Here is a 1,118,953-nt window from a genome sequence, read left to right as displayed (position 1 = left end):
GTAGACATACCCTAAGTATCCTGAAATAGCTATTCTGCGTCTAGTGAAGCAACCTGTTATTTCGAAATAATGGGTGGCTTATTGAAACATCCTGGTAACCCTTGTTCCATGAGGGTTAATGGGAATTTCGGAATAGCATGTTATTTCAAAATTTGGTGCTGTGTTGACAGCACCAAATTATGAAATAAGCTATTTCGAAATAGCATTGAAATAAGCTACGCAATTTTGTAGTGCAAATTGCGTAGCTAATTTTGAGCTAAGGCTGCTGTGTGGATGCACCTTAAGGTGCCACAAGACTCCTCATTTTTTTAAAAAAGGTAAAGGAGTGGCTCATGGCAGTTCTTGCTTTGAGTCGATTAGTCTAAGGACTGCTTGTTTGGTTGTGTTTTAAAGCACACGCACGCACAGCTAAAATGACTTTGTTTACTGTTATTTTTACAAACTGCTTTACCAGTTGGAAATGGCCTGATGTCTTAGTGAGCCTGCAATGTTACAGCCAGATGTGGTTTCAAATTGCCGAGCTCCCTCTGCTTCTGAAACCTGAGGTTTATTAATGAAAGTGACCGTTGAACCTTAACTGGCTGTTGTAATGATCTCTGCTGCCAAGTTCCCTGCTCTTCGCAGAAGGGCCGAGGTGGACTCTGGGCTCCTGGGGACCAGCTGTGAGTACCCAGGATAGCAGGCGCGTCATCTTTTCGAGGTGAGTAAATAGGTTAAGGTCATTCCTACCGTGACAGGTCTACGGCTTCATTGAATGGCTGGATGGAGATAACAGACCAACTGGGGTCACTGATGAGAAAGGTTCCAGTAGAGAGAACTAATGATGTGTGAAGGGCGTCATCTTCCTTCCAATGACAAACCTCCTGTCAGAGGCCTCCAGTGCTCAGGATTTTCCGGATGGGATGGTCCATGCACAGAACAGAGCAGTGTTGTGTGTCTCTGTCCAGGGCAGTTTCTCATAGACTCATAGACTTTAAGGTCAGAAGGGACCATTTTGATCATCTAGTCCAGGGGTCTCCAAACTACGGCCCGCGGGCCGGATGCGGCCCGCGAGGCCCTCTCATCCGGCCCGTGGAGACCTTTTTGTCTACAAAACTTTTGCATCAAGGTACCTTTCAGTCTTTGGAACAACATACCTGTGTGAACAAACATTTTCAAGAATGAAATACGTGAAGAAAAATTTGAGAACAAACTTGTCCGATGATAATCTCAGGTCACTGTTGATGTTAGGGACAACAAATCTAAAGCCAGAAATGTCTGCTATTTTGGCATCCAGGAAACAATTTCACCATTCACACTAATACAGGTGTTCATGTGTAGTGTATCAATGTGTTATTAAATAATAACTGAATAAAATAATATTAAATAAATAATTAAAAACAACATCCATGTTTTGATTGTTTTTTATTTGGACCTCAAGTGTGTAGTCGGCCCCCGAACTGCTGTTTGATAGTTAATACGGCCCTCGGGCTGAAAAGTTTGGAGACCCCTGATCTAGTCTGACCCCCTGCACAGTGCAGGCCACAAAATCTCACCCACCCCTCCTAGAATAATCCTCTCACCTATATCTCAGATATTGAAGCCTTCAAATACTTTGAAGACCCCAAGATGCAGAGAATCCTCTAGCTGTGATCTGTACCCCATGCTACAGAGGAAGGCAAAAAACCTCCAGGGCCTCTGCCAATCTACCCTGGAGGAAAATTCCTTCCCGACCCCAAATATGGCGATCAGCCAAACCCTGAGCATGTGGGCAAGACTCATCAGCCAGACACCCAGAAAGTTCTCTGTAGTAACTCCTATCATCCCTCCATTGACCTATTTCCCACTGATAATGAATGGTCAATTAGCTACCAAGATCATGTTATCTCAAACCATCCCATTCATAAACCCATCTAGTTTAATCTTGAAACCAGATAGATCTTTTGCCCCCACTACTTCCCTTGGAAGGCCTTTCCAGAACTTCACTCCTCTAATGGAGTGACGGTAGTGTTGTCGCCAACAGGCCAAAGGAGCATTGTTCTACTCTGCTGGAAAATCAGCGTGCAATTCTTTCTTCTCCTCTGTCCCAGTGCAGACTCGCCTCCCAAGAATCTACTTCCCATTCTGCCCACTGATCGCCCTGCTACGCCTTCTCCACCTCTTGGTTGTGGTGCAGTTCCTAAAGGCAGAACCAGGAATGAGAGAATGGTTTCCGGATCCCAGGGCTTAAATGGAGGCAACGTCTAAATGGCAGGATTCTTTCGGAAGAAGCTTTTCCGGAAGAGCTCTTCTGCAAAAACTTCTTCCAAAAGAGAGCATCCACACTGCCAAACTGCATCGAAAAAGTGATCTGCTTTTTGAAAGATAGAGTCCACACTGAATGGACACTATCTCATATTTAAGCTGTGATTACTGTGCACGGAGTGGCCACCAGGGCACCTGTGCTTTTTCCTCTTTCCTTTTCTTTCGAAAGAATTCCCTCTTCCCTGTCCACTGTGGAAGCAGGACTAAGGGAGAGGGGATTTGGGTGGCCATTTCAGGGCTTACGCTGTCTTCTCTTGCAATATTGCTCGAATAAACTGCCTCTGGCAACTTGTTGCTTAAACACAACGCAGAGTGAAGGCTTGTTATCTTCCACACCACATATGTCTTTTTCCAAAAAAGCTCTTTTGGAAAAAGGCTTCTTCCTTGTTGAAAGAAGTTTACCAATGTCGGAAAACCCCCTCTGTTCTTTCGATTTTTTTTCCGAAAGAACACGATTGCAGTGTGGACGTAAGTGAAGTTTTTTCAGAAAAATGGCTGTTTTTCTGAAAAACTCTGTAGTGTAGACATAGCCTAAGAGAGATTAATCAGCAAGCATCTAATACATCCCCCCCTCTTTCCTATCTCCTCTGCCATCAGGTGCCTGCCCTTCACACCAGCCTGTTGAAACCAGCCTCGTCTTTCCACGCCTGTGCTCTTTATTCATGCCAGTATTGACTGTTGTGTCAGGCCTTTGGGATGAGTGTGGGGTGTGATGCCCTAGGTAGGTACAACACAAGGCTGGAAAAGTCACACTCAACTGGCCAGCCTGGGGTCTTGTCACTAAAGTTTTTCCCACCTAAGTGATTCCTGGGTTTAATTTCCAGTCTCTCGCTTCCTAGACAAGCAGAAGCACATGGCAGGAGCCAGGTTCCATGGGCACTGAAGCCACTAGAAATACCACCACTGACCAAATCAAGCTCTAAATTCTTGGGGAAGGGATTGCTTCCAGGCACCCAGCAGCCAGCTGATGATTCTTCAACTAATGTTCCTGAATCTGACGAATGAGCCACAAATGGACAGAGGGTTAAAGTTCAGGGAGAGGAGAGTGATCCCAAGTCTTTTTAGGGGAAGCAGCTGACCTTCCAGCCGCCCAAGAGTAAACAAAGCTGATGTGTGATGCGTGCTTTTCCCACCCCTTCACGAAATGGGATTATGAAAAATGTAGAAGCTGCAGCAGCCGGCTGGAGAAGGAAAATACCCGCTGGGAGCTTTTCACACCTGTTTTTGTCTCTTGAAGTTTCACGCCGGAGAGTTAACTGTGACTTCAGGGATGGTGTACATCAGCTGTATTTTCCCAAGTCGCAGCACATTGCACGTGCGTGCGCACGCACGCACGTGTGTGTAAGAGAGATGCTAAGGGGGCAGACTGCTCAAACCATTATCATCCTTCTTAGTACCACTTAGCTGAACTGTTAAAAAGATCCAGGGTTCCCAAAGACAATTAAGCTCAAGGGAAGCCATAAATTTCAATAAACATCAGCCCAAGTTTCCTTCCCTGCTTGAAACAACAGATATAATTTCATTGGTTACTGAGCTCACACTCCCAAAGGGATCACAGATAAAAAGCCACTTATTCAAAACACCAAACTCAGGCTTCTCTGATCTTTCAGCCTACCAGAGAGGTCAGGTTTCCCAGCCGGGGACATGTGCCTTGTGGTTTGCAGGAGTTGAGCATGACTGAGAAAATATTGGCAGATTTGTTACATCAGTGGCACTGAGCCAGGGCGAGATGGGGGGACACCCAGTAAGATACCTGATCGATTTAGGTGGGCCTGCTACTTGTGAAGCACTAACATGCTAAGAAAGCATCAAAGCTGATCGCATCGGGTCCCGACACATTTTATGCAGGCAGGCTTTATACCTTCCCTGATCCGGGAGAAACGACCTCTGTCTTAGGTCCTTGCCATGCAGTCTAGCCATGTCTACACTAGGAAACCATTTTGAAATTACAAAATTTGACTTCACTCCTGATTTAACAAATTTGAAAGAGCATATCCTCACTACGGGGAAATTAGTCTGAGGAAAGCTCGAAATTAGTCCAAGGCAAACTCCGTTAATATGAATGCACTACCCTGGACTTAGAGCCCCAGGAAGTACTGGGGACTAATTAGTTTGAATTACTCTGGGGAGTAGTTATTTCGAAATAGAGGTAGTGGAAGGTCCACACTACCGTTATTTCGAAATAACTATTCTGGAATTAGTGTTATTCCTGATGAAAAGCAGGAGTACAGGTTTTGAATTAAGCAGCCCATTATTTCAAAATAACAGGTTTGGTCGTGTGGATGCAATGCTTGTAAATTCATCCAAAGGGGGGTTATTTTGAAATAATAGGCTGTGTAGGCTGTGTCTACACTGCACCCCTTTTCCGGAAAAGGGATGCAGATGAGATAAGTCGGAATTGCAAATGAAGCAGGGATTTAAAATTTCCCCGCTTCATTTGTATAAATATGGCTGCCGCTTTTTTCCAGCTCGGGGCTTTGCTGGAAAAAAGCACCAGTCTAGACGGAGATCTTTCGGAAAATAAAGCCTTTTCTGAAAGGTGCCTTATTCCTCTTTAAAATCAGGAAAGACGTCCAGTGCTTCAAAGACGTGCCAGACTCAAGCTATTAGGTGCTGGAGCTCAAGGTTACTTTTTTACATTCATAACTGCACTGCCAAGTCTAGAGGTGCTATGGGAGCAGCCTGCTTTGTCTCTCTCTAGTTTTGTTTCATGTAAGTTCTGAATTCCAAGAAAGAAAGTTGTGTTACATTGCAACCTTCCAGCAAGGGTATTGCATGTTCCCCTCCCCCAACTTATCTGTGTACACCATGAACAAAACGGTGCAGTTTCCCAGTTTGCAAGGCAGTTGCACGCATTATGCGCTCGCATTCTGGAATCCGTATCCCCATACAAGAGCTATACCAAGGAAGCACCTAACAATCCAGGAAATATACAGTCAGGGCTTTTTGCGGAAGGCTTTCCAATGGCAGACGTGCTAGGTCCTGGTTTTTGGCAGCCAGCCATTGCCAATTCCATGCAGCCAGCGTTGTAGGGTTGCTGCCTGCTGCCAGTGTTGTTTCCTTGCATTTTGATTTAAGTTCTTGCATGCTTCTTGTATTGATTTCTCTCAGATGTATTTTATGGGGAATAAGCACTCACACCAGAAAGGCCAAGACCTCCTGCCTTGTGCGCCGCATAATACTAGATGAGTCTCTTTCTCTCTCTCTCTCTCTCTCTCTCTCTCTCTCTCTCTCTTTCTTTTTTCCTTCTTGTTTGAATCTCCTTCAGATTGTACTGGGACAAGAGATGGAAAATAAGCAAACAAGAGGGAGGTTCTCTTCTTCAGTGTCAAAGTGGGCGTGTGTGGTGATCAGCTGGGAAGGGACTGATTATAACAGACTTGCTCCAGCGCACGAGGGGGAAGATGTTTACTTGGGATTGTTCGGAAGCGGGATGGTGTTTTTAATACGCTTTCTGCTCTTTGGAAATGTCACATGCCACCTTCTGAGTTTCAGAGAGATGGGGAAATTACCACCACAACTTCAGGATGCCAACTTGTCTGAAGTGGGCAACCATGTCAGGCCAGGGAACTTTCTGTTTCTCTTTCACCTGTCATTGGAAGGTAGGAAGATGGTCGGGTTCTTTTCCTGACTCTGTCACCAACTTCTTTCATGAACGGGAGCAATTCATTCATCCTATAGTCTAGGGGTGGGCAATAAAATGGCGGTGGCCCACCAGGGTTTGTCCCACCATTATATTTACCTGCGCCTCCACAGGTGTGGGCAATTGCAGCTCTCATTGGCAGGTGATCACCGTTCCCAGCCAATGGGAGTGTCAGGAAGCAGTGTCTACTAAGACCCAGGTCTTTTGGCCAGCAGCCATTTTGTGCTGGCAGCCTTAGGGAACCAGATAAGCATGGGGGCTGTTGGGAACCAGGAGGGAGCTCAGGGGAGGCCGGGCTCTGAGTATTTGTAGGGTTGCCAGGTGCCCAGCATTTTCGCCTCCTGGCCGGGGAAAAATTCAGAAAATACCGGACATTTTAGGTGTCCGGTATTCTCTGGATTTTTTTACCGGACAGGAGCCAAAAATACCTGACTGTCCAGGTGAATAAGAACATAAGAACGGCCGTACTAGGTCAGACCAAAGGTCCTTGTAGCCCAATATCCTGTCTGCCAACAGTGGCCAGCACCAGGTGCCCCAGAGAGGGTGGACCGAAGACAATGATCAAGTGATTTGTCCCCTGCCATCCCCCTCCAGCCTCTGACAAACAGAGGCCGAGGACACCATTTTATCCTCTGGCTAATAGCCTTTTATGGACCTAACCTCCATGAAATTATCTAACTTCTCTTTAAACTCTATTATAGTCCTAGCCTTCACAGCCTCCTCTGGCAAGGAGTTCCACAGGTTGACTACACGCTGTGTGAAGAAGAACTTTCTTTTATTAGTTTTAAACCTGCTACCCATTAATTTCATTTGGTGTCCTCTAGTTCGTCTATTTAGGGAACTAATACATAACTTTTCTTTATCGGCCCTCTCCACGCCACTCATGATTTTATAGACCTCTATCATATCCCCCCTCAGTCTCCTCTTTCCTAAACTGAAAATACCGGACACTTGGCAATCCTACCTGCTATAGTCTGTAAAATGGGCACAGCCTTATTCACCACCTTTCTAAGAACCAAATCCAAAGACCATTGAAGTTAATGGAAAGGCTTCAATTGACTTTAGTGGATTTTGAATCAGCCCCCATGTGCTCTGAGATTCTCAAGTGCTACCTAATGCTAAGATTTAATTATTCTTATTATCTAGTACTAAGGAGGTTTGATAACCACCAAGACCCAGAGAGGTCGAGATTGGAGAGCCCGTTTGAATGAAGTCAGAACTAATCCACACGTTTGCCCAAACCTCAAACTCAATCCAGATGATTTCCCGGCATGAAGCCGGCCAGAAATTCTTTTTCATGTGTTTCTGCATTTTCTGGAATCTGTCTGCCACCGGATGCATCAGAAGACCACAAGGAAGGGTGCTCAGGCTGTTGCAAAACTTCTGACCTCCAAAGAACCAGGAAGTGCCAGAAATCTCACAAAACAGCCTGTTCTACTGAGATTTCCAGCCCAGGGATTTATTGCGATGAGTAGCCAAGGAGCATCATTCTGATCCCTGCTGGATCATCCAGCAGGTCTTCAGTTTTAAAGACATAGTGAAATTCAGCTCTCTGCAGAGAGCCAGCCGTATCCCATTTGAACAGCTCCTCCCCCCTCCCCCGCCAGAGGTGGGGCAAAAGGGGCTATCACCCTAGGGCCTGGCGATTCAAAGGGGCCCAGGGCTCCGGGTGCTAGTGCAGCAGCAGGATGGCCAGGCTCTTTAAATCGCTCGTGCATGATGTGCTGTAGAGCTCCAGGCTACATGCTTTGGGCGGTGCTGGGGTAGGGGGCAGACACAATCTGGGCAGTGCGGAGGGTGGCTGCCCTCCCCTACTTCTGCCTGAGACCCTGCCCCTTCTGGGAGTGCAAAGTGCTCCCTCCCCCACCTTCTCCAGGAACCCAGAAAGTCTGTCAGCTCACCTGCATTTGAACCGTGGATTGCAGTGTACTCATGGGCTGTGGGTGATTCCATTGCTTGGGGAGGAAAGAGCCCCCTTCCCACCCCAGCCATGGCCACCAGAGCCCATGCTTCCCTCCCCCCCACTGTGGCCTGCTGGCCCATGCTCAGCCACCTCCCCCTTCTCCTGTTTCCCCCACAATGTGGCTGCTGGCCCTTGCCCCCTCCCTCTCCAGTTAATCACATACCTCCAGGAGGTGGGACTTGAAGAACATCACTGACTCATGATAAAATCCTGAGAAGAGGCAGCACTGCTTGATTTCCTTTTTGTCCTTGTTTTAGCTCAATTCAATCACTTATATCCCAGACAAGAACCATTTGCCTCTTCTAAATGCATCTTATATCCCATTTGGATTAAAGACTTTCTGTTGCATCCTCTGAGTATAATCTGTCTGATTTGCAACTCCAAGGAACTGAATTAAAACCCATGAAAACTCTCACACAAGGCACATGGCATTAATAGGGTGCATGAACTACTCAAGACAGAGTTCTTATTTGGACTAAAATGCAGGACAATGTAGCACTTTAAAGACTAACAAGATGGTTTATTAGATGATGAGCTTTCATGGGCCAAATAAACTTATTTTATTTGGACTGTGGTGCTTTGGCCTTTTATTGCGATCTCTGTTTCCTGTGGCTTTGGCTGGGCTGGAGTGAAAACACAATGTCCTGAATTCAGGATTCTTGAGTTTTGCATGAGAAAAAAATGAGAATGTTGTAGAGAAAGTCCGAGACAAACTGAAATCCAATCTAACAAATGCAATAGCTGTGATTGCAAACCATGAACAATACACCAGATTTTCAATCAGGTTTAGCATTTCTTTACTAATTAGCTTCTAATAGATATATTTCAGGTCAAGAAAAATCCAGCAGTCTTTGCTTAGCATCTGACAGAGCTAGCACCAGGACTGTGGCAAGCTAGGACTGCAATACATGATGCTAAGCGTGTACTCTCTTCTCAGGCTACTTCTAGACTGCCTTCCAGAAAAGAGATCTTCCAGAAAAACTTCTTCCGAAAGAGAGCATCCACACAGCAAAAGAGTATCAAAAAAGCGATCTGCTTTTTTGAAAGAGAGCATCCACACTGAATGGACACTGTATTGCATTTAAGTTGTGATTACTATGGACAGAGTGGCCACTAGGGCACCAGTGCTTTTACCTGGGCTATGTCTAGACTGCAAGCCTCTTTCGAAAGAGAGCGTCTAGACTGCACGCGGAACTTTCGAAAGAGCAAGCCACTTTTTCGAAAGAAAGCACCCAGTGAGTCTGGATGCTCTCTTTCGAAGAAGCCCTATTTACATTCAAGAACGTCTTCTTTCGAAAGAAGCACTTTCGAAAGAAGGCGTTCTTCCTCGTGAAATGAGGTTTACCGCCGTCGAAAGAAAAGCCGCGTTCTTTCGATTTAATTTCGAAAGAACGCGGCTGCAGTCTAGACGCAGGTGAAGTTTTTTCGGAAAAAGGCTACTTTTCCCGAAAAAACCCCTGAGTCTGGACACAGCCCTGGAGGCCTCTTCTTTCAAAAAAAAACCCCTCTCTTCCCCGTCCACACATGCCTTTTTCCGAAAGAGCTTTTTCAGCAAAAGGCTTCTTCCTTGTAGAAAGAGGTTTACCTCTGTCGGAAAACCCCCTGCATTCTTTCAACTTTCTGTCGAAAGAATGCAATTGCAGTGTGGACGTAAGTGTAGTTTTTCCCGAAAAACGGCTGTTTTTCTGGAAAAACTCTGCAGTGTAGACATACCCTAAATGCACATGCATCCTTTGGGTAGACATTAACAGGGGCACTACGGATGGCAGTTTTAAGGGCAAGTAGTGGATACCTTTAGAGCAGCCGTTTTCAAACTTTTTTTCCTATGACCCAGTTGAAGACAATTGTTGCCTGCAACCCAACATCATTTGACTAGAGTGTGGGCTCTGGGGTGGGGCTGAGGAGGAAAGCGTCAGCTTTGGCGGGCCAGGGCTAGGGCAGGAGGGGCTTACCTCATGCAGCTCCCGGTTAGTGGTACAGCAGTGGGGCTAAGACAGCTTCCTGCCTCTCGTGGCCCCCCCAGACCATGCTGCGCCCGAGAAGCAGCCAGCTGCTGGTTCTAGACAATGGGAGTGCGGAGCTAGTGCTCAGGGCAGCAGCAGTGTATGGAGCCCTGTGCGCTCTTCTGCCCCCTGCTCTCACCTAGGTGCAGGGCCTGTTGCCAGCTGCTTCTGGGGTGCAGCACAGTCTGCGGTGCCAGGACAGGTCGGAAGTTTCCTTAGCCCCCCTCCCCTCCCCACTGCTCACCTGATCCCCCTGCAGCAAGAAGACCCAGTGCCTGACCCGTCAGTTGAAAGTCACCGCTTTAGAGAAAAGGACTGAGTTTTCAAGACTCCTGGGTTTTATTCTTGGCTCAGATATGGATTTCTGCAATCCTAGGTAAGTCCCTTCACCTCTCTATGACCCAGTTTAACTGTCTATAAAATAATCCATGTGCGGGTGGATTAATTAACATGACTAACGTGTTCTGAGATGCCTAGATAAAAAAATTCTGTAACAGCCTTCGCTGTTGTTCTTTTGGCCGGAGGCCAAGGGTTCCCAAACTATAGTAAGTGAGAACTTGATGGGCCATCAAGTCGCTTTGCAACCATTTTGTCGGAAGGCGGCGCATGTCCCAGCAAAGTTAGGGCCCTGCGGCTAGTCGTTGGCGTTCGCCTCTCCCTGTCGTACGCAGCCAAATCCTTCTTTAAAGAAGAAACATATCTCCAGATAAGAGCCCCCAGAGCAAAACCGGCCTGCTCATGGAATAGCCGACCTTCCCCTAAAGTGGGCCTGTGGTATGAAAGGCAACTGATTGCCAAAGCGAAACAGAGAGGGTTCCTTGTCAGCGGGGATGGTTCAGCGCTAATCAATTATCTCCATTACGTTTATTGTTCAAAAACACGCCTCAGTAGAGTCGCCGAGGACACCAGCGCTCCCTCCCCTCCTCTCAAGTCAGACAGGAGGAGGAAGAGCACTGATCTTAATGCTCAGTCCCCATCGAACAGCAAGCGGTGGGGACTGGTCGCTATTTTAAGATGGGTGACAAGAAGACGTGAGGGAAACAAGCCCCATTGGCCACGACTGGGCTGCATGTTGCCTGCTCGTCTCCCAATATAAATCCAACCAGCCCACAGACACAGGTCAGAATTTAGACCAGTTTATCTGAGAGCAAAATTTGGCCCAGGGCATCACTTCCTGATTTCTCACTTTCCAGCTGGAGCTGTGGGAGACAGCCCTGAGGCCCCTCCGATGCAGCGGTTCCCTTTTTAGCAGTGCCGATGGTCATTCTTGTTCTCTCCCTCTGTCTCCGGTGGTAACCACAGGTGAAGGAGAAGCGCGGCAGAGTGTCGTCCTGGCGAGAGCATTTACAAAAGGTCCCCACCAGTCGGCCTGAGTCATCCAGAGGGCGCCGGCTTCACCTTTTGACTCCTCACCTCTTGAACCCCAGCTGCCCCTGGTGCGGCTGCCTGGGTAATATGATTTGTACAGATTGCTTGATTTCATCCTTGTAGAGCCAGACAATTCATAACCTCGCGGCAGAGAGAAGGCAGGGTAATGGGTGCCCGCCGCCTCCAAGGCAGAGCGGGAAGGTCTGCACGGCATTTGGTTAGCTCAGCCTGGGAACAGGGAGGGACTCAGCATGCAGAGACAAGGCTGGGAGAGTCCCTGACTGGAAGCCACGTGTCCTGTTCTACTTTAGACCGCGGCCTTCTGTCACCCAAGGAAGAGTGACTGGAGAATTCTTCCTGGCCAGGTCTGACCGGGGCCTTGAGGGACGGAACGAGGAACGCAGATTTGCCCTGAAGGCCTTCTTTGCCTTCGCCGTTGAGGAGAATTAGCAAAGATTTAGGCACTTGCTGTGGTCACACTCAGGGTCAGCCCTGCTGGAGTCAATGAAAAGTATTTCACCCTCGATGAGGAAATCAGGCCTCTAGTGAAGTCAGGCCCACCAACGGCAGGTGCCCGGAGCCCCGTGATTCAAAAGGGCCCGGGGCTGCTGCTGCTACTGTGCAAGGCGAGCAAGGTGGTTGCTTTAGGCCCCACGCATTCAGGGCCCCGTGCTGCCCAGCTCCCAACTCCACCTACCCGGCCGCTCACTTGCTGCCCTGACTGGGAGCCGCGCGGCCGTGCGGCTCAGCCAACCACAGGGTGCTGCCTTGGGCCCCGCAAACTCTTTGGCCAGGCCTGGTGGCAGCATCAGTAGCTGGAGTTCTAGGCCCTTTAAATTGCTGCTGGAGTGCCACGTTGCATGCTCTGGGCAGTGCTAAAAGCTGTAGGGGTCCGGTGCAGTGTGCCTCATGCGGAGTGAAGGGCGGGTTGCCCCCTTCTTCCACCCAGGCCCCTGCCCTTCCGGAAGCGCATAGCTAGCCCTGTCCCCCACCTTTCCCGGGGGCTTATGGAGGTTGTCAGCACCCTCAGCTGAAGCATTGTGTCCAGTTCTGGACCCCACATTTCAGGAAAGAGATGGACAAATTGTAGAAAGTCCAGAAGAGAGCAGCAAAAATGAGCAAAGGTCTAGACAACATGACCTATGAGGGAAGGCTGAAAGACCTGGGCTTGGTTAGTCTGCAGAAGACGGAGGGAGGACATGATAATGATTTTCAAAAGGTTGGTGCAGAGAGGAGGATGAAAAATTGCTTTTGTTAACCTCTGAGGACAGGACAAAGAAAGCAATGGGATTAAATTGCAGCAAGGGCGGTGTAGGCGGGACATTAGGAAAAGCTTCCTAACTGTCACAGTAGCTAAGTTCTGGAACAAATTGCCTGCTGAGGTTATGGAATTTCTGTCACTGGAGGATTTTAAGAACAGCTTAGAGAGTGAGAGGCAACTTACGGCCTCCAGGCTGCATGCAGCCCATTGTGTGGCCTAGGAGACATTTTGTTCACTTGTATTCATGTGCAGAGTTGTCAGATTCTGCTGGCTTGCATCCATGCCGTTTTTTCCTACCGGTATTGCTAAAGTGACACGCCCGTAAAGCCAGGGCACGTGAAGTGGGGTGCAGGCTGATTGCTCACAACGCTGACTGTGAGAGCTGGCTGCTCCCTCTGCATCCAATCAAAGCGCTGCTACGGGTCAGTTGGCACGCAAATTTGTGGTTTAGTCGGCACACAAATTCTAGGTACGCAAGTGCAGGTAGCAAAACCACCTTATCCTTTGATATATGAGCCTCACTTTGTTTTGTCACTAAAGGGTGTGTCTAAACTACATGGCTCCATCGATGGAGCCATATAGATTAAGCTGATCGGCAGAGAGAAATGAAGCCGCGATTTAAATAATCGCAGCGTCATTTAAATTTAAATGGTTGCCACACTGACCCGACAAACAGTTGATCAGCTGTTTGTCGGCTCAGCTTGCTAGTCTGGACGCTTCCGCGCCGACCTGAAAGCCCTTTATCGACCTCCCCGTTATGCCTCGTAGGATGAGGTTTACTGGGGAGGTCGATAAAGGGCTTTCATGTCGACAGGGGAGCATCCAGACTGCCCCGATCTGCCGACAAACAGCTAATCGCGGCTTCATTTAAATCGCGGCTTCATTTCCCTTTGCTGAACAAACAAATCTACATGGCCCTGTCGACGGAGCCATGTAGTTTAGACGTACCCTAAATGTGCCACAGGAAAGATGAGAGTGGTACAAGAACCTCTCTAGAACAGAACAGAATCCCATTCTCGGGCTTTGCCTGCTAAACTATTTTTTCTCTGTGTTGGATGATTTCAACTACCCTTTATTTAAGACCAGGTCATAGGAGCTAGCTGGATCCTGACACAAGCCACTAGAGATCAGAGGATGTCGCCTACAGGAAGCTCCCCCCTCAGCCTTTGTCTTAGCAACCAGCGCCAGATTCAACAGCTGTGGAGACATTACACGGCTATTAAAATCCAAATTCATTTCCGAGGCTGGAGCTAACTATCTGTTAGACAGAATCTTTTGCAGCTGTGACTCAGTGTGGCACCTGAGCTGAGAGGTTAATGATACAGGGATGTCAGCAGCTGTAATTATATTACCATTTTTCTAGTCCTTGATTAGTTTTAGAGCAGATTTAGTGTAAAAAATTTTGTGCCTAAGCTGTGACAAAAGTGTTTCATTATTACTTAATAAATGGGGAAAAGGGGAGGTCCAGGTTGTAAAAGCGTTTATATTTCACCTCAGCAAGCCTACCTACCTCCTCCCTTGCTCTACAGCACGAATGCTCTGACCTCGAGCCTATTTCAAAACTTCATAAGTGTGTGTTTCTTTAGACAACTCCTTAATACGATTTGCTATCCTGGCATCACCTTTAGCTGTGTGGGATCTTGGATTTGAGGTGTTTTACCTAGTCTCACAACCACAATATTTTCAGAATTCTTTTAAAAACAAGTTCCACTAAAGCAGGGTAATTCAACATGTGGCCCGTGGGCCGCGTGCAGCCTGAAACTCGTCTGCGTATGGCCTGCAGTGCAGTTTGGGTTTACGCGGGGCCCAACAAAAATGTAGTCAATAGAATGGTCTTCTGTTGATATGCGTTTTAGTAGTTAAATTCCTGGACTGTCATTGCTCATTAAAAGTGCTGTTATATAGGTAGAAATCGGATAAATATTGCATTTTATTAATATCAGCAGAACTGACTTAAATGGGGCCTGTGTGCTGTGTAGTCTTGCCTTAATCTTTGTATTCATGCCATCGGTGTGAAAGAAGCTATTTGCATCTATATTTGCATGTATATACACTCACACTTAAGTTGCAGCCCTCAGCATGTGCTGTGAGTATCATTGTGGCCCCTGGGGCTTCCAAAGTTGAGTAGCCCTTCACTAAGGTATTAGCCTGTTGTGATTTATCAGCCTGTGGCCAATTAATATAGTCATTTGTTGTCTATCACCCCAAAAATGCACTAGGGATCTTGGAGAAAAAAACCCCCCAAAACCCCTATCCCAGAGAGCTGAAAATCTAATGGCAAACACTGGATCTTGCCAAACATAAAACTTCCTCTATTCCTTAGTGACTAGAGAATTGAATTAGTTGTATTATTAGTAGTAATAGTGAGAATGAACAGAGTCTTTTGTACTTCTACAGCTCCTCTTCAGAGCGTGGCAGATGTCCTCTCTTAGACCAGGTCCACACCATTCGGAATTTCTGGAGCACTCCTGGCTGTAAAAAAGCCACACCAGCATTTTAAGTAGAGGGAGGTGGAGTGATTGGTCCAAAGTCAGTGTCAAAGCTAGGAAAAGAACCCATAAGTCCAGACTGTTAGCTTCCTGCTCTAATCACTGGGGGTGGAGAGGGGAACAGGTCCTAAGGAACTGAAGTTAGTGAAGCTATGACCAAAAAAACCCATCTCAGCTGTAAACCTGCTGCCTAGGCTAGAATGAATCTTCAAACGGCTCGGTGAGATTATCTTCTTCATGAGCCAGCACTTTGTCACCTTATCAGGAAAATAAAACAGTCACTCACGCCTGTGCCTATTCCTTTGTCTTGAGGGTGTGCAGGACCAGATGAGCAGAAGTCAGGTGGGGTTGAACTTTGACATGAGGATGCCTGCTGTCCCCTCTTCTACGCTTTCCCGTTTTTCTGGCTGGTTACCAAAGATCAAGGCTGTCCCTAATGACTTTCTCCTTGACTTGTGATCAGCCGCAGAAATATAGATATTTCCATCCCAAGACTGCTTAATGTTTAACTTCGGTGGCCAATTTTCTGGAGGCTGATATGATACAATTTTGTCTGTCTTCAGTCACGTTGACTCCAAGGAGCTCACTTCAAATCATTAGCAAGACAGTTCTCATTCCTGAGCTGGGCTTTTTAATTGCCCGGGAGACCTGCCTGGAACGTTCCCAGCAAAACCTTTGACCACATGGAACACACCGAGTTGGAGGCTTTGTTTCAGCAGAGTGGGGTTCAAGGGAAACTGGCCTGACAGCACTCCCATTGTCTTTGGTGCAATTGTTTCATGGGAGTTGTGAGCAGAACTGGGTTCCACGTATTAAAAAGTCTAAAGATGAATAAAGAAGCAAATAACAAACACTTTTAATTAAGACTCTGAACTCAACTGAAACTGTGCAAGCAAGGTGGAGATAGACAAGTCAATTTCTGTCCAGTATCAATCATCTCCCTCTATCTGTCAATCTAGCTATCTATCCCCCACACCCTTATCTATCTATCTATCTATCTATCTATCTATCTATCTATCTATCTATCTATCTATCTATCTATCTATCTATCTATCTATCTATCACCAGTCTAACGTTAGAGCTTACAAGGCTAATGGACATGGCTATAGCCCAGCCCTCCTCAGCAGGCTAACCAGTAATAAGCATTGGATGCTGTAGCCCAGGGACCTCAAAGTCCCAGCCCGGAGGCCATCCACGGCCCAGGCATGTCCCCAGTCTGGCCCATGAAATATTTTCAGAAAGTGATTTAATCAGACCTGCATGGTTGCCGGCCTGGGAGGGTGGGAGTGGGGCGTGGACACTCACCCACCCACATGGTTCCCAGCAGCATCCAGGCCCCCAGATCCCACATAATTCTGGCCACAGAGGGCACCACTCAGTCTGGGACGCTGCGCTGGCTGCCTCCGTACTGGCCAGGGGAGCCACCTGGGCTGATGCACTTCTGTAGCCAGCTGGGGGCAGCGGGGGGGGGGGGGGGGGTGGAGGAGGGAGGGGTTGTCTTTGGATAAGTGCAAGGATGTGGAGGTTAGTTGTATGAGGGCTTTGTAGGCTCCTGGTCTCTGCCAGGCTCCTGGACACAGGGGGTGACACTATCAACTTGCTGGTACTCCATTGCCGGCCCCAAGAGTGCCAAACTCGTGAATCAGCCCTCATCCCCCAAAAGAGAATGGCTTCTTGCAGATAATAATACACACGGGGATCTTTTTATTTGGCACCTGGTGTTTGACTGAACTTGGGGCACATTTTCTAGCTTTTCTCCCCAAACCATGAGACCTAAAGTCTTCCTTAAGAAGAAAGAAAGAAAGAAAGAAAGAAAGAAAGAAAGAAAGAAAGAAAGAAAGAAAGAAAGAAAGAAAGAAAGAAAGAAAGAAAGAAAGAAAGCTGGGATTCTCTTCTAATACCCTGCACCAACAAATAAGCATAATCTACTAAGTCAGTGCGCTCACAGCTGATGGCGGTGCATGAGGCAGCAGGGAGAGAAGTTCCCAGATCTGGATTAATTCTTATAATGTGACTGGGGCTTTCCAGGAAAAAAAAGCAGTTATCAAGAGGCTTGTCATGGGCGGTGAGTATGCAAGGCAGGGGAAGGCATTGCCTTTCCAAACCACCAGCCTGGCTCCGCCCACACTCCGCCCCCAGAACACCTGCTGTAGGTGTACTAGGGCGGAGTGTTGCTGCTCCCACTGCCTGCTCTCCCCATGCTCTGGGGCTGGGGAGGCTTAGGCCATATGCCACCCACCCTCTATGTGATGGGGAGTGTGGCCTGGGCCAAAAGGGCGGGCCTGGGGGCAGGGTTGGGGGCTTGCCTCCCTAGTTCTACCTTCACCAAGCCACCCATGAGGCTTGTGATCAAATCAGGAGGGGGAGGGGAGGGGATGCACAGAGATCCCCACCCCCCTCTCTCAGAGCCCTGCTGGAGGTGGGGAGCCCAAGGGCTCGCTAGGTGGATCTGAGGACTGGCTCTGGCCCTAAGGGAAATTGAGTTTGAGACCCATGGTGGAGCCTGAAGGCAGGATACGCTTGTTATTGTTAGCTGCTTTGGGGGACACTAGGGATATGCCACACAGCCCTGTCGTCATCATCTTCAAGGCAAATCCTTGCAGCTCGAGCTCCACCCAGTCTGAGATCCAGTGAGGTCCTTAAACTGGTCTGACAGGATGTTCCACATGCTGGCAGCAAATGTCAAATTGGTGCCTGGAAACCCTTTCGTGGCCATCACTGCTGCCGCGAGGAGGCTGTCGATACTAGGAGAGCTGGTGACAAATACTGGACTTACTGGCAGGGTTCTAAACATGTCTGCACTCATGAAGGCTCACAGCAGGTCGAAAGAACCCTCCTTCTCTCCCTGAGCTAACTTTTCTTTCCAATGCAGGGACAGGAGGATTAGGGTTAGAGTTACCTTACTGGCAAGAATGAAAATGACCTTCCTGTGATTCTCATGCCACCAAAAGCTGTTCACAGTGTCCTAGTGTGGAGGAGCGTAAAAACTCTATGGGTGTCCCAGAACAGGGCTGGCACTTAGGCCATGTCTTCACTTCGTGGAAGATCGACGCTGTCACAATTGATCTTCCAGAGTTTGATTTAGCAGGTCTTGTAAAGACCCACAAAATCAAACTCAGGGGACGCCTCCAGTGGCAGCCGGTACTCCTGCTTCTGCGAGGAATAAGGGAAGCCAACATGCATGTTTGCTTCCCATTGGCCTCCCAGTGTGGGGACAGCAGGGAAACTCGAATCAAGGTACATCGACTCCAGTTAGCTACAGTTGCGTATCTTGCTTCGACCTTCCCTTGTAGTGTAGACCTGGCCTTAGGCCACAAGGTTCTTTGTTGGGAGGCTGCTGTGATCTGCCCTGGTGAAGAACACTGCTGCCCCTTCAGAATCTCATTCCAGACACAGGCCCCAGAGTTTCCAGTGCAAAGGGTGATGCTGCGCACACTAAAAATAGTGTTAATTAGAGAGCACAAGTTCTCCTTCACACTGTAAATCTCCATTAGCAATTAGACTGAAAAGGCCATAAGAGAGAATTTACAATGAACCCATAAGGCAATACCAGTTCCATCCTTGGCTCTGTCGCAGTCGACAATAAAATCTCCTTTTATTAGAACACATGCCATGTCCTCAAGTTAATACACCAGGCCCCAGACTCTGGGAAGCAGACTCAACAAGAGGATTCCAGGTACTTGCTGCTCTTTGATTTGCTACAGGCTGTGTGCAGGTGGAATAGAAGGTGCTTTGGAAAACCTGAGCATTTGCAGTTTATGGTTACTCTTTTGATCCCAGGGTAACAGTGAGTCATTGCAGGCATGTAGCATCAGATCCTAATATCCCCTGTAAAATGACATCATAAATGTTACCGAGCTTGTAAAACACGCCAGTAAATATATACACTATGTCCTATGGTACCTAGGTTCATGGGCAATAGACTATCAGTCTGCTAAGCTGAGTTTTGCGGGGTTTTTTTTTTAAATAATTACTTTCATTTGCAGTAGTCACAAGCAGATGATTTTGAGCCTAGAAGATGTGGGCACAAAGCCAATACACTGCAGGAAGCCCAGACCTGAAAGACTTTCAGGGTTTTCCAAGTTCCATGTTAGGAAAAAGTGAGTAAAGCTTGACTATTGCAACTCATTCTATTGAGGGATGAAGTCACCCCAGGAAAACCCCAACTGGTACCAACAGTAACAGTCCGTCTCCCTAGCAACCAAGTTTGCCGTCACCTTGGTGCTCCTCTCTCTGCATTCGCACTGCTGAGAGCCCCTATCCAGATCATCAAAGCCTTTCACGGGACCCACCCCAACAAGCTGAGGTGACTGTAAGAATGAGACTGTAATATGGTGACATGGACAATCTCTTCTAACCAATAAACCCCAAACAACAAAAAGGAGGAAGCTGATAAAATCTAAAACTCAACCCCAAGCACTGTTTCTCCATCAAGAAGGGAAATGTGTCTGAAATTCCATGCATTTCACAAGGATTTCCTTCTATTTATTGACTTTACAGTGCCCAGATACTACGGTACTGGGTGGCAGGATAAAATCCTAAGATGATAGATAGATAGATAGATAGATAGATAGATAGATAGATAGATAGATAGATAGATAGATAGATAGATAGATGGGATGTGTGGGGATAAATGGATGGATGGATGGGGTATTTGGGGATAGATAGATAGATGCAGGTGTGGGGGATAGATAGATAGATAGATAGATAGATAGATAGATAGATAGATAGATAGATAGATAGATAGATAGATAGATAGATAGATACGCCCACCAATGTGAGGGAGCAAAGAGTTCAACTGTGCAGGGCCCAGCAATTCCAAAGGACCTGGGGTTCCAGGTGGTGCTAAGGGCTGCTGTGGGAGGGGGTCGGCATGCTCCTGAAGGTGCGGAGGGCTGGCCTTTCCACTCCTGCCTCTTCTGCCATTGGCCCGCCCCTTCCAGTGGTGCGGAGCCAGCCCCTCCCACCTTTTGTCCAGGGGCCTGGCAACTCTGTCACCTCCCGTCTAGATAGATATCTCGAGGCTCATTCAAGACCCTCTGGGAGAAAACAACATACTTGTTAATTCAAACACAGGCTGTGGTGACTCTAGGTGCCAGTGTGAAATCCTTGGTTTTTATTTAGTTCACTGGTTTGGTGAGGTTGTTCTGAACTGTGATTCAACCCTGTTCTCATCTATATCGTGTGGCGTTAAAAGAAGCCAGTCTCTCACCTCTGGAGTCTGGAACCATCCCTCTGTACTTTGTAGCCTCACAATGGCTGCAGTGTGTAGCTGAAGGGTTTCATATCTTTTAGGCAGCCACCTGTCAATTATCTCTCTCTTCTATAAATAAGATAAATCCGTTGTGACATTTTTGTATATAAAAAGTAAATGTCTCTATATATCTGTGATTAAGTCAGCAGCGCCAGGCTAGGAACAGTCAGATTGGTTTTCCGGGGAATTACTTACCAGTTTGAACGCTGTGGTTTGGAGGGGTTTTTAAAATTCAGTGTACTGGTATCCTATTACATGGCTCCCTTTATGCTGGCGGGAGCCGGGGCACGGAATATTTCCATTCTCACTGTAACCAGCTGTGTCTCCGGCTCTGATGTAGGGCCAACTTCTGCTCTCATTTACACTAGTGAAAATCCCGAGGAACTGCCAGATCAAATCAGATCAGTGGTCTATTTAGTCCGTATCCTGTTTACAACAGCAGCCGATGTCAGATGCTTCAAGGGAAGATGCAAGAAGCCCTGTAGCAGCAGGCCGTTATGGAATAATCTACCCCCAGGGGAAGTTTCTTCCTAGCTGCCATTGGTTAGAAATTCTTCTGGAGCATGTTTTTCTGTCCCTTTCTATATCTCTTGTGTTTTTTAATTCTTTACTGTTATGGCTTCTGGATGTTCTTGTTAGCCACAAAAATAGTCAACCCCTCCTCCCTTTTTTTTAATCCTTGTCCTCAACAGGTCATGGAGCAGTAAGTTCCACAGGGAAATTTGCACCTTTTTGCACCTTGTAGCATGAGATAGAGTGACTGGCAATGTCCCATCTGGCCTTACATCTCTGCTCCCTTTTGCTCATTATACTCATAGGCTACATCTACACTGGCACCCTTTTCCGGAAATGCTTAAATCGGAACAGTTTTCCATTATAAGTATTTCCGGAAAAAGCGCGTCTACATTGGCAGGATGCTTTTCTGGAAAAGCGTCCGTGGCCAATGTAGACGTGCTTTTCCGGAAAAAAGCCCCGATCGTCATTTTCGCGATCGGGGCTTTTTTTTGCAGAAAAGACTATTGTGCTGTCTACACTGGCCCTTTTCCGGAACAGTTTTTCCAGAAAAGGACTTTTGCCTGAATGGGAGCAGCATAGTTTTTCTGGAAAAACGCTGACAATTTTACACTAGATCGTCATTGCTTTTCCGGAAAAGCAAGCGGCCAGTGTAGACAGCTGGCAAGTTATTCCAGAAAAGTGGCTGCTTTTCCGGAATAAGTGGCCCAGTGTAGACACAGCCATAGATTCATAGGGTTGGAAGAGACCTCAGGCAGTCATTGAGTCCAACCCCCTGATAAAAGCAGGACCAATTCTAACTATTCCAGCCAGGGATTTGTCAAGCCGGGACTTAAAAACCTCTGGGGATGGAGATTCCCCGCCCACCCCACAGGGAACCCATCCCAGTGCTTCCCTCCTCCACTCCGAGGGAAATAGTTTTTCTTAATATCCAAGCTAGACCTCCCGCACTGCAACTTGAGAACAGCCTGTCTCCATCCTCTGTGGAACCCCGCCTCACTCTTCTCTTCTGGGGACTAAACAAGCCCAAATCCCTCAGCCTCTCCACATACGCCATGTGCTCCAGACCCTCATCATTTTGGTTGCCCTCCACTGGACTTTCTCCAATGCGCCCACATCCTTTCAATAATGGGGGCCCAGAATTGGACACACTACTCCAGATGTGGCCTCACCAGTGCCAAAGAAAGGGGAGTAATCACTTCCCTAGACCGGCTCCTCCATATCCTCTCTCCTTCAGCTTCCTTTGACATCCGCTTCCCTTCCCAGGCAATCCTCTTCTTTCCTGCCACTCTCTAGGCCTAGAACAGCCTTCTACCTCTCACACATAATCCCTCTCCTTCACGTCTTTCTGCTGTGAAGCCCTGCTTGGACTGCTTTGCTTAAACCCAGTTCTGTGGAATAGTCTTCGCTGCACTGGATGGTAAGCCCCTCTGGCCAGGGACTAGATTCTGACAGCATTATGCAAGCCACGAGGTAACTCCGCATTCTACCAGAAATCCCCCAGAAACTCGTGAAACTACAGGTGGAGTAAGGGACATCTTAATGACATTCTTATTATTTGTAGTGGAGAAGAGCACAAGCAAACCCTCGGATACAAATGCTGACATTTAGGGAGGTGCAGAACGCACAACCTGTGTTGGCATTTCAGGCTCAAAGGCCAAACCTCAGGGCATTAGGAGCCTGAAGTCGTATCCACATTGTGCTGTTTGGGCTTCTATCTGGATCGCACCCATGTCAGACACACAGCTGGGCTCAGATTTCAGCTGGGGGCGGGGGCGAAGCAGGAGCAGGCTACGGAGCTAGCCCAAACAAGCCCCTAATTTCCACAACTTGCCCTCTGGCCCTGATCGAATGTAGTGCTGAGTTTAGAGGGAGTGGACAGTGCTTGGTACCTGGTAAGGCTGCAGGAGCTCAGGCCGACTGAACAAATAAAAAATTAAGACAACAACCCAAGTGTATTTTGAAGATAACATCTCATGTTGGATGGAAACCGGATAGTATCAATTATGTATGAGTGAGCTTGGCCAATGGTCTCTCCAGCTCCCGTCTCCGGAAAGTCACAACACAACTCACAGCAGCATAAACGAGGCTGGCTGTCTTAACCCTCCCTGCTAATACAGCCGTTAAAGGATGCCCTCTGCTTTGGAAAATAGCTCCCCACCCTTCAAAGACAGGTTAAATCAGCGTCTTGGTGTAACGGGTGGGGCTGGACAAAGGGCTGGAGGGATGACAGACATGGGAAGAAACTAGAAAACTGCTGTTTTTCACTCTGTACGAAAACCAATTACTCTAATCCATAGTAAACAGCAGCTTTGTGGGTATCGCTTTGCAACCCTCTCTGCATGTCCCGGCTTGACACCATCCGCTCAGCTTTAACCAGCTCACCCCTGGATCATTCTCATCGAAATATGCTTTATTCCCTGGGAGTGTCACTCCATGGACTTCAGCGAGGTTAGTTCTGATCCCCTGGTGGAGAGTAGAATCTTCTCTGTAGCCCCAGGGCATCTTACACCATGTTGGAACTTTCCTCTTGAATCAGAACTAACTGGGGCTACAAATCTAGCTCTTTCTCAGAGTCGCAGGAGAAATGTGCCCCATATGTGCTGTAAACCGGGCTGTGAAACATCATGGCTAGGGGGTTGAAAAAGAGAAATGACTGAGTGTTTTCTGTGGCTGCGAAAGTCGGGGGGAAAACACTGATGTAATATGAGCTTTTAGGCAGGACATCTGACTAAGGCACCTCTCTCCTGATGGACAACACTGCTGCCTTTCAGTGCATCCTTCTCCCTGCTTTTCCCATCTTGCCCTTCTCAAAAATTACCAAAGCACCCATGGAATAATGGTCACCTTGATTGATTGGTCCTTCAGCCCTCATATAGGTTGCACCAATCACAGCCCATCTTCCATTCTTCTGGCCTTCTTTCTCAATGTGTGGCCATGTCTTCTCACCAAACAACGGTCCCCTCTCTTTGGAGGTTGGCTGAGTGGCCGTTTCAGTTCCCCTGGGTACCACTCAGGGTCAGCTGCAGTCCATCAATTGTGGCGAGCCTATCTCTACGCCCGGCTCATTGCATTTTACTGTACCTGCTCTCAACAATGGCGTCACACACGCCACTCTGTGGTCATTGGGGACTCGATCGCAAATTGAAATTCCCAGGGTTCTTCTTTCCATCGCCCTCTCCGTGACAGACAGTTGCTACGCCTCTGTTTTCGTCAGCGCCCATGTATTGCTGCTGTACATTGCGGGCAGCACTGTTGAATCAAAGAGGCTAGCATGTGTTGCCGTGCTGATTTTTCCTCAGAGGACACCCTGGATAGAACCGAATATGCACCAACATGTGTTCTTTCTTCGCAAGAGGTCACCTTCCTGCTTGTGGTGCATACTAATTTCTTGGCCCAAATTGGCGTAGTGCTCAACTTGTATTTATTCTCCCTGGGTTGTTCTTTGGGCTTTTGGCAAGGTATCAAACTGCATAAATAACACAGAAAAATGGGACCGATAATACATATGCTAAAAACGATGCTACAGGCCCCTTCCGTCAGAGGAGCTCAACAGTCGGGGAGAGCCCTTTTACAGGCAGTGAAACAGGCTCAGGGAAATAAAGTATCTTGCAAAAAGCTTGCAGCAGAGCCCGGTTTGCGAGATGTCCTTGCATAATTTTGCACACAAACCCATTCTTCCTCCCTAAAGCTTCAGCTACTGATCCTTGGTAGGAGTCTGCAGTGGCCATAACAAGCATTAGTCATCCATGTCCTATCAATCTTGCATGATGCATGTGTTTACTACCAGTGGGAGGGGCTCTTATATATATTTTATTGCTGTAAGTGTCCGTGCATCTGAGGCCAGAGAAATTACTACCCAGTGCTTTCATGGCATAATAAAGAGAATGCGCTGTACCTTGCATAAATTTAACTCCTGATCTCAAAACCAAGGAAATGTTTGCCCTTCTCTGTCCCTAATTGAATAGATGCATGTTTACAGTCATCTGTAATGGGAATCAGGAAGAAGAGAATGGTTATGCTTAGTGAAAAATGAATAAGCATGGGGACACACACACACACACACATGCACACACGCATGCACGCACGCACACACGCACATGCACACACAGTGAAGCTTTCTAAATCTACCCGGCAATCCCGTGCTAATCTGCTCCATCATCAAAGTCACAAATAAAACTCGGGGACAATAAATAAACCAACTGGAGTTAAATAAGTTCAGCTTCTTAACCTTTGGACTGATCAATCCACATGTTATCTCATTTCTCTCTCCCTGTGTTACCCTTCTCCCCCTCCCCTTCTGTTTGTTAATGTCAAGCCAGATTGACAGCTGGGCTAATAGAGAGCTAGGAGGAGGTAGTGGAGTCGTTGGCAAAAGAACAGATTCCATGAAAATTGCTGGCTGGCTCCCTTGTAGGAGCTCTGTTTTACTGGTCATGGTGTGTGCATGTGTGTGTGTGTGCGTGAGAGAATGAGAGAGAGACAGAGAGAGAAGGAAAAAAGACGTCACAGATATAGTGGTGAATGCGTGTGCTAAAAGACCTCTGGAAAAGAGACCTCCACTTTCTGTGTTCAATGGGGCAGCCCCCGTGGGTGGCCAGTATGCTAGGCGGGGAAAGGCATTGCCTTCCCAAACTACCAGCCTGGCCCTGCCGACACTCCATCCCAGAATGCCTACTGTAGGCATATGCAGTGCGGGGGCAGAGTGTTTGCTGTCCCCAGCACCCGCCCACCCCATGCTCCAGGCCAGGGAGGCTGTGGATGCACGCTTCCCTCCCTCCCCGTGGTGCTGGGGTTGGGGAGGCCGGGGTCATGTGCCATTCCACTGCCTTATGGGGGGGATGATTTGGCTCATGTAGGGGGCAGGACCTGGGAAGGAGAGGCAGAGCTGAGGTCTGGGGGCTTGCCTCTCCCAGCCCTACCTCCATCTACCACTCTTGGTAGCCCCTGTTCTCCAAAGTCAATGGATGATAGGTATAGTCAAGGCTATATCTTGACTTTAGCAAGGCTTTTGATACCGTCTCCCACAACATTCTTGCCAGCAAGTTAAGGGAATGTGGATTGGATACATGGATGGTAAGATGGATAGAAGCTGGCTGGAAGGTCAGGCCCAGCGGGTACTGATCAATGGCTCGATGTCAGGATGGTGGTCGGTTTCTAGCGGAGTGCCCCAAGGTTCGTTTCTGGGACAGGTTTTGTTTAATATCTTTATTAATGACTTGGATGAGGGGATGGATTGCACCCTCAGCAAGTTTGCAGATGACACTAAGCTAGGGGGAGAGGTAGACACGCTGGAGGGAAGGGATAGAGGCCAGAGTGACTTAGACAAATTGGAGGATTGGGCCACAAGCAGGGCCGGCCTGAGGTATTCCGGCGCCTCAGGCATCGGCGCGCGGCACTACCCCTGGGGCGCATGGCACATGCGCGGCCTGGCTATGCCTACTGGCGCACGGCACAAGCGTGACCCAGTCCAGCCCGGCCGTCGTGCGTGCCGGGCCGTGTAGAGACCCATGGCCGTGGGGGAAAGGGCGCTGCTGGCTGGTGTTGCAGGGATGCGGATGGGCTGGCGCTGCAGGAACCAGGCGCGGGGCTCCTGATGGCAGCTGTAAGGGACGCTGCGCGCCCCTTACAGCTGCCATCAGGTGCCCCCCAGAAGTTGTCACCCTGGGCAGCTGCCCATCTCGCCCATGCCTCCGTCCGGCCCTGGCCACAAGAAATCTGATGAGGTTCAACAAGGACAAGTGTAGAGTTCTGCACTTGGGATGGAAGAATCCCAAGTATTGTTACAAGCTGGGGACCGACTGGCTAAGTAACAGTTCTGTAGAAAAGGACCTGGGGGTTACAGTGGATGAGAAGCTGGACATGGGTCAACAGTGTGCCCTTGTTGCCAAGAAGGCTAATGGCATACTAGATTGCATTAAGAGGAGCATTGCCAGTTGATCCAGAGATGTGAATATTCCTCTTTACTTGGCTCTGGTGAGACCACATCTGGGGTATTGTGTCCAGTTCTGAGCCCCCAATTACAGGAAAGATGTGGATGCATTGGAGAGGGTCCAGCGGAGGGCAACCAAAATGATTAGGGGGCTGGAACATATAACCTACAAGGAGAGGCTGAGGGAGTTGCGTCTGTTTAGTCTGCAGAAGAGACGAGTGAGAAGGGATTTGATAGCAGCCTTCAACTTCCCGAAGGGAGGTTCCAAAGAGGATGGAGAGGCTGTTCTCAGTAGTGACAGATGGCAGAACAAGGAGCAATGGTCTCAAGTTGTGGCGGGAGAGATCCAGGTTGGATATGAGGAAAAACTATTTCACTAGGAGAGTGGCGAAGCACTGGAATGGGTTCCCTAGGGAAGTAGTGGAGTCTCCATCCCTAGAGGTGTTTAAGTCTCAGCTTGACAAAGCCCTGGCTGGGTTGATTTAATTGGGATTGGTCCTGCCTTGGGTGGGGGGCTGGACTTGATAGCCTTCTAAGGTCTCTTCCAGCTCTATGATTCTATGATAGCTGCACCTTGCAGTGGTCTCCCAGCTCTGTGGCTCCCTCTGGGACCTTTGGCAAGTCACCTTCTCTGCCGCTGTTTTCCCTCCTGTCAAATAGGGATGATAATATTTGTCTCCCTCCCAGGAGAGCTGAGAGGGGGGAGTGACTCTTTGAAAGGCATCACATTCTTTAAACGCTAGCAGCCTAGCTCCCTGCACTTCCCTTTCTCACAGCATGGCTCGTCCAAAACTAGGCTGGACAACATGCTTGTAAGGGAACAGTTCTGTGCCAGCCAAACCAGGGACGGGAGGACTTCAGTCTTTCTGCCCCCTCCTTTCTTCAATGACCAAGAAAGCAAGCGAGGACAATACGGCCAAGAGTGTCATAGCGACTTGTTGACTCTCCTGCACTTTGCTATAGGGAAGAGGCTATCCATGAATCCAGCCCTAGCCCAGCATGATCCATCCATTCACCCCAAAGATCCTCTCAATTCACTGAAGGGTGGAAGCCTTCCCAGCATTGGCCCTACCCCTGTGCTAACATAAGATCCAGGAGTCACCAAATGAAATGAACAGGAAGCAGATTTAAAACAAACTAAAGGAAGTTTTTCTTCACACAGAGCGCAGTCAACCTGTGGAACTCCTTGCCAGAGGATGTTGTGAAGACCAGAATTTTAACAGGAGTCAGAAAAAGAGCTAGATAAATTCATGGAGGACAGGTCCATTAATGGCTATTAGCCAGGACAGGTAGGAGTAATGTCCCTAGCCTCTGTTTGTCAGAGTCTGGAAAAGGATGACAGGAGAGGGATCACTTGATGATTCCCTGTTTTTTTCACTCCCTCTGGGACATCTGTCATTGGCCATTGTTGGAAGACACGACCTTTGGTCTGTCCCAGTGTGGCTGTTCTTATGATCTGTCCATATTGGTCTCTTTATGTCCCTTCCCAGAAGTTCATAATATTCGTGATCACCCTCTCTTCCCTTGTTTAAGGCAACATAGGCCTGCTTTTCCCCAGCTGTTCCCCATCCCCCTCTCATTCCCCCCCGAAGATGGGCTTAAGGAAATTAGCAACTAGGCAAGATTGGAAAAACTGATTTGTTAGAGTAAGTTGAAAACAGAGCCAATATGGCGACATCTGCACGCCACATGCCCATCTCATTAAAGCACCAATAAATCCATCGAGGCTGGTACCAACTTAAGGCGGCCTAAGTTCTGTCAGACCCAGCTGGGAAAGTGTCTGATGATTGTTGCTTTGAAGGGAAATCTATCTTTGCTGAAATTAGAGCATGTTAAAAAATGTTGAGGAGGATGGGGGGGGGGGGGCGAAGAGAGGAATTGCAAACTTTTGCAATTTTGAATGTGTTTTTACAGAAATGTGTTGTCCACTGAAAACTGCATTTTCTTACTGAATACAGATATAGATCACTGAACTGGACTAAAATTTGGGTAAAATTATCAATTAAAATGTCAACATTGACATGTTGTCAGTTTTCTACAAATAGATTTGTAGGGTGTTTAAAAAGCTATTTTCCATCCAAAAAAATAAATTTCCATGTGCAAAATTTCAGACCGTGAGCAATGTTCCCTCTAATCTTTTTCCATTTATGTGCGGATTTTTCCAATCTATGTGCAGAATAATGTTTTATATGCACTGAGGCATGTGTGAATGTGCACCACATTAGAACAAAAAAACCTAGCCGGGGGTGCTGTGTTAACCAGCTGGGGAGCATTTGAATGTCTCCTGAGTGGCCGCACAGGTGCACCACTTAGAGGGAAAACTGACCATGAGATCAAGAGTGAGATACAACTTTTGTATTCTTATGCTGACTTGTATTGTCCGATTGTTGTCTCTGCAGAGCATTTATTCTGTCTGACAATAATTAACAATAGAAATATTTGGGCAAGTAAAACCTACCCAGAAATCACAAATTGAAGTGCTCTAAACCTGAACCCACCAGCCTCTCCTAAATGGAAGAAGTAGGAGATACCAAGCATGATGGGAGAAATTTTGGCCTTCTTGAAGTCAATGAGAAATTTTCCTATTGGTTTCTCTAGAGCCAGGATTTCATCTCATGTGTTTTTACATTATTCTCAACATGCTACCCCTGGATTCTGCCAGGGACAAAATGTACATATTCTTTGTTTGGTTCTAAAGTGTGCGGTCAGTCTCCGATTCTAATGAGCATTAAAACCCCTAAGGGGAGACTGAGAACATTGGTGATAAGTCATATGAAGTGCTTCATCTCTGAGACCCTGACTAGGCTAAAACGGGTGCTGATAGAACGTGATGGCTCACATGGGTTTCCTAACACATACAAAACGTTGAATGTAAACATCTCCTGTAATGTGCTAAGTGAAAAGTTAAAACAGGGCTACTCAACTTTGGAAGCCCTGGGGGCCACAATGACACTCATAGCACATGCCGAGGGCCACAACTTAAGTGTGGTTGCATAGACATGCAAATATATTCAAATAGCTTTTATCACACTGACAGGCATGAATACTAAGATTAAGCCGTAAGCCGCAGTGCCAGATCCAAACATGGTGGCTGTGTCTAGACTGGCAAATTTTTCTGCAAAATCATCTGCTTTTGCAGAAAAACTTGCCAGCTGTCTACACTGGCCGCTTGAATTTCTGCAAGAACACTGACGATCTCATGTAAGATTGTCAATATTCTTACGGAAATACTCTGCTGCTCCCGTTTGGGCAAAAGCCCTCTTGCGCAAATCATTTGCACAAGAGGGCCAGTGTAGACAGCACAGTGCTGTTTTCCACAAAAAAGCCCCGATGGCTAAAATGGCGATCGGGGCTTTTTTTGCAGAAAAGCGCATCTAGATTGGCCATGGACGCTTTTCCGCAAAAAGTGCGTTTGCAGAAAAGCGTCCTGCCAATCTAGACGCGATTTTCCAAAAATGCTTTTAACGGAAAACTTTTCTGTTAAAAGCATTTCCGGAAAATCATGCCAGTCTAGATGTAGCCGGTCAGTGTGAGCCAGTCAGTATCTCTCAGGCTCTGCCCACAAAGCTAAGCAGCCAACACTTCCCACAATGCCCCGATGCGCCCAGAACCTCCTCTCTGGGGGCTAGAAACGCCGACACCCTGGACCCATCTGCTCCAGCCAGCCCGTCCGCTTGCATCTTTCAATTTTCACCCCATCTGGGAGACGCTTCGCCGTTGTGGAACATGTTCCCAGTGGAGGCCATGTTCAAAGGATCCCACCTGTGGGCCATGTGTTGAGCCCCATGGAAACCCAAACCACCCCGTGGGCCACAAACAAACAGGCTGTGGGCTGCATGCTGAATAGCTCTGAGTTAAAACCTAGACTTCCTGCTAAGCTTTAACTTGATCATGTCAGCAGTGCCCCTCTGTTAACACGTTCCAATATCACGCCTTTCCCCTAGTCTGAACAAAACCTAGTCCCGGATTCAAATGCAATGTCCAAAGTTGTTGCCAATGTATGGCTCTTTGGTGGCATGCATATAAATTGGGTTAGGCGTCTAGGGATGTAAGAGGTTAACTGGTTACCTGGTTACCCAGTAAGCAGGTAGCTTATCGGCCTATTTACCAAGCAACTGGTTAACTGGCCTGATTGGCTGGACACTGCTCATGGCTGTGGTGGGGCCAGGTCAGCACCCACCACATGAGGCCGTGACAGGGATGGGGCCAGGGACGGGGCAGGAGCTGACTCTGCTGTCGGAGCAGCACCCGCCACCTATGGCCAGGTCAGAGCAGCCCCTACTGACCACAGCTGGGCTGAGGGTGCAGTAGCCCCTCCACCATCCCCAGCCCCTTGCTCCATAGGTGGGGGAAGGGCTGCTCCAGAGTTGACCAGTGAAAACTAGGAGTCTTGGGTAAGATGGGAACTGCTCAAGCGCTCACAACACACATATCAGCTCCAGAATGGAAGGTAGGTGGATGCCTGGGTGACACTTTCTGGAGAGGATAATAAATAGATGGGCTTTTCGAGAAGGACTTACTCGTTCAACCGCCATGTCCTGAGCTCTGAATTACTTGTGAGCAAGGCCCACAGGGAAAAGTTGAAAGACCTATTCATTGCGTAAAACGGAACAGCCAGGAAATCCCAGGAACATGCAGTCTGTTGCCAGAATGCGAGATGTCCGTCCTTCCCCATTTTACAGACAGGGAAACAGGCAAAGAGCAGATTTTTTAGTTGCCCAAGGAGGACTGTGTCAGAACCACATCTTCTGACTCTCAGTTCTGTATGTCCCCTTTGCATTGCTATGGCTCCGTACACATTGAATTTCTCTAGTGTGGCACTTTCTGGTCCAGCAACATCTGTCGTCCGGCATGATGTTAATTAGCTAGCTGGCTGTCCACTTATCATGGGTGTGGTCAAGTTTCCCAGGGTCCCATAAAGTTTGTTTACAGCCACCAGTCCTGGCGCTCAGTGTTCTGTGCCGTTATTTAGCTCTAATTTACCCCTAAATGTCTTCTAAGAGCCCAGCAAGCAGCGGAAGTGTTGGTCATGCTGCTATTGACCTCCTCAAATTCTCTGGTTTGGCACCCATCAGGTCTTGAGGGTGCCAGGCTAGAGAGGTTCAACTTGTACTAGATTCAGGATAACAAGGCCAGCTTTCCCAGTGCTTAGTACTTGACTTGGAAGAGCACCCAACACTCAGTTTGCATTGGGATACTTCTGGACTGATCTTCCAAAGAGCCCTCTCCCTGCTAAGCATCCCAGAATGAGGGAGGGGAATAAACACCTTTAGAAATCTGGTGTCTATGTAGCTACCACTGATCAGATTTGAACCTGGGACTTCAGGAGCTTAGCATAGGAGCCTCTACAACATGAGCTATAAAGCCACCTGGTTCTCAGCTTAGGCTGTAGAGCTCCCTTGTTCTTATCTCTCACTGAAGTGGTCTAGGGTTAGGTCTACACTGCAAAGCAAAGTTGGAAAAAGATACGCAAATTGCTTTTTCCAAAAGAGGTTTTTCTGAAATTTGACCCATCTACATGGTGCCAAATTTTGGAAAAACCTACTCTTTTGGTATATCCCTTCTTCCCCATAGAACGAGGATTACAGGGATGGTGGAAGAACGCGTCCGCTTTTTCGGAAATAGTTCCGAAAAAGCAGACGCGTTCCTTGGAGACGCAGCATAGTGCTACATGGGACAGCGAACCACACTAGGGCTACATCTAGACTACAATCCTCTTCCCCAAGAGGAAATGCAAATGGAGTGCTCATTTGCATAGGTTGCACTCTCATTTGCATTTTCTCTTCGGATCCCTTATGCGCAAGAGGCTTTTGCGCAAAAAAGAGCTGTGTAGATGGCTCCTTTTTGCGCAAAACCCCCCTTTTGCGCAAGAGCCATTCCTCCTCCAATCTGGACACTTTCTTTTGAAAAAGCAGATTGCTTTTTCGATTCACTTTGGCAGTGTGGACGCTCTCTTTCAGAAGAAGTTTTTCCGGAAGATCTGTTCCAAAAAAAGCTTCATCCAAAAGAAGCCTGCAGTCTAGACATAGCCTTAGAGAGAGAGACAAAGATGTCCATTTGTATGCACACTGTCTTCCCCTGTTTATTCCTCGGCAAGTTTTGTACTGGGGGATGTCTGGGAACAGGACATTCAGACTGCAAGAGAACCAGGCAGGGTAACTGATCAAAATCAGGGTAACTGATCAAAACCCCGTTGCCAGCTTTGTCCACATATTCATTCTGCTGATACCATTATTGGACCTAACCAAGTGAGTTATAAGATCAAGAACACATATTCCTGCGCATCCAGAAATATAATCTATGCTATCATGTGCCGAAAGTGTCCGTCTGCTATGTACATTGGACAAACATCTCAGACACTTCGCCAAAGGATTAATGCCCACAAAACAGATATCAGACAAGATCACAAAGAGAAAACAGTTTCTTGCCACTTTAACCAGAAAGGACACTCTCTAAATGACTTAGCCACCTGCATTCTGCTACAAAGACCTTTTACATCTGCACTTGAAAGGGAATCCTCTGAACTGTCATTCATGTTAAAATTCGACACTTGCCAACAAGGACTTAACAAGTCTTTGAACTTTCTCACCCATTACCAAGACAGTTTCCCCAATTATCACCTGTAATACCATTAACTCACAAACATCCCACTCTCCCTACCTTTAATATCAGCAATTCACAGACACTTACCTTCCTTCCTCCCCCTTCCCACCCCCCCGCATCCCCCTTCTGTTCTGCAATGTGATTTGTCCTTTTCATATTTGTTCATTTTTTTAAATTGTATCCTTTGGTATATATGGTTGTGACTACTTTCTTCCACTATTTGATCTGAGGAAGTGGGTCTGGCCCACGAAAGCTCATCATCTAATAAACCATCTTGTTAGTCTTTAAAGTGCTACATTGTCCTGCATTTTGCTTCAACTACCCCAGACTAACACGGCTACATTTCTATCACTGATCAAAATCCCTGTCTCCTGCAGAAATCCAAACCACCGACTCCACATTCAAAGTCTTCGTTTGTTCAGCAGCAGCAGTCAAAGCTGTAGCTGCAGCCACTTCCAGAATGTATTCCATCAGCTGTAATGGGTCTTTCCTCATAAGCTGTGTTTTCATAGTAAATCTTCGGCCTTACATTGCATTACAGAGTTCAGCTGCTGCTAATCCTTAAAAACAATTCATTTCCAACTGCAAAGTGCAATAAAGAAAGGATAATCACGATTAATATTAGTTATTGTTATTGATTTCAGCTTTAAAGAATTGATTTTTCAGTCCAGCCTGCATTTATGAGTCTCTTTGCTGAAGATGCATACCCAGCACCCACTGCTATTTTTAGTTCCTTGTCCAGGCCCCAGGCCTCAGTCCAAAGTGGAACCAGGGTGAACCAGACAAGAGCGGAGGAGAAGAAAATTGGTTGAGGGAAGATCTTTCCTTTCTCCTCAAAGTAAAGGAGAGAGACTCAGGGTGCAGTCAGAGCCCCTCTGACACCTGAGGGGAGGCACCCAAGTAGCTCTGACTATCCCTCACGATAGTAGAATAGGCCCAGTGGGGTTTCAGAGTTGAGCCACCATTTTCATGCTTCTAGGTTATCAGCCGTTACATTGTGACACTCGCTTTGGGTACGTCTACACAGCAGGGCTTAACTCGAAATAAGCAACTCAAATTGAGCTATGTCACTTGCGTATCTTATTTCGAAATAGGCAGTGTCTACACAGCACTTATTTCGAAAAACAGCCCTCTTCCTCTGGCTTCCCCTATTCCTCGTACGATGAAGGTTACAGGAGTCGGAGTAAGAAGTCCTTCAGCTTGACAGTGTTTTGACACTATTTTGAAATAGCTGCCTGCTGTGTAGACGTGGATTAAATTATTTTGGAATAGCACTAGTTATTGTGAAATAGCATTGCAGTGTACCCTTAATGCCCAAGACAGTAGGTTAAATGGGTGTTCAAAGGTTGTGTCTAGACTGAGGGAAAGGTATTGACCTGCCAGACTGGAGTTAAAGATGTTTCACTGAGAGGGTGTGACGGACCAGGCCGTGTCTGGGCACAGCTGAGGACATCCGCTCAGGGCGAATTGCTCAAATCCGGGGCTTCTTACAGCCCCCTTGACTGGTGACCTCTCCAAACAGGCCACAAACCAGTCCCACAGAGCGCTTCAGCTGCCTGCCTGAAGCCTCCCGAGCAAAACCCCTCCGACACCCCAGCAATATCCGTGCCCCAGATGGCCCCGGGCCTATACACAGGTGGGGGGTACTAGCACCCAATCCCACCTACCCCGAACAAGTTCTGTCCGGTTCCAAGAAACCAGCCACAGATCCCTGGTCAATTTACCCTCTGGATCTTACCCACAAATCACGCTGGGCCAATCCTTTAGAATCTATATCTAAAGGTTTATTATTACAAGAAAGAAAAGCCTGAGAGTAAGGTTATTACTGGTCAGAGGCCAATTTCTATGTTCCCTGCCGGCTGCCCTCAGGTGACAAATCCCATTCTTTGGGTGTGTCCATAGCCTATTGAGAGTCATTGTTCCACAGGGTTTTGCTACTCAGCCTGTCCATAGCCATGCTTAACCACATTCACAGAAATATTCAGCTTCCACACAGATTACAGATTCCTACCTACACACATAGACATTATACACTCACATAAATAGCGTACATAAGATCAACAAACAATAATCTCCCATTCAATACCCCACATGGCTCTCCCCACACCAATTTCTGGGGCCAACACCCCCACCTAGGGGTGCAGCAGCGATCTGGCTGCTTCCCTCCAATTCAGCAACGTGACAGAGGGTGTCTACCCTGCCATCAGAGAGCGGTGATGGCAGCAAACATAGACCCTCTGAGCTAGTTTTGATCTAGCTAGCTCACAGAGCAATGGCGATGGAGCCATGGCACCGTGGGCAGCAACATGATCGGTATAAGCTGGCCTAGGGCCCTGGGCATGTACTCAAGCAGCTTTGCTATTGCTAGATCAGAGCTCATTTGGGTCCGTCTCCATGTGCTGCAGTCACACCACTGATGGCGGTGTAGACCAGTGTTTCTTAAACTGTGTTCCGTGGCACACCAGTGTGCCACAAGGCAGTCGGAGGTGTGTGGTGGTGAAAAACAGAGTTCAAAATGGCCACCCTTAAAGGGGCAGGCAACTTTTTTTTTCTTAATAACTTTCTCCCCCGACCCTTTTTTTTTTTCCCTTCAACAAAAAAAAATCCTTGGTGTTCCTCATAAAAAAAAATTGTTGTTTAGTGTTCCTCGGTCTCAAAAAGTTTAAGAAACAATGGTATAGACGCACCCTGCATCTACACTGGCGTTTGTGGTGTTTCCCATCGAGCTGAGCTACCTCAGAACAACCTGCTTGTTTTAAGCCCCTTTCTCCCTAGTCCTGACAGGCCGATGACTAGAATTTTTGCTCCTAAAGGGTCTGATCCCCTGCGACCTCTCACCTTAACAGGGTGTAAAATGCCACCACATCTGAACTCCCCATTCACTTATGCTGGCAGTAGTGTTTTGCACCCTGTGCAGGGGGAAAAGATGTCCCAAGCAGCAGGGAATCAGGCCCAGAGGGTGTTCGACCGGCAGCATGTTCCAGGGATAATGCCTCCTTCAAGATGTTCAGAATACTTTGTGTTGTGGAGGGATCATTCATCTGAGCAGCTCATCGTCAGAATCTTTCCCAGGTTCTGGGTGGAGAATCTGAGACCCAGAGAAAGTTTTAGTGCTTTGCTTCTGCCCACACAATGAGTGAAGGGCAGTAGGGACTAGAACCCAGGGTCTTCACTCCCGGTGCCCTTGTTCGTGCTGATGGATCTTTGGCACGGGCTCTTCATGCAACAGACAGACAGACAGACTTCCTGTGTGACGGACACAATCGCTTTCCCTTTCTTCCTCGCCAGTGGACTGGGGATAACAACACTTCTTTCTTCTCTCCTTTGTCTATTTGAGATTGTAAGTTCTCGGGGGCAGAGATTGGCCTTCAAGATGTATTCTGTCTACACTGCACGCTTACTTCGAAATAAGCTATTCTGGAAGAAATACTCTGAAATAGCTTATTTTGGAATAGCTTGTCTACACTACAGGGAAGCCTCCAAATTAGTCCGAGGCAGGCTTCCCTAATGTGGACGTGCTACCTTGATTTAGAGCCTCAGGAGGCACTGGGGAGTGTGGAACTGGAGAGATTTAGGGCTGGAGTTGCAGAAGGGTAGAGCCTCTCCATCATCAAATGAAACCAGTGATAGGGACTAAGCATTTGCTCAAAGGGAAGTAAGAACTAGCCTGACACCCATTTAGCATAGGCCACCTGGATCCTCCTTCCAGGCATGCAGCAGTAAGCAAACTCTGCATGCTCCCTTATTCCCCCTCCTCTAGGGCACGTGGACAGGAGGAGCCAGGAATGGGAGACACCTTGATTCCATTCCCCCTTCCCCAGCCAGTGCAGATGATCCTGCAGTTGGCGTGTTATAATTTGTTGAAGGTATAGGTCAGCCATAAATTACCACCCTCTGGGAGTGAGGAGGACGCAGGGGAGGAAACATGATGCAGAGGGGTGTAGCAGGGCCAATTCACCATCCGGAGCTCAGTCCAGCCCCGGAACACCCTCTGTTTCTCGGTGGCTTGCGCACAGTTACCTGTCCCATGTTCCTTCTGGCCCAGGCACCTTCCTCACAATACTGCCCTGCCACAGTGCCCCCCCACGCCACGGTCCTCCCTCCCAGGGAACCCCCAATTCTCCTACACCCACCTTGCCTCAGTGACCCATTGGCAGTCATCATCATCAGGGGGAAACTGCCATCTGAAATGGTCACTCATCATTGGTCAGGGGGTATGGACCTACTGCCTTCTCCAGCTTTGGCTGCCTCCCTGCAGCCCCTCAAGCCCATGTATCAGGCCTGGGAATTGGGTCAGGCCCCAGCTCCCCAGCTCTGCCTGCCTTTCCCCAGCCCTGTGCTCTCTCAGGTAACCGCTATAGCTTCCCAAACAGCCACATCCCTCCTGCGCCAAGGCTGGAGCAAGAGAGAGCTCCTCTCAACCCTCGCAGCCTTTTATAGGGCTCAGCCTGGCCCTGATTGGCTGACTGCTCTCCACCCTAATTGGCCAGGTTTGCACAAGCCTCCTCTAACTTGTCTGTAACCCTCTCCCTGCTACACCGTGCTACAAGGAGTGCCTGGGAATCACTGCATCTCCTGTTGTGGTTCAGCTTACAACACAGCAGGGGATAAGAGAAAATCCCAAAGGTGGAGGTTTAATTCATCACGAAAGCCCACTATGGGCATCCAAACCAGAGGCCACAGTGGAAAAATCTCTGCCTCCTAAATGTGCACGTGTATGGGTACGTGAGAGTAGCAATAAGACTTTCAGCGGGAAGCAGGCACCTCACAGCCCTTTGTGGCTTCACACATTTCCTCTTGGTTACCTTGAACGTCATGATGAACAGCATGGCCCAGGGCTGGCGGGCTAGGGGAAGCTGCAAAGGTTTAGCCAAGCCTCCAAAGTAATTAAATTAATATTTAATCACATCATTATTTTCCTCTATTTTTGTTTAAACCCTGGCTCGAATGGCTTCCAATATCGTTCCACGCTATTACGGCGCTATAAATTATTTCTGCATTGCACGGCGAGGCTTTGTAATGTGATACATATTTTTATAGTGCCATAAAGTAATTATGCACCAGACAACAAACTCCTCCAGAAGTGACATATTTTATGCCGAAATCATAATGAAATTAAAAAGTGTCTCCTCCACTCAACATTTATAGCATGCACATAATCTGTATCAGTCGTAGAGGGAGCAGAGATACTCTTCCTGGAAAGCAAAGATGGGAGAGGGGGAAATGCTGTTAAAATTATCTCTATAACTTTTAAATCAGGGTGGGGAACCTAAGGGCCGGGGGCCAGATGCGGTCCCCGGCTTGCCTAGATCTGGCCCCCGAGGCTCTGGGCTCCCCTGAGCTGTCGACCTATGGGGCTGGAGCACACAGGAATTTTCAGCCTGGGCCCCCCTAGACTCTGGTGTGTGAGGGGAATCTGGGGAGTGTCTTTCTCCTCAGTTGGGGCCACATCAGTGAGGGTTTGAGGGGGGGTTTTCTTTGCTTTTCACTAGTGTGTGGTTTGTGGCTGAGGGTCAGTGGCCCCTGACCCAAAAAAGGTTCCCCGCCCCTGTTTTACATTTTCCAGGTATTTTCTTTTCTTTTTTTTTCTTTTTGGCCTTGCAATAGCAAAAGTACAAATAGCACAAGTAAGTTTTGTTTCTAGTGGGTGATTTGCATGGCTGACTAGTTCAACTTGGAGGGCTGGAGAATGCCTGTTTTGGAAAAGAAATGTGGTTTAATGGTTACAACAATAACTTTGGAATCAGAGCTCCTGGATTCCCCTCTTTCTCACCCAGTGAGTGCATTTTCTTGTCATGTGACATGGCGCAAGTCACTTGGGGTAAAATTTTCAAAATTAAGGCCGTGTCCACACTCAGGGGTTCTTTCGAAAAAAGTACCCTTTTTTCGAAAGAACTTCCCCTGCGTCCAGACTCAAGCCGCGTTCTTTCGAAATTATTTCGAAAGAACGCGGCTTTTCTTTCGATGGCGGTAAACCTCGTTTCACGAGGAAGAACGCCTTCTTTCGAAAGTTCCTCTTTCGAAAGAAGGCGTTCTACAATGTAAAGAGGCCGTCTTCGAAAGAGAGCATCCAGACTCGCTGGGTGCTCTCTTTCGAAAAAGCGGATTTCCTCTATCGAAAGATCCGCCTGCTGTCGAGACGCGATCTTTCGAAAGAGGCTCTTTCGAAAGATGCTTTCGAAAGAGGCTCTTTCGAAAGAAGCCTGCAGTCTAGACACAGCCTAAGTGACTTGCCCAGACCTGAAGAAGGGCTTATGTTGCTCATAAACTTGCCTTGCTCACCAGTGGAAGCTGGCCCAATAGAAGTTCTCACTTCATCTTGCCTCTCTATGGGACAGGAGGCTGAGATCCTCAAATGTAGTTATGTGGCTAAATCCAAATGGGATTGGGTCCTGGGAGTGTATGTCTCATTGTCAAAAGCAACATAGAACCTAAGTCTCTTTGAAAAGCAACGGGCGTTTTGAAAAGTTTGACCTTGGCCCCTTTGTGCCTCACTTTACCCGTTGTGACAGACGCAGTCCAGCTGGCTGCCGCACACAGGGGCTGTGTCTCGACTGGCAAGTTTTTCTGCAAAATCATCTGATTTTGTGGAAAAACTTGCCAGCTGTCTACACTGGCCGTTTGAATTTCCTCAAGAACACTGACGATCTCATGTAAGATTGTCAGTGTTCTTGCGGAAATACTATGCTGCTCCTGTTTGGGCAAAAGTCTTTTTCCAAAAGACTTTTGCACAAAAGGGTCAGTGTAGACAGCACAGTAGTGTTTTCTGCAAAAAAGCCCCAATCGCGAAAATGACGATCGGGGCTTTTTTACAGAAAACTGTGTCTAGATTGGCCACGGACGCTTTTCCGCAAAAAGTGCTTTTGCGGAAAAGCATCCTGCCAATCTAGATGTGCTTTTCCAAAAATGCTTTTAACGGAAAAGTTTTCCGTTAAAAGCATTTTCAGAAAATCATGCCAGTGTAGACATAGCCAAATGGTGGGAAGACATATTAGGGCTTGGGTGAAGAGCTTTTTCTTCCCTGAGGAGCTTGGCCCTGTTTAGTGCCGCATAATCAGGCAGGCACCTGGAGTCAATTAGAGCTTGCTGGAAGACTCAGGTTAATTAGACACCTGCAGCCAATTAAGGCCTGTGGGTCTGCTTTAAAAAGCTCCCCCCCCCCCAGGTAAGGAAAAGGGAAGGAAAAACCAGAGGACTGGAAGAAGGAAGTGTGGTGTAGAAGAGCTGTGTGGGTGTGATCAGAGGACTAATAACAGGTACCTGAGGGAAGGTACTGGGAGGGATTGTTTGGGAAAGTGGCTCAGGGAAATGCTGCCAGATTGGGAGCAGCAGTAACCCTGCTGGTTGCCTCAGCATTAGAGTCCCTGGGCCAGAACCCAGAGTAGTGGGTGGGCCCAGGTTCCCCCCGAACCTCCTCCTGCCACCACTGCGTCTGCCCCTGAGCAGAGAGAACAGGACTCCAGAGGGGATTTTACCCCAAACCTATGAACTGGTTCATAGGTCTCTGAAACTAACACTATCTGCCAGTAGCGTGAGACCTACTGGGGACAGCCAGAGCTTTGCCACACCGAGTGGAGGAAACTTCCAGTTTCCCTGTCACCACAGAGGAGTGTGAGGCTTAATGAAGTACAACTGAGAGAAGAGCTGCTTTTTTTTTTTTTTTTTTTTTTTTTTTTTTTTTTTTTGCAGTGTGAGCCCTCGGTATCTGTTTATTTGGCTGGCATTCTACCTGAAAGCAGGGTAATGTGCTGGGTACACAAACTGCAGTCTTCTAGAGTAGCTGTTTGGTTCTGAGTCCTCTTCTAGCTGAATGCTAATGAGATCTAGCAACTGGAGCAGGGAGTTAGGCCTTGGGTAGTCTTTTCCTCTTTCTGCCTCTGGCTTACAGCATGATGTTGGGCATGATACTTATCGGCTATGTCTACACTGGCATGATTTTCCGGAAATGTTTTTAACTGAAAAGTTTTCTGTTAAAAGCATTTTCGGAAAAGCACGTCTAGGTTGGCAGGATGCTTTTCCCCAAAAGCACTTTTTGCGGAAAAGTGTCCGTGGCCAATCTAGACGCGGTTTTCCGCAAAAAAGCCCCGATCGCCATTTTCGCGATCAGGGCTTTTTTGTGGAAAACGGTACTATGCTGTCTACACTGGCCCTTTTGCGCAAAAGTCTTTCGGAAAAAGACTTTTGCCCGAACAGGAGCAGCATAGTATTTCCGGAAAAGCACTGATGATTTTACAGGAGATTGTCAGTGCTTTTCCGGAAATTCAAGAGGCCAGTGTAGAAGCTGGCAAGTTTTTCTGCAAAATCATTTGATTTTGCGGAAAAACTTGCCAGTCTAGACACAGCCATTGTGTTTTAGCGTGTATAACCTGCACTCATGTATAACCCATGGTTTTTCTTTGCTGTGTAAAAAAACAACAACAACAAAACAACACAACTTAGATTACCCATAGCCATGTATAACCCGTGGGTTCTATAGGCTAATTCACAGTAATTGCCCGTACCAGGATAAACTGTCAATGTCCTGCATTCCGCCCATCTTTTGTTAGGTAGCCATCCTGCTGCCAGCAGGGGAAATGGAGAGTGCAGCACAGGCAAGCTGGCTGACCTGCGGGAGGGGAGCCACACTCGCACCCAGGACCCGCACAGCCGCAGCCAGGCACAACCCACCCTCCTCTGGGCGGGGGAACAGAGAGCACAGCGCAGGAGCTGACCCAATACTAATGGGGCAGAGCTGCTTATGAGTAAAAATAAACTTGTAGACTCTGGGGGGGGGGGGGTTGTAAAAACATGTATAACCCGCTGGTTATATATGCTAATTTACGGTAACTTCATTTTGCCTCAGGCCACATCTACACGACAGATCCAGCATCCTGGGGACCTGACTGGTCCCAGATGAGGGATTTTGCCAGCCCCGGGAAGGTCATTTTTGGCCCTCCTGCTGCCAGCCTTACACCCTCCCCTCCTGCCACACTGGGCTTCCTGGTTCCACCACCCTGCTGCAGCCCAGCTGAGCCGCATGATAGGTTCCGCCCCATCCACAGCCCAGCTAGGAGGTGCGCACCGAGTTCCCAGCTCCCCCGGGCAGCCCAGCTGCAATGCGCCGGGCTCCTGCCCCCACTCACATTGCGCTGGGCTCCCAACCCTTCCCCCTACAGCATGGAACATCCTGCCGGACCACGCGTGTTGCCAGACCAGAGAGTCTCAGTTTATGAAGGTGCTACCTGTAGTAACTTACATCGGTAAGAGCTACGTCTCTCAGCGGCATAAAAAACCCACTCCCCCGAGGAGAGAGATAGCTATGCTATCCTAACTCCCCATGCAGAAAGCATTCATCTGATTGAAGAATGCTTCCATGGGCCTAGCTGCCGTCTCTCCAGGAGGTGGATTACATACGCCAACGGGGGAATCCCTCCTGCCGGCACAGGCAGTGGCTGCACTGAACCTCCACAGCTGTGCTTCTGTGGTGTTTTAAATGGAGACAGAACCTAAGTTTTCTCATCTGCGAGCACATCTAATGATGAATCCCTGCTTCCCCAGAGTGCTCTAAGGTTTAATTGATTCAAGGGATTCCATATTATTTATTCATCTATTTATTTGAGCTCCTCTTTGACTGTGTTGGCAGCAACATTCTGGCTAAATGTATTGTGTCCTCATCTAGCCATGGGAGGCTGTTTTCAAAAGCACAAAGGCCAGATGACCGGCTCCTGTTGACAGTCTGAGCATCTCCCCCTATGAGCCTGTTGCTCTTACTAGACGCTAGAGTCCCTTGTCCCTTAACTCAAGTGGGAGAGGCCTTTGCTTAGGCTACGAACTATCCTATTCCCGCGCATGAGCCATGCTGGGGTGTTAAATGGTTATTGACCAAGATCAAGACACCTCCTGCTAACTAGAGCTGGGCAAATAATGGATTTTTCAGTTCACTGGCAGCTCCAAAACATAGGGAAAAAATGTTTCTGGTCGAACCCAAAACGCTTTCTTTTCCCCCAATTTTTTGTTCAATGACTCGCAAAGTAAAAAGAAAAAACAACAAAATTTGTCTGATCAAAACAATGCTGCCAAAACATTCCATTCTTTCAGCTGGGTGACAGCGAAACCGGAAAACACAACACCAATTTGCCAATCATTTCAGGGTTATAAACATATTTTTCTGCAAATAAACTATTTGCCAAAAAGTTCTCCCAGCTTTAGTGTTAATATTCCATGTAAAAGTCATGAGTATTTTTTTCTGGTTAGGCATCAGCTTCTCTAAAGCACTCAGTACAGATACTGAAAAGGGTCAAAATAGACAAAAGGCCGTGGGGACTCCATTCTGGAAATTCTTTTTCTAAAGCCCAGAGTACTTCCTATAGGTAGCCCAAGTGAGTGATCTTCTCTGCTGGTGGTGCAACTCTGCTGTCTGCAGATCCCAAAGCAGATCTTGTTCTCATGTGCTCAACAGGGCCAATGTGCAAAATTAGAATCTCTGCCTTCTAGTCCAAAAGGAAATGGCTTTTGTGGTGTCAGCCAAGATTTTCCGGGAAAGTGTATTGCTCCCATCTCACGACTTTCCCCTCTTCTTGCCTGTCTCACGCACATTCATAACCCTGGGAGTTGGGTATTTGCTATTCAGTGAAGGAGGCAACACTGACGGCTACCTATAGTGGGAAGCAGGAAGAAGGGAAATTCTGGGGCAATGCAGTGAAAGAGAGTGATTAGAACGGGGAGGGGGGGGGGGAAGCTGGGAGTCCTAGGAACTGATGTTCTGCTTTGACTCGCTATGTCCACACTTGAGTTGGGGCATACTTGCTCTAGCTCAGATCAAGTGAGCCTGCTAAGTATAATGGTGTGGTTCTAGCAGCACAGGCAGCAATGAGCGACGGCATAGGCTAGCCACCCTGAATACATACCCCTGGGCTACACTGCAAATTTTTTTGGCAGAAAATATGCTAATGAGGGAAACATTAGCATAAGTCGCAATCTCATTTGCATATTTTCTGCCGAGCCGTTTTTTCGCTAGGGGTTTTTGAACAAAAACAAGCAGTGTGGACATTTCCTTTTTGCACAAAAACCCCTTTTTGCGCAAGATCGGTATACCTCCTTTTTTGAGGCATAAGGATCTTGCACAAAAAGGGGGTTTTGTGCAAAAAGAAAATGTCTACACTGCTTGTTTTTGCGCAAAAAACACTCCGCAAAAAACGGATGGGCAGAAAATATGCTAATGAGACTGCAACATATGCTAATGTGTCTACACTTGTAGTGTAGACATAGCCTTGGTGTCCACATAGGTTTTCTACTCCAAGCAGCCAACCCATACGACGGCAGATACATTCCTATTTTTGCATGCTGGCTTTCACCAAGCACATATCACCTGGAGCTGGGACTCTCGTCCCATGCTCCAAGGATAGTCACTGTGTCATTGCTGTCATGGCATGGCTTTGTGCCTCAGTTTCCCCACCTGAAGCCAGTGTGAATATACATGTGGAAAAGGGCCCATAGGATTAATACTGTCCAAACATTCCCACACTCAGGACCTATGGGAGGACAAATGAAGTTCTCCTCCCATCATCTCCAGAAGTGTCAAAATATACATTAGAAGCAAGAACTTTTTAGTTTAAATAATTTTTAAAGATCTATCTATCGATCTATCCTTTGGTCATTTCTGCTTGTGAAATAGCTGTGCAATTTAGAACTAAGAACTCACAGTTCTCCAGGATAAATCCATATGCTGATAGTTGGTACTTTGCTGGAAAAAGGTCATTTCAGCTGCTGCATGACAGAGCTTAAAGCTACTTCAGTACCCTCCTTGTCTTGACTGCTTTTTCAGCTTGCAATCTTTCCTGGATACACACTGAAAAAAATATAAAGAGCACTCCCTACAAGACTGTGCATTTGCAATATTATAGACTTGAATGTGTATTGTCCAGGGATAATTTCCTATGCGTGCTTGCAGGAGGAAAGAAAATGGCCTTTTAATCACTTCTAAACCTCTTAACTGTTCTTGGTTACTGAACAAATAAACATCTCTCTAGTTTGGGGGTGCTCTTTAGAATTCTGCTCAACCCAGAAGCAAAGAACACCCAATGCTGCCAGTCCGTTTCTGTCCTTATGAATCCTGTTGGGATACACACCTTTGCAGAGACTGTGTTATAGACAGTGTCGACCTGGAGTCACTCGGCTGATGTCAGCCTCCTGGTGTTCTGTCTCCAAGCAGGCCCCTCATGTTGACTTATTAAAACAGAAACATAACAATGCCCTGCACTTCTTTTTTAGGGAGGGTGGGGGACAGCCAGGGTTAAATTCTTTCCATATAGAACTGAACTATCCCAAATATAAGTAGACGTGGCACTTCCCCGCTTGCACACAAATCAGCGACACATGCGCCATCTGCTATGGCAGCACATGGGCAACTTTTGCTCTATTTGTAGGACCTAGGTTATCTAGGTTGTTTTTAACTCCTCGGTACAGAAAGGGTCAGTTTTCTCCAGCATGCTATTAAGGCTACGTCTAGACAGCAGGCTTTTTTCGGAAGAAACTTTTTTCAGAAGAGATCTTCACATGCATCTGACGAAGTGGGTCTTTGCCCACAAACGCTTATGCGCCAATACATCAGTTAGTCTATAAGGGTACGTCTAAACTACATGGCTCCGTCAATGGAGCCATGTAGATTTGTTGTTTTGGCAAAGGCAAATGAAGCCACGATTTAAATGATCGCGGCTTCATTTAAATTTACATGGCTGCCGCGCTGAGCCGACAAACAGCTGATCAGCTGTTTGTCCGCTCAGCGCGCTAGTCTGGATGCTCCACTGCCGACATCAAAGCCCTTTGTCGGCAGTCCCGGTAAACCTCAACCCACGAGGAATAAGATGCATGTAGTACATAATCATGTAGTGCATAATCTTTCACTGTGGTCTGTGCAGTATATAGATAGCAATGGATTTTTCACCTTCAGTCCATTTGGTATGATGTCCATCCATTTGCATTTGGAGAGAAAGATAATATCTGTCTGTACTTGTGCAAGTTTCTTCATGAGGTTGATGGATTTTCACTCCATACGGCTAAAAGCAGTGCCTTGCATGGTGTCAAGCATCAAAGGGGTAGCCGTGTTAGTCTGGATCTGCAAAAGCGACAAGGATTCCTGTGGCACCTTATAGACTAACAGATGTATCGGAGCATAAGCTTTTGTGGGCAAAGACCCTTGACTACATGCATCTGATGAAGTGGGTCTTTGCCCGCAAAAGCTTATGCTCTGATACATCTGTTAGTCTATAAGGTGCCACAGGACTCCTTGTCACTTTTGCAGATCCAGACTAACACGGCTACCCCTCTGATACTTGACGCACTGCCAAAGCACATCGAAAAGAGCTTCAGAAGAGAGTGTCCAGACTGAATGGATGCTATCACGCATGCAAGCTGTGATTGCTGTGGGCGGAGTGGCCACCAGGGCCACTTTTCTCTTCTTCCAGAAGAACTCCCTCTTCCCCATCCACACACGCCTTTTTGCAAAAGAGCTCTTTCACAAAAAGACTTCTTCCTCGTAGAATGAGGATTACCAATGCTGGAAAAAACCTTCTGTTCTTTCAATTTTCTTGTGGAAGAACGCGATTGCAATGTGGACGTTCCTCAGTGTTGTCAGAGAAATGGCTGTTTTTCTGACAAAACTCTGTAGTGTAGACATACCCCAAGGAGCACAGTCTCCACTGGGGATGAGCGGCTTGAAAGGGCTGTTCGGTTCCTGGCCAAAAGAACTTGAAACCAGCCCTTCTGAAACCAGCTCCAGATCCTCCCGTAGCCTTTTCTCTCTTTGAACCCTGCCATAAGCAGCTACACATCAGGAACCCATTCAAGGGAATGTTCCGCATTAGCAGAAATCCAATTATTAGCCAACATCTGACTTCTCCCCGCCCCTTCTCCCTCATTCACAGGCCTGAAAGATGCCATTTGTAACACTCAGCAGGTTAGAGGCAATCAGCCGTCCAGCCTCTCTGGAAAAAGCAATACTGGGGGCATGTTGCGACTCTGAGAGCTGAATGTTTATACAAGCCCGTGGCTGTGATTTCATTGACAGCAGAGCCTCGGGGGTAAAGTCCAGCGATACGTTGTCAGTGAACAAAGAGCAAAGTTACTTCAACGTGAGTAGACCGCCGGCAGATAGAAGGGGAGTACAGACAGTCCAGAGAGGGATCATCTTTCATCCACAGGATGAAGACACGACTTTAGAATGTGGGACAGAAACAGCTTTCTGAATGGCTGCCAGTTCTGTTGACCGTGTCTGGAGGGAGTGTGGTCTAGTGGTTAGAACGCTGGGCTGGGCTGGGCCTGGAGTTCCGGGAGCTGGATTTCCCAGCTGAGAGCACCTCCAGGTGCTGCCACAACACAGCTTCTAAGAAGCTGTAAATTGGGGATAAACATATTGCCCCGTCTCCAGGGTCCAGTTATAAGCCATCTGTAAAGTGCTTTGGGATCCTTGGATGAAGGCTCCCATCAGGATAATAATGAGCGTTGTTCCTGGGAAAAGTCCTCATCTGATCTCTTATTTTATTTTTATCGCTAAACTCTGCTTCAGTAAAGAAAGAAAACAACACTCCAGGCAGCTCATTTCTAAGGGATTATTGCTGTGCTGAGATGGTTAAAGTCACTTACCCTCCAAGCCTCCCGCATTGTAGCAACACTTCAGGCATGCAATCATCTGCCACGAACGCAACATCTGGCATGTCCTATTGGCAACATCTATCTTTGACTATCGTCTAAGGCACAACTAGTGTGCTATAGAACCAGTATAGGCTTCTTCTGGGCAGTGATCGCAAGCTGCCTTACAGATGGGGGTGAACTGAACATCACGACACCCCTTTGAGGCAGGTGGGGATTTCAGTTTCTCTTGTGCAGCTGGGGGAACCTGATGAGCTGTTTAAATAAGGCATGAATTCCAAAGAACCCAGGCGCTCTGACTCCCAAGGCAGCGGTGCTAACCACTGGGCCACATTGCCTTTGGTTTAGCTGGAGAAGGCGTGATTCATTCCCTGCTTTCTGAAGTAGGCCCTCAGGAGGGTGACCAGCTGTCCTGTTTTCAATGGGACAGTCCTTTATATAAGCCCTCTTGCTGGTCTCCTGACGTTTTTTTTAAAAGATGTTGCAGTTGTCCTATATTTTCTGTCCCTTTATTCCCATCAGTACTGGTGGATCTTACAGCTGGGAGGATCCTTGCTCACCAAGTGCCCACTTCCAGGGGGGAGGAGACTGAGATGGGTAAGGATTGGTGTGCAGCGGTCTGTCAAGCTATGGCTACACTGCCAGTTTTTGCGGCAGAAAATATGCTAATGAGGGATTCATTCGCATGAGTTGTGATCTCATTTGCATATTTTCTGCTGATCCGTTTTTGTGCAAAAACAAGTAGTGTGGATGTTTGCACAAAACCCCCTTTTTCCGCAAGATCTTTATGCTCCCAGAAAGGAGATATACTGATTTTGCAGAAAAAGGGGTTTTTGCACAAAAAGAAAATGTCCACACAGCTTGTTTTTGTGCAAAAATCCTTAGCACAAAAACGGCTCTGCAGAAAATATGCAAATGAGATTGTGACTCATGCAAATGAGTCCCTCATTAGCATATATTTTGTGGAGAAAACTCATAGTGTAGAGGTAACCTCAGTGTAGTCCTTGCTCCTCCCATCCCTGACTTCATTTCCAGCCTACACTAGTTGATTGCTGGTCAAGCCCCACCCCTTCCACCCGAAGCCCCACCCCTTCCAAAAGCACAGAGCTGCCCCTCCCCTCCCCACTTTGTCCAGGGGTCAGGTGATCCTGGCAGCTGCCCCTATGCTCATTACAGGGCTTTTTGCATAGTACTCCAAACTAACTGGCACTGTGTGAATGACAGGGTTGTTGGCTGGATGGACCCTTGGTCTGGTTAGGGACAGCAGTTCCTATGGGCAAGGGCCAGAGAGATTGGGGGATATAGGCCTGGACTGAAACAATGGGGAGGAAAAGTAGGAACCTGAAGCTAAAGCCTCCCCCCCCTGGAGCTGCCACCTCAGCACAGACCCCAACCCCCATCATTCCCGCCCTTTGAAGTGCGGTGCCCCACAGCCTCCCTCCCTCCCCCAGCTGCAGCCCTCCGCCAGAGAGAGAGAGAACTCGGCAGGGTGTCGTCCCCATCGCGCCGCAGCGCTGCCCACCCAGCTGTGTGCGATACGCCTGAGTCCACCGGAGCCTGGCGTTCTTGCTCTGCTTTTTAATCCCCGCGTGAGGCCAGGCGGGGGTCCGGAATGCTGCCTTTTCCCCCCTTTGAGTCCGCCAGGCCCGGCGCCAGGAATGTGCCCGTCATGTGAGCCCCAGCGAGGCCTGCCTCCCGCTCTTCAGCGCGAGGGCTCCGCGGCTACCTGCCCAGCTGAGCGGCGAGGCTGGATCGGATTAATTCTGACGCGGGGGGGCTCCAGCAGCGAGCGAGGCTTGTTTGCAGCAGCGCCTCTTGGCAGCGTTACCTCAGACTCAGCAGGCCCCGTGCTGTGCTGCAGGGCTGTCCGATTTCATTACCGTTAGCCACCCCGTCGATCAATAGCAGCCCTCCCTGTCACACGCTGGGAGCGTCTGCTGAGCAAGCAGCTCGAAACACAAGACAGTTTCCAGGCACTGAAACCCACCAGAGACTGGCAGGGAGTGGAGCGAGGGGGAGAATGGGGTTGGGGACAGATCCGCTGGGAAGTAGCCTGGGCCATTATCTGAGGAGCCCTGCAAACTCTGCTCTGACCCCAGCAGCAGCAACAGCAAAAGCAAACCAAGCAGGCACACTCAGCAACTCCCCAATTCCTCCCTCCCTGCCCAGCACAAATCGGCCTGTCTCTCCCGACAGTGGCAGCTCTCTTGGGAGTGTGCTAGGCACGTTGTCGGCCAGATGTTAGACAAGGGAGCCTTGGAATAGGCTTCCTTCCGTGAGACTGGAGACCAGCACCTGATAGAAGCCTTGGCTGAGAGGCACAGCTGAGGTGAAATCCTCCAGGGCAACCAATGTAAAGGACCGCAAGCAACTCCGATAAGCCCCACTGATCTGCCTGGGAGGCCAGGAAAGCCAGGCCATGCAGATAAAACATTCAGTCAGTGGGAGCTGGTTTCCAGGACAGTTAAGGGAATAAAACAACTCATGCCCAGAGGTAAATGGCCTTGGATTTTGGTGATGGACCTGGGGCTCATGGGATCAGACAAGACCCTGGGGCCTTTGTAGATTGAAATCCCCCTCCATGATACACCTTCTGTTTCCCTTAACCTGGGGAGTTTGCGAGGACTCAATCTGAGTCCTGGTGGGGAGGCTGAGGGGAGGAGTTATAGAGGTTAAATCTGTGTTTCTTAAACTTTTGAAGACTGAGGAACACCAAACAATATATATATATATTTTTAATGAGGAACACCGAGGATTTTTTGCTGAGAGAAAAAAAAAAGAGGGGTTGGGGGGAAGTTATTGAGCCCCTCCCCCAAAAAAAGGTTGCCTGCCCCTTTAAAGTGGCCATTTTGAACTCTGTTGTTCTCCACAGCACACCTCTTACACCACACAGGGTGTGCCACACAACACAATTTAAGAAACACTGGGTTATATGGTAAGGAGTCCTGGCTGTAACCCCTACCCTGGAACCAATGAAATGCCTGGATAGCCCCCATCCCCCGGGTCAAAGTTTAGTAAAAATTGTGGCCTGCCACTTCATTCCATGCATCTGCCCTCATAGTTTCAGTGGGGGATGACAGGCTGGTTGTGGTAGGCCTAGGGCCGTGGGATTCCTGCAAGTGACTCATTCGCCTTCCACTGAGGTCCCCCCTTAGGCTATGTCTAGACTGCAAGCCTCTTTCGAAAGAGAGCGTCTAGACTGCACACGGAACTTTCGAAAGAGCAAGCCGCTTTTTTGAAAGAAAGCACCCAGTGAGTCTGGATGCTCTCTTTCGAAGAAGCCCTATTTACATTCAAGAACGCCTTCTTTCGAAAGAAGCACTTTCGAAAGAAGGCGTTCTTCCTCGTGAAATGAGGTTTACCGCCGTCGAAAGAAAAGCCGCGTTCTTTCGATTTAATTTCGAAAGAACGCGGCTGCAGTCTAGACGCAGGTGAAGTTTTTTCGGAAAAAGGCTACTTTTCCCGAAAAAACCCCTGAGTCTGGACACAGCCTTAGAGAGTCATTCGGATGATCCATTCCTAGGGAGGAAGTCTCTAGGTTCAGCTATGCCCTTCCACCTCCTGCAGTCCTCAAGTCTTCCAAAGCAGAGGAGATGCTGTTTGTTTTCTGCATACCAACAGGGTGAGAGAGGACCGGTCCCCAGCTGTCTGCCTCAGACCTGGATCCTTGTCCCTTCTTGCGTTGGCAGCTGCCCTTTTGCTCCAGAGCAGACGTTGCTCCTTGGCATTTGGTGGCGGACTGCATTCAGGCCAGCAGTTTTCAAACCAGAGGTTGTGACCCAGGAATGGGTCGTGGAATGTCAGGCATGTGGTCTCCTTGCTGCAGGTGAGCAGTGCGGGGGCTAAGGCAACTCCCTGCCTGTCCTGGCACCGCAGACTGCGCTGTTCCTCAGAACCGGCTGGCAATAGGCCCGGCTCCTAGGTGTGGAGAGGAGGAAGGAAGAGTGCACAGGACTCCAGGCACTGCCCCTGCATTGAGCACTAGCTCCACATTCCCATTGGCTGGGGCATGGCATGGTCTCTGGTGCCAGGAAAGGCAGGAAGCTGCCTTAGCCCCCGCGCTGCACCACTGACTGGCAGGCACTCAAGGTAAGCCCTTCCTGCCCCCGCCTAGCCCCCCCAAAGCCAGAGTCCTCTCCTGCACCCCAAAGCTCTCCTCATCAACGCCATCCCGGAACCCACACTCCAGTCACATTATGTTGGGTCTCGGCATCAGCAATTTTCTTCAACTGGGTCATGAGAAAAAAAGATTGAAAACCAACTGCTGCTCTAGGCAACTTGCTACTGGCTGGCTGCTATTAAACTTAAGATCTCCAGTTGAGAAGGGGAAGGGATAGGGAGCAGGAGGGGCCAGATCCTCACTTTATGTAAATCAGTGCATGTCCGCTGAAGTTAGGGGAGCTGATGGAAATGTTTTCAGCAGTACTGGTTTCCCTGTCTGAAAATGCTGCTGTGACAGAAACATTTCAGGGGGTGTTTCCATTGCATCATTTTTGGCAGGAAACTGTTCGGTTTTAATAAGGCTAAAACATTTTGATCCAATTTGATCATTCCACCCCTTATGTTTGCAATATACTATAGTCATATAATCAATTAATACATAGACTAAAGGATGTGGTTCAATACAATTCAAATGAGTAAAAGTTCTAAGATTCTGGCTTTTTTTGAGACCGTCTCAGGGCCTGATGAAATCTCAGAATTTCTCCAGGGATAGAAATTCTGTTTTTAAACCAGCTCTGTTTATTTGTCTGTTAGAGATCTGACTTTTGAAATCAGTGTTAAACACAATTTGGTCTATGCCACAGCAGTAAAAATGGTTATGGCACTGAAGTGAGACACGCAGCTCATCCAAATCCACCCGGTACATATTAACTATACCACATTGGGCTCATAAGCGGAGTTGCCTCTGATAGTTGCATGGGTCCCAGGCTGTGTGCTGTAAGGCCTGGTCTACACTACAGCGGAAGGTTAAATTAAGATTCACAACTCCAGCAACGTTAATTATGTAGCTGGAGTCAACATACCTTGAACTGAGTTTCCGTGCCATCCACACAGTGGAAGGCCAACATGAGCAGCTTCCCTTATACCTCATGAGGAGAAGGAGTACCGGTGCTGAGAGGGGCACCCTCTAAGTTCAATTTAGCATGTGTAGTCTGCTTACTAAAGGGGCCTCTGACTTTTTCTGGAAGGGTCCTGTGTGCTACAATCTAGCTCTAGAGACTACAACTCCCATGAGACCTTGAGGAAAAAGGAGGAAGTGGAGCTTGTCCAGGCCTGTTGGTAGAGGGGGCTCTCCATTTTGGGAAAGAGGAGCCAGGCTTCTGTGGAGGAGCCTTATCCAGTCCAGGAACTGTTGTGTTGCCGCTACAGCCAGGGACTGAGAGTCTGCGGGGCTTGGATCTATCAGGCTGCTTCAAGGGCTGCTGATTATTCTAGAGGGGAGAGACGCTGACTGCGCCTGTGGCTGAGAAGGGCTACAGAAACTAGCACGCAGGAGGAGGCTATAAGTAAATGGGCTCTTTGGGAAAGTGCTGCCTGGGACAGACCTCAGAGATATAGACTAACTCTGGATCCAAAGGAAGGCAGAGTGACCAGCCCAGTGAATCAGAGCTGCTGGCATTTGGTGGAGCCTGCTCCAGTGGCAGAGGGATCTTACAGCTGGCTGCTGAGCTTGGACTAACACACACAAGACCTGCACAGTGCTTTTCTCCATTCCAGCTGCAGACCTCCAAGCATGCCTATGCAAGCACGTGTCTGAGACTCTGAGTCCAGAGGTGTACATACTCTGGAGTAGGATAAATGGTGACAGTGCAAATGCCAGATAAATAAGTTCCTCTTACTTCTGTGTACTTTGTTAATAGATTTTATTCACTTTTAATTTGTTAAACCCTATTTTTTTAAGTTAAGTAAAGGTGTGTTAATTTTAATGTAATCAATTAGATGTATATTATTTATAATTGTTGTCCTGGAGTTAGATCCAGATTATTGCTGGAATAACTTTATTCCTGGAGGCTCCCAAGGCACACCATTAAGTGTGTACAGGGCCAGCCTGGTGGAGGCACCGCCACTCTTTATGAGCAAGGGACTGCATCAAGGAGGTGGATAGGGAATCCCCAACTAAACAGCATCACCACTGGGGTACTCAGGATCCCCTTTTATGTTAAAACCATCAGGTTCCCAGGCACACCTGTGAGTGTGACTTGCTCCCGAGTAACCCGGGGAGGAAAAAGGGGGTTACACATGTCTTCACTCCCATCAGCTTTCCTTACACCTCATGAGGAGAAGTAATACTGGTATCGATGGGGGCACCCTCTGAGTTTGATTTAGCATGTCTTCACTAGACCCACTAAATCAAACCCCAGATGATCAACCACAGCAGCATCGATCTTCCACGTAATGAAGACGTGGCTGGAGTGCTGATGCTGCTCAGACTGCTCGCTTCTGGGTAGAGCTCCTAGAGCTTGAATCTGCACTTTCCCTTTAATGCAGCAAGGAATTGCCTGGGAGACTATAGCAACCCCAAGGCACTTATTTCTCTCAGGACAGATGGATTTATTGTTTTCCTCAAGCTGCCAGTGCTAAGGGGAAAGGTAAGGTTGGAGGAAGCTCACTCAGCTGATTAAATCTGTCAAGAGCAGACATCACCACATCACCCCACCAGAGGACAGATGTCCTTGTCGTGGTATTTTTTCCAGTGCTCTCCCACAAGTCCCCTGCAGACTTGTTTTATTACCCTCTTTCTGCTGTTTGGAATTGGACCACGGGCCTGCCCTTGGAACTGATTTAAAGTTCTGAGAGTCGACAAAGGCTCCGTGTAACCTTGGCAGGTTGCAGTGGTCGGATGTTGGCAGCCAGCATGGAGGAAAGGATACGGGAGGCCGCAGCGGTGTCAATCAGAATCTGACGCAGCCTGGATCAGGAAAGGAAAAGGACCTGGCCAGGCCATGCTGCGAACTGAGTGAGAGGTTTAACCCACAGTCGGTCAGAATTCAAGACGCGTTCCAATCTCCCCACGATCCTGAAATGTGGCAGCTTCTCTCAGTTCTCGGCCTGCCCTTGCTATGTGAAATCTCCTGAGAACGGCCTTGTCTTCTATATCCCAAGATGGCATCTGTCATTTGAGCAAGTCACATGACTCGGTTTTTTACAGGTGGACGCCATTGCTCCTCTGGTGTGGACTGGCAACCCCCGTGGCCCACTGTTGGTCCAGTTCTGCTATTTGCTTGCCTCGCTGGCCTTTGACAGTCGGCTGGCCAAGCCTCCTGTTGAGGTCTCCCAGATGCAAGTGTTTGAAGTGCAAGGGCAGAGCCGGTATTCATTACTTCAGATGCACAGCAATTGGGGGCCTGATTCTGAACTTCGCTTCGCATCCATTTTGCATCTCTTTGCTGCCACGCTCCTGGTTTACACCACTGCAATAGTAGCCCTGATCCTGGATAGAACTAGGCCCATTTGCATGGGAATGGGGACTGGCCCATTCTTTCCAAAGACAACCCCTGGTCAATTAAATTAAAAAATGGAGAGGTGACCGTGAGGTTTAGCCAGGATTTTGTTTTGAAATTTCTGACTCATCCGCTGGATTTATATCCCTCTTCCTGCCTGGCTTCTTTGGAAATGAAGCAGATCAGCACAGAGAGAGGCAGCTGGTCCTGCATTGTCCCCTTCCCAGTGGCGTAGCGACAGGGGATTCGGGGGGGTGCCACGCTAGGGAGGCACCAATTTAGTCTCCCTCCGCTCCCCCTGTCATCCCTTGGCTCACCTGCTCCACCTTCACCCACCGGCTGGAGCCTCCTCTCCGCCCCCCGCCCAACCCTCCTCTTTCTCTGTTGACGGGTTAGTGCATGTGGGGGCCTGGCCCCAAACTGGAGGGGGCAGGAAAAGACGTGGTACAAGCTCCCACCCCCCTCCTCCCAAAGTTGGGCTCAACCATGCGCCAAGTCCAGGGCCCTGCAGCATGGCGGGGCGGGGAACAAATTTTGCCTTTGCCCCCAAGCGCATAACAGCCTCGCTACGCCTCTCCCCCTTCCCTTTCCTTATAGGGGGAAAAAAGAGGTCACTCTTGTTTTTTAAAGGGATGTAAAGATTCTTTAAGCTCGCTAAAGAAACGGGGCTCAGACCCACTGTGACTGGAGTGTCAATGTTAGAACTCTCATTGTGCTACAGCTGTGCCTCATCACGCACTTACACACAAATATTTACCAGGAAATGTGTGTGTTAGAAATATCCATTGCAGGGTTAGTTATCCACAGCTACCCATGGTGCCTTAGTGGCAGCCAGACATACCAATGCCATGGTGGGGGGGTTAAGGAGGCAGTTGTCCCGGGGCCTGGAAACTCTAAATTCATTGGTGACCGGAGCCCCAGGGCTTTTAGTCACTCACTCCTCGTAGAACGAGGAGTACAGGTAGTTTGGAATAGGAAGCCTAGTCTGAACTACCTAGTTCGTGCCGCGCGTAGCCGCGAGGCACGGAGTCCGAACTAGCGGACATTTAAAAATGGAGGCGCCCGGCAACATGCAAATGAAGCCCGGGAAATTCAAATCCCGGGCTTCATTTGCAACTCTAGTTGACTACATTACCACCCTAGTTCGAACTAGGGTGGTAGTGTAGACATACCCTGAGAGGGGACAGGATAGCGGTTTTCAAGTATCTAAAAGAGTTTCACAAGGAGGAGGGAGAAAAATTGTTCTCCTTGGCCTCTGAGGATAGGACAAGAAGCAATGGGCTTAAACTCCAGCAAAGGAGGTTGAGGTTGGACATTTGGAAAAACTTCCTAACTGTCAGAGTGTTTAAACACTGGAATAAATTGCCTAGAGGGTTTGTGGAATCTCCATCAGTGGAGATATTTAAGAGCCGGTTAGATAGACAGGCATAAGGGATTTCACGAGGCATAAGGGATCGGTCGGCAAAGGGTTCCCCAGCTAACAGATCCGCGTCTAGACTGCCACGCTGTGCCAGATCAGCTGATCGTCGGCACAGCGTGGCGGCCATGTTTATTTTAATGAAGCGGGGATTATTTAAATCCCCACTTCTTGGACTATGCAGGGTAAACTAGTTTACATGGCTCCGCCGACGGAGCCAAGTACCCTAGACATACCCAGGAGCGGCCCTAGATGAGCTGCCGGCAACTGGCACCCTAGGCAAAACATGCAATCGGCGCACGATCAGTGCCCCCTCCTCCAAAGCCCTCAACGGCCGTTTATCTTGGCGCCCTAGGCGACCGCCTAGTTTGCCTGTATTGACGGGCCACCACTGTCTAAACAGTGCTTGGTTCTGCCGTGAAGGCAGGAGACTGGACTTCATGACCTCTCGAGGTCCCTTCCATAGTGTTCTATGATTCCCATCTCACTGTCTGCAAGCCCTCGTAACAAAGGATGGAAGAAGCTAGTGACCATGTGGCCTGATCCTGTTTAGTTTTACACCAGCGTAACTCCACTGGCATCAGGAGAGCTGTTCCTGATTGCCCACGTGTGATATCAGACCTCAGCTGCCCCATGGCCCAGAGAATGGGAATGTGCAGAGCAGAAAAAACACTTTGCTCTTTTATTTTGAAGCGAGCCCCATTTTTAGAGGGAAGCTACAGAGAATTCAATGCGAATCCAGGGATATTTGTTTTGTGCTTAAGCAAGATCAGCTCTGATCTGTCACCGTCACAGATATATTGCAGTGCTCAGACCAAAATGCCAACCTCCCTAGACTGAGTTGGAAAATCAAACTCACTGCTGCTTGGGTCCAAGGGAAAATCCTGAAGGCTGCCAACATTTCATTCAGTCATGTTTCCTCTGAGAGGGAATGCAGCCACGCCAAGGGGGAGGAAGGAGAGAAACGGGCTTGCATTCACTCTGGGGACAACCATTTACGAGACACCCAGTTGCAACACAATCCCGACATGGTTACGTGCTAATCTCACAGCATAGCCTGTAGAAAGCTGTGTTTTCCCTGAGCACTCCCTGCTCCAGAAAATGAGTTGAAATCTGATTCAATCCCATCTATCCTGCGAGGACAGCCCTTGGTTTAATTGTTTTGAAAGACACAACCATGTTGAAGCAGGAGGAGAGGAGATGATCATACTTGATTGCCTCTACAACACAGCCTCTCTGCCTCTCTTCCTTCCCACTCTCTCCCCGCTCTTTGAAGCTACACTTCTGCAGTCAATGTTGGCAGCTCTCACTCCTTGCCAAGGAGCAATGACTTTGGTTTTCCAGCCAGTTGTTAACGGGGGCTGTTTTTTCAGGTTCTCTGCATGACTACATCGAGTGAACAAGTCTTGTTGCGATCCTTCTGAGGTGAACTTTCCTAATTAGTCTGGAGTAGAACAACATATGTTTATATACCTTGATTTTAAATAAATTTGCCATGAGAGTTCTTTAAAAGAAAAGAGAAATCATAGTCAAATGGGTTTTGAAAATCAAAATATTCCCAACAAACTGTTTTGTTTTATTTTATTTTATTTTATTTTATTTTATTTTATTTTTGTTCTAAATTAATGGAAAACTTCCTAGCAAAGAGAGAGAGCAAGCATTAGGATTTTGAGAGCACAATATAGCCCACTCCACACTAGAAAACTTTGGAGAGCAATTTGTAGAAAGGTCACATTTATACATCCTCTAAAAAGGGTCAATAAATCATTAATTGATGTTTGAATCAATTGTTATAGGATCGAACAGGGTTAATAGGCTGCTTGGAGCCAGGGCTTATAACCATTTATATATCCTTCTATCCATGAACTTACAAGCACCTGGAACACATTGTACTCCTGTCTAGACCATGCTTAGAGATACTGAGACTATGTCTACACTGCAGACTTCTTGTGCAAGAAGCTTTTTGCAGAAGAGATATTCCGCAAAAACTTCTTGCACAGGAGTGCGTCCACACTACAAAAGCGCATCACAAAAACTATGCGCTTTTGCACAAGAGAGCGTCCAGACTGCATGGATGCTCTCTCGAAAGAAAGCTCTGATTGCACAGAATAGCCACCAGAGCACCTGTGCTTTTTTCCGTTGGCTCTTTTTGCACAAAAAAACGCTGGTTGCCCATCCACACACACCTTTTTGCACAAGAGCTCTTGCACAAAAAGAAGTTATTCCTCGCAGAAAGAGGAATGCCTACACGGCAAAACCCCCTCTGTTTTTTTTATTCACTGTAAATTTACTTGTGCAAAAACACCCTTGAGGCGTGGATGTGCCGGGGTTTTTGCGCAAAAACTGTAGTGTAGATGTAGCCACAGAGCTCTGCTGGTGCAGCACCCTCAGCCTTCAGACAGTGTCTAGAAAAAACCTCTTCCACGGGCTGCTTGCAGCCAACCTCTGCAGGAAGACCGGCTGGGGGAGGGAGGGGAATCTAGCACGTCTTCACCTCCAAGGGCTTTCCACACTCCTGTTTCACCCCACAAGCTCTGCTCTGTGAGTCCAGCTGAGACAGACTCCTGGTAGGGACTTGCCCACTCTGCCGGGGTTAACGCGCCTCACTAAGTATTTGCAGTGACCCGCAAACAGCATTGTCGGAACAGCAGGGCGTAGTAGTGAGCTGGAACTCTGGCTTAGCTTCGCACAGATAAATGAAGGTGGAAGCATAGCCCATTCTGGCCCAGCTAAAACCCCCTAGTCTCTTGCATGAGCAAAGTTTGGTCTGAGAAACGCTGTTACTTCAGCTTCCCTGGCTTTTTAACGCCTTCGGCCCAACGTGGCTCCCCCAGCAAGGCGCGTAACACGCTTGTCACAGCTATTAACTCTTTCTGGTAAGGGTTTATTTTTGAAGGGGTTTATAAAGGGGGCCCTAACATATCCCAGTGGAGCAAACCTCTCATGTGGACACTAGGCTATGATGTCAAAGAAGGCTCTGCTCCAGATACAGAGATTCAAGCTTTTAGTCCTTGATCCAGTCTATGGTGCAGTCCAGACCAGCAACCTACCTATCAGCACTTGACTTTTTAATCCATGTTCCAAGATGACTAACCTGCTTCATTCATGGCATGCAGCCAGAGCCCAAGTCTTTGGAGCCAGCTGCGTTTACGCGAAAATGTGCCATTGTGTTAGTTACCAAGCCTTAAAAGAGGACTCCCTATTCAAGCCCCACCTGCAGTGAATGAGAGGTGAGCACAGAGGCTACCTCTACTCTACGAGTTTTCTTGGCAAGAAATATGCTAATAAGCAGGGCTCGACAAATAATACAATCTACTCGTCCGTGGCGAGTAGATTGCAACCCGGAAGAGCCGGGTTCGGGTGATCTGCACATGCGCAGATTGCCGGACAGCGCAGCTGGCGAGCTGGACTCACCGCGGTTCGGCGAGCCCTGCTAATGAGGGACTCATTTGCATGAGTCGCAATCTCATTTGCATTTTTTCTGCGGATCCATTTTTGTGCTGGGGGGGAACGGGTTGCGCGAAAACAAGCTGTGTGGACGTTTTCTTTTTGCACAAAACCCCCCTTTTTCTGCAAGATCCTTATGGCCCAAAACTAGAGGGAGGTATACCGATGTTGCGGAAAAAGGGTTTTTTTGCACAAAAAGAAAACGTCCACACAGCTTGTTTTTAAGCAAAAACACCCAGCGCAAAAATGGATCGGCAGCAAGTATGCAAATGAGATAATGACTCATGCAAATGAGTCCCTCATTAGCATATTTTTTGCCGAGAAAACTCCCTGGCTGTGTCTAGACTAGCATGATTTTCCAGAAATGCTTTTAACGGAAAAATTTTCCGTTAAAAGCATTTTCGGAAAAGAGCGTCTAGATTGGCACGGACGCTTTTCCGCAAAAGCACTTTTTGTGGAAAAGCGCTCGTGCCAATCTAGACGCGCTTTTCCACAAAAAAGCCCTGATTGCCATTTTCACGATCGGGGCTTTTTTGCGGAAAACAAATCTGAGCTGTCTACACCGGCCCTTTTGCACAAAAGGACTTTTGCCTGAACGGGAGCAGAATAGTATTTCCGCAAGAAGCACTGATTTCTTACAGTAGGAAGTCAGTGCTTTTGAGGAAATTCAAGCGGCCAGTGTAGACAGCTGGCAAGTTTTTCCGGAAAAGCGGCTGATTTTCTGGAAAAACTGGCCAGTCTAGACACAGCCGTAGTGTAGACATAGCCAGACATACCAACTGCGAGAAAGAAAAGGGAAACGGGAGTGGAGGGGTGTTGCTGGCCACAGACAGGTATGTGAGGGAGTCCCAAAGTCCCTTGTGGAAGTCCAGGCCTGTTCATGAATGGCAAGGCGAGAAGGCAAAAGGGGGAGGAAGGAGGAGTCACCAATGTCACCCTAACGAGCTCAAGGCGAGCTGTGGTAATGGCCCCCTCCAGGCTGGCATTCGAAGTGGTAGACAAAGGTTGTGGACTACTGTACGACGTTGCTAATGGAGGTGCTGTGCCGAATGCCATGTAGTCCTCCTCCTGGTCCTGGTTCTGGGAACTCAGTAATGGAATTCAGAGGAGGCAGACCTGGCAGGAAACTGTTCAGCAGCAGCATCCAAGAACTCCATCAAATGGTTTCGTGTTAATGAAAAACTCCGGCGTTCCAAGGTTGATCATAAGTCAGTGGGGAAAATGTGTTCCAGGCGGTGACTTGGCAGATGGCGCATGTTTTCATTTCACCGTATGTGCTGCAATATTGCAGGAGTCACTAACGAACAGCTGATTTCACAGATCATGGGCCAGATCCTTGGCTGATGACAGCCACCATTATACCCCAGGTGACTAATGGCCCCATATGACGGGACTGGTCCGGCGTTCCCTCTAAGCTGCGCGCTTGTGCGAATGCACAAAAACAATTTCCACCCTGCCTAGCTCCTTTGCATCCGTGCGGCAGGAAGTTACTCCAGCGGCCAGGGCCAGAGCCATCACATGGTGAGCGGCAGCAGCTGAGGATGAGGCCGGAGCCACCTTGTGGGAGCCTGGGCGGGAGGCAGTGGAGCCAAGGACTAAGGGGTCCAGCGCAGAAGCCCGCTGGGTGGGGGGCAAAGGCACCGGCTGTCTGAGGTGGGGGGAGGTATCAGGCACACACAAATTCTGGCTGGGGGGAGAGGAGTTGGACACAGGTCTCTGGGCGATGAGTGGGAGGAATGAAACAGACAAGATGTGGGGCTGGGCACAGGTCTCTGGGCAGTGGTGACTAGGCTGTGGGACATAGGTCCAGGTACTGGCTGTTTGTGTTTGAGGGGCAGATAGCATGGCTCTGGCATATATACAGGTGTCATATGGGGGGGCAGATTGCGAGGCTGGGCACAACAACAGGGCATGGGGGTGGGTAGGCACTTAGCCAGGCTTATACAGGTGCCAGGTGACTGGGTGTGGTCCTGTGGGGAGCACAGGCAGTGGAGCACGCACAGTGTGTGTTGGGGGCAGGAGCAAGCAAGCTGGGTGGTTTTCAGGGTGGGTGGGTGCAGGATCATGCATCTTGTTAATTATCCATTGTTTTAAATATGGTTTTTTTACATAACAATTATATATCTATATGGCTACGTCTACATTGGCATCCCTTTCCGGAAAAGGGATGCTAATGAGACGAGTCAGAATTGCAAATCCGCGGGGGATTTAAATATCCCCCGCGGCATTTGCATTTACTTGGCTGCCGCTTTTTTCCGGCTTGGGGATAAGCCGGAGAAAAGCGCCAGTCTAGACGCGATTCTCCAGAAAATAAGCCCTTTTCCGGAGGATTTCTTATTCCTACTTGAATCCTCCCCCCACTTGAAGTAGGAATAAGAAATCCTCCGGAAAAGGGCTTATGAGATCGCGACTCATGCAAATGAGTCCTTCATTAGCATATTTTTTGCCGAGAAAACTCTTAGTGTTGACATAGCCTGAACGTAGCTCAATTTGCGTCACTTATTTCAAGTTTAGCCCTGCAGTGTCGACGCACCCCAAGTTGTACACATAGTCACTTTAAATACTGGTCTTGTTGGCAAGATAGGTAGCTCTACAGGAAAGTGTGCAAGTGTGTTCAGATTTAGTCCGGGGACAGACCGCCTAGACAAAGGCGCGGTGAATTGTGCCTTTCCGCACTGCAGGACAACCTGTTTTGTTTCTCCCTGGGTTTGGATTCTTGTGCATTCCGAATGTTAAGAAACAGGTAGTGTTATGATGCACCCATACAGAAAGAGAGACTCTCAGAAAATTCCCAAATCAACAAGTAGTGGACAGGTGTTTCAGGCTTGCCAAACTGTCAGAGATAATTCTGTCTAGTTTCTTACATGAAATTAAGATTGTTCTGCTAAAAAATTGGAGTAGGCACAGAATAAAATCCTAGCACCAGCTCTTCAGCTGGTGGAAATCAATGGAGCGCCATTTAATTCAGTAGAGCTCTGCAAATTTACACAAGCGGAGGTTCTGACCTTTGGAGTCCGCCGCTTACAACACTTACTGCTGTGCACAGAGCTCATTATTATGAGTGACCCCACTGGCTTCCATGCACCTAATCACAATATGGATCATGACCCTCGGAAATAAGCACTTATTGGATCAGGCACAGAATGGCTTCATTTCTGTGGCTTTACAACAGTCTTTGGCTGTAACATTGAGGCTGGGGGATGGGATTTGTAGCGTGATGGAAGAATGAGGGCATATTTTTGTTCTCCTACTTTGGCATTCTCAGCTTCCACTGTAAGCAACGGGAGCTACTATTCGTCTCTTAAAAATAGGATATTGATCTAAATATGGAGTTAGAGGAATAAATTTAGGCACCCAAGTTTGAAAGCTTCAGCCTCAATCTCCTAGTGCCTCCATTTTAGCATCTGTAAAATACTTGCCTGCCTTGGAGGAGAGGTGCAAATTAATTAGCAGAGCTGTGCAAAACTTAATGGAGTCTCTCTGCAGGGCTTCCTATACCTATATTGGCAGGGGTTGTTCCCGCCACCCCTTTAGCTAGGTTCCACTTTGTGTTTCAGGTTTCATAAAAACTAGGGGTCACCAAACGAAATGAATAGGTAGCAAGTTTAAAACAAACAAAAGGAAGTATGTCTTCATACAATACTCAGTCAACCTGTGGAACTCCTTGCCAGATGATGTTCTGAAGACCAAGACTTTAACAGGGTTAAAAAAAAAAGTAGGTAAATTCATGGAGGTTAGGTGCATCAATATGTATTAGCCAGGATGGGTAGGAATGGTGTCCCTAGCCTCTGTTTGTCAGAGGCTGGAAATGGGTGACTGGGGAGGGATCACTTGATGATTCCCTGTTCTGTTTATTCCCTCCGGTGCACCTGGAATTGGCTATTGTTGGAAGACAGGATATTGGGCTGACCCAATATGGCCACTCTTATGTTCTTGTGCTAAGTAAACCTCCAAAAAATCAAATTGACATGAAGCTGGGAAAAAAGAGAAGAGTCATAAAATGAATTTGGTTTTTATTACAGTACTCTCCAGCGGTCCCCGCTGGGATCAGGGCACCTCTGTACTTAGCACAGACACACAGCAAGTAACAGTCCTAGCTTCAAAGAGCTGACAATCTAACTAGTCCAGAAGGACAAAGGACGGATCATTATCCCTGTTTGACAGATGGGGAACTGAGGTGCAGAGATATGAATGCCTGGTTTACATGAGGCAATTAGGTTGGTAAATTGCATCACCCAAGGTTGCGAAAGAGCCACACTCCTGAGCAATGCAGTTCACCGCCCCCGCCCTCATGTAGACAGAGCTAGGTCAAAGGGAGAATTCTCTGGTCAGTGTAGCTATCCCTCTGGGCAGCTGAAGTAGAACCCCCCTCATTGGCATGGGGCATGACTTCACTGACACACTAGAGTGGTACAGGCGTTCCACGGCAGCATTTAAGTGTAGGCAAGCCCTGAGTGATGTGCCCAAGGCCACACACAAAGTCTGTGGCAGAGGCCCAGCTCTCTTGCATTCCGGGGTATACTTTCCCAACGACCGCTACAGCAGCACAGCTAGGGCGTGACCGCGGTGCTGTTGTTGAGCCCTAGTATCGATGCTTCCAGCATTGACAGGTGGTATTTTCCCATTGTGCTGGACTTTTTCCTGTTTGCAAGAGGCAGTAGCTAGGCTGATGGAAGAATCCTTCAGGTTAGCTAGCCACATCCACACTAGGGATTAGGCACCAATTTTTTCACAGTCCTAAGCAGCCCGGTCCATTGCCTTAACTGCTAATCCAGAGTTCAGAGTCAGGGCTGAATTTTCTCCACATCTCAAATCTAGGACAAGGAGATTAGGCTCCTTCATCTCCAAAACACCAGTGAAGAGACCCTTACCCCACCCTGGCCCTTTTATACAGCGTAAAAGAGCTGGAGCAACATAAAGGGTCCCTAACACACACACACACACACACACACACACACACACACGCAATGTATTGTGCACGACATCTGGAAGCCTGTTTTCCAAGGACTCCTCGCAAGCCCAAGCACAATTCCATTGGCTTAGTACAGTTACTTATTCATACCTGCACGCGAGGAAAAAGAGACCACAGAGTCCAGGTCTTCATTGCTCTGCTTCTTGGGTAGGCCCTTTCATGGCAGTGCAAAGCGAGCGTGAAACCTCACCATGCCTCACACCCACCTGGCACTTGGGTGGCCCTGCTGTAAATGAGCAAACAAGGTGCCGAGCCACAATGAATCGGGCCATGATTCCAGATCTGCAACTGGTGTGACTCAGTAAGTTGCCATTGATTTCAAAGTGATGCCGAATCACTTTGCTCCACTGTCTTCAATGGGCTCACTCCTGTTTCACGCCACAAGTTTGAAACAGGAGAATCATGCACTGAGGGGGAGCTGACACACATCCGCATGGAGAAAAGCATTTCTAGCTACTTGGACTGAATTTGGGGTTTATAATTACAGCTTTTCTCTGATTAAATTGCTGGTGGTTCATTGGCTGAAAAGTGACATCACTGCTGACACCAAAAGTGTGGAAGCCCAGAGTGAAGACAAACACAAAGTTGTCTTAGTCAAGTACTAGATACCCTTGTGTTAATGATTTCAGCAATATAACATCTGCTTGCAGGAGACTAGATGCAGCAGATTGAGTTAGTATGCCATAACATTCATTCAGCAAAAAACTGGAGTTATGTCTTTTAGAAAAAAAGAGAAGACTAGATGACTATGGGGGGGACATAATAAAAATATATAGGATGATGTCTAGAGATGGGAAAGCAGGAACTTTCTTTCTTCCAGTTTCATGAGAACAAGGGGGCATTCCAAAAAACTGAAAAGTGGAAAGTCAAAACGGAGGAGGCAATGCTTGTGTGCACAATGCATGATTAGCCTGTGGAACTCATTGCCACAGGATGACCTTGAAGCCAAGAAGGATTCAAAGGACTGGCTATATACATATGGGCTGTGTCTACATTGGCACCCCTTTCCGGAAAAGGGATGCTAATGAGACACTTCGGAATTGCAAATTCCGAGGGGAAAGCGCCAGTCTAGACGGGATCTTGTGGAAAATAAGCCCTTTTCCACAAGATCCCTTATTCCTACTTGAAAGGAATAAGGGATCTTCCGGAAAAGGGCTTATTTTCCGCAAGATCTCGTCTAGACTGGTGCTTTTTTCCGGCAAAACCCTGAGCTGGAAAAAAGCGGCAGCCATGTTCATGCAAATGCCGCGGGGGATATTTAAATCTCTCACGGAATCTGCAATTCCGAAGTGTCTCATTAGCATCCCTTTTCCGGAAAGGGGTGGCAATGTAGACACAGCCATAGTTAATAAGAAAATCCTCTTTTACAGCAGTAAATACTTTAGAAAAAGTATTTCGGGACAGGATCTAAAATTGCAAGATTCCATGCTTAAACCATTCTCCTATCAGGGTATGTCTACACTTGCTCCCTAGTTCGAACTAGGGATGCAAATGTAGCCGACCTAAACTGCTAACAAAGCGGGGATTTAAACATGAGGAATAATGTTAGTTCAAACCAAGGGGTTTGATTCACACTAATGCGACCTGGAGCGCACTTCCTGGTTCGAATCAGCTGGTGAGCGGAATAGCGCAGGGGCGAGATTATGCTAATGAAGTACAGGATATTTAAATCCCCACTTCATTAGCAATTTTGGTCAGCTACATTTGCATCCCTAGTTCGAACTAGGGAGCAAGTGTAGACGTAATTTAGGGATTAAGAGGAGTCTTTCCTGGTGGATCAGCCTACTCTAAGGTTTAATGTACCTTCCTCCGAAAAATCTGGTGCTGGCCCCTGGCAGAGATAAGAGATTGGCCTATATGTACCTTGAGATGAATCCAGGGTGGTGATTCTGTTCTTTTCGACATAGGTTCTTATCCATGCTCATCACCCCAACATCTTCATCCCTAAACCCTATGTTAACAGATATGTAGCAAACTAGCCTTTTTGCATCTCTTCCTGTAGACAAGCTCACCCTGTTGACAGGAACAGCCAGTCTCCCCGGCCTAACCTACTCATTATCAGCCATTCACTGTAGAAAGCATTGGCTGAGGCTCATTCTCAGCAGGTGACGGTTATTAAGTTGTTGACAGAACGCTCATCTGCTTTCAACAGTTCTCAGTAGGCAGCATCCACTGTTCAGGCTGCTCCTGACAGAGTCTCTTGTCAAGCAGAAGCCCCATGTCTGTTCGCTCTCCTCTGGAGACCTATTGCTCCCATTTTTCTTATTAATATATGTCCATGCTTTCCCCAAGATGCGCGTGGTTTGATTAGGCAGGTGCAGAAGTTTGGAAGGGGAAACGGTGACCAAGACATGTGGAAATGACTTCCCCAACATAGTGTTTATCTGCAGAACAATTAACACCTCCCCCATCAACTGCTGGGAGTGAGTCACACCCACTCTGACAGAACTAGCCTTGTTAAGACTGGCCCTTCCTTTGATATGCTAGTGCAGCTATAGCCCTACCTCTGTGACTTCCACTCCCTACATCTGATGAAGTGGTTTTTACCCACGAAAGCTTATGCCCCAATAAATCTGTTAGTCTTTCAGGTGCCACAGGACTCCTCGTTGTTTATGCAGATACAGATTAACATGCCTACTCCTCTGAGATTTATGAGCAGGGGAGTAATTCATAGCTGGCTGCTCTCTGATATGACACTTCTCTTTATGAATGGAGAGAGAGGGGGAGCTGATTTGGAGTGACGCTGACACGAATGAAATAGCCTTTCCTGGAAATGAAAGTAAACTCTATATATGCTGAATTCAGCCCTTTGTGGTCAGCTGGGCAGATAACTGGCACCCAGTTGCACAGCAGTTGTGGGACTGGGAAATGTGGCTCTCATGCTAAATGTTGTTTGATCTCTGATGTCCATAGAATCGCAGACCAACATTTTCAAGCATGGGTACCTAAAGTTAGGCACTTAGCTCTATAATAGATACCTATGTAAAAGGCCAGTTTTTCAGAGGTGCGTAAGACCAGTCATACTGCATCAGACCAATAGTCCATCTACCCCAGTGGCCAAGCCAGATGCTTCAGAGGGAATGAACAGAACAGGACAATTATTGAGTGATCCATCCCCTGTCATCCTGTCCCTACATCTCGCAATGTGTGGAGAGTCCAGATCACCAGCTGTTTTAGAGCGAGAAACCCTGGTTCCGCATGGTGTAATGGGAGATTGACAGATGAAGTCTCAGGAGCTACCCTACTGGTTAAAGCAGGGATGAACAGGGCCAAAACTGTTATCTGTCTGTGGGCTAACACGGGGGTGGGAACCTAAGGCCCAGAGGCCATATCCAGCCCCCAACTTGTCTGGATCTGGCTCCCGAGGCTTGGGGCTCTCCAGCCCCCTACCCCATAATCTTCCATGGGTCTGGAGCACACAAAATCTACTAGTTTGGCCCTCCAAGGCTCTGGAGTATGCAGGGAATATGGGGAGTGTCTTTCTCCTAATCAGTCTGGGGGGGCGGGGCACTGAGGGTTTGTTTTTTTGGGTTTTTTGGGGTTTTGTTTGTTGTTGGTTTTGGGGTGGTTTTTTGCTTCTCACTTGTGCGCAGTCCCCAACTGATTTTTCTGTGGGTCAGTGGCCCCCGACCCAAAAAAGGTTCCTTGCCCTTGGACTAACAGCTGCAGATGGATAGAATTCTGATTCCCATTTGGTGGCATTGCAGCACGTAGCTTTGGAGCTGTATCAGGAGCAACCTGAGAGCACAGTGTATATGCAGAGGGGGGAAAAGGAACTTGTCAAAACTCCCTAGCACAGGGGTGGGCAATAGGCTTGCCAGATGCTTTCAACAAAAATCCCAAACATGGCAAACTTGGTTGAGAAAAAAAAAAGGTTGCTGCGCCTTTAAATAGCCCCACGCTCCTCACTCCTCCTCCCCAGCCAGATGTGGCAGGGGAAAACTGTCCCCAGGGCCGACCCGAGCCCTTTTGGTGCTCTGGGCCTGGGTGTGCGGCGCCGCCCCCGGGTGCAGGGCGCATGCGCAGGCCCTCCCGTGGGGTGCAGACCCGCCCGCCCAGGGTGCGTGGGCCCACCCCTGGGGTGCACGGCGCATGCGCATGCTGGCCATGGCCACTGGCATGAAGCCCGGGACCCACCCCTAGGACGCTTGGCACACGCACGGGCCAATCACGGCCGCTGGTGCGCAGCCCACGGCCTGCCTCCGGGGCGCACGGCGCATGCACTGTCCAGCCCGGCCCATCCAGCACTGCTGGCGCATGCGCCAGGCCTTGCAGAGCCCCGCAGCCTTGGGGGCAAGGGCGCTGCTGTCCGGCGCCGCGGGGACGGCCCTGCAGGAGCCAGGCACACAGCTCCTGATGGCAGCTGTAAGGGACGCCGCGTGCTCCTTACAGCTGCCATCAGGCTCCCCCCATGGGTTGGCACCCTGGGCAGCTGCCCAGCTCACCCATGCCTCCGTCCGGCTCTGACTGTCCCCGCCAAGCTTCCATCCAAGGGAAACAGGAAATACTGGGCATGTGACGTTTCTGGGGTTTTTTAACAAATGGGGAAGCCAAATACCGAACAGTCCAGGCAAAACTGGACACCTGGCAACCCTAGTGGGCAAGAGGCTAGCAGTGTGCCAGATTCGGCCTGCTAAGCCACTGGATCCGGCCACGGCCACCTCACCAGAACCCATAGGCAGAGAACAGCTCACACTTAAAACAGCCAGCTGCTCTCCATTCCGCATGGCTGGGGAGGGAGATGGGAGATTTCTCATACTGTTCCTGCCCCCCCTCTGCCCCCAGCAAAATCTCTTAGCGCCCATTGGCCAATCTCTCAGTTTCTGGCCAATAGGAGCTGATAATTTTTGTGGGGAGCAGGGGCAGTGTGGGAAGCCTTCTCTGTCCCTCCTCGACCCCCTCCCCTGCCTCTCATGTCCAGAGCGGAGCCACGTGGAGCAGCAGTCTGCCTCAGGTTTTTGCTGGTAAGTGCTGCTGGTAAGTGCTGCCTCTGGCGCCCCAGCCCTACCCTTTCCCAACCCTCTGCCCCCCTCCACATACCCAAACCTCTGCCTCCTCCTGCACCCAAATCCCCTCCCAGATCTGGCACCCCAATCTCCTGTCCCAGATCACAGTCCCCTCCTAACCTAGGTCACATCCCAAACCCCTGCACTCCAGTCCCCTACCCTAGATCACAACTGCCTCCTTCACCGAAACTCCCTCCTGGACACCACTCTCCCTTCTGCACCCAACCTCCATCCCAGACCCCACACCTCCTCCATTAATATCCTGAAGGAGAATGGCCCTCGACCACTTTACAAAATCTTGGAGTGGCCCCCTGTCAAAAATAATTGCCCACCCTGGCCCTGGCAGTTTGGCCACCCATGGGCTTCCTGGCACTGGAAGGAAACATACTGGCCAGATCTTTGCGTACATCAGTATCGTACTATTGACATCAGCAAGCCTGCAACCAGGGATGTGGTCCAGAGTAACGCAACCTTATGGGAATATGAGGAGGATGCTACAAGGTCTCATTGAGGATGCTCAGCACCTTACATGGGAAGTTTTCAGGGTCAGGTCCCTTCTACCTGAGTCCACGTTCTCCTTTCCATTCCCGAAACAGGGCTAAGTACAGCTCACGTTCCAGGGCTGGTGTGAGGTCTGTGCCATCTCTATGGAGTAGAGTCAGCTGATCTCAACATGCACAGCTGTCCCTTAGCCGCGGAAGAACTCAAAGCCAAGCACCAAGAACCGCCGGGAGAACACAAGGGTTTCAGTGCGTTTTCCACATTGCTGCTTTGCAGCCTGAAGTGCTTTCTGATCGTGCGTGATGCTGTCACAATAATGTTACCATCCTGCATGGCTGCACTGCTAATTTCAGGAAAGGGCTCTGGGAAACTGAATTAGGATCCTGCACACATGATGCCCCTCTGGAAAGCTCAGGGTTTTGCATGTACCTTAAGAATAGAGGGCAGATGAAAAAGGCCTGGCTTAAAATCAAAGCTAGAAATGAACAACACTCTCCTCCGCCCCCGGAGTGCTTCTAGTAGCACGGCCCAATATCCTCTGATGCTGAAGCCTTCCAGGGAGAGCCGACCTTGAATTCAAACAAACCAGAGGGCTTGTCCATAGGAGGAAGGTGAGTCCTTTGTGTTCCCCAATGCTGCAGGCTCTTAGCAAGCATTTGATGCTTCTGTTTTCAAGCCTCTTGGAGACAAAAGAGGAACGTTTACAAGAGTTTTATAAATAGCCCCGTGTGAGTGGAAAGGGCATGGGCGTGAAGGGAGGCCTTGGGGAGGAACTCTTTTCAGAAGGAGACAGCCAGGAGATGAGTCGAAGCAGACAGAGGGGAGAAGCAGAGCCTGCTAAAAAGGCAGGATGGGAGAGGCGGAGGAGTTTGGCACGGCTGGAAAGCGGGTAGCGAGGGAGAGGACTGCAGTGATCTACGTTCCAGTGCAAGAAGGCCTCAAAGCGCTTGACATAGGAGAGGACGTGTAACCCATCCACTTTTTACAAGTGGAGAAACTGAGGTACATAGAGGGGTCATGGCAGGTTGACTCAAAGGCAGCCCCACGACTAGAACCCCTCTTTTCTGACTCTGCTTGCTGGAGGTCATGCTGCCTCTCAGAATACGTCTACACTACATGCTTCTTTCAAGAGAGAGCGTCTAGACAGGCAAAACTTTTTTTGAAAAAACGATCTGCTTTTTCGAAAGAGAGCACCCCGGCGATCTGGATGCTCTCTTTCGAAAAAGCCCTGTTTGTGTTCAAGAACACCTTTCTTCGAAAGAGCTCTTTCGAAGAAAGGAGTTCTTCCTCGTAAAATGAGGTTTACCTCTGTCGAAAAATCACACCCTTTTGTTTAGATATAGCCTCAGTGTAGGGCAGGGTTACTCAACTTTGGAAGCCCCAGGGGCCACAATGATACTAACAGCACATGCTGGGGACTGCATCTTAAGTGTGGTTGCATATCCATGCAAATATATATGCAAATATATGCAAATAACTTCTTTCACATGGACAGGCATGAATACAAAGATTAAGGCAAGACTACACAACATGCAGGCCCCATTTAAGTCAGTTCTGCTGATATTAATAAAATGCAATATTGACCCCATTTCCATCTATATGACAGCAATTTTAATAAGCAATGACACTCCAGGAATAATATAATATATGGAGATATATCATCTGATAGAACTGGAAGAGACCTTGAGAGGTCATCAAATCCATTTCCCTACCCTGACAGCAGGACCAAGTACCATCCCTGACAGATTTGCCCCAAATGGCCCCTCTAAGGATTGAACTCATAACTCTAGGGTTAGCAGGCCAATGCACAAACCACTGATCTATCGGTCAGTAGAACTTAACTACTAAAACAGTAGAATTTAACTACTAAAACTCATAGCCCCAGAAGACCATTCTATTGTCTCCTTTTTTGTTTCGGCTCCCACCCTTGGGTGCTCGTTGAGCCCCTGATAAACCCAAACCCACCACGGGCCACAAACAAAGGGTCTGCGGGCCACATGTGGCCCCTGGGCCATGTGTTGAGTAGCCGTGGTGTAGAATAAGTGTCATTCACACACAGAGACACGATTTAGGCCAATGGCGCCCCCTCCCCAACCCCAGAAATAGCCCTTTTGCTCTGATTGAAAAGTCTCATTTGTGATTAGACAGAAGGGCAAGTTATGTTAAAGCTCTTTTTATGCCCTGTTTCCCTTGGAACCCATCAGGGCGGCAGACATATTTGCCTTCGGGCCGGAGCTCAAGGAAAGTAGCCGCCTGGATCCGCAAGAGGGATGTATCTCTTTAAGGAGAGAAGAGGGGAGGGGGCTGGGAATGGACAAAGAAGAGAATCTTCTTTAAGGACGGAGAGGACAGGAGACAAAATGTTCTTGCTCAACCTTGTAAACAACCCTAAAATGTTTTGAAAGTCTCTGTCAATATAAATTACCGAGAAACAAGATGCAGGCATTGCAAAAGAGGAACCCAGCTGGAGAAAGGCTGCCTGCTGCTGTCGGCCTCCGACTCTCAAAGGGATGTGGCAATAACACAGCTCTGCCCGCACGCATTCTTTTCTATTCTTCCCCCTCCTTCGCTCTCCCGCTCTTCTGAGCTCACGGTGCAAGGCGGGCACGCAGACATACCCTCTTGTGCCCAGCCACTGCGGTCTGACCTCAATAGGGAAATTGACCGGCTTAGCTAGCATGGTACAGTTAAGAGAAAAGGCATAAGCTAAACCAAAAACAGCAACAACAAAAAAGCACTCTTGCTCCCAAAAGAGCAAAATCACATGGGGGGTTAAACCAGCATAACCACAGCACTGTAATTACACTGCTGTAGTCCTGCTGGCCAATGTGCCCCTGTAGACAAGCCCTAGCAGAGCACGGCTTGTGCCTTGTGCCTTTCCTTTCTCAGAGGTTTGTGATTTGAAATACCCTGCACCCAGGCTTCATTTGCCCTCTTTTGCCTCCACCTGTGTAGCCACCCCAAGGCAAACCTCTAACCTAGCCATGCAAAGTGTTATTTATTTACCCTGGTGGGGCTTACCTCTGCAACTCCTGGCTTATAGCTCTTTGCCCTGTCTGCACTAGGGCTTTGCAATGGTGGAACAACAGTGAGCATTGGCTGATAAGCTAGTGCAGACAAGGCTATATTCAAGTGTAAGGGGTACAGACACTGTGGGGTATATATCCCACTCAGTTTTTTAGCCACCTCGTATGCTTCAGCCATTAGCATTGTGTTGTGGTAGGAATAAGCTACATCCTCCCTCTTGCATTCTTGCATTCCCCTCCCCTTCCAACTTTTGGGCATGGGCATGTTGTTGGTATGTTGTTTCCACTATAGTCATGTGCAGGGCTCGCCGAACCACAGCAAGCCCTGCTCGCCTGCCGTGCTGTCCGGCGATCTGTGCATGCGCAGATCACCCAAACTCGGCTCTTTCTGGTTACAATCTACTCCCTACAGGGAGTTTGAGCAGAGGTCATGTGAACCCCAGTGTAACCTGATTTAATTCCCTATAACCAGATTTGAACCTGGGACCTCTGGAGCTTAGCTCTACCCTTTGAGCTAAAAACCAGCTGGTTCTTAGCCTATGCAGTAGAGGTCTCTTGTTCTTATCTGTTGCTGTGGTCTCAGTGCCACTGCATGGGACAGTGGCCCACACTAGCGGTGTGGGTTACACCCGGAAAGAGGGGAAGCTGAGCCCAGCATCTCTCTGCACAAAGCCACAAAAGACCGGAGGCACCATGTGTGAGCCCGTTGTTGGATCCAAGGCAGTGAAAAATTCAGATCGTGCCATCAATTTCCTGGACACGTTCATTTTTCGCAGCGTTGCTGTGGGACTCAGCGCTGGTTGCTTCACGTGTGGCCGTTCTAAGAACTTGAAGCGGTCAGTTACCAAACCTTGTAGGTCAAAATGCACATGAGGCCATTAACTCCCCTGGGCTTCCAAGCAAGCCATAAATGGGGAGAAAAAATGGGGATGAAATGAACAAAAGAAAAGCGAGAATTAAGTGCTGATGTGAGGCAGGGAGAGGATCTTCTTGTCTAATAGGTTCTTATGGGTAGCAGCCTTCGGTGACTCACGGTAGCACACTGGAAGTGCACCCCTTCCCCCACCTGTTTACTCACCAACATTTTAATTAACAAATGGGTTTCTCCCATCCTTCCTCCCTGCCGCTCCAGTTGGCCTTCCCTGCACCTTCTCCCCCCATAGACACCAGTTGCCTTTGATAGTAGCCAGGGCCCTAATTAATCCTTGATGGAATTCTATCCAAGAGCACAGAATTACGCTAGAGGTAAATTCAGATGTGCCTCTTTTTTACATTTATAATAGAAGCCTCTTAGAGGAGGAGCTCCATCAAGGAGATTCTGAAACAAGAAAGGACTTTCCTTCGGCGTTTCCCTCCATCAGACTCCAGTACAGTACAAGGTGGGTCCCACAGATGCCTTTGCCCTGAAGGTATCCAGAGATACTTAACAGCGAGAGAATTCACATGAAGGCATGGCTTCTCCCACGGCTGAAAGGCAAACAAGTCTGGGGTGAAAGGGAGCCAGGCTCTGGGATAATATTTCTGAGGGACGTTAGCCTGGTAGGAAAGTTGAAGAAAAATACATTGCCAGAGAAATTTGGAAGTTCGTGGAAGGGGCCCAAACCGAAACATTAGATCCTCACAAACCCCTGAATCTTGAACACTTCCAGAGCCAGCTATAAATGTTACCGTTCACGCCCATCTGGGCTGGGAGTCTTTTGTGGCTGCTGCTCCCAGAGAATGAGCTTAGGAAAGCTGAGGGAATTGCCACATTTGTACCATTCTTTGTATCACAGGAGCACCTAAAAGACCCACCGCGTATCGGGGGCCCACTGTGCTAGGTGTTATACAAATCCAGGCCATGTGAGTTAGGCACCTAAATTCCCTTGAGGATGTGAGCATTGTCTCTGCCCTGAAGATTTTACATTCAAGACCTCAGACCTGAAAAGATGAATGAATGTGCTTAACTTTACACCCATGATTTGTTCCACTGCATAAGAACATAAGTACGGCCGTACTGAGTAAGACCAAAGAAAGCTCCACCTTGCCCAATATCCTGTCTTCCAACAGTGGCCAATGACAGATGCCCCAGAGGGAGGGAACAGAACAGGTAATAATCAAGTGATCCCTCCCATCAGCCATTCCAGCCTCTGACAAAGACTAGGAACACCATTCCTAGCCGTCCTGGCTAAGAGCCATTGATAGACCTAACTTCCATGAGTATATCTAGTTCTTTTTTGAACCCTGTTAAAGTCCTGGTCTTCACAACCTCCTCTGGCAAGGAGTTCCACAGGTTGATTGTGGGCTGCATGAAGAAAAACTTCCTTTGATTTGTTTTAAACCTGCTGCCTATTCATTTCATTTGGTGACCCCTAGTTCTTATGGGAACAAATAAATAACTTTTCCTTATTCACATTCTCTATACCGTTCATGATTTTATAGACCTCTATCAACGCTTCCCCTAGTCTCCTCTTTTCTAAGCTAAAAAGTCCCAGTCTTTTTAATCTCTCTTCATATGGCAGCCGCTCCAAACCCCTCATCATTTTTGTTGCCCTTTTCTGAACCTTTTCTAATGCCAAGATATCTTTTTTGAGATGAGGCGACCCCATGTGTATGCAGTATTGAAGATGTGGATGTACCATGGATTGAGAGAGAGGTAATAAGATGTTCTCTGTCTCATTCTTTATCCCTTGTTTAATGATACCTAACATTCTGTTTGCTTTTTCTTCTTCTCTTTGATTGCACATTGCGTGGATATTTTCAGAGAATTATCCACAATGACTCCAAGAACTAACTTACCAATGTGGCTGCTCACATACTCAAAGTTAGGCAAGAGGGCCAATCTTTATTGGATCAGGGCCTAAACAGAGAAGATGGACAAAGAACTGGAGAGGAACCAACAGTGATAAAGTGACTTGCCCAAGGGCACGGGGTAATCTGAGCCTAGAACTCAGGTCTCTCGAGTCCCAGGAAAACACACTGATTTGCATTCAAGGCTGGCCAGCACCATCACCGTTCACTGATCCATCTAAGGAGGATAAACAGAAGCGATGAGGAGAGAAATGGTCTCTATTGCCTCAGTCCTCTGTGTTAAAAATCTATCCCAATATGATGGTGGGGGGTTCCAGAACATCCAAACTCCTGTGGTCTGGCCTCAATTAGGAAACACCCCTCCCCCCCCGACATTTTTACTTCAAATGAAATCGTAATAATTATCCCACAAGCAGCAGGCAGCATTCTCCCGTCCCCTCGTAAGAAGCTTTTTGGCCGGTGTCTTTCCCAGTCAGCAGTTAGAAATACGACACGATGGAGTATTTGAAAGAACAGAATGAGCAAGCCAACAAATCAGGCGGGAGCCAAGGCCTCCTCCCCTCTCTGTCTGGTACAATAACAGCCTATGGGGGGAAAGCTCCCAGAACTGCTGAACGGCTCAATAACCAGCAGCCAAAAAAAAATTCAAAACCACACGTCTAAATTAATTCAGCCCAAAGCATCCGTAGACAGCCCCCCCACCCCCCAAAAAAAGAAAACGACGCAGGAGAAATGACATGGCCTCATTTCAAGCCTTTTCTAAACCCCTGACAGTATTTGGCAATAATTATAAAAGCCCTTCAGAGCAGCTGCCCTGAATTCTCCAAACTACATGTCTGATACAGAGGTAAAAGGGATGGTTGTGGCAAGTCAAATAAATGGAGCAAAAGAGTTTAAAAGCTTCACTCGGGTCCCCAAGGATGGATTGAGGAGCACATGGCAAATTCTAGCCAGTTGCAGCACGGTCAAGTAGATAAGGATTGGCCGGTGGGTGAGAACACCTGAGTTCTATTTATGGCTCTCGCACTGACCTTGGGTAATCGCTTCATTTCTGTTTTCCCCTCTCAGCCTGGCCTGTTTAGATGATCGATTCTTCCAGGCAGACACCGTCTCTCAGTGGGCGGGGACCTCCTGGTGCTGTCATAATAATCAGACCGCTCTTTAACAGCAGCGGCTGCTCTGGATTTTCGAAAGTGACGCTACCCCCAGGTGGTTTCCTCTTCTTAATTTCTATAACCATTTTGTTGTTTTCTTCTCCCAAAAATGGTTTGTCTGTTTTTACCAGCTTGAATGGTCCCCAAGTTTGGCTGCCAGTTACAAGATTGCAGTTCAGGGCAATGCAACTGTGTGGTGGTCCCTCAAGGGACCAACCATCCCTACTCTCAGGTGAACACCTGCATTTCCCTGTTGACCAGGGTTTTTCCAGGCTATGAAGTTCCCTGCTGATCCTTTGATATCTCCAGTGAGCCGAACAGTGTCGGCATTTAGCTTCCTCTATGTAATTGCGAGCAGATATAAGATGAAAGCATTATCAAGAAACTCTTACAAGCAACACACAAATCAACATACAGGCTAACATGCTGAGCAGTGATTCCTCTAGCAGCTCTGAGAAGGGTGTGGTAGGAGGCAGTCCTTCAGATCCCTCCAAGTGGTGATAAGTTAGGTTATGTCTAGACTGCAGCCTTCTTTTGGAAGAAGCTTTTCTGGAAGAGATCTTCTGAAAAAACTTCTTCCAAAAGAGAACGTCCACTCTGCAAAAGTGCATCAAAAAAGCGATCTGCTTTTTCGAAAGATAGTGTCCACATTGAATGGACGCTCTCTCGCATGAAAGCTGTGATTACTATGGATGGAGTGGCCACCAGGGCACCTGTGCTTTTTCCTCTTTCCTCTTCTTTTGAAAGAACTCCCTCTTCCCCATCCACACATGCCTTTTTGTGAAAGAGCTCTTTCGGAAAAAGGCTTCTTCCTCATAGAAAGAGGTTTACCAATGTTGGAAAAACCCCTCTGTTCCTTGAATTTTTTTTTTTAAAGAACATGATTGCAATGTGCATATAAGTGACGTTTTTTTGGAAAAAACAGCCGTTTTCCCCAAAAAATTGTAGTGTGGACATAGCTTGAGTAACAGCCTTACCTCAAGTGTAATCATGAATAGTTCAGCCCTTGCTTTATACAGCTTGGGCTCTTGATCTTGACCTTATGTACCAGCTGATCAGCAGATCAAGCCCCACCACTCACGGCATAGCTTCAAGAGGCTGAGTTTTTGCATTACGGGACGGGTGGAGAATTTGCAGTCACTTCCCCCTAAATATTTCCTAAGAAATCCACATCATACCGGTTGTTGCAAAGGACCATTCTTGTCTGTTGTTTTGTTCAATTCAGTTCTTAGATCATCTAGCCAGTAGTTCTCAAAGTGTGGTCCGTGGACCACTAGTGGTCGGTGACCATCTTGCAGGTGGACCATGGGCTCAGGGCTCAGCCCCCTTCCTCCCTGCAGTGGGGGGCCCATGCCGGCACTCCAGCCCCACATGAGGTTGGCTTCCTGCTACAGCAGGGAGAGGGGAGTCCTGAGCTTCATAGGCTGGATCGAGCTCATAGGGGGAAGAAGAGGCTCCCCACATTGCTACTCCCCTTGGCAGTGCAGGAAACTGCGCACCTAGAGGCTTTCCCCACTGATCCCATGGGCCCGAATCCCTCCCAGATCCCCACCCCTAGCCCACTCCTGCGCCTTACCTCTTGCAGACCCCGCACCTCAGCCCCGTCCTGCACCCATTTTGTTATCGTGGGTGGTTGGCTGGTGGTCCGTGGAAAGGTTTGCATTGTGCAGAGTGGGCTGTGGGCCAAAAACTTTGAGAACTGCTGATCTAAGCTTGCTATAATACGGAACTTTTGCATTTCATCTCATGGACTCCAAAGATATTTAATCCTAATTCAATACATTTTCCAAGGATATTGCAGGAAATTGCCTTACCTCCTAGCAGTGCACCCAGTAAATTGTGCACTTGGGTGGCCAACTCGGGAGAGATTCAGATCCCACCCAGATGATTAGCAGAGCACCCACAGCTAGGTTTCTTGGTTCTGCCAGTGGTGCACATTCACACCTGCCTCAGTGCACATAAAAGTATTCCGCCCAGGGATGGAAAAATCTGCATGTGGGTGGAAAGGATTAGAGGGCACATTGCCTGCCACCCAGGGGTCATTTCCAGGCATGGTGAGCACTCATCACTCCAGTTTTAAGTCGATGCCAGGGGAGTTGACAGACGTTCTGGGCACCTGGGAAGTTGGCTCCCTGTAGGGGTAGAGCCTCAGGCAGAAGGAGCACGGCTGGGACAGCCAGCCCTCTTATTTGCACCATGCCCCAACCCTCAGTGCCATCTGGAACACACCGCTCAGGGCTTTGGAGCATGCTGTGTGCTCCGTTTGGAGCAACGGAGATTTAAAGGGCCCAGGGCTGCAGCTGGGAGCCCCAGACCCCTTTGAATCACCGGTGTCTGGGACAGTTTTCCCCTTTGCTCCCTTCCCCCATTGGCATGCCTGGTCTAGGCTTAGCACATCTGAATGTAAGGCCTCTTTAGGAATTTCAAGCCTGCTGCTCAGAAATTCAGGCATGCAGAATTAAAGGCCACTGTTCAGAGCGTGGCACCAAATGACTGGTCTGGCTCAGTGGCACAGCTGGGAACAGACCCCAAGACACCTGCTCTACAAGCCAGGGATCTAGCCAATGAATCAAGGCCCATTGGTGGATCTGTTTTCGACTGACACACAGCCAGCCATTTATTCTAGGCCTGGCTCTCTTCATATATACAGTAGCCCAATGTCTGCGAGTCTGTAACGCTGAAATGCTGGCTGTTCCCTCTGGGCGATGCTGTTGCTGAAATGCCGGCTGTTCCCTCTGGGCGATGCTGTTGCTGAAATGCCGGCTGTTCCCTCTGGGCGATGCTGTTGCTGAAATGCGGGCTGTTCCCTCTGGGTGATGCTGTTGCTGAAATGCTGGCTGTTCCCTCTGGGCGATGCTGTTGCTGAAATGCTGGCTGTTCCCTCTGGGCAGCCCGGGCTGCATGGGGAGTGTGGGGCCCAAATGGCCGTTTGCTCCCCCGCGGCGGCCCGGTTGAGCAGCACAGAAGTCAGCCGAGTGCCACGGCGGGAGGGGAAGGGGGGCGGGGGAGTGACATACATGGCCGGGGTGGGACCTGGATGAGCGTGCATCCCCGACGGAGAGAGAGGAGAGCGGAGGAGACAGGGAGGAGGCGGAGGAGAGTGGAGAGAGAGTGAGAGGCAGGAGGCAGAGGAGAGCTGAGAAAGAGGGGAGGAGGCAGTAGGAGAGCAAGAGAGAGAGACAGAAAGTCAGAGCGAGAGACCACAGGCTCAGGAGAGAAGAGCGAGATAGAAAGGGAATAGGATGTGGAGGAGAGACCAAGAAATCCTGTCTTATGATGGGCTATTGGCTAGTATTATAATAATTGTGTAACCCAGAGCCAATGAGACCACCAAGAGGGAGAGTGAAGTCTTCTCTACAGCCTGAACAGTGGCCAGGTCTATACTAGACCCAGAAGGTCGGCGTAAGGTACGCAACTCCAGATATGTTAACAATGTAGCTGGAGTCGATGTACTTTAAGCTGAGCTTCGTGCCGTCGACTTCCCTTACTCCTTGCAAATCGAGGTCTACCTGCACCAGCTGAGGGCATCCTCAACATTTGAACACCAGAAGGTCGATGTCCAGTACAGTAAGCGTAGATGTAACCAGGCAGCTGGCTTTTAGCGTACATGAGAGAATCTTAAGGCTTTAGCCCCTAAGATCCCAGGTTCAATCCTGCCCGTCAACGACCCAGGTCTACCTGCACTACACTAGCATCAGCAGTATGGTAGCAGTGAGAGCACAGGGAAATTTTACGGTTGCAACATATTAGAACTACCAGAGTCATCAATGTGTATTTAAAATGGGCTTGTGGTTCGGTACGGTTGCTAGGACTTCTGAGACCCTCGTTCAAGCTCTTGCAATACCATGCACCACCACCCCAGGCATATTGCTTAGTTTTTATGTGCCTCTGCTCCCCATTTAGAAAACAGCAATTGCAATACTTTCCCTGCTTCTCCGGGGTGCTGTGAGGATACATCAACTAGAGAGCGTAACGCGCTTTGAGATCCCCGAGGAAAAGTGCATAAAAGAGCCAAGTGTTATTATTATAACTTTGACTACGTCTTATACACATCATCTACCCATCTGTCTGTTCATAACTGTGCAGACTGAGCGTAGCGAGTGTATGCAAACACTCCCACTGCGCAGGACTCAGTGACATTCAGCAGAAAGGCCAGTTTTCACATGATGGTGCTGGCATTCTCTGTCCACAACCCATCTGTTAACAGGAAAGCGGGGGAACTAGAAACATCAGTCAGATTGTTTGGAAAGGCCACGGGCACCTGGCTTGCGTGGTCCCCGGCACTATTAACATTCCACAGCGGAGCCAGACACAGAGATGATGCTGCAAAGCTGCGGTGTTGGGTCTTTTTTCTACCTTTTTGAATGAGGGATTCTGCAGGCAACTCTCTATGCTGCTTGCTTGAGTTAGCAACACAATTAAGGCTCAGCTGCCATGTCTGTGTCCTGAGTGGGGTCAGGAGAAAGCAGCAAAGCATTGTGGGATAGCTGACGCTGCTATAGAAGGCCACCATGGAAGTAGCTAGGGAAAGACCAGGGAGGAAGGGGGTGAGGCTGCTGGTATAGAATCAGGTCTGTGGTCAGAGGAGAGTTCTAGCCTATAGACTAAGAGTGATTTTAGCTCTAGTAAGGTGTTTTGTTTGTAGTGTTTAGGCCTCAGTTGGAGTATTGTGTCCAGTTCTGGGCACCACATTTCAAGAAAGATGCGGAGAAATTGGAGAAGGTCCAGAGAAGAGCAACAAGAATGATTAAAGGTCTAGAGAACTTGACTTATGAAGGAAGACTGAAAGAACTGGGCTTGTATAGTTTGGAAAGGAGAAGACTGAGAGGGGACATGATGGTGGTTTTCAGGTATCTAAAAGGGTGTCGTAAGGAGGAGGGAGAAAAATTATTCTTCCTGACCTCTGAGATAGAATAAGAAGCAATGGGCTTAAACTGCAGCAAGGGAGGTTTAGGTTGGACCTTAGGAAAAACTTCCTAACTTCTTAACTGTCAGGGTGGTTAAACACTGGAATAAGTTGCCTAGGGAGGTTGTGGAATCTCCATCTCTGGAGATATTGAAGAATAGGTTACATAAATGTCAATCAGGGATGGTCTAGTGATTCCCAACCTTTTCCAGATGGGGACCCATTTTGACAATTCAGGAAGACTTGTTGACCATGGGCAATTCAAAAAATGTGTGAATGGCTCCTTAAGAGCCATCAGGGGAGACACCTGGTGACCCATTTGAAATGTAATGATGACCCATATTTGGGTCCCGACCCATAGGTTGGGATACCCTGGTCTAGACAGTACTGGGTCCTGCCATGAGGGCAGGGGACTGGACTCGATGACCTCTCGAGGTCCCTTCCAGTCCTACTATTCTATGATAAGCCCATCTCCCACATGGCACAAAAGGCAATGACTGATTTTTATTTATTGAGAGGCCCAGCAAGAGGCCCAACATATCTGGGGGTTCATGTATTTTAGAGATGGGCCTGAGCTGGTCTAGCTTGGAAATTCCAGGGTGCCAACGTATCCCAGTTGTCTAGAGAGTGGCCAGGCTGTATCCAGAGCTCCTCAAACTTCAAGAAGCTCCAGATCCATGGTTCCATGGTTTTGATTTAGCCCGTTGGATTGCAAGGGGTCCATTGCAACATTCAACTCTAGATACCAAGTTTACTTTGGGGGAGAAGGGACAGAGAGGAGAAGGTGGGATCCATCTCTGGTTTTTGAATCTTTCTAAAGCTGGTCTGCATACCCATGTCGATGTGGAAGGGGGGGGTCCCTTTCCTCACATGACGTGCAAGCAACCCTGGCAACAAGCAGGGCTGTTCCCCCATCACAGTAAACACACTTCACTATCACGCCAAGGAGCTCAGGCTTTGGGTGCTAGTGCAAAAGATAGTAACATAATACATTTCCAACATGTGTACATATAACCACCACCAAGCAGATTTGAACCTGGGACTTCTAGAACTTAGTGTAGGAGCCTCTACCCTCTGAGCTAAAAGCCATCTGCCCCCCAGCCCGTGTTGTAGAGACGTGGTCACCAACCAGTAGATCGCGATCTACCGGTAGAGCTCAGGGGCTCCAAGAGTAGCTCTTGAGCCCTCTCTGAACTGCGCACCTGTGCATTTACATTAGATTTCCTCATGTAATGTAGGCGGGGCTTCAAGGAAGGGGCGGGGCAGTAGATCTTCGCCTGTTCTGAGACTTAAAAAGTGATCTTGGGTGTAAAAAGGTTGGAGACCACTGCTGTAGAGGTCTCTTGATCTTAGCTGTTGCTGTGGTCTAGGTGCCACTGCATGGGTCAGCGAACCACACTAGGGCTATGTCTACACTGGCGGCGTCTTGCGCAAGAACATCTTGCGCAAGGGTTCTTGTGCAAGAAGTCTCATGTAAGAAAATGTCCACACTGCCATGTGCGAGCTGTGCTTTTGCGCAAGAGCTCCCGTGGCAGTGTGGACGCTTTCTTGTGCAAGAAAGCTCTGATGGCCATTTTAACCACAGGGCTTTCTTGCGCAAGAAATCCCTGCCGAGCGTCCACACTGCCCTCTTGCGCAAGAGCTCCTGCTCAAGAGGGCTTACCCCTGATAAAAAAGAGCGTAACTCTTGCGCAAGGAGCCCTCTCTTGCCACGCCGGACTGTACGTTTCCTTGCGCAAGAGCAGGCGGGCAGTGTGGTCGCTCTGCAGATTCTTGCGCAAGAACGGCCGTACTTGCGCAAGGAGCCGCGAGTGTAGACATAGCCCTGGTGTGTGGGTTACAAGCACACCCCATGCTAACCAGTCCACTCCGGATAATGACTGATGATCATTACTAGGGCATGTTATGTGCTCGGCACTTCTCCCATCGTCTCTGCTCATGCTCTCCAGAATCTTAGAAACCAGAAACGCATCTTCAGTCATGAAAAGGGCTCCTATGGGCGTCCCTCATAGAGTATTTCCCCTTCCCAGTTTCAAAGCCCAAAGAAAGAAATTGCATCTAGGTAATAGACTGGAGCTTAATGTTCTGGTCCAGGTTTCTATGTTGTATGTGTATCTTGTGATTCGTGATTCCCCATAGTCACAGGTGTCTCCTGTCTCTGCTTGGAGGAGTGGTAGGGGCCAGGAGCCTAGGGAACTCACTGTGACTTCCGGCCCCTTGCAGTAAGTTTCCAGTGGCTCCCAACCCCCGTGGTGAGTTCCCCATGGTGAGTTCCCCATGACTTCTGGCCCTGGCGGCCAGTTCCCCGTGATTCCTGGCCCCTGCGGTGAGTTCCCCATGACTCCCAACCCCCATGGTGAGTTCCCTCCCCTTGGCTTCTGGTCCCAGTGGTGAGTTCCCCATGGCTCCCAGCCCCATGGTGAGTTCCCTCCCCTTGGCTTCTGGTCCCAGTGGTGAGTTCCCCACGGCTCCCAGCCCCATGGTGAGTTCCCTCCCCTTGGCTTCTGGTCCCAGTGGTGAGTTCCCCATGGCTCCCAGCCCCATGGTGAGTTCCCTCCCCTTGGCTTCTGGTCCCAGTGGTGAGTTCCCCATGGCTCCCAGCCCCATGGTGAGTTCCCTCCCCTTGGCTTCTGGCCCCAGTGGTGAGTTCCCCATGGCTCCCAGCCCCCCGCAGGTCCTGGCCCCTGCAGTGAGTTCAGGAGCCACAGGGAGTTCACTGTGGGAGCCAAGAGCCGCAGTCCCCAGCATTTGCAGATTTTGCCCTTCGCGGTGGTGCTGGCAAAACACCCCCAGCGAATGGTGAGGGTTTCCTGTCCTCTGTATTTCAATAGTACAGCGCGATGTCAGGAGGCAGCGTTCATTTCTCATACAAATCCTTTGGCAGAACGTAACACTGTGTCCCCTCACCTTTCCCTACCTGAACTTCCCCCAAGATAATTCCTCAGCGTCAGGACATAAGATGCCCATTTCGGATGCATCATCATACAATCTGGAATCAGCCCACTTCTGTGCATTGCCTGTGAGGACAGGGTAGTTCTCTTTTCTACCATATCAACATGGCCTCACCCAACATGCCTCACCATCACGAGCGAGACAGAGCCTTTGGATGTTGGAAACAATCTCAACGTTGGGGTTCTTTTCACTTGTTTTTTTTTCTAAAATCAGGGGGGACAAAATCTAGTTCTGGAGCTTTTGGGGTTCACCTTCTCCAGCTTTGATCTGCAGCCATGAGAGCTAAAAACATTACTGAGAGATGATCCCATAGTCACAAGACTCCAGGAGCTGGGGGTTTCAGAAAATCCACCTACTCTTGTGACGTGGGCAATACAATCGCACTCTTTGGTCATATTGCACCTCAAACATCCAGCTGGACCACAGCTGTTGCTGGATCAGAGTCCCTGTTTAGAGAGATCAACATGTAGCACCAAGAGGCTTAAAGCAAGATCAGGGGCTCATTGTGCCTGCTGTGCCGCTCGTATGCATTGTAAGAGCTAGTCCCTGCCCCAAGGAGCTTACACAATCAGAATAGATAAGAGAGGCACAGTGTGAATCAGAGAAAATGTCCCCATTGGACAGAAGGGAAACTGAGGCAGAGACATGGTCACACAGGGAGTCTGGCAGAACCAGGAATTTAAACCTGATCTCCTGGGTGCTTCTCCAATGCCTTAAACACAAGCTCCTCCTTCCTTTCCGACCTCATAGTCCCCCTCTTTGCAGGAGAGACCCAATCCAAGCCAACGATCAGTACCTGCGGGAGGTGGGGGGGCATGACAGGTAATTACAAATCATACTCTGCAGCAAATGACACCGCTGGATCAAAGTGTTATTGACTGAACACCAGTGAACAAAGAGCTAAGGTAACCTCCTGTTTCTAATGGTTAATCTCCACCATTAGCACTGGGGTGTTAAAGGAGGTTTAGGACAATTTAATAGCTCATAAAACTTTATAGCCCCTGTTGAAATTGGAGTGATAACTCCGCAGTGCAAAGCTATGCTTCCCTAAATGTCTCCCTTCGATTTTTTTTTTTCTTATTGGAAGCGTAACATCTGCTATACAACAATAAAAAGGGTCTGTTTTCTCTGTCGAGAGGCAGAAGCATTCTGGGTTTTTTTTTCATTCTGTTTATATGTTTACAGCTTAAAACTTTGGCATCTGTACGATCCTTCATTATGGAGATTCTGATCACTTAGGAAGGAAGAGACTCAAGAAGCCAAAGCTAACCTGGCCTCAATTTAACCTTCGAGCAGAATCGAAGCCAAGGGGACTCGTCCTTCCAGCCTTCAGTTTTGTCCAGGGTTCTTTGCCATTCCAAGTAATAGTGTTGTTTCATAGTGGAGCAACAAACTAGCTATCCTAGGAAGAGGGAGTATGAACTAGAGGCAAGGTCTAGAAACTGAGTTCTCCTTGGTCATTACCTTGCTGTGACACCATCGATGAGATCATTACCATGACCTCTGTAACGGCATATTAGGCTGCAGCAGAGGAGCATTGCCAGCTGATCTAGAGAAGTGATTATTCCCCTTTATTTGGCATGGGAAAGGCCACATCTGGAATATTATGTCCAGTTCTAGACCCCCCATTATAGAAAGGATGTGGACGCATTGAAGAAGGTCCAGTGGAGGGCAACCAAAGTGATGAGGGGGCTGGAGCACATGGTTTATGAGGAGAGGCTGAGGGATTTGGGCTTATTTAGTCTGCAGAAGAGAAGAGTGAGGGGGGATTTGATAGCAGCCTTCAACTTCCTGAAGGGGGGTTCCAAAGAGGATGGAGAGAAGCTGTTCTCAGTGGTGACAGATGACAGAACAAGGACCAATGGTCTCAAATTGGGAAGGTCTGGGCTGGATATTAGGAAAATCGATTTCCCTAGGAGCGTGGTGAAGCACTGGGATGGGTTCTCCAGGGAGGGGGTGGAATCTCCATCCCTAGAGGTTTTTAAGTCCTGGCCTGACAAAGCCCTGGTTTGGATGACTGAGTTGGGATTGGTCCTGCTTTTGGCAGAGGATTGTACTTGATGACCTCCTGAGGTTTCTTCCAACCCTAGGATTCTAGGATTCTGTTATAATACATGCCATTTTATCCCTCAGGCTGTATCGGAGGAGTTCTTGGTGTTAGATTTTTTTCTCCACCAAAGAGAATGAATCATTCAAAATTATTGTCATCAAATCCCTAATTCAAGCTTTTAGGCTATTTGCGAAGATACATTTCTTGATAATAATAGTGGTGTCTTCAGTCTAGCAGAGAAAGGTCTAACACAATCCAAGTGGTGGAAGCCCTTTTCCCAAATTCAGATGGGAAATAATGTGTCAGTCAGGGTTAGCAGCTTTTTTAAAAGTTCCACTCTAGAAATTATTCTGGGAAATTATTCTAGAAATTATCCTGGCCTGTGGGGTACACGGATCCCAATGGTCCTTTTTAGCTTTGGAATTGATGAAACTACAAAAGAGCATATGAAAAATGACCCAGTGCCTGACAGAAGAACTGGCAGGGGGGAGTTGAATAGTGATTCACATGAAAAAAATTAAAACTAACGTGTTAGCAAACATAAATTAGGATTTAAAATCCCAAACCCGAAAAAGAGAAGATTCACAATTCTCTTGGAGAGCTTTTTTCTGCCAGGGGTCTCGTCCCCTGAGAGCATAGTCAATGAGTTTGGTTTTTCAGCCAAAGAGCTACAGATGAATGAGTCAGTTTGGTTAGGATCTTTGTATTTCCCTGGCAATGGGTTCAGGGTGGCCTAGTGGATAAAGCGCTGGAGTGGCGCTTGCGAGAGTTGCGTTCTCTACCTCATTCTTCTGCTTCCTGACCTTGGGTATGGCCATGGCGCAGCTCTGTGCCTCAGTTTCCCCATCTGTAAAATGCGTTGAGATGTACTAATTAAGAGTTAAGTGTTACTGCCAGAGATGGCTGAGAAATTTGGAGCTAGGTTTCTGGTTCATCACTGGTTGGCTTCCAAAGATGTATAATTAGCTATCGCGTATGAGATTGTCATAGAATACAAGCTTGATGGCCGAGGTCTGGTTTGGCAAGCTCTAGGTCCGGTGACTCAGGCCTGACATGCTGGGATCGATCATACCATGGTACGGCTATAATATATCACAAGTTATGGTATGGTTTGCTGAAGGCTGTCAAGAGCTTTACATGGCACGTTCCAGGTGGCACTCAGGGCTGGCTGCCCCTAAACCCACCCCTGAGGCCAGGGCTGGCCTTACCATGAGGCGAACTGAGGCGGCCGCCTCAGTTGCCAGACTGTGGGGGGGCCACTAGGACCCAGAGTGTAGAAAATTGTGTCTGCTGCAGGTGCATATATATTCTCTCTGCTCTAGATGCACAGAGATGGCGGAGTGCTGTGCTGGAGGAAGGAGGGCACAAGAGACATAACAGGCAGGCAGGAGAAAAGGGGGTATGAGGGTGTCATTTGAGCTCCCCGCCTCAGGTGCCAAAATGTTGTGAGCCGGCCCTGCCTGAGGCTCTGCTTCTTCTGGGAGGCCCAGAGCCAAACCTCCTACCCCCACATTGCCCAGAGCCTGGTGACGTCTGTTGCCAGCCCATGGCTTGCTGTAGCATGCTATCTAGCAAAGACGATTGACTCATAGAATCATAGAACGCTAGGACTGGAAGTATCAGAGGGGTCGCCGTGTTAGTCTGAATCTGCAAAAGCGGCGAGGGGTCCTGTGGCACCTTATAGACTAACTGAAGTGTTGGAGCATAAGCTTTCATGGGCAAAGACCCACTTCTTGCATCTGACGAAGTGGGTCTTTGCCCACGAAAGCTTATGCTCCAACACTTCAGTTAGTTTATAAGGTGCCGCAGGACTCCTCGCTGCTAGGACTGGAAGGGACCTCAAGAGGTCATCAAGTCCAGTCCCCTGCCCTCACAGCAGGACCAAGCACCATCTAGACCATCCCTGACAGGTGTCTGTCTCACCTTTCTCTTAAATATCTCCAGAGATGGAGATTCCACAACCTTCTCTGGAGATATTTAAAAGCAGGTTAGATAGACATCTCTCAGGGATGGTCTAGACTCATTTACCTGGAATAGCTTATTCCTCCAGCTGCCGCTTTTTCTGGCTCCCGAGCAGCTGACAAAAGTCTCTGATGTTTTCATTAGTTCAAATGATGAATGAATCTTCCCATGCTATTTTTTTCCTTACGATGGCTCGATCATCTCCTGAGGCACAGCCTAGAGTGAAGAACCACATCCCTGCGGGCAGAACCCCAGGACTTCACTCCCCCTACATGACAGTCTTGCCCGGCTGGAATGCCTCCCATCATTTCATAGGCAGACATGGGCATGGGTTGCCACACTGCCTTCAAAGTCCAGCCATTTTTCCATCCCAGGGATTGCCCGGAGCCAGGGCTTTGGTCAGAATATTCTAGAAGTCGGGCCGAGCGGGGACGTTTGGAGCCACATCAGTTAACCCTCCAAGATAAGGCAAGTTTATACGCGTGGCTTATGTCTGGGACCATCTCTTCATTCGTCGCATTGTCGCCTTCCTGAACAACCCATGATGTTGCAAATGCAATGGCAGCAGCTGAAGGGTTAAAAAGCCTATAATGGACACCCTGGAAGGATTCCTCCTCGGGCCTCATTCATGACTTTTCCTCTGGTGAAAGATTTCCTCCCTACAATAGACGACATTTAGGCCATCAGGGGATCCTTTGCAGGAAATACTGCTTATTCCCTTACAAGTGGTCCCCCTAATTAGCAATTAGGATAATGCAATATTGAAAATGCAAGACACAAATTTAATTAGTTGTGTTTTATTAGAGTAACTAAGGAGAAGGCTCCCGGTCTCCACTGGAGGAGAGAGATCAATACAGAACATCTATTTTCACTAGAAAACAATTGCAGCTGATGGCTGTCCGCAGAGCACAGTGTGGCATGATGGAATAGCTATCCACTGCAAACCATTCCTAAGAGAGAAGGGGAAAGGTTCTTGCACCGGGCCTGGTAAATGAATGATCAATATCTCCAGGGAGCCTCTGTGTAATCTCAGTTAATGTTACAGAGCAGCTAATAGGAGCTGACACATAGCTATAGGGAGATGGCTTCCATAGCTCAATTAACTAATTATCTTTTAAGCTGCTCTGATTCAGATGGGAAATAACGGCCAAGGAGGTTTTTAATTTTGTTTCCTTTTTTTGTTTTTTTGTTTTGGGTTGGTTGCTGGCAACGCTTTGCCTCTCTCCAGCAGATTTCCTGGCCCACACGCCCCTCCCCGTGCACAGACGAAACAAAACCACACACAGCCTCAGCCACACCGGAAGGTGCCTTCCACAGATGCACTATCCCAGCACCGGGACGGCGTTCGCATACCCCGCAGTTGCGCCGCGCACACACAACACGCGTGCGCCGACCGTTCATTTCTTCCCACCTGAAGTTACGGACCCATCGACTTGCTTTCCTCAGAGACTCGCTCCTTGCACGTGTGGGCGTGTCTTCACGACAGCCTTCCCTGGGACCAAGCTCAAGAACTCCCACCCAGCCACACAAAGCTCTAGCTTCAGCAAAGATGGCTTTAAACTGGAGCCAGCTGGCCCACAGGGTACGTCTACACTGCAGCGGGAACGCAACTCCCCAGTGGGCAGACCGGCCAGTGCTCGCCGGGCTCCGGTTAGTTCGCTCAAAGAGCTGAGAGGGGTTGCACCTCCGGCTCTCAACAAGCCTCCTAGGAATGAGCTAAAGGGATCCAGCCCCGGGCTCTGCCCTGCTATTTTTAGCATGCTAGCGTGAGCCCCGTTCATGCGTGTCCCTCTCCTCAGTCTGGAAGGCTCTTGCCCAGTGGCCCTCTGAGTGAAGCTGAGTGAGCGAGGCGTTGGGGATTCAGCGACAGGCGACGGCTGTGGATCCCATTGCGCTACCAACCCAGTCGTTCTGGGCTGCTCCGGTGTTGGTGAGCAGTGTGATAAAGCTGGGCTAGCTCGAGGGGAGTAACTCCAGGGGCAGGCCCTCGGATGGGGGCCCAGTAATTTAAAAGGATCTGGAGTTCCTGGCCACCGCAACAGCCACGACGGGGTGGACGGAACTCCAGGCCCTGTAAATTGCTGTTGGAGCCCCAAGTGGTGCACACCAGGTGGAGCTGAAGAGCGACCTGGGGAAGGCTTGGTCCTAACCCCACCCTTTCTGCCTAAGCCCCACCCCTTCCAGGGTCCCAGAGCCACCCTCTATCTTGCCCAGGGCACAGTGAAGTCTGTCAGCTGCCCTGTCCAGGGCCGTAACTCGGATAACTGTTGCAGGGTACACCGGTATACACTTAGGCTATGTCTACACTAGGAGATTATTTCGAATTTACTACGTTCCACCTCTGGGCACCCGATTTTATTAATTCGAAGTTCCATGTCCTCGCTACGGGGGAGAATCGAATGGAGTCCGAGGCAGGCTCCGTTAATGCAGATGCGCTACCTCAGACTCAGAGCCCTGGGAAGTACTCTGGAGAGCTGCAGGAGGCCTCCTGGAGGCCAATAAATTTGAATAAATGGCACCGGCACGTTCACACTAACGTTATTCTGGACCGACAAGTTTGGGACCAGAGTTAATCCTCGTGAAAAGCAGGACTACAGAGTTCGAATTCCATGGCTCCTTATTCCGGAACAGCAGTCTTGGTAGTGTGGATGCATCGCTTACAAATTTGACCTTGAGGGGTTATTTTGGACTAGTGTAGCCCAGGCCCCTAGGGAGGGAAGGACTGTGGATATGGGTTGTGAAACAAGTTAACTTCTCTTTTTACTCTGACAGTAGCTACTCAGGGATCCCTTTTGCCCCACCCTGTCATCACAGTCATTTTTATCAAGGTAGCGCACCTGGTCCCTCGCTCTCAGGACTGGTCTACACATACAGCTTTGTGCCTGTTTCACCGAAATCTTTATTATTATTATTATTATTATTATTATTATTATTATTATTATTATTATTATTATTATTATCCAGTCCTCCCTGTGTGGACACACTTAAATTGGTTGACAACTGGCTTCTATCCACTGCCATTAAACAATAGGCAGCAGGTGGCATATCTTTGCCTGGCTCATTAGAGCGATTCAAATGTGATCCTTGCTCCACAGGGTTTACAATCTATGTGCATTTACAGCTACACCTGTTCTGTCAGGATCACATTATTGTATGTATTACAGTAGCATCTAAGAGCCCCAACAGGGCTCCGACCCCATTGTGCTAGGTGCAGTACAAACACGTAGTAACATGGGCAGTGGGTGAAGGTAGGGGTGGGGGAGGCGAGCCCCCAGCCCTACCCCCAGCCCTACTCCTTCTACCCAGGCCCTGCCCCTATGGGAGCCAAGGGCCCCCCAGCACCATGGAGAGGTGCAGGAGCACGAGGCCCCAGCCTCCCCGTCCCTGGAGTATTAGGAGAGTGGGTGCTCAGGGGCAGCGTAGGCGTTCTGGGGGCAGAGTCTGGGCGGGGCCAGGTTTGGGAAGGCAGAGCCTTACCCCGCCTAGAATATCCACTGCCCCTGCGTAGTTAGATAAATTTCCTGCATGCAAGAGCTTTCAATGTAATGAAATTGACAAGACAGACAACAGCTGGCAGGAAAGAAGTGTCATGCCCTTGAACAGATGAGGAAAAAAGGAGGATTAGGTGACGTGCCCAGAGCTGGCAACCGAGCCCAGATATCTTGAATTGCAGGAGGCTGCCTTGGCCACAAAGCCTTTCTTCCTCCCTTTTCAGCAATTGCCTTCCGTCAAGACAAAGGAGAGTACCACTGGCATGCTGCTGCCGGCGGCAAAAATTAGCAATTCCACGGTGCTTGCCCTGTGCTTCTCGGAGACAAGAACTTGAATCAAAAACGTCTGAGCCTGAACTAAGATCGAACTTTAAAACAAATTAGGAAGATAAAATGCAACGTCACAGTCATTTCTCAACTCTGGCTGCTGCCCACCGACTCAGCTAATATCGTTCCAACCTTTACAGGGGAGGGGGAAAAAAATAAAAGCGCAGAGCAATTCGATAGCACAAAGGGAAATAAATACACGGGGAGCCCAAACTTGTCTCAGTCTAGTGGAAGCCAAGCCTTATACGATATTTAATGTTTTCCAGGAAGATTCTTATATAAAAATCACTCAGGCTTTGATAAGATCATAGCAAGAGGACAGGAGGAAATTGCAGTCTTGCCCAATGCTTGATCTTACTCTGCTGAACTTGCTGGATCGGAGACATTATAGCCTCGCCTTAATGGCATCATATTAAGCTGAGACAACGCAGCCCTGTGACCTTGCGGTGCTTGATGGCCGTATGGGCTATTTTAATGAAAAATTGGGACTTAAGTAAATGGCCACCTATCGGCAGAAGATTGTTAACAGGATTTCTTTCCTAGGGAAGCCGTGGCGGTGGGGGAAGGGGAAGAGAATTGGTGTGTAGCAGCCAACCTCTTTCTTCAGAGAATGACCCTTTGCTAATGCTATCCTGGCCTATTATGCCAGCAGGATCCAAATCGAATAGAGTTTTTATCAGGGGCGGTGGGTGAATGCCCAGCTGGGGAAGACGGCCTGAGGCCCTGCCCCTTATGCCATGCCCCAAGCCCTCCTGGGCAGCTGGCGGAGAACGCAGGCAGTTTTGGGAAGGCATTGCCTTCCCTTGCCTACATTACCCGCTGCCCATGGCTTTAATCTCAGTGGAAGGAATGTGTCCAATTAGAACAATGAAGTGGGGAGCAGAACTCTGTTTGCCACTTGTGAATCTGGACAAACTGCCTCCGTTTGCCCTCCTTAAAACAGGCCGGAGACAGGCCTGTGTCACAGAGCTTAATAGATGGCTGTGAAGCACTTGAAGACCTTTGCACTCATGGCACTAACAGAAATGCAACACATCGTGGGCCTGGTTTGCACACTTCCCATTGATTTCAAGTACAAGTTGAACTTCTCTAGTCCAGCACCCTTGGGGCCTGGCCAGTGTCGAACCAGAGAATCTGCCAAACCCCAGAAAGTCAAAAGCGTAGTGAGTGGGTCTCTTTATTTGTCGTTCAATGAGGTGAATAAATGGAACAGTGCATGCAGGGCTGCTCAATAATGCATGGCTGTACTGATACACCCCATATAAGCCTATGCCTAGCCAAATGTTAGTGTTCCACAATTTTATTGTGTTGGCACAAGGAAATAAGTAGATTAAAGCATGAAAAGCAGGCCTACTCCTAGCAGCATGACCAATACTTCCACTGCTTGCTGGACTCTTAGAAGACTTTTAGGGGTATTTGAAAGCTAAAGCACAGCACAGAACAGTGAGCACCAGGACTCGTGGAAACAAATGTTATGGAACTGCGGGAAACTTGGCCACACCTGTGATAAGTGGACGTCCGGCTAACTACAATCCTGCCAGACCATGGTTGTCGCTGGACCAGAGAGTGCCAGAGGAAACAGGTTCAACCTGTACTATAACTATTTTCTGTCCTCGATGGAAGCCACTGTCCTTGATGGAAGCCACGCCAGAACCAACATTTCCCTTGGACAGCTAGCGAGTGTACTTAGCACAAATAATCCAGCCTTCTGTTTGTACGATCTCACGCAGCTACCCTTTCCAGGCGCACAAACTGTTTTTCTCCACCAACAAATTGAAGCTGTAAATATTGATGTCCTTTCTTTCCAAGGCTCTTTAAATGCCCTCTGATACTTAAAAACTATTAAGTGCACCCATCATTACTAACCTGTGAAGTAAATGTACCCTAATGGGCAGGCAAGCTACACTCATTCCAACAAATCATTTCTAATGAATAGCACCTGGCAAATGCATCACGTTTAAATGCCAAAGAAAATCCATCTGCGTTAGCCAGTGAAAAGAGACAGGCATATCTCCCTGGCTTTCTTTCCAAGGTAGAGAAGGGGTCTGGCTGGTAACACTTAAGTCTGACTGTTTTCAATCTGTTCCCATTCCTGCAGACAGGAATCTTCAAGGAAGATTTCCCAACAGCCGGGCTGCTCCCAGGATACAATGGAGAAAGGTCTCTCTTCTGGCTGCATGAAAAGCTTTAAATGGAAACCAGCGTTTCTCTTTGCGCACACACAATGCTTTTCTGACCCTGGGCTGACCTCACCCTCGAATCTGGGGTTCACAGCCCCAGCCTTGAACCCAGCTCTGTTTTTTCATGTTTGGCCTCTCTATTTCCTGAGGTCAGGCAGCCCACCACTCCATTAGCATGAGGCGACTCGGCGCTCATTTGCCAAAACTGACATCCTGGGAAAGTCCTGATGAATTTATGAATTAGAGGCTACAGATGCCAGTAAAAGAATTAAAGTTTGGTGGCGGGGGAAGCAGGGGGGGAGAGTTTCATTTGCAGGAAATCGTCTGGGATGCTGCTTTTTCTGCAAAACACAATCTCCTTCAAATCTTGCAAAAGCTGTTTTGGCAGCACATTTATTTGAAGGGAGACAAAAAGTTTGAAAGAAAAAGGACAGAGTGAGAGCAGGGTAGGATATCATTAAGCAAAGTTCCCCTGAGGTGAAGTTGAGTCACCTTTTGGAATTACCAATTGCAACATGAGTGGAAGGTAAAATTTATACCCAATAAATCACGTGTCAAGTGCCCACAAGGAGAGGTCATTAAACAGATGTATGAGCGAAGAGGCAAAGCCCATCTATTTAAAAAGCCGCTTCAAGTGTCACTGTCTCTCCAGTGCGCTTAGGGTCAGGTAGCTAACAAACCTAGAAGAATATTTCCTGCCTGGTGTGCTTACGGGGGGGTGACTGGGCTTTTCTTAAAACAACTCTATCCCAGGTCAACGCCACTCAATGGACAAGATGTGAAATGAGCAAGCATCAAATAGCACATCAAACAAATTGGGAGGCCTGGCCGGAAGGAGTGATGGATGGGGATGCATCTGTGATTAATAATCAAACCCAGAGCTTTTACTGGGAGTCATGTGGAAAATGTGGCTTTAGAAACATTTGACTAGATCCTAAACAAGTGATGTTTTTCTTTCTTTGTTTTCTTTTCTCCGCCCAGCTCTCCGGCCTCACTGTGTACCCTCTCCCCTGCTTTGCTTTTCTTGACTGGCTTCTCTAATTAAAATCTTTGATTATCTTTACCTGCTCCTAGGGGCAGCTCTAAGGGCTCCTGTTCTGCTTTGATTTATGTCTTGTGTATCGCAGGCTTCAGCAGAAAAATAATTGACCAAATGATAAAAGGACACTAAGTAGCTCCTCATTCAAATGCTGGTGGTGTCCTAGCTGTGTCGTTCTGCCTAGGAACTGCTGAGACGTTCCGTTTAAATGTCCCACAGCTGGGAACTGAGATGACCTGGTGTAAAAGTAAGTTGAGGGCAAATAGAAGGAGAGAAACTGAGGGTGCTCAAAAGCCATGATCAGTCTGTGACCAAGTGTGTTAATCGGGGGGGGGGGGGGTGTTAAATGGTTCTCATGCCTCAGCTGATGAGTTCAGGGGGCTGGAGGGGTATTATTTTATCTTATTGCATAATTAACCAGGTTCATTATGAGGAGACTCTCGCTTAAATCTGAAGCATCAAGGTACTGGGAATGGGTAGGACCCAGTGTGCCCTGTAAACTGAGTACTTGGGCAATACAGGAGTGCTTGGGCGATTGAATCACACCAGGAGAGATTCAAATGCTGCCCAGCTGATTAGCAGAGTGCCCATAGCCGGCAGCATGTGTTTCTATTCATGGTGCACATCTGCACAAGTGCACTTAACAAAACTTATTCTGTACCATGTACGGGGAAAAAATAGAGGGAATATAGGGTAGGACCCTAGGCCTGAAGGACCACTGATCTGCTCTGAAATGGCAAGTCTTATATTCGAGTGTATGAGTTCTACATTGCTGCGTGTTTGCTTTCTAGTCACAGCCTTCTTGCTTCATGGGGATTTGGTTGGATGTCAGGTCCAGGTCTTTTGCTCCCTGGGACTGTCGTAGCTGAAGCCAGTATAGAATGCCACCTTGGGAAGGCAGAGGAAGGCTTGTGTTGATCCAGTGTCACTCCTCTGGCTGACGAAAAAGAGGATGATAAGTAGAGCCCTAGGCAAATACAAAAGTAGTATCATGCACAAAAGTTATGCACTTGTGCGGCCACTCAGGAAAGATTCAAATGCCACCCTGCTGATTAGCAGAGTGCTCACAGTTAGGTTTTGTGTTTCTATTGGTGGTGCACATTCACACATGCTTTGATGCACATAAAAATATTCTACACGTGGATGGAAAAGACTAGAGGGACCAATGATACCAGGGATCTAAAGCAGGTATCTGTGGATTGGCAGGGCTGTAATGATAAGACAGTCCCAAGGAAGGACTCCCAGCCAGTCCTCCTTAGATGGAAGTATTTAATTGTGCTAAGAGTGAGGAGAAAGACATAAAGCTGGGAGGAATGTAGAGGGGAAATCTTCAAAGCCCCACTAGAGAAGCATCATCTTTGCTTTTAAGTCTTTCAGAAACGCTGTGTAAGATACAAAGCTGCCTTCAGATATCTTTCAGCTCGTGGCTGATGCTTACTCAACAGATTATCCTAGTTACACTCACAACTACAGCGGTGCAAATAACCTTTTTTGTTTTGTGGCTATTCAGAATAACAATAAAACTATTTGTTGTGGATCATCCTGAAGTAAAAATGTATTGACATTTTTGTTGACGCACAAAATTGGGGGGAAAAATTGTTTTGGGTGAAACAAAATGTTGCTTTTGATCCAAACGAGTGTTTGGATTTTGTTTTTGTTTTTTTTAATTTTGTTATTGAGCCTTTTAAACTTGTAAAGAAATTGATGTAAATTTCAAAATGGAAAATTGTATCAGATCAAAATGTTTCATTTTTTCACCATTTTTTTTCTTGGGGGGGGGGGGGGGGAGCGGAAATCAATCCAAATAAGTCAGCAAAAATCAACATGAATTCACAAAACATTTTGGCCAACCCGAATCTGGATTTTTCAGAAAAAAAGCTTCAGACACAAAATTTCACCCGCTCTATCTGCAACATTGCAATGGCTGTTTTCAAGGCTGATCTATCCTGGCACAGTTCCTCCAGACAACTAATTTGCTTGTCAGCAAAACTTGCTGGAGTCTTCTCTTTCTGTCTCCTTTCCCTTTTGAATAAGACTAGTGAGAAAAGCCCTTTCTCCCACCATGACAGTGAGAGTCCCCCATTCTCTTCTATGGTGTCTCAGGGCATGTCTTCAGTACATGGATCGAAGGGCTGTGATCAGTCCAGCGGAGGTTGATTTATCGTGTCTAGAACAGACAATAAATCGACCACTGAGAGCTCTCCCGTCAACAGCGGTACACCACCAAAACAAGAAGAGTAAGGGGAGTCAATGGGAGAGCGTTAGCTCTTTACTTAGCATAGGGAAGTCACTGTGATAAGCAGACCTCTAAGTACTCAACTTTAGCTACTTTTTTCACATAGCAGAAGTTGCATAACTTTGGTCAACAGCCCACGATAGTATAGACAAGGGCTCAAAACCTGGCTATTGCTGTGTCTCACTGGCTTATTACAATGGCTACAAATAGCTTTGTGGCCTTCTCTGCTGGGAAATGGAAAAAGTGCCACCCTTTGGAAGAGGCTGTGTTTTTACTAGCACTGGGATTGTGCTTGGGCCTCCGTTGAGTAGAACTACAGAACCAAAGGACGAATTCTGAAGTCTCTATGCAAGCAAGTCTCTATTGACTCCAAGGTCTTGAATAATGACCATGGGCTCAGATCCCACAATGAGATTTGGGCTCTTTAAGTTTATCTGCATTATTCATTAGTGTTGAAGAGAATTGAAGCTACACCGCCTTTGATTTCTCACCCTAGCATTCCCCTGAGACCCGAAGGGCTAGTGAAGGGTTTGTCATTAATACTGCAGTGGGAAGAATGCATTGTTTACCATGTGATCATTGAAAAGGGGATGTTTTTGTTGCCAAGGAACTATTTTTAATTCTAATGTAGATCCAGTTTGGACAATGGTCTAGCTACTCTGTGGGTTGTTTTCAGAAGAAAGGCAAACTTCAGGATTTCCTCTATGCCCAGGTACCCAAGTGTAACCACCCGGAAATGTACAGGTGTCAGCAAGTGACATTTGGCCCTGTCTCTGAGTGCATAGTAGAACAGCAGACTTCTGTCGTTCTAGAGATTTGACAAAGATGTGGTCTAGTGGGCAGGACACAGGACTGGGGGCCAGGGACCAGTGAAGTCTCATCCTGCCAATGGTGCTGATACCTGTGAGGTAGTTGCTTCACTTCCCTAAAGAGGAGATCACATAGATTTAATAAATCCATGTCCATCTCTGCAGCACATCCCACGAGCAGGGGGTGAGGTTCTGTGGTCTGCAATGGATAGAAGGTCAGACTAGATTCTGATGGCCCTTCCTGGCCTTAAAGTCTATGAAGCTTATACAGGGCTACCACTCGCATCCTTGTGTCCCGTAAGTACGAATGGAGAATCTCTGCAGAATGAGACCTTTAACAGGCACTTGAGCAATTCTGATTCCATCCAGTAGAGGGCAGGAGCACATGAGCCAATCCATCACAGTGGTATTTCTTCCCACCCGATCCCTTTAAAAAAAAAGTAATGACAAATTTAAGATGAAGGATGTATGTTCATTTATATATTAGGGGGTCATTTACATAATTCCCTCCTCTTGAAGTATTACAAGGGGAAATCCTTTGGCCTTTGTGGCCCTGGATAATGCTGGCCCCGTCTGGCCTTTAAAGTCTAGGAATTGTCTTCCATTGACTCATTCAAATGGGTAAATCACTTGCAACAGGAATTTAAAGGATTCTTGTTTTTCCGTCTTCTCTGGCCCTTATCCAGCAGATTACACCTGTGGCAACAGAGAAAATTACTGAGTTTCATATACAGAGTATACATTCCATGGACTATATGGCCTATAAATATGTGTGCAGGACATATTTGGCACCACGTATTCCTGTAAGTGATGTCATCTTTGGGAAGTTACTTAGCAACCATGGAAAATGTTTTGGAGGTTTTAATTTTTCAGGATGGTATATTTATGTAGTTCAGCTAATCAGCTTGCTGGCAAGTCTGCAGCAATGATCTCATTTTCTTCATCATTATTTTATGTGAATTGGGCTTTTAGCACTAAAGAGACCACAAAGATTTAATTCAAAAAATGGGATTGCTTTATGTTTCCAGGGTATCGTTAACATGGCATCTACACAAATAACCATGGTAACAAACGGGTAATTAGTGTGTATATATGGTACTTATTATTAATATAGAAACAGGGTAAGTTCCAAATCAACACAGATTACAGTACATTATTACCATAGTAATTACCTACAGTAACACACACAAATTGAACTAAATGGCCAATTGAACTAGAGTGAATGGCTTTTTATTCCAGTACCTAAATAATGTGCATTCGTGGCTGAATAGTTCAAGGTAAATAAAACTGTTTTTAATTTATTGCCAACTTCTTTTTTTGGCAGGGGTGGGAGGAGGAGTGACTAATTTAACATTTAGCTAACTGCAATATAATTACTGGATGGGTTCCACCATGGAAGCAATGCTCCACTCTTCTGAAAGGACAAAAAAGATAAAAGTTATTGCTTTTCCAGTTTCTTAGCAAGTTTACTTCTAGCCATGAAGTAACATAACATCTTAAAGGGACAATGCCAAATAACTTTAGGCCCTGCATTTCGACTTTATTTTTTTTTTAAATGAGAAAGAGAGAATCTGTGTGTGGAGGGGGGTGGAAAAAATGATAAAACATGAACAAAAATGCCATTGTAATTGCATTAAAAACAATAAAAATAGGGTCTCCTTGAACTGAACATCACTCGTTTTGCACACTAGCACAGACATTTTGCACTAGAGCCCTTGAAACAGTCGGTGAAATAGACTTTAAACAAAAAGTGAAACTGACTGGTCTGGTGATGTGGTAAAGTGCAAAAAAGTAAGCAAACTGCATAAAATGAGATATCATTTTAAATGCTTTAATTTTTAAAAAGGCATTATATTATATTCCATCACAGGTCCCTCTAGAAATAAAATTTGTTGGCCTATATTTGTGGCACGAGGGTAAAACTGAAACAATAAATTAAAATTTGAACTCCCACCATAGAACCCTAGCACAGGTCAGTCTTTACATGGGTGTAGTCCAGGGTTGGAATATTAGGAGTATTGATATTCGGGACAATTGTTTGGGACAATACATTATATAGGATGCATTTATACTATTACCTTGCCTTTCCCACCAATTCCCAAGCCTTATGTCTCTTTGGCTATGTCTAGACTTCAGCACTTTTTTGGGATACCGGAAAAGCAATGCTGCGTCCAAAGAATACGTCGGCTTTTCTGAAAAAAATTTCAAATACGCAGACACACTCTTTCGCCATCCCTGTAAACCTCGTTCTACGAGGCATAAGGGATGTGTTGAAAGAGCAGGTTTTTCCAAAATTTGGCACCATATAGACATGCCAAGTTTTGGAAAAGCCTCTTTTGAAAGAAAATCAGAAAAAGACGCAAATTGCATATCTCTTTCCGATTTAACTCTTCAGTCTAGACGTAGCCTTTCTTCCATCCATTCTCTCTTGGTATAACCCTATATTATGTTTTCTCAGGCAGAAGGAATGGCCTTTTGACTTGAAGATGAGAGAGCTCTGTGCCACTCAAAAGCGTGTCTTTCAGCAAGGGTATGGCTACACAGCAACATTATTTCAAAATAACCAGCGTTATTTTGAAATAACTTAGTCCGCATCTACACAGAAGGCAGTTATTTTGAATTACTGTCAAAATACTGTCAAGCTAGATGACTTCTTACTCCAACTCCTGTAACCCTCATTGTACAAGAAGTAAGGGAAGTCAGAGGTAGAGTGCTGTATTTGAACATAAGTTCTGTGTAGACACTCCCAATTTCAAAATAAGCTATTTCGAAATAAGCTACACAATTGACGTAGCTCAATTTGCGTAGCTTATTTCGAGTTAAGCCCTGCTGTGTAGATGCACCCTGATAGAAGTTGGTCCAATAAAAGATATTACCTCATCCACCTTGTCTGTCTTTTGCTTGATTGTACGGCTCCTGCCACAATGACACCCTGAATAGTGCTTCTAGTTTTTATCATCAGATAAATAATATGAGTAGTTCTATAGATTATAAATTCTCCAGGACAAGGGCTTGACTTTTACTGTGTGGCTGTATCTAGACTGGGCAGTTTTTCCGGAAAATCAGCTGCTTTTCCGGAAAAACTTGCCAGCTGTCTCCACTGGCCGCTTGAATTTCCGCAAAAGCACTGACTTCCTACTGTAAGAAATCAGTGCTTCTTGCGGAAATACTATGCTGCTCCCGTTCAGGCAAAAGTCCCTTTTGCGCAAAACTTTTGCGCAAAAGGGCCAGTGTAGACAGCTGAGATTTGTTTTGCGCAAAAAAGCCCCGATCGCGAAAATGGCAATCGGGGCTTTTTTGCGCAAAAGCGCGTCTAGATTGGCCACGGACGCTTTTCCGCAAAAAGTGCTTTTGTGGAAAAGTGTCCGTGCCAATCTAGACGCTCTTTTCCGAAAATGCTTTTAACGAAAAACTTTTCCGTTAAAAGCATTTCCGAAAAATCATGCCAGTCTAGACGTAGCCTGCATGTACAGCACCTAACACAAAGGAGCCCTTGATCTTCATGAAAATAAATAATCAAAATACTCTTGTCAGGTTGGAAGGATCCTAACATTCCTTGGGGAACCTCTGTGATTCCAGCACGATTGCTTTCTCATTTTCATGAGTAAGAAGAGCCGAGTAGGACAGGAACAAAGCAGCAGAAGAGTGCTTGAGAAACAGCAGAGGGTCTGTTGTTGCACAAGGCTACCCGGGCCATGCAAAATAGCCTCCTATGTTGTTTGTCACGTCCTGTTATTTTTAGTTCTTATTTTATGGCTTGAAGACCTGTTGCCACTAGTGATGTGGTTAACACATCCAAGACTTAATTCCTTTAAATAAAACATTGGCAACAAATAATTCTGCTGGGGATTTTTTGCACAATGAGTAAAGTCCTACCTAGTCAGCATCAGGGAGGGTAAAACAAAAACTACACATGCACACACACTCTCAAACAGAAGAACACTTATGGACAGACTTTTCCAATCTGGTTTGCGCCTGGCCTTTTTGTAAATGTTGGTGTGCAGTATTGCAGGTATAATCATTTTTGCACCCAAATTGCACCCTTCCCAGGCAAATGCCCTGGGCCATGCTGGAACCCACTGCACCACCTTACCTTTGGGGCCTCCCTCATCCTGCCTCCCTCCAGGTTGGCGTGAGTGTTGGCTGTCCCTTTAGCTCTCAGGCATAGGACTTCAACCCACCACCTTGCCCTCCCCAGGTAAATGCCCTAGCCCCTAGGCCACACTGGAATCCACCCCATGATCTTCCCTTCAGGGCATCCCTTATCCTGCCTCCCCTATGGCTAGGTGCACTAAATGCATGAACAACGGTCTTCATACTCATAAATTCTGTGTGTCCATACACATGGGGTTCTGTGGATGAAAATGTCATGGTCTCTGTTGAAGTGTGCCTCTTAAAAATTATTATTCTGGGTTCTTTTGGTGTTGTATTATAACTTTCTGGAATCTTCCTTCTTGGAAGGAATGTCTTAAATATTTTCTTTGATTTAAGAACATAAGAATGGCCTTTCCTGAATCAAACTAGTGGTCCATTTCACCCAGTATCCTGTCTTCCAACGTGCCAGATGCTTCAGACCAGAGATGCTCTGAACAAATTTCCTTCAGTGGAGAAAGTTGCTTTGATCCCACTTAAACAAAGTTTCTCCTGTCTTATAAAGAGGGAGATGTGCAGAAGTTTTCTGTTTTCCTACCACTGGAACAGAATAAAGACTGCACACTTATTCATAGCTCTTTCACCCACTTTCCATTAGATGAACATTAGTATTTCAACTGGCTGTTGGTAATTCAGACAAGATGCTTCTTGAGCCGAGTAAGCAGTACAGCAATGAAGTGTACATTGTGTTTCGCTGATAGGGACAAATGGCACACAAGGGACAATGGTGAAGCATGACTTTAGTTGCTAGCTCCATGACTTCAGAGGGCATAATCATTCTTTTTTAGCCTCCCTGCGATGAAATAGATACACAGACAGACGTTTATGTGAGACCAGACAGACAGACCCTACTGCACAAAAATATTATTCTTTTTAGTACTTTAAAAAAATCCAACACATCTTTAAAAGGCCTCGGCTCTTTATTAGTATGTTTCCATTTGGCACGCGAGAGAAACTGTTCTTTTATCGGGGCCATCTTTTATTGTGTATTACCTTTTGATTTGCGGGGAAATTGTTATTTTAGCAGGCAAGCATTTAAATATGTCTCAGTATATTTGGTTTGGCTCGGGGAGCATGGAAAATATATTCTTTTAACAAGCGTTCATTTAACAGTGGGTTTCCATAAAGCCAAATTGTCTGCAACTCAATTTTTATGCAATCCCATCTGTATTCTCTGTAATAACTCTTTCCAAATCCCAAACCCACCTAATACTGTTCCAGTGCTTTCTGGATGGCCTGCCAGGCCAGAATTGTATGCGACTCTTTTTACTGTGCAGCAGAAATAGCAATATTTATCATTACCATGCAGTGCTGTCGGCTTTGGCCTTCCCACCCTGCCCTCCACTCCGGAGCCTGACTCACATAGTGGATGCCACTTGAAATTAACAAGCATTAGAGCTCATTTCTGCAGCCCCTCTTCTGACACAGCTGCAGCTGTTCATTACCTGCATGCAATCAAATCCCTTTTAGGACATGTTTGGTGCTCAGTTTGTTGTTTCTTTCCCATTCATGTGACTAATAACATGGCAGGGGCTGTTTTGTACTAGGGCTGCGGATGAATCGTGGTTAACTTAAGCAATTCACTCAAAAATGTAATTGCCATTGAAAACAATTAATCGTTGTTTTAATTGCGCTGTTCAACAATAGAATACCAACTGAAAGCTATTAAATAGTTTGGGTGTTTTTCTACATTTTCAAATGTATCAATTTTAGTTACAACACAGAACACAAAGTGCTCACTTTATATTATTTTTATTACAAATATTTTCACAGCAAAAATGATAAAAGAAATCATATTTTTCATCACCCACAAGTATCATAGTGCAATCTCTTAATTGTGAAAGTGCCATTTTTACAAACACAGATTAATTTTGTGACATAACTGCACTCAAAACCAAAACAATGTAAAACTGTAGAGCCTACAAATCCACTCAGTCCTACTTCTTGTTCAGCCAATGGCTCAGACAAAGAAGTTTGTTTACATTGATGGGAGGTAATGCTGCCTGCTTCTTATTTACAATTGTCTCTCCCCCACCATGCCTTCTGAGAATTGGCTTATGAATATGCATAACTCAAAGGGTATGTCTACACTAGCCACCCTAGTTCGAACTAGGGTAGCTAATGTAGTCATTCGAACTTGCAAATGAAGCCCGGGATTTAAATATCCCGGGCTTCATTTGCAAGTTCCTGGGTGCCACCATTTTTAAATGCCCAGTAGTTCAGACTCCCTGCCCATGGCTACACGCAGCACTGGCTAGGTAGTTCAAATTAAAGCCCCTAATTCGGACTACCATTAACCTCCTGGGTAACGGTATTAGGGGCTTTAGTTCGAACTACCTAGCCCGTGCTACGTATAGCCACAGGCAGGGAGTCCGAACTACGGGCATTTAAAAATGGCGACGCCCAAGAACATGCAAATGAAGCCTGGGATATTTAAATCCCGGGCTTCATTTGCAAGTTTGAATGACTACATTAGCCACCCTAGTCCGAACTAGGGTGGCTAGTGTAGACATACCCAAAGATACTTCATGCAAAACAGGTCATGTAGCATCCATTTTACAGTTACGGTCCACTGAACTGTATAGCCTATTTTTGTGCATGTGTCATTCAGTGGCCCAGCCATCATGGGACAGACAGGTGGGCCCCAACTTTGGGTGAGTGGGCAATGACTGGGGGTAGCAGCCATGGGGCCACCTCTCTCCCTCCCCCAGCCAGCTTTGGAAGGGGGCAGGATAGATGCTCTGGCCAGGATCCCTATAAAAATCTGTGTCCTACACCCCCCCAGCCACTTCACTTTCCCTCACTCCCCTGCCAGGAATGGGGGAGTGGGGGCATGGACTTGCCTACTGTTCCAGGGGAGTGGGGATTGGGGCTTGCCCTGCTCTGCCAACCAGTGCTCCCAGCAAGGGTGTCAGGTTGGGGCATGGAGGCTCACTGCTCCCTGTCAGGTGGGCCGGACAGCAGAACAGGGCAAGCCCCTGCATTCTGACCCCACTCCCTGCTGGGAGCACCAGGCGGCAGAGTGGGGCTAGCCCCTGACCCCAGTCCCCTGGCTCAACTGGAGCACTGGGCAGAGAGGGGCAGACCCCTAGCCCCGGAGGAAGCAGAGGCAGCACAGAAAGCAGGAGGGCCTGGCTTCTAAGTGAGTGGGCCCAGGCCCACTTTGAGTTACCAGGTGTCTGGTATTGGCCTGGACAGTCCGGTATTTGTGGCCTCTGTCTGGTAAAAAAAAAAAAAAAAAAAAAAAAACAGAAAATTGTCCGTTATTTTCTGTTTTTCTCAGATGGAAGGCTGCTTGGGACATTCTTCCCCTGCTGCATCTGGCAGGGGCCAGGGGAGCGGGGACCATGGGGATTCAAAGGTGCAGGCGAAGTGCCTTTTTTTTTTTTGTGCGGCTGGCTTTTGGGGGGGGGGGGGGCGTTTTCTCAACAACTTTGGTATCTGGCAACCCTACCCACTTGTGGCTATGGCTCTGGTACCATTCTTGTGTGCAAAAGTAGAACTATGAAGTGTGGGTCTGTTTATAGAGTCTAATGATTCACCACTGGTGAATACTCTTGTTTGTCCTATATGCCCAAATGGTGATTGGGCCTAGAAAGACATGTGACCCTGCCACTTGGTACTGGAATCCATCTTGAATGTGGTACTTTTCCATGAGGGGGCGCTATCAAAGGGTTCCCGCTCTGGGGGAAAGTCTATTTAAGCAATAAGAAGCAATCAGCCTTTGTCTCCAACTGGCCCTTTGAAACTGCATGGTTCACCCTAAGACGATACAAAGAACTTAAGGCTCCGTAGACCCAAGTCAGAGTAAAATATCAACTGATCTGAAGCTTTTATCTGAGATAAGAACAGCTGTTTAGGGCAAAAATTGGCATGTAACATGTTTCTTAGTGGATCAGAACTAGCTAAGCATTTTTTGTTCATTTTAATTTGGTAACTTACTTTGATCTGATGGTTTTCACTTGAAATCACTTAAATCCTACAATTTGTACTTAATAAAAAGACTTGTTTATTATCAAGCCCAGTGTAAATAATTGTTACGGGGGCGGGGAGCAACTCCTGTGCATCTCTTTCTTTCATTAATAAATGGGTCGACCTGACCTTATTCGCTTTCTCTGTGTGAAACTTTTACAGAGAATAAGACAGATTATTTGGGAGTTTGGTCCAATTTGGGGGTTGGTTTTCTGGCGCGGTCTATGCAGCACTTATTTCAAAATGACGCGCTGTTCCAAAAAGCGAAGTGACTCACCTCGGTGTAGTAACTGTCGTTCTTCGAGATGTGTGTCCCCATGGATGCTCCACTGTAGGTGCTGGGCTTGCCCTGGCACCACAGAATGGAGATTTTTCTCATAGCAGTACCTGGCTGGACCTCTCATGCACTATGGCGTCTCGCGGCATTCGTGCTCTTTTTTGTGAGTGTGCGGTCCGGCTCCCGCCAGTTCCTTGAGTCCGCCTCGGAATCTGGAAGACCTAAAGGAGAAGGACTCTGAAGCGGGGAGGAAGGCAGGTAATGGAGCACCCCCGGGGACACACATCTCAAAGAATGACAGTTACTGCACCGAGGTGAGTAACTTTGCTTTCTTCTTCGAGTGATGTCCCCGTGGGTGCTCCACTGTAGGTGTCTGAGCAGCAGTACTCCACTGAGCAGGAAGGAGGGAAAAGTGGAGTCCCTATTTATCTGCTGAAGAGAGCACTGCTGATGCCACCGCAGTATCTGAACGCCTCCCCTGATGTATAGCATAATGTTTTATAAAGGTGTCATGTGAGGACCAGGTGGCTGCTCTGCATATGTCTTTAAGGGGAACACCCTTGAGGAAGGCCATTGAAGCTGCCATTGCTCTTGTGGAACGGTCTCGAGGTTGTGTCAGAAACAGAATACGCTTGGAGGCATAGGCCTCAGTTATACAGGTGGTTATGAGTTTTGAGATGCGCTGGGATGATATTGGGTGTCCTTTCGATCTCTCGGCCAGAGACACAGTCAGTTGGGCAGTTCTTCTGAAAGATCTTGTGCATTCTATGTAAAAAGCAAGAGCTCGTCGAATATCAAGTGTATGGAGGGCCGCTTCTCATGGGGAGGCATGAGGTTTCAGGTGAAAAGATGGGAGGACAATTGGTTCATTCACATGAAAGTTTGATGATACTGTCGGGATAAATGTTGGGTGAAGTCTTCGGACTATGCTATCCTTATTGAAGATGGCATATAGGGGTGTTGCCATAAGAGCTGATAACTCACCAACTCTACATGCTGACGTAATGGCAAGAAGAAAAACTACCTTCATGGTTAATGTCTGAAGCAGTATGGTAGCGAGTGGCTCAAATGAGTTAAAGCTTCGAGTACAACATCTAAGTTCCACACTGGAGGAATGGGTTTATGGGGAGGGCTTAAGTTCGTAAGGCCCTCCATGAATTACTCCATGATTACTCCATGAATCTTTTTGTGGTTGGGTGGGCAAAGAGGGAGGTGCCCACAATATGTTGTCTGAATGCTGAAATGGCCGCTAGATGAACTCTGAGAGAGGCTAATGACAGTCCTGTGTGTTTTAGGTGAAGCAAGTAATCGAGGATAACGTGAAGTGGAGTCGATTCGGGAAGCTCTTGCTGTGTGGCACACCAGGAGATGAACCTGCGCCATTTTGAAAGGTAAGTGGTTCTGGTTGTTTGTCATCTACTGTGGATGAGAATGTGTTTGACTTGTGTGGAGCAAAGGGATTTAGAAGGATTCAGCCAGTGAGGTTCAGCATGTGAATCTGGGGGTGTCGTAATGAGCTTTGGTTCTGTGTGAGGAGGTTCGGGAGGGCTGGAAGTAGAAACAGTCTGCATGGTGAGATGTCTCGGAGGAAGGGGAACCAGTGCTGATGTGCCCATGCTAGGGCTATCAGTATGACCATGGCCTTGTTCGTTCTCATATTCTGCAGAACTATGGGGATGAGAACTGTCGATGGGAAGGCATATAGGACAGGTCCGTTCCAGTTGGTGAGGAATGTGTCCTCTAGAGAGTCCAGACTGAGTCCTGCTCTGGAGCAGTACTTCTGACATTTTTTGTTGTGACAAGTGGCAAAGAGCTCTATTAGGGGAGTGCCCCTGCGTTGGAAGAGAATATGGAGGACCCCATCGTGTAATTCCCACTCATGATCTGGGACGAGGTGTCTGCTGAAAAAATCCACTGCAACGTTTGTAGTTTCAAGTAAAGTAGGATGCCACAGGTGTTATGGCGAATGCACCAGTTCCAAAACCGGATTGCCTCTGCACAAAGGGAGCAGGATCGAGCTCCACCTTGATGGTTCACATAATACATTGCCACAACATTGTCCGTGAGGATTCTCACTGTGGTATTGCAGATGCGTTCATGGAAGTATCTGCACATGTTGAAAATCACCCAGAGCTCCAGACGGTTTATGTAGAGTCGTGTCTCTGATGGTGACCATTGGCCCTTCGTGGACATGGTGCCCATATGTGCGCCCCGTCCTAGGAGGGAGGCGTCGGTGGTGATGTGCTGCGAGGGTTGCTGTTGGTGAAAGGGTACACTGGTAAGAAGGTTTGTGTGATTCGTCTACCAGCAGAGAGACTGAAGGACAGATTGAGGAGGGGTCACTGGCCTGTAAAGGTCGCGTTTCATGTGACTGTATACAAGTGCTAGCCAACACTGGAGGGTGCAGAAATGTAGTCTAGGGTAGCGTACCACATAAGTAGTGGTGTGACCCATGAGCTTTATACAAATGATTGTCTGAACAGTTGGGCTGCCTCGAATGATTTGTATCAGTTCTTGAATGGTGTGGAATCTTTGGAAGGGTAAGTATGCCCTGGCGGTGTTTGCATGTAGCTGGGCACCAGTGAATTCCAGCTCTTGAGTAGGGTGAAAAGTGGACTTTTGGTCGTTGATAAGAAGTCCGAGGGTGTGGAAGGTTTTCATGGTGGTGAAGACCATATTGAGTACTTTGGTACGAGTGTAACCCTTGAGTAAACAATTGTCCAGATAAGGAAATATGATTACTCCTTGTTGGCAGAGGTGTGCCACTACTACCACCAGGATTTTTGAGAATACCCTGGGGGCGGACGAGAGGCCAAATGGTAGGACTTTGTACTGATAATGATCCCTACTAACTGTAAATCGTAGGAATTGTCTGTGTGCTGGATGGATTGAAACATGAAAATACGCGTCCTGGAGTTTGAGGGCAGCAAACCAGTTGTCGCAATCCAACATGAGCATTATAGCAGCAAGTGTCAGCATCTTGAATCATTGTTTTTGTAGAAATCTGTTCAAACAGAAGAGATCTAGTATTGGTCGCCATCCCCCCGACGTTTTTTTGAGTGAGGAAATAATGGGAGTAAAAGCCCTTTCCCTTGAACTCGTCCGGGACTGGTTCTACCACCCCTAAGGAGTGCAGATGGTTGACTTCGATGCATAGCAGGGCTTCATGAGATGGGTCTCTGAAGAGGGACCGGATGCAGGGTGTATTGGGAGGAATGGCGAGGAAGGGAATGGAATATTCTGACTGAACTATTTCCAACACCCACTCTTCTACGGTGATTGTGGCCCATTGGTGATGAAACGGACTTAAACGTTGGTGAAAGAGGAGGATGTGGTGACCCTGCTGCTGTAGGAGACTGTCTGCGTACCCCTGACCAAGACATCAAACCTGTTCTTAGTTGTTGCTGCCATTGTTGTCTGACATATGGGTCATACCATAGTTGGTAAGGAGTATATCAACATCTCCTCTATGGCGGGGTATGCATACCCAATGTCCGAAGGGTTGTGCGGGAGTCCTTGGAAGACTGTAATACGCTATCAGTCTTTCCAGCAAACAGTTTGTCCCTGTCAAATGGTAAGTCTTCGATTTTATTTTGTAGGTACTTTGGGACTCCCACTGCTTGAAAGTAAGATGCTCGCCTCATGACTACCACCGGGGCCGTGGAATGGGCTGCTATATCCGCCACATTCATTGCTATCTGGAGGGCCATTCTCACCGATGTATAGCCCTCCTGCACAACCGATTTTAGTATGGGCCTTTTAGACTCTGGCAGGTGATCCAACAGTGGCGTCAGCTTTGTAAATGTATCGAATATGTGATTAGAGAGATGTGAAGTGTAATTGGCAATTCTGAGCATAAGTATTGTGGATGTGTAGACTTTTCTGCCCAATAAATCAAGTCTTTGTCTGGAGGCATGTTTGTATTGCAGTATTTTTAATCTTTGATGGGCCGCGTCCACTACTAAAGAGTTGGGCTGGGGATGGGTGAAAAGGAATTCCATACCCTTGGGAGGTACAAAATACTTTCTGTCAGCTCTTTTGCTGGTTGGTGGTGCAGAGGCTGGGGTTTGCCAGTTTTCCTCAGAGACCTCCCAGATAGCTTTGTCTAGAGGGATAGCTAGCCTTGATTTATACTGTGGCTGGAGATTTTTAAGAAGACAATGCTTTTTGTCCTTTATTTCATCCAGCGGTATCTCTTAGCTAACCACCACTCATTTGAAGAGTTCTTGGAACAGCTGGAGGTCGTCTGGTGGGGAAATGTCCCCAGGAATGACGGCTTCATCTGGGGAAGGAGAGTGGTCAGTAGGAGACACCTCTGGTGGGTGTTCCTCAGTGGAAAAGTGGGTGTCATCTGGCTCTGATGAGAGTTGAGGTGGAGATGTCGGTTGCCCTGTTGGAGTAGGAGGAGCTGGAGTCGGTGAGTATCTAGAAGATGCGCAGTCACAATATGACCTTCCATGCGATCTAGACCTATATTGGTATGAGTGAGTACCTATTATGTGAATCATGGTGGTAACGGTCGTCACGGTGGTAAAGTCTATCCAGTGGTGAAGGCCTGTCAGAGTAGGTAGATCGGACGTGTTCCCAATGATGAATGTGTGGTGAGTGGGGAGAACAGGAGCGGGTGTAGGAGGCTCTAGAGGACGCCGGAGAGGCAGAAGAGTGATGGTAGTGGTGTTGCTGGTGGTCCCTGTATGATGCTAGGAAGGGGGATGGTAGCTGCTGATGAGGAAAGTATGGTGATCGGTGGCGGTGACTGTAGTAAGATCTCGGGAAGGGCGGTGCCGGCAGGGAAGGCGATGGTGCCGGTGAGAATACCAGAGATCGGGAACAACTTCAGCGTGGAGGAGTGTTTGGTGCTGAGGTGTGTGGCTCGGTGCCAATGGTGTGCAGAGTCGGTGCCACTGGTGTTGGTGCCAACTCTCTCAGTGTCGCATGCCAATCTGAAGCAGTATTGTTCGCTGGTGTCAATGATGCCCTCGGTACCGAGGTGTCTGTCAGTGCCAGAGGTCTGGTAGCGGGCAGTGCCAAGACAACCCTCGGTGCCGCAGTAGGTGCCTCTTCTGCCGGTTTCTTTGTTTTCAGTGCCACGGACATCTTTAAACGTGGCTTCGCGGTGCCTGAAGTGCCGGGTTTATCCCCCGTGCTAACTCTGCCATGAGAGGTGGCCAGTAAAGACCTGGCCGGTGATGCGCGCGGTCTTTTGGGCGAAACGGCTGTAGGAGGCGAAGTCCTACGTTTTGGGGGCTGATCTCCTAAGGCTGACTCCGAGCGTGGCGGCTGGAGGGCTTTATTGAATAGAATCATTTGGAGCCTCATTTTCCTATCCCTTTGGGTCCTTGCAGTCAACTTTGTACAGTGTGGGTACTTCTGGGGAACATGGGCTTCCCCAAGGCAGCAGATACATGAAGAATGCCCATCAGAGGCAGGCATTGCCTCGCGGCAAGTGTCGCATTTTTTAAATCCGGGCAATGACAGCATTTCCAATGTTGTTTTTTTAGATGAACAACGAAAACTATGTCTATCTTATAACATATAACTATGTACAGCAAGTGGGACTGTAGAAAGAAACAGGGGTACGAACAGGAAAGGAGAAACATTGAGGTATTACATTTCTTTCTTTTTTTTAACTAGGAGAAATACTAAGGAGAAGTAAAAACTGGTAAGAATAAGCAAAATGCAGGACAATGTAGCACTTTAAAGACTAACAAGATGGTTTATTAGATGGTAAGAATAGCAAGTTTTAACAAGTTTTAACAACTTTTAACAAGAGGGATCTCACGACAAGGAGGGAGATTGAGGAGAGTAGTTCACTCTGTCTGCAGCCTGAGGCGGTCGAGAGGAACTTGGCGAGGACCGGACCGCTCACTCACACAAAAGAGCACGAACGCCGCAAGACGCCACCCCGCATGTGCGGTCCGATTGGGTACTGCTACGAGAAAAATCTCCATTCTGTGATGCCGGGGCAAGCCCAGCACCTACAGTGGAGCACCCACAGGGACATCACTCGAAGACAAGCATCCCTTATTCCTCGTGGAATGCAGTTTACAGGGATGTCAGAATAGTGAGCCCAAAATAACGGGCTTGTAGTGAAGACACCGGATACTATTTTGGGTATAATGCAGCAGTGTAGATGTAGCCAAAGTGGAACCGTCAAGAGGCGGATTTGAACCTGGGTCCTCTGGAGCTTAACACATGAACCTCTGCAGCTTGAGCTAAAAACCAGTCGGTGCATGGTTTCAGCTGTGGAGCTCACTCATTCTTTTCTCTCGCTGTAAGTGGTCCACATGCCACTGCATGGGATTGTGGACCACACCCAGTAGGTGTCTGGGTTAGAAATGCACTTCAGGGCCGATCTCAGCAGAAGCGCTTGCCTGTTGCGTCAGCACCAAAACAGCTCCACCCCTTCCTACCTCTCATCTCTCCCTTCCTTCTGCACCCCGCCCCCTGCCGCCAGCCAGCCAATCAGCATCTCTGATGCTCCCCCCTCCCACTCTTGACTTTGTGCCTCCCTTCATGCTGCCTGCTGGGCTTGGCACGCCTTCCTCCTTCCAAGGCGCCAAACTTCCTCTCCCTCCTCTTTCAAAGACACCCCATGCATCTGGCTTCCCCTCACTGGCAGTGGCTGCAGATTTCTCTGCCATCCTTTAATTTGTGTATTGCATCCATTCGCTATTAGCTCCCACAGCCTAGATTTCTGGCTCCGTCCCCAGGCCCAGCTGAACTCGGCTTAGCACAGGGCCTCATGCAGAGCAGAGTAAAAGGGGCCAGCTTGTCACTGCACCACAGTCCTGGAGCCAGCATGCTGTACTTGCCGTTTCCTTTAATCAGGCAAAACAGCAATGGATTTCAGAAGAATGGCCTTATTGGGTCATACCAAAGGTCCACCTAGCTCAGTGTGTCTTCTGACAGTGGCCAATGCTAGGTGTCCCAGAGGGAATGAACAGAACAAGTGATCATCAATTGATCCATCCCCTGTCAACCATTCCCAGCTTCTGATAAAGGGTAGAGACACCATCCCATCCCATCCCGGCTAATAGCCATTGATGGACCTAACCTCCATGAATTTATCTAGTTCTTTTTTGAACCCTGATATAGTCTTGGCCTTCCCAACATCCTGCGGCAAGGAGTTCCACAGATTGACTGTGTATTGTGTGAAAAGATGCTTCCTTTCATTTGTTTAAAACCTGCTACCTATTAATTTCATTTAAGTTCTAGTTTCACTATTTGCTTGGTTGTTACTGTCTTCTTGCTCCCTGCAATGTTGTGGAAGAGCCTTTCTGTATCCTAGACCAGGATTTAAGATAATCAAGGCACACACCATCCCTGGAGAGTCCATTCCTGGCCTTAAGCAAGATCTGGGGCATGCTAGGACAAGAGTTTCACTCAGGGCACTCTAGCTGGCCAGTACAACGCAGATGGTTCTTTACCATATCACTGAGTCAGTGTATTAACAAACTTCTTGTAGATCCAGGGCACCGGGGTTACCTTAAAAAACCTGAAGAGACTGACCAAAACATTTTGTTTCCCCCAGAGCCTCTTAGTTACTGTTTGTTTTGCAGCCGTGGCTGCGGTTGCTATGCTAGCGCCTTTTGTTGCTAGGGTTTAATTTTTTATTTCTGATTTTTATGTATATGCTGGGAACATGACTGCCGCCTCCGTCCTGCTCATTTTGCAGGCCTGGTTCTTCCAGGGACTGTGGCTTCCAAATTTTCACCCCATCTCATCCTCAGCCACTTGACTTGCACATGCAAATAGGTGCACATCCATCCCCGGGCAGGCACAAAACCCGTATTTGCAGCAGGGAATTAGGCCTTTTATTGCCCGAGGTGTGTGTGTGTGTGTTCAGTAAGGGAGATCAGTGTGAACACGTACCTGCTGGACTTCATGTCCTCCCTGGTCCCACTCCACACCCCAATGGGACACTTCCAGGAGCAGGTTCCCACATACCGTAAAATCTCAAATATAATGCGCACCGATGTATAATACGCACCCTGACTTTTGAATTTTATCATACTAAAAAGATCCATACTCTTATATAGAATGCACAGCCTGACTTTGACCATTGTACATGTATTTTATGATACCCATCATCATAGATACAAAGGCGTCGTTAAATATAGTCTATTCGTTTGCAAGTCTATGGTATGTCGGTGCGTCGTATTTCCTGCCTTTTTGTATTGCCGGTTGATTGCATGTGAGCATACGACTATAGAATACACGGTGTTTATATTCATTAATGTCAGCAATTAATTAACTATAAACTATTTCATACAACAAGTAAGATGTAAATTTCATATTATGTATTGTTTTTAAATATTGTAAGCATTCTAGGAATCTCTGCCATTTCAACTGATGTTGATTTCATGTCTTAGCATGGCATCGGCATAGCGGAGGTTCATCGTCTTCTGACATGGAACTGCCAAAATAAAACTTTAAACAATAACTCCTATATATAATGCGCACTCTGACCTGAAAAAACGTGGAAAAAAAGTGTGCATTATATTCGAGATTTTACAGTAATCCTAAGTGTCTCCCCCTAGATCTACCATAATGCTTTTGCTGTGTATCCCCCAGCCTCGGCAGCCTGGAAACAGCAGGATGTGTTTCAAGAAGGGCCCAGGACTCTGGAATTTGCTTCCTCTTTATCCTCCAGAACCTCAGTTGGGCAGATCTGGGGGGTCATATAGAGCAGCAGTTCCCAATCGCTGGTTCACAGCCCTGTGCCGGACTGCGAACCGCTGGCTGCTGGGCTGTAGCACAACACCGGACCACACCCATAGGGGCAGGGCTAAGGCAGAATGGGATGGTGTGCGGCCCCATGGGCAGGCAGACAGGAGCGTGGAGTAGGTTGTGCAGAGCTCACACAGTCCTGTGTCCCCGGGGCTGTTGGCAGAGGTGGAGGCTGTAGCCGCGGGCTGGAGGCTGGATTTCACCCACACGTCTGGGAGGACCGTATGCCAGGCGGAGCTGGGACATGCGCTGGGTGAGAAGGGGAGGGCCATGGGAGGTGGGTTGCAGCTGCCCAGCCATTGCCTGCCCCGTGCCCTCTGTCTGGCCTGGCCATGGCCGTGGGCACGTTGGTGGCAGCGCATGTTGCCGTGGGGAACTTCCTGTCACGTGTGCTCCCAAGCTGGGTGCCTGCATGAGCCTCGCCACACACAGTCTGCCCCACTGAGGGAGACACGGCCCCTCCCCGCTCTGGTCCTGGCCCCATAGGAATCCTCCGTATGGTTGCCATTAATGGTCATGATCGTGAGATACTCAGCTAGAAGGGTGAAAATAACATACATTTCTTACATTAAGAAATATAAGTCTGAGGGGGGCTCAGGGAAGGGGGCTGGGAATATAAGATATGGGAATAGGAGGGTGGCGCAGGAGTCAGGGTTGGAATGTATTTGGGGTTGGGGCAAGGCACTGGGGGGGCAGGAGTCAGGGTAGGGGGTTATGAGGTAACATTTTATTTGCATATTCGTTAATTACCTAACGAATATGTACATATGCAAATAAAATGTTGCTAGTCCGCCAAAAGTTTGTGAATGGGTTTGCCAGTCCACGGTATAAAAAATGTTGGGAACCGCTTGTATAGAGCATGTTAGTTGACACGACTGTAATAACTGAGAGCAGATGTGACCCTTCTGTAGCATTTTGCAGATGAGGAAGGTTTTCTCCCATCCCTGGGTGAGGGGAGCAGATTCAGGAGAGGGTTTGCGTGGCACCTGCTCTAGACAGCAGGGCTACGTCTAGACCGGCATGATTTTCCGCAAATGCTTTTAATGGAAAAGTTTTCCGTTAAAAGCATTTGCGGAAAAGAGCGTCTAGATTGGCACGGACTCTTTTCCGCAAAAGCGTTTTTTGCAGAAAAGCGTCCGTGCCAATCTAGACGCGCTTTTGCGCAAAAAAGCCCTGATTGTGAAAATGGCAATCGGGGCTTTTTTGCGGAAAACAAATCTGAGCTGTCTACACTGGCCCTTTTGCACAAAGGCTTTGCGCAAAAGGGACTTTTGCCCCAACGGGAGCAGCATAGTATTTCCGAAAGAAGCACTGATTTCAGACAGTAGGAAGTCAGTGTTCTTGCGGAAATTCAAGCGGCCAGTGTAGACAGCTGGAAAGTTTTTCCGCAAAAGCAGCTGCTTTTGCGGAAAAACTTGCCAGTCTAGACACAGCCCAGTAGTTTGTTTTCATTTCTAGAACAGGTCCCATGACACCTCTAACAGAACAGGAGCGAGGTGAGTTTTTACACACGCTCACGCCAGTTTTGCACACACGCACCTCTGGGTGCTACTCTGGAGTGGACAGTGCAAATGAATAGGCGGCTGTTAATGCCCGTGTGACTTTGGGATGCAATATGAGATATTTAAGTCCTGTGGAAGTTAGATTTCTGCTCGACTGGGCACTGACGGGGCCTCAGCTGGAAGACTGCATGCCCTTTGGGGCGTTCTTCTTTAGGAAAGATGTGGATAAATTGGAGAGCACCCCGATGAGAGCAACACAAATGAAAGAAGGCTTGGAAAACATGACCTATGAGGAAAGGTTGAAAGGACTGGGCGTGCTTTAGTCCAGAGACAGCTGAGAGAAGACGTGATAGCAGTTTTCAAACAGGTAAAAGGTCATAATAAAGAGGATTGGTATCAGTTGTTCTCCGTGCCCACTAAGCACAAGAAATAACAATGGTCTCAAGTTGCAGTGGGGGGGGGAGCTGAATTGGATATTAGGAAAAACTACTTCCCTACGAGGATGGTGAAGCACTGGGATGGTTCCCTAGGGAGGGGTAGAATCTGCATCCCTCTGGGTTTTTAAGTCCTGGCTTGACGAAGCCCTGGCTGGGATGATTTAGTTGGGGTTGGCCCGGCTTTGGGCAGGGGGCTGGACTCGATGACTCCTGAGGTCTCTGCCAACCCTACAATTCTATGATTCTAATAATTGGTTTAGTGGGTAGCATGGAGATTTAGGTTAAACGTTAGGAAAAACTTTCTAAAGCTTAGGATAATTAAGGACTGGGCCAAGATGTCTGAGGAGTTTGTGCAATTCCCATCACTGGAATAGATTGGACCCAGGCCCACGGACGGGGGGAGGGGGTATAAGACCCAAGCCCTTTAAATTGCCACTGGAGCATGTCACGTCATGCTGTAGGCAGCTCTAAGGGCTACGGGGGGAGGGGGTAGCGTGGCGCGCTCTGGGCAGTACTGAGAGCTGGCTGCCTCATCTCCCCCCTCCAGAGGCACAAAGCCGCCGACCCCTTTTGCCCAGAGGCCTGGCATAGCAGTTGGCTCCCCTGCTTAACAAACACCTCTCAGGGGACTGGACTCCATCAGGGGTTCGCAGCCTTTTTTCTTTTGGGGCCGGCCTGCCCCCGCAACATGCTATAAAAATCCCACAACCAGTGCCACAATAACCGGTTTGCTGTATATAGAAGTCAGGGCAGGTGTTAGGTGGCTCCAAGAAGGGCAATTGGCAGGGGCGCCACCCCACTGGGGGCCCTGCAAAGCTACATTGCTCAGGCTTTGGCTTGAGCTCCAGGCCATGGGGCTCAGGGCCCCTGGCTTCAGCCCCATGCTGTAGGGCTTTGGCTCTCTGCCCTGGGCCCCAGCTAGTCTAATCCTGGCCCTGCTTGGCGGATCCCCTGAGATGGGCTTGTGGGCCCCTAGGGGGTCTCGGAGCCCTGGTTGGGAAGCACGGGACTAGAAGAACTCTTGAGCGCCCTATCAACCCTACAGGTCTATAAAATACACCAAGGGGCCCAATGCTTTCATACTGTGTCCAGTAAAGGGGCGGAGGACGTGTACCCGGCCCCATGTTCCCCAATCATACAACAGCCGATAACTTGCCTGCAAGGAGTACAGCGACTGCCGTTACAGTCTTTTCAGCTTCTGCAAGTCTTCCCCATTGTTCCTGTAGGGAACACCGTAGGGAACACCGTAGGTTAATTGTTTGCAAACGGCATTGCCGCTGGAGGGCATCCAAGTAGTGGTTTGTCCACTGAGAAAAGGATCACTTGTCCCTTTGCAGGTCTGTGTACCTGACTGCATGAACAGCATGAACAGCCTGACTGCATGAACAGCAGACAGCATGCTCCAGGGAGGGTGATAAATATGTCCCTACCAGTCTAGATGCAGCCCAGGGGGTTTGTGCAAAACCAGCTGTTTTTGTGCAAAAACCCACACAGCATCCACACCTCAAGCACATTTTTGCACAAGAAAATTAACAGTAAAACAGCAGAACAGAGGGCTTTTTGTGGTGTAGGTTTACCTCTTTCTACGAGGAATAACTCCTTTTTGCGCAAGAGTTCTCCACAGGGGTTTCTTGTGCAAAAAGAGCCTATCCAAAATAGCACAGGTGCTCTGATGGCCATTCTGTGAATGGCAATTAGAACTTTCTTGCTCAAGAGCATCCATGCAGTGTGGACGCTCTCTTGCGCAAAAGCACATCACTTTTGCGATGAGCCTTTGAGGAGTGGACGCGCTTTTGCGCAAGATGTTTTTGCAGAAGATCTCTTCTGAGGAGACAGCCTCTGGGTCGCTGTTGTTATGAAAGGCCTTAAAGTTTTGATTGGTCTGTGTGATCAAAGCTGCTCAGCTGTGGAGTTTTGATACAAGCCTATCTGCGTTATAATTTAACAGCTGTTTCAATTAATCTCAGAATCCCTTTTCCCTCCACTGGATGGCTCCTTGTTAGGCATTAACAGGGCTCGACAAACTGTGGTGAGAGCTACTTGCCAGCCCCACACCGCACAGGTACCAGACTGGCACTGCACACATGCGCAGTGCTGATGAATGGGGTGCACGGAGCAACCGGCTGCAATCTACTCACCATGGGCGAGTAGAAACAGCGGTTTTTTGAGCCCTGGGCATTAATACAGACAGGCAGAGTGCTTTAGGGATTAGGTCATGACACTGAGGCTCAGGAGGGAGGGGTTCACTTCCTTGCTGTACCAAGCCTTTGAGGAAGTCAAGTAATTGTTCAGTGCCTCAGTTTCCCCCACTGTGAAATGAGGCTCACAAATCCTACCTTGTTTATTTAGATTGTAAGCTCCTTGGGAAAGGACTTGTCTCTTACTCTGTGTATGTACAGCATCTAGCAGAGTGAGCCCTTGGTAATGATTGGGTGCTCAAGGAATACAAATAATAAATATTAATCCAGAAATACGCCTTTCCCTTTCTGTGATTACTTTTGGCTTCCTCCTCCTAGGTCACAGCATGAATGATGCACAGATGGCACCAGTAATTGGGCACGCCTCCATTTCTACCCAGCAGAGAGGCTTTGGTGACATGCTGGAGATCACAGAACAAGATGCAGGTGGCTTGTGAAATCGACAGGGTTCCATGACGCAGTGTGTCTAGTCCTGTGTTTGTTTTGGGTGGGTTAAATTCCCATTCACAGTGGGATTCCAGGTGACTTTGTTTGCAGCTGGCATGTTCTTTAAGGGACTAAGCTGCATTTCACACACACCATCCTGTAGTCTATCCACAACCAGAAAGCATTTTTTATTATTATGCATAGGTATTTATCCTTACTAAACAGGATCCCAAAGACCATCAGGCATGATTGATGGAAATAAACTTTACCATAATTTATCACCTCCCCAGCCCTCCACAATCTTTTTTAAAGATGCCTTCTGATTTTTTCCAAACTCAATGGCATAAACTGGCAAGATTTTCAGGCCGGTAAGACAAAACATTACAGGCTAGATCCTCCACCTATTTACACCACTGCAGCCTGTGTGTTTGGGGGGGGGGGAAGGGGCTTCCTGAAAACCCAAGCAACTGTGCTATTTTTAAGCAGATGAGCTATGGTAAAACTGATCGCAGCTTGCAGAAAAATTGCCAGGCATTATTTAAAAATCAAAGAATCAAAGATTCGTTTAAAAATCATGAGCTGTCAAGGAGAAAATGTCCAGTATTGTTAAGAGTTTTTTATGTTTATCATCCAGGGTGGGAGTTTTAAGGAGTTCAAATGTCAAGTTTTTCTCAAAACTCATGAGACTTTGAAGCTTCCTTTGTTTTGTTTTGTTTTTGAATGAAAGATGAGTCTTACGTAATCCCATGACTCCGGGAGCCAGGGATTTAAGAGCAACCCTAAATATCTCAGGACTCGCAAGCACTGGCAATATTATTCTAGTGTTCTTTGTTCTTCCAAAAAGTCACCTGTTCCCAGAAATGCCGTTGCTCTTTAAATATCTGATGGGCGGTTTAGTGCAACAACCTCACCTTTCTGCATTTCATCTTTAAACCTGCCTGATCCTCCTATCGCCCTTTCTCCACCCGCTTCCCCCACACCACTCCATGGGATCAATACAAGCACCAATATATTGATCCAAGTCTGACAGCTGGCTTCTTCTATGTCCGTACAAGTTCCTTGAAGTTTGATGAGGGGCAACTTCAGAGAACATCTGGCGGGAAAAGAAACTAAAACATTTTCTACAGTCAGTTGAGGTTTTAAAGAGTAAAGCAAGTCAGAATCATAGAAATGTCAGGCCGGAAGGGACTTTGAGAGGTCTTCGCATACAGCCGCCTGCATTGAAACAGGGTCTAGTAAACCTAGCCCAGCGGTTTTCAAACTAGGGGTCACGACCCAGGACTGGGTGGTGGAATGTTGGGCACTGGGTCTCCTTGCTGCAGGGGGATCAGGTGAGCAGTGGGGGGGGGGGAAGGTGGCATGGTATCACAGACTGTGCTGCACCCCAGAAGTGGCCGGCAACAGGCTCCGAGGTGGTGGGCGGGGAGTGCACAGGGCTCCACGCACTGCCTCTGCCCCGAGCACTAGCTCTGCACTCCCGCTGCCCGGGAACCTGCTGCTGGCTGCTTCTGGGGTGCAGCAGGGTCTGTGGTACTTAGCGCCCCTGCTGCACCGCTGACCGGGAGCTGCTCCAGGAAAGCCCCTCCTGCCCCAGCCCTGGCCCCCTCACAAAGCCAGAGCTTCCTCCTACACCCCAAAGCTCCATCCTCAGCCCCATCCGGAGCCCACACTCTAATCACATTATGTTGGGTCGCGGCATTGACAACTTTCTTCCACTAGGTCATGAGAAAAAAAGTTTGAAAATCCGGCCTCTAAAGCAGGGCTACTCAACATTGGAAGCCCGGGGAGCCACAATGTTACTCACAGCACATGCTGAGGGACGGAGGCATGGGCGAGCCGGGCAGCTGCCCAGGGTGCCAAACGATGAGGGGTGCCTGATGGCAGCTGTAAGGGGAGCGCGGAGTCCCTTACAGCTGCCATCAGGAGCCGTGCACCCGGCTCCCACAGCGCCAGCCCGCCTGCGGCGCCGTACAACAGCGCCCTTCCCCCCACGGCTGCAGGGCCCTGCACAGCCTGGTGCGTGCGCTAGCAACGCTGGCCGGGCCAGGCTGGGCAGCGCATGCGCCGTGCACCCCGGGGGTGAGCCCCGGGCTGCGCGCCAGCGGCCGTGACTGGCCCACGCATGCGCCCTAGGGGGCCGGTGCCGCGTGCCTGGGCCCAGGGTGCCAAAAGGGTTTGGGCCAGTCCTGGGTGTATCCAACCTGTTCCACAACCACTGGGACAGCAACTCTGTCAGGGTACGTCTACACTAGCCCCCTAGTTCGATCTAGGGAGGCCAATGAGGGCGACTGAAATTGCAAATGAAGCGCAGGATTTAAATATCCCGCTCTTCATTAGCATGTTCCCGGCTGGTCGCCATTTTAAAAATCGACTAGCCCGAAGTAACTGCCCGCGTCTACAAGCGGCAATGAAACGGGATTCCGAATTAAAGCCCTAAATCGAATTAGCTGGTAAACCTCATTGCAGGAGGAATAACAGCTAATTCAATTTAGGGCTTTAATTCGAAATCCCGTTTCACGGCCATGTGTAGACGCGGGCAGTTACTTTGGCCTACTCCATTTCTAAAATGGCGACCGGACGGGAACAAGCTAATGAAGTGTGGGATATTTAAATCCCGCACTTCATTTGCAATTTCGGTCGCCCTCATTAGCCTCCCTAGATCAAATTAGGGGGCTAGTGTAGACGTACCCTCAGAGAAGGAAATTAGGTTATTCCAGATTTGATTGTGTGTACATGTGATGTGTGTGTCTTAGAACTGTGTGTTCGCTTGTCCTTTAAACACAGGCTTCCTTAAGTCCTATACAAATTCCTCTCCTCTTTGCGTAAATCCGGGATGAGTGCTATATTTTGAGACCACCACCAACTTCCCTATATATGGGCCCTCCCCTTGCCGCTCTCATGGAGTGCACACATTTTCCGCGAAATAGCCAGAGGATTAGCGCAAACCTGGTGGTGTTACTGCTCCTGCTGGAGAGCCCGTCATCAATACATGGGGGGGGACAGATATCACCCCATCCCTGGTGCAACTCTGCTGACCAAAGTGGAGTGACACCAAGGACAATATTTGGCCTGGCTGTCTCGTGAGGGCTGTCCAGGGCTATCAAGCCGTTTTTAATGCGCTGAGCATTTTGCCTATGCTGCATAAAAGGTTTGTGGTCGAGGCTCCGAAGAGAGAGACAGCACATGGCTGACGCAGACGGACCACAGAAGAAAGCTATCCTCTTCATAACCCCTCTCCGTGTGGCGTACGTCCCGCTTTGTCAGTCTTGTTTGCCTCCCCCACTCCAGTCCTAGGCATGCCTCCAGGGCCTGGCACAGAAAAATAAAGATAACAATCACACCGCAGCCTGTGCGTTCACTTTTTTATTATTTTCTTTTTTGAAGCAGATGAGCCGTGCGAGACATAGTCCATGGTGCGTGCTGCTTTTCAGGGCCGTGCGGTTTAACCATCTGTTCCTGTTGATACGGCCTCTCTCGCTGCGAAGAAATGAAGCTGGCCAGGCTAGTTCCTTCAAATGTGACAGAGGGCGAAGAGCAGCTGGCTTGCAAAGGAAGAGGTGGCCTTGTGGTTGGGGAACTAGGCTTGGGCGCTAGAAAAGCCAGTTCCTGGTTTTACCAGACTTCCTGTGTGACGGGGGGCAAGGGAATGAAATGATTTGGGCCTTGGTTCGCCATCTGCACAATTCGGTCAATTAACGCTTCTTGTCTCCCACGCTTGGTCTGACTTGCCTCATTAGATTGCAGGGTTTTGGGGGGTACACGCGGCAGGAGGGCCAAAGAGGGCAGTTGCCCGCGGGCCCGGTGATTCAAAAGCGCCTGGGGCTCCCGCCTGGTCTTGCCGCACAGCAGAGGCACCAATCAAAGCCCCAGACCCTTTAAATTGCCACTGGAGCCCTGCACAGTTGTGACCCAGGTGGTGCTGAGGGCTGACTACCCCCATCCCTTCCACCTTAAGCTCCACCCCTCCCGGGAACATGGAGGGAGCTGGTCCCCCCCACCTTGCCCAGGGGCCCAACAAGTCTTCTGGCTCCACGGTGACGAGCGTTTGGGGACAGGTTATCCCTCGCTAAGTGCTTTGGACAAAGGCCTGGCACGAAGGGGCCCCAGCCTTGGTCGGGGATGCTGGCTGCTCCTGATAACAGTGGTTTTGTATTCAGTTTTGTATCCCCTGAGCGGTGGATGTGCTGTTCTCATGCAACACGGCATGGCTGGCCGTGCAGCTCTGGGCAACTCGGCCATTGCGGGTACCGGGATACGCCCCAGACTCAAAAGCATGCAGGGACAGCGTCCGATGCGAGGGTTCAAATCCAAACACTGCTCTAGCGCTTTTACAGCAGTAAGGCTACATACACACAACAGCTTACACCGGTGTGACTTATGTCGCCCAGGGGTGTGAATAAGCTACGCTCTGAGGCACGTAAGTTGCACCAACCGAAGTGTCAGGGCCACGTTGACTCCTGACGACCTAGCTACTGCTGCTTGCAAGGGCTGGAGCAATTCCTGGCAGAGCTCTCTCCCTTTGGCTTAGAGCGGAGGGCACCAACCAGGAGATCGGGATCAACTGGTAGATTTAGAATCTTTGACGGGTGATCCTGACAGGTTTGGTCGGGAGGCTGTCAAGTGCCAGCACTTCATCTTCCTCTCTCAGCACTGCCGTGCTGCTCCTGCCCTCTGTCTTGGAGGTGTCCCGACTCCCACGCCCCTAGGAGCCTCCTGCTTGCAGTGCAGAGCACGGGAACAAAAGGGAGGGGGGTGCTGATGTCAGGGTGCCCATCCCTCCACTTTATACCCCATCTCCCCAGAGCACAGTGGGGCAGGGATGGAGAGAGTTTGCTGGCTGCTTTTGGAAGGGGTGCAGGGCCAACGTAGGGGTGAGTCTGCCTTAGCCCCACTGCACCACCACACAGGGAGCCACATGTGGTTCGCTGTGCCCAGCTGGAGTCCACATTCCAAACCCCAGCCCCAGTCCTGAACCCCTCCTGCACCTCAAACCCCTGCCCCCAGCCTCATAAAAGAGAGTGAGGATGGAGTGAGCAGGAGCGGGGTCTTGGAGAAGGGGAAGGAAGGAGGCGGAGCCAGTGTGTTTGAGTTTGAGGTAGATCCTGGATTGAACTTAAATTCAAAAAGCAATCTCATGCTTAAGGTTGGAGGCCACCGGCTTAGAGCATCTGCATTAGCAGCATCATAGTGGTGTGGTGGTGTCGGTGGGGCTATAAGCTCTATAGTGTAGTCAGAGCCTCAGTTCTGACATCACACGTTTAAATCTCGCCTCTAATCCTGTGAATTGGACCTGGGTTTTCTTGTGTCGATTTCACACAATCGGTTACAATAATTCAATTAAAAGAAGCTCCAACTAATCTGTTCTCTCCCACCTTGCAGAATGTTTCCCCCTTGGCCTGGTGTGCGTCTCTGCGTGCGTTGGGTTGCCTTGCTCTTGCTGTTTTTTGTTTCCCCTTTTAAAACAGCCCTGGAGAAAGCAGGAGGCAGCAGTTCTTCCACAAGGTAACAAATCTCCCATATTGTTCCCTCTCCTTTATTTACACTGAGTGCACAGTAGCAATTCAGCCTGGAAAAGTGCCGTGTTTTCAGAGGCGTGCAGCCCTGAAAATTGATGTTTGCTTTAATCAATCTCCGAGGAGCCCGTGGGGGCTGTGAGAGGTGTGACACTGGAGATTTGTTCTATTGATTAATTGAACACCGAGACGGGAGGAGAATCAAACACTCTGAGTGGATAAAAGCTTTGTAGGTGACTAGAGCTATTGCAAGGTTTGGTTTCTGTGTTTTTGTTTTTGGTGGGTTTTTTTTCTCTTTTCTTTTCCAACCTGCAGGGTGGTGAAAAAGCAGGATAACATTTCAGGTTCTGATATTTCTTTTCCCCACTTAAATCCCCCTTAATTATGGCAATTCTTCCAATGTGTCCCCCTCCTCTACTACCACAAATAAGATTACAAGTTATTGGATCTGACAGCTCTAATTCCTTAGACATTTTCTCACTCCTTGCCTGAAGAGGGGGGTAGGGCAAATAGCACAGGTTTCAAAATCTAAGCACCTCAGAAATTGTAATATTTTAGTGGAAGGAGGAAGAAATTTTTTTAATGGGGGAATTAGAGGGAAGGTGGGATTTTAACTAGCATGGCTGTGTCTAGACTGGCAAGTTTTTCCACAAAATCATCTGCTTTTGCGGAAAAACTTGCCAGCTGTCTACATTGGCCGCTTGAATTTCCGCAAGAACACTGACGATCACATGTAAGATCGTGAGTGTTCTTGCGGAAATACTGTGCTGCTCCCGTTTGGGCAAAAGCCCTCTTGTGCAAATCATTTGCGCAAGAGGGCCAGTGTAGACAGCACAGTACTGTTTTGCGCAAAAAAGCCCCGATGGCTAAAATGGCGATTGGGGCTTTTTTGTGCAAAAGCGCATTTATATTGGCACGGACGCTTTTTCGCAAAAAGGGCTTTTGCAGAAAAGCATCCGTGCCAGTCTAGACGTGCTTTTCCGAAAATGCTTTTAACGGAAAACTTTTCCGTTAAAAGCATTTCCAGAAAATCATGCCAGTGTAGACGTAGCCCATGTGTCTGAAGAGAGCTATGTTTATTTGACCTAGCATTTGGGTTGGTCCATTGGAAAATGCTTCCAATTTTAGCCCAATCAATCAGATTTGCTTGTAAGGGCAGCTGTTGAAAAAACAATAAGAAAAACTCATCGGTTTTTTAAAAATACTTCTTTGTTATTTTTTTAACTTCACGGATATGTTTTGATTGAGTTTTTTTACCAGCTCTTTTTCAACATGCATTTTCTAAGAATACCTTTGATGTCTTTTTCCCTCTCTCCTTAAAAATCATTTTTGTTATATAAACTTGGCAGACCTGTAGATAAAATACAAATACTTTCTGTTGAATTTATCTTCTTGGCATATTGTACAATGAGGGCCCTCCTCTATCAAGATCTTATGGGCCTGATCAGCAAAGGACAATTGTAGTATTGCACAGAGCCAAAGTCATCCTGGGTTTAAGCCCATCTTGTTTGGGGTGAAGTTACACCAAAGATGTATTTGGCCCTGGGAGTATTGCATCAGGCTGCAGGTTCAAATCCAGGTTGGGTGAGTAGTGCCAATGGGAAGGTGGCTTTTGTGGAATGAGATGAGGGGTGTCAGATTCATTCTCCTAAGAGAGCACTTCACAGCACTAGACACTGTGTGAGTTGGTGATCACAGCAAAGCAGTAAAGGATTCAACGAGCCTTGGAAACTTACAGTCCGCCCTTGCAGTAGGGTGGCTAAAGCATTTCAAATGGAGTTTATCCAGCACTTTTAGGGTATGTCTAGACGACGGGCTTTTGTCGACAGAAGTTTTGTCGACAGATACTGTCGACAAAGCTTCTGTCAACAAAGAGCGTCTAGACTACATCCAGTTCTGTCAACAAAGCAAGCCGTTTTGTCGCCATGAGAGTGTAGATGCAAAGGACAGTGTAGATGCAATAACGCCTTCTGTCGACAGAATTCAGTCGACAAAAGGCGTTACTCCTCACAGAATGAGGTTTACAGCCATCTACAAACCTGCTGAGTTCTGTCGACGTTATGTCAACAGAACTCAGTGGCAGTGTAGACACAGGTATAATTTTGTCGACAAAACCCTGTAGTCTAGACACACCCTTAATGGGCACTTAGAGTCACACTAAGCATAAGACACAGGCATCTGTCTTGGCTCTTACAGCTCTTCCGTCACATAGCACCAAAGCTCCGGTTTCACTCCAAACATTTTCCATTTGTTCCCCCGCAGGGAGAGCCCCGCACAGATGCAAAATTTGTAGCCACATCCTCATCTGCATCTGCAAAGACGAGCCGCAGATATCCACATCCGTGGAAGCAGAGAGCCATGGATATAAAGTGGAGAGCCACGGATTTGCAGGGTTCTAGATAGAATATTTGCATCCGCATCCGCATCCGCATCCGCATCCGCATCCGCAAAAACAAGCTACGGCCATCCACATCCACATCTGCGCATGCGGGTACCCACAGAGAGAAAGGGGATATCTGTGGATTTGCAGGCCTCTATCCCTAGCTGCTATACGGCTTCAGTGCACAGACCTGCTTAATAGCAAATTTCAACACAATGTAGACCTCAGAATAATATAGGAAACCCCCTTTATGGGGCGATGCATGTGCTTACTACAGGCTTTTCATTGTTAGCACCATACATTTTTAATTTCCTTTCTCTGCTACTCTCCTGGACCCAGCTGTGTGAGACTTGGGAACGCTCGGCTGTCATTCATCTCCTCGGATGTCAACATCTCCTCTTGCGTCTTGCAGAGCAAAGAACCCAGCGAGGGGCAAAATTCCCTGGGGCAGTTGCGATTTTACTGGCGGCCGTGGCAGGGGATCCTTTTGTGGCAGTGTTTCATCTGGCCCTCGGCGTATGAAAGGGGTGCAGAGTCTTGCTGGGGTTTGCTTCCTTTCTCAGCTGGAACAGGAAAGGCTGGCTACAAGCGGGGGTGTCTACAAGAGCACCGAGGAGAGGAAATCCAAGCTGCCACTTACGGGCAATAACTCGTCCTGCTGACTGTTTATGTGGCCAGGGCACTGAAATAGGAAGAGGCCACTTGGGCTTCAGGGTAACATTCAGACCAGGCTTTAGGGCACGGCGAGCAAAGCGGTTGTGTTGGGCCCTGCACCTTCAGGGCCCCGCTGCCCACTGCCCGCTGCCCTCTGACCGCCCACCTGGCTGCTCACGCAGCTGCCCTGGCTGGCAGCTGCCCAGCCACATGGTGCAGCCAACCACAGCATGCCGCCTTGGGCCCCACCAACTCTTTGGCCAGGCCTGATAACAATCAACCAAGCATCTCCCGAGCTATCTCTGTACAGATGCCTACGCTCTTCTAAGCTCCATGACTCCTTCAAAAACAACAAGGAGTGGCACCTTAAAGACGAACCATTTGATGGCAGCATCCGCTTCCATGAGTTGCAGCTAGCTCGGGCATCTGAGGAAGTGAGTTGCAACTCGTAGAACCTTACGACACAATGAAATTGTTCGTCCTTAAGGTGCCACCGGACGCCTTGTTGTGTTTGCTCAACCAGGCAAACCCGGTCACCTATTACTCCTTCAGAACCTGGCCATACCTGTGACATGGAATGACAGCCCAGCAGGCGTCACCTTCTCTTTAACCAGCTCATCACTCCCCCGTAGGGCTGTGGATGGAGCCTCTCCTTTATCAGCTTGAGTGGGGGCTCGCGATCTTTTTCTTTCGGAGCCCCGCCTCCCCAGCGTGCGTTGAAAACTCCACAACCCACCTGTGCCATAATAACTGGGTTTCAGCACACGAAAGCAAGTGGGGCTGGAGCTAAGGGGGGAGCAAGCAGGGCAGTTGCCCGGGGCCACATGCCACTGGAGGTCCCTGGAAGCGACATGGCTCAGGCTTTGACCCCTGGTGGTGGGGCTCTGGGCCCACGACTTTGGCTTTCTGCCCTGGGCCTAAGCAAGTCTACTGTTGGCCCTGTTTAGCGGACGCCCCGAAACCTACTCATGGCCCCCAAGGGAGTCCCTGGGCCTCTGGTTGAGAACCACTGATCAAGATGAAGCATCTCTTCCACTCCTGTACCTAAGAACAGAGAACACTGTTCCCACCTGTCTAGGGAGCAAAAGGCCAGGCCCATAGCTAAGGAGAGAGACAGGAAAAAGCCTAATTGCTTTGGGGAACCATGGCCAGATTATTCTGTATCTGTTCACTAGAAGACTTACCTGCCATTGCCTGGGGCCAGGGCTGGCTCAGGGCAACAGGAGACATGTGACCTGCCCGTGGGCTTCTCCCTGGGGCCGGCCCAGAGCAGCGGGGGCTGCGCAGCACAGTTGGGGCTGCTCCCTGGAGGCAGTGGTGGCCGTGCTGCCAGCCAGCAGCTGCTCCCCGAGGCTGGGGTGCATGCTACCCTCTGTGGTCATTCATGAGTATAACTGTCTCTTGTGTTTGCTGCCCCCTTGTGGTCATGTGTAAGTATAACTGTCCTCACTATCACATCCCCTCCCTTTCGGTCTAATGTGAAACAATTGCATTCCACCCAAATCCCATTGTCTGGGCACAGCCAAACCCTGACCTTGCTTTATGCTATTATAAGAGGACACTGCCCTCCACATTTGGTGGTCCTAGCTCTTACCATTTAGGAGGAGTTCTTGAACAAATTGACTCCCAGAAGGATGGACAGACGTACCGATGGACAATGGTTCTAAAATATATAATAGGTTACCTGTTGGCTTGCACCTGCACTTGGAAGCACCTGAGACTGGCTAGGGTCAGAGACAAGTGTCTGGGCCTAGCCTGCAGGGCACTATGGAAATTTCTGCATTTCCATGGGAGCTCTAACCGGCACGGCTATGCTTACACTGCGATAGAAGACTCCCAGCAGCCAGCCACCGAGCCTGGATCAGCCATGCAGGGTTTGGGCTGTGGGCTAACATTAGCAATGTGGATATTCAGGCTTCGGCTGACAGGTCTCAGAGCCCAGGATCTGGCCTGAGCCCAGATATATACGCTGCTAGTTTTAGCCCTGCAGCCCAAGCCCACATCCTTTGACCTGGGCTCTGAACTCACTGATGAGGGGTCGTTACCAGGGCCGACCCGAGCCCTTTTGGCACCCTGGGCCCGGGCGTGCAGCACTGCCCCCGGGCGCGGGGCGCATGGGCAGGCCCGCCCCCCAGGGCGCTCGGCGCATGCGCGCGCTGGCCATGGCCACTGGCACGCAGCCCGGGGCCCGCCCCTGGGGCGCACAGCACAGGCGCTGCCCAGCCTGGCCTGGCCTGGCCATCACTGCTGGTACGCGTGCCGGTGGTCATGCAGGGCCCCGCAGCCATGAGGGGAAGGGCGCTGCTGGCCAGTGCCACGGGGCTGGCGCTGCGGGAGCCGGGCGCGTGGCTCCTGATGGCAGCTGTAAGGGATGCCACGCGCCCCTTACAGCTGCCATCAGACGCCCTCCATCGGTTGGCACCCTCAGCAGCTGCCCAGCTCGCCAAGCCCTGGCCATTACTCCTGCGTAAATATCCCTAAGTGACTGGGCTGGGTCTTGGCTACTTGGACAATCCACGTCCGACCCTCTGTGCCAGCTCCGTACAGTCTGCTCATTCCCAATGTTTTGCCTGGTAGAGGTGATTGGTGGCCAAGTGCTTAATTGATCTGATTAGCTCCTGTTTACTAATTAGCAGCCTTGTGAGGAGCTGCTGCCAGCCAAGCTTTCTCTTTTCACCTAAGCCATGCCTGACAGCTATGGGGTCTCCGTAGGCGCCACGAACCATGGATCGTGTTTCATGTCAGCAGCGTAACACCGGAACTTGTCAGTAATCTTCCCTAGGAACCAGCCAATGGAGAGAAATAGCCCAAAACTGCCTGAAGGAGACAATGCCAGGCTCTTTGTCCATCTGTGAATCTGTGCCCTGATCTTCTGCCACCTCAGGGTTAAACTGGCCCACTCCCCACTGTTTAAAGAATAGAGACTCTGATCGGCTTAGACCTGCTCACATTGCTAACAGTGTACCTTGAAGAACAGGCTGTTTAGATGAGCTGTCCATCAAGAGTATAACTTCCTGTTGGAAAGGAAATTCAGGGCACTTGACCTCCAGTGGTTGAAATCAGTGTGACTTCACTCATGGTGGAAAGGGAAGAAACTGAACAAAACTGAAAAAAATAATCCTCATTGTGGAAATGGAATTTTTCCACTTCTCAGGTCTTTGGCTTGTCTTTGTGGACACCAGTCAATGGTGGGTGCCTGCTTAAGGCAGCTGAGGGTCTGTTCTTGGCTATTTCTGAGGAAGAAATGCAAGGGGGGTGTATGTTCATGCTGCAGTGGGTCTGGAGTGTAGGGGGAGCCAGGAGGCAAGAGACAGTGACGCTGTTTTCAGGATGTACATTTGTAAGACCTGGTCGGGACGGTGAGGGTGTGTAAGTCACAGCAGAAAAGCAACTGAAAACAAGCAGTGTATGGCTGTGTCTAGACTGGCCAGTTTTTCCAGAAAATCAGCCGCTTTTCCGGAAGAACTTACCAGCTGTCTACACTGGCCTCTTGAATTTCCACAAAAGCACTGTAAGAAATCAGTGCTTTTTGCGGAAATACTATGCTGCTCCCGTTCGGGCAAAAGTCCTTTTGCGCAAAACTTTTGTGCAAAAGGGCCAGTGTAGACAGCTCAGATTTGTTTTCCGCAAAAAAGCCCCGATCACGAAAATGGCGATCAGGGCTTTTTTGCAGAAAAGCGCGTCTAGATTGGCCACAGACGCTTTTCCGCCAAAAGTGCTTTTGCGGAAAAGATTCCGTGCCAATCTAGACGCTCTTTTCCGCAAATGCTTTTAACGGAAAACTTTTCCCTTAAAAGCATTTCCGGAAAATCGTGCCAGTCTAGACGTAGCCAATGTGTTTTAATATGCTGGAACTGTGGGGGCATGGTCCCATACTTTTAAAAGTGGAAGGGCCATGCCCCCCGCTTTTTAACAGAAGAACCATAAGTGCAGAATTCACATCCCCCGCAGATTTGATTCCTCCTGCAGAATAATAGATTCTGCCAGGAATGTGCTGTAATTACACCGTTCACCCTCCAGAAGTTGCTGTGGTGCCAGATCATAGGGCAGCTGGGTAACCACTGACTCGCCTTGCCTCCCCTCCCCATTTTTATAAAGGGGCTGTCACCCTTGCCTTAAAATGAACACTGCCAGTGTGTCAGTGCTAGAATTCTAATGATCTGCATTTCTGCCATTCTCCAGTTAATCCCACAGCCCTGGGAGGAAAGGGCTGGATGTAATATTAATTTATCCACATTCCAGGTGGGGAAACTGAGGCACAGTTACACAGGTTTCATTCAGGGTCGTTCATGTGACTGCAATGGAGTTACTCCAGATTTACGCAGGTGCAGTTCTTCCAGAGTGTGAAGGGGCAGACTGACACATCGATACAAGCCTGGGGGACAGAGCTGCATGGCAGTAGATCATATCTGAGAAGGCAGAATCCCAGGGATTCTCAGGGCACAAACAGGGTGATCCCTAAAAATAGCCAGCCACCTGGGCTTCACCCTGCTCCTCCAGAGACCTGTGTCCCATCAGAGGGAGAGCAGTGCAGGCTGATGGGCAGTACTTGGCTGCCTTCTCACAAGCCAGCCCGAAGTCACTTGCATTGAATTTTGAGACTGATGACAATGAGGCATGTGGTGCTGGACCAGTTTATGCTAGTGATTCACTAGGGCCGTGGACCTCATGTCAGAAATAGGACCAGAACTCAGGAAATAGAATCATAGCATCACAGAACTGGAAGGTACCTCAAGAGGTCATCGAGTCCAGTCCCCTGCCCTCGTGGCAGGACCAAGCACCATTTAGATCATCCCTGACAGGTGTTGTCTAACCTGCTCTTAAATATCTCCAGTGATGGAGATTCCACAATCCCCCTAGGCAATTTATTCCAGTGTTTAACCTCCCTGACACTTAGGAAGTTTTCCTCATGTCCAACCTAACCCTTCCTTGCTGCAATTGAAGCCCATTGCTTCTTGTCCTATCCTCTGAGGCCAAGGAGAACAATTGTTATCCCTCCTCCTTGTAACTCCCTTTTAGATACTTGAAAACTGCTATCCTGTCCCTTCTCGGTCTTCTCTTTTCTAAACTAAACAAGCCCAATTCTTTCAGTCTTCCCTCCTAGCTCATGTTTTCTAGACTTTTAATCATGTTTGTTGCTCTTCTCTGGACCTTCGCCAATTTCTCCACATCTTCCTTGAAATGTGGCGCCCAGAACTGGACACAATACTCAAGCTGAGGCCTAAACAGCGCAGAGTAGAGCAGAAGACTGACTTCCCGTGCCTTGCTCAAAACACTCCTGTTAATGCAAACCAGAATCATGTTTGCTTTTCTTGCAACACTGTCACACTGTTGACTCATGTTTAACTTGTTCTCCACTCTCTCCCTTGGTGTATCCACACCACCATGAGCGGTCCGAGGCAGCTGGTGCCCCAGGTGGAACGCACGATCAGCGCCCCCACCTGCAGGACCATCAATGGACTGACATCATCGGCGGGTGCCCTGGGCGCCCCCATGACGTCATCATCGGGCGTCTCGGGCAGTGGTGCCCTAGGCGGCAGCTGAATCCACCTATAGCTACGGGCTGCCCCTGCCCACCGCCTCAACACTTAGGCCCGTGCACACCTGGAAGTTATTCCAGAGAGAGGGAGGGTATGAATTTAAAGCACAGTGGCTATTCTGGAATATCTCCATAAACACACTTTCAAAGTGGGTTAAACTAAGGCTATGTCTACACTGGGAAGGTTTGGCCACTAAAGTGTTGTCGACATGCAAAAGTGGGCATTGTGGACATGTCATGGCCACATTGCTAGCACCCTGTTGACAGATAGAGCAAAGCAATGTGGACGAGCACTCCCCCCCAGTATGGTGTTGTGGGAAGGCAGAGCTGATCCCTGTGCTTCTTGGGATTCTCTCTGAGTTCTCCCGCAGCACTCTCAGCTGTTGGGAGCAGCAGCATGAGTAGCTCTGTGTGATCTCCACGCTGAGGAATGTCAAAGCAGCACAGCTGTGTCTCCAGCCCTCCCCCTGCAGCAGCAGCCTGGCTAGCACTGTGTTCCTAGCCGGGCAGAACAGGAACATTCCAATGATTTGCTCTTTTTCATTTGTTCCCCAAACAGAGCAGCTCACTCAGGTGTCAGATACTTCCCAGAGCTTTGAAAGGGAGGCGCATGCCTGCAGGGCAGCAGAGATCACAAAACACTGAGCATTGTGGGATACTGGTGGAAGCCAGTTTTCTGGACAAAACAAACAACAGAGCCCACACTGACAATAAAGGAGGGAGATAAAAGTCTCTAGCAGGAGTGGAAGTTTTTTGTCACCAAACTGGGTGTTTTTCCCTGACAAAAGTTGCATTGCAAGGTAAACGCTCTTACTGTTTTGTCATCAGAAGGCAGATTTGGTGACAAAACATGCCAGGGTAGACAAGGCCTAATTTAGACCTCTTGCTAGCAAAGCAACTCTTTTCAACCAACACATAAGACAGCACTCCCAACATGCAAGATGCTTTAGCCTGATCTTACAAAAGAGTTGTCACCCCCTGGTGCGTAGCTACGCAAGAAAGCCACAGCCAGCTCATTAGGAACAAATACGCTCGAGGCTGGGCCCTGGGGTTGTTTTTGTATCTTTAATCTCCCTCCCCACCAAGTGTGGCAGCTTTTTTTCTATGCACTGGGCCTCTCTGATCCATATCCTCTCCACAAAGTGGCTCCTATGGAGAGATTAAGGTATTAGACACAATGGTATGGCCATTGTTAGCATGGTACTTACCTATACCAATCCTTGTTCTCTAGCCTGTATGTTCACAGATCACTGACAAGTAACCACAAGCAAACGTTTTGCTCTTTTCTTTATTCCTTTTTATGCCTCTAGTAGATTCTGTTTTCTACCTTCTCTGCCTCCCCTTGATGGCCCCTCTCAGGCTACGTCTACACTACAAGGGAGCAATATTTGGTGCAAGCTGGGGAGAGAGACACCTCTTATGTCCTCTTAATAAAGGTCTACTGCTGTGGTGTCCAACACGCTAGCCACTAGCCACATGTATCTCTTTGGCTGGTTGACTGTGGTTAGTTGGCAATAGCAGGACTCTTTCCCACAATATAAGAATTAGGGGTCACCAAATGAAATTAATAGGTAGCAGGTTTAAAAGAAAAAAAAGGAAGTTTTTCTTCACGCAGTGCACAGTCAACCTGTGGAACTCCTTGCCAGAGGATGTGGTGAAGACTATGACTTTAAAAGGGTTCAAAAAAGAGCTAGATAGATTTGTGGAGGTTAGGTCCATCAATGGCTATTAGCCAGGATGGGTAGGAATGGTGTCTCTAGCCTCTGTTTGTCTGTAAATTGATGACAGGAGAAGGATCACATGAGGATTACCTGTTGTGTTCCCTCCCTCTGGGGCATCTGGTATTGGTCACTGTCAGCAGACAGGATACTGGGCTAGATGGACTTTTGGTCTGACCCAGTATAGCCCTTCTTATGTTCTTATGTTAACAATAAACACTGTATTATTTACATTTTCAGAATAATGTGGCTAGTTTGTTATAGCGGTAGCCATTACTGGGGCCACTGCCTCAGAACTGGTTGGACATGGACCCCACGGGTCTACTGGTTCAATCTCTTTCCTCTTTTCTTCTCTGTGTGACCACAAAGGGACATTCCTCTTCTGTTACGCCACTCCAGGGCCACCAAAAACCAGAGGGTCCAGCAATGGCATCCTCCAGCCCCAAGCAAGTGAAGAGGACTCCTTACGGATCACTGTTAGCTGCCATGACTAGACGAGGACACTGAGCCTGAATCTCCCCTCCCCTCAGTGTTTCAGCGATATAACCCCATCAGCTCCAGGGGAGTTTCCTCTGGACTTATATCAGGTCCATAGCATTACCAGGTGTACTATTTACTGGTACAGCTCCAGTTCTCAACTGGGGGGAGTAAGGTGCTTAAATGTTAAAAGTATCAGCCGCTGCACTGTACACTGTCCCTTCCTGTAGTAGCAGGCCTGCAGCTTTCCATGTATTCCCTCCACCCCCGCGAGTGACCTTTCCTGAAGGACAGAAGAAAGCAAAGTGTGACATAAATATGTATCCGTCCTTCTCAGCAGAATCTGTGAAATCGGCTGCCGTGGCCCAAGGGTGTAAGATGCTAAAACAACAGTGCAGAAGGAAAAGGTTTAACTGGGTTGCGCCATGCCAGATAAATTAGATAATTGGGCAAGGAGGACATTGTAATGCACAGGTGATCCATTAGCAGGTTCCTTAAGGAAGTATGAATCTAGCTTATGAGCGGAGGAGAATAGCACCTTTTGACTTATTAGCAGCCAGCCGGCGCATGCATTATTTATAGGTCTCCCAAGAGCTGCGCACAAATGAACGCCTTTTGTTATCGCAGGCCAATCACTGGAAAGCAGAGTCTGCCATGGTGAGCTTACCAATATACAGCAGCCTCTGGAGCAGCCCTCTCCGTATGAAGAACCCACATTCTGAGTTTGCACAGTACACAGAAACCAATGATGCCTCGAAAATGGGAGTAGTAGGACGGGCCAAGCAGTATTGATCAGATGCCGCGCGGTAACTCGAAATAAGATACGCAATATGAGCTCTGCAAATTGCGTAGCTTTTTTCGATGCTATTTCGAAATAGCTTCGCTCGTCATTCGGTGCTGTCTACTCACTGCCAAATTTCAAAATAACCCACTATTCTGAAATGTCCCTTACTCCTCGTAAAATGAGGCTTACAGGGAGGTCAGAATAGCATGCCCGAAATAACAGGCTTGCTGTGAAGTCACGGAAACACTATTTGGGGATACTCCAGTATTGCAAAAAAGACGTACCCCTACACTCCTCAGTTAGTTCTTTGTCAAATAGTGTAACCAGTTAATCAAATTGCACCTGATAGCCGGACAGTCTGGTGCTTATATCTTGGGTCAAGCCAATTTATAGCTCAGTTTTTGTAGTAAAGGGGAAAAGGTCCCTCCCTCTTGGTCTTACTAACTTCGGCTTCAAATAAACTATGGGTTTGTGGCTCTTAAATGAGGTTGCTGTCTTGGTGCGTACATGCAGGAGCACAGTGCATTTGTGTCTCAATGAATGACACTGTGGCCTGAATGGTTGATCTAGTGATCTAAATCACTGTTGCTTTTTCTGCCAGAGAGTACTGCTGCTTTGGGAGGGAAATGAGTTCCGGGACCTGAGAATTGTTTTTCTGCCACTAGTTTCTATGGCTCAGCTCACCTCTTTCCTAATGTGTAAGAGAACAGGAGCCAATCAAGGGGGGAAGGTATCTTGGGCCTGTGGTAGCAGTAGGGATAGCAATGCTGGAATGCTACCCTGCCTATTCCACACCCCTGCTGGTTCCACCTACTGCTAAAAAAGAGGGGCACACGTGTTGGGTTTTCCCATTCTTGGTCCACTCTGCTTGTTTTTATATGGAAAGAGAGTACCTGCAGCACCGATTCTCTAAGTGTTGAATCCTATATGGGCAGCTGTAGCAAACGTAGAAGCAGTGGAGCTCTGCACATCCAAAAAAAAAAAAAGAAAGAAAGAGTAGGAGCTGGGGATAAGTAGCACGTGGTTATAATTGCAGGGCCTCGCCACAGGCAAAAACACAAGTTCTCTTATGCTCAATCAAACACCTTCATTCATGAGAAGATTTTTGTTCTTTGTCTATTCAGTGCCCACCACAATGGGATTGTGGACCCCTACAAATAAAAACAAAGACACAATATCTGAATTCTTATCATTCACCTATTCTGCAAACGCGTGAATCCACAATCTGAAAATGCATGAATTAGCTCCTCGTTACCCACTATTCCTCCACGCTTTCCTGATTAGAAGCAAAACATGCAACTGGCCCAATCTACTAATTTAGAAAGTTGACCACTTCTAGTCGCCACACTGTTCTGGATTCAGCTCTCTCCTGGCTGTACAGGGGTTTGGGTTGTTTTTTAAGATCTGCTCCAAGAATTATTTGGGCCTGGGCCATACAAGAGGTCAGGGAGATGATCAGTATTCTCCCTTCTGGCTTTCTAGAATCTCTGAATCACTAGAACTTGGGGGTTTGCACCCTCGTGGCTGGATTGGGGGGGGGGGAATGCTGAGAAAAATCAGTGCTGTTGCACTGCCGCGTCACGTTCCACCACCTCTAAACAATGGCCCCCATTTTCCATAGTGATAAGTGATCTTTGAGTTATGGCCAGTCAACAAACGACACCACAGTGGGGCTTGATTTTCCAACGGCTGGTTTGGTACACTTTCTGAATAACAGGACCCCTTCAGGGGGAGCGGGGGGGGGGGGGGCAAAATTGAAGTGTGTATGTGCAATTGAAGCGGGCATGCATGCATGCGTGCGTGCGTGTGTGTGTGTGTGCATGCACACACGTGCTGAAGCATGAGGGAGGAACGCAGGGCCAACAGCATTGCGTGGCCCTGGGCAAAGCGGGGGAGGGGACCTAGGCCTCTGGCCACTGCTGCTGTCTCCGTAGCAATTGTGGCATCCGAGAACTGTGGGCCCCTTTGTATTGCCGCGACCTAGGGCAATTGCCCCCTTTTTCCTTCCCATTGGCAGCAAGGCCGGATTAAAAAGGGGGCTAGTTGGGCAGCTGCCCGGGTGCCAACCTATGGGGGGCACATGATCGTAAATTGGAGGGGCGCCGCACACCCGGGCATGGGGCCGCGCATGTGCAATGCGCTCAGGGGCAGAGTTGCACATGCACCGTGCACCCACTGCCCGGAGCACAAGAATGGCTCGGGCCAGCACTGATCGGCAGGCCTGCGCAAGAAACTCCCTGTCTAGCAAATTTCTGGGATCAGGAAAAAATCCCTCACAATCCGAAACACCATGAGAAGCAAACAAGAAGAATGAGAGTCTGTTATTTGGTCTGAAATTTGGAGTGGATCAACCCTGCTCTTTACTAGCTCCTGCAATTAATGGCTCTAAATGCTGTGCTCTTCCAGAGCATGAATTAAATAGCACGTCTGCAATGTGACTGTGTTTTAAGCGATGTTTATTTATCCTCCAGTTGCCCAAGCATTTTAAATTTGAACGTACGTTGTTCCTGGGAAAATGGGAACCCTTTCTCCAACATGAGCACTACAAGCAGCAATAAGGAAACGTTAACAAGAATGCTCCAGTGCATGCAATGCCTCAGGAAATCTCCCAGAGCTACAGCTAAGGAGTGGGGACTCATTGGGAGACACCAACACAAGAATAAATAACACTGGAACTAAAAAGATGGGCTACATCTAGACTGGCATGATTTTCCGGAAATGCTTTTAACGGAAAAGTTTTCCGTTAAAAGCATTTTCGGAAAAGAGTGTCTAGATTGGCACGGACGCTTTTCCGCAAAAGCACTTTTTGCGGAAAAGCATCCGTGCCAATCTAGACGCGCTTTTCCGCAAAAAAGCCCCGATCGCCATTTTCGCGATTGGGGCTTTTTTGCAGAAAACAAATCTGAGCTGTCTACAGTGGCCCTTTTGTGCAAAAGTTTTGTGCAAAAGGACTTTTGCCCGAACGGGAGCAGCATAGTATTTCCACAAGAACACTGACAATCTTACATGAGATCGTCAGTGCTTCTGCGGAAATTCAAGTGGCCAGTGTAGACAGCTGGCAAGTTTTTCCAGAAAAGTGGCTGATTTTCCAGAAAAACTGGCCAGTCTAGACACAGCCATGGTGTGCTTCTGTGGTTAGCATCAGAGCTGTCCAACTGTGTGCCATAGGCTCCATACAGCTAACAATGATTTTCCTTTAGCCAAGGTAGGAGAAGGCTGTGTTTCTGTATCCAAGTTCTTTCCCCACTGAGGCCACCAAGGTCCTCATACTCATGATATTGCCTCGTAATGGCTCTTTCTCCCAAGAATCCTTACAAAGGCTGGGAAGGGTTTGCCAGCACTGACATATTTATACTGGCATAGTCATGCCTTGCGTAGACAAACCCTGAGTGGTGTTATCCTCACTTCACAGATGTGGCAGTGGGGGCCCTGAAGTGAAATGTGTCCATGATCTTACAGTGATGTGATGAGGGAGTTGGCGTTAGAACCCCAATTTTCAAACACTCAGTTTTGTGCTCTGACCACTTGGCAACCCTGCCTACCTTACACTCAAAGCCACTATAACCTGAACCAAGTTTATAAGTGTGTGTACCTCATTGGAAGGTAGCTCACGTATGTTAGCTCCAAATCTTCCTCTGTTTCATAAACTAACTCCAAATAAGGAGTAGTTCTGTGGCACCTTAGAGACTAACAAAAACATATATAGTATCAACCCCAAATAAGCTTTCTTTGCTCGTTTTTCCTCGCACGGCATAGCTAAATATTTCTCACACAGTAAAAAAAACAGTATTGTGAATTGCACAGTGGATTACTTCTTGGGTTTGCATAGTAAATATTAAGGCTTGGTCTACACTTAAAGATTGTCATAGCTACTGTGTTCAGAGGTGTGAAAATCCCCTTTGCTCACCTAACGCCCCGGGGAGATGCAGCTCACAGAGGTAGATTGTCTATAGAAGGGCAAAACACCTTTTGTCAATGCAAGAAGCAACTACGTTATGACAGCAGAGCTACAACACAATAGCTGCACTGCTATAGCACCTATAGTGTAGATGTGGCCTAGCCCAGTGGGTCTCAAACTTTTTGGTCCGTGGCTCACCCAGCTCAGTGCAAACTTTTCCATGGACCACCAGTCAACCACCCATGACCAAATGGGAGCAGGTGGGGATGCAGAGTCTGGGTGCAGGAGTGGGGTAGGGGGGTTGGATGGAAAGGAGGGGGCAGAAGCAGAGTACAGGTGCAAGGTCTAGGCATGAGGGTTTGGGGGGGGGTGTTTACCTGGTTCCATGCCTCCTGCTGTTGTCAGTCACCTCCCCTGCTGCTCCCATTGGCTGTAATCCCAGCCAATGGGAGCAGCAAGGAAAGCCTCTAGGAAAGCAGTGTCCTGTGCACCCAAAGCTGCTTCCTTCCCCTTCAAGCTGGATCCAGCCTGCAAGGCTCGCTCCACTCCCCTGAGAGGGAAGCCAGCACTGGTGCTCCAACCTCATGGGGGGAAGAGGGAGGAAAATGGGCTGGAGCGCCAGCACAGCCTCCCCATTGCAGTAGGAGAGGCAAGTCGCAAGCCTGTGGCCCACCTGCAAGATGACCACACTTTGAGAACCTGTAGCCTAGCCCACAAGCTAAATGTGTAGTGTTCTTCTTCCTAGTCGGTGCATCCCACAAAGACTGGGCAGCATCAGCCTTTGTTCCAGCGAAGCCCAAGCGTGGGATGTATCATCAAAGCCCTGATAAAACTGAGGGGGGCGGGAGAGTGAAGACAGACACAAAAAGGAAGCTGCGTATCCACAAGGAGATGATGTGGCAGACTTGTGGCAAGACGGAATTACATTGGCCGTGATGGGGTGTTGGGGGCTCACAGGAGAAGAACCAGAGGAGGGGAAATTGCCACACATGTATATGCGCCCGGTCCATCTGTCTTCAGGACTTTGAGCCCTTCTGTTTCAGGAATTCTCCTCTTCGTGCAAATGAAAACAAATCTGGGCAAACACAAAATGAACTTTGTTTACCAAGTCCTTCCCCCCCTCCTAGCGCTTGAAGAAACCCGGTGATATAACTCCCAATGTGTCACGCATCTCTCTAGTGCTGGCCTAAGGAACAGGATGAAAACCTACTACTGTTTTACAGCTGATAGTTGCTCAAGGGCTACGTCTAGACTGACATGATTTTCCGCAAATGCTTTTAACAGAAAAGTTTTTCCGTTAAAAGGATTTGCAGAAAAGAGCAGCTAGATTGGCATGGACGCTTTTCTGCAAAAGCACTTTTTGTGGAAAAGCATCCATGCCAATCTAAACGCGGTTCTGCACAAGAAAGCCCCGATCGCCATTTTCGCCATCGGGGCTTTTTTGCACAAAACAGTTTTCAGCTGTCTACACTGGCCCTCTTGCGCAAAAGCATTTGCGCAAGAGGGCTTTTGCCAGAATGGGAGCAGCACAGTATTTGCGCAAGAACACTGACAATCTTACATGAGATCGTCAGTGTTCTTGCGGAAATTCAAGCAGCCAGTGTAGACAGCTGGCAACTTTTTCTGCAAAAGCAGCTGCTTTTGCGGAAAAACTTGCCAGTCTAGACTCAGCCAAGTAGTAAAGGCTCCTGCTTTTGATAGTGAAGATCTGATGTGCCACCTCCACTAGAAGCCCAAGCAGGGGGATTGTTACATTTATTCTACCCTCAATTTAGAAGCTATGACTGTTAGGCCGTGTCCAGACTCAGGGGTTTCTTCGGGAAAAGTAGCCTTTTCCCAAAAAAACTTCCCCTGCGTCCAGACTCAAGCCGCGTTCTTTCGAAATTATTTCGAAAGAACGCGGCTTTTCTTTCGATGGCGGTAAACTTCATTTCACGAGGAAGAACGCCTTCTTTCGAAAGCTCCTCTTTCGAAAGAAGGCGTTCTTCAATGTAAAGAGGCCGTCTTCGAAAGAGAGCATCCAGACTCGCTGGGTGCTCTCTTTCGAAAAAGCGGATTTCTCTTTCGAAAGATCCGCCTGCAGTCTAGACGCGATCTTTCGAAAGAGGCTCTTTCGAAAGATGCTTTCGAAAGAGCCTCTTTCGAAAGAAGCCTGCAGTCTAGCCATAGCCTTATTGCCCAGATTTATTCGGGTGCTAGGAGAGACTGAAATGACCAAATGTCCCAGCATTCTAGGTTCTGACCTCATCCACAGAGGATGGAATGACCCTTTGCAAGCCTGTATCACAGCCAGAGAGAAGATCAGATATTAACCTGGTTGAGACAGCACAACAAACTTTTTGTGCATTAATGGCTCACTCCATTTGAAAGCTCTCTCATCGGTTATTACAGGGAGGTACCATTTAATCCAAAGACTTTACTGATTTTCGGAGGTACCTCGAGACCGTTTTCCCAGCACTCGGGAAGGGGGATGCAGACAAAAGATGAGAAGCTGCTGAATGAGGCTCTCCAAAGAGAAAAGGAATCTGTGTCTTGTCAAAACTGTTCCAAACTCATGTTTGTTCCCTCTTGCTGGTCTGGGAAGAATGTCAAAGCATGCTTTGAACTGGAAATATTTGAAGACCAGCACTCACTAGAGACTAAAACAATGGCAATTCTTTAGCTACTGAGGCTTTCATAAAAGGGCTTTTGACACAGAAACTGCTTAGTTTTTTTTTTCAATATAGGATTGTGCCAGCTGCTCTGTGTGTGCGTGTGTACATGTGTGCGTGCATACATACCCATGCACAATCATGCTAAAAAAGCAGAAGGTATTATACAAACATACAGCGGAACCACTGACATGCAGCCACGGCTGGAGGTAGAGCAGAGAACCCACCAATCACACAGCTGCATAATGGAGGAAGAATACATTTTAGATGAAGAAACCAGGGAAAATCCCAGCTCTTAAGTTTAAAAAAAAAGGGCCGGGGAGGAAAGGAAGGCAGAGAGGCTAAATCCCCTGCAGAATAGAGACAGCCTCATCTTCAAGGACTTATTCAAAAGATCAACACTTGGAAAAATCAGTGGAAATCAATCTCTTTGTGTGGGAAGGCTGAAACAGACACTGCTGGGATTTAAACCAAGGCTCCAGCCGAAACTCAAGGTGCCAGAGTGTCAAACCTGCTAACGGCCAATCAGCCTTCCTTTAGGAGCCACTCAGTTCATATTTTCATCTCCCACTCTCTGTTTTATAGGATATTCACATGCACATTAGGTAAGCGAGGGGAGGTAGCCTGCAGCCAAAGAAACACAAACTGTGATCTTGTCAGCTCTCATCCAAACGAAGCAGGTTGGGTGGTTGAAAGCTGAGAAAATAACAAGGCTGGAGATTAGACGGTGGAAGCTGTGGAAAGGACTCACGAAAACCCTGGATGGCTCAAAACAAACTTCTTCCTCGTCTCTTGCAAGTCAACGGGCAGCCGGGGCCAGTGCGGAAGCAGCGAGCCTAATGGGCTGGCTGCATCACTCTCATTTGCCAAAAGTTTCAGGGTGTAGCCTCATGCAAAGGGCTTTCCAGTGTGAGAAAGGTCGGGGGGGGGGGGGGGGGGGAGGGGAACCAGGCAGCTGGGTTTACATTTCTGTCAGAGACTGTAAAGACCAATCCCCCAGCCCCAGCTAGCTCAAGATTCAGTTAAAAGCATTTCTGGAAAATCATGCCAGTGTAGATGTAGCCACATGGTCTTGCGGTAATGGGAGGCCTTGGACTGGGAGTTCCAAACCTGGGGTGTTATCGGTTCAGGTAGGACGACTTACCTGTGTAAAAGGAGTCGTATAAAAAGTGGAAACTAAGTCAAATGACTCTTCTGCTGTGCACTGCGCTGGTTAGGCCTCAGTCTGGAGTATTGTGTCCAGTTCTGGGTACCACATTTCAGGAAAGATAGGAAGGAATTGGAGAAAGTCCAGAGAAGAGCAACAAAAATGATTGAAGATGTAGAAACATGAGCCCTCACCGACATGGCCACCGACTGAGAAGGAGAAAGACCCTCCCCACATTCCCCTAGCCTAGGGGGGGCCCAGGCTAGTAGATTTTGTGTGCCCCAGCCCCATGGTTGAACGGCTGAGCCCATTACTGGGGGTCAGCTCTGAGCCTCAGGGGCTGGATCCAGGCAAGCGACGGGCCGCATCCTGCCCCTGGGACCTTAGGTTCTCCACTTCTGATCTAGATGGTGCTTGGTCCTGCCATGAGGGCAGGGGACTGGACTTGATGACCTCTCGAGGTCCCTTCCAGTTCTTGTGATTCTGTGAAAGGGGTGAAATCCTCTGATATCAGAGCAAAACTCCTTTTGATTTTAATGGAGCTAGGATTTCTCCCTAGAGCAGGGCTACTCAACATGTGGCCTGCAGCTGGGAGTCAAAACAAAAAAACAGTCAATATAATGGTCTTTTGTTGATATGTGTTTTAGTAGTTAAAATCCTGGACTGTCATTGCATGTGTTTTAGTAGTTAAGATCCTGGACAGTTAAAATGCTGTCATATGGGTGGAAATCGGGTCAATGTTGCATTTTATTAATATCAGCAGAACTGACTTAAATGGGGCCTGTGTGTTGTGTAGTCTTGCCTTAATCTTTGTGTTCAAGCCCATCAGTGTGAAAGAAGCTATTTGCATATATTTGCTTATATATTTATATGTCTATGCAACCATACTTAAGTTGCAGCCCTCGGCATGTGCTGTGTATCATTGTGGCCCCCGGGACTTCCAAAGTTGAGTAGCCCTAGAGCTTTGCTCACACTTGTTTACTCAATTTAAAAGCCTCCAGGCCCAGTCTACCCTGGAGATTAGTAGGGTTGCCAGATACTTTCACAAAAATTCCCAAACATGGCAGAGAAAAAAAATTGGTTGAGCCAAAAAAAAAAAATTCGCTGTCATATGTGAGGCCTTTAAATTCCCATGTTCCCGTGCTCCCTCCACCTCTGCCAGACACGGCAGGGGGAAAATGTCCCTGCTAACCTTGTGTCTGAGAAAAACAGAAAATACCAAACATTTTACATTTCCGGTATTTTCTGGGGGGGTTTTACCGGACAGAAGACGCAATTACCGGACTATCTGAGCGAAAACCAGACACCTGGCAACCCTAGAGATTAGTCCTGATTCTTCCCGAGCTGCATGGAGGTGAGCCCCTTTCGGTGCAGGCAAAGGAAACCACTCTGGTTTAAATAATTCCTTCTCAAAACTGGGGTGGGCTGCACCTCTCCCCACACTGGCTATGCCGAGAGTTTGCACTGGTGGAATTAAGTGGTTGGCCACCAAAGGCTACAGGACAAGCAGATGACTCTTCTGACTGCAGCCCAAGTTTTCCTGGCCTCCGTGTCTTCCCACTGTGCCCCAGTTAAATCCCCTCAGGCTGTCCTAAATACTTATTGGCCCTCCTAGGTGTTCAAAGGTTTGGCCACACTTATCACAACCCCCGCCGGCCACCGTTTGTCCAGGTTGTACGGATTTCACTCCCTTTGTCTTGCCTCTTTGAGTCAGTCCCCACACGCCCTTCATTCCGAGCATGCACAGCACGATAAATTGCCACTGCGCTCCAGTATAAATCAAATCCCTTCCAACACTCCAAAGTAGCATTTTCCACCTCAGGGTGCTAATAGAATCCAGCAGGAGAAAGAAATGTCAGCGAAGGAGCTGCCGCTGGTTTTGAGAGTGCACTGGAGCTGATCCACAACCTGGGGGCACAAGGAGCAACCCTAGGGCAAAGGTTAAAGAGTTCAGGCGCACTTCAGCCTACTTAACTGCAACAGGCCTCTTACACATTGCAAGATGGATGACTCAGGCTGGGGAAGGGGGAGCAAAATTAGGTGAGCGGTGGCGCCACCTGGAGGAGGAGCACGGCGAGCAGCTGTGGAAAAAAAAACGGATGCTACCTATTCGTTATGATTTGGCCTCTACATCAAGTGAGGTCTTTCTGAGCTAGAACAATGGTCAAAAAGAATCAGGGCACGAGCCTTTTCCGGGGCTTTCCGTTGACCCCCCACATTTATACTGCAAAAGTATAGCACAGTGCTTACCTAGATCAGTGTTTCTCAACCAGTGGTACTTGAGAGAAGTCTGGAGGGTACGTCAACACAGCTGAAATTTGGAGAAAACTGAATTTTTGTTTTAAGTTTTACAGCACTTTATTATTTTTGTACTTTTTACACCCAAAAGTTTCATCGCCCGCCCAGCTACAATTAAGTTGTTTCAACAAATGTGTTGCAATGATAGAAAAAAATTGTGCGTGTCTGAAAACTGGAGGTACTGGAGGTACTTATACTTCTTTTAAAAAAAGAGGTACTTTATAAGCAAGGTTGAGAAACACTGACCTAGACAAATAAGTGATTGACGGGGTCATAATGATTACAGCTGCTTGGGGAATGGTTTTTGTGCTTATGGAATTACCAAAAAAATTGAAATGTTTGTTTTCATTGAAATTTTGAAGGGGAGCTGTCAAAAAAGAAAACCCTAAGATCTAAAAAGTTTTGTTAAACAGCCAAATGCCAACTCACCAGCATTTTGGGGATTGGGCACCATTTTTGGTGTTGGTTGCTCTTTTGATGACCTCACTCAGAGTCTCCCTGTGCCTCAGTTTCCCAGTTTGTAAAATGGGGGCAGGAATTCCCTCTTAGGTGTGCTGGGGATATAACTATATTAAAGAGGGGGTGGTGTATGTTACAAATGGGGACATTATACTGTTAGGCTGCATCTAGACTGGCAAGTTTTTCCACAAAAGCAATTGCTTTTGCCAAAAACTTGCCAGCTGTCTACACTGGCCACTTGATTTTGCGCAAAAGCACTGATGTTCTACTGTTCAAAATCAGTGCTTCTTGCGCAAATGCTTTGACGTTCTTGTTGAGCAAAAGCCCTCTTCTGGAAATGTTTTTGCGCAAGAGGATCAGTGTAGACAGCTAAAAACTGTTTTGCGCAAAAAAGCCCTGATGACGAAAATGGCGATCGGGGCTTTCTTGTGCAAAACTGCGTCTAGATTGGCACGGACGCTTTTCCGCAAAAAGTGCTTTTGCGGAAAAGCATCTGTGCCAATCTAGATGCTCTTTTCCGCAAATGCTTTTAACGGAAAAACTTTTCCGTTAAAAGCATTTGCGGAAAATCATGCCAGTCTAGACGTAGCCTTAGAGATGGAGGCCATAGAAACTGCTAGTCAGACCCCATTCCTGCACTTTTGCACAATTTGTGGCCTTCCACGGGGCTGATCGTGGTAAAATTTCCTGGGACCTACTTCAGCATCAACAGGACACTTTTGCCATGGTACAGTGTTCAATCTGAATCTCCATGGACTAAGGATCAGCTCAGCTGGGGAGTTCATCCATAAAGCAAGGAAACCTCACAAGGGATTATAGGAACGGCCACGGGAGGGGGGAGGGCTCTTTTAATGCAGTGTTTTTCAGCCAGTGGTACGAGTACCCTTAGGGATACTTGAGAGAAGTCTGGGGGGTACGTCAAGACAACTGAAATTTGGAGAAAACTGAATTTTTGTTTTAAGTTTTACAGTGCTTTATTATTTTTGTACTTTTTACACCCCAAAATTTCATCGCCCTCCTGGCTACGATTAAGTTGTTTAAAAAAAATGTCTTGCAATGGTAGAAAAAAATTCTGTGTCGGAAAACTTTAGGTACTGGGGGTACTTATAATTTTTTTTTAAACAAGAGGGTAATTATAATTTTTTCAAAGGGAGTACTTTATAATAAAAGGTTGAGAAACACTGCTTTAATGCATCTGTTTGAAAATACAGCTCTGCATGGGTCTGTGAGCCACACAGTGATGCTGGAGACACTGATGTTACAAGCCTCATGGGTCTTTACGCAACCCCTGTTTCTTATTAACTCTTTTTTGTTGTTGCTGTTGTTGGGCTGGGGGTAAGTTTTCCAGATCCCTTGGTGACTGGGGGAGGCGCTGAGAGATCCAAGAGCGCACTCTGGTGGAATGAACTGGCTGAGCTAGAAGAGATGTCCTGGTCAAATACCAGGCTGTAGCTGTGCTGTAAAACTCTGTTCTGGTATCCGCTGCATCCGAGGCAGAAATTCCAGCTGACAATTAAGTGGCCCTTAGACCTAAGAGATGGATGTGTTTGGCTGCATCTACACTGCACCATTATTTCGAGATAACTAGCGATGATTTCAAAATAACAATGTGGGGCTGTGTCTAGAATGGCCAGTTTTTCTGCAAAAGCAGCCACTTTTCCGGAAAAACTTGCCAGCTGTCTACACTGGCTGCTTGAATTTCCTCAGAAGCACTGACGATCTCATGTAAGATTGTCAGTGTTCTTGCGGAAATACTATGCTGCTCCCGTTCAGGCAAAAGTTCTTTTACGCAAAACTTTTGCGCAAAAGGGCCAGTGTAGACCTCTCAGATTTATTTTGTGGTGCTTTTGCGGAAAAGCATCCGTGCCAATCTAGATGCTCTTTTCCAAAAATGCTTTTAACGGAAAACTTTTCCATTAAAAGCATTTCTGGAAAATCATGTCAGTCTAGACGTAGCCTGGATGTCTACACAGCCATTCCGTTATTTCGAAATAATTTTGAAATAACGGACAGATTATTCCAAAATCTGTAAACTTCATTCTACGAAGAATAATGCCTATTCCGAAGTAGCTACTTCAAAATAAGGCGTGTGTAGACACTCCACTGCTGCTATTTCGAAATAGCCCTTCGCCAGGGCCATTCTAATTTATTCCTCCCCAGCGCCTCCTGGGGCTTTACATCGAGACAGCAGTCTATAGTAGAGAAGCCTGCCTCGGACTAATTTTGAGGCTTCCCAGCAGTGTAGATGTGCTATGGTTCCTGGAGCTCCAATGACCCTGTGGTAGAAATCCAGTGAGAGTGGTAGTAGGGTTCAGATGGAGCCTGTCAGAATGTAATACTTAATTACATGAATTAATTGATATTGATCTCAAAATTAGTGCTTTGCCTCAGTAGCTCTCCGAGCACTTTACTAGCACAAAGGGAAAGCCCAGGATAGGATATCTGAAGTGCCATGCATCGGCTGAGAAGCTCATTCAGATGTTTGGAACTGTACCTTCTATAAGGGATAGAAATAAATCATAAGAACTGTAAGCAGGGGCTGAACTGCTGCTAGCTATCAGCCAGCTAAAAGGAGAGAGCTGCCTTGGGGTGGGTGTGCCCACCACAAGGCTGTGTCTAGACTGGCAAGTCTTTCCACAAAATCATCTGCTTTTGCGGAGAAACTTGCCAGCTGTCTACACTGGCCGCTTGAATTTCCTCAAGAACACTGACGATCTCATGTAAGATTGTCAGTGTTCTTGTGGAAATACTGTGCTGCTCCCGTCCGGGCAAAAGCCCTCTCGCTCAAATCATTTGCACAAGAGGGCCAGTGTAGACAGCTGAGATTTGTTTTGCGCAAAAGAGCCCCTATCGCGAAAATGGCGATCGGGACTTTTTTGCACAAAAGCGCGTCTAGATTGGCACGGACGCTTTTCCGCAAAAAGTGCTTTTGCGGAAAAGCGTCCGTGCCAATCTAGATGCTCTTTTCCGAAAATGCTTTTAACGGAAAACTTTTCCGTTAAAAGCATTTCCGGAAAATCATGCCAGTGTAGACGTAGCCCAATTGTTTAGCTGTTCAAGATAATTAACTGTTAAATGTTGATATGTAAATACAGCTCATGCCAGGATGGGGAGGGAATACGAGGTGTGGCTATGTAAATCCCATTCAGCCAGGGCTGATGGAGGATCAGTGTTGGAATGGAATGTGGTGTATTGTAAATAATTTGGGGCTGTTGTGGGGGTTACAAATCATGCTACCCCTAAATGTGGGAACTGTAAAACATGCCACCAGTGCTTGCAGGAGAGACATCACCATCATTGTAAGAAGTCTCCGAGGAACAAAGCCTCCCCCATTCCAGAGTTGATTGAACTGAGTTGGGGGGAAAAGGTTAGAGTTAGCCTGCTTCATATCTGCCAGGTGTGAGCTATAAGATTGGCCCAACCTGCCCCTTTCCCTCTAGCTATGTCTACAGTGGCATGATTTTCTGGAAATGCTTTTAACAGAAAAGTTTTCTGTTAAAAGCATTTTTGGAAAAATGCGTCTAGATTGGCACGGATGCTTTTCTGCAAAAGCACTTTTTGCGGAAAAGCCTCCATGGCCAATCTAGGCGTGTTTTTCTGCAAAAAAGCCCTGATTGCCATTTTTGCTTTTGGAGCTTTTTTGCAGAAAATAGTACTGTGCTGTCTACACTGGCCCTTTTGCGCAAAAGTCTTTCGGAAAAAGACTTTTGCCTGAACGGGAGCAGCATAGTATTTCCGGAAAAGCACTGACAATCTTACATGAGTTCGTCAGTGCTTTTGCGGAAATTCAAGCGGCCAGTGTAAACAGATGGCAAGTTTTTCCGGAAAAGTGGCTGATTTTCTGGAAAAACTTGCCAGTCTAGACACAGCCCCTTTGTTTTAAGGACAGATCTAAAGCAGACTCCAATGGCTGCATCTAGACTGGCATGATTTTTCTCAAATACTTTTAACGGAAAAGTTTTTCTGTTAAAAGTATTTGTGCAAGAAAGCATTTACACTGGCATGTGCTTTTGCACAAAAGCATCCATGCCAGTGTAGACGCTCTCTTACGCAAGAAAGCTCCGATGGTCATTTTAGCCATCGGGCTTTCTTGTGCAAGAAATTAACGTTGCTGTCTACACTGGCCTCTTGCGCAAGAATACTTATCCCTGAGTGGGATCCCTGAGTGGGATCATCAGAGTATTTGTGCAAGAAGCACTGATTTTGTACATTACAACATCAGTGTTCTTGCACAAATACTAGCAGCCAGTGTAGACAGGCGGCAAGATTTTGTGCAAAAGCAGTTGCTTTTGCACAAAATCTTGCCAATGTAGTCATAGCCCATGAGGAGTCTTTTTGCTAGTCCAGTGGAAGCTGGAATCCTTCGCAAGTCCAGGTGGTGGCTAAAGAGTTGAAATCACTAAAGAACTGAAATCACTGGTTTGGCTGGGAGCCAGACCCATTGCAGCCAGTGAAGCGGCGGCAGACGAGGAGTGGTGACCAGTGGCGTGGTGCGGAGAGGTGGCAAGCGAGGAGTGGTGACCAGTGATGTGGTGCGGAGAGGTGGCAAGCGAGGAGTGGTGACCAGTGATGTGGTGCGGAGAGGTGGCAAGCGAGGAGTGGTGACCAGTGATGTGGTGCGGAGCTGCGGCAGGTGAGGAGCGGCGGCAGGCGACCAGTGGTGCGGCGCGGCTGGTAGGAGCAGCAGTAAGCGACCAGCAGAGCGTCCAGTGGCGTGGAATGAGATAGCTGGTGGAGCGTGGCGGAGTGGCCCGTAAGGTGCCCCCTATCTATCCCCCCACCCACATTTCTACCCCGGTTGGGAGGTGAAACCCTGCGGGTGAACTTTTGGACTCTGGGTGGCACTGACCAGGGACAGAGACTTTTGGGGTATCGGACTTTGGGACTTCGGGTGATTCTTGGCTGGGGGCGGGGGGCTTAGCCCATGTTTGGGTTATGAACTCCGTTTGTGATTTTTTTCCAAGTTAATGCCATGTGATTTCTCTCTCTGTTTCATTAAATGTTTCTTTCCTGCACTCAGACTCTGTGCTTGTGAGTGGGGCAGCATTGCCTCTCAGAGGCACCCAGCGGTGTGTGAATTTCCCAGGATACTGCGTGGGGGCTTGAGCCGGTTCTGTGTGAGATGGATCCCAAGATATTGAACCCGACCCTGGTTGCTGCCAGGCCTACCCAGCAGAAGGGTTACAGAACATAAGAACGGCCATACTGGATCAGATCAAAAGTCCATCTAGCCCAGTGTCCTGTCTACCGACAGTGGCCAATGCCAAATGTCCCAGAGGGAGTAAACACAACAGGTAAATATCACGTGATCCCTCTCCTGTCATCCATTTCCATCCTCTGACAGAGGCTAGGGACACCATTCCTACCCATCCTGGCTAATAGCTATCAATGGACCTAACCACCATGGCTGTGTCTACACTGGCATGAATTTCCGGAAATGCTTAAAACGGAATACTATTCCGTTTTCAGTTTTTCCGGAAAAGGAGCATCTACATTGGCAGGCTGCTTTTCCAGAAAAGCCCTTTTTCCGGAAAAGCATCTGTGGCCAATGTAGACGCGCTTTTCCGGAAAAGAGCCCCGATCGCCATTTTCGCGATCGGGGCTTTTTTCCGGAAAAGACTACTGGGCTGTCTACACTGACCCTTTTCCAGAACAGTGTTCCGGAATAAGGACTTATGCCCAAGCGGGAGCAGAATAGTTTTTCCGGAATAGCAGCTGATTTTGTACAGTAGAGCATCGTTGCTTTTCCAGAAATTCAAGGGCCAGTGTAGACAGCTCGCAGCTTATTCCGGAAAAGCGGCTGATTTTCCGGAATAAGTGGCCCAGTGTAGACACAGCCCATGAATTTATCTAGCTCTTTTTTGAAACCTCTTAAAGTCCTGGTCTTCGCAACATCCTCCAGTGAGGAGTTCCACAGGTTGACTGTGCACTGTGTGAGGAAAAACTTCCTTTTGTTTGTTTTAAACCTGCTGCCTGTTAATTTCATTTGGCGACCCCTACTCAAGATGGGACCGCATTGCTCTTGCCAGCGCTATGGTGTTATCAGGGTCCTCCCTCTGTGACCCAACCTGGCAAATGGGGTTCTGTGCTGATGTCTTGTTTATTTTGATTGGGGGAGTGAATGCAGGGGTTTCTCTTTGCAGGGCCTCAGGCTGTGATCCAGGAACTCAGCACGTTGCCTCACTGGGAACTCCAAGCCCCAGGCTCTATAGATGATCCTGGGCCCAAGTTCCAGATTGGCACAGCTTCAATTATCCCCACAAGCCAACAGGTGCCAAAACCCGACCCTTGCCCTCAGAGCTGTCAAAGGAAGAAGGTGCCCTAGTGATACCATTGCACAAGACTCAAGTCGCAGCTTCACTGCCCCTCTTGGGCATGATTTAGCGGGTTGTCAGCAACCTTAGAGGGAGTCCTGGCAGCTGGAGAGACAGGAGGGGCTGAGAGAAGACGCTGGCTCTTGCTGGGTGTGTGCAGGAGTAAAAGGACCAGCCCTCAAACAGCAGGCAGTGACTCTGGCTACATGGCAGGAGGACAATGCAACAAAGCCCTCGACAACAGGCCCAAGCTCCGTCAGTTAGTACTACACAGTGCTGCTGGACACCCTCTCATGTAAGGCATTATTACTGCTTTTACAAATGGGAGAAACTGAGGCACGGCATTAATGGGCTCACAGTCAGGCCAAATCTTTGGCTGAGCTGGCAACAGAACTCCAGTACCAGGCCACTAGCCTAACCATTAGATGTTTTCCTCTCTAAAAACACAGGAGCTGAAGAATCACAATGCCAGCCTGTTCCCCATAGCTCTCTGGAACTGTTCAGTTGTTAGTCCCAATTCAGTACTTCCTGGAGGCCAGATTCTATTGGGCTGGGTGTCATACAGTCCCATCAGGGAGAGTCCTTCGCCAAAGGACTAACAGGCAAACCAGAGGCAGGGTGGGAGGGGAAACCGAGGTGAAGAAAGTTGCACATGGTCATATAGTAGGTCAGTGGCAGGCCTGTCAGAAGGACCCAGGGCTCCTGCCTCCCACTCTGGTGCTGTCTGCCACAGACGACCTGGCCTGCCCCTAAAGAGGTGGCATCACATCTTGAAACAGCCTGCAAGTGGCCACTAAGGCTACATCTACATTGCACCGTGGTTCGAAATAAGATACGCAATTTGAGTTACGCAAATCACGTAGCTTATTTCAATCTTATTTCGAAATAGCTTATGTCATCATTTGCCGCTGTCTACACAGCACCAAGTTTCAAAATAACCCCCTCTTCCGAAACGTCCCTTACTCCTCGTGGAATGAGGTTTACAGGGACGTGGGAATAGCGAGCCCGAAGTAACCGGCTTGCTGTGAAGACACAGGAATAGCTATTTCGGGATACTCTGCTATCTCACAATAGCGTTGTAGTGTAGACATAGCCTAATTGCATGGGCTTCCCATCCCAAAGAAGCAGACATAATTGCCATTGTGCTTCACTGAGCTTTATTAGCTTTCCTGGGGATGTCAGATTTCCCATGTACAAGTGTCCACATGGGATGGATGCAGGATGGATCAGTGCTCTGATTGAGTCTAATAACTGGCGTTTGGAGAGGGCCTTTCCTCCAGAAGGAGCCCAAATTGTGTTCTCATAGGGGGTTAACATGTTAATTCAGAACCCCGGCAGGAGAACAGTGTTTGAGGGAACCCACCAGCCCCTACAGAGCTGCCCTGCTGCCACTCAAGCGTCCCATGTTCTCCAAGGCCTTTCCACGACTCCCCTCACCTCGCCAGCCCCATCCTCCCACAGTTCATGGTGCAGCTCAGCTTCAGGCAGCACCACAAGAGGGGCTCCTGGAAGCCCCAGTACCATGCCAGGAGGCGGTGCAGTGCCAGGGAGAAATGTCACAGCTTGTGTGTCACATTGCAGCATGGCTGCTCCCAATCGAGCGAGGCTAGCGCAAGAGCAGCAGGTCACGTGGCGTTAGACCCAGGCTAGCTCCTTCCCCGCCACACAAAATATGCTTTGCAGTCTCCCCTGTTGAGGACAGCCAGACCTTGGGAAAACAAGGCTATTCCCCCCAAAACCAGCAGCCCCCGAGCCTGGGAGGGTAGACCCAGTGGCATAGCAGCTGCGTGGGCCCATCAGCTCTGCAGTGACATGACCCCCAGTCTCTAAATATCCTGTGAAGCCTTCCTTTTGGTCACTGCCCCAGGGCCCTTCCTCAGTAACCTGTCCACAGAAGTCCTTCATGCTATAGAGAGCACCTCACCTCCCGTCAGCTACAGTCCCTTGGCGGGGGACTTCTGTAGAGGACAAGCATACATGCTGTGGCACTCCTCCTCTGCCATCTTCTTAGCCAACAGCTAGGGTTGCCAGGTGTCTGGTATTGAACCGGACAGTCCATTATTTTCTCCTCCTGTCTGGTAAAAAAATTCAGAAAAAACCAGACACTGGTACTTTCTGATTTTTTTCCTGGTCAGGAGGCGAAAATCCTGGGTTGTCCGGCTCAATACAGAGGCAGCCTAGCAACCCTAGTGCTTACCACGGTGCAGGGAGGCAAGATGGCAGGCGACCGCCGTCAGCCTGTTAGGGCCCAAAAGCCTCGTAACACAGTTTTTAAAAGGGGGTGGGTTGGAGGGGGGGGGTTGCTTAACAAACTTTTTCCTGGCATGTTTTGTTGTTGTTGTTAGGTATTTTTTCTGAAACCATCTGGCAACCCTACCAACAGCAGGAGTTGAACCGGGGAGAGCCACAGCTAAAGGGACAGGTTGCTACAACCTAAGTGGTGGAGGGAACCTTTTGTGGGGTAGGGGCCGCACACAAGTGAGAAACAAAAAAACAAAACAAAACAAAAACCACCCCAAGCTCTCACTGACATAACCCCCCACTGAAGAGAAAGACACTCCCACATTCCCCTTAGATCCTAGAGCCTTAGGGGATACGCCTACACTGCCATCCTTTTCCGGAAATGCTTAAAACGGAACAGTTTTCCGTTATAAGTATTTCCGGAAAAAGCGCGTCGACATTGGCAGGATGCTTTTCTGGAAAAGCACTTTTTCCGGAAAAGCGTCCATGGCCAATCTAGACGCGCTTTTCCGCAAAAAAGCCCCGATCGTCATTTTCGCCATCAGGGCTTTTTTGCGGAAAAGACTACTGTGCTGTCTACACTGGCCCTTTTCCGGAACAGTTTTCCGGAAAAAGGACTTTTGCCCGAACGGGAGCAGCATAGTATTTCCGGAAAAGCGGCTGATTTCTTACAGTAGATCGTCAGTGCTTTTCCAGAAATTCAAGGGGCCAGTGTAGACAGCTGGCAAGTTATTCCGGAAAAGCGGCTGATTTTCCGGAATAAGTGGCCAGTGTAGACACAGCCAGGGAGTCCAGGTGAGTAGATTGTGTGCTCCTGCCCCATGGAGGGACGGCAGGAGCTGGAGCATCAGTGTGGGCTCCCTGAAGTTGGGAAGAGGGCCCCAAGCCTCAGGGGTCAGATCCAGGCAAGCCAGGGGCCACATCTGGCCCCCAGGCCTTAGGTTCCCCACCCCTGCACTATAGGCAACTGCTGTAACAGACTCATCCTTTGCTGATAAGGCCCAACCACAGACATATCATACGCTGGGGGATTACACACAGCTCCAGGGTTTTCCCTCCCAACTGTCTGCAACAATGGAGGAACACCAAAGGCAAGGGTGGTGTATCAGGGGTGTGATTAAGCCGGGGGCCTTCCTAGGTCAGTTTCCTGGTGTCTTTATTGAGCGAGAAGAGAAAAAGAACGAGGGTTTGCTTTCAAATCTAACATGGGAGACCAGGAAGTGTCCGTGCCAGTCAGCGGATGCCTTCTCCGCATCGGCCCGTGCTCAGTAGCCAGCTGGCCCTAGCACCTCAGAGGAGGACGAAGGCCATGATGAGTGAGGACACCAGGAGGCAGCAGCTGGACAGGGTGGAAGGTGGGCGGGCAGATCCCGGGGAGCCATTGCACAGATCCGTGTCACAGCAATGGATCCGCACCCCCGGCAGCTCCTGCTGTTGGCAGTGACGGGACGTGGCACAGCCACTGGTGAGCAGGATCCCCAGCACCACTGTGGAGCAAGCACAGAGTGAAGAGAACACGGTAAAACACGGTGCAAATCTGACCTATGGCGGGTGACCCTCAGGGTGGGTCCTGATTCCAACCTGGCTAGCTCCGATTTTACCCCTCTCCCTCCAGTGAATTTGCCTGGCTCATGCCCTTCCCAGCCAGAGCAGAATCAGCTAGTTCTGCAAAAGCTGCTTCTCAAAAGCTGCCCAAGCCCTGCGGGATTCTCAGTCTTCTGAATGTGGACGTGCACTATTTCCAGAGTCAGGAAACTCATCCTGTATCACTGTTCACAACCACAGCCCTGAGCTGCCCCTCCAGTTACAGGCTGAGGTGATAGGCACTTTTGGAAATGTAAGCAGATCTATGAGCTCGGCAGTGGGCAAACTCGGGTCCAGGGGCCAGATCCGTCCCACCAAGCATTTCTCTCCGGTCCGCCCAGCTGATTTGCAGAGGTGCATACTTACAGCTGTCAGCGTCGGTTCAGCTGCCCCTTCACCCACCTTGCTCTGTCCTGCAGCTGAGCTGCTCCCAGAATTCTCCTGCTAGCTGTGCACCTGGGGGTAGGGGTGCAGGAGAGAGGGGAGCCCTGAAGTCAGGGTGTTCCTCTGCCCCTGTACCCCATCTCTGTAGAGTAGGGGTCAGAGAGAGGAGACACACGGCAGAGCTGCTCCAATCTGAAGCATGTGACTCAGAGGAGTGCAGAATGGGGGTGGGAGGGTTGTGAGGGAGACAACAAAGCAGGACAGATTTTCCTTAAAGAGACAGAGCATGACTTCTGTCGGAAACTTAGCCAGCACGCACATGCTCTGTGTCACTGTTACACACGCCCAGTCTGTGCCACACACACACAATCACTGTCACACACACAGTCTTTGTCCAACACACAGTGCTGCACACACTCCCAACTCTGCGCTACGCACACTCAGTCTGTGTCACAAAGTCTGACTGTCATGCACAAAGTGTCTCTCTTTCTCACTCACACACACTTTCTCTCTCTCTGTAACCCCAGCCCTACCCCTCCCTCTTGAGGCTCTGCCCCTTCTGGGTGACCTGTCACCAGTCTGGGACCACATACCAAAATTTGTTGAAGTAGCCCCCCTGCAAAAATTATTGCCCACCCCTTTATTAGATACTATGCCCAATTAAACATCATCTCTGCAAGCCAGGACCTGGTTCTTTGCAAGGGACTGGCAATTTCTTTACCCAACTGAGAATGGCTTTTGTTGCTCACACCAACTTCAAGGCCCTCATGGGTGGTGGGTGAAGGTGAGGCTGGGGGAAGCAAGCCTCCAGCCCCGCCCCAGCCCTGCCCCTTCTGCCCAAGCTTTGCTTCCATGGGATCCAAGTCTTCCCCCTCCTCCTGCATCCAGTGCATGGCCCAAGTCTCCCCATCCCTGGAGCACAAGGAGGGCAGGCGCTTGGGAGCAACAACACTCCTCCTCCCGTACACCTACAGTAAGTGCTCTGGGGGCGGAGTCTGGGTGGGCCCAGGCTGGCGGTTTGGAAAGGCAATGCCTTCCCCTGAGTCTTATACCCGCCGCCCCTGAAGGCCCCAATCCAAGTCTCACTGCAGTCAATGGAAGCGTCTCTATGGTCTTCAAATGGGTGTTGATCACAGCCCATCTCAACAGCCTTTGGTCACTATGCTCTGACTAACAGGCTGACTTACAGGGCACATGCTTCCCCCCCGATAAGGCTGTAACAAAACAGTAGGCGCCATTTGTTTTTGCTTTTGCACAACAGCATTGCTGATTAGAGGACCACCCCCCAAGCTCCCTCAGACAAGCATTGAGCTCGTGGGACTGGAGGCAGACGTACCGCTTTCTGTTTTAATGCAGAACCGGTGTTTGAAGCCCTGGTGCGAATGAGAGCAGGTCATCACTTCCGGGTTGGTGCAGCCTATGTCAACGTACTTGGCGCCCACGATAATATTGCAGCCGTAGCACTGTAGTCCGGAAGCTAAACAAGACCATTGGAAACATGACTAGATTCTTCCCGGGGCAAATACTTGCGTTCGTTTCAGAGATTCATTAGTACAATATTTGGGATGCCTTTTATTTTGTCACACTGCATTAAGCGATGAGTCACCAACTCAACCCAGTGGGCCAAAGGAATAGCCTCACGCCATTGTAACTACACCTCCTTTTGCCCACTAGAGGTCACTGGGAAACCAGAGATACAAGAGACATCCCAGACAAAGCCTGAACGAGCTAGAAGCCGTTTTGTAAGCTGTAAAAGAAATCTTAGTGCCACCGACTCTTCTGAGCCAACATTTGTGCTCAGACCCTCAAAGTTATTTAGGTGTCTAAATCTCAAGGCATGTAAGAGCTTAAGTACCTTCAAGAATACAGCATTGGTGACTGTAGGTATAATCCACGTACCTAGTGTGGTTCACTGTCTCGGGCAGTGGCACTTAGACCACAGCAACAGATAAAGAAATTTGATTTGTCCTTTTCATATGTGTTCATTTTTTTTAACTGTATTCTTTGGTATATATGGTTGTGACTATTTTCTTCCACTATTTGATCTGAGGAAGTGGGTCTGGCCCACGAAAGCTCATCATCTAATAAACCATCTTGTTAGTCTTTAAAGTGCTACCTAGTCCTGTATTTTGTTTCAGCTGCACCAGACTAACACGGCTACATTTCAATCACTACTCTACAGCACAGGTTGAGAGGGAAGCTGGTTTTTAGCTCAAAGGGTAGAGGCTCCTATACCAAGCTCAGGAGATCCCAGGTTCAAATCCATCTTGTGGTGTTTACATAGGGCAGGGGTGGGGAACCTGGCCTCAGGGCTCCTCCCTTCCTCCCTCCCTCCCCCCCAGCAGAAATGGTAAGTGTGTGCTGGTACTTCAGCTTCCATGTGGGCTGGAGAACATGGGGCCTATGTCTAGACTGCATCCCTCTGTTGACAGAGGGATTCAAATCAAGCACATCAAAATTGCTTATGAAGCAGGGATTTAAATATCCCACACTTCATAAGCATGGCTGCTGCTTTTTTTCTAAACGCAGTTTTTTCCAGAAAAAAAAGGGCAGTCTAGATGCAGCTCTGTCAAAAATAAACCCTTTTTTGACAGATCCTGTCTTCCTCAAAAAATGAGGATCTGTCGAAAAAGGGTTTCTCTTCAACAGATCCGCGTCTAGACTAGCAGGTTTTTTTCGAAAAAAAAGTCCGTTTTGAAAAAAAGCGGTGGCCATGTTTATGCTAATGAAGCACGGGATATTTAAATCCCTGCTTCATTAGCAATTTCAATGTGCTTGATTTGCATCCCTCTGTGGACAAAGAGGTATAGTTTAGACACACCCAAAATCTACATAGCCTCTGGTATGTAAGAGGAATGTAGGGAGTGAGTGCTTCTCAGTCCGGGGCCATGTCAGTGAGGATTTTGGGGTTCTTGGTTTTTTTGCTTCTCACTTGTGTGCCGTCCATGACTGATTTTTCTGAGAGTCAGCGGTCCCCCACCCAAAAAAGGTTCCCCCATCCCTGCTTTCAGGAATATTTCTGTGTGTTTCACAGAATGAGTTTGGGTTTGATTGTCATCATTGTTATATAGGCCCACAAATGCATCAGGACACTGGAAAGTGAACCACAAAGCGTTCAGTCCAAGACGAGGGCATTGTGCATCCATTCATGCTTCAACAAGAGGTTCTGCTCTGAAAAGCAGGGGTAAAAATGGCACCGTGGGATTCTTCGTTTATTCCTGGGTTTTGAGTTGTGCTTGAATTGTGTTTCCCTGATTCCAGCTCCAACGTGCTGAGCATGCAAGTCAAAGTGGGTGTGTTCCTACATCAGAGCCCTGCAAACACAGCCCGCGATCGGAAAGCCAAACTGCCGTCTTTCCCTTCCACACGTCATCACCAGTAATAAGGGTTCCGCCGGGCCTACTTCTGCCCTCGGTGACACTGGTGGAGCCGGATTGACACCTGGGCAGCCCCATTGCTAGGTAACGGATTGGTCCCTGAGCTGGAGCTCAGATAGCCACTCTGGTGATGACACTGTCCAACCTGGGTCTTTTTGCTGTGTCAGTTGTGCAAGGCTAGCAGGAGTAAAAAGTGACACCAATGCACTTTAGCCACTGAAGTCACATCTCGGTCTCTGAATGCACACAGGGTGCAGAGAAGGTACCACGGTCTCTTTTTAGAGCAGACTTTTCCTCTGTAATCTGGCATTTTTCACCAGGCTGATATCACTACTCTGGGTGGGCGTTATTCTTTACTTGGGCTCTTGTGTTGCCTTCCTCCTGCTAGGACAGCATTTTTGTTAATAAGATGCTATTTCCAAGTAGCAGAGACAATAGATACCCTCTGAAAGGTGCAGTTCAAGTCTCTCTCTCTCTCTCTAGTCCAGGGTCTCCCAACCTATATTCTTGCCAGCAAGTTAAGGGAATGTGGATTGGATAAATGGATGGTAAGATGGATAGAAAGATGGCTAGAAGGCCGGGCCCAGTAGGTAGTGATCAATGGCTTGGTGTCAGGATGGTAGTCGGTTTCTAGCAGAGTGCCCCAAAGTTCGGTTTGAGGACTAGTTTTGTTCAATATCTTTATTAATTACCTAGATGAAGGGATGGATTGCACCCTCAGCGAGTTTGCAGATGACACTAAGCTAGGGGGAGAGGTAGATATGTTTGAGGGCAGAGATAGGGTCCAGAATGACTTAGACAAATGGGAGGATTGGGCCACAAGAAATCGGATGAAGTTCAACAAGGACAAGTATAGAGTCCTGCACTTGGGACGGAAGAATCCCAACCATTTTACAGGCTGGGGATCAACCAGCTAAGTAGCAGTTCTGCAGAAAAGGACCTGGGGGTTACAGTGGAAGAGAAGCTGGATATGAGTCAACAGTGCGCCCTTGTAGCCAAGAAGGCTAATACTAGGTTGCATTAAGAGGAGCATTGCCAGTTGATCCAGAGATGTCATTATTCCCCTTTATTCGGCTCTGGTTAGGCCACATCTGGACTATTGTGTCCAGTTCTGGGCCTACGAGGAGTGGCTGAGGGATTTGGATCTGTTTAGTCTACAGAAGCAAAGACTGAGGGGGGATTTGATAGCAGCTTTAACTTCCTGAAGGGAGGTTCCAAAGAGGATGGAGAGAGGCTGTTCTCAGTAGTGACAGATGGCAGAACAAGGAGCATTGGTCTCAAGTTGTGGTGGGAGAGGTCCAGGTTGGATATTAGGAAAAACTATTTCACTAGGAGAGTAGTGAAGCACTGGAATGGGTTACCTAGGGAAGTAGTGGAGTCTCCATCCCTAGAGGTGTAAGTCTCGGCTTGACAAAGCCCTGGCTGGGTTGATTTAGTTGGGATTGGTTCTGCCTAGAGCAGGGGGCTGGACTTGATGGCCTTCTGAGGTCTCTTCCAGCTCTATGGTTCTATGATTCTATAGGTCGGGACCCAAATAGGGGTTGCCATTACATTTCAAAAGGGTCGCCAGGTGTCTCCCCAAGTGGCTCTGCCCTCTCTCTTCCCCCCATTTTTGAATTGCCTCGGGTCACCAAGTCTTCCTGAATTGTCAAAATGGGTCCCCATCTAGAAAAGGTTGGGAACTGCTGCAAGTCTAGTCAAATAACTCTACTTGGGGCATGTATTTGCCGGATCTGTTTCATGGGTAAACAGAAATCTAGACAAGAAAAATAATGTTGCTTTCATTTGCACATACATCATTGTTATTTGGATGCTTTTTTTTCTCTTAAAGTCCTCTCTTTATTATTTATTCATTTATGTATTTATTTAAATATTTTTACCCCGCCTCTCCATTTAAAATATTCGAGGTGCCCAGGTATTTACATAAGAACGGCCATAATGGGTCAGACCAAAGGTCCATCTAGTCCAGTAACCTGTCTGCTGACAGTGGCCAATGCCAGATGCCCCACAGGGAGTGAACAGAACAAGGAATCATCAAGTGATCCCTCTCCTGTCATCCATTTCCAGTCTCTGACAAACAGCAGCTAGGGACACCATTCCTACCCATCCTGGCTAATAGCCATTGATGGACCTAACCTCTATGAATGTATCTAGTGCTTTTTTGAACCCTCTTAAAGTCCTGGTCTTCACAACATCCTCTGGCAAGGAGTTCCATGGGTTGACTGTGCACTGTGTGAGGAAAAACTTCCTTTTGTTTGTTTTAATTCTGCTGCCTGTTAATTTCATTTTGTGACCCCTAGTCAAGATGGGACCGCATTGCTCTTGCTCTAAACCTGCTACCTATTAATTTCATATGGTGACCACTCGTTCTAGCAAACTTCAAACTGGCAATGAACTATCAGAGGGGGCAGGAAAAGCAATTGTCTGTCACCTCTGGGACAGGGAGTCTCCCCACAGTGTTCCATTGTATCCTGATGGTACAAGGATAGCATGGCTGTGTCTAGACTCGCATGATTTTCCGGAAATGCTTTTAACGGAAAAGTTTTCCGTTAAAAGCATTTTTGGAAAAGAGCGTCTAGATTGGCACGGACGCTTTTCCGCAAAAGCACTTTTTGTGGAAAAGCGCCCGTGCCAATCTAGACGCGCTTTTCCACAAAAAAGCCCCGATTGCCATTTTCACGATCGGGGCTTTTTTGCAGAAAACAAATCTGAGCTGTCTACACTGGCCCTTTTGCGCAAAAGTTTTGCGCAAAAGGACTTTTGCCTGAACGGGAGCAGCATAGTATTTCCACAAGAACACTGACAATCTTACATGAGATCGTCAGTGCTTTTGCGGAAATTCAAGCGGCCAGTGTAGACAGCTGGCAAGTTTTTCTGGAAAAGCGGCTGATTTTAAGAGGAATAAGGGATCTTTTGGAAAAGGCTTTATTGTCCGAAAGATCCCCGTCTAGACTGGTGCTTTTTGCCGGCAAAGCCCCGAGCCAGAAAAAAGCGGCAGCCATGTTCATGCAAATGAAGCGGAGGCGATTTAAATCCCCGCTTCATTTGCAATTGCGCTGTGTCTAATCTGCATCCCTTTTCCGCAAAAGTGGTGCAGTCTAGACACAGCTCATATGTTTTCCTGTTGTCATGTCCTTGGAGAATTGCCTGGATCAGTTCTGGCTCAAGCCAGACACAGACACACACACACACCCCACAGACAGGGACTGCTGCAACAGGCAGCCGGTCCACGAGGGGAACTGGTTTTTAAACTAGCTCCCCTGATGCACCAGCTCCCACCTGGCACCCTACACTGCTGCCTCTGCTACAGAGGCAGAGGTCCCCACAAATGAGATGGGTTCTGGAGGGGCTTAGGGGAGCACACATTTGCCTGGGCAGCATAGGGTGGTGTGTTCAAGTCCCACCCCAGCCAATTTTTTAGAGATGTGGTTTTATAATCTTCAGCAACACACTAATGAAATATTTTTAAAGCACATTTTAAACTAAGGCCCTATCGACTCACCCAGTAAGCCCAGAAACTGACAGTATAAACCTGGGGTTGGCAGATGCCTTGCTAAATGGCTTAATTGCCATCTGAATGGGACTTTCACAGGTTTGATGTTCTGCTAATAGTTCTGCCAGGCTTTTTCACTTTGAAATTAATCCTCTCCCGAGGAAGCAGAGCCACAGAACAGGGAGAGGAAGAGGCAGATGGATGGACATTAAGACCCAGCGGTGCCCCAAATTTTCCGGTGTCCTACACAGCTGTGTGTGCTTTTAAGGAGTCTAGGACAGCAACATGGCCTCCCTCTGACCTGGAAGACCCCTTGGTGGGCGGGTCCAGCCTCACCCAGCCCTGCCCACAGGAAGCAGGAAGGCTGAACCAGGGGTATAAGAGCTCAGAGCTCATTTGGAGCCCAGCAACGGAACAGGCCAGACACTCGGCTCTGGCTCAGGCCTGGGCAGACTAGTCCAGTCATCAGGGCCCAGCGGGGGTCCTGGAGGCCTCGACGAGTCTTCGGGTCATGGCAGTGGTCTCAATGGCCTGAGCCAGTCGTCAGGGGCTGGCAGGGGTCCCTGCAGTCCTCCCATCGGGTGCAGCATAGCTGGGCTATTCACTGCAGGAGCTGAGCCTGAGCATCTGGCCTGTTAGGCCACCGGGCTCCAACTGAGCGCTGAGCTCTTATACCCCTGGTTCCACCTTCCTGCTTCCTGTGGGCGGGGCTGGATGAGTCTGGTCCCGCCCACCAAGGGCTCTTAGAGGGCCCTTCTTCTTCTGGGTCAGAGGGAGGCCATATTGCTGACCTAGACTCCTTACAGTGCTGCATATGGGTAAGGATGACTCTTGAGTAATTCCTTGTCTACAGCAGCCTTGGCCATCCCAATTATTCCACTGCTCCCTCTGCAGCTCTGCAGTGCTGGAGACCTGCTAGTGCTGCCACATCCCGCCTACAGCCCTCCAAATAATAATATTTCATCCTTCTGTAAGTTCTCTCAGCTTCTGATCTCAAAGCATTTCACTAAATAGATAGGGAAATTAAGGCACAGAAGAGTTTTTCCAGAAGGGTCAGGAACAAAATCCAGAATTCCTGGATCATGCTAGAGTGACCCATGTGCTTCTTTTTACATCACATGTGATTATATTCCTTCAGTTTCTGAAACTGCCGCGACTCAGCAATGGCTAGGTAGACCCTTGGCGGAAATGCCCTTAAGTGCCCTCCAAACATAAATCACATTTTAGCAGCAAGGAGGTTAAAAAAGCAACTTCAAACAACCAGCTGGCACATTTATAACCTTACCGATTGGCAGCACTTACCCACTGGAAGAATGAAAGCCACCGTCGTCAGAGAGAGAATCCCATAGGCAACGCCAAGGCTGTATCTTAACAGCATGGGGATCAATTCCAGGGATCCGCTCTATGTTAAAAACAAAACAAATCGAATGTGTGTGCGAAGTGTAGACAGGCCAGCTAACCCTTGCAGCCATGCACGCCCGCTACAATTTCCAGGCATAGGGATCATTCCGCCTTACATGCCAATCATCTTTGTTATTAATTCAGAACCATGGAAACCTTCTTTAGAATAACATAATGAAACAGACAGACAGAAAAAGGCAGTCCATACGGATAAGATCTTCTTTCAGTCGTCCCCTAAATCTCCCAATCGCTGCCGTGTTGGGGTTTTTTGTTTTCCTCCTGAGAAATTCCCCTGATTCTTTCGCTGCTTGAACAGACGTGTGTGTGTGTATGTGTAACCCTCGGTTATTTCTGTCCTATTTCCTCTATCCACGATCGTTACCCATTAATACTACCACACAGCAGCTCTTGGAGAGAAATTCTCCCTAATCAAGATTTAGTTCTAAATCCACTTGGAAATCCTCTAATTCGGTTGGATTAGACAGAAGGTTTGAGAGGTTTTTCCCCTTTCTTTCTTTTTCCTCTTTCAGCTTTTTCATCTGGGAGAACTGACTTTCTATGCCATATTGTGCTATTTAAAGAGGCCAAGAATAATTGTATTAAAGAGAAATGGACTGACTAAATTTAAATCCCAAATGAATATTTTAGTACAAAAAACACCCCCCCGGGGTGATGATGGTGTCAGAGGAAAATCTGAGGCAGGCAGAAATGGGTTTGTGATTTTTTTTAATCATTCGCTTAAAAGAAAGCAGTTTATTTTTTAAGCTAGAGAGAGGCCTGAAGTAAAATTCCATATCTGAACAGTACCTTGCTGAACATTAGGAAAGAAAGATGGTCTAGTGATTAAGACGCTGTCATAGGAGATCAGAGTTCAGTTCCCTGCCCTGTTACTAATATCGTGGGTGCCCTTGATGAAATTATGGAGTCTCTCTGCCTCTGTTTACAATGTGGATAATAGCTCTGCCCTGCCCTGCCTCATAGGTTTGTTGTGAAGTAATAATATTACCTCGTTCTTATAAAACAGTTTTCATCCTAACATCTCAAAGCACTCTACAAAAAGGCACAGTACAATTATCCCCATTTTACAGATGGGAAAACTGAGGCAAAAACAGGCAAGTGGCTTAAAATCAAAGCATCATAGAACCATAGAAGATGAGGGTTGGAAGACACCACTGGAGGTCATCCAGTTCAACCCCCACTGCTCAAAACAGGACCAACCCCAACTATATCATCCCAGTCATGGCTTTGTCAAGCCAGGGTTTCAAAATCTCTAGGGATGGCGATTCTACCACCTCCCTAGGGAACCCATCCCAGCGCTTCCCCACCCTCCTATGAAAATAGTGTTTCCTAATAGCCAACCTAGACCTCCTCCACTGCAACTTGAGACCATTGCTCCTTGTCCTGCCATCTGTCGCTACTGAGAACAGTCTCTCTCCATCCTCTTTGGAACCCCCCTTCAGGAAGTTGAAGGCTGCTATCAAATCCCCCCTCACTCTTCTCTTCTGTGGACCAAATAAACCCACTTCTCCCACTCTCTCCTCTTACGTCATGAGCATCCCCAACAAGCCAGGTGTAAAGCCAGGAATGGAATCGAAAGTGCACTGCAATACTTGTCACCATCAGACTACATAGATACTCACTAGAAGTGCTTATTGGCCACACACCAAGGCATTTGGAAGTGCAATTCAGAGAGCTTCGGATCCTTCCTTCCCATTTGCTTTAATAGGATTTGGGCATCTAAATACATTAGGCTGCTTTGAAAATCTTAGCCAAAATCTAGATCTGAATTTTGCAACTGCTCCCTTTCTTTACAACAGCATGAACCAATCCCTGAACCCGACATCCCTTGTCCCCCAGGCTTGGAGGGCTCGGGCCCCAATCCTGAAACAAACTCCACCTCAGCCAGTTCTTTTGCCCCCTGGACTTCGAATTGGTTTTGCATGGGCACAGGTGGCTCTACCTACTATTCAGCTGCACCAGTCTCAAAAATCATGGAAGCCTTAGCCCAGGGATGGGGAACCTTTTTTGGGTCACAGGCCACTGATCCACAGAAAAATCAGTCGGGGACTGCACACAAGTGAGAAGCAAAAAAACAAAACAGAACAACAAGCCCTCACTGATGTGGCCCCTGACTGAGGAGAAAGACACTCCCCAACACTCCCCTCACACACCAGAGCCTGGGCGGGGGGGAGCTAGTAGATGTTGTGCACCCCAGCACTGTGGGGGAGTAGCAGGGGGGCTGGAGCATCAGCACGGGCTCCCCAATGCTGAGGGGGGAGCCCTGAGCCTCAGGGGCTGGATGCAGGGAAACCAGGGTTCACATCCAGCTCTCAGGCCTTAGGTTCTCCATCCCATCAGCCTGATCCAAATTAGCACTTTCATTAGTGCTCCCATTAAACAATAGGGCTGTGTCTAGACTGGCCAGTTTTTCCGGAAAATCAGCCGCTTTTCCGGAAAAACTTGCCAGCTGTCTACACTGGCTACTTGAATTTCCGCAAAAGCACTGACTTCCTGCTGTAAGAAATCAGTGCTTCTTGCAGAAATACTATTCTGCTCCCGTTCAGGCAAAAGTCCCTTTTGCTCAAAGTGTTTGCGCAAGAGGGCCAGTGTAGACAGCTCAGATTTGTTTTCCGCAAAAAAGCCCCGATCGCGAAAATGGCGATCGGGGCTTTTTTGTGGAAAAGTGCGTCTAGATTGGCACGGACACTTTTCCGCCAAAAGTGCTTTTGCAGAAAAGCATCTGTGCCAATCTAGACGCTCTGTTCCAAAAATGCTTTTAACGGAAAACTTTTCCGTTAAAAGCATTTCCGGACAATCATGCCAATCTAGCCTAGCTGGTTGGGAAACAATTTTTCAGATGTGTGAAAAATGTCGAGATTCTGGAGGGAAACGTGATCCAACAGATCCAAGTTGTAACAAGAGGTACAAGGAAGGAGAAGAAAGATGCACGAGCACAGTGGATGTATTAAAAACAAAAGGGCACACATGGGAGAAGAGCCCAGGGCTGATTTCAAACCATTGTGACATGCCATTGACCTCAGTTGAGATAGGGCTGATTTATACCTGCCTGAGATTAGAATCAGGCCAACCAGCTGGGAACGTGGAGGGAGGATCTCGGGTGGCAGGAAAGAAGCATTTGGAAGAGGCAGCAGGAATTCAGTCTGTGTCCACATGGCTGGAATGTTAGCTGCAATTGAACCCTTCCGGCAAATAGCTCTCTTAATAAAGAGTCGGTTTAGCGTCACAAACATGAAGCCCTTTCGTGTTATTACCCAGCACTTGGCATGTGAAACAAGGCCTGGGCTGCTCACGATGTGTGTCAGTAACATCCAAATCAGGCCCACGGACATGAATGGGGTTCTTGCTGATTTGCACCCATGTAAGCTCACGAGGCGGACTAGGGGCACAGGCTCAGAGCAGGACTGAGATGCAGTCTGCTAGAGCAAAGACGAGGGCACTCTTGTCTTCTACTGGATTCAGAATTTGCAATTGCTGCTGGCAATGCCCCAGCAGAAGGACCCTGTTGGCCAGATCCACACCCTACCCCTGCTGCGCTCAGCCGGCCACATCTTCTCCGTTCTTGGCCACCTCATCATTGTTGTCCCAGACACCCCACGTCCAGAGCCCAAGCTCTCGATGCAGCTAATTGGACTAAAAGAGCTAATGCTCACTGAGAAGAGAGGACAACCGCATGTATGGGATTAAAAAATTAAAATGGCAAAATAAGCTGCTTAGCAAACACGGCCGTCAATCTCTCATTAGCTGGGCCGGAGAAAGCAGTTTCTCCAGGTCACACCCTCTCACCCAGCGTCTGACTCATGCTGCGGGGGTCACAAGGAACAAACAGGAGAGGAAAGTGCTGGCAGCCTGAGGAAATCTCTCCACGTTTAAAGGGACGATGAGGGGGCAACAGAAGCAGAGAAGTAGATTCTTTGATCATTGTTCCTTTCATTCCAGACCGTGCCCAGGCCGGCACGTGAATAAAGCGTCCCACGCGGCAGGAGAAGTGGGCTGGGTTGGAGAAGATGTTTTCTCTGACCACCATAGCACTTCTGTAGCCCTTTTTTACTCCATGGTGTCAAAATGCTTTTCAAGGTGGAGTACGGCTAGCCACGTTTTCCAGATGGGGAAACTGAGGCACTGGGCAGTTAAACAACTTGCCCAAGTCCACTCAGTCAGTCAGTGGCAACATTGGGAACAGCACTCAGATTGCCCAGTTCTGATCACATGTCACCTGCTTGGTAAGTACATTACGCATCCTCCTTTAGCAGCTGGTCCATCCAGGATAATAGCCTACTATTGCTACCTAATAATGGAATTTACTCCTTTAACTCAAGCGGTAGCTTGTCAGTGCTTCGAAGCTGAAAAATCCCAGGTTCAAAGCTCAGTGGGGATTCACAAGGGAGCCAGCTCAGGTTCAGATTGTATCGTCCCGTGCCCTGCACACGGCCCCAGCAACACGGCTCCAGCCATTGGAGCAGCCACCGCTTGCCATGCGGCTTCGGCCCTTGTCCCATCTGGGCGTTCCTGACATGTGACTCTGGCCTTGGTCCCAGCCAGGGCCACCTGCCACGTGAATCTGGCTGGGGTCACCAGAGCATCGGCCGCCGCCTGCCACGCAGCCCTAGCTCTTCAGCCTGGGGAAGGGCTGAAGTTAAGGCCACATGGTGCCTGCCCTGTTGCTCCTGCAGCATGGCAGCTGCCTGGCACACAGCCCTGCCCTGGGGCAGCTGAGCTGCCACTGCAGGGCTCAGCTGAGGAGGTGGGCGGGCTTCAAATTCTCAGTGCGTACCTGCACAGGTGCACACCTTAGCGGGAACACAGGTCCACAGCCACAAAAGTAACCAGACTCCTCCTTTCCTGTGATATCAATGGAACAAGACTCTTCCCTGGCAGGAGAAGGGCTGTCTGACTACTTGCTGTCTGTTTCTCCAAAAGCAATGACCGATTATGCTATGGATTTGTCCTTGGGAAATCTCCCCCCTAATTAGGATGTATGCTGGACTAGCAGCTGGAAATTGAGCCTTATCACCTTGTGAACCCATTCAGTAGCAAGTGTGGTCATTACTATTTCACTTGGAGGCTACACCCACTTGTCTAAGTCAAGTGCGAACACTCAGGGTGGCCAATTAATGTGGAGGCAAAGGAGCAGCGCCGGGGGGAGTGGCCCCAATAATGCAGTCATGTATCCAAATCATGAAACGACCCCCTGTGCCTTGCCTCAGAACAATATGAGTATAAAAAATGTCTACCACCGTGAAGACCAGAAGCCTGGGGGGAAGAGATCAAGTGGCTATTTGGGATTCAATACACACAGACATCATTCCTAGGATTCAACAGGCAGGGAAATTAAAGACTATGGCTGCACTACCAAGTTTGGTCAATGAAACATTTGTTGACATCCAAAAGCCGCCAAACAAACATCACCGGGGGCGTTCACATTCGCTCCCTCTGTCGATAGATTACGTCCACAGTAAGGCACCATGATCAACAGTGTGAGCCAGAGGTGAGCTCCCCTATTTCTTCACCAACACCTTGATTGCTAACTGGGGTGCTCCCTCATGACCCCTCCCTGGCAGGCACCAGTCACCTTAATGCACTATGGCTGCATCTAGACTGGCATGATTTTGCGCAAGTACTTTTAACGGAAAAGTTTTTCCATTAAAAGTATTTGCACAAGAGAGCGACTATACTGACATGTGCCTTTGCGCAAAAGATTTGCTTTTGCGCAAAAGCATCCGTGCCAGTGTAGACGTTCTCTTGTGCAAAAAAGCTCCAATGGCCATTTTAGCCATAGGGCTTTCTTGCACAAGAAATTAACGTTGCTGTCTACACTGGCCTCTTGCGCAAGAATACTTGTGCAAGAGGGCTTATCCCTGAGCGGGAGCGTCAGAATATTTGCGCAAGAACCACTGATTTTGTACATTACAAAGTCAATGTTCTTGTGTAAATACTTGCGGCCAGTGCAGACGGGTGGCAAGATTTTGCGCAAAAGCACCTGCTTTTGCGCAAAATCACGCCAGTCTAGACACAGCCTATAGGTATGGGTTGTGGGTTGTGGGAAGGAGGGCTGAGCTGATCCTGCCACATCTTGGGATTCTCTCCAAGTCCTCCCATAGCCTCCTCCACAGCTGGGAGAGGCATCAGGAGTAGCTCTGTGAGCTCTCCATTCTGAGGGATGTCAAAGCAACACAGCTGTCTTTCCAGCCCTCCCCCTGCAGCCATAGCCTGCCTGCCGCTGTGTTCCTAGCTGGGAAGAACAGGAGCATTCCAATTATTTGCTCTTTTTCATTTGTTCCCTATACAGAACAGCTCACTCAGGTGTCAGATACTCCCCAGAGCTTTGAAAGGGGAGGGGCGCATGCCTGCAAGGCAGTAGAGAGCACAAAACACTGAGCAGAGCCAACAGGGCAAGTATTGTGGGATACTGATGGAAGCCAGTTCTCTGGACAAAACAAACAATAGAGCCCACACTGGCTCTTTGTTGGCAGTAAAGGGAGGGGAAAAGACAAAAGTCTCTAGCAGGGGTGGAAGTTTTTTGTCACCAAAACTGTGTTTTTCCCTGACAAAAGTTGCATTGTAGGGTAAACACCTTCACTGTTTTGTCACCAAAGGGCAGATTTTGGTGACAAAACATGCCAGGGTAGACAAGGCCTAATTTAGACCTCTTGCTAGCAAAGCGACTCCTTTCAACCGAAACATAAGACAGCACTCCCAACATGCAAGATGTTTTAGCCTGATCTAACAAAAGGGTTGTCATCCCCTGGTGCCTAGCTAGGCAAACACGCCGCATAGGCAGAACAGGAGCATTCCAATGATTTGTTCTTTCTTTGTTCCTCCAAAGCAGGGGTGGGCAATAATTTTTTAGGGGGGTGCACTCCAAGATTTTTAGTAAGTGGTCAAGGGCCCGCTCTCTTCTGTGGAGGGGGTACGGGGTCTAGGTTGGAGTCTGGGTGCAGAAGGGCACACGGGGTAAGGGACTGGAGTGCAGGAGATGGTGTGGGGTCTGAGAGGGTGTTTGGGTGGTGGAGAGGGTTGTGAGCTGGGTCAGGGAATTGGGGTGTAGGGTCCAGGAGGGGGTCTGGGTGCAGGAAAGGATTCTGGCCTGGGGGAGAGGTGAGGGAGGGGGTACAGGGTCTGGGAGGGAGTTGTCACCTGGGGCAGGGGGTGCAGAGGTTTGGATGGTGACCTGGGGGAGAGAGTTGGGGTGCCAAAGGAGCTGGGGTGCCAGAGGCAGGTGCTGGCTGGGAGGAGTTTGTCTAAGTGTCCCCTGGCCAGCAGGCTGCAGCACCTCAACACAGGCTGGGCTCCCTGCCTGTTGCAGCCCCAGCCAGCTTGAAAACACAGGCTGCTCCCTCCACCTGTCCCTCAGCTGTGAGTAGGGGAAAGAGGCTTGCCCTGCCCCCAGCTCCCCAGCCAATCTCTCAACTCCAATTGGCTGGCTGGGTCCAGCCCATCGGAGCTGAGAAATTGGCTGAGGTCAGTTCTTATTGGGGTCAGTTCTGATTATTTCTGGCCAATCAGAGCTGAGGATTAGGCTGGGGGTGGGGAGATCGCACAAAGCCTCCCCCTCCCTTCAGAGCAGAGAATCTCAGGGACTATGTTTTAAACTGCAGCAGCTGCGTGTGCCTGAGTGTCCCAGCAGGGTGGCCCGTGGGCCGGATCCAGCCCCCAGGACATATTTTGCTCAGCCCTGCCCCAAAGGGAACAGCTCACTCAACTGTCAGATACTTCCCAGAGCTTTGAAAGGGAAAGAGCGTGTGCCTGCAGGGCAGCAGAGATCACAAAACACTGAGCAGAGGGATCAGGGAAGACATTGTGGGATAGTCAGAGGTCAGTTCTGTTAACAAAACAAACAGCAGCATCTACACTGGCTCTGTGATGACAATAAGCAGGGGAAGTCTCTTATGGGGTGGATGTTTTTTGTCACTGAAACTGGGCATTTTTCCCGACAAAAGTCGCATCGCAGTGTGCACACTCTCACTGTTTTGGCAACAAAAGGCAGTTTTGGTGACAAAACTTAGTAGAGTAAACAAGGCCCAACTTTCAATCTTCAATAAACTGTAGCTGTTTGAGTTGAGAGACCACTTGCATGAAAGAAGATCTAATGTCAGCAGCTACAAATCATCATAGCCCTGTTGATGAGCTGACGCAGATACACTGATTTAGGGCCAGATTCGATATTCAGCTAGCGTAAATGTGCACCAGTCTTCAACCAAATCACCCACTTCCATGAACTTGTCCTGGCCAAGCTAGGCTAGGTATTTGGGAGACGAGAATCCCAACCTGGAAAAACCAATGTGCCAAGGAAAGCAAGGCCACTAATTCAATTAGCATCCCTCTTCTATTTGATTCAGGGTTGAACTCCCAGCAGGACACATTGGTGTCATAGAGCACTGAAAATTGGCACCTCCAGCAACACAAAATCTTGACCATTTGCAGTCTTGAAAGCGCTCACAGCATTCTTTGCAAGAGCAAGGCTTTTACCCCAGTCCTGACTTGGTAACTTTCTGCTTCCCCGAACCCCTCTGCAATTTCATTTGATATTAGAATTCTGTTTCACTTTCTATCCAAAATGAAGCTTTTTTCATTCAGGTCAAAAGAGCTCAGCTGATCCAGCCAGTGGTTAGAGCGGCGATATGGTGAGGTCATGTACTCTTTTATGCTCCACCCATAACATAAGCTCCTCCCACAATGACTGCTCCACCCATGTGAATCACCAAAAAAAGACATCGCTCAGCTGATCAGTGGTTCCAAAACGATGGGTCCTTCTCCCAAGTGGGGCTACACCCTCAGCAGATGAACATACAAATCAAATCCAAACACATCCAGCCCCACTCTCCAAGATGGCATCTTCCATGCAACGTGATCTCTCGTGCACCATACATGCCAGGTCGTAGTGCCTGGAAGATGACATTTTGTGGAGCACGTATTTCTATTCAGGGCCCATGCTGGCGCTGCATGTGCTTCAGTCTCCAGCAGTGAGTCTAGTACTGTAGTTATGGGGTCACAGGAATCAATAAGTCTCAGAAGGGGGTCATTTAGGCAAAACGTTTGGTGCAGACATTCCAAATATGGTCCTGGTGACACTTGGTTCATAGAATCATAGAACACTAGAACTGGAAGGGACCTTGAGAGGTCATCGAGTCCAGTCCCCTGCCCTCACGACAGGACCAAGCACCGTTGTCATGGATTTGAGGGATGGCCAGCAGCCTGGGAACTAAGGGGTTAACTGTACCTAGCCAGGTAGCAGTCAGCCAATAGAAAAGCAGATAGGGATTTTCCAAATGAGACAAAGGAATTTTGGGGTTTTCCCTCATTTGTCTCTGCGCCAGTTGGCACTCTGGATACTGAGGGAGACAGAAGACATGTCTGTCTCCAAGAAAAAGACTTCACAATGTGTAAGGAGGGTAAAATGTAGATAAATCCATTAGGTTTTATTGTTTTCTGTTGTGGGACTTTGAATCTGATGTCTGTGCTGTTAGAAATGGGTTTTTCTCCCTTTTGTAACTAAGTTTGGAGCCCATGGGAAAATTCCCCATGAGTTTATTAATTGGTGGCTCTTACCATCTAGCCAATCCAACTACGCTTGTAACAGGAGTATTGTTTTGATAATAAAAGTTCTTTCTTTTTTTATTAACCTGGTATTAGCACAGTTCTGTGTCCTGGAAAAAATCTGTCTTTGGGTATCTGCGTGCCTCTGACAACAGGGCAGCAACCACAGACTATAGTTTATATTTTCTCTTTCTTTTTCAAGCCCTTTGGAGAAAAAAGCTTGGGGTGCCCTGAGGTTGGTTTCAAGTGTCCATCCCTGTTTGTGGGTTCAAAAGCACTTGATGGTGGCAGCAGATTTTTTTATCCCCAAAATCTAGGTTTTTAGGGGTTTGGGGCAAGCTTTATACCAAAGTCAGGAGAAATAAGTTTGGGGGTACTTTTGTGGGTCCCCCGCTTCTGCATTTATCATGCCAGAGTGGGGAATTAGCCATGACAACCATCTAGATCAGTGTTTCTTAAACTATGTTCCGCAGAACACTGGTGTTCTGCGAACAACTCACAGGTGTGCCGTGACCTCTTCTTTGTTTTTGTCTTTTTTTATCTGACAATTTTTGTTTGAAGAAATTTTTCATAGGTGTTCTGCATAAAAAATATTATTGTTTGGTGTTCTGTGGTCTCAAAAAGCTTAATAAACACTGGTCTAGATCATTCCTGATAGTTGTCTGTCCAACCTGTTCTTAAATATCTCCAGTGATGGAGATTCCACAACCTTCCTAGGCAATTTATTCCAGTGTTTAACCACCCTGAAAGTTAGGGAGTTTTTCCTGATATCCAACTTAAACTTCTTTTGCTGCAAGTTAAGCCCATTGCTTCTTGTCCTATCATGAGAGGCCAAAGAGAACAATTCCCCCCCTCCCCTCGTGACACCCTTTTAGATACTTGAAAACCGCTAACTTGTCCCTTCTCAATCTTCTCTTTTCCGAACTAAACAAGCCCTGTTCTTTCAGTCTTCCCTCATAGCTCATGTTTTCTAGACCTTCAATATTTTTTGTTGCTCTTCTCTGGTTCTTCTCCAGTTTCTCCACCTCCTTCTTGAAATGGCATGCCCAGAACAGGATACAATACTCCAATTGAGGCCTAATCAGTGCAAAGTAGAGCGGAAGAATGACTTCTCGTGTCTTGCTCACAACACTCCTGTGACTGCACCAAGGGGACTCCTGGAATCAGGCTCCTATGTGGTTATGGACAATTCGAACATAGCTGCCTCTTATTTAGGGTTATGGTAATGGAGGCATCTGCAAATGACACCCACTGAGATCCTCAACATTAAAAGGCACTTGGGGTAAATTATGCAGCCTCCCACTTCCTGCTCAGAGAAGGAATGAAAGATGCTCAGTGATAATTTAGAGCTAACAGTCCTACTATTTGCACCTCCTGGAGCAGAAATTTGGCCGGGAACTTCGACTCGTCTCCCTGTTTCTTCCAAAAGCAATGACTAAAGCGTGATGCTGCTCAGCTCCTGAGGTTTCCGCTTGAGGTGCTTCGGATGCTGATTTGCTTTGGCTTCTTGCTTTCATTTCCTCTTAGATCCCATTCTTTTAGAGCATGTTTTTGGTGCAGTCGCCACCTTTGGGATTAGCATAAACGTCCTCCATCGCGTCATTAGCCCTGATGTAATTTACAGAGCTTTATCAGCGCTGGACAATTGGGATCAGCAAAGGGCCTTCCTTCCCTGACTGAGAAAAATTTGATTAACAAGTTCATGGTACATTCATGTTCTCACTTAAACCTTTGGGATACCCAGAAAGATGGATAAACCGAGTGCAGATTAGACGGTTTTGTGGTAAATCCTTCTTAGAGCTCATCCCCAACCAGAGGCATAATTTAGCACATGGCACTAATTTCTCCTTCTCAGGCAAATCCCCCAGTGAATGGGTCTGTGTCTAGGGCAGCTGGAACGCTAGTTTATTGTGAATGCTGCAAGCACAAGAACTAGTATGTCTGTACCTGACATGTTTGCTGATTGTAAACACTGGGTTTGCAGATGCTCTTACGCACTCATTTTTCATATAATTTTCTAAAACGCCTATTTGAGTGAAAGAACATAATAAAATAATAAAACACTCTACTGTCACCAATGGCTCTCAAACATGTTAGTTAATTAGCCTCTGGGAAGTCTGCCTTATTGTATTCATTTTACCGAGGGATGAAATGAGCCCCAAAGAGATTAGGACTTGTCTCAGATCACACAAGAGTGTCCCTGGTAGAACCAGAGATCGATACCAGGAGGCAGTTGGTGTAAACTGAACAATGGAACAATGACTATTTACACCAGCTGACGATTTGCCCCCAGCAGAGCTGATGCCAGTGTTTTGCGCTGACCTTTAGAGGACAAAGACTCCTCCCAAGAAATTCTGCTCATGGTGCTTTTGGGAGGAAGGAAACTGTTCTCGGTTTGGTCCATTCAGAATTTGCCAGCTTCAATGGAGCCAGAACTAAACTCTAGGGCTATGTCTACACTCGCAGCTTCTTGCGCAAGTACGGCCGTTCTTGCGCAAGACTCTGCAGAGCATCCACACTGCCTGGCCGCTCTTCCGCAAGGAAACGTACAGTACGGCGTGGTAAGAGAGGGTTTCTTGTGCAAGAGCTATGCTCTTTTTTAACAGGTGTAAGCCCTCTTGCGCAGGAGCTCTTGCGCAAGCGGGCAGTGTGGACGCTCGGCAGGGATTTCTTGCACGAGAAAGCCCTATGGTTAAAATGGCCATCAGAGCTTTCTTGCGCAAGAGAGCATCCACACTGCCATGGGTGCTCTTGTGCAAAAGCACAGCTCGCACATGGCAGCGTGGTTCCTCCTTCAGCCAGGATTAGGGAAACCTTGTCGTTCTTAGCTATACCCCACACTCTCTGATCATGGGGGTCCTTGAAGTCCCTATTCTCTCCCTCCTTGGGGGTCCCAATAATGCTAAATTGCCAGCTTTGCCGAAAGCCTTGAAATGACAGGATTCCCTCAGATACACACAGAAAAAGAACTGCAATGAAAAGGTGGTTTTTTTAAAAAATAAAATTGATTATAAAAAAGCAGACATTGACAATATAATTCAATAGGGAAAAGTTTTCAGCAAGGCAAAGTGGGTGATGTAATATCTTTCCTTGGACCAGTTTCTGTTGGGGAAAGAGACAAACTTTCACAGAGCCCCTGGTGTGGGGCTTCTTTTATTTTAAAAAAAAAAGTTTTATGAAACGATGACGTTTCTGTCCCAGTTGGGATTCGAACATACAATTCCCACTCTGCAACGTCCCGCTGCGGCCGCCATCATGGGTGAGGCGGAGAGACGCTGTGAGCAGCAGCTGCCACATTCAAAATGGCCAGTAAATGTATCTGCTGCTTGATGACGGCTGATTCGGCGAATATGTGAGGGGTTGTTCGCGCGTCAGACGCTTTTTCAGGCCAGACAAACGTCTCGCTCTTTGGGATACTCTCCACAGCCGAAAGCAGGAGCCTTTCGCATTTTTAGGAGTTAAAATTCAGCACGCTTTTGTAATCAGATGACTCCTGTATTCTGATTGGTTAAAATGCATGAATATATTAGAGACTCAGAGATGGGCAACTTCCTAGTCTTACTCGCTTAATTGGATTATTTTGCATGCAAATGTCATTACCAATTCCCACATCAGTCAACATACATTCGTTTATGAATCTACTAAATGGCATGAAGAATCAAATAACTAATATTGACTATATTTTGCAACATGTTTCTTTATTCACCATAACTGAAAAATTCTACGAAGTCTGGTTATTTAAATACTTCAGACCTTTGCCCAGAACTTGTGTTGTATGAAAGGAGAGAAGGTTAGCACTCCCCTTGATAAGGATGGAAGAGGTCCTAGTGGCCTTTACAACACGCATATGGTTAAGGCATTGCCACTTACTTCGTGGCATCTAACCAAGTTTTTTTTTTTCTGGTCCTGTCCATAGACTAGTACAGGACAATAGCCAATGGAGTGCACAAGATTGGTTTAGCAAACCCCCCCTGTCTCCACTCAGATCAGTTCCATGTGCCATAGTGTTAAAGCACAAAATACAGCAATAAGAAGTATATCAAACAATGCCACAAGTACAGAACAAATTAGCCAATTTCTCCTGCTTATTTTCATCTGAAGTAGTGGGTTGTGTCCGTGAAAGCTCATGATACCATCTACATTTTTTGTTAGTCTCTAAGGTTCTGCAGAACTATTTGCTGTTTTTTAAATTTTTTTCGGTTACAGACTAATATGGCTACCCCTCTGAAACGTTTGCTTATCTTCAATCCTTCTGAAATTATCAAGGTTGCGTTTTATGCATTTTCATGTCTGGGGTTAATACATAGATTGTTTTTTTTTTAAAAAAATATCCCATTTTAACAGTGAAAAAACAAATGTTACATCAAAGAAATTACTCTCTTTTTTTTAAAAATGAGTTCTGTGGCACCTTAAAGACAAAACAGTTTTATTTGGGCATATGCTTTCCCAGTCAAAACAACTTTGTCAGATAAATCTGATGAAGTGAGTTTTACCCATGAAAAATTACGCCCAAATAAAACTGTTCATCTTTAAGGAGCCATAAGACACCTTGTTGTTTTGGCCAATACAGACTAACAAAACCACCCACCCCTCTTGAGACTTGTCTCCATTTTTACAGTCCATTATAACACACACATCCTTAATTTAGGAGATGCCTGAACACCTTAAACAATGTAGTCATACCATAGTACAGTGGCTGGATGTGTGTTATGTATTTTTTTTAAATGGGAGGAGGGGAGAAATTATTGCAAAAATCATTCTACGGGCAGAAGTTCTGGTATACAAAGAAGCTATTTCATGTCTCTCATATAATTTGCAGTCAGCATTTGCTACATAGTATACTTTTGTCGCTTAGTTACGTTTTCATAGTGCCTGATGTATTGTTCATATTTTGGTAGCGCGCAAGTGGCTAAAAAATCTTAAATATTATTAAAAGAACTAACCCCATTGGAAAATTTAGTAGACTACACATAGTTTAATAATTTAATAGAGATTAAATAATTCATGGAGAAGTCTAGCTCAGTCTAACGCAGGTTGGCCTGGACAACAAAGCCCAAGAGTTTTTAATTAAAAAAAGGGGAGCAGGGAATCATTTTTGTTTTGGTCTCAGAAATCATGGATGCGATGATACACATACAGCCTATTTCCAAGACCACAAGCCTGTGCCCTACCAGACCTGTGGGATATTTGCTAATTCCCAAGTCAACTTTCAGGATCAGCGCAATGCACCATTTATTACAATGTGATGTGGCATCACGACATAATATTGATTTGGGTGTGATCAGTGTTCCCTGGACGCTTGTGTGGCTGCACAGGAGAAATTCCAATAAACAATCATCACAGTGTTCACAGCTAGGTTTTGTGTTTCAACGGGTGGTGCACATTTGCACATGCTTTGGTACACATTACAATTTTATTCCACACATGGACGTGACATGTCACTACAGCCATTCTAGTCTAACTAGGGCAGACATTGAAAATGATCACCCAGCACTTCCAAAATGCTACGTGTCCTGAAGTGGTGTGGAGGGAGAAATTTTTCAACACCACCTATTGCCCATTCATTCCCTTACAACACCCTGACTGGGCTGAACAAGCATTACCAAAGAGTTCAACGGGTGGTTATCAACTTTCCCAACCAGACAGACTGGACCCCATTTGCAGCAATGGCATCTGGTGCCCCTGGCTGGGAAAACTGGCATCCCTAGAAAGCCCAGTATATATTGCCTTACTGTTTACTTGTACTCCCCCATTTTCTGTAACATTCTATCTTACAATTAAGACTGCAAGCTCTTTGAGGCAGAGACCATCTGTTTTGTTCTGTTTGTACAGTGCCTAGCACAAAAGGGCCTCGATTCATAAGTGGGGCTATACTAGTACAGTCGCTAAACTACGTCACGCTTCCTCGCCCTTCACATCAGCCAAATGATCTCTGTACAATAATTTGGTTTTGGTGGTGCAGGAACACACGGCAGGGCACTAATTCTCCCACCTTGCATGGATTCAGAATCCCACGAACTGGATTATTTGTTCATAACTAACACCTACCTACCTACAGCCTGTAAAAGTAAACAGCTGAATTCTGTTCCAGGAAGGAGGAAATTAGCCCCTTTTTTTTAACCTAGTTTAGCCTCTCAGACAGGCTGGGTAGCACTAGGCTGGACCAGAAGCTATTTTTATTAGAAGGTTGACAATTACTCCTCTCATTTCTACATGCAGGGCTCACAAGACAGGTGTGTAGGGCACATGATCCTTATTTCACAGAGTGGGAACCCAGGACAACCTAATTTTCAGACATATTCAAGGATTTTAGGGCTCAAACTCTTCGCCATCAGATTACAAGTGACTTGCCAGGTGGCCCACAGCTAAGAAGAAGCGGAAGCTTTAATTATAAATTTAGGCTTACATCCTAAAGTTACACCCACTTAGTTATTCCCTCGCAGAATCCCTCTTTGCTAAACAAAAGCTCTCGAGAAGAAACCAAGCTGTGCACTCTCGCTGAATCAGCAGTCTTGAAATGGGATTAACATCATCGGCAGTTACTACAATGAGGTAAGACATTGACTCAATGTTGTGACATTTACTGGGGTAGGTGTAGCAGCTAGAAGGCAACAGAAAAAGGACAAGCCTTCTAGTCAGGAGTGGAGGTTACTGTCCATAGCAAAAAGACCCCAGATTGTTTATTTCAAGAACTTTTAAGAAATTTGATCTGTGTGAATAGTACCTTATAGGAACAGAATCTCACATGAGGATTCTGGTTACTTGGTGCTACTGACACATACAGCAGAGGTAGGGGGAAACCTATAGTGAGCAGCTGCAAAGGAGAAGCCAGGTTAGTACAGCCCAATTTGAGCCCTGCAGGCATGCAGGAAAAAATATTCACCCTTCAATGTCTCCTCATACTAGAAGGCACCAAGAAAAAATTTTTGGCTCCCAACTTCAATTTGAACAAGGCACAGAGGGACTAATAAGCCACTTGCCAACAACTGTTTATGATTCAGGCACACACTGCATCAAGTTGTTTCCACTGGCCCCCATTCTGGTTGGCTCTTCCCTAAAGCACCTTACTCTTGGGAACTCAATTTAAAAACGACTCCCGTGTATTGAAAACAAAAAGGGCTATTTATGCAAGTCGACCCCTCAACTAAGTCTGATTATTCAGAAACTTCTATTCGCAGCAGACCGTCTTAAACGTAATCAGCAGAGAGATGGTTCTGCGGCTGTTTTTCCAGGAGACTCACCTTCATGCATTTTTACACATCTTTACCTGAAAGCCAGCCCACGTGTAGTAGAAGTTCACAGGGACGTGCAGGTGCAGATGTTGACACTTTACATGTATTAACGTTCCAGTATCAACATCAATTTCCACAACCCTGTACCCACACTCTTCCCATTAGAGAAGTGAATGGTAGCTGGTGGGAACAGGAGCAGCCCACCACCTGCCAGACGCATGGGGTTGTTCCAGGCCCACTAGGCCCGCCCTAGGTAGGAAGGCACTGCATCCTGGCTGGAGCACCTCCCACCTGCAGCTCAATAAACAGGATTTTACTAGAGATGTGATAGTGTGCATGGTTGCACACATCTCCACTGCCTCTGCATCAGAGGGGACAGCAGCAGGCAGGGGTGGCAGGGCAGGGAGGAGCTGGGAGATGTGGAGAGATAATAAGGGGCAGACAGCTACAGGGGAGCTGCCTTAAAATCTGGCTCTCCATGGACCTGCCCTGCATATAAGAGTGCAGCTGCTCAAGGGTTCAGCAGCAGGACCGGATTAAGGGGGGGGGGGGGGGGGCTAGCCAGGCAGCTTCCCGGGGTGCCAATCTATGGGGGGGCACCCGATTGCAGCTGTAAGGTGTGCAGCGCACCGGGGCCGCGCATGCGCCCGCTGCCCAGGGTGCAGGAATGGCTCAAGCCGGCCCTGTTCAGCAGTTACACATTTATATAAACAGACATTTTAACATCCCCAGATTTAACACATTTACTGCCCACCTGATCAGCCACACACCAAGATAAAGTTGCTTCATTCAATTGAAGCATCCTGGACCCTCTTGCACTGTTACTTGTCAGAGGCAATCACCAATATAATTAAGAGGCTGCCTTTCACTGCGAACTGAACCATCCCTTCTCACAGGAACCACAAGGAGTCTGCATTGCATTAGGGATGTTAGCGTGTTGTCGTTTTACACGATCAACCAATAAAGCCGGGTCTTATCAGTTAATCCTAATGACTACATTCATCTCGCCCCCGCCTTCCCCCCCCAACACCCCTTGATGCCTCTGAGGCTGTGCCTGTTGGTAGCCATCTTCCCTCCCCCTGCCACTGCCTTCCATAGAAGGCACTGGGGGAGGGGGGCAGAGCAAAACATACAGAAAGACAGTCCCCACTCGCTCTTGTGCTGCTGCCTCTGTATCAGAGGCAGCAGGAGGGTTGGGGTGGAGGGGCAGGCAGGAGCTAGTGCTCACAGGGAGCTGATTTAAAAGCCGGCTCCCCACAACACTGGCTCCCACCTGCCCATCCTGCATGTAAACTGAAAAATTCAGCACAAAAATCAGTTTGCTAACATCCCTGTTTGGCATATCAGAAAGTTTGCAAAGACGTGGCTGCCAAAATGGAGCATTTTTGCCACCACAGGGAACAATTGGCAAAAAAAAAATTCTTCTACTTCCTGTCCAAAAGGTTTGATTTGAGAGGATTCTTGTTTAAAGCAGTTGTTTGCCTGTTTTTGGCTAATAGCCTTTTTGTTGTTGCAGCTGCAAACTGGTCAAGACTAAGCTTCTGGCGAGTTCTCAAATGCTTGCTAGAAGAGGTGGTGATCCAATGGCCAGAATTCTTTTCACTGTAGGTGAGAGAGTCTTGCCTCAAGCTTAGGATTCTTTCAATGTAACCGCTTCTGCTGGTTTCTTTCAAGTGCGTCTGGACTGGAGTTACGCTCATTCCTCCACAGAAATAACATGGCCAGTGAGCGGATAAAACTTCCACAGCCGAAGTGAGCTGCAAAAACAGTTGGTTTTGGAGACAGTCTCGTGAGCGGAAGGGACACGGACACTTCACAACAGTGCACTCTCACCACCAGCGTACACATAAAATCCCACCTTTTTATTATGGCATACGGTTCTGGTTTGGACGTGTCAATACCACACGAGTGTGACAAAAAAGGGAAAGACAGAGCGACGCTGAAATAGTTACAGAGTCATGCCATTAGCAACACAGGCAATACGATGGATTTCCAAGATACAAAATTGTTTGAAGGGGTTTCCCCCCCTCCCCTACACTGAAATATCTTTACAATATTTTGCAAACTCACTTTTTTTTTTCCAGTAGAGAAAAAAAATGTAAAATATGCTGAGAACAACTACAAGCAGGAATCATTTTAATGGTTAACAGAAAAAAAAAAGAGCTGTAACTTTGTTCTATAACAGCATCTATTAAACACACATAACGAGAGGTAAGCAACTATACAGAAGTAAGAGCAGATATTTCATCACAGGAGTCTGAAGTTCGGGCAGGGTGGGGGGACTCTGAAACTGGATGCTTTTATTTGGTCACAAAGTTTGAGCTGAGTGTTTAAAATGAGGCATCCTTAAAGATGCAGCACTCCTATTTAAAACAATAAAGAGAAACTTCTGATGGACTAGAACCTACCGGTCTGCAAAAGAATAAAAAAAATAAAAATTCGACATTTAAAAAAAATCCAAGTATTCCTAGTATTACAACTTAACTTACGGTTACAAAACAGACCGGCAGTTCCTCCTTAAGCAGCAGCAAGACAGCCAAGGAGTAATGCCACCTTCACCACAACAGTATCTCTGGGGCTTCCAATACAAGGCGGATACTCCTAAAGTGATGTTAGAATGATCCGTTTGTCTGCCAAGTGATCAGGCACGAAAAGGAGACAAATGCCTCCTTTTTTCCCCACCACACTGCCCTGTTCTAGCAACAAGCTAAGACATTCTCTTTGGGCCAAGACTAACAGAAACCACTTTCTCAAATATTCTTCAGGTTTCCTGCCAACCTGGGTTTTATCATTTTTATTCTCGCGTGGGGGGGTTTTATTAATTTTTTTTTAAAAAAACCACAATTTTCCTGACAGTCTCTAAAGTGATACCAAAAAGTATTTAACAGTCACTCTTCCACAGTTTAATGGTTTTGTCGTTTTCTAGTGCTGCCGATGCAATGATGTTTTCTGTTGGGTGACAAGCTGTTGAGATCACAACATCTAAATAAAAGGAGACAAAGAGAATTCATGCCAGTCCAAATTGCTTTGGTTCAGAGCAGGTATTTTCAGCGCACACACACACAGCTGCCTCATTTTAAGATATGGCCAGGCTCTCTCTCTACAGTGGATACCAGCATCTGAGTGTGATGATTTATGAATACTAACGTCATTTGATCTGACCTTTGTTCTTCGGGAACTATTGACTGTACTCCATAAAAGTAATGTTCTAACAGGGCTCTAGTGGACCTACCCCAATTGTGAGCTTAGCAGCTGGAAAGTGGGTGAAAGTTATAATATATAAACAAGCAGAACTTGGGGAACTATTTCACATTTCATGCCTAGGGTTTCTTGGTGTAAGTTAGGGCAGATAAAACCCCACCCAAAGCAAACAGATAGTTGATTTAAACCGCATGTGCCCCATACTCACAAGTGAAAGCCCTGATCCTCCAAAGACTTTTGCACATGCTTCACTTTACAGATCGGGAATAGCCCCATTTGCTTCGATGGGGCATGATCACAGGGCACAAAGTTATGTGCACAGACCTGCAGTACTGGACTCCAAGACACTGATCATGCAAACACTTAAGCACACACTTAATTCTATTCACATGGGTCACGCTCCTGACTACTCATACGAGTCAAGCTGCGCATTTTAAGCATTTGCAGGAGCTAAGTGTTCAAGACTCTTTGCATCTGGGGCCAGTGTCTCTAAAGATGCTTCGATCTCACCTGGAACTCATCCTTCGACAAGTGCAGCTTTGGGAGGAACCAATGACCAAGGGTTTCCAAAAGTGCCTTGTGAGGAGGAGTGCCTCCCATCAGGTACTTAAAAGTTACCACACTTGTAAATAAATCGGCCAAGATTTTCACATGTAATTCAAGGAAAAAAATGTCTGATCACCAATATTATCAAAAGTCCTCTAAATATGCCTATCTTGGAAAACACAGCATGGATCCTCATCATGCACCATTCAGACAGATGTTTATACTAATCCCATCAGTCACATTCTAAACATATTTGACTTGATACTAAAAATACAGATTTCTAATTTAATGCTGTGTGTTTGTTATTTATTCAGTGAAGCAACGTTTAATCAGTATTGGTGCAACAAAAAGCAGGTTCATACCTGTGTGTCCTTGCAATTTTTGTACAATCTCTTTTGTTTGGAGGTTCCAAATATAAACCAGGTTGTCCTCTGAACCAGACACAATCCACTGGAGGGGGAAAAAAAATGAGAGAATAGTTACAGAACTGCTATTTTAGTCTTTCCTGCCATCCCAGTTTAAATTGCTATTTACTCTCTCTATAGTATTAGAAGGGTTCATCTGTATCTGCAAAAACAAATGAGGAGTCCTGTGGCATCTTAAAGACCAATAGATTTATTTGGGCATAAGCTTCCGGGGTAAAAGCTCCCTTCATCTGGCAAAGCTGTTTTTACTCTCGAAAGCTTATGCCCAAATATATCTGTTGGTCTTTAAGGGTATGTCTAGATTACATGCCTCTGCCGACAGAGGCATGTGAAATAGGCTACCCAGCATAGTCAATGAAGCCAGGATTTAAATATCCCCAGCTTCATTAAAATAAAAATGGCTGCCGCGCTGTGCCGGCTCAGCTGATCGTCGGCATAGCACATGAGTCAAGATGCGGATCGGGTGACAAGGGAAGCCTTTGTCAACCGCTCCTTTATGCCTCATGAAACGAGGTTTACAGGAGCAGGTCGACAAAGGTTTCCCTTGTCAACCGATCCGCGTCTTGACTCGCACGCTGTGCCGACTATCAGCTGAGCTGGCACAGTGCGGCGGCCATTTTTATTTTAATGAAGCCGGGGATATTTAAATCCCGGCTTCATAGGCTACCCAGCATAGTCAATTTCACATGCCTCTGTCGGCAGAGACATGTAATCTAGACATACCCTAGGTACCACAGTCTCCTCATTGTTTTGACTCTACATAGGTTCATACTGCACCCTCATTGCCATAGTGCACTAAGTTGTGCATTAAGCAACAACAGTCATATGTGGTTCATTCTCCCTCTCCCCGCCTCAACCCAGGTGAATTGCGTGCACATCAGAGTATTTTAGTTTGGGGTTTGTTTACATATGTCCATACTGTTATGTCTGATTTATAGTATCTAGCTCTTCTACACAATGCTTCTTATACAGTGTTCTCTTCAGCACTTCAGAGGCCATTATTCCTATTTTACAACTGCGGAAACTGAGGCACGGGGCAGCAGGGGATGCAACTCGCTTAAGGTCAGCCAACAGGCCAGGCAGAGATGGAAATAGAACCTAGATCTCTTGAATCCTGGTCCAATGCTCTTACCACTAGGCCATGCTGAAGACCAGAAAGACTGGCTGAAGTGGGCATGGCCCTTGAAGCAAAAAGAGGTGAGGTTTAAGATGGATCTTAGTCCTTGGGGAACCTCATAAGATCCCCTCAAGAAAGCTCCATTTCCTGCACAGGGATGCTGGGGCCCTACAGACAGCATTTCAACCAAGACTCATACACAGCAACTCACAAGCTATAACAGGTAAGTGCTATGTTATGCACTAACATGGCTTCTCACCACTCAGGTTTTCCCCGTTAGGGTACATCTAGACTACAGAGCTTTTCCAGGATACCAGAGGTATCCTGAAAAAGCTCTGCCGCATCCAAGGAACGCGCCCGGTTTTTTTTTTTTTTTTTTTTTTTTTTAAAGTCAGAAAAGTGGACACGTTTTGTCAGCATCCCTGTAAACTTCGTTTTACAAGGAAGAATGGCTGTTCCAAAACCAGGGTTTTTTCCCTGACATTTGGCCCCGTGTAGACGGGCCAAATGTCGGAGAGGCCTCTTTCGGAAGAAAAGCGGGAAAAGATATGTAAATTGTGGTTTGCAATTTGCGTATCTTTTTCCGACTTTTCTTTGTAGTGTAGACATCACCTTATTGGGGTACACGAAACCTGGCACAGTTCTTAGCACTGGGCCTACACAATAACATGGAACACCCGCACTGCTGAACGAAGCTTCCTAAAAGTCTCCCCAAAATGGTACCTTTTGACCAAGCCTCCAAAGTAAAGATTCCAGGAGATTGAAACCTTGGGGCTGTTGCTTCTATTACAATCCCTCCTCGCTGCTTGCAAGTTTGCAACATTAACTGTAGCATGTGTTATACTGGGCTACAGTTTTGCACTAAGGGCAGGACAGCCCTTATAAGCCCAGAAATTACTAGGGATGTCACCCATTAACACCACCCGTACCAAGTGATGCTTAGCAGTTAACAGATGCAGGCAGGAGGCTGCTCCAGCCCATCCTTTGCCCGCGGGATCCTGTGTAACCAGAATTATGTTATGTTTAATCAGTTAACTGTCTCTAGGCATCACAAAAGCGTAAAGAACTGATTAAACTGGATTATACATGCCTAGAAATTACGAGAGATTTGCATTGTCTCCGTTTTGATGAAAAACTCAAATGCACGAATACCACTAAAAGCAGCTCAGTAATAATCACCCACCTTTCCACCAGTGACAGAGAAGTTTGCGAATATGCAGTATTTCTCATTCTTGTGACCTGTGTACGTCTTCAGGCACTGGAAGGGAAGAGCCAAAAGGTAAAAACCATAAACACTGCTGGGAATAAGATAACTGGCACTCAAGAACAAACTCCCTTTGCAGGGCAGACTAAATATATCTGTGCACATTTCTCACCCCATCAACTCATTCAAAGGAGGCAGAGGGCATCTTTGCCTGCAATCACTAACCAATCACTTTGCTGGGGAGTAGGAATGGCCCCAATTTGTGTCTTCCACCCACAGGGAAAAAAAAAAAAAAAAACAAGGCACGAACAGTTTACCAGGTCAGGAAACACAGAATTCAATGTCTCTAGGCATCACAAAAGCGTAAAGAAATTTTTACACTTATCTTGTTTGCTCCACTATTATAGAAGGGGCTGTCATAAATGTTATTTAGAGTAGTTCTATTGCACAGATGGCAGAGAAAAAGCTTAACCTTATGGATAGTATTTGAAAACCACCCAAAACAGGCTACAAACTAGCTAGGACATTATAGTAAGACACTGAGATTATACCTTTCCTTTGCTATAGTCCCAAAGTTTCAGTGTGCTAAAAAACAAAAGGAGAACAAGGATTTTAGGCTTTGTGTTATTTTACTTGTTATGATTTCATGGTACATACATGTTTTTTCCATATTACAGCTTCCCAGATTCTACATGAGTCATTCCAGTTTGGCTTGGGAATGCGGAGTTTCAGCTAACCCAGCAAGAACTGGATTTTATTTACAGCCCATTTGTATTCTCCTCTATGAAACAAAATGGAGTCCTTAAAAAAATGCATTTTGTTAAGTTTGCTCATGTCCACTTCTCTTGATGTGCGGCCACGATGAGGTATCTGACCGATAGTTCAAAACACGGAGGAAGGAGCCAGACAACAATTCTCAACTCTAATACACTTTGTATGAAGCAAAACCAAGCCAGAACCACCTGCCCCCTGTATCTAGGTAAAGGGACTGTGTAATAGGAGGGGAGTTTTTAAGTCAGTCAGTGGTAGATAAGAGTGATAATGTTCAAATTCTATTTGGGAGCCTAAGTGAAATTAGTCATTGGTTTCAGACAGATGTGCCTCCTTCGCACACACAGAGGAGAGCACAAAAACCTCTTCCATATTCAAGTAGGAGGCAGCAGTGTTGACTCTCCTGTTCTGGCTTGCAAAATAGCTTGAATTTTGGGTTTCTTTGTGCTCACCGGACGAAGAGAGGAGGACTAACCCTGTAATGTCTCATATAAGATATTCACAGGTAACGAGCTCGTTACCATGTGATTTGGGGACAGGAGACGCTCATTACAGCAGCAGCAGCTAATGCTCATTTCCTCAAGGGAGGAAAAAGGGTGAGTGGCTGATTCTCACTACCAGTGGCACTGGAAATAGTCCAGTCTGAGAACGCTCAATAAAGCCAACCCACCTGCAGAGCTTTTCTGCTTTGTGTACACAGCTATTTTTACATTGCTGCCTTTGTGTGCGACATTTGTAGCCTTCGATGGTGTTAAGAGAGCCATTTGACCAACGCAGGAACTACATCATGCTGCGTGGAAACGTTTCAGAGGCCCAACTTAAATGTATCCTCCAAATTAAAAAACAAAGGAAAAGAACCCAAAGGAGTGCCACTGTGGCTTAACAACCAAGTAAAAGAAGCAGTGAGAGATAAAAAGGCATTGTTTAAAAAGTGGAAGTTAAATCCTAGTGAAGAAAATAGAAAGGAGCAGAAACTGTGTCAAATTAAGTGGAAAAATATAATAAGCCAAAAAGGAGTTTGAAGAGCAGCTATTAAAAAAAATCAAAAAGTAATAGCAAAATGTTTAAGTATATCAGAAGCAGGAAGCCGACTAAACAACCAGCGGGGCCCGTGGATGATCGAGATGCCAAAGGAGCACTCAAATATAAGACCATTGCAGAGAAACTAAGTGAATTCTTTGCTTTGGTCTTCACAGCTGAGGATGTGAGGGAGATTCCCAAACCTGAGCCATTCTTTTTAGGTGACAAATCTGAAGAATTGCCCTAGACTGAGGTGTCATTAGAGGTGGTTTTGGAACAAACTGATAAACTTAACAGTAACAAGCCACCAAGACCCAGATGGCAATCACCCAAGAGTTCTGAAAGAATTCAAAAGTGAAATTGAGAAACGATTAACTGTGGTTTGTAACCTATCCTTTAAATCAGCTTCTGTACTCAATGATGGAAGATAGCTAATGTGACGCCAATATTTTAAAAGGGCTCTAGAGGTAATCCTGGCAATTGCAGGCCGGTAAGTTTAATATCAGTACTGGGCAAATTAGTTGAAACTATAGTAAAGAATAAAATTGTCAAACACCTAAATGAACATAGTTTGTTGGGGGAAAGTCAATGTAGTTTCTGTAAAGGGAAATCATATCTTACTAATCTATTAGAGTTCTTTGAGAGGGTCAACAAACATGTGGACAAGGGGGATCCAGTGGATATATAGTGTACTTAAGATTTCCTGAAAGCCTTGACAAGGTCTCTCACCAAAAGGCTCTTAAGCAAGTTGTCATGGGATAAGAGGGAAGGTCCTTTCATGGATGGATAACTTGTTAAAAGACAGGAAACAAAGGGTAGGAATAAATGGCAAGCTTTCAGAATGGAGAGAGATAACTAGTTGTGTCCCCCAAGAGTCTGTAGTGAGACCAAACTTTTTCAACCTATTGATAAGTGATCTGGAGAAAGGGGTAAACAGGGAGGTGGTAAAATCTGCAGATGATGCTAAAATGCTCAAGATAGTTAACACCAAAGTAGACCGTGAAGAGCTTCAAAAAGATCTCACAAAACTAAGAGGTTGGGCAATAAAATGGCAAATGAAATGTAATGTTGATAAATGTAAAGGAATGCACATTGGAAAAAATAATCCCAACTATACATACAATATAATGGGGACTAATTTAGCTACAACTACTCGAGAGAGAGAGAGATCTTGAGTCATTGTGGATAGTTCTCTGAAAACCCACTCAATGTGCAGCAGCAAAGAGCAAACAATGTTAGGAATTATTAAAAAAGGGATGGAGAATAAGACAGAGAACATTTTATTGCCTCTATATAAAACCATGGTAAACCCACATCTTGAATACTACATACAGATGTGGTCATTTCATCTCAAAAAAGGTATCTTGGCATTGGAAAAGGTTGAGAAAAGGGCAAAAAAATGACTAGGGGTTTGGAACAGGTCCCATCTAAAGAGAGATTAAAAAGACTTGGATTTTTCATTTTAGAAAAGAGGAGACTAAGAGGGGATATTGTATAGGTCTATACAATCATGACTGGTGTAGAGAAAATGATAGGAAAAGTTATTTACTTATTCCCACAATATATGAACTAAGGGTCAGCAAACAAAATTGTTTTAAAACTGTTATTTAATTAAACAAAAGGAAGTTCTCCTTCATGCAGCGGACAGTCAACCTGTGGAACTCCTTGCCAGAGGATGTTGTGAAGACCAGGACTTTAACAGGGTTCAAGAAAAAACTAGATTCACAGAGGTTAGGTCCATCAATGGCTACAGGATGAGTAGGAATAGTGTCCCTAGCCTCTATCAGAGGCTGGGAATGGGTGATGGGAGAGGGATTGCTTGCAGATTCCCTGTTCTATTTACTCTCTCTAGGGCATCTGGCAATTCCCACTGTTTGGAAGACAGGATACTGAGCTAGATGGGCCTTTGGCCTGACCTAGTATGGCCATTCTTATGATGAAGGCTCTAAAAAGATGCAAAGCTAAGAGAGCATGGAGGCATTTCAACACCACAGTGATAGGACTGCCAGCAGCAAAAACTTTGCTCATCTTACTAACAATATAATTCCCAGAGGACTGGATTATAGAAGTTTGACAGCAGGTCTGAGTTTACCCACCATCAGATGAATATTTAACAACACAAAAAGTCTAAATTTGACGTTGACTTTCAATGTATTTTTAATACCTACTTGTCCAAAGTCGCTGCTAGTATGTATTTGCCATTTGGCGAGAATTTCACAAAAGACACAGGAGGGTTGTCATCATCTGTATCGGAAATACAAAGGTTTTTATACAGAATATAGTGAAATTGCTCTCTCATGGACAAAGCATTTATTGTGACACAACAGACCTACAGCAGATTCCAAAAGCCAATGTCTATATTAATTGACTTAACATTTTTGTTCAGCTCCCATTTTATATTTCACACAAACCAACAGGAGATACAGAAAAGTGATCATGTGAAATAATCCAAGAGGAAGAATATTTGGATTACTAACATTTTATTATTACAGATTCACCTGCAACTCAGCCTTCCCACTCCTGTATCAACTTTACCCTTAAGGCCCTACTTCGTTTGCAATATTGGTTTTAAATTAGCTTACTCTGCAAAGTCCACAATTTTGCATGCATTTTGAATATGCAAATAGCATTAAACTAACACTCAGTACCTGTAAAATGTTCAAGGCTAAAGTGATTAGATGCCATTTCTGCAACAGGTGTGTTAAGAATTAGTTTTCTGAATTGTATATTGCATCATTAACTTTTTTTAAAAACAAATATAGTTGTAGCAAAACGTCTTGTTATAAAAAAATAGACATAACATAATACTGGAGTGTTGATCTCATTTCAGCAATTTTTCCTCTTAAATAGAGCTTTTGCCAGAAGCTGGGAATGGGCAGCAGAAGATAGATCATTTGATGAATGCCTGTTCTATTCATTCCCTCTGAAGCATTTGGCATTGGTCACTGTTGGATAACAGGATACTGGGCTAGATGGACCTTTGGTCTGACCCAGTGTGACTGTTTTGCTTTTCCAAATTACCACTATTAATAAAGTCCATTATTACATTTCTGCAATTTTCTGTCTTTTCCACAACTTACCTGCAATTACTTGAAGATCATCCCACAATTCAGGTACCAGCCTAGTCTTAAGACCACTACTCTATCCGGCACATCTTACTGCTAAAGTATGTCCATTGTGAACAGCAGGGGTACGTCTAGACTACAAGCCTCTTTCAAAAGAGGCTCTCAAAAGATACTTTCGAAAAAGCCTCTTTTGAAAAAGAGTGTCTAGACTACACGCAGAGTTTTCTAAAAAGCAAGCCGCTTTTTCTAAAGGAAGTCTAGACACCCTCTTTCAAAAAAGCACAGCTTGCCTTCAATAGCGCCTTTTTTCAAAAGAGTACTTTCGAAAAAAGGTGTTATTCCTCGTAAAATGAGGTTTACCGTAATCAAAAAAACTGCCGCGTTTTCGCTTTACTTTCGAAAGGATGTGGCTGCAGTCTAGATGCAGGTGAAGTTTTTTCAAAAAAGGCTACTTTTTTCTAAAAAACCCTGTAGTCTAGACACACCCTAGAACGTGTAGTTTTGCCTATGTCACTTCATGCGAACACTAGAGTCAGATAATCAGAGGCAAGATATGCACTATTCAACCGGTTGCCCACTATCTTAGGAAGGGCATTGATTCTTAAACACCCACATGTGAAAGTGTAACCGTGTACAGGGTTAACTGATGAGTCTAGGCTTAAAAGTCAGCACCACGTGCACACTGGCTCCCGGAGACCCAACTGCCACACCTCACGCAACCATTGAAATTTTCAGTGGCTAACCGTTATTTAATTACACACATTTTAACATCCCTAATTATAGCACCTCTCTATCATGTTGGTATGTAGAAATGTTACAGAAGCTCCAAGTCATTGAACAGCCAAGCACAACGCTACAATGACTAGAGGAGAATCTTGCAATACTGGTTCTTAAATTTATTGTCCAGTGTGTGCTGATAATATCCCTAGCCTAGGAAGCTCTCTTACACAGGAGAGAGAATATTTCACCTTAAATCATGCAAAGATGGTAGTGCATGAAGAGGACAGCATAAGAAGAAGGAAAAGAGAGAAAGCAAAGCTGATGAGGAAACTACATAACAGCAGTCCAAGTCACACTGAGTGTTTCATATTTTATATGATAATACAGCAGACAGATTCAAAGTTCACACACACATTTGCCTGCTTACCAATCAGTGTTTTTAGGCACTGGCCTGATGCTGTATCCCAGATTCGACTTGATTTAAAAAAAAAAGAGAGAGAGAGAGATGAGTCATTACTATAGCTCTGGAATGTATCATGTTACATTTTAAACTCAAAGTCATGATAGGAAAAACTATAAAACCAAAAGAATCCCATTTAAGTTTTTATAAAAAGAGCCTAACTGTTACTGAAAAAATAACCACTTACCAGAGACCATCATAGCTACTTGACACTATCAGGGACCCATCACGATTAAAATGTACCTGTTTTATATAGAGGGAAAAAACTGCTGTATTAATGTTTATGAAGAACAAGAGCTCACATCTGAAAATTATCTCCAAAGTAGTACACTGGGTCCTAATTATCACACAACTAATAGGCTGTGATTCATGTGGAGGGGGTCAAGAATTCAAGAACGGGATGATGGGTGCAGAAAGTTCAGACATATCAGGTAAAAAAAAAAGCACTCTGGGAATTTTACAATAAGTCAGTTTTGTGAAATTCTAATGCCTCATTTGCATCACCTGATTTTTTTTCCCAGCTTGAATACAGACAGCTGCATTTAAATTCAGTTATCGGGGTAACAGGTGAGCAACAAGATTGAGATTAGCTGGCAAGTTTTCGTAACAATTACTAGACTGTTTTAAGAAGTCTCTGAAAACATTAAGACCTGAACTGATTCAATGAAGTGAGGAATTTTGCCAACAGCACTGAGGCCATGCTAGGAGAGCACACTGCAGCAGAAGCAGTACAGACATCTCATTTAGTGACACGCATCTTGGTCTGGTCCATTTATTTGCCTCAGTTATCCACGAGCTTCCTGAAGCGGTTTAGAAAAAAAGTTATGGAGCAACCCAAATGTACAGCAAATTCAGATTTTCACTGGAGTAGCCTCCGCAACCCGTGTTTTTATAGCAGATGCTGCCTGTCATTATGCCCCGAGGGATAAATCCATTCTGGGGTTCAAGGGGTAAGTATTGTTCACTGGCATCTCCATGTTCATTAAATCATTATAATGTTCGTTACAAGTCACCGCATGGCGTTTGTTACGCTACGTCCTTCACCAAAGGGAAGATAGTAACAGTGAAACATTGCTCCCTTCTTTGCAAAAGGGGGAAAAGCCCTGCTAAATGCAGGCACACACGTCAGCACTGAAGGCACTTACAGCTGAAACTGGGTCAGAATGCGCAGGTAGAGTCTTGAGGCACTTCCCCGTTTTCACGTCCCATATCCTCACACTTTCGTCAAACTGAAGATCAGAGGACAAATTCACTCTGTGATTTTCAAATGCACGCACTCCCTAGCCGTACCCGCATGCCCCACATGAATGGATTAACAGGTTTCATCAAGGAAGGGAAAGAAATATGTATGACTACGTTTCTCAGGCATCCCAGCTTATTTCTGCTTGGGAGCAAACAAGATTGTAATGTATTTCCTCTTCTCTGCTAGTCACTGAGGACTGTTGGCTTAGCATGGGGATCTTCAAAAGGAGTTAAATCCGAACCTTCATTCTTTGCTCTTTATGGAAGCTTCCTGTGCCAATCCCAAGGAGCTTTATGAATGCTAAGCTCCAATATTCGTGCAAGGAAGCTAGTATTTATCCCTAGCTTACATGCAAGGTAATTCAGATTTAATGACTTGCACAAGGTGAGAACCCAAGAGCCTTATTCCCAGTCCCCTTACACGCCATGTGCATGCTTCCTAGCTACACAGCAAGCTAATGAAGTGGTCGTAAAGCTACATTTGCATGAAATGGTCAAAGACATAAAGGCATCTTCCAGAGTGATCACAGAATCTGGACACGGATACAAGGAGCTTCTATTTCCCAAACAGTTCATATCAGAGCAGCACTCCGCACCTAAGGAAGGCTTTGCAACCAAGTGAACGTAGCTCTGCCGACTGCTAGTGCAGCCCCCTCAAGTAAAAAAGAACATCTGGGTCTCAACCTATAGCCCACACGCTGAGGCTTTACCCATAGCACTCTAACTTCTAACTGAGCTGGAGGCTTTGATCTGGGCCCAAGAGCCAACATGGCAGCGATGCTACCAACCCATGATGCTACCAACTTTCCCCTTTAAGACGCCACTTCATTACACATTATGCATAGTGACAGTCAGATGGCCCGAACCTCAGCAGAGCGTATGGGACTGTACTTCACGGAGAGCATGTTCACTTACCGAGCCTGAAACAATGAGGTTGGACTGTGGGTTGAAGTTGCAGCAGAAGACATAGTTACTGTGCCCCTTTAGCGTCTTCAAACACTTGCCCTGAAATCAGATTGAAACCATTAGCGTCAAACATGCACACAGTGGAAAGTGACTGGTAAACCTACACCTTCCAAGTTCCCATGGTGACCTGAATTCAGGACAATGTGATAAAAGGACAATATCAGAGTAAGAAGCCTAGATTTTTGGGGAGAAATATTACAAAACACACACACCCATCCTCAAGATTTTATGGGATAAGAATAATAAAACAAAAAGCGTTTCCAACCCCAGCCCTACACTCATAGCACATTAAACCAGTGTTTCTCAACCTTTTTTTTTTAAATAAAGTACCCCCTTTTCCAAAACAAAACAAAATTATAAGTACCCCCAGTACCTACAGTTTTCAGACACACAACATTTTTTTTCTACCATTGCAACACATTTGTTTAAATAAATTAATTGTAGCTGGCAGGCAATGAAACTTTTGGGTGTAGAAAGTACAAAAATAATAAAGTGCTGTAAAACTTGAAAAAAAAAACAGTTTTCTCCAAATGTCAGTTGTGTTGACGTGCCCCCCAGACTTCTCTCAAGTACCCCTAAAGCAACGTCTACCACTGGTTGAGAAACACTGCATTAAACTAATTAGAAATGAACTAACTTATTTTAATCACCAATACAGAAAGAAAGAAAGCTACATCCCTGGTGAAAAGTTAATGGCAAACATTCCATTTCAGAGGGAGCTTTTTTGGAAGAATCTCTCAAGTACTGCATCATGCCTGGAAGTCATGGAGCCGTCTACGAGGATAACCACTGTAACCAAACAGGCAGCAGCAAGTTCCAGCCTCCCAAGACCAGCGGGTCTCTCTCAAACAAGGAAACTCGCCCCTTTTCAGTCCATTTCAACAAGTTGCTCAACATTACTAAGCAGACCTGCAGACAGGCATATTTAAAAGGAGCCAAGGCTTAAAATTTCTCCAACAACCTTAGCAAGTCAAGTTAGCCTTCTTCGCTGTAAGATGCACCAAGAGAGGGGACTGCAGAGAAGAGAGAGAACTCAGGCCTTGCCCTTACCGAGCTCACATCCCAAATTTTGAGAGTTTTGTCGTCGGAAGCAGAGACAAGAAGGTTGGAATCAGATGACCATGCTACATCAGAAATGCCCTGAAACAAAGGAAAGCAATTTAACACTGATCTTTGCTCACTCATTCATTCCAGGACAGGTGAAGCACACTTTAAGTTTCATATGCGAAGCTAGAAAGCAAGAAAAGAAAGGCTGCCTTAATTTTGGAAAGACTGGACAGAAATGGATCATAGCAACTTTTAACACTTCTTCCTCTAACCAGAGGACAGTCAACGACTCCACAGAACTTTTTAGCTTTGCTGAGCCTCACATGGAAAGAACACTAATAACTTGTTCAACCAGCAGTTCTAGTTATTATGGGACCTCTTTTTGAAGTTTGTAAATAAGAATTATGTGTAGCGGGGTTGGGTTAATTGCTGTCCCTCCTCCCCAAAGAGGTGCTCCACACTACTCTCTGCCTGTACTGACCAAGAGTAAGATTTTCCAAGGCACCCAAGTGACTTAGGAGCCTAAGGCATGTTTTCAAAAGTGACTTAGGCAGCTGGATCCTATTGACTTTCACTGAGATCTAGGAGTCTGAGTTTTCTCAATGAAAGTGAACAGGTCACAGGCATCATCTAAATCACTTCCGAAAACCGGACTTCAGTTCTTTGGAATGTACTCTCCATTTCCAAACACCAGATGTGATTTCCTGAATTTCAGTGCGCAAAGCCATGAGAAATGTCATTCCCCTTAAGGAAATTCAGTGGGATCCCATGGGCGGGGAGCTGCTTACTGGATACATCCATACATTGTGCTGTTTTCCTAGGTGGAAACCCAGCTGTTCAAGTGGATAGTGTTAGTGCTCATGAAGCGAATGGCTTCCGTGCTGGCTAAGCATTGAGCATGCAGGTGCTTTATCAACAGTCCACAGGTTTCTTCTGCCCATCTCTCTCAATCCTGACCCAAAAGATCCACAAAATTCCAGGCTCAGGGCCATCACCACCACAAAGGCTTGGGCAGGGGTGCCATTGGGACCACGAATCGTGCTCCCCTCCCCACCCCCAAACGAGTCCAGTTTGGTTTCTTGTGAATTAAAACAATGAAGGCTTCTGGAGGCGAAAGTTAACAAATTACCCCATTATGCAAGCCCCAGATGCAGTACTGAATTACATAAGAACATAAGAATAGCCGTGGTCAGACCAAAGGTCCATCTAGCCCAGTAGCCTGTCTGCCGACAGTGGCCAGCACCAGGTGCCCCAGAGGGGGTGGACCGAAGACAATGATCAAGCGATTTGTCTCCTGCCATCCCTCTCCAGCCTCTGACAAACAGAGGCCAGAGACACAATTCCTACGCCCTGGCTAATAGCCTTTTATGGACCTAACCTCCATGAATTTATCTAGCTTCTCTTTAAACTCTGTTATAGTTCTAGCCTTCACAGCCTCCTCTGGCAAGGAGTTCCACAGGTTGACTATGTGCTGTGTGAAAAAGAACTTTCGCTTATTAGTTTTAAACCTGCTACCCATTTTCAATTGTAATCAAAAAGGGCAACTATTTCAATTGTAATTGAAAAGGTCAACTATTTAGAAGGCAGGATATTTCATACTTACCAGCTTGTGACCAGATATTGTTTTTTCAAACTTGCCATCATATGCTCCCCAAATTTTAATTAATTTGTCAGCCGCTAAAAGAGAAGAGATTCCCAATTAGTACTAAAACCAGCTACCTCACTCCCTTAAGGGAGAAATGTATGCTGGCTACTTTTTACAAACACTTTACAGTTTTTACCCTCAAGCATAGACTTCCGTGCATAAGCATGTCAACATTAAATGACAGTTTCATAAACGCCAGACTGCATTGGTTGGGATTTCACATACTGCCTTGAAAGTCAAGGGTCTCAAATAAGTCAGTTCCAAAATTGGATCCACTATAATTTATCTGATAAAAAGTGGACTTCGGTTTCTAATTTTTAAAAATAAACTAGGGGGCTGAGACTCACACTTGCTATGCTCACCAACCCCGCGCCGTGCCACGCCCCCCCTCCCGGCCTCTGCCCAAGAACGTCATTCTGTCACACGCCGCAGGAAAAGCTTTTTTATATAAATATATATACACACACACACACACACACACACACACAGAAAAAGATGTATTGCCAGTGGAGGAAAAAAGTTACCATACCACGCAAATCACTAAAACATTTCTGCCTCAGAGAGAACAAAAACTGATCTATAGTTTGGGCCGACATTTCTGCTCGTGAGGCACACACGTGCGACCCATTATCATGTTAACTTGTGCTCTGTGGCAGAGAAAGAGGTTGATATTTGCCAGATGTTAAAAGTTAAGAGAATAGTTTAGGGAAGGGACTTCTAGAAGGTAGGAATGTAACAGTGTAGTCGATTAATTTATTAGCAAAAGCTTATACGTTAATGCTACAGACATCACGCATTCTCCCGCCAGTAAATTGTTTAGCAGGTTGGCCAGCAGCCTGGCTCAGTATTGGCTTACGACGGGTCTGGAACCTACCCCTGCTGCGGCTTTGCATTTAAAGTGTGTCAGGAGCCGGGCAGGTAGGCAGCCCGGCTCAGTTCCAGCTTGCACCGGGTTCAGGACCTCTGACCGCCCCACCAAGACAGGGGCTGCTGCCAACCCGTGCTGCTGCCTTGCAGACCAGCTCCCACATAGCACCCCACACAAGGAGTCCTCTGGGTGAGTTTCACCTCAATGCAGAGCGCACACTTGGTTGCTCATGCCAGGCCAGCCCCAACTTAAAGGTGCAAGTGAAAGTTTAACCAGTGCAAAGGGCTGCATGGGGCCCTCTTAGCACAAAGAGCAATTTCACATGTAGCCACAATCAGTGTGTAACTGCATTGTTTTATGTAAAGAGGATCAGTAGCACAAATTGAGCATCTCATGTCCTTCATTGAAGCCAGAGAGAAGGCATTTTGGACAACAGGGCCTAAAAGCCAACATTCAAGTAGGTCAAACTTTGGAACAGCCAGCTTTGAGTGTCCCTTTTAAAAAAAAAAGAAAAGGAAAAAAAAGAGCCATGTGGTTATAGTCCCCCACCTTATATTCCCTGTATGTTAACATTAGCCATCTACCTGTCTTCCAACAGAAGAATCACAATTCAGACGACGGAGGGGAATTAACACAGACTGATACTTACAGGAACTGGCCAACCATTCTCCATTGGGACTAAACTTTACTGACGAAACCGCTTTAGTGTGTCCTGCTAACGTGAACTTCAGAGCGTAGTTTGGTTTTACAGGTGCTGGCTGCAAGAAAGTGACATGAGTAAGAGTAATTCAATGTTTCAGTAGTAACTGCGGTATCAGACTGAGCCACTGTGCGGTGCTCTGCATTGTATACCAATCCAGACTCAATCCTTTGGGGTTGAAGGTGTTTAAAATTAAGTTTACAGCCTTTATATTTATGAAGGAAACCTGAGCTAGTACTAGCTTCCTGAGCCGACATAGAAACATGCTCAAACAATGGGTCAAATTCATCCTTGGGGTAAGTCCAAATTCATCCCCACCAAGTCCGTTACCAGGAATGAAGCAGGCCCAAGAAGTCTGAGAAGTGTGAATGGAATCGTCAAGCTACGTGGCATGACCTGCACAGGATTTTTAAAAACTGGGCTTTTGCCTCTTTGCTTCTTTATGACTGAAGATCTGAAAAGCTCCCCCACCAACTACAACTTGTTTTCACTTTTAGTATGAGCTATATCCCATCTGACTTCCTCTGGTCTGGCTGGAGGACGTTTGGGCAAGAGATTTCAGAAGGGCACTACAAATTTTCACACTATTATTGATGGGGAAAAGGATCTTTAACAAAGACATCCTTTCCTCAATGGATCCTCTAGGGATGTTAATGGTTAGCCAGTAGAGGGCTGGAGCAACCCATGTCCGCACGGGTAGGGGGGCCACTCCAGCCTGGCTGTGGCAGCCACCCCCATTTAATCAGTTAACCAGTTAACTAACGAAATGGGATTTTATATCCTTAATATCCATAGGCATTTGTGAAGTCACTTGCAATCTGTTCCTTTCTCTATTGAGATAATAAATTCACCAGTTGCACTACAGCTTTCCAATGGTAGACAAAATCTGAATTTCTAGCACGGGAGACAATAAAATACTGTCTTGGTAAGACTCTTAGGGCTTTTTTTAATATCACAAACCAGAAAAGGGTACAAAGGCCATTCTTTTTTTTACCTTTTGCAAGTCACCTTTACATAGCAGCATCAGCTATGTCACTGGTGCTCTATTTAGTAGAAACATTCAGCTACTCTGGGGTCATGGGAAGGCTTTGGTAGGATACCAGAACCTTCCCCCATAGTCTGACTCCCAACTATATTGATAGTGGAAATCATAATTAACAGCAGTGTTCCCTGTAAGCAGTGCGCTTGTGCAGCCATTCAGGAACAACTCAAATGCCACCCACCTGATTAGCAGAGCACCCACAGATAGGTTTTTTGTTTCTATGGGTGGTGCACCTTTACTCATGCCTTACTGCACACAAAAATTACTCCACGCATGGATGAAAAAGATTAGAGGGAACATTGATTAGCAGTAGAAATAATTAAAGAAATCAAACTCCTGACAGGCCTCGTAATTCCCTCCAGGCTAACTGGAAACACTGTTTATTATTTCAAGAAACCCTAAGAGTATTCTCCCCATTTCTCAGCAAAGTTTTAATACTAACATCACACCAATGTCTCACTACTGTGAGTAGTTACAAAATATATGTTCAATTTATAAATATTCTGACGTGTTACCATAAAACAAGATTACACATTTTGAGATGTATTCTCTTTCATGAATTTTGCAAATTTGCAAAATTCAATAAGCCACACCTGGATCTCAGTTATGCATGCTGAAAGTTACATTATCCACCTGCGTCAAAACTACGCTCTTTAGAGCAACGACAGCAATCTTGCTGTCTGTCTGGTCCACAAAGCACTTAGCATGTTCTCTTCGCTAAACAGTAATAGGAAAAATCCCAAATAATTCCTTTAATTCATTCAAAGAATTAAAATTCTTAAATGTCTCTAGTCCTATTTGTAAGTTTGCTAGTAAAAGATGCAAGCAACTTCCATGTTTATTGACAGATTGAGATATTGTTTGAGAGTTACACGCACCTTGGTTTGATTGGTTGAGGAGGAAGGAGTAGATTGTGTTTTGGTAGATTCTGCATCTGGCTTCTTCTCTTCTGTTGCCATGGTTCTCAAGCGAGCAAGTCAGACCTATGGTGCTTGTAGCGATGAATGAATGTGCTGCTTCAAAAGGGCCTTTCACACCCAAAAGAGAATTGCTCTAATAACGCCAACCTAGAAGAAAACGAAAACCCACTGTTAGCCATCGAGGGAATTATTTCAGCAGCTAAAAGACGACAATTAACGTAACAATGCACCCTAATCATAATCCAGGTCCCCATATAATCAGTGGGGGGAAAAAAATCACTTTCCAATTCTAGCTAAAATCCAAGAAACCTGAATGCTGCTGGTGGGAGTTAAATAAATATGGAATTGACAAAGTTTTATGCCTATCACTCTGTGCCATCTGCAACATTCCTCTGAACTCCCCGTTTTATAAAAATAGACTACAGAGCTTTTTGCTAGTTGTCCAGTCTCCAATGCCAAATCAGATTTAAACAGCTATAAGCACCTCTTGCTCTCCAGAGCAGTAAACAATTGCTGTAGTTGCCACACAGGATTGTTAACCAGTGGCAAGGGAGGTGGTCCATGTGATGCTCTGAGACAATGTGGTCTACAGCGTACACCAGTTCAAGAACCCCTGTTCTGGCCTAATCTCATATTACAGCTGAGAGGATCTGGTGAGAGTGTGGGCAGTTTATTTCTCACCACACTCCCTGAAATGCCATTAAACGTAAAAAGTTCAGAAGCGTAGCTATAAGAGTTTCATTTCTTGGAACTGAGGCAAGTAATAGTCCTGGATGTCTTTCAAATGGAAAGACAGATGCGATACAAAACCCACGATCATGCGAAAAATGCAACAGGTACACCCAGAACTCAAAATCCTATTCCCTTCTTCTGCCCTCCCAATTCATCTATTTCAACCAAGGGCTGTTTCCTTAACTGCATTTGAGAGCAGCAAATCATACTTGTTCCTGCCTTACACATGGAAGATATTTCACCTGATTAAGAGCCAGCCTGTAGCAGTCTCAATAGACTCACCTTCTCGAAACAAAACCCGAAACTGCTGTGCCAATATTCTTCAATCAGTGCTACACTGCAGAGTAAAAAACCTCTACCGCAGCCCTGCTAGATTTCAGCCTGACAATAGGCAATACCTCCACCACTTACAGTAAGGCCTTGTCTTAAGACAAAAATTATTAGTGTTGCTACCACCAGTTTTGTTCTGCTAGTAGTAGCTGTATTTGGAGTGACAACACAGGTGCCTGGTAGGATTTTAAGTGCCATGTCTTCTTTGGGGGACTGTGCAGCACAGTATAGCCCCTGTCTTTCCCACACTAGAGCTCTCTTCAGTGGAGATGAGCCACTGCTAGGAAATTTTGGAAGAGAGCTTTGGAAACTCTACGTCAGCTGTTCAGTGTTTAGCTCTGTTTGTGTTATGCATGATAGGAACAAGAGGCAGCTTTCTGCATCAAACAGCAGAAACAGTAATATTCAGTCCAGGTTTCCAGAATGGCAATTGGCTGATGCCAATATGGCTAAGATTGAACTCATGAAGAGGCTTTTACACCAAGCTCAAATCATTAATGCTTAAAGCTGCATCTGGCTGGAGGGAGAACAAGCTTGACTTCTGCACTTGTGCCAGTTCAATCCCCAATCTCATACAGTAGCCTGGGCCTTTAGGATGAGACACACCCTCCATGTAATAAATAGTAAGGGCTAGAATCTATGCATGCAAGTAACATTGGCCACACAAGCCACCCTGAACCAGTGCATGCCCCCAAGACAGGCTATGCAGCTTATTAACCAAATAAGGGAAAGGTCTGCGCATGCAAAGCAAGATACAGATTACGGGAGCTAGAGAGGACAATAAATCCATACACCCTGGCCACAGACTGGTGCATGCCCCCAGCCAGGCCTAGGAACAAGAGAGGGCGGAGCGAGACCATGCATCCCAGGACTAGGGCTGGTACATATCCCCCTGCGTGGGAGCTAAGAAGGGGTCAGACCCATGCAGTCTGGGGGCAGGTTCATACACGCCAGTCATGGGCACCAAGGAAGGGCATGTCCATGTACCCCATGGGTGCTAGGGAAGGAGGTCAGATCCATTCACCCTGCACCCCGAAGCTGGTGCCTGCACCACCACCCCCACTCCCGGTGCTAAGGAAGCGGCTTTTCCATACATCACCAGGGCTGCACAGCTCTCCCCCAACAGGAGCTGGGAGGAGGCCGGTCCATGCACCCTGGGGCAGGAATGGTGCACACCCCTCCCTCCACGTGGAAGCTAGGGAAGGGACAGATCCATGCACCCAAGAGCAAGGACATGCATCCTCCCTGCTCCCTCCCCCCGCCCTGGAGCTAAGAAAGGACACGGGAGCCGGGGGAGGGGCGGCCCCACGCACCCCCCCCATTACACGGGAGCCGGGGGAGGGGCGGCCCCACGCACCCCCCCCCATTACACGGGAGCCGGGGGAGGGGCGGCCCCACGCACCCCCCCCCATTACACGGGAGCCGGGGGAGGGGCGGCCCCACGCACCCCCCCCCATTACACGGGAGCCGGGGGAGGGGCGGCCCCACGCACCCCCCCCCATTACACGGGAGCCGGGGGAGGGGCGGCCCCACGCACCCCCCCCATTACACGGGAGCCGGGGGAGGGGCGGCCCCACGCACCCCCCCCATTACACGGGAGCCGGGGGAGGGGCGGCCCCACGCACCCCCCCCATTACACGGGAGCCGGGGGAGGGGCGGCCCCACGCACCCCCCCCCATTACACGGGAGCCGGGGGAGGGGCGGCCCCACGCCCCCCCCCATTACACGGGAGCCGGGGGAGGGGCGGCCCCACGCCCCCCCCCATTACACGGGAGCCGGGGGAGGGGCGGCCCCACGCCCCCCCCCATTACACGGGAGCCGGGGGAGGGGCGGCCCCACGCCCCCCCCCATTACACGGGAGCCGGGGGAGGGGCGGCCCCACGCACCCCCCCATTACACGGGAGCCGGGGGAGGGGCGGCCCCACGCGGGCCGTTCCCTGGCGGAGGCAGAGCTCGGGGCGGGGCCGCGGGGCGGCGCGTGCCCGGCGCGGGGGGGGGGGAGGGGGCCCCGCTCAGTCACTTACCTGGGAGGGGGGGGAGGGGCGCCGCCTCCTCCTCGGCGCGGAGCAGGGCCGGGGAGGAGGTGAAGCAGCGGCAGCTCCGTAGCTGCCAGGCGGGGAGGGGGGAATTGCGGGGCGGCGCATGCGCTCACGGCGGAAGGGGAGGGAGCCGCACAATGCCGCTCTCTCCCGGGGATGCTACGGCGAGGCGGAAGGGACAGAATCCGTCGGAGGCGGACTGGCACAGGCCTTAAAGGGCCAGAGGCCTGTTCCGGGTGGGGGCTCCCAGGGGATGCACGCGGCCAGGGCTGCTGCAGAGGTCACGGCCCTGCGGCCCACGTGTTGCAATTTCCCTGGAAGTCGCTGAGGCTGGAGCAAGCTGCAGCTCCCCAGGCTGGAGCCCTCAAGCCCCCCCCCCCCCCTTCCCAGCCTGACCCAGTGTCCTCATGTGCACTGGACAGCCTGGGTGAACAGTGCCCCTCTGCCAGAAGTGGGGGGGGGGGAGTGTTGGTGTGTGTGTGGGGGGGGGATTCTCTCTCACACACACACACACACACACACACAGCTACTTATGGGGCCCCGTGATACACACACCCACTACATATGGGGCCCAGTTCTGCAAGCAATCCCCACACACACGGCTCGTATTAGGAAACCCAGCCCCCCCCCACTGCAGCACTGCTTTAAACCCCCATTTCTTAAAATATAGGGCCCGTCCCAGCATCATTGTGTCTTACCCAGGTGACACTGGGCTGGTGCCAGCTGTATACCTGTAAGAAGCAGACACCGGCACCAGCCCATATGCGGCGGATGTTAAAGTGCCATCACGGCAGCAAGGGAAGGACCGTTTTTAATGTGCTGCTTCAGCAGTGCTTTAACATTGCTGCCGCTTTTGCTCCCCCCGTCAGCGGCAGCGCTCCCTGTAAGCTGTGTGCTTATGCAGCCGCTCAGGAGCAATTCAAATGCTGCACCCACTGCTAGGTTTTGTGTTTCTATCAGTGGTGCAACTCTGCAAACACCCGCGTGCACATACAAATTTTATTCCACACGTGGATAGAAAAGGTTAGAGCAGGGATTCTCAAACTCTGTGATACTGTGCCCCCCCTCTAAGTTGCTCGCGACCCCCCGGGGGGAGTCGGGACCCACAGTTTGAGAAACGCGGAGTTAGAGGGAACATTGGTCAGCAGCCCTGTTGGTCGGGTCTGGCAGAGTGACCTGCAGCAAAAGGTGCAGCTGCCTTGGAGACCAGTGTTTAGAAAGGCCTGGGGGTCCCGGATGAAGTGGTGGTCATGAAAGACTGGCTGAGGAGTGTGGTCCTCTAGGCTCTAGCCCTGCCCCTTGTGCGGTTTCAAACCCACCCATCACCTCTTGCATACCAGTAAGGACTCCGGCATACCAGTAAGTCCTAGCGCTTCCTTTCACCCCTACTCTTTAACATTGGTCCCCAACCTTTTGGGGCTGCCGGGCGCCTGGGGGCGGGGCTACTCACACACCTGGGGGCGAGGCCGTGCACGTGCTTGGGGGCGGGGCCACCCATATGGCGCACGCCCGGTGCTGGCACCACCCATTCGCTGCACTCCCGGGGGCCAGCGCTGCTCCTGTGCCAGGCGCCTAGGGGTGGGGCTGCCCATACGCCGTGCGCCAGGGCCGAAACAGCCCATGCGCTGCACGCCCAGGGGCGGGGCCACCCAAACGCCGTGTGCCCGGGGCCGGCACCGCCCATATGCCGCGCACCTGGGGCCAGTACAGCCGTTGCACCGCGCACCCAGGGGCAGGGCCACCCAAAAGCTCCTGGGGCCGCCCATGTGTTGCGTGCCTGGGGCCGACGTTGCCCATATGTTGACCGCCCAGGGAGCCGGCACCGGCCATGCGCCATGCGCCCAGGTGTGGGGCCAGCCTCATTCACTCAGCAGGCGCAGAGAAATGGCCCGGCGGGCGCCATGGTGCCCCCGGGCACCACGTTGGGGACCACTGCAAGTTTAGCACCTACTCAGCCTTCAGAAACTCACTCAGGTATCTAAGACTCAAGGTCTCTCACATCAGAGCTACTCAGAGAGGAGCTGTGTGTTGCTCTTTAATGTGTCTCCTGCAGCTCCTTGCAGCACATGATATTAAAACACTGTGTGATTTAATTATTTAACCAATCTACATAATTAGCTAATCAGGATGCTTTTACTGTGTTATTCACCAATTGTAAAATACTCGATCAGTCATTTGGCTGTGAGGATAATATATACATTTACACAACTGAGGCTCTTTTACGTAATGTGGATGGCTAATTTGCCTCCTGAACCACTGAGGTTAGCAGATCGCTGTTATACGTTATTGTGAGTGGTCTACTTAAATCATGGAGAAATCGCACATTTTTTGTGGGTGGGTCATGGCATAAATAGCAAATGTCATGGCCGTGTTCATATAGGATACAGGATAGTACTCTGCTAATGTGAGGTTTGTCAGTCACTCTGGGTAAGGGAATCTGCTAAATTAAGAGTAAAACTTTTTTTGATGGGACCTCTCCCCCCTAAATTACAGCCTTTCTTCTGGGCTGCAGGCGTGCTGCTCTCTAGCCATTCAGCACAGACAAGCAGCCCAGAAGTAAGGGAATATTGTGTCCAGTTGGAGTATTGTGTCCAGTTCTGTGCACCACATTTCAAGAAAGATGTGGAGAAATTGTAGAAGATCCAGAGAAGAGCAACAAGAGTGATTAAAGGTCTAGAGAACATGACTAATGATTAAAGGTCTAGAGAACATGGGCTTGTTTAGTTTGGAAAAGAGAAGACTGAGAGGGGACATGATAGTGGTTTTGAGGTATCTAAAAGGGTGTCACAAGGAGGAGGGAGAAAAATTGTTCTTCTTGGCCTCTGAGGATAGAACAAGAAGCAATGGGCTCAAACTGCAGCAAGGGAGGTTTAGGTTGGACATTAGAAAAAACTTCCTAACTGTCAGGGTGGTTAAACACCAGAAGATCTCTTCCAGAAAAGCTTCTTCCGAAAGAAGCCTGCAGTCTAGATGTAGCCTTTGTCTTTTGCTTCAGTGCTAGTGATTGTGTAATACAGTGGCTTAATGTATCTCGCCATAGCTCCCTCCAGTAATTACCTAAGGTATGTGATCTCTTCTTGAGCTCAAGGGATTAGAGACCTATGCTTTTGGAGCTGGAAGTATCTGATTCAATCCCCAGTGATGACTGATGTCTGTGTGTCCGCTTGATATACTTGCTTTGCTGCTGCAGTGGATCTCAGTTGTCTATAAGTGTGAATAATAACTGCAGCTATACCAATTTTTTAAGAAGAGAGCTTTGCCCTTTGATTAGGTTGTGCAAAACACCTCAAAGAAGCTCTGAAACAAGCAGCAATATGCACCCAAGGGATGCTGCTGGAAGCATAATAAAAACTTCTGTTCTGATCTTGCAGAGGAGAGCCAATGAAAAGGTTCCAACACGGAAGGGCTGGATTAATCAAATAAGATCTGTCCCGGTTCTGTGCCTTGCACGCTCCATAAAATTTGACAAGGTTTCAGAATATCCATTCAAAGGACCACATTTAGGAAAGCGCTTCAAAACATGCTTAAAGTTACGCCGCTGCTTTCTGGAAAAATCAGTGCTTTCCTGAACCGAGGCCAAAGGCTACACAGAAATTGCGACAAGCGGCTTTTGTTTAATGGAGGAAAAAAAAACCCAAGAAAAGTGTGTACATGCCGGTCCTTTAACAAAGAGCTTTGAGATCCAAAAATTCTAATGGCAGTTGGGGAATGGAAAATGTCTGGTGGAGAGGGGATTCAAGGAAAAATTTACTGCCTGCTTTGGAAATCTGGAGCAGGAATTTAAAGAATTAAACCTTATAATGCAAATATGGATAAGGGGGCAAAGTAGAAGATAATAAACGGAGCTGGAAAAGCGGCACAACCCAGCATTAAGAGACCCAGCCAGTTAAGTTCTTTTCTGTTTTGTAACCTAAGGGTGGTTGGTTTGTTTAAATAGACTGGATTCACCGTTTTAAAAGCTGATACTTAATTATTCTTTGGTCAGAACAGTGTAATTTGCTTTTCTTGTTGAAGATTAAAATGTACATGTACTGTGCCCCATTTCTCATGACTCTGTCATGCTGGAGATTTCTCCTACCACTTCCAAAGTTCTCTTATTTGTATTACTGTTTTGCTAGTGCCTAAAGATCTCAAAGTGCTTAACAAACAGTAACTAAGCATCACAACAACACTGCATGTTCCCTGCCCTTAAGGCTAGGTAAAGTGTTTTAATTTACCTTTTTAAATAAAGCAAAATGATTTTTAATCATAATAGGCTCCAGTTAAGCACATACCCAGTTTTAAGTATCAAAGGCTTTAATGGGGTTGTTTAGGTGCATGAAACTAGACCCTTACCTTTGGAGATGATGGAAGCTGGTATGAAACACACAGAGGCCGTGGGTGAAGGTAGAGTTGGTGGAGGCAAGCCCGCAGACCCACCCCCAGGTCCACCCCTTCTGCTCAGGCCCCACGTCCCAGCAAGAAAGAGGGTGTGTGCCCTCAGCCTCCCCCAGCCCTAGAGCACCGGGGCGGGGGGGTAGAGGGCCATGGCCCCAGTCTTCCCAGCCTCAGAAGTGATTGTTTTCCTTTTTTCGGCTCTGGTGAGGCCACATCTGGAATATTGTGTCCAGTTCTGGGCCCCCCACTATAGAAAGGATGTGGACGCATTGGAGAGGGTCCAGCAGAAGGTGACCAAAATGATTAGGGGCTGGAGTGCATGACCTATGAGGAGAGACTGAGGGATTTGGGTTTGTTTAGTCTGCAGAAGAGAAGAGTGAGGGGGGATTTGATAGCAGCCTTCAACTTCCTGAAGGGAGGTTCCAAGGAGGCTGGAGAGAGGCTGTTCACTGTACGAGGAGCAATGGTCTCAAGTTACAGTGGGGGAGACCTAGGTTGGATATTAAGAGAAACTATTTCCCTAGGAGGGCGGTGAAGCACTGGAATGGTTTACCTACGGGGGGAGGTGGTGGAATCTCCATCCCTAAAGTTTAGTCTCGGCTTGATAAAGCCCTGGCTGGGATGATTTGGTTGGATTGGTCCTGCCTTGGGCAGGGGGCTGGACTTGATGACCTCCTGAGGTCTCTTCCAGCTCTAGGATTCTATAACTGGGGGCAGCAACCCTCTGCCCACAATATGGCTACAGCAGCGTGTGGGCAGAGCAATGCCTTCCCCCACCTCTTATACCCGCCACCATGGGAACACAGCCTCTTGCTTACTGAGGCATTGTCTACCCTGGCAGATGTAAAGTGCTGTCCATTACAACGCTGCTCAGAGTATAGCAGTAAAACTGCTGTTGTGGGTCCACACTGCCAACCGCTTGTGCAGTAGCATGACTGCTCTTGCAGCACCTTTTGAAGCGGTGCATTGTGGGTAACTCTCCTACATAGAATCGCTGCCACTAAGGTTTGTGGGAAGACCAAGTGATTGGGGGGATCATGGGGCATCCTGGGTCCTCTCCCAATGTCCCATGGTGCATTGCTTCACATGTCAGCAATCCCCGTGCTTCCATCTGCACTTGGTGCCATCTTCCAATGGCTTTTGTGCTGCGCGCCCTGCCTCCTTGGTCTGCAGGAAGGGATCCGGCCCAGGAAATACTGACAGGTCTCACTAACACATCACGAATAGTTGTCGAGTTATTCCTGACGCAGCAAAGTAACGATGAGGAGTCAGAACTGAGCTTGCCACACATCGTACATACGACATGAGATTTCATGTGGCATTCACAGAGGTGCTGACTGCTTTTGGGGGAGAGAAACAAGCACTGAGGGGTGGGATCCCATCATTATGTGAGTCAGGGCTGACGACCAGCGTCTGCAGAACTTTCGGGTGAGGAAAGCCCCTTTCATGGGACTGCATGCTGGCGGCACAAGGAGCAGCATGTGGCAGTTACAGGATGGCTACACTGGCCAGCTACCGACTAGTCACCAATCAATTTGGAGGGCGAAAGGCGACCGTTGTGCTCGTGGGCATGGAAATGTTCAGGGCCATCAATCGCATCCTGCTCCAAAAGACCATGACTCTGAGCAACGTGCGTGAAATCATGGATGGCTTTGTACAGATTGGCAATTGCAGGGAGGTAATAGATGGTAAAGGTTGAACCTCTGTAGGCCAGAACTCTCTGGTTCGGAAACCTCCATTGTCCAGAATGATTTCAGCTAGCTGGATGTCCACTTTCCATGGGTGTGTCCAAGTTTTCTGCAGTCCCATAAAGTTTGTTTACAGCCCCCAGTCCTGGCTCTCAGGGTATGTCTACACTACCCCGCTAGTTCGTAAGTAATAAAAACTTCAGAGGAGGAGCCGAGTTAGTCTGTAACAGGAAAAACTTAAAAACTTAAAAAACAACAAATAGTCTGGTAGAACTTTAAAGACTAACAAAACATGTAGATGGTATCATGAGTTTTTGTCATCCGAAGAAGTGGGTCTTGCCCACGAAAGCGCATGATACATCTACATGTTTTGTTAGTATTTAAAGTGCTGCCCAACTATTTGTTGTTTTTTAAGGTGTTGGGTTTTTTTGTGATTGATTGAAAGTGAAGTGATTTTCTGGATCATTGGGAACAGGTGGCTCAGCACCTTGCAGAAGGACCAGCAGTAATTGTTGGCAAGATCAAGTGGTATGTAGCATCTGTAACCTCATGTGGTATGTAGTGTCTGTAACAGGAGTGGGGAACCATTTTTGGGTCGAGGACCCAAAGAAAAATCAGTCAGGGGCTGAAGCAAAAAGAAAAAAAAACCCCAAACCAAACCAAAAAACCCCACAACTTTACTGGAAAGTAGAAAGACACTCCCCACATACCCCTCACACATCAGAGCCCAGGCTAGTAGATTGTGTGTGCTCCAGCCCTACAGGGGAACAGTGCGGGCTTCCCAATGCTGCGGGGAGGAGCCCTGAACTTTGGGGGCCAGATCCAGGCAAGCTGGGGGCTGCACCCAGCCTCTATGCCTTAGGTTCCCCACTCCTGGTCTATAACAAGGTGTGTAGCGCTCGTTGGACAGAGCAGAGGTGACTAACCTGCAGTACACACGAGGGAACACTAGAGGGGGCATAGGAGATTCTGTACAGGTAAGCAGGAGACTGACAAGTGGATGAAATAAGGAAGCTTTGACATTTCTGCGAGGTTTCTTAAGCAATAAATAAATAAATAAATCCTTTTAATTGTCCTGGCTGCACCTTCCTGCCAAATTCCTGCTTTCAGTCTTTCAGGGTGAGTGATCACCTGCATGATGAAAGACAGTGGCAGGCAATAAAATGGCAGTGGTTCACCAGGTTTATACCCTAATGTGCCGTTGCTGCTGTGTTTACCTGCACTCTCGTAGGTACGGACGATCGCAGCTCCCATTGGCCGGGAACAGCAATCCGCGGCCAATGGGAGTTGTGACCCCAGGTACCTGTGGAGACTTAGGAAAATGCAGCAGTGGGGGGCCTACCAGGGGCTAAATATACAGAATGGATATTTGCCCACTCCTGCTATAAAATGTTCCATTTTACATCTACATTGTCCAATACAGCCATGTCACTAGCCACAGCCATGTGAAGCAGGCAGGTAAATTACAAACAAGGGAACATTTGGAAAAGTTCCTTTCCCATAGCCTAAGAAAAAGTAAGCCAGCAAAATTAGTTTCCTTCCCCTGCCCCTCTTCAAACACTGTCTCCTTTTCATTCTTTATGATTTCCTAGCGCATTTACCCAGTGTGGCTCGAGTCCTTAACTCAATGTCGGATGTTCTTTTTAAACAAAAGGACAATGTACGCGCTTTATTTAAATGACCGTATTATTCAAAACAAGCAGTGAGAGCAAAGTGCACGACACATCTGCCCCCTGTGCTCCCTAGCCAGAGTGAGGAACAGAGTGAACTGTGCACTTTCTCCTTGCTCCCTGACGAAGGTGAACAGCCAACAACATCCCTGTATGAATCTGGGGTGTGGGCGGGGGGGGGGGGGGGACAATCAGCACCCCCCTGTCCTCCCTAAAGGTGCTCCTGGGGGATGGGAGGCTCAGGGGTGGACCAGTCCTAGATGTGTGTCTGTGTATCTGTCTGGTTGTTCAAAAACTCCTCCTAAACGGTAAGAGCTAGGACCGTCAAATTTGATATACGGCTTCCTGTTATCATATCTTAAAGCAGGGGTTCTCAGACTTTTTGATATCACGACCCCCTAAATGCTCATGGAATTTGTGTGACCCCCACACACCAAAATTGTTGAGCAAAAACATGGCTTGCCTCACCCCTCCTGCAGTTGCTGTGCTGCAGGGAAGCTACGCTTCTCCTCCACAGCTGACACCCCCTCCCGGCACGCTACGCAGCTGTGGGAGCGCACTTCCAGAATCCCCGGAAGTGGTGCGAAGGACCCCGGCAGCTGCGACCCTCCCCCCCCCCATAAGTTTGAGAAATGCTGCCTTAAAGCAAGGTCAGGCTTTGGTTATGTCAGGAAAATGGGATGTGCCTGGAATGGGATTGTTTCTCCTAAAACAGAAAGGGAGGGCTCTTCTAGATAATGATCACAGGGGGGCAGCAAGGGATATAGGATGTAAAGCCCGGACAGTTATATTGTGCAATGACCAAGGTGGGGGGGAGGGCAGCAAGGGGTCAGAGATGGGAACTGGGACAGCTTTAACCCCGTTGGGTCAGGAGAGGACAGGAGTGGAGAAAGAAACAGCTATCTACCATATATGTGGGAGGGACTGGAGTAATTTCTCTCCTCCCGGCAGCCTGCATACTGAATTCCTCCTCCCCAACCCTACCCCAGAGCCATGATGTCAATGAAGCCTGCACATTTTCATTTTATTTTCCAAAAAGCAAAAATGGGTGGAGTTAAGGACCTGAGCAATGTCGGGTAAACCTTCTAATTTCTTATATTTAAGTGACTGCCTCACTGTGTCTTACCAGTGGGAAGCTTATGGGAGGCTGATACCCTGGCCGGATGTACCCCGTCCCTGTCCCCCGCCAGCCACAGGGAGCCCAGCAGGGTGTGTGGGGCAAAAGTCACTGCTCTGCTGATGGTAGTGATGCCAAAGAAGAGCTCAAAGGAGGAGAGCAGCCTCCCCCCCCCCCGTCCAAACTTGTTAGCAGCAGGTCAGAGGGACCCCCCCAGGAGACCCAATCCTGTTTGGTTCTGAGGCCCAATTCCTCTAAGGGACATTTAGATATCATCTGGCTCCCATTGTTCCTGGGACGTAATAGCCATGGTGTCTGAGAACTCGCCTACCCTCTGTTTTTTGCATGGATAAAATTAAATGGGATTTTCTACACATGTCGTTGAACTGGTGCAATCCAGCCCTGGGAAGGGCACGCTTTTTGTATAGACAGACACCGCTTTCCAATCTCAGTGCAGAAACAAGCCCTCCATCAGGGTGGGTGCTAAGCAGTGTGGCAATAAGGGGTTAAAAGAGTGGGGTGTGGAGGAGTAAATAAACTGCAGGTGTGTGGTTAACAAGGTACTAATTGGGTGACTGGGGGAGTGGGGGGGGGCTGTGTCCAGAAGGGACCACAGAGGCTAATCAGAGGGCTTTTGTGGAAGGCAGAATGGCTTGAAGTCCTGAGCGCCTTATGAATGAAAACAAAAAGCTGTTGAATGTTTTGTTTCTTTTCCTTCCTTCTTCTGTGGGAAACTGGAGCTATGGCTCCTAAGCGTGAGCAGAGTGTTTTGTCTATACTGGAAAATTGTACTGAATTCACTATATCAGTTTAGAAACTACTTTAATGGAAGGCTTGCACCTCCCTTCACAAATCCACTGACTTTGATACTCATGATACTGTTTATACAGTGCTTTTTTTGTTAAAAAAAAAAAAAAAAAAAAAACGGTGCCAGTACTCCAGGGAAAAAGTTGTTGAGCTCTGACTCGAGGTGCCGGTACTGCATCTGGAGGTGCTGGTACTGCGTACCGGGCAGTCCCATCACAAAAAAAGCACTGTGTATATATATTCTTGTTAGTCTCTATGTCTAGACAGTGGGGCTATTTCAGGATACCGGAAGTATCCTGACATAGCTAGCCCGTGTCTTTTAAACATGCCCGTTATTTTGAAATATTTTTTAAAATAATGGGCATGCTATTTCGGCATCCTGTAACCTTTGTTCCATGGGGGCTAAGGGATGTGGTGAAATAGCACATCATTTCAGAATTTATGTAGATGCACCAAATTTTGAAATGTTATTTCAAAATACAATCGAAATAAGAGACTCAATTTGCCTAGCACAAATTACACATCTTATTTTGAATTTAAGGTGCTGTGTAGATGCACCCTAAAGCGCTACAGGACCATTAGTTTTTTGAGTTTTTTCCCACCGACTTTGGTGTAAGCTTGCCTTAGAATGATGTAAATGTTCCCTTCTGCCTAGATCCCCACATGTATTTAGGTACCTCACTTTCATTGATTTGAGTTAGGTGCACCTATATTTTTGGAAATCCAGACTTTCAGTCTTACACTAAATTGGCCTAAGACGCTCATATACCCCAGCAGAGCGCCCACATGTATGGGTTGTACATGTTTAATAAAACTAGTTTCTGAACCAATGTTGTATGATTTTATTGTGTACACAAGATCAGATATTCCTAGCAAACGCTTGGGATTTTGGTTTTTTTCCACCTTGAGCAGCTGCAGCTAGGTTCATCAGAAACAAGCTAACAAGGGTGGAAATAGCGGAGTGATTGCCTGAGCTGATGCTTCAGGATGAAAACTGATAGTTCTTCAGGCCCCAGAGGTTGCATGGCCCCTGTATAGCATTGCATGCTTGGCTGAATGCATGCTGATGTTGTTTTCCTGGGATGAATTCTGTCCTGAATTGCACCTGGTGCCAGTGGGTGAGGAAGCATCAGGTACAGGGAAGGATTGTCATGAATATAACACTGTCACATCAGAATGCTGTTCAAGTGATCGTTAAATAATCTGCATAACATTTCTGGAAGGTTGGTAGATAAGTGCTCTGGTCCTCTCTTACAAATTAAATGAGGAGTCCTCTAGCACCTTAGAGACGAACAAAAATACATAGAATTATGAGCTTCTGTGTGTAAGACTCCTTTCATCAGATGAGATGGAGCGGAAATAACTGAATCCAAGAGATAAATAACAGCAAAAGAAATACTTTCCAATTGTAGGACCCGTGTTAATGAAGCTAAAGAAGTCACAGCTTTAGCTTCATTAACACGGGTCCTACAATTGACAGGTACTTCTGCTGTTACATATATTTGGTTTCTGTTATTTCCACTCCAACTCACCTGATAAAGTGGGTCTTACCCTGGAAAGCTCATGAGCCTATATATTTTTGTTAGTCTCTAAGACTGTGTCTACACTGGCAAGTTATTCCAGAAAATCAGCCGCTTTTCCGGAAAAAGTTGCCAGCTGTCTACACTGGCCGCTTGAATTTCTGGAAAAGCACTGACGAAAAGAACATCCATTGAAACAAATGGGTCGGGTCACATGTCTTTGAGTGATTGTGCTCATTTTGAAGGAGTGTTCCGATTCCTCTGGGAACTTCTCATTGAGATGAGCAGGGCGGAGCCTTCCTGGGCTGGGTGCAATTGAAGGCGCACCCTGTTCTACTCAACAAAGAGGATGTCGTAGCCATTTGGCAGCCGAGGTGAGTAAATATTCTCTAGGACAGGTAAAGCTGGTGACATCTGGCAACTCTGAGTCAAATATTGGCCAGCTGATGTTCACTAAGCCTGCCCTAAATGTGTGGTTTGCATTTGGGAGGACACGGTCCGAGCCTATCTCCTATAGTACCCATTAACTGTGTTAAATGGGACAGCTATGCTGAGAAAATGAAGTAGGGAGCTGAAGCCTGGCTCTCTGGAGCAGCAACAGTGCTGTGGCTGCTTACCAGAAATGACTGTGGCCCTCAGCTCTATTTCACTATCCATCTTCTTTGTTTTTAACTCACAATGTGGGACCCAGGATCCTGAATTTGATTCCCTGCCTGTTGCACTTTAGAGCACGTAGTGTTGTCCTTGGTTGCAAGGCTTAGGATATTTGGTGCTTTCCTTTAGGCCCCATCTCTGGGAACCATGTGATTACAGAAAATCTCATGTTTGTTTATTTGTTCGGGGTTTTTGTTAAGAATGTTTCGAGCCCTCATGATTGCGGAGAAAAGCTGGAAAATATGAATTCTGAAAACCATGATGCCAGAGGAAAATAAAACAATCCCAAATGTTATTTTGAAGTGAGTGACTTTTTTGGAGGGACGCACTGATGATTTTTGAATGCTCGGGAGGGGGCAATATTGATGACTGGTCTGCTTTTTGGAAGTGTTGAGAACTGCAGTTTGCATTGAATCCAGTGGGAATTACAGAGCTTAGCACCTCTGAAAATCAAACCTTTTGTATTATTGTCAGTTGCTTTACTGCCTCTTTCTGAAGCATAACATTTAAGTCCTCCTCATTGGATAATCTACCCAACTGAGAAACTTTTAATAATAGGATGGCTGGTTGTGAGTAGTATTTACAAGAAGAGGAAGGTTGAGTATATGCAGAACAACCCTGCAGACTTCAGCTCCATCACTGCAAGTACAGTTTTATCATATAGGCCAGGGGTGTCCAAACTTTTTTCAAAGAGGGCCAGATTTGATGAAGTGAACATGCGTGAGGGCCGACCATTTTGCCTGACATTCTTTGAACCATTAAAATTAAATGCAAATTAACTATTTTATGCAAAGTTTATTGCAAACGGCATACTTTTCATTTCGTCACATGGATGACAAATCTAAACAGGTGTTAAATCACTCTGCCTTTCATATCTGAAGGCCAGATGAAAAAAAAAATCCAGGAAGCTGAAATATATGTCAGGAACATTGTACAGTACATTACATATTATTGGTAATAAAGGTTGTCTGTCAACTTTTAAGTTCAAAAAATATGAACAGGAACATAACACCAAGTATACATGTTGTGTCCAAATATATTTATAACTGATTTAGACCAACTGACATTAACTGAGATTTTACAATGTATTCATCTCAATACATATGGATTCGTTGGGGGCCATAAAAGATAGATATTGCCAAATTACCTGGGGGGGCCGTATTAAACCGGAACACGGGCCGCAATTGGCCCGCGGGCCGGACTTTGGACATGCCTGATATAGGCAAATAGAAAATATTTATTGTTCATATTAATCATCACAGTACAAACATGTTAATATTTTTGCTTATGGCAGTAAATTCTACAAGACAGATACATCCAGAAGGCCACATTGTTAATTTTGACATAATTAGTCTAGCATAGCAATTGCAATTTTTCTTTGTGCTACGTGAATGTTTGATTTGCATGTATATGATAGTTTTGTGTCCTGTATCTTTCATAATTGCCATAGTGGATTAGACCAGTGGCCCATTTTTTCCAGTGTCCTGTCCCTGCAAGTAGTCAGGCCACAATAAGTCAAGGAAAGATATAAACATTCTCTTTGTCTTATGTGGACTATTCAACTAGATCCATTACCAAGCTGCCCATTCATTTCCGTGGGACTCCCATACTCTGAGCTAGTAGATTAGGTTGTAGGATTGAGACCTATGAGGGGAATGTTAATGGTAATTATATGTGGCTACGTCTAGACTGGCCCCTTCTTCGGAAGAGGCATGCTAATTTCTAACTTTGGAATAGGGAAATCCGCCGGGGATTTAAATAAACATGGCCACTGCTTTTTTTCCGGCTTTCAAGTAGGAATAAGAGATCCTCCGGAAAAGGGCTTTATTCCGGAGGATCGCGCCAGTCTGGACGCTCCTTTCCGGCTTTTCCCCAAGCCGGAAAAAAAGCGGCGGCCATGTTTATTTAAATCCCGCGGGGGATATTTAAATCCCCGGCGGATTTCCCTATTCCAAAGTTAGAAATTAGCATGCCTCTTCCGAAGAAGGGGCCAGTCTAGACGTAGCCTGTGTGTTTACCAGATTAACAGGAATAAATGTGGGTTTTGGTTGTACAGACGCAGCCTCAACTATTGTGGTGGCAGTATTTTCTATGGCCTTGTCTATACTACCATGGGCTGTAGACAACTTACACAACTTCAACTACAAGAATAATGTGGCTGAAGTAGATGTACTTACATCTTTACTGTGGCTTAAAGAGGTAGCTGAGTTAGTCTGTACAGAATAAACTTAAAAAACAACAAATAGTCCGGTAGTACTTTAAAGACTAACAAAAACACGTAAATCATGGGTTCCCAAACTGGGGAGCGTGCCCCCCTCGGGGGCCATGAAGCAATCCAGCCCTTCCCATCAAGTTTTGCTGCCCCGGTCAGTTCCTTTTTTTTCTCAACAAGTTTTGCTGTTGGGGGGGTGAGGGTTTTTCAAAAATCCAAAAGGGGGCGTGGTGCCGAAAAGTTTGGGAACCACTGATGTAGATGGTATCATGAACTTTCGTGGGCACAACCCCCTTCTTCAGATGAGTCAACAGTTGATGCTCTTCCATTGATTCCACCTACTCTTCTAGTGTTAGTGGAGTACCAGAGTTGACCAAAGAGTGCCTGGCAGTTGATTGATCGAGTATTTACTAGACACAATAAATCAACCCCTGCTGTATTGATTGCTGCCCATTGATCCACTGTGTAGTGAAGACATGCCCTAAGAAATCTGTGGTCCAATGGTTCATATTGCCAATGTGTTTCCAATTACTAAGTCCTTGTTGGCAAGGCAAACTTAGTTTGGAGCGAACTAAAAGCACATTTTTGAATGAAAAATAAAAAAGCATATACAACATTTTTTGTTTTATTTCATTCTTCGATAACTGCAAAACCAGCTAAATGGAATGTCCTTATCTATTCTGTTCCTTGCTCCCATAAGAAAACAAAATCATAACTGTGATGAGCACAGGCCTGAGAAATTTCAGTCCCATAGGTCACATTTTTCAGAAATGTATCCTCTGAAAACAAAGTCTCACAATGAAAGTGCCTCCAACTATTAATTGGCATCTATGTCTGGCTGTTTATATAACAAGGAGCATGGCAGCCTTTATTGGCATATAATTCCAGAGAGAAATCCCTTAGCTACTACTTATTTTATACTGACATTCAAATGTTTCTCCTGCATTCACTTTCCGATTGCTATATTTTGTACTGAAGCAATATAATCATGCTTTTGGTTGTAATAATATATCGATATTGTTCTTTTTATCAGTGTTTGCATTTGTCCATCCAATTCAATACAGACTGCCCTTTTTGTTACAACTTGTGCTTCTAAAAATGTTCACACCTGATGCTCTTTATAGTGTGTGTTTTTAATGTCTACACTTCTTATGATTTGCATTTATTGGATGATTGCATCTTTTTTTTTTTTTTTTTTTTTTTTGCAATAACATATGTATATGTAAATGTCATTGCAAACCAAAATAAAAAAGATGCACTCATCCGACAAATGCAAATCATAAAAAATGTATAAATATATATAAAATGAAATATTTTAACCACTGCAAAACTACAACCTGATTTACATTTGGATGCATTCCATGACATGCTGTTATATTTTACATTTGGTTGCATTCTGTTTTTATTGTGACTTGGATAGCTTGTTGCATAATAACTGAGAGTGTGCGCTAGCCAATGCAAACCATACAAAAAATATATAACAACAAAGCGCATACGACCTTGGTATACACCGGCACGCATGTCTCCAGGAGATAAAAAAGCATTATAGGGCGCTTAAAGAATCTGCACATTTCCAGTTGCACTTTTAAGGGCTCTTGTCGCTGTATGTTGAGCGCCTGAGAGGAGCAAAGCCAGGCGGAGAGGGGAAGCCTGGATTTTCACCCAGCAATATCTCCCCTTAGGGAGCCCCCCAACCAACAAACCTTTGCAGATTTTTGCCCCAAGTCCCCCCCAGACCAACCTAGACCTTGCCTCTGCTGGGGAAGGGGCAGGTTTCAATGACAAACACACCCGCTGACCTAGGAATAACCCCCTCCTGTTTCTCTCTCCTGGCCACTGGTCCAAGAGAGATGGGGGGGGGGAAGCAGAAGGAGGAGCGCAATGGATTCTGGGAGGTGTAGTCCTTGGGACTACCGAGGTTCTTTCCCTTGCTCGGTGCAAAAACTGCCTTCCCCACATGGCCTTGCGCCTAGGCGCATGAGCCCTCCATAGCTTTAGCGCATCTATTATGCTGCCTTGCTGAGGATAAAAAGAAGAGCAACTGGAGGAACTATAAGGCAAACGTTGCTGGAGCTGCCGGGGCAAAGTAAATCTATTTAATCTTACCCTTTATTCGTTCGATGCTTTGTTTTGCATTGCTAGCACCGGGCCATGTTTTCTGGAGGAGGGGGATTTGTGGGGGGGCGGGAGGGGGGTGAATGCAAAACCCACTTGGGAAAGGCTAATGCGCTTTTTGTGCATGTGTGTGTGTGTGTGCATGTGTGTGTGTGCAAGCCCTTTAACGCTCCGCTTGGTGCTGCAGCCTTTGTGCCTTGCAACAATGTAACAAAGCCAGCTGGAGATTGGATACAGTGTGGCCGCTGATTTCTCTCTCTTTTTCTTCTTCCCCCTCCTCCTTTCTCTAACCCGGCGCCCAAAGCAGCCCCATCAGGAGCTATAAGGGGGGGGGGATGTCTGCAGCCGAGACCCTGCCTCTCTCGTTGCATTCTCCTTCTCTGCCGCCCCCTCCCACCGTAGCGCCCCATCCCCTCTAAAAGGCTGGAGTTTGTGCGGCGCTGCGAGGTCGCAAGTCCATCTCTTTTACGGAAGGGATTTTTTTCCCCTCTCTCTCTCTCTCTCCTTCTGCCCGCCATCTTTTGAAGGAGAAAATTAGGGGCGAGGAAAAGCGAGAGGACTTTCAGGCTTCCTGTAAAAATACTAATCATAATACAAGAGCAAGGACCCCGCTCGCAGCTGGGGCCGAGCAGATGGGTTTACAGCTCTGCCAGTCTTCTGCAAGCCAATGGCTAGTCAGTTGCAAGCCTCGAGTCAATTTCAAAGGAGCACAAAGTATTCCCCTCCCCCCCTCCCCACACTCCGTCCCCTTTGCTCTGCTCTGAGTTGCAAGAAGCCGGAGAGAAACTGTCGGGAGCGTGGAAGTGTTTTGGGGGTGCAGAACTAAGTGGGGCTTTGCTGTCTGGTTTTTGGCACCGAGGTCGGTGGTGCCAGGGTTGCGGGTCTGGCCAAGGAAGGGCAGCAAACTACCAAATGTCTTCTCGGGAGAAAAGCTCCTGCCGTGGAATAGGTCCCTTGATTTGCTCACAGCCATTCCCCCCTCCTGGTTCACTGACCTGCAAGGAGGAGAGGGTCCTGAGCAAATTGCCTAGATCACGCTATAAAATGCAGGTGAACAATTGGTGGTGTTGAAATCAAGTCCTGCCAATAAATGACAACAAAGGGTTAGTTGCCTGAATCGGGACCCCTTTCCGTTGTAAAATCACAGAGCAAAAAGGACACCCAGGCGACACATGATATTTTGTGTGAAATACAAGTAAAATAGCTGTCACTGTGGTTCTCACACGGCCTCAGATGGGGGAGAAAGGGCGGGAGTTAAAAATTTAAAACTCGAATGTACTTTTTTTGTCATGTATGCTGTTTGTTTACTCTTTGCCCCGGCTGGGAAAATGGAGATAGACCACTGCTTCCAGTCTAGTCAGTTTCACTTTCGGACTTCCACACAATGCTGCAATGTTTGGGTTGCACACAACACAGTGGGAGCGTTTGAACCTAAAGGAGAAGTCTTAGAACATATAAATCCAGAGTAAACTAAACAAGTTCTTTAGCAAAATGAAACAAGATCCCTGTAGAAACTATCTTTAATAGTGCAGACAACGATTTCCTTTCCATAGGTTAATTAGTTAATTATTAGATAACAAATCTGCAGCATGCATATGCTTTTCCATAGGAATCAAAGCAAAAAATAAATAAGAAAGAAAGAAAAGAAACTTTTAGCTTTAAAATGAAATAACATTCTCACTAATACAGTGAAAGCTTTTTAAATTCAAACCTTAAAATTCCAGTTTAAGCTACTTGATGTTATTAAATCATAATTTGGGGAAAGCACAATTAGCCAAGTGCACCTGGTGTCCCCTGCTGGGGAAGAGCTGTTTTTGACAGGCTAGTTAATATTTTTAATACACACAGAGTTATGCAAGTCATGCTAAGGGGCTGTCTCCAAATTAAACGGGAAATTAAGATCAAAGGCTGCAGCATTGTCCTTAACTCACCCTGTAATATATCAAGGTGTTAGATAGGACTCCGGTCACCCACCATATGTGCTGCTGTATTCGGACTCATTGTGGGTGTTAAAAGAGCAGAATAAATTGTTTCCTTCAAGAAACAAAAGGTCAGACAAAAATTACGGTTTTGTGTTGCTTTTATAAAAGTCATACTTTGCTGCGTATGCAAAATGCTTGCCTAGTCTGAAGACCATAGAACTAGGAGACCAGAGGGGCTCCAAGTGACCTGGAATATGTTTTGTTAGCTTAGAATTTTAGGGAGTTTCAAATAATACACCCTTCAGGCTTCTGCAGAATAGCATGACTTCCAACCTGGGCACCTTCTTTTTGTAAAAGGGTTTAGTTCACAATCTTTTGTGTGTGTTTAGATTGTATTTCTCTTTCCTTTGCCCCTGTCAATTAAAAACATGCATTCACATACTCGGTGATTTCAGACCATGCTTAATAAATGAGGTATAACAGTTGTACACAACATCCACTGTAAGGTTACCACAATACCTCATGTTATGCTGTACGTACAGTATTCAAGGCATAGTCAGCAACTGTTCATACTGAAGGCCCTTATTAGAAATGTTTGTTCCACGTGCAGGTTAAAATTTTCAAAGATGTGCTTAAATGATTTAGGAATCTAAATCCTATTATCAAAAGTGACTTGGGGGACTAGGGTCTAAATCCCATTGTCTTTCAATAAGATGTGGGACTAGGTGATTGTGGCATTTTTACCTGTGACACTTTTTAAAACACCAGCTTAGTCATTTTGAATAGATTTTTTTTCTTTGAATGTTCTAATAATTTCTATTGCCAGCAGATCGAGGGAAGTGATTATTCCCCTTTTTCAGCACTGATAAGGCCACATCTGGAGTATTGCCCCATTTCTGGGGGCCCTGTTACAGAAAGGATGCAGATGCACTGGAGAGAGTCCAGCAGAGGGCAAAAAATAAAAAAAATGATTAGGGAACTGGAGTATATAACTTATGTGGAGAGGCAGAGGGATTTGGATGTATTTAGTCTACTGAAGAGAAGAGTGAAGGGGGATTTGATAGCAGCCTTCAACTTCCTGAAAGGGGGTTCCAAAGAGGAAGGAGAGAGGCTGTTCTCAGTAGTGACAAATGACAGAATGAGGAGCAGTGCTCTCAAGTTGCAGTGGAGGAGGTCTAGGTTGAATATTAGGAAAAACTATTTTGCTAGCAGGGTGGTGAAGCACTGGGATGGGTTCCCTAGGGAGGTGGTGGAATCTCCATCCCTAGAGGTTTTTAAATCTTGGCTTGACAAAGCCCTGGCTGGGTTGATTTAGTTTGGGTTGGTCCTGCTTTGGGCAGGGGCCTGGACTCGATGACCTCCTGAGGTCTCTTCCAGCCCTAGGATTCTATATTGCAGGCAACATCATTCTTTCACATGTTATTTTTAAGTGAAGCTGGTTTTGAGAAAGTGTCTGAAAATGAAACCCTTTTCAAACCACAGCTGTGCTTTCTTGCCTGGCTAGAATTTAGCAGGTGGACTGACGGAAACCAAATTTTTTTCTGATAATTCAAAGATCAATTTCGCCTGGGCCAGAGAGTTTGTATTGCACAACTGCATCCCAGCATTATGTCTCTAACAGAAGTCTCATCCCATAAAACTAGGGGACAATAATAGATCTTATAAACCTTGACTCCAGACTCTGTGATCCTGTTGACCTGAGCAGAGCTCCGTGGCTTTTATTGTTGACGCCAAAGTGGTTTGCACGTGTTGGGAAGTTAGGCCGCTGGATTGCGTGCGCATCTTTAATACACACCTGTGCGAAAAGATGCAGCTGTATGTTAGTGGTGTTTCAGACCTTTTAAAAATGCACCTGTGCAGTAAGGGCCTGGCCTGATACCCAGTGCCGCCTTTGGCCAGGTCTACACTGCAAAGTTTTAGTAAGAACATAAGAACAGCCATACTGAGTCAGACCAAAGGTCCTTCTAGCCCAGTATCCTGTCTGCCGACAGTGGCCAGCACCAGGTGCCCCAGAGAGGGTGGACCGAAGACAATGATCAAGTGATTTGTCTCCTGCCATCTCTCTCCAGCCTCTGACAAACAGAGGCCAAGGACACCATTATATCCCCTGGCTAATAGCCTTTTATGGACTTAACCTCCATGAAATTATCTAGCTTCTCTTTAAACTCTATTATAGTCCTAGCCTTCACAGCCTCCTCTGGCAAGGAGTTCCACAGGTTGACTACACACTGTGTGAAGAAGAACTTTCTTTTATTAGTTTTAAATCTGCTACCCATTAATTTCATTTGGTGTCCTCTAGTTCTTCTATTTAGGGAACTAATAAATAACATTTCTTTATCGGCCCTCTCCACACCACTCATGATTTTATAGACCTCTATCATATCCCCCCTCAGTCTCCTCTTTTCTAAACTGAAAAGTCCCAGTCGCTTTAACCTCTCCTCATATGGGACCCGTTCCAAACCCCTATGTCAGGAGTGTACAAAAAACCCCATAAACCTCCCGGATATAGCATGTGTGTAACCCGCCCTGTTTATATCCCCTTTGCCGCTCTCAGCTGCATCTCCCTTGGGATAGCTACACCAGCAAATCCTTTGTAATGCAGACGAGGCCTTAGAATCCCACTGGTTCTCATTGGGAACCTTTAAGCCTGGCAGTTCTCACTGACCTCACAAATGTCCCAACCGTCTAACCCAGAAATGGGCAACTTAAGCTAGCGAGTGGACCGCATCAGTGGGCTGCAAGGTTGTCGTAACCAGGACAGTCTCCTGTGACAGGGACTTCACATGCCCTGGCTTTATGTGGGTGCCACTTTAGTAATACTGGTAGGAAAAAATGACGTGGATGGAAATCAGTAGAAATTGGCTACCCTGCAAGGTCAACAGTAAACAAAACGTCTGGCTGGCCTCACGTAGAACTCAGATGGGCTGCACGGTACCCACCACTGGTCTAGCCCCTTTTCTCAGTTAGGGATTTAATCAGTTAATTGGTTAAACAGGCTGCGGGTGGGGGGCTGCCCCAGGACTGGCCTTACCATGAGGCAAACTGAAGCGGCCGCCTCAGGTTCCAGACTGTGTGTGTCTGGGGGAGAGGGGGTGCCAGTAGGATCCAGAGAATTCAGACCTTTCAAAGTTTTGGCCCAAGTGAGAGGGCATGGGGGCATCATATGAGCGCCCCGCCTCAACGGCCCCCAGGCACCAGTTAACTGTTAACCGGTAAGTGTTGCCCAGGATGGTGATGCTTACCAGGTAACCGGTTAGCCTGTTACCTGTGCATGTCCCTGTTCTTGGTAACAGCCAAGTGCTGTGAAGAGGGCTCGCGTTTCAAAGACTTAGGCCTGGCCTACACTTAAAAATTAGCTTGACCCAGCCATGTTGCTCAGGGTTCTGGAAAATGTCACGTCCTAAGCACTGTCAACCTAACACCCAGTCGAGATGCAGGTAGGGCCATGGATGGCCTCAACCTAGCTACCGCTCTAGGGGCTGTGTCTACACTGGCCCCTTCTTCGGAATAGCCATGCTAATTTAGAACTTTGGAACAGGGAAATGCGCGGGGGATTTAAATATCCTAACTTTTCCTAACTTGAAAGTAGGAATAAGAGATCCTCCGGAATAGGGCTTTATTACGGAGGATCGCGCCAGTTTGGATGCTCTTTTCCAGCTTTTCCCCAAGCCGGAAAAAAAGCGGCGGCCATGTTTATTTAAATCCCGCGGGGGATATTTAAATCCCCTGCGCATTTCCCTATTCCAAAGTTCTGAATTAGCATGGCTATTCCGAAGAAGGGGCCAGTGTAGACGTAGCCTAGGGGTGTTTCTAGACTACATCCCTCTTTTGACAAAGGGATGTAAATTAGGCACTTCGAAATTGCAAATGAGCTTTCTTGGATCTGGCTCTAGCGGCACCACTAGCAAGGTTCTTGGATCTGGACTTCTAACACTCCAGTCATCTGAAGAAGAAGCTCATGAGCCCATCGACATGTTTTGTTAGTCTTTAAGGTGCTACTATTTTATTTGTTGTTTTTTAAGTTGTTCCTGTTACATATTAACTTGGCTACCCCTCTGCCCATTTAAGTTGGTTTAGAAGCAGATTTAGTGAAATTGATGCAACTTATTTCTATGGATGCTCTTAAACAGATTTAAGAGCAAGTCGTGTTTATTGGGCTAGGCTTTGGCTGCAGAGGAAAGTTACCTGGGCATAACTGACAGGTAGAAGCCTGCGTGGATACAAAAATATGGATCCGCGTCCACCAGGCTCAACTCATCATCTGATCTGCAACCCGTCGGCTGGATTTTACTCCTGTCTGCATTTACACAGCAAACCATCTGGAGGGGAGGAGGGAGGGAGCACAGGTGAGTGAGGAGGGGGCAGCATTCTGCAGGCACCATGAGAGCAGGGACTTAGGGTAAGGAGCAGCACAGACCCAGGACCAGGACTTTGCAGATCAGTGCCCATGGGGGGACCCAGATGCAGCTCCCCACTTGCCATGATCCAGCCCCCGAGGCTCAAGGCTCCCCCCCCAGCATTGGGGAGCCCACATTGGTGCTCTAGCCCCCTTGCTGTTCCTCTGTGGGGCTGGAGCACACAATATCTACTAGGCTGGGCCCCCCTAGGCTCTGGTGTGCACAGGGAATGTGGGGAGTGTCTTCTTCTCAGCTGGGGGCCGGGTTAGGGAAGGTTGGTTTTTGCTTCTCGCTTGTATGTGGCCCCTGACGGATTTTTCTGTGGGTCAGTGGCCCTGACTCAGAAAAGGTTCCCCAGCCTTGATCTAAATCAGGGCCAGTCAACACGCGGTCCACGGGCCACATGCGGCCCGTGGCCCATTGTTTGCAGCCTGCGGTATGGTTTGGGTTTACACAGAGCTCAACACATGGCCCCCAGGTGGGAGCCCAAACAAAAAAGTAGTCAATATAATGGTCTTCTCTTGAGATGCGTTTTAGTAGTTCAATTCCTGGACGGTCATTGCTCATTAAAAGGGCTGCCATATAGGTGGAAATCCGGCAAATATTGCATTTTATTAATATCAGCAGAACCGACTTAAATGGGGCCGGCGTGTGGTGTAGGCTTGCCTTAATCGCTATTCATGCCCATCAGTGTGAAAGCAGCTATTTGCATAAATATTTGTGAAAGCAGCTACTTGCATATATATTTGCATGTACATGCAACCACACTTACGTTGCGGCCTTCGGCGTGTGCTGTGAGTATCATTGTGGCCCCCAAGGCTTCCAAAGTTGAGTAGCCCTGATCTAGATGGTTCTTGATCCTGCCGTGAGGGCAGGGGACTGGACTTGATGACCTCTGGAGGTCCCTTCCAGTTCTAGCGTTCTATGATTCTTTTTCCTGGTTTAGCTTACATCATTTGGGGACTGGCATAAGCAATACTGGCAAATCTTTTAAACCTAGCCAAGGCCTTCGCTGATTCCCTAATGATTTAAGGCACTTTTAAACCAGTGCAAGACTGTCCACATGAAGGTTTTGTGCCAATTTAAATGACCCAGTTTCTAAGTCAGTTCAGTTAAATCAGTACAACTTTTGTTGACAGATGAAGTCTAAGTCAGAACCTAAGAACGGCCGTACTGGGTCAGACCAAAGTTCTATCTAGCCCAGTAGCCTGTCTGCCAACAGTGGCCAGCACCAGGTGCCCCAGAGAGGGTGGACCAAAGTCAATGATCAAGCGATTTGTCTCCTGCCATCCCTCTCCAGCCTCTGACAAAGAGACGCCAGGGACACCATTTCTATCCCTGGCTAATAGCCTTTTATGGACCTAACCTCCATGAAGTCTTCTTCACTTTTTCAGTATATTTCGGTACACTTGCTATTTATTTACTGAGAAGTATCCATCGTGAAAACTAAAATACTGAGTTCGCTGATTCCGAGACTGTTTTGCAATGCAGCCTCCTCGCTTTTTTGTCTTGTCGATTTACTCACTGATTTTTGCAAAGACCTGCAGCCTGTGTTGGAGTTTCTTGTCATCAGTGTGAATTTAGTAAGTGCCTGTGCTTTTCGGCCTGGGTTTTTAAAGATGCTTAAGCATAGGTCCTGACTTAGTGGGTGCTCTGGGGCTGGAGCACCCATAGGAAAAATTAGTGGGTGTTAAGCTCCTCTCTTGCCTGTTGGCATCTTCACTGATCAGCTGCTCCCCCTGCCTCTCAATGTCTCCTGCTTGCTGTGAAACAGCTGCTTGGGATGGTCTGGGAGGGAGGAACGGGAGGAACAGCATCCTGAGGGATGGGGAAGAAACAGGGAAGAGGTAGAGATTTGGGGAAAAGGGTGGAACAGAAATGGAGCAGAGGCAGATCAGGGGTGAGAAGAAGCAGGGGAGGGGTTTGGTGGAAGGGGTGGAGTGGGGGCAGGGCCAAGAGGAGAGCAGGGAGGTTGAACACACACATACACACCCCGGCTACAGGGGAAGTAGACACCTGTGCACTTAAGGACATCAGAAGCCAGACTAGTTGGCCCAGTGTTAAACCTTTGCCTTAATATTCAAATCCGATTTTTTGCTTCTCTTGGGTTAAGTTAAAATGAACAACCATCATCGCTATTTTTTTACCTTAAAGCAAACCCCTTCTGGTTCATGACCTGAGACTATTTTGTTATATTTTGGAGCAAGCGAATCCACCAGTGGCACCAGTGGGAGGGGGAAATCTCGGTGACAGAAGTTACTTTCAGTTGCGTCAACACTGTCGTTATGTTGTGGGTCTTAGCCAGTGGGCAGACCCGTCTGTCTCTGCGCGTGGAACTTGGTCTTGATGGTGAGTGTTAATGTGGGGCAGAACTGTGCAGTGAAGTGGACTGCAGGACCACGCGTCTGGCTCTCCAGAAGGGAGCTAGGAATCGTGATGCGTAACCAGACAATGCAAATCAGTAAGTGCCATTATTATGTGTTTTGTGTATCAGATGTATATGGAGACAATTACCCTATAAAATAAAGGATAGATATAGATATTGCATTGCCTTTGTAAGGTGCTAACCTATCACACCTTTTGGAACTGTTTTGCCTTTTGTTTTTAAGGTAAGAAGGGCTATTTTGCTGTTGCATATGTCCTCTTAAAAAGGAATCCAGATAGAAGTGGAATTTGGTTGTGTCTGCATGCACAATTTAGAAGTATGCAAATCTTCCTTAATTGATTTCTGTTTATAGGGGCCCACACGGGTGTATCGTGCTTATTATTTAAAAGCCCGTCCACAGATTGTCTAAATATTGAGGGAAGAATGATTAAGCAAATGGCAATTTGAGCTTCTGCAGTTTCTTCAGATGACAAGTAACGGTCCTATTTCTAAAATGAGCCGAAGAGCACTTAGATTGTCATATGTGCCTAGCACTGTAGTATTTGAACACAACACAAGCATGAATGATTTTTTTCCTTGGGTGATGGGAAGTCCTGCCATGCCCATACCACAGAAGGGGAATCGAGGCACAGAGACTCGTTGATTTGCCCAAGGCCACGTGACGTGTTAAGGCCATCGGTTCCAGTCTCAGGAATTCCAGGACGGTGCCGTCACTGCTTAGCTCTCTTTTTCTGTAGCTTTTTGAGGTGGTTATGCTGCTTGGAATTGTCCTGCACAATAGGGATGGGTGTTACATTCTGATTAATCAACTAATCGAGTCGTCGATGGAACCATCTCTGCAGGCCAGTCGCAGGAGGGGGCAGAAGCACAGCAAGAAATCAGCACTAGCAGGGATTAAAGCAGTCCCCGCTCCTGCCGGTCCCGACTGCCCGCGGCCCTTGTATGTTTCAAAGGAAGAGGTGCAGCAGGAAACTCACGCAAGGGGGGATCGGAGCAACCCTTGCTCACGCAGGGTCCCGCCTGCTGCGCCTCTCCCTTTGAAATGTGCACGAGCTGTGGACAGTCGGACCGGCACAAGCGGGGACTGTTTCAATCCCTGCTCACTCCATTTCCTCACTGCACCTCTGCTGCCGCCCATGGAGAGGGTGCTGGGGGAATCGGCTTTTAAGCCAGTTCTCCCCAGCACCGGCTCCTGCTCCCCCCCTTGCTGCCTCTCTCTGACAGAGGTAGCGGGGGGGGGGGGGGGTGGCTAGTTGAGTCACTACTCGACTAGTGGCTTACATCCCTCCAGCGCAGTGTTGAATTATTCTCTCCGTGTTTTTCTTTTTCCAAAAAGCTTTTTGTTCAGTAACTTTTCTCTTTGGAAGTTGGAGAGTGGTGAAAGGAAACAATTATGACAAATGCTGTTGCTGTAGCGGAAAGCCTGTACATAATTTCCTAACGTAAAATCTGACTGAATCAAAGCGAGTGTGTGGTTGTCTTTCTAAACGTGCCCTGGGTACAATGCTCAGATTGAAAGGGGGAAGTGCTGGCTGCTTTTTCTGAGCTGTTACATTCGCGTTTAACAGTGCATAACACATCCTTTAAAAGGAAAAAGACCTGCTACAGCGGAAACATATGATAATCCCACTACGAATTCTGAACTCTGCGTGGGTGCTTCTTTGTTATCCTTTTCTGGATGTACACAAATGCTCCTGTGATGTGTGTGTTGTCTGGGGTTTGTACTAATGCATCATATCTTTTTATAAAGCTGAAATAACAGTTTTCTAGCCTGAAATTGAAAAGTCTGTTTTCAGAAGGCCACTGTTGGAGTATGCATGCTCAATAATGTTTAGAGCCCTGTGCAGATACAAAATTGGTATCCACATCTGCAAAAATGATCCGCAGGTATCGGTATCCACATCCACAAATGCGGATACCTGCAAATTTGCAGGGTTCTAGATCAACGTTCCCTGTAAGCTGTGAGCTTGTGTAGCTGTTCAGGAGAAATTCAGATGCCTTCGAGCTGATTAGTAGGGCACCCACAGTTAGGTGTTATGTTTCTGCTGGTGGTGCACGTTCACACATGCCTCAGTGCACATCAAAATTATTCCACACATGGATGGAAAAGATCGGAACATTGTTGTAGATGCAACATTTGTATCTGCATCCACATAAATAAGCTGTGGATATCTTCAGCCACCGAGGTGTTTACCCACAGATACCCACAGATTTGCGGGGCTCTAATAATGTTCATTATGGGCATTGCACAGACTTGGCCTCGGCAGTTTTGAGATGAAAAGGAAGGCAGTGTCCAGGCCTTTAGGGCTCCTTTTTAAAAATCGAGATAATTTACAAAGGAGCTACCGGGTGAAAGGTGGTGTGGCTAGAGAGGGTGGAGTGGAAATCTTGAAACCTGGATTCGGTTCCTGGTTCTGCTAGTGTCTTTGTGCAAGTTTCCCATCTCACCTTTTGTCTATCTGTTCAGACTTCATGTTCTTTGGGGCAGGGACTCTAGCGCTGTGTATGATACAGGTACTTTGAGAGTTGTTGACTCAAGTCCCATGACTTGAACTCGAATCTGACTTAAGTCGCCTAGGTGACTCGACCTGAGACTCGACTCGGGTTCATTGTTTGTGACTTGAGACTCGACTTGAGACTTGCTAATTTTGTTAAATCGACTTGGTGAAAAAATTGTCCGAAAATGCCGATATTGATGGCTTGTACAAAAGTGACTTGACATTTTTTAAATTAAGACTTGAGACTCGACTTGGGACTTGACTCAAAAGTGACTTGAAGGACTCAAGACTCGACTTGAGACTTGAACTGTAGTGACTTGAGACTCGACGTGGACTTGACAATGACGGCTTGAAGGCAACACTGGTACTTTGATCTTGGCTGGTGGCTCTGGGTTTTCCTGTAATGCTGATAATAAGCGGAGGTGTTAAGATGGGACCTGGCCACGTCTTGGCAAAGGTTAGTTTTAGATGTTTGAGCTGTTGGTACACGTAACCTGGATTTCCTGAATTCAGTGCATAGGCCTTTGGGAGGGATTTGAAACTGGGGAGGTGGGAGACCTTGCCAGTGGGTACGAAGATGGCTCTCCAGGTACATACAAGGACATTGCGCATGAAGCCATCAGACAGTGTACGAAGCTGGCACTGCTGGTGGGGCAGGAGCGGCTGATGGCGGGAGAGGGCAATGGGAGTTGGAACGTGGTGTCCTGTAGTTCCGCTGGACTCTCCTTCTGTAATGCTACAGCCAGGATTTGACTGTTTGTCAGGGAAATTATGACAGAATAGACCCAACACCCCAATATTATTATTTATTATTTGTCTTGCCATAGCACCAAGGGGCCTGGTTGTGGGGCCCCATCATGTCAGGTGCTGCACACACACCGAACAAAGAGGTGGTCTCTGCCCCAGAGAGCTTCCAGGTTGAGTTATGGTTCAAGCGCCTCTTATGCTGCTCCTTTTATGTGGCAAAAAGTCCTAGCCTATCCCTCTGCTGTTGTGGCCTATATACACTGCCCGGTGAGGTAAATGGAACTCGCAGCCGGTCTATGCTGAAGCCAGGCCTATGCCCAGGCTGTTACCGTGTCTCCCTCCCTCTGCCCCACCCATCGCTATCCACTGCTTTGTATTCCCTGCCTGTGGAGTCGTGGCACCGAGAAAGACTGCCGTCTCTTTGGACAGGGACCGTCCCTTTCCTGCACCTTTTGGGCAACATCTACCGCAGCAGGTGCTGGTCCCTGGCTGGGGTTTGTAGGCACGGCTATAATTAATCATAGGGATTTAGCCCAGGAATGGGGAGGAACCAGCTCTCCCTCTCCTACCTGTAATTTAAAGGAACACAGCAGCTGTGTTCAGGCAACTCGTGATGAATTTAGTATCCGTTGTCAATCGCGTGTTTCAAGTCCATTAAATAGGAAGTTAACTTGCTCTGTCTCCTTTGCCGTATCTCCCCCTGCCTTTCTCTGCCTGTCCTCGATCGCGGTGTGTCCTTTCCTCCCCTTTTCTCAGCGTTTTCTCCCGTTTCCGTTTTCTTTCTCCCCCTTCCCTGCAGCGTCGCTCTCCCACATAGGCCCCGTTTTCCCCAGTGTGTTCTGCTCCATCCCCCATCCCTGTTTCTGTCTTCCCAGCCCAGGCTGTTCCCTCTGGAGCCAGTGGGAAGAGTCAGTGATTTCCCAGGGAGTCGGATCAGCCACCTGCGCTGGAGTGGCCTTCAGTTCTCGCCTGCTGGGCTCCCTCTGCCCTTCCGGGAAATGAACCAGGGAGCTGCAGGTGCCTTTCTTCTCTTGTTCTCTTGGAGGGAAGGAGCCTGCAGGTCCAAGGCTCTCTCTTCCCATGTTCACCGCGGGGCCTGCAGTCACCCCGAGCAAAGGAAAAATTTCAAACAGCTTTGTGTGCGTGGTTGCGGTATTTTCTAGGGCAGCGATGGGCTCCGCTCGTGAGTGGGCTGCAAGATTGCTGGAACAAAGACAGTCTCCTGGGATAGGGGGGTTTTGCTAACTGCACCTGCGTACCAAGAACGTGCAAGGTGTGGTGACTGAACCATAGCAGTGCTTGGATGGGATACAGAGGGAGCGCTCAGCTCTCACGGTCAGTGTTGTGAGCAATTAGCCCGCACCTCACTGCACCTGGCTTTAGGTGTGTATTACTTTAGTAATACTGGTAAGAAAAAACCAACACGGAGAGAACCCAGCAGAATCTGGCAATCCTGCGTATTGGCAACAAAATGTCTCGCAGGCCACTCATAGAATTCTAGTAGGCCACAGGTTTAGTGTCTGGGCAGGGGTGGGCAAGCTGGAATCTTGTGCTTGGTTCTCCACTCTTTTGCTGAATTGCTATATGATGACAAAAAGGAGGAAGGGGGGGCCCGGATAAGTTATTTATCCTCTCTGAGCCTCCATTCCCTGCACCCCCAGAAGTAAAATGAAGGAAACCTCAGGTATCGCAGGGCTGAATTTCCCATTTGCAAAGCATTTGGAGATTCCTGGATGAAAAGCGTTCAGTAAATATGAGTCAGTCCATAGGAAATGCATTGCTGGAATTTCGAGGCTTACAGTAGAGCAGTGTTTCCCAATTTTATTTGGCCACGGAACCCTTTTAAACTCGAAAAAAAATTGCGGAATCCTTAATAACAGTCTTATATATGGAGCTGAAAAAAGTAGACCACAAATAGGTAAAGATAATAATAAACAAATGCTAAACAGGGTCATGAGATCAACACTTAGTTTAATTGCACATCTTTAAAAACAAAAATCACATTTAATGTGTACAAAAAAATTTAAATAATAAAATGTTTTTGTAGTGGAATTTTCTCGCGGAACCCAAGGTTCTGTGGAACACCATTTGGGAAAGACTGCAGTAGAGCCGTGTTTCTCAACCAGTGGTACGAGTACCCTTAGGGGTACTCGAGAAAAGTCGGAGGGGGGTACGTCAACACACTGACATTTGGAGAAAACTGAATTTTGGTTTTAAGTTTTACAGCGTTTTATTATTTTTGTACTTTTTACACCCCAAAAAATGTCATTGCCCGCCCGGCTACGATTAAGTTGTTTCAACAAATGTGTTCTAATGGTAGAAAAAAGTTTTTGTGTGTTTGAAAACTGTAGGTACTGGGGATACTTTTTTTTTTTTTTTAATGGGGTACTTTATAAAAAAAGGTTGAGAAACACTGCAGTAGAGTACATGGTTGGCTGTCATGACGAGGGATGTAAACATGCAGTTAAAAAGGTGACCATGTAACCGCTAAAAATCCCAGCGGTTACACAGTAACGTGTGCTGCGGGCTTGTATAAAGCTTAAATAAGTTTTATACAGCAGAGCATGCAGCATAGCCTCCTGCCAGCCCCCGGTGCGTAACCTGCAGTGGTGAGATGGGGGGATTGGCCAGCCTCGCCACAGACAGGGCGGGGCTGGAGCCACCCACTGGCTGGGGTGGGTGGGGATTTGCTCCAGCCTCTACCAGTTAAATGGAACCGGTAAGCCTCACCCGTTAAGGCTAACCGATTAACCTTTCACGTCCCTAGTCATGACTTGTCTAAACCAGTGTTTCTCAACCTTTTTTTTATAAAGTACCCCTTTAAAAAAAATGTACTATAAGTACCCCCAATACCTACAGTTTTCAGGCACACATTTTTTTTTTCCTACCGTTGCAATACATGTATTTAAACATTTTAATCGTAGCCAGGCAAGCGAAGAAATGTTGGGGTGTAAAAAGTACAAAAATAATAAAGCGCTGTAAAACTTAAAACAAAAATTCAGTTTTCTCCAGTTGTCAGTTGTGTCGACGTACCCCCCAGACTTCTCTCGAGTACCCCTAAGGCAGTGGTCTCCAACCTTTTTACACCCAAGATCACTTTTTAAATGACAGACCAAGCCAAGATCTACCACCCCACCCCTTCCTTAAAGCCCCGCCCACTCTATTCTCCTCCTCTCCATCACTTGCTATCCCCAATCCTTATACTGCTACTTTAAAAAAAAAAATTCCCACCATTCCTCGCAGCTACTCACCTGTGCTGTTGCTCGGTGAGTAGCTGCTCCTCAAATGAGGAAATCTAATGTAAATGTACTGCGCAGGCGCACAGTTCAGAGAGGGCTCAAGAGCTACTCTTAGACTGAGCCTCCGAGATCTACCGGTAGATCGCGATCTACTGGTTGGTGACCACAGGGTACTCGTACCACTGGTTGAGAAACACTGCTCTAAACCATGATCTTGATCGAGGTAGCCATGGTTAGCAAAAGTGGAGGAGCAAATTCTTACCTCTTTTCCCTTTAAAGGGTTACAAGCACAAGACCCAACAGCAGAAGGCAGGGGAAAAAATTAAGGAACATCCCATAGGTAGAAACTTTGCAAAATCTGGATTTGCAGAGCCCACCCGACAGGAGAGGACATAACCAGAATTGCCTCCCGTGGGTGGTGAAAATGTAACTGACCTCACCTGACCCATCCGTCGGGTCTAAACCCAGGATCTGCAAAGGGAAACACTTTGTCCAGCATTCACTGAAGTCAGTGGGAGTGTCCTGTGGGTTAGGCCATAATTTCTGTATTTGGCAGCCATAGCAGACACCTGCCACTAGAGGGAGACAAAGATCTTCACCCTCCTACTATGGGCTACCCCTGTACTTGTGATAGAAATGTAGCCGTGTTAGTCTGGGGTAGTTGAAGCAAAATGCAGGACAATGTAGCACTTTAAAGACTAACAAGATGGTTTATTAGATGATGAGCTTTCGTGGGCCAGACCCACTTCCTCAGATCAAATAGTGGAAGAAAGTAGTCACAACCATATATACCAAAGGATACAATTTAAAAAAATGAACAAATATGAAAAGGACAAATCACATTGCAGAACAGAAGGGGGATGCGGGGGGGTGGGAAGGGGGAGGAAGGAAGGTAAGTGTCTGTGAATTGCTGATATTAAAGGTAGGGAGAGTGGGATGTTTGTGAGTTAATGGTATTACAGGTGATAATTGGGGAAACTGTCTTGGTAATGGGTGAGAAAGTTCAAAGACTTGTTAAGTCCTTGTTGGCAAGTGTCGAATTTTAACATGAATGACAGTTCAGAGGATTCCCTTTCAAGTGCAGATGTAAAAGGTCTTTGTAGCAGAATGCAGGTGGCTAAGTCATTTAGAGAGTGTCCTTTCTGGTTAAAGTGGCAAGAAACTGTTTTCTCTTTGTGATCTTGTCTGATATCTGTTTTGTGGGCATTAATCCTTTGGCGAAGTGTCTGAGATGTTTGTCCAATGTACATAGCAGACGGACACTTTCGGCACATGATAGCGTAGATTATATTTCTGGATGCGCAGGAATATGTGTTCTTGATCTTATAACTCACTTGGTTAGGTCCAATAATGGTATCAGCAGAATGAATATGTGGACAAAGCTGGCAACGGGGTTTGTTGCAAGGGAAGGTACCAGGGTTGGTATTAGTGTGGTATGTCCTGTGGTGGTTGGTAAGAATCATCTTGAGGTTAGGTGGTTGTCTATAGGAGACTATGGGTCTGTCTCCCAGAGCCTCTTTGAGTATGGTATCCTGTTCCAATATAGGCTGTAGTTTATTGATAATGTGTTGGACAGGTTTAAGTTGGGGGTTGTAGGTGATGACAAGTGGTGTTCTATTGTTGGTTTTCTTGGGTCTGTCTTGAAGTAGATGGTTTCTAGGTATTCGTCTGGCTCTTTCAATTTGCTTTTTTGTTTCTCTGGGTGGGTAGTTGAGATTTATAAATGCTTGGTAGAGATCCTGAAGCTTCTGGTCTCTGTCAGTGGGGTTAGAGCAGATGCGGTTGTATCGAAGGGCTTGGCTATAGACGATGGATCGTGTGGTGTGTTCTGGATGGGAGCTGGATGCATGTAGGTAACTGTATGAGTCAGTGGGTTTTCTGTAGAGAGTGGTGTCTAATTTTCCATTGTTGATTTGTACGGTGGTGTCCAGGAAGTGGATCTCTCGTATAGAATGGTCCAGGCTGAGGTTGGTCCCTGTACTTGGACTTTTATGGCTTCTGCAGCCTACCACTGCTGTTCTGATGGTGGGATGGTTCCTGTATACGCAGCTCCAGGTGGTTGCTGGCATTTTAATCATGCTGCGTGGCTCTGGTCTAGTGGCACTGGAGCTGCAGTGGCAGGCCCGGAAGTAGCTGGAATTAACACCTTCCAGAAATACCACTGAAGTCAGACCCGGTTGCTTCTTTCTGTCCCGACATTCCAACTCCAAAATCGTTGGCAAAATTGTTTGTCTCCATAGATGTTGAGAGAGCTCAGCATAGACGGAGGGGAAAATTAATGAAAAAAATGAAATCAGATCCATGGTTGCATTGAAGTATGTGAGCTTTTTGAAGAACACGAGAATATAAGAAAGGCCGCACTAGGTCAGACCAAAGGTGCAGCTAGCCAAGTGTTCGGTATTCCGACAGTGACCAATGCCAGGTGCCCCAGAGGGAATAAACAGAACAGGGAATCATCAAGCGATCTGCCTCTGTTGTCCTATTCCCAGCTTCTGGAAAACAGAGGCTAGAGACCGCATTCCTGCTCTGGGGGAAGTGGTAAGGAATGCTGTAACATTAATACACTACTAAGATGAATACTTCAGTCCACATTTATTTGGTAGATTTTCCGTTCATTAAAGGCGGCTAAAAACCGTTCTAAACATTGCCAACGTGTATGTACGTAGCTAGAATTTTCAAACCCGACTTGTAACTTTGAGTGCCTGTTTCAGGCATCTTTAAAAGGCCTGTGTCTGGACCTTGTGCAAGTCAGACCCTTGGTAGATATCTCACATTGGGTATCCAAAAATGAAGCTCCTGGAAATTAGGGATGTTGAAATACATTTATTTTTGTAAACATGAACCTGTGGGGGGCAGGCGGGAGCTGGTGTGTATCAGAGGCAGTAGCGTGGGCAGAGCAGGCATCTCCAGAGAGGTAAGTGGCTTGTAGCAGCCAGCATGGGTGGGGAGCCGGCTCCCTGCGTGTAACGTCTCCCGCCTGCCCCCATCCCTCTGTGCGCTGCTGCCTTTGTATCAGAGGCAGCAGCACTGGGGGAGGGGCATGTATAACTGTACACAGTTACACTTTAAACATCCCTACTCAAAATTACCAGTGGCTTTTGGAAATCTGCTCGTAAAACCTCCTGCGAGAGAAAAATGGGGCAAAATCCGCTGCAATAATCAAGTCAAAAGCCAAGTCAAGCTAGGGGACTCAACCTGTGGGGTTTTATTTCCTCTGTAGCAGAGGTGAGCCCAAGGGCAGTGTTGTGACCACAACTCAATCTCAGACTTTGTGACTCCCGCTATTTAGACTATTCGGATTAACGCATCCATCGGTGGCCTTTGGAGTTGTTAATAACAGCTGAGGCCATTGGGGGCTTTCTGATCATGGGATCTGTAGTGTAACAAAGGACAGGGATACCCCAGTGCCCCGCACACTAGCCGCGCCGTCCCTGGCACTTGGGAGCGAGGTGGCACCATGAGCCCAGCCCTGGCTTTGCCACGCATGCTCGATGGCTGCCAGTGATGCTGGACAGACCTTCTGACCCCGGGGGGAAGGGGAGTGTCTGAGTGTAAAGCCGCGGCCCTCCCTACATCAGATGCGGCAGGTTCAAAAGGAGTGCCGCCGATGTGAGAAGGGGGGTAGGCCCATCCGGATGGAGCAGCCGGAGGGCGCGGGAGGAAGGTAGGAAGCGGCCCAGGGCACTGCTTACGGATTAGCCTGTGGGTTGGTGTGCGGCAGGTAATAACCCCACCAACCAGACTAGGGGACAGAATCCGCGGTCCTTAGCGCCCTGGGTCGGGGCTCGGAGAGAGGGTGGGCCCGAACCCCCGTACCTTCCCTTGTGGCCCACCCTACTAACCTTGTGCAGGACCTCGAGTGCGGGTCGTGTGGACACGGAACTGACGTTGTTAAGCCCCGGTGGGCTGATTCTGGGGACGGGGGAAGGGTAGGATGAGCCATCCCTCCCCCACTGGGTTACAGTATCCTCACGCAAAATCCATTTTCTATCTTGATACGAGCTGCAAGGAGTCTTTTCTTCCTCCCCCGGCCAGGTTGTAATGCAACACAAACTTTAAGCTGCCCCTTAGCTGGGAAATATGACTTACAATGCCATCTCCAAGCCCTGTTAGCGAATTGCCCACGGTTTGCATTTGAAGCACGGCTCCCTACTTCCATGTGTCTAGGGCTGCCAGATAGTTTCAGAAAAAATACCAAACAACAAAAAGCAATCCAGGAAAAAGTTTGTGGAGGGGGAAAAAAAAAGGATCCTGAGAGTTAAGCAAATCCTTCCCTCTCCCCAAAAACCTTAAACCACCGTGGCCCCTTTAAAAACCACATGGTGAGGCCCTAACAGGCTGCCGGCGGCCGCCCGCCATCTACCTCCCTGCGCCGGGCTGGACAGCTCCCCGGTAAGCACTAGGGCTGCCAGTCTGCCTCCGTATTGAGCCAGACAGCTCGGGATTTTCGCCTCCTGGCCGGGAAAAAATCAGAAAGTAATGGGCACTTTAGGCATTTTCTGAATTTTTTACTGGACAGGAGGCAAAAATACCGGACACCTGGCAACCCTACATGTGTCATTAGTGGCTGGAAGCTGCCCCAAGGCTGTTTAAAGGGATTTGGAAGAGCAGGAGACAGAGAAGTATTTTCCTAAGTCCCTTTTGTACTTTCTCGGGAGCCCCTAAGAGAGAGGCTTGTGGGATATATGACCTCCAGCCCCGATCGAGCTTCATGGAGCGGGAGACCCGTTGAAATCAATGGGGCTCCTTGTGGCAGGTCCTGGCTGTGCACAACTCATTGCAGGACCGAGGCTGACAGGTGGCAGGCTTGGTTTGCGTGACTCACATGCTGTCCCAGGAGCTGATGCTATGACGTCCCAGGCTTTAATTGAGAGCCTAGGGCTGCTGGAAGGGACCTTTCCTCACAGGGGGATTCCCATGGGTACGAATGGAAAAGAGAGACAGCAAACAGACGTCTGCCAGAGGAGACTTATTATAAGTGCAGCGGAAGATGCTCAGCTTGGAAGCAGGAGGTGTCTAGGTGTGAAGTCTTGTCCGGCGCCAGCAGCCCACCCTGGGGAAAAGCGTTAACTCTTGCTCAGCTGATTGGCGAATTCACGGAGTGGCATTTCCACGATCTCCCTGTGGGACACTCTGCACCTGAGTCGACCCAAGAACATGTGCTGCCTCTTAGTAGTTGGGCTTGGAAGGGCACTGAAGAACCCCCCTCTCCTCTTCATGCTCCAGGCCTTCTCTTCCTTTGGGTCTCCAACATGTTCCCCCTTGGGCTATCTCTACATTGGAGGCTTTTTGTGCAAAAGTTCTTGTGCAAGAAGTCTTGTGCAAGAACACGTCCACACTGGCCTGTGCGAGATGTGCTTTTGTGCAAGAGCATCCATGACAGTGTGGACGCTCTCTTGCGCGAGAAAGCTCTGATGGCCATTTGAGCCATAGAGCTTTCTTGCGCAAGAAACCGCTACAGGGCATCCACACTGCCCTCTTGCGCAAGAGCTTACACCTGTTAGAAAAGAAACTAATAAAAGAAATAAAAGAAAGTTCTTCACACAGCGTGTAGTCAACCTGTGGAACTCCTTGCCAGAGGAGGCTGTGAAGGCTAGGACTATAACAGAGTTTAAAGAGAAGCTAGATAATTTCATGGATGTTAGTTCCATAAAAAGCTATTAGCCAGGGGATAAAATGGTATCCTTGGCCTCTGTTTGTCAGAGGCTGGAGAGGGATGGCAGGAGACAAATCGCTTGATCATTGTCTTCGGTCCACCCTCTCTGGGGCACCTGGTGCTGGCCACTGTCGGTAGACAGGATACTGGGCTAGATGGACCTTTGGTCTGACCCAGTACGGCCGTTCTTATGTTCTCTTGCACAAGAAGCCTTCTCTTACCACGCCGTACTGTAAATCTTCTTGCGCAAGAGAGGGAGGGCAGTGTGGACGCTCTGCGGATTCTTGCACAAGAACGGCCGTTGTTGCGCAAGAACCCGACAGTGTAGACATAGCCTTGGGGGGTTAAGTTTTTAGGGTGAAATAAACAAAATCAGAGTCTAAAGGGGAGAGAAAGTCTCTTGTTTCTCAGCAAGGCATCTCCTGGCTGGTCATACAGGCAATTTTATTAATTAATTCCCCGTCTAACACAATGCCTGTAATCCGTTGTCTTTTGGCAGTGGGTTGAAAATCTGTTAATCCTCACAGGAAGGGATTTGATCTGTGCCTCTCAAAGTCCCAGTTCCTAACCTAGGCTGTGTCCAGACTCAGGGGTTTTTTCGAAAAAAGTAGCCTTTTTTCGAAAAAACTTCACCTGCGTCTAGACTGCAGCCGCATTCTTTCGAAATTAAATCGAAAGAATGCAGCTTTTCTTTCGACGGTGGTAAACCTAATTCCACGAGGAAGAACGCCTTTTTTCGAAAGTGTTCTTTCGAAAAAAGGCATTCTTGAAAGCAAACAGGGCTTTTTAGAAAGAGAGCATCCAGACTCACTTGCTGCTTTCTTTCGAAAAAGCGGCTTGCTTTTTCAAAAGTTCCGTGTACAGTCTAGACGCTCTCTTTTGAAAGAGGCTTTTTCGAAAGTATCTTTCGAAAAAGCCTCTTTCGAAAGAGGCTTGCAGTCTAGACATAGCCCTAGTAACTGCTAAAGGAAATAGTGCTGGATTTATTCTGGCCTGACCACCCCTTCTGAAGGGTTCAGCTGATGTCCTTCACTCCTGCAGAGTAGCCATTTCTAGGGTTGCCAGGTGTCCAGTTTTGAACCAGACAGTCCAGTATTTGAGCTTTCTGTTTGGGAAACAAATTGAGAAAATATAAATGAGAAAATAGAAATGTCGGGTATTTTCTAAATCAGATGTAATGTAGATTGTGATGTAATGTCGAGTGTGGCTGGTATTTTGTTGAAACCATCTGGCAACCCTAGCCATTTCTTGGCTGACAAGTTGGATTGGCTGAGTCTTTTTTATAATTTTGATGGCTAATATTGATGTTTTTTAAGCACTTTCCCCCGGTTTTACCTGTTTTAAATTATTACAGCGGGCAAAGTTATTGGTGTTTAAGTATGTTTTCATTTGTATCCATAATCATGGGAAATTATGAGGAGGGCCAGCAAATTGCTGGGGGCTCAGACAATGACTTAATGACCAGAGAAATTGAGACTCAAAACGTTAAAAGACAAACTCTTGAGGTTTTGTGTCAAAATATACAAACTCAGTCGTCATAAGTCAAACTCTAATCAGTTCTCAAGCAGCATTTTTGTTCCTTTCCTTAACTGCAAATTTCAATGGTTGATGGAAATATTTGTTCGTTGGTTTGTGGGTATGGAGCGGGGGGGGGGGGGCAATAATTTTTGCCCGGGGGCCACTTCAAAATTTTTTGAAGTAGCCGTGGGTCACTCCAGAAGGGGTGGGACCTAAACAGGAAGGGGCAGGGCTACCCAGGATGGGGAAGCCCCTTCGCCCCCCCCCTTCCCACTAGTCACCCATGCCCTGGAAGAGGCTTGGCATGCTCCCCTGCCCCCAGGCCAATCAGGGCCTGGGGGCAGGGGAGCACGGGAAGCTTCCTCCCACCCTGCGAGGAGCATGTGACACTTTGAAGTGCCGCGGGCTCCTTGCAGGGCTTGGGCAGGGTGAAGGAAGGTTCATGCAGCTCCTCCGCCCCGAGTACCTGATTGGTCTGGGGGTGGGGGGAACATGCAAAGCCTCCTCTGCTCTCCCCGCCCCCCACCCTGCAAGCTGCATGTTGTGCTTCAAAGCACCACATGCTCCTGGCAGGGCGGGAGGAGGCTTTGCATGCTCCCTCGTCCCCGGGTCCTAATTTGCCTGGGGGCAGGGGAGCAGCAGGGCCTCCGTGGGGCAGATTCACCTGCTCGGTGGGCCAAATTCAGCCCGTGGAGGCCCTTTTGCCCACCGCTGGTATAGTGTGAAGTCGACATTTAACAATATGAATTGAAAGCTTCCAAGCTTGCTTATCAAGAGTGACACCATCTAACAGATAGGGCACTTTGAGCCCAGAGACCTCAGTTCTGAGTTCTGCCACTGCCCCATTGTTTTACCTTGGGCAAGTCACTTCATTTCTTTTCTCTTTCCACCTTTTATCTGTCGTGTCAGTTTAGATTATAAGTTCGCTGGGGTGGGACAGGTGAGCAGGAGCAATTTGCATAGTGGGAGTGCTGAGAGCCATTGAATCAAAAGGCAATCCTTGTATAGAATACAAGCAGTGGGCAGTAATCAGGCCCAGGGGTTGGATGCTGTTTATCACAGTTAGCCTCTGTTGGGCCGCTGGCTCTTTATTCACCTGCACCTCCACAAGTCTGGCTGCTTGAAATTCCCATTCCCCATGGATCAAAATTCCCAGCCATTGGGAGCCATGGGAAGCAGCATGGACCAGACAGAGAATATCTTATTGCCTCATTATAAATCCATGGTATGCCCACATCTTGAATACTGCATGCAGATGTGGTCACCTCATCTCAAAAAAGATATCTCGGTACTGGAAAAAGCTCAGAAAAGGACAACAAAAATGATTAGGGGTTTGGAATGGCTGCCAAATGACGAAAGGTTAATAAAACTGGGATTTTTCAGCTTAGGAAAAGAGGATGCTAAGGGTGGGGGATATGATAGATGTTTATAAAATCATGACGTGTGTGTGGAAGGGAAATAAGGAAAAATGATCTATTCCTTCTCATAACACAAGAACTAGGGGTCACCAAATGAAATTAATAGGTAGCAGGTTTAAAGCAAACAAAAGGAAGTTTTTCTTCATGCAGCACACAGTCAACTTGTGGAACTCCTCGCCAGAGAATGTTGTGAAGACCAGGACTTTAATAGGGTTCAAAAAAGAGCTAGATAAATGTATGGAGGATAAGTCCATCAATGGCTATTAGCTAGGGTGTGTAGGAATGGTGTCCCTAGCTTCTGTTTTCAGAAGCTGGGAATAGGTGACGGGGAGCATGGGATATCATTTGATGTTTACCTGTTCTATTCCTTCCCTCTGGGGCACTTGCATTGGCCACTGTCGGAAGACAGGATGCTGGGTTAAATAGACCTTTGGTTTGACCCAGTATGGCTGTTCCTATGTTCCTGCAGCTCCCATTGGCTGGGAAAGATGATCCGCAGCCAACGGGAGCTTCAAGCGGTGATACCTGCGGAGGGTGGGTAAATAAAGCGCCGATGGCCTGCCAGGGGCTAACCCTGCTGAGCTGCATCTGGCTTATCGCCCACCCCTGGTATAATAGAAATCTTTTCAAGCTGGGGGCAGGGAGGAGGTACCTAGTTCCAGCACCTGTGGGTACTAGGGATGTAAAATCCCAGTTAATCAGTTACCGGTTAAATGTTAGGTTAACCTAACAATTAACTGGTTAACTGACTAAGTGGGATCAAGGTCGGGGACCACTCCATCCCTTCCCCAACCCTGGATGAGAGCCGTCCCCCTACCTGCAGCGGGCCCCTGCGGGGCTGGAGCAGTCTTCTGCCCATGGTAGGTGGAGAGCTGCTCCCGCCCCCACCAGTTAACCTTTCACCTCCCTAAACTGGGGACGGACTTTCCCTTGCTGGGTCTCCGTACAGTGCTAAGCACAAGGGGGCCCTGATCTCCGCTAGAACCCCTGGATGCCCCTTGATTATAAACCGCAGTGGGGCAAACCGAAGAGGTACGGGAACGACTCTCTAACACGCAGAAATAACTGCTCCCAACAACCTCCTATTTTCCCCCTGCTAGATTTATGTTCTCATCGCTGGTGGGCTGGGACTCTGCCTGTTTTGGATCTCTGCCAAAGGCACCATGCAGCCTGCTGCAGCGGGAAAGAGTTGGTGGGCTTAGCTGTTCATACAGATCCCCTTCCCTTTTTGTTTTGCAATAAGGACACGTTTTTAGTACCGCCCCCCTCCCTTGCTCTGCAGAGAGCAGCCGTGGCACGAGCAGCCTGTTCACTGTCCCGCGTTGCCAAAGGAAGTGGCAGAGCCGTTAGCCGAAGCAGCAGGCTTACTGGCACACGCTGCGTTTCACGGGGCTTTCTCGCTTTATTTGAAAACGGCCTCCACCGGGCAGGCAGTTTCCGGGCTCTGTCAATGGGGCAAAATGTTCTCCTCCGGATGGAGGGAATTATTAATGTGATTTCTCCATGCCAACTGTCGCTCCGGCGACTGACCCATGCCGGCCATGCCAAGCAAAAAGAGAAAAGGAAAATGCTCTCCGCCTGGCTGTATGTCTGATGACGAGGCTGGCTGAGTGAAGCGCCAGAACCCGCAGCCTTGACGGAGTCCTCGGTGGGGGAGGCTGCGGCGCATTTAAGCGGAACAGACTCTGACTCAGGGGAAGCAAGATTTCTCTGTGAGCCTGGGCTGGGGTTTTGTTTTGAATTGTTTGGTAAAGCTGGGAGCTGCTGCCTAGGACGGACCGAGCATTGGGTGGTGCGCGGGTGAGATTCCAACAGGAATAGCAGACCCGCAGCCCGAAACCCACAAGAGCCATTTCTATTGTTACTCAAAGTTTAGAGGGTTGGGGACTATAAAGGGGAAAATATAGGATTTAAAATGGAAAAATATGGCTCGAAGGCTAATACGCGTCTCAGGTTAAGCTCTTATCAGAAAGTTATAGGCACAAAGTTAAAACACACGCTTAAGTCTGCCTGTAGTCAGTAAACCATTTAAATACATGCAATGGGCAAGCTAGGCTAGTGAGCGGGCCCATCAGTGGCCCTTCATCTCAGTGCGCCGCAAGATTGTTGAAACCAAGACAGCCTCCTGGGATCAGGCAATGTTGTTCATTGTGCTTGTGTACCTAGAATTTGCCGGGGGTGCCAATTGAACCGTAGCAGCGCTTTGATTGGACGCAGAGAGAGCGCCCGGCTCTCGCAGTCAGTGTTGTGAGCAATCGGCCCGCACCTCACTTCCCGTGCCCTGGCTTTACGTGCGTGTCCCATGAGTAATATCGGTAGGAAAAAAACCTCCGCAGACGGCAATCGGTGGAATGCGGCAACGCTGCACGCGGGCAGCAGAAAACAAGACATCTTGTGGGCCGTACATAGAACCTTGGTGGGCCCCAGGTTCCCACCACTGGGCTAAATTCTTGTAAGCTCCCTTTGGGGCAGACTTTGTATAATATTTTCAGCCTCTGTACAGTATTTAACACACCGGTCCGTGGCTGAGCCTCGCGAGTGCTGCTGCTGTACAAATAATTGATGGTTGAGGACAATGACGCTTCAGCATGGGCTCAATTGCTTTGCTGAATTGGGGCCTTGAAGAGTGAACTTAAGTCGCACGTGGCTCAGATCGTGTGCTGCTTGAGGCAGGGCCGGTCTTTGGAGTTGCACAAGGCCTAGCACAATGGGGTCCTGCTAGGGTTGCCAGGTGTCTGGTTTTGAACCGGACAGTCCAGGATTTGAGTTTTCTGTTCGGGAAACAAATTGAGAAAATAGAACTGTCCGGTATTGTCTAAACCAGATGTAATGTAGATTGTGATGTCATGTCAGGTGTGTCCGGTATTTTTGTGGAAACCATCTGGCAACCCTAGGTCCTGCCCTGTAACTAGGGCTGTCGTCGTTACGATAAGACAAATACCGGTTGGACCTCCCTGGTCTGACACCTTCGGGTCCAGACTGGTCCCGAATGAGGGATTTTCCTGGATCAGGAAGGTCATTTCCGGCCCCCCCCCCCACTGGCTTCCTGGTTCCCTCCTCAGAGCCCAACTGAGCCACATGCAGATTCTCCAGCCCTCACTGCCCTGCAGCACACTGGGACTCTGATCCTAGAACATCCGTGGTCATGCCAGAGAATTCCGGATTTTAGAGGTGCAACCTGTAGTAAATAATTTAGGTTTTGTGGCAGACCTCTCCCTGGGTTAAAAATTCCCCCCACCCCCCCCCCCCCCCCCCCCCCGCCCGCCCCATGCATCAGTGTACACCACAGTCAAAGCGGAGGCCTAGGCTGTGTGTTTTACTTCTGCCAGTGGCCATGCGACAGTATGTGCACGCCTCTGCTTTCAGCGCACGATTCCCACCAGCGCAATATCAGGTTTGTCAGACACATTCTGCTCTCTCGGGGCTGTTGCACTGCCTCTCACAATGGCATAACTTTGTCACACAGAAGCCACCCCACTGAGCAATGCAAGGGACCCCGAGCCACTTGCTGGCGGGGACAGCACTGTGGTGGGAGGGGAGTGTCTTCCGCCGCTCATGTAGCTACCGCCTCTCCTGGAGATGGAGTTACGCCACAGGAAAGCTCTCTCCGGCCAGCACGCAGTGTTGTCACCAGACGTGCGGCGATGCCTCACTTGTAGCGCTTGCTGTGGAGACGTACCTCCCCTCAGGCATGAATCTTGGAACCTCGGTGATTGTTTAGCATGTGACTCAACACCTGGTGTGTGAGTGTTTGCGAGTGCAAAAGTGCACACCGGCAGATACTGAAGGGAGTAGGAGTGCCTTCTCGCTTTGCTTCTCCCATGATCTCCCACATTTTTGCCTGTTTCTAGGCTTTAGCACTTATCTATTCCAGTAGCACCCCCAGGCTCCAGCCAAGAGCAGGGCTGATGGGGCAGGGGGAGGTGCACACGTCCAATAAAGTATCAGACTTTGCCCCAAACTAAAGACGGCTCACAAGCGAAGCTTTCGCTGGCCTTGTCTTCATGCCAACTCCCACACTCCTCTGGAATCTCCGAATTCCTGCCTGCCGGCTGCTCGCCCTAGCCTGTTCCAACTTCTTCCCTTTCACTTGGCCCCCAAAAGGTGTTACCCTGCCACTTCCCCTTCATTTAAAGGTGGGAGCAAGAGAAGTGAAAAAAAAAGAAGAAAAGCAAAATCAAAGCAACCCGGGCGGCAAACACGCAGGAAGCTCCAGAGCAGGAAAGGGCAACCTCAGCTACTGAGTGGGCCGTGTGAGTGGCCGTCCTTTATCTCAGGCTGTGTCTCCACTACAGAGTTTTTCCAGCATCCCTGTATTCCTTATTCTATGAGGAATAAGGAGTCTTCTGAAAAGGGACCCTGGAGCCTGCCATCCTAGCAGGAGCCCTCCCCCCCTTCTGTACCCCAACTGGCTGCCCCAATCTGGAGCCCCGTCCCACAGCCCAGACCCCCAGTAAGCCTAGTCGACTACCTGGTAAGTTTAGGCATTCTCGCATTCCTCCCTCCCTTGCTGCCTCTATCATAGGCAGCAACGGGGGGTAGCAGGAGCTGGTGCTGGGGGGAGCTGGCTTAAAAGCTGGTCCCCCTCCCCCCAGCACTGTCTCTGCAGTGTGGAGGCGGGGTCAGGGAGCAGTCCGGACCCGGCGCGAGCCAGACGTGCTTCCATCCTGGACCTACCCCTGTGGCAGCTCTGCCATTTAAATGTAATAGGAACCGAGCTGCCTGCACGCCTGGCTCCTACTACACGTATGTTGCAGAGACGTGGTGGCCCCTTATCAACTAATCGTGTACTTGGTACAAATTGTATCGGGGACACGATTAGTCAGTACCCGCTACTTAACATCCTTAGTCTCGCCAGCCTTGCGGATCGCAGCCTCTGGCACTCTCCTGTCTGCTTGTTTATCTGCCCTTAGATTGTGAGCTCCTCAGAGCAGGGACTATCCTGAGGTGTTTGGAAAATGCTTAGTATGCACTAGGTGCTCCATAAAAAATATATTTCGCCTCCTTGGATGGCAGAGAACAGGGCTCCGTCCCTTGGAGCCGGCGTCGTGGGGATGGTGGATTTCCTCATCCTGCTTGTGGGCTCAGGGCCTGGGTAGAGTCAGTTTTGGAAAGCGCCGGCTTAAAGCAAAGTGAGGTGAACTGGGGAGCAGCCTGTTTTCTCTCGGTGTGTTTTTAGATCTCTCTGTGTGATCAGAAATATAGAGTGTTACAGTGTAGCCTTCTATGGAGGGCGTTTACTTTTGTATCTCATTTCTTACGGTGTGTGCTGGGAACATAACCCTTGAGGGAAAGACAGCCCTGCGGTAAAGTAAGCTGACGCTGTGGAAATGCTCTGACAGTTCTGTGACCCACTGACTGGTGAAACACGTCTACAAAGACGTGCTCTTTTGGGTGGGGAAAGAATGTTGGAAAATACTGGTGTTTCTGGGCTCCAGCCCGCGATGGGGCCGGGTTAGGTCTGGGCAAGCCCACCAGTGGGGGTGGGAAGGGCAAAGGGGGCAATTGTTCCGAGTCCTGGTGATTCAAAAGAGCCCGGCATTCCCGGCCGCCACTACTGCTGCTGTGGCAGGGGCAACTCCTGGAGCCCGGGGCCTTTTAAATCCTCGCTGGAATGCTGGGTGGTGTGCTCTTAGCGGTTCTGAGAGCTAGTGGGGGGTGGTGCACAACATGGCCTAAGGGGGCACTGAGGGCTGGCTGCTCTATCCCCTGCCCCTTCCGCCCGAGGCCCCACTGCTTCCAGAAGCATGAAGCTAGCAAGCTCCCATGCCCAGGGGCCTGGCAAGGCTGTCGACCCTCTTGGTCTGGGCTACTTGGACATAAGAGGAGATTAACAAGTCACCAGGACTGAGTAGCCAGCATCCTCTTGTGTCCCTATACATGATAGGGATAACGGCTACACACAAGCCCTCCCCACTGTATCACAGGGGCAGGGGACAGGGAAGGCAGGTGGAGCCGGCGCTCGCAGGGAGCCGGCTTAAAAGCTGGCTCCCTGCGCACACGAGCTCCCGCAGAGCCGCCTCCTTCCCCATGTATAAACATGTAGCCGCTGGAATAATTCAGCAGTTACACATTTACATAGGGTTGCCAGGTGTTTGGTTTTGAACCGGAAAGACCAGTATTTGAGCTTTCTGTTTGGGACACAAATTGAGAAAATATAAATGTCCGGTATTTTCTAAATAAAATGTAATGTAGATTGTGATGAAATGTCAAGTGTGTCCGGTATTTTTGTTGAAACCATCTGGCAATCCTACATTTACCACCTCCCCACACACACTTTTTAACATCCCTAATACATAATACATCATACAGCAAAACTCTCAGGCCCAGCTAGTGGGAGAAGTTCTCTCTTAGCTCTGATATACCCCACACATTCTCTTTCACAGTGACGAATCCACTGGCAAATACACATTCAAGCTTTTCCGATGTTAGCAATGACTCTTTACAGTGGTGTTGTTTTACCAGCAGGCAACACAGAAATACGCACATTTGAACTAGGGAAGTTAAATATCGGTTAATTGAATAGTCGGTTATCTTCATGAATTCTTATTGGTTATTCAACTATTCTATAGTCCACGCGGGAGAGGGCAGCAGCCAGTGCGCTCCAGCCCCACCCCTGAGGAACCCCCTGCCACTCTGCATTGCTGCCTCTGTATCAGAGGCAGCCGCATGGGGTGACAGGCGGGAGCTAGTCCGCAAGGGGAGCCAGTTTAAAAACCAGCTCCCCTCGCGGACTAGCTGCCTGTCGCCCTGCAGGGAGGCAGCAGCCCTTGTCCGACAACAGGTGGGGAGTGGGGTCTGAGTTCCTAGACCCTGTGCGAGCTGGAATTGAGCTGGGTTGCCTGCCCACCTGGCTCCTAATACACTTTAAATGCAGAGCTGCAGCAGGGGTAGGTCCCATACCCATAGCAAACCAGGACTGAGCCGGGCTGCTGGCCAGCCTGCTAAAAAATTTACTGGCAAGAGGGGGGAGAAATGTGTGTAGTCTATAGTAGTGTTTCTCAACCAGTAGTACGAGTACCCTTAAGGGTACTCGAGAAGTCTGGGGGGTACGTCAACAACTGAAATTGGGAGAAAACTGAAGTTTTGTTTTAAGTTTTACAGAATTTTATTATTTGTGTACTTTTTACCCCCAAAAATTTCATCACCCGCCCAGTTACAATTAAGTTGTTTTAACAAATGTGTTGCAATGGTAGAAAAAAATTTTGTGTGTCTGAAAACTGTAGGTGCTGGGGGAATTTATAATTTTTTTTAAAAGGGGTACTTTATAAAAAAAAAGGTTGAGAAACACCGGTCTTTAGCATTAACTGATAAGCTTTTGCTTATTGGTTAATTGGTTAATTGACTACACTATTACATCCCTAATTTTAAATAGATCTGGGCCCACGTTGCAGAATCAAGGATTTGAATGGTCACGTATTCAGCACTATTGGTTATGCAGAGTTTCAGTTTACAACCATCTGTAGTTGTAGCCAGTGGGATTTAGGGATGTAAAATCCTGTTCAATCAGTTAACCAGATAACACTGGGGAAAAAAATCTGTTGAAGGAAGAAAAAAAGAGCAGTGGGGGGGGGGAGGGGGAGGGCGAACCAAAGTTGTTGAGCCAAAAAAAAAGGACTCCAAGGATAGAAACTGGGGAGTGGTTGAGCACTAAGACCCAGGTCTTTTGGTCAGCAGCCATTTTGTGCCGGCAGCCTTGGGGAACCAGGTAAGCATGGTGGCTGGGGAAAAATTCAGAAAATACTGGACATTTTAGGTGTCCAGTATTCTCTGAATTTTTTTACTGGACAGGAGCCGAAAATACCGGACTGTCCGGGTGAATACCAGACACCTGGCAGCCCTACTTGGGGCCAGGTGAGAAGTGCCTGTCCATGGCCGCTGCAGCTGTAGGGGGCACAGCTGGGGAACAGATGGATTCTCCACCCTGCCAACCCAATGGTGGTATAGCTGTCCCAATCCCCCATTTTTGGCCCGTTGCTGCCAGCCTGTGGTCATTCTGCAGTGTAACTGTTCCTCCTAGTACACCCCTCCCTTTCCATTTCATGAGAAACAGTCAAATTCCAGGCACATCCCATTGTCCTGGCACAGCCGAACTCTGTCTGGCTGTGTCTACACTGGCATGAATTTCCGGAACTGCTTAAAACGGAATACTATTCAGTTTTTCCGGAAAAGGAAAAGGAGCGTCTACATTGGCAGGCTGCTTTTCCAGAAAAGCCCTTTTCCCGGAAAAGCGTCTGTGGCCAATGTAGATGCGCTTTTCCGGAAAAGAGCCCTGATCGCCATTTTCGCGATCGGGGCTTTTTTCCGGAAAAGACTACTGGGCTGTCTACACTGGCCCTTTTCCGGAACAGTGTTCCGGAATAAGGACGTATGCCCGAGCGGGAGCAGAATCGTTTTTCCGGAATAGCGGCTGATTTTGTACAGTAGAGCGTCGTTGCTTTTCCGGAAATTCAAGGGCCAGTGTAGACAGCTCGCAGCCTATTCCGGAAAAGCGGCTGAGGGCTGGAGGGCACGGGAGGGATTTAACATGGAGTACTTGCTCCCCAGCCTTGTCCCTTCCACCTGAGGCTCTGCCCCTTCCAGGAAAGCAGAACTGCCCCTCTCCCCACCTTGTGTAGCTGCCCTGACCACAAGTAGTCCCTGTTGCCACACAGTATGGCTTTCTTTGTAACACTGACCAGGGTTTCTCAACCTTTTTATATAAAGTACCCCTTTAAAAAAATTATAAGTACCCCTTGTGCTCACAGTTTTCAGACACACACATTTTTTTTCTACCATTGCAAGACATTTGTTGAAACAACTTAATCGTAGCCGGGCGGGCGATGACATTTTTGGGTGTAAAAAGTACAAAAATAATAAAGCGCTGTAAAACTTAAAACAAAAATTCTGTTTTCTCCAAATTTCAGTTGTGTTAACGTACCCCCCGGACTTCTCTTGCGTACCTCCGAAGGGTACTGGTTCCACTGGTTGAGAAACACTGATACAGACTGTGGAACTGCCCTGAATGAATTCCTAAAGTGTATCTTTTAGAAAAAGCATAGTAAGAGCTAGCACCCATTTCATTTAATTAGACAAAACTGACAGAATATGGCAGAAAGGCAGGATTATTATCCATCCATTGTACAATTGAGGAAATGAGGCACAGAGAAGTTTTAAAACACCCACAGGCCATATTGACTTCTCATCTCCTAGTTGCCCATCCAATACCTTAAAAAAATCCCTTCAAATGATCATGTTATGGAAGCAGGATAGAAAGACCCAGAGAAGTTCTAACAAAACAAAACAAAACAAAACAAAACAAAACAAAAAAAGGATCGTGTATTCCTCAAAAAAAAAGAGATTTACAGGATCTTTTAAAAAAGGGTTTTATTTTTGAAAGATCCCCATCTAAACTGCCATTTTTCTATCGAAAAGCCCCTTGTCGAAAAAAACCACGACCGCCATTATGCAAATGAAGCATGGGAAATTTAAATCCTGGCTTCATTTGCAATTTCGAAGTGTCTAATTTACATCCCTTTTTTGAAAAAACGTATGTAGTCTAGACACAGCCTGAGAGGGGTTGCAACTCCTTTGGAGGATAGGGTCATAATTCAAAATGATCTGGACAAACTGGAGAAATGGTCTGAGGTAAATAGGATGAACTTAATAAGGACAAATGCAAAGTGCTCCACTTAGGAAGGAACAATCAGTTTCACACGTACAGAAGGGGGAATGACTGTCTAGGAAAGAGTTCTGCAGAAAAGGATTTAGGGGTCATAGTGGACATCAAGTTAAATACGAATCAACAGTGTGACATTGCTGCAATAAAATCAAACATTATTCTGGGACGCATTAACAGGAGTGTTGTGAGCGAGACACGAGAAGTCATTCTTCCGCTTTACTCTGCGCTGATTAGATCTCAATGGAGTATTGTGTCCAGTTCTGGGCACCACATTTCAAGAAAGATGTGGAGAAAAAGGAGAAAGTCCAGAGAAGAGCAACAAGAATGATTAAAGGTCTAGAGAACATAAGCTATGAGGGGAGACTGAAAGAATTGGGCTTGTTTAGTTTGGAATGGAGAAAACCGAGAGGGGACCTGATAGCAGTTTTCAAGTATCTTAGGGTATGTCTACACTACCCTCCTAGTTCGAACTAGCGGGGTAATGTAGGCATACCGCACTTGCAAATGAAGCCCGGGATTTGAATTTCCTGGGCTTCATTTGCATAAGCGGGAGCCACCATTTTTAAATCCCCGCTTGTTTGAACCCCGTGTAGCGCGGCTACACGGGGCTCGAACTAGGTAGTTCGGAATAGGAACCTAGTCCGAACTACCTAGTTCGAGTCCCGTGTAGCCGTGCTACACGGGGTTCAAACAAGCGGGGATTTAAAAATGGCGGCTCCCCGCTTATGCAAATGAAGCCCGGGAAATTCAAATCCCGGGCTTCATTTGCAAGTGTGGTATGCCTACATTACCCTCCTAGTTCGAATTAGGAGGGTAGTGTAGACATACCCTAAAAGGGTGTCACAAGGAGGAGGGGGGGAAATTGTTCTCCTTGGCCTCTGAGGACAGGACAAGAAGCAATGGGCTTAAACTGCAACAAGGGAGGTTTAGGTTGGACATCAGGAAAAACTTCCTAACTGTCAGGATTGTTAATCACCAGAATAAATTGCCTAGGGAGGTTGTGGAAACTCCATCACTGGAGATATTTAAGAGCAGGTTAGACAGACCCCTGTCAGGGATGATCTATGGTGCTTGGTGCTGCCGTGAGGGCAGGGGACTGGACTTGACGATCTCTTGAGGTCCCTTCCAGTTCTAGTATTCTATGATTCTATGAATCTATGACAGTAAACAAAACCCTGTTTTCAGGCAGGTTTCACTGTGTAGAGTGCACACAGCCTAAGACACGGATATATATTGAGGGTCGGGGGGAAAGTGCTGCAGAGAATGGAGTTATGGACTTGTTTGGGATTAAACGCTTTTCCCCATAAAACCCCTTTTGAAATAGGTGCACCTCCTAAATACAGGAAAGATGGGCCCTTATTGGCTCTGCACATTCTATTTTGGAACTCAAAGTGATGTCTGATTGGCCAAGTTGCCTGTTGTGTCACTATCTCACTGCCTTCACAAAATGCTTCTAACTTCGTTCTCTTGGTGACGGTGAGGTTCATGGAAGGCTGTCTCTGAGTAAACTCAGGCCTCGGCTCCCTGTGTACAACTGAGAATATTAATATTTAATTATCTCTCTCTTTTATGTAGGTGCAGGTATGTTTCTATGCACAATCTATTTTGTAAAACTCCCCTAAATTAAATGTGGTCCATGTTTAGCGCCCTCTCATCAGCTACTCAGTGGGTAGTTTGAAGTTCTATACTTAACTTACAGATTTTCAGCTATGAGGATTTAAAAATAATTCAATGAGAATTTTGTCTGAGTTATTTCTCTGTGCTGCTTCCCTCTTCGCATTTCACTGCTGCGTCTGCATTTCCCTCCTTTTGCATGACCGTGTTTTCATCACATATCCTGGAAACATATGTCAGTGAGAGTATTTGTGTACTTGTCTGAATGAATGTAAAATATTTTGTCACTGGAAAGTATGCGTGGTCTCTTTGCCGGGAAAAAAAATGTTGCTGCGGTTCTGATGTGGGTTGAACTATCAAATGTTTATGGAGGATGACAAAGCAAAGCTGTTCACAGTGTGGTATCCAAGACATAGTAACGCTACACAATTCACCCAGGAGTGTTCTAGAAAAAACCTGAACCAAAATAATGGAATTTTGTGTGCATTCATCTTTCCAATGTGCTAAGCTCTGTCTGTTTATTCCAGGTGTTGACAATAGGGATCTTAAATTGCGAGTAATTGACTAATCGAATAGTCGATGCATCAGTTCACCTAGTCAATAGGGCGCCTCCCCTTTTGAAGTGTAGAAACAGCCTTAAGGCTGTTGCTACACTTTAAAGGTGAACGCGCCATATGGAGCCTGGGGTTAGCTCCTCCATGAGGTGCTGCCACTTTGAAATGCTGCGGCGAGCCTGGCATCAGACTCCTTGCAACATTTCACAGTGGCAGCACCACATGGAGCCTGGCATCAGCTGGGGACTCCAGGCTCCATGTGGTGCTGCCGCTTTGAAACACCTTTTTGGCCCCAGGCTGCACTGGGTGTTTCAAAGCGGCATTTGCTTATCGGACAGTTGACTGGTCCTTCACATCCCTAGCTGGCAAACTCGTTGATTGTTATTTGTAGCACCTTGATACTTACAAGGAAATTTGAGTGCCCATTGTAGTCAGCATAGTACGAGCCAGACCTTGCCCTAAAGAGCTTTGTGGTACTAGGGATGTGAATGCTTAACCAGTGCCTTGGAGCAGCACCAGCCCCAGCACTGTGAAGGGGAGCAGCGGGAGCCTGCTGGCAACAGCTCCAGCCCGGGGGCCAGTGCAGGGCTGGGAGCCCCATGGCCTCGGGGCTGCTCCGTCCTTCAAGCTCCCATCCCCAGTGCTGAAATCCCACTTAGTCGGTTAACTGGTTAAACGCTGGATTAACCTAACGTTTAACCGGTTAACAGATTAATCGGGATTTTACATCCCTACATGGTACGGAACAGATCTAAATAGCGAGAGCATCTCTGGGGCCGTCTTCCTTTCGCAGTTAATCAGACCTTCCAGTTGAGATCCCATTCTCCGTGATGTGATGAACCTAGAGCAATTACAGCAGCCGTGTGTCTACAACACTACTGGCTCCTCCTCTTTGTTTCCAGCTGCTTCTGTGCAGTCCAGGTTCTTTGCAATGAGTATCTGAAATGCTGGTAGAAACCAGTGAAACCAAGAGCAACAACCAGCATCGTGGCTGTGTCTAGACTACATGGCTCCATCGACGGAGCTATGTAGATGAGGGTTATAGGCAAAGGGAAATGAAGCGGCGATTTAAATAATCGCGGCTTCATTTAAATTTACTTGGCTGCCGCGCTGAGCCGACAAACAGCTAATCAGCTGTTTGTCAGCTCAGCGCGCTAGTCTGGACGCTCCCCTGCCGACATCAAAGCCCTTTGTTGGCAGCCCCGTTATTCCTCGTAGAATGAGGTTTACCGGGGCTGCCGACAAAGGGCTTTGATGTCGACAGGGGGAACGTCCAGACTAGCGGCGAGCCAACAAACAGCTGATCAGCTGTTTGTCGGCTCAGCGCGGCAGCCATGTAAATTTAAATGAAGCCGCGATTATTTAAATCGCCGCTTCATTTCCCTTTGCCCAATAAACAAATCTACATGCCTCCGTCGACGGAGCCATGTAGTGTAGACGTACCCCATGAGACCAGACTAGGGATGTTAAATGGCGTTTAATCAGCTAATTGACTAGTCGATGGAATTTCCATCGACTAATTGATTAGTTGATAAGGGGAGGAAACTGCAGAGCCGCAGCAGGGTTAGCTCCCAACCCCAGGAACTAACTCCACTGTAACTTTGCCTTTTAAATATATTAAGATCTGGTGGCTCTTAATAAGTTTAAAAAGCACAAGTGCGGCGGGGGAGGCGGGGGGGGCGGACTAGGTGCGAGCCGGGACAGCTGATTCCTGGCTTACACATGGTCCCCCACTACAGGAGGGACTGGCTTTTAAGCTGGCTCCCCCCCAGCACCGGCTCCTGCTCCCCCCGCTTGCTGTCTCTCTCTGATAGAGGCAACCATGGGACGGGAAGCAACTAGTTGAGTCACTAGTGGACTATCCGATAAGCAGGCCTTGATGAATGGTGGTGAAAGCCACTCACCAGCCCCGCATTGTGCATGTGCACACCGCAAATGAACAGGGCGCCCAGCTGAAATCTACTCGCCACGGGCGAGTAGATTCAATACTTTGTCGAGCCCTGCCGATAAGCTTATGCTTATCGGATAGTCCAGTAGTCAACTAGTCGCTTACATCCCTAGACCAGACCATGGGTTTGGGAACTGCTGATCCAATCCCTTTATCTAGGATTTTGTACCAGGATTTTGCAAGTGTAGTGGATCAGGTGAAGGTATTGGGTTAGTCACGTCTAGCCTGTGTGTTGTTTTTGAACTTGTTTATTTCGATTAAATGTCTTTATTTACACTCCCCCTTGTCCTCCTCTCTTTCGTGGTCTAGGTTGCATGGGTGGGCCCTGGCAATGGGATATCCATCCCATTCAGGGAGCATAAAGGAAGACCGGGAATCTCCTAGTGGCTGCTGCAACAGTAAGTGAGACCCAGCGGTAGGAAAATGTCGACGGTCACATCAGCGATACAGGCTCCCCAGGGTCCTGTCAATCCACCCCCGCCGGAGGTCACCAACCCCAACAAACCCGGGCGGAAGACCAACCAGTTGCAGTACATGCAAAACGTGGTGGTGAAGACCTTGTGGAAGCATCAGTTTGCGTGGCCCTTCTACCAACCCGTGGACGCAATTAAATTGAATCTGCCGGTAAGTATTCCACTTCCTTCGCTTTGTGTCCTCTCCCAGGAGAGCTCTGCTTTAGCCACGTGCAGTTTCTGCCCATGTGAGTCCCTGACTCCTCTCGGAGTTGCTGGGCTGAGTGAGCATTGGCCGCTGCATAGCCCAATCAATGGGGTAATCCTTTGTTTCCCAATACCCTGCATATCAGATGAGACCTGACTTCTTCATAGCTGGTAGACGTTATGTTAACTTTGATCCATTATTAAGCGGGTTGTTGGGGGTTTTTTTTCAATTTTTTCTTTGGCTCTGTTTATTAGAAGATCCTCAGGCCTCTGCCATCTGTAAGTTTGCTTGCAGATTTAGAATGTTACCTTAATCGCGTCTGACTTGTGCTCAAAGAAGGCGCGTAAGGACTGCTTTTTTGAATTATGTAATGGGATTTCCAAGAGTGGGTGGCTTCCCTGAAATCTTTGGATCAGGAACAGGAGCTGGAATGCTACAGAACTGAAATAGCAAAGTACATAAAGCCCTTTTGTCCGTGTAGCTTATTCTGTTCAGGGAGCTGGTTTACGCCAGTGTTTCTCACCCATTTTTTAATAAAGTACCCCTTTTAAAAATTATAAGTACCCCCAGTACCTACAGTTTTCAGACACACAATTTTTTTTGCTACCATTGCAACACATTTGTTTAAACAACTGAATCACAGCCAGGCGGGTGATGAAATTTTGGGGTGTAAAAAGTACAAAAATAATAAAGCACTGTAAAAATTAAAACAAAAATTCAGTTTTGTAGATGTACCCCCCCCCCCCCCGACTTCTCTCAAGTACCCCTAAAGGTACTCATACCACTGGTTGAGAAACACTGGTTTAAGCTATACCAGGAAAAGAGTTATTTTGCTGGAACAAGCTGCCTCTCCATGGGGGAAAGATTCTCATTATGACTACCACCAAGTCTTTTTTAAGTGTAGACAAGATCTTTGTCCCATAAACTGATGTTACACAAGGCTTTTTTTTTTTAAGCCTCTGAACATCTTAGTTCCTCCTGAATCCCTTAAATATCAAGGGAACAATTCTTTTTCTAGACATACATGCACAGCTCCCAGTGACTTCTCTGCTGTCGGCGCACATTCACTTGTCAGGAAAAAGCGTTTCTCTGTTAACGTTTAGCATGGGCTTGTTTCCCCAGATCTCCACTCCAGCAGTCAGCACCAAGCCAGCCACTGCTGGAAACTTTCAAGAAAATTGGTGCTCACTCCAGCTTGCACGAACTGTGTCTCAGCAGCGGCGGGACCGTGCCTCTGCAGAGCCCTGCGCGGATGCAAAAATGTGGATCCGCCTCCGCCAGGCTCAATTCATCATCCAGTCCGGATTTTACTGGCATCCGCACAGCAAATGATCCGGAGGGGAGGGGGAGCACAGATGAGCGAGGAAGGGGGCAGGGTTGTGCTGGGAAGAGCCAGGCAGCCTGAAAGCAGGGACTGGGGAGGAAGGGGGAGAAGGGGCAGCCGGGGCTCGGGCTCCACAGGTCGGTGCTCACCAGGCGGGGGTGGAGGAGGGCAGGGTCATCACTCAGCCCCCCCTGCAGGGAAATTTAGGGTGGAGCTTTTGGTACCCTTTCCCTGCCAACAGTGCAGCAGCCTGCCCTGGCGCACCCCACTCGGCCTTGCGACTGGGCGGTTGGGGGGTGCCCCCTGCCCAGGTATCTGAGGATATGCAGGGCTCTGTGCATCTGATTTCCAGTGTTTCTTAGCGTCTGGGCTCCCGCTTTGACCCACCCGCTCACCCCATCGGTTGCAGAGCAACAGGGTTTATTTCGGGTTAATTTTTAGTTAGAAGTGGGAGGCGTGTTTTAAATCCCGTGTGGTGGCAGACAGGAGGGGTTTTTTTTTTCAATCTCGTCCTAACTCTGACATTTCCGAATTGCCACAATCGTGCAAATCAGACCCCAGCAGGAAAGCAGGGTCTTTGTTTTCTGGGAAATGTATCCCCTCCCTGATGTCCCCCATTTGGGGGGGAGGGACTATTCTCATTGGGGTTTTCTAGGCCTCCTGACCTAGAGTTAGATCAGAGAAATCTTGCCAAGCATTCTGGCACTAACATCACACTGGGGCCGTTTTAACTGCGGTTCCAATTGATTTTACTGGATTTGGTTCCAAGAAAGAAAAGAGGAGAATGCCTGTCACCAAAAGGCAGCTCTTTGCTAGATGTCTTGTGTATGCCTGGCCCAAAGCAGAAGAAGCAGCGCGGACAGCGGTCTCCTCTTCGGTATTGACATTTCGTTTCTCTCGTCAGCCGAATGCACCTCTGCTTCTAGCCCACCTGGGTGTCAGTCCCTGTGGAGAACCCCTGAACACGGGGGAAAGCCAGGTTACTAACCGACGAAGGGCATTTCTCTGAGCTTCTTTCCCCTTTGTGATCCGAGTCGTGCGCCTTCCTTTGTCCTCACTGATCCTGGACAGGCAGGCGGCAGCTGTGGGCAAGACCTGAAGATGTGAGCTTCAGGCACTCATGCGTCTGGGCAGGCTGCCTCAAGATAACTCCTGCTGCTTTGAACAGTCTGCTGGCTGCAAGTGCGACTTGCAACGTGTGGCTCCGTGATGTCAATTGGGAGAGCGCCAATTCCTATTTGTTACTACCTACATTTATGGACTGGATCAAGATCTTCTTTCCAAGTCCATCAAGTTGATAGGGTCTAGTTAAAATACTGGCCTGAAGAGTAAAGCACTGCAGGGCCTGTGTAATATTTCAATATCCTTGTACGCCTTTATGGTTCTTTTTAATGGGTTTAATGTCATAGGGAGGGGTTTGGTAAGGACATGGAGAAATTTAGGGAAACAGTGGAAGAACTATGGCTTTTTTCATGTACAGTCTCACTCGAACCCCCGTGGGTCAGGAAATGGAGTTTTCCACCTTATCCTTACTAGCTGCATGATGGTCTCTCCTTGCACGCTCCAGACGCAGCTAGTCTTGCAGGTCATTCCCTGGTGTTAGGCACAGCGATGGCCCACAGTCATGGAGAGAGACCTGCAACTCGGAAGTGATGTGCTTTATATCCATGGACATCTGCAGATGGGGAGGGGTATCTGTGGATCATTCTTGCAGACGAGGACACCAATTTTGCCTCGGCACAGGGCTCTAGTCATGGAGGGCACCCCTGAACATAGAAGACTCCTTGCACAGTCCCTCAAAGTATCCAAATTGCACCCACTTAAACTCCCCTCCTGTGTCATCACAGCATCCGATGTGACTAATCCTGGACAGGCACCAGCTGACATGGAAGCCCTTGGAAAGCAGGATTTCTGGAAGCAGCATCGAATAACTAGCCAATGCTCATCAGCCGAGGCTGTGATCCTTCTTGCTAATGTCCACTTTTGCAAGCGTTTCCCTTTCCAGAGGCAGTCCTTAAAGCAAGCTGGTTAGCACAAGCAGCTTCCGAAAGTTCAGCTGATTAAGGTCTTGCCTTTACTACAAGTAATACGATTGTCCCCAACTTTGGCGACAGAAATGGCCCCAGTTTCTAGCATCCGCTGCATCACATCTGTATTCAAAAAAGAATTAGATAAGTTCAGGGAGCATCGTTCCAATTAGCCAGTGTGGGCAGGGACGCAACCCTATGCTCCGTGTGTCTCTCATCCTCTGTCGGCCAGAAACTGGGACTGGACAATGTGAGGAGGATCATTACTAATTCCCTAATTGGTTTATTCCTTCTAAAACATCTGGCTCTGGCCACTTGTCAGAAGAGGAGATACTGGGCTAGATGGACCATTGGTCTGACCCAGTACGATCATCTTATGCTCTTATGTGTTTGGCCTAGAGGCAAAAAATGTGAATGTTCCATTCTGTGCTACAAACCAAACCTACATTTACAACCAGACTAGATTTACCTGGCATTGCAGAGGGTGGGGGCGGTCAGTGGCTTCCGTCAGTGGGGATGGAAGCCATGCTGCCCGAGCCACAGTGGCTCCCTGATTTGTTTGCTGCCCCCTGTGGTCATTTGGGAGCATAACTGTCCCTGCTATCACAGCCCTCTCTTTCCGTTTGATGAGAAACAGTCACATTCCATGCACATCCCATTGTCCTGGCACAACCAAACCCTGACCTTGTTTTAAGTGCTGATAGAAGGAAGATACACACCAAATTTGGTGGTCCTAGCTTTTACCGTTTAGGAGGAGTTCTTGCACTGACAGATGGATAGATGCACAGACAGACAGACATACAAGCTCTCTCAAATATATGGTAGATTAGGGGACAGCTGGATTGAAACTCTGTTCCATAAAAACCTGGCTGAAAACTCTGTTTTCCTCCCAATATCAGGTACAGAACGTTTGGGGGCAAACTTGATTATTATTTTTTTTAAGTTGATCGAGTCCCTTTACGTATAGGTTTTTCAGCATGTCTGAGCAATTGAGGCTTACGAATGAAGTCCCTTTTTATACATTAAAACTCTATTCAAATTTCCCACTGCGGAGTAAGTGAAATTAAAGGTTAGTTGGGCAGTCTGAGCCGAGAATGGAAGTGTGTCTGTGAATGGTTCAAGGGAGGCTGGGAACAGAGGAAGATGCTTTTTAGCAGCTGGCTACTAACCCTGTAAATAAACAGATCTAAAGCAGTGTTGTGTGTAACATCTCTACTGTTTCTTACACAGGATTATCACAAAATAATCAAAAACCCGATGGATATGGGCACAATTAAGAAGCGACTGGAACACAACTATTATTGGAGCGCCAGTGAATGTATGCAGGACTTCAACACAATGTTTACAAATTGCTACATTTACAACAAGGTAAAGAACGCAGACAGAGTCACTGCTGGGACTGGGAACAGGGAGCCCTGCATGCGGCGATTCCGCTGCAGCTTTTGACTGGGGATCACTTGTGCCCAAAGTCCGTCTGGCCACTAATAGTAACCACGTTACTTTAAATGTACAGACCTGTCTTTGTGTGGCCCGCACTGGCAACTGTGTTCTTAACTCTAGGTAGAATTTATATCTTGGGGTGACACACTGAGTCAGCTGAGGCTCAGCCCTTTAATGCCACCGAGGCATTTTTTCAGATTAGCTAATGTTTGCACAACGCTTTGTAGATGTTAAGTGGAATAGAAGTGCTAAGTGTTACTGTCTTTGTCCAGTCGTAACTAATATCACATACTCCTCTCAGCAGCAGAGGGCAGGTAAATAAATCCTATCCTTACATCCGCTGTCCATGCCTCATGCGTTCTTCCATAAATCACTTTGTCGGATGCTTATATATGCTTTTTTTTTGGGTGGGGCTTTAAAATCCTTTTTTTTTCCCCTCCTTGTCTTCTTTTTCCTGAGAGACTTCATCATTGACCCATGCTGGGGAATGAGCTGAAATGAATTAATTAATTAGCGCTGCAGCGCGAAGGGTTCGTTTATTCTCTTCCCCTGACTATTTTGTCAGGCTCGCTGCCTCCAAACCAATAGGTAGGACAGCAGTGGTGTGGACGTCTAAAGAATTGTCTTCTGAATCGCCAGTACGGGCGATTTGGCAGCTGGAGTAGAGGCTGCGATTTGACAGCTGGTCCAGGACAGACATCGGAGGGTCCAAGTGTCCTGCAGTAAAAGACTCACAGCACAGCTACGGCTGGCCTGGAACAACTCACTCAGGCTCGCGGAGCTTGGGTTGGGGGGAATGAAAAATGGCAATGGAGATGTTTCAGGCTTGGGCTACAGACCGAGCTCTGGGAACTCCTCCCCTTGCAGGGTCCTAGAGTCCAGGCACCAGCCCGGGTCCAGTTTTTCAGTCCCAGAGCCTGACCCCTCTGAGTCAGCTGAGCTAGACCAATCAGGGGCTTTTGACCCCTGCGTAGACATACCTTTAGAATAGGGATGTCGAATCCTGTTTAATCGGTGAACTGGTTAAAAGTAGGATTTAGCTGATTAATCGACTAAACGGGAGGTGGCTGGGGGGGAGGGGGGGCCTATCGGCTCCCGCGTCCCGCTACAGACAGGGGTTCCTCCAGCCAGACAGAGCAGCCCACGCCGGGCCCGCCGCGAATAGGGGCTGCTCTGGCTGGCTGGAACACACCTGCCTGTTACGGGTTATAGAACACTAGAACTGGAAGGGACCTCGAGAGGTCATCAAGTCCAGTCCCCTGCCCTCACAGCAGGACCAAGCACCATCTAGATCATTCCTGATAGATGTCTGTCCAACCTGCTTTTAAATATCTCCAGTGATAGAGATTCCACAACCTCCCTAGGCAATTTATTCCAGTGTTTAATCACGCTGACAAGTAGGAAGTTTTTCCTGATGTCCAACCTAAACCTCCCTTGCTGCAATTTAAGCCCATTGCTTCTTGTCCTATGAGGCTTGTTCCATAGGGCTGAAGGAAGCCGCTCCAGCCCCCACTGATTAACCAGAACTGGTAAGCCTCACCTGCAATAGCTGAGACTTACCAGTTAACTGGTTAACCAGTTAACCATTCCCATCCCTACCTTAGAACCCAGTCTCTAGCCCAAATCTCTCCACTGCTATTTTAACCCCGCATCCAGACCCTGACTCGGATATTTGGTACTGCAGGTTTTTTATTGCCGTGTAGACGTACCGATTGAGGCTGGAGTGCACACCAGAAAAGGGGTCAAAAGTTATTTAATCCTCAGAGCTTTGGCGTGTTCATTCATTGGAAGGCCATGTACGTTTCTGGCTAGGGGATAGATAAACCAACGATACCGTAAAGGCTTTTGGCATCTCTTTGCTTCTCCCGGGTGCATGATGCTAGTGCTGCCTTGTTCTGTCCACCCAGCCCACGGATGACATCGTCCTCATGGCACAAGCTTTGGAGAAGATTTTTCTGCAGAAAGTAGCCCAGATGCCCCAGGAAGAAGTCGAGTTATTACCACCAGTCCCAAAAGGCAAAGGTCGCAAGCCAGCCACGGGCACACAGACTGCAGGTACTGATCCGACCAGACGGCAATACATGTTGCAAGCCCGTTGCTGATTCCGGACCCACTTCCGCCCTGCCTGACTATAGACACGCGTTTAGGAGGGTAAGAAAGGAGTGTAGCCTCATTCAGGACTTGTGGATTCTCCTTGCCTGATTTAGAGCTTGTCTGTCTATCTCAGGTACGTATGGGGTGCCCATCACTGTCATATGTGAGCACCTGTCTGTAATGTATTTATCCCCCGTAGCATGCCTGAAAGGTAGGACACTGCTGTTATCTCCATAGCACAGAGAAACTGAGGGCCAGATAGCTGAAGTCATTCAGGCTCCTAACTCCCATTGAAATCACAGGGGTGAAAACACAGGGGTTTACACTAATTTAACTAAATAGGAGTAAGCTGTTGTGCAGACAAAACCCAGTGTGGCTTTGGGCAAGTCAGTTGGCCTTTGTACATCATGTTCCACATATTTCAGATGAGGCACTAAGTAGGGATGTAAAAAGTTGTTTGAAAATGTAATGGTAACCCACTAAAAATCCTGCAGTTACACAGTTGCACACTCTGCAGAACCCGCAGCAAAGCCTCCTTGGGAGCCAACGTGTAATGTGGCAGGACGTGGCGTGGGACGTGGCCCCACAAGTTGACTGGAACCAGTAAGCCTCACCTGCTAAGATTAACCATTTACATCCCTAGGCCACTGAGGATATGTCTACACTTGCACCCTCTTTCAATAGAGGGATGCAAATGAAGACATTCGAAATTTCCAGTGAAACTGGGATTTAAATATCTCACGCTTCATTTGCATAATCACGTTATGGCGCTATTTCGAAATACAAAACGTGGTGTAGATGCGGTTATTTTGGGAGAACACCCTTCTTCCGAAATAACTGTTAAACCTCATTTTATGAGGAATAAGGGTTATTTTGGAAGAAGGGTGTTCTCCCAAAATAACCACATTTACACCGGGTTTTGTATTTCGAAATAGCACTAGTTCAAAATAGCTCCATAACGCGATTATGCAAATGAAGCACGGGATATTTAAATCCCGGCTTCATTTGCATCCCTCTATTGAAAGAGGGTACAAGTGTAGACCTACCCTAAGTCTGTAAAGTGCCCTTTGAAGATGTTGTAGAAGTGCAAATGTAGGAGTGTAATAGTGTAGTTGATTAACCGATTAACCGATAAGCAAAAGCTTATAGGTTAATGCTATAGACTACACGCATTTTCCTCCCACCGCTTGCCAGTGAAGTTTTTAGCAGGCTGACCAGCCGCCCAGCTCAGTCCTGGCTTGCATCGGGTCCTGGACCTACCCCCTCTGCAGCTTTGCATTTAAAGTGTATTAGGAGCCAGGCAGGCAGGCAGCCTGGCTCAATTCTGACTTGTGCCGGGTCTGGGAACACAGACTCTTCCCCCCCGGACTGGGGCTTCCTGGGGACTATAGAATAGTCAATTAACCAATAAGAATTCATGAGGTTAATAGACTATTCAATTAACTGATATTTAACATCCGTAATGCAAAGGGCTATTTGATTAATCAATAATAAAACAGTGCCATGGCTTTAAAAATCCCTCTTTTACATGTTGTATTAAAATACAGCTTCCTCTGTGAGCTCTACCACTGTTACAGGCCTGGAGTACTGCATAATGCGCTAGGCAAAGACTCCATAGATCTAGGTTCTATCTCCACTTCTGCTTTTCACTTAGGCTGTGTCTAGACTACATGCCTCTGTCGACAGAGGCATGTAGATTAGACAGATCAGCAAAGGCAAATGAAGCCGCGATTTAAATGATCGCGGCTTCATTTACATTTACATGGCTGCCACGCTAAGCCGACAAACAGCTGATAAGCTGTTTGTCGGCTCGCCGCTAGTCTGGACGTTCCCCCTGTCGACATCAAAGCCCTTTGTCGGCAGCCCCGTTATTCCTTGTGGAATGAGGTTTACCGAGGCTGCCGACAAAGGGCTTTGATGTCGACAGGGGGAACGTCCAGACTAGCGGCGAGCCAACAAACAGCTGATCAGCTGTTTGTCGGCTCAGCGCGGCAGCCATGTAAATGTAAATGAAGCCGCAATCATTTAAATCGCGGCTTCATTTACCTTTGCTGAACAAACAAATCTACATGCCTCTGCCGACAGAGGCACGTAGTGTAGACGTACCCCTTAGAGCATAACCATCTGCAAGTCACCTCACCTCCCTCTGGGAAGAGGTTGAGGTTTGTGGATTTAAAGCCCCATATAAGCAGGCCCGGGTGAGACTCTTTTGATGAAAAATGGGGATTTGGCAACATGGCAACATTGTTGTGAAGTCCTGTTAGCTTTGCCCAGTTCCTTTGGTTGGAAAACCCCCCCAAAACAAGCACATTCTGAGAAAGGCAAACATTTCATTTTGGCATTTTTGAAATGAATTGTTTCAATGTTGTAGTTCGAGGTAGCTCTTTTTGTTCAACATTTCCTTTTCTTAAAAAACAAATCCAATATTTAAAATTTAAATATAATTCGTTTAAAATTGAAACGAATCATTTTGTGTGCCTTGACGTGAATATTTTGGTCAACTTTTCAATTGACTTTTTGGTCAACTTTTCAATGAGATCTAAAATTGACATTTTTGGGGGTGGGGAAGGGCAGGATTGCCAGTGACTGGAAAAATCTGGAGATTGCCCAGCCCTATAGATTAGGGGTATTTCTTACTAACTATGCAGAGCAGTAGCAAAGCAGACTGAAGCCAACGGAGGTTTTCTTGCTGGGAATAGCTCAGAGTCCTTTCTAGAAAATCTTGCTCCCCTCCCATCTGTTTCCTCCTTTGCTGAACACAGGCTCGTTCTGAGAGAGGTTGGAAAGGGGAAATAAAAACTGTTCCACCAGGGGCAGCGGGTATCATAGGCAGGGGGAAGGCATTGCTTTCCCAAACTGCCAGCCTGGCCCCTCCCATTCTCGGCCCCCAGAACAAATCCTGGGGGCGGATTATTGCTGCCCTTGAGTGCCCATCCTTCCTGTCTCAGGGCCTGCTTGCTGCCCCACCTCCCCATGGTGCTGGGTGAGGGGGGTTGGCTCCCATGGGGGCGGGGACTGGGCAAAGGGGCAGGATCGGGGCATTGCCTCCCCCAGTCCTACCTTTGCCCTCCACCCACGTGTCCCAGTACACTGCCGCTGACACTCAGGGCTTGGAGACGTTTGCTCATGTACAGGCGTCCAGACGCCGCACGCAGAGTGGAACGGTCCAGAGGGTCACTCCTGTAAAGTCCAGAGGCAACAGCGTCTCGTGGTCTATCGAGCTGAGCGACTCCCGAATCAGCGGCTGTGTCTCATGCATTTCATTGTATTGCTTTAAAGGAGTGCAGCAAGCCACCGCCGTCTCCTCTGTCGCCCCGTCGGCCCCTTTCCAGAACGTCCCTCCGGCTGTCTCTCAGACCCCAGTGATCGCTGCCACGCCTGTGCCAACCATCACGGCAAATGTCCCGTCTGTCGCTGCCCCTCCCGCTGCCGCTGCCCCTCCTCCTGCTGCTCCGATTATGACCGTGGTTCCTCCCACCCCACCTGTCGTCAAGGTAAACAAAGCGCCCAACCTTCTTTCTCTTTGCGGGACCGCGTTTTGAAACCGGCAGCCGCTGGTTAGAAACTTGAGTTATTTCCCTGCACAGTTGACTTTCCAGCTGCCCAGATATCGCCGCCAATTAGCCAGCTTGGCAGCTGCGTGAACATAAAAGCTTTGGACGGCTTAGGGCCGTGGCCCGTGCCACCCTTAAGAACTCCCCCGCCTCTCACCAGTTGTCCCATAGGTGTTGGTAGGACTGTTCCTTTCCAGTTTGCAAGAGCAGGCCCATGGAACGTACAGCTCCCTGTTCTTTTCAAACGGGCACAGAACAAAGCTGGAAAGGCCTGATCTTGTGTTCCTGCCTCCAGGGAGGTAGGTGGGAATTTTGTGACAGTAAAGATCACAGGTGGGCACTCTGCCTGGAAGATATTGAAAGCAGCTTCCTGCTTCAGGAACCTGAGAAATATGAATGGGACCAGTAAGTTGTGTCTTTCTTACTGATTGAGTTCTGCTCCCAATTCCCCAGCTGTGTTTTACTATTTAATTGGCTCATTTCATTTCCCAGTACATTAAATTGCTGCTCCAAACAGCTGCTGGCTGAATATCATTTATTAAAGAAAAAACAATGGGGTAAAAATGCTAGTGTAGTGACACAAGGTATTTTTTCTGCTGGCGATTTAACATTAAAACGGGTGTTCAGCGCATTGTGCAGAGGAGGGTTTTTCAAACTTTGGGTGGCAACTCATCAGGGTTAGCTGCTGGCCGGCTGCGAGATGCTCTGTGCATCCGAGTGTCTGTAGGCACGGCCGCTTGCAGCAGCCAATGGCTGCCGTTTGCCGTTCTCAGCCAATGGGAGCAGCAGGAAGTGGTGGCCTGGCCACTTCCTGCAGCTGCATTGGCCGGGGAAGACGAACCGTGGCCACTGGGAGCTGCAAGCGGCCATGCCTGCGGACACTCAGATAAACAAAGCGTCTCGCAGGCCAGCCAATGGCTTACCATGATGAATCGCCACCCAAAGATTGAAAATCCCCGGTATAAAGAACAGGGATTTCTGGATTAGGACATTAAGGGATAGAAAAGTCTAATCCCGGCCTTGCCGCTGGCCTGCTGGAGGAGATCTTGGCCAAATCACAGCCTCGTTCTATGCCTCAGTTTCCCCATCTGTAGAATGGGGATAGATTCATAGAACACTAGAACTAGAAGGGACCTCAAGAGGTCATCCAGTCCAGTGGCCTGCCCTCACAACAGGACCTAGCACCACTTTAGATTATCCCTGATTGATGCCTATGCAACCTGCTCTTAAATATCTCCAGAGATGGAGATTCCACAACTTCCTTAGGCAATTGATTCTAGTGTTTAACCACCCTGACAGTTAGGAAGTTTTTCCTAATGTCGATCCTAAACCTCCCTTGCTGCAGTTTAAGCCCATTGCTTCTTGTCCTGTCCTCAGAGGCTAAGGAGAACAATTTTCCCCCCTCCTCCTTGTGACACCCTTTTAGATACTTGAAAACTGCTATCATGTCCCCTCTCGGTTTCCTCCTTTCCAAACTAAACAAGCCTAATTCTTTCAGTCTTCCCTCATAGCTTATGTTCTCTAGACCTTTAGTCATTCTTGTTGCTCTTCTCAGGACTTTCTCCTTTTTCTCCACATCTTTCTTGAAATGTGGTGCCCAGAACTGGACACAATACTCCATTGAGATCTAATCAGCGCAGAGTAGAGCGGAAGAATGACTTCTCGTGTCTCACTCACAACACTCCTGTGAATGCATCCCAGAATCATGTTTGCTTTTTTTGTAACAGGATCACACTCTTGGCTCAAATTTAGTTTGTGTCCACTATGACCCCTAGATCCTTTTCTGCAGTGCTTCTTCCTAGACAGTCACTTCTCATTGTGTAGGTGTGAAACTGATAATGATAGTCACCTCCTTTGCGTAAGAGCTCTGTGAGATCTATTGATAAAAAGCACTAGAGAAGAGCAAGATACTGCTATTGTATATCATAGTAGCACCCTAATCAAGATTGGGGGCCCTATTGTGCTAAGCAATATACAAACACAAATAAGTTGTAATACCGTAAATGGCATGGCTATAATTTAAATCCTCTTCACGTGGTTACTGCCAAAGAGGGCATTAGCACTTCAGAATAACCTCTACCATAAATTCACAGATTTCTGCCATAAGATCAGATGAGGTTGCATCTGTTAATATAGGCATGGAGCTTATTGTCTGGGGGTTTCTTTTTTATTTCCCATGGAATTAACCCTTGAATTTGGGAGTTAGTAATGCAGATCTTGTTTGAGCTAAAACCTCCCTGCACAGAAGTCTCTTTTATTTGGGATGCACTCACCTGGGTATTTTAAGTCTATTTCACTGAAGAAGCTAGTCAAAAAATGAGTTTTGAGACTGCTGTGCGGGGTGGGAAACATTGCAAAATCGCCTTGACCTGAAATCACAATTTTCCCCCAGCTTTCAATAGAAAGCCAGTTTTTCAGAGGCAAAAGACCTTCCCTGGAGAAACGGGGAGGAATTTGGTAGAGAGGATCACAATGCAGGGATTAATATGCACTGGATAGGTTTTATTTCTTTGGGGCCAGATTGTGGAACTCTTAATCCCATTCATAAGGAGTTCCCGGCCTGAGTTGTTCCGTTGGCTACGGTGGGACTTATCACATGAACAGTGGCTCAGCAGGGTGAGCAGTTGGGCCCTGGATGAGTAAGTTGTGTCAGTTCACAAAGTAGGGCTCGATCCTGCACACCTGACACTTGCTTGTGTGTCAATCCCCATGGATTTCAGGGGAGCTGCTCCCCAAAGGCCAGATTCTCCTCTCACATCAGTCGTACTCAGGGACAACTCCCATTACAGTCAGTGGAACTACAGCCATGTAAACCTGAGCTTGAAATAGGCTACGTGTACACTGCATCCCTCTTGTGCAAACGCCTATGCAAATGAAGCACAGATTAGCATATTGCCGCGCTTCATTTGAGTAATTAATTAGGGGCCGTTTTTGCGCCAGAGGCTTTTGTGCAAAAAGGAGCCATCTACACGGCTCCTTTTTGTGCCAAAACACCCTGTTGCGCAAGCGCTGTTCTTCCTCATTTTTTCAGGAAGGACGGCTCTTGTGCAAGAAGGGGGTTTTGCACAAAAGCTTCTTGAGCAAAAACAGCCCCATATTAATTATGCAAATGAAGCGTGGCAATATGCTACTCCATGCTTCATTTGCATAGGCTTTTGCACAGGAGGGATGCAATGTAGACGGAGCATAAGAGGAGAATCAGGCCACGTGGTGAGGATCGGTTATGTCAGTCAAACAAGATCCGCCCCCGGAGTGGCCCTTGTTAGCACAGTCTGATGGTGGGACCCGTCTTTACAACCCCGTTCTTTGTTTCAGAAAAAGGGAGTGAAGCGAAAAGCAGACACAACCACGCCCACCACCTCCGCCATCACTGCCAGCCGGAGCGAGTCGCCCACCCCCCTCTCTGATCCCAAGCAGGCGAAAGTGGTCGCTCGCCGGGAGAGCGGCGGCCGGCCCATCAAACCACCAAAGAAAGACCTCGAAGATGGGGAGGTCCCCCAGCATGCGGGGAAGAAGGGCAAACTCTCTGAGCACCTCAAGTACTGTGACAGCATCCTCAAGGAGATGCTTTCTAAGAAACACGCAGCCTACGCATGGCCGTTTTACAAGCCTGTTGATGCAGAGGCCTTGGAATTACATGACTATCATGATATTATCAAACACCCCATGGATCTCAGTACTGTGAAAGTACGTCCACATTTACCACCTCTTTTGCAGGGTGTCTTTACTCTCCGGTGGCGAATATAAGAGTGGCTACTGCTCTTGCAGTGGGTCTGTTCTTTGGTGGGAGGGGGGAATTGACCGGATTTGTGGACCATTCCGATATTTTTTTTTTTCTATCTTGTTTCCCTTTTTCCATGCCCTGGAATGTTTCCCTGTATTCCACGCTGCAGTGCCAGCAGTTCCCTGAGCAGATAGTCTGGCTGTCTAAACAAACGCGCCTTTGACAGTGTTGTGCTCTGAACACAGGATGTGCGGTATTTCATAGGAGTCCATCCATAGAACCCCCTGTACCGCAGGCACTGCCTTCCTGGTATGGCGTGGGCTCTGGATGCTCTTGGTGTGACTCCAGGTGGGACCTGATGATCACCAGTTCACTCCGCGGTGGTAGATGTTACATGAGACAGATGTAGCCGCGTTGCTAGCTAGCAGTGGTTCTCGGCTGCCTCGTAGAGAAGCAGGTATTTCAACTTGGTTTCCTTTGGTTTGAACTTCAGGGTGTTTTTCTTTTGGGGTGGGGAGGTTTCCCTCCATCCGCAGGGCTCCACGGTACCCCCATGTTCTCCTGGTCAGGTGGCCACAGGAATCGCTGTTGGGTGAAATGAGACTTTTTCACCCACGTGCAAGAGATGAAGGTGGTGCTGCTAGCTTTTAATTTTCACGTTAAGGGCTTAATCCTGCTCCCCTTAAAGCAGGTGAATGGGATTTCCGAAAATGCCTAAGTGCCTTAGGAGCACCCATGTATCTCAATCACCATCCTTTATCTGAGCGCTCCTAAAACACTAAGGTGCGTTGGAAAATCCCAGCCAGTACTTATAGGCCCTGTGGTAATGGTCCAAAAGATCTTCAAAAAGATGCTGTGCTTGGAACAACTACTACTACCACAGTATTTTTTTAAGGCGGAGGGGAGGGATTTTGTCAGCATGGGCTACTGCATGGAGCCTGAGGGTAGGCGCCAATATTTTGTGAGTTCTAATCCCAGCTGTAACGCTCTGGCCTGGGGCAAATCATTTCACCTCTCCGTGCCTCAGTTTTTCCATCTGTAAAATGGGGAGATTGACACTTTCCCTACCTCACAGAAGTGTTATGAGGACTGACGTTTGCAAGGCACTATTTCTCTGCTAAATATTGTTATCAGGAACATTTCCCCTGCCCAGGGCCAGAGATGCTGAAAGCAGCCTCTTGTGAGATAATGACTCTAAAACCATCCTCCTTGCATTTGCCCTCACTCTGTAAACCAAGCCATCCCAGCACTCAGGATTTCGTTTTCGATTTGCCACTGAGCCACGCGGAGCTAAAGGCCTCCAGCGACCTTCTGGGAGGAGAAAAGGAAAGACGCCCGGGTGAGTTGAGTTTGCGCGAGCGCTGGTCATGCAGCAGAGAGGGGACGCTGGCCTCGGTGAGCAATGGGGGAGCTGGCAGCAGAGCCTGGCCGTGCAGGCTGGATCCTGGTTGAAAGCGTGAAGGAACAGCTCCAATGGCTTATGGCGGGGGGAAGAGGGGTGTCATTGCTTGCGAGGCAGGCCAGAGCGGAGTAGGCAGGCAGCAGGAAGGGTTGGTTTGAATAGGAGACCAGAGCGGATCAATTCTGGGGGCTTGTGGAGGCTGCAAGACTTTTCTGCCTGTATCTTCTGCAGTAGAACAATGAGCAGTCCTGTAGCAACTTAGAGACTAACCAAGTCTCTTAAGTTTTTACATAAAAAATATATATATGTAGTATCATGAGCTTTCGTGGGTAAACTCCGCTTCCTCAAATGAGAGAGGAGGAAGTGCTTTTTGCCCATGAAAGATCACGATACGATACATATTTTAGTTAGTCTCTAAGGGCATGTCTACGCAGCAGGGGCTAACGCTGAAATAAGCTACACAACTTGAGCTTCGTCAAGCGCGTAGCTGAAGTCGACATAGCTTATTTCGGCTTTTGGGGCTGTCTACACAGCAGGAAGCTGAAGGAAGAGCCCTCTTCCTCCGACTTCCCTTACTCCTCGTACAATGAGGGTTGCAGCAGTTGGAGTAAGAAGTCCTCCAGTTCACCGTTGTTTTGACATTATGTTGAAATAGCTGCTTGTTGTGTCTGTGTCATTGAGAAATAACACTGCTGGGTAGACGTACCCTAAGGTGCTACAGGACCCTTCATTGTTTTTTTAAAGTTACAGACTAACATGGCTCTATCTCTCTGTATCTTCTGTAGGGCAGATCGACGGACGGGCGTGTTTTCTTGCCTCGATTTCCATTTTTCTCGGGGCGGGCAAGGGAGGTGTCCTCCATGTTCTCGTTGGAGGGCTGAGGTCCTCCTGGGTTTTTGGCTGTTGGATGCAGCTGCCCCCTTGCTGTCTTTGGATGACCAGTAGTGAAGACTCCCCTGGGATGCGTGGGGTGGTCAGTGTCCTGTCTGGGCTGCTTTGCGCTATCCTCTGCCCTTCAGAGTTGCTACGTGGATTCCCACTGGGTCCTAGGTGGCCACAAGGCTCCATCCACATGGAAGCGATTACAGGACCTTATCCACTGCTGGGAACTCCGGGGTCTGTTTCATGAGTCCATTTGGTCCACTCCCCGATGGCACCAGCTGCAGTGCTGACCAGGACCCCCATCCTGCTGCCGCCCAAGCCAGTGGCAGAACTCTGTTTTATTTCGGAGGCAGCAGGATCAGACCCATGGATGGGACTTCCTCTTTCAAGCTTACGAGGGTTCCTCCTTTGATCGTTTTGGAGCTTGGCAGTCTGCTTGAGTGCAAGGATGTTAACGGGTAATCGGTTACCTGGTAAGCCTCGCCCTTAATGGGTGATGCTTACCGAGTAATACTTCACCTGTACCTGAAAGCAACCACCCGCCGTGGGTAGAGGGCTGCTCCAGCCTCTCTGGGCACCCCACAGGGGGCTGCCACTTCTGGGCCCCATGCAGGCTGGGAGCCAGCAGCCCTGCCTGAGGCCAGAAGCAGTAGGGCTGGAGCAGTGGGAAGGCCACTCCATCCCGACCTCCTCCCCCCCACCTCTAATGAGTCGGTTAACTGGTTAAACTTAATGTTTAACCTGGTTAGCTAATTAAACGGGATTTTACATCCCTACTTGAGTAACAATCTCAGCCACAGATGTTCGAGGGGAAGGGAGAGCTCAGTGGTTTGAGCATTGGCCTGTTAAACCCAGCATTGTAAATTCAATCCTTGAGGGGCCATTTAGGGATCACAGGCAAATCTGTGAGGGAGGGTACTTGGTCCTGCTGTGGGGGCAGGGGACTGGAGTCAAGGTCCCTTCCAGTTCTACGAGATAGGCATACAGGCAGTCCCCGGGTTACGTACAAGATAGGGACTGTAGGTTTGTTCCTAAGTTGAATCTGTATGTAAGTCGGAACTGGCGTCAGCCGCTGCTGAAACTGATCAGTTTCAACAGCGGCTGAATCTGGACGCCAGTTCTGACTTACATACAGATTCAACTTAAGAACCCCAGGCGTCCCCAAGTCAGCTACTGCTGAAACTGATCAGCGGCTGATTCCAGGAAGCCGGGGGCAGAGCAACTCTGCCTCCGGCTTACTGTAGTCAGCCGCTGGTCAGTTTCAGCAGCGGCTGACTTGGGGACGCCTGGGGCAGAGCAGCTGGGATGCTGCTGGGTTGCTCCTGTAGCGCCGCTCCTCGGCACTACTGGAGCAACCCAGCAGCACCCCAGCTGCTCTGCCCTAGGCATCCTGATTCAGCCGCTGCTGAAACTGACCAGCAGCGGCTGAATTAGGACGCCTGGGGCAGAGCAGCTGGGGTGCTGCCGGGTTGGTCTAGTAGCGCCGAGGAGCGGCGCTGCGGGACCAACCCAGCAGCGCCCCAGCTGCTCTACCCCAGGCGTCGTGGGCAGAAAAGCCTGGTCTGCTGGGGTGGAGGGGGCACTAGCTGCGCGCCCCCCCCCCCCAGCAGACCAGGGAGACGCGGAGCAAAGCCGCGGAGGACGCCCGCAGCGGGACAGCCCAGACACACCGCGGCTGTCCCGCTGTGGGCGGCCTCCAAGGCTTTGCTCCCCGTCTCCCTGGTCTGCTGGTCAGACCAGGGAGACACGGAGCAAAGCCGCAGAAGACGCCCGCAGCGGGACAGCCCAGGCGCGCCACGGCTGTCCCGCTGTGGGCGGCCTCCGAGGCTTTGCTCCCCGTCTCCCTGGTCTGACCAGCAGACCAGGGAGATGGGGAGCAGCTTTTCTCGCCCTGGAGAACGCGGGCGGCGAGACCGCGGCTTATCTGGGCGTCCCGCCGCTCCCGTCCTCTGGGGCGAGAAAAGCCCCGTTCGTAACTGCGGATCCGACATAAGTCGGATCCGTGTAACTCGGGGACTGCCTGTATCTCCATTTAACCTAGTATAGACTGACCTTGATTCTTATTGTTTACATAGTAAGGATAGTGATCAATTGCTCACTATGGCCACCGAAGACAGGACAAGAAGTAAATTGACTCCAGGGAGATTTAGGTGTGCTGTCAGGAAAAACTTTCTAATAATAAGGCTCATTAAGTACTGGGACATGTTCTTAAGGGAGGCTGTGGAAGCCCCCTCATTGGCGATTTTGAAGAACAGGGATGGTTCAGTTTACTTAGAACTGCCCCCGTGTCAGAGGCTAAATTAATCATAGAATCATAGAATACTAGGACTGGAAGGGACCTCGAGAGGCCATCGAGTCCAGCCCCCTGCCCTCACGGCAGGACCCAGTACTGTCTAGACCATCCCTGATAGACATTTATCTAACCTACTCTTAAATATCCCCAGAGATGGAGATTCCACAACCACCCTAGGCAATTGATTCCAGTGTTTAACCAATTAGATGGCCTCTTGAAGCTACCTCTCAGCCCTGCACCTCTATTCTTTTGTTAGCTTGACACAGCTGCTTCTCTCCTTGCCCTGGAATGGAACTGTAATACAGAAAGGAAGAAGAGCCCCCAGAAATGTTCATAAATCAAGCGATCTGCTTGTCTCATCAGGGGAGAATGTACAATACTGCAAGTGCTTCTGCAGTTGAGTAACCCCATCAGCTTCACAGGTGCTAATCACGGGTAAAAGTTACGTGCTTTGCAGGATATGGACTATCAGACACACAGACAGACAGGATACCCTGGAGGGACATAGTGAGCTTAAAGCACAATCCCGTCTACTCTTTCACACATAAGTAATTTTATTGACAAGGGGGCTCCATTAAAGCCACTCCATTAAAGTTCATCACGGGTGCTAGAACCGGAGGTTCTGGGGGTGCTACTGCACCCCCTGGCTTGAAGTGGTTTCAATTAGGGATGAAAAGTCCCATTTCATTGGTTAACCAGTTAAACATAGTGTTCAACCAGTTAACCAATTCAAGAGGGGATGGGTGGAGGAGGGGCCGCTCCAGCCAGGCTATACCAACCCGGCTGGAGCATCTCCTGCCTGAGGTAGAGGGGGGTGCTCCAGTCCGGACAGGGAGCAGGAGGAGGGTCTCTACTGGCCCTGCGTAGTGCTGCTGCTTCTGGCCCCGTGCACAGGGGCCCGGCAGGGTTGGAGCAAGCCTCCGCTCACAGCTGGCTGTAGACGAGGGGCTGCTCCCGGGTACCTGTTAACCATTACCCAGTAAGCATCATCCGTTAAGGTTAACTGGTTACCTGTTTACAGCCCTAGTTTCCATCATGTACAGGGTTTACAGTACAGATGTTAAAATGCATTTATTCAAGTAAACGTGTAACCGCCGACATTTTCAACGGTTACACGGGGGGAGGAGGCAACTCCTCATGAGCCAGTGCATGTGGGAAGCCTTCCCACCTGTTCCCCTGCCCCGCACTGGAGCAAGCCTGTCAGAGGCAGCAGTGACGGGGGCGGGGGGAGGACTGCGCGTAACCATTCACCTTAACCAGTAAGTCCAGGCTCATCAGTTCACCGTCTACACGGTTACACTTTCACAGTCATTCTTCCGATCTATTCTGCGCTGATCGGGCCTCAGTTGGAGTATTGTGTCCAATTCTGGGCACCACATTTCAAGAAAGATGTCAAAAAATTGGAGAAGGTCCAGAGAAGAGCAACAAAAATGATTAAAGGTCTAGAGAACATGAGCTATGAAGGAAGACTGAAAGAATTGGGCTTGTTTAGTTTTGATAGGAGACTGAGAGGGGACAAGATAGCGGTTTTCAAGTATCTAAAAGGGTGTCACAAAAAGGAGGAAGAAAAATTGTTTTCCGTAGCCTCTGAGGATAGGACAAGAAGCAGTGTGCTTAAACTGCAGCAAGGGAGGTTTAGGTTGGACATTAGGATAAAAATCCTAACGGTCAGGGAGGTTAAACATGGGAATAAGTTGCCTAGGGAGGTTGGGGAATGTCCATCTCAGGAGATATTTAAGATCAGATTAGATAGACATTTATCAGGGACAGTCTAGACAGTACTGGGTACTGCCACGAGGGCAGGAGACTGAACTCGATGACCTCTCGAGGTCCCTTCTGGTTCTAGTGTTCTATGATTCTATTATCCCTAGTTTACAGTTTAGTTCAGTGGCTCTCAGCACCCCACTAGGCCAACTGTTTTAGCGCCCTGCTGCTCACCCAAGTAAATTTGCTGTGGTGCAAAACTGTTCGCCGTATTCTGCAATTAGATTGTAGGGTTTTGTTGTTATTGCTTTCACGTGGCTCCCTTTGGAAGTGTTGCTAAAGGTGTTGGGGTTAATCGTCTGAAATTAAGAAAAATAGACTGCAGCCCTAATTTTTTAAGAAGACCCTCAACAAAGTCGATGTCTGGCTGGCGGTTGGTATTATGTGGCGTGCCCCAAGAGTCGGTACTGGGGCTGGTTTTGTTCAACATCTTTATTAATGACTTGGAGGAGGGGATGGATTGCACCCTCAGCAAATTCATAGATGGAGAGGTAGATACTTTGGAGGGTAGGGAGAGGGTAGGAATTGGAAGTTTGGGGTAAAAGATGTGATAAGGTTCGACAAGGATAAGTGGAGAGTCCTGCACTTGAGATGAAAGAATCCCAAGCATTGTTAGAGGCTGGGGACTGACTGGCTAAGCAGCAGTTCAGCAGAAAACGACCTGGGGGTTACAGTGGATGAAAAGCTGGATATGAGCCAACAGTGTGCCCTTGTAGCCAAGAAGGCTAACGGCATATTCGGGTGCATTCAGAGCAGCATTGCCAGCAGATCAAGGAAAGTGATTATTCCCCTTTATTTGGCTCTGGTGAGGCCACATCTGAAGTATTGTGTCCAGTTCTAGGCCCCCACTACAGAAAGGATGTGGATGCACTGGAGAAAGTCCAGCGGAGGGCAACCAAACTGATTAGGGGGCTGAAGCACATGACTTACAAGGAAATGCTGAGGGATTTGGGCTTATTTAGTCTGCAGGAGAGAAGAGTGAGGGGGGATTTGATGGCAGCCCTCAAGTACCTGAAGGGGGTTTCCAAGGCGGATGGAGAGAGGCTGTTCTCAGTAGTGATGGATGGCAGAACAAGGAGCAATGGTCTCAAGTGGCAGTGGGGGAGATCTAGGTTGGATATTAGGAAAAACTATTTCCCTAGCAGGGTGGTGAAGCAATGGGATGAGTTCCCTAGGGAGGGGGTGGAATCTCCATCCCTAGAGGTTTCTAAGTCCTGGTTTGACAGAGCATTGGCTGGGATGATTTAGTTGGGATTGGTCCTGCCTTGGGTAGGGGGTTGGACTTGATGGCCTCTTGAGGTCTCTTCCAACCTTATAATTCTATAATTAGACTCCTTATAAAACAGTTGGACACCACTGGGTAGCTGGACATTCAGGGTATGTCTACACTACCCTCCTAATTCGAACTAGGAGGGTAATGTAGGCATACCGCACTTGCAAATGAAGCCCGGGATTTGAATTTCCCGGGCTTCATTTGCATAAGCCGGCCGGCGCCATTTTTAAATCCCGGCTCGTTCGAACCCCGTGCCGCGCGGCTACACGCGGCACGGACTAGGTAGTTCGGACTAGGCTTCCTAGTCCGAACTACCGTTACTCCTCGTGGAATGATGCACTTGCAGTTATTTATGTACACATGCACACAATTCTAAATCCAGCCCATAAGATCTGTAAAGATCTCTGATTTTTTTTAATGGGGTTTTGAAGAATATTTTGCTCCAGAGCTGACTGTCCCATTCGTTACTGCCTTATGCCTGTACAGAACTCCCACTCATGATTTTTTGGGGCTACAAATAAAATCTTCCCTAGCAGATGTGTGTGAAGAACAGCCAGTAAATCACAGATGGCCAGATCCTTTTTGTCTAGCTCACTAGAGCTGTGTGCTGATTCGGCCTCAACTGGAGTATTGTGTCCAGTTCTGGGCACCACATTTCAGAAAAGTTGTGGAGAAACTGCAGAAGGTCCAGAGAAGAGCAACATAAATGAGGAAGGGTCTCGAAAACTTGACTTATGAGGGAAGACTGAAAGAATTGGGCTTGTTTAGTTTGGAAAGGAGAAGACCGAGAGGGGACATGATAGCGGTTTTCAAGTATCTAAAAGTATGTTACAAGGAGAAGGGAAACAAATTGTTCTCCTTGACCTCTGATGATAGGGCAAGAAGCAATGGGCTTACATTGCAGCAAAGGAAGTTTAGGCTGAATAAATTGCCCAGGGTGGTTGTGGAATCTCCATCACTGGAGATATTTAAGATCAGGTAAGACAAACACCTGTCAGGGATGATCTAGAAGATGGTGCTTGGTCCTGATGTGAGGGCAGGGACTGTACTTGATGTCCTGAGGTCCCTTCCTGTTCTATGATTTGATGATTCTGTGATTGACTTCAGCAGACTGTCCCTGGGTGCACTCAACTTTCTTGATACCTTTGGAAGCCAAAGGTGCAGAGGGCCTGTCCAGAGGTGCATGGGACCTTGGAAATCAAGTCCGAGGCAAGCAAAGCAAGTGGGATTTTTCTCCTGAGACATAGATCTAAGGAATGAAATCCTGATCCTACAAAAGCCAATGGCAATGCTCCCATTGAGTTTGTTGAGGCCCCGGGTTTGCCCAAGGGTCCATGGAAGTAAGAGGCTTCAGATGAGTTCTGTACTACTAGGTCTGTTGTCCTTAAAAACATGAGTATTTGAGAACACTCTGGTTTCTTTGGCCAGCATTAATTCACATGCCGGTCCTCTCCGTTGGCGTTCAGTGGGTGCGTTTATGGATCTCAGAGTCTTCATTGTATCATATAAACTGTGTCTCTCTGCCTGCACCATCTATGCAACTGAGAGATGTTCTTCTCCCATTTGCAGCCTGTACTTTATTCGTACCGTCAGGAAGGTGGGAGACAAATTAATGGTGAACCCTGTAGAGTCTTTATAGGGAACGCTGCTGGAACTGCCTTTAGCAGGGTAGAATTTTTCTAATAAATTCTGTCTGAAGTGCTGTCTGGGATTGTTTTCTGCTGAGCTGTTTTACCGTTTCTGTCACCCTTGGCTTGTTGCTACTTTTTCCTAAACAACCGCAGCGTGATTTAATTGCGACAAACCCTGTGCACTGTGCAGCATTCACAAAACGTTATAATTCTGACTGCCCACATGCCAGAGGGCTTCGTTTATCAGTTTGAAGGTACCAGGTTCAATTCTGTACTGATGATCATCGGGCTGGTAGGTGGAGGGCAGCCACCATGCCTTGAACTCATGCTGAATGCGTTGTGCAGAAATTAACCTCATTAGCAACGAGAATATTTGCTGTGGGATCCTGTGAGCTGCCCAGATGTGTGAGGGTTGATTTTCGCACAGCTAGGCTGTGTCTACACTGGACCCCTTTTCCGGAAGGATGCAGATGAGACAAGTCGGAATTGCAAATGCAGCGGGGATTTAAAATTTCCCCGCTCCATTTGCATGAACATGGCTGCCGCTTTTTTCCGGCTCGGGGCTTTGCCGGAAAAAAGCGCCAGTCTGGACAGGGATCTTTTGGAAAATAAAGCCTTTTCCGAAAGGTCCCTTATTCCTCTTAAAATCAGGAATAAGGGACTTTTCGGAAAAGGCTTTATTTTCCGAAAGATCCCTGTCCAGACTGGCGCTTTTTTCCGGCAAAGCCTCGAGACGGAAAAAAGCGGCAGCCATGTTCATGCAAATGGAGCGGGGAAAATTTAAATCCCCGCTGCATTTGCAATTCCGACTTGTCTCATCTGCATCCCTTTTCCAGAAAAGGGGTCCAGTGTAGACACAGCCCTAGTGTTTCATGGCTGGGTCGATATTGTAGAGCAGAAGAGATACCTCCTGGGCTTGATGGTTTGGAGAGTACTTTCTGACTGCTTGTACCAGTGAGGTGGGCAGGGCTGGTTCTCCACAGAGGGGGAGATGATAAGGAAGTGAAATGTAACTGAGATCATTCTGACTGGCTAGCTGACTGAGAAAGGGTCTGTCATGCAGAAAGGGGACGGGTGTGTGTGAAGCGGGTGCTTCAGGGTAAAGACAGAATGGGAAGAGCTGAGGGAATTGCTGTGTTCTGGAGTGACCGAGGGAATTGTTGTATTCTGGAGTGACCTAGGGAATAGAGTGTTTGCCAGAGGAGCGGAGGGTTGGGTGTTTGAGTCCTGCCCAGTTGGACAATCAGCACAGGTTGTCCCAGGGATGGAGCTAGCTCCTGCCTTAGGAAGTCAGGATAAGGGATGGTAGGGAGGTGGGGTGGATGAGGGCCTCAAGTCTGATTCCTGATATAACAGGTTTCCACTATTAATGAGCATGAATCCATGTAAATTCCCTGTGTATCAGAGAGCAAAACAGACGTGGAAGAGTGTGATACTTCCTCAACAGTCATCAGAGAATAGAATTGTTTGGTGGCAGGCAGGAGTGATACAGGGTGATGGGGCTCTGGAATACTCGAGATCTGTGAAAGGGAGTAAATTAAAAAGCAGCAACTTAGTGGCTGCTGCAGGTTATCTGGTGATTACACTGGAATAGGTTAAAAAATAATTGCCGCAGAACCTAAACTCAGTATTAATGCTTTGTGCGTCCTGTAGCTGTATCCAAGGACAAACATTGGTCCTCATGACACTGCAGCAGCATCCCCATTTCCCAGATGAGGAGACTGAGGCGTGGGGAACGGAAGTGTCAGAGGCGACCTAGGCAGTTGCCTGTTGCCGATGGCGCCAAGATAAATAGCTGTTGAGGGCTTCGGAGGTGGGGGCGCTGATTGCGTGTTTCGCCTAGGGCGCCAGTTGCTGGCCGCTCCTGGGAAGTGTTATGCCCAGGGCTTCCGAGCTGTGCTGTCTGGCGATCTGTGCATGCGCAGATCGCCTGAACCCGGCTCTTCCGGGTTGCAATCTACTCGCCACGGGCCAATAGATTGTACTATTTGTCGAGCCCTGGTTATGCCTAACCCAGTGCGAGAGCGAGGAATGGAAGTGTGTCTCTCTCTGGGCATGTCTAGACTACCCTTGGCTTCCAAAAGAAGATATGCAAATTTGGCGTGAATTTGCATATCTTCTTCTGATCTCTTTTTTGGAAGAGGTTTTTTTAAAAAAAAAAACAAAAAAAAACCCTCAATAGTCTAGGTGGGGGGTTTTGCACAAAACCCCTCTTTTTCGAAAGAACCCTGTAAACCTCATTTTTGAGGAATAAGAGTAGTTTAGACACTCCCTCTCCGTCTCTGCGGAGACAGAAATATGGATGAGTTTTGCCCTTTATTTACCTTGGAGGACTCAAGTGACCAGACTCAGCATTTGCTGTGTAAGAGGATTTGTTTGAGTGCTGCTTTCAGAATAAAACCATTGGGAGCTGAACGTGCTAGCCTGCTACTTTGCGTGTAGCAAATAGCTGTGGTTTTGGAGCAGCTGACTTCCGGGTTTTAAAGCAGGGAGACATCTGATTTCAGGGAGTTATACAGGTTTTTTTTTAATTGCAGCCATTCCGGGGGATAATTTCCTCTAGGTTTGACATAACTAACCTACAAAGCAGTTAGTCGTGAGGAGACAGTTCACGTAACTTGCGGGTTATGAAGAATCCTGGGCTGCATCCCTTAGCATGTGTATGCTGGGCCTCTGGGAAAAGTGGGAGAGGGAAGAGCTCTGCACTCCTGCAAGGGATGGGACCTCAAGCGGAAGGGGCGGAGCTGAGGCAGCCTCCCCCTGCCAGCCCTTCAGTAGCTCCCAGAGTGTGTCACTGAGGCTCTGGCGGTGATTTAAAGGGGCCAGGACTTCAGCCACGCCCATTGCTGCACTAGTGGTGGCCGGAACCTGGACCCTTTTAAATCGCTGGGCCCTGGGGCAGTTGCTCCTTTTGCCCCCTCTGTCAGCGTGCCTGTCACAGAGCTGTTGAAGGCAACAGAGCAACCCTGACTTACACCCACTGAGCGTCTGCTCCCTTGTCCCTGAACCACGCACATGGGGCAGCAGTCTCTTGTTTTGAAATTATGAATGTAAAAGGCTCCTTAAACCCTAGGGTTGTGCTTTCTGAAGGGGCTGCTGAGAGTCTATGGGAGTTGGATGCCTGAGGGCGTGCAGTCGGAGGTGTGATTGCCGCGTGCATAGCCATGTCCGTGCTGGCTTCGATCTAGCCAGCTCACATCCCAATAGCTGCAGAAGCCCAGGTTTAAACATGCCTGGGCAATCATACGGGCAGCTATCTTATCCTGAAATCCTGCTGCCATGGCACACAAGCTAGGTGGGCTAAAGCTAGCTCAGATATATCTCTGATTGCAGCATAGCCATACCCAAAGACTTTTCTACCGACCTCTCTCCAGACTCTCTCATCCTGACACTGTAAAGACTAACAAGGCTACGTCCAGACTGCAAGCCTCTTTCGAAAAAGAGTGTCTAGACGACACCCAGTACTTTCGAAAAAGCAAACCACTTTTTCGAAAGAGAGCACCTAGGCAGTCTGGACACTCTCTTTCGAAAAAGCACAGTTTGCATGACATAATGCCTTTTTTCGAAAGAGCACCTCCAGTATCCTGAAATATCCGTGCAATGTAGATGTACCCTTAGGCTATGTCTAAACTGCAGCGCTTTTCCAGGAGGTATCCTGGAAAAGCAATGCCGTATCCAAGGAACACATCCACTTTTCCAAAAGAAATTTTGTAAAAGCGGACGTGTTCTTTTGCCATCATTATAAAGCTCATTTTACGAGGAAGAAGAGATGGCTCAAATGAGCAGGTTTTTCTGAAATTTGTCACCGTGTAGATGTGCCAAATTTCAGAAAAGCTTCTTTCAAAAGAAAAGCGGAAAAAGATACACAAAGTTCGCAATTTGTGTAACTTCTTCCAAGTTTTCTTGGTAGAGACTAACATATATATATATATATAAAATGAGCTTTGGTGGATAAAACCCCACTTCTTCAGATGAGATTCCACCTTTTCTTTCTTTCTTTCTTTCTTTCTTTCTTTCTTTCTTTCTTTCTTTCTTTCTTTCTTTCTTTCTTTCTTTCTTTCTTTCTTTCTTTCTTTCTTTCTTTCTTTTGTCATCCCACCCACCCACTTCTGAGGAAGTGAGTTGTAGCTCACGAAAGCTTATGCTTCAATACCCTAATGAATTTATTACTCTTTATTAGTGTTTATGAGTGATTTTGCTGACACAGACTAATACGGCTACCTCTCTGAGACCTGTCATTCTGACATGCAATTGCAAATGAAATTTCCCCATCTGCTAACTCTCAAGCCGCTCAGTGTCAAGAGAACCCAAAGCTATTTCATGTAGGCACAAGAAGGTCATATTCTTGGCCTTTTCTGAGTGAATTTTCTTTAAAACATTTTTTTTTAAATCCATGGATCAAAATGCCCTGAAGTTCCAAAACCATTGCTTTTGGCCAAATGGGAAGTCTCATGCACTAAAATGCATATCATAGGTGATAATCAGCCATGAGATATGCACCAAACACACACAAGATGGTGAAAAAAGCCTTTCCAGCAGAAAGACATATTTTAAAATATCAGAGTTCTTCCGTTTGAATGTCTTGTTTTGCTTTGGAACTGGCCAGAAATGTATCTCGGTCAAGGCCAAACTGTTCTTCATTGGGAGGAGCACAAGTCTGTTTCCCCCTCCCTTCTTCCCACCCCACCACCCTTGCTCTGCAGTTCAAAGGCTTTCTCTGGCTCATTAAATCCCTGAAAATGGAGCCTTCTCACAGAAAGCCTGATGGACGTCTGGCACCAGTCACAATGCGAAGTGCTAGTGTAATAAGGTGGCTGCTCTGAATGCGGGTTTCCTACCCAAATGAGTTCAGCAAGGATGAGATTCACATCTGTGTAGCTTGCCAGCACATGAGCGATCTGCCACTGAAGTCTCACTGGAGCGTTTTTGAGTTAATTACAAAGCTGTTTCCATAGCTCTGACATACATGCATCTCCCAATGAAATGAACAGGAATTCTGTATGCTCGAGGCTCAAATACTGAGGCCTTTACTACCTAAGCCGGTGGTTTTCAAACTTTTTTTCCCATGACCCCGTTGAAGAAAATCGTTGATGCCTGCGGCCCAATATAATTTGACTAGGGTGTAGGCTTCGGGTTGGGGCTGAGGAGGAGATCTTTGAGGTGTAGGAGGGGGCTCTGGCTTTGGGGGGGCCAGGGCTGGGGCAGGAGGGGCTTACTTTGTGTGGCTGCAGGTCAGTGGTGCAGAGGATGGGCTAAGGCTGCTTCCTGCCTCTCCTGGCATGGCAGATTGTGCTGTGCCCCAGACGCAGCCAGCAGCAGGTTCTAGCCAATGGGAGTGCAGAGGAAGCTGCCTTAGCCCCCCCCCCCCCCCCCACTGGTCACCTGATCCCCCTGCAGCAATGAGACCCAGCACCCGATATTCCGTGCCCCTGTCTTGGGTTGCGACTCCTAGTTTGAGCACCACTGACTAAAGTGGTACACACACTTTCCTCTTGGCCCTTTGCACAGGGGTGAATTTAACCAAACCAGGCCTTCAGTCTCTCTTCTTGCAAAACCCTCCTCATCCAAAAGAGAGAGACAGGTGCAGAGAGTGGAAGAACAGAGACTTTTAATCATTCAGCCAATGCCACATTTCTGTACAGTCAACGTAAATCAAGTGCACCGTGTTTGGTGTTACACATTCGGTAAAAGAAATGGCCAGTCTAGCCGAGTGAAGTCATGCTGTAAAATATCCCACCGCAGTACGTTAAACTGGACTTCAGGCGGAGGATGTCTCTAACCAAAGAGTAAAAAACTGCTCCCAGACTGCTGTCATTTTTCTCCAAACAAGCGTTGCACAGCTAGGGAGTTCAGCGTTAAAGTTAAACTGAAAAGGAATGGGTGGAAATTGAAGCTGCAAAAATTCTAATGAGAAATAAGGGGCCCTTTTTTTACCTTGTAACAATTCGCTAATGCAGCAAGGGTGATTAATGATTGGGACAGCTTCCCAGGAGCCGCGATAGCTCCTCCACTGCATGGAGTCATTAAATCCGCATGGGATGGCTTTCTAAAAGACAAACTCTAGCCCAACCTCAGTTGGACTCGGTTCAGGAATCACTTAAGTGGAATTTTCTGGCTTGTGGTATGCGGGCTGTCAGGTGAGATGATCTTAATGGTCTCTCTTGGCTTTATAATCTATGAACCTACAAGAGAAGGAAAAACTCCCAATGTGTTAAGGTCTGGAAATGCTCATTTAATGCATCCGAACAACCGTAAGTTTGTCCTCTGGTCAGCGTTCCCTGTAAGCGGTGCACTTGTGCAGCCACTCAGAAGAGATTCAGTGCCACCCAGCTGATTAGCAGAGCGCCCACAGTTAGGCTTTTGTGTTTGCTGGTGGTGCACATTTGTATATGCCTGGGTGCACATTGAAAAATGTATTCCACACAGGGATGGAAAAGAGTAGCGGGAACTTAGCCTCTGATGATCCTAGCTGCCCATGTTCCTTTCTCTGTTCTTTTTGTACTTGGCCTCTCATTCTACCAACCCTTGCTCATACCGTTAATGTACTGCAGCCTTGACCCTTGACACTGCCGTATGTTATCTAGGATCAAGGACACCAAATAGGGTTTTAAGGAGCAGACGTTTGCCAAAGTCTCTGCTGTTTTAAACCACCATGGCACTGTTAGCTCCAACGGCGGGGCAGTGATATGCCCCAGTAGAGGCTCTAGGCCTTTAAAGTTTGAAAACTTTGTGGAATTGGACATGGATTGGGATGGTAACTGAAGAGATACCGAGAAAGGTGGCCTCTCCGTGCGCTCCGTTTTTGGCATCCTGCTGGAATTTAACTCTCTCTTGACAGATGCAAAGATGCATCTTTGTACAGAATCCTCATTTTTCATAGAAAATCAACTCTGGCAACCTTTCGGAGACTGTCCGCTTAAACAGAACTCCCTGGATTATTAGAATCAAAATCACTGTGTTACAATAGTCAAAGGATTCAATTTATTTAAAATATTATCTGAAGCCTAGATTTAGCAGCCTGTATCAAGCAAGCTAGCCCAACCTGCTGCTATCATAGGCTAACCCTTTTTAGCTACTCTGAGCTCTCTCTGGGTGTGTCTACACTGCACCAGAGCTCAAAACAAGATACGCAAAGGGAGCTACGCAAATTACTTATTTCAATTTTATTTCGAAGTAGCTTAATTTCGAAATAAACTGCTACTCTGAAATGTCCCTTCCTCCTCATGGAGATTTACAGGGATGTCAGACTAGCGAGCCCATTATATTTCGAAACAATGGACTTGCTGTGAAGATGCAGGATAGCTATTTCAGGATACTCCGGTATCCCGAAATAGCGATGCAGTGTAGACGTAGCCCCTGTGATGAACCTTTCATCTGTGCAGTCGCTATGAATGCATTTTGCTTATGGCTCTTTTCCCCTCCCTCCCCCTTTGGCTTGTTTGTTTGCAGAAAAAAATGGACAGCCGGGAATACCAGGACGCACAAGGTTTTGCAGCAGATATTCGGTTAATGTTCTCTAATTGTTACAAGTACAATCCCCCAGACCACGAAGTGGTAGCAATGGCCAGGAAACTCCAGGTAAAGATGTTGGCAAATGCATCTTCCAGAGACTGTACCTTTCGTTCCCCATTAGGGGGAGCCTTGGTTCTGAGCATGCTCAGCTCCCTCCTGGGTCCTTGACTTTCCTCATATTTGGAAAAAGGTCTTAGATGACCTGTGTTGTACCCTGTTCTTCAGTGTGACTCAAAACTAAACACTAGGCTCAAAATATTGGCCTAATCATTGTAGGGATGTTAATGGGTAACTAGTTAACTGGAGCAGCCTTCTGCCTACGGGATCCTGGTTAACCGGTTAACCAGAACGTTTACCATACTGGTTAACTGGTGGCCAGGACGGGCTTGAGCGGCTCCTCACCTGTGGGCTCCTGATTAATCGGTTAAATGAAATGTTTTCCACGTTCCGTTTAACTGGTTAACTTGTTAACTGGAATTTTACATCCCTAACTCCTTGCTTTGCAAGGAGATAGGAGTGTGACCTGGGGTTTACATAATACACCCCTGTGAAGGCCCCAATCAAGAGGTGGGTGCAGTCTGAAACTTTGCTAAAGCCAACTTCCAAGGCTGTCGATGCAGATGTTCTTAGGCTGGCAAACAAGGGGTTACTAGTGTCACTATTGCTAAGGTGTTTTTTTTTCTGAACTGGACGGAGGAGCTAAATCCCAGAGTGGGAGTCCAACCAATCAGCAGAACCGCAAGTAAGCAGGTCCAAGCAAAACAAACATAAGAACATAAACATAAGAAGGGCCATGCTGGGTCAGACCAAAGGCGAGGGACACCATTCCTACCCATCCTGGCTAATTGCCATTGATGGACATAACCTCCATGAATGTATCTGGTTCTTTCTTGAACCCTGTTCAAGAAAGGGGCATTGCCAGATGAGAACAGACCCATGGTCCATCTAGATCAGTGTTTCTCAACCTTTTTTTATAAAGTACCCCTTTAAAAAAATAATTATAAGTACCCCCGGTACCTACAGTTTTCAGACACACATATTTTTTCTACCGTTGCAACACATTTGTTTAAACAACTTAATCGTAGCTGGGCAGGCGATGACATTTTTGGGTGTAGAAAGTACAAAAATAATAAAATGCTGTAAAACTTAAAACCAAAATTAAGTTTTCTCCAAATTTCGGTTGTGTTGACATACCCCCGACACTTCTCTTGAGTACCCCTAAGGGTACTTGTACCACTGGTTGAGAAACACTGATCTAGCTCAATGTCTGGTCTGTGTCAGGAATCTGTGCCAGATACTTCAGAGGACAGTGTAAGAACCTCCCAGTAGGGAAATATCTGATAATCTGCCTCCCAAGCAGGTCTCAGATGATTTTACAAAGAGAGATTAAGGTGTGGTCCAACTCCCATTGGGTCTCTTCCCATTGACTTCCAAGGAGCTTGGATCCACCTCTTTAAGATTTCAGACCCTAAACTCTGGGGCAAGAAATACTTCCTAATTACTCGTTTGTAGAGTCCCTACCGTAGTGGAGCCTTGACAATTGGTCAGCGCGGCCTTAAGAATGGTCTTAGACAGATGCCGAATGAGGTCTTTGCAGCTGAGGCATCTCTGTCACCTTGAATCCCACCATCTCTGCAGGACGTCTTTGAGATGAGATTTGCCAAGATGCCGGATGAGCCCGTGGAGCCCCCGCCCCCTCCCCCTCCCACAGCGCCGGTCGTCAGTAAAAGCACAGAAAGCAGCCACAGCAGCGGGGAGAGCTCCTCGGACTCGGACAGCTCCGACTCAGAAGAAGAGCGAGCGACCCGGCTGGCCGAGCTCCAGGAACAGGTAAGAGACAGGGCCAGCAACGAGCAGCCTCGCCATAGTGAGCTGTGTGTCTGTGCATGTCTGCAAGATACATCTTAGAGCAGCTCTTGGAGGTATCATTTTGCTGTTTAAAAAAAAAAATCCCCTCTGAGACCTGGCAACCAAGATCCTCTCCTGGAGCCTTTACGATGCAGGAAAAACCTACCGAAAATGTTTTACAAAGCAGTCTCGTTTTTTCTTTGTCACAACAGTAATTGGCACTTCTGTTACTTGCTTCCTCCAAGGATCCCAAAGCAGTTGGCAACAGGAATGAAACCCCACAGCACCTCAGAGACCTAGGAAAGGTTATCACACTCGTTTCCCATGAAGGGAAACTCAGGCGCACCATACTCCCTTTGTGACTGTGGGCAAATTTCACTGGGTCTCAGTTCCTTTTGGGTAAAATGGGGTTACGGATGCTTCTTTTCTCTCTCCCATTGGCTGTCTTGGCTATTCAGACTGCAAGCTCTACAGGGCAGGGGCTGTCTCTTTACTATGTGTATGTGAGTGCCAAACACACGGGGGCATGGCTGGAGTTTCCAAGGGCTACCAGAAAGCACCTAATCAAGTAACTTCCCCCACACATTTTTGGTAGAAATGAGCATAGAACCCAACCATCCCAATGTCTAGTCCTAAACACTAACCCTCCCTACATTTAGAACATAAGAACGGCCATACTGGGTCAGACCAAAGGTCCATCCACCCCAGAATCCTCTCTGCCGACAGTGGCCAATACCAAGTGCCTCAGAGGGAGCGAACTGAACAGGTAATGATCAAGCGATCTCTTCCCTGCCATCCATCTCCACCCTCGGACAAACAGAGGCCAGGGACACCATTCATTACCCATCCTGGCTAATAGCCATTAATGGACTTAACCTCCATGAATGTATCTAGTTCTCTTTTAAACCCTGTTATAGTCCTAGCCTTCACAGCCTCCTCAGGCAAGGAGTTCCACAGGTTGACTGTGCACTGTGTGAAGAAGAACTTCCTTTTATTTGTTTTAAACCCGCTGCCCATTAATTTCATTTGGTGGCCCCTCGTTCTTATATTATGGGAACAAGGGGTTTCCAGGGGAATCTCCACTCGGGAGGTGGCTACTTTTCCTTTGCTTAAAGAAAGGGAACTAAGTTTTCTCTCCCCACTGGTCAACTTCTGTGGAGCCGTACTCAACTCTTTAAAGGTTACCAAAAAGCAAAGTCTGCTGGCTGAACTCAATATACTCAGCCCAGTGCTTCCCTTTAAGAGATGCTGGTGTGAAAGGGTGGGGTGTGAGCACACGGGGATGTTGTCTATGCCTGGAAAAGTTAATTGTGTTGACTTTGGGGCTCGACTCTCCTGTCCTCCCGCAGCTGAAGGCTGTCCACGAGCAGCTTGCTGCTTTGTCACAAGCGCCCGTCAACAAGCCAAAGAAGAAAAAGGAGAAGAAGGAAAAAGAGAAGAAAAAGAAAGACAAGGAGAAAGAGAAAGAAAAAGAGAAGCACAAAGTGAAAGCCGAAGAGGAGAAGAAACCCAAGGCGGCCCAACCAGCAAAACAGACCCAGCAGAAGAAAGCACCCACTAAAAAAGCCAACAGCACGACCACAGCTAGCAGGTGGGTGTTTGGCTTTTGTCTGGCGTCTTCCTATATATTTGCCTTTCCCTACCCTTGCTGCTTTTGTAGAATGAGCTTTTTGTTATCCCTGCTAGCCTAGTGAGGGACAACCACACAAGGTTTGGAGGGTCACATCAGATGACATCTTGGGTGGGAATTTCATTGGCCCACCTCTGCCTGTACCTGTTGGAGTCAGATGCTGACTAGAAGCTCTTGAGCCATTAAAACAGAGCTGGAAATGGATCCAGCCTGGGTCTAACGATCCAGTCCTCCGAGTTATCGAGGAAGGCTTCTCTAGATCAGATTTTTTCTCATGCTTTTGAGGCCGCGAGAACGTGGTACTTTGGTACTGCCACACCAGTCCCAGCTGGAGCCTGGACTTGCAGAAGTTCCTGCGAATGTTAAAAACAAGGCGGGAGAGATGGAATTAAAAAGTCAACCTCATTTCAGAACTTGGTAGGAGCTCCAAATGAGCAGAGGGTCTGGGTTGGGGTGGGTTACTTTGGGCCAGGCCTCTGTTTGTGTTGAAGTCCATAGGAGAGTTCTGTCATGGGTTCAGGATCTGGCCCCTTCTTTCGGAGCTGGGTTATCGTCGCCTAACGCAGACACGTAAAACACCAAAAGGGCCCCAACCTGATTCCAGCAAAGTCCCAGTGAAAAATGAACTCTGAGTTTCTTCCAGTCCTCTCCAAATGAAGCCCGACCCCAAAGGGTTACATCCACCATCCAGTTGTGTGGTGCTGGGATGCGTTGTATTACTGGTGCGGTCTGGGAGGGAGGCACTACTTTTGGCTTGGACACGCGTTCCTGGACAGTGGTGTGACTGTAGTCTGGGTTCCAGACTTGAGATACTCTTCTCTGGCTGAGCCCCTGAAGGAGTTTGTCCCCTTGTGGGGCAGGAAGAAGAGAAGTGTTGAAATGGTTAAAAAAAAAAAGGGCAGAATACCTCTGCGGCCTACAAAAAGGGTCAGTTCATCCCAGTCTCAGCAAGGTAAAGGCCAGTTTTCCTGTGGGGGAAAGATCCAGGCTCCTTACCCCTTTTGTCCTGACAACCAGGGCTAAGTCCTGGTCTCTGAGAAGAAAGGTAAGGAAAAGCTGTTTCCTCAGGGAGCCTGGGGGGCTTTTGGTTTTGAGGGGTTCCCCAGCAGACAGCCCTGAAGGGCTCTGCGCACTAGCTCTGTTTGTTCCTCAATACCGCCCAGCCTGATCCAGCCGCCTCCTTTTTAAGAACCTGCCCTTCTCCAGGATTGGCAACATTAGGGGTGCAGTAGGTTGCGGTCGACTGAGCCCAGAGGAGTTTTTAACCCCTTGTTGACTGGGGTGGTGCTTTCACAGACCATTATATCTGCCCCCTATCAGAGTGAACTGTGGCCTAAATTGACGCGACACTAGACGTGGTATGTTAGGCCCCTACTCAGGAACAGTATCCCTGTTCAGGACAATCACACTGATGTTGCTGGGTCTTAAACACGGGCTCTCCTGGATCGCATCCCAAACTAAGGGCATCCTTTACCATTAGGGATGGGTGGGCCCGGATGGGTGGGGTAGGCCCGCCCGTTTATGATTGTAACAGTCAGCCTTTGTGGTAGAACGTTTAGTACGAGGGGAGGGGAAATGAACTCGATACACTAGCGAGTGTGTTTGTGCTTTTACCCCCTCCAGGCAGCCTAAAAAAGGAGGCAAGCAGGCATCTGCCCCCTACGATTCGGAGGAGGAGGAGGAGGGCTTGCCCATGACCTATGATGAGAAACGGCAGCTCAGCTTGGACATCAACCGCCTGCCAGGGGAAAAGCTGGGTCGGGTGGTGCACATCATCCAGTCACGGGAACCTTCCCTCAGGGACTCCAACCCCGACGAGATAGAAATAGATTTTGAAACCTTGAAGCCCACCACTTTACGAGAACTGGAGAGATACGTCAAGTCTTGTTTACAGAAAAAACAAAGGAAACCATTTTGTAAGTTGCCTCATGACTCAGGAAGTTCCCCCATCCACCTTGGTGTGGGAGGCGAGGGGACGCTCTTTAGGACTCTCTTCTTACCAAACACCGTTTCCAAGTATTGATGACTTGTTGGCACTCTGATGGTGATTTATTTTGAAAGGCCTCTTCCCCTCCCCCCCCAGAAACATCCGTGCTCTTCCTCTTTTCTCTTCCTGCCCTCCCCTAAATCCTATTCCACGGAAGGCTGAAGGCTCCAAGCTCCCCTCCAGAATCTGGGAGGGACATGTTGTTCGTTTTATGATACCCTCTGAAACGCATTACCAAAATCCAGGCCTCCTCATGCGGAGCTGGGCAGACACCTAGAAGGCTACATTCTCTGTTGTGAAGAGCATATCATCTAAATAGACAAGATAGACAAAGAACCAGTACAGACAGAGGAAGAAGTGTCTTGCCCAAAGTCACACCCAGAGTCTCGGGCAGAGCCGGGAATTGAGCTCTAATACCCTACATTGTGTCTGCACCGCAAGACTGGCCTTCTTTGAGGGTGGTCTTAGCTGTGGGAGCAAAGAATCAAATGTAGCAGATAATTATGTCGTGGATCCCATTTTGCTGCCACGTGATTTCCAGAGAGCCCTAAACAAATTTTTTTTTTGAGATCTTGGTAGTTCTTTTTTGCTTTCTAAGGCCATGTCTACACTACATGGAAGATCAGTGCTGCCACTGTCGATCATCCGTGGTTCGATGTAGTGGGTCTAGTGAAGACTTGCTCATTTGAACTCACAGGGTGCCCCTACAGTGCCAGTAATCCTGCTTCTTACGAGCATTATGGGAAGCCAATGGGAGAGTTTGCTCCCATCAAGTTCCCACTGTGTGGATGGCACAAAAACGCGATTTAAGATACGTCGACTCCAGCTGTGTAATTAACGTAGCTGGAGTTGCATATCTTAAGTCAACTTTACCCTTTATTGAAGACCTGGCCTCAGTGTATAGTAGAACCTCAGAGTTACGAACTTCAGAGCTACAAATTGACCAAACAACCACATACCTCATTTGGAACTAGAAGTACACAATGAGGCAGCAGCAGAGAGAAACACACGGGCATGTGCCTACGCACAAACACACACTCAAAAAAGCAAATGTAATACAGTACTAATGTAAACTACTTAAAACACAAGGGAAAGCAGCATTTTTTCTGTTCTTTTCTGCCTGGTAACATTTGAAAGTCAATGTTCAGTTGTAAATTTTTGAAAGAACAATTCTCACATCCTGTTCAGAGTTACAAACATTTCAGAGTTACAAACAACCTCCATTCCTGAGGTATTTGTAACTCTGAGGTTCTGCTGACTTTGACTGAATCCCTTTACGGCTGGAACAATTCAGAAAGACTCTCCAGAATGGTTACGTATTGGAGAGCTTTTTATTTTTGCGTCAACATGAAAAAACCGCAGTGCGTCATCAGTGCAAGCGTTTGAAGTTCGCACACCCTGCACTGATGAACAGGGTTTTGTCTGAACTTCAGTGACACCGTCAACACCATGGAATACAAACTTTTCTGCCACTTTCTGCTTAGTCTAACGTTCAGCTTTCAGAGTACTATGTGTAAGTTTCTGGTAGGAGGGTCTTGGTTTGTCATTCCTTTAAAATAGAGCACAGGAATCTAGATATTTTATCCCAGGATCAAACCAATGGGCCATCTGTCCCATTTCTGATAGTGGCAAACATTTGATGTGCAACAGTCAAAAGTATACAGTAATGTGCCGTGGAGAGATATTTCTTCCTCATCTCAGCTAGCATTAACTTAGGATCTGAAGGATGAGGATTGCTGATACCTCTTAACATTTGAATCCTAACTAATGCAAATACATTCTTGCCATCTGCTGTTCTTGCCTGTATTCATTGCAATTCAGTTTTTTTAAGCATCAAAACAGCTGAAATTTTGCTTGAAAAATCTGGATCTTGATGGCAAGTGCCTAATTCTGACCACCTTTAATGGGACACTTTGTTTTACAGGGCAGAAACTCATGTAACAATTCTTTAATTACAATGTAACTATTGACCATATAAGTGTCTGGTAAGTAACCTGTAACTACAAGGTTATTACGTGGCTATTTTTATTTTCTAAAATATTTTCCAAGAGATCTCTTAAAAAAAAAAAAGGTCATGGAAATATTGCATGTTATCGGAGAGACTATGAAACTTTGTGTGTTGTCCTCTATAGGGATATGTAATTGCCATGTCATCACAGATGTTAGCAGTGTAATTACAGAGTAGTTGCATAGTTTTTTGTGCCCTGTAAAATAGTGATGTCCGCTCTTTTTTCCCCTCCAACCATGCAGTCTCAGAAATTGTGCGTTCCTCCTCCACAGCTGCAAGTGGGAAAAAGCAAGCAGTAAAATCTAAAGAAGAACTAGCTCAGGAAAAGAAGAAAGAGTTAGAAAAACGGTTACAGGATGTCAGCGGGCAGCTAAACAACAACAAGAAACCTGCAAAAAAAGGTAACTGGCCACACTTCATTGGCTACATGTAGTGAGGTTTCACTTCTGCATAGTGCCTGGGCCAAATCAGTCACCATATAGAGACAAACGTGTAGAGAGAGAGTAAGTTAATTAATACGTGGAGCTAAGTTGCTGACAGACTCATGTACTTAAAAAAAAATACGTGTCACACAATTCCTACTACCAGCCAAACTATTAGTCTTTATAGATGCAGGCTTGGCTTCATGAGGGAGTGGCATCAGTTTTACTTGAGATAAGAGTTTAAGGTGATTTAGTTAAAGCCAAGCGAAAGGTTGTGTGGACGGTCTTATTTCAATTTAAATCAAGCTTATTCCGGCTCAGTGCATGGCATAGGAATCTGTTAATGCTTCCAAGTAACTCCACTCACTGGCCGGGTTGGGGCAGGATTCTAATTAGGGATGTAAATGGTTCGCTGATTAACTGATAGGCTTCCCCCTTAATGGGTGAGGCTTACAGCTTCTGAATAACCGGTAGAACACAGAGCAATAATTTTTCACAAATTTCTGAAGGGACGGGGCCTCAGGCAGAAGGGGTGGAGCCAGGAGACTTCTCATGTCCCCCCCCCCCCCCCCCATGACCCTGATTAGCCTGGGGGTGATGGAGCACATGAAGTATTTGTCCCCACCCCCGGTGCCTAGAGAGAATCGCCCGCTGGTTTAAAACAGCTGGCAGTTCCCTCTAGGTGCCGGGGTGGGAGAAGACTTTGCGTGGTCCCCCAACCTGCAGGCCAATCAGGGCCTGGGATGGGGGGAGTACACAAAGTCTCTTGCTCCCTGCCCTGCCAGGGGTGTGCGGCGGCTAGAGAGAACCACCAGCTGTTTTAAAACAGCCCTCGGTTCCCTCTGATGCTGTGTGCACCTCTGGTGGAGGAAGACGACTTCATGTGCTCTCCCGTCACCGGGTCTTGGTTGGACTGGGGGCAGGGCGGCTGCGGGCTGGATCCACTGGCTTGGCGGGCCGGATCCAACCTGTGGAGGTGCTTGGCCCCCACCCCCTGCGGTAGAGCTAGAGCAGCTTCCAGCCCACCCCGGTCACGCTGGCCAGGGGAGTCTTTGCTGTGAGCTTATTTAAGCTTCGTTCCACAGAGCCTGCAGTACATGTAACTGCTGTGATTTTTAGCGGTGACACGGTTCCATTTTAAAACACGTTTTTACATCCCCAATTCTAATGTGAGCTGCGAACAGGGACAGTTGCCCTGGGTGATTTGTCCTGCACCAGGACACGGTCTGGGGACAGGACCTCTTCCTCAAGATCTCCTGCGTCATTCCCTGCCAGCCAACGATTGGTCTCGTGGCGGTGATGACCAGTTCCTGCCCACCTCTCTGCTTTACGGTACAGCTCAATGGCCAGATCAAGGTCAAGAACTCCATCCTGCTCCCAAAGCTTTTTAACCCATATGCCGTGGCTCGACCAGCACCAGAGTCGAGGAAGTGCACGTGTGTGGATGACATGGCTCGAACTGTTCAGCGCACACGGCTTCTCACCATCAGCTGTAGAGATCCCACTACAATGGCTGGTTATTTCCAGGGCCTTCCCCCCAAAGCAATCCGGTGTCTGCTTTCCATCAGAAACACCAATGGTCTAATCCCATCCTCGATGGGCAGTTTTGCGGGGGACGTGTTGGCCATCAGGCCAACTCACAGTGTCTTGGTGTTACACTGGACTGGAATTTGACTTTTCGAGAACACCCGCAAGGAGGGCAGGTCTCGAGCTGCACGTCTCAGGAAATCGGCCGCGGGATTATGCGTCGGCAGCCCACGGACTTTACGCACCACCCCAGTTGCGTTGGTGCGTTCCACGGCGGAATGCGGTGTGCCGGGTGTGGTCTCTCAGCTGTCATGCTACATGCCTGGATGCTCAACTCAGTAATGCCAGGCGTGCAGCGTCAGGGAGGCTCGAATTGACAGTGGAGTCCTGGTGCTGTCATGCATCCGGCTACCACAGGTTAAAGCGGGGAGGTGGGATCTGCTTTGGGTCAGGAACCACAGTTGGGGGCTGTACACAAGTGAGAAGCAAAAAATAAACAAATAAAAAGCCCCTCTCTGACAAAGCCCCTGGCTGAGAAAAAGAAAGATAGTCCCCTTGCACACCAGAGCCTTCGGGGCACAGGCTAGCAGATTGTGTGCACCAGTCCTGCAGGGGAACAGCCTGGAGCACCAATCTGGGCTTCTCAAAGCTAGGGGGAGCCCCAAGCCTCAGGGGCCGGATCCAGGCCAGCGGGGGGCCGCATCTGGCCCCTGGTCCTTACGTTCCCCACCCCTGGGTTAAAGAGTTGCCGAAACATCTTCCTTTCTTCGCATGTCGGTGCAAGCCGCAGGATCCCATTGCATGGTGGTCTGCAGAACCCGCCACAGGCAAGAGTAAAATCCTGCAGCCCTCCATAGAACCGCATCAAGACCGTTACACTCAGTGTCCATGTGGCGACTTAGTGGAGTGTTTCGCTCCCTCAAACCAGTTTGTCATTGACCCTCCTGAGGAACCACCAGAAAGAGCGGCGCAGACTGAATCGCATCAGGACACCTCCGGGGAGACATACACAAAGACTCTTTACATGCAGAATGAGGCAAACACCTTTATGTGACCATGGTCACTAGCAGGGTTGCCTGTAAGCTGAGCATTTTGGTGGCCACCCAGGAGAAACTCAGATGCCACCCACCAGATTAACAGAGCACCCAAAGCTGGCAGCAGGTGTTTTGGCTGGTGGTGCACAGCTGCACATACTTTGGTGCACATCACAAAATTTACTCCGCACACAGGTGGAAAAGTTAGAGGGAACATCGGTCACCAGGCACAAACAATGGAGCACATCGTATCTGAGAGTCTTCTTCGTTCTTTTTCCGGGTGCCTGAATGACATTCACTGACACACTGCTGCAGCAATGTACTGGCTGTCAAACCTAGATAGGCATTTGGCTGCTACCCACGCCATGCGAAAGAAGACGTTAAGGCCAAACCAAAAGAAGTGCATCTACACGAGGGTTTGTGCTCATTTAACAAAATTGGTTTAAAAACTGATTTCCGGCCACATTGACATTATGAACGAGGGCTGTAATTCCCCTGCTTGTGCAACACCCTGGCTCGCTCTCTCCGCCAGCTAGTGTGAGTATAAATAGGATAGCCCTGGTAGACAGGCCATGGCAGTGGAAGCATGGGGGAAGGAGCGGCATGGCTGGTGCACCAGTGCAGGCTCCCCGCTGTGTGGGGAGGGCCTGAGCCCGTAGCCCTCCTGCAAGACAGTTGTGGACCACACTTTGAGAACCACTGATCTAAGGGAATTACACCCTTTGCTCATAGTCTAGATGTAGCCTAAGTTAAACTGGTGCAACTTTTCCATGTAGACAAGGCCTTAGACTGAATAACAGGTTTGGCAACCTCCACGCTTAGAACTTGCCCGGGGTGGGGTAAAACTTTTTTATTGACAATATGATAAACCTGTCTTTGTCCTCAAGGGAAATTTTACCAGCAAACATTATTCATCCTCCTGGGTTGACTCTCTAAGGAAGCGCAGAACCCAGAACTTGGGGGAGAAACCCAAATGTTTCCCAGCAAAATCCACAGGCTGAATTCTCCTCTCAGCTGAGAATCTTTTAATGGACAGTTGAAATCCAGCTGGTGGAAGTTGCCCTGGCCCTCTGTACAGGGACGTCCTTCGGATTTATGGGGCCCTATGCAATACTATTAAACTGGTGCCCTCTGCCTGACAGCAGGCCGAGGGGGAATGATGGAGCAACAGAACAGGGCTAGGAAGAGGGAAGAGGTGGGCATTAAGACCCAGTGGTGCCCCACATTTTTGGGTGCCCTACGCAATTGAGTATTCTGTGCAGGGGTAAGGACGAGTCTGCCTCTGTATGTCTGCAATTCCCACTCTGGAGTCTGTGCCAGCTCACTTCAGGTTTCCCCTGCTCAGTGTGGGGGCTGGATTGTCCAGCTTCAGCCAATCTGAGATTCATGTCATAGGTTTTATTTATAATGGAGATTGCCTGTCTCCTAGCACTGGAAGGGACCTTGAAAGGTCATCGAGTCCAGTCCCCTGCCTTCACAGCAGGACCAAGTACCATCCCTGATGAATTTTTGCCCCAAATCCTAAATGGCCTCCGCAAGGATTGAACGCACAATCCTGGGTTTAGCAGACCAATGCTCAAACCACTGAGATATCCCTCCCCCCATGTTATGATGGGTTGCTCTGTTTTGCCACTTCACATTTGCTATTAAAATAATTGGCCAGCTCAAACGCTTGCTACTTGGGCTGCTCCACTTCAAGGCCTTCTCCAGTTTTCCAAAGGTTTTGGCTATTGCCCCAGCCATCGGGCTGTCCCATGACAGCCCGTCGGCAGCGTAACCCAGGGTAAGGAGGGTGGGGGTTCTGTGTAGCTCAGATCGTTTTCAAATGTATGACCCCCAATCTATTTCCCTTTAGAAAAATCCAGCTCTGCCCCATCTGGAGGCCCTTCCCGGCTCAGCAGCAGTAGCTCCTCAGAATCTGGAAGCAGCAGCTCCAGCGGATCCAGTTCAGACAGCAGTGATTCAGAGTAAACTACAGACACTTAGAAAAAAAAAAAAAAAGGACAACATAGACACCAATACTCTGCAGTGTTCCCTTCTATGGTTAATATACTACTCTTGTTCCATGGTGGTCAGGTTTTTTCTCTCTTATTTTTTATTTTTATTTTTAAATTCAGTGTTATAAAAGGTATCTTCCAATTTTTTTCTTTGCTTTTAATAGGTCAAAGATCTTTTTATGTGTGACTAGACTTTATGATAAGTAGTTCACTTTGCGTAAAGTCTCTAATAAATTTTTTTAACTGAAGATGGTTGCTTGGAGAGGACAAGAACTTTGAACTCTTAACAAGAGATCCATAGAAAAAAATCTGCGAGGTGTAGTATACAGATTTTTTTGGGTTTTTTCCCCCCGAAGTTCCCTTTTAATACACCCTACCTGGCTCACGACGATGCAAGGAAAAAAGAATTTTAAAAAGAAATCTCTGTACAATGGTACTGTATCTGAAAGATGTTAGCTTTTGAACTAGTTGGTGTATTTGTTATTAGCACTAGTATTCTTAATCTCCAAGTCTACAGTGTGATGAAAATGTCAGATGCTATCATCTTTTTACATAAAAAAACAAAAACAAAGACTCATGTACTGTGGATTGTTAAAAAAAAATCACTTTTTTTTTTTGGTAGCGGCGTAGACTCCTATTCAGGAAGGTACTTAAGCATGTGCTTAACTTTAAGCATGTGAACAGTGGAGCTCATCAGAATCCTCCTCACATACACTGAAAATTTTGATTTTTTTGTTGGAAAAAATAAAACATATTCAGTCTTTCAACAAAAATCAACATTTTTTACAGGAAACAGACACACTGTGTCACCAAAAACCCAATTTCCCATCAAACATTTTTCGACCAACCCTAATAAGCCAGGCCCGATGATGTCAAGGAAACAACCCACATGCTCAAAATCAGACATGTGCTCCAAGTACCTTCCCAAATCAGAGGCTTTAGACTGGGTGTGAGATAATGTGGGCGCTACAGTTTTAGCCCGGGCCAAGTCACTGAGGGAAAGGGGGAGGGATGTTGAATGTGGGGTTTTTTCCTATCTTTGTATCAGCAATGAGCTCCTAGGAGGGAATGCTACTTCTGTGTCTCGCAGGGTGCAGGTTTCCAAACACTGAAACTTTTACCTCAAGAAAAAAAAAATGGTGGTGAGGCGAGGAAAAACAGAAAAAAAAAACTTTTTTGTAAGGCTCAGCAATTTTCTATGAGAGTCCAGCCTAATGTTTTAAACCTGCACTGCTGCAACACACACTCCATTGTCACTGTCCTGAATTTCATGTGTATATATAAATACTTTATTTATTAACACCATTGCTTATTTGAAACATTCAGAAAACTGCATTATGAAGACCAGCAAAAATGCAGCGGTTTTATAAATGGTTTGAACCAGTCTAAAAAAAATAAATAAATCGGAGACCTTATTTAAATATATTGGACTTTTTACCTACAGGTGCTACAGTCCATTATTCCTGTGTCGGTGCTCTCTCATGTTTTGTGTATTCAGTTTTTGTTCTGTTTCTTCCTTTCTCTCTCTCTCTCTTTTCTTGTACAGAATTTGGAGACTTACAGGTATAGATGACTTCCAGCTGCAGCACATTTTTATTTTATCTTCTTTGAAATGTTTTCACAGATCTTTCTCTATGTGTGTGTGTGTGTGCGTGTGTGTGCGTGTATGTGTGTGTGTTTTAAATCCAATTTTAGGAAAACACCCAGTTCTATAATATACACTTTGTAACTCGAGGGGCGGAAATGTATAGTAAATTGATTTCTTGATTTTTTTTTTTTTTAAACCAACCCTTTTTATTGTAAAGAAAAAAAAATATACAGAGTTTAACAGAAGTTACGTTTTTCCCTATCCCAACCCCCAATTCCCTGAGGCTACCTCATTGCCTCTAAGGCTTTGTCTACACTAAAAGAAAGTTGGCCGCTGCCCCAATTGATCTTCCGGAGTTTGACTTAGCGAGTCTAGTTAAGACACACTAAATCAAATTCAGAGGGCAGCCCTGCTGGCATCCAGTACTCCTGCTTTTGCAAAGAGAAGGGAAGTCGACAGTAGCATTTGCTCCCATTGGCCTCCTGCTGTGGAGACACCGCCACGCTCATCTTAAGGCATATGGTGACTCCAGCTACGTATTCTGTGTTGCTAGTGCTGCGCCCTGTAAGCTGAGTTGCTGGGTCTAGCGTAGACGTGGCCTAACATGGGAAGCCTTGACATTTGCCCTGCTGAGTCCCATATTAGCAGATTGCCAAGAGCCTTGGGAGCTACCCCTTGATGTCATAAAATGTTCCAAGTTGCAGCTGTTCTTTTTCTATAATACAAGAGTGTGGCCCATGAGGACTGCAAATGCCAGTATGCGATGTTCCCAGCAAGCTTAGCTTCCACATGGAAAGGAAACATTGAATGCTGGGACATGTGGTCTCAGTGGGTCACACGTCTTTTTTAAAATGAGGGAATTTTGGGCCTGTTGCTAGAACACTACAGTTTGCAATCTGGGGCATCTTTGCTCTAAAATGTTCCTTTTGGTGCAAAAGTTACCGTATCCAGGGTCCATTGTGACTCACTGAATTCCTATGTAACCACATTATATAGGAGAGGCTTTTTGAGGATAGATGATCCAGAGATTAAATAAGTGACTTACCCTTGCATCTGTCTACAAACTATTTTTTTGTAATGTCAGCCAGCAGCTCAAGAAAGAGGGTGGGGCATTCATGTGTGATTCTAATGCAACTGAAGTTGCTCTGTGTATGTGTCTTTTAGTTACAAAATAATAGTAGTGATCAGCTAGACACAGAATCTGATGAAGCTCCAGGAAGGTATTATCCTGTTGTGCTCCAGGAATGAAACCTGATTCTGTAAGAAACTGAATGCCTCTGATACGTTAGTAAAGAGCCTCTAGTCATTTGGAAATCAATAGGATAGTCAGTCAGTCTTTCTACAGCAGCTGCTCAACCCTTTGCAGAATTGGGCCCTAAACCTTTGAAAGGAATAGAAGAACTCGGATATCCTGAACTTACTGAAATTAACAATTTGCCTTTTCCTTTAAACTGAATTTAATTTTAATTTCTAGATTGTTTTAAACATGGCCCTTCGTTGTTGTTTTTTTAAAAAATCCCCCCTCCTAACAGATCTTAGTAATATATTTTTAAAAGGAAATATAATATACATCTAATTAGAGCTTACGGTGGGTTGTTTTTTTTGGTTTGAAGGGTGGATTGATTTGTTTCTTTGTTTTTTGTTTTTGTTCGAACCTTTCATCCTGCTAAATGAAACTGAGAACTATTTGGTTTTAAATAGATATGAGCAACTCCATGCCAATCTGAGGGGGACGGAAATCCTGAGAAACAAGCTATTTCTTTCACACTGAAATCCTCCCTTGCATGCATCTGGGTTACATCTATTAAATTAATATGAAACTCACTCAGGGACATAGTCATTGGTGGTGATTTATGCAAGCTGATGATCTGCCCTGGAGCAAATTAAAGACAAAAAATGTTAATACTTTGTTAGAAAATGAACGCCCACAGCAGAAAGGAGAATGTAGCTGTCCCTAATCAACCTGTATCAGTATATCATTTAAAAGCTTAATAAATGATCACAAATTAAGCCGATTTCTTGTTACCCCAAAAGGCTCCGATTCTTATGAGAGCAGAGGGACATCAGCCTTCCAAGGATCAGGCCTTAGCTCACCTAGAAAACAAATCTCAGAGGGGTAACTGTGTTTGTCTGTATCTGCAAAATCAACAAGGAGTCCTATGGCACTTTAATGACTAACAGATTTATTTAAACTTTTTTCCCTGAACAGATACAGGTGACACAAAACAAATTTAGTTTTTTTATTGCTGTGATTTTAAACTTTCCCATCAGCAGGATCTGAAATTGCAGAAATGATTTCCATTCAAAATGTAAAAATGTGTACAATCCTCTCCCTCCTTCACACACACACACACACACACACACAAAGGTAATATCTTTGTTTGTGGTCTCTTTCCATGATCTCTAGGGGTGTGTCTACACTGCAGGGCTTAACTCGAAATAAGCTATGCAATATCGAGCTACGTCAATTGCGTATCTTATTTCAAAATAACTTATTTCGAAATAGGGAGCGTTTACACAGCACTTATTTAGAAACAGAGCACTCTTCCTCCAACTTTCCTTACTCCTCGTACAATGAGGGTTACAGGAGTTGGAGTAAGAAGTCCTCCAGCTTGACAGTATTTTGACACTATTTCGAAATAACTCCTGCTGTGTAGGCGCAGACTAAGTTATTTCGGAATAGCGCTAATTATTTGGAAATAGTGTTGCAGTGAAGACGTACCCTAGTTGATGGAATCAGACGACAGTTAATTTTCTCTCTACCTTTGGGATTTTTACACCAGTTTTAAATGTATTTCCTTTGTTTTTGAAATGATGTTTTTCAAAGCTAGGGTAGGGGTTGGGACATGACAAAAAATCTTTTTAGTAACGGATTTTAAAAATTCACATTCTAAAACAAGTAATTAGCATTATGGTGCAAATGTGGGCAGGCTATGAGTTATAGGAGATTAATACAGGGCAGGATGAGATATTGACACTAGCAGCATTATCATGTTTGTTAAATGGTAAGATGCATTTTTAAAATGGTATTTACATATCTTTTAAAAAAATCATTAATAAAAATCCCAACCAGCTAAGATTTGACACGGGCTTTTTAGAGCTTTTATACCCCCCATAACTGGCTTAACAATTCCAAAACCAATTTGTTGTATGTTTCTGTTTCGTTTTTCCTTTTTTTAATATTTAAAACAAATGTTACTTTTCTGTATGATGTGCATGCAAATTTACCGTAACTCTTTTTCTTAAGACTTTTTAGTGCCATTTCTAGTATATTCCTGTAAATGTCAGTTACTAAAGAATGAGTCAATGTAACTAGTTTTAGCTTGTTTATTGCAAATGCTGGCCTCGACACAACAGAATTAAAAAAAAAAAGTTAGAAAGTAATCTTTGATGTTACTGGTAATCATGGACCCCTCTTCTGGGGCATTTGTTTTGTTTTCATAAATAAAAAGAAAAAGTGCCTGTGTGTGTGAAATTTTATATATTGCTTCCTTCCTGCCTGCCCCCTGATCTTCAGCATGGTTGAAATCATAGGAGGCCCTGATTCAGCATAGCATCTAAGTAGTATTACTGAACTTCGGAAATCATGAATTAAGATCCCCCAAATCATCAAACTAGCTTAAAAATCACAGGAGTTTTAAAAACTAGTAATTTTCCCTTTGTTTTGTTTACTCTCTTGGCTTTGAGCCTTTTCAAGTGGCATCTGCAATTAATTTCAAGTTTTTCTCAAATGAAAACTGAGATTTTTCTCAGAATCACTCCAGAGGCTGGGGCATTAAGTAAAACCTCAGATATCATGAGACTCACAATGAAGTTGTGAGATTGAAAATATTGACTCAACATGCTTCAGCATGTACTTAATTTCATTCCTATTCAGCCAAGCACTTAGGCTGCGTCTACACTGCCGGCTTCTTGCACAAGAACTGTTTTGCGTAAGAGTTCTTGTGCGAAAGGTCTTCCATAACAGCGCGTCCACACTGCCATGTGCTTTTGCGCAAGTGTGTCCATGGAAGTGTGGATACTCTCTTGCGCAAAAAAGCTCTGATGGCCATTTTAGCCATAGGGGTTTCTTGCGCAAGAAATTCATGTTGCCTGTCTACACTGCCTTCTTGTGGAAGAGCTCTTGCGCAAGAGGGCTTATTCCTCGTGGGGAGAGGAATAACTCTTCTGGAAGAAGCCCTGTTTTCCAACGCTGTACTGTACATTTACTTGTGCAAGAACGCACATGCAGTGTAGACGCTCTGCAAGTTTTTGTGCAAGAACAGTTGTTCTTGCGCAAAAAGCCTGCCGTGTAGACGTAGCCTTCCAGAAGGTCTGTGGGTAACTTTGAGCACATGCAGAAGTCCCAGTATAGTGGGTGAATAGGGACTTGCTTGAGGCTTTGTCTACACACATAAGTGATACCACTTTACATATGCCAGTTTGGTCAAAGTGGCATAATTACCTTAGTGAGGGCATAGTCTTACAGGTATCAATATTATCTAGATAAGGCTGAAGAGCTTTGCTGACTCCAAGTCAGTACTGGAGTGATCTATGTCATTGTTTCCACATTTTCCCTGACTCACTTATACAGGATTTATTTTTCAGCAACTGGATCTACCTGTCTAGACATTGCCACTGAAATCAATAGGGCCCAGCGTGGACTGTGGATCTATTTGCAGGATTGGGGTGTGCAGGCAAGCTACCGCATGGTTCTAGAAGGTAACCTGCAAGGGTTGCGGGGCGATGGAAATGGGTTTGTGCCCTTTTTAATGATGTACAATGAAGGCTTGGAATGTGATGGATTGGTTTGGTTCGGTTTCAATATTTTTGGTTTATTTTATTTTATTTTATTTTATTTTATTTTATTTTTTATTTTTTACATTCGAAATTCAGGTCTCGTCTGCCCTGTTTTTGTGGAAGATTCCATGGATGACCGGAAAGCTAGGGAGAGATGATGTCATGGTCACGAAGGAGATGAAAACCGAGTTACTGAAAAAGGAACTGATTTTTACTGAGATGGTTTAAAACGTTGCTTTTTGCTAACAGCTCTTAACTCAAATGCCTGAGTCTTGGTTAAACATTCGATACCTCCCAACCCTTCAATTTAGGACATGGAAAGCTCCCAAGACATTTCTCCAGGGCTGCTAAAGAGACCTCCAGGAAAGACGTGGTGTACCTGATACTGCCCTTTGTGCTCCAAAAGGGAAGGTCCTGGCCACACTGAAGTCAACCACAAAACTCCCATTAATTCCCATAGGGTCAGGGGTTCATCTCAGGAGTATCATTCAGGGGTAACACCCACCTGCACACATGGGCAAGTGGTAGAACAGGAGTCTTTCTTTTCCATCTGCCCACTTGCAACCACTACCTGGCTCTGCGTGACTAATTAATTCTCAGTCTTGCGCAAGAACTATGATGCTCCCACTCAGGAATAAGCCCTCTTGTGCAACTGTTCTTGCGCAAGAGGCCACTGTAGACAGGCTACATGAGTTTCTTGTGCAAGAAAGCCTGATGGTTAAAATGACCATCAGAGCTTTCTTGTGCAAGAGAGAGTCTACACTGGCACGGATGCTCTTGCGCAAAAACACATCTCTTGCGCAAAGGCACATGCCAGTGTAGACGCTCTCTTCTGAAAGAGTTTTTGCACAAGAACTCTTCCGCAAAAGAGTTCTTGCGCAAAATCATGCCAGTGTAGACGTAGCCTCAGGGCTCCAAACCTATTTCCCACTTTCACTTGCTTGTTTGCTTTCTTGTCTGTCTGGGCCTGATGCTGCTTTCTCTGCTGAATGGCCCCTTTCCACAGACTCATTCTAATATTTATCAATTGATTATGTATTATGTAAGATACCTAACGTGCCCAATGCCCTATTTGGGGTACATTCTGCTATTATGTGCTTAGATGACAGTTTTATGGCTGCATCTGTAATTTTTCCTTACCAGAAACAGAAGTACCAGTACAAGGTTGATTGTCGTATGTTCTTGACATGGTCTCGTGTACTATGCTTAATCTGCATTATTATGCAAAACATTCCTGCCTCTCAAATCTTCTCCCTTCCAAACCTTGCCTGGGTGGTTATGTGCACCAGACTTGAGACAGGCCTCGCTTTTGCTTTTTAGAGATCCGGACTGCAGTCAAGAAAGACATTATTTATTGTCAAGATAGGGCAGTCCTGGTTCCCCTACAGCTGAGAGGGGCATGACTGGGCTCGGGAGGCTGAGGTTGGCCTCGGAAGGCCAGGGAGCGTCATAGTGTTTGGGAGGCTGAGGTCAGCCTCCGGAGCATGGGTGTGTGATTGAGCTCTGGAGGCCAAGGTTGGCCGCTGGAGCTTGGGGGGACGTAATAGGGGTCGGGAGGCCGATGTCGGCCTCGGAAGCCCGAGAGGGCATAATGAGGCATAGAAAGTAGAGGCCAGCCACCGGAGCCCAGTGGGCAATTGATCTTAGAAGGTGAGGTTAGATGCTGGAGCCCAGAGGGGCGTGATAGGCCTTGGGAGTCCTGGAGGGTGTGACCAAGCGAGAGGGCATGATCGGTTTTGGGAGGCCGAGCTTGGCTGACGGAGCCTAGGGGACGTGATCGGGCTTGGGCGGCCTAGTTTGGCCACTAGAGCCCGGGGCACTGGGATTGGGATTGGGAGACCAAGGTCAGATGCCAGAGCCCAGAGGGGTGTGATCAGGCTGGGGAAGCACAGGTCAGCCTTGGGAGCCCAGGAGGTCATGATTGGGTTCTGGAGGCCTACTTTGGCTGCCAGAGCCCAAAGCATTGAGATCAGGATCAGGAGGCCGAGGTTGGATGCCGGAGCCGGAAGGGGTGTGACTGAACTTGGGAGGCCAAGGTTGGTCTTGGGAGCCCCAGGGGGCATCACCAGGCCCGGGAGGCTGATGTTGGCCTCAGGAGTCCAACCTCAGCCAATGGAGCCCACAGGGTGTGATCAGGCTTGCAAGGCCAAAGTCGGCCTCGGGAGCCCAGGGGGACATGAGCGGGGTTGGGAAGCCAAGGTCGGATGCTGAAGCCTGGAGGGACGTGATCAGGCTCGGGAGGCCAAGGTCAGATGCCAGAGCCAGGTGAGTCGTGATCGAGCTCGGAAGGCCGAGGTCGGCCTTGGGATCCTCGTGAGGTGTGACCAGGAGTCGGCCTTGGGAGTTCATGAGGGCACGATCGGGCTCAGGAGGCCGAGGTTGGCTGCGGGAGCATGGGTGGTGTGACCAGGATTTGGAGACCGAAGTTGGCCTTGGGACTCCATGTTGTGCTTAAAAGAAGCACACGGGATCTTTTTCAGGGGGATAAGGCAACACGCCACATTTATTGAGCATACATAGATCAATCAATACTTTATCATATGCATATGATACATTACACTCACACACACACACACACACACACACACACAAACAAGCACACTCCATCCTATTAAAGCGACGACGAGTCCTGTGGCACCTTATAGACCAGGGTTTCCCAACCTATAGGTCGCCATTACATTTCAAAGGGGTCACCAAGTGTCTCCCCAGGTGGATCTGCGCCCTCTCCTCCCCCCCGTTTTTGAATTGCATTGGCTCACTAAGTCTTCCTGAATTGTCAAAATGGGTCTCCATCTGGAAAAGGTTGGGAACAACTGTAATAGACTAACACAGGAACCACAGGCCGCCTCACCGCTTTTGCAGATCCAGACTAACATGGCTACCCCTCTGATATTTGACTCTGTCTTGTTACCAATAGTTGCTCCCCCTAACGCTACAGGCCAGGTGAGTTAGATGGCAGAGGGGTGAAGCCTGGCTTCTGCCGATCCAGATCGATGCTCCGATGTTGAGAAGATGAAAACCCGGGGCCCCCCTGCAAGATGCCTCATATTTATCCCTCTCATGCAGCCAGTTAGTCATCACCTCATCTTTTTTAACGCTGCTTCAAAGAGGGTCCTTCCAAGGGAAGAACTATGTAGCACTTTAAAGACTAACAAGATGGTTTATTAGGTGATGAGCTTTTGTGGGCCAGACTCAAAGTGATACACTAAAAAAAAAAAGTGAACAGGTGAAATTGACAAATCAAATTTTAGAACAGAGTGGGGGTGAGGAGGGAAGATAAGTTTCTGTGAGGTAGTGACATAGGGGTGATAATAGAGGAAGTTTCTGTGAGGTAATCTGTCACTTTGGTATATATGTTTGTGCCGATTTTCTTCCACATATTGATCTGAGGAAGTGGGTCTGGCCCACGAAAGCTCATCACCTATTAAACCATCTTGTTAGTCTTTAAAGTGCTACATAGTCCCGTCTTTTGTTTCAGCTAGACCAGACTAACAGGGCTGCATCTCTATCACTCTTCCAAGGGCAGGGACTCGCTGCTTGTCTCTCAAGGCCCTCTGGATGTCCAATCTTCTTTTCAATGAGCTCACTTCACACGTCTGATTGTCCTTGGCTCTGGCTCCCAGCCCCTCTCTAACCTTGCAACTGCTGCTGGAGGTGCTCACCTTTCACACCACCTCCATTCACACCTCATTCATTTCAACAGGGCAATTAATGAAAGGGGAGAGATCTATTCTACTCCCAGAAAAAGACATTTTCCTATTCCTAAGGCCTATAATATAAAGGGCTTAATTCAAAGTTCCAATGGTCTATAAGAAACAAAGATATATACAGGATCTATCTATATAAGGACTCAATACAAAGTTACATGAGTACGATACATCCTTATATGGAAATGTTACAGAGATTCATCCACACCCGGGGGGGGGGGGGGGCGGAGGCAAGATCAGGCACAGGAAGCAGAGGTCTGCTGCTAGAGCCCGGGGGGAGGGGGGGGGGGTTTGAAGGAGGGCATAATCAGGCTCGGGAGGCCAAGGTCGGATGTCAGAGCCCAGAGGGGTGTGATCGAGCTGCAGAGGCTGAGATCGGCCTTGGGAGCCCCAGGGGGTGGGACCAAGCTCAGGAGGCCGAGGTCAGCCTTTGGAGCCATGGGGGGCATGATTGGGCATGGGAGGTCGGCCTTGGATGCCCAAGGGGGCATGATCAGGCTCAGGAGGCCTTGTTCAGTCACAAGAGCCCAGGGTGCTGTGATCGAGCTTGGGAGGCTGAGGTTAGCAGCCAGATCCTGGGGGTGGGGAGGAGGCATGATCAGGTGTATTAAGGCAATGGCTTTGGAGGATAGGGTCATAATTCAAAATGATCTGGACAAATTGGAGAAATGGTCTGAGGCAAACAGGATGAAGTTTAATAAGGACAAATGCAAAGTGCTCCACTTAGGAAGGAACAATCCGTTTCACACGTACAGAATGGGAAATGACTGTCTAGGAAGGAGTATTGCAGTAAGGGATTTATGGGTCATAGTGGATGTCAAGCTAAATATGAGTAAACAGTGTGATGCTGTTGCAAAAAAAGCAAACATGATTCTAGGATGCATTAAGAGGTGTGTCATGAGCAAGACACAAGAAGTCATTCTTCTGCTCTGCTCTGCACTGATTAGGCCTCAGAGTATTGTGTCCAGTTCTGGGCACCACATTTCAAGAAAGATGTGGAGAAATTGGAAAAGGTCCAGAGAAGAGCAACAAACATGATTAAAGAGCTAGAGAATGTGACCTATGAAGGAAGACTGAAAGAACTGGGCTTGTTTAGTTTGGAAAAGAAGATTGACAGGGGACATGATAGCCGTTTTCAAGTATCTAAAAGGGTGTCACGGGGAGGAAAGGGGGAAATTGTGTTCCTTGGCCTCTGAGGATAGGACAAGAAGCAATGGGCTTAAACTGCAGCAAGGGAGGTTTAGGTTGGACATTAGGAAAAACTTCCTAACTGTCAGGGTGTCTAAACACTGGAATAAGTTGCCTACGGAAGTTGTGGAATCTCAATCTGTGGAGATATTTAAGACTAGGTTAGATAAATGTCTTTCAGGGGTGGTCTAGACCAGCAGTTCCCAACCTTTTTCAGATGGGGACCTATTTTGACAATTCAGGAAGACTTGGTGACCCAGGGCAATTCAAAAAATGTGTGCATGGCTCCTTAAGAGACACCTGGGGAGCTACCTGGCGACCCTTTTGAACTGTAATGGCGACCCATAGGTTGGGAAACCCTGGTCTAGACAGTACTGGGTCCTGCCATGAGGGCAGGGGACTGAACTCAATGACTTCTTGAGAGCCCTTCCAGTTCTAGTGTTCTATGATTCTATGGGAGGCCGAGGTTGGTCTTCGATGCCCAGGGGTGTGTGATCAGGATTTGGAGGCTGAGGGCTGTCGCTGGAGCCGGGGGTGTGATCAGACTTTGGAAGCCAAGGTTGGCCTCGGGGTTCTGGGGGGGGGGGGGGGGTGATCGGGCTCCAGAGTCCATGGTTGGGCTCGGGTGGCCGAGGTCAGCCATAGGAGCCTGGGGGTGTGTGATCAGGTTTGGGAGGCCAAGGTCGGCCACGGGAGCCCAGGTGGGCGTAATCGGGCTCAGGAGGTTGAGTTTGGCCAACGGAGCCCAGGGTGGCAGGATTGGCCTCAGGTTGCAGAGGTCTGCCTCCAGAGTACGGTGGGGCATGATTGAGCTCGGCAGGCCGAGGTTGGCCTTGGATGCCGTGACAAGGCTTGGGAGGCCAAAGTCGACTTGGGGGCGGGGGAGGGGAGTGATCAGGCTCTGGAGGCCAAGGTCGGCACCTGGAGCCAAGGCGGGGTGTGATTGTGCTCAGGAAGCCAAGGTCGGATGCTGGAGCCCAGTGGGGCATGATAGGGTTCGGGAGGCCGAGGTCGGCCTCGGGAGCTTTGGAGGGTGTGATCAGAGTCAGGAGGTCGAGAACGGCCACCAAAACCAGGGAGGCGTGATCATACTTTCAAGCCAAGGTCAGCTGCTGGAGTCTGGGAGTGTGGGATCGGGATTGAGAGGTTGAGGTCTGCACCCTGGAGCCCAGGGGGGCCTGAACAGGGCAGCGGGTATGAACAGGTTTGGGAGGCCGACCTCAGCCATCGAACCCCGAGGGGCGTGATCAGTGTCAGGAGGCCAATGTCGGCCACCAGAGTTCCACAGGGCATGTTCATGCTGGGGAGGCCGAGGTCAGCCACTGTAGGCTGGGAGTGGGGCTTGATTGGAGTCAGGAGGTTTAAAAGTTGGTGAAGCCTTAGTTAATTACTTTGAACTGGCCAAATCAACACCAGATGCTGGAATATTTACCAACACTCTCCCCACTTATGCAGGATCTGCTGCTGCTGTTCAAGCCATGATTGGCTGGTCCGATCCACCTTGTGACCCAGTAGACATCTGTGTGGTCCCAACAGAGCTAAATACTTAAAAACATCCTGGAACAGGCATAGTCAGTATCACTGACGTCAGGGGGTTAATTAAAAGCCTGACAAATTTATATTGGAAATTTTGGAGCTACTTTCAAGTGTCTCAGACTGATTTGCTTCTGGGAAGCAACTCAGATATTACTATATGTATGTTTTTCTGCCATGTGCTGGCTATTTTAGATCTTATTTTCAGGCACTAAATACCCCAAGGACAGGGGTAGCTGAGCCCCAAGAGAGCTTGCCCCTGCATTACCACCTTTAAAAAGAATAAGAGTGTTTGTACTGGGTTAGAGCAATGGTCCATTTAGTCCAGCATCCCATCATCTAACAGTGACAGGGACCAGACCCTTTGGAGAGAATGAACATAACGGCCATTTTTCAGTGACACATCCTCTGTTGTCCATTCCCAACTTCTGGCAGCCAGAAGCTTAGGGACACGCAGAGCCATGACACAACCCCATTAAAAATGATGTGGCATTCACTCTCTTCCTGTCATTTTATTCAGTTGAGGTTGAATCTCTTTAGTCCAGCACCTTCTGGACCTGACAGGTTCCGAACCAGAGAATTTTCCGGACCACAGGAAGTCAATATTGTCTAGCTGCATGACCAACACTTCCACACTTCCTGGGCTCTTGGAAGACATTTAGGGGTAAATTAGAGCTAAATAACAACACAGAACACTAAGAGCCAGGACTGGTGGCTGTAAACAAACTTTATTGGATCATGGGAAACGTGGCCACACCCATGACAAGTGGACATCCAGCTAATTACAATCATGGTGGACCACGGATGTTGCCATACCGGACAGTGTCAAATAGAGAGGTTCAACCTGTTGTTTTATTGTTAAGTGGTCTCTCTCTCTCTCTCTTCTAGTGCAGGAGATATTTCTACAGGATGTGCTGTCCCCAAAAAGGCAAGGTCTGTCCCAACTGGCTCATCAGGCTTTGGTTTCAGGGACATCATTTTCCATCCAGCCACTTTTGACTTCCCCAACCATATGGATCAGGTACCCACTTTGCAGCTGCATGAATGGGAGGCAGTTTTCAGTGGTTAGCTGAGCTAGACTTCAACACATAACCTGCTGGATTGTCATAAAGCACCTTCTCCACTTTGCTGCTGCACCTCAGCTGGTCAAGCAAGAATCTCAAGTAAGAACGGGGAAGTCATTTCACCTCTGCTCTGACTGTTGCTGCACTCGGGGCCCAGATTTGGTGTCCACAATTCAAGGAGGATGTTGACGAATTGGAACGGTCTTCAAATTGGAACGGTCTTACCTACCAGCTCTGTGCTCTTGGGGAGCCAGGGAGTGACATTCATGGAAAACCATCCTCCTCCCCTTCCCCTAGGCCTCTGCTAGAATCAGACAAAGCAATGAAAAGGCCGGGGAAGACACATCTTAATTCCTAGTTAAGGAAACACCCCAGCCTCATCTGCATTGAAGATAGAACAGAGGGACATCTCATTAGCGTACAGAATGGAGACCAGTTCTTCCAAGGCAGGAACTACGGGATACTGAAAGCGGAGAAGCACTGCCTGATGGGAAATCTCTGCTCCAGATGCTAATGAACCCCAGGCCTGCTCACACCTAAATTAGTCATTATCAGACTAATTCTAGTAATGATTCTATTGACATCTAAAATACTGAAACTGCCCAGTTGCATTGTGAGCTCCTTCAAGGAACATCACCCATAACGAGGTGGGATCAGTCTCTATTATCTCGCCTCTGTTTCTCTTAGAACTTTTTTCCTATCCCTATAAAAACTCGTATCTTTGCCCCAAGAAAAACTGTTCTGATACCTGCATTTAAACTGCATCAGTTTCACTGAGACTTTGTCATCTCCTGTCTGACTGTGCTGGGGGTGCTGCTCTGCTTGTCTCCTGCCCTCTGGACCCCTGGCTACCATCATCATCTGGGAACCCTGATCAGTGCAAGCTCCACGGAGTGGTGAGGTCTCTCTCTCTCTCTCTCCAACCAACTACCTATCTCTAAGCCTAGCCTCCTGACTCTGCCCTATATAAACTGTTATATGGTTAGCCAGCCCTAACATTTGTAATCAGTTCCAATTTAGATTTAATATTGTAACTGTTTTGTGTGTTTGGCTCCCTACATATATGATAAATAATGTTCATTGTTAAGCTGGTTGCTTCTCTCTCTCTCTCTTTCTTTCGCTCACTCTTCCTCAAGGGGTGTTGTTTTGGCTTCCCCATTCGCTCTGCAACAACGCTTCTTGTACCCAAGCTAAAGATCCCTGTAGTGCCCAAAATCCTGTGGGGTTTGTTTATCGTGTGGTTTACCTGTGAATGACTGTGTTGTGAAAGTGGGGATAGGGAAGTGCTGAACCTGGGGACATTTGAGGATGGCAGCTTAAAGTGCTGTTTAATCCAGCCCACTGAGTCCAAAGGCACATGAGGGTGCAGAATCCAGAGACATATAAGGGGTCAACTTGTGAGTGCTGAGTACCCAGTCCTTTCAAGCGTGCTCTGTTAGTGGGTGTGAGTGTCTGTGTGTGTTGCTAAGGTGGGAAGAACCCCATCCCGAGGAACCTAGTTCCTACAAGAGAGCTCCAGTGGGAGGGGGAATTGGCAGCAGAGAGAGAATTCAGCTCCATATGAGAGCACAAGTAAGCACAAGCAGCACACTGATAGAATTGATTACCTTCCCCAGTCCCATAAGAGTAACCCTGATAAAGGAGCATACCCCATAGTATTGGGCAAATCTGGTAACAACAGGTTCAAAGAAGAGCCATGAGCTATTTAACTTAACAGAGAGAAGATTAAAGGGAGACTTGACCACAGCCTGTAAGTACCTAGATGGGGAACAAATATTTTGGCAGTTGCTTCATTCTGGCAGGGAGAGAGAGAAAACACGATCCAGTGGCTGGAAGTGAAAGCTAGAGAAATTCAGATGAAAAGAAATTTCACGGAGAGGGTAACTAACTGTCAAAACAATTTACCAAGGTCATGATGGATTCTCCATGGCTGGTTATTTTTAAATTGTAAAAAACTGAAGTCCGGGCAGTTGTGCCCAGTTTTAGGAGCTGGAGCCCAGGGTCAGTCTTGGTGTGATAGGCCAAATGTCAAAGCCAGGGTCAAGAATCAGAGCTGGGTTGCTTATGGTGAGGTACGGCTGGGTCTAAGGCAGAAGCAGGCCTGGGAACAAGCAGGAGCCATTGTAGCAAATGCTTTGAGCAGCCAGCACCCTGCTACTACTGCTTGTCTTAAGAGCAAATATGCTAATTCCCCCCAGCCAATTGGGCAGTTTGGCCAATGAGGTGGCTCCACTGGAGCCCAGCTGCCCTTGTTAGACTGCGTGAGGTTTAGCTAGTGGGTAAGCAGGGTTGCTGTGGGTCCTTTCTGGACATAACTCAATACTGGATGTTTTTCTGGCTTTGAATGATCTGATTTAGGAATTATTCTGGGAAATTCTCTGGTTTATATTATACAGAGGATCACAGTGGTCCCTACTGGAATGAAATCTATAGGAAAGGATGGCCAGTACATGGCTCCCAGTCAGCTCAGTGGACTCACTGTGACATCTTCACTGTATCCCTGGGTGCTCATGAGAAGCAGCAACAGCAGGAGCACTCGTCAAATCCCATCTCAAGCTCTACAGGAAGAATTCACAAAACCTCTGCGACTGTGGAATCAGAAATCAAGACTGAGCAGCTGTGAACATCACTGTCCTGGAGACTCCAGCCTCAGGGAAAACTAGCTAACCTCAGGTAAACTAGGCAGCAGGTGTTTGTTCTGTGAGACTCGCTCATATATTAAGAAATAGGAGGCAATAAGACCACTGCTAGTTAGTACAATCCCAGATTGGATGTATTGAGATAAATACCTAGCTGCACCATGCTTTGCAGTATTTTGAGCATCGTACAAAGAATGATGAGATGGGCTAAGGCAGTTTGTGGAGAACAGAAAAAACAGCTGGTACAGATGACACATTCAAACCATTTTAATTTACACAGAGACAATAAATGCATTTACAATACTCGGCATAACTTATTACAGAAACATAGTTCATACTAGTACCACCAAATCTGCCAAGACTTCTGGAAATACATTAATATGAAATGATGGGGAAATAAACAATCACATTTAGAGGGCTGTGCAGAAAAGCAAACAATACATGCAAGACCCAATCCTGTAGACATGCTTAACTTTACACACCTGAATAGTCCTGACAAGATCAAGGTGGTGTGTGTAAAATAAAGCCTATGCATAATAGAGATGTTAAATCCCATTTAATTAGTTAACTGGTTAAACATTAAGTTATTGGGGAGGTGTATGTGAGGGGGACTACTCCAGCCCTACTGGGCTGGCTGACACAGCCAAGCTGGAACGCCGCTCCCCCCCCCCAAATAGATGGGGGCTGCTCCGGCCAGTCTGAAGCACCTCTGCCCATGGTGCACCCTAGGCCTGCAGCAGACAAAGGTTGCTCTGCTGGAGAGCCTTTGCCCACAGCAGGCCCAGTGGGGCTGAAGCAGCCCCCTGCTCACACCAATTAACCATTAACATTCCCAATGCATAAGTGTTTGCAGGGTCAGAGCCCAAGTTAAACTTTTGGAATGTACAATACTGTGTAGTGATTATTCATAACATGCATAAATAGTAACAGATAAATAAATCGGGCTAACTTTGATTTGTAGTGAATGCTCTTGCTAACAGTAAAACCTAGTTCATCCACAGTAGAATGGGTATGTTGTTATTACTTTGGCAGAATGGATACATCGTCATATATGTTAATTTCAACACTTTACCCAGACAGCATGGGGAAGGAGAATTTCTCGCTATTCTAAGAAACTTTAAAGTGCTTACAATGTTTTATAAAGAAAAAACGTATTGGAATAAGTATAATGGCTATTGAGGAGTGCAGTAGACTGGGCCCAATTCTGCAATATGCTTAGGCAGATGGGTAGTCAAAATGAAGTCAGTGTTTTGCTGGATCAAGGTCAGGGCCTCAGATAAGTACCTGGCTGAACTGCAGTGCAAGCGGTCTGATGCAGTGATGTGCTTAAGACATTTCACCATAGGTACGTGATCGGTACCACTGAAGTTATCGGGATGGGGCATAGGGTTAAGTTTAAGCATGTGGTGGATGAGCCACATAAATCAGCATGATATCTAAGGGTTTGATCCTGCCCAGCTAGAACAAGCCCTATTATACACACTGGGGAAGTGATGGCAGATAGAACTAGGAGCTGGACATCATGTAGAAGCTTAATTTTTTTTAAAATCCATACAGATGTTAACAGCTGTAAAAATACTTTATGGACATAAATTATAAAATATTGCTTTCAATTAAATAAGAAATGCTGTTGGTCAAAAATTAAATAAAAAATCCTTCCTAGCTTATTTATAATGGACACTATTTTTGTTTGAAACAGGGATTACATAAATTAGATGTATTAACAAGACTAAATGCATAACTGTTGCATGCATTAATGTTTAACTATACAGAAAGCTTGAATAAGAAAATCCCTTTAGCAGCTGACTTATAGCTTGTAGCTGTCCTCTCAACCCTTACCAAGAAAGGTGTGCACTCGTTAAGGGTGCATCTACACTGCAGGGCTTAAGTCGAAATAAGCTATGCAAATTGAGCTACATCGATTGTGTATCTTATTTCAAAATAGCTTATTTCGAAATAGGGAGCGTCTACACAGCACTTATTTCGAAATAGAGCCCTCTTCCTCCAACTTCCCTTATTCCTCGTACAATGAGGGTTACAGGAGTCAGAGTAAGAAGTTGGACAGTATTTTGACATTATTTTTAGATAACTGCCTGCTGTGTAGATGCAGACTAAATTATTTTGGAATAGCGCTAGTTATTTCGAAATAGTGTTACAGCATAGATGTACCCTTTCAAAAGTTTTCTTCATTACTACTCTCCTAAACCTGTCCTTACCTGATGATTAATTCAGTGATACACTTTTGAACTATTATGTGTAACCCATTCAGTTGTTGTTTAAGCAGAGTTTAATAATGAGTAGTCCTACTGATTCATAAAATGAGGCCTTCAAACTGTTACTTTCATGACACTGAACTGAAATATCAGAGAGAAGCAACTGCTGTTTTGTAGAGAATAAAGCGTTTATCCACCGATCTCCCCCAGACCTTTAAGTCCCACTTCATCCAGCATTCCCTTTCCCTCTTCTGCTTTCTACTGGATATTATTCAGTTCAACTTTCAGATAATGAATTGAGGTTGTAAGAGATCATTTATAGGGAAAATAAAGAAAGGGTACAGGAAAGGTCCAAAGTGAAGGCTCTGTATATTTTTACTGAATAATCTTCCTAGAAACATTCTGAAGAATGATTTCAGAAGAAAACAGTTTTGACTCTTAGCATTCCCTAGTTGCATTTGCAAGTCCACCATTGCAGAATTAGGCTGGGGTAAGACTGGCAAGTGAAACTGACTAGACTATTTTCATAATTTAATCTCAGTGAAATATGTGATGTTAATCACTGGCATAAATGGTGAAAATAAATTTAAACTTCAAATGTCCTTTCAGTTTTAATAATCTTCTAAGGGCTGGTCCACACACACACACATGTTTTCCTGCTTTAATGACTATGGTATAATTAAAATGGTACAACCATCCTGGTTTCTGACACTTTATATTGATATAAATGTGCTTATACCAAACAGCTGTTCCTGTAAGGGAGGGGAAGTAAGCTATATAAGACAGCTTGTGTCCACACTAGGGACTATACTGGTAAACTATTTCAATAACAAAATTGCACCTGTAACTGAAACAGTTTTATTGGCATCCAATCAGAATGTAGATGGGGCATAAAACATTTAGACACACAAAGAAGGTAAAGTGGGGTTATTTTTAGCCTTATTCTTTGACTTAATATTTTGCCTTTTTCTTCTAGTAAGGTGCCCCCAGTCTTCATCTCTTTGTACCACACCAAACCTTGGTAGGTTGATCCCAATTATCTGATAGTCAGCAGTGATGGGAAACAATGTAACCACACCTCCCATTACTATTAATGGGGGCTTTTGAACAAAAATGTTGCTTAGAACACTGCCTGAGGCATAGCTCAGATTTTTTCATGCATCTGTTGCTGTGCATTAAGACGTTAAAATTACATAATAATGCAAAATTTTGATTGGCCAGTGTCTCTGGAGACATCCAGTTGGTTTTTGTCCCGTACCAGGATGGCCTCATTTCCATACTGTGAGTACCACATACTTCGGCTTCTACTCAAGTACGTACCAGGTGGGGCAGACTCCAATTTCTGCTGCTGCTGCTGCCAGATGAGCAATGAGGTGTCCCTGTAACGAAGCCTGGCATAGCTCTCAGATAAAGCTTTTTCAGCTAGTGGCACCCGTGCATTCATTCTGTACCTGTCATTCACTCAGGCGTGAGACCGGAGGCTAAACAGGTTTTGTACCAGCTTTCAAGTGCTACAATGGATTGATCAGGGCTTTACAGGTATAAGCAAGGGTACAATGCTATTCTGCTGCTTTGAGATAAAAGGCAATCTCCTTTAGCTGTGGCACTCTTGGGTTTTTCTGACACTTAGGTCAGCAGGCATAACATTCTATGCAACAGAGGATGCTTTTGGTATATATATTACACCACCATACATGACTTTTGCTTACTCTCAGTGTAATAAACCTCTGAAGGGCGTATTGTACACTGATAATGCCCTGTCATTTTGCAAAAGCTTAATGTGCACATAGCTCCCTTTGCTACAGGGAGTCCATGGAGACACAGCTTCAACAACCTGAAGCGGAGGCCTAAGAGGTAATGAATGACTGGTTGCTTATGTCAAAACAGCTATTCCTGGAAGGGAAGGGAAGTAAGCTATATCAGTATAAGAAAGTTTTATACCAATACCAGACTCCTTAAACAACAGAGAGATTTTAACTGCACAGGGTGAAGCAACAGAGATCTAGGAGTTCAACATGGTTCAGACCTGTGTCCATTTTACTCATCATGCCTGGTTTCTTATCACTTTTAAAACAGATTTATTGATAGGTGTGTGCAGAGTCTCTTCATTAAAAAGCACCAGGCTAGAGATCCACCCTTCAGAGCAGTGGATTTGAAGCACATCAATTAAGTTCTCTCTGGTTCTCCAATTCCCAAAGATGTGTTCTCCAGTAATAATCATGATTTTCCAATGGAAAAGCAGCAGAGGTTACAGTTTGGCATGTGGTATGTGTGGGAAAGTCCCAGTGAAATAGACATGGCTGGCAGGATGGGCTGTGTCAGTACCTTGTTGCGTGTGGGTGGGTGGTAAAAGTCTTCGCAGTATGGGCCTTCTCACCACAAACTGGCCTTACTCAGGAGTTCACCCTTCTTTTTGTTGGATCTGTGTTGCAGCTTCAACCTAGAGCGACAGGAAGAACAGGAATGCTCAGTCACGCCCTGCAACCCAGAGCAAAGAACACCCTCGGCACCATTTCAGGGCTCTGAGTCCTAGCAGATACTATAACATCTGCTGGGGGGGTGCACTAGTCTTCTTCACTTTGGGCCCCTTGTTGATGTTATGTGTGTGACCTGTTCCCCGCCCCAGCCTCTCTTTGTGCTGATCTTTGCTTTCAACCCCCACCAGTTAGGGGTGATGATCTAAATCTCCAAAACCCACTCAGTCAATTAGTCACTGCTGGGAGGGGGGGGGGATCGATACCTCCACCCCCCTAGTCATTGCTGGGTTGGGGGGATCAATGTCCCCCCAACCTCCAAGTTACTGCTGGGGGTGATAACCCCCCAATCACTACTGGGGGGGGCGATACCCCCTCCTCCATCACTACTGGGGGGGCGATACCCCTCCCCCATCACTACTGGGGGGGTGATACCCCTCCCCCATCACTGCTGGGGGGGGTGATACCCCTTCCCCATCACTGCCGGGGGGGCGATACCCCTCCCCCATCACTGCCGGGGGGGCGATACCCCTCCCCCATCACTGCCCGGGGGGGCGATACCCCTCCCCCATCACTACTGGGGGGGTGATACCCCTCCCCCATCACTGCTGGGGGGGGTGATACCCCTCCCCCATCACTGCTGGGGGGGGTGATACCCCTTCCCCATCACTGCTGGGGGGGCGATGCCCCCTCCCCCATCACTACTGGGGGGGCGATACCCCTCCCCCATCACTACTGGGGGGGCGATACCCCTCCCCCATCACTGCCGGGGGGGGCGATACCCCTCCCCCATCACTGCCGGGGGGGCGATGCCCCTCCCCCATCACTACTGGGGGGGCGATACCCCTCCCCCATCACTGCCGGGGGGGCGATGCCCCTCCCCCATCACTGCCGGGGGGGCGATGCCCCTCCCCCATCACTACTGGGGGGGCGATACCCCCCCAGGTCACTGCGCGGGGGATGCCGAGGACCCGGAAGCCCGGTCCCCTCCCCCACCTGCCGCTCTCCGCCGCGCCCCGACCTCGGCTTCCCCCGTCGCCACGACACCGCGGCGCCTGGGAGTAGCGAGAGCATCGATGGGCAGGGGAGGCGCCACGAGCGCCGAGCAATCCATCCGCGCGGCGCCTGGCGCGGCCCGTCTCCCTGGGCGCTGCGCGGTCCTAGCGCTGCCCGGCTCCCTGGCGCCGCGCGCTGCGGGCCTGGTTCCCCGGGGCAAGGTGCACGTGGCACTGGCCAGCCCCGCTGCTCGGAGACTCCCTTAGGTGCCGGGCGCGCTGGGTTGCATGTTGCCGCAAGTTCCCGCTCTGGGGCGACCGAGCATTTAGTTTAGCTCATGGGGCTTCCCAACTGGGGGGCATGAAGAAATTCCAGGGGGGCCGAGGCAACCCAGCCCCTCCCCATCAAGTGTTGCTGCCCCTGCCAGTTTTTTTTTTTCTCAACAACTTTTGCTGTTGGGGGGGAGGGCGTGGGGGGGGGGTTTCAAAAATGAAAAAGGGGGTGTGATGCCGAAAAGTTTGGGAACCACTGTAGCTGTACTGCAAAGCCCGGGCAGCTTGCACAAGCAATGGAAATAAACCCAAGGTGGCAGCTGGACGGGGGGGGGGGGGGCACTGACTCCTGTTTTGAATAGTGAAAAACTGTATCGCCACCCCCAAAGGTTAGAAGAGCGGGTGGCTCCCCGAATCATGAGATTGGCATAAGATGTGGGTGTACTATAGTTTTATATAGGGGCAGTAAGATATTCTTTGTCTTATTTTCTATCACTTTTTAAATAATTCCTAGCATCCTATTTGCTTTTTTGACTGCTGCTGCACACTGCATGGACATTTTCAGAGAACTATCCACGACAATGCCAAGATCTCTTACCTGGTTAGTTGTAGCTAAATTAGCCTCCATCATATTGTATGTATAGTTGGGGTTATTTTTTCCAATGTGCATTACTTTACACCTATCCACATTAAATTTCATTTGCTATTTTGTTGCCCAATCACTCAGTTTGGTGAGATCTTTTTGAAGTTCTTCACAGTCTGCTTTGGTCTTGACTATCTTGAACAGTTTAGTATCGTCCGCAAACTTTGCCAAATCGCACACTGAGGGTGGCTCTGGTTGGTGCCAATACTTCTTGCAGTCACAAGGAGTAAGGGAAGCCTATCGGAGTGTTTGCTCCCGTCAGACTCCCTCTGCGAAGATGGCACCAAGCTCGGCTTAAGGTAAACTAACTCCAAGTATGTATTCTATGTAGCTGGAGTTGCGTATCTTAACCCGACCTTTCAGGTCTAATGTAGACCTGGCCAACCCAGTGCAACTTAGGCCAGGTCTACACTAGCCCTGGAAGGTCAGGTTAAGACACACAACTCCAGCTACATAAAATATTACAAATGTATACAAAGAACAGTAGGTGGGTGCGAGAGGCTGTCTAGTTATTTATTGAAGTTGAGTAAGGATAGCTGGTCAGAGCTGAATTTATTTTGGAATATTGAGTGTGAAGTTTACACATGAACACTTATTTAAAAACCTATATGAACTGTGAATGTAACCAAATAGTTATCTACCCTTCCTTATTTGTTCATATCCATAGTTTTAAATGCTTAGGCTTTTCTCAAATGTAACTCAAACATTGGAGGAAATTTACCTGATGGTTACCTATTTTTTCCCCTGCTGATAATGCTACGTTTAAGCATTTCTGGGGGCTAGAAGTCCATTGGACATTTTGCTAAATATCTGATGCATGAAATTATTACACAAATAGTATATTGTTATTATGTGTATTATTGTAGGATCTAGGGCCCCATTTTCCTAGTTACCATTCCCTTCATATGTGGCTTTCATTTACTAATTTCAAAATACCATGCTATTTCCACCAAACAGAATACATTACTACTCTACACTTCCTGCCTGCAGCCCAAAGTGTTGATCCAAGAAAGAAAGGAGAAGAAAAGGAATGAATGAACCAGAAATGGCAGAAATGTTGCCATTCAAATATTCTGACATTGCTTGTGAAGTCAGGTCTGGGCCTCCTACTGGCATGGAAGAGAAAGCAAACTGGCTCACACCCCAGCTTGTGGGAGTTTGAGAGCAGAAAGCAGAATCTTTAGTGGATCCAGATTTAGTTTTTGGCATGATTCTAGGTCTCTCGAGCTTCTCCAAAAGTCTGTTGGTGATATCATCATCACGCCCACAGCAAACCCCCAGTAACTGAAGTGATTAGGTTGCCACATTAACAAAAAGAAAAGAACTGAAAGCTATAGGGTTCCAAGAGCTAACTGCTGTCTCTATCTGTGTACTTGACCCTGCCCACAAAATTCTCTTTGAATCCCCACGTTGTCTCTGCCAACAAGTGAGCTATTCCGATAAATGTTTTAGAACAGCAATAAGTATTACACAGGCAAATCCCTTGCCAACAAATGTCTAACTTCCATTCTCCAAAGGACACTTTGATTTCTTTCAATTTGTTCTAGACCATCTATTTTTCTTTCCTTATAAATTACTCTTAGCCTCTCAGTCCTCCTGACTTGTTACACTATAATATTACAGAACTATGCAACCCAATCTATTCTACTCCTGAAGGCCAAGATGTGCTATCCAGCTTCAGTTTATTGTTTCTCTGGTCATAAGGAAGAGCGCTGTGGATGAAAGGTAAGTATCAGTAGGACTGGGTCCATGAAAAAAGGTGACGTGCTGAAAGGTGTCATCTCTCTACCAGAGTGATTGGTGAAGCAATAGTAACGAGCCTGGTACAATTTACTAAGAGCTGTGGTGTAGAGGGAGTTGGGTCTGTTTAGTCTGCAGAAGAGAAGAGTGAGGGGGGATTTGATAGCAGCCTTCAACTTCCTGAAGGGAGGTTCCAAAGAGAATGAAGAAAGGCTGTTCTCTGTAGTGATGGATGCAGAACAAGGAGCAATGGTCTCAAGTTGTGGCGGGAGAGGTCCAGGTTGGATATTAGGAAAAACTATTACACTAGGAGAGTGGCGAAGCACTGGAATGGGTTACCTAGGGAAGTAGTGGAGTCTCCATCCCTAGAGATGTTTAAGTCTCCGCTTGACAAAGCCCTGGCTGGGTTGATTTAGTTGGGATTGGTCCTGCCTAGGGCAGGGGGCTGGACTTGATGACCTTCTAAGGTCTCTTCCAGCTCTATGGTTCTATGATTCTAGAGTCCATCACTGAGAATTTTTAAATCAAAATGAGATGTGTTCCTCCTAAAAGATCTGCTCTAGGAACTATTTTGGGGAAAATTTAATAGCTTGGATTATACAGTGGTTTAAACAAGATGAGCCCAGTGGTTCCTTTAGGCCTAGGAATTGATGAGAGCCTAGTAATGTGTGGTATCTCCAGGGATAGGAGAAGGGAGAGGGACCAGAGGCTAACAGTAGCTGTTCTTGGAGATGGAGATTGCCTGTGGAGAAAGGTCAGATTCATTGCATCAGCAGCAAAGCAGCAACTCATTGAATACCTGCAGCTTCACAGCTGTTGGCATACTTCACATTCTGGCCACCCTGAACATCATGGTGACTGCAAGCGCAGAGCCTTTTGTTCCAAAACTGCTGGACCCTAACATTTGCTGGACCCAAAAGAATCTCCATTAGCTTTAGCCGTATAAAGGGTATGATAAATTAGTGCACTTCCAGTTGCATCCAGAAGATGGCAGTATATATATATATATATTTCTTGCTTTCTCCTATATATATATATGCCAGTTTACAATCACTTCCAACTAGTCCAGTGGTTTTCAAACTTTTTTTTCTGATGACCCAGTTGAAGAAAATCGTTGATACTTGCAACCCAACATCATTTGACTAGAGTGTGGTCTCCGGGATGTGCCAGAGGAAGAGAGCTTTGGGGTGGAGGAGGAAGCTCTGGCTTTGAGGGTGGCAGGAGGGTCTTACCTTGAGCGGCTCCCAGTGAGTGGTGCAGTGGAGGGGCTAAGGCAGCGTCCTGCCTCTTCTGGCACCACAGACCATGCTGCACCCCACAAGCAGCCAGCAGCAGGTTCTAGCCAATGGGAGTGCAGAGCCAGGGGGCATGCGCTGCTTCCTGCCCCCCACCTTTCACATCGAGGAGCCGAGCTCTTGCCAGCTGCTTCTGGGGCACGGAACAATCTGAGGTGCAAGGAGAGGCCTTAGCACCCCCACTGCTCACCTGATCCCCCTGCAGCAATGAGACCCAGTGCCTAACATTCCATGACTCAGAGTTTGAAAACCACTGCTCTCATCTATTTCATTTAGGGTTTCTTCAGAGCCACTACCCTAGCATCTAAATGTTTCCCTGTAAAGTATTGTAGTAAGTTCCTCCCGTAGTGGACTTTGTGGGGTTTCCTAGCTAGAAGAGGCTCTCACAATCATCACTAGAAAAGCCTTATTAAGTTAGTGGATGGCTTAGTGCTCTAAGACCCAAGTTTAAAACATTCCCTGAAATCATGTGTTCGAACTACTGCAGTGTCCTCTCTAGTCCTCTGTTGTTCCAAGGTAGAATGGTTCAATTCAATGCACTTTGCTCTCTTTCTGTGTCTGTGTCAGATAAGATTTTAAAAGGAACCCAGGTCGCCTCTGCACTGCTTGGTGACTGGATGCAACACAATATTAAAAAGATATATTGGCATTGGAAAAGGTTCAGAAAAGGACAAAAATGATTAGAGGTTTAGGGCTGCCATATAAAGAGAGATTAAAAAGACTGGGACTTTTCAGCGTAGAGAAGAGGAGACTCTCACTACATCTCTACTGCAGCCTTCTTCCGCAAAAGCTTATGCAAATGAAGCACGGAGTAGAATATTGCCACACCTCATTTGCATAATTAATTATCAGCCGTTATGGTGCAAGAGGCTTTTGCGCAAAAAGGAGCTGTGCAGACGGCTCCTTTTTGTGCAAAAACCCCCTCTTGCGCAAGACCCATTCTTCCTCATTTTTTCAGGAAGAATGGCTCTTGTGCAAGAGGAGGTTTTTGCGCAAAAACAGCTGCTAATTAATTATGTACATGAAGCGCGGTAATATTCTACTCCGCGCTTCATTTGCATAAGCTTTTGCGGAAGAAGGCTGCAGTATAGATGTAGCCTAAGGGGGGATATGATAGAGGTCTGTAAAATCATGGCAGGTATGGAGAAAGTGAATAAGGAAAAGTTATTTACTTGTTCCCATAACACAAGAACTAGGGGTCACCACATAAAATTAATAGGTAGCAGGTTTCAAACAAACAAAAGGGAGCTTTTCTTCAAGCAATGCACAGTCCACTGTAAAACTCCTTGCCAGAGGAGGTTGCGAAGACCAGGAATTTAAAAGTATTAAAAAAAGAAGATACATTCATGGAGGTTAGATCCATCAATACTTATTAACCAGAATGGATAGGAATGGTGTCCCTAGCTTCTGTTCACCAGAGGCTGGAAATGGATGACAGGAGAGGGATCACTTGGTGATTTTCTGTTCACCCCCTCAAAGGCACCTGGCATTGGACACTGTCAGCAGACAGGAATACCGGGCTGGATGGACCTTTGGTCTGAACCAGTATGGCCGTTCTTATGTTCTCTCTCCAGTAGAGGGCAGCAAATGAGCATCTGTCTGTGAAACGCCTCCAGCAGTTGGCTCAGTGACAAATTTAATGCTAGCTATCACTCCCAACAGTGCCAGTAGGCAGAGGGGAAGAAAGAGATCTGTCACAGCATTGAACCTACTGTTGTATTATTTGTAGAAGCTGCTTCTCAGCTTGGGTGCAGGGAAACAGAATGTGCATTTCTCCTGTGCTTTGCTTGACATATTTTGTCTATTTCAAAACATCCATATAATTCTAAAGCAATAGCAAAGTATGCCGCCAGCGCGCATTATTATTTATTTTTATTTGCCTTAAAAGAGTTTGGTCGGTATCAAAAGACCTCGGCCAGCAGCCATTTTTATCATGGCAGAGTTAGCTGAGAAACTAGCTTGGGGCTGCACCTTGTATGCAGATGCTTGCTTTGCAGATGCAGCGATTGTGCCTAAGTGTCTAGGAGCAATGCACACTTTTTACAAAGCAGTGACAAGCCAAGATGTGGGTAGAGGTGTAGTCTGCCACCGACCCAACTGATCTCATAAGGCAGTCTAGTACACACTGCGCCAAATGCATCCTTGGTGGAACAAGATTCTTGCCCAACTGGTGCAATTAAAACCCTTATCTGTGCCAGTGAAACTCACAACAGAGAACAAAAGGAACCTGAAAGCTACCATAAGAAATCATATTCCTGGGGAATCAGAAATTTCATACTGTGGTCTACACAACACATGTGTGCCTACCCCCCGTGGCAGGGTGTAACTCTGAATATAAAATGAATACACGAACTAATGTATATGTTGCTCTCTCTCGAACTTTAATATACCTATATTCTGAGAGGGTAAAGCAGCTACACAGTCAGATCAATAACATACCAGGAGCAGCCAGGTAACTGGTGTATAGGTCATTAGATACTTGCTCACAGGAAATTAAATAATAGTTCTGCATTCTGTAGCACTGTTCTTCTTCCCCTGTTGGATCATGCTAAAAGAATCATTTCTTCTTCTGTGTTTGCTCTTGGGTAAATTTAAAAGAGATCATCAGTGCATTTCTCTGACGTACAGGTGATTAGTTCTCATTCATTTCACTATCTGTGCCAATGCTTCCATTTTCCCGTAGAAACCCCTGATGGCAATTAAACGAGGGAGAGGCTCTCTGGGAGGGGGGAGAAAACAGAATAAAAAAGAGTTTGTGTGTGTTTGACTGTGGATGGGGGAGAGGGCAGAAGATTCAGGGGATGATACCAAGGGGTGTAGGCTGAGAGTTAAGTTCCATAACAAACAACTAGATCATGACTAGCAGAAGAGGTGCCATAAACTGTAGTTCAAAAGTCAATGAACACTTTTTGTTGGGGTTAAATATTGGCCTGCAGCATTTACAACCCAAAGATAAGATTAAAAGGACTTCAGTTTGACTTGGCAAATTTCCACAGTTCCCCAGTGTGATGCTTAGGGTTAGATGCTCAAAACCAGTCAGCACCCCGTGGTTCTGAGCGCTAATGAAATGCTGATCACTTATTTTTGTCTCTAAACAGGAGCTGAGAACTTCTGAAAATGTGATCTCCCGCTGCTTCAATTTTCCTTCTGTAAAATGGGGATAATACCAGCGCCTTACCCATCTTAGCCTTTTTTCTCTTCCTAAGTATCCCTACAACCATTGTCCCACCTAATTGTTTTACATGCATGTACAGAATAAATTTTGTTATGTGCAGCAAGGCATGTACAGATGTGCACCACCAACAGAAACACATGCTGCCAGCGGTGGGCACTCTGCTCATCAGCTGGGCAGCACCTGAAACTCTCCTGGGTGGCCACCCAAGCATTCAGCTTATAGCGGATACTACAGGCTGTAACTTCTCGCCCATTATGCCTTGAGCTTGGATGATTCCTCTAGGTTGGTAATTCACAACCATTGTGGGCTGCATATACACATATCCACACAATATATATACTTAACATATGGGCCTGGAGATGTCAGATGCGCTGCAGCTGTATGTGGAATGGGCCACAAGCAGCCTGGGGGATGAGAACCACTGCTCTAGGGTGCTTCTGTGATACACCTGAATAGTAAGTGAAACTGACTATAAATCAGAGCAAAATTGACTAGCCTGTGTCAATCCACCCAAGGTGAGTGAAGGGCAATATAAATAAAGACACAGCAAAACTAAAATCATTAATGGCAGAAAGTAAAGGTGATGAAATCAGTGCACCTTGCAGAGTGAATAATCTAAACCAGTGTTTCTCAGCTTAGGAGTACCCGAAAGAAGTCTGGGGTTTCGTCAACACAACTGAAATTTGGAGAAAACTGAATTTTTGTTTTAAGTTTTACTGCGCTTTATTATTTTTCTACTTTTTACACCCCAAAATGTCATTGCCTGCCTGGCTATGATTAAGTTGTTTAAACAAATGTGTTGCAATGGTAAAAAAAAATGTGTGGCTGAAAACTGTAGGTCCGGGGAGTACTATAATTTTTTTTTGAAAAAGGGGTACTTTATAAAAAACCCTGAGAAACACTGATCTAAGCTCTCCGCCCTCCAGCCACAAGGTACCTAAGCATGTATCAGACTATTGAGAGCCCCTTCAACCCGCTGACCTGCAAGGGATACATTTCAGAAGGGTCCTCAGATTAGTCTGTATCTGCAAAAACAAGGAGGGGTCCGGAAGCACCATAGAAAATCTCAGATTTATTTGGGCGTGAGCTTTGGTGGGTAAAAAAAAAACATTTTTGGGGGGAGGGGCGGTGCCTGAACTTGGCCCTGTCTCTTTAAATGTTTCCATGGAAACTTTTAACGCCCCAAAACTATAACTCACCCGTCAGGCCTGAGCCTCTGCCTGGATAAATCAGTGTCAGCTGGGGGGGGGGGGAGCCGCTTGCAAACGTGCTGGGGAGCGCACGCTGCGAGCCAAGTCCAACCCCCCCCCCCCCCCCATCCCAGCAGCCTGGCTGTGGTCCTGCCCCCTCTCCCCCGCACCCAGCCCCGCACCCCCGCGCACGGGAAGGAAGTTGGCCGAGGGGAGGGCGCCGCGGCTGCAGCTGGCGCAGGCGGCTCCTCCTCCGCGAGCAGCCGCCGGGCGGGCGATCCGAGCAGGCAGGGGACAGCTGCCGCCCCCCCCCCCCCCACATCCACCCCCGCCAGCTCCTGCGGGGGGGGGAGACCTCAAGGGAGGCAGCACCGCGGGAGCCGCCGCTGGCCGAGGGGGACGCGTTGTAGCTGCGCGGCGGCTGCTTTGTCTGCACCACCCCCCCCCCCCCAGCAAAAGGGGGAGAGTTGCTGGATTGCATCCGAGCCGGGGGGGGGCCCTCTCTTGTGGCTGGGAGTTCGCACCCCCCGCCCCGAACCGAGCCCAGGATTGGGGGGTTCCCTTGCCCCCCCAGCCGCGGAGGAGGAGCTGGTTTTTCAGTGCCTTGCCCAGCGCCGGGACGCAGGAGAGGCGAGCCGGGGGGGGGGGCTGCGCGCTGTCCCCCCACTCCCGCTGCCTTTGTTTGCCTGCCACGTCCCCCCCCTGCGGGCAGCCGCAGACAAAAGCCGGCTGGAGACGAGCAACTCCCAGGGAAGGTGGGAGCGACGGAGGGGGCAGGGCGGGGATGGTTTCTCGGCCCCCCACGCACGTGGGGCTGCTGAGCGGGGCGTAACTGGAGCGGGGTGCCGCGAGTTGCGTGTCTCCGGGGGGGGGGGGATCGATGCAGCGAGGCGCCGCCGGGCTGGGGTCTGTTCAGTAGCACTGCCCAGCTCCGACCGGGGAGGGAGGGAGGAAGGAGCCGTCGAAGTCCCCCCCTTGTGTGTTGCCCCGCGATGCTTCCTGCCTGGGCTGCAGAGCAACATGGAAAAGCGCAATAGCCCGGCGCGATCTTCCAAGGGGACGCTTCCCAACTAGCCCCGGAGCCAAGGAGGGAGGAACTGAAACCAGCGGCTGGCGGGTGTCCTCGATGAAGAGAGGAGGAGAGAGGCGACTCTGACCGCAGGCTTGGCCGCTAGCAACTCCCCCAGAGCAAGTCTCGTTTCTTTTCTCAAGAAAGGACCCGTTACTCTGCCGGCTATGGAGGAGTGGCGGCAGTGCGGCCGCTGGCTTATAGACTGCAAAGTTTTGCCCCCCAACCACAGGGTGGTCTGGCCCTCGGCCGTGGTGTTTGACCTGGCGCAGGCTTTGAGAGATGGAGTCTTACTCTGCCAGCTGCTTCATAACCTGTCCCCTGGATCTATTGATCTCAAGGACATCAACTTCAGGCCACAGATGTCACAGGTAAATGGGGGAGAGGGGACGTGCAGTATTTGAAGGAAACTGTGTCTTAGCCACCCAGGAAATAACCCAGGTGGCGCCGATTAGATGCTAATTGGGGTGCCAGCAACTTGAATCTAGTCAGCTTCAAAAAACAACTTGGATTAAAAGTAGCTTCAGGTCCTATATGTGCTTTTGAGTCCGTCCCTCCCTCTAGCCAACTGCTGTGTGTGTCTGGTTTCCTGGGGTTCTTTTTTTCAAAAGAATCTTTCCTTGTTGTGTGGCAGGCTCCCAAAAGAGGGCAACCTGATTATCCTCTGGGAAGGGTGAAAGCGGCCACATAGAAAAGTTCTGGCCAGCTATAAAACATAAACAAGCTGGCAAAATGGACTAGACTTAGGTGGTGATTGTGACAAACAGGTACACAAAACTCAGATGGAAATGGTTTTGCTGGTTAATAAGGTGACTGTGTGCCTTTTAGTTTTGATATTTGGGCTTCAAATGCTACCCTGAAAATTTACTAGCTCAGAAACAAAATCCCATTTTTTTTCTATCTTGAGTTAAAGAAAAACGGTCTAGTCATCTGACAAAAACAAAAAAATGACTTGCCCTGGATGAGACGAATTCTTCAAAGCTCTGGTAAACTCTGCCTTAACCATAATATGATAGCATTGCTTCCTCTCCTAGCTGATGGAGCAATCTTATGAGGGATTACTACTCCTTTACAGTCCCAAAAAATGAACGGGATCCCTCACTGGCTCAGGAGTTTGTGCTCACAGATTACCTGGTAGTATTGGGTCACAAGGTGTAAACCATGTATGATGATTCTTTTTAAAGCTTCTCTGGTAAAGGAACCCTGTTAGGTAGTTCTAGGTCAACTTTTGAAGTCAGATTAGCATGGTGTACTCAGCTCTCCCATTGGGTACATGTACAGATTGGCATGATTGGCTCTTGAGGTTTTCACACTTAAAAAGTTTTCTTTCAAAAATAATCACACCAGAAATGTTTCCGAATTCTTTTTAATTTTGCTGAAAAATTTGTTTCGCTTTAGGTTTTTACAACCTGAACTTTTGCTCTAGAAGTGCATGGGAACCAGAGAATGAAATTGACTAGAAACAAAAATGATGCAGGCTACTCTATCTTCCCTGGCCATTCTGAGCTCCTGATGGAAACAAGTAGCCTATCTGTTGATGAGTAGATATTAAATGTGTCCTGTTCTAATAACCTCAGGTTTTATTGCTAACAAAGGCAAGGGAATGTTGGGAGTATCCAGGTGATCTTTTCCAAACGTGCATTTTAATTTGACAACTCTCAAAGACAACTAACAAGTCCTCTTAAAGCCCAAATGTCTGCATTGCAACCTTCTTCTCTGTCCTAGGCCGGCCTTTGGTTTTGTTCCATCAATGAGTTTTGCATGTTTTCTAGTAACTTTTTCAGCTGTTGTGACTTCTTGCCTAGTAATCTGTATGTTTTTAAGAAAATACACACTGAAGAACTTGGATCGAAAGTGTACAATAGTTTTCAAGGACTCTGTGTTTTATACTTCTTCCTCTGTTTAATACTTTCCTGACTTAGTCCCAATTCTGCAAAGATTTAAACACTTACTTAACCTTTACATGTGAGTAGCCTGGTTTATACAGATGAGTAATCTCATGGAGTTAAAGCAGACCACCTATGTAAGTTTTTCCTGCTCCTCCAACTATTATTATAAGGAAGAATAAGACGGTACCTCCTTATGCTGGAAAAGGAGACTCAACAGTTAATCCAGCAAAGCCAAACATTGTGGTTTTCCCAAAATATAACAATCAACTGAGATTGCCCTTTTGGCATTTGTGTTACAAACAGATCAAACTGCCTTTCCCAGAAGCTGGTTTTGGTTTTTGATCTCTTTGCACTAGTTTATGTTGGGATGAGAGATCTGGTTGTGTGATGGAATGATCCATGCATTCTTGGAGCACCCTAAAGATGACACGTCGTGCAGCCTTTTCTTGTAAGGAAACGACAGCCCTGCAAGTATTCTTTCAGTTCCAGATTTACTGCGTATGGAAGTTGGTGGCTGACACCTGCCACTGAGGAATGATATCTGCTTTCTGAGGTTAGGGCTATAGAGGAGTTAAATATACCATTAGTGGCGGATTTATTTTAGAGCTGTTTAGAACCGATTCTGATGAAAGGACTGGAAGCAGTGTGCAGTTAGGATTTCTGGCGTATTACATAAAACTACACAAAGCTGAATTAAAAGGTCGCCTTAGTTTTTAGTCTAAAAATGCCCTTCTTTTTAGTGACACTAGCAAAGTTCTCTAAAGCCAAAACATTTAAGTTTTTAAATCTTGAAAACTGATTATGATGAGAGAACCTATAACGTTGTGAGTGAGCTTAAATATTACAAGGATGTCCATCTTGCCACAAACGACTTTGTAAATCATTTCCCCTTTTGCTCCCAAGCCCCTTTCCTCTTGCGTCAGGATTTGGGGTTAATCACTTACCTGCCAGCTTGTTCATTCAGGAGCTAGTGATTCTCCAAGGGCAGCCGGTGGCTTCCCAAAACTCCTGAAATAGCTCAAGGGTCATCTTGCACCACTTCTTGCCTTGTTCCAGGAGTCTGTGAAGCTGTCCGCTGCTGGAGCTAATAGTCCTTTGACAGGAAAGGAAGGATGGCCTAGTGGTTAGGGCATTCACCTAGGTATTGGAAGGCATGCCTAATTCCTTGCTCTACCACAGACTTCCTCTGTGACATAACCTTGGGCAAGGCATGGGGCATGATGAATGCAGAAGTGGGGGCCTGCAAGAGCACCCCAGAACCTTGTCTCTGCAGGCTTTGGTACAAAAACTTCTCCCCCAAATCCTAATACGTGGACGTTGGAGAATCCGCTGCCATCACCCAAGTAACTCCATGAAAAATCAGGGAAGAAATCACTTGGGAAATTCCCTTCCTATGGTAAAACTTTCCCCTTGCCCCAACCTCTGTTTTGCGCGAAGTTGGGAAAAACAGATGGGACCCACAGACAGACCTTCCAGGACACAAAAATCAACCAGTACCAGTTAATTAGAAAAAAGGAAACAAACTTTTATTATCAGAACAAAGCTACAGTTGCAAGCATAGTAAAGCGGCTAGATGGAAAGGGCCACGAATTGAGCTAAATACTGACAGGGACTAACAGCTTTAGTTACAAAAGAGGAAAAAAAACCCCACACTTAACAGCTCAGACATTAGTTCCAAAATCCCAAACAAGGAAAACAATAAAACCTGATGGACTAGCTAACCTTTTTCCTACGTACACATTGTAAGAAGTCTGTTTTTGGAGAGAAAAGTGTCTTCCATTTCCCTTCATGCCTGGAAAAAACTGCTCTAAATATCTCAAACCCAGAAGAGAGAGAAAAAAGCCCCTCTCTTCCAGTTTGAAATTCCTACCTGCATTGTCATTGTCTGGCTACCCGATACCTGGCTAGGTACAGGAGACATAGTTAACCCCTTAATCACCGCATGCTGATCGGCACTCCTGATTATGACTTCACTTATCCCCATTGTACAGATGAGGAACTGAGGCTAAGAGTGCTGCCCTGCTTCACAGCAGTGTTGTGGGGATAACTGCATTATAGACTGAGAGGCTTAGATATTATGGCTTTGGGGCACAGGTGACGCATGGGGGACCCAAGGAGCCATGTGTCCCCAGTGCCATGGGCAGGAGGGACCGGTTGGCTGGGAGACTGGGGGGGGGGGCAAATCTGGTGCCTGCAGCAGGGATGTATCCCTTACCTCCCGCATTCACTGGCAGTAATGGGGGAGCAGAGCAATGGCCCCAGCTTCCTCTTCTCCACGGTGGTGTGTGTGTGGGGGGTGGATCCCTGCTGCCAGCACCAGCCCCCGGCTCCACTAGGCCCCTGAGCTGCATTGCTTGGGAGAGGGGAAAGAGGTGGGGAGGGGACAGAGCAAGAGCATGGAGGAGCAGAGCCTGGGGCAGAGGGGGAGTTAGCCCAGTCCTTCCCCAGGCTTGGGGGGGGGGCGTCATGTCGGTGGTGCCCCTTCACCAGTCTGCAATGGGGGCCATATAAGATCAGTAAAGAAGGAACCCTGCATTTGAAATACAGATGTGTATACAGGGCATAGTGGCCTGATTTAGTTCAGGTCTTTCTTTGTAGAGAAGTTCTCCACTTCACCTTAAATGCTGTTGAGAGAGACACTCAGAGAAGACACAATGCAGGCTGGCGACTATTCTGCCTTCGGTTTCACCTGCTCATCTCAGTGATGTACATGGGATTACACAGGTGTGCAGCAAGAGGCAGAACTTTGCCTGTGGTGAGAGTTGGTGTCGGAGGCCGGCAGTGAAATTATGTTGTGAAAAGGAAAAGCTTTTTGATCCAGAGGATGCCGGTGTCTGTGACTTTCCCCTTTATGCCAATTAGTAGGGGAATTTATTTAACCTGCAGCCTCGAGAAGCATCTTGGAGAAGGCATCCTGCGAAGTGGATCTGTCAGGGCCTATCCCGAAACGTAGAAAAACCAGCCGCGTGAAAGGCAACGAGGACATGCTTGTGTTCCGTGTGGCTGCGAGGTGAGCTGAGGATCACCTTGGATACTGTGCTGCACATGTCAGGCAAAGGAGCCATGTGTGACAAAGTCAGTGCAGTGAGACAAGAGACGCGTTGCTCCTTGAGGCGGGGTGGAATTGGTGCAGGGGTCGATTCGTTCCGACTCTCTGTAACAAGCCAGCTCCGCCGGCGGAGAGCTCAGCGTGGCTCATTCACGTTGCATCTCGGAGACTTTGTTTTGTTCCCTGATGCTGCTGGGCAGGGTAAGATTTGCTAGCATAGAAGTCACCCCTCAGCAGGGTAAGCAGAGACCTCGATGGCCGGGGCTGAGTTCTGCACATCTGGCTTTAGCGAGACTGGAGGAAACCTGACTCATCCTATTGCTGTGGGATCCAGCTCCAAAGTGGTGCCAAGTAGGAAAACCACTTTAATCCCCTCCTGTCCTTATTGATCTGCCACTTACTGTGATTGGGTGCATTGGGAGGTATTGTCGATTTCCTGCTGTTGGATGGATACAGGAGACCAGCTGATGCAAGAGACATCCTCCCTTGCAAAGTGCAAACAGCTGCAAGGGTGGAAGTCCTCCATCATCTCCCTCCAGCCTCTGCTTGGACTGTCTTCCCAACCCCCCTGGCGCTCTCTGTATCATCATCTGTGGTCATGTTTGCTGCCACTATCACTAATTTCCAGGCTCCTGGTTCGAGTCGTAGCTGGTACACTGCAGCTGTCTGCCTTGTCTCCGTTGCTCTTTTCATAATTAAAACAAGGAGACGGGTCTTATTTTCCCCCCTTGCAAGAGAACTGCTTAGTTTTGCGTTTCACGTTTTTATTGCTGGTTAGATTTGCTTGTAATTTTGTTAAGTCTTTGACCCAAATACCAATTACATAAATGCCTCTGCCCTGTGATACAGCTTGGCAATTTTTCGCGGTTGTAATGTTGTTTGACTTCGCAGGGGCTTGATGGCAACTCAATTAATTTTCCCTGCGAGGGGAACCGTGACTGGTACTCACGCTGCTGCAAAGGCTGGTCAGAAGTGAGCTGCCGGATCAGGACCTCAATAAGCAAGGCGCTCCATGTGAGCAAACATCCGTGCCAGCACGGAGCCCCGGTTCCTTCAGTGGGGCTCTGGATCACATGAGTGGTGCCCCTTTGCCAGATAGGGACGTCGGTTTTGTATGATCCAGTGTTTCCATGGAGTATCTTGCAAACACGCTGATCTAATTAACCAGATTTGTAATAGCAATAGCAGCTCATTGTCCTTTGGGTCAAGATCTTATACAATAGCCTCCATTGAGGGCTACATTCTACTCTGCTCTAAAAGATCTTTTCTGCCTGCTCTGTGAACTTTCAGGGATGAAGGGAACCTTTGGCATACTGAGGACAAGCACAAAAAACCTAACCCACCCAATTTGCCTTCTAGAACGTGCTTTCGGAACCATCCTTACTAGGGATGTGAAATGTTGGTTAATTGAATAGTCGAGTAACCTTGTGAATTCTTATGGTTAGTCGACTATTCTATAGTCCCTGGGGGCGGGGCTGGCAGCAACGCAGGGTGCCAGGCAGGAGCTAGTCTGTGAGGGGAGCCGGTTTAAAAACCAGCTCCCCTCATGGACCAGCTGCCTGTTATTCTGTGCTGCTGCCTCTAATAAAGAGGCAGCAGTGTAGGGTGGCAGCAGCCCCTCTCTGGGGGTGGGGGAAGTTTGAGCTCCTGAACCCGGCATGAACCGGACCTGAGCCAGGCTGCCTGCCCACCTGGCTCCTAATGCACTTTAAATGCAGAGCCACAGTGGGGGTAGGTCCCGGACCCGGCATGAGCCAGAACTGAGCCTGGCTGCTGGCCACCCTGCTAAAAAAATTATTGGTTGGGGGGGGGGGGGGAATGCGTGTAGTCTATAGCATTCACCTAAAAGCTTTTGCTTCTCAGTTAATCGACTACACTATTACATCCCTAATCCATACACAGAATATGCAGCGGCATAGGGCACCACTGGGTCTTAATGACCACCCACCTGCCTCTTTCTATCCCTGCTCTCCTCCTTCCAGACAGGATCTAATTAACAGAAATGTGTGAAAGCCTGCCAGAGCAATTAGCAGACACTGGAGTTGTGAAAAAGCCATTCAGGTGGTAATGAAACCATTTAACAGGCACCTGCCAACCCCAGGTCTAGACTGCCCATTTCTGAATTTACTGTGCGAGTCCACAAGGCCTTACTTTAAAAATAGTTGACAAAATATTTCATTAGTGTGTTGCTGAAGGTTATATAATCCTGTCTCTCAAAAATTGTCCTTCTCTCCCCTGCCACCAGTCATGGAGGGACCAGTTTAATAGTACTATTAAATCCTAAGGACGGGCCCTGGTTGTTTTTCTTATTCCATAGTTGGCTCATACTTGTAGTCAGGGCTGGGCAACTGTGATCTTGTGGTGTGAGCAGAGAATCTGGAAGTTGAGGGAACCATGGGCTTGAATCCCAGCTCTTCCATGGGCTTTCTCTTCAGTCTCGGCAAGTCAGTTCATCTCTCTACCCTTCACTTACCCATCTGTAAAATGGGACCAACAATGCTTTTGTGAAACAACATGGACCTATGGCTGATCAGCGCCGAGGTCTGTGTTTGCCTGATAGGAATCTGAGCTGGGCCAGGATGCTGAACCGCTGGTGTCCTGCTGTCCCTCTTTCCCCATTTCCACCCAATCACACCACATACATAAAGAGCAAAATCACAGTAGTTAACCCAACTAAACCAAGGCTGGGGGAGGTGGGGAATGGTTGTTGGCTGCTCTAGAAGGCATGTAGGGAGAGACAGTAAGCTTCTTGGGATGCAGCAAGAAGAGCATTTAAGGGGAGCACCCAGTGAAACAGGCCAATCAATTGGTGTCCGTTCCACTCTCAAGGCAGAGGAAACATGAGTAAATACTGGGGGAAGACAACGAATCCTGCCTCTGCAGTATTTTGATACCATTCGCTGCCAGTGCACTAAACCGGCGTCTTCTTCCACCCATGTTTGTTTTGAATGTCAAGCTATGTGGAGAAAGGCAGTTGCGGAAGAAATTCTGTCTAGAAGGTCAGGCTCTCCGTTTTCTTTGGCCGATACTTGGGTTTTGATCAAGGCCTTTCACCCAAAGATAGCTGAGCTTTGATGTTCCCTGCCCTAGAAAGCCAGCACCTGCCACTTTTCCTGTCTTGGCCAACTGGTGGCTAGTGCCTGGTGGGGGACTAGAATCTGTTCTGTGGGAAATTCCAACATTTTGATCTGAAATGTTGAAATTTCCTGTGTTTTGGGTCCAGGGGGCCTAGTTCTCATTTTGATGGTGAGTGCTTGACCCTCCTCTGCTCCAGGCCTGGCCCCACCTCTTCACCCCTCCCCCACCACTTCCTCCCCTCCTCCCTGAGCACCCAACATCCACTCTCCTCCCCCTCCCAGACTGTCACAAGCAGCTGAGGAAGAGGTGGGGAGGGGGGAGTCGGTAAGTGCAAGAGAGGCATGCGGGGAGGATGCCAACGGGGGAGCTTGGTGCTCCAGCCCCAGAGCACATACGGAGTCAGTGTCTATGTTTGCGCCATTCCAAACGTTTTGTTGCAATATAATTATCAAAGTAGCTTTATCAAAATTCTCTCTCTTTTAAAAATGATTGAAATGGGTTTGTTTCCGCCGAATGTGTCAATGTGGGAAACTTTAGACCAGCTCTGCTGGTTACAGCCCCAATTGGCAGCAGGGATTCGCACCTTTTCGGAAACTGTGTAGTGTCTATAACACCTCCGCCTTGTCAAGACTACAGTGCTGGGGGGCATATAGCTATGCTGGAAGAGCCCCCTAGTGAAGATGCAGCGTAAGCCAATGGGAAGAATTCTGCCAGCATAGCCACGTCCCTTCCCTGAGCATCGTTAGCTAAACTGATAGGAGCGCTCTGCATGTGGTACAAAGGCCTGGAGATGCAGCCTTCCTCTCATTCTGCTTCCCTTTCTCAGCCTTGTATTTCCTTTACTCATGTATGCTTTGGTGTTTGTCCAGTGTTTTCGTTAAGCTGTGTGCTTGTATGGTCACCCAGGAGAAATTCAAAAGCTACCCAGCTGATTAGCCCTCATTCTCATTTTGGTTTCTCCTGGTGGTGCACATATGCACTTGCCCTGGTGCATATAGCAAAATTTATTCTGCACATGGATGGAAATGTCCTTGAGTGAATTTCCTGATGTACAGGGTGATATTAGTTGAATAACACTCAGTTCCTGTCAATAAAATCAACCCCTTCTTGTAGGACAGAAGGAATTTCAAGTCTCTGGAACTGTTGTAGATACTTATATATTAGGGGTCTTGATGTGTTTGTGAGCCTTTCAGGGAAAGCGTATTTTATCAGTGTTCTGTGCTAAACTTTTTCCTGAGTGTGATGATGAAACTTTGCTCAGTGTTCAAAGATCCTGCTCTCATGTACTTAAATAGCTCCAGCGATCACACTGATGCCTGCTAATTATAGTCAGAAGGCAATAAAGACATCTTTCTGTGGAAATAAGTGCTCTGTGTCAACTGTGATCACTCTCAAAATGCCTGTTCCATACTAATGTTCTGATTGCTTTCACTCATATGTTTCCCTGCTGAAGCATAATAGCTGCAAAGATGCTGAAGTCCATATATGTCCATAGATTGGCATATGCCCCTTTCCTTGTTTGCTTGAGGGGAGTGATAGATTTGTGTATGTTGAGGGACTGATCATCCAATATGCTGGGAATCCAAAACTCCATGGAGCAGTAGGTGCTTAACGTGGCTGAAAGTTAGAAGGGCATTTTTGACCATTTATTTTTGATGAACATATGTTAATTTTTGCCATTGCATCAAAAACATCTGGATATCAGAGACCGTTAAACCATAGGGTGTATTTTAGATGTCAATAATGGTCAGCTCATAAAAGTTTATATCTTAGAACATGTCCAGATGTACAGAGAATTCATTGTGGCCTGTGACATGTAGTGGTTTGATTTGCTTTCTAGGCTGGTGAGGTGCAGTGACTGTAATCGGCATGATAAAGCTGACCATTTTTCTATTTTGGCATTGATAGAAAGCCGAATGGATAAAGGCTTGCATATCCGTGGATATCTGCTTTCTACTTGTGGGTATCCGCATTTGTGGATGTCAGTACAGATATCTGTGGCTCATGTTTGCAGATACAGATGTGGATACAACTAAGGATGTTAAATAGCAAGTAATTTACTAGTAGACTAGTCGACAGGCACTTCCGCATTTCTCCCGCTGGGGCTCTTGTACATTTCAAAAGAGGAATGTGGAACTCCGCTTGCAGCCCAGGGCCAGCGGGAAGTCCTGCTAACTCTAGGCTGCATGGGGCGTGCCGGATTTGAAATGTACGAGTCCCCAGCGGAGGATGGAACCCAGAGTCAGCGGGGGACTCTGAGACCCTGGACTCCGTGCTGTGCTGCCGCTTTGAAATGCTGCATGGAGCTGGGATCAGCTGGGGAGTCCCCAGGCTCCTTGCACTGATCCCAGGCTCAGGTGTGCAGCGCTGCCTCTTTGAACGCCGCCTTGGTGTTTCCAAGGGGCAGCTGCACAGCTGATCCCTCAGCTCAGCTGTGCGGCGCTGTCCCTTTCAAACGCTGAGGCAGAGGTTCAAAGGGACAGCGCCACATAGCTGATCCTGGGCTCAGATGTGCAGCGCTGCTGCTTTGAAGTACCCCGTCTTCCCCTCCTCTTTGCTGCCTCTGTCTGATAGAGGCAGCAAGGGGAGGGGGAATCAACTTGTCGACTAGTCCTTAACATCCCTAGATACAACATTTGGATCTGCACAGGGCTGCACCGCTAGACACCCTGACTTTCCCCAACAGATCAGGATAATTTGTTATGTCAGGTGAATTGCGGGGAGGGAAAACACACTGCTCATCTTCTCTCCAAAAGACAGAAGTAAAATAATATAATATCAAAGGCCTAGTTATTGATGATCTAGGTGTTCATTTGTGATGACAACTCAAAGCGAGCTTTTTTTTTTTTTTTTTAATCTTAAGTATGTGGAAGATGAAGGCATGTCAGCACGCTACACATTAGTAATTATTCACAAGTGTTTGGGTCTTCAAGATGTTGCTTGAAAGCTTTATAGCTTCAGCGCTTGTAATGTGTTTCACGTGGCATGTTGTTTAACACAACTCTGCATTGGTGTAGCTCATTGGCTGAATAGTTAGGATAGGTAGGCAATTGAAAAAATATCCTTTCCTGTAAGTCATTGGCTTGCGGGAGGGCTTTAGGCATTTAATAGGAAAGGTGTTGGTTGTGTTGTATATTACCTGGGTGCCCTAGAGGAATAGGTGCTATGCAGACCTATAGTGAAAGAGCAAAGCGTTTGAAAGATGAGATGCAACGAGTGTTAGATCTCGGTAAACAGGGCGGAGGGGCCGGGGAAGAATCGCATGAGTATGTTGTACCTTGCCTAGTGCTCTTTGCATTTCGTAGGTATATAAGAGGATCAATAACAATAATCTCTGCTTAGCTACCTGCTTTGCCCTGGTTGCCTGAATATTGGCTGATTAGTCTGTTTCAGAAGCGTATCGTCTTTGACTGAAGGGCTTGTCTGTGCTCACAGTGAAGACTCTCCGTGCGCGCCTCCTATCAGATGAGGTACTCCACTTCCTCCAGAGGCAGTAGTAACTATGTTGACAGAAGAAGCCCTCCTGTCAAAATCGTGCTGCCTGCGCCAGCTGTTCAGCCAGGGTGTCTGTGTTGCTCAGGGTGTGGAAAATACCACAGGACGTATTGAACCACCGTACGCTGGCCGTGTAGACCACACCTCGGGATTTGTATAGAGTTTGGACCACTTGTAGAAAATGTTTGATTTTTATGGTCTTCTGATCCATCCAAAGACACTCCAAGTGGGGTCTGCGGACGACGCCATGCAGGTGGTCCGTGGCTCGAGATCAACCCCTCCTTCTTCCGCCCCATAGTGGGGTGCCCGCAATGGCGCTCCAGCCTTGCGGCTCCCCTCCTTGCCAGTGAGGTTGGAGCACCAGCGCTGGCTTTCTGCAGTGGTTGGGGGGGGGGGGATACAGCTCCAAGCCTTGCTACCTGATCCCTCGCTCAGGGAAGAAGTGGAGCCAGAAGTGGCTTCTGTGCACTGCTACTCCCCCGATTGGGGGAACAGCAGCACACGGATGCGCTGCCTGGAGCCTTTCCCTACCGTTCCTGTTGGCCGTAATTCTGACCAATGGGAGCAGCTGGAGGCTGTGCCTGGGACATGGTTCCTGGGAGTGGCATGGGGCGCAAGGGCTGGTAAGTGCCCTCCCTGCCCCTCATGCCCAGAACCTGCACCTCCAGCTCCCTCGTGCATGCCCCTACCAAGACCATGCACCCCCTGCCCACTCTTGCACCTTCCCTGCTGGCCAGACACCTTACCCCCCCACCCTGCTCCTGCACTCTCCCCCTACCCAAAATCTGCTCCTGCACCCTACCCCCACTCTACTCCTGCCCCCTCCCTTGCTCCTGCATCCTCCTCCTGGGCAGACACCCTACTCCCAGCCTGCTCCTGCACCCTACCTCCCACCCAAACCTTGCACCCTCACCTCCCAGTGTATCCCAGTTCCCACCCAGATCCTGCACCCCCATCCCTATCCCTGACAGCCCCATCCCGCACACTGAACCCCTCATTTTGGTCCCATCCCAGAGCCTGGGGGGAGGGGCGGTCCACAAAATCCACTCACTCCAGAAGAGTTAATCTGGACTGTGAACCTCAGTCCTCCTTATCTTCCCCCCCCCCCCCCTCCATGGGGCTGGAGCACAAAAGGAGCGTGTTGTCTCAGTTGGGGGCCATATCAGCGAGGGCTGGGTTTTTTGTTTTTGTTTGTTTCTCCTTGTGTGGTCCCCAACTGATTTTTTTTTTTTTTTTTTTTTTTTCCTGTGGATCAGTGGCTCCCAAAATGAAAAAGTTTCCCCAGCCCTGCCATAAATAAAGAAAACATGGGAACCTTTTGTGTTGGACATAAATTAATATTTTACTTTATTTAAAATGGAGTTTGGTAAACTAACATGAGAAAGTTAAAATGCTTAATCTGTTCAATAATTTTGATTAATATTTCCTTTCTTACTAGTTAAACTGTTCTTCCTAGCTGCAGCACCAGAAAAATGGCTCGGGTGTAATTATTTAATTAATGGCGAGTTTCCATTAGCAGCTGGTGGTCTGCTGAAATTTGTATTGAGTCAGATGGGCCATGGTCCAAAAAGTTTGAGAACCACCAATCTAAAGTCTCATGGGTTACCTTCTGATTTGCCTTTTCTTAGTCCATTTGGCTTTTCGCCACTCTCCGCTTCATATGGGTCAATTCTGCTCCAAAGAATGGCTGTAAAAATAGTCTTATGTACCCATGTCTATTGTGTCTTAAGCCTTGTCTATACTTATGCGGAGATTGGCGCTCTGGAGAGTGATCTTCTGGGATTTGATTTAGTGGGTCTAGTAAGGACCCGTTAAATCGAATACTGATGGCTTCCCCATCGACCCCAATACTCCACAGGGTCACAGGAAATATGGAAAATTGACCGAAGAGTTTCTCTAGTCAACCTCCCTTAGTGAGGACGCAGGAGAAATTAGATTTAAACTAAGTTGAGTCCAGCTATGCTATTCTTCTAGCTGGAGTTGTGTATCTTAAATTGAATTTATTGTGTAGTGTAGACATGACCTCAGTGACTTCTACTTCTGATGTGCTCCATTTTACGTGGAAAATAGGCTAGGTCTACAATGTAACGTTTTTGCGGAAAAAGCTATGCAAAATGTGCTCTGCATTTCACATAGCTTTTTCCGCTTACTTTTTTGGCCTATATGGCGGAAAAGCCTCCTCTTTCAGCAGCGCCCTTACGCCTCGTGAAACGACGTATACAGGGCTCCCCAAAAGAGCACGTTTGCTCTTCCGCAAAAAAAAAGCAGAAACGCAAACACGTTCCTTGGACGTGGCAGGATTTTGGTGGGATACCTCCAGTGTCCTGCAAAAACCCCACAGTTTACTCTAGACGTAGCCATAGGGATGTTACATGTACATGTGTATGTGGTTAACTGATAAACCTGGGCTTATCAATTAACCAGCAAGGTGACATGCACTCCCTCGCTCTGCTGCCTCTGTATGAGAGGCAGCATGGGAGAGCCATCGCCACTTGCCTCCACCCCCCCCCACACACACTGCCTCCTGCAGAGGCATCTGGGGGGCAGGCAGGGAGCTGGTGGAGGGGCCCCCAGAGGCAGCAGTGTGGGATGGGGAGCAGGCAGGAGCTGGTATACAAGGGAAGTCTGCTTTCAGATCGGCTATCCACACACTGACTGCTCCTGTCCTTCTCCCTCCCCACTCCCTGTGCTGCTGCTTCTGTAGTAGGGGCAGCTGCAGGGGAGGAAATGAGGCAACAGGCGGGAGCTGGTGCTTGTGGGGAACCAGCTGTTAAGCCGGCTCTCTGTGAGCATAGGCTCCCGCTTGCCCCTCCCACCAGAGTGTAAACGTAGAACCACTACAGATTTCAGCGGTTGCACATTTACATAGATACACATCCCTAGTGGGAAAAGGATTTTGTTTCTTCTCGCCACATCTCCAAACACTACTTTGCACCCATGAACTGAGCTGGATTCTTTTCCTTCTTCTAACTTTTATTATCCCCAGGAATAAATAACTTGCATGCACAGGTAGAATTCGTGCACCCTGCAACTGGGATGTAATAAACAATTATTGCCCAAGCTGGTAGCTGTGTCAGCTCGAGCGTGAAGAGGAATAAAAAGTCATAAAAGCAGACTTGCTGATGTTTAGTGACTCGAGAGATTTCAGTACCCCCCACGCAGCACATCTCTTGAGTTAGAAGGTGTCCTTTTTTTTTTTTTTTTTTTTAAAAACCCAATCACCTGTCAGGAATAGGACTGCGTTTTGAGGCCCTCTTCTAGCACTTCACACAGCTATAAAGATGTTATTTTGTCTGCCCACCCTGACCATTTTTGATGACCTCCTTTTGCTCTAGGGGGCCATCTAATCAAAAGGCGATATTGTTGCTGACTCTCTCTCCGGAGAGAAAGCAATGGTGTGTAACGGCGGCCGTCCAATAACACTTGTGATGCTTAACCTTTGCTCGCTAGTTGGAGGGGACAAGAAGTTAATCAGAATTGTATGCTTACTCCATTGCCGGCCTGGGATACGTGTGCACTGGTGTTAGTGAGTTATCTATGGAGGACAGCGATAATGCCCAGGTGTAGGCTTCGTGGTCCTGTCCTCTGCCTAGTGGCAGGTAGAAATTGCAGTGAAAGAGCTGAGTGGTGGAATTTTAATATCAGATGAAACCTGCAAGTGTCAGACTGCGCAGAATGATTGTGGAGTTTTATGGATGCTAGGATCAGTATTTCTTAAGCACCCCGTCGCCCCATCTTGGCTCCTTCAGCTGTCCTTGGGGACCTCTGAAGAGGAGCCAGAATCTGCTCTGTTGGTGTAAATCCAGTGCCTACACTGAAGTCCGAGTTACTCCAGATTGACTTGTATGTAAACAAAGGCATATTCTTGGGCCCAGCTCATAACCTTTTTTCTGGACCCTTAAAAAACCCTCTTAAAGTCTCCTACATCCGTGTTTAGGCTTCAGGCTTTCCCCTTCGGTGTTTGTCTCCTCAATTTCCCACCCAAGCTTCCAACTAAATAAGCGCTCACATATGCTAATCCCACAGGTGCCTGATTTCCTATTGCCTGCAGGCTTCTCCCTATGTGAAAACCCAGAGTGCTGCAGAAATGGATTATCGTGCTTAAAGCCGTGTAGTACTGGGCCATTTTTTGGAGCAGCAGGGCCTTGCTTGATGCAGGCAGGGTGCTCTTCAGAATAGGGTGAGATCTTTCATGGGGACTCTGGGTAGATCTTGTAAAGTTACGTGCTAATGCCTGGGGGTAGGAAATTTGTTTGTGAAAGGCACACTTAGGTTAGTGGCTGGTGGGCTGCAAGATGCTTCAATATAAATAGGGTTGCCAGGTGTCCGGTTTTGAACCGGACAGTCCAGTACTTGAGCTTTCTGTTCAGGAAACAAATTGAGAAAATAGAAATTAGAAATGTCCGGTATTTTCTAGATAGAATGTAATGTAGATTGTGATATAATGTCAAGCGTGTCCGGTATTTGTGTTGAAACCATCTGGCAACCCTAAATATAAAGTAGTGGTAGAAATGTAGCCGTGTTAGTCTGGTGCAGCTGAAACAAAAGACAGGACTGTGTAGCACTTTAAAGACTAACAAGATGGTTTAATAGGTGATGAGCTTTTGTGGGCCAGACCCACTTCCTCAGATCAGTGGGTCTGGCCCACAAAAGCTCATCACCTATTAAACCATCTAGTTAGTCTTTAAAGTGCTGCACAGTCCTGTTTTTTGTTTCAGCTAAATATAAAGGGTTAGGTTAAGTCAAACTGCACTGAAAACTGGTGGAGGCAGGTAAGTAAAGCCAGAGAGTACCAGACACGTGGCAAAGTATTCTACAGGCTGGGTAAGGCTTCTACAGTCAAGCTGGGTTCAGTTTTCACTTAGAACAGGGATTTAACCTCTTGGATTTGTATGAAAACGCCAGGCTATCTGCTCCCCAACTTTAAATAACACAATTAAACCTTTATCCATCGTTTTTTCTGGAGAACTTCAACTAAAGCTCTTACTTAATTGGAGTTAAAATGAATTAAAACAACAGTCAGACCTTTTTAGGAAATTTCCTGCCCTCTGACCTTTTCCCATAACCCTTTCGCTAACCGAGAGTTGTTTGGTCCCTCACCCTTTCCACATAGTTAAAACTCATTAAATGTTCATATAAATAATTTGGCTTATAATAAACAAAGTGTGTGTATATATGATATATAGTTTGTGCTAATTCTGGGATGCGGATTTTGACAGATCTATCTACATTCTCTGGTCCATTACTGTAGTGTCTGAGCATAGCATAATCTTTGTATTTATCCTTGCAATCCCACTGGGAAATATTATTACAGATAAGGGGATGGGATACTACCTGGTGTGTGCTGCAGCCCACCAAAACACATTAGGGAAAAGAATGACCTGCTCCTTAAACACCCTATCTATAAATGTATAGGGAAAAATACTGTGTGATCAGAGACTACAGTTTGCATGAGACGTGTTGGAGGTGTCATACTACCAGTATTAAAGCATCTTTGGATTTTTAAAATATTATAGATGATGATTTCCTAACTCAAAAAGTGTTGAATCTATCACAAGGGAATTCTAAACTGATTGTTGTCTGGACAGATAAAAATGAACTGATCACAGAACTAAAAATGGTAGTTTAGGTAAAAGTGATCATGACTTGATCACATTTCTAATGTGCAAACAAAATCCAATCCAGACCAGTAAAATATATGCTTTGTACTTTAAGAAGGCCAACTGCACAAAGCTGAAAACTAGTATGAGCCAAATTAGCTGGGAAGAAGAATTTGATCAGATGACTGGGAATTATTTAAGAATGTCCTTCTAGAAGCCCAACAAGCTACAGTCCCACAGTTGAGGAAGAAGGCTCTACTGGTTAAAAAACTGATCTTGTTTAGAGGGGGAATGAAAGCAGCCATTTTTAAAAGAAATAGGAGAAAGGGGTAGGCAATGGCCACAAATATAAATTGGAAGCTAGGAATTATAGGAAAATCGATAAGGGAAGCAAAGGGACACAGAGAAACCTGTGGCTGGCGGAGTTAAGGGCAATAAGGAGTTTTTAAAGAACATCTGAGAGACACAAAAAACAACAAATGGTCTGGTAGCACTTTATAGAATAACAAAACATGTAGACGGTATCATGAGCTTTCGTGGGCACAGCCCACTGATCTGGTCATCTGAAGAAGTGGGCTGTGCCCACAAAAGCTCATGATACCATCTACATGTTTTGTTAGTCTATAAAATGCTACCAGACCATTTGTTGTTTTTTTCTGCAACAGACTAACTTGGATACCCCCTGAAGCATTAGACACATAAACGCCCTTCACAATGGCATTGGTGCATTACTGGATAGAATCCTGAATAGTGCAGAAAATCAAAGTAGTTTTCAGTAAATCTTTATTTGGAGAAAAACCGATGATATCATCAAATCATATCACAGCACTCTTTCCATTCCACTAATATTTCAGAAGGATGAGAAACAGTTACCAAAGTCAAATCCTTTTAAATCAGCAGGTCCAGATAATTGGCATCTAAAATCGTTATCATTGTTGTTGGTTTTTTGTTTTTAAAGAGCTGGCTAAGGAACCTGCTGCACCACTAATGTTGATTTTTCAGTAAGTCTCAGAACACAGGAGAAGTTATAGAAGTCTGGAAGAAAGCTAGTGCTGTGTCAATATTTAAAAAGGGTAAAGAGGATGAGACTGGTAATTATAGATCTGTCAATCTGATATGGATTCTGGGTGAGGTAATGAAGCAGCTGATGCAGGACTAGAATAATTGAGAATTATAAACCATGATGGAAAAAAATCAGCAGATCATGAGCCAGACAGACTGTGGTCAACAGAACCAATGAAATAATTGGGTATATAAACAAGGGAAATCTCAAGTAGGAGTAGAGATTTTAACTTCTAAAGTTGGCCCCTGCAGGGCCAAAGCTGGAGAGCTCTGTCTAGTTGTGGTGTCCACGGTTCACAAAGGCTGTGTCTACACTGGGCCACTTATTCCGTAAAATCAGCCGCTTTTCCGGAATAAGCTGCGAGCTGTCTACACTGGCCCTTGAATTTCCGGAAAAGCAACGATGCGCTACTGTACAAAATCAGCCGCTATTCCGGAAAAACTATTCTGCTCCCGCTCGGGCATAAGTCCTTATTCCGGAACACTGTTCCGGAAAAGAGCCAGTGTAGACAGCCCAGTAGTCTTTTCCGGAAAAAAGCCCCGATCGCGAAAATGACGATCGGGGCTCTTTTCCAGAAAAGCGCGTCTACATTGGCCACAGACGCTTTTCCGGAAAAAGGGCTTTTCCGGAAAAGCAGCCTGCCAATGTAGACGCTCCTTTTCCAGAAAAACTGAAAACGGAATAGTATTCCGTTTTAAGCATTTCCAGAAATTCATGCCAGTGTAGACACAGCCAAAGAGTGTTGATCAATTAGAGCAGGTACAGAGAAGAGAGGCGAGAATGATTAAAGGGTTAGAAAACCTGCCTCGATCGATTCCAGGAGCTCAATTGTGTTTTCATCTCAACCAAAAGAAGGATAAGGGTAGACTCTAATGAAGTCTGATATTTGATAATGGGCTCTTCAATCTAGCAGAGAAAAATCTAACGTGATTCAATAGCTGGCAGCTGAAATGAGACCAATTCAGAGTGGAAGGAGATGTATGGTTTTAAAAGTGAGTGGAATTAACCATTGGGACAGGTGGCAGAGATTCAGTTGGCAACAGATTCTCCTCCAATGACCATTTTAAAACCAAGATGGGATGTTTTTCTGAAAGATCTGCTCAAGGGGTTATTTTTAGGGAGGCTCTAGATCAGGGATGGGCAATAATTTTTGCAGGGGGGTCACTTCACAAATTGTGGTACATGGGCGGGGCCTCAGACAGAAGGGGCGGGATCTGGGGTGGAAAGGTGCGGTCCCCCTGTTGGTGCCTTGTGCCAGTGGCAGGGAAAGGAAGCCGCCAGCTGCTTTGAACAGTAAATGGCTTTGCGTACTTCCCTGCCCCCAGGTCTCGATTGGCCAGCGGGTAGGGGAGCGGCAGGACGGGCTGCAGGCGGGATCACATGGCTTGGTGGGCTGAATCCGGCTTGCAGGTGGTATCTTGCCCACCCCTGGCCTATGGCGTGGGTAGTCCAGGAGGTCAGACGGGATGATTACAGGGATCCGTTGTGGCTTTGGAAGCAATTAATTTCTGCCTCTTTCACAGCTGGGGGACTGAGCCACAGAGAAACTATCGCTTGCCCTAGGGATTGGGAATTTAATCCAGCCTTCCCAAATCCCAGGCTAGTGCCCTCACGGCTGGGCTAGTCTCCCTTCGTCCCAGGGAATTATTTGATTCCGATTTGGTGTAGCATTTACATCTTCAAAACTTTGAAATGAAACCTAATTGAACTCTGCCTTGTCGTTTACCATCTGCTTCGCTTGAAGCATTCCTTTCGCAATTGGTCTGCTAAGGGTGTGTGTACATGGACGGTGGGGAGTTTGCCTGTCCCCCACCCCTTTTTTAAGCTGCTTTTAATAGAAATCGCCACTTGATAGCTACAAACCCAGCATTAATCAAATGGTGTTTCTCAACTGTGCAGCTCTCTTAAAGAGCATTCAGAAAAAGTCTGTTTCTAACAAAGATTTTGTGTGTGTGTGTGTGTGTGTGTGTGTGTGTGTTTTGGTTGCCGCTCAAAGTTCTACTTCCACTGATGATGCAATACAACTGCAACCGATGTGAGCTCCCCCCACCTCCATCTGGGTTAAACAATGGCTCACAACCTCAGATACTTATAGTACTGGGTTGGTCAGCGCTGCGGCTCTTCCATGCAAGTCTGTTGCTGTGCGAGGCTGGGTCAGGGAGCAGGAGCTGAAATACATAGTTAGGCAGTTAATAAATCTTTGCCATTTCAGCAGTTGTATTCTGGATTTTTTTAATAGTGAGCTTTATCTTTATAGCTGGTTTTGCAACGACTGGTTCCCTCGGGTCTAATCAGTGTGTTCTCATGCATTTTGGTGTGCGTGTGCACTGGTAGCAAATGTCGTACAAGAGCATCGGACTCTTGCATTGAATGGGGCTATGACCAGCTGCCAGGTGCCGTAAGCATCCTCTACCCTTAGTCTGTCCTATCAGTATTTGAGGTAGGACTGAAGACTTCACCTTCAAGGAAGGTCTGGTTTAGAGACAAATTCATAATTCCCAGATTGGGCCCATCTCCATTAATTTATCCTACTAGCTGTGAGTGTCTCATGGGTCACCCAGTTCACTTCCAAGGAAACCTGCATCCGGTAATCTAGAGAGCACATGCTACGCTTAGGGATGTAAGTGACTAATTGACTATCCGATAAGCAAAAGCTTATTGGATAGTTGACACACTAGTTGACTAGTCGCTCCCCTCCCCCCCCCCCACTGCCTGTATCAGAAAAAGGCAGCCGGGGGTGGGGGGAAAGAGGAGGGGGTGTTGGGGGGAGTGGTCAGGGGCGCAGTGGTGGTGGTCCACCTTTGAAATGTACAAGAGTCCCTGTGGGGGCTCTTGTACATTTCAAAGCGAAGCACCACATGGAGCCCAGGTCAGCGCCTCTGAAATGTCGCAACAGCCAGGCTAGCTCCTGCTACATTGCAAAGTGGAAGTGCCCTTGTCAACTGATCGAATAGTTGATGGAAATTCCAGGGACTACTTGATTGGTTGATTAATCTAATTTTAACATCCCTAGCTATGCTGCTGACTCGATCACTAACGCCTGCGGGAGTTTTGCCTGAACCAAGAATGTATGTAGGAAAGGATGCAAGTGTCACTGCTTTCAGAGTAAAAGAAATTGAGGCAATTGGATACAAGCATGTAGATACAGGTTGAACCTCTCTAGTCTGACACCATCGGGACCTGGCTGGTGCCGAATCAGAGAATTGGCCAAACCATGAGAGGTCAATATTGTCTAGCAGCATGACTAACACTTCTGTTGCTTATTGGGCTCTTGGAAGATATTTGGAGGTAAATTAGAGCTAAATAACAGCACAGAACACTGAGAGCCAGGACTGGTGGCTGTAAACAAGCTTTATGGGACTGTGGGAAGCTTGACAACACCCTTGATAAGTGGACATAGAATCATAGAATCATAGAATAATAGGACTGGAAGGGACCTCGAGAGGTCATCGAGTCCAGCCCCCCGCCCTCAAGGCAGGATCAAGCTCCGTCTACACCATCCCTGACAGATGTCTATCTAACCTGTTCTTAAATATCTCCAGAGAGGGAGATTCCACCACCTCCCTTGGCAATTTATTCCAATATTTGACCACCCTGACAGTTAGGAATTTTTAGACAGATGTTAGACATCTGTCTGTCTAACATCATGCTGGACCACGGATGTTGCCAGACCAGACGAGAGAGTGCTGGACTAGAGAAGTTCAACTTGTAGCTCATCTATGTTGCTTCAGTTTCAAGTGTTGACTTGGATAGAAAATAGGAACTACTTAGGCTGTGTCCAGACTCCATGCCTCCGTCGACGGAGGCATGTAGATTAGCCAGATCGGAAGAGGGAAATGAAGCCGCGATTAAAATAATCGCGGCTTCATTTAAATTTAAATGGCTGCCCCGATCTGCCGATCAGCTGTTTGTCGGCAGATCGGGAGAGTCTGGACGCGATGCCCCGACAAAGAAGCCTTTCTTCATCGACACAGGTAAACCTGGTTTCACGAGGCTTACCTGTGTCGATGAAGAAAGGCTTCTTTGTCGGGGCATCGCGTCCAGACTCTCCCGATCTGCCGACAAACAGATGATCGGCAGATCGGGGCAGCCATTTAAATTTAAATGAAGCCGCGATTATTTTAATCGCGGCTTCATTTCCCTCTTCCGATCTGGCTAATCTACATGCCTCCGTCGACGGAGGCATGGAGTCTGGACACAGCCTTAGAGAAAATCCATCCCGTAAAATACAGTAAAGAATTTTATCCCTGCCACAGAACTCTGGAGGATCACAAAAGACTTGCAGACAGTTTGTAAACAAATACGGCTTTAAAAGGAATGTCTAGAGATCCCTGTTGGTTTAAACCCCATTCAGTTCTGTAGGACTTTCCCATAAGGATTCCCCCACATTCCTTCCGACGTACCACCAACATTTTCACTTCACTCCTCAAGATCCTGCTGAGAAACACCACTCAAAAAGTGTTAGGTTTTGTGATTGTACAGAGAGCCCATTGGCAACTAGGCAGAGACTATGACATCCCCTGAAACCCTCCAGAATTCCTCCACCAACCCCTTCAAGTCTGGGCAGTTCCGTGGATTACCAAGGAAAGACTTTTTATGTTTTTCCTTGGCCAGTTATTCACTGGTCTGGGTCATGCAGGTTCAGTCTTTTCCTTCCTGTAAAGTCACTGTCCCAGCATTGTCCTTCCGTTGGCTTTTCCTTGTGGGGCTATGTAGCAATCTGCCACACCAGTGGATTGTATAGTGCAGGGCTACTCAACTTTGGAAGCCCCAGGAGCCACAATGATATTCACAGCACATGCCGCGGGCCGCAACTTAAGTGTGGTTGCATATACATGCCACCTCAGTTCTCCTCATAGTAAGGCCAGCCCTGCTGCACCCTGTTGTCCAGACTTGGGTTAGTGGCACGTGATTTATCCTGCTCCGCACTGACCACAGGCTAGATGATGCATTTGAAGTGGTGAGATGATGCCAAAAGAAGTAGTGAGATTTCATTCCAGCAGCCAGGCCCTGATCCAGCAAACGATTGTTTCACTTGAAGACAGTGATAGGACCCCCGCTGCCCCAGGGCCATATGCGGCCTATTTAGGTTTGATGGGTGGCCCATGAGACATTTTGTTTACCATTGCCCGTGTGCAGAGTTGCTGAATTCCACTGGTTTCCATCCACGTCGGTTGTTTTTTTTACCACCGGTATTACTACAGTGACTCACATGTAAAGCCAGGCCACGTGAAGAGAGGTGCACGCGGATTGCACACAACAGTAATTGCGAGAGTCGTGCGCTCCCTCTGCACCCAATCCAAGCGCTGCTACGGTTCAGTCTGCACCCTCTGCGAATTTTAAGTATGCAGTTGTAAGTAGCAAAACTACAATTCCGAGAGATCGTCTTGGTTACCGCAATCTTGCGGCCCACTCACAAGCCTAGTTTTCCCATCACTGCTTTCTGAGCCATCCCCTGGGCTCCATTGGAAATTCACTTAAAAGTGACACACCTGCTTAAATGTGGGGTCGAACCGGGGGCTGCAATCCATCTGAAAACTGAATTCAGTTTTGGGTTGGATTTTGTGTGTGTGCGCTTGATACGGCAAACTTTCATTTCCGCTTTCAGCGTGTGCTTTTGCACTGCTGTTGTGGGATAACTGGCCCTTTCAATGAGTTCATCTCTTTCTGTGTATCTTGTCATAGTTTAGCTGCTAAATGGAACATCTGGTATGGGAAAGAAGATTAAGAGGGAGCAGTGCAGCGCTATAGATTAAAAAAAGCAAGCACGCACTGAGAAGTAATTTGTGTTTACTGCTAACATGGAGTTATTTGCCAAATCCCATACTTTACTTCAATGTCCTCTCTAAGATTTTTCCATCCATGTGCTGTTTTTTTCCCCTATCCATGTGCAGAATAATTTTTATGTGCACTCAGGCAAGCGTGAATGTGCACCACCAGCAGAAACAAAAAACCTGGCTGTGTACTCTGCTAATCAGATGGGCAGCATTTGACTCTTGTGAGTGGCCACTCAAGCACTGTGCTTACAGGGAACACTGTTTTTTTTTTTCAAAGTGGGAGTATATTTGGCCATATGGAGAACAACATACAGACACGCTGCTAATTGCTAGGGGACACAGTATCCCCTCTTTTTTTTTTTTTTTAATTGGCGGATATTTCACTTGAATGAAAATGATCAACATTTCCTGCAATCTCTCGAATATGGGGTGGGAGGGGAGGGCTTCTTACTGGTTATTTCAAGCGGTGCCTAAACTTTAAGGTATGTGCTTAACAGGCCTGATCACCATGAGGTGCTGAAACCCCTCCATTCCCATCAAAGACAATGGGATCTGAGAGTGGTAAGAGGCTTTTTAAGATCAGATTCAGTGAAACACTTAAGCACATGCTAAAGTCCAAGTGAGGCTGATAAGACCCAGGCACTTAGGTACACTGTTGAGTTGGTGCTAAGAAATCTTCGGTGGATAGTTGGGAACAAACCAGCTTGCCCAATCAAATTTTATTATACGGTTTAAAACTTTTGCAATACCTTTTCTGTAATATTAGTGAATGGCCTTACTGAACAGACCCCTGACTTGCCTTGACAATGTGCACTGGACTGAAATATGACTGGCAAGCCATTTTTGTTTTCAAAGCAAGCCAACTGGATGCTAAAATTTCCTTTTGATCCTCTAAATAGGATTATTTAGTGTCATTTGGTACCTCCAGTATTCATAGCTGTGCTGGGCCTTACGCTGAGATAAGGCTCCTGACTGCCCCAAAGTTTGGAGGTGCTTCGGTCTAGGGGTTTGGTTTGGGGGAGGGGAATTGCTTCTCTCTAAATCCCCAGCAGCATTCAAACTGGGATTTTCACAGGAGCTGGAGAGGGTTAGGCACCTGCTGCTCTGAAAATCAAATGTGTCCGGTATTTTCTGAACTATTTTACTGGACAGGAGATGAAAATACCGAACTGTCCAGGTCAATACCGGATACCTGGCAACCCTAGTGGTGCTTCCACTTTGAAACACTGACACTGCAGGGAGCATGGGGACCAGTGCTCGAGTCCCCCTCTGGCCATGTGTTCCCCACTGTGCTTCACATTTGAAGTTTAGCAACAGTTCTGGGGTGGCTGTTACACTTCAAAGGCGGAGGTGCTCTTATCGACTAATCGAATAGTTGATGCAAATTGCATCGACTATTCGACTCGCCAATTAATCTAATTTTCAACATCCCTAATTTTTGAAGCCTGATTCATAACTTTTGCAGTGTTGGAGCTGGGAATGCTGTCTAGGAGCCTACTCATTTGAGTAAGGATTACTCAACTGAGTAAGGGCTCAGGCCCCAAGTCCTTAGTCCTTAGTCTCCAAGTCCTTAGCCCCCAAGCCTACTGAGCAGAATTCTTGGACAGCCCCCTGCACATATGTGGAGGAAGACTTGTTGAACTAAATGGGGCTGTGTGGGGATGATCCATTCTTAAGGTATGTCTACACAGCAACATTATTTCAAAATAACTAGCGTTATTTCGAAATAACTTAGTCCGTGTCTACACAGCAGGTAGTTATTTCGAAATAGTGTCAAGCTGGAGGACTTCTTACTCTGACTCCTGTAACCCTAACTGTACGAGGAGTAAGGGAAGCCAAAGGAAGAGGGCTCTATTTTGAAATAAGTGCTGTGTAGACACGCCGAAGTTTGAAATTGACGCAGCTCAATCTGCATAGTTTGTCACGTAAAGCCCTGCTGTGTAGATGCCCCCTTAGAGATTCACCCACATGGAACTCATTTGTAGATTTGGGGGTGTAGTTTTTGACATGGAGCGTGGTGTCTCTTTGCATGTAGCCTTTCCAAGGTACGAATGGTCTTTTATCCATTGTCGAGCAATAAAGTCAACCTGGTTTTGTGCAAAAAGTGCTTTTTACATTAAATATATATTAGAAATCTTGTTGCAGGCTTGGAGTGCAAAATAAAATAAAACCATTATGTTAAAATTGCAAGTCAATATTTTGGGGGCATGTAATCTGCTTCCCCCTCATCCCATAATCTACTGCTGCCTTCAGACTGGTGCAATTGTTGCACAAGAACACTCCTGTTGTGAAATGTGCACCTTGAACAGTTCTGCTGTGAAGCCCGCTCAGATTAGTCGGGGTGCTCAGTTTCCAGGAAAAGAGCCACAAAACACCTGTCCCAATTAGTCTTCCTGCATGGGTCCCAGCCGATTTTGCTGAATGTCTGATATTTGTGAGCTGCCATTGTTTGCAAAACCAGTCACTAGGCACTGAATAGAATGCTTGGCATCTGCATGAAACAAAGTGGAAGTGTTGCCTTGCAGTTCTGAGATCAGGAGCTGCCGTTGGTTGCTTTATTCTGAATTACTTACTCTATGAATCTCCCTTCCTTCCTCCCTCTCTGAATGTTAGACACTGAATCAAATATGATTGGTGGAGGTGAATGAAAGATCAGATCCCAACTTTTATCTCTGTGCATGAATGAGAGGATTGCCCTAGATATATTGCACGTCAGTAGGGTAATTTGGCAAACTCTTATGTTCTACACATGACAGCAATGTGTCAGGATAGAACAAAGGTTTTGGCCAGAGGTGGGAGAATAATTGCGTAGGATGGCTTTTATTGTTGTTCAAAGGGTAAACTGAAAAATAAACAAACAAAATCACTCCAGCTTGACTCATCATGAGGTTTTTTTTTTTCTGAATCGAAAAACCGAAAATATTTCCTTTTGGGTTAAACAAAACATTTTGTGTAGTTCTTGGTGGTTCTACCTCTTTTAGTTAGACTTTAGCTAATTTTCTGAACAGACAGTCAAAATGCTTTCGTTTGAAAGTATCGAAACAAAATGCTTACTTTTTTGGAATGTTTCCCATTTTGGGAGCCAAAACTGTTTCGCTGAGTTTGCAAACTGTTTTAGTTGACCTCAAACGGCATTTAAAAAAAAAATTGCTAGAGGAGAAAAAAGTCACCCAGCTCACTCTCTCTTCATTTTCTGTTTTAAGAACAATTGATATAAATACTCTGTGGAAGTTGTCTCTTGCTGACCCGCTAGCTGTGATGTACAGGCAGTCCCCGGGTTACGTACAAGATAGGGACTGTAGGTTTGTTCTTAAGTTGAATCTGTATGTAAGTCAGAACTGGCGTCCAGATTCAGCCGCTGCTGAAACTGACCGCCAGTTCTGACTTACATACAGATTCAACTTAAGAACCCCAAGCGTCCCCAAGTCAGCTGCTGCTGAAACTGATCAGCGGCTGATTCCAGGAAGCCTGGGGCAGAGCAACTCTGCCTGGGGCTTCCTGTAGTCAGCGCTGGTCAGTTTCAGCAGCACCTGACTTGGGGACGCCTGGGGCAGAGCAGCTGGGGTGCTGCTGGGTTGCTCCAGTAGCACCGCTCCTCGGCGCTACTGGACCAACCCAGCAGCACCCCAGCTGCTCTGCCTCAGGCGTCCTGATTCAGCCGCTGCTGAAACTGACCAGCAGCAGCTGAATCAGGACGCCTGGGGCAGAGCAGCTGGGGTGCTGCCGGGTTGATCCAGTAGTGCCCAGAGTAGCGCTGCAGGACCAACCAGCAGCGCCCCAGTTGCTCTGCCCCAGGGTCCACAACAAAAACCTGGTCTGCTGGGGCAAAGCCTCAGAAGCGCGGGAACCCGCCACGGCTGTGGCTTCGCTCCCGGTGCCCCTGGTCTGCTGGAGACGGTCTCCAGCAGACCAGGGGCACCGGGAGCAGCTTTTCTCGCCCCGGAGGTCGAGGTGGCGGATCGCTGCCTGCGAGCTCCGGGGCGAGAAAGCCCTGTTCGTAAGTGCGGATCCGACATAAGTCGGATCCGCGTAAGTCGGGGACTGCCTGTATTTCTGTAAGTGTAACCTTTTGGATTTTTTTTTTAATGCGTTTTACAGGTGGAATTTTTCAAAAGCTTTCAGTGTGGCTCCAACTAGGCTTTCATAAAGCCAATGGTAATGCTCCCAGCCACTCCAAAGAGAGCAAAGTTAGGGCAAAACTGAGGAGCTTTGAAAATTCCACTCGAGATAGGCATGTGGAATTTTTAGCAAGATGTTAACACTAATATTCTCTAGTGGTGGAGGCATCTTCATACAAGTTTCTTTTAAAACACTTCTGCAGTTATCATCCTTTATTCATGTTTGAAAAATCTGTAAATGTTGTGAGAAGTGGTGCATTTCATTGAAATGCTCAATGAAAAACTTCATTAAAATAAATCAAAATTTTCCTATTTTTGACCAACCGGTGGTGCTTACAGAACCTAACTAGGGATGTTAAATATTGGTTAATTGAACAGTTGAGTAGCCTCATGAAATGTTATCGGTTAGTCGACTATTCTATAGTCCCCGGGGGTGGAGCTGGCCGCCTGCGGACCGACTGCCTGTCACCCTGTGCTGCTGCTTCTCAGAAGGTGGCAGCCATCCCAGTCTGGGGGGAGTCTGAGCTCCTGAACGCAGCATGAGCTAAGACTGAGCCGGGCTGTCTGCCCTTCCAGCTCCTAATACACTTTAAATGCAGAGCCGCAGCAGGGGTAGATCCTGAACCCGTCAGAAGCTAGGACTGAGCCAGGCTGCTAAGAAATGTACAGTAATTCCTCATTTAACACTATCGTTGTGTTTCAGAAAATGATCGTGTTAAGTGAAAACGTGTTATGCGGGGTCAGTTTTCCCATTGAAAATAATGGAAAAGGTGGGGGTTGCGTTTCAAGTGGTGGTGTCTGTTGGGACCGGGACAGAAGGTTGGGGGATAAAGGGGTCTGGGTTACATCAGGGAGGGGAGGTGTTTGGCTCAGGGGAAGGGAAGGGGAAGAGAGGGGAGGGGAGGGGGATTGGGTTGGGAGTATGCCCCTGTGATGGGTCTGCCGGGACCCGCACTGTGTCCGACGAGGGAAGGGTCACTGGGGAATGGCGCAGCGAGCAGCAAACCCTCCGCCGCTTTGCAGGGAAGCGGGGGAAGCCCTGTGCAGCTGCTGGCAATGGGCCGGCTGGGGAAATCGTGTTATTCCGAGGACGGCCGTGTAATTCAAAAAACATTCCCTAAAAAAAAATCGTGCTATTGCAAAAACATGTTAAGTAGGCACGTGTTAAATGAGGAATTACTGTACTGGCAGGGAGAGAGAGAGAGAGAGGAATGTGTGTAGTCTATAGCATTAACCTATAAGCTTTTGCTTATTGGTTAATCGGTTAATCAACTAAACTATTACATCCCTAATCCTAACTAGTATTATGCTCCAGGTGCATGAAAGCTTACTGACGAAAGAGAATAGGCACAGGAGGAGAAAAGTGAAGTGTCTTGCCTAAGATCACCCAGGAAATGTGTGTCTTAGTTGGGAACCCAGACCTCTCGCATGCTGTTACCTGAACTCGCAGACTGAGAGACCAGAAGTGAGTGATCATCTGATCGATGGCCCTCCTGCATGTCACAACCCACAAAACTTCACCCGCCCACTGCCGCAATAGGCCCTTAATTCAGACTCTCACTGAATTACTGACATCTTCAGATCTTGGCTTAAAGACTTCAAATTACAGAGAATCCACCATTGACACTAGTTCAAACCAGTGAGTTACCCAAGCCCCATGCTATAGAACAGGGGTAGAGAACGTACGGCCTGGGGAGCAATCCGTCCCCCGAGGCTCGGCGCTCCCTTCCCCAGCACTGGGGAGCCAGCGCTTGTACCTCTCCCCTCTGTGGGGCTGGAGCGCCAGCACTGACTCCCTGCTGCGAGGGGCAGAGCCTCGAGTCTTGCAGGCCGGAGTCAGGTAAGCCATGGCCAGATCCGGCCCACAGGCTGGCACATCAAAGTGCTGCCTGGACGATTTTTCCCCCTCTGCTCTGATTGGTCATAATCGAGGCCAATAGGAACAGCAAGGTGAGGTGCCTAGGACTGGCGGGGGAAATGGAGCCATGTGCGTTCCTAGGGAGTGGTGCCAGGTAGGTGCTCCTCCACTGCCCAAACCACCTGTTCCCTCTTCTACGCCCCCTCCCACCCAAACCCTGCACCCCAAGCCTGCTTCCCTGCAGCTCTCTTCCACACACGGAACCCCTCATTTTTGGCCCTACCCCCAGGCCCTGGTGTGCAAGGGGAATTGGGGAATGTGTCTTTCTACTTCTCACTTGGGGGCCATGTCACTTTTGTGCAACCTCCCCCGACTGATCTTTCTGGGGGTCCGTGGCCCCTAACCCAAAAAGGTTCCTTCCCAACCCGATATAGTGATGAATTAGAACCCTGAGCACGCGGACAAGACTCACCAGCCAGAAACGAAAGAAGAACTTTTACTTTTCCCTCTAGAAAATCCTGGCTCCTGCTAGATGTGTATCTTCCTACAGATGCTTCGTTTTTCAGTTAAGATTCCGTTTGGGGCAGCGCTGCACTTCTTGCTGTTCTCTAACGTCAACCTTTCTTACAGAAGTCCATTCCCCGAAGCTTGAATTTTTGGATTACAAATGCTGGGGACGTTAATGCTGATGGCATAATTACATTTCCCAGTGGGGTTTTCCATTCTTTCTGCTGACATTCCTCACCTAGCTGGCACGGCATTGGATTTCTTCGGATGGTAAATGAGGCCTACGATGACAAGGAAGTATATTAACGCAAGGAAGATTTTCAGCTTTGTCTTCACTGCCAAGCTTTAACTCAGCAGTATGGTCACGGCACCAGCACTAGCGGGGGAGCTCTCCCAGCTCCCTAGGTGAACCACGTCCCCGAGCGGAGTAGCTAAGGCGCTGGGAGCCCGGTTTACAGTGGCGCTTTACAGTGCTGTAACATGCAGTGCGTGGGGCGGGAGTGTTTTTTCACACCCCTCAGCGAGAAAGTTACGGCGCAGCGGCAGCGTAGAATAGACAAGCCCTTAGACCAGTGCTTCCCAAACTTTTTGGCATATCACCCCCCTTTTTGATTTTTGACACCCCCCCCCCCCCCCCCAAATAGCAGCAAAACTTGTTGAGCAAAGAAAAAAGGAACTGAACAGGGCAGCAAAACTTGATGGGGGGAGGCTGGGTCGCCTCGCGGCCCCCCTGGAATTTCTTTATGCCCCCCAGTTTGGGACCCATGCCTTAGACTGACTAGCTTCATTGGAACAGGCTGGGTTTCAATGTAATAAAGCACTTGTTGAATGCACCACATTGTGCATAGAAAGGCTGGGTGGCCTGTGATTAAGTCAAGTATCAGAGGGGTAGCTGTGTTAGTCTGAATCTGCAAAAGCGGCGAGGAGTCCTGTGGCATCTTATAGACTAACTGAAGCCCCCCCCATAGGTACGTGCTCGGAGCCGGTGCCCCCTCCAAGCACCCCCCCCAGCGCCGTGCGCCCGGGGCCGGCGCGCCCCACCCCAAGCGCCGCACGCCCGAGGCCGGCCCCCTCCCCCCCCAGGTGCTGCGTGCCCAGGGCTGGCACCCTCCCCCCCCCGAGTGCCGCGCGCCCGGGGCCTGAGCCCCCCCCCCCAAGCGCCGCGCGCCCGGGGCCTGAGCCCCCCCCCCCAAGCGCCGCGCGCCCGGGGCCTGAGCCCCCCCCCCAAGTGCCGCGCGCCCGGGGCCTGAGCCCCCCCCAAAGCGCCGTGTGCCCAGAGCGCAGGCGGCCAATCAACGGTGCTCCCGGGGCTGGCGCTCACTGTGCGCCATGCTCCCGGGGCCGGCTCCGGCACCGTACATGCGCCACGTGCCTGGGGCCAAGCCAGCCCCGAGCACTTGGCGGGCGCATACAAATGCCCCCCGCGGGCTCCATGGCACCCGCGGGCACTGTGTTGGGGACCACTGCAATAGAACATCCTGGTAGATGTCTATCCAACCTGCTCTTAAATAGCTCCACAGATGGAGATTCCACAACGCCCCCTACGCAATTAATTCCTGTGTTTAACTACCCTGACAGTTAGGAAATGTTTCCTAATGTCCTACCTAAACCTCCCTTGCTGCCATTGAAGCCCATTGCCTCTTGTCCTATCCTCAGAGGTCAAGGAGATAGGGAGATAATAGTATAGTCGATTAATTGATTAACCAATAAGCAAAAGCTTATAGGTTAATGCTATAGACTACATGCGGTTTTCCTCCTTTCCCGTACCAGTTAATTTTTTAGCAGGCTGTCCAGCAGCATGGCTCAGTCCTGGCTCACGCCAGGCCTGGGACCTACCCCCGCTATGGCTCTACATTTAAAGTGTATTAGGAGCCAGGTGTGCAGGCAGTCCAGCTCACTTCCAGCTCACGCCAGGTCCAGGAGCACAGATCTCACCTGGACAGGGGCTGCTGGCACCCTGCGCTGCTGCCTCTTCATCGGAGGCAGCAGTGCAGAGTGATAGGCAGCCGGTCTGCAAGAAGAGCTGGTTTTTAAACTGTCTTCCCTCGTGGACCAGCTCCCGCCTGGCACCCTGCATTGCTGCCTCTGATACAGTGGCAGGGGCCTCCTCGGGAGTGAGGCCGGAGTGCAGTGGCTGGCGGCCCCGCCTCCAGGGCCTATAGAATAGTCGACTAACCGATACGAATTCATGAGGTTACTCGACTATTCAATTAACCGATATTTGACATCTCTACAAGGAGAACAATTTTTCCTCCCTCTTCCTTGTAACACCCTTTTAGGTACTTGAAAACTGTTATCATGTCCCCCTTCAGTCTTCTCTTTTCCAGACTAACCCAACCCAGTTCTTTCAGTCTTCCCTCATATGTCATGTTTTCTAGACCTTGAATCATTCTGGTGGCTCTTCTCTGGGCCGTCTCCAGTTTGTCCACATCTTTCCTGAAATTTGTCTCATCTATTTAGAATTCAGGTACTTGTGTTTGTACAGCACCTTGCACAATGGGATCCTGATCCTAGCTGAGACCATGCTAATACTACCAGTGCACACATGTTCACTAAAAGCAATGCAGAAAGCTTTCAGTGACTGCTGCTTTGCAAACTTTGGCAAGCACGTATCTGAGTGTGCAGTTCCTGCAGCTTTGTCTATACTACAAACACTTCCTCATGGGTGTTGGGATTTATTTATTGGGGGTAAATTTCCCTAGTGCAAACAGCTGAGGTATCTGAAAAAGGTGGGTGTGAAGCATACTAAGAAAGCTTTAACGAGGCAACAATGTCAGCTTGATAGAATATTCTTTTTTTTTTTTTTAAAAAAAAGCCAGGTTCTTGCAGGAAGCATTTTTAATTAGTAAGTTAATTCCAGATTCTTGTGCCCTCCCCCTGTCCCTTTCATCTTAATTATATTTGCTAACGTGTTTAATGGCTTTCCCTTCAGAAAGGAACAATTTATTCAAAAGGTCATAAACAGATTCAAGCATTAATTACTAGGCGAGTAGCTTTGGGTTACGCTGGGGAAGTTGATTCTGTTGGGAATGCTAAATCTTTTACAGTTAAATTTACCCATGGATAAAATGACTGTGTGCAGCAAAAAAAAAAAAAAAAAAACACCCACCTCAGCATGAAAACTCCAGAAAAGGTCACCACATTTGTAATGCGAGAGTTTGGCAGCAAATAATGAAGACAAGATTCTTATTTCTGGTTGCATTTAATGCCCCTCCTCCCCCTTTTTTTTAATATTGATCAACTGGTGCGTTTGAATCAGGGAAATGCTGCCGGCTCATCAGTGGCTGGAGGAAAGGAAGTGTCCAAGTCTGATTTGCTAACCTGCCATGTGAATAGCACCTGCCCTAAATGAAAGGCCTTGATTTTTTCACAATGGGGGCTTCACATGGCTGAGCAAATTAGTGCTAGCGGATGGTTAGGGGAAGGCATACAATGGGAAGTGATTGGGATAAAAGGTGGAGCAATCTTGCATGTTGCTAATGCAGCCAGTTACTCAATGGTTTGTTGTATATTAGTTGTAATGGTTTTTGTAACCTCCAAATTTGAAGAGACTGCAACATCTGTTCCAGCAGGTGATAAAATGGCACTTAGGAGAAATTGATGTGAGGCATTTGGGGGAGGGGGAGAAGGAGGAAGCAGGAACCCTTTACAGAAAAAAGAAGTCTAAATGTGTTTGTGGAAGGTGGGTGCTTAACAAATGTTTTTTGTAAACACTGGTGTTTCTTGGCAATATGAGCAAAGTCAGCTCCGTCTTATCACAGGAGTGACACTAGAACAGTGTTTCTCAATCAGTGGTGTGAGTACCCTTAGGGGTACTAGAGATAAGTCTGGGGGATACATTAACACAGCTGAATTTTGGAGAAAACTGAATTTTTAAGTTTTACAGTCCTTTATTGTTTTTGTACTTTTTACACCCAAAAATTTCATCACCCGCCCGGCTTATAATGATTACGTTGTTTAAACAAATGTGTTGCAATGGTAGAAAAAAAATGTGTGCTTGAAAACTGTAAGTACTGGGGGTACTTGTGTGTGTGTGTGTGTGTGTGTGTGTGTGTGTGTGTGTATCTTTTTTTTTAAAGGGGTACTTTATAAAAAAAGGTTGAGAAATACTGCACTAGAATATCGGCTCTGCCTTAGCCAAAGGTTTTAGTTCTTGAATGCTCTGTGTTTTGGTGTTGCCCATCACCAAAGACACCTGCACAGGGGAATCATTTTGTCCATATTTGGTTCTTTCAATATCCTTGGGTATGTCTACACTGCCGTTATTTCGAATTAACTTTAATAGCATCTATACCTGCAAACCGCTATTTTGAAATTAATTTGAAATAGCGGAGCGCTTAATTTGAATTCGGCAAACCTCATTCTACGAGGAGTAACGCCAAATTCGAAATAGCTATTTTGAATTAAGTGCTGTGTAAACACTTAATTCGAAATAGGGGGCCTCCAGCCCTTCCCAGTGAGCCCTGGTGGCCACTCTGGGAACAACCAGGAAAACTTACTCTCCTCTCCCCCAGCCCCGGAGCCATTAAAGGGGTAGACCCTGGCCACAGCGCCTGTGCCAGCTCCAAGCCTGCTAGTCCAGAGCCAGCAGTGTCCACTGGGGCCCCTGACCCAGTGGCCCCAAAACATGAGCCAGCAAGCCCCAGGAGCAGTCTGCCAGCTCCCATGAGCCTTACAGGGGCTGGAGAAGGTGGGCGCCTTCCTGGTCCAGGGCAGAGATTATAGACCTTATTCAGGTTTGGGGGGGATGCCCCCAAGGTCCATGATGTCCGCACTAGATGGAGGAATGCGGCCGTCTAGGGCAGGATAGCTGCCAGCCTGACTACCAAAGGCCACATGTGAACCCAGGAGCAGGTTTGCATGAAAATCAAGTTGGTCCAGCGAGACCCCCGACGCTGGGCCCTGAGCTTCCCCTCCCCGTTCTTCCCCTTGCTTCCCCCTTCCAGCTCCCTCCTCCCAGGTTTCCCCCTCCCCTCTCCCACTCTCTCTCTTCCCCTCTCCCACCTCCTTTTCCCAGTCTCCCCAGAGGTTCATCGCCCCTCTCCTCCCCCAGTTTTGTTCAATAAACCTAGTTTCTATTTTTGAACATACGTGTCTTTTGTTTGACATCTTAGGGTATGTCTACACTATCCCGCTAGTTCGAACTAGCGGGGTAATGTATGCATACCGCACTTGCAAATGAAGCCCGGGATTTGAATTTCCCGGGCTTCATTTGCATAAGCAGGGAGCCGCCATTTTTAAATCCCCGCTGGTTCGAACCCCGTGCAGCGCGGCTACACGGGGCTCGAACTAGGTAGTTCGGACTAGGCTTCCTAGGTGTACCGGTAGTTCGGAATAGGAAGCCTAGTCCGAACTACCTAGTTCGAGCCCCGTGTAGCCGCGCTGCACGGGGTTCGAACCAGCGGGGATTTAAAAATGGCGGCTCCCCGCTTATGCAAATGAAGCCCGGGAAATTCAAATCCCGGGCTTCATTTGCAAGTGCGGTATGCCTACATTACCCTCCTAGTTCGAACTAGGAGGGTAGTGTAGACATACCCAGGAAGTGGGGCTAGGGAGGGGTAAGTGGAAGGACATGAGGGAGGAATGGGGCACAAGCCCCTGGTGGGGAGGACCGGGGTGGCTCTGAGGGCTCCTTGGGGTGGACGCTCTCTTGCAGGGACTCCTGGATCCCGACAACCCCCCATTAGACCCCCAGATGGCAGCCTGCAGCAAGTGCAGCCAGGCTGATGGCAACGACACCACGAGACGCACTGGCGTGTCCAGGGGCAGCTCTGGCTTCATGTGGCCGAGTGCTGTGGTGTCCCGAGTGCGGGCACTCAGGGCACTTCAAAACAGGACTGCTTTGCTGTCCCTCATCGAGGTAAACAAGGAAGCGGGGAACCCTGAGAACTGTCTGTCCAGGGTGGGGGTAGGATCCTTTTAAGCACAGAGCTCAGTTAGCCTCAGGCAGCAGCCCCACACACTAAGTCCTAACCTGATGCCCTGCCGGCACTGGTTCTGGCCAGCCTTAACTTTAGTTCAGGGTCCACTCGGTGTGGATGCGCTATTTCGAAATAGGTTTTTGTGTGTAGATGCATTAATTCGAATTAACTATTTCAAATTAAGTTAATGCGAATTAATGCTATAGCGTAGATGTATTCCTCCCAAGCAACTGAAAAAGAACACGTTGGGTGGGCTGAGCATAGGATGGTAAATGTTCAAAGGTGAGCTGGAGACCTTGGCTTTTAGAAAGCAGGTTGCCTAGTGATTTCCAGAAGTCGGGGTGCTTGTGGGGCACCTCAGGGTGGGCACCCAACATCTCTTCTCCCTTCTGAAAACGGCGGTCCTGTTGTCTAGGATGTCTCCTGCCAGCAGCACAAGTGGTCTTTCCCTGCGCGTTGCCTCACGAGCGCATCTAGCTTGATGTGTGCCGTGTAGTGGCATACAGAAGAGACTTGACGTCTAGGTGAATTAGTCAAACCATGGTTAAGCGCTCCCTGGCTTGTGACCAGCCAGATGGTCATTCCCCTCCTCCTCCTCCTCATCCTTTCACCCGTTTTGAGCAATTTAAGGCCTGTTAAAAATGTCAGGGGGGCAGCCCTGTCAGTGAAAAGCAGAGGTTAGAACAAAGAGAAGCCCCACTTACAGCTGGGGAGGGGGGTCTCAGAAAGAGGAGGGTGAGGGAGGATTATGGAAGGGAGAGGGATTTTTACCGCAATAATTAAAGGCAATTGCAGAATGGAGCATGGTGGGCTGTAGAGCCTAGAGATGTAAAAACAGCCCAGAAGAGTTAACTGATCTGTTTAACTGGTTAACCACCTGCAACGGGGGCTGCTCCAGCCCCAGCTCACTGCAGCTGCTGGGGGCTGCTCCTTTCCCACTGTGGGTGGTGGGGGCTGCTCTGGGCATGCTGCCTGCCCCAGCCCTGCCAGCTGGGCCGTCGTTTAAACTGGCTCCCCTTGCGGACCAGCTTCTGCCTGGCACCTCACGCTGCTGCTTCTGTATCAGAGGCAGCAACACGGGGTGGCAGGGGCTCCTCAGGAATGAGGCCAGAGCACACTGGCTACCAGCCTTGCCCCCGTGGACCATAGAATAGTCGACTAACCAATCAGAATTCATGAAGTTACTCGACTATTCAATTAACCGATATTTAACATTCCAACCTCACACCCCTGGGCTGAGCTAATTCTGATGCTCGGACCTCGGTGCTGATCAATGTTCCCTCTAATTTTTTCCATCCATGTGCGGAATCAATTTTTTATGTGCCCTGAAGCATGAGCAGATGTGCACCACCAGTACAAACATATGCTCTGGGCTGTGGGCACACTGCTAATCATCTGGGTGGCACCTGAATTTCTCCTGAGTGGCCGCCCAAGTGCACAGCTTACAGGGAACACTGGTGCAGGGTAGATGGGGCGGAGGTTGGGGGGAGGGGCACTGGGTGATGGTAACGTGTTCCATGAAGTCAGATCTGCAGAAGAGTTGAGCTGATGCGTGTAAGTGGATGTCCCTTTTAGCCCTCTACCTTTCAGTAAGCAAACATTTGCAACCCCCCTTTGAAGCAGCCTTGTTAGATCTCGCAGACAGTCTCTGAGAGGTGGGGGGCTTTGCTGGGAACCGAGCAGAGCTGGCAAAATGTCCTGTCTGACCTAAGAATAAAAGCTGACTTTATGGAATCCATAAAATTGGCTTGTTTCGTCAGGGTTACTCCGGGGTACATGGACTGGAGCATGTTTTGCTTTTGGCTCTCGTCCTGTTTTGACCCGGGACACGCAATGAATCGGCTTGTCTAATGACGTCTACGAGGATCTTAATTGGCAGCCATCGCAGCGAGCTCTTAGAAACGTGCTGCAGGATGTAGAATGTCGTTGTGTGTTCGAGACCTGACTGTAAAACGAGGCAGTGCTCAAGTGGGGGGAACTTGAACGGCCTCTGTCCCACTTCTTTGCTTGCCCAAAGAATTGCCTTAGATATGGAAGCCCTGTGGCCCTGAGACAGGATATATGTAGCGTTACCAGTGGCAACGAGGAACTTTGTACTTTGAATGGTACAGTTTAGGGATGTTACGTTTCAGTTAATCAGTAGGAATTTCCATGGACGACTCGACTAGTCGATAAGGGGGATGCTCCCTATTCCGCTGCGCCTCTCCCTTGGAAATGTACAGGAACCGCACACCAAATATACAGACAGCCAACACAGGATAAGAGATGCTCCCAAGGTAGGCTGGTGGGGTGGGTTCTGGAATGGCCTAGCGGGTAGGGGAGCGCAAAGTGGTCTGTTCAAGAGCCATCCCACCCTGCCCACAGAGGCACAGGTTCCCCTCTGTGCTTCTTCCTTTGAAATGTACAAGAGCCACAGGTGGCTCTTGTACACTTCAAAGGGAGAGGAGCAGCTGCCGGGACCAGCGCAAGTGGGACTCTGAATCCCCACTGCCCTCTGTCTCCCCTGTCCCGCACAGAGACAGTGCTGGGGGGAACCAGCTTTTAAGCCGGCTCACCCCAGCACCAGCTCATGCTCCTCCCACCTTTGCTGCCTCTCTCTGAGGTGGGGGCGGGGAAGCGACTAGTCGCGTTCCTACTCATTTGCTTATCCGGTCGTTGACTAGTCACTTACACCCCTAGTACAGTTGGCTCCAGTGGCAGCCCGTCAATATAGGCGACCTAGGTGGTCGCCTAGGGCGCCAAGAAAAATGGCCATTGAGGGCTTTGGAGGCGGGGGCGCCGATCGCTCATTTCACCTAGGGCGCCAGTTGCCAGCAGCTCATCTAGGGCTGCTCTTGGTTGGCTCTTCCGTTAGGTCCTTTCTGAAAGTATGTTACGCATGACCATGCAAAACCCAGGAATATCACTGGACAATCTGACCATTGCATTGGCCGTTGTTAGTGTTGTTTTCTGATTCTTTCTCTCTTTTTGAACAGTTTGGTTTAAAAGAGTTGAGTCGGGATCTGGATTGTGATGACTCATTGTGTCACCTACGACAAATAGCTTTCCCTTTTCCGTCCCAGGCTCCTTGTTTGTAAAATGGCCATAAAAATGTGTTGCCAACCCTGGTAATTTTCATCATGAATTTTATGGTGGTTGGGTATTTTTTTGTTCTTTAAGCCCTCGCCCCTGGAGTCCTGTGATCATGTGAGAATCTTGTTTTTTATTTTAAAAAGTAAGTTTCTTGTCCTTGCGCTGGTGGGGAAAAAAATTGCAAAAATATGACCTGAGTGCTCCCTTGAAGGCTCAGAAACCTGAGAGGCCAAATAAAAAGACTCCCGAAAAAACTTTTTAAAAATACTGAGGGTTAGCAATACCACTTACCTTTTTGTAAAGCCCTTTGAGATCTATAGATGAAAGCATGATAGAAGTGTGTAGTGTAGTTTTATCTTTGTGCTCTACAACTCATGGATGAACCTTCTGGAATTACTTTTGCCTGAGAGGGAATGGACTTTGAGGGGCGGGACAGATCTTTGGTATAAATTGAAGTCAGTTCATAGCTTCTGAAGATCTGGCCTTTCATTTGCTTGTGCCAGTATACTTTGCTAGCAAGAAAGGAGGAAAGTTTTTCTCTTATGTATAGCCCCAGTGCTCTGGCTTTGTTTCCAAGAATCAATTATTTACCTATTTTCCACACCAACATGCTGTAACATCACTTGAGTTTAAGGAGAAACCTTTCTCTTTGCAAGGAGGTGGCATACCTATTTTAATTCCCAAAGCTTTTACTTTTGTAGATGTGGCTTCCAATTTCTGCAGTGCTGTTGTGATTTAACCTACGTCCAAGAAAAGAAAAATACAAACTTTGAGGGAGAAAAATGTGTATCCGGAAACACCAGCTTCAGATGGGCTGAAAAGAGGAGATTACTTCAGCCTTATATCTGATTCCATTATATAGGTTGGAAAATCTCCTGTGTTGAGGGGCACAAGCCTCATCTCTTAATAACAGTGTTACAGTGTGAAGAGCCAACACAATAAAGGCATGGAGACTGGAGGTATTACTGCAGGTAAGCCTGCTATTCATCAACAGGAGAACCATTGTTCGTGTGAGCTTGGTATCTTTTATGGCAAGAGTCTCATAGGCGGTCTTATGACAGGCTAAAGTAAGCAAGCACCAGGTATCTTTGTGAAAAGTGGTATTTAACCTGTCTTTGGAAGGGATTTAAAAAAAAAAGGCTCTGTCACAAACAACTTAATTGCCCAGAATTTTCTTTGTTGCATTGGTGAATAAGCTCTGACATGTGGTTGAGAATAGAAGATATGCAAAACTCTTTCCAGTCCACTTGCTTGGCTAACTCTTTGACCCCAGAAACAATAAATGATAGCTAGCGCTAAGAATCTTTGGCAGAAAAACCTTGACAGTTTCTTTAAAGTTCTTTTTCAGGACATTTTCGGTAGGTTAGAAGGTGAAGGTGTATTTTGTAAGTATCTAACTATTTATATAGGGTGAAATTCCACCATACTGTGTCCAGGCAGTGTCAATGCAAGTGTTGTGTACTGCTTGAGTTCAATTGAAACTTTTAAAGTGGTTCACAGCTCTTGAAATTTTATTATGTCTTGTGATTTTGGGGTATGAATCTACAGCTCACAAGCATATTAAAGGCTCTGTCGTTCTGGAGCGGATGGAAGCTGGTGTGACAATTTCCCCCTTCTCCAACCACATGCTATCTATATAGACAGGCCCTTGGACACTAGTGTCTGATTGTCAGATACCAGGGACCTGCTTTTCCACACTGAATTCAGTGGAACCTGCAGCTGTGTGCCCCCTCGGACTCCTGGGTCCTAGAAATAAAAAATTGACTACCCAAAATTAGAGGCCTTTTGAAAATCTGTCTCTTCTATTTCCAATATTTGAAATATTTAAAAGTTCTCCAAAGAAAGTTGTTGATGATTCTGCCGTCATTCAAGTAAAAGGAGGCAGTATTTTACTGTAGCATCCGATACGAAGAACATAAAATCTTTCCCCCTTCTTCCTTAGTTTAATCCTGAAATGTGCTACGCTAACAGATTGGGTACCCGCTCGGAGCTCTCAAAATCCCATTGCTGAAGTCCCCACATCCTTTCCCCTTCCTTTTGACTTCCTGCCTCTAGGGTGTTGAAGCAACAGAGCATAAATCTATAATTTATTTTTGTAGCTGCTTTCCTGTTACATGACGCCTGTTGGTTCTCATGATCAAAGAAGGCAGATTCTCCATGGATGCGAAATCATTGACACATTTGAATAGGTCTTCAGAGGAGGCAGCCCAGCATGTTTACCTACTCTTGTGATGCGCATGGTATGAAATACTCGGAGAATGCTTTATTGCATTATGAATTTGGTACATTTACATTTAACCCAGCTTTACCGGCACCATATTCTAAGGTGGAATGCAGATGGGGGAGAGGCAGAGTGTTACCAACTATTTATGGCATGCAGTACATATGTGACTCTTGCTGTCTGTCATTCGCCTTTTGTTCTTTTGTTCTGGCTGTAAGCAGAAGATGCATGTAACCACAAGACTGCCCTTCCTTGTGAGTAGGGTTGCCAGATGGTTGAAACAAAAATACCGAACACCCGTCCGCCCCTCCCAAAAAAAAAAAACCACAGGGGAAAAATTCTGTTGAAGGGGAAAAAACCCGGGGGGGGGGGGGGGGGCGGGAGACCAAAGTTGGTGAGCAAAAAATAGGACTCCAAGGACTTATTAAGCCAAAAAAGTTTTTAAAAATGAAACAGCATTAAAACAGCATGTCCCCTTTAAGTTCAGGGATAGGAACAGGGGAGAAGTTGAGCACTAAGATCCAGGGGAAGCATTTCTTCCCCTAGGTCTTTTGGCCTGCAGACATTTTGTGCTAGCAGCCTTGTGGAACCAGGTAAGCATGGGGGCTGTGGTCGGGGGACTGGGGGCTTTGGGGGGGGCCTGGGGCAGGAGGGAGGCCGGGCGCTGAGTGTTTGTAGGGTTGCCAGGTGCCCGGCATTTTTGCCTCCTGGCTGGGGAAAAATTCAGAAAATACCAGACATCTCAGGTGTCCGGTATTCTCTGAATTTTTTTACTGGACAGGAGCCGAAACTACCAGACTATCCGGGTGAATACTGGACCCCTGGCAGCCCACTGGGCTGGAACTCTGGTGTGTGTGGGAGGGGTCCGTTCACAGATGTCTTGTGTGACCTTGAGCAAACCTCTCTCTCTGAATTCGTAACCTGGGGATAATCGCACTTCTTTCTCTCACTCTTCTTGGCCGATCTCCTCTAGCTTCTGAGTTCTTTTGGGGCTGGGACTCTGACAGTGTGAAAGGACAGTTCCCTAGGACAGTGAGGGGCACCTCGGACAGAGCATCTGGATTCTACTGTGACATGGATAATTCTCTTAACTATACAACAGCAAGACTCTTCATTAGCAAGTCTGGTGCAGCAGGGCAGTAATGTCAATGCTAGTGATTTCTGGATGGACTTTTAATCTTTTCAGAGGATTTTCCTCTTGCATGTATGCAAACCAGGCCTCCAGTGTATGAGTAGAACCTCATAAGAAGGGCCATATTGAGTCCGATCCAATGTCCATCTAGCCCAGTATTCAGTTTTCCAGCAGTGGCTGATACCAGGTGACCAAGAGGGAATAAACAGAACAGGTGAGCATCAAGAGATCCTTCACCTGTTGCCTGTTCCCAATTTCTGACAAGAGGCTACGGACACCGTTCCTGCCCATCCTGGCTGATAGCCATTGATGAACCTATCCTCGATGAATTGATCTAGTTCTTCTTTTGAACCCTGTTAAACTCCTGGTCTTCACAATGTCCTCTGGCGAGGAGTTCCATAGGTTGACTGTATTGTGTGAAGAAATACTTCCTTTTGTTTGTTTTAAATCTGCTACCTATTAATTTCATTTGGTGAGTCCTAGTTCTTGTGTTAAGGGAGCAAGTAAATTACTTTTCCTTATTTACTTTCTCCTAACCACTCATGATTTTGTAGACGTCTGTCATATCTTCCCGTTAGATAAGAGGAGATAAAGCTGAAAAGCCCCAGTTTTGTTAATCTTTCCTCATATGGCAGCTGTCCCAAACCCCTAATAATTTTTGTTGCCCTTTCCTGAACCTTTTCCAATGCCAAGATATCTTTTTTAGATGAGGAGACAACATCTGTGTGCAGTATTCAAGATGTGGGTGTACCATGGATTTATATAGATATTTTCTGTCTCATTAGCTATCCCCTTTTTAAATAATTCCTAATATTCTGTTGGCTTTTTTGAGTGCTGCTGCCCATGGAGTGGATGTTGTCAGAGAACTATTTGAGGAGACCCTCATCTCCTCCGACACAGATTTTTGGAAAGAGTTAACGGAAGCAGCTGGGTCTGTCCAGTTATTTGTATTCCAGCCCTGCAGCGTGCAAGTCGAATGCAGTGTGGGGGATAGCAGCAAAGCTGTTTCTGGCTCATTCCTGTCTTTCGGTTTACCATATTCATTGTCCATTAGGCTGACTGTGTATTTCTTCTTTCTAACTTCTTTGCGGCTCCTTCTCTGGCTTTCAAATAGCCTCACGGCTGCACTTTAAGAACTGGCAATTGAATAAGCATCGAGTGGACTGTAGATAATGCATAGCTTGGGCTGTGGACAATTTCAGATGCTGTCTGCTGCCCGCCATCCTTAATATCTTGGCATTATCTTCATAACTCTCTTCATAATTCCTGTAGGACTTACTAGCCACTCCCCCGGGCCCATAGATTGCAAATTATTATGTGGCAAGGACATAAAGCAACCAAGAAAAGGATACCTCTCTGTATTACTTAGTCTGGGATGCTGCAGTGCCACATATGCTGATCCAGATTTTAAATTCTATAGCACTTCTATACAAGCAGAAGTAAGACCCTCAGACATTGTTTCTTAATTTGAAGTACTTTGAGGGCTCCTCCCAGGAGTGTACCATAGTTCTGGGGGCTGTACCATAGTTCTGGGGGCTGTACAAACACATAGGAACAGACACTCCCTGTCCTGAAGGATTTGTGGACAGTTGGAGGAAGGGTGGCATTAAGAATTATCCCATGCTACAGGTGGAGAACTGAGGCACAGAGAGTTTAAGTGACTTGTCCAGGGTCCAATGTGAGGTTGTGGGCAGAACCAGGAATTCAACACAGGTTTCCCCCATCCTGTTCTAGTGCTGTTAGCCACAAGTCCTTCTTGTCCTCCTGTCTTAACTTAACCAGATCACTTCAATCAAACCGTTCTTTGTGGAGAAAGTAGAATCATAGAACACTAGAGCTGGAAGGGACCTTGGTCACTGCAGGACCAAGCATCATCTAGAGCATCCCTGACAGGTGTCTGTCCAACCTGCTCTTAGATATCTCCAGTGATGGAGATTCCACAACCTCCCTAGGCAACTTATTCCAGTGCTTAACCACCCTGACAGTGAGGAAGATTTTCCTAAAGCACAACCTAAGCCTCTGCTGCTAAATTTAGTGGTATGTACGTGTGCCCCAGCTGTTAACTTAGAATTGGTTCCTGGACTTTCATGGTGCTGTGGCATATTGGATGGGAATATTAAGCCCTACCCTAAAAAGAATTCTCAATACTTAAGCCACCAAATTTGGTAGGCAGCTTCCTCTGACCCTAACTTAATGCAAGGTCAGGGTTTGGTTGTGCTGGGGACATAGGAAGTGGCAGGAATGGGGCTTTTCCCTTCCACATGGAAAGGGAGGGGCAGAGCGGGGATGTGATCCTGCAGAGTGAGCACTGGGGACAGACGCACCAGCATGAGACTCACCGGCTGGGGACGGGGCTTTGCATGTTGTTGGCCAGGCCATCTTCTTATGGGTAAGGTTCCTCCTCCTTGCAGCTGCAGGGTCTGGTTGTTTCTCTCCCCCCCCCCCCCCCCACTATGGGGCCTACTCACTCCCCCTCCCCCGCTGCTCCACACAGCTGCATGAATATTCCCTCCCCCCTTCTGTGAGGCTCCTATGGAGCTACTGATTTCCCCTAACCCCTATCACTTCACCTTGGGCCTGGGGATTTCCCTCCCACCATGCCTCCTCCCAGGACCTGGGGACTTCCACCTCCATGAAGTTCCTCATGGCGTCTAGGGATGCCCTCCTCTGCTCCTGGGTCTGGGGGTTCCCTCTTTCCTCCGCACAGCTCCTCATGGGATCAGGCCATCCCCTCCTTTCCCCGCTCTGTGCTCTTCCTCCTTTATTTCCCCACAAAACCCAACCAACCACTTCTTGAGTTACACACACGAGCAACGCCAGGGAAATCGGCTAGAATCAGTATAAAGCACTTTTATCTCAATATAATGGCATCCAGATGGGTGCAGGGAGGTTGTACTACTTTACCCCGGCGTATCGATGGGGGTGAGGGGAGAGGGAGCTGTCCCAGGGCCTAGAGATTTAGAGCCTTGGGCCCTTTAAATCACCACCAGAGCCCCGCGTAGCTCAGTCTGGGCAGTGCAGAGGGCGGGTGGGGGAAGGTAATCCTTCAGTCCCACCTCTACTGGGGGACGTGGAGCTGAGCTGTTCCCCCCACTTTGCTCAGGGCCAGGTAAAATCTGTCATATGGATATAATAATACAGTCGATTAACCGATAAGGTTTTGCTTATCAGTTAATCAGTTAATGCTATAGATTACATGCATTCTCTTCTTCCCCGTCCCCCTGCCCCCATTGCCAGCACATTTTTAGCAGGCTGGCCAGCAGCCCAGCACAAGTCCGTGAGCTCAGACCTTTTCCCCCTTCTTCCCCCAAGACAGGGGCTGCCCAGGGACAATAGAATAGTCGATTAACCGACAAGAATTCATGATGTTAGTCGACCATTCAATTAACTGATATTTAACATCCCTTGTTTGTCATCAGCTCTGACTTGAATTAGCTCTGTGTAATGCAGAGCACTGCTGTGGATATATACATTATGTGGAGGCTTCCAGGACGAATTCAGTCACTCACAGACATTCTGATAGATAGTCCAACCTCCTGCACGTTGCAGGCCACAGAACCTCACCTTCCCACTCTGCAGTAGGCCCATAACTTCTGGCTGCCTTACTGAGACTATCAAATCTGGATGTAAAGAGTTTCACGTTATAGAAAATCGGCCATATATTTAAACCAACAAATGAGCCGTGCCCCACATGGCCGTAGGAGGTAGACTTCTACTGGGGGAACTCTAAGATTGGCAGAGTTGCCAGATACTCACAAAAAAAATCCTGAACATGGCAGGAAAAAAAATTGAACAAAACAAAACAAAAAAATCGCTGGGCCTTTAAATAGCTCCTCGCTCCCCCCACCCCTGCTAGATGCGACAGGGAAAGAATGGCCCCACTGGCCTCCCGTCTGATAGAAACAGAAAATTTTCATTTTTTTTTTTAACTGGACAGTGGCCAGAAATAACAGACTGTCTGGGCAAAAACCGGACACCTGCAACCCTAGCCAGTCTGCGCTGTCGAAAAACTCCTTCCTGACCCCAAGAATGGTGATCAGTTAGCTCCTGAGCCAGTGGGTGAGACCTCATGATCATCAGGATCATCCTCCCACCTGCTGTCGTCTCCACAGCAGGGAACCCCTGGAAGCGTGCTGGAATGGTGGTGGGCTAATAGTATCAGAATGACTCTGCACCCCTAAAATGCTCAGTTACTTGATGGACCAGAGCAGTTCCTGTCCAGGGAGTGGAAAAGGGGGAATGCAAAAATAAGAATATACATCTTGAATTGCTGAATGGTGCTGTATCCAGTCCTGCTTTGTGGAATATGTACAAGGCTTATACCATGGGAATGAAATGTTTGTGTTTTTAAGGGCCCCTGTCAAAGCCGGTTTGGTTGAAATTACCCCTCCAGTCTCAGCTGTGCTTTTGGAAAGCAGCTGTAGGCACAAGTGAGATTGAATGTGGATTCCTGTCTGCTTGCTTGCTTGCTATTTCTGGGCCTTATCCTGAGTCCGCTGCAGCATTCACAGCTTTCTGTGATGCAGGCTCCTTCTGTGAGCAAGGGCAGGAGTGAAATGCACAAGAGCGTTGCTCCCCACAGAGCTTCTGCGCTCAGAAATCTTGTTGAATTTTGCTAGTCTGCCTGCTTTACACAGTGTCTCACAAAGGGGCATGTTAGCAGGTGTGAGCTGGTATCTCTGACACTGAGACCAGAATTTTTTGCCCGTATATTAACATGGGTTAGTGTAGGCTAGGGTTAAGGAAACTGAGCAGCCTAGAAGGGTTGTTCGGATCACCAAGGAGAGAAGCTGAAATTTAGAATAAAGTTGTCGGCTTCGTTTTGGAGAGTTCATGTATTAGAGGTTGTTGACTTTCCATCATCCACTTCCTGCTTGAAGCATGGAGTTGCCAAGAGCTTTGTCTTCACTCTCATGCAAAAGTGCCCAAGGTGATGCTTGTGGAAGGAAATGGAAACTCTTCCATTTTGATTTGGAAGCCAGTCTCTCCCCAGTAGGTTTTGCCTCCTCATAGAAGTGATTCTAACTGATTCTCTCCCCAAGGTCCGTGCGCTCCTTTGTGGCCTCAGGTTCAAAAGAAACCTTAGCTGGGATTTGAATGGGACCACAGGACGTCAATATTGTCTAGCAGCATTACCAGCACTTCCACTGGGTGCATAGAAGACATTTAGGAGTAAAGTAGAGCTAAATAATGGCACAGAACACTGAGAGCCAAGACTGGTGGCTGTAAATAAACTTTATGGGACCTATGAAAAGTAGACATCTAGCTACTAGGGCTGCCAGGTGTCCGGCATTGGCCCGGATGGAAGGCCTCTTGGGACATTCGTCCCTTGCCATGTCTAGCGGGGGCTGGAGAAATGTGGCGGGGGGGAGAGGAGGGGAAGCGTGGTGATTTAAAGGCTCGGTGACTTTCTTTTTTGTGTGCGTTTTTTTTTTTCCTCAACAACTTTGGTCCTTCCCCTCCTCCCTCCTCCCCTCCCCCTTTTTTTTTTGCTCAACCAATTTTTTTTCCTTGCCATGTTCGGTATTTTTTGTGAAAGTATCTGGCAGCCCTACCAGCTACCTAAAATCATGTCGGACCAGAGAGTGCTGGACTTGAGAGATTCAACCTGTACCAGAAGCAGTTTTGAAACAACTTGAAAATTTACCGCATATTGTTTGTGTGGTGTTGTTTTTTTCCTACTGTATTGCAAATAGCTACCACTTCTGTTTAAACTGTGAACTCGGCTCATCTTATCCATGATGACGATGAAAAATATAGGACCCAACTTATGTTAGTTCTGTTCCTGAAAATATGCATGCATACACAGTTAATTTTATGTCTATTAGGGTCCCTATTGAGGGCATGCACAAACTTAACAGTTGGTAGGACTGAACTAGCTGGCAGTGAAGCTCATCCTGCATAATTTGTGACATCATTTCTGTAGTGCTCGAACAATGTAGGCAGTTGTGTCTGTGGGATCAAGCAGGAGGAAATGTGAGCTAAGAGCAGCTTTATTAAACTACAGATCCCTTTCTTAAGAGCTGCGTTCTAGTTTTGATCCCATTTTGGTCTCAAATATTACACTTAGAAACTTTCTCTAAGGCAGAAGTTCCTGGAAAAGCATAAGTCTTGGCAGTATATTCCTCACCTGTTTGTTTTCAGTGATAGGCTTTATTATAACAATGGCTTAAATGCATTGGATGGGCAACGTAAGTTGGCATATGGGGCCGAGAGGAAGTCAACACGTCTGTCAAATCCCTGTCTGTTTCCTGCTGTCTGCAGGCATCTAAAGTTACATCATACTGGGATAAAATTCCACAGTTACTCAGGCAACTGTTCTGTTTAGAAACATGGCAATATTTCCTCCACTGCCTCCTGAGTTACGGAGTGCTGGCTGCCACTCGTTGGCTCTGGTGTCGCGAAAGCGCATCTCTCGTTTTCCTTCAGGGCTGGCGCTGAAGCACAAGGCGAGAAAAGGCTTGATGCCTCCCAGGCTGTGACATTCGCTTTTACCTTATCCCTCACTGTTGTGAAACAGCTGGCTTTTCCACTGTGGGTTTTTCCCAGCTGTTTCTGGCAGTCCTCCTTGCAGCCTTTAAAGAGAGGGCCCCTTGCTTCTGTTTAAGGACTTTTTATAGGGACCCAGAACATCAACTCTTTATAGACTTTGGCTTGTATGGCAGGATGTTCTTGCATCCCCAGCGTGTGTCTCGGTGGGGAAATGATTGACAGTATCTCTCTTTTTTTGAGAGCCAGTGCACAGTGAAGATCCTCTCCCTCAATGCTTTTGTTAACCAGACATTGATCGCCATGCTGGACAAGTGCTACTCTTGGGGGAATCCTGTGTCGAAATATTAACAATTCTGTGCATAACATTTTAAAATGTGTCAAATAACACTATGTAATCAGGCTACTTCCAGTTATGTTGGTAATTTATTTTGAAATACCTGTCAGCAAGTACATCTGTCACAACACAGACATTCACAAACATTACCCCAGAGTTTCAAGGAACTCCTAGGACAACCTGGTTGCTATTTCCCTACCCACTTCCCTCCCCCTCCCAGCTGAGCCTGGGGCTCAGACGCTCTTCTCCCCCCCATAGAGCCATTGCTTGCTCAGTCTAGGGATGTTAAAAAGCAGTTAATTAGGTAACCATATAACCGTGAGAAAAATCTGCAGGCTGCGTGCTCTGCAGTATAAAGTGTCTAATGGCAATTCCCCCACAAATCTGTCAGAAGTGAGATTTGTTTGTACTCATATAATAAGCTCACATGTTGTAATTTATATATTGGTAGCTCATGATTGTTATGAATCAAGGTCCCATTGAGCTAGATCAGAGGTGGCCAACCCATGGGTCATGAGCCGCATGTGGCTCTTCAAAGAAAAAATTACGGCTCCTGCACCTGCGACTCTTAAAGGGGCAGCATGTTTTCTTTTTGCTCAACAACTTTATGCTAGGCCAGTGTTTCCCAATTGGTGCTCCCTGGGGTTCTGCAAAGAGATGATACTCTCCTGCCCCCTCTGAAAGAGACAGAGCTGGAATCGCGGTGTCCTGTGCAAATGTCAAAATGGCCACCTTAAAAGGGCAATGCCGGGGCTTTTTTTGCTCAGCTTTTTTCCCTCTGCTCTTTGCGCTGTATCCACCACTATTTTGGCTCTTAATCTGTTACGGGTTGGCCACCCCTGTGCTAGATGATGTACACATTCATAAGCGACATCAGCCCAGATGAGGCTGTGTGGTGCAAACTGAAGGCTGCCTTGGCACTGTCTTGTGCTGTACTCCACAGCTAGTTGCAGCTTCATGGTAACTGTGGGGACAGAGTCTGGTTCCCTGCTCAAGCTCCTGTCAGGTTGCGCTAAATGAGAATCTGGCTTGGCGTTAGCAGCACAGTTCCGATTCCATCCAGTGGGGGGGGGGGGGGGGGGGGGTTGGCAAACACAGTAGCTAGGTCAGGGCTGGGCGAAATACAGCCCCTGGGCCAAATCTGGCCCAGCGAGGAGCCAGATCTGGCCCATAGGTGCAGTGGGGAGCCTCAGGTGGGCTTACTGACTGTCCCCCCTCCCCCCCCCCACATGCCGCTAAGAAAAGTGCCTGCTGTGGGACCCTGTTTGAACAGCTGTGGGCTTGGGGTAAGGGGGAGAGACTTCACATGCTGAGGGAGGAGGCAGCGCAATTCCATTGGTCATTTTCAGGCCAATGGGAGCTGCCTGTTGTCAACAGGCAGCTTGCAATGTACCCTCCCACTCTCTCTTGAAGCTTGTAGCTATTCCAAGACCATATGGCCCCTGCAGCCAGTGCAGGGGTGGGGCAGGCAGGGAGTCTGCCTGAGAAGGCTGCTGGTCCAGAGTCAGGTCTCCTAATCAGAGTCTGCTTCTGGCATCCCAACCTTCTGCCCCACCCCCATCCCAAACCCTCTGCCCCCCTCCCGGCACCCATATCCCCTCCCAGATCCTGCACCCCAATTCCTGCCCCCAGGTCACAACCCAAACCCTCTGCACCCCTCCTATACCCCTACACCCCCATAATCCAAACCCATTGTCCCCCTCTTTTGCACTCAGAGCGCCTCCCAGATCCTTCACCCCATTCTCTCGCTCCAGGTCACAACCCTCTCCTTCCCGCAAACTCCCTCCCACACCCCTCACGCTCTCCTGCACTCCAGTCCCCTACCACGAGCCCAGCCTCCATCCTAGACCCCACACCCCTTCTGTTACTATCATGGAAGAGTACAGCCTTTGACCACCTCCCAGATTCTTGGAGTGGGCCCCCATCAAAAATTATTGCCCACCCCCGAGCTAGATTGACTGATGACCAACGAGACCCACTTTGGGGTCCATCAGCAGTGCTCTTGCATTGACCACCATGGAGTGTTCAACTCTTAGTTCTTTGTGTGAGCTGACAAGACAGATGTGAAAAACTATTTCACTGGGAGGGTAGTGAAGCACTGGAATGGGTTACCTAGGGAAGTAGTGAAGTCTCCATCCCTAGAGGTGTTTAAGTCTTGGCTTGACTAAGCCCTGGCCGGGTTGATTTAGTTGGGTTTGGTCCTGCCTAGAGCAGGGGGCTGGACTTGATGACCTTCTGAGGTCTCTTCCAGCTCTATGATTCTATGTCCTGATATTAGGGGCTCTGTCATGTATACCTAGCTGTGTCCTCTCTCCCCCTTCAGGGGAACGGGGGAGTCCTGATTTTTCACAATTTGCTCTCTGGTCACCCTAACTCCCTCCTCCTCAGAAGCCCTGTGTGTGTCTGCTAGAGCGCTCCCACTGGTCCAGCGCAAGAGACTGAGCACAGCAATCAACCATGCATGTCTCACGCTGTACAATACAGTAGTGACCACTGGGAGAGATGGAAGTTGTTGCGGTTTAAAGATCAGCTCTTGTCCTGTGTACAAAACTATTTACAATTATTAATAAAACTGTTCAAAATTCCCTGGAAACTCCATTTTGTTTAATTTTTTTTTTTGCTTGGAGAGGTGGCAGCCATTTTTTGTCTGGCAAACTTTTCAGGCTTTTTGCCCAATTGTAGTTTGTACAGGATTTTTTTTCCGTTTAAGTGTAAATCAGACATAAATTAAATAGGTGTGTGGTAGTGAGTGGGAACAATTTCCCAGTGTTTGTTGAAAGGATACATTATGCCTTTAATAACGCAGACTATTCCAAAGCTCCCGGACTTCATCCCGCCTCTGAGATACCATCCTCTTGCCAGATGTCAGTTGGACAGATGTGCGTTACTCCATAAGTCCTGGAGAGGGAAAGTTCCTGTGCGTCCATGTCTCTATAAAGGAGTCACAATCTGTTTCTCGAGTATAACCAGAAGTGATTGGTAATGATAACTTCACATAACATTTGATTTCGCCTCCCCTGTGTCATGCACATTGAGTTAAGAGAACTTTCTCTTCTAGGAACGTAAGGAAATATTGTTTGTTTTGGGTAACAGCTTTTAACATGGGAAGCTTCACCTTGGAGAGGAGATGTTTTATTTCCCTCGTGTTTATGGCCCTGTAAAATACTATGTAATCTTAAAACATTTTTCCTATCTAGCTCTGATTGCAGTATGCAGCAGTGCAATGTCTCCCTGAACAACCCCGCTTAATGTGCATCATAGCCATTTTCACAAGAGCTAGGCCTATCTGATGACTTGCTTTATGTTTTTTTTTTTTTAAAGAAACCCTCATGCTGACTTGTAAACAAATGCTCTTCTTAACTTTGATTTAGGCTGCGTAGAATTTGAGCATATGTTAAATTCTGACAAATGCCTGTCTATGGGCGCTTGCCACCTTAATGTTGTGCTTTGTGCTTCTGTGTTTAAGAGGAGTGAATTTGTTTGCAAATGCAGTACCACGCCTGCTTTAATTGGCTACAGGCTTCAGGGTTTCTTCAGTCCATATGTAGCCAAATATGAAGCATGTCTCTTTACTCTTGCAGAAATATACATCTTCAGTGGCTCACTGCTATGCCCATAATGTTTTTTCTGTGTGTGGGTGTGTGTGTGTGGGTGTGTGTGTGTGAGAGACTAGACTAGAGAATTTGCCTTATACATCACACTATTTGTGGTGTTGCAGGCTGTTGCTAAGTGACTTTTTAAATGAGAGTAAAAACCAATTTTTTATGGTCGTTATACAGGAAAATTAAGCAGTGAAGATGGATTTAAATTGGATATGTGGAAATGGAAAGTTGGGGCAGAATTCAGAGGGCCTGCCCTTATAAAAACTTGGGGAAATAGTGGGCCCTTGTATTTGGTGCATATTCGTGTTGATTTAAATAACTTCAATTTGGCAGTCAGAGCTTTTCTTTTGGGCTGAGAACCCTTTTTGATTTGTAGATCAGCTCTTATTCAAAGCTGAGAGGACTGTCCTTTTGTGTGGACCTGGCCTTAAATGCAGTAAATTGCAAGAGGATTTGAAGAGGAAAACCTGTTTTTTTTTTGTGTGTGTTTTTGTTTTTAAAGGAATCTGTTTCCATAGCTGGGGTAAAAATATGGAACCAGGAAAATTCAGGATCAGCAGCAGTTTCAGGTTGCACCCGTTTCCCTTCCCACTGAAGCACAACATTTCTCCATCTTCCTCAACAAGCCTCTTAGGTCTTGTCTAAACACGCCAGTTGTATTGTTTTAGCTAGACGGGTCTAGTTACAGCAGTACAACTCCATTCTGTAAAGGTGTTGATACATTGCTGTTTATACCAGTGCAACTCTTCCTGTACAGGAAAGGGAGTAAGTTACACCATGTAACTGCATCCACACTGTTAGCAACTAGTATAATTATTTTGGCTTTAAAAAAGTCACTCACTGACTCATACCTCTACCAAACCATAGTTGCGCCCATACAAAATCTGTCTGTAGCCCAGGGCGGAGTAGCAATATTGGAAGTGGAGGCAGGGCAAAATTGTCAGCTGTTGAGGGCAAACTGACCTTTGTCAATGGTAGACTGCATGCGCAAACATGAGCTCACGTGTGTTTGCGGGAAGTGTGTTTGGGTTTCTCCCATAAATCGGGAATGACTTCACGGAAGTGGAAGTGTTGGTCAGAACGGAATCATGCTCCGCAGGTGACTGTCTATAGCGCATAATTTACTAGGGAGGCGTTAGCAAGTGGCAGTCAAAAAGCTTCCTGCAGTGATTAGAAATGGTGACCCAATTGTGTAAAATAGCCCAGCAAACGCTTTTTGAAAGATGTTTGTTTTGAATGTCAGTCACGGATTGGTAGCAAATTCAGAGAGTGGGTGGACACTTGTTTGAAAGCCTCTCTGTGCATCTTAAAGCTTTTCTTGCATGAAGGGGAAATGAGACCTTGGCGGGGAGGAGGGGGGATGGACTTTAGTGCTAGTTAATCTAGTGGAGATAAGAGGTACTGTCGGAACAACAAATATTGGACACCAGGCAGTTGTAAAATGCAAAAAGAAAATACTCTCCTTTTGAGGGTTTACAATGCAGGGATGTCAAAAGTTACTCTCCTCTGCTCCCAAGGATACTACAAGAATGCAATTAAACTTCCTTCTCGAGGTGATACAGAGACGATTGGCTCTCCCAATCCCCTGGTTGAAGAGACGGGAAGATCTCTGAAGCCTTCCCCTCTGGTTTAGAGATGGCAGTTTTGCAGTATGCCCCTTTTATCATAATCCTACGTTCGATATGCAAACATTACAGGCTTGGAAGAGGGCTAGGAGGATACTCTAGATTTCTGCTGAGCTTGTCCATTTCCGAAATACCATCTGTAAACATCCAGAGCCTTATTTCAAGGACTCTATAGGGCCCTGGAGCAGTACTGATTCACATTACCTGTGGAGCGGTCCCTTTATGGTGCTGCATGAGCAAGGGAGCCAGAAGATGCGTTTTACATACACTGTCTCTGCCCTATAAAAGTGCAGTTGCATACTATTAGTAATTTCAGTGTTATGTTGTAATAAATTCTACCTCTCCAGTGGGGGAAAAAACTGTTCCTGCAACTGTAGAATACTCAACCTTTTATCAAAGAGAGATTTAAAACAAATGGGGTGAAAGAGGAGACGGTCTCCACCTGAAATTATTTATAAGTGGAATAGCTGGTGGACAGGTGAAAGTGACACCTCCCCCCCCCAACTGGATACAAGGAGACAAGTCTCCCACAGCTGCACCAGTGCAAGGGTCAGATGTGGAATGTGACCTTAACTTGCTGCAAAGGCTCAGTGATTCAAGGTTGAATACATCATCCATATGTGCTCTTTAGACTTTTGCCAGGATAGTAAATAATCAGACCAATGGGAGCTGCTGACTGCTCAGTCCTTACAAAAATCAGGCAGGTGCCTAAATCTGGACTTAGAAGCTGAATTTTCAGCTTTATTTTTTTTAAAGAAGTTCTTGAAACTCACTTCAGGTTCTTGAGCCTGGATTTGTGTTTTAGCAAACCTGAGCTAGTTTTTTCTGGTTCTGAGTTCTCCAGGTTTGTTTGGCTGCAAAACGCAGTTGGATCTCTTTCAGAGTCAGAGTTTGCATATCATCAAGTTTTTCCCAGCTCTACTTAACATCTTTGAATGACTGCCAGGTACCCCAAATCTGATATAACTATATGTTTGAAACCTTAATGAAACACCCCCTTCCCACCACGTAAAGAGAGGGAGGTCTTTAGTTCATTTTGGTACAATCTCTTTTTAAGCTGCAGGAAGTTTGTAATACAAGGTTAATGTTCGCCAGAGTATCTCATTAAATCCCACTTTGCAAAAATAACTGGAAGTGGAAGTTGATGGGGTTTTGTAGCTTGCTTTTCTCCTCCAAGTGTGAATCATGGGTAATTGACAAGGTGTAAAAAGAAAGCAAAATAAAACAGGCCTCTCATGGGCCCTATCCGACATGAGAGAGGGCAAATTCTGGTCTCTGATGCATGCAGTGCTAGTTAATTTCGCCAGCAACTGCATGTTAATAGCCAAGATTGCAATCTGGGCTAGGGGCTACATAAGCATACGCTTATTGAGTAGCTGACTGGAGTATTGACTACTTGCTTTCCCTCTGCTGCGTCTATGAGGCTACATCTACACTACAAGTTTTCGCAGCAAAATATATGCAAATGAGGGATTCATTTGCATGAGTCATGATCTCATTTGCATATTTTCTGCCGATCCGTTTTTGCACTGGAGTTTTTGTGCAAAAACAAGCAGTGTGGACATTTTCTTTTTGTGCAAAAAACCCCTTTTTCCACAAGATCCTTATACCCCCAAAAAGGAGGTATACCGATCTTGGAGAAAAAGGGGGTTTTGTGCAAAAAGAAAAGGTCCGCACTGCTTGTTTTTGCGCAAAAACCCCAGCGCAATAACGGGTCGGCAGAAAATATGCAAATGAGATTGTGACTCATGCAAATGAGTCCTTCATTTGCATATTTTTTTGCAGAGAAAACTCGTAGTGTAGAAGAAGCCTGAGAGGCAGCAAGGAGAGGGGGGAAACAGGAGCCAGTGCTGCAGGGAGCCGGCTTAAAAGCACCAATCACCGTCTCCGTGGTGCCGCCTCCTCCCCTCCACTGCCTCTAATACAGGCAGAGGAGCGGGAGGGGATATGGAAGGCTGCTCTAGCAGCAGCCCCTGTCTGTTGGCCCCCAATGGGGAGATGGGGGCCCCCCCTGCAGACAGGGGCTGCTGCTGCCAAGCCGCCCCTGTTTGCGGCGGCCTGAGTGGACCGCACTCAGAGGCTGCTCCGGCTGCCATCCCAGGCTGCAGCCAGCCCTGGCTGCCACGAACAGGGGCTGCAGGACTTAGCGTAAGCCGGCACCAAGCAGTCCCAGCTCATGCTGGTCTGGGATGATGCACCTCTGCTTTGTAAACATAGGAAGAGCCCATCAGCTCTTCTTGCATTTAAAATGCAGCGCTGCAGCACAGTCCTGGCTTGAGCCAGCTCCTGGAGCTTCCCACATTCCAGCGCTGCAGAGCAGTCCTTAGCGACTAATTGTGTACGCGATACAAAGTGTACGCGATACAAAGTGTATCAGCTACATGATTAGTCAGAAAACCGCATTTTAACATCCCTAGCCTGGCCCCTGGATAGGCAGTGAAATTAGAATAGCAGAAAAAATATTTCCTCCGAGCCAGTGCTAAATAAAAGAGGAGAAACAGCTGTTGTCTAATCGTTAGAACAATAATAAAATACCAAGTATCCTGTGACAGACTAAATCAACTTCAGAGGAAAAGACTGTACTAATTTGCAGCGCGGGACAGTGGGAAAATATTTTGACATGAGTTTAATAAAGGAAAATTCAAAGCCACTGTAATGCTCATGCTGTTTTGGTTCCTTGAGAAGTAGAACTTGCAGTTGAATGGTTGAACTGGTCTGAGAGAGGGCCAGTCTGGTTTCAATAATTTCTCTTCTGCCCTAGGAAAGTCAGCTGTTGACTCATTTTGGGAAGTACCCCAGAAAACTTGTGAGTCACATTGCTATGTGCAGGGAAAGTTTCTTGGAGAGCTTTGCCTTATTCATGGCTAATCCCATGCCAGCTTCTGTAACCAGCTCTCTGCAGTCTAGGGGCATAACTCCAGGAGTGTTCCGCAACAGGAAATGTTTGGGTGTTGCCTTTCAGGGCAGAGGAATAGTGCTTGGCACCTACCTGTGGCTTTTATCCATAGATCTCAGCATTTCAACAGCAATGTCACTTGGAGATGGAGTGGCACAGACAGGTAAAGAGACTCGAGGATACAAAATGAGTTTAGAGGCAGAGCCAGTAAAAGAACCCAACTCTCACGACTTTTAGTTCCGTGCTTTACCCACTGGGCAATGCTGCCTCTGGAAAAAGAGCAGGGATGATGGATGCAGAACAAGGAGCAGTGGTCTCAAGTTACTGTGGGGGAGGTCTAGGTTGGATATTAGAAAAAACTACTGTTATTTAGCGAATATAACCCGCAGGTTATATTCGTTTTTACAAACCCCGCACCCTCCCTGTGAGGTATACTCGGGTGCAGGGTATAATTTTTTTTTTTTTAACTCTCCTAGTGGTGAGCACTCCCCCGCTGCACAGCCGCCAGCCTCCGGGCGGGGGAGCGGTCATCTCCCGGTTCCTGCACAGGAACCAGGAGATGAGCACTCCCCCACCTGGAGGCTGGTGGCTGGCGGCTGTGCAGCCGCAGGAAGGGGCGGGGGAACACACTCATTCCCCTGCCTGGAGGTTGTGAGGCTGCGTGGGAACCAGGCGGGGTGAGTGCTCTCCTGTCCAGAAGGTGGCCAATTCCCCCTCCCCTCTTCCCACCTCCGCACAGCTTGTAACACAGTCTTGTATTCCCTGCAGGTTATACTCGTGTGCGGGGTATACAAGATTTTTTTTTTTATTCAAACTGCAAAAAACGTGGGATATATTCAGGTGCGGGGCATATTCGCTAAATTACGGTATTTCACTAGGAGAATGGGGAAGCACTGGGATAGGTTCCCTAGGGAGGTGGTGGAATCTCCATCCCTAGAGGTTTTTAAGTCTCGGCTTGATAAAGCCATGGCTAGGTTGATTTAGTTGAGATTGGTCCTGCCTTGGGCTGGGGGCTGGACTTGATAACCTCCTGAGGTCTCTTCAGTTCTGTGATTCTATAATCTGAATCTGAATTGCCTCCAATTTTAGGATCAATTCAGGTTGATTCCATATCTTCCATTAACTTAGAAAAATTGCACCTTGTGGCTTGGCCAGGAGTATTGGAATTGCAGTTCATGAAGTACCGGCATTGTTTGCCTCTAATGGATACAAGTTGGAAGATAAAATATCTACTAAGCCACATATTGCTTTCCAGTTATGTCACATAACTGAATGGCCGTTGCAGGGCGGTATAGCAAAGCACAGCTTAGTTCAGAGAAGAGACGTTCAAACCTACATGTGGCATTGATTATGGAAGGTCTACATCTGTTTGAATTCAGAATGCAGACTCCTTTCCAACAATGAGGGTTTTCCTTTACAGTTATGATGTCATGACTCAAGAGTGACAGTTTTTCTCCTTCTGTTTTTCACCTGGCTTTCATTACAACATTTGAGTGCTTTGAAATAAGGCATGGTGTTCTGCAATAATAAATTACACTCTTCTCCTTCCTAGGAAGAGAAGAAAAGCTCAATTGAAAAGGACAATACAGAGATGACATAAATCATATTACCCTTCCCCGCCCCCAACCCAAAATCCAGCAGATTCAAGTTCATTTTGCCTTCTTGTCTCATGCATACATTAAGGATGATGCATGAGCTTTCAAATTTCCTGCCTCCTTTTCATGTCACAAGCTTTGTGCTACCTGCAGTTAATGTTTAGTTGGTTAATTTCCTTGTATTTGTTACACCGAGAAGGAAAGTAGCTGAGATCTTGAAACGAAGATTACAAAATGCACATACAAGTTCTCCCATTTTATGTTAGTCAGGAAAAATACTGACTCTGTGTTAAAAAGTGGTTATTCTTGCCTAATAGGGTGCCTTCAATAGCACCCTGTGTCCCAGATGAAAAAGGCAAATACAATTTTAATGCCTGGGAAAAAGCTCATTGACGGTCTGTAAGGCCAGGTCTATGCTACAAGGGAAGGTCGAGCTAAGATACGCAACTGCAGCTTTGCTAATTCCATAGCTAGCATTGATTTATTTTAATTCAAGATTCCGTACAGTCGCCACAGCGGGAGGTTGATGGGAGCAAATGCTCCTGTTGGCTTCCCTTACTCCTTGCGAGGAGCAGGAGTACTGATGCCGATAGGTGCCCTCTGAGTTCGATTTAGCGGGTCTTTACTAGACCCACTAAATCAAACTCCAGAAGATCGAGCTCAGCAGCATCAACCTTCCACGTAGCGAAGGCATGGCCTCAGTCCTCAGTCGTCCCACAGCATTCAACAAGCTTTTTGGTTGGGCCCTGGTAGACTCAGAAGCTTCCTAATAGAGCTAGTTAGAGAAAAATTGACAAAGGAAAACTTTGTGATTCTACTCCCACCTCTTTTTTTTTTTTTTCCCCCTCAGCCCAGTATATGGCACTTTATAATTTTTCAGATGACCAGTGGAGTTCAGTAGCAGGTGTCTCTGTCCTATGTTAAATTGCATGACAGGGTTTAAAAAAGGTCTCACTGAGAAATTCCAGGGGGCAGATCCTCTTCCCTGCCTGAATTCCGCAGAGAGTTTTTTAGATTGGGAGCTGTCCCTGGCAGTAGCCATCTTTTTGTGCTGTGTTTGAACAGTGCCTAGGACAATAGGATCCTGGTCCGTGACTAAGGCCACAGTAATGATGTTGAGGGATGATGGAGGGGACCACAGGGAGCCAGGCATGGCTTACTGACCCCGAGCAGTCAGAGGAGCAGAAGCAGAGCAATGACCATCAGAGTGCTGGTCCTCTGTCACAGTGTAAAGGTTTTCCATCAGTAGAAAGTTCTCCTGCACAGGCAAGATGCATCTCCCTCACCTTCCCCCCTATCTCCCTCACCTTTCCCCCTACTACCCCCAATGGTCCCCTCTGAGCCCACATTGCACCCCACCAGAAAATCCAACCCAGTAGCTTTTCAGAACAATTTCTGTAGATCCTTTGGTGGGTTTCTTTCCTGCTGATTTCTATCGCACGTTCCCACAAGGTAAATAAATACAGTAAAACTGATGCCATTCTGGCTCTGCTTCAACCTTCAGTCATGGAACAACTAAATTATTTTGCAGGATGGGGCACGAACAAGAGGGCTAGAAATTTGCCTGTTACACAGTGTGAACAATACACAATTATAGTAACAGACGCTGATCTGAACCACGCTTTTGGTCTTGGTTTGTAATAATGGGGCTGAACCGAAAGCTAGGCTCTGATTAGCCTCCGAACCTTACTGTCTGAAATAAGCAGCCTTCACACATCTCTGATTAATATGATGTGTAATTCCTTCTTTCCCCACCACTTGTGCATTTCCAAGTTTTTAGCCGGGGCAGGAAGCTGCAGTTCTGAAATATTTATGGGAGCCCTTTTTATATTTCTGGTGCGACCAGAAGCAGGAAATTCAAGAAATCTCCAATGATTTCTAGTCTTATTTTGCAGACTCAAGTGGTTTGGATCAGCAGCCAAACATCCAAATGCTTCTCTAAATGGAATTTCCCAGTTTTCGAAGACTCTTGCACAGTGTTGGGCAACCTATGACCCAAGGGCCCCATGCGGCTGATCAGGGTTCTGTGTGAGGCATGCCAGACATTTTGTTTACTGTTGCCCATGCACTGGTTTGCCAGATTTTGCTGGGTTCCATCCATATTTTTTCCCCTTCCAGTATTACTGAGGTGACATGCTTGTAAAGCCCGGACATGTGAAGTGGGGTACGGGCTGATGGCACATAACATTGACTGAGAGACCTGCCCGCTCCCTCTGCATCCAGTCAGAGTGCTGCTACGGTTCCAGCAGCACACCTAGCGACCTTTAAGTACACAAGCGCAGTTAGCAACACTATCCTATCCCGGGAGACTGTCGTGGTTACGGCAATCCTGTGGCCCCCTGAGATGGAGGAGGGCCACTCATGCGGCCCACTCACTAGCCTAGGTTTCCCATCACTGCTCTTGCACATCACGGCCAGAAACATTCTGTGGGCAGTGTTAAAAAACTCACTCGAGTTCTCCATGGTGCAGTCAGTAACCACAGCATCTTCCTACGCTTACAGCAGGAAGGTGCAACAGCCCCCAAACGGTGGAGGACCTTACACCTCACGGGAATGATAGCATCAACCTACTTACTTACATTCTCATGTGCTTACAAATGTACTGCGTCAGATCACGAGCTTTTAATAGGGTTGCCAGGTGTCCGGTATTGAACCGGACACTTCGGTATTTTTGTCTCCTGTCCAGTAAAAAAAATTCAGAAAATACCGGACACCTAAAATGTCTGGTATTTTCTGATTTTTTTTTTTTCCCGGCCAGGAGGTGAAAATCCAGGGTGCTTACCGGGTTCTGCAGGGGAGCTGTCCAGCCCGGCACAGGAAGGTAAGATCGCGGGTGGCAGCCAGCAGCCTGTTAGGGCCAAAAAGCCTCAAAAGCGTTTGTTAAAGGGGCCATGCTGTTTTTTAAATTATTTATTTATTTTTTTGCTTAACAACTCTTGGGGTCTTCCCCGCCTTTTTTTTTGCTCAACAACTTTGGTCTCCCCTTTTTTTCTCAACAGAATTTTTTCCCTGGTGTGTTTTTTTTTCGGGGGGGGGGGGGGGGAGTATTTTTGGTGAAACCATCTGGTAACCCTAGCATTTAATGTGACCGCTAGCTGTTTTGAAACCTTGGCTAGACCTGCTTGGGTCAAGTACTTCCCTTGCGGTTACTTTTACACACAGACCAGGAGATCCTGTGGGGTGCTGATGGGCCCTTCCTTCCCAGTTGAGCAGCTCTGGCATAGGGAACACTCAGCAGTTTCAAGGAGCAGGCCCTGCAATGTTGCATGGATCTACAGACATGCATCCCCACAACAAGAGGAAGACGGGGTACTCTAGTGGATTGGGGATTGAACTGAGGCCAGGTCTGCACTAGAGAGGAAGATCAGCTTGAGGTACGCAATTCCAGCTATGTAAAAAACATAGCTGGAGTCAGTGTACCTTACGCTGAGCTTAGCACTGTCCTCTCAGCGGGAGGTTGATGGGAGAAACACGCCTGTCAATGTCTCGTGAACAGTAGGAGTACCGGCACTGATGGAGGCACCCCCAGCATTTGATTTAGCAGGTCTTTACTAGACCCACTAAATTGAATGCCAGGAGATCAATCGCTGCAGCCTTGATCTGTCCACAAGTGGAGACGTGGCCTGAGAGACCTCTTCATAAGAACGGCCATAATGGGTCAGACCAAAGGTTCATCTAGCCCAGTATCCTGTCTGCTGAAAGTGGCCAATGCCAGATGCCCCAGAGGGAGTAAACACAACAGGTAATCCCTCTCCTGTCATCTATTTCCAGACAAACAGAGGCTAGGGACACCATTCCTACCCATCCTGGCTAATAGCCATTGATGGATCTAACTTCCATGAATTTATCTAGCTCTTTTTGGAACCCTGTTAAAGACCTAGCCTTCACCTCATCCTCTGGCAAGGAGTTCCACAGGTTGACTGAGTGCTGTATGAAGAAAAACTTCCTTCCTAGCTTTGTCACTGATTTACTACATAACCTCAGGCAAGCACCTTCATCTCTGCTTCTGTTGCCATTTCCACCCTTTGTTTGTGTATTTATGGACCATCTCTTCCCATGAGTTTGTGTTGCAGTTGTCACTCCAGAGTATTAAGAACACTTGGGGCTTTTTAGGCACTACTATAATAAAAATAATGAATCACCAGATCAGTCAGAGGAAGGCATATAGTGAGTTGCCATGTACGTGAAGCTGGTTTCTTGGAAGAAGTCCATTGTACTTTTAAACTGGGGGAGGAGGGGGGAATTTAGATCATCAAAATGACTCAGCCCAGAATCTGTTTGACATGAGACTGGGCTACAGAAAGTTTTGTTCCTGGACTGGGGATGCCCTGCCTCTCATCTCAGCAATATTATGGAAATTGATCTTTACAGTAAATGTGCATATAAAACCTGCATCTAATTTGGCCATCTTGCAGACATAGATACACCTGAAGTGTGCATGCACGTACGCATTGTCTGGTTCCCAGATTCAATACACTGGCGCCCACAGGAGTTGGGTTAAAACCAACTCGCTGGGAGCAAAATAAAAAGCCTTTGCTATTTGTCGAAGAGATTTCTGTGTTCCACGTGCGCATACCTTTTAGTGTTCATATGCCTTCCTTGTTTGACGTGAGGAGTCTTTCTAAAACTCAAACGGAGTGTCTCTGCAGGAAGACCAGCTTATATGTAAAATGATCAGCATTGCTTTTGTGGTGCCTTGTGCTTTGCAGCTCAAATAGCAAACCACCGCTAATCCCTGCTCTTTCATACTCCAGCTTTCACCGCTGCCTGGTGCACTGCTTTGGGACCGGATGAAAACCTGGAGAGAAACAGCCCTCTGCTGGTTTTGATACTGACATGCTCTATGGGCGAGAAGCTTCTTGGGCCCCGGCTGGGGAATATGGACAATCCAATAAGCCATGCTCTTGTGGCGTGCTCTCATCAAAGAGGGGTGGGTAACGGAAGTGGCTTGCCTTAAGGTAGCTCTGCCGATGCAGTTAGTGTGCGGAGCTCCTCTTCCATAGCTAGGAGGGTGAAGCATCTGGCTAGGAAAGGATATTCAGAAATTCTCATTCCATATGTGGTGTGATTGAGTATTCCTTCCTTTCCAGGTGTGTTAGCTGAGTCCACAGGGGCAGATATTAATTTAGGAAATCCCTAGAGCAGGGGTGGGGAGCCTTAGGCCCGGGGGCCAAATATAGCCCCAACTTGCCTGGAGCTGGCCCCCGATGCTCAGGGCTCCCGCGTATTCCCCAGAACTAGGGAGCTCGTGTTTGTGTTCCAGCCCTCCCTGCTGCTCCACCGTGAGGCTGGAGCACACAAAATCAACCAGCTTGGGCCCCCTAGGCTCTGGTGTGCAAGGGAAATGTGGGGAGTGTCTTTCTCTTTCTCAGTCGAGGGTCATGTCAATGAGGATTTTTTTCTTTTTGGTTCTCATTTGTGTGCGGCCCCTACTGATTTTTTTTTTTTCTGAGAGTCAGTGGCCTCCGACCCAAAAAAGGTTCCCCACCCCGCTCTAGAGTCAGTGTGTCTGGATTTTTTTTTAAGGAATTAGGGATATTAAAAAGTAGTTAATTAGGTAACTGTTAAATCTCAGCAGTGCTGTTTTTGTTTAAAAAAAAAAGAGTGCTGGTACTCCAGGGAAAATGTTATTGAGCAAAAAAAAAAAAAAAAAAAAAAGAGCGGCATTTCCCTTTTAAGAGATGTGGCTCCTTTAAGACTGTTGGCTATTTTCATTATAGAGGTGCTGGTATAGTGCACTCCATTCTTTCTAGGTAAGCTCTTACACGGTTACATGCTGAGGACTCTGCTGTAATAAAGCTTATACTGCAGCACCCTGGGGGCAGGGCCGGCAGTCAGTGCATGCTAGGAGCTGGCTCCCGACTTCTGGCCCCACTCTAGTCTCTCCAGTATAAGCTTTATATTCATGGTAAATGGGAGCTCCAAGCATCTGTATTTCGGACGTGCAGGTAAATATACCACTGGTGGCCTGGCAGGGGCTAACCCTAGTGAACTGTATCTGGCTTATTGCCCACCCCTGGTCTACAGCTTCCATTGCTCTGTACGGGGGTATCTAGCCTACGCCAGACTTTCGAAAGAGGATATGCAAATTCCGCGGGAATTTGCATATCTTCTTTCAAGCTCACTTTCGAAAGTGGCACTTCTGAAAGTGAAAAATTAAAACATGGTTTTGTCGGCAAACCCTGCCGTTTGTCGACAAGCCGCGTAAGCCTCATTTTCTAAGGAAAAGCGGCTTGTCGACAAACGGGAGGGCTCGCTGAGAAAACCGAGTCTTAATTACTTAATTACTTTCACTTTCGAAAGTGCCTCTTCGAAAGTGAGCTCGAAAGAATTTGCATATCCTCTTTCGAAAGTCTAACGTAGGCTAGATACGCCCTACTTGGCCCTTCCGTTACTTGTTGGCTGGAGGCAGATCCAGCGACCGTTGCGTACTATGATCCTGATCCTCTACCAACTCTTGTTACTGCTCCCACCAAGTTCGGGGTTGAGAGGCATCCAGCTGCACGTCCTTCCTCCGCGCTTCAAGTCAATGTATCTGAGGCTGTTCTAATTTACATTCTGCCCCCCATGGGTCGTGGACACAGATAATTCATTGTTTGTGCAGTGGTCTCTGGGGTCTTCCGACTCTGTGGCCCCTACCGTCCCGGGCGAACAAGAAAGTTCTGATGCCAGCTGTGCAAAACCCTTCAGTAAAGGGGATTCTCAGGGGGCTTGTTTAAGGCTTTCTTTGCTGCCAGAGCAGAAGAAAGTGGCCTTAGTAGACGTGGGAATTGAGCCCTGCAAAGCTGTACATCTCCAGAACACTGGAGTGGAAACAAGTTGATGTAACCCAAAGGGTACGTCTGGACTGCAGCTGGGAGTTTTGATTCCCTGCAGAGTTAGACTGCTAGTGTGGTAAAGGTAGCCGGGTGGACAGGTTGGGTCTGAGCTCAGGTGAGTAGCCAGTGCATGTCCACACTGCTATTTTTAGTGCACTATATATCTTGAGGTGAACTCCTGCTCTGGGAATTGCAACTCCCAGCGGCTGTGGAGACCAGGGGAGGGCAATAGTTTTTTACCAGGGACCACTTCAGAAATTTTTGAAGAAGCCCTGGGCTGCTCCAGAAGGGGCGGGGCCTCAGGCAGAAGGGGCGGGGCCAGGATGCTTCCATGCGTCCCCACCCACAGACCATGAGGTCTGGGGGTAGGGGAGTGGCAGTCTTTGTCCCCTCCCCTCCCCTGAAGGTTTCCCCCTAGGTGCCCATGCCCCTGGCGGTGGGAGGAGACTTTGCACATTCCTCCCTTCTGCCCCCAGGCCAATCAGGGCTTGGGGACAGGGGAGCACTGGAAGTCTCCTCCTGCCCTGCCAGGTGTGTGTGGTGCTTCTAAGCACCGCACACCTTGCAGGGCAGGGCGGAGGAAACTTCGTGCACTTTCCCTTGCCCCTAGGCCCTGATTGGGCGGGGGTGGAGGAGTGCCAGGGCTTCTGTAGGATGGATCAACCCACTTGGTGGTCCGGATCTGGCCCACGGAGGCCCTTTTGCCCACGCCTGGTGTAGACAAACCCTCAGAGTCTCCTCTTCAACTTGTTGTGCATCTCTGTGGGTGGGTGTTTTCTGCTTTGCTTTGTCTGCTGCCTGTGAGCCAACTTCCTTTAGCTTTTGCTTCGTGGGAGACCATCTCTTCTCTTTGTGAAAGTCCAGGAATTCTCGTTACTGCCTTGTGATTAGGCCAGAATAGACTGGCAAGAGCCAGCCATTCCGGTAGGGGAGTTCCTTTCAGGCGGAAGATTTGGACTTCAGCGTGTTTAATAGGTTAATCACAGCAATAGCTGCCTGTTTTCATCCTAATGCAGGACCTGTTCTCCTTATCTGAAGGCCTTTTTCCCTTTGAGAGAGCATGCCAGAGGCAAAAATCTCCTGTGAACTGATTGGGTTTTTCCTATAATTGTGTCTGTTTGGCTCATTTATGCATGTTTATTTTTTTTAAACTAGGAAAAGTAACAAATACAGAGAACTCCCCTGAGCAAACAAGGAGTGGCTCTGTTTCCATTTCAAAATATGAAATCTTTATTTTTGTTCACCTGCCACTAAAAAGAAACTGCCACCAGCCACCCAATCTTCTGTCTCCTTCTCGCAATTCCAGACACGAGATCTTGGGGTGAGGGATGAGATGTGGGATTAACGAGGGATGAGGTTAGGGTTGCCAGGTGTCTGGTATTTTCGCTTCCTGTCTGGTAAAACAATTCACAAATTACCTGACACCTGAAATGTTCAGTATTTTCTGCTTTTTTTTTCCCTGCCAGGAGGTGAAAATACCGGACAACTGGCAACCCTACACACACTTGGAAACCAGGCCCAGCTCCCACCAGGCTCCCCTCTGGATGCCCCCCCCAGCCTCCACTTACTTGGTTCCACAGGGGCTTTTCTTGTGGCTGGAATAGAAAAACAAAATGGCCACTGGCAAAAAAAACCCTTCTTAATGGGACCATGCTGATTTTTTTTTCTCAACACCTTTGGTCTCCCCCTTTTTTTTGCTCAACAGAATTTTTTTCCCATCTTTTTGGGGAGGGCGTATTCGGTATTTTTGGTTAAACCATCTGGCAACCCTAGATGAGATGACAGTAGTGACAAGTATTCTGGTCCTTCCTCTTCTGCCTGAGGCCCCATCCCTTGCGGTACAGCCTGGGGCCACTTCAAAAATTTCTGAAGTGGCCCCCGGTAAAAAATTATTGCCCACCCATCGTCTACAAGGCTGCTGGGAGCTGTGATACCCAGGGCAGGATTTCTTGGGATCTCTTTGTGCATGTTCATACCTTGAATAAGGAACAATCCTTACCCTGGAAAGTTTGCAATCTGGGAGATGCAACAAAGCATGAGAGAAAGCTAGGATTATCTCCCACTGACAGCAGGGAAACTGAGGCACAGAGAACTGAAACCAAGATGTTGTCTATGGAAATGCAAAGGATTGAACACCCCACGATTTTCTGAGTCTTAATCCAATGCCTTAACTAGGGCTGTCAAGCGATTAAAATAATTGTGATTAATTGCATGCACTGCCCCTTTGAAATGCTGTGGTGGCATTTCAAAGGGGCAGCTCTGTGGCAGTCCAGGATCAGCTGGAGTCCTCAGTGCACCTGCCCCTTTGAAACTCAGTGGTGGCGTTTCAAAGGGGCAGCACTGCGGGAGGCTGGGATCAGCTGGAATTCCCAGCTGACCCTATCTAGGTGCAGTGCTGCCCCTTGGCAAGGACGCCCCGGTGTTTCCAAGGGCAGTGCTGCAGAAGCCTGGGATCATCTGGAGTCCTCAGCTGACCCCGGGCTCCGTGCAGCGCTGCCCCTTTGAAGAGCCACCCTGGCACCTCAAAGGGGCAGTGCATTAAGAACCAGTGCCCAGCTGATCCCCGGCTCTGCGCTTCGCTGCCCCTTTTAAGCGCCAGAGCAGCACTTCAAAGAGGCAGAGCAGCATTAACGCCTGCGATTAAAAAAATTGACGCGTTAATCCTTCCCTGCATTAATCGCAGGCATTAACGCACATCAATTGACAGCCAGACTCTTAACCACCAACTTGTCCTTTTGTTCAGCCCTTTGAGATCCTCAGTTGCCTAGCAATCACCTTTGCTTACAGGATTGAAGGTCTGTAAAAGCATGAGTAACCCCTAACCAATGTTCCCTCTCGTCTTGTCCATCTACGTGTGGAATAAGTGTTCGTGCGCCGAGGCACATGGAGATGTGCACCATCAGTAGAAACAGAAAAAACCTAATGGTGGGCACCCTGCTAATCAGTTGGGCAACATTTGAAGCACAATACCCAGCTTACAGGAAACACTGCTGTAACCCCTACAACCCCCATTTTATAGACGGAGGAGAGGAAACTGAGGCAGAGGCCTTGCCTGACTTGTCGAAGCTAGCATAATGGGTCTGCACTGGAGTCATGCATGTAGCTCAAGATGTTTTCACATCTAGTCCTGTACCCCGACCACTGGCCTTACTTTCTCTTTTCAGATACAAAATATTTGAGTTGTTATAAATTTTTTAGGACATCCTTTGAAAACCTTGCTGGCCAGGCTTTCTTCTGTGCAGAGTTTCAGACTGAATGAGTATTGCATGAATAAAATATTTTTTCTGTATGATAGGAAGTTGTCTTGCAAGGTTTAAATGTAGGCTCTTGGCCTTTAAGCGTCTGCTCTTGTTTACATTAGGAATCTCAGGAAAGTTAAGCCTAATTCACTAAAGATGTGAATTGAAGGTGCATGAGTTGAAGCTTCATCAAAAGTTTGCTGAGGCTTAAGTGTTTTAATTTTCATGTTATACCTGTGGTTAATTGGCTTAGTGTTTCTATGGCTTCTTCATAGACAAGGTCAGTGCTTGCTAAAGGAAACAATTGAAATCAACCATGGGATTCCTTTCATCCTTCACTATTGCTAAAATTTGATAAATTGGGGGGAGTGGAGAGAGGGAAAGCTTCTGTGAGGTCCATGCACGAGGGTGTTTTGAGTTCATTAATCACCCTCCCTAAGTGGAATGTTCCTAGCCTGCAATCATTCTACAAAGGGAATGTCTTTCAAACGGGGAAAAATCATAACCTGCTTTGCACTAAAGGGTTCAAAAATAATTCCAGTCTCCACGTCTCGGCAGATAAATCTGAAGTTGTAACCGCCAGAAATGTAATCTGTCTGCCCAAAATAATTGATGAGCCACGACTTGAATCTAAACCTAAATGGGCTTTAAATGAAAAAATGCTGGAGATGGTGGTACCATATGTCATGTCTGAGGCGGCTGCTTTGTGTTAAGGAGACAGTGGGGCAAATCGAGAAGGAATGCTTCTCTGAAGGATTTGGTGCTATTGGCAGTGTCGCATTGACTCTGGTTATCTTTCAGATTGCATCTGGAATTTGCTGAGTGAAGCCTTCACTGTCCCCTCTAAATTTTTTCCATCCACGTGTGGAATAAACTTTGTTCTGTGCACCCATAGAAACACAAACTGCTGGCTGCAGGGCTCTGCTAATCAGCTGGGCGGCATTTCACTCTCTCTGCGGTGGCCGCCCAAGCGCTCAGCTTACAGGGAACACCGGTCACCTTCATTCAGAGATTAGCTGCATAGAGCAGAATCTAACTTTAGGCTCAGGTCCTCCGACCCCTGTGCAGGACAGTGTGTTCCAGCCATGCCCCTTCTGGCAGACCATGACTTGCTCTCAGTGCACCCTCTATGGGAACATAGTCCATATGGAGTTTTATGCCAGCCCTACCCCAGTCAGGGAGAAACCCCTACAAAATGTGTGTTCTCTGGGATTCATGTCCTCTTCCAGGGCCCTTCTATGGCACACTAAGATCTATTTATGACACTCTGGGGCTTGAGATTCAATAGGCCTCAGCTCCCATGAAAGGTTTACGCTTGTGCTGCATGTTGTATGATGATACCTGCTACCCCATTAATCATGGTGAATTTGTACATTTCATCTGTGGGGGCTCTATGGTGGACTCTCTTCCTTCCCCTTCCTCCCCCAATCTGTTCTTTGTTTCCCTGACATGAAAGCGGGTGATTAAACAGAGGCAAATGGCCTCCCGCTAGAGGTTTCCTTTGGCTCCGTGCTGCTGAGCTGTGCTTGCCATGAGATAAGGGGAAATTTTACATCACGGTCAGGAAGTGCTAAAGAAAGTTCCTTTCGTCATTCGTCACCGTGTTATCTTCAGCGTTAAAGCTGCAACATTCCTTGCATGCTGCAGGGTCCATTTAAAGCCCACGGCTTGGACAAAGTCCAGTTGGCAACATGGCTTAATGTCCGGCCCTCCAATTCTATTGTGTATAACATGCCCCTTCCAACAGAGTTCCTCCCTGAAGACTTATTCCTGGCCTCGTGAATTCCCTGCTGCATACAAGTCCCACCTTGCTTGGCAGCCGAAGCCACCGCCTTGATGAAATCGCATCTCCCATCCATCATGCCGTCGGCCTTATTCTCTTTCCTCCGAGTTTATTTACTGCTTTATTACATTTCTCTTCGAGAGCTTTCAGACAGCCCACAAGCCTCTCCGTCAAAAGCACTTATGAACCGTCCTCCTAAATGCAATGACGCCAGATAGCATAACACGGATGCTGGAACCATTCATTTATTACACAGCTGCTGGGGACAAATGTCCACCTTTAAGGAAGTTGTATCTCCCGGGGCCCTCTGGCTTTTGGGAAATATTAACGCTAAATGAAAATATGGCTGCACAGAGAGTTGGTTTTCCCGAACAACAGAATCTCTCAAACATTACAGGTCTATTGGCTTTTGAAAAACTCGGGGATGTTTGGTGTTGCTAGCGAGTGACTGTTCCCTCCTTTTTGTAGCGTTTTAAAGGAAGGACGAGAAGGTGGGGGTAGAGAAGAAGCTATTATTATTATTTGCTTCCAGTAGCACTCGCAATGTGCTAGGTCTTTCCTGAGAAGCATGGGGAAAGTTTGATCACGTCCAGCCAGCACAGGTGTTAATGGTGTGTCTAGTCATTTGGAGAGTCTCATGATGACTGGCAATGGGGAAGGATAAATGGGAGCGGATGTGAGCTAACTTCATGCATACAGCCAGTTGAGCAAACATGAGTCTTATTGCCAGCTCTGTACCCTGACCCCCTTCATCCATGCCACCCCCTCCCTCAACTTAGCTAAAAGCTAAGGGCTACATCCTCAGTTGGTGCAAATCCATAGTGCTCCAGCTGGAGTCAAAGGATTTATATTCACTGAGCACCTGGTCCTTGTATTTAAAATTCATCTGGAGTCATCAGGAGCTGAGATCTGGTGCATGTTTCCAAACTTGTGGGAGTGCTCCCACGCCCTCTGGGGTAAAATCCTGAGCACCCAATTTTGGGGACTCTGTGTGCGCGTGCGTGCTTGCACGTGCTTCAGGAAATAGTCCCTGAGAATTGTCCCTTTCATGCCAAAAGATACAAAATAGATAGCAGTGAACGTGTGTGTAAATTACTTCATCTTTAAGCAGGGAGAGATGGTCCCCATCTGAAGTACAACACATCACAGCCATTGCGGGAGGGAGGTGCTGATTCTGGACCCTCTGGTAAATCCTTTGTGTAGGGAATGTACAGAATAATGCCCAAAGTGCTTTTTAAGGCTTTGGTTGGAAGACCCTACTCTCTCCCCGGCAGCTGCAAAGAAATCCATTTCTCTGTGATGGAAGGGCTTGGCACTGAGCAGACCCTGCAAATGGTTCTGGGAGCAGGGTCCTAGATATCTGAGACCTGATGGCTAGACCACCAGGCTATTCCCCGGTTGAGCAAATACCAAGGCAAACGAGAGAGAGGGTGGCTGTATGGTGAAAGCACTAGATGGTGAATTGAGCTTTGGATTCAGTTCCTCACTCTTCTGCCAACTCCCTGTGGGCAAGTCCTAGTCTCCCTGTGCCTCTGTTTCCCCCTATGTACAATGGGGATAGTACCCTTTCTTTCTCCCACTTTTTAATTGGCCATTCTTCATTTGCCCATGGCAACTCACAGCTTTTCTGGCTGAAAGTGGACCTAGCATTTCCTTCCTCCCAGACACGTAACAACCAAATAATCCCTGTGCATTTCACTAGACCGTGCAGCCACCTCGAATGTTTAGCTCTTTTTTAAACAAGGTCTCTCAGGATCTGTAATTGATTGAGGCTGAGAGGCAGGCTAGTCTGCCAGAGAAATGCAGCTGTTTGTACGCCGCGGCCGATATCTCTGCTTTATGGGCCAGGTGCCAGCTGCCTTGCTTAAGGTCTGGCTGCAACGGAGATCCATTAGGTGAAACCCAGACTACAAGAGGAGTGACTGTTTTTCTTAAGGCTCTTCCTTTGATCTCCTTGTGATTGGGGTTTGTTTTTTTGGTTTTTTTTTTTTTTTGGCTGTTTCTTTGTCTCAGGTGCTGAATGCTAATGAGGCCAGAATCCCGCTGAAACCTAAACTAGTTGGTTTGGGTTTAATTAGATGATAAAATGTATTTTTATCTTGTTTACCCAATAAGGAGCCGGTCCAGGAAACTCTTCAGTTCCTGCTCATGCAAATATTCCCCTGGGATTGCTTGTGTGAGTTAGGCCTGTGGGACTGCAGCTGTCTAGGGGAGAACCTTGCTTGCATTGTAGCTGGACAGGGAGGGGAAAGGAGCCGTGAGTTCACATCAAGTGGTGTTTTTCAGCGTGGGCCTCGGGCCTGCTATGGGAAAGCCGCTCATGGGCCCATGCCATGTTGTTTACCTAAAGGATCCATAGCCACGAAGCCTCGCATCTCCCATTGGCTGGAAACAGCGAACCAGAGCCAATGGGAGCTGCGAGGCGCCATGGTGACGGATCCTTTAGGTAAACAGAGCAGCACGGCCTGCTAGCCACTTTTCCAGAGTGGGCCCGTGGCCACTTTGAGCAACACTGACACAGAAGGGCCCTGTAGGATCGTGGGTGGCATAATTTAGCCATGTTAAATACATCAAGCAACAAGTATTCTTAAGTGCACCAGGCCCAAGCGTGCTCAGAAGCCTCACAGAATCTATACTGGGATGCAGGACATGCAGGCCCACTGACAAGTGGGGATAAAGGGGGGCCAGTTTCCCCAGGGCCCAGCAAGTCAAAAGGCATGTGGCTCTTTCCCACTGCTACCAATGGCTGCTGCAGCCCTGGACCCTTGAAATGTTTGCTGGAGCACTGGGTGGTATGCTCCAGGGAGCTTTGAGGGCTGGCTGGGAGGGAGGGGCAATGGCACACTCTGGGTGATGCTATGGCTGTCCCAGACCCACCTCTTCCTCCCGAGGCTCTGCCCCTTCTGGGAGCATGGAGCTGCCCCCCACAGACTTTGCCTAGAGGCCCAGCAAGTCTTACCCTAAGAACAGGTGCTCCTGATTTTGAGCTTTCATCAAAAATCTATGGTGTCCCTAAAACTCACGGTTGTGAAGAAAGCCTATGAAATACGATCAGGGTGTAAACTGATGTGGGGTTGCCTGTCTGGGTCTTGAAACAAAATAGCTCTGAGCTGTGAGCTGCCAGGTTCCCCTCAATGAATTAGGAACTCTGAAACCCGATGACAACTTGAAAATGTCGCCCTCTCTCTCTCCCGATCGGCTGTTCAGAAACACCCAACCAATGGAGCTCTCATCGTTGGATTCAGGGGGCGTTTGGGGGATTGCATTAGGCTGCTGGTTTCTGGTTTAGGACGCTTTGCCTTCGTATTCATGCCATCCCAAAATGACAAAAGTTGCATCAGTATACCAAAAGCTTCCCAGATACATCTGGCTTCCCCCTCCTCCGCTTTGCCTGAACGTTCTTCCAAGGCCGTTGTAAGGGTTTAGTACAGAATTCTGGGGCAGGATGAAAACTTGGCAGTAGCCCAAAATAAATCAGATTTTATATGAAAACAAATAACCCAAGGAGCCACTGTACTGATTAATTCCAGTACAATAATAAATAACAGAGTAAAAAGCGTCATTGAGAGGGAAAAAAAGGCACCCAGAAGCTGCTGCCGCACATCCAGTGAGCCCCAGAAAGTGGGGTTTCTCACTAGAGAATTTAGGACTAGCTTGCTACAGTGTGTGGGTGTGGCTGCAGCGAGGAAAGGTCTGTGATGGATTGTGTGGGGGGGGGGGGGGGGGGAGGGGGAGGGTCTGTCACAAGGTCATCTTCCGTTTTGCAAATTAGGGTCCTGGATAGTAGTGGAACAGACTGGGGCTGGCTGCAGTTTGCAGTTGATTGTCATTGCTGTGTTCTGGACTATTGCCACTAAAAAAAAAAGTTCAGTTAACAGGAGGGCTGAAAACATCTGTATGCCCTGAGCAAGATGTGTGTGTGTGTGTGGGCCTGTCTCCATGTCCCTGGAGGGGGTGGGACTTTGGGCAGAAGGGGCGGGGCTTAAGCAGCCAGGGCTCCGTGCCGACTGCTAGCCGCCCAGTCTTCAGAGCCACGCAAAGTATGCAGAGCAGCACTCCAGCAAGGATTTAAAGGGCTGGGGCTCAAGCCGCTGCCGCTGTGGCGGTGGCTGAGAGACCAAGGCCCTTTTTAATCACCAGCCCCTGAGGTAACTGCCCCTCTTTGCCCTCCCATCAGCGAGCCTGGTGGTTAAGGACAAGCCCTCATTTGCTGTATTGCAAAGAACAGCACAGTGGGGTTGCGACTGTAATGCCAATTCCATGTCCGAAGAAGGCAGCTAATTAGAGGACTTATTCGGTGCAGCTTGCATAACGGAGGGCTCATTACAGCCCTCCTAGTCTCCTGGCCTTAACCAGAGCTGGCCAAAGAATCTTAATTCTTGGCTTCAAGGACTAGTTTTATTCTGGCAAACAGAGTTCTTGCTCTCCCCTGTACCCTACTGTAGGTCTATTCCCAGGCCCTCCCTGGTTTTAAATTCTTCATTGGCTAATTAAGCACGGCCAGGATGTTAGTCCCTCCTCCCCCGAATTTTTCACAACTCCACTAACTCCCCTTGTTGCGCTGCGCCAGCAAGGACAGCGCTTTCGAAGGCAGTGTCCACTCCAGACGAGGTTGTGCAAAGAGATGCTGGTTACCGTAAGGCTGTGGCAGGTGTTATTTGTCCCGGGAAGGCGTCTACTTTGACAGCTAACAGGGAAAGATGGAGCTGGGGTTTCTTGTTCCTCAGGTGAGCCGCCATTAATGCTGAGGCGCAGCACGTGGAATTGGCCAGCAGGGAAAATCAGTTTCCCAAAACGCCCCCATCCCTATGGATCAGGCTGTGTCTGTTTCATCTGAGAGCAGCTCCGGTTACTGATGTTTGTCGGCTCTTCAGAGCCGCTCGGTTGAGTGAAGCGTTCATGCAGTGCAGTTCCTTTTCAGCTGGGATGGAGGGCTGCTCCGCCTCTCTTGCCCCCGTGTGGATCCTCTCTGTGGATCCACAAGCAGCTGTGGAGGCAACCAAGTACGCTCGTTTGTAAAAGGGAGCTTAACACAATTCTGAATAGGATCGTGGGCTGGGATAGCAGAGGACTGGACTCGATGGCCAGGAAGTTCCCCCCCAGTCCTAGGTGAATGGAGTTATCGCTGTGAAAACAAGAGGAGAAATGGATCCAGAGTGCTTCAAATAACTCTACATCTGTATTATCTAGCTATCTGGGATTGTTTATCAAGTCTACACAGGACTGTCCATAGGGGGCTGCGGAGAACAGGGCAAGGCCCCCTGCCAGTACCCAAGGCACGGACCTGGGGCAACCCCCACATTGCAGACTACACCTCACCCCCAGTCTACCCTTCCCTCCTGCCCCCTCCGCCAAGTGATGCGAGCCATGGATTACTGGCGGCCTGGTGTGGGGCATCATCTAGGGTTGCCAGATACTTTCAAAAATAAATACAGAACATGGCAGGGGAAAAATCGGTTGAGAAAAAAAAAAAAAAGGTGCTGCACCTTTTAAATACCCCTGCGCTCCCTGTTCCATCCTGTCCCCACCAGACACGGCAGGGGAAGAATATCCCCACTGAGAAAAACAGAAAATACCAGACATTTTACATGTTCGGTATTTGATGGGTTTTTTTTTAGCAGGCAGAGGCAGCAAAAAACAGACTTTCTGGGTTAAAACCGGACACCTGGCAACCCTAGCATCAGCAGGGGTCGCCCCCCCCAACACTCAGCACTGCAGTGGCAGGAAGCAGAAAGCACCCTGGGGCTGGGTTGCTCTGTTTGCTGCCACCATAGTGAAGCAGAGTGCTGTGACCTGGGAGATGGGTGGCGGAACAGAGCAGGCTGCCAGGTAGCTCTGGCTCTCGCTGCCATGGTGAGTGCTGGGGGGGCCCGACCCCTGCTACCTCCACTTACTAGTGCCCCCCAGGTAATCCCCTAGGCTGGCCTGGGCCCTGCGTGTCCCCTCCTTAGGAAGGGTGGGGTGGCCATGGCAGGGCTCCCCCAAAACACGGGCCCTGGGGCAGTTGTCCCGAACCATCCTATGGATGGGATGGCTCTGACTGTACACCTGTATTCTCATCAGATGGGCGGATGGTGGAGTAAGAGGTATATGGAGAGATGACTGCAGATGAAATTGGAGAGGCATGCAGGGCAAAGGGGGGTTAAATTCACATCTGTGTCATAATCTTAGCTAAGTCGATGCTGGCACTTTACAGTGCTGTCTGTAACTTGCTGGCTCAGGGTTGTGAAAACACACCTCACCCTAACGCAGCAAGTTACAGTGCTGGAAAGCAGTGTTTCTCAACTTTATTTAAAAAAAAGAAAAGTATTCCTTTAAAAAAAATTATAAATACCTCCAGTACCTACAGTTTTCAGAAACACAATTTTTTTTTTCTACCATTGCAACACATTTGTTTAAACAACTGAATCGTAGCTGGGCAGGTGATGAAATTTTTGAGTGTAAAAAGGACAAAAATAATAAAGTGCTGTGAAACTTAAAACAAAAATTCAGTTTTCTCCACATTTCAGTTGTGTTGACGTACCCCTCAGACTTCTCTCGGGTACCCCTAAGGGTACTTGTACCACTGGTTGAGAAACATTGCTGTAAAGTGCCAGTGAACTGGGTGATGGCACTGGGAGGTGCACTCCTAGCTCTGTTAGCTACTCTCCTTGTGGATGTGGTTTACATAAAGCGCTGGGACAGCTCTCTCTTGCACCGGGGCTGCATTTTCAGTTGAAAGCCTTGCTGCCTGTTAAGTGTGGACAAAGCCTTACGTAAAGGCGGTCCTGTCTGACGTGTGCAGTGGAAGAGAGGGGAGCACTTGGAAGGGGCGGTCAGCCTTCAGCAACCATAGCCCTTCTCTTGCAGCGCACTTGGTGTGAACGGCGGGATTGTTCAGCTGCGGTGTGTGGAGGTGCCCATCAGCTAGCTCTAGGGTTGCCAGATGGTTTAACAAAAAATACCATCCCCCCCCCCAAAAAAAAAACACCGGGAAAAAAATTCTGTTGAGGAAAAAAAAAAAAATGACAAAAGGACCCCAAGAGTTGTTAAGAAAAAAAAAAACAACCCACCAGTATGGCCCCTTTAAGAAATGCTTTGCTTTTGAGGTTTTTTTGCCCTAGCAGGCTTCTGGCGGCCGCCCACCATCTTGCCTCGCTGCTCCAAGCCGGACAGCTCCCCTGTAGGACCTGGTAAGCACCCAGGATTTTCTCTTCCTGGCCGGGAAAAAAATCAGAAAATACCGGACATTTTAGGTGTCAGATTCTTTCTGTGTCTTTTTTCAGCCATACAAGAGGCGAAAATACCGGACTGTTCAGTTCAGTACCGGACACCTGGCAACCCTACCTGGCTTTTGGTCTGGGAGTGTGTGGGGAAGCCAAGCATTAGAATAGCACAGTTAGCGACTTCCTAAATAAATCTCTGCCTTGGCTAAAAGGCCCTGTTGTCGGCTCCTCTGTTCATTCTACCATGTGGGCCACCTTGAAAGAATCTTCAGCACTGCCTCTTTGTTCTCCAAACACACCGTGCACTTCTCGTGAGCATGCATGTGACCACTTACAAATAGGGACAGCAGGACTCCGGGGGAAGCGAAAGCAAGAATACAATGAATGTTACTGTCCTGACAGCCTGTCTTGAGTGTGTGGAACTCCCACCTGCCTTAGGATCAAGTAGGGTTGCCAGGTGTCTGGTATTGAACTGGACAGCCCAGTATTTGGGCCTTCCATCCAGTAAAAAAATTCAGAAAATACCAGACATGTGAAATGTCTGGTATTTTCTGTTTTTCCTGGCTTCGACGTCTACCGGAACACGTGTAGCTCAGGCTGGCGGGGGGAGGATGGAGCATCCCGGGCAGACTTAAAAATGGCTGCCTTAAAAGGTCAATGACTGCTCTGCTCTGCTCTTAAAAGGGCAAACTGGGTTTGGGGTTTTTTTTTTTTTCTTTTTTGCTTTTGGTCAACAACTTTTCCCCAGGAATACCAGCACCTTTTTAAAAAAAAAAAAAAAAAAAAAAAACACTGGTCCCAGGAAATAAAGTTAACACAACTGGTTTTTGGCCTCTGTTTTTGGCTGAACAGAATTTTTTCCTGGTGTGTTTTTTTGGGGGGGGAGGGTGGTGTTCGGTATTTTTTGTTAAACCATCTGGCAACCCTAGGGTCAAGGTGGTAGAAGGACCTCACGGCCCCACTTGGGCACCACTCTAACCAGTGGTGGGTGTGGGAGACAGGTCCCTGGGATCCGGTGCACACGAGGAGTCAGCTTTTGAAGCTGGTTCCCCACATGAACTGGGAGCCTGTGTGTAACCGTGAAGGTTAACTGACAACCCAGGCTCATCGGTTAACTGTGTGCATGGTTACACTTTCACATCCCTAACATCAACTAGGGAGGTAAAATCCAGTTTGACCAGTTAAACAGTATGTTTAACCAGTTAACCACTTAACCAGGATCCCACAGGCAGGGACTGCTGGAGCATCCCCCCACTTGCGACACAGTGCACTGAGCCTGGTCGGAGCAGCCTCCCCTGCTGCCCAGCTGGGCAGCAGGTTAACCGGCTACATCCCTAACACCAGCTCATCTTGATATTGGCCTAGTTTTACAACAGGCTACATATAAAGTACTGACTTTGCTAGTGCAAACTAAAATTTCCTACAGACAATGACTTATTTACGCAGCTCTATGTACTATATTCTGACGTGTAAGTACAATATTTATATTTCAGTTGACTTGTACTATAATTATATGGTAAAAATGAGAAAGTAGGCAATTTGTCAGTAATTTTGTGCTGTGACACTGGTATTTTTATGTCTGATTTGGGAAGGAAGTAATATTTAAGTGAGGGTATACTAGTCAAACCAGACTCCTGAAATGGGCGTAGTGGTCTGGAAAGGCCAAGAGAGACTGAGCTAAAATACTCTGCGGAATCAAGCCCTGACGTGGATAATGATGTGAATTTCATGCTGCTAGACATTGCAATATGACACTGTATACTCAGCCAGTTGTAGCTCGTTATTAACATGGAACATCTATTGCACCATCTAAACCAGGGATAGGCAATAATTTTTGATTGGGGGGGGGGCACTCCAAGATTTTGGTAGCTGGTCAAGGGCTGCACTTCTCTATGGAGGGAGGAAGGGGTATGGAATCTGGGATGGAGGTTGTGTGAAGAACTGAGTTCTGGTAGAGGACTGGGGTGCAGGAGAGGGTGCGGTGTCTGAGAGGGAGTTTGGGTGAAGGAGGAGCTTGTGATTTGGGGCAGGGAATTGGAGTGCAGGGTCTGGGAGGGGGTGTGGGTGCAGGAGAGGATGCTGGCCTGGGAGAGGAATTAGGAGGGTGTGCAAGGTCTAGGAGGGAGTGGTGACCAGCAGCAGAGAGTTGGAGGGTGTGGGGGGCGGGAGGTGCCAGAGGCAGGCTCTGTACAGGAGGCACTTACCTAGGTGGCTCCTGGCCAGCAGCCCATTAGGACACTCGGGCAGACTCCCTGCTAAGGGAGTCTAGACTCAAAGCAGCTAGCTGTTGCATGTGGCTCTCTGTGTGGGGGCAGGGGCGGGCTTTGTGCACTGCCCCCGCCCCCAGCACAACTTCTCAACCAATGGGAGCCAAGAGATTGTGCTGAGGGCAGGAGCAGCATGTGAAGCCTTCCTCCCCCACTCTGTGTGCAGACAGCAGGCTGCATTGAAAGTCTTGGCGGGCTGCATCCAACATAGTTTTAAAAGCCTCAATGTCCATGTGAAGTGGATAAGCGTGAGGGAATGTCTGTGTGGTACCACAACAAAAAGTTGTTGTTGGTTGGCAAACTTGTTCTGTGTTGGATTGCCTACCTGTAAAAAATGAGGACCATTCTACTTTCGTACCTCGCAGTACTGTGATGAACATAAATTCATTGGCCCTATAGTGCATGGATGCCATGCTGACGAAGGCCGTCTAAGTATGGGGTAGAAAGTTTTCCTTTTTCTCTCTGCCCTTTCAGTGGCTCTGAAACTGTCTGATTGCACATTCACTGTGATGTTTGATGTTTGCTGCAGATGTTTCCTGGGTGCAATGGAAGAAGTGGTGATACAAATGCGGAGGGAAGGGTTTTTGTGTGTTGTTTTTTGAGGGTGGGGGCTAATTTAGCATAAATGCACAAAGATACACAAAGACAGCAGCTGGTAGCTCTTGCTTAATGGATTTTTATTCTTTTTTGCCCTCTGCTTATCTCCAGTGAAGTGAGATTAGCTAGGATGGATAGAACTACTGACTTTGAGATCTTGTTGCGACTCAGTGCCCACTCACCAGTGAAAATACTGTCAGGATGAGACTTCTAGTTTGCTTTGATGCTGTGCTCGCTCCTTGATCTTTCTGAACTCAGTTGCTGTGAAGTTGAATTTCAGTTCAAATTCTGTAAAGAACAGCACTGCACAGACTTTGGAGTTCAATTTTGAAGTCCTCTGACCACAAAAGAAGAGATTTTTTGGATCCACTGCTCTGAGCCTTCTTGTTCCTAGACTCCACCCCGTTATTTCTGCCCATGCATTGGGATGACAGGGTGAGGCGGGTGCTATGAATACTGCAAAAAGGGGAGGGCAGTTTTGCATTGGGGATTGTGGAAGGAAGCTCGCCTTTCATCATCTGTAATTATGGTTATAACCTGTGTCATTAACTTTCCAAATTGGAGGCTTAGAAGGATTTAAAGGAAATACTTAGTGGAAACTTGAGACCAATGAGATGTTAACAAAAAACCAGGCCTCTGCTATAAACAAATTAGTTTGCATGGGCTGAAAGCTCCTGTAGAGGCCTGCAAGACTGAGGTGGATGAAGCCCATGCATTTGCACACTCGCCCGCCTGCTTGTATGTTGTAAGACAGCGCTATGGAGGCTTTCAGTCGAGTGCAGGGGTGGGCAATAATTTTTGGCCAGGGGCTACTTCAAAAATTTTTGAAGTGGTCCTGGGTTGCCCCGGAATGGGTGGGGCCAGGATGCTTTGGGGATTCCCCACCCACAGACCATGAATGGTCTAGAGGTGGGAGAGCCCCTTTGCCCCTCCCTTCCCACTAAGCACCCATGCACCTGGCAGGGCGGGAAGAGGCTTCGCACGCTCCCCCAGCCCCAGGCCAATCAGAGCGTAGGGGCGGGAGAGCGCACGAAGCTTCCGCCGCCCTAGTGCCATGCACGCCTGGCAGGGCGGGAGGTGGCTTCCCATACTCCCCTGCCTCCAGGCCAATCACTTACAAAAGTGCCACGTGCTTCTAGCAGGGCGGAGGAAACTTCATGCACTCCCCCGCCCCCAAGACCCTAATTGGCCTGAGGGCGGGGGAACGGCAGGACCTCTGCGGGCTGGATCAACCTACTTGGCAGTCTGGATCCGACCCATAGAGGCCATTTTGACCACCCCTACTCTAGTGTGTGTGTGTGTGTGTGTGTGTGTGTGTGTGTGTGTGTGTGTGTGTGTGTGTGTGTGTGTGTGTGTGTGTGTGTGTGTGTGTGTGTGTGTGTGTGTGTGTGTGTGTGAGAGAGATTGAAAAGACGAAATTAACTCTTGTCATTTTGCTCCCTGGATCTTGATGAGACTCTTGTGTTTTTTGTAATGCTTTTAGCTTGTGTTTTATTGCTTGAGTTCTGTTCCCTACTGCTGGAGTTGTGGGGGTGGAACTACACAATGTCCCTCCTTGCCTAGTTGAATTAGTTTCTCATTAATGAAGTGGACTTTTTAACCCACTGCATGGCTCCTTAAATATAACTCGACATTGCAGTCATTCTCTTCCCACTTCATGCTGTCGTCTTTGTGGAGACATGGGTGGGCCAAGCAGACTGTGATATGATTCTTTGCAAAACTTTTGTTTGGTAGGTTTGTATATGTGCCAAGTTTTGCAAGTAACAATTTCTACCTTGCTGAATTGGCTAGTTGGGGACTATTAACAGTACCACGTGACTAACATGTTACTGACCTAACACAAACTGTGCTGCTGTCGCAATCAAATATGCAATTTGAAACTTGCATTCGGAAGTCACGTGATAGCCTTTCTGGTCTTGGATGGGTCGATTTTATGTGACAGTATGAGAATTAGGAACGTTTGTGATTTCGGAACCATTCGCAGACGAGCAAGCAATCAAAGAAATCTGGGGGAGGGGGGAATTTTTCAGGGAAAACTTTCCAACGGGGGGAAAAAAGGTGAAACAAATAAAATTCAGTACACTGGAATTAATAATGTGGGTGAAAGCCAAATGACGGAAGCAGCATCTTAGGACTCACATCTAGGGATGTAAAATCCCGTTTAATTGGTTAAACGTTATGTTAAACCAGTTAACCGATTTAAGCTGGAGCAGTGTGTGTGTGGGGGGGGGGAGGGGCTGCTCCAGTAAGCATCACAGGGTTAACCATTTACATCTCTACTGTCATCCCCACTTTTTTTTCCCATACGTTAGTGCATACATTAGTGTTTGAGTCCTCCGATTATAAAACCTATAAATGTCACACACAGATGGTCACGGTGCAACAGTCCATTACTGCTATTGTCAAAGAAGGATTTAAAAAAAAAAAACACAGTAGATCACTCAGCCAATTGAGTCATCTAACTTGACTGAGCATAAGAACATAAGAATATAAGAACGGCCGTACTAGGTCAGACCAAAGGTCCATCTAGCAGAGTATCCTGTCTACCGACAGTGGCCAACACCAGGTGCCCCAGAGAGGGTGGACCGAAGACAATGATCAAGCGATTTGTCTCCTGCCATCCCTCTTCAGCCTCTGACAAACAGAGGCCAAGGACACCATTTTATCCCCTGGCTAATAGCCTTTTATGGACCTAGCCTCCATGAAATGATCAAGCTTCTCTTTAAACTCTATTATAGTCCTAGCCTTCACAGCCTCCTCTGGCAAGGAGTTCCACAGGTTAACTACACGCTGTGTGAAGAAGAACTTTCTTTTATTAGTTTTAAACCTGCTCCCCGAGCAATCTTAAAGCATCATACAGTGGTCACAAACGAGATGAGCATTCAAAGACACTAAAAGTAGCGAGGAACCAAACTAAGAGAACATCCCGCACTGGGAGTGACTTGTTGTGTTCATCTGTTGTTTTTTTTTTTAATTCCTCGCTGAGGTTCCCTGCTTAGTGACCTGCCTCTGATTTGATCCACAAACTTCATTTCAGGTTGGATCACAAGAACAGCAGCTGTCAGCTGGGAATGTGCTAGGGGTTCTGTTTTTCTAGCATGTCAATTAGCTGTAGAGTCAGTGCATTGGAGCAAGGTGGGGGAGGAGTAAAGAGCTATTTGGATTGGTTGCCAATAGTTTGTCCTGAAAAAAAAAAATCGTTTCTTGGTCTCACTGCTTTTTTCATGTCACTTATACGTACTGTAACTATATGGGGTGTGTGCACATGTAGTAAAATACACACATGATCAATATAATGTCCGAGGCTTGCACGGGGACCCACAGAATAGATTCAAAAGAGCATTAGTTGCAAAGTCAGTAATAGATGTTGATGTCGCTTTTTAGCGTAACTTGTGCTCGATTTAGCACAGTGGTCTCCAACCTTTTAAAGCACGAAATCACTTTCTGAATTTGTTAGTCCAGAATATACCTCAATACGCACATACGTAGAGCCCTGCATGGATACACCATTTTGCTCACGCATCCCCGCAGAAGCGAGCTGTGGATATCTGCATCCACCTCCGTAGCTGAGGATACCCGTGGATATTTGTGGATTTGTAGGGTTCTGCAAATACTGTTGCTGAGCCTCCTTCCCCACCTCTTCTCCAAGACCCTGCTCCTACCCCACCCTTTCTCTGAAGCCCCTCTCTGCATACTCTGTGGAGATGCAGTATGGGGGTGGGGAACACCCTGACATCCGTGCTCTCCACTTCTGCCTCCCCCACCCTTCAGAGTAAGCAGAAAGCTCCTCTGGGTGCATGGATGTGTGTGTGGCAATTCCAAGGCAGAGGGCAGGAGCAGCCCAGCAGTTGCAGGAGCTGAAGTATTGGCGTTTGAGAGCTTCCCAGCCAAACCAGTCAGTCTCACCTGTTATGGGCTCCAAGATCCACCAATAGATCCCGATCTACTGGTGGGTGACCCCTGACGTAGAGCTTGAAAAGGAAACATCCAGCTCTTCAATTGTTCAGACCACACGACGTGTGAAAATGCCCTTGAGTTTCAAATTTTGGTTTCCAAATGGCCTCCGTTGAAGGCGTTTTCTTGAGAGCACATGCTCCTTAGTGGAACAGTAGGCAACCTGTTTGTATTCAAATACTCGGTAAACGAACGCGTCTCCTCACTAGGTAGTGCCGGTGTTCTTATAGACTTCTTGTTGCATGTGAATTTGATTAATGTCCGCAGTAAATGATTATTACAGAATTACAGCCGTGTCTCTCTTTCTCTCCCTCTTTTTGCAGTTTCTCTGTTTGAAGAATATTCGAACATTCCTAAAAGTCTGTCATGACAAGTTTGGGTTAAGGAACAGCGAGCTGTTTGACCCCTTTGACCTCTTCGACGTGCGGGATTTCGGAAAGGTACAAATTTTATTCCTAATCTGGGTCAAAAAAAAAAAAGGGGGGGATTGGGAGTGTTCAAAAACACTCAGCCCAACATTGGGCAGGATATACCGCCTGGATCACGCACGCCTTGTTTAACTCTGCATGGCATTGTCTCCCCGCCCCTGGTGGTGGCTGGGTCTCGCAGTCTATGAGTCTGCTGCATCCTGGACTAGCAGAGGTGGCTCTTTACACAGCCTGACTGAGCCCGAGAACCTCATGTTGCAGAACTGCTGCCACTTCTCTGACCCGAAACTGGTCGGAACCAAGTATTTCTTGCAGTCTCGTTTATGTACAAGGAATGTTCTTGGTCTCTGAATGCAGAAAGAACCAAGAACAAAAAGAAGCAGTTCCTTAGCTTACAGCCCCGGAAGCCCGAGGGTCATACGACACTCAGAGGTTACTGTTTGGTTTTCTTGCCTCTTCTCCCCCTTCCCCCCAGTCTTGTCTATTCCTGGCTTCTTTCTGTGTGTTCTTGGACAGACCTGCACCTACCTGGACACAGTCCCCAGTCAACCCCTCTCCCCCATGGGGCTAGTTTCTGGGTTTTGTTTTAGGCATTATCCTTTACCTGTGTCTTAGGGCACATCTAGACTTGCTTTCACTTTCGAAAGAAGATATGCAAATTCTAATTTGCATATCTTCCGATCGCTTTTTCGAAAGAGGTTCTTTTGAAAAGAAAGTCGTCTAGACGGGGTTCTTTCGAGGAAAAAACCCCTTTTTCAAAAGAACCGTTCTTCCTAAAAAAATGAGGTTTACCCGGTTCTTTCGAAAAAGGGTTTTTTCTCGAAAGAACCGCATCTAGACAACTTTCTTTTTCAAAAGAGCCTCTTTCGAAAAAGTGATCCGAAGAAGATATGCAAATTCGTGCCGAATTTGCAGATCTTCTTTCGACAGTGAAAGCAAGTCTAGACGTGCCCTTAGGGCTATCTATTGGAGTTTTACTGTACATGTAGTGCCCCATCTCAGCTGAGGCCTCTAGTGCACTTATAATGCAATAACCAAATATGAAGTAGAGAGCGAGACACACCAGCTTGTTTCCATGATAGTAAGTAAATTGCAGGTGTGAGCTAGCAAATCCCTTAGGTGCTTTTGAAAAACGTGCCCAGAGGCTTTTCCGGCCAGCCACTGCCCGTCAATAATTTTGTGTTATTTGTGCCGCGTGTCGCATAGACGAGAGAGCGAAGGAAGCGTTTCATTTTTCTTTGTTTAATGGCAGCACTGAATTCTGGATGAAACCTAGCTGGAAGGGAGCATCTCCATAGCTTTGACAGGAGAGTGTCTGTCTGGTGTCCTTTTTGCTAGAATTGGATGGCATGAGCACTGTAATGCTACTTTGATGGATAGTGGGTCTAGGAAAGCCTACGCACATAAGGCAGTATATTCTATTCTTCGGGTGATATTGTGTTAATAAGTCACTCCGGTCTTTTCGGAGCTCTGCATTACTTTATCTCTTTTGAGCTGCAAGGCATACACTATATATGAAGGCATCCACTTTTCTGATTATCTGAAGAGTAGCTTTCCACTGGCTGATGGGGAAAGATTATATGGTATTTATTGCCTAATTTATTTTGGGGAACTATTATGGGGCCGTTGCAATTGAAGGAGTTTGTTTTATGAGTGTGTGATTTATGAAACACAAGGGGACTCATTTTGAGACTCCAGAGACCTAGAAACCAGGCCAGGGAAAGAACTGTTGTACAGAATGATGTTTGCTTTCATGTTTTGTTGCCGTTTATGGTACCGAATGGCTCAGCAAAGTTATTCATTGGGAATGGTTTTTAACCCTTTGAGACTGTATGATCGGAACATCATCCCATTGCTTTTGCATTTCACTTACAGACTAGCTGTGACTGGTCTCTAGAACACAATTCTGCCTCTGCTCAAAGCAAATCAGAAGTTAATCCACATGGGAAAGTTGTATAAAGTCACGTTCTGTTTTGAATCACAATTGTATCGCTTCTGTGGGAGCAAAGGAGTCTTTAATTTAGCTCTCCATTGGCCAAATGCAGACTTCATACACACAAAATTCTTCTTGCAGCCCATGCATTACTTAGATCAATAACACTTTTCAGTTACAGGATACTTATGCCATGTAAGAGCCTGTTATATACAATGCAGACTAATGGTTGACCATTTAATTATACGGTAAGCACAGAGTAACTGCACAGGGTGTTTCCATTTTCAGATATCACTTATAGCTATTTCTGTCCTCCAAAGGAGGAGGCCAGTTAGGTAGTAATTACTAATAACTCATGGCTCTTGCTGAAAGGTAATTATCAAGTAAAAAGGCTGGGGCATGCAGTTATTCTGAATTTACTTGTTGACCTTTATAGGCTACCTGAAAATAAAGGGGCATTACTACCATTTAGTATGTGCAGGAGGTTTCAGATTTTCAGATGGATGTCTGGGTTCTTTACAATAAGAAAAATGCTTAAAGAACCCTCCATCCTCCCCCCCCCCAAAAGGAACAGGCTACATTTCCCAAAACGGAAACTTTGTTCCTTCAGCATTAGGGAGCCAGATCTTCAGCTGGTCTGTAGATTGGGTAGAGTGACAGCTGATTTTACATCAGCTGATTTATTGATGTGTCCATTTTCCTCTTAGCTCATCGTCTCTGAGACCGAGTGACCTCCACTGGGCATCCGTGCCTTGGATTTGCATTGTAATGACCTTGGAGGGCCAGATGCTTGGACTTAGTGCATATGGAGAGGCTTCAGCCCCTGTCTCTACCACTGTAATCCTGAGGGCTAGTCCCTGGCAAGAATTAGAACATCCTCAGGGCTGCTTTAAATGCGCTGGAGAGAATGGTCCCCTGGAGGATTTTTCTTCAGTCCAGGATCTCTCTGGTTTTATGCTACTTCAGAGTGCATGGGATTTCTTAGCTGCCCAGCTTTCCATCTACCTGTACCCCTCTTCTACCACGCTGTTCTACCCCCTTTCCCAGGCTGACTTAGAGGGGAAGATGCAGCATAATCTGGTGGTTAAAAGTGCAACATTGCAAGTAAGGTGTTTGTCTCGTATTTGCCATTCGTTTGCAGTTGGACCTTGGTTGAATCCTAGGGTTGCCAGGTGTTCGGTTTTTGCCTGGAGAGTGTGGTATTCAGGTCTCCCGTCCAGTAAACCCCCCCTCCCCCCCAGAAAATACCGGTATTTCCTGTTTCCCTTGGATTGAAGCCTGGCAGGGACGGTTTTCCCCTTTTGCATCTGGCAGGGGCAGGGGAGTGAGGCGCACGGGGCCATTTAAAGGCGCAGTGACCTTTTTTTCTGCTTAACAATTTTGGTCTCTTCCTCCCCTGCCCCTCCTCCCCCCCTTTTTTTGCTCAACCAAGTTTGCCATGTTCAGGATTTTTGTTGAAAGCATCTGGCAAGTCTAGCGAGTCACTTCTCTGCTAGTGTTGGTGGCCTGTCGTGCAGGTGGCTGCAGTTTGATGCTGCCAGACGGTTTTGGGATTCGAAGGCAAGAACAGCTGCAGAAGGGGAGAGTTCTGTCCCTGCCATGGGGGGGTGCTGGAATGCAGGGTGTAGGCAACAAATGTGTATTTGTCTTGGCTGTTTCATAGTTTTTCTTGCCCTGTGTCATAATTATCCGAAAGAATAGCTTTCAATCAGGGGGCCTGTTTACTTCTGGTGCTATCCCCTGCCTGCGTTTAGACCCTGCTGTTAAGAAATAATATTGTGATGGTGACATGCCAAGATCCTGGCTGAGATTCTCAAAAGTGGCCAATGGTTTTGGGTGTCTGAATTTCGGGGGGCCTGACTTGAGATGCTTTTGAAAAGGCCTGTTTTTCTGAGGGCTGGTGCTCAGCACCTTCTGTATAATCGGGCCCCTTCAATGTGTCTTAAGTTGAACCTGCCAAATCAAAAATCCCTTCTGAAAAGCTCCGTGTGTGTGACTTCACTGTAGCCACCGTGGGTGAGAGATTGTGAGGAAGAAGCCCTTCTTAGCACACCACGGTCTTCAGTTTAGGGTCAAATTCTGCAATGCACTGAGTTCCTTTAGGGAGACTTTGAGTCCCCTTACCAGTAGCACCATTCAGTCCTTTGCAGAACCTTGTCTGCACTTGCAAAGGGAAGAATAATGATGCCCAAGTCCATTTTGCGGTTGCGCTGGGTGTTTGTCGTATTTAATTTAATGACAGCGATAACATACAGCTTTGCTCTTGCCTAGCTCTTCAATTTGCTGGCACCAGATGTAACGAGATAAGTTGTACATAAATATGGATTAAACGCTTCATCACTCCGAGTCAGCATGGCGGCAGTGAGGTTCATGAAAGGGAGTTACTCACTTTCAGTAACTTCCAGTAATACACTGAGGGTTTATTTTTTGGAGAGAGAGAATTCACTATCCATAAACCTGTGGCGGGTGCTGTTTATTCACTTCCTACTTCTCTCTTCTGAACTCCCAGGCTTGTTTCACTGCCCTGAACTTTCTTCTGAACTTGACAGAATGTTTCAAAGAGCCTTTTTACGTGCTCTGGGTCTCTCATGCTCTGAACTGTGGGCGCTCGGGGATGTGGCTATAAAAATCAAAAGGGGAAGCCTAGTCATAAGGCAACCGGTGTCGACTCGACTGCCACCTGTGACCTAAACCAGTTGTTACGGTGGGTGGTTGCTTCTGGTCTTGAGTCTCAAATCATTTGCTGTCTGCACGGGAATCCCTCGTTCGCAAAGATGGGCCTTAGCCACAAAACTTGGATCTGGACTTTGACTCTTCCAAGTCTTTGGAGGAGTGTTGGGATGCAAGAGTTGATCTCAGCAACTAGTCTTCACTTGCTGCTAATGCAGGGGTGGGCAATAATTTTAGATGGGGGGGCACTTCACTAATTTTTTAAGTGGCCCTGGGCTGCTCTGGAAGGAACAGGGTCAGGATATTTCCTGCTCTCCCTTCCACAGACCCTGGTTGGCCTGGGGTGGGGGAGCACGTGAAACCTTTGCCCCCAGCCTAGAGAGAACTGCCAGCTGTTCAGAATATCTGGTGGGTCCCTCTAGGCACCCACCCCCTTGCAGGACAGAAGGAGATTTCGCATGCTCCCCCACCCCCAGGTCAATCAGAGCCTGGAGGTGGGAGGAACGCACCAAGTCTGTCGCTCCTGCCTCTGCCCTGAAAGAGGTGTGTGGTGCTTGCAGGGTGGGGGCAGGGAGCAAGAGACTTTGTGCGCTCCTCCTGCCCCCAGGCCATGATTGGCCCGGGGGTGGAGGAATGGCAGGGCATCTGTGGGTCAGATCCAGCCCACAGAGTCTCCTTTGCCCACCCCTCTGCTGGTATCTCACTGGCCTATAGGGTTGCCAGATGGTTTATCCAAAAATACCTAACACCTCTCCCCAACCCCCCCCCCCACTCCAAAAAAAAACCCACCAGGGAAAAATGTCAGTTGAGGGGGAAAAAAAGGGGGAAGACCAAAGTTGTTCAGCAAAAAAAAATTAAAACATTTAAAAAAACGACACGGCCCCTTTAAGAAATGCTTTTGAAGCGTTTTGGCCCTAACAGGCCATCTTGCTTCCTTGCACCAGGCCAGACAGCTCCCCTGCGGAACCTGGTAAGCACCCAGGGTTTTTGCCTCCTGGTTGGGAAAAAGAATCAGACTGTGGGGCTGCCGGCTGTGCCAGGCGGGACTTAAACCCACCACTCTGCCCTCCCAGGCGAGCACCCTATCCCATGTCAGAACCCACCCCACCACCTTATCTTCAGGGAGCCCCTTATCCCTCCTGCTCCTGGGCCACCAGCCATCCCATCCCAGGCAGGACTTGAACCCACGGCCCTCCCTTTCCCAGGTGAGTGACCTAGCCCTGAGGCCACACTGGAACCCACTTTAGGTGTCTGGTATTTTCTGAATTTTTTTACCGGACAGGAGGTGAAAATACCGGACTGTCCAGTTCAATACTGGACACTTGGCAACCCTACTGGCCTGGCTCAGGGACTTGCATGCCCCAGTTGGTTTTTCATGGCTAGTGCCTGGGGAAGGAGGAATGCAGGGTGGGACATGGTGGGGTGGGAATGTAGCATTCATGAATGGCTACAGCACTATCCGTTTGAAGGCAGGAAGTTGCACGGGGAAAGCAGGGGAGTCGTGGGGGAGTGGGCTGATAGGGACGGCTAGTGCTTTTTACATGGTCAGATGCAAACTTAGCGATCACATATTTAGAGCACGTTCTTGGAACTTCTGAATCCTTCCTCATGTCAAGAAACAGCTTTTCTCCCAAGAACTGCCAGGATGGCCTGTGGACTAGTCTGCAACAGTCCTAGACTGTCTGAAATCGTGTCAAGGCTTTCTGAACCCGATGCCACGCATCTCCCTTCTTCCGGCCCTCTGCCGATGACCTGGTTTGCGGAGTTGCTGGGAGTGGCAACTGTTGAGCTCTGGGGACAAACAAGTGACCCAGGAGCTCCACAGCTGGAGTTGCAATAGATTTTTCGATTCTCCTGTGTTTGCGGCCGCGTTACTCTTCTAACCTTGGACCTTGTGGGCGGGAGCAGCATCCAGTGATGCGCCGATGCACATGTATAGATGTCCCAGGTCTGCAGAAACCAAGATCCAACACAGTAAAATGGACTCTTAATCTTTTTGGAATGAGAACCTAATTCATAGACAGGGCCTGATAACAAGGGGTACAGAACGTTTGTCTCATCTGCTGACTTCAGAGGGAGTCCCGGGTGCTTACTCACAGCAACGTTTCCCATGTGCTTCTATTATTTTCCCAAACAGTTGTGTGAAATATTGCCAGAGCCAGAAAACAGCAGAATATAACTTGAATTGGTTTTGGTTTTGGGCATTGGAAGGGAGATTTCTTTCTTTTTTTCAGAATCAATCAAGGGAACAAGGGACTTTGGAAGACACATTCCCATTGACAGGAATCGGCACTACTGTTGCTAATTTCTTAATTGCTTGTTATATTAGGGGAGATTTTTTCAAAGATCTCCATTTATCCCCCCATGGCCATATTTTAGCATGTGCCTTCAAAACCAGGCACTTATTTATAACATGCTCTGTGTACGTAAGGGGGAGGGAGAGAGAGAATTATAAGATATAGGTAATTGAAAATTACAAGGCTCTAGATAAATGGATGTGTTTCGCTGCCACGGTAAACAAAGACAGCTAAACGCCTCTTCCCCCCCTCCACCCACAGCCAAGCTGCTGGCAGTGCAAACAAGCTCTGCTTTTCCCATCCTTTGTTTTGCTGGCTTAGCGCAGCCAGGAAAGAATTAAAAGCAGTGTGTGTTTTTCTTTAGAGAGCCCACTGTCCAGTTAGCTCTTTGCAATAGTGCTATGAGGGTGGGTGGGCGGCGGGCAGTGGGGGGAGTAGAGCCCTTTACAGCATCTAACCAACTGCTATGGACCGTCATCGGCTCTTAACCTCAGAGTTCATCCTCTGTGTCATGTGTCCTTTCTGTTTACACATCCTCCCGTTGAATGCCCTACAGAACAGATTTCTCCTGGTTGTAAATCCCTGCCCGGCTTAGTCAGTTGCCCAGTGCATGGTAGCTAGATGGGCATCCCAAAAGGGGCAAAACTGGAGATGCACGTATTTCTGCTCGCTGTGTAACTTACAAAATGCTGTCGGTGGGTGGGCGAGGGATGTGAGAAGAATTCCCACAAAGAAGGGAGTGTATATTTCTTTACTCTCCCAAGAGAGCAGTCATATATATCACTGGCCTGCAGAGAGTGTGTGTGTGTGGGGGGTGGGGGGGGAGGATTGTGAGAGAAGAAAAGTGGCAGATCTTTACTTACAGAGATGAAAGATGACAGTATGAACCCATCAAGACACCTCGCTCCTGCCAGGTCTGTTCTGGAAATGGATGCGCTGAACTTACACACGCTGCTGTAGCCTCCTGGTTACTTAAAAGAGCTGCTGCACAGGGTCTGTCTTAGAGCCAGCTGATTAGTGGCGCAGCTCGAATCCAGTCATCGGAAATTTGGACTAAAATGTTAAAACTGCAGTGGCACCTTTCTGAGGCCAGAGGTTCTGGATACCAGGACAAACAGCCAAAATGGGAAAAGCAGGGTGATATTTTGCCTCTGTGTGTGTAAATATAAAGCCTTCAAAGCAAGAGCCATTTGGCTTGTTGGCAGGGGGTAAAATATTATGAAGCTTCATTCTCTCTGTAATCGTCTGATCATAAAAAGCTGAATCTAGTTCAGAACTAAGCAGCTGCTACGATAAATGGGAAAGGCGGAAAAACCCACCTTGACTCTGTTACTAGACAAACATCTTATCCTTTTCCTCTTCTCAAAAGTTGCAAAGTGTTTAATTGTAATGGAGTTGGGGGAGGGGCACGGCAAAATTGTCAAATCGTGCTCAGCAGGTGCCGTGTGTCTAACAGATGTTTTCAGCTACAATTCTAAAAGTATGGACAGGAAACCTTGTTACTGTACTTCCTTTAAATCACAAGACCAATGAATGTCAGATTTCTATGCGTGCTCAAGCATGTACCAGACAGTGCTTTCTGTTGTTCAGGGCCTTGCAGATGGGAGGGATTTGTTTAAACACGACTATGTTTAGCTTTTAATTGGTAGTGATGACTGATGCTGCGGGCCTAAAGAAAAGTCACATTTAGGCCTTGATACGGTATGTCAGGGTTTTACTCATCCAGAACCAGTGGTTGGCTGGAGAGCTTACATCAGGGCTACTCAACATGCAACCCATGGGCCACATGCGGCCAGTGGCCCATCTGTTTGCGGCCCACGGTGCGGTTTGGGTTTACGCGGAGCTCAACAGGTGGGAGCCGAAACAGAAAAGGAGTCAATATAATGGTCTTTTGTTGATATGCGTTTTAGTAGTTACATTCCTGGACAGTCATTGCCCATTAAAAGTGCTGCCACGTCGGTGGAAATCGGGTCAATGTTGCATTTTATTAATATCAGCAGAACTGACTTAAATGGGGTCTGCATGTGGTGTAGTCTTGTCCTAATCTTTGTATTCATGCCCGTCAGTGTGAAAGAAGCTATTTGCATATAGATTTGCATGTCTATGCAACCACACTGAAGTGGCCACCCTCGGCATGTGCAGTGAATATCATTGTGGCCCCTGGGGCTTCCAAAGTTGAGTAGCCCTGTCTTACACCTTCAGTCAGGGATGGGCATCTATGAATAGTGAGTGGGCTGTATGAGTGAGCCTCCTTCACCCCAGTGGGCAGCAGCAGCCTGTGGCCCACTGGGGTTCCCCCGAAGACCCCCCGTTTGCCTCCTCTCTCCCACACACCTCTTGGGCACTAGGGCAGAGGAGCCCCATACTTACCTACTTCTCCCCCTTCCCCTCCCTCCCAGCACTTTTGGAGCGTTGATTCGTGGTGTTCCAGCGCTGGGAGGATGAGGAGCTGGGATGGAGCGTGAACCAGGTGATGGGCAGCTCCTCCAAAAGTGCTGGGAGGGAGGGGGAGGCGTAGGAAGTGCAGGGCTCTGATGTCCCAGTGTGCGAAAGGCACATGGTGGGGGCAACCAGGGGGACTGCGGGCTGTAGGGGGAGTCCCAGTGGGCTGCATGCAGACCCACAGGCCGCAGGTTACCCAGCATTGTCTTAAGTCAGTGGTCACCAACCAGGAGATCAGGATCTACTAGTAGATCTTGGAGCCTCTTACAGGGGATCCTGACTGGTTTGGCCAACAGGCTATCAAGTGGCAGCACTTCAGCTGCCTCCTCCTCCCCTCCCCCCCCCGCTGCTCATCTTCTGCCCTTTGCCTCGACGTGCCCCTCTCCCTGGGAGCTTCATGCTTGCTGTGCAGGGCAGGGGAAGGAGAGGAGAGGGCTTATGCCAGGGTGCCCTCTCCCACTCTGTATCCTTTCGCCACAGAGCAGAGAGGGCACCACAGGGTTTGGGATGGAGGGAGTTTGCTGGCTGCTTTAGGGAGTGGTCCGGGGCCAGGGCAAGGGTGAGCCTGCCTTAATCCCACTGCACCCCCACCCAGGAGCCACCAGCAGTGCCCAGCTGGAGCGTACATCCCAAGCTCCTACCCCAGTCATGAAACCCCTCCTGCACCCCAAGCCCTTGTCCTAGCCCCAAGCACCCCTGCATCAAAACGCCATCCCAGAATCTGCACCTACAACCCCCTCCTACATCCCGACTGCCTGCCCCAAGAGCAGCTCAGAACCCCTCTCACATTCCAGATCCCTTAATCCAAGACCGGAGCCTGCACCCCAACCCTCTGCCCCAGCCTGATGAAAGTGAGTGAGGATATGCAAGAGAGGGAGGATGGAGTCAGCGGGGCGGAGTCTTGGAGAAAGGGCGGGAAGGAGGCAGGGTAAGGGTATTTATATTTGAGGTAGATCTTGGATTGTACCTAAATTCAAAGAGTGATCTTATTCTCAAAAAGGTTTGAGACCACTGCCTTAAGTCCATCAGGGAAGGAATTGCCACTTACTATACATGTGTGCAGCAGCAAACAGAATGGGTCCTCAAATTTGGGCACAACTTTAAACTTCCATTCTGTAGGTAATTTCGATATTTCAGAATTTGGTTTTGGTCTGACTTGGACGTGAAAATAATGTCGACACTTGTCCATGAAATGAAATGTTTAGCTAACGTTCTCTTTGGGTTGTTTTGGGGATGTTTTGTTTGGATAATATCAAAGTGGTGGGTTTGGATTTTGACTTTTGAAAAATAAATGAGGGGAGAAAAAAGGAATCCGGGCTTTAAAAATTAAAAATCGAAGTGCTGCTTTTTGATTTGTTCCAAATGAAATTTCACTTAGATCACTGTGTGCTGGAAAAGTGTTTAGATTTCAAGAAAAAGATGAATTTTTTGACATTCTGTCTGAAAATCTTTTGATTAACATTAGCCGTTAATAACTATTGAAAGCCTGATGTGGTGACATACCCATGAAATTGCTATATAGCCGCCTGTAGGAGTACGCTACATAGAGCGAAACCTCTTGTGAAGCAAGTATTTAATTACACAATAATCATGTTAAATGAGCTGAAACTCTGTCCAGAGCTCTCCAATAAGTCGTGACTTCAAGAATACACACACTCCTTTGTCCAGTAACTCGCTGACCCTGAGATAAAAGCCTAGGCATAAAGAACCTAACTATTTGGGGAATTTGGTAGATGATAAAGTTAAATGGACATTTATTTAAGTCAACATTTGGCAAAGGAGTGAGGTTCTTAGGTCAAAAATAGGGCTTAGGGCTTGTCATGTGTGGGGCACCCCAGAGAGATGTGAATTATCAAGGGTTCTAAAGTGGTTCACTCTAATTGCTCTGTGCAGATCTTACTGACCCGCTCTAAAAGGATCTTTCATGCTGTTTGAAACACACAGTAGATACTTTTTATCGTGGGGTCCCTCAGAATTTATAACAGAAAAAGAAGGTGGAGAAGTACCTGTAGTGCCGGCAGCGCTAATGAAGTGTCCCATACCTGAAGTGTCCCATACTTCACTTTGAATGTGAATAGGGAATAGAATGTAAGGAAGGCTGGATTTATAATGGGCCATCCAGTTAATATCTTTGTTCAGGCCCAGGGAAACAGTGTCAAATTTGCATATGAAGGTCAATTCCACACTCTCTCTGTAGTTGGCTTGTGAAATTCCTTTGTAGAAGAATGGCTACTTATAAATTCATTAATGCGGGCCCAGGAAGTGCCCAGCTCACTAGCACTGGTGCTGCAATTTCCCCCCTTCTTTTGTTTTTTATTTACAGTAGCCTCCCCAGGAATTGATATTGGAGGAGGGGGTTGAATTTACATGGGGGGTGTCAGGGCCGATGAGGGGTGAGACCGTGAGGGTGAAGGTGGGCTGTATGGCACCATAGTTCACAAAACTGGGGGGGTGTTGGGGAAATTTGGGGGGGTATACACTCCCATAGAGGGGGTGTAGGGAAATCCCTGTTTATATAAAAAGGGGGGGAGTCTCAGAATTTGTGTGTGTGTGTGTGTGTGTGTGTGTCTAATCAGCATGCTTATTTTGAAATAAGCTATTTCAGAAGAAATACTCTGAAATAGCTTATTTCGAAATAGCATGTCTTCACCACAGGGAAGCCACAAAATTAGTCCTAGGCAGGCTCCCCTAATGTGGATGTGCTACCTCGAATTAGGAGGCACTGGGGAGTAATTAGGAAGCACTGGGGATTAATTAGGTGGCACTGGGAAATAATTACTTTGGAAGGCCCAGGAGAAGAACTATTTTGAAATAGCAGCAGTGGAATGTCCACACTACTGCTATTTCGGAATAAGCGTTATTCCTCATGGAATGAGGTTTACAGATTTCAAAATAAGACATCCATTATTTTGAAAAAACGGAATTGCCATGTAGACGCTTGCATTGTTATTTCAAAATAACATCAGTTATGTGCTGTGTAGACGCACCTTAAGGTGTCACAGGACGACTCGTTGTCTTTAAAGTTACAGACTAACACGGTGACCCTCTCGGAGACTTTTAAACACGAGAGCGTCGTGTCCCTTGGGATAGTACAGTATGTTTTGAGCCAGGGTTCTGAGAATGGTTAGTACACGCAAAGGAACTTCCATTGAAGAGCGAGCACTCTGTAAGAGAGCTTTCAATCCCTGGTGTGCGGTACCCTCAAACCTGTTCAGAATAGCTCCCTTTAAAGCTAGGCCAATGACCCTGCACTGCAGCAAAGTAGCAGAAGTTGGTGTGCGTCTGCGAGCCCCATGCATCATCACATATTGCCATAGATAACTTACAGAGGACTGTAGTGGCACGGCATGTATGGTATTAGAGAGGCAGGTATATAGATCTATGCAGAGATCAGCAACAACCCCGTGCCTTATGTTCTGATGGATGCAGTTGTAACTCACACCTAGTGGGGGTGTTTCACTGTCCCACATAGTGGTACTTTGACCACTTACAGCAAGAGACAATAACAAGGGAGCGGTACAGCCTCATCTAAGAGCCAGCTGACTTTATAGCTCAAGCTGTAGAGGCTCCTCTGCTAAGCTCCAGAGGTCCCAGGTTCAAATCTGCATGGTTACTGTGCTGCAGAATCTGTAATGTAAACCAGCTTGAGATAATACCTCTGAGCCATGGTTCTTTTCAAAATCAAGGGACGTGCAGTGAGCAGATCAGAATCCGGCTGATGGAAAACCTGAAATAGTCCCTTGGGTGGCCCTGGATAGGAACATGGTGAGCGCTGGCTGTGCTTGTTTGGCTGGAAGGTGCATGGAGGGCAGGGGTGTGCGGAGGCGCTCAGTAAAATGTGGCTGGAACTCCCAGCCGCAGGTGCGTATCTCCTCTGATGCCGCTAGTGGAAAGGATCTGCTTACAGCTGGCGAATCCTGCTCAATATTTAATCGGTCTTTAGTGCTCTCACTTGGGAAGCAAAAGGATCCTTCTTCCTCTGCCCCCTGGGATAGCAGGTCTTAGGAGTGGGTTCGTGTACAATGAAATGCTTTGTCTTTGTTTGCCACTTCACGTCACAGTGCAAGTAAAATAATAAAAAAAAAAATCTAGACCCCACCGTGTCTCTTTGCCCCGGGGCTCAAGATGGATAGGCGGCTCGGGCTGAGCAGAGCACGCTGGGGCAACCAGGCCTCTGCTCTTCTGTGACTTTCTGGGATGTGCTCTGACAGAAGCTGACGCATGTGTCCTTCTGCCCTGGCGCTTGGGTTCTGGAACGCTCTCCCGGGGCTGGATGTGCCAAACCACTCTCCCTCTCTAAGCTCCAGTCCCGCCCTCCTCTCACAGCCCTTTCCAAAAGGATCCCACAAAGGGTAGAGTCTGTGACTGTAGAGCAGGGCACGTCTGTGTCGGACACAGGGCCCAGTCTGCCTGCCTTCCTGACCCGTGGGGGAACTCACTCCTGCGGCGGAAGCCGAGGCCTGGGGTGAAGTTTACCCGCCAAGTCGCGTTGTGCTCAGTCACTGTAGCTGCCCTTTCGACATCAGTGGGGCTGTCTGTGCAGGGCTGTCCTTAGGCACACTCAGCTGCGTAGGGCACCACAGAGGGTATGTCTACACTACAAAGTTAATTCGAACTAACAGCCGTTAGTTTGAATTAACTTTGATAGGCGCTGCACATACAAACCGCTAGTTCGAACTTAATTTGAACTAGCGGAGCACTTAATTCGATCTAGGTAAACCTCATTCTACGAGGACTAACGCCTAGTTCAAATTAAGCAGTTCGAATTAAGGTCTGTGTGGCCACTTAATTCGAACTAGTGGGAGGCTAGCCCTCCCCAGCTTTCCCTGGTGGCCACTCTGGGCACCACCAGGGAAACTCGTCTGCCCCCCTCCCGGCCCCGGAGCCCTTAAAGGGCCACGGGCTGCCTACGGTGCCAGTGCCAGGTGCAAGCCTGCCAGCACCCAGCCAGCAGACCCTGCACCTGGCACGGCACGAACCAGCCACCCGCTGCCACCCAGCCCTCCGCCTCTTCCCGGGACCAGGCTGGTGGCTCCCGGGAGCCTGCCCGGGTCCGCAAGAGGCGGGCGCCCATCTGGTCCGCACTAGGCTCAGGAAAGTGGCCATCTAGGGCAGGATAGCTGCGAGCCTGGCCACCCAGGAGCAGGTTTGCATGAAAATCAGGGTGGTCCAGTGAGACCCCCGACCCTGAGCCCTGAGCTTAGAATGGCAGTACTTCGTCAGACTAAAGGTCCATCTAGCCCAGTAGCCTGTCTGCCGACAGTGGCCAACACTAGGGACCCTGGAGGGGATGGACCGAAACAATGACCAAGCCATTTGTCTCGTGTCATCCATCTCCAGCCTTCCATAAACAGAGGCCAAGGACACCATTTCTACCCCTTGGCTAATAGCACTCCATGGCTTTATCTAACTTCTCTTTGAACTCTGTTCTAGTTCTAGCCTTCACAGCCTGCTGCAGCAAGGAGTTCCACAGGTTGACTCTTTGCTTTGTGAAGAAGAACTTTCTGTTATTAGTTTGAAGCCTGCTACCCATTAATTTCATTTGGTGTCCTCTAGTCCTTCTATTATGGGAACTAATGAAGAACTTTTCTTTATGCACCCTCTCCACACCACTCATCCTTTTACAGACCTCTATCATATCCCCCCTCAGTCTCCTCTTTTCTAAACTGAGAAGTTCCAGTCTCTTTAGCCTCTCTTCATATGGGACCTGTTCCAAACCCCTGGTCATTTTAGTTGCCCTCTCGGGTATGTCTACACTACCCTCCTATTTCGAAGTAGGAGGGTAATGTAGGCATACCGCAATTGCAAATTAAGCCTGGGATTTGAATTTCCTGGGCTTCATTTGCATAAGCCGGGCGCTGCCATTTTTAAATCCCGGCTGGTTCGAACCCCGTGCCGCGCGGCTACATGCGGCACGAACTAGGTAGTTCGAACTACCGTTACTCCTCCTGGAAAGAGGAGTAACGGTAGTTCGAACCAGCCGGGATTTCGAACCAGCCGGGATTTAAAAATGGCACGGGGTTCGAACCAGCCGGGATTTAAAAATGGCGGCGCCCGGCTTATGCAAATGAAGCCCGGGAAATTAAAATCCCAGGCTTAATTTGCAATTGCGGTATGCCTACATTACCCTCCTACTTCGAAATAGGAGGGTAGTGTAGACATACCCCTCCTCTCCTACCCTCTCTTTTCCCCTCTCCCACCTCCTTTTCCCAGTCTCCCCGAGTTTTGTTCAATAAAGAGAGTTTCTATTTTTGAACACACGTGTCCTTTATTTTGTACATCAGGAAGGGGGGCTAGGGAGGGGTAAGTGGAAAGAGGTGAGGGAGGAATGGGGTACGAGCCCCCGATGGGGAAGGACTGGGGTGGCTCTGCGGGCTCCTTGGGGTGGAAGCTCTTCTGCAGCCCCCCGATTGACTCCTCCCGGATGGCAGCCTGCGGCAAGTGCAGCTGGGCTGATGACCGAGTGCTGTGATGTGCCGAGTGTGGGCACTCAGGGCACTACAAGCCAGGACTGCTTTGCAAGCAGGGAACCCCTGAGAACTGTCTGTCCGGGGTGGGGGTCGGGACCCTTTAAGCACAGCCCTCGGCTAGCCTGAGACAACAGCTCCACTCTCTAAGTCCTAATCTGATGCCCTGCCGGCACTGCTTCCGGCCATCCTTAACCTCGGTTCAGGGTCCACTCAATGTGGACATGCTAGTTCGAATTAGCAAAATGCTAATTCGAACTAGTTTTTAGGTCTAGATGCACTAATTCGAATTAGCTTAGTTCGAATTAACTAATTCGAATTAAGTTAGTTCGAATTAGTGCTGTAGTGTAGACATACCCTAAATCTGCGGCACTAATACTGCTCCAAATTTAGTAGTGCCCTATTTTGTGTACGCCTATGGCTATCACCTGTTCCGGTGGCCCTAATGCCCTAGCTCTCTGCTCAAACTCCCAGCCCCGTCGACCTCAGCCCCTCGCTCCTGGGTCCACCTCCCAGCCTCGTTGGACCCAATCTCCTGGCCTCCCAGTCTCCTCCACTCTCCACACTCTCCACCTGCCCACCCGCAGGCCTGGGAGGCTGCCCTGCTCCCCCTTCCAGCTGGTTTGCCTCTCGGCCCGCAGGTCCAGACTTCCTAGCCACCTCTTATTCCCCCTGCTCCTGTTTCCACAGCCCTCAGCAGCGCCCCACTCCAGGGAATGCCCCTCCCTCTGTCGGGGATGGAGGGAGTAAGTGCGCCAGTCGCATAGGACACACCAAAGGATGGCCCTGATGTAAGCATCACAGAATCAGCTCTGTGGATTGTAAATTCCATAGGGGCTGCTTCTTCAACTTGCATAGTTTAGAAGGGGCTCTAATAAGAACATAAGAATGGCCATACTGGGTCAGACCAAACGTCCATCCTGCCCAGTATCCTGTTTGCTGATAGTGGCCAATGCCAGGTGCCCCAGAGGGAGTGAACTGAACAGGGAATGATCAAGCCATCTCTCTCCTGCCATCCATCTCCCCCCTCTGACAAACCGAGGCTAGGGACACCATTCCTTACCCATCCTGGATACGTTCCACTTAGCAGCACTTTCTGCTTCTCCCATCCCCGTCCTGCCATGAGTAGTTTTTGGAAGTTTGGAGCCAGCCTGCTGTGGCTAAGTGGTTTGCGTGTCTTAGAGCAGTGGTTGGTTTCGCGTTGTTGGAGATTTGGTTAACAGAGGGTGGGGATTGATAATAATCAATCCACAGAAGCTTTTATGTGCAGCGAATCTATCCTGTGCCTTTTCCTTGTCCGTTCTCCCCTCCCTCTTCCAAATCTGGACTGTTAATAACCCTGCAGCTTTCCAGTGAAACTGAGTGAGAAACTTTGGTTCTGGGAAGTTTTTCTTTTCTATTCTTGGCTGCTTTCCCTGGATTTTCCAACGGATCCGTTAAAGGGTATTATGTTTCAGATCAAACAAAGATGCACAACACCCTCCCCAACTCCCATCATCTGGTTAGAAGAATTCCTGCTGGTTGGCCTTAAGTAACCTTTGGACTATTGAATGTGTATGGAATCAAAGACATTGATCAGGGTAGTTCTAATTTTTTCTGAGCATGAATAAATTGCTTTTCCATGGGACTTTCATGAGCTTTCTGACCTCTGCTCTCAGCAGTTTTAGACAAGGTCATGGAAGTGAGGCTCGTGTGTGTGTGTGTATGTATGTATGTATATATATATGTATATATATATATATATATATATATAGCTGGAAATGGTAAAACATTGAAACCAGTCTCCCCAAAACTCAAGTTATTTCCTACTGCCCAACAGTTTTTGCCCATAGTGAATCATGGAAGTATTAGTCTCGTGAGGGTTCTCAGCCATGAAGGGAGAATGGAAATACACGGCAACCGAACTATCACATCCAAGAGGCACTTCAGCAGGATACCCCAAATAAACACTGACATACCCAAGTATTTTAGTTTTTTTTTTAAACAAAAAAGAAATCCCCAGTCTGAGTTGGGCATTATCTTGTTCAGATGGCTTTTCACAGCCACTTGGTAGACTACGCCACACAAAGCGAGGCTGGAATGCCTGACCCAATAGAAAATTGTCTGCATTAGTATGAGCCACAGAGCGTAACATTCTGTTGAACGGAGAGTGATTCCCATTCGGCCACCCTAACTGTTAGATGCATTTTTATTTAAATGAACCCCTTTAAAATTGCTGGCTTGTCTCCTTTTCTGTGAATAGCTGGGAAGCATGGAGAAGGAGGAAGACCAACCCAGCTGCCGTGAAAACCATGCCATGCCGCTCAGCTTTGCCTGCCGTCAAAAGACAGCTCTGACTCATTCTCCCATTTCTCCGATTATCGAATGAGCCTCAGATGTTTCTACTGTAGCTAGTTCATTGACGCTTTCAGCCTTAATGGTGTGTATGCAAGTGAGACATTCTCATCTTCGACATCATTCACTTCCCACTAATCACATATTAAAATGCCATCATTGTAGCAAGAGAGCAACATTAATGCACCGGGAGTAAAATGAAACGACCTGGATACGCGCCACTTAGCAGCACTTTTCTGCTCCTCCCATCCCTGTCCTGCCATTAATCGTTTTTGGAACTTTGGAGCCAGCCTGCTGTGGCTAAGTGGTTTGCGTGACTTAGAGCAGTGGTTGGTTTCACGTTGTCGGAGATTTGGTTAACAGAGGGTGAGGATTTCACAGCCTTGTTGCTTACAAGGTGATGAACACTTCAGAGCACAGCAGCAATATGCAAATATCTGGCAATTTACTGTATAAAACTAAGCCGTGGGACGGGGGGTGTTTGGGGGAATTTGGGGGGGGATTTTTTTTTGTTGCCTTTGCTTATGCTGGGAATGGCTTCATCTCATTTCCTTTACCCTGTGCTACTTATTGAGGAGTGTCATCTTGGCAGCTCCTCCCTCTGGGAGAGCCTCCGTGCATCTCTCTTCTGCCTCAACTGTCTCCAGATATCCAGCTCCTAGTTCAGCAAGGGAGTTAGGGATGTAAAATCCTGTTTAAAATGTTAACTGGTTAAACTAGATCTCACACCACGTCATGGGCAGAGTGCTGCTCCAGCCCGGATAGGCCGGACCCACCATATTGTGCCAAAGCAGGGGGGTTCTCCAAGCTGAACCTGCCCCACTGCATTGTGGGTGGGGGGCTGCTCTACCCGCCGGTTAACTGGTTACTAGTAAGCATCGCTCGGTAAGGGTGATGCTTCCCAGGTAACTGGATAACCAGTTACCCATTCACATCCCTGAAGGGAGTTAAGCATGTGCCTAAATGTAAGCATGCAAATGGTCTCCTTGACATCAGTTGTTGCTGCTTAATTACTTAGTTAAGCATATGCTGAGTTCCTTGCTACCTTATCTATGCCGCCGCCTCTTGTATCTTGTCCTCTGCTGCTGTGATTGGGATCATATCACTGAACACTCTACGTTGGTTTTGGAACGAGGTTTTTGTGTGAAAGATAGTTAGCCCAAAAAAAAAAAAAAAAAGGTCTGGTCTTGCAGACTGTCCCTTATATGGCCCCTCTCCCCCTTACCACAGTACCAGAGCACACACAGGCTAGTCTTCACATATGCTGGGGAAGTAGGCAGTATTCTTACGCTCATTTGCAAATGGGGAACTAGGGCACAGAGTGACTTGCAGGCAGATATTTGTGGCAAAGGAAAAATAAGAGCCTAAATCTCTTGCGGCCCAGCCAAATGCTTTAACCACTGGGCCATGGTTCCTCTCCTTAGAATGCCCAGTCCAGTTACTCACGTGAGTAGGGACTTACTCATGCAAAGATCAGACCCTGAAGTTGCAGTGAATGTTGCTGGTAGGAGCCTGTTAGAATCAAGAGGAATTTCCAAATTGTCCCTGTTTTTTTGTGAATCTCCTGCATTTTGTTAATTCCAGAGCTGGAACTTTTTGCTTCTAAACCCCCGAGGTGCTCTGGAAAATCTCCCCATAGACCAAGGTACAATGGCACCCTTTATAGGAACAGTAGGGAAGCCTGGGCTATAATGTTTTGCAATACAACTGTTACTTCTGGAGTGAGGAAGCAGCCACGCTCGGTCTGGTTTTTCTACCTCAAGCTTTAAGCATTCATACGAGTTGCTTTGTGTCACTCCTGCCACAGTAATCTCAGCACGGCTGCCGGTGACATTCACCTTTCCAGTTTCTAGGATCATATCTGCTAGAGCTGGAAGAGAGCTGTTAGTTCAAAACCATTCCATCCCACGGTAGCCAGTATGTGCATTTCCCTGGAATGCAATAATTCTAGTGCTTTGGCCAGTCTAGTTTGAAGAGAGGAGACTTTCTCCATTTCCCATTCGATACTGTTTTTACTCTTGTTCGGAAGCTTTTTGTGGTGCTTAGTTTAGTTTCCTTTATTTCCCATTTCACCTACCTATATTCCACTTGTACAACTCTAATTCATAGCTCGCCTTAGGGCATGTTAGACTCTGAAGATATCTGGACATGTGTTAAATATGTCGTTCCATACTAATGATACAAATCAAAATAAATCTACACTACAACAAATAAAAGGAAGTTTTTTTTTCACACAGCACACAGTCAGCCTGTGGTTTAAAAGAGAACTAGATAAATTCATGGAGGTTAAGTCCATTAATGGCTATTAGCCAGGATGGGTATGGAATGGTGACCCTACCCTCTGTTTGTCAGAGGGTGGAGTTGGATGGCAGGAGAAAGATAGCTTGATCATTACCTGTTTAGTTCACTCCCTCTGGGGCAACTGACATTGGCCACTGTCGGCAGACAGGATACTGGGCTAGATGGACCTTTGGTCTGACCCAGTATGGACATTCTTATGTTCTTAACACTATTTTGAAATAACTAACGCTATTCCGAAATAATGTCTACACAACAGGCAGTTATTTTGATATAATGTCAAAATCCTGTCAGGCTGGAGGACTTCTTACTCTGAATCTTGTAAACCTCATTGTATGAGGAGTAAGGGAAATTGGAGGAAGAGTTCTCTATTTAGAAATAAGTCCTACGTAGATGCTCTCTATTTCAAAATAAGGTATTTTGAAACAAGATTCACAATTGATGTAGCTCAATTTGCATAGCTTATTTCAAGTTAAGCCCTGCAGTGTAGATGCACCCTTAATGTCTGAGACAACCACCATGGTGGTTTAGACCAGGTCTATGCTACGGAGGAAGGTTGGCTTAAGGTAGATTGTTTATGTAGCTGGAGTCAACGTACTTTACATCAAGTTTTGGCACCATCCCCACAGTGGAATGTTGATGGGGGAGAAACTCTCCCATTACCACAGTCAATGGGGGCGCCCTCAGCATTTGATTTAGTGGGTCTTTATTAGACTTGCTAAATCGAATGCCAGAAGATCAACCTCTGCAGTGTCGATCCTCCATGGTCTCCCAGTTGGTATAAACGTGGCCTTATAGAGCTGAAGGAGGGCAAGAAGAGTGGAAGGATGATGGGTGCAAGTGTTAGGCTGAGACTTAGGAGAATGGGGTTCATTCCTGGCTTTGCTACCTCTTGGGCATGTTGACATTCCTGCATTCTCTCCCTCCCACAGTTCTCCATGTGCACAAAGGGGGTAATAAGTAGGGCTGCTGAAAAACTTTCCATTTAAACTTTTTTTCCCACAGAAATATGGGTTTCACCTAAATAAAAACATTTCCAGGATGCGTCTGCTTATCTTGAAACTTTTTTTATTACAAGCCTCCCACCCTCCATTCCCAAATGTAAAGGCAAAAGCAGAACATTTTTGTGTGTTTTTTGGCCATTTTTTTCAGATTTTGTTGCTGTCTTTGAAATAAAAAAAAAGAAAGAAATCCTACACAAACGTTTCCATAGGAACCTCTTGCCTTGCTTCCTGACCAGCATACTACTACTTGTCTACTTCGATTTTAAATTCTTTTAATTTTTTCTCTGTATCTGTTCGGCACCTTGCAGAATGAGTTTCTCGTTTTGTTTGAGGCCTTTAGGAGCTATTGTTACATAAAGAGTAACATAATTCTTACTGGGGAAGGCCCAAAACTGCAGTGCTGACACAAATCATTAATATGCCGTGCTAACGGCATTCAGATCGGTATGAGCGTGCACCCGTGAGTGAAAGGAACTGGGGATCCAGGCAAGATTTAAGTGCTAACCTGGAAAGTAATATTAAGGGAATTCCTGCTGTGGTGGTGCTGCTCTTTCTGCGTGTGCATGCGAAAGGCAAAAAGAGCAACCATGCTTGTTGTGAAAGTTCTGCTTACTGAATGAAGGCCAAATGTGGTTGAAAGCAGAAACGTTGCTCTGTTCTGCTGGTCGGGTGCATCTGAATTTGAGGAGAAGTTCAGTCACTGAAGTCACTGGGCCCCAGAGATTGTACAAAACACTGGAATCTCTCTCTCCCTCGTACAGAAGTCCTACAGTCCACTGGTTCTCACTGCTGCCTTAAGGTACTGGAGTGATTGATGTTTATTACACAAAACCCTACGGCTATGTCTAGACTACATTCCTCTTTCGAAAGAGGAATGTAAATGAAGCAAATCGAAAGTGCAAATGAAGCGCGGATTTAAATATCCTGTGCTTCATTTGCATATTCGTGTCCGAGCACTTTTTTGAAAAAGGGCTTTTTGAAAGTGAACGCGCAGTCTAGATGGGGTTCTTTCGAACCCTCCCCCCCCTTTTTGAAAGAACCCATACTCATTTTTTCAGGAGTAAGAGTTCTTTCGAAAAAGGGTGGGTTTTTTTTTTTTTCAAAAGAACCCCGTCTAGACTGTGCTTTCACTTTCGAAAAAACCTGTTTGGAAAAACTGCTCGGACGTGAATATGTAAATGAAGTGTTAGTGTAGTATTGGCTAAGGTTAGCAAGCGAGCTAGCGGTTTTGGGTGCCCAATTTTTGGGGACCCCCTTAGACACATCTAAGGGGACTGATTTTTGAATGTGCTCAGCCATTTTAGGAAACTGGTCCCCTCGATAGTGCGTCTGTCACCTAGAATTACTAATTATTGGTCAATTTACGTGTGAGAATCCCCCCCCCCCCAAAAAAAAGCACAAGCGCTGGTTGAAGGCAGTGGTGCTTTGGGTGCAGAAGGAAGTTGGGTTGTCTTTGTAAAATCTGTGTTTCCAAAGGGACAAGCTTTGAGCTTTAACCATGCAAAGGGCTTTAACCTCTAGGGCCTGGTTTATTTTTCTTTTTGCTTGCCTCTGTCAATTTCCTGCATCAGCTAACCACCAGCCAGCTTTCCTTTCCCCTCTCTTTTGGGTAATATGACTCAAATAATTGGAGTGTGAACAATTGACTCTTAAAATGCCCATTGGCAAATTCTGTTGGAGCATTGATGAAATCTAACCTCCCTGCAAGCTTGTAATTAACAGCGAGCGGCAATATGGTGATGTTGGACGTGGTCGCTGGTGAAGATGTCTGATTGCCCCTCCCTTCCACGCTTGAGGTCACTAGGTATCACAACTGCTGAACATCATGAGCTCAACCTGATCCAATGGCTTGAGGGAGGAAAGAGATGGGCACAGGGAGAGGAGGGACAAATCCAGACACAAAGCCGTGGGCTCATTGCCATCACTGGTTACCACTGCATTTTTTTGCCATTCCACCCTTCCTTCCTTGTGCTCTGTGGTTGCCTCTAGATTTTGAGGGAGCCATTTTGTCTCCACACATGCCGGGAGAGTGCTTTGGACACTGATGCTATGCAAATGACAAGGTTTGTCAGGCACTTTGTAAGAACGGCTGGGCCACGCTCCTCAAGTGCCACTGAGCATGTCCATGGAGGCTAGGAGAGAGACTCCCCTGCCATGCTACAGAGCTGTGACTCTTTAGCTCATGGGTTCCTAAACTGGGGGGTTTGCCCCCCCGAGGTGGGGCATGAAGAAATTCCAGGGGGGGTGTGAGGCGACCCAGCCCACCCTGTCAATTCTCCCCAAGAAAGAGCCCAGTCCGTCCGTCTGCTCAGACATCCGCTGGAACGTGCGCAGCTCAGGCTGGCTGGGGCAGACTTCAAAATGACCGCCTTAAAAGGGCAATTTTTTTTTTTTTTTTTTTTTTGGCTCAACAAGTTCTGCTGCTATTTGGGGGAGTGGGGGGGGGGGGTGAGGGTTTCTCAAAAATCAAAAAGGGGGTGTGATGCCGAAAAGTTTGAGAACCACTGCTTTTAGCTGAAGCTGTCGCCCCTTACACTTTTAGCTCTGAAGGTCCCCAGTGCAAGCTCGGATGTGCTGGCCAAGAAGGCAGTCGTCCTCCCAGGAGATAGAGGTGAAAGCTGTGGCGATCAAAGGGTTAAACTTAATTCTGCCTTGGCAGGTTGTGTGAGGAGGCAGGCAGAGTGGGAGAGCAGGCCCTCCAATGTCCCCTCTAATCTTTTCCACCTACATGTGGACTTTTTGTATCCATGTGTGGAATAATTTTTATGTGCACTGAGGCACATACCTCCTGACATGTTTTTTGTTCTGATTTGTATATCGTCTAGCACCAATGACTTCCTGGTCCACAACTAGGCAGTACCCCAATGCTAATAACATAGTGCCAACCCCAAGTGTTAAAAAATCATGAGTCAAGGTCCTCCAAATTGAGATTTTTTTTTAAAGTAACAACAGGTTTTTTCTGAGAGTCATTTAGTTTTGGACCGCTTAGGAGGTACTTTGGGTCATGATGACGAGCTTTTCTTTGTAGCTTTGAGGACTAGAAATGTGATTATTAAACAAAAGCTCCAGTTCTTCCATAATTCTGGGATTCCAGGAGCTGGAGTTTTACAGAAAAATCCATCAAATATCTTGACATTGTCAATACAATGACCAGAATCGGCCGGTTTCTTTATACACTGGATGGGTAGGCATGTCGGAATTCCATATTGATTTTTAAGAATTTTGACAGATATTTAAGGGTTTTTTCTACCAATTTTTAACAATTTAAACTTTCACAATTGTGGGAAATAAGGGGGTGAGAGGATGCTTAAATAATGACAGTAAATGCTGAGATTCACAGAGGGAAAGGTTTATGAATGCTGTCTAATTGCGTGCCAGTCCTGTTCTGCAAACATCCCAGCTGAGTGTTTTACCAAAGATATAAATAACAGCTTCAGGCCTTTATACACAGTAAGGTGGGACTAATAGGTTCTTAAACAGCATCCTGCTTATTTTGCTTATCTGTAAATTCTGATTTTTATTGATGGAAATATTTTTTCGTGTGTGTGTGTGTGTGTGTGTGTGTGTGTGTGTGTGTACACAGAGAGAAATCAATGTTTACTGACACTTATGGGTAAAACTGTAATCCTCCCAAGCCTACTGATAAATATGCGTCTGACTGCAGGAGCTCCATGCAGTCTGTTTTTACAGTTAAATTACACTTCTCTTTGGGCTGCGTTCTGTTGTGCATTCCGCAGTAATGGGACTTGAACAGCCGGTCTCATTATAGAGAATGGAGTTGTCCTGCCCATGGTTGCTTGTTTTGATTATTCCCATCATAGTACAAAGTGACATGTTCTTCTCCCCCAGTCCCTTATTGCTATAATCTTCACTGTGAAGAAAAATAAAGAACTAAAACCCAAGCCAATAATAGTGATTCTGTAATTAGCGGCTTTACCTCAGCATTTTTTTGCTGCTTGTTTTCTAACCTTGCTGTCAATTGTTTTCATCTGTTAGCTATTTGTGACTGCCAGAAGATGCTTCAGATACAATTAGCAAAGCAATTTGATGTTTTCCAGGAAAACAATGAACTGTTCATGTAGGATCAGAGAATGAACCTGAAACCCTTTGTTAAAGATGAATTTTCATGTTGCTTTTCCAATGGCCTACATCAAATTCTGAATTAGTATGCCCTAGAGAATAAGCTGTGAATGTAAATAGCTATAATATCTATAGACATAATCTCATGTATTGGAGGGTGTTGAGACACACAAATGAACTGGGGGGGCTGAATCCTCAGCTGGCATACATTGGCATAGCTCCTCTGGAATCAAAGCTGTTTTACTGGCCTTTGCTTTAGACAAGGAGTCAGACCTGTTCCTTGGGTAGGGCAAATTGGGGCAACCACTCCAGGCCCCATGCTTTTGGGGGGCCCTGCAGGCGGGTGTCATTGGCCGGCACGGCCAGTTCCAAAGACGAGTCAGTTGCTTTTGCAGAGCCTGCCATCTTGTTGGGTGTAGAGCCAGTACCCAGCTTGGTCATCGATGTTTCAGTGCAGCAACTCCCCGAGCCCTGGCCAGAGCCCTGCATCACCATGGCGCTACGGTCAATGAGTATCTGCCACCTTAAAGACGAACAGATGTATTTGGGCATGGAGTCTGTGCGTTGTACGAAGCCGTTTTTACCACAAAAGCTTATGCCCAAGTTAATCTGTTAGCCTTTAAGATACCACAGGACTCCTCAGTGTTCATACTTTTTATAACTATACTGCTGTAACTTCCTATGTGGATGCCCTTAAGAAAGCATAGTTATCTGTATGTAGTGTTGTTTGTAACCACATCAGTCCTAATGTATTAGAGCAGGGGTGGGCAATAATTTTTGACTGGAGACCCCTTCCAAAATTTTTTAAGTGATCCTGGGCCATAAGAAGGGGCGGGGCCTCAGGTGGAAGGGGCGAGGCCTCAGGTGGAAGGGGCGGGGCCAGGACACTTCTGTGCTTCCCCACCCACAGACCCTGATTGATCTGGGGTGGGGGAGTACATAAAGTCTTTGCCTCTGCCTGCCCCAGAGAGAACTTCCAGTTGTTCTGAACAGTTGGTGGTTCCCTCTAGGCACCCTGCCCCTGGCGGTGGGAGGAGACTTTGTGCAGTACCTTCTGCCTCCCCGGCCAATCAGCACCTGGGGGAGGGGGAGTATCAAAGTGTCTTGCTCCCTGCCCCTTCCCTGCAAGGGAGCACCGTGTTTAGAGTCAACCGCCAACTGAGCAGCAGCTGGCAGTTGACTTTAAGAACCAAGCCCCTTGTAGAGAGGGAGGAGGCTTCGCGTGCTCCTCCTGCCCCCAAGCCCTGAATGACCTGGGGATGCAGGGAGCATGTGTGGGCTCCTCCCACCCTGACTCCATGCTGCAAGGAGCGTGCGGTGCTTAGAAGTGCTGTTCCCCTTGCAGGGCGGGACGAGACTTCGCACCGTCTCCCCTGCTCCTAGGCCAATCAGGACCTGGAGGCAGGGCAGAAGCAGGTGAAGTCTCCTTCTGCCCTGCCTGAAGTGTGTGGTGCTTAAAAGTGCTGCATGCTCCTTGCCCCGAGCCCCTTGCAGGGTGGGAGGAGACTTTGCACATAGGGTGCCAGGTATCCAGTAATTGTCTTCTGTCTGGTAACTCCCCCCCCCTCTCCCCCCCCCCCCCCCCCCCGAAAATACCCGTCATGTAAAATGTCCAGTATTTTCTGTTTTTCTCAGAAGGAAGGCCGGCAGGTTTGGCGGGGGTGGAGGGAGCACAGGAGTTTAAAGGCACAGTGTCTTTAATTGTCTAGAATTGTGGTTATTTTTTCTTTGCTCAACAAGTTTGATCTCTGTTTTTTGTTTTTTTGTTTTTTTTTTCTCAACCAATTTCCCTCCCGCCATGTTCGGGATTTTTTGTGAAGGTATCTGGCAACCTTATTTGCCCGCTTCCCCTGCCACTGGGCCCTTATTGGCCTGGGGGTAGGGGGAAGTGCACAAAGCCTTGATTGGTCTGGGGGTATGGGAGTGGCAGGCCCTCAACAGGCTGGATCAACCCACTTGATAGGCCGGATCCAGCCAGCCCTTTTGTCTACCCCTATATTAGAGAGACAAGGTGGGTGAGGTAGTATCTTGTGTTGGACCAATTTTCCTCTCACCAACAGAAGTTGGTCCAATGCAAGATATACCCCTCCCCCCTTGTCTCTCTCTAACGATCTGGTCATTTCCCAACACAGACTAGCTATGACCTGCTGTGAGCTGGGGGGAGTCCTGTCATTGTTTGCAGCCCTTCGTTAAATAAAGGGGGTTGATTACCCCTCCTGAGCCTGAAAGAGTTCGTCACAGCCACTGACTTTTAGGGTTGTAATGTTCCCCCTCTTGGATCAGCAACTCACCCGAAGAAAGTAATTAGCAGTTTTCAACATAAATATGTGCGTTCTAACATAAAAGTTTATCCGATCAGCTAATATCCGTGTGAGGGCGAAAGTTAGGAAAGGAAATGAAGGTTCAAAAAGCATCTTTGAATGGTTAGGACTAGGGGTGTGAATGGTTAAGTTACAGTTAACTGGCGGGGGCTGGAGCAGACCCCTACCCGCTGTGCGCAGGGGGCTAGTCCAGCTTCTGGGAACCCGCCACGGGTTGAGGGGTACTCCAGCCTGCGGTGGGCAGGGGTACTCCAGCCTAACCGGAGCACCCCATGCATGGTGAATAGGGAGACTCTGCAAGCTAGGCTGGAGCCTCCACCCCGCCTGCCCCTGTGTAACTGGGTCAACATAACATTTAACTGGCTAGCTAAATGAATGGGATTTTCCATCCCTAGTTAGGACACCGGGTTCTTGTGCTGTGGCCTCGATGTAGCTCTATTGACATTCAGAATCCGGCGTCTTGTTCTTCTAAAATGGCTGAGCTCCCTCAAAGGCAGCACACACAAGCTGACAAAGTACAAAGGCAAGTTTCTTTCTCCTCTGAGACTGATTTTTCAGGTTTGTTTTCAGATGGCATCCTTTTGGTGTCCAGTTTCTAGAAGCAAGTACGTAGCTGGAGACACGGCCGCCCTGTAGCTCATGCCATATGAATTGTAGGGTTATTCTAAACCAAATTTATCATAGGACTATTCCAGGCAGATATTGGCATGTCTAGACTTGAGAAGAATTCCTTCAAAATAGAGTCTTCCTCCCCTCCCCCCTTGCCTCCTATTTTGTGACCTGTTTAAATAAATAAAATTTAGTCTTTTTTTTGACTCAATAAAACTGACAGATCCACTTAACTTTCAGCACTTTCCTGCCTCTTCCCTTCACCCCTCACTTACCCAGATACCTCCTGCATCTTTCATAACAAAAAGGCTTGTAAAGGCATACCTATCGATTAACGCTAGCCGTGATAATGGGGTCGCCTGCTTTCTACGTGTCGAAAACTGAACATCCCTGCCCTGCCCCTCTGAGGGCTCAACCCCTATCGCGCATCCCCTCTCCCTCTGTTGCTTGCTCATTTTCACCAGGCTGGTTCAGGAGGCTGGGATGAGGGCTTGGGATGAAGGGTATGGGATGTAGACGGGCTGGGACTGAGGGCTTTGGAGGGTGGGAGGGGGATCAGAGCTGAGGCAGGGGATTGGGGTACAGGAGGGGGTTGGGGTGCTGGCTCTGGGTGGTGCTTACCTCCAGCAACTTCCAGAAGGCGCAGCACATTCTTTCTCCAGCTCTGCGCGCTGCTCCGTCTGCAGGCATCGCCCCTGCTGCTCCCATTGGCTGCAGTACCCAGCCAGTGGGAATGGAAGGGGTGGTGCTTGGGGTGGGGACAACATGCAGAGCCTCCTGGCTGCCCCTATGCATAGGAACTGGAGGGGAGACGTTCCACTGTTTCTTGAGCCACCCCATGGCTAACAGCCATTCTGACCGGAGCTGCCAGGAATCCTTTTTGATAGGGTTTTCCACTCAAAAACCGGACACCTGGTCATCCTATGTAGTAAGTTCCAGAGCACCAGGGATCTGAAGGGCAAAGAAATCTTTAAATGTTAGTTTTCTTTTATTTCTATTTCTAGCCACATTTAAACCATTTTCAGAAACATGTTGATGTCATCACAATGACATAGCAAAATATTCAGAGAGACTACACCCATCAGATGATCCACAAACATGACAGGTGTAAAGGCCTCCAATAATATCAGAATGTTGTTAAGGTTTTTGTTTTGAGCTCTTAGGAAAGCTGGTGAAATGATTGTGAGGGGAGGGTTATATGAAAAAACGCAGCTTATCTGTCTGGAGACATGGCCGGTACCTGAGTCCTTCCTTGTGCATAAATTTGAAATCCAACAAGGAGTTGGCTGCTCATAGGGAGAATGTGGCATTGAATAAGGAGTTTAATACACATGAACATCTTAGACATGCTTACAGTGCTGCTTTGATTTATGCCTCTTCTCCCCAGTGTTAATTGTTTTTAAATAGACTCTGCTTTTGGTGGCCGGAAGGCATCCGCATGATTATTTCTTTTGGTAATGACAATAGGCTTAGGGCCCCATTGTGCTAGGTGCTTTCCACATATATAACAAAAAGACGGTCCATGTCTCAAACCGTTGTTGGTCTTAAGTATACGATGAGAGACTGGATTTGGCAGTGTGACAAAGGAGTACATGCCAACAATGAGATGATTGTAGTTAGTATAATGAGCAGTGGCCGTAGCAAACTAACTGTCTAGTCATCTGAAGAAATGGGCTGTGCCCACGAAAGCTCATGACACCATCTACATATTTTGTTAGTCTATAAAGTGCTACCAGACTGTTTGTTGTTTTTTAAGTTTAAGACTAACTCGGCTACCCCCGAAGCATCTAGTCATTGTCCTAGCTGGCATGTCCTCATTGCTGTATCCTGCGATTCCAGTTGTGTTTCACGGGACTCAATTTTTATTTGAAAGCACAAATTGAACATAGTTTCTTACATTTGAGGCCAATGTTCCAGGGCCTGGCTAACTAGGAGTCTTAAGAAACATGGAACCAACTTCCAGAGCTGGTTTGCACAGGAATAAGTAGAATTGTGGTTATTTCAGAGACAGGTTTGACTTGTTTCCTGAGCTGATGAATTACCCCTTGTTTGGGTTCAAAATTCATACCAGTATTAGAGGGGAGCCCAAACCTAATGAAACTTAATGTGGATAAGTGTAAAGTAATGCACATCAGGAAAAATAACCCCAACTATACGTACAGTATGATGGGGGCTAATTTGTCTACGACAAATCAGGAAAGAGATCTTGGCGTTATCATGGACAGCTCTCTGAAAACTTCCACACAGTGTTCAGCAGCGGTCAAAAAGGCAAATAGGATGCTAGGAATTATTAAGGAAGGGATAGAAAATAAGACCCAGAATATCTTACTGCCCCTGTATAAAACTGTTACGCCCACATCTTGAATACTGTGTACAAATGTTGTCTCCTCACCTCAAAAACGATATTTTGGCTTTGGAAAGGGTTCAGAAAAGGGCAACTAAAATGATTAGTGGTTTGGAATGGGTCCCATATGAGGAGAAGTTAAAGCGACTAGGACTTTTCAGTTTAGAAAAGAGGAGACTGAGGGGGGATATGATAGAGGTCTAGAAAATCATGAGTGGTGTGGAGAGGGCCGATAAAGAAACGTTATTTATTAGTTCCCTAAATAGAAGAACTAGAGGACCCCAAATGAAATTAATGGGGAGCAGGTTTAAAACTAATAAAAGAAAGTTCTTCTTCAGATAGCGTGTAGTCAACCTGTGGAACTCCTTGCCAGAGGAGGCTGTGAAGGCTAGGACTATAATAGAGTTTAAAGAGAAGCTAGATAATTTCATGAAGGTTAGGTCCATAAAAAGCTATTAGCCAGGGGATAAAATGGTGTTCTTGGTCTCTGTTTGTCAGAGGCTGGAGAGGGATGGCAGGAGACAAATCGCTTGATCATTGTCTTCGGTCCACCCTCTCTGGGGCACTTGGTGCTGGCCACTGTCAGCAGACAGGATACTGGGCTAGATGGACCTTTGGTCTGACCCAGTACGGCCGTTCTTCTGTTCTTCTGTACTTGATCCAAGCCCCCAACAAACACTTGGAGCTTGGCCCGAACTTCATTCTTATTCCTGGCTCAGTTCCTATCGGTTTGTTCGGGACCTGGTGAATTAATTCTGCCTTCCCAGGCTGGGTGTCAATGCGTGTGTAAGTCATCCTGAGAATAACACGCTTTCAAGCCGGCACTAAGTGACTGACTGACATCGTGTGTCAAGGCTTTGGCAGGTCGGTGGCTGGGGGAGAGTGCATTAATGAATTCTATCAATGGGAACCCCGGTTGGGGAAAACGACAGCTGTTATGAAGTGATTCGGGGAGGCAGCGTTCACCTCCTGACGAGGAGGCTGGCCTTGTTTTTAAGCAGTGATGGAAGGAGTTCGGTGCCCCTGAATGCATTGGAACTGCATGCCTGAATAAGCATGTGTCTGTGTGTTCCTCTGCTAGGGATGTCACCGGTTAATCAGTAAGCATGGCCCTTACCAGCTGTGCTGCAGCAGCCCTCTGCCCTTCTGTGCTCCCCTGCAGGCAGGGGGTGCTTGGAGCAGCTCCCCACCTGAGGTGTGGTGGGACCCAGCTGGAGCAGCACCCCCACCTGGATTGTGGTTGAGTGGGTCTGGCCCAAGCAGCCCCTGCCCACAGCAGGCCCAGCTGGGCTGTAGCAGCCCCCATGCAAGTGGTTAACCGGTTAAATGTAACGTTTATCCAGTTAGTTGATTAAATGCGATTTAACATCTCTATCCTCTTCTAGTATCAGATGTGACAGATCTATATGCAGGACCATGTGTGGAAAATCTGCTGTCCAGTTACAAAGGAGGAAAGGAAAACATCTATTTCTCCTTGATTCCTCCAAAGGGTTAGGCACTGTTCAGCCTAACCCTTTGGATAAAATATAGGGATGGACGTCCAGTGAAAAACCTAATTTTAGGCTGTTTATATGAGAGGGGTGATGGTAGAGGAATTAATGGCTGAATCGGACACTCTAGTTCATCTCTCTTCATGATAAAAGAACAAGGCACCATGCAAAGGGAACCAATTTAAGAGGGATAAAAGGAAATGCATTCTTGTCCAACATATAAGGTGATGTGTAACGAGAGCTTATGGTGGCACAGCTGTACCCGCGCAGCTGAACCATTTATCATCTTTCACGTAGCTGCTCTGTGCTTATGGAGGAGAACTCGCCCATCTACATAATTAAATCACCCTCAATGAGTGGCACTAGTTGTTGTACAAATGTACAACATAAGTTTTCCCAACGTAAGTGGTAGTGTAGACACAGCCTAATTTAGAGTGTTATTCAAGGCAAGAAAATAAGATTAGGCATTTATATGAATAACAGAAATATCCATAGTTACTTAAGAGGATGGTTAGGGATGTAAGCCCTCATGTTTCGGGGAATAAGAAAATCACTGTTACTAACTGCCTGGAGTTAGGAAGGAACTCTTCCTATGGGGATGTTAGTGTCTAATCCTCCTTTTATGCAGATTTTATGCCTTCCTGTGAAGCATTAATTGGCCATTTTTGGAGATGGGATAGGTCTGGAATAGCAGTTCCTATGCATTCATACCCATAAAAGTATCCACAAGTAATTGCCTAATTTCAACAGCTCATTGACTGGAGACACATGCTGGTTCATGTTGGTTGGATGCCTGCTCTTGTTCAGAGAAGGCGCCCACTTCATTAACATGAACTCCTTCCATTTTGACGCTGAGGAGAACTTGAGATGAGATGACCATATCACCACCAAGTATGGTCACATCCCCAGTCATGTTTTCACCTGGGGATGGGCTGCATCTCCCTCTCCTCCGACTGTGTGTGTCCCTTGTCAGGAACTCTGAAGGTGTTGGTGCACGTAAACATGGGCATCCAAAGGATGCCAGAAAACATGGCAGTATAGGGGGTCCTTTCCTATTCCCGAGGACCACTGAATTCAGGAATCAAGAGTGTTTAGATCGGTCTCAAAGGTTGGTGGAGTTCTCTTGCACAGCTGGGTTGCTCCCATCATGAAACTCACCACGCTGCAACTTCTCAGAAGCGCACCGTGCCGCCCGTAAGTCACACAACCATAAAAAAGTCTGATCCACTAAGTACATTTAGGAACATTAACAAATTCCTTTGTTTCATTTTGTTCTCTTCTGTAAAGAAAAGGTCTCCCCTCGCTTTATTATTCACTCCCCACCATTGATGTGATGCTGGTCAGGTTCCCTACTCAGCAGACAACAACCGTGTGTCTATAGGGTTCATCAAAGCCCTTAGAGCTAAGCACATAAATGAGCATTATCCTATATTGAGACCCCAGGTGGTTTCTTTTTCCTTAGTGCGAAACACAACCGTATGAGCCTTCTCAAGATCCATAAATAATATATTTTTATAATAGATTCCAGTGATGTCAAGATTTCAAGACAGTGAAAGCTCTGCTATCTGGCAAGTTAGTGGAATAGGGAGTGCTGGTTAATCAAAAATGCGGGTTAACTGAGAGTTATACTTTACCAGTGGAAGGCCAGTTTTCAAGGGTTTAGTATACAATAAAGAGAGTAAAGTATAAAATAGCAGGCTGGTACTCAGCAATCCAGGTGTCGTACTGCACTGCAGAGGGATTGGTTTCTTGAAGCACTTACGTGAATTCAGGTAACCTCTATTGAATAGAATACTTTATCTTCTGACACTACATATCACTATGGGCAGCGCACGGCGTACAGCTAGATCGCTAAAAATACAACATAACACAAGGCTTCGTCTACACTGCCAAAATTGTTGTTGTTCACAGGTACTTAACCCTCCCTTCCAACACCACCTAAAAGACAGAAGTTTGGCCCTGGCCAATGGCAGCATAAATGGCTCATTGTTCACAGGCACGCTCCCCGGTTGAGCCCATAGGTGCTGGAACTGGGGGTGTGGGAGGTACTCCATCAACCCTAGGCTTAAAGCTGTTTCCATTCTGTCCTGGGTTTCCAGTTTGGGTCAATAGCTCTCAGCGCCCCCACTGTACAGATTCTTCCAGCTCCACCCCCTTATTGAACCTCACTCATAGGGGGTGGATATTGTGTTGGCATTTGCTGACCAACAGCATTTACACTGCCTGGTTTTCTAAAAGCTGTGTAGTGTAGACAAATTCTAAAACTGTACCGAACATAGGAGGGTTAAATTGTGATTCAGAAGGCACATTAGGATCTTGCAGCGCCTCATGGTCATCATGACCAACATCAGTGATCATTGTAGATGTAGAAGATGTAGGAGATGGGGCTGAATCTGCAATGACCCTATGACATGCCTTGGAAGCTGCTTTTTTTTAATAAATCTCTGACTTCAGCTTATTTGTCTTCCACCTTCGTTGCATAGAAATTGAGCGCAGAATATGCAGCTGCATACTGTGCTGTGCAGCATAGTAGTCTTGGTTCCTAGACTACCGTTTTGTTTGGGAGATATCAGAAAAGCTGGTTAATTGGGTGCCAGATAACAGAGCTTTTACTATATTTCATCTCCTTTGTTTGAACAGAGTCAGTCTGTCTCTCCATGTGTTTATTTCTCTTCTGCTCTCTTGGAGAATGAATGAAAATATTTTGTTCGTGGCAAAGATGGTGGAATATCCCTGCCCTAATTCAATTTCTTCCCGGGAACCTGCCATACAATATAAAATTTACCTCCTCATCCCATTTTTGTTATATGGCAAGTCTGAGTTCCTGGTAAGCTTCACATCACGATGTTGTGGGCAACACGGAAATTCACCTGTGGGCAAGTGGAAGAGCGATGCATCCAGGAAGATAGAGAGTGATTCATGCGCTCAAAGAAGTGGTGTATAGGGAATAGTGGAACGGAAATGTAGCTCGAATTTAATGGAGGAGGAGTAGAAGAGAAAAACAGTTATTTCTATGCAACGGGTGCTGCACGCGCTTCTCAATAGCTTGCTTGTTAAATCTGAAAGTGGTTTTCTTATTGACAAATGGTGTGACTTTTATAATCTCTCAAATAAGAGTCCACCTACTCCCACTTTTATGAAGACACTTTTCCCAGCTGAAGTGTGAGTTTGTTTTCTATTCAGACAATCAAGTTTTATTCCTCCTTGGTGCTGACAATGGTAATCTATTGTTACATCCTGGACTTGGCCCCGGGTTGTGAAAATCAGATCGGGAATCTGATCGTGATCTGAACTTCCCTAGTACTGGAGAGGTTTCTGTTTTGGAGCTGTTACTGAGAGATCAGAGCAGTGAAGATTGGGCTGTGAATATCTGTCTAAATCAGTGGTTCTTGGGCAATGGGCAGGGCCAGCCTTAAGATTTCTGGGGCCCTACATGATACTATTAAACTAGTGTCCCTATGCCTGATCGCAGCTGGGGGTATTGCATTTTTTTGGAGATGTGATTTTATCATCTTCAGCAACAAACGAATGAAATATTTTTAAAGCAGACTTTAAACCAAGGTCCTGTAGACTAACACAGTCATCTGAGGAAGTGGGTTGTACCCACAAAAGCTCATGATTCCGTCTACATGTTTGGTTAGTCTTTAAGGTGCTGCTAGACTGTTGGTTGTTTTTTAAGTTTTTCCAGTTACAGACTAACTCGGCTCCCCCTGAAGCTTTTTTAAAACCATAAATTCGGAAAATGACAGCACGTACCTGGGGTTAGCAAATGCCTGTAAATGGCTTCATTACCACCTAAATAACTCCTTCCCAGGTTCAGTGTTCTGCTGATAGGTCTGGCAGGCTTTTTCACTTTTAAGTTAACCAGATCGTCTCTGGAAGAAGCAGAGAAATGGAAGAGGGATAGGAAGAGGTGGGTGGGTAGACATTAAGACCCAGAGGTGCCCCAAGTTTTCAGGTGCCCTACTCAGCTGTTTGTCTGCATATGGGTAATGATGGCCTTGACCATAGGCTGCTTGCAGCCTAATTAGTAAACATCTGCAGACAACGTGCCATCCTCTAAGGATGTGAAAGACTAGTCGACTCTCTGATAAGCTTATTGGATAGTATTTTGACTAGTAGACGAGTTGATATCCCCCCTTTTGCTGCTTCTGTGAGATCAGCTGTGTGGTGGGCTGCCCCTTTAAAATGCCGCCTCTGCACCTTTCAGAGAGGCAGCTGTGGAGCCTGGGATCAGCTGGGAACAGATCCCGGGCTCCCTGCGTCATTTCCCCGGAACCTGGGATTGGTCCCCAGCTATGCTGACCTAATAAAACCACCTCCCCAAGAGGCGTAGGGTTGGCACTGCAGAGTTGGCTTGTGTTGCTCTGTCCCCACTATGTGTTGCTGCTCTTTTCTCCATTCCTTTCTGTCAGGGAAACATTCATCTAGTTGCAGTTTAAAAAAAAATTGCATTGTTATACCATCACCCATTTATACACAGGGAGATATAAGACGTCAATAATCTGCTCCATCTTTTAACACCAGCTCCCTTTGCGTTTTGTGACAGCAGCTGATGGCCCAATTAATTTTATTGTTTGGAAATAATTTTCGGCAGCGTTTAATTCGCACGGCTTTCCACTTTTTAACGATTTCTCTATTAATTTCACTCTTGTCGTTAAGCCAAAGATACTTTTCAAGTAGAAGAAGAAAGATGATCTAATGCTGTGGGTAAAATGTTAGGAATCGCAAATTAAATCACGTTTAATGGTGTTCGAATCCCAGTCGCTAAGGCAAATGGGAGCGGGTGAATTAGCACAATGAATGAAGAACAGCGGGAGTTTTTTAGAGGACCATTCAGATCGCTTCAAAGTAGAATTGTTGGGTAAAATGTTGTAGTTTAGTTTATCAACTGGGGGTGATAGGGCTAGACTGAATCTCTGGCAAGGATTGTCGGCAGGCAGAATACACTAACCCCAGTGGGAACTGGGTCAAGTCAAGCAAGACTTTGGTCAAGTCACACTCCTGCAAGACGTGTCAAAGGATCATTGATGATCAGAAGGTGTCAGGGTGGCCTCTTGGCCCAAAATGGGTGCTTCAGCAGCACACAGTGGGCTACTGTACCTATGCCGTGACTCTGTGTTGCTTCCTGCTGGTTCACTGATGTCACTTCCTGTCAATTTGGTATTTGGCTTGAAGCCTCCCTCCATAGTGCTTCTCATACTGCTTTTGCTGCTTGGCTTTTGAAACCTGACAAGAAAACAGGTCAGTGGGTAAAAATCCCACATCGAGTGCCCATTAGAGGACATGCCGAGAGAGAGACACAGACTTAAGGTTGCGAACTTTTCCCTTCCGGGCCTGATTAGTGGCAGTGGTGTCTGGTCGGGAAAGTTGGCAATCCTAACATGCACACCCAAATATAACATGCACAGACATCCACACATGCGTGTATGTGTATGTGGTTCAATATATCCCCTATACTAAAAAATAATGGTGCAATCTGGCCCTGAAGTCCTGTTCCAACCCAGCCATCCCCACGAGAGAGCTAAAGAGACCCCTCAAACTTGTTAAAAAGCCTCAGTGGAAACCAAAGGATCTGGGCAGAGAGCCGGAAGGCCTAAATCCTGCCAAACCCTTGGTACCTGCTTCACTGCCTGCCCTGTCAAGGTGACCGGCATGGGCAGTGCAGCTCGCAACTCAGCGTAGGCTGGATTGGCTCCTGAAATGTGGCGATAGGCAGCCCGGCGCCCCGCTCGGCTTTCTAGATCCCGAGTGCGATGCGTCTGCTTAGTTGAAGTGGCAGGATCTTTGATTCAGTCACAGCAGCTGTTCCTTGCTCTGGGAAGAGATGTGAGCCTTCCCCACGGCTGTGCTTTCCACGCCTTTGTCACCTCCCGCTTAGCTGTCCAGACCGCAGTGAGAGCCATCTGGAGGCTGCAGCTGCCCCAGAGCGCAGTTGCCCATCCCCTAAGTGGAGCGATTGCCTGAACCGCCGAACATCTGTGCTCCATGCTGTGCTTCAGCTACCAATGAGCGCGCAGGTATGACTGAATGCATGTGTCAAGGCTGGGACCAGGCTGGGTCTACCCCCTCCATTTAACCATGGTGGTGCGGATCATATAGATGGGCAGGCCTGTTGACAGAGAGGCAAAGGGGGAGGGGCAGTTTCTCTGGGGCCCGACGATTCCCTGGCTGCTGCTGCCGCCACTGTGGCAGTGGCTGGAGCTGCTGACACTTTAAATTGCTGCCAAAGAGCAGCTCTGAGGGCTTGGGGGCGGGGCCAATACTATAGTCTAGGCAGCATGAAGGGCTGGCAGCCCTGCCTTTTCTGCCTGAGGTCATGCCCCTTCCAGAGATACAGAGACCTGCCCCCCCCCCCACCCTTGCCTGGGGGCCTGCAGAAGCTGTCGGCCCCCTGGGGGGTGGATTTGCTGCTGTTGTTTCCTAGCTTTCTAGCAACAGCAGCGGGCATTGTGTTGGAGTCACCTGTTCCATCCGTCATCTGCCTGGAACCCAGGTTTGGAGACTTCAAGGCGCAGCATAAGGTGCATTTCATTAGTCAGGCCTCTGATGGAGAAGATGGTAGCTGGCCGGTAGGCCGTTGTTGAGAGCAAGAGGGCTCTTCTGGCCACAGAAAAGGGCAGCTTTCTGGTACAAATCGCTGGTGAATTTCTGATAGTCATCAGAATAGTGATAGAAATGTAGCCGTGTTAGTCTGGGGTAGTTGAAGCAAAATGCAGGACAATGTAGCACTTTAAAGACTAACAAGATGGTTTATTAGATGATGAGCTTTCGGGGTCTGGCCCACGAAAGCTCATCATCTAATAAACCATCTTGTTAGTCTTTAAAGTGCTACATTGTCCTGCATTTTGATAGTCATCAGGCATTCAGATTTTCTGCAGCAGGAACCTTAGGAATATTTCAGTGACTAGGAAAAGCACGCTTGCGTGCGTATGCACCTGGTTCTGTAGCTTTGCAGCGGATACTTGATTGAAGTGCATTTCAATACCCAGTTTTGGCTCTGCCCATAAGTCAAGGTGTTAAAAGCAAGTGCAAACCACTCTAAGGCCAGCTCAATGTTTCCTCCCTACCTGCTTCGGAAGAGTCTTCCATTTAAATATTTCAGTTTTCAACATATTTGCAGTTTGAATATGTGACGCGTTGCTATGGAGAAGAGTTTCTCTTAGTTACTTCTGATGAAAACATGTTGTCATAATGCACAACCCCATAATCACATTACTATTGTATCAGTAAAGCACAAGGGAATAAAATCAATGGGGCTCATCAAATGTTGATTTTTTTTTTTTTTTTTTTTTTTTTTGCTTCAATATTTTAGCTGCTGGGTTTGTCATGAAATTACATGGTCATTGTACTGAGTATCTGGACTAGTCAGAGGAAGGATAGCCCAGAGGTTAGGGTGGGAGCCAGACACTCAGGAGAGCTGGTTTCAATTAGGGATGTACAATCTGGGTTAACCGATTAGATGAATTCAGGTGGGGGCTGCTTCAGCTAGGCCCCTGCCCACGGCAGGTGGGGGAGCTACTCTAGCTGACTGGTTAACCATAAGCAATCACCCAGTAAGGGTGATGCTTACTGGTTAACCATTCACATCTCTAGTTTAAATTTTCTCCTCTGCCACAGATGCCGCATATGACTTCTGGCAAGTCACTTCATCTCTCTGTGCCTCGGTTTCCAAGCTGTAAAATTGAGGGGTCATGCTTCGTCAGCCACATTTTGCTTATTTAGACTGTAAGCAGCAACTCACAGGGCTGTGTAAGTGCCTTAGGTAGATAAGTAGTCCTCCTGGGTTCAGGGGATTATGAGTTGTAGGTTTTTAAGCTATAAAATATAGTTTTGTTTTCAAAAGAAGCAAAAGCTTACAAATAAACCATCTCCAGCAAACATCACTTGTTTCTAACTATGGCACTTGAGATGCGAAATCATTCACTGTGCTTGCTCTGTTGTTCACCGTTACCTGAGCAAGCTCAAACAGGTTGTAATTGTTGCAAGGAAAACCGCCGTTAAACTAGACCAGCTAATAAAAGTGAAGGATTTGAGGGGGACTTTTGTTGCTGAGAATGAGGAATGCTCACTTCATTTTATAATTAATAGTTTTCCAGGGCATTTCTGCTGGGAGAACAATGAGGACATTGAAAGCTGATATTTTCTGTGCATTCTAAATGACTGATTCTCACCCAGACTTGCCCTGATTGGCTTAAAAAGAAAGGACCTCGTTTGACATGGCAGGCTCACTGGGAGTAATTGTGTCACACCCTGAAGATCAGAGTGCACAAAAAATTGCAGCCGCACATCTGTTCCTAATCTATTAAAAAAAAAAATCAGAAACAACTGTCCCAAAAAAACCCCTTACTGATAAAAAAAAAATTTAAAACGTTTCTGACAGAAGTCATGGGGGAAACCATGTTGCAGAATCCTGATGACTTGTTTCCCTCAGATCCCTCTTTCTTTCTTCTCCTTGAATCTAATCTTACAATATTATAAGAAGTGATGAGTAATAGAGCTATTGGCCTTTTCAAATATGTATGAACTCAGTGGGAGCATGGGGAATGACAAGCGACTAAGGGAGATAACAGACACATGCTGGTTTTCACAGATAGGTGGTTTGACATGTTGCTTCTTCTGCTGTTCTATATCCTGAATATTCACGGGCAATACACACATGTTTCTGTTCTTTCTCTTTTTACCGAGTGAATTGGTTCATTTAAAAGGAGGAAGAGGTTGTCCTGGGGCAGCTGCGATCATAGCATGGAAAGCTGGGATTGCAGTAGTGGATGAGCAAGAGAAGCGCAGTAGTAGGCTAGTTACTACCCCGCTAGCTTTTTATTTAATTATTTTGGTTGTTGGTGAGCAGACGTCTGTCATGCCGGAAAATAACTTGGAAAAAAATAGCAGGATTCCTTGCTGGTCATCTCAGTGATTTTTTTGTTTTGGTAGCAAATACATAAGCAAAAGCATACTTGTGTTAACTGCGAGATGTGCAAGCTCTACCTGGCTTCTGAGAGTCAAGCCAGCTCCAGTTCTGCAACCAGCCTGTCTCCATTGTCTTCACACAGTGCCATTGTCTTTCTTGGGGTTTTACAAGTGCCGTTGGTTAGAATTTAGGCCCCAGTTCTGACCATAGTGCTCTTCCCTCCCTGAGTAGCCCCAGGGATAATGATGGAACTACTTTTGAAGTAAGCCCTCCTGAGGGTCTCAGGCCCACAGAGAACAAGGCCCCCGGCAAACAGACCCACCGGAGGCCGAATGAGCTTCCCCCCTCTTCTCTCAAGGAAGGGGGCCGGGGATTTGCAGAGAGCCCCACAAGGGCACGGCTCTTTGCTGCCAGGTGAACAGCCGGCACATCGGACCATGAAATTACAGGCCGGAGCGCCCGTCTTGCAAGGACATCTGCTAGCCCCTGTCCCGCCCACAGTTCCCACTGCAAGGTCGTGGGGACGACGAGGGGAGAGAACAAACGTTGCGATGCACCTATCCCTTTTGATAACCCTCTGGATAGCTAGGGATCGAACCATCTGAGGTACCCTTGTTGCTGGTATGTCCGAATAGCTCCTCTGAGGTCTCCTTTAACATTAGAGAGTATGCCCAGAAAATGTGCAGAATAAATTTTGTTCTGTGCACAGAAGCGTGTGCATTAACAGGTGTGTTGTAAGCAAGACATGAGAAGTCTTGTTCCACTCTACTCTGCCCTGGTTATGCCTCAGTTGGAGTATTGTGTCCAGGTCTGGGCACCGCATTTCAAGAAGGATGTGGACAAATTGGAGAGGGTCCAGAGAAGAGCAACAAGAATGATGAAAGGTCTAGAGAACATGACCTATGAAGGAAGGCTGAAAGAATTGGGTTTGTTTAGTTTAGAAAAGAGAAGACTGAGGGGGGATATGATAGCCATTTTCAGGTATCTAAAAGGGTGTCATAAGGAGGAGGGAGAAAAATTGTTCATCTTGACCTCGGAGGATAGAATGAGAAGCAATAGGCTTAAACTGCAGCAAGGGAGGTTTAGGTTGGACATTAGGAAGAAGTTCCTAACTGTCAGGATGGTTAAACACTGGAATAAATTGCCCAGGGAGGTTGTGGAATCCCCATCTGTGGAGATATTTAAGAGCAGGTTAGATAAATGTCTATCAGGGATGGTCTACTCTAGACAGAACTTGGTCCTGCTATGAGGGCAGGGGACTGGACTCAATGACCTCTCGAGGTCCCTTCCAGTCCTAGAGGGCCCCGCTAGTATTCTATGATTCTATGTGCAGATATGCACCACCAGTAGAAATACATATTGCCAGCTGTGGGTGCTTTGTTAATCAGTGGGGCAACATTTGACTCTCTCCAGGGCAGCCGCACAAGTGCTCAGCTAACGGATCGCTGTCCCCACTGGATTTCTGCAAGATGTTCAATCGGAAATAATATGTTTAGTTGACAAAAGGGTTTCCTAGGCTGATTTTAACCGCACTGATTTTCCTGACCAATAATTTACACCGATGTGCACGAAAGCACGCTGACCCTGCCCTGCTTACAGTAATGAACACATGAGAACGTTCTCAGTGCTGCACATTTATTATGTCGGCATAGCAAGGAAAAGGCATTGGTGGGAAGAGCGTTTCAGTCTGTACACGGCTGCTGTTTTGTCAACGAAAGCAGAGTTTTGTCAAAAACAATGTAGATGCGGCCTAAGTCCCTTTGCAGTGCAGAACTGCTCTGTCAGGTCCCAGTGCCGAGCTATGAACCTTCTCTTGTGCACTGTGGCCAAGGGGACTGTTTGGGCACACAAGCAAGGCCTGAGGGATTGAAGCCTAACCGTACAAGTAGCTATGAGCGCTCTGTAGAGCTCTTGACATGAGTGCCTGTAGATTCAGATCCTTGGTAAGCTGCAGGGTCAGACAAGTATGAGTTTGAGATTTTAAATCCCCCGTTTCTCCCCCCCCCCTCAGGGCAGAGTAATTCAGAGAGGACCTGGGAATTCTGTGCTGTTCCACTATGATCCTTTAACTGTACGTCAGCCTCACAACTGGGCTATGAACAGAGATGCGGGTTTCTTTCCAAGTAAGCACCTCCCAGAAGAATAATGGCAGCACTACATTGATGGCAAAACAGACACTTCAGAGAAGTAATGATACAGCGGTAATAGAGTACATGAGATTTATTTCAGACACACTGAACTAATTTGCCTGTCTCATTGAGGGAAGTGGCTGATAGAAAGACTAAATCAGAATCCCTATTAAATGCAAATCAAGAAAATTCATGTTAGCATAATTTAAACTTGTCATCTTAATGTTTTTTTCCAAGGATGAAGGGAGGTGAGCTAGCAAGAATGCGATCTTGGGAAAAGAAAAACTGGCAGTGACATAGTAATGAAGTTTGCTGCCTGCAAAAATACTTGTTACCTGTTATATTGTAGCATATGGTGTACAGTAATATGATATGAAACCATGTGCTTTGGCATTGATGATTTATGCAGTGGTTGTATTTGCTGGGACAATGGGGTAGGTTTTTGAATATATATTTGATTTAATTTTATCCTTAAGCTTTCCTGTGCTATATTGCAGAAAATCTACTGGTAATTGTTCCTCAAACATCTAATATGAGAGAGGGATCAATACCTCTCGAGTGAATGTAAGGTTATTGCTTGTGCCTTGTGAAATTTCCAGAAGTGCTTGGGGGGGAGAGAAGATGCCATTTAAAGCAAATTATTTCCTGTTTTATTAATCCAAAGCAAAATAGTTGATTCTGTCAATCATTTCTCAGTTTTAGTAAGAAATTTTCCTTTCCACTGCTTTTGGACTCACTGGAATATTGATATTTGATAATTCCAACAAACCCGGGGCTGGGATCAGTCACTGACTTTTTTGTTTTGTTTCAGTATTAAAAAATACTATTTAATATTTAGGGGTGAGGGAAAAAGTAATACAAATAATTGCCCTATAAATACAATCATACAATAAACTTAGATAAGGTGTTAGGATGTTAAGCTATAAACTGAGTAGGGATGTAAAATCCCATTTAATTGGTTAACTGGTTAACTGATTAAAGAGAGAGCAGGCAGAGGCTGCTTCAGCCCCTCCCCCCCAGCCATTCTGTCGTGTCCCGTCCCCCCCACCTTCCTCCCTGGTCACAGACAGGGGCTGCTTCAGCTGGGCTGGAGCAGTCTCTATCTGTGGCAAGCCCCCTGCCCTGCCTGAAGCAGGCGGGGAACTGTTCCAGTCCCTACTGGTTAACCGGAACCAGTAAGCATCATCCATTAAGGGGTTTACTCCTTACTGGTTAACATTTTTAATCCCTAAAACTGAGGCGTTGGTGTGTTTTGTGTGTCTGTACATAGACACTTGAGTATACATAAAGGCGCGTGTGTGTACACATGTATAAAGTTGAGTGTGTATGCGAGTAATTTAAATATACATTCCATGTGTATTTGTACGCTCACACGGTGTGAGCACATACCGATCTGTATGTGCATGCCATATGTAATACAGCTCTTGGTGTGTACAGCAGACTCTATAGTGTTGCACTTAGGGTTGCCAGATGGTTTCAACAAAAATACCAGACACACTTGACATTACATCACAATCTACATTCCGTCTTATTTAGAAAATACCGGACATTTATATTTTCTCAGTTTCCCGAACAGAAAGCTCAAATACTGGACTGTCCGGTTCAAAACCAGACACCTGGCAATCCTAGACTTGCACCATGGTGCAACACAGGGAAGACCCTTGAATTATGTTCCTGCTTCATGTTGGGAACCCCTTGGGCCCTCCCCCTCTTCAACTCTGCTTCACTCCTGCCACTCTGTATGAGCCTCCTGCTCCCCCGCCCTCCCATAAACACCTTGGCTGGGATGCTGCCTTCCCTGTGAGCCCTGCTGTACTGCTCTGCCGCTGAACCTATGGGGGTGAAATGGAATGGACGGCCTCCACCAACTTTCGGAAATCCAAGGGCACTTTAGCTCTGCCGGCGTGCCAAGGGCAAGAGCAAGAGGTGCTCTAAAACCTCTCTTAAGGTGCCTGACCCCCTCAATTGTTACTTTGTTGCATAGTCCCCCGCTGAATCCTCTGGACGGCCAGCCCAGAATCCTCTTCTCATCCCCCTCTATATTTTGAAATACGCCCAGAGTATATGGCACCTACCCTGAGGAAGGGATAGTCAGTGGGACTTTATGGGGGTGCTTTGTGAACCTCCAGCAAATATCTGAGCACCCCAGGGCCTGCACGAGTACTCTGAGTTCACAAAACCTCTTACCTTGGGATTGAAACACTGTTGTCCCTCCCCCATGGAAAAATCGATTCCAAAGAAAACATTGCTCAAGGGCAGCTTGTGCTCGGGGTTGTGTTGAAAAGCTCTTCCTTTATCCTCAGGAGAAAACAGAACGGACCCTCCTCTTGCTTTGGTGTAAACAAGGAGCAACTCCCCTGAACTCAGTGGAGGGATGTAAAATGGATAGGAGGGAGGAGGTTTGGGCTGACCGTATTGTTTCCAATAGGAATTTTCTCTCTTTCCCTAATCTCGCCAGAGTGCAGCATGCAGCCAGTCACGTGTGAGCTGAACTTTCCAACTCACCATGTTGGGGTTGGGTGTGATACAGGCATTTCTGGCACCTTCCAGATTCCACCTGGCCTGCAGACAGGGCGTGCTCTCTTTCCCAGGAATTCACGGCCAGCCAGTGGAATTTACCCTGTGGGGTCTTAAGGGATGACTGTAAACATTTGCCTCTTGATGACTGATGCCTGCGACTGCAATGAATATGGAAGGAAAGGGGTTAGAGCTGGAGGTTTGATGTTAGTTCCGAATTCTCTTCCCAGATTTTACTGCCGTAGCTCTTTGACCTTGGGCAAATCATGTAGGAAGCTTCCCAGGCGCACCCAAAGGGTTTAGGAGCTTACGTCCTGTTAACGTTCATTGGGAAGGCAATGGGACTGAGGATCCTAAAATGTTCTCAGCCTCTGATTCCTCGCCTAGAAGAGGAAGATAAAAGTGCTGGCCCATCTCACTGGGGTGCTCGGAGCTTTATGTAATATCTTTAGTTGGTCCTGGAATGAAATGTGCCAAGCAAGATTGTTTCCAAAACACACTAGTGCTCTCCTTGCCTGAACAGCTGTAAATGAATAACCTTGGGCCATTGTTCCCTGCCCCCGGCTGTATTTATAAAACTCGAGGCTTCTGCTTCTGTTGCTCATGAGTCAGCCCCGTTTGCAGGCAGCTTTGTGGAAGGGCAAGTCCCAGTGCCCGGCGGCTGGTGCTGTGTTGGAGCTCCTGATGGGAGTGAGGAGAGTCCGGCAGTCTGAATGGAGTCCCGACTCTTAACCCCATGCAAGCCTTAAATCTTTGTCGTCCCGGGGAGGAAGGAGGCGGATGTCGTAGGAGCCCAGTGAGGAAACCACGGTACTGCTAAATAAAAAGCATGGAAACGAGCAGATCTGTGAAGTCACAACTTTGCACAGAAACAGGTGGTTGAATTGTCAAAAATCTTCCCTGTTCCTCTACTGCTCCTTCCCTCCCCCAGTGGTCTTGCTGCACAGGCAGTGACGCCGAGGGGCTGTGCAGGTGGGACTGCATGTGCCCCCCACGGATTTGCTTCGTAGGCTGTCTGGCACAGAGGAGTCACTTGAGGTTATGAAAACGTGAATTGAGCCACACTTCTGTTGCTGTGTGGGAGGAAGGTGAGACCAAACATCCGGCCGTCCTTACCCATATGCAGAATACCCAGCTGCATAGGCAGGGCCGGCCCACAACATTTTGGTGCCCCCATGCCCCCTCGCTTGGGCTAAAACTTTGAAAGGTCTCAATTCTGCCCTCCTTCCTCCAGCACAGCACGCCACCATCTCTGTGCATCTAGAGCAGAGGGAATACATGTGCACCAGCAGCAGACACAATTTTCTACACTCTGGGTCCTAGTGGCCCCTCCACAGTCTGGCACCTGAGGCGGCCACCTCAGTTCGCCTCGTGGTAAGACCAGCCCTGTGCATAGGGCACCCGAAGATTTGGGGCACCCCTGGGTCTTAATGTCCACCCACTTGCCCCGTCCTATCCCTGTTCTGTGGCTCCGCTTCCTCTCCGTAAGTGACAGAGCCGGCCAGAGCAATTGGCAGAACGTTGAACTGGCAAAGAGCCAGTTAAAGGACAGTGATGCTATTTCACAAACGTTCGCCAACCCCCAGCCACCGACTGTCAGTTTCTGAACTGACCGTGTGAGTCTTCCAGGAGCTGAGTTTAAAATTTGCTTTAAAAATGTGTCATGTGGGTGATGCTGAGGATTATAAAATCACATCCCTTTTTTTAAAAAAAAAGAGCAAGTCTCCCCTCCCGCCCTGGTTTGCTTTTGGGAATAAGGCACCAGTTTAAGAGTACTGTGTAGAGCCCTGTAAATCAGGACAGCCTGTGGAGGGTCGCAGGTTAGGGATGTAACCCATTAACCGGTAAACACCTTTTCTGGTAACTCATTAACCAGTGACCTGGCCAGGTTGGAGCAGCCCTCCTACCTGCAGCATCCCCTCTAGCCACTTGGGGATTTCCCTGCCTTCTTGCCCACTGTGGCAGGCCCAAGATTGTGGGCCAGAGCCTTACAGTGCGGAGAGGGCAGGCCGGTCTCCCACTGTTCCGCTGAATGCCATCCCAGCCCCTCTGAAAGCACGAGGCGTGCGGACGGCTCGCAAAGGCATGTGAAGGCAGAACACGAGGGGGATTCTTCGTCCGTGACTCATGTGAACTCTCTGGCGCTCCCAGTGTGATTTGGAGCACTCGAATGAAGCGTCTTTTGTCACAGAGCAGCTGGGCTCTGGGCGAGGTTCAGGGCAACCCCAGTTGCAGGCATTTCACGTCGTCTGGGCTTGGATTTCTGTTTCCCTCTGCAAGAGAGTCTCATTCCCTCAGCTCCTTTGTGTCCACAGTGTGCTGCTGGACCTGACTGGAGATGTGACTTGTCCCTGAAGTGCAGAACAAGAGAGGCCAAGGCTGCGTGGGTAGTTTTGCCGCTTTAGTGTAAGTCCTGATCTCTTTGGCTCCAAAAGGCTTGATCCTGAGTGGTTCCGGGCTCCCCCAAGCTTTTCCAATGTCTTGGGTTCTAGACTCAAAAGTTATCCCCCCCCCCCTCCTCCCAGGGATCTGTTTAACCGTCTACCTAAGGAGGAGCTTTGGGGAAACCTCAGGCAAAAGCCATTCCTGAGCAAACAGGGCAGGGATAGGGTCCAGCGTGACCTAGACAAATTGGAGGTTTGGGCCAAAAGAAATCTGATGAGGTTCAACAGGAACAAGTGCAGAGTCCTGCACTGGGGACGGAAGAATCCCAAGCGTTGTTACAGGCTGGGGACCGACTGGTGAAGCAGCAGTTTGGCAGAAAAGGACCTGGGGGTTACAGTGGATGAGAAGCTGGATAGGACTCAGTAGTGTGCCCTTGTAGCCAAGAAGGCTAATGGCATATCCATCTCTGGAGATATTTAAGAGCAGGTTAGGTAGACACCTGTCACGGATGGTCTAGACCAGTGTTTCCCAACCTATGGGTCGGGACTCAAATATGGGTCGCCATTACATTTCAAAAGGGTCACCAAGTGTCTCCCCAGGTGGCTCTGCCTCCCTCCTCCCCCCGTTTTTGAATTGCCCATGGTCACCAAGTCTTCCTGAATTGTCAAAATGGGACCCCATCTGGAAAAGGTTGGGAACCGCTGGCCTAGATGGTACTACGTCCTGCCGTGAAGGCAGGGGACTGGACTCGATGACCTTTCGAGTTCCCTTCCAGTTCTATGATTCTATGATATTAGGGTGCATTAGGAGCATTGCCAGCAGATCTAGAGAAGTGATTATTCCCCTTTATTTGTCACTGGCGAGGCCACATCTGGAGTACTGCGTCCAGTTCTGGGCCCCCCACTATAGAAAGGATGTGGACGCATTGGAGAGGGTCCAGCGGAGGGCAACCAAAATAATTAGGGGGCTGGAGCACATGACCTACGAGGAGAGGCTGAGGGATTTGGGCTTATTTAGTCTGCAGAAGAGAAGAGTGAGGGGGGATTTGATAGCAGCCTTCAGCTTCCTGAAGGGAGGTACCAATGTGGACGGAGAGAGGCTGTTCTCAGTGGTGACAGATGGCAGAGCAAGGAGCAATGGTCTTCAGTTACAGTGGGGGAGGTCTAGGTTGGATATTAGGAAAAACGATTTCCTTAGGAGGGTGGTGAAGCACTGGGATGGGTTTCCAAGGGAGGGAGTGGAATCTCCATCCCTAGAGGTTAAGTCCTGGCGTGACAAAGCCCTGGCTGGGATGATTTAGTTGGAATTGGTCCTGCTTTGGGCCTTCTGGCTTTCTGACCTCCTGAGGTCTCCTCCAGCTCTAGGAGTCTATGATTTGGACAGGGATGCAGGAGATCTGAGTATAAACCCTGGTTCTCCCACAGGACTTTAAACAGATCAATTCAGTTCTGGCCTGCTCTGTATGTAAATTGTACCCTGACTTAGCTAAAGTTGATTGGGGGTGATTTTTTTAACATTATTATTTAACCAACATAGCTATGCTGGTACAAGCCCTAATGTAACTGCATCTCTACCCACTTAAAAGTGCTTTTGCTGATACAGCTTGTCTTTCTCTTGGGGGACTGATATAAGCGCTATTGCCAAAAGCTACTTTTATGCTGATATAAGTTGCGTCCACATTAGAAGGGTTTGCTGGTATAACTATGCCAGCAAAACTTTTCTAGGCCTCTCTGTACCTCTCCTCCCCTTCTCTGTCTGTAGAATAGGAGGGATGCTGCTGCTTTCTCCCATCTTTTTAGTCTGGCTCTGGATGGTTCTCTCTTCAAACATAAGAACATAAGAACGGCCGTACTGGGTCAGACCATAGGTCCTTCTAGCCCAGTATCCTGTCTACCGACAGTGGCCAGCACCAGGTGCCCCAGAGAGGGTGGACCGAAGACAATGATCAAGCAATTTGTCTCCTGCCATCTCTCTCCAGCCTCTGAAAAACAGAGGCCAAGGACACCATTTTATCCCCTGGCTAATAGCCTTTTATGGACCTAACCTCCATGAGATTATCTAGCTTCTCTTTAAACTCTATTATAGTCCTAGCCTTCACAGCCTCCTCTGGCAAGGAGTTCCACAGGTTGACTACACGCTGTGTGAAGAAGAACTTTCTTTTATTCGTTTTAAACCTGCTACCCATTAATTTCATTTGGTATCCTCAAGTAAGGCCTGTAGGCATCTACCCTAATGAACACACTTGTGTCTAGGCATTATTGTAGTGCAAGTAAAAATAATAGTAAGAACCACCAGTGACAGCGATCATCTTGATCCAGCCTCTTTTGAAACCTGGTTACATTTGGATGCAGAATCTTATGGCGTGGGCCTTTGTCGCTTAGGTTATGTCTACACTGCTGAGTTTTTGTGCTGTCTGTTTCAATGGAGAAAAGTGCTGGTTTGTGTACTCATGTTGGGTCCCTGGTGTCAGAGTGTTTATATCTGCAGCACTTCCATCGCCAATGACAGCAGCACCCTGAGGGCAACTCTCCCACAGTGCAGATCTCATGGAAAGAGAGTGCAGCTCTCATGGTTACAGGGCATCCTGAGTCCCTGTGCAGCCCTCTCTCCTCAAACTTGCATCAGCTCCAGTAGCTCAGCATTGCTCAGGCAGAGGATTGTTTGCTCTGTGGAGCAGCCATTGTCACCTGGCCATGGGATAAGTGAGCACTTGCCAAGAAAACAGGAAGGGGAGTTTCAAAGTTCTCAGGACTTTACAGGGGGAGGGCCAGACCTCTGTTTACCTGGTGTCAGAGCAGCAGAGCTTCTGGCCAGAGGGCTCACTTGGGCACCGTGGGATATCCCGTGGGGGCTCAAAACTGTAAAACAGCAAGAACGTGTCTTCACTTGCACATCACAGCAAACACATCACCAGCAATAAGAGCTGCTCTCCTCTCCTGGAGTCGTCAGCAAGTGTAGATGCTCCCACGGTTTTTGTGCAAAAAAGGGACTTTTTTCTAAAATACATACTAAGCTACCTTTCATAGCCAGCATCTGCCTTCCACTGTCCTCTACTGAGGGATAGCATTCCCCTCGTGTCATTAAACCTTGTGTGTCTGTCCCCTCTTTTCTTAACTCGCTGTGTGACTTCATAGCAACTGTCAAAGCTTTTCAGCTTTTCCAGGAGGCGGGGTAGTCCAGGATACAAAGTGAGAGTCAGGATACTTGGGTGCTACTTCTTGCTGTGCCATTCACCTGCTTCGTTTCCCCTTCTATACACTGTAGAGTGCTATTTAATATCTGACCTAACATTCAATGAAGGTGCAAACAGCTCTTTGTGTAAGATTCCTGCATTAGTACCCTTCCTATCTATTGCCTTTGATTCTTATCTGCTTCTTTTTAACTATCCAATCTTTTGGTGCTTACTGATTGCCAGTTCTGCCTTCCTGTTTTTCCCCTTTGATATTTCCAGACCCTCTGCTCCTTTTTCCTGCCCCCGTCCTTCCCCCCCCCCCCCCCCTATTTATTTTGGGTCTGCACATCCTAAACTCAAAACTCCAGTCATCTGAAGAAGTGGGCTGTGTTCATGAAAGCTCATGATACCATCTATATGTTTTGTTAGTCTATAAAGTGCTACCAGACTATTTGTTGTTTTTTAAGTTCTTCTTTAAGGGAACTTATGTTCACCTGCCAGTTCACCTTAGTTGGTTGCATTATCCGGCATAGAGACAAATCACCGACTGTTCTATGCATCCAGGCTTGTTTCAAGTTCATGCTGGGACAAGTTTTTTAATCATTCCAAGATCTCTTACTTGAAGGGGATTCCTGTGGCTACTTATCACAATGTCTATTGCCATTAGTGATTGACAGTCTGCTTAAAAAGGGTGTATCTTGAGGGTGAAATGAAACTAGCTTTGTACATGACTAGAGAAGTTACTTTGGAGGGTACAGGAGGGAGGGCGGGGAAGGAGGAAAAACACTAAAACATTAAGATGTGTCAATGGGATTTTACAAAGGCAAATGTTGAAACAAACTTTTAATTGCACTAATAGTAACGACAACCCCGTGAGGTGCACGGATAACACCTCTGCAGAATGGAGTTAGACATGCGCTGCTGTGTCAGTTGCAAAGTGCTGAAACCAGTTTCAAACGTGGTTTTTGTGAAAAACTTCCATCAAAACTTTGAATTCGAAATCCTCCCCACCCCCACTCTAAAAGCTGTGTGAAAACCATCCAAAAGGGCTTTAAACCCTTTGCAGGAAGAGCAGTGACAAAGTTAAGACTAAAGAGGAAACTGGCAGGTATGTGAAGACAGAGAGGATGGGGGTGAAATGGGGGGTGTATGTTTCATATTGCTCATTGACGCAGCCCTGGTGTGCCCTCTGCCCTGGGCTAGCCACAGATAGGGGCTGCTCCGGACATGCAGAGCAGCCCCTGTCTGCAGCGGGCCCCACAAGGCTGGAGCAGTCCCCTGCCCAGCCCCCACTGATTAACCATCCCCAGGAGGCACCCAACACTATGTATGTATATAGGCACTGTGATACGTGCATACTACTTACCAGACAAATAAAACGCACTGGCCGTGCGCTACAGAGCCCGTGATCTGTGGTTAGCCCAAACCACGAGTAAGAGCGTCGGTGGGGAGATAGCAGGACTAGAGTTACAATGATAAAATCTCATTGGTTACTCGGCTGTCCATGAGTTACCGGGTAGGTTGTCCTCATCTTTTTAAGAACTGCTCTTTGTAAGTGAGGTTGCTCCAACAGCGGGGGAGGAGGGCTCCTTTTGAGTGTGGAGAGGAAGTGCTTTGGGGTAAAGGAGGCAGGCTGGGTGTTTTGCAAAAGGGCAGGATGGAGGGAAAGAATGGGAGCAAGGAAGGGGAAAGGACAGCGGGCAAAGTGACAGACAGGAGGCCGGGTGGGTAAACTCAAACTGGCAGCTGTGTAGGGTGGCTAATGGCAGCCCAGAGGTAATGGGCAATGATACGAGAGGGAACCAGTGAATAGCAAGTTGGTGGGTGCTGTACCTAGACTCTCAGAATAGCAACAATCTTGCAAGCAGGTGTCTGATGCCCCAGAGATGTGGGTAAAAAGAGCTGATGGTGCCGGGAAGGGGTGATGGTTGGAGGTTAGGCCAGGCTACTGCTGGGAGAATGGTGGCTGGAGGCTGCCTAGCCAAGGGCCTTCTGGGGGAACGGCCTCTAATGGGCTTCCTGGGAAAGCTGTCGACTGTAGTGAAAGCCTTGTGGAGTGGGACGGGACAGCAAGGCCTGTGTTTTTGGAAAGGTTCCCCTTGTGGGGTCCTGCAGAGGAGCGGGATGAACTATTCCTTTTGACTTACTCTCCTAGGGTGTGTCTAAACTACATCCTTCTGCCGACAGAGGGATGTAGATTAGGCACTTTGAAAATGCAAATGAGCCCGGGATTTAAATATCCTGTGCTTCGTTTGCATACTCACGTTCGGGCGCTGTGCCGATCAGGCTGTGTCGAAAGTGAAAGTAAAGTATAGCCGCGGCTCTGCCGAGAGCGGGGACCTTTTTTGGCAGATCTTGTACTCCTCAAAAAATGAGGAGTACAGGATCTGCGGAAAAAGCTCCCCAATGTCGGCAGAACCGCGGCTATACTTTACTTTCACTTTCGACACAGCCTGATCGGCACAGCATCCGAACGTGAGTATGCAAAGGAAGCCCGGGATATTTAAATCCCAGGCGCATTTGCACTTCCAAAGTGCTTGATTTGCATCCCTCTTTCGGCAGAAGGATGCAGTCTTGACGTAGCCCTACTGCTGCAGTGACTAGGGAAAAATACACAGGGTCAAATTCTGCTCTGACACACCAGTGTAAACCGGTAGTCAGTCCAGTGTTTTCAACCTCGGTGAAGTTTATTCCAGATTTAGGTCCTGGCTCATTAAGGTACTTGAAGTGTTGCCTGACTTTAATCACATGACGTAGTGCTTAAGTACCTTGCTGTACTGGGTCTCTCGCTGATATAACTGAGCAAACTGTGCGGTGGTTTTCAGCTGACAAATCACTGTACTACATGCAACCTGGTGGCTCAATCAGTCACTAACCATCTGGTCAGTTACTCTGAAGACTGACCTCTCCCTGTGGGCAAATCAAAGCCCTAGTCGCTTTTTCCTGTCTCCAATTATCTCCTGGGGTTCCGTGCAATGTCCGGAACTGGTATCATTGTCCTCAGGAGCTGCAGATTTCCTTTAACAGCCCGCTAAATTTATGGAGCTACCAGATGGAGTTGCCATTTCTTTTCCAGCCCCTCTCCTTGAGCGATGTGCCCTGAATGCTCTGTATCTGTGCAGAGGGTGTGAGGCTGGGCTGAAAATCACCGTAGGTGCTCTATAAATATATTATCTGGTGAGTAACAGAAAGGAAGTGTTGACAAACATGGCCACCGCTCATACATGTGGATGTAGGAATCACCTCGCTCTACATCAGAGAAGAGCAACCTAGGCTAATGAGCGGGCCACATGAGTGCAAGAGCTTCGTAACAGGCTCCCGGGTTAGGGGAGCTTGCTCACTGCGCTTGTGTACGTGGAATGTACGGGTAGGGTTGCCAGGTGTCTGGTATTCACCCGGACAGTCCGGTATTTTCAGCTCCTGTCCAGTAAAAAAAATTCAGAGAATACCAGACACCTAAGATGTCCGGTATTTTCTGAATTTTTCCCTGCCCAGGAGGTGAAAATGCCGGGCACCTGGCAACCCTACAAACACTCAGCACCCTGCCACCTCCCCGAACTCTCCCTGGCTCCCAACACCCCGAGTCCCCCGACCTCAGCCCCCATGCTTACCTGGTTCCCCAAGGCTGCTGGTACAAAATGGCTGCCAGCCAAAAGACCCCTGGGTCTTAGTGTGCAACCTCTCCTATCTCTGCCCTCACTTTTAAAGGGGACACGGTGTTTTATTTTAATTTTTTTTTTGGCTTAAGTCCTTGGAGTCCTTTTTTTTGCTCAACAACTTTGGTCTCCCTCCCTTTTTTTCCCCCTTCAACAGAATTTTTTCCCCCCAGTGGGGGGAGGGGAGGGGTGTTCGGTATTTTTGCTTCAACCATCTGGCAACCCTATGTGCAGGGGGTACCGACTGAACCATAGCAGCATTGTGATTGGAGGCAGAGGGAGCGCCCGGCTCTCTCAGTCAGTGCTGTGTGCAGTCAGCCTGCACCTCACTGCACGTGCCCTTGTTTTACGTGCATCACATTAGAAATACTAGTAGGGGGGGAAAAAAACCCTCTGCAGATAGAAGCCAGCAGAATCCGGCAGCCCTGAGCATGGGCAACAGTAAATAAAATGTCTCATGGGCTGCCCATGGAACCCCGATAGGCGGCAAGTTACTCACCACTGATCTAGACAAAGATTTTGGTTTCCTGTCTTCTCTCTCTTTTTTTTTTTTTCTTTTCTGTTTGCCCAAAGTGTTTCCACTACTCTGAACTGTGCACATTCAGGGAGACACATGCACATTTGCAGTCATGGCATGGCGGTGGGAGGAGAGGCTGATACGCTCAATCCCCTTGACGTGGGTAGTGTAGTAGAAGCTAATGGAGTACAGCAGGTCCTGGGGTCAGAGATACGGTTCTTCCTCAGGAGAAAACTCAACATGTTGACAACGCTCTGGCTCTCTCTCTGCTTCCTAAGATGATGCTCCCTTTCTGGGTCATCTAGCAGGCTTTGCTTGGATTTCTTTGCTTCACTGCAATGGCGCTTAGGTGCAGGAAGTTTCGGGTGGACTGGAAGGTGCTCCGCTGCTCAGATAGGTGTCCGTCAATGGACATTGTGAGCCTGCTCTTTGGGATCGCCCACAGCCTGTGTGCGGGTATGTGTAAGTATTAATAAGGCTATAAAACAGTAGTGGAGGGGAGATCTATAAGCCTCAGACTGAGGTGATTCCTGCTCCCAGAGTAGCAGGGAGGGGCTGGTTTAGAACCAGCAGAGGCAATCGGGCAGTGGAACACCTGGGGCTAATTGACCAGGCCTGCAGAGTCCGGCGAATTAGGCCACGGGAGGTAATTCGGGAAACCAGTTCAGGCTTGCTATAAAAGTGGCTTGCCTGCAGTGGTAGGGGGTGTGCAGCTGGGAGGACGGAGGAGAGGGCCACCGGGAGTAGGAGGAAAGGAGATCACAACTAGGATGAAGCAGAGAGAAATAAGGAGCTGGGGAAGGTGTGGGGAAGTAGCCCAGGGGTCTTGGGGCTGTATTATAGCAGGTGTCAGGGATTCACATGAACAGTTACTGTCATAGGGCCCTGGGCTGGGGGCTGGAACCTGGAGTAGCGGGTGGGCCTGGGTTCCCCCCAACACCCACCTCCCCATTTCCACGCGGGTAAAAGGACGGTGGAGTTTATTTGCCATTTTACCATCCTCCAGCCAATGATGGAAAGAGCTCATCATACAGCAAGTTAAAACCCTGTACCTTGAAAGAGGAATCATCCTCTCAGAGCTGATATCGGATGTGTTTGGAGCCACTTGGCCATGCTGGGATGACGAGTGGCAGGCAGTGACGCCGCGTTGAAAACACACCAGTCCACCCTCGCTCACATGGGGTATGTCTACACTACCCTCCTAGTTCGAACTAGGAGGGTAATGTAGGCATACCGCACTTGCAAATGAAGCCCGGGATTTGAATTTCCCGGGCTTCATTTGCATAAGCGGGGAGCCGCCATTTTTAAATCCCCGCTGGTTTGAACCCCGTGCAGCGCGGCTACACGGGGCTCGAACTAAGTAGTTCGAACTAGGATTCCTAATCCGAACTACCGGTACACCTCGTTCGAACTACTTAGGAATCCTAGTTCGAACTACTTAGTTCGAGCCCCGTGTAGCCACGCTGCACGGGGTTCGAACCAGCGGGGATTTAAAAATGGCGGCTCCCTGCTTATGCAAATTAAGCCCGGGAAATTCAAATCCCGGGCTTCATTTGCAAGTGCGGTATGCCTACATTACCCCGCTAGTTCGAACTGGCCGGGTAGTGTAGACATACCCATGGTGTGTAGTGAGAGATGTACCCTGCTTGCAGAAGGCAACACTTCATATATGCCAGCAGGAAACAGAGACAGGAGTTATCCCTGCTATGTAGGACAATGCAGAAATCTCAAGTCCATATCGGCCTTCTATCTCTTGGGAGGCCCAGCCCTGGCTAACTGGATCAGTAGTAGAATGAAGCCTACAAGAGAGAACCTTTAATTGACTTAACGAGGGGCCTGAACCAATGACCACGGTCCAGCCACCGTTGAATTTAGAATAATTCTGTATCTTGTTCTTATCATTAGTTCAGATAAACATGGTCTAGGGCAATAGGTTCTTTTTGATTGTGGAGTTTTTTCCCTCTCCCCCCCCCTCCCCCCCCCCCCCCCCCCCCCAATCAAAGCTACCGAGTGCTGAATTTTACAACTACTACTCATAGCAATAGTCTATAATGCTTTCACTGCCCCATGAACCGTGGGTCACACATACATATCATAGTCTCCTTCCACTCCAGCCGTGGTTCATCTTGATCAGACTCTGTCAGCTCATGCAGAATTGTGCCAGACTATATGTCATCTTTGTGATAGAAGGTGCTAGGTTTTGTTTGTCTTTATCGTTTTCTCTTTCCTTTTGGAAAATCAGCTCATGCCGCTAGAAGTTATTTGATTTCAACTCATCTTTGGTTTTGGTTTTTGATGTGCAACCAAAAGTCTCCACCCTACGGTCTTGGGCCTAATAATTAGTGTTTTTTGTTTTGTTTGCTTGTTAGTTTTTGTTTTGTTTTTGGTCTCCAAATAGCCCACTGTTGAAGGCCTGTGTCTGCCAGGAGGCTTTTGAAACATGTACAGGAGAATAGTCTTTGGGTTCGATGCGCATTTCTGCTAAATGCGTTTGTGGCAACACGTTAGGTACCCCCTGATCCTGCACCCGTCTGCAGCAAGATGAGACTCCGCCTGCCAGTAGATTAGAGAGGGGTTATTGCTTCTCCGGGATACAGCACAGCATAGGTTTGAACCCTAGCGCACCTGTAGGAACCACCAGTGTGAAGAATGGCCAAGTGCATAGAACTGCCTCTCTTTGAGGCATTGATGGAAGAGATATGAGGAGTGATTCTAGAGGACAATGCTGGTGCTTTGTGGAGTTTTTTGGTGATAATTTCTTTCCTCGTTTACAGTTCAGGCTCAAGGTTTTCCAAAGCATCCTTTCCTTTTATTAATAACAGACTGTCAGAAAGCATCTCTTCAGGTCCAGAGAGTGAACGCGCTGTAATGGAGCCACTTTCCTACTTTATATTGAAAATGTCACTATTCTACTTCCATGTTTCATTCAGTGACAGTGTTAATATACTGATAGTGAGGTGGAAATGGTACAGAAAGGCAAACAAAAGGCTGAGAGTCCTGTGAAAAGACAAGTCGATACTTGGCTTTTTACTGTAAAGTTGAAAAAGGGGTGTTGATAAAGGAGATGAATCCTGCCACCAACAGTTGGTGCAAATCGTTCTGCTTCAGTTAATGCAGCAAAGTGGCTGAGATTAGGGATGGAAAATCCCATTTAGTCAGTTAACCAGTTAAACATTAAGTTGAACCAGTTAACTGATTAACGGGGGGGGGGGGGGCGGTGGGGCGGTGGCGGGCTGGAATGCCCCTGCCCATGGCACTCCTGGCAGGGCTAGAGCAGCCCCCTGCTCGTGGTGGGCAGGATTAAGGGGTGAAGCATACCAGTTACCCACTAATATCCCTAGCTGAGATAATATCTTTCATTGGACAAATGTCTGCTGGTGGGAAACAAGCTTTTGAATTACACTGAATTGTGGCTTAAAGCTTGTGTCTCTCCGGAAGAGAAACTGATCCAACAAAAGATATGACTTCACCTGCCTTTTCCCTCTAATATCCTGAGACGGACACAGCTACAACACTGCATGCTTCAATTAATGGCTCTCTTAATTGATCCGTTCATGGGTGTCATCTGGTTCACTCCTTCCTCTGTCACGTATGGGTTCAGCAAATTGACTTAAAGTGGTGATTCTTCTTCTACTCTTCCAATATAAATATATGCAGGAACATGTGTGTAATGAGCTCAGCGTCCCAAAGCGCCTTATCTTGGTGTTGGAAACCTATCCGCATTTCCTGAAGAAAATGTAACATTTGTTTCCCTCGTGAGTTTCTATTGAGTGAGTTGCTGCAATTTTTATTATTTAACTCTCTTGATCGTAGAGGAGGTTTGCTTTCCTCTGGAGCCACTAGTGTCAACATGTGGATTAAAGACCACTTGCGGGGATGGTCTCTGTTAGAAGTGTTACACTAACAGACCCTGATTGTCGGCAGGTGGGATTGAACCTGGGGTCCCTTAAGCTTAGTATGAGCTTCTATCACATGAGCTAAAAGCCAGCTGGCTCTCAGCTAAGGCTGTAGAGCAGATTCACTAATTTCTCTCTTAGGGCATGTCTGTACTTATTGAGAGATTGGCACTGTGGCAATCGATCCTCCGGAGATCGATTTAGTGGGTCTAGTAAAGACCCGTTAAATCAATCACCAATTAGTGACGCATGGACTGTCTTGATTATGATAATCTTGAGGCCCACTGAGATGAAGGGCCACTCATGCAGCCTACTTACTAGCCTAGGTTGCCCATCCCTGCCACAGTCTCTTCCATATGGGTGCAGAGGCCCCATGGAGTGGTTTGCAGGATCATGCGCATGGAAGTTGCACCCCAAGCCACAGTACCTAGCACATGAGCGGGTCATAACGAGAGCACGAGGGCAGCTTTGTCAAGTGCCTAGTTGCTGGTAGATCCCAATCCCAGGCCTCCGTGGGGATTAATAAACCTGCATTGTGCTCTCCCCATAGGAACACCTCAACCAGGGAATTACCGAAGAGCTATAATAAAGGTATTTCAGGGCACGAAATAAAAATAAGAACGCAGGAAATAACGTCTCCTCCTGGGAAATTACCGTTTCCAATTTGCTAACAGGGATAAGAGTGACGGCTGCATGACAGGTTTTGTGCCGCCCTGCAGAGAGATCTGCGTTTGCTGCTTTATTCTCTTTTTATTTGGAAAAGCTTCCTGACCCAAAGTTGGCTTTCTTTGCTGGTAAGAGGATCACTCTTATGTTGCTTGCAGGTACATTAGCCAGTCGTGCCCTACACTGCGTGGCTCACCCTATCGCCTACACGCCCTTGTTTCCTATGGTGGGATTGCTAACAAAGGAAGGATCATCTAGCCCAGGCGTGGGCAAAAGGGCCTCGCAGGCTGGATGTGGCCCGCCAAGCGGGTGGATTCAGCCCATGGAGGCCCTGCTGCTCCCCCGCTCCCAGGCCAATTAGGACTTGGGGGTGGGGAAGCGTGCAAAGCCTCCTCCTGCCCTGCCAGGAGCACGTGGCCCTTTGACGCACGTGGCCCTTTGACGTACGTGGCCCTTTGAAGCGCCGCGTGCCGCTCGCAGGGCGGGGGGAAGAACGGAGGAGGCTTCGCGTGCTCCCCTGTCCCCAGTCCAATCAGGGTCTGGGAGCTGCATGAATCTTCCTTCACCCTGCCCCGGCCCTGCAAGGAGCCCTTGGCAGTTCAAAGTGCCACGTGCTCCTCGCAGGGCAAAAAGAGGCTTTCTGTGCTCCCCACCTCCAGGCCCCGATTGGCCTGAGTGTGGGGGAGCATGCCAAGCCTCTTCCAGGGCATGGGTGCTTAGTGGGAAGGGGGTCAAAGGGGCTTCCTCACCCCCAGACCAATCATGGTCTGGGGATGGGATATCCCCTCCCCTTCCTGTTTAGGCCCCACCCCTTCTGGGGTGCCCCGGGGCTACTTCAAAAATTTTTGAAGTGGCCCCCGGGCAAAAATTATTGCCCACCCCCGATCTAGCCCGTGATACATGAATTGAAGGAGGAAAGAAAATAAACTGCAAAGAGGCAGAGAAGGGCTTGTTCAACCCTGGCTCTTCTCTGCCATGTCATCTGGGTCTCGTCTTGATAATCATTTTTAACTGCACCCGGGCTTGCTTGGAAGTACAATGATTTGCCCAGGACTGTCATTTTCTTTGTTACTTTCAGGCTGGTTGTTTCCAAACTCATTACGCTTGGCATTTATTTACAAAAGGCCGGGCGAGCTCGGCTCAGAGGCACAGAATGAGAATTGATTTATGGGGTTGGGGGGGCGATCTAGAAAATGTCAGATGTTCCCGCCAGATTCTCTCAATTGGCTTTGATTCCAATGGGTCTTTATACTATAATTATAAATGAGCTCCAGAGGCATCGTGGAAAGCCTGCGATGTCAGCGTAGGGAAACAGCAGCCTTAGGTGTCCTCACATAAGTGCCCCACCTTTGTGGCAGTGTTCCTCTTGAAAGCAGCTAGGCCTCCGAGAGGAGTGAATGCTGATGGACGTGCTGTGTGTAGCGGCCTTTGCCTAATTTTGCATTGTGGTGCGGGGTCAAGACAGAGGCTTCTGGTTCAGGGAAGAGTCAGCTGCTGTCATACAAATGCTGTGTGTATTACACTGATCAAAAAGAGGCACAAGCTTATACGAACACAGGCTGACGTTTTCAAAAGTGACAAGTGATTTTTGGGGACCCCGTTTTGGCTGTTAACGGGGCCTAATTTTCAGGGAGGTTCATGTTCAGCGCTTCCTGTCAACTGGGGCTCTTTTAGATGGCTCTGCTTGGGCCCCTCCAGTTGCTGACCCCTCGTGGCTATTCTGATTTAAGGTCACGATGCTGCAAAAACGTGCCGCCTGTGGTTGTAACGTCACCTTCATCCCCACTGAAATGCTGCTGGGATGGGGGCCCGAAAGCTATGGTAAAGTGCAAAAAAAATCCATTTTCCCTCTCCGTTAAACTGCAGCCTTGTGGAGATTGTGAACTCTGCATCAGGGACACCTGACATCTTGCAGAACAAGGGTGGTGGTGTGATGTGCTTGAAAATATCTGGAGGGTTTCATTTCTCCTTGGCAAGTGGAGAGGAGTCCAGCGATTGAAGTAACTGAACATTTTCTGACAGGTACTGTTCTATTACAACCTGGGTCCCTCCCCGCTCTGTAAATAGCTTCCTGCTGGCTTTTGCCGCAGCTTATCCAGCTCTTGCTGGAGCTGGGCACCAGGGTGCACCCGCTTGCTTTCACCTTGGCATAGGACTAATGTTTGCAAGATCATCTAAAAATATTAAGAATCAATGTCCACCCGTCTCCTCCTCCTTTCCATCATGCACTCTCTCTTTATGTACTATAAATGGATATAGAAATGCTACATAGTCTATACAGCATGTTAACCACTCAGTAGAAGTAGAGGGCTGGCTATACCATGGTTTAAAAAAGGGACCAGTAACCATGGCCGCAGTGTGAATGTATGAGTGGAGTGCAGGACTAAGAGCCAGGAGTGTTTCGGTGGGATTTTTACCCTGATTCTCTGACTGGCTGGGAAGCTTTGGGCAAATCCGTCCTTCTCTGCATGCATCTGTCAAGTGGAGTGCGATTGGGAGACATAGCAGGCAGTAGCATGAAAAACAGCTGCTGCATTTCTGGGGAAATAAATGACCATACGGCTCCATTGCTGTCAAGCCAAGATTCCGACTTTCAGTTTAGTGCCTACTTGCTGCTAGCTAGTTACATGGTGTCAGAGAGAAAAAGTGAATGCACCCAATATTTTTTGACCACCTTATACAGGCCAAATGGCTACAGAAGAGTGATAGGAAACAGGTACATTAGCCTTGGATAAAACTAGCCCCTTTTCCCTTGGTAAGGTACCAGGGACTACTGTAGCTCCTCCAGAGCAATCAAATCACCCAGAGTCAATCAGGAACTTGCAAGAACCAATTAAGGCAGGCTAATCAGGACAGCTGGTGCCAATTAAGAACTGGCTAGTACTGGTTAATAAGACTTCCCTTGAGTTAGTTCACAGCGTGCAAGGAGCTGGAATAAGAAGGGGCGCTGCTGGAGGACTGGGAAGTACCAATGCTGTCTGGTACTAGGAAGAAGACCTGTGGTAAGGATAAAGAAAGTGCTAGGGAGCGGCCAAGGGGGAGAAGCTCAGGGAACTAAGCCTCCGAGAGCTGAGCTATTGCACAGCTGGCTACGGAGACACTGTGGATGGCTGCTATCCACAGAGTCCCTGGGCTGGAAGCCAGAGTAGCGGCTGGGCCTGGGTTCCCGTCTCCCCCCGACTCGCTATTTGCCATGGAGAATTGACCTGCACAGTGAGACACACCAGAGGGGAAGGGCTACTTTGGAAAGGGATTTTGTCTGTGCCTTGGGGGGGCAGCGGAGAGTATGGGGCATGTTCTCTGCCCTTTTCCCCCCATACTGGCCGTTTATGAGAATGGCTCCATAAATGGCAAGTTTGTGCCCCTGGGGAAAGTGTCTAAACTGAGGGTTGCTGGAAGCCCCGGAGAGGAGCGGCTCTCCTGGAAGCACGGGGCCCCCCAAGGCAGATGAGGAGCTGTGTTACACGTGTGAAACTAGGAATGCACCCCATGTAGACTAGGGATGTAAGATCCTGGTTTACTGCTCACCCCGCCGGTGGGCGGCTGCTGTGGCCCTGCAGGCTGCTAGAGTGTGGCACAAACGGCCTGGCCTGAACCAGAGAGGGGAACTGCTTCAGCCCAGTCAAGCTGGAGCACCCATGGCTCTGTGGGCCTGGCCAGGCTGGAGCAGCCCTCAGCCCGCGTCAGGCGGGGGACTGCTCCAGTCCGGCCACGGGTTAACCGGATACTGGTAGGCATCACCCAGTAAGGGTTAACCCAGGGCTACTCAACATGCGGCCCATTTGTTTGCAGCCCGTGGGTGGGAGCTAAAACAAAACAGTAGTCAATATAACGCTCTTCTGTTGAGATGCAATTTAGTAGTTAAATTCCTGGACGGTCATTGCTCATTAGAAATGCTGTCATATGGGTGGAAATCGGGTCAATGTTGCGTTTTATTAATAACTGCAGAACCGACGTAAATGGGGCCTGTGTGTAGTGTTGCCTTAATCTTTGTATTCATGCCCATCAGTATGAAAGAAGCTATTTGCATATATTTGCATGTACATCCCTAGTGTAGACAAGCAGAATAAAGACAATGCATGGCTTAGGGTGTGTCTGTATCCCAGTCACAGGGTGTTCCTGCACCTCGTGTAGCCATACCTGAGTTAGGTTTCATTAAGTTAGCTCAGGCTCCCATAGCCATGAAGCTGTCTCCTTGTCCTGCATGAGCATCAGTGCTAGCTTGAGTAACTATCCAGGATTCTGGGTGGGGGCAGTCTGTGCTGCTCCAGCTTGGCAACTCTGGTTCTCAAGCTAACTAGCTCAGGACGTCCCCGTGAGCGGCACTCGCGCCCCGTGACTGCAGCATAGACAGACCCCTAGTCCTTCGGAATAGGAGGCAACTGGTGCATCACCTTCTTGACGTGGGTGAAGTTCCACAAAGAATAGAGGTGGACCTCTGCAGAACGTGTGGTGGGCTTGAGCTTGCTGGTTTTTTCACTTGGTGGATGTAGGTCTTGTGCCCTACAGGCTTGATCCGAAGATCATAGAAACATCCCTGTTGGCTTCAAATATCTTTGTCTCAACCTGAGGATTGGGCCATCTTCTCAGGTACGACAGTGTTAGCTTTTGAATATTGCTTTGTGATGGAACCTCATAGTGCTTGTCTGCTATCAAGCCACTGATAAAATCAAGTGGCGGTGGGGAAGCCAAGGTCAGAAGGAACCTGAGACTTTCTCCATTTCCCCAAGATGTAACCCCAGCTATATTCTGTGCTGTGCAACTTTTAGCAACTTGTGTTGCTGCTAAAAGTCATGCAGTGTAGCCGCTGTTTGTCTACCCCCAATGAACAGGAATATCTTTCCAGCCAACAGAGCGCTGTTCGCCCTGCTGCTTGTGTCGACAACTTTAGTCTTTGTGGGAGAGGGATGTAACCCCTCTGAGGCTACGTCTAGACTACAAGCCTCTTTCGAAAGAGAGCGTCTAGACTGCTACCATTTCTTTTGAAAAAGCGAGCCGCATCTTTGAAAGAGAGCACCCAGGCAGTGTGGATTCTCTCTTTCAAAAAAGCCCTGTTTGCATCCAAGAGTGCCTTTTTTCGAAAGAGTACTTTCAAAAAAAGGCGTTCTTCCTTGTAAAATGAGGTTTATCACGGTTGAAAAAACCTCCGTGTTCTTTCGATTTAATTTCGAAAGAATGCGGCGGCAGTCTAGATGCAGGGCAAGTTTTTTTTCCGAAAAAAGGCCACTTTAAAAAAACAAAACAAAACAAAACAAAAAACCCTGTAGTCTAGAAGTAGCCTGAGACACAAAAGTTTTGTCATTCAATTGCCAGTGTAGACATTGCCCTAGTTTAACTTATGTTAGCTGCTAGCAGCAAAGCACAAGAAGGGAGGTAACATGCTAATTATTCCTGTTCTCCATGAAAGCAGCAGGGATGATCTCTCTTCATATGTCTTGAGAGAGGAGTAGATGATTTCTTGCATGTGGCTATTCAAAATCTAGAAGATATTCCCTGGAATAAATAAGCCATGTTAGGGCAGGGTAGGACTCACTTGGAGTCTGTGCTCTGTGACAATGTCACTTTCAATAGAGAGCCATCTGACACAAAACGTTGGTCTTTAAGTGAATGTGTTTTTCCCTGAATGTCTGGAACCTTTCCCTTCCCGACATTCTGTCTGATGCACCAGACCAGATTATCAAAAAAGCACCCGAAAACAAACTTAATTCAAGGTCCATCAACTACGATATCATTTTTACATCTCATTATTTGTAATCTCTGTTGCTGTCTTTAACTTTTGCTATTCTGTGTTATGTCTCTCCCTATTCAAATTGCTTTGACGTCTTCTTGAGCACACATGGTTGAATCACTGTACACTTGCATGACTCGTCGCTTTATATTTGTTCCATCTTCCTATCTTAATTGAAACAGTCAAAGAGCCTATAATGCCTTAAGAAAGACCTGCTGCTTTATCCCTAAAACATATCTGCAAAGGCAGCATCTTTTGCTAACATCCATTTTTGTAACTTAATTCGCTCCCATTCTAGCTTATCATGTTTTTCCCTTGCCTGCTTTTACCCAAAACAAACTCTGCAACTCCACAGCTCCCCTGCTAAGGCTACATCTGTACTGTGACAGAAAATTGACTTAAGCTAAGCAACTCCAGGTATGTGAATAATATAACTGGAGTCGATTAAGTTGAGTTACCGCAGGATGTACAGCATGGAGGGGAGAGGGGTCAACGGGAGAAACTCTCCCATTGATTTTCCTTACTCTTCTGATCCAGGGTAGAGTAACATAGTCGATGGGAGAACGATGTGCGGTTGATTTGGTGGGTCTCAACTAGACCTACTAAATCAACCACCGATGGATTGATATCACAGTGTCCATCCGGGCTGTAGATGTAGCCTAAGTTGCAAAAAGGGACATGGGAGTGTTGAAATGACAGGGTTGCTACTACCACACGTAGCCAAGACTGTACTGTGATAGAATGAACCCATCATGACAAGACCATCTGCTTTGTCCCGGTTCACCACAAGGCACAGCTCATCTGGAGAGCTCAGTGCTGCCTGTTGTCATCTCCACTGTATAGCTGGGGAAACTGAACCACAGAGCGGTGATGTGACTTGCTCAATGTTCGCCTGTGAGCCCACAGTAAAATTGACCTCACAACCCAGCTGTATGGGTTGCCGGGCTGCAGAACCACACAGCCTCTCTGATGCTGAACGAATACTCGCATCTGCACGGCAGTCCTCTGTGGACACATGCTGTCTGTAGAACATGCAGATTATTAGGACGTGGGAACTGCAGAGGTGAGCTTCCCAGCCAGGTCGACAGACGTGGGCTAGCAGGGCCTAGCCCAGCTCTCGAAGAACACCTGTGGAAACCACACTTTGAAGTTGCCGTTCTGGCTGGAGCTCAGGCTCCGAAGGTCACCCCCATCCCTCAGCGTTGGTGTCCAAAGTCCAGCCTGAGCTGTAGCCTGCAGAGGTGTTTTTAGACTGCGTGCGGTGGCCCTGCAGACATGAGTCTGGTGCCCAGGCTGGAAGGCTTGCATTCATGGGCTGCGTAGTCATGCCAATAGAGATGAAGTTTCCTTTCTACCTGAGAAATGGCCACCAGAAAGTGCCCCCAGTGCGATTCTCTGGGGTAGGACAGACATATTAGCGACGTATTTGGCTTTTGCTTGAACAGTGAGTGGGGCGTATTGTAAATAATTCCATCCCCTTCATCTCCACACCGACAGGCATCAAATAGCATGGGGACCCTCATTGCTCTGGATGGGGCTTTGGTTTAGAGCAGGCCTGCCAATGGGGGAGGAAGGCCAACGGGAGCAGTTGCCTTGGGGCCTAGCGATTTTAAGGGGCCCCGGGTTCCGAGTCGCTGCTACTGAGGCAGCAGCGGCCAGAATCCGAGGCCTCTTTGAATCACCACTGGAGCGCTGCTCCATGATACTCAGGGCTGGGGGAGGGCAGTGCAACTCGGGCAGCACTGAGGGATGGGTGCCCCTGGCCCTGCCCCCTTCTGCCTGATGTCCCACCCCTTCCAGGGGAGCAGAGCCGCTTCCCCCTGTACCTTTCCCCATGGCCCACAGTGGCTGTTGGCCCCACTTGTTTAGAATCCATCAGTTTCTTAAGCGCCATTGTGATATAGCTGGAGGCTTGATGTTTACTAACCTGCAGGACTCTGGAAAAGGGAAGGGAGAGATCAGCTCTCTTTTATTCAAAAAGCCAAATGAATTTTGCTGGAGTGAGGACTGGAGGATCCCATCTGGGAGGTTCCTATATTGTTGGTTGGTTGGTTAATTTATTTGAGGGTAGGTCTACACTATGGGACAATGTCAACCTCAGGCACGTAACTCCAGCTATGTGAATAGAATAGCTGGAGTCGATGTACCATAGGTCAAGTTGTTGCAGGGTCTCCACTGAAGAGGGTTGATGGGAGAAATGATTGGTGGAGTGCCAGAGTCAGTGAGAGTGATCAGTGGTTGATTTGGTGGGTCTTTACTAGTCCTGCTAAATCAACCCCTGAGGGAATCGATGGCCACATCACCAATTTGCTGATAAGCGTAAACCTGCCCTGAGAGGCGACAGTAGGGGCTGTGTAAATAGTCATTGGCTTTGAGATGATGAACTACAGTGTTTCTAATGATGTGAATACATTTTTTGAAGAAATCTGATATAGCAGCCAGTCAGAGAGGCACCCAAAGCAAATCCCCCTTTTGTGAAACAATGAGATTTTGAATTCACTTGGAACCCTGTTGTGTCTATTCTAATAGCAGCCAAAAATGAGCAACCAAAGTGTCAGTGCTCTTCAGTATTTACAGGACAGGTGTTAAGCAAACACAGAAAGAATGTTCATTTCCACACCCTTAATTGCCAAATTGAAATCCTGGGTTTGCTTAGGAATGTTGTTGATCATTATTAGAGATAGGCAGAAACTGTATCTCATGTCAGAATCCCTTTTGAGTTTATTTTGTTTTTGGAGACACTTGTACGGTTTTTCATTGTTGGTCAAATTCAAAAATATTTTCTGGGTCTGGCAAGCACAGGGGCAGCTTGATAAGATCTTTGGTGCTGTTAAGACCCAGATTGGAGATGTAGTTTTGACTTGTTTTTACATCTAGACTCCAACCTCTAACACTAACCAGTATCTGAATACCATCTCCTCGCACATCCTCCATTGTTTCATTCAGGGTGGGCCACTGGCAGTTTTAAGAAATCGCTCTCTCCCTCTCAGTGCTGGACTTGGATACTATTACACAATGAATAATCCACAAATCGTCTCATCGAAATCAGCAGGGCAACTCATGGAGTTTAGAGTCTGTTCAGCAGAAGTAAGGGCAATAGAATTTGGTCCTAACTGTCCAGAACCAGGGAACAATTCCTTGTGTGGTCAAGCTGTGGTGTTGCAGCGGGAAACCAATACGTTTGATCGGCATTGTGTTTATAGTTACAGATTGGACCTCCCTGTCCAGCACCCTGGAGACCTGACTGGTCCCAAACGAGGGATTTTGCCGAACCAGGAGAGGTCAATTGCGGACACCCTTCCCTCCCTCCCCACACCCCCTGCCCAGCTCCTCTCCTGGCCCCAGCAGCCACCTTTCCCAGCCATGGGCACAGCACTGGTTGGGCTGCCCTGCTGCCGCCTCTGGCCCTGGCTGGGATGCCATCGCCGGCCCTGGGCGGGACAGGACGCTGGCCTCAATGCAACCCTGTTGCCTCCCCAGCCCGCTCCCAGTCAGATTTCCAGATGCAAGGCCTCTTTCCTCCTGACTACTGGCTATCAGGGCTCTCTGGCTCAGGAACATCTGTGGTGATGTTCCCAGACCAGAGAGTCCCGGATTTTAGCATTTCCACCTGTATTCAAAGCACCTTCAAGGGTTATCATTCTAGCATGGTTTCTTGGCGTGGTCTTCTTTCAGCTGGATGACATGAGAAGGCAAGCTGGGTTTACCTCTCGTGGGTGGGTGGATGATGCCAGTCCGGAGGCAGTAAGGTTTGGGGCCTGATCTGCAGCTCACTGCAGGCAAAAGAGTCTTTGCCTTGAAGTCAGTGGGCTTTGGTTTTAGGGTCTTGAAGTTACTGATCAGCCTGTGGTAAGAGGACAGCATCCCCGTGCTCCAGCTGACTGAGATGGTACCATCCTAGCATACTTAAGAAATAAAGCCCGCCCCTTGTTTTTTTAATCAATGAACCAAGAGTGATGCATGGGGGGTGCTTAATACGATGCTGGTCATTACTGCACTGATGTAGCCCAGTCTGCAAGGAACTTGTTAGATCATTTTATTTGTGCAGTGGATTTTTCCCCACCTCTTCTCCATTTCTTTGTGTGTTGGAATGGCTACTAACCTGTGTGGCACAATTAGTGGGATGTTATATTCTTCCCTTTGCCATTTCATGGTGCTGTAGGAAATAACCAATACAAGCTTCCACTAGCTACTTCCTTTCTGTTTTATTGGGGGTTGGCATTAGCTGTATCTTCCCTCCCTGCCACCTTCTATCCTGCTGACTGCTACTGGGTACCATGCCTCCTCCACCCAGCGTGTATCTGTCCGTGCTAGGGTCTCTGTTGTCATCTGTCTGTAATCCTGGGATTCAGGACACCATGTCCAAGAACGACAGCGTTTGAAGTAGTTTTGTTGACAGCTCGTTATCAACCTGTGGCTCTTGGATAGCTGGGTGTATTTAAGTATAGATGGACACGCTTGCTGGACGGTATCTGGGGATGAGCACTTTGTGTCTATCCCATAGGAAAGGAAGAGCTGGTTAGGTTAGAGTCGCGTATGCATGTGTATAAAATGCCCATTTAACACACTCATGTATTGACGAACTCTATGGCTAAATTCCCGACCTAAGCCCAAGTTCTGTCCTCTCTTCCCTTTATCAGATCCTGTTACCAATCCCTTAAGGTATGCAGGACACCTTCCAAGTTGCATGATATTTAGGATCTCCCAGGATGAAAGGTCTCTTTTTAAAAATACTGAGTATTCTGGTACTTCCCCCATAAGGTGGATCTGCTGTTAGCAGAAGTCCATTTGAATGATAATCAAGGCTGGCGACAGATTTTGCTGGGCCCTGGGCAATGGGGGTTAGGCACTCATCTCCAGACTCCCCAGAATGGGCGGGGCTAGAGGCAGCCTGACCTTGGTGCCGCCCGGACTGTACCATGTGGAGCTCTGGCGACCATTTATAGGGCCCCGCTGGTGTTGCAGCTGTGGTAGCTCAGACTCCCAGGCCCCAAAGCAACTATCCCCTTTCCCTCCCTCCTGTCTGCCAGCAGCTCTGGTGATTGTATCCAAGTAGAAATATCATTGTGTCCCTCTCAATAAGATGCTCTTTGCCGAGCCAGATTATTGCAGCATTTGTAAGGAGACGTAAAAGCCTCCGTGACCCAGTCGTTTTGTTGTGTTTGTGATACAGAAACAGACATCCAAGCCTCGAGACAGCAAATTTGTGTTTCAAAAAGGGGTTCAGCTCTCATAATCTGAAACTCAATGTAGATCTTATCACCGCCTCTCTCTCTGCTTTGTCATTTTCTTTGTCGCCTGTTGCTCAGCATAGTGAGACGTAAGTGTTTGCCAACAAAGAGCGGATATAAGTGGAGCCTGGGATGTTCCTGTGATAAATCCTTAGTCCTGCCACTCCTGCAGCACTGTGTTCAGGAGTCCTAAGCCTCTGTTCTCGGCTTGAGACCAAATAGCCTTTGTAGTTGAGAATGGAACGGCTTTGGTAGGCAATATCAGAGAAAAGTAAGTTAATATCGGCAAAGCTCATTTCACCTGTGCAAGCTGTCAGGAAAGTTTTTATTGAAGTCAACATAAAATCTCATAGAAGGTGACACAGCTGTATTGACTATTTTTTTTTTTCATTTAAAACCTGTAATAAACAACCCCAACTCGATGAATGGAATGGAAATTTCCCCCTGTACAGCGCTAAACAGTGCAATCCACAGGGAGTCCAGTTTTCCACACTGACAGCTCGATATTGAGAGCTTTTCTGTCTTTCTGTCTGTCCCTTTCTGTCTGTCTCTTTCCCGACCACATCTCATGGCCTGCCAGTAGCAGTCTCCACTTCCTGCTGGCCTGTGTCAATCATCCACTCGCTGAGGTGTCCAACCAGTTCTGAACTAGCCACACTCAACTGGTTAAATAGCCACATGTGGCTAGTGGCTAGTGTGTTGGACACCACGGCACAAAGATATGATGTCTGCTACTGTAGGCTAGGATTTTTAACCAATCAGGGAACAGGTAAAGTTATTAGTGATAATATTTTTAGAAGGTTAGGAAGGTGTGTGTGTGTGTGCATGCGCACACACCTGCGTCGAGGTTGATTTAACAAGTGTCAGTGACTATTTTTATTTAGGAAGATTTAAGCAGAAAGCAAATTTTGAAACAGATGGAGAGGTTCACCCTTTGTTTTATTGCTGTTAGTGCAGATAATCTCCTTTGTGTTAAATCCTGAATTAGGATATTGATGCTTAAATGCCAAATAGCTTCTCAGCCCTTCTGCTTTGTCTCGTCTGCCTGGTTCAGGTTTTCAGCTCTTGTGTCTCTGAGCATATTTTGTGAATCAGACTCACCGCTTTACCTGGATAAGTTCCATACACCTCACAATTGGGCCTCGGATTACACACTAGTGAGCACACACCCCGATCCGGCCAGGAGGGCTGGGTGCCACTCCCCTTTGAAGTCAATGACGGGGTCTATGTTGGTCAGTGGCACTGGAACTATTTTTGGGGTGGGGGTGCTGAGCGGCACCCCCCTTTTAGATTTGTTGAGATTGGGTTGCCAATTCTCCTAGACCAGGTGGATCGGACTCCATTGCTGGAAATGGTGTCAGGTCTGCCTAGTCCTGGAGAGTTGGCAACCCTCCCTGCCCCAGGCTGGGGCCACCCCTGGGGGCAGCTGCAGAGCCCTAGGCCAGCAGTGGGATTCTGGGCAGGTGGGTTGTGGGATGCAGGCAGGGCCAGAATGCAGCAGGACCCTGAGGGCTGGTGGCGACTGACTGGATCTGACAGGAGGCCAGCAAAGCTTGTGGGCCTGGTAGGACCCTGTGGGGGCTGCCCAAGAGCTGAGACTGGAGGAGCCATCAGAAGGGTTGGTAGCAGGCTCAGGGAAGTCAGGTGCAAAACCTAGGGGTGCTGCAGCACCCCAGCACTGTACTTCCCATACCCTTGATGCTGGCATGGAGATCCATTCTTGGAAGCCCTTGAAGGATATTTCCCCAAATCCCCCTGCTTGACCTTTGCTGACCTCCCTCACCATAATCCAACTCCATCTTCCTCAGCCTGCCTAGATTTCCTCCTGTTCCTCCTCCTTGCCCTTCTGTGGGAATCCCTGGGGACCCAGCACCTGCACTCTGGTATCACAGCCCTGCTGTAATTTGCCATTCTTCTCCCATCTCCCTGTGCTTGCTCCTGCATCCCTGCCTGTTCCTCTGGCACATGGTTTGCACTGGCGCTGTCCCCAGCATGACCAAACCATAGCTGCTTGCATGTCCTCCTTTATTTCTGAGTACTTCTCTAGTGCCCACTCTGGTAGTACCTCATCACAATGCACCAGGAAGAAGGGAAGTCCAGTACTCTCCATTTTATGGATGATGGGGAACTCAGGCCCAGAGAGACTATGGGCCAGACTTTGGAAGGGTTTTAGGTGTCTATATCCCATTCGTCGCAATGGGAGTAGGATATGTGTGTACCTTTTGAAAAGCTGGCCCTAAGTGACTTGCCCCAGGTCACCAAGGGAGCCTGGGTTCAATTCTATGCTCCTCCAGGGCTGGTCTACACTAACCCCTTCCCCCCTCCCCCCCCCCCCCGTCAATCTAATCTTCAATGATCATAGCTGAAGTCGACGTACTTACTGCAGCGTGTTGCATGCGGTAAGATTAGCGGGGGCTGCTCTTTCTTGTCCTGGTGGAGTACCGGGTCGATGGGAGAGCACTCAGGGATTGATTTATTGTGTCTAAGCAAACATGATAAATTGATGGCTGGTGGATGGATCGCTACAGTGGCATAGTGGAGACAAATCCCCATGCTAACACTTTCTCCACTGGACTATTATTCCTCCATTGGTCTTGAAGGCATCTGGTGGAGGTAGGCATGGCTAGTGTATCAGAAACACTTTCCTCCCTGCACCGCTTGAGCACCAAGTTCATCCAGACAGAGAGGAAGCTGCTGATGTGTGTCTTTTTGGCTTTTCATAGACTGATGGTTTGAATTTCTGCCTAGACTAAGGTCTCTGATGCAAGGACTGTTCTCTATGCCAATGGTTTCCCACCTTTTTGATACCGGGGACTGGCAAAGCCATTCACAAGCTTTTGGTGGACTGGTAACATTTTATTTGCATATTCATTATTCAAATGATGAATATACAAATAAACTATTACCAGTCCACCAAATGCCAAGCCCCCACTTCCAGCCCTAACCCCTAGAGTCCCCCAAACCTCAGAGTCCCCATCACCAGCCACTGACCCCAGAGACCCCTGTATCCAACTCCCCCCAGTGCCAGCCTCCTGCCCTCAAAGCCCCCTAGTGTCAGCCCCCCATTCCAAATGCCACAGTGCCAGCCCCCCACCACCAGACCCCCCAGTACTAGTCTCCTGTTTCCAGAGACCCACTGCACCCAATCCCCCCAGAGCCTCTTCCTGTGCTAACCCCCAATATTAGCCCCATCCCCAGAGCCCCCCAGTGCCAGTCCTGCCCCCAGAGTCCTCCCCTACTAGCTCAGCCTCCAGAGCCCCTCCCACCACTAGCCCTGCCCCTGGAACCCCCAGTGCCTGCCTTGCCCCCCTCACATAGCCCTGCGCTGCTGCCCGTGTCACGGCAGTTCTGGGGGCTGGTGCTGGGGAACACCGCCCAGCACCTCCCCTCCTGACACTGCTGCTGGAAGAGGCATCTCCTGCCCCGCCTCCCAGCCAACCAGTGTCGGGCATGGGTGGGGTCTCCTCTGGCCGTGGAAGAGCAGTTCCCTGTGCAGCGGGCAGGGCCTGCACGGAGGGAAGAGATTTCCCGCGACCAGGAGGAGACCCCACCCCTGCCTGGCACTGGTTGGCTGGGAGGAAGAGAAGGACACGCTTCTCCCAACAGCCATGGCGCGAGAAGTGTGCCCCAGCCTCCAGAGCCTCCGTGGCCCGGCCACAGGGCTGGCCTTACCATGAGGTGAACTGAGGCGGCTGCCTCAGATGCCAGACTTTTGGGGGGCACCACTAGGACCCAGAGTGTAGAAAATTGTGTCTGCTGCTGGTGCATATGTAGGTAGCAGAGCAGTACTGTGGGAGGCGTAGAACAGGAAGAAGGCAGAATCGAGACCTTTCAAAGTTTTGGCCCAAGCGAGGTGGCATGAGGGACGTCATTTGAGCTCCCCGTCTCAGGTGCCAAAATGTTGTGGGCCGGCTCTGCCCGGCCACGGCCTGGCGGTTGGGAACTGCTGCTCTTTGCTGCTTGTCTGTACAATGCCTAGCACAGTAAAGCCTTGATCTTTAATTGGGGAGTTCCCTGAGGCTACTTTAATAGAAATAATGATGATGCCACAGAGCCTGTTTTCTCATCTGTTGCGAGCAGAGTGAAGAGAGTGGTGAGTCGGGTGTTTTTTTTTTTTCTTTTTTTGGTCTTTTCATTTCTGTTTTCTCCAATCCCTTGTTTTTCCCTGCATTGTGTATCACATTCCATTCTTCAAGCATTCTGGGCACAGCGAGCCATGCTCCCTGCTGCCCAGAAATAGGGGAAAGAATGTGCCTTTATCTCTGGCTGTACATGAAAAGCCTTGGCCCCGGGGTATGTTTATGCACACCGAGCTAGGGGGGAAAAGGGAGCAACATGATTCTCTGGATGATCAAGTGTATGTTTGATTTTTTTTTTTTTCCAAAGACTCAAAACTTCATTTTTTTTAAATCCCACTTTTCCCGATCGTGCCCTTGAAGATTGCGGCTCATCTCTCCAACAATAACATCCCTCTCGTCCCTGCTGTGTTTCTAGGCTAAAGTAGTTGGCATATGGGGCGAGGCTGATCCACCAAAAGTCAGGCCTCTTTGACTTGTGCTAGAATCACTGCCCCACCCCCAGTGGACCAAAAGTGCAATGAACCAGCCCAGTGCAGGGCTGGATTGGGTGACAAGTGAGATGAATTTGGTGGCCCATCTCACATTCCAAAGGTGACATTTTTGTCTGTCACTGATTCATCGGACAGCTTGGTCCAATTTGGCATGGCTGGTTTAAGAGGGATCTATGTCTGAAGCATCAGAATTATTCGGTGAAGATGCATTGGTAAATCCAAGAAATTTCACCTTGTTCTCTGGAAATACCTTCATCAGTGCAGTGAATTGCATAAACATTTCCTTAATATACATGTTCTCTAAGTTTGAACATTAGGAAAAACTTCCTAACTGTCCGGGTGGTTAAACACTGGAATAAGTTGCCTAGGGAGGTTGTGGAATCTCCATCTCTGGAAGTATTTAAGAGCATGTTAAATAGACATCTATATGGGATGGTCTAGAGCAGCATTTCTTAAACCGGTGTACTGAGAGGCAGTCGGTGTGCCGGAGAACAACATAATTCAAAATGGCCACCGGCAGGCAACTTTTTTTTCCTCAATAACTTTTCCTTTTTTTTCCCCAGCAAAAAGTTCTTGGGGTTCCTCAGGAAAAAAAACATATTGTTTGGTGTTCCCCGGTCTTAAAGAGTTTAAAAAACACTGGTCTATAGTGACAGTACTGGTTCCTGCGATGAGGGCAGGGGATTGGACTCGATGACCTCTTGAGTTCTCTTCCAGTTCTAGTCTTCTATGATTCTTTGTCTAAGCTCCCTTTCCCTGTTGCACAGGGCTATATTGGATCTGAGCTTTATGCTTTTATACCTGCTGTTTAATGCCTAGGCACATAAATATGCTTTAGTTTTTCTTGGCTGCTCTAGGAATAGCTTTGTACCTTGGAGGTTTCTGAACGGGAAAAAAGCACAAATGCAATTCTTATGTTTCTATCTTGGTCAAGTTGCTGAATAATCTTTAAGTCTCCATTTTCTGTCTTATAAAAATGGAGCCAGTACCGTACAGGGGTTTTGTGGGAAGTGTTCTCAGTTATGTATTATTATTACAGATAGCCAACAAATTACAATACTGCATGAGGGCACTTTGTCATGGTTCTGGGGCTGTTAGCTTGAGCTCAAGCTATGGAGACTCATGGTTATTAGCTTTGCAGGTGTCCAGTTCAGTCTTTGGTGTCAGCCAGGCAGGGGAGCCAACAGCCCTGTTGGGCCCTTTGGCAAGATGGAGGAAGGGGGGTTCTATGCTCCCATCAGTTGCAGTTTTATTAAAAAACAACAACGATCTAATTGAGTTATCTAAACTAATTAAAGTATCAAATTTAGTTATCATTTCGGTAGGGGTAGCAGATCTGTTCCTTCAGTCTTTTTGCATGTTGTGATTCTTTTATTCAGGCCAGAGTCCAAGAGTGACTATTTATTTCTCCGTCTGAAATTACGTACAGCATAAGCCGTTTTGTCCTGAGCTGTTTATGAAGCAGAGAGGCACTTCCTCTTCCATTTTTCATAGTTGAATCAACAGTTTCTTTTTAGTCACTGAGAGCAAAGCCATGGAAGAATCATTTCTTTTCCCTCTCTGTTATTACATTAGATGGCCCTTTTCTACAGAGTTGTTGACTCGAGTCCCATGACTTGAACTCTAGTCCGACTTAAGTCGCCTAGGTGACTCGACTTGAGACTCGACTCGGGTTCATTGTTTGTGACTTGAGACTCAACTTGAGACTTGCTAATTTTGTTAAATCGACTTGGTGAAAAAATTGTCCAAAAATGCCGATATTGATGGCTTGTACAAAAGTGACTTGACATTTTTTAAATTAAGACTTGAGACTCGACTTGAGACTTGAACTGTAGTGACTTGAGACTCAAGTTGGACTTGACAATGATGACTTAAAGACAACACTGCTTTTCTAACTACTAAAAACCAGCCAACCTAGAGAGAGAGAAATGAATTCCCTGCTCCACTTCCTTGAAGGAGATCAGCTATACCATTATTAAGACTGAAATAAAACCAGCCTCAAAATCTGTCTGGGGAGATCTTGTTTTGTTGGTTTTACAGGTTGAACTTCTCTAGGGTGGCACTGTCTGGTCTGGAAACATTTGTGGTCTGGCACGATTTTAGTTACCCAGATGTCTATTTATCATGGGTGTGGCTAAATTTTCCACAGTCACATAAAATGTGTTTACAGCCACCAGTCCTGGGTCTCAGTGTTCTGTGCTGTTATTTAGCTCTAATTTACCCCTCAATGTCTTCGACGAGACCAGTAAGCAGTGGAAGTGTTGGTCATGCTGCTAGACAATATTGACCTCCCGTGGTTCGGCAAATTCTCTGGTTCAGCACCCACCAGGTCTTGTGGGTGCAAGACTAGAGAGGTTCAACCTGTGGCTCCCAGTTAGAAGCCCAGTTTCCAATCCACAGCTCTTTGCACAGCTAATCTAGAGCAGCGATGCGCAACCGAGGCTAGGGAGTGGGCTGCAAGATTGTTGTAGCCAGGACAGTCTTTCAGGATAGGGGAGTTTGCTTACTGCACTTGTGTACCTAGGATTTGCAGGGTTAGCTGACTGAACTGTAGCAGCACTTTGATTGGACGCAGCGGAAGTGCATGGCTCTCACAACCAGTGGAATCTGTCAACTCTGCATGTGGGCAATGGCAAACAAAATGTCTCGCAGGCCACACATGGAATCCCGATGGATTGCAGGTTGCCACCGCTGGTCTAGGGTCACTAATCCTGTGTATTCTGTCACTTAAGTGTTTTTGTAACCGCTTTCACGTGGATTTGAACCTGGGACCTCAGTATAGGAGCCTCTATCCTCTGAGCTAAGAGCCCATGCTGTAGAGGTCTCTTGGTCTTAACTGTTGTTGTGGTCTAGGTACCACTTGCATTGCTCAGTAGCCACACTAGGTGTGTGGGTTACATTTGCATTCACGCAAATAGGTTTCAGGCATTCAAATCCTCAACAGGCTTGACAATCTGAATGTTAGCGTAAATTTTTCAAAGGCGCTGGGTCAAAAGGGACTTATGCCCATTTTTGAAAATGGGACGTAGCCTCCTAAATTGTTTTTGGTTTTTTCCCCCTCAGTGTTTCATTTCAAGACCTCACAGAAAATAGTATAGATGTGCTGTTGAATGGACTTGTAACAAACAAACAAACAAAAATCTTGACTTGGTCCTGGCTGGTAGTTGATGTAGGTTAGATTAAAGCTTTTGCAAATCTACCCTTTTACCTTTCAGTTAAAGAACTTCCCCTTATGTACCCAAAACCATGTCTGAAAGAGCAGCAGGTTGTAACATACACCAGGAGTGGGTAAGATATACAGCCTATGGGTTGGCTGGATGTGGCTGCCAAGCCATTTGATTTGGCCCGCGGCTTGCTCTGCCACACCCTTTGCCCCCAGGGTGGGGGAGCGTCAAAGTCTCCTCCACCCGCCAATGGCGCGCAGCTCCAGAGCAAATCCCCGGCTGTTCAAAACAGCTGGCGGTTCCCTCTAGGAATCGTGCACCTCAGCTGGGCGGGGGCGGGAGACTACACATGCTCCCTCACCCCCAGGCCAGTCGGGGTCTGGGTGCAGGGGAGCATGGGAAGTCTCTTTCTCCCACTAGGGGAGCGTGATACCAGAGGGAACTGCCAGCTTTTCAGAATGTCTGGCAATTCCCTCTATATGCCACATGCCCCTAGCAGGATGGGGTGGCTGTGAAAGACCTTGTGTGCTTCCCCACACCACGGAGGAGTGCACAAAGTCTTCCTCCCCCGCCAGGGGCATGCTGTGCCTAGAGAGAACCTCCCCTTCTGCCCGAAGCCCGGCCCCTCTGGGGCTGGCCCGCCACTACTCCCAAAATTGGTGAAGTGACCCCCTTACAAAAATTATTGCCCACCCCCATACCAGACTTCTTTCACTATAACAAATATGGAAGAAATGACCCTGATTTGTATGCAAAGGATATATTGAAAAGTGAGGTTCTACTGTATGGGACAGCTCCAACCAACATCTACAGAAGAAATCCAGTTGATTGCAGTGGGCCTGTCATTACATTTGCAGACGCTAACAATTCCTCATTCCGGGTTGCCTTTATATATGCCTTAGTGTCACTGTGCAAAACGTAAATGAGCACTGTGCAGCAGGCCTTACAGATGTCTTTCTCAGCAAGCCAAATTCATAGGCCGGGAGGTGGTGCTCTTAAAATAAATAAATAGACCCAGGCTGGGTTTTCTGGCCTGTTCCTTTGTTTTTTCATTCAGTGTAGCATCCACAGTGCTAAGACGCGCCGTATGTTGGGAACAATGAAGTGGATCTGCTGTGCCGAGGAACAAGGAATAGCAAGCTGCTTTGTTCTTTCGTCAGAAAGTGTTGTACTTGGAAGACCAAAAATCTGAAGACTAAATTGCTGCCTCTCTGTTAGTTTGGAGACTGACACACTTGACGTGAGTCCCTTCCAGCTGCTGCAAGGGCAGCATTAAACCGGTAGCCCACTTTGTTCTCCTAGTATAGCCTGCTGTTTTATTTTCAATACACCACTTGAAAGAAATCAATGGGGCCGTTCCCTTTTTTAAAGGGATCCCCACGCACAAAGGACCTGTATGACAAATCATGTATACTTCGGGCCAAATCCTCAGCCAAAGAAATGGAATGAAGAGCCACCAGACATTAAATGAGCTGCTCCCCTTGACTCCAGCTGGGGAGTTGAGCCTGTGTTGCATCCCGTGGATGTGGAAAGCCAGGCTGTGGCCACCGATATGTTACCTTGATGTAGGGCTGAAAGCCTCTTCAGTGGCAATCTCAGGAAGGTCTCTTAAAAAGGCGCTTTGTGGGGAGGGTGATTGCAGGTGCCGTGCTGCCTTGGCCAGCCCATCCGCTCCTGGGGCTTTACTTTTGATGGCGTTTGACACAGAAGTGACGATGCGCCTCGTTATGGAAGTGTCGACCGCGGGGCTGTAATTGGTGGCATCACGTGGTCCGGAAGAGCAGGAGTATGGGATGACTTCGCTCGCAGGCCCCGCTCTGGCAGATGGGCAGGGCGTCTGTCCGTTTGTCTGTCTTCAGGGGTGAAAATATACACCGTGTGTATCTGCCAGCATGCCACTCAGTGCAGACCGACCCGTCCTGTCCATAAGATGGTTCTAAGTGGCCACTCTGGGCCTCACCTTTTGCGGGGGGGGAGTGGGGGCTCCGCTGTGGCCACTCCAGCTGTCCAATGGACAAGACGGTCCCCCATATTGATGGTAGCCCATGGCTCCCAGGGTGGCCTGGGAGATGACCCGAGGGCCTGGCGCAGGGCAGCAGCAGGGTTCGTCTCTCATCTGTGTCGGGCACCTCAGGAAGCGGAGTGATACGCAACAGGCTGCTCTGCCCCACCACCATCTCCCAGCCGTGTTGTTCTGCTTCACCACCATGGCAGGAAGTGGAGCGCCCCAGCCTGCTCCACTTCCTGCTCCGCCACAGTGAGTGTGTGGAGGGGCAAACTCTGCTGCCGCCCCACACCATGCCTTCTAGGTAATGCCCTGGCTGGTGTCACTTGGGGGAGGGGATGTTGGGAAAGAGGTGCAGAGGGGTCAGAGCAGGGGCAGGAAGAGGCAAGGTGGACCCTGGGGCAGAAGGAGTCAGCCCTGAATATGGAAGCACTCTTCAATAGCCAGACTGTTCTTAAGCTAGAGACGTGGGTGCAGCCAGACTTGTGTGTGTCCACTGGCAAAACTAGCACCTTTCCTTTCTAGCTGTAACCCTTCTGCCAGGTAGCGCCAGCAACAGCCAGGGTCGGGTTCAATATCTAGGGGTTCCTTTTCGTCCATCTCACACAGAGCCGGCTCAAGCCCCCACCCAGTAGCCTGGGAAATTCACACATCCCTGGGTGCCTCTGAGAGGCAGTGCTTCTCCACTTGCAAGCACACAGCCTGAGCGTGGAAAATAAACTTTTAATGAAAGGGAGGGAGAAGTCACATGGCATTCGCTTGGGAAATTACCACAACCAAAGTTCATAACTCCCCACGCGTAACCATCCCAGCTCCAATGGATTGAGCAATGGCCTTTGTCTCTCAGGCTCACTAGTCCAACAATGTAAGGGTCCCATTCACATACCCAAACTTTCTCTGGATCCCCTTCAAATGCCCCACTTACAGCTCTGCCCAGTCAGTATGGACCCAGACACATCACCCTGATGACTCCACTCATTGGGCCTGAGGCAGTGCCAGCTTTGTGCTGCTCCTGTGGTCCACTTGCTCCTGCCAGCCTCCTGCTCCTGCCAGCCACCCCACTGGCTGCTGCACCAACCGGCTGCCCGCTAGTCACGATGGGTGTGGCTCCAGGCCAAACCAGTGACTTTAGCTCTTAGCCACCACCTAGCCTGGCCAAAAGATTCCAGCTTTTACTGGAATAACAAAGAGACTCCTTATGAATTCTGCATTAGGCCTATCCTTAGAACAGGGGGTGGGGGAGGGAAGGAAACAGGTTGGACCAGTCTTACAGCTCTCACCTGGTGGTCCTGTAGATGGCTGGCTCAAGCCCCTTCCCCCCCAACTTGTCCACTCAAATCTGGAAGGGGGAGGCGTGTTCATCTGAGACCCTTTATAACAGTATTTCTTAAACTTTTTAAGACCGAGGAACACCAAACAATTTTTTTTTTTAATGAGGAACACCAAGGATTTTTTGTTGAGAAAAAGGAAAAAAAAAAAAAAAAAAGTCGGAGGGAGGGAAATTGGGGGGGCGGGGGGGAAGTTGTTGAGAAAAATAAGTGTCGGGGGAAAGTTATTGAGAAAAAAAGGGTTGGGGAAGTTACTGAGCACAAAAAAAGTCACCTCCCCCTTTAAGGGAGGCCATTTTGAATTCTGTTCTCTGCGGCACACCTCTGACTGCTTCACAGCACACAGGTGTGCCACGGAACACAGTTTACGAAACACTGCTTTATAATGATGGTGTCTCTCCTGCAAGCACTGGTGTCATATTTTACAGTTCCTACATTTAGGGGTAGCATGGTTTGTGACCCCACAACAGCCAAATTAGTTACAATACAGCACATTCCATTCTAACAATTAATCCTCCATCAGGCCTGGCTGAATTGGATTTACATAACCACATCCCAGATTCCTTCCCCATTCTGGCGTGAGCTGTATTTACATATCAACAGTTGATTATCTTGCAGGGCTAAACAATTGAAGTGAGCATTCCCACCCCCAGGGCAGCCCTCCCCTTTCAGCTAGCTGCATGCAAGCAGTCATTCAGACCCTCTTACATAACCCTTTCCTGAAGGCTCTTCCAGCTCAAACTCAGCTCACACCCCGAGGGCACAGGGAAGGGAGGGGCCATGTGCTAGCTCTGCTCTAGTGAACACACTTAAAACTAGTTCCTCCAGCCCAGCGCCAGCCTCTGGCCTGGCTCGGGGCAGTTCTCAGATGTGGCTGGTGGGGAAGATGCAGGAAAGCAAGTCTGTCCAACTCCAGGAACAGGTCTCGGGGTGGGGGTGGGGACAGCTCCAAGGCGGAGGGCAGGAAAAGACCAGAAATGTGGGGAGGGGCAACTGAAATGCCTGTGTGACCACCACCAGCCGCATTTGAACCTTGGACCTCTGGAGCTGTGTATAGGAGCCTCTACCCTCTGAGCTAAAAGCCAGCTGGCTCCCAGCCCATGCTGTAGAGGTCTCTTGTTCTTAACTATTGCTGTGGTCTAGGTGCCACTGCATGGTAGCCACACGAAGGCTATGTCTACATTGGTGCGATCTTGCGCCAGAGCTATGCAAATGAGGCTAAGTGTGGAATATTTCAGACCCTCATTTGCATATCGAATGAGCTGCCATTTTTGTGGAAGAGGCTCTTGTGCAAGAAGGAGCTGTCTACTCTGCCCTTTCTTGTGCAAGAAAAACCCTCTTGCGCAATGCTGTTACGCTGATTATTTTCAGGCATAACGGCATAGCGCAAGAGGTTTTTGCTTGGGCAAGAAGGGGCAGTGTAGACAACTCCTTGCGCAAGAGCTTCTTCCGCAAAATGGCAGCTCATTAGATATGCAAATGGGGCTCGGTGATATTCCACGCTTAGCCTCATTTGCATAGCTCTGGCACAAGATCGCGCCTGTGTAGACATAGCCTTGGTGTGTGGGTTACACCTGCACTTGGTAGCCTCCTGGTCAAAACAGTCTGAATCACCTGTTGGAGGCTTCAGGATCTCCTTGTGGATCCCAGTCTACTGCTCTCGAGCAAGCAAACCCCCTCTCTCCATCCGCCCCCACACAGGAGAAGAGCAGTGTTGTGTTCAACCACCAGACTTGCCACGGAGACAGGGCCTGCTCACGACAAGTTGGGGCCCATCCACAGTGGCCGGAGCTAGCTATGCACCTGCTTGAGGGCACCAGGGAATTGACACCAGGAATAGGACCTTCCCTAATTGTCATGGGCCACGAACTATTCCCTTGCTGGTGTGATCTCCTGGATGGGGAGCCGAGCTGGGAGCAGGAGACCTGAGATTTTTCTGCTGGCTCTGCTACTGACCTGCTGTGTGATCTTCTTCATGTCATGCCTGCCCGTGCCTCAGTTTCCCTCTGCATGAACTAGGGAAAATGCTACTGTCCTTTTTGTAAAATGCTTTGAGATCACTTAAAATAAGAGCAGAGTATTATTAGCTACGGGCGAAGTGGGCAGAGGCCCAATCTGTTTATAGATTCTGGCTTCTGACAATAAGTATAAAGAGCCAAAGTCCTTCACTGTTGTTTACAGACTCTACTTAGAAACCTCCCCCGTTGACATGTAAACACATAAGTGATTCTTTTATCACTGAGATGCAGTGTTTGCTGATCAATTTTCATCCTGCCAGATACCTGAGAGTTTCCTTGGGCTCTGCTAATACCACTGGCTACTTTTCAGCTCCCCTTGCTGGAAGGGTAAACTGCTTCTGCAAAAAGAGTATCTTTCTCAAATATCTACAGTGCAATTGCATTGCAGCTGCTGTGTAAACACTATAAAGTGCTGAGCCATTGACTGAGCATGTTCTTGAAACAAATGTAAATGTAATTACAATATTACTACTTAAAAGCTTTTTTTGCTCAGGAGCTCACAGAGATTCTTGGGACAGGCCCTTTCATGCATAAAAGGCGTGCACAGACTCCCCCTCCCCCCCCAATGTTTAACCTCTTATCTTCTCTCCCTCAGTGTTTCTTTTAACCTTAATCTCCCTTCCGCTTTCATAGTGCTTTTCTCTTCCACCCTCACCAATGCATAACTTTAAAGCAGGCTCAGGGCACAGATCACCTGGGGGTGTTATTAAGCATGGAGCCTGGAGCCAGTAGTGGTGTATAAAGTTGTAATAGCTTGGAGATGCTCCTTTTCAAGGTACAATTCCTCTCCTGCTCCCAGGGGATAGTAATTTTCTTTTTGCCTACACCAAAGGCAAATTACTGCTTCCCTTTCACCAAAAAATTGAACTTTTGGAAAATTTCAGCCAGCCCTAGGTGCGTGGGAGAGGGCCCACGGGACTTGGGAGAGGTGATTTTCATGTCATGCCCAATTCAGCAAAATACCGAAGCACTTGCTTATGTCTGTCTTCTGTGGCCCAGAAGCACTGGGTTAAAGTTAAGCACCTTTGTCTGTGCTTTGCGGAATCAGGGTTTTACTGCTTCAGCGGGTAGCCGAGTTAGTTTGTACAGGATAAACTTAAAAACCAACAAATAGTCTGGTAGCACTTTATAGACTAACAAAACATGTAGATCAGGGGTGGCCAACCTGTTACAGGCAAAGAACCAAAATAGTTGTGCATATAGCGCTAAGAGCCGGCAGATGGGGAAGCCCCAGCCGCATTTGGTCGAGCAAAAAAAAAAAAAAAAAAAAGGACACTACCCCTTTAAAAAAACCTCAGGTTGGCATTTTGCTTCACCACGCCAGACGGCACTGGGTACCGGGGGCCGTTTCTAGGGGCACAGGGGCGACTTCGCGAGCCTCGAGCTGCACTTTAAGTGGGGAAAATGCAGCTCGCGAGCCGCAGGTTGGCCACTGCTGATATAGATGGTATCATGAGCTTTCGTGTGCACAACCCACTTCTTCAGATGACTGGAGTTTACTGTTAGCTGTGGGTAGCATGAGGGGACTTATTAGAGAAGGGTTTCAATTTCCACCTGAGCAAAGTGAATGGTTTATTTTAAAGTTTTTAAAAATGGTGTGTTACTGCAGTTTGGCTAACATTGAATTTCTCTGCGCCCCTGAACACCCGAGTTTGGCGTCTTTTGTGGATGTGTGTGCTAAGCTGGCATTGAATAATACTGCTTCCAGCACTTCTGCATTACAGGAGGAATTTATCACGTGTGTTGATTTACTCTTTACTTGCACATATCCTGTGCCAGAGGTATTTTTGTTTCATTTTAATTACTGGATTCTTTTAAATTGAAGCCTAAGGCCGCTGCATCTTAGCTGGTACAAATCTCATTTCATCCCTGGGATGCCAGACACATCCCTGTCCTCTACTACGTTACCCCACTTAACCCCTTTTAATCGGACTATTTCAGAATCCATTTAACAGGACAAATGTGCATTTGCTCGGTCTGCCCAGTGTGTATTCCCTCCAACACCGAGAAGTTAGCACTTTACCTGCTTCTCTGCTAATCTTGGATGTCAGCCATTGCAAAATAGGCCTCTCTCTAGCTGAAAACAAAGGTCTGTCTCAAACTCACTCGAATTCCAAGTCTTTGCAGCTAAGGAGTTTACGATATTGTCACCAGCGCTCAGCCAGAGCCCTCATCAAAGTTCCTAATCTCTGTTGGAATTCAGTCATTCAGGGTCACTACTTTCACTGAGCAGAGAGCTTCATAAAGGATGTGTCTCTGCTGCATTCATTACCTGCGTTTCCTGTCTAGTGTTTTTCCTTTCTTCATACAGTGCTTGTCCAGGAAGTGGGACTACTTCCTGCTATGCAGCTGTACCGCACTTAGCATAATGGGGGCTCATTTCTGTCCAGGGTCTCTAGATGACAGAGCAATACAAACAAGAAGGGACTGACCGAACACAAACATTAAACCTGATGCTTTTCGTGGCTTTTATTAAGAATCGACAGTTGAACTTATTAAAGCCATTCTGAATCGACTCGTGGTTCTTCCAGGCTTCTCTGCCTTGTGTCAGGCCATTTGCTCATGTGGTGGGGGTAGTTTGCATTGTGGGAATGGCAGGCCTGCCAACAGGGGGTTAAAAGGGGTCAGTTGCCCCCAGGGTCTGGTGATGACTGCCACTGCTACTGTGAAAGCCCTTTAAATAGCAGTTGGATGGCTCTCAGGACTGGAGGAGGATGTGTTCCGGTTGGCGCTGGGGCTGTCTTGGCCCTGCCCCTTCCACTCAAGCCCCGCCCTTTCCACTCGAGGCTCCTCCCCACCTTGCCGAGAGGCCTGGGGAGGCTGTTGGCGCTCTTGGGGAGTGTCCATTGGTCCCAATTAAGTCCTGGGCCCCTGTTGTGCTGGGAGCTGTACAAACTCATTGTAATAAGTGGCCTTCAAGGGAGGCATAGACTTCTGGAGTGTGTCAAAAGTGGCCAATAGTCTGTAGGAATTAGAATACCCTTGTTGTTAATTGTGCAGCGAAGGTATTGAGGATGCTTAATCCCTTGAGCGTGATGGCTGATGCATTTAGGGCCTGGACCGGCTTTAACTGAAATCAACAGCATGAAGCCCCTAGATTCCCCTCTCGGATAAATGGCTTTGTGTATTTGTAATGCTGTTTTTGTTTGGAGCACTCAATCTGGCATAGATCAGATGGCTTCTCTTCAGACCACTGCCAAGGGCCGAGGCAGGAAAGGGGCAGGACTAATTCCTTCTGGATCATGGTGCCTGACTGCAAAAAGTGAAATAAATGGTCTGCTCAAATTAGCCTTAAACCTTACTCTCATGAGATTCTTCCACCAGCACCACCATTGAAGAACACTCCTTGGGGTGGTGGGGTGATGTAGGCAAGGACCCACATGCCAGTCTTTATCCATATGGGTTGTGGCTGCAACCACCATGGTGTTTAGATTGCAAGGTCTTTGGGGCAGGGACTGTATGCATACTCTTAGACTATCCATAGCAATTATAACAGTAACATCCGTGTATATAAGAAGCAGCTCTTTGGTTGCCTTTTTCACTGGCAGATCTCCAAATGTTGGACAAAGGAGGTCAGTATCGTGGTGTACAAATGGGGAAACTGAGGCACACAACCGCGACATAATTTGCATAACGGCACCGAGCAGGCTAGTAGCAGAGTCCAGAGTCGGGGCCTCGGAGTCAGAATCTATTCCTCTATCTGCTAGACCACACTGCCTCTCCCAGCACAACTGGGCGGTGCTCCCAGATTTTGGTCTGAAGCTCATGTAGCGGTGCTCCACGACAAATAATAGAATAATGCTGAACACAGTGGCTGTCACGGTTTCAACCACAGTGAAACCACAGGCGAAAAGCTGATGGGTCCAATCGACTCTAATCTCCATTTGGCAAATACTGAGGTTAGCTCCAGTCACTGGGCTATGTCTGACTCACACTTTCTGATGTCGTGGCTGTGAACTGGAGTATTTCCCTTCCCAGAATGGCTGTGGTAAGTGCATGTGCAAGTCTGTGTTTGAGAGAGTGGTGCCGGGAAAGTCATACACATAAGGATGAGGCACCAAATATATCACACGAAGATTTACCCGCCGTTGCTCAGGGCCCCACCTCAGTTAATTCTAAATGAAAATGCACCTGCTTCATTGAAATCATTGCACTGGAGTGGGGCTGGTGTTGAGAGATTCAGTGTGCAGGCTGGTCCAGGGGGAGAGGACAACCCCAACCCTCTCTCATCGCTGCAACTTGGGGCCAGGTGAAAAGCGCCTCTCCATGGCCGCTGCAGCTCCAATGGGCTCAGCTGGGGGAGGGGAGAATATCCCTTGGCTGGGGCAGGTCCGGTTTGTCTGCCTCCTGCGCTCTCCAGGCAGAGTGAGGAATGCAACAAACTCTGCACTTTCCCCTCGCTCCCTGACGAAGGGGAACAGTCAGCAATATCCCCGTACAAATTGGGGGGGGAGGTGCTACAGCCAGGACCGGCCCGAGCCCCTTTGGCGCCCTGGGTTGGCGCCCTGGGCAGCTGCCTGGCTCGCCCATGGCTCCGTTCGGCCCTGGATACAGCCTCCCCCCCACCTTCCTTAAAGGGCTCATGGAGGGTCGGAGGCTTAGGGCTGGGGCACCCCCAGCCAGCCCCTTTCACCTGGCTCTTTTCTGTTGGGTTAAATGTCTGGTTTGGGCACCGGAAGTCTGGCTGGATGTTATCAATGGCAGGAGACCCCTGAGGGCTGCTGGAGCATCTGAGACTGCTGCTGAGGTGAGGCTCCCAGCTGCTCCCAGGGAAAAGCTGTCGGCTCTATCGTAGGAGGAGACAAATGTGGTAGAATTGAGGGTGGTGAGTGCAGTGGGGCTGCAGGAAATCCTGACAGCGAGTGAATTTTCTTTGGGGTGCAGAATTCACAGGCAGGCATCCAAACCCAACTCTCCACCACAGCAGCTACCTAGAGGTCTGCAATCCCAGGGGAAAACGAAGGGACATACTCTCCTTCTGCCTTCCCTGGCCCATCCCTTCCTGGTCCCTTTCCAGGGGGCTGGATAGCTAATCCAGTCTCTCTCTTGCTCTTTCCCCTGGCTGTCCATATGTTTACATCTGAGGTGACTTTTCCCCTTGCAGCTAACCAGATGCAGTGTGATCACAGGTTTTCCGCTGCTGTTTGACTGATTTAAAGACACCAGATTTTTCTTTTTTTGCATAAGTGAAACCCATAAGGCTGGGGGCCATATTTTAAAAACTTAATGGGCCAAATGAAGTCCTTGCATAAATGGGTGTGGCTGACCATGGTTTCTGGCTTGTCACATCCAGAGTGGAGTATGTTGTAGCATTTTCCTCAACCAGCAAGATGCATCCAAAAATTCCCCTGCTCTGGTTTCGGGGACTGGGAGCAGGTGAGGAGCTGCTCATGGGTTGGCCTATGTAGGAAGCGAATCTCAAAGATGGGTTTTCGGGTCCCAGCTCTTCCAGTCACAAAGGCCAGGCCCAAGGTCACACAGGCAATATCTCCATGCCCATCTGTAGCAAACGGTGTTGCTATAGCCAGCATCACCATGGTGCTGTGTTCTCAGTTGTTACCATAATACAAACTGTACTCACACTAATACACAACTTCTGTTATGATGTAGGGCAGTGTTTCCCAATTTTATTTGGCCACAGAACCCTTTTAAACTCGGAAGAATTTTGCAGAACCTCTAATAACAGTCTTATATACGGAGCTGAAAAAGTAGACCACAAATAAGTAAGGATAATAATAAACAAATGCTTCTTTAAATGTTTGTATTAATTGGCCGTCTGAAGCGGTTTCAACCAGGTTTTCATAATCTTACGTAGAAAAACCAACTGGGTTTTCTGTTATACCTAATAGATTTTGAATCCGGTTATTGTTGTCATTTATGGTTGAAAAATACTTCCTGATGTTTGTGTATAAATCGCAAAGATGATCTGCCGCGTCGCTGTGAATATCTTCATCAAGTTCGCATTCGTTTTCTTCAAGGAAGTCATTCAGGGATGGGAAACAATCTTGTCCTACAGATAAGATCGCACCACTGATTGACCGCGCACGCAGCGTTGAGTAGTGACATCATCATCCTCACTCTCTGGCTAAGCTGGCATTTTGCTGGGACACTTATCATGGCAAACACAAATGAAAATTGTTTTCAATACCATTCATAAATGCTTAAATATTAAATTTTTAATCATAAAATGTTACTGTAATGGAATGTTCTCATGGAACCCTTATTTTCACTTCACGGAACTTCGGGGTTCCGCAGAACACCATTTGGGAAACACTGATGTAGGGGCTTGTCGAGGCCGTCAGTACCGTGTTTCACCATTGACTTAAACGAGGGGATGATTGGGCTTTGTTAAACAGTTGTTGTCTTGATTATTTAATCCTGCGCAAAGTTTTGCAGGTCACTTTTTTTTTTCCAGTGGCTTTTCCTTAACCAGCATCCCCCGCCTTTAACTGGCAAGAAAGGAAATGTTTTTAGACACTTCATTTATTTTAAGTTGACCTCAGCTCCCAAAAGGAAGGGCCGGACTTAGCTGCCTGGTCTCCCGGGGCATAAAGATCGGGGCTGTCAGTGACAACCATGTGTTTTGAATGCCATTAATTAGCTGGAGTTCCATTCCTCTTGCATTCTGGAGTAGCAGTTCCCTTCATTAACAGGGAGACAAATGCACCCTCCAGACAGCTCAGCGGAGTTCCAGAAACCTTCCGGCCTCCTCATGGGAGAGTGCATTCTTGTCTGGGACTGGATTTACAGTACTGTCATGCATTATTCAGCTGAAATAATGCATATTCTAGCGCTGCAATTGTACAGGGCAAGGGAGAGTAATTCCAAAGAAATCTGCAGCCCATTGATATTAATATTCGAAGCATTAATGAACTCCTGTCGAGAGAGCAGGCCGGCAGGCGTGTGTGTGTTTTTAAAACGCTCTTATTAGATTCTCATTCTTACCAGAAGGTGATAAATTCTCTCTGAACGAAATGGTTCGCAACACCTAGCGCCGCTTTGTAGCGCAATGAAAACTATTCAGGTGTTTGGCAAGTCTTCCTTAATGGAGGAAATCCGTGATTTGTGGGCATATGTTATTTTGAACTACCATAAGCTCAAATCCAGAGGCTTAAATTTACTCTCTGATGCTTCCAGATTAACAGGCCAAAGTCCCGGGGGAAAAAAAAAAGAAACAGATTTGGAAGGTCAAAGTCTGAATTGAGCATCTTTAAAAATACATGAGCTTCCAATTTTGGGTGCCTCTTTTGACTGAGAGTCTGGGTTCTTGATTTTAAATGCTGTTTATGTCTGCACGCCAATAAATAATTAACCAGCTAGCAGAGCTGTAGATTTCTTTAATTGGCAATAGAAATTGACTTTATTAGGGGGGATCTTTGTGGATCATCTTCTTAATAGCATTCGCCTTTGATCATGAATTTGATATCTTAAGTATTTCTAAGAAGAAAAAAAGCAGAAGTTAATTTAAGTAAGGCTTATTGCACTAATTGGTATTAAAAAACCCGAGCCTTGTTTGTTTAAAGTCAGTGTTTTAGATATCATTAGATTTCCATATTCCCAGCAATATGGCATTTATTTTAAGGTCTAAAATGTTGCTAGAAAAGCCCCTTTCTTTAAATGAGTAAATAAGATTTAGCTCTTGTGCTACCTAGCTGTTTCTATGGAAACCAGTTTTTAGTACCTAGTAGACTGCTCGAAATCCGAATCGCTCCATATACAGTCACATACCAGCCCACGGGAGACTTGCAATAAAACTCAACCAAACGGTTAACTCTCCAAATGGTTGCTACTCACAAGTTACTGGTCTCAATGCAGGAGTAATGGAGTGAAAGGCATTGGCTGGTTTTACACCCTAGATGATCTAACGCTCCCTCTGGCCTTAAAAATCCTTACACTGATTAACAAGCTGTGTGTGTATCACGGCGCATCGCTATTGTCATTATATCACATGCAATCATTATGTATCATTAGGGTTGGAATACCATCTCCCCCCCGCTTAGTAGCATTTTAATGTTTTGTAGACGTGAGCTAGTGATGGTGTACGCATAGCCCAAGTGGTTAAAGAAGGAGCAATACAACTCTGCCTGTGCACTTCATTTTCGACCAGTATAAACGACACCCCTTCTAATAAACTAAAGGAATAACTCGACTAGCTGGCAGCTATAGTAGGCTGTTACCGTCCATGTGGATCAACTGCTAGAGGTGTGGTGTTCAACTCGCTAGCCACATGTGTCTGTTTGGCCGGTTGAGTGTGGCTAGACTGCTTCAGAACTGGTTGGACACCACGATGCTAGAAGGATGGTACATAAACATTTGAACCTCTCTAATCCGGGACTCTCTGGTCTAGGGATGTTGCTGGACCAGAGAGCTACGGCAGCTGGGAGCAGGGGCCAGCCAGCAATCTGGTGACAGGGAGGCCAGGAGCGGATCCGGGACAGGGGCTGGCAGCCTGGCTCCGGGGACAGAGCCAGCAGCCAGGAGAGGAGCCCAGCAGCCAGGAGGCTGGTGGCCCCACTAGGAGAGCATGGCGCCCCCCAGGAGAGCCTGGCAGCTGGCAGCAGAGAAGTCAGCATTGCCCTCCCTTGGTCTGACAAACTCCCTGGTGTGGTACTAGTCAGGTTCAGAGGGTGCCGGACTAAGAAGATCCAACCATATTTTATGGTCCTGTTGCACCTGGATTGCTCCAAATACAATTCACATATCCTAACCTCAGCAATATCCGAGCGATACTGAATTCAGGCTAACTCTTACAAGGGTGCGTTAAGGAGCGAGAAGGTGCAGAATGGCCTTAATACACTTGCATAGGATCCAAGCATAGATTGCCATTAGCACTCCCTGAGCACAAGGAGGGGGAAGGGTACCGGATAATGAGTCCCCAATAGCTGTCTGGTAGTGAGAGAGAGAGTCCAGAACCCCCCAACCTTGAGAGCCTGCTTGTGCTAGAAGGAGCACATGCTGCTTAATTTCTGAAGACCCATGTATAATCTATATACTAACTTCTTCATCTCCGACCACCTCTTTGACTACAATATGAGCAGTGTTCCCGCTAACCTTTTTTTCATCCATGTGCGGAATAAGTTTTGTTATGTGCACCGAGGCATGTGTGGATGGGCACCACCAGTAGTATCACATGGTGCTGGCTGTGAATGTGCTGCTGATCAGCTGGGCGGCATTTGAATCTCTCCTTAGCTGCTGCACAAGTGCATAGCTTACAGGGAGCACTGAGTATACTGGTTTGCTGGGTCTGGCAACCTGCGGAAAGGTTGGAAATAAAATCACACTGAATCCGAGTGTTGCTTTGTGTTGGCTAGTTTGTGTTAGTGCTGGAGAGTGTACAGCCATTGTGTGCAGCCTGCACCATTCAGTCAGCAGTAATATGCAGATCTCAATTTGAACCTTCTCCTGTCTGTAGCCATTATGTTGCATCTCACCTCTTCTCTGTCTCCTGTCAGCTCTTTATGTATGGGGATAGTTGCATGACAGTAGGATCAGATTCCTTAAAACAGTTCATCTGACCACCCTCCCCTCCCCCGCAATTTTATTCCCCGTAATCTTCTGTTTATGAAATCACATTCAGTTGCTGTGGAAACTCACGGTGGTGTCACAAAGAAAGGGTTGTGTTCCGAGGTGGGTAAATAAATAGGAGCTGAATTCCTTTAGGCAAACTTTGATCTGTGTGTGCATACCAAGGTCACTTGCAGTAAGGAGGGGAGAACATATGCTGTGAAGATAATCCGGGGTGGGCAAATACCGACCCGCAACCGGATCTGGTTCCCCAGAGTTAGCCCCTGGCAGGCCGTATCTGCACCTCCGCAGTTATGGGTGATGGTGGCTCCCATTGGCCGTGGATCACCGTTCCCGGCCAATGGGAGCTGTGGGAAGCAGTGTTGCAGTCCGTGCCGCTCTCCACAGCTCCCATTGGCTGGGAATGGCAATCTGTGGCCAATGGGAGCTGCCATCGCCAGTACCTGTTGCGGCGCTGGCCTGCCATTAGCTAACCCTGGTGAACTTCCACCATTTTATTGCCCACCCCTGATTTATAATTGCAGGGTCTTAAGCGAAGGACCAGGGTCCCCACAAGGTCCACGTTTGCCAACTCTGTGGTGTTGGAGACACTAAAAGCTCTTTTCTTTGAGCACAGGGGATTGCTGCCCCATGTTACATAATATCAAATGCAGATGGTCACATTTGCCTGTCCCCATCCTCCTGTCTTGGCAGGCCAACGACTTTCCCCTAAGCAGCCACCATCTTCTGCCATCATGTCCCTCCCAGGGCCATTGATGTGACCCACTTGGGTGGGTCCTTGTCCGATTGCTTAGTAGGTGGTGGGGGAAACAGCCTCTGCTGTGACTCACAAGTGGCTGGATCCCTCATAGGGAATGGCCTTCAGGGCGGTGCCTGTACTACGCAGGGACCCTGGAAAGGCCTCTAGGGCCTCCGGGACTGCCCAAGAGGCCTTTGCTGTGGGAGTAACTTGACTCTCCAAATTCTAGCCAGTAGGGAAATGGGGCCGAACCCCGTTCCCCAGCAGCCATCCCTTGAATGTCATTAAACAGCAAATGTACCCGATCGACTTCTGATCTCCCCTACAGCAGTGTAAACGAAAGGCGATTGGGTTCATTATCCCTCGCATGGTGGTGTAAATCAGGACTCATCCCCTGGCGCTGTTTATTATTTATATTGTGGTCGTGTTGCGAGGCCAGACTTTGTGTTCCAGGCCCATTTGTAGCGTTGATCAAAAAAAAAAAAATATCCCCTACCTTACCTACCTTTAAATTATGCTCCATTTAAACTTTCTAAACGATCTTCTGTGACTATCTAATACAAGAATATGCCTGTTAAATGGAGTTCCGGAGCATCACAATACTTTTCATGGGGCTTTTTTAAATCATTTTTGGGTGCTTTTTCTGCATAGTTTCCCCCCATGACTGCTGTATTGCCCCTCTGTTGTCTTACCAGCACCCAATTTTAAAACAGTCTGCCTGCAACACATGGGGGCTCAGTGGATAGTACATACAAATTCATGCAAACTCTCTCCAATTGCTGAGAGGCTCTGAAGTTAAAAAATCCAGTAATGAACGTGCTCATTGTAACCCCAGAGTTGTGCACTTAACAGGTCGCCGTTTTATTTAACTCACTTTATTTGAAGATTGTCCTGGAGTGGGGTATCCATTACACACTCATTATGCTTCACAATATAATGCCAAACACTGGGAGCTGACACAGCAGTTCTCAGGCAAATGTATCCCATGGCACTTAACAAGGAAAACACAGTGCTAGACGTGCACAAGTACTCTTGTCAGAGAAAGACAGAGAAGGAAAAGACAAGGGCGAGGAGAAGAAGTACGTGACTCTTTCACCAGAGTGGCATGGTATGGTATCACCACCCTTATTTCTGTGCTGTGCTGCTGGCGGGGTGCTGCTTTCAGAGCTGGGCACCTGGCCAACAGTCGCTGCTCAGCTCTGAAGACAGCGCAGAATCAAGGGAGGCAGTCCGACCCCCCTGAAGTAACTTCATGACCCCCTTGCTACTCCCTTTTGGGTCAGAACTCTCAATTTGAGAGACTCCGGTCTCGTCCATGCAATGAATTTTCTATAGGGTAAAAGCACACAAGACCAGATTTCACAGGGAGAGAGCAGATCTCATGGTCTGTGGCGTGCTGTTCATGGCTCTGAGTTTGGTACAGCCCTACCCCTAGGGTCACTACTTGAAGGAGGAGGAAGAGGGGAGGTTACTCGTTGTGTGCAGTAACAGGGAGTCCTTCTAGATCTGCATGTCTGTAGGTGCAGCCCCATCCCTTTTTCCTTCCCCTCTGCTTTGTAGTCTCCCTGGTGGCACTTGGCAGTGGAAAGGGAACGGAGGGCTGATGGCTCATGGAGAAGTATATAGCCTCAGCGCGGGGACATGGGGAAGTGTGGGGCGAGTGTACGGAGGAGGAGCCAAACAGGCACTGCCATCAACAATGGCAAAGCCTCGGGCATTGCGCACCAGAAATGGAGCATCCGGGGATGACTGTGTGGGGGAGGAGAGTCCATCTCAAATACTGCAATTATGTCACTTGGGGCTCCTTGAAGAACACTGAGAAGAGAGGAACAGCAATGAGCTTTAAGTGCTTTATTCAGTTGATTTTCGAGCTCAGGGCGGATGCCCCACAGCTGGAATCTGCCCGAAACCGTGCAGAGGTGAGATGCCCTCCCTATCCTCTTGTCTTTCCTCCCGGAGTCAGAGGCTCTCACGCGCTTTCCAGCAGAACGTCTTTTCCAGCAGAACACGCTTTCCAGCAGATGGTCTTTCCAAGGCGGACAGTGTTAGGAAGTTACTTCCACACTCCAGGTGGTCCGGGACAGAGGAGCAGCAAGTAGATCCCGGTTCCCATCTCCTGTTTTCATCGCAGCACATTCATTCATCTCGGTTTATCCCTGGGTGCGTCTTCATGGGCTGGTTGGAACGTTGCCTGGGGACTCGGCCGTCAGAGGAGACACCTGGGACTTTGCCACTGGCCCAGCTGAGAACATTGAAGGCAGAAACCTCCCTTCTCCTCCTTGATCGCCTGGAATACTGCAAGGAAGGAGCACAAAACAGTTTGTCAAGTTTTCTAATCTGTTCATTGCTAAACCAGAGTCATGATCTTGGGAGGGGCTGGGAAGGCGGGGGGATGAGGGCTCCTGCTCCTGGTGTTTGAGGCTTTGCAATCTGCCATGCTACAGTCCAGCTTCCCTTCCACGCACCAAGCCCAGCATCAGGACAAATCTAAACAGCATCCAACTGGGGTCTTTGGAAGAGAATGGGCCTATCCCAAGTCTGCACCCTTCCCCCAAGTGGGGTTAAGACCCGGATGGTCCAGAGATCGGGGGCTCTTGGTTCCTTCCTCACAAAGCTGCTAGGTGCAATCCCAGGCAGAGGCGAGCGTGAGACACATACACAGCTTAATCTCTCTCTCTCTCTCTCTGTCTCTCTCGCTCACACACACACACACACACACACACCTTAATCTCTCTCTCTCACACACACACAGCTTAATCTCTCTCTCTCTCTCTCTCTCTCTCTCACACACACACACACACACACACACACACACACACACACACACACACACACAGCTTAATCTCTCTCTCTCTCTCTCTCTCACACACACGCACTCACACACACACACACAGCTTAATCTCTCTCTCTCTCACTCACACACACACACACACACACACACACACACACACACACACACACGGCAGAAATAGCTTAATATCGGCCCCAGTGCCACTGGGTGCCAGTTAATAGATGCCCGGTAAGCATGCGGGTAAGGCAGTTACAGGTAACCGGTTGAGCCTTTACATCCCTCTTTCTGTTCTGTTCATTTCTAAACTAGGGTCATTATCTCTGGAAGCAAGGGGAAGGGATCCCAGACCCTGGTTTTTGAAGGTTTGGAGTTGGCCCAGCTGCCGTCCAGTTTACGTTCCATGCACCAAGCCCAGTAAACTGTCTAGATTTCCTGAGCATCCAAGTGGGACCTTTGGACGAGAATCTGCCCTTCCCAAGTTACGCCCTTCTGCCCCAAAGTGGGGCTTAAACCCAGATGGTCCAGAGATCGGGGGCTCTTGGTTCCTTCCTCACAAAGCTGCTAGGTGCAATCCCAGGCAGAGGCGAGCGTGAGACACGTCCATGGAAGTGCCCATTGATTCCCTCTCATGCGTGCAATGTCTCTGGGTCTGTCCCCCTGACGCCCTCCCCTTCACTCCTCTTCCACTCAGTGCAACAAGCCGGGGAGGCCATAGAGACACAGAGCTAGCTTGTGCCCATTCTGTGACCGGAAGAGGAGCGTTAAGGCCTTTGCAGTGCACAGCGTGGCCGGTCCCCGGCTCTTGCTCGGAGTGAGCGGGCGCGACTGTCTATCCTCCGCCAGGGGCTGGGCCCTCTTCGCCCCTGACAGTCGACCTGTTGGTACAGATTGGACAGTCGAAAGAGGGTGAACTCTGCTGTCTCGATGCAACACAGCAACTAGCTCCCGGGAGAAGCCTCTAGCTGTTCCCCCTTGGGAACGAGGAGGGGTTTTACTGCTGGTCCTCACCCTTACCCGCTAGTCTGATTTGCACCATCTCATGGAGGGAATTCAATGCCACTCGGAGAGACTGACTCCAGCAGAATGTGGGGCTGCTGTTTTCAGCTCTCACTCACCTCTCTGTCCCTGTTGGGATTTCAGTGGAATTGTTCTGCCAAATATCTCCTTTGGGCTGTGCCCTTCCTAGGGTCCATGCCCGGACCTCCCTAGGCTCCATGTGGCAGCTTTGTGGGAAGAAGAGAGCTCTCTGCTGCTTGGGATGTGCCCTAAAGTCATTCTTGTAGTTGGATGGGGAAGGAGCATTGTCCAGCCAGGCAGGGAGATGTCGGGGCTGAGGAGACCACTCACAGACTCGTTCAGTTCCCCAAGCCAGGCCACAACAGCTCCTTCAGACCAGCCCTCGGGACCAGGGATCCCCTGATCCGTGAGGATCTCCCTTTGCTGGTCAAACCCCTAGATACCCTGCGATCTCCCTGCTTCTCTGACACCACCCTTCCAGGCAAACTCCTCCGGATCCCAGTGTCTAACTCAACCCACTGAGCCAGAACAGGCACAACACTCATCTCTTTGCTTTCCTAGCCCTGTTGCGTGGTCTGGCTGCCTCCCAGAGCTATTCGACAAAATCCCAGAACTTACCCAACATTCCCTGTGCTAGGAAAATCCCAGAATACACTGGCCTCACAGCCTCATCTCCCAAGCTGGTGGCATTGGCACGATTTCACTGACTTAGGGACCCCATCTCCGCTTCTCTCTCTCTCTCTCTCTCTCTCACATACACACACACATACACAGCTTAATCTCTCTCTCTCTCTGCCTCTCTCTCTCACATACACACACACACACACAGCTTAATCTCTCTCTCTGTCTCTCTCTCTCTCTCTCTCTCACACACACACACACACACACACACACACCTCTCTCTCTCTCTCTCTCTCTCTCTCTCTCACACACACACACACAGCTTAATCTCTCTCACACACACACACACACAGCTTAATCTGTCACACACACACACACAGCTTAATCTGTCACACACACACACACACACACACACACACACACACACACACACACACAGCTTAATCTCTCTCTCTCTCTCTCTCACACACACACACACACACACACACACACACACACACACGGCAGAAATAGCTTAATATCGGCCCCAGTGCCACCGGGTGCCAGTTAATAGATGCCCAGTAAGCATGCGGGTAAGGCAGTTACAGGTAACCGGTTGAGCCTTTACATCCCTCTTTCTGTTCTGTTCATTTCTAAACTAGGGTCATTATCTCTGGAAGCAAGGGGAAGGGATCCCAGACCCTGGTTTTTGAAGGTTTGGAGTTGGCCCAGCTGCCGTCCAGTTTACGTTCCATGCACCAAGCCCAGTAAACTGTCTAGATTTCCTGAGCATCCGAGTGGGACCTTTGGACGAGAATCTGCCCTTCCCAAGTTACGCCCTTCTGCCCCAAAGTGGGGCTTAAACCCAGATGGTCCAGAGATCGGGGGCTCTTGGTTCCTTCCTCACAAAGCTGCTAGGTGCAATCCCAGGCAGAGGCGAGCGTGAGACACGTCCATGGAAGTGCCCATTGATTCCCTCTCATGCGTGCAATGTCTCTGGGTCTGTCCCCCTGACGCCCTCCCCTTCACTCCTCTTCCACTCAGTGCAACAAGCCGGGGAGGCCATAGAGACACAGAGCTAGCTTGTGCCCATTCTGTGACCGGAAGAGGAGCGTTAAGGCCTTTGCAGTGCACAGCGTGGCCGGTCCCCGGCTCTTGCTCGGAGTGAGCGGGCGCGACTGTCTATCCTCCGCCAGGGGCTGGGCCCTCTTCGCCCCTGACAGTCGACCTGTTGGTACAGATTGGACAGTCGAAAGAGGGTGAACTCTGCTGTCTCGATGCAACACAGCAACTAGCTCCCGGGAGAAGCCTCTAGCTGTTCCCCCTTGGGAACGAGGAGGGGTTTTATCGCTGGTCCTCACCCTTACCCGCTAGTCTGATTTGCACCATCTCATGGAGGGAATTCAATGCCACTCGGAGAGACTGACTCCAGCAGAATGTGGGGCTGCTGTTTTCAGCTCTCACTCACCTCTCTGTCCCTGTTGGGATTTCAGTGGAATTGTTCTGCCAAATATCTCCTTTGGGCTGTGCCCTTCCTAGGGTCCATGCCCGGACCTCCCTAGGCTCCATGTGGCAGCTTTGTGGGAAGAAGAGAGCTCTCTGCTGCTTGGGATGTGCCCTAAAGTCATTCTTGTAGTTGGATGGGGAAGGAGCATTGTCCAGCCAGGCAGGGAGATGTCGGGGCTGAGGAGACCACTCACAGACTCGTTCAGTTCCCCAAGCCAGGCCACAACAGCTCCTTCAGACCAGCCCTCGGGACCAGGGATCCCCTGATCCGTGAGGATCTCCCTTTGCTGGCCAAACCCCTAGATACCCTGCGATCTCCCTGCTTCTCTGACACCACCCTTCCAGGCAAACTCCTCCGGATCCCAGTGTCTAACTCAACCCACTGAGCCAGAACAGGCACAACACTCATCTCTTTGCTTTCCTAGCCCTGTTGCGTGGTCTGGCTGCCTCCCAGAGCTATTCGACAAAATCCCAGAACTTACCCAACATTCCCTGTGCTAGGAAAATCCCAGAATACACTGGCCTCACAGCCTCATCTCCCAAGCTGGTGGCATTGGCACGATTTCACTGACTTAGGGACCCCATCTCCGCTTCTCTCTCTCTCTCTCTCTCTCTCACATACACACACACATACACAGCTTAATCTCTCTCTCTCTCTGCCTCTCTCTCTCACATACACACACACACACACAGCTTAATCTCTCTCTCTCTCTCTGTCTCTCTCTCTCTCTCTCTCTCTCTCTCACACACACACACACACACACACACACACACCTTAATCTCTCTCTCTCTCTCTCTCTCTCTCTCTCTCTCTCTCACACACACACACACAGCTTAATCTCTCTCTCACACACACACACAGCTTAATCTCTCTCTCACACACACACAGCTTAATCTCTCACACACACACACACACACACACACACACACACACACACACACACAGCTTAATCTCTCTCTCTCTCTCTCTCTCACACACACACACACACACACACACACACACACACACACACACACACACACACACACACACGGCAGAAATAGCTTAATATCGGCCCCAGTGCCACCGGGTGCCAGTTAATAGATGCCCAGTAAGCATGCGGGTAAGGCAGTTACAGGTAACCGGTTGAGCCTTTACATCCCTCTTTCTGTTCTGTTCATTTCTAAACTAGGGTCATTATCTCTGGAAGCAAGGGGAAGGGATCCCAGACCCTGGTTTTTGAAGGTTTGGAGTTGGCCCAGCTGCCGTCCAGTTTACGTTCCATGCACCAAGCCCAGTAAACTGTCTAGATTTCCTGAGCATCCGAGTGGGACCTTTGGACGAGAATCTGCCCTTCCCAAGTTACGCCCTTCTGCCCCAAAGTGGGGCTTAAACCCAGATGGTCCAGAGATCGGGGGCTCTTGGTTCCTTCCTCACAAAGCTGCTAGGTGCAATCCCAGGCAGAGGCGAGCGTGAGACACGTCCATGGAAGTGCCCATTGATTCCCTCTCATGCGTGCAATGTCTCTGGGTCTGTCCCCCTGACGCCCTCCCCTTCACTCCTCTTCCACTCAGTGCAACAAGCCGGGGAGGCCATAGAGACACAGAGCTAGCTTGTGCCCATTCTGTGACCGGAAGAGGAGCGTTAAGGCCTTTGCAGTGCACAGCGTGGCCGGTCCCCGGCTCTTGCTCGGAGTGAGCGGGCGCGACTGTCTATCCTCCGCCAGGGGCTGGGCCCTCTTCGCCCCTGACAGTCGACCTGTTGGTACAGATTGGACAGTCGAAAGAGGGTGAACTCTGCTGTCTCGATGCAACACAGCAACTAGCTCCTGGGAGAAGCCTCTAGCTGTTCCCCCTTGGGAACGAGGAGGGGTTTTACCGCTGGTCCTCACCCTTACCCGCTAGTCTGATTTGCACCATCTCATGGAGGGAATTCAATGCCACTCGGAGAGACTGACTCCAGCAGAATGTGGGGCTGCTGTTTTCAGCTCTCACTCACCTCTCTGTCCCTGTTGGGATTTCAGTGGAATTGTTCTGCCAAATATCTCCTTTGGGCTGTGCCCTTCCTAGGGTCCATGCCCGGACCTCCCTAGGCTCCATGTGGCAGCTTTGTGGGAAGAAGAGAGCTCTCTGCTGCTTGGGATGTGCCCTAAAGTCATTCTTGTAGTTGGATGGGGAAGGAGCATTGTCCAGCCAGGCAGGGAGATGTCGGGGCTGAGGAGACCACTCACAGACTCGTTCAGTTCCCCAAGCCAGGCCACAACAGCTCCTTCAGACCAGCCCTCGGGACCAGGGATCCCCTGATCCGTGAGGATCTCCCTTTGCTGGCCAAACCCCTAGATACCCTGCGATCTCCCTGCTTCTCTGACACCACCCTTCCAGGCAAACTCCTCCGGATCCCAGTGTCTAACTCAACCCACTGAGCCAGAACAGGCACAACACTCATCTCTTTGCTTTCCTAGCCCTGTTGCGTGGTCTGGCTGCCTCCCAGAGCTATTCGACAAAATCCCAGAACTTACCCAACATTCCCTGTGCTAGGAAAATCCCAGAATACACTGGCCTCACAGCCTCATCTCCCAAGCTGGTGGCATTGGCACGATTTCACTGACTTAGGGACCCCATCTCCGCTTCTCTCTCTCTCTCTCTCTCTCTCACATACACACACACATACACAGCTTAATCTCTCTCTCTCTCTGCCTCTCTCTCTCACATACACACACACACACACAGCTTAATCTCTCTCTCTCTCTCTGTCTCTCTCTCTCTCTCTCTCTCTCTCACACACACACACACACACACACACACACACACACACACACACACACACACACACCTTAATCTCTCTCTCTCTCTCTCTCTCTCTCTCTCACACACACACAGCTTAATCTCTCACACACACACACACACACACAGCTTAATCTCTCACACACACACACACACACACAGCTTAATCTCTCTCACACACACACACACACACACACACACACACACACACAGCTTAATCTCTCTCTCTCTCACACACACACACACACACACACACACACACACACACACACACACACACACACACACACACGGCAGAAATAGCTTAATATCGGCCCCAGTGCCACCGGGTGCCAGTTAATAGATGCCCAGTAAGCATGCGGGTAAGGCAGTTACAGGTAACCGGTTGAGCCTTTACATCCCTCTTTCTGTTCTGTTCATTTCTAAACTAGGGTCATTATCTCTGGAAGCAAGGGGAAGGGATCCCAGACCCTGGTTTTTGAAGGTTTGGAGTTGGCCCAGCTGCCGTCCAGTTTACGTTCCATGCACCAAGCCCAGTAAACTGTCTAGATTTCCTGAGCATCCGAGTGGGACCTTTGGACGAGAATCTGCCCTTCCCAAGTTACGCCCTTCTGCCCCAAAGTGGGGCTTAAACCCAGATGGTCCAGAGATCGGGGGCTCTTGGTTCCTTCCTCACAAAGCTGCTAGGTGCAATCCCAGGCAGAGGCGAGCGTGAGACACGTCCATGGAAGTGCCCATTGATTCCCTCTCATGCGTGCAATGTCTCTGGGTCTGTCCCCCTGACGCCCTCCCCTTCACTCCTCTTCCACTCAGTGCAACAAGCCGGGGAGGCCATAGAGACACAGAGCTAGCTTGTGCCCATTCTGTGACCGGAAGAGGAGCGTTAAGGCCTTTGCAGTGCACAGCGTGGCCGGTCCCCGGCTCTTGCTCGGAGCGAGCGGGCGCGACTGTCTATCCTCCGCCAGGGGCTGGGCCCTCTTCGCCCCTGACAGTCGACCTGTTGGTACAGATTGGACAGTCGAAAGAGGGTGAACTCTGCTGTCTCGATGCAAGACAGCAACTAGCTCCCGGGAGAAGCCTCTAGCTGTTCCCCCTTGGGAACGAGGAGGGGTTTTATCGCTGGTCCTCACCCTTACCCGCTAGTCTGATTTGCACCATCTCATGGAGGGAATTCAATGCCACTCGGAGAGACTGACTCCAGCAGAATGTGGGGCTGCTGTTTTCAGCTCTCACTCACCTCTCTGTCCCTGTTGGGATTTCAGTGGAATTGTTCTGCCAAATATCTCCTTTGGGCTGTGCCCTTCCTAGGGTCCATGCCCGGACCTCCCTAGGCTCCATGTGGCAGCTTTGTGGGAAGAAGAGAGCTCTCTGCTGCTTGGGATGTGCCCTAAAGTCATTCTTGTAGTTGGATGGGGAAGGAGCATTGTCCAGCCAGGCAGGGAGATGTCGGGGCTGAGGAGACCACTCACAGACTCGTTCAGTTCCCCAAGCCAGGCCACAACAGCTCCTTCAGACCAGCCCTCGGGACCAGGGATCCCCTGATCCGTGAGGATCTCCCTTTGCTGGCCAAACCCCTAGATACCCTGCGATCTCCCTGCTTCTCTGACACCACCCTTCCAGGCAAACTCCTCCGGATCCCAGTGTCTAACTCAACCCACTGAGCCAGAACAGGCACAACACTCATCTCTTTGCTTTCCTAGCCCTGTTGCGTGGTCTGGCTGCCTCCCAGAGCTATTCGACAAAATCCCAGAACTTACCCAACATTCCCTGTGCTAGGAAAATCCCAGAATACACTGGCCTCACAGCCTCATCTCCCAAGCTGGTGGCATTGGCACGATTTCACTGACTTAGAGACCCCCATCTCCGCTTCTCTCTCTCTCTCTCTCTCTCTCTCTCACATACACACACACATACACAGCTTAAGCTCTCTCTCTCTCTGCCTCTCTCTCTCACATACACACACACACACACAGCTTAATCTCTCTCTCTCTCTCTGTCTCTCTCTCTCTCTCTCTCTCTCTCTCTCACACACACACACACACACACACACACACACACACACACACACACACACACACCTTAATCTCTCTCTCTCTCTCTCTCTCTCTCTCTCTCTCACACACACACACACAGCTTAATCTCTCACACACACACACACACAGCTTAATCTCTCACACACACACACACAGCTTAATCTCTCACACACACACACACACACACACACACACACACACACACAGCTTAATCTCTCTCTCTCTCTCTCTCACACACACACACACACACACACACACACACACACACACACACACACACACACACACACGGCAGAAATAGCTTAATATCGGCCCCAGTGCCACCGGGTGCCAGTTAATAGATGCCCAGTAAGCATGCGGGTAAGGCAGTTACAGGTAACCGGTTGAGCCTTTACATCCCTCTTTCTGTTCTGTTCATTTCTAAACTAGGGTCATTATCTCTGGAAGCAAGGGGAAGGGATCCCAGACCCTGGTTTTTGAAGGTTTGGAGTTGGCCCAGCTGCCGTCCAGTTTACGTTCCATGCACCAAGCCCAGTAAACTGTCTAGATTTCCTGAGCATCCGAGTGGGACCTTTGGACGAGAATCTGCCCTTCCCAAGTTACGCCCTTCTGCCCCAAAGTGGGGCTTAAACCCAGATGGTCCAGAGATCGGGGGCTCTTGGTTCCTTCCTCACAAAGCTGCTAGGTGCAATCCCAGGCAGAGGCGAGCGTGAGACACGTCCATGGAAGTGCCCATTGATTCCCTCTCATGCGTGCAATGTCTCTGGGTCTGTCCCCCTGACGCCCTCCCCTTCACTCCTCTTCCACTCAGTGCAACAAGCCGGGGAGGCCATAGAGACACAGAGCTAGCTTGTGCCCATTCTGTGACCGGAAGAGGAGCGTTAAGGCCTTTGCAGTGCACAGCGTGGCCGGTCCCCGGCTCTTGCTCGGAGTGAGCGGGCGCGACTGTCTATCCTCCGCCAGGGGCTGGGCCCTCTTCGCCCCTGACAGTCGACCTGTTGGTACAGATTGGACAGTCGAAAGAGGGTGAACTCTGCTGTCTCGATGCAACACAGCAACTAGCTCCCGGGAGAAGCCTCTAGCTGTTCCCCCTTGGGAACGAGGAGGGGTTTTACTGCTGGTCCTCACCCTTACCCGCTAGTCTGATTTGCACCATCTCATGGAGGGAATTCAATGCCACTCGGAGAGACTGACTCCAGCAGAATGTGGGGCTGCTGTTTTCAGCTCTGACTTCATCCCTCTCTCTGCCTTTTGGGATTTCAGTGGAATTGTTCTGCCAAATGTCTCCTTTGGGCTGTGCCCTTCCTAGGGTCTATGCCCGGCCCTCCCTTGGCTGCATGTGCCCTGGCAGCTTTGTGGGGGAAGAAGAGAGCTCTCTGCAGCTTGGGAGGTGCCCTGATTGAATTCCTGTTGTACGATGGAGAAAACCCAAGAGTGCCAGCTCCACAGAAGTCCTAGACTCCATCACGCTAAGACGCCTCATCTCCCAGGCTATTGGCATTGGATCAATTTCACCAATTTGAAGATTTCCCTGAACTTGACCCCTCTCTGGATTTTTGTGTCTGTCTCTCTGTGTATTTCCCCTCCCCCCACCCACGCACACACAAAGAACTTATCTTTTGCCAGGGACTTCTCTGGGTTTCTCTCTTTTTCCTCTCCTGTTGTCTGCTAAATCTCATCTTCATCATGTTTAGTTTCTCTTTTGTCTCTCCTGCTGCCTTGCACTTGGGGCCCCTCCGACCTTGTGACTCAGACTCCATCCCTCTCTTCTACCACTCCGCTGAAATGTCGAGTCTCTTCTGGAAATGTAGCCAGGCCTTGCCTCCCTCCTCAGTTGCAATCGTTCATCTCTGCCTTTCGATTGGGTTTGTCTCTCCAACTTCCTCCTTCCACATCACTGGTTCTTGATACTTGACGGCTCCGCTTTGTTTTGCACATCTCGGTGTGGAGAGAATTTCGGAAGGGGAAACTTGTGTCGTGGTCCTGTTCTGGTGTCCATAGGAGATCTGCCTTTTATGGCCCATCAGCTGATAACCAGGGCCCACCAGCCCTGGCATCCTCATGGCACCGTGAACATGGAGTAGTTGACAGTAAGCTGAGGGCTCCTTTCTTCTCCTTTCATGAAGCAGCTGGCCAAGAAAAGCTAGGGGCAGCCTTCACGTTGGTCTGATTGGGACCTTCCCATCAGGGAACTTGTCCAACGCAGAACCACATTGCTTGCGAAGTCTCGTCTTTGTCCCCTTTCATTTCTCCAGCCTCTCTCCCCTGCTTTGCCCTGGGGCCTTCTCAGCCTGGGCACCCAGCCCCTGCACTCCTACCACACTGTTGAGTGGCTTCTGGAATGGCAGCCAGATAACAGCTCTGGCTGTGATGACCTCAGTGCTGACATCACAGTACTGGGCTCTGTGTGGTCAGAATGACATCACACTGCGAAGCTGACTTGCTTTCCTGCTTTCTCTTTTTTTTTTTTTTTCTGCCAGTGTCAGGTGGCATTTTACTCCCCTATGGTTCTGAAAGTGTCTGTTACTAATGATACAGGCACTGGAATGAGGAGAGTGGGGGGTGTTTCCACACCCTTGGCCACAAGTGTTTTTTATCACAGTGTTTCTCAACCTTTTTTTATAATAATCCCTTAAAAAAAAAAAGTACCCCCAGGACCTACAGTTTTCACACACAATTTTTTTTCTACCATTGCAACACATTTGTTTAAATTAATGGAGATTGCCTATCTCCTAGAACTGGAAGGGACCTTGAAAGGTCATTGAGTCCAGTCCCCTGCCTTCACAGCAGGACCAAGTACCATCCCTAACAAATTTTTGCCCCAAATAGCTAAATGGACTCTGCAAGGATTGAACTCACAACCCTGGGTTTAGCAGGCCAATGCTCAAACCACTGAGCTTTCCCTCCCCCCTAATCATAGCTGGGCAGGTGATGACATTTTTGAGTGTAAAAAGTACAAAAATAATAAAGTGCTGTGAAACTTAAAACTAAAATTTAGTTCTCTCTCTCTCTGTCCCTGTCTCATTCACTCACAAGAACTTGTCTGTTGCCAGGGATTTCTCTGGGGTCGTGTTCTTTCCCTCTCCTGTTGTCCGTTAAATCTCATCTTTCTTGCGTTTAGTTTCTCTGTTGTCTTCTCTTGCCTTGCTCTGGGAGCCCCTCTGACCTCTCTTCCTCTGGGAAAGGCAGCCAGGCTGCGCCTCCCTCCCTCAGTTGTAGTTGTTCATCTCTGGCTTTGCACATCTTCGTATGGAGAGAATCGAGGAAGGGGAAACTTCTGACTTGGATCTGTGGCGGTGTCCACAGGAGATGTGCCTTTCACGCCCTATCTGCCGATAAGCAGGGGACAGCAGTCTGGGCCTTCCCTCCTTGGACACAGAGTGGTTGTCAGTCACCTGAAGCTCCTTTCTTTTTCTCCCTTCATGACGCACCTGGGCAGGCGAAGTCAGATTTCCAGCACTCACGTTTCCTTCATTGGGCCATTCCCACCAGGGACCTTGGCCAGTATAGAACCCATGTTGCCTGTGAAGTCTCTTCTTTGTCCTGCTTCTTTTCTCCAGCCTCTTTCTCCCTGCTTTGTCCCACCGGCCTCCCTGCCCTTGCTGCTGCATCGCTGGCTTGAAATATTTTCCATCATATACCATGTTTATAATTTGGTTCAATGGCTCCTAGCATCCCCACTATAAAAATAGTTTCAGCAGCCGTGTTACCAAGAATGAAAAAGTCACCCTCCCGTTCCTTGCCAGGGAGTAGGAAATGTAGCTTGACAAGTCATTCGTCTCTGAGTGTCCCCTGGGTTTGCATGTCCTCTTTTCTGCTTCCAGGGGGTGGCTATGCAGTCTGGATATCATGCCGTTCTGCTTCCCTTTCCAGAAGTAGCTCGACATTAGCACACGAGATTATACTGGGGTATACATTTGTGTGAAGGAAGAATCATGGGCGCGAGTCATTTAAAAATCCAGTATTCTGTGGCCACTGGATTTTTACAGAATCAGACTTGTACAGGAAAGGTCACCTTTGTTGCCAGTTTGTGCGTAGTTTGGCAGAAGCAAGACAGCTTTTTTCCTGCAGATGTTCATGAGATGAGCCATTGCGACATAGAGAGGTATTTCCAATAGAGACACGGTGGCAGGTGTCCGTGCGGTTGTGTCTAGCACTGGTGAGACTTCTGGAATACTGTGTTGAGTTTGGGGGTCTCATGTTTTAAAAGGGTGAATTCCAATTGGAACTGATGCAGAGAAGGGCGGCTGGTATGATCAGATGACGGGAGAACTTAGGTTAGCAGAGAAGACTTTAATAACTTGGCTTATTTAGCCAAACCAAACCAAGGAAGACGGGAGATATGGCTGTTCTCTGTAAATGTATTGGTGAGAGAAACACCAGGAAGAGGAGGTGCCTATGTTGGCATAAGAAGAGATATGAACTAGTTATCAGTACGTTTAGTCGTGAGTTTATTTGAAGGCTGCTAATCATCAGAGTTTTGAGGTCCTCTAACACTCTCTTCCAACAGGAGCAATTGGGGGCAATCCCCCCCAAATCTTAAAGACTTAAGCTTGATAAACGTATGGAATGAATGTTATACAGGCTGTCTTCGCTACAAGTCTCAAGATACAGTCCAAAAAACTTGGATTTATAATGAAACAACTTAAAGTGGGTGACTTTTTTCACTTCCATTTGTGCAAATCGGTGGGTTTTTGTGTGTGACTTACAGTGGGGAATGGGAGGACTTATCACACATCAGTTTCTACAAGCTTCAACAACTTTAGTGCGGAACGGATGAATACTGGGACGACTTATAGCATGGACACTCTGTAACGAGAGTGCCTACGATATAATATATGGAGATATATAATTATCATAGAACTGGAAGGGACCTTGAGAGGTCATCAAGTCCAGTCCCCTGCCCTCATGGCAGGACCAAATACCATCTCAAATGGCCCCTCTGCAATTGCTATTAGCAAATATCCCCAGTGGCTAGAGATGGAACAGTAGATGGGAAAGGCTGGGTTACTACAGAGAATTCTTTCTTTGTGTTCTGGCTGGTGGGTCTCGGCCACATGCTCAGGGTACGACTGATCATAGCTACTTGGGGTCAGGAAGGAATTTTCCACTAGGTCAGATGATCAGAGACTCTGGGAGATTTTCACCTTCCTCTGTGGCATGGAGAATGGGTCACTTGTTTTGAACTAGTAGAAATGATGGATTCTCTGTAACTTTAAGTCTTTGAAGGGTTCAAAGACTCAGCCAGAAGTGGGTGTTTCATGTGCAGGAACTCTGATTAGATCGGGGTGGCCAACCATTAAACAAAGAGAGCTGAAACAGTGGTGGAAAAAATGCGAAGAGCCGCACCAGAATTGCTGAGCCAGAAAAAAAAAGAATGCTGCCCCTTTAAAAACTGCGGGTTATGCTTTTTGGCCACATCAGGCTAAGGTAGGCTCACACCTTCTTGCTGACCCCGTTTTGCCGTGCCAGATGGCTCCTCTGCACCCGGTGAGCACAGAGTGCTGGGGGCAGTTTGTAGGCGGATTTGCGAGTCGTGGGACTTTCAGGGGTGAAGAGCCACATGTGGCTTGCAAGCCGCGGGGTGGCCACCCCTGGATTAGATGATCACGACAGCCCTTTCTGACATTAAGTCTACGAGTTTAGACGAGAACTATACTCTAGATCACAGGAGGGCCTACGCCATTTACCTAGAGAGACCCAATCAGCCTGAAAATCCCTTGATGTTTTTGTATCCATTGTGGACAGGTGCAAGGGATCCACAGTCACCACCCAGCGACTGTCAAAATGGATCTCCGGGGGTATTTTGGCCTGGTAAGATTTCACAGATGTCCAGTCCTCCCCAGAACGACAGCACATACTAAAAGATCATACATAGCCTAGTCTGTAGATTTACTTAAAGCCATTCCAGAAATCTGCGGAGCTGCAACCTGGACCTCCAGACGTATTTTCTCCAGCTGTGATTCTCTCTTTGGTTCTGGTGGTTCGATTACATGCTGCAGCAAGTGATGCAGCTTTTGCTGTCCTACTGGGCTCTTCCAAAACTCCCTCCTCCAAGCTGGGAGACAGGGATCCTGCTTGGGAGCCATCTGGCATGGAGCTCTCCTAGGGGTGCGGGTCACTTTCAGGTTTAAATGACTGTACATGGAGGATTGTCTGTAATTTAAAGTTTTTAAACTGTGATTTGAGGATTTCAGTAATTCAGCCAGAAGTTCTGTGTCTGTTATGGGAGTGGACGGTCTGGGGTTTGCCGTGGCCGCAGACTAGGTCAGTGATGGGGAGCGTAGGCTAGCGAGCGGGCTGCATAGAATCATAGAACCATAGGGCTGGAAGAGACCTCAGGAGGTCATCAAGTCCAGCCTCCTGCCCAGAGCAATCCCAACTAAATCAACCCAGCCAGGGCTTTGTCAAGCTGAGACTTAAAAACCCCTAGGGATGGAGAATCCACCATCTCCCTAGGGAACCCAGCCCAGTGCTTCACCACCCTGCTAGGGAAATCAATTTCCTAATATCCAACCTAGACGTCCCCCACTACAACTTGAGACCATTAGCAGCCCTTCTTTATCTCAGAGGGCTATGAGACTGTCGTAACCAAGATGTTCTCCCTAGAGTGTGCGGGGGGTGCTGATGGAACTGTAGCAGCGCTTGGATTGGAGGCAGAGGGGGTTCCTGGCTCTCACAGTCAATGCTGCATACAATCAGCCTGCTCCTCATTTCACCTGCCCTTGATTTACTTTCGTGTCACTTTAGTTGGGGCGGCCTGTGACTATAGGCCAACTTGGCCGTCGCCTAGGATGCCGCCTTCAAAGGGGCGCCCGGGGCACCTGATGATGATGTCACTCCATTGATGGCCGTGCAGGCGGGGGTGCCGATCGCATGTTCCGCCTGGGGCGCCAGCTGTCGCAGCCCGCCTCGGGCCGTTTCTGAGCACATCACAGCAGTCGCAAAAGGGCTGCTAGGGAACGATCAGCAATGGACAAGAAATAGATCTGAGAGCTCAGCCTCGTGGTAGCAGGTAGAGTTATTGGAAAGGAGCATGGTTCTGTAACCGGAGGTGGAAAAGCTCCAGGCTTTCTGTTCCTCCTTGGAACTTTTCCAGACAGTGCGTGGTCCTGTCGTGAGGGCAGGGGGCTGGACTCGATGACTTCTCGAGGTCCCTTCCCGTTCCAGTGTTCTATGATTCTTTGTTGTCCATGGACTAGAGACCCTTAGCTGCTGTAAAGCAGGGAAACTCCATTGATTTAAACGGAGCAGTGCTGCTAACTTGTCACATTTCTTTGTATGTGGCCTTTTGGCGCACTGTCTTGGAGGGCGCTTTCTCACGCTATGTTAACTGCCGACTGCCTTAGCAGTGCCAGGCACATCTGGCCATGACAGGTGCCCGGACAAGGTAGTTCCCCCAGTATTAAAGGTGGCTTTCAAAACCTGCGCCTGCCATTCCTGCCTGCAGTCAAGCATGTGATGGTTTCGCTTTCAGGCACTTCTGAAAGCAATAACCCCCATGAGGATAGATGAGGCCCAGCAAGAAGGGTTTTCCCCAAGGCTAGCTGGAGGTTTACATCATAGAGATCATTTGCTTATACTGTTTAAACTCAACTCAATCCAGGAGTTTGGGGGGAGCCCAATAGCTCAAGCCCCGCACAGGTACAAAATTTGTATCTGCATCCATATCAGCAAACATGAGCTGGGGAAATCCACATCCACACCCGCTGCTAGAACATGGATATCTGCAAAGGTTCTAGGTAAGAAATTTACAAATGCACATCTGAGCCACAAATATAAAGCAGTGAGCTGCCGATTTCCAGGGCTCTACGAATAGCCGGGGCAGAATCCCTGATGTAGCCTCCAGAATCTCGCTGGTGGCCAGTGCCATGGTTTCAGTTCTGCCACTCTCAATGGGAAGGGTATGTTGGCTGGTCGGGATTCCTTGCAAGGGTCAGAGGGACCAGCTGAAAAGCAGCCGAAGAAAAGCCAGGACATTAAATATGGCACACAGCAGAGTCTCACGTTTCCAGTGCAGTGGGACTAATTGCTTTAAGCTAAGGATATTAAGAAGCGGGTAACTGACTAATTGTGCAGTTATTACAAATTGAATCGACTACACGATTAGTCGATAAGGGGCCCCACGTTTAAATGTAATAGGAGCCAGGTGCGCAGGGAGACCGGCTCCTACTACATTTAAGCTGCAAAGCTACAGCGGGAGTAGGTCTGCGACGTGGCGCGAGCCAGGACTGAGAACTCCCAGTTTGTAACAGGTCCAAGATCGCTGTGCCTCTGCCTCTCCTGCCCCTCCCTACCCCAGCCCATCTGCGGGGAACCGGCTTTTAAGCTGGCTCCCTGCAGCACTGGCTCCCACTTCTGCTCCCCTTGCTACCTCCAGCAAGTGGGGGTGGGAAGCGAGTCGTTGAGTAGTGACTCAACTTCCCATTCAGCCTAGCCCAAGCTGAGGTTGGCTCTTTGAGGTTAGAGTCCTGCTAGCCCTGTCTGCAGCCACAGCTAATGGAACAGCTCTGGTTTGGCAACAGCGCAACTACGGTAGCTTGTCTGATTCTGCCAGTGGGATGATGCTTCCCATCTATAAACACTCCTTATTAAACAATTGCCAACGTTCACTAACTCAAATAGATGATTCTCCAGCTCTTGTCATCTTTTTTTTTTTCTTTCTCCCTCCCTTCTTGCTTCCTGCCCCTTTCCTGCATTTGTTACTTTGCTCCCTTCCAGCCCTTTGGACACAACATATTAGAAAAACATTTCAGGTGAGTAGGAGGGGAAAAGAGTGACCGTTTCCCCTGAGTTATCTGATTTCCAGTCTGTCCTCTCAGCACTGCTTCCAGCTGCTACCAGACGGGCATATTTTGCCACTGGCAACGAGGAGACATCAAGATCTCTGCCTTGGGAGCTGGCCTCGGGGGGTGACTGTCACGGTCTGCGCAGTACAGTGGCGGAGGTGCATGCTCTCTAGCTTTGGAGTCCGAGTTCTCCATCACGTGGCCGACCTCTGGGCAGCCCACAGCTCAGGAGCGTGACGTGCGCTTGTGAACCTGGCTGCACCTCTGTGGTAATCAGGGAGTGGTTGCTATGGGCACCAGGCCGGTGCATTTGAATAGGAGTTGAAATATTAAAATCCCAACCTGTTGAGAATTGTCAGGAATGCGTGGCCGGGTTTTGAAATGAAACAAATGCCCCCCGGGTGTTCACGAGCCTCTCCGTGCCATTTCTTTCCCCGTTGCCTGTTGATCGCACCGCCACCACGTGGAAGTAGGTAGAGGGTGCCCATTCTGCATGCTCTAATACACTGTCCAAGGGGAAATGGGGTGAACATGAACTACGCAGGGCTATGGTTATTTTTAAAGGCAATTAACTCCAGGCAGGGTGTGATATGGCCAGGGCCAGATTCTCTGCTGATGGAAATTAGCATGCAAGGGCATCATGCTGATTTACAGCAGCACAGGGCCTGTCCTTTAGGATGTGATCTTTTTCAAGGCAAAAGGAGGCTATGTGTATTCTATAGTTATGCAAGATACTAGCCCCGTTTAGACCACACTTGGTGGTTTCAGGTATGAGCAAGTTTTAGCAATCTCTTACTAAGACCTTTAGTAATGGAATTGTAATAGGTAGTGTGACCTAGAGCCTGTCCCTTTAAAGTATGGGAGAGGTTGTCTCCTTTGGTGGGATAGATTCTGTTACACGTTGGTTCGGTGATGTGGTGGAAGCCTCAAGGGTTAAAGTCGATTACCCAGTGAAAACTACTGGATGATGGTGTAAAACAAATGATTTTTATTAAGTGGAATGATTCTTTTATCAAGACTAACAATTAGAAAATGGTCTTTTTAACTAACAATTGCCTAATGCTTTTACAGGGTAGAAAACTTGAACACAACTATACCTAACTGATTACAATTCTTAGATTACAATTTACTTATATTAAATCACTATCTCTAATTCGCTTAACAAAAATACAAAAACAAAGACAATATAATGATAAAGAAAACTCCGTCTAAAGCCAGCCTCTCTATGGTTATTTTAGGGCAGCTGGTGGAGTTAGTCATAAATCTACTTTTACAACTTAACAACTCCTGGGCTTCTATTTCCAACACTTATACTTAACCTAAATACAACACTACTACACAACACAAAATTATACGATTTACACAGTGTGGTTAACAGAACTTAGATACACTTTACAGAAATACACAGTGAAATTAACACAATTTAACTATTAATTAAACCAATAACTAATACATTTAAGCAATACTTACAAATCCAGCAACGATAACAACACAAAGATACGTTAGAACTCGGAGCATGCTCAGGACTCGTGCACCCCTATATTTGACTCGAAGGGTGGGAAGGCAGCCTCAGGGTGATCAATCCTTTAGCCGGGCAAAAAAAGATACGTGCCCTCAATACACGGAACCTTCGTCGAACAAAGGGGTTGAGGGTCTTTTATAATATAACCTGATATCTGGTACCTTATTAGGGTTAGTTCCTTGGCCTGATACGCTGGTAATGAGGTAACGTGAAATACTGCCCTATAGGATTTTTCATGATGCCCGCCTGATGGCCCCGTGGACAGTGCTGGGTGTGGGCATGGTTAGTGTGCATGGCAGTTGCGTCTTATCTCCCTATGCCTATCTCCCTGCCTTCAAGTACTGGTCAAGAGAGTCTTATTTATCTCTTGCAGCTTGTGTTCTATTTTTTCATGCTCACTCCCTGTTCTATGATGCCTACAAGGCCAAATCCCATTTTACAGAAAGCTGCATTGTGCTTCCCATGCTTCTCTGAATATCTCACAGTCTGGGTTTTCTGTGAGGGGCCTTGTGTGGCAGGATGGGCTATACGCGAAGGCCATGGACAAAAAAAGCCTGCTTTCCAACAGATTCCATTATTTTTACTGGAGATTGGCTCTATGGCCATATTTCTACTTACTGGAGGATCGACACTCCAGCAATCAGTCTTCCAGGGTTCAATTTAGCGGGTCTAGAAAAGACCCACTAAATCAAATGCTGAGGGCATCCCCATCAACTGTGGTACTCCTCTTAGGGAAGTGGACTGGAGAGTTTCTCTCATCGACCTCCCGCTGTGGGGCCACCCCAGAAAATTGATGCAAGGTGCGTCGATTCCAGCTACGCAATTCACGTAGCTGGAGTTGAGTATCTTGCATTGATTTTCTCCACCAGTCTAGACGTGGCCTAACTCTCCTGCAGTTATTGCTGTTTGCCTCCTCTTTTAGTTACTTATCAAATCTCTTGGCAGTTGATAGCTCCTCCATTCTCTTTGGCCCTTTTCCAGGGAGAGCTCATTCTGAAGAGGGGGAAAAGGAAAAGCACTCGCTGGAGCTGAGCACAGCCTAGGTTTTGAGAGGTGAATTAAAGCAACACACCCTTAGTATATCTCATTACCTCTGAGCAGCGCTAGGGTGAGGGTGCTTCCTCTTAAAGCCTTAAGAGGGCTAATGTGTCAGTGGATGCACATACATGGAGAAGAAAAGAGATAAAAAGGAGAGAACTGTCAGCCACATCCTTAGCGGGTGACGTCCATGGAGCTATGTCGATGTAATGCCTGCTGAGGCGGTGGCCATATGTATTTCTGAAACACGTGCAGCCATTTTTCACCCCCTAAATTCACCCAAAACATCTCATAGCATTTGCGGACGAATGTAACGCATCCTGTAATAAATACGGCAGGAGGTTTTCCAAGGGGCTGTAGCATTAACAGGTTTGTGGGGCAGGGTTAGAGTGGGACATGCCTGGCTGTCAAAGAAACACACATAGACTCCTCGCAAAACCGGGCATGCAAGAAAGAAAAGCCCGACTCCTATGTCTGCCCTCTGCCCTTACGTGATTGAAGGGCCTTATTTGCAGCCCCCCATGGAGGTGTTGGCATTCCTCGCTCCCTCAGAGGAGCCGTGTTGCATCGAGTGCTCCAGGTGACAAATGCTTGCTGATTGATGACCATCCACCTACTTGTATGCATGAGCTCACTGTAGCCACACTACAGCGACCTAGGCAGGCTGTGGGAAAATTGAAACAAATCGGCGTTGTGCTGTTGTCAGGAGGAATTGATTCGTAATTATTTCCAGGGCACCCTGTGGGATCCTGGCAAGAAACCTAGGGAAACTGGAGATCACTGCCTGATGTGTATCATCTTCCCCCTCAGAGCTGGTCCTTAGGGTTTTTTAGGAGTTATTGCTGTATGTCTATGCTGCCGGTGAGACACTGCAGCAGCTGCTTGAGTCTGTACTCAGTGTCCTAGGCAGCCAATAGCCCCGCCCATGATGCCATCCATGGTTTTGGATCCATCTATGTGTGCTGCAGCCACCTCTTCCAGTTGCAGGGTAGACAAACCCTCTGTGCTTCCCAGGTAAACTAGCTCTGCGTAAGGAGGTGCCTCCTGGACTTCATGGGCCTGGTTCTCTGTTGGCTTGTGTGGTCATGTGCAAAGTAGGTGCCAAAAGCTACCAGATCGAGTGAGGGTCTTTTTGCATCTGGTGTCAATGCCAACACAAGGTGTGGGGCAGTGGAGAACTGAAGCCTCCAAGTCACCTCACCATTGAAGATAAGGAATGTGTTGCAGCTGGCTTCAGTGACAGCACAATAAGACCTATGGTCACAATATTGATATTGGGCTTGACAGGATTCCCACGGGGCACTGTTGACGCTGTTTCTTACTCAGCCATGGGGATCAGTATTAAGTACAGGTTGGATTAAGTACTGGTCCGGCACCATCTGGACCTGACTGGTCCCGGATGAGAGATTTTTCTGGACCAGCAGAGGTTATTTCTTGCCTCCCTGTTGTTGGCCCTCCCATCATCCCCATGGGCTTCCTGGCTCCCTCCTCAGCCCCGCTGAATCACCCCCCACAGTCCAGCTGAGGCGTGCGCCGGCTCCCACCTCCATTCCCCCTGCAGTCCAGCTGGTCTGTGACCTCCCCTACAAAGCACCGAACCTCCAGGCCTACCACTCTCCGCAGCACACCAGGACTCTCAGATCCTGGAACATCCATCCAAAAGGACCATGGATTTTGCTGGATCAGAGCATTCTGGTTTAGGTGCTGTGTAACCTTAACAGAAGCCATTGCTTTCTACACTCGGGGCAGTACAGGCAGTCCCCGGGTTACGTACAAGATAGGGACTGTAGGTTTGTTCTTAAGTTGAATTTGTATGTAAGTCGGAACTGGTACATATTGTAGGGGAAACTCTAGCCAAACATTTCTCCATAGCTCAGTTTTATTCTCCCACACCTCGCTTCCCTCAGTCCTTTATTCTCAAGCTGAGGTGTCTGCTGAGAAAAGCCGCTCCGCGTCTCCCTGATCTGCTGGGGGCGGCGCTAGCTTCGCGTATCCCTGGTCTGCTGGGGGGAAGCAGCTAGTGTGGGGTTGCCTCACCCCATTTGTAAGTAGGGATCCGATGTAAGTCGGATCCATGTAACCCGGGGACTACCTGTACCGCACTTGACTTCATCCTAAGGGCTAGCCAAACTTGACCTGATTTTTATTTAGGTGCCAAACACCTGCACTATGTCTACACTGGTGCGATCTTGCGCCAGAAATATGCAAATGAGGCTAAGCATGGAATATCGCCGAGCCTCATTTGCATATCTAATGAGCCACCATTTTTGCGGAAGAGGCTCTTGTGCAAGAAGGAGCATCTACGCTGATTATTTTCAGGAATAACGGCATTGCGCAAGAGGATTTTTCTTGCGCTAGAAGGGCAGTGTAGACAGCTCCTTCTTGTACAAGAGTCTCTTCCGCAAAAATGGTGGCTCATTAGATATGCAAATGAGGCTTGGCAATATTCCACGCTTAGCCTCATTTGCATATTTCTGGCACAAGATCGTGCCAGTGTAGACAAAGCCCTGTTGTGCTCATTGACATGAGTGATTCTTCCAAGTGCCCAGGATGTCTGAAAATCAAACCACTTGTTTGTGTGCTCTTCCCCAAATAGCCCAAGAAAACCAAGCCGGGGAAAGAGAACTCTGGTCTCTCGCTGGACAGTTCAGAGCACTGGCCAGTCAGTTCCCTATGCTCATTTGCCTGCTCATGCAATGACTTCTGCAATCTGTTCTCTAATATTATCCTTTGGAAAGACGCAAATAGGAGGGAAATTGCTTCTCCAACATTTGCCTTTGAGTATATAGTTTTGAGGAGAAAATGTGGACTTTAAAAATCATATAATCCACTCTTTCTTTTATTCATTTGCACATATGAGTTTTATTCCTCCAGCTGTAAAGCTGAGCATGGGAATCTTAAATTGTTAAATAAGTCAAACGTAATGATCCCAGCATATGTATTTCAGAAGTACAGAAGCTGGAATGCGGCATAATGGGCCTGGGTAAATGCTTCTGTGTAGATTGTATTCCTAAGGGGAATGTCATTTTGACAAGAATGTAATTTTTTCCTCCCTTCCTTTTGCGAGCCTGTCTTGTACTGCTATGATGTCTGTGCGGAAGTCAGTTCCATCCAGCTGCCGTTCACTGTGATTTGGAATTATTCAGGCCTTTCAGATTTGTCCCCGTGGACTGGCTTCTTGCGAAGCTCAATAACATGATCCTGCTTCAATGCAACACAGAGAATTTGACATCTAATTAAAGCCCCTCTTTGGAATGGAAATTCCCCAGTCTTTTCCTTTCTTCCTTTTAGTGACACTGTCTGATGCCTTCACTCTAGCTCAACCCAAACGACTAGAACTGGTCACAATTTTTCAATCGAAACTTATTTTTGATGAAAAATGTCATTCATGAAAAAGGGAAAAATATCTGTTTTCAAGAGGATTTTTATGTATCTTTTGTTCAAAGGGGGAAGTATTTTGGCTTTTAGTTTTTGGATGGAAATCCAAAATATCTGAAAATTTGACAAATGTGGGGGAAAACGTTTGGTTTTGTTGAAAAATTTCACAGGAGAAGAAATAATAATATTTGAACCCACCTGAACACCTAACACAGGGGTACTCAACTTTGGAAGCTTCAGGGGCCACAATGATACAGCACATGCCGAGGGCCACAACTTAAGTGTTGTTGCATAGACATGCAAATATATATGCAAATAGATTTCACAATGACAGACATGAATATAAAGATTAAGGCAAGACTATACAACACACAGGCCCCATTTAAGTCAGTTCTGCTGATATTAATAAAATGCAATATTGACCCGATTTCTACCCATATGACAGCACTTTTAATGAGCAATGACTGTCCAGGAATTTAACTATTAAAATGCATGTCAATAGAAGAACATTATATTGACTACTTTTTTTTTGGCTCCTACCTGCGGGCCGTGTGTTGAGCCCCACATAAACCCAAACTGCACCATGGGCTGCAAACAAACAGGCATGCGACCTGCAGGCCACATGTTCAGTAGCCCTGACCTAACATTATGCAGGCACCCTCATGACCTGACTGGTGCTGAACCAGAAAATTTGCTGCACCATGGGAGGTCAGTACAGTATTGTCTAGTAGCATGGCCAACACGTCCACTGCTTATCGGGCTGTTAGAAGACATTTAGGGGTAAATTAGAGCTAAATAACAGTCCAGAACAATGGGAGTCAGGACTGGTGGCTGTAAACAAACATTATGAGACTGCGGGAAAGTTCGCCTCATGATAAGCGGACATCCAGCTAACTAGCATCATGCCGGACCACGGATGTTTCCAGACCAGATAGTGCTGAACTAGAGAGGTTCAACCTGTATCAAGTTGAGCTGTTTCTTTTTAGGATTTCAATTGTATCTGTCAAGAGATTTTTTTTCTTAGGACTTATATCCAGTATTTCTCTTTACACCTCATGGCTTGGACAATTTTATATCTGCTCTACATCCATGTCCTGGGAAGTGTCCTTGGGTTTTTGGGCTCTATGCTGAACGAATGAACCGTTAGCCCTGGTAATCTCACTTGTTTTCTTCCTAACCCTGGCGCGTTGGAGTCACTCAGACAGCAACACCTACGTTTAAGACATTCTCACTCTTGCCTTCCGGTGACCTGAAAATGACAAGTGATAGTCCAGTCTCTAAGTTAACTTGTTACTTGGCATCCTGTGAGCGGAGACTGACAAGTGTGTTGAAATGTGAGCCATGGTGCCTGCTGAACTGAACCAATCGCCAAGAGAACCAACTCCAGAGGAAGATACAGCGAGGGGGTAGCAAGGCAGTGCTAAGTAGAAACAAGTGGGCAATGGTTTGTTGCTCAGACAAAGCCAGAAAAGAAACCGGAAGTTCTCTATCTCAGCACCCAATCAGAGTCAAGACCATGTAGCCAATCAGGGCAGTTTGAGTCGGTTTGGCTTGATGACAAAAGCTGCTTCCCCAGAACCCAGTGGGTCTGGATTTCAGACCTGCGTCCTGATACACCGGGGAATCAACATTAGCTTATGCCTTAAAACATGAGCACTGATATTCCTTAGTTATTTCAAGCTTGTCTTCATGATTTGCCTTGGTGGCTTCTGGCTTTCTGGGTGGAGTTTGAGGTGTGTTAGTTTTAACCTATAAAGCCTTAAGTTAGCGATGGGCAACCGAGGCTAGAGAGTGGGCCACAGGAGTGGCCGTCCTTCATCTCAACAGGCCACAGGATTGTCATAACCAAAATGGTCTCCCGGAATAGGGGTGTTTTGCTCACTGTGCTTGCACACATAGAATGTGAGGGGGATGCTGACTGAACTGTAATGGCTTTTTGACTGGATGCAGAGGGAGCACCCGGCAATCACAATCTTGTGTGCAATCAGCATCCTCCTCACTTCACATGTCCTTCGTTTACATGCGTGTCACTTTAGTAAGACCAATGAGGGGGGGCGGGGAGGAAGGATGCGGACGGAAACCAATGGAATCTGGCAACCCTGCAGGTGGGCAACAGTAAACAAAATGCTAACCCCAGTGGGCTGCAGGTTGCCCACCACTGCCCTCAGTGGTTTGAGACTGCCTTGGGACCAGCCTTGTAGGGTATGTCTACACTGCAAAAAACAAAACCAAAAACCAAACAAAAGCCGCAACCTGTGGTAGTGAGACTTCGGGGACAGGCCAAGCTCATGCTATGGGACCAAAAATATCAGTGGAGACATTCCTTCTGGGGCTGGAGCACAGGCAGGCTCTGAGATCATGGCTCTACAGCTACATCTGCACTGCAACACTATTTCGGGATACCGGAGTATCCTGAAATAACTATCCCGTGTCTTAACAGCAAGCCCGTTATTTTGAGCTCGCTATTCTGATGACCCTGTAAACCTCACTCCCCGAGGACGAAGGGACGTTTCGGAATAGCGCATTATTTTGAAATTTGGTGCTGTGTAGACAGCGCCAAATGATAAAATAAGCTATTTCGAAATAAGAGTGAAATAAGTTATGCAATTTGCATGGCTCCAATTGTGTATCTTCTTTCGAGCTACGGTGCAGTGTAGACACACCCTAAGAGTCATCACCAAGGCTAGTATTTTACACAGTAGACATAGCCATAGGCAGTTTTTAAAATCTGTGATTGGACTTCACCTCTTCTCCTTTCCTTTGAAAGCCTCTGAGAAGAGCCGTTGTGAAGGGCTTACATCCATCTTCATGCTGCAGAATAGATGACCTTTGTCATCTGTATTCATTCTAAAACGTGATGCTTTCAGCAACTCCCTCACCCTCTTCCACATTAGCATAATGAGATTCTCTCTTTCCTCTTCCTTTAACCACAGTGTAACTACCTGCCTCCCGAATTCTTGCCTCTAATATCCCGAGAAGGGGATCAAGGAAAGAGTGCGCATAACATGGCAGCGTGTGTGTGAGTGCATGCGTCTTTTGTGCCTGGGTAGACGTTCTGTTGTGCAGTCTATGTAGTTTTAGTGTTGCGTGGTGGTTTCTGTAGACTCCATATTGGTTCAATATGTTCTTATTAATTTTTAAACACTTGCATTTTAGCGGTAGATAAACAGCTGGTGACACTTTGCAAAACGGTTTCTGATTATCCAAGTAGCTAACATATATCTGCCAGCCTAACGTACTGGGCTAAGGAGAGCACCGAGCCGCGTCGTTTTTTGGTTTTGAATGATGCGCTATTACACTTAGTGCAAACAGCAGCCTTTCGGAGTTTGTCATGTTCTGGGGACAGCTATTCAGTGAGGCAATTCTTCCCACTCGGTCCTCATCCCAGGCCTCTCCTGCAGACGCTGCATCAGTCAGGCATCCAATTTGCTTGTAAGCTTATACTGGATGGTGTGTTTCACTGCTGTGCGTGTGGGTGCAGTTAAATGAGCCCACGATGATTCCATCCGAGGAACCTTCAGTGTCTCCAATGTGCTTGTCTACGTTTTCTAAACTTCTGACAAGACATATTGGCTGGATTTTCCTTTTTAAAAAATAATGTAATGTCTAACGCAGAGATGGGGAAACTTTTCGGGTCGGGGGCCGCTGACCCACAGAAAAATCAGTCAGGTGGAGGGCAGCAGGATCTGGAAGGCCAGCACGGGCTTCCCAATGCTGAGTGGGTAGGAGCCCTGGCCGTGGGGGCTAGATACAGGCAAGCTGGGGGCCACATTTGGCCCATGGGCCTTACGTTCCCCATCCCTGATGTAATCAATAGGATTTTAATAGTCCTAAATTTTTAAGGCTAGATGGGATCCTCAGATAATTTGTGTATATTATACAAATGATATAATAGTCTGAATCTGCAAAAACAGTGAGAAGCCCTGTGGCACCTTTATAGACTAACAGATTTATTGGAGCATAAGCTTTAGTGGGCAAAGACCCACTTTGTCAGATGTATGTCAAAGCGTATGGTCCAATACATCTGTTAGTCTAAAAGGTGCCACAGGACTTCTTGTTGTTTATATAAATAATATTACTACATACTATATACTGTTTATACAAATAATATTACTAACACATGCCATAGAATTTCACACACTTACCTCTGTACTTGTGAGAAATAATATGCACATCCCTTTGGGGAATTAAAACATTTTGGGTAGGTTTTATTGCAGCTCTTATGTGGACCAGTATGTGATGGTATCTGGAACGATGTGGATTTCAAGCATTCTATAGGTTGAACCTTTTCTAGACTGATACCCTTGGGACCTGACCAGTGTCAAACCTGAGAATTTGCTGAACCACGGGAGATCAATGTTGTCTAGTAGCATAACCCAGCACCTCCACTGCTTACTGGGATGTTATAAGACATTTAGGGGTAATTTAGAGCTAAATAGCAGCACAGAACACTTAGGGTGTGTCTAGACTACACCTCTCTGTCGACAGAGAGATGTAGATCAGGCACGTCGAAATTGCTAATGAAGCCGGGATTTAAATATCCCGTGCCTCATTAGCTTAAACATAGCCGCCGCTTTTTTTCGAAACGGAGTTTTTTCGAAAAAAAGCAGTCTAGCTGCAGATCTGTCGAAAATAAAGCCTTTTCTGGCAGATCCTGTAAACCTCATTTATTTTCGACAGATCCACGTCTAGACTGCCGTTTTTTCGAAAAAACTCTGTTTTGAAAAAAGTGGCGATCGTGTTTATGCTAATGAGGTATGAGATATTTAAATCCCAGCTTCATTAGCAATTTCGACGTGCCTGTTCTACATCTCTATGTCAACAGAGGGATACAGTCTAGACGTAGCCTGAAAGCCAGGACTGGTGGCTATAAACAAACTTTATGGGACCAGAGGAAACTTGGCCACACCCATGATAAGTGAACATCCACCCCAGATGTTGCTGGACCAGAGAGTGCTGGACTAGAGAGGTTCAACCTGTAGTTGGCATTCAAAACTGGTGTCCATAGAAACAATATAAAAGCTACATCTTCTGTACCCACTTAAAGAATGGAGCTTTTCTAGATACAATTTAGCTCCCATTACAGACGCTAAGAAATGATTATGACATGGTGGACTCTATCCTTTCTGTCTCCTCTTGGAGATTTTAAGGCCAGAAAGGAACATCATGCTTGTCTAGTTTGACCTCCTGCACATCGCAGGCCACAGACCCTCACCTAGGCACCCTGTAAATATATTCCTTACCTCTGGCTGAGTTAGTGAAGTCCTAATATCTAGATAAACCATCATTCATTCTTGTTCACACCAGCAAGTGACTTGTGTCCCATGCTGCGGAGGAAGATTAAAACCTTCCAGGGTCTCTACCAGTCTGAGCTGTGGGAATATTTCTTCCCAATCCCAAATATGGTGATCAGTTACATCCTGAGCATGTATGCAAGACCCACTAGCCAGACACTGGGGAAAGTCTGGGAGGGGTAGCCATGTTAGTCTGTATTTTCAAAACCAGCAAGGAGTCCTGTGTCACCAAAGCTACACAGGAGCTATGCAAATTGTGTAGCTTCTTTCGAAATAGCTTGTTTCAAAATTTGGCACTGTCTACACAGCACTAATTTCGAATAAATCATTACTCCGGAGTCTTCCTTAATCCTTGTGTAACGAGGTTTACAGGAAGCTAGAATAAGAAGTCCATTACTTCAAATAAATTTTGAAATAATGGGCATGCTGTTAAGATGCACAGAATGCTATTTCGGGATAACAGACACTATCCCTAAATAGCACCACTGTGTAGATGTACCCATGAGTTTTGTCTACACTATGGCTTTTGCCAGAAGAGGCAATGAAAATGAAGCGCTGATTGGCATTTTGTCATGTTTCATTTTGTGCAAAAACAAGCGCTGTGGACATTTCCTTTTTGCGCAAAAACCCAGGGAGGCATAAATATCTTGCGCAAAAAGGGGGTTTTGCACAAAAAGGAAACGTCCACACTGCTTGTTTTTGTGCAAAAACCCCTTGCACAAAAACGGCTCGGAATAGATTATGCAAATGAAGCACGGCAAAATGCTAATCAGCACTTCATTTGCATTGCCTCTTCCAGCAAAACCTCATAGTGTAGACATAGCCTTAGGGACTAACAGATTTATCAGGGTATAAGCTTTTGTGGCTAAAACCCATTTCATCAGATCAATTGGAGAGGAAGTTACAGAGGCAGGAATAAAGTAGGAGTTGCTTGTGTTAAGTTTTTTGTGTTAATGAAGCTAATCAAATCAGGGTGGAAGTGGGTTATGCACAGGGTTTGGTGTGGAAATGTGAATATCCAGAGAGGGGAAATTGCCTTTGCAATGCATTAAAGGATCTCAACTGGATAATGCATCCAGTGTCATTGAAGACAGTTTCTAATTACAGCCTCAAGTGGATGTACAGACTGCCTCCATAAAATTATGAAGCTCAGTTTTGAAACCTGTTGGATTCTTTGCCCCCACTATTCACTTTAGAAGGCTGTTTCAGAACGTCCCTCCTCAGAGGGTTAGAGATGTTTGTCATTCACATTCGTTTGTGTGCCAACACTGATTCTCAGAGTAATTTCTCTCCCTCCTTGTGTTTGTCCCTCTGATGTGCTTATACAAAACAATCACTTCTCTCCTCAGATTTCATTTTGTTAGGTTAAAGAAGCCAAGTTCCTTAGTGTCGTCTCATAGGAAAGGTTCTCCATTTCTCGTGTCATCCTAGGAGCCCTTCTCTGCAACAAGAGAGACCAGAATTGCACCCCGTATTCTAGATGTCATCTTACCAAGGCTTTGCACAGTGGTAATAACATCCCTATCTTTCCTGGAAATACTTCACCTGATGCATCCTAGGATTACACTGGTAGTTTGTAATCGTCTGGTGGTTGACCAATGCACCCAGGTCTTTCTCTTCTGTTGCTTCCAACTGATACGCCCCCGGCATTACATTCTTGTACATTTGAACCTCCTTCATCTGGGAGCCTTGGGAACATGGCCAGGTGTCTGGGTGCAGTGCTTACCTATGGCTCCAAGACCCCTGCTGCTCCTGGGCACCGAACCCGCTGCTCCAAGCCTCAGCGGATGTGCATTAGTGCACTGCCATTCCCCCAGCTGAGGAGAGGGGAGAGTAGCAGCGCACAGAGCTGCTTCCTTCTCCTCTTGCCACGGTCCGTATCGTGGGTGTTCCTGAATTAGGGGCACCCAGAGTAGTGAGGTTCAGGTGTGGAACTATATCAAATGCTTGATTGACATCCAGGTAGATCAGATCTGCTGCATTTGCTTTGTCTAGAAAATCCATTCTCTTTCAGAAAGAGACCAAACTGGTCATGGCTGGATTTACCTTTTGTAAAACCGTGTTGTATTTTATTCTGCAAGGGCTTCCTCCTCTAGGAAAATTCCCTGAGGGTGTAATGGGGCAGAGATCTATTGGCTTGAGTAGAATTGTGCCTTTTTACCCCAGCAGAGAATTTGGCCTCTCTATTAGTATTTCCTTATCTTATGTTGTTCCAGGAAGAGTTTCGTAAATAGCTGGGTTTTGCAGCATGTTCAGAGGATGGTCAGATTTTGGCGTAATTTGTTCTCGTAATTCCATAGATGAATGTCAGAGTGTGGGTGCTTAAAACCTGGTGAAAATCAGTTCCTTTTGGGTGTCTCAGATTGGTCACCCCAAAATCAATACTGAGGGTCCCCATTATAAGCCCAGATTACGTTCCTAAATAATGCAACTTACAGTGAAACAGCTTATAAAGTAGAATTAATACCCATAAGGAATAATGTAATTAGCTTGAGATACATAGTGCCACGCACTGCTCCTTCCAAGTAGGGTTGCCAGGTGTCCGGTTTTGAACCGGACAGTCCAGTATTTGAGCTTTCTGTTCAGGACACAAATTGAGAGAGTAGAAATGAGAAAATAGAAATGTCCGGTATTTTCTAAATAAGATGTAATGTAGATTGCGATGTAATGTCAAGTGTGTCCCGCCTTTGTGTTGAAACCATCTGGCAACCCTACTTCCAGGCGCTGGGGTGCATGCACTGAGCAACTTGGCCACGAGCACGTGCTGGGGCGCTGTACGCAGAGCGGCCCAGCCATGAGCAGCACCAGTAGGAGCCACATTTTTTAAATTAAACTTCGCCCGGCCTATGTTGCTGGCTTTTGGTCCCTTGAAAAATGACGTAAGTGTGGATCTGTGCCACGTATATTGATTTTAGTTTCCTGAATTAATTGACGATGTATAGGCGAAACAACGAATATCGAGGCAACTTATAACAGGGATCCCCTGTAGACACGTCAGAAAAATCTCAGCTGATGTTCCTGGATGGTCATTTTTTGAGGATGGCTATTTGATTATTCTCAGAGGCATTCAACAGGCAAAATGTGGCTTGAAGAGTCGAGCTGGTGGAATCTTTACCATCAATTTTTTTCCAGAAAATATGGACTTTTTTCCCCAAAAAACAAAAACCTTCCTGGAAAATTTGTTTGTTTCAACATTTTCCAGATTTTCAATGAAGAACAAAAACCAGAAAGTGTCCATGAAATTATTTTTTTATTTCTGTGTCTATCAACTTCTCTCTCTTTTTCGGGGGGAAGGGGGGAATACCATTTTCTAACTAGCTCTAGTGAAGAGCTCCTAGTTTACTTTCTGCCATGACCAGCAGTATGAGTGCTTTGTGCCTTCTATAAAAGCTAGTTAGTGTTTTGCTATAGAGATTCAAAAGCAACAACATCCCCTCTAGTGGAATAGCTGACTTATTGCATCTGAAGACAGTCAGGAAATAATAGCTGTATTTCACAGCCTTCACTTTTTTTATTTGTGTAAACCCTCTAATAATTACAGACAGGAACTCTTTAGAGTCCATAATAGTATTCGTAAAGCTCATAAAAACCTGCTCTTCTTACACAGTAGTCTCTCTTATTTATATGTAAAATTGTTTCTTTTGAAGCAACTATTACAGTAACTGGGCAAATAAGCAAAACAGCATAAATTGTGCTGTTGAGGGAGAGAGGATTATGAAATCAGATGGAGACCTCTGCCTTATGTTACTCACCCAGCAATTGTCCCATGGTAGCAATATCCAATCTTACAAACGAAGCATTTCATCATTTTTTATCATTTGAGTGATAGAGACAAAGAATTGTTCATCACTGCAGTTGCCTCAGAATCCTGGTATTTCCTCTTGTAGCTCTAAACTTCTTGGTATAGCTGTGTTTTGGCAAAACACCCTCATTTCAGAAATGAATGAGCACAGCCCATGTTTTAGGCTGAGGATGAACTTGGGTACTTGTGATGGATATGTTACAGTAAAAAAAAAAAACCACTGATGTTTTATGCTGTTGTTTTTAATTGCATTCTCTACACAGAGCAGTGCAGTTGCCGTGTTGTTCAGGCCAGAAACATCTCAAAGTTAACTTGCTTTATTTATTTATTTATTTTTAAAAAAACCGTATACAGATTGAACCTCTCTAGTCTGGCACTCTCTGGTCCGGCATGAGTTTAGTGAGCCGGATGTCTGCTTCTCATGGGTGTGGCCAAGTTTCCTGTGGTCCCATAAAGTTTGTTTATAGCCACCAGTGCTGACTTTCAGTGTTCTGTGCTGTTATTTAGCTCTAATTTACCCCTCAATGTCTTCTACGAGCCCAGTTAGCAGTGGAAGTGTTGATCATGCTGCTAGACAATATTGACCTCCTGTGGTCCGGAAAATTCTCTGGTTCGACTCCAGTCCTGTGGGTCCCGGATTAGAGAGGTTGAACCTGTATTGCCCTTCGTCGCCACCGGAGAATCCTGATGCGATGCACAGAACAAGCACATCCCGGATTCTCCACCAATTCATTCATACAAACATCGCCACGCAGTTGTTGGTTGTTTTCTGATTCTAGAACCCGGAATTCCTGTGGCATTGTGTAAATTGATGGGGTGGGGGAAGGGACCCAAAAGTGAGCTATTTAAGGGAGACCGCAAGTAACTGACGGCTTGTGTACACGGGAAAGTTAGACCAACATTTGCTAAACGGTTAATTTACATGGACAGTGGGACCAGTGTCACCTCCCTGTGTGCACATTCTTATTCTGCTATAAAATTGCCTATTTTCAAGTTCAGTGTCTATTTGGGGGGGAGGGAGAGCTCAGTGGTTTGAACATTGGCTGCTAAACCCAGGGTTGTGAGTTCAATCCTTGAGGGGGCTATTTAGGGATCTGGGTCAAATCTGACAGAGATGGTGCTTGGTCCTGCTGTGAGGGCAGGGGACTGGACTTGATGATCTCTCAAGGTCCCTTCCAGTTCTATGAGAGAGGTATATCTCCTTATATTATTAGCTGGGAAGAGGTTTAAAGGAAACTGGAAAAAAGGCCATTCTTACATTTGAATTAAGGACGTTCACACACGCAGGGCATAGGCAAGCCACTGAATTTCATTGTCTAGCTTCTTTGCAGTTTGGCATTGTTGGACCCATGATAAAGGAGGCACAAGGCAGGTGAGGTGTTATCTTTCATTGGGCCACCTGCTGTTGGTGAAAGCAAGAAGCTTTGTGGCACTTGGCAGTGGGTTGCTCTCACCAACAGAAGTTGGCCCAATAAAAGAGATCACCTCACCCATCTTGTGTGTCTCATTGTCTAGCTCAGGGGTTTCAAACTCATCCCCACCTAGAGCGATTGCTCGATCTGACCCAGGACTCCCAGCAGACTGAGGTGGGGGCCTGTTACTGGCCCCAAGTCCCGCTCCTTCCCACCACCGCCCTGCCCTCTCCCCCCATGACACCCCCTCCCCAAGGGTGAAGCTTCAGGGATCACCGGAGGGGGGCGGGGGGAGTTAGTTCAGTGGCAGTGGTTGGGACCCCTTGCACTCCCCAAAGCAGTGTCTTCAGGAACGGGGTGCCATGGGGGGAGAGGGTGGAGCTTGGGAGACAGTAACAGACAATCCCCTCACCCACCAGGTGTTCCGGGATGGATTGCGTAATTAGGGTTGCCAGGTGTCCGGTATTGATCTGGACAGCCTGGTATTTTTGCCTTCTGTCCGGTAAAAAAAATCAGAAAATACTGGACACCTGAAACGTCTGGTATTTTCTGTTTTTTTCCCAGCCAAGGGGCGAAAATACCAGACACCTGGTAACACTACACACTCGGCAATTGGACCCAGCCCCTGGCCTCCCCACCCTTTTGGACCGGGCCCCCCCTGCTTACCTGGTTTTGCAGGGAAGCTTCCTTCTTGCTCAACCAAAAAACCTCAAGACCAGAGCAAGAGGAAGCAATGCCTCCCCTGGATCTTAGTGCTCAACCTCTCCTCTTCCTATCCCCGACTCTGCATGTATTTAAAGGGGTCATACTGTTTTATGTATTTATTTATTTATTTGCTTAATAACTCTTGGGGTCGTTTTTTTTTTTTTTTTTTTTTTTTTTTGCGCAACAACTTTTCGGTCCCCCTTCTTTTTTTTTTTGTTCGGTATTTTTATTGAAACCATCTGGCAATCCTATGCGCAATTGCTCCCGCTGGGGATGGGCCGGGAATTTGAGACTTTTGCTCTAACTTGATCCTGTAATGCGGAATGAAGAAATCTGCAGAGAAACATGGTCTTGTCAGCGTGGATCCAACTGTCTGGAGCAATCAATAAACACAAACATATAGGCACACGCACATGAGCGTCCCTGAGGTCCTCTGGCTAGAAGCAAGTGAAGATTAAGATAGAGCAGAGTATCATGCAGCTTTCGATGACTCTGTAACGGTCACAATATCAATAAGCTCCTTGAAGTGGCTCTGAGAGTGAAACTGGGCAGCAATGTGGTGAAAGCCCCGGTTTGTGGCATTCAGATTTATTCTCGGAAGTCTGGAAAAATTAAGCAACCGTTTCTGACATGGAAGTCTTACTGTTCCGTCAGACAGGTGGAGAGCTGCATGTGTCCGGCCGCTTTCGCACCCAGTGCCGTGAGTGAGGGTTTCTCTCTCCCTCTCAAGAGATGCGCTCTGTTCACAGCGGTTGGAGTATTGATCTGGATAACTTGGGCTCCAGTTTCCAATGGGCTGAAGTGACTGAGCTGAGAGATGACAGTATATTTTGAAATACATGCTCAATCTTTTTCTATCGCTGGAGCAGTGCATTTCAGGGAGCTGCGAAAAGCCCGGTCAGCCCTCGAATAATCTTTAAAAGCAACCACATGAGGAAATGTTAAGCTTCAGTGACAACTTTATGGAGTTTAAAGTAGGGATGTAAGTGACTAGTCGACTATCCGATAAGCCATGGGTAGGCAATATTTTTGACCGGAGGCCACTTCCGAAATTTTTAAAGTGACCCCAGGCCGCAATGGAAGGGGCGGGGCCATAGGCAGAAGGGGCGGGGCCAGCACACTTCCATGTTTCCCCACCTACAGACCCTGATTGGTCTGAGGGTGGGGGAGTGTACAAAATCTTTGGCCCTCCCCCCAAGAGACAGCCACCAGCTGTTCTGAACAGCTGGCGGTTCCCTCTAGGTACCCGTGCCCCTGGCGGTGGGAGGAAACGTCACGTGCTCCCCCCTGCTGTCCCCAAGTCAATCAGGGCCTGGGGAGGGAGGCACACGAAGTCTTTGGTTCCCTGCTCCTGCCCTGCAAGGGAATGCCGCGCTTAGAGCCAACCGTTGATTTTAAGTGTGGAGCCCCTTGCATGGCGGGAGGAGACTTCACGCGCTCCCGCAAGCCCTGATTGGCCTGGGGTCGGGGGAGTGGCAGGTCCTCCGCAGGCTGGATCAACTTGCTTGGCAGGACAGATCCGGTCCTTGGGGGCCCTTTTGCCCACCCCTGCAATAAGCAAAAGCTTATCACATAGTCAACTAGTCACTCCCTCCTTCCCGCCCCGCTGCCTCTATTAGAGGCAGCAAGGCGGGAGCAGGTGCCAGTGCTGGGGGGAGCCAGCTTAAAAGCCAGTTCTCCCCGGCATCATCTCTGTGGGGGGCAGGAGAGGCAAGGGGGTAGCAGGACCAGGCGCGAGCCAGAAGTCAGTTGATTCCTGGCTTGTGCCCAGTCCCAGATGCGCCTCTGCTTTTGAAATGTATTAAGAGCCTATGGGCTCTTAATGCATTTAAAAGGCTAAAGCACAGTATGGGGGACCCAGCGCAAGCTGGGACGGCTGATTCCCGGTTCGTGCAGGGTCTCCCCCGCTTTGCACCAGCCTTTTAAATGTATTAAGAGCCCATAGGCACTTAATACATTTAAAAGACAGAGCCACAGTGCGGCTCCCCTGCTTATCAACTAGTTGATGGATAAGCAGATTTTCCATTGACTAGTCGTTAATTAAACTAAACATTCCTAGTTTAAGGAACGTAAGGACTGGTCTTTAGATTCAATTCAGCCTATTTAGGTCTTTAGGTTCAATTCAGCCTATTCTTTTTGGTATGCTTCTTATTCTTGGAGCAAAGATCATGAGTGAAATTCTGGCCCCATTGGAGTTAATGGGCGTTTTGTTATTAACTTCAAGCTAGAATTTCACCCCATTTCTTTTTTGTCTTTTTAAAGCACTTATAATATCCTCATATATGTTGGTGATCATGCAAAATGGTAGTTTTTCCTTGCCGATGAGAAACCAGTTACAAGTGCCACAACTGGTGAGCATACCCCTTCAGCGGGTTTATTCTCACCCAGGGCCAAATTAGCCTCTTGAGTTACAACTTGATTTATTTTATCCCTTTGTGATAAAGGGAAGCTCAGCCTATAGTGTGCAGCTTTTAAAGTCCCTTTCTATCCGATCTCTGGACCCTGTTGTGCCTGAGGGCCAACTGAATTGTGATTGTGACAAGGCTTGTAACAATGTCGGGTTGCACTTGACAAGGAAGGCTAGTATCCTTAGCCCCATTTTAAAAGATGGGGAAACTGAGGCACAGAGCGGGGAAGCGACTGGATGCCACTTCCTTAGAACGCCAGTGGCAAATCTAGAAATTAAACCCAATCTCCACCCTTGCATAATCCATTTCAGTAAAACTTTGTCATAGCAATTGACTGTGGTTTTTCAAACACAAGGCACGAAACCTACTTTGGCAGTAAAACGGCAACATCCAGTAAAGGGGTGATCTAATGGTCCCTTCGGACCTTAAAACTCTGTGAAAGATTTTTGCTCTCAAGCTTGCAGATGTGGCCTTTATCCTCTCTACTTTCCTCAGTCTGCCTGTGATATAATGCCTCTGTAGAGCGGCGTTAGGGGGAATTGGTATTGGGACAGCACGTTGCAGCCCTTGGATGGAAGGGCTGGATTCTTTGGGGCAGGCGAATTCAGGGTGCCCCTTTAAAATAGAAGGGCCGTCTTAACAATTCACAAGTCTGCGGAGAGAGACTTTGCCTCCTGATGTGTGGCCCATGCTTGAACTGTCGCATCTTGCCTCAAGTGAACTTACCAAAGTGCACTAGCCATATGGAAGCAGGGCCCAGTGCGCTTACGCGCTAGCAGCTTTGTAATGCTGTGAGTGATACTGAGCATAAAACGAGTTGACGTGCGTCTTCCAAGGAATATTCACAGAAGCCTTGAGCCTGCGCGCTGGGGTTCTGTTTTCATTCCAGCTGCGCTCTCTGGCTGAGGGATTTTAAGACGCCTGAACAGGCTTTAATAGAGGTGATCCGAAGGGGGCAGAGAGGGATTACAGCTGGGTGACTTTGAGGAGACGCACTTGGCAAGCAAGCACTTACTGTTATTATTTATTACTGATGTAAAATCCTGTTTAATTAGTTAACGGGTTCAACGTGACGGTTAACTGGTTAACTGATTACACGGAGTGGGGGGGTCATTTCAGTCTGCTGGGTTGGAGCGCCCCACCTCTGCCCCCTGCCCACCAGGCCAGGTTGGAGCATCCCCTGTGCCACTGGCAAGGGCTGCTCCAGCCCTCAGGTATTGCTGGCACTCCTCCTGCGTGGGCTGGGAGCCAGCAGCCCTCTGCCCATGGAGGGCTGAGGGCAGAGAGCTGCTCCTGGGAATGGTTAACCATTAATGGTTCTGTTTCCTGGGTAACCAGTGAACCGGTTCCCTGTTCACATTTCTAAATAATAAGAAGTTTACAAGATGTTTGCTTCTCTCTAGAGCCAAGAAAAGATTAGAGTTAATGAAATAATCAAAGCACATTTGTGCTGGGTTGTAGCTCAGTTAATGCTCTTTGCTGTTCTTCTCAGCTCTTCGTTGTCTCAACAAAAACTGTCTAATGCTTCGATATGCTGTAGGACCCATCCGTCAATCATAAAGCAAGAACGCTGCCCGGCTTCATTTCAGAAGTGCGTCTCTCTTCCCATAAGGAAGTATCAGCCAACTTCTTTGACTTCTTTCTCGGTCTTCCAACGTTGTCAAGAAGTACAATAACATGTCTATTGCCTCTTAAAACCCTTTGTCAGCATTTCAACCCCTTTATCATCCGATCGGAGGTCCATAGCTTGTCATATCAAGTGCATTTCCAGTTGATATTGGGCCAGAAGGTCTTTTGACCCGGTTGCCTACTCAGCATACCGTGCAAAGCAACAGTCCTATGGTAACTTAAAGCAGGGATGGCCAACCCGATAAAGGCAAAGAGCCACAATAGTTGGGGATATAGCTGTCCCTTTAAACAAAACTCCGGGTGGCTTTTTGGCCACATCAGGCTCCCATTGGCTGGCGCCATTTTGCTTTGCCACACCAGATGGTGAGCACAGGGAGCAGGGGGTCATTTTTGGGGGCAAGGGGCAAGCCATGGGGGAGGCTTCATGAGCTGCAATTTAAGTGGGGGAAGAGCCGTGGGTTGGCCAGCTCTGACTTAAAGGAATGTTCTAACATTTATGCTAGAACCATAGAATCATAGAACTGGAAGAGACCTCAGAAGGTCATCAAGTCCAGCCCCCTGCTCTAGGCAGGACCAATCCCAACTAAATCAACCCAGCCAGGGCTTTGTCAAGCCGAGACTTAAACACCTCTAGGGATGGAGACTCCACTATTTCCGTAGGTAACCTATCCCAGTGCTTCACCACCCTCCTAGTGAAATAGTTTTTCCCAGTATCCAACCTGGATCTCTCCCACCGCAACTTGAGACCATTGCTCCTTGTTCTGCCATCCTGAGAACAGCCTTTCTCCATCCTCTTTGGAACCTCCCTTCAGAACGTTGAAGGCTGCTATCAAATCCCCCCCTCACTCTTCTCTTCTGAAGACTAAACAGACCCAACTCTCTCAGCCTCTCCTCATAGGTCATATGCTCCAGCCCCCTAATCATTTTTCTCTAGTTTTCTCTCTCCATTCTGAGGCAACTAAAATCTTTTTTTGCTCCCTTTCGTGTATTTTATTGGCTGCCTCAAATGGATCTCCTATGTTTGTCAAAACATTTTCTGATCTACTCCCTTATCCTATTCCAGGACTACAGCTGAACAAGTAATACATTTTTTGGTCCACTGTCAATCCTGGGGGCGGGGAGAGGAAATAACAGTTTGGGTTGAAAAAAACATTTCACTTTCAAGTATTTTTTTAATACTTTAACCACAAAATTAAGTAAAATTTGGAAACATTGTGAAGTAAAAAAATCGAAGTGCTTCCTTTTGTAAATGTCAAAACATTGAGATTTGTTTAAAATGCTTTTAGTGTTGACCAAAACAATTTGGAGAATTGGACCCCACTATGCAAAATGTTTGATATTCCTGTTTCAACATCTTTTTTTTTTTTTAGCGAGGAATTTTGGTCAAAACCTTTGTCCTGGCTCTCAGACCAAACAAATAATAGCAGGGGATGGAACCCAAACTGACGTGTTTAATTTTTTAAAATTGCGCATGGCTTCGTGCTCTTTCCCTGTCCCACACCCTCCAAGTTCTCACAGAGCTTCTTTTTGCTCTGAGCTCATTCCCTTCCCTTCCATAAAGCTGTTGAGGTGGAAACGTGAACATCCGCCTGCTTTATCGAGAGGCTGAATGGTTCAAAGGTTGTTGGCTCTAGCAAGATACTTACTCAAAGCTCGAGGAGGCTTGCATAGCTGCGGGGAAAAGAATGCCTGCAGAAAAGGTCAAACTCCCCTGCAAGTGTGCAGATGTAGCTTTGAATAAGTCAAAGCGAGAAGTCCCAACCCAATTCATCACGATGCCTTTTCTGGCACATTTGGAAGGGCTCCTAGATGTCCTTTTCTTTTCATGTGTGTGGGTTTTTTAATATTATGGGATTTTGTTTTACCTTTCATGCACATTTAAAGTATGGGGGAGGAGGGAGGTCTTGTCCTTAATCCCTTTTGATAAACGGGACCTTCAGTTTATCCTAGCTCTTGTGTGTCGGTTTTATGACTGGATTTTGGAGTCCTGAGTTCTGGCCCAAAGCCTGATATCAATTGAAAGGCTTCCATTGACTTCATTGGGCTCTGGAGCAGTGCTTGGTGTTTGGAGAAGTCCATTTAGGAAATATTAGCCCAGCAGCTGATTGTTTGGGGGTTGGGCAGTAAATTTGCCGAAAAATGCAAAAGTATTAGTGAGTTCAGAGTCAAGTCAGTAAATGGTTTCAGCTGGGGGAAAAAATCAGAAATAAATGGCAAGGGAGAGGAAGAGGATCTGCTACTTTCTTTGGGAGCTGTGCCCTTTGTAAATCTTCCACCCCATTGTCACTTCTGGGAGGATTTTATTTCATGTGTCGCCTTGCAGAGCCTTACGCTTGGATTCTGTACATTTATATATACAGCTCTTGCTTTGATCAGAAAAGCTAAGAGCAAATGAAAAGGTGGCTTCAGAGAGGCTGGGGAGCTGTGTTCAAGTTACTTGTCAGAACGTTAAATGCAGCGTTGGAGAGAGAGGATTTATTCCAGGCTATTAATATTATTTTATTATTATAATATTTTGTTTTCCTTAGTAGGCTTCAATTTGGAGAGGTCAGGGAGTGGTGTGATTGGTGAAATTGCTCAGTCTTCAGGCTGTTTTTCACTCAAGTTCTCCAAGTGCAGGGTCTTTGGTGGGAGGAGACCAAAGCTCTCTGGAACAAAAGCTCTCTGCCCCAGAACAAACACTGATTCTTATTTATTTGTCACTTCTGTGGTTCCTTGGCTAGGTTTGATTTTGCATCAAGGTAGTTAATCTTCAGTGGTGACAATAAAGGCGAGAAGAGGCAATCCTCGACTTTACGACATTGGACTTCAGATGAATAGCCCTTACCACATTTCTGAAGAGACCCATCCAATTTGACCGACGGCCATTGGGTTCGACTTTATGAAGCTTGGTCCCGCAATGGAGTGTATTGCAGTTCTGAATTATGCCATTTCGACTAAGGTTGCCAGGTGTCCAGTTTTCACCTGGACTGTCCATATTTGGGTCCCCCATCTGGTTAAAAAAAAAACCCAGAAAATACTGGACATGTGAAATGTCTGGTATTTCCTGTTTCCCTTGGACAGAAGCCCAGCGGGAACAATTTTCCCCTGCCATGTCTGGCGGGGGTGAGGGAGTGAGGAGCATGGGGCTATCTAAAGGTGTAGTGCCCCCCCCTTTTTTGCTTAACAACTTTGGTCTCCCCCCCCCCCTTTTTTCCTCAACAGAATTTTTTCCCGGTGTTTGGGGGGGGGGGGGGTGTTGGTATTTTTTTGTTAAACCATTTAACAACCCTAGTTTCAACTTTTGACATGGAACCCGCTGTAGTAAATCCGAGGACTGTCTGCGTTTGGAGAGGCAAATTAGATGCAAGGTGCAGGCTACATCGCATAACGCAACCTAGTGGCATGGCCCAGGATCTGTTTCTGTTGTGAAGAAGATTGTGCTGAAGTCCTGGAAGTGCCTCAGAGGCACGCTCCCCTACCTCCCTCTCACCTTATTTCCAAGAACTCTTCTAAACTTTTTACGAAGCCCCACAGGGTTGGATTCTTGGCGTCAGTGGTAACATTCCTCCCATTGCATTTCTCTAGCTGTTGGAGTGAAGATGAAGGAAATAAGCCAAGGATAATGTCACACTGTTTTTCTTTGGTAGGCAAATTGCTATTGTGCAAGTCGATTGATTTTTATATATAAGTTTTTAACACATAGTAAGAATCCATAAAACCTTTCCACTTCTTGTGCTGCATGCACACATAAAAATAAAAACTTGCGCTCCCTGCATTGCAGAACAATATGAAACTCTGAAGTTCATCCTTGAAGGCATGTGAAAATCTATTATTTTTCACTTACACAGAAGGCCTTGATCAAAAGGGATTAAGCATAATACAGACTTAAGCCATTTTCTCGGAAGCAGGTTTGAATATCCGAGGTTTGCATTTGGCTAGCTGTGTGTTTTCCCCTTAGATGCTGCAAATCCAGTCAATAAATGGGGTTGGACTAATTCACAATATTGCCTTTCCGCAGAGAGGGCCTGCCGCAGCAGTGTACTGTAAAATCAACTTCCAGGCCTCAAGGTTGCAGGAGTCCTTAGTGCTCTTGTTGGTTGGAAGTTATTTCGATCTCTTCAAAGTATGGCTCATTAAAGGGACGGGATGAATGTGTTTCATCTAACAGGAGCGGCTTTACTGTTTCTTGTAATTAAGAGTCACTTCCCACAACGGGATGCTGGACCCTGGGGGAATGAATCTCATTCATCTGAAGTTCTTAGAAGGTTACCCCACCACTGTGGTATCTGAGCACCACGTGTGAATTTGATCTTCCACAGCTCTGATCTGTTGGATGCCCTTTATTGGGCTGGTTAACTCCTGCAGATGCAGCAGGGGAGGATGCAAAACACATCCTCCCTACTCCCTAGGGTTGCCAGGTGTCCAGTTTTGAATCAGACAGTTTGGTATTTGAGCTTTCTGTCTGGGAAATAAATTGAGAAAATACCAGACATTTAAATGTCCGGTATTTTCTAATTAAGTAAGTTTTATTATTATCATGAGCAGGGCTCGACAAATTGCTGAATCTACTCGACCATGGCGAGTAGATTTCAGCCGGTTGCTCCGTGCGCCCCATTCACTGGCGCTTCGCGCATGCTCATGCACGGTGTGGGGCTGGTGAGTAGCTCTTGCCGGGGTTTGTCAAGCCCTGATCATGAGTATCAGTACATAGTTGCCTATTGCTTGGCTGGTAGACACACTCACACTGTGTGAGCGTGTCTCCCGCCCAGGCAGTACGCAACTACGCAGTAGAGAGAGGGGCGGGGCCAGGGCGCAGTGGAATCCCCAGGGCCGGACTCGCCCGTGCGCCCTGCTGGGACCATGCATGGGACGGGCAGCACCCCGTGATCTGTGTGCACCCAGGTCAGTCCTACTCCCTGCCGGCTATTTCCCCCCCTCCCCTCTGGCCAGCTCCGCTCCCCCTGACCCGCTCCCAGCCATCCCTGCTCCCTGCTGCTCCACTGAAATATTACTGTCCAACTATTAGTCAGCCCCACAAGGTGCTTGTTTCTCTGCTGTGGTATGTGTGTGTGTGACGTTGGCACTCCGCTCTGCCTGGCTGTGGAGATTTACTACCTATCTACAGGTCCTTCTCTGACACAGAAGAGCACTAGGAAGGAGCAGAATGCAGCCTTTAGGAGCAGACAACAAGTTATCCCACTGTGTTTACGTGCTTGGAAACTAACATATAGTTGATGTTAGTTAGCCGGATGTCCACTTATCACACAAGTTTCCCGTAGCCCCATAAAATTTGTTTACAGACACCAGTCCTGGCTTTCTGTGCTGTTTATTTAGCTCTAAATTATCCCTAAATGTCTTCCAAGAGTCCAGTAAGCAGGGGAAGCGTTGGTAACGCTTGTAGACAATATTGTCCTCTGGTTTGGCAAATTCTCTGGTTCGACACCAGACAGGTCCTGAGGGTGCCGGACTAGAGAGATTCAACCTGTAATGCTATCTTACTCATCCTTGTAGGGGTAACATAACAGCACTGGGAGCTGCTTTGTTTCATTCATTTCCCTAGTCACTGTTTTAGGGATAACAGTGGAACCATAATCTTGCAAATGCCATGGACGCTAAAATCTGAAGTTCTCAAGTCAGCCACTGCACCATTCAGCTTCCTGGCCTTGAACTGCAGTGATCAGACCTATAAATAGCAGTTATAGTGCATGTGCATATAGAATGTATATTGTGTGAGGATTTATGTGTCTGTGTGTTTGTGCCTACATCTACGGGAATTATAGTGTGTGCTCCTCTAGGATGAATATCAGGTGTGTGTCATTGTGGCTACGTCTACATTGGCCCCTTTTCCGAAAGGGGCATGCTAATTTTACACTTCGTAATAGGGAAATCCGCGGGGGATTTAAATATCCCCCGCGGGATTTAAATAAAGATGTCCACCGCTTTTTTCCGGCTTGTAGAAAAGCCGGAAAAGAGCGTCTAGACTGGCCCGATCCTCCGGAAAAAAGCCCTTTTCCGGAGGATCTTTTATTCCTACTTCAAAGTAGGAATACCCTATTACGAAGTGTAAAACTTTGAAGTAGGAATAAGCGATCCTCCGGAAAAGGGCTTTTTTCCGGAGGATCGGGCCAGTCTAGACGCTCTTTTCCGGCTTTTCTACAAGCCGGAAAAAAGCGGCGGACATCTTTATTTAAATCCCGCGGGGGATATTTAAATCCCCCGCGGATTTCCCTATTACAAAGTGTAAAATTAGCATGCCCCTTTCGGAAAAGGGGCCAATGTAGACGTAGCCTGTGTGTTTTTGTGCCTGTGTGTTTGTAAGCAATATTTATTCGTGCATGTATTAAAAACAGACCATTGGTGTGTTTAAAACAGTGTGATCAGAATCTCCATACTGGAAATGGATTATAAACAGATGAGATATTGTGCTGTTGGACTGTAACTTAAGCCTGATAACTTCTGTGACTCTTAAAGATGCTTCAGGTTATGTCTACACTACAGGGATCTATCAGAAAAAGGTATGCAAATTGTGCACTGCAATTTGCGTACCTTTTTCCAATAGTTTTTTCGGAAGAGGCTTTCCGAAATTTGGCCCATCTACACTGGGCCAAATTTGGGAAAAGCGCCTCCTCTTTTGGAAGAGCCCTTCCTCCTCGTGGAAAGAAGAAGACAGGGCTTCGGAAAGAGTGCGTCTGCTCTTCCGCAAAAAAAAAGTGGAAGAGCAGATGCGTTCCCTCGATGCGGTCGAGTTTTTCCCATAGTGTAGACATAGCCTTAGTCTTCGAGAAGAGGAATTTATCTCTTGAGCACGGGCAGAGTTTTGTTTCTGAGAATTTCCTCCAAATTAAACCTGGAAAACATCCCTTTTCCTCCTCCCCCCCTTTGTGGTTTTGTTTTTACGCCATTGATTTGTGCTGGGTTTGCTCTCTGTCTTGGTTAATTAGACAGAAGTCCCTTGATCAATGAACATTTTAACTTCCCATGTGAACTGGAAATTACAACCTTGTTATAGATGGCAAACTGTGTCCAACACAGTGCATCTCCCTGCTATGCCGATCTCTGGTTCTTGCTACATAGTTCAGCCTTTGGCATCTTTTCCATTTTAATTACAGGTCAACTATGATGTTAATTGGGGGCAGGGAGGAAGAACCAATTTGACCATACAGAGAATAGAATCTGTTTTTTTTTCTTTATCGGAATCCATTAAAAGGGCAGAGGAAGAACTTTGGTGTATGTAGAAGCCTCAGGAAAGCTATCTCTGAGGTCATCTGAATTTTTTTCAGCTGGCCAAACAGATTTGCTTTATTGATTTGCACTTACAGCTCCAGGAAGCTGAATCAAACTCTCTTCTTGAGGTTTTTTTTTTTTTTTAAATTTCAAGGTAAGTATGGTTCTTTTTGGATTTTTCGCTGTGTTCCTTAATATGTGTTTTATAATATATAGAGATCTACCTTATATTTGAGAGCATTTGTCCATCTATCTGTCGGTCCGTTTGTTAAAGAACTCCTCCTAAACAGTAAGAGCGAGAACCACCAAATTTGGTATACAGCTTCCTCTGATCATCACTTAAAGCAAGGTCAGGGTTTGGTTGTGCCAGGAATGAGACTGCTTCTCAGAAAACCATACAGAAAAGAGATCGAATCCCCAGGCAGGTGAAAGTGGCTGGCAGAGGGTACCCCACCCCCAAGCCCCAAACATCCCATCCCAAGTGCCCATAAGGGGAGGGTGGGCGGCTGAAGCTTCCCCCCGCCCCCCGAATTCTATGGGAAAATTCTTGGCTGTTGCCCTTCATCAGGGAGCAAAGGGAAAGTGCACAGTTTGCTTCCTTCCTTGCTCCGCCTGGAGAGTGCTGGGGGTAGAGGAACCTGGACCACACGCCCCTCCTCCATCTGTGTCTGCTAGAGTTGCAGCAGCCATGGAGAGGCGCTTCTCACCTGCAGCGGTGAGAGAGGAGCAGTGTGGAAAGAGCAGGGCCCATCACCCTCACCTCAGTGGTCAAGGGCTGTTGAGTCCAAAGTCCTGCTTTGGCCCCGTCTCCGATAAAAATGGACTTGGTGCAGTTCCCCCCCCCCCCCCCCGTATGCAGTTCTTGTTTTAAGCGGTACATTATAGAGAGAGACAATTATAGCCCATCAGTGCTAGTCGCTGCATATTGTATGTGAATTACCACAAATCCTGTATTTTGCCCCTCCATCTGAGGCCCCCGTGGCCTTTTAAAGTGAGCATTAAAAATTCAGTGACTACTGATAGACCCAGAGAGAGGGCAGAGATCCCTTAGTCCAGGAGTGGGGAATAAGGTTGCCAGATGGTTTAACAAAAAATACCGAACACCCCTCCCCCCCAAAAAAACCAAACAAACAGCGTGGCCCCTTTGTTTTTGAGGCCGTATGCCATCTTGCCTCCCTGTGCCAGGATGGACAGCTCCCCTGCAGAACCCGGTAAGCACCCGGGATTTTTGCCTCCTGGCCAAGAAAAAATCAGAAAATACTGGACATTTTAGGTGTCTGGTATTTTTGAATTTTTTTTTTTACCAGACAGGAGGCGACAATACCAGGACTGTCCAGGAACTGTCTGGGTCAATACCAGACACCTGGCAACCCTAGTAGGGAACCTTTTTTGTGTCGGGGGCTACTGATCCCCAGAAAAATCAGTCGGAGGCCGCACACAAGTGAGAATAAAAAAAAAAAAAAGAGAAAGACACTCTCCACATTCCCTTCTCACACTAGAGCCTGCCTGGGGAAGGGGGGTCAGGCTAGCAAATTTGTGTGCCCCAGTCCCGCAGCGGGGGTGGGGGCTGGAGCACCAGCACAGGCTCCCCATTGCTGGGGCGGGGGAACCCTGAGCCTCAGAGTCCAAATCCAGGCAAGCTGGCGGCTGCATCCAGCCCTAGCCTGAGGTGGCTTGGGAAGTGTGAGTTGTGATCTGATTGGTTAGAGATTTGGCTGGTAGGCCTCCCGGACTCCATTCCTGAGTCTGCCAGTGACTCACAGAATTGAGATAGCTAGGTATTTATACACCATTCCTCACTGTGGCACCCGAGCGCCATGTGGAACTGAGAAACTCATCTTGAGGGCACATTTTCTTCTGTTCTCTTCCTTCGTTCTCTGGAAGGGAAATGTAGGCTTTCTTTCCTTTCTTCTGTCAGGGTGGTCTGTGGCTGTCTCTGGGTGGAATTTTGCAAAAGCGCCTAAGTCCTATTTTCAAATGTGACTGACACCTGGGGTCAGATTTTTAAAGGTATTCAAATCCATGGGACCTGGGCTCCTAAGTGCTTTTGAAAATTGCAGTAGGCCCCCTGCATCTGTAGGTAGCCACCTTTTAAAAAAAAAATCTCACATAGGTGCCTAAGTTGCTTTTGAAAAATGGAACGCAGGTTATTAATTTCCTTGGGCACTTTTGAAGCTATTACCAGCTGTGCCTCAGTTTCCCCATTTGTCATATACCTACACGTGCATAGAGGCTTAACTGATGTTTTCAAAGAACTTGGAGAGTCTCCCATGACAGGCACTAAAGCGCAAGTTACAGCCCGCGTGGACATGTTTAAATGAATTTGGCAAGCTCCGGTGCCCAGTGGGAGAGCCGTTTGTGCTACTTCACTAGCAAAGGAATAAGCTAACGCTTTTACTGTTGACTTTTTAATAAGGTTTTTAGTCAAACAAAATCACAGCTGGCATAATTTATCTGGCTGCCAGGGTATCACTTAGGCAACAGCGATTTTTATGAAAGCACTTATTTGGGTCTGCGCTATGGGACCGGATTCCAAGCTGGTATAAAAGAGCATCGCTCTGGTGATGCTATCTCTGCTTAGATCAGCTGAATATCTGGCCCTGCTTGTCTGTTTGTCTCTCTCACATGCTCACAGAACCCTAGCTATTCTGCCTGTCTTGTTGGATGTATCTAGATCTAGAGAGAAGGTACATATGTGTATGTATGTTTATAGATCTACATATAGATATGCACACTCACTATGTAAACATATCAGGGCTGTACAATTTCGATTATTTGGCTAATCGAATAGTCGATGCAATTTGCGTCCACTATTTAATTAGTCGATAAGGGCACCTCCGCCTTTGAAGTGTAGCAACAGCCCCAGGGCTGTTGCTACACTTCACAGGCGAAAGCACTGGGGGGAGCACAGGGCTTGTGGGGGTGTCCCCAGCTGACCCCAGGCTCCACGTGGCAGCGCCACATGGAGCCTGGGGACAGCTGGGGACTCCCGCTGATCCTGGACTCCCTGCGGCGCTGCCGCTTTGAAACGCTGCGGGAGCACAGGGCTTTGTCTGTAGCAATAGCCACATTGAAGCACACACCCCCTTCCTCACCCTTGCTGCCTCTTTCTGATAGAGGCAGGAATGGGGAGAAAGGGGGAGCGACTAGCTGACTAGCTGTTCACATCCCTAAAACATATGTACATCAGTGTTGTGTATAAGTGCAATGCTCCATGTATGCCTGCATGAATACTACACCCACACATTTATAAACACCCGTCTAGCATTGTCTGGTTTTACTGGGCCCTGCCTCAGTGCACGAGGCTGTACATAGTGACTTTTCAAAGTCCCTCCCAACCCTACATTTCTATGATTTTATGAACACTTGTCTGCAGAAGGGGAGTGATGGTTTTAGCAAAGAAGAGAAATGGGTTCAAATCCTCTAGATTCCCTGCATGACCTTGGGCAAGGTGTTTAGTTTCCCCAGTGCCACAGACAGCTGGGCACACGACTTTCCTGCCACCTACTGATGAGGAGCAGGCAAGTAATTCGGATTTTTTTCTGATGGATGATGAGGCAAGTCGTTTTTCACCCCGCCACTCTGACATGGCGACGTTCAGCAACTCCTAAAAATATTGATCCTGCCTGAGTCTTCTGTCATCCTGCCGGTAATCACTTTTGTCAGTTTCAGCAGCCGTGTCCCATATCTCTAACAAAAAGCGCACACGCCTCCGGCATTCCATTCCTATAATGGATGAGCTTTCAACGTGTGATGGAGGGATAGAGCACTCTGCAGGTACGGGCATTTAATCACACAGCTCCTAAGATTTCAGGTGTCACAGGCAGCTGCACAGAAGAGCTAAAATAGCTTAGCTGATATTTAATTAATGAGGGACCCTGTATCATTCAGACCATAATGTTGCTATGTTGGGGCTGAGTGTTGCAACACGCGCTGAAGGATCCTTTTTAAAGCTATGTGTAGTGGTGTGACCACGTTTTCCCAATAAATCAGCTTAGAATACTAAGGGGAGGGGATTTTTTTTTTTAGCATAGCATGTTAACAGTTGTCATATATTCAGGTATTTCCCCAGGTCTATTAAAGCAGTGTTTCTCAAACTTTTTTCATAAAGTACCCCTTTTTTTCAAAAATAAAAAAGTACCCCCCTTTTTAAAAGAATTATAAGTACCTCCAGTACCTACAGTTTTCAGAAACGAGGAAGAAACTGGGATGATTTGACTTGCACGTGTATTGGAGGTGCCACTGTTTTTTGGCTTTATTTTTTTACTGGAGAAAGTTGGAACTGTTCCACTGTGTCATTGACCCAATACTGCGATCAGCCAATAGAGATTTCCTTAGATCAGCTAGTAGAGGCCAGAGGAGCTGTGCTTTAGTCTCTCTGCGGCCGGAAAGCTCTGATCAGGCATGGTGTGCAGCATAGCATCGGTTATAAAGTCCCCAACAGCCACCGACTTGTTACAGTGTTTAGCTAGTTTTGACCTGGATTGAGTTGGTTTCACTCACTTCTGTAGCTCCCGAGCAAAGTTTAGTCATAGTATCTGCCTTCCCCTTCTTAGCCTTTGCCCCGCAAAGCAACATTGTTCATGCCAGATAGGGAGCAGCACTGGAATTTTAGGAGTGCCCTGAGATGAAGTGGATCGCTAGCGACTCAGCGCTCTGAGAAGTAATTTTTGTTCTTTCAGCATCTCAGGCAGATCAAATAGTATGTCCTCTTGTCCCGTTGACAAATGCCAGCACAGTCTGCTTTCAGCAGGAGTCATGAGCTCCGTGACCATGGCCTGGCTGTGGAGTTATCTTAAATGTAGACGAAACCCCAACAGAGTTTTTGGTAGTAAAATCAAAGCCAGCCCTTCACTAGAGTCCTCTTTGGGGTGTTAGTGTCAGTATAACAGAGAGAGAGAGAGAGAGAGAGAGAGAGAGACTCTGTATCCATGTCAGAAGCTATTAGTGCTGGAATGTATATTTATTGCGGTTGTATTAAGGAACCTGGCTACTTAAAACAGCCCTGCTGTTTCAAAGCATTAGTTTCTGTACTCATCTCGGGAGTCTTAAAAGGAGGCAAAAACTGCAGGCTCCACTCTGTATCTAAACTGAGGTGATATTTATTTGCAGCTTTTACTGTGTCTAAATGTCAGCTTGCTCTGCTCCGTTTGCGTCGTTCCCCCTTCCAGCGCCTTTTGGGAGACGATGCTTTGCATTCATCTCAGATCAGCCTGTGGGTGGCTACAGCATGGGGGTTGTTTTGTTCTGTCTTTTTTTTTCTCTTTGTTGCTATTTATCGAGGGTAGGGTTTTCAGAGGTACCCGAGTGATTTAGGAGCATGAGTACACAGTAGGATTTGCGGTGGAGTGTGTTGGGGGGGGTGTCCTGGCTGGGTTTGGCTAGTGTGATGGGGGCCTGGTATGGCAAAGGTTGAGAACTAGCGTGCTAGGTAAGCAGTATGACTGCGGTGGTACAGACAGGGAATGGAGGTGCAAAGAGGGCGAGGGCTGTAGTGCACAGCTGTTGCTCGTGTCAGCGAGCACTTCCTCACATACCTTGTCCCTTGTTACAGTCGCTGAGCTACTTGTACGTTAGTGCCCAGCGGTAGGACAGAGGGCCGTGCTGGCTTATCCCTAAGGGGTTGCCTTACGATTACACATGGGATTAGTGCCAGAGCTGGGACTGGACTCCAGGAACCCCTCTAGCCATGGGTATAGGTGAACCCCCGCTTTGGGGGGGGCAAGCCTGCCAGCCCCGCCCCTTCTGCCCAGGCTCCGCCCCACATGCCAGAGCCCCGAAAGCCCCCTCGAATATAGCATTAACCTATAAGCTTTTGCTTATTGGTTAATCGGTTAATCGACTACACTTTTAGAACCCTAGTCCAAACCACATCTTCCAGAACAGAAGCCAAACCCACCCTTGGTGCTGACCATATCCCATGAGCATTTGCTGGCGCCTTTTCTGTTGTGCTCAGTGCAGAGTACAGACTCTGCACTCAGTGAGCTGTTAGCCAGGCTTACTTTTGGGTTGAATTCACTACAAACATTGAACGGCATTTCACCCCAGTCACAGAACCAGGGGTTCTGTGCCATGCCCCAGCTCTTTAACCGTCTCCCTCCAGGACACTTTTCAGCGTGCCAGACCCCCAAAGGCTCCTATGCGTCCTTACGGATAAAACAAAAGGAAAAACTATGTAGCACTTTAAAGACTAACAAGATCATTTATTAGGTGATGAGCTTTCGTGGGCCAGACCCATTTCTTCAGATCATATTCTGATAGGCCACGTGGCCTTATGCATCTGCGGTTGAGCTCTGGCCTCCGGTGCTGCTGTTCACACTGTGAGCTCTGCCCAGCTCTGTCCAACTGCAGAGACTCCTATGCAGGGACTTTTACACTCTCATTAAGGGCCAGTGCCCCATAGCAAGTACTTTCAGACCATCAGGCAGCCTGTTGACAACAGGAGGGTTTGGAACGCTGCATCGGAAAGTCCTTCAGTTAGCACAGGGGGTATGTCTAGACTGCATCCCTCTGTCAGCAGAGGGATGCAGATTAGGCAGGTCGACATTGCAAATGAGGTAGGGATTTAAATATCCCGTGCCTAATTTGCATAAAAATGGCTGCCGCATTTTGCCGACTCAGCACTTTGTCAGCAAAAAGTGTCAGTCTAGAGGGGATCTGTTGAGAAAGAAAGCCTTTTTCGACAGATCCCTTATGCCTCCTGCAAGGAGGTTTACAGGTTTACAAGAAAGCCTGTTGTCTTTCTGGATCCTTCACTGATGTGAATGTCTTTCAGCCTTCAGTGACTAATTCAGACCTTCCCTCTCATCTGCTGCTTTGCCCCAATGACAGCTTTTTAATTCTCTTAAACCCTCGGATCAGCAGTCCCTACCCAAGGACGTCACGACCGTGTATATCATTCATAAAAACAGTACAGAAAATCCCCCCTTGGCTCACCGCCATAATCTGAAGATTTAAAGAATCAAGGGGGTCGGCAAAGTTGTCCACTCCCTGAGGTTGGGGAGTCTGAGCAGCAATGTTCCCGCTATGTTTTTCCATCTATATGTAGAATAAATTTTGTGATGTGCACCTAGGCATGTGCACCACCAGTAGAAACACATGCTGCTGGCTGTGGGCACTCTGCTAATCAGCTGGGCAGTACCTGAATCTCCTGGGTGGCTGCCCAAGTGCACAAATTACAGGAAACACTGCTAAGTTGAGCCTTTTTTGACTTTATTTTACTTACTCTTCCTTTTTTAAGAGCAATTTGCCTCTTAGGCTACATGTCCACTTACTGGAGGATTGGCGCTCTGTTGGTCGATCTTCCAGGGTTTGATTTAGTGGGTCTAGTAAAGACCCACTAAATCAAACGCTGAGGGTGTCCCTGTTGGTGACAGCAAGGAGTAAGGGAAGTTGATGGGAGCGTTTCTCCCATCGACCTCCCACTATGGGGCTGCCCCAGAAAATCGATGCCAGGTACATCGACTCGAGCTACACAATTCACGTAGCTGAGGCTGTGTATCTCGGATAGATGTTCTTATCCAGTGTAGATATGACCTTAGACTGGCTTTCAAGGGATCCATTTGCAGCCCTTGAGAGATGTTGCTAGTTGCCAGTGTTTTCGGACCATGTTTCTGTTTTACAGTTGTGCCTAGAGACTCCAATGTGGAATTGGGACTTGTGCTAGGTGCTGCACAAATATGTGGTAACAGACCATTCCCAAGACATTTACAACCTATTGGGTAGGATTTTCAAAGCTCCCAAGGGGCGTAGGGCCATAAGTTCCATTGTCAGTGGAGCGCTTGTGTGCGTGTGTCCTTACTGCGCTTTTGAAACTGCCCCCTACATAGATGACCAGGAACAAGGGTGGATTATTACCCCATTTCACGGGCTGCTGGTGCTGTCCCTTGAATTGTGCTCTCATAATATCACCAACTAAAAAGAGACGAGTTACATCCAATCACAAAGAGCTGTTATTGTTGCACTACACTGACACTCAGGGGAATTTATGTGCAAGAATCCAGGAAGCGAAAGAGACATAACTGAATGGTTTTCAGCCCTCTGTGAATTGACAATCACAGGGGAAAGATTACACACCAATTAAACCAGAGGGGGTGAACCGTTGAGAGAAGTACAGCCCTGTTTCTTGGTAGCAGAGGACTGATGAAGATCAGTGTGATTCTTGTTCCACTAGGTCAGTGAGCTATCTGCTTGCATTGATGCTTTGTGTTAATTCCGCAGAGTATGTAGGATCCTGTCGGGTGAACAGCTATGCATTTAGCTTGATTAGTTCCATTTTACAGGTAGGGGAAACAGAGGCTTGGAGAGGCTTGCCTTTCCATGGTCACACAGAAGTAATTAATAACCAAATCTGAAATAGAACACAGGTCTTGTGACTCTCACACAGGGTTCCCAGTGAGCTGAGTGCTTGGGCGGACACCCAGGAGAGAGTCAAATACCCCCCAGCTGATTTGCAGAGCACCCACAGCTGGTAGCATGTGTTTCTGCGGGTGGTGCACATCCACCCACACCTTTGTGCATGTTACAAAATTCATTCCGCATATGGCTAGAAAAATTAGAGGGAACATTGCTCCCAGGCTATTATACATGTTGCTTCCTCTTTTTGTTCTGTGTTAGTACAGCACTGTGGGGCTCTGACCCATAATGATCACAATGCAAATGAGAGAATTTTCCTTTTGATTTTTTTTTAAAGCCAAAATAAGATCTCTCTGGGGGCCTTTCTCCAAATGCTGCTGTCTTGTTTACTCTCAAGCTTCTGCATGGAGATGGATCAGAATGCTCCTTTCCAGCATGTGGCATACGTGGAAATCAGAAAGTAAAACTACCCCTTGTTAATCAGCCCAGGAACTCACGACATCCGGCCGGAAGTCAGCCTCAGGTGAAACCCTCCATGCAGGAAAGGGTCAAACTAGTTATCTAAAATTACTATTATTTAATAACCACCCCCAGCCACAGCCAGCCAAGTGGAATGAGGAAGTGTTACTGTCTAGCGAAGAGGAGAGAGCCCTCGGCAGCCTGCATACAGAGGCAACAAATAGCCCTGATGCTGCAGTTCAGACAGTCAACTACCCATGTTCTGTGGCCAAAGAAAACAGTGTACAACAAATTCATCTTTTCTGTACCTGGCAGCAAACTGCCAGTGTTCCATAGCAACATTATAGAGCAACTTTTCATGCAAGATGATCACATTCTGCAGAGGAGCAGATTGTATCAGGGAGACATTAATTAACCAAAAAATATTCCCAGTAAAGTCGGCGGAATGCTTGAGTGGTAATTACCTCCACTGTGTTCTAATAATGTAGCAATAAACACATGTAACCATTGGTTTAACACTCATTGCGCTGGGTATGCATGTACTATATAGGTCAAAAGGGCTTATTGCTATTATGCAATAGGCCATAACATGAATGCAGCATAAATAATTGATCTGGAGTAAGTCGGTAGTCATGGTTGGCATGTTCTGCGCTGGCTTACAATTTTTGGGGTCTGTCTGCAATGAATAATTGAGGAAATGGCAAAGCTTTCCAGGAACCATGTGTGGTGTTTAAGTATGCGGTCATTCGAGGTATCTGAGGGTGTGAAAAGAAGGGATCTAATGGAAAGCTGGAAGGGTTCCAGTTTGGTTGGAGTTGAAATGATCAGAACTGGTGGTCAGTTTTGCCTATAAGCTAAGCTCTTGGGCGGCCACCCAGGAGAGTTTCAGATGCCACCCAGCTGATTAGCAGAATGCCCACAGCCGTCAGCATGTGTTTTTACTGGTGGTGCACATCTGCATGTGCCTTGGTGCACATTTATTCTTCATGGAGAATGAGGAAAAAATAGAGGGAACATTGCTGGCGATGCACAACTCTAGGTGTGTGTGTGTGTGTGTGTGTGTGATGGGAAATTGCACAGGCAGACAAAAGTTTGTGCGTCTAACTGTCTTGGACCCTGAGGCACCCAGCTAAATGTGAGCCTGACCATTTTCACGTAAAGCTGGCCTGAGTATGTACACAAATGAGGCATGCAAATGCACTTGGAAATTGTCCACAGCTACATTTCCCGAGCCGTGAGCTGGAGAAATTCTGCTGCTGCTGTCTAACTTGAAGATGGCTAATTGCGTCCCAGGTGGTGCCATGTTCAACTGGATTGCTAAAAGGCTGGCACTCCTCACTACATTTCTGACATGCTTTTGAATCCCCCTTGCTTTGCTGTCCAGTATTGGCTAGGGGAACACCTCACAACTGCATTTTCAAAGAAGCAAGGAATTGCACTCTGGTGTGACCCCACTATTGCAGGTGTCAGCGGTGGGATCCGGCTGCTTCTACTGATTGACCTCACTTTTCACCCCCTACGGTCCATTAGTATTGTACTCGTGAAATAAAGAGTGCTGTATAATTCACTGCAGACTGAGCAGAGACCATCGGATCAATTAACTGCAGGCTGAAAGATGGATTCACCCCCCTAACATAACTATGGGCAGCTCTTTCAGTGTGTTACAACAGTGGCTCACACACAAGGCACTACCACTTGTTTAAAGGATGTCATTTCCAGGGAATGCACTAAGGCTGGGGGGAAAGTTCAGGCAAATTGAGTCCACGGAAGGGAATAGAACCCCACATAACCATTAGATTTTCCTTCTGGCATCACACACGTGGCACACCTGTAAAGCCAGGGCACATACAGTGAGGTGCGGACTGATTGCACACAATGTTGCAAGAACCGGGCACTCCCTCAGCATCCAGTCACAGTGCGGCTATGGTTCAGTCAGCTCACCCCGCACATTCTAGGTGTGCAAGTTCAGTGAGCAAAACAACCCTCTCCCCAGGAGAGCGTCTTGGTTATGACTAGGTTGTGGCCCACTGAGAGGAAGGAGGGCCATTCCTGCGGCCCACTCACTAGCCTAGGTTGCCCCTCACTGGCAGAGCGAATCTGCATCCAGAAGCACATTCTTAGTGAAATGGAAACGGCTCTGGGGTGGGAGAGGACAGGGTCACACTGTTGTGTATCCGAGTGGGAGTGAGGAAATTTGGCCAAGGACAGGGAGCCTATAAGCCAGCGTTTCTCAGAGGGCTGTGGGCCTGCTCTGGAAAGCCGCTAGCGGGCTGCACCGCTTTGTGTACCTAAAGGGCCTGTGGCCACAGAGCCTCGCCGCTCCCATTGACTCTGGTTCGCTGTTTCCAGCCAAGAGGAGCCATGAGGTAAACAAAATGGCGCAGCCCGCTACCGGCTTTCCCAAAGCAGGCCCCCGGCCCACTTGGAGAAATACTGCTCTAAGCCTGAGGGCCCTCTGTGTCCACACAGAGTTTAAGGCCAGAAGGGACAATCAAAGCACCTACTCTGATCTCCTCTGTCGCACCCACCTCACCCGGCACCCACACAGTCACCCCAACAACCCAAGTCAGACCAAAATGTTACAGCCCATAGGAGACTAAGCTATGATGTGCCACAGGCAGGGAATCGCCAGGACCAAGGTAGGCCAGACGCGTAGGACCCTGAGAATGAAGTGAGAGAAACTCAGGCAATCCCTCCCCTTCTCTGCCCCCCCAAATCTCTGCCTCTCTGGCCGGGGGAACCTTCCTGACCATGTATGATGTGCAGTTAGCTATGGTGCATCTCAGCAAGACCCGCCAGTCAGGCACCTGAGAGAGTGTTTGTGGTACCTCAGAACACCGGCACACTCCTTCACCAGCCAGGGCCATTCCCGACTCTTAAGAGGAAGGAGATTAGAAAAACAAAAAATCCCAAAACACATCAGAGGGGAAAAACAATCCTTTCCTGGCCCCAGCAAGCAACCGGCGGATATGTGGACCCAGGAGCTTTTGGGCTGATACAGTACGGGGACCTTTAAGGTTTCATTCCAAGGCACCCACCCAGGATAAATTTCCCAGAGCTTAGTTGATCTCCCCTGAGAAGATGAAGGTCCAAGTGAGTGCTACCAGCTCCGAGCCTGTGTTTCCAAGGAGCCTATGGTATGTTAAACCTGATGCCAAGGCAGCTGAGCCATCCCCTCCAGCAGCCCTTTCATGTAAAAGAAAAATCCCCCAGGAGCGAGTGGGAACAAAGAACCTAGGAGTGCCAGGGACAGGGGTTGATAAGCAGGCCTGGGAGCGGCAGCACAAGATGGATTTTTAAAGGTTTGTTTGATTGTTCGCGCTAAGTTGCTTCCGCTAACTGACACGTTTGTCTTTACCCTGAAACTGCACATGACGTTAAGAAAACCTGACGGTCAGGGTGAAACGAGGTGGGTGGCAAGTCGGCCTCCCACCAACGGCTCATTCTTGCGAAGTGTATGCCTGTCCGAGTGTCACATCCCATCTTCCAGAGCCATCTGCGGGGGGGGGGGGAGGGAAGGGGAGCGTGCGTGTGCGCTGCACGCTCCCTTTCCCGGAGATGCCGTTGTAGCTGGGATCTGACAGATGGGAGTGTACAGCGTTGCCGTCAGGGGGACCCTGCTGGGTTTAACCTCTATGGTGCAACAGAGCAAGGCTCTGGTCTCCCATGGGGCTGTGCAGTTGAATGGGGCTCTTTCCTCAGTAGCCTTTGTGATGTGGAATCGCACTTCTTCGATAAAAACCCTGCCCATGGGGCTAATGGACACCCCCCCCCCCCACCGCTCTTACTCTCCTGTGCAAACTGTGAGAGCAGTGAGAATTCCACATGCCCTTCCTAGTAATGCTGTCAGCAGGGCCTATAGGGAGAGGGGGCTTCCCTCTCGGGCATGTGAACAATTTCCAGCTCAGACGCAACTCAGCGGGCTCTAGCTCCCAGATACCGAATGCTCAGTAGCTCGGGGGTGTTGGGTTTGTTTTGGCCTATTATGGGGGATGCAAAGTGAAGCTCTGTGTGTCACTTTGGATTCTGAAATCACCGTCCTCTCCCTTCCCCTCTCCCCTTGCAATATTTAGAAGGGTGTGTAAGTGTGTGCTCCCAGAGACTAGGGACGTGATAGTTTAATTGTTTAAATGGTTAATTGCTGAGCCTGGGTTCATTGGTTAATATTCATGATTACATGTAGTATGGACCCTCCTTCCCATGCTGCTCCCTCTGTATCAGAGGCAGCAGCACGGGGGTGGGGCAGGTGAGCACCAGTTCCCCGGGAGCTGCCTGCCCCTCCTCATGCTGATAAAGAGGCAGCAGCTCAGTGGGACAGATGGGAGCCAGTATGTATAGGGAGCCGCCTTCTAAGCTGGCTCCTTATGTGTACCAGCTCCCACGGAACCACATTCTCCCTCCTCCCCCCTCCCCCTGTGCTGCTGCCTCTGTATCAGAGGAAGCAGCAGAGGGGGACACGGGGGCAGGCAGGAGCCGGTATGCGGTGTTTTAGATGCTGCTTGTAATTATTAGAACTGGGAGCACTGGCTGTTGGGAATCTGGAAGCACAGGAAACAGGAAGAAGAGGGGAGGAGATGGGCCAGGCCTGAGTGAGAGCTACAGAGGGGGCAGCAGCAGCTTTGTAAAGAGGCTTCACCTTTGTTAAATAAAGGCCTCTTGAAGTTTGTTACTACCTTGCTTGCATGATACAACACGGTACGCACAGGAAGCCAGCTTTGAAGACACCTCCCCGCACGTACCAGCTCCTGCAAAGCTGCTCCCCCCTGCATGTAAAGGTTTTTTAACATCCCCACCAGAGAACAGGTTTCAGTTCAGGTTCTGCTTAGCATAGATCTGACATTGTTTGGGTGCAAGAGGTAGTCTCTCTCACATGCTAGAGGGTGTTCTGGTCTCGCTCGGAGTCTGTCATGCTGGCTTGCAACCAGTGCTGAGACTGCTGACGTCTGCTCTGACTGTAGGGGCAAACCCTCAGACGAGAGAGGTTCTCCGGATTTCTAGCCTGCCAATTATAATGTCAGTCTGGGGTCAGTCATCAGTCAGTCTATTATAATCGTCAGTCAGTGAGAACATTTTGAGATAGGGGGAGTGATCTCCCTATCTAGTGAGCGCAAAAAAAAAATAATCAGAAACCAAATGCACTGGGAGAAAGAGAAGACTAGCACATTGCATAACATTGCTTGTTTTTCTGATCGGTCGTGTTATTTCTGAATTCCTCCTTTCTGCAAAGAAACCCCTGCCTTTGCAGGGAGAATGCATTTAATTTCTTGGGGGAAATTGCCATTGGTTCCCTCCCGCAGACAGGGTTTTCAAAAGGGACTAATGATTCCCTGGACTAGAAACACCTGATGGTAAGAACAGGCCACAGCAGCCGCCTTCTGAAAATCAGGACTCTCTCCAAGCCATCTCAGATTGAGCCTCCAAACGTGGTAACCTCTTTTGAAAGTGTTGGTGGGCCCTTTGGTGCCATTCCCGGGTCACATTGGCTCAGCGTGACCACACGGCACTTCTCATTTTGTTCCTTGAGGCATTGCTGGCCTTGGAAAATGGCCAGCCAGATCACTGGATGGGGCTTGCTGATGTTCCAAAAATAGAAAGGAATTCTAAACACCAAGAATGCAAACAACGCCGCATTGAACAACCAGACTCATTTGCAGAAACAACAACAAACATTTTCCAACTCTCCCGTAAAGTTGGAATGTGCAGCAAGTAAGTGGCATGTGCGTGTTTCATCGTTCGTAGCACCATTTCTGGGATCTTATATTCTGCAGAACGTTAAATGCAGCTTTCTTTTATGGACTCTTTTTTTGCACATTGAGTCAAGCTAATGTGGTTCTACTGGGGGAGGCTGGACTGAGAAATCAGGGAAGGAAAAACCATTCATAACGATATGCCTCATAATCTGCAGTGAAATCAGGTTTCCGATCCTCAATTATCGTTTCCCAAGCAGCCTGTGTAAATGACTTTAATAATCTTTTGTCTCATCTGCTTGCACTAAGCACCGTCCTTATTTCCACCCCTGCAATAATTGCTGATGGAATGGTAAAACCTGATTGTCTGGCAAGAATGTCCAGTGGTACCTCCGTTGATTGATTCTGCATGGCAGCAAGGCAGCCGGCGTTGTAAGGCAGTTCTGATTGTTACGGCCCTTTGGAGTATGGTTCAAGGGACTAGCCAGTTTGGAAGTTATTGCTTCTGATTTCTTGGGCCTCTTGCATTCTCATTTTAAAGTTACAGCAGCCCCGGTGCTGCCTGTTCAAAGTTTAGAACGGTGCATTGGGTTCGTGAACGATCTGGGCTCATCAAAGGATTAATAAGAACACATCCAGTGGATTAATAGTTCTCTGTGGCGAGACAGCTTTGTTTCTCATCTCATATCCTGAAAATAATTGGCATAATGACATTGTGCAAGAGGGGTTTTCTTGCGCAAGAAGGGGCAGTGTAGACAGCTCCTTCTGGCGCAAGAGCCTCTTCTGCAAAAATGGGGGCTCATTAGGTATGCAAATGAGACTCTGCGATAGTCCACGCTTAGCGTCCTTTGCATATTTCTGGCACAAGAAGCCGCAAGTGTAGACGTAGCCAATGTGTTTTATCCTTAATTTCACTGGAAATCAAACTCCCTGTTGTCATTACCCATGTTTCACGAGCTAACCCCTCTGCTTAATAACTCCGATAAGGAACAGCACACTGCAGTGAAGTCTCCTCAAATCAAGCAAGAGCTTTTCCTACACTGCTCTGTCATGCTCAGTATGGAGCTCTATCTGATGCTGCAAACTGGCTCTGCATTTCCCATTATACATTTGGCCTACTAATTTTCAAATGCCAGTAGCCTGTGGTGATGCTCCCCTATAATTCCTTCTGTCAGATGATCTCAGGGCATGTATGAATAGCTGTGTGGATAACAGCCTTTTTCGTGGTTCACTGGCAATTTTGAAAAAAAATGGGAAAAAATAGTTTCACGTTGAAGTGAAAACAAAGGTTTGGGGATTTTTTGGGGGGACAAATGCCAAAGTTGTAAAAAAAATTAATTTCAGGTTGAAGGAAATGTTTTGGTTCAATTTTGACCATTCGAAAATGTTTTTGATTTTTAAAATAAAATTAAAGGAAAGTTTGAAATGAAAAATCGTTAGGAACCAAAACATCAACATGTTTTCTTTAGAAAGTCTTGACACTTTTTGACTGTTTTGTGAATGGGGGTGGGAATTTCACCATGAAGAATTTGAAACCAGCCCATATTCACTAACTATCTTGGTGTCACCAAAAAAAAAAAGTTTTGACTAAAAAAGTTCATCCAGTTCTATTCTTATCCTTATTTTACAGATGTGGGAAACTGAGTCACAGAAGTTAATAACATGATCATAGTGGGAGGGTCATCATGTTTTGGCAAAGGTGGGAATAGAATCCAGTTTCCTGGAATCCCAGTCATCTGGTTTAACCATGTTTCCTCTCCTGCTGTCATTTTTTTTAAAGGGAAACTCAACATTTATTTAAAAGTGCTCATTAAAATGACAGCTTGCACATTTGTCCTTTAAAGTGCTAAGATTGATGTTGTGTCATTTCGCACAAAGGCAGAGTTTTGCATCGCCTGGAGCTTGCTGGCAGGGCTGGCTCATGTTTTAAAGTAGAGTTGGTCTCTTTTCACGTTCTGTATTTGGAACGTATTTGCTCGCTGAAGTGTGACATTACGAGAAATCACAATTTTACTTGACATTTCTTAGAGTCACAGTAGATGGGGGAATGGCTAGACATAAGCGGGACAGGAATAAAGATAGGCTATAAAGTCAGTTTCCCAACAGGTACTGTCAGTGGAAAACAGAGCTCCTTTTGGTTTGGTTTGGGTTTTTCCCCTTCTTTTTGGAACTTTTGATCAGAAGAGAGCTGTTGATTAAAATTTCTTGTTTATAAAAAAAAATCCCTCTTTTATAAACTGTTTTATTAAAAGCTTGAAGAATTTTTTCATGAAAAACCGTTTTAGTTGAAAAATGCAGATTCAGGTCAACTGAAATAGTTCATGAATTTGGATTGGTTTTGGTGACTTGTTTAATTTAGGGCGGGGAAGGGAAGGGTTTTTTTTTTATTTTAATTTGAGAAAAAAGTTTTGTTTTGGACTTTTCCTTGACTGTACTTTTAAAAAAAAAAAGTAAAAAAAAAAAACTCTCTCAATTTTAAACAAAATATTTTGCTTTGAGTCAACCCAAGTGAAACTTTCTGACATTCTATTTTACCAACAAATCTTAAATATTTTTATTCTAGGTTGACCCAGTTCTATTTTTTTTTATTGCACTTGAAGTGTACATTGAGTTGTTTGGCCAAATCTAATTTCATTTTCAAGGTATACCTGGGAGAGGATCTTAGCTACGACTTGGACTGAAAGACATGGACTGTAAGCTGTTTGAGGCTGGGATTGCATTTTTGTTCTGTATTTGTACAGTGCCCGGCACAATGTGGTTCATGACTAGGGCTCCTTCACTATTGCAGTATGACTGGGCGTTTTCCTGAATGAACCCTTGAAACGCTTTCGCCACGGGGAGCTAATAAGCCAAGCAAATGCCAGCAATAGTAGCAAAAAAGGGTGCTTTATCTAATAAAATAATTCCCTAATTTTAGCTGTGTGTTTGGAGTGACTTTCAGTAAGAGACTCTAAAGAGAGATGTCCTTGGGAGCCATTTTTATAATACCCTCCATTGTGCCTTGGATTGGTCAAAATATCGGCTTCTGGAAATACTTTGTTCAAGATGTGCCGTGACTGGAAGCTAGCCAAGGTGTGGAGAAAGTGCCTTCAATCGCACTGTTATAATTTTTCTGTGCTGATCTCCAGGTAGTATGTAAGCTAGGAGAAACTTAGCCAAGTTTATGACAAAGTGGGTTTTTGCCCCTGAAAGCATATACCCAGATAAGTCTGTTAGTCTTTAAGGTGTCACAGGACTCCTTGTGGTTTTAGCCAAGCTTTGACATCCATTCTGCTGATTTGCTGAATCATTTGGGTTCTCTAAAAGTTAATTGTGACATGCAAAACTATGGGTCACACATACGCTCTGAATGCAGTGACCTCATGGCAGCTCTGTGCCGTCCAAGGAGGTCGTCTCCACAAAGGGTGCCTTGCCTTCCACTTTAAGGCTCCGAGGCCACTTGGGGAGGACAAAAGTCCACAATCAGTTTGGAAGAATGTGTTCTGTCCCACTCTGCCCTGGGCAGTCTGTCCTGCGGCTTCTTGCTGCCTAACCCCAATGCTGCTCCAAGCTGCAGGAGACTCTACCACTCTGGGGGGCATTAGGATGGCCATGTCCCACCAGGTGAACTGAGAATCAGACTTGTGTCTTTGCCTGGATGGCCCGAGGAATGGGGAGCATGCAATAAGCAAAAATAAACACTGTAAGGCCTTGATGCCACAATGAGCTACCGGTGCCCACGTGGGGGTCCTTCTGGCACAGATGCAGGGCCCCTTCTGCATGGAGTTTCATTGTAGAACCATTGCCTAAAGCAGGGCTACTCAACTTTGAAAGCTCCGGGGGCCACAATAATACTCACAGCACATGCTGAGGGCCACAACTTAAGTGCGGTTGCATATACATGCAAATATATGCAAATAACTTCGTTCACACTGACAGGCAGGAATACAAAGCACTCCCCAAAATGTCCCGGCACTCCCAGCCTCTCCTCCTTGGGGACTAGAAATGCCGGTACCCTGTTCCCGTCTGTTCCAGCCAGCCCGTCCACTTGCGTCTTTCAGTGCTCACCCCGCCTGGGAGAAGCCTTCCTGTTGTGGAGCGTGTTCCCAGTGGAGGCCACGTGTTGGGCCCAACTAAACCCAAACCGCACCGTGGGCCACAAAAAAAGGGGCCGTGGGTCGCATGTCGCCCATGGGACGTGTATTGAATAGCCCTGGCCTAAAGTATCAAGGTCTCCTGAAGAAAGTCCGCTAAGCCGCGTTTCCTTGACGATTGATTGAGCGAGAAGTCTCTCTTACAGGGTTGGTTGCATGTGGGGGCAAGCAGGAGGGAGACAACGAAATGTGGCTTTTCTTTTTCGTGTCAGCTTGAAAACGGGAAAGAATTGTAGCAGAAGCAGATGGAATGCCTCCGGCCTGGGCTTTTGTAGGTCAGATGATTGTTTTTCTGCTTGTTTGGTAAATTTAACTCCATTTAAGTAGCTGTCTCTTCTTAATAATATGTTCTTTTCCCTGACCTCTTTCCAAATCATAAATGACAGTTACATTCAAGTGGCAGAACAACTGTGGGGACGAGCGCTCAAGGGTAAGGTTTGCATAGTCGAGCGAGTCTTGACAATGTCTAGTAGAATGACTGAGAAGTCTCCCCTTTGGACAGAATGTTTGCACTTCAGCGTGTGTGTGTGTGTGTGTGTGTGTGTGTGTGTGTGTCAGAGAAAGAGTTGTCTTCTGCAGTAGCCACAGTTTCAGAAAGCCAGGGGGAGGGGGCTGCAGTTACTTCATTAACTTCTGCTCAGTGGGGTTGTATGCTCATGATGGTATGCAGTAGGGATGTTAAATATCGGTTAATCAAATAGTCGAATAACCTCATGATTTCTTACCGGTTACTCAACTATTCTGTAGTCCCCAGGGGTGGGGCAGCCAGTGCACTCTGGCCCCACGCCCAAGGAGCCCCCTGCCACTCCACACTGCTGCCTCTGTATCAGAGGCAACAGCGAGGGGTGCCGGGCGGGAGCTGGTCCATGAGGGGAGCTAGTTTAAAAGCCAGCTCCCCTTGTGGATTGGCTGCCTCTCGCCCTGCACTGCTGCCTCTGATACAGTTCCAGTGCAAGTCAGAACTGAGCCGGGCTGCCTGCCTGCCTGGCTCCTAATACACTTTAAACGCAGGGCCACAAAGGAACTAGGTACTGGACCTGGCACAAGCAAGGACTGAGCCAGGCTGCTGGCCAGCTTGCTAATAAAATTGCTGGCAAAAGTGTGTGTGTGTGTGTGGGGGGGGTGATGCATGTAGTCTATAGCATTAACCTATAAACTTTTGCTTATCGGTTAATTGGTTAATCGACTACACTATTACATCTCCAGTATACAGTAAGTTTTAGTAGCCAAGCCCTTTGTTAGATGTGGGAAGTGGCACCGGGCCATTTCGAGAACAGTGTTGGAGAAGGGGAGACCCAAAAAAGAAAATATTGCAAGGAAAATTCCAATGTGTTTTAACTTTTTTTGCTTTTCTGGGAGCTGCCGATGGGAAATGGAATGTGTGTAAAAGACAAAAACCAGGTTCTTCTAAATGAAAAGTGTGTTTATTTTTTCTCATCAAGGATCAAAACTGGAATGCATTTTGTCAATTTACAAATATTATCAGCGCGCTCTCTGGTAGAAAAATGGGATGAATTTTTCACAACGTACACCAGAAATTCATGCTGGCTTTTTTGCTTGTTGAAATATTAATGATTTTTCCCCCATTTATCATATTTGGGTCAGCTGTATTATCAGAAAAGACAGTGATAAAAGTTCACTGCTAGCATAAGTAGACACAACTGTGTTGAAATTATAGGAGTTGAGCCCACTTTATACTAGCAGTGAAATCTGACTCACGTGCCAAAAGATCCTAAACCATCCAACAAAAGAGTGCAAGGCCAGATTTTGTCAAGGGGTACCGGTTAATGGTTATTGCATAAAGCCAATAGAGCACATCTAGAATTGTGCGTGAGCTCCAAGATGGAACGTCCTTGTATTACATTATTACCTGTTTGTTTACTTTATATTAGAAGGTTAGAATTTTTGTTTGTCTCCATTCAGCCGCAAAAAGAAAAGTTGAGTCAGTATCAATGAAATGCCATTGAACACTATGTTCACTATGTGCTGTCACATCAATATTTAAAGACCTTGTGTATTGTCTTCTGGTTTGGTGGAATCTTCGGAAACCGTGGGAATGAAGAAACAACTCTAGTTTTACTTGGCCTTTTGATAGGGTTGTCATCCCTGTTTTAATAAAGTTTAGTGGGGCAGGCACCATGTTTCTGTTCTGTGTTTGTACAGCGCCTAGCACAGCGGGTTCTGATCGGTGACCGAGGCTGCTAGGAACTACCACACAAGAGACAATAAGGGGTTGTTTGTCAGAGAGGCAGTGCACCGACATTTCAGCAGTGGTCAGTGAGAGCAGCAGAGACTCAGCAGCTCTGAAAATCAAGCCCTACGCATCTTTCTCTCTATTGGTTTTAGCTATAGCTTCCCTTTTCTGTTTAATCACATCAGCTGATTTTTTTTCCCTTCTCCTTTCCAGGTGATATCAGCTGTGTCCAGACTTTCCCACCACGGTATTGTTCAAACCAAAGGAATTAGGTAAGATTCTTTTCATGTGATGTTTTAGATAAAGCTGGCTTCCCCTCCACCCTGAGCGGACTCCTCTGGTGCTTAATCACATTGGAATCTATAAAGATAATAAGTTGGCAGTATGTGTGTTTGACATCCAACAGCCTGCCTTTGTCATGAGGAAAAGCATACTTATGAAAGTGTACTGCTGATTGCTGCTGGGGAAGCGTCTAAAGACTCCTCTCCTTGACCAAACCAGAGATGTCTTACAAACATGCATGGTAGTTACAGAATTTCTTCTGAGGCCAGGTCTATACTAGATCCAGAAGGTCAGCTTAAGGTACATAACTCCAGCTGTGTAAATAATGTAGCTGGAGTCAACATATCATAAGCCAAGCTTGGCGTCATCTTCATAGTGGAAGGTTGACTGGAGCAAATGCTCCTATTGTCTCTGGGTATGTCTACACTACCACCCTAGTTCGAACTAGGGTGGTAATGTAGGCAACCGGAGTTGCAAATGTAGCCCGGGATTTGAATTTCCCGGGCTTCATTTGCATCTCGCCGGGCGCCGCCATTTTTAAATGTCCGCTAGTGTGGACTCCGAATAGGCTTCCTATTCCGAACTACCTAGTCTGTGCCGCGTGGCACGGAGTCCGCACTAGCGGACATTTAAAAATGGCGGCGTCCGGCGAGATGCAAATAAAGCCCAGGAAATTCAAATCCCGGGCTTCATTTGCAACTCCGGTTGCCTACATTACCACCCTAGTTCGAACTAGGGTGGTAGTGTAGACATACCCTCTGACTGGGGGCGCCCTCAGCATTTGATTTAGCAGGTCTTAACTAGACCCGCTAAATTGAATGCCAGAAAATCCATTGCCAGTGTGTAAGCATACACATGGCCCAAGTTAGGTAAGATCAGCAAGTTGAAGGATTTCTCAAGATCATTACTTGAACGTAAGAGCACTGTCTGTTTCATAGAGTCCTGGAGAAGTTTCTGTAGGGGAAGAACCAGATACAGGATAGCGCTTAACTTCATCCATACTTCTCTCATCTCATGTGGTAGTCTGGTTGGTTGTCTCTCGTGGGATATGCAGCTGTGAATCGGGGCCTCTGATGGGGCATGGGGAGACCCACAGACTAGGAGGAATGCTCACAAATGTCAGTCCTCTTCACACTCATTATCTGCTAAAGTTAGTGACTCCCTGGCTGAGTTTGCCTTCGTGAACAGCTATTCTGCTCTTGCTGGCCGCCACATGCTGATAAAGGTGGATGCAACCTAGGACAATTCTGGTATACAGAACCGTGGGTCTCTGCTCCGTGGATTTCAGGAAATGGCCAGAGCAGCAATCTGTGTGGCATTGTGCTCCTGTAATTGCTAATTGTTGGCAAATTTCCCAGAGATGGTCATTGTACAGCTGAAGCTACTCCCCCCACCACTTGCACCCCAATTTAAAAGAAAAGGTTCATTGTGCAAAAATGTGAGGCTGCTGCTCAAATTTCATCCAGAGGATTCCCCATAGTGTCTAATACAGAGAAACTGCCAGTTTTATTGCAAGGCCATGAACAGGTGTTAAAGGAGGGGAATATTTTTGGTTTGGTTTGTGGACTATTTTGCACAGTAGTTGGGACCTTTTCCTAATTGCTTGAACAATGGGGAAGGTGTTTTTAAAAATATCAATGGTACAAATCCATCATCCTCTTGTCATCTTTATGTCATTCTTTGCAAAAAGTTTTTAAATGATCGGGTTGCTTCTAGATAATTTTTATTAGCCTGTGAGACATTAGCAGAGCAAAGAGTGTAGGTAATTTGTATGTTGTGCAGAATGGGTGCAGTCCGGATGGGTGGGCAGGGGACAGAAAGGAGAGGGAGATGTTTCCTGATATTAAGAGTTTTATAGTCCTGTGTATATCCCTCCTATTAGTAAGGGCTGCTCTGACATCCACGCTGCAGCAATCGATCCATCGGCTGTTGATTTATCATGCCTGCTTAGACATGATAAATCGATCTCCACGTGCTCTCCCATTGACTCTGGTACTCTACCAGGATGCAAAAAGTAGTTGGCGTGGATGGGAAAGCAGCCCTTCCGCGTCTTGTGGGGCTGTGCCCCTTTCCTACCATTACTCTAAAGACTGGCTGGTGGCATTGAGAACACTAGCACCCCGGGCTCCAGTCACTGCTATGAAGGGGATGATGTGACTAGAGGGAGCCCATTGGAAGTTTTTATAGTTCTCCCCCTACAGGATTAATGGGGAGCCACAGTTTTCACTGAGCTACAACAGAGGCTAGGTCTATACTATAGGATTTTTTTTTTGAAAAAGCTACGCAAATTGCACTGTGCAATTTTGCGTAGCTTTTTTCCGATTGCTTTTCCAGAAGAGGCTTTTCCGCCATTTGGCCCAGTGTAGATGGGACCAAATGGCAGAAAAGCCTCCTCTTTCAGGGGAGCCCTTATCCCTCATAGAACGAGGTATACAGGGCCCCCCGAAAGAGTGTTTTTGCTCTTCCGCAAAAAAAAGCAGAAGAGCAAACACGTTCCTTGGACACGGCGGTATCCCAGAAAACCCCTGCATTGTAGATGTACCCAGAAAGAGCAGGGAGAAGCTGTTTAAATCCAGCTTGTTCTTTATGGCCAAGGAGGGAAGTTCGACACTGGCATTCGTTAACACACGGATCCCCTTCCCTGTGATCACCTGATTCCCCAAATCTTGGGGGAGCTGGATGGTGGCTGCCCTGAGACCTGCACCTGACAACTACAATAGTGGGGCTAATAGGGTTGCCAAATGGTTTAACAAAAAATACCAAACACCCTCCTCTCCCCACCACCAAAAAGAAAGAAAAAAAAGCACCAGGAAAAAATTCTGTTGGGGGGGGGGAGGGGAAGGGGGAGACCAAAGTTGTTAAGCAAAAATTGCACCACTCCCTCCAGTTTGGGACCACACACTAACCACCAATGCACTCCCCCTGAGCCAGGCCCCCCAGTCTCCGCATCCCAATGCACTCACCCCTGCCTCAGAGCCAGGCCCCCCCAGTGCCCCCCATCCCAATTCACTCACCCCTGCCTCAGTGCCAGGCCTCCCCAGTGCCCCCCATCCCAATGCACTCACCCCTGCCTCAGTGCCAGGCCCCTCTAGTATCCCCCCATCTCAGTGCATTCCCCCCTCCCCCTGAGGCAGGCATCCCCAGCGTCAGAAGCCCCCACTCCAATCAAATCTCCTCCCTCCCCTGCCCCCACAGAGCCAGGCACGGAGGACCAATCTGACTTTTAAAGTGGCTGCTCCTGCCGCCCAGCCCGGCTGCCTCGGCTCCCATTGTAGCGAGAGGGAGGCATCACGTGACCAGCTCCCGGGCTCTGCTGGTCACGTGGGCCAGAGCAGCGTGCACGCTGCTCCCACCCCAGCCCGGCACCCCCCCCCGTCGTGGTGCCCGGCAATTGTCCCCTCTTGTCCCCCCTTCACTAGACTCTGCCGCGCTTCTCACTCACCAGCCCCCGCCAGATGCGACCGGGTAAAATTGTCCCCACTGGGCTTCCGTCCCAGGGAAACAGGAAATACCGGACATTGCACGTGTCTGGAATTTCCTGGTTTTTTTTTTTACCGGACGGAGCCCGCAAATACCAGACTGTCCAGGTGAAAACTGGGCACCTGGCAACCCTAGGGGATAAGACTGTTGTAAAGGGCAGAGCTTCCCAGCTAGGGAATAAAGCTGAGCTAGTGCACCATACATGCCACGCAATCCCTGAACACCTCAGCCAGGTACCCGCAGGTGGCAGTACACCCCGGCTACGTTTACACTGGCCCCTTTTCCGGAAGGGGCATGTTAATTTCAGCTATCGTAATAGGGAAATCCGCGGGGGATTTAAATATCCCCCGCGGCATTTAAATAAAAATGTCTGCCGCTTTTTTCCGGCTTTTAGAAAAGCCGGAAAAGAGCGTCTACACTGGCCCCGATCCTCCGGAAAAAGCACCCTTTTCCGGAGGATCTTATTCCTACTTTGAAGAAAAGCCGGAAAAAAGCGGCGGACATTTTTATTTAAATGCCGCGGGGGATATTTAAATCCCCCGCGGATTTCCCTATTACGATAGCTGAAATTAACATGCCCCTTCCGGAAAAGGGGCCAGTGTAGACGTAGCCCCCATGTGCCAGGGAGGGCAGTGCTGAAGGATCCATGCCTACTCATGTACTCAGGACTCTGACTCGGAAAGGGATTTTGTACAGGGCCTGTGCTGCGACATTTTTCACACAGGGCTGCAGGAGATTCGGAGTGCAGGCTTGTTTGGGATGAAGGCCTGTGGCAAGTTAGCCCCAGGCAGAAACGCTGCTCCAGTTTGCATGCACAGGCTGAGGCTGTGGCGAGAATCGCGGGCTAGAATGCCTGAGGTCACTTCCTGGCTCTGATCCTCTCTCTGGGGCCAGTCCCTTCACCTCTTTGCTTCCGGCCTGGTCTACACACAGATTTTGTACCAATCTAACTGCTGATTCTTAGGGTTGCCAGATGGTTTCAACAAAAATACTGGACACACTTGACATTACATCACAATCTACATTACAACTTATTTAGAAAATACTGGGCATTTCTATTTTTTCAATTTGTTTCCCGAACAGAAAGCTCAAATACTGGACTGTCCAGTTCAAAACCGGACACCTGGCAACCCTACGGGTTCTGGGGAAGGTTTTTGTTGTTTTTAACCAATGTAGCTCTATCAGTGTAACCCCAAATGTGGGGAGAGTCCTAGTGGTCAGCTGAGTCCCACTTCCCAATGAGAACAGACATAAAGAACTTTTATGCTGGTAGAGTAGAGCCTCAGCATCATGGATGCCTCAGGCATGGAGGGGAGGGGAACCTGGTGTGTGTGTGTGTGTGTGGGGAGGTGCTGGTGAAACCAGCCCCCCCCGCCCTCTGTATTCCAGGCTCAGGGCGGGGTGTGTGTGGGAAAGCAGCCCCCATGGCTTACAGGAAAGGAGAACAAACGGCACAGCTGTGCAATACAGGCACAGTTCAGTAGTCACGTTTTTTTTAAAAGTATCCGCTGCTGCCTGATGGATTACTTCCAGTTTCACATGGTGTCGAGTAGACTAGTCAGTCCGTGACTCTTATGTTCATGTCTTTGAGGCTCTGTATCCACACGACAGGGATTGCACCACTGGTAGAGTTAAGAGGAGGAGGCATGTTTTTGCATAACATGAGCCCTAAAGAGTGAAATGGACCAATTCCACAAGGCACCATGTGCAGTGAAGTGAGTAAATGTTTGCACAGTGCCTTGAAGATCCAAAGGCACCGTTTGTTATTCAGACTAGTCTTGAGTCTGGGAGAAGACGACAGTGATTATTATTTTAAGGGAAAAAGAGCATCAAAGTATTGTGGGAGCAGGGGGAGAGTATAGATGGCGCTGACGTGGTAAAAGGTCCTTTAAAAACTTAGGTCCTGGCATGCGTGGGCGGGTTGGTTATATCCCATTTTGCAGTTCTCTCACTCTTTTCTCATCACTTACCCAGGTATGGAAGGCATATTATTACTTCACTAGAAGATTTACCTGGTGTTGCTCAGGTCTTTAACTCAATTAAGTTTTGTTTTTTGGAAAATAAAATGAAAATGGACATGCTTCATTGAAATAATTGCTCTGGGGCGGAGTGGAGAGGAGGGGTTCAGTATGCAGGCTGGTCCAGGGAGAGAGGACAACCCCAGCTCTCTCTCACCGCAGCAGCTTGGGGCCAGGTGAGAAGTGCCCCTCCATGGCTGCAGCAGCTACAGTGGGCACAGTCGGAGGTAGGGTTGCCAGGTGTCCGGTATTGGCCCAGACAGTCCGGTATTTGCGGCCTCTGTCCAGTAAAAAAAAACAGAAAATACTGGACATATAAAATCTCCGGTATTTTTGTTTTTTTTTTCGGACGGAAGGCCACTTGGGACATTCTTCCTCTGCTGCATCTGGCAAGGGGCAAGGACAGCAGGAAGCGTGGTGATTTAAAGGTGCAGTAACCCTTTTTTGGGGGGGGGAGTTTGGGGTTTTTTTGCTCAACCAATTTTTCCTCCGCCACGTTCGGTATTTTTTCTGAAAATAACTGGCAACCCTAGTTGGGGGAGGGGTGTGTGCGTGTCCTCCCACTGGGGCAAGTCCAGGTTCTTCTGCCCCTGCACTCCCCAGACAGAGTGAGGAATCTGGCAATCCTGCGTGTGGGCAACAGTAAACAAATGTCTTACGGGCCACACATAGAAGCCCAATGGGCCACAGGTTGCCCACCACTGAACTAGCAGCAGCTTTTGCTCTCTGAAATGACTGCAGACACCTCAGAACCTAATCCTCTCTGTGCAGGCCTTGACACATGACAAGCCATCCCCTCTCTGCCCAGGGGAGCCAGATTTTTATGGACGTTTGCAGATCCCAGAGCCTGGATAGCTACACTGCCCTTTTATGTCCATGCACCCCAAGCTCTGCGTTCCCAACTCACCTGGTATGGGACAGCGGCACGTGTTGTATTGCAGTGTAGACACACGCTAAGGGTCTGATCCAAATCCTGTTGAAATCAGTGGAAAAACTCCCGTTGACTTTATTGGGCTATGGATCAAACCCTAAGTGCTTAAGAAAACCGAGCAAGTCCACGCCACTTGTTCACACATTGTATCTAGCCTTCAGCACTGTTAAATAAAGGCATTTTCTTCCCCCAATGCCTTTTTCAGCTTTAAACTTAAGGATCATACAGGAAAACTCATATTTTAAAAAGCTCCCTAAGCCTATTAGTTTTTAAATATGTTCTGTGACAATGCAATCTCCCATGAAGGACAGAAAGATAAAACAAAACTCCTGTATTATTCCATAACAGGAGGAATCTTTCCGTCTCATAAAAGACCTTTTAGGTATGTGAACCTTTTCAGAGAAACTGTTTCACCGAGTAAGTCAAGTGACTACCAGAAAAGCTATGTAGCGACAACAGCGTTTCTTCCAAAAAACAAGCTACAAGCAGCGCAACCCAGCAAAAAGCTCTGGTTCGCGAAATGTATTGTTTGTATGCCCCATGAAAGTCGGGCTTCAGACATGGCAGGAGTAGCTACAGACGGCACTGTGTGTGTACGCCTTGTGCTGTGTTGCAATTTCAGTGGCAGATTGTAGAAGTGCTGTAGCCGTTAGAGCATGTTGTATTGACTTACCTCCTGGCCGCTGCTCTGCCTCCATTGATTGCTAAGATAAAAATGGGTTTACCTGTTGCACAAGGTTCTTTGTTCCACATAAGTTATCCCTCTCACCTTAATCTCCCCACTAATTAAACACACACACACACCCCTGGCTGGGCCCAGCACCACTGTCTGTATTCTGAGTTGCTGCCAGACAGCTCAATCCATGAAAGCCTGTTTGGTTTCAAACCAGGGGAGTTGACAGATTTGTGGGGCCCCGGGGCAAGGTGGCGGGGAAAGGGGCAGGCTCTGTGGTCCTGGAAGGGGCGGGGCCTCAGGCAGAAGGGGCGGGATTGGGACAGCCAGGGCTCAGAACCACCCAAAGTGCACCGGGTACCACCCTGGTCAGCGCTCAGGGCTGCCTGGAGTATGTCATGCAGCACTTCAGTGATGATTTAAAGGGCCCCGTGGCTTTGTCCAGTGCTGTGGCTGGAAGCCCTAGGCCCTTTTGAACCACCAGACCCTAGGACAGCTGCCCCCTTTGCTCCTCCCCCCGTCAGCAGGCCTGTTTCAAACTAAGGATGTTAAGTAATGGTTAATTGACTAGTCGAGTGGTCGATGGAATTTCCATCCACTAGTCGATAGGCTCTTGTATATATCAAAGGAGGAATGTGGAACTCTGCGTGCAGCCTGGGGCCAGCAGGAAGTCCTACTGACCCCGGGCTGCACACGATGTGCCAGCTTTGAAATGTACAGGAGTCCCCAGTGGGGGCTCTTGTGCATTTCAAAGCGGCAGCGCAGCATGGAGCCCGGGGTCAGCTGGGGACTCCCCAGCTGATCCCAAGCTCCGCGCAGCATTTCAGCGGAACCCGGAATCAGCTGGGGACTCCCCAGCTGACCCCAGGCTACATGCGTGGCTGCACCACACAGCTGATCCCGGGATCAGCTGTGTGGCGATGTCAAGGGGCAGCACCGCACAGGTGAGCCGGGAATCAGCTGTACAGCACTGCCCCTTTGAACGCTGCCTCGGCAAGCGGCATCGCCTCACAGCTGATCCCAGGCTCAGCTGTGCAGTGCTGCCGCTTTGAAGTATCCCTTCTTCCTCCCTCTTTGCTGCATTTATCTGATAGAGGCAGCGAGGGGGGAGGGAATCAACTAGTCGACCGACTGTCCGATAAGCATTTGCTAAGATGGGTTTTTGCTTATCGGATAGTCAACTAGTTTCAAACTATTTCAAACACTAGGGGCGACGTTTTGAATACTCTTCCATGCATAATGCGGTTCTTGCTGCAAACGGAGGTGTGTTGTTACCTAAAGAAGAGAGGTTTTCTGCCTGTATCTCTGATTCAAGGCCTTAAAAGGAGAAGGAGGTAGATGTGGTTAAAACAGTAGTTAGGCCTCGGTTCCATTCCTGGCTCTACCCCAGATTCCCTGGTGATCGTCAAATCACTTCGTTGCATTGTTTTCCCGTGTGTCCAAAGAGAATGGTAATGCTTCCTCTGTCTTGTCTCTTCAGCAAGTGTCGTGTGTGCAGCACCTCGCGTAACTGGGCTGTGTGCTCCGTTAGGGTTTCTCGGGGCTACTGAAATGTAATATTTTTCTCTATGGCACTCCTCAGTGTAGTAGCCAAGTGTAGCGTTTTTTCACAGTGTGCAGTGGATACATGGTGTAATTTTTCCTCCCTAGAGCAGTGCTCCTCAAAGTGGTCAGTGAAACCACTCTGAGAAACCTGCCAACTGGCAGCATCAGCATGTTTATTTACTGGCTCCGTGGCCACGGAGTCGCGCAGCTCCCATTGGCTCCGGTTCACGGTTTGCAGCCAAGGGGAGCCGCAGGAAGAGGCAGCCCGGCCCACACCACTATGAAAACCAGTCTTGCAGAAGAGGTCTGACAGTAGGATGAAACAGATGTGTCTTAGCCAGGCTTAAACTCATGTGGCTGGGTTTATACGCAACGTCCTTTCCCCATCCCAATCCTGAGTAGCTGGGTTGCGATTCATGGAAGTTTAAGGCCAGATCTGTATTTACCCCACCCATCAGTGGAAGAGCTGCCATGGAAGAAATGGACCGCAGTCTGGTAGCCAGCAAAAGGAGGGATTTAACAGGCTCTTCTGTGCTTTGCCCTCATATTGCTATAGCTACATCGCTTTCCTTTTTAAGAGAGCAGCTGCCACAAGTACAGTAATCTCAAATGGATATGTTTGTGAACCCTTCGGGAGCCCAGCGGCTCACAGACCCTGTGCTAATGTAAATTGCCTATAATTGGATTAACGGGGTGTATGCATTTTAAAAATGGAACGTCAAACAGCACCTACATTGCAAAAATCCCCCACTCTGTGTGGGACCGAATTGCGCCAGAGGAGACGCTTTCAAAACACCAGTGCTTTATAGTACAGAGACGGAAGTTTTGTGTAATTAACACAGCTGCCATGATTACAATAATCCTCCAATGAGCGGTGTGATATAGCAAAGCCGATGAGACTCGAAAAACAAACACCTTTTTCCCTGGCAGCTTCATGCCGCACAACGTACACAGGTATTGATAATTGCAGCAGAAGAAAATAATCGGGAAGGTTCACCGCATTCGTGTGAATGGTGCTCGTTATGGAGCCCAGATGGATCAGCAACTGATGTGCTAATTCGGGGGCTCTCAAACTTCATTGCACCGTGAGCCTCTCCTGACAACAAAAATTAATGCACGGCCCCAGGAGGGAGGACTGGAGCTGGAGCCCAGCTGAGCCCCTACACTCCAGCCAGCATGTGTGTGTTAAAGCCCAAGGGTTTCAGTATGATGCATAGAGCCCGTAACCTTAGCCCCACTGGCCACAAATGACCTGGCGTCTCCAAGAATCAAAGATCAATCTTTCATTAAAGATTGTGTCTCGTGATGAAATCACCAGTGGGGATGTGAATGGGTAACTGGGCAACGAACGGGGGATGATTACTGGGTACTGGTGCCCGGGAGCGGTGTGCTGTGGGTGGAGGGATGCCTGTGATGTAGTGGGTGTGCTGTACACTCTTGTGGCCCTGGATCCATTCTGGTTCGGCATTCACTGGTTGCTGTGTTGTGCTGGGTGTGACCCCTAATGGCTTACGCTGGCCTGCAGAGACTGACTGTGTGTGTGTGCGCACGCATGTGCAGGACCCAGTGGGGGATGGTCCCTGAGGGAAAGCATGTAGGCATGGCCCAGCCGCCTGACACCTGGGCTAGGTGGTGGAAACTGAACAAAGCAAGGGGTGTGGCTGCCTGGGGCTGAGGGACCAGTTGCTGGAGGTTGGGGCAGTCCTAGTGGCGGGAAGATGAAGAAAGAAGACTAAGTCCAGGACAGGGGGATTCAGGGGCTTGTGAACCCCTTTCCCACCAAGAGGAATGTGCTGTCTGTCCTGACTCCTATGTCACCATTGAGCCTATGCTGTGCAGTATCTCTGAGAAGCAAATAAACTTTCTATTCTATGGCCTGCCTGAGAGTCACATCTGGCTGCAGATGGGGGTGCAGGGTCGGGGGCTCCGTGACGTGCCGTCACACTGCCCTAGCAGGGCTGTAAGCTGGCGGCAGCCCCAGTGCCAGGACCAGGACTGTGAGCCTTAGCTCCAGCCCTGGGACCGAGGCTGGGTGCCTCCTGCCCGCCACCAGCGGCAGCAGCCCCAGCTCCAGGGCCGGGATCCCGCTTAGTCAGTTCACTGGTTAAATGTTAGGTTCACCTAATGTTTAATCGGTTAATTGATGAATCAGGATTTTACATCCCCAGTCTCCAGGAATATATCCAACCAAAATTGGCAGCCCTAATGCTGGGCTTTGGGCTTCAGTCATGGGCCCCCACAAGCTTAAGTCAGTCCTGGCAACCCTACTGAAATAGGGTCCTGACCCACAGTTTAAGAACCGCTGCTCTAACGCATATTGTGATCACTGCTGATGAGAATTACATTTGTTCTTCTGGGATCCCTGCCCAGAGAATCTCCATTCACATTTTCCTTGGCAAGGGAAACGATTGAACAGATTTCAGACTCATCTAGCCATAAATTGAAGCCCATTGAAACACGGGCACTGAGTGCATTTGGGCATTTTAGCCTACAGATGATAGTAATGATTCATTGTTGTTCTGTTGCCTCAAAGAATAGCGTAGGTAGCCCTAACTTGAAGTCATGTCTCCGTTGTGCGAGGTGCCGTACGCACAGTGGAAGACGGGCCCTGTCCCAAAGACCTTAGTCTAACTAAAGAAGAGTGAGATTAAAGTAGTACAGTCCCCACTTACAGATGTGGGCACCCCCAATTCAGCAAGCAATTCCCTACCTATAGGCTTGTAGGTAGTCCATTAGCTCTAAAGTACTTAACGTTAGCCAGGTGCGTAAGTACCTTGCTGAACTGGGCAGAGAGATTATGACTTGTCACAGGGTGTCCATGGCAGAGCTGAGAATTAGCCTCCATTCCCCTGTGTCCTGTGAGGGGTCTCAACCAAGTGACCATCCTCGTCCCCATGCACTGGAGCTCAGTAAGGTTCCCCAAAGCAGCTCTTTCAGAGGGGTGCTTGCATGCAGGGCTCTGTTCCTTTCTTTAGTGCTCAAACTACATCCCCTTGCAAACACACGCCCAAAGCAGTAGCCTTAGCTGTGATTTGTAGACCCGTGAAAACGTCCCTGTTAGGAACTAGCCTCCTGCTACTTTTGGCTCCTTGACAAACTGTCTGAACAGAGAACGTATTTCTTTATTTTACATAGAGGAGCATAGGTATTTCCTTAGCAGATGTGGCCCATGGTCCACTTAATTCTGGTATACTGTCTTTGACAAAGACCAACACAAGATGCTTCCAAAGAAGGTGCAAGAAATCCTTCAGCCTGGCCCTATCAGAGGGAGTCCAGGAGGGCCATTTGGCCTGGGACTCGGGAGACAAACAGGCCTCAAATTTTGACATTTTTCTACCAAGTCACTTCCATTTATTATACACCTTGCAGTTAATAACAGAGCCTGTGTCTAAACTACACCCCTCTGTTGGCAGAGGGATGTAAATGAAGCACTTCGAAAGTGCAAAGGAAGTGAGGATTTAAATATCCCACACTTCATTTGCATAATCTCATCATGGCGCTGTTTCGAACAAGCGCCATTTAGAAACTGAAACCACAGTTTAGCCACACTTTTTTTGACAACGGGGCACCTTTTCGAAAGATCCTGTACTCATTTTTTGAGGAGTACAGGATCTTTTGAAAAATCACCCCATTGTCTGAAAAACCACGTCTAAACTACAGTTTCAGTTTCGAAATGGTGCTTGTTCGAAACAGTGCCATTATGTGATTATGCAAATGAAGTGTGGGATATTTAAATCCCCGCTTCTTTTGCACTTTCAAAGTGCTTCATTTACATCCCTCTGCCGACAGAGGGATGTAATTTAGACGTAGCCAGAGACAACAAAAGAAGCTCTATATACCTGCAAAAAATTGATTTAAATCATTGTGGGACCTTTGGCCTTTGCCGGTTTTTCATCTGCATGACTGGAGACTGAAGTAGCTTCTCTAATTAGTGATTCTGCATTATGAAACACTGTTTACAGCCTTTGCATAGTTTAGAGGGTTTGAAAGTTGTAATTAATTCTGTTACTGTAAAGTGATTTTGCTTGGTCTGAGGGTGAGCTCAAACTTTAAATTAGATGTTTGTCTCTGCATAGGAGATTTTCGTATTCCCGATTTTTCTTATTTGTCTTCGTATACAATAACCGTATCAGGCTCAGCTGTAAGCTACCTCTTCATTCAGTTTTAGATTCACCTTTAAAAGTTTTTTTTATGATAGTACACTTTTAATTCTAGTTGTTTAATAAACTTTATATCTAATCTGGCAATCACCCTGTGTTCATATTCATAATAACACACCAGTTATTAGAGGAATTTAATAACAGAAACATGTTAGCAGACAAGATTTCAAGACTTTGAAATAAGGCTATATGGGCCATAGTAGATGATACCCCCAAACCATTATTATATAATATTCATTGTGAAGTATATACAACTAAAATTTTGTATAACCAATAGCCTTTAGCAAATTAATTTATTGTGTGTTACTGTGTTTTAAAAGAATCCCTTTATAAAAATGAAGCAAAGATTTGAGAAGAACAATGTTGCTCAAATGCAGTCGTTTCTCAAAATTAGTTGTTTTCAGATTCCAAGTAATATACTGACAGATGCTGAAAATCATGCTTTCCCCACTCATCTGCTGACAAAAACTCTTCCAAATGGAGAGATCTACACAAGAAACTGGCTCTGCTGGAGCATGGAAAAGCATTCTCTGTACTGTGTACCCTGTTTCATTTTTAACAGCAATACTTCAAATGCAGTACTGTCTGATCCATCCGGTTGGAGCATCAGTAGAGGTTGGAGGAAGTTGAAAGACCAAATACCTGCACATAAAACTTCAGTATTGCATAAAGATAACTATGTTACATGGAAATCAGCTAGTAGAGCAGCACTATCCGACAGTTCAGTTGAAAACTTACTCCTGAATGAAATATACACAGAAACTAATAACTGGAAAAACCTCCTTGAGCGCCAATTGAATGTCATTCTTTTTCTTTCTGAGAAGGGATTAGCTTTGTTTGGTTCCAGTCAACATATCAGTGACCCTACAAATGGAAACTTACTTTGTATACTTGAACTTCTTAGCAAGTATGACCCACTTTTATCAGGCCATGTTAAGCGTGTTCGTGAATCACAAGAGAGATGAAAATGCATGCAAGTCCATTATCTGTCTACTAGAATACAAAACGAGTTTATTGAGCTGTGTGGGAAATGTGTGCAAACAACAATTCTTGAAGAGATACGACATACAAAGTACTTTTCGATTATTATTGATGCAACTCCAAACTGTTCTAATAAATAACAGACAACTTTGGTTGTTCGCTATGTTAAAATTGCAGGAAGCTCAAAGGTTTCAACTGAAGAATTATTCATTTTGTTAGATAATTTCATGAAAAAAAAAACATGGAAAAGAGATCATCACTTGGGTATTAGAAATTCTGGAAGGCTTTAAATTAAACTTTCAGGTACGCATTGGCCAAGCCTGTGACAATGGATCCAGTATGGCTGGGGAGTATAAGCAGGCCTTGAGCAAAATCCAAACTGTATTTTCTCCAGTTGTGGCAACCACACACTAAATCTTGTCAGCCTTGATTATGCTGAATCATGCAAGGAAGCAATCGCATACTTAGGAACAATCCAGCAATTGTTTAACTTCTTCAGTAGCAGTCCTCAAAAGTGGAAAATACTGAAGCAGCATCTGCCTGTTTCCCTTCACGAGATGGTCAGCGCAAATTGATGGTGTTAAATCTGTTGCACAGCACTTGGACTCTGTGAGAGAGGCTTTAAGTGAGCTTGAATCTCTTACTCTCACAGTAAAGGCTCGCACTGAGCTTAAGTCAATTCAGAAGTATACATCCAAATTTGAATGCATTTTAATGTCGTCCATGTGGATGAAGCTGCTAAAAATGATCTATGAAACTAATCTTGTAATTGAAGCCTACAATGCTGCATTAGAATTGAGAGGGATAACATTGAACAGCATCTTAAAGATATTCAAAAAATTCATGATCGATGGGATGCAATCCTTTCTGAATCCAAATCAGTAGCACAAGGTATTGATATTTCATCTGAGTTTTCAACCAATTGCAGTCTAATATCTCAGCATGATGCAGAAATGCACTAGAGAGTCAATTTTTTTTTATTATTATTGACTCCATCAAATCTGGTCTTATACATCAATTTGAGTCACTGTGACAAATTTGTACCCTTTTTGGATTCCTTTGGGAGTTCAGAGAACTAAGTGATGAAGATCTATATTCAGCGACTGATCTATATTCAGTGGCTCAACCAAAGGTACAATGAAATTTCAAGATATCTCTGAGACAAGATTACCTTCCTGAAATGCATACATTCCACCAACTTTAAATCAGACTGCAAGCCAAAAGAACTGCTTCAAGAAATATTCGATCTCAGCCTATCAACGGTAGTCCCTAATATCACAGTTGCATTACGTACTTTTGTCAAAAACTTCAGAAGGGTAGTCGATTTAGTCTGTAATAGGAAAAACTTAAAAAACAATAAATAGACTGGTAGCACCTTAAAGACTAACAAAACATGGAGCTGGTATCATGAGCTTTCGTGGGTGCAACTCACTTCTTCAGATGACAGTCTTCCTGCATCAGTGGCTTCAGATGAATGCACATTAGACGTGTTAAAACAAGTAAAGAACTGTCCTCGTTCTACAATGGGATAAGAGCAGTTGAATGGGCTCACTATGCTTAACATTAACAGTGATGTTGAACGTAAATTAGATTTTTCTTCAATTATAAATGAGTTTGCACACAACAAAGTCAGAAAAGCATTCCTAAAATGAAGTGTTTTGCTTGCAGTTGAAACTCACAATTCAAGTTACATGTTTAATATACCTGCTATTGGTATAATGACTTAATTGTTAATAAATAAATGTCTCAAGTGTTCATTTTCATATATTCTGTTGGTTTTAGTATGACCCTGTGGATAAGAAGTTAGATATGTCGGAGGCCTGGGGCTGGGCTGGGCTGGGGCTGGGCTAGGGCCTCTAAACTCAAAGTGGTCTGGGCCTCTGTCATTCTCTGAGAAGGCTTGACTGCAGCAGGCATCTGTAGCATAATTTGCTCCTAGGGATAGATTCCTCCTGATCCCCATTATTTATTTACACGACGTTTTATATCCCTTGTCGTACCTCGGTGTTTTCGTACCTTGGTACCTTCGGTGGTCTGGACTGTCAGTGTCAGCGTCGTCTGGTCAGGGTCGTCCTGGCGCGCTCCTGACAGGACCTCTACTCCGTTGGTGTTGATAAACTTTCGGCTGCGTGCGTAACAATCAGTACTCCCTTTATCTAGAGTGTTAGACCCCGTGCACTTGGGTCAACACAGGAGATCTCTGAGAGGCCCCGGAAACAACAGATGCAGGCAAGGTTTGAAATCAGTCGAGCAGGTTTATTGTCAAAGGTGAAGCTCTACCAGTTGGTAACAGAGATCAGTACAATGTGACACCACTGGGCACTATGGCCTGCATTGACAAGGTGCCAACACCAGGCAGGCCTATTGCCATATATCAGATATTAACAGCAGTTAGTCAAAGTTAAGCTACTATGCGTTCTGTAAGTTCAGGCAACGACACCTGCCGTTCAGGCGCCTAGTGCGCCCCCCCCAAGGTCGGCTGGAGAGCACCCTCTGCGGTGTCCTTTTATAGACAGGTACAAACAACTTACATCATTTCTTTACATACCGGGTTACCACCCTCTGTTGCTTAGATACCACCCCTCACCTTACGGAAGGGGGGCTTACTTACTATCCTTCATGCTGTCAATTCCAACCTGGTCCTGAACCTAGGTCGGTATGTGCATTTGTGTTTAGGGAGTTTTTGTACCAGGTCATTCCTTAAGATGTTCCGTTACTCCCTTTCGGCTTCCAGTCTGTTCTCCGTGCCTCCCTGTGTCCTAACTTACACAATTACACAGTTCTGAGTATCTGAGTTACTGAACCAAAGTCTTGCTCACTAGATTGCAGGCCTGTTGCTGTTTTCATGTTACAGGCCTTAGGCCTGCTGACTCCATGTTACTGACCCTCAACTTACTACATCCCTTTCAAATCTCTTGTGTCCAAAATCCTCGCCCCATTGAGGCCTGTTGACTTCAGTAGGGCCAGGATTACATTCCTAGTCTTTTGGGTTTTTTTTAAAGCCTTACTACTGTAATTCTGGAAATTATCAGTTCCCATATAAATGTCCAAAGTCATTTTTAACAATGCTAGGAACTTGGCTTCAGTAATAGCTTGTGGCAGTGAGTTCTGCTGGCTGAACGTGGGCTGCTTGGGGGGTTGGAAAGCACATTATTTTATTGGTTTTAAATTTTTATTTTCTTGGAAACCCAAGTTCTGGAGGCTGAGCAGGCCATTTTTAATGTGTGTGTGTTCAGTACAACTATTTGAAAATATAAAGGAGTTAGTGGGTTCAAAGAGCCATTCATGAAAGTAAGTCCCATACATGTGACCTGAAACCCCCTGAAGTGACTCTGCAGTCACACTGCAGCAAATAAAATAGATTTCTTGTTTTAAATGTCACTGTTAGCAAATGAGGGGAGGGGGGGACTTATTATGATAAGACCAGTTTGCATAGTGAGGGCACTCAGCTTCCTGGCAATGTGCTGAGAATTCACACACCCTGTTTTGTTGGAGGGAAAGCGAATGGGAGCGTGTGTGTATTTGTGTAACTCACATACCTCCTGGGTGAGGTATAATGTCCCCAGGGGAGTGGACAGCTTGTGTGGGCCTCTGGGCAAGGTGGAGGGGGGCGGTTCCATGCTCCCAGAAGGAGCAGGGCCTCATGCAGAAGGGGCGGGGCTAGGGCAGCCAGCCCTCCATGCCGTCTGGAGCACAGTGCATACCCATCCCCATTGTCACATGGAGTGCATGGCACAGCGCTCCAGCAATGATTTAAAGGGCTCTGGGCACCAGTCACTTCTGCAGTAGCAGTGGTGGTGGCCGGGAGCCCTGGGCCTCTTTGAATTGCCAGGCCTCGGGGCAACTGCCTTCTTTGCCCCCCGTTTCCCAGTCCCCCTGGCGGAGGACCTGTCTGCCCCACCTAGTGGCACTGAGACCACTCACAGAGAGACTAGAGAGTCTGCTCTGCTGCCTTAGTTAACAGCCAGCTGGTCTGAAGTTCAGGTGGTAGAGGCTCACGCACTGAGGTCCCAGGTTCGATTCCGCCCACAGATAACTGAGGCCTGCTGATTTTTGCATGTGCTTTGGAGAACTAGGCCTAGATTCTGACCTTTCTTGAGGCTTTTTTTCCTGCTAAAGAGATGGAGAGGTTTTTTGGGCCTGACAGCCACAATGTGTGTGAACAACCCTGAGGCAAAATCACGAGATGAGGCACATTTGTTTTACCGCAAAGCAAGCTTGCCACGGTTTGCACTAAGCCCAAGGTTTATCTCTGTGGCGGATGTGCTGTGTTCTCCCTTTGTTTTTGCCTTAGGAGAGCTCACAAATGTGAGTTGCCCTGAGGTAAAAAACTGACGTCCTTCTCTGCAGTAAAAAGACGAGCCCTTGACTGGCAGCACGATGCTCAAGGGAGCTATGACGTGTGTTATTGAGTGGGTGAGGTGCTGCTGACTACCAGGCCCAGAAAAGTCACGGTAGCTCATCAGCAGGGATGTCCTCCTTTGCCTGTCACAAATGGAGAGCACATGCCTTGGTGGGGTGAGGGAAATGGCGAGGCAGCCGGATTTAGAGCAGGCCTGGGAGTTGGACTCGGTTCTTGGCAGTGCCACACGCTGGCAGGGGAGTTGGGTGGGCATGAATCACGCACTATTTATTGAAGTGTCTAAATGCGGATGTGCATTAGGCCCTTAGCTGTCCCTGTGTGACTTTAACACCACCAGGGCTCCGCTTCCCCGGGTGCAGAATGCGAATAGTGCATGGGGAAAGACAGGCCTTTACCGCGATGGCGTTTGTAAAGAGTTTTCAGATCTCATCGGGGGAGACAGCAGGCGCTGCCTCCATGTGAATTATTATTTATCTAGCTCCTGTGAAAGTGAAGGGAAAGATTCCCATTAACACCTGCAGGGGGTGTGGGATCGGGTCCCATTGGGAAAAAGGCCTGGAGCACTTGCAGAAGCACCTCAGTGGTATAGGAACGCGAGCTTCTTTATCTGGTATTTGTGCTCCCAGCTTCTTTCGATGTTCTGGGAAAAGCCCATTTTCTGTCTCTCAAGCAGAAGTGTGTGCTCTGACCTCTGCTTGTGTTCCTGGACTGGCACAAGGCACAAATAAAGGCACGTAAAATTCAAAATCAGTGCACCTCTTCCTCAATTTAACACCTGCTGTGGTCGTGTTCACACTGTCACGTTCCAGCCGTGAACACCTTCAAAGGAAGAGCAACAGCAAAGGAATGGGGTATGAAAGGCTATTGAGTCATCCCTGTGCTATGTCAGCTAGCTCAGATCAGGTTAATGTTGCTACAGGAGCAAATCCTAACAAGTGTGTTGCCTCCCTCTTGTTAGCTTGCTGAATGTAACCATGGAGCCGTGCGCCATGAAAAATTGCAGCATTATTCTCCAGTCCTTGACTTGTTCTTGTAATGTTCGTTGCTTAACAGTGTGTCACCGAGTTTGTAAATGCGAGCAGCGTTCAGCATTTCATTCCTACGCTTTTTGTTCTTTCCTCTTAGCCCAGCACAACGTGCTGTGATGAAAACCAGTCTTGCAGAAGAGGTTTGACAGTAGGATGAAACAGGCGTCTCCCAGCCAGTCTTAAACCTATGTGGCTGGGATTATACAGTGCAACATCCTTTCCCCATTCCCATCCTGAGTAGCTGGGTTGTGATTCAGGGAAAGCTAAGGTCAGATCTTACCTTCAGATCAACGCTCCAGAGGTCGATTTTTCTGGGGTTCAATTCAGCTAGTCTAGTAAGGACCCACTAAATCAGTGTTTCTTAAATTGTGTTCCATGGTGCCACGAGGCAGTCAGAGGTGTGCCACGGAGAACAACAGAATTCACAGTGGCTGCCCTTAACAAAAACAAAACAAAACAAAAAAAAAGTTTGCCTTCCCTTTTATTGCTCAAAAAAAAAAACTTCCCCTGACCCTTTTTTCCCCAATAATTTTTCCCCCCGACCCTTCCTCCTCTCCCCCGACCTTTTTTTCTTTCTCTCTCTTTTCAACAAAAAATCTTTGGTGTTCCCCATACAAAAAAATTATTGTTTGGTGTTCCTTGGTCTTAAAAAGTTTAAGAAACACTGCACTAAATCCATGGCTGATGCTGTCTCCATCGTCCCCGGCCCTCCACGGGGCCACAAGGAGTAAGGGAGGTTGATGGGAGAGTTTCTCTGGATGACCTCCCACACTAGCAACTCTGCAGACATTCAGCGTAATGTACATTGACTCCAGCTATTCTCGTAGCTGCAGCTGCTTACCTTCGGTTGACTTTCTCTGGTAGTGTAGAGCTGACCTAAGGAGGCATCATCCTCTGTCTCTGAGGCTCTTTTTGCTACTCTGCCTCCACACAGTATGGAAGGGGCTAGATAGCAACACGTCCACAGTTCTTGCTTCCGACCACCCTCACCTCTGCCCTGTGCCCAACCACAGCCAAGCACCAGTGTGTAGGGAGCTAGGGCCTGGTCTTGGGCCATGAAGCTGCCTCCTGCTGCTGTTGCAGAACAGCATGTGGGGCCTGCTTTGAACAAGCGCTGTCAAAATGGCCGTCCTCACTGATTAACCCAATGGGCCAGTTCACCCATCGTGTACGCTGGGCATTTAGCTCAAATGGGACTCTCCTCCCACCCCACCGCTGTCAGACTGGCAAAAATATAGCGCTCCCTTTAAAACAAACTGCCCCTCCCGCTGTGCGGAAATCTGTTTCCAGCCAGAGCCGAGGGCTGCAGCTTAGACATCGCCGGAGCTTCTGTACCAAGGACCCTGCCGCTATCACCCGTGAGTGTATTATCTGTGACAGGGGTAGGGGGTTCGTATGTGTGGTGGGTGGTCCCTCCCTCAGCTTGTCGGGACAGCTCTGGGACCCCTTTTCTCTAGAGCCCCACCAAGGAGCAGCATTGATGACTGTTGCACTGCCCTGCCTCTTTGGAAGAAGGGGGATAGGGACAGACCGAGCAGGGACCAGACAGCAAACAGGGCTAGCCTATCTGATTGTCAGTAGATGAGCCCAAAAGAGTCCCTTTAACTGATGGTGGCATGTGCCTGTAACTGATATTCTATCCAGCCCAAAGAAAGCGTGCCTAGAGCTAACCTCTCTCTGGGTGTGTGTGGGGGGGGGGGCGGGGGGTAATTAGGGCTGTCGTTAGGGTTTATGGAGCCCTACGTGGTACTTTTAAATTGGTGCACCTAAGACCCGCAATAGCTGGGAGGGGAGCGATTTTTTAGAGATATGATTTTATAATCTTCAGCAACACCCTAATAAAATAGTTTGAAAGCAAATTTTAAACGTGGGTCCCGTAGACTCACACAGTAAATTCAGAAACTGACTGTCTAGACCTGAGGTTGGGAAATGTCTGTGGAATGGCTTCACTACCACTGGAATGGCTCTTTCACAGGTTTAACGTTCTGCTAATAGCTCGGCAGGCTTTTTCCCTTTCAAAAGTGAACGAGAGCCTCTCCAGAGGAAGCTGAGCCACAGACCAGAAGTAGGAAGAGGTGAGTGGGTGGACATTATGACCCAGCAATGACTCGCATTTTGGGGTGTCCTACACTGCTGTTTATTCTGTGTATGGGTAAGGATGGCTCTGAATGTGCTGGTTTTTTCCCACAAGTACTCAGGACAATAGCTGAAGAAATTCTTGGGCTTTTTTTGGTACGCTGGCCAAATTGGGGGTAGGAGAAAAGGTTCATTTCATGGGACAGTTCCTTCCCTGAAGCACTTTTAGTCCAATTAGAGAAGGGACACAAAAGGATGGGAAGGAAACAAAGGCCACAGGGAGGTTTTCCCAAGATTGCACAGCTGGGAATAGAGCCTAAATCTTTTGACTCTCAGTCCAATACTTATCTGTTGGACCAAATTTGGCCTGACTCACATCTCTCAAGTCCAAACTCCTCCATGCCTTGCATGTTGATTCAAGAATTAAAATCTAGACCTGGGGCCAAATTCTCCATCTTGCATCGCTCTCCCTAATTGTCTGAATCCAAATACAGGATGGGAGCAGCCTTACATTTGGTGTGGGAGTGATATCGGAAACAGAAGTTTGTGCTCCTGCCAGCAAAACTCAGCTCCTGCAAATCCAAACGTCAGACCCACATCCTTCCAGAGGAGAGAAGGGGTAATAAGTGAAAATCTTTTACATAGATTTGAAAAAAAAAATCTCCTGTGTATTGCAGCCCTCATGCTGTTTGCATCTAGCCTCCAGTTCCTTTGCCCCAAGGGACAGTAGATCAATGTAGGATGCAGTTCTAGCCAGATGTGAATCTGACAAGCAATTAAAGTCTCTAGTGATTAAGTTTGGGAATGTCTTCAGGCAGTGATTCTGAGGAGGAGGTATTAATGGGATCTGTTATCTTCAATGACTGGGTTTTACTAGGGCCATTTTATTCACTCCATTGTGCTTTCTTGTCCTGAAAACACGCATGGTTACTTTATAAATCTCTTGCACTCTGAACTGTGCTTTTTCAGCTTCACAAACTCTCACCTCAGCTGCCTGAGCCAAAAGAAAGTTTTTAACCTCACAAGGGCAATAACTTCAAGATGCCATCTTTTGGCCAGTGGCTGGAGGATAACAGTTTTCTGTCATTCATACAGGGCCGTCCCACAACATTTTTGCACCTGAGGCAGGGATTTCAAATGACGCCCCCGTGCTCCCTCACTGCACCAGCAGCAGACACAATTTTCTACACTCTGGGTCCTAGTGGCGCCCTCCCACAGTCTCGTACCTGAGGCGGCCACCTCAGTTCGCCTCATGGTAAGGCCGGCCCTGCATTCATACTCCCCAAACCAGTACACTTAAGGTCACAAATGCATGTAGTAACCGCTGTCACGGTGGCACCAAGGTTCAGGAGTGGAAAGGGTCCAGTGAACATAAGAACGGCCATACTGGGTCAGACCAAAGGTCCATCCACCCCAGAATCCTCTCTGCCGACAGTGGCCAATGCCAGGTGTCCCAGAGGGAGTGAACCAAACAGGTAATGATCAAGTGATCTCTCTCCTGCCATCCATCTCCACCCTCTGACAAACAGAGGTTAGGGACACCACTCCTTACCCATCCTGGCTAATAGCCATTAATAGATTTAACCTCCATGAATTTATCTAGTTCTCTTTTAAACCCTGTTATAGTCCTAGCCTTCACAGCCTCCTCAGGCAAGGAGATCCACAGGTTGACTATGCGCTGTGTGAAGAAGAACTTCCTTTTATTTGTTTTAAACCTGCTGCCCATTAATTTCATTTGGTGGCTCCTAGTTCTTATATTATGGGAACAAGTAAATAACTTGTTATAGAAATAGATTTAAAAGTCAGGCTTTATTTTGAACTCAAAGGAAGCTGTGTATTTCCATGTTTGGTACAAAGTAACCCAGGGCCTGCATGTTTGGAGACATGACCTATTTTCACATGGGAAATCCCATACCAGAGCCTTCTACAAAGCCAGCTCTCCTGAAGATACTTTTTCTTTTCCCCGCTTTTTAAAATCCGATACCCAAGTCAATGAACATCATGACCTCAACATTGGCTGACTTCCTACATCTCTTGTGATCCACTTTGAACTTAGGTCTCCTGGGGTGAAACACTGGTGCTTAGAAATTCCTTTAAACTAATGCCACAGATTGCTTTGGTGATGTGATGAATTCTTGTGCTACGTATGTAGTATTGGCTCCTCATCTTCTGCTCACAGTCATACCGATGCTGCCGAGAGCCGCACAGACTCCGTTTTCTGAAGCAAGGCTTATCGTTACCTCTGTGAACTGAAAGAGAAAAGTCCCAGGGGACAAATCCTAGAGTGGTATAAAACATCCAAATAGACACTCCTCAACACATTCAAGAACAGATTCTCCACTATTGTAAATCCACATGGCTTCATTTCAAGCCATTGAACTCAATGGAGCTATGATCGTGTACGTTGTCTGACGATCCGAATACTTTTAATGGTTTCCCCGCCTGTCACCAACGTGTGGGGGAGTTACTGGGCCCTACACCCCATCCGCAGCCAGATGTGACTCTTGGCCTGCAGGTAGAAATAGAAGGTTTATTAATCGACAGGGACACAGTGTAAAACAGACTTGTCAGCACAGAAACCAGAAGCAGCCAGTACAAACCATCTTAGGGAGAGGGGGACTCAGAGCCAGAGCCCTGGCCCTCCCCCTGCTTCCCCAACCAGCCCAGACTGACTCACTCCCTGCTCCTGGTCCCAGCCTCCAGCCTTTGTTCTGCTTCCTTAGGTGTCATCTGGTTGCACTCCCTCCTGGGCTCAGGTTATGGCAGACATTGGCCATTGTGTGTGCATGCGGGAGGCTATCCCACCAAAATTCCCATAACCGTCTAGGAATTAGTACAGTGCCCAGGGAAACTGAGGCACGGTGTTACTATAGGACAATAGCACGCACATGCAGCATAATAAGGCAAATAAAATCCTCGCTTCGTCACGCTGCCCAATACATCTAACAGCCGAGGACTTGCTAAAAGGGCAGAAACATGCAGCACCGAAGAAGACTAGGAAGGGGCCAGCTCAAACTACGGGCCATGCTTTATGTCCATGCTGAAAAACTGAACCAAAACCCCAGCACCAAATCACTGCTGTCCATTAGAAAAGCTTAAATCTCTGTGTTGTTGACCTCAGTTAACTCCCTGGATGTGACAGACCTGAAGACCTAGAAAATTTCAGCTCCAGATGCAGATTTGACTCTATAGCTTGGCCGATGAGAAGTGATATAACTGGAGAGCTCTGTGTTGATTTGTTTGATCCCCTCAGGAGTTAGGCAATGGTCCTGTCATGGAGGGAGTGTCACTCACCTCATGCAAGCGATCCCCTTCGGCCGAGTGCCTGTGGCTGCACTCCTGCAATTCAGCTCTGCAGCCCTGTCTGATCCTCTTGAGCTCCAAAGGGGGTACTGCCTCACTCTGGCCCAACCGCTTCCTTTTAACTCACTTGCTGGGCCGTGATTGGTGACATCCTTTCCGCCACTCTATCTTTCCTGGAGGACTTCTCTATGGTTTGCTGGGCAGGGTGTGGCAAGGCCACAAGCCGCCAGCAGGGGGCTTTGGGTCCTGGTCCACCCCGTCACGGGTACCAACATGCTGGTTTGGGAATCCCACTCTCTACCCATTCAGGGTGCACACTCTCTCAATCTGACTTTGCCCTTCTTTAGTTTGCTTCAGCTGGATTCATCCCAGAATCTGGCAAAGCTGCTGAAAAATCTCTTGTTGCTAGAATAGTGTTGGCTCCTAAATCGAAAGAGGCTGGAATGAAGTGAGATCCAATGGGGGAAAGCACTAACCTCTCCCAGCCTGTCAACCTTCTCTGCACTTGAGGCCGCATGACCCCAGTCTAGCCCCCAATGCCATGTCTACACTAGGAGATTATTTTGAATTTACTAAATTTGACTTCTGGGCACTCAATTTTACTCATTCAAAGTTCTGTGCCCTGACTACAGGGATGAATCAAATGTAGTCTGAGGCAGGCTCCATTAATGTGGACATGCTATTTCAGACTCAGAGCCCCAGGAGGTGCGGGAGGCTTCCCAGAGACCCATGAGTTCAAATTAATGGCACTGGAGCATCCACACTGACGTTATTTCAGACTAACAATTTTGGGAATAGCTTTTTTCCTCATGAAAAGCAGGACTACAGAGTTTGAATTCTGCAGCCCCTTATTCCGGAATCACAGGCTAGGTAGTGTGGACTCATTGCTTACAAAATCGACGTGGGAGGGCTAATTTCTGACTAAGGCCCTAGTGTAGACAAGACCCAAGACGTTGAGAAGGTTTTCTCAGAATTAACTGCCATACGTCATGACAGAAAAGAGGACATAGGGAGTGCAATTGCGTTGAGTACTTTTGGAACCAATTTCAATGGATATCGATTCCCACAGTAAAAGGACTGAAAACATAAACTGGCCATTCTGGATCCCACAAATGGTCCATCTAGTCCAGTGGTCTCTGAGGGTATGTCTACACTACCCTCCTAATTCGAACTAGCGGGGTAATGTAGGCATACCGCACTTGCAAATGAAGCCCGGGATTTGAATTTCCCGGGCTTCATTTGCATAAGCCGGGCGCCGCCATTTTTAAATCCTGGCTAGTTCGAACCCCGTGCCGCGCGGCTACACGCGGCACGGAGTAGCTAGTTTGGATTAGGCTTCCTAATCCGAACTAGCTGTACTCCTCGTGGAATTCCTACTTTCAAGTAGGAATAAGAGATCCTCCGGAAAAGGGCTTTATTCCGGAGGATCGCACCAGTCTAGATGCTTTTTTTCCGGCTTTTCCCCAAGCCGGAAAAAAGCAGCGGACATGTTTATTTAAATCCGCGGGGGATATTTAAATCCCCCGCGGATTTCCCTATGCTGACTTACCTGCTTTGCATCCCTTTTCCGGAATTTGGGGCCAGTCTAGACGTAGCCAGAGAGTGGTGAATGCCAGATAGAATAGGGCAGTTCTTGTGTGGGCTGTTCTGACAAAGTTCTCTTCTGTTCTTTCCCTCTGGGGCATCTGGCATTAGCCACTGTCGGCAGACAGGACAGGGCTTTGGTCTGACCCAGTGTGGCCGTTCTTTCTTTGTTATCCATTCCCCATCATCTCGGCCCAGCTTGTTGCACTCCTTGTGCTCTTCCAGGCACATCCAGAACATGGGGGAGGCATCCCTAATCATCTTGGCTAATTGGACTATGCTCCATGAATTTACCCAGTTCTCTAGGTGCTACTTTAATGCAAATAATGAGCAACAATAGTGCAGATTAGTTATTAGGAGACATGATGTATGGCTGGCTATATTTCTATCAGCACATTGATGCTTCTTAGGGTGACTCCAGTTTATAAGCTGCTTGCACAGGATAAATGGGTAAACTCTGATGCTAGAACTATTGGAAACATTTTCACATCATGCTTAGATTTAGGTAAAACATAACTTAGTGGGGGTTTAATATAGCCTCTCTCTCTCTCGCTCTCTCAATATATATTTATAAAAACGTTTCCTGAAGGATGACAGAGTGATGTCATCGCATCATCTGCGTCATCATACCACCGGCCACCTCCATCCTCAACCACCTGCCTTGGCACCATCCCCTCCAGGCATGGGCTGCTGCAGCTCCAGCCCCCACCTCATGCCCCGGGGTGCTGCACCGCTGGGGAGGAGCTGCCGGGGCTGGGTCCCTTCCACCATCCACGCCCATCCCCCCAGGGTGCGCCAGGTCCCCTCCGCCATCCAAGCCCAACCCCTGCCCCCCCGGCTGCCCCGCATCCCTTCCACCGTCCAACCCTGATCCCCCCCAATCATCTCCCTCGCCCCTTCCACTGAGACCCTGCACGGCCAGCCCATTCCTGCCCCTGCCCCCGAGCAGACACCTACCCCCAGCCTGCTCCTGCCCTCTCCCCAGCCAGACACCTACCCCCGGAGAGAGGGGGGTTGGTGAGCATAGCGAGCACAGGGCACAGCCCTCTAGTTTCTTTTAATGAAACTATTTCCCAACGTCAGGAAATTGCAAGGAGTCGTGGGGAAATGGTTACTGCTCCATGGAGTGCACTCCAGTTTTGTACATCCTGGGCTGGGATGCAGGGATGTCGCTTATCCTTATATTTCTGAATAAAAAGGCAGGGCCAGAACAGAATGAATAGGAATTGGGATTTTTGGCTGAGCTTTTGCTTTCTTTTGTTTGGCAACGACGAGGTCAGTAATCAGGCGCATTTTGTGACCTAATTGCTGAAAGTTACCTGGGCCTATGGTTTGGTCTGTCTTTCCGCTATCTCAGACTCCAGAGGGTGGATGTATTACTCAGAATGGGGCTGTTCCCCTTACAAAAACAAAGCAAAGCAAAAAAAAAAAAAAAAATCAGGTGGCTGTACCCAGCTTCTAATGTCAGAGTATTTCAAGCGGTGGGTAGCGGAAGCTGGACACAATACAGTACGCCATTAGTTGTGGTCTTTTCAAACCTAGTTTTCTTTTGGATTAGTCACCTCAGCCACATGTTTTTCTGGTGGTCGCTGAGGTAATGCCTTGGAGAGGACGTTTTGCCGAAAAGAGGTTCCCCACAGGGTTGTATCCATCTGTTCCTGTCACACTTGAGCTGACGTGTGGAGAAAGCGGCACCACACGCTATGGCTGAATGATTCTAGGTGTCAAACATTTCCCCTTCCACGCAATGATGTGTTACAACGCAAGAAGTAGACGAGGAGCCGATCTCGCTCGTTGCATCCCAAAGCATTTGCTTCAGATTGGAGCGAAAGATAAACCAGCACCGATAGCAAAACCCTGGGCCCTGCGCAGTGTTGTCTGCACTGGGGCGGCATGTAGGGGAGAGGGAGCAGTGTATAGCCATCTAGTCTGCGGAAGGCTCTGGCGGGGAGGAGGCAGCTGGGAGCTTCAGTGACCGGAGGCTCTCCCTGTTGCCGGGGTGTTTCCTTGTGGCAGGAGCAATTCTCCAGCAGAATGCTATACTGCTAAAAATAGGGAAGCAAGGCTGGCGTGAGGAGAAAGCCACATGGGGGTGTACTAAGGTCTGTAGTCTCATCCTTCGGGTGCGTCTTTACCCATCGAAGCTCTGCCTCACCATCTACACTGCTGCCTAGACCCATACTGAGGGGGAGGGCAGTGGCTGTGCGGCCAAAATAAATGTGCCGACTTGGCATCTCCCAAGATGATGTAATTTGGATTCTGTAACACTGTCTGTGATATCTTGCTGGGTGGCTCATGGCTTCCCCACTGGGACGCTGCTGAAATCAAGCCCGCGGGGCTTTTGTCACACCCAGACCACCAAGCAAAGCAAACGGTCATGGTTCGAGGCAGCCCCTGGAAAACGTGCTCCGTCCGAGGCAGTTCTTTGGAGAGATGCGCGACGGAACCAAGTGATGCGTTTTTTGATCGTGTGCAGAGTTGCCCTGTGGAAAGCGCTGATTGAATTCATCTTTAGAACAACGCTTTGGGGGCACTTATATGGTACTTGGCAGCCGTCTCAAAGCACTTTCTCAAGGTGCGTCGATATCATTATTCCCGTTCATAGCACAGGCCACGGAGGGACAGAGAAGTGAAGTGACTCACCCCGTGTTTTGTACATGGCGGAAATCCAGCGACTAATAGAACGTGAAGGCTCCTGATTCAAAGGTCCTACTCAGCTCACAGCTGCTTGCTCATCAGAGGAACTTCCCCGAGGTCAGCGCTGACTTACTCCCCACTAATGCCAACGAGGAGTGTGTTTTCAATTGTGATGAAATGCCTGGTGAAGCCGCCTGGCTTTCTTTGAACGCCTCTGTGGGTATGCCCAAAAGGATTACATTTCTGTGTGATCCCAGGAGGCCCATTAAAACTTTGGAAGGCAAAGCCAATGGACGGCAAGTGACCTCCAGCAAAAGCGTAATGGGATGGGGAGGGATGGGGATGATCTCATGTTTCGGGAGTAACTGATGACTGGGTCAGAAAAGAAAAGGTGGTAAAAACTTGGCTGGTTTGACAGTTCCACATAGCTGAGATCACCGTCCTTCCTGCTGAAAAATGCTGTTGTGAGATTTAAAATAATCTATTACAAACACTTAAGACCAGTCTTCAAGAGTAAAAAGCAAGCGCTCTCAGCACTTTTCCCTCTCATTTCTTTTCCATCCATGTCTGGGGTAGTGGAGGCTGGAATGAATTTTGTTATGTGCACCAAGGCATGCACAGATGTGCACCACCAGTAGAAACACATGCTACCGGTGGTGGGAGCTCTGTTAATCAGCTGGGCAGCATTTGAATCTCTCCTGGGTGGCCGCCCAAGCAATCAGCTTCCAGGGAGCCCTGAAGCTAAGGCAAGGGGATGTGACCTAGGGCAGGGAATTGGGGTACAGGAGGAGATGCTGGAATTTGGGTTGTGAGCTAGGGCAGGAGGGGACTGTGATCTGGGATTGGGGTGTCAGGTCTGGGAGGGGATATGGGTACAGGAGGGAGGCAGAGGATTGGGGTATGTGGAGCAGGGGACAGGAGTGGGGGCAGAGGGTTGGGGAAGGGACGGTCTGGGGTGCCAGAGGTAGACTCTGCCAGGAGACTTACCAACCAGCACCGTTTCTGAATCGGCCTCCCTGCCTGCCCAGCCCCGGCACAGACTGCAGCCATGAGCGCTGGTTATTGAAACAGGCAGCACTCATTGGCCAGTTTCTGACCAGAAACCGGCCAATGAGATTGTGCTGGGGGCCGGAACAGCTCCTAAAGCTTTCCCCCCCTCCACTTCCCTCCGGACTCAGTTTTTAAAGAAAACCCCTCCCACAGCCACGTTTCTGAGCGGCGTGCGGGTGGAGTGAGGCAAGCAGGGAGCCTGCCTAGGGCTCCCCACAGCGGCTGTGGGCCAGATCTGGTGGCTTGGAGGGCCGGATCTGGCCCGCGGGCTGTATTTTGCCCAGGCCTGTGCTAAGGGTGTCTCTGCACTGCAATTCAACACCAGTGGCTGGCCTGGCCCAGTGCATTCAGGCTCACAAGAGAGGAGAGTCGCAGACCCTGAAGCTTGAATGGTTACACCGTAAGTTTACCACCCTGCATCTCAAGTCCCATGGACTCAAGTCTACTATTATAGTGGGTGTTTCACTGCAGTATGGACAGATCCTTAATGTGCCAGGAAACTTGAGTCTCTTTTCAACCCATTGGAAGTACTTAACCCAGCCAATCAAACCACCACCTAGTTTCTTGGATGGATCATTGGCTCCCCACAAAACAGCCGGACCCTTTCATCCCAGGAGGGCTGTGTAGATGCAGGAGAAATCTTAAGGCGGTGACTGAAAAGTGACCTTCAGTAAGTGTTCCATATGGCCGGCAAGTGGTTGCCTAGAACTGATTGGTCGGAGTAGAAACTCTTTGTCACAAAAAGCCATGTCTGCATGTTGTGATGACTTTTTACAGAGGAGATTTATTATAAACCATGCCCTGGAGTTCCAAACCGTCTGTGCCAAACAGGAGGTGGCATCCGAAGCTGCCTGTTTAATTATTGAAAGGACGCTGTCAGGTCCTCCGTACTGACATGCCTGGCAAAGTTCTACTTTATGGGAAGCCCATCTCCTCCCTGTTTAGAGTTTAGAATAACCTCCATCTGCACTCACAGCCGGCGACTACTTCCCCCAGTCACACAGATGTGACAACAGCTCGAGGCCAGCAAGGGAGTGTGGAAAACGATCCGTTCACAGCAAAGGGACCGATCTTTCTCTGCTGTAAATCAGCATCCCATCTTTGCAGCCAATGAAGCTACATCCGTTCAGGCCGGCTGATGATCAAGCCCCTGAAAAACTTTTACTGAAAGTGCCATTTCTAAAGAAAGGTTGTTAACCTTGCTGATGACCAAATTCATGGTCCGTTTTGATCAATTTCGCACTCCTCCGATTTTTAAAATGGTCAGTTTCATGATTTCAGCCATTTAAATCTGACATGTCTTAGTGTTGTAATTGTAGGGGTCCTGACCCAAAAAGGAGTTGGGGGAGCGTGTCACAAGATTATTGGAAGTGGGCTTGCAGCTACTCTTACTTCTGCACTGCTGCTGGCGGTGCTGCCTAGACAGCTGGGCCCTCAATTAGCAGCCACCGATCTCTGGCTGCTCAGCTCTGAAGGCAGCGCTAAATAAGGGTAGCAATTCCATACCCCCCTAAAATAACCCTGCGACCCGCCCCCTGCAATTTCCTTTTTTGTCAGCATCCCAATTTGAGAAATGTTGGTCTCCCCCATGAAATCTTTATAGTATAAGGCAGTGTTTCCCAATTGGCGCTCCGTGGAACCCCGGGGTTCAGCAAAGTGAAAGGAAGGGTTCCTCAAAAACGCAACACTCCCTGCCCCCTCTTAAAGAATTAAAGAGACAGAGTCTATTTTCTGGGTGTTTTTTTGTTTTTTGTTTTGCTTGACAAATTACCCTGGCAACCCTAGGGGTTCCTTGAAATTGGGAAACACTGGTCTAAAGTAAAAGCAAACTTAAAAAACAGATTTCACGGGGAAAGGAGTCCAGATTCCATAGTCCGTGATGCATTTTCATGGCCGTGGATTTGATGGGGTCCTAATGATGTTGCACCCATGCCTTCTAGTTTTGTGCTGTCCTTCCCGGGTCTGTTTCTTCATAACATTTCAAACCCTGCCCAACTGTAGGCGAGTTAGTCCTTAAAGAGCTAAACTCTCTTGTTCTCTCTCAATTTCTCAAACGGAAATGAGCACTAAGGAAAGGGGTTATTTTCCGTCCCCAGACAGAAATAGCGTTTTTGTTGCAACCCAAACTAAGCTCCTAGAGCAAGGCAGAGATTGAGGAGAAAAGCCTCTGCTGATGTCGATATTCGCGACTCCATTGATTTTTTTTTCCTGCCGTTCATACCAGTCTGAGGATCTGTCCCCAGAGTAGAGCTATCAAGTTGAGGTGGAGACTTGGAACGTCCCAAAGACTGGAGCATGCGAGGAAGGGGTTTTTGGCTGCTGTCAGTCACTGTGGCACTATATCATACAACCTTGTAAACCGATTCAAGATCTGCCCTAAGTATGCCTGATGGACTTTAGATGAACCCAAAACCCAGCTTGCATTTACCTAGGCATTTCATAGGTGGTGTCACATAAGACTCCTTCCTCTCTCTGTACATAAGAGAATGAATGCGACATTTTGCGACCTTCAAGAAGTAGAGCTGTACGGTGGCCTTCTCCGCTCATTGCATTGCTATATGCGTCAAGGCCAAGGTTTTCAAACTGGGGCACTTACATGCACATTTAGGTGTCTAAGTAAAAGTAACTCCTAGCAGTGCTTAGCACCGTCATTTCTTATTGGCTTTTCTAGCGACTGTCTGCACTTCTGGAACATGAACTGAGGCAGGTGCCTAACTATAGACATAAGTGCCTGTCCCTGAGTACCCATTTGAAAGTGTGAATCTCTGCACTTCAGTGTGGCAGCTCTGTCCAGGAAATAGAGCATCCCAGTCCTATCGGTACAGGGTGATGTTCTGGGTTAGGAGATCCCGCAAGGGTGCCATGCAGGTGAGGCTTTCATTTCCCATTGGCGAAAGGATAGAAACTTCCATGCAGAATGGCTCTTATTTGTGCATGTGGAACACAAGAGCCACTCCCACTTCAGATCCGTGTCATTCTATCTTGTCGTCCTTGTACGCCCCCCAAGGCCGGCTGGTGAAAGTAGAGCTGGGGGAGGCAAGTCTCCAGCCCCGACCCTTCTGCTCACGCCACACCCCCTATCATGGGTAGGGTGGACATCACGCGGCACACACCTCCCTGGCCCCGGAGCAGAGGGAGGGTGGGCGGCGCATGGTCCCCAGCCGCGGAAAGCCTGGGGGTGGAGTGTGGGCAGGGCCAGGCCGATGGTTTGGGAAGGCAGTGCCATCCACCGCATAGCATACCAACCACCCACGTATGCCCCTCTGCCTGGGCCCAGACTCGGCGTTGAAACCAGTAGCAAAGCTCTCTTGGGTTCCACTAGAAGTGAGATCCAGGCCTTACTCGGGATATAAAATCCCAGCAAATCAGACAATGGGCCAAATACTAGGTTAACCGAACGTTTAACTGGTTAACCGATTAAACAGGATCGGGATGGGGGGATCACTCCAGGAAACAAATCATGCAGCTTCCTCCGTGCTTTATTACAAAGTGGTTTGCCTCTAGCAAACTAATATGGGAAATCATCTTTGTGAAATGACCCATCTCCGTGAGCCTGAGCCTGAGCCTTCTGCGACCGCCAAGAGGCCTGCGGCCTGGTTTTCAGTTTCCAGGCCCGGACATCCAGGCAGTAAAACGTTAACTAGGAAGATTTCTGTCCGTTACCATAAATTCACAGTTTATCGGCGTGTTCCCATATAATAATTCACAAGGGATAACAGCCGAGCATCGCCCAGGCAGGTCTGTGTCCATTGGAATGGAGAGTGTTTGTGTGTGCACGTATGTGTACATACACACACTTGCAGTATGCACTCCAGTATACACACACACACATGCACGCACACACACAGAGGCGCTGGCCAAGGGACTACACCCATAGCAGCGTAGGGTGACCTAAACAATTGGTTGGATTGTTTTCATATTAGGCAACTCCTCAAATATGAATTGATTGTACTCCTTTGTGTCCTAGTTGGTCATTACTTCTGCATTTGCTTCTGAATTGTCTGCGCTCCAAGAAACCATTGTATCATGTGCCCAAGAGCTCTCTGACCCAGAAAATATCCTGAGTGTCTCATAAGACCAAGGATGTACTTTGCACTGCATGTCAAGAGTGCTCATTTTCTGCTGTAATAGTTGCCTTTAAAAATAGAACTTCACTCCAAATTCTGTAACAAATTGCACAGTCGCTCCCCCCCCCTCTTTTTTAAGACTATAAATCAAATGCATCAGATCAGGCCTACGTGAGCTTTGTTCTTTGATCTCTGGCGACGGCAGGCTCCCGAATGCTGTGTTTTCTGTCTGTTAAGAAACTGACTCTGGGAGGTTTATCATCTTAATTCTGCAGGGGATTGTTCCAGAAACTTTTGAAGTTGCTTGGAGTTTTGCCATTGACTTCAATGCAGTTAGGATCAGGGCCTAGCTGCTCCCAATGGTTAGGGTTGCCAGGTGTCCAGTTTTGAACCGGACAGTCCTGTATTTGAGCGTTCTGTTTGGGAATCAAATTGAGAAAATAGAAATGTCTGGTATTTTCTAAATAAGATGTAATGTACATTGTGATGTATTGTCAAGTGTGTCCGGTATTTTTGTTGAAACCATCTGGCAACCCTACCAATGCTTAAGGGATGTTTGGGGAAGATAGTGGTCAACAGGTGTACTGTTTTGTAAGGTAAAAGGAAAGATGGTTAATCCCAGAAAAGGCAGGGCGCGTCTGGGTGGGAGGCAGAGCTTGCTTGGTGTCTTGTCCAAGACCGGGCAACAAACTCCCCCAGGGACTAAAGACCACACATTTCAGTATCTTCTACTCTAAATGCCACGTGCCCGTCTCAGACCGGCCTTCTTTGATATAAACACAGAGCCAACATGGACATTTGAAATAATAAAAACTGCAACACAAAACACTCCAATGTGTGCACAGTTCCCCCCTGGGGAGAAAGAAAGCAGAAACCACCCATAACAGATGTTATTAGTCACACTGCTCAATGCACAGCTGGAAGGCATTCAAATCCTGTGGTGAGCAGAGTGGTTTTAGAGCCTGTATACAATAGAATAGATACAGGAGTGAGAATAAGGGAACCTGATTTCTGTTCCCAGCTCTGCCACAACCTCACTGGATGGCCTCGAGCATGTCATTTAATTGTTCTCTGCTTCAGTTTCCCCTTGAATAGTATGCAAATAACCATTCTTACCCCTTTTTTTTGAGGTTGATATACTTATGTCTCTTTTTGTGCTTTAGAATCCTGCAGCTTTGACTAGAAACTTAGATCCCTGTTCCAAGTCTGCTCTTTAAACAAATTTACTTTCCCTTAAATCCATTTGACTGTTACATGCAAGTGCTCGACAGGTCATGAGTTATCAGGCCTTAAAATGCTTCATCTTTTGCTGCCTTGTTTTTCTTGCTCATTTAATTTCTGACATGGTTTTACTAGTTGATGTCTCACAACTAGATTAAGGGATTAAAGTGGGATTTTTTCAAAGATGCTTGAGAGGTGCAGTGGTGCCAGTTCAAGCCATTGGGGGGACTTCTGAAAATCTCACCCTAAGAACCTGACTCTCCTCTCACATGCATGAGTTTAAATTTGAACCAGTTTTGTTGCAGCCAGCGAAGTTCGAGGTGTAAAACTAACCAGAAAGTAGAATGAGGCCCGAAAGCCCTATGCTAATTGAAAACTTCATTTCAAGCTGCCTTCCTAGGAGATGCAGCAAGAGAAACTGAGTTTTAGGCCTAGCAATTGTTACGGTTGTACCTGCTCAAGTCACACTGGAACCGGAGTATGTTTTGGAAGGAGGGCTGCAAAGCAAGCTAGTAATCAGCATGATGTGACTGTAGATGTGACTGTGTCTCCTGAGCCACCAAGTCATAGAAACAAATGAGCGAGCTGCCTGTTTCAAAAGCTGACATTTTGCTAGCATGGAACAGCGTTCCTTTATAGTGCAGAATAACCGGGTGTTGTCAGAGAGCGTGTCCAGGGCTTGCAAATTGCCAATCCTACATCAACAGCATTTTCTTTTTCTGAACCTGTACTTTTACTGCTGCTAACTGAAGACATAAGCTCTCGTCAGATGGGGAGGAACCGTACATCGCTTTGATCATTTTCCTATTAGGATTCAGCCTGGACGTTTCAAAAGAAGTGAGGTGTTCCCCTCCCTTTGAATTTTAGTGGGATTAGGATTCTGGCTGTTCCAGCTCCATTGGAAGATCTTTTCGGGGCGTGTGTACATCAGATGTTGAGTCTAAGGTCATAATATTTGACGATTTTGAAGGGTTCTTGCCCCAGAGTAATGCTCGGCTTTTAGTGCCCTTTAAAGAGAGAAGAGGGGAGGTAAATAATAAAATACAGACCAGCCCAATCGATATACCAGCTCTGAATGATGCCTCTGAACATTGGGGGAGTTCACATCTGGATTTGAGTGTGATGATTCAATCCCATCTCTGTATAAAAGCAACATTGGTCCCATTATTTTAGATACAACAGTATAGTTCCAAATGGATTCATGCCAAAAAGAAGAGGCTACCTTAATGGGTCTAGATACGAATGTTAACTGAAAACGAAGATGCAAATTGGGTAGGTTTCGGCAGGAATGGCTAGGTTAAAAGTTCACCTAGTGTGGGTTTTTGTTGTTGTAGGGTAGCTTGACCCACGTATTGCCATGGGATAAAAATGAGAGGGGGATGCTCTTTCTCACAGACATCATCTCTGTCACTGCAGCTAGCTCAAGTGGAAAACTCCATTTCCTAGACACAAGCCATGAGCTCTTGTGGAAAGGAACCTGTTGAAAGGTCCCTGGAAGGTGATCTAATGGAAAGCAGAGAATACAAGGAAGTGCTGTAAGAATTCAATGGACATCACTGATGCATGCACTTTACCTGGCTTCCCCCTTCAAAGCACAGCAAAGGTTGCCCTTCACGAGGTGCGGCTAAGGGTCTGCCTCCTTTTTAGCATGTTTATTAATGTGTGTTCATCGTCTGCACTAAGTGCTTCAGAAAAAAAAAATCTTGGGTAGAATCTGACCTGGTTTATTCGTCCTCTCTTTGTCTAGCTGAGTGCATTAGTAGTCTCCCTTGTGCAAGGCCTGGGTGGAGCATGGCACAGAGAGACACAAAGATTTGACACAAGGACACTTGTGACAAAGCAAGGAATTGAATCTGGGTTCTCCCAAGTGCAAGGGTATTGTCCTATTTACGGGGCCAGCTTCCACTCTGGCTACGTCTAGACTGCAAGCCTCATCTGAAAGAGGCTTTTTCAAAATATACTGTCAAAAAAGCCTCTTTCGAAAAAGAGCGTCTGGATTACCACCAGTACTTTCGAAAAAGCAAGCCGCTTTTTCGAAAGAGACCACCCAGGCAGTCTGGATGCTCTCTTTCGAAAAAGCACAGTTTGCATTACATACTTTTTTTGAAAGAGCGCTTTCGAAAAAAGGCGTTCTTCCTCGTAAAACGAGGTTTTCTGTGGTCAAACCCTCCCCCCCCCCGTGTTCTTTCGATTTACTTTCAAAAGAACACGACAGCAGTCTAGACGCAGGGGAAGTTTTTTAGAAAAAAGGCTACTTTTTTCAAAAAAACCCTGTAGGCACCCTCTGAGTGCCTCATGCATTGATCTACGATGGAATCTCCTCTACTGACACCTACCAGGGATGCTGTCAGGGTTGTTCCCCACTCTGGCACTCTGGTATGTCTAGACTACATGCCTCTGTCGCCAGAAGCATGTAAATTAGACTACCTGACATATTCAATGAAGCCGGGATTTAAATATCCCCGGCTTCATTAATATAAAAATGGCCGCCACGTTGTGCCGGCTCAGCTGATCGTTGGCACAGCGCACGAGTCAAGACCTGGATCGGTCGACAGGGGAAGCCTTTGTCGGCCGCTCCTGTAAACCTCGTTTCACGAAGCAGAAGGGAGTGGTTGACAAAGGCTTCCCTTGTCGACCGATCTGCATCTTGACTTGCACGCTGTGACGACGATTACCCGAGCCGGCACAGCCTGGCGGCCATTTTTATTTTAATGAAGCCGGGGATATTTAAATCCAAGCTTCATTGACTATGTCGCGTAGTCTAATTTACATGCCTCTGGTAACAGAGGCATGTAGTCTAGACATACCCTGAGTGCAGAAGGTGAGGGCCCACAAGAGAGCTTCAAAACCTTGCCTCTACAGGCACTGATTACAAAAACTCCCCCCCAGAATCATAATACACGGATTTTGGGGGATCGCTGCCACCATCAAGTGCTTTTTATCCCTTAAAAACCAGGGGTGGACACTCGAAATCATCCCTAAGAGTACCACAAGCTCTTTTACCCCAAAAGAGCTTGAAAAAAGAAAGGAGGAAAACAAGCTGCAGTCTCTGGTAGCTGACCCCTCAGTCGGAGGCATGCAGATACACACAGACAGATCTTCCAGGAGACGAGAATCAAATCGTCACCTTAAAAAAAGTGATTTTTATTACAAAACAAAAGATAAACTTGGTTGCTAGATGTTACAGAGCAACTAAGGAAAACAAATTAAAAAACAGAGACAATCTCTAGGAACAATGCTTAGATGGTAACCGGGGAGGGGAGGCATAGAATCACACAGAGCAGTTCAAAACAAAACCATCAAAGAAAGAAAAATCACCCTGAACATGACTGGATTCACTTTCCCTTATTTCCAATTTTCTCTTGGTTCAGCCCACTCCCATCACCTGAATTCTGTGGGAAGCATGGTAGTCCTGCCTGGGTTTAAATCATTCTCTCTCTCTCAACCCCTGGTTTCTCTCTCCCCCACAAAAAAACAGGCAGGGATCCTATATTCAATTCAAATTTCAAACTTTTATCTTGATTGGTTCTCCCCATCCCCTAGCCAACACCTTTGCTAGCTACCTGAGTGTAACCCCTCAGTTGCCTGGTGCTGGTCAGCTCTCCTCCAGTCCATTACAGGCACGTACTTCGAACTATGTCAAATTCTTGCACACAGTGGGGACAGGCATCTTCGACTTTACAAAACTGGGTGCTAAAAAGCCAAACTTAATACAGTAAAACTCCAATAGTCCGGCATCCAATTGTACGGCACTCCCGATAGTCCAGCATCAAAATGGCAAGAGCTTAGTGAGTGAGCTTCGGCAAAAAACGAGTCATAAGGCAACAGCGGCAGCAGCTGAACCGAGCAAAAAGGGTAAAAAAGAGTTAAAAAACTAAAACATTACAGTATACTGTATACAGCATGTACAATAAAAAGGGTTAAGAACACTTTCTATACAGTATATAATGTATACAGTATATATATAACCATCTTATAGTACCTCCTGATAGTCCGGCATATCCGATAATCCAGCGCTGCCTAGGTCCCAAAGATTCCAGATTATCGGAAGTCGACTGTACATTCAACCTTATCTCATAGTGTAGACATGGTGATTAATTCTCAGCCCTGCTTTGATAGCACAGTGGTGGGCTAACAGATAAACTTAATTCCCCTGAAAAAAACTCCAAACACCCTGGATAGATAAATGGTGTGTGGTAGGAAATCATGTCACCAAACACTGAATCTGCAGATAGAAAAAGCTGTGGAAAGTGTTAGCAAAAACATTTTCTTGTAATCATGGTTTCTTCTTGTCTCGTGTAATGCAGAAATGTACTTTCCTCTTGTGTGAAGTGCAGGGAAAATTGGATATAAAATAGTGAGAAGTTTTAGATAATCAGCTTAGTAGTAATCAGTGTTAAAGCACTGCCTAAAGGCCCCAGTCAAAATCAAGTCAATCCTGGCCCCAAGCTTATAATACAAAAAGACAAGGGAAAGAGGAAGGAGGGACTGATGTTTCTATTTTATAGATGGGGGAAATGTGGCACAAAGGCCTTGCCTACTCTACACGGAAGATTGACGCTGCCACGATCATTCTGGGGTTTGATTTAGCCGGTCTAGTGAAGAACCACTCAGTCAAACTCGGAGGGTGCCCCTGTTGGCTCCGGTACTCCCACTCCTCGTGCGGAGTAAGGGAAGTGTTTGCTCCTGTCGGCCTCCACTGTGTGGACGGCACGAAAACTCGATTTATGATGTGTCGACTTCAGCTACGTAATTAATGTAGCTGGAGTTGCGCATCTTAATTCGACCTTACCCTGTAGTGTCAACCAGGCCAACGAGAGTAAAGCCCTGTTCCTGCAATTGATTAGCATAGGGGAATTGCTGCAATCATATGGAGCCCCCTTGAAACGATGGAACAAGGCCGTATGCAGGTGGTGCAGGACTGGAGCTTTGGGGACAAGCCAGAGGTTAGACAGAGTCTGTGACAGAGTTGAGAAAAGAACTAGGGTTTTCCAAGTCCCAGTCATCACCGCAAATACCATCCTTCCTCTCCAGTCTCTGTTGTTTTTGTAATCTCCTCCTTGTGTTTTCCCCTTGAATTGTATTTGTTTGTTTCTGTCGGTACCCTTGAAGCACCTGTTGCTGCAGAGAGAGAAAGTCGGTGAATCCCATACCTGCCTTTACTTTTGTGTCCTTCCCCACAATCAGGGTGAAACAGCCGGAGCAGCATGTGAAATTGCAGTGTGTAAAATCTCTCCCAGAAATGTAAATCTGTTTTTCTCATTGCCATGGTTTTCCCTGAGCCTCTGATTGAACCTACAGCCTAGATTTCCCGTTGGAAATGTGTGACTTTGTTGTTCTTAATTTCTGTGTTCCCTCCTCGCTTCCTGCCAGGCTGAACAGTAGAGAAGGAAAGAAACAGTTTAAGAGATTAAAAGCAAAAGTTACGCGTAAAAGAGAGAAAGCAGTGCACTGTAATTGCTTTCAGTGATCTTGGCAAGCACCAGTTAAAACCAAAATGACTTTTCATTGTTCCTTGATTTATGTTTATTTATTTCTAATCAAGCAGTGTGGTGTGTGCAGGGGCTTGTTGCTACAGCCCCAACAGCATGCTAGGAGCCCTCTAGAACAGGCATGTGAACAAGGTCTCTGCCCAGAACTTTGCAAGATGAGTAACAGTACAGTAGACTTCCAATAATCCGGAACCTATGGGACACTAGGTGGTGCCGGATTATCAGATATGCCGGACTATCAGGAGGTACTATAAGATGGTTATATATATACTGTATACATTATATACTGTATAGAAAGTGTTCTTAACCCTTTTTATTATACATACTGTATACAGTATACTGTAATGTTTTAGTTTTTTAAAGCCTTTTTTACCCTTTTTGCTCAGTTCAGCTGCTTCTGCTGTTACCTTGTGACTCATTTTTTGCTGAAGCTCACTCACTAGGCTCTTGCCATTTTGATGCCGGACTATCAGGAATGCCGGACTATTGGGTGCCGGACTATTGGAGTTTTACTGTATTTAGCACTGATGTAGCACATTGCATCTATGGGTATCGGAGCCCCTGTGTTGGGAGGCGACCCAGGGACTCACCCCGACAAGGGGTAGTTCTGCCACGAGTCGGGTCCCGTTCTACTCTAGCCCCGGGGCGGAGGGCGATGGGACGGTGGGGCTAATGCCCCTTCCTGCATCCCTGGGCAAACTTCTCTCTTTCAAAACTACCTCAGACACCCCGTGTGGACCTTTGCTTCCTCTGGCCACTGGTCCGTGTCCTTTGGCCACCCTTGGCCACCCTCAGGGTCCTCAGTTTGGCCCTATGCACCCTATGTTCACAGTAAATAGTCAATCAGTTAGCAATCCCGCCTTTCTCTGCAGACTAGGCCACACTGCTAGGTGGGGGGGGAGGGATAGGGTGACCCGGGCCCTCCCACTCCTCTGGGTCCCGGTCTGGGGCCCTTAAGGTAGTGGCAGCCACCTGTACCTGGCTGACGGAGATACTCCTCGAAACCCGCCAACCACTTGGGCACTTGTGCCTACCTTGGACCCCTTCCGACCCACGTCAGGATGCTTCACTCTTCTCCCCTTCTGTTGGCCACCTCTCTTCACACCGTCGTGCCCGGAGGTGTCTGCAAGCTCTCCTGGCAACTGAATGGCCAGGGTAGCTCCGAGGATTGGAGCTCGCTCTTTGGGCCCCCTTCCAGGCCAACTGCAACCCGCTCGGCAGCGGTCCCGGAGAGCAGGACACTCCCGTCCTCCGCTGGATAAGCCGGCCTCCTCCTGACTTCTTCTCCCTCCTCCCTGCTCGCCGCACTGCTGGCGGTTAAAATGCCCAGCGTGCGTCTCAAGCATGTGCTGCAGCAGTGCAGGGGCGGGATTGACTGGTCGCGCCGCTCCGCTGCTGCGCCGACCCGGTGGCGGGGTCGTGGCGCCTCGTCACACCCTGATAAAGCAAGATAAATATCAAGAGTCAGATTCTTTTCCAGTTTACTTTACAGATGCGCAATGTGTAAAAGCCCATGCTTACCTACGGGGATATTGATAATCAGGGCTCGCCAAATTGATAATCTGCGCATGCGCAGATCATTCTGCACATGCGCAGATTACCCGAACCCAGCTCTTGCGGGTTGCAATCTACTCACCACGGGCGAATAGATTGCACTATTTGTTGAGCCCTGTTGATGATAATGGAAAATAAAGACCAGCTTAAACCTTCTCTCCAGGATTGGCTGTTCCATGGGATCCTCCCTCAGGACTGCTCAGCCCACACCCTATGTCCTCTCTACCCAGAGCTTAGTGTCACCTCCCTTATGTCCCAGTGGCATCTCACACAACCTTTCACAAGGAGGCAAGAGTAACCACTTAACCGTTCCCGCTAGGATTCACGCTTGCTAGATGGATGATCTGTTTTGAGTAAACACTCCCAGGCTGTCTCAGTATCTTTATTCCCATTTTTCAGATGAAGAAACGAAGTCGCCGAGACATTAAATGACTTGCCCAGGGTGATAGAGACTGAGCTGGGAATGGAGCCCAGGTGTCCCGAATCCCAGCCTGGCACGACTGTGTCCTATGCTGCCTCCTGTTGCCGAGCAATCTGTATGCAAATGAAAGTCGGGCAGGATGCAACGTGGCATTGTGGGATTGGCAAATCGATTGCCTTGATTTTTGTTTGTTTGTTTTTACGAGGTGGATTTAAAGTTACAGTAAACATTGAGCGGGATCACAAAAAGCTGCAAGTCCAAGTATTTAGACCCAAGGACCTTGAAGCATTTTTTAAAAATGTCAAGTCTCACAGCAACCCAGCAAGGGAGTGAACTATGTAGAAAGGGTTTCCAAATTCTCCTTTGCACAAGGCCGGCACTGGAATTATTCACTGCTTAAGTCCCACTGAGCACACAAGGCTCGTGCTTGACCTTTGCCCAGGTTGTATTTCACCCTGTGAGTATTAATTTTGTGTTCAGCCTAGGGCAGGAAGAGGTTCTTTTCCCTTCCTTGCAATCACTCCAGCCCTGCTGCACAGTGACCCAGTTCCTTAACCTCCTCTGTTTCCGTGGTCTCCAGCAGAATCGGATGCCCGTTTCCATGAGATCCTCAGCCACGCACGTTAGTAGCTGGAGACCTGCACAGGATTAATTTGTCTGAGGTTCATGTGTCTTTTATATTAGTCACTGACCCGGTTGCCACAGGAGACAAAGAAATGCGCCCGCTCAAAGATGGGTCAATAAAACGAAAACCACAGACCCTCAGTCGCCAGCCGCAAGTGTTCAAAAACCCATGAATCAGCTCCTGAAAATCAGGAGTTTGTCAAGATAAGAGAATCCGCGTCTGGGCTCTGGTCCTTTGTCTTCAGGCTTGTGAGCCTTTCGGAGGCACGTGTTTCGTTATTCCCAGGCTTCCCTGTGTATCCAGGGGGGCTAGAAACAACAATCACCAATTTCATGTGACGGGAGATAAAATCATGGCAGTTGGCCACATTGACCCCAGCTCCCTGATGTGGGTCCCTTGTGACTAGACCCGGTAGAAACTGTTGTCTGAACTACGTTCTTAAGTTCGTTGTTTGTGTCATGCATGCAGACTCATGGCACGTGATCCCATTTCTCCAGCTGGAGCCAACTTGTACAGCTCGGTGGGCAGTGTGCCCCTTTCTCTTTCCGGTTCAGTGCTTTGGTGCCGTGTTATTTTGAACCAAGCTAACTTCAGGCTGGAGCCCTGTTAAGAAACATTTACTCAGTCTGATGCGATTGCCAAGGGAGGGGAGAAGGTCAGGCAAGGTGGGAGGCAAATTAGTGCTAGTGAACTGATCCAAGAATAGCAAAATCTGGGGCTGGTGCGGCCGTGTGTTAAATCTTTCATGCAACTCTATTTTGGAACCAGAGAAGGAGGAAATTAAACTTGGGAGTGGTTAAAAGTTCACCTGTATCCAGTTTTGATCACACAAAACCTTAATATCAGAGGCAGTATGTTAGCTGGATGGTGCTATGGGGAGTCCTCTACCCACGGCTGACAAGAGACTCTGACGGGATCTGTGGGGAGCAGGCGTCAGGCCCCCTGGAAGGGGTGTGGCCTTGAGTGGGAGGGGCGTGGCCTTGTGTAGAAGGGGCGGGGCCTCGAGTTAGCCAGCAGTGCTAGAGCAGTTTGTATTAGGGATGCTAGAGTTTAACCGATCAGCCATTTAACCGATAAGCTGATAATAGCATCGGTTAAACTCAGCCAGCTCCTGGGGAAGCGGCTTTGCTGTGCCAAGGCAAAGCCACCTCCACAGCCCTGCTCCCGGGGAGATTTCGCTGCAGGCTGTGCAGTATAAAACTAAGCTTTATGCTGCAGAGTCCACAGCGCATGTAACCGTGTAACCGCCAAGAATTTTTAGCGGTTACACGGTTGCCGTATGAAATTTGCTTTTTAACACCTCTAGTTTATATAGTGGGGGTGCTGAGAGCCTTTGAGCCAGACTGTAAACCCTGCATTTAATGGAAACCACTTCAAGCCAGGGGGTGCTGGATCCTCCCCCACCCCCAGCCTTTTCCCCCGGCACCTCTAATTCCAGCACCTACAGAGCTAGTCTCCCCCAGCCAGCCCTTCAGCACTGCTGGGGCTTCAGGGTGCGCTGTAACAATTTAAAGGACCCAGAGTTCCATGGATCCTTTCCATGTGTCTCCGTTCCCCGCTCTCTGATTCCTGCCCGCCTTCCGCTATAAATTCTCCTGATAGCCATTGCACAAAGAGAAGACAAGAGGGACGCTGATCTGGTTTCATAGTCCTCTGTTCAGCCAGTTAGCAGCTCTGACAAAGGTCCGGGGACTCACCGCTTGGCCATGTGGAGTGAAAGTGGAGTGACTTTGGGAGATGGGCTGGGCCCTCGGCAGGGACTCCTTAGTAAGCAGAGGCATCCATCCCTTCTAGCACATGAGCCCATGGAGGCCTGGGCCAGCAATAATATATCGGGTTTAATTAAAGCGGTGTTTTTCTTCTCCTCCGTGCGTTATTTGATTATTGCTTCAGAGTGAGCCAAGGAATTTATTTCTGTACTCTTCTAATCGACCCCTCCTTTTTTTTTTGGTGTGTGTGTGTTCATTTCCCACACCTCCAGGGCTTCTAGCGTCTTAAAGCACTCGGACTGTTACTCGTTTAAGAAAATAAGACCATTTTTCACCAGGACTGTACTTGAAGATGTGTTTGTTCATGGCAGATGGAAGTCATTAGGGCTGGACCAATGCCGTGCAGTAACTCTAGCAGGATGGGGCACCCAGATACTGGTTCCAAAGGCACGGAAACAATGTGTGGAGTGGGAATGCTGAGAGCCACTGAACACAACTGTGAGCCCTGTATATGATGGAAACCGTTTCAAGCGAGGGAGTGCGGCTGCATCCCCTAGTTCTAGCGGCCCTGTTTCCTCAGCTCCCTGCGCCTGGCGTTATAGTCAGTTTCACCTGTGCTAAGCGAGGCCATGGTGAGTGTAAAATTGTGTTTGCAAACCCAAAGGTGCATTTGTGCAGCGGCCAGCACAGGGATGTTTTGGGGCAAGAATGAAGCTCCCTCGATAGAAAATAACAACTAATAAAAATGCGCTCGCACGGCATGGGAAGTTGGGAGTTGGTAGCCTTTAACACCCAGTTGCTATGAGGTATAAATGCCAGTGTGAAATGGAAGGCCACGCAGGTTCAAGCCCAGTGTGGGGGGTGCTGCTCACCTTGAAAGTACAGCGAGCACCCTGCCACCATCCCCCCATCTCCCTCCCCCGCCCCCAAAGAAAAGAAACCCCACAAATAGTTGTCATGGAGACTAGGCATCAACTTGGCCCGCTTTGCAAATGTTCATCTGACCCGCCTTGTCTGCACTAAGGTTTTAGAGAGCATTAGTTAGCATGAGTTGGTTACCACGTTCTAGTCCAGGGGTACTCAACAGCATGTGGCCCGCGGCCCATTTGTTTGTGGCCCGCGGTGTGGTTTGGGTTTACTCGGGGCTCAACACACGGCTCATGGGTGGGTGCCAAAACAAAAAAGTTGTCAGAATAATGGTCTTCTATTGATATGCGTTTTAGTGGTTAAATTCCTGGATTGTCATTGCTCATTAAAAGTGCTGTTATATGGGTGGAAATTGGGTTAATATTGCATTTTATTAATATCAGCAGAACTGACTTAAATGGGGCCAGCGTATTGGGTAGTCTTGCCTTAATCTTTGTTTTCATGCCCGTCAGTGTGAAAGAAGTTATTTGCATATATTTGCATGGATATGCAACCACACTTAAGTTGCGACCCTTGGCATGTGTTGTGGGTATCACTGTGGCCCCCGGAGCTTCCAAAGTTGAGTAGCCCTGTTCTAGTCAAATTAATCAAGTTAAATCCATGATGTCCAAAATCTGGAGTGCCCACCAAGACTTTCTCTGTGATCGCAGATGAACATTCTACCATCGGCACCTGGGGCTGGTATCCAACCGGGAATTTGGACATATTAAAGCAGGAGAGGGGAACCTCAGGCCCGCGAGCCGGATGTGGCCCCTGGATTGCCTGGATCTGGCCCTCGAGACTCAGGTCCTTCCCAGCATTGGGGAGCCCACACTGATGCTCCAGCCCTGCCACTGTTCCACTGTGGGGCTGGAGCATACAGAATCTATTAGCCTGGGCTCCCCTAGGCTCTGGTGTTGGAGGAGAATATGGAGAGTGTCTTTCCCCTTCTCAGTAGTGGGCCACATCACTTGTGTGTGGCCCCCGACTGATTTTTCTGTGGTTCAGTGGCCCCCGACCCCAAAAAAGTTCCCCGCCCCTGAATTAAAGCAAAACCCCAGAGTCACATAAACCAACACCATGGTTCTGGATGTCCAACCACTCCGGTCATCTGAAGAAGTGGGCTGTGCCCGCAAAAGTTCATGACACCATCTACATGTTTAGTTTGTCTTTAAAGTGCTACCAGACTATTCGTTGTTTTTTAAGTTTTTACAATGTCAGATGTGACTTTGCAGCCCTCCTAGGCATGGACAAGTCATGTCTGACGTGTCATGGTTGAATCCTATCAGAACCCATGAACCAGGGCCAGCAACCACAATATGAATGATGTCTTGCCTGCGTCTCCATTGACTGCGGAGTCCCGTTTTAACACTGTGTGAGTTAACAGGTCTCCTTGATGTTGTGCTCTGGCATGATTTCATTTCCTGCCGCAGCCACAACCCTGAATCTGAGCTGAAACTGAGACGAGATCTTAGCACAGCTGATGCCGGTGGGGTTGGAGATGTGTGATACAAATAAGTGTAATGCTGATGGAGGTTTTTGTTCCAGAGCAGCCCCTTCTTGGCACGATGTTCGGATTCTCATGGGCTGCAGCAAATGATGACTGTCTTATGTAAAAGGCCAACATTACCAATAACGTCCTTCCTCTCTCTTCTCTTCCAGACCTTTCCCTTCCGAGGAGACAACAGAGAATGACGATGACGTCTATCGGAGCTTGGAGGAACTGGCTGAGTAAGTGGCTGGGCAGAAAACAAACAAACAAAAAGTCGCAATTCCATTTTAGCAAGGAATGAGAAAATGTGGCAGCTGGGATCTGAGTGCCGAGCAGGCTGCTTTGATGTTCTTTCCAGGGAATTTTTGTATTGATACAATACTCTCTTTCCCCACCCCTGCATGGAGCACTGGGAGACATCACTTCTAACGGAGCTCAGTGGCGGGGTGATTGGAGGCAAAGACTGACGATTCCTCCGTAACTCTAAATCCCATTTTAAATACAAAGGGGCAATATGTGATTGCCCTGGTAGGAAGTACCTTGTCTGTCACAGTCTCCTGCTGATGACAGCTGCAGGTCGTTAGGAGATTACAGATCAGGAGATAATCCTCACAAGAAGGTCTTGCATGGAGACTCATTCTGGAAACTTTACATGGGGGGGGGCCCTGTGTGCTGTTTAATCCCAACCATGCCCTCAGCACTGCACAGTTTGCAAAAAATACATTGTTCCCGATGTGAAGAGCAACCAGACCGGGTCAGAGGCTTGGGAAATGGCCCTTCTGGAAAAGCAAGAGATGAAGAAAATGTAACGGGTTCCGGTGAGGAACAGGAGATAGGGAACAGTGAATCTTTCTACTAGGGTACGTCTAGACTACACCCCTTTTTCGAGAAAGGGATGGACATTAGGCACGTCGATATTGTAAATGAAGCCAGGATTTAAATATCCTGCGCTTCATTTGCATAGTGGCGGCTGCCGCTTTTTTTCGGGAAAAATCGGCAGTTTAGACGGGGATCTTTCGAACATTAAACCCTTTTTCAAAACATCCTGTAAACCTCATTTTTTGAGGAGTAAGGGACTTTTCGAAAAAGGCTTTCATGTTCGAAAGGTTCCCATCTAGACTGCCGGTTTTTTTCCGAAAAAGTCCCATTTCGAAAAAAAGCAGCGGCCGCCATTATGCAAATGAAGCGTGGGATATTTAAATTTTGCAACATCAATGTGCCTAATCTACATCCCTTTCTCGAAAAAGGGGTGTAGCGTAGACATACCCCTAGAGATCCTGAACAAAATTCTCACTGTCTATGTACTGAGGAGACTGTCTAAATAGACATGGCGGGGAGAAAGGAAGTATTATTTTCATAGTTTATAGGAGGGGAACTGAGGAACAGAGAGAACAAGTGGGTTGCTGGTAGGGATGTTAAATTTAGATTAATTAATCGAATAGTCGATGGGATTTCCATCGACTATTCGATTAGTCTATAAGGGCACCTCTGCCTTTGAACTGTAGCAAGAGCCCTATTGGGTTCTTGCTACAGTTCAAAAGCAGAAGCCCTGTAGGAAGCACGGGGCCAGTGGGGGACTGGCCCATCGTTCCCTGCAGCGCCCGAGCCTTTGAAATGTACAAGACTTGTACATTTCGAAAGCAGAAGCCCCTCAGGTAGCGCAGGGCCAGTGGGGGATTCCCGCTTACATTTCTAGTTGCGTACATCCCTAGTTGTTGGTGGCCAGATGGGAACTGTGTGGAAAAAGCTGGTTTTGAACACTGGTCTCCTGAGTCTTAGGCTAGTTCCCACAGTGAATGGTGTGTGGAATTCCTGGCTTAGATGATTTTTCACTCTCCATGATGGGAGATAGGAGACAACGTTTTTTTATGTTGTCACCTGTGTAAAGCTGGAATCTGGAGGCTGCTCTTCTAGTTCCACAGTAGCACGTTCATCTGACTTGGGATTTTCACAAGAGCCATTGAGGGCTGTTACATGGCAGTTGGGTGCCTAACTCCCTCAGGCAACCTTGAAAATGTCAGTCCGGCTTTCTAGGACTTCAAACACATGATTAATTGGGTTTTATTCCTGATTATCTGGTGTGTTATGGGAACGCCTTTGGGGTATCTGTGTGCCTTAATATTGGGCACTTTAATATTGGGCTTAAAATTTCCTGATTCTGACCCATGCGTCTGCTTTTAACTGGGGGATGCACTTGTGTGTGAATTCCTGGGGATTGTGAACCTGATTAGGGCCATTGGAGATAGCTCTGAGCCAGGCACTGTGGACTAGCAATGTTTCCTTACAATAAATGTTTTCAGCCTAGTGTGTTCCATACCAGGAACAGGTTGAGCTTCAAAAAGAAAGATTTGCACCGTTAAACTGTTTTGCTACAGGTTTCTGTAGCTTCTAAGATGTGACTGTTCCTGTCTATCTGTATGTGTTCTTTTATAATCCCCATTATCCATATAGTCATGGATGGATTATTGAGGATTTTATCCTCACACTTGCCCTGTGAAATAGGAAGATATATGAGTCCTGAACTGAAGCACAGAGAGATCAAAGACGTTTACAAAGTGCCTAAGTGACTTCATAGCCTAACTCATTGGGGTACTTTAAAAATGAGTAGGCCTATGACACCTTCGATACTAACATCTGAAGAAGTGAGCTGTGCCCGTGAACGCTCATGATACCATCTACATGTTTTGTTAGTCTTTAAAGTGCTACCAGACTACTTGTTGTTTTTTAAATTTATAATGAAAATAAGGTTCTTCTCCTTGCTGTCCCGGCATCTGTTAACCCTACATTTCTTTCCTCCTCTTGAGATCCAGGCTACAAAGTTTGTGAGTGTGCAGCTCCGTTAGAGAAGGATCCATATACAAAAAAGAGTGCAGGTGCCAAAGTCTGATGGTGTTTTCCACTCCCTTGGTTAGGTGTTTACATTCCTCAGCTGTGTGGTATATCAGATCGGAGCACCCGGAGACATACCCAGTATTGTAAAATGTACTGCCGTGCTGGAGGAATGCATTAGAATTAGAGCTCAGGGAATTCCTAGCGATAGAAAACTAGATTTCCCACTGTAGTGGGAGGTGCCATTTCCAGAGTCATAGAAGTACTGGATCGGATTGATCTAGCATGCTAAAAATAGCAGCGTAGTGCAGGAGCACAGGCAGTGGCTTGGGCTAGCTGCACAAGTCCAATCCCATCAATCAAGCCAGGGTGGGCATGTCCTCCCGAGCAGTTAAGCAGAGCTCCAGTTTCTGTGTAGATGTCTCCTTAGGAATGTCCTCACTGTCTCCATGAGGGGTGGGCTGGCCATCCTGATCCATTAGTAGCGGCATCTCGTTTTTTGTCTTCCACAAGGAGACGTTCATTTGAGATGCACAGTATCATAGTTGCATGCTGGCAAGGCCAGTATATCATAAGAAAACTCTTTACTATGTTGCTCCCAGTCTCCTAAAAGCTCAACAAAGAGATCATTTGTGAGCCGGGACTGATTCAGTGCACCCATCGTCGTCGTGTTAATACCCAGCAGCCATGGGGAGGTGCGATCCCATCCTTGGGTGTTTCTCAGGTGCTAGGAAATGATTTTCACAGCAAGCTGTAAAAGGATCCGATTCTAGGAAGGACAGTCGCTACCGAACAACAAAACCACATGGAACAACCTTCCATACTATGTAAAGCTTTCATTGCTTTTTGCTGTTCTGTATCTCCCCTCCTCCCCCCGCATGATCTACACAGACACAATTCTATTGCACGCTATTGGACTGCTTTTATTGCCTCAACTATTTCTAAAAGGGATTTTAGCTTTGTTCTAAAAATTATTGGCAAAACTTCCAATAATTGGAGTAAACGGAGAGTTTTATGTTAACTGAGGGCTTGTCTCCATTATGTGGTAGATTGATCTTGCAGTGATCGTGTCATTGGCCAATGATTTATCGCGTCTGCTTAGACGTGATAAGTTGATCTCCAAATGCTTTCCTGTTGACTCTGGTACTTCACCAAGATGAGAACAGTAACCAGAGTCAATGGGACAGTGGTCATCACTGAAGTTACCACATAGCAGATGTTGTGGTAAGTATGTCAATTTCATCTATGCTATTCGCATTGTTGAAGTCACATAGATTAGATTGAGAATGGGCGTTAGTCTAGACAAAGTCCTTAATCTCACTCTTAATGCCTCTAGTATACAGAAGTGGAACTGCAGGAGGGATAATGGGGCAAACCTAATATTTGGATGGACTGCTACATACATGGGACATGTCTACACTAAGAAATTATTTCAAAATAACTAAATTTGAAATAATAACTCCTGAAATAACAAAATTGAAACAACGTGTTCCCACCACGGGGGAGCCTTGAAATTAGTCCGAGGCAGATACCGTTATTGTGGATGTGCTACCTTGACTTAGAGCCCCAGGAAGCACTGGGGAATAATTACTTCAAATTACTCTGGGGAGCAGTTATTTCGAGATAGCAACAGCGGAGCACCACATACTGCGGTTATTTTTAAATAAGCATTATTCCCCAAGGAAAGCAGAGTACAGTTTTTGAAATAACGGGCTTGATAGTGTGGACACTCATCTCATTATTTCAAAATAAAGGGGGTTATTTCAAAATTACTCCCTAGCGTAGACCAGGGCATGGGGCTAAATGGTCCCCATAGGTTGAATTCTGGTCCCAACTGAAGTTAATGATAAAACTTCTGTTGACTGTGGTCAAGCCCAGCCGTTCACCAGTTGCTTTCAGTGATACTCCTTTTGTGAGTGAAGTGAGCAGGGTTTAGCCCACATGTTCATTTATGTATTTGAGAGGGTTAAGGAATAGAGCTAGTTGGACATGTTCCACCAGAAATATTTTCTGACCAAAAATGCAGTTTCCACCAAATCAAAACTTTCCTATGATTGATGTTTCCATACAAAATATTTAGTTTGACCTAAAGCAGAATATTTAATTTTGATGAACTTATTCAAAGCATTTCTTTTCAAAGTTTAGTTAAACATAACACACTGTTTCCCCATCAGCATATTGCCTCACAGGAGTTGTAGTTCAGACTCCCATTTTTAACTAGGGCTAAGCATACCAGAGAACTACATATCCCATCATGCAATGAGGATTTTCCTCTGCCCAAGCTGTGTGGAAGCAAAATGCAGGACAATGTAGCACTTTAAAGACTAACAAGATGGTTTATTGGGTCATCATGGAAGATGTATGCATCTGAGTGCACCATGGGAGATGTAGTCCAGTCAGGGGAGTGTGGCTCATAGGCAAGAAATGTGGGTATCTGGTCCCCAAAATACAACTCCCATGAGGCAAAACACCACTGTGAAGAATGTGATTTTATTATTGAACTGACCTGAAAGGAAGTCTTTCAGGTCAGTTCAATAAACCAAAACAAACATTTACATTTCTGGAATGTCAAAATGTTTTGTTTGATTGCAAATATTGAAATGAACCGTTTTGACACTTCCAAATAAAAAAAAATATTTCAAAGAACTTCTATCTGGTGAAAAGCTTTGAAATTTCAATTTTTCATCTTCTACCTTAAGTGATAACATGCTTTTGAAGGAAGAGTTCCAGCCACATCTCCTCTACAAAACTCAGAGAAACCAGGGCATGCAGCATGCTGACAGCTGGGAAGTCCCCAATGGCCCTAGAATTGGTACATTATCGCTGTAATTACTATAAGAGCAACAACAGCACTGTGTGGCAAAAGAAAAATCCCTGACTGATACAAATCAATAGAACTGTGATCTGTGTGGTTACATGTATTGTACAAACAAGCAGTTTCTTTCAGTGCAAGTTAAATTTGCCAGGGGGAAACTTCTGCGTGTAAAGGACGTTTATGCCTTCATGCACACATTGTGCTTTCAGATTTGAGGTTCCAGGAGGTGCATTCTGCATAATAGATAATTGCCTGCCCGGGAGAGGGGGACAACCCATTCAGACAATCGAGAGATAATTATTTCCAACAATAGTTCATAAAAATTGGACTGATCATTGAAAGGGAGGTTAAGAAAAAACAAATCTCTCACGGGAGCTAAAGGTTGTAGAGTTCCCTGCCTCCACCCCCTGGGTTTTCTTTTCAGTAGCCAGATGGCTGACTGTAGAAAGTCAATATAGAGGGGCAGATGGCAAGGTCCAGTGACTTTAAGTAGTGCAAGCTCAATGCTGGGAAGGGGGAAGGGCGGAGGAAGAGTCATTTTCCTCTACTGAACGGTTTCTCTTGGTGTCCTGGGATGTCAGATGTTTCAGCCTCCCACAGAGAGCCCTGATCCTAGAGAGTTTATAGGGAAAAGGCCACTGAAAATGATGGAGACTGAACTCTCATCCAGAACTAATCCGGACACTGGTGATAACACAATAGCCTGTTTCACTGGCACCTGCTGATAAAAATCAAAGCATTGTCTGTCCTAAAGGAGTGTCACTCACAGTCTCTTCTCTCCTCTCCCTTTTACCACGGCTGTCTTGACTGGGTCATTCTGAAATCACCTCTGACAGCGATGTAGCTGTCCAGTCTAGCATTGAATTTATCTACAGGGGGCCCTATCACAGCCTCCCTTGAGGGCTTGTTTAATTGACTTCACCTTTCTTATAGCTCTAAAGTTTTATTTAATGCTTCACCTACATTTTCTCTCCTGACTCTTAAACCCATTCTGCTTATTTTGTTGCATTAGATTTATGACACCAATTGATTCCCGTCTTCTTTACATCATCAAAAAGCTTCTGTCTGGTATCTCTGAGCTACTGTATCAAGTTGCATTACGCTACCATCCTTTTATGCTCATAGGAATCCAACAATCCTATTCTGGATTCATAGGACTGCACCTTGCATATTATTGCTCTGGTTCATTTCTAGACCCCTGCAAATCCACGGCTGTTTGCCCTATGTCCATGGGTATCTGTGTCCTTATATCCACAGTTCATTTTTGCAGATGTGGGATGCGACTGCGGATACAAATTTTGTACCTAGAACCCTGCAAATCTGTGGCTATCTGCTTTATATTCACAGGTGTCTGCATCCACTGATATCAGTGCAGATATCCGTGGCTCATTTTTGTGCCTACAGACGTGGATACAAATGTTGTATCCGGGCAGGGCTCTTAAATCATTTCAGTTTGCCCAGCTCTGCAGTCAGACCATCTCCGTGATGACCTGGAGTTGAAAGAAACACTTTTGTTTTACAATCCCTTCTGAAAAGAGACATGTCCCAGTGCTTAAGAGACTTTTTCCCATCATTTTTGGCTTAGTCCTCTAAGCAGCTGTAAAAGCACATGTGGGAAAACATATGACAAAAAGTTTGAGGAAGACTTGTGGGGGTGGAGAGAGAGCTGGGTTGTGATAGGAAAATGTTGTCAGGGAAGACATACCAGGTTGTGGTTCACGCATGGGAATGGGTGTCCAGAAATGTGGGCGTAGTCGACACTTCCTGCGTAATGAGGCTCAGACCTTGCTTTGGTGGGTCCCACGCTTCCTGGCAGATTATGCTTGCCTCAGAGACTCACCCTGACCCTCAACTGGCCTTTCTGTCTCTCATGGCTCCCTTCCCGGTGGCTAGTTGGTGTTTTATGGCCCAGTCCTAAAGCCGTGCTTCCTTGCCTCTCTCTGAGGATGATTGGAGGGAGAGCTTTTAAACAGTATAGGTGGGGCCTTTCTTTGAGTCAGGTGTCCACATGAGCCTAACAGCTTCCACTGGCTCTCCACAGGTTAATTGGAGTCAGGTGGCCACATTAGCCTGGAGTAGCCTTTGTCCTGGGTTATCCAGTGGCCAGAATATCTGCCGCCTTCCGCTCTAGTGTACTGCGCCGGCCGGGGTCTGTCACAGCTGGGACAAGCAGGGAACTGCTCTTCCATGCCGGAGGAGGCCCCGCCCCTGTCCGGCACTGGTTGACTGAGAGGTGGGGCAGGACACACCTCTCCCAACAGCCGCAGCAGAAGGGGAGGCGCTGGGTGGTGGGCCCCAGCCCCCAGAACCACCTCGACATGGACTCTGGAGGCTGAGCTAATAGTTGGGGGGGGACTATGGGGGCAGGACTGGCACTGGCGGCCTCTGGAGATGGGGCTAATATTGGGGGCTGGCACTGGGGAGGCTTTGGGGGGGTTGGGTGCAGTGGGGTTCTAGAAACAGGAGGCTGGAACTAGGGGGGTCTGGTGGTGGGGAGCTCTAAGGGGCAGGGGGCTGGCACTAAGGCATTTGGGATGGGGGGCTGGCACTGGGGAGGTCTGAGGGCAGGAGGCTGGCATGGGGGGGTTGGGTGCAGGGGACTCTGGGGTCAGTGGCTGGTGCTGGGGGGTAGTGGAGGGGTTGGGGGCCCTAGGGGCTAGGGCTATCACTGGGGGCTGGGCTTTTGGTGGACGGGTAGTTTCATTTGCATATTCACCATTTGCATAATGAATATGCAAATAAGCAAATAAAATGTTGCCAGTCCACCAAAAGTTTGTGAATGGGTTTGCTGGTCCCTGGTATCAGAAAGCCTTAGGAACGAACCACTTAGGGATGTAAGAGACTAGTCAACTAGTGAGGCGACTAGTTGCTTCTCCCCCCCTTGCTGCCTCTATCAGAGAGAGGCAGCAAGGGGAGGGAGCAGGAGCCGATGCTGGGGGAACTGGCTTAAAAGCCATTTCCCCCCAGCACCGTCTCCGCATGGGGCAGGGGAGGTAGAGGCACAGCGGGAAACAGCGTGAGCGGGGACTGAAGCAGTCTCTGCTCACACAGCTTCTTCTGCGATTCTGCCTTTGAAATGTACAAGAGCCCCTTGCTACAGTTCAAAGGCGGAGGCTCCTTTATCGACTAATCGAATAGTCGATGGAAATCCCATCGACTATTCGATTAGTTAATTAATCTAAATTTAACATCCCTAGAACTACTGTGGTAAAGCCTCAATTCCCTGTCTGGAAAAGAGGAAGGATTGCTATTCCCTTTCCCCAGCCTTTTCTGGCCTGTTCATTTAAACTGTCCATTCCTGGGGGCAGGAACTATAGGAAAGCACAATGCCCAGCATTATGGGGCTCCTCTCTGAGGTGGGATCTGGAGGTGCTATTGTAATACACCATCACTGCTGCATTGTTAAGGGAATGTTCTGTTTTGTGAAGTGTATATGCCTATCCTATCCTTTTTAAATATCTCCCTTCAGGGGAGGGCATGGAACATGCCCATGCCAGGTGTGTAGTTTCGGGGTGGACTTGGAATTATTGCACCAAAATAGAGTGCACTATAGCTTTAAGATCGAATGTGCTTTCAAGGGTAGAATTTGAATCCACATCTTCAGAGGAGACCTCACTTTTAACATAGTGCACCTTCTCAGCCATCTTACAGGAACATGTATCCCTTAGAAACGCTTGTGTTTGAGGGGTTGGGTTTATGGTATTGCTACTACAGGTTGAACCTCTCTAGTCCAGCACGATGCTGACAACCTGACGATGCTGAACCAGACAATTTGCTGAACCACAGGAGGTCAATATTGTTTAGGAGCGTTACCAACACTTCCACTGCGTACTAGGCTCTTTGAAGACTTTCAGAGACAAATTAGAGCTAAATAACAGCCCAGAACACTGAGTAGTCAGGACTGGTGGCTGTAAACAAACTTTATGGGACTGTGGGAAACTTGGCCACACCCAAAATCACTAAAATCTTGCTGGATCATGGATGTTGCCAGAGAGTGCCAGACTAGAGAAGTTCAACTTGTAGCAGTGTCTAGCGGTCCCTACCAGGATCAGTAGCCCCACTGAGTTAGACGTTATATAACAATCTCTGCCCCAAAGAGCTTACAGTTGCCCAGGATCCATCTACCCTGAAGCTGGTAAGTGGAATTGCCAGCTGGAGGAGACATACCCATGCTAGCGCTCATCGAGAGAGCATGCTAAAAGTAGAATAGCTGCAGCACTGTGAGTAGTGCAAGGAGTTAGCTCATCCCCATTACGTCCCCGTCCAAGCTGCTCACTATATTTGGGGTGCCTACACTCTCCCACTGCTAATGTCATTGTGGCTACCCTGCTGTTTTTAGGATGCTAGCTGAGTCAGACAGTGGGAGGGAAAACTAGCACCGAGAGACCAGGTGACTTGACCGTGGTCATCCTGCAGGTCAGTGGCAAAGCCAGGAACAGAACACAGATCTCTTGAGCCTTGATCCTGTGCCCCATGGCTGCTTCAGGGAGTGATGAAAGGTACTGATATTGCTTCCCCTTATATGGCAGTATTAGATGATGAAGCTGGGTTTTAATTAAACTTTTCAAAGATGCCTACTCACTGGGCTATTCTCCCCCTCTCCTCCTTGGATTTGACTATGTGTGAACTGATTAAGTATGCCTAGGAATTTCAAACATCCCTCACAGGCAGAGATTTTCTATCCTGATGTCACAGATGCTCCTTCTTCACTGAATAAATACAGCACATGTCTTTGATTTGTAGCTTAGCAAGCAAAGACGCAAGCGTGTATCACCTTAAGGTAGCCCAGTTTAACTCTGTGTCATGGCCGGGGAGTGATGATCTGAGATTGTAAGGTCCTTTGTGCTCTGTTTGTACAGTGCCTAGCACAGTGAAGTTCTGGTCCAAAACTAGCACTTCTTGACACTGTTCAGCATGGACACCTGGCCCGAGACGTTTGCCACCATGAACGTTAATTTCCCACTAGTGGAATTGGAGAGACAATACTGTACAAAGCCATCTCCCTCCCTCCCTTTTCACATCTGTGAATATGTGATACACGTCTTTTGTCTGTCTGGGGAGGAATTGCCTGTGGGATTTTCATCACTAAGTGCTGTCAGGCATGTTGCTACCAGTGGAGCGGCGAGATCAGCAGGCAGCGAACTTTGGTTGCCTGTCTGAACTTTTCTGCACATTAGACATGTTTGGACCCATAATTCCCCACTCACAATGTTCTTTTGGGATCTGTCTTTGCCAATATGCCTTCTTACCCTGTAGAGTCTCTTTCAAAGGTTGTTGATTTTTTTCCCCCGCTGCTGGCACCACAGCTCCCTGGTTATGTCTCCCAAGATAACAGAGTGATCTGCAGATTTTTAAAAAGTGCATTTAAAAAGACACCTCAAAGTGAGTTGATAAACTAGCAACCTTCTTCTAGCAACCCATTAATCTGTTGCATTAGAAAAACCGTGCGCCCCAGTCACTCTAAAATTAACTGCCTGAATTTTTCAAGGCTGCCTATACAGAGAAATTGTAAACATTTCCTTTCTTCTCTGATGTGAAACCTTCTCTTGCCATCCTCAGAGTGCATTTTATGGTTGCCATTTGGGTTGTTTTGACACTATCAGACTCCGCGTTTGTTAGGGAGTAGTAAAAGATGCTGAAAAGAGTGGATTAAAAATACGACAGTTACTATTTCCAGACAGCATGGGTCTGACATCACATGACTTCTGGTTAATTAAAACTCCATGAGATCGAGTCAGAAGACTCCATGCACCTTAAAATCCCTCCTCAAGTTCACTGCCAAGTTCATTGTTAATATAGAGCTCTTTGTCCCCGTGTGCTAGAGAGAGACCATGAATGAGAGAGTGCTCTAGAGAGAAAAAAATGCAGCGAGTATGAAAATGCAAGATTACTGGGGCTGGCAGCATTGTCTAGTGGGTAGGGCACCTTATAGAAGACAGCTGGGCTTAAGATCTGACACTTGGGGTATGTCTAGACTACAGGGTTTTGTTGACAGAAGTTTTGTCGACAGATACTATCGACAAAGCTTCTGTCGACAAAGAGCGTCTAGACTACATCCAGTTCTGTCGACAAAGCAAGCCACTTTGTCGACATAACAGTGTGGACGCAAAGGACAGTGTAGATGCAATAATGCCTTCTATCAACAGAACTCTGTCAACAAAAGGTGTTATTCCTCGTAGAATGAGGTTTACATACGTCGACAAAACTGCTGAGTTTTGTCTACATTATGTCAACATAACTCAAAGGCAGTGTGGACGCAGGTATAGTTTTGTCGACAAAAGTCCACTTTTGTCGACAAAACCCTGTAGTCTAGACACACCCTTGGATATCGAAGTTCAAATGCACAATGAAATTCTGTGTTAGGTCCCTCTCCGTGTAATTGCTGAACCCTGAACCCCCAAGAACTAGAGGAAGCATAAATCAGAATCTGAACTTAGAAAGTGTTTCCTAATGTCCAACCTAAACCTCCTCAGCCTCATGAATAGTTTAGCTGGAGTCAATGTACCTTAATTCAACTTACTGCAGTGTCCCCAGTCTCCCATCGACTCTCCTTATTATTCTTGACAGGAGTGCAATCAGCAGTTGATTTAGTGGGCCTTGACTAGAGCATTTATCACTAGACCCACTAAATCGACCCATGGGAGATCGATCCCCACAGCGGTAAATGTAGACAAGGCCTTAGAAGTTGAGTCTGCAAGATGCTAAGCACTTAACAGGATTTGGCAACTTCTGTGATTTCCTGGGGATGACTCAAATTAAGGAAAGGAAAGGGGATGATAAAATGGAAGAATAAATGCTCCAATCACCCGTTCAGCTTCCTACAGCTTTGCCATGCGGGGGAGCTTGTTATGTTCCCTGTTTTTAGTGACATTGCACTTTGCTTTGCATGGCTCTTCCCCATCGGCCCCCACTTCACTTTCACAGCCACCCCCCCTCCCACCCCACGAATTAACAAGCACATACGATGTACCCTGGGCGGCATGTCCGCTTTGGTTTTCTAGTAACAATTTAATGATCTTTTTACATCTCCCAGCACAAAAAAAGCCTGTGGCCAGAATAGCACATTGCAACTTGTCATTTGGGATATTTGGTGGTGCGCTTTTTATATGCACAGAGGGAGGAACCTTAAATGCGGTTTTGCTCCAGGCATTAACATGGATAGTACTTTTTACCATTTCCCCTCCTTTAAATATAGTCGTGTTGATGTGTTGGGCATAGCTGACTTCTTCAATACACTGGCAAGCAGTAAAAGACTTTCAGAGAAAGTGACCCAGGAACCTCACCGTGCAGCAGCAACTTTTTCTTTTGTTTTGGGGGCATGTTCACCCTTGATGGACCTCCAGCCGGGTTGGTGCACTTGTGCCACAGTTCTCTCCCATACGAGGAGAGATTAAAGAGACTAAAACTTTTCAGCTTGGAAGAGAGGCGACAAAGGGGGGGATATTATAGAGGTCTATAAAATCATGACTCATGCTGAGAAAGTGAATAAGGAAAAGTTATTTACTTGTTCCCATAACATGAGAACTAGGGGCCACCAAATGAAATTAACGGGCAGCGGGTTTAAAACAAATAAAAGGAAGTTCTTCTTCACACAGCGCACAGTCAACCTGTGGAACTCCTTGCCTGAGGAGGCTAGGACTATAACAGGGTTTAAAAGAGAGCTAGATAGATTCATGGAGGTTAAGTCCACTCATGGCTATTAGCCAGGATGGGTAAGGAGAGGTGTCCCTGGCCTCTGTTTGTCCGAGGGTGGAGATGGATGGCAGGAGAGAGATCGCTTTATCATTACCTGTTTGGTTCACTCCCTCTGGGGCACCTGGCATTGGCCACTGTCAGCAGACAGGATACTGGGCTGGATGGACCTTTGGTCTGACCCAGTATGGCCGTTCTTATGTTCTTATGGATGGATTTGCCAACAGACTTTACTTTGTCTCGGAGGAGCAGACTGGTGGGCAGAAAGAGTTTGGATGCACACCCCGTGGGTGTTGGGTGAGACTCGGAGCGGTAACTTACGGAGATCCCCTACGTAAAGTAACATGGGTGACACCAATAGGATTCTATAGCCATTGCTGTGCAATCCTATAGTTCTTGTTTAGCCAGAAAAGAGCACTGGAGGGGGGGAAAAAGTTTCTTTCACAAGCAGGTTTGAAGCAAGAGAGTAACAGGCTAGTTCATCACTGACCGAGCTGTACACTCCTGACAAATTGACCCCTCTGCACAAGTAGTCTCCAACTCTGCAAACAGCCAGGCTAACGGGAAGCCTCTTCAAAGCAGGAAACAATCATACACAGTGCAGTTCTCAGGAGATGCCTTGCAACACATGGGGGAAATTCCCATTTACACCCGCTTTCCTGTATCGTGATGTTACCAGCTATAATGGGCAGGCAGAGGGTAAGCAGGGAAGTGGTGCCATCTCTGAATCTCTCCTGGCTTTGCCATGATATAGGACCACACTGGGTTAGTTAGTGCCATCCTCTTAGTTCTTATAGGCAGCCACACACTTCGAAAGAGGCGAATGGTTCTGTCAGGGGAGTGCACCTCATGCAGGTGCCATTGACATCAATAGTTTGCCCTGGCCTCAATGGTGCGAGGGTTGGACTCTCGGGTACTTGTGAAGAAGCAGTCCCTGAAGCATCAACTTGGATCCCATGTCTCTGTGAAGCTCTCACAGCTGGGAATAATATAAGAACATAAGAATGACCATAATGGGTCAGACCAAAGGTCCATCTAGTCCAGTATCCTGTCTTCTGACAGTGGCCAAAACCGCTGGCCCCAGAGAGAATGAACAGAACAGGGAATCATCGAGTGATCTCTCTCCTGTCATCCATTTCCAGCCTCTGACAAACAGAGGCTAGGGACATCATTCCTACTCATCCTGTCTAATAGCCATTAATGGATCTAACCTCCATGCATTTATGTAGTTCTTTTTTTGAACCCTGTTAAAGTCCTGGTCTTCACAACATCCTCTGGCAAGGAGTTCCACAGGTTGACTGTGCGCTGCATGAAGAAAAACTTCCTTTTGTTTGTTTTAAACCTGCTACTGATTAATTTCATTGTTGACCCCTAGTTTTTGTGTTATGGGAACAAGTAAACAACTTCATTTGGTGACCTGTAAGGGGAGACATTACGAAAAGCATAGTTTGGGCCCACTACACTGGCGTGAATATTGTGGAAGGTCACACTTCTTTCTGGTCAGTCTCACTTTTTGGCTTCTGTGTTCAATGCTGATAGCTCTAGTGATGAGTCTTGAGGGGTCTCTTAAAAACCCAGCTTCTGGAGTCATGTGAACCTCAGCTTTTCACTGAAATAGTAAGTATCTAGCTCTCCTGGTTGCAGAGAAAAGCATATCGCTAAAGGCTCAAAAAAATAGAAGACCAATAAAAATCGGTTTTCATTAATCTAATGATTTTAAATCAGTCTCATGATTATAGAATGGTAAGGACTGGCAATAGTGACTGTTCTACCATAAGACAGCAATGGCTGGATTGCTAGGATAACAGAAAGGAACAAAGAAATAATTAATTTAGTTTTTTAAAATGCTTCTTAAAATGTTTCTGTTTTTTTAAAATGTAAACACCTTCAATTCTGTCTGTACATTATCCAAGAACGTCCCTCCAAAGATTAGACAGTTACAGCCTGTTTCCTTTATATATAGCCTCTTTCTCCAAACATATATTTGCAATCAGCTGCTTTGACAGATGCTAAACCTGGAGACAGTAGCTGTAAATCCTTCTGCTCACATCCCAAGATACCAGATAGCTAACCCTCAGCTTTATGAAAAGTCCAGTAGAATTTAATAGAAAATTATAACCTCTCCAGGGCTTCGTTACACACATTTTATAGACCAGAGAATTGTATCTTGTAGAATACAGAATCATATAGTTGCTAGACACTTAGAGTGACTCAAAAATCCTTCAGCAAGATCATTCTCTATTGACCTGGGATAACTGAGGCCTACTTGACACAAATATGGGCTCGTGGCTGAAGTCGATGTACTTAGATCTACTTACTGCAGTGAAGATACTGCATTAAGTCAACAACAGATATGCTCCCGTTGACTCCGCCTACTCTTCTCATTCTGGGGAAGTACCGGAGTTGACAGGAGAGCTCTAAGTGGTATCACGTTTCTACTAGACACAGTAAATCGATTCCCACTGAATCAGTCACCGCCCAGGTACTAAAGACATTTCTCTGAAGAGGTTTAGTTCTGTTTTCAAAAGTGACTTAGATTCTGTGACATAGGGGCTCCTTATCAAAGGATCCCCCATTCTTTGCAACCAACTCTCACCTCAGTCCTAACAAATTCACTACTTACATTTTACTCTTTCATTTTATTCTTCACCAATAAATATGCTGTGAGTATCTATGGAAAGCTTGTAATTTGTCAAGGTTCATACTCGTTGTGAATTGTATGTCTGGGTAACATTCAAACTTAAGGACTTGGAGTACAAATCGGTCACCAGGAGTTAAGGTGTCGTGGTGCTGTAATGCAAGGCTGAATTGCTTAACTCGGTCCCAAGATGTTAATGGAAACCCATCACTGACAGCTGCAAACAACTGAAGCCCCTTGAAGGTGTAAAGGGGAACATTACAACCAGACAGGAGCTGGTGTTGTCTGTGAGTAGAAACAAAAGACTGTTTTGGTATGAGACAGAGGAGGAAGAAGCACTTGGTAACTAGTCCCTGAGGAAACTCCTTGTGGAGTGTGCATTCTTTCATAAATGTTGTGAAACCAGTCAGCCTTGCAATGGACCGAACATTGGTGGGGCGAATCTACTTTATTAGATAGAAAATGTCTAGACTCACGCTTGTGGTGGTTAATCCTATCGATTGCACGCACTATTCCCACCCCCCTTGCTGCCTCTGTATCAGAGGCAACGGGGTGGGGCAGAAGCTGCTACACATGGGGAGCTCTAAAATTTCAAGTGATTACAATGGGGCAGGCAACCTTTTTTGGGTCGGGGCCACTGACCCACAGAAAAATCAGACGGGGACCGCACACAAATGAGAAGTGGAAAAAACCCTTCACTGTGGCCCATGATGGAGAAGGAGAAAGACACTTGCCACATTCCCCTCACATATCAGAGCCGGGGTGGGGAGGAGGTACAGCCTAGTAGATTTTGTGTACTCCAGCCCAGGAGGAGAAGCAGCGGGCTGGAGCACCAGTGCAGGCTCCCAGTGGTGGGGGGGGAGGTCCCTGAGCCTCAGGGCTGGATGCATCCAGCCCCCGGGCCTGAGGTGGCCCACCCCTGGGTTACACATTTACACAAATACTGATAGCTAACATCCCTCGTTTGTGTTTTTTGTTTGTTTTGTATTGTTCCCACCACACTCTTGTTCCTAGCGCAATACCTCTTCTTTCTTCAATAAACCGACTTTTGCTTGTCAGAAGTGCTGACAAGTGCCAGGCATTCGGCAGGGGCTTTAAGGGGAAAATGGTAACCTGCGCTATGTTGTGTCTTTGGCTGTGTCCAGACTCAGTGGTTTTTTCGGGAAAAGTAGCCTTTTTTACGAAAAAACTTCACCTGCGTCTAGACTGCAGCCGCGTTCTTTCGAAATTAAATCGAAAGAACGCGGCTTTTCTTTCGACGGCGGTAAACCTCATTTCACGAGGAAGAACGCCTTCTTTCGAAAGTGCTTCTTTCGAAAGAAGGCGTTCTTGAATGTAAATAGGGCTTCTTCGAAAGAGAGCATCCAGACTCACTGGGTGCTTTCTTTCGAAAAAGCGGCTTCCTCTTTCGAAAGTTCCGCGTGCAGTCTAGACGCTCTCTTTCGAAAGAGGCTCTTTCAGAAGTATCTTTCGAAAGAGCCTCTTTCGAAAGAGGCTTGCAGTCTAGACATAGCCTTTGAGAGCAAAGAGTTTGGATTTTCTGTGAGCAGCCAGTTTTGGGAGCTGGATCTCGCAGGGGAACACCTCAAAGGGATTGGGGTGCACCTGTTAACCTTCAGGGCAGAGACTGGGCTGGCAAAGCCCGCAGGAGAAAGAATGAGCATCTGGAAGGCTGGCGGGGTTAAGGGGCTGACACGTGCACAGGGAAGACGCCTTCATGCTGGATACAGGGGTAACGTGACTCAGTCCTGGGCTGCCCAGAGAACCGTCACAGGCCCTTTAGAACCTGAACTCCATTTTAATGAGACTTTGGGTCCTCTGGTCTTAAATCAATTTTGAAAACAGGAATGAGTCTCTTTTGGAAATGGCACCTCAGATCCTGAGCTGGCTTAGAATGACAGGCCTCTAAATCAGTGGAATGGTGCTATTTATGCCATTGGAGCATCTTGGCCATTGTTCATTGTTACCATGGGGCCGTGTTATTAAGTTTCCACAGACTAAAATCCTCTTGATGTATCTTTTTAATAGTTATCTATTTCCAGCTCAGGCGCACGCCTTGCAAAGAGCGATGAAAATCAATGTGTGAAAAACACGAATGTCAACAGTGATATACAAAGCAGCAAGATTTTACAAGCTACTGTCTGTCCTGGGAGGTTCTGTGAAAGCGGCACCTTTGATAGTTCACCACAAGAAGAGCATCCCACTGCACTTCTCAGCAGGAATATACTATAGTAAATGAGGTCCTGGCAGACAAAGACTTTATTACTGCAGTACTACCATGGCTGGCTGATCTGTGCATCTCGAGAACGTTGTATCCAGGGGTCTGTCAACTATCAGGCCTGCCAGAGGCAAAAGGGGGTCGAGGAAAATGGGACCTCAGGGGTCCTGGCCGCTGCCACTGTGGCAGTGGCGGCTGGAGCTCCAGGCCTCTTTGATCACTGACAGAGCACCGGAGCACAGCTAAGGGTGCTCCACAGGGCTCTGAGGATTGGTAAGGGGAGGCAGTGCTACAGCCCAGGCAGCACTAAGGGCTGAATGCCCTCGGCCCTGCCTCTTCTGTTCAAGGCCCTTCCCTTCCTGGGGGCCCTCCACACACCTTGCTTTGGGGCCTGCAGTGGCTGTCAGTCCCACTGCCAACTATCTTGTAGCACAAACCCAAAGATCCTTGCTCTGCCCTTTCCCAGAGGCTGCACCCCTGTCTCCACCTTCTCTGCAGGGCTACTCACTCCACCCTCCCTCCTTTGCTTGCTGTCCCTCACTCTCTCTCTCACTGTCATCAGGCTGGGGCAGGTGGTTGGGATGCAGGAAGGGGTGTGGGCTCTGTGAGGACGTTTGGATGTGGGATGGGGACAGGTGGTGGGCTCTGGAAAGGAGTTTGGGTGTGGGAGGAGCCAGGCTCTCAGAGGCCTTTGAGGCTCTGTCTACACTACAGAGTTTTGTCAGAAAAATGCTCCACTGCCCACTGCTCCCATTGGCCCTGCCTCACTGCCAGCCTGTTAGCACCCAAAAGCTCCCAGTTGGGCTGAAGTAGTCTGGGAGATAGAGCCGTATTCTAGGAGACTTCTAGTGAAACCAGGAGGTTTGATAACCCTATTCTTAAATGGCAGACTTAATTGATTCCCGCCATCTCTCTTGTGAGGTATTGGGGTGCTGTCATCCCCGTTCGACAAAGAAATTGGGAGCAGAGGGAGGTGAAGTAAATTGCCAAAGGCCACGCAGCAACTGAGTGGCAGAGCTGTGAACAGAACGCCACATTCTTATTCCTGTTCTAACCAAGATCTTACTTCGCTTTTACTATGCACTGCGCTGTGTAATGAAGCATGAGCCTTAGTGATTAACAGTAAAAGCCACAAGTGTCAAAATAAGCCGACAGAGAATGCCTGTGGAGGTGTTAATGGACCGTTCTGGGAGCTCTTAATCATGTTAATCTCTGTTCGGCTTGGGTGAGTAACGATTACATACATGAGTATCGGCTGCTCTCCCCCACCATTCTGTCGTGGGTAGACTTTCTCCTGGTTCTTCGCGGGAATTAGCAATGTCCTCCCCTCCCCAAAATTTTGTTTTCTTCCTCCTTAGTATGGATTCATCTTAACTGGTGCTTTGTGTTCTTCAGTGTTTGTGCCAACTCCAGCGCTGTTGAGTATTAAGGCTAGTGCAGCCCGCTATTCAGAAAAAGGCGTTGCATGTTGATATTAGTTGTATAATTGCAGTGCAAGAATAGAGCCCTAGGGGGAAGGAGGAGCTGCTAGCCCAGGGATGTCCAAACTTTTTTCAAAGAGGGCCAGATTTGATGAAGTGAACATTCGTGAGGGCCGACCATTTTGCCTGACATTCTTTGAACCATTAAAATTAAATGCAAATTAACTATTTTATGCAAAGTTTATTGCAAACGGCATACTTTTCATTTCGTCACATGGATGACAAATCTAAACAGGTGTTAAATCACTCTGCCTTTCATATCTGAAGGCCAGATGAAAAAAAAAAATCCAGGAAGCTGAAATATATGTCAGGAACATTGTACAGTACATTACATATTATTGGCAATAAAGGTTGTCTGTCAACTTTTAAGTTCAAAAAATATGAACAGGAACATAACACCAAGTATACATGTTGTGTCCAAATATATTTATAACTGATTTAGACCAACTGACATTAACTGAGATTTTACAATGTATTCATCTCAATACATATGGATTCGTTGGGGGCCATAAAAGATAGATATTGCCAAATTACCTGGGGGGCCGTATTAAACCGGAACACGGGCCGCAATTGGCCCGCGGGCCGGACTTTGGACATGCCTGTGCTAGCCATACCAGTGTCCAGGGCTGTCCTTTGGGGGGTAGGGCCTGCAGCAACCCCCTCCCCCAATGCCCCAGAAGCAGGGCCCAGGGCATTCCCCTCCCCACTCCCGCTGCAGGCCCTGTCCACCCCTGCACTGCTCCTCCCCATCCCCAAGCCCGCCCCCTTGCTGTCTCCCCCACACGTAGTGAGTGGGGGGATTACTGGGGGCCTGGTGTGGGGCAGCAGCAGGGGTCCCCTCTCCTCTCTCTCACTCACTGCGGTGGCCACTCTGGCTCCCGTTGCCATGGTGACTGGGGGGGGCAACCCCTGTGGCTGTCCCACGCCAGGCCACCAGGGAATCCCTTGGGACCCTCCATAGGACGGTTGGGGTGGCGCTGCGAAACTTCCCAAGGCGCGGGGGCTGGGGCATCATGGGCTCTGCCAGCCTCCCTCAACACAGAGAGTGCTGAATGCAGGACGCCCAAAGTGGGGGATTCTGAGCCCCTGTGCGTGGGAGATGGAGGCGGTCTAGTCCTGATGATGTTGCTCCTGGCAACTGTGTCTGTAAAAGCCCTTTGCTGCCAGCAGGGTCCTTATCATAGGCCACCCTTGCCTGTTGGGGGAGCGGGTGAAGGGAGGCCCAACAAGAGGGGCAGGGAGAGGGCACCCCATTTAGCAATGAACATTTTGGCAGGGGCACAGGAGGGCGGTGAACCTCCCGAATGCTGCCTCGGGTCACCCGTGGTGCTTATGGTCAATGGCGGGAACCTTCGCAACAGACTGATTCAGAGGATTAAAGAGGAAACGCGAGGAGAACTCTGAGGGTACGTCTAAACTACATGGCTCCGTTGACGGAGCCATGAAGATTTGTTGTTTTGGCAAAGGTAAATGAAGCCGCGATTTAAATGATCGCGGCTTCATTTACATTTACATGGCTGCCGCGCTGAGCCGACAAACAGCTGATCAGCTGTTTGTCTACTCAGTGCGCTAGTCTGGACGCTCCCCTGCCGACATCAAAGACCTTTGTCGACAGCCCGAGGAATAACGGGGCTGCCGACAAAGGGCTTTGATGTCGGCAGGGGAGCGTCCAGACTAGCGCACTGAGTGGACAAACAGCTGATCAGCTGTTTGTCGGCTCAGCGCGGCAGCCATGTAAATGTAAATGAAGCTGCGATCATTTAAATCGTGGCTTCATTTACCTTTGCCTATGTGTCTAATCTACATGTCTCTGACAACTGAGGCATGTAGTCTAGACACAGCCTGAGGGAATGAATGTGGGGGAGGAAGACTCAAGCCCCGAGTTAGAATAAATCACAGAATCAGCTTTTACCAGAACAGGGCTCTGCCTGGCGTGTCCCATGTGGTACTTACACTCTGTTAGGTATAAGGTGTCAGTCAGAACCTCTGGCTACAGGTGTGAATCCCGGCTCGTTCTGTGTTCAGTGTCCCACACCAAGGGGCTATTCCACAGCGGATGGGAGTCGGCTGCCGCTACCAGCTAGCGAGAGGACTCCTTTGAGTCAAATACCAGAGACTCCTGCTTTCGGGGCTTGAAGAGCTGGTTTCCGTTCTTGACAGTGGTCATTACGTGTGTGAAATGATTCTTAACCTCCACCCCGCCCCACCTCTCATCCCCTCCTAATTTCACTTGGTGTAGGTTGCCGCACAGATTTCTCATTAAGCCTGGGCCTGACATTCAGAAGTGCTGAGCAACAGCATTTCCCTGGGACTTCAGCAGCTGAGCTGGGTACTCAGCATGGGTGGCTGGTGATGTACGCAAGGGAAGGCACAGCCTTCCCAAAATTGCCTACACACCCCATCTGTCCCCAGCCCGATCCTTCCTGGCTACCAGGTAGGGCTGAGACCGTGTCACGGCAACCCAGCTTCCCCAGCCACCAGGGAGGACTGGGACCATCACATGGCAGCCCTGCTCCCTGGCAGCCAGAGAGGGCCGGGGCCACAGCGCGGCAGCCCCAGCCCTCCCAAGTATCCAGGAAGGATTGAGTTGGGAATGGGCTGGGCTGGGCTTCAGGGATGGGGCCTCAGGTAGAAGGGGCAGGACTGGGGCTTGCCTTTCCCAATTGGGCCTTCACCCACAGCCCATGGTACTCAGTACCTTGGACATTAAACCATCTGTGACATTCAGACAACCTGTAACTCAGGAAGGCCGCCCTACTCCTTTGTGTGGTTTACCCCTGGGCCTTTATCAAAGGGAGCGTTTAATCCTTGATCCAGACAGCTAGGAGTTAAATGCTGGAGAGTGGAGTTGGGGAAAGCGGGGTGGTGGTGTTTTAGTAGTTTTCCAATGTTAGTTGCAGGGAAGGGCTTTCTTCTCTGTTCTGTCTGCTTCACACAGCCTGCGCCTTTGGTGGTGACACCCTGGTTTGGCACTTGCCGTGTTCTATTTCTCTACCTGACAGCAGGACCGTACAGGAGAAACTCTAAGGGATAAACGGCAGCTCTGTGCCATCTATCTAGAGAAAATAAATGGCACTGCTCGTCTGTTTATCCTTGGTGGCTTGGGCAGCAGGCGGGCGGATCTCTGTCACCAGCACTGAGACTTCTGATTGTTTAAAGCTCAACATGTTCCTGAGCTGGGCCTGGTGAGGTAGGCAGAGTGACAGTCTGTCTCCGGTGTGGGCCTAAGTGGCTGGGAGACGTTTGATCTACAGTGTTTGTTTTGTTCCAGTAAGTCCCTGTGATCATGATGCATGTTTGATGCAGGGAAGCCGGTGGCGGTGCGGGAGCTGGCAACCGATGCATTAGCGCCAAGCGCCAGGACTTAGAGTCGTGGCGGTGCAGTCGATGTGGCTGGCCAACGTTTGGGGGCTTCACACATGACTTTTGGCTTGGTCACCCAGTACGGGGTCCTGCTGGCTGATGGAAGGAATAACAGGTGCAATGTTAACTCAACCTTAGGCTGCCTAATGACTTTCCAGCCACTCAAATGATATACGGCGATATAGCTCGAAATCTGATGGCTGCCTGCTGGAATGGAAGATAAATTGGGAATCTGGATGCAGTTGCTCTGGCTGAAGGGAACAGCTCAGAATACAAATATTGGGACGGAATAACTGCAGTGACGCCACTTGGAAAAAGGGAAGATGGATCGCTGGCTAGTAATAAGTATTACTAGAGCAGCTACAGTGAATATTGCTCTGTAGGAACAGAGTCAGTAATGCACACCGGGGCATATTAAAAACATACTTGTGTTGACTGCATGTGCATTTAGAAATGGGAATAAAAGCATTTAAAAGAGAAACAAAATCCACTTTTGCGAATATTGGTAGTCTGATTTTTTTTCTTCTCTCCTTCTATGTTGTAAGGCATTGGGACTTTTGCTGAGCCTACAGTAGATAGCTCCTCTCTACGTGCTCCTTTTGGATTTTGGCAAAGAAGATGTTTTTCACACTGCTACGGATGTTTGTTTGCCTTCATCAAAGCTTTCAAAAAGCAGGCCTCTCAGTCAACTATGATTCTGCAGAATATCACATTATTCTCTGTGTCTCTTAGCTACCTTGGCATTGATGTGTTAGCATCTTTGGCTGGGTCAGTCAGCAGTTTCCTTTGAGTTTCATTCTAGAGAATTGTTTATATTTTTTCTAAGGAGAGTTAAAATAATTCAAATCCAGGCTTCTAAAAATATATTGCTTAGCAAAGAGAGACAAGTTAGAAAACACAGAGAGTGGACTCTGGAATTGTCCAATTTAGATTTTTCTCTCTAGAAGATATTGAGGGTCAAAGACCATTTTACGCACAATCTAGGTATTTTACACTAAGCTTAATTCAGATGATTCTAATAATGCAGCCTAAAAGAAGCTAAAGGTTGGTGGATTTACTTAGACTGGAATCCCAATAATCCAGAGACCTTTATTATGTAGCTACATGCTACCTCATGCTATATTATCCTTCAGGCTTGTCTTCACTGTCGCGGAGATCGGCGCTATAGTGGTCAATCTTCTGGTGTATGATTTAGCGGATCTAGTAAAGACCCACTAAATTGATTGCTGACAGTGCCTCCATCAACCACAGTACTCCTCACAGTTGCATGGAGTAAAGGAAGTCGATGGGAGCGTTTCGCCCATCAACCTCCCACTGTGGGGACAGTGCTGAAACTTGGCATAGGATACATCGACTCCAGATATGCTATTTACCTTAAGCCAACCTTCCGGCTTTAGTATAGATCTGTCCTTAGTATAATGATCCATCGAAATAAATAAGATCAGCATTTAGTCTCTTTTATCTTTACTGAGCCACTGAACGAAACAAGCACTCTAAATCCAAAGTAAGTGTGTGTGTGTGTGTGTGTGTGTGTGTGTGTTTAAAATCAAGCTGAGATCAGGTTCATGTTTCTAGTTCAATTATCACCAATCCCAAGTATTTAAAAAATCATAGGGTGAGTGTAAAAATCATGTGATTTCACAAAATGTTGGTTTCTTCTCATTTGGCTTCTGCTTTCTCCCCCATACCATAAGTCTTTAGGGTGCACTTGAGAGATGTTTTCAAGCTTCTCTCACAAGCAATCAAGGTTAAAACTTGCTCTGTAACAGTGAAAGCTGACATGCACATGCATTCACGTGGCTCCAAATCACATCAAAAAATCACGAGACTCGCAGGAAAATCACCGGAGTGGGAAGTGGCTATTTGAATGTGGCTGTCACCTCTGTGTCTTCCTCTTGAATCCTGATTTTCCCAGGGGGATCGGCCCATTTGGACCTGTGCACTTATGCTGAGCCTCATGAAAGTCAACGGGGCCCCATGCACATGCAGGAGTACATTTATATGGCTCTGACTGGAAATCTGGGATCTGTGTCAGCATAGCACCTAGCTCAGAGTGACCATATTTCCCTGTACCCGATACAGGACACCAATGGGGGGGGGGCACTGGCGCCACTCAGGACTTCAGCCCCATAGTGGCTGGGGGGGGGGGGGGAGGGGAGGAACTGCCAGGGCTCAGGGCTTCAGCATTGCAGTGGGTGGAGGAAGCGGAGGGAAATTCCCACAGTGGAGGGGACAGGGAGGAAATGGGATGGGGGCAGGAGCCGCCCCCCGTGGCAGGGGCTGCCCGGGAATGGGACTTCAGCCCCGCAGCAGGTGGGTGCCGCCTGAGAACGGGGCTGCAGCCAGAGGTGGGGGTGCTCAAGAAAGGGGCACCAGTGGTTGGGGCTTCAGCCCCATGTTCCTGAAAGGCTGGCAGACCTCCCCCCTTCTTTAGGGTGCACAGGGAGGGAAGCTACTACCTGGTTTCTCCCTCGGCACCCTGCCTGACTCCACACACCACATGCTGGTGCCTGCTTTTTTGTGGCTGGCAGTAACCGGGGCACTCAAGAACCAGCAGGGGGTGTGCAAACATGGGACATTTTACCCCTTTTTAAAAAAAAGTTGGGATGCCTGGGAGACAGCTAAAACACGAAGCAGTCCCGGTAAACACGGGACAGATGGTCACCCTAACCTAGCCATGCAGTGGGGCCAACCACAGTCTCCAGGCACTGCTGTCATATTTCTTTTTCTTGATAAGGATAATAACAGTAAAAATCCTTTGCTTACTTATATTCTTTTTGTGTGCTGCTCTCCCCTCCACCTGAACCTTCCCTTATTCCTCTGCCCATGTGGGGATCTTCTCTGGCATTTCAATGACTCCTGCAAGAAAAGGTTGCATAGATAGCTTTGAACACAGGATGTGTGATTCTATCACACACAGAGTTGAAAGAAAGCACTAGCACAGAGCAGCAATGTTTCCCCTTGTGCTGCAAGAAACAAAGCTTTGTGTTTCAGTTGCAAGATCCCCACAAGCGTGTCTGAGTTAAAAGAAAGGGAAAGAGCACGTTTCCGATGCCCTTTTGGAAGTTAACAGCTCAGGCAACTTGTTAGGATAAACTTGACCTGACAATTCAAGGTCCCAGAGCCACACAGCTCTTTTTAACCCTGTAGAATGTAGTAAGCCCTTTAACGCTTGAAATTGGGCTTGGGGGGATTTGATTGTTGTCAATACATTTTGGAAAAGTTTGATTTCCCTGTACAACTGATGGAAAAATATTTCCATGGATGAGGATCAAAATGTATAGATAGGCAAAGAAAGACAAGTGCTACTTGAAAAGTCGTTAGTGTGATTTAAGGACATGTATGCTGTATATTTTGATATGTGATGTTGAGAATTTGGGTTTAAACGGTTATATCAAGTGTTAAAAAGTTATCCCCTGGACCCTCATCCACGCTGTCCCCAATAAATTCCCACAACCGTGAAAATTTAAATTGATTAAAAATGCTTAAAGACAAACATTGATGTTATCCATCAAAATTATTAAAAAAAACATAAAAACAACATTGTGCTAAGCTGAATTATCACTTTGACTTCGGCTGTAGACTGCCTTGGGAATGTGGGCAACAGTATAAATATGCAAAAAGAATGGGAGTCCTGCGGCACCTTAAAGACGAACAGATTTATTTGTCTCAGCGGAGTAACTGTGTTAGTCTGTAACTTTAAAAACAACAGAGTCCTGTGGCACCGTAGAGACCAACAGAAATATGTAGAATCATGAGCTTTCATGGGCAAAGCCTGCTTCCTCAGATGATGAGCTGGAGAGGAATAACAGAAACCAGGTATTTTATAGCAGGAAAAAAAAGTTTGTTTGTTTATTAGGGCATATATTTTCACGGTAAAATCACACTTCATCAGAGGCTATTAAATCTATTAGTCAATTGACACAGAATTATTTTCCTGCTGCTCACAGTCACGTGTGTGTGTGTGTGTGTGTGTGTGTGTGTGCGCGCGCGCGCCTTCAGAGCAGGATGTGTGTTTTACTGTATGTACATACATCGGCTACCACAGGCAGGTCCCAGATGTACTTGTGGCCTCTGAGTGCTGTTGCAATGCCAACACGGCCAAAAAGAGCGTATAAAGCTATGGCTCCAAGCATGCTGTGGGCCAGATTCATCTCTGGAGGGGCAGGGGGGCAAGTCCATTGGAGGACTGCGGGTGAAACGCGAGATAAGCAGCTGGTATAAGTTGCCTGTGTGTGGACAGAAGAGGGCCTTGGGCTCAGCCCTGAATCAGACCCTGTGGGGGCTAAGTGTGCAGTGTAGACGGCTCCTGGGAGGTCAACCTGTCAGATCACCATGGGCCCTTCTGCTCTTGGAATCGATGTGTCTGTGAACTACCCTAGGGTGTTAGCGGGACTAATTAGCTGATTTCTGTGAAGGACATGGAACGAATAAAGTGCTATAAATAGCTGCAGTAGCTGAGTCCAGGAGGGGAACCAGTTTCCTTTGATGGTTGAAATAGGGTTGCTAGATGGCTTCTACACAAATACCAGACACACTTGACATTACATCTGATTTAGAAAATACCGGACATTTCTATTGTCTCATTTCTGTTTTCTCAATTTGTTTCCCAAACAGAAAGTTCAAATACTGGACTGTCTGGTTCAAAACCGGACACCTGGCAACCCTAGTTTGAAATAGGCTGGCCCATTAGAAGCAATATAGCTGTGGAGTGTGACACAGTCTACCTCCGACTCTGGTGTAAACGTGGTGTATCGCAAAAACGTCCTTCATGCAAAGCGGGGAAGAGAAATGAGAACATTAAAGTGTTTGGGCTTTGTTCCTTTTCCCTCTCCTCCAGCACGTGCATAATCTACCTGTGGAGACCGTATCCTCTGTATTTCTAAATCATCTTGTTTTTGTTTCAGCGAACATGATCTGGGGGAGGATATTTATGACTGCGTGCCCTGTGAAGACGAAGGCGATGATATCTACGAAGATATCATCAAAGTGGAAGTTCAACAACCCATGGTAACAACTTACGCATTTGAAATACCATGTCTTGAAGGGAGGGGAGAAAGTTAAAACAAACAAACAATGCAGCCCCAATGAAACACAAGGATCTCAAACCTATTCGTTCTTTGAAAACGAAGTGGGGGGCAGGATGGTGGGAGGTGGTGAGAAGAGTGATTGAGCTAGCCTGGTCGGGTTTCCCAAAGGGTTTCCATGGTGCGGTCATCTAAAGAATGGGAAGAAAGAAGCCCTAGAAATCCCAGTTGTTAAGGAAGTGCAAATATAGTAACTCGCTACGGAGCCAAATCCCTTTCTAAGGCGAGAGCTGTGATTCATACCTGCACAATTAGCCGGTTGTGTGTCTTACACTGCAAGTATTCTTAGATTCAGGCCAGAGTTGGCAGATATTTGAAGTGAAGATGCAGTTTTCCTCTTGGGTATTTTGACCGTAGCTCTTATGGCTACACCAGCGCAGGTAGATTTTTAAGGCTCAGATTTTAAACGCTGCCTAGGAGGGTTGGATGCCTGACTTCCTCAAATAATGTTAATGGGAATTTGGGCATTGAAAGCCATTAGTGAGTTTTGAAAGTCTTAGCTGAAAGCAACACATGGTTCGGAATTTTAATAGGGCTCTAGGCGCTAAGGGCCGAGGGATATCAGTGAAAAGGCTCATGTTGATTTCAAGGGGGCTTTGGATCAATCCCGTTTGCTTGTATGAGACCGAACTTTGTCCGGAATCTTTTGGGAATGAAATTGTCCCCCATGCAGAGGGGCCGGGATGACACCAACAAACCACTTAAATCCCACATGAGTCCTATTTTGACTTGAATGCTGCCTGAGTTACTCTGCACAGCGGCATATTTCTCCCTTAGAACATTTACTCTGGGAACGAAGCCATGTGTTGGCTAGGAACAAAGCAGTATTTTACCCTGAATGAACATGTCCAGTGTTCTCCTGGAGCAGGCTACCAAACAATTCCCCATGAATCTCTGCACTCTCGGTATCCCTGATCCAGGAGCACCTGTAGTACGGAGGAGGAAGTGACTGTGTGCACTGCCGTTCCCTCTCCGGCAGTGCAGCCACATGCTTCCCCTGCAGCTTTTCCCCACTACTCCTATAGCAGCAGGGGGTGGTGCCTGGGAGCAGCGGGGGGCGTGGAGTAAAGATGTAAAATCCCATTTAGTCAGTTAACCAGTTAAACTGATTAAGCAGGTACCTGGCGGGCACCTCTGTCAACCCCGTGGGGCTGCTGCTTCTGGCCCCGTGGGTCTTCTGGTGCTGCCGCTCTCTGCCTCTCCATCCCCACAGGGCTGCCTGATGCTGGCCCACCCCACGATGGGCCCAGTAGGGCTGGAGCAGCAGGTAAGTATCACCTGGTAAGGGTGATGTTTAGCAGGTAACCAGTTAACCGGTTACCCATTCACATCCCTAATACAGAGCCCAACCCCCAGACCCCCTCACGCCAAGACTCCATGGTGAGCTCCGTGGCCCCACAAGATCTTTAATCTGGCATGCCCTGTTTCCCAAGGGTGCCGGATTAAAGAGGTTGAAGTGTGTAGTACCATGAAAAAAGAACCACCCAAGGAGGTTCTTTTCCCAGCTAACCATGTGGACGCACCACATTTGTTGTTTCTTCTGATGCAAATTTGCAAGAGAACTCATAGCTGGAACATGCCCATCCACGTTTTTTGAGATTCAAGTGAAATTCTTCCACCCCCAGGATCTGAGTAGAGTCTAATTGCTGTCTTCTGGCTGCACACAGCAGCTGACAAGCTTCATAACTCTGGGAGGAAGCGGGATAAACATACAAGTTCACCGGTCCATTAAATTCCCTTCGCGAGACCTGCAGTCGCGAATCCCAGATTGCTGCTGCTGGCATTTGGAGGTGTGGAGTGGCAGGAACTTCGCAGTCAGAGCAATCCCAGGCTGCAAGCTCTGCCGTGGAGCTGCTAGGAATGTGTGCCGGGGGGGAGGGGCTCTCCCCAGTTCTATACTCAGTGTAATGCTATCGACTTCATTGAAGAGACTGCTAATTGAACTGGGATCGGAATTAGAATCTCCCAAGGCCTCTCTGTGATGGTTTGGGTCACAGAGATCCCCTTGAGAATATCATACCACTGAGCCTGCCTCCCTACCCTCAGCAAGGCCCCGTCACCCTGTCTGGTTGAGCCAGAAGGTGTGGTCTCCCCCAGCAAAGGCATAGAATTGTGGTAACAGACCCCCTCTCCCAGAGACTGAGAACAGGTCAGCTCTGAGGCTTGACACAGCACCCTGATGCACAACCCCAATGGGAGCAGAAGCCCAGATAAATCTGTCTTACCCTATAGAAGTTTTACACAAGAAAGATCAGAAAGTTTGCACCCTTTGTGAACGAAAGAGAGAGTCACAGCTGCTGTCTCTCCCCCCTCCCTCGCTCCCCCGCACCTTCTCCAGGGTAACAATTATTTAATCGTAAAAACAAAAGTGATTTTATTAAGTACAGGTTGAAACTCTCTAAACTGGAACTCTCTGGTCTGGCAACATTCAGATCATGGATGTTCCAAAGGACCAGAGAATCCTGGTGGAGAGTTGGCACCTGGAAGTGGCGAGGTTGCCCAGAAGGGTGGTGGGAGCCTGGTGTGCAGAGGTGGCAGGGCTGCCTGGCAGGACAGCAGGAACCCAGCATGCAGAGTTGGGGCTGGCTGGCAGGGAAGCAGGGGCCAGTGGTAGGGAGGGAGCCGTCCGGGAGGTCGGTGGCCAGGCCAGGGCTGAAGGAGCCAGTGGCAGGGGGGCCAGAAATCACCTCCCCTGGTCCAGAAAAATCCGTTATCTAGGACCAGTCAGGTCCCATGAGTGCTGGATCAGGGAGGTCCAACCTGTATAACAAGTAGGATTTATGTGATTGCAAGGGATAGCAGACAGCTCAAAGTAACTTGCTAATCTAAAATAAAACAAAACACACCTGCTAAGCCTAATGCACTAATATAAATTGTTACAAATATAATTGATCACCCTAGTCTTTATTTCAGGTAAAGTTCTTCACAGCTAAAGCGGATCTTTTTTTTGACCTGAGTCTAATAGCTTCTCTCCCCATTGTTAGAATTCTTTTGTTTCCAGGTCTTTTCATGTAGTGGAGAGCACTCTGTGAAGCCAGCTGAAGACAATTATTGTTTGCTTCCTATCCCTGAAATAAAATTTCCCCAAGGGCGGGAACTCTTTGTTCCATTCTTCTTACCCCCATGAAAAAATACCAAATTCAGTATGGATTCCAGCATCAGGTGGTATGGTCACCTGTCTTTTTAGGACCAACCATAGTTTAGGCTGACTGGAAAAACAAAACTATTTACAGATCATTGCCTTGAGCACCGGGCCCTTAAGTACCGTAAGCACTATTTATAGCTTTCCCTAGAAGACCTAGCTTAATAAACAGGTTGACACTTCATATTTCTAACTTCACATACAAGAAAGATGTGTGCACACAAATAAAATATGCACATTTGGGCAATTACAAGCTTTTGAATGTTACATGCCCAGATTTGCATCAGCATATGCAATCTATACATATTCACATTCAAAACCACATTTCCATAAACAATATGTAAGTGCAGTGTGACACTTGCCCTGAGAAGTTGCACCTGTAACTTAGTCAGTGTCACTTGAGGGGGATTCAGCAATCCCCAAGTCAGGTCCTGAGTGCAGAATAAGGGGCTTTTGTGCCAATGAACTCTAGTTATTTTTAGTGCACTAGGTGAGATGCGAGCTACACACACCGGGAATCACACCTCAAACTGAAAGTGTAGACGCAACCTACAGCCAGACAAGATTTATTGGCACTTGCATTTCTACTGATGCCTTTAGTGGGACTTTTTTGGTGGAATTCCCTAATGCAAGCAAGCTTAAAATGAAAGAAAACTTACCCACTTGTCCCAGGACTCTGGAAGCAAACTATGCACAGCAACCTTCTCCTAAAAGCCTGGGGTTAGTTCACCATGGTTTCAATAGCCGATTTTGCCGATTTCATATTTACAACCTCAGATTTTGTTGTGCTGTCCTGAATATTGTTATTAACGGCTGATTAATAAAAGCTTGAGACTGTGATTGAAAAATCCAATAAACCATTTCCCTTCCCTTGGTATCTTCGAAATAACTGCTGAAGGCTTTCAAGTTAATGCTTGCTGGTAAAATATGAAGATGTCAATCAAAAAAGCAAGTTAAAGGCATACTTCCATGCATGTTGTCATTCCCAGGAAGGATTCTGGTCCCATTAGAGGTTTATTTGGTTTTAAATGGAGGTAACAAGTAGGGATGTAAAATTCTGTTTAATTGGTTAAGTGGTTAACCAATGGCCAGGGGCTGCTTCAGACAACCGGAGCAGCCCCCGTCCATGGTGGATCGCCTGCGGAGCTGGAGCAGCCCCCACCAGTCAACGTTAACCAGTAAACCTCACCGATCAAGCTAAAGGTTAACCAGTTAAACATACAGATCCCTAGTAACAAGTGTGAGATTTATTAGTGTAGCTTTCCAAGAACTTTCAGGGAGGTGGTCTTTGCAGATGCTCAGAATCAGGCCTGTTTTAAAGGTTCAGCGCCGTGTTGGCTCTAACAGCTTCATGCTGGTTTGTTTTTCTCATGCCTGATTTATGAGGCTTAGCTGCGCCTCGCTTGTGCGCCTCTTTGCTATCTTGAGATCTTGGTCTGTCACCATCATCTGGAAGACAATGTGAAGAAGCAAGATGCAGGGCCTGTGCAGGATGGGGGAGAGGGAGAGGGGAAGGGGCAGCAGTGGTGCCCGGAGCCCCAGACCTTTTAAATTGCCGCCGGAGTGCCTCGCAGCCCACTCCAGGCAGCATTGAGGGCTGGCGGGGGAAGGGCATGATGTGGTTTGGGCAGTGCTGAAGGCGGGCTCCCCCAGCCACACCCCTTCCACCCAAAGCCCCACCCCTTCCAGGGAAGCAGAATAGGTCTCCCCACCCCCGCTCCGCCCAGATTCCCGGCAGGTCTGTCAGCCCCTGTCTTGTGTATGTTGCCCCCATTCAAGAGGAGATGCGCTCTCACTTCGGCTGATTTCCAGTTCCCCAGAGCACGTCCACAGGCTTGCGGGAGTGGGGCTTGCGCTAGTGCTGTCAAAACGGCCGTGCCACCATCGTAGTGCGGGCTCTCGAGCCTGGCGGGGCAGGGGCTGGAGGACTGGGCTCGCCAGCCCAAGCTGCTACACCGCAGCAGTGTCTCCATGGCAGTTCTTAGCCCTGCTCGCCAAAGGTTGCCGAGCTTGCTCTCGGGAGCAGCATGAACGTGCCCCTTCAGTCGCTCCCTGGGAGGCACTGTGCAAGTGTCTGAAGCAACTGGTGGTCTGGGTTTTCCTTGAGACCCATCGAATTGAAGGGGGCCTGTGGGAAGGAGGCTCTTGCTTGAAAGGACATTTTGAAGGGGGGTGGCGTACTGTTTCCTCTTTGCTGTAAGGTCCCGCTGGATGCCGCCCTGCATGATAGAGGCTGCTCTGCATCCACCACTGAGACCAGAAATTCAAAAAAAAAAAAAAAGTCCCCCACGTTCAGGGCCGGGTCAACTCTAATGGGGGCCCGGGGCTAGGAGATTTTGTGGGACCCCATGTGCTCTGGGCTGGGGCTAAAATGTGGGGTTCAGTGAGCAGGACGGGGCTGTCAGGGAGCAGGTTGGAGGTGGGGCAGTGGGGCCTGGGTGGGAGGTAAGGTGCAGGAGCAGGGTGGGGAGAGAGATGGGGTGTAGGGTCAGGGTGAGGGTGAGACACGGGGTACAGGAGTGGGCATGGGAGTGGGGGATCTGGGTGGGAGTTAGGGCACAAGAGCAGGCTGGGGAGGGATCAGGTGGCTCCACATGCACCTGTGCACCACCTGCTCCTCTCCCATTGGCTACAATTCTCAGCCAATGGGAGCAGCAGGGGTGGAACCTGCAGGGGAGTGCCCCTAGCAGTGACGCACCTAGCTACGGATGTGGTGGGGAGAATGGCAGTGCACAAAGCAGGGGCTTTAGTGGCACCATTCCAGGGCCCTGGGCTTAGGGACCCCCCCTTTGCTTGGGGCCCTGGGCTGCAGCCCCTAAAGCCCCTTTCATAATCCGGCCCGGCCGATGCTCGATGTGCTGAGTGCTTTGGAAAGCCCAGCTCCAGCAGGGAGTGCTGAACTTGCCAGAAATTCCAGCCTATGTGTAGCTGTGGACAAGCCAGGGTTTGCTAATTGCATGCTAGCCCCAAATGCAATGCACTGGATGTCTTAGGTGGTGTTTGCACTGTGAGGGTATGGCTAGACTACATGGCTCTGTCGCCAGAGCCATGTAGATTAGTTTAGTAGACATACCCAAATGAAGCGGCAATTTAAATAAACACCACTTTATTTAAGTTTAAATAGCTGCCGTGCTGTGTCGATCAGCTGTTTGGCAGCACAGCGCTGTAGTCTGGACACTCCGCCATCGACATCAAAGGTATTTGTCTACCTCCCCGTTATGCCTCGTGGGATGAGGTTTACTGGGGAGGTCGACAAATGCCTTTGATGTCGACCGCGGAGCGTCCAAACAGCTGATCGGCACAGCATGGCAGCCATTTAAACTTAAATGAAGCGGAGATTGTTTAAATTGCCGCTTCATTTGGGTATGTCTACTAAACTGATCTACATGGCTCTGTCGCCAGAGCCATGTAGTCTAGACATACCCTGAGTGAGGGCTCTGAATCCCAGCCTGTGCAGACACACGCTAGCTCCCAGCTGAGCCAGCCTGCTACAAACAGCTGTGGAGACGCAGCTTGGTCTGTCTTGGAGAACAGTGTGATGAGGCAAGAGCCTGGCAGGGCAGGGGCTGGTGCTATTCCACAGCGGCGTCTACGCTGCTATATTCAGCATGCTAAAAACAGCCGCTCTTGTAGCCTGGATCCCAGATATAGTGTAGAGCCGTGTTCCTTAAACTGCGGAGAACAACAGAATTCAAAATGGCTGCCCTTAAAGGGGCAGGCAACCTTTCCCCCGACCTTTTTTTTTTTTGCTCAACAAAAAAATGTTTGGTGTTCCTCAGTCTTAAAAAGCGTAAGAAACACTAGTGTAGAGGTACCCAAGAAATTCGGTCTGTTTGGTTTATCCCAAAGAAGATCACCGCATGATTTGATAATGGGGAGGAAAATACTGGTAACGAAAGGGCTCTTTAATCTAGCAGAGAAGAAGCATGATAAGAACCAATGGCTGGAAGTTAAAACCAGATGAGTTCCCAGCATGTATTTAGAACTAAGACCCACGTTTGTAACAGCGAGGGTGAGTAAACATGGGAGCAAACTACCAAGGGGAAAGGTGGATTCTCTGTCTTTTGAAATCTTCGCATCAAGACTGGTTGCATTTCTGGAAGAGGTGCTGTAGCCGGATAAAAGTTACTGGGTAACTGGAAGGTGATATTCTCTGGTCTGATCGGTGTTCTCCGGGAGGTCAGACTAACTGATCTAATGGTTCCTTCTAGCCTTATGGTTTGTAAATCCATAATTATGTCCTTGTTAATATTTTCAAACTTTATTCAGACATTGAGGGTCAGTGATTGATTAAGGAAACTACACAGATTCTCTCACATGCTGAAAATCTGGTCCTCAATGTTTTCTTAATTTCTGGCTTCCCTTCCTTTTAGTTATCTAAAATATAAAGTTCTTTATTTTGATGGTAGCAACCTGTACTTCTGTCAAAATGTTGAGGGGAAAAATGCTGGATATTAAAAAAAAGGTAACTTGTAATACCAAATATGTAATGTTAATTGGTTTTGCTTATATTTCTGCATGCTTCAGATTAGATATATGCAGGTAAGTAAGAGACAGTGACCCAAGAGTTTGGTTTCTGTTTGGCCAACATACTGTCTTAAACTTTTTCATGTGGGCTGTACAATGAGCAGTAATTTTCCCTAATTTCAGATTTAGTATATTTTAACCCCAAGCATTCCAAAATCATGCCTCAGGGTCCCATGCACAAATTGAGATTGTGCTAAAAATCATGATATTAAAAATATATTTGGGTTATTTGTATTTGCCTTCTGTTTTTTGAGCATTTAAGGGGTCACGTTTTCTAGCTTTTCTATGCAGCCTCGGGGGCTAGAATCTTATTTTTCTAGCAAAAGGAACACTGTGATTCTCAGATAATCACATGACTCTAAGAGCTGGGACTTTAAGAAAAGCACCAAATGTTATAAAAGTCGGGATAAATTCATGGGAATTGGCAACTTTGGCAGAGGAGCCATACAAGACCCGTGTACCACCTAAATCCCAATAGAGCACTCTTTCTTAAACTATGTTCCATGGAACACTGGTATTCTGTGAACATCTCGCAGGTGTGCCGTGGCCTCGTCTTTGTTTTTGTCTTTTTTTTTTTTTTTTTTTTGTCTGACAACAATTTTTTTTTAAATAAAATGTTCATAGGTTCCACATAAAAAATATTATTGTTTGGTGTTCCATGGTCTCAAAAAGTTTAAGAAACACTGCAATAGAGCACTTCTGAACTTCAAGGAAGGGAGAGGAGGGAAGGAGGGAGGTAAAAGAGACTTTTTCTTTGCACCAGTATCTTTCAGTTATAGTCCTCTTTGTAAATTCTGCAGTACAGGTTGATCCTCTCTAGTCACCCTCAGGACCTAACTAGTGCTGAACTAGAGCATCTGTCAGATCGCGGGAGGTCAACCACAGCCCAGGGGCTGTGATGATGGTCCCAGCCTCCGCCCCTTATCCACAGATAAGATGTGGAGAAATTGGAGAAGGTCCTGAGAAGAGCAACAAGAGTGATGAAAGATCTAGAGAACATAACCTAGGAGGGAAGGCTGAAAGAACTGGGCTTGTTTAGCTTGGAAAAGAGGAGACTGAGAGGGGACATGATAGCGGTTTTCAGGTATCCAAAAGGGTGTCACAGGGAGGAGGGGGGAAAATTGTTCTCCTTGGCCTCTGATGACAGGACAAGAAGTAATGGGCTTACGTTGCAGCAAGGGAGATTTAGACTGGACATTAGAAAAAACTTCCTAACTGTCAGGGGGTTAAGCACAGGAATAAATTGCCGAGGGAGGTTGTGGAATCTCCATCACTGGAGATATTGAAGAGCAGGTTAGACAGACGTTTGTTAGGGATGATCTAGACGGAGTCCTGCCGCGAGGATGGGAGTGGATTTGATGATCTCTCGAGATCTCTTCCGGTTGTCGTTCTCTATAATTCTATGATTCTGATGTTGCCTGGGTCCCAGCTGCCAGCTCTGGGGCTCCCCTCTTGGCCCCAGACAGGGGCTGCACAGTTACTCCCTGCTGTGGTCCCAGCCTGGGGTAGTGAGGATAAGGGGTGTGTGTGCAGGAAACTTGACCCCACCCACCATAAGCGGACAGCTGGCTAACTAAAATCATGCCGGACCATGGATGTTGCTGGACCAAAAAGTGCCGGACTAGAGAGGTTCAACCTGTAAACGCAAAGAGTGGAATTAAACCCAATGGGAATTGTATCATTCACTTCAGTGGAACCAGGATTTTACCCATTTTGCAGGCAGAAATGGAGCCCTTTCACAAATGAGCTTCTGGCTAACAGAGCTTGTGTTGTTGGGGAGTTTGTGATCACTGAATGACACATTAAAGAACCACTGTAAGCAAGCAGGTTGAAAAACTCGAAGGACATTCAAGCATGCATTGTTTATTTCTCTAGAAAATGGGAATGACAGAAGATGACAAAAGAAATTGCTGTTTGCTAGAAATTCAGGAAACCGAGGCCAAATATTACAAAACACTCGAAGACATAGAAAAGGTGAGAGCTGGCGTTTTTGGTTTTTTTTTCTTTCGCTTGGTTTCATGTCAGCAGCTTCAGGTTGCATTTGATCTTACGTTATTCTTGCTGGATTCGTTCTTGCTACTGGACCTCCATAGTACAAGGTGGTTGTGAAAGAAGGCAGGACGGAGACATTTAAACATAAACCCATTCTGGGTACCATAATGTGGAGAAAAAAGGAATCTCTTTTGTCTGATCACTAAGTATTTAAAATGTACTAAAAACCATTCTGTTATTTCAGAAGGCTATTCACCCCAGCCTCCCCCCACTCCAACCTGAGTAGTCAAAGGCATCAATTCTGATGGGACTTAGGCACAATTTCCAGATAAGACTAGCTTTTGTAGATTTCTTATCACTCTTTGATCACTACTAAATAATTTGAAAGAACCTATTTATTCCAGGCAGTTCTTAAATTGCAGAAGCTGTGTTGCCTTGTCATTGAAACTAATTGGATTAAAAGCAACGTTTCCCTGCATGCATTCACGGGTTTTAATTGGTTTTCATAAATTCTGGTTGCATTTTCTCTTTTGAGCCAATGCTTCCTACTAGAGTTCGGGTATTATTTCCCCCTTCAGTGATTATAGATAAGTAGAATTAAAATACAATCCAGCTATCATTTCTGCTTTTTTTTTCTATGCCCTTTAAAAATGTTTGCCTTTCTTGCAAAGAAGCTGGGAAAGAGACCTGTTCAATTGAACGAGATTCCTGACTTTTAAAAAGAAAGGCTTTGATGTTCATATTAGTGTTGTACACATTACTTGTTTTTTGAAAACAATGATTAACCTTGTGTTTCAGCCCAGAGCAGGGCTGCCGATGGGAGGGCAGGGCAGAGCAGAGGGGTAAAGGGGATAGTTGTCCTGGGGCCAGGCCATTTAAAAGGGCCTGTGCTGGAACCTTGGGACCTTTCAATCACTCCTGGAGCCTTGCCTTGCATGGCATGGTCAAGCCAGAGCTGAGTACTGGTGGCCTCTAGATCCACCCCCTTCCTCCGAGACCCCACCGCTTTGGTGGTCTCCAGAGCCAAGACCCCCACATTGCGCAGGGCCCAGCGAAGTTTGTCGCCATCCCTGGCCCTAGAGGAAGAGGTAAATTATTGCCTTGTATGAGCCATGACAGCTATCAGCGTAGATTTTTTGCTGCGGGGCTAAGGTCCTGTAATGAGCTATACTTTGTCTGTTCTGTCGCTATGGAGAATTCAGACTTTCCAATGCATACCCATTGGTTCAGAAAAGTACCTCCAATGTAGTCATTCTTCAAAGGCAAAAATTCAAGCTGATTGGAAGTTTTTCCACTAATCAGTGCTGTACACCAGCGGTTCCCAACCTGTGGTCCGCAGACCCTGAGTGATCCATGATGGTACTGCAGGGGGTCTGTGAAAAGATTTAACTGTTTGGATCATGCCCATCGCAGTGGGCCCAAACTTTTCTTTTCTTTTCTTTTCTTTTCTTTTCTTTTCTTTTCTTTTCTTTTCTTTTCTTTTCTTTTCTTGCCTTGCCTTGCCTTGCCTTGCCTTGCCTTGCCTTGCCTTGCCATCCCATCCCATCCCATCCCATCCCATCCCATCCCATCCCATCCCATCCCATGGAAGGGTTCCATGAAATTTGAATAGTTTAAAAAGGGATCCATAAACTCGAAAAGGTTGGGAACCACCGCTATGCACCATTGCAACCGATGATAACTTTGTGAAGAAATTAGCAAATTCTCAGCAACAACAAAAAGAACACTCCCTCCCCACCCCTTGCCCCACCGCCCATTCATTTGCCCAGATTGGAGACACCTTTGGAAAATATTCCAGGCATTAACAACTCCCCCAATTCAAGTGGTCAAGTGGCTACACTCCTTACTTCTATGTTGCTGGTGGTGATGAGGCCACCTTTGGAGCTGGGCGCCTAGCCAGCAGCCGCTGCTCTCCAGCTCTGAAGGCAGCACATAGATGAGGATGGCAATACCGTGATCCCCCCTGCAATAGACTTGCAATCCCTTTTTTGCATCAGGACTCCCGAGTTTGAGAAACGCTAGCTTAGTCCACAGAGCAGGAGTGTGCAGTTGATTTAAATTAACTGTATTATAGCTCAAAGCTTCCTTTGGTCCTGAATGCCTGAGCTTTTCACTGCGGACTGCCTGACTTGCAGCCTGGCTTTTAGTTCAAGTGGAATCTTGTTTGTGTTCTTGACAAGCTGACCACCATACATGGCATTTATGCATCCCAATCCCAGAAAGCCCCGTCCTGTCCCCACAGAGCTGTTACAGATCACAGCTAGGTTGCATGATCCTTGTCCTTGCTGTGAGTGAGGAGGGGATATGATACAGGCCTATAAAATCATGACTGGCATGGAAAAAGTGAATAAGAAAAAGTTATTGCCTTATTCCCACGATATAAGAACTAGGGTTACCAAATGAAATTAATAGGCAGCAGGTTTAAAACAAACCAGAGGAAGTTTTTCTTCACTCAGCGCACAGGCAACCTGTGGAACTCCTTGCCAGAGGATGTGGTGAAGACTAGGACTTGAACAGGGTTCAAAAAAAAGCTGGATATATTCATGGAGGTTAGGTCCATCAATGGCTATTAGCCAGGATGGGTAGGAATGGTGTCCCTAGCCTCTGTTTGTCTGGAGATGGATGACAGAAGAGGGATCATGTGATGATTACCTGTTATGTTCCCTCCCTCTGAGGCATCTGGTATTGGCCACTGTCAGATGACAGGATACTGGGCTAGAGGGACCTTTGGTCTGACCCAGCATGACCGTTCTTACATTCTAACAAACATCTTAGTCTTATCTCTTGGCAAGTCACCAAGATGCCCATCACCCCTCTGGAAAATTCAACCACTGCAACAATTTTAGCTTAAAAAAGAAAAAACTGTATTGCATCGGCTCATTTATTTCAATACGTTTTCCATTTCCCTCTTACAGAACTACATGAATCCATTAAAGCTGGTACTGACGCCACAAGAGATGGAATCTATTTTTATCAACTTGGAGGTAACAGTCTAAACACCGTTGCTTTAATCTTTGCTCCTCTCAGCTTATGCTTCATCCTGCTTAAGAAATTCATTGCTTGTGTCTGTGTAGTTTCAGTTGTGATGAGCCACGGAGCTTGGATTGGAACTTAGGTGTTGTATAAAGACACGGTGACAGATTTACAACAAGGAAATAATTTGGCCAGTTTCAGAAGGGTAACCGTGCTAGTCTGCTTCAGCAATAACAACAAGAAGTCCTGTGGCACCTTAAAGACGAACACATTTAGTAAGGGCATAAGCTTTAGGGCGCTAGGGGTGTAAAATCCCGTTTAATTGGTTAAACAGGTAAAGACAGGGCTGACACTATGTTTAACCATTTACGATGAAAGGGGGTGTGGGCAGGGAGGCTGTTCTAGTGGGGCTGCAGCGCCCCGCCCCCCTACCTGCTGGGGTCAGGGTAGAGCAGCCCCCACCACAGGCAGGGGCAGCTCCAGGCTGGCTGCGGTTCCTGGCCTCCCCCCACGCAGGGGCTGCTGCTGCCACGGCTTCCCGTGCTAGCCCCTGTGTGAGGGCTGCAGGCTCCCAGGGAGCTGGCAGTCCCATGTGGGGAGCCTGGCAGGGCTGGAGCAATCCTCTGCCTATGGCTGGGCTGCAGGTGGGGAGGGGGCTGCTCCCAGGTAGCAGTTAATCATTACCCAGTAAGCATCACCTATTAAGGATGATGCTTTACCGCAGTGGTTCCCAACCATTTAAGGTTGCCGGGCGCCAGGGGGCGTGGCCGTTCGTCCGCCGGGCGCCAGAGGGCGGAGCAGGACAGGGCCCCCCCATAGCCCCGCGCCCGGGGCCGGTGCCCCTCCAAGGGCTGTGTGCCCGGGGCCAGTGCCCCCAAGGGCCGCGCACTCAGGGCCGGCGCCCCCCCCCCAAGCACCGCACGCCTGGAGCCGGCGCTCCCCCCATGCGCCGCGTGTCCAGAGCAGGGGCGGCCAATCCGCGGCACTCCTGAGGCCAGCGCTTACCGTGCACCACGTGCTCGGGGCCAGGCCAGCCCTGAGCACTTGGCGGGCACAAACAGATGGCCCCGTGGGCGCCATAGCGCCTGGGGGCACCGTGTTGGGGACCACTGCTTTACCAGACAACAGTTTGACTGACTGCCTGTTGGCATCCCTATTTTACATAGACGGTAGATACCATTGTTCCCAATTCAGAGATGGGGACTGAGCCAACGAGGTGACATATGACCTGTCCAAGTTCTCCAGGAAGGCCAGTTGCAGAGCTGGGTAGGTCTCCCACGCCCCAGTCTTGTGTGCTACACTGCCTGGTCTTGTATGTGCATTCTTTCAAAGAATCACATCATCATCACAAACACACACGCTGCATCTAGACTGGCAAGCTTTTCCGCAAGGAAAAACTTGCCATCTGTCTACACTGGCCTCTTGAATTTGCGCAAGAACACAGTCGATCTCATGTAAGATTCTCAGTGTTCTTGCGCAAATACTATGCTGCTCCCGTTCGGGCAAAAGCTCTCTTGCGCAAATCATTTGAGCAAGAGGGACAGTGTAGACAGCACAGTGCTGTTTTCTGCACAAAAAAAGCCCCAATGGCTAAAATGGCAATCGGGGCTTTTTTGCGCAAAAGCGCGTCTAGATTGGCACGGACGCTTTGCCACAAAAAGTGCTTTTGCGCAAAAGCTTCCGTGCCAATCTAGACGCTCTTTTCCGCAAATGCTTTGAACGGAAAAACTTTTCCGTTAAAAGCATTTGCGAAAAATCATGCCAGTCTAGACGTAGCCACTGTGTGCTGCTGCCCATGAAAGCTTATGCCCTAATACATTAGTCTTTTAAAGTGCCCCAGGACTCCTTGTTTTTATTTGGCGCACGTGTGTGTGTGTGTGTGTGTGTTTAGCCTGTGTGTGTGTGTGTGTTTCACACATGCCTGTTCAAGAATTTATATGCATACAGGAGCAGACAACATGGCTACACAAGACTGGGGCATTGGAGACTTGGATTTTATACCCAGCTCTGCAAGCGGCCTGCTAGCAGACAGATCACGTAATCTCATTGGCTCAGTCCCCATCTCTGACTTGGGGTGAATGTTACCTACCACCTGTGAAAAGTGCTTTGCGGTCTATGGGGGGGAAGTGCTTTATAAATACCAGGCAGTGGTGTTGTGCGTGTGCGCGCACAGCCTGGATTCTCCTCCGGTTTGAACCTGCCGTGCTACCATAGAATCATAGAATCATAGAATAATAGGACTGGAAGGGACCTCGAGAGGTCATCGAGTCCAGCCCCCCGCCCTCAAGGCAGGATCAAGCTCCGTCTACACCATCCCTGACAGATGTCTATCTAACCTGTTCTTAAATATCTCCAGAGAGGGAGATTCCACCACCTCCCTTGGCAATTTATTCCAATATTTGACCACCCTGACAGTTAGGAATTTTTTCCTAATGTCCAATCTAAACCTCCCCTGCTGCACTTTAAGCCCATTACTCCTTGTCCTGTCCTCAGAAACCAAGAGGAACAAATTTTCGCCTTCCTCCTTGTGACACCCTTTTAGATATTTGAAAACCGCTATCATGTCCCCCCTTAATCTTCTTTTTTCCAAACTAAACAAGCCCAGTTCATGAAGCCTGGCTTCATAGGTCATGTTCTCTAAACCTTTAATCATTCTTGTCGCTCTTCTCTGTACCCTTTCCAATTTCTCCACATCTTTCTTGAAATGTGGCGCCCAGAACTGGACACAGTACTCCAGCTGAGGCCTAACTAGCGCAGAATAGAGCGGCAGAATGACTTCACGAGTTTTGCTTACAACACACCTGTTGATACAACCTAGAATCATATTTGCTTTTTTTGCAACAGCATCACACTGTTGACTCATATTCAACTTGTGGTCCACTATGACCCCTAGATCCCTTTCCGCCATGCTCCTTCCTAGACAGTCCTACCATAATCTAGCATTTGAAGCTGTCCTCTGTGATACAGGGCCAAGTTCTGTTAGATGCTTATCGAGTGAAGATTCATCCCTGAGCAGAAAGCTGTCATAGTCCCATTGAAACCAGAGTAGGCCCTGCCTCGTCCTCTTGCTAGCCCATTTCAGAAGTGAGTTTCCCTCTTCATGCAGGGGCCCCAATGAAGTCAAAGTGAATTCCATGTTCCAGATCTGGCTCACAATCCATTTCTGATTTTTGGTGTTTGACCGACAGATATCTGGCTGGTCCCCGCCCCCCACCCCTCACTTCCCTCTCCTTTCCCGCACAATCCAGGCAAAGGCAGTAAGTTCTCTGACCTCTTACTCTGCCTTGGTCTCCACATATGGCCAGATCCTCCTCCCTTACCAGGTGGCCACCGTATTATCCCCTAAATGCCATCTGGTGAGAAGATGAACGACTCATCTCTCATGCCAGCGCCGTCTAAGACAGCTGGCAGCACTGGAGAACAGCATGAGCCTCGTTAATGGAGACGTTGGGGCTCATCAGGGAAGTTCAGTGATGCACCTTTGCGGCTGGTTCGCTCCGCACAAGTGAAGGAGGCGTGGTTCTTAGGATCCCTTGGCAGGTGGCAGTGGAAGCATCCCAGGGTGTTGCAATTAAGCAGTTGAGATTTCCTAACTAAGGGGGCCAGACACATTTGACCCATTATCAGCATAGGCCCATCGTGTAAATCATTTCAGGGTCAGGGCAGTCACTGCTTCACTTTCCACCTTCTTGGAGAAGGCTGCATCGGGTGGGCTTTCCCTGCTGTGTCCCGTCAGGTTACTGAGTGCTGCTAGACTGCTCCCCCTAGACCTAGTAATGGGAGTTTAATATGCACAGAACCCCGATGTGCATTTATCATTGTAGAACCCTCCAGCTTAATTACACCCTCGTCTTTGTGGTGATTTAGGGAGATCTCTTGCTGGAGTCAATTGAATTAAAACAGTTAATAAACAAAGAGCTGGTCTACACTGGGAACTTCTCTCTCTCAGGAGGGTGAAAAATCCACGACCTTGACAGACACAGCTCTGCCGACCTGACCCCTGGTTTAGCCAAGGCTAACTCAATAGAAGAATTATTTTCTTTACCTAGCCACTGCCTCTCGGGGACATAGGTTACCTAAGCCAACAGGAGACCTGCTGCGGTAGGAGTTTAAGTTTAGACAAAGCCAAAAAATGACTGCACGGTTGCTTAAAGAAGTGCATGTGTATTAACTAACCCCTTTACAGGCTTGTGCACAGAGTTTGGACATCTTTAATGTATTGATTTCTCTTTGTTGCATTAGGACCTAATTAAAGTGCACTTCAATTTCCTGAGAGCCATCGATGTCTCTATGATGTCTGGAGGAAGCAGCCTGGCAAAAGTTTTTCTGGAATTCAAAGAAAGGTAAAGAGAATGAAAGGCAACGCCAGCATGCTGGAAGCTCTAATTTTGATAAAGATTAAAATTTGAACCCGGATTGAGCATTGCCCACACAAGGCATAATCTGAGAGTGAAAAATATTGAAAAGAATTACACTGACCTTGATGGACCCGGGCGCCCTGCTTATCATGGTGCCCTCTCATTTTTTTTCACCTGTGTGTGGAATAAATTGTGTTATGTGCAGTGAGGCAAGTACAGATGTGCACCACCAGTAGAAACACATGCTGTCGGCTGTAGGCACTCTGCTAGTGAGCTGGGTGGCATTTGAATCTTTCTTGGGAGGCCTCCTAAGCGCTCAGCTTACAGGGAACACTGACACTCATACATAGCTTTGATTAGTTTTTTATTAGTTTCATTTCCCACCATGGGCAGGAAAGGGCCTGAAAGAATGTGCTGCATTTATCATACCTAGCTGCTGCCCAACAGGATTTCTGGCCATCAGTTGGGGGGAATTTGTCTGGTAAATGGTAGAACGATAGGAGGCGGCATGAGATGGGCAGGAGACATGAAGAAAGAGGAGGGTCTATCCCAAAATAAGCCATTACTATTTCATGACACACTGGCTAGATCCTCAATGGGGGTAAGTCACTTATAGATGGAAAAAGGAGCTCACTTGATTTATACCAGCTGACACAGGTGCGTAAAAAGCTCACCTGCATGCACCACGAAGTTTAAACAGCTCCCCCAGTCCTTGGCAGCATCCTCAGGACTCTGCAGAAGCCTAAACAAATTCCTCGGTAACATTGGACATTCAGGGTTCCCGCTGTGTAGATGGTGCAAGAAAGCTACGCTGGGAGGAAGGTCTCAATGCTGGGTTAATTCCCTATCAGTGCAGGGCAGAGGTAGGGAATCTCCGGCCTGCAGGCCAGATGCAGTGCATCAGGGTAAGCTGCTGGCCTGGTCACCTGATGGTTTATTTACCTGAGTGTCCTCAGTGGACGCTGCTTACAGCTCCCGGTGGCTGCAATTGGCCGTTCTCGGTGAGCGGGCCAGACTGCTGCTTCCCATGGTGCCCATCAGCTGGGAACGCTACACCGCAGCCACCGGGAGCCACCGAGACTCTCGGTGGGCTGCCAGCAGCTTGCCCTGACGAACCATATTCAGCGGGAGCCTGGCGTAGAGGCTCCAGGTTCTTTTTCTAGTCCTTTCGGTCTCCTTCCAAAACACCTGTGCCGCAGTGTGCGTCAAAGGTGAGCGACCACCGGCCAGGCAGTTTGGTCATTGTGAGTACAACCCCTCGTTCTGCGCTATTATCCCAGACCGCACTTAGCCCCCCCGTAAAGGAACGGCAGCTTCAAGGGAAACATCATGGGGGAGATTGTCCTATACCCATTTTCTTCTCAGACACCATGATATCACCATGTTCCTGGCCGTATTGCGTGACTGGCGCTATCCTTATATTTGCTAAGCCCTCGAGTGTTCTAGGACCCAGGGGGAGAGAGGCCTGTGTGGAGGTCTTCATTCAAAGGCAGCGCTGGCTAAGTCTTTCCCAGACCTTATTGTGCCACAGCCTGGATTGGCCGTCCTAGGGCCTGCACATCCTGCAGCGAATGCTTTCGTCTGTAAGAGCCCCGGAGAATAAAGATGACAGCCCGTGACTTCGCGGAGGCAGAATCATTCCTCGCCGTTGAGTGTTTAACTGGGGTCTCCTCCTGCAGGATGCAAAGGGTCAGGGAGAGTTAAGGACACGCTGCACCCTTGCAGAATCATTTCCTTTGTCTACAGAGGGCACCTCGGTCTGACAGATCAAAGCGACTGTTCTCTCCTCCATCTGGCGCTGCTGACATCCTGCACCTATGGGAGGATTAATAGATTTAAAGCCTAGATTAAGTTACACAGAGGAGTCTAAGTTTTGGCAGCTGCAAACTGGAGTATCCAGGAACATGCAGATAAGGTTAATGAAAGTCTTAATAATATCCTTAATAATAATCAAAGGCCTGATTTATTGTGGAATAACGCCAGGGTGTTACTGCTGTGTGATTCAGCCAGTGTCTAGACGTGGAAATGCCTTTCAGAAGTCAATAACTCCAGAAATACCATCTGCATTAATAGCAAGCTACGGGGTCAGAGAGTCCATTATTTAGGAGACTGCTTTTAGAAAGTCAATGGCCTTGGATTAAAAAAGAATAGGTTTTTGAGGAAAAGAATGCAAAACTATTTTTTGTTTAAATTCCATAAACATTACTGACCTTGTTTTGATCCCGATTCCTGGCTTTGCTTGTCCTGAAATGTTCTGGTCCTGTCACGTTGGGAAGCCATTCTGGGCTGTATCGTCTAGGTCGGGATTTCGAACACATAGAATCATAGAGCTGGAAGAGACCTCAGGAGGTCATCAAGTCCAGCCCCCGCCCAAGGCAGGACCAATCCCAACTAAATCAACGCAGCCAGGGCTCTGTCAAGCCGAGACTTAAAAACCTCAAGGGATGGAGATTGCACCACCTCCCTAGGGAACCCATTCCAGTGCTTCACCACCCTCCTAGGGAAATAGTTTTTCCTAATATCCAACCTAGACCTCCCCCACTGTAACTTGAGACCATTGCTCCTTGTTCTGCCGTCCATCACTACTGTGCCTGTCTCCATCCTCTTTGAAACCTCCCTTCAGGAAGCTGAAGGCTGCTATCAAATCCCCCCTCACTCTTCTCTTCTGCAGACTAAATAAACCCAAATCCCTCAGTCTCTCCTCATAGGCCATGTGCTCCAGCCCCTAATCATTTTGGTTGCCCTCCTCTGGACCCTCTCCAACATAGTATACCAGATACAGTTTACTGAGGCCATGTTGCCACTTACTGGAAGATCAACGCTCTGGCGATCAATCTTCCAAGGTTTGATTTAGTGGGTCTAGTAAAGACCCTCTAAATCAAACACTGAGGGTACTCCCATTGGTGCCAGTACTCCTCGCTGTCATGAGGAGTAAGGGAACTCGATGGAAGCTTTTCTCCCATCGACCTGCTGTGGATACAGCTGGAGTTGTGTACCTTAAGCTGACCTTCCAGGTGTTGTGTAGACCTGGCCTCGGAGGTTTTTGCAATCTCTTTCTGAAAACTCCCAGGTGCTTTTGTTTTTGTTGTGTCTGAGTTATCCTTACTCTCATGTGAGGCACCTAAAGGCCTGTAAGTGTGGGGGACCCTCTACATAAATGTTTGCTGCTGTTAATTGAGGAATAAAAGCTTGGGAGAGGAGAGGTAGTTAGGTGGCTGATGCATCTGTGTGCATGTGAACTTGCTCACCCAATCTCAAAAGGAATTCACAAATAATGTTTTTGGGTTTTTTTTGGAAGAGCCTGAAAACCTTCCAGACACACAACAATTAATCAGACCTCCAGCTGTGAGCAGCTGATCTTGACTGGCAGCTGCAAATCCTCGCGCAGGCTCCAGAGACCTTAGATACCAAACCATTCCTCAGAACTGTCTTTCAGAGAGTTTTAATCACTCATGTGGAGCAGGAGTTTTGAAGGGGCATTTTTTTTACCGTTATTAAATTGGAGAGAAGCCTCTCCTTTCTTATCTGGCCTAATGCACACAGCATCGCTGCCCACACTGACCTGGTCTCACCCTGGAAAGGGAATGAACAGGTAACATCCCCAGTTCAGCCATAGCCTGTTGGGCTAAAGGCTTGCTCCACTTAGGTTGTCTGATGATTTGATAGTGGCTAGCTTGGGTAACCATAGTGGTGTAGGTGCAGTGACATGATCTTCAGCACTGGCTGTAACTGGAGTGCATGCGGGCTAGCAGGCAGGCTCCTCAGCTGGCTTGTACTTGGGTGGCTACCCTGTGCCTCTGCACCTTGATCAGCGGTGGGCAACCAAGGCTAAGGGGTGAGCCATATGAATGGCCCTCCTTCATCTCGGGGCCACAAGATTGTCATAATCAAGATGGTCTCCCAAGATAGGGTAGTTTGCTCACTGCACTTGTGTGCCTAGAATTTGCGGGTGGTGCCGATGGCACTGTAGCAGCGCTGTGATTGGACGCAGAGGGAGCGCCTGGTTCTTGCAGACAGTGTTGTGTGCAACCATCCCGCACCTCGCTCCATGGGCCCTGGCTTTACGGGTGTGTTAGTAATATCGGTAGGTAAAAACCGATGTGGATAAAAACCAGCACAATCTGCACGTGGGCAGCAATGAACAAAATGTCTCATGGGCCTCACGTAGAACCCCGACGGGCCACATGTGGGCTGTGGGCTGCAGGTTGCCCACCACTGATCTAGACGACTGTGTTACGTGTGCAAACTACATTAAAGGTTGCTCTGGTTTGCCTGCCCATGCCACAGTCACACCTTCCCGTGCTGTGCAGACCTATCCAGTGTCACCTCTGCATCTGGTGCATCTTTTAAGTATCACCATTGGTGCACTCGCAGCAAGAGAAACGCCCCCAGCCCAGAGCTGTGTGTTCCAGGTGTGATGGCGCGTCGGGAAGCCCTTGACCCTTCACTCTCATCCACAGCCAGAAACGACTCTCAGCCAACCAGTAGAGAAGAAGGTTTTATTGCTGCTCAGAGACAAGGCTTAGCTCAGGAGCGATGTTACCACAGGGGCCAGGGCAGAAAGCCTTATTCCTCTCGGGGAAAGGGGCTTGACCCCCTTCCTTGGTCGAAAACATCCTCACTCCCCCTAGCCCAGCTGAGACTAACTCACCTCCCAGCAAGTGGTCCCTCAGCCGTGTGCGTTGTTCACATTCCTCCACCTAGCCCAGGTGTGAGGTGGCTGGGCCATTTCCTACGTGCCTCCCCTCAGGGTCCCAACCCCCACTGGGCACTGCACACAGAGTCACTGCAGACCAGCATGGGGCAGTAGGGGTCACACCCTGCACAACAAGCAACCAGTGAATGCAAAACCGGAGTGGATCCAGAGTCACCAGAGTGGACAACCCTTCCCCCCCCCCCCCCCCCGCTACGTCACACCAGGCAGCTGCCAGTTTCCCCCAAACTGATCTTTCAGGCCCTCGTTTCCCTCTTCGCTCCCAAAGATTAGCTTGAGCCTGCTGCTGAGCTCTGCCCAGCCTCAGGGTGAGGAGGGAAGGGGCTTGCTTTAAAGTGATTGCTGTTCCCAGAAGGGTTTGGAAGCTGGGGCGAGGGAACCTATAGGCCCGGCGGAGTGCTGACGAGCTTCGGATGGAAAGGCCTGTCACTTCTCCAGCTCTGGCAATTATTTGAGGTTTTCCCGGCAGAACCTTGGGCTTTGAAAAGAGATGTCCCGTCGAACTGCCAGCTGGCTGCCGAAGGGTCGGAGCGGGGCATGTGTATGCTGCAGGGTTGTGTGTGTGTGTTTGTGTGTGTCGGTCTCACCAGCAGAAGGAATGTGTCATGTACGGCATTGGCTGGTGTCCCTTTAAATAGTTTGGGAGCCCTCTAGTGGGGTTTCCTGTCGTCTATTGAAGAAGCCACCAGGCCCTAACCCAGCAGCTGTGGGCATGTGGAGCACACAGCCTTGGGTGTAGTTAGGAAACATGGTTATTTGTCTAGCAGCTGGCCACAGGGGTTCCTCATAGTCTTAGCATGGTGCAAAAGGGCAAAGAGATGTCTGTCAGTTTGCCCCGTAACTGGTGGGGAAGAAGCGTGCCTCTTAATTCTCTCTCTAATATAATGGGCTCATCAGGAAACTGGCTGCAGCTCCAGAGAGGGGCAGCTCTGCCGCTCAGGTAACGTCCCTCAGAGACCGTATGCCAGAGTTGTACTGGGCGTAGCAGAGCTCTGTCTCCCCACGCCCCGCCCCAGCATCCCCCTCCTTCCCCTAATGCCTGGGTTGGCGGGGCTGGCTGGTGAAAGACCAGCTCACTTCCAACAAAGACTTCCCCTGTACAGGGGGAGTTCCCCCCGGCTACCTCTGGTTTAAGGCCACTTGGTGCCGGACATGTTCCGCCAAGTAGGCTTAGTGGTGGCAGGTAGAGAGACGTAACCAGCGGTGCCGGTCCTCAAACCACTGGCTGCCAGGCCACGGTGGCTCTGGGAGCCGGCGCTGGGGTATATCGTCCAGCCAGTGTTCCCTGTGAGGCGTACTCACCTCCTCAACAGAGCCACACAGTAGCTGCTCTGGGATGGGAGCACGTGGCGGGCAGCTGCCCCATCTCCCAGGAGCAGCAAGGCAGCCGCCACATGGTCCTGGTCCTAGCTTCAGCCCTTTCCCGGGGCCGGAGCTGCAGGCTGCGTGGCAGGTGGTGGCTGCTCTGCCCAGAGCCAGAGTTATGTGGCAAGCGGCCCACAGCTGCTCCAGTGGGCGTGGCCAGAGACGGAACCGTGTCGTGGGCGGCCCATGGCTACTCCGGAGGCCCCAGCTGAGGCCAGAGCCAGAACTGCTTCCCAGGCGGCTTGCAGCTCCTCTGGCAGCCATGGCGGCTGCTCGTCTGGTGCCCATGGCCAGAGCTGTGTGGCCATGATGGCTCCTCCGGCAGCCAGGGCTCTTAAGATGTGGGGGGCTGATGGAGCTGAAACCAGCTGTTTGCAGTGGCTCTGGGGGCCAGGCTTTTGGCAGACCAGTAACATTTTATTTGCATATTTGCATATTCATAAAATGTTACTGATCTGCCAAAAAGTTTGTGAATGGGTTTGCCAGTCCACGGTGTAAAAAGGGTTGGGAACCACTGCATTCGTGTTTTGATGTATACATTTTAAAAAGTGCATTTGCATGTACAGTTGCCCATTTGTGCACACAGTTGCCTTGTTTACTTACATTTTTACCCATGTATGGGTGTGACATCAAATCCATGTGATATAGCCAGTCAATGGCACAACCGTTCACGTACCTAGGGTGCCAGGTGCATTGCTCTTGGCCTCTACATCCACAGCCAAAAACCCCAGGCCTTCTGACATGTATGCGAGGTGAGACATACACAAGCTGAGAGCGAGCTGTGAAAGGATAAGAATCCCATACACAACAATCATATTTTGAAGGCACAACGGGCCTGGAAATATCTTGCTCACGGTACATATATAAGTGAGGTTCTAGATCGTTAATATTGCACGAACAATCAGAGAGAGACTGACCCAGGTTGGTAGAGTCTGACTGCCTGTTTGAATGCTTAATGCTAAGAATTCCTGAACCTGCTGTTTTGTCAGACTTCTGTGCCCTAAATAACAATCCCTTAACAGTTCAGGCATCATTTTATAACTCCTCTAGCACATATAGCTTTCCACATGGACAGCCACCCAACATTTCTGTAAGCAGCTGTCATGATTAGCCGGGTGAGTTTAAGCAGTGGGTGAATTGGAAGGCCGGCACAATGCCAGAGATTTTTTTTAAGGCCTATTCTGGAGTGACGATCATGTCCCAAAACTCTGCACACATCCTTTCTCCTACATCTGAGACTGATAGTGGAGTTCCTGGGATCTCAAGGAAGATTAGAGTATGGAGCCGTGTTTCATCGGGGAATTTTTCCAAGCTCAAAGCGGTTTGAGATCCTCTTCAAAAGAGCAGATGCCTCAAGGTATACGTCCCCTGTCACGTTGTCAGGTAGGGACTTCGTAGTCTTCAGCCATGAATCAGCGTGACCCGTTCAGGACTGTGTGCTACAGTGCGCCCCATGAGCCGGATCCACAGAGGAGAGGGGTCTGTTACTGGGCATGTATTGGCTCGTTAACTCAAGCAGTAACAGTTTGTGAATTTAGCTCTAAAGTTCTCCAGTTCAGGCCTCGGTGTGAAGGCCCCCCCAAACCAGGGGTCTATAAAATCGTAAATGGCATGGAGAAAATGAGTAGATCAGTGTCATTTACCCCTTCACGTCACACAAGAACTCTGGGTCAGCTGTTGCCATGAATAGACACCATATTTCAAACAAACATATGGAAGTACTTCACACCCACTCAGCCTGTGGAACTTCCTGCGCGGGGGTGATGTGAAGGCCAGAAAGATCACTAGGCTCAAAAAAGAACGAGAGAAGTTTTTGGAGGGTCGGTCGGTCAACCAGGGGAGCTGACAGGCTTGTCAGCCCCCTGGGGGAGGGGCTGGCTCCATTCTCCTGGATAAGGTTGCCAGGTGTCTGGCATTGGCCCGGACTGTCTGGTATTTGCAGCCTCTGTCCGGTTAAAAAAAAAATACCGGACATGTAAAATGTCCAGTATTTTCTATTTTCTCGAATGAAAGGCTGCTTGTGACATTCTTCCTCTGCCGCGTCTGGCAGGGGTGGGAGGCGCGGGGAGCCTGGGGATTTAAAGGCACAGTGATTTTTTTTGTGTGTGTGTGCAGTTTTTTTTGCTCAACTAATTTTTTTCCCACCGTGTTTGGCATTTTTTGTGAAAGTATCTGGCAACACTACTCTAGGAAGGGGCGGGGCCTAGAGTGGAAAGGGCAGGGCAGCCAGCTCCCAGTGCCCCCTGGAAGATGCCCTCTCCCACCTCCCTCCAGATTTCAGAGCTAGGGTTGCCAGGTGGTTTAACCAAAAATACTGAACAACCCCTCCCACTCCCCCCCCCCCCCCCAAAAAAAACACCAGGAAAAAAATTCTGTTGAGGAAAAAAAAGGGGGGGAGACCAAAGTTAAGGGGAAAAAAAGGGCACTGCACCTTTAATGGCCCTGCGCTCCTCACTCCCACGACGTGGCAGGGAAAATTGTCCCCACCGGGCTTCCATTCGAGGGAAACAGGAAATACCAGACATTTCACATGTCCAGTATTTTCTGGCTTTTTAACAAATGGGGGACCCGAGTAACAGATAGTCCAGGCGAAAACCTGGCAACCCTACTCAGAGCCCGCTGCCCGGTGTCTTGGTGCTGATTCTAAAGGACTTGTGGCTGCAGGCTGCTATGGCTGTCATAGTAGTAGTGGCGTCTGGGAGCCCCAGGCCCCAGGACAATAGCTCCCGGGGGCTGCCGTCAGTGGCAATTAAGTTCAGGGAGGCAATCCCATGTTCTGGATGTCCCTAAACTTCTGGCTGTCAGAAGCTGGACCTGGACGACAGGATGGATCACTCAATGAATTGCCCTGTTAGGGTATGTCTAGACTACATGGCTCCATCGACGGAGCCATGTAGATGAGTTTACTAGACATAGCAAAATGAAGCGGCGATTTAAATAATCGCCGCTTCATTTACATCAAAATGGCCACTGTGCTGTGCTGACGATCAGCTGATCGGCACAGCGGGGCAGTCTAGACACGCCGCCATCGACAAGGGAAGCCTTTCACGAGGCATACCGGGAGCAATGTAGTCTAGACATACCCTTAGAAGACAGGACACTAGGCTATAAATGGAGCGCTGGTCTAACCCAGTAAGACCTCTGTTATATGACCCTGTCCAGTTACTGTCCCTCTCTGACTCCCCTCCCCTTAGGACTGCATTGTGTTTGGCAGCAGCTCAGTCCCTGGGATTAACCTTGAATTAGCTCCCCTGCTAAGGCGATCAAAGTGAATAGCTTAAAGGCAGGAGGCTAGTTCTTTCTAGCATCAATATGACACAGAAGCAGGAAATAAATAAAGTGCTTGTATTTAATCCTCTCTCCATCCCTCTCCTGCCCCCCCCCCCCCCCCCCCCAAAGGCCCTGTGAGGAAACTCTCCAAATTAAACTGTTTCAAGCTCCTATTCTGGTGAATGCTACAGAAAGTTCCAAGCAGCGAAATGCCAATGGCTGATTTTCTGGGAGGGGGGAGAGGGGTATTTGTCACAACCCTTGAGAGATGATAGAAATGGGTCAAACAGCACTGCCTAGCGACATCGGAAAACTGGAGGTGGGGGGGAGGAAGCGGTCCTTTGGAAGGGAGCAGGTTTTCTTGCTGAAAGTCAAAAGTCAAGTTTACAGTTTGAGTAGGTGATTGCTTCTCGTGCAGCTTTTGGTGCTATAACTCTTCCCACCTGCCCCAGAGGGCAGTTTCTTCTGCTCACATTTGCAATGTGCTTGGGGCAGCTGGCAGGGAGGGAGGGAGGAGAGAAACCACAAGCCACAGAGTGAAGCCTCGGTACCGTTCACGTCAACCAAAGAGGCGTAGCTCCTCACTGCCTTGCAATGTGAAAAATTGGAAGTGCAAATGTGCAAGACAAGGCCCAAAGTAAACTCTGTCAATTTCTGGTCAGGGGATAAGACAAGAGTTCCTCTCCCTTTTTGCCTGTGAAATGTTTTCGATAGCAAAGGTGCCCCTAAACCTCCCAGGTTCAGGACACTGGCTATAAGGAAGATGCGCCATCAGTATTTCTTTCTAATGCATCACCCTCACAGGAAAGCAAACAAATTCGTGTTGGTTGCCAAAGACAATTGTTTCCTCATGGTGAGCTGACTGTTCACTAGGAAGCATCTCTGGAATCGGAGAGTATGTCTACACTGCAACACTATTCCAAAATAACTGTGTCGGCATCTACACAGCAGGCAGTTATTTCGAAATAGTGTCCAAATACTGTCAAGCTAGGGAACTTCTTACTCCAACTCCTATAACCTTCACTGTACGAGGAATAAGGGAAGTTGGAGGAAGAGGGCTCTATTTCGAATTAAAGCTGTGTAGAAGCTCCCTATTTTGAAATAAGCTACTCAATTTGCGTAGCTTATTTCCAGTTAAGGCCTGCAGTGTAGAAGCACCCTAAATGTGGAGTGTAGACTTGTATCACGAGGGCAGCTCTGTAGAAAACAGAGACAGACATGATTAAATCCCTTTCAGTGGTTAGTTCAGCCATTGAACTATGTCTGTTCACCAAAAAATTTTTTCTCCTAGCCTTTATGAACACCCCCAACCTTCCAGCCCCTGTGTCATTGTGGTTGCCATTTGTGGCTGATCCTCTATAGCTTCCAGTCCTTTCAATACAGTGACTAGCACCGTATATAATATTCACAATCTGCTTGTCCATTACAAAAGGCTACAGTTAATAATGTTCAAAGCAGAACAGCTGTGTCTGGTTTGGGGTTTGGTTTCTTCACTCTGCCAAAGTTCTCAGATAGGTTTTCCCCTCCACTATAATCTGAAAATCCTTCTCCTTTTCAGGGCCTCTAGCGAATGACATCTGAAGGCGTATTCCCTTCCTTTGCTTTTATCCTAAGCCTCATAAGATTTATGTACGTTGAATGGTATAAGCTACTTATTGGCCCTGGCTCTTATTCTGTGTGGGTCCATTTTCCATTGTCGTTCTCTCCTCCCTTACACAGACTACTCACCTTTATTCACAGGAGATGCCCGCATGGTGCTTTTAGGGCGTGTTCCCTCTTCCACGCCACACTGATCTGTGGAAGTGGGGCATGCGTCATGTTGTTTCTCACTAGCACAGGGGCTTTGGTTTCCAGGCAGAAGGGGAGGTCCGCTTGAGTTACTCGGCTCCTGTTCCATGCTTATGGCTTTAGCAGATACCATTGGGGTGAATTTGTTGCCAGGCATTCTTACTCTGTATTTGCGTAAGAGTGAAATGTAAAGCCCTCCCCCCCTCCCCCAACCTGGCCTATGGGAACCTCCCTGCTAGGGTGAGCTGTGCTGAGGTAAGGAGAAAGTGCACTCAAGAAGTTTTCAATGTGTGTTTCACACGAAGAGGAGGCTCCATTAGAAGTTGTTGTTTCCCTGCCGAGCAGTGCCTCTCGAGGCTTCCAGATCCCACCAAATACTGCGCTGCCCCTTCTCCCCCCAGGAGAGCAAGTTCTGTGCAACCGCCTCTGTTCCAGAAAGAGAATCTAATATTTCCCTTGTAAATAGGTTCATAGCTACTCCATGTGCCCTCTGCATAATGCTCTGGTGTTCGCTAGGGGCTCGCGGTGGTATCGATGCATTAAAGCTGCTTGTAGGGGCCACTGAAATGGGCTTTTAATAGAGCGAGGTGGAATTTTAAAAATTGTGTGGCGGGTGAAATCCGGGCTGTGTTGAACCCAAGGGGAATTTGGCCATTGACTTCATGGGGGAGGCAGGATTTCCTGAGTATCCTGCAGGGTCGTCCTTAGGATTTCTGGGGCCCTCCGTAGTTCTATGAAATGGTGCCTCCATGTCCAATGGCAGCTCGGGGGAACAACTATTTTTTAGAGACGTGATTTTGGAATCTTCAGCAACACACCAACAAAATTGTTTGAAAGCAAATTCTGAACTAAAGCCCTTTGTACCTGGGGTTGGTAAATGCCCGTTGAATGGCTTCAGTACCACTCAAATGGCTCTTTCCCGGGATTCTGCTAATCGCTCTGGCGGGCTTTTTCTGTTTTAAGTGAACTAGATCGTCTCTGGAAAAAGCAGAGCCACAGACCAGGGGTAGGAAGAGGCAGGAGGATGGACATTAAGATCGAGTGGTGCCCCAAATTTTCAGGTGCCCTACGCATCTGCCTATTCTGTGTACAACTAAGGACAACTCTGTATCCAAGTGCTGTTTTGAGGGAAGAATTGAGACAACACATTGGTGAGGTGATAAGGATGCCGTCGAGATATCCCCTAGCTCTGAACGCTGGCCTAGCCTCCCTATGGTGGGTGGTGAAATTAACCTTCATTACTGTGCACAAAGTGCTCTGAGATCCTTGCATGAGCAGAGCAAATTGTTATTTGATACCATGGTTCGTTGTTACCGCTAGATGGCCAGACCACACTAGCAGACATGGAGTCCTGGGGTTCAGATGATATAGCCAAAAGCGTAGGCCAAGAGGTGACCTGTTGGGTTAGAATCAGAGGGGAACAATTTAAATGGAAAGTTTGGCAATCTTGTGAGTAGATTTAAATAGAGCTCTGCTTACCCCTTAACTACTGGGCAGGTATCCCCTGTTTCTAAGGCCTCTGTGTTCTTCTACTGTTTTTCCACTGCCCTCCAAGGCTCCCCAGCAGCGAGCTCTGCTTACCTCTTAACTACTGGGCAGGTATCCCCTGTTTCTAAGGCCTCTGTGTTCTTCTACTCCTGTTTTTCCACTGCCCTCCAAGGCTCCCCAGCAGCATGATGCATTGCTCCTGTGCATTGTGGATTTTTTAAAAAACGAAACGCTTTGTAAATCTCGTATGTCAGACGGAGATTTAAATTTATGTTCTGGGAGCCCCTTTTAAACTGGCTGCATATTACGGCACATGTTGAGATGTTGTTAAGGGAAAAAAGTCAGAGGAATAATCTGTATTGGCTGCAGCTTCATCGGGTATTGAGAGTTCCATAAATCTCTCCGTTCAATTATGCGGCTGGGTTAGAGAATCGCAGATTTACACGCTGACACAGGTCAGGGATACTGGGATCTCCCCTAGCACATAACCGGCCTCTGAAATAATGGCTGAGTTACCGTAGGCAGTTGCACATGTCCTGTTTTAACCAGGTGCAATACACCAAATGGGTAGGAGGGATGGAGGTGGGGGGAACATATAGGATTAGTGGGATTTAGGGTTTAAATTTTAAAAAAAGGAATCCACCACATGCCCTGACTCTTTGCATCTGCCCCGGGATGTGTAAGTCAGCGGGTCAGTTTCCAGCCCTCTCTGCTGGTCTGGCGTTGAAAGATGCAGACGTTCCAACTCTGTTGACCCCTCTTGCCCGGAAAAGTACCCAAGCTGTTGATGTAAAACAGCATGCATTTAGTTGGGTCCCTTAGGCCCCGTGCCTGTACAGGGTTGTTTGATGGTGAGACTTCTCATGTACCCCAGCTCCAACATGTGCGTGCAGGATCAAATACTCTGGTTTTTTCCACCTTTTGTCTGTCTAATCCATTTGGACAGTCAAGGCCACTCACAGCAAGGGGAGGGGCAGCTGCCCTGGAGTCTGGTGATTTAAAAGGGCCCCTGGCTCCCAGCTGCCAGCGCCCCTTAAATCACCGCTGGAGCCCCCCAGGCTGGCTGTGGGAGGCTAGTCCTAGCTCCACCCTTTCTTCCTAAGGCTCTGCCCTTTCTGCGGACACGGAGACAGGCCCCTCCCTCCTTGGCCAAAGCCCAGCAAGTTTCTCCGCAACCCTATAGACAGTAAACTCTTTGTGGCAGGGACTGTTCCTACACTAGACCTGGCAGCTTGGCTTACGGTACACAACTCCAGCTAGGTAGAATACCTCATCTTAAGCCGAGCTTAGCATCCCTGACTCCTTGCAAGAGCAGGAGTATTGGATACTGGCTGGGGCACCCTCTGAGTTTGATTTAGCGAGTGTTAACTAGACTCGCTAAATCAAACTCCGGAAGACCAAGCGCGGCAATGTCAATTTTTCATGGACTGAAGACAAGGCCTTGGTGTCTGTACAGCACCTGGTCCAGTGGGGCCTTAATCTCAGTTGAGGCCTCTAGTTTTCTATGGTCGTGCAAATAATACTAATTTCAGAGTCCTTTCTGAATATTTTGTTACCACAGAAGAAATATCATATAGTGATTAAGTGTCTGGACTGAAATTTAGGAGCCATCATTTCTGTTACCTGTTCCTGCAGCTGACTTGCTCTGTGATCTTGGGCAAGTCACTTTGCTTCTGTTTGTAAAGTAGGGATCATTTTTCTACCACACAAGAGTGTTCGGAAGCTAAAATAATAATAGTAAATGCTTGGGGAGCCTTAAATGAAAAAGGTGCATTAACACGGGATTGGTGGGTTCATCAAATGTGAATGCTTGTGGTTTGGAAAACCTTCTGATTTAGTTGTATTACCATTTCATCTAAGAGCCTTAGTCATGGACCATGAGGCCAGTGCTGTAGAAACACAGAACAAAATCAATTTTCCATGCCCCAAAGAGCTTACATGCCATGTACAGGACGCTCTCTAGTCCCTAACCGGTGCCAAACCAGAGAATTTTTCTGATGAAACTTGAGGAACGTCCACACTGCAATTGCATTATTCCACAAGAAAATTGGAAGAACAGAGGGGTTTTTCCGGCACTGGTAATCCTCATTCTACGAGGAAGAAGCCTTTTTCCGAAAGAGCTCTTCTGCAAAAAGGCGTGTGTGGATGGGGAAGAGGGAGTTCTTTCGGAAGAAGAGGAAAGAGGAAAAAGCACAGGTGCCCTGGTGGCCATTCTGTCCATAGCAATCACTGCTTACATGCGAGAGAGCATCCATTCAGTGGAGACGCTCTCTTTTGAAAAAGCAGATCACTTTTTCGATGCACTTTTGCAGGGTGGATGCTCTCTTTTGGAAGAAGTTTTTTCGGAAGATCTTTTCCAAAAAAAAGCTTCTTCTGAAAAAAGCCTATAGTCTAGACGTAGCCTGAGAGCATGGCCTGATGGCTGTAAAGAAACTTTATGGAACTTTAATGAATGTGGGAAACTTTAATGGATGTGGGAAACTTGGCCACATCCATTAAAGTGGACATCTGGCTAACTAAAATTATGCTGGACCATGGATGTTGCTGGCCCAAAGAGTTCAGACAATACAAGTCAGTAGGATAGGCATGGATATTAGCACACCAGAAGCCTGGCCGTTGTCACAGAAGCCAGTTATGCAGTGTTATGGCCCTGGCAGAATGTGCTGTGAGCCACGTTGGACAAATTAAATTAATTTCTCAAATGACAGTGGGGAGGGGGCGTTATTTTACCTTTAAGCCGTCTGAGCTCTCGGTTGCTTTGTTGCTTTCATGCAGCACGTGAACTGCTCTTTCAATTTGCCACGCTAACCGCTAACCCGGTGTAAAATGCAGATCAGAGCAGAAGTGAGAAGGGAGAGGAAAAGCCTCTTAAGATGCCCTGGGGATTGCTGCCTATGTTGTCACCTCAAGGAAATACTTGGTTGCAGTAGGGCCCGTTGTTTAGCAGCCTCTGCGTTGAGTGGCTTGCGTGCAGGATCTGTCGGGTGTGCGCACCATTTACCTTCATATTTATTGAACCTCCAGAGCCTCTGTTTGGTACTGACCTCCCCTCGCAATGTCTGGTTTGAATGCATGGCATGTAGCATTCAGCCAGGAAGAAAGGTATCCTGCTGACCAGTGAAGTCCCCGGTACCTTTTGCAGTTGGCTTTCTGAGTGTTGTTGCTTTAACACCCAGCTACATAGGGTCACACGAGGGAAGCAAGTTAGCAGAAATGAATCAGAGGGGAAGTACCGTGTGGGGAGGGAGAAACTCCAGGACACAAGATGAACTTTAAAATAGCAGTCGCCCCGTCATTCTTGCCCGTGCCTCGGACAGCATCCATGGCTTTGACACCCGGCAGGCCCAGCTACACAGGCTGCCTGTAGTTTGGGGAGGCAACTAAATACATAGTATAACCAGTGCTCCTGGGATGCTGCTGCAGACCCCACACCTGCCTCCCACTCCTACCCCTATGCCGGGCTTGTGCTAGAGGCGTTCCCACGAGCCCCTGGCAGGTTTTTGCTAAGTGCTATACGGAGCAGGGGGGCAGAATTGGCCTCTTAAACCCACATGGCCTCAGTGACTATCCATGGCCACCATGTCTTTGGAACCTGAAGGGGGGTTCCAGATAGGGATGGTAAATTGAATAGTCGTGTAACCTCATGAATTCTTATTGGTTAATTGACTATTCTGTAGTCAGTGCACTCCAGCCTCACTCCTGGGGAGCCCCCTGTCACTCCATGCTGCTGTATCAGAGGCAGCAGCATGGGGTGCCAGACAGGAGCTGGTCCATGAGGGGATACAGTTTAAAAACCAGCTCCCCTCACGGACTGGCTGCCTGTCACCCTGTGCTGCTGCCTCTGGTAAAGAGGCAGCAGCACAGGGTGGCAGCAGCCCCTGTCTGGTGAGGTTCTGAGCTCCCGGATCCAGTGCAAGCCAGAACTGAGCTGGGCTGCCTGTCCACCCAGCTCCGAATACACTTTAAATGCAGAGCCACAGTGGGGGTAGGTCCCAGACCTGGCGTGAGCCAGGACTGAGTTGGGCTGCCTGCCCACCCAGCTCCTAATATACTTTAAGGGCAGAGCTGCAGCAAGGGTGGGTCCCAAACCCATCTCAAGCCAGGACTGAGGTGGGCTGCAGGCCATCCTGCTAAAGAATTTATGAGGGGAGGGGCAGAGAAATGAGTGTCGTCTGTAGCATTAACCTATAAGCTTTTGCTTATTGGTTAATCAGCTTATCGACTACGCTATTACACCCCTAGTGCCAGAGAGGATGGCGAGAGGCTGTTCTCAGTGGTGACAGATGGCAGAACAAGGAGCAATGGTCTCAAGTTGCAGGGCGGGATGTCTAGGTTGGATTAGGAGAAACTATTTCAGTAGGAGAGTGGGGAAGCACTGGGCTGGGTTCCCGAGGGAGGGGGTGGAATCTCCATCCCTAGAAGTTTTTAAGTCCCGGCTTGACAAAGCCCTGGCTGGGATGGTTTAGTTGGATTGGTCCTGCCTTGGGCAGAAGGCTGGACTCGACCTTCTGAGGTCTCTTCCAACTCTAGGGGTATGTTTACACTACCACCCTAGTTCGAGCTAGGGTGGTAGTGTAGACATACCCTAGGATTCTATGATTCTATGTTTAGACTGTTTTAATTAATTACTTAATTGTTCATATAGCCCTTGTGCATCCATTTAGCATGCAAGCAATGTGACTTGCGTTGCCATCATTGGGTAAGAGATACGGTGCATGAGGCGGTATATTTGCTTATGACCACTGACGGGGGCATTTCATAACCTGCTATGAAGGAGGGTCTTCCTGGGGACCAGGGGTGGCCTGGGAGCCTAGGCAGACTAGGCAGTCCGATAGGGCACCCGATGATGATGTCATGGCCATTGACGGCCATGCAGGCGGGGGCGCTAATCGCGCCTTCTGCCTGGGGCGCCAGCTGTCGCAGCCGGCCTCAGCCCGCTCCTGCTGGGGACAGTTTTATTAATTGATTTAAATGCTCCTACCTGAAACCTGTTCCTTTTAAATATATCTGACCTGCTGATAGCTGTGAGCTACAAGATTGTGATAGTATAAGATGTTAGGAATCATTAAAAAAAGGGACTGAGAATCCATGTTACTCACATCTTGAATACTGTGTATCGATGTGGTCACCTCATCTCAAAAAAGATGTCTTGGCCTTGGAAAAGGTTCAGAGAAGGGCAACTAAAATGATGAGGGATTTGGAACGGTTCCCATATGAAGACAAATGAAAGAGACTAGGACTTTTTATCTTAGAAAAGAGGAGACGAAGGGGGGATATGATAGAGGTCTATAAATCATGACTGGTGTGGAGAAAGTGAATAAGGAAAAGTTATGTACTTGTTCCCATAATGTAAGAACTAGGGTCACCATGTAAAATTAACAGGTAGCAGGTTTAAAACAAACAAAAGGAAGTTTTTCTTTATGCAGCACATGGTCAACCTGTGGAACTCCCTGCCAGAGGATGTTTAACAGGACTTTAACAGGGTTCAAAAAAGAACTAGATAAATTCGTGGAGGACAGGTCCATCAGTATTTATTAGCCAGGGTGTATAGGAATGGTGTCCCTAGCCTCTGTTTGTTAGATGCTGGGAATGGGTGACTGAGGAGGGATCCCTTGATGATTCCCTGCTCTTTTCATTCCCTCTGGGGCACCGGGCATTGGCCACTGTTGGATGACAGGATACTGGGCTGGATGGACCTTTGTTCTGACCCCGTATGGCCGTTCTTGTATATCCACATTGCAAGCTGTTAGAGGTAGGGGCTAGCTTTTTGTTCTATGTTTTATACAGCGTCTAGCACAGTGGGCTCCTGGCCCATAATAAGGACAGCTATGTGCTTCTGCAGCACAGATGACAATTTAACAATAGCCAGGGCATTGAGCTCTGGGACTCGAGTACACACCCCATAGAGACAAGAACTTGGCAGGAAGTTAGGAGCTGGAGTCAGATCCAGACTGTTCCAAAGTCCTGATGTGTTTTGAGCCAGACCTATCTCTGTGCATGCACTGAGAAATAACGGCACAGTGGATAAGCGGATGCCCTCTACTGGGCTGGATTGGAGCATCTCAGTCAGTGGAAAGAAGAAAAATGAAGGGGTGTCCAGATGAAAAATCATCCTAGGTCTTTTTCTCCTGCATGAACAGGGACTTCAGAGCAATTCAGAGCCGGGGAGTGGTAGCCGTGCACCATAGCTTAACAGCTGGCCTCAGCCCCGCAAACGTGGATGCAGGGATGTCAACAGGCCTGTGTTGGAATTATGCCAGGGCTCAGCAGCGGAGGGAGCAGCCCCGGTACTTTGCGTCATGGGAGGGCAGATGAATTGAAAATTCCCTTCCGTTCCCCACCAGCCTTGCCGAATTTCTCACACGGGCGCGAACACGCTGCTGTGAATACGTCAGCGCTGTAAAGAAGTGCGAATCCTCTGCGGGGTGGTTCGAGGGGGGAGGGGAGAGCTAGCTGTTTGCTTTGCGCATTCCCATGGTTTTTTTTATAATGAGTAATAACGACTGGCAAACGTTTGGCCCTTCAATCCTCTCCAGGCTGCTGATTTATGGCGAGTACTGCAGCCACATGGAATGCGCCCAAAATACCCTGAACAGCCTCCTAGTGAACAAAGAGGACTTTCGACAAAAAGTGGAGGTAAGCGGGGGTGAGGGAGACTGGGGAGGTGGATGCACGGGGAGGTGGGTGTCCGGCAGCGCTTTTGTCTTCTGCCTCCTTGCTTGGAGAGACTTCCTTGTGCGGTTCGGAAACTGCTCCTGGGTGTGAATGATTACGGAAAATCCCCAAAGAGCTTGGATTTGAAAGAGGAAAGAAATGGGGGCTGATTCTGGGGCAGCACAAGGGCATTGGCGGGCAAAGGTAGTTCCACGCTGGCTTTCAGTACTTAAGATGAGTCTGCCAGTGTGCCCCCTGGCATAAATTACAGCAGCCGAGGCACGCTTAACTTGGGCTGCTAAGCAGCCCAGAATATCCATAGCACATCACCCCCACGCCCCTCATCTACCTCCCACTCCCACCCCTATGCAGGCCCTGTGCTAGAGGGGTTCCCATTAGCCCCCTTGTAGCTTTTTAATAGCCACCGTATGGAGCAGAGGACAGAATCGGCCTCTTACACTTGTATGGCCTCCATGGTGCAAGGCTTAAACCCACCATATTTGGACTGTTTTAATGATTGTGTTTCAAACCTCCCTTTCCCCCGCTTTTTAATACTCTGGCTTTATAGCAGGAAGGCCCCAAAGTCTTCCCCCAGCCAGCTGGCTGTGTCCCAGTAAATGACAGCCAGGGATGATGGAAAAGATTTCGTAGGAAAAGATCCGATTCACTGTCCCCTTTGAGCATCCTCAACGCCCATTTGGAGATTGGTGGATTTTCAGACCAGAAGAATTGTCTTCTCTGACCTCCTACCTAACACAAGCCAGAGGATTTCACCCCTCCATGCCTGTAGGGAGCTTCACGGGAGAGCTGCGATTGGCCCCTGGTTCATTCCGCCCATCTCCCCAGTAAAAAGGGTGCAATAGTGGATCGGCCTCGCTTTGGAGAGCAGGTTTCCCACACATCTTCTCTTTCCCACCCGCCATCTTTCCCTCCATGAAGCCCACTTCTTCACACTTCATTGCTCAAATGCGTGCTCGGGCTGCCTATGCCAACAACCTTCGGCCCAGGTGCCACTCCCCGAACCTGAGAGAGTCGCCTCCCGACCTCCGTGACGGCGCCACCCCCGTAAGATGAAATCGCTCCTTGCCTCCAGCATCGGGACGTTCTGGGCGCACTCCAAAAGCAGTGGGCATCTGCCCATCAAGTCCAGTGGTATTCGGATCCATGAAAACCAGCCCGTGCGGCCGGTGCTGAATTTCTGGAAGAGGCGGGCATGGTGCTGGAGCCAGGTGCATTGCAGGCCGGCTCTGCCCAGACTTGGCGCTAGCCCCGCCCTTCCTCCCTTGGATGCTCCAGTTTTGTGCCTCTCTGGAGCAGAGGGTTTGGACCACACTCAGTCCTGGCATAAGCTGTTACAACCTAATGAAGCCAGTGGAGACTGGACCTACTGACCCTGAATTGTCCTCTGACCTGTGTTGTGTGCCCAAATGGCTCCTTGGGGCTAAGACATTGAGACTAGCCAACCCATTTCCTCTTTACAGCCATAGGAATCTCTGTTGATTGGGCTAATCAGCTAGGGGTGAGCGTTGTATTAGTCGAGGCTCTTCTCTGGCCCCCCTCATGGCCGTACCTAAGCACCTCGCAGTCTTTCCTGTCTTTGTCCTCACAGTGCCTCCGTGAGGGAGAGGGGCCAGAAAGGACAGGCCATTTGAGCTGCTAGTTGCTTCCAACTGAAATTCCTGCTTGGTGTGTGATGTTAATCTCAAGTTGCAGGGCTGCCTGTGCATGTTACTTTATTGTCCACAAATGGCTTCTGATTCGCAGGGCAAATGCAGCAATGCGATTATGAACTGAACTGTTTTATATAACCCCCGCCTCCTGGCTCTCACATCAAAATATTACCATCCCGAACGTGCCCCGTATCCACAGCACTGCTGCTGTGACCTCAAGCTGTTCATCCATTTCTCCTTATTTAATTACATTTCTGCTTGTTAGCAGAGCCTTTCTCTCTGCCTAGTCTAATAAACACATCAGGCAAATCACAACGCACTCTAGTCTTACTGTGTAATGGGGTCTGGGATAAGGGAGTTTCTTTCTTTCTTTCTTTGGGTGTGTCTAGACTACAGAGTTTTTTCGAAAAAGTGGCCTTTTTTCGAAAAAACTTCCCCTGCATCTAGACTGCTGCTGTGTTCTTTCAAAAGTAAATCGAAAGAACGCGGCAGTTTTTTCGACCGTGGAAAACCTCGTTTTACGATGAAGAAAATCTTTTTTTGAAAGTGCTTTCGAAAAAAGGCACTATGTAATGCAAACTACTTTTTCAAAAACTACTGGTTGTAGTCTAGACACTCTTTTTCGAAAGAGGCTTTCAGTCTAGACGTTTTCTTTCTTTCTTTCTTTCTTTCTTTCTTTCTTTCTTTCTTTCTTTCTTTCTTTCTTTCTTTCTTTCTTTCTTTCTTTCTTTCTTTCTTTCTTTCTTTCTTTCTCCCCCCCCGCTTCCCCCCAACGTAGATTTGAGGCAGTCCCTCCCTATGGCCTCGTCACTACTCTGTGGCTAGGATTTCCATCAGAACTGATCCAGGTTGCCCCTGAATCACCTGGCGTAGTCACTACTTCTGAAACCCAGAGAAGTAGTACTGACTTCTGGAGAGAGGAAATAAGAGTATATAAGAACATAAGAATGACCATACTGGGTAAGACCAAGATCCATCTTGGCCAGTATCCTGTCTTCCAACAGTGGCCAATGCCAGGTGCCCTAGAGGGAATGAACAGAACAGGCAATCATCGAGTGATCCATCCTCTGTTGCCCATTCTCAACTTCCGACAAAGGCTAGGGACACCATTCCTACGCATCTTGGTTAATAGCCATTGATGGACCTGTCCTCCATTAATTTATCTGGCTCTTTTTTGAGCCCTGTTAAAGTCCTGGCCTTCACAATATTCTCTGGCAAGGAGTTCCACAGATTGAGTGTGCATTGTATGAAGGGACTCAACCCTAGGTCTCCCACCTGCACAGTAGCACAAATAGCGCTGCACGAGTGGAAGTGATAGGAGGTAGTGTACATATGATGAAACTGGGACATTTACCCCAGCCTCAGTGCCCCTATTGGAAAAATGAGGCACTAACAACGCATTGTGCTTTGAGAGTTTACAGAAGCAAACCAAAGCAGCTTTAGAAGAATGTTTTCCCACCTCTTGATTTATTTTGTTTTGGTTTTAGGAATGCACATTAAAGGTTCAGGATGGGAAGTTTAAATTGCAAGATCTGTTGGTGGTTCCAATGCAAAGGGTCTTGAAGTATCATCTCTTGTTAAAAGTAAGTGTTTCAGTCTCAAGAATTTTCTTGCGATGGCCACTTTTGCTGTAGCATCTGTGATCTTTTCCCGTAGCAAATGGAATCAGTATTGGATAGCACAGAACATTTTTTCTTTAAACAAAACAATGACTATTTAGCACAATGTAATATTTGTGCCCTCTTTTAAAGTACCAGAGTAATTCTATAATAGTTAGCCACAAGAGGCAGTTAATGAACATAAAATAAGCTTTCATATAATCTGATTATGTGTGAAATTCCTCCCGCAAGCTCTGTGTAACAAATCCACTAAGCACCAACAGCTTTGCTGGTTCCTTTCCTTAAAGCTGCCGACTGCTTGTAGCTGTGTGTTCACAGTGGCAGGCAATAATTGCTTTATGTCTTGTCGTGTGTGCCGTTACACGAGTTGGCTAGAGGTGTGTGAAACTTTGCTAACGCATTTGGAATATTTCTTGCAGGAGCTTCTCAGCCATTCATCTGATCGGCCAGAAAAGCAGCAACTCAAAGAAGCTTTGGAAGCCATGCAGGTATGAGTGCTGCCGTCCACCTGCAGGGAATGGATAGAAGTTGTGTACCCTTCAACTTTCGGTTGCAATGGTGGAGATAAATCAGTGTCTAAGCTATTATTGTTTATCTGTGTTTCAGTAGCACCAAGAGGTCGGTGCCCCGTTGCATTAGGCATGGTACAAACACGTAACAGGAACCATTCCTGCCCCAAAGAGCTGAAAGTCTAATGACGTATTTCTGCAAAGATAGTGACACTTGCAAAGAGTTCAGACAAAGCCATTTCCAATAGCTCGGCTTAGGGGTGTTAAGATTCCGTAAGCATGCTTCTTATTTGCTTTGCAAAAGCTGCAGGTGAGAGATGGGTATCACTAATCAGATGCAGTATTTCTACCTGCAGGGGAGGGGCAGGAAGGTCAATTATTCATAGAAAAAACTTGAGAGGGAAACATGTAGCACATCAGGGCAAAGGAAAGAGATGTCTTTTCCTTTAGAATATGTATATGTACTCTAGTTGCTATTAAAGGTTGAACCTCTCTAGCCCGGCACCCTCAGGACCTGACTGGTGCCAAACCAGAGAATTTACCAAACCATGGGAGGTTAATATTATCTAGCCACATCTCCAACACTTCCATTGCTCACTGGGCTCTTAGAAGACATTTAGGGACAAATTAGAGCTAAACAACAGCTCAGAACACCAAAAGCCAGGACTTTGTAAACAAACCCCCAGACAATGTAAAAGGAAAATTCCCCATCTGCTCCTGCCCAGTGGTATTCTGCTCAATATCGGATGATAAACAAACAAACTTTATGGGTCTGTGGGAAACTTAACCACACCCATAATAAGTGGACATTCAGGTAGTTAAAATCATGCCAAACCACGGATGTTGCTGGACCAGAGACTGCCAGACTAGAGAGATTCCACCCGTAGAAGTGATTTCATAACGAATGCATACATAGCTGCTGGCACTGTTATCTCTGCTCTAAAGTCTAGTGGGAAACTGGTATTGGTTGCTGACTTTGCACTGATAACCCTGGTATGTAAATGTACTTTGACAAATTCAGCTTTTGCTAAATCTGGAGCGACTCCATTGGCATGTGTGGCGTTACTTTGAATCTGTACCAGTGTTGTGGAAATTAGTCCCTCTTGGTGTGTTTGTGTGCTGTATCTGCATGGAGCCTAGATGAGGTGCACCATCATCCAGATCCGAATACCACTGGACTGGAGCAGAAAGGGAATTTTCCCTTTACGTTATCTGGGGGGATTGATGGACCATGGCTTGTCCACAAAATGGGAGTTTCTGGATGTTTGAAAATGTTGGGGGTTTCAACAAAAACTTTGGAAACCCCCAAATTTGAGAAAAATAGCATCAAAAGCAAATAAATACATTTTTGTCAGTGTTTTCTGCATTCCGATGGCCTTAAAACTATGTAAACTCAGCAAAATCTGCCTGTAAAACCAGTCTTTTAACCGAGATTATCTTCATGACCACACAGAATATTTACTGGGGTGCTGCGCTCTATGTTCTGAAATCACATTGTCTGAGGATCAGCTATTTTTTTTTCTAACACCCCTTCATTTCCTAGGACTTCAGCAACCTTCAGTGTCTTTGTTAGTCGTTATCCCTGCAAGTCGTTATCCCTATCAGTACGTACACCCAGTTAGTGTGTAGGTCACAGGAAAGTGAAGAAACAACAAATGGTCTGGGAGCACTTTGTAGACTAACAAAACACGTAGATGGTATCATGAGCTTTCATGGGCAAAGTGCTAGCAGACCATTTGTTGTTTTTCCTGTACAGACTAACTCAGCTACCCCCTGAAGAAAAGTGAAGGTTGTTTGAAGGACGTTACAATCTCGACAACCCAGGATCAGGTTTTCCATGTCAAGTATCTTGGGCTACAAAGCAGACCCCAAGTGCAATATTCTAAAAAGAACTATCTGAGAGAACCTGCAGGATCCTGGCACAACTGAAATTGAGGGGCGAGGGGACAATGTCTGTGCCAGGTGTTGAGTTATCTGTGATTCACCTTCTCTGGTTTGGGTTGAGCCTTCTTAAAACAAAGTTATTTAAACAGTCATTGACCTGTGTGGACATGCTCACGTTACAAAGCTAAACTCAGGGGTTCCAAAAATGCTACCTGTGAGTCACTGAGGCCTTGTCTTCCCTTACGGGGAGATGGATGCTCTGGCGATCAGTCTCTAAGGGGTTGATTTAGTGGGTCTAGTAAAGGGTTGATTGTGCTCCTGTTGACTCCGTATTCCACTGGGTCAGGAGGAGTAAGGGGAATCAATGGGAGAGTGTCTCTCATCAATAGGGTTGCCAGGTGTCCGGTTTTGAACTGGACAGTCTGGTATTTGAGGGTTCTGTCCGGGAAACAAATTGAGAAAATACCGGACATATCAAATGTCCGTTATTTTCTAATTAGGTAAGTTTTATTATTATTAGGAGTATCAGTACGTAGCTGTGTACTGCCTGGCTCGTAGACACGCTCACGCTGTGTGAGTGTGTCTACCAGCCAGGCAGTATGCAACTACATGAGGCGGGGCGGGTGCGGAGTGGGTAGCGCCCCGGGATTTGCGTGAACCCAAGTCAGTCCCGCTCCCTGTTGGCCAGTTCTGTCCCTACTCTCCCCCCCCCCGCCGATCTCCCCCAGCCAGCCCCTCTTGCCCCCCACTTTCCCCCTTCCCCCCACCAGCCCCGCTTCCATCCCGTCCGGTCCTGCCCTCTCCTCCCCCATCTGAGATCAAGCGTGTCTAGTATTATTTCTGAAGCCACCTGGTAACCCTACCCATCAACCTGCCACAGTGGGGATGCTGCAGTAAGTCAAACTAAAATATATTGACTCTCGCTATGCCACTCACATAGCTGGATTTGTGTACCTTAGTTCGGCTTTGCCCCCTAGTGTAGGCCAAGCCTAAGTGCTGTGTCTGGCTTCTTACCTTCCCCGGCTGTGAACTGAAGGCTTTTGTTTCTTTTCCTGCTGCAAAAACAAAGATTTACACCAGGGATAAGTCTAGACTACCTCCCTTTTTCGTAAAAGGGATGTAAATTAGACGTATCGCAATTGCTAATGAAGCGGGGATTTAAATCTCCCCCGCTTCATTAGCATAAAAATGGCTGTCGCTTTTTTTCCGCACCGAGCTTTGTCAGAAAAAAGTGCCAGTCTAGACGCTGATCTTGTAGAAAATAAAGCCTTTTCTGAAAGATCCCTTATCCCTCTATGAAATAAGGGATCTTTCGGAAAAGGCTTTATTTTCTGCAAGATCAGCATCTAGACTGGCGCTTTTTTCCGACAAAGCTCCGTGCGGGAAAAAAAGCGGCAGCCATTTTTATGCTAATGAAGCGGGGGAGATTTAAATCCCCGCTTCATTAGCAATTGCGATACGTCTAATTTACATCCCTTTTACGAAAAAGGGAGGTAGTCTAGACGTAGCCCAGTAGTGTCCACGGTGGGTGCATGCTTGCTCCATGCCTTCAATTTCAGTCACAGTGGGAATTCCAGATGCCCTGTGCTTTCCGGAATCAGACCCAGGGGACCTGATTCAGGGAACTTACAGAGGCGCTTGGATCCATGTGGATGGGAGGGCTCACGTGCTTTATGTCAGACATGTACTGAAGTGCCTTGTTGAATCGAGGTGGTGCATGAAATCCATATTTCGCACACAAATGTATGATGGGTGAACATAAGAACATAAGAACGGCCGTACTGGGTCAGACCAAAGGTCCTTCTAGCCCAGTATCCTGTCTGCTGACAGTGGCCAGCACCAGGTGCCCCAGAGAGGGTGGACTGAAGACAATGATCAAGTGATTTGTCTCCTGCCATCTCTCTCCAGCCTCTGACAAACAGAGGCCAAGGACACCATTATATCCCCTGGCTAATAGCCTTTTATGGACCTAACCTCCATGAAATTTTCTAGCTTCTCTTTAAACTCTATTATAGTCCTAGCCTTCACAGCCTCCTCTGGCAAGGAGTTCCACAGGTTGACTACACGCTGTGTGAAGAAGAACTTTCTTTTATTCGTTTTAAACCTGCTACCCATTAATTTCATTTGGTGACCTCTAGTTCTTCTATTTAGGGAACTAATAAGTAACTTTTCTTTATCGGCCCTCTCCACACCACTCATGATTTTATAGACCTGGTGAGCAGAACTTATTACGATATAAGGCTTGGTCTGAAGTCAGGGAGAGCCTGTATATTGATTTCACTGGGCCCTGGGTCAGACCTATGTAGCTCGGCTCCTTTGGACTATTATCCCAGAGATTTCTCCCATTGTGTTGGAAATATTTGGGTGGAATCGGGGAAACTACTGTGAGCCACGGAGAGGCAGAGAGGTTCGTTATATAGACCTGGATGGTGAGCAAGGACTTAAATGGTGGGGGTGGAACCGGGAAGGAGACCTGTTTTGAAAATAAACCAATGACTTTAATACCCGGAGAGAAAGAAGAGCAGTGATATGTCCTTCCCACCCTCCTTTCAGTGTCTGAGAGTACATCGACACGGCAAAAACCAGAAGATCCATTGCAGCAAGTCTGGATCAGCTGACTCGGGTTTACGCTATGGGGCAGCAAAGAGCAGTGTAGACACTATGGCTCAGGCTGGGGCCAGGCTATGAGAAGCAATTACAATGGGGGAAGTCTAGGTTGGATATTTGGAAAAACCATTTCCCGAGGAGAGTGGGGAAGCACTGGGATGGGTTCCCTGGGGGGGGGGGGGTGAATCTCCATCCCTAGAAGTTTTTAAGTCTCAGCTTGACAAAGCCCTGGCTGGGCTGATTGAGTTGGGGTTGGTCCTGCTTTGGGCGGTGGGGGCTGGACTTGATGACCTTCTGAGGTCTCTTCCAGCCCTAGGATTCTGAGCATCCCCCTCATTGGGTTTAAGGGTCATGGCTCCAACCTTAGCCCGAATGTCTACTCTGCTGGTTTTAGCCCTGTAGCCTGGGCCCAGGTCAGTTGACCTTGGTCCTGAGATTTGCTGCGGTGGATCTTTATTTACAGTGTAGACATACTGTGAGCCTGGCGATTCAAAGGGGCATGGAGCTCCAGTGACAGCAGTGCCCCCCTGCATCCAGAGAATAATTTGCCATCAGAGCACCAAGCAGTGCTCCAGGCAGCCTGGAGCGAGACCACTGCGGGCTGGCTGCCCTCAGCCCCGCCCCTTCTACCTAAGCCCCGCCCCTTCCACCTGAAGCCCCGCCCCTTCCAGCAGTGTGGCGCCACACACCCCACCTTGCCCAGGGGCCCAGCCTGGCTGTTGGCTCCCCTGCTTGGGCTGTGCTAGTGGTTCATCGTTTTCTTTATGAAGCTGCCAGTAACCGTCACCCAGGATTTTTTTCCCCGTTTTCGCGCCGTCACGAGAGCGTAGATCTGAATGAGTGTCAGACTTGCCAGGCTCATAGGGAGCAGCAACGTTTTCCTTCAGTAAATCTCGGTTCAGTTTTCAAAGGGTTTGTTTCACCTAGCTTCCGGCCTTGTTCTTTAGTTGGAGGAGTCTGGTGGGGGGACACCCAGGTGTCTAGATAACCAAGCCTAGAGCTGCAGTGTCCCAGCAGCTTCACTCTCACCTCTCATTTTCCCACGCACCATCACTTGCACGAGGTAGCAGGAGGATTTGCACGAGGCAATGGCATGTGTGCAAGATTTGCACAGTAGATGTTTGGCACGTGGACAATCCCACCTCCTGGACACTCGGTCTTGCACACAGATCACTGTGTGCAATGCAGAGGCTGCTGTAATGTTTGTGACGTGGTAAAGGTGGCACATCCTAACCATCTTGACAGGCACCTCCTGTCCGGCTGACTGTTCACTGTAGGCCTCCCGGCAGTGCTTCTCCCGTGGGGGCACGATGGCATGTTCCAGAGAAGGAAGCAGACGAGAATCTGGGGGTAGAAGCTTCCCATGACTGTGACATGCAGGGGAATCCTACTTCACCTGATCACTTTTCCTTCTTCGTGTCATTCTAGCTGTTCCTGACACTGGCTCTTTGAAGGGTTATTATGTGTTGTTATATAAGTATTGTCACTTAGGCTAGTGATTATCATCTCTGATTAATCCTTGCTGTAGAAGTTTGCACAGGGGATGTCTTGAAAAATTCAGGGTTGTTCAGATTTAATCCAAGCTGACAAGCACTATAGTTGAGGGAAAAGAGACAGAGGAGCCTAGGGGTGTGTCTAGACTACAGGGTTTTGTCAACAAAAGTGGACTTTTGTCAACAAAACTATACCTGCGTCTACACTACCGCTGAGTTCTGTTGACATAACGTCGACAGAACTCAGCAGTTTTGTCGACAGTGGTAAACCTTGTTCTATGAGGAATAACACCTTTTGTCAACAGAGTTCGCATCTACACTGTCCTTGGCGTTTACATTCTCGTGTCGACAAAGTGGCTTGCTTTGTCGACAGAACTGGATGTAGTCTAGACGCGCTCTGTCGACAGAAGCTTTGTCGACAGTATCTGTCGACAAAAGCCTGTAGTCTAGACGTAGCCTAGATGATAGGCTACATATATATATATATATATATATATATATATATATATATATATATAGGGCTTGACAAACCCTGGCAAAAGCTACTCGCCAGCCCGGCACTGCGCATGTGCGAAGTGCTGGTGAACGGGGCACATGGAGCTGTAGATTCAGCGGTTAGTCAAGCCCTGTGTGTGTGTGTGTGTGTGTGTGTGTGTGTGTGTGTGTGTGTGTGTATATATATATATATATATATATATATATATGCGACAGAATGCAATAACCAGGGGTTCAAATTAGCAGGCTAGTGAAGACAGCTAATTCGAAGTGAGAGGGGAGCTCCGGTCGATGCCGGCAGTCCTGCTTCCATGAGGAGTAAGGGAAGTTGAAGGGAGAGTGTTCTTCCTTCGACTTCCTGCAAAGTAGAAAGCACTGAAAGCTGAGTTAAGCGATGTCGACTTCAGCCACGCAATTAACAGAGCTGACATTGCGTATCTTAATTCGACTTTTTCCTTTTGTGTAGACATACTCCAGGAGGCATCAAAGATGCACTTGGTTAGTCTGTTTCCAGTTCCACTAAAGTTACCCCTGGGATTGGAAGAATTCTTTTACAGAGGCCTCAACCTTTTGCAGTTGGGATGTTAGAGGTTTTGTGTTGAGGGGTCACATAGCAAGATGCTTTCAGTCATGTTACTGAAATAGACCCTGATCCAGCAAAGCACTTAAGCCCATGCTTAAAGGTAAGCATGGGCATAAGTTACACTGAAGTACATGGGAATGCTGAACGGTTTTAAAGAGCTTGGTGGATTAGAACCAGAATGCCAAAAAGGAGCATGTAGAGACCTGGTCTTTGTAAGTAAATTGCTGTCTGCTTAGTTAATGTACAGCTGGAGGATGGGCAGAGCTATGGTAATTAAGGTGCATGTGGTGCTCGGATGATGATAAGGAAATGCCAGCTGAAGAAGGTGTTGAAAGAAAAGGCAGCAGTGAGGTGCAAGGCATTGGGTGAGAATGGAGGAGAAATCAAATAAAGGGCTTTCTGATGCTTTTCAGCTGATTATGCTGGATGGAACCGGAATGTCAACTAAGGTAGTAACCAGATTAAAAGTCAGGGCTGTGCTTCCGTCTAAGTCAGCCATACGTTCCAATGCTAATTTCATGCATTGCCCTCTCCCGCGGCAGAGTCGCCATTCATGTGTGTTGTTTAACTCCCGCACACACAGACAAATCCTAGAGGGGCGCCTGGGGAAAGGATGGAGAATGCTTGGGCCAAGACTCTTAAGGAGTCTCAGAAGAGTTGAACGATACAGCAGGCAGAGCACTGAGCTCGCTTGCTGTGTGAGCAGTGTACTGATGCAGAGATTATAGACAGTGATACCCGACATGCTTGGACAGTTTGCTCACTGGATTTTAATGGACTGATTCTTATTTTAAATCCAGCGGAAATACTTTGGACTAGTTCCATCTTCCCACATTTTTTATTTTCTCCGACACAGCCAAAGTGCTACATGTTTGTTTTAATTCCCGCAGAGCAATTGATATCATCACTTTCTGAAGTGATTCCTGGAGTCGGGTGGTGCTTTTTCTTTTCTTTACTTTTTTTAAGGATTCTTGATTAGAAAGGAAACAGGAATGCTGACCCAGCGTTTGCTTTTTTTCTTAAGGACTTGGCCATGTACATAAATGAAGTCAAGAGAGACAAAGAAACCTTAAAGAAAATACGTGAATTTCAGAAGTCTATAGAAAACTTGGTGAGTTTGAAAGTCTTCTCTCTTACCCCGCAATATGCCCAAACTTTTATTTTGTCTTTATTAATGTACTGGGACTCTCCACACACATATTAACAAATTTTACTCATCACCTGTGCTTGTTTTCTTTAGTAGACCCATTTGTATTGATCAGCCTCTTTTCATTATCTGTGTACTAATTTTGTTCAAATTCCAAAAAGGTAACCCTGACATTATAAAACCCACTTGATTCTCATGTGAGGCTGTCATTCCTCCCCTTGAAAGGATTTCCCATCCTTCATTTCTCCATGCTGCTAATGTTGGTGGACTGTCCTGTCCTAAAAACAGATTTTTACACTACTGGCTGCTGTTTAAAATATTTTGATTTTGCTGTTTAGCGAGTAGAGAGAGGAGATGAATAAACATTTTTATGAGCAAGAGGGTAGTCTGGAGTACAAGTGAGAGAACAGCACAGGTAATGTATTTTCAAGAACATAACTCCAAAAACACGGGCCAGGCATTCATCTTTCAAACCACATGGGGGAACGAGCAGCTGAAGTCAATGAGAGCTGTGTACACTCAGCACAGCCCACCTCACTGTGTTATCCTGAGTCTGCCTGAGTACGCCGTCGAATTTAATGGATGATTTTGTAACAGACTGAGACAGAATCCCTAGTTTTCAAGAGAAACCTGAGAAAACTCCTAAGCGGGGTGGAGGCCTTTCCGGCTCAGAGGTTTTGATGGAATGCTCTTGATATAAGCCATGATTTGTATGAGAAATGAGTAAGATGTGTTGCTCTTTAAACATGGGAATGTGAATGGGTGCCTTAAGCATCTGCTTTTCCCTGCTGAGGTCTGAGAGTTAGTGGTGACGTGCAGAAGATGAAATGTTAGCAAAGCAATCGTTTCTTTCTTCCAATCAATCGCTCCCCCCCCCCACACACAGTCTGCTCTGTGTTTAATTTCATTGCTTTGTTGTGGAAGTTACAGATTTACTCTTGTTATGTGTATTCAACCCATGTTGCACACCGATGAAATAACCCAAGTCTCTATGCCCAGCTGTATAAAATATGTACTGTGCTGATCAATGACAAAGCTTCAAGACCTTTTTTTTAATAAAAAACGAGCACGCTGTAGGTGGAGAGTTTCATATCACTTGATGAACGTGCTGTATTGAGTAGCATTTGCAAAGGCTTGGGGCTAAGGCTACATCTACACTACAGGGTTTTTGTGCGAAACCGACCGTTTTTGTGCAAAAACCCGCAGTGTCCACACCTCAAGCGTGTTTTTGCGCACGTAAATTTACAGTGAATCAACAGAACAGAGGGCTTTTTGTGGTATAGGTATTCCTCTTTCTACAAGGAATACCTCCTTCATGCGCAAGAGCTCTTGTGCAAAATGGTGTGTGTGGACAGGAAACGGGTTTTTTTGCACAAAAACAGCCTATCGAAAGAAGCACAGGTGCCCTGGTGGCCATTCTGTGAATGGCCATCGGAGCTTTCTTGCGAGAGAGCATCCATGCAGTCGGGACGCTCTCTCGCGCAAAAGCCCATCGCTTTTCCGATGGGCTTTTGTAGCCTGGACGTGCTCTTGTGCAAGAAGTTTTTGTGGAAGATCTCTTGTGCAAGAAGCTTGCAGTCTTGACGTAGCCTGATCCTGGTCTCTGACTCCGCCCCACACCTGTGGTTTTGGTTCCAGATGGGAGCCAACATTGGAAGAGCTGTATTGTCTGGTTCCAGGGTAGTTTCAATGGCAAATCTCATGAGAGCCACTGATATCATGATATTTCTGCCCCCCAGAATGGAAATCTTGCAAAAATTGCTTGACCACTCAACCTTTGTACCCAGATCCTTGCCTTGAGTTGTCATCAAACCCAAACATGAGTCTCTCATTAATCAGGGTCCTAACGTCACTTCTAGGATTTTCTTCTATAGTAACTATCCCTATGGGAATTCCGTCTGGTTTTAGGGGATCCTGTTTATATGCCATTCAAGATAGACCCCATAGTACCATCTCACACGAGAACACCTTCTCAGTTTAGTGTCTTTGGAATGTTCTCCCTCTGTGTATTCGAGGCCATCATGTTACTGCTGAGGCGATTCAATTTTTGCTTACGTGTTTTGGTGAGCAGGGGTGCTGTCCTTTCTCCAGGGCCCCTTTTGGAATCTGAGCAGGACTATGGGGGCGCTGAATGACGAGCGGGTTTATTGACTTTTGGAAGCTGTCTCGTTTGTTTCTGCCATATTCAGAGAGCTTTGAGGTTCAGAACTAAAAACCTTTCCTTGCTAACGTGCCTTTTTCTATCTGCAGCAAGGGAAACTGGAAGAATTCGGGAGGCCAAAGATAGACGGTGAACTGAAAGTCCGTTCAATAGTGAACCACACGAAGCAGGACAGGTGAGCGAATGAAGAAACAAAGACATAGACAGCAAAAAAGAAAACATTCTCCCAGAAACCCAAGTTACGGGAAACACCATGCAAAATGCTACATGCAGCACAGGGCCCCTTATTGCCGTGCGCCCAGCATAGAGTGACCGATTGTCCCGATTTTATGGGGAACAGCTCGATTTTGGGACTTTGTCTTATATAAGTGCCTTATACCCTGTCCTGATTTTTCACACTTGCTGTCTCATCAACCTAACCTGGGGGCTCTAGGGCTGTGTCTAGATTACATCCCTCTTTCGACAGAGGGATATAAATTAAGCACTTCTAAATTGCAAATGGAGCCAGGATTTGAATTTCCCACGCTTCATTTGCATAGTCTCATAATGGCGCTTTTTCAAAAAAAGACCAAGCTCTACAGGATCTTTCGAAAAAGCCTTCCCTTTTCCCTTTTCAAAAGAACTGTCTAATCTGTGGTTTTACTTTAGAAATAGCACTCCCTTCTATTTAGTTGAGTGACACTAGCAGAACATTTGATCTCATTTATCCCCACATTTCATCCTCATTAATTTGGTCATTCCTGAGATTTGCATTGATGCCGAGTGCCTTCAGTGTTAAATCATTATACAGCGAGCGATGTTTAATTGTCTTGACTGGGCAATATTCTCTGCTGAGCTTTCTGTGAAAGGTGTGGATAATTAGATGTTGGATTTGGTTTCTGGCAGGTATTTATTTTTGTTCGATAAAGTGGTCATCGTCTGCAAAAGGAAAGGATACAATTATGAATTGAAAGAAATTATCGAGCTACTTTTCCATAAAATGACTGATGATCCCATGAACAATAAGGACATTAAGAAGGTAGGTGGACAGAGCACGCAAGTGACTTGGGAACTTTTCATAACCCTGCAGGTCAATGTCCTTGGCTCCCCTCTCCCATCAGACTCTAAAACAGAAATAGCTCTTGTAAAATCTGGACAATCAACCCTTGGATTTCAGGGCAGCCTTGCAAAGAACTGAGAAACGGGAGGCTGGGTCCCCTGACCTGGGGTCTACAAAGAAGCCCTTGAGAAATCAGAATGACTTGACCAAAATGGAGGAAGCTGGTCTCTTTGAGAGAAGCAAAGTTCAGAGAGAGTAATGCAGAGACAAATTGGAGTGGCCCATAGAAGTGAGGATAGGGAACAATGGACAGGATATGCACTTACACCAGGGGTGGGCAAGATACCTCTCGTGGGCCAGATCCGGCCTGCCAAGCCACTGGATCCAGCCCACAGACCCCCATGCCGGGACCTTTAGGCACATAGCAGCTGCTGTTTTAAGTACAGGGCTGCTCTGTGTGCTCCTCTGCTCTGGAGAGAGGGGCAGGTTTTGTATGATCTCCCCACTCCCAGCCCAGTCTACAGCTCCTATTGGTTGGAAACAACCAGACAATAGGAGCTGAGAGATTGGCCTGGGCCATGGGGGCCTCTCTCCCCTTCTGGAGCTGAGACCAATGTGGAGGGAGCAGGCTGCATTTTCATGTGGTCTGGAGCTGCAGCAGGCAGGAAGCTCAGCCTGCCTTAGGGGTTCTGCAGGGCTGCTGGCAGGGAAACACTTAGGTAAGTGCCTCCCAGCCCAAGTCTGCTTCCTGCACCCCAGCTCCCTCCCCCAGGTCACCATCCACTCCTCTGTTCCCCCCTGCCCCAGGTCACCCCACTCCCTCTCAGACCCTGTATCCCCTCCTACATCCCTCCCCCAGGACAGAATCCTCTTCTGCACCCACATCCCTTCCTGGACCCTACACCCCAATCCCTTGACCCAGGGCACAACCTCCTCCTTCACCCAAACTCCCTCTCAGACCTCACACTGTTAACTGCACCCCAGTCCATTACCCCGTGCACCCTTCTGTACCCAACCTCCATCCTAGACCCTGCACCCCTCCACAGAAAAGTGCGGCCCTTGACTACTTACCAAAATCTTGGAGTGGCCCCGCCACTAAAAATTATTGACCACCCCTGACTTACATGCATGCTTATTCCAATTCATGCATCTGGCTGACTAGGCTTTCGTTGGGTGTCTCTCCTTCCGGGCTCCAAGCTTCATGCTCCAAGTACCTCTGCATTTCACAGACTACTAAACCACTGCTCTAGATTGCAGGTAGTGACACGCATGGCAGCTCTCAAGCGCCAGCTCCTGTGTTGTCACTGGGAGAGGGAGCATGGGCTGGGTGGCCAAGTTTGTCACTGCGCCTAGTTCAGAAGAGCTAATGGGAATGGCACCTCCAGTCAGACCTGCACTGGAAAGGGCATCTCTACTGGTTACTCCTTCCCCGTTCTGCATGGGAGTTTCCATCCTGGAGCTCAAACGCCCCAGGAGACAGTGCTAGTTCTTTAAAAATGGCCAACCCAGAAGTCCTGGTGGATGTCTTTGTCTGATGAGATCAGGCCTCAGAGCTGTAGAACCTGTGTTTATTTTTTCAGGGTTTGCATGGGCAGGGCAGACTTTTTGCATTGGGTGCACTTCTAAACCAAGTTTCTCTATCAGAGATACACATACCCTGGCTGGGTTTGGGCTTAGGTGATAGCAATCAAGATCTGCATCCTAGTAGACGCCATGGCTTAGCAGGCGTTGGCCACCTTGTTAGTGTGGTACAAGATAGCCACAAGGAGCATTTTGAAAACAGTTGGTGGCTTTGCTGCTGTGATGTTGGAGAGATTGCTAGCCTCGTGTTTTAATGAAATGTGTTTCCACTTTGCTCTCTTATGCTTTCTAGTCTCATGGAAAAATGGTAAGCAACCACAGATCCATTTTATTTTCCTTAATATTGTATTGTTGTGAACTGGCTAGTGAGAATATATCACACAGGGCACATTGGGCATGTGTCATAGGTTCTGCATTGCTGATGGGGAATTGAGAGTCTTTTTTTAGCTTTAATGGCCAGGACCCGAGCTTTGGGAGCTTCAGGATCAGGGTCCTTTCCCATCTGCTCCCGTGAATTCTGATTAATGATGTGCACCAGCGTCAACCATTAAGTCATTTGATGCAATGTACGAGAGAGATACAAAGCTAGTCTTTGCACCACCCCCTACTCGTATCACCAGAAAAGTCCTTTGCCACAACAGAGGCAACTAAAGGGAACCCCATAAAACCGATTACAAATGAACCTCAGTTAACCTCCCCTCGCCCATGACGCTGTTTCTTACGCATTCAACACAAAGAGGTAAGGAAGAAGGAGCCAATTGCTGATCATTTCTCTTCGTTTCCTGTTGCAGTGGTCATATGGGTTCTACCTGATTCATCTTCAAGGAAAGCAAGGCTTCCAGTTTTTCTGCAAGACGGAAGACATGAAGAGGAAGTGGATGGAGCAGTTTGAAATGGCGATGTGAGCAAAAATGGGCTGTGGGTGCACACCATTGCTGCTAATAAAAAATGGCCTAGTCGAATCAGTTGCTAGTTCTCATGAATCCAGGAGTCTGATCTGCAACCCTCTTTGACTTTCATAGGACTTCCAGGGGTTGGGGCTGATGTGATAGCATCTAAGACCGTGTCTAGACTATGGAGAATATCAGCACTGTGGTGGTTGATCTTCTAGAATTTGATTTAGTGGGTCTAGTAAAGACCTGCTAAATCGAATACTGAGGATGCCCCCATCGATGCCGGAACTCCTACTCCTCACAAGGAGTAAAGGAAGTTGATGGGGTCATTTCTCCCATTGACCTCTCACTGTGAAGATGGCACCAAAGCTCGGCTTAAGGTATGTCAACTCCAGCTATGGTGTTTATGTAGCTGGAATTACGTACCTTAAGCTGACCACCAGCTGTAGTGTAGACCCGGTCTAACTAAACCAGTCGTGCAAAAGTGTGTGTGTAAGGGGGGGGAAGATGTCTGTATGAATTGCTACCTTGGGAGGATACCTATGGTATGCAACACTGAGTGTATATTTGAGTAAATGATCAGAGTTAAGGGCTAAAATCTGCAGAGAGAACCAGCACAAGGCCCTTGAATCCTATTTAAGCCCTATTTAGAGGACATAAGTTGTGTGTAGGTTTCATACTTGCCTTCTGCATAATAGTGAATTCTAGTGCCTGATTGACTGAAGGGGGGGAAGACAGAATCATGTGTGAATATATCAATGAAAGCTTCACACACCACACACAACCCCCTCCCACCACTCCAAGGGTATGTCTACACTACCCCCCTAGTTCGAACTAGGGGGGTAATGTAGTCATACGAAGTTGCAAATGAAGCCCGGGATTTGAATTTCCCAGGCTTCATTTGCATGATCCCGGCCGGCACCATTTTTAAATGCCGGCTAGTTCAGACTGCGTGCCGCGCGGCTACATGTGGCACGAACTAGCTAGTTCAGATTAGGCTTCCTAATCCGAACTACCTGTACGCCTCGTGGAATGAGGTGTATAGCTAGTTCGGATTAGGAAGCCTAATCCGAACTAGCTAGTTCGTGCCGCATGTAGCCGCGTGGCACGCAGTCCGAACTAGCCGGCATTTAAAAATGGCGCCGGCCGGGATCATGCAAATGAAGCCTGGGAAATTCAAATCCCGGGCTTCATTTGCAACTCCGTATGACTACATTAACCACCGTAGTGCGAACTAGGGTGGCTAGTGTAGATATACCCCAAATGACTCCAACTCTCTCACTCTTGTGCAAGATCTTATACAGGTTGAATCTCTCCAGTCCGGCATTCTCTGTTCCGGCAACATCTGTGGCCCGGCATGATTTTAATTAGCCGGATGTCCACTTATCATGGGTGTGGCCAAGTTTCCTGTGGTCCCATAAAGTTTGTTTACAGCCATCAGGCCTGGTTCTCACCGTTCTGTGCTGTTATTTAGCTCTAATTTACCCCTAAATGTCTTCTAAGAGACCAGTAAACAGTGGAAATGTGGATCATGCTTCTAGAAAATACTGGCCTCCCATGGTTCGGCAAATTCTCTGGTTCAACACTGGTCAGGTCCTGAAGGTGCTGGACTAGAGAGGTTCAACCTGTAGCTTGCTCTGTGATTGCAAAACTTTGACTGAAATCCAGACAGAAGCTGCAACCAAAAACGACAGAATTCAGAAAGTCTGATAGGAGCAGGTTGATACAACTTTGGTGGATTTGTCTTTATGGATCTTTTTCTCCCTCTTTCTCATTAGGTCCAACATTAAGCCAGAAAAAGCCAACGCGAATCACCACAACTTCCAGATGTACACGTTTGAAAAGACAACCAACTGCAAAGCATGCAAGATGTTTTTAAGGTGAGCAATGATTTTCTGGTTCTCCCAGATCAAAGTTTTTTTTTTAAAAAAAGTCCATTTGAAAAAAAGTGTAATGGCTCATTCATCATTTCCCCGTTCCTTCACCCTGTTGAGAGAAGACATGTGTGGTAGGAAGAGCTGGGTCTCTGAGATTCTCTGGTTTACTTACTACTTGTCCGCCGTGGCATTTCAGGCCAGGGCAAATTTTTTTTAATTATTCTTCATGCATGAGATAATAGGACTCTGGCTTTGATAACTGTACTGAATGGTGGTGCGAAATTCCACACAATGGATTCCTTTGCCTTGACCCTGGAGAACAATACTGGGTGAGCACAGGCTGTGGTTTTACCAGTATTTCATGCACATGCCTGCTTAGCGTTAACATGGTGACCGAGCTGTATTTGCCACTTCCCTCTCTACCCCAAGATGGAGCCATCTTTGTCCTGCACTTAATCTGACCCACAAAAGGGGAGATGTTCAAAGGCATGGTTGGCCATGAGATGCTTAACACCTGTTCTAGGTCAATGGGAATCCCAGCCTAAGTGTCTTTCACAAGACTGGTCCCCAACTGGGATATTAGCTCTACGGTTCATGATTGCACAATTCAGCCACACCCTGTGTGGAGCAGTTGGGCCCATAGGTGTCACCCAGACTTGTGGTTGTACTTGAACAATAGATTTTTACTCATTGATCCACAAGCCAGGCTGTATTTCCATATGGGGAGAAGCCCATTTACCTGACATCCTACTACTGTAGCGTTGCAGGCATGTTACTCCAATACTGGAGCAACCAGGAATTCTCTGGACCATTCCCCTCCCCCAAACTAGACTCTGCATGGCCTTCCCATGCTCTGAGGGAATCCATATTAAACACAGTGAGTCCACTGTCTAACAGAGACATTTCACGGGGACACAATCACGGGAGACTGTCACGAGCGAGCTCTTTGTGACTTTATTTCGCAGCCCTCCGGCTAGATGTTTTCAACATCGAAAATGGGTTTGTCTTTTTTAGTCCCTCTTTTTGTTCTTTTCCTTTCCCCTGTTCTCGATTTCCACCTGACTCCCAGACTTCTAGCTCACCTCGGCTGTAGCACATAAACGGCCCTAATCATCAGGTTAACCTAGTAGCTAGAGGAGCTGTAAGTCCATGCCCCGGCCCGAGTGCTATGGGAAAGTGGGGATAAATATCTGGTCACTAGCAGACTTAACCTGGCATTGCCCGGGTCTTTCAGAGCAGGGCCTTGGGGATGGAGGTGGGGGGGAGGGGTGCAGGAGGCTGGGGGTGATGGAGGTGCGAAAATGAGGGATGGGGGTTAGGAGGGCCTCCGGGTGGGGGGTTCCCTCTGCCTGTTGGAGGCCTGTTCTCTCCCCCGAGGCTTTCCCAGCCCATGAGGGCCTGTTCTCCCCCTCCCCAAGGCCCCCTGCCAATCAAGGGCTCCCCTGCCTCCCTGCCACAAGGGGAATGTTCTCTTTCCCCAGCCCCTTCCAAGGCACCAAGTTTTTTTTCTCCTCCCAAGCCTCCCCAGCTGCCAGGGGCATGTTCTCCCCTCCCAAGCCATCGGGACCATTTTTCTCCCTCCCCACCAGGCCTCCCCAGGAGCCTTTCCTTACTCCCGTCAGTGCTGTGGCCAAGGGCTGGAAGGGGGCAAGGGTTTGGGATGGTGGTGGGGAGCTACTCAGTGCGCTGGCAGGCAAGTTGGTGGAGCCCCAACCCTGCTGGACTCTCCCTTGGAGGTACGGCTGTGACCCCAGTGGACATTCTGCAGGATAGCTCTCCCCTGCAGGCTCACTACCCCCAGGGGCCACTCTCAGACTGCGTCGTTCTGAACAGCATCCCCACCCTTTGCATATTATGGGAAATGGACCTTTTCCTGGGGCGTCTGGTTGACCTGGTACAAGCAAACGCTGACCGTGCTTTAAGTTAGGAGAAGAGGAAGCTGCCTGCCAAATTGGTGGCCCTGCCTCTTACCGTTTAGGAGGAGTTCTTGAACAAACGGACTCACAGACAGACACACAGCTAGACAGAAGCAATCTAAAACAGACAGATCAACCGATTTGACAGGAGACGGAATCTTTTCTGCATCGCTGCAGAATTTCAGCAAAGAGCAAGAATAGCTGGCCTGAGGTGGTAGATAAATCTTGCATTCAAGGATCATACGCTGAAGCTATCACCTGCCCACGGGGCAGCTGCTTATTGCCTGGCCTTCCGAATGGCAAATGAAATGATCATTAGCTCAACAAATGTTGCATTAAGAAACTCCTTGTGCATATAGAATTATGTGTATTATGCTGCTGGTCTTTATATGCTAGTCTGAGAATCATTCCATGGGCAGTCCTACAGGATTGGTGGGAACATCAATAACATTTAATAGTTTGACCAATCAGGATTGCACTGGTTTCAAATAAAAACTGTATCCATGTGGCTTTTTGCCGGACAGTCGTGCAAGCTTGTGATCTGGTCACTAATGACGGGCTATGCTTTAGTAATACAAGTCTTTGCACTTACTCGGCATATTTCATAGGGGGAATGTGAAAGCATAATTTTAGATGCACTGAAAATTTTTTACTTGATGAATTTGACCTTCCCTGCTTGAATATGACTGAGCTTTTAGCCCAAAGTTATGGTATCAGCCCCGGAAGTTTCGGCAGATACAGCAAGCTCAACTGGGAGATAGAGGTCTGTGTTGACTCTCAGCTTCCATCAGGTGGTGTTTGGCTTTCTAGAAGGGTGTAGCTTTCATAAGCGGATGGCTTGCAGGGATGGTAAAGGGATGTGGAGTCTATAGGGGTATGTCTACACTAGTTCGAACTAGGGTGGTAGTGTAGACATACCCTAGATGGCTAAATCACCAGCTTGAAGCCCCAGGTTAGAAGTGACTGCAGGTGACAATTTGAAGAGTCTGAGCAGAGCCGGTCTTAGGGGTAGGCAAGCCTGGGGCTGCCATTTTCAAGGGGCTGCCGACAGAAGCCCACTCGGGACACGCAGCAATTAAAAGGGCTGCGACCGCATTTCAGCCCAACCTCTCCCCAGATTTCTCTGGTTACTCTGCGACTTTTTTTTTTCTCGACACATTTTCCCCGGCGGTATTTTTTTTTAAGCTATCACCCAGGGCCGCCAATTGCTTAGGACCGGCCCTGAGTCTGAGGGCTCAACATGAAATGAGCTGGGGGTTTCAGTCACCTTCCTAGGAGACGTGCCCACATTGCAGATGTCACCACTGTCATTGGCACAGATACACCCACATGGGCCACCCTCAACAGAGAAGTTGAGGAATAGATGAGCGACCATCATCTCCCTAGGTGTGGGTCCTACCAGCTCAGAGTAGAGGCACATTTCCTTCGTGGTGCTCTTAATCCTGCAGGTTGGATACATTGGAAGATTATCCATCTGGCACCTTTCACACATCTTAGCCACTAACAAAATAAATAGTAAAGTTTACAGAATAAACCACAGGTTGAACCTCTCTAGCCTGGCACCTTTAGGACCTGACCGGTTCCAAAGCAGAGAATTCAGACCACAGGAGGTCAATATTGTCCAGCAGCATTACCAACACTTCCACTGTTAGAGGACATGTAGGGGTAAATTAGAGCTAAACAGCAACACAGGACACTGCGAGCCAGGCCTGGTGACTGTAAACAAACTTTATGGGACCGTGGGAAACTTGGCCACACCTATGATAAGTGGACGTCCGGCTAATTAAAATCATGCCGGACCACAGATGTTGCCAGACCAGAGAGTGGGAAACTTGGCCACATACATGCAAAGTGGACATTTGGCTAACGAAAATCATGTCGGACCATGGATGTTTCCAAATCAGTGTTCTGGACTAGAGAGGTTCAGCTTGTATTGTGCAAGAAATAAAACAGGTTATCGAGGAGGGAACTGGAAGGGGGAAAAAAATAATAAATTTCCAACTTCTCTTTTCACAGAGGAACTTTCTACCAGGGCTATCTTTGCATGAAATGTGGAGCAGGTGCTCATAAAGAATGCTTGGAAATTATTCCACCCTGCAAGATTAGTAAGTCTTTTGACATTTTAGCTGTTTTTAAAAGCAATCCGCTTTTTGTGAATTATCTGATACATAAAAGTTGTTTTCCTTTTGGCCATCTACTCTTTTATATTAATTTCTGAATAGATTAAGAAAAAAATCTTAATATATATATGTAGACTGACTATTTCCAATAGTCCTCTGTAATTATATGTGTGTGTGTGTGTGTATGTGTGTGTATATATATATATATATATCTTTCAGGGGACTACTCAAAATACTCAGGGTATGTCTACACTTGCTCCCTATCTTGAGATACATACAATGAGATTTAACAGTTATTTCAAGAGAAGGGTTTTCTCTCGAAATAACGCTGCTACACAGTGTGTTTTATTTCGCAATAACACGATTTCAAAATGGTGTCCAGATGCGATTATGCTAATTAAGTGATTATGCTAATTAAGCACGGGATATTTAAATCCCGCGCTTCATTAGTAATTTTGGTACACCACATTTGCATCCCTATCTTGAGATAGGGAGCAAGTGTAGACATATCCTCAGAATATAGTAAAGGAACATAAAGCACAAAAGCAAGTTGGAAAGATGCTTAATAATCCCTACCAGGGCTCGACAAATAGTGCAATCTACTCGCCTGTGGCGAGTAGATTGCAACCCGGAAGAGCTGGGTTCGGGTGATCTGCGCATGCACAGAATGATCTGCATATGCGCAGATTGCCGGACAGCGCGGCTGGTGAGCAGGGCTCGCTGCGGTTCGGCGAGCCCTGATTCCTACCACGCATCAGGTGGGATCTTGCAACCAACTGAATGATTTGCTGAAACTAGTGTTAGAAGAGACTCACTGTAGTGGGACATGAAGTGCAGGCTCTCTAGATCCAATTCAGGAACAATTGTGCCCCCGGAACATGTAGCCCCGGAACATGTTGACTGGGAAGTTGTAGAGATTGGCTGGGTGTTGTGGGAGGCAGAGGGGTAACTGAAGGTACCTTACCAAACTCTTTCATACACCTCCCTGGCTGTCATAACAGTCTCTGAGAAGACAATGTATTCTTCCTTCCAGGTGAAGAGAAAAGTGTTGCCATTTAGACAGCAACAGGACTGGGGAATTGGGACAATAATGAAAGAATATTTCATCAGCCCCCCTGAGTGGGCAGAGGGAGGGAGGTGTGAGAGGGAGTGTGTCTGGGAGAGTATATAACCACACAGCGCTCTCTTTCTCTCACCCCCAAGCTCCCACAATACATGCAGCCTGGTAGGGCGCTGCCTAGGAGGTGTTTCTTACTACAGCGTTGTTTGCAGACCTGAGGTGCATTGGCAGTGTTGGGTGTGATTTGACGCCTGACCCACAGCCAGTGATATGGGTGGAAAGTAGGGATGTAAAACCCCCTTTTCAATGTTAACCAGTTAAACTGTATGTTAACCAGATGGGGGCATGACACAGGTGGGGGCTGCTCCGACCAGGCTAAGCAGGCACTGGTTTACCGGTTGCCACAGTAACCATTCCTGTAAGGCAATACTTACTGAGTAACCAGTTATCCCTTTACATGGAGCACGTGACCCATGAGGAGAGGCTGAAGGATTAGGGCTTACTGAGTCTGCAGAAGAGAAGAGTGAGGGGGGATTTGACAGCAGACTACAATTTCCTGAAGGGAGGTTCCAAAGAGGATGGAGAGAGGCTGTTCTCAGTAGTGACAGATGGCAGAACAAGGAGCAATGGTCTCAAGTTGCAGTGGGGGAGGTCTAGGTGGGATATTAGGAAAAACCATTTCCCTGAGAGGGTGGGGAAGCACTGGGATGGGTTCCCTAGGGAGGGGGTGGAATCTCCATCCCTAAAGGTTTTTAAATCCCGGTTTGACAAAGCCCTGGCTGGGCTGAGTTAGTTGGTCCTATTTTGGGCAGGGGGCTGGACTTGATGACTCCTAAGGTCTCTTCCAGGCCTAGGATTCTCTGATTCTACGATCCTTAGTGGAAAGGCTTCTGTTGACTTCAACGGGCGCTGGAGCAAGTCTTGCTTTTGGTCCCCTCTGTCAAGACGATGAGGTGCTGCTTGAGTGATGCCACAGAGTAGGGGGAAGTGCAAAACGGGCTCGTTTCCCCCAAATTAATCAATTGTTTTAACATTGATTTGCAGGTTCTCCAGCGGACCAGGTACGTTTCTTTCACAACCCTCTCGTTGCCGCCTCACTCCTAGTCACACAGGAGATGAGGGGGCATCTGTGTTCACTAGTCCAGATTGAATTACGGCGGCAAGCTTTCAGCTAGCCCAAGGGGAGGGGCAACGTGGGCCTTGGGGAGGGCCCCCAGCAATCACTGCTGACATTACCTCAGATAATATCCCTGTCGCCTCATCCTTGGGACCTGATCCGCCAGGGAGCTGATCACCTCCAGCTTCCTTTCACTTCAGTGGGATTCAAGGGTTCGAGCCCTGCTCTCAACCAATGGGGACCTGGCACCCTTGGGATGTAGGACACGTAAGGGGGGCCCTGAAGTGAGGGAGGCTGGGGAGCTACTCCAGTGGAACCATGGCTAAAGCACCCACTGAGGGAGCCAGAGGTCAAAGGCTCAAGTCCCACCCCACCCCCAAAAGCAGCTGGCATGTACAGCAATGGCCACATGTGCTGCCCCTCATCCACAGCATGCCCCTCTTTTTAAACTGGGGTTGGCCTGTTCCCCATGTAGCTTGCCAGTAATTCATGGGGGGGGGGGGTGCACCATCAGGTGTGTTGACTCACAATGCTGCAACGACTGTGTAGATTGGGAACCCGGAGCAGGAGGGTGAATTTTCACTGTCTCATTTCCCCTGCCATATTGTGAAGGTTCCTCATACAGAGAATGGAAACCTTCCTGTCCCCAAAGGGAAGAATTAAGGGTAGAATTCTGGCATGCCCCCACCTCAGGAAAAAATTGTAACCGCACGGGGAGCTTTGCTGTTATCAGGACAAGAGCTACTAGGGGCAACTAGGGTACACAACGGTATTTTATTTGATCTTTAAATACAATCAGTTGCAATAAGTTTTACTGCACAGAAACTATTTTCTCTTTTTTTACAGGACCCATTAAATATAGGACCTGGTAAGGATGTTGGTGGTGTTTTCTAAATGGGTAAAGTGGGGAAGACGGCATTAGATTCTGGTTCAAAGAGACTGAGGATGGCAAATTTGGAAGAGGCTTTCATATGCAGTAACTCCTCATTTAACACGTGCCCGCTTAACACGTTTTTGTGATAGCACGATTTTTTTTCTAGGGAACATTTTTTGAATTACACGACCGTCCCCGGAATAACACGATTTCCCCAGCTGGCCCGTCACCAGCGGCTGCGCGGGGCTTCCCCTGACTCCTTGCAAAGCAGCGGAGGGTTCACTGCTCGCTGCGCTGTTCCCTGGCGACCCCCCCTCGCCGGACGCAGTGCGGGTCCCAGCAGACTCGTCACAGGGGTATACTCCCAACCCAATCCCCCTCTTCTCCCTTCCCCTTCTTTTCCCCAGAACCAAACACCTCCCCTCCCTGCTGTAACCCAGACCCCTTTCTCCCCTAACCTTATGTCCCGGTCCCAACAGACACCACCGCTTGAAACGCAACCCCCACCTTTTCCATTACTTTCAATGGGAAAATTGACCTCACATAACACGTTTTCACTTAACACGATCATTTTCTGAAACACATCGATAGTGTTAAATGAGGAATTACTGTAGTTTTTGCACCTAATGCCTGTCTGCACTTAAATTATACTGGGATAACTGTGTTGTTGGGAAGGTGTGATTTTTTTGCCAACATAGTTATGCCACTAAAAACCCAAGTGTAGACACAGTTATACTAACATGAAGGTGCCTTATGCCAGTATAGACACTCTTACCCCAGTATAACTGCATCCACACTCTTACCCCAGTATAACTGCATCCACACTATGGATTTTTGTTCTGCATTAACAATACATAGCGTAGGGCTGGTCTACATGGAAAAGTTCCATTGGCAGAGCTATATCTTTTGCGGTGTGAAAAATCCACACCCCCAGAGAGATGCAGTTAAGTCAACCTGCCCCCGTTGCAGGCAACATTAGGTCCATGGGAAGAATGCTTCTGCCAACCTAGCTACCACCGCTCAGGGAATTGGATCAACTACTGCAGTGATTGTAGAACCCCTCCCATTGTTGTAGTAAGTGTCTACACTAAAGCACCACTGTAGCAGTTTAAAGCCTGGTCTATACTTACCCAGAGATTGACGATTCAAAGATCGATCTTGAAATGAAATGAATGGAGATGCCTATCTCCTAGGACTGGAAGGGACCTTGAAAGGTCATTGAATCCAGTCCCCTGCCTTCACAGCTGGACCAAATACCATCCCTGACAGATTTTTTGCCCCAGATCCCTAAATGGCCTCCTCAAGGATTGAGCTCACAACCTTGGGTTTAATCAGGCCAATGCTCAAACCACTGAGCTAGCCCCTCCTCTGCTCTGCTCCTCTCTGGACCCACTCCTGCTCCATCCGTTCCCCAAACCCACCCTTGCCCCACACCGCCCAACTCTTCCTGCCCCTCTTGCACCCTTTCCCAGAATACCCCCACCCCGAGCTATGTGTCCCAGGGGATTCCTGGGAGACCTGGTGCAGGGCCACCACTCTCACCATGGTGGCAGGAAGTGGAGCACCTCAGCCCGTTCCCCTCCGCTCCCCTGGAAGCTCCGGGAAGTGGAGCAGGCCAGGCCATGGCTCTCAGGTTCCTGCTGCCGTGGTGAAGTGGAGCGACCCGTCTGGGCTGGGCGGCAGAACAAGGCATGCAGCTGTGTGCATTGCTCTGCTTCCCGAGTGCTGGGGGAAGCTGACTTCCCCTGCCACCCCGCACCAGGTCCCCCAGATAGTCCCCCCAGCCACCCTGTGCCCTGCATGCTAGCCTCGACATGGGGGGGGGGGGGGGAGCGTCCCATCCATAGGATGGTTGGGGTGGCTGCCATGGGGTTCCCCAAAGCGTGAGGCCCAGGGCGGCCGCCCCAAACTGTCCTGTGGACTGGACAGCCCTGCCTGCCTGAGGTTCCAAAGTTCCAATACAAGCGGCCCCTTTTGCCGAGAGTTAGGAGCTGGGTTCAGTTTGGCCCCATCTTTTCTGCCACCGCTGTTTCCGCTCGCCAGGCTCTCTCCTGTTAAACATTTGGCTGGAGCAAATCAAGGTACGTCGCCATGAGCATTACAGAGCTACAGCGGCAAACCCTGATTGCTGATCTTCTCTGGTTAGTGGCTCACAGGATGGTCCTGTGGCAGCCACAGGGTTTATTGCCTTCCTCTTTCTAGGTCCGAAAATGGTGGCAGTTCAGAATTACCATGGCATCCCAGCTCACCCAGGGAAGCCGGTGTTAACATTTCAAACTGGGGACGTAATAGAACTGCTAAGAGGGGACCCGGAGTCACAGTGGTGGGAGGTGAGTGACGTTTGTCTTTGGAAATGCTCAGAAGCCCTTATAGAGGGTCTTACTGACTAGTCATTAAGTTCTCTTATTTATCTACTAGAAGCTTTACCCAGCGTTCCTTGGGTCCTTAAATCAATGTTTTTGTGTTTCGTTTTGCTTCATTTAAATCATTGCTCTGGGGTGGCGCTGGGGCTGAGCGGTTCAGTACGTAGCTGCCCCAGGGAGAGACGACTACCCCAGCCCTCTCTCATCACAGCAGCTTGGGGCCAGGGGAGAAGCACCTGTCCATGGTCACTGCAGTTCCTGCGGGCACAGCAAAGGGTGGGGTGCATGTCCCCTGCCTGGGGGACAGACAAACACACAGACACACAAACAAACTCTCAAATATGTCACAGATAGTTGTCTCTTACTGCCCCCTGCTGCCCCAGTGGGGTTATAGCTGCCCCAGTCCCCATCTCTGGCCCCTTACTGGCTTCCTGTGGTCATTATACAGTATAACTGTCCCACCTACCAGAGCCCTCCCTTTCCATTTTATGGAAAACAGTCACGTTCCAGGGGCATCTTATTGTCCTGGCACAACTAAATCCCAACCTTGCTTTAAGTGATGGTAAGAGGAAGCTGCCTCCTCTTCAAGAGGAGTTCTTGAACAAACAGAGACCCGGGCGGGCAGGCAGACAGACAAACAGACTGTCTCAAATATATTGCAGATTTAGATTTATTTTCCTTCCGTAGCACTTTTATTCGCTGGAGTTTGCAAGCCATCATCCAAATAAATTCTCCAGGGCATATTTTCAGCTTGCGTCAGGGAGACATAACATAACACAGTTCTCGAAACTGGAGCAAAGCATCTAATGTCTTTGGCACAGTGCTGAGGTTCTTCTTTATTTATTTACAGGGGAGGTTAATACAGACGAAGAAGTCTGGCTATTTTCCCAGTTCATCGGTGAAGCCCTGTCCTGTGGACGCCAGGGTAAGTGCATAAACACAGACCTGAGCCCCACACCTCCACGCTTAGCCACTCTCAGGCTTGGAGGCTTGGCCTGAGGCCCATTTCTTCAAGGGAGGCAGCTTAAATGCACCAGCATGCGGCTGCTTAGTGGAGTCTCTCCGGATGTAACGAGTCGTGGGAACGGTCTCCCTTGCTGCTGGCATTTTGTTTGAGGGGGGTGAATATTGATGCTGGAAATGGGCAAGTTCATCCCGGCTCAGACGGATGCCTTGCTCCAGAGCGTAACTTCACAGCCTGCTTTGTCTGGGACCCCCCGGCTATACCCAGGAGAGACTGTCGCACCTCCTGAAGTGTGACTTTGGCCTGCAGGCCTGGCGCAGTCACCCAGGCCTGAAGAATGGGTTGGGGAGAGGGAGATTTCGAAGGGAGGTTTGAGGTCAGCCGAGCACACTACATGGAGTCTGCAAATGATTTCCCTTAAAGGAACACAACCATGGTTATTGATCAGGCCAAAAGAATTACTTTTGGTGGGGCTTTGCAGCTTAGTGGCAGTCCTGTCTTGAAGACCTATAATCTGTTGTGATAGAAATGTAGCCGTGTTAGTCTGGTGTAGCTGAAACAAAATACAGGACTATGTAGCACTCTGTTGTGTGGCTGTGTTAATGTGTAACCAAATGAGCTCCCTCTATTCATTTACTTTGCCATTTCCTGCCAATTCAGCCCAACTGAGGCAGCTCATGCGAATCCTTGACTAGCGGTACTAGGGTTGCCAGATGGTTGAAACAAAAATACCGAACACCCTCCTCCCCCCCCCAAAAAAAAACCACTGGGAAATCTCAGGTGTCTGGTATTCTTTGAATTTTTTACCGGACAGGAGGGCTGTGTCTAGACTGGCCAGTTTTTCCGGAAAAACAGTCACTTTTCCGGAAAAACTTGCCAGCTGTCTACAACGGCCGCTTGAATTTCTGCAAAAGCACTGACTTCCTTTTTGCGGAAATACTATGCTGCTCCCATTCAGGCAAAAGTCCCTTTTGCGCAAAAGGGCCAGTGTAGACAGCTGAGATTTGTTTTCCGCAAAAAAGCCCCGATTGCGAAAATGGCGATCGGGGCTTTTTTGCGGAAAAGCGCGTCTAGATTGGCCACGGACGCTTTTCCGCAAAAAGTGCTTTTGCCGAGTCCCCCCCACTGCCCTTCTGCCAGCGGGCTCTTAATACATTTAAAAAGCAGAGGCGCAATGTCTGAGATTGGGCACGAGCTGGGAATCAGCTGATTCCCAGTTCGCACCCGGTCCCTCTGCCCCCCTGCCTCTCCTGCCCCCCATGGAGAGTGTGCTGGGGGAACCGGCTTTTAAGCCAGCTTCCCCCAGCACCGGCTTCTGCTCCCCCGCTTGCTGCCTCTGATAGAGGGAGGCGGGTGGGGGGGGGGGGAGGGGAAGTGACTAGCCATGGGACTAGTTAACTATCAGATAAGCTTTTGTTTATCAGATCGTCAACTAGTCGATGAATCGCTTACATCCCTACTTTTCACTGCTGCCTGTAGCCCACAAATGGATCAGTCCAATGAACTTGGCACAGCAGTGTGTGTGTGTGTGTGTGTGTGTGTGTGTGTGTGTGTGTGTGTGTGTGTACACACGTGCACGCCCCAGTGAGAGAAGCAATTGCTTAGAACCCTCTTCCTCTGACTCCAAGGCCAATAACTCATAAACCACTTGGCACATAAAAACGCTCCCGTACGGAGCAGCGTATCGGAGATGATCTATAACCTAATTAGGAGCTGTGCTCCACAGTAATACGCGGTGTTCTCTTTGCTCTAGCCTCCCAACAGCCGGCCCCCTTCGAGAGAGATAGACTACACAGCATACCCGTGGTGAGTCGGTCATTAAGTCGGACATTCCGATAGAAATGCCTGGCTCCAGACATCAAGATGTATTGGCTTTGCCTTTTAATTTCATTACTTTGTCCCAAAGCCGCTAGGGGGTAAATTATGAATGCACTTTGGATGCTCCCTGCCTCCCCACAATCCACTGCTGATGTGCAGGAGCCGTGAGACTTTCAGGCAAAGGGGGCTCAAATGGCCAAGTCAGTTAGCACATTTTCATTTCACTTCCTGCTGAGGTTTTGGCCTGGTTGGCAGTCCCTGCTCAGGAGAGAGGTGTTGGATGTTAGCACAGGGCATTAGCAGATCTTCACAGGATAAGCTTGTGTTTCACTTGCCTGCCCCTTCCCTCTAGTTCTGCCCATTTGTACCAGTACCTTACTTGCCTGAGCATAATATGTCTACACTACTAAGTTTTATTGCTCAAAACAGCCTTGTGGTGACAAAACAGTGACAGTGTTCATACTGCAGTGTGACTTTTGTTGGGAAAAACACCCAGTTTCTGGGACAAAAACCTTCCATCCCTGCGAGAGACTTTTGTCTTTTCCCCTCCCTTTACTGTCCACAAAGAGCCATTGTGGACTCTGTTGTTTGTTTTGTCAACAGAATTGGCTTCCACCAGTATCCCACGGTGCCTGCCCTGTTGGGTGTGCTCAGTATTTTGTGATCTCTGCTGCCCCGTAGGCATGCGCCCCTCCTCTTTCAAAGCTCCAGGAAGTATCTGACAACTGAGTGAGCTGCTCCCTTTAGGGAGCAGAGAACAAATCACCGGACTCCTCCTGTTCTGCCTTGCACTAGGAACACAGCGGCAGGCAGACTGCTGCTGCAGGGCGAAGGAGACAGATGCTATGCTGCTTTGACATGCCTCAACATGGAGAGCTGACATGATGTTTCTCCCAGCAGCTGAGGAGACTGAGCAAGAATTCGGGGGGAATCCCAAGATGTGCAGGGATCAGCTCTGCCTTCTCACAACACGGCACTATGGGATACCTACCCACAATGCACTACTCACACTGTCGATGATGGTGCCCCCAGTGTGGATGTACTTGTTGACAGAGGGAGCAAGTGTGAACACCCTCTGGCCATATTTATTTTGCCACCAGAGCCTGATCAGACAGACCTACAGTCAGTACCTGGCCACAGTGTGATCTCAGCACCTAAGAGGCAGTGTTCCTTTAGGTTTGCAGGGAACATGGAGAGGCAACAGACAGACAACCTGCTGAAGTCTCACGTCAGCGGGACGTACCTGATTCGAGAGAGACCAGCGGAAGCCGAGCGCTTTGCCATCAGTATTAAGTGAGTATAGCAAGGTGTGCTCATGTTCACTGTGCTCAGACAAAGCAACTGCTGGGCATTGAGATGGTGTCAGCTAGGTGTGAAATAGACCATGTTGCCCTGATAAGCTTTATTGCCCTCTGGTTCTACCCTTGAGGCAAGCTTGTGATTTTAATGACAGCCTGTTCGCCTTAGACATCAGGTAAACAGTCTACAGAAGATGCTTCCTTTTCCCTTTGGGATGACCTCCTGAGGTGTCTTCCAGCCCTAGGAGTCTATGATTCGAAATGACAAGTGCAGTGCAGCCAAGTCGATTTACCTGCCTTGGCGTCAGATGGTTTAAGACTCATTAGCATGGGTTCCCTTTTGTTGGTTGAGACGATCCAGTTCTGGCGGGGCTTGGCGTAGTAGAGAGTCCCCTTCAGGAACTCCTGTGAAGAAAAAGAACACACCTAGATGAAGCGCTGCTTGATGATTGATACAGGACAGTTTAAACACGAGGCGATCTGGATGACTAAAGTATCGGCCTTTAAAGTAAAGGTCCCAGTGGGTTTAGCATGCTGCTATGTGACCATGTGGTTAGTTTCGCTTATTGTGAACGTTCAGAATGGTTGGTACGGTCCCTGCTCTCATTTGTTTGATTGTTTACACACAACGGAACCACTTCAACTGAGTGACACACGCCAGAATATCCCATAGCCCATTGGGTAGAGCATCTCCTGCAGTGAAGAGCATCCAAGTTCAAATCCCTGCTCCGTATCTGACGGAAGGGAGAATTAAACTTGTGTCTCCCACATCCCAAATGTGTGCTCTAACTGCTAGGCTAACAGTTATAAGGGAGGCAGAACTTGCTCAACTGCGACCTCCTCTGGTGGTTTTGTGAATGACCCCAGATAATTTTGTTGGGAGTGAAGTTCTTTGGCAAATTCATGAATAATTCTGGGTCGCCCAGGGCTGCACTTTTTGGCCAATAACGTGTCCTAAACACTGTACCCAGCTCTCCTGCTGAGTTCAGTTCCCAGCTGACACTTAACCTTTGTGCTTTCAGTTCCACATCAAGGAAGGGGCTAAGGCCAATACACCTGCCAGGGGGTTGAGACAAGTGGGGCAATGGTCACAAAGCGTTCGTGGGCCAATGTGCTAATCCACAGCTGGGCAGAAGCAAAAGCGTAAGGGTCAGGAAGTTTCTCAAGACCCTGCTGTGATTGTTGTCGCAGGTTTAATGAGGAAGTGAAGCACATCAAGGTGGTGGAGAAAGACAACTGGATTCACATCACAGAAGCCAAAAAATTTGAAAGCCTGTTGGTACGTTTTTGAATTTGCTTTCCCCACTGTGGGTGCAATTTGCTTGTCCCGAGCTGCATGGGGGCCCCGTTAATGATCTCGTTTTCTGGGTGTGTTCTCTCCAGGAATTGGTTGAATACTACCAGAGCCACTCACTGAAGGAGAGCTTTAAACAGCTGGATACGACGTTAAAATATCCGTACAAATCCCGAGAGCGTTCTACCTCCAGAACCTTCACTCGCTCCCCAGGTAAAACCCAGTGTGTACAGTACAGTGAATTGTATCTACAACAGCACAGATATTTCATGTACAACCACCTCTCTGGTTCCCCATTGCAGAAATACCTGTGTGATAGATACAGGAGTTTTATCTGGGCTCCACAAAGGGAGTTAATAGGTTTGAAGGCCAAAAAGGGATTGTCAGATCATTTAGCCTAACCTATAGAAAAGAACGTGCCCAATCCAGGACTTGAACCAATGACCCTGAGGGCATGTCTACACTTAGGAAATTATTTCAAAATAACTAAATTCAAAATAATAACTCCTGAAAAAACAAAATCAAAATACCGTGTCCCCACGATGGGGAATTCTTGAAATTAGTCCAGGGCAGGCTCCGTTAGTGTGGACGTGATACCTTGACTTAGAGCCCCAGGAAGCACTGGAGAGTAATTTGAATGACTCTGTGTGATACCTCGACTTAGAGCCCCAGAAGCACTGGAGAGTAATTTGAATGACTCTGGGGAGTCGTTATTTCGAAATAGCAGCAGCGGAGCGTCCACACGGCCGCTATTTTGAAATAAATGTTATTCCCCGAGATAAGCAGGAGCACAGATTTCAAAATAACCAGCCCTTATTTAGAAACGATGCACCGCTTGTCATTTTGAAATAATGGGGGAAGGGGAGGAAGGGGGATTATTTTGAAATAACTCCCTAGTGGAAACCAGGGCTGAGGGTGAGTTGGAACTACTTTAGGGCGGCGAGGACGGGGTCTTGGATTGGTTGCATGGGGGGCACTTGTAGGGAAGTTGCCTTTAAGCAGGCCAGGCTCTAAGAGAGCCCCCGTGAGAGGCGTCTTCAGTGATTTCTTGTTCCAAACATAATTTCCTAAGCAGCTGTCGCTTTTTTTGGGGGGGGGGGGGGTCCAATGAATCATCCCTCCACCCAGGCCCACCGATGGGGAGATGGGGGCCAAGGCAGGCAGTTGGCCCAGGGCCTAGTAATTCAAAAGGGCCTGGGGTTCAGGCCACCATTGCTGCTACTGTGGCAGCGGCCAGAGCCCAGGGTCCTTTAAATTGCTGCCGGAGCGCTGCATGTTCCACGCGGCTCTGAGGGCTGAGATGCAGTGCGCTCTGGGTGGCGCAAAGGTCTGGCTCGCCTTGTCCTTTCTGACTGAGGCCTGCCCCTTCTGGGAGCATGGAGCAAACCTACCCCCCCGCCACACTCACCCCTTGCACAGGAGCTGAAGCAGGCTGTCAGCTCCCTGCCTCCAGCAGTTTGCCAAACCCTTGCAAGATACCCTGAGAGCCTGAGGTGAGGGATGGAAGGTGTTTAGCATATGGCAGGAGCGAGCCTGTATTGTTCCAGTGAGGGTAACTATTCAGTGTCAAAAAATCGCAGAGTTCAATATCCTCAGTGCAAGAAATTTCAAGCCCTTTGCTATAAATAAATATAAACAGACTGTACAGTGATGGGCACTCTATTTACACCCCAAGAAATCCAGTCTGACAGTGGCTCACATTTTAAATAAATGTGACAGAGCCACATGATGTGAAGAGAAGAACCGATTCCACCTCGGAGGGGCAAGATTTTTGATTATCTGTATGAGCATCCATGTGTCAGTTTTACTGGGCCGGATTCTGATGTCACTCATGTCGGTTGTACCCCTACAATTTGTTAGCCCTAGCCAAAAACATGGTGAGTATTCTGGGTGAAAAGTTCCTAAACAAATGAACCTTTCAACAGCAATAGAAAATTCCTGCAAAATACTTCATTTTTTGTTTGAAAACTTGGGAAAAAAAACCTCATTTTTTTTTCCCAAAATGTGTTTGAAAAAGTTTCATGCTGGCAATAAAAAAAAACTTTTTTACTTGCTTCACCCCCAGTGGAAAAAGAGGGAAGGAGTAAAAAAAAAGCAAAAGTGGAACTTTATTTTCCTTTGAAAATCAAAACATTTTAACCAAGTTCTTTGGTGAACATTTTCATTTTGCTTCAAAAGCATTTTCCATCCAAAAAAAAAAAAAAAGTCTCAGCTGAAAATGTTCAGCTGGCTCTGTTCATTTTCTTCCCTGGCATGTTGCTTCTGATTTACACCAGTGAATTCAAGAGAATTCGGCCCATTGATTTCAGTGGACTCACTCCTGGTTTACAGTGGTGTAAGCACGAGGAGAATCTGCCCCATTGTATTTGGATTGTACAGGTGTATCCTAAGTCCTCCCCGAGCTTTTCCTGCCTTATTGTCGGAATAGTGGAGGCTCCGGGAGCCAGACCTGCTACATGCTTAGTGTTCTTTTTAGCAAGCTGCTTCTGCATTGTGGATTTTTAATTTCTTTTTTAATTCTTGTTCTTCTGCCTGTTTCTAACCTCTTTGCAGCTTCCTGCGCTTCCTACAACTTTTCTTTTCTCAGTCCTCAGGGCCTCAACTTTTCTTCTCAGAATTCCTCCACTCCTTTCTGGTCAGGTACATAGCTCCCTCTGTTCTTGAGAGGAAAGCGCCATCTACTGGCCATCCCTAGAGCAGCAGGGCTTTTGCCTATTCTTTGACATGTCGCAAACGGAATCAGCTTGAAAGTAATCCATAGTGGGACCCCCCCATCCACTCTCCGGCCATCCCTTCCCAGCTATATAAAAAGTTCTACTAAGGTATTGGCGCTCCTTGGGTGCCTCAGCGGGGGCAGAATCTGGTACCCAGAACAAATGCAAGAAACCCAATAAGAAAACACGGTGAACTAAATATCGAGAAAAGGGATAAGGGAATAGAAAAAAGAAATCTAAATCTAGTGGAGTGGGATCTCATGATGTACTTCAAGCTTGACCCGTTTTTCCTGTCTCTCTCGTAGAACAGAACATCAGCATCCCACCATTTTAAAGCCTGTTTTTCCCTCGTGATAATAACAACATTTTCATTGCCAATAGTTTTTGAGCTCTGATGTCTAAGTGTGCTCAGTAGCGTCAGAATTAGTGCAGGTTGGGAGGAGTCCACGGTGTGAAAAAGCGATGGAATTCCCTCTCACACGGTGGAACCGTATTCTGCTCTTTGAAACCCATTGTACATTTCCTTCTCTTCTGGTTCCAGCAGCACCTTAAATGATCAGAAGAGAAAAAAAGGTGGTGAGCGCCCAGTTGCTTCTCGCTGTTTTTTCTTTTTAACGTTTAGCGTCTTCATCAGCATGGACAGTGAAAACTGAGTCGTCTGCTTGCTGTGCTTGGTTACATCCCCCCAAAGAGAAGGCTGATTGGGTTAAAAGATGCTGTTTGCATTGGGATTTCTAAAAATATATGGAGATATTTGTATCCATCTTAGCATTTTTAAAAAAGCATTTTATAAAATAGACATTTTGAGGCAAATATCAGTTGACGGTGTCTCAGAACTTATTGTTAGTTATTGTTTAGATGACAATAGTGTTTTCAGGTCTTGATCCTGGGCTCCCTTGTGCTAGACATGCTACATATTTTTAATAGAAATACTCCTTCTCCCAAGAGTTTTTCTGTGAATTGGAATCCTGCAAGTGTCTGAGATTGATACAAAAAATCCGCTCTGAGCACGCTGCTGGTGAGAGAGTTCAAAGCTTTCATGATTCACACACTGTTCTCCAGCCTGATGCCCTTACTAGGCCGAATGAGCCCTGCAGTAAATGTACTTTCCATGTGTTAAATTGTTGGTTACCATCTGCATCTCCTTCTGTCCCGAGAGCTGAAAACCTGGGCAAAGCTTCCTCTTCCAAAGCCAGCTCAACCTCGGTTTGCAAAACATTTCAAATTATAAATAGGTTTTTTAACAAAAAAGCTTCATAGAAACAAACAACCCCCAAAAAACGTAAACTTAAAAAAATAATCTGGTTGCTCCTTTTGGTTGCCTGTGACTGTGAGCGCATGATCTCTGCTACAATCATGTCCTTTCCCCTCATTAACCCCACTCCTCTCTCAGCCTCTATAAAGCTGCAGGATGACACTGCAGAAAATACCAGTGGTACGTTTCCCACATCGCCTTCCAACTCGTTTGCCAAACGAGACCACACACACCCCTTTCCTGGCCTGAACCAACTGAGATCTGTACCACTTTGGTACATCCAGGTCCTGTTCCATTCCTAATCCTGGGGGGAGATGTAAGTAATGGAAGGCCACTTGTATGCCATAAGCTAATTTCTGGACCTCCTGTACTATATATGTTGGTACCGTTTCTAAAAAGGATCAGCGAGGTCTGTTAATAAGACTAACACCTGCACTTCGGCTGGCATTGTAGGGGTCACACTTCAGACCGTAAACTGATGACAGCTGGGATCAGGAAGAAAGTCCCCATTGTTAGGGTATTGTTGAAAACCTGTGTCCCGTATGGGGGCCTTTTCACAAAGCATTTTGGCCTCTGTCAGAGAGGACACCATCCGAAGTGGTCAGATCTTGTATGGGGTGAACCTCTCTAGTCTGGCTCCTTCGGGACCTGACTGGTGCCAAACCAGAGAATTTGCTGGACCGTGGCAGGTCGGTATTGTCTAGCAGTGTGACCAACACTTCACTTCCACTGCTTACTGGGCTCTTAGAAGACATTTAGGCTACGTCTACACTGCAGGCTTTTTGTGCAAGAACGGCTGTTCTTGTGCAAAAACTTGCAGAGCATCTACACTGCATGTGCGTTCTTGCACAAGTAAATTTACAGTACAGCGTCAGAAAACAGGGCTTCTTCCGGAAGAGTTATTCCTCTCCCCACAGGGAATAAGCCCTCTTGTGCAAGAAGGCAGTGTAGACAGGCAACATGAATTTCTTGCGCAAGAAACCCCTATGGCTAAAATGGCCATCGGAGCTTTCTTGTGCAAGAGAGCGTCCGTACTGCCATGGACGGTCTTGCGCAAAAGCACATGGCAGTGTGGACGCACTCTTGTTGAAGACCTTTTGCACAAGAACTCTTGCGCAAAACAGTTCTTGCACAAGAATCCTGCAGTGTAAACGTAGCCTTAGAGGTCAATTAGAGCTAAATAACAGCACTGAACACTGAGAGCCAGGACTGGTGGCTGTAAACAAACTTTATGGGACTGCAGGAAACTTGACCACACCTATGATAAGTCTATCACTATGATAAGTGGACATCCGTCTAACTAACATCATGCCGGATCACAGATGTTGCCGGGCCAGAGTGTGCCAGACGAGAGAGGTTCAACCTGTAATGCAATTTGCAGTTTCCTTATCTCAGTACAATTGAGAAAATCTACGATTGTGGCTAATCCTAATAGCTAACAAAGAGGTTGTATAAATATGAATTGCTTTGTGGAATCTCCCTTAAGTGAGATGACTCATTGGATGTCAGAGCAGTGAAGCCACAAATGGAAATGAAGGGGGTAACTTTGGATTAGATTTTTTTTCTTGTTCCCTTTATTTTAATTTGGTCCTATAAACCCTTTGCTTTCATTCTGCTTTCCCTCTTCCATAGAGATGCCCTTTGACCCAATGGCCTATAGCAACACCCAACAATGAGATCAATACACAAGAGACAGTCCCTTTCCTGGGTGCTCTTGAAAGTTTTATATCCAGTGACTAGTTAGATGGTGCAACTGATTGAGATGCATGATGAGACCAGTGAGATGTTGATAATGGAAAACCCAGCCTTGGAAATTGGATATAACCCTGCAATCCCAACTCACACATGGCTGCAGTATTGATATACTTCAATATCCGATTGACTTTCTTAGTCCACAGAGCTGTTTTCTGCCCCAATCTTGCAAGAAAACAGAGGATTCTATTAAAAACCCAGGTTGAGCACAATCTAGCTTTTCCCAGGCTTTAGCTGATCTTGGGCTACAGTGCAGGCTTCTAATTCCCTTTCCTTGTCCACCCACAGTGGTCACCCCTCCAGTCATCGGGACGGCGGTGGCACGCTACAACTTCGCGGCACGGGACATGCGAGAGCTCTCTCTGCGGGAGGGTGACGTGGTGAAAATCTACAGCCGGATCGGCGGGGACCAGGGATGGTGGAAGGGGGAAACAAATGGAAGAGTAAGTGATGGAGAGAGGGGTTTCTTCTATTTAAACAACCTTACTTTGCCTTTTTTGTACCCTGGGTGTACTCAGATGTTTTCTCGCTGGTAGAGCAGGTCAAAAATTTCCCAGCTTCAAAGAGAATTGTAATTTTTGTAAAAGGGAGGAGGGAAGCATCTCCTGTTCTTCCATTAGTCCAGGAGATGGAAGAGTATTATCCCCATTTTACAGATGGAGAAAACCGAGACAGGGAAAGTGACCTCACGAAGGTGTGGCAGGGACTAGGTGACAGCTGCGGGATTAGAACCCAGGGCTGCCTGACGCCCAGTTTTGTGCTTGCTCCTCCTGGCCACACTGCCCATTTTGACATAGGCCTGGGGATTCTGTCAGCAGTATGTCTTGTACATATCACTACACTCTGCAGGCTGCATGCACACTGCGGCGTGTGGCTATGCAGAGCAGCAAAAGTCTCTGTCCAGGGGGAATCATCACTGCTGGAGCTACCAAGCTTTGCCCCACTGCCTGCCCCTCTGAGATCCTCTCCACAGCATGGGAGCCTTTCCATGTGGTGAGGAAAGGCTCTGACCTTGGGGCGGCCACGGGACACGGCCCATGTCAAAAGAGCAGTGTAGACCTGGGAGCAGGCCTGGCTTGGGTGCGCAGTGAGCAGTGAAAGGCACGTCCCCTAACGTCCTGCAGTGTCTCTCCTCACGATCTGCTCCACGGTTTAGAGCGGTGCTAGGGCGGGCGCAGCGTATGGGCCCTGCCTGGAAGGGCAGGTGTAGCCTGAGTAACAGAGAATTCCACCATCTACTGAAGGTGGAACTCATGGGAAAGGCGTCCGTAGAGCAGGGTTGCAGGCAGGCAGCTGGATTCCGGTCTGAGAAAGTAATGGGCTTCTCTGGCTTGCTTCCCTTGACCATGAAACGCCCCAGCGTTCCCTTCCTCCTCCTGATGGAAGCCGTCCTCAGCCAATGCGGTACAACGGTTCCCACGAGACCTCCCTTTCAGAAGCGCTGTACCTGACAGTGCCACCGAAAAGCAGGGAAGCACAGAGCCCAGGAACGGCGCTGGGGCCAGTCACTCAGGCCAGGCAGCCAGCTCGATCTGATCCACCTGGTGGCTTTATGTTGGGAATTGACACAAACACAGTTCTTGAAAGTCCGTGGCTCAGAATCACAGACAGCAGCCAGTTGTGTTGGGTGCAAGCAAAACCTCCAGCATGACTACTCCACAATGTAATGCTGCTGTTCACAACAATGCACTGTCTTTCTGCAGTGCTTCCCATCAGGCTTTGCAGATAAAGTGAGTCAGTCCACCTAACAGCCCTCTAAGGGGGAGGTTGGTCATTTCTTTTATAACAATGGGGGAAACTGAGGCACGGAGGCTTGCACGACGCTGTACAGACAGAATCAGTAGCATAGTCGGGAATAGGACCCAGGTTTCTGACTCTCTGTCCCAGGTTCTAATTACTGGACTACGCTGAGAACCAAGTGCTCCTTCCACCCAGGCTAAAATCTCAGCCCCCAGATAGCTGGGAGAAAGCTATTGTATAGGTGTCAACCCTTCGAAGGCAGCACCTGACTTCTGAGGCAACGTAACTGGTAGGGTACGGAGCCCATTCCACAGGGAATGTTTGTCTCTGCTCAGTTTGGGGAGGGGATCCCTTTGCATGCCCGGGATGAAGGGGTTCGCTCATCTTTCCATTTCTGCTGCAGATTGGTTGGTTTCCTTCGACCTACGTGGAGGAGGAGGGAGTGTAACGAAGACGAGATCGCTGGCAGAAATCGCCGCGCGCCCAGCACAAGCCGCTGCAGACTGTACACAGTTGTCCCAACGCCCGGGGCTCTGAGTGAAACACAATCAAAACCCCTCCAATTTTAACAACAAGTCTGTTGTGAATTGTTCTACCATCAGTCCTCTGCAAAGCGTGTGCGCGCACATCAGGGGGTGCCACGGGCTGTCGGTCCTGGATTGTGTCACTTGTGTGTAAGAGATTGAGCCTGTTTGACAACGTTTGTCCGGAACAGCAGCAGAAGTGTCCACGCGCGACAGCCTTGCTTGAGTGGAAGAGTTCAACACAGCTATGCTCAGCTACGTCATCCACACCCACCTCATGGAGGGTGTTTCAAAAGCCACCCTGGGGCTCCTGGGAGGCGGAGGCCGAAATCTCACTCCGGGACTGAGGGTGGAGGGAGCATTTCAGATTTCTCCGGAGAGGGAGCAAGCCAGCCCCGAGGAGGAGAATCTCTTCCCGCCCTGCTGCTTGAGAACCGACCCTTCTGGGTAATGGGCTTTCCTGCCCAGTCAGCGTGCTCGATGGCAGAGCCCCACGTGGCTGCCCTCCTGAGGGGCTCTGGGAAGCAGAGCAGAGGCACGGTGAGGAGGCCTCTCGCCGGGAGCTCAGTGGGACACCCGTGGTAAACGAGGAACGAGGCTTTGGAGAGAGAGGCGGATGTGAAGTCACACCCTGGAGACAGCCACCCCCACACTGCATGCGAAAGTCCCAGTTTTGCCATCCAGGTCCGTTCTCTCGGACCAGCTTTGATCCCACTCGCTTTGCCCTGGCTGGATGGACGGCGCTTCACCCAGACTGTCCCGCCTGGGCCGGGATGTCTGGGGGTGCGCCAGGGCTGCAGATGGTGCCTTCCCTGGGAAGAGCATTCAGGAGCCATGGACATACTGGGTGGCACATACGGCAGTAGCTCCCGCACCATTCGCAGCCCCACTATCCTGTACTCCGCAGCAGCCCCTGGCGGGCTAATGGCCCATCCATGTAGCCCTGGTACATCCCCGCCTCATCGATCTCGGGATGGGGCTGACTCATCTGAGTATGGCCACAGGCAGAATCCCTCGTTATCTGAAGAACGAGTCTCTCTTTCCTCCCTCCAACCAGCACGTTTAAGTTACGCCCAAGGTCTTCCCATCGCTCCCCTCCACAGCCTGTAAAGGGGAGCACAGTGTTGTCCCTCACATTGTCTTTCTCGTCGTTACACTGCTCTGAATAACACACTCCTGGGTCGCTTGCTTTCCACCTTGTGCGTTTCCTACGACAGGCAGAATTGTCCCCCGGTCTCAGAGTCCCGTGATCTCAGCCAGGTGCTGTCCAGCATTTCCTGCCAGAGCGCACAGATCAAAACAACCACGTGTCCACAGCAAGGAACCCTCCCCCACTTCCAAGCCCCAGGAATTCTCCTCCTGTTGCTTTAGAGCAGCGGTTTTCAAACCAGGGGTCTCCACCCAGGACTGGGGGTGGAATGTCGGGTGCTGGGTCTTGTTGCTGCAGGGGGATCAGGTGAGCAGTGGGGGGGCTAAGGCAGCTCCGTGCCGATCCTGGCACCGCAGCCTGTGTGGTGCCGCAGAAGCAGCCAGCAGCAGGCCCGGCTCCTAGGTGGGGGGGAAGGGGAACGAGAGTGCACAGGGCTCCGTGCACTGCCTCTGCCCCAAGCACTAGCTCTACACTCTCATCGGCTAGGAACCCTCTCTGGGACGCAGCAGGGTCTGCGATGCCGAGAGAGGCAGGAGCTGCCTTAGCACATCCCCCGCCCCCACTGCACCACTGACTAGGAGTCACTCTAGGGAAGCCCTTCCTGCCCCCTCCTTACCCCCCCCAAAGCCGGAGCCCCCTCCAGCACCCCAAAGCTCTCATCCTCCACCCCATCCCAGAGACCACACTGTAGTCAAATTATGTTGAGTCCTGGGCATCAACAATTTTCTTCACCTGGGTAATGAGAAAAAAAGTTTGACAACCGCTGCTTTAGATGAGGCTTGCTCTACGCTGCAGAGTTAGGTCAACCCCAGGCAGCTTACATTGACTAATTACATCAGAGCCCATGTCAGTTGCCTGTTACACCCACATAGCCACCTCTACTAGGGCCGTACGACTTCCGTTGGTATCTTTAGGGGGTACGGCTAGACTGCAGGGCTTTTTCGGGATGCCTCCGGCGTTGGCTGGTGATCATGTCAATTTCACAGCACCAGTCGGGCCACCAGGAAGTGCATGTGGAGCTGAGAGTCCCAAGTTCCCACTCTCCCTTACGTTAGAGGATGCGCTTCAGATGAGGACCCGCAGCACCAACAGGAGAGTAGTGCACACATGAGCCACTGCACGTGTAAGTCAGCCTATGATAGGTCGACTTAAGCTTCTAGTATAGGTGCGCCCTCAGTGCTCTTTTTAGGGCTTGCTCCCATCGCTCATGTTTTTTCTGCAGCCCAACAGCTTTGAGATTTTGCTCCTGGCCTTTGAGGTTCTCGGGGCCAGATTCTGCTCTCGTTGGCACTGATGTAAATCCAGAGGAGCTCTAGGTTTGCACTGGCCTAACGGACTTCAGGCGTGTGGCAACCTAGGGGATCACCTTTAGAGAAATGCAGCCCCGTGCGTCTTACGACGGATGAATACAGAAATGGTATCTAGCCAGTCTGCAAATGCGCCAGGTCTAATCTGTAAAATCACAGGAGCAAAACTGCTGCCAAACTGGGATATTAAAGCCAAAAGGAGAAGTCTGTACACTGAGTAAAAAGGGAAACAAACTACCTTTGACGGTAAATTATGGTTTAGAGGCAAGACACGAGTTGAACGATTTTACTGCTTGCTTTGATATTGGAGTTGGGGTTTTATGTTTTCCTGTGTTCCATCTTGATCACTGTAAGCTCCCCACTTGCTCATTCTTCCTTATGCCAAAGCTGCCAGTGAAATGCTCACATGGATTAGAAAATAATTTTAGTTGAACTCGACACTAGGACTGACTGAGCTTGCTGCCCAAACGCCACCATCTAAACATCCCTGCACCCAGGTGGGCGTTGCAATTTGTTGGTCCTCATGCATTTTGCTTGCAGAGTGGTAGAAAGAACTGAGCTGCCAGATCTTTTGTGGTTTTGTTACAGGCTGTTGTCTGGTGCCAACTTATTCCAATTCAGTCTTGATTGTCCGTGACCTTTGTACCTTTTGACTTTTGTCAGCTCCCCCTGTCAATATGGAAAGGGAATGAGGCAGAGTTTTTGAGAAGGAAGCTTAAAAAGAGGCTAAGGATTTGTATATATGGGGATACTCGGGCTACAGCTACACTGCAGGCTTCTTGTGAAAGAAGCTTTTTGCGGAAGAGATCTTCCGCAAAAATTTCTTGCACAAGAGCGTGTCCAGACTGCATGGAAGCTCTCTTGCAAGACAGCTCTGATTGCCATTCACAGAATGGCCACCAGGACACCTGTGCTTCTTTAGATAGACTATTTTTGTGCAAAAAACCCTGTTTCCCATCCCCACACACCTTTTTGTGTAAGATCTCTTGCACAAAAAGGAGTTATTCCTCGTAGAAAGAGGAATACCTGTACTGCAAAAACCTCTCTGTTCTGTCAATTCACTGTAAATTTTCTTGCGCAAAAAGGAGATATTCCTCAGAGAAAGAGGAATACCTATACTGCAAAAACCCCTCTCTTCTGTCAATTCACTGTAAATTTTCTTGCACAAAAACGCACTTGAGGTGGGGACGCTCCACGAGTTTTTGCGCAAAAACAGCCACTTTTGCACAAAAACTCTGCAGTGTAGACATAGTCTCTGGAAAATAAATTCAAAATCATTTTTTAAAGTGGATTAGATAAACTGCATTCAATCTTTGGGTGGATGCTCTTATTTAGAAGTAAAATGGCCTTTAATTCAGTTGAGTTTACTTCACTTTGGAAATTAAGTTTGAATTTAGCTAGGAACGCTTTCATTCCAAACGGGGGACCACACAGTGGCTTGACTCAGTTTAACTAATCGAATGTAAAATCACACCGTTAGTTAATTCAGATTAATTTCCTTAAGTGTCCCCTCATCTAGACAAGCCCCTGAGATGCGGGCTTAGCTCCCATTGAAAGGGAATTGGGAGTTGGGTACCCACGTGCATTGAGCTCCTTTGAGAATCCCAGTTTACAGGCCAAGCTTCTCAGACTGATTAGTGATTTTGGGTGCCCATCTTGAGATGACTTCAAGGGTCCTGATTTCCAAAAATCACTGAGGATCGTCTCCCTGGGAGGAAAAGTCTTTAAGATGTCACAAGTTAGGCACCCAAAAATCACCAGCCGCAAGACAAACCACAGGGCCTGATTCAACCTTCTGTAGCAATGAGGGCATGATTTGGGTTCAGAAGACCCAACGAAAAATGGATCAAAGGGAAGAAAATTCAAGATGGGTCATTTATGTCCCGGACACTTCTTACGCCTTCACTGAGCCTGTTGTTTAACATTTCTGTTGTTCAAAAACATTTTTAAATTATGAGGGACTGTGAACAGATAACCCGTATTTTAAAAAAGCATGCATTCCATATCACTGGAGCCATATTCATTCTTTCTTGTAGCATGGATAGTATCTTTGCCAGTTACCAAACTATGTAATAGACACAGTATCTGTCTATAACCGGGAATGACTCTCCATCCTCGCTCTCAGTCAAAATTAGTCATTCCTCAGAAAAATCTCTCTCTGTCTCTCTCGCTCTCTATTTTACTGTTGTAAGAAACTTGTTAAAAAGATTTTTCTTGTTTGTAAGTAATTATTCAGCCAATTGCCATGATATATATCTGTGAATAAGAAGGAGAAATGTTTTTTATGATGGCAAGAAAATTGTATATATATTTTAGTTCATCGCAGACCATTCAAAATTGTAACGGGATATGTTGGAAAATAATATGTAAATTCCTTGAGGTTTTTTTTCCTTTGCACTGCACTAATTGAAATAGAGGGGGTGGATGGAGGGAGTTTAAAATACAAAGTTTGTTTATGGAATAGTTTCTAGCTCAGAATTTGGAAATCATTTGGAATAGCTTGTAATGCTGGAATAGAAACTTTAGCTGCTACTTAGAAACCCTTCTTGCATGAGGTTTTCCAGATCTTTTTCAGTTACAGCACATCAAAGGAAATCCCGCAACAAAACGGAAGTGTAATTTTGCTGATCGAATTTTTTTCCCCAACCATGGTTTTTACTGCAAATAAACTTACATTCTTTTCTGCATAAGAGGGTTGGTTTCATGTTGGACGTCTTGATTCAAAATGTTTGCTATAGGAAGATAGGTACTACCAGAATAGGTCTGACCCTGGCCCATGTAATCCAGTTTCCTTTCTCCAACAGTGCCTAGCCCCAGCTGCTTCAGAAGATGAAGGAACTCTGCTCCAGGTAGCCAGGAGATAATCTACCGAGAGTAAAGTTGGGTCCTGATTAACTAATGTGAGGTTCACTGCTTATATCCTGGAATATGAGGCTGCATATCTCTTCCCAAACCTTAAAGAAAAATTTATTATTACAGGCTGAAAACTTATGTTTTCCAATGAAACAACCAATCTGGTTTTAAAAAGCCTGCTGTGCTTTGCACAGTGAGCCTTTTTCTTTGTGTCCCCCCCCAGCAATTGTTTTCATTTTCTGGGTAAATTAAAAATGCACGTGCATTGATAATACGGTCACTTAGAATTCTTGCTACGTTGAGATTCTGCTAAGCCGGCAGTTAGGGTAACCGCGTTGCTCCTCTTTGCCTCGATGGGCTTTTACGTGCAGGTTTCTGCGCGATCAATCTTAACTCTGCATGGCCTTTAGTTATGTCAGAAAGTCGTATCCTGAATCCAGTAGCATTCTCTAATGTTGTAAAAGTCAGCTAGCCGCATAGAGTTAGACCTGTTGCACCAGAGAAGGGGGGACCCAAGATTTCACTATGAAGGGGCCATATAATTTAATTAATAATAAAATATTGATGAAATAGCGTCCCGGCTGCTTTCTCTTTGACTCTCCAGCAATAGCCTTTAACAATCCCTCCGCACACACATTCGCTGGGAGAACTTGCTAGCGGCAGCAGAATGTTCGCTGGTGACATTTCGCTTTCTTGGCAAAGTTTCGGAGCGGATTCAGAAAACAGCTCCTAAGCAGTCGAGGGTCCTTTCAATGTGACTCATACGGGGAACGTTCCAGTCGCCCCAGCCAAACCTCCCCCCAGACACTGACGCCCATTTTTATGGGCCAAGACGGGCCATCTGTGAACCTTCACGTGGAACCTATCCCATGGGCTCTTCCATTCTGATCAGTCAGCCATAACCCTGAGCCAAATCCCAACAGCACCAGAGCTGTAGATAGAGAACCAAAGCCAGACCCACAATGCCGTAGGAGACGCGAAGCATCAGAGCCTTCCCCATCACTTGGCCAGAAGCTAGTCCATTGGCTCATGCCTGAGAACTTTGTGCCCTTCCCCGAGCCTCAAACTTACTACATGTTGAACCTCTCTAATCTGGCACCCCTGCGACCAGACTGGTGCTGAACCAGAGAATTTTCTGAACCACGGGAGGTCAATATTGTCTGGCAGCATGGCCAACCCTTCCACTGCTCACTGTGCGCTTAGAAGACATTCAGGGGTAAATTGGAGCTAAACAACTTCACAGGACACTTGTAAACAAACTTTATGGGATTGCAGGAAACTTGGCCACACCCATGGAAAGTGGACATCCGGCTCACTAACATCATTCCGGACGATGGATGTTTCCAGACCAGGAAGTGCTGGACTAGAGAGGTTAACCGGTAGAATTCTGAGCCAAGAGACAGCCACCTGGAGCTGCACGGCTGAGGAGGGGGGAAGGAGACTTTCCCCTCTCAGCTCCAGACCAAGACAATGGTAGTCGCTGCCACTCCTGGCTCCAATCCCTTGAACCCCAAGGGGGCTGCACAGCAGCAGGGCTGGATAAGACAAAATCCTTCTGCTCCTGGGAAGGTGTCTGGGATCTCAGTGCTGCGCCGGAGGCTATGTAAGGAGCTCAATGCGTGGAATGGCTCTTTTAGCGAATGGGGAGAGGGGAGGTAAACAGAAGGGGCAAGCTGGCCCACTAGGGGTCAGCATCACGGGGGCTACATGGCAAAAGTTTTCCGTTAAAAGCATTTTCGGAAAAATCACGTCTGAATTGGCAGGATGCTTTTCCGCAAAAGCATTTTTTGCGGAAAAGCGTCCGTGGCCAATCTTGACGCGGTTTTCCGCAAAAAAGCCCCGATCGCCATTTTCACGATCGGGGCTTTTTTGCGGAAAACAGTACCGTGCTGTCTACACTGGCCCTTTTGCGCAAGTCCTTCGGAAAAAGACTTTTGCCAGAACGGGAGCAGCACAGTATTTGCGCAAGAAGCACTGATTTCAGACAGTAGAAAGTCAGTGCTCTTGCGCAAATTCAAGCGGCCAGTGTAGACAGCTGGCAAGTTTTTCCGCAAAATCAAATGATTTTGCGGAAAAACTTGCCAGTCTAGACACAGCCTGGGTGTTTCAGGAAAGTCGGTTTCCCACTGTTATTTCAATGGGAAATCTGATCAGCTGGGAGTTTCAGGCACAGGGGTGGAGGCAGAAAGCCAAGCAGAGAAACAGTTGTTTTCCACCTGGCTCAGGGCAGAGGCAGTTGCCCCTGTACCTGGGCATGCACCAGGCTGGTGACAAGCAGACACATGCTGCAAGTGCCGTCCTTGAGATGGGACAAGAGCCGCGGCCGAGGGAGGAGCTCAGGCTGCCTCTGATCCGAAGCAAAGAGATTCAGCTGATTCCGGCTGCTGGGCTCCACCGACACGGAGACAGAGTCTGGGGCTGCACCCGCTCCAGCACAGCTGCTGACTCGGCATGTCCCCGCCTCCCACCCCCGGCCCCTGGGAGCCAGTAAGAGCCCGGCGCGCAGCCACCTCCCCTCTCCGAGAGCCTGGCTCTCTTGCACGCTGTACACGTGCGAGCAACGCAGGCCGACCATGAGCGCCAGCAGGACCCGCGCTGCCTCCGAACAGCTGAGAGGCACAGAGGCGCTGCAGATCTTGGCGATGGACGCGCGTCGTGGGCTTCCCCCGAAGGAGTCCGGTACAAAGCCGGTCACCACAACGGCTCGCATCGCCCTTAGCCAGAGATCTGAGCCGCCCCCGGGCTGGGCTGCAGCTCGAGCCTCATTTGACGGGGAAACTGAGGCACACAAGGGGGATGTGACCTGCCCACCCTGGACTGCAGAACCCAAGTCTTCTGCTCCCTGTGCACTTGGGTCGATAGCGGAGACTCTGCAGCCGCCTGTAATTTAGATAGGCCCTTCTGTCATCTCACCTTCCTTTTAAAACAAAATACAGGACTGTGTAGCACTTCAAAGACTAACAAGATGGTTTATTAGATGATGAGTTTCATGGGCCAGACCCACTTCCTCAGATCCAAGAGTGGAAGACTATTTTCTTCCACTGTTTGATCTGAGGAAGTGGGTCTGGCCCACGAAACTCATCATCTAATAAACCATCTTGTTAGTCTTTAAAGTGCTACACAGTCCTGTATTTTGTTTCAGCAACACCAGACTAACACGGCTACATCTCTATCACCTTCCTTTTAGGAATTCAGCTGGTACAAAGAGCCACATGCAGCTTGACACCACCTTCTGGCAGCAGTAAAATGGCCCTGTGCTTCCAGCACTGGGTTTGTCGTGAGCTGTGATTTTTGCAGCATGAGGGACTAATTCATTTGTGCATTAACTACAAGGTGTGTCAGGACCTAGAAAACGCCGGCCGGTTCTCAGACAATATTTCGTTTCTCCATCCGCAGGGCATTCCCAGCTCTGGTGACAAGAACACAATCCATGTGTGGAACGTGGGAACAAAGATCAGTCTTGCACCCACAAGTATGACTTCAGTTCTGGTAAAATTGGCCAAGAGCAGCAATGTAGTCGAGACACCATTAGACATGGGCCTTTTAATCACTGGTCCCTAGATCTGCTTTGAATTTGATGAGCATCCCAAGCTGTTGTCATATGCCGGAGGTCAGTGGTTCTCTTTGAGAAAGCTGCTCTGGTTTGTTTATCTAAAGGCTCTGTAGCCACAGAACCTCATGGCTCCGGTTTGCCATTTCCAGCCAAGGGGAACAGCAAGAAGCAGCCTTTAGATAAACAAACCGGAGCGGCCCATACGCATCTTTTTTGAAGTGGCCCCACGGTACACACAGGTCTTTCAGTGGGTGCATCAACTCAGCTGGATATTAGCCTAGTTTTACTACAAGTGACATCAAAAGCCCTAGTAAAGTCAGTACAAACTAAAATTTCTTATGGACTTGTTCCTACTGCTCTGTACACTGTACCCTGAAATGTGAGTATGGCATTTATATTCTAATTGATTTATTTTATAATTAGATGATAAAAAGGAGAAAGTAACCCATTTGTCAGTAATAGAGTGCTGTGACGTTTTAGGTCTGATTTTGTAAGTAAGTAGTTTTTAAAGCAAAATGCAGGACAATGTAGCACTTTAAAGACTAACAAGATGGTTTATTAGGTGATGAGCTTTCGTGGGCCAGACCCACTTCCTCAGATCAAATAGTGGAAGAAAATAGTCACAACCATATATACCAAAGGATACAATTAAAAAAATGAACAAATATGAAAAGGACAAATCACATTGCAGAACAGAAGGGGGATGCGGGGGGGGGGGGGGGGGGGGAGGGGGAGGAAGGAAGGTAAGTGTCTGTGAATTGATGATATTAAAGGTAGGGAGAGTGGGATGTTTGTGAGTTTTTAAGTGAGGTGAAACTTGGGGGTACACAAGAGTCTTGAAAGGGTCTAGTTTGGAAAGTTTTAGAACCTTTGCCCTTAGCTATAATGGCTCATCATAACACGAGATCACTTCTAAACCCAACCTCTGAGGGATATATGGGAAGTACAAATATATATATAGTGTAGTTGTAGACGCATCGGTCTCAGCATGTTCGGGATAGTCAAATGTCCCTCAAATTAGAAATATAATGATTCTACCCTGAGTTTTTCCTGGGTCAAATAAAAAATAATTGCAAGCAGGATCTAAAAGCATGCAGCAAGAGTCTTGCTTAGTTGCATCTCTGTATCCTGCTGATTGGGGTTTTCATCAGAATGACTTGTTCTGAGCTAGCCTGCCCCACCCAGTTTACCCTGTGTTTGTACTCTGCCCAAAGGGACCCGATCGCATTTGGGAACTCTAGGCACCTTGGTAATATAAATAATAATCTGGAGGGGGAGAAAGTTCTCAATAAAATGGTTTTTTAAAAAAACGTTTGGGATCTGAACCAGTGTTCTCTGTAAGATGAGCGCTTGGGCTGCCCAGGGGAGATTTCAATGCCACCCCGCTGATTACTAGGGTGCTCACAGACGACAGCACATGTTTATACTGGTGGTGCACATCGCCACATGCCTCGGTGCACCCAACAAAATTTATTCTGCACACGAGTGGGAAAAAAAATTAGAGCGCACCAATGTCTGAACCCCAGCTTTGGATAGCGCAGCCTGCGTCCAATTCCAGTTAAAACTCTAGTCCCGGTTTGATTTTACTCTGCTGACATTCTAAGGGCAGGAGGTTAATTTAACAGCAGGAAAATTGGGTTGACTGTTCAGATGTGGCGCCTCCTTCCTGGATGCTCTTTCTGCCCGTAACAGATGGCAGGCCGCTGTGCCAAGCCCAGAGGAAAGCCATCTGGGCTCTGTGTTCAGTTCCCAGCTGGGCTTTTGGTTTTGTCCCCTGCCTTGGTCAGAAGGAAGAGAGTGAGCAAGCTAAAAGGGCTTCTCCATCGCTAACAGCTCTGATCCTTGCAGCCTTCAGTCTCTGCTAACCAACAGCAGCGCAATATCCCTCCCTTTACCCCATAAGCCAGTGCACGTGGGACTGGCCTGACTTCCCAGACTCTGGGAATAGTTGTAACTGGCCAGCAGCAGCAGTGACTGAAGTCTGGCTGCAGTTCTCTCAAGCACCAAGTTACTGCTCGGAGCGTGTGTGTGAGAGGCAGCAGGAGAGCTTCAGAGGAAACAAGCACCTCGCAGCCACCTGCCCAGGTAAAGTGAACTGGACTCCTTTGGACAGCTGGGCCTTCTGCTCAGCCAGCCCAGGGTGCCAGCAGGCAAAGCCGAGCCTGCCTAAGCGGAGGGGAAATCAGTACAGAGAGGGTTGTATCCGTCTGAGCAGCCAAAGGGTCCCTGGGACTGACTCGGAGATGAGATTGTCTTAAATGTTTCAGGCTGCGAAGCTCATGGCAAGCCCAGACTCTCCTAAATCTGAGGAGCAGGGCCCAAGACCAGGGCTCACAGCATTTTGCACGGTTGGATTTTCTTTTGAAAGGCGGTGGCAGGGGGAAGAGTTTCTTGGAGCTCCGAGACGGGAATATCAACCTCTGGCAGAGTAATAAGGGGTCTGGCTGGGGGGGTCTGGCTGCTTATTCAGTACCGAGTGGAGCGAAACTTTTCCACTCCGTGTGACAGGGAGCCGGGAGCTGCTGGCCGAAGTCACGGGTCTCTGGGGTCTTTGGGTTCCCTGGCAAGGAATCCTTAGCCCTGCTGACTCTGCAAGAGCTGGGAAGGGACATGGACCCAGAGCAGGACTTAAAGCCAGGAGGGAGGAGGTGAAACAACACCCCCAAACCTGCCTCTGGGGCCAGAGCCTCATGCCAGCTCACAGGCAGAGCAGGCAGGCGGGGTACATGCATGTGGTTGGGGGCAGGAGAGAGGAGGAGGAGAGGTTTCACCCAGTAATGGATTCTCCGTCTCTCTCTGCAACACTTCACCAGGACTGCCGACCGGGGTGAGGGGTGGCACAAAGGGGGCAATTGCAGTGGGGCTAAGGCAGCTTCTTACCCACCCTCACTCCACACCACTCCCAGACGCCGCTGGCATGTTCCTGCAGCCATGGAGTAGGGGATGTGGCCTCCAGGCACTGCCCCTACCCCAAGCGCCAACCCTGCAGCTCCCATTGGCCAGGAGCTGTGGGGGCGGTTCTTGTGAGTAGGGGCATGCAAAAAGGCCCCCAGTCTAGGAGCACTGCCAGAGGGGTGAGCTGGTCACTTTTGGGAGCTGCCCAGTGTAAGCGCTGCACCCCTCACCTCTTACTGCACCCCTCACCTCTTACCGCACCCCTCTCGCCCTACCACTCCCTAACCCCCTGCCCCAACCCCGTGACCAACTGCCTCCCATACCCCCACCCTCCACCCCCTCCTGCACCCCAACTCACTCCCAGAGCCTGCCCCCCCTCCTGCATCCCAACCTTCTGCTGCAACCTGGGGAAAGCGAGTGAGGGTAGAGGAGAGCAAAGCGAGGGAGGGGGCAGGGATGGGGTGAGGGGGGTGGGGCTTCAGAAAAGGGGGTTGGACAGGGGTGTAGTCTCAGAGAAGGGTGGGGAAGGGGGCAAGGGAAGGGCCTTTGGGTTCGCATGAGCAGGCAGTTGGTGGCCATGCTAGGTGGGCATGAGGAAGTCCTGGCCATGCCGGAAGACGGTGACCAACAGCGCAACCGGCAGCTCGTTGGTCACCAGTCAGATGTCAGGCGGACCCTGTCCATGGCTTGTGTGTAGGTGGGGACCCGCTGACCGTCCTATCCTGGGGCCTGGCATTACTGTTGGCAGGCCTGCACTTCACCTACCTTGTTTGGCCACGGGCAGGGCTGGCTGGGGTTTGTTTCTAGGGGCTCCCTTCGTTGTGTTGATGGCACCCCGATTGCAAAAAACTCCTGGGTATTACTGTGGTACTTGGAAGCCCCGGGCTTAGCTCAGGACCCTACTGAGCTAAATGCTGTGCAAACAAAACCAAAAGAGGGTTCCCTGGCCTAAAGAGTTTACAATCTAACTGCCAAGTGCTTCAAGCTCCTAAAAGCTCAGGGTGGGGGCGGGGGGAGTTACTCTTGTGTGTGCAGAATAGATTAGGGGCTTTAGAAATGCCCCGGTTCTTTGGTCCATTACCGCTGGCAAGCCTCTGCCAATGGAAGGTGGATACTTCAGGTGACTGCTTTAGTGTTTGCGTTGGGCAGCTGCTGTTTGTTAGCAGGTCTGTCCTTGATGGGAAGCTATCCCTTGTGGCAAATGTGTTTCATGTGCTCCTGGTGTGAGGGACACAGTGGGTGTGTGGCTACCAGGGTTTTGAGGAGCTGGGGCCAGGGAGACGTCACGTGATTCTCTTTTTCATTCCTCCCCCAGCACTTCCATCTTGCGCCAAAGCCACTTGTGATCTGAAATTCCAGGCTGTGGCCGTAGAGCAGGGACCATCTTTTTGCTGATGTTGTTCTGTGTTTGTACAGCACCTGGCACAATGGGGGCCTGTCCCATGAGGGGCAATCCAAACAGTACGACGATAACTCTGGTGTAGTCTTTTGTATTGGTAACGCCTGGCCAAGGCTGGATTAAGAAAGGGACTTTAGTGGCTGCAGCCCAGGGCTAAGGGTGGCCCCACAAAAAATCTCCAGAATGCCAAAATTGCAGATCTTTTTGCAGGGCCTCCTTAGCCCGGGGCCCTGGGCTGCAACCATTATGCCCCTGCGTTCTGGCCATGTCTGGCAGAGGGGAGATGGCTCCACATGCTGCTTTTCCCCTCAGGCTGGAGCTGCAAGCACCAGGATGCTCAATCCATCCACTTCCCTTGCATGCAGGCTCCACCCCCCGCGGCTCCCATTGGCCATGATTCCCAGCCAATGAGAGATGTGGTGGGTGGTGCCTTCAGGCAAGCGTAGGGCAGTGCATAGAGCCGCCTGCCCCCTCCCTTCACAGGGGCCTGCGCCACCAAACAGGAGCTGCCCCAGATGAGCACTTTGCACCCAACCCCCACCTTAGCCCTGAGCCCCCTTCCGCACCCGAACTCCCTCCTAGACCCCATCTCCTGCCCTGAGCCCCCACATGCCCCATCTCCCTCCCACACCCCACACCTCCGCCTCCTGCCCCGAGCCCCCACATGCCCCATCTCCCTCCCACACCCCACACCTCCGCCTCCTGCCCCGAGCCCCCACATGCCCCATCTCCCTCCCACGCCCCACACCTCCGCCTCCTGCCCCGAGCCCCCACATGCCCCATCTCCCTCCCACACCCCACACCTCCGCCTCCTGCCCCGAGCCCCCCCACACCCCACACCTCCGCCTCCTGCCCCGAGCCCCCCCACACCCCACACCTCCGCCTCCTGCCCCAAGCTCCCCCACATCTGTCCTCCCACACCCCACACCTCCGCCTCCTGCCCCGAGCCCCCACATGCCCCATCTCCCTCCCACGCCCCACACCTCCGCCTCCTGCCCCGAGCCCCCCCACACCCCACACCTCCGCCTCCTGCCCCGAGCCCCCCCACACCCCACACCTCCGCCTCCTGCCCCAAGCTCCCCCACATCTGTCCTCCCACACCCCACACCTCCGCCTCCTGCCCCGAGCCCCCACATGCCCCATCTCCCTCCCACGCCCCACACTTCTGCCTCCCGCCCCAAGCCCCCCCACACCCCACACCTCCGCCTCCTGCCCCGAGCCCCCACATGCCCCATCTCCCTCCCACGCCCCACACTTCCGCCTCCCGCCCCAAGCCCCCCCACACCCCACACCTCCGCCTCCTGCCCCAAGCTCCCCCACATCTGTCCTCCCACACCCCACACTTCCGCCTCCCGCCCCGAGCCCCCCCACACCCGCCTTCCCACACCTCCACCGCCTGCCCCGAACCCCCACATACCCCATCTCCCTCCCACACCCTACATCTCCGCCTCCTGCCCCGAGCCCCCCCACACCTCTGCCTCCTGCCTCAAGCCCCCCCACACCCACCCTCCCACACCGCCTCCTGCCCCGAATCCCCATATACCCCATCTCCCTCCCACACCTCCTCCTCCTGCCCCGAGCCCCCCCCCCGCACCCACTCTCCCACACCCCACACCTCTGCCTCCTGCCCCGAACCCCCCACATACCACATCTCCCTCCCACACCCCACACTTCTCCCTCCTGCCCTGAGCCCCCCACACCCACCCTCCCTCCCACACCTCTGCCTCCTGCCCTGAGCCCCCCCCACATCCTCCCTCACCCCACACCCGCACCTCCTGCCCCGAGTCCTCACATGCCCCATCTCCCTCCCAAACCCTACACCTTCACCTCCTGCCCTGAGCCCCCACATACCCTCGCTCCCTCACCCCACACCTCCACCTCCTGCCCGAGCCCCCACACACCCTCGCTCCCTCACCCCACACCTCCACCTCCTGCCCTGAGCCCCCACACACCCTCCCTCCCTCCCACACCCACACCTCCGCCTCCTTCCCAGAGCCCCTCCTTCACCTTAACTCCTGCCCCCAAGCCTCACACCCCCATCTCCTGCCTTAAGCCCCCTCCCATCCCATAACTCCCTCCCTGCACACAACCCCCTGCCCCAGCCCTGAGCCCCTCACACACCCTAACACCCTCTCTGATCCCATGCCCCCACCTCCTGCCCTAAACCGTCTCCTACACACTAACTCCCTCCCCGACGCCACATCCCCACCTCTGCCCTGAGCTCCCTTACCCCAGAGCCTTGGGGGGGGGGGGGTCTACAAAATCTAATAGCCCTGAGCCCTCAGCAGAGTTAATCCGACCCTGTGCATGGTGAGATTAGGCTTGGTCCATTAAAGGTTTGTCTTTGGAATCCCAGGTTACCATGGCTTACCTCAGCGCCGTGGTCCGAACCGCTGCCTCCCGCCAGAGGCCAGCCGCTGGGAGAAACCTCCGCCTCAGGTGCTTCAGCAGCGGGGCCGGCCAGACGGCCGAGAAGAGCGTCCCTTACCTCACGACTCTGAAGGAAGAAGGGCCTCCCGGAAAAGGGCCGACCAGGCCGCTCCCGGAATCAGCCGAGGTGGTGGTGGTGGGCGGAGGCAGTTTGGGATGCCAAACCGTCTACCACCTGGCCAGGATGGGGGTGAGCAGCGCGGTCCTTCTGGAAAGAGACCGTCTGACGTCGGGCACCACCTGGCACACGGCGGGTGAGCAGAGCTCCGCGGGAGGGGCGGTCTTGGACCCACGGGGATGCCCCTCTCAGAGCTGGCATGTGTGTGGCGCTTGATCTTTCTGCTTGGGAAGGGAAGAGCCCGTTTGGGGGACTTGGGAAAGGCCTTGTTCCTTCAGCTCTCATCTGCAGGGTTTTTTGTGGTATCCGGGCCCTTTAAGAGTCTCTCTGCCTCAGCTAGCTACTCCTTGGCCCTATATAAGAGGGTCGCCCAGGCCAGACAACATAGGCCTCCAGAAGCCGGGCCTTCCCCTCGCCAGGTAGAGGGGAAACAAACTCCCCTTTTGCTGTTGCTCCGGAGTCTTACCCCCATTCCCAAGGCAGGTCGCTGGGTCCCTCCTTGGCCAGGTCCATGCTAGGGATGTGAAGGTTTAACCAGCTAACCCAGTGGTCCCCAACGTGGCGCCCACAGGCGCCATGGCACCCGCCGGGGCATTTATGTGTGCCTGCCTAGTGACCAGGGCTGGCCCGAGCCATTCTTGCACCCCGGGCGCCTGGCTCATGCGCAGCCCCCGCCCCGGGCGCACGGTGCATGCGTGGTGCCGCCCCCGGGCACCTGGCAGCCCCAAAAGGTTGGGGACCACTGGGTTAACCAGTAAGCCTAATCCTTAACAGGCGAGGCTTACTGCTTAAGGGTAACCAGTGGGGGCTGGAGCAGCTCCTTGCCTGCCATGCGCACGGGGGCTGCTCCGGCCCCACAGGAAACTCGCCATGGACGGGGCTGCTCCAGCCAGAACACAGGAGCAGGCCCTGCTATGGGGCACCCTGGCCTGCCACAGGCAAAGGCTGCTCTGGCCTGCCAGCTGGAGAAGCCTCAGTCCATGGTGAGCCCGGGTGCCCCACAAGCAGGGACTGCTCCGACCAGCAGTCTGTGCCAGGTGACTGCTGAGGAAATTCCCTCTGATAGTTTCTGACTGCAGCCCCCCTCTGCTGCTGGAGTGCTGGAATGGGCGGGTGGGGCGGAGGGTGGGGGGTGCTGTTACACCCTCTGCCTTGAAGTGATTTCCATTCTACTCAGGGTGGGTCAACAGCTCTCAACACCCCACATATCGCTCCAGTGCCTGGTCCGTGGCTTTTCATCCCAGCTGTTGCTGCTCAGCCACAGCGTCCACTCCTACCCGTGGACACCAGTCCTGACTTGGCGGTGCCCCCACAGAGGGTCAGAGGCTGGTGCAATCTAGGTGGCTCTGTCAGTCTGTGGGCTCTCTCTTACGATAGCCATCAATGCCAGCGACTGCTGCTGCCGGTGGTGGCTGTGACAGGCTGTATGACGGCTGTAAAGGTGCCACACTCATGTTGTGGTGCTGTAATGCCTCGGTTGTGGGCTTGGTGCCCCAACGGACCGTCAAGCGGAACTCCTTGCCTGAGGAGGCTGTGAAGGCTAGGACTATAACAGGATTCAAAAGAGCAGTAGAGAAATTCATGGCGGTTAAATCTATTCATGGCTATTGTGACGTAGTGGGGGTACCTGGCTGGTTTCTATGCTGCTGGCTCTGGGGTAACCCCCACTGGCTGCTGTGGGTAGCATGACCCAGCAAAACAGGATGAGTCACTATGCAAAGAGACCTCTCAACCGGTATGGCCAGACACCCCCTATGGAGAGGAACAAAGGAAGGTGGAATGCTGCCCTGCCTGGGGGGCAGGGCTGGAATAGGGTTGGTTAGTTGCTGTCTGGGAGCATGGAGGAGACAGCCTAGGGAAAGGGGCTGGAGTTTAGGGGCCCAGTCTCCCCCCATCTCAAGGGGGCCTGAGGCATCCTAGCCCAGCTCTGTGACCAGATTCCATCTGTGCTGTGCTGTAACCTGGAGAGGCAATAAACTTCCTCTATTCCACCGGCTGGTGCAGTCTGTTTGTGCCATTTCGGGGTGCAGGAGACGGGGGACCCCAACGCGCTGTCACAGCTATTAGCCAGGATGGGTAAGGAGAGGTGTCCCTGGCCTCTGTTTGTCAGAGGGTGGAAATGGATGGCAGGGGAGAGATCGCTTGATCATTGCCTGTTCGGTTCACTAACCCTAACCCTCTGGGGCACCTGGCATTGGCACTGTGGGCAGACAGGATACTGGGCTGGATGAACCATTGGTCTGACCCAGTCTGGCCGTTCTGATGTTCTTATCAGCAATAGGAATTGAGCGATTGTCTTCTAGATCTAAAAGGCATGAGCCTCTACTGCCGGGGTGGGCAATCATTTTTGCCTGGGGGTCACTTCAAAAATTTTTGAAGTAGCCCTGGGCCACCCCGGAAGGGGCGGGGCCTAAACAGGAAGGAGTGGGGGATCCCTTTTGTCCCCCTTTCCACTAGGCACCCATGCCCTGGAAGAGGCTTGGCATGCTCCCCCACCTCCAGGCCTTGATTGGCCTGCGGGCGGAGGAGCGCGCAAAACCGCCTCTGCTCTCCTCCCCGCCCTGCGAGCAGCGCGTGGCCCTTTTAAGTGCCGCATGCTTCTGGCAGGGCGGGAGAAGGCTTTGCGCACTCCCCCACCCCCAACCAATGGGGCTGGGGGAGCATGCAAAGCCTCCTCCGCTCTGCCCCTGCCCTGCAAGCAGCGCGTGGCCCTTGGAAGCGCCGCGTGCTGCTCGCAGTGTGGGGGCAGAGCAGAGAAGGCTTCGTGCACTCCCCTGGCCCCAGGCCTATGGGGGTGGGGGAGCAGCAGGGATTCCACAGGCCAGATCCACCTGGATCCAGCCCATGGAGGCCCTTTCACCCACCCCTGCTCTACTGAGTGTGCTGAGAGAGCCATAAGCAGGGGTAGCTGAAGACCTTTGGGGGTCCAGCTACTAGAGGGAGCCAGCAAACCACAGCACATCCAGGGCAGAGTGTTGTGGCTAACACGCCTGCTGCGCAGTTCTCACCGCTGATGTCCGCGTGTCCGCTTGGCATGTACAATAGGGTTGGGAATAGGGAGGGGGTACCCAGCTCTACCGGCGCGTCTGTGGTTTTCCCAGGTCTGCTGTGGCAGCTGCGTCCGAGCGACGTGGAAGTGGAGCTGCTGGCTCACACCCGCCAAGTGGTCAGCCAAGACCTGGAGGAGGAGACGGGCCTGCACGCGGGGTGGATTCAGAACGGTGGGCTCTTCATCGCCTCCAACAAGCAGCGGCTGGACGAGTACAAAAGGCTCATGTCTGTGAGTGGGAGCCCCCGCGTCGCCTTCCGTCTCTTCACCGACTCGGGGCTGGTGCTGCCCATCCGCTAGACGAGGGGATCTAGCTCCCTGGGGCTTTGTCTACACTGTAGGGCTACGTCTACACTGGCATGATTTTCCGGAAATGCTTTTAATGGAAAAGTTTTCCGTTAAAAGCATTTTCGGAAAAGCACGTCTTTTCCGGAAAAGCACTTTTTGCGGAAGAGCGTCCGTGGCCAATCTAGACGCGCTTTTCCGCAAAAAAGCCCTGATGGCCATTTTCGCCATCGAGACTTTTTTGCGGAAAACAAATCTGAGTTGTCTACGCTGGCCCTTTTGGAAAAAGACTTTTGCCCGAATGGGAGCAGCATAGTATTTCCGCAAGAACACTGACAATCTTACATGAGATCGTCAGTGTTCTTGAGGAAATTCAAGCGGCCAGTGTAGAGAGCTGGCAAGTTTTCCCGCAAAATCAGATGATTTTGCAGAAAAACATGCCAGTCTAGACACAGCCTAGGCGTTTTGCGCGAGAAGCTTTTTGCAGAAGAGATCTTCCACAAAAACTCCTTGCGCAATAGCGCATCCAGACTTCAAAAGCGCATCACAAATGCAATGTGCTTTTGCGCACATTGCACAAGAAAGTTCTGATGGCACCTGTGCTTTTTCGGATAGGCAATTTTTGCGCAAGAAACCCCTGTGGATCATCCACACACGCCTTTTTGTGCAAGAACTCTTGCGCAAAAAGGAGTTCTGCCTCGTAGAAAGAGGTATACTTCCACCACAAAAAAGCCCTCTGCTCTGTCATTTGGCTGTTCATTTCCTTGTGCAAAAACGTGCTTGAGGTGTGGATGCTCCGCGGGTTTTTACGCAAAAGTGGCCGTGTCTGTGCAAAAACCCTGTAGTGTGGACATAGCCTAAGGGTTTTGTGCTGCTGCCCATCGCTGTAGGATCCGAACACCTTCCGTGCGCAATAGATTGGCCAAATCCCTAGCAGATTGCTTGGCCCCTCTGGCTTTTCTCCCTGAGTGGGTTAACGAAATCTCTGCTTGGGGCAGTTACTTTTCAGGAGGCGGCGACTGTAGATTGATGATGCGAATCTTGTTCTGGTTTGGGGTGGGGGGGGGAAGCTTTGTCCAAGGGGAAGCACTGCTCGGCCAATGGACAGCCTCTGGAGCCATCTAATCTCCTCTGGTGATTTGTCCAATAGCCCAATCCACTCTCTTTGGGAATGTCTGATCCCTGGCTGTAGCGTGCGTTGGTCTTGGCAAGCCAGAGCTTTGTGTTCTTCCGTGGCCCAGAAGAGCCGTTCATAGATCCATGGTGTCCAACCGGTTCTGAAGCAGTGACCACTCTAGTGGCTACCACTCTAGTGAACTAGCCACGTTGTTCTGAAAATAGAAATAATTTTGTGAGCCAGTTAGTCACCCTCAACCAGCCAAATCGCCACTTGTGGCTAGTGGCTAGCATGTTGGGCAGCATGGTCATAGATCAAAATGCAGCCTTGAATGCTACTGGCTCCAATCTGTTAAGACTGAAAATATCATATAAATCAGTGGTCCCCAACTTTTGGCGCTGCCAGGGGTGGGGCCGCATATGTACTGCGCACCTGGGGCGCAAGAATGGCTCAGGCAGGCCCTGGTCACTTGGCGGGTGCACATAAATGCCCCGGCGGGCACCACTGATATAAATCAATGGTAACTCCCACTTCTTGGATACGGTGTGCAGAGGTGGTCGCCCCATCTCTCAAAAGATGGACTGGAAGTGGAAAAGGTTCCGAAAAGAGCTGCACAAATGATTAGAGGCCTGGGATAGCTTCTGTATCAGAGACTTCTCAGCTTGGAAAAGAGAAAACTAAAGGGGGATGCGACAGAGGCCTCTAAAATTGTGACTGGTGCGGAGAAAGTGAATAAGGAAGTGTTTTTTACTCTCCCAGAGCAGCAGAGAGATGGCCAGCCATGGCTGGCTCGGTGTCCCTCTTGTCTTTCCCTGCTAGGGAGTAGCACACTTTAGCATTTGAGTTCAAGGAATCACCATACATGTGAGTTCTGCAACATTAGTTTCTTCTTGAAGCCCTGAAATGCACACTATGGGTATGTCTAGACTACATTGTTTTTTTGAAACTTCCCTTTTTTCGAAAAAACGTCACCTGCAATTGTGTTTGAAAAAACGTCACCCCACTGCAATCGTGTTCTTTTGAAATTAAATGGAAAGAACGCAGGGTTTTTTTTGACATTGGCAAACCTCAAATTATGAGGGAGAACACCTTTTTTGAAAGGGCTCTTTTGAAAAAAGGCGTGTGTGGATGCAAAACAGGGACATTTTTCGAAAAAAGAGGCTATCGAAAAGAGCACAGGTGCCCTGGTGGCCATTCTGTGAATAGCAATCAGGACTTTCTTTTGAGAGCGTGTCCAAGCAGTCTGGATGCTCTCTTTTGAAAAAGTAGATCGCTTTTTTGATCTGGTTTTGAGGCGTGAATGCTCTCTTTCAAAAGAAGCTTTTTCTGAAGAGCTCTTGCAGTCTAGACGTACCCTATGGTCAGACCTGTGTCCGTCTCAGGACTCTCCGATTCAGTGGCCTAATGGATTTGTAATGCTCATGACAGGTAGAGGGAGCAAAAACAAACTGGTTGGTTCTAAACCCCTCTCCACTGTACCCAGCTTTGGGGACTCAAGTAAAAAGGTCCCCAGATCTAATTCATCCCTGGTTTGGCCTTTGCAAAATCAAACCCTGCCAGTGGTACAGCATATTTCCAATTGCTCTGCCTGCTTATGTAGGCATAGGGCAATGTCCCTTTAAATAGTGACTGAGCCGATGAGAGGTGCTTACCAGGTTCTGAATGTTGGGAATCCACCAGAAACCAGGGAGCTCGTCAGTGTGTGTGGGGGAGTAGGGGGGGCAGGCCTGGCTTGTTTGCGTGGAGTTATTTGGGAAGGACCCGGATGTGGCCCTGTGGTTTCTTCACCTGGTTGAGTGTCGTGTAGAGATGCCGCCCCATGCTGCCTTGTTTGCATTAATGGGCCTGTTCTCGTGTCTCATTTGTAGCTGGGGAAAGTCTATGGCATCGAATCCTACGTCCTGTCCCCTGCAGAGACCAAGGACCTGTACCCGCTGATGAACGTGGATGATCTTTATGGCACGCTCTACGTCCCTAAGGATGGCACAATGGATCCTGCTGGCACCTGTACGACCCTCAGCAGGGCAGCTACTGCCAGAGGCGCTTTGGTAATTGACTATTGCACAGTTGTGTGGGCCTCTGAGCCATGTAGCTTCTCCCACACTCAGCCAGATGTTCTCTTTCGGTACGGTCCCCGCCCCTCCCTGCCATGAGCCTTCTGCCTTCTTTTCTTGCCCTGCCCGGCCTCTCTCATTCTCAAACCCAGATCTGTTTCAGAGTTGCCGCCTCCTGCTTTACAGCTCCCCCGCTTAGCAGCTTGGGGCGAGGCTCTGAGTTGACTTGGAAGCACGTCCCAAACATGCTCATCAGCTGAAGAGATGGTGGGTTTGATATGGAGCCCTAGGAGCTTATTTTCCAGAGAATCGCGTCTAGACTGGCGCATTTCTCTGGCTTATCCCCAAGCCGGAAAAAAGCGGCAGCCATGTAAATGCAAATGCCGCGGGGGATATTTAAATCCCCCGCGGATTTGCAATTCCGAAGTGTCTCATTAGCATCCCTTTTCCGGAAAGGGGTACCAATGTAGACACAGCCCAGATGTTGCCAGACCAGAGAGTGCCGGACTAGAGAGGTTCATCCTATAAGTAATAATAGTTCTCTGAGGTTTAAAATTGCCTTAAAAGGCCACTGATGGGTAGTTTAAAGCCAACATTAAGAGGGAGATTAAATTCCCCTCCAGGTAATAGGAATTCTTTTTATGAAAGGTGGGGTTGGGGGGGGATGACAGATCTACATTTGGATTAACACTTCCTGTCCTGGGAAGAGGAGCCTAGGGGTAAATCTACTGGCCTGTGTCTCCAGAGTAGAGCTGAGCAAAAATTTTCAGCTAAAACATGTACATTCTCGTCGGTTTCATTTCACCCTTGACCCCACCTCCCCTAATCCAATGCTTTTTGTTTTGACATTTTTGAACCCAAGCATTTTGATTTTTTGGTTTGAAATGGGTTTTTTTTTGTTTCAAAATGTCCTTTAATATAATTTTCCTAATTCAAAAGTGTTCAAAGTGAAAACAAACGGTTTAATTTGCTTTGAAATGTAAATGTGTTCATTTTTTCCAACTTGGTTTTGGCCCGATCTGAAACCATGTCTTTTGATGTTTCAAAATTGCCAATGAACTAGCAATGTTCTATTCACTCAGCCTGTTTAGGAGCCTTGGGTTAGTCTTTTGGTATCGTGAGTCCAGTGTTTCACATTCAAACTACAGCAATATATCCCTGTGTTTCTGTCTGTCTGTCTGTCTCTCTACAGGTAATAGAGAATTGCCCAGTGACGGGTATTCAGGTCAGAGCCGATGACTTGGGTGTGCAAAGAGTAGCTGCAGTGGAAACAAACTATGGGACCATCCAGACACCATGTGTGGTGAATTGTGCAGGTAGGAAATCAAAGCGGCATAGCTACAAACTTGCCCCTGGGTGTAATCTGATGAGGACACCAGTCCTTCCGTCCCAGCATTAAGGAGATGTTTTTCCTGCCTTTGAGGGTGGCAGTCCATGCTAAGGGAGGGGAATGATGCCAGATGAATGCAGCTTCTGATTGTGTGTAACACTGAGCCAAAGGGCCCTGTTAACGCCCTGTTTCCACATGTCAGAGGGCAGCACGGTGGACTCTAAGCCTCAGGTCTCTAGCACATATAACCCACACCCCTAGTGTGGTTCACTGTCCCAGGCAGTGGCACCTAGACCACAACAATAGATAAGACCAAGAGATCTCTACGGCATGGGTTGGGAGCCAGCTGCCGCTCAAGCCATGCTGTAGAAGTCTCTTGGTCTTATCGGTTGCTGTGATCTAGATGACAATGGACCACACTAGGGATCTGGGTTATGCACAGATGCTCATATGTCCCTGAGGTGGCCGGGGCAATGGCTGTGATCACTCACCAACAGGTGGTTTGTTTATACGACAGGAGTGTGGGCCCGAGCCCTGGGCCAGATGGCTGGTGTGAACGTGCCCCTGGTGGCTATGCATCATGCATACGTGGTGACAGAGCGGATAGAGGGCATTCAGGTCAGTTCATTGCTCTTCTTCTCTAATTGGAGGGCTTGCCATCAGACGGGCGTGTGCTGGGGGCCGGGGCGTTCAGGAAGGGACTTTTATTGGGGTGTGTCCTCCAGGTTTTCACCAATCATCTGGTTCTCCAAAACACCCAACCTCCTCTCCTTTCCTAGAGGTGTCCATGTGTGCAATATACTCCCATCTGCTCTAGGAGATGCTCCTCTTGGGGTATAGAGTGAGAAAACATCTGTAAATAATCTGACCCCTAAAGCCCACTCTCCAGGTTTGTTTGCATCCATTGCCCCTTTTATCTGGTTAGCCACAGACATTCAGGCCACATCTCCACTTGCTGGAGGATCAACGTGCTGGTGATCAATCCTCCAGAGTTTGATTTAGTGGGTCTAATAAAGACCCACTAAATGGAACACTGAGGGCGCCCCCGTTGGCGCCAGTACTCCTCATTGTTGCGAGGAGTAAGGGAAGTCGGTGGGAGCAGTCGACCTCCCGCTGTGGGGCTGCCACAGGAAATCAGGCAAGGTATGTCGGCTCCAGCTACGCAAATCACATAGCTGGGGTTGCGTGTCTTGCATCCATTTTCTCTACCAGTGTAGACCTGCGCTCAGGCAGAGGAAGGTTCTACTCATAGAGTAGCCCCTGAAAGCAGAAGTGCTGTGACTCATTGGCCAGATCTGCATTGCTGTCTGAGGTGTGTCTATAGCTAGACACTCCCTTGCTTGCACTCCTAATGAGGCAGAGTAGATGTGACTGCACAGGGTTCAGCACAACAGAGCAATGGGCGTGTGTACCCTGAGACCCTCGCTGTGCTTGTATAGCCTGCTCTGAGGCCCCCAGTGGCCCATCTATATGGCTGCGTGGTGCCCTGCTAGCCCGGGCATAGCCCCTCAAGCTGCAATCAGACCTTGGACAGCCGGGGCGCGTACTGTGTGTGAGCCTCCAGCGGGTAGTTCATCCATGTTTATTATTTCACTGGTAGTTTTACTGAACAAATCGGAACGCTGGCAGATAATTCTGCAGACAGAAAAGGGAGGGCTCCTCTAATTGGTAAAGCTTTCACCAGCCAATCAGAAATGGAAACAATACCATGTGACTGTAGGTGACCTGCTATATAGCGAACACACAACACATGGCTGTCTAGCACCAAATTGCACAAGGTTTACAAAGAATCCATTGGTTCAAATGATCTGGCACTGAATAGGGCTGGTGACAAGCCGGGGGAAATGTGCAAAAATGTTTATGAAAACTATTCTCCTCTTTTTTTCCCCTTCAAAATGTCCTAACTTGCTTCGAGTGACCAGAGAGCAAGGGTGAACAATTGGAACAGGAGATGGGGGGAGGGGAGTAACAGGTGCTTATATAAGACAACGCCCTGGATACCAGCACTGTCTCTGTAACATTGGAACATCTGGGCAGAGGTAACTGGTCAGGGGAGACCAGATGGGCCCACTGACCATGTGACCCCCCCAACTCAGAAAAGGGCTGGGACACCCCCCCACCTCAGTCCCCACCCTCTCCACTCCTGCTTCATCCTTCCCTGCTCTTACTCCACCCTGCTTTTTCTGTGCCCTCTCCCTGCCTCTTTCTTGCCCCTGGTCTGCCCTCTCTCTGTCCCTGCTCCGCCCCACCTCTTTCCCCAACTGAGGCAGCCTGGGGGACCAGTGGGGTAGGGGAGGGGCTAACACTGGCACCTGGGGTCCACCCTTCACTTCACTCTCTGGCAGCAGTAGGGGGAAGTGGAGAAAGGTGTCCCCAGCTGCTTTGCTCCCCTGGCCACTGCATTGCTCCGTTTCCTGCTGGGGGGTGCAAGGCGGTCCCGTCCCCTCCCCCGGCGTGGTGTACTGGGAGAGCAAAGCCGCGGGAACCACCATGCTCTGCTTCCTCCCCCGCTCCCCCGCCGCTGCCAGTGAAGGGGGGGGAGGCTGGATCCCAATGCAGACGCCAGCCCCCCCGTCTTCCCCCACACTGCTGGCTAGCCCCTCTCACATGGCATTTGGGGCACACGACCTTCCCTGCCCCCTGCATGTCACTCTCCATCTGCTCACGCCAAACCCCTGCAGAGTAAAGCGCCTGTGACATCACTGTGTGTAACAAACAGGGCTGTGACCTGGTAACCGGTTACCTGGCAAGCATCACCCGTTCAGGGAGCAGCCCTGCAGGGCCTTGTGCTGGGAGGAGGCAGGTGGGGGTGGAAGCGGCAGGCAGGGAGGGAGGGCTGCTGGCTCCCAGCCCACGAGCCTGCACGGTCTGGGAGCCAGCAGCCCTCCCCCCAGATGTTTCTGCCCCCTCCCCTTGCACCAGGCTGCTGGCTCCCAGAATGGGAGGCTGGAACTGACCGGCCGTAGCGGGTGGCAGGGGGGTCCGCTCCAGCCCAGCAGGCTGAAAAGGCCCCCATGCTCACCCCGGTTTAATCAGTGAACTGATTAAATGTAATGTTTAACTGGTTAACTAATTAAATGGGATGTGACGCCCCTAGCAATGACTGGCGAAGGCTGTAGCTGTCAGATAACTTGCACTGTTTGATCCGTTCTGCTCTTGGGGCCTGCCCAGACCCCTCGGGGCCGAAACACTTGCTGGGCCCCTGGGCAAGGTGGGGGGAGGAATCTGGCTTCGTGCTCCCAGAAGGGATGGGGTTGGAGGCAGCCAGTCCTCAACCCTGCCCAGAGCGTGCAGCACTGCCCCCACCAGCCCGCGCTCACAGCTGCTCCTGGAATACACCCCGCTGTGCTCCCACATTAATTTAAAGGGCCCCGCTTGCCCCCCATCAGCGGGCCTGCCAGACCCAAACGTTCTGTTGTATTCTCTTCCTTCTTGCACCACTCCCATCCCCACAGTACCGGTGACTGGACTAGTGGAACAGCACAAGCGTGTGTCTAAGCATCCTGGCCTTTGTGTGTTCTGGTCCAGCGCAGTTTTGCCCAGCATCCCCACTAGCTCTGCTCTACCCCACCTACCGGACCATTGGGATGCCAGCTGGGTACTTGCCTCCCTGCTCAGGACTCAGCCTACTGATGCCACAAGACTGCCCCTCTGATCCCCCTCCTTGCAGGGAAGAGCACATTGCCTGTTTCTACATCCCCTCCGCCCCAAACTGGTCAGCACTGTGGGAGCGGAGAAATCCGGTGATTGAGGCTGGAATTGTCCTAGATTCCCCTTGCCCCATCCCCTGCCCACCACGTTTCAGAAACAAATGTCGCCTCTGCAAAATTCTTACCCCAGCCTGCAGCTAGATGTCTCTCTTGGGCAGCAGGAGCCAGCGCTGGGCAGGAAAGGGATGGTTCCCAAGAGAGGGCTGGATGTTCATGGCTTCCAGCCTAAAGACATACCGGAGGGGCCTCTTCATGCCTCCTACAAGCCTAGATGAAACAGGCCGGTTCTCCCCCATCCATCCCACCAGGTCCATGGGAGCTGCAAGAAAGATACTCGAGGCCTGAATCTGACCCAGCGTGTGAAAGGAGGGAATTATTCCCCCTCTGGCTTCAGGCACATACCTAAGAGCCCAGCCCTCAAAGCCATGCGTGTTTTTAAATGCTTTGTGGACTCAGGGCTTAAATGCTACTGTGGCTGCATCATTCACCTCTGTTTAATAGTACGTTTTATCTTGGGCTCTGCACCAGTCAATCGCAAAGCACTTTACAGAGGACATCGCTCTTGTGATAAAGGGGGAACTGAGGCACAGAGAGGTCAAGCGACATACCCAGGGTCACCAGCGGGCCAGTGGCAGAGCCAGGAATAGCACCCAAGTTTTCTGAGTCCCAGTTCTGTGCATTATGCCAGTCAGTCTCTCCTTGCATGCAGGGGTTCTGCTCCATGAATGGGGCACCTAGCCGTTATGAAGATGCTACTAATTAATATAATTATTATAACTATTTTATTAAATTACTATCATTCTATTTAATATTTACTAATATTTTAATTCAGGGACCTTGTTTCTTCTATTTCCCCACCTTTTAGGGTTGTCAGTTTTGGTTGGCCCTGTTCCTGGAGGTTTCCTCACTTGACATCTTTAATTTAAGATTAATTCCTGGAGACTCCAGGACTATCCTGGGGATTGGCAACCTCGTCACCTTGCATCACAAAATTATACTTGGGGCTCATGTGTTCTGGGTTTCACAAAGGAATCCAGGTAACCCCCAGCAACTGTGGTTCATCTTAGCAAACACCCCTTATCGGAAAGTCCTGCGACGCTGATTACAAAATATGCAGCTTTCGGAAAGCATTTGAATCATCCTACAAATTTTCAGATACATTTCTCTGCTCTGGAATTATATAAGGGTGCTCTTGAAACTGTACAAAAGGAGGTGTTATTAACTGATGGTCTGTCGATTTTGTATTACATTTTCTGAACAACCCATCAGTTTTCCTCCTGTACCTTAATTCTCTGACATTTGATTTTGAAAAGTGCCATTTAATGATATCATTTGTATATTTCAGTAGCACCTACTACCCGACCCAAAATCGAGTTCCTACTGCGCTAAGCACTGCAGAGACATAGTGTCTTACTTAAGACAGTTTTTGCCCTGAGGAGTTTACTACTGAAATAGACAAGTGTAGAAGGGGAAAAGGAGCTCAAGTGACATGCCCAAGGTAGTATAACAAGTCAGTGACAGAGCCGAGAATACAACCTCGGATTCCTGACTGTGAGGCTAGAGGCCTGCCCACTAACCACAGCGGCTCTTATTGAAATTCTGGTGATTATTGTTAATTTATCAGTGAAAAATATAGTAGCCCCTACAATAATTCCATTTGTGTAACTTAAACATTTGCATGCTAGGTTGTTAAAGAAAGTCAATATTGTTCTTTAATTATTAGTGTCTGAGCTGTTGTACTGTTTCATCTTGCTCCGTCAGTGGGGTAAGAGAGAAATCCTTCTTCCTTTCAATTTAGATCAAAGCACTGTGTTCTCCATCTGACTCTGCCACTGGCTTGCTGAGTAACGTAGGGCAAGTCTCTGTGCCTCAGTTTCCCCAGCTATAAAATAGGCATAATAATACGATGACTTATTTTTCAAAATGCTTTGAAAAAATAGCGGGCAGGGGGTCGGGGCAGTGCGGCTGGCCTGAGGAGATGAGGGAGGGGTTGAGGGCAGCGCGGTTGGCCGGAGGAACTGCTGGGGGAAGGAGGCAGTAAGGACGAACAGGGGAGATTGGGAGAAGAACTGGCTGGCAGGAAGCAGGAGTGGCTGGGAGGGGGTAGGGGGCAGCTGAGCTGGTCAGGAAGGGGCGGGGAAAGCGGGCGAGGGGGAACTGACCTGGGCACGTGCAGATCCCGGGGCGCTGTCAGTCCTGCGCACGGTCCGGAGAAGCGCGAGTGAGTCCGGCTGCAGCTCCACCACGCGCTCAGGAGCAGAGACAGGGCTTCTTCTCCTCCCCAAGGCATCAGACACAACCAGGGCTCCCAGTGTCGATTGCGCCCTGCCTCCCAGCCCCTCCCCCCCGCCCCCGCCAGGCTTGCGTCCGGCGCCCAGCCAGAAATCCAGGAAATACGGGACATTGCACATGTCCGGTATTTTCTGGATTATTTTACTGGACTGAGGGCCCAAAAACCAGAATGTCCAGTAGAATACCGGACACCTGGCAACCCTAGCCACACAGGGAGCCAAGCTTCCTGGAATTCGAGGGAGTTAAAATTCTTCTTTCAACGCCCCCAATAACATATTGCTGTGTGAGCAGCCATCATGAGCAACCCTACAACAACCAACCAGCAGGCACAGCTCTGCACTATGTGCTGCTCCAGTGCCCTCAACAGCCCGATAGTAACTCGGGTGCTCAAACAACAAACCAGCGCGTGCTTGTGTGTGGCGGAGGCCGGGGGAAGGGGCGGGGGAAGTTTGCGGGAAGGAAATAGGACTGGAAACAGTGAAGGAAAACGTGCTCGTTAAAAATGTGCCAAATGTCTGGAGGGAGGCTTTGAACGCAGAGCTGCCTGGGGTCAGGGCTGGCCTTACCATGAGGCGAACTGAGGTGGCCGCTTCAGGTGCCAGACTTTGGGGGTGCCACTAGGACCCAGGGACTTTGTCTAGACTGCATCCCTTTTCCGTAAAAGGGATGCAAATTAGACACATCGCAATTGCAAATGAAGCGGGGATTTAAATCCCCCCCGCTTCATTTGCATAAAAATGGCTGCTGCTTTTTTCCGGCTCGGAGCTTTGCCGGAAAAAAGCGCCAGTCTAGACGCGGATCTTTCGGAAAATAAAGCCTTTTCCGAAAGATCCCTTATTCCTCTAAATATATTCAAAATAAGGAATATAAATATATTCTAAATAAGGAATGCCACCATCATGGAGTAGAGGAGGCCGGATAAACCCACACGGGGCAATAGAACGGTGAGCAGGCAGGAGGATTGGGAATAACGCGGGATTTCCAGGAGCGCGGAGCCAGAAGTGACGCAGGTAGCGAACCACTAGAGCTGGCTTCTTTCTCCCTCCGCCTTGTGGCTCTGTCCGCCGAGCTCAGAGGCCTGTCAGCACGCAGGGAGAAGTGGGGGATGCTCCGCCTTTTGATGAGGAGGTTATAGAGGATTTCTGTTCTGGGGGAATGCAACTGCAGGGAAGAAGAGGGCTTGGGGTGCACTGTTGAAACAGTGCCCATGGGCAGAAACATGCCCCGGGTCTCTGAGCCTGTGTGCACCCACTTTTCCCCCCACCTGCCCCATTTTGATGCTATTTCTTTCTACCTCTGTTCAGAACATGCCGAACGTTCGCGATCATGACGCCTCGGTGTATCTCCGTCTCCAAGGCGATGCCCTTTCCGTGGGCGGATATGAGTCAAATCCAATATTCTGGGAGGAGGTGAGCGGCGCTGAGAGGTTTTCATAGGGAATAAAGCATGTAAAAAGGAAAGCCGTTATGACAAAGTAGGCGCTGAAGTGAGCTCCTTAGCTCTCGTGCTTCAGTGCCAGTGTGTCCGACATGAAAACACATTACACAAAGAGTCAGCTGGGGCCAGCAGGGCTGGTCAGGAGGGGGAAGTGGTCGGGTTCTTCTGTTTGGATGGGGCTTAGATCGAGACAAGGCCCAGACCTGCTTGCGTAAAATGCACTTCCTGTGAGCAAAAATGGGAGAGGAAGGAGGGCGCATTGCTTACGCCACTCGCTTGGGACTTTGGAGATCCAGGTTTCAGTTCCCTTCATGCCCTACTTTCTTGTCCTGACCTTGGGCAAACCATGTGAGGCATGTCTTCACCTCAGCGTCAACTTGGGCCTTCCCTCATGTGTTGCCTCTGAAACCTCTCCTGTCTGCCTACACCACCCTGTGGCCCAATTTAAGTGGCGCTTTCCATGAGGGCTGGCTGGGGGTGCAGGTGAAACCCGGGTTCTGATTGTGCCTGCGGCCGGCCTGCTTTTTAGTGAGGACACAGACTAACCCGCTGGCATGAGGAAATTTTCTAGTGCGGTCCCACAATTCCCAATGGAATTCCCAATGCCGAACTCTGCTGTTTCTTTTCCCTGTGTGCAGGCATGGGGAGAGAGTGTCTGTGTCAAAGCTGGGGGCGGGGGGAGGGCTAAATTATGGTAAGAGAGGCCATAAGGAGCGTGTCCACCTTAGCTAGATGCTGTACCTGCATGTTCAGAGTGAGCTTCACCCCAGTCATCACAAGCCCACCCACGACTCCAATACCCCTGAGCATTAGGGGTGCTTAGGCCTTGGGCTGACCTGGCCGGCACAGGGGGCCAGGAACAGCAGAGTTTTAATCACAGCTCTGAAAATGACTCCCTCTGTAGCTCGGGGCAGCTGACATCTCTCACTAACCGTGTCCCACATGTGTCAAACATGCCTATCTCACGGGAATTCACCAATGAGTGTCCTGGGCTTGGAAGATGAGAGGTATGAAAGAACAAATGCCAGTTACTGTTTACAGGCAGTCCCCGAGTTACGTCGGATCCGCAGTTACGAACGGGGCCCTCCCTCTCCCTGGTCTCCAGCAGACCAGGGAGAGGAAGCAAAGCGGCGGAACACGCGGGCAGCGGACAGCCCAGACGCGTGTTCCGCCGCTTTGCTCTGCTCTGCTCCCCGTCCCCCTGGTCTGCAGACCAGGGGGACGGGGAGCAGAGCAGAGCAAAGCCGCGGAGCACGCAGCCAACTGACAGCTCAGACACGTCTGGGCTGTCCGCTGTCTGCATGTTCCGCCGCTTTGCCCCCCATCCTCCTGGTCTGCAGACCAGGGGGATGGGGAGCAAAGCAGAGCAAAGCCACGGAGCCCGAGGGCAGCAGGATAGCCACGGCGCGTCTGGGCTGTCCCGCTGCCCCCGTTCTCCGCGGCTTTGCTCCTGACGCCTGTGGTACAGCAGCTGGGGCGCTGCCGGTTGGTCCCGTAGCGCCGCTCTGGGAGCCACTGGACCAACCCAGCAGCACCCCAGCTGCTCTGCCCCAGGCGTCCCCAAGTCAGCCGCTGCTGAAAATGACCAGTGGCTGACTACAGGAAGCCCCTTCCCCGGGCTTCCTGGAATCAGCTGCTGATCAGTTTCAGCAGCAGCTGACTTGGGGATGCCTGGGGTTCTTAAGTTGAATCTGTATGTAAGTCAGAACTGGCCTCCAGATTCAGCCGCTGTTGAAACTGATCAGTTTCAGCAGCGGCTGAATCTGGACGCCAGTTCCGACTTACATACAGATTCAGCTTAAGAACAAACCTACAGTCCCTATCTTGTATGTAACCCGGGGACTGCCTGTACTTATTATCCATGGTAGGCATGAACTGAGGGTAATTAACCCTTGGAATAGATTCCCTGGAGGGATGGTGGATTCTCCATCACTTGGAGTCTTTCGGTGCCGCTCCAGTTCACCCACAAGCTGTTGAGCTACAGGCAGGGTTCCCCGAGTGTAACCTAAGGTCTGGATCATACCAGAAGTCCGATTACAGGATCACAGTGGTCCCTTCTGGCCTTCAATCTGAATTTGTGTCCCCCAAACTACCCCCCAGACCTTCCACCACGACGGACAATTATTCATCACACTCAAAGTACAAAAATGCCACCCTCTCCTCCTGCCTGCTTTGCCTTCCCTCCAGAACAAGAGGGGTTTCCCGTTGCCCATCGCTGGCTTAAGTGGTTGAGGTACTAGGGCCGCTTCACAATCATTCTCGTTGGCCGGACAATGTAGCAGACAAGATCCTGTGAAACCAACGTTTCCAAAGCAGGTTCTGTTTGGCGGGCATTCGTTTTTTGAGTCTTAATCACTGTCAAAACTCTCACTGAGTTCAACAGAGCCTGGGGTTCCCCCATGGGGCTGATTCCCAGATGCATGGAGCCTCTGCCATTCCTGCTGACTTCAGCGGGCAATGGAGGTATTCAGCCCCTTAGGAGAAGCAGGCGCTAAGCAGCTGTCAAAATGGGGTGTTTGTTATAAAATAAACATCTTTTGTGACTTCACTTCTGTTACCTTGGCTCCTGTTTCTTTCAGGTCTCGGAGAAATTTGCCTTTGGCCTCTTTGATCTGGACTGGGATGTGTTCATGCAGCACATTGAAGGTGCAATAAACAGAGTCCCGGTGCTGGAGACAACTGGAATTAAATCCACTGTCTGCGGGCCAGGTAATATTGTGACAGTGCGCACGACGTGCCATTAATACGGCTTTGTTCCTGATGAGTCTGTGCTGATTTTTTAAATATGTATTCTCCTATTTGAGAGCTAGCAGTGATTATAATGATAGGCAGGGTTAGTATGAATCAGTCTCTCTTGCTTTCTCCTACCCACCCACGCAAGGAGACAAACAGGGAGCGGATAAAGTGCCTGTCTTCCTGAGCTTTTCCTTAAAGACATAACACATGCACACACCCTAGTGCATAGGTTCCCAAACTGGGGGGGGTGGGGTGCGAAGACTGCCCAGGAGGGACACAAAGCGACCCAGTCCCCATGTCAATCTGCCCCCAGGAAAGAGCCTGCTCTGTCCAGTAAAAAAATTCAGAAAATACCACGTGAAATGTCCGGTATTTTCTGTTTTTCCTGGCTCTGGCGTCCACCAGAACACGTGCAGCTCAGGCTGGCTGGGATGGGGGGAGGATGGAGGGTCCTGGGCAGATGCTCTTAAAAGGGCAACCTTTTTCTTTTTTTTTTTGGTCAACAAGCTTTCCTCTGAAGTACTGGCACCCTTTTTTTACACTGGTCCCAGGAATTAAAGGGGCCACAACTGTTTTTCAGCCCTGGTCAGTTCCTTTTTTTTACTCAACAAGTTTTGTTGCTATTTTTGGGGGAGGGGAGGCGTGAGGGTTTCTAAAAAACAAAAAGGGGGTGCGATGCCAAAAAGTTTGGGAACCACTGTTCTAGTGAGAGACGGAACGAGGACCTTGCCCGGCCCCAATGGAAATCAACAGCAAAGCTCCCATTGATTTCAGTAGGCTTTGTCAATAAGCAGAGAGCCTCCAAATGTGCTGGCTGCACAACGATACGAGTGGAAAATGCCTCTACAGATCAGTGCTTGCCATGATCATCTGGGGCACGGATCAAATCATTTTGTCTCCTGCTGCCGTTGCCCCCGTGTTTTCTTCAAGCGGTGGGGCTCTACACTGCCAGGCAGCAATAGAAATGTTTCCTTCAGTGTTCTCAAAGGCAGCTAAGAACCCGGCCCCTCCTGGGAGCTGCTTAACTCCGAACAGCTTGGGAGAGTGCAAGTTAGAGCTAATATTGACTTGGTTGGCCTGCCTTGGCATTCAAAGCTGAACTGACTCTGTCCACGCAAGATGGATTTTATTTGGGGGGTGTATCTCTGCAGGCAGGGCTGTGCCAGTGGGATAGGGGAACCCCAGAATTGCAACGTTGTCTTGTTCTGGCCATCAGCATCTCTGTCCGAGGGCTCCCTAGCTCATCCTGCCTGCCCCATGCCTTCAAGGCCCCCATTCCAGATGGTGGTTGAATTTCTCAAAAGCCCAGTGACAGGCTGGGGCAGGTATCGCCTTTCTACGTTCCATCGGTCCCGCGGCGCCGTCTGGCCACACAAGAGCAATGGGAGGGGGGAGCGGCTGTGCACAACTTGTGAAGTAGCTCTTCCACATAGACGGGAACACCGCAGGGACCGCTGCCTGGATGCTCTCCTTTGCTCCGGATTGTTCTTTGAAGGAAATAATCCTGCAGGAATAAAAGCGGGATGCAATGATAGCCTGTTCCTGAAGGTGGCGCCAGACGCCTAGGCTAGGGAGAAGAAGAGCCCCGGAGTTTTTGTTCCACTGGGTTTCTTTTTCCTTATTTTCTGGGCAACGCTGCTCAGTGGTTTGGGTGCTAAAAGGCTGCAGCCAAACGAATCCCAGAGAAAGTGGGTCCAGATTTACTGCTGATTTTGCTGCCACCAGTTTTGCGCGTTGAAGGCTAGATTTCCAGACACTGGCCTCTTGCTCATTGCAGGTGTGAAGTTATGTTACACCCTCCGTGCTGGTAACTGATTGTAGAGCACCCGGCCTTTGATTTGTGGGCGCATCCTGGAAACAGGCCATGCTGCGAGATGGCGAGCTCCTTTTACTCCCTTTGCACATCACCTTGCATGATCTTTTCAAATTGTGGCGGCAAAAGTGGGCCCTATCTGGGCCTTCAAATCGAGGCTGTGAGGAAGACAGGGAGGAGAACTGCGATGCTTTGTCTGGAAGACAAATGGTCTCTAGTTACAGTGGGGGAGGTCTAGGTTGGATATCAGGAAAAAACTATTTCACTAGGAGGGTGGGGAAGCACTGGAATGGGTTCCCTAGGGAGGTGGTGGAATCTCCATCCCTAGAGGTTTTTAAGTCTCGGCTTGACTAAGCCCTGGCTGGGATGATTTGGTTGGGATTGGTCCTGCCTTGGGCAGAGGGCTGGACTCGTGACCTCCTGAGGTCTCTTCCAGCTCTATGGTTCTATAAAGAAGGGTATCCATTGAGAAATTTTAGTTCCAAGCCCATTAGAAGAATAGAATGAGCTTTGTGTTTAGGAGAAATGCAGTGGTGCCTCTGGTCTCAGACACATCCTGCCTCCTCACTGTACTTGATCAGGGAACGCTTTGCCACACTGAGAGTAAAGGATACCCTGATGCAGCTAGCTGGAAATACAGGTTCCAAGCTGCAGGTCATTAGCAGAGAGGGTAAAGAAAGGAGGTTTAACGGTAGTTTGAATTGGGAGCTTTAATTCGAACTACCTAGTCCGTGCCACATGTAGCCGTGGGCAGGTAGTTTGAACTACAGGCATTTAAAAATGGCGCCAGCCTGGGAACATGCAAATGAAGCCCGGGATATTTAAATCCCGGGCTTCATTTGCAAGTTCGAATGCCTACATTAGCCACCCTCGTTTGAACTAGGGTGGCAGTGTAGACATACCCTTACTCCTCGTACAATGAGGCTGTGTCTGCACTGGCCCCTTCTTCGGAAGAGGCATGCTAATTTCTAACTTTGGAATAGGGAAATCCGCGGGGGATTTAAATATCCTCCGCGGGATTTAAATAAACATGTCCGCCACTTTTTTTCCGGCTCGGGGAAAAGCCGGAAAAGAGCATCCAGACTGGCGCGATCCTCCGGAATAAAGCCCTTTTCCGGAGGATCTCTTATTCCTACTTCAGGTAATGATGCAGCTGCGGAAGCAATGGTGTTGGGCAGGTAGGTGTTGTTGAAATCCCACTAGGCCCCCATCTGCCTCTTTCAGGACCCGAATGTCTTTGGAAATTGGGCCCTCGGTGCTTTTCATCTCCAGATTGCAAAGTAATGTAGTTAGCTCCATTTTTAGAGATGGGGAAACTGAGGCACAGAGGAGTGGGGTCTTGCCAAGAGTCACACAGGAAGTCAGGGGTAGAGTCAAGCAGTAGCATGCAGCTCCTCCGACATTTAGCCTAAGCTCCTTGCACCAGCCTCTGGCAGCCCCTGCCGATCGAGGGTTGGATTGAAGGTTTCTGCTGTCTGGACATCACCGTATCCATGGAATGAGCTGGCAATACTAATTCTAGTCAGCAGGGACTGATGGCCTGATTTCCAGGGAGGCGGCATCTTTGCAGCACCAACCACCACTAAATGATTTGTGGGCTCTCAACTCCCAGGAAAGCAGACCCAGGGTGTCTGCTTTGCAGAAAATGGGCACTGAACTGTGCATGGGGCCAAGAGCCCAGAGGCCATATGCATTTGTCTACACTCTAGAAGTCCAATTCATGTATCTGGGCTCCTGGGCAGACCAGGAACAACTTCCCAAAGTCAAAACAAGGAGGAGTCTTGTGGCACCTTAAAGACTAACGAGTTTATTTATTATGCTCTAATAAACTTGTTAGTCTTTAAGGTGCCACAGGACTCGTGGTTTTTACTGAAACAGACTAAAGCCTTGTCTATGCTTATGTGGAGATCAACGTGCCAGAGATTGACTTTCCAGGGTTTGATTTAGCAGGTCTAGTAAGGACCCGCTAAATCAAACACTGAGGGCATCTTTGTTGACCCCGGCACTCCACGTCAACCTCCCCCAGGAGGGCCACCCCAGAAATTCAGTGTAAGGTAGGTCATCTCCAGCTATGCAATTCTTGTTGCTGGTGTTGTGTATCTTAACTCAAATTTCTCCCTCAGTGTAGACCTGGCCTACTTCTCTAAAACTTCCCAAAGTCAGGGGTTTTAAACTGAGACTTTGGAAAACACTTTGCACAAGCAAGGTTTGGGTGTCTGCATAGAGAGCACTTTTCCTGATAGCATCTTCCTCCCTTCCCAGCGATTCAACCAGCTGTGACTCTTCAGAGTACTTTGACAGTGTCCTAAGGGGATGAGTTAATTAGGCACAGCTGGGCCAGCGCATCTTCCCTAGTCATCCCTGCAGCATATACCTGCAGTCTGTCTGCTAGTTAGCAAGAGAGTTAGCCATTATCCTGCCAAACCCTGGGTGTGGGCTGATATTTCCTACCTTTCACCAAATGTCCGCCTTTTAGGTGGCCTTTCAACTCTGCTCTTCGTGGTTCAAAACTAACCTCGTACAAATTAAACTATATTTGCTTTTGACCCAGTTCATGAAGATCTGTTCTTATCAGGAGGTTGCTCTGTACTGGGAATGTGACCAGGAGGCCTGTTAAGTTTCTGCAGAATTTGAGTTCTTGGTTTTTGAAGGAAAAAAATTAAACTGTTTAAAGCTCTTACAGATACAAACATTCTTAGGTGCAATAGAAGCCTGCACATTATCAGATGAAGCATTATCCTTCTTAGGCTATGTCTAGACTGGCATGATTTTCCGCAAATGCTTTTAACAGAAAAGTTTTTCCGTTCAAAGCATTTGCAGAAAAGAGCATCTAGATTGGCACGGATGCTTTTGTGCAAAAGCACTTTTTGCGGAAAAGTGTCCATGCCAATCTAGATGCGATTTTGCGCAAGAAAGCCCCGACTGCTATTTTCGCCATTGGGACTTTTTTGCGCAAAACAGTTTTTAGCTGTCTACACTGGCCCTCTTGCGCAAAAGCATTTGCACAAGAGGGCTTTTTCCTGAGTGGGAGCAGCATAGTATTTGCGCAAGAACACTGAAAATCTTACATTAAATCGTCAGTGTTCTTGCGCAAATTCAAGCGGCCAGTGTAGACAGCTGGCAAGTTTTTCTGCAAAAGCAACTGCTTTTGCAGAAAAAACTTGCCAGTCTAGACGTAGCCTTAGGGTGCAGACTCTCTGAAACAATAGCTCTGAGGATATTGGTTGCCTGTTTATAGCTGCTTGGTGTTCACTCTGAAACCTAATGACAACCCTTAAAAAAGTCAGCATTGATGACTATTTTAATACTAATCTTTTGGGTGGACATATCCAGATGGTATGTTCAGGCAGCATGTCTGAACTCTCTAGACATTAGAATGGAAAAGTTTTACCATATTTGCCAATCCAACACTATTGACAGTTCTTGGACTGGTGTCTGCAAGACTTATATAAAAGGGTATTCACTCTAAAATGAGCTATAGTGCAGTGCTACCTGGGAGTGGGAGAAATGGCCCATGAGGTTCCATTTCAAGACTGCTGCGAATTTACTGGAGAAGTTTGCGCCATAAGGATCTGCTCTCATTTCACTGCAGTGTTTAAAAGGAGAAACCCTCCAGCCCCACAGGGAGAGCTGCACCGTTGCTCGAAAGGAAAGTAGGACACATCTTTTGCTCCTAACCAGATAGAACATGACATTTACAAGGTAGATGCCTTGGCCCTGGGAAGCACCGCTTTGATTAAGTCAGGGTGTAAGTACAGCGCTCAGTCTCCCCGGAGAAGCCAGGTTCACAACAGGAAGCCAACTTTTTCATGTAAGATATTGGTAACGCAATAAATGTTATTTCTAAAGGCTCAGTGATCCTTTCCCCACATCCCCCGCACTCTTTATCTACATTTGCATGTATTCGGTCCGTGAAAGCCAAGTCACGGCAGGTTTGGAACACACAAACAAATGAAAAATATGCGGTGTTCACAATGCACAGTAAATCTTTTATAAAAGAAATGCTTGTCTCCTTTTTAGTTCTGAGGTTCAATTTGCTTCATGGAGGAGGGGAGGGGTAAAAATCACCATTTATGGCATGGCTAGAATTCAAGGACGTAAGATACCAGTTTGTGAAGGTGGCATGGGCTAACAGGGTGGGTTAGGAGTGAGGAAGAGATTCAAGTAGGAAAGATTTGTTCTTGGAACAGAGAGTACAAGCATAGCCCAGTTAACCAGGCTTTTGGATCCTGGAAACTTTTGATCATCTACAAGGGTTATCCTGCAGATAGGAACACATCCATGCCATCTAGCCCCTTAGGCCTGTCATTGTGCTGATCACTGTGGATAGCTGGGATTTCCTAGTAGCTGCAAGGATAAAAGTTAGCTTCCTCTGCTCCAGATTCACAAGCCCCTAGTTGGGCCTGAATTTGCATTGCATTGGCATTGGATAGGAATTTTTGGCTGAATCATTTTTTGCCCAGATTGCCTGTTCATGAAACTATTCATGAAACCGGGTCCATTTCCGTGACTGTCCTGACTTGAAAATGTTGGGGTGGAAAAGGATTTTGAAATGGCTGAAATGAGAGGCCTTTGCACTTTTGAAACAGAAAGATCCCATTGGTTGCGTCGGAACGGCTTGTTTGAAAAGTTAGTACATTCCGATTAATAAGACAGTTTTCCAAAAAGAAACCTGACACGCGGCATTTGGAAATGGTTGAAACAGAAGGTTTTGATTGAGCTGAACCATAGACCAGGTAGGGATTTTTCATTCATGACATTTGTGAGATTTTCCCTTTTCGGCCTCGCTAGGGACTGAACATATTTCGATGTCTAAAATTTCCATGAAATGGAGAAACCTGATTCCCACCAAGCTCCATCAGGAGCTGAGGATGGTAGAGGTCTCAGGAAGGAGGTGGTACCTGACAGCCGAACTCTGCTGGGAAAATGAGGACAACAGCCGTTTGGGTCCTGGATACCAAGTTCACCCAACAAAGACCATAGTGCTTTACAAGCACTTGCCTCGCTCTTAGCCAGTGCACAAGCGTCTGTCCTGATTCCTGTTTCTATCAGACATTCATCTCCTTTTTCTTTTCTGGCTCTCTTTCTCCACAGCTTGGTTAGGTTTTCGGAGCTGGAGGCAAAGAGTGTAATAAATATCTACGCTGAGCTGATAAACTCCCTCTACAAGTCCAATATGTGAGGTTGCCAAAGCCACATGTGTCTGTCCTCTCTGCCAGCGGATGGCTGTAGCCCATGTTGGACACGGGGTTCTGGCAGACCTCACGTACCAAACAAGAAAGATCTTTTGCACGCAACCTAGGCTTTGGATGGCAGGGGCTTTGAGTTCATAGTTCTTATAATTTATTATTATTGTGGTTAAGCAGAATCAAGAACAGAGCAGACAAATCTGGGGATGAACATCTAAGTCTCAGTTTTCTTGTAAGGGATTTACCAGTAGAAAAATCTTGGCCCAGCATGGCTGATCTTGTCACTCACCCTGTTAATTGGTAAGCCGCAGTCTTGGGTTCTAATCCCCCCATCAGCTTTCTCCCCTATTCATCCCTGATTTACAGCCCTGCCTGTTTGCTCAGTGAGCTGTGGCTGTCTGGCTACCTGCCCTGCTGAAGACAAACACTCTCTTCTAACGAGTCTAGAAAGGAGAGGGGAGCTGAAGCCATGATGTTCAGACCCTACCTCTCAAGCTCAGAAGTAGCCAAATGCTGGTTCAGGCTTGGCTTGAGCAGATGCAGCCACAAATCTAAGCACAGATTCTGCATGAATAGCTCTCTGTCTGCAGCCAGACTTCCTTAAGCTGTATGGATTGGACCTGCCTTGTTCGGCACCCTTGGGAATTGACCGGTCCCGAAGGAGGGAGTTTGCTGGACCAGGGGAAGTCAATTCTGGCTCCCTGCTGCAGACCTGCAGGCTCTCCCTGAGGACTGCTGACCGCCAGGATGCTAACTTGGCTACATGCCTGTCGGCTAGTCTCTCTGCCACCAGACCCACAGCCAGCCACCAGGGCTCTCTGGTCCAGCAACATCTGTGGTCCTGCCGGACTACAGATGTTGCTGGACCAGAGAGGTCCTACCTGTAGTCTTATTGGCTTGCCCATGCTAAGCAGGCCAGGCATAGGTTAATCATAGAATCCTAGGGCTGGAAAAGATCTCTGGAGTCATCAAGTCCAGCCCCCTGCCCAAGGCAGGACCAATCCCAACTAAATCATCCCAGCCAGGGCTTTGTCAATCCCGTGCTTCACCACTCTCCTAGTGAAATAGTTTTTCCTAATATCCAACTTAGACCTCCTCCACTGCAACTTGAGACCATTGCTCCTTGCTCTGCCATCCCTCACTACTGAGAACAGCATCTCTCCATCCTTGGGATAAGAGCAGCTGACTGAGAAAGAGTCGGCCTTGAATCAATATCTGCAACAGTTTGTTAGGCACCAAGACAAAGATACTGACCATATGGTCAGTGTGAGCCTGCTGTGCTTTTCCAAAGAGAAAGGGAGTCATGGAGGCATCACTGCCTCCCAGTTTAGGGGGGTGTCACATGTTGCTTGCCATATTTTGCAAGTGTTTGCTGTATTCCTGGGTGTTCCTGGTCTCGCCCAGTTGAGTACTGCTGCCATGCACCCTGGAGCACCTGACACAGCTTGCTCCTGAGATGACTCGATTTCAGGGGGAGTGTCGTGGATTCTGCATGCCAGCTGCGGTTTGCATTGCCATGCAGCTAGGGCCCAAATCCCACTGCAGTTAAAGAGGAGCTGCAGGCCAAATCCCCAGTTTTGGGAGCCTTCCAGACGAAAGGCCCTGTACATATATGCTGCGGTGCATATGGGACTGCGCGCTCTTTAAGGCGCAGGCCATCTCAACGGGGTTTGCAGAGGGACTCTAGGCACTGACACAATAATAATCAGGCAGCATTTATTATTATTTACGTGTCTGACTTGTGGTAGGAGCCACAATCCTGGACCAGAGTCCCCTTGTGCTAGGTGCTGCACAGGCACAGAACAAAAAAAATGGTCTCTCCCCTGAAGAGTGTATTCATTGGTTCTTCCCAAATCCCTTCTCCTTTCTCGTGAGTGAGAGAGAAGAACTTAAACCAGCTGGAAATTGTTTCATAGAATCATAGAACACTAGAGCTGGAAGGGATCTCCAGAGGTCATCGAGTCCAGTCCCCTGCCCTCATGGCAGGACCAAGCACCATCTAGACCATCCCTGATAGAGGTCTGTCTAACCTGCTCTTAAATGTCTCCATTGATGGAGATTCTACAACCTCCCTAGGCAATTTATTCCAGTGTTTAACCACCCTGACAGGAAGTTTTTCCTTATGTCCAACCTCAACTTCCCTTGCTGCAATTTAAGCCCATTGCTTCTTATCCTATCCTCAGAGGTTAAGGAGAATAGTTTTTCTCCCTCCTCCTTGTAAAACCCCTTTAGATACTTGAAAGCTGCTATCATGCCCCCTCTCGATTGTCCTTTTTCAACACTAAACAAACACAATTCTTTCGGTCTCCCCTCAGAGGCCATGTTTCCTAGACCTTTAATCATTGTTATTGTTCTTCTCTGCACCTTCTCTAATTTCCATTTGGTGGACAATCAAGACTCAATGGATCATGAAACCAGGATCTAACACCCCGAAGGACAGACAAATGGAGGCATAGAACTGTCAGGTTTAATAAAAAACCTTGTTGGCCTGTGGATCTTTTTTCCCACCCAACAAAGAATTTTTTTTTTTTTTTAGGATCCTGGTTGACAGCCCTCTCTGGAATGGAAATTGGTAGAACAAGACATCATTAATGCAGGAGCCCTGGGCATCTGTTCAGCTGAAATCCATTAGGTTAATAAAGAAGCATTTATCTGAAATTCATGAAGCATACCAGCCGAAACAGATGGAGAGAAAACGAAAATAATAACAATAAAGAAATATTAACCAGGCCCGGCCCTCACAAAGACGACCACTCTCTTGCATTGGATGGGAGTAAGCCAGAGAAAGACGCTGGTTTAAAACACTAATTTAGGAAGAAGTAATAACTCCTGGAGCATTTGCTAAATTAGCTAGATCACAAGATTCATTGTGCTTCAGAAAGGTCCTTCAGAAAGGTTAAAGTTTCCTGTTCGGGGTCTCCCCATGCAGCTGATGGCCTGGCTTTTGGAATAACTGTTCATGTGCAGGGACAGACCAATGCTGCTGAGATCTCCTGGCCCCTTGGAAACATAAGGGAAACCCTTAATGGCAGGGACTCTGCGAGAAGCATACATCTCAGGGCTGGACTCTTCCATGTGTACCATTAGCAAAGCTTAGCCTCCCACTTTCCCTCTCGGTTTGCTGGCACAGGGGTCGGAGATCAGAGGTGTGAAGTCACAAGTAGAGCACTGGACTGTGGCTCAAAAGACTTGGTTGGATCCTATTCCCAGCTCTGCTACTGGCCTGCGGGGTGACCTGGGGCAAGTTACTTCCCCTCAAAAATGCCTCAGTTTCCCTGTCTCTACAGTGAGCCTAACGATACGGACCTTTGCAGGGCATTTTAAGGTTTGTGGATGAAAAGCACAAGATGAGGGTTTGGTGGTGGTGTTATTACACAGGGACCAGGGGGGATTCGGGGTGCAGGCCAGAGCTGCCCATGTGGTGCCTCAGCTTCATGGGCCATTGGGGGGCTTTGCAGAGGTCCCCAATTTCTAGGATGCCACTTCCTGCTCCGACGTGCTCCTTGCCCAGTGCTGGCTCTGTGAAGGGGTATAGGAGGCCCGGTGCCAGGAACGTGCTTTGAGAAGGGAATTGTGCAGGAGAGCACCAGGATGGGGTGAGGGGGATTAATCAGAAGCAGCCTGATATGATAAAGAACAGCAACAATGACGTCTCCCTGTCAGGGAGATGCTGCAGAGGGTGACTCCTTTTCGGCCGGGCAGGACTGGGTCTCCCACTGAGGCAGCGCAGCCTCCATCACTTGGGATCCAAACTAGCCTGGAGCAGGGACCAGGAAAATATCTGGGTGGGAAGAGTCCTCTCTCAGCAATGGAGTGGGCGGAGCCTGGGACCTGGCCTAATGTGTAGACCCCTGCTCAGAATGGAATCTCCATTCCTGCCGTTTGTCGTCACCTCAGCACCCGCCCCCGCCGACTCTTGTGAGAAGTGCGCCGGGGTTCTGCCGAACACAGTGGTGGGAATGGGGAATGGCGTGTTTTCTGGGCAAAGCAGGGGGCTTAGCTTTGGGGCAAACCCCCATGCCCCTCCAAAGATCAAATGCACAAGGTATCCTTTGAGTAAAGGAAAATCCCCCAAGTCCCAAACTCTAGCATGGCTGAGGGGGAGGTTTGGCTTGAGGCATGCCTTTCATTGAAAGAGGCTCAGTTGTTTCCTGCCCTGATATTCTTCCTTACCCCTAGACAAATCCTTAGATGTCTGCTGCTTGCCCTAGGTTAGCCATGCCAGCAAGTTATTTTGGTTGTATTGAAGTGTGTCTGGGTTCTCCGTGGGGAGGAAAGACCATTCTGGAAGACCAGTTTCTGTCTGTGTCGACCAATTGTTATCATGCCTCCTCTCTAGAGCCTTATTAGTCACAGCTGTGAAAAATGCGTGACAGACCATGAGGAGGTCAACCTGTGGAACTCCTTGCCAGAGGATGTTGTGAAGTTCAGGACTTTAACAAGGTTCAAAAAAGAACTAGATGAAATCATGGAGGTTAGGCCCATCAATATGTATTAGCCAGGGATGGGTAGGAATGGTGTCCCTAGCCTCTGTTTGTGAGAAAAAAACAACAAATAGTCTGGTAGCACTTTATAGACTAACTTGACGATTCCCCGTTGTCATGTTCTTATGTATTTTGTGTGCTTTTACTCTACACTAACGAGATTTCATGGGCCAGACCAGCATTTCTCATATTGGGGATCCTGACCCAAAGTGGGGGGGCTCAGGGTTATTTTAAGGCAGCATGGTATTGCCACCCTTAGTCTTCAGAGCTGGGCAGCCATAGGATGGTGCCTGCTGAGGGCCCAACTCTGCAGGCGGTAGCACTGATGTAAAGGTGACAATTATTACGCATGCCATCCTTCCTTTTGCGCCATTGCTGCTGGCAGGTCTGCATTCAGAGCTGGGCTCCTGGTCAGCAGCCGCCACTCCCCAACTGCTCAGCTCTGACAGCAGCACTGCCTTCAGAAGTAAGGGTAACAGTACCACAATACCTCCTCACCAATATCCTTGTGACCCACCCTACTCCTTTTTGGGCCAACACCCCTACATTGACAGCACCCTGACATTTGAGATTTAAATAATGAAATTCACCATTTTAAAATCCTATGAGGGTGAAATTAACCAAAGTGGATCATGAATTTGGTAGGGTCTACTCATCCCTGTTGACTGGGCCTGCTCCCAAGCCAACAGTGGCCAACGGGAACCTTTTGACTGACCTTGACCTTTGGATCGGACCATTATGGCGTGTACAGTTTACCATGGCACCCAAGCACGATTCTTCTTTAATTCCTGCTAATTTACACCCCTATGCAAAGGGACAGCAGGTATTTCTTTTACACCACGGGATATCAAAGAAAGCTGGACCCTTGAGGTGGTCTTTTTAAGGTGTCACAGTGTTGATTTAACTCTGGTTTCACTGAGGAAGATTAGACCAACGCTGAGACCACTTGAAAACCGCTCTCTGGAAGTGGGAGCCCAGTCTCCACAAAGCGTGGGAAACGCGTGGCTGGACAGGGCTGTATGGATGGGCTGTGTCGTCTTTTCTGCATTCTAGAATCGTTCACTGCCGACCATAAGCCCCTCATGGGGGAAGCACCAGAAGTTCGAGGCTTTTTCTTGGGCTGTGGCTTCAACAGTGCAGGTAAGACCGAACCTAAAAAAAGGTCAGTCTCTCTCTCTCTCTCTCTCTCTCTTTCTATCCATCTATCTATCTATCTGGAGGAACACTTCATCATCATCATGTAGGGGAGGGCTGGGCTCCCATCTTGCCTCCCATCTTGCCTTCGTGTGACAAACAGAATTCCTGGGTCCATCGGTGGGTGTTCTGGTTACATAGCAGGTTCAAAGCAACCCAACTGATTCCCTGGCTCCCCTTACAGTCCTCTCCTTTTTTGCTCAGGGATGATGCTCGGAGGTGGCTGTGGGAAGGAATTGGCCCACTGGATCATTCATGGGCGTCCCGAAAAGGATATGTACGGCTATGATATCAGGCTAGTATCTACCCAGACCCTGAATCCTTTCCATCTCTTCTGGTAGAGATTGCAGGTCAGTCTAAAGGAGACTGTGCATGTGGGAGGAGTGTTTAGTCCTGCTTTGCTTCTTGGCAAGAGCTGGGAGCACCGAGGCGGCTGCAGATCCAGCTCCATTGACCTGATTATTAATCTTACGGTAACACACAACCAAAACGAAGGCTCTGTTGTGGTTGGCACAGAGTGTGAACATGAAGGGAGGAGGGGCTTGTATAACTCACCAAGGCCACTTAGGGAGAGACTAATGAGTCTGCTGTAGAGCTGCAGTAGAGGCTCATACACTAAGTTCCAAAGGTCTCAGGTTCAATTCTGCCCACAAACCACTAGGGTCTGTCAGTGTTACACCAGTGTGTGATCGGTGCAGCTGGGGCCGTGGGAGACAGGCCCTCAGCCCCACTTACAGGTACTGCCCCCCACTGCGGGGAGAGAGGAGGTGGGACAACGTGCCAAGCACACGTGTGCACCCTCCCCCCCACCATGGTGAGGGGAAGAGACAGGAGAGGGCATGAGCATGTGCCCTAGCCTCCTTGGGCCTGGAGCACTGGGGAGGGAGGAGGCTATGCAGCTCCAGCCTCCGAGCCCCTGGAGCACAGGGAGGGCAGGCACTGGGAGCAGGAACACTCTGCCCCCAGAAGCCTACAGCAGACGTTCTGGGGGTGGAGTGTGGGTGGGGCCATGCCTGGCAGTTTGGGAAGGCAGAGCCTTCCCGGCCTAGGCTACCGGACACCCATGGGAACACCCCCGCCACTGAACTCTATCGCAGAGTGGAATCAGAGATTAAAGGGATCTTAAATGACTTGCCCAAAATTGCATACGGCTGATTGGGCAAAGCAGGGATTTCAGCCAATATTCCTGCTAATGTTTTCATCCATGTGCAGATTTTTTTCCATCTATGTGCAGAATATTTTTTGATGTGCACCAAGGCATGTGCCAATGTGCACCACCAATAGAAACAAAAACTTTGCTGTGGCTGCTCTGCTAATCAGCTGGGCAGCATTTGAATCTCTCCTGGGTGGCCACCCAAGTGCTCAGATTTCAGGGAACACTGTGTGTTCTGAATGCCAGTGAGGGCTTTAGCTAGAGGGCCATCTGTTAGCAGAAACACTAAAGCACTCTAAGGAGAGCCCAGTTCTTAGTCAGGAGAGTGCACTAGGCAGCGCAGTATGGGAAGGAGGTGGACAGCCCTTGGTGGAGAAAGAACAAGTTAGGAACTATTTAGAAAAGCTAAACATACACAAATCCATGGGCCCAGATTTAATGCATCCGAGCGTACTGAGGGAGTTGGCAAATGTCATTGCGGAGCTTTTGGCCATTACCTTTGAAAATTCATGGAGATTGGGAGAGATCCCGGATGATTAGAAAAAGGCAAATGTAGTGCCCATCTTTAAAAAAGGGAAGAAGGACCATCCAGGACAGACCCGTCAGCCTTACCTCAGTCCCCGGAAAAATCATGGAGGGGATCCTCAAGGAATCCATTTTGAAGCACTAGGAAGAGGGGAAAGCGATCAGGAATAATCAACATGGATTCACGAAGGACAAGTCTTGCCTGACCAATCTGATTAGTTTCTATGATGAGGTAACTGGGTCTGTGGCTATGGGAAAGTCAGTGGATGTGATAGACCTTGACTTTAGCAAAGCTTTTGATACCGTCTACCACAATATTCTTGCCAGCAAGTTAAAGGAGTATGGATTGGATAACTGGACTGTAAAATGGATAGAAAGCTGGATAGACTGCCAGGCCCAATGGGTAATGATCAATGGCTTGATGTCAGGTTGGCAGTTGGTTTCCAGTGGAGTGCTCCAAGGATCTGTTCTTGGACCAGTTTTGTTCAACATCTTTATTAATGACCTGGATGAGGGGATGGATTGCACCCTCAGCAAGTTTGCAGATGACACTAAGATAGGGAGAGTGGTAGAGACACTGGAGGGCAGGGATAGGTCCAGAGTGACCTGGACAGATTAGAGGATTGGGCCAAAAGAAACCTGATGAGGTTCAACAAGGACAAGTGCAGAGTCCTGCACTTGGGACGGAAGAATCCCAAGTATTGTTACAGGCTGGGGTCCAAATGGCTAAGTAGCAGATCAGCAGAAAAGGACCTGGGGATTACAGTGGATGAGAAGCTGGAGATGAGTCAACAGTGTGCCCTTGTAGCCAAGAAGGCTAATGGCATATTAGGGTGCATTAGGATGAGCATTGCCAGCAGATCCAGAGAAGTGATTATTCCCCTTTATTCGGCTCTGGTTAGGCCACATCTGGAATACTGTGTCCAGTTCTGGGCCTCCCCGCTATAAAAAGGACGTGGATGCATTGGAGAGGGTCTAGAGGAGGGCGACCAAAATGATTAGGGGGCTGGAGCACATGACCTATGAGGAGAGACTGAGGGATTTGGATTTGTTTTGTCTTCAGAAGAGAAGAGTGAGGGGGGATTTGATAGCAGCCTTCAGCTTCCTGAAGGGAGGTTCCAAAGAGGATAGCGAGAGGCTGTTCACCGTAGTGATGGATGGCAGAACAAGGAGCAATGGTCTCAAGTTACAGTGGGGGAGGTCTAGGTTGGATATTAGGAAAAAATATTTCACTAGGAGGATGGTGAAGCACTAGAATGGGTTACCTAGGGAGGTGGTGGAATCTCCATCCCTTGAGGTGTTTAAGTCTCGGCTTGACAAAACCCTGGCTGGGTTGATTTAGTTGGGATTGGTCCTGCCTTGGGCGGGGGCTGGACTTGATGACCTCCTGAGGTCTCTTCCAGCTCTATGATTCTATGATCCTAGAGTGGTGGTCTCTATTGACGGTCACTATTAGAAAGAGATCCAAAGCAAACCATCTTCTCAGTCGCCCAATAGTGTTAGGGCGTTTGAAACTGGCAGCTCCCAGACAACCAATATCAAGAGATTTTTTTTAATTATCCTGATTTTTAGCACTCTTTTCCTTTGCCCTGCTCCCTGGATTGTGATCTGTGAGGGAACACCAGGATCATGTCTCAAAGTTTTGCTCTGCAAATGTCAGAGAACCAGAACTGGTTCTTACCACAGGACAGCTCTGACTTGCATGTGTTTATGGGACTGCCGGGGCTGGTGATTTCCTAAGACACCCATTGTCGTGAGACTCAGGGTATGTCTACACTACAGAGTTTTGTCAGAAAAACAGCCATTTTTCCGACAAAACTTGAGGAACATCCACACTGAAATTGCGTTCTTCTGCAGAAAATCGAAAGAACAGGGATTTTCCCGGCATTGGTAATCCTCATTCTACAAGGAAGAAGACTTTTTCCGAAAGAGCTCTTTCACACAAAGGCATGTGTGGACGGGGAAGAGAGCGTTCTTTCGCAAGAAGAGGAAAGAGGAAAAAGTACAGGTGCTCTGGTGGCCGCTGCGTCCCTTGCAATCACAGCTTACATGCGAGAGAGCCTCAATTCAGTGTGGATGCTCTCTTTCGAAAAAGCAGATCACTTTTTCGATGCATTTTGACAGTGTGGCTGCTCTCTTTCGGAAGACGTTTTTTCGGAAGTTCTCGTAGCTTCAGTTCTGTCACGAGCTTGGGCATCACTGTTGAATCCAACCCCCAAACTGGACTGAATTTTTGCCAATAGCCCCCCTGTATCTTCTTTAAATGGGCTGAACCAAAGCTCCCATCCCAAACACCTCCACCTTTGGGGGGGTGGAACCCCACTTCTGAACTTGGGGGCTTGAGTCCATGTCTAGCTATGTGGGAGTGTTATGTCTCTAACCAGGGGCCCTTCAGGAGCATGAATCTCTTACCTCCCTAAGGCCGTGTGCTCCGGGGTGCTTTGCTTTGCCTCCAGAGAGAGAGAGAAACATGCACCTCCTGCCCAGCTTGGTTGAGGGATTTTAATGTGCAGGGGGCGGAGGCCGTGGGACGGATGTGCTGGGAGGGATTTGCCGATCTTTCTTTTCTGTCACTAATGGTTGAATCCCTCTGGCCAAAGGTTTCTAACGTGGGGGGTATGTGGTGGAGATAGGGTGCATTTTCAGTTACTCAGAGTGAAGAAGAAGCTTCCGGAATGATAACGCCTACACATGGGGATTGCCCCTGTCTGGCTTTGGGTCAGTTTCTTCCCAGCTCCCTCCTGTCCCCTCCGTGTCTATTCAGGCTGAAAGCCACATGGCAGGTCAGGATCGAGAGAGCGCGGGGGTCAGAGGACACAGCTGGCCTGGTACTTGCTAGTGGCTGTGGATTGAGTACTCCTGGTGGCATTGGTGGATGGCTTTGGGCTCCGGGGTCGGCGCTCTTGCCAAAGCGGTCTGGCTCAGAGAATGGGGAGAGGAGTGTAGCCTTTGCAGGAACCAAAAAAATTCTTTTGATCAAAATCAAGCCCAGACCCCACATGCAGACAGCATCCTCTACTGACAGGCTGGGCAGCTCAGGTAATATTGCAGGGGCAAAGTAAGAGATGTGATCGAAGCCCCTTTCAAACACTGCTCCTCTTGCCTTAGACCGAGGTGTAAGGGAAATGGAGGGTGTGCCTCTGGGGGAATGAATGGGAGCCACGTTTTTAGACGCCACCGGATAGTCAAAACTGGGCATCCGACAATGCCGATTTCCCTGTGAGCTCAGGGCCAGTCTTTCGTGAGCTGCCTTGCCTTTCTGAAGAGCAGGAATTAATTACACTGGCTAGCTGTAATGAATTTACATGTCAGGTTTATCTCATTTCCCTCCTTGCGTTTTCATGCAAACAGCTTCCATCAGACCCAAGGAGATTGCTGTGATGAGAGAAGACAGGGTAATTACATCTGGGTTTTGTTGTTGTTCAATTAGCACAGTGCCTACTCCTCTAAGTTAATAATCGGGGTGACGCTTTCAATTGACAAAAGATTATCTTCCCCCCACAGCAGGACATGGGCCATGAGGTTTTAAATGCGCAGATGTCGGCTCAGTAATTGTTTTTTTCCTTTTCAATTATACTTTATTGGGTTTGTTGTTTTATAGGCGTAATAACAAAAAAATTGTCAGACGCAAGCTTGGAAAGTCACATCACAGACCCAGCACAGACTCACTGGACTAGGCTAGTGCGGTGGAAAAAAACCGTTTCCTGCCAGCAATGGACAGTAGAAAGTTCTAGTATGTGATAGTGGTGGGCTGAGACCCATGTATTTACTGTTGTCCACGTGCAGGGTTGCCAGATTCTGCTGGTTTTTGTCCATGTGGTTTTTTTCCTGCCAGTATCACAAGTGACACACACTTAAAACCAGGCCCCGTGAAGGGAGGTGCGTGCTGATTGCACACAACATTGACAATCACAGCGCTGCTACGGTTCATTTGGCCCACCCTGCAAATTCTAGGCATGCAAGCGCTGTTAGCAAAACTACCCTGTCTCGGGAGACCGTCTTGGTTACGACAATCTGGCGTCCCACTGAGATGGAGAAGGGCCCCTCATGTGGCCGACTCACTAGCCTAGATTGCCCGTTGCTGTTGTATGAGCTTCCTGCTCCTAGCTTTGTGGCCATGAGAGAGATCATCTAGCTGGGAAAGGAGCTGCTACAATTCTATAAGAGGTGCTGGGCTCATACTAAAAGCCTAGTGGGGTTTGTGATCCAGAGCCGAGCTTTGAAGCTTTGTCTTATCTCTCTAAACTGCAGTTGAGGTTTTCAAATTTAATGAAGGGATTTGGGTTGCCCGGGCAGCTATGACAACCTCCCTCCTCCATGTCTAATAATTATCTTGCCATTCTAGCGCGCACGCAGCCTCGAGGACAGAAGCTTTCATCTTGATGGATCCTCATGTGCTTTAAAAGCATGTCGCTCAAGATTTGTGCCTTCATGTAACTCCACTAGCTTTGCTGGGGTTACACCAAGGGTGACTTGTATGTATCCTTCGCTTCACACACCACTGATGTACAGCCACCTCTGGCTGGAAGGGGGCAGCTGATGAACGTTTCACAGCACGTGAAGAGTACCAGGACGAGCTGAAACTGACAGGGGAACAGAATGTTGTTTTCCAAACAAGAATCTAGGCAGGGCAAAGGCTCGGTGTGGAGATGCTTATAGTTCCTGTGCGTATTGGATTTTCTAGCCGCCAGGCTGGTTTGTGTCTCTGCCAGATGGCGGGTCAGACCTCAGCCTGCGGGATGGCCTGTGGTTCCTGGAGTCATGAACCTTGTGTTAATCCTTGCTGGGTTTTTAAAATTATGTTTTAAGTTCCTCTTTAAATAGCTCCCTTTCCCACATATTTAAATATTTATCCTTTCAAACGCTCACAGGTAAATATTTCATCTTCTAGAAGTTGCTGCTCTTGCTTCTGTCTAATGCTCCCTGTCCTGACACATGTCTTGAGGCTCCAGGAAGATGGCGGATGGATGAGCTGCGGCATGTGGCAGTGAAGTGTGGCTTTTGAGCCCAGCTCTCCAAGCAATACCAGATCTCAGTGAGCTGACTTGTCTGATGCCCAGGGTTAGTAGGCCCACTGCTCTTGTGGTGCTGGGAGAGGGTTACAGGCAAGGCAAAGGAGGTTTGCACATTCCTGGCCAATCAGGGCAGGGAGCAGCCGGCCAATCAGGACCAGGCTGGGCCCTATAAAAGGCTGCGGGGATGAGAAGAGTTTGCTTTTGCTCTGGTTAGGAAGGGAGTAGAAACACCTGGAAAGAGCACTGCTGGGCACGCTCAAGGGAGCTGGAGAGAGGCTCCGTCCTATTACTTGCCAGGCTGTGGCCTTGATACAAGGGGCAAGAAGGTGCAAGGGTCACAGAGAAATGGCCCAGGGAAAGGGAGCAGTAAAGGGGAGAGAAGGATGGCTTCCCCAGGACCCAGAGTACTGGGCTGGCTTGGGTCTCTCCTTTCCTGTTGCACCACACCCAGCCTCTATGGAGCATAGCCTACACAGGTGCCCCTGAGGTGAGGGGCTAGACCTTGGCTGCAGTTGGCCATGGTGGCAGGTGTGAGATGGAGGACCACTGATACCTCAGGAAAGGGGCGAGAGACTGGAGTAGTGGGCACTGTGTCCTGAAGAGGACACCACCCTCCCGAGAGCAACGCGGGTCCAAAGAGACAGCAGAGCGGAGCACGATGATGAGTGAGGCACCGGCCAGAAGAGGGCGCCCTGCAGTGGAACAGAGCTAATTCCCAGAGTGACCAGCAGTGGGCGCCATGGCGATGAGTTGACCCTATCACTGCTCTTTGCCGGTGGGGCTCCCATGTCGTACGACTCTGCGCTGTGTCGAACCGCTGATTAATGGCGAGGATAACGATGAGCATGAGCCTACCTGAGCTTCCCCAGATACAAAGATGTTTAGCCCATTACACAGCAGGACGTGAGGCCCGATGCAAAGTATTGGCTCCCGGGCCCAGATTTCCTGATATCCAGGGGAATTCAGCACTGGGGTGTTCCTCTGAAGTAAGGTCTCTTGAACCAACACATCACCTACCCCACCTCTCTCGCCAGACTTGTAGAACAGTCTGCAAACCTGGCTGTGAACCTCAGTGCCTTAAAAATTCTATTGGCCAGAGGGGAGAACAGAGAAGGACCAAGCTTCTGTTTAAAAAGACCCCAAAGCCTTTTTTCCTGACAAAATTGTGATTTGCGTGGCTGTTTTCCCCAGTGCCCCTCATCTCCTGTGCACGAAGAAAATGGGGGAAGGGAGTCGAAAGCATTGCTTGAAAAGGCCCTAGAATGATATTCTAGCTTGCCAGATGCCTGACCCTCCCCTCCTCCAGACCTGGGGGCTTTGGGTTGGAATGCAGCAGCCTGCTGTGATTTTGCATTGCAAGTCATGCTCCCTGGTTTGCCAAAGTCGGTGGATGGGAAAGGTGCCATCAGTAAAAGGGCAGGAGGTTACGGTCTGTGAGTTATAGGGCTCTGTTCATAATAATATGAGCCTGTGCTGAAGCAGCACATTCCTTCCAGGAGCTCTTCTGTTTGTGTGAGGAAAATATGTCCAGCAAATTTCAAATGCTTTGGGTTTTATGTCTGTTTCAGTCTGGGGGGAATTGGACAAAAATGGAAAGAATAGTCAGGGCTTTTTCCTTTCTCGGGGGGGGGGGAGGTGTTTCAAACCGCATTGCGGCAGAGGGGGGTACATGCAGGTTAGCTTGGCTTGCCGAAGGCTGAGCAGAGCTTAGCCTAAAAGAGCCTTTCCCACCAAGGAGACCATACTCTGCCCCCAGGTACGCTGGTATAAGTCTGCTTCAGGCAGGGCTGCGGAGTTTGGTCCGTGCAGCATATAAACATGTGGCCAAGAGGTGAGATTAGCTTGGTCACACAAGGCGTGAGCCGGATCCTGCCGAGTGCCGAGGTCCATTGTCTCATTCTGTTTCTTCCATTTGCTTGGATAACGAACAGATGGGAGTTGTTAGGCTCCACCTCCCATTTTAATCTGCAGAGACCAAAGGGAGGCAAAGAACCACTTCCAGGACTCGGTTTCGCCAGTAGAGAGCCACAGGTAATCTATTGAAGGTGGCGGTGCTATGGGAGGCAGTGTGGCTCCAGACATTGTGCACTGTTCTGGGACTCAGGGGGCTTATTCCTGGATCTGCCACTGCCCGGCTGAGTGACTTTAGGCCAAGTCACATCCCTGGGCCGGGCCTCAGTTTCCCCGCTGGGAAAATTAAGATAATGAGATTTATCATTCTGTGTTGAGTGCATTTGAGGCCTGTGGATCCAAAGTGCTGTATATTAAGTATGTCTGGGAGGCTGCCAGCTTCCACGGGCCCCCAGGCAAGTTTGGGGAGGGGGCTTGGCTCCATGCCTCCTGGAGGGGCAGGACCTCAGGCAGAAGAGCTGGGGCAATCCAGTAGCTATTTCAAGCACCAGAGGCTCCTGCAACTGCAGCCAGGAGCCCCGGGCCACTTTGAATGGATGGGCCCTGGGGCAATTGCCCCCTATTCCTCCCCATTGGCAGGCCTGAGTACTTCTATGGATTTATACCAGTGTAACAAAGTTAAATATGAACTCCTTTCAGCTGACAGGACTCGAAGGAGCTGAGCCTTCAAAAGGCCAGCGATAAGAGACACCCACCACACATTTTACAAGCATGTCACGGAAGCATCGAGGCCTCTCCAACACGGATTCATTAGTCAGAGCCAATTACCTGCGGCTCTGGTTTCTCTGAGCTCTGCCGACGTGTGTTCAGTCCCCTGTCTGGCTCCGGCTACACCCTGTGGTGGTGGTGGTGGGTCTTTCTTGTACCCAGGGAGAGAGCTGGAAGGTGTATTGCTCCAGGGTTTGTCACACTTTCCCCTTCGCTGGTCCTGCCCCTGAAACGCCAGCCCATTTTCGATGTGCGCTTGAGGAAGCTGCTCTTGGCAGCACTGCCTTCGGGCTCTGGTGCCAGCTGACAGCTGATGATAACAACTGGAAGGAAACACGGCAGAACCATGTCAGGGACTTGCTTGGAAGTGTTCAGACTGGCTCAGTCTCTTCAAGGAGGCTGCTTGGTTCTGAGCCGAGGTGACACCCGGGTGGTGCATTGGGACAGGATGCGTGTGGTGATACATTTATACCCAGGTTGGCGGGAGAGCGGAGGAAGAGACGTGACAGATTTTATTACAGCTTGGCAGCCAGCACAGTCGCTCTACACCTGTGCAAAGGGAGTGTGAAATGCTGCCACTTTGGGTGTGGTGGCCTGTTGTGCTCCATTGGTCGTGGTGAAAATGGCCTCCCAGCGTGCAGCGTGGCGAAGACTCAGCCCACTTCTCCCCGCTATCGTGCACACAAGGTGCAAAGAAGAGGCCGAGGAGGCTCAGGCTGTTTTCAGACCTGAGCTGCATCCTCAGCTGATGTAAATGGGCATTGAGTGGGGTGGAGCGACTCTAGTTTGCACCTGTTCAGGACGTGGGCCTGACTTCAGAATGGCGCTGAGAGAACCTATTGCAGTCTGCACTGACCTCACATTTTTTTGATGTTTTGACTCTGAGTTTGTGGGGTCCCTGTTTTCCTGTCGGACAACAATGTTCCAGTGGCCAGCCTTTGCATGAAGAAATTGTTCAGATTGCTAGAGACAGCAACTATTCCCCCCAAACCAGAACGTGCAGGAAGATCCTATGTGCGAGTAGGTCCCATCACCCCCAAATTTCCCAGGTCCTCTTTGGATCCAGGTCCTGCTTGTACTTGGCCCTTCCATCTGCAATGAAGAGTTATAGCAGAAATCAACCCCACATGGGGAAGGCAATCAGAATAAGGCTGCTGCTGGGTCGAGATTTTATTTAATAATCTGAGCATCTTTAATTGCCTAGTGACACGGGCCTGACAAGAAGTCTGAGCATGCCTGATGAGCCTCTTTCAGATTTACAGCCATTGGGGCTGTCTATTCAGGACTCGTTAGCCTGCTGAGAAATGCCAGGACACAGCCAAGGTGGATTTAGTGACTTTTAAAGTCTATCTTCCTTTCTCCCCCTGGGGAAAGTTCTTTTGCATTTCTAGAGCAAATGCCATTTCCCCGGGGTAAAATGGCTCAAGGTGCAACATACTGGACCTTTTCTTTTCCAGAATCACTCCATGCCGCCCAATAAACTGGAGAGTTCTCTTTCCCTGTTGGCTTCCTCTCCAGGGTTGCCAGGTGTCCGGTTTTTGCCCGGACAGTCTGTTATTTCTGCCCCTGTTTCTCTTGGAAGGCTGGCGGGGAGACTCTTCTGTCTGGCAAGGGTGCATGTAGCATGGGGATATTTAAAGGCACAGCAACCTTTATTTATTTATTTTTTGGTCAACCAATTTTTTTTCCCTTGCTTTGTTCGATTTTTTGTGAAAGTATCTGGCAACCCTACTTTCCTAGATTTTGGTCTTCTAGAGGGTCTTTGGTTTCTGGGTGTGTGTGTGTGTAAGAGGTAGGGGGAGAGGTTAAGTATAGTTTTTAAGATCAAAATAGACTGGGTTCTTCCATTCACTGTCCTGTGCCTCAGTTTCCACTCCCCTATCAGCACCCACGGGGATAGACGGCCCCTCTTCTGCCTGAAGGCACTCGTGGTCTCACCAGTTGCTGCTCTTATCAGAAGAATGTCTGTAAAAACCCAGGAAACTACAGACCGGTCAGTTTAACGTCTGTCCCAGGGAAGATAATGGAGCAGGTAATTAAGGAAATCATATGCAAACACTTGGAAGGTAATAAAGTGATAGGGAATAGCCAGCATGGGTTTGTGAAGAACAAGTCATGCCAAACTAATCTGATAGCTTTCTTTGATAAGATAACGAGCCTCGTGGATAAGGGAGAAGCGGTGGATGTCATATACCTAGACTTTAGTAAGGCATTTGATACGGTCTCGCATGATATTCTTATTGATAAACTAGGCAAATATAACTCAGATAGGGCCACGATAAGGTGGGTGCATAATTGGCTGGATAACCGTAGTCAGAGAGTTGTTGTTAACGGTTCTAAATCCTGCTGGAAAGGGATAACAAGTGGAGTTCCTCAAGGGTCTGTTTTGGGACCCGTACTGTTCAATATCTTCATCAATGATGTAGATATTGGGATAGAGAGTACGCTTATTAAGTTTGCAGATGATACCAAACTGGGTGGGGTTGCAACTTCTTTGGAGGATAGGGACATAATTCAAAATGACCTTAGCAAGTTAGAGAAATGGTCAGAGGTAAACAGGATGAGGTTTAATAAAGAGAAATGCAAAGTGCTCCACTTAGGAAGGAACAATCAGTTCCATACATACAAGATGGGAAGCGACTGTCTAGGAAGGAGCATGGCGGAAAGAGATCTAGGGGTCATAGTGGACCACAAGTTGAATATGAGTCAACAGTGTGATGCTGTTGCAAAAAAAGCAAATATGATTCTAGGTTGTATCAACAGGTGTGTTGTAAGCAAAACTCGTGAAGTCATTCTGCCACTCTACTCTGTGCTAGTTAGGCCTCAGCTGGAGTACTGTGTCCAGTTCTGGGCGCCACATTTCAAGAAAGATGTGGAGAAATTGGAAAGGGTACAGAGAAGAGCGACAAGAATGATTAAAGGTTTAGAGAACATGACCTATGAAGCCAGGCTTCATGAACTGGGCTTGTTTAGTTTGGAAAAAAGAAGATTAAGGGGGGACATGATAGCGGTTTTCAAATATCTAAAAGGGTGTCACAAGGAGGAAGGAGAAAATTTGTTCCTCTTGGTTACTGAGGACAGGACAAGGAGTAATGGGCTTAAAGTGCAGCAGGGGAGGTTTAGATTGGACATTAGGAAAAAATTCCTAACTGTCAGGGTGGTCAAATATTGGAATAAATTGCCAAGGGAGGTGGTGGAATCTCCCTCTCTGGAGATATTTAAGAACAGGTTGGATAGACATCTGTCAGGGATGGTGTAGACGGAGCTTGGTCCTGCCTTGAGGGCGGGGGGCTGGACTCGATGACCTCTTGAGGTCCCTTCCAGTCCTATTATTTTATGATTCTATGAAAAAGGAGGCTTCTGCTGCTGAGCACAACAGAGCTCACCATCCACTCGGACCCTGTCATGCTTCCTATGTTTGCTAACCGGTACACATGCTACTGGACCAGTGTCTGGCTGTTCACAACGCTCTGCGTTGCAGGCTGGTTCATCCTTCATCCACGTCATAGACCCAGGTGCCTGTGCAGATTAGGGTTACTCCAAGGAACTGCTGATAGAGGATCAGAAATCATCAAAGCCAAGCCCCCGGCAGTGTGCGTGTAGCAGAGGCTATCTGGCTTTGATCTTTTCCCAGGAAGCAATGTTATCTGCGGGCTGTAGCATGGGGTTGTGAACGAGGAGGCCTGATTGCAGTGAAATCACCATGTGACTTTGGACAGGGTGGTTAACCTCTGCTTATCTCCATGGGTGGTGCTGGGCTTAGCCACCTTTGCACAGCACTGCGTGATCCCCCAGGAGGAAAGGCAGCATTTAAGTGCTGCACGTTATCAACGCTCCTTTTAGTGTATGAAACGCCTCCGTGAGGAGAACACGTCCTCCATACTGCATGCAACAGCCCCCTCCCTTATTCCCTCTAAGGATCTGAAGGGAATAAGCTGGTATAACTGTAGTTCCGAAACATATGATATTCTAATTCTGGAACCTACTAGATCTTTGAGAGCGTTTGTCTGTCTGTTCAAAAACTCCTTCTAAACAGTACAAGCTGGGACCACCAAATTCAGCAGGCAGCTTCATCTTATCTTAACGTAACACAAGGTCAGGGTTTGGTTGTGCCAGGAAAATGGGATGTGCATGGAATGGGATTGCTTCTCAAAAAAACGGCAGAAAGAGACAGAATCAACAGGCAGGTGAAAGGATCTGGCTGGGAATGCACATCTCCCCTCCATCTAGGACTGGCCTAGCCCGGGGCCTCTCACTCCTACCCCAAGGCACCTTTAAGGAGGGTAAAGGGGCTGAAGCTTCTCCCCTCTCCTCAAATTCATATGGGGACATTGCTGGCTGTTCCCCTTCCTCAGGGAGTGAGGGGAAAGTTCCCAGTTTACTGCGTCCCTCACTCTGGCTGGGGAGCACAAGGGGCAGACCAACCTGGTCGTGCCCCAGCTGGGGGACATGCACCTTTCTCCCCGCTGTGCCTACTGGAGCTGCAGTGGCCTTAGGGAAGCGCTTGTCACCTGCGGCTAGAGATGGGGTAGTCTCACCTGTGAGCAGGGGCGTCCCAAGACTAGCTGCCAGCAACTGGTGCCCTAGGCGAGCCATGCAATCGGCGCCCTCGCCTCCAAACCCCTCAATGATATTGCGCCACCGTTTGGCACCCCATTTAACTTGGCACCCTGGGCGACCACCTAGTTCGCCTATCTGGACGGGCCACCCCTCTCTGTGAGCGAGAGATGGGGTAGTCCTCTACCTCCACGGCAGCCTGCATACTGAACCTCTCCTCCTCAGTCCCACCCCAAAGCAATGTTTCAAATGAAGCACGTCCATTTTCATTTTAGCTTCCAAGTAACAACATTTAATGGCGTTAAGGACCCAAGTAATGCCGGGTAAATCTTCTCGGATTTTATAAAGAAAGAACATGAGCTGAAAGCAGCATCAAGGCAGCATCTCCCTGTCAAATCCTATTCTGGAGCTGACAGCTCCTCTTGTTCAGATGCAGGGCAATACTTCCCTCTGCTCAGTGTGTTTTCTCAGTGACTGTGGATGTGTGTATGTCAGTTTCAAAGTGCTGCCAGCTCTAATCACTGAGGCCACAGTTAATCCTCCAACCCTGTCAGCCATGTGATGTTTTCCTAAAAGATACGCTGGAGCTCATCCAAAAGTTATGGGTTGGATGCGGAAATTGCTAGGCAAGGCTTTCTGCTCTGTGTTGTGCAGGGTGTCGATAGAGAAAATAGTCATCGTCCCCTCTGGCCTTCCAGTTGATTTACAAGGAAGAGTGTGAGTGCATCTACTATATATTTGAACGCATTTGTTTGTCTGTGTCAGTCTGTCTATTCAAGAATTCCTAAATGGTAAGAGCTAGGAGCACCAAATTCGGTATAGAGTTTCCTCCAATCATAACTTAAAGCAAGATCAGGGTTGTGCCAGGAAAATGGGGAAATGGAATGTCCCTGGAATGGGATTGCTTCTCATCAAACCACAGAGCAGAGGTGGGGAGCGTAAGGCCCAGGGGCCGGATGCAGCCCCCAATCCCAAGCTTGCCTGGATCTGGCCCCTGAGGCTCGGGGCTCACCCCCAGCATTGGGGAGTCCATGCTGACACTCCAGCCTCTCCGCCATCCCACCGTGGGGCCGGAGCATAGAAAATCTACTAGCTGGCCTCCCCTAAGCTGTGGTGTGCAAAGGGATTGTCGGGATCGTCTTTCTCCTCCACAGTCAGGCCACATCACTGAGCGTTTGATTTTTCTGTTTTGCTTCTCACTTCTGTGTAGCCCCCAACTGATTTTTGTGTGGGTCCACAGCCCCCGACCCAACAAAGTTTCCCCGCCCTTGCCATAAAGGAGAGACAGAATCCCCAGGCAGGTGAAAGGGGCTGGCTGGGACTGACCCATGCATCCAGGACTGCCCCAGCCCCAACCTCCCACCCCCCCAGGTGCCCTTTAGGTGGGGGGGGGGGCAGATGAACTTGGACCTGTCTCAGCTGTGGGGACATGCACCCCTCCCCCAGCTGTGCCCGCTGGAGCTGCAGTGGCCGTGGAGAGGTGCTTCTCACCTGACCCCAAGCTGCTGTGGTGAGTGAGGGCTGGGGTTGTCCTCTCTCCCCACGGCAGCCTGCACACTGAACCCCTCCGCCCCAGCCCCACCCCAGAGCAATGCATTGATTCCAATGAAGCAGGCCCATTTTCATTTTATGTTCCAAAACCCAAAAAGTGAATTGAGTTAAGGACTTGAGCAACACCAGGTAAATCTTCTATTTTAAATATATTTATTAGGGTCAAAACGAGGTCCCCGTATGGTTCTCTGTTGGCCCTATGCCTCCTCCATGGTATGCCCCAACCTAACTCAAGAGCACAATTATCCCTCTCCCTACGATAAGGTTGGCCATCTGGGGTCACATCAATAGTCTAGCTGCCTGAATACCCGATCTTCTGACAGTGGCCTGTGCCAAAGGCTTCAAAAGGAATGATCGGATCAGAGAAATCCTCAAGCAATCCATCCCATGATCCAGCAGTCAGAGGCACTCTTCCTCCATCGTCTTCCCAGGATCTGGACTCCAGTCGGGCTCCTCTGAGCACAGAACAGCATCTCTCATGTGGTGCTCAGCACGTGTCCTGCAAAGAAGCGTAATTAAATCCCAACATCTGCCTCCACATCTGGATTTGGGCAAATCTTTTTTGTGGGAGGAGAACAGACAGCCCATCATGGGGACGGAGAGTGAGAGAAGAACCATAGAATCCTAGAACTGGCACCTTATCATCGAATCATAGAATATTAGAACTGGAAGGGACCTCGAGAGGTCATCAAGTCCAGTCCCCTGCCCTCATGGCAGGACCCAGTACTGTCTAGGCCATTCCTGATAGACATTTATCTAACCTACTCTTAAATATCTCCAGAGATGGAGATTCCACAACCTCCCTGGGCAATTTATTCCAGTGTTTGACCACCCTAATAGTTAGGAACTTTTTCCTAATGTCCAACCTAAACCTCCCTTGCTGCAGTTTAAACCCATTGCATCTTGTCCTATCCTCAGAGGCCAGGAAGAACAATTGTTTTCCCTCCTCCCCGTGACACCCTTTTAAATACCTGAAAACCGCGATCATGTCCTTTCAATCTTCTCTTTTCCAAACTAAACAAACCCAATTCTTTCAGTCTTCCTTTGGATAAAAAATAGAAAAAAGCGTCAAATGCGCAGATTGAAGGCTATTATCATACTACATGTGAATTGGATAAATTTGATAGATACTTAATTTAGTTGGATAATTTTTATTTTAATTATATTGTAATTCATTGTTAAACAAAATTCTGCATTAAATGAAAATTTGTAATTATTAATTATATTGTAATTTTGGCTGAAACAGAGTAGCCAGGCTGCCGTTTTGACCCTCATATCTTGTGATCCTAGGCGGGCTTGAACAAGCATCCGCCCCTGGCGCAGGGAAGGAAACCCTTGCTAGAGCAAAGCTAACCTGACAGGGGCTCTCAGCAGGCCTGCCCCAGGACAGGCCTCTCTCCAGGTTGCCCATTAGCCCGGCAAGGTTAGAGTGTGGCGGAGGGATACCGCCTGCCTTCCTTTTTGGGGGGCAAAATAGGGCCGGGAGAAGTGAAGTTGGGAGAAGTTTGCCCAGCAGAGCAGAGGGAAAAGTGCCGCCACAAGGGGGGCTCGCTCCGCAGGCTCAGCCCTGGCCAGGCTATGTCAGCGCCGCGTAGCTGCAGCCGCTTGGCTGCCGGCTGCCTGCTGCTGGGGCTCTGAGGGCTGAGCACAGATGCTGCAGTAAGTGCCACTGGCCGCCCTCCCTCCCCCATGTCCTGGGGCTCCGCTCTGGGCACCGGGGGCTCCCTCCCCCCTCGGCAGTGTCTCGTGTTTATAACCCGGGTCACCCAAAACCGCCGGGATGGGCACTTTGGGGAGCTTTCGGCTGCTTAAAAATGGGTGCGTTGCTGCTGTTTGGCCCCCCCACCCATGGTGATGAGCTACATCGCAACACCCCCTCCAGCGCTCGAAAGGCACGGCGCGCAGGGCAGTGGCGGGGGCAACAGAGCGAACTGGGAAGGGGTGATGGCCCTGCATTCAGGTGTCTTCAGGTGGCCTGATCGTGTGTGTGTGTAAGGGGGGATGTCGTTCTAGATCCCAGCAGCATCCGCCCCGGGGCTAGCTGTGATGAGCCACACACGGGCAGGCGATGTGTTCTCTCGCGCTCCACAGGAGAGTCCTTGCTCCCCTCGCGCTCTCTTGCGAGTTGAACTGGCACCCTGGGAGGGGAGCCTGAGGCTGTGAGAGAGAAAGAGGCGGCTGACCCCGGGGGCTGTGTCTGTGCTTCAGCTTCGCTCTTAACCTAGCACCAACGTGGCAGGAGGCTGGCTCCCCAGGGAAGTGGGTGAGAGATGTGATGTCATCTAAAAACACCAGCGCTGGCGCGGGGCCTATTGAAGCGCGGGGCCCGGGGCGGCCGCTCCGCTCGCCCTGCCCTATATCCGCCGCTGGAAAGAAGCACAGGTGCCCTGGTGGCCATTCTGTGAATGGCAATCGGCGCTTTCTTGTGAGAGAGTGTCCATGCAGTCTGGACGTTCTCTTGTGCAAAAGTGCATCTCTTTTCCGATCTCTTCCGTGAAAAGCTTCTTGTGCAAGAAGCCTGCAGTGTAGACATAGCCTAAGTGAGAGGAAAGGGCTTGGTTAGAGCACCCAGCGTGCCGTGTGCCTGGCAGGCAAAGTGTGGGCAGAAGTAGGGTATTAGCGCACTAGGTCCTCCCCTCAGGAGAGCTGAGAGAACTAGTCCAAGCTCGTTGTGAGGAAATGGAGTTGTTTGGCCTCATTCCAGCAATCCCTGTAGGACTCCACAACCCGCTCCTGCAACCACCTTCCTCCCAGAAACACAGTCGGGCATAATTGTAATTAGCAGCTCTGGTAACTGGCTTCAGGATGGGACTCGTGGGGCGGCAGGAGGCGCCACACATCGGCAGAGTTGGGGGGTGAGAGCGGGACTAGAATGGGGGGGTTGCTGGAGAATGAGGCGCACGAGAGAGGCACTGTGGGAAGGCAGGACTGAACTAACAGAGGGGCTATGGCACGGAGCTGAGTGCATGGGGGAGGGCAGGGAATGGCGCGGGTTGAGCTAAAGCGGTGTGAGTGCCCAGGCGCTGGGATAGCATGCGATGTTTCTAGCAGGCTGAGGGGAGTGGCAGAGCTGTGTGTGAGCAGCTCACGGGGTACCCACAGTTCTCCACCTGGTAATCAGTGCGTAGGCCCTGGAAAGCGGAGAATAGTGCTGGTACAATCTGCTCAGACTCCACGCCCTGCCCCTTCCCTCTCATTCCCCTCCCCGGCAAGCCCTGATGCCCTCTTCTTGGGGACTGGGAGCAGGGCCTCCCAGAGCCCTGCTGCCAGCTCTGCACCAGCCGGGAGGTGCTTGCACAGCCAGGATTTTCAGGGGACTGCCGTGCCTGTGTAGATTTCACGATGTGTACGTCCAGCACCGAGCACCAGAGGGCTGTGATTTCAGCTGCCGACTCCAGGGGCTGCTGCAATCCAAGTAATAATGGCGTCCTCCTTTTGCTAGAAGACCGCATGGTCCTCAGAGCTCAGGCTGGGATCTTTGCCTCTGAAGGTCGCCTTCTCTTGGCCTTTCAGGAGGTTTCACCACTCCCTCACCGCCAACAACCGCTGGATCCGGGAGCGCAGCCACGAGTCGTATGCCAAGAACTATTCGGTCGTCTTCCCCTATGACGAGCCGCTGGCTGGGCGCAACATGCGGAAAGATCCCCTGCATGAGGTGGGTGCCCACACTCCATGGGGAGGGCTGGTGGGTGCTAGGAAGCAAGGCCCATCCTTCCCTACTGGCTGGGAGAGACTCTCTGCTCTGTCCTCAGCAGGGAGCTGCTGCTGTCCCTGAGGGAGAAGTGCCGCTCCCCCAGCCAGGCAGCTCCATGTGCCTCTGGGTGGGGCTCATTAAGCAGCTGCGGGGCCGTGTTGCCGCGCAGCTTCGAGGGAACCTCTGTTGCCATGTGAAACCTAAGCAAGACTTGTTCATGAGCACGGGCCCACTCCTGGAACCGTGAGGGGCCAATGGCCGGGCCTTCCTTTCAGCACCCAGAAAAGCAGCCGCTTATTGGACCTTAAGGCAAACCACTGAGCCATGCAAAAGGCTACTCTTGCTATTCCTTTTGGCTCAGGGAGGGTATGTCTACACTACAAAGTTAGTTCGAACTAACGGAGCGCTTAGTTCGAACTAGGTAATCCTCATTCCACGAGGATTAAGCCTAGTTCGAACTAGCTAGTTCGACTTAAGGGCTGTGTAGCCCCTTAATTCGAACTAGTGGGAGGCTAGCCCTCCCCAGGTTTCCATGGTGGCCACTCTGGCCAACACCAGGGAAACTCTATGCCCCCCTCCCGGCCCCGGACCCCTTAAAGGGGCACGGACTGGCTACGGTGCCCGTGCCAGGTGCAAGCCTGCCAGCACCCAGCCAGCAGATCCTGCACCTGGCATGGAGTGAGCCACCCACCCGATGCCCCCCAGCCCTCGCCCTCTTGCCGGGACCAGGCTGGCGGCTCCCGGGAGCTTGCCCGGGACCGCAAGAGGCGGGCACCCACCTGGGCTAGTGCAGACATTGTGGACCTCGTCCACGATCTCCGCACTAGGCACAGGAAAGTGGCCGGCTTGGGCAGGAGAGCTGCCAGCCTGGCCACCCGGGAGCACTAGTTCGTGCTAGTTCCAACTAGACGCGCTAGTTCGAATTAGCAAAACGCTAATTCGAACTAGTTTTTAGTTCTAGATGCGTTAGTTCAAATTAGCTTAGTTCGAATTAACTAATTCGAACTAAGTTAGTTCGAATTAACGTTGTAGTGTAGACGTGCCCGGAGTGACTGATTGGGTACAGGGATGAAGCCCAGAGGCCTGACCCATTGCTGACATGACCAGACACTGCCCCCTGGAAATTAAGGGCGCTATGCCCAAATACAGCAGTGGTGAACTGGGCCTGGGGTCTCCTGCATGACTAGCACAAAGCGGGGTCATGTGGATGGAGCAGTACGGTGAGCTTTCCCCTCTCCTGCTCCCACTGCACCTGTGGTCGAACCCCTGTGTGAGGAGGGCTTTCTAAAAGCCAGCCCTTCCTCTGCCTGGCTGCCTCCCCAGCCTGACAGGTGGGGATTGCCGCCTGGGCAGATGGCACATGCAAGCAGATGGCTCTGTATTAATAGCTGATGAATAGCATGTCAGGGCTCCGTTACCAAGCTGTTGCTGCTGACTCTGAATCCCTCAGAAAGGTTGGGCTGACATGGCCAAGAGAGACGTTCTAAGAGAGACACTGAAAAGTTCCCATTGGCTTTGTCTCTCTGTTCAGTCCCAGCTGCACTGGGCTACGGCTGGACTGTTCCTGGAGACACTTACCAGGCAGAATTGAGAGGGATTGAAGTGACATGGGGCCTTGGAAATGTGGAGACAAACCAATCTTTAAATAGCAACTTTCCTGGGATCACACTGGGGCTGTGTCTACATTGGCACCCTTTTCTGGAAAAGGGATGCTAATGAGACACTTTGGAATTGCAAATGCCGCGGGGGATTTAAATATCCCCCGTGGCACTTGCATGAACATGACTGCCACTTTTTTCCGGCTTGGGGTTTTGCTAGAGAAAAGCGCCAGTCTAGATGGGATCTTGCTGAAAATAAACTCTTTTCCGCAAGATCCCTTATTCCTACTTGAAAGTAGCCTACTTGAAAGTAGGAATAAGGGATCTTCCGGAAAAGGGTTTATTTTCCGCAAGATCCCGTCTAGACCGGCGCTTTTCTCTGGCAAAACCCCGAGCCGGAAAAAAGTGGCAGCCATGTTCATGCAAATGCCGCGGGGGGTATTTAAATCCCCCGCAGTATTTGCAATTCCAAAGTGTCTCATTAGCATCCCTTTTCCGGAAAAGGGTGCCAATGTACACACAGCCACTGGGTGTCTGCCTCATTGGAAAAGGCTTTGCAATTTGGTGCCCAATGCTTTTTAGTTTTCTGGAAGTGCGAGCCCGCTGCGTGGTTAGAATCAGGACCACTGGCTTCTCTTCCTGCCTCTCTGGGGCTGTGTCTAGACTACAGGGTTTTGTTGACAAAAGTCCACTTTTGTCGACAAAACTATACCTGTGTCCACACTGCCTTTGAGTTATGTCGACATGATGTCGACAAAACTCAGCAGTTTTGTCGACATATGTAAACCTCATTATACGAGGAATAACACCTTTTGTTGACAGAGTTCTGTCGATAGAAGGCATTATTGCATCTACACTGTCCTTTGCGTCCACACTGTTATGTCAACAATGCGGCTTGCTTTGTCGACAGAACTGGATGTAGTCTAGACGCTCTTTGTCAACAGAAGCCTTGTCGACAGTATCTGTTGACAAACCTTCTGTTGACAAAACCCTGCAGTCTAGACGTACCCTGGCTGACCTGCTGTGTCCTCTTGAACCAATCCCTTCAGGCCAACATTTTCAAATTGGAAGCCCTAAAAAAGAGGCCCAATTTTTCAAAGATGCTTCATGCACATGCAACACCCACAATTACCATTGCTCAGCACCACCAGCTTTGCTTGCAGGTGGACTCAGCGGCCTGAGGGCCAGGTTCTGGTCTCATTCACATTGCTGTACATCTGGAGTGACTCCATTTAACTTTGCAGCAGTGTGAACAAGAATCAGAATGGAAGCTTCCTGAGCCGGTTTCAGCTGGTTGCTAATTCCAGTCCTCCAAGTTACCCTCACTGTAGTACAGAGTCTTGAGCAGCAAGACAGCCATTCCCTCACTAAGAATTCAATTTCATTTTAATAGCATGTCTAATAAGTGGTGCCCGGTTGACTGACAGCCTGGTATTTATACACTAATTGCCAAAACATGTGTGAGTTTTATAAATAGATGTGGATCACTTCTTAATTATTCAACAATAAATGTTCTTTTTTAACAGAAACACAAAACAAAAATGTCCTGATAGCTCACATAATTACTGCAAGTAGAGACTTTTTTGGAGGGGTTAATGAAGAAGAAGTGAAAAAAGGGCATATAAATATTAATTTTTATTTTACTACTTTAGAAATTGTTGTTAGAGAAAATGTGGCTCTTTTGCTTATTATCAATCAGTTACCAATTAACAGTGTATAACCCAATCGTATACTCCTCACTACAAGATTTTCTCTCCCTCTCCCTCTATATATAAAACCGTTTTTCCTGCAGGACAACTGAATGACATCATCATGCTCTCATGCTCTTTGGCTGTGAAAGCAAAAGTGGCCGGGGCAGCGGGGGGTGGCGGGGTGCGCGTTGGTGAGCGTAGTGAGCATGGGGCGCAGCCCACTAGTATTGTATTATTACTTGACTGGGGTGAGTCTAAGATGCACTCCCTTTCATCCTGGCCAGTACTATCTCATTGTTTTCTTTCATAATATTCTTCCCATCTCTCTGTATCCTTCCCTTGTCTCTTGTCTGGTACTTGGACAGCAAACTCCTGGAGGCAGGAACAGTTGGTTCTGTGTTTGTACAGCACCTCACACAATAGGGTGTAGCTGTGTTAAGACACAAGTTGTATTTTTTCAGAACATGAAGCCATCTAACCTTTGTCTGGGTCTGGTAGGAAACTTCATTCCCCCAACTATTCAAACACCTGCCATGCCTAAACCATGCACTGACCACTACTGAAGAAAACCCTAGATTGAACTGACCCCAAACTCCTCTCTGTACAGTCCCATTCCCTGGTTTAATGATCCAGTGCTTGTCTGAACCAATTAATAGATTTTAAGGCCAGCAGGGACCTGATATTCGGCACGACACAAGCCACAGTTTCCTCCAGGTCTGATCTCTGTTTATTCACCAGCTGCATTTCTCAGTGAACCCCACTGTTCTCTCTCCTTTGATTCTCCCCAGTGCATCGCTTACAGAGGCTTGGATTCCGCCCTGCCCAGACCAATGTGCAGCGGATGCCCGCCGCACAGAGAGAACCGTTTTGTGAGGCTTCTCTCCTCTGTTCCATCTCTTCCTTTCACCACCTGCTCCCCATCTAATGAACACTGACAAAAACCAGGCAGGCCTGGAAAGGGCTTCCTGGGGCTGTTTCCTGGTGCGTCTGGTGCTTCAGAGGGCAGAAACCCCCCTGCCCCTGAGATAAGCCACCATCAGAAATCAACAGCTCAGGCTCAGTGACCAAGCAGGGGGCTGGAGACAGTGAGAGAGCATGTTGGGGAAGGGCTCACGTTAGGGTAAAGGGGATGGGGCAGGGAAATCAGAAACATGGGGGAAATGCTTGGCCCTGACCCCCCCAACACCAGCCCTTTTAAATGCAGAAGAGCAGCTATGGCAAAGGTGGGCCATGGACTTTTTATAGCATGTTGGGAGCGGCCGCAGCAAGAGAAAGGCTGAGAACCCCCGAGGGAGTGTGCACACCTGAGAGTGCTCTACCCCGCCCCCAGGCTGGGGCCAGCGCCAGCTTCCTGACCAAGACCCCGCTCGGCCGTAGCCAGGGCAGTACGGGATACAGCCTGGAAATGACCCTGGGGGAGGCCCGTGTGACTAGGGGTTGGATGCCCCGGTGTCTCTATCACACAGCTGTTTTTGTCCTGTGTCCATAGGAGCTTCTCCGGCAAGGCTGTGTGTTCCAGGAGAGGCATGGCTGGGAGAGACCTGGATGGTTTAATCCACAGGGCGCAGCTCCGGTAAGCACAGCTGCGTTTCTCAGGCTACCCCCGTGGGGCAAAGCCACGGAGACCTATTAAACAGTGCACGAGGGGCCTGTGAAGGGAATGGAGGAGAGGTTTTAGGTGCGTGTGTGTGCGTGCACCTGCGTGTGCAGTGGGCATGAAAAGCTCTAACTCCCGAACTTCAAATCTGACCCTTTCTTATTTCGGGACTAGGGATGTGAACAACTAGTTGACACACTAGTCGACTAGTTGCTTCCCCCCCCACCTTGCTGCCTCTATCTGAAAGAGGCAGCAAGGTGGGGAGGAACCGATGGGGGTGCTTCCAAGCAGCAGCGCCATGAGGATCCTGAGGCCAGACCTTGGGCTCCATGTGGTGCTGCCGCTTTGAAATGCCACGTGCCGCTGGAGGCCAGCTGGGGACTCCTGCACTGACCCTGGGCTCCATGCAGTGCTGCCATTTTGAAATGCCACGTGCAGCTGGGGGCCAGCTGGGGACTCCTGCACTGACCCTGGGCTCCATGCAGTGCTGCCGTTTTGAAATGCCACATGCCGCTGGGGGCCAGCTGGGGACTCCTGCACTGACCCTGGGCTCCATGCGGTGCTGCCGTTTTGAAATGCCACGTGCAGCTGGGGACTCCTGCACTGACCCTGGGCTCCATGCGGTGCTGCCGTTTTGAAATGCCACGTGCAGCTGGGGGCCAGCTGGGGACTCCTGCACTGACCCTGGGCTCCATGCGGTGCTGCCGTTTTGAAATGCCACGTGCAGCTGGGGGCCAGCTGGGGACTCCTGCACTGACCCTGGGCTCCATGCAGTGCTGCCGTTTTGAAATGCCACGTGCAGCTGGGGGCCAGCTGGGGACTCCTGCACTGACCCTGGGCTCCATGCAGTGCTGCCGTTTTGAAATGCCACGTGCAGCTGGGGGCCAGCTGGGGACTCCTGCACTGACCCTGGGCTCCATGCGGTGCTGCTGCTTTGAAATGCTGCGGGGAGCATGGGGACCAGCGGGGAACTGCTTGAGTCCCCTCCTGGCCCGGAGCTCCCCACAGCGCTTTCGCTTTTTAAGTGTAGCAACAGCCCCTGGGACCGTTGCTACACTTCAAAGGCGGAGGTGCCCTTATCAACTAATCGAATAGTCGATGCAAATTGCACTGACTATTTGATTAACCGATTAATCTAAACGTAACATTCCTATTCAGAACTGGGGAGCAGGGGTGGAGTGGGGGGGGGGGAAGGGGACATCTGAAATGAGCTTTCTGCATGGGAACTTGCATCCGCAGTTAGATCCAGCACAAATGGGCTGTCTTGCAGGCGTGGTTTGAAGGTGGCAAAAATCTTATCAGAACAGCTCACAGACCCAAACCCAGCGGCCGGTTCTGCCCTTTCAGCTCTCTCCCTAATGTTTCACTGTCTGTGATTTTCCTCCTTTGTCCTTCTCTCCTGCCCTTTTTGTTGTTAGGTTCTGGACTACGACTACTATGGTGCTTACGGCCGAAAGCCCCATGGCTCCTACCTCTATAACCAGCTGCTAGGGGATGAATACACCTTTGGCTTCCCACCTCACCACGACTTGGTGAGTAGAAAGGGCTCTGCCACTCAGCAGGCTCCCTCTTTGGACCCTTCTGCGCTGTCGCAGGACAGGAAAACGTCAACTGAGCTGCTTGTCACGGTCTTGTGGGGCTGTCAGGAATTGGGAGGAGGGGCCTTGTCTCACTCTGTTCTGTCAGGCGCCAAGGAGAATTGCAGAGCTTTATAAAGTGCTTAATAAACCTCAGACTATCTCAGGCTGGAATTCTCTCCAGTCCCCTGGATTCCATAGCACGTAGGCAATGGGAGTGGATTTTAACGGCTCGGTGCATTGTGAAAAGGGAGCGGAGAGCCCGTATGTGCAGTGCATGACTCGCAAGGCACTTCGAATCAGGTTCTTTCTATGCTATTGACCCCTGTCCAGTTCATTTCTTCTCCGAGAGAGAAGTCTGCAGCAGGAGGGGGAGTTTTGAAAAGAGCCCTTTGTGGAGGGATCCAAGCCGCATCAGGGGAGAGCAGAACCACTGATCTTACACATCTTACACCCTATGGGGTGGGGGGAGAGCAATGAGACCAGGAGCCAAACCACTACTGCAAAACCCTACTGGTTTGAGCCCCGCTTTCCCCATCTTTACTGAAAAATGCCTCTAAGCATGAACATAAGAATGGCCATACTGGGTCAGACCAAAAGTCCATCTGTCCCAGTGTCCTGCCTTCTGACAGTGGCCAATGCCAGCTGCCACTCAGGGAGTGAACAGAACAGGGAATCATCCCGTTGCCCATTCCCAGCTTCTGACAAACAAAGGCTAGGGACACCATTCCTGACCTATCCTCCATGCATTTATCTAGTTCTTTTTTGAACCCTGTTAAAGTCCTGGTCTTCACTACATCCTCTGGCAAGGAGTTCCACAGGTTGACTGTGCATTGTGCAAAGAAGTACTTCCCTTTGCTGGTTTTAAACCTGCATTAATTTCATTCAGTGGTGACCCTTAGTTCTTGTGATACGGGAACAAGCAAATAACTTTTCCTTATTTACTTTCTCCACACTAGTCATGATTTTATAGACCTTTATCATATCCCCTCTCCCTTAGTCTCCTCATTTCTAAGCTGAAAAGTCCCAGTCTTAATAATGTCTCCTCATATGACAGCTGTTCCATACCCCTAATCATTTTCTGTTGCCCTTTTCTGAACTTTTTCCAATGCCAAGATAATGAAAAACACCTTCATTACAGGCTTGGAACTGCAGAATAAATACATGGTTAAATGGAATTTTATTGTTGCTTTCCTAATAGAAAAAGCTGAGTTGAGGTTGAGAACAAGCATGGGAAGGACTTGATTCCTTCCCCTCCCCCCTCCAGCAAGTTTATAAGCTCCCACACACTGTATTGTGCCATTCCTGTAATGCTGCGATCCCCTATTCAGAACTCCATCAAATCCAGAGCTCTTGGGAGATAAATTCTAGGGAGAAATAAAAACAAATTTGACAAGATGACACCAACTCAAAAGACAAGTTATGGATATAAGAAGCAAGAGATGAGTGTGTGGGGGGAACTGTGTTGTTATCAGAGGTGCTCCATTTTAATATCTATTTTTAAAGGAACATTTTAAACGCTACAGAAAGCTCTGGCTTAAGTCACATATCCACTTTTTGTTTGTTTGGTTGGTTGTTTCTGCTGCCTCATTACATAAATTATTTTAATTTATTTTGATGGCTCCTTTTGTGGCGCGTAACTTTACCTGGATATGCTTTCATTTTTAGATCAAGAATGAATGTTTAACCTGCAGAAATGCGCTGGCTGTCTTTGACATGTCTTATTTTGGCAAATTCTACCTGGTTGGTCCTGAAGCAAGGCAAGCGGCCGACTGGCTGTTTTCCGCTGATGTTAGCAAGTCACCAGGTACTGCTTCAACCTTGTTATTTTGGCCACAGAAGCCAGCTTTATTGATGTTTCTGCTGCGCTTTGTACAAAAAAAAGCCACCCTACAAAATTATATATTTGATCAAGACGTACGTCGTTTGACCTGAACTGTCGGTGTTTAAATTATTGCTTTCGCTGACAATGTTGGAAAGCAGCTGAGAGGGAAGGTTTTTCTCTGCCCTCTCCCAGGCTGCCGTCAGATCTCCTTTACACTGGTGTAAACCCCATGACTTTTAAATCTGGCACAGCTGACATTTGAATCCCATCCTAAGAGATTCAGCATCCTAAAATTCATTGCCGGGGAAAGACAAGCACTGGCATAAGCAGTGGCGACACCTAGTGGACCAATCGGTTGGTATCAGTGGGGAGTTTGCTAAGGATGTGAAGTGGAAGAATGATGCATTTGGGACTGAATTTGTTCTCTCTTGCCCCAGTGTAAACCAAGAATGGCCCCTGAAATCAATCAGGCAACACTGACGAGAGGGGAAAACTGGACCCATTCAGCTGCAATTCCTTGTTCAAACGCAACTCTCCTTTGAAGGTGTCCTAATGAGGGATTTAGCGCCAGATCTTCAGATGGCATGGCTAGATGAACGTCAGGGTAGCTATGCTGAGTTACACCGGCTGAGAGTCTGACCTCTAACATGTGTGTTCCTTTTGGAGCTAAACGGCTAATGCCATTGTCTAACCTTCAGGGTGCTTGCTTTCCTTAGGAAGTCTTGATTCTAAGGGGGTCCCATCTGAGTTCACTGTTTTCTTTAGACTTGTACATACACAAGTTGAGCTCATTTTTTGGTAGCTGAAAGGGCTCTGTATTAGCTCATTAACCTTTTCATGCCCAGAGAAATGGCTTCAAATCTGTACCACAAGGCAAAGTTGAGTTCCTGGGGTTTCCTTTCAGGTCCCCGTTTGTTTTCATTATGCAATTCATGAACCTGACTCTGCCGGTGGGAGGCCTAACTCCTGAATAAGAGTCTCAGAGGGGTAGCCGTGTTAGTCTGTAACTTTAAAAATGAGTGGTCCTATGGCACAATAGAGACTAACAAAAAATCTATGGTATCATGGGATTTTGTGGGCAAACCCCACTTCTTCAATGTTCTTCTCTCAACCCATCTGAAGAAGAGGGTTTTGCCCACGAAAACTCATGATACTATATGTATTTTTGTTAGTCTCTAGTGTGCCACAGGACGCCTCGTTGTTCCTGATTAATAGAGAGGGCTGCAGATCAAGATTAAGTGGGGGAGGAGGGGGTGGGTTGGGAGAGCTTATATGTCTTGGCACAGTCAGCGGCTGTGCAGGTATTAGAAGGATTCCAATACCTGGCTAGATTTTTGCATTTTTCTAGGCCTGACACTTGCTAAAATGCCATTTGGAAGGTTTGATCCCCCACGTGTGTCGTTTCCCTCCTGTTTCTAGGACTGACTGTTTACACCTGCATGCTAAACAAACGGGGCGGTGTTGAGAGTGATCTGACCGTGAGTCAAATCAGCCCTGGGATCGAGGTCGCTTCACTGACCCCAGCATTCAAAGGTAAAAATGTCAAGTGTTTGAAGGCAGAGAAATAATCCCTTCCTTGCTGTAGATGGAAAAGCTCCCCTGGCAAATATTACGGCTGATGAGAATCCCCTCTGCCCCGCCATGTACAATTTAGCCTTCTTCTTCCTCTTCCTCTCTTTTTTTCACCATCACCACTTCCTGTCCCAAACGCTCACATAGCGTTGCTGTGCGCTGGCAAGCCGCTGCTGTAAATTCTCATCGCTCTGTTCGTATCAGCGGTGTAAGTGGTCAAGGCAGCGCAGCTATACTAACGGACACCCGTTTGTCTTGCTGTATTACCATGGCTTTGTTTCTGGGCCCAGCTTTTAGTCAACCCCCCCTCCACCACCACACCCACATAAACAGCTGGGCTGGATTGCTTGTCCTTCCTGAAGTTTGTGATCAATAACTAAAACCCCTCCCCCCAGGCTGGCTGCAGGGAGAGTCACAAAGACTTTGGGCTTTGTCACGCTGAGACCCATCAGGGCAATGGGGAGACAGAGGATGTGCTGAGGCTCTTGTCAGTGGCACGACAGGTGTCATGCTGGTCTGATGATCTAAAGCATGGGTTCCCAAACTGGGGGGTGTGCTCCCTAGGGGGGTGGCCGGGAAGAAATTCCAGGGGGGGCGTGAGGCGACCCAGCCTCCCCGCCCCCATCAAGTTTTGCTGCCCCGGTCAGTTCCTTTTTTTATTTTATTTTTGTTTGCTCAACAAGTTTTGCTGCTATTTTCAAAAATCAAAACGGGGGCATGATGCCAAAAAGTTTGGGAACCACTGCGAGTCTAATGGCTCTTAACAAGGCCTCGGTTTCTGTGCCCTCCAGCAGCTCCTCTCCATCAGGTCTGAGGCCACAAAGGCTGCAGCTCCCCATGCTGGGGAAATGCTCCACCACAGAGGTGCGCCTTCCCTGGGGCTAGAACAGCCCCAAGCCACCTCTCCTGGCAGCCACAGTGCAAGGTGAATTGGAGGAGGAGCTCACTGTCCTCTACCTGTTCTGTGGTGCTAGGGGGCGCCGTAGCATGAAGCCCTGCAGGCCGCGTGACTCAGGGCAGCCTTGGGGCTGCTCTACTTTCCAGCAGGGCTGTCCTGGTATCTGTGCGCTCCAGTGTACAAGAGCCAGGGAGGTTCTGCGCCGCCACCTTACCCTCCATCCTGACTGCACTGAGCTTGACTTGGACGCAGCCCAGAATCGGGGCTGGTTTTCTCCTTCACAAGCTGGCTCCAATCAGCCTCGTCCTGCTCTTCAGAGCAAAGCACATGGGTGGAAGCGGGATGCGTTGGGGGGGGGGACTTTAGGAGGATCCCCAGGCCCTGCAGGTGGCTCACCAAGAAGCCGGGACAGTGCTGTAACCTGCTCTGTGGAAGCCAGTAGATTTATAGCCACGTTAAAGGGGGAAGCGCTGTTGCCCGTTCGGTTTGGAGCAGCATGTTGCTAAGCTGATTTCCATCATGTTTCTCTTAGCCAGTGTCCGGAGGGTGATTGCATCCCTTAATACTGGCCACCTGGCCTTTCTTTCCCCCCTCCTCTTCAGCTATCAGTGGATGTAACCCAATTAGTGCTCCCTTCCCCCCCCCCCCAGCACTTGTAAACCAACCGGTTTCATTCGGATGCTGCTGCTCTGAATGGCTCTCAGGCAGGGGTGACCTCCCCTGCCAGTCTCTTCCCCTGCAGTAAAAGGGAATTAGAAGGGAGCAGAGCAGTCAGCCTGGGGTGGGAAGGGGAATGGAATGGAATGAGGAGGCTGCTCATAGGGGAGGGCATCTTGCTCGTGTCCAATGGCTCCACCAAATGGCTAGGGTTGCCAGGTGTCTGGTTTTCTCCCGGACAGTCCAGTATTCATGGCCTCTGTCTGGTAAAAAAAAAACCCAGAAAATACCGGACACCGGTATTTCTTGGACGGAAGACCGGTGGGGACATTCTTCCCCTACTGCATCTGGCGGGGGTGGGAGGGAGGTGGGGAGAGCATGGGGATTTAAAGGTGCAGTGATCTTTTTTTTTTTTTTTTTTTTTTTTGCTCAACCAATTTTTTACCTCACCATGCTTGGGATTTTTTGTGAAAGTATCTGGCAACCCTACAAATGGCTTTGCCTCAGATTCCTGGGAGTTTCTTGGCTAATGACACTGCAGCTTCAGCACAACATCAGGTTCTTCTTGGAGTGGCACGTGCCCAGGAAAAAGAAAGCTTGGGCTTAGGGCTGGAGTGAAAACAAGCTGGTGGCTCCCCCCTCCATTTGTCCTCCTAGTGGGGCGTGCTCAGCCTAGGAGCAATCTGGGGCTAGAGTAACTGGGAGCCCTGAAAATCTGGAGGGAGGTGCCGTGGCAAAGTTTGGGGCGGAGCGGGACTGGTGAATGCTGCAGGCTAGAGCCCAGAGGTGTGTGCAGAGCCATGTGGGGGACATCTCCACAACCCCTGCCTTTGCTTTGCCTGGCTCCTGCCAGTGCTGTTTTTCCAGAGCACTGAACGCAGACACACACGCCCCTGAAGGAGGGAGGGGAGCTGCTTGGGGAGCTGCTGTGTTTGATGGGTGATGGAGGAGTTTAATAAAAGCAGATCTATTTTTCAATTACAGTAGGTGGCTGCACTTATTAGCACTATGACAGATTCCTGGCGTGTGGCGCGGTAGAGGCAGGGTTGATGGAGCACTAAGCCTCTCCCAAGTCCCTTCTCCCAATTGCTGGCTAAGGAAAATTCCCCGTTGGCGTGAATGCAGCAGAAACATGGACCAAGGCACAATCCCCATGCCCTGTGGAAGAGCCCTCTGCCTCACTGACCTTGGTGTGGCATGGGTGGGAACTGCCCAGGAATGAATAGAGAAATCCTTTGATTCCTTTCCTCTCCCACCATCAGCCCAGAAGATGCCCCTGCTTCAGGCTGGTAGTCAGCTGGCACCTCCCTCTAAATCCAAATTCCCCACGAGGTGCAAGGCGGTGCAGATGGAAACCTGGAACCTATGAGCTGGAGCCTCCGTTGGACCTACGGCTTGTGCAGCTGTTTAGGCTTATGCAAAATCAGTCTTGAACACAACCGTTCCAATTGGGTGGCATTTTAGACCCAGATGCACTGGCACCAAATGCAGGGCAAAGGTGAATCAGGCAAATATCTCTGAGAATTGTAAAGTACCATTTCTATGACCTTATGCCAACCTGGGCAATGTTCCCTCTATTTTTTCCCCACCCATGTGCAGAATAAATTTTGTTCTGTGCACCAAGGCATGTAGATATGAGCACCACCAATAGAAACACATGCTGCCAGCTGTAGGTGGTGTGGGCATCAGCTGGGTGGTTTGAATCTCTCCTGGATGGCCCCCAAGTGCTCAGCTTACAGGAAACACTGTACCAAGTCTGATATTGCTGGGCCAATAGAGCTCCCTAGTAGAGAAGCATCATAAGTGCTGGCAATAGGGATGTGGGTGGATGCTGCTGAAACCCCCCCCCCCCCACCCCCGCAGGCTTAAAATAGTTACCATTCTATACAGGATTTACAGTTGGTTCAATGGCTTTCAGCCTTCCCCCCCATATACATTATTCCAGCACCCTCAGAAGCTGTGGATGTGCCTTGTTTGCACTCCAGACTGGTGTAGCGAGGCTGGCAGAGACACGGTGTGTAAGCCAATGGGAGGAGTTCTCCATAGCTACACTGCTGTGCTTACAAAAGCACTGTTCAGCTGGCTTAGTTGTGTCTACACCGGGCAGGGTGGATCAAGCAGCAAAACAGAACAACAACAAAACAATCCAACTGGACACTAAGGTGAAATTTTGGACAGTAGATAGAGAGGGTGATCCTGCCCTCCCCCCACCCCCAGCTCTCAGTTGATGTCGCTATGCCCGAGAAATCTTGTTATGGAGATCAGGCTGCCAGGCCAGATCCTCAGCGGATGTAAATCAGCCTCATTCCATGGACTTCGTCACTTTACCCCAGTGGGGATGCGATGCTGAGGGAGGATTGTCTTTTCTACCCGGACCTTTCTCGCGATCTCAGGAGCTGAGGCCGTGCAATGGGACTGGGACATGCACAGTGGCAACACCCCGCTTAGCTGTCCCCAGGCGTTTGATCCCAGCGTGTTTGTGCTGAATTTGTCCAGAGGCAACGTTCCTTCCCTGCCTTCTTGGCGTCCCTTTGGACTGAAGGCACAAAGCGCAGGTCCCCGGTGCAGCGACATTGCCACTGAGCGCACGCAGCCGTCGCGTTTCTCTGGAAAACATGCCTGTGAGGACAAGGCGCCCTGTCGCTCGGTCCGTGTCGGATGGCAGTGACGCCCTTGTAAGCCTGTCCATGGGGTACGCCTCCGCTGATCCAACTTGCCCCACTCACATGCTTCCTGCTGCTGTGGCATGTGGCCAGGGCCGGACGGAGGCATGGGCGAGCCGGGCAGCTGCCCAGGGCGCCAACTGATGAGGGGTGTCTGATGGCAACTGTAAGGGGCACACGGCATCCCTTACAGCTGCCATCAGGAGCCATGTGCCCGGCTCCCGCAGCGCCAGCCCGCCTGCGGCGCCGGCTACAGCACCCTTTCCCCCACGGCTGCAGGGACCTGCACGGCCCGGCGTGTGCGCCAGCAGCGCTGGCCAGGCCGGGCTGAGCAGCGCATGTGCCGTGCGCCCCGGGGGCGGGCCCATGCTCCCTTGTGACCTGCTTCTCACGACCTGCTCCCGGGACCGGCGCCGCACGCCCAGGCCCAGGGCGCCAAAAGGGCTCAGGCCGGCCCTGCATGTGGCACCTTGAATTTGCGAGAAAGGCAAACTGGCTCAAAAAACGGCAGCTCCCCGAATCCTAAGGTGGCAGATTTTGCGGTTTGTTTCCAGGGTCCCTGACAAAGATGCGTGGAACTGCCAGGCCTGCAAGCTCTGGGGAGCAGTGTCCCTGTTGATTTGAAGGGGAGGACTACATGCTGAAGGTTTCCAGGCCTGCGATTTGCTCCTCTCGTATTAACTGTAGACAGAAAAAGCCCATCTGGGATGTCTTAAGCAGACGCCTTAAGCCAGGGGTGGGAAACCTAAGGCCCCAGGGCTGGATCTGGCCCTCAGCTTGTCTGGATCTGGCCCCCAAAGCTTGGGCTCCTCCCCCACCCCAGCACTGGGGTGCTGGTGCTCCCAACTCCCCTCCTTCCTCCTCCCCCGCTCCCCGCAACTCCTTCCACAGGGCTGGAGCACCAGCGCCGGCTCCCCGCTGTGGGGGGAGGAGCCCCGAGTCTCACAGGCTGCAGTCAGGCAAATCAGATCCACCGGTGCTACCCCTCCACATGCTCCTACTCCTCCCCTCAGCTGACTCAGTAAAGCTCATCCTGGAGGCTCCCCCCCCCCCCAAACTCCACTAGTCCAGCCCCCCCAGGCTCTGTTGTGCGAGGGGAGTGTGGAGAGTGTCTGTCTGCTCCTCAGTCGGGGCCGTGTCAGTGAGGTGGTATTTTTTGGGGGGGGGGGGTGTTGGCTTCTCACTCTTGTGCAGCCCCCGACTTATTTTTCTGTGGGTCAACGTCCCCCAACTTGAAAAAGGTTCCTCACTCCTGAAGCAGAATCAGGGAAGCCATACAAGCAGGGGAACGGCGCGACAGCTGAGAGGCCACTGGACGAAAAGCCCCAGATCAGCAGATGCAGGATTGTGGGGGTTGGGCTCTGTGGCAATGCTGCCCCGATGTCTACCAAGCAGTTTTACTGCCCAGACCCTGCGATCAGCTGGGCTGGGACAGCCCTGGGCATTCAGTTGCCCTGTAGACATCCCCTAAGAGGTTAGAGTCAGAGGCACTGCACGCTTGCATCACACCACCCTTGCACTAGTGCTCTTGGAGCGCCTTGCAGAACACCTGAATAGTAACCCCACCCCTACCCTCATATGGGGGCGGGGTAGATTTTGGAGCTGAACAGAAGGCAAGTTTTGTATTTGTATTTTCTGCTTCTCCCTGGCCTCCACCATTGGTCACGCGTTCACACCTGGGCAGAGCACGTATGCCCCAGCCCTGTGCTGTTTTGGTAACATTGTGCACCCCACTTTACGCAGGGGTGACTGCAACTGGGGGGCGGGGGAGGGGAGAGGAAATCAGGTCCCAAATCTTTCTCCGTCAGGTGAAATCAGCACCATTCAAAGGAAAGATGTGGAAACCACTCTGTCCAAAATTTCAACCTAGTGTCAAGTTTGATGGTTTTGTTCTGCGGCTTGATCTTCCCTTTCTGGTAGGATGCAGAAGTGACGACTCATAGAACCCGAGATGAGGGCTGGAAGAGACCTCAGCAGATCATTGAGTCCAGCCCCCTGCCCAAAGCAGGACCAATCCCAACTAAACCAACCCAGCCAGGGATTTGTCAAACTGGGACTTAAAAACCTCTAGGGATGGAGATTCCACCCCCTCCCTAGGGAACCCATTCCAGTGCTTCACCGCCCTCCTAGGGAAATAGTTTTTCCTAATATCCAACCTGGACCTCTCCCACCACAACTTGAGACCATTGCTCCTTGTTCTGCCATCTGTCACTACTGAGAACAGCCTCTCTCCATCCTCTTTGGAACCTCCCTTCAGGAAGTTGAAGGCTGCTATCAAATCCCCCCTCACTCTTCGCTTCTCCTGACGAAGTAAGCCCAGTTCCCTCTGCCTCTCCTCCTGGCGATCCTCTGGCCCTGACCTTCCTCAGACTTTACTCCGTCCTTCCTGAGGAAAAACTCCCCTTAGGCTTGATCACAGCTCTCTGACTTGTGTTCGCCTCGAGGGTGCTTAGCCTCTCGCAGGCTCCAGCCCACTGGCGTCCAGGGGAACTTTGCCCGAGGAAGGACTGCAGGGTTTTGAGAGAGACGCTCCCAGCCCGGCCTTGCAAACCCAAGCAGCTCTGAGCAGCGTCTGGGCTCTGGGGCACTGAGCCAAGTGGCGCCGAGCTCCAGCCCTGTAGCGCTTGGCTCACTGCTGGGTGGGCCTGGGTCTCCCTGGCTCAACGGCTGGCCCGTGTTCCTGGCAGGGGATGGCTATTACCTGGCGGTTGGCGGAGCCGTGGCGCAGCACAACTGGTCGCACCTCCGCACGGTGCTGCAGGACAGGAAGCTGCAGTGCAGGCTGGTGGACTGCTCCGAGGAGCTGGGGATGATCAGCGTCCAGGGGCCGGCGAGGTAAGTAGCGAGAGGCTGGAGACGCGACCAGGGTCCCCTGGGAAGAGGCTGTTGGAGAGGCTCTGAGTTGAGCACCATCCAAATTCCTCGCCAGGCCAGGGGACTGGAGGCGAAAGGTTGCTGTGCGGGGGGCTTGGAAACTGGGTTTCCTCACCCCCAGGGCAGGCTGTGGGGAAGCAAGTGGCATGCGGAGAAAGAGGCCTTGTCTTCCCCTTGCAGCTGAGGGCTTGGTCCCCAGGCGAGCTAGGGCACAGAGGGCTAATGATATTGGGCTAGCGTGTGGCCTGCACTGCACCCCAGGGGGAGTGTGCTGCAGCCGGACTCTTGAGTAGGCCAGTCCCTTTTCTCGGCAGCTCCCACCCCATGCCAGTGGCTGCAGGGTGGGCTGAAAAGCATTGGCTAAGCTGTAAGTGTGCATTAGGCAGTGGTGCATCCCAGCCGCCCTTCGCACTTCGTTGAGACTCCGGCATGAGTCTGTCAGAGGTGACGAGCCAGCACTTATGAGAGTCAGTTCAAGGCCTGGAAGCAGCTAGCATGTCCCCAGCCACTGGGGCTGCTGCCAGTGAAAGGCGGTGAGGGGAGGCTAACGAAGGAAAAGCCGCCGCCATGCTTGGGGGTGGGGAGAGGGAATTCCTCTCTGCAGAGCTCAGTGGGGCTGGGAAGAGCTGCTCTGTAGCCAGGCCTGGCGTGATGGGAGAATCTTCCCGGTCATGTGTCTCCTTCCCCCCGCACTTCTCTCCAGCTGTAACAGCACAGCCCCACATCTGTCCGAAAATGGCTTGTACAAAAGTGACTTGACATTTTTTAAATTAAGACTTGAGACTCGACTTGGGACTTGACTCGAAAGTGACTTTAGGGACTCGTGACTCGACTTGAGACTTGAACTGTAGTGACTTGAGACTCGACTGGGACTTGCCAATGACGGCTTGAAGACAACACTGCTTGCTTGGAAAACCCCCATGCCATGGTTCTGTGGACGGACGGGGAGAGGATTCTACAGGCTGCCCTCCCTGCTATCACATCCTCCGACCCGTCTCGTTTAACGCACTAGCCCCTGGGGTTTGTGGAGTCCCATCGTGATGTGGGCAGAGATCTGGTAGCTTGAGTCAGCGCTCTCCGGACCCTTCCCTGCCGCACATGCCCCTCTGAGGTGGGTTGTGACTCAGCCTGGGGGATGAGAATACCTCCGTTCCCCGGCTGCACTCCGCAGAGCTGAGATGGGATTGCTGGGATGCTTGTTTAAATACCAGCTGCCGGGGCTGGGTCGAGTACTGCGGGTGCAGCAGCCAGTCTGGCTGGAGGTGCTGAATGTACTGGGCAAAAGCGAGCGCATCCCAGGGCTCCCTAGCCAGAGTTACGTAAAAGGGAGGGCAAGGGGTGCTTGCATTTCAATGCATGAGGCTCCCTGGTTGCAGTGAGCGGGGCTCACCGGGTGTCATTCCCTGGCAGGCCTCTTCACAGCTGCAGTGGGGGCAGGGAAATGCCCCAGAAGGGGAGGGGTTTCTACACCAGTCAGGGGAGCAGGGAGCTGTGCTTCGGGAGGGAGACGTATTGGGAACTGGCCAGGCTCCTGCAGTACTTTGCCCTTGTTTGGCACCTTTGATGCTGGGATGTCAAAGCCGGGGGTCGGGTATGTCCCACAAGTTACCCACCCGCTAGGAAACAGGGCCCCATTGGACGGATGGGAGAGCAGCGAGGTGAAGTGACTCGCCTGCGGGCACACAGACAGTTAGTGTCAGAGCTGAGAATAGGACCCCCAAGCCCTTTCTCTGATGATCAACTTTTCCATCCCTACATCCTTGTCTGGCCCCTGTCACTGCAGTATCTGAGCATCTTACCAACATCATTGAATTTGTCCTCACAGCACCCCTGTGAGCCAGGGCAGAGCGAATGTCCCCATTGTGCAGGGGGGGAAACCGAGGCACAGAGAGACTAAGTCACTGGCCCAAGGTCACTAACAGAGTCTGTGTCGGAAGCCAGAGTAGCACCTTGCTCCTCGGCATCCCAGCCCTGTGCCCTAAGAGGACATATAGAGAAATGTGCATCTTGCACTTATTCTCAGTAAGACTGTGTGCTCTCCCAGCTCTTGTGCAACCCCATGGAGCACAAGTGAAAGAGACACCAGTAGCTTTCCTTTTTCAGGTTTCCGAGTAGCTGTGATGAGGAAGGGGACAGGCCAGGAGCAATCGGCTGCTGTCTGTATATAGCGGCCCCATGCAGCCAGCAGGGTGCCTGTCCCACAGACCCTAGAGGGGGCTACAGAATAAAGAGGCAAGAAGAAAGCTGGGCAGGTGTGAGGAAGATTGTCCTTCCCAAGCACACAGGCCAGGCCAGAAGCAGAACCCTCCATGGGAGCCGGTGTGGTGGGTGTCGTGTGAGCGACCTCCTGGCCCTGGGGTGTAGCCTCCTTCTCACCAGAGTTTTCTGCTCGTTCTCTGCAGCCGCACGGTCCTTCAGGAGGTTCTCGACACTGATCTCAGCAACGAGGCCTTCCCCTTCTCCTCGCACAAACTGGTGAAGGCAGCTGGATGCACGGTAGGAGCCTGAGAGTTTTTGCTTGGGCGGTTTTCCCGGGTGTCTCTAGGGCCTTTCCCGTGAAGGCGACAAAGCATTGTGATTGGCTGTGCCTCTCACACGCCCCCCCCTCCTACCCTGTGAGCAGGGCCTCCTGAACTGGGATGCTGTACCAAGAAAGGCCCATGCTGGGCATACCCCCTCACCACCGCAGGCATCTACCCACCTGGGCCACGGCGGCCAGGTTTGTGGTACATGTGTGTGTGTGAGGGGGAGGAAGGCGGGCGGTGAAGATGGGAGATCTCTAGAGCCAGCTAGGCAGGGCTGTTGAGTTCTGCACCATTAGCCCGCTGAGGCCAGGTGATCTGGTAGTTGTCTGGCCTTAAACTCTGCGCCCTTGTCACAAGCCTGTGGGTCACTCCACCCTGTCTGTCACGTGCCGTTACACCGGGGCAAACGGAGACAGCGAGTGCTCTGGACTCCCGGTTCTTCTGGCTGACAGGCTGGTCCTGCAGCGGGACTCCCCGCTCTGCGTAGCTCCACCTGCGCCATGCAAATGGACACACTAGGCACTGGCCGCCCTGCCCCCCGGCCTGAGGCAGCTGCCCCAGCATGGAGCTGAGTCCCTCTTTGAAACTCAGCCTTGGAACGGAGCCAAACCTGCTCCTGATGGAGATGATCAGCCGGACGCTCTCCTGCCTCGCCTAGGGGGCTTCCGCTGCTCCGGAGGGACAGGAGCCAGGATGAGGGCTCAGACTGCTCCGGGCCGGTCTCTGGCGGAGGCTGCGTTCTTGGTCTCCTGCTGGAAGAAGCATGGTGCCGTGCAGGGCTGCAGAGAGAAGGTGTCTCTTCGAGTTGTGCTCTGGACGGGCTTAACTGAGCTGAGTGATGGGTAGGGGTCTGTGGCCAACAAGGGAGGGGGGAGAGAAGAAGACAGCAGCAAGGAGGAGAAGCATGTTTGAAATCCCCCCCATCCCCCACATCAGACAGCCTTGCCGGGGATGCCCCTTTTCTATAAGATCCTTGGCAGATTTTATTAGGAAGGCTGAAATATTTATTATGCAGTTCTCTGGGAGTCCTTCACTCCCATGTACCTGGGGTGGACCCCACATCCTGGCCGTGCGTTTTCTGATGAAGTTGCTGGATGGCCGACTCTGGAGCCTGAGAAATACCCTGTGACCTAGCATGGGTAGAATATAACCAGAGCTGTCAGAGCGCTGCCCCAGCCATGCCACAGCCCTGCCCTGGGAGGCGAGAGGAGGGAATCTCATCTTCACGGCCCAGTCAGTCGTTGGCCTCCTCTGTGGCTGCCCCACATGTCGGGGGTACCAGTGCCGCGGTGGCATTGGTAGCGGTGTTGAACTGGACTAGCTTGTTTCACACAGGGCCCTGACCTTGTCAGAGGGTGTCGGCTTCCCCACCTGGCTACAGTTTGGGTGACTGACAAACGGGCATCTCACATGAGGGAAATCTGATGGATTCTGAGCTGTTCCCTTCTCCGCTTTCTGGATTTTTCCAAGAACCATTATCTGGAAGCATTCAGTGACTCCTTTTGCATTGGGCTTAGCCAGGCTGTGGGCTCTGTCTGCCTTTCTGAGGCTAGGACCAGGGCTTAAATTGCAGCAAGGGAGGCTTAGGTTGGACATTAGGAAAAAACTTCCTACCAGGGTGGTTAAGTCCTGGAATGAATTGCGGAGGGAGGCAGTGGAACCTCCACCATTACAAAATTTTAAGAGCTGGTTAGACAAACACCTGTCAGGGACGGTCTAGGTCAGGGGTGGGGAACCTTTTTTGGGATTGGGGGCCACTGACCCACAGAAAAATCAGTCGGGGGCCACACACAAGTGAAAAGAAAAGAAAAGAAAAACCTTCACCAAGGTGGACCCCTGACTGAGGAGAAAGACATCCTGGAGGGCCCCGGCTAGTAGATTTTGTGAGCTCCAGCCCCACAGGTTGACAGTGGGTGGGGAGGGGGCTGGAGCACACATGCAGGCTCCCCAATGCTGGGGGGTGCCCCAAGCCTAGGGCTGGATCCAGGCAAGCCGGGAGCTGCATCCGGTCCTTGGGCCTTAGGTTCCCTACCCCAGTCTGGATGCTGCTTGGTCCTGCCGTGAGGGCAGGGGACTGGACTTGATGGCCTCTCGAGATCTCTTCCAGTCCAATGGTTCTTTAATACAGGGAACCGCAGTCTAGTGTCCCTCAAGGGCAAGGCAAAGAGAGGTTGAAGATAGCGATTCACCCCTCCCTAGCTCTAAGACCCCACCTCTTTCCACTCCTTATGGTGTCTGGTGGCTCCCTGGGACACTGTTATCTGTCAGCGCCTACGTGACGAGGAGCAAATGTGTGACAAATGGGCTCCTCCAGCGAGCGGACAAGTCGAATGAGCCAGTGGCTGGAGGCCACATCCAACCCAACTCAGCCTGGAAACGAGGTGCGCGTTTGTAACAGTGAGCGTGATTAACCACGGGGCCAGTTTACCAAGGATCCTCCCGCACAGGATGGTTTTAAATCAAGATGGGAAGTGTTTCTAAAGGATCTGCTCCAGGATTTAATGGTGGGCTAGTGTTATACAGAAGGCCTGACCAGAGCATCCCAGTGACCCCTTCTGGCCTTTGGATCTCTGAACCTGGACACTGGAGGAGCGGGGCAGATCGGCTCAGGGACCAAGGCCTTTGTATGTGATTTGGGTTTTTTTTCATGCAGTTTGGCTTTGGTTTCCAGCTCTGGTCTCAATGCACGTGTGGGGGGGAGCGGATGGGGGAATGTCTAAGAGCTGACCAGATGTCTAGAGAGTGTTACAGTGTTCTTGGAGGTGGCAGCTGCTGTGTGTGTGGCTTTTGGACATTTCTCTTCCCCGTCCTTCCCCGCGCTGTAACCCGGCCGCCTGCCCCCATATCTTCTTCCAGCTCCTACGGTCGTAGCCTGCTGGATGACCCTAAAGCCTGGCGGGGAGAATCGTTCTCGGAGCTGAAGTTTGCTGTTTGTCTTGTTCACCTGCACTGAAGCTTGGGTGCAGGCTGGGAATTGTTGCCCGCCCTCGGGGCTTGTGGAGAGTCCAGAATCCCAGCAAGAGCTGCCTGAAGAGCAAACGGCCTGGCCAGAGACACAGACACACACACAGCACTCACACAAGCTTGTAGTGTTTAGATAACCCCTTAAAAGGGACAGACTCGGATCCTTCGGAGTAGCTCCTTGCTCTGTAGGGAAATGAAACCGGCTTGCTTGGAGAGGAAGGAACTATGTGAAAAGGAACATCTGAATGTGTCCCTACGTGATTCGTTCCTAGACACTATAGAATGTGTGTGTGTGTGTGTGGGGGGGGGGGTGATAGAGACACCACCCATCGTCCCCCTACTTTTTTTCCATTCATGTGCAGAATAAATTTTGTTTTGTGCGTCAATGTGCACCACCCATAGAAACACATGCTGGGGGGGGGTGCTCTACTGGGCAGCATTTTAATCTCTCTTGGGGGGCCACCCAAGCACTCAGCTTAGAGTGAACACTGCCCACCCCCTATGATTCTTTAATACGGGGAAATTCTAGGAGCAAAACGGGTGGCTCAGTATTCTTGTTGTGTACTCAGTGAAGAACTGCAGCCTGGCCTAGCAATAGCAACCCCAAGTATTCAGGGACCCAGCCCAGAAGACCTATCTGTGTTGGTCTACACATGCACACGGTTATCGGTCTAGGTGCACGAGACCGCCACATGTGTAGGTTCATCAGGGTGGGGAATGTGTATTATCCTATGTCTCTATGATGCAGTGTGCGTGTCTAGAACAGGACTGGTGTCAATGATGATGGTAACTTGTACCACTTTTGTGCCATGGTGGAACATGGTTCCTCCGATGTACAGTGAGTGAGGCTTGTGTCAAAGGCCTCTGTTCTGGTTCTGCAGGAAAGAAAAGTTCTAGGAGAAAAGTGGGTGGCTCAGTGTTCTCATTTGTGTGCCAACCCCCAGCATGCTTTTCTACAATACTTGGTGTTCTCATTTGCATGCCAACTCCCAGCATGCTTTTCCACAATGCTCGGCATTCTCATGCCAACCCCCAGCATGCTTTTCCACAATGCTTGGAGTTCTCATTTGCATGCCAACCCCCAGCATGCTTTTCCACAATGCTTGGAGTTCTCATTTGCATGCCAACCCCCAGCATGCTTTTCCACAATGCTTGGAGTTCTCATTTGCATGCCAACCCCCAGCATGCTTTTCCACAACACTCGGTGTTCTCATATGCATGCCAACTCCCAGCATGCTTTTCAACACTGTTCGGCATTCTCATGCCAACCCCCAGCATGCTTTTCCACAATGCTCGGCGTTCTCATTTGCATGCCAATCTGCAGCATTCCCTTCCAGCCTACACAGCTCTTCCTTAGCAATGCACAGCCTGAGCTCTGAGAAGAAGCTGGGAGTTGTCTAAGGTGATAAGTCCTCATGTGAGCACGTTGACTTGCAGTTGTGTCAAAGGAACAAAAGCTCCTTCTCTATGGCCTTGGGATTAGTGCTAGTGGGAGAGATTCACTTGACACAGGAGCCCTCCTTTACGAATCGGTGCGCGATTAAACGTCAAATAGGCGATGTTCTCCCTTTAAGATGTCGGCGTGTGGGGACCCTGAGAAGTCAGCGCTTTGGATCACCGAAGACGCCTGACAACTTCAAGCTTCCTGTGCAAGTGCGGATTGTCTTGAATTTGCTAAGACTTTATATTTAAAGATTGTGGCTATGCCTGTGACATGTGCGAAGAATCATTCCTAATGCTAATACCCGGGGCTTAGCTCCCTTGTGGCTGAGGAAACATTAGATGGGGCGTTGGTCCAGAATATAAGCTGCCCTTTCCTCAAGGGTGTGTCTCTTCTCAACACTTCCCCTCCCTTTTTAGTTCCTTCCTTTGCTTGTTCCTGTGCCTAGCCTACCCTGCTGCCCATGCACCCCCCACCATGCCCAGCAGTGGGGAACAACTCACGAGACGTTTTTTAACCATGTGCTGAGGACCTGGCTTTGGGCAAGCCTACCGCTCCGGGTTGAGCCCTCAACCTCTGGCTCTGGAGGCAGGTACCTTATTCAATGCACCACTGGAGGAGCCCCCCAACCTCCCTACTTTCTGGGCCCCCCTTATCCATCCAATGTCCCAAAGGTGCCAGGTCCATCCATGGCCCACCTTGTGTTGGGTGACCCCACATTGCAGGGGGGGCTCGACCCCTTGACCTCTGCCTTCACAGACAGGCTCCTTTTCTACATCCTCCACCTCCCACTGCCCTGTTTCTGAGGGTGCTCTTTGTTGGGTGATGGACAACCCTGTGGGCATTCCAGCCTGCCACAAGAAAGACAGTATTAGGGCACACGGGAGGGTGTTCCTTGGGATGGTGAGGTTTCATGCAGCATGGGTCCTGCCAGGGCAGCCAGATGGGCCCCAGTTCCATAGGGGTGGTCAGGGACTAAGCACAGCCTTGTTTCTAGTACCTGGTGGCTGCCTTGCAGTTCCATATGTGGGTAAGTCAATGGAGAACTTGGATGCTACAGGAAGCTCTGAGCACCCATCAGCAGCCAGTGGGAGAATCTGTGGATCCCACTCCTCCCTTCTCTCTCCTACGGCTCCTGTGAGAGGACACCCTCAGCTTAAATTCATTGGCTCCTGGAGGTGGGGCCAAAAGTTTTATGCCACCTCTTTGCCCTGCTATGTCCTAGGGGCTGGAATAGCTCCCATTCTGGGTTGTCCAGAGGCAACCAGAAATCCCTATAGCACCATATTGTATGGGCCTGTCCCCTCCCATTTCTACCCCCTCCCTCATGTTCCACTCACTAGTGCTTGAGCCAGGCACTTGAAAATTCACCCCTACCACATTGGGGCTCTATGTGACCCCAGAATGCTGTTGGCAGTGTTTGGATGTAGTGGGGGAGACAGACTCCATCTCATTGTCTGGGCCATTGGGTGAAGATGCCTGCACCCTCCGAGAGCAGCACCGGCAAAGCCTGGGAAGCAGTCTGGCTCCCGCACTGCGGTTTACAGATCCATCCAAATGTTTGCAGACAATAAACTGGAGCCGACCCAAGCAGCTGTGGAAGTGGGGAAGTAGAACGGCCCTGCCCCAGGCCACGGAGACTGAACTGATTAAAAGCGATAAAGAGCCTAGAAGGAGCGTGGAGGGTCAGCCATGACCTCAGCCGTCCGCTATGCGACGCACACAGTTGTTCGCAGAGAGGCCCACGTTCAGCCAGCAAATGACATCCGGAGCCACGGGGTGGGATGATCCTCGTGGGGGCTTGGTTTGAGCCCTTCTTGGCTCCCCACCGTTCCAGCAGTGGGGCGGGAGAGGAGCACTGTAACGTTTATTGACCTGGCAGGAGCCCAGAACGCTATCCGGGCCCACATCCCCGCTGGCAAGAGGTTTGTTTTCCACCGTAGATTTGCCTGACTCGCTTTTCAAACGGCTCCTGCTAGCCGTTCCCTATTGCAGCCTCGGCAGGTTATTCCCCATGGCCCAGATACCATGTTCCCTAAAGAGGCCAAGTGCCCACTGAAGTCAAACAGCAGAAGCGCACTGGGCCCTAGGAGACATGCTCCCTGCTTGAAGTCACGCCTGACGAAAACAATCAAGCAAGATCCAGACTTTGTCTCAGCCCCAGTGCTTGGAGTTATTTGGCTCTGGGTTGTTCATCTAGCCCCGAACAGAGCCAAAGGCCAGGTGCACAATTTAGATCAGGGTTCGCGCGCCAAACCACACACATGCACTTGCCCCAAAGGTCAGATCCGGGCTGTGGCTACAGTCTCATCTGCAATGAAAATGAATAATGTGTCTGACTGTCTCGGTGCTTGTGCACAGCAGCCTCTGGGTGTCCGATTCTCTCAAAGAGCTAAAAACTTAATTTAAGATGACTCGGGCGATTTGCGCAGACAAATCCCAGAGCTGGTGGGGAGTGAGTCTGCCTAGAAGAGCTGAGCGATCCCCATGATCAGCAACACACACAAATGGGAACGAGAGCGATCACCAATGGTGGTAGCTCTGGGGTTGCCTGGGAATGGAGAATGAGGAGGGGAAATGAAATACTCACTACACTATCATAGAATCCCAGAGTTGGAAGAGACCTCAAGAGGCACCCCTCATCAGGAAGTTGAAGGCTGCTATCACATCCTGCCTCACTCTTCTCTTCTGCAGCCCCCTTATCATTTTGGTTGCCCTCCGCTTTGCAAGGGAGAAGCAGGAAGGGGGAACAGGGGAGCAGGCTGAAACAGATGTGGCACAGAGATCTCTCCTTCAGACATTGCTCCCAAGAGAGGCGGCTGCTGGCTTGAGGGAGATCATTGTAATGATTTGAACTGGCTCTTTAGGAAGTGCGTGACTGAAAGTGAGGAAAGCACCATGGTTTTCCTAGGAACAGCCACATTCTCGGAAGGGAAACAAGGGGACAGAGATGTGCTGTAACATTAACAAGCGCCTCAGAGCGTGTGATTGGTGGGAATTGGTGCGTCAACGATTACGTCCACACTGGGAAGGCTTGGCGACCAAAGTGCTGCTGTCAATATGCAAAAGTCGACACAAGTGAAAACCGGTCAAGCCAGCTTGTCTGCCTCCAGTTGTCCACATTCCATGGCCACAGGTCTGGCCCCCTGTGGAGGGCTAGAGCAAAGCATTGTGGGTGAGCATCCCACAGTGCAATGTGATGGGAAGGCAGAGCTGATCCCTGCGCTTTTTGGGATTCCCAGGTAGCTCTGTGAGCTCCCCCGGGGGAGGAATGTCGAAGCAGCATGGCGTCTCTGCCTGCTTCTCAGGGTGACTGTTCCATCGCTTTCCCCAGACAGCGCTTCCCCTCTTCACCATGACGCCTGGGAACTCAAGGGCATTGGTGCTGCTGTAATTTGGGATCAGGAAATGCCTGGTGGTATCCACAAAGTCGAGGGTATGGTGCTTTAGTGCCAAGCAGCGCCACGCTCCGTAGCTACCGTGTGCCATGTAAAACTTAGCACAAAGCCTTCTGCCTCTGCAGGGGAGCGTTCCTGTGCCAGGAGGGAGGCATGTCTTGAGAGAGCTGCTCTTTACAAACCAGCAGTGCCCAGGTAGGGAACTTTGATGTGTGGCAGAGCTGTCCCTGGCCAGAGTCTGCTCCGCTGCACAGCTGGTGACATGGCCACTCCCACAGACAGCTCCGAAGCGGGAGGGCGGCTGATTATCACAGGCGCTATCCAGGAGAGGCCAGTTCCAAACTCTGTTGGCAGCTGATACGCACGCCCCCCAGGGTGTCGGATCTGAGGCTCTGGCAGAGACGCTGCCCGGGTTTTTCTAAAGTACTGGCCGGCCATGCTCCGATAGACGTCAGTAGCTGGTTTATCGCTGACTGCAGGGGGAGCAGAGGGAGGGTAATGCGACGGGTTTTGAACTCACCCGATCCAAGCACCTCCAGGCCACTGGCTTGGTAATTTCTGTGTCTCAGCTCTGCTGCTCAGACCGTGCTCCCGTCCTTCCATGACTAACTGCCGGCTCCCTTCCTTTCCTTGCCATATGCTCCTGGGGAGGCAGGGCCAGCCTTACCATGAGGCGAACTGAGGCGGCTGCCTCAGGTGCCAGACTGTGGGGGGGCCGCTAGGACCCAGAGTGTAGAAAATTGAGTCTGCTGCGGGTGCCTATGTATTCTCTCTGCTCTAGATGCACAGAGGTGGGGGAGTGCTGTGCTGGAGGAAGGAGGGCACAAGAGACATAACAGGCAGGCAGGAGAAAAGGGGGCACGGGGGCATCATTTGAGCTCCCCGCCTCAGGTGCCAAAATGTTGCGGGCTGGCCCTATGGGGAGGCGTTATCTTCGCTAAGGGGCCGCAGCACCCTCTGCCCTGCAGTCCTGGGCCTCAGCACACTGCCTGCCTGCTTCCTCGGGCTGAAAGAGCCTCTCCCTCTTCCTTCTGGCTCCTCCGTCTCTCCTAAGGACCAGGGGAGCAGTAATGGATAAGGACAGAGCCGGCCCTTCGATGATGCTTGGTGCTTTTGGGGAGGCAGGAAGTGTCAGACGCATTAAGGCAGACACTTAGCGGTGAAGCCCGCTGGCTAATGCATGGGTTGCAGCCTGGAATGTACTTACAAAGAGCTGATATCCCCAACCACCTCTAGGCGTTCCTCGGAACGGGCGGGCAGAGGTGTTTGAAAGGACGTCGGAAACCAAGTGCGGCGCTGGTGTGGCGCTTGAGGTGAAGCGTGCTTTCCGACGCCGTTCAGAAAGGACGAATCAATGACTAGTGGATATTTTAATAAATGGGCAATCAATTAGTATAGATATAGTAGCCCAATGTCTGTGACTCTGTAACGCTGAAACGCTGGCTGTTCCCTCTGGGCGGCGCTGTTGCCTCCTGCTGTAGTGCTCGGCTGACTTCTGCGCCGCACAGCCAGGCCGCCGTGCGGGAGCAAGCGGCGCAAGCGGCCGTTTGGGGTCCACACTCCCCAACAACGCCGCCCAGAGGGAACCCAAACACCTTTCCTTCCAGTACCGGGGTGACGTACAGCACAGTATATCCAGAGAGAGAGTGTGCTTGTGTGTAAAGTCCAGACGCAGCGGAGCGTCAAGCAGTCTTTGAGTGTTCGCAGTGGGCGTGTGACTTGCAGAATTGTGCTGTGGCCCTAAAGGCAAAACCCAGCCGTTCTGGTGTCTTAAAAGCTCTGCTTTTGCAAACACAATAATGCTCCTGACTCCGGACTTAACCCGCCGTTCTTCTTCCAGCCTGAGTGCCCTAACAGCGTGTAGGAGAGACGGGAAAAGAACTGACTCCTCTCAGCCGCAAACACTAACGGGGCTTCTCTAAAACAGCAGGTCATTTGTGCCTTCTGCTTCTACAGGGTCAAATCTGTGCTGGGTCCTAGTTCCCGCTCATGTCAGGGACTGGAGGGTTTGGCCTGTAATACCGGTGATAAGTGTGTTATAGCTGAATAGTGAAAATAGCTGGGGCCTCTGGAATATCTACTTTCATGGCAAGCTACATGCTACAGCCCCAGCCAGGCAAGTGGAAATTGCATTGATCGGTGCTGCACCTGTCTGTCAGGGGCCATGGTGTCATAAGAAACCATTCTTTTACGCGGTGCTTCCTGGACTGGAATAATAGGGCCATGTGTTACGGGTGGCTAGTGATGCAGCTAGCAAAATTCCCTCCCCCAAACCCTATCCATCAAGTGTGTCCTCCATTGCAGGTAATTAGCCAGCCTCTCTAGAGCACCACCTGTCATAAGAACATAAGAATGTCCATACTGGGTCAGACCAAAGGTCCATCCGGCCCAGTATCCTGTCATGCCTGTCATGCACATAAAAACCGTTTTCTACGCATGGATGGAAAAGATTAGAGGGAACACTGGTTGTCACAAATCAACTCGTTCGTTGAACAAAATCAGCGCAAGGAGAATTCCAGCTGAGTTAATGACTTTCTGGTGTGTGTGTGTGTGTGTGTGTGTGTGTGTGTGTGTGTGTGTGTGTGTATATGTATATATATATTCACAGCTCGACAAACAATGTAATCTACTCGCCCGTGGCGAGTAGATTACACCCCGGAAGAGCCGGTGTAGAGCGATCTGTGCATACGCAGAGTGCAGAACCGTGCAGCTGGCGAGTCCCGTATATATATATATATATATCAGCATTTTACACTGTGCATAATGTCAAAGACCTGTACCCTTTTACGTTTTAGCAGTGGTTGGATTTTCATCCTCGGGGGAGGGGGATCCTTTTTTTGAGTCAGGACCGCACACAAGTGAGAAGCAAAAAACCAAAAAAACAACCCTCCCTAATGTGGCCCCCAACTGAGAAGGAGAAAGACCCCCCCCATTCTGTTTACATATCAGAGTCTAGGGGGGCCTGGGCTAGTATATTTTGTGTGCTCCAGCCCTGCAGCAAGGGGTCTGAGTGCCAGAGTGGGTTCCCCAATGCTGTTGGGGAGCCCTGAACCTCAAGGGCTGGATCCAGATAAGCCAGGAGTCCTTAGGTTCCCCACCCCTGGACTAAACTAAGGTCTGGCTTGTGACTCACAGATGGAGGGCATGGTGCTGGTTTACGGCTCCGTGTGAAATCTCATGGGAAGAGTTGGCCAGCGGTGTCAGAATCCCAGCAAGGACAGCCGATTTCATGAGATCAGGAAAAAATGAATGCAAGCAGCTTGTAGTATCTCTGTGCTGGGGACTTCAAGCCTGCCCCCCCTTCAGCCGCCTTTCTAATGATACATAGCCCTACACACATGCACTTGGGGCGGCTGCAGGCCTGGGTGCATGCCCATGTGTGACGGAGTGGAGATTGTATTCGCCACCTTAAGTCGCATGTGAGTTCTATGTCCTATTGTAGCCCCGCATGTGTGCCTCAGTTTCCCTGGACACTGCACCAATACCTAGACAGTAATGGGAATGTCAGCGTGATCGCCTCCCTCATGTACACAATGGCCTGAGCCTGGGAGGGGGTGTGACCAGGTGACACCTTTTCCCCCCCTCCCCACTCCCTCGCCAAGCAGGACAAAGGGGCCTAGCTGCAGGGTCCGGGACCAGGAGCAGGGTGTGAGTCAGTCTGGGCTGGTTGGGGAAGCAGGGGGAGGCCAGGGCCCTGACTCGGAGCCCTCTCTCCCCAAGATGGTTTGTACTGGCTGCTTCTGGTTTCTGTGCTGACAAGTCTGTGCTACGCTGTGTCCCTGCGGACTAATAATCCTGTGCTCCCTGCCGGCTGAGAGACCCATCTGGCTGCTGATGGGGGTGCAAGGCCCGGGGACTCCCCCAGCCCTTTGGCGACGCCATACGTGGGTGCATACAAACTGTGCGTGCCCGTCAGCTCTGCAGACTGCCTGACACCAGTGAGTGCCACCCCGCCCTTTCGGAGGGCTGCATGGTTTGAAGGCTGCACTTCCACTGGGACCCGAATGGTCCTTCCCCACCCCACCCCCACCTCGTCCCAGCTGCCGTTTCGCTAAGTGATTGAAAGGGAAGGAGCTAGGTTGAACTTTTATCCGGAGGAAGTTGCTCTTGTATAGAAAGTTAATCATGTTCCCAAAGCCAGCAATCTGGCAACCCCGGGCAGCTTAAATGAACCATGGAGTTGGCTGTCATTGCCCACAGCGTCTCCTGCCGTGATTAATAGTGCAGCTGACTACAGGGTCTCGATCTCTTGCTGTTCTCTAATTAGGTGACACATTTGTATGGAGCAAAAAGCTTTTCCGTAGCCTGCGTGTTCCTCAGCCTCAGTAGATTTCCAGCCTTCCTGCTTCATTGCACTTCCAAGACAATGGTTAAAGGCGGGCAGGCGCGGTGAGTGTTACTCTATTGTAAGGAAGCTCAAAATAAATTCACAATACCTTTTGTGTTGCTCCCCCCCTCCTCTCCCATCCTGGTCTATTGTTGCTCAGGTTAAGGCATCTCAAAGCAGCATTCAGTGCCACGTGGAGGCTTTTTATTTTAGACATGTCTTTAGCACATAGGAAAGGTGGGGAGGAGGGCAGTGCCTCTCCATTTGAATACAGCATTATGATTAATGTGTATGTAAGAGCTAACAAGAGGCTCGTGCCAACAGCTTGCCTGAAAGAAGGACGAGGCAAGAGGAGGATTATTATTTGCTGTTTGTACTGAGGGAGCACCAAGGGGCACCTGGTCACAGACCAGGACAGTGCTAGGAGCTGTACAAATGCAGAACAAAACAAAAATCAGTCTCTGTTTCTCCAGAGAGCTCCAAGAGTGCGGCAACATCTCAGGTTTGAGACACGCCCATGCTGGTGGATAGCTAACATCCCGGAATATGGCACCGAAGAGGGTGGGGGAGGTTGGTCTACAATTGGAACCCACCCATTCAGGTCCCTGTCTGCTCACAGTCACTGATGGCTACTGACCGCCCATTATAAACAGACCCTTAGCCACTTAGTTGACTGCACCAGCTGATGACTGGTCTGTAATTCCTCAGGTTGGCCTTACTTCCTTGTTACAGACTGGCATTATATTTGCCCTTTTCTGGTCCTGTGGACTCTCCCCTGTCTTCCATGACTCTTCAAAGATAGTCGCTAGTGGCGTCCATCTCTCTTGAGTCAGCTCCTTGAGTATTCTAGGATGTATTTCATCAGCGCTGATGACTTGAAGGCCTCTAACTCATCTGATGAAACGGGTTTCATCCATGAAAGTGCATGATTCTACATATTTTGCTAGTCTCTAAGGGTATGTCTACACACAATTTTTATTTCGGGAGGAGGATGCAAATAGCGCTGCGCATTTGCATGCTTCCTCTGGGTTTTTTTTCGGAAGATGCTCTTCCGGTATTTACTCACATCTACACGCGGCTGAATTTTGAAATAAACCCCTATTTCAAAAGATCCCTTATTCCTCTTACCATGAGGTTTACAGGGGTCTTTCAAAATAGGGGTTTGTTTTGAAATTCGTCCGCGTGTAGACACGGGTAAATACCGGAAGAGCGTCTTCTGAAAAAAAACCCCAAAGGAAGTATGCAAATGCGCAGTGCTATTTGCATCCTTCTCCCAAAATAAAAATTGTGTGTAGACATACTAAGGTGCCACAGGACTACTCATTTTTAAAGTTGCAGTCTATCATGTCTTCTAACAATTTTTAACTTGTTCATTCTTTATTTTAGCCTCTGCTCCTCCTCATTTTCACAGAAATTCACTGTTAGACGTCCAATCGCTACTAGCCTTTTTGTTGAAAACCAGAACAAAAGTCAGCTAGCAATTCTGCCATTTCCACATGTTCTTTTATTGTTTCCACACCTGCATTGAGTAATGGGCTTATCTTGTCCTTGGCCTTCCTCTTGCTTCCGATGTATTTGTAGAATGTTTTCTTGTGGTCTTTTATGTCACTAGCTAGTTTAATCTCGTTTTGTGTCTGGGCCCATTTAATTTTATCCCTACAACCTGGTGTGATTTGTTTTATTTGTCCTTTGTAATTTGACCTAGTTTCCACTTTTTGTAGGACTCCCTTGTGAGTTTCACATCACCAAAGATCTCCTGGCTTTGCCAGGGGGTCTGTCACCCTCCTTCCTATCTTTCCTATGCTGTGGGCTAGATTGTGAGGCTACATCTATACTGCAGAGTTTGTATGCAAAACCAACCTTTTTTGTGCTAAAACTCTTGGAGTATCCGCACTACAAGTGCATTTTTGCTCAAGTAAATTTACAGTAAATCAGAAGAGAGGGCTTTTTGCACAATAGTTATTCCTTTTTCTACGAGGAATAAGCCTTTGCGCAAAAAGGTGTGTGTGGATGGCAGAGAGGGGTTTCTTGTGCAAAAACAGCCTATCAAAAGAAGCACAGGTGCCCTGGTAGCCATTCTATTCATGGCAATCAGAGCTTTCTTGCGAAAGAGCGTCCATGCAGTGTGGAATCGCTCTTGCGCAAGAAGTTTTTGCGGAAGATCTCTTCTGCAAAAAGCTTCTTGCGCAAAAACTCAGCAGTGTAGATGGAGCCTGAGAGTCTAGGACCTGCTCTGTAGTCCCAGGAGAAAGATTATGAATACGCTCTACCTTTTAATAATGGGAAGAGAATAGATAGGCTTTGTAAAGGAATCTGAAGGTGGGAGGGAGCATAGATTTCATCATTAGACCATCTAGCCAAGCTCGGTTCTCGAAACCTGGGTCTTCTCCATTCACGAGCAGCGGAAGTTTGTCAGCCGTAATGAGACTAGAAGTGGCTGTGGTGTTTGAAGTAATAATGTAGTGTCCTGAGGTGAATCAGTAAAATAACAACTGGGTTTTATTAAGATCTAAATGCAGTTGATTTTAATTGGAGTAATTAAGGGGCAGGAGAAGTCAATTTTCCTGGCAAATTCTGATAGCCGATTAACTCTCCCCTGGGTGACCCGAGCATCAGAGCTGAGAAGTATAAAGCCAGGGGTCCTCAGAGCCCCGAATGAGATGCAGAGCAGAATCGTTCCCTTTTGCAGCGTTTCTGTAGGACTAGCCAGATGCTTTTCTTCGCCTACCACAGAGCCCACTGGTGCAAGTTCTCTGTGGGTTGCTTAGAGTCAGCCCAATATTTAGCCACCTGGCTTAGGTGTTAAAACTGAAAAGGGGCAAGAGGCATTCAGGTACCCTTTGCTCTGATGCGGCCCCAGGGAATGCAAAAGTAAGGGAGGAGTAAACATCATCATTAAGGGCATGGTGCAATGTATTCTGAAAATAGATTGTGGGTCAGATTCTTCATTTCCTCATGGGCCATTCCACTCAAGCCCATGGGAATATCCCAAAGCTGCCCAATTCTTTTCTGGATGTCTTTTGGTGTCTTCAGGAGACCGTTCAGCCATGTAGTGCTTGGGATTGTCTCATTGCACATGGCGCGCTCCTGGCACAAGGTCTCGCTCACTTGCTTATCCTCGCCTGTTCTGAATAATTATTACTACTGCTGATTATTATTTGTTTTGCAGCAGTGGGGAAAGGGCCCGGTTTGACATCTGGGCCCCCTTGTGTTGGGTGCTGTGCAAACACACGGCAAGAGAGACGGCCTCTGCCTTGTATAATCTACACAGACAAGACAAGGGTGAGAGGATGTTCAGTTGTTCCAAGTGGTGCAAACGGTTGCAGATGCGGCTTCCTCCCTGAAACAGCACGGTGTTACTTTTTCAAAGTTCTGCATCCCCATCTTGTGTAAAGCTGAGTTCATCATGTATGGAAAAGATAAGGGCTGTACCTGCACCACACCCCTGTGTCCAACCTGTAGGAAATCTTTCCTCTGCTTAGAAAAGGTCAAAAAAATGATCAGGGGTTTGAAACGGGTCCCATATGAAGAGAGATTAAAAAGACTTGGACTTTTCAACTTAGAAAAGAGGAGACTAAAGGGGGATATGATAGAAGTCCATAAAAATCATAACTGGTATGGAAAAAGGAAAAGTTATTTACTTATTCCCACAATATAAGAACTAGGGGTCACTAAATGAAATTAATAGGCAGCAGGTTTAAAACAAACAAAAGGAAGTTTTTCTTCAGTCAGTGCACAATCAATCTGTGGAACTCCTTGCCAGTGAATGCAGTGAAGGCTAGAACTTTAACGGGGTTCAAAAAAGAGCTACATAGATTCATGGAGGTTAGGTCCATCAGTGGCTATTAGCCAGGATGGGTAGGAATGGTGTCCCTAGCCTCTGTTTCTCTGGAAGTGGGTGACAGGGGAGGGATCACGTGAGGATTACCTGTTGTGTTCCCTCCCTCTAGGGCATCTGGTGTTGGCCACTGTCGGCAGACAGGATACTGGGCTAGATGGACCTTTGGTCTGACTCAGTATGGCCGTTCTGATGTTCTTATCTGCACCTGTGACAGATTTTGCTGCAAAGGGAGTGGGGGTGAGGGAACCTCCCAATCGCTCTGTAAGACTTCGAGAAATAGCAGAGTATATCCAGGGTGAATGCCTCAGTTCTCCTTTTCTTTTAACCGGGGCTGCCTGGGAAAGGGTTGTTTTTGTTCCTACAAAATCTTTCAGCAAACACTAAAAGCTCAGCATCCCAGGGCATCTTTAACTCGCTATCAAACCAGAGCGCTGCAAAATATGCCCAATTCATCCCTACTGCAGGGGTAGAGCTGTTCCAATTAGTGCTCCATGCAAGGTAACGAAGCTATCCCATGTTCTCCAAAGGTGCTGACACGCCAAACCCTCCGAAGTGAAGTTAACTTGAAGGGAGGAAACCAAAAATGAAAGGCAGTCAGACCCTGTGGGAATCTCATTAATGCTCCTTCTGTGGAAACCTGCATGTTGCCATTGTGCCTGATAAGCATTGGGGAATTTCACGTATGGGGACCACAAGAGGAAAAGCTGGTGGTGTTTCTCCTGCCGGATGATGTCTGCCTTCCACAGCATTTCACTGTGCGTGAGCTTTGGCTCAGGCACTGGAAAACCAGAGGCTCACCGCTGGGTGTCTTGGAAGCGATGCTTTGCTTTTGGCACTCCAGAGCTGTGCAAATGATGGGGCCTGGCGCATTGTTTGCTGGCGAATGGGTGTTCATGAGGGTGCCTTCCATATCATACTCTTGCTGTAGAGCCTTTGGCTTGACGCCTGGCTGTACCGCCATGGTGTTGCGGCACAGGACGGAACAGGACAGTCCCCAGATGGAAATGCCTACGGCCAGGATGGTGTCAGCATTCTGCTGATCCAACAGAACTGGGGGTGTCCACACTGCAGTAGGAAGTTTGACGTGCCTGAGTATCCTTGATCTAGCTCAGCAAGGGGCAACCTAGGCTAGTGAGAGGCCCTCCTTCCTCTCAGTGGGCCTCAAGGTTGTCGTAACTAAGACCGGCTCCCGGGATAGGACAGTGTTGCTCACTGCTCTGGCATGTGTAGGATGTGCAGGGTGAGCCGACTGAACTATAGCAGGGCTTTGATTGGATGCAGAGGGAGCACCCGGCTCTCACGGGCAGTGTGGTGTACAGTCAGCCCGCACCTCACCTCATGTGCCTTTGCTTTCGATGCGTGTCACTTTCGGAAAAAAATGACACGGACGAAAACCAGCGGAATCTGGCCACCCTGCACATGGGCAACAGTAAACAAAATGTCTTACGGGCCACGTGTGGGCCACATGCGGCACTCAGACCTCAGGTTGCCCACACATGATCTAGCTAGTTGATGTCCTTGAGCAGCAAAGTGGCAGCAGTACGAGCTATACAAACTCTCCTGCCCAGGATCCTCCATATATACTGTACATACTCACCCATCAAGCAGCTAACAGCTATGGCTACATGCAGTCATACTTCTGGTTGCAGTGTAGACAGACCCAGTGCTGGTTGACCTTTGTGGGGATTGTGCTTGGCCTGATTCCTATCAGGCCAAAGACGGGTGAAGTAACATCATTTGTTGGACCAACTTTTGTTGGGGAAAGACAAACTTTCGAGCTATCCAGAGGTCTTCTTCAGGTCTGGCTTGGCCCAGGTGTTTGTTGAAGCTTTGCCTGGGTGATGTCTTATTTTGGGGAACAAGAGGGAAGTTTGGGGAGATCGTTAGGTGGGTTTGAAAGTCATTGGTACTGCTACCATGCACTTAGGGACTCTATCATTGGGTGCATCATGCAAGGGAAGTTGGTAACCAACTTTGCCCACCTAGACATTGCTTACCCCTCCCCCCCCACACACACCTCCTACATTTGAATATTTGCTCTCACTTAGAATCCATGACTATTTCATCCACCGAATCTAGATTACCGCAGTGCGTCACGTTAAACTGTCATCTCCAGAGCCACCTCAGACGAGCGCCACTGACCGCTCCTTTCCTTGGCGCAGTCGTGCGGGGCTGTCAGGCCGCATGGATTGCTAGGACGCCTCATTGTATTGCTAATTGTAAGTGTGTCATTGTATTCCAGAAGTGTGAACAATCTGCAGTTTAGAAGGCCTCTGCTGGGTATTTTTAAATGTGTTGTGCGGTAAATTTTAGCGCTCGTGCAACAAAGGAACACTCGCTGAGCTCAGGAAGGACAGAGGAGGCTTTCCTTCCAGCTCTTCAGAAAAATGCCAGCATGCCTCTATCCTGACCTTGAGAGCACCCTGAAGGACCTCATGGCATGTGCCAGTTGTCCTCTGTCTTATAAGGACGTTAAGGACTAGTTGACTAGTTGCTTCCCCTCCCTGCTGCCTCTATCAGATAGAGACAGCAAAGCGGAGGGGGGAGAAGGGGTATTTCAAAGCAGCAGCACCTCACAGCTGAGCCAGGGATCAGCTGTGCAGCTACCGCTTTGAAACCCCAGGTGGCATTTCAAAGAGGCAGCCGCCACACAGCTGATCCGTGGCTCAGCTGTGCGGCCCTGCCCCTTTAAAACGTCAAAGTGCCGTGGAGCCCGGGGTCAGCTGGGGACTCCCCAGCTAACCCTGGGTTCCGCGCGGCATTGCCCTGGAACCTGGGGTCAGCTGAGGAGTCCCCCTGCTGACTCCGGGTTCCAGGGTTTTGAAATGGACAAGAGCCCCCGCTGGGGAGGCCTGTGCATTTCAAAGCTGGCACGCCGCGTGCAGCCCGGAGTCAGCAGCACCTCCCGCTGGCCCCGGGCTATATGCAGAGTTCCACATTCCTCCTTTGAAATGGACAAGAGCCCCACCGGGGGGAGGAATAGGGAAGTGCCTATCCACCAGTCCAGTAGTAAATTAACCGCAATTTAACATCCTGTCTCGACATGAGACAGTTCGACCAGGCCTAGTCCCTTCTCCTAGCCAAGTACCGAGCACCCAGTCAGCTCTGCCTCTCTGCTGCCCTCCTGGGCGTCCGGTGGCATAGGCGGGGGAAGGCTTTGCTTTCCCATATCGCCAGCCTGGCCCCGCCCACTCTCCGCCCCCAGAATGTCTGCTGTATGCATTCTGGGGGCAGAGTGTTGCTGCCCCCAGCACCTGCGCTCCCTGTGGTCCAGGGCAGCTCGGGCTACGTGGCCACCTGCTTCTCCAGGGGCCGGGGAGGCTGGAGCTACATGGCTCCTCCTTCCCTGTTGCTCTGGGGGCAGGGAGGTTTGGGCCATGCAGCCTCTTCCCTCCCCACTGCTCTGGAGATGCTGGGGTGCGCACATGCTCTTCCCCTCCCTGTGGTGGAGGCGGGGCCTCAGCGGAGGGGGAGGAGCTGTATGTGGGGCAGAGGGCTCTCCCCCCCAGCCCTTCTTCTAGATCTCCCACCCATGTGCCTCTGTCATGGTCTACCGCACCCCAAACGCTGTGATCCTGAGCGTGGCCTGGAGCGACGGCGGCTGGCCAGACTGACTTGGGTCCAGCGGCACAGCGCTTCTGCGAGGTAAATACATGATGGCTAGGGAGCGGCTAGATCGGGGCCCTGTTGCGCTGGGCGCTGTACATATACATGGGAGAAGATGGCCCCTGGCTGGAAGAGCTTACAGTGTCAATTGCAGAGCTACAGGTTGCACCTTTGTAAACCGGGACTCTCTGGTCCAGCAACATGGATGTTCCAGGATCAAAGAGTCCTGGCCACTGTGGGAGAAAAGTGGGGGGAAGGGGCTGGTCCAGCTGAGCTGCCTGTCGGGCCAGGAGCCAGTGCATGGCTCAACTGGGCTGGCGGGGTGGGGGAGCTGGGAAGCTCAGCATGTGTGTGGCTCTGCTAGACTTGGGGGGGCAAGTCTGGCATGGGGGGAGACTATAGGGAGGCAGGAAGCCCGGTACACAACCCAGCTGGGCTGCCAGGGTAGCCAGGAAGCCGAGTGGGGCAGCGAGTGTGGCCGGCAGCAGGGGGACCAGAAATGAACTCCCCTGGTCTGGCCAAATTCCTCCTCTGGGATCAGTCAGGTCATGAGGGTGCCAGACCAGGGAGGTCCAACCTTGTACTATCCCCACTGTCTGTTTAGGGATCTGGCCACTCCCCCGCACTTCTCCCACAGTGGCCAGAGATGGGGTGACTTGCCCAAGATCATACAGGGAGTCTATGGCCAAACTAAAAGATCAACCCCCAGATGTTCTGAGCCCCCGGCCCATTACCTTAGCCACCAGCCTGTTCTTCCTCTTCAAGAACTTAAATTGTATTGGACTCCAGATCTGCATGCTGTGCTGACTAGCTAGTGAATTATGCTGGGGGGGGGGGGGGGGGGGATAACATTTTAGTCCCAGAAACATACTTTTCTAATCATGCCGGGCCCCGTGTGGAGTTTAATCCATTTGATTCCTTATAAAGACACATTCTATTGCTTGAACTCTGAGCAGATAGCTGTCTGTGAGTAGGAACACAAGTGTGACTCAGAAGCTGCTGGACCGCGCATAAATTGTTCTCCTGCTAGGATCTAAGCGTTGCTTTGGCACAACATGCCACTCGGTGCCTGGTGAGTCCTCTGGAAGGTGTGGGACGTCGACCGCGGAGTGCTGTGGAATCTGTAAAAGGCAGCAGGCTGGCGGAGGGCCAAGTCTACACGGGGTGACTTACGAATGATACTGTAGAGCCCGCTGATTACAACAATCCCTAGCTGCAATGCACCTGATTTTTACGCGTCCCAAGGCAGCCTGCATGCTTGCATCCCTTTGTCTGGTATGTTCAGAAGTTTTTGCCTGGGCTGACGGCTTGATAAAGACGCTGTCCTTTCTGCTCTCCAGCTGGCTGTCTAGCAGCACTTGCTCAGCTGTTCCAGGGTGTTTTGTGCAGTAATCATATGAGCTTACATTGATCCAGCCGATTCCCAATGTGCTTTTTGGGACAGATCTGAGCTTCTCTTAGCAGATACTCAGCCAAGGCTCACGCCGAAGTCAATAGGGGTTGAAATCAACAAGTCATAGGAACTAGGAATGTAAAATCCCTGTGAAACAGTTAAGCGGTTAAAAGGAATGTTTAACTAGTTAACTGTGACCCTGCGGCAGCAGGAAGGGGTGCTCCAAGCGATTGGTCCCCGCCTGTGGCATGGGGCTGGGCCGGACTGGAGTAGCACTGCAAGTGGGGGCTGCCCCAGCCAGTCTGGGCTGAGCCCTCCGGACTGTGATATGGACGGCCTGTTCCGACTGGGCTGGGCTGAGCCCCCTACCAGTTAATTGGTTAACGCTTTACATCCCGAAGAAGAACCTTTTAGGTTCAGAGCCTGGGCAAATACAGCTAATTGGCATGCAGCTATCTCTGGCGGGGAGCCAGAGCTGCTCACAACACCAGGCAGCAGTTTAGGACAGGAAGTGAAGATGACTCCCCTACCCAGATGAAACTGAAGGGGGATGGAATTGTCTGACTGCTCCTCTGTTTGCCTCCCCCTGCACCTTCACTTCCATAGGAGTCTCTCTGGTATCATAGTCTCCCTTCCCCATCTCTTGCCTTGGGGATGTAGCAGCACAGCGTGGCCTGGCTGAGTGCCCGGGGTGCTGAGGTAGCTCGCACTGCAGGAGCCTGCTGGTCGACCTCCCGACAACCCGCCGTGTGTGAGCCTCACTCAGTCCTGTTTAAAATCAGAGGGCAGACCAGCTGCTGGGATGCAGTGGGTGCTGCGTTCTGACAGAGACACGGCTCGGCCTCTCTGGGGAAGCCTGACCAGCCTTGGTTCTTGTCAGGGGCCTTCCCTTCCTCCCATGAACCTGGCCGGTAAAGCCCCCGGTGGGTGCAGGATCAGCCTCTATCCATGGCTACGTTTCCTAGTCCAAACTCAGAGTTTCCTGTAATGCCCATGGGCATCTACCCTCCCTCTCCCCCAGATTGCTGCAGGACTGTCAAATCTACCCTCCCCCCTTCCCTTGCAATGCAAAGACCCACCCTGCAGTTAGCCCGAGATGCTCTTCGCTCAGCTCTGCACCGGGAGCCGAACCTGCCCTGAGGCCTGGAGCATGGCCAGAGGCTCGTGCTGCTGCGAACGACGGCGGAGACTTGAGGAAAGTGGGCAGAGGCCTGCTAGAGTCTGGTGGGGAACCCAGGGACCTGGCTCTGGAGGGTGGGGAGAGGGACTTTGCTTCTCTGCACCGTTGTGGAGCGTCGGGGGAGGGCTGGGAGCATTGCGGAGGAAAGGGAAGCCGGGCAGCCGTGTGCCTATCCCCTGTGTGTTATGAACGGAGCTAAAGGTGGGCCAGGCTAGTCCCAGGCTGGGGTGACTGGGTGACATGAGGTGGCACCCGTGGAAAGATCAGCATCCTCTGTGAGGCCCCAATGCTCCGCCTGCAAGCCGGCTCACAGAGCCTCTACAGGTCCCTGTCCTGCCTAGCTAGGCTTGCTTTGCGGCCGATGTCCACTTCTCCCTTTGTAGGTCTTGACACCGTGTGCGGCTGTGTCCCCCTTGACACGCCCTTTCCCAGGCTTACTTTAAGCTGTCTGTCTGTTTAGGCCCCTACGCATCTGTGTGTCTGTCTGACCTCATACACATCTGTGTGTCTGTCTGACTTCATACACCTCTGTCTCTCTGGCCCTGTGCATGTCTGGCTGTATAATCCTGTTTCTAGAGCAGCTGTTACTGTGGTGCAGAGATTGTCCCGAACCTTTCCAATCTCACCCTAGGAATCTAGATGGTATTTCCTCAGCTTTCAGCATTCTCTCTGCTGCCGATGCTGAAGTGATGATTTCCCGTCATCTACGACAGATGGCAGATTTGTTTAATGGTTGCAGGTGGATCTAAGCTCCAAGGGTAAACAAGCGTCCCTTGGAATAGCTGAAGAGAAGAGGAGCAGAGTCCAGTGAAAGGAAACCGGGTGCTTGCGCTCAGAGCCGCTTGTGCCGCAAGAGTGGGTTAGGCTGGATGTTAGCAAAGACTTTCTAGCTCTCAGGGTAATTATGTCCCAGAACAGGTTACCAAGGGAGGCTGTAGAATCCCTGTCCTTTTTATGAGCTAAACACCTGTCAGGGAGGGTCTAGATATACTTGATCCTGCGTCATTCTGAGGCCCATTCTGGCCCTACATTTGAATGATTCTCTGATTGCTCAGTGCCCAGGAGTTCTGGGTTCTAGAGCCAGTCACCGTGCAACTTGGGGAAAGTCACCTGACCTCAGTGTCTTCCTTTGCAGTGGGGGGTAGCACGTCCCACCTCCCAGGGCTGTTGCAAAGCAGTTGGAGAGTCCCCTGTGGGCAGCGTTCTTAGGGAGCAGTCTAGCTGAATTTATCCTTGTCTGCAGAGGCCTTTGAGTTAGGCTTCCTCAAGGAGGGCTTCTTAAAGGAATCAAGCCCCTGCCACTCCGCGCTGTTTGCATTTCCCCACCATCATTGTGTTTGCTTTTTCCCTGGCCGAGACCCTTTCGCTCGCTGTCGTCTCTGGCATGGAATAATACCTCCCCACTTCCATTAGGGCTGCAAAGCGGGTCAGAGAGGCGGAAAACCAAACCAGCGCATTTCCCGCCCCCCAGCCCCTGAGAAGAGATGCGAGGAGTACGCTACTGTAAGCACAGGGCCACCTGCCCACTCGCACGCCAGGCAACATGCTCCACGAGCCGGCTCCAAATGGATCAGAACTTGGGTGCGGTTTGGTTCTGGGTCAGAATCAGACACCTCGGACACATCCCGTTGCACAACCGAGCATCGCAAAGGAGGGAGAGCTGGTCCGTAGGTCTCTGGGGAGTCTCTGAGGATGCATAAGTGGGGAAGAAAGGGGAGCTTGTTCTTAACATAGTAAGGGCCTGATCCACCACATGGGGAAGCCCCAAAGAAGTCTTGCCATTGATTTTGATGGGAGTCATATTAGGCCCCTCAAGGCCAGCAGATGGGGGGGATGTTGGCCTCAGCACTGCGGGAGTTTGCTGGCCACCCTGCTGTTGTGTTTGCTGGCCACCCTAGGTCAAGCTTTGCCTAGGCCTGGTGCCCCAGCAGAGCGGCTGTAGGGCTACCCAGGTGCCCTTGGAACGACTGGATGCAACAAAGATCATGCAGAGCAAAGAAGGTATCTGCCTCCGCTCAGCCTCCAGGGCAGGGCGGGGGAAAGGGGTGCCTGGCGGATCACCCCACCACTTAAAAAGAGAAGAAAGAATTGAATTCAAACACCGTAACCGACCCAGCTAAGATGGAAGAGGGACGACTGGGGGGAAAGACCCCAGGCAGGGTCTGGCCACATCTACCCAGGAAGGTTTTGGGAAGGCAGAATAACAAGGTGTCTGAGGGCTAGTGGGATACTTTTGAGAGTCACATGCAAGCCCATCTCAGCCAGTGCAGCTGGGCTGGAGACAGGGGCAGTTCTTACAGCCCTGTATACGTAGACCCGAGCTCTGGCACCGAGACAGAGAGAACCCCAAGCTAATCAGCTGCAAGCTGGATGTTGACAGAGCAGGACTTGCCTGTTGGCATAGAACGGGGAGGAAAGGGGAAGGGAAAGGCGTGCCGTCTCATAAATTAATCCGTGTAACTTACGAACCATCTTTGCTGTCTCCCTTTGCATCGTTCGGTGAAGTCACGGCATTTCCTCCCCTGGAGCTAATTTTGGCCACAGAAATAAAAATATAGGCCAGATCATCAGCTGGAGGAATGGCTGTAGCTCCAGAGAAGGGTGGGGCTGGGAGTCAGGACTCCTGGATTCAATTAATCACAGCCCCACTCTCTCAGGCCATGGGAAGAGCAGGTCACTTCTCTATGCCTCAGTTTACCCATCTGCAAAAATGGGGGTACCAAGGAGCTGTGTTGGTTTGCTGGCCCCTTTGTGCCTACCCTGTGTATCGCCAGGGTCACAAATCACAGTACACCTTGGTAAGTAAAGAGTCATTAGCACAATTAGACAGGTGGGTAAACTGAGGCACAGAGCAGTGGCCCAATTTTTCCAGTGGCATATTGAACCTAAGGCTCCTCACTCACATCCTGTGCCTGGCACACTAGACCTTAGTGGCCAGCCCGCTGCATGCATCAGGCTTTAGCTGATGGAGGACCTAGTACCGAGTAGGGAGCACGTCGAAAGACAAGGCTTGTTCTCTGGCTGCCCTTCCCGTGCCCCATCCCCAGGGCTCCGCGTACATCACAGCGATTCCCCTTGAAGTGCGGGAGCCCCAGAAAGGGAGAGGCTGTCAAAACAATTTGATGGCAAAACTGGCCTAAAAATCGACCTTTCTGAATAATTTTGTTTGCCTAAAAATGTGCTTGACCTGTAGGGGGAATTGCTTTGCCTACCCTTGAGTTCCTGCGCCCGACGCACATCCCTGCCTCAAACAAGATCCCTGTTAGCTAACGTTGATCTTACCTTACATTGCTTCTCCACGCCAGGCTTCCTTCGGGAGCCTCCTGACATTTCTCTCTCAGCTACTTGTGGCACTGAAAGTGATGGTAAAAGGAAACTCCCCCATCCTGCCAGGGCCTGCAAAGCCACAGACCCAGGACAAAAATAAACCCTGGTTTGTAGCATCCAGAGCATGTCCCAAGTGTTTGGATACCCGCACGTGGCTTACATTTCGCAACACCTTTCCTCTGGTTTGGACTGGCAGGATGAGCCATGGTGTTTGTAGGGACCAGGAGAACTTTACTTTTACAGCTCCTCAGTTGCATGGCTCCTCCAGCAGCACAGCTCCCCCAAAAACCATGCTGCAGGACTCCATCAGTGCAGAAAAATGCCTCCGGGCCAGTACTGAATGGCCAACTTACCAACCCTGGCTAGGTTACCAGTAGGATTCAGACCTACAAGCCTTTCACACCGAAGGCCCTGATCTACACTAGGGCTTTGTTTCAAAATAATCCCCCTTAGGTCGAATTAATAAGCAGAGCGTCCACCCGACCAAGCCCGTTATTTTGAAATAGCGGGCCGCTTATTTTGAAATCTGTACTTCTGCTTTCCCCGAGGAATAATACTAATTTCAAATAGTTATTTTGAACAGATGGTTGTGTGGACGCTCCAGTGCTGCTATTTCGAAAAACCTATTCCCCAGAGTTGTTCAAACTAATTTCTCCCCAGTGTGTCCTGGGGCTCTAAATTGTGGTAGTGTGACCGCATTAATAGAAAAACTTAAAAAAACAACAAATAGTCTGGTAGCACTTTAAAGACTAACAAAACATGTAGATGGTATCATGAGCTTTCGTGGGCAAAACCCACTTCTTCAAATGAAGTGGGTTTTGCCCATGAAAGCTCATGATACCATCTGGGGGTATGTCTACACTACCCTCCTAGTTCGAACTAGGAGAGTAATGTAGGCATACCGCACTTGCAAATGAAGCCCGGGATTTGAATTTCCCGGGCTTCATTTGCATAAGCGGGGCGCCGCCATTTTTAAAACCCCGCTCGTTCGAACCCCGTGCAGCGTGGCTACACGGGGCACGAACTAGGTAGTTCGAACTAGGCTTCCTAGTTCGAACTACCGTTACTCCTCGTGGAATGAGGAAGCCTAGTTCGAACTACCTAGTTCGTGCCCCGTGTAGCCGCGCTGCATGGGGTTCGAACGAGCGGGGTTTTAAAAATGGCAGCGCCCCGCTTATGCAAATGAAGCCCGGGAAATTCAAATCCCGGGCTTCATTTGCAAGTGCGGTATGCCTACATTACCCCGCTAGTTCGAACTAGCGGGGTAGTGTAGACATACCCTAAATGTTTTGTTAGTCTTTAAAGTGCTACGAGACTACTTGTTGTTTTTTACGTTTTTCCTGTTACAGACTAACTCGGCTACCCCTCTGAAGCTTTTGCACATTAAAGGAACCTGCCTCGGATTAATTTCGAGGCTTCGCCATAGTAAAGAGACAGTATTTTGATCTTGTTATTTCAGGAGTTATTAAATCGATTTTAGTTATTTCAAAATAGTTTCCTACTGTAGCCATGCCCATGGAGTTGCTCCCTCAGCTGCCAGTTGTAGTAGGCGCTTTCCTGTTATATAGATTAGCCCTTAGATGGGCACAAAACCCCACGCCGAAGGTTACAGCAGGTGAGATGAATATTCCTGTCCAACAGGACTGACCCGGCCTTGCTGAGTTTATAGCATAGGGTTTGGGCAACAGGCAAAGGTGAGACAGCAGAAAATGCATGGGTTGCCACAGCAGATCCGCCATGTGATAAATATGCGTAGTGTGTTGTCGCTAGGCTGGTTTGGAGGGAGCACAAGGCAAGATTCAAGAACCGAGCGCAGAATCGTGTGTTCAGTGATCAGTTGTGTCCATGGATTGTGTCTCCCAGGAGCCATAAGCATCAGGAGAGGATGAGCTAAAGATATAAAAAGATGCTGGTTTGACACAAATGTCTTGAGAGCCGTGGTGGGCAGCCTGCGGCCCCTGCTCCCCCTGCCTGTTCGCGACCGTTTAAACTCCGGGAGGGAGGGGGAGGAGTGGAGACAGAGCATGAATCAGCGGATTCATGGTGCTCCAAAAGTGCTGGGAGGGTGCAGGAGGAGTAGCGTGGGCCGTGGGTGAAGCCCTCAGTCCCGCCCCTTCTGCCCAAGCTCCGCCCCCCAGCATTATGAGGAGGGAGGAGAGCACGCAAGCCCAACCTCCCCAGCCCTGATGCAAGGGGGAGGAGGGCATGCAGCCCCAGCCTCTCCTCCCCAGTAGGTGTTCTGGGGCGGAGTATGGCTGGAGCTAGGCTGGCAGTTCGGGAAGGCAGTGCCTTCCTCCACCTAGCATACCCGCCGGCCATGAGAAGTGGGAAGTATGGGGCTCCAGTGCACAAGAGGCGTGGGGGGGGGGGCTGGGGGCAGAGCAGGGGCATGCGGGCTGCAGCTGGAGCCCTAGTGGGCCAGAGGTTGCAGGTTGGACATTACACATGTCCGGTATTTCCTGTTGTTTTTAACTGGATGGAGCCCTCAAATACCAGACTGTTGGAGTGAAAACCCGACACTTGGCAACCCTAAAAGAGGTCTGCTGCGAGACATTATCAATGCACCACAGCTCTTTTCACCTGGCCGTCTCAGGGGGGTACGTGCCATTGTACAGAGGAGGTAACCGACATAACGAGTCGCAAAGGGCTTGTCCATACATGCAGCAAGGCACGAGCAGAGCTGCAACCAGACCGCCTGTCTCCTGATTCCCAGCCTGGTGCCCTATCCCCTCCCTTCCCAGGCCTTGACTGAGAGGCAGCCCCACGCCCCAGGAGTCTGATCGCTTGTGTTTCCACAGGTACGAGCCATGAGGCTGTCGTTTGTGGGTGAGCTGGGCTGGGAGCTGCACGTGCCCAAGCAGGACTGTGTGCGGGTTTACCAGGCTGTGATGAAGGCCGGGGCCAGGCATGGCATTACCAACGCCGGGTACAGAGCCATCGACTCCCTCAGCATCGAGAAAGGTTTCTCAGGCGAACTTGCTTTTCTCCGGTACTAGCATGCGTTGCTCGGCTGTCACCTGGCGGGGACAATACACAGGCGGCCAGCAAAGGAAGACTGTAGATTTCCTGCCATCAGCCCCTGTCTTAGCTTGAAAAGTTTGTGTTTGGGCTTGGTTCAAATAACCCTGTCAGTTCAGACACATAGCAAGAACTTCCAGCTGTCCCCAATGCTTTGCACAAACATCCCGTCACTCCTATCCCTCATCTGTGGAGAGAGGTTTTCCTGCTTCAGGGACAAACCATGAACCCCACCATAATGGGTGGGTAACTAGAGGTGGGCCGTGCTGAGGTGATCCAGTTCTTCACTGAGTCCACACTGGTTTTAACTAAGCTTGCTGGTCTGTTTGCCCTGGTCGAATTAATAAGCTTAGCGTTCACACCACCAACTCTGTTATTTCGTAATAACGGGCCGTGGAATTTCGAAATCTGCATTGTTGCTTTTCATCAGGAGTAACACTGACTCTGAAATCGTTGTTTTGAAATAGCGGTAGTGGATGCTCTGGTGCCGCTATTTCAAAATAACTATTTCCCAGAGTAATTCAAACTAATTATTCCCCAGTGCTTTGTGGGGCTCTCAGTCCGAGGTAGTGCATCCACATTAAGGGAACCTGCCTCGGACTCATTTCGAGGCTTCCCCATAGTGTGGACACGCTAGTTCCATTTTCTTAAATCGGGAGTTAAGTTGAATTTACTAATTTTGAAATAGTTTCCTCGTGTAGACACAGCCTTAGGCAACAAAAACAAAGAGGAAGAGGGATGTGTGGGTTTATTTTGCTGCATTTCACTGGCCTCTCTTCTTAGCATTTAGCTGTTAAAACAGAAAGGGACGGAGGGAAAGGGTTGTTAGAATTCTGCCATGAGACATGAGGCCACTAACATTCTCCTGGCACAAAGTGAAGCTGTGGGAAAGGGAAACCCGTATCTCTCTCTGGAGCAGGGTCCTCTGTCTTGAGGAGAACTTTGATGTGAGTCAGGAAAGTTTCATGCAGCTCTAGCTTCCTGGTCACCTCCGAAAGGGGCTGAAAACTGGTTCAGCTTTACACTATGAAAAAGGAACATGAAAAACCTCAAGTGGGCTATTCTGCCCTCATGAGAAACTGGCCACTCCTGTTGACTCTGTAGGGGTCCTACCCAGACCCTTGTACCTCCTGCCTCCCCACAGTATCCAAGTCCTCATAGACCATCATGGATTTAGCCTCACTGCCCCCTTCCCAGGAGGAAAGTAGCACTGCCGACTCCCGGAGCGGAGGCGCAAAGAGAGGAAGTGTTGCACACAGAGGCTACATCTACATTGCAGCCTTTGTCGGCAGACACAATGCAAATGAATCGCTCATTAGCATTTCTCACACTCTCATTTGCATAGCATCTTCCAATCCATTTTGCAGAAGAGGTTTTTGTACAAAAAAACGCAGTGTAGACGGGGCGATTTTGCACAAAAAAACCCTTTTGCGCAAGAACCCTTATTGCTCAAAAAAGCATGTATACAGGATCTTGCGCGCAAGGGTTTTTTGCCCCATCTACACTGTGGGGTTTTTTTGCACAAAAACCTCTTCCACAAAATGGATCGGAAGAGACTATGCAAATGAGAGCCCAAGAAATGCTAATGAGCGCTTCATTTACATTGTCTCTGCTGACAAAGGCTGCGGTGTAGACGTAGCCAGAGATCCTGCAACAGAGCTAGCAACTGAACTCTGTTCTTCTGGGTTGCAGGCCTCTACCTTAACCACAGACTCATCCCACATACCATCTGCAGGGCCCCAAGGCTAACAACCCTCTGATATCTTTCATTTCCTCTTCATGCCTCGGCACCTTTTCTGTGACTCAAACCTCCTAGACGCCATCAGCCTTCCTGCACCCACCATCTTACACCCACACGCACGCACAGAGGCTATTGATGTTCCTTGCTTGAGTGGTCCCTGACAGCCAGTTTGTGCAGCGTGTTTATTCATTACCCTCCACCTGGCATGAAGTTATTTTCTCTGCCTTCCCCTCACCTCTTCTGTTTTGTTCCTAGCTTCCTCCCCTGCGGCCCATTCCTTCTGTGGCTGTTTGGAAGCCCTGAGCATCCCTGCCTGACTCCCCAGAGCTAACACCAAGTGGGGCTCCAGGGTTGGAGGCGCCCATCTGAATTAAATCAGACGGATATTTTAGAGAGCGTCCGGTTTCCTTCCCTATTCTGCATCATTTTTCTCTAGGCAACTGCCTCAGCACTTCCTGCCGAGGCACCAAAATACCACTTCCCCTGAGAGAGGCCGTTTTCTGACCAAATGGGAAGCAGGAAGTATCTGAAATCGCCAAGGTGATCCCCTGCCTAGGAGACGTCCAGCTCAGCCATGCAAATAGCCGGAGAATTCAGAGAAGCATGTCTTGCGCCAATGGCTTTTCCAAACTGGGTGGCCTACCGGTAGATTCACCCATCGCCCTGGAGCAGTGACCTGGCCCCTACAGATGCTCAGGAAATGGGGGCATTTACTCACAATCTTTGTAACAAAACCAAACAATCCCATAGAAATAATGGTGGGAATGTCCAGTTTGATCAAAAAAGAGGTTTTCCTTCCCAAAAACAAGCCAACAAACCAGCCCTTTCTTGATGGAGGCATTTCAACCTTCTCTCCTAGGGCTTCGTGTTCTTCTAGGGCTGATGGAGAGGAGGCACTGACAGGAGGGTGAGGTACTCCAGACAGGGGCTGGTGGATGTGAGGTGCTGTGAGGGGGATGAGATACACCAGAGAGAGGTGGGGTCTGGACAGTGCTCCGGAGGGAGGCAGGGTTCCCGGTGGGGGGAGATATTTTTCATGGGGAGGGGGAAGAATGGAAATAACCACATGCTTTCCCTTAGAACAATCTCTGCTGGTCTATCCATGGTCACAAGGGGCCCATAGGGGCCCACAAGGAATAACAATAACAGGATCCTCAGCTAGCATAAAATGGACGGAACTGCTCTGTGCCCACAGCCGTGCAATTCCTGAATGGCGGTGTGTTCTGGGGCACTTTGGGTGTGTCTAGACTACAGTGTTTTGTCGACAAAACTATACCTGCGTCTACACTACCGCCAAGTTCTGTCGACATAAGGTCGACAGAACTCGGCAGTTTTGTCGACAGCGGTAAACCTCATTCTACGAGCAATAACACCTTTTGTCGACAGAGTTCTGTCGACAGAAGGCGTTATTGCATCTACACTGTCCTTTGCGTCTACACTCTCATGTCAACAAAGCAGCTTGCTTTGTCCACAGAACTGGATGTAGTCTAGACGCTCTTTGTTGACAGAAGCTTTGTCGACAGTATGGGTATGTCTAGACTACATGGCTCCGTCGACGGAGCCATGTAGATGAGTTTACTAGACATAGCAAAATGAAGCGGCGATTTAAATAATCGCCACTTCATTTACATCAAAATGGCCACCACGCTGTGCCGACGATCAGCTAATCGGCACAGCGGGGCAGTCTAGACGTGCTGCGGTTGACAAGGGAAGCCTTTGTTGACTGCGCCGGTATGCCTTGTGAAGCCAAGAGAAGCATGACAGTGGAGCCATTTAAAGCATAGCTGCCTCTCATCTCACTGTCCCTGAAGAAGCCCAGGGTGGAGCAGGGCCAGACCAAGCCCTTGGAGGTTCAAGTGCTTTGTTCTCGTCACACCGACTCCCCCAGGCCTTGTTGTGACTGGGGGAAAAGGAGGGAACACACGGAGAGACCCATCATAGTTCTGTCGTTCTCTGCAGGGTACCGGCACTGGCATGCGGACCTGCGTCCTGACGACACCCCCCTCGAAGCAGGCCTGGCCTTCACTTGTAAATTGAAGTCCAGCATCCCCTTCCTTGGACGGGAAGCTCTAGAGACCCAGAAAGCAACGGGAGTCTTCCGGCGCCTGGTCTGCTTCACCATTGATGAGTAAGTACTACCACCCCTGGGCTCGGTGTTGGCTCAGTGAGCTCTGCCTGGGTGTATTAAATACAGAAGCCACCCTGCGGTTTGTGATCCAACTAGGAGCTCAGCTACAAACTCCGTCTGCTGTTTCCTCTGTTCTGGTTTTGTCTGATCAAACTCCTTCCTATCAGCTTTCCCATGTGAAAAGGGGCAGGGTTGTCTGATTCCAACCAAACTAGCAGGGAATTTTGCAATTTGAGATAGTTGGAAGGGGTGGGGGGAAAGGGGCTCGTGTCTCTCCCTGATCATCAGGTGTGGAGAGGCTGGGCCCGCCAGCAGCCAGGAGGGTAAACAGTGAGGTGGCAAAGTTTCCAAATGACACCAAATTACTCAAGATTGTCAGGTCCAGAACAGACTGCAAAGAGTTCCAAAGGGATCTCACAAAACCTGGGGGACAAAATGGCAGATGAAATTAGTGTTAAATGCCAGGTAACGCTCGTGGCAAAATATAATCCCACCAATACTTCCAAAATGATGGTGCCTAAATTAGCTGTTAGCCTTCAAGAGATCTTGGTGTCAATCGCATAAGAACCCTCCTCCCTCTGCCTGTATCATCCTGAACTCACTCTCCAGCTTCAGAAGACTGAAAAAATTTCCTCCCGTCCTCAGTGGGACTGACACATCTGAATAATGTAGCTGTCAATGTGCAGGTCATGTGCCCAGCCCCCCTGAGGCTGGTGCCTACTTTGTGTCCCTACTGGCAGTCGCCTCAACACGTCAGGATTGCGGTACCCTGGCAGAGCGGGGTGGTTCCAGGGCTGGGAGAGTGCCGTACAGGGGAGCTGACATCAGGCCCTGGGCAAGTTGGGGATGGGGGGATCCCACAATTCCGGAAGGCTCCCAAGTCCCTAAGAGCTGCCGGGAGCACACCACATGGCACTCTGGCGGCGATTTAAAGGGCTCAGTGCTCTGGGTGCCACTGGAGCCCTAGACCCCTTTGAATCACCAGGACCCAGGGCAGTTGCCCCCTTTGCCACCACCCCATTGGTGGCCTTGGTGCTGGAAGTTAGGACTGGGTGCAAGGCTTTGTGTGGGAACCCAGGACTGGAAGAAGACGGGGTATGGCACATCTGGATGGAGAGCACTGTTCAGGAAGCTAGCACCAAGCCTGGCTGCACAGTGCGTTGCTGGGATCCGCACGTTTAGCCCTTTGATTTCCTATCACATCTGCCCTCGATGAACCCCCAAGAACAGCCAGGACCTGCCCTGCTGGGCTGCTCTCTGATAAAGCTCTTCTCTGCTCTGGGTCCTGCAGAAAGGTGCCCATGTTTGGACTGGAGGCCATCTGGAGAAATGGCAAGGTGGTCGGTCACATCCGCAGGGCGGACTTCGGATTCGCCATCAACAAGACTGTTGCCTACGGTTACATCCGGAACCCTGATGGAGGACCGGTGAGTATAGAGACCATAGTACCCCATGACACCTCCAGCTGTGTGAGGCGCCCCAAGTCTACCCAGAACTACCTCAGAATGGCTGTCATGTGACTGAACTTGCGGCTCCTTTGAGCCCAGGGATTCTATGACTCTAAGAATTTGTTGCGAAGTCACCAAGTCACCTCATTAGAAAAAAAAAAAATCAACCCCCCCATTTTGGCAACTTATAAACCAAACAGTTTGTCTCAAAGTGACTTTTCCTTTCAACGTTTGCTTGGGTTTGAACTTTAAATATTTTTAAAGTTCAGAAACAACATGCACATGAAACAAAATGTTTCCTTTCAGGGCAGACAAAATGTTTCTCTTGACCCGGAGCCAGTGTTTTCCCGATCTGTTTGGTTTGCTGAAAATTCTGAAAAATGTCCACGGCAAGTTGAATTGAAAATGATTTTAGATTTTTTTGGATGAGTCAGTGGTCCGAAAAAAGTCAGCTACTGGCACGGTTCCAGTTCTCGATGTTTGGGGAGAGATGGGTCTTCAAGCGGGACATGAGTAGATGCAGCCTAGCTTGGGACACTTGTTTTGAGCGTAGGGAGCAGCTTTGAAGGAGGAGGGCTGGAGAATGAGACATATTGTGTTGAGGCTGACAGTGCTGGCAGAGTGCAGGATGCAGAGAGGGAAGCAGAAAGACATGAGGATGCACAGAGAGGAAGGAGCAAAATTATGCAGGGAGAATTCACATCCATGTGTGGGGAATGCGATGTTTCATTCTCTGAGTCAGAAGATTCGCAGGGCGAGGGAGTGTAACATTTATTTTTGAAAACCTCACACACACTCATCTTTAAAGGGAAGCACAAGCATTAATTTGGGGACTGAAGGGGTTGCATGGTGCCCTCGCATCCCTTCACACAGTTCTTAGCTTGTATTAACAGGCCTAAGAGATTTCAAAGAGCGAGAAGTTGGAGCAGTTTAGCACCTGCTTTCTCTTTAGTGACTGTCATGCTGTTCTTTGGCATAGCCCGATCTCCCGACTCACTCACAGGTGCAAGCCACAACTCTGTGTTTAATTGCAACAGTTACTAGCCCTAGTTTGATCCTGGGAGTGTCTGTCCAATAGGAACACAGCAAGTACATAATCCAAATAGCCTCATCATATTTAAAATTTGAAAGAGGGCGCTCTAATGAACCCATGTGCTATAGATATTGAGCTGATAAAATCTATACGGGGGGAGGACTAAAGATAAAATCCACAGGGACCAATTTAATCGCATACACATAGCAGGCGAATACTAGCTCATCAATTGGTGATTGGCTTGAATTCCCCTGTGGTCACCTTGATTTTTAATCCGGTGGCAATAAGGGTGCTCAGCTCTGTCCGGAGCCATGCGATTTGATAGTCCAGTTAGTTGCTTTCCTATCCCCGCGCCAGTATCTTCCCCTTGCCCATTGTTTCTCGGCATGGAGTATTCTTGCTTCCTTCCCTCCTGAACCTAGAAGAACTGATGCAGTGAACTGATGGATGGAGAGAGCCTTCCAGCCCTATCCTTTTGCTCTCCCGCTCTCTCCTGGCATCTTGTGATGTGACAGGCACAAGCTGAAGCTGATGGAACTGTAAGATCTAAAGGGCTTGGGGAAGAAGATTCTGCTATTCTGCTTCATGCCTGATGGTTGGGCCCCACGGGCTTATGATTCTCGTGTGTGTGTGTGTGTGTGTGTGTGTGTGTGTGTGTGTGTTGTTGGGGGGAGGGGAGGTAAAAGCAATGTAGCAAGCTGCCAAATAATATGGGATCATATCTCTAGGAAAAATCACAGCTTTCTTCTATCTCCATGCCCTGCCCCTGGCAATCATTGCATTCCCTAGGAATTAGTGGGAGATCGTGATGAGGCTTTACCTTTTGCAGGGTTGCCACTAACAGGGGAGAAAGTGTATGTGTGTGTGTGGGGGGGGGGGGACTTAGGTACATGGTCCCAGGTACTTCGCAGGGGCGGTCCTAGACTATCTGCCAGCAGCTGGTGCCCTAGGTGAACCATGCAATCGGTGCCCCTACCTCCAAACCCCTCAATGATATTGCACCACCGTTTGGCACCCCATTTAACTTGGCACCCTAGGTGACTGCCTAGTTTGCCTATATGGACGGGCCTCCCCTGGGTACTTGCTAAAAGTCCAGACTTAATATACAACCCTCAAGTCTTCACATCCCACCAATTCCGTGGAAAGGAAGTTTCTTTTACACTGCAACTCAGTATTCTCCAATGCCAGTTTCCGGTAGGAGAGGTGAAATTTTAAAAGCTCCGGTCTTGTAGCTTTAAAATGAATGGCCGGTCGATGCTAGGGTAGCCAGAGGGAGGGGCCTAGCATTGCTGCAGTTCAGATGTGGCTTCCTCCTCCCACTCAGACACTGTTGACCTTGACAGATGCAGCATGGAAAGAGGCATGAATGCTTCAAACAGAGAGAAGGACAAGAAGTGTGGAATCAGAGAGTTTAAAAGTTGCCACATCAGGAGTTTTTTGCTTTGAATCTCATTAAGCTGGAGTCTGCAGTGCAGGTTTGAAAGCACCTTGCACAGTTCTGGGCAGCCAGGCTGTCGGCCGTAGAACAGCCATAGAGCTGCATTGGGTATTACAACCAGCTGCACAGGGAGAGAGCTGACGGTGGAAGAAATACCACACAAACACAGCCGCTTGCATTGTGCTTAAGGAAGCCACACTATGCCTCAGTTGAGAGAAAGGATTTCCAGAGATGAGCACTTAGAATCATAGAACAGTAAAGCTGGAAGGGATGTCAAGAGATCATCAAGTCCAGGCCCCTGCCCTCATGGCAGGGCTAAGCTGCATCTAGACCATCCCTGACAGGTGTCTGTCTAACGTGCTCTTAAATATCTCCAGTGATGGAGATTCCACAACCTCCCTCGGCAATTTATTTCAGTGCTTAACCAAGCTCACAGTTAGGAAGCTTTTCCTAATGTCCAACATCAACCTTCCTTGCTGCAGTTTAAGCCCATTGCTTCTTGTCCTGTCATCAGAGGCCAAGGGGAACAACCTCCCCCGCCAATCCCGTGACACCCTTTTAGATACCTGAAAACCGCTATCATGTCGCCTCTTAGTCTTCTCTTTTCCAAACTAAACAAGCTCAGTTCTTTCAGTCTTCCCTCATAGCTCATGTTTTCTAGACCTTTAATCATTTTTGTTGCTCTTCTCTGGACCTTCTCCAATTTTTTCACAGCTTTCTTGAAGTCTGGTGCCCAGAACTGGACACAGTACTCCAGTTGAGGCCTAACCAACGCAGAGTAGAGCGGAAGAATGACTTCTCGTGTCTTGCTCACAGCACTCCTGTCAATGCAACCCAGAATCATGTTTGGGTGTTTTGCAACAGTGTCACACTGTTGAGTCACAGGGTATGGCTAGACTACAAGAGTTTTTCTGGGATACCGGACGTATCCCAGAAAATCTCTTCCGCATTTAGGGATGTGTTTGCTATTCCGCTTTTTTTTTCTGGAAGAGCAAATGCACTCTTTCGGAAGCCCCTGTATTCCTCATTCCATGAGGAATAAAGGGGCTTCCAAAAGAGGGTTTTTTTTCCCGAAATTTGGCCCAGTCTAGATGGGTCAAATATCGGAAAAACCTCTTCCAAAAAAAGGATTGAAAAAAGCGACAGTGTAGCCATACCTGTATTTACCTTGTGGTCCACTATGCCCCCTAGATACCTTCTTGAAGTACTTCCTGCTAGACAGTCACATCCCATTCTGTATATGTGAAATTGATTGTTCCTTCATTTGTGGAACACTTTGATTTGTCTGTATTAAACTTCATCCTATTTACCTCAGACCATTTCTCCAGTTTGTCCAGATCATTTTGAATTATGACCCTATCCTCCAAAGGAGTTGCAACCCCTCCCAGCTTGGTATCATCTGCAAACTTAATAAGTATCCTCTCTATGCCACATCTAAATCATTGATGAAGATACTGAACAGAACCGGGCCCAAAACAGACCCCTGAAGAGCCCCACTTGTTATGCCCTTCCAGCATGACGGTGAACCGTTAATAATTACTCTGGGAATGGTTATCCAGCCAGTTATGCACCCACCCATAGTAGCCCCATCTAAGTTATATTTCCCTAGTTTATTGATAAGACGGTAATGCAAAACTGTATCAAATGCCTTACTTTTCAAGAGAGGTCCTGTTAATGAAATGGAAATGATTCTAAAAAATATCAAGCTGTTCACCCCACCAGGAGTTCATCCACCTGCACATCTTCTAATGTGACCTATGCTAACAAGTGCCAGCAGTGCCCCTCTGCCATGTACATTGGCCAAACCGGACAGTCCCTGTGACAAAGGATAAATGGACACAAATCAGACATCAAGAAAGATAACATACAAAACCCAGCAGGAGAACCCTTTAACCCCCTGGAGACACAGTAATGGATTTAAAAGTTGCCGTCCTGCTACAAAAACCTTCAAAACCAGGCTACAAAGAGAAACAGCAGAGCTGCAATTCATTTGCCAACAATCAGAGTAGGACTAAATAAGGATTTAGAATGGCACTCTCCCACTACACAGGCAATTTTTCCTCTTGATATTCACACCTCCCCATCAGCTGCTGGGAGTGAGCCACTTCCCCCCTGATTGAACTGGCCTCATTAACTCTAGTCCTGGACTTGATAAGTAACCCCTTTCTTTGGATGTTCCCGCGTGTGTGTGTCTGTGTCTGTGTCCCAGCCAATTTCCACTCCCATGCATCTGACAAAGTGAGTTTTACCCACAAAAGCTTATGCCCAAATAAATCAGTGAGTCTTTCAGGTGCCACACGGCTCCTCATTGTTTAAGCTGTTCTGTTACACTCTGGCACCCACTTGAAAGCAGGCGCAGGCTAGAAGGTGAGCTGGAACAGCACGTTATCCCTTGCCAGTGGTATCAAAAGCAGGAGAAGTCTGGTGATAACAGAATTTGACCCCTAGTTAGTACCTAAGTAAGGTGCTATTTATAGAGGCCTGCTACTGTAGGTCACATCTCTTAGTCTTTATTGTGTTTATCCTCTTCTAAGGCATGGCAGGGCAATTATCTCCATTTTACAGATGGGAATATGAGGCACAGAGAAGCTAGTAAACTTGTCTAGGATCACACAGGGAATTTTTGGTGGAGAAGCATCTTGAACCTCTGTCTCAGGCAAGCAGCCTGCCCACTGAGCCATTCCACATTTCAGCCTGTTACAATGAACAACCCTCCAACCCGTTCTGGCTTCCAGGCATCATGATGTGATGCCACATGGTGACATCTTATTATGACAGGCTCTCACGATGCTTAAATACGTCTAGTCCCACAAGCTCCCTTAGCAGCAACTGTAGGTATAAGCAGAGGGAGCCGGAGAAATAGACTCTGGTGACTATACATGAATTTTTGCAAAACCTCTTCTATTCCTCTGGTCTTTTTCACCATTGCTGGCACCCGGGGGCACTGTAGGCGGTAGTTGCAAATTATTGCAGCAGCACCACCAGTAAACATTGTAGGAAAATATCAGTTTCCAGAGACCAAAGTCGATAAAGCTGGAGCTGAACTCTCAGGAGGGCAAGAGAGGCGCGCCAGGTTTGAAGCTTGTCAGAGTCAAGTGCTGCTTTTTTCTCTCTGAGGTGACGCTTCGCTCCCTCTTTGCCAGGGCTTGAGACCCTGCTGGCTTTCTGCAGAGCTGCCTCCAGCATGGTTTTTTTTCTGTTTAGCCACCAGTTCTCCTCCCATTGCAGGGAAAGGGAGTGGAAGAAAAAGCAGAGAGCATCTGCGTGCCAGCCCAGTGCTGTAGAGTTAACCCCTCACATACACATGCAGCCAAAACCTACGCTAGCCATGATTTGGATCCAGGCTGCATTCAGCCGCCGGGATGCCCTTAAACGATTCCACTTTGGGCCCAACTCTGAATTGATGCTCAGGTCACTTAGCTCGGCTTCCTTCCCTTTCTCTTTCATTAGCTTCTCTCTCCCCTCTGTGAGCCTCCTCGTTCCTCCACAGAACTATGTCAGCCGACGGTCAGGGCAGTGTGTGTGTGTATGCTTCCGAGAAAAGGTTTAACGTCCGTGTCTTTACTGCTAGGACCGGGGTCCCGTCGCAGAGGGTGGCCAGCAGGCCAACAGACGCCCCGTTATATAGGAAAAGCTTATTACACCTTAGATTTTAGCTGCTAGAACACAGGGGTTCCTTCACAGAGGGCTGCCTAGGAAAGGCTGAAAAGGTGCCCCAACGGATCTTGTCACCTGGGAGTGACACAGATCCAAATGCCCAAGCTCTCCCTATGTCTGTCCCTTTATGACCGGCTGAAGTTCTTTTAAATTGTGCTTGGTTCTGTTACAGCAACTGAAGGAGTCAGGTTAAAGCTTAAACAGTTACGGGTTTATTAAAAGACTTATAAAAGCATATGGTTACAATGGCTATTGCTCTATTTCTTAAATGCTAACAAATACAGATTTTAAAAATGGTTACAAAGAAAATAAAGATAGAAAATAGAAATAATGGTACCAAGTGACAGCTTAATCTTTAAAGAGCTCTAACACTATATATATACTTAAACAAAGGACCACATCCAGGTACAATTTTTACCCCTTTCTGTGCCTCTCGACTCCAGCGTGTCAGGCCAGGGCCGGTCTCTCAATTCCTAGGAAAGACGAATACGAGGTGGGCGTCCCCTTGGAACCTCGGGAGATCAAACACCAAACCCGACCAGCAGATAGATGGTAGATTGACACTCAGAGAAAATGCGCTGCTGGACCCATCTATATACCCCTGGGGGCCCGTATCCTCTTTCTTATCTAAGATGCCGAATTGTACTGGTCCGTTTTGTGGCGTCAGTTCTTACAAGCAAGTTTCAAGTTAATTTACACTTGCAAGAGAGATAACTAAATTGTGAGCACTAGACCTTTTTTTACTGGGCGAAAGATTCCTCCCCCCGCGGATGGATGTGTGTTCGTATCAATATGGGTTTGAGTCAAGGGCACTCCTTGGCAGCCTCTTGGTCAGCAACTGGCGTATCTCTGTTTACAGCCATTCACGGTCACACAGCCTGGGCCTTCTGCTCTGTGTGCCCTGTATGCTCCAGGCAAGCAAAAATGGATGTTACAAGGGGGGGTTTCTGTCTGGCTACATTCCACCCCCTGATACGACACACCACATCCCAGGATACAAGATGGCGGTGATACCAGCACCTCTTGCCCACCTTGGGGGAATCTAGAAGTGCCCGATGGCCGGAATAGAAGGTTCAGGATCTAGGAATTGGCGAGGGTCCTTTCCTAGTGCTGTATATCGAATGTGCACAGAAAAGATAGCTGCATTAACTAGGCATTGCACAATACATAGGGTTATGCAGAAAATGATTACAAAAATTACAGTGGTTAAACCAGTGGTTATAACAGAGTGTAAAAAAGGAGTTAGGGAAAATTCTAGCTCTTGGGCTAACTAATTTAGCCATGAGATGTTTACATTCTTAGTTACAGCATGTCTTACCCCATACTATCTGTTGCCACTTTCCTTGCCTCCCCCTAAAGTTATTTTGAGGATTGCGGTGGTCGCTGTTATCGAACCATACCGGTCTCCATTGGAAGATGTTGCTCTTGTTCCACCAGTTGTTTGGGCTGAGAGGGACAAACTCGATTTCCAGTCTAGTAGAGGAGTCAAGTAAGGTGTTCTGGTACAGCAATAGCAGTTGGGATGAGGAAGAAGACCATGGCGAGTTGGAGTACCATGTCTTGCTTCAGCTTAGGTTTCTTTTTATAGTTCAGTCTATAACCAGCGATTGCAAGCACTGCAACAGCAAGCGGTATATATACAAAAAGTTCATGATGGTTTCCCGGATTCACACCAGCGCTGGGAGGGATACATCCCACTGGAGCACTGTTCAGGGCCATTGCCTCAGTTTCCTGTAATAAAACAAAAAGTTCGCCGGTCTTGGATACAATCCAAGCCTCAGTAATGCTTATTGGTGTTAGCCCAGCGTCTGCAGTGGTCCAGACTCCTTTTCCCTTGTAGGAGTGCAGTACACGGGTTTGCATTCCCAAACTAGGGTGTTTGATTACCACAGTGTCTTCAGGTGCATATTTAGAATCTTTGAGTGGCACAGTGTGGCCAGGAGAGGTTCTCCCTGTAGGGAAGAAATCTCTTACTGATCGGACTGCCCGTAGGGGTCTGCCGATTATTTAATCTTTGCATCACAGTATTTAATCTGTTTTCCCATTTGCCATCTGTGGGCCTTTGGGTCCTCATGGATTCTTTACTTCCCCACTCCCATGGGTAGGCACGGGGGAGATGGGGACTCACCACCATAAGGGCTGGGTGGTCAAAGCTATCCTATTCTTCAATACTGGCCTTCTAATACCTTTAATTTAGTTCCATTAATTAACAATCTAATTAATCTCTGGTCCAAATATCTGGTTAGATCTAGTGAAGTGGACACAGAGCTGGACAGATCTTTCAAACTATCCAGGATCACTCGGTTGGCTTGGCTGGTGTCTAGGCCTTTACAGGCATTGGATATTATTGCATCTACCAGCCTGGTGGTGGTTGTTGTTGTTGTTTCTTCAGCTGGCACCAGCGCTTTCTGATGATCTGAAAGACAAGAAAACATCTCTACCCCCATCGGGGTGGCCTATTATAACTTAAAATACTGCCTAAGATCTGTTAGGGGAACCCGTTACAGCTAATTTCTGGGCTATGACATAAGTGTTGCTGACAGAGTTTCCAGGCCTAAACCAATCTGCGATGGTATCTGCTAAGCCCCGTCGTTGCCTAATTAGGCACTTGCCAATTTGATTAGCCAGTCTAGCACACAGCTGGTCTATACCAGTGTGGAACATCACCAAGGTAAGGACCAGTGACAGTTGTCCTGGTTCTGGGACAGGGGTCTGTTCAGGGCACAATGCACAATTGGGAGGCTTTATTTTGTCCTCAAGGACCTGGTTAATAATACGGCAAGTTAGCAATGGCCATTGTTTAACAAATGACAGCCATGCCTCAGGGGTTACCTTGTCTGGGCTTTAAGTGGTAAGCCCCAGTGGGAGTCAGTAGGTCCAACTTCAGTGGCCTGATGTCAGTGTTTAGCTTCTTTCCCACAATATTCCATACAAACTTTAACTCAGAGAACTGTGTATTTGTTCTATGTATGTGACTTGAAGGAGGTTACGTTTACCAAAGTCACTGTTTCTCTTATAGGACCAAGCATGGTTCACAGATATTTAATTGTTAACTTATGCAATTCCATAATTCTTGAGGCCTTTTAAGGCATCAGGCACCAGTAAGTAGCAGGGCAAGTAGCTGTTATTGCAATGGTGAGGATACTAGTTTCCTCATTGTTGTGGGCATCTTTACTTAAATATGCTGATGTCCCACTTGGCCATGTTGTTACTTATAGATTTCTTATTATATCTTGCCAAACCACTTTATGGTTGGTGTACAAATTTACAGAAGCTAAATATTTCATTTGTGTAGCCATTAAAGCAAAACTAATCTGGTGCGGGAGAGGGCTGTTACCCCACTCCCAGTCCTTCTGTTCACGTGATGCACTCCTTGCTTCTTTTCAGTTTCTTCTTTATTCACCTGTGGAGACATTGTTAACATTCTCCTAGCCTAAACAATTACTAAACTATCATCCTTTCACTAAAGTTTAAAGTTGCCAATTGACTAAGTTTACAGTTGCCAATTGATTGGGCCTAATTATTAATTTTGTTGGTTTAAATTCATGCTTCTGCTTTACTCAAAGTATCCTTTCATTAAAACAATATCTTACACACAACAATATTTGCAATTCTTATTACAATTAAGACACACAAGACAAACTTGGACAGAACACAAACTTATTGTGTCATGACACAGAACCATGGGTGGTGGTGGTGGTTGTTGTTGTTTCTTCAGCTGGCACCAGCGCTTTCTGATGATCTGAAAGACAAGAAAACATCTCTACCCCCATCGGGGTGGCCTATTATAACTTAAAATACTGCCTAAGATCTGTTAGGGGAACCCGTTACAGCTAGTTCCTTAACACTTCTATGGGCGAGTGAGTTACAACTTTCCGAGACCAAGGGCGCTTTATCGGTACTCAAGACTTTCCACTCCCTCGAATTACCTCTTTGTTGCTAGCCTTCCCCAACAGTGGCATGCCTCAGTTTCCCTCTTGTACCACAGATTAGGCTTAATGTGTAAAGCTATAATGCTTTTCCTTAGCACAAACTAACACGGGGCTCTTTCGTGACGCCCACGAGGCAGCAGGGGTGGATGTGAGGAGAGGGTTGGCTCCTCCTGTGTGTAAAGAGCTGGAGAGACAAGCAAGTATTCAGCTCGACCCCGCCAGGCAGCCCGGTAGCTCAGTGCTCCCCATTCAAACACCCGCCATCAAGAATTCTTTAATTTGGCAGCCAGCTCAGTCATTTTCCAGAACTCTGCCCCCTCTGCCCTTGAGGGCCTTTTCAGGTGCTGTTAACCCCCAATTAACGCGATCGAGCCTGGCAATCAGCACGGCATCGCATACAAGAGGCCTCTCTGTATAGGCCCCCGACCTTGCCAGCTTCTATTGTGCGGCAAGCGTTGCTTTCAGTCGGAGGTGCTGGCTGGAGGGCCTCCAGCGGAAAGGCGCAGTTCATCAAGCTGATGTTAACGTGCAGCCTTCGTCTCTCTGCTCGGTGCGACAACTCCTGCCTGATTTACAGGATAATTGCTGCAGCAGGAGGCCGCTGGGGGGGTGGCATGTGCGGGGGGTGCAGCTTGACACGCTGATGGATGCCGGTGCAGCTGCCCTGAAGCAGGACGGACGGCAGGAGACCTTTGGGCTGGCTTCTTTTCATGCTGCCGCCCGCATGAGGACCGGTGTGGGGTGACTGTGCCCGGCTGGGCAAAGGGCTCCAGTTCTCTGCTGCCATTTAGAACAGCCCCCTAGCCCACAAGGTTCCTCCACGCTGGGGCTGACTGGCTCCCAGCACCGGCAGGAGCACCCCCTGTCCGCAATGGGCCCCCTGTGCAACTGGAGCAGCCCCCTGCCCATGGCCGGTGGGGAGCTGTCCCAGCCCCCACTGGTTACAGGTCAATCAGAAGCAGTAAGCACCACACATTTAGGCTGTGTCTAGACTACATGCCTTTGTCGGCAGAGGCATGTAGATTAGACACATAGGCAAAGGCAAATGAAGCCGTGATTTAAATGATCGCGGCTTCATTTACATTTACATGGCTGCCGCGCTGAGCCGACAAACAGCTGATCAGCTGTTTGTCGGCTCACGCGCTAGTCTGGACGCTCCCCTGCCGACATCAAAGCCCTTTGTCGGCAGCCCCGTTATTCCTCGTGGAATGAGGTTTACCGGGGCTGCCGACAAAGGGCTTTGATGTCGACAGGGGGAACGTCCAGACTAGAGCGTGAGCCTTTGGACATTCTTAATCCAGACTGGAGTTGAATCAGTAAATTTGGAAGCAAAAGGTGATAGGGTATGTCTACACTGCCACCCTAGTTCAAACTAGGGTGGCTAATGTAGACATTTGAACTTGCAAATGAAGCCCGGGATTTAAATATCCTGGGCTTCATTTGCATGTTCCCAGGCGCCGCCATTTTTAAATGCCCTGTAGTTCTATCTCCCTGCCCGCAGCTACACATGGCACAGACTAGGTAGTTCGAATTAAAGCTCCTAATTCGAACTACCATTAAACCTCCTTGCAGGAGCTTTAATTCGAACTACCTACTCCGTGCTGCGTGTAGCTGCGGGCAGGGAGTTCAAACTACGGGGCATTTAAAAATGGCGGCGCCCGGGAACATGCAAATGAAGCCTGGGATATTTAAATCCTGGGCTTCATTTGCAAGTTCGAATGCCTACATTAGCCACCCTTGTTCGAGCTAGGGTGGCAGTGCAGACATACCCACAGAGCCCAATGCTCTTCATCACCGCAGCATTGACAGCAAGCCTCCAAACACGCTGTCGCAGCCCAGCAATGTTCTTGGCCATGCCCACTACACCCTGCCAGGTTTGTTTAACACATTGGGAGAGCTACGTGGGGGAGTCCCACATCTCACTGCCTCTGTCCTGTCCCCACTGCAGGTCTCCCTGGAGTTTGTGAAGAGTGGTGAATATGAGCTGGAGAGGATGGGAGTGACCTACCCTGCCACGGCCCATACCAAGTCGCCGTTCGATCCGGAGAACAAGAGAGTGAAGGGGATCTACTGAGAACCTGGGACTGTGGTTGGAGAGGGAATCACACACCAGTGCCGGGGAAAGGCTGAGGGAGGGACATGGACATTAACAGCAGACTGTCTAGACTCCCACTCCAGTGTTGACTTGGTGTCTTCCAAAGCCCCCAAATGTAGCTTCGCTATAGGACCGTACCATTGTGTCTGCTCAGCCCCAGAAGGACGCTGCACGTTCTCGGTGGTCCTGCCCTGGGCATTTAGCTCTTTCATTGTACTGGAAACAATAAAGCTCATGGGGATGCTGAAAAACATGGTCCGGTGCACACTCCAATCCGCTTTCAGCTCTCCTCCATTGGGCACACTTAGGCCCCATGTGCTACCCAATGACATAAATGGTTTTGATGGAGAGGAGAAGATTTTGCTACCCTTCCTTGCCTTTGATCTATAGCTGCTCTCCAGCCCTGGGTGTACTGCCAGGGCTCTTGTGCGCATTAACCCTTCAAGGATACTTAGGGAAGGACACATGCTCTACCGTCTCCAGAACGACAAGGGCAAGAAGATCTCAAACGACCACATTCCCCTTCCCCCAGCAAAACCAGTGTGCAAGGACAGTCCGCAGGGTGTGTCGGGGATCAAATCCACTCCCTTCAGCTGGGGTTGGGGGCATGGCACGGCCACACAGCTGGTAGCATGTCTGGGTGTTGGTTGTTTAGGACGTCTTAAAAGATTTCCAGGGTCACCAAGGGGGCGCAGACAAAGGGAGACGCTGCCCCAGGGCCCAGTGATTTAAAAGGACCTGGAGCGCCTGGCCATCACCACTACGTTGGCCAGAGCCTGGGCCCTTTAAATCGCCCCTGGAGTCCCTCGTGACAGGCAGTGCTGAAGGGCTGGCTGGAGGAGGCTAGTCCCCATTCGCCTGCTTCCCCTCAAGGCCCGCCCCTCCTGGGGAGTCCGGAGCCACCTCCTCCCAGGGCCCAGCCAAGTCTCTCACCAGCTCTGAGAATTTCTCTTTGGACGGCCTGTCTGCTATGCCAATCCGTGTTGCTCTGTCCGTCTGTGCATCCCATATTCTTTCCTCAGTGGGTTGCGAAAGGGGGCCAGAGCAGGTGTTACCCCTGCAGTTATAGGAACGTGGAAGGACCACATAAAATGTCGTGGGATGCGCCCTGAAAGGAAGAACGTCAGAAGGCTGGCTTCCAAGCTTGGACTCTCCCACGCGAGTTGCCGGCAAGTCCCGGATGTGCCTCGCACAAACGGGTGAAAATGTGGGGAAGGATGAGCTGGCAGGTGAGTGTCTGTGTTACATGTATGCAAGGGGCGCTCTCATGTGTCAAGCAGGGATTTGGGTCTCTCTTCCCCAGATACTTAGGAACAGGTTAGGCCAATAAGCAATGGGCTCTCTCTTGAAAGAGACGGGGGTAGAGACGGGTGTCCTACCCTTTGGAGAGTTATGTGCTGCTTGCTGTGGATTTTCACTGGACTGTGAGGAGGCTGTTCTGTTTATATGGTGTCACTCTTGGCTGGTTCCAAATGTGCTGCGCACATCCCTGCGGCCCCCAAGGGAGTTATGAGAGCTTTGCCGGAAAGCCCTGCAGGCCTGCGTATGGATTAACTTGTTTAAAGAGGATCTGCTGTTCTAGCTTCCTTCCTCCCGCCCCTGATCACACTAGCGCCTTTGGGGCCTGAGATCAGCAAGGCACTTAACCCTGGGCTCAGCTTGGAGCTCCTGCTTCACTCCCTTTGGTGTCAGTCCGGTGTGAAGCATCAGGTGCTTTGCTGAGTAGAGGGTCCGGAGCCAACACACCCTGTTCCATCGCAGGGATCTCAAATATGTGCAGCGTTGATGGCAGACAAAGAAACCTTCCTCCTATGAGGAGGCCAGGCTTCCCTCTTGGTACGCACTGGATCTCTTGACTCCAGCAGAGACGTGAGGCCATTGCTAGGGGGCTGGCTACTAAGAAATCCTGCTGCCCTTGCCCCAGCAGAGATGCCTTCTCCACCAAAGGACAGAGATGGGCCGAGCTTCACTGGCAGGTTCCGGTGATTGTCACCCACGTCGCCTGGCTCAGCAATGCAAGGGGCTACCCACAGAACAGCCGTATTTTGTATTTGAACAGGGTGGGCTCTGGAAAGGCATTTGCTAATCCAGGTAAACAGTTACGAATTGCCAGCTGGGGCCAGACCCCTGACTGTAGATTAAAAAACAACCAATGGTCTGGTAGCACTTTATAGGCTAACAAAACATGGAGATGGTATCATGAGCTTTCGTGGGCACAGCCCATGTCTTCAGATGACCAGTGTGCCCACGAAAGCTCATGATACCATCTACATGTTTGATTCATCTATAAAGTGCTACTAGACGATTGGTTGTTTTTTTCTGTAACAGACTAACTCGGCTACCCCCTGAAGCTCCTGTAGACTAAAGGAAGCTGCATACCGAGGCGGTGGCTCACACAGCTCTTCAGAGGGGAGTTCAGTCACAAATCTGTCCACACCAATGGCTTCTGGAGCCTACTGGAGTGAAGCTCATTGATTTCAATGAGCTTTGGGTCAGGCCCTTAATTCTTCACTGGACACATGCGGTGGGTTAGCTTGTTTTTGGCAGATGCTTGAACAGGGGTGGTTTAAACCTCGGTCCCATTTACACATATCCCCAGAATGTGGGGAAGGCCAGGGTGGAAATCTGACAGAAGGTTCAGCATTGGGCCCATTGCTGCTTTCTGGATGCATTTCCTGTCCAAGCGTCCTCTGGCCGTTCCACGCTGTCAAAGTTCAGTTTGGTCTTTTTGTCTCATAGAAGCATAGAATCCTAGAACTGGAAGGGACCTCGAGAGGTCATCGAGTCCTGTCCCCTGCCCTCATGGCAGGACCTAACTGCCTAGATCATCAGTGAGAGATATCTATCCAACCTGCTCTTAAATATCTCTAGTGATGGAGATTCCACAACCCCCCTAGGCAATTTATTCCAGTGCGTAACCACTCTGGTAGTTAGGACGTTTTTCCTAATGTCCAACTTAAACCTCCCTTGCTGCAGTTTAAGCCCATTGCTTCTTCTCCTATCCTCAGAGGCCAAGGAGAACAATTTCCCCCCCTTCTCTCTGTGACACCCTTTTAGATACCTGAAAACTGCTATCATGTCCCCTCTCGGTCTTCTCTTTTCTAAACTAAACAAGCTCAATTCCTTCAACCTTCCCTTATAGGTCATGTTTTCTAGACCTTTAATCATTTTGTTGCTCTTCTCTGGACCTTCTCTAATGTCTGTACATCTTTCTTGAAATGTGGTGCCCAATACTGGACACAATACACCAATTGAGGCCTAATCAGTGCAGAGTAGAATGGAAGAATGACTTTTCATGTCTTGCTCACAGCACTCCTGTTAATGCATCCCAGATCATGAAACAGTGTCACACGGTTGACTCACATTTACCTTGTGGTCCACTATGACTCCTAGATCCCTTTCTGCCGTACTCCTTCCTAGACAGTCGCTTCCCATTCTGCATGTGTGAGACTGATTGTTCCTTCCTAAGTGGAGCACTTTGCATTTCTTCCTATTAAACTTCACCCTGTTTACCTCAGTCCATTTCTCTAGTTTGACCCTATCTTCCAAAGCAGTTGCAACCCCTCCCGGCTTGGTATCATCTGCAGATTTAATAATTGTACTCTCTATGTCAGCATTTCTTAAATTGTGTTCCGAGGCAGTCAGAGGTGTGCCGCAGAGAACAACAGAATTCAAAATGGCCACCCTTAAAGGGGCAGGTGACTTTTTTTCTCAATAACTTTTTCCCCGGCTTTTTTTTTTTTTTTTTTGCTTAACAAAAAATCCTTGGTATTCCTCATAAAAAAAATTATTGTTTGGTGTGCCTCAGTATTAAAAAGTTTAAGAAACACTGCTCTATGCTAATATCTAAATTGTTGATGAAGATATTGGACAGAACAGGTCTCCAAACAGACCCCTGTGGAACCCCGCTTGTTATGCCCTTCCATGCTGATGAAGTCTCACATTTTTTGTGGCATCAACTCCATTGATGTGAGTATGGGCAAAGGTGAAAGCCTAGCTGGGGAAGGCAAGCCCTATCCGCTTCTGCCTTCCGCCTGAGGCCCCGCTCCTGGACCCAAGCCTTTCCCACTGCTAGCCCAATCCTTCCTCTCTATGTGGAGGGCCAGGGCTGCCACACCATGGCCCCATCCCTTCCCCAGTGGCTGGGGGAAGGGTCCCAGCCTTCAGCGGCCAGGCACGTAGGCAGTTTGGGAAGGCTGTGCCTTCCTTTTCCTATATTACCGCCTGCCCGTGGACATCAATGAGTTCACACCAGTGCTGCATTTGGCCTCGAATCTCCACCATCTTTATTAGTCTCTTCGGCTCTGTCGGAACGTTCCAGGTGGTCACTCTGCAGCCTCCCTTCCTTCCCCGCAAGGAGCAACCCGCACAGTCAGTCACCCAGGATTGAATCCAGCAGATGGCAGCTGCAGGCGCAGCCACCAGCAAGGCCGCGCTCATTTTGGCACGGCAGTTTTCACTGCAGGTGCACAGCCAGCGGATCCTAAATCGTGAAGGGGAAAGGTGGGAGGGTTCCAGCCCCCGCTGCCTACCCGCGTCACTCACTTACAGAGCGACTTGAGAGGAGCCCAATCCCTCTTGAGCCTTGCCTGCATTTCAGGTGGGATAAAGAACGCTCCTTTCAGACCCCTGCCACGGTCACGCGGCCGTATCGGTGCTATGGCAGAACCCAGAAGACATAGGCCGCCGTGGCATAAGCCCCTGGACCTCAGCGCCACTGCATGCGCCTCTTGGACCATCCCGGAATAAAGGGCCAATCAGTGCTCAGTTGGGCCATAGAGAGTCTGCCGGTTGTGTGATCCCTTTGCACAGACTCCAGGACTGTGCAAACTGTGAATGTTTGCTCTAAATCCCAGCTCACAGAGGTTCCTCACCCACTGGCTAAGACCTTAGATTTTAACCCCTGTATTTTTTAAACATCGTGGCTGCGTTTAACCCTCTGGCCACTAGCCAGCAAATGGTTACGTGCCAGGCGGAGTGGGGGACCTAGCCTCTTGGTCTCCTTTCAATGTCCTTCCCTGTCTTGATGATCTTCACACTGCTCTAATGGGACTGGCTGTGGCTTGTGGTGCAAGGAGCCATGTGGCCCTGGGCAAATCGCAGCCGTTCTCCATGACTCCCTCTCTCGGCAGAAGACGCTGGCTGGCTTTTGGAAAGTGATTTGAGCTCCTCCGATGTCAAGTGCACCATGACTGCCAGGCGGCCCACAGAGGACGATGTCTCTAGCGACTCATGACCCCACTTCTGCTCCCATGGAAGCCGGTGGGATTTTGCCTCGCCCATTCATCCTGCACCCCTCACATCCTCACTGGGAGTCACTCCACTTGTGCAGCCTGTCGTTGGGACCCTGTATGTAGCAGTTGTCTGCTGAGTATCAATGGAGTCTGTTGCTGTCGCGTTCCCTGCCACTTCCGCAGGAAGCTGCTCTGTCCAGCCCTTTCTCTCAGGCTTTGCGGTTAAGTTTTTCCTGGACCCTGGCCAGGGTTCTGCAAGGTGTTGTCCTTGGCTTACAGGCTAGTCTTCAGCCTGTGGGCCTGGTTCTGACCAAGTCTGAAGTCCAGCTCCCACTTGGAGCTGTCTGAAGTGCTGCTGCTCTTTCAGTCAGCCCTTAGGTCTGGCTGAGTTGAGGTCCAAGAGGGAACTGCCAGGCCCTGGCCCAGCAGCTTCTTTTATAGCGGCCTGCTGCACTCGGATTGGCCACTGCAGAGGCCACCACTCTATCCTGCTTGGAGGACCTCTCTTCTGCTCCTGTCTCTGGGGCAGGGTGTGGCAAGGCTTTCAGCCTCCAGCAGGGATGTCGGGGCCTAGTCCACCCCATCACACCAGGCCACTGGAAAGGCCAGCCAGTGGGTCTGGAAGGACTTTGAGTGCCCTAGAAGTGGAGGGCCAAGCCACAAGAGGAGCCCGCAGTCTTGGGTGTGAGGAGCCACAGTGGGGACAGACACCGCTGGAGGGGCACTGTCTGGCCAAGCTAATTCCCAGCATGGCCAGCAGGAGGTACCATTCACAGTGAGTGGACCTCAGGACCGAGCCCAATCAGGCATCTGACTTAGTGCTTGCACCGTCCCATCCTTGTGCATCTTGAAATTAGCACCCAGCTGGCCCTAAACCTCACGGCATCCCAGGCTGCCATGTAGTCCGCCCGGCCACTCCCATTGCTGGAGAGGGCAAGGGGCTCTGATGTTGCTTGCGAGGGCATTAGACTGACCTGGAAAGCGCTCTCCCCCGACTTCAGATGAGTGGGGATTGTCAGTTGCTGCTACGGGCATGTGACAGGCGGCACCTTTGTCACCCTGGCCTGGGGGCCAAGAGCAGTGATGCTGGCACAATTTTTAGGCTGGGGGGTGCTAAGTTGCATCCCCTTAACCCCATCTGTGCCCTTCACCACCCCATGGTGGGGCCACAGACAGGGGCAGTTGTGGAGCCCCAGGTGCGGGGCCAGCACCATGGGGCAGGGCGACCAGGACCCTGATGCTGGTGGTCGGGACCTCAGGGCCTGCAGCAGAGCTCCTGGGGCTGGTGGCCAAGACTCTGGGTGCAGGCTGGAGGGTCCGTCTCTGGCCAACCATGGAGATGATGGTGCACCCCTACTTCCTGCGCCCAAGGCCAGGAGAGAATGCTCCGTCTCTCCTCTGCGCAGTTGTGTGTCTTGTGTCGCAGGAGGCCGGGGCACAGGGTGCTGGGAGCAAATGGATGTCTTTCCAGAGCACCAGAGGGCTGCATGCCCCACGCCCCTCCCAGTGCTCTCAGGGCTTTTCACGTCCTCCCAGGATGCAACTCGCTGAAGTGAATCCAGACCCGAGGGGGAAAGGGGAGAAGATCGTCACATCTTGCACTTGGACTTTGCAGAAACCTTCCGCCTCCTCTCTCTAGGGAGGAGATGTTCTCTGAGCGTGGGAAGAGGAGGGGGACGGCCTTCTCTCCAGCAGTGACTCACAACCTTAATTAAGGGAGCAAACCAGCAGCGTGACTGGAGGGGCTTTTGATACCCCCTCCTGTGCCTCCTCACCAGGGTCCAGCCCAGCCACGAACGCGCCAGGAGCGGAATGAATTTACCGGTGTCGGCTCAGTAAGAAATTCCCTCTCTCTGCCTAGGGGCAGGCAGCTCGTGGCAACACAGCGGCAGACAGTCTTTGCCCTGGGGTAAGGAGATAGCCGGGGGGGTCTCTCCCCTAGTCATTAGCTTAATCATTGTTTATAGATTTGAAGGCCAGAAGGAACCGTTAAACTATTTCACCTGACCGTCTGCCTAAGGCGAAGCGGAGACAGGGCTGTGGAGGGATTCAGGCCCACACCCCCAAAGAGCTGCGAGCTAACCCTGCCGAGCAGCGGCCTTCAAACCTTTTTTCAGGTGGCCCAGTTGAAAACTGTTGATGCCTATGACCCAACAGAGCTGAGGCTGAGGGGTTTGGGATCTGGGAGCGGGAGGAGGCAGAGGGTGGGGTGAGGGCTGCAGGATGGGGCTGGGAATGAGAGGCTCAGGGTGTGGAAGGGTCTCTGGGCTGGGGCATGGGGTTGAGGTGCGGGAGGGGTCAGGGCTCTGTGTTGGGGTGCAGGATGGGGGCTATGGGCTGGTGGGGCTCAGGGCTGGGGCAGGGGACTGGTGGCACCCGGTCAATGGCACAGCAGGAGTACTAAGGCAGTCTCCTGTCTGTCCCGGCATCACAGAGCGCGCTGCCCCCCAGAAACGGCAGCAGCAAGTCTGACTCCTAGCTGGAGGTGCGTGAGCAACTCCATGCAGCTCTCACCCATAGGCACTGCTGCCCCAGCTCCCATTGGCCAGTTCTTGTCCAATGGAAGGGCAGAGCTGATGACTGGGGCAGGGGCAGCATGCCGAGCCCCGTGACCCACCCTGGCTAAGAGCTGGACCTGCTGCTGGTCACTTCCGGGGGGCAGGGCAGTGTCAGAACATAGTGGGACTAGCCTAGTGGTTTTCAAAGAGTGGGTCATGACCCAGCCTTAGCATCACTGATGGGACTTTTAACGGCCCACTCGGCCGTGCTGACCAGAGCCACCAGGGTCCCTGGGAGGCTAAGCAAGGAGACCCAGCGCCAGACACTCCACAACCCAGTACTGGGCCACGACTTTGAAACTCCTGCTGTAGATTGCCTGGCTGGGCGACATTGCTCCTGCACTCCGTCCCCAGGACAGCTGCCCCGTGTCTGCTCTGCGACGAGTCCAGGAACCGTGCAATCGAGGGAATGGGCCAGCGTCGGATCACGGTTCCATCGACCTGGGCCTGTTGGCCAGCATTGGGCAGACACAACTGGCTTCTGGCAACACGCATCCCCCCTGCTGCCTTCTTTCTAAGAGCAGGGAATTCAGGTTGGAAAGGTGAGTTCCTCTGCAGTGTGGCTGCCCTTTAAATGACCGCCAAGACTCCTGCCGAGATCCGGAGTTGGGGATCACGCCCTGACGGCCATTGCTACCCTGCCTGAATTGTTAACACAGAGCTAGTTCTTCCACAGACTGCCTGTCTGTCCTAGGGGAAATCACATCATCTCTCTAAACCTTAGTTCTCATCTGTAAAATAGGAATAATCCTTCCAGGGCTATTGGGTCTTCAGGGCAGCAATTGCATCTCACGGTTTGTTTGTCTAGTACCTAGCAAAATGGGGCCCTCATCTCGGTTGGGGTTGATTGGTCCTATATAATAATAGTCCTGTTTCTTGCACATGACATGAACGGGTTATTTTCACTTTCTCTTTATGGTCAGTTTCACTTCCTGGTTCTCATGCACCTCGCTCAAGACTGTGGGGTTTACAGCACCTTGGGGGAATGTTTCCGTCCCTGTTTTTATCGGAAATTTAAAAATATAACCATATTTTTGACAATATATTCTGTTAGCAGTATCTTTCCTCCAACCTTTATCCGTGCCGCCCACCTTCTTTCTAAACCAACCCAAAATAATGGGATAGACTTCATGATCACAATGTTTCCTACTGGCTTTAAAATCTATGAAAATTTCTTGACAGTGTATCTTTTAAATTAAGCTGTAGATGTAAGAAAGACAGAAGATGTATGTTCCCGTCCATGCTGTGCTTAAACACCATGCAAGGGATTAACTGTGTGCTGGGTAGAGATAATGCAGCTTTATCTTCCTGAAAGAAACCGCTACCGCTTGAGAATTTTGAAAAAGTGTTTTGCATCTTCCATGCAAAACTAGTCCAAGCAGATTGGATTCTTCATTTCAAAATGAGACACTTGCTTCTTTTGAAATAGGACTATCAGGCTGAGCTGTTGTTGCAAAAGCCTGCCCTGCCAGTTCTGAAATACTCTGCAAGGTGGGAAATCTTCCTACCCTATGCTTGGTCACCGCAAAGAGATTTAGTGGGAGCAAATCTGATTATTGAAGGGACAGAGTAAAGCTGAGGTGGGTTTTTTTTCCAAGTACAACCCATCTGGAATCTTTTAAAGCTGGGCGGGAACTGGACTTTCCATTTCATGGGACGTTTCAGAATTTCAGAATATTTTTCCATTCCGAAACAGAATGACAACCAGCCAACCAACCAAAGTAAATTGAAATTTCCAGCCAAATGATATTCTGAAAAAAAATTATTTGAGGTTGATCAAAAGGTTTCTATAAAATTGAAATGTTTCATTCTCACATTGACATCTTACTTTATAATACTTTAAAAAATGAAGCAGACAATCAAAATGTTCCATTCCAGAAAGTTTGCCCGTATTGAAATGCTGTGTTCTATTATGTGAAATTTCACCTAAAGTGACATGTTTCAGCAGGTCAGGAATCTCTAGCAGCATGACCAACACTTCCACTGCTTACTGGTCTCTTAAAAGACATTTAAGGGTCAATTAGAGCTAAATAATAGTACAGAACCGTGAGAGCCAGGACTGGTGGCTGAAAACAAACTTCATGGGACCGCAGGAAAGTTGGCCACACCCATGAAAAGTAGACATCCAGCTAACTAACATCATGCCGGACCACGGATGTTGCCGGACCAGCGAGTGCCACACCAGAGAGGTTCAACCTGTATCATCCATCCCCCAGGGCACTCACAGATCACCCTTACCCGAGAGGCGGGTACTTTTTTTCAGCATTCCATGCAATCAGTGTCCTCCTGCAGAGAGAAAACTCATGCTAGGGAAGCCATGGGCAACCTGGGCTAGTGAGTGGCCGCACGAGTGGCCCTCCTTCCTCTCAGGGGGCCACAAGATTGTCATAACCAAGACGCTCTCCCAGGACAGGGCAGTTCTGCTCTCTGCTCTTGTGTACCTAGAATGTGCGGGGGCGAGGCGGGGAGGGGTGACGGAACCACAGCAGCTCTGTGATTGCCCACCGCTGTGCCGGGAGTCTTGCTTCATTCTCTGCATTGCCCGGTTGTTTGCTTTTACCGCAAAGTCCATCTGGAGATCTGCTGCGGACAGTGAGTTTGCCATGTACCCCCCCAGCTCCTGATGCCACCCCTAACTTGGGGACGTGAGCTGCATGGTATGTGGGAGCTCCATGCTCCCCCTGGGGTCCAGCTGGGTTTCTGGAGGGGGCTGCTGGAACGGTGAGGGTTCAGGAGGGAAGCATTCCTTTGGGAATAGCGGTGTGACCGTGGCTGCGGTTCTGTTGTAGCAGAGATGAGTGATTAGGGCCTGTGACAGGGCGCCTGCCCTGCACTGGCCCTTTAAGACCAGGACTCAGGCCCTGAGCCAGGGCTAGAAAGAAAGAGGCCAGCTGGAGCTGTTTGGGACTAGGGAGAGCCCAGCTGGCAAGTATATATAGAGAAGCACAGGTTGCTAAAGGGGGGAGCCAGTGGAGGGCTGACTGGAGAGGCAGCAGGAGATGACCAGTAAAGGCTGGAGGAGGGCCAGTCAAGACTCCCTCTAGCTAGGGGCTGGAAATAAAGCCCCTGGCTTGTGGGTGGATCATGAGGCCGACTAGGTAAGTTGAGCTGTTGAGACAAATGCCTATGATGAGCAACCCATACAGACTGCAACTTGCCCTGAGAGGGGCTATATGAGGACAGTCAGGGGGCACTGAGGCACACTGGGGGTGTGCACCCCCTGACAGGGCCCATTTATGCAGAGGCCTTTTCAGAAGCTGCTGTTGCAATAATTATTTAAACCTCAATCAATCAGATCAATCCATCCCCAGCCCAGAGATGGCTCCATCTCGGGCATGCTTAGTAGGCTGGGAAGAGGTGTGTAAATGTGGCATTACCTTCGACAGGGACCATCACACCCAGCAGCTAACTCTGGTTGCTCCAAGGTATCTCAAAGGCCACCTGGCCACACCCCCAGGCTGTAGGACATAGATTGCAGGAAGGGCAGGGACTTAACCCCTTCTCTGCTCTGCCCCGGCCGGGTGGCTGCCCACAGCTCCCTGCCTCCCTGGCTGTAAGGGTGACGTGAGCATGTCTGTCCCGTGCTTGACGCATCCCTGCTGTGCCACCCCATGGAGGGATCTTGGAGCCACCAGCACAGAGGACCACTGACAGAACAGCCACAGGGATGGCCTCCTGACGCTCTGTGGAGAAGTGTGTGGAGGCCCCTGGCCGAGCTCCACTTCCCAGGGCAGGTGTGTGCCAGCCCCTCCTGCAGGTCTGCGGCGCGCAGGGCGCTGCCCGTCTGGGCTCCTGGAGAGAGAAGCGCCCCAGGGCTCCTCTCAGAGCCAAAATCCCCCCATAGCTTCCAGCCCCGGCCAGTTCTGACACGGCTGCACTGGGGCAAGGCGAGAAGGCCTCAGCCCAGATTCCTCCGGGGCAGCTTTGGGGGCGGTGTCCTCCCCCACCCATCAAAACCTGCCTGTGCAGGCCCGATGCCACTAGCCACTGTGGAAAGTTGGCGGCGGGGAAGGGAAGGGCACGTTGCTGGCTCACGTGCCTTGGGCTGCCTATTGCAATGCCTGTGGGTGCTGCAAACAGGGTCTTGAAGGGGCCAGAAGGCTTCTTATGCCAGCTCTCTGGCTGGGCATGGGGGCAGGTTGATGTCAGCGAGGGAGCTGTCCTCAGTCGAGGGCGGGGAGGGGTGCTGCGAGGGGCAGTGCTCCCCCGAAGAGCGGGAGGGAAGAAGGGGAGCGCTGCTCACCCTGATGCAGCCAGACAGGACGAGGGGATCCGCTTTACTTCAAACCCTGCCTGCACTGGGCCTGCCCCAATGCAGCTCCCAAGTGCCCGGGGATCACAGGAGACACGGCAGCCCCTGTGTGGAGGGAAAGGCCCATGTCCAGGCTGGAACACCCTCACCCGCCGCTGGCAGCAGGAGCTGCTCCCGGCATGGCTTGCAGCAGTGTGCACGCTGCGTGGTGCTCTGGGAACCCGCGACTGGTTACCCGGGTGCCAGGGGCTCCGGTGCTGCCCGAGCCCGGCTCTCCTGTGCAGTCGCTGGCACTGCGGCACTAGGCCACTGGTACGCAGAGCAGGGATTTTGCTCACTTCTTTCCCCCCTGCTCTGATCGGCTTCCCGGTGCAGCCGCAGACCCAGGACTTGACGAGACAGAGCTGCCTTGGCGATTCCAAGGGTTTATTCTCTTTGCCGGTCGCGATCAGGTGCGTTTTTGCTGCCTCGGATATACCCGGGAGTCCCTGATGAGACTCCAGCCCGCGCTCTCCTTCTGCTCCTTCAGCTCACCCCCAGCTCCCGCGCTCGACTTTCAGGGGACGCGCCTCTGCACAAACCCCGCATGCTCCCGGGGGCCAAGCGGCACGGCTTTTCCAAGCCAGGGACACCCATTTGCCAATCCACTCGACCCAGGCGGCCCTGGCCCTGCCCCCATGGACAGGCTGGCGCATTGTCTTTAGCCCCTCTGCAGCTCCAGGAGAGGCACAATGCCATTGCCGGCTTATTCCCCCCACCCCAGAGGAGCTGAGAGAGAACCCGGGGCAATGCCCTGAGCAATTGCAACCAGCAGAGGTGTTTGCACTAACGGCCTCCTGTGGTAAAATAGTCGTCATGGCGTTAACTGGGTGACTTGGAATATTATGGGTTGGATCAGGCTCTCCCCCTTCCTTATCACCTGTTTAGTGAGTGCGCGTTCCCCTCCCCTCGCCTAAGGAAAGAAAACAGCAAGGTCCCAGCTACTGTTCCCTCTGATTTTTTTCCACCCATGTGCAGAATACATTTTGTCATTTGCACCAAGGCATGTGCAGCTGTGCACCACCAGTAGCAACACCTGCTCCGGGCTGTGGGGATGTTCTGTGAATGAGCTTGGCCTTTGAATCTCTCCTGGGTGGCTGCCTGAGTACGCAGCTACGCTGGTCCCAGCCTGCAGCCCTGTGAGTAGATGCAGTTCTGTTGTACTAAGTGGAGTGGCCCTTTGTAAAACCCTCTGGCTGCGTCTAGACTGGCAAGTTTTTCCGCAAAAGCAGCTGCTTTTGTGGAAAAACTTGCCAGCTGTCTACACTGGTCACTTGAATTTCCACAAGAACACTGACTTCCTACTCTCTGAAGTCAGTGCTTCTTGTGGAAATGCTATGCTGCTCCCGTTTGGGCAAAAGCCCTCTTGCACAAATGCTTTTGCACAAGAGGGCCAGTGTAGACAACGCGGTATTGTTTTGCGCAAAAAAGCCCCGATGGCGAAAAGTGCTTTTGCAGAAAAGCGTCCGTGCCAATCTAGACGCTTTTTTCCTCAAATGCTTTTAACGGAAAACTTTTCCGTTAAAAGTATTTGCGGAAAATCATGCCAGTCTAGACGTAGCCTCTGAGTTTAGGGCCAGCTCAGGGATGGGTTCTTTGGGCCTGGACTGTAGGCCAGACCTTCCCTCTCTTTCCTCCCCATTGGTAAAACAGCACAGAGACTTGTCCAGGTCCCCTGCTGTGTGGGGAGTTACATGGAGAAGGGCGTGTACGGAGGAAGCAGTGTTTGGGAGGGGCTGTGATGCAGAGGCTTTTCCTCCAACGCATTGGAAGGCACTGATCTCGTTTGTAACTCGGATCAGCTAAAACACTTGCTTCAGGCCCGCTTCTCTGCACTCGGGGCAGGTATGGAGGTAGGTTGAAAGGGCCTTAAAGTCATCGGCGTGCTCCCTGTATTCTGGGGCCTAAGTCAGAGCAGCTTCAGGATTGTGCTAATGTACAGGCTGCTGCTTGGGAGCAGAGAAAAGCTCCAAGACACTGGCCACTTTGTGCGGCGGGGTGGGGTCGTGGGACTGCAGGGAGAGACCTTCTTCCAGCTCTAAGCCACCAGGAAGCCTCTGGCCAAGGGAGCAATATGTTAAGGTCCTTTTCTGCTCTCATAAAGAGATCCAAGAGTAAACAAGGGACAGGTCCATTCAGTTTCCCTCACCGCTGCATGTGGCCCAGATACGTACATGACCATTGTTGCACCCGCGTTGGATCCAAGTTTGGCCTGGTGTGCTCAGGAATTTCTGTTTGTTCCCTCAGGCCATGTCCTTCCGAGAATGGCTATAATGGCAAGACTGTAGCTGGGTATCTGTTGCACCACCAGGGTAGATGATAAAAAGGCAGTGGTTCACCGGGGTTAATCCCTGGCGGGGGTGGGCGGGCCCCACCGCTATATTTACCTACACCTCCATAGGGACCGGCCATCTCTGCTCTCATTGGCCACGGATTGCTGTTCCCAGCCAATGGGAGCAGCAGGAAGTCGTGAAGATCGGTCACCGCGTCCAGCAGCTCCCATTGGCCCGGAACGGCGCTCCACAACCAAGAGGAGCTGCGATCGCCACTACGCGTGGAAGCGAAGGTAAATGTAGCCGTGGCGGACTAACCCTGGTGGACCGGATCCGCCCTGCAGGCCAGTATTAGCCCACGCCTGGTGTGGATGCTTCCTGACAGAAGTGGTTTCCCCATGAGGCAGTTAATCCGTCCCGCCAAGCGGAGGTAGTGCGGTTGGCGGAAGTGGGGACCCAGGGGACCAAGCGATGTCGTGCTGGGCGTGGAACTTCCACAGCCCGCAGCGATGTCACTAGGCCCAGCTATTTTTGAGGTGGAAACATGTGGGCTGTGCTGACGTGACCAGGGAGGGATGAGTCTCCTCTTCACTAGCCCAGGCCACTTCCTGTTTCTCTGAGGATTTCTCCTTCAGGCTCCTACAGCAAAAAAGACAATGTGAGGGTGTGGGCAGGCTCTGTTGTTTGGGGCCTCTGGTGATTTGCATGCCTACGGGCTGGTGGACAGTCTATTGGTGCTGACTGACCCCAGCTAAACCTGTGGCCCATCCTCTTGGGTCCAGGAGGTTGGCTTCGCTGTGTGTGCCAATGTATATTTCCTTAACGGACTCGTTTCTCTGGCTAAGGGATTTGCCCTCCCTCCCCGGCCAGAGAGAAGCCCCCCTCATGTAAATCCTCCCTCAGATCCATCGCTTCTTCCTGGTCCTGCGCGAGGGGGCGAGGGAGGCATTCCCAGGTCTGTGCGGCAAATGTCAGGAGAAGCTGTCAGTGACAAGTCAGCGTCGCTCAGCCTGTAGCGCCCACGCCATCGGCTTCTGGGGAGGAGCGGGCTTGTCGTTAACCCGTCTGAGGGGAAGAGGCAGCGCATGGCTGGAGGCCAGGAACATCTGCTGCTGCTGCTCTGCCTGCCCCTGGCCAGTGCAGCTCCCTCGCTGGGCCTCAATTTCCCTCCCGATAAGATAGCACTGGCCAGGGGCAGCGCAGAGACGGAGCGTGCGGGGCAGGGGGAAGAAGGGAGGTGAGTGCTTGGCTATAAAGCACAATGGAAATCCGGAGTGTTGTTATTTCGGGGGCGGCAGCCTGTCTTACTCAGCGCTGGCACTGCTAATCACCCGCTAATAATAGCGCTTGCCATCTTCAGCGTACGTCCGGAACTTTAACGAATGAGCCCTGACGGGCCCCTGTCAGGCAAGTGTCGAGCGACTGATTATTCGTGTTTGGGGACACTGAGGCAGAGCGGTGGAGGGTCCACTGCGAGGCAGCACTAGAGCTGGAATTAGGTCTCCACATTTCCCAGGCCTGCCCTCTGCCCTCTAGATAGCACCTATCTAACTGGGCGCCTCACCCTTCAGGGTATAAAATACAGGGCTGCCCCGGGTCTAGATGGAACAGCAGCCAGCGCTGTGACCTGCAAATCCCTCGGCCGTTCTGGCTCAGTAGGAGAGCCTCGTGTGGGGTTGGTTTCTACACCGGTGTGGTCCCAGAGATTGGGGCCCAACCTGCGGGAGCAGGGCCTGCATGGGTGCGGAGAGGTGTTCTTCGTGTCCCACCCAGGCCTTGCCCCCCCAGGGTGTGAACGCAGCTCACCCACGGAGCCCCAGCTGCCTTGAGCAAGGGCTAGAGCATGCAACTGGCAGGGGAGCCGGTCTGGCGTGTGCCCACCGCGTCCGTGGCAGCATTACAAAAGCTGAGCCAAATCCCAAACCACCCCCGGGCTGAGGCGCATCCCGTCCCGGTGACGACGCGTGGCGCGTTGCCGCGGCGGGGCAGGCAGACACGGAGCCTTCATTCTGCCTTTGCCCTGCCCCAGTTGACGCGAGCAGGGACAGCGGGAGGCGTCTCTCGGGCGGGCTGGCAGTGGGGGGCTGATTTCGGGAGCACCCTGGTGATCCTGGGCAGAGGCTGCTTCTCCCATTCACCCTGCGGAGAGAGTTCGATGTTAGCAGGTCAGCGCCTGGGGTGTTTGTGTGCGGAGAGCCTGGGTGTGATCCAGGACTGAGCAACTACGGTAGCACAAATAACAACAAGACCACACAGGGTGGGGTTGGAGAAGGGTCTGGCTCAATAACCCAAAGTCCATGAGGTGGAGCTGAGATGTTTCTCCCTCCTATTTTCCCAGGTCAGGCCCAGCACACTGTAGCAATGGCTTCCAGACCCTGGCACCAGATCCTAGCCAGCGTCCGTCAGTCTGCCTCCCGTGTCCGCGGAGCTACGCTGTTGCACAGCACCCGAGCATCTGCCTGCGGGATGCGTTCAGAGCATTTTACTCTCCGTGGTGACGAGAAGGCGCTGCCTCGTGGCCAGCAGGTAGGATTAGAACTGCCGTTCTCTAACTGTGGGGTGGGACCCCATTTTTATGGGGTTGCCAGGCCTGCCTTAAAATTGATGGGCCCCAGGGCTGCCATCAAAGCTTCCGCCCTGGGTGGCAGGGTTCAGATTTCAGGCCCCTTACCTGGGGCTGAAGCCCTTGTTTTTTTAGCCCTAACAAGCCCCCTGTACGGCAAGTGTCGAGCTACTGGGGACACTGAGGCAGTGAGGTGGAGATCCCACAGTGAGTCAGCATCAGGGCTCAAATGAGATCTCAAGATTTCCTGCTCCACCCTCAGCACACCTAGGGCAGGGGGCTTGGGTGGGCTCAGGTTCTGGTCATCCCCAAGGGTCACGGAATAAGAATGGACATACTGGGTCAGACCAAAGGTCCATCTAGCCCAGTAGCCTGTCTGCCGACAGTGCCAATGCCAGATGGCCAAGAGGGAGTTAACAGAACAGGGAATCATCAAGTGATCCCTCCCTTGTCACCCATTTCCAGTCTCTGACAAACAGAGGCCAGGGACACCTTACTACCCATCCTGACTAATAGCCATTGACGGACCTAACCTCCATGAATCGATCTAGTTCTTTTCTAAACCCTGTCAAAGTCCTGGTCCTCACAACATCCACTGGCAAGGAGTTCCACAGGTTGATTGTGTGCTGTGTGAAGAAAAACTTCCTTTTGTTTGTCTGAAACCTACTACCTATTCATTTCATTTGATGACGCCTAGTTCTTATGTTATGGGATCATGATGGAATGAAGCTTGAGAATCCCTGGATTTGAACACCCTCCAAGCTAGGCCATATTCCTTTGGTGAGGAGACCTGCATTGAGGTAAGCAAGGCAGGGTAGCAGCTGGAGCTGGATTTCCAGCTGCTCTGAGTTGTGGATTCCACGGTGCTTGCCCTGAGCAGGTGTATAAAGACAGCTCATTTGGCAAGTAGCTCCCTGCTGGTGAAAATGTTGGTCATCTATATCCACCCACTCTTTGCACACTGAGGCAGCTACTGCCTTCCAGACACGGGTGTGCCGCACGAGCTCCTGAGAACTTGCTAGTGCTTAAAGAGCAAAAAGAAGGTATAACCGGTGTGCGATTGCAAATTGTATTCAGCCCATTCGAAAGGCAGCGATAATGAGGGTTGGCCATTTTGGCGCCTGCAGGGTAATGAACAAAAAAATGAAATCTGAGGGCTGGCTTCTGCTTTAAGCTCCTGCCTGCGGTGTAATTATATTGGAATTGCACCGGTATAAATGGCATCATTATGTGAGGGCAAGCATCGTTAGGCAGGTGCATTGCTGACCTGAGCCAGGGAGAGAGTCTCACAGAGCTTGCAAAGGAACAGGGAGCTAGATCTGGCAGTGGATGCAAAGTCGTCCTGTCGCGCCAATGCCCATCATGTTCGGGAAAACCCCTGTCCAGCCGCTTGTCCCTCCCGGAGAGGCCCACCACAAACCATAGATCCGACCACGTCCAGACTGGGGGAAAGGCTGCTCCTGAGCTGTGAGGAGGCCAGCTCCTTCTTGTGGTGAACATTCAGTGTTAAGAATGCCCCAGGGCCTCTCCGCTAGGGATGTTAACAAGTGGTTAATTAGGTAACTGTTAAAAATCTTCCTGGTTTCATGATTACACACTGAGGGCTCTGCGGTATGAAGCTGTTACTAGAGAGCCCGCAGTGCGGTCGACTCCCCGGCAGTGGGGCCAGCAGCCAGGGCATGCCAGGAGCTGGCTCCCAGCGGCCGGCCCCGCTCCCAGGGAGCCGGCTGCACTGCGGACGCTGCAGTATAAGCTTTACACTGCAGAGCCTGTAGCACGGGGCAGCAGCTGGCTCCCCGGGAGCCAGGGCATGCAGGAAGCTGGCTTTTAAGCTGGCTCCCAGCATGCGCTGGCTCCCTCTTGCTGCGCCCCACTCCCAGGGAGCCAGCTGCCACCCTACGATGCTGCCTCTGATACAGAGGCAAAAGTGCAGGGTAGCTGCCAGCTCCCTGGAAGCCATGTTTTAAGTTGGCTCCCAGCCCTGCTCCCTGGGAATGGGGCCAGGAGCCAGTGGTACACTGTAACATCCCTACTTTCTACCCCATGCTGTGGCATTGTCAGTTAAGCTCTCAGACATCCGCCCTGTGTTGAGCCATAGAGCAGGAGTTTCAAACTCCATTTACCTTGGGGCCAATGCCAGGCCTCAAATCCTCCTGGCAGGCCAGAGGGCAGCCCCCTCTGGCAGGGTTTGAGGGGGGGGGAGAGATCTGTGTGCCCTTCCCCCACACGTCCCCTAGCTCCACTTGCCAGCCCCAGACAATTTACCGCCCCTTCCTGGGCCCCTGCCACCGCCACCGGCAATGCAGTGGGGCTAGAGCGGCTTCCAGCTGTTAGCTCCATGCTGCTGCCCGCACATCCTGGTAGCCCGGGGGAAGGGTGTGCAGCATTGTCCTGTCCACAGGACGGTTCAGGGTGGGTCCCACACTCTGGGGGCCCCGCAGCGGTTGCCCCAACCATTCTGTGGACAGGACGGTCCCCCACTGGTGAGCCCATGGGGCCCTGGGTGGGCCAGGCTCGCAGCAGGGGTCAGGCCCTCACTGCGGCAGTGGGAGCCCTGGGGAAGCAGAGCAATGCTCCACGGCCGTCTCCCAGGCCAGTCCGGTTGCTCCACTCACCGCAATTCCTGCTGCCGCGGTGAGTGCCGGGCCTGCTCCCTGCAGCCATCCTGCGCCAGACCATCTGGTAATCCCCAAGGCCGCATCCCTCTGGGGAGGGGGCTTGAGGGAAGGAATGTAATGGGGGGGAAGAGGTGAGGAGTCTGGGGGGCTGGGGCATAGGCGGAAAAGGAGCTGGGCTTGGGGGAGGGGTACGAACACCCCCCCACCGGTCAAAGGGACCCATGTGCCGGCAGCTGTGCAGGGCCAGATTGTGGAACTGCTCGGGCCATAGATGACCCTTGAGCCACGAGTTTGAGACCCCTGCCATGGAAGGACATTAGGAGCATTCTACAGGTGCAGTCGCTCTTCCCCATGAATAACTCCACCCTAATTAACATACCCCCGGAGGATCCTAACCTCAATCCAAGGTGAGAAGTGGCTGGTCTAGTTTCCTGGGCTCTGCTCCTCGAGAGGGCGGGTTTAGGGTTCAGGGGTGGGGGAGCTGATTCTCCTGCACTTTGGCTGGGATCCATCCGCCACTTTAATGAGCATCATTTGCCCATAATGGCTGTGCTCATTCAGGCTGCTTCCTATAATTCTTGCCGGGGAGCAGAGGGAGGGAGCTAGCTGGACAAGCCCATGAAAAATGGACTTTGCCTGAAATGCAGCCCCTGCACCTCACACATTGGCAAGTGTCCTGTGGGTTGGGCGCCTATGACAGTGAGGGGCTGCCACACACCGGCTAGTGGTGTGAAAAGGCACCATGTCGGCGTCTGAAAACACCCAGCACTGCCGATGCCTCTCTCACCTGGGCTGCAATGCTGCTACTCCAGGCTAGGACCCCACCTCACAGAGCTGTGCCTAAACCTCCTAGCCTGCAGCACCCCTGCGATACCAGCCTACGGCCCAGCAGAACGAACGTATTCCCTGTCCCGCAGCACCATCTGTGCTCCCAATGCGGGGGCCCTGCACGGTTCTCTCAATATTAGCGCTGCGTGAAGCACTGTTTGTCTTTTTGGTTCAATGGCTGCCCCAAAAAATCAAAGACAAATTCATTTGGGGTTGACTTGTCGTGATCGTTTTTAATTCTTTGGTTCAATAAAAACGAACTTCTGGGAAAACGGTTTTGATCAACCCTCCAGCAAACAGTTTTGTCTCATTTTTTAGGGGGGTTGTTTTTTTTGATAAAATGGGCGCAGAATTTAACAGCACCAGTCCTTTTGATTCAAAAGGTTTTCTTGAGAAAAGGTGCCACCAAACAATTTGAACATTTCTAGGTATTTTTTTCTTTTTGACGAAAGATTTTAGCATCAATCCACAACAGGTTTTGGTTGACGTGAATGTGCATTTTGGGGAGAAAAAATACATTATGGCTACTTCTACATTGGCATGATCTTGCGCAAAGACTCTTTAACACAAGAGTTCTTGCATTAAAGTATTTGCACAAGAGAGCATCTACACTGGCATGTGCCTTTGCGCAAGAGATGTGCTTTTGCGCAAGAGCATCCATGCCAGTGTAGACGTTCCCTTGCGCAAGAAGGTTCTGATGGCCATTTTAACCATCGGGCTTTCTTGCTCAAGAAATTCATGTTGCCTGTCTACACTGGCCTCTTGCGCAAGAACAGTTGCACAAAAGGGCTTATTCCTGAGCAGGAGCATCATAGTTCTTGCGCAAGAAGCCCTGATTTCATACATTAGAACGTCAGTGTTCTTGCGCAAGAACACGCTGCCAGTGTAGACAGGCAGCATGTTTTTGTGCCAAAACAGTCGCTTTGGCGCAAGATCGCACCAATGTAGACACAGCCTATGTCAAAAAAAATTCTCATAGATGCAGCTTACAATGTGTATAGAGGTAACACCTCAGCTGTTTGTTGTGTTTCAAGCGACATCAAGGATGTCTAGAATACGGTAAGAAAGTTGTTCTTTTCTGATTGCTTGCGCGTTTATAGATATAAATAAATAAATACCCTGCAAGCTCTGATAGAAGGGGATGTCAGCAGAAAGTACCTTTCCCTTCATGACTGCCTCACACAGCTATTACCTTCCGTTGTGTTCTGTGCAGGAAAGGGATTTTAATGTTACTAAATAATTAAAAGCACAGAGCTCTTCCAGAAAAGCAAGACAGACGTGGGATCGCTGAAGTGCAGAAAGGCAAGCAGCTAATTAGAAGCTAGTGTTCTCTTGACAGGAATTCTGTGGAATAAATGAGCTGGCTTAAAATCCCCCTCGGTTGGAAAACCAAACAGAGAAGGAGGGGGAAGTTCTTATTTTCTTGTCTTATTCACTTTTAAACTCCTGATTGCCTGCTTTGGGTTAGTGCCAGGACTGCACTAATTTCCAGTTCTCTTTCCAGTTGCCCTCATCTGACCTCTCTACATCCAGCACGTTCAATGGAAGTAACTGGGAGAGAAATTCGCCTCCTGTGGACAGCTGGCACAAGGTCTGGGCAGCACTGAAATCCTCAAATGAGGGTTTAGCGGGGATGTAACTGATCTTTGTTTTGGCCCCCTGCGCAGGGGAGAATTTCATCCTGAGAGCAGAATTTGGCTCATTGAGTTTAACAGGCCTCTGCCAGCTCAAATGGAGACTTTATTACAACAATCTCATGGAGAACTGAAGCGCCTCCTTTTCAATCTGTTGTCTCTTTCTCCCCACTGCTTTGGATTACACCTGCTCCGAAAAGAATTCAGAGTATGGTCGGCAAGTCTATTGTGCTGACCCACATGGGATTAAGAAGTGATATGAGGTTGTAAACTGTGCTTAGGGTGGATCATCATCCTTTAAGATGGTGTTTTCCATTCAAAGGTCTCAAAGCACTTTATCATTTTACAGGTTGAGGAACTGAGGCACAAAAAGGGGACATGACTGTCCAAAGTCACCCTGCAGCAGAGGCAGGGCTGGAACTCAAGTATCCCAAGTCCTGGTGCGGTGCAGTGCGCTACATCATAGGCCATAGTGCCTCCCAGCCTATGATGTTACCGATTTTGTGTTCAGTGGGTTAGTTCTATTGGGAGTCAATATAATTTTCCGAAATTGGGAAAAGAGCCCTTTATTTTCCCTTGTTTCAGAAGGAGCTTCTAGTTTAAAGGTCGTGTCTGTGAAGCAACTCGGGAAATGGATTTGTGCAAATAAGACTCATCTAACTTAATTTACGTAATAACGAGGTGTTTTATACTGCGCCCATCACTGTGGCATGTTTTTCTAAATTTGAACATGGCAACTTTGTGCTGGACTCCTAGGGCCCAATTTTTCAAAGCTATTTGGGTGTCTAAAGATGCAGCTAAATTCCTCTTGGGATTTTCAAAGCCACGTAGGTGCCAAACTCGCTTTGATTTCAGCCCTAGAGTCAAGCTGAGTTCTTTACATCTCATGCATCCACACCTGTAAGGAAGAGTCCCTAGGCTAAATCTGTGGAAAGCCCCGTTGTTTTCAATAGCTTTACACTTGCGTCGCTCACTGGACCTTAGTAAGGAATTTGATGAGGTCCAAGAGAGAATAAAATCCATCTATGCCCGTTTCTGCACCACTCTGCAGGGCTAACCCACCTCAGCACCTCCGACTCGGGAGCCAGTACACTGTGTCTATATAGTCACATAGACGCTTTCAGATGGGTTGTTTGGGGGGAGGGCGTACGTACCGGGAAGCGGACAGCCGAGGATTGATTGCAGTGCATCGAGATCGGAGCAAAGCCATAGAGAGATTTCAGAACGTCTCTGTTGAACGCATTCCAAGGGATGGACGAAAACTGCTGCGGGACGGAAGCCTGCGGGCACATGCAGATCTCCTCGTCGTTAAACCTAAGGCGGGAGACAGCGGTGAGAGGCTGTGCTGATTCCTTTTCCATGCAGGACAGGGCTAATTCCTCCTTGACTGGGGCCTGATCCTGAAGGGCGGTGCGCATCCTTAGTGCATTTAAAACAGTGACCCCCAGTACAGGACATGCTCAGTACCTTATAGAACCACAGCCTCCAATTACAGGATCTGTGGAGCAGGAACTGCCTTTCTTTTTATGCCTTGTATATTGGACTATGTCTGCACCACACTGGCCTACGAAGGGTTAAATCCAGCCCTGTGGTAGTAGCCAATCAGGACCCAGGTGAGGGTTGTATAAATAAGGGTGCTTGAGAGGAGAAGACTCACTCAGCCCTGGTCTCTACTAGGGAGTTATTTCAAAATAAGAAGGGAGCATCCACACTGCCGCGCCCATTATTTCGAAATAACCACTCCCGCTTTCCACAAGCACTCACACTAATTTTGAAATAGTTATTCCAAAATTGCGGTCGTGTGGCTGCTCCACTGTGGCTCTTTCGAAATAACCACTCCCTAGAGTCATTCAAAGTCACTACTCCCCCGGGCTTCCTGGGGCTGCACGTCAAGGTAGCACATCCGCATTAAGGATGCGTCTACACAGCACCTTAAACTTGAAATAAGATATGCCATTTGCGCTACATAAATTGCGTATCTTATTTCAAAGCTATTTTGAAATAGCTTATTTTGAACTTTGGCGCGTCTACACAGTGCCAAATTTCAAAATAACGAGCTATTTCGAACCGTCCCTTATCCCGCATGCAATAAGGTTTACTGGGATCGTGAAACAGTGTGCCCGTTATTTTGAAAAATATTTCGAAATAATGGGCGGCTTGTGTAGATGCAACGTAGCTATTTTGGGATATCCCCAATATCCTGCCTCAGACTAATTTTGAGGCTTCCCTGTAGTGTAGACATGCTATTTTGAAATAGTTGTTTCAGGAGTAAATATTTTGAAATAATTTCCTAGTGTAGACATGCCCTCACTCTTGCTCCAGCTGTGGAGCAGGAGGGCTCTGGCTGCCAGGGCAGATGGAGGCTTCCTTAGACAAAATAGGGCTTGGGAAAGGCAGTCAGCGCTGGGGAACTCTGAGCAGGCAAAGACCTGGGCTGCAGGGCCTGAATCATAGAACTGGAAGGGACCTTGAGGTAGCATCAAGTCCAGTTTCCTGCTCTCACCCAAGCACTGACTAGATCATCCCTGATAGATGTCTGTCTAACCTACTCTTAAATATCTCCAGTGATGGAGATTCCATAACCTCCCTAGGCAATTGATTCCAGTGTTTAACCACCCTGACAGGTAGGAAGTTTTCCCTAATGTTCGATCTAAACCTCCCTTGCTGCAGTTTAAGCCCATTGTTTCTTGTCCTGTCATCAGAGGCCAAGGAGAACAATTTCCCCCCCTCCTCCTTGTGACACCCTTTTAGATACCTGAAAACGACTATCATGTCTCCCCTTGGTCCTCTCTTTTTCAAACTAAACAAGCCCAGTTCTTTCAGCCTTCCCTCCTAGCTCATATTTTCTAGACCTTTAATCATTTGTGTTGTTCTTCTCTGGACCTTCTCCAATTTCTCCACAGCTTTCTTGCAGTGTGGTGCCCAGAACTGGACACAATACTCCTGAAGCAAGCAGAGCTGCAGGGAGGCAGCCAGGGCAGGAGAAAGCAGCAGGTCCACACCCGCTTGCCTACGATGAGTGGCCATTTCAGGCTGCAATTTGCCCCTCAGGCATGGGCTATATGACGACTGGCAGTGGGTCACTGAGGCAAGGTGGGTGTAGGGGAATTCGGGGTTCCCTGAAGAGGGAGGACCCCAGCGTGTGGGGACCCTGCGGCAGGACAGTGCCCAGAGGGGAGGGCGCTGAGGCCTGGGAGGGACACGGGTCTCTGCGTAAGGTGGCAGAACCATTAACACCTAAACAGCTAACAGTAGCTGAGACCCCGGCTGGAAGGGCTGAATTGAGCTCATTCCCAAGTGACCAGGAGGAGGCGCCATGACAGTGAGTTGCACCCTGTTACACGGACACATTTTCAGAGCTCTGATCCTACGGAGATGGGGGTTATCTAAGCACCTGGATGTGCAGATGGGTGGCCAGAAGTAATAAGTGGCCTTCTGCAGTCTATAGCTTTGTAGATCATAAGGGACCATTGTGAGCATCCTGGCTATTGTGAGCCTCTATAACTTTGGGGACCATATCTTGGAGGGGTTTTGCTGTCATCCGTACTTAAGATCCCCCTGTATGTTGACCATTGGAAAGTGAAAGGCCTAAAACTGCTTTTGTAAACAGTAGAGTCACCTGCATTCCCTCATACACCGAGAGAAACAAGATGTCCCCTTCCCAGCGACCTCTCTCCGAACCTTTCCTTTAGCAACAGCCTGGTTTGTGCTTTTGCTCAAGCACCCAAGTATGAATCATTCCTCTGCTCCCCCTGAGCCGACATGGCCTTCGTGCACCCAGCTCTGCCACCGCATAACAGAGGTTTTAACTTGCGGCATGACCTATTTTTAGTTTTACTAGCAAACGGTTTGTTGTTCATCATCATCCACTGAGGCCCAGCCTGAGCTGAGGAGGATGCTGTACCTGTTCACAAGGCTAAAATATCTTTGCAGGTAGCCAGAATCCACAGCGCTCTTGCATAGCTCCAGCTGCGTCTGGGGGTAATAGTGCACGTAATTGACACACATCTCTTCCATGATGCTAAATCCGCCCTGCAGAAAGAAGGGAAACAGGCATGAGTGCAGATTTTGATGCACCCTCCCTGGTCAAAAATAAGCAGCTGCTCTTTGTTCCTGTGTCGTGTGCATCATCAATCCCAGACTGCTGCCGGGGCAGTTACTGGGTTTCAAATAGGAAATTGCAGCAACAGACTTGGTTGAACTGTGTTTTCTGCAGAAAACTCCGGTTTGGCAAAACCAAACCTGTTCAGGAGAAAGGGCTCAAAACAAGTTGGGCAGGGGAAAACTTTTGAAATTGTCAAAATGTCCCATTTCAACATTTCTGAAACAAAAAGTTTTGGTTCCTCAGTCTCACGTGACTTTTCATTTGGAAATTTAACTTAATGTATATTGTTTTGAAGGGCAGAACAAAGAGATGTTCAGATTTTGATTTTTTTTATCCCAATTTGGGCCTGGAGAATTTTTCAAACTATCAAAAATTCCCATGGGGTGGGCATGCTGATTCCCACTCATCCCGGATAGATGCCATAAAAACCTGATCCACATTAACCGCGCTAAACCGTTGTGGTTTTTAACCAGAGATGTGACCTCTAAACCAAAGACCACACAAAGCATGCTGTATCCTCTGTTAACGTGGCTCTTCTCTTCTCCTTAGCAGGGACTGATAACAAGGCTGGATTGTGTGGTGTAGATGTCTTTCTTTTCATGGTACTCCTTTCTTTTCATGTGCCTGTATATTAAGACCTGCCTCTTAGAGGTGGATACTCGCAGATATAAAGTGGATGTCAGTGGATTTGCAGGGCTCTAAGAATGCAACCTGTTAACAACTCTGCGTGTCTTCATGAACCGTCACTAACTGGGATAGTGGCTTGTGATGGGAATTAAAATGACCCATGTTCCTTTTCACTTAGCACCTAAGGAGAGCACAAGGGGTATGTATAGACTACATCCCTCTGTCGCCAGAGGGATGTAAATTAGACATACTGAAATTGCTAATGAAACAGGGATTTAAATATCCCATGCTTCATTAGAATAAAAATGGCCGCCGCTTTTTGCCAATGCGGCACTTTGCCCACAAAAAGCGGCAGTCTAGACGGGGGTCGGTCGACAAGGAAAGCCTTTTCCGACCAATCCCTTATGCCTTGTGCAACGAGGTTTACAGGACTGGTCGGAAAAGGCTTTCCTTGCCAACCGACCCCTGTCTAGACTGCCGCTTTTTGCCAGCGAAGTGCCACGTCGGCAAAAAGCGGCGGCCATTTTTATTCTAATGAAGTGTGGGATATTTAAATCCCCGCTTCATTAGCAATTTCAGAATGTCTAATTTACATTCCTCTAGTGATAGAGGGATGTAGTCTAGACATACCCAAGGTGTGGTCAGCTAGCGCACCCATTCCTCAGTCACTGTTCTTTGGGGAAATGGCTGATGGCCCCGACTCAGCAAAAACAACAAGGAGCCCTGTGGGACCCTAGGGTATGTCTACACTACCCTCCTAATTCGAACTAGGAGGGTAAGGTAGGCATACCGCACTTGCAAATGAAACCCGGGATTTGAATTTCCTGGGCTTCATTTGCATGATTCCGGCTGGCGCCATTTTTAAATGCCGGCTAGTTCGGACTGCGTGCCGTGTGACTACACGCGGCACGAACTAGCTAGTTCGGATTAGGCTTCCTAATCCGAACTAGCTGTACACCTCGTTCCACCTAGTTCGTGACGCATGTAGCCACGCGGCACGCAGTCCGAACTAGCCGGCATTTAAAAATGGCACCGGCCAGGATCATGCAAATGAAGCCCGGGAAATTCAAATCCCGGGCTTCATTTGCAACACCGTATGACTACATTAACCCCCCTAGTTCGAACTAGGGGGGTAGTGTAGACATACCCTTAGAGACTAACAGATTTATTAGGGCATCAGCTTTTGTGGCTAAATCCCACGTCCTCATTTGCCCTAGTAAATCTGTTAGTCTCTAAGGTGCCACAGGACGCAATGTTGTTTCTGCAGATACAGACTAACAGAGCTACCCCTCTGAGACTGACTCAGTGAGGTATTTAAGCACGTGTCTAACCTGCAGCAGCACTCATCTAATCGCATTGACCCAGAGTGTAAGGCTAGGTCCAGACTGCGGAGCTATTTCAGGATATCCCTGGCATCCCGAAATAGCTATGCTGTGTCTTAAGAGCAAGCCCATTATAGCGAAATAGAACGGGCTCTCTATTCCGACGTGCCTGCAAACCTCATTGCACGAGAGATTTAAGGGACATTTCGGAATAGCGCCTTATTTCAAAATAAGATTGAAATAAGCAACGCAACACAATTTGCATAGTGCCAATTGTGTAGCTTATTTCATAGAATCATAGAATAATAGGACTGGAAGGGACCTCGAGAGGTCATCGAGTCCAGCCCCCCGCCCTCAAGGCAGGACCAAGCTCCGTCTACACCATCCCTGACAGATGTCTATCTAACCTGTTCTTAAATATCTCCAGAGAGGGAGATTCCACCACCTCCCTTGGCAATTTATTCCAATATTTGACCACCCTGACAGTTAGGAATTTTTTCCTAATGTCCAATCTAAACCTCCCCTGCCGCACTTTAAGCCCATTACTCCTTGTCCTGTCCTCAGAAACCAAGAGGAACAAATTTTCTCCTTCCTCCTTGTGACACCCTTTTAGATATTTGAAAACCGCTATCATGTCCCCCCTTAATCTTCTTTTTTCCAAACTAAACAAGCCCAGTTCATGAAGCCTGGCTTCATAGGTCATGTTCTCTAAACCTTTAATCATTCTTGTCGCTCTTCTCTGTACCCTTTCCAATTTCTCCACATCTTTCTTGAAATGTGGCGCCCAGAACTGGATACAGTACTCCAGCTGAGGCCTAACTAGCGCAGAGTAGAGTGGCAGAATGACTTCACGAGTTTTGCTTACAACACACCTGTTGATACAACCTAGAATCATATTTGCTTTTTTTGCAACAGCATCACACTGTTGACTCATATTCAACTTGTGGTCCACTATGACCCCTAGATCCCTTTCCGCCATGCTCCTTCCTAGACAGTCGCTTCCCATCTTGTATGTATGGAACTGATTGTTCCTTCCTAAGTGGAGCACTTTGCATTTCTCTTTATTAAACCTCATCCTGTTTACTTCTGACCATTTCTCTAACTTGCTAAGGTCATTTTGAATTATGTCCCTATCCTCCAAAGAAGTTGCAACCCCACCCAGTTTGGTATCATCTGCAAACTTAATAAGCGTACTCTCTATCCCAATATCTACATCATTGATGAAGATATTGAACAGTACGGGTCCCAAAACAGACCCTTGAGGAACTCCACTTGTTATCCCTTTCCAGCAGGATTTAGAACCGTTAACAACAACTCTCTGACTACGGTTATCCAGCCAATTATGCACCCACCTTATCGTGGCCCTATCTAAGTTATATTTGCCTAGTTTATCAATAAGAATATCATGCGAGACCGTATCAAATGCCTTACTAAAGTCTAGGTATATGACATCCACCGCTTCTCCCTTATCCACAAGGCTCATTATCTTATCAAAGAAAGCTATCAGATTAGTTTGGCATGACTTGTTCTTCACAAACCCATGCTGGCTATTCCCTATCACTTTATTACCTTCCAAGTGTTTGCATATGATTTCCTTCATTACCTGCTCCATTATCTTCCCTGGGACAGACGTTAAACTGACCGGTCTGTAGTTTCCTGGGTTGTTCTTATTCCCCTTTTTATAGATGGGCACAATATTTGCCCTTTTCCAGTCTTCTGGAATCTCCCCTGTCTGCCATGATTTTTCAAAGATCATAGCTAAAGGCTCAGATACCTCCTCTATCAGCTCCTTGAGTATCCTGGGATGCATTTCATCAGGACCTGGTGACTTGCTGACATCTAACTTTCCTAAGTGATTTTTAACTTGTTCTTTGTGTATCCTATCTTCTAAACTTACCCTCTCTCTGCTTGTATTCACTACGATAGGCACACCTCCAGACTTCTCGGTGAAGACCGAAACAAAGAAGTCATTGAGCATCTCTGCCATTTCCAAGTTCCCTGTTACTGCTTCTCCCTCCTCACTAAGCAGTGGGCCTACCCTGTCCTTGGTCTTCCTCTTGCTTTTAATGTATTTATAAAAGGTCTTCTTGTTTCCCTTTATGCCTGTAGCTAGTTTGATCTCATTTTGTGCCTCTGCCTTTCTAATCTTGCCCCTGCATTCCCGTGTTGCTTGCCTATATTCATCCTTTGTTAGTTGTCCTAGTTTCCATTTTTTATAGGACTCCTTTTTTATTTTGAGATCATGCAAGATCTCCTTGTTAAGCCAAGCTGGTCTTTTGCCATATTTTCTATCTTTCCTACACAGCGGAATTGTTTGCTTTCGAGGTAAGAGTGCACAGAGATCAAGTGCAACCTGTCACCTGTGCCTCCCTGTCTCATACACACCTGTACGTGCACACATGTGCACATGTAACCCACACACCTCCTGGGGGTGGTGCACTGTTCCATGTAGTGGCACTTAGACCTCTTACAGAGAGAATGAGTTTGCTCTACAGCCTTAGCTGAGAGCCAGCTGGCTTTTAGCGCAAGCGGTACACCAGGGATAGGGAACCTAAGGCTTGGGGGCCAGACACGCCCCCTGGGCATGACTGGAACTCACCCTCAGACTCAGGGCTCCCCCTCCAGCATTGGGGAGCCTATGCTGGTGCTCCAGCCCCACTGCCGTCCCTCTATGGGGCTGAAGTATACAACATCTACTAATTTGGGGCCCCCCCAAGGCTCTGGTGTGTGAGGGGAATGTGGAGAATGTCTTTCTCCTTCTAGGACAGGGGTCACTTCTCACTTGTGTGCGGCCCCCGACTGATTTTCCTGTGGGTCAGTGGCCCCCCGGTCCCTGTGGAAGAGGCTCATGCACGAAGCACCAGAAGTCCCAGGTTTAATTCTGCTTGTCAGCTTTACAATTCGGGGCTTGTCCAGGATTTCCAGTGGGATGTCTCTGACACGTGGGCCGTGCCTCAGGTAGGGGACGTATGTAACCTGTGCGCACACTTACCACCGTTGCTTGGTTCCTGTCCTCTGTGTTGTAGGTGCAGGTCGTGACGAGCACATCGCCCTGTGTGTGTAAGCACATATTGCCACAGCGTTAGGCTTGAAACCCTCTTACTGCTTCTATATCTGCACGGCCAGGAGGGTGCCATGGGAGCCCTATCCCAGACTCCATCCCCACAGAGGCTTAGATGACGTCAGACCCTTTGACAGGCCGGCCTGCGGGTAAGTGTCTGTGCCAAGCAACCATTCTCTGAAGGGAAGGGTTCCAGTCATTGCCCTGCGCGATTTTCCGACCCCTGCCGACTTTCTAAGGCAGGATGGGGAAACTTTTTTTGGGTTGGGGGCCGCTGAACCCCAGAAAAATCAGTCAGGGGCCACACACGAGGGCTTTCTCTGGCAGTAGGGCGAGCTGGCGCCCAGGCTTCAGCCCTGCAGGGGGGTGCCGAGGCTCGGAGACTTGCTGAGGGGCTGAATCGCAAGTGTCGGCTTGTCCTGCTGCACGGGGAAACTCCGAGCCTCACCGTGGGCAGGGCGGGATTAACACCTCTGGGGGCCCGGGGTGATTAGGTTTCTTTTGGGCTCCCTAGACTGCAGGGCGAGACAACAAAATGGGTTCAGTGCAGTGGTGTAGCCACAGGGGGGCCTGAACAGGCTGTGGCCCGTACCCACTTTGCATCCAGGCCCACCCCCATTGCTGCCCACCCACCTGAAGTTAGGGCCCAGTGGGCTCTTCTGGCTTTGCCACTGATTCAGTGTGTGGGAGGGGGCAGTGGGTTAAGACAGGCGGGTAGCTGTGGGAGGGAGTCAGATCTCCAACTGGGTGCTCGGGTGGGACTGGGGACAAAGTGTTTGGGGTGCAGGAGGGGGTTCTGGCTGGAGCTAAGGGCAGTGGGCTCAGGGCAGGAGGTTGGGATTAGGGTGTGGGGTCTAGGAGGGAATTAGGGTGCGAGAGGGGCTCAGGGCTGGGGTAGGGAGTTGGGGTATGGACACTTACCAGGGGTAGTTCCTGATGCGGGGGCACAGATGGCTCCATGTGGCTCTCTCAGCTGTGGGCATCGCTCCCTGCAGCTCCCATTGGCTGTGATTCCCAGCCAATGGGAGCTACGGGAGGAGGGTTAGGGGGGTGCCTGCACATGAGGGCAGTGCAGGGGGCGGAGCTTCCCCTGGCACATGCAGCTACACAGCTCCAACCTGGAGCTGCAGAGAAGAGGCACAGCAGCGCGCAGAGATGCCTCCCCCCACCTTCCCTCCCGGATGGGCTGGCCCAGATCACAGGGGCTTTAGGGGCTACATGCAACCCATGGACCATAGGTTCCCCATCCCTGTGCTAAGGAATCTAGAACCAGATTCTGAAAGGTTTTTAAGCACCTAAAGCAGCAGACAGGCAGTGAGTGGCATGACAGAAGTGCCTAAGCAAGCTAGGCACCTAACTCCCATTGGCATAAAGTCATTACGGCCTCTGAAGCTGGTCAGGGCGTTTCCAAGCCACGAAAATTTCCAAAAGTGTTTGTAATTTTTTTTTTTTTGCCTAAAAAGTGTTTTCTGCTCAATGTTGTCTGTTCATGCTGCTGGAACAATGCGATTGTAAGATCCCCAGAACAGCTGGTGGGCAAATGGATTCCAATTGTTAATATTTAGTAATAATACTGAATATGGTTTTCCTGCTACATTTGTATGGCAAGCTCCTGGAGGGCTCTGCATGCCGCTCCTGCAGGTTGAAGCTGGCTTGGGGTGGGGGCAGAGAGTTTTCCAAGGATGGAGATTTGAGTGCAGCAAGACGGAAGGGAAGGAGAAAACCAGGGTCACTGAGGCTATGTCTAGACTGCAGGCTTCTTTCGGAAGAAGCTTTTCTGGAAGATCTCTTCCGGAAAAACTTTTTTCAAAAGGGAGCGTCCACACAGCAACAGCGCAACGAAAAAGCGATGTGCTTTTTCGAAAGATAGCATCCACACGAATCTCGCATTTCAGTTGTGATTACTGTGGATGGAATGGCCACTAGGGCACCTGTGCTTTTTCCTGGAGGCCTCTTCTTTTGAAAAAATACTCTCTTCCACATCCACCCACGCTTTTTTCTGAAAAAGCTTTTTCGGAAAAAGGCTTCTTCCTCGTAGAATGAGGTTTACCGCCGTTGGAAAAACCCCTGTCCAAAGAACGCCAATAGCAGTGTGGATGTAAGTATTGTTTTTCTGGAAAAACTCCGCAGTGTAGACATACTCTGAAGGAGAGGGGCTACTTGAGCTAATCTGCTCCATGGCTACTTAGCAGGTGCAAAGTGAACGTTGACGGCTCCGGAGCCAATCTCTAACCTCAACCTTCAGAGCTGAGTTACCTGGCCAGTGCTTAGCGGCTAAGTGAGAGCGTCTGGCTAAGAATTGGGCCTGCCAACGTGGCGGGAGGACTCAGTTGCCCTGGGGTCCAGAAATTCATGTGTCTAGGGCTCGCTGCTACGATAGCAGCAGTGGAGGATGGAGCCCTGGGTCCTTTAAATTGCCACCAGAGCACCACTAGGCGGCTCTGAGGACTGGTAGTGGGTAGACCACAGCGGTCGCCTGGTGGCACCGAGTGCTGGCTGCCCCCCGCCCAGCCCCTTGTGTCTGAGGCCCCACTTCTTCCAAGAGTGCAGAGCCGTTCCTCCGCCTCACACACCTGGTCCAGGTGCCTGGCAGGTCTCTCGGCACCCCCTGCTAACGGTTTTCTGCTTCACTTATTGTCACAGCACGTAGGATCAAATCATGTCAGGGAGTCCCCAGTTTTAAAGGCTCATTATGATCCTGTTGTCAGATTATCCATTAGGCACAATAGCCAGAGGCGGATATAGGGCAGTGCGAACGGGGCGGCCGCCCCGGGCCCCGCGCTTCAGAAAGCCCCACGCATGCGCCATGGCACCGCCACGCATGCGCCGTGGCAAAGGGGGGCCCCCGCGGAATTATGCTGCCCGGGACCCCGCAGAACGGTCATCTGCCCCTGATAATAGCCACAGTATCTAGGGCAGGTCTGTGCAAAATACGGCCCGTGGGCCAGATCCGGCCCACCAACCCACCAGATCCATCCCATGGAGGCAGCGGGGAGCTCCAAGCAGGCTCCCCTGCGTGCCCCCCATGCCGTGCAGAAACACGGCTGCAGGGCTCCATTACTGTGTTCAAACTGGGGGTGGGGAGGGGGAGTTTCAGGAACTGCCCCGCCTCCAGCACAATCCCATTGGCCGTTTTCTGGCCAGAAACCAGCCAATAAGAGCTGCTTGTTGGAATAACAGGCAGCCAAGAAGAACCACACCCTCTGCTCAGTTATTCAGTGAAGCACATGGGCAGGCAAGCAGGCAGAATGGCTGACTAGGAAATGTTTTAAGCTCTGCAAGCCTTAGTTCTGCAAGCTGGCTAGTTTGGTAGCTGGCAGGTAAGTCGCTGGGCCACAGCCTGCTTCTGGCACCCCAGCCCTATTCTGCCCCCCCTCCCCACTCAACCCAAACCCTCTGTCCCCCTCTTTTAACACCCATACCACACCCCCTTCCAGATCTGGCACCCCAATCTCCTGCCCCAGATCGCAATACCCTCCTACCCCAGGTCACATCCCAAACCCCTGCGCTCCAGTTCCCTGCGCTAGGTCATAACCGCCTCCTTCACTCAAACTCCCTCCCAGCCTCCAGTCTCACGCCTGCTCTCTGGTCTCTTACCCCAAGCTCCCTTCTGCACCCAACCTCCATCCCAGACCCCACACCTCCTCCATTAATATCATGGAAGAGTGCAGCCCTCGGCCACTTTCCAAAATCTTGGAATGCCCCCCCCCCATCAAAAATTATTGCCCACCCCTGCTCTAGGGCCTAGGAAAAATGTAGGGCCTATAAAAAATCATAATTAATTTGAAAATAAAAAAAGAAAACATCTTACAATTAGGATATAGGGGAAGGGCATTTCTCCCTTACGAATTTCTATATAATCTAATTTAAAGGCCTATGATTATGAGAGTGCCTAGGGCCTTTGAAGACATCATCTGGCTCTGATGTCATCTGACCCCCCATGGAACACAGGCCAAAGAGGAGCTCCCAGGTCCTACCCTTGGGAGCGGCTTAGTTGCTTCTGCTGACACTCACCGGGAACACAGAAACCATTTTCTTTAACATGCGGATCTCCTAAAGGAAGAAAAACAACACTGGAGTTAGATGCAACCAGTTCCCCCCTTTGCTACCCTAGCTTCCCCATTAAGCACTGATGAGTCTAGTTAAGAGCAGCACTGAACCCGGTTTGCACCCGTGTCAGCGTTCCCTAACCTGAGCGCATGGGCAGCCACTTAGGAGAGATTCAAATGCTGCCCAGCGGATGAGCAGAGTGCCAAGAGCTGGTAGCATGTGTTTCTACTGGTGGTGCACATCTGCACATGCCTTAGTGCGCATAAACAAAATTTATTCTGCACACAGGAGGATAAAAATTGGAACCTTGACCCATGTGTGCGGGAAATGAGACCAACCATTGAATGGAGGCAGGGTTGTTTTCAAGGTGGGCTGACGCTGCAGGCAACGGGGAAAGGAGAGTACCTGGAAGTGAGGGCTGTAGTGATTATCCGCATTCACAACTTCCCTTTCTCTCCCGTCGCGGGACAGGATCGTCACCACCTTCCTTCCCGTCAGGTGAGTGTGGAGCTGGGAGGCAAAGATGTGGATCCCGGCCGGGGGCAGAGCCTGGAAGAAAAACCCCATGAGCACGTCCAGGCTTGTGTGGGCCGAAATAACGATGAATGAATAAATCAACCAGCATCACTCCCTCTTTCCTAAAGCCCTTTTTTCCCTGTGCTCTTCGGGAACTGAGCATGGCTTCCCTGGGCGGGGCAGGGCAAGCACTTAAAGACACAGTGTCAAGTAAATGTAAAGAGCAGTTTGTTTTTTAAAGTCTCTTAGCAGCGTGAAAATTAATGTTCTTTGGGGGGCCAGCAATTCAGTTTGTCCAGCACTGATTTACTCACCACCACTTTCTAATTCAGCAGAAGCCGCCTGGCTTATGTTGGTTAGTGCTCCACACCAGCTATTGTTTTTGAGTACGGCCCCTAAAAATAGCCTTTAAAACTGCTTTGATGTCACAATGGAAATTGAGAAAGCACACGACGGAGGGAGTCCAAATCCCGACCCCATTCCCCATCACATCCAAATTAAAAATCCTGGTGTGTTGTTTCTTTCCCCCTCCTCTCTGCCTACGGCCATGTCCAGACTCAGGGGTTTTTTTGGGAAAAGTAGCCTTTTCCCGAAAAAACTTCCCCTGCGTCCAGACTCAAGCCGCGTTCTTTCGAAATTATTTCGAAAGAACGCGGCTTTTCTTTCGATGGCGGTAAACCTCAATTTACGAGGAAGAATGCCTTCCTTCGAAAGTTCCTCTTTCGAAGGAAGGTGTTCTTCAATGTAAAGAGGCCGTCTTCGAAAGAGAGCATCCAGACTCGCTGGGTGCTCTCTTTCGAAAAAGCGGATTTTTCTTTCGAAAGATCCGCCTGCAGTCTAGACGCGATCTTTCGAAAGAGGCTCTTTCGAAAGATGCTTTCGAAAGAGCATCTTTCGAAAAAAGCCTGCAGTCTAGACATAGCCTACATGTCTGTCAGGTCAGGCACCCACAGCCACTGAAATCGAGCACACCACAGGTGGTACTGTAACAAAATGTTCAATCAAATTGGATAACGGGCCTTTAAATAGGAGAAATGTAAAACCCCAACAGACAGCTGCCTTGGGGTGGGATTTATATCCTTGCACGGTGCCCGTCCACCAGTGTTCAATATTCATTTGTTTTGTCTTAAGGAGAAAAAATGCACCTTTCAGGAGCTGAAAGGCCAGTGATAAGTTTTCTGAGACAGCCAGGGAATGGGGCTTAGACCAGGGAGATAAAGCCGATGGCTGTTCAGGAGAATTGACTTCAAATGGACTGTCAGCACTTTCTGAACAGCTGGAGAACACTCCTGGGTCTTTGCTTGAAACAGCATTTTTATGATGGAACTCACAGTACTACGGGCTGGAAAGGGGGGTTCCGACTGTAGCCACAAGCATTTTATCGGGCAGTGAATTGGACGCTGGCTGCGCAGTGACTGTGAGGCAGTGAGATCGGCGATACCTCATACACACAGCAGCTTCACCAAGGGGAGGGATGCCGTGCGAGGACACGCAGGGTACACCCGGCTGCCCCCGGACTTTGATAGCAACCTACATGGGGCTAAACAACTGGCCCAAGGAACCTAACCCTGTCATGTTCTTGCTTGTCAGTCTGCTACCAATTCTAGAGAAAAGAAGCTGCTTGAAGATGCTGAGAACCCAGGGGGGCATTTTTTGCTTCCCCGGTCTTAGCACTTCGATTAAAAACCTCAGTCTAAACACAGGGCTGGGAGCCAGGAACGACCAAGTCCCAGTCCTTGGTCTGCCATCAGCTCTCTGGCCTTGGACCACACCTTCTTGCATCAACCCCACCTTGCCCCTCTACCTGCATGAGAAATTAACCGTGCCCAACGGGTGGCGAGAAAGAGACATTCCTCCATGGTGCAAAGCCACTTTGGCGAGGCTGCTGTCAAGGCAGCATAAACGACACCAAGTTGCTGCAACTTTTCTTTCATTCCTAATTAGCTTTCATCCATGTGCTTACACACAGGTGCTTACTTTGGCAAGAGCTGGCTTACGCCGGGGACGCTAATGATCCAACCCAGTGTTTCTCAATATAAAGTACCCCCTTTAAAAAAGTAATGATAAGTACCCCCAGTACCTACAGTTTTCAGACACACAATTTTTTTTTCTACCATTGCAACACATTCGTTTAAACAATTTAATTGCAGCCGGGTGGGCGATGAAATTTTTGGGTGTAAAAAATACAAAAATAATTAAACACGGTGAAACTTAAAACCAAAATTCTGTTTTCTCCAAATTTCAGTTGTGTTGATGTACCTCCCAGACTTCTCAAGTACCCCTAAGGGTACGCGTACCACTGGTTGAAAAACACTGATCCGACCCACGGACCTGGTCACCTGCCTCCTGAGGATGATGCGCAGATGCTAAAGACACGTAGCTACTACCTGGCCAGTTCATCTCTAAACCTCAATACTCTCATCCGAGTAAACAGGCGCTAGGCCTGGACTTTCCATGTGCCACTGAGTGGGGAAAGGTTGCCCAGACCTCTGCCAGGCTCTGGCCGACTCACCGCTTGGGTGCATTTGTCTGTGCAATACCCCTTCAGAAGGAAACCGGTTTCGCCAGGTGGGATTGCCATCACCGGCGTGTAGACCAGGCCCAGCTCCATAATGCCGGCATCGTAGTGTCGCAGCGTGGCAGTATAATAGAGGCGAATCCCCGAGGAGTCGTGACGACCTGGTGCAGAGAGGGGACACGACATAACACCGTGTTGCAAATCGCAGTGGGAGTAAGAATCACACGTGGGAAAATGTCAGGCATGAAAAATTCAACGTCAGGGCACTACACTTCGGGAAAGCAGCTTCCCTTTGCTGGCAGACTGCATCCATTCCTTGACCTAGTATCAGTATTTTAAAAATCCTATTGTAATCCCCTCTCCCCCTAGGCAGTTGTACTAGCAACAAGAGACTGGACTAAATGGTCTCTAAATATGTACTTGGTAATCTAAAAAGGTCACCAGCAGTGTTCTCTCACATTTTTTCAATCCAGGGGTGGAATGACTTTTGTTATGTGCATCAAGGCAGGCGTGGATGTGCACCACCAGTAGAAACACTTGCTGCTGGCTGTGTGCAGCTATGGGTGCTCTGCTAATCAGGTGGGTGGCACCTGAATTTCTCCTGGGTGGCCGCCCGAGTGCTGAGCTTACAGGGAACACTGGTGGCCATCCCAGCCACTGATCGCTCCCAGGGGCACCAAGAGGAGAGGAGGGAATCAAGTGGGAATGTCTTTGGAAGTCCATGAGAGTCCATTGAGGAGGGGAGTATGTTTAGGAGGCAGATTTTGGAGAAACCCTGAGCTCAGTTCAGACCCAGGGATGGGAATCTCTCTCTTCTCTACCTTTTCCAGTCTCACTCTGCTTCTAAACTAGGGACTCTCGGTGCAAAGGCTGCAGGACGTGTATCCCAGTTTTGGGCTGGTTGGGAGCCCGACAATCCAGGCCCAGCAAGGGTTAGCATCTAGCTTCTCTGCCCCAAGAGCAGGGAAGGGGCCAGCCTGTGACTGAGAGACCCAAACTAGTGCCTGGTTCCCTCCTAGCTCTATAGGAGATGTAAGCAGTGATTGCCTTAATGCGATGATTGATTCCCAACACCCCCTGGAAAAGCTGTACGGGCCTGCACGGTGCCAGGGGGTAGGACAGGACCAAAGCTCCCCCTGTTTCCCTTCCCTGCCCACATCGGCAGAGCAATGCTGTGCGGGGACCGGCAATGTGGGGGCATCTCATGCAGAGGTGTAAGAGGGCTCCTTGCTTTCCCTTACTTCCTGCTGCAGTCCCAAAGCCAGGTTCCTAACTGGGCTCTCTGCGGATTAGAGGCATTCGGCACCCGGGGGTTCCAAAAAAAGCTCTTTGGTGCTGACGGGTGTGAGAGTCCCCACTGAAGAGACCTGCTCCAGGAAGGATTTGGGGAGAGGTTCTGTGGTCTGAGCTATGCAGGACGTCAGGCTCGCAGCTGTCCTTCTCTTCTGGCCTGGGAATCCACATATAGGGCAGCCATTGCAATGAAAGGGTCCTGCTCTCCCCTGTGGCTGGGGAGATCCATCCCCCAATTACAGCGACTAGCCTGCTAGCAATGGGGCTTCTCTTCTGCTGCCCCCACAAACTGGTTTGGACCCTGCCTAGAGTGAGACGAGTGGACAGGATGCTTGTTCTATGCTCTGTAGAGCCTGGGGCTGGAACGCAGCACCTAACAGTATCCATCATCTCCTTCGTCTCCGGGCTCCTTCCCCCAGCTCTGAGCATCCCACTCGTTGCAACCTGGTTCCCGTACAAGTGAATTCATGAAATTACTGCCACACCTTCAGGTAACGTCCTAGCCCGAAGAGAGAACAGAGCCACCCTTCCTGAGGTTAGACATGAGTGAGCCAGCATTCCCCACCGACCTGAATTTTCTCGGTGAATTCAGACTGAGCTCGGCTGAACCACCCAGAGATGTGCTACTGAGCACTAGGCACTGGGAGTTCCCTTTTATTCCATTCAAGTCCTTGTGTTTGTGGGCTGTGAGAACCTTCCGGCGATGTATAAAGTAGAGTGACTAGCCCCTGTCGCTCCTTCGCCATCCCTCTCCCCAGGTGGACAGTTGTGTGTGGTTTGGATGTGCTAGGACCTTTGCTTAGTGTAGTCGGTGCTGCAGACCAGGTTGTTTGGTGTGACACTGCTGCAAAAAAACAAACATGGTTCTGGGAGGCATTAACAGGAGTGTTGTGAGCAAGGCACGAGAAGTTATTCTTTCACTCTACTCTACGCTGATTAGACTTCAATTGGGCTGTGTCTACACTGGCATGAATTTCCAGAAATGCTTAAAACGGAACAGTTTTCCGTTATAAGTATTTCCGGAAAAAGAGCGTCTACACTGGCAGGCTGCTTTTCCGGAAAAGCCCTTTTTCAGGAAAAGCGTCTGTGGCCAATGTAGACGCGCTTTTCCGGAAAAAAGCCCCAATCGTCATTTTCGCCATCAGGGCTTTTTTCTGGAAAAGACTATAGTGCTTTCTACACTGGCCCTTTTCCGGAACAGTTTTCTGGAAAAAGGACTTTTGCCCGAGCGGGAGCAGCATAGTTTTTCCAGAAAAGCAGCTGATTTCTTACAGTAAATCGTCACTGCTTTTCTGGAAATTCAAGAGGCCAGTGTAGACAGCTCGCAGCTTATTCCGGAAAAGCGGCTGCTTTTCCGGAATAAGTGGCCCAGTGTAGACACAGCCCAGGTGTATTGTGTCCAGTTTTGGGCCCCACATTTCAAGATGTGGAGAAATTGGAGAAGGTCCAGAGAAGTGCAACAAAAATGATGAAAGGTCTAGAAAACATGAGCTATGGGGGAAGACTTAAAGAACTGGGCTTGTTTAGTTTGGAAAAGAGAAGACTGAGAGGGAAAATGAAGGTGGCGAAAAATTATTCTCTTTAACCTCTGAGCATTGGACGAGAAGCAATGGGCTTAAATTGCAGCGAGGGAGGTTGAGGCTGAACATTAGGAAAAATTTCCTGTCAGGGTTAAACACTGGAATAAATTGCCTAGGGAGGTTGTGGAATCTCCATCACTGGAGATATTTAAGAGCAGGTTGGGTAGACATCTATCAGGAAGGATCTAGATGGTGCTTGGTCCTGCTGTGAAGGCAGGGGACTGAATGTGATGATCTCTCGACGTCCCTTCCAGTTCTAGTGTTCTATGATTCTATAAGGGGTACCAGGATGGACCCCTATTAGAAGCATATCCCGGAAGGGGGTTGTGGTTACATGAAAGAGTGTGACTCAGACAGAGGGCTGAGTAGCTAAAAAGGCTTTTAGAGAGGCAGCGCAGGCAAACGCACTCGGCCAGACGAGGGGTGCTCATGTGTGGTGAGTACCACCTCATTACAGTTGGGTTTGCTGCTTCTCTTAGAAAAACCCTCCAGTGGTTACTCTGCCTGATGCAGTGTGCGGAGAGTGATGCAGTGTGGGAGGGGAGAGTGGCTGGTGATGGGACACATCACAGAAGCCTAGGTCTTGTCTACGCTTGGAAAACTTTGCAGATAAGAGCTGTACCGGAAAGGCCCCTGGTGGGGATGCGGCTCACACCGGGAAAGTGCTGTAGCCCCTACAGTTTATACTACTTCCCTGAACAAAAGAAACTAACTAACTACAGGACTTTTTACTGCTATAACCGTGTCTGTGCTACGTTTTGCTGCGTTTGGCATTAACAAAATCACATTGCTAGGCGACATTGCTGTGGCTGGGGTCAATGTACCTTAGGTCGAATTTCTGTGGTGTCCCCATAGATGAAGTCAATGGGAGAAACTCTCCTGTTGACTTCCCTTACTCCTTGTGACCCCGTGGAGTGCCGGTGTCAACAGGGGCCACCATCTGCAATCTATTTAGCAGGTCTTTACTAGACCTGCTAAATTGAACCCTGGAAGATCGATCTCCACAGCGATCTCCCAGTAAGAGGAGACAAGCCCTGAGGTGGGTTTGTCCAGATGGGAGCCCTCCCCCAATGAAGACTCTTTCTCTCCGACAATGGGAATAAAAACCAAAAATTGCTCCCATTACAGCAGCTGGGTGGGTAGGAGTGCAACAAATCTCCAGCATGTCTAGGAGTAATACTGGTGTGACTTCCGGTGGCTGAGATGCATAAAAGATTTAGGAGCTGGTGGCTGCGTGCATCTAAAAGATGTAGACCTTTAGCATACATATTAAGCTTATGATTCTGGATCTGAAGGTCTAGGGTTAAAGCCCCATTGTACAGCTCAAGAGGACTCCACTACATTGTGCACCGTATTTACGTTGCTACTGGGTTCTCTTAGCAATGAAACAAAGTTAGCGCCAACGGTGCCTTCCCTGGGCATGTTTTTCAGGTTTGAGTTGTAACGGGAAAGGCCGGATAAGCTGGGGCCAAGTGGGCTCATACTTATTTATAAGGATCTGTCTCTGGGTTGGATTCATCAAGCGGACAAGAATAAATGGGGTGATGTTATTGGTTAGAAGGAAAAAGCGGTTAAAATAATGAAAGGCGCGAGCGGCATATTTATAGACCTGTTACTTCTCGAGTCTCGGAATGTGATATGATTGATCTGCAGTACATATGCTCTGGCCTCCTAAAAATACTCTGGGATAATCACGGAGTGACTTGATTTGATGTAAATGCAGAAATTCGATAATTTAGCTGAGTTTTTATTTTAAAAAAATGTGTTGACTGTCAAATGTATCAACCAAGAAATGCTATTTATTCTTTCTAAAAACATCTCCCCCATCCCACTCCCACCCAGACTTCTCCCTCTGTAATGAAATTCAGCCCTGGTGTCGGAAAGCAGTGGTGGGAAGACCAAAAGTTTGCAGGGCTGGGTAAGGAAGATGTTTTCACTCCCCACAGGCAGGCAGGAAGGTCCAGTCATTGTAGCATTAGCCTAGAATTTGAGGGACCTGGGCTTAAGTCCTTGCTTAGCCACATGCTTTCTATGGGACCCTTCCTATAAGTCTCTTAGCCTCTTGGTGCATCAGATCCCCAGCGGTGATAATAGCATAGAGAAGAGGAGCTCAGATAATACGTCGATAGGTCCCTCTAAATACTCGAGTATGAGGCGAAGAATGTACAACCTAGTTCTGAGATTGCATAGTCCAGGGCTAATATCCATCGCTCCTAAGGTCTATTTCTGCCACTGTGTGACTTGTCAGGCAAGTTATTGAACCACTCTGTGCCTTAGTTTTCCTGTCTGTGAAATGGGACTGCTAATGCTGATCTGCCTCATCGGGGGATTGGGCGACTAAACTAATTGTACAGGCATTTTTAGTTCCTCACGTGAAAAGTAAAAGAAGTGCACAGTGCTGGCCATTTATGTTGTGATATGTTGCAAGCCAGGATCCCTGTTCAGAACATGGCCAGTCTAGGTGAGAGCTGTTTCAGGTAGACCAGTCCAAAACTCTCCCATGTAATGGGTGGTTTTATGATCTTGCGTCTCTGCAGATTTTCTTTGCCTGTCTGCCTTGATTGTATTGTATGGGGTGAGGCAAAGCTCTGCCTGAAAGCTCTACAGGGAGTGGAGGCGGGTTCTGTTTGGAAAGGCTGGCAAGAGGGGCTCAGACAGAAACATCCCCGTCGGAGGGTTTAATACCTTTGCTGCGAGCCAGGCATAGCGAAGGCAGCTCTGCCAAGGCTTCTCAGTCCAGTTCTGAAAAGTCCCTTTGCGCCTGCTCCTGGCTGATGCCGCCCTGGACCTGCGCCTGCCAGCTGTGCTGAATGGTGCCAGACTGCCTGGCAGGATCGCAGTCTGCAGAGGCTGGTGTGAGGCAGAGCACAAGCCACGCCAGACGAGGCAGGGAGATTGGGACCAGGCCAAACCTTTCTTAGCTGTAAGCAATGCCAGGCCCCTCATAGGCAGGGCCTTTTGCTTGAGTCCTCCAATATTTCCTGACCTTGGCTGGGTTAAAAGTACAAGGCCCTGGGCTGATCAGAGCAGAGAAAGTGGAACCCAGCAGAATCTAGTGAACAGCTAGTAAAAGAGTATGAGGCGCCCATGTCCCACAGGCAGCCCCATTAAGGTGCTCTGTTGGGCCCTGCAGGGGTCTGGGTAGGAGCTGCTTTCCATGGCATGTTTCCTTGCTTGCACAGTGACTATGCGGACAAATGTCAGTGCCTCAGCTGCTTCTCAGGGTAGATCTGCGCTACCGCGGTTTGTTGACACAACTTATGTTGACACCCAAAAAGTTGAGAAAACAAAAATCACCAGAGGGCGTTCCCATATGCTCCCTCTGTCGACAGATTGTGTCTCCACTGGGGGCACCTTCATCAACAGTGTGAGCATGGCACTCCAGATAGGTATCCCACAATGCCGTATTGTGGGAAGGCAGAGCTGAGCCCTGTGCATCTTGGGATTCCTTCTGAATTCTCCCACAGCTTCTTCTGCTGCCTAGGAGTAGCATCGTGAATATCTCTGAGCTCTTGGTGAAGACAAACATCAAAGCTGGGATGATTTAGTTGGGATTGGTCCTGCTTTTAGCAGGGGGTTGGACTTGACTTCCTGAGGTCTCTTCCAACTCTATGATTCTATAATTCTGTGTAAGCAGCACAGCAGCCAACCCCCTCCCCCTGCAGCAGCATTCTGCTTGCCACCGTGTTCCTGGTACAGAGCAGAACAGAAGCAGTCCATTGATTTGCTTTTTGTTCCCCAAACAGAGCAGCTCACTCAGCTGTCAGACACTTCCCAGAGCTATGAAAGGGGTGTGTGCCTGCAGGGCAGCAGAGATCACAAAACACTGAGCAGAGCCACCAGGGCAGAAATTGTGGGATACTGGCAGAAGCCAGTTCTGTTGACAAAACAAAGAGCCACACTGGCTCTTTGTCAACAGTAAAAGGAAGGGAAAAGAAAAAAAGTCTCTCATAGGAGTGGAATTTTTTTGTCGCCAAAACTGGGTGTTTTCCCGTGACAAGTCACATTGAGGTGCATTCTCTCTTGACATTTTGTAGTGGAGACAATGCCTAATGAAAGCAGTGTTATCTGGGATACAAGTTGGCATCCTTCTCCCTGAGCTGGGTGAGGGTGTGCCAGTATGGGCGGTTAGTCCTTGGGGCAAATGTGGGCTCCCTTTCCAATGAATGAGCCTGGGAGGTTAGGATGACCTGCCACTGCAAGAGAAGACAGCCTGGGAGTGCTTACTCTGGGACCTCAGTGTGTCAGTGTGTTAGCTAAAGAGTTTTTATGATTTTTTTTCCCTTGGCTCACAAATTTCCACAGACTGTGCTGCAGAGGCTGGCCAGTACAGGAATCTCTGGCCTCAGATCCAAAGGTCACTGGAGGTTTGCTTACCTTTGAACACCAGGGGGTTGTGGTAATGAATCTCAAGCCGTAAATATCTGGAGGATCCCGGACCGCCAAAGGCAAGTCCTGCTTCTTCTGGATAGTAGAAGGCCTGTAAGCAGGAGGAGAGACTGTGAGGGGATTGCGTGCAGCTGATACATGGAGTCAGGCAGAGGAAGCTAGAGAGGGAAGTATGCAAGGCGGAGATTGTTCTGTGGCCCGCTAATGTGTGCTGTGGGCTGGGAAGTATCATTCCAAATGACTGGGTGAACGGCTAAGCGTCTACCCCTCTGGAAGAGCGTTCTTGTGCTGCATGTGTACTGGCATCGCTGCTCATTTCAGTAGAACCCATGCATGAGGTTCATGTGTCTGGGGGAGGGGGAGGGGATATTAAGCAAAGATGAACCCAGGCCCCAAGACCGAGATTCAGATTTTGAGCACCGCACAATGGGAGCGGGTGTTCCGACTCACCTTTCAGATGCACCAGGGACCAATGGACTGGGGGTGGGGGGAAGCAAAGCACCCACAATGAATTAAGGCATCGGCCATGAGAATTAAGGCATCAGCCATGGCTTTATCTGCACACCTGAGCGCCCATGGCCCACGCGGCAAGCACGTGTCTGCAGTAGTTCAGTCGGTCCGGCTTCATCTTGGAGTCACAGGGCCCACTGTAGTGCGGAAAGCTGTCAAATTCTGCGGCACACTGGAAGACTTCCATGTGGTGGACTATCGCTTCGTTACCTGCCGTGATCACTGGCTCATACTACAAAACAGGGATCCAAGAAGAAATCATGAGTAGTTATAATGGGTGATGATGATCTTACAGCTACCTAAAGCTCCTATAACCATACTACCTGTCTCTATACAATCTCCAGATAGAAGATCTCAAAACGGTTTACAACTTGCATGTGCCGAGATATTGATGATACAGTTGTCTTGTTTCACCCACCACTGAAATGCAGCCACTTCTGACGTGGCTGTTTAACAGTGCCTGGCAATGATGTACAGTGCTTAAAGATGGGAATGAAGAAAAATGTAACCAGCTGACAATCCAGATGGAATTTGTTTCCAATTATCAAATCATATGAGAAGAAACTCAAAATCTGACACTCGATACGAGCAACCCTAGTGGACATCGCCATTCAGAGAGAGATCAGCGAGGGGAGGTTGGGTGTGTAGATACCAAGCCAGGGAGAAGCTGCCATATCGCTGATGCTGCTGAAAGTGTCTCCTGGAAGGTCCCATCTCGAGAACTCAAAGGCCTAGTTTACACTACCCACCCTCCCGCCAATCTAAAATACACAACTTCAGCTGTGCAAATAGCATAGCTAAAGTCGATGTATTTACTGCAATGTCTTCCATGCAGTACGGTCAGCAGGGGCTGCCCTCCCATCGACTTCTCTTACTCTTCTCTTTCTGATGGAGTACTGTAGTTGATGGGCGAGTGCTCGGAGGTCGATTTATCGTGTCTAAACAGACACGATAAATCGACTGCCAGTGGATTGATCGCTGCAGTGTCAGTCCACCATGAAGTGAAGAGAGGCCCAGAGACCGGCTTTGGAGCACAGAGAGCACTGTTTGTCCAGGGCACTAGCCAATGAAGGAAAGAACTGAGGAACACCTCCCCTGGGGGCTAAGGCCATGGAAACAGCTTGCCTAAGCTTTAACGAATTAGCTATGTGGAAAACATCCCTCTTCAGAAAAAGCTCTCCTCCTCCTCCTTACCATGACAATGTGATGTTTCGGGAAGCTGACTGGAAGCTCCACCATATAGCACCAATATGTAGTCTCCTGGCTGGGAATGATCACGTCAGGAGCTCTTATCTCCATGGTCTTCATGTCATCCGGCAGTTCAGGGGTGCTGATGTTGGGCTTCAGCAGCTGGACCCTCTGGAGCCCCTTGTGGATGGCAGAAATATTGATTGCTTGGAGGGAAGGGACTGGTTTTTCAAGGACCCCATAGATAAGGTGCACAGTGCCATCCTGAAATGAGAGATGAAGGAGTCTGTAAAGCAGGCAATGTCTTGCAGAACATTGGAGAGCCCTTGCAGTTTTAGTGCATTTGAGCTGGGATGAGTCAAGTAAGGTGATGATGTCATGTTCCCCCCCTATGATTTATGAAAATTGGCTTATGAATATGAATACGCATAACTTGGAGATGTTTTATACGAAACAAGTCATGGAACTTATTTTTAAAGTTACAGTTTTCTGAATCTCTGCATCCTGTTCTTGTGCATGTATCGTTCATGTAGGTGAAGTTAGAAATAAGAAGTGTGAATCTGTTTTTAATTCTAAATGTGCTAATGAGGGACATTAGGGATACTTTAGGAACTTAACGGCTGAGTACTCAAACCAATGACCTGCAAATGTTTTCTTTTTTCCTGTAAGCCCAAACTGTGGTTGGTCCTAAAAGACATGAGATCATGTCATCTGGTACTGGAATCCATCTTTAATCTAGTACGTTTCCATGGAGATGGAGAGACTGAACAAAGGGTTCCTGCCGTGGGGTAAAGTCTATTTAAGGATTGGAAATCAATCAGGTCTTTGTTTTCAGGAAATCAGCTGGCCTTTGGAACTGCCTCACCCACCCTAAGAGGATACACACGAAGAAACCTGAAAACAAAGAGTTCTAAAGAACTCTGAAAAGCTATAGACCCAGGCCAGAGTAAAGATCAGCTCTGTTTTGAAGCATTTTACCTGAGATAAGAACAACTGTTTAGGGTAAGAATTGACATATAACTAGCTTCTTAGTGTATTAGCATTAGCTGGTGTCTTTTGTTTATTTTAACTTAGTAATTAACTTTGATCTGTGTGTTTTCACTTGAAATCACTTAAATCCTACTTTTTATTTAATATTAAGCCCATTGTAAATAACTGTTATGGCGGTGGGGGGGGGGGGGGGATAAGGGAGCAGGGAGAGCAACCACTGTGCATATCTCTCTTTCATTGATAAAGGGGGTGAACATCATTGTGAGCGCTCTCATGCAAGGTAAGATGGATTTATTTGGGGTTTTGGTTCCTTTTGGGGGTTGATTTCCTAGGTGCTATGAGTGATCTTATAGCTGAGTTCTCCCGGAGCTGAACTGGTTCATTGTCTGTGTTGCTTTGCTGGGGAGTGATAACCCCAACTCTGTGCCTTGGCTGGGGGAGACCAGAGCTTCTGGCTGAACAGGACAAGATGCTGGGGAATTCCAGAGGGCAGAAAGGCAGGCGTCAGTGGCTTGATCAGCACACCAGGGGACAGTGCCAAGGGGATTTTTGTGATCCAGCCTGTCACAGATGCTACTTTGTCAAGCATGTCCAATTTGGGGGCCCACTGTTATTTAATATGTCTGTCACTGTTGCGTTGTACAGGGTGCTGCTTAGACTGGCATTACAGAGTTATGTAATTTTGGCTGAGATTATTTCCTAGCATTAATCTCCAATGAGAGGCAGTTCCCTATTTATTTAGATGGTTTGGACTGCTTTCTTCAGTGTGTATCAGCTCATGGCAATTCCAGCTCTTTTCTAGGTATAATAAATTAATGCATGCACATTAACAGTGAAATATACCCCTACCCTCCCTAAACAAGGGGCACTCTCTCTCTCCATCCTTCTCATTCACTCACACATATGTTCACACACTCTGACTACATCTACACTACAAGGTTTTTGCGCAAAACTGGCCATTTTTGCGCAAGAACCCATGGAGCGTCCACACCTCAAGTGTGCTTTTGTGCAAGTAAATCGACAGTAAAATGGCAGAACTGAGGGCTTTTTGTGGTGTAGGTAAACCTCCTTCTATGAGACATAACTCCTTTCCGCGCTACAGCTGTTGAGCAAAAAGGCATGTGTGGACACTCCGCAGGGGTTTCCTGCACAAAAAGAGCCTATCGAAAAAGCACAGGTGCTCTGATGGCCATTCTGTGCATGGCCATCAGAGTTTTCTTGCGCAAGAGCGTCCATGCAGTGTGGACGCTCTCTTGCGCAAAAGCACATCTCAAAAGCAATGTGCTTTGAGGCATGGATGCGCTTTTGCGCAAGAAGGTTTTGCGCAAGAACTCTTCCGCAAAAGATTTCTTGCGCAAAAACCCTGCAGTGTAGACAAGGTTGCTGTGAAACGTGTGATCCAGAGACTGTTACTGGCAGTGGGAAGACACCTGTTGATTTCCATGGGCTTTGGGTGGGCTGCAGAGCTGGGACTAGCATGAACATTTTTTCCCCACAAAAAAAAGTGCAACATTTTTCACAGATTCATTTCACGGGAGTTCATGCACACAATCTGGTCCTCAAAAGTTTGCAATATTTGGGGAGATTGCAGATTTCTCACCATGAAGCGTGTTAAAAAACAAAGCATATTGGCTTGAAAATTTCACAGCCACTAAAATCTTTGTCCTATTATGAAACTAATACCTGTTCCTTCTTCTAGTCCTCAACTCACTCTACTGGACTACACTTTGTCTTAATCATATAGCCCAGTCCTTCCTAGATATCCAGAGTTGGACATTTTTTTTCTTAACAGTCTGCAATTTCACATAAGTCCAATGAACCCAAAACCAGACATTTAATTGAAATGGTTTTTTTGGGACTCTACTTTGGCTCAAAATCCTCTTCCTTGTTGTCCTTCTAACAACATCTGGCTCCATATTGTGAGGTGGCATGATGTAGAATAGGGGTGGGAAACATTTTTTGGGTGATGCATGTAGAAGATGCATTTAAATTGAGCTAGCATGTACTTAATGGCAGAGTACAGTGGGACCCAGATAAAATCTACATAGTATGGAAATTATAAAGAGCTGTATGTGGATTGTGTAAATGTTCCTGCAAGCTCAGAAATAATATCAATAGGGCGCTTCCTTGCAAAAGGGATGAATGTCTGATGTTCTCTTACAAACAGCATGTGCAAAGTAGGACTGCATAAATGAAAAACCGGGCAGTGTGCCACCGAGCTGTTGATTTTCAGATACTTGTTTTAGTGTGTGTGTGTGTGTGTGTGTGTGTGTGTGTGTGTGTGTGTGTGGAGGGGGGGAGAACAGTTGACTTGTGGGTGAAAAGAAGGCGAGCTCTCTATCTCTCTAGCTAATCATCTTTATCCTGCAGCTCACACTATGGGATCTGAGCACGTTCGCCGTACAATCTGTAGCCACAGCCATAGGCTTCATGGATTCTCTGACATGTCTCCCTTTTGGGGTGGAGTCCAAATTTGCTTAGATGGGGTTGTGGTTGGACTGGGGAGTTTTAAAAGATGTTATCGATTCCCTGCACTTTGGAAGGGCGAGTAGGGGGGAATTAAAGGTAAAAAGAGTGCCTGTGTTGTGAGTGAGTTAGCAGGAAGACTTTGTGATGTTCCCTAACAATGACCAGTCTCTGCATTCAAGATGTATTATCATGCCTCCTATTCCTTCCATGAGAGTTTAGACCATTGATCCATGAACAGCTGTGAAAAACATAAAGCTCTCCACACTACAAAGGCACAAACACAAAGTCCAACAACTATACTTTGCATGTATCTAGTGCCTTTGAGACCACACAAGCCCCTTTCTTCCAAGGATTTCCTCGTTAGTGAATTAACCCTTTGTAGGTCCCTGGTGTAAGCACTGAGCAGTAACCAGCCCATGAGCAGGACATGGTTCTCCAAGGTTAGCCCCTGGTGGGCCATCATCATTGGCTGTGTCTACATTGGCATGAATTTCCGGAACTGCTTAAAACGGAATCTATTCCGTTTTCAGTTTTTCCGGAAAAGGAGCGTCTACATTGGCAGGATGCTTTTCCGGAAAAGCCCTTTTTCCGGAAAAGCGTCTGTGGCCAATGTAGACGCGCTTTTCCGGAAAAGACTACTGGGCTGTCTACACTGGCCCTTTTCCGGAACAGTGTTCCGGAATAAGGACTTATGCCCGAGCAGGAGCAGAATAGTTTTTCCAGAATAGCGGCTGATTTTGTACAGTAGAGCATCGTTGCTTTTCCGGAAATTCAAGGGCCAGTGTAGACAGCTTGCAGCTTATTCTGGAAAAGCGGCTGATTTTCCGGAATAAGTGGCCCAGTGTAGACACAGCCATTGTGTTTACCTGCATCTCCACAGATACGGGTACTTGCAGCTCCTATTTGTTATGGATCCCATGGTTCCCAACCAATAGGAGTTGTAGGAAGTAGTGTCCTCTATATAAAACCATGATATGCCCACATCTTGACTACTGAGTACAGATGTGGTCACCTCATCTCAAAAAAGATATCGGTATTGGAAAAGGTTCAGAGAAGGGCAACAAAAATGATGAGAAGTTTGGAATGTGTCCCATATGAAGAGAGATTTAAAAGACATGGACTTTTCAGCTTAGAAAAGAGGAGACTGAGGAATAGGATAGAGGTCTATCAAATCATGAGTGGTGTGGAAAAAGTGAGTAGGGAAAAGTTATTTACTTATTCCCACAATATAAGAATTAGGAGGTCACCAAATCATATACATAGTAGCCCAATGTCTGAGAGTCTGTAACGCTGAAATGCTGGCTGTTCCCTCTGGGCGGCGCTGTTGCCTCCCTGACTGTTCCCTCTGGGCGGCGCTGTTGCCTCCCTGACTGTTCCCTCTGGGTGGCACTGTTGCCTGAGTCATGTGCTTCGCCTCCTGCCGTGGCGCTCAGCTGACTTCTGCGCTGCTCAGTCAGGCTGCCACAGGGGAGCCCAAACCGCCGCTTGCTCTGCTTGCTCCCCTGCGGCGACCCGGCTGAATGGCGCAGAAGTCAGCAGAGTGCCATGGTGGGAGGCAAAGGGGGGCGGGGTGGTGACAGTGGTTCCAGGCCCCGCCCCCTGGCCGTGAACATCACTGCCCCGCCCCCCTTCGCCTCCCGCAGTGGCGCTCGGCTGACTTCTGCGCCGCTGAGCTGGGCTGCCACATGGGAGCAAGTGGTGCAAGCGACTGTTTGGGCTCCGCGCTCCCCATGCAGCACGGGGAGCGCAGAGCCCAAACAGTTGTTTGGGCTCCGCAGTCCCCCAAGTGAGAGGCAGGAGCGGAAGGAGAAGAGAAAGAGAGAGACAGAGAGCTGAGAGAGAGAGAGAGACTGGAGGCTCAGGAGAGAAGACCGACGTGGAGGAGAGACCTGAAAATCCCGTCTTATGACGGGCTAATTGGCTAGTGAAATTAATAGGCAGCAGATTTAACACAAACAAAAGGAAGTTATCCTTCACTCAGCGCACAGTCAACCTGCGGAACTCCTTGCCAGAGGATGTGGTGAAGGCTAGAACTTTAACAGGGTTCGAAATAGAGCTAGATAGATTCATGGAGGTTAGGTTCATAAATGGCTATTAGCCAGGATGGGTAGGAATGGTGTCCCGAGCCTCTGTTTCTCTGGAAGTGGGAGACAGGGGAGAGATCAAGTGAGGATTACCTGTTGTGATCTCTCCCTCTGGGGCATCTGGTACAGCTGGTCTCTGACTTACGAACAAGTTATGTACCAAACACTAGGTCATAACTCGATCCGTTCGTAAGTTGGATTACATTCACTTACATACGGCCGTGCTGTTTGTAAGTGCGGATTTCGTTCGTAACTCGGGTTCCGGCTGTATAGGAGGTTGGTCGTAAATATGAATGGTCGTAAGTTTATGCGTTCGTAACTTGGGAACTGGCTGTATTGGCCACTGTCGGCAGACAGGATACTGGTCTAGATGGACCTTTGGCCGTTCTTATGTCCTGGTCTGATTCCCTTCCCGCAGCTCCCATTGGCCAGGAATGGTGATCCACAGCCAATAGGAGCTACAGGGAGCTGTACCTGTGGAGGTGCAGGTAAATAAAGCGGCAGTGGCCCACCCGGGCCTAACCCTGGCAAACTGCCTCTGTTTTATTGCCCACCTCTGGTGTATGTAATGTCTTTGTGCACATGAATCACAGAGGAGTGAGACCACATATCTGCATTCACACAGCATGTCACAGCCACAGCCAGAGACTGGATTCTGATATCATGCCCGTTTTACACCCGTATAACTCACTCCTTACAATGGAGTGACTCTTAAGCAGTGTTCCCTGTAAGCCGAGCACTTGAGCGGCCACCCAGGAGAGATTCAGGGGCATACGTTTCTACTGGTGGTGCACATCTGCACATGCCTCTGTCCACTTAACAAAATTTATTCCGCCCGTGGATGGAAAAAAATGAGAGGGAACATTGCTCCTAATGTACACCCATGTAAGTGTGCTCAGACGTGCAAGTGCCCTGGCTTTCAATCCACAGCCCTAGTCTTGCTGACTTTTGACCTAGAGCTCTAACCACTAGACCGCAGCTATTTAAACCTCACCAGATCACAAAGGCTTTTTGTGACTTCAGTAGGGCCAGGATTTCACCTCTTTGTTATCGGTTCAGTCCTGTGCTCGCAATGCTAAGTGATCCCAATGCGCCAATCCACTTGCATGGCAGAGCTCCCGGGAGTACAGACCATCCCGTACACAGGAGAAATACTGAGCCGGCGCTTTGCCTCTGCCCATGGCTCGGCGCGGCAGTACCTCTATAAGGTAGTCCTTCGGATCGCAGGTGCTGAAGGCTCGGTTGAAGATCAGGTAGAGTCCCTCAGGGGTTCTGTGTGCTTTCAGGAGCTGGTAGTCCTGCTGGGAATCCATGTGAACCTGCCCTTTCTCATCAGTCCAAGCATCCTGTGGAAGAGGGGAAAAAATTCCATATCACCAGTTAGATGTTGATTTGCCCGTGGTGGTCAATCTTATCTGGCCTGTCTTTTTGCTCTGTATGTGTATAGCACCTGGCACACCTCTAAACTTTTCCAGCCCTGCGCGGACTTTTTCCATCCACGTGCGGAATAAATTGTATGTGCCCTCGGGCATGTGTGGATGTGCACCACCCGTAGAAACAAAACACCTAGCTGTGAGTGCTCTGCTAATCAGCTGGGTGGCATCTGCATCTCTCCAAAGTGGCTGCGCAAATGCTCAGCTTGCAGGGAACACTAGTCCTGGCCCATGAGTTGGGCTCCTAGGTGCATGTGTGGTACAAATAATAATCCATTGATCAGGGGCATTTCCCCAGGGACCTGTGGAACAGCAGATTCAGAGTAGGAGTAAATCAGACCCAGAATTTACACTGCACCAAACGATGTTTTTTAGGGAATCAAAATGTATCGTATGTGGGGGTGATGATAGTGTGTTTACTAAGCACAGTGACTGCTAGTAACTTTTTGAAAAGTGTCTCACTTTTTATACAGCACTATGTAGCACTTTAAAGACTAACAAGATGGTTTATTAGATGATGAGCTTTCATGGGCCAGACCCACTTCCTCACTTTTTATGTTCACAGCATCCATGTTCCTTAAGCCGGGGTGGGGAACTTCAGGCCCGTGGGCCGGATGCAGCCCCCAACTTCCCCCCAGCATTGGGGTGTCCGTGCTGGTGCTCCATCCCCTTCCCTTCCTCCCCACCATCCTCCTGCAGGACTGGAGCACACACAATCTACTAGGCTGGGCTCCTCTAGGCTCTGGTGTGTGAGGGGAATGTGAGGAGGGTCTTTCTCCTTCTCAGTTGGGGCCACGCCAGAGGGGGAGGGTTTTTTGTTTGCTTTTGTTTTGTTTCTCAATTGTGCGCAGCTCCTGCCTGATTTTTCTGTAGGCCAGTGGCCCCCAACCCAAAAAAGATTCCCCACCCCTGTTTAAGCAAAGGACTGGATTTCAGACAAGCAGCGCAGAGGTAGGCTATGTCTAGACGGCAGGCTTCTTTCAGAAGAAGCTTTTCCGGAAGAGATCTTCCGAAAAAACGTCTTCCGAAAGAGAGCGTCTACACAGCAAAACCACACTGAATGGACGCTCTCTCGCATGTAAGCTGTAATTACTATGGACCAGGGCACCTGTGCTTTTTCCTCTTCTTTTGAAAAAACTCCCTCTTCCCCGTCCACGCACGCCTTTTTCCAGAAGAGCTCTTTCAGAAAGAGGCTTCTTCCTCATAGAAAGAGGTTTACCAATGTCGGAAAAACCCCTCTGTACTTTCAGTTTTTTTCCAAAAGAACGTGATTGCAGTGTGGACGTAAGTGAAGTTTTTTTTCCGGAAAAATGGCTGTTTTTCAAAAAAAAAAAAAAACCTCTGTAGTGTAGACATACCCGTAGGGAGATCCTGTAGGGTAGGGGTTCTCAAACTTTGTGATACCACAACTCCCACTCTAAGTTGCTCACGACCCCTCTCTAATTTGCTTGTGACACTTTGGGGGCCGGGACCCACAGTTTGAGAATCGTGGCTGGAGGGGTTTAAGAAGATATTGCACTTGTCCGTGCTGAAACATTTTTTTTCAAAGACTTACTGCAGACCAGCTGCTGCTGGCGTAGGATCAGACCCAGCCTTTCCTTGGAGGACTAAAGGGATGGTACTGCAGACCATTATTCACCTTTATCGACCTTAATTATCTGCAGCCAGAACATGTTCTGCGAATAGTGCCCATGATCTCAGCAAGACGGAACTAAAAGTAAAGGACGGCCGGGCACTACTTACGGGTGGCAAAACTGGCCCCATAAGCAGTGCTGGGTTTAAAGATTTAGTAGATCAAGGCCTAAAACTTGTACTAGTTCTGGGAGTATGGACTGGGTTATCAAGTATGGCTATGTCTACACTGCAAGGTTTTTGCGCAAAAACCTGTGGAGCGTCCACACCTCAAATGTGCTTTTGCGCAAGTAAATCGGCAGTAAAACGGCAAAACAGAGGGCTTTTGCCGGTGTAGATAAACCTCCTTCTACGAGGCATAACTCCTTTTTGCGCTACAGCTATTGCGCAAAAAGGCAGGTATGGACGCTCCAGAGGGGTTTCTTGCGGAAGAAACTCCTATGGGAAAAAGCAGAGGTGCTCTGATGGCCATTCTGTGAATGGTCATCAGAGCTTTCTTGCGCAAGAGTGTCCATGCAGTGTGGACGCCCTCTTGTGCAAAAGCACAGCACTTTTGCGGTGCGCTTTGAGGTGTGGACATGTTTTTGCGCAAGAACTCTTCTTCTTGCACAAAACCCCTGCAGTGTAGACAAAGCCCCTGTGTCTTTCACTTCTCCATCTCATCTGAGGAAGTGGGTTTTACCCACGAAAGCTCGTGATATTATATATTTGTGTTGGTCTCTAAAGCCATGTCTACACTGGGAAATTATTTTGAAATTAGTACATTTGAGTTAAGACTTCCCAATTTAACAAATTTGAACTTGCATGTCCTCGCTACGGGGAAGCCTCAAAATGAGTCTGAGGTGGGTTTCATTAATGTGGACGCACTACCTCAGACTTAGAGCCCCTGGGCAGCTGCGGGAGGCCAATCAATTCAAATTAGTGGCATCAGAGCATCCACACTAACGTTATTTTGTACCTATAGCGTTATTCCTCATGAAAAGCAGGGCTACGTCTACACTGGCAAGAATTTCCGGAACTGCTTAAAACGGAATAGTATTCCGTTTTAAGTTTTTCCGGAAAAGGAGCGTCTATATTGGCAGGCTGCTTTTCCGGAAAAGCCCTTTTCCGGAAAAGCGTCCATGGCCAATGTAGATGCGCTTTTCCGGAAAAGAGCCCCGAGCGTCATTTTCACAATCGGGGCTTTTTTCCGGAAAATATTACTGGGCTGTCTACACTGGCCCTTTTCCGGAACAGTGTTCCGGAATAAGGACTTATGCCCGAGCGGGAGCAGAATAGTTTTTCCGGAATAGTGGCTGATTTTGTACAGTAGAGCGTCGTTGCTTTTCCGGAAATTCAAGAGGCCAGTGTAGACAGCTCGCAGCTTATTCTGGAAAAGCGGCTGATTTTCCAGAATAAGTGGCCCAGTGTAGACACAGCCCAGGAGTTTAAATTCTGTGGCCCGTTATTCTGAAATATGGCTTGGTAGTGTGGACGCATTGTTTACAAATTTGAACAGGGGGTAGGGTATTTCGGACTAAGGTTCCAGTGTAAACTAGGGCTAAAGTGCTGCAGGACTGCTCATTGTTATGAAAGTTACAGACTAACACGGCCACACCTCTGAGACGTTCCCATCTCCAGTGGGTCTCTTCTTCTTACTGGGTCTAAGAGGAGATTGGGCAGTATCTTATTCCTTGTACGCCAGTGCAGTAGCTATTGATTGATTTCATTTTATGTTTGTCTGAGAAATAAAATGGAATAGACATCCTGGCATTGTTTCAACTTGAAGTGTGGAATTATATTGCTTGACCATATTGTTCTTAGAAGGAGAAAATCAGGAATCAAGCACAGGTTTTGTTTTCATACAAAATTCGTTGTGAGAAAGGTGAAATTGGGATCTTTTAGCATCTGACAAACAGAACCAAAAGAGAGACTGCTGGGAAGAGAGACAATAGTCTACCGATTTCTATAGATCCTCCTCCAGTTATTAAAGGAGGCTATTACGTACCAAAAATGGAACTGAAAGTCAAGGCAGTGCTTTTGAACTGAGTGCTGTACATCTTACAATGAACAGAAAAAAGCCATACTAGAAATGTTCCTTTATGTTCTTTATTACCTGATGTTTTGCAATCCTGTAGCATTCAGGTCATCCCACAGTGGTGATTAGCTGGTAATTAGTGAGAAAACCAGCGCACAGATAAATATCTCAAGCCCTCTATCACCCTTCTATTATATTGTAGATTGCATTACTGATACTTGTGAAGGCCTATTTTATTGGTAATTTCAAACTGATGGGGGGAAAAAAAATCAGCATTGCATTCTACCCTGAAACAAACTGACAGTGAGCCCTGCCCAAAGGCCTGGGGGAGTTCGTATGATTCGTTATTTCAGATACTTCAGTTTCCTTTCCAATGGGTTTGGTTTTTGCAATAGCAAAATCAAAGCATAATCAGAAATGAGCTATCCAGTGTCTTGTCTAGCTTTTCAGCATTGTTGCTCTCCCTTCTCCCCCCCCCCCCCCCCCGCCCCTCCACCATGCATTTGCGGGTTTACTTTCTTCTAAGACTGTGCTCCTGACAGCTAGCAGTCAAATTGTATTTTCCAATGTCCTGCTGATCTTTGCTACAGCTCCACATCTGACTTGTGTCTGGCTTAGAGACCCTGACAGGAGCAGACCTTCTGGAGGGTCACTTTTACACTTTGCCGGTGTCATTAACTGGAGCTGTGGTTAATTTTTAATGGGACTGACAAGCGCACAAGCAAATTACATTGTTGGTGCTTGTGGGAGCTGCTGATAGCCAGTCACCTGTTACTTTATTTATTTCCAAAGTACTCTAAAGACACCGGAGTCAAGAAATGAGAGTCATTGTTATCTCCTCTCTCCTTGTCTAACTCGCAGGTGTGGTTCAGTCACTAGTTTACTCTGTTCAACATCCTAGACCATACTCCTGTCTGGGGGATTTGATCCTTCGGAATTAACCTCCACACACCTGTGAACTACCCACAGCTAAATGTACAGACCAAGCCTGAAGGTTTCACTCAGCCAGTGTAACACCAGCGAGCATAATCGCATCTGGGACGTTGGAGCTTAGTGCATGAACCTCTCCCACATGAGCTAAAACTCTACTGGCTTTCAGAGCAGACGCATTGATCTCCCTGGAAGTGGTCTCGGTGCCACAACGCGGGACAGTGCACCACACCCAGGAGGTGTGTGGGTTACACCAGCACACCGTGGGCTCCACTGGGACCTACACCTTGGTACATTTCAGTCCTTTCGTACTACAGGAAACCACCCCAGGGTTGGACTCCCTGGACGGGCCTCTGGGCTTAGAACCTTGGTAGTGTGCAAGCAGCTTACCCCGAAATAGGAGCTGTGCCCGTCGCTCCAGAGCACGGCCAGGTCCGCATTCTCAAACTCGCCCCTGTCCGACATCCCGAAGAGCAGCCCGAATTTCAGCTCCTTGGCCAAGAGCTGGAAATGCACCACCTGCTCCGGGTAGCTGACGTTCCACGAGAGCTCCAGAGAACTCTGGGGATCCAGGGGCACCTTGTAAGGGAAATAATTCTCCCGGGGAGCCGTCCCTTGCAGAGCCACCACCAGGATGACCAGGAAAACCATAACCATGGTGAAGTACATGGAGGCCACCTCCCGGAGCCGGAGACTTGGGCAGGGGGCTCGCCTGTTCCGGTCGGTCTGCATGCTGGGGAGAAAGGCGCGCACGCTCCCAGCTTTTGCCATTTATGTGTCGGCCCTCCTGGGCAAGCTGGGTAAGTAATACTCTTTAATTGCATTTGGTGGTTGGGAAATTGGATTGCTGTGTTGACCCCCCACCCCCACCTCCTGGCCAAACACTTGTCATTCTCTGCCTCACCCTAATTGGCTCTAATTGCACATGGACATTATCAATGGGAATTAAACCCGACTGGGCTGATTTTATTCTCTCCTAAATCATCTGGCGCGGTGGAAAAGGGCTGTTTACCTGCGAGCTGCTCTCCCTGAGTCCAGCACGGATCTCTCCCGCCTGCTTTTCCTCCTGCCCACAGCGGCAGCTTGCTCCCCTCACCCCTCTGCCAAGAAGGACACCCTACTGCACGCTTGGCCCCTAGCTTCCCACACAACTCTATGAGGGCCTGATCCTTCTGCCTCATCCCCTCAATTTACACAAGACCTTTGCACCAAGCATTAATATTGGGAGTGGTTCCTTTGCAACCCCCGCCCCCCTCTCTTGCTGGTTCTCCCATATCTGTAGGCAGGCCCCAAAGGCACCTGACATCCTCACATCTTCAGGGATCCACTTCCCAGCCTTGACGTGCCCAGCCGTGTGTAGAGGGGACGGGGAATGGAATATAATGAGAATGCCCCATGGTCACCCATCCCCCATCTGGGGAAGGGAGAGTGGAATCCCTCAGTGCTGTTTGCTGTTTGCCTGAGGAGACCCCTCATTGCCAGGGGCCATAGTCAGCGAGTGTGAATTTTCCGGCTGCTACACGCGCGCTGACGTGGCGGTGCCGGGCGTGCGTGTGCACACACACGTGTAATGTGGATTCGATCTGCGCGTGCCGCCCACACAACTGTCTTTCAGCTCAACTGTGGGACCACTCGACACGGAGCCCCCTCCTAGAATAATAATGCTTAGGCCAGCCCATGCCCCTCCATTCCCCTCAGAGAGGCGGCATATGGGAGCGGAGCCTCGAAAGGGCTGCCTCAAAGAACACTCCTCTCGGCTGACTGGAGCAAAAAGCGAAGCCCGGAGAGTTGTTGATTTCACAGCCTGCTGCACTGGGTAGGCCGGGCTCTGGGGGCCCCTCTGCTGCCCTGAGGTGAGTCGGAGCATTGTTGCCCAACTGATTTTTTTCCTCCTAATTCTCCCCCATGGAACAGAGTCGTTCCCGCTAAGGCAGCGAGGCTGAGAGCAGCCGGGGTGCTGCAGGAGACGGGGCAGGTAAGTGGTGGCCTCAGAGAACTTCTCAGCCAAGGCCAAGTCATTTCCTCTGACGTTGCAGGACAGAGGTGCCTGTTGGAGCCGCAGCCCAGTGGATTCCTGCTAGTCTCTCCATCTTTGTCCGAGTGGAATCTGGAAGATCACAGGGGTTTTTGCTTGGCAACGAGGAACCTGTCAGTGAGCCAGTGTAGCCATTTTCATTCAGAAGTGACTGTAAAAAATGGGGAATTGCATATCCGGATGATCACACACATACACATGAGCGTGCATGTGCACTCTCCTGTGTGCCTGCTCGTGTGTATGTGGGTGATCATCTGGATATGCTTGTCTGTGCATGCCTGTGCTTGTGTGTGTGTGCGCCTCAGCATGAGTGTGAATATGTGTGTATATGCACCTCTGCATGAGTGTGAATATGTGTGCGCATGCACCTCTGTATGGGTGTGAGTGTGTGTGTGTATGTGTGTGCCTCTGTATGGTTGTGAATACATGTGTGCGCCCGCTTCTGTATGGATGTGAGTGTGTGTGTGTGTGTGTGTGTGCCTCTGTATGGGTGTGAATGTGTGTGTGTGTGTGTGTGCACATGCCTCTGTATGGGTGTGAGTGTGTGTGTGTGCCCCTCTGTATGGGTGTGAGTGTGTGTGTGTGCACACGCCTCTGTATGGGTGTGAATATGTGTGCGTGTGCACCTCTGAATATGTGTGCTCGTGCTCCTTTGTATGGTGTAAATATGTGTGAGTGCCTCTTTATAAGTGTGTGTGTGTGTGTGTGTGTGTGTGTGTGTGTGTGTGCATGCCTCTATGGGTATGAATACATGTGTGTGCAGGCCTCTGTATAGATGCGAATGTGTGTACCTCTGAATGTGTGTGTGTGTGTGTGCGGGCGTGCCTCTGTATGAGTGTGTGTGTGTGTGTGCGTGCGCGTGTGCCTCTGTATGGGTGTGAATACATATGCGTGCATGCATGCATGTATTCTATCTCTAACCATTTCTGTAAGCCTATCACAGTGGGCCCAAATCTCTCCTCTGGAGATGGGTGACCTGCATCCTGTGTTGTGACTACTCCGACAAGCTCTGGGGCAGACCCCGGCTGCATGTCAGCGCTACCGCACAGCTGTCACTCTGATCCAGAGACCTGCTGCTGGGACGAAATGCTGACGCGGCACGAGAAAGCCCTCTCCTCTGCGGCTGCACTTTTTAATGCAGAGAGCCGAAACTCCTACCCATTCTGCACATTCGGAGCCCAGATCGAGAGAAGCACAACGCTCCTGCCTCTCCCCCCTTTGCGGTCCTCAAAGCCCAGAGCCCTGGTTCATTTTGCATCTCCCTTGTATCATGTTCCAAGCCCACGGCCTGGGCCTGCCTGTCTCATTAAATAACAACAAATACTCTGATGAGGTGCCAAGATAATTTCTAAAGGGCAACCCCATGTGGGATACATTTTAATAAGACGTTGCAGGAGTTTTCGATGCATCGAGGTCCATCCCACAGCTGATCAGTCTTTTGTGCATCATGCTGTTGGAAAGAAAAGGCTGTGAACACCACTCTCATGTACTGTAGCTCTCGCCCCCTCAGCCAGAGCTAGGGTCATGACCTTCGCGTAATGAGAAGCCAGTGGCTGGCCTGGGTTTCAGGCAGAGTCCGAGCCGGTGTAAGAAAAAGCAGGCCTTGTTATGGGGTTGATGGGAAGGGCACCCCCATGCTGAATTGTTGTGCACGGACCTGTGTGGAATATACTGACTTCTCCATACAGATGGGGTTGCCAGATGGTTTCTGAAAAAATACCGAACAAAGAAAAAAAAGAAAAAAGGACCCCGAGAGTTGTTAAGCAAAAATAAATAAATAAATACATTTTTTTAAAACAGCATGGCCCCTTGAAGAAACACTTTTGAGGCTTTTTGGCCTTAACAGGCAGCCGGCGGCCACCCACTGTCTTGCCTCCCTGTGCCAGGCCAGACAGCTCCCCTGTGGAACCCGGTAAGCACCCGGGATTTTCGCCTCCTGGCCAGGAAAAAATCAGAAAGTACCAGACATTTTAGGTGTCCAGTATATTCTGAATTTTTTTTATTAGGTAGGAGGTGAAAATACCAGACTGTCCGGTTCAATACCGGATACCTGGCAACCCTACATACAAAGGGGTTGCATTGGTTTAACTGAAATGACTTAAAAATCCAATTTAGTTGAACCAGAGCAAAACCCTGTGTGGACGCACTTCTATTGCAGTAGCTGATGCCTGCATATTTACAGAGGCAAACTAAGGCCCTGTCTTTCTAGTTAAGACTCGCTAAATCAAACTCAGAGGGCACCCCCGCTGGTAGCTGGTAGTTCTCTTGTGGAGATGCCGCCAAGTCTGGCTGAAGGTAATCTGACTCCAGCTATGTAGAATACGTAGTATTCTACATAGCTGGAGTTCCGTATCTTAAGACGAGCGGCTGGGTCTAGTGTAGACCTGTCCTAAATTACTATACAGCTGCTTTAAATCCATCCACTCTGAGCTGATTTAATTAAGCTGGTGTACGGTTATACCTTTTGTGTAAGGCATTAGACTGGGATTCAGCTGAGCTGGCTTCACTTCCTGTCTGTGTCATGGACTTCCTGTGTGAACCAGGACAAGCCCAGGGGGCCAGACGTTCAAATGGTGAGCTCCTTATTTGCAAATTCACCACTGTCAAGGCAGGATTGAATAAGGATCTTAACTGGTTAACACACTACAAAAGCAACTTCCCCTCTCTTGATAGTCACATTTTCATAGGAGCTGCTGTGAATGAGCCACCTCCAGGCTGACTTGATTGGTCTCATTTACACAAGTATCTTCTTTCTTTTGTTGTCCTTATGTATATACACCCCCGCCTCACTAAACTCCACTCCAATTCACCTGAAGAAGTGGGTCTTACTTGCAAAAGTTTATGCTCTAATTAATCTGTTAGCGTATGTCTACACTTGCAACCTCTTTCGAGAGAGGGATGCAAGTGAAGACATTCAAAATTGCAAATGAAGCCGGGATTTAAATATCTCATGCTTCATTTGCATATTCATGTTATGGCGCTGTTTCGAAATAACACTATTTTGAAATAATAGACGCTGTTAAGATGCAGTTATTTAGAGAGAAAACCCTTCTCTTGAAATAACTGGTAAACCTCATTGTATGAGGAATAAGGGTTATTTCAAGAGAAGGGTTTTCTCTCGAAATAACCACGTCTTAACAGTGTATGTTATTTCGAAATAGCGCCATAACGCGGATATGCAAATGAAGCAGAGGATATTTAAATCCCAGCTTCATTTACAATTTTGAATGTCTTCATTTGCATCCCTCTCTCGAAAGAGGGTTCAAGTGTAGACATACCCGTAGTCTCTATATGGTGCCACAGGACGCCTGGTTGTTTTTGCAGACACAGACTAACACAGCGACCCCTCTGAGATTGGAAAAAAAAAAGGGGGTCACTCATTTGGGTACTGAGACCTTTTGAAGCATTAGCAGACTGGGCTTTCCTACGCCTCTAAAGAGAAGTGAGAGGCCCCTATCACAGACCTTAATACAGGTTGGACCTCCCTGGTCCGGCACCCTCAGTACCTAACTGGTCCCAGATGAGGGATTTTGCCGGACTAGGGAAGGTCATTTCTGCCCCTCTACTGCCGGCCCCGCCCCCTGCCCTGCCGCCACCACCAGGCTTCCCGGCTTTCCCTGCATCCCAGCTGAACCGCATGCTGGCTCCTTCCCCCCAAACTCCTGCAGCCCAGCTGAGCCATGCAAGTGCCCCCTCCAGTCCAGCTGGGTCATGCGTCGCCCCTCCTCTGCATCATTCCGGGCTCCTCACCCCCATTCCCCACAGCGCCAGGATTTTCTGATCCTGGCAGGACCACGGATGCTGCCGGAGCAGAGAGTTCCGGTTATAGAGGTGCAACCTGTCACGTCTTTCTCTCTTGATCACCACGCACAACCCGTCTGCTGTACAAGCCATAGAGACTCCTGGTGTGGATGGAATAAAAACCACAGTGGAGTAGGGCTTGTTAGCATCCAAAGAAACCAGGGGAGGACGGTTAGCATCAAAGCCACGTGATAAGCAAGCAGGCGTTGTCTTTCATCTCTCAACATGCTCCAAGAGCATTAACGCACCAAACCTCCATCCCACTAAAAGGGAGGGAAGTCCGATCACCTCCACTTGACATGGAAAGGTCACTGACAGAGCCAGAGGCCCTGCTGGAATCCAGGAGTCCTCCCTCTCTGTCTTCTGCTCCAACCATTAAATCGCCTCTCTTCCACGTGAAGCCTCCTTTTAACGATGAGAAACCCAATGACCCAGCAGTCCGAGTTGAAAGGAATGTTCCTTTCTCTTTGCTTCTTACTCGCATTTGCTCCTTGAAGCACTAAGTGTATCTGAGCCACCTTCTCATTTGGGAAGTAAATAATTGAGCAGCACGAAGCCAGCAGCAGGAGCATCCTCCCTTTCTTCCTTCCTCGTTTTCTTCTTCCAGGGGAGGGGTCAGAATGAGTTTTGAGTTCCATCGTTTGTTCGGCACTTGCGTTCGCTCTGTCTCTGCTCTAATGTTTCATTCAGTGCTAGAGAACTTCTCGCGGCCCGAGGAAGCTCAAACTGCATCGTCGGCAGCAGCTGGATGGAGAAGGCACAGCATTCGCTTGGCATCTGTGTGAGGAGTTGGGGGGCTTGATACAGTTGGGTTTGCCTTGGTGTCTATAGTGCAAAGGCCCTAGTTAAAGGGAATTTAAACCTATGTGGTTGTTTTAATCGACTGGCCCAGCAGGGAGATTAAAGTCAGAGCTGTTCACATTTTGCTTCTTCCTAAGCTTTTGGGCTTTTCTTGTGGTGGTGGTGGTTTTTTTATTCTGTATGAAATACAGGAAGAGAAAGTGCAGAGTGGCTGGCATGCGTTGGCTTTTTGTTGTTGTTGTTTTTAAGTTCTAGTAATGAGCCCTATCTGAGAAGAGGCTGCTCTTGTCACAAGCATGGTGATGTTCTAGAGGTCTGTGGTATTTTATCCAGATGGGACTTCTCTATTGTCCACCGGCTCCAATGTTCCCTCTCATTTCTTCCAGCCATGTGCGGATATTTTCCATCCATGTGAGGAATACATTTTTATGCGCACTGAGGCAGGTGCAAATGTGCACCAGCCATAGCAATAAAAATCCTTTGTTGTGGGTGCTCTGCTAATCGGCGCTTCCTAAGCCAGTGAGCTATCCCCTATGCCACACCAGAACCCACCTCATCTCTCTACCGTCAGTAGGACCCTTATTCTGCCTTCTTAATGTGCAAGGCAGCTCCATCCCTGTGTTGGCTGTCCTGCCGCTCCCAGGGTGGGCGGAGGGGGAAGTGGGGCTAGGGCTTCCGAGGAGAATGCCCTATCCCCTAATCCACTCCAGAACCCACCCCGCCTCCCTTCTTTCAGCGGGTCCCTTATCCTGCCTTCCAATCTCTCCTGAGTGGCCACCCAAGCGCTCAGCTCACAGGAAACATTTTGCCCAATGGTGGCTGTAAGTTAAAGTGGACACAGGGTCCCTTACTCCTCCTTACCATGTGCTTAGTTGATCAGCAAGGCTCTAAGGGAGTGATGCCTAAATACCTTTGAAAGGCGGGCTTCAGCACTGAGCACCTTGAATTCTTGCCCTTGTTCACCACCCTCACCTGTGACCACTGGCCCATTCCCTGGCATGTAGGACTTTGTGGGATGCTGCTGCAGAGCCCTGTCCTGGAAAGTTGCCACATCGCTCGGAGCATTGAAGCCGCCACCCTGTGCAGATTGTCTGGATCAGTTCCCCGGCTGAGGTAAATCAGCGCTGCCCCATTGATTTAGACCAGCTAAGAATCTGGCCCTTTGCCTGGAAGATGAAAGTGCTGCTCTGTTAAACACACAACTGTGCATGGCTGTGAAGAAGGGAAAAGTGGGTCTCCTGGTTGCTGAGTGGCCCCAGCAAACTCCTGGGTAGAAATGCTTTTCCGTCACTCCCACCTGATCCTGTGTCTGCTGGCTCAGTGTCCTTTATAATGTCCTTTATAATGCTGCAGGGTGCGGTGTCCTTTATAATCCACTGAGTTTCAGCATCTCAGGAATACCCAGGCAAGGAGGAGATGCCGAAAGGTGTCCGAGATTAGCATCTGTTGTATTTGTTTTGTTACCCAGCCTACTACAATGGGGTCCTGATCCTGAACAGATCCTGAAGGAAAAAACCAACCCTGGGTGTGCCCAGTGCATAAAAAATTGTAGCAATCCCTCGGTCCCCAGCCTGTACATGGGTCTGATTTGACAGGGCATAACTCATTTAACATTTTAAAGATGCTAAATATTTGATATTTCTTTGCTCTCGTGGCAGCTGTGACTTTGGGCGATAGTTTAAAGGTACATCCCTCCCCCTCCCTTTTTCCCTCACTCTCCTTAAAGGTTTTATGTGCTCCAGTTTGTGTTCCTTAATTGGAATTATAAGGCACTGCCTGGAGCTATGATACACAGCAACAGTCCTGCTTTTCCACTCTGGTCTTTATGAATGGCTGCTAACTATCACCTAGTACGTGCAGATTATCCCCCACTCCCAGCTGGGTCCTGGGTGTCACTAGAAGTGTCTAGGGATGTGTCCCGAGTTCCAAACTGCGCTCTTCCATCTCATGAAATGCCTTAGGGTTAATTTGAAGCACCAGTGTTTTGGGGAATCATTCTTGCACCATTACATTTAATTGGATACGGCTTTACTGGTTTTGGATCCAACCATTAGCCTGGAATGAGGCAATTGAGCTGAAGCATCTATTGTTGTTAGGTGACCCAGTGTGAATACGGCATGTACCCCCACATGGGTGAAGAAGAGGTAAAACCCACTCCAGGGGCTGCCTGAAATAAACTCCTCCCGCACATGAATGTTGGTATTTCCCTCCCCCAGGGGTTACGCTGCGTCTGGCTCAGTGCCACTGGGTTCTGTGACTGGAGAGATCTTGGCTGTCCATCAGTATTTCACTTGTGTCCATTGTGAGAAACTGCTGCATCATGGGAGCTGGGCATGAAGGAGGTGACTGTGGATATTCTGAGGAAGGATGTAAAACCCATCTACAATGCTTAATCAGTTAAATGATTTATTTAACAGGGTAACCACTGGTGACAGGGGAAGGGCTGCTCCAGCCCCATTGGCCCACTCCGGCCAGAGTCCTGCCAGCCAAGCCACTGTGGGTGTGAGGTGGTGGGGCGGGTTCTGGTGTGGCCTAGGGGATAGGGCGTTTGCCTGTGTGTTGGCTATCCTGCCTCTCCCAGAGTGGTGCCCGCTCCCCTCCCCCTGCACTCTGGGAGAGGCAGGATAGCCAACACACAGGCTGCCCGCTGGCCATGCCCTTCAGTTAACTGGTAAGCATGCTGGTAAGGCACTCCTAATTCTGAGTGGCCCAGGCCTGAGAATAATTCAGTCATGATCTCACGGCTCTTGCTGGCTTTTCCGGGAGACAGGATCTCAACTGGTGTAAATCAGACTACTTGTGCTAACCCACCTGGGGATCTGGCCTTTGGCTTTACTTCTTATGAGGCAGAAAGACTGTCTTGGTGGCTAGAGGGCATGAGGGTTTGGGTCCCAGCCCTGTGTGCCCTAGAGCAAGTCGCTTAACAGCTTTGTGCCTCAGTTTCTCTAGTTGGGAAAAGGAGACATTATTTACCTGCTGCTTGTTGCGAGGGATGGGGAGGGTGCCAGACTTGATTTCTGTCCACCTAGTGCTTTGAAATCGTTGCCTGAAAGCCACAAAACAACGTTCTGGTTTGCACGCACATGTGCCCATGTGTGGGTGTGCGCACTTGTGTGTACACTCCCATTTCTCATTGGATTGCCATCACTAAGGGACTGGAAAGCAGATTTGGCCACACCCGGTTTTTACTACCCTCCCACCCAGCCACCGGTGCAAACGCTTCTCCAGTTTTCTTGGGACCTTTCCTAATTATGTGTGCTAAGAAGCTTGTTTGATCTTTCCCAGGCGAATAGAAAGGGCTCCTTAGCTGACCATTTCTCCTCCCTCCGTTACCCCCAGCCTGCCTGCTCCCCTCCCGCAAGCATGTAAGTCTCAAATCGATTAGAACAGAACCCGCCCAGACTTTTATCGTGTGCAAGTGGCATTCCTGAGCTGTTCTCCCCATAAAGGATCAGCAGTACCACAGCACAAGGCAGGCCGGTGAGCTCCAAAGCAGCTGAACTTTGGAGATAAGCTGTCGGAATTTATATGAAGGGAGGAAAAAAATACTTTCTTTCAATGTATCCTCCTGAATAGTTTCTCATAAATCCATGCAAAGAGCAAGGACTCATCCTTCCACCCCTGGCTCCGGCTGTTTATTTTATGGAAATATCAGGAAGACTGGACACTCACCCCTGATTCTGACGCAAATGCTTTGCTGAGGGCCAGCAGGCTGTCAGGCGAATTTGAGAGACACGGAAGGACGCGAGCTTGCAGATGGAGCCCAATCCCTTGCTCCGGGTAGGCAGCAGAACCAGGGAGGAGAGTGCTGGGGGAGAGGAAGCATAAGAGGAAGGGAATGAAAAGGAACCGAGAGGATGACGGGTTCCAAAAAATACCTGTGAAATTGCCAGGATTCCTGGAGCGCTGGTAAATCTCGAACCTTGCAATCCCAATGTCCAGGAGAAACAGCTAAAAGAGGCCATGAGGTGAAGGCCCAGCCTCCGAATCTCGCCAAGCTGCATGAGGTGCAGGACCTGAGGTGGCTGGGGAGGCAAAGCTGGCTCTATGCCCCACGGCTTGGCTAGATTCAGAGCCTGGGCCTTCATCTCATGCCCTCTTTTAGCGGCTTCTCCTGGACACTGGGATTGACAGATTAAAAAGATGTGGACTTTGTAGCTTAGAAAAGAGAAGACTAAGGGGGGATAGGATAGAGGTCTATAAAATCATGACTGGTACGGAAAAAGTGAGTGAGGAAAAGTTAATTTACTTAGTTCACATAATACAAGAACTAGGGGTCACCAAATGAAATGAATAGGTAGCAGGTTTAAAACAAACAAAAGGAAGTTTTTCTTCATGCAGCACACAGTCAACCTGTGGAACTCCTTGCCAGAGGATGTCATGAAGACTAGGACTTTAAGAGGGTTTAAAAAGAGCTAGGTAGGTTCATGGAGGTTGGGTCCATCAATGGCTATTAGCCAGGATGGGTCAGAATAGTGTCCCTAGCCTCTGTTTGTCTGGAAATAGATGACAGGGGAGGGATCATGTGAGGATTACCTGTTGTGTTCAGTCCCTCTGGGACATCTGGTATTGGCCAGTCGGCAGACAGGATACTTGGCTGGATGGACTTTTGGTCTGACCTAGTATAGCCGTTCTTATGTTCTAATGCAGGGGTTCTCAAACTTTTTGATACTGCAACCCTCTAAAATGCTCATTGAATTTGTGTGACCCTGCCCCTCACCAAAGTTGTTAAGCAAAAAAAAAAAAAAGCCCCACTCGCACTTGACTCACCCCTCCTGCAGTCCCTGTGCTGCAGGGAAGTTGCTGGCGCTGCGCTCCGCAGCTGTGGGAGGGGTGTGCACAGAATTAGCCAAACGAGCCTTTTGAAAGGGCTGTGACCAGGAGCTGGCTGATCTTCCAGGCCACAGACCCAACGGCCGGGGATTCTCTGCTCTGAAAGCAGTCTGTCCTGCAGAAAGAGTCGCTACGAGTCACTCTGGGACGGCTCCTTATGTGTGGCAGTTCCTATAATGGCCAGCAGGGGCCTCCGATGATCTGGCTCCCCCATTTGAATAAGTGGGGCCTGCATGTCCCTATTAATGGGAGTTGTCCTCGGAAGTGAGAGCAGAGAGATGAAGAGGGATGGCCACTGAAGTAAATACTTGGAAGCCAGTAGACCAGGGGCTATCAACTTTGGAAGCCCTGGGGGCCACAATGATACTCTCAGCACATGCCGAGGGTCGCAATTTAAGTGTGGTTGCATGTACATGTAAATATATGCAAATAGCTTCTTTCACACCATGCCCCGGCGCTGCCAGCGCCTCCTCTTCGGGGGCTAGAAACGCCGACACCTTGCACCCGTTTGTTCCAGCCAGACCATCCGCTTGCATCTTTCAATGCTCACCCCACCTGGGAGACGCCTCGCCGTTGTGGAGCGTGTTCCCAGTGGAGGCCACGTTCCCAGGATCCCACCCATGGGCGGTGTGTTGAGCCCCGTGTAAACCCAAACCGCATCACGGGGCTCAAACAAACAGGCCGCGTGTTGAGTAACCCTGCAGTAGAGCCTTGCCCACATTTGGGCTTAGTCGGGTGCTCCGCCCATTGTGGCTGAACTGTGCTAACTTGGGAGGGGGCTTTTCCCTGACATCCCCTGGCCTAGACAAGACCCCGGTGGCCCCGCCTGCTCAAGGGGTGAACAGTTCCATCCCACGCCTGCCAGAGCTTCCTCCTTGGCCTGCTGTCAAGTTGTCAGGCAGCAGGAAGAAACAAGGCAAGGCTCAATACCTGTACCATGCCTGGGATCCTTGCAGTGAAAGGACTTATTGTGAGTGCACTGTAATGGATCTGGGACAGCAACATGGCCTCCCTCTGACCGGGAAGAAGAAGGGCCCTCTAAGACCCCTTGGTGGGCAGGTCCAGCCTCACCTAGCCCCGCCCACAGGAAGCCAGAAGCTAGGGTATATAAGAGCACAGAGCTCAGTTGGAGCCTCGTGGCTGAACAGACCAGATGCCCAGCCTCAGCTCCCACAGTGAAGGGGCCTGATAGGAGTACTGGGTTTGGCCGCTAGGACACTTGCCGGCCCGTGACGACTTGCCCGGGCCACGGAGACTGCTACCACGGCCCAAAGTCTCGCCGAAAGGACCCCCACCTGGCCCCAATGACTGGACTGGTCCCCCTGGGCTCCTACCTGAGCCAGAACCAATGGACACGCTGCCAGCACCTCCATCCCCAGCTGACCCTGAGATGCAGCACCTGAGCCAGGTAGGCCCCCAGGGGGATCTGGGGAGCGGACCAGGGACCGCCAACCCCATGGCGGTTGAGGAGATGGGGGTTGGGTGGGAAGTGCATTACAGCTTGGATCCCCGTGGACCCACAGACCTGGTTGGCGTGTTGTGGTCCGGATCCCCGCCAACCCTGTGGCTGCCACACACCACTGTCAGTTCCCCAGTGGAGATAAAACCCCTGCATTTGTCCACCAGCTAGGAGACCCAACCCCGGCCCGGCTGGGACTCGGCCTGAACCTTGAACTGTTGTTGAACGCCCCCCCCCCCCGACACCCCTTGTAAACTTTTGTCTTTCCGCACCGCCGTGACCCAGGGCTGGGCCTGATAAACTGCTTAGTTCTAGACTGTGACATTGCAATTGCTCTTTAATGGGCAGTAGCGAGAGTCAGCACCACTTCCCGCTGACTTGGACCCTTTACATGAATCTAATGTTCAGAGAGGTCAGAGGCCCGGTGTGCTGGGTGCTGTACAAACATTCAATAAATGCCAGCTCCTGCCTCAGAGAGAATGACTTGAATCTTCGCCCTGTATGCTGCATGTTTAACTAAGGTTGCCAGGTGTCTAGTTTTGAACCAGACAGTCTGATATTTGAGCTTTCTGTCCGGCAAACAAATTGAGAAAATACTGGACATATAAATGTCCAGTATTTTCTAATAAAATAAGTTTTATTATTATCATGAGTATCAGTAAATAGTTGCATACTGCCTGGCTGGTAGACACGCTCACCAGCTAGGCAGTATGCAACTACACAGTGGGGGGGCGGGGCTGGGGCGGGATGGAATCCCCGGGGCCGGACTTGCCTGTGCGCTCCACCAGGACCATTCATGGGACAGGCTGCGCCCCAGGATCTGCATGTGCCCGGGCCAGCCCCGCTTCCCGCCGGCCAGTTCCCCCCCGGGCCAGCCCCACTCCCCCATACCTTCTCCTGGCCAGACCTGCTCCCGCTGGCCAGTCCCGCCTTCCCCCCATCTCCCCGGTCATCCCCTCTACCTCCGATCCCCTCCCGATCAGCCCTGCTCCACACCAGCTGGTTCCCCCCCATTTCCCCCACCAGCCCCGCTCTCACCCAAGCTCCTCCTGGCCAGTCCTGTTCCTTGCCGGCCGGTTCCCCACCCTCGATTTCTCCCAGCCAGCACCGCTCCCCTTGACCTCCTCCCGGCCAGTCCTGTTCCTTGCCGGCTGGTTCCCCACTCCCGATTTCTCCCGGCCAGCCCTGCTCCCCACCAACCAGTTCCCCGCCCATCTCCCCCACCAGCCCCGCTCCTCCCATGGCCAGTTCCTCCCCTCATATGAGATCAAGTGTGTCCAGTATTTTTGTCCAAACCATCTGGCAACCCTATGTTTAACCTCTGAGCTCTGGAGGCATGCCAAAAAACCATGCCACTAATGCCTCTGCCGCACCCCAGCCCTATTCGGAGATAAGATTCAACTTCCATAGCCTTGAAATCAATCCCGTAAAAGGTTTGTCCTCGGGACCTTGAGGAAGCAGTATCTCTGCGTTGTTCCATGTACCCCCACCAGCAAGAGGCAAATATGCCTTCATGGTACAAAGAGTTACTTACAGGTAAGTAGGTTTAGACACTATTGATGCACTAAATTAGGGATTAGAGGAGGCAGTCCTCCTCCCAGCAATAATAAAAGGCAACAGAACCGTAAATGTAAATTGAATTTGGAAAGGGGAAAAACAGGGAGCTTGCCATCTGCGTTGCTAACGAAGGGACACACAAGACAAGCCGGTCTCGCTGCCGGAGGGCCTCTGACATTCACAGCTCACATTCACTGCAAGATTGTGTACTATGCTTGAATGCCCTGATCAAATTTTCCTCGGTGCTGATCAGGTTATGTGGAGTCTGAGTCAGGCTGTGCATCAGGGAAAGGCAAATTACAAGAGGGCGCAGAGACGTGACACACAGAGAAGGGACTAACACTGTATGGTTGGGCCCTGTGGAGAATGAAGGCTTGGTGCTTGGTTCTTATCTAGATATTTTCATCGACTGAATTCAGTGTTTCTACAAAGGAAGATCAGTATCTTTATCTTTATTATGCAGATGGCAAGGAGAAGCAAAGTGACTTGCCCAAGGTCACACAGTAAGGAAGTGGCACAGCTGGGGATCAAATCCTTTACTCCTGATTCCCATTCCAGTGCTCTAACCACTGACCAACACCGTCTCCCTCTGAATATATCTACCATATATTTTAGAAACTTAGTGTGTCCATCTGTCCATTTATGAGTCCAAGAACTCCTCCTAAATGGTGAGATCTAGAACCACCACATTTGATATGCAGTTTCTTTTTATCATAACTTAAAGTAAGGTCAGGGCTTGGTTATCCCACGACAATGGGATGCGGTTTGAATTTGTTATAAAATGGAAAGGAAGGGGTCTGGAAGGAGGGACAGTTATACTGTATAATGACCACAAGAGGGCAGCAAGGGGCCAGAGATGAGGACAGGACAGCTATAATCCCATTGGGCCAGCAGGGGCAGGGCTGGAGAAAGTAACTATATATTTGAGAGGGTATGTGTGTCTGTCTGGGTATGTCTACACTACCCTCCTAGTTCGAACTAGGAGGGTAATGTAGGCATACCGCACTTGCAAATGAAGCCCGGGATTTGAATTTCCTGGGCTTCATTTGCATAAGCGGGGAGCCGCCATTTTTAAAACCCCGCTGGTTCGAACCCCGTGCAGCGCGGCTACACGGGGCTCGAACTAGGTAGTTCGAACTAGGCTTCCTAGTTCGAACTACCGTTACTCCTCATTTCACGAGGAGTAACGGTAGTTCGGACTAGGAAGCCTAGTTCGAACTACCTAGTTCTTGCCCCATGTAGCCGCGCTGCACGGGGTTCGAACCAGCGGGGTTTTAAAAATGGCGGCTCCCCGCTTATGCAAATGAAGCCCGGGAAATTCAAATCCCGGGCTTCATTTGCAAGTGCGGTATGCCTACATTACCCCGCTAGTTCGAACTAGCGGGGTAGTGTAGACATACCCTCTGTGTCCCCCAGAGAAAGGGTTGAGGTAGGCCTCTCTTCCTGGGGCAGCTGCATACTGAACTCCTCAGCCCCAGCCCCACCCTAAAACAATGATTTAAATGAAGAAAAACAAAACTTATTTGAATTAAGGACCCAAGCAACGCCAGGTAAATCTTCTAGTGTGTGTGTATATAAAAACTGACCACGGATGGGTAGATGGTGTGCTGAGACCACTACCCAACTGCATCCCTGTCGGCAGAGGGATGCAGATTAGGCAGGTCGCCATTGCAAATGAAGCAGGGATTTAAATATCCTGTGCCTAATTTGCATAGAAATGGCCTCCGTTTTTGCCGACTCAGCACTTTGTCAGCAAAAAGCAGCAGTCTAGAGGGGGATCTGTCGAGAAAGAAAGCCTTTTTTGACAGATCCTGTAAACCTCCTTGCAGGAGGCATAAGGGATCTGTCGAAAAAGGCTTTCTTTCTCGACAGATCCCGCTCTAGGCTGCCTCTTTTTGCTGATAAAGTGCTGAGTGTGCAAAAACAGCAGCCATTTTTATGCAAATTAGGTACGGGATATTTAAATCCCCGCTTCATTTGCAATGTTGACCTGCCTAATCTGCATCTCTCTGCTGACAGAGGGATGCCGTCTAGACATACCCCCAGTGCCCTGGTACTGCCACGGTACAAATACTGTAATAAGAAACGTACATGGTGTAATCATCTATTCATACCTCATGGAGTAGGTCAGTCATTGGAGATAACCCTTCAGTGTGTCTCATCACAGGTCATGTGAAAGTAAAGTTGTAGAGGACTATCTGATGTCATTTAGTTGTATTTCTGTAGACTAGGCGCACCTCTGTTTCAATGGAACGGCTGCCTCTTGCTCCAGGCACTCATGGTAGTGAAATCAAGGCACATCCTGGATGTAAACAAGTGGCATCCCATTGAGTTTACAGACCTACAAGTGGCTTTTTTTTTTTAATAAGCAAACCTTATTTGACGATATTAAGGGGTAACAGGCGCCGCACTGAGCACTGGTTGCAAGTGAACATAATCGTGGCCTCCGGGGTCCTCAGCGGATAAAGAACGGCACATGGATAAGCAGCGAGAGTTGACGCTAGCACCACAGACGGGGCGTACGTACTACGCCGCTGGCTCGGCTGGCTGTTGCTTTATGGCAGGTGCAAGGCAGAGCAGCAGTAAGAACAAAGGCCGAGGTTTGGGGAGGAGCAGAGGAAGGAAGAGACAGACTGGAGGGGTCAGATTTTTGCAGAGTAGTCCAATGGCTCTTCTCGTCTGGGAGCCCGTCTCTCAGGCTGGACTCCTATAATTGGAAGGTGCCATGTGAGGAAAGGGAACATTTCTTTCTGCCTTTGCTGGTGATTTGTTTGTGCCCTGGAGCATGAGAATCAGCAAACTTTGTACTTCCATGCTAGCGAGGCAGATGCGATTCTTTGGATTTGTCACTTGCTAAGAGCTAGCTCCTGACACCCTGCCTGAGTAGTGCTCCCCCCCCCCACCTTTCAATCTCAGTGTGGCCTGGTGGGCAGGGATGTCAGACTCAGTCCCAAAGAAAATAAAGGGCCCTGCTATAAGACACCCCAGTATGCATCCGTTCTGCACTAAAGTCGTTGATGCGTGTAGGAATTGATATAAGTCCTCCCATTCCCCGCTCTTAAGTCACACACACACACACGCACACACCCTCCAATGTGCACAAATAGAAGCCAGCCACTAAAAAAAAAATTCCCCACTTTAAGTTGTTTTGCTATAAGTCCAAGTCTTTTGGAACGTACCTTGGACTTACAGCGAAGACGGCCTGTAACCGGCTCCGCCCTGCAGATAAAACTCCCCACAGGTTTCCGTGGGGCGCTCTGTCTGAGGAAAGACGTCAGGATTGGGTCAAAAGGGCCGTCGCAGGCTCGTCGTGCTGTTTTTAGTTCTTGCAACAGATATGGGGCGGAGTGAGCTGGCAGAAGTAGAGTCATTTTGGTGCTGACAGCAAGGGCCTGATTCGCATGCACGTTTATTATGGCTCCTTGAAAGGGCAGTTAGGGGACTGTGAATTGCTTGAGATGACTCGCTGCTCCTTTGAGATACCTGTGTGCGTACCGTGAAGACGCGGAGGCTTTTCTGCGGTAAATGAAGACTGTCCCTTGGCCAAAGTGTAGCAAGAAGCGCTGCTATTGCCTCGCTTTCAAGTCCAGTCTTACGGCGAGGTGTCTTTCCGATGCATCCTCGAGATGCTTCCCCCTCCTTCCTAATCCTCCTGCGGCTTATCCCCATAATGAAATCCTGCGTCTCCGTGCATGCTATATTAGGGTTACCATGGATATGGTATCGCAAACACTGCTGTGTCTTTGTTATATAAACAAGAAAGATTTCCACAAACACCTAAAATCGCTGAAAATAGTAGGAAGCGGCAGAAGCATTCTCCAGGCATATTTGGCTTAAATACCTAAAAGCAGGGGAGGGTTGTGTTGCGTAGTGGCTAGGGCCCCAGGAGGAGAAGTTTTGCATTTGGCTTAAGATCCTGCATGCAATGACTTTGGGGGCCCCAGCTCGTTACTGAGGAAGGATGTGCATGGAAGGGATGGCATAGCTCATCACTGGGAGTTCTCCTCTCAGAGGAAAGAGGCCGCTAGCTTACAACTCCGGACACCTGGGTTCAGTTTGTGGCTTTGCCAGGTACTCCCCGTGTCTCCCCTGCAGTGTTATCTCCTCTTGAGTTAGCTTAGCTTGAGGGAGGGAAGCAGACTGTGAAAGGGCATTTGGGTTGCAGAGTGGTCGGACGAGCAGCTGGTGAGTTTGGCTGATGCCAGCTGTAGGCTGGACTTAAAGCCACCCGCGGAGTGAATGGGTTTTGTGTTTGCCTGGGATGTGAGTTAACACGCTAGAGAAGGCAAGCCTCTGTCCCTCACTTCCCAGCTGCAAAATGGGTAGAATAGACCTGCCAACCTTCCTGGCCTTACTGAACATAAGAATGGCCATACTGGGTCAGACCAAAGGTCCATCTAGCTCAGTATCCTGTCTGCCGACAGTGGCCAGCACCAGGTGCCCCAGAGAGGGTGGACCGAAGACAATGATCAAGCGATTTGTCTCCTGCCATCCCTCTCCAGCCTCTGACAGAGGCCAAGGACACCATTTTATCCCCTGGCTAATAGCCTTTTATGGACCTAACCTCCATGAAATTTTCTAGCTTCTCTTTAAACTCTATTATAGTCCTAGCCTTCACAGCCTCCTCTGGCAAGGAGTTCCACAGGTTGACTACACGCTGTGTGAAGAAGAACTTTCTTTTATTCGTTTTAAACCTGCTACCCATTAATTTCATTTGGTGTCCTCTAGTTCTTCTATTTAGGGAACTAATAAATAACTTTTCTTTATCGGCCCTCTCCACACCACACATGATTTTATAGACCTACTGGTGAGGTTAAAGACATTAAAGACGGGGTCGGCTCAGATTGGGCACTAATAGGAGGCATGTAAGTATCTTGGTCGGATAGCTAGAAACCCAGGCTGGTAGGGGGCAGTGAAAGGACAAGTGATAATCTCTGTGTGTTTGAGGAGATGAAGGTTACGGGGAGCTCATAACTCTCTGCCTTGGGCCCTTCCCGTCCTGCCATGTTCCTAAAACAATGTAGCTGCAAATCTGTTGAGAGGGGCTTGTTAGTTATTGCATGTGCGTGTGTGTGCTCGCACGTGTGTGCGTGCGCATGTGTGTGCATGCATGTATGTGCATGTGTATGTGTGCATGTTTTTTTTTTCTGCCCATCTGTGCACAGACAACTCCTGGAAGACTGGTCCCAGCTCCTCTGTGGAGTGTCATGAAGCACATCAGTCTCTGCTGTCCCCAGTCAAATTTCTTCTCGTGTGTTCGTTGCACAATGAAAATGGCTTCGGAGGCAACAAAGCCACGTCTCAGTGACGTCCTTTGATGTGAAACTCCCTCTCGCTATCCGTGTCTTGGTTAACATCCCCGCAGCTTCACAGCCTTACCCAGTCACCCTCGATTGATCCCAAACCCCGTGTGTCCAAAGGACAGGCCAATAACATGCCAAGGCAGGTCTCAATGGCTTTTGTCGGGCTGGATGGTTAGGCCTCAAAGTTTTACAGGTGTGCTGTCTGTGCACCAGGCCAATGCGCGGGGAGGCGAGCTTGGCTTGGCGCTGGCCCTCAGCACAGGACAGAATTTCAGTGCTTGTGACTCCACATTCCTCTCCCGGAAGATTTATCAGGCAGCGCTCTCTCGGCTCTCAGCAGGAGAGGCTGAGAGCAATAGCACGGATGGCCTTTCCCACAGAGCATCTCAACGACCAGAAAATAGTCGCTTGAGGAAGGTTGATACGTGGGACTAATCCTCCCGAGCCTAGGACAAGGCCTGAGAAAGCTGCTCCACATTAGTCTCATTAATGCATCCCCGTAGAAGCTGGCATCCCTGCCAGGGCTGGCCTGAGGGATGATGTCCTATGGAAACTTGGGGTCTGGTGCCCCTGATCCTGTGGGCATAACACCATCCATTTCCCCTGACGCCCCTGGGCTCCCTAACCCATGCACCTCTGTCCTATGCCCCCTTTGCCCCTAACCTCTGCACAGTGCCCCCTTCTTCCCAACGCCTGCATTTTCCTCCCACCTGTGCCCCAAATCCACCCCTGCGCTTCCAGCATGCCGTGTCCCCCTCCCCCACCAGCCCAGTGCCTTCCCTCCTTTTGCCCAGCAACACCCTTGCCCAGTTACCTGTTGTGACGTAGTGGGGGGCACCTTGCTGGTTGCTGTGCTGGGCAGTGGGTTGTGAGTGACCTCCACTGGCTGCTGGCTGCAGCACGGCCCAGCAAGGCAGGGGATGAGTCATTATGCAAGGGGGCTTTGAACCTGTCTGATGAGTTATCTCCCAGGGAGTGGAACAATGGGAAGAAGGGGAGTGGAGCCCTGGCTGGGGGCAGGGCTGGAAGTGAGTTTGGGTTCTGGCTGGTATCATGGAGGAAGCAGCCTAGGCAACAGGCTGGGATTTAGGGGCCCAGGCTCCCCCATCTCAAGGGGGGCTGAGGCATCCTAGGCCTGCCCTGTAACCAAATTACATCTGTGCTGTGCTGTATCCTGGAGAAGCAATAAACTCCCTCTATTCTGCTGGCTGGTGGAGTCTGTCCGTGCCATTACAGGGGTGCAGGAGAAGGGAAAACCCCAACGCGCCGTCACACCTGTCGCCCTGTGGCTATGGCGCCCTGGGCACGGGTCCAGTTTGCCTGCCCCCAAGGCCAGCTCTGGTCTCTGTAACAGCTCACAGAGCACACTGGTACAATCAAGGCAAGCTTTGTCACACTGAGGGCGGGCGGTGGAGGGGGGCGGCGTTCAAAATACTTTTCGAGGGCTCTTTCCGGGTTGAGGCCCTTTCAGCTGAGAAAGTGAAACAAGCAACAGCGACCACGTGCCGCGAAAAGTGAGCGTGATTAGAAGTGATTCTGATTGTCGGCAGGCAGCAAGCCCTGCTGGCAGCCAGCAATCAGTCATTTGAAAGGCCTCCTTTTGTTCCTTCGCGTCTCCTCTGTGTGCTGCCAGGGTCTGCCTCACCCTGAGCAGGGGGACTGTTTTCCCTTCACGGCATGTTGGTGTTTGGTTCCCTCGGCCTGCTTCCTGAAAGCCTGTGATTTGCTTTCATTGCTGGCTCCTGCCAAAGATGACAGCGACCGGAATGCTTATTGGACGGAAAGTGGCATCTTTATTGGCGCAGCTGCAGCGGTGGGCTGCCTCGGCCTATAAGCAATCAGCAGACCACAAGGGATTCTTTGCCCCTGCATGTGCACCCGTGCACCCCAGTCAGTGGAATCCATGCTCCTGCATGTGCACCCATGCATGCCAGCTGCAGGGCCTGCCTCCTGCTCAGTGCAAGTCATCCCTGCATGGCTCAGACACTAGAATCGGAACGTTTGTCTTTTCAGGCGGGTTCCATCAGCTCATTGACAGACAGAAGGGTAGATCCTCTGCACTGCTGGGATGGTGCACAAGAGTGGGGGGAGGCGAGTGTAGAGAGCCAGGTTCTTGGCCAGCGCTGTTGCCCCATGGAGTAATCAAGACAGCTATAGCAGAGAGGCCACCAGTTTGGCCGGCCCAGCAGGATGTTCTCTGCGGATCAAGGGGTGTGTCCAGAATCCTGGCGCTCAGCTGATTCCATCCGACGTTGGGGCTAGCAGCGAGAGGTGGCCATTTTGAGTCAAAACCTCCCACACTGAGCTGGTGAGATCACTGGTGTCAAACCTCAACCCTAATGTGCATCACCTTGGCCCGCCTCTGATTCTGCCGTACCCGGAAGGGAGTTCAGCCAATAAGGATCTTGCTGTATGCAAAGATGACGACAGAGTGTTCTGTGATTTCAGCTAGAAGGAGCCCAGGAGTGGTGACAGGAGAAGCTGGTGTATATACATAGAATCATGAAATCATAGAACATTAGAACTGGAAGGGACCTCATGGCAGGACCAAGAACTGTCTAGAGCATCCCTGATAGATGTCTATCTAAACTGCTCTTAAATATCTCCAGTGATGGAGGTTCCACAACCTCCTTAGGTAATTTATTCCAGAGCTTAACCACCCGGACAGTTAGAAAGTTTTTTCCAAATTTCCAACCTAACCTGCCCTTGCCAAATTTAAGCCCATTGCTTCTTGTCCTACAACACTCTCTGTGCCTTCCCTTCATCATCAGAACCCTACATCTAGAGCCCTACATGGATACAAAATGCGCATCTGCATCCATATCTGCAAATATAAGCCACGGGTATCTGCAGCCACAGCCATGGATGTGGATACCCGTGGATATAAAGCAGAGATCCACAGATTTGCAGGGCTCTGCTTACATCAAGCAGAATTCAGCTGGACCCAAAGATCAAGCCATGTGCCATGCCCTGTGCAAGGAAGCAATCCCCCAGTTTCAACATGGTTGCATTTAAATAAATAATAGTAACAGATCTAAACACGTAATAGAGACTAAAATTACATCCCAGCTCCAATTAAAGAAAAAAGTCCTAAAGTCAAGCTGCTTTTAAATAACTGCCAACATCTACACTCTTTGTAAGGCAGCTTAACGTGTCCCCAGCAGATGGTCCATTAGGGATAAATCTGTCACTGCAGCATCATTCTGCCACAGAAGAGTGAAGGTCTCATTCTGGAGCTATGATCCCTGGACTGAGCGGGATTCCACGTGTTTCTGCGTGGCGGGTGCCATCGCTGCAAGTCCCCCTGGGTCTCCATTGTAACGTGCAGTCGCTTTTCACCTCCCATCCTTCACCCATGCTTGCTGTGACATGCCCAGCCTGTTGCCACTTCAGCTTCCTCGCCTTCTGCCTGGGGCCCTTCATTTGTTTGCTCTCCAATTCTCTGCCTGTGAGTGGAAGGAAGCAGCTTTCCAGGATTCATTACCTACGCAGCGTGGAGAAGCGCCAGATTCTCAGGAAGGGGAGGTCTGCTGCTATCACACCAAAGCCAGGTTTTGCCTTTCAGTAATGTAAAGACTTTGTCCTTTATCCTTCTGTATCACCCTCCCTCCCACGGCACCATGCAAACATTCATGAAGTAGCCTCTGAGTCCCACTAGGAGCTGGGTAAATATTATAGCAACCGGATAGGAATTTAAGGCGTAGGGAGGTGAGAAATGCCCACATGCCTGGGGCCAGCAGCAGATCTGTGCCACTACGTAAAATCCCACTTTGAGAGTTTCTGCGGAACTGAATAGCGCCAAAGCTTTGGGTTGGCCACCTGCATAAGAGTGAATTTCACCAGGGTGTGTGCTGATTTCAGCGAGCATTTGGATCAGACCCTAAATCATTTAGCCCAGGTGACACAGTGAGCCTGTGTCAGAACTAAAATGAGAACCGTGTTTAAGAACCTCCCACGTTTAACCCAATGAGACCCTCCCACATTTAACCCCGTGGTGCCCACTGTCCTTTGTATGTTGGCTTCACCTCCTTTCTATGAAAGCGTGAAAAGAGTGCTACTTATGGTGCAGCCAAATCTTTACACCCCAGATAGCCTGTATCTTTTTGCACATGCTTCAAAAGATGTGTCTGTCCCATGACATTCTGCAGATGTGGAGAATGAGTTAGTAAAATATCCAGCAATTTGCCCTGCTCTACATCTTTGGCTACCCTTCCTCTATTGTTTTAAAATAAACAGAGCAGCAAAGGATTATGTGAAGAGACGGCGAGGGAAGGTGCATTATGTGAAGTTTTAAAACAGCACAAACAGTAGCCAGTTGGTTCTCATCTTTTCTTGGGGCTTGTTTCAGAAGAGCGAGTAAGATGTAATTGACGTAGCTGAAGTGACGCAGTTTAATTTGACTTTAGCCCTGCTAAAGATGTTGGCATAGCTATGTTGGTGAGAGAGGAAGAGAGATAATTCCTGAGGGTATGTCTAGACTGCATCCCTCTGTCAGCAGAGGGATGCAGATTAGGTAGGTCGACATTGCTAATGAGGCAGGGATTTAAATATCCTGTGCCTAATTTGCATAAAAATGGCCACCCCATTTTGCCTACTCAGCACTTAGTCGGCAAAAAGCGGCAGTCTAGAGGGGGATCTGTCGAGAAAGAAAGCCTTTTTTGACAGATCCTGTAAACCTTGCAGGAGGCATAAGGGATCTGTCGAAAAAGGCTTTCTTTCTCGACAGATCCCCCTCTAGATTACCTCTTTTTTGCTGACAAAGTGCTGAGTTGGCAAAATGCGGTGGCCATTTTTATGCAAATTAGGCATGGGATATTTAAATCCCTGCCCCATTTGCAATGTTGACCTGCCTAATCTGCATCCCTCTTCCGACAGAAGGATGCAGTCTAGACATACCCTGGTTGATATAGTGGTACCAGCAAAATCTCCCTAGTGTAGACAGAGCTATCTGGCAGCTTAACCCATGCACAGGCCTTGTACTAGATCCTCTGTACAGGAGCAAATTTTACTATACTTCACAAATGCAATCACAGGCCCTACAGTGGCTGTTTGTTCCTGTCAGAAAGAAGAAGAACCTGTAGTTTCAGGTGCTGTTTCAGGAGAAAGATTCTTTTCCTCTATTGATTTTTCTCCCTGGGATTTTATCTTTTTACCAGCAAGGTCAGCAAGATTTGAGCAGTGTCCACTTGACTAAATCTAGTCAAAAGATGCTGAATAGACACAGTATTTGTGTTATCTGAGTTACCATGGAAATGAGCAGAACTGATTTCTGCTTTTGAAGGGCTCAACATACAAAATAAAAATGCCTGGAATGGAGCTGATGAAAATGTTTTTTACTTCCATTCCACTATTTTTCCTGGTTCATCTTAGTGCTCCTGGCCCCATTGAAGTCAGTGGCAAAACTCCCACAAAAACGAGGGTGTCACCAAATGAAATTAATAGGTAGGAGGTTAAAAACAAACAAACGGAAGTTTTTCTTCACACAACACACAATCAACCTGCGAAACTCCTTGCCAAAGGATATTGTGAAGACCGGGACTTTAATAGGGTTCAGAAAAGGAACTAGATAAATTAATGGAGCATAGGCCCCATTAGCCAGGACGGACAGGAATGGTGTTCCTAGCCACTATGAGAAGCTGATAATGGGTGACAGGGGGAGGATCACTTGATGATTATCTGTTCTATTTATTTTATCATGAGTCTTGTGACTTTGATGCTTTTCTAAAAGCCCCAGCTTCTGGAGTCTGGTGATGAGGTGAGCCGCTCATTTTTGCTTTTTTTAAACATTCAATTTCTAGTCCTCATAAGTTCAGAGAAAAAACCTGAAAACATGACCCACGTGCATCCAAGAAATTCAGAAAACAGAGGACAAATAAATAAGCTCCAAATGTATCCTTTTTAATAATATGTCATGATTCTAAGTCAACCTTATGATTATTTAATGGTTGGGATTGGCAATACTGTAACTAATATCTCTTTTGTTGCTATTGCATGGTCATCTTCTCCCTTCCCTCCTCCCCCCCCCCCCCCCCCCCCCCCGTGGCTGGGAGGTCTAGCAGCAACCTTTGTAAAATAGCTGAACTCATTCTTTTCTAATTTGGGAATTTATTCTGCCTCATTGTTCTGTCTTTCGCTTGTTTTTGTTTGCCAGATGGATACTTTCTTGCCTACCCTATTCCTGTCATCGTCCAAGTAAGTTCTTATCTTTCTACTTCAGTAACTTCCAATGCTGGGACAATAATAATTAATAATAATGATGATGATGGTGGTTGCATAGCATCTGGCATCCGGAGGTCACAACCCATTTTATAGACATTCGTTTTTAAAGCAGAGGTGAAGTAAAATTATCCCCATGTACAGGTGGGCAAAGTGAAACATGAAGAGATTCCAGCTTTATACATCAGGCTTTGCTACCTTTCTTGGCCAGTCTGGATAAAGAGCTGAAAAATAAAGAGGAAATTAAATAAAAATAAGACTGAAGCACTGATCTCACCCCAGAGTGAAATCAGAAGTCTCTAAATCAGCTGCTCTCACTAACTCACTTAATCAAACCCTGTTGTTACCGAAGGACCAAGGCCAAATTCTGCCTTCAGATGCTCACTCCTAATTCACACAGAAACCATGGTGATGAATGCAATATAAAAATGCAGAGCGGGACATTAGAGAGAACTCCCGCTGATTCAACAACAGGTGTGAGCATGTATCACAGGACAGAATAGGCCGCCTGAGGATGAAATTTGCCACTTAGAGAAGCAGCCAGCATTCGTAACCCTTTTACGTCCCCAAGCCCTATTTTGAGGGGTTAAGTGGGATGCAAGTGGTACATGGGTCTTGTGCTAATTTCAGCTTGTGGGGAGATGATGTGCTAGAAAATCATTGGTGTCTGGGACCCAACATCATTGGACTAGAGTGTAGGTTCTGGGGTGGGACAGAGGAGGAGAGCTTTGATATAGGAGGGGGGAATCCAGCTTTTGGGGGGTCAGGGCTGGGGCATGAGGGGTTTACATTGAGCAGCTCCTGGTCAGTGGTGCAGTGGGGGGGTTAAAGCAACATCCTGCCTCTCCTGGCATCACAGACCATGCTGTGCCCCAGACGCAGCCAGCAGCAGGTTCCCAGCCAATGGGAGTGCGGAGCTAGTGCTTGGGGCAGGAGCAGTGCACGGAGCCCTGCACGTGCTCCCCACCCACCTAGGAGCCAGGTCTGCTGTGCAGTCTGCAGTGCCAGGACAAGCAGGTAGCTGCCTTAACACCCCCATTGCTCACCTGATCCCCCAGCAACAAGACCCAGTGCCTGACACGCCACGACCCTGTCCTGGATCATGAGCCATAGTTTGAAAACCACTGCACTAGCTAATATACTGTGACAGATCTTAAGGGCAGAGGAGCCATCTTCATATGGAACTTTCTGCCTGTAGTTGGGATATGCTGCTCTCGTAGGCTGTGTCTACATTGGCACCCTTTTCCGGAAAAGGGATGCTAATGAGACCAGTCGGAATTGCAAATGCCGCGGGGGATTTAAATATCCCTCACAGCATTTGCATGAACATGGCTGCCGCTTTTTTCCGGCTCGGGGCTTTGCTGGAGAAAAGCGCCAGTCTAGACGGGATCTTGTGGAAAATAAACTCTTTTCCGGAAGATCCCTTATAACTTTAAAGTAGGAATAAGGGATCTTCCGGAAAAGGGTTTATTTTCCGCAAGATCCTGTCTAGACTGGCGCTTTTCTCTGGCAAAGCCCCGAGCCGGAAAAAGGCGGCAGTCATGTTCATGCAAATGCCGTGGGAGATATTTAAATCCCCGCGGCATTTGCAATGCCGACTGGTCTCATTAGCATCCCTTTTCTGGAAAAGGGTGCCAATATAGACACAGCCCTGATGTATAATTTTTTTAAAAAAATTTACATAATTCAAATGAAGTCAAAATACCCACTGAGTCAGTTGTATCTTGAGCTTTGGTATTCAGGTCCTTTTCCATGAAGGTAAAACCTTGGGGACTTTTGACACACCAAAATGTTCTGCCTTTTTAAAAATCAGAGCCAGGGATTTAAAATGTTAATTTTATTTGTGGCAGTTACATAATGCCTTTGGTTTTTAGTGGTGAATTCATCGTGGTAACACCTCATAATGACTGGATAGTTTACAGATACTGACTCCTTATGAAAATCCAGCTTTAATTAATGTATCTGGCCCCTAAATCAAAATCCAATTGATGCTTACTCAGACCAGGGTGTTTTGTATACGGCAATAATTTGCATGATGTCACCTGTATCTTTGTGTGTGTGTGTGTGTGTGTGTGTGTGTGTGTGTGTGTGTGTGTGTGTGTCTTTGCCTGCATATTATATATGCAGGCTGTTTACGAAAAGCTAATTTTGTTTTTTTAAGTCGGAGTGCTACAAACCAAATGTGAGTCAACTGTAGCATCAGGCAGAGCAGAGAAGACGACGTGAGCATCTACCAGTATTAGGTGCCTGCTGCTCAGAATTAGCTCTATTTCAGCTCCTCTTGTGTTTTACTTAATCCCGATAGGCCATCTGTTTGATTTGAACTGTGTCCAGTGAATAACTGGTGTTGCTGAAAGATGCGTGAATACAGGAGTGACCTAATTATCATCCACCGAGTTACCATGGAAGTGAGAGCTGTAGAATATTGGAAATAAATATGAAAACTGTGAATTGCTTCGGTATTCCACTGCAGATGGCATTATTCAGACTTGGGTTCTTTCTCACTCCTACCAAGTGTAGCTCTCAGATTGGCTTGTTGCAAGCCAAGGAATGCTGGGTGATGACGGTTGGATCTGAACCTGAGTTTCCCTAATGTGGGCACTGTGATATGTTTTCTGGAGAAAGGTTGGACCAGTGGTTAAGGTGTGAGCCTGAAACTTAAGACCAGAGTCAATTCCTTTCTCTGCCACAGTCTTCCTATGTAATCTTGGGCAAGTCATTTAGCTGTTCTGCATCTCAGATCTCCTTCTCTACAATGGAGATCAGAATGCTGCCCAACCTCACACAGGTGTGTTAGAATAACTATATTAAAGATCACAAGGCATTCAGATACCATCGTAAAGGAGGCCATATAAGGAGTGGGTAGAGCTAATGACTGGAGAGTATCGACCATTTCCCATGTTTTCCAACCAAAAAAAACCAACAATTTTTTTAAATCTAAAGGATATTTTTTCTTGCAACAGACCTTTCTGTTTTCATTGCGAATTTTCAATGACACATTTAGCAACAAAATTATTTATGTTTTTATTGAACTCGTATTTAAAAGGTCACTTCCCAACCTGTTCTAACATTCACTCCGAGCCGAGATTAACTAAGAAAGGGTTTTTATTACTTACAACAGATTCATAGATTTTAAAGTCAGAAGGGACCATGGTGATAAGCTAGTATGTCCTCTTGGATAACACAGGCCAGAGATTTTCCCAATAATTCCTGTCTCCTGTGGTTGAAGGATTTGTAATGTCATTTCAAGTATTCTTTGACTGATGTTTTTACTTAGGGGCTATCATAATGGCTGTTTGGCCCACCCTTGTTAATCTGCCCCAGAGACGAAGCAGGTCGTGATTCTCTACTAATATATAATGGTTTTAACTGGTGTACCTCCACTAACGTCAGCTTTCCAGTCAAGTTTCTAATCACACTGTCAAACCTCAGGCAAGAAGGGATGATCCAGGGTCCTTGCTGTGGAGTGCTCTTCTTCTAGCTCTGCTGTGCTGACAGTGCTTGTGTGGTAGATTGGTATCTCTGTATAAGCCTATATCACATCATGTCGTTCATCTGACACTGGAACACCATTTTGAAGAATGTGCCACTGGACTATCAAGAGATACCAAGAGGCAGCTTATTATAATGCCTACCATTTCCCCAATTTCACATCCCCCTGTTGGGAAGGAGTTAGAGGACCATCAAAAGAGCAGGAACTATGAAATGACTCATTCCTTGTTCTAGCAGGGCAACGCTAAAGAGATTGGCCAAACTAAAAGAAAATGGTTTCTCCATGTTTAGGATTCTCAGGGTGTGTCTACACTACAGGGTTTTTTCTAAAAAAGTGGCCTTTTTTTCGAAAAAACTTCCCCTGTGTCTAGACTGCCGCCACGTTCTTTTGAAATTAAATCAAAACGCGTTGGTTTTTTCGACCATAGTAAACCTCATTTTACTAGGAAGAACGCCTTTTTTTTTAAAGTGCTCTTTGGAAAAAGGTATTCTTGAATGCAAACAGGGCTTTTTCGAAAGAGAGCATCCAGACTGCCTGGGTGCTTCTGGGTGCACTCATGAAAGAAGTGGTTGCAGTCTAGATGCTCTCTTTCGAAAGAGGCTTGTAGTCTAGATGTAGCCTGAGGGAGGCATGCTAGAAACACCTCAGCAGGCCGGGAGAAGAAAGGTAGAGGTTATAAGCTGCTGTTAAGAAGACGCCTGTTCTCTGAGCTGGGAGGAATGTGTTGATTGCTAAACCCGGGCAAGTAATGGAGAGCATGTTGCAGGGGCAGAAAGAGAGAATCTGAAGGCTGAGCAGGACAAGACGATGGTCTGGAGACCCTGAAAGGACTGACCAAAACCCGAAGTGGTGGTGGCACTCTAAGGGATTGGTTTTGCTGCACGCTTCTTGCTTGTATATGGGTCTGTGACTATCCGTGCTTTTGCTAGAATGAAGTGTGTGTGCGTGCTTAAGAAGTTCTTTGCTGTAATGGTCATGGATTCTTGAAGGGTTAAACAATAAACCAGAGTCCCTCTGAGGGGGTGGAACTCTGGAAAGGGATGCATTAGAGCAGATGGAGAGTTTTGGGGAGGCCAGCAGCTGTCTTGGAGTCTAGCGCACCTGGATCATGTGGTCTCACTTCTGAGAAGGGATATCAGGCAGGAGTTACTATAGAGAACTTTCTGGGTGTCTGGCTGATGAGTCTTGCCCACATGCTCAGGGTTTAGCTGATCGCCATATTTGGGGTTGGAAAGGAATTTTCCTCCAGGGTAGATTGGCAGAGGCCCTGGAGGTTTTTCGCCTTCCTCTGTAGCATGGGGTACAGATCACAGCTAGAGGATTCTCTGCATCTTGGGGGTCTTCAAAGTATTTGAAGGCTTCAATATCTGAGATATAGGTGAGAGGATTATTCTAGGAGGGGTGGGTGAGATTTTGTGGCCTGCACTGTGCAGGGGGTCAGTCTAGATGATCATAATGGTCCCTTCTGACCTTAAAGTCTATGAGTCTATGAGGGTGCTCCGGGAGTGGATCTGAGATGTCCAAGCCATTGCCTCAGTGCTACTCAGACCTAGGCTTTGAAACACACTGGGTCTAATATTTGGACACGAACACAGCAGCTTGGTCTATAAGGGTACGTCTACACTGCATGGCTATTTTGGGATATCGGAGATAACCTGAAATAGCTACCTCGCGTCTACACAAGCCGCCCGTTATTTCAAAATATTTTTCAAAATAACGGGTGCACTATTTCGGCATCCGGTTCCATGAGGGTTAAGGAATGTCTTGAAATAGCATGTTATTTCAAAATTTGGTGCTGTGTAGATGCGCCAAATTTTAAAATAAGCTATTTCTAAATAGATTTGAAATCAGATACGCAATCTGCATAGCGCAAATTGCGTATCTTATTTTGAGTTTAGGGTGCTGTGTAGATGCATCCTAAAATGGTGTCTGGACTCTGCCCAGATAGCTGTCCTGGAAGCACATGGGCTATAAAGGCTGGGGTCTATTGCAACAGACTGCTGAGTCAGCACTAGTGGGGACACAGCCTTGCACACAGCGGTGCACGATGCATCCGATGAAGTCAGCAAAACCCAGAACTTGTGGCTGCAAGGATGCTGCTTGAATGCGTGAATATAGCAGCAGAGCTGGACTGCAAATAATTTGCAACTACTGATGAGGGGGAAACAGATGTGTCTCCATCTGAAACCTCCTGCACAGGAATGCCGAACAGAGCTCCTGCCTGTCACCGCTCTGTTTATCTCCTGGTCTTGGGGGGACATCAGCAACTTCCCAGACGATTAGGGTTTCAGATGAAATGTGAAGTTGGCCAGCTGCTTTTGAATGAATTGCCTTCTGGGAGATCAAACAGGTGTCTGGACTGCCAGTGTGCGATTAACCAGGCTTTGATTACATTGCCATTTAGTCTTCTGATACTTAGACTTATGATCTTTTGGGCAGGGACTATCTTTGTCTCCTGTTTGTACAGTGCCTAGCATGCACATGACTGAGGCTCCTGGACACTGCCACCCTGCAAATAACTGTACTTTTGATAACCTGGTTAACTGATCCACACTGCATCGCTATACAATGGAATGACTCAGCAATGATATTTGACTCACCAAAGTTTAAAAAAAAAGAGCAAGCGCCTGTTTTCTTGGTGTGATGGTTCAGTATTCTTTGCGGACATTAGCCTAAGTCCAAGCAAACATCAAATGAATTTGAAAAGTAACTATGCTGTAGTAATGCCAATATTAGCCAAGAACATCAATAAAACAAATCACACATGGACTCTTCTAGTACAAATTGGCTATTTCCTGCCTGGTTCTTTCACATCTTGTCAACAGCAGAGATGGTCTGTACACCAGATCTTAGCACACAGTTCAAACGCCTGTGCAAAGCATGCTGAAATTACCGGCAGTAATTAGTTTATTTAGGGAGTAATTAATTAAATGCAACTGTTCCCCTCTCCGTGGGTTAAAAGTGAGCTGTAAGTGAGACCGTCTTAAAAGAGCAGATGTGCTATCAAGAGCACAGGGGCCAATTATTCTCATTAGTCAACAAGAACAGAACAAGAAGTAATGGACTTAGAACTCCAGCAGAGGAAGAATTAACTTAAATATTAGGAATAACTGCAGCTGTGAGAATAGTCCAAGTAATGGAAATTCTTGCTTGCCAAGGAAAACTCTCCTCTTTCAGAGATAATGGAAACAATCCTGGAGGATGCTACTGGCCTTCAGCGGGGTACCCCCCACCACAAGCATTTGGATTTTCATGCCATCAAGATGACTTAGCAAATGATTTGTATGGCAAAGGTTGTGATCAGGCAAGAGTGTCATTGCTTCCGGAGTATGGTTGAGTATTCCCAGCGGGAGCTGAATGCACTGTGCACCTCACAGAAACAGGGCCAGAATCACAAAGACCTGCTGGAGTATTTTGGAAGAACTGTTGTCGATGATGCTTTTTTGCACTGCAAGCTTTTAGGAGTCACAAGTCATTCCAGTTTACACCACAGCTAGCACTATGAGGGCCGAGTCGTGATCGCTGAGGCTACGTCTCGTGATCTCTGAGGTGACCGGAGTATCCCACAATAGCTATCCCGCGCGTTAACAGCTAGCCCATTATTTCGGGCTCACTATTCTGACATCCCTGTAAACCTCATTCTACAAGGAGTAAGGGACATTTTGGAATAATACTTTATTTCCAAATTACTAAATAAGCTATTTCAAAATAGCATTGAAATAAGATACACAATTTGCATATCTTATTTTGAGTTACAGTGCAGTATAGATGCACTGAGTGTACTTCTAACAGAAATATTAAATAACAACAACTTGAAATTTGGAGTTTTTGTCTGGATTTTGCTATGCCCAACTGCATTTCATTAGAGCGAGGGCTTTCAGGTGCCACTACAGTCTTTACACTAAACAAACGTGAGTTGTTATTGCTAATGTTGCATAGTATGTGCTTAATTCTTAATCCTATTATGATCCAAACATTAGGCACCAGAGAGCTGCAAAGGCTGGATGTGACCAAAGATATGAGGGGATTACGATTGCAGGCAGATAAGTGGGTTGCTGAAACAGAGATGTGGGGAGCTAGTAGCAGGAAGAGACCGGATGGGGTCAAATGTGGTTTAATTGCATGTGGAACTAAAAACTAGGACTAGTCCTGCACTTGAAATGTAAAGAGAGAGCACTGTTCCTCCTATTAACGGGCAGCTGAGCAATAGGAATGTGTTTTTAAAGAGCCGTGGGTTGTGGCTGTAGTACAGATTGTGAGACTATGGCAAGAAACCGTCAGTTTTGACCTGAGGAATTAACTTTATCTCAAACATTTCCAAAAACACAATTCATGATAAACTACATTTGAGGTAGCAATGTAAAATGTGAAAACCCCACTGTATGACGAGCCTTGTTGAGTTCCATCATAAAGAAGTACTCGGTTTTTAACTGCCAGCCCTCCAAACGCTGTTTGGGCTGAGATTCAAGCTGGCTCATTCCTTTGACATTATCAGTCATGAAGGATCCACAGGCCAAATTAGACCTTTGTGCTATGTCTAGACTGCAGGCTTCTTTCGAAAGAGCCTCTTTCGAAAGATCGCGTCTAGACTGCAGGCGGATCTTTCGAAAGAGAAATCCGCTTTTTTGAAAGAGAGCACCCAGCGAGTCTGGATGCTCTCTTTCGAAGACGGCCTCTTTACATTGAAGAACGCCTTCTTTCGAAAGAGGAGCTTTCGAAAGAAGGCGTTCTTCCTCGTGAAATGAGGTTTACCGCCATCGAAAAAAGCCGCGTTCTTTCGAAATAATTTCGAAAGAACACGGCTTGAGTCTGGATGCAGGGGAAGTTTTTTCGGGAAAAGGCTACTTTTCCCAAAAAAACCCCTGAGTCTGGACACGGCCTTGGTGACACAACCTACAGATGTCTTTACATTCTGCTCTTGTTGACTTCGCTGGATTTGCTAAGGTATAGCTGATGCCGCCATGTAATTAGTAAGCAATTTTGCTGATGTGCAAGAAGGAACAGAATCCAGTTCCCTTTCCCCTAGTGCTAGCTGGACAGAGCTAATGAGAGTCCTACATGCAACCAAACTTTAGTAACCAAACTGAAACAGGCCAAATTCTACCCTTATCTGCACAATTGTTTGGACTATTAAGCAGTGTAATTTCCCTCCTTTCCCCCCCAAAAAATACCAGGACAACTTTCTAGTGTGGATGCAGTTATACTGGTATAAATATGCCTTCTACCTTATTCCTTTTCCCATATGGGAAATAGCTATACCAGTACAAACACTTTTCTACCACTGTAAGTTCATGCACACTCATGAGGTTGTAAGGCTTTCACCATACTGGTCTAGTTGAAGTTTGTATCACTTTTGTGTGTAGACAATGCCTCCGTTACACTGGTGTGAAGCCAGAGTAACTCCAATGGCCCCTTTGAGTGAATTCACACAGGCAGGGGTCAGCTGGATCAAAGACGCTATTTTCATATCCTTGCTTTTGAGAGCAGAACTACAGGGTGAGGTGCACCTGGGGGAAAGGCAGATCCAGCTCTCTGGGCCATGCAGCATGGGGTGCAGGCAGCCACTGAAGGCCCAGATTTAGGACAACTGCCTAGTGGCATGTGAATTCCCTACGGAGGGGCATCTCTTAAAGCTGCAGTTGCATGGGAATTCAAGCCCCCCAAAGGTGTGAAGAAAGTTGCACTGGAGTGGGGGGGGGGGGCGGTGGAGTGAAAAGCCACCCAAAGAGGAGATCTGGAACCAGTGTTCCTTGTAAGCTTAGTGTTCAGGTGGCCACCCAGGAGAGTTTCAAATACTGCCAGCTGATTGGCAGAGCACCCACAACTGGCACCCTGTGTCTCTGCTGGTGGTGCACATCTTCCATGCCTTGGTGCACAGAACAAAATGTATTCCGCACAGGGAATGGAAAACAGTTCGAGGGAGCACTATCTGGGACCTGCTGAAATCGAGGGGGGAGGCGAAGCCACCTGAAGATGCTTCCGTGTCCTCCAGGGCTGTTGCACTGCAGTGCCAGCCTGCTATTTAGCAGGAACAGAGCTGGGCCGATCAGGGACAGCTGGGGAGACAGAGCCCCCGGGATCAAGGCAACTACTCCGGATCGTTAGGGGAGGGGGCAATTTCCTTCCCCCCCCCCCCCCCCTGCAAGTAGCACAGGCCAGTCCCGTCCTTGGAGCTAGGGCACAGGTGGCGGGGGGAGGGGCGCTGGAGCAGCGCCCGATGCCCTCTCCCCTCGTCGTGCTCCCACTACCTTGCGCGTGCACCCCCAGCGCGTGCGCCTCATTCCTCCCCCCGCCAGTCCGCCCCGGGGCCGGGCTGGCGCGCGCCATCTGGCCGCCGCGCGCGCCTGCAGCTGTGCTCTCCATGCGTGCCCGGGACGAGCGCTCAGGCGGCTGCATCAGCACCACGGGGAGCAACAGCCGCAGCAGGGCCTGCTCCCGCTCCAGGACTCCTCCGCTGCTGCTGGGGGCGGGTTGGTTGTAAGGGTGGGTTACCCCCCCCTCCACTCCCCCCCCCCCCCCGCGCGCTTTTATTTTTCTTGCAGCCTCTTGCGCGCTCCCCACCGAACTTTGCAGGGGGCCGAGGACCCCAGCGCCCCACTCCTGTCCCCGCGCCCCATGGCCTGGGTTTGATGGGCGGGAGCCCGCTGCTGCCAGGCGCGCTTGGGCGGAGAGCGAGCGCCCCCCCCTTCACCATCCTCTTTGGGGCGACTCCTGTGCAGCTTGGTCTGGGGGTAGCTACTTGGGTATCGCCTCGCAGCGCTCCAGGCTGGAGCCTCTGAGAAAGGAGCTCCCCTGAAAGAGATCCAGGCACAATTCCCATGTTTAAAGGTAAGAGGGGTATTTTGCGGGGGGGCGGGGGGTGAAATTGCAAATGCTCTTTGTTTTGCAACCAAATCATCTGTCCACTTTGAGTACCGTCCCCCCCCCCGCCCAGCCACTCACCGTCCTTGGCTGTGCAGAGTCCAGGGTCCTTTGCAAATTGCTCTTCTCTTTCCATTCCACTTTCTCATTCTCCCCCCTCCCCACATCTCTTTCTCCATCCAAACCTGGTTTTGCTCCCTGGTCTTTTGTACAGGTCTGAGGCCAGGAGAGAGAGTGATGCTGCTAACTGTGGACTCCTTTAGATTGGGCAGCTTATCCACCAGGCTTGCTGGAGTACTTGCAAGGTCGATAGCGGGAAGAGTCTACCTCTTGTGCCTATTAAGGCATTTGGCAAAGGGGTTTCCTAGCTGTTGAATGGAGTGAACAGTGTATAATCCTCTCTCCTTGCCCCCATTTGCTATCCTGAGTGCTTAGCCAGTGTGAAGGGAACGGGTGAATCTTCCCCCTCTTCCCAAAAAGCGGAACAAATAAAAAAGCCAAGAAACTCAAAAGTGATTGTTGTTGTGCTGACACTGACCACTGTCTGTATTTTCAGTCACAAAATGCCAGGTCATTAAAGCAACTCTCAGAGGGGTGGGAGGGAAACCCCCACATCAGTGCACAGGTGGCATTATTAGCTGCTCCAGGGATAGCTCTCCCTCGCTCCTGCTCTTTTGTGACAGGAGTCAGTGTGGATCTGAGGTGGAATGTTTCTTGCTCTCTGGACAGTGATGTGACAGGGCACGCCAATAGGAGCCACTCACTCAGGCAAAGCATTTGTCCCCATCGGGAGCTCCATCTCCAGATGCAGGGGGGGGGAATCCCAGTTGCATTCATGTGGGTTTTGATGGATGGCCCGAATCCCAAGGTACTAAGGTAAATAAACTTTGCTGCTCCCAAGTAGAGAAACAGGTCAGAGAACTGCAGTCAAGGGACTTACCTCTGATACCACAGAGAAATAGAAGGGAATGCAAGAAAGGGGATAGCTCAAGTATCCTTCTTTTCTAAGCATGTTTGGCTACCCAATCACAAGACAGACCAGGTGAGTGAGGTAATATCTTTTATTGGATCAATTTGGGTGGGTAACCCAGAAAAGCTTTCCAGCTGCACAGAGCTCTTCTACAGGTTTGGGAAATGTACTCAGATGGGCACAGCTGAATAGAGGTGCAACAGAAGTTTAACATAAATAGTCAGGAGGCCAACAGACTACCAGAGCCTCAGGTGGAAGAGGGTAGGGGCTATGTGCAGCCCTCAGTGAGGGCCAAAGCATGCCATGTCATGCCCCGCCCCTTCCTAAGCAGCCCCCAGTGCCACCCAAAGCACTCTGTATGGTGCTCCAACATTGCTTTAAAGGGCACTCCAGTCATTGCTGTGGTAGCAGCAGCAGAAACCCTTTTGAATTGCTGAATCCCGGGGTGGTTGCCCCCTTTGCCCTTCCCCCATCCCCAGTCAGCGGTCCTGAAAGTAGTTAGCACAGGGATGGGCAATTATGAATAGTGGGTCAGCTGCATAAGTAACCCTCCTTCACCTCAGTGGGTGGCAGCAGTCCATGGCCCACTGGGGTTCCAGCTCCAGCCCACCGGCCCCCGTCTGCCCTTCCTCCTCCACGTGCCTCTCTTGTACCCGGGCACTGGAATCCCACACTTACCTGCTCCTCCCTCTCCTTCCCAGCACTTTCAGAGCCTGTAAATTGCCTGATTTACACTTTGTCCCCACTCTTCCCCCTCCCGGAGCTGGAATGTTGTGAATCAGCTGTTTGCAGTGTTCCAGCTCTGAGAGGGAGAGGGAGGAGTGGGTTCGGTCCCTTCCAAAAGTGCTTGGACCACAGAGGCGGCACAGGAAGTGCAGGGCTCCCATGCTCCACTGTGTGAGAGGTGCATGTGGAAGGGGGCGGCCAGGGGGTCCGTGGGCTGTAAGTGGAGCCCAGTGGGCCGCATGCAGCCTGTGGGCCACAGGTTGCCCTCCAGTGAGATAGCACCATATTCCATGGGACCATCCATGGCAAAGTGTCCCGTTAACAGCCCTGCAGTCACAGGACACACAGTGAGTTAGCGGGTTACCGATTGTTGTAATAAGGCATAAATCCAGTGTCTTTATTAAAACCATGCTTTTCCAGGGTCTACCAAAGTGATGCATTTAAACTGCCAGGCTCACCCTTTGAAAGTGTTGGGCAGGTTTGCTTTGAGGATGAGAACTGATAGGGTGGGTATGGAGTGATCACATTCCCAAGGCAATCACTCTGTATCTGAGATGCATTTTGAGGCATGAGAGAAAAAGGGAAATCGCAACAATGCCTTTGTGTCTGTGTGTTTTTCAGCCATGAATTCAGAGTATATATAAAATTAGTTCCAATGTGTGTTGCCTACCCAGGCTCAAAAGTTAACTGCGGCTGTGATTATTAAGTAGGTTTCATTTTGGTTACGTTGTCATTTAAATTAAGCATTTTGCATCATTCCTGTCATTGGGTCCAGTCCTGTTCCCCTTCCAAGTCAAGTGTAACCCCTACCCAAAGCTCTAGTTGATCTGAGACCAGAATCAAGCCTAAGGTGTCTGCCCAACAGAGTTTACAGGCTAAGGGTAACATTTTCCAAAGTGTCTAAGTGACTCTGATTTTTCAATGTGACTTAGGCTCCTAAATAACCTGGTCTAGATGTTAAAAGGCATCTAAGTGCCTAAAGATGCAAAGAGGCACCTTCTGGCATCTATACCTAACCTGCTTAGGTGCTTTGTAAATGCCACTCGGCACCTAAATACCTTTGTCTATCTGCCCCTTGGTCACTTTTGAACATTTCACCCTAAATACTCAGGATCCTGAGACAGTTTGACCACCAACTTTAGTTTAATGTAAGTCCCACCTACATAACCAAACCGGCCAGTCTTCATATTTGCCTATGCATTGCCTGTCAGCAGTGGTGTCATGTAGATAAATAGCAATGCCCTGCAGCATACTCTCATAACAATGTCGCAGATATAGATGAAGTCAGTAATGGCATGTGGGTGACTGGTGCCTTATGAGATTTGGCTTTTAAAGATGCAACTTCCTAAATCTTTAAAAAGGAGAGAGGGGTGCCATGAAATGAGTATGCACGGTATGTATTTTGCTTGCATTTTGTTCTGTTTCTTTGTTTACTGCTTTTCCCCTGGGGGATAAGTGTGGTACGTCTTTCCCCTCTGACTGCAAGAGTGGGGGATCTATTAAAGTAATATACCTTAGAATAGAGACCAAGGATTGAAAACTGGTAGACCAAACTCTTGTCCACACTATACAGGTGATCTCTCCAGCTCCAGATTGAGGTACATAGGGCAGGGCAGGAAAACCTATCTTGCAGCACTTGTGCTATCCAATTTTTGGAGACAAGGAACTTTCAAGCAGGTCCCACTCACTGTGATCAGTGCAATAGCGTGCAAGTGATCAAGTTGCCTGAGAAGACTGAAAGATATCATCACCCCCCCCAACACTCTTGGCTCTCCCCTCACTCCCTGAGAAAATATTTACTGAGAAAACAACAAATTGAGATGGAGTCCAGGCCCGCTGGCTTCTCCTCCTGGCCATTAGGAAGGTTAGGTTAAGCATTTCTAGTAGCCCACACAGCTGTCAAGGTGATGACCTTGAAGGGTGACATGCCCTACCTAAGAGAGAGTGCAGTGGAGTGCAAGAGGTGTCTCTTGTCAGAATCATGAGTCCAGGCTCCAGGAGAAGACAACATGTGATGAGGGCCGCGTGCTGGGGAAGGGACTAAGTTTGAAGATGACACTAAGCTAGGGGGAGAAGTAGATACACTAGAGGGCAGGGATAGGGTCCAGAATGACTTAGACAAGTGGGAGGATTGGGCCACAAGAAATCTGATGAGGTTCAACAAGGACAAGTGTAGAGTCCTGCACTTGGGATGGAAGAATCCCAAGCAGTGTTACAGGCTGGGGACCAACCAGCTAAGTAGTAGTTCTGCAGAAAAGGACCTGGGGATTACGGCGGTTGAGAAACTGGATATGAGTCAACAGTGTGCCCTTGTAGCCAAGAAGGCTAATGGCATATTAGGTTGCATTAAGAGGAGCATTGCCAGCAGATCCAGAGATGTGATTATTCCCCTTTATTTGGCTCTTGTGAGGCCACATCTGGAGTATTGTCTCCAGTTCTGGGCCCCCCACTACAAAAAGGATGTGGACAAAGAGGGTCCAGCGGAGGGCAACCAAAATGATGAGGGGGCTGGAGCACATGACCTACGATGAGAGACTAAGGGAGTTGGGTCTGTTTAGTCTGCAGAAGCGAAGAGCGAGGGGGGATTTGATAGCAGCCTTCAACTTCCTGAAGGGAGGTTCCAAAGAGGTTGGAGAGAGACTGTTCTCAGTAGTGACGGATGGCAGAACAAGGAACAATGGTCTCAAGTTGTGGTGGGAGAGGTCCAGGTTGGATATTAGGAAAAACTATTTCACTAGGAGGTTGGTGAAGCACTGGAATGGGTTCCCTAGGGAAGTAGTGGAGTCTCCATCCCTAGAGATTTTTACGTCTCGGCTTGACAAAGCCCTGGCTGGGTTGATTTAGTTGGGATTGGTCCTGCCTTGTGCAGGGGGCTGGACTTGATGATCTTCTGAGGTCTCTTCCAGCTCTATGGTTCTATGATTCTATGCTCTAGAGACCACATAAGCCAGGGGTCCGTGAGTCATATCTGGAGCCACTGGACCCACGGATCAGCCTTTTTTCCTTCCCTTTCAGTGCCTCCTGAACATCCCAGGGCAGCTGTTCCGGGGGAGGAGCAGGGCTGGGACATTTGTGGGGCAGGAAGAGGAGGGGGCAGCGGTGGAGCAGGGGTGAGAAGAGGTGAGGTGGGAGGGAGCCTTTGGGGAAAAGGGGGGCGTGGGGGCAGGGGCTGAGGGCTACCGAGAAAAAAATTAGAAGCAGGCTTGAGGGTCCCTGAAAAGTTGCAAATGAAAATGTGGAGGTTGAAGATGGAGAACTACTGACATCGGTGCATCTTGCAGGGCTGTGTAGATTAGCCAAACGGAAAGTGATACCTGGCAGCACTTTGCCTATTACTGAGCTGCTGCTTTGGTTGGCGAGGTTAGAAAGACCCGTATGCAGCCTGGCTGGCCGTGTTCTCACCTCTCTTGCTGATAGATTCATTGTTCCTCGTTCCTAGATTAATTGTGGCCTTTTAGGAGCCGGGGCTCCTTGTTATGAGCATCTTCTTAGCGACGTAGCGTTTCAGTACTGAGAAGGCGGGAGCTGGGAAGAGGTAGACAAAACCAGTTCAGGTCAATGTTCCTTGATTTCTGTGCTGTTCATGGCATACAGACACATAAGTTGGATAAAAACAAACACTCTTGCTGGAAGACTGCAACCTAACACTACACTGTTTCTTAAAATTCAGATCAACAACCCACATGAACGTAAGCGCAGACTGATCCTAATGCAGAGAGGCTACCGTTCATCCTATCTTACTCGAGGCTGTCTCCAGACAGATTCTGATAGTAGGCTTGCCTACTCAGTCGCCTAGCCTGCATGCAGGACCAGGAAGCCCCTTTACAAATTACTGACAACCTGCAATTACGACAGCTTTCAGTTCACTGGTTTCTAGACCTTGGGGCTTTTAGCAGGCTTTGTGTTTGGGCTAGGGGGGTTGTGCTTGGGAGTAAAAGTCAGTTGGATTTTGCTTCCCATCTCCCTGGTTTTGTGCATGTTATTTTCTTACTTGTTTTGGCGCAAAGTTCTGTGTCATTTGCCTCCCTTGCCCGTGCCCTCCAGAGGGATTTTTGTCTGATAAGGGTCATGGTATCTCATACTTCTTCTTCCTCCACGTCTCAGCATGTTACGTGGGTTCTCTTGCCTGCAGCTCCTCTCCGAGGGGCATGGAGTCATCTTCACTATAAAGAATGAATAACATGAAGGAAGAGGAAGGATGACTCAGGCTGAGGGGGAAGCTGTTTGTTTACTCCCTTAGATCCGATGTCGTTTTCTTTTGCTTTTCAGGTCTTTTATTTTGAATGGTTTTCTGGTTTTTTCTCTATCCTATTCTGTGTGTATGAATAGGCAGAAATTGTGTGTGTGGGAGGGTAAGGGGGTCAGAATTCACCCCCTCCGCCTTCCTTGGGTTTCAGCTCCCTTACAGTACAGAATTAGCCTTAGCCTCATTCCTTCCTCCCCCCAGGAATGCCTACTCCCATGGTTTCTCCCTAATGGCTGCTCAGCTCATGGGCTTGTCTCTGCAGCGATACCCTGGCTATCAGGTGGGTAAAGAGTTCCCTGCAACAGCAAGTCAGCAGAACCTGCTGAATCCTTCCTAGCAGGATCAGCACTTTTGTTTGCTTGATAATTCACTGGCTGCTTCCAAGGTGGAGAATGGAACCCTTGTGTGCCTTCCTGCAACCAAACTCGACATGTGCAGATGGCTTCTAAGCTGGAATGATTTGATGGTGCATTTGGTCAGCACAGGATTGTGTAAACAGCTCTTCCTCCTTGTTACGAGACAGCACTGGCTTCGTTCTCAGCTCCGCAGCTTTTATCCAGGAGACAGAATCTTGTCATGCTCTCTCTACGACAATATCTGACATGATCCAGCCTGCCCTTGGTGCGTTTCCAGAAATAGCCAGGACTACAGTGCGCAGGGATGACATCTGGATGCATTTCTGTTGAGTTCAGAAATGTTCAGTAAACAAGACGGGGATATATTGTTTAAAGGTTATTTACAGAGACTCTTGTTAAGTGATCTGGCCATGCAGTGGGGAGAGCCTTAATGGCAAGGCGATAAATTGCTTTTTTCCAAAGTACGCTTTAGAAAAGAGTCCTTAAAAACCCAAGGGCAAGTTGCAGCCAGCATTAGCCAACCAAGGGCTTGATCCAAGTAGCATGGAAGTCAAGGGGAGTTTTTCCATTTACTTCAGTAATGGTTGGATGAGCCTAAGGGCAGATTCATATAATTCTGTAAGGGAGCATGATGCTCTCGGACATATCTAGGGACAAAGTGGAGTCTCTCCAGGATTCAAGAGTGAAAAGACTCCCTGTATATTGCAGGCAGCACACTAGCATTAGAATCAATGTGATGAGGCAAGACACGCAATTACGGAACACTTTGCACTTGGATGCAGTAGCCGCTTTTATCTAAGGCTCTCAGAGCACTTTAGAAACGTTAACTAAGCCTGACAAAATCTTAAAAGGAAGTAAACATTATACTTCATCCTGCCTCAATGTGGGGGGCTGGATTAGATGACCTCCTGAGGTCCCTTCCAGACCTGCAATTCTCTGATTCTGTGCTTATTAACTTTATTTTGCAGATGGGGAAACTGTGGGCTGTTGAGGTTAAGAGATTTGCCTAGATTGTTGGGCAATGAACGGGAACCAGGAGTTCTAAAGTCCTCGCTACCCACGAGTGACCACATTTTCAGCTGGGATAGTGACTGAAGGCAGACCTATGACAAGACATAACTCTCCTCTTGAGCTGGAGATACTCTAAGGGCCATAGCAGTCCTTCTAAGACTCATCTTGCATTTGCTTGACAAAACTTTTTTTAAGCCCCCTTCTCCCACTTGTGAAATGTCAGGTGAAACCCACTTGTTACGGTAGGAAGTATTTTGTCAGCAAAAGTGCCGACAAACAGCATTCACACATACTGACTTTTAGCAACTGAGCTGTGTTGACACAGCTTTGTGGCTAAAAGCTGCATAGTGTCAACATACTCCAAGACTTGTGCAGAGAACCATTCTTGTCCCCAGGACTTGAGATTTGAGGAGACAAGCATCTCTATTTTTGGGTTGGATTAATTTACCACTTCTTACTACTCCTGAGAGAATAAGTGTTGGATTCTCCCATTAAACCAGATTAACCAGGCAATGAGCATCCATAATGCTGACAAATCTCCAGATCCAGATTGGATCATAAACTCGTGGGCTACGTCTAGACTGGCATGATTTTCCAGAAATGCTTTTAATGGAAAAGTTTTCCGTTAAAAGCATTTTCGGAACAGAGCATCTAGATTGGCATGGATGCTTTTCCGCTAAAGCACTTTTTGCAGAAAAGCGTCCGTGCCAATCTAGACGCGCTTTTCTGCAAAAAAGCCCCGATCGTCATTTTCGCGATCGGTGCTTTTTTGCAGAAAACAAATCTGAGCTGTCTACACTGTCTACACTGGCCCTTTTGCGCAAAAGGACTTTTGCCTGAACGGGAACAGCACAGTATTTCCGAAAGAACACTGACAATCTTACATGAGATCGTCAGTGCTTTTGCGGAAATTCAAGCGGCCAGTGTAGACAGCTGGCAAGTTTTTCCGGAAAAGTGTCTGATTTTCCAGAAAAACTGGCCAGTCTAGACACAGCCATAAAGTTTAAGGCGAGAAGAGACACGGCTCATTCCTTGAGCAAGATGTCAAAATGTTTCCCAAATCCTGCAGAAGAGCATGGGTTTGATTCTGGTATCACCTACACCAGCTTTACATCCCTCTAACTCCATGCCCCTCAGTGGCATTGCTCCTGGTTTATACTGGTGTGAGGGTGAGCCAAAGCAGGTCCATTGGTAATTTCATGCAGCTGAGAATAGTACAATAACCAGACAACAGGCTGGACGCTGTTCGCCAGGGTTTGCCCCTGGTAGGGATGTAAAATCCCATTTAATTGATTAGCTGGTAAACCTGGCTTGCTGCCTGCCTCTGAGTTGAAGAAGCCTCCTTTCCTTAACCAGTAAGCTTCACCTGTTAAGAGTGAGGCTTACCAGTTAACTAGTTAACTGGTTAAACATTCACATCCCTAGTTCCAGGCAGGCTGCTGCCTCTGTATTTACCTGAACCTCCACAGGTACAGGTGCTTACAGTTCCTGTTGGCCGTGGATTGCCATTCCTAGCCAATGGGAGCTGCAGGTAGTGATGCTTGCAGAGGTGCAGGTAAATAAAGCGGTGGCAACCTGCCAGAGGCTAACCCCTGTATGAAGACGTGCCACACGTTTGTGACTGCTATGGCAGTTTTGCCACGGTTGTGTCTAAGGACCAGTCTGGACTTATCAGTTGGGGGTGTCTACCACTCTGTTACGCTGGCAGTTATAGGTGTCCACACAAGCTTCCTAGCTCAGCTCAGTGCTCTGACACCCCCCAATAACTACTCCATTTTAAGATTTGGTTGTTGAAATGTGTCAGTCTTTCCACTGACTGATGGTGTCACAAAGCCTGTATCAGATGTACAGAGCAGGTAATGTAGGCAAATGAAGGCATTGCCTTCCCAAAACTGCTCACGCTCCAGCTGGCCAGGAAGGCTGAGGCTGCACTGCCTGCTGGGAGGAGAGAGGCTAGATGGGGTGGAGATACTCTGGGGCAGGGAGTAATAGCCTAGGGATGAGCATCGGTCCCTACGGTGGGGGATGGGCTTGCCTGTGTGTGTGTGTGTGTGTGTGTGTGTGTGTGTGTGTGTGTGTGTGTGTGTGTGTGTGTGTGTGTGTGTGTGTGTGCAGAAGGGGCGGGGTCTCAGCTGGAGCTTGCCTTCCCCAGCCAGGCATTCGCCCACCACCCATAAAGCAGCATAGTTCTGTTTCCCAATGGAGCAATGCCCATCCACTCCAGCTGTGGACGTGGCTTTCAGAAAATGCTGATTCTTACCCTACAGGGGCTGCAGGTTTATTTCTGGGTACTCAAGATGGCTTTTTTTTTTGGCTGCTTGGATTTGGCTTGGCAATAGGTGCCCTCTCCTTGACATGATTCATTAACTACTGTCTGATCTTGAGCATTTTCCTCTTCTCTTTCCTCCCTAAGATCCCAATGTACGGTGAATTTAGGCAACAGGACAACCTTTAGTGGTCCTCTCCCTGAAAAATAGCCCCTCTTCTAAAAGCAAGTGGGAGTTTGCTGTGTGGTCTCAAACGTTCACAATGCTCAAGTTTCCTCTAAATCTGGGATAATTGGCTCATCTTTCAGGTTGATGGCCTCAAATCATCTCTTTGATACAGGGGAGACAAGACCCTCTGAATTGCTAGATTATAACTAGGAATTCAAGATTGTTCATGAGCTACAGGTTCTTAAAAAAACCCTGCTTGAGCTACGGTAGCTCATTAGCTGAAAAATGCTGGAAGTGCTGGGTGGGCATATTGAGAAAAAACAAAACTAAATCTGCTATTCCTTTCCCCGCTGGATTGGGAAGAAAGAGCTTTCATCTTGTAGTAAATGACTATATAGAGCGTCTTGGCTAGAAATGACTGCCTGGAGTGGAGATCATGCCTCTCTGTTTAGATTTGATTTTAATGACCAAGAAATTAATTCTTTAGTGTTACCAATTCCATTTATATTGGCCAGGCCAGAATCTGATTCCCTTACTCATCTCAAGTCACAAGAACATAAGAAAGGCCATACTAGGTCAGACCAAAGGTCCGTCTAGCCCAGTATCCTGTCTGCTGACAGTGCCAATGCCAGGTTCCCCAGAGGGAATGAACAGAACAGATGATCATCCCATGATTCCTCTCCTATCATCCGTTTTCAGCCTCTGACAAACAGAGGCTAAAGACACCATTCATGGGTGTAGCTATTAATGGACCTATCCTCCATGAATTTTTCTAGCTCTTTTTTGAACCCTGTTCAATGTGCTGGCCCTCACAACAGCCTCTGGTAAGAGGGTCCACAGATTGACTGGAACTGTTTGCTTGAGAAGCAAAGTAGCATGTAAAAGAAATAAAAGTATCAGAATATGCCTAAAAAAGGATGCTTACTTGCCAAGGACAAGGTAACTACACAGATTGCGGGATAATGGATGTGTCCTAAAATTCTCAGAAGAATTCAGACACATACGGGGTGTCCCCACTATAAATCGCCCCAGTATACGTTGGTTCCACACTAGCATTGACACTTGTGGGAACTGTTTCATTTTAAGCCCTCCCATTGCACGCTCTTCCATCACACATACACACACACACACACACACACACACACACACACGACCAATTTGTGCAAATGGAAGTCAGCCGTGGGAAAAAAATTCCCCACTTTACATCCTTTTGCTATATATCCACGTTTTTTTTTATCTTGGACATATAGTGGGGACACCCTGTAATACCAAATCCCAAAGCATTTATCTCCCTTTGAGTCTTAACAAGTGGCCTATAAAGCTAAACCAGATCCGAATGTCTTGCGATAGAAAGACTTGAAAATCAGTGCCATTCACAGTAGAAATGTGCACTAGAGATTATCACAAAAGATGGTGCATTAACTTAATTGAGGTTGCCATTTGTTGTGATTACAATGGAACAAGTTTGCAGTTACTCAGTTTGTAGCGAAGTGCCGTTCAAGTTCCCAAGTACCATTCTGTTCCCAAACATGTGCACTGAAGTATGCAAATTGCAGTTGCAGTTCTACTGAGCCAACGATTCAAAAGGGAAGATTTTTCTTTTAAAAAAATGACCTCACTGCCCCTCTTTAAACCCCAATTTCCTCTTTTTTAAAGCATTCTGAGTGGATCATATGAAAGCACATGAAATGAGGGCACTGGCAATTTTTTTTACTTTTCATGCAACTTACATGTCAAAGAAGTTATACATGAGCATGGAGCATGCTTCTGAATTAGGCAGGGAAGGTGTTTGGGATTTGCAGGGACACTTTGCATCTAGTCTCCGTTAGATCTCATTTTGGATCTGGATCTAGTCCAGTTCCAGCCTCTGCTGCAGATTTTATCTTTGACCTTGTGAATGTCATTTTAATCTCTCTCTGCCTCAAGTTGACCAATCACTAAAATGGGGATAACAATGTTTCCTGCCTGACACCTTTTGTCTGTGCTGCCTAGTTAGGATTGCCAGATACTTTCACAAAAAATCACAAACCTACCAGGAAAAATAGTTGAGCCAAAAAAAAAAAAAAAAGGTCACTGCACCTTTAAATATCCCCATGCTCCTCCCTCCCCTCTGCCCCTTCAGATGCCTTCCGTCCCAGAGAAACAGAAAATACCGGACGTTTTACATGTCTGGTATTTTCTGTTTTTGTTTTTTTTTTTTACCGGACAAGGGCCAGAAATAACAGACTGTCCGGGTGAAAACCGGACACCTGGCAACCCTATGTCTAGTTACACCGTAAACTCTTTGAGGCATGGACTCTGTGTGCACAGAGCCTAGCACAATGAGGCCTTGGTTTCTATTGGAGCTGCTGTTCAGAGAATACTAGCAGACCCACCAAAGCTTAGCAGGCTTGTGAGAACATGCTCCTGGTTTTCCCCATCTCCTTAATGGCCTCGCCAGGGTGATCTCACATTTGGTTTTACAAACCCTCACCTGGGCTGTGGTTTTGTGATTCAGAGCTGACCCCAAGAGTGGCTGCTGACTTCCTTCCATCAGGAGGCCCTGCCGGCAGCTAGTAAGGCTCCTAAAGGGCATCAGTTCCTGCCAGTAGAGATCCTATGGTACCTCTAGCACATGCTGAAGCTGCCCTCTTGAAAGAGAAGGGTGGTGGCATGGCAGAATCACCACCAAGTGTTTAAGGGCTGAAACTGGCACAGCTGGAGTGGGTTAGACCCTATGACTGTTGAAACAAGCTGTATAATGACAGCCGGGAGTCGTCCTTAGCATGATGAGCTGTAATAACACTGTTAAAATCACCATGTCCCCCTAGTGGCGGGTTGTGTCCTTCACTGATCACATTTTTGCAATACGGAAAGAAAGATTCTTTGTAAAGGTTCATTTTGCTTTTAGAAACCAAATATCCAGGCTGATTGGCAGCCCTTGGCAAAAGTGCTGTCTCTGCTGCTCCCTGCAATAGAAAATACTCCTTCAAGTTGACTCACTTTAACTTTCAGCGATAGAAATCATTTGCAACACAATAGCTCTTGTATTGTTACCGGGGGAGTTGTTTGTTCATAACAAATGTGTGTGTGACATCGAGAGAGCGGTCCTGTGTGTAAACGAAGTCTACGTCCCACTCTGGGGACCATATGCCATTGAGGCGGCCAAAGACTCAGCTGTACGATAGACGTTTGTATACTCCTGCTGGCATCTTGGCTGCTCTCGTGATAGCCTGGTGGCAGAGCACAGCCTTGCCATGTGAGAGATCCAAGATGTGTTCCAGTCTCTTTCTGCAAGCCAGCATGGGAAGGAGTTGCTGGGATGCAAGCTACAAAGGCATATAATGCCCTCTCTGACTAATTAAGGACTGGAAATAAAAGGCCTGCAAAGGGAGCACTTTCTAATCTTCCTTAATTGGAAAGAGTATGGGTGTAATGTAGGGATAAATGGGACTCTCTGAAACACCGTGGCTGTGTCTAGACTGCATCCCTTTTCCATAAAATGGAGGGATAAGGGATCTTTCGGAAAAGGCTTTATTTCCCGAAAGATCCGCATCTAGACTGGCGCTTTTTTCCAGCAAAGCTCCGAGCTGGAAAAAAGCGGCAGCCATTTTTATGCTAATGAAGCGGGGGAGATTTAAATCCCCGCTTCATTTGCAATTGCGATATGTCTAATTTGCATCCCTTTTACAGAAAAGGGATGCAGTCTAGACACAGCCTCCGTGTTAAGCACGAGCGTACATAGGTAGTCTCAGTTTGGGTTTTCTGTTGGGCATGTTACTATTATTAGACCAGATAAGGACGGAGGAATATTCCAGACTTTTATCTTTCCCTGTAGATTTTTTTCTGAGATTGTGTTCTATGTACAAGCAAGAGGTGGGGGTGGAGGATGAGAACCCAGTCTTAGGAGACAGCCTCCCTTGAAGGTCCATGTAAGTCTGCAAGCTTTCTGCAAGTGTTTGTCTGACATAGGAACAGCAAACTGCCGTTAAATCCTTTCCCATTCAGATGTATGTCCGATTAAACGGATTTTCTAAAAAGCCTGTTCGGTGAAGAAACCCCGTGTGTGAGCCTGTGGTCACTGAAGTCATTTTAAAAACTCCCCTCACCTTTGGTGGGAACATGTAGACGTGCACAATTCGGTGAGGCCTGCTTGGAAAACGAAGATCGATTAAGCTATGAGTTCCTTCCTGGATGGTGCTGAATGTCAGCCTGATTTTTCTGTTGCCTGCGTAACTTTGCAACCATAATAACACCGTTGACGTCAGTAGAGTCGTTCCCGTTTTATGCAGCAATAAGTGAGAGCAAAATTGGCTCCTTTATAGGAGGGACTTTCTAGTTTACAGATGCTTCCCCTTCCAATCCCCCACAAATAATCCATCATCTTTTAAAAATAAACCCTCTTAGAACACCCTGAGGACTTCATAGGACTACAGGGGAGGTCAGGCTTCTACAAGCAGGCAGCTGGTTTTGCTGTATCTGTGAAAGCCTTGTAGCAGGTTGTTTGAATTGCTCGATTTTAGGACTGCAAAAGGCAGGTAGATCTCTTGAAACTTCTATCTAGAAGGATCATTAATAAATAAACCATAAATAACAATACTGACAACAATAGCCTATAATTGCCTGATTATAGACATAGGCAAGGGATACTGTCAGAACTAAGAGTTAGATTTTGTTTATAAAAGGAAGGATTATATTGCTAAGAGACATATTTTCAGAAAATTCACTAAAAAAAAATCAGTGAGTTGTTTTGTTTTAGATTCAAACACGCTCTTGTAAATTCAAACTTTGCAAGCTTTATACCAGTGCATGACAACCCAAACTGGATAGAAACAAAAAGCAAACTTCCTAGAAATGCTTGAGCGCAGTTTCAGTGACTGTGCATGGAGATGGAATTATTTCAATGCTACCTGGCATGCCTCATACTCCCTCCACCAAACTGTCAGTAAGACTGTTTTGTAGCATATTTATTTCACAGACCCTACTGTGCCCAACCCCTTGTCCACACTAGCTAGGAAAACCATGCTAGCAAGATCAGTGTTTATAGACAATCTATATTAAGTACAGTCTCTATACACATGGTTTCATGCCCAATCTGTCTTCCTGAAGTCAGATCCACAAAGAGCCCTCTGGCACTCAGCTGGGCTCTGTAGGATGTGATGGGGAGATGTGACGGGGCACCATTGCCTTGCACTGATAGCGGCGCGGCGACTCTCTGGGGAGCCCGCCAGTCGTCACGCTGACTCTGCTGTGCATGCTCAGAGGAGGCTAGAGAGAACCTGAGGATAGCTAGGGCCCGGGGGAGGAGGGGACCAGGGCCAGAAGGAAAGTACACCCGAGGCCCGGAACTGGGGACAGGCAAGAGGGGAAGCCCGGTCCGAGAGGGAGGGTGTGTGACAGGGCACACGCCCTGCACTGGCCCTTTAAGGGCAAAACCCAGGCCCGGAGCAGGGGCTGAAAGAAAAGACCCAGCTGAGGCCGTTAGGGCTAAAAAGGGCCCAGCTGGGGGCTGTATAAAGAACAGTTTGCTACTGAGGGGAGAGAGCAGTAGGGAGCTGGTAGCTGAGGAAGCAGGAGGCTCCCAGGAATGAGAACAGGACTAAGGCAGCCCTGGTAAGCGGAGTAGCAAATCTACACCCCGTGCCGGTAATGAGCGGCCCGTACAGACTGCAGCTTGCCTGGAGATGGGCTAGATGAAGACTGGCAGTGGGTCACTGAGGCATGGTGGGGAGCACGCACCCCTACAGGAAACAAACCCCACACTGCCCATCAAGGGGTTAGGCAGCTGCTCTGGGCCTGCACCTGCACTTCTGCAGGGGGGAGATTAAATAGGAGGCAGCCGCTCATTTGTCAGCAAAGCAGGGAAGAGAGCAAACCGTCACTCCCTGAGGAAAGGGCTGACTGAAGCCCAGAGACAACCACAGCCTGAAAGCACCTCCCTGTGGAAAAGGAGGGCTTGGCCCTGATGCACTTGAAAGGGAGTCGTTCCTCTCTGCTTCTTACAAACTCAGCTTACTTGCGTTAGTTGCCCTTGCTTTTGTTCTTAGCCTGTGTCTGAAGGTGGGGGAAGGAGCAACCTGCAGCCCTCGTCCGAGTGCCAGTGTGCGACCGATACACTCTCAGGCTACATCTAGACTGCAGGCTTCTTTCAGAAAAAGCTTTTCTGGAAGAGAGCATCTACCCAGCAAAAGCGCAACGAAAAAGCGATGTGCTTTTTCGAAAGATAGCGTCCACGTTGCGAGATAGCGTCCAATCATTTAAGTTGTGATTACTGTGGATGGAGTGGCTACCAGGGCACCTGTGCTTTTTCCTGGAGGCCTTTTCTTTCGGAAAAACACTCTCTTCTGTGTCCACACACGTCTTTTTCTGAAAAAGGTTTGTTCCTCGTAGAATGAGATTTACCACCATCTAAAAAACCCCTCCGGTCTTTTGACTTTCTGCTGAAAGAACGCAGTAGCAGTGTGGATGTAAGTATCGTTTTTCCGAAAAAACTCTGCAGTGTAGTCATAACCTCAGTGGGGCTTAGCTGGTGACGGGGTATTGTGCTGGCCCCATGCAGAGGGGTGTCCCTGTCCACCAAAGCATTCAAACATGTGCTTAAAAGGGAAAATAGGGAGGGGCTTGCCAAAGAGATTTCTGGTGCCATCTTAAGCTGGCAGGCATTTATCACATTTAAAATCTCTGGGTCGTTATCGCTTATGGCTCCCCTTCGTTTTACTTGGGTGATCGCTTGCAGGTCAGCACCCACGCATACGTGCCTTTCCAGTGCTCCTCAGGTGTAGAGATATCTAGGGATCAAGGTGATACCAAGCAGAAGATAAGCTGTGGGTTTTTTTTTTTAAAAATGGCAGCTAATGAAGAGCTATCTCTGGTGATAGTCAAACACCTCCGGCGAGGAGGAAGCGGTGGGATCATTTGGAATGCTAGGAAAGTTTTAATTAAAGGTTTTGCTACACTGAAAAGCTGACCTTGTGCGTCATCCCCTTTGCTAGCATCGGCCTTTGAGCAGGAAGCATCATTTAGTGACATAACTTACTTCCTCATCGGCTCCCGCTCCAGAGCCAGTGCCATTTAGGGATGGAGGGGTGGAATTGTCACAGGGTGGCAGGGGTAGGGAGGAGGCTCTGCTTTCACGGACTGGCACTGGTCTCCGGAGGTGGGAGTAGAGGTGATCAGCATCAGGGCCTGACTCTATAACTGTCAGGCAGCAGGAGGAATTGCAAAGAGCTGGATAAAGCATAAAACCTGTTGGAATAGCTGCCATCACTGCTGCTGGTACTCTGCCTCTCTAGCTGTCTTGCCCCTTGCTGTATTTTAGTTTAAGCACAGCCAGGTGGAGGCAAGAAGTGACTTAGGCTATGTCTACATTGGGATGCTTTGGCAACAAAAGTGCTGTGGACATGCAAAAGTCGCCAAAAGTGAAAACTGGTCAAACTGGTTTTTCTGCCTCCCATTGTCCACATTTCCTGGCCACATTCCTAGCCCTCTGATGACAGCTAGAGCAAAGAAATGTGGGTAAGTATCCCACAGGGCTGTGTTGTGGGAAGGCAGAGCTGATCCCTGTCCTTCATGGGTTCCCTCATAGCTCTGTGAGCTCTCTGTGCTGAGGAATATTGAAGCCACACAACAGTCTTTTCAGTCTTCCCACTGCAGCAGCCTGCCTGCTGCTGTGTTTGTAGCTGGGCAAAACAGGAGCAGTCCAATGATTTGCTTTTTGTTTGTTCTCCAAAGGGAACAGCTCACTCAGCAGTCAGATACTTCTCAGAGCTTTGAAAGGGGAGGGAGTACAAAACACTGAGCAGAGCCATCAGGGCAGGCATCATGGGATACTCTTGACAAAACAAATAGCAGAGTCCACACTGGTTCTTGGTCAACAATAAAGGGAGGGGAAAAGACAGGAGTCTCTTGCAAGGTTGGAAGTTTTTTTTGTCGCCAAAACTGGATGTTTTTCCCAACAAAAGACATTGCAGTGTGAACGCGTTCACTGTTTTGTCACCAAAACGCAGAGTTTAGAACTTCCTGGATCCTTTAGGATGTCTCAGGTTGGGCACCAAATCCCGAGGCACCCCAAAATCACAGGTCACGTACGGAAGTTGTAGGCACTCTATGCTGAAGATCCTTAGAAACCAAGAGCCAAAGTTTTGGGGTCTGTACAGCAAAGACTCTGACTCTTTAAGGCTTCAAAAACAAGGAATGTGTGTGTGGTGTGTGTACATACTAGGAATTTCTGACTTCTAGCTGTGATCATCTCTGTGCCTCAGTGCTACTGCCCGGGGCTGGTGAGATGAGTAATTAGTGACTCTTTGGAGTATATTAATTATTGTATCATTAGTGAGGAGCTTCTTTAGAATCAAGGAGTCATTTTAAAGGTTCTTTCTGCCTGGAAACTGTCAATATTTTTGACATTTGATCTAAGCAGCTCTCTGAAGCCCTCATGTTTTAAAGCAGCGTTATTTGTGAGGGGGTTTGTTTAATGTTAATGCTTGGAATTGTCCATAAGAATTGGATGAGTTTCTTCTCTCTACTTTTCATCCAACAGCGAGTGAGAATTTCATGAGAAACTTTTCTCTCTCAGCCGAGAACTACCCAGCGATGCAAAATGCGTAGCTGGAATCGGTTTACCTTAAGCTGAGCTGCGGCGTCTACGTTGCAAGGAACCGCTGGGAGCACATACTCTCTCAGGGGCGACCCTAGACTAGCTGCCAGCAATTGGTGCCCTTGGCGAACCATGCAATCGGCACCCCCACCTCCAAACCCCTCAATGATATTGCGCCACCATTTGGTGCCCCATTTAACTTGGCACCCTAGGCGACTGCCTAGTTCGCCTATATGGACAGGCCGCCTCTGCTCTCATTGGCTTCCCTTATTCCTCGCAGAATGAGGAGTAGTGAACACCTGTGGGGGCTGCCCTCAGCATTCAATTTGGGGGTCTACATTAGACCCACTAAATTGAACGCTAGAAGAGCGACCTCTCGAGGGTCGATCTTCTCCGTAATGTAGATGTGCCCTCATAGCAAGGGATAAGCGGTGGCAGAATTGTGGTGTGGACAGAAGGAAAATTTACAGGGAGGCTTTTAATATAAGTTGTCAAGAGAGCCCAAACATTACTTTTGAGGACTATGATCTGTATTGAATCTCCTGACATGGCATATGTATTTTCAATCCTTACTCGGAATCTGTACCATAAAGGGATTCTTGCAGCTTGTCATTGGAAGAAAACCCGTCGTATGCAGCCACATAGTTTTAATAAGGGAGAGCAATGGGCAGAGGCAGGCTTTTGCATTCTTCTGCTGTGTCAGATGAGACTCACAATACTGACACTAGAACGGCAATCCCACCACATTGCATTGCACAGCCGGAGGGGAGAGTGAGATAGTCACTAGCCCCAACCTTCCTGTCCCCGGGACACCGAACTCCTTATCCTCACTGGAGATAAGCACATGCGGTTTCAACTGGTGGCATGGACTCTCGGCACCCTGAACACCAGACCTTACGGGCTGGCCTGCCTGGAAGAAGTGACCACAGTGCCCGGAAGGGCAGTAGGAAGGTTGGGGAGCATCGCAAGCTAGGGAATGTGTCCCTGGTTGCTTTGTCTGACTCGGCAGGGCCAGCAGCATTAGTGATAACAATCCCTTATATTTGCATGGCAGCCAGATTACCTTATTCAGGTGCAATGAGGAAAAAATACAGCTTGTTTTTCACTAGACAGGTTGAACCTGTGCCTCAGTGAGAGCCACTTAGACCTGTAGCTATAGCAACCCCCTGCAGGTTTTTTGTGTATTTTTTTTTTTTTAAGATCAGGATGAGTCTCTCTCCTGAGAGATCCTGGGACTGTTCCCCAGGCTGCACCAGCATGTCGGGGAGAAGTTCATTCCCCTGCCCTTTGACTGGGACTAAAGGCAAAGACGAGGAGCCATATCTTTTATGCTGATTCCTGAGACTAGGGACTAGAAAGGACTGACTTCTCCTGCCTCATTTCCAACCTCATGAAGACACAGAGGGTTCGAAAGTTCACCCTGCGCTCAGGCACTCTTGGACTCGGGGCACAGCTAGACGGTGGGATAAAGAGATCAGGAGAGAGCGAGAGAATGAATCCAATGGATAAACCGGGAACACGGAGCAGCGTGCGGACAGGAGCAGAGAGCAAGGACAGAGAATGCAGGGGAAGGATGTGCTCTGATTGGAACAGGGCAGTCATGTGGCTTATGCGTAGAGGAGTCAGACTAGATTTTGTCACAATAGCCCTGGCTGGCCTTGGAATCTATGAACAGAAAAAGGTAGCAAGAAAAGAAGGAGAAATTCAAATGAAAGACTACGCAGTAAGACACAGGTCCTGGTTGGGCCAGGTTGGCTCGTGTGGGGCTCTGCTAACCAAGAGCAGAGTCCCTGTTGCCCTTGGGTTAGAAAAGAGGGGTTTCCGCTGCATTACACTTGAAGTAACCAGGGGCTAAATCCCAGGAACTTTAAAAAGAGTAAATTGTAAATTAGAGTGGAAGGTAAATTGCAGGAGACTCAAATAATCTGACCAAGTCTGCCGACTGCCCAGACTAGCTGAGCATGTTTGCCAACCCACCCCATCTCTGACGCATCCTCCTTCCTGCCAGGCCCTTTCCCTTTAGTTCATTCAGTTACTATCACCCTGGCTGTGTCTACACTGTCAAATTATTCCAGAAAATCAGCCACTTTTCCGGAAACACTTGCCAGCTGTCTACACTGTCCGCTTGAATTTCCGGAAAAGCACTGACGATCTACTGTAAAATCATCAGTGCTTTTCCGGAAAAACTATGCTGCTCCCGTTCAGGCAAAAATCTTTTTCCGGAAAACTGTTCCTGAAAAGGGCCAGTGTAGACAGCACAGTAGTGTTTTCCGCAAAAACGCCCCGATCATGAAAATGGCGATCGGGGCTTTTTTGCGGAAAAGCGCGTCTAGATTGGCCACAGACGCTTTTCCGCAAAAAGTGCTTTTCCGGAAAAGCATCCTGCCAATCTAGATGCGCTTTTCCAAAAATGCTTTTAAGGGAAAACTTTTCAGTTAAAAGCATTTCTGGAAAATCATGCCAGTGTAGACGTAGCTCCTCTGTTCCAGGTGGGGCATGTGCATAAAGCGTAGAATCGTGTACAAGATTTTCTAGCAGGCACCAAGAGGAGATGATCAGGGCTGTGTGTGAAATGGTTTGGGACACAGAACCCAACAGCTGGTCTCGGACGAGCTGTCGGTGATGTCGGATCCGTGTCAGCCACACTCACGTACGGAGCTAAGGATCAGTTGGACGTACAATTGTAAACCTCAAGGGAGTTCTCTGGAACCCAGGCTGTCAATAGCAGCGATATGTTGATGGCGGGTTTCTAGGGGACATCAGTCCCCACAGCCCCTTCTTGGCAGACTAAACAAGAAAGCCAGGGGTTCACTGAGCCAAGAAGAACAGGCTTCTTGCTCCTCTACGTTTGAGTCAGGGTTATTAGAACGCCTGTACTGCCGCTGTTCAGACTGCACCTAGTTTGAGGATAAGCAGAGAACAACAGCCTTCAGAGTAATTGGCCTGGGATCTTTCATGAGCTCCAAGGAAATCATCGTTGCAAATGCAGAGGTCTGATTATTTCCCTTATTTGAATTCATGAATCCCATATAATAATGATGGGGGGCAGGAAATTAGTTGTACTTTTCAGGTATTCTTAACCAGCTGAGAGAGTTTTCCTTGTAACACCACCCTGAGCTGTGCTACCAGCCCCTAAAAATGCAGGGCCAGTTGCTTCCTATTGCTTAATTGAGACATCCAATCTGTTTGCCCTTCCTCGGTCTGGCTGACGGTCAGTCCTGCTTTGTGACCTTGACAAGGACCCTCATGGCAAGAGAGTCAGCAGAACGGCATAACATATTTGGCAGTTCCGTCAGCTCCAATCAGTATTCTACTTCTGTGAATGCAAACGATGTAATGATCCCCCTCCGCCACTGACTCACTATGTCACCTTGAGCAAGTCGCTTACCCACTCCTGTGTCAGTTTCCCTTGCTGTGAAATGATTGTTACAATGATAATATGTTACCTCTCTGGCCAGCCACAAGGTTGGATTCACCAGTGTTTGCGAAGTGTTTTTTGGCCCCCAGGGGAGGGTAATATACAGGGATATGAATGAGTAAGTAACTGGTTAACCAGTGCCCGAGAGCAACCCCCTGACTGCGGCACACTGCGGGAGAGGGGTTACTCCAGCCAGGCTCACCACGCCACAGTCCAGAGCCATCAGCTGCTCCCACATCCACTTCCCCCAGTGCTGGCAGCCAGCAACTAGGAGCGCCGCAGGGCTGGGAGCTGGAAGACATGCAAGCTGGGGGCTGTTCTGGACAGACTAGCCCCTCCCCCTGCCCACAGGATCCTGCTTAATTGGTGAACCAGTTAAACATACCATTTAACTAGTTAACTGATTAAACAGGATTTTACATCCCTAGTACTATAGAAGTGCAAAGTATTGTCCAGCCTATCCATTCAGGTCAGTTTTGATTGACACTTAAGGAGAGCAGAGCTTTCTGTGACATTTGGGGAGGGCATGTCCAGTGGGAAAAGGCTTCGCTACCCTCTGGCACCTTTCCAAGATCAGCAGACGTCACAGGCTTGTTAACAATGAGCTTCTCTGTTAATATAGTCCCACATCCTTGCTCTGACAGAAAATCCCCTTGATTGAATGGGAGGTATGTCTGAGTAAGCCTGAGTAAGAGCCGGGAGGACTGGCTCACTGCTTGTCTGTTCTTCTTCGGGACTCCCTCGTAGCAGAGGTGTGTTATCAAATGGTGGCTCCACTGAGCCTTTAATGCTCGACACTGCAAGCTTCTTTCTGTAGGAAGTGGAGGAGTCAATGAGGCAATGCCCACGACCACTCAGGCAAATCGTTCCCCATGCTGTTCCTTGGAACACCAAATCTGTGAAACACCCGACTGTCAGACTGTAATTTATGTGTAAATTGCAGCTATTTGAGGAGGCTAAACATCAGAATATTTGCCTCTCTAGTGATGCCATAAACACCTAAACATTATCTTCAGGAAAATAATCCCAGTCTCCCAAGAGTCTGAGTGACAAATGCATATTCTCAATGCTCCCTATCGTGATCTATACAGTTTTCATGCTGCTCAGCAACATGTGAATGCTCCAGGAAGCTCTTAATTGTAGGTATGCGTAATAGTGACAGGACAGGGTAGGCCTGACTCCTACCCCAAAGGTAACCTTCCCCCCACTCACCCATCATGCTGTTTCCTGTTCAGATATCCCTTGCAGGGACTAGTCAGACAAGCCGAGCTAGGAACTCTCACATGAACAGTTCAAGAACCAGAATCAACATTCAACAGGTGACTAGTGCTAATCTGTTATCATTGGACTTTGTGTTTCTACAACCCCTTTTGCCTATGGACCCCATAGAGTTCATTATTAGCACTCTTAGAGGAATCATGTTACACATCCCTAATGTGCCGCTGACTCTGGGATCTGATATAGCAGATGTTTAGCAGTGCGCTGCAACATTATGTAATAGTTTAGTACAGAAAATGCAGATCATGGTATGCAACTGAAACTGAAGGGTGTGGTGGGGGGATAAAATGTGAGTGAGTTTGAATATGGCCGTATCACTGAGTTAATTCCGCTCCCGTGAAAAAATGCCCTGGGATGAGTCATGATGGTCAGGACATCGGTTATGGCATAACAATGAATAATAACGGATTAGCTTCATCCTGGAGGTAACTCCATCAGCATCTATTTGGACCAATAATTCTTAGATTGCAAAGAACATTACCCAAACACTTTACAAACACCAGCTAATTCCCCTAAAAGCTCCTTTACTTCTCCTTTGCTGTGAAGCCTGCACTAAATCTGACAATGGTTAGACAGAAGGGCTGCGTCTAGACTGGCAAGTATTTTCGCAAAAGCAGCCGCTTTTGCGCAAAAACTTGCCAGCTGTCTACACTGGCCACTTGATTTTGCACAAAAGCACTGACGTTCTACTGTCCGAAATCAGTGCTTCTTTCACAAATGCTTTGATGTTCCCGTTCAGGCAAAAGCCCTTTTCCAGAAATGTTTTTGCACAAGTGGGACAGTGAAGACAGCTAAAAACTGTTTTGCGCCAAAAAGCCCCTATGGCGAAAATGGCGATCGGGACTTCCTTGTGCAAAACCGCGTCTAGATTGGCACGGATGCTTTTCCACAAAAAGTGCTTTTGCGGAAAAGCGTCCGTGCCAATCTAGACGCTCTTTTCCACCAATGTTTTTAACAGAAAAACTTTTCTGTTAAAAGCATTTGTGGAAAATCATGCCAGTCTAGATGTAGCTGTAGTGTGCACACATGTGCCGCTCATTTTCCTGACCAGAGAGATTGGATGCCTTTGCTGTGAATGGCATCTAGTCTTTCCGGAAGAGCTAGGACCACCAAGGTTGGAAGGCTGCTTCCTCTTATCCTAACGTATAGCAAGGTCAGGGTTTGGCTGTGCCAGGAAAACAGGATGTGCCTGGAAAGTGATTGTTTTCCGTATCATGGAAAGGGAGGAGGGAGAGAGAAGAGGGGCGCAATCCTCACTCTCACCACTGGGGGCAGTGAGTGCAGGGGAGAGCTATCCTGCAGAGTCACCACTGGCAGCAGCCGCACCACCAACAGAGTGACCAGCTGGGGATGAGTTGCCTCCATCTTGCCTGCCACTGGTAAGTGACCTCTCTGCTTCAAACCCTGACCCTGGGCCTTCTCGCTGCTCCCCTCTCTCCCAGGAGCACCACTGGGGCTGGCCATCCCAGCACCAGCTGCCCCCTATAGGACACACCAGCGCCTGCCCTCCTCCTGCCACCAGCCTGTGCATCCCCCCCATTTTTACCCCCCAGCCAGACCAGGGAGTGCCGGTGGGGAAGGCCTCTGTGGACCTCCTCCCCGCTGGGCCTGAGGAGCTCTGGCAGAGGAGGCCTATGCACAACCCCTTCCCTCTACCCCGCCAGCCTGGGACGGGGGAGTGATGGGTGGGGAGGCCTTTACGGCCCTGCCTTCCCACCCCTGGCCAGGCACAAGGTGGGCCAGCACGAGGGAGGCCTGCGTGGCCCCAATCCCCAGCCCCAGGCCAGCCCCCCTAACCCTAAACCCTGGGCCATTCCTCCTCCCCAAACACTGGGCCAGCACCACCCCTCTTCTGACCGCCAGCCAGCACAGGGCGTGCCGCTGGGAGTTGGCTAGTTAATAAATAATTTGCCTCACGTGAAAGACCGCTATCCAACTGATGCAGGTAACAAGCTCCATCACTTTATCCCCTTTATTCTCCTTGTCTCCATGCATTATTGCCACTGACATTTGGCATATGGATCCCAAAGACAATTCTTTCATTGCCCTGTTAAAATTTCTCTCCTCATATCATCCCTTCCCTCTAGAAGAGCAGCCAGCATGGGAAACTGAAGCTGCTTCACATACAATACAAGAGCTGGCGAAAGCCAGCACCAATGTGTCCTGATTTATTTGCAGTCATTTGTGTTTTATAAAATGATCTGGAAGCAGCTGCGGTTTCGCTGCTTGGCATTTGCCCCTATTCTACAAGGTGAGACTAATGTGTCTGTACAGACTATGCCCAACCCCCACACAAGAGCCTCGCTAGTGTCAGATTTCCCACCCTGGGAAAAAATTTTGAAAATTGTCTCCTTCCCAATCAGGATGGGAAGTCAAACTCTCAAGAATCCTTAACCAAATACTGCCCCTTCCCAGTTCAGTTTTGGGTCAATCAAAATGTTTTGTTTCTGGTTTGACCGTTTCTTAATATATAGCAAAAATGAATTAATTTAAATTTCAAAACTTTAAATTGGTTTGAACTGAAAAGCTGAATTTTTCATTTTAAAAATATTAAATGGGAGGTGGGGGGATTGCTTAAAAGAGGAAATTTGTAACTTTCCCATGAAAAGTTTCAGTTCCGATGAAGCAAAATTAACCTGGCCCCAAGCTGACTGGCTACATGTCTTTTCAACCAGGTGCATGAGCTAGCCACACATGCCAGGTACATGAACTAGGTGGCTAGCCAAGTGCTTCCAAGAGGGTTAATCCGGGGTCCTGCCAAGTTCTAGTACATAGGTGCTGGGGAATGAACTGGGGAAAAGGCCTCTTGGCTTCTTTCCCTTACTCGGGTTCACCTCTGCAAGAGAGGGCAGGTTTTGGTAAGGTGGTAGTGTCTTTCGAAGGTGGTGTGGGAGCCAATTAAACTCTGACTTGTGTGTAGGAGAAGGGTGAGACTTTCCAGGTGAAGTGCTGAGTGAGAAACAGGAACTACCGTGGAAGGATTTGCTTCTTAATGGCTCCATTAGAACTAGCTTGCTGGGAATCCTCCCAGTGGCTCAGCACGTAGAAAATGGTACCAGATCTTGAAATCACTGTGAACGAGCTCTTGAGAGAGCCGTGAGACCACATGTCCCAGACACAGCTTGGTTCGAACTAACGTGTCCCGGCGTGCACTTCCTGGTTCGAATCAGCTGTGATTCGAACTAGTGCGTCAGCAAGATCTTGCTAATGAAGCGCGAGCAATTTAAATCCCCACTTCATTAGCAATTTTGAATGCCTGCATTTGCATCCCTAGTCCAAACTAGGGTGCAAATGTAGACATACCCTTAGAGAGTAGCTGTAGTAGATTCTTGTCATCTGTAGAGATCAGTCACTAGAGGGTTACATCGTCTTGGTCAAGATCCCTGTTGCCTGCTGTCATGTAGTGTATGCCTCAGAGAAGGCTGTTTGGAACGTTCTTTGGGATCCCTCAGGATAAAAATGTTAGTTATGTAGAATACTACTAATAATATCAACTCTATTGTTTTTGTTGTTGTTGCCGCTGTACCTGAGAGACTGTGAAAAAAGCCCCTGCCCTCTTCAGCTTATGCTCATCCTATCACGGTTCTGTAAATAATGCCTTTTCTGGAGTCAGCATGACTTTAAAAGGGCATAGGAGTGGGAGTTAGGAGCCTTGGATTCTAATCTCAAAGCTGCCTCTATGACTTTGTATGAGTCATTTCACCTCTGTATGCCTTAGCATCTCCATCTGATTGCTAGGAATCAGGAAACAGCTGCGGTGGAGCGAGTTAAGTCACATTCTAGGAGAATCAGAAGGAGAGACTGAGTTAGACTACCAGGAGCCCGTTATTACCTTCAGATACAGAGGTTCAGCTCCTAATAAAATTCAGCATGAGAGAAGACTGGGCATCAGAGAGCAGAACTGATTCCCCATAGAACTCAGGATGCTGTTTGAAAATCCAGTGAGGTGGGAAATCCTCCAGTGATGTCTTAGCCCAGGGGTGGGTAATAAAATGGTGGTGGTGCACCAGGGTTAGCCCCTGGTGGGCCGCTGCTGCTATAGTTACGGTAGCTCCCGTTGGCTGGGAATGGCAATCCGCAGCCAACGGGAGCTATGGCCCCGCATGGCTGCAGAGGTGCAGGTAAATATGGCGGTGTGGGGTCCCACGGGGGTCAGTATTTGCCCATTCCTGTCTTAGACCCTTTTCAGAGAGGCGTCTCTACCACAGCACGGATGCCAACACTGCAAAGCGAGCATTCACGTAGCAAACGACGATCTCATTATGACCTGCTCTGTGACCATCTAGAGCCTGCTGTGTGATGCAGTCCATGGAGCAATGGATCTAAGAGAGCTTCCGCCTCCAAGTCTTTTTCACTGCCATCAAACCAGGCATCTAATGTTAGTAATTCCCAGCTTCCTTCTTTCCCAGATCCACCCTCAAGAGCCGAGGTGGTGTTGCCATTTCTCTTCAGTCAAATGATTTTTTTTCTGAGTTTCCTTCTAGTAGAAAGAAAATGTTGTTCTGTTCTTTCTCTCCTGCTTTTGTGCATCTCTTCTTGAATAATTAAGGCTTTATATTTTCTCAGCCTGCACTTGGGCAGATTACATTGTGTGCGCTTCTCACCAGGCAGCTGAGACGTGCTCTTATGTTGCCGAGATGTATATTGCTTATTGAAATGGGACAGGCTAAAAACATCTGAGACTTACCATTAAATCTCATTACATTTGTACAGTTTATAGATTTACAGTCCTCCTCGGGGCAGGCTGTAGCTGGCATCTAGGCCAGAGAAAGTTCTGCGCTGACCAAATGGGATTGTTAATAGGAGAAATTATAGGGGGAGTTGTGTTTTTTTCCCCCTGCTTTTAGATTTTATTTCCTACTTTAGCAGTGATTGCAGTATTTTATCTCTGGTAATAGCTTATCTAGTAATACTGGAAACAGTGTCTCTGATGCTTATGTCTCAGGCTGTCTAAACCTTAATTTGAAAGGTGATTAAATGATAGAGGGAATAAAAGCAGGCCTATCTAATTTTAAGGCATTTAAGCTGATTGTGTCTGTTTTGGATTAACGCCTGCTTTGCCACTGATTATGGAAAAAAATTCTCTGCTACTTAAGCCATGCATGGCTGTTTGGATTTTGAGGGCTGGAACTGATGGGAGTAAAATTCTGTGATATGACTTCAGTATCCTCTCTCGCATGTTGTGAATTATCATCCACCCAGATGAAATCAGAGTCATCTTATGCTCTGGTTCCCTCTGTTTAGGTTTCCATTCTGCATTCGTCTGTTTTTTTTGTTCTGTTTTTGCAGATCTGGGGGTTTTTGGGGGGGGGGGGGGGGTGTTTTCAGCTGCTCCTGCAGCATTTAGGGAAGGAGTGCGTGTGGGGGGGAGGGAGGGGAGACTGGTGATTTGACACATGATTCAGAGAGACCTCTGAGACTTTCCTAAGGTTAGGGGCCGAACAGTCTGACTCTCAGAATTCCCAATCTAAGGACTAGAAAGACACGCCTTTACTGAAGCACCCCATGGAGAGCATGTTCTGGAAGAGAGATGGACATGAGTCTTTTTTTCTGTATTCTCTGTTTCCTTGGGCATGTAACTTGCCTTCTCTGGGGGGTCAGTTCTCCAGACTGTGAAGTGATGCTTGCTCAGTGACACCTGTGCCACTCATGGCAGGGCAGGGGTGAGGGTTGGTGAGTTGGATAATCTTGCTAGATGAGAAATAAGGGGTGTTGTTAAACAGCTGTAGCTTAATCTTTCTCTGCCCTGGCAGTTTCAGCACATCAGTCCAACATACCTCTCTCCAGTAACATAATGTGGGAGTATCTGGCACCTCTCGGTGCCTCCATGAGGCAGGACAGGCCTATTATTCCCATTTCACAGATGGGGAACTGAGGCATAGAGACACTAAGGCTACGTCTACACTGGCCCCTATTACGAAATAGCCATGCTAATTTAGAACGTTGGAATAGGGAAATGCGCAGGGGATTTAAATATCCCTTGCGGGATTTAAATAAACATGGCCGCCGCTTTTTTCCCGGCTTGGGGAAAAGCCAGAAAAGAGCATCCAGACTGGCGCGATCCTCCGGAATAAAGCCCTATTCCGGAGGATCTCTTATTCCTACTGTCTAGACCTGTTGGGAGCTGCTGAGCCATCCCTCAGTTGGAGGAGACCACGGCTGTAGGGCTGGATTAAGACATGCTGAGGCCCGAAGCTCTGTCAAGTGTCAGAGGCCCAATAGTATTACAAATATATCTATATATCTATACACACACACACAGTAAACTTCCGATAATCCGGCACCTTTGGGACCCAGGGGGTGCCAGATTATCGGATATACTGGAATATCAGGAGGTACTCCGGAAGGGGGGCTGTGAGGCGTCTGGGGGGAGGGGTCTGCTGGGAACAGCACGGCGTGGGGCGAACCTTCTGCCGTTTTGCAGGGAGGCAGAGAAGCTCCACGCAGCCGCCGGCGACAGGCTAGCTAGGGCTGCAAGAGGCAGCGGCGATTTGGGGAAGCTGCAGGCAGAGCAGCTGGGGTGCTGCCGGGTTGGTCCCGCAGCGCCGCCCCTCACCTGAGCAGCGCTGCGGGATCAACCCGGCAGCACCCCAGCTGCTCTGCCCACGGCTTCCCCAAAGTCCGCCACTTGTCAGTTTCAGCAGCGGCAGCAGTGAACTTGGGGAAGCGGCACGGAGCAGCTCCAATTGTCCAGCTGGCCGGAGCACTTCCAGGTTCCAGTTGGTGCCAGACTATCGGGAGTGCCGGACCACTGGATGCCGGACAATTGGAGTTTTCCTGTATATATATATTATTCTAACAGAAAGCACAATGAAAATAGAAATAATAAAGTTTAATATGTGCATAGATTCCACAAGACAGGTGAGGATGTAACAAAAAACAAGTAATTTTTTAATCTAAGGCCCTAAAATGTAGTTTACTTTGCTGTGCCTAAATCCAGCACTGTGAGGTGCTCTGTGCCCAGTACCCCTCGGGCTGAGTGCACCATCCCTGACATGGCGACGTCACCCATTGGGTTTGCAGTAGATGTTACCTTGAAAACAAAATGGCGGCCTTTCTCATATAGGGTTGCCAGGTGTCCGGTTTTGAACTGGACAGTCCGGTATTTGAGGGTTCTGTCCAGGAAACAAATCAAGAAAATACCAGACATATAAAATGTCCAGTATTTTCTAATTAGGTGAGTTTCATTATTCTTAGGAGTATCAGTACGTAGTTGCGTACTGCCTGGCTGATAGACACGCTCACACTGCAACTACGCAAGGGGCTAGGGCGGGAGGGAATCCCCAGGGCCGGACTTGCTCGTGCTTCGCTGGGACCGTGTGCGGGACAGGCAGCACCCCGGGATCTGCGTGCATCCGGGTCAGTCCTGCTCCCCAGCAGCCAGTTCCCCTGGACAGCCCCGCTCCCCTCGACTCCCTCCCGGCCAACCCTGCTTCCCATCAGCCAGTCCTGTCCCCCCTCGATCTCCTCCAGCCAGCCCGACTGCCCCCGACCAGCCCTGTTTCCTGCTGGCTGTTTCTCCCCCCCACCCCGATCTCCCCCCAGCCAGCTACGCTCCCCCCAACCCTCACCTGACCAGCCCTGCTTTCTGCCAGCCGGTCATCCCACCCCCATCTGCCCCAGCAAGCCCCACTGCTCCCGACTCCCTCCCGCCCCCAGCCAGCCCTACTTCCTGCCATCCTTTCTTCCCCCCTCCCCCCACCTCCTCCCAGCCAGCCCCGCTCCCCTTCCTGCTGGTCCCTGCCCCCCTAAGATCAAGTATGTCCGGTATTTTTTTTGAAGCCACCTGGTAATGCTGTTCTCATCCAGCGTGCCCGGAAGGGCTGGGTGTTCTTGAGGTTTTCTCTTGCCACAGTGGCCCCAGCAAGTAGCCAAGTAGCCTCTGGCATGAGGTTTCGTATTGCCAGTTCAGCACGTGTCCTCCCAGCCCCCCTGTTGTCATGGTCACTACATTTCCCCCGAGGGTCAGAAAGGCTGCTGTTGCCGGTCAATATGTTTGCAATGGTTTTCCTGCTAGTGGTCCCTTTGGGAGTGCTGAAGTGTGCGGCGTAACCCCCATTCCTTCCCCAGGGGGGCTGAACTTGCAGCCATCTGGAAGAGGACGAAGGGCAGTCCAACACCTAGGCCTCCCGTCCAAGAGTTCACCGCTACACACAAGTGATTCCGCATTTTATCTCCTCCCTCCTCCACTCCCCAGCCGCACTTAGCACTCGCTTTGTACCCCCTCATTTAAATTCATGCCTGGAGTTGTGCTTAGTAAGCACCGACATCGCTTTGATGAGCTATGCAAATATTATTTTCCATTAGGCAGGATTTAGTTCTATTCCATGGCATTACTGCCTCGTATTATGAAGTATGTGTTTCCTTCTGCAATCCGCTGGGCAGGCATTCCCTGGCTTGCTTAGCTTTGAAAACGGTCTGCTTAAAGGCGCTGGAAATTTGGAAAGCTCAGCTGCACCTGGGCCCCTGGTTTAAAAAAAATAACAACATTATGGGAGAGAACATTACTGTCCCTTGAATCCATGCTTTTTTCCATTCACTTTCTCGGGTACCCCTGCTACATGCATTTGTGGGAAGTGAGAACTGCAAGGTGGCTGTTATGGAAAGCTGGGTTTTGTTAAAACTCTGGGGTTATTTGAAGGGAAAACTGGGGGCGGTAGGGTTCAGTAGCATCTCAATGTTGTGTGTGTAGCTATAGGTAGATATAGATATATGCTTCCACTGGAATCTGAAGACACAATAATGCTGCTGCTACTAAAAGCAACACCTACAGTATAGTACACTTCCGATAATCCGGCACCTTTAGGATCCAGGGGGTGCCGGATTATCAGATATGCCGGAGTACCGGAAGGGGGGCTATGAGGGATGGAGTCGAAGGGGCACTGCGCAGCATGGGTGAGGGCAGCACTGTGGGACCAACCGGGCAGCACCCCAGCTGCTCTGACCCCGGCTTCCCCAAGTCAGCCGCTGCTGAAACTGACCAGCGGCAGATTTGGGGAAGCTGGGGGCAGAGCAGCTCCAATTGTCCGGTGGGCCGGAGCACTTCCGGGTTCCAGTTGGTGCCGGACTATCGGGAGTGCTGGACCACTGGATGCTGGACAATTGGGGTTTTACTGTATATTGTGTCTTCAAACCCATATGGAAAACCCCTATAAACTGTAATAGCACTGTGATATATTCTCTGTAGGTGTTTTGGGCTGCCCTGCAGAATTTAATAGAGCATTATACTGGGCTATAAAATTCTATGGGAAGGGGTTTAAAAACCCTATAGAATGGATCAGATTCACTATTAAATTCTATAGGCCAGATTTTCAGTTACATGGCTCGCTTTGGGCGTCAGCACAGAACTGCCATGGCGGAGGGGATCTTGGGAGACAAAGCCATGGTAAAGTGCCAGGAGCTAGGCTGCAACTTTGTTAGGTTGTGAGTGCGTGCCTGATTCTGATCTCGCTTGCATGGCTATAGAGCAGGGGTTAACTCTCTTGAAGTCAGTGGAGGGAAAACCAGCTTGAGTGAGATTAGAATCTGGCCTCTGTGGGGATTTTTGTGTTGCTCAGATAAGAGAGAGCTCGTTATTACCCATTGATTCTAGCTGCTTTTGTGGTACATGCCCTCAGAAGTGTCGGCATTCCCCCTTGCCCTCTGCCATTCCCGGTAGGCATCACACCAAGCCATTTCTTTCTATAGAGTCCAGCGATCACTGGGTCCCCCAGAACTACCTTCCTCCCTTGCCTTCACCACAGGCTGTGTCATTACCACTGGAAGTCTGCGAAGGCCTGGGAGCAGCTTGGCATAATTGAGCTGTTTGCTCTGAGTAGCCAGAGTGTCTCAGCCGGGGCAGCTCTGTGAACATTCTCAGGAGTATAATGTGGGGCCAGCAGCTTTGTTGCTACTGCTGGGTGCTGGCTCCGTTCAGGGAGGCGGCCAAGAGGTTTGCGCATTTGGATGGAGGGTTGCCAAGTGTCCGGTATTGTACCGGACAAAGTCTGGGATTTGCGCGCTCTGTCTGGTAAAAAAAAAAAAATCAGAAAATACTGGACATGTGCAATGTCTGGTATTTTCTGATTTTTCCGGCTGGGCACCGGACAGAAGCCTGGCGTGGGGCGGGGGGGGGGAGCGGTAGGGAGACGGGGCCGTGATTGCAGCCGGGAGCCCTCAGTCGATCGAGTGTGAGGCGGAGGGGAAGCCTCCTCCTCGCTTGCACGTCACCGGGAGCCTGCGCGGGACAGGCAGCAAGTGCCCAGGTCAGTCCCGCTCCCCGCCGGCCAATTTGCTCCCCCCCCTTCCCGGCTGGCCGGTTCTCCCCCACTTCCCCTCCTGATCTTCCCCGGCCAGCCCCCTTGCACTCCCCCCCCCCCCCCCCAGCTCTGCTTCCTGATCTCCTCCAGCCAGCGCCACTGCACCTCTCCTCGCCTCCACCAGCTCTGCTTTCTGCTTCCCCTTCCTCCGGCCCCCCCTTCCTCCCGGCCAGCCCCGCGGCTCCCGACCCCCCCAGCTCTGCTTCCTGCTGGCCTGTTCCTGTTCCTGATCTCCCTGGCCAGTGCCGCTGCACCCCCACCCCCGCCAGCTCTGCTTCCCACCCACCCTTCCTCCAGGCCACCCTCGTGGTCCCTGATCCCCTCCAGCTGTGCTTCCCGCCCCCCCCCTTACTCCCGGCCAGACCCCCCCCCCCGGCCGGACCCCCCCCTTCCCCGATATCCTGTGGCCAGCCCCGTTCCACCCGACGACCCCACTCCCCCACAACCAGTCCTGCTTCCCATTGGCTCCCCCATCTACCTCGGCCAGCCCCGTTGCCCCCCTGTTAGCTTTTTCCAGGCCCCCCCTTTCCGGCCAGCACCTCTCCCTTCCTGGGCCATTCCCCCCTATGAAGTGTGTCTGAGTTTTTGGGTTTTTTTTAAATGACTACTTGGTAACCCCTAGCAGTGATCCAGGTTCTTAGAGTTTTTTGTTGTTGTTGTTCAACAACTTTGGTCTGCCCCCCCTCCTGCTTTTTTATTTTCCTACAACAAAATTTTTTCCCTGTGGTTTTTTTTGGGGGGGGAGGGTGTCAGTATTTTTGTTTCAGAAATCTGGCAACCCTATTTGGATGTGAAGCGGAGAATCCCCCTTTGAGGCAGAAAATGTGGCAGGTGCTAACGATTATGTACCTTTGGCACCAAGTACAATCACTAGCATATTACAGCGAGGAGCATCAATCACAATAAACTGGTGATTATAGGCAGAGCTCTCAGTGGTTTTTATTAGCTAGTATCATAGTGGGATGAACACAGGTGAAAGGGGAGAATGCCTCCCTCAGCTTAGCTGGCCTCTGAACGTGACAGGAGCAGCAGCAGAGGGACGTATGCAATTAGAGAGGCTAGAGGTTTCAGGACTGATAGTAAACCATTCCAAACAGGAAGGGCCAGCATCCTGCTTCTGCTTGTGAATTACTGTGTAACTAGTCTACAGGGTGCCCTTGTAGCCAAGAAGGCTAATGGCATATTAGGGTGCATTAGGAGGAGCATCTCCAGCAGATCTAGAGAAGTTATTAAACCCTTTTATTCGGCATTGGTGAGGCCACATCTGAAGTATTGCATCCAGTTCTGGGACCCCCACTACAGAAAGGATGTGGACGTATAGGAGAGGGTCCAGCGGAGGGCAACCAAAATGATTAGGGGGCTGAAGCACATGATTTACAAGGAGAGACTGAAGGATTTGGGCTTATTTAATCTGCAGAAGAGTAAAGTGAGGGGGATTTGGTAGCAGCCTTCAGCTTCCTGAAGGGAGGTTCCAAAGAGGATGGATAGAAGCTGTTCTCAGTGGTGACAGGTGGCAGAACAAGGAGCAATGGTCTCAAGTTGCAGTGGGGGAGGTCTAAGTTGGCTGTTATGAAAAACTGTTTCACTAGGTGAGTGGGAAAGCCCTGGAATGCATTCCCTAGGGAGGGGGTGGAATCTCCATCCCTAGAGGTTTTTAAGTCTCTGCTTGACAAAGCCCTGGCTGGGTTGATTTAGTTGTGGTTGATCCTGCTTTGGGCAGGGGGCTGGACTCAGTGACCTCCTGAGATCTCTTCCAGCCTTAAGAGTCTATAATTCTAGCACGGATTGTCTTTGATCTGTGTTTGTACAGCACCTAACACTATGGCAACTTGGTTTGTCATTGAGACCCCTTCATCTCTCACCAACCAAATCCTAAATAATACCATTGATCTATCACGGCATTTCTACGGCACTTAGCACTGACCTATCTAGACACCACAGGCATTCGAGAATTTGTAACACTTTGCCCTCTTATAGCACAGTAGGGCTGAGGATCCCAAAGCACTGTACACACATGAGTGGTGGACTCCTCACACCAGCCCTGTGGGATAGATGAGGACTAGCGTGCCATTTCCTGATGGGAAGACAGTGAAGTCATGGAGGGGTTGTAAAAAGCTGAGCCTAAGCCCTAATAACATCCCATGAAATTGAGGTGCGTGACTCCCACTGGCTTGTCTCCTGAAAATTTTAGCTTTGATCCAGCTCCCATTAAAGCTGACAGGGGCCACTCCAGTACAGAGGGGAAACTTTCTATGTCACTTGCCCAAGGGTCATGCAGGAAACAGTGGCAGAGCTGAGAAAAGAACTGGTATGTCCTGATTCCTAGCCCTGTGCATGCTCTTCCTTCCCATGGTTAGGTGTCATCATGCCTACATGTGGTAAGAGCCAAATTCTATTCTACTTGCAGTAAGAGCTGGATTCTAGTCTACTTCTGATACTAGGACTACGTCTAAACTGCAGAGTTTTTGCGCAAAAACAGCTGGTTTTGCGCAAAAACTCGTGGAGCATCCACACTACAAGAGCATTTTTGTGCAAGAAAAAGTACAATAGATCATTGGAAGACAGGGATTTTTGCACAAGAGTTATTCCTCTTTCTATGAGGAATAAGCCTTTTTGTGCAAGAGCTCTTGTGCAAAAAGGCATGTGTGGACAGACATCTTGTCTTACAATGTAAAAATAAGATTTAGTGACCACAGGGCTAGCCTACAATACAACATCAGGTTGACTCAGGGCTGTGAAAAAGTTCACACAGGGGCTACGTCTAGACTGGCATGATTTTCCAGAAATGCTTTTAACGGAAAAGTTTTCCGTTAAAAGCATTTTCAGAAAAGAGCATCTAGATTGGCATGGACACTTTTCCACAAAAGCACTTTTTGCGGAAAAGCATCCGTGCCAATCTAGACGCGCTTTTGCACAAAAAAACCCCGATTGCGAAAATGGCTTTTGCCCAAATGGGAGCAGCATAGTATTTCCGCAAGAACACTGACAATCTTACACGAGATTGTCAGTGTTCTTGCGGAAATTCAAGCGGCCAGTGTAGACAGCTGGCAAGTTTTTCCGGAAAAGTGGCTGATTTTCTGGGAAAACTGGCCCGTCTAGACACAGCCCCTGTGTCATGGAATTTAGCCAATCCAAGCCTTGGCATAGACACTAAGGGCATGTCTACACTACAGAGAAGATCGAGAGGTTGGTCTTCTAGTGTTCAATTTAGTGGGTCTAGTGTAGATCCCCAAATTGAACGCTGAGGGCAGCCCCTGCCGGCGTAGTGTACTCCTCATTCTGCAAGGAGTAAGGGAAGCCAATGAGAGTGTGTGCTCCCTTCGGCCTTCCACAGTGTAGACACTGCTGCAGCTTGGCTTAAGGTAAGCTGAATCCAGCTCCACATTTTACATTGCTGGGTGGCGTACCTTAAGATGACCTGCCTGGTCTAGTGTAGACCTAGGGTAGGTTGATGGAAGAATAGTTCCATTGATTTAGCTACCACCTCTTGGAGCAGCGGATTTATTAGTGATGAAAAAATAACTTCCACCTCTGTAGTAAATATCCGGAGAGCCTGACACAGAGAGGTTTGCAGCCGAAGTGTCTCATTCTTTCTCACTCACCCTCTGCCCTCAAACAAGATCATATTTTCCTGACTGTAACTTAAACAAAATCCTCTTCTTTCAGTACATGAGCTGAGTGCTGCATTAGGACCGTTCCTGATGTGTCGTGCTTTTCTGAAATGAGATTTGCTTTGTACCCTTGTCTTGTTTACTTCTGCTTTGTTGTCTAACATAATAATGCCACTGTCAAAACTCCGACTGCAGATTTTTTTAAAAAATGCAGCGAACTGTCATTATAAAGAGATAATTATTTCCTCGTTAATCTTTCAGACGAGACTGGTAGAGTGGTTGTGGGGGTTGGGGTGGTGGTTCTCCCTATCATAGCCCGTAGGTAGCTCTAGCTCCTATTCTGCAGACCTCAGCACTATTCCTATGGCATCTTGGTTGATGAATAATTTAGCTTAGCACTGTACATAAAACACTTTTTAAAATATTTGTTTCCGGTTCAAATGCAAATGATGACTTAAGCCCTAAAATCGTCTCTGTCAAGCCAAAGACAAAGGGTGAGGTGAGCCACTGCTTTCAGGATCTGATAAAGACTATGCTGAATCGCCACCTGTTAGAGACGCTTTGCTAATAAAATGAGTCCTGAACGAACAGGTGTGTTAACCCTGACTTCTTAATCAAATATCAACACATTTTGGCTACCTACATTTCAGTCCGATGTGGAATTCTTCACTTCTGGACTGTTGTGTCATGCTGCTGTGTGATGTTAAACAACTTCCATGCTGCTGCCCAGAAATGACTGCATTTCACTCACAGGGGGATTCTTCTTGTAGACAGTTTATATTAATGCACAGTAGCCATGCTGAAGAAGTCCTTCCTTGGGCTAAAGATGACCAGTTCTAATAACATTCCCCATTTTAATGTTAGTGAAAGTGTCTGAAACTAGCGCTAATAGAAACTTCTTTAAATTTACTACTGGGACATTTGATGTTTGGGGTGAGAAATAATATCTAATGTTAAGTTCTGGTCTTGATCAAATGGCATATTTTATAACTTTTGTAAATCCAGTGGAGATTAAAATGCTCTGTCTTGATCTGTAGATCTATATAAATAGGATGAGGTTCACACTCATAGGCTGCATCTAGACTGGCAAGTTTTTATGCAAAAGCACCTGCTTTTGCGCAAAAATTTGCCAGCTGTCTACACTGGCCGCTTGATTTTGCGCAAAAGCACTGACATTCTACTGTCTGAAATCAGTGCTTCTTGCGCAAATGCTTTGACGTTCCTGTTCAGGCAAAAGCCCTTTTCTGGAAATGTTTTTGCGGAAATGTTTTTGCCCACGAGGGCCAGTGTAGACAGCTAAAAACTGTTTTGCGCCAAAAAGCCCCGATGGCGAAAATGGCGATCGGGGCTTCCTTGCACAAAACCGCGTCTAAATTGGCACGGACGCTTTGCCGTAAAAAGTGCTTTTGCGGAAAAGCGTCCGTGCCAATCTAGACGCTCTTTTCTGCAAATGCTTTTAACGGAAAAACTTTTCCGTTAAAAGCATTTGCGGAAAATCATGCCAGTCTAGACGTAGCCATAGGGTACATCGAAGCAAGATATGTAAATCTCCATGCTGCAAGCCAGAAGTGCAGTCTCAACAACTGCCCTCCCCACACGGGGCTGGAGCGTGACACGTGCTGAGTTAAGTGCGAATGAGGGATTTTTTAAAAAAATGTTTGCTTCCCGCCTTGGAAGCATTAAGAGCTGGTGAGTAATGAGGGGGGTTTTTTTTGGGTTGGTTGGTTTGGTTTTGTTTCTTACTTGGGGTCAGGTGAATATCAAGGGCTTTTTTGTTTTGGGGGTTTTGTTGTTGTTGTTGTTTGTATGTGGTCCCTGACTGATTTTAATGTGGGTCAGCAGCCCCTTACCAGAAAACGGTTTCCCTGGCTTAGAAGACAGTTAGTAAATAAAGCAACTAGAGATGGTCAACAAATGGTCAGCATTTTCATGAAAATTTCTTCCCAGTTTCTCATCAACGTTTTGAGGGACTTTTTTTTTTTTTTTGCCTATCTCTCTGCTTTGACCAACTCTAGCAGCAGCTATTAAAAAACCAGGAACTCTTGGGTAAGCATGAACCATCAGACTCAGATGGGAAAGAACAGCCAGCCCAAGCTACTTCATACTGGAGAGGGAAAATTCCACCTCAGTTCCAGTCCGACACAGAGCCCAATGGAGTTTTGCAGTTGGCTTTTTTATTACATCACTGATCTTGCACTCACCAATCAAGCCCCATCAATGTTCACTGCTTGCATTAAATGCGCTAGGGTATTGTAATGATGTTGCGACATCAGTGAAGCCCTTAGTGGAGATTGCCTTTGAACCACGCATAGACAAGTTGGATAGAGCGTGTGTTATACCCCCTAGGAAACATTTTTCTTCGTTTCTGCTTATTTCTTTATGCCTCTCTGAGCATCATCATTAACAACACTGCTTGTGATCAACAGGAAGAGGGGCAGAGGAGGAGATCTACTAGAGACTATGGTGCTAAGTAATGATCCCTCTAATATTTCCCATCCATGTGCGGAATTATTTTTCCGATGTGCACTGAGGCATGTGCAAATGTGCACCACCAGTAGAAACACAAACCTAGCTGTGGGCACTCTGCTAATTAGCTGGGTGGCATTTGACTCTCTCCTGAGTGGCTGCACAAACACACAGCTTACAGGGAACGCTGGTGCTAAGTATGCCGCAAACTAAGCAGGTAGATAGCAGAAGTGCCACAAAGCCTGGGGGAGGGGGAAAGTATTTCCTGGAGGAAGCTTTTCACTTGTCTATCAATTTGGTGTAGAATAAGCCAGACACAGAATTAAGTTTGTCTGGAACCGATACCCTGATTTACAAATGCAATCAGGCCTTTGCTGAACTCAGGTTAGCTGAGCAGGGGATACAGCCAATGCTGGGCCATTGCTCTGTTGAGGAAAGAGCTGGCATTTGTTTTCCCATTTGAGTCATGATTTCTGTTTGCTCTAGGGGGCAGCCTCTCCTAACAACACAATCCCTTAGCAAAGGCACCTGAAGGTCCAGGAACTCCAGAGGCTGTGCCTACAGCAGTGATTCCCAACCTTTTTCCCATGGAGGAACCCCTAAAATAATTTTTCCTATCCCAAGGAACCCCTACCTATGAAAACGTTTGCTTGGCCAGAAAAGGTTGACAGCGGGGAGTGCAATACAATTACTGCTAAATTATTGTCAAGAAAATGTATTTGTAAAGAGCTGTTTATATATATACGTATGTCAACTTACATTGTAAGAAAAAAATGTTATTTATTCCACGATTTCTCGCGGAACCCCTGACAATGGTCCGCGGAACTCCAGGGTTCCGCAGAACCCTGGTTGGGAAACACTGGCCTACAGCTTGCAAGCCTTCCGTAAGGCAGATTGCACTGCAAAGCTAATCACCGTCTCTGAATCCATGACATTGGCTTCAGCCTCTGATCTGCAGCCTTTTGAATTCCTGCCAGGGCTTCCCCACCACCCTGCTTCTGGGACTTGGATTTCTGTGTGTCACTGCTGAGCGCAAGAATCGAGGCAGGTATCCTGGTCAGTGGCAATGTATTGCCCAGCAGGCAGAAAGCAGGTTGGTGCCTTTACCCCCTCAGACTCACCTGGCTCGTGCCCCACACCTATCCCCAAAGGATGGAATTGCTCCAGGGTTGCTGACCTGCAGCTCCACATATGCATGGAAGAAGGGAATTATGTGATTGGCCCAGTGCAGCCCTTCCCCTCGCACTCTGGAAAGTGAATAGGTTCAGAACAAAGTTGCAGCTAGTTACCAAACAAATAGATAAGTGATTTCGCTAGATCCTAAAGCTGCTTGGTGTGGCTGGAGAACAGAGATGCTTGTCTGAGACATGTGTCTGTGCTGTATCTGGTTTATAACTATCCTTTAGTGACAAAGGACACTGCTTAACTAAGATTAAGGGTGTTAAGGTGGGCTGAGAAATGCCAGGATAGTCAACCAGGGCTGGCCCACAACATTTTGGCACCTGAGGCGGGGAGCTCAAATGACGCCCCTGTGCCCCCTCGCTTGGGCCAAAACTTTGAAAGGTTTCAATTCTGCCTTCTTCCTGTTCTACGCCTCTCATGGCACTGCTCTGCTGCCTACCTATGCACCAGCAGCAGACACAGTTTTCTACACTCTGGGCCCTAGCAGTGCTCCCCCACAGTCTGGCACCTGAGTTCGCCTCACGGTGAGGCCAGCCCTGTAGTCAACAAAGATTGGCATTCTTTGCAATTAAAAAGCAGCCCTCAGAGCCCTTCTCTTCCAAATGTCACATAAACCCCCTGAGCCAATGAGCCATATGCAACAAAAGCAGCTGCACAAGGAATGCAGATTGTGGATGAAGGGATTTTATGTCACCAGAGTCGTCTGTTTTGTATCCTTTAGTATTTGCATATTGTTAGACCTTTCCCCCCTGACTCCACGGAGTGCCTTCTGCCTCCTTTCCCTTGTGGCCTGACTTTCCGCCAGCAGAGTCCTTCCAGATGGGATCAATAGATCTCATTGGGCCTACATTCTTGTCCTCTCCTCACCACCCACTGTGTGAAAGGCTAAGGCCAGGTCTAAACTAAAAGGGAACGTCAAAACAAGATTCTCGAGTCCAGCTACATTAATTACGTAGCTGGGGTCGACGAACCTTGTTTTGAATTTCCCTGCCATCCTCACAGCAGGAGGCCTACCAGGGCAGATGCTCCCATTGGCTTCCCTTACTCCTTGTAGAAGCAGGAGTACTGGCCGCTGACGGGGGCACCCTCTGAATTCAATGTAGCGAGTCTTTACTAGACTTGCTAAATCAAACTCTGGAAGATTGATTCCCATAGTGAAGACATGTTTGAGGAGAGGAGGGGTATCCCTTTGAAAAAAACAAGTCCTCATTTTTGTGAATACAGACTAACATGACCCCCCCTCCCCTCCCCCGATGCATGTTCCTTTGGAAATTCAATACATTCAGAAACTGACAGGATATACCTGGGGTTGGCAAATACCTGTTAAATGGCTTTGTTACCACTTGAATGGCTCTTTCATGGGTTCAGGGTCTACTAATAGCTCAGGCAGGCTTTTTCACTTTGAAGTTAATTAGATCCTCTCCAGAGAAAACAGATAAAAAGAGGCAGGTGGGTGGACATTAAGACCCAGCGGTGCCCCAGATTTTCAGGTGCCCTACACAGCTGTCTATTTCGCGTTTGGGTAAGGACGGCCCTGCCCAGGCTGATCCCTAGCATCCTCTGCTGTTTCTCAGCATGGCTCTCCAAAGGAGTCTTTACAGCTGTCGCTGCGACTGCATTTTGAGCATGGCCCTATACAGGCAGTCCCCGACTTACGCGGATCCGACTTATGTCGGATCCGCAGTTACGAACGGGGCTGCCCCAGAGTACAAGGACTGCGGGACCTCGCGGTCCTGCTGCCCGTGTACTCCGCGGCTTTGCTCTGCGTCTCCCTGGTCTGCAGACCAGGAAGACGCAGAGCAAAGCCGCGGAGGGGCTCGGGCAGCGGGGCAGCCCCGCTGCCCAAGCCCCCCCCCCACCCGCGCGGCTTTGCAAAGCGCGGGGAAGCCGGCGGTGGGGCAGTCCAGGCGCGCCTGGGGTGCCTCGCTGCCCGAGCCCCCCCGCGGCTTTGCAAAGCAGCGGGGGGGGCTCGGGCAGCGAGGCACCCCAGGCGCGCCTGGACTGCCCCACCGCCGGCTTCCCCGCGCTTTGCAAAGCCGCGGGGGGGGGCTCGGGCAGGAGGCACCCCAGGCGCGCCTGGACTGCCCCACCGCCGGCTTCCCCGCGCTTTGCAAAGCCGCAGGGGGGGCTCGGGCAGTGGGGCACCCCAGGCGCGCCTGGGCTGCTCCTCTGCCGGCGTCCTCAGAGGCGCTCCCCGTCTCCCTGGTCTGCTGGTCTCCAGCAGACCAGGGAGACGGGGAGCAAAGCCGCGGAGGACCCAGGCGGCGGGACGCGCAGCATCTCGGTCTGCCGCCCGAGTCTTCCTGGTCTGCTGGGGTGGGGGGGGCGCAGCTAGTACGCCCCCCCCCCCCCCCCAGCAGACTAGGCTTTTCTCCGGACGCCTGTGGCAGAGCAGCTGGGGTGCTGCCGGTTGGTCCCGCAGCGCCGCTCTAGGCGCTACTGGTGCAACCCAGCAGCACCCCAGCTGCTCTGGTCCTGATTCAGCCGCTGCTGGTCAGTTTCAGCAGCGGCTGAATCAGGACACCTGGGGCAGAGCAGATGGGGTGCTGCTGGGTTGCTCCAGTAGTGCCGAGGAGCGGCGCTACTGGAGCAACCCAGCAGCACCCCAGCTGCTCTGCCCCATGCGTCCCCAAGTCTGCTTCTGCTGAAACTGACCAGCGCTGACTACAGGAAGCCTGAGGGAGAGTTGCTCTGCCCCAGGCTTCCTGGAATCAGCCGCTGATCAGTTTCAGCAGCAGCTGACTTGGGGACGCTTGGGGTTCTTAAATTGATTCTGTATGTAAGTCAGAACTGGCGGTCAGTTTCAGCAGCGGCTGAATCTGGACGCCAGTTCCGACTTACATACAGATTCAACTTAAGAACAAACCTACAGTCCCTATCTTGTACATAACCCGGGGACTGCCTGTACTCAGGGGACGCATTTTCTTCCCCTACTTCTTGTCACTGATCCCCTCTTAGAAACTGAGGGGATACACTTCCTTTCCCTGCCAGTCCTGCCCTGGTTTCTTGGGCCAGGAGCTTCATTGCTCGTCTTTGCCCGTGTTGCTAATGGAACTTGAAGGGAACAGGAATTGCTTGTCGTTTTCACTTTTCTTTGGGGACCAGAATCACTGGTGATTCCAGCAGGAACAGCCACAGCTTTGTGCCTCTCCGTCCTGAGATTGAAGCACAGCAGAGAAGCACCCCCAGGTCTCTTTGGGGTATTGCACTGTCCTTCCAGTGCCCAGTAATGCAGAGCTGGGGTGCCCAGGGCAGAGGAAACCAGCCTGCAGGTCACTGATGTGGGCCCTGGCTTGCATGGGGACCCAATGCACAAAGGGGTTAGGATAGGGCAGCTCGAGTCATTCTGTGAGGGGCTGCAGATGGAAAAGCCCTGTCCCTGCATGTGCACAGTGTGCATCCCCAGCCAGGCAGCGTGGAGACAGCAGTATGCAGCAGGCTGCCAAAGCAGGGAGGGAGATGCCTTGGCATCTCCCAGCTCCACACACGACTTCCTGTGCAATTCACCTGCTGTCACAGCTTCCCCGCTCGATAAACCCCCCCCCCTTCCCTGAGTCTTCCGCCCCCGTCCTCCCACTCATCTCCCCGCTGTTAGGTACAACCATCTCTGGACCCCCCCACTGCCAGCGTTTGTGTGCAGTGGGAGGGCCAGCGTGCACGGCTGTGCCTTAATGTCACCGCGACTGAGATGTGACCGGCACAGCCGATGCAACCACTGTGCAGTGGGGACGCTTTCAGTAACGACACTCCAAACTCCCAGCACCAGCGTCCCCAGCTGGGGGCCACGTGGGCCAGGTAGGCATGGGCGGGGCTGGATCAGGGCAGGCCAGTCAAGTGAGACTTGCCGTCTGTTCTGTCTTCTACCTCCCCCTCGTTAAACAGCCGGTTTTCCTCTCCACGGGTGTGAATAACAACCGTTGGTCCTCAGCCCCGTCCCCACATCAGCCATGCTGAGAGCCAGCAAAGAACCGCCAATGGCACAATGCCTGCTCACCCCACAGTGCAGAGAACTTGAAACTTGTCCTGTTTCCTTCTAGCCGGGCTTTAAAAATATTGATTGCTGAGTACCCCCGGGTGGCATGGGTTTATAGATCTGCAGCCTGGCATTTTAGGAATATTGGCCCTGAATCGTATGGAATAATGGAGGTTGAATGCGGGTGAGTAATACAGGCAGGAGTTCACAATGCAGCTGCTGGGAATCAGCCCTGAATTCTGGCTCTACAGTGTCTTGCGGGTATACAGTGAGTTTTGGTAGGTGGCCAGAGCACGCCCCATGGACAATAGAGGGGGTGATGTGCCTGTTCCAGCCAAGTGTGCATCCACAATGCCAGCAAAGCCAGCACCAAGGGGTGTGGCAGTGGTGCTGTCTGTCTGGCTGTTAGGGGGGATAGTAAGGCTGATGACAGACTAGGTGGATTTTTTGTTGGTTGGTTGTTCTTTGCAGGATGTCACTGTTGGGGAACCTGACGGGACTCCATGCTGTGTCTTACTACTGTTATGTAAGTGTAGTCGGATGGAATTCAGCTGCCCTGGAGAGTTGGGAAATTGGGCCAGTAGGTTGAATGGACTGAGCATAAGAGCAGGAGCCAGGATCTCCTGCCTGCTAATCACAGCTCTGACTCTGATTGACTAGGTAGCCTTCGGCAAGTCAATTAACCCTTCTTTGCCCTCTGTCCCCATTCTCCCATCTGTACAATAACAATTTTCTCCTCCACCTGGTGGGCATGGACGTCATGAGAATGACTTTGTTTGGGCTCGCATGTAAATGCCGTGTTCCCATTAACGAGCAGTTAATCACCTGGGTAGTCCCAGTGGCTTTGCTAGGCCTCCGTGTGTGAGTACCTGTTCGCTAATGCTGGTCCTGACTAGGAAAAGCTGCCAGGTTGAGGTAAGACTTAATGAATATAAAATAAGCCCAGCTTAAACTCATCCACTTTCCCCAGGGTGTACACAAGGTAGCGCCTTTTGCCCAATTTTTAATAGCCCAAGTTCAGGTCTAGACAGGCTCATGTCTCCTAGGCCGAGGGATCAGGTTTTGGTTGGGCTTAGCTAGCTCACATGAGCTAAGCCTGAGTTATATTAAGGCTTTTCCTCAGTGAAAATTTTTTCTCAGCCACACTCTGTGTATGGTGTCCATAAAAGGCAGATAACTTTGGTTCCACACAAACTACATAAGCATCGCTATCGCTCACTGCTGTCTGTGCCCGGGGATTCACGTTGCCAGGCAGGAGGTGTGATATCATCGGTCGCGAAGGTATGTCAGACACTTTCCCTGCTCCTCAAGATGAGCAGGAATATTTTTAGCTTTGGAAAGGCCCTGGAACGAGTGGTTTGAAATTATTCTAAGTTGTGGTGTTTTCCCAATTACACTGCTTAGCAACTTGTTTTTAAATGTGCGACAGGGAGCTGTTGACACTCAAGCTGTTTTTTTTCCCCCATGATCACTCAAAGAAGGAAGGCCAAATACGCAGGGTAAGGGAGGAGAGCAATGGTGAGGGATGATAGGAGTTACTATAGAGAATTTTCTGGGTGTCTGGCTGATGAGTCTTGCCCACATGCTCAGGGTTTAGCTGATCGCCATATTTGGGGTCAGGAAGGAATTTTCCTCCAGAGTAGATTAGCAGAGGCCCTGGAGGTTTTTCGCCTTCCTCTGTAGCATGGGGTACAGATCACAGCTAGAGGATCTCTGCATCTTGGGGTCTTCAAAGTATTTGAAGGCTTCAATATCTGAGATATAGGTGAGAGGATTATTCTAGGAGGGGTGGGTGAGATTTTGTGGCCTGCACTATGCAGGGGTTCAGAGTAGATGATCATAATGGTCCCTTCTGACCTTGGAGTCTATGAGTCTGAGGCTGTATAAGTAAAGGGTGGCAGTAAGGGTATGTCCAGACTGCATCCCTCTGTCGGCAGAGGGATGCAGATTAGGCAGGTCGACATCGCAAATGAAGCGGGGATTTAAATATCCCGCGCTTAGTTTGCTTAAAAGTGGCCGCCATTTTTGCTGACTCAGCACATTGTCGGCAAAAAGCGGCTGTCTAGAGGGGGATCTGTGGAGAAAGAAAGACTTTTTCGACAGATGCCTTATGCCTCCTGCAAGGAGGTTTACAGGATCTGTCGAAAAAGGCTTTCTTTCTCAACAGATCCCCCTCTAGACTGCCGCTTTTTGCCGACAGTGTGCTGAGTCGGCAAAAACGGCAGCCATTTTTATGCAAATTAAACACGGGATATTTAAATCCCCGCTTCATTTGCAATGTCGACCCGCCTAATCTGCATCCCTTTGCCGACAGAAGGATGCAGTCTAGACCTACCCTAAGTGTCCCCACAGTTGTGAAAGGCGTGTTCCTAACCACTTCGTTCCCCTTTATCACCAAAATTCAGATTGAACAGCCTGGAACCCAAATGTGGGGCTGGACATCTAAAGGTGGCCAACGCCCTGCAACTGCATCTAGGCCCAAAATATGGAACTCCTTTGAAAATCTGGCGCACAAGCTCTGAGGACATGTCTACACTAGGAAATTGATCTGAGGAAGTGGGTCTGGCCCACGAAAGCTCATCATCTAATAAACCATCTTGTTAGTCTTTAAAGTGATACATTGTCCTGCATTTTGCTTCAGCTACCCCAGACTAACACGGCTACATTTCTATCACTATTTCCAAACAAGTTATTGCAAAATAGTAACTCCAGAAATAATTATTTCAAAATAACGTGTCCACACTACAGGGAAGCCTCGAAATGAGTCCTACCTCGACTTAGAGCCCCCAGGAAGCACAGGGGAGTAACGAGACTGAATGACTCAGGGGAATAGTTATTTCGAAAGAGCTGCAGCGGAGCAACCACATGACTGCTGTTTCGATATAGCTATTTTGAAATAAGCGTTATTCCTCGTGGAAAGCGGAAGTTATTTCAAAATAACGGGCTTGGTAGTGTGGATGCTCCTGCCCTGTCTCCCTGCCTCCCTGCTGAGTGTAACTGATACCATTAAACGATAAGCATCGGTGTATCGGTTAAACGGTTATTCAGCTACACTCTAACATCCCTACCGGACACCACAACCCATTGCAGGACCTTGAGGTGGCCACCACCTTGAAATGGCACCATGGGGCCAGGCCAGGTGCTGGATTCTGCACTGCCTCTTGGAGATTTTTCTTAGCGATTTTGGGAGAGGCTGCAGGCCTCCACGTCTTACAGATCTTGATGTGGATTTAGGGTCGTGGATTCAAGGCCTTTGGAAATCATTTGGGAATAAAATCAGAAGCCTGTGCTCTTCCTGGCTGGTCTTGTCAGGTAGAAAAGGCCGTGGTGAGGTAATCCATTGCTTGATTGTCTGCGCTTCCTCTGGCTGGAGAAAGCATCATGGAATCACGGCATCTGGCTTAGCTGGCCTCCTGAGCAATGTTCCCTCCAATTGTTTTTATCTGTGTGCAGAATACATTTTGTTTTGTGCACTGAGGCATGTGTGGATGTGTACCACTAATAGAAACATGCCATGGGCTCTCTGCTAATCAGCTGGGCAGCACCTGAATCTCTCCTGGGCGGTCACCCAAGTGCACAGCTTACAGAAAACTCTGCTCTTGAGGATTTGCCCTGCTCAGGGAGTACTGCATACAGACGTGGTCGCCTTATCTCAAAAAAGATACCTTGGCATTGGAAAAGGTTCAGAAAAGGACAACAAAAATTATTAGGGGTTTGGAACGGCTTTCATATGAAGAGAGATTAAAAAGACTGGGACTTTTCAGTTTAGAAAAGAGGTCTGTAAAATCATGACAGGTATGGAGAAAGTGAATAAGGAAAAGTTATTTACTTGTTCCTATAACATAAGAACTAGGGGGTCAGCAAATGAAATTAATAGGTAGTGGGTTTAAAACAAACAAAAGGAAGTTTTTCTTCATGCAGTGCACAGTCAACCTGTGGAACTCCTTGCCAGAGGATGTTGTGAAAACCAGGACTTTAACAATGTTCAAAAAAGAACTAGATAAATTCATGGAGGTTAGGTCCATCAATACTTATTAGCCAGAATGGGTAGGAATGGTGTCCCTAGCCTCTGTTTGTCAGTGACTGGAAATGGATGACAGGAGAGGGATCACTTGATGATTACCTGTTTCTGTTCATTTCTTCTGGGGAATCTGACATTGGCCACTGTGGGAAGACAGGATACTGGGCTAGATGGACCTTTGGTCTGACCCAGCATGGCTGTTCTTATGTTCCCTTTATGAGGGAGAAGTCATGTTGGTCAGGTTTTCATGGAAGTTACAACATTTGGTTCTTAGCTTCCTGGGAGGGGTGGGGATTTGGCGCAGTGAAGTATTCAGATATTTAATTTAATTTAAAACAATAACTCCATTTCTCTCTCCCAGAGCTCTCTAAATTGCACACAGAAGGGGTAAGTGCATGTGCAAATGTAAACTTCTGCATTTGGCAACGTATATAATATACATACCTCATGGCTGTCAGCTATACCATAGTTGTGGCTGGCCAGACTTCGCAGTCTTTAGTGGGAATAGCAGTAGGCTGCCTGCCGTCAATACTTCTTCACATGCTCTGGAGAGGAGGACGGATGTATCCAATGGTGATATGCCCGGACAGAGCATTGCACATGCACACACAGATGTGCTGATGAATTTTGTGGCTGCAGTTACAGATAATCTCTAAAAATGTGGCCCGTTAAGAATCTGATGCAGCAGCTGCCGAGTGGCATGTCTGCTGTTTGTGGTGGGAATTAGTTTCTAGTAATGACTGGTGTTAACTAGACAAGGGGGAGAGGTAATATCTTCGATTGGACCTATTTCTGTTGGTGAGAGCGATACGGTTTCGAGCTCTCCCGTGCTCTTCTACGGGTGTGATTGACTTAGGCAATTGTTGCATGATGGGGCTATGAAATGAGCCATGGTTGCACATTGGTGGGTAAAGAGCTGGATTCATTATTGGACATTCTGCGCTCCTGTAAGACCTTTCATCTGAGGATCTCAAACCATGTCACAAGCATGTCGCCTAACAGCAACCTGAGCACCATTTTACAGTTGAACAGAGTACAGGGCAATAAAAGTCACCTGCTGAACTATTTTGAGGGTAGAAGACGGAGGCATCTTGCGTTTCAGACTCCTGATCTAAGAGTTAGGGTTGCCAGATGGTTTCAACAAAATACCGGACACACTTGACAGTACTTCACAATCCACATTACATTTTATTTAGAAAATACCGGACAGTTCTATTTTTTCATTTCCATTTTCTCAATTTGTTTCTCGAACAGAAAGCTCAAATACTGGACTGTCTGGTTCAAAACCGGACACCTGGCAATCCTAGCCACAGTCCAGAAATGTTGTGATCAATGCCGCTTAGTAGCCAAAATGCATTTCAGCGTCTACAGCAGCTTAGTTATTTGTTCTCAGAGCTCTGATTATTAGGCATTGCTTTCATTCCTGCCCTACACAGCACTCAGACAACAGTTATGTTTATGAGTTGAAACTACATCATAACTCCTAGCCCACTTGGCATCCATATAACAACTATGTTTACAGGTTGAACTACATAATAAGTGTCGTCGGTTTTTATTGCTGCTGCTGGTGGGTTATTTTACAGTTAAAAGAAAATAAGCTCTGAGCTGAAATAATCAGTAGCACAGAACAACCTGTGGGTGTGATCATACGGCTGTTTGTTAGGAGAACACACAACATCTGAGTTATTTAAAGTTAAGGCATCTCAATTACATAATTGGCCCTTTTAAACCCTACATTTCGTACCTTGCTGCTCAATTTGTAGAAATCCCCCTTCCTTCCAGACGATCCCACCTGGAGCCAAATATGGCTTGACTCGGGGAACTAAGCAATAGCATTATCTCCACCAGTACGAAGAGGTATGGGGCAGTGGATGGAGCTCAGACTAACGATTCAGGTTACGATTTATGCTGGCCTATCACATGCACAGCCCAGCTCTGAATTGCGACTATGGTAACAGGCAGCCAAATTCCCAAATTGCGAGGAATCATTAAAAAAGGGATAGAGAACAAGACAGAGAATGTCATAGCCATGCTACGCCCACATCTTGAATACTGCGTATAGATGTGGTCGCCTCATCTCACAAAAGATATATTGGCCTTGGAAAAGGTTCAGGAAGACTGTGCCACAGACTTCCAGTATGACCCTTGGGCAAGACGCTTGCAGCCTGAGTTTCAGAAGTGTCTGGTGATTTAGGGCCAGGGACGGCCCACAACATTTTGGCACCTGAGGCGGGGAGCTCAAATGACCCCCCCATATCCCCTCGCTTGGGCCAAAACTTTGAAAGGTCTCAATTTTGCCTTCTTCCTGTTCTCATAGTACTGCCGAGAGAATACATAGGCACCAGCAGCAGACACAATTTTCTATACTCTGGGTCCTAGTGGCGCCCCCCCACAGTCTGGCACCTGAGGTGGCCGCCTCAGTTTCCCTCATGGTAAGGCCAGCCCTGTTTAGGGCAGTGTTTCTCAACCAGTGGTATGAGTACCCTTAGGGGTACTCGAGAGAAGCCTGGGGGGGTACGTCAACAAACTGAAATTTGTAGAAGATTGAATTTTTGTTTTAAGTTTTAGAGTGTTTTATTATTTTTGTACTTTCTACACCCAAAAATTTCATCACCCGCCTGGCAACAATTAAGTTGTTTAAACAAATGTGTTGCAATAGTAGAAAAAAAATGGAGTGTCTGAAAACTCTAGGTCCTGGGGGTACTTATAATTTTTTGCTTAAAAAAGGGGGTATTTTATTAAAAAAAAGTTGAGGAACACTGATTTAGGGCACATCTGCTCTGTTATTGGCAGTGGGGCTTAGCATCTACAGCTCTACAAGATCTGGGGTTTTCAAAGGAGTTTGGCATGCTGAGAGTTAAGCCGGGCAAGTTTCATTCCTAGTCTACATAGCATGCAGGCATCTGTTATATTTATGGGTTGAAACTACATAGCAAACGGGTTCTGAGCACATGTAAAAATCGAAGGAATTTGGGGGGGAGGACGGAGGGTGGGAGGCACTTTGAAAACAGCAGCCACGTCTGAAGAAGTTTGCCTTAAAACAAAAACTCTCCCTGCCTCTATTTCTCCATCTCGGACAGCAGAGATAGCATCAAGTAGGATGCTCTGAGGGCTAGACTGTTAAAATGTGCAGACTACTCAGAGGTTCTTGGATGCCCTTGAGAAACACACGTATAAGGAGAAAGGAAGAACTGAAGAAAAACATGAAGCCTGGAACAATCAAGTTTTAAGCTGCAGGGCTCTTTTCAGAGGCTGTGTCTACACTACATGCCTCTGTCGGCAGAGGCATGTAGATGAGGGTTGTAGGCAAGGTAAATGAAGCCGCGATTTAAATGATCGCGGCTTCATTTACATTTACATGGCTGCCGCGCTGAGCCAACAAACAGCTGATCAGCTGTTTGTCGGCTCGCCGCTAGTCTGGACGTTCCCCCTGTCGACATCAAAGCCCTTTGTCGGCAGCCCCGGTAAACCTCATTCCACGAGGAATAACGGGGCTGCCGACAAAGGGCTTTGATGTCGACAGGGGGAACGTCCAGATTAGCGGCGAGCCGCCAAACAGCTGATCAGCTGTTTGTCGGCTCAGCGCGGCAGCCATGTAAATGTAAATGAAGCCGCGATCATTTAAATCGCGGTTTTATTTGCCTTTGCTGAATAAACAAATCTACATGCCTCTGCCGACAGAGGCCTGTAGTGTAGACATACCCAGAAAGTCCCAAACTACCGCACTCCCAGGGACTTCACAGGAAGAATGATGAACCAGACACAGCCTTCGTCCAAGCTGCCCAGCACCATGATGATAGCGAATGCCCCAGAGCTGGTGTCTTAGCATCTAGCTCATCGGACATGGGCAGTATGCAGACCCTGCGTGAGCCAGCAAAGCTATCCAGCGAGTGCTGGCTGGGCCTGGGACTGGTAATGAAAGACACAATGTCGTGACTCAGGACCAAACCCAATGGAGCAGTTCAGCTCTTGTGGTGCTGTACATTCAAACTTTTTTTTGTGATAGTCGAGTCACGCTTGAGGCTGGCCCATTGAGGGTTGACACTGCAAGCGGCTGGAATCTATCCACAGCAAATACCTGCCTGCAGCAGCCAACAGCTCTGTGCTGGTGAGCCCTCCCCTTCGGAGGCTCAGAGAGCCCGTCACACTTTATCCTGCTGTTTCTAAAGCCTGACGTTGACATTGTCTCTACTTCGTCTCATAAAGGCGCTGAAGCTAATGCCAGAGGAGGAGGGGCTGCATGGGCTACAAGAAGAACTAGAGGACACCAAATGAAATTAATGGGGAGCAGGTTTAAAACTAATAAAAGAAAGTTCTTCTTCACACAGCACATAGTCAACCTGTGGAACTCCTTGCCAGAGGAGGCTGTGAAGGCTAGGACTATAACAGAGTTTAAAAAGAAGCTAGATAATTTCATGGAGGTTAGGTCCATAAAAGGCCATAAAAGGTTAGGTCCATAAAAGGGGATAAAATGGTGTCCTTGGCCTCTGTTTGTCAGAGGCTGGAGAGAGATGGCAGGAGACAAATCGCTTGATCATTGCCTTCGGTCCACCTTCTCTGGGGCAGCTGGTGCTGGCCACTGTCGGCAGACAGGATACTGGGCTAGAAGGACCTTTGGCCGTTCTTATGTTAAGTCAGGGCCAATTCTGGGAACTCCTACGAAAACAAAAACCCACCTCAAAGTGAATGGGCACCTGGCTTTTGAATCTGTCCCATCATGCCGTGCTCAGGCAAAACTCTTTGGGGATGTGCATCCAAACCTGATAGCCCTGCCGGGTCAGACCAGTGCCGTGGTCTTTGCTGTCACAGCCTCTCTCCACGCATTGTGCACGCAGCATAGTTTGCTTTACGTGTTGTAGGGCTGGCAGGGAGACGGTGTCTCTTCCCCCGCTCCAAAATGATTTTTGACAGCAAATGAAAAAAGCTTCGTTTTCTTCAAATATTGCCACACAATGCTTCAGCCGGTTGCTGGAAACTCAATATTTGGGGACAGGGGTGGGGGGAGAGTGGCACCCAAACGCAGAGGAATCTCAGCCTGTTGGACGGAAGAAGCGCCCCCTCTCGTGCCCCACACAAAGCCAAGCAGCTATGTTAATAACAAACACTAGCAGTGAAACGTGCGTCTTGCTTCTGGCTGGATGCTGCTCCGGCTCACCACCCCCTTGACCACAGCCAGACTACCTGGCAGAGTCTAACGGCAAAACTTGGCCCCTGCTTCAGTGACATTCAAGAGGAGGTGGAAGAGGCCAAGCAGCTGCTGTTGCCTTCCTTGGTCTTGCCATCCACAAGCACAGCATTACCTGGATTCTCACTTAGTACAAAGGGTGTGTCTAGACTACAGGGTTATTTTTTCAAAAAAAGTGGCCTCTTTTCGAAAAAACTTCCCCTGTATCTAGACTGCTGCCGCGTTTTTTCGAAAGTAAATTGAAAATGCAGCAGTTTTTTTGACCGCGGAAAAACTCGATTTACGAGGAAGAACGCCTTTTTTCAAAAGTGCTCTTTCGGAAAAAGACGCCATGTAATGCAAACAGGGCTTTTTCGAAAGAGAGCATCCAGACTGCCTGGGTGCTCTCTTTCGAAAAACCGGCTCGCTTTTTCGAAAGTTCTAGTTGTAGTCAGGACGCTCTTTTTTTTTTGAAAAAGCCTCTTTCGAAAGAGGCTTGCAGTCTAGACGCAGCCAAAGTGTATTAAAGGCCCTCGCCTCTCCCAGCCAAGCCCTGCCTTTGACGCTGAATTCTCCTCGTCTTTCCCACTCTGAACTAAAGGACATCGTCCAATGCCCATTGAGATCAATTGCAAAACTCCCATTGACTTCAGTGGCTCTAAATGAACTTGTCTTTATTCCAGCCCTTTGGCACTTAATGGTTTCAAGGCGACGCTTTCCTTCTCTGAACAACGTTGTGCTTTTTCTGTGTCCTGATGCTGGTTTTTTTGTCGCTGCGGCAGCTTCTGTGCTTTTCACGCTGGCGTTCGGGGCCGTGGTGCGCATTAGCATTGTCACGGTGGTTGCATTTCAGAAGCCTCTGCAGAGCCTCCGTGAGCCGCTGGAATGCTGCTTTCAATGTGCCGTTATTTTGTAAATCATTGTTTTCTGTTAATAGTGGCTCAGAAAATTTCACTCCTGGGTTATTCCCAGCAAGAAAGGAGGTCTTGGTGTATAGGGAGGAAATTTGCTCTGGTATCTGTAAGCTTCCTGGATTCTAGTTCTCACTCTGGCCCTCACTCTGAAGTGATGTTACCGTCTCATTCTTTCAGCTGGTTCTTAACCCAGCCTCAGTTTTTGCTAGTGCATAGTTGTTCCTACACTGAATATTATGCAAATACTAGAAGACTTACCCGGCATTGCATGGATCCTTCAGGGCTGGGGACTGGTGCTGTGGAAGGTGCAGGAGTCAGGGCAGGGCCTTGGGGATTTGGGTGGCTCAGGGAAGGAGGCTGGGAATGTGGTGGGCGGGGGGGTTGAGGAGGGGCTTCAGGGCAGGGAGTGGGGATATAGCGGTATGCAGGAGTCAGGGCTGGGGTGTGAAGAGGTGCTCATGGCAAGGGATGGATGGGGAGTGCAGGAGTCAGAGCAGGAGGTGAAGAGGGTCTCATGGTGAGGGTTACAGGAGTCAGGGAAGGGGGTTGGGTAAAGGGGGAGCTCAATGCAGGAGGTGGTGGGCTCAGGGCGGGTGGCCTCCAGCTTCTCTGCGGGTGTGGCCCAGGATAGCGGGGGCCACACACACACCCCTGCTAGTTTGTCCCCATGATGGGGGGGGCATGCATCTCACCCTCTGGTTTCTCCCTGGGGCTAGCCCAGGACAGGATGGCTCATGCATCTCAGCTGTTGGCTTTGCTTTAGAACCAGCCTGGGAACAGGGGAAGCACACAAGGACTGCTGCTGGCACGCCCCAGACCCAGGCCAGGGCTTTGGGGGCTGCACAGGCTTCCCACCAGTTCTCCCTGGGTCTGGTAGGGGTGAAGGGTGCACCAGCTGCCCCTGGAGCAGGCCAGTGCCCAGTGGCTGCTTGCTGGGGTGCTTGCTGCCCCCCTCTGGTCATGGGTGAGTATAACTGTCCCTGCTCTCTCACCCCTCCCTTTCCGTTTGCTGAGAACCAATCACATTCCATGCTCATTCCATTGTCCTGGCACAACCAAACCCTGACCTTGCTTTAAGTTATGTTGAGAGGAAGCTGCCTACCAAATATGGTGGTCCTAGCTCTTAGGTTATGTCTACACTGGCGGGTTGTTGCGCCAGAAGTATGCAAATGAGGCTAAGCGTGGAATATCGCCAAGCCTCATCTGTATACCTAATGAGCCGCCATTTTTGCGGAAGAGGCTCTTGCACTAGAAGGAGCTGTCTACACTGCCTCTTCTTGCGCAAGAAAAACCCTGTTGCGCAATGCCGTTATTCCTGAAAATAATCAGCGTAGCGGCATTGCGCAAGAGGGTTTTTCTTGCGCAAGAAGGGGCAGTGTAGATAGCTCCCTCTAGCGCAAGAGCTTCTTCTGCAAAAATGGCAGCTCATTAGGTATGCAAATGAGGCTCGGTGATATTCCACGCTTAGCCTCATTTGCATACTTCTGGTGCAACAACTCGCCAGTGTAGACATAGCCTTACTGTTTAGAAGGAGCTCTTGAACAAATGGACTCATGGACAGACAGATGGATGGACTCACGGGCTATATTCTAGACTGCAAGCCTCTTTCGAAAGAGGCTTTTTCGACAGTATTTTTCAAAAAAGCCTCTTTTGAAAAAGAGCATCTAGACAAAAAGAAGATTTTTCAAAAAAGCGACATCTCTTTCGAAAAAGCCCTGTTTGCATGCAATAGCACCTTTTTTTGAAAGATGACTTTCGAAAAAAGGCGTTATTCCTCGTGGAAGGAGGTTTACCGCTGTTGACAAAACTGCCGTGTTCTTTCGATTTACTGTCGACAGAATGTGGCGGTAGTCTAGACCCAGGTAAAGTTTTTTCGAAGAAACCCTGTAGTCTCGACACACCATTTGACAGACAGATGCACCAACTCTCTAAAATATATGTGCCGATGGGAGTTGGGTGAGGACCCATTTCAGCCCATGTATGACTTATTAAAACACAATTTTTAAGTGGAACTGTAGCCTAAACTGCATTGTGGCATTGTACCCAGGCATTTCAACGGGAGACTCAATTTTATAGGAAGAGAGCAGACTCTTGAACCTCTCACCACAAACGTGGCTCTCAGTCATGCAAATAGTCCCATTGTCTTCAATGGGATTGACCAAATGATGAAGGGGTTACAGGATTACTTTCCAAGTTTTTAAATTGTTCCAGATGAAACTGACAATGCTTTAGTAGTCAGCTCGGAAGGAGCTTCAGTCCAATAAAGGTGGGCAGATGTGTGATAAGTCTTAGCTCCCTTGCTACAATAACGAATGTGTTTTCTGCAAAGCTCTTGGCAGATTCTGCAAAGCTCTTGGCAGATTCCTGAGGCTGCTGGTTTAAGGCCCTCAGTGTCCAGCACTATAATCTTCACTTACCGTTCTTTCACCCACAAACCTGTAAAACGAGGCATTTGCTTTCTTTGTTTTGCTGCTTCAATTCCAGTTAACAAAATGCATGTTAGACTAGTTTGGCTGCCAAGAAGAATTCTATGTACAGTGGAGAGAGACAACACCTCATGCCTTGTCAGTGCAGATGCAGACATTTCACTGATGATTTGGACTTAATGTGATGCAGTGTGGACATGAATAATTCAGACCAATGGGGAGAAACAGAATCAGAGACACTATTTATACGCCTTCTGTCCACCTCACCCCTCTTGAGGACTCCTAACCTGACCAACAAAACTAGAGCCCTGCAAATCCGTGAATAGCTGTTTCATATCCGCAGGTATCTGCATCCAAGGATATCAGTGAGGGGATCCGCCGCTCATTTTTGCGGATGCAGTTGCGGATACAAATTTTGTATCGCGCAGAGCTCCAGACATAACAGCACAACACATGTGCTAACAAATGTAAACAAAGCCATTGGTTAAGTTTCTTTAGCACATGTATTGTGCTGTTAAAGCCATATAAAGAATGAATCCCTGCCCCCCAAACTTATTCTGCTCCTTTAAGGAACAGAGCGCAGCCCCATCCTTCCCTCCATGCTTTCCAGTACCCGGTACCCTCTAAGAATCTCTCGCCGCTGCCAATGTGTACCCCAGTGTACCTTGTACTTGCACTCCTGCCTACTTCACTCAAGCTTATGAGGATTATTTACTGTTTGCAAAGTGCGTTGATAATGAAAAACAAGCTCAACATGCTGCAGCCTGTTGTTCTTCCAGCATGCACTCACCCCCTGCTGTGAGCGGACTCTGGGCTCCAGGACCTTTTGAACTCTTATATTGCCTCTTTGCAGAGGTGTTCTTGGTCCTAGGATTGGGTGGGCAACATATTTTACTGAGTTTGTTAGTGTTGGTGGAAGGTGCGAGCTTTCAAAGCTTCACAGGGCTTCTCTCCAGGTCTGGAGAAGGAAAAGAATTGCTCCTAGCTCAGACGTGTTGAATTGGGGGAGGTCTAGGTTGGATATTAGGAAAAACTATTTCCCTAGGAGGGTGGTGAAGCACTGGAGTGGGTTCCCTAGGGAGGGGGTGGAATCTCCATCCCTAGGGGTTTTTAAGTCTCGGCTTGACAAAGTCCTGGCTGGGTTGATTGAGTTGGGATTGATCTTGCCTTGGGTGGTGGCTAGACTTGATGACCTTCTGAGTTCTCGTCCAGCTCTATAATTCTATGAAATCCTCCCGCAGGCCTGGCGAAGAACTCGGCGAAGTTCTGTGTCTCTTTCCCCAATAGAAGTTGGTCTAGTAAAAGATACGAACCCCCCACCTTGCCCCTCATAGTCTCTCAGCAGGCAGTTTTCCCAGCAAGGTTTATAACACCTGAGACTAAAATAACATCTGCCCTTATTTCGGCGGGTGAGCATTGTTCATTGAGGGGAAAGATGGTTTTCTTCCATTTCCAAATTCATTAGTTTCTTTTCTTTCTCTTGACTGGAGCAATTCCCGAAATGTGCCAGGACCGGGGAACAAGGGGACATGCCTCTGTGGGCTGGGAGCTCTCGTGGCCCCATCTGGAGCTGGTTACTGGTTGAATGGCAGCCCCTCCCTTTCCACAATGAGCAATGGCTCCGACAGATCTACATGGCAGGGGCAGAAGTTTTGAAAGAAAAGGGCCCAAAAGGAAAGGGTCAGGTGGAACCGCGCTTCCATGGAGCAAAGAAAATGTGTAATTTCCTGAACTTTGGCCTTATGAGTCTGTGTGTGTTGTGTGTGTGCTGTGTAATGTGTAAGAGACAGCCCTGCCCTCTACTGGATTGAATTGGAATAGTTACTGCGTGTCATTAGATGCTCTACAATCACTAGCTACATACAGCCTACAGGAGAGTCTCCCATTACACTTTTTCTCTGTGGCCTGTATTTCCGGAACAGGGGTGAGGAAGTTCTGTGACGGACCGGGCCGAGTCTGGGCACAGCTGAGGGCGTCCGCTCAGGACGAATTGCTCAAATTTGGGGCTCCTTATAGCCCCCAGACTGGTGACCTTCCCAAACAGGCCACAAACCAGTCCCACAGAGTGCTTCAGCAGCCTGCCTGAAGCCTCACAAGCAAAACTCCTCCAACACCCCAGCAATATTTGTGCCCCAGATGGCCCCGGACCTCATACACAGGTGGCAGATCTTAGAACCCAATCCCACCTATCCCGAACAAGTTGGCTACGTCTACACTGGCATGATTGTCCGAAAATGCTTTTAACGGAAAAGTTTTCCGTTAAAAGCATTTTCGGAAAAGCACATCAAGATTGGCAGGATGCTTTTCCGCAAAAGCACTTTTTGCGGAAAACTGTCCATGGCCAATCCAGACGCGGTTTTTCGCAAAAAAGCCCCGATCGCCATTTTCGCGATCGGGGCTTTTTTGCAGAAAACGATACCATGCTGTCTATACTGGCCCTTTCGTGCAAAAGTCTTTCGGAAAAAGACTTTTGCCCGAATGGGAGCAGCACAGTATTTCCGGAAAAGCACTGATGATTTTACAGGAGATTGTTAGTGCTTTTCCGGAAATTCAAGTGGCCAGTGTAGACAGCTGGCAAGTTTTTCCGCAAAACCAGATGATTTTGTGGAAAAACTTGCCAGTCTAGACACAGCCGTTCTGTCTGGTTCCAAGAACCACAGCCACAGGTCCCTGGTCAATTTACCCTCTGGATCTTACCCACAAATCACACTGAGCCAATCCTTTAGCATCTAACAGCTAAAGGTTTATTATTACAATAAAGAAAAGCATGAGAGTAAGGTTGTTAAAGTATAGTACATTACATGCATCGAATCTCCCAGTTCTCAATGCAGGCTCTAGCAGAGATGTTACAGCTGCTGGCTTAAAAGTCCTTGTTGCACATCCTAGGAACAGGATGGGTCCACAGTTCTTTCAGGCTCTTCGATCCCTGCACTGCTGCCTCTGGGATGAAGTGCTGAGCTGAGTACCAAGATGGAGTCGACCACATGGACTCTTTATACATCCTTCCTCATCTCTTCTTGGCTGCAGCAGGTCACCTGGCCAGCGACCTATCCCTGTGTTCCCTGCTGGCAGCCCTCAGGTGTCAGCCCTCATTCTTTAGGTGTGTCTTTGGCCCATTGAGTGCCATTGTCCCACAGGGCCTCGCTAATTAGCATGTCCATAGGCTGGGCTCTGCCCACTGCTCAACCACATGCAGAGAAATATTCAGTATCCACACAGATTACAGATTCCTAACTACACACACGGACATTATACTATCACATGAATAGCGTACATAGGATTAGCAGACAGTAAGCTTCTATTCAACAACCCACATGGCCCCCTTTTATACCATTTTTGGGGCCAACACCCCTACCTATGGGTGCAGCAGTGATCTGGCTGCTTCCCTCAAATTCGGTAACGGGACAAGGAAGTTCTATCACACCTGGAGTACTGCGTCCAGTTCTGGGCCCCCCCACTATAGAAAGGATGTGGATGCATTGGAGAGGGTGCAGCGGAGGGCAACCAAAATGCGTAGGAGGTGGGAGCACATGACCTATGAGGAGAGGCTGAGGGATTTGAGCTTATTTAATCTGCAGAAGAGAAGAGTGAGGGGGGATTTGATAGCGGCCTTCAGCTTCCTGAAGGGAGGTTCCAAAAAGGATGGAGAGAGGCTGTTCTCAGTGGTGACGAATGGCAGAACGAAGAGCAATGGTCGCAAGTTATAGTGGAGGAGGTCTAGGTTGTCTATTAGGAAAAACTATTTCCCGAAGAGGGTGGGGAAGTACTAGGGAGGGGGTGGAATCTCCATCCCTAGAGGTTTTTAAGTCCCGGCTTGACAAAGCCCTGGCTGGGATGATTGAGTTGGGGTTGGTCCTCCCTTGGGCAGGGGGCTGGACTCGATGACTCCTGAGGTCTCTTCCAGCTCTAGGATTCTATGATTCTACCCTGGCTGCGTGTTCAAGGTGCAGCCCATAAGCAGGGCTCTCTCTGCACTAGCTGTGGGACATCCGGTTGTCAGGTGTCCAGTTTTGAACCGGACAGTCCAGTATTTGAGCTTTCTGTTCGGGAAACAAATTGAGAAAATAGAAATGAGAAACTAGAACTAAATAAGATGGAATGCAGATTGTGATGTCATGTCAAGTGTGTCCGGTATTTGTGTTGAAACCATCTGGCAACCCAAGTGGGACAGTGTCACAATCCCTTATCTCCCTCTCACTAGCTCGTCCCACCTCAGAGCCACAGGCCTGGCCTTTCCGTCAGGGCCTGACCAACGCCAGAGCTGAGCACCGACCCTGGGTAGAGAAGGGTTTGTCAAATAGGAACAGCACCAGGGGGAGTCCTGACTAACTGAGGGCTGATTGTCGCACAGGCCAATAGCAAGGGGAACTGATGTGACTTTGGGGGAGGAGGGCGGTGCGGGGAGGTGGAAGGGGTTGTATAAAATGCCGGCGCACAAAGGAGAATGTCCACCTCAGGCCACAAGGAGTTAACATTTGGCTTCAGGCCTTTCCTCACTCTTGGCAATAAAAGAAAATGCGCTGGGTGGGGGAAAGGATTTGGACAGGGAGCGTCTCCAGGCATCCACAGTAGCTCTAGGGCTCCTAACAGTACATAATGGTGAGGAAGAAGCCATCTGGAGTTACACTGCGCATGGTACCTCACAGCGCCTGTGTTTCTCATACCAGGGCTCCTGCATAGTTTCGCCAAGACCACAGCAGAGCTGCAAAGCACTTCCTTTTACCAGTGTGTTTATTACTAAATATATGAATCTGGGAGCCCTGTGGAGCGTGAAATGAGGAACAAATGTAAAGGCGGTCTAGACAGGAACTGTTCTGCTTGTGGGCCTCCATATGCTGCGCTTTTCTGTTCTTCCCCCTTCCCCCCCCCCCCCCCCCCCCCGCACACGGGAGAGTTTAAAGCTTCCAGGTATACACTGTTCATAAGACACATCTGCTTAAAAAAACCCGGCAAACTCCAACTGGTGTCAATTATAACTGAAGAGTGTCTGAGCATGCCAGAGACCCTGACATGAGATTTTCATGGCTGACTGCATGTGGCTTTGTGCTTGAGGGAATAGGGGAAGCAGGGCCCTGTATTCTCCCTCCTTATTGATTCCATGAGGAAGGGAATGGTCGTTTACTTCATGCGCGGGACAGAACGGGAATCCGCGTCAGCATGGAATTTATTGTGGGGGGATCCCCCAGCTCTTCACAATGGTGGGTTGATAGCTTTAGCGCCCTTTTCAAGATGGGGAAACTGAGGCCAACAAAGAAGAAGTGCTTGGCTTGAGTCATGGAGTGAACTCCAGCTCGCGTAACTCCCAATCGCTTTGCTTCAGCCACAGGGCACTGTGAGTGTATGATGCCACCCCTCATTACCTTTCCTTCCAGGAGACCTTGTTCTTTGCAGAGCCCAGCGTGTGAGAGCACAAGGACCCTAGCTCCCAGGGCAAGGTGATGGAATGGGAAGGTGGGGAAAAGGCGTTCTGGTAGGCTGACCATTGCAGAACATGGCAAGACAATTATTTGGGGGCAGGATGACCTCTGGGATCTGACTGTCCTTCTTCCGTCGGCGTCGGGCAGGAAGTCAGTGGAGACAGACTAGCATGAAAACTGAAGAAGAGTCAGGCCATCCTATAGATTTCTGGGGCCCTACCCAGTCCCATTAAACTACTGCCCCTATGCCCAAAGGCAGCCTGGGGGGAGGGGTTATGATGAGTTTTTAGAGACGTGATTTTATCATTTTCAGCAACACACTAATGAAATCGTTTTCAAGCAGGCTTTTCCGCTTTTAAGTGAACTACCTCCTCTCCAGAAGAAGCCAAGCCACAGAACAGGGCTAGGGAGGTGGGCAGACCCAGGGATGCCCCAAATTTTTGAGTGCCTTCTACACAGCTGTGTATTCTGCATCTAGCCTCCCAGGATATGCTGAGTTTAGCGACGCCCTGATCCTTACAGAGCCCCACAATTATTCCCCATAGCTTCCGGTGGAAAGAGACTTGAAAAGGAAACAATCGGGACATAGATGCCCTCCAGAGATTAAACATGTCTGTGGGATCGTCTGGCATGTCACAGAATGCCCCTCGCTCTTTCTCATTCTCAAGTTGTAACTCTGCAGATTTTTCCCACTTTGGGCACCAAGGTTGTGTCTAGACTACATGACTCCATCGACGGAGCCATGTAAACTAGTTTACCCGGCATAGGCAAGAAGAGGGGATTTAAATAATCCCCGCTTCATTAAAATAAACATGGCCGCCACGCTGTACCGACAATCAGCTGATCCAACACAGTGCAGTAGTCTAGACGAGGAGCAGTCGGCTGGGGAAGCCTTTGCCGACCGAGCCCTTATGCTTTGTGAAAGGATGCTTACAGGATCGGTTGGCAAAGGGTTCCCCAGCCAACCGATCTGCCTCTAGACTACCGCACTGTATCGGATCAGCTGATCGTCGGCACAGTGTGGCGGCCATGTTTATTTTAATGAAGCGGGGATTATTTAAATCCCCTCTTCTTTGCCTATGCCGGGTAAACTAGTTTATAGGCTCTGTCGACAGAGCCATGTTGTCTAGACATACGCCATGGGCCTATGTTTCTCGAACTTCTCTAACGTGGGTGTCCTTAAGATGAGTGAGGCCCTACACAGTGCTGTTAAACTGGTGTCCCTATGAACCGCAGTCCTGGGGCCAAGGGGAATGATGCTTTTTTTTAGAGATGTGAGTTTATCGTCCTCAGCAACACACTAATGGAATATTTTTTAAGCAAATTTTAAGCTAAGGTCCTGTCGGCTAACCCAGTAAAATCAGAAATGGCCTGGATTTGGCAAATGCTTGTTAAATGGCTTCATTGCCACGTGAAGTTTTGGGGAAAACACACCAATGAGGCAGCGGGGGAAGGGGAGGTTAGAAGAGTGGGGTGCATGTAAGTTAGTGATAGATTGATCCAGGCAGATATTCAGGGCAGTGCCAGGCCCTGGCTAGATTGGAGTCTTGCCATTAGTCACAACGCAGTCAGTCAGCCCCATGGCATCAAGGCCTGGCTTGGGAAAAGCAATTCCAAAGCACTTTGACCACTATGTTCATTTTCACCTCAGCAAACAATGCAATGGCCTGGACCTGAGGGCATCTTATGCCCGGCCTGGAGCATCACGTTTCAGCCTCATTTCCTGAGGCAAAACTGCTCCCTAGAACAGGTGTTTGAATCCAGCCCCAGTCCTGGTATTGGACGCTGGACTCTGGCAATGCAAAATGGTCTCCTGTAATAATGTGTGTGTGTGCTGGTCGGGCACAGGTACACCTTTTACATGATATGGCCAGCACGAGAACATAAGAACGGCCGTACTGGGTCAGACCAAAGGTCCATCTAGCCCAGTAGCCTGTCTGCTGACAGTGGCCAGCACCAGGTGCCCCAGAGAGGGTGGACCGAAGACAATGATCAAGCGATTTGTCTCCTGCCATCCCTCTCCAGCCTCTGACAAACAGAGGTCAAGGACACCATTTTATCCCCTGGCTAATAGCCTTTTATGGACCTAACCTCCATGAAATTATCTAGGTTCTCTTTAAACTCTATTATAGTCCTAGCCTTCACAGCCTCCTCTGGCAAGGAGTTCCACAGGTTGACTACACGCTGTGTGAAGAAGAACTTTCTTTTATTCGTTTTAAACCTGCTACCCATTAATTTAATTTGGTGTCCTCTAGTTCTTCTATTTAGGGAACTAATAAATAACTTTTCTTTATCGGCCCTCTCCACACCACTCATGATTTTATAGACCTCTATCATATCCCCCCTTAGTCTCCTCTTTACTAAACTGAAAAGTCCAAGTCGCTTTAACCTCTCCCCATATGGGCACTGTTCATACAAAAGCAGGAGATACCTCATTTAATGCATTTGTGGTGCACCCTGAAGTGCTGTGGCTGAAATGTGCTTTCCCTGGGTTCATTAGGCGAGTGTTTAGTAGTTCCAGTTATTATTCCAAATTAAAATCCATATGGAAAATAGATCACAGGCTCCAAAGCAAATGTTTACAATTGAAATTCTTTACTGCATACAGCTCCTCTGCTTGCCCTATAATTGACTCCATAAATCTTAGCACAAGTGAGAGCCTGTCACGCTAGGTAACATTGCCTTCAGAGTGGTGGGTACACAGGACAATATGCATTGTCTATGCTGTGCTGCTGAGGCCACATTGGGCTAATTACAAATCAGAAAGGTTTTTCTCTCTCTTTCTCCTCCTGTTTTGTGGGTCCCATCTTCTGGGAAACTGCATAGCCCTCCCTGGTGTTTGAAAGTGTGCTGCACCATGCAGGATCAGGGCCTTTCTTGGGGGGGTGGAGGGGTTACCCAAAAGTGACTCTCTCAAAATTATATTCCTCCTTGTATATAGTTATACTAGCAGATTTACCTGGCATTGCCCGGGTCCTTAATTAATTTTTTATATTTTGGAAAATGTACATGCTTTAGTTACTCAAGTGTATTTTTCAAAAACACAGTATTATGTCTATGAAGTTAATTTTTAGTTCAGATTTCTTTGAAAAAGGATTGATAAAGTGTTCCCATATCATTTAAAAAAAATTAAATGGGATTCCTAGCAAATGTATTTTTTTCTTCATCCCTGTCGACTCTTATCATTGTTTTAACAAAAAGGGTTTGGTTTCCGAGAACATTGTCTTCTCGTTTTCAAAACTTAAGCATTGATTTAGCTGTGCCGAAACAGAGCATGGCTCCACATTTCTCTCTTTTATCTCTTTTCTGTAAGGTTTATTGAGAAGCAATCCTATTGCAGGTTCATCCTAATTTTCCGGCTCCTCTTGGTCCAGTCTCTTTCAACATTCGCTCAGTTATGTTGCGTTTGAGGACAGTGTTTGATGAGGTGACTCTGTCTCTTTTCTGTTTGGTTTTATGAGAAGCAATCCCATTCCAGGCTCATCCCAGTTTTCTGACACAATGAAACCCTTACGTTGTTTTAAGTTATGATAAGAGGCAGCTGTGGGGCTAGCTCTTAGGAGGAGGTCTTGATCACACAGACAAACTCTCTACAATATATAGTAGATTATATAAATATGGTCTGGCATCACCACTGCCCACTGAGCTGTCCCACCATACGGTGTAGAGGTTGCGATGTACCAGGCGGCAGGCATGGGCTCAGCCCAGCACTGACCCTGTACCTGCTGGCAAAGCCAGTCATCTTAATGGCTGCCCTCTCTCAGAAGCCAGTCATTTGGCTCCATAAAGGATGCTCAGGCCAACCCATTGATGCTTTAGCTTTTTCACCTGCTTCAAGATGCCCTGCATCATACTGACTTACTTTCCGGCCAGTGGCTGTGTCTACACTGGCATGAATTTCCGAAACTGCTTAAAACGGAATACTATTCCGTTTTCAGTTTTTCCGGAAAAGGAGCATCTACATTGGCAGGCTGCTTTTCCGGAAAAGCCCTTTTTCCGGAAAAGCGTCCGTGGTCAATGTAGACACGCTTTTCCGGAAAAGAGCCCCGAGCGTCATTTTCACGATTGGGGCTTTTTTCCGGAAAAGACTACTGGGCTGTCTACACTGGCCCTTTTCCGGAACAGTGTTCTGGAATAAGGACTTATGCCCGAGCGGGAGCAGAATAGTTTTTCCGGAATAGTGGCTGATTTTGTACAGTAGAGCATCGTTGCTTTTCTGGAAATTCAAGGGCCAGTGTAGACAGCTCGCAGCTTATTCCGGAAAAGCGGCTGATTTTCCGGAATAAGTGGCCCAGTGTAGACACAGCCAGTATGTTTTATGCTCCACAGTGAAACAGCCCAGTTCGGTAACCCCTAGTCAGCAGAGTCTTGCCATTGAAGTTACAAGCACTACTTGTGGAGACAAGTTTGCCGAATCGGATCCTGAAGCAGGGCACATCTGCCTTTGTCATCCTTCTGGGTGGCACTCAATATGCTTCCAGGTGCGCTCTGTTTTGTGTTAGCTGATGAGTTATTGCACCGTTGGGAGATGGTTTGTTAGTGTCTTATTTGGGGAGTCACAATGCTCCATAATTTGCACTGGCTCCCCCAGTTATTAGTGCAAGGTAGCAAGGTTCAGCTGTATAGAAATTATTTTGTTTTATTAATACACCAGCTTAGCTTCAAAGCCAAACACAACCCAGGCCTGCCAATAGTGGGAAAGGACAAAGTGAGGCCAGCCAGCTTCAGCAGTGTTACTGAGCATGCTCAGTCCATGGGCGCATGCTCAGTACAAGCGAGGCAACAGATCTGGAGGAGCACAGGCCCTTTCCCCGCAACACATCACCTCGGTCTAAAGGTCAAAAGTGATACCAGGCTACACTGTGCAACTGTTACAGTGACGCACACTTAGGCAATTGCGTCACCCTTGTGAAATTAACAGAACGCCAGCTCTTTTTCTAAGACCTAATTCATGCGGGAACAGTTTTTAAACACATTAGACTAAGGAGAAGATTAAAAATACATTAGCCTGGAGCAACTCATCATGGACCTGAAATACATGTGCTGCTGGTTTTGCAAATGAGTCATGCACTCGGCTGCCGCGTAGTGACGCAAATACAAAGACCCTTCATTTGGTTCAGCAGACCCACGTGAGCGGGAATCTGCCAATATGTTTCTTGTGGATTTTATTTTTTAAGGCACCGAGACAAATTTTCTAACCTGCACAAGCCTCTTGACATAGGCGCATAACGGAGTAGAAAATTTCACTCGCTGTCTCTCTCAGGGCTGTTTCCCACTCTGGCACTCCAAGTGCAGGAGATGGGGACTCACATAGGGCACGTCTAAACTATGGGTTTTTTTTTCAAAAGAGGATATGCAAATTCCGATCTCATTTTCATTTTTTAAGGAAGAGCGTTTTGGGGGGTCTTTTTGTTTTTTTTTTCAAAAAAGGGTTTTTTCCCGAAAAAATCCACGTCCAGACTACTTCCACTTTCGAAAGTGAGATCAGAAGTTAAGCAAATCCCACAGAATTTTCATATCCTCTTTTGAAAATAGAATGCAGTCTAGACATAGTCAAAGAGCTCAGAAGAAAAAAAAAACCCTTTGCCTCTTCAGGCACTAGTTACCAAAACTTCCCAGCCTTACAGATTCCCTGGCTCTGAGAAATAAACAAACAAACAAGCTGCCACCATCATGTGATTTTTTTATTCCTAAAACTAGGGGTGAACACTTGGGTGCCCAGGAGTATCACAAGCTCTTTTGTCCTACAAGAGCTTGACAAAGAAAAGAGAAAAACAAGCTTCAGTCTCTGGTCGCTGACCCTTAGTTGGAGGCCTGCAGATACACACAGACAGACCTTCCAGGACACACGAATCAAATCATTGCCTAAAAAAAGATTTTTATTACAAAACAAATGATAAACTTGATAAAGCACACTTGGTTGCTAAATGTTACAGAGTAACTAAGGAAAACAAATTAAAACACAGAGAAAAATCTCTGGGCACAATGCGAGATGGTAAATGAGGAAGGGAAGCATAGATTCACACAAAGTGTTTCAAACCAAACCTCAAAATAAAGAAAAATACCCTGGAAGTGACTAGATCCACTTTTCCGTTACTTACTTCCAATCTTTTCTTTATTCAGTCCACTTCCATGCCCTGAATTCCTTGGAGGTATGGTATTCCTGCCTGGATTTAAATCATTCTGTCTCTCAACTCCTAGTTTTTCTCTCCCACACAAAGAAAGCAGGCAAGGAATCTATACCCAATTCAAATTTCAACCCCCTATCTCAAGTGGTTCGCCGGGCCCTCTGGCCAACACCTTTGCTAGCTACCTGACTTTAACCCCTTAGTCGCCTGATGCTGGTCAGCACTCCTCCTGTCTATGACAGTCTAATTATTTATTACAGTTTTTATATGGCTTTAACTAGCCCAGAGGATGATGGGAATTTTCCCTAGATCCAAGTCAGAGATATTTTTTTCCCCACCCGTTGGCTGCACTGATGCACATTCAATCCTTCAGCCACTGTGTGGTTCCTTTTTCCAGCCCCCCTCAGACAGACCCGCCTTTAGGGCAAAGCGAGCAAGGCGGTTGCCTCGGGCCCCACACCTTCAGGGCCCCGTGCTGCCCGGTGTTTGCCCACCTCTGCCTGCCCGGCTGCTCGCTTGCTGCCCTGGCTGGGAGCCGGTCGGCCACACAGTGCAGCCAACCACAACATGCCGCCTTGGGTCCCGCAAACTCTTTGGCCGGGCCTGCCCTCAGACATCTGTCAGATGGCACTTAGCTGGACTCCATGGGCGACAGCAGCCCCCAGGCTGCTGCCAAAGCAACGTCACTGTGGAAGAGGTAGCTTGGCACAGATCAGTTCCCGATTGATTCTACAGGCCTTTGCTTCAGCTGTTTGGCTTCAGGAAAAGCAGCCGGTAGCCCTTCCTTTCAGCCCGGATAATGACCCTGATCCTGGGGATTGTCAGCCACCCACCCGTCCTAGGGAAGTCACGTGGCCAATCATGCGGGTCCATGAACTTAGTGGGGAGGTTTGCTGGAGGAAGGCCTCCAGGCTTTGCTCTACCAAGCTGCATGGACTTAAGATAAAGCTGGACTAAGGTCGGCATGCGGCCTGTCAGCCAGAACACGAATCCACAGCAGGCCACGTACGTCTGTGTTAGTATCCCTTTCGGAGGGCGGGTTTTAACGGGGGAGGGAGGAGTGATACTAATGTCTGTGGGACGAGTGCAGGGCCGGCCCACAACATTTTGGCACTTGAGGCGGGGAGCGCAAATGACCCCCCCCCCCGCACCCTCTTTTCTCCTGCCTGCCTGTTATGTCTCTTGTGCCCTGCTTCCTCCAGCACAGCACTCCGCCATCTCTGTGCAGCTAGAGCGGACAGAACACATCTGCACCCGCAGCAGACACACTTTTCTACACTCTGAGTCCTAGTGGTCCCCCCACAGTCTGGCACCTGAGGCGGCCGCCTCAGTTCGCCTCAGGGTAGGGCCAGCCCTGGAGGAGGGAGGGAAGGAGGCATGCGACATATGCCGTCTTCGCAGAAATCCTTCAGCCAGTTGTTTCAGTCACGCCCAGCAACCAATGATGCCGCTACCAAAGGCTGAGCTTTCCAAAAGGGCTCAGCATCCGGCAGCATCCTCTGGGACCAGCATCGCAGAGGGGCTCTGCACCCGTTTGGGCCCCAGAAGACATGGCCAGATTTTTTCAGACACGTTCACCCTCGTGGGCGCTGAGGGCTGTCAGGCTGGCCCTTACCACTTGGTAGGCCAGTGACTTTAAAAGACACCGCAGCGCCGCTGGCCCACAGCTGCCCCGTGCATGGGCAGCAGGCGCCAGATGGGCACACAGCTGGCTGAAGAAATGGGAGCCCAGTGGAAGATCCGTTCCAGCCATGCTAGTGCGAGCTTGACGCGTCATGGTCAGGGTCTTGATGGGCTCGTGTCGAAGAGGTGGGTCCCAGATTTGTTCTCGCTGCTGTCGCTGTCTCCGCCCGGGTTTGGATTGGTGCTTGCAGGCGAGCCAGCCCATCACACAGGGCTGGATTAAAGTAATCAGGGGACACAGGCAGAGGAGAAATATGGACACCCCCTACCCCTCTCGTAGCCAGTCCTCATGGCACTGCAGCTCACAGGCCTCCTGGCCAAAGGCACATGCCTCCCCCATGAACTGACTCACAGGGCCACAGATCACATGAGCCACAAGGCACTTGCCTCTGCCCTATAGGGCTGGGGACCACAGCCCACGCCCCGTCCCACATGTAAGCCTTGACGGGGGACCCTTAACTCACAGCCATCCTTGAGCCTACTCCCGCATGCCTGCTTGCACCAGTTCCTCGGGACCCAGCCGCCGCACAGTTGAAAAAGAAAACCCAAGCAAGCCCAGGATTAAGCAGCCCCATCGTGGGCTGGCTGCACAGCACTTACCGGGTAAATAGCCAGGCTGAGGAAACTCCCCCAGCCACCCACAGCTCAGTGTGCCCCAGTGGCGTGCTGGCACAGAGCGAGGTGGTGCTGGATGGTGGGTGCCCGTGGCCGGTGTGCCAGCACCAAAGAAGCACATAGCCATTTAGCACTGGCTTTTCCATAGGCCCGGCACCAATAGTCTTTCTAATTTTTCCATCCATGTGTGGAATAAATTTTGTTATGTGCACCAAGGCATGTACAGATGTGCACCACCAGTGGAACCACATGCTGCCAGCTGTGGTAGCGTTGCTAATCAGCTGGGCGGCATTTGAATCGCTCCTGGGTGGCCACCCAAGTGCTCGGCTTACAGGAATCCCTGCCCAGCACCCAGCACCCTGCACCCTGCCTTGGAGCACACGAATGGTGTTAGGTGCCAAGCAGCCTTCTTTCTCCCCACCAATTTTTTCCTAATAGCAAGAGAAACGTTTACAGTTCTTCTGCCTGTTTACCCCGTATTTGAAACCTGTTCTGTCTTCCAGGTTGTTAATGGAGAAGAGGTCGAATGACAGCCGGGACCGTGGTCATCACAGGTGGAATATTAGCGACTGTCATTTTGCTTTGCATTATAGCAGTTCTCTGCTATTGTAGGCTTCAGGTACTCCTCGCGGGGTTGCATGTCAGCCCATGCTTCTTTGTTTCAAAGCCACACAGGCTACTTGGTACAAGGGCAGCCCAGCCCGAGAGAATTCGCTCAAGGGGTGGGAGAAGGAGAATTCGCTCAAAGGGGCTTTTAGTAAGAGCTAGGGGAGCCAACAGCCATGCTGGGCCCCAGGGCAAGGTGAGGGGGGCAGCGCCATGCTCCCAGAAGGGGAGGAGCCAAGTGCAGTCAGCCCTCCGTGCCACCCAAACTGCACCCTCCCCCTGCAGAGCTGGGTACAGCATCCCCGCCTCCCCAGGAAGCCCTAAGAGCCCCCCGGAGCACTGGGGCGATTTAAAGGGCTCCAGATGCCACTGCAGCAGCAGCAGCCAGAGCCCAGAGCCCCTTTGAATCACTGGGACCCTTCCTCCCAGCAGGTCTGGTTCCTGCCAGAGGGGACAGGAATCACTTCTGCATGGGGAATGAGCGCGGGCCTTGGCTCGGGGCCAAGTTCCTCCCTGCTGAGAGCCAGTCCCTGAAGTATTCGGAGCCACACACAGTGCAGTCCGTGGGCCTGGTGCTTTGAGCCACGGACATAGGCAGGTCCCTCCCTGTGGAGCTGGCAGGCTAAGCACAGCAGGAAAGAACGTGGGCTGACGTGTTCATTGGCCCTTGTGAGTCGGACTCTCGGCCCTTTGAGCTCCGGCCTGTCGCTAAATGGGCTCAAACTGAATGTGGTGATGAGGGGAGGAGAGTCCGTTTCAAAGGCTTGATGGAGCCTGGCACTGGAAAGTCCTGTTCAGTCCTGCCCTTGCCAACCGAGGCGTGCGCCCTCCAGCGCCGTTCATAGGGTGTGTCTAGACTACATGGCTCCGTCGACGGAGCCATGCAGATGAGGTTTCTAGACAGAGAGAAATGAAGCGGCGAACTAAATAATCGCCGCTTCAGTTACATCAAAATGGCTGCCGCGCTGTGCCGATTGGCTGTTAGGTGGCACAGCGCGGTAGTCTGGATGCTCCGCGGTCGACAAGGGAAGCCCTTGTCAACCGCCCCGTTATGCCTCATGGAATGAGGTTCCCTCGTCGACCGCGGAGCGTCCAGACTACCACGCGGTGCCACCAAACAGCTGATCGGCACAGCGCGGCAGCCATTTTGATGTCAATGAAGTAGCGATTATTTAAATCGCCACTTCATTTCCCTTTTTCGAGTACACTAATCTACATAGCTCCGTCGATGGAGCCCTGTCGTCTCGACGTACCCATAGTGTTAGCTCCAGAACACAGAGCGAGCCCTGGGGCCCGAGCCCCAATGCCCCTCCGCTTTGGGAACGTCCACAATCCAAACTCAGGTCCCACGCAGGATCTTGCGAGTGGGCCAGCTCTTTTTCGTGGGTTGAACCAAAGTTGCCCTGAAAATCAGGTACCCAAAAGGGTGTCACACGGAGGAGGGAGAAAAATTGTTCTTACCCTCTGAGGATAGGACAAGAGGCAATGGGCTTAAATTGCAGCAGGAGAGATTTAGGTTGGACATTAGGAAAATCTTCCTAGCTGTCAGGGTGTTTAAACACTGGAATAAGTTGCCTAGGGAGTTGTGGAATCTCCATCACTGGAGATAGCTAAGAGCAGGTTAGGCAGACACCTGTCAGGGATGGTCTAGCTCAGGCGTGGGTAAAAGGGCCTCCACGGGCCAGATCCGGCCTGCCAAGCGGGTGGATCCGGCTTGTGGAGGCCCTGCTGCTCTCCCGCCCTCAGGCCAATTAGAGCTTGGGAGCGGGGGAGCACCTGAAGCCTTGTCCGCTCTGTCCCTGCTGTGGGGTGGGGGAGCTGCATGAAGCTTCCTTCGCCCTGCCCTGGCCCTGCAAGGAGCCCGCGGCACTTCAAAGTGCCACATGCCCCCCCCACCTACTAGGCACCCATGCCCTGGAGGAGGCTTCCTGCGCCCCCCCGTCCCCAGGTCCTGATTGGGCTGGGGGCGCATGCCAAGCCTCTTCCAGGGCATGGGTGCCTAGTAGGTAGGGGGGGGCAAAGGGGCTCCCCCACCCCTAGACCAATCAGTTCTATGATGGCCGTTTGCAAAATTGTCCCTGTTTTGAATGAGCCGGCTGCAGGCTCGGGTTCCTTTGAAGTAACCAGCGACTTTCTGTTGCCTTGGCTTCCCAGTATTACTGCTGCAAGAAGGAGGACTCCGAAGAGGATGAGGAGGAGCCGGATTTTGCCGTGCATTCCCACATCCCTCCGCTCCACAGCAACCGCAATGTCGCGCTGACCAACGGGCCTTCGCTCTACTCCTCCTCCTCCTCCTCCTCGCCCTTCAGCAAGCAGCTCTCCCAGGGCACGACTGTCTGCCCCGGTTGCTCCCACTATGAGCCCCCCACCTTCTTTCTGCAGCCGCCGGAAGAGCTCCACAACGGGGGCGACCGCATCAGCTACAAGGCCATCAGCCAGGAAGATATTGAACTGCCGGTGACTGTGACCGGCCTACAAGTGCTGAACCCCAACCGCCTGTCAGCCATGCGAGAAGCTTTCTCTCGCAGCCGGAGCATAAGCACCGACGTCTGAGCGTCTGCCCCCCCTTCCGCACGCGGGTGGGCAGCTCAGCCAATGACCACGCCACGCAAGGCATTTTCTGTGCCATTGTGGCTTTCCGCAGTGGCGAAACTTTGAAAATCCATGGAAGTGTTTTAAAACGATGAATGTATTTATACATTAGCTAGACAGATAAATATCTTACATCGCTAGCTCATGGGTGAGCAAAAAAATAATGGAGGGAGGAGGCTGTAGAGGCTGCAGCTTGTCTGGGTAGGTTTTCTAGAGCTGGGCATTGAAAATGTTTTCTTTTTATACTGGGGAGATTTTGATATTGTGCATCCTTTCATACACCTAAAACGTCCCACCGTAACCATCCCCCCAACGATTACTACAGGGCCGTTTTCAATCTTCCAGGCAGGTTTACTGCCATGACTGACCAAACCAAGAGCACTGCATGGTTGAGTAGGGATCCGCAGCTTCTCTTAGGGTTGAATGTCTCTCCTCACAGGGGACTTGCCACCAGGGTCATGCAGAGCAGGACCAACGGGGACTATGTCACTGCATCATCTTGTGCAGTCGTGCTGGAGGGGGATGAACTTCCCAGATCATCTGAATTTACAGGTTAATAAATGCTGTTATCCGTGATGCTGGCGCTCTCTGTCTCCCTCTTTTTGGTCACAAGCGCTGAAGGGAAGTGCCTTGAGGTTAAGGATGCACAACTATTGTAAAGTCTCTTCCTTTTGTGGAGGCCCCCAGAATGTGGCATGCGTCTGGCCCCACGGAAAGTATCTTTTTTAAAGCACGTGCAAGCGCTACCAGATTTTTGTGGACCGAGAGAGCGGTGCATTGAGCACTTTTGTTTTTGTAAATATTCCCAACCCTTCCTCACCCCCCAACAATGCCGCCCACTATTTCTAAACTTGGGAAACGAGGGCTAACCAGAAATAAAGAGGGCATTTTATTTTTTTCCATCTGGAAATTTGTCACTTTTTAGACCCAAAGAAACAGTCACGTTCTCAATTCGAAGTCACCGACATCGCTCAGCTAATTTGCAGCAGTAGCCAAGGCCATGCACAGAGGAGAAAGGGGCTGCTGTACGGTTACCGATTAGCTGGTTCCCTATTCCCTCCTCCGCAGAAGAGGCTGTCTGAGTTTGCAAGGTCATGCTTGCTGAAAAAAGTAAAAACTGCACCATTGTTTTCTTCTGTTCGGATAACAGTTGAAACCTTGCCATCTTGTCGGAATGCTAGCAGCCAGGGAGGTCTCAACACCATCTATGGCCTGGCTTTGGTCGTTTAATATGAGAAGATGTGCCCTGAAGTTAGGTTCCCAATTGTAATTTCTTGATGCTGTGAATCCATAAGCATCAAATTCTCTGGCTGCGTTGGAGGGCTGTTGAGTGCTATTCTGATACAGTAAGGTGCTTCCCTGGCTAAAGCCCAATAGGGATCATTTTATTCATTTAAATAACAAACTATCCACAATTTCTTTAGCAGAGGAAGGAAAGAGCAATGATAGAAACTCATCGAAAGGCCCTTCACAACGCTCTCTCACGTGGCTCGTTTTTCGGGCGCAGACAATTTGCTTTATGAACTTTGTAATGGCATTGTACAGCATCGCTCTGTATTGCGGAACGACTCGTTCAGCTACAGAGAATGGACTGGCTGCCAGTAGACTCTGCTGAGCTCAGCACTATGCTCTGGTTCAGGTTTCTTTATTACAGACGTGCGCTCAGCGAGGAAAGCGGTTGTTTCAGACTCATTGGTTTATAACGACTGTATGCAGCCGAACTGGCACTTATACGTTTGACCTTGAGCAGTTTTAGTTCCATGGGAGACCTTTTACACTTCACTCTTTACAACTTAATAGCTTAGACAATCTTAGGGTTTTTGTCTTGGTTTGTAACAAGTTCAGTATGCTGGGTTTCTTCCTTTCTGAGCTGCCTAATCGGGGAAGCATTGATGTAACTGTGCTCATTGGGAATGGTGTTCCGTCTTCTAAGTGATCTGATGTAACAGCAGCTGCTTCTCCAGGCCTCTTCCTTTGTACGAGTCTTACTTGTTTCAAATGCATTTAGCCTTTGGATTTTTTGCATTTCCCGTGGCTGTACTTATAGCTCCATCGTCCCTCTTTTTTCCCCCCTGTAGAGCTTTGTAACTAAGCAAGCAATGCCATCTGTTCCACTTTCCTTCTCGTGGTGAACTGTTGTACAGGACTTCTGGCCTCACTGAGGGGGGGGAAAAAAGCAAATAAAAAAATAAACGACTCTTTGCCATGATTTCAGAGACTGCGCTTTTTTGATTGGCGGCGTTTGGAATCCCGTTGGAATCGTGTTGGTGCCTAGAGGAGGGGATTCCAGAAGTGCTCAGGACTGGCCCCAATGTGAGTCTTTGCCATTGATGGCCATGGAAGCACCGTCCCAGACCATGCTCTAAGGGGGTTCAGTTGTGGGTATCTGGCTAATCGTGTAGTCAATACAACTTGTATCGACTACGTGATTAGTTGACGAGGACCGCTCTGCAGAGCCACAGACCAAGCAGTCCCATCTCATGCCAGCTCCGGGAGCCACCCATGCTATGGGTCTCCATTTTAAATATAGTAAGAGCCGCCAAGCTCTTACTACATTTACAATGCAAAGGCATAGCGTCCCAAACCAGTGCGAGCTGGCAGTGCTCGATCCTGGCTCGTGCTGAGTCCAGCAGCTCCTGTCTGCTGCAGAGGCTACTCCAGCACCAGCCCGTTTGTGGCAGCCAGAGCTGGCTGCGGCCCAGGACTTGGCAGCAGCAGCTGCAGTCCGTGAGGGGAGGCAGCTCCCGACTGGGACCCCCGCAAACGGGCTGCTTCCGGAGCAGCCTTCCCTATTCCCCATGCTGCCTCTGATAGAGGCAGCAGGAGGGGGGAAGGAGGGGGCTCCCCCCAGCACCAGTGCCTGTCCCCCTCCCCCCACCAATGCCTCTATGAGAGATAGCAAGAGAGGGGGGAGGGAGTAGTTGATACTCCACTTGACTACCTGGTAAGCTTATGTCTATTGCAGTGTTTCTCAAACTGTGCTCCACGGAGCCACAGGGCTCCGTAAGATATCGCCAGGGGCTCCGCGAGGTTGACAAACTGGAAACATCGATAGGTACAACACATACGATCAGTGGACTACTGGGGCTCCGCGTAAGTACAATACATACAATCAGTGGACCGCTGGGCTGCCGCATAAATTTTTACGCATGTAAAGGGCTCCAGAGCCCAAAACGTTTGAGAACCGCTGGTTTATTGGGTAGTAGACTAGTCAACGACTCAGTAACGTCCATACCATGCCCTTGCATTTATTCAGTGAGTTAGGTACAGTGTTGCCCCTGTCCTGGAGGGCGCACCATGGGGACCACTTACTCAGGGTATGTCTACACTACCCCGCTAGTTCGAACTAGCGGGGTAATGTATGCATACCGAACGTGCTAATGAAGCCCGGGATTTGAATTTCCCGGGCTTCATTAGCATAAAGCCGGCTCCGCCATTTTTAAAAGCCGGCTAGTGCGAACCCCGTGCCGCGCGGCTACACGCAGCACGGGCTAGATAGTTCGAACTACGTAGTTGTTCCGAACTATCTGTACACCTCATTCCACGAGGCGTACAGATAGTTCGGAACAACTACGTAGTTCGAACTATCTAGCCCATGCCGCGTGTAGCCGCGCGGCACGGGGTTCGCACTAGCCGGCTTTTAAAAATGGCAGAGCCGGCTTTATGCTAATGAAGCCCGGGAAATTCAAATCCCGGGCTTCATTAGCACGTTCGGTATGCATACATTACCCCGCTAGTTCGAACTAGCGGGGTAGTGTAGACATACCCTCACAGATTATTGATTGATTATTACTGCCTAGTTGTATTTGCAACATCTGGTTGTATTTTCTATAATGGGTAGAAGCCCAGTCATGGGCCATGACACCACCATGGTGCTAGGTGAACAGAGGACAAAAAGATAGTCCCTGCCCCAAAGAGCTTACATCCCATTAACTGCCTACTCCCACCGTAAAATAAGTGATGCTTATTTGTATGATCATACCCTATGATTACAGTGAATCCTATCCAATATCATTTTATCAGTGCCAATACCCAGGGACAGACGCACACTAAAAACTCAAGAATAAAACTAGATCCCACCATAAATATGACAATTTTATTAAAATATAATACATATGAGTACAACTTAATGATTATAGGGATAAGGTTCACTGTTTGTAAACAAATATATTAAAAAGAGCACGTCTTTTTGTGATATAAAGTGCAGTTATGTTTCATTATTATGTACAATATGTCAGCATTATGATTTTTATAAGGCCTATGAAACTAAAGTTTGATTATAAGATAAAATTCTCTGAAAAAGTATACACCTACATATTACAAAAGGCTTTGGTTTGAGCTCATGTAATGAATGAAATTCAGCTCCCAACCACTATAAAGGAAATAAAGGCTAAAAAGCAGAGCTTGTGGGATGAATTATAAAACAGGTTCTAGGATCCTCTGCTAAGGCAAACATGACGGTGTTTTTAATTTCACGTGGCTGGCTCTTTGACAGTGTCAGTTTAAAGCGCGTGCAGACACAAGACAATAAAGGAAAGCCCTTTCAAAACGAGTGAACGGTTGGAATGAGAGTGAATCAAATATACAAGATTCTATGTACAGCTTTTGAGAATCACATGCTACCAATATACAGTAGTAACAAAGCTTTCATGTCAGCTTCGAAACAAAATGTTGGTGCCGTTTCCCTCTGTTCTGAGGAATGTGAGGAGCAAGGTTTTGCCCCGGTGGAAGAAAACAGCCTGGTGGCACGTTTGTAGCACTTTTAACTCTTAACCAGACTGGTACAATGAGCTCTCAGTAAACCGTTAAGTCAAACCTGGGAGCATCACCCTGATGTCTGTTACTTCTGCCAAATGCTGGATGCTCAAAACGAGCCTACCCCTAATTCCTTCTGTCTCCAAGTGCTGAAGGCATTAGTCCAATCGCTCCCCTAGGAATGGGGTGCCCTACAGGACCTGCAACAGGCTTTGCTGTAATACCAGTGGCTGCAGAGATTCACTTTGATTGCCAAAGCGCAGTTCGTTCCCGCTTGGTCCTGACAGCTGTCATCTAGAGAAGAGAAACACATGTTGGCAAGCAGATGAGAGAGGTCAAAAGGCACCAGTGGGGAGAAATTACAGTCCAAGTTATTTTAGCTCACTTCTTCCCACGCACATTAACTCCTTGCCTCCTTGGCGGTTTTATTGCTCTGCAACCAAGGACCCTGTGTCTGGCGCTGTACACACATACAACATAAAGACAGCAATGTCTAAGTCAAAGTGCACATTTGAAATCTTGAGTGCAGCAGTAGGGTGGTAAAAAAATCAGAGGATGTAACCGGCGGAAGGACTGGAGGAGGCTCAAGCCAGTCCCATCAGGGTGCACCGCACAGTCGCTCTCGATACGGGGAGCTGTGGGGATCTTGGAGCATGTGGGAAAGTGGACAAATGAATGGGAACCCTCTTACAATGAGGCTGCTGAGCAGAGCCACGCTCCCTAACGGTCTCAGATGGCCAGAAGCACTTGCTGGTGCAGAAGAATCCCTCCCTGCTTGCTGGGTTTTTAGCACCCCCTTTGCCCCTCCATGCTGCCTTCCATCCCAGGGCCGTCAAGATCCTTACAAATCTCACAATGGGAGGCAGGCAACATCTTCCCCCGGTAACGGGGGAGGGAGTAGCTGGAACGGGGTTACCAGAGGTACCCAGAAAGTCTATGGCAGAGGCAGGCCCGGAACCTGAATGTGACTCCCAGGTTTGTGCTTTTACTGCAGGACTATTCTTATTCCCCAATCCTATTAGTGAATTAGACCTGGATGCTCACTAAAGCGCACAGTTGCTTCGAGCCGCCAGAACATACTCAGATAATGAGGTGGTTACAAATCCTCCAGGACATTAGGAAACCAAAGTCATTAAAATAATGGCACCGATGAAACGTACTGGAACATTAGAGGGAATTCACCGAGAAACATGCCACCAGCGTTAGCGTTTGTCTTCAGGCCAGCATTTTAGTCCTTTGAAGCACACCCCTTTCATTTAACAGGGCCGTCTGCAGGTTTAATGGCTGTGAGGAGCCATCTTATTTGGACATGGGCACCTGCCACCATTATGCCTTTGCTGGGCTGAATGCAGATTTTTTTTAGCTGGAAAAGATACAGTATAATAATACTGCTCTGAGACCTTGACTATATTTACATGGAAGGTCAAATTAAATACGCAACTCCAGCTACATTACTTGTGTAGCTGGAGTCTATGTATTTTAATTCAACTTGTGGTGCAGCCTCCCCACCAGGAGGTAGACAAGTACAAACGTTCCTGTCAACTTCTCTTACTCTTCATGATTCAAGGAGTACTGGCATCAACAGGGGTGCCCTCAGCATTTGATTTAGAGGGTCTTTACTAGCCCCACTAAATCAAACTCCGGAAGGTCGACTGCCACAGCGTCAATCTTCCTAGTAGTGAAGATGTGGCCTCGTATGACTAGGACTTCTGGTTCAACTGATAAACCTTGATAAAACATTCCACTACACAAACATGACATTGGTATTTAGGCAATAAACACCAGAAAAACATTGCAAAGTGTCTCCGTTCATTTTGGCTTCTCCCCTTTCCCAGTGCAGTTTATCAAGGGGCTCTCCCTGCATTCTAGCTGGTATCTAAGGGCTTGTCAACAGGAGCAGTGAGGTAATGTACAGAGGTGTGAGTTCTAAAGTGTGATTGCTAAGGAGTGTTAATGTGTTAGGCATTAATTGGGCCTTTGTAGACCTTGCTGGTGTGCACTGGAAAGTGCCCTAGTACACGTTAATTTAGCATTGTTTGATACAGTACTACAGGTATAAACAAACAGATAAATCCAAAAGCCCCTGGGTTTTGGACATCTACACAGCCCTCAAAGTAGTTCAAACTAAACCCCACACTTAAATGAATAAAGGCAGAAAAATTCTGGACAAGCACCTTTCGTCAGGCACTTTCAGAGCACTTTATAAAAGTCAGTGTCATTATCTACATTTTCCAGCGAGGGAAACTGAGGCACAGATTGTTGCTGTGATTTGTCCAACATCACCCAGCTGTCCATGGCAGGGCCGAGACTAGAACCCAAGTGCCAGGGCTCTAGCCAATAAGTCAAACTAACTGTTTGCATCTTACTGCACGGTAGCTAGTGTTTCTCATGCATCTGTGCCAAGTCACTGTACAACTAATACACATATATTGCCACTGGAAAGCAGCCACCTCTGGGGTGGAGAGCAGCTACAAGGCATGGAACAAGTGCCCCCACTATGAGGGGATGTAATATGTTGGCCAGATCTCTTCCCTTTCCGGACGTGCCACAGGAGGGGAGAAAAGACTGCTCAGCACCTTAGAGGATCAATGCGCCTGAGAACTCACAGTGTGAAAATGGCTTATTGCAGTTTAGCTTAAGTCCTGTCCCATATAACATAAGCTGAACTGATACAAACCACTTTTAGCGCCGACTGTGGCCACACGGGGTTATACCAGTATAACTATACGGCTACGTCTAGACTTGAAAGTAGGAATAAGAGATCCTCCAGAAAAGGGCTTTATTCCGGAGGATCGCGCCAGGCTGGACGCGCTTTTCTGGCTTTTCCCCAAGCCGGAAAAAAAGCGGCGGCCATGTTTATTTAAATCCCGCGGGGGATATTTAAATCCCCCGCGGATTTCCCTATTCCAAAGTTAGAAATTAGCATGCCTCTTCCGAAGAAGGGGCCAGTCTAGACGTAGCCTACCTGTGTAACTATATGGCTTTCACTATACCTGTGTAAATGGTAAAATTGGCCCATGTAGACAAGGCCTTAGTCTAACTCATCCACTATACATCTTAGCAACTTTGTCTGTCTGTCCGTCTGTCCGTCTGTGAGTCCATTTGTTCAAGAACACCTCAACAGCAAGAGCTGGGACCACCAAATTTGGCAGGCAGCTGCCGCTTATCATAATTTAAAGCACGGTCAAGGTTTGGTTGTGCCAGGACAATGGGATGTGCCTGGAATGTGATTGTTTCACATCAAACAGAAAGCGAGGGATGTCATCACAGGCACAGTTATACTGATAAGTGATCACAAGGGGGCCCTAGATGGCAGCCGCTGGATGGCAGCATGGCCCCCACCACTTGGTTTCTGGGAAACCAAGGTTAGGGACATCATTCCTGCCCTTCCTGGTTAATAGACATGGATGGACCTATCCTCATGAATTTATCTAGCTCCTTTTTAACCCTATCTTGGCCTTCACAATGTCCTCTGGCAAGGAGTTCCACAGGTTGCTTGTGTACCTGTTTTTTAGGGGTTTGCAATGAAAACACAGCCCCAAACTCTGCCTTGGAGAGCTGATCTAGATTCTTTCTCCTCACCTGGTGGCTCAGTAGGGCAGGGCTGCAGGTCACAGGTTTGTTTACCCACAGGCTTCACAAGCGGGTCACAGCCACGAACAATATCTGTCCCCTGGTAGCACTTCACATCTCGCATTCGCACGCCAATGCCGCAGGTTTTGGTGCACTGGGGAACAGAGCAAGGGAGACATTGTTGGCAGAGGCAGCAGGTCCTCCGAGGGACGTGCATGGAGATGTCACCTAGAAATGCGCCCTGGGCTTGGGGCGCACAGCGACTAACTCCTCCCCTTTCCTAGAGATTCCTGTCATGACTTCCCAGCGCAACAGTTTTCATGGGTGCTTTTGAATCAAATCTTCGGTGGTGGCTAGACCAAGCCAAAAAACTTCCCGACTTCCTCAGCACAGCACACGCACCCTCCCTCTCTCCCCGCCGTCACCGTACAGAGCTGGGCACTGCTCTTCCATCCCACATCCGCAGCATCTAGGCCTTGCGTTGACCCTCTGCACCGAGGGGGGTGTCACTCCTGGGGCTGGTGTAGCCAAGGCGAGCAGCCCAGCAAGTCGGGCAACCTCCAGCCCCAATTTCCCAGCCCCTTTGGGATGTAGGATAAAACCGGGCCTGTGTCTCAGCTTGTCTTGTGTCGTTCTGAGTGCTGCGCGTGTGGGTACTGACGTGTGGTGGCAGTGCTAGGGAGGAATCGCAAGGGGATGATTCTAGACTACACCGACGCCTGGCTTTAGAAACTGAACTTAACAGGTGTCTGGCCCTCTTAGAGGAAAGGGCTAAAATACAATGAAAGGGGCCTGTGGTTCTGGATTTCCCTTTGAAGCACCCAACATACCTAGGCTAAGTCTACACTCGTGGGTTCTTGTGCAAGACCATCTTGCGCAAGAGTTCCTGTGCAAGAACTCTTGCACAAGAACACAGCCACACGGCCGTGTGCTTTTGCGCAAGAGAGGGCAGTGTGGATGCTCTATTGCGCAAGAAAGCTCTGGTGGCCATTTTAGCCATAGGGCTTTCTTGCGCAAGAAACCCCTACCACATGTCCACACTGCCCTCTTGCGCAAGAGCTCCTGCACAAGAGGGCTTCCACCTGTTAGAGAAGAGCGTAGCTCTTGCACAAGAAGCCCTCTCTCCCCACGCTTTACTGTAAATCTTCTCGCGCAAGAGCAGCTGGACTGTGTGGACGCTCTCAGGAAGAACATCAGTTATTGTGCAAGAACCCACCAGTGTAGACATAGCCCGATTGTGCTATTTAATGATGATACCAGCAAACATCTTGTGAGGCAGGTTGGGCTAAGACCCCACATGCCAGGCCCAGCTTTTGGGGTCTGGATAGTGGCCTCTGATTGAAAGACAAGAGCTGCCCTACAGCTGCCCCGGACAATCAGTCCGAACCAGAATCTGGTCCAGTTTTGAGTTTTCATACCATGAGGGAGTTGCTGTCAGGGCCCGTTTAAGGTCTTCATGGGCCTTAGGCACTCTCATAATCGTAGGCCTTAAATTAGATGATATATAAATATATAAGGGAGAAATGCCCTATTGCCTGTTTAATTGTATGTTATACCTGTATGTTGTTTGATTAAAGATAGCAAAGCATGAGTTTGATTTAGCAGTTTTCTAATTTTCAAGTCAATTATGATTTTTTTTTTTTTTTAGGCCCTACATTTCTTGTAGGCCCGAAATGTTTTCCTAGATCCTAGGCATTGTGCCTATTGTGCCTACTGGATAATCCGGCCCTGGTTGACTTGCTGCACGGTTTCCTGGAGTATATTGAGGGATTTCATACATGTTGTGCCCCAGAAAGAGCCCCGCTGACTGGTGCCCCCTATTTCACCACAGGCCAGGCCTCAGCAGGACAAACATCTCAGCACTGCTCTCTATCAGGGGGCCTCGACCTTGTGCCGCAGGGCTTCTCTTGAGGCTCGTGAGGTCAGCTCCCCCTCCATGAGCCCGTCAGGCGAGTGGGAATTCATACTAGCAGTAGCGACGTGGGGACATGGTTGGCTCCCTGGGGAACTGCCCCAAACCATTGCCACAGGGACAAGGTGGGTGAGATACAATCTTTTACTGCACCAACTTCCGTCGGCGGAAGGGCCCCGTTTTCTCGGTGGAGCGCGAAGGCTCGGCCCTTCCTCCCAGCAAGGTCAGCCCAAGCAGAGAACAGCAGGGATCAGCTTGACTGCAAACCCAGCAACGCTTTCCCCGTCGCTTAGTCAATCTCAGCTGCTGAGCCACGGGCAGAGCGCATGTCGGGAAGTGTATTACTGCTCCGAGGACCGCGTGCTGATCCCATTCTCTGCCAGTCCCCCTCCCTTTCACCACTCCCTCTGCTGTCCCGTTACACCGTTACTATGGCTGCCCCCAGGGGAACTGACAGCTGCCACGGCCCCCAGCACAAAGGGAGAGGAGTGGCTTTGTGTTCCTGAAAGGGGCGGGGTTTCTGGCAGAAGGGGCGGGGCTGAGGCAGCCAGCTGTCCATGCCCCACCCCTGAGAGCCTCACGGAGCATGCAGCATGCCGCTCCGGGCCCCTCTGAATCACTCGGCACCAGGGCAATTGTTCCTTTTGCCCTCTCTGCTAGCAGGTCTGGCTGCTCCTAAAGCCCAAGCCAGACTCTCACAGGCCTGTGCAAAAATAAGCGAATCGAGCCCCAAACCCTGCCTTGCCTCGCCGTTCTCCCCAAGCGCAGCGAGTGCCGGCTCAGGCAGCGAATGGCGCCCTCGGTATCGCTAGCCAAACCCTGATCAGCACTTGGCAATGGTGCTGCGTCGCGCCGGCTGAGCCATCGCCGGCCGGGCCATGGGAGCTCGCCTGGTGTGGTCCCTTTTGCGCTCCCTAAGGGCATGGGCAGCTCGTATGCGTCCTTCGCCGCGCCACACAGAGTGGGGAAAGAACCTGGCACTTGCCTAGCGGGGACATGGCTGGGGGAATGGGGGGGCGAGGTCCCCAAGGGTTTCTCTGTGGGCGAGCAGGTGTCATGCATTCCCACTGCAGCTATTCAAGCAGTCAAGCACCTGCCCATCTTTAGAGAGGAGATGGATGTAATGCCCATGAGAGGCGGCAGGGATTGGGGTCCTCAGGAACCTAGCAGGGAGGTGATCAAACCCACGGAGCCAGCGGGTAGAAGGGGCGTTTGAAAGTCTTGGCTCCAGAAAGAGCAGCCGCTTCCATGCTCCTCGGCGCAGCTGTGTAGGAAACGCGTGTCTCTTCCCGGTAGTCAGGTAAGTCGCCAGGCTCGGCAGAGGTTGCCAGCTTGGATGCCATGATGTTACTGAGCACTCGGCTATGGCTTCCTAGAACTCATGGCACTTTGTGAGGGTACTGCTGTCCTCATTTTACAGACAGGGAAACTGAGGCACAGAACAGGGAAATGACCTCCCAAAGCTAATGCAGCAAAGGTAGGAACAGAACCAAGGTCTCTTGGCTCCTAATCTGGTGCCCTGTCCGCTAGAGCAGCGTTTCTTAAACTTTTTAAGACCGAGGAACACCAAACAATATTTTTTTTTAATGTGGAACACCAAGGATTCTATGTTGAGCAAAAAAAAAAAAAAAAAAGTCGCCTGCCCCTTTAAGGGTGGCCATTTTGAACTCTGTTCTCCGCAGCACACCTCTTTCAGAAACACTGCGCTAGAGCTGCCTGCTTCTCTCCTGAGCGATGCTTCCTCTCATCCATTAGTCCCCTGCTGTTGCCAGTTGACCTGCCACCCCGGAATACACCCTAGCTCTCAGCAGCCCCAGTTCCAACAGGCTGCACTTTACCTCAGACCAGGGGGTCGTGTACCACTTGAAGCAAGGCCGCTCAAAGCAGGTGGTTTCTTCTATGGGCTTCTTGGTGACGTCACAGTCGGTGGGGTTCCGCGTTTTGATTTTCCCGTTGACGATCTCCAAGCACAGCACGATCCTCTTCTTCACCCCCCGGCCGCACGTGGTGTTGCACTGCCACGGGTGGAAGCCAGACAAAGAGAGACACCAGCGTAAAGAGTGGGAGAAATGGCTGCTGTCCCGTGACCTCAGGCAGAGCAGCCCCAAGGGCAGTGGCCCCTGCCTGGCCCCAAGGGAGACGTTTCTCCCACTGCTGCACCGCCGAGAGGAGAACGCCTCCACGCAGCCACTAGGCTGCCAGGGTCCCACTCAGGCCCTGCCCCACCTACTGCCGGCAGCACCGGGGAGCAGGGGACGGAGTCGCACCAGTTCTAGCAAGGAAGCCCTGTGGGCGTTAACACCCCCCTCGGGGAGCCTGAGGCCTCGTTCCCTGGTATGGACGGGCCGGCTGACCCCACCGGCTGATTTGGGTCGGCCCTTACCCTCTCCCAGTCCTGTGCCAGCCAGTGGGTGGGGCAGTTCTTGTCCCCACAAGGGTGGATCGCAAGCGGCTTGGTCTCCAGGTTGCACTGGGCTTCTGGCACCACCCGGCCGTCGCTGGTTTTACAGTACACGTGCCGGATCATCCTCCCTTGCCCGCAGCTGCCGCTGCACTGAAACGGAAAGAGCAGAGAAGTGCTGGTGAGTAGGGGGAGGAACCAAACACCCCACGTTCCTGCAAGCAGCCCCGCTCCCTTCTTCAAACACACAGCGGTTGGGACGTCCTTCATGAAACCCTCTTCCGGCCTGGCCCATAGCACAGTGGGCAGGAATCCTGCAGGGACAGCAGCCAGGAGCTCTGAACTCAGGCTCCAAGGAGACTGCCTCCTTTGCCCCTCCTTGGCGGTCGGCCTGGGGGCCCTTTATGGTGTCCTGAACACCCCACAAAATCTTGGCCAGAGCGCTTAGGTGATTTTCCCATGGCTATACAGGGAGCTGGTGGCAGAGCCCACAGCCTGACCGACAAAACCAACTTCCGTACAAAACCAGCCCCCGGCACGGACTGTAGGTGAACTCAGCCAAGAAGCTTCTACCCGTGAGCCAAGGTCTCCACATCTCTGGCCAGGACCATTTTATTTTCAAACGTGAGGCAACGGATGGGCATATGCACCTGACCCGCCAGACCCTGCCAGCCCTGCTCATGGTGCGGCCCACAGTGGGACAACAGGGAGCAAGGCAGAGTATGGCACAGACTGAGAGGCCTGGTTGTCAATGTAACCTGGGGAGATGCTGTTTGGGTCACCCCTAAACTCGTCTCTAGTCACCAGCAGGAGACAGGACACCAGGCAAAGTGTTCTGCCTTCAGTAGAGGAAACAGGTGGCAGCTTTCAAAGAGAGGATAAAAAAATCAGGTAACTGGTTCTCTGCATTTAAGGGGGGGGGAATGCCCCTCACAGGTATTGTCTAGAGCTATATTTTAAACACCCAGCGCGCCTCACGTTCTTTTGTTGAAGTTCTTTAAGGAGATGCACTACCTCGCCGAGTGCAGCTGTTGCCATGGAGATCATTTATTTTTAGACAATGCCAATGACTCAAAATCAGTGTAAAAATAGCTCGGGAACAAGGTCCACGTGACACAAATACACGACACCTTTTTTTTTTCCAGAAAGTTTTTTTTCCCAGGGGGATACGGCGGAGGGTTGTTTTGAAATCGCATGAACGTTGACGACGTCGAGCAAAGATTATACCCAGGGCAGGCTGAGAGACCCTGTGACCTTCCTGCATTGGATAGCAAATGCTAAAGGTCTCCAAGAGTCTCAGGATTGGCTCCAGCCTCCTACGTCTCACCTGGATGGGGAAATCTTTGTGCTGGAGGAAGCAAAATGAGGGTCTAGATCATTAGTATGGCTCTTTAACCTGAACCCTGCATCAAAACACTCCTAAACTAAGAGGAAGTTTGGCTGTGGAGCAGAACTTTGCAACGGGACCAGCCAAGATGTTAACGACGGGCTTTCGCTTGTGCATGGAGGCGGCAGCGCATCAGCAGTGCATCTCTCACTTAACTGAACATCACAACAACGCTCGGGAAAGGGCTTGGGGAAAGGATCCCACCTCCAGAAGGGGAGCAGCTAACAGCGATGGGGTCACGGCTCCCAGCCCTGTAGCCTGCTTCACACCGGCACTTTCCAGTGCTGTAACTTGTAGCACTCAGGGGCGTATGGGGGAGGTGTTTTTTCACACCCCTGAGCCGGAAAGTTACAACACTGTAAAGTGCCAGTGTCGACTTAGCCACTGTGAGAATGTGTCCGGACTGTCTTGCTCCCGCAGGGCATTCTGGGCCAGGAAGAGCATTTCCCGGGCCAGGGTGCCCAGACATCGAGTGGAGAGGTTTGGCTCTTGCCACTCCTATGTGACTCCTCCATCACGGATGGGCTCTGAATGCTGGTACCCTGCCCTCTCCAGCCAGAAGGGGGCGGGCCGAGAAACATTTCCAGCACAGAGCGCCTTACAGTCATCCGGAGGGTAACCCTCCCATCAGCACTCCGGTGAGGAAAGAGTTACACTGACCACGCACTACTGTTGGGAGGCAGTGTGGTCTAGTGGTCAGAGGGGCGGCTTGAGACTCAGGAGACCAGGGATCTCGTCCCGCTTTAGTCACTGCACACGGTGTCGCCACCACATCCCTGAGGTTCCTCATCGGTAAAGTGCAGCTGATGATGCCTGAGCCCTTGTGAAGGGCTTTGGAGCCCTGCAAAGCCTTCCTAACCCCGCCCTGCAGTCAGGGCTGAAGGACAGCTCCCTCCTGCTGCCACTCCACTGAGTCCTCACCCCCGGTGGCAGGAAAGGTCTGTGACTGCGCATTCGGGCTCAGATTCCCACTCGCCTGCTGTAACCATTAGACCTCAGATAACAGGGGAAGGAAAGGGGAGGGTCTTTGCCCTTCTCCTGTCTGAGCCGCGGGGGGGGGGGGTAGGTGTAGTGAGAAGGGGACAGTTGGGAGGGCCCCGACTTCAGGTGGGTGAGCAATGGGGGGAGGGGAGGCGATCAGGAGGGATTAGGCCACCTACCTCCCAGCCGGGCTTGAAGTGGGGGATGGACATGCTGGCCAGGAGACCCTGGGCCACAGGGACGCAGCCGGAGAGCAGAGTCCACCTGCAGGGGCTCGCCCTGTTCCGCCAGCCTGTCACTCCAGCCCGAGTGCAGGTTCTAGCCCTGTTCCTCCTGCTCCTGGCTGGAGCCCCGGCAGACACAGTAGAGCAAGCCCTCATCCCCTCCCCCTGGCTGGAACTCCTGGCCGAGCAGGGTAAGCCCTGAGCCCCCATCTCGCTCCCCAGGTGGGCTGCTGGACCGGGGGGGGGGCACTAGGGGAGCTGAGGGATGGGCCTGGCTGTGCAGGCACTCTGGCTCACGGTGGTTATGTCCCTCAGCCAAACTCGCTCCCTGGGGCAGCAGAATTTAGCCTGTGGACCGCCAATGGAGCATGGCCACCTCCTCCCCCGCAAGCAACTGATGGACTAGGATCCTTCGCCCCCAACGCCTCCCCCCCCCCCCCCGAGGTCACTCACCGGTCCCCAGTCAGACACGGTCCACTGCCGGTCGCAGGGGGGCCCGGTGCAGTTCTTCTCAGCCAGCGGCTTGGTGTTCACGTCACACAGTTTCTCGTCTTCCGAGCACCGGATGTCCCTGGTCACCACGCTCCTCTCGCCGCACCGCGCCGCACACTGGTGGGGCACAGAGTGGAACGGGCCAGCATCAGCAGCGTCCAGGGACAGCCCCAGCCACGGCTACTTTCTGCTTTCGCTCCCCGCCAGGGAGGAGGCCCTCGTGGCCCTGGCAGCAGCCAAGGCAATTGGTTTAAGGTATCACTTATGCTGGCCTTCTCCTTCCCTCTCCCCCCTACCCTCTTCACATGAAACTTCCGAAAAATGCAGGGAAAGCGTTTGTATTGTTCTGCTTGTAAAACATGACACAGCAAAGCCCGGTGCTGCACCGGGGGACCAGTTCGAACGTCTGGGATGGGTTACATCCTGCCCTCTTGGGAAACACAGGCAGGGCCGGGAGTGGCACAGGTCCTCTCCATGGGACACACAGGCTCCCGAGCACGTAGGCAGCTGGCCTTCTAACTTACTGGCCCCGTGCACAGTATCTTCAAGGGGGCAAAATGCCTGGGTTGGCGGGCACAGCCAACCAGCCAGTCCACTAGCTGGCTGCTGTCCAGGAAGCACTTTGCTCCTATTCAGGGGGGGCAGCAAAGATTGCACTGAAATACTCACCTTGGCCCACCTTCAAATCCTGCTCTGGGAGGCCAGTTTTGCTCTCAGCTCCATCAGTGCAACCCCATCCCAATTACAGTCATGCAGCGATTAACGCACGTGGCACTGAGAGCAAGACGAGGCCCGAAAGCCCACAGTTTTCAACCACCAATGTGCCCTCCAATTTTTTTCCATCCATATGCAGAATAAATTTTGCCATATGCACCAAGACATGAGTGGATGTGCACCATACATCTATCCTCACACACCCCATCTATCCACTCATCTATGTTCCACCGAACACCCTACCTACCTACCTACCTATCTATCCTCAAACACCCTATCCATCCATCCGTCCATCCATCCATCTATTGATCCATTTATCCCCACACATCCCATCTATCCACTCATCTGTGTATTACTGAACACCCTACCTACCTACCTATCTATCCTCAAACACCCTATCCATCCATCCGTCCATCCATCCATCTATTGATCCATTTATCCTCACACACCCCATCTATCCACTCATCTATGTACCACCGAACACCCTACCTACCTACCTATCTATCCTCAAACACCCTATCCATCCATCCGTCCATCCATCCATCTATTGATCCATTTATCCCCACACATCCCATCTATCCACTCATCTGTGTATTACTGAACACCCTACCTACCTACCTATCTATCCTCAAACACCCTATCCATCCATCCATCCATCCATCCATCCATCTATTGATCCATTTATCCTCACACACACCCATCTATCCACTCATCTATGTATCACCGAACACCCTACCTACCTATCTATCCTCAAACACCCTATCCATCCATCCATCCATTGATCCATTTATCACCACACATCCCATCTATCCATCCCCAAACACTCTCTCTCTCTCTCTCTCTCTCTCTCTCTGTCTTCATCATCATCACAAGCCAGTTTGGCCCCCTGTTTCAATTGCAGGGCCAAATTAGATTAGCATTGCTGCTGGCTGAAAGAGAGATGTCTCAGCAATCCAACTCTAACACACACTGGAGGAGTAGGTGGAAGTCTGTACCACACACCACTTCGATTTGCTAAGCCGGTCAAACTACACCCTCAGCATGTGTACAGTGAGCTCCTCTCTACTGACCTGGAAGTCAAAACAGCCAACAAAATCAAAGAACCCGACAGGTTTTCCACTGCAGAGCACTGCGGAGAAAAAGCTACTTACCACTGGCACTCCTTTTAATAGCACCACCCAGAGGCATTTCATGTCTCGTCTGGGAGAAAAAGGGTCAAATGATCTGCTGGTGTAAACTAATGCCGTTTCATCGAATTCAGTGGAGTTAGGCCAATTTGCACCAGGAGAGAATTTGTCTCAATTGGTGCTGGTTTGGGCTTAGAAAGGGGCCTGGATAAATTTGTGAGCAATAATATATATTAGTTTTTGCTCTGAAGTATGAATTTTGGCTTTTCTTAGGAATATATCATATATAATAAATATATAATATATAATTAATTAATATATATGCCTAAGAAAAAACAAAACTCTTTCTTCAGACCAAAAACTAATCAGTGCCCAGTCAGGAAGGAGATTATTCTCCTTCCCACGTGCAGCAAGGCATCATTGTCCGGCTGTGTTATGGGGTTACTGAGACATCTTCCGACACATGAGTTCCCGGCCACTGAGCAAGGCGGGATATCTGACTCACTGCCCAGCTATCTGAACTAGAAGGGCAAACTCCTTGCTTCCTTAGGATCCTTGAGCAGTTCGACTTTGCTGTTTTTCACTCCGGGGCAGAGGGACCGATATGGTGACATCAGAAAACAAAATGTAAAGAGTTCGGGATGATTTTCCAGCAGTGTGAGAGAGCATGACTGTACTTAGGCACGTGTGTTTTACACATTTACTGAGAACCCTAGATCTCGTCTCTATGACTTTGGTGCAAACCCAAACCTTTTTTGGGTCGGGGGCCACTGACCCAGAGAAAGATCAGCTAGAGGCTGCACACAAGTGGGAAGAAAAAAAATCACTAATGTGGCCCCTGACTGAGAAGGAGAAAGATACTCTCCACTTGCACGCCAGAGTTTAGAGAGGGGCCTACCACAGGTTCCCCAAGGCTGGGGGGGAGACCCAAGCCTTGGGGCCCAAATCCAGGCAAACCAGGGGCTGCATCCAGCCTCCGGGCCATAGGTTCTCCATCCCTGGTGTAAACCCATAACAACTCCACTAAAATGAATGGTGTTATTCCAGATTGACCCGGAGATCAAAATCTGGCCCTGGGGACCCCACAAAGAAAGAACCCTGGTTTTATCATTCAAAGGGTTTGATGTTAGAAAGTTAAATCCTGGCATGCTGGTGGATATTCTCTGGCACTCAACAGGGTGGAGTGGTTGTCAAGGAATTCCAAAGATCCATACTGGAGGAGACAGCAAAATATCTAGGAGGCCTAAGCGACGGACGCAGCCTGACAATGATTTCACAGCTGAAAACATTCCAGAATGCCTCTGACGTGTCACAGAGGTGTTTACATGGGAACTGGCGAGCTAAGCTGCTATATTCCCCGGCCATTGTGCTGCTGAACCAGATTCCTGTGGGAGAAAAGGCCTCTTGCTTAGGACCCAGACTCAAAATCTAAAACGCTGGCAGGAGCCAGAGATGAACTCAGGCTGGAGGTCCGGTCTGGGGCCATCTCTGGGCGTCCAGTACCAGACCACCAGACATAGACCCGCCCTCACTTCACCCCCCAAATGCCCGCTATAGGCGTTCTAGGGGTGGGGTGCTGCTGCCCCCAACACCCGCCCTCCCAGTTCTCCGGGGCTGGAGAAGCTGGGCAGGGCGGGGCTTCACCAGAAGGGATGGGGCTGGAGGTGGGGTTGGAGCCTCCACCAACCACCCTGTTTGCAAAGGAGACACAAAACCATCGCCATTGGGAAGCGAGAGAGGGCTTGGGAGGATTTACCCAAGCCATGTCTTGTGAGGTACAGAGAGAAGCACTGTAGAAACACTTTAACTCCAAGACCCTATTTGCATCCTGGCCTCATTCAAATGCGTCCCCTGGCACCCCATCGATGACACAGTAGCTAAAACGCCAGTAGCTGGTCTGCAGAAATCCTCTTGCAAGCCCACGCCAGGGGTAGGTTTTAAGAACAAAGCTGAGATAGTCATGGCCTATGTAGGACTGCAGTGGATTTACATCTCAGGGATTCACATTTACAGCTCTACAGCCCCTTATTTGGGGATCCGGAATCAAGGCCAGGAGAAACTAGCAATCACGTACTAGCATGTGGGGCTGACCCTCATCACTGTCGCCTGCTTTCTCTCTACAAGCTGCCAGCTCTTTTCAGGGGGCTTACCTCAGACCACTCAGACATTTCCCACTGAGGCCCACACGCTGGGTTCTTGCAGATTTTGCGTTCGTCCGGCCGGGTAATATCGGCAGATTCACACAGATCGCTGTAGACAGAGCTGTCAAAACCAGGAGAGATCATCTTCCAGCATCGGACGATGCGAAACTGGTACCCTTCCCCGCAGGTCCGGGAACACTCACTCCAGCTACTCGTCTCCCACCTGCCAGGAAGAGAGAGAGAGAGAGATTCCAACTGGAGTATTCACATTCTGACTGGGAGACGCGCAGTAGGTCTGAGCTTAATAGTGAGTTAGGAAAGCAGTATTATATGATGGTTACCAGAGCTCACCAAAGGTTCTTCAAGGCTATTTTAGTGACTTCTTCCATGCAATAGGCACATTCTGTAACAGGGCTGCAAATGTCTCAGCTGTATCCATACAAGGTAGGATTAGGTGATGCTGTGCATCCATCTCCTAATATTTCACCCTGGAGTCCTGAGTTCACAGGGACTGTAAGATGCACAAACACTACCACAACAAACACCACCTCAAAACCTTTAGCCCTGGTCTACACTAGGGCTTTATTTCAAAATAATCCCCCTTAGGTCAAATTTATAAGCAGAGCGTCCATGCCACCAAGCCAATTATTCTGAAATAACAGGCCACTTCATTCGAAATCTGTACTCCGGCTTTTCATCAGGACTAATGCTAATTCTTAAATAGTTACTTCAAAATTGCGGTAGTGAGGATGCTCCAGTGCCGCTATTTTGAAATAACCAGTCCCCAGAGTAATTCCAACTAATTACGCCCTAGTGCTTTCTAGGGCTCTAAGTCCAAGTTAGTGCATCCACATTAATGGAGCCTGCCTCACACTCATTTCAAGGCTTCCCCGTAGTGAGGACATGCTATTTTGAATTTGTTAACTTGGGAATGATTAAATCAAATTTAGTAATTTTGAAATCATTTCCTAATGTAGACGTGGTCTTAGAGAGCCAGGCAGTTCCACGTGAGAATGACCAATGTGGTCTCAGTCTCACCCTAAAAGGACACAAAACGTTTCCACACACTTGGCTAGTTCAGAAGTTGGAAGGGAAACCCGTTACTGTTGTGGACCAATGCATCCATAGGCAAGCGTGTGCATTCCCCACATACACCCACCATTGATATCATCGCCTTCAAAAGCACCAATAATTGCCCCAAGCGGAAAGAAAATCATATATATAGTAGCCCAGTGTCTGTGAGTCTGTAATGCTGAAATACTGGCTGTTCCCTCTGGGGGGCGCTGTTGCCTCCCTGGCTGTTCCCTCTGGGTAACGCTATTGCCTGAGTCACGTACTTCGCCTCCTGCCGTGGCGCTCGGCTGACTTGTGCGCCGCTCAGCCAGGCCGCCGCGTGGGAGCAAGTGGTGCAAGCGACTGTTTGGGCTGTGCGGTCCCCTAAGTGAGAGGCAGGAGGGGGAGGAGAAGAGAAAGAGAGAGACAGAGAGAGAGGCAGGAGGCGGAGGAGAGCTGAGAGAAAGAGAGGGGGAGACAGTAGGAGGGGGGGGGAGAGAGAGAGAGAGAGACGGAGCTGGAGCGAGAGATCGGAGGCTCGGGAGAGAAGACTGACATGGAGGAGAGACCTGAAAATCCCGTCTTATGACGGGCTAATTGGCTAGTATTTGAAGAAATGTAAAAAACGGGAGAAATAAACTGATCACAAACCTCATTATTAAACAAGCCTTGAGATTTCTCTCTGGAAGACAATAGGAGGTGGAGAGAACACAGACTCTCTTATTTTGCCGTGGGGTACACTTAGTAGAGCTGCCTAGGTTACATGCTCCCTTACCTGCTATCAGACACGACCTTTACGGTTTTCAAAAGCTACCATAGGCCTAATGCATTTACCTCAGTTTTAACTCCACTGACTTCAGAAGTCAGTGCCTGGCTAATCTGTTTGATTGGCTACATAGACACACGCACAAAACAGCACCAAGCAATGAGTATAGCACCACTGTGGTGCTGCAGGTATTCTGACGAAACCTGCTCTGCTTTGCACATAAACATCTACCCATTAGGAAAGTGGGGGGAACAGAAGTGACTCTTGAGCAGTGACTTTCAACTGATGGCTCACAGTCCCTGGGGCAGAGGGTCAGGAAGGCAACCAGGTCGTCACATGGTATTGGAAACGTGCTCTTCTCCCCCCACGCACCTGCGCACACACCCACACGCCCCATTATTGCTCAAGATCAAGAATTTTCCATCAGCCTCTTGAATCACACACGCAAAGTAATTGTCCGGGCTCAACATTTGTACTCTGCTTTTATCATAAATGTTGATAGGGTTGCAAAAAGGTTTGACTTCCAATAAGAATGGCCAATCTGAAAAAGTCAAGCAACATGGATCTAGCACATGGAAGTCACCTAGCAAACAAGTCACCATGCTTGGTGCACACTCTAGGGGTCACACTTTTGCTTCAGGACATAAGCTCCAAAAAAGAATTTGGATGCCATGAGCAGAGAAGTTCTAGACTCTGCACACTTAGGCCTTGTCTAAATTTACCCAGAGATTGACAGTCTGGAGATTGATCTTCCAGGCATTCAATTTAGTGGGTCTAATAAGGACCTGCTCGATCGAACGCTGACAGTGCCCCTGTTGACCCCAGTTCTCCATAGGGCCACAAGGAGTAAGGGAAGGTGATGGGAGAGTTTCTCACATTGACCTGCAGTGAGGCCACTGGAGAAATTCAGTTTAAGGTACTTCGACTCCAGCTGCATTAGTCTCATAGCTGAAGTTGTGTATCTTAAATCAAATTTCTCCCCCAGTGTAGACTTGGCCTTAGCAGTGCCACCCATATGCAGAGGAGACACTGAACCATTTAAAAAGACATGGGCACAGTAGGGTGGGTAAACATGACCTCAACATCTCAAGTCCAGAGAAGTTTTTCCCTGGAAAAGGGGAGCGTACTCCCACATTCCCTAACAGCCACCTACTCTTCAAATACAATAAACCCAGCAACAAATGTCAAAATACTAAACTTCCCCTTTTGATGTATATGCAGACCTCTGACACTGCTCTGGACTGGTTTTGTGCTGTTAGAGCAACAAGGCACTATTACGGAATGTGCATCATATAATTTTGCTCCTTTTCACTTTGTGCCAGCTATAGCACAACAAATAACATTTCTTTCCCTGCCTCTTTTAGCCCTTTTCCCTTTGGGAGGCACTGATCTATCCCACCTATAACTTATGTTTCCAGTGAAACTAGAAAAGAACAAACCTTTTTTTAAAATTGTAATTTGAGATGGACCTAAGCCATGAAGTTTGAATCTGGATCGGAATCTCAGCTTCCCCACAACAGAAAGATCTTTGGATTTGGGGTCCATTGTAGAGGCAGATCCAAACCATGTAGTTCATATCTAGAGTCTGAACTTTCCCAAAGTTTGAAGACTCAAACCTTAGGGCTGTGTCTACACTGGCGTGATCTTGCACCAAAGCAGCCGCTTTTGTGCAAAAACATGCTGCCTGTTTACACTGGCGGGGAGTTCTTGCACAAGAACACTGACGTTCTAATCTGTGAAATCAGTGCTTCTTGCGCAAGAACTATGATGCTCCCGCTCAGGAATAAGCCCTCTTGTGCAACTGTTATTGCGCAAGAGGCCAGTGTAGACAGGCAACATGAATTTCTTGCGCAAGAAAGCCCGATGGCTAAAATGGCCATTGGAGCTTTCTTGAGCAAGAGAGTGCTTACACTGGTACGGATGCTCTTGCACAAAAGCACATCTGTTGCGCAAAGGCACATGCCAGTGTAGATGTAGCCTAGAGATTTTATATGAACTGAATGCTGCTGTATTTCATTGTGCATTAGCATGATCGCTGATGCTAGCAAAGCTCTGGTCATGTAAACTTGTTGGCCAGTCTCAGAGGGATAGCTGCGTTAGTCTGTAACTTTAAAAACGAGTAGTCCTGTGGCACCTTAGAGACTAACAAAAATATATATGTATGGTATCGTGAGCTTTTGAGGGCAAAACCCACTTCATTAGATGAGCTGGAATGGAAACAACAGAAATCCAGAATTTATAACAGAAAAAGAAGGGGGGGGGAGGAAAGGTGTCTGTCAATTGTAAGACTGGTTATTGGCCAAAGTACCTTCTCCTTACAAGAGTGAAGAGTCTAGGTAATACATCAACAGTAGCTATTGTTTGGGAGCAAGAATGAGTCCTTCCCAGCCAATCAACCATGTCACCTCAGAGGCAAGAACTCAGGTACAGGAAGTTTGACCCATCCCCTCACAAATGCCAATACTCCAAGGGTCAATAAACCATGTTTCAACCTAATTCACCATGATTCATCTGCCTCTGGCCAGTGAGTTCTCCTTCTCCCCCTTTTGCTGGTCTGGCGAGGAGATAGCCTTTGTAATTAGAGTTGGACCAAATCAAACTCCAGATACAAACATCTGACCAACAGAACAAAGAACAATGGTCTCAAGTTGCAGTGGGGGAGGTCTAGGTTGGATATTAGGAAAAACTATTTCACTAGAGATACGTCTACACTGCACACTTATTTTGGAATAAGCTATTCCGGAGGAAATACTCCAAAATAGCTTATTTCAAAACATTACATCTACTCTACAGGGAAGCCTTGAAATTAGTCCAAGGCAGGCTCCCCTAATGTGGACGTGCTACCTCGATTTAGGAAATAGGAGTAATTACTTCGAATGACCCTGGGGGAGGAGCTATTTTGAAATAGCAGCAATGGCACGTCCACACTACAGCTATTTCAAAATAGCTATTTCAGAATAGGCATTATTCCTCATGAAATGAGGTTTACAGAAGACAGAATAAGATATCTATTATTTCAAAATGATTTTGAAACAACGGAATTGCTGTGTAGATGCTCGAATTGTTATTTCGCAGTAATGTCAGCTATTTCAAAATAGTGCTGCTGTGTAGACGTACACTAGGGGTATGTCTACACTACAGAGTTTTTTTTGTAAAAATGGCAGTTTTTCTGAAAAAACTTCAACCACGTCCACACTGCAATCGTGTTCTTCTGAAAAAAAAAAAACCCCGAAAGAATTGAGGGGTTTTTCCAACATTGGTAAACCTCTTTCTATGAAGAAGAAGTCTTTTTCCGAAAGAGCTCTTTAGGAAAAAAACGTGCGTGGATGGGGAAGAGGGAGTTTCTTCACAAGGAGCATGTCTTCACAAGGGAGTTTCTTCACAAGGAGCATGTCGAGAAAGGAATGCAAATGCAGGCGAGCAAAATTGCAAATGAAGAGCGGATTTGAATTTCCCGTGCTTAATTTGCATAATCGCGGCTGGCTGCTTTTTCAAAATACCCTAATTTGAGATAAAAAATGCTGTTTAGATGCGGTTATTTTAAGAAAAAAACCCTTCTTTCAAAATAACTCTTAAGCCTCATTTTTAAAGGAGTAAGGTTATTTTGAAAGAAGAGTTTTTTTCAAAATAATCCCATCTAGACTGTATTTTTTCTTTCAAAATAGGGTATTTCAAAAAAGCTCCCAGACGCAATTACAGATGAAGCGCGGGAATTTCAAATCTACGCTTCATTTGCAATTTCGCTCGCCTGCATTTGCATTCCTCCCTAGAAAGAGGAATGCAGTGTAGCCATACCCCTTAAGAAGAGGAGGGAGGAAAAAGCACAGGTGCCCTGATGGCCACTCCATCCATAGTAATCTCAACTTACATGCAAGACAGTGTCCATTCAGTGGGGATGCAATCTGCTGAAAAAGCAGATCACTTTTTCGATGCGCTTTTGCAGTGCGGATGCTCTCTTTTGGAAGAAGTATTTTCAGAAGATCTCTTCCGGAAAAGTTTCTTCCAAAAGAAGCCTGCAGTCTAAACATAGCCTAGAAGGGTGGGGAAGCACTGGAATGGGTTCCCTAGGGCTATAGTGGAATCTTCATCCCTAGAGGTTTTTAAGTCCCGGCTTGACAAAGCCTGGCTGGGTGGATTTAGTTGGGGTTGGTCCTGCTTTGGGCAGGGGGCTGGACTCGATGGCCTCTTGAGGTCTCTTCCAACCCTATGATTTTATGATTCTATGATCTCAGGAACTTTGCAGGAGTTCTGAACCTGGTGGCTTGTGCCCATCAGTGCTTGGTACTTAGAAGAAAATCCCCGCCAGCTCGAAATAACACTAAAGACGACAAAATGCATAGCCCCGTGACGAACTCCTTACTGAGATAGTACCTTGGCTGGCATTCTCTTCCAGCACAGAACTCATGGACAGGTTCGGGACGGGTCATGGCATCACAGTACGTATCATCCACTTCGATCCCATCATAACGAACACACATTGCATATGTAGACATCACTCCTATTTTTAAAAAGAATACACACACACAAAATGCATGCTTGGTGATTTTGACACTCACACTGTTTGTGAGCTGAACGTTCCAAAATTTCTTTCCAAATTAAAATGGAAAGAGCATAACCTGAGCTGACAGTCATTAGGGATGCTGGTGGCCGAAAGGGGATGAGTCGGGGGGGAGTGGAGTAATGGAAAATCCTTCCTGCCTGTATGAAGCAGGGTGGCCAGGGCTGGTGATGGACTTTGCCAGGCTGTGGGCAAATGGGAGAGGGCTCAACTCTGGGGCCCTGGAAAGGGGTGGGGCCTCAGCTGAAAGGGGCGGGGCTAGGAGCATCCAGCCTTCAGTGCCACTCAGACTACCCTGTGCCTCCATGAGCCAGCCCATCATTTTAAATTGCTGGACCCCAGGGAAACTGCCCTCTTTGCCTCATCCCACCCCCATCGATAGCCCTGAGGGACACCTGGGCTAGCACACGTTGAAGTTCTCCTTCATGCTGCTGCAAGGTAGAACAACGTGACATCCCAACCAGGACTTTCTACCAAGCCTAGATGTTGAGAGGTCTCCTCATCCTGCCAAGGGCCAGCAAGCATGTTAGCAGGGTCCCTCATCCTGAATCTCAAAGGAGGTTTAGATTCTTATTTTGCTCTCCTCTTGTGCGGTTGCACCAACGGGCGTTCTCACCTCCCCCTCTCCACCCAGTACATCCACTCAATGCGTGTCACAATTGTGCCTTACTGCCTGCAGATGGATACACTGCATTCCACCTTGCATTGATTTTTACATGCTATTAAAAAAGAACCTGTCCTTCCTCCTCTGTTTGAAGCACAGAAAGCAGAATGTCCTGTTGCTGGGATTTATTTCCCTGCAGCCTTGTTTGCCAGAATAAATCTTGTTCTGTTCTTTCTGGGACATGGCTTGGGACCAAGAGACCCGTCTGACTTACAGGTACCAACAATTCCAGCTCTCCCAGCCAAGTTTCTGAAACACAAGGTTGCATGAAACTAAGACCTACCAACTCCCGACACTGCATTCCTCTGCAACAGTCCAGTAGAAAAAGGCGAGGAGTGGTTTGGATAGGACATTCGCCACTGGCTACAGTTTGGGTCAGGTCAAAAGTCTGCCTCAGCTAAGGGGCGGCCTTTCAATCGGGATTAGAGAGCTCAAGATGATACTCAAACTTTGTGGGTTCCAGGATTTTGAACTAAGGAATAGTTGTCAATGTTTCTGGCCCATACACATTTTGTGGCAAGGCCAGCAGGACAAGCCAACAGTTCCGGCATGCCTACAAAAAGATCTGTGCACTCATTCCCTTAAAAAAGTTTCCTTCCTAAGATTTTATTAATTCCCCCATAATTCCAGAAGCAATAAAGCATCTGGTTTATTTTGACTACTGTGCGAGTTGTAAAATGATACTGGCAAACCCACGATCTGATGATCATTCTACATGCATCTTTTAAGACAAGTCATGGATTTGTCATGGGCCAGATTTCTTAGATGCATTGCCCTGCTCTGATCAATGAAACACGGAGATTGGGTCATTTGAAATGTGCCCTGAGAGGGAAATAGGGGGAAAGATGGTTGGCACATTCTGATCTCACGGATCTCAATGGAATTACTCCAGATATATCCTGAGAACAGACTCTGGATCAGGAAAGAGAGAAACAAAACAAATGCAAACAACACATGTTATTTTGTTTCCTGCCAGAGCTGTACAGTTGAGTGTTAAAGTTTAAAAAGGAAAAAAAAGATGCCGGCTTCATGGGCTCCATTGGCTCAGTGACTCAAGTTCAAATTTGCTAAAACTTGGTGCAAGAGCTTTAGGATCCTGCAGGGTCCTGTATCCCAGTGTAGCCCTGCAGGGCTAGTAAATTAAGAAAACATTAACCAGTCCTTAAAAGGGAACTTTAAAAAAAATACTGATCTTTCCCACAAACACCGTGTGGTACAGCCTCTGCCTGCGTCTGTTCAGAAGGGTGAGAAGTGCATGGAAGTGGCAATTTGCAAGGAATGATCTGGTAGTGGAGTGGAGATGGGTACAATCTTCAAAAATCCCTAAGGCCTAGGATACACTAGGATCTTAGTCTGAAATTAGTCCCCCAAGATCAAATCTGTAAGCGATGCGTCCACACTACCAAGCCCGCTGTTTCAGAAGAAGGGGCTGTGGAATTCAAACTTTGCAGCCCTGCATTTCATGCGGAATAATGCTGTTCCCAAACTTGTAAGTCCAAAATAACATTATTGTGGATGCTCCAGTGCTGCTATTTTGAACTTACTCGCCAGGGGCCTCCCACAATTCCCCAGAGTGCTTCACAGGCTCCGAGTCCAAGGAAGCGTGCCCACATTAATGGAGCCTGCCTTGGACTACATTCAATTCTTCCCCGTAATGAGGACACAGAACTTTGAATTTGTAAAATTGCGTGCCCAGAAGTTGAATTTAGTAAATTCGGACTAATCTCCTAGTGTAGACATGGCCCCAGTGGGTGTCAATGGGAATTAGGCTCTTATGTCACAGATGCTCTTTTGAGACATAGATCTGGTTCCTAACAGTGATACTGGGTCTGATTTTCCCCTTCCCTGCATTTATACCTCTGCAGAGTGAACTAAAATACTCTCGAGTCAGAAAGGGGCTCCCCATGGACACAGGGTTCCTCTGCATAGATCTGATTGCAGGATGTGGACTTTAATGGTTCAAGCCAGTTCCACATGGAGTCTGAGCCAAAGGCCATTCACGCCAGTGGGCTTAGATGCAGCCCCTACACGTTACCAGGTCCTCCCCGTCTCTAACAAACATAAAAGCGACTCACACAGCAGGTGATCTCAGTACTTCTGTAGAGCTTGGACTGGGCTGCTTCTTATAACTACCTGTCGTGCATGTAGAGCTGCAGGGTTCGTGGGAGGAAAGTTTCCACCTGTACATGTCAGCAGCACTCACACCTTGGCCCTTTCTTAACAACTTCAATCTGTTTCTAGCAACAAGCAAAAAAAAAAAAAAGTATTTACAAGGAGAGCCTCAACACATCACAGCAAACACTCAAACTGCCTTGGTTGCGGTTGGGTTGGGTTTGGGGGGTATTTTGTTTCGGTTCAGGGGGGTTTGTTTGGCTTGGTTGGTTGTTTTTGTTTTTTTTTACAACATACCTGTCCTGATCCCCAAGTAGAATCCCCAGCCTGGTTAGAGACAGAGCTTCCACTGTCTAGAAATAGAGAGAATGGGATAAAAATACCCACAAGTAGAAACAGTTCAGAATTTCACAAAGTTTGCATTTTCTGCTCAAATACACCTGACCCTGAACATACCATACTGAAAGGTGCAGTATATCCTTCCTAGTGATATCAGCATGAAATAAAATATGCCACGTTAATTGCTGCTGCTGCGAGCTGGCACCACAAACATGCCCTACACAGGCATGAGATTTTCAAATCCTACACGCTTACTGGTTTTGAAAATCTAAAGGCTGAAGACAACTTTGCTCAGACCAAACAAAGCTTGGTTTTTAAACATACAAGCAACCCAAGAGCATTTTTGCCCCTATGTTCCTCTTGCTAGATTATTTATAGTATGTACATCTCTTAGGACACTAGAGTCACAAATGTAATGCCATTGGCTGAGGAATTATGAATATATCTTGCTATATATACAAGCATTTACAAATCAAGAATCACAACTTCATTGTATAGGTATGTAAAGTAACATGATAATGTACCAGGGATACTGCACCTTTACAATAAGAAAATCTTAAATACTGCCCTCATAGCTTTGTTTAAACTCTCAAAATTGCTCTAGTGTTTTAAAATCATATATACAGTTCTATCCTGATATCCAGCTGTCTTGGGCCTAGCAAAACATGCAGTTTGTGTGATTTCTAGGCAGCAGAAGCTCTGAAATTGCCTTATTTATGCATTCATAAGAAAAGTTCACGTCCATTCTGTCACATAAAAGCTTTAAAAGGACACTGTTGAGCGTTTTTGTAGTTTCCCTTTCAGACATACCCCTCCATTGTTAGTCATGACCTCTTAGAAGAATTTAAAACAATCTCATTTTCCCCGTTGATTTTGCCTCTGTCATTTTGGCAAACAGTTGCTTCCTGTGTTTGAAATGGAGCTGAAATTAACATGGCTATTTTTGTTTAAAAATCACAATCTTGGCTCGCTATAAATAGCGCTTTATCTCGCCCAAACAGCTTTGATTGCGGACCAGCATCAGCCATTGATGTCAACGCACTCCCAACACTGCCTTCTCACTAACTACTGCTGTCAAGCCAGCAGAAGGGGCACAAAATGATGATCTTCTGTGAGCCCCATAAAAATGGTCGTCAGCCTCTGTTCTGTCTAACGAAACAACAAGAAGTCCTATGGCACTTTACTTATGCTTGCCTCTGTATTTTCCACTTCATGCATCTAACAAAATAGGTTTTTACCCATGAAAGTTTATGCCCAAATAAATCTGGTTTAGGCTATGTCTACACTGCACAGTTATTTCGGAATAAGCTATTCCGGAATAGTTATTCTGTAATAGCTTATTTTGAAATAGAACGTCTACACTCTAGGGAAGTCTCAAAATTAGTTCGAGGCAGGATCCCTTGATGTAAACATGCAATCTCGATTTAGAGTCCCAGGAGGAATAATTTAGAATGACCCTGGTGAGGGGCTATTTCAAAATAGCAGAAGTGGAGCATCTACACACGCCTTATTTCAAAATAGCTCTTTTGGAAGAGGCATTATTCTTTGTAGAATGAGGTTCACAGAAGTTGGAATAAGCCGCTTGTTATTTCAAAATTATTTCAAAGTAATGGAACAATGCTGTGCAGACACTCGCATAGGTATTTCAGAATAATGGCCGTTATTACGAAATAACTTTGCTGTGTAGATGCACCCTAAGACTTTAAGGTGCCATAGGACTCCACAGATACAGGCTAACACAAGGATCCCTCTGAGACTTGTTCTTTTTAAGGTTTTAAAATGTATCTGGAGAAAGATAACACTGTCTATGTACTTCAGGTCATAGTTTCTTCTCAGTCACACCTGTGCATTTCCAAAATAACTCCTATGACTAGGACCCCTGTGAGTTTTCACACGTCACTGAATTCATTGACTTCAAAAGGGTTACTCTAGACCAAAATGGAAAAACTGAAGGAAGCATTTGATCATTGGAATATGTATGACATTACTCCCTTCTTCCTAATCCTCCTCCTGCACACACACACGCGCATGCTCGCACACACAAATTTCGAGTTTAATCCCTCCTCAGCAGTGTCCCTTTAACGTATGTGATCTGAACTCAAAGAGCTTCTTCTATCAGTAATGATGTTACCGAAACAACTTGTGGATAAATTAGACATCTCGCCATATGGTAACAGTTAGTTCTCGTCCCATTGAGAGCACAGACATAACCATGGTTTGGTTTTCTTCTAAATGCAAACAGCAGTGAGTTGTTACACAACCAGGCTGGGCTTTTTAAAATGATGATTAGTATGGGTTGCTCTAAGGTCACCCATTTTCCTCCCCCTCCGGGCTTTTGTGTCCACATTTCTAAAGCAAGCAAACAACAACAAAAATTCACCCCGCCCCGTTTCAGCAACAGGCTAGGCGCGCCCGTAGTGGCTTTATACAGAACGGCTTTCCTGGCATCTCTTTCTGGCAGGAGCTACGATCCTGGAATCTGCTATTGTTTTGGCTGCCGGATTCAAGCAAGGGCCTTTGCAACAGAAGAATCACCCTAACACATACAAGGGACTGGAGAGGCTTCATATTCAAAGCACTTGGACTCATCTGGTTTGCTTTTTAGCCCAGATTTTTGCACCAAAGTGGGTGGCAAGCAGATTAGCCTCAGTAATCATTCCGATTTCACGGCATTTTGCATCTACTTTGCCCTTGCGGACTTGACTGCACAAGAAGCAGCTCAATGAGGATTCAGGCCCACGATGTTATCAGACAGCAATTATGGGTCTGATCGGGACCACCGACAGCAATACTAGGCCAGAGGGCAGAAATCACTGGACTCCCTCCTCCCTCCTTTGGTTGGAGCCACAAGGCCTGTTCCCGCCCCGCCCCGCCCCCAGCCCTGTCTGGAGAAGCCCCAAATGTCCCCTGCCAGAGGAGCTTTGGGCCAGCCCAGCCCCATCCCCCACCTGCACTTTCCCTCCCTTCCCCACACACAGCCTCCCTGCTCTGGAGAAAGACATCTTGAGGTAAAGATGCTTTAGCCGCCCTGGAGCCTGTACGGGGCATATCACAAGCCTCTTTGACTCAGAAGAAGAGCTACTGTGGCAGTGGTCCCCTGGGCCCAGTTAAATCACCCAGGTCCCTGGGCATTTATTCCCTTTACCCCACCCTATCAGCAGGCCTAGGTCTGGCCCCGCTGCCAGTGACGTCAGTGGGATAGGACCCATTGAGAATCAGACACCGGTGTATTTTATGGGTACACATGGATTAAGAGGGATTCGTTCCATATTTCGTTTTATCTTCTCCTCCAAAAGAAAACCAGAACAATAACGGGCCAAATTCTGCTCCCTGTTCCATCTGGGTGACCCTTTCAGCAGAGCGCAGAATTCAGGGCAAAAGTTGCCCCTGGGAAAATCCACAGAACCTGTGGTTTCTCTTGCAGACTTCACCAGGAGAAACGCGGGATTTTCACGTGTGTTGAAACCCTCATGCACTCAAGGAAGTTGTAGCTTTAACGCATTCACAGATGACGGTCAACACCAGAGGGAGCCTGGATTTACCTGCACCAGCTAACACCTAGTAAAATGAGTTGTCTGATATATAGTTGACCATGTGGCCTAATGAACATGTGAAAATACACTTTTTCCTGAGTGTAGGAGTTCCCTCCGCTTTGCTTTATCTGGAGAGTGGATTTCTCAACCCAGATGGAATTGGCAGAGGTCGCCACCCCCTAAGCCTGCAGATGAACCAAGATCTTGGGACAAACAAAGAGGGTGGGAGAGGACTTGCAAGGAACTTGTTGTCTGCCCAGTTGTTCTCCTGCTCCCTCCTCCTCCCTTCCTAAGCAAGCTAGGGCGTCATGCAATCCAGGAAACAAAACTCCCCTAAGGAGTCGTCAATACTAGGCCCACAGACTAGACATCCACCTGGATCTGCAGAGAGCCATGGCTACTTGCTTTCTCTTGTCACTGCCCCCTGCTGTGGAATTGTGGAGTGGCTTCCAATTGCCAGCAACCCTAAAGCGTAGCTGCTGATCTCCTTTCACTGCAGGTTTGGGGCCCACCCTTCCACATTCTGCTCCCACCTGTGCCAAGGGATGCACAGCTCCAGCGGTTTTACAACCCCAAACTTCCAATTTGCTTCCTGCCAGCTTTCCTCGGCCTCTCCAGAAACTGTTCCCATCAATCAGACTCTTTATCTGTGCAATCCACCCTCCTCCGGGCTGTAGATCTTTACAGTACACGATGTGCCAAGAGGCACTGGAGCGTAGTCTGGCCTTTTCTGGCAGCGCTCGCTCTCTCGCTCCCGCGGGTGCGCACACACACACACCCCCGCACATGCACGCAGGCGCTATATTTGGAAGTGCAAGTGGCCGACTATGTTGTAAGTCCCCTGTGCACCACCACGCTGGAGAACAACGTTTCAGCGAAGTGCGTAAAAAAAACGTAAAATGAAGCACACATCTCTTTGCACTGCTGGCACCCCGAGGAGAATGCTTCAGGCCAGCGGCTCAGCCGTGTTGATTCAGCACCATGCTGCCCTGGTAGCATAAAGCTGCCCTCCCCCAGCTTAGCTGGGCCTTTGTGGCACTTCTAAGCCAAACCCTCCACACCAGGCTGCCAGAACCCAAGGTGAGGCTCAGGCCCATGTGGCAAGGCTGTGACATTCCTATACACTGGCCTTAGGAGACCACTGGAAACTGGCACCATTTTGAGCAGTGGTGGGCAACCTGCAGCCTGAAGCCACTGAGATTCTAGATGAGGCCTGCGAGACATTTTGTTTTCTGCTGCCCGTGCGCAGGTTGCCAGATTCCAGCGAGGTGCAGGCCAGTAGCACACAACACTGATTGTGAGAGCCGGGCGCTCCCTCTGAAGCCAATCACAGCGCTGTGATGGTGCCATCCACCCACCCCGCACACTCTAGATATGCCAGCGCAGTGAGCAACACTGTCCTGTCCCGGGAACTGGTCTTAGTTACGACAATCTTGTCACCCACTGAGAGGTAGAAGGGCCACTCGTGTGGCCCACTCACAAGCCTAGGTTGTGGGCCAGTCCAGAGCAGAGACAGGCAAGAACTAGTGGGGCGGGTGCAAACTACGTCCTTCTATCTCCCAACTCCCAGGATGCACCATGCGCAAGAAAAATCCTCTTGCACTGGAAATATGCAAATGAGGCTAAGCGTGGAATATTGCGGGATATAGCATAACTGCAAACAAGGCAGTGTGCTCATTAGAACAGGTGCCAGTTTTGTTACTGAGCGTTCTACAGTAAATTGTACTGTTTCTCTGTATTGTTAGCCCCAACGATAATTATTTAGCAGGGGAAGAAATGGCTGAAGATCCACAATTTATTCCTTACAGGGAATTCCGTTCCTAGTAAACTACTTAACAAGGGCAACTACATGTCCTTAAATCTCCCTTAATCCATGCCCTAACTGTACATGTAATTGTTAAATATATGCTATGCCTTGTTTAAAAACCAAAATCATTTCCTATTAGAGTCAGTAGGAAACACCAAGTCAAGTGTCTTCATGGTTCACGTCTGTGGTGGGGCAACTGCCCCACACTTGCTGGAAGGGGTTAAAGCAGGCTTGAGGAAGCCTTCACAGAGCCCTGGCCAATCAGAGAGAGGCTTTTAAGAAGCCAACCAGAGGGCAGATTGCTGGGGCAGGCCTGTATATAAGGACCTGCCCAACAGAGAGAGGCAGTTAGGTCCTGACTACCAAGAGTGAGGGATTAGCTCCCTGCAGGGAGGACCAAGGAGGTGCAGGGGTCACAGAGGAAGTGGCCCAGGGAACTAGGGGCAGTAAAAGGGAGCAGAGGAGGGCAGGACAAGGCTGCCATCAGAGGGTGTGTCTATTCTGCACGGTAGGTCGAAATAAAATATTCAACTTGAGCTACACAAATTGTGTATCTTGTTTCGATGTTATTTCGAAATAACTTAATTTTGAAATTTGGCGCAGTCTACACAGCTCTTATTTTGAAATAAGCCGCTATTCCAAAACCTCCCATACTCCTCATGGAATGAGGTTTACAGAGACGTCAGAATAGCGAACCTGTTCTATTTCAAAATAACGTGCACGCTCAAAAGACCTCTGGTATCCCTAAATAGTGCTGCACTGTAGACGTAGCCAGGGGGCCTCTGAGCTGAGATCCAAAGTAGTGAGTGGGCCTGGGTCCCCCCCTTACTTTGCCACCAGGGTGTGGCCCATGCCGACTGTGGCTTGGAGGCCAGAGTGGCAGTAGAAACCCAGGATGGCTGACTCACCCCCAGAAAAGGGAAGAGAGGTCACTTTAGTGGGCACTGCCGGAGGGCAATATCCCGAAGAGGACACTGGTCTGGGAGCGACACGGGTTCCGACCAGGACCAGGGCTTGCCAGAGGCGCTAAAGAACTAATTCCCTAGAGCCACCAGCCAGAGGCACAAAGGTGGTAAGTCCTGCTCTGTGACAACACCCCATATCTGACCTGGCTCAAAAGAAGCAGCTTGTAGGATTGGGGGGCGTTTTGTGTGTGTTCTTACTAAATACCAACTAACAACACTCCTCCTTCCGCAGTTAAACAAAAGAAACAAACCAGCCTATTTTTGTAGGACCTACACAAAAGCTCTTATCTTTCCTCCTCTGGCTCCGGGGCAATAGTTAACTCACAGAGGTTATTTCCAGAAGCTCCAGACTGCACACTGCTGTTGACATCAGTGACCATGCTGGTGAGTGACTATCAACCACAAAGTACACAGAAAGGAGCCATCCCAACTTCTGCTGCATTAGAAATACAAGGAAAGGGGGAGCAGGGCGAAGTACGTGCTGGTCAAATAAGAGAACTCCAGATTAGTAGGAAAAGAGGCTTTATTAGGCTCAGTCCTCTAATGAGATGCTAGAACAGACAGAGAGCAATAAGCATGATCATAACTATAAAAATACACCGCCCAATGTCCCTTTAATGAGGACAGTGAATTTTCCTCTTGTTAAAGTTTCCATTCTTTTCCCTCCCCAGACCGCATTGTGGAATTTTCCTTGCAAATTAACCTCTAGCCAAAACCTTTTGTGATGTCCTCCTCCCACTTACCTCACAGATCAAAACGTGGACCGCTCTAAGTGCCACGCAAAGAAGAGAACAGCACAGAAACAAACGGGACTGAAAGATTAAAAAAACCTCTCCCCTACCTTGCTTTGTGCGTTCTGTTTCCTTGGGGGCTGGTCAGGGTAATGGTAGCGTTGGAAAACGGGGTCTCTGAGGAAGCATTCATGATTTTGTCGCTGCTGAGCTCCAGGTAGGTCCCATTGATGCTGTATGTCACCACCCCTTCGTTGTCCTCGTAGTCGACGTAAAGGCTGTCGATGTGGGACCCCACGGTGTGCATCGGGTCTCCTTGGGCGAAGATGCTGTTCATGGTCATGTTCCGAGCTAATTCCTTCGAGTCCGAGCTTTTATCCAGGAGCTTGTCGGTGATTGCGTTTTCTGACAGGAACTCCTTGGAGGCGAGTCTCGAGTCAAAGTCTCGGTCCTCTCTGTCTGTCAGGTAAGCAGACCTGGTTGTGTTTGAAGCTGGCGTGGTGCACGTGGGGGGCAGGATGGAAAGAACAAACAATGCAAAATAAACTTAACATGGGAAATGGGAGAAGCAGAAAGGGGAGGGGCCTGAGAAGCTGCGATGAGGGGTAGCGGTGGTGGCCGGTAAGATCTGTGGCTGTAGCTTAGACTGTGTGTGGCACCCACAGGGCCTTATTCACACTGGAGGACAGGGAGTTCATAGCTGCCAGGCAGCGTTCCCCGTAAGATGGGCACTTGTGCAAACACTCAGTAGAGGCTCAAATGCTGCCCAGCTGATTGGCAGAGTGCCACCAGTGGTGCACATTCACACATGCCTCGGTGCACATGAAAAATTATTCTGCACATGGGTGGGAAAGATTGGCGGGAACATTCCTGTCAGGTTCTGAGGAGCTTCTCCAGTTACATGGGTCACAGGAGCAAGCTGTTGTCCAGGGCAAAATGCAGTTTTGCTCTGTCCCCCACTACTGCACAACAGTGAGAACAGAGACTATGATTCGGCTACCTGGTCCCACCACAACCAGGAGTGGGTGCTGGGATGGGTTAGGCGCTGGGGTAGTGGGAGTGCCATGGGGCAGTGTGGGTGGAGTGGGTGCTGGGGTAGCTGGAGGATCAGGCGGGGCTGGGTGGGAGGGTACTGGGTTGGGTGGGATCAGACTGGGTGAGTGTAAGGGGGCTGGGTGAGAGTGGGTTTGGTGGGGGATTCTAAGCAGGCATAGATATAGGTGCTGAGTGGGGGTGAGTTGGGTGGAGGAGGAGGGTTAGGAAGTCCTGGATCAGGTGAGTGTAGTGGGGTGCTAGGTGGAGGTGAGTTGGGTGGGAGGTGAAGGGAGCTGGTTTGCATGTAGGAAGCAGGGGTGCTGAGTGGGGCAAGTTGGGTGGGAATTTAGGGGTGCTGGATTGGGTGGGTGTAGGTGGGTGCTGGTTGGGTATAACAGGGTACAGGGATGAATTGGGTGGGTGTAGGGGGTTCTGGTTGGGTGTACAGGGTGCAAGGGTGAGCTGGGTGGGTACAGGGGTGAGTTGGGTGGGTGTAGGGGGTGTTGGTTGGGTGCATGGGGTGCAAGGGTGAGCTGGATGGGTACAGGGGTGAGCTGGGTGGGTGTAGGGGTTTCTGGCTGGGTGCATGGGGTGAGTTGGGTGGGAGCAGGGGTTGCTGGGTGGGCACAGTGTGCAGGTAGGTAGGGGATGCCGGGGTGTTAGTTGGGTGGGAAGTGACAGGTACTGTGGGAAGAACCTAGTGCAGCTGCCTCTGAGCACCAGGAAGAGGGAAACAGAAAGGCAGCCTGCAAAGCAAAAACCACTGTGGCCCCCTGCGGCAGGGGCATGCAACCGCCAGCCATCCCTCCAGCCCAGCCCTGCCAGAAACCCGGCCCCTCCAGGCAAAGAGAATGGCTAAGCAGAGACATTTGTACAAGCTCTCTGAGGATTCAAATAACAAACCAAGGAAGCAGAACTTGTTTCATCAAAAGCACCACAAAGCAGCATTGCAAGGCCAGCTCTCCCTCTTACCTTTGGGTTGTTTGCCCTTCAGTTTTGGTTCACAGTCAACGGCTTCTGATCGTTCATAAACTTCATTGGTTTCCTGACCTTTGCTCAAGTTCAGATCTTCCTCGGTGTCCTGCCTTCCAAAGACCTGGTTCTCCAAATGCACCCTTTCCCTGGAGAGTTTCCCAAAGTAGCTTGCATTGCGCTGGCTAAAACCGAGAGGTACTTCTCCGGCAAACTCTCTGCTTTCCTCGCTGTCTGATTCAGAAAAGGGGTAGTAGATGGGCTGGATCATTTTTGAATGAGGCTTACTTAGAAGAGTGTATTCAAATGTTATGGATGGATTCTTGCCATTTTGGTTCCATACCTAAGTGAAACAAATTAAATGACGTTTAGCCGAGAGGCAATGTATATTTGGCATCGACTTAGATATTTTAACTTATTGTCTCAGAAGGGCCGCTGGTTAGTATCCGTTTATCCATTTTTAATGTGCCTGTTGCTGCATCGTTAGAGAACCAGTTCATGTCATCAGAGGGGCAGCTGTGGTCTGTTTCAGCAAAACCCAATGAGCAGGCCTGCGCCACCTAAAAGACTAACAATTTTATTTGGGCATCAGCGTTCGTGGGCTGGAACCCACTTCGTCCATTCATATCATGCATCTATTGTAACTGGCACGGCAGCAATTTATTTGGCAGTGTTCCCAGCTGATACACCACTAGATTGGCAAATATAGGTCCTAGCCATTGCTCTGCCACCGACTGGCCCCATGGACTTTGGCAAGTCACTTATCTGTTCTGCATTCACCCAGTCTGTTAAATGAAGATAATGATCTTTGCAATTGTCTTTTTTTCTTTCAAGTGCTTGGAGAACTTCACATGCAAAGTGCGGGGAAAGACATTTGCAATAATGAATCACAGTGGAAAAATGATCAGCCACTCACCAACAGTTGGCCAACAGAAAGCAAAGCTCGGTTTACCCAGTGAATTGTGTGCGGTGAGTTAGTCACTCAGCTCTTCTGGTCATTGTAAAACCCACTTCGGGAGGGGGGGAAGGGTTCACCCAAGTGAAGAGGGCAGGCACAAGGGCATTGCACCATTTAAAGTCTCATTTAAACCCCGAGGGGCTGAATTAAAAGCTGCACTCAAGTGTTACTCTTGATGATCTGGAAATGCCGTGCTGGAGAAAACGGTCCAAACTCCCACCATTATTTGCAGTCATATCCTGAGATAGTCAGGGACTTCCAATGTCTTCAATGTATAGGGAACCCAGGACAGAATTTGGCTTTGAGAGTGAAATTCACCCTGTAAAAAGGCCCAGGCACTATTTAATGGATGTTTGGCCTGTCTGCGGGCTCTCTGCCCACGGAGCAATTTCTTCCCTTCCCCTGCAATGGAACTGATAATGGCTGTAATATTGTGTTTTAAGAGTTGGACAGTTGTTTTGTTTAATGGCCCGGTTGTCTTTTAGGTTGACTGAGATACTGGTACTAAAGAGAAGAACAGACGAACTCTCCCCCGGCCCCCCGCAACATCCAGACTTGTCACCCATCCAAAACAGATCATGGAACAAAACAGCACTTATTCCTTAAAGCCAGATCTGCCTCCAAAAGCCTCCCCTGTTCTCTTCCTACTGGTGATGCAAATAAAACAATGTACTAGTCAGCATGGGGCCACGCTCACCCCCAAGGTATAATCTTCATCCTCTTTCCCTGTAGGAGGTAAGTTTCCTGAACAGAGAAAAGGAAATTTTACAAATTCCTTAGAGGGCTGCCCAAATCATCAAATCAGCGTAACTCTCAGCTGTCCTGGACAATGGTGCTATTTGTGTCCCGAAATAGCTATTAAGCATCTTTAAACATGCCCAATATTTTGAAATAGATTTTGAAATAACAGGCACTCGATCCCTGTAATCCTTGTTCCACACGAGGGTTAAGGGATGTTTCAGAATATTTCAAAATTAGATTGAAATAACATACGCAATTTGTGTAGTTCAAATTGCATATCTTATTTTGACCAATGGGTGCAGCGTAGATGCGCCCTTTGAGGGCTGCAATCAGCGACAGATATAGGGCAGGATGAGCGGGGCGGCTGCCCTGGGCACCACGCTTTAAGAGGCCCTGCGCATGCGCCGTTGCGCCATGGCACATGCGCCGTGTCAAAGGGGGAGCCCCGCAAAATTGTGCTGCCCTGGGCCCCGCAAAACCCTCATCCGCCCCTGGCTGCGATGCAAGTGGCAGGCAAGCCTCTCCCTGACTTACAAACCGGTTAAGGACTAAGCAATTGGTCGTAACTTGGTTTGTTCGTAAGTTGGACCCCATAGAGTTACACGCGACCGCGCTGTTCGTAAGCCCAGATCGCGTTCGTAACTCGGGGTCCGCCATTTACAACAGCTTCGGTCATAAATGCGAACAGTCGTAAGTCAACCGTTCGCAACTCGGGAACCGGCTGTACTTGTGTTTCTTCTCTCTGCAGCCTTACTGATCCAACACAGGGGGACAATCTGGCCCATATCAGTTCTGCTCTCTCTCCCCTCTCTCGGCTTGCCACATTCCGACTCCTCCCTTAGCTGCATTTTTGCCTCCGCTAGAAAACACAGTGGGGAAATGTCTGCAGGATCAGCAAAGAAGCCAGTCTGCAGGAGTGAGGTAGCTGCAGTCGTGGCCTGGGGAGAGGAATCCTACCTCCCAAGTCATGTGTACAATGTTCAAATTACGGAGGGAAAAAGGAGAGCCTTGACTGCCACATGGCTTGCTTTAATCACTTGTAACACGCAATGGAGCCATAAAAAGTCAGGGAGCCCCTAAAAGTAGGAAGGGGGCCACCTGTAATGTATGCACCACCTGTAAAGATCCCCAGCTTGTATCTCATCAACTGTGGCCGCATCCAAAGGATTTGACCACCGGTTAAGAAACACACAGGAGGAAAAAAACAGGAGGAGTCAGCATAATTGTTTTCTTCCTGCAATTTCTACCCCTACAAATATAAAAAGCTGGAGCACACCATTATATTCAAGCCTTGATTAGTTGGCCCCTGTGCGACGATATATTCTATGCCAGTCTCATAAACATCCATAGGCCTCCTGTACTTGAACACCGTGCCTGCAATGTTGAAGTTCTTTGGGCTGTCGACTTTGTAATTCCCATTGAAAAAATAGTATCCATCTTCATCGGCAACAGCTTAAAAAGACAGAGGGAAAGCAGGAAATCAGCTTCCTCTAATGCAAAAGGAATATGCAGTCACAGAAATGTTGGGTTGGAACAGACCTCAAGAGGTCCTCTACTCCAACTTCATGCTGAGGCAGGACCAAGTCTACCTAGACAATGCCTGACCAATGTTTATCAACCTTGTAATCTATTTCCTGTACTTAATTATCATTAGAGATAGAAATTTTTTTCTAATATATATCAAGTCTCAGAGGGGTAGCCATGTTAGGCTGTCACTTTATAAACAACGAGCAGTCCTGTGGCACCTTGGAGACTAACAAATGTATTAGGTCATGATCTTTCATGGATAAAACCTACCAAATCAGATGAGTTGGAGTGGAAATTACAGAGTCCAGCATACATATAACAGCAAAAGCAATTACCTGTCAATTGTAGGATAAGTGTTAATGAAGCTAATTAAGCCAGGTTGATGTGTCTCATTCATAGCATTTGATGTTGAGATGTGAATATCAAAGGCAGGGGAAATTCCCTTTGTAGTGTGTTAATCTGTTCAGATTTTTATTGAAGCCTAAATTGATAGTGTTGACAGGTAACTTCTTTTGCTGTTGTATATTGTTGTTTCTAATATCTAACCTAAATCTCCCTTGCTTCAGAATAAGTTGATTATGTCATTGCTATTTGTTTCTCATAAAAACTGCAAGTATTTTTATTTCCTAGATGCTGATAACACCTGGCATTTACTTATGTTATTACATTTGCTTTACAATAATATCCTAAAGCCTCATTAATATAATAAGGAACATAATAATAAATAATAATAATAATAATACATAATGAATAAAAGTGCTTTTCATCCACAGATCTCAAATTGCGTTACAAGTTCAGTGTCATTAATACCATAAGCTTCTTGCTACTTCGACTTTATTTCTACATCAGTATTTTGTGCACATCTGCGAGACTAAAAAAGCAGGGACTGTCATTTACTACATTTGTGCAGTGCCTTGCACAACAGGGCCCAATCTGGATGTGGCTTTTTGGCACTATCACAATATAGATGCTAAAATAACACAGGCTTCACCTGTTATGGACAAACTGGTTGGGTTTCAGGACTGTGCACCAGAAGTTCGAGTTTTTATAAAATGAAGATTATTCTTCTCTTAGCACATGGAAATCTTTCCATCTAAGCCATGTTGTAATAACCACAGAGCTTGAAGGCAGCATCAGAACTTGATACTCATTGAAGCATCTGTGTGAATCATTTGAGCAGAGTCAATTTGCTTACACCATCCAATTCCGGCACCTATCTGAAACCTGCATTCAGCCCTGGGCATTAGCCACGGTCCCCCAAGACATCAACAAGGCGATTATCTGAGTCATATTTTCTTTTTTCTGAGTGCTTGCTGTAGCCAATGCACTTTCTCTGAAATGCAGAAGTTCCATGGGCCCAAGAGAGAAATTAAAGTGCACGCAGAAATTATTTGAGAGCCAGGACGCGCATCTGATACAATCCTCTGCCACAGTGACAATATACATTGTTCAACAGTTCAGAATTAAAGCAGCTAAAAGGTTGCACCAGTTGAAGATTTGGTCCATGTCTGCAAATGTATTACCAACAAATGCTTTTACTTGCAAAGAAAAGATGAATACATTCGCGCAACCACACATCCACTTACACAAACACTTTTTAGCTAAATACCAAGAGGTTATACACACCCAAAACATCTGCCGATTTTTTCCGTTCTACTATCTGGATATCTCTGGCTCCAGCCGGAATATGAGTTACCAAAGAATAGCCTATGGAAAACTATACATTAATGAAAGGTAAACTTTGTAACCAATAATATGAACAAAGATGAGTTCAAGAATCAAGAGTGGGCACTTTTCAGGTTTTTTGAACATTTGATCCTTTCCAATTACATCTTTTTTAAATGATAGACATCAATAACCATCATATTACTCATGATGTCCATCCATATAAGGGAGTTTTCCTGCTTCTTTTTCCAGGGGTGTAAACCTCCATAGCAGTAAACTAATGTTAACTTCATCAACTTCAATGGAGTGACCTCAGTCCAGTTGAAGATTTGGCCGTCAACTCTGAATAAGAATCTGTCTACACTGCAGTCAGAGGTGCGACTGCAGCACATGTCCTCCTCAAGCTATCTTTGGTCGAATCCGCTCCTAAAGAACGATGGCTGGGCAGGGACTCTGCCCATGTACGCTGCTGCATCTTCAGTGCTAGTAATAGAGAGGTAGCCGTGTTAGTCTGATCTTGCTAAAACAAAAGGAAAAACGATGTAGCACTTTAAAGACTAAAACAAAAGGATGTGTTTGAAACAAGATTTAAAACATCTTGTTAGTTTTTAAAGTGCTACATCGTTTTTCCTTTTGTTTTCTCTGCTAGTGTTATTCAAGATGATTAGATCAAAGCTGGGTGCTGCAGTCACATCTGGTTGCAGTGCAGACAGACCCAAAGGCACATTTCCTGCCTGGATCTTCCCACTCTGAGTTCTACATTAGAGGGGAAAGTTGCATCCAGATACATAATTCCAGCTACGTTAATTATGTAGTTGGAGTCCACATACCTTGATCTGAGTATCCCCACCATCCCCACAGTGGGAGGCCAACAGGACCAAACACTCCTGTCAGTTCCCCTTACTCCTCGCAAGAGCAGGAGTACCAGTGACTGGCAGGGGAGCCCTCTGAGTTCAATTTAGCGAGTCTTAACTAGATCCGCTAAATCAAACTCTGGAAGATCAAGCACAGGAATGTCAATCTTCCCTGGAGTGAAAACATGGCCATGAGACTGATCTTGACGATCTATTTTTAAACCAGCATCTATTTGCCTTATAATGAAACTCCAACATTGCAGTTTGCTTGAAGAAAAATACACACCCAAAACATCTGCCTATTGTTCATCCCATTTATATTTCTCATGCAATTAAATCAGAATAATGCTATTATCCAGTAAGAAGATTTACAGTTATACATACTAAGAAAAAGAAAATCAATTGTTTCTGAATATTATGGGGGGAGGGGTGTGACAAGGCTTACCTACCCTGCACTGCAGGACAAGGGGTTGCCTGGGCCCAGTTAGCTGGGAAGACCCCTCCCCCACTGCTGGGCATGCTCCCTGGGGTGCATGGGTATAAAAACCCAGGGAGGTGCGCAGTCAGGAGGAAGGTCTCCTGAAGGGAAGGGGGCTGGGGCAGGAGCTTCTAGCCAGTCGCAGCTGCAACAGCAGACCCAGGAGGAGTGGACCCGGGAGCAGCTGCCACCGGACCCACAGCAGCCACAGGCCTTGGAGCAGCCGGACGGGCAGCCGCCGACACAGCCTCAGCGACAGCCTCGGCCGGTGAGACGTCCCGCGGGGACCTCAACCCATCGTACTTCACTCCGGGGACCTGGGCTCCCCCAGGGTGGTCAGAAGGAACCCAGGGCGGGGGGTTGCCCCTGCGGGCTTGGCACGTTGCGGGAGGGACCCCGCTGAGCTGGCCGTGCACCTTAAGGCTGCCCACAGGGCCCTGGGCTGGGACCCGGTGGAGCGGTAGGACCCAGGTCCCCCTACCATCCCAATCTGACGGCAACCCTGCTCCCAGGCTGTTGGGAAGAGTCGTACCCTGTTAGGTCAATTGTACTCCAAGGAGGGAGCAGCATTTGGAACTAGGCCTCTCAGGCTGGATATACCCTAGTAGAGGGGACTCAGACTTTGGAGTAGGCCATAGAGGCCGTATACGTCTTGATAAAGTGGCCACTGCAGGGTCGAAGGACCGTAAATGCCCTGAGAGAGAAACAGGTTATTCGAGGCAGAGGTCCTCATAGAGACTCGTAATGTCGTGGGGGTACACAACCCCCCTGACAAGGGGATTATATCTTATGTAGAAATATCAAATATTGATCACTAGGGTTGCCATTTGCTGTACAGTTAGGGCAGCAGTTGCCCATCATAGACCTTGGTTTGTAACGCCACTCCAGACTATTCATAATCTGTACTTTGCACACACACACACACCCCACACTGATTTTCCAAGCTATAATACAATGCCATGTAATGTTCTGCATGCTCACACGTCTTTACACAGTTCAGAATTCTTTTGAAAAGTCACCCCTGCTAAACCCTACTGTAGTCAGGATATTGGGCTAAATGAGCCAGTTATCTGACCCAGTATGAAAAACATCTCAGGTTCCTAGAATTATTTTCTTGAAATAGTCTGAAATAGCATCTTGAAAACAGCCTGAGTCATGACAAACTAAACCCTTGGGATATGGAAGAGGACACGGAGAAAGAAGATCAGAAGGGGGAAAGCCTCAAAAATATTAGGCATAATTTGAGGCTACGTCTTACACTACAGGTTTTGCTGGACAAGGCAATGCAAATGAAGTGTGAATTAGCATTTTCTCACGCTTCATTTGCATAATCTCTTCTGATCCAATTTTGCGCAAGGGGTTTTTGTGCAAAAACAAGCAATCTGGACGTTTCCTTTTTGTGCAAAAACCCCTTTTTGCACAAGATCCTTATGCCTCGAAAAAGGAGGTATACCGATCTTGTGCAAAAAGAGGTTTTTGCGCAAAAAGGAAACATCCACACTGCTTGTTTTTATACAAAAGCCCCTTGCGCAAAAACGGATCGGAAAAGATTATGCAAATGAAGCATGAGAAAATGCTAATTCACACTTCATTTGCATTGCCTCTTCCGGCAAAACTCGTAGTGTAGACGTAACCTCAGTGTTTGAGACCCTCATAACTGCAGCTAAAGTTCATAGGCTGTAGATCAAATACAATGAAGTGTTAAGAAGGACTATTTAAAAACTTGTATTAAATACTGCAACTAGCCTGGTAGTTGGACCATGGTCAGACCCACCGATGAGAAGAGGAATGGATAAAGGGGACAATTGCTCCAGGGCGCAGCAATTCAAACAGACCCGGGCTCCTGACTACCATTACCGCAGCAATTGCAGCAGCCAGAGCCCTGGGTTCTTTAAATGGCCACTGGAGCGCCGCATGGCGTGCTCCAGGCAACTCTGAGGGCCTTCTGCCCCAACCCCGCCTCTTCTGCCCAAGGCCCCGCCCCTTCTGGGAGCATGGAGCCAGAGCTTTCCCACCGGCCTGGCGAGTCTGTCAGCTCACCTGACCATGGTGCATTTCTTGGCTGGTTATTCAGGAGCCACCATTGTTGGGGATGACAAGACTGATTCTCCTCTCTCTCACCTTGATTTGACCCCAGTGTCATTTACTGGGCTAAATCCTAGGCAGCTGTAACACCACTGACGTCCACAGAGCGATGCTGACGCACACCAACTGAGAGGCCAGCCACTGATTTTAATGGAGTTATTCCTAATTTGGCCCAGCGCAAGTGAGGCTATGTCTACACTACAGAGTTTTTGCACAAAAAGGTGTGTGTGGATGGGAACAGGGTTTTTTTGTGCAAAAAGAGGCAATCAAAAAAGCACAGGTGCCCTGGTGGCCATTCTGTAAATAGCAATCAGAGTTTGCTTTCGAGAGAACGTCCATGCAGTCTGGATGCTTTTGCAGTGTGGACACACTCTTGCACAAGACGTTTTTGCAGAAGAACTCTTCTGCAGAAAGCTTCTTGCTCAAGAAGCCTGAAGTGTAGACATAGCCTCAGAAAATTAGGCTCTCGCTGTACTAATTCTGGGATTCCTAGCGTGTCAAAGATAACCTAGCTTCCTGTTGTAAAGCATTAATTCCTGGCCTTACTTGGAGTAAGAACTAAGACCGTAAAACTGAGATTGGTTCGTTATTTCACTCTGCTGCTCCCAGATTCAGTGTAATGAGGTTCCGATTTTGGATCAGCACATTGCTTGATCCTTGCAAGGTTACCTGTATCCTTTAAAAAAGGGCTTTCCCTGTCCTAAAATGTAAGAGTGACAGTCTTAAAAAACAAAAGACAGAACTTGAAAAAAAGAAAGAAACCCAGAAAATAACAGGGCACTTGGCTGTATTTTGAAACTAAACCTAATGTACAAAAAAGCCACGTTAATTGTAAACAGTCACAAGCTAGGAATACAGGAAAGGGTAATGTAAAGTCTTACCAAGATGTGAATTTCCTTTTCTGTAACTCCCAGTTACATGAGTGCAGCTACTCCCGTCCCCTTGGCAAACCCCACATTTATCCAACATGTGGGTGGAAAACAGAATCCCATCACAGCCAATTGGCTAGAAAAATGGTAAATAGAGTATTGAGGGCCAGGCAAATATTGCACCCGTTGTAATTTTCTGAATGCTGCTGACAATATTTTTGCTATAATGTTTAACAACCTCACATTTTCCAGACACGCAAACCCCTCGGAAATCGGTGTATTTGCAGGAGGTTCCATCCCGAGCCTGAACCATGAGCTGTCTCTGACCATCCACCGTGGTGCAATGCAGGTCGCAGGGCTTGCTAGAAATGTGAACATAGTCATCTAAGGGGAAAGGACAGAAACAGATTCAAAACAGAAAAAACACAATCGCTCATCTTCCCGACTCAATGCTTGTCTGTCAAGCTGAATCACAACAGCAATGAGACGATGCACTGCACGGCGAGCGGACATTTCAGGAGCTGCCACCTCCAAGGGTTGGAAACTAGATTGGAGATCACAGTTCTCATAGCATGATAGGCACAGCATTGCAAATCCGCGCACTGGTAAGTTGTCCTTACCTCCTGCAAGTCATTCCGCATGCTAATGTTATCCATTATATACACAACATGGCTGAGACTTTGCAAAGCTGCCAAGCAGATGGGCATCTCCAAGGCAGCTTTAAAAAATGTAGGTATGTATAAGCTATTGAGCCATAGAGCTAACACCAGTCTCTGGGATTACTTGCAGGAGCGAGGATTACTCACCTATATAGGGAGCTGCAGTTTATATAATCCAAACATGCATACCTGAATATTTCTATATTTGATATATAGCTTTGTTATACATACACAGATTGAACCTCTCTAGTTCAGCACTCTCTGGTCTGGCAACATCCATTGTCTGGCTTGATTTTAGTTAGCCGGCTGTCCACTTATTATGGGTGTGGCCAAGAGCTCTGCAATCCCATAAAGTCTGTGTACAGCCACCACCAGTGCTGGCTCTCAGTGTTCTGTGCTGTTATTTAGCTCTAATTTACCCCAAAATGTCTTCTAAGCAGTGGAAGTCTTGGCAATGCTGCTAGACAATACTGATCTTTGGTTCGGCAAAATTTGGTTTGGTAAATTCTCTGGTTTGGCACCAGTCAGGTCCCGAGAGTGCCAGACTAGAGAGAAAAGACAAGACTATGCAGCACTTTAAAGACTAACAAGATGGTTTATTAGATGATGAGCTTTTGCGGGCCAGACCCACTTCCTCAGATCAAACTGTGGAAGAAAATTGGCATGACCATACAGAGGTTCAACCTGTACATGTAAAAATGACATATTAATATATACTTTTATATTATGGAGATTAACCAAGTAAATTAATACAGAGCTAAAATAAGCTTTACTGCTGTATGTGGACAAGCACTGCAAATGCTTTGACAAGCATCGGTTTGAATTGGTTCATGAGCTCACTTGCATTGTGTGCACCCCCTGCTGCATTTGCTTGCCGCACATATTCAGATGACTGAATCCACTGGCAGTAACGTTCACTGAAACAGTGAATTTTAAGTGGATAGTGCAGAATATTCACAGAAAGCAAATTGCAAATTCATATTGGCTCCAGAAGCCCGATCCTGAGAGTTACACCCAACTAGTCAGGGAACAGAAATATACCCGCTGATCTTTATGTCCCATTAAAACAGCGTGACATTCAAAACATCCTTTTCAGACTCTCCCAAGGAGCTGCTTCCACACCCGCTACCATTCAAGAATCCTTCACAGAAACTATCCAGTGAATAATTTCCAGAAGTAAATAGGGTTGTGGAAATTACCTCCTGGCCACAGGAAAGAGTCAATATTGGCCAAAGAAATTATTGATTATGAATCATTCACCTTCACATCACAGGCCAAATTAAGGCCTGACCTGAGCAGGGGCTTGGGTGCAGCATGGACTTGTATCACTGCAGGAGGGGCAAAGAGAAGGCATGAGGCACAACTGATCCCTGGCATTTTGCAGGCTGCAAAATGATGCATCGTGCACCCCTCCTAATGTAAAAGGATGGGCAGGTTCCCGGCTCCACCTTCTCCCTGCCTCTGCGAGCAGTTGTAATGCTCCCCTGAATGTCCCTGGCTCTTACCATGTGACCCAAAGGTTTTCCTTGAGACCCCAGACACAGCCCACTTATGATGGGGAAATTTTTCATAAACGCCTTGGGACCCAAACTCCCATTTTCAAAAGCGATTTAGGCCCCCTCTTGTGAAAGAACAGGTTGGGTTAGATAGCATGAGCTTCTACATCTGTGGTCCAGCATCCCCGTGGGTGATCCCAGACTGGAACGCTCATGGGACAAAGCGGGCCTGCATTCAACAGCTCCTCCCTGACTCTCCCAGAGCACTGCAAATAGCTCACTTGCAGCGCCCAAGCTCAGGGAAAGAAGGGGAGGAGTGGGGATGGCGGGACACTTGGGCTATGTCTAGACTGCAGGCTTCTTTCGAAAGATCGCGTCTAGACTGCAGGCGGATCTTTCGATAGAGGAAATCCGCTTTTTCGAAAGAGAGCACCCAGCGAGTCTGGATGCTCTCTTTCGAAGACGGCCTCTTTACATTGTAGAACGCCTTCTTTCGAAAGAGGAACTTTCGAAAGAAGGCGTTCTTCCTCGTGAAACGAGGTTTACCGCCATCGAAAGAAAAGCCGCGTTCTTTCGAAATAATTTCGAAAGAACGCGGCTTGAGTCTGGACGCAGGGGAAGTTTTTTCGGGAAAAGGCTACTTTTCCCGAAAAAACCCCTGAGTCTGGACACGGCCTTGGAGGAAGAGGCAGAGTGACTATGTAGCCCTGTAGGGTTGCTTTCCTGGCCTCTGGCCATAGGGCTCCACAACTACCCTGCCTCTTTCCCCGAGCATCGACGCCAGTGCCTGCTCTGTCAATGCTGGCCCCGGAGCCGGCAGCAACAGAAGGGCTGGCATTGACCTCCCATGGTCTGGCAGATTCTCTGGATGGGGAGCTGTTAGGTCCTGAGGGTGCCAGAGCAGGGAGGTACAACCCGTATTTAGGTGTTAGCTGTGTTCAGTGTTGCAACGTCTGGTTGATTTAGGAGCCTGCCTCTTCCTTTGAAAATGAGATTTAGATCCCCACATCAGTCAGGAATCGCAATTTTAAGTGCCACAGCAACAAAATACCTTTGAAAATCTGAGCCTTCGGCTCTCCAGGCCAGAGTGTCAGCTTTGAAAATGATTGTTATCTGGGCAGATACAGATAGGGGCTCAGTGGAATTTTCAAAAGTACCTAACTCTCTGCTGTCCATGGGAGTCAATGACTAGGTGCTTTTGAAAATCTCACTCAGTCCTATCTGGAGTTTCCTAAATCTCTTTAAAAATCTGGTCCTTAGGAGCCAAAGTCTGATAGAAAAATCAGTAAGTAAGTTGCCTGCCTCGTTTCTGAAAATGGGGTGTAGGCTCCAAGGTCACATTGTCAATTTACAAAGTTTTACTCTATGTAGCCATTGAATTGACGCGTTTCATTTCGATGACCCTCAACAAAACTAAGAACTATTTACAGAGGTGATGTGTGAGGATGTTATCAAATGTCACTGAAATGAAATGGGTCGGTCCCATGGCCATGCTGCACTCTTCAGAGGACATTTTGTTTGGGCAAAGCTGCTCCTAATTGCTGAAACAGTCCATCTCTCCATGTTATCTTGTCTGTTAGATCTTAACACGCAAGCCTGCTAGTCTAGAGTCACTGAAGTCAATGGGAGTTTTGGCCAAGAGAGGACTGTAGGATCCAAAGTGTGAGCTAATTTGTCATTTTTTTTCAGTGCTTTGTGACTGCAGAATGCTTCTTTGCGCCTGGGCAGAGGTTGTCCCTGAGTCTTCCTGAAGTACATAGCATCATAACTATCAAAATATTTTGGTTAAGCGTTATAGAGCACACAAAGAATGTCTTGTTACCAGGATATAAAGGTTTCCATTGATACGTTCTTCCGTTATACACATGGGAGTTAAAAGATGAGCACTGTTCCTCTCGAAAGCTCCTTCCGGTCGGAGGGCACTCCTAAAATGGGATACATTAATATCTCGATGAAAACAAAATGCAGGAAAGGATTTGGTGGACCTCAACTGGTCCCTTCTACAATTATCCTGCTCCAGTCCCTGGGGCCTGGCTGCCACCTGTCTCTCAAAGGGGCTAATCGTGCAAAGTGCGGAGTGCCGTCTGCACAGTAGCTCAGCCCCTTCTGCGCCTACTGGAATCGTCATCAGAGCACCCGACACACAGCGATGCAGGCGCAGCTTGAAACTTTCTCGAGGACCCCACCACACAGGTAGAGGGGCAGTTCCACCAACCAAAATCCCCACTTCTGGGGTGCAGCTGCAACCACCAACCCGGGGCTATAGCTGGCTACAACGCTGAGCTGGGTTCTGTTTCCAGTTCTTCTACAGGCTTACTCTGCGAATGAGGCCAAGTTACTTCATCTTTGTGTGTCTCAATCCCCTGTCTGTCAAATGAGGGGCAGTCCTGCTTCCCTCCCACAAAGGGGTCATGTGAGGTGCTGCAATTAGGGAAGTGAATGGATAAACGTGTAACCTTACTGGGTGATGCTTATGCTAATTGGTTAATAGGAGTCCGGGAGCAGACCTTCACCCTCCCGCTGCAGCCTGCTGCAGGTGAAGGGCTGCTCCAGCTCCGTTGGTCCCACCATGGGGCAGGCCAGCAGCCCTCCTGGCTGGAGGCTGCTCCAGCCGGGCTGTGGGAGCCCCACCCACCCACGGGATCCACTTAATCGGTTAACCAGTTAAACTAAACATTTAACTGGTTAACTGACTAAACAGGATTTTATATCTATTTAGACACTGAGGCTACGTCTCCACAGCAAGGCTTTTGCGCAAAAACAGTCCACACCTTAAGCACGCTTTGGCACAAGTCAATCAACAGTAAAACAGCGGAACAGAGGGCTTAACTCCTTTTTGCGCTACAGCTGTTGCACAAAAAGGCATGTGTGGATGCTCCGCAGGGGTTTCTTGCCCAAAAAGAGCCTACCCGAAAAAACACAGCTGCTCTCAGAGCTTTCTTGCGCAAGAGCATCAATGCAGTGTGGAGGCTCTCTTGCACAAAAGCACATCGCAAAAGCAATGTGCTTTGAGGTGCGGACGTTTTTGCACAAGAAATCTTCCTCAAAAGACTTCTCGTGCAAAAACCCTGCAGTGTAGACGTAGTCTTAGAACCCTGCGCAGATATATAAATGTGGGTCTGCATCCGATCCACAATCCGCTCCAGGCCTTTCTGTGGATCCGCACCCACATCACGGCAGCAGCAAGCGGGGTCATGGTGACTCCCTCTCGGGAGGAGCATTGGTGTGGGTGAGTCCTAGGGGTGCTTGTCTCTCTCTCCTTTGCCTGGTGCTCCAACTGGGGAGTGGAGTTGGAGGCTCCTGTGGAGGAACATGGTTGGGGCAGGTTGCTTGTCCCAGTGCCCAGTAGGAGTGCCTGGCAGGTCAGAGCCGGAGAAACCAGGGGACTGACAGAACTGCCTGGCCCCTGAGCAAGAGGGGGCAGCTCCACACTCCTGGAAGGGATGGGGCCTTGGGGCAGCCAGCCATCAGCGCTGTCCAGAGTGTGCCACACCCCCCTTTCTCCTCCTGTCAGCCCCCAGAGCTGCCTGGAGCGTGCCTCACAGCATTCCAGCGGTGATTTAAAGCCCAGGGATCCAGCTGCCACTGCCGCTATGGTAACAGTGGCGGCTAGGAGCCCTGGGCCCGTTTGAGTCACTGGGCCCCAGGACAAACATTCTGCCTCAATCCCGCTCCTCCATGGGAGCACCCCAACCCCGCTCCACAGTAAAAACTAGGCAGGGTGGAGTGGGACAAGCACCCATGTAGAGCCCTTTTTGTAATATCCACATCTACTCCAATATCCATAAAGATTAATCACAGATATCGTCGGATTCGCGGGGCTCTACAGATGCTGCAGTGATGGAAGCCACGGAAAAGCCAACAATCAAAATGCAGTCACTTGGTTTTGGACAAGATGAACATCTCTCAGTTTCCCCTCTAACTAGCTCTGCAGAAATGCTGCTGTATTAAAGGACCATGATTAGTAATATAACATTTGGAACATTCCCCATGAGAAAAGGATATTCTTACTTGTACTTTGCAGAGCTGATATCTTTTGGATGTCCCAGTGCAAGTTTTATTAGCAAGCCCACTCAATGACTTTCTTCTGAATAAAGAAACGATCGTTAGACGTGAAGTTCGAATTTTTGACAAATAAAATCTACATTCCCTGTTTTTTGTAAGGGTTCCCGCTAATAGGGACAATTCCTTAAACCAGGACCCTACTGCAGTCAATGGCAAAGGTTGACTTGACTTGAATTACTATAATTGCTTAGTAATAGAGATGTAGCCGTGTTAGTCTGGTGTAGCTGAAACAAAAGACAGGACTATGTAGCACTTTAAAGTCTAACAAGATGGTTTATTAGGTGATGAGCTTTCGTGGGCCAGACCCACTTCCTCAGATCAAATCAAATCGGATTTGATCTGAGGAAGTGGGTCTGGCCCATGAAAGCTCATCACCTAATAAACCATTGTATAATTGCTTAGTAAGTTTATTACAGTGGCACCTAGAGGCACCAGCCCCACTGTGTTGGGTGCTATGAACACTTACTACTAGGCAGTCCTCACCCCAAAGGCAGACTTGCTCAGTGGGTGTAAGAGCAGGCTTCTATTGAATTATTAAGTTATAGTTCAAGCCACCACTGATTTTTTGTCAATTACTCTAGACATGAAATGTGGTTTAATACGTACACGAGTAATGTGAAATGGGATAGATAGATAGATAGATAGATAGATAGATAGATAGATAGATAGATAGATAGATAGATAGATAGATAGATAGATAGATAGATAGATAGATAGATAGATAGATAGATAGATAGATAGATAGATAGATCTTTTTCTGGGTTATACGCTTTAGTCAAGTACAGTCATTGAGTACATACAGGAATAACTTCAGGAAATTCCATGACTTGTGTTATCCAGGAGGTGAGACTAAATCATGTAATGGTCCCTTCTGTCTCTAAACTCTATAACAGTGGTCCCCAACGTTTTGGGGCTGCCAGGCGCCTGGAGGTGGGGCCACTCACGCACTGCGCGTATGGGGGCGGGGCCGCTCACAGGCCACGTGACTGGGGGCGGGGCCAAGCATGCGCCGCACGCCCGAGGTCGGCACCAGCATATGCCGTGATCCCGGGCAGGGGATGCCCAGGTTCTGCGCGGCGCCCTCGGGGCCAGGGCACCCGGGGGCAGGGGTCAGGGTCAGCACCGGCACGTGCGGCACACCCGGGGCCGGGGCCGGCCATGCACCCAGATTGCTCCGCGGGCGCATGTAAAGGGCCCGGCAGGCGCCATGACGCCCGCGGGCACCGGGTTGGGGACCACAGCTCTATAACTCTATTAATTTAGTGGCTTGCAAGGAATAAGCTGATGACTTTAGCTCAGCTCCTAGAAGTCAAACACCCACATCATAAAAACACCCAGTCTCCCTGGCACTGACAGACACTTCATGTGGTTGCATGAGCAGAAAGGCTACACATTCACTGAATATACAGAAGGAGTGACAACCTCACCCTCGGAGGGGGTCTTTCCCGCTCAGGACTGGAGCACAGTGGCAGGGAGCAGAGCTTTGGAAGTGTGTGTGTGTGTGTGTGTGTGTGTGTGTGTGTGTGTGTGTGTGTGTCTGTTCTATGGACAGGCAGAGATGTTCATTCACTAGTGCTTTCAATCCAGCATATTTTCCCAATGACACATTTACTGTGGTGTCATCTACTGGATCAAATTCCACTCTGGGATAGAAGGACGGATGTCCATAGATTTCAGGGGGTTGCCGGAATGTGACCGAGAGCAGAATTCTGTGCCGTTTACCTAGCATGTCAGGCACGTGGTGTTACAATTTTCTGCCTGTGTAGTTCACGTGTGCCACTCAATTATTCTGACAGTACCTCTGCCGGAGGCAGTGCCTCTCCTGGGATTTGACACCTCCCCCGCAGGTTCTCGTGCATGCTGTCCATTTGGTCCACTCCCCCCACCAGTATGCCGTGACATCTGCTCCTTCTTCGAGGCTGTTTGACGTCTGCACGTTATCCTATTCACCATGCAGGGCATTCACGTCCAGGAGAGAAGAGGCGTTAAACATTTACACTGCTGAGTTAGCATGACTAGGAGTTCTGCACTCCAGGCCCACAAACAGCAGACTGGATCCACTGAAGCAAAGTCCAAGCAAGAGGGCTTTGAGTAGGGGTAGGGCAGGGATATTAGGGGAATGGGACCACCTTCCAACTGCTGAGCAGGGCATGTGCTGAACAGTCTATGCATAGCACTTCCCTATCTTAGGGTTTTTCTATAGCACCCATCACCATAGTATCCAAGCATAATGATAGCAGTAATTGCAGCCTACCATGCCACTCTGCCATGGGGCAGATCCATGCAGCTCACGGACCATGTTCTCCCAACCCCCACAACCCACCCCATACTGCACACTTGTGCACTGAATCACAGTGCACAGGGAATGAGGAATCTCCTTAGTGGCTTCTCCATGGCATGTCCCTCTAGACCAGTGGTTCCCAAACTTTCGGCATCATGCCCCCTTTTTGATTTTTGAAACACCACCACCAAATAGCAGCAAAACTTGTTGAGAAAGAAAAAGGAACTGACTGGGGACAAAAACCAAAAATAGCAGCAAAACTTGGGAGTGGGCGATTGACGGGGGGGGCTGGTTTGCCTCCCCCCCCCGGAATTTCTTCACGTCCCCCCAGGGGGGCATGCCCCCCAGTTTGGGAACCCATGTTCAACACAGAGAAGACACAGTGTTTCCCACCATATTGGGGGTAGAGCTATGCAGAAACCAGAAGTGCCATCTTCTGGGAAATCCCACAGTTTCCAAACTGATTTTTGTTCAACTTTGGAACAAAATGTCAATGTTCAGAAACTCCTTGTAACATTATATTTTCTGAAAAAAATGGTGTGGGGTCAGTCTAACCATTTCACGTAGCTTCTTACTTGTATAATATAATTATAATATAATATAATTAATTAATACATTTCAGAATGCAAAAGTCATTTTGAAACAAAAAATCAAAATGAAACATTTCAATAAGGCTGAAAGTCAATGTTTTGACCTCATTAAGCATTTTCATTTTTTTCAGTGACATGGACACATTCCTGCAAAACATGTTTGTGGATCCTCATTTGCCAATGGAAAAGTGTTTTGTCAGAAAATTTTCAACCAGCTCTAATCCAGGGCCTTATGCAACTTCCACCATCCACCCAAGAGACATAGGCTTTCCCCGTCAGTCCTCACCCAGTCAGAATTCCCATTAACTTAAAATGGGAGTTATGATGGAGTCAAGGGGGGCCCCAAACCTCCCAGGTGATGACAGTACCCTTTACCCTTTAGTACTCTCTGATCCTTGATCCATACTGAATTCAAACTCAGGATGTTGAGGAGTTAGGTTCACCAAAGGGTATGTGACGGGTTTCACCAAGGACAGACCATAAGCATTAGGGTTGTTCATCTTAGAAAAGGGACCATTAAGTGTGTGTGGAGGGGGGGATATGACAAAAATCTATAAAGTCATGAAGTGGTGTGACGTAGTGGGGGTACCTGGCTGGTTTCTATGCTGCTGGCTCTGGGGTAACCCCCACTGGCTGCCGTGGGTACCACGACCCAGCAAAACAGGATGAGTCACTATGCAAACCAGTGGCCAGACACCCCCCATGGAGAGGAACAAAGGAAGGTGGAATGCTGCCCTGGCTGGGGGGGCAGGGCTGGAAGAGTGTTGGTTAGTTGCTGGCTGGGAGCATGGAGGAGACAGCCTAGGGAAAGGGGCTGGAGTTTAGGGGCCCAGTCTCCCCCATCTCAAGGGGGCCTGAGGCATCCTAGCCCAGCTCTGTGACCAGATTCCATCTGTGCTGTATCCTGAAGAGGCAATAAACTTCCTCTATTCCACCGGCTGGTGCAGTCTGTTTGTGCCATTTCGGGGTGCAGGAGGCGGGGGACCCCAACGCGTCGTCACAAGTGGAAAAAAAGTGTTGCTCATTTTTCCCCACAGTACAAAAACCAGGCGTCACCCAATGAAATTAATAGGCAGTGGGTATAGTATAAACAAGCGGAAGTTCTTTTCCACACCACACACAACTAACCTGTGGAACTCATTGCCAGCTCAAAAGTATCACTGGGCTCAAAAAAAGAATAGGCAAGTTCATGGAGGATAGGTCCATGAATTGCTAGTAGCTAAGGTGGTAAGGATGGGCCCCCCCTGCTCCAGAGCAACCCTAAATCTCTTGCCACCAGAAGCAGTGAGTGTAAGCCAGGAGTGAATCACTCCAACAGGCCTGTACACTGTCCCCGAATTTATGGTCCTGGTCCCTACCCTGAGAGTACTGAGCTAGCTGGACCATTGGTCTAAACCAGTAGGGCAGTTCTTAGGTTTAAGTACAAGAGCAAAGGCAACAGCACTTGCCTCACCCAAAACAAAACCCTCCCCTGCCTTGTGTGGGTGGTGAAGTGGAAGAGAGAACAGACAGTTCTCTTCCCACTCGCTCCTTTATGCTCTCTCAGCAGCTTGGCAGCACACCAGCCCAACTCTCCCTGGATGCCGCAGGTGCAGTGAATGCAGCCTGTTTTGGTGCATGGCGTGGTCCTCTGGGAGATGTTCCCAGATTTCCTTTGATGACACTGTTGTTAGCAAGAGGTGGGGTGATGCACATTGCCTCTATCTTGGAGCAGCCGTTGGAAATGCTACCAGTGGCTCTGTCACCATTCCTGCCTTTCCGTTCCCAGCGCGACCCTGCTCTCAGCCGGCTTTAGGATCTTAATGTATTGCCACAACTGCTCTGCTCCCACACAGTCATAGCCAGAGGCGCTCTCATCTCCCTGGCACTAGCAGATTAATTTTTCATAGGAGGTTATGTTTCCATCCCCTTCCCTGGCTACTGATCTTTATCAAGGAAAAGGACACTCCATGAAAAGGAGTCCTTAAATCTAGCAACTGATCAAGAGCCAGGGAGAACGAACTGTGCTACCTAACGAACATGTGTCATTTTATGTAAATATTGTGGATAAGGTGAGATCCCTCTTAAGGAGATCCAAGTTGCAGAAGGGAAACCAGTCAATGAAATACCTACCTCATATGTGCAAGAGTCTGGATGTGCAGATTCTAAAACACAAAGTCAAAATAAGATGCACCTACTGGAGAGTACCTGGGCTCAGTTGTTTGGTGAGCTCAGAAACCAGTCTGCCAGGTAAATATGGAGCTATCCTTTCAGCACCAGCATTTTACCTGCCCGGCTGATACACTTACCTGAGAAATCACAAAGGCAATGTTTCCTACAAAGAGCATAATGGCCAGGGTCCCCTTCAGGTGAGAACTTTCACAGATGAAGATGCTGCTCCAGAGCCATTTAATTATTTTCATTCTATAAAGCCCAAAAGTATGTAATTGAAAACACGGGTGTAATTTCATTAATGGGCAATTTTTAGAGATGAGATCCATGCTACTGAGACAGAGCCATTGTGCTTTGAGATACATAGAAGGCACAGGATCAACTAGCCTATTTTATTGCGTCATCACCAATGGGCAAAAAGAAAATAGTGATCATAAAGGAGAATAAGGATTTGTTCACTAACAAAAATGATTACCTTGTAAAAAGGACAGATGGATTTTTATAATGGCCATAATTTCTATACCGTTAATTAATTAAAAGAAAATGCGGGGGCAGATGTTCAACTCGTGTAAATGGATGTAGCTCCACTTGCGATCAATGTCTCGCCAATTTATTTGCACTCGCCAATTTATTTGACGCCAACACTAACCTATTTCCACTGAAGACAATAGGGAGTCATATCGATTTACACCAGTTGAGGACTTAGCTCTGAAAGAATTACATGAAAGCACCTGGCAGCAAGAGAATTAGCCAAAATGCAGATCCTGTCTGTGTGTTTAAGTTGAGTGAAGAGTTTCAAATTCTGTGCAGGAAGCATTGGAGAAAAAGAAATAGCTGTATATTTAAAATGCAATAATTTGAACATTTGCTGCTACAACCCTGTCACGTGATAGATTCAAATAAAAAAGGGAGCGCAATTTGAGTCTTTATTTTTCCTTTTCTAAGACAGCAGTTCCTCTTGTTCTACTTTAGTTCCTGCTGATGGAAAAATCTGTTCCTTTGCAAAGAAATCCTCTAAAGTTTTTTTTAAACAATAAATGTCAGCCTTTCATTTCTGTCCCCTACAGCTCTGGAAGGAAGGGTAAAAGAAAAACCAGCAACCCTGAATGACATGACTTTAAAGAAAATGCAGTGCAATATAGTCCACTAGAGTAAAGTGAAACCCCACTGTAGGAGACAGAGATGAGCAAAGTTTCAGGTTCAAAGCTATGAAAGCACCACATGTCTGAGAGGGAAAACCTCTCTCCTAGCACTAGACTTCCCCATAAAAGTAAATATTCAATAAAGTGGGAAGGTAAGTAAGACCCAGACAGCCCTTGGGGAGGGGGGAAAAAGATTGCCATCAGGTCTGGAGCATAAAAATGTCCCTCTTTCACCCCTTTAAACTAGTCCCCCTTTCTCCACCTGAGCTTCTGTAGCTGTTTTAGGACCGTGGCCCTAGTGGTAAATGCATCAGAAATGTGGCTAGTGTCTGATTTAAAGGGATCATCAACTAGTTTTCTTATCCCTTCCCCCTCCCACCTCCCTTGAGTATTCACTTAATATGCTGAAGATGGTTTTCAAAGCTTAAAGTCCATTAACTGAAGCCCAGAGTTCTTGGCTGTGAGTCCCAGGGACAGGTGGCTGAGACTTGCCTTACACTTGGTTTTCATTAAGACTTCCAGACACTGCTGGTCCAAAGCCAATAAAACAACTTGCTCGGGTGTTATCCTTTGTTCAGTCAAAAAAAAAACCCGTCAAAACACTACCCTCAGTCTTTAGGGGGGCAGAGTAGGAGAGAACACCCCAACTAAAATAAAAATCGATCAAAAACCAAAGGGCAATCAATGAGTCTGTGGACAGGAGAGAATCCAGTGTCCTAATAGCAAGGCAGACAGACAGCTTTAAGGTCTTTCCCATCCAATAATCCTACCAGGTTATATAACTGTCTCCTGACACAGAACATGACTCCCACCAAGTCTAATCTAGCTCCACAGCAAGGAGTCCAGGTGGGGAGAGCAACCCCTCTGAACCGAAAGGGGCTGGTAACTTTTCTGGCACTTCAGCAGTTTTTGCTTAGTTGGGGGGGAGGGGGGAGGGAGAATTGTCTTTTCTCATTTTGGTTCCTTTTTCTTTTTCTTCTTCTTCTAAATCAATATATTTAAAACCTTGGGGATCATTGCCACGAAAGTACAATAAATAAGCCATACCTTGAAAAATGGGGAAGTGCCAGCAAGGTGCAAGGGGTTTGTTTTAAGGCTGAAGATGCTCCAGACACCAGGTGCAAAGGCTTGTGTGTGGGGGGAAGAGTGAGCAGCAGCAGCAGCAGCAGCAAAAGGAGGAGCAGGAGTTGCAGATACACACACTCTCTCTCTCTCCCTCCCTCCCTCCCTCTCTCCTCAAACTTCAAAGGGCAGCCAAAGAGCCTGGGTTTCCAGCGAAGAGGAGCTGCCTAGTGGCTTTCCCAAGTCGGCTTTAGTCGGTTTTATAGCTGTCAGACAGACTGTGAGGAATTCTCACTTCTCACCCTGAGATGTCTCACCCCCCTCCCCAAGCCCACAGTTTAACCCGCTCAGCTCCCCTAATGCAGGCCAGCAGCAGCTGGTTTCCTGCAGCGAGGCTGGTGGAGGAGTGGAGCGGGGAGCTGTACGCATGCGTTTCTCCTCACCAAGAGCGAGACAGACACACACATGCACACAGAGCCAAGCGTTCGGCCCTGGAGTCTAGCGGGGAAGAAGGCAAGCCAGGCCGAGCGAGACAGCCGCGCGGGCAGGCCGGCGGGGCCGGCAGAAAGGACTATGCTATTCCACAGTGCAGGCCCAGCCGTCTCAGGGAGAGAGCCGCACTGGCGACGCCGCCGCATTCTTTTCTCGACACAAGACACGCAGCCAGGCGTGCAGTTTTATAGCACAGCCAGAGGGAAGCAAAGGGCATCTAAGGCCGTCGGAATGCGAATCCTTCCCCGCGCCGTCAGACGTCGCTAAGGACACGAGCAAGGCCCTGCCGTCCTGGCCCTGTCAGAACGGTCACCTAGCTGGCTTTCTCTAAGTCGGCTTTTTCATAAGGACAGGCGCTTATCCTATTGCACAAACCCCAGCTTGGGCTGCTCTTCACCTGCTCACTGCCCTTTGACCTGCCCACCATGGACAGGAGTTTACTCTCTGGCCGGCATCACTTTCAGGCTCACTGGACCACACAAGCTGTCCCACCACATCAAGGAAAGCCTTGTGTCCACACAGAAGCTGCACTGCCTTACGTATTCCAATACAGCTAAAGCAGAACAAGCCCCCAGGTGTGAGAGTGCTGATACCACCACACAGGAAGGGGAATAAGCAATAGTGCTCTGAGATCTTTGTCGACCCATGGGAAATATCTCCCCATATTTCCTCCTAAATTTTTCCAGAATCATTTCACTATTTTGATATAACTTCCCTGCATGGACACTCCATGCCAGAATTAAATCACTTTCATTCTAGGGTATTTCCTCTGCCTCCTAAGTGGAGTGATTAATTCCAGAATAAAGTCAGATTCCTTTTGAAATGGAGAGTATGTCTACACTAGAGATTTTTTGGAAAAATGGCTGTTTTTGGGGAAAAAAAAACTTTAATTATGTCCACACTGCAATCACATTCTTTGAAAAGAAAATTGAAAGAACAGAGCATTTTTTCTGACATTGGTAATCCTCTTTCTACGAGGAAGAAGCTTTTTTCCGAAAGAGCTCTTTTGGAAAAAGGTGTGTGTGGACGGGGAAAAGGGAGTTCTTTTGGAAGAAGAGGAAAGAGGAAAAAGCGCAGCTGCCCTGGTAGCCACTCCGTCCGTAGTAATCACAGTTTAAATGTGAGATAGCATCCATTCAATGTGGATGCTATCTTTCGAAAAAGCAGATGGCTTTTTCGATGCGCTTTGGCAGTGTGGACGCGCTGGTTTGGAAGCAGCTTTTTCGGAAGATCTCTTCCAGACAAGCTTCTTCCGAAAGAAGCCTGCAGTCTAGACATAGCTACAGTGTACACGTGGGGAGTTATTGCAGAACGGTGATGGCAGAAAAGTTGTTCCGCAATGCTATGCCAGTCCATTTCTGCATAAAGACAAAAAGCACACTGCACATGTACCAGTCAAAGTGCCTCCACACTAGGGAGGGAGTTGTACACGTATAAGCATTTTGGTAAAAAAAAATCCCCTTCCTAACTGAAAAACTGCAAAATCTGTGTGTAGAACAGACCTTGATAATTAAAAAAAAAAAACAGAAGAAATTTTTATTCACAGATATGAGTCTCAAATGGAGCTAAATAGATCTATGTAGGCTGGGGACCTCAGACTTTTCTCTATCATATGGGGATAATTTGTGGCTATAGTGTACTGGTGTAGAACGGAGATAGTCTGTTCGCTTTCTCTGTATGTGCAGAAAAACAGTAGCACATAATCCATTTAATATGAAATAATAATGGGTTTAATTACATACCATGACCAGAGTCTCTGTTGTTATGATCTGTAAAATTCCACTGATTGGCTTTGAACAAAAGCAATAGATGTTATTTACCACTAGATGAGGGGATAATAAATGCAGTGCTCATATGGAGACAAAGATGTATCTGTATGAAATAGTATCAATATCGATAACCACAGTTATCCTGACTGCAGCCCTGAGGGAAAATTCTGAAATTGTACATTATACAGCCTGTCAACAGAGCTGCTGAGGAATGGACTGTTAAAGGGCGCTTGTTTGTTGTTGTTTTACTTTGAAAGTTAGTCTCGGACTCATGAAAAGCATTGGTTGGATTGATTGATCTCCAGATGGGATAATCCTTTCTGGAACTCCTGAACAGGCACAGAACCATCAGTGATGGAGCAAGCTTCCTTAGCCCACCACCAATGAATGTCAAGACATGTCTGCAAAAGCCCATGCAATTTGGAGCACCTTAGTAGCCCCAAGCAAACTTTTTTTATATATATATAAAATGGAGATTGCCTATCTCTTAGAACTGGAAGGGACCTTGAAAGGTCATTGAGTCCAGTCCCCTGCCTTCACAGCAGGACCAAGTAACATCCCTGACAAACTTTTGCCCCAAATCCCTAAATGGCCTCCACAAGGATTGAACTCACAACCCTGGGTTTAGCACACTGATGCTCAAACCACTGAGCTATCCCCTCTCCCACCCCCAGCACTTAGCGGAGGCTTCTTGCTATAGAGAAGGACCAGAACTAGAACCTCCATCCAAGTCTCTCCAGGCACCAGGGAAGAAGTTCCACCTGGTGAACCCGCATCTCGATTCTCATTTTGAAATTGGCCTGCATCTGCATAATGAGCTAATTCCAAACACCTTCAGCCTTGGCCTGGATGTGGCCATTGTTTTCAGTGTGTGTTAAGCTTGCCTCTGCACCTGGTCTGCACAGACACCAGCCAATTAGCTGTCTCAGCCAGACTTTAGGCGAAGCTGTAGCAGCTCATCCTCTTAGCTCTGAAGGTCTGAGGCTCAATCCTCTAGAGAGACTCAGGATGATGGGTCCTTGACACATTTGAAACGCACATCAAGGTGATGTGGCTTGATTCTATCACATGAAAACAAATTCATAACCAGCAGAGACCCTAACCAGAAAAAAGGTATGTTTAAAACCACCTCTCTACCGACCTACTGCAATGAGTTGCTTCCAACTCATCACCTGACACTGAGTTTTTAAAGTGATTATTAGTAAGTCTCCTAAAACAAGCCATCTCTGAGTGTCTGCTGGTTACCTTCCCATATTCTAAACAAGCTACGTAGCTGTCAACATGATGTCATGTCTCTGCAGCAAAAGGAGCCTGTCCCATCATTATCAATAACCATATTTATCCTGACTTCAGCCCTGAGGGAAAATTCTGAAACTGTATATTTTACAGCTTGTCAACATTTCCATTTGAAAATGGCACTGGGCATCATTAGGAGGTAAATACAGGCAAACGCAGACACTAAGAAGTCATTTCCTACCCTCCCTAATTAGAACAAAAGGCAACCTTTCGCATTGCCAAGCGGCAGCCGGCAGAGGCAAAGCATATCAAAATGCCTTACCTGAAATTAGCCCACAAAGGGCTTGACATGAGCATCCTCTTCTCTCAATGTGAGTTGAAGGCACTCAGCAATGGGCAGGGTGTGATCAAGATTTTGGTCATCTGGAGGGGGACGTCTACATGGTTAAACACTGGAATAAATTGTCTAGGGAAGTTGTGGAATCTCCTTCACTGGAGATACTTAAGATCAGGTTAGACAGGCATGTATCAGGGATGATCTAGATGGTGCTTGGTCTTGCCGTGAGGGCAGGGGACTGGACTTGATGACCTCTTGAGGGCCCTTCCAGTTCTAGTGCTCTATGATTCTATGGCAGTGTTTCTTAAACTGTGCTCCGTAGCACACCGGTGTGCTGCAAAGAACAACAGAATTCAAAATGGCCACCATTAAAGAAGCTGGCAACCCTTTTTTTTTTTTTTTGGCTCAACAAAAAAATCCTTGGTGTTCCTCATAAAAAAAATTATTGTTTGGTGTTTCTCAGTCTTAAAAAGTTTAAGAAACACTGTTCTATGGCAGTTAGACACTTGCTGAAGGTGAGTTCTAGGACCGTGTGAGGTGGGAGGGTCCCAGAGCACAGGCCTCCAGCCATGAAACTGCTTGTAGGCCCTCAAGCCTGAATCAGTTGGCACAGGTTTAGTGGTAGGTAACTTGCAGTCCACTGGCTGCAAGCGGCCCATTGGCGTTCTAAGTGTGGCCCATCAGACATTTTGTTTAGTGTTGCCCACACACAGGGTTGCCACATTCTGCTGGTTTCTATCCACGTCGTGGTTTTTTCCTCCTTGTATTACTAAAGCGACATTCACAGAAAGCCAGGAGCCGTAAAGTGAGGTGCAGGCTGATTGCACCCAACACTGACTGTGAGAGCTGGGCGCCCTGCCCCCTCTGCCGTTGATCAAAGCGCTGCTACGGTTCAATTGGCTCGCCCCACACATTCTAGATACACCAGCACAGGTAGCAAAACTCCCCTCTCCCCAGAGAACATCTTGGTTATGACAATCTTCTTGCAGCCCACTCACTAGCCTTGGTTGCCCAATGCTTGTCCAGTTGCTGTGTAGACCTACCCTTAGGGATTGATTCCCACTGCTCAAGGGGTAAGGTAATCTGGATAGATAAGGGGGCTAAATTGAGGCCTTAGCCTCCCTGTGACTTTAAAGCACACAGAGCAGCTCTTGGCTCTCTCCAAGACACAAGAGCGGGACCTACCCAGTGAACTCTGGAGAGCTGCCAGCCTAGCACCAAACACAATGTCTCAGACCAATCCCAACATTCAAGCTGAACTCAAGTCCAAGCACCCATGAGCTTGGGAGAAGTTCCATGTGGAATTTGAAGTCCATGGCTGAGACCCATCCCTAACACATGTCTGACTTTGGCCTTGGCTTTGGCTTCCAGGATGTGGTAAGTGCCCCAGACAAAATACCCAGTAGAAAAGCAGGGTTAGGCCATGAATTCTGCCAGCTCAGATTCTGGCAGTTTACTGCTCAGCTGGATATTTGAAGATTAATGGATTTATTTTTTAAAGCATATCTACGGGGGTGGCCAAGATGCTCAGCTGTTCTGCAAGGTCAGGCTTAATGGACCGGGGTCCATAATAATCCAGACAGTTCCCAGGAAGTTCTGACCCTGTCATGCAGCTCCTGCTTCTGGTTCCGTTATTGTATGGAGAGCCCTCTGCCCAGGGCAAGATGGGTCGAGACGAAACCAGCATACCAACGGGCCCTGGAGACAAACTCTGCCTTCTCCCTGTCAATGGCAGTGACCTTAGTCCAACCAGCACAGAGCTCCCCAGAATCTCTGACCCATGATATACTTAATGCTGCAAATATAATGCAATATAGGATAGAAGAATAGTATGCACCATGAAAACATTCCCACGTCCTTCTTAAGCTGGCCTACACACCCACATCTCCATTGAGAGAGAGTGAGGTTCTGGGACAGGCCCTGTTTTGCTGTTCTGTATAAGTATAGCACCAAGCACAGAAGAGCCCTGATCTATGACTTTGTCTCCTTGTCACTACCTCAATACAAATAATAAATAGCAATGCTTCAAGTAATGCTTAAGTGTCTTGATACTCTTTCCAGTTCTGCTACTATCCCAATCTCTGTGTGCCTCAGTTTACTTGTCTGTGGCATGGGGACAGACAAGTAAACTGAGGCGTGGTTGGGACAGTAACCTGCCTCATATTCCTATGATACTTTTAGTTATAAATGTCTACAACATGCTTAATCAGATTAAATAAGCCTTGCCACTAAGCTGCTATCATCATCAACCTCATATTAAACACATCTCTGAACTCATCAAAAGCCATAAGTTGCCCACCCTGATCCGTGGCATATGCCACAGTCACGTCCACATATTTATTTCCATTGGCTTTAAAAGCCACTCTTCTATGGCAGATTTTTCAGTTTCATTTTACCAGCTCCCCAATATAACATATTCTTACACAAAATGGAGAGGGTTCCCTTGTGAATCAAAGTTTGCTCGGGATTGTCTCATTGCTGTGAAAATGAAATTGTGCCTGGCCTTTTATATTAATGAAACAGCTTTTGCTTGGAAGTTTTGTACAATCGTGCTTAGGAATCTCAGCTATGCAGTACAGCCCACCCCACGCATTCAAAAATCACTGGTCAGACTCCCCAAAATCATGAGATTGGTTTAAAATAATAAATTCAGGGTTCTTTTCATTCGCTGTCTGGGTTTTGAGTCATTAGCAGGTCACATCTTCAAGTTTTTCTCTGCAAACAAGGGGGCCCTGAAATTATTTCCTTTTCTTTTAAAAATGAAAGCTGAGACTTGCGCCTAGTCACACGACTCCAGGAGTGGGAGCTTTAAGAAAAGCTCTATCGAGACCCTCGAAATAAAATCAGAGAGTTGGCAACAGTGGCATTGGACCAGACCTCTGCAAAAATAATAATTTGTACATCTGCAGCATCTTCAATTCCCCCACCTCCCCCCAAAAAATACATGACAGAGATTAATTACTGTTCACTGTTTGTCTTGTGCTAGTGCCTACACCAACCAGGGTCCCATTGTTTTAGATAAAGTCCTTGCTCCAAAGGCATCTATCATCTTTGTAGTAAATCTGGCCTTACAATTCCCCTATGAGGTACATGAGAGTTCTCTCTACAAATGGATAAACTGAGGCACTGAGCAGTTAAGGAACATCGACAAGGTCACACAGCAAGTGACTGGCAGAGCCTGGAACAGAACCCAGATCTCTCAGCTCTCCCCGCCTATGAAATGAAAAGGTTATCTGATATACCACCAAGACTTGACAGACAAATAATAGTTGCATTCCTTTACTCCTCCCCAACAGGGCCGGGTATGCAGCACCCACAAGGGCCAGATTACACGTAGTATGTAACCAGCCAGGGGCTGACATGGGGGCACACCTCTAGGCAAACTGGGGATTATCAGGGAATGCCAACATAGTGAGATCCCACCTGCCATCCACGTGGAAGGCTTAAGGCAGTAACACTGGAGATAAAATATGCCATCTGTGCTGGGCCAGGGAGAGGCTGAAGCTAGGCAGTTAGGTCTCAGTGTAGAATTCTTCATAATGTTTTAACTTTCTGCACCCTGTCACCCTTCTAAGTGTCTGAAGCAAAGAGACTAAGGGGCTATTCCAAGGTTTGCACTTTCTTTTGGGGGAACCCTGGGCAAAGCTATGGCCAGGTCTACCCTACAGGAGAAAGTCAACCTACGATACGCAACTCCGGCTACATGAATAGTGCAGCTGGAGTCTACATAACATAAGAGGAATCCCCAAGGCAGGAGATCAACAGAAGAAACTCTCCTGTTGAATTCCTTTCTCCTCGCAACCTGGTGAAATACCAGGGTCGACTGGGCACCCTCAGTGGTCGATTTACTAGACCTGTTAAATCAAACCCTGGGAGATGGATTTTCAGAGCATCCATGTCAGGTTAAGTAAAGACAAGCGCAGTTGGAGTTCAGGAGCCTGTTCCTAACAGTGGCCAGAGAGGCTAAGGTGAAGGGAAAGGGATGCATTTTCAGGACACTGGAGGTTCTTCTGAAGAGAGATCTGCCTGCTTATCTCCCTTTCTCAATTGCTAGTTTCAGCTCTCTCTTTTCACAAGTTTTCCTTCTGTGCTATGAGAAGTGCAGAACCCAGCAGTTAAGATAGGAAGCTGGGACACCAAAGGAAGGGTGGACACCAAAGGAGCTGCGATGTCTGGAAGGGTGCAAACACAGAAACCTAGGGTACATCTAGACTACAGGCTTTTGTCGACAGAGGCTTTGTTGACAGATACTGTTGACAAAGCCTCTGTCGACAAAGAGCGTCTAGACTACAGCCAGTTCTGTCGACAAAGAAAGCCGCTTTTTCGACAGAGTCTAGACTCTCTCTTTTGAAAAAGCACAGTGTGGATGCAATAAAAGGTGTTATTCCTCGTAGTATGAGGTTTACCGCCATCGGCAAAACTGCCGCGTTTTGTTGACTTACTGTCAACAGAACTCGGCGGTAGTGTAGACGCAGGTATAGTTTTGTTGACAAAACCCGGTAGTCAAGACACATCCCTCGTGACTAAAAAAGCCATCCTTGCATAACTTAAATAAGTCATTCATGGGTCAGCCTTGAGACTCATTTGTACAGGACCAGTGGGACATTGTCACAGCAATTATAGGCCTGAACTCAACCTATGGAACCTTAACAGAAGGTCTGATAAAGGTAGCTGTCTGATACGTTGGTCAGCATGGCCAAGTGTGCTATACATCTAACTAAGAGTAAGAGCTGTGACCTTCAGACACTGTGCTGGCCTGGGTCAGCTACGTTTGTGTGACGGGGGTGGTGAAAGTGGAGGGGAGGGAAGAGAATGCAAATGCATGAGACAGGATAGGAGTGTGTGTGTGTGTGTGTGTGTGTGTGTGTGAGAGAGAGAGAGAGAGAGAGAGAGAGAGAGAGAGAGAGAGAGAGAGCCCAGTGCTTATAAACCCATTCCGAGGAGAACGCAAACCGACTTTCATCAGCAAAACTCTGCAAACTCAGTGAGAAGCAAGACCAACCTTATTTGCATACAAGCTTTGGAAATTCACCTTTTCAGACAGATTCAGAGCGCCCTGTGGGGCAGCAGCTAACTTCCCTCAGCCCACACTTTCCTCTAGCGCCACAGACTTAGGCTCTTGAACAACATGCCTCACAGTCACATTGGCCCCAAGTGACATCATTACCTGTGGCTACGCATAACTAGCGAGAGCACAGGAACATGAGACATCAGCCATGGTGCATTGGCATGTGGACTGCTCTTGTCTTGAATGAGTTTTTTCTCAGGAGAGGCAGCATCCCATAACCCAGACACAAGCAGGAAGGGTGTCTACTTGGTCAACAACATCCCTCCCTCCATCATAAAAAGCAGCGGGAATGATAACAAAGGGAGACCCACCTGAGAACCTGCAGCACCTCTGCTCTGGCACTGGCTCAATTTGTGGCAGTGCAGAGGTGTCATTCTGCTTCAATTTCCCTGTCTGTAAAATGGGTTTCATGATCCTTCCCTCTCCATGCGGGTGTCTGAAAGAACTGATGAGTTAATGCCTGAGGATGGACCGGGCTACCTAGATGCTAAGCATTTGTAATTTGCTTGTCAGAGGGACTTTGCTCTCTCTGGCTCGCTTTCCACTGTCACCTTTGCTCCTCTCCTGTTCTGGGCCTACGGTGTTACCCCAGGCAGACTCATGGCCTGCCACCACCATGGGCTGCTCTGACAGCTAGGAACAGACGGGATGCAAGGGTGCCCTGACAGGCGTTCCAAAAATAGGGCCCTGGAGGGGCGGGCACAACAGCGCCAAAGGAGCCATAACACAATAGACATTTGTGCGTCAAGTCTTTTGTTCTCTGCAGGGACTGGAAATGCGGCTGAATCCCTAACCTGTGTGTGCGGGTCCCATGTCTCTTCAGATGGCAGAGACGCAGAGCTGATGGGCCCTGGATAGCGTGTTCCCTCTAAAAAGATGGGTTTGTACATGTAGGGCTCTGGGAGGAACATGTCGGCACACTAATGGATAGATTAGCCCTGGGGTTGTGAAGTCGCTTTGGAACGCCTAAAAATGAATGCTTAATTGCATGAGTAGATAATCCTATTCTATTCACACCCCTTGCAACCCAGTCCCAGCCACCCTTACACAGCTCTGCTAATACATCTTAATTCTTACCTTCCAATTACCCCCTGCTCTGTCCTTCCACCTCAGCCCTGTCCTAGTCTCTTCCTGGATCCCTGCATAACTGGGATGCTGTGCCTTTGCCTTCCCAGGGCCTGTGCTCTCCTGAGAGGTGGCTGTCAAGCATAATGAACAGTGGCCAAAGGATATGGAAATTTGGTGGATGAAGTGGAATCATTATTCAGGAGGTGCACACCGTTTGCACAGAGTATTTTTGTTTAATGATATTTGCTTGGGGGGAGAAAAGTTCTAAGAACCCTGTGTCTGAATGACAGAAAATGTTTGTGATTCAAAAATTATTAAAAAAAAATTCCCCTGAACAAAATGTCATGGCTATAAAAGACACTGAATGGGGAGGGGAGGGCGGGAAACAAACTGTGGATAAAGTCTATGTCTAAGAAAGGGAAACAAAGCAAACTGCAAAGAACATGCATAATAAGCTTCTTGAATTGGGGAGGGGAGATCGAAAAGGCAGGTATCCAACTAAAGCTACCTAGAGTGAAGCCAGACCTTCCAGGGTATGTAGGTTTTTAAGTGGCAATTTATTCCACTAATAAAAAAAAGAAAGACACAGGTGCATTGGCAGGGCTGTGTAAGGGAAGCTGGCAAGAGCGGGAGTCAAGGTTAATCAGCTCACTGTTGTGCCTGCAAAAAGAATCTCTGAGTGCATTTTAGGCACACCTGTCAGCTTATGTATTTCTTGTGATCCTTGTGCTTGGGCATGCAAGTAAATTATATTTTTATTAAGTACCACAAACACCTCGGGTGCTTGCAATGGCCCTGTTCCCTGACGAGCGATGTATGTAATGAGAGATTTTTTTTTAAATCAGATACTATTATGTTCCCCTCTCTAGGGAGGCAGGAAAAGATTATTTTCTAATATAAGTAAAAGCCAAAGAGAAAGTGTCCACTTAGCTGATTGGCTGAGTGTGAAAACTTCTGATTGGCAATGCAGGCCCCCAGAACCTCAATGGTTTGTTTATGAAGATGTGATACACATAACAACAGAAGCAGAAGGAGAGTGAGCTCCATTCCCCAAGGAACAACAAGAGATTCAATTTCGCTGGAACACCAAAGCTTCAAAATTCCAAGAAAACAGATGTGACAGCTGGATTTGAGTGGAAATCGAAAAGCCAGACGACTGTCTTGCAAAAAGACAGAGGCAAGTCTAGAGAAATTCCAAACATATCTACCCATATTGCAAAATAACATTGATCTTCTGGTTTCAGAGAGGTAGCCGTGTTAGTCTGTTTCAGCAAAAACAACCAGGAGGCTGGTGGCAGTTCTGCCTGAGGGGGGAAAACAGAGAAGAAAGAGGTACGGGAGGTGGAGAGGAAGGGAAAGGGACCCATCACTCCTTACGAAGATGCTGTAGAACCAATCTGAAATGCGTATGAGTCCATGCATGACAGCAGGGTTGTATCTTAACACAAGCCATTCAGCTCCTACTATTGGGCATCCTTGTAGCAGACCAAATGGAGTCACCCACCGTAATTCCTGTTGCCTAGTGCCCCACCTACTGGTGGAAAGGTAGCTGTTCACTTGCACATTCTGCTTGTAGAGGAAGAGCTGTGCCAACCCGCCTGGTGTTAGATATTTGCCTGGCAGAATTGGTTGAGCAACAGCAAGGCTTAGTAAGACCATGCAATGGCGTGTGCTAGATTCTGCTATGCAGGGCAAGTAAGTAAGGGCCATGTTGAACGCACCGTACTCCCATGCAATTATGTGTGCAATCCCATTGAATCCAAGGAGGTGGGTTATTTGCCAGTGGGCAACTGGCCCCGGGTATGGTTACATTGCAGTTTTTAATAGGTGGGCCTGAGCCCGGACGGCAGAACTCAAATGCCCTGAAATATTGAGAGGAGCTTGGAAAGTGAACAATTGGGTCCATATCTGGGTTTTGAGGCTACACACACCCTTCATAAAGTGAGGCTGAACCAAAATTCAGATCCCTGCTTGCAAAGGGGTCTAAAAGTTCTACCTCGAAGGTGCCTCTCTGGTTCTCTCGTGACCATCATCATGTTAAATTACTGGCAGCATGATAATGCGTAGATTCCAGCTGACATCAGGATGCTAGTCCACATACATAGCCCCTGCCACAATGTCTTGCAATCTAAATCGGGGACACTTAGCCCCCAATGGCTTCTGGGGCCAAATTAGCAATCAGCATTCACCAAAAATGCCACAGCAGTGTGAATTCATTGTTTTGTGTACTACATATAGATACTATTCACACAACAAAATGACTGACTAAGTATTATTGCTTTATCAACTACAATTGGCTAATAACATAGTCAATATGTCCTAACTGGTTAAGAAGACAGAGTGGGTAATAATTCAATCACTTTGGCTACATCTACACTGCAGAGTTTTTGTGCAAAAACGGCTGGTTTTGTGCAAAAACTTGCAGAGTGTCCACACTACAAGCACGTTCTTGCGCAAGAAAAAGTACAGTTAATCGTAAGAAGACAGAGCTTTTTGTGCAAGAGTTATTCCTCTGTCTACGAGGAATAAGCCTTTTTGCACAAGAGCTCTTGCACAAAAAGGCATGTGTGGACAGGCAATTGGGGTTTCTTGCACAAGAAACCCTTATTGCTAAAATGGCCATCAGAGCTTTCTTGCGCAAAAGAGTGTCCACACTGCCATGGACACTCTTGCGCAAAAGCACATGGCAGTGTGGACGCGCTCTTGTGCAAGAACTTTTTGTGCAAGAACTCTTGTGCAAAAAGTTCTTGCGCAAGAAGCCTGCAGTGTAGATGTAGCCATAGTGTGTTAGTATCGTGCTGCAAAGACTCATGGGAGACACGTTAGAGAGCCACTTACTGCTTTCGAGCCTCAGTCTGAGTATCACTAATCTAAATATATAGTTTGGTACTAAGATGAGTTGAAAGCCTTTTCTGCATGGGAATTGTCCTCTATTCCAGTGGTTTTCAACCTTATTCCATGTGCGGGCCCCTTTGGAAATCTTAGACATAAACTCTGGGCCCCGGAGGCCACAGACCACAGGTGAAAAACCACTCTCCTATTCTATTCTCGTGCCTATCACCATGTTATTTAAGGGTGTATCACTCCATCTTGCTTTCATTGCCCGTGTTTAAGTGATGCAAATGCTCTCAGAAAATGGATCTAAAATTTGCTTTTCATGAGTATCAAGTGTATGAGCTGAAAACTTGCTTATCCATTGAGATTTCCTACTTGTGTAAAAAAGAAAAAAATATAGCGTCTGTCATGTGGAAAACTTCTCATCTACATTTGAAAGGCCTGCATCCAACTCATTGTCTTATATTGGTTGTAGCTTGAACAAAGGTCTTTTAAGTAGCAGTGCCAAGGCTACAACTACTGACATTACCCAGCCACCTGCCCTGCCCAGACCTGCTGTTTTCTTTTGGGGCTTTTTTTTTTTAAATCGCTGGAACACATGTGCAACCTGATGTGTTTTTCCCCCCTTGGTGCCTAAAACTCTGGCTTCAAACCAAACACCAGGCTCAGGGTTTGCAGCTGTGAAAAAAAAAATTCATCAACCTGTGGAATGTTTTCTTGCTTCTGAGAACTATAGCACTTTTTATTGCTCAGTCAAACACTTTCCATGGCTGGCACCTACGGCATCCATCAGCCAACTGGGTTTCCTTTCCAATGGATTCCAACTAGAACTGGGGCAAAGACTACTCGTGGGGGGAGGGAGAGGGAAATAATTCCACAAATATTCAGTTGTAATTTTAAACAAATTCGCTTTGGCCCTGCACAATTTCCTTCCCGCAAACGTCCATGGGATGGCACTAGCACAAATGTTTGTGGACTTGTGACTTTAGCTCACATGCCCGAATACTCACGGCAAAAATTCATCCAGATCCTTGTAGTGAAAAATCATTTTCAGGGGCGCATTCATACCATTCCAACACAGGTGCTATGGAGAGGAAAGCAGGAGGCAGCCATTAGACAGAGGATTATCAGGAGGATGTGCCTCCGCTTGGCATGTGTGACCTAGCACATTTGCCTTGTTGGTTGGTAGGAAAACATTGGAGAAGATCTAGCAAGTTTTAAGAGGCTTATGATGAGTATATTATTTCTAAAAGCAGGGGATTCACAAATATCAGGTGGGGAGATTTTGAAAACAGCTCTGCCAAAAGACTCCCCGGTCCCCCAAGTATACTGCCCCATGCCAATCTGCGGTCTCACACCACCCAGCAAAGGCACATCCGCCTCAGGCTGCATTGCCTAAAACTCTGCCACCCCAGCCTCTTTCCAGAACAGAAATGGCCAGTCTGAATAAGCTAGATGGTGGTTACTATGAAGCAAACAAATATCGGGGACTGAGATGAAACCCCACAAACTCAGTCCACTCAGGAACCTAAGGAAGGATTTAAACATAGACCTCCAAAGCTGGCAGGTGAATTTTCACTAGCAGGTGGAATTGAACCCAGAACGGCTGGAGCTTAGGGTACGTCTAAACTACATGCCTCCGTCGATGGAGGCATGTAGATTAGCCAGATCGGCAGAGGGAAATGAAGCCGCGATTAAAATAATCGCGGCTTCATTTAAATTTAAATGGCTGCCCCGCTCTGCCGATCAGCTGTTTGTCGGCAGATCGGGGCAGTCTGGACGCGACGCGCCGACAAAGAAGCCTTTCTTGATCGGCACAGGTAAACCTGGTTTCACGAGGCATACCTGTGCCGATCAAGAAAGGTTTCTTTGTCGGCGCGTCGCGTCCAGACTGCCCCGATCTGCCGACAAACAGCTGATCGGCAGAGCGGGGCAGCCATTTAAATTTAAATGAAGCCGCGATTATTTTAATCGCGGCTTCATTTCCCTCTGCCGATCTGGCTAATCTACATGCCTCCGTCGACGGAGGCATGTAGTTTAGACGTACCCTTAGTGCATGAGTCTGTACCAGATAAGCTAAAAGCCAGTTGGCTCTTACCACAGGCTATAGAACAAATTCATTATTCTCTCTCTGGAGGGGCTTGTTTACACTGCAGAGAAGATTGACCTCTGGAGGTCGATCTTTTAGCATTCAATTTAGCGGGTCTAATGTAGACCCCCAAATCGAACGCTGAGGGCAGCTCTCCCCTCGTTGGGTAATCCTCGTTCTGTGAGTAATAAGGGAAGCCAACAGGAGCGTGCGCGTCCGTCGGTCTCCTGCAGTGTAGATGCCATGATGGCTTGGCTTAAGGTAAGCCGACTCCAGCTTCCATAACTGGATGGCCTCCCTTAATCCAACTTGCCTGGTATACTGCAGACCAGGTGTAAGTGGTCTTGGTGCCACTTAGATGGGACAATACACCATACCCAGAAAGGTGTGTGGGTTACATATGCATTAATCCACAAATCTGAGGAGCTCCCCTCTTCCACCAGGGCTAAATTATTTAAAGAGAATGTTTCCATTCCGAGCCTCCCTTTCAAAGAGCTCTCTTCCAGGGAGGTAATCAGCCTGGCCTATCAGTACAAAAAACAGGCAGTAGCTCATAGCATGACCCACGGTCTTGAGCCCTCAACCCCCGCGACTATTGCTCAAGCAGAACATTCCTATTCCTTGCTTCACAAGAACAGCTGGACTGAAAAGATGCAGAGAATCCACCCCAGGTTCCAAGGAAAAGAAATTAAGCTAGGAGGGGAGCCACTGGGCTACAATAAAAAGTCATAATAAACAAGAGAGACCATTGAGTAGATTAGCAGCACAATGTTTGCTTGGCTTTTGGTCTCCTTTCCTCCAGCTTCATTCAATACACCAGGATCCAGTGAGATTCTTTACCTTCAGAAAAGTTCTATGGCTTCACAGTTTCAGACAGATCTACAGTCGTTAAGATGCTACATGACCCATGGTGCAAGTTTTAAGGCATTACTAAGAAACAGGAAGAATTTTAACTGTGTCAGAACACACAGACAACAGGACAAGAACATGTAATGGACTGTTACCTGTTGGAATCTCGTGTGGTTTTGCCGTTATATGTCTGGTGTACTGTAACACCCTATCTTAGTGACTATGGAAGAATAGCAGCCAATCTTAAGTCTTTGCTTGTTGCAGAAAAATAAAGAAGAGTTTACAGCTGGTATGTTCTTTTCTAGGGGGTAGATCATAGAGAAGTCCACACCCTTACGGCTACTGTAACGTCTGGAAATGAAATAGCTACACACACAGACATTATACACTCACATAAATAGCATACATAAGATCAGCAAACAATAAGCTCCCATTCAATACCCCACCTGGCTCCCTTTTATACCAATTTCTGGGGCCCCCACCTAGGGGTGCAGCAGCGATCTGGCTGCTTCCCTCCAATTCGGTAATGTGACAGAATGTAGGTAGGAATCTGTAATCTGTGTGAAAGCTGAATATTTCTCTGAATGTGGTTAAGCATTGCTATGGACAGGCTGATTAGCCAGGCCCTGTAGGACAATGGCTCTTGATGGGCCAAGGACACACCCAAAGAATGGGGGCTGTCACATGAGAGCAGCCAGCAGGAAACACAGAGATTGGCCTCTGACCAGGTGACCTGCTGCATACAAGAAGAGGCCAGGAAGGAGGTATAAAGAGGCCATGTGGTCGATGCCATTTTGTTCTCAGCTCAGCACTTCATCCCAGAGGCAGCATTGCAGGGATCGAAGAGCCGGAAAGAACTGTGGACCCATCCTGACCCTAGGATGTGCAACAAGAACTTTTAAACCAGCAGCTGTAACATCTCTGCTAGAGCCTGCATCGAGGACTGGGAGATTCGGTGCATGTAACGTACTATTCTTTAACAACCTTACTCTCAGGCTTTTCTGTCTTGCGATAATAAACCTTTAGATATAGATTCTAAAGGATTGGCCCAGCGTGATTTGTGGGTAAGGTCCAGAGGGTAAATTGACCAGGGATCTGTGGCTGGTTTCTTGGAATCGGACAGAACTTGTTCAGGGTAGGTGGGATTGGGTGCTAGGACCCCCCCACCTGTGTATAGGCCCGGGGCCATCTGGGGCACGGATATTGCTGGGGTGTCGGAGGGGTTTTGCTCGGGAGGCTTCAGGCAGGTTGC

General features: G+C 48.4%; 8 protein-coding genes, 4 long non-coding RNA genes and 1 other non-coding gene across 25 annotated transcripts; 9 read left to right on the top strand and 4 right to left on the bottom strand.

The window, feature by feature from the left end:
- The first annotated feature begins 96,418 nt into the window (after positions 1 to 96,418).
- On the top strand, positions 96,419 to 111,906 carry LOC112543613 (uncharacterized). Its single transcript, XR_003086843.2, has 3 exons — positions 96,419 to 96,846; positions 109,341 to 109,436; positions 111,645 to 111,906. It is a non-coding gene; the product is annotated as an uncharacterized LOC112543613 (long non-coding RNA).
- Positions 111,907 to 180,976: 69,070 nt separating this feature from the next.
- On the top strand, positions 180,977 to 181,104 carry LOC112543614 (U6atac minor spliceosomal RNA). Its single transcript, XR_003086844.1, has one exon. It is a non-coding gene; the product is annotated as a U6atac minor spliceosomal RNA (small nuclear RNA).
- Positions 181,105 to 186,281: 5,177 nt separating this feature from the next.
- On the bottom strand, positions 186,282 to 208,611 carry WDR5 (WD repeat domain 5). Its single transcript, XM_075905217.1, has 14 exons — positions 208,486 to 208,611; positions 205,358 to 205,546; positions 203,387 to 203,495; positions 201,828 to 201,901; positions 200,228 to 200,317; positions 199,127 to 199,216; positions 198,115 to 198,198; positions 197,157 to 197,212; positions 196,937 to 196,983; positions 194,893 to 194,968; positions 191,485 to 191,518; positions 190,913 to 190,987; positions 188,550 to 188,637; positions 186,282 to 187,422 (listed from the first exon to the last, which is right to left on the bottom strand). Exons 2-14 carry the CDS (start codon positions 205,436 to 205,438, stop codon positions 187,322 to 187,324), a joined length of 1,005 nt encoding a protein of 334 aa, XP_075761332.1. The 5' UTR covers positions 205,439 to 205,546; positions 208,486 to 208,611; the 3' UTR covers positions 186,282 to 187,321.
- A 15,863-nt stretch (positions 208,612 to 224,474) lies between these two features.
- Positions 224,475 to 311,301, top strand: BRD3 (bromodomain containing 3). Of its 4 annotated transcripts, none has more exons than XM_075905183.1 (12): positions 224,475 to 224,631; positions 262,528 to 262,842; positions 267,460 to 267,597; positions 269,577 to 269,724; positions 273,043 to 273,257; positions 276,633 to 277,004; positions 293,736 to 293,864; positions 295,437 to 295,628; positions 296,996 to 297,237; positions 298,900 to 299,192; positions 301,544 to 301,672; positions 306,110 to 311,301. In XM_075905183.1, exons 2-12 carry the CDS (start codon positions 262,642 to 262,644, stop codon positions 306,223 to 306,225), a joined length of 2,175 nt encoding a protein of 724 aa, XP_075761298.1. In that variant the 5' UTR covers positions 224,475 to 224,631; positions 262,528 to 262,641; the 3' UTR covers positions 306,226 to 311,301. The 4 variants fall into 4 exon arrangements, with proteins under 4 accessions (XP_075761298.1, XP_075761295.1, XP_075761297.1 ...); XM_075905180.1 differs by having other exon boundaries at positions 301,514 to 301,672; XM_075905182.1 differs by lacking the exon at positions 224,475 to 224,631 and adding an exon at positions 259,524 to 259,673 and having other exon boundaries at positions 301,514 to 301,672.
- LOC112545920 (uncharacterized) lies at positions 277,012 to 278,380 on the top strand. The gene is made up of 2 exons (XR_003089509.2): positions 277,012 to 277,498; positions 278,280 to 278,380. It is a non-coding gene; the product is annotated as an uncharacterized LOC112545920 (long non-coding RNA).
- An 11,560-nt stretch (positions 311,302 to 322,861) lies between the features above and the next one.
- On the bottom strand, positions 322,862 to 328,571 carry BRD3OS (BRD3 opposite strand). 2 transcript variants are annotated; one of them, XM_075905463.1, is made up of 2 exons: positions 328,458 to 328,571; positions 322,862 to 327,402 (listed from the first exon to the last, which is right to left on the bottom strand). In XM_075905463.1, exon 2 carries the CDS (start codon positions 326,404 to 326,406, stop codon positions 326,152 to 326,154), a length of 255 nt encoding a protein of 84 aa, XP_075761578.1. In that variant the 5' UTR covers positions 326,407 to 327,402; positions 328,458 to 328,571; the 3' UTR covers positions 322,862 to 326,151. The 2 variants fall into 2 exon arrangements, with proteins under 2 accessions (XP_075761578.1, XP_075761577.1); XM_075905462.1 differs by having other exon boundaries at positions 328,433 to 328,560.
- A 644-nt stretch (positions 328,572 to 329,215) lies between these two features.
- LOC142819329 (uncharacterized) lies at positions 329,216 to 335,612 on the top strand. Its single transcript, XR_012897185.1, has 3 exons — positions 329,216 to 329,305; positions 330,971 to 331,072; positions 335,481 to 335,612. It is a non-coding gene; the product is annotated as an uncharacterized LOC142819329 (long non-coding RNA).
- Positions 335,613 to 336,932: 1,320 nt separating this feature from the next.
- On the top strand, positions 336,933 to 746,104 carry VAV2 (vav guanine nucleotide exchange factor 2). 2 transcript variants are annotated; one of them, XM_075905174.1, is made up of 28 exons: positions 336,933 to 338,187; positions 423,327 to 423,443; positions 586,812 to 586,870; positions 634,367 to 634,435; positions 662,140 to 662,242; positions 671,864 to 671,962; positions 674,896 to 674,964; positions 679,196 to 679,296; positions 698,473 to 698,572; positions 701,748 to 701,843; positions 702,299 to 702,367; positions 710,475 to 710,561; positions 712,848 to 712,933; positions 713,644 to 713,776; positions 716,170 to 716,279; positions 718,050 to 718,151; positions 722,081 to 722,169; positions 724,289 to 724,305; positions 725,208 to 725,229; positions 727,438 to 727,565; positions 728,449 to 728,523; positions 730,316 to 730,368; positions 731,557 to 731,673; positions 732,870 to 732,957; positions 733,062 to 733,185; positions 735,526 to 735,612; positions 738,982 to 739,136; positions 740,837 to 746,104. In XM_075905174.1, exons 1-28 carry the CDS (start codon positions 337,984 to 337,986, stop codon positions 740,879 to 740,881), a joined length of 2,604 nt encoding a protein of 867 aa, XP_075761289.1. In that variant the 5' UTR covers positions 336,933 to 337,983; the 3' UTR covers positions 740,882 to 746,104. The 2 variants fall into 2 exon arrangements, with proteins under 2 accessions (XP_075761289.1, XP_075761288.1); XM_075905173.1 differs by lacking the exon at positions 735,526 to 735,612 and having other exon boundaries at positions 336,935 to 338,187.
- A 5,644-nt stretch (positions 746,105 to 751,748) lies between these two features.
- SARDH (sarcosine dehydrogenase) lies at positions 751,749 to 872,161 on the top strand. Its single transcript, XM_075905253.1, has 21 exons — positions 751,749 to 751,905; positions 756,471 to 756,798; positions 759,764 to 759,942; positions 762,982 to 763,161; positions 764,360 to 764,483; positions 765,015 to 765,115; positions 771,804 to 771,908; positions 774,516 to 774,645; positions 787,212 to 787,298; positions 787,557 to 787,647; positions 806,286 to 806,427; positions 811,245 to 811,328; positions 812,771 to 812,884; positions 814,598 to 814,736; positions 816,174 to 816,287; positions 823,232 to 823,379; positions 825,821 to 825,914; positions 854,219 to 854,381; positions 858,139 to 858,307; positions 859,599 to 859,734; positions 871,764 to 872,161. Exons 2-21 carry the CDS (start codon positions 756,477 to 756,479, stop codon positions 871,887 to 871,889), a joined length of 2,748 nt encoding a protein of 915 aa, XP_075761368.1. The 5' UTR covers positions 751,749 to 751,905; positions 756,471 to 756,476; the 3' UTR covers positions 871,890 to 872,161.
- A 10,511-nt stretch (positions 872,162 to 882,672) lies between these two features.
- Positions 882,673 to 894,978, top strand: LOC142819333 (uncharacterized). The gene is made up of 3 exons (XR_012897192.1): positions 882,673 to 882,800; positions 888,605 to 888,792; positions 893,780 to 894,978. It is a non-coding gene; the product is annotated as an uncharacterized LOC142819333 (long non-coding RNA).
- On the bottom strand, positions 888,232 to 931,431 carry DBH (dopamine beta-hydroxylase). The gene is made up of 12 exons (XM_006123799.4): positions 931,014 to 931,431; positions 925,811 to 925,957; positions 919,075 to 919,332; positions 917,936 to 918,112; positions 917,359 to 917,461; positions 910,103 to 910,269; positions 907,480 to 907,623; positions 907,039 to 907,077; positions 902,956 to 903,015; positions 897,814 to 897,941; positions 895,064 to 895,223; positions 888,232 to 888,405 (listed from the first exon to the last, which is right to left on the bottom strand). The coding sequence occupies exons 1-12, from the start codon at positions 931,392 to 931,394 to the stop codon at positions 888,271 to 888,273; spliced, it is 1,899 nt and encodes a 632-aa protein (XP_006123861.2). The 5' UTR covers positions 931,395 to 931,431; the 3' UTR covers positions 888,232 to 888,270.
- A 34,964-nt stretch (positions 931,432 to 966,395) lies between these two features.
- On the top strand, positions 966,396 to 1,043,291 carry FAM163B (family with sequence similarity 163 member B). 3 transcript variants are annotated; one of them, XM_075905722.1, is made up of 3 exons: positions 966,396 to 966,949; positions 1,038,399 to 1,038,514; positions 1,040,656 to 1,043,291. In XM_075905722.1, the coding sequence occupies exons 2-3, from the start codon at positions 1,038,422 to 1,038,424 to the stop codon at positions 1,041,052 to 1,041,054; spliced, it is 492 nt and encodes a 163-aa protein (XP_075761837.1). In that variant the 5' UTR covers positions 966,396 to 966,949; positions 1,038,399 to 1,038,421; the 3' UTR covers positions 1,041,055 to 1,043,291. The 3 variants fall into 3 exon arrangements, with proteins under 3 accessions (XP_075761837.1, XP_075761839.1, XP_075761838.1); XM_075905724.1 differs by lacking the exon at positions 966,396 to 966,949 and adding an exon at positions 982,100 to 982,318; XM_075905723.1 differs by lacking the exon at positions 966,396 to 966,949 and adding an exon at positions 1,000,130 to 1,000,241.
- Positions 1,043,292 to 1,045,183: 1,892 nt separating this feature from the next.
- On the bottom strand, positions 1,045,184 to 1,102,760 carry ADAMTSL2 (ADAMTS like 2). 6 transcript variants are annotated; one of them, XM_075905164.1, is made up of 19 exons: positions 1,101,944 to 1,102,760; positions 1,099,892 to 1,100,006; positions 1,096,532 to 1,096,674; positions 1,094,679 to 1,094,751; positions 1,092,490 to 1,092,592; positions 1,088,751 to 1,088,896; positions 1,088,525 to 1,088,648; positions 1,084,188 to 1,084,268; positions 1,082,311 to 1,082,486; positions 1,079,336 to 1,079,678; positions 1,077,439 to 1,077,820; positions 1,069,975 to 1,070,078; positions 1,066,991 to 1,067,117; positions 1,060,810 to 1,061,023; positions 1,056,780 to 1,056,935; positions 1,053,717 to 1,053,887; positions 1,053,172 to 1,053,348; positions 1,049,431 to 1,049,575; positions 1,045,184 to 1,046,142 (listed from the first exon to the last, which is right to left on the bottom strand). In XM_075905164.1, the coding sequence occupies exons 2-19, from the start codon at positions 1,100,003 to 1,100,005 to the stop codon at positions 1,046,024 to 1,046,026; spliced, it is 2,898 nt and encodes a 965-aa protein (XP_075761279.1). In that variant the 5' UTR covers position 1,100,006; positions 1,101,944 to 1,102,760; the 3' UTR covers positions 1,045,184 to 1,046,023. The 6 variants fall into 6 exon arrangements, with proteins under 6 accessions (XP_075761279.1, XP_075761278.1, XP_075761281.1 ...); XM_075905163.1 differs by having other exon boundaries at positions 1,094,679 to 1,094,754; positions 1,101,944 to 1,102,758; XM_075905166.1 differs by lacking the exon at positions 1,084,188 to 1,084,268 and having other exon boundaries at positions 1,094,679 to 1,094,754.
- Between the last annotated feature and the right edge of the window lie 16,193 nt (positions 1,102,761 to 1,118,953).

Source organism: Pelodiscus sinensis, chromosome 22, assembly GCF_049634645.1.
Source record: "Pelodiscus sinensis isolate JC-2024 chromosome 22, ASM4963464v1, whole genome shotgun sequence".
NCBI lineage: Eukaryota > Metazoa > Chordata > Testudines > Trionychidae > Pelodiscus > Pelodiscus sinensis.
Note: the sequence above shows the minus strand (reverse complement) of the source record. Positions and strands in the feature narration are given on the sequence as shown.

Coding starts and splice junctions, on each gene's coding strand:
- WDR5 (XM_075905217.1), bottom strand. CDS start 205,438: ATGGCAACAGAAGAGAAGAAGCCAGATGCAGAATCTACCAAAACACAA. Junction 200,318..201,827: donor CAATATCTGGTCACAAGCTG/GTAAGTATGAAA, acceptor CCTTTGTTTCAG/GGCATTTCTGATGTAGCATG. Junction 191,519..194,892: donor CTAGCAGCGACTTTGGACAA/GTAGGTATTAAA, acceptor TTTGTTTTTTAG/CACACTGAAACTTTGGGACT.
- BRD3 (XM_075905180.1), top strand. CDS start 262,642: ATGTCGACGGTCACATCAGCGATACAGGCTCCCCAGGGTCCTGTCAAT. Junction 277,005..293,735: donor TGGATCTCAGTACTGTGAAA/GTACGTCCACAT, acceptor GTTTGTTTGCAG/AAAAAAATGGACAGCCGGGA. Junction 297,238..298,899: donor AGCACGACCACAGCTAGCAG/GTGGGTGTTTGG, acceptor TACCCCCTCCAG/GCAGCCTAAAAAAGGAGGCA.
- BRD3OS (XM_075905463.1), bottom strand. CDS start 326,406: ATGAATGCACGGGTGCCACTAGCTGAAAAAGCTTTATCTGAGAGCTAT.
- VAV2 (XM_075905174.1), top strand. CDS start 337,984: ATGGAGGAGTGGCGGCAGTGCGGCCGCTGGCTTATAGACTGCAAAGTT. Junction 712,934..713,643: donor AACCACACGAAGCAGGACAG/GTGAGCGAATGA, acceptor GGTTTCTGGCAG/GTATTTATTTTTGTTCGATA. Junction 713,777..716,169: donor ACAATAAGGACATTAAGAAG/GTAGGTGGACAG, acceptor TTCCTGTTGCAG/TGGTCATATGGGTTCTACCT.
- SARDH (XM_075905253.1), top strand. CDS start 756,477: ATGGCTTACCTCAGCGCCGTGGTCCGAACCGCTGCCTCCCGCCAGAGG. Junction 765,116..771,803: donor AGCGGATAGAGGGCATTCAG/GTCAGTTCATTG, acceptor ACCTCTGTTCAG/AACATGCCGAACGTTCGCGA. Junction 816,288..823,231: donor ACTGACCCCAGCATTCAAAG/GTAAAAATGTCA, acceptor TGTTCCTGGCAG/GGGATGGCTATTACCTGGCG.
- DBH (XM_006123799.4), bottom strand. CDS start 931,394: ATGGCAAAAGCTGGGAGCGTGCGCGCCTTTCTCCCCAGCATGCAGACC. Junction 919,333..925,810: donor CGAAGGACTACCTTATAGAG/GTACTGCCGCGC, acceptor CTCTCATTTCAG/GATGGCACTGTGCACCTTAT. Junction 895,224..897,813: donor TATTTTAGCCTTGTGAACAG/GTACAGCATCCT, acceptor CTCCCGCCTTAG/GTTTAACGACGAGGAGATCT.
- FAM163B (XM_075905722.1), top strand. CDS start 1,038,422: ATGACAGCCGGGACCGTGGTCATCACAGGTGGAATATTAGCGACTGTC. Junction 1,038,515..1,040,655: donor TCTGCTATTGTAGGCTTCAG/GTACTCCTCGCG, acceptor TTGGCTTCCCAG/TATTACTGCTGCAAGAAGGA.
- ADAMTSL2 (XM_075905163.1), bottom strand. CDS start 1,100,005: ATGAAAATAATTAAATGGCTCTGGAGCAGCATCTTCATCTGTGAAAGT. Junction 1,084,269..1,088,524: donor AAAAGGAAATTCACATCTTG/GTAAGACTTTAC, acceptor AGTTTTCCATAG/GCTATTCTTTGGTAACTCAT. Junction 1,077,821..1,079,335: donor GAAGGGCAAACAACCCAAAG/GTAAGAGGGAGA, acceptor GCACCACGCCAG/CTTCAAACACAACCAGGTCT.